At 42.9% G+C, this 1,018,913-nt stretch overlaps 3 protein-coding genes, 2 long non-coding RNA genes and 4 other non-coding genes across 19 annotated transcripts; 5 read left to right on the plus strand and 4 right to left on the minus strand.

Moving 5' to 3' along the window:
- Positions 1-54,367: 54,367 nt before the first annotated feature.
- Positions 54,368-102,079, minus strand: ZNF706 (zinc finger protein 706). 8 transcript variants are annotated; one of them, XR_014057461.1, is made up of 5 exons: positions 101,276-101,510; positions 97,821-97,957; positions 94,927-95,034; positions 57,583-58,396; positions 54,368-54,791 (listed from the first exon to the last, which is right to left on the minus strand). XR_014057461.1 is itself a non-coding variant. In XM_081503469.1 (5 exons), the coding sequence occupies exons 3-4, from the start codon at positions 97,953-97,955 to the stop codon at positions 94,939-94,941; spliced, it is 231 nt and encodes a 76-aa protein (XP_081359595.1). In that variant the 5' UTR covers positions 97,956-97,957; positions 98,615-98,996; positions 101,888-102,079; the 3' UTR covers positions 93,794-94,110; positions 94,927-94,938. The 8 variants fall into 8 exon arrangements, 7 of the variants coding, with proteins under 7 accessions (XP_081359593.1, XP_081359595.1, XP_081359597.1 ...); XM_081503469.1 differs by lacking the exons at positions 54,368-54,791; positions 57,583-58,396; positions 101,276-101,510 and adding exons at positions 93,794-94,110; positions 98,615-98,996; positions 101,888-102,079; XM_081503471.1 differs by lacking the exons at positions 54,368-54,791; positions 57,583-58,396 and adding exons at positions 93,794-94,110; positions 98,615-98,996 and having other exon boundaries at positions 99,821-101,510.
- Positions 90,258-90,330, plus strand: TRNAE-UUC (transfer RNA glutamic acid (anticodon UUC)). Its single transcript has one exon. It is a non-coding gene; the product is annotated as a tRNA-Glu (tRNA).
- A 54,535-nt stretch (positions 102,080-156,614) lies between the features above and the next one.
- On the minus strand, positions 156,615-157,743 carry LOC145511042 (uncharacterized). The gene is made up of 3 exons (XR_014057462.1): positions 157,634-157,743; positions 157,339-157,410; positions 156,615-156,931 (listed from the first exon to the last, which is right to left on the minus strand). It is a non-coding gene; the product is annotated as an uncharacterized LOC145511042 (long non-coding RNA).
- Positions 157,744-160,868: 3,125 nt separating this feature from the next.
- Positions 160,869-163,138, plus strand: LOC145511043 (uncharacterized). Its single transcript, XR_014057463.1, has 2 exons — positions 160,869-162,043; positions 162,273-163,138. It is a non-coding gene; the product is annotated as an uncharacterized LOC145511043 (long non-coding RNA).
- A 161,660-nt stretch (positions 163,139-324,798) lies between these two features.
- Positions 324,799-324,905, plus strand: LOC145511786 (U6 spliceosomal RNA). The gene has a single exon (XR_014058165.1). It is a non-coding gene; the product is annotated as a U6 spliceosomal RNA (small nuclear RNA).
- Positions 324,906-333,431: 8,526 nt separating this feature from the next.
- LOC145511841 (small nucleolar RNA SNORA79) lies at positions 333,432-333,579 on the plus strand. Its single transcript, XR_014058215.1, has one exon. It is a non-coding gene; the product is annotated as a small nucleolar RNA SNORA79 (small nucleolar RNA).
- Positions 333,580-338,359: 4,780 nt separating this feature from the next.
- On the plus strand, positions 338,360-505,242 carry GRHL2 (grainyhead like transcription factor 2). 3 transcript variants are annotated; one of them, XM_081503476.1, is made up of 16 exons: positions 338,360-338,469; positions 384,662-384,857; positions 394,488-394,555; positions 399,067-399,460; positions 407,572-407,627; positions 410,427-410,583; positions 415,195-415,306; positions 441,396-441,490; positions 460,114-460,272; positions 468,126-468,213; positions 468,896-469,035; positions 473,768-473,799; positions 485,421-485,515; positions 489,646-489,731; positions 500,082-500,146; positions 502,234-505,242. In XM_081503476.1, exons 2-16 carry the CDS (start codon positions 384,690-384,692, stop codon positions 502,346-502,348), a joined length of 1,830 nt encoding a protein of 609 aa, XP_081359602.1. In that variant the 5' UTR covers positions 338,360-338,469; positions 384,662-384,689; the 3' UTR covers positions 502,349-505,242. The 3 variants fall into 3 exon arrangements, with proteins under 3 accessions (XP_081359602.1, XP_081359601.1, XP_081359600.1); XM_081503475.1 differs by lacking the exon at positions 338,360-338,469 and adding an exon at positions 338,486-338,672; XM_081503474.1 differs by lacking the exon at positions 338,360-338,469 and adding an exon at positions 338,663-338,729.
- LOC145511789 (U6 spliceosomal RNA) lies at positions 498,770-498,871 on the minus strand. Its single transcript, XR_014058168.1, has one exon. It is a non-coding gene; the product is annotated as a U6 spliceosomal RNA (small nuclear RNA).
- A 2,916-nt stretch (positions 505,243-508,158) lies between the features above and the next one.
- NCALD (neurocalcin delta) lies at positions 508,159-947,910 on the minus strand. Of its 2 annotated transcripts, XM_081503477.1 has the most exons (7): positions 947,883-947,910; positions 812,945-812,994; positions 712,115-712,165; positions 688,688-688,775; positions 529,904-530,300; positions 513,436-513,541; positions 508,159-510,801 (listed from the first exon to the last, which is right to left on the minus strand). In XM_081503477.1, the coding sequence occupies exons 5-7, from the start codon at positions 530,279-530,281 to the stop codon at positions 510,704-510,706; spliced, it is 582 nt and encodes a 193-aa protein (XP_081359603.1). In that variant the 5' UTR covers positions 530,282-530,300; positions 688,688-688,775; positions 712,115-712,165; positions 812,945-812,994; positions 947,883-947,910; the 3' UTR covers positions 508,159-510,703. The 2 variants fall into 2 exon arrangements, with proteins under 2 accessions (XP_081359603.1, XP_081359604.1); XM_081503478.1 differs by lacking the exons at positions 688,688-688,775; positions 712,115-712,165; positions 812,945-812,994; positions 947,883-947,910 and adding an exon at positions 600,083-600,209.
- Between the last annotated feature and the right edge of the window lie 71,003 nt (positions 947,911-1,018,913).

Here is a 1,018,913-nt window from a genome sequence, read left to right on the forward strand (position 1 = left end):
AATTAGAAGTGCAGGAGGTTTGTTGGGGGAAACCATGTTGGAGGATAAAGGGGAGAAAAAGCAGGGGTGAGGTGGGAAGAGCTTTCAGATTCCAGGGCAGGGATCTGACGCCTGTGAAGGAAGAGGGGGAAGGAAGGTGGTGAAGTTCTGAGAAAGTCACAGCTGCGGAGCAAAGACCAAGTTACTGGAGTGTGTGTCAGGCCGGAGCCTAGCTGGCTGCATCATTGATCGGGAGCAATGGGGAGGGTGCACCCTCAAGCTCAGCATCTCGAGGCTGTGGGTGGCTGACCCCCCTCACAGTAGGGGTGATGGGTCTGAGCTGTGCATGGCTTCATGGCTGCTGTGGATTTATATGTGTGGAATGTTCAAGAAGGAGGTAAAGAACAGTGAAACACTGGTTATCTCTGGGGAGAAGGACCTGATGGCCAGAGCACAGGGGTGGAACTGTGCAGACTTTTTCACCACATAGTCTTTTGCATCATTTGATTTTTTTTCTTTTTTAATGTTTAATTCAGTGGCATATAGTGTATTCACGATGTTGTGCAACCACCACCTCTATCTAGTTCCAAAATGTGTCATCAGGCTGAAGGGAAACCCTTCACCTGTTAAGCAGTTGCTCCCCCTTCCTCTTCTCCCTCTATCCTCACTGCTCCCCCCAGCCCCTGATAACCACCAATCTGCTTCCCATCTGTATAGATTTACCTATTTTGGATATTTCACATAAATGGAATCATACTATACTTGACCCTTGATGCCTGGCTTCTTTTACTCAGTGTAATGTTTCCGAGGTCCATCTATGTTGTAGCATATGTCAATATTTCACTCCTTTCTATGGCTGAATAATATTCCAAGGTCTATCTGTGTTGTAGCATATGTCAATACTTCACTCCTTTCTATGGTTGAATAATATTCCATCATATGGATATGCCACAATTTGTTTAGCCATTCAGCTGTTGATGGACATTTGGATTCTTTCCACCTTTCAGCTATTGTGGTTAGTGCTGCTATAAACATGCATGAACATGTGTTTGCTTGAATTGAATTTTTAGTTCTTTGGGGTACAAAACCTAGGAGTAGAATTGTGGATCATATGTAGTAAAGGATCTGCCTGCAATGCGGGAGACCTGGATCCATCCCGGATCAGGAATCCCTGGGTTCCATCTGGGTTGGAGAAGGGAATGGCAACCTGTTCCTGTATTCTTGCCTGGAGAATCCCATGGACAGAGGATCGGTGGGCTATAGTCCATGGGGTCACAAAGAGTCAGATACCACTGAGTGACTAACATTTTCATCATTGTCATATAGTATAGGGGCTTCCCAAGTGGCCTAGTGGTAAAGAATCTACCTGCCAAATGCAGGAGATGCAAGAGATGTGGATTCTAGAGCCTATTAAACAGAGTGAAGTAAGTCAGGAAGAGAAAAATTAACAAGTATGTTAATGCATATATATGGAATCTAGAAAGATGGTACTGATGAACCTATTTGCAGAGCAGCGATGGAGACACAGACATAGAGAACAGACTTGTGGACACAGAGAGGGAAGGAGAGGGTGGGACGAACGGAGAGAGTAGCATGGAAACGTATACACCACTATATGTAAAATAGATAGCCAGTGAGAATTTGCTGTATGACTCAGGGAGCTCAAATAGGTGCTCTGTGACAACCTAGAGGGGTGGGATAGAGTGGGAGGGAGGTTCAAGAAGAAGGAGACATATGTATACCTATGGCTGATTCATGCTGATGTATGGCAGAAACCAGCACACTATTGTAAAGCAAATATCCTTCAATTAAAAATAAATAAATTAAGAAAAAGGAGATACAGTTTCGATCTCTGGGTTGGGAAGGTCCCCTGGAGAAGGCAATGGCAACCTGCTCCAGTATTCTTGCCTGAAAAATTCCATGGACAGAGGAACCTGGTGGGCTATAGTCCATGGGGTTGCAAAAAGTCAGACATGACTGAGCAACTGAGCACACACACACAATAATTTTATGTTTAACTTTTTGAGGAAATGTTAAATCATTTTCCTTAGCGGGTGCACCATTTTACATTCCCAGCAGCAGTGCACAAGGGTTCTAATTTTCCCACATCCTTGCCAACACTTGTTACTTTCTTTTTTTTTGATAGTACGCTCCTACTGGCAGGAGGTGGTATCTCATTGTCCTTTTGATTTGCACTGATTTGCATTTCCTTAATGTTACCTAATTTTGATTTGCATTGATTTGCATTTCCCTAATGTCACCTAATTTCGTGACAATGATCATGTTTTCATGTGCTAATTGATCATTCAGGTATCTTCTTTGGAGAAATGTCAATTCAAGTTCTTTGCCCATTTTAAAATTAGGTCTTTTTGTTTATAGAGGCCGTTATGTAAACTGGATGCCAGATCCTTATAGCCACTTGAATTTCAATCCATATAAATATAGACCTTTTCAAAAGAGACATAAAATTAAAACTGTAAAGAAAGAAAAGTATCTTTGGTTGGTGTGTGGATGACAGGTCAGAAAGGAGGTGAGTGGAAGCAGGGGGATGGGTCAGAAGCCACCTTGGTACCGGGCTAGAGATGCTGCCTCAGATCCTGGGGGCATTGGAGATGAGGAGAAGTGGGCAAATGTGAAATGGGAAAGCTGGACTGGATATAGGGATGTGAAGGAAGAAATGAAGAAAGAGGTTTCTTGTCTGACTTCCTGGATGGGAGTGCTATTTACCTGGAGGAGGGGCAGGCTTGGGTAGGGTGTAGGATCTGGCTTTGGACAACATCAAGTCTGAAGTGCCCAAGAGTCATCTGAGTGGGGATGTGGCACTGGAGCCACAACTGTGAGTCTGGAGTTTAGACTTCCTGCTCCATCCTTTCCCTGTGAGAAACTGCCAGCACCTTTAAAGGATAACTGGCCGTTTTCAGGTAACAAGAAGATGCAAGAGCATTCGCGGGAGGGGAGAAGCAAGTGCTAAGGCATGGCAGGTAGTATTTGATTAAGATGCCACAAAGGGTTTAAGCTTAAGAATGGCATCACATGATTTGCCTCATAGAACATGATCTCCGGTGGTGACATGACAGACAGATCATGGAGAACCAGCTAGGAAGTCGTTGCTGGAATGAAGGAGCTGAGTGTACTTTGGACCAATGGGGATGGAGAAGAGGGTCCTGCTGGGATGTGGATGGGGGAGCAGTGGATGAAGCGAAAATAACTCCCCACCTTCTGGATTGAGTGATTGCATGGTTTGGGGAGGGCATTCCCTGAAAGCAAAGAGGGAGGCAAATCCTTAATTAATTTCAGCTAGAATCTGTTCCCAGGCCCTGTGTGGTAAGAAAGCTTCCTCACAGTCTGTCTCTCACCACATTGGACAGCAGCTCTGAGCTAGGAACTTCACAGGTTCCTATTCTATCACCACCAACTTGGACACTATCTCTTCTTGGCTCCCACATCAGCTCCATCACAGATGCCTCAAAATCCTGCCTTCAAACTATCTTGCTTCTGTCCTCACCTTTCTATTTTTCCTGCGGCCCAAGGTGGCAGGAGATGGCCAGGGCTCTCGGAGGGCCTGTCTCTGGTTTGCAGGAGGCATCTTACTGGGGTAGAGGCTGCCATGCCTAAGATGACCTCCACCAAACCACTGTCGAATCTACAGTCATTATGAAGAGTTTGATGACGAGCCCTCCATTTCCTCTCATAGGTAATGCTGGCTGAATCTAAGGACAGAATTCAGTGGAAGTTTTTCTGAAGCTTTGGAACTGGGGGAGTCCTTTGATCAGTGGCTGACCACTGTTCATGCAGCTGCCACCCCAACAAGAGCCTGACTACAGCTCACAGAATGCCTGACGCTGTGAGGCCTGGGCTCTGGAGAGCTCCCCGTACCCTGTGCGTCACAGAGCCCAGCTCAGCCTCAGCTCCTCATTCTGCAGTTAGGGACTGTGGGGGTCTGCACCAAGCTGGCCCAGAGTTCGGCTAGGAGGAGCGAAGTACGCACACACATGTATGTAGACATGCACCCAAGTAATGTGTGGTCACTGCTCAGGATGGGCAAGAGCACTGGTTTGGGAGTTTGGAAGTCAGCTGGACCTGGGTCAAGTCCTGGCCAGGACTTAACCAGGACTGGCCAAGAGGGCCCAGGATGTGCCCTGCCCAGTGCTGGACACTCTGGGGTTCAGAGATGAAGACAGAGACTGGCCCCAGAGGAGCATGGGAGATCTCGGGACCGCACTGCCTGGCTCCTCCCTGCCCAAGGGGCACGGTCCTTTCATTTCTCTGAGGGCCACCTTCATGGCTGTCAAATAAAAAGTCTGACCAGTTGCTTCAGACACTTTGTAGCAAAAAAAAAAAAAAGAAGAAGAAGAAGAAGGAGAAAAAGCACCTAAGTTCTCAAGTCTCAGTGACCCAAGGCTATATACTCAGACCACTACTGAACATTTTTTGAGTATCTTTGGCCCCGTTGAGCCGAGTATTTCCACTCTCTGGGTTGGAGGTTGCCTTTTGGTGACTTGGGGGTTGAGGGGGAAATCTTCGCCCTTCCAGCTCACCCTCTGGGTCCACTTTCCTCCCTGCTGGTAGTTACGAAGTAAATTGTGTGAGTGGGTGTGCTGTGTGTGTGTGAGTGTGTATGTGGGAGTGGATTGGGGCAGGATGACAGAAAGCCTCCTGCCAGGGTCTCTGGATGGCAGAAAAGATGCAGAAAAGGGGACGTCCAGTAGCTTGGGGACCAGGCGATGGCCTTGGGCTTTTCTTGCTCAGAGGTACCGCTTCTCCTCTGAACTTGTCACATCTGGAAGCTGGACTGGAGGCCTGAACTATTTCTGAGAGCTTCCTAGAATCCCACAAGGTGGTCCGGAAGGTGAGGGAAGGGATTAGGTTTGCTTCTCATCGGCCTGACTCATGGTTGTAATTTATCACCACACTGACAGCCTTTCTTGTTTTTCAGTCAAATGAAGCTTTTGTTGGGTATTTGAGTGAAGTGCACGATACACTCACATAATCAAAACCCTAGCGTGGGGAGAAAATCACTCTTTGTTGTATGAGCAATTGTATCTTCCCAAAAATTAGAAGGCATAATTTCAAGAAAAACATCTACATAGACTTCTCTTTTTAGACTGCTTGAATGCATTGTGTGTGTGTGTGTGTGTGTGTGTGTGTGTGTGTGTGTGTGTGTGTGTGTGTGTGTGTGGTGGGGGGTTGGCCAGGGAACTGCTTCTGCTTTGCCCTCTGGGCTGGGGTGGGCTCAACTCTGGAAGACCATGGCCCTTGGGCAGGGAGGAGCCAGGCAGTGTGGTCCCAGGATCTCCCGTGCTTCTCTGGGGCCCAGCCTCCATCTTCATCTCTGAGCCCCAGAGTGTCCAGCGCTGGGAAGGGCACATCCTGGGCCCTCAGGGGGCGCTGGGGAAGGAGGAACTCAGCACAAAGCTGGATGAGTGGTGGATGTGTCCATGTCTGGGGCCATAGCAAGCTTTGGGGGAAGCTGTGTGACTCTGTCCTGTTACTGCTGAGCTTTCTGACCCCTGGGCTGTATCCATCAGGGTCACCTACAAGATTTGTTGACCGTAGACCCCCAGGGTTGAAACTCATGTCCTCAGACCACACATGGTGCAGCCAGGGTCACTCCTCTTGCTTCTTTGAGACCAAGCACCTGCCTCTCTGCCACTCTCTCAACTTCCTCGACTACAGTTCCTGGTGATTTCAGTATCCACAGAGTTGGTTCTTTTAAAAAAAATTAAATCAATTTATTTATTTATTTTTGGTTGCACACAGACTTTCTCTAGTTGTGGTGAGCGGGGGCTACTATCTAGCTACAGTGCTCTGGCTCCTCCTTATGGGGGCTTCTCTAGCTGTAGAATGTGGGCTCGGGGGTATGTGGGCTCAGTAGCTGTGGGGCATGGGCTTAGTTGTCCCCTTGGCATGTGGAATCTTCCCGGACCAGGGATTGAACCTGTGTCCCCTGCATTGGCAGGCCGACTCTTGACCACTGGACCACCAGTGAAGTCTCCAGAGTTGGTTCTTTCAACATCCTGTCCTTTCATCCCTTGCTCTCCTCTCCCTCGCAGATGCTGGACCTTCCCATTATTAAGACCTGCAAAGCCTCTCTCACCTCTTCTTCAACCACCTCCTAACTTCTCAGCGCTGCTTATTTCTTCCAGAACCCCAGTTCCCACCACTCCTCCACTGGATCAGAATCTCAAATCACTGATCCTACCACATTTGAAGGGGTCCCTCACTGCCCTCATCTGCTCTATTTCCTCTTTATCCAACTGAAATTCCACAGCCACTCACGATAATAACTCCCATGTACACGTAATAACATCTGGATTCCCTCACACACATTGACATCCTCACCCTTCTCTTGCCTCACAGTCCTCACAAAACTGCAGTCATGGTGGAATTCAACCTTTCCTCAACTCCACACCTGTCCCACCTCCCACCTCAGCTACCCATCTTTACAGCTGAACGTGGATGAGGAGACAGATGATAAGAAGTCTGATCTGTGTTATTTTAATCCAAGTGAGCCCTCAGTGCTTCCTGAACCCAGCTGTGTTCCCTGGTCCCTCCATTCTCTCATGCTCCTGGATGATGGCTTTTCACTTCTGTCCATCAAGCTCCAACATCTCTATCTTCACTTCCAGGAGGTGACAACGCTTCTGATTTCACTTAGGAGATAGTAAAATTGGAAGAGAAATTTAAGAGACTCCTATAATCCCATCTTTATTAATTTGCTAGAGCTTCCATAATAAAGTATGGTAAACTGGGTGGTTTAACAGACATTTATTTGCTCTCACTTCTGGAGGCCGGAAGTCCAAGATCGAGGTGTCAGCAGGTTTGGCTTCTCCTGAGGCCTCTCTTCTTGTCATGTAGATGGCCGCCTTCCCCCGGAATTCTCACGTGGCCTTTCCTCTGTGTGTGCTCACCCCTGGAGTCCCTTGCTCTTCTTCTCTTTCTTCTTTTTTCAGCTTTTATAATCCACCTTTATTTTGTTTTTTTAAGAATCTTTTTTTTTTTTTAATTCTATTTATTTGGCTGCACCAAGTCTTATTTGCGGTACATTGTAGAAGCTTTGACTTTCACTGTGGCATGTGAACTCTTAGCTGCGGTATGTGGATCTAGTTCCCCAACTAGGCACTGAACCCAGGCCCCCTGTATTGGGAGCGTGAAGTCTTAGCCACAGCTTCCCTCATAGCTCAGTTGGTAAAGAATCCGCCTGAGATGCAGGAGACCCCGGTTTGATTCCTGGGTCGGGAAAATCTGATGGGGAAGGGATAGGCTACCCACTCCAGTATTCTTGGGCTTCCCTGGTGGCTCAGCTGGTAAAGAATCTGCCTGCAATGTGGGAGACCTGGGTTCGATCCTTGGGTTGGGAAGATCCCTTGGAGAAGGGAAAGGCTACCCACTCCAGTATTCTGGCCTGGAGAATTTCATGGACTGTATAGTCCATGGGGTCGCAAAGAATCGGACACGACGGAGCCACTGGACCACCAGGGAAGTCCCATTTCCTTTTCTTTCGAGGACATCAGTCCTGTTGGGTTCGGGCTGCTCACCTGAGGCAGAGCCACCTGTTCCCAGCAGCTCTAGCTCCACCTGGGAAGCCCAAGCCCCTCAGTGAAGGACCAGCACAAACCCCTCACCCCCTGAACTAGTGCTTTATTTTACTTTTAAACAGATCTGATGTTTTAGTCACTTCTCTAAATGTCAGCAAAACAAAGAAACAATGAATTCCAGGAAGGTCAAACTTTTTTGATCAAACGTTTCCTCGGTGTCCAGTGGTGGAAACCCGCAGTGGACCCTCCTACCCCTGGGTGCTTCCTGAGGCCTGGGAGGTGGCTGATGTGTTCTTCCTCTCTCTACCACGCCTCGGCCTCCTTGGCTTGCTATATTTATTTAGCTGCTCTGGGTCTTAGTTGTGGCCTGAAAACTCTCAGTTGTGGCACATGGGGTCTAGTTCCCTGACTAGGGATCAAACTTGGGTCCCCTGCATTGGGAGCATGGAGTCTTAGCCACTGACCACCACAAAAGTCCCACCTTCCTGGCTTCAGACGCTCATGGTTTCTGTTCCACGGTCCTGTCCAGGAAGGCTGGACCAGGCATTCAGGCCCAAAGGGGAAAAGAGCATTGGGGCAACATAAAAGTTTACCAATAACCACATCAGGTACAAAAGTCCAACTGAGCCCAGAAACTTAGAGTTCTTAAATTGGACTTACAGTTAAACTTGGAGAAGAAAACAACATCCTTGGACTCTTCTCTAATTTTCTAAATTTCTCTTACTTTTCCATTTCATTCTGGTATTTGGACAGAGAGAGTTAGGGAGAGGTGATTTTATTTTGTAAAGATTTTATTTCTCATACTCTTCATGGTGTACAGAGTCTCCAGTATCTGTTTATGTGCTTCTGAAACCGACAAACTTGCCCTGCTCCTTACTCTGATCACCCTGAGGCCCAAGCCCAGAAGTGGAATGACCAATTAAAATGTGAAGAAGCTGTGTATCGACTGGAATATATGGAAATCAAGGGACACCAATTGTCAAAGATCATTTTCTCTCGGGCCCGAGGCTGCTTTACTTCTTTTGGGCAGGCCTCGGAGAATCAATCAATTCTGCTTTTCTGAAGTGAAAGATATTCTAGATTTTTTTATTATCTCATCCCTCATTATGGTGACAGAGTTTCTCATCATCCAGAAAATCTTCCCAGCTGCAGCTTCAGTGTCAATATAAATTTTCTTTGTACATTTTTCTGTCTCCCATGGCTATTTATTTTTTCCTTTCTTATTTTCTACTTTTATTATCATAATCCTTTCTTTTTATTATTATTATCCCCTCTATTTTTCTCCCTCTCTTTTCTAATCCTCTGATTTCATAGTCACAGCACCAAATGCATGGTGGACATTAAATACAAGTTTCCTATTAATAAGTGTTGTATCACTTGATCTGCAATAACAGCTCATATTTACTGAGCATTTACCATATGCCAGCTCTGAGCCAAGCTCCTGCAATGCATTATCTCGCTGAATCTTCAGAGTTGCCATGTGAGGTCTTTAGGAGAGCTGGGACTAGGATGAGGCAAGCAGGATAGCCAGGGCATGAGATACAGGGGGTGCTCACTCTGAGTCTCGCAAGTGCAGCATCAACACCTGAGAATCCCTCAGTGTTCCCAGCCCTGGTCATTACCATAATCTCCACCTTCATTTTAACATTTAAGGAAATGAGGCTCACAGAGGGTGGGTTACTTGCCCAAGACCTAAAGCTGAAATAATGCAGGAAGCAGAAGAAAATTTCAGCCAAACCCAAAGATTATATCCTTGAAGACTTAGAAAACATTGCTTCCATGAAATAAGAACAAGATAAAAAAGAAACATTCAGAGAATAAGAAAATGCTTGCAGAAAATAAGAAGCTCATAAGAGAAATGAATTAGAAGAATTGAATTGGAAGGTTGAAGAAGTCTCCCAGGAAATAGAATAAGACAAAAAGATGAAGAATAGGAGAGAAAAGATAAAAGCAGAAAATCAATCCAAGAAGTCCAACAACAAACTTACATGAGATCCATAAAGAAAGGAGAGCAAAAAAGGTGAGAGGAGCAAATTATTAAATAAATAATAGAAGGGAATTTGGACCAAGTGCCAGGGAGCATTAAATAAAAAATAGATAAATTATTGTAAAATTTGAGAACACCAAGGATAGAGAGATGATCATAAAAACTTCTAGAGGAAAATATTAAAGTATCAGAAATCAGAATATTACTCAGATTTCTATCACTGTTGGAAACTAGAAGACAGTGGAGCAGGGCTTTCAAAATTCAGAAGGAAAATAATTTCCAAAATGCTAATTGAATGTGAAGATAAACTGAATATGTTTTTCAGTCAGGCAAAATCTTAACAAAATAACTTTCCATGGACTCTTTGTCAGGAAACTACTAAAGGATGTGCTTCAGCAAAGCAAGAGAGTAAACCAACAAATAGTGGCCCAAGAAATATCTAGTCCAACACTGGCAGCGGTGAAGGGAAGTCCCAGGGCAACATGGTACAGCAGGTCTAGAGAGCTCTCCATTCAGATCGGAGCTGCAGGCTGGAGGGCACTGGATATCTGCATTCATGCCGTAACAAGGGCAAACGATCTGAGCTTACTTCATGTGTATGCCCACACTGAGAAAAGTTTAGCAAGAAGTTGAAGAAATTAGTGAGGGGCATTTAAAAGTCTGAGCAAATGGTACATGGTGATTAACTCCAGGAAAAAGAAATGTACCTGAGGGGAAATGCAATTATAGGAAACTCTGAGGCTTAACCATCAGCAATATTTAACAGTGTTTACTGGGGCATATTGACATAAATTCTGAGTACTCATTAATCCAAAAGAGGTGAAATATCAAATTGAAAAATGACTATGAATGTGTACGTGTGAATAAAATGCAAAAAAAAAAGTATAAATTTTCCTCTGCTGCAATGAGAAGTTAATACATGTCGATAATGGAGGAAAATTTGAGAGATATGTTACTTGAAACTGTGGAGGAAAATAGCAGAAAAATGTCTAAAAGAGTTGAAAGTCCCCTCAGCCCAAGCTCCCTCTTACCCTTCCTCACTCAGAGCTCCCTCACACCCCGTCTTAATAAAAAAAAAAAAGAAAAAGAAAGAGTCTTAAGTGCTTTCCTCTGAAAAGCAGGAATTTGCAGGGAATCCATGCTTTTTATTATAATCGTGGTAGTAGTACCTTTTGATGCTTAAACAAAGTATATTTGTTACCCTGATCAAAATTAGTAGTAAAAGGTAATTTCATTATCAGCTATTTACTTGCCTTTCTTTTTCCATCATAAAACTAGAAGTTAGAGTGGGAAAATGTCACCTCTCCGGGCATTTTTGCTCTTTGAACAGAATACACTGTCTCGCTCCTTCCCTTTTTGTTAGAACAGAACAGAGCAGCAATTTTAATCACTCCAAACAGCACATAATCCTCAACCCAATATTTGACTTTGAAATTAATTTTCACATTGTATTTGATTACACTTAGGTCATAAAGAACACTGCAAAAAGCCAGCTCATGAAACATTAAAAAGCTGGCCACCTTTTCGCTTGCCTCCCCTCTGGGTAAAGGTCTGCTTGACTGTTTCTTTGAGGGAAAGCAGCAATGAGGGCTCACTTTGCCCTCACTCATGTTCCTACGCATTGCCTGGAACTGGCTGTTGAATTCAGAGGTCCTAACCCTCCAATGGACTTTTGGTCACTAACTCATGAAGCATTCCAGGAAGCTCAACACTGTCTTCCTCCTATGGTGGGAGAGAAAATGCCAGAACCAGTCCCTGACTTGGAGAAACATAAAATCCAATTCAAGCTTCCCAGGTGGCAGTAGTGGTAAAGAACCCGCCTGCCAATGCAGGAGTCATAAGAGATGTAGGTTCAATCCCTGGGTTGGCAAGATCCCCTGGAGGAGTATTCTTACCTGGAGAATCCCATGGACAGAGGAGCCTGGCAGGCTACAATCCAATGGGGTTCCAAAGAGTCGGACACAGCTGAGCACAAAATCCAGTTGAGAGAGAAGGCCACGGACAAAAAACTATCATGAGTGAAGCAGAATTAAGAGAGCAGTGGTGAGGTGCAGGGAGATGTGAGGTTTGCATCCTGAGTCAGGGAGACCAGGGAAGCAGGGAATGGACAGATCAGGCTCCAGGGAGGAGGTGGAACTCGGTCTGTGTGCTCGGAGTCAACGTCCTGCTTTAAAACTATCCTCCTGGACCGCCTAGACTTGGCACTCCTCCCCCACCACAGTCATTCACACTTTCCTCTGGGCCGATGCTGCATTTTGCATTTGCTTTGCATTTGCTTCTCGAGCAGCAGGCATCGTATGGGGTGACAATTGGTGACTGTACGTGTTTACCCCACTAAACCGCGAGTCCGCCAGCTCCTGGGCTGTGTATTTTGGCAGTTCCAGCACCCAACACAGCCTAAGGGCTGAAGAATGTGAGCTGAGTGAGTGAGTCCTGCTTCATGCGAGGAGGGAAGTGACAACCAGGAGTGGGTCTCCCTGACTCCCACTGTGCGTGTGTGTCAGTGGCTCAGTCGTGCCTGACTCTTTGCAACTCCATGGGCTGTAGCCCGTCCCGCTCCTCTCTTCATGGAATTCTCCAGGCAAGAGTACTGGAGTGGGTTGCCATTCCCTTCTCCAGGGGGATCTTCCCCACCCAGGGATCAAACCCTGGTCACCTGCATTGCAGGCAGATTCTTTACCGTCTGAGCCACCAGGGAAGCCCCTGGCCCCACGTTTCTCACCTTGACAGGTTTGCATCTGCCTGTGCAAGGCTGGAGGGAGAGCTGGTCGGAAAGGCAGACAGGTCAGGGCCCGGGAGTTCTCCCTAAAGGTTGTCTGAGGGGAGAGGCTGAGGTCCGGCCATGTCTGGTACCTGGAGAATCCACACAGATTTCCACCTAGGCCCTGGGCCTTCCTCCTCTCCACTCTGTGTAACTCCCAGGAGATTGAACTGTCCTCTTTTTTAAAGATTTTTTTAAAAAATATGAACCATTTCTAAAGACTTTATTGAATTTGTTACAATATTGTTTCTGTTTTATGTTTTGGGTTTTTGGCCACGAGAAATGTGGGATCTTAGCTTCCCAATCAGGGATCGAATCTGTACCCCTCACACTGGAAGGCGAAGTCTTAACCACTGGGGAAGTCCCTGAACTAGCTTCTCTTGTTTTCTCGAAAACACAGAGCAAACTAGCACTTCCCTTGAGGGAAGCGGCTCTGTGGGTGGCCAGGGCCCACTGACCTTCCCAGAACTCCCCAGATCTCTGGGGCTGTGGCCCCCTGAGCCTGTGTCGTGAGCCCAGGGAGGGCAGTGAGCAATAGGAGCCAACAGCGAGTGGGGCAGGTGGGGCCTGGTGGCTCCTGACTGCCCTGGAGACGCCGCCAAGCAGAGCCGCTCCGACTGCCCACAGAGTTGGCAAAGCAGGTGCCAGTCTCACCTTACATGCCTGTGCTTCCTCTGTCACGGTCATTTCACCTCAGCCTGCGCGTCTGACGAGGTGGCCCTGACACCGCCTCCCTCACAGGTGTCCACGGGCCAGGCTGAGAGCAAGCAGGAGCCTCGCCCCCACGGGGCCGGGCACCCTCACCACCCTCACCCTTCCAGGGCCCGTCTGGCGGTGCTATTCCCCACCCCCTCACACCACGGAACCCGCTCTCACACGTGGGAGACGCAGAGCACAGCAGCGTCCCGAAAAATGACGGCAGTGCTGACCATGACTTGCAGTTTTTCTCTTGACCCAATTAAAAAAAAAAAAAGGAGGCTTTTTGCTCCTTTCCCTCTTGGGCCCAGGGGTTGTGCTAGTTAGCCTGGCTGAGGGTGGATTGTGTCAGTCAAAGAGCGTGTGGGAGGGCCCTCTGAGCTGTCCCTGGAGGCACTTCTAAGCCAAGGTCAAGGCGAGAAAGACTCCCTGGCCTCTACTCTGCCACCCTGTGGGGCCGGGGGCTGGTACTGGACGGGGAGGGAGCGGACGTGAATGGACAAGGTCCTGCCCCCGTGAGACCTCCGGGCCCTTGCTGTCCAAGCCTGGCCAAGGAACCACCTGAGATGCTTCTGGAAAATAATCATGCCCAGCCCCTACCCCCTACCCTATCCCTCTTCCCAAAGGTCTAGGCTTGGGCCTCATCGCATCATCAGTACCATTTAAAAAGCTCCCCTCCAGGATAACAAAGGGCAGAGAGGGTTGAGAGACTCCGCCTACAGTGACCCAGGGGCTTCTGAGTTAACCCTTTCGTGTCATGTCATCCTTGGAAGAGTCATGCAGGTGCTCATACTCAGGAGAAAGCTTTGCATCCTGGCTTTGCCACTTCTGGCTGGGGGTGACCTTGGGCAGGTTCTCCAGCAGCCCTGGAAGAACCTGGTTTCTTCACCTCTACAATGGAGAAGGTAACAACAGTCCTCTCTTGCAGTGTGTAGTGAGCATTTATGAGATCCGGCATGCCAAATGGTTAACATAACAGTGGTTATCATTGCTGTTAATTACTATGAATACTAATTATCACCGTTACTTGGAAAAAAAATGCTCTTATTTTTTTTACCTAATCATGTGAGTGCAGAAAGCCTTTGGACTATTCAAGCCCTCATCTGACAGTGACATCCTAGGCCATTTCTTTTCTCTCTACACGTAGGTCTCAGGGAAATCCTCCCAGATTTTCTGTTTCCAATGGCAACCAAAGTATAGTTGTGTAATACATAAGTGTTTCCAAAGCATTTCTCAGGCATCATCTCATGAACACTAGCCCCTGCCCTTGTGACAATTGCACAGCTCCTTCCCAACCGGAGAGGCGGACTGAGCCAGGGGTCTGGGTGCACCAGGCATGTGGCTGTTGCTTAGTCTCTCGGTCCTGTCCGACTCTTTTGGGACCCCATGGACTGTAGCCCGCCAGGCTCCTCTGACCATGGGATGTCCCAGGCAAGAATACTGGAGTGGGTAGCCATTTCCTTCTCCAGCACCCAGCCGTGGACAAGCCACAAAGGCAGGCAGCTCAGGCGCCAGGTGTAGCCTTGAGAGGCTAAATCTCCAACGCAGGTGTACACACTGCCTGACTGCCCTTGCTGGCCCCTAGCAGTGCGGTATTTGGGCTTTAAAAACACAACTCTCATTTCCTCTTTGGGGAAGTGTGCTGTCCCCTGGCTGCTACCTGCCCACCCCTCTCCCCAGGCAGGTGATAACCAGAATAGGGCTGTAAGGAGGATTAGGTGTAGGCTCCCAGGAGCCACTGGGCAGGTGGAAAAACCTAGACCTCAGCCCTTCTTACAGCTTCTCCTCTTCCCCTGGGCCGTGTCCCATGATGTCTCTACACTGGCAGCAGACTGGATGGTTCCCTGCTGCGACTGCTACAGGGAACCAGGGAAGGTCAGAGGTTACTTCCAGCAGAAGGAGGAGCCCTTGAAGAACTGAAATGAGGCCGTGTGACTGGCATTGAGTGAGCTGTGGGGGCCAGGGAGCCAAATGGGTTGCCCATGGGAGCTTTCAGGCTGGGCTTGAGGTCTGTCTCTACCCTCAGAGGATAGGAGGCCTCTGCGGGTGCTGGCCCTGGGGTGCCATGACGAGTGTTACACTATCTGCGGGCTTCAGTCCTCTTTGTAACCCCTTTATTCTTTCCAAGAGAAGCTCCACCAAACACAGCAAGCGTCACAGGCCAACGCTGCTTACCCAGTGTCAGGCCGCGTGCTGAGTTCTCTACCTGAATCAGCTCCCTCCTCCAGGGGGCGTGTCCGGTAGGATGTCCGGGGCCCTGTTTTGTCCCTCGCCCATTCTAGGTCTCTTCCCACAATGAGTGAGGGGTTGTTTTTAATTTTTATTTGTTTACTTTAAAATTTTATTTATTTATTTATTTAGCTGCACCAGGTCTTAGTTAATAGCACATGGGATCCTCCATCTTCGCTGTGGCATGCAAACTCTTCGCTGCAGCATGCAGGATCTAGTCCCCCTATCAGGGATCTAACTCGGGTCCCCTGCATAGGGATTGCAGAGTCTTAGCCACTGGAGCACCAGAGAAGTCCCCGTTTTGGATTTTAATTATAGTTTCTTTATTGTTGTCATTGAAGTATAATTGATTTACAGTGTTTCAGGGAAACAGCACAGTGATTCAGTTATACATATATGTATTCTTTTTCAGATTCTTTTCCATTATAGGTCATTACGGGATATGGAATATAGATCCCTGTGCTCTACAGTAGGTCCTTTTTGTGGAGTGAAGGGCAGTTTTTAGCTCCTGAGATGTTAGAGAGAGAGCATGCCAGGTTCACTTCCTCTGATGTCACATTTAACCTACTCAGCCTCAAAGTTTCTCAGAACCAGAAGGACATCTGACATTCGCCTTGCAGGCACGCTCACCTGCAGCTTGAACTCACCCCTCTAAAAGCCACGTCTGGGATTCAAGACTGTGACAGAAAACATCCCTGTGGGTTGAATGCTTAAATGTAGTGGCCATAGAGTTCCTTCCCACTCCAAGCAAGCTACCCTCCAGATAGCAGACTTCCCCACCCTTGTGGGGGCTGTGGCTGACCTCAAGGGCGAGAGTATCTGACATAGGCAACCTACAGGGGCCGTGCCAGAGATGTGCAGATATGTTAATTAATCAAGTCATCCCATTTATTAGTTCTAAAATCCAGAAGCACCTACTTCTGAGCCCAGGTAGGAATGAGGAAAGAGCTGGTGAACGGTGTTCCCTAGTCACCATCATTGACTGAGAAACTAGAAAGCACGTGGCGCTTGATAGACGTGGCCCTTGTCCTGCTGACAACCTATTTCACAGATGAGGAAACTGAGGCTCAGAACCGTTATCTAGCCTTGGTCATATGCCTCTTAAGTGGCTGAGCTGGGGTTTGAACCTGGACCCACATGGCTCAGTGACAATATCATCCCCTCCATAGGTGCAGAGTGCCCTGAGCCTTTCTGGTGAGCAGGACTCTGAAAAGAGGCATTGTTTCTGTTATTCATACCAACCTGGTGCTACAGTCCAGCAGCTCAGCCCTGACCGGCTTTAGCCAGTTCAGCCAGCAGAGATTGCTGAGCCAGCACTGGGGGGTGAGGTAATGGGTGCTCAGAAGAATTCTCTTTTTTGTCTACACTCAAGTGCTAGAAACCCCCAAGTCCTAACGAGACAGGTAAGACAAGCCTTGCTAGTGCTAAGTCACAGGTAATTAGGGCTCTAAATTGCATGCAGTCACAAAACGACTTAAGTGATTTTTGACTTTCAAAGTAGGATCCTGAAATGGATCCTGTAAAGATGTGAGCTGCATGTTATTTGAGAGTATCCAATCAATGTTGAATGTTGCCAGAGCTATGGCAGAGGTGCTTCCTGAACATATTGGACATCCAGGTAGGGAAGACTATAGTCTAAACAAAATTAATGTAAGAACCGGTATGTATGTGCTGGTGGGCACTTGCGTGTGCGTGTATCCATGTGTTTTGGTTTGGGGGAAGGGAGGGTTAGCCTCTCGATGTCCCTCCCAAATTATTCATTCATTAATTTGTTATCTATTGGATGCCTTATGTTAAAAAACAGTTTGCAAGATCACTACTAGAGGGGAATGGTGAGTTAATGAGAAATTTTGAGCAGAAAAGTGACATGGTAAGATTTGCACTTTAGAAATATCACTCTGCTTGAAGGTGGAGGATGGAATTGGAGGGAAGTGAGCGTGGAGGTGCTAGGACGATGGGGGTGACTCCAGTATCGATGGCAATCAAAACCAAGGCAGCAGCAGGAGAAGGGGCAGAGGAGACAGGAATTTTGGAGGTAAAATCAGAGAGATTGGGTGGCTCCTGCAATACACAAGATGGAAAAAGAGGCATCTTGCACAGTTGTGGTTCAGGTCTGGGAGGACGGTGTGGGGTCGCTGAGTTGGAGCACATACAACAGAGCCATTTCTAAGGAAGACGGATGAGATGATTACTGGGCACGTGCGTGTAACCGCCCTGTGTGACATTCCGAGGGTAAGTGGTAAATTGGCAGCTGTATTTTGAAGTCCAGATCTCAGTGAAGAGCTCAGGGCTCTAGGTATCAACATGGATTTTCAATACAGAAATGTCTTTAAAGTTATATGAATGGATGAAGTCACCAGGGGGAAAGTATAGCTAGAAAAGGGTCCAAGAATGAGCCCCGAGGAGCCCCAAAATTAAAGGGGCAGAGGAGAAACTGGAACCAATCAAAGAAACAAGAAAGTGGCTGTGGGTTAGTGGGCAGCTGGGTTTTAGCGTGAAGCTTAAGGAAAGCACTGGGTTCAGATTTGTGAGTCATCAGCATCTAGGATGTCAGTGAAACATTGGGAGACGATGCGACTGAGAACAGAGACTTGGAACATCAGCTTGCCGCTGATGGGGAGAGAGAGGAGAAGACTTAGATAAAGATGAAAAGGATCATCCAGAAAATAAGGACAAAGTAGGCTTAGAAGCTGTATCAGTCAGGATACTGTTGGCTGAAAGTAATAGATTTGTTGCTGTTCAGTTACTAAGTCATGTCTGACCCTTTTCGACCCCTTGGACTGCCACACGCCAGGTTTCCTTGTCCATCACCATCTCCTGGAGTTTGCTCAAACTCATGTCCATTGAGTCGGTGATGGCATCCAACCATCTCATCCTCTGTCGTCCCCTTCTCCTCCTGCCCTCAATCTTTCTCAGCATCAGGGTCTCTTCCAATGAGTTAGCTCTTCACATCAGGTGGCTAAAGTATTAGAGCTTCAGCTTCAGCATCAGTCCTTCCAATGAATATTCAGGGTTAATTTCCTTGATTAGCCGACTAAAATTGATTTACATAATAGGAACATTAATTCTCTCACAAGAAGTCCAGGACTAGGCAATTCCAGGATTGGTTCAGTGACTCATAAGTCAACCTTCTCTTGGGCTTTTCCTCATGTTTGCAAGATGGCTGCAGCTTCTCTAACGTCAGTTTTCTTTTTTCCTTTTTTATTTCTTTATTTTGTGTTTAACCAGTAATGTGGCTTTCTTTTTGTGTCCCTCCTTCCCCTTTCTCAGAAAGCAAATCTTTCCCAGAAGCTCTCCCAGGTAGACCCTCCCTCAAATCCCACTACCTAGTCCTAGCTGCAAGGAAGCTATTCAGATGAATAACTAGTGTTTCAGTCACAGTAGAAACAGCTCTCACTGCAGGAAGAAGGCGAGGAGGGGAATTAACAGGGCCTGCCTCTGGAGCCAGAGAGGTTCCAAAGTAGGGAGTGGTAAATATTCCACTAGAGCAGTGTGACTCAGTGCCAGGAACACCAATGATTTTACAATACAGGATAGAGGGAATGTTAACTAAAGCAGTAGAGTGGGGGAGGAGTAGAAACTGAAAAACAAGTGAACCGAGGCGTGACTTGGGATAAGAGAGTAAATAGTCTTCCCCCGTGTATAGGTAAAAATCTGCCTGCCAGTGCAGGAAGATGCAGGAGACATGGGTTCAATCCCTGGGTCGGGAGGATCTCCTAGAGAAGGAAATGGCAACCCACTCCAGAATTCTTGCTTGGGAAATCCCATGGACAGAGGAGCCTGGCAGGCTACAGTCCATTGGGTCACAAACAGTTGGACACAACTGAGCATGAACACATGCTGCAACCTACACATAGCGGTTCTCAACTTGGAGAAATTTTGTCCTCCAGGGAACATGTGGCAAAAACTGGGGATGGTCAGCAACTATCATGATTCATGGGGAGGGGGATTTCATAACTGTCACTAGAGCCTTCTAGCGTCCTTTGCCATCTTTTCAAACTGAAGGAGTGTATCTCTAATGGGTAGATGCCAGGGATGCTGCTAAACATCCCACAGCTCTGTCTGCAAAGGACTGAATGTTTGTGGTCCCCTCTGAAATTCATATGTTGAAGCCCTAACCCCCAGTGTGACAGTTGGGTGACATTTGGGTGAGAGCTTTTGGGCTTAGCGTTAGATGAGGTCATGAGGGTGGGGCCCTGGTCTGATGAGATTAGTGCCCTTAATAGAGGAGACATCAGAGAGCTTGCTGTCTCTCTCCTCACACTCGGAGGAAAGGCCATGAGGGCTCAAAGTGGAGATGACTGTCTGCACTTGAGGAGGAGTGCCCTCACTAGAAACTCAACTGCCAGACTTTGACCTTGGTCTTGCAGCCTCCAGAACTGTGAGAAATAAATTTCTGTTTTTAAGCAACCCAGTCCATAGTGTTTAGTGATGGCAGCCCAAGAAAATTGAGGCAAACACACAGGACTGCCTCCACAACAAAGAAATATCTGGCCCCCAGTGGCAATAGTGCTGAGGTTGACAAACCCTGGTGTGGACTATCATTTTAAGAAGTCAGGTCGGATGGAAAACCATGGTGGCAAAGAATGAGGGAGAGACAACAACATGCTGCTGGGCTGGGGTAGCCAGGGAGAGGAAAGGGCTAGAAATTTTGAGGAGAAGTTTGACGGTTGATGGAGAAGGAGCGCCTAGAGAGAGCCAGGAGGGAGACAGGTAAAAAGTGAGCAGAGGGGACACCTCCTGCAGCCTTAAGACTGAAGAGGAGAAAACAAAGAAGGGGTGGAGGCAGGTGTGCTTGCAGGTATGAGGCCCCAGAGCCGGAGTCCAGGAGGCCAGGGTGTCCATGGGATGTGGGAGGGGACGACGAGAGAGGAAGGGCTACTCTGGAAGGTTGTTAAGGGGAACACAGGGATGTGGAGAAAGGCTTGTAGAGCAGGTGAGAGCTGCCCGAGGCCGAGCTCTGTGGTGGCCACAGTCCTTATTGTGTGACTCCAAGATGCCAGCACCCAGAGCAGACCCGGGAAGGTGCCCTGGGTGACTCATGGGTGGGTCAGAGCCTGAGTGTGCAAAACGAAAAGGAACTCAGAGAAGCGATGGGAGAATAGTTTGGGGATCAGCCCTGTGGCCTAGGCCCTGGGCAAGTCATTGAAACTCTCAACACCTCAGTTTCCTCATCTGTACAAAGGGGGTTAATGTTGCCACTTTTCTCTGTCCTCTCACAGGGTGGTTGTAAGGTTTGAGTGACAGAGTTTATGAGAGGCTTTGTCCACTAGGACTCCTTCCCTGAACACTAGGATTTATCCCTAGTCCTCGGTGGAGTGGATGGTGACCAGGACTTTCATCTTTGTTAAGTATCTTAAGATACTTAACCTCGTACCCTCCTCCACTTCGTGGATGGACACAGCTGAGGATTTCTGTCCCAGTGTGACAGATAGACAAACGGAATTATCTCAGGACACACAGCCAGCCCCCAGACCTTCCCTCTGTCTCTGGTGTCAGGCTGTGGTCATGTACGGAATCCTCCTGGTGAGTCCCCGCCCCCAGGGCCCAGGCCTCTCCTCACCCCGTGCCTCCAGGGTGTGGTGCACAACCCTGGGATGAGCACTTGGTAGCTCAAATGGTAAAGAATCTGCCTGCAATGCAGGAGACCCGGGTTCGATCCCTAGGTTGGGAAGATCCTCTGGAGAAGGAAATGGAAACCCACTCCAGTATGCTTGCTTGGAGAATCCCACAGACTGAGAAGCCTGGAGGGCTACAGTTCGTGGGGTTGCAAAGAGTTGACGTGACTGAGCGACTAACACTAACACGCTGGAAGGGAGAGGGTGTTGTCACTGCCACCCGACTCGTTTAATTAGAGCTTAACGAGAGCCAAAGGGAGCCACGGGATGGGGAGAGAGAGAAAAGTGAGGAAAAGGAGGGGGGCGGTGAGGAGTGAGAAGCAGCTGGAGATCCAAGATGGCACAGAGCTGGCACCAGACAAACGTGGGAAACGGGGACGGGTGGGTGTTCCAGGGGCTTCACCCACCCGGTTTCGCCATGTGCTCTCTCCGACCGGACAAGGCTGGGTGACAGGAAGCAGGGACCAGGCCGGGACAGAGGTGGGAGGAGCCAGGGCTGGAGACAACCGGAAAGACCCCAGCAGGGCAAGGATGGCAGAGCTGGGGAGACAGGGGTGCCTGGTACACCGGAAATAGGGTCACCAGAGCGGGAACCCGTGTCAGAAGGAACAGCGGGTTAGTCATCGCCACTGACTTAGTTTTTGGTGGTAATGTGTGTAATAACAACAATAGTGGCTCCATTTGCGGGGCACCTACTCTGTGCCAGACACACCACCGGGAGCAGCTTCTTTAACCGAGAGCTTTTAGTGTCCCCACCGACCGAGTCCCCACTGGGACTCTCAGTGACCACATGACGCCCCGGGTCACACAGCAGAGTGCAGAGTGCAGAGCCTGAGTCAGCCCCTGAGCCACCAACAAAACTCCCAACTCCCTGTTCCTCCCTTCTCCCCCACTGGGGTGACTTCTCCCCAGGCCACAGGCCTCACCTAGTCATCCTAGCGGCCACAGCACTCAGTCAATCACTGCCACCACCCCACTTCCTGAGGTTATCACAGACTAGAACTCAAAGGGACCCATTCCAGTAGCAGATCCCTAGGCCCTGAAACTTTATTTTTTTTTTTTTGGCATACAGGATCTTAGTTACCTGATCTGGGATTAAACCTGTGCCTTCTGCAGTGGCCCTCCAGGGAAGTGCCTGAAACTGCTCATAGAGGAAATAATTTTAAACAGGGGATTTTTGTGTCTTTCTCTGTATAACCCATTTACTGATTGCTCCATGCATCATCCATCTATCATTTATTCACTGAGTCACTATGGTATAATGGTCAAAAACATGGATTCTGGAGTCAGACTTGCTGTTGTTGTTCAGTCACTCAGTCATGTCTGACTCTTTGCAACCCCATGGACTGCAGCACACCAGGCTTCCCTGTCCTTCAGCATCTCCTGGAGTTTGCGCAAACTCGAATCCATTGAGTCGATGATGCCATCCAACCATCTCATCCTCTGTTGCCCCCTTCTCCTCCACCCCTCAATCTTTCCCAGCATCAGGGTCTCAGACTGCCTGGTTCCAGTCCTCACTCCCCATTCCTGAGCTTTATAAACCTCATCTTTCTGTGTGTCAGTTTTTCTACCTGAAAAATGGACACAACACCTCCTTGGGTGGAGGTGAGGGTTAGTGAGAACTCAGAACAGTGCTCGGCCCTGGCCTGGCTAACCTGGAGGTTAACCAGGAGATACCAAGTCCAGCAGGACACAGTTCCTGCCCTGGAGACGCTTACAGCCCAGGGAGGGCATCAGTGCGGCTCTGTCCACCCCACCTATCAGCCAAGATGGGGCGGGTGAGGCCAGATGCCAAGAGTCACCCCTCAGCCTCTCCAAGGGCCTTTCCCTCAGAGGCAGGTGCTGCAGACTTGGGCCGGGGCCCAGAGGGGCAGAAGGCTGCTTTTGAGCTGGGCCCACACCAGCCCTGCCGCTGGGAATTGGCTCCAAGCCCCCAGGCGTGTGTGCCTGTTTGAGGCTGTGCCCCAGCGTGTGTTCTGCTGCTCACTTTCTTCTTCCCTGAGCACAGACTCAGCTTCCCGGTGGAGGGAGGAGCAGCTTTTAGGATGCCAGGTGCTGGCTCTAACAAGGGCTCATCTCCCTAGGGCGGCTGGTTGATGAAGGAAAAGTCTCAGTGCTCAGACACTGACCCCAGGCACCTCACAGCAGAAGGCAGAGCCCAACAAGGGAAGTTAGCAGCCAAAAGTAGGGCACTGGCCGGGGCTTTGTCTCCTGCTAAAGACACGCACTGTCTCCCAGTGCTTTGTGCCTCAGATCCTGGCTGCGGCTCTGTCAAGACCACAGCCTCTGATCTCCTCCTTTTGCTGGAGCTCCGGCAGAACAAGGCGGGAGTCTCATTTGTCTGTCTGAGACGGAGGCTTTCGGAGACAGGCAGCTTGGAGAAATGAGGTGACAAGAGAAGCTGGCCGGCAATTAGGTAACGCCAGCCTGCCTGCCAGGCAGCCCCACATGGAGTCTGTCCCCAGAGTCCACCGGGAGCCCAGTGAGAGCGGACACGTGGACTCCAGGGCCGGAGGCACACAGCCGTGCACTAGAGGGATGGGCGGGATGTTGGCAGGATGGTGGGACCCTGGGAAGTGGACAGTGACCTAGCATCTCTGAGCCCCACCTGTGTGATGGGGTGGGGAGGAGCTCCTAACCTAAGCCCACTGTCAGCACAGGTGCCAGGACAGGTGGTCGGTAACTCCAAAGACCTTCCTCCTTTCTCCAGTGGGACTTCAGGACACAGCTCCACGCAGAGGAGCCAGCGCTGGGTGAGAAGCCCCCGGGGAATGGGGCTTGGTTGTGACGACCTTCTAGGGTGCCCCGCTCAGGTGGTCCTGGGTGGGAGCTGAGCTCTTTAGCCGCACAGGGCCCCACCCTCAGGCCGTCGGGCCCTCCAGAGATGGCAAAGGCTTTTCCCACATAGCTGCCTCTTCTTCACCTTGGTTTCCTCTCAACCTCTCTATCTTGGACAAACAAAACCTTTTGCTTGTTCATTTATCTAAATTTTCTCCCAGACAGGTCTTAGCAGGTAAAGAAATCCCCTGCAATGCAGGAGACCCAGGTTCGATCCCTGGGTCAGGAAGATTCCTGGGAGAAGGAAATGGCAACTCACTCCAGTATTCTTGCCTGGAGAATCCCCATGGGCAAAGGAACCTGGTAGGCTACAGTCCAGGGGGTCGCAAGAGTCAGATACAACTTAGCTACTAAATCACTACCACCAAAGTCTTATTTAAAGTAAAAAAAAAAAAAATTTACCCAAAGCCTCATTTTTCCTTTCTGCAAAATTCACTGCAATACTCTTCCCCTTGGGTGAGCCTCGGGGGCCAAACAAGGCCCAGGGTTTGTTCTCTAAATATCTGAATCTTTCTCTCTATAACCAGGTACTTATTCTGGTGTTTATTTTTGTTTTTTAAGTATACATGGGCCTGTGTTTCTACACGGGGAGTGGGAAAAGCCCAGAAACTCTTTGGTCCTGGCTTCACTGTTTACTAGCTGTGTGACTGTGGGCAAGTCACTTAACCCCTCTGAACCCCAATTCCCTCACAGAATAATCATTTCTATAAACATTTCCCTCCCATATTGTCTCAGTAGCTCTTCCGAATGGCCTCACAACAAAGAAATTATTAGGAAGTCCTACTTTACAAATGAAGAAGGCTTTGAGAAGCTCTCTTAATGGTGTCTCTGGGACACACAGCTAGTGATAGAACCTTGACTCTGAACTCTCCATTTTTTCTATGGGATCAGGGAAGATAAGAATCTCTTCTGGTTTACCTTTCAAAGTTGATATGAAAGTCAAAGGGTATCATCCATGAGTTTATCTAATAGACATTTGCTGGGGGCCACCGTGTGCCAGCCTTGGTCTCATGGAGTGAAGGGCTCCCTAAGCAGTAAGGAGTTGAGCAGACATGAGCTGGGGTGGGTAACCGCCCCCCTGGGGAGCCGGCTGAGTGGTCTTGCAGAGGAGCCCACATCTAGCATAGCACCTGGCACAGGCCACAGGTGCCCTTACCCTTGACGAACGATTCCCTTCCCTCTCTAGGCCTCCCTGCCCAGGCCCTCCCACACTTAGCCTCACAATACCCTCTTCCAAAGGTACCATGAACTCCATCTCACAGATGAAGGCAATGCGGATCCCAAGGGTGGTGGAGCTCAGGTCTGGCTGAATGTTGGAATCACCTGGAAATCTACAAAAGCCAAAGCCCAGACGGAATCCCAGGCAATGAAATGAGGAACTCAGGGCTGGGCCCGGATGTCAGTGTTCTTTCCAAAGCTGTGGGGCCCACTCCAAGGGCAGCAGGGAAGACAGAGGTGGTATTGGTGGTTGGGCATCTGCAGTGGATGCTAATGGCCTGGGAGCTGACTAGTTTCTGTTTATTCACATCTCCTCCAGTAGAAGTGAAACCCAGATCAGTTCTCCCTCTTCGTGGCAGTGCTGCCTGGAGGCTGGGCGGACCTTGGAAAAGGGCAGGGAGAGGTTTGGAGAGGCGACTGGGGTCTGGGATTGGCAGATGCACCTCCATGCTTGGCCCAAGTCCAGGCCTGGAGACTTAAGTGAAGGAAACAGTCTGCTCTGGGCACACAGCCTCCCAACTCACAGGTGCAGCTGCCTCCTTAATAGGGTGGGGGCAGTGGTCATCCTCGGTCCTTGCAGGTAGGTTTGAGAAGCAAAGGCTGTCAACAGGCAGCCAGAACAACAGTTTCCCTGGTTACCTGTGGGCTGGGGGCAGTGTGACTCCAGGATGGAGTTCCGCTCAGTAGTGCCTGGGGTGTGGTAGCGTGCTTAGTCACTCAGTCCTGTCGGACTCCTTTTGACCCCATGGACTGCAGCCCGCCAGGCTCCTCTGTCCATGAGGATTCTCCAGGCAAGAATACTGGAGTGGATTGTCATGCCCACCTCCAGGGGATCTTCCCCACCCAGGGATTGAACCCAGGTCTCCCTCATTGTAGGCGGATGTTTTACCATCTGAGCCACCAGGGAAACCCAAGAATAGTAGAGGGGGTAGCCTATCCCTTTTCCAGGAGATCTTCCTGACCCAGGAATCAAACTGGAGTCTCCTGCATTGTAGGCAGATTCTTTACCAGCTGAGCTATCAGGGAAGCCTGGGGTGTGGTCAGAGTTCAGTCAATCTGTGCCTCGAACTGGGATCCTTTGTGCATTTCATCCCCTTTCACAGCCCGCCCCCACCAAATACACACACCCCCTGCCCCAGTTCTTTGTGCAAGACTTCTCTCCAAGGCTGTTGGAGGCATCCTTGCTGCCTCAGGGAGTTCAGGGTTTTTATTTGAGAAGTGTCTTGGTGAGCTTGGGCCACCATGACAAAATATCATAGACTACCAGGTGGCTTAGACAACAGAAATTTATTTCCTTGCACTTTTAGAGGCTTGAAGCTCAAAATCAAGGTGCCAGCAGGGTTGGTGTCTGGTGACAGACCTTCCTGGCTTGCAGATGGCACCTTCTCACTGTGCCCTCACATGGCAGAGAGAGAGAGAAAGTGAGCTCTCTGGTCTCTTCCATTAAGGACACTAATTCATGATGGTGAGAACTCATGACCTCATCTAAACCCAACTATCTCTCAAAGGCCCCATGTCCATACCATCATACTGGGGGGACACAATTCACTCCATAGCATTCCATCCTTATCCTCCCCAATTCACTTCCTCACATGAAAAATACATTCATTCCATCCTAAATCGCAACAGTCTTAACTTCACCTAGCATCAACTCTAAGGTCCAGTCTTACCTAAATATCATCTAAATCAGATGTTAGTGAGCTTTGAGATATAATTAATCCTGGGGCAAATTCCTCTCTAGCTGTGAACCTGCAAAACCAGCAAAGTTTCATGTTTCCAGAATACAATAGTGAGACAGGCACAGGATAGGCATTCCTGTCCCAAAAAGGAGAACAGAAAAGAAGGAACGGGTGATAGGTCCCAAGCAAGCCCCAAACCAAGCAAGGCACATACCATCAGATCTTAAGGCTCAAGAGTAGTCCTCTTTGGCTCAATGCTCTGCCTTTCCAGACTCCCTGGGACAGCGGTCCCGCCTCTGCAGCTCTGCCGAGTGGAGGTGGGGTCTCTCTCAGGCTTTCTGCCCTGTTAAACCCTAGGTGGTGGTCGGATAATCTCCAAATTGCCATCAGCGTGTTTCTTCCCTTTCCTTGAAGAGCAGTGGAAATGTGTAACCAAAGAGCTCTATTGTCAAGGTTTATAGAACCCAAGAATTCTGACCATCTTCTTTCCTTCTGTCTTGCTCTCTCTCTTTTTTTTCTTTATATATATATATATACAGAAGCATAGCTGACTTACAATGTTTCAGGAGCACAGCAAGGTGATTCAGTTACACATATGCACATATATTGTTTTAAAACTACTTTCCATTGTAGGTTACTACAAGATATTGACTATAGTTCCCTGCGTTATACAGTAAACCTTTGTTGCTTGTTGCATATCTATTTTTTTTTAATTAGAAATCTAGCATTCTACTCATACCAGGTTAAACAAGTGAAATCAAAATGTCAGAAAAATTTTAGTTAGGCAAAAGTTCATAAGCTTTCTAAAATATATATAATATATATTATACATTCTATATGTGTGTGCTTAGTTATACTTAGTTGCTCAGGAGTGTCTGACTCTTTGCGACCTCATGGACTGTAGCCTGCCAGGTTCCTCTGTCCATGGAATTCTCCAGGCAAGAATACTGGAGTGGGTTGCCATGTCCTCCTCCAGGGGATTTTCCCAACCTAGGGATTGAACCCAGGTCTCCCGCATTGCAGGTGGATTCTTTACCGTCTGAGCCACCAGGGAAGCCCTATACTAAATATATATATATATATATACATATATGTATGTATGTATATGTATTCAAAAGTTTTTCTACTATGCTTGACAAAGGCTTGAAAAAGAACATTATAAAAAAGAAGAGATGGAGAAATTGGAAAACAAACTAAATGAAATGGGAGCACTGAATATGAAATAGAAAAACTGAAACAAGTCTTGCTTTCTCTGTTCGCTTTAGTTCAAACCAGCAGCATCTCTGCTGGTGCAATCCCATCTCCTGGCTTCCCGTGAGGACTGATTAGCTCTGTGGTCACACCCAGGATCTCTCTATGAAGCGGCTGCTTAGCCACACTCTTAGTGTTCTAGTCAGAACAAGCTTTCTCATTTTTTTGCCATATAGCAGACAGAATTTTCCAAATCTCCAAGTTCTGATTCCTTTCTGCTTAACAACTCTTTCTTCAGTTCATCTCTCTCCTTTTACATTTTACTCTCAGGATTCAGGAAAAGACAAGCTGCTCCTTCAACACTTTGCTTAGAAATCTCCACAGCTAAACACACAATTACACGGCTCACACGTTCTACCTTCACAAAATACAAGAACACAGTTCAGCCAAGTTCTCTGCCACTTTATAAGTAGGACCACCTTTCCTCCAGTTTCCAGTACAATGCTCCTCATTTACGAGTTAAACTTCATGCCTTTAACATCCATGTTTCCAGCTCAGTGTGACAAGAGAGGCCACTTATGTAGCAGTCAGTGCCCAGCTGCCACGTGAAGACCAATCAACAGGTGAGGGTGAGCTTGCAAACCATTTCCTTGCAGGCAGCCCTGCCAGCACCTGGGCGGGGAGCCACGTCAGCGTCCACACCTCTGCTGAAAGCTGCCTGAACGTCACCAGTGGATCAATCAGATGCTTGCTTGTATTCAGGTCTTTTGCAAAGCCCCTCTAAATGTCCCGCCTACACACCAATTTTCCAAGGCCCAGAAGAGTCACAAGATCTCTGATAGAAGGGAGCCTCTGCTCCCAGAGGCAGGGTGCTGATGGGGAGAAAAAAATCCCAGCATCACTGCCTTGATGGGTCAGGAGAATGGGGAGCCCCCCCCTTTCTTTTTAGGTGGTCCATACACGGGCAGCACAGTGCAGCAGTTGGTACCCAGGCCTGGGAGCCGGAGCGCCATGTTTTAAGTTCCGGCTTTGCCCCTTCCTCGCACTGTGATCCAGGGTTGTCTTTCAGTATCTCTGTTTCAGTTCTTCCCCTGGGAACTGGAGACGATAATACTAATTCCCTTCTCTTGGGGGGGATGGTAAGAACTAATTCTAGTAACGTGTTTACATTAGTCTGTGGTACATAGGAACTGCTCAAAACACTGATAGTTTTTATGATGCACCCATGAGAATGCACCTGGCTAACAGCTGACAGCCAACCAGGAGCGAGGAGGCAGGAGGAGGCATGGTCAAGAGGAGGGGCTGGCGGGAACTGGCCTAGATGGAGATAAGGCCATATTGATACCTAGTCGCCCTGAGCCTCAGTTTCCTCATTGGTAAAGTGGAAATTACATGAATAACACGTGCAAATCTCTTCTTACAATAGCTGGTTATAGTCAATGTAAAATAAATATTTACACCTACAATTTTCAGATAAACTGAGGCACAAAGAGGTAAGAACTTCCCTATGGTCACCAGCCAGTAAGTGGGAAAGCTGAGATTTAAGCCAAGGCCATCTGAATTCAGAGTCTTGTGTACTCACTTCAAACCAATTGTTGAAAATATAATATCCACTCACTTTTTTCATTAGGAGCAGTTAACAGGATAACATGACATTTGCCAAGCAAAAAGATAAATTTGTTCTTAAACCTAATTTCCAGTGAATTTTTTCTCTATCTTCTTTTGACAGACTTGCAGCCTTTAAAGCAGAGATTATATAAAAATCCATTCGAGTTGACATTAGTCATAACAGACTCTTCTGGGGGCTCAGGCTCATTAGTGGCAGATAGGCTTAAGCTACAGTGCATACACCCAAATCCACATGCCACGCTGGAGTGTCATCCTAAGAAAATCAAGCCGTCTGACAGTGCCAACTGATGCTGCTTATTTCCGGACATACTCAATACCACCAAAGTAGAAACGAAGGGTTTAGAAGCTCCCTAAGGAAGGCCGCAACACAAGTCTGGCCTGTGCTCATAAATTAAACACAGGCGTGGGGACCTGGTGACCATCGCTTGGCTCCCTTTTCTACCAGCTTCTAGCTGTGCCTCCTAGGAAAACTCAAGATCATTCAGCTGCATCTATGCTCAGGGGAACGTCCTCAAAAGCAGAGACACTCAAAGGGATGCTGAGAAAACATCAGAGCCCTTGTTAAAATGCAGATTCCACAGCTTTACCCGGTTCGGTTGGATCCCATGCTCCGTGAACAAGACCAGGGAACGTGCATTTTCACAAATCCTCCAGGTAACCCCAGGCCCGCCCTCTCAGCCAGCACCGCATATTTCAGGCAAGTGTGGGGACAGCTCTAGAGGAACCTGTCACTCCAAGTTCTGCCTCAAACCTCAACATCAGGATCCCCTTGGAGGGGCATCCTAGCGGGAGGGATGTGGACAGTGGCTCCTGCTCAGGGCTGTGTGAGGGCTCGGGTGACCCTGTAAAGGGCTCTGTAGTATAGCAGCCACCGTCCCCTGGCTTTTGTCTCTTTAGCGGCCTCGTGAGACAAGCCAGCCTCAGGAAAGGGACGCTCCTCAGCGTGGGCCTCAGCGTGGTGGAGCGTGGGCTCCAACCGTCGGCCGTGACTCAGCTCGCGCCCAGGCCTGCGGCGGGGCCAGACGAGCAACAAAAGAAGCGTTCGAACCCGCCATCCCGGGGCCGCCTGCACCTGCCGCGCCGCGGGGCCCCGCCCCTCCCGGAGGCGGCCCTGGGGGCGGCCATTTGCCGGGCCGACCGGGCCGGGGGGCGGGGGCTGCGGATCTCGGGCCGGCCCCGCCCTCTGAGTCGCTCCGCCCCCCGACTCGCCTCTGCGCCTGCGCGCTGCGCTACTTCGCTCGGCTGGGCTCCTCACGCGGGCTGGACCCGGAAAACTCGGTTGAACTGCGTTCCTGGCACCCTGACCAATGGGGTTCCTTCTTCAGAAGGAACCAGCTACCTTGCGTCCTGCCGCAGCCGCTGTCTGTCAGCCGCGCACACTAGTGAAGGGAAAGTCGCTCAGTCGTGTCCGACTTTTTGCGACCCCATGGACTGTATTGTCCATGGAATTCTCCAGGCTAGAATACTGGAGTGGGTAGCCTTTCTCTTCTTCAGGGGATCTTCCCAACCCAGGGATCGAACCCAGGTCTCCCGAATTGCAGGCAGATCTTTACCAGCTGAGCCACAAGGCGGGCAGGAAACCCAGACTGTCACTGTCCTGTCACTGGGCCTCCCTAATGCTGGCCCATCCCCGCCGCGTGCCTCTGCCTGGGAGGACAGGGCGAGTCGCTAGGGGCACCCACCCTCCAGAGCCTGTAGCTCTCCCCTTTCTTCTGCCAGTGGTTCTCAAAGGTTGCTCCCGTTGGAATCACCGGGGAGCTTTTTAATAACTCTGACCAACTAAAATCAGAGCCCCGGATGTGGGACTCTGGGGCATCAGCGTTTTGCCTAGCTCCTCAGGTGATCCAGTGTTCAGCCTGGGCTTCTAACCGTGGGCAAGACGCGGGCTCCCCAGACTTTCATAGGCATCGAAATCACCTGGAATCTTGTTCAAGAGCAGGTTCCCTCATAGTAGGTCTGAGGAGGGGCCCGAGAGACTGCAGTTCTATCAGGCTCCCAGGCGTGCTGAAGCCGCTGGTCGGGGGTGGGAGGCTACATCTGGAGTTACGTGACATTAACTGCGCCTTATCCCTTTACCTTTTTTCTCGTGTAGTGATAGAGAAAACACGGGCTTTGAAGCAGATGGACAGGGGTTTGAATCCCACCTCTGTCACTTCCTAGCTTGGTGACATTGGACTGGTTCTTTATATGTAAAATGGGGGGTTGATACTTACCTTGCAAGTTTCTGGTGCAGATGACCTGAGAGGATGTATGAAGGCGCGTGGCACTCAGGGAGTGCTCAACAAAGATCAGCTGTATTAGGGCGACTTAGCTCATGGGAGCGGGAGGATGGGAGGTGGCAAGGAAGGTCCACATGAGAGCCCTGAGGAAGGTAGTGGCACCACTCATGTTGGTGATGGACTCCACACTTGGCCTAGTTCCCCTGAGACTTTTGGCCAGAATATATCTCATTTGATAGTGCGATGAAGGGGTTGGAAGTCAGAGGCTCTGCACTAAAGCTCAATGCCTTGGGTGAGATGAGTGGTGGGGACCAGGTTGCAATGAGATTGTGCATATAGTGAGGTATAGGGATATTCCATTAGGCTCGGCCCAAATGCACATTTAGGATTTTCTCTTCTTAATACATGCGATTGTAAGACTACCTTCTTTCCTCCAGTGTTGCTCTGATGGGCAGCTCAGTGAGCAGAATTTTTTTTTTTTGGTAAGATAAGCTTTCTTTTACACAGAGCCCATGGATTCTGACAGCAAGGGACCTGTAGCTAAGTCTTGGAGCTCTGGCCATCTCGCTGCCTGTTCTGGACTCCTGCAGCCTGCTCTGAACACGGCTGGCCTTGTGTTCCCACACTGTTGTATATTCATTGGTTCATGTCCTTCTCCTTCCCTGACAGTCAGCTTTGTGAAGGTAAAGGCTGTGTCTTAGTCCATCTCGAGTTCCCATCACCCATCAGAATGCCAGACACCTAATGGGTGCTGACTAAATGCTCACTAGCAACGCAAGAATAACCGAGCTGTAGGACCTGGGGCAAGTACTCACTTCTCTGTTTCTTGGGCCTCCGCTCTTTTATGTGTAAAGTGGGGTTCCAACTAAATGTGATCTCTTAGGCTCCCCCTGGCTCTTAACAGTGGATGAGTTAGCATTGCTCTTCAGCTGGTTGTCATCCACGTTATTTTTTCTTCCCAGGTACACATTCCTACACTTGACCTTGGTTTTGTATTTAATCCTTCCTCAGGGATCAAAGATGGGCTTTATAAATTCCCTGCTAGTTAAGGCCTGAAATTTCGTTCTTTTCTCACCAACTTCTTGCCTAGACCATCTGTCTGGGTTTTGTGAGAGGCATGTTTAGCTGATCATTTTAGGCTAATGGAGCTAGTTGTCTCTTCTGTGTTCACCTTGGCAGCTTCTGCAACATCCTGGGGCATATCCCCTCTGGCCTCAATGGAGCCAACACCCCCTGTCTCCTTTCATTTGCCTGGGGTTCCCTTTGGCAGAGAGAATGTGCAGACTGCCCAGACCAAGGGAGGTGCCATCCCCTCCTCCTGGTGTGTGATGCAGGCACTGGACCCAGCTGGTCACACAGTCCCTGAAAATGGAAGAGATGTGTGACAGTCCCCATCGCCTCTAAAATACCTCTCACATTTACTTGTTAGAGCTGAGAGAGTTCAAACAGAATGTAGTTTCTATTTGCTGAGGTGGGGGTGGGGGAGTGTCTTTTACCTTCCAGGAAAGCTGCCGCAGTCGGCAGGAAAGCTGCCACAGTCGGATTTTCTGTAATATTGGCCTAATGCTTGGATACCTGCCACTAACAAGTCACCAGGTATGGTGCTGTCTACAAACATGGCCATGCACTGGCTGCCCCTGTTTGAACATGTGCTGCTCCTCTTATCAAAGGTGAGGTCTGGGGACTTCCCTTGTGGTCCAGTGGTAAATAATCCACCTTCCAATGCAGGACATACGGGTTTGATCCCAGGTTGGGGAACTAAGATTCCACATGCCTCGGGGCAACTAAGCCCTCACACTGCAACTACTGAGTCCGAGCGCCTCAGGTAGAAGGAAGCTTGTGCATCTCAACAAAGATCCCACATGTTGCAACTAAGACCCGACACAGCCCCAAATAAATAAATATATATATGTGTATATTTTAAAGAAGGTGGGGTCTGTTCCCCTGCCTCTCTTTGTAAAAATTTGTTTAAAGTTTTAATTTTGAAATAAATTCAGAGGTACAAGAGAGGCAAAAACATTACAAGGGATTTCCATATATCCTATATCCAGTTTCTTCAGAGTTTAACATGTTATACAACTCATTATCGACACTTGGAAATTAAGTTAATACAATACTAATGTTTCCCTCCCCTTGAATCGGGGGCCTTAAGACTGGCTTAGACCAATAGAAGGAGACAGAGAGGGTGCACTCTTCCAGTTCTGGGCTGAGATCCTTTGCTCTCTTGCCATCCTGAGGCACAATGTAAAGTCCAGGCTGTCCTGCTGAGCAGAAAGCCAGCAACTGACCTCAAGCCCCCAAGTGTGTGAGAGAGGGGTTTGTCCCACCAGTCTGGCCAATACCACATGGAACAGTCCCGAGACAACACTGCTGAGCTCTGCACAGAGTCCTGGCCCACAGAATCGGGAGCAAGAAAATGCTTTTGTGGGTTAAGCCACTAAGTTTTAGGTGCATTTGTTACACAGCAATAACTAGCTGAAGCACCATACTCTCTGGGTCCTAATTTTTTCATTTGAAAAATGATGAGTCTACCTTGCATCTTTGAGGCCAAGCTGATGCTGCTGTAGCTGGGGTCAGAACCTCTCACCATGAATAAGCCGTCTGATATCTGGGGCTCATTCAAGTGCTTGAAGTCAAGAAAAACACCCCTGAATCCTAATTACTACGGCACGAATGCAACTGAAATTCATCAAAGAAAACAAAAGAACATATCACCTCAAAGCACTGATTTTGGAGTAGGAATCCCTGACTTTGAATTCCAGTTCTGACACTTCCTGGCCATCTGATCTTGGACAAACTTCTTTCTCCAAGTCTCAGTCTCCACATTTATAAAGTGGGGATAATGATATTAATATTACCTACTTATTAGGATTAATGTGAAGGTTAAATGAAATAGTGTCCATCCATTGTTTAGCATGGTATCTGGATATTGAAAGTATTCAATAAATGGTAGCTATTTTCTTTATTGGCTCTAATAATAGGACAGAGGATGAGATGGTTGGATGACATTGATTCAATGGACATGAGTTTGCGCAAACTGTGGGAGACATTCAAGGACAGGGAAGCCTGGCATGCCACAGTCCATGTGGTTGCAGAGTCAGACACGACTAAGCAGCTGAACAACAACAATGTTTTTACTCTTATATCTATCTATAGAGGGACTGCACATTAACCAAATCACGATAACCCTGCCCCAGCCAATAAGAAAATGAAATTATACATTACCAGGGGCCCTCATAGCACTGGTATATACTATCTCTGGAGGTTCAGAAAAAATGTAAAAGATTTCTTCTCTGGAAAGAAATGAAGGTACTGGGTAACAATTTGCTTTTGTTTCTAAAAAGATATTGCCCACTGAGTTTATGATTAGAGAGGAAGGTCAGATGAAAAGGATTTTAAAAATTAATCTGCGGCTTTGTCGAAAATAAAGCACAAGAAAGCAGCACACTGGTTAGCACATTTTTAGAGAAAAACAACAGTGAAACCAGAGAAATGAAAGCCTAACCTTCTACCATCTGCCACAGCGGATTCTGTAGCTCTACAAGAATCTCATTAGCATCTTCTAAGAAGCTGGTTGTGCCACCAGCACAACAGTGATGGGAAAGGGACACTCACACCCACACAGCACACACTCTCACACAGCCCGAGCCTGCTCTGGCTGTGAGGTGGCCAGAGGGGGACTTGGTCCTCCCTCCCAATCCCCTCCTTTGTACACAGGAATTCCACAGGACTGCACAAGCTCCGGTTCAGCAAGGAGAGAGTTACCCTTTAAAACATTCTGCTCCAGGAGCAAGCACAGTGAGGAGGAGTGATTGGCCTAGCGAAGACAAGAATAACACCGCAAACCCACATTTGCTTCTCGTTCTGGGCCTCCTGGGTCTCGTCTCCTGGCTACATTTTCAAGTGCCGCATTTTCTGGAGCTTTTTCAACCCGGGTCTGCCAGATCGGAGGTGCAAGGAGAATGTCCTCCCCTCCTCAGCTCCTCAAATCACCTTCCCATCTTACTTCCCAAAGGAAAGTCAGACAATAGGAGACTGTTCTTGAAGGGCTTTCACCTACTTAGAGGCTGTGAAAAGAATTTAGAGCTTTGAGATGAAAAATGTCATGGGAGGAAAGGAGGCCAAGTCCAGGAGATGATTCCTAAGAAAGTTTTAAGGAATGCTGGGCTTTTTTCCCCACGACCTTTCTAATTCTTTCTCTGAAGCAGTGTGTAAGGCTGGAACCTGGGTGTGTTGTTGTTCAGTTGCTCAGTCACGTCTGATCTTTGCATCCCCATGGACTGTAGTACACCAGGCTTCCCTGTCCTTCACTATCTCCCGGAGTTTTTCCTCAAACATCATGTCCATTGTGATGCTATCCACACACACACATACACATCCATACGCATATACACATGCACACACACACACAGACACACACACACATATGAATGGAGCAAATACCACCTAGTGATTTACTCTCTCTATGGAGACTGGAATTTATGAGATTCCAGAAATCCACTAAACCTTTCAGGAACTTCTGATTCAACGAGACCCTTTTACTGGGGGCCAGAATTAGATAAACTCAAGTCCAAAGGGTCACTTTGGTCGGGGGAGTTTGTAATTTCCTTGCTTCTGTCTTGTCACAACAAAAATTTGAAGTGACGGACCAGTGTTATAGCACTCGGATGGACTAGTGTTACAGCTCAGTTTTATTTAGAAAGTAAAGGAAAATACATCCTCGAGGCATGAGGGCATGCCAACCCAAAAGACTTGAAGAGAAGAGAGAGCCCCCCCCCCCGCCCTTTGGCTCCTCTTTTTATGCGTTTTTTCTCCTCCCCCTGGGCCTGCCCTATATAAATTGGGCTAGCCAGGAGTGCTGTTTGTTTTACCTGAGGTCTGCACTCCAGTCCTCCGACCATCCTTTGTTCTATTTTCACAGGCTTTTCCCTTCCTTATCTTTTGGCCACCACCATTTTGGACTCCTTTTTCCTATTCTAACTACCTGACACTTTGATCCAGTCCAGTATAATTTCAATCCAGAGTCACTGGACTCCTTTACCCCAGTCTCCTGATCTAGAGATGTCCTAGGTCCCCAAGCAAAGCACTGCCTAATTTAGTGTCCCCTTGTCTCCAAACACTCTGACCACATGAGCTGGAGGCTCCTTTTTGAGGGGCCCCCAAGGATTTCAGAGCCCACGTGGGCAGGTTGGTCAGTCTGTGTGGAGGGTGAGGAAGTAAAAATAGACCGCATAAGCTCTGGTGGTCAGTTCATTAAAATGCCACGAGCTCGTGGGCTGGAGCTCTTAACCTGCTAGGTCCATCATTCGTGAAACTGAATGACAACTCTTAATTACTTTCAGGACAATCTCAGCTAAGCTAAGGCTGTGGAAATCAGCACTAGTCAAACTTACCATGAGTCAGTTAGTCCTGTAAGGTTGTGAGGGACCCCAAGCCCAACTAGCGTGAGCACACGGAGGGGCTATATCGGTACCTATCACTAAGCAGGGCAGGGGTTGGGCTCAGGCCAAATAAAGCCCCCAGAGCTGTCCGATTTACCTTATTTACCTCTCTGTTGACTTTTCTCTCCCCACAGCTGATGGGCAAAGGGAGGTATGGATACAGACAGTTCCTTTCTTATGGCAACACAGCTTAGCAACCCCTGAAGCAAGTAAGGATGTTCTCTCAATATCTGTAAAGTCGAAGGGAAATTTCTGATTGGTCATGCATCCACTCTTTGGGCAAGCGCTGAGCACATGGGTGTGGGATCTGTGAATGACATGGGGTGGGGATGGGACAGTGACCCCAAGGAAGGGAGGGCATGCCATTACAAAGTTAGGGGACTAGGGACTGTGTTGACACACACATACACAGACACACAGACCGGTATTTGCCCAGTGTGCATGAAATATCTTCAGTGCTTACTAGACCCTTCTCTTCTATTTTCTTTAGACTCAGTTTTTACAGCATAGGTCCTGACTGAAGGGATTCTGAGTCATGATCTGATGTTTTCCAGCACTATCAGTCTCTGGTTCTCAGCGGACACTGACTGATGTCCTGCAATTTCACTTGATTCTGATACTATCTGCCTGGAGATCGCATCAGACCCCACAGTTTAAGGGCTCAGTCCCACCAGACTGCCCCCCACTTCAGAAGCCAATTATAAATCTAGGTTGTCACCCGTGCTTTCGACCAAATGGCCATAAATCAGAGGTCCCCACAATCCTGTCCTTAGATCTGAGTAATTTGGTAGAGCAACTCACACAACTCAGAAAAATATTTACTAATGCTTACCAGTTTATTATGGGCTTCCTTGGTGGCTCAGATGATAAGGAATCTGCCTACAATAGAGGAGACCCAGGTTCAATTCCTGGGTCAGGAAGATTCCCCTGGAGAAGGAAATGGCTACTCACTTCGGTATTCTTTCCTGGAGAATCCCATGGACAGAGGAGCTTGGTGGGTACAGTCCATGGGGTCACAAAGAGTCAGACATGACTGAACAACTAACACTTTCATTTTCACCAATTTATTATAAAGGATACAGATAAACAGCCAGATGAAGAGGCACACAGGGTGAGGACCGGTAGAGTCTCGAGCACAAGGGCTTCTGACTCCATAGAACTGGGGTGCGCCACCCTCCCACCACATGGATGTATTCACCAACCCAGAAGCTCACCAAAAATATTGTTCAAGAGTTTTAATACAGCCTAGTCTGCAGCCTTGGCTCTTACTTCTCCTTTCCAGAGGTCAGTGGGTGGGGCTGAAAGTCCCAACCTTCCAGCCTCTTGCTGACCACCCTCATCCTGAGGCTAGACACCCCCCCAACTCTAAGTCATCATATTTTCATAAACTCTGTTGTACTCAAGAGGGATTCCTTGTGGTAACAAAAGACACTCATGTCACTCAGGAAATTCCGTGAGTTTTAACATCTTTGTGCCAGTAACTGGGGGAAAAGACTATATATATATAGTTATTGTTAATAATTTTATTTATTTATTTTTGCCTGCTCTGGGTCTTCGTTGCTGCGCTGGGGCTTTCTCTAGTTGTGGGGTGGGCTACTCTGGCGGTGGGCAGGCTTCTCATTGTGGTGGCTTCTCTCGCTGGGGAGTAAGGGCTCTAAAGTGCTTGGCCTTCAGCAGTTGCAGTGCATGGGCTTAGTTGCTCATCATCAACTTCCATACAATCTTCCTGGACCAGGGATCAAACCCTTGTCCGCTGATTTGACAGGCAGATCTTTAACCACTGGGCCACCAGGAAGTTCCCCCAAATATATTTCTTATGATGCTATGCATGGTATCATAAAAAGTAAGTAAATGCCAATCAGAGCAGAATAGAAGGCATTAGGCTCCTGTGTACACATTCGGGGCTAAAGCCATCCCAGGCTTTGGTTTGCTCCTAGCCCGGGCTGTGGTACTCTCTGCCTGCGCCCCTGCTCTCACCCAGTTACTGACCTGATCCCAAAGTGTCAAGCCCACCTGCCTGAGGCAGACGTCCAAGGTTCATCCACACCCTGGGATGGGTTGTTGGAATATGTGTAAAAGAGCTCTCCCTGAGACAGACCCACCGTCCTCAGACCTGGGTGGACTCACAGCTAATACCACTGTGTGCCAAGCGTTGTTCCAAGCACTTTAATTATATTAACCTGTTTTATACAAACACTGCCCTACGCAGGATGTATAATTATTGTTACCCTTACTTTATAGTGGAAGAAACTGAGGCACCAAGAAGTTAAGTAACTCACTTGAGGTCACATCACATTGAAGTGGCAGAGCTGAGACACCTTAGGTGTTAATATGAAGCGTGAAGTAGGCAGACCCTGGAGTAAGACTGACTGCCCTACTATGTGACCTTGGGCAATTTGCTCCGCTCAGCTTCTCTGAGCCTCAGTCTCCTCATCTGTACAATGGGACGTCACATTCTCAGTGTGTTCCAAGACTCTTCCTCAGCCGCCTTCTTGGCCTACACTTTCCTCCTAGGTCATCCCCTCCAGTCAGGCAGCTTCAAAGTCATCTGCCCACTGGTCATGCTCACAGTCAGGTCTTTGAGTGCCCCTCTTCCTAGAACTTCCTGCCTCTTGAACATCAACACTTGAAGTTTCCTTTGCATCTCAAATTTAGCAGACTGGAACCTGCTTTTCCTCACAAATTCCTTCCTGGCCCCGATCCTCCTTATCTCAGTGCATGGTACCCCACTCACCCAGGAGCTGAGGCCAAGGCCCTGGAGTCCAAATTGTATTCCTCTTGCTGCTCACCCTGTAACCAGTCTTCCATTAAGTCCTCTTGGCTCAACCTTCAGAATACCTCCTGAATGTTGGTCATATTCACCAATTGCACGGCTATAGCCATAGTCCCGGTCGGGTCTCCAGCCTGGATCACTACCTGGCTTTTCTAATAAGTCTTCTTTACTGCATCTCGCTCCAGCTCCATAAATCAGACCATTTTCACATCTCTGCTTCAAATCCTTCTATGCTTTTCTACCGCTCTGGGATAAAACCCAAGCTCCTCTCTGTGGTCTACACGATCCTTCTTAACCTGCCTCTGCGCTCTCCTCCAAACCCTCTTGCTCTTTCCTTCTTGTTTCGTGACAGCAGGCTGCTCGTCTGTTTTGTCCCCTGCTGGACCCAAGAGCCTAGAACAGTGCTTGACACATAGCAGAAGTTCAGTCTGTATTTCCCTGTTGAATGAATGAATGAATTTGTGCCAGCCTCGTGGACCTCCTCTCTCCCCAAACCCACCACATTTTTCCTGCCCCAGGGCAGCTGCGCTCTCTGTCCCTCTGCTTCTCACACTCTTCCCCACACCATGCATGGCCGCACTCTCCCCAGCTTTCAGGCAGTGACTTGGTTTCAGCTTCTCAAAGACACTTCCCCGGAGCTCAGGGTGAGGCAGCGTCCTCCTCCATAGCGCTCCATCCTGTGACACGCTGTGTTCTTCACAGCCCGTGTCAGCAGCTGAAATGGCTTCTCTGTTTACTTAGTTTTTCTTGCCTATCTCCCCCACGAGAATGTCTCAGTGACAGGGACCTCGTCTGTCTATTCACTGCTCCATCCCAGCACCAGCCATCACCACAGGGCACATAGTAGGTGCTCAGTTGTGAACTGAGGAACACATAAGGTTGCTGTGAGGATAGCATGTGTGCATACTAAGTCGCTTCAATCATGTCCGACTCTTTGCAATCCCATGGACTGTAGCCCGCCAGGGTCCTCTGTCCATGGGATTCTCCAGGCAAGAATACTGGAGTGGGTGGCCATGCCCTCCTCCAGGGGATCTTCCCGATCCAGGGGTTGAACCCACGTCTCTTATGTCTCCTGCATTGGCAGGCAGGTTCTTTACCACTGGCGCTACCTGGGAAGCCTGTTGTGAGGATTAAACATATGCTAAAACAACCACTTTGGAAAGCTGGCCATTTCTGAGGATACACTTACATGGACCAGTGATTTGACCTCAAGGACTAGACATCAGAGACTTGGGTACATACGTCCAGAAAACACCGTGTGCAAGGATGTTCACAGCAGCCTGATTTACAGGAGTCTGAACTGGAAGTAACCTGAATGTCCATCAATAATGGAACTAACAAATTGTGGTCTTACAAGGGAATAAGAAGGGCTGGACATGGATGAATCTCACAGACGAAACACTGACCAAAAGAAGTCACACACAAAAAGGACACACTGTGTGATTCTACTTATATGAAATTCGAGAGTAGAGGAAATTAATCCTGGCTGTGCCCAGTGACCTGTTTTCAGCGCTGCACACGGGCCAGATTGACACAGGCAGCTTTTTTGTGGGGGAAGAAGGAAGTGAGACAAACTCAGTACGAAGGTGGGGGGAGGATTTGCATTTGAGAAGGTGGAGGGTCAGCAGCAGATCCTGTGGGTGGAAAGAATGCCGAGGCCGCGGTAATTTTGGAAAGCTATGTGCAAGGCCTCCCCGGCCAACCGAGGTTTGTAGAACAGCTGGGAAAACACAGAACTTTCAAAGAACACCAGAGAGCATGCTGCGGCTTCACGCAGGAATTGGATCTCAAAATGTAGAAGCACAGGATGAGGGTGACCTCAGCTGTGACCTTTGCTGCGGCAGGTGGCTTCCTGCCCAGCCTGGGGGAGGGGACTGTGGACACGGGTGAGAAGGCAGCGGATCCTTTTCCTGGCCCGGGTCTCCAGGGCTGTCCCCAGGAGAAGGTGTTCCTTCATCTCGCGTTGGAGCAAAGTCCCTCTGGGGCCCCTTTTGCCTCAACTGAAACCATGCAACGTGTGAGCACAACAGGAAGAGCCTGTAAGGTATCTACTTCATCACCAGGAGATCGAGATTTCCTCCGTAATAAAAGCCCCCAGAGGCAGCACACACAACGACAAGGGCCCTCTGTCCCTACCTCCCCCAGCATCCACCTTGCAGCCCTTCCCCACTTCCCCATCACTCGTCTGTCGTCTGTCATGTTGCCGCAATGGCTTCGGCGGGTTGGGAAACTCTGAGATCAAAATTAACTGCTCCGTGTGTCATCAGAACCTTGTGAAACCTAAGGTAAGCTGAATTCAGAAAACATGTGATGACAGAGCCCCAGAAATACACCCCAGAGAAGGACATCCTTGGGGATGCTGATAGGCAGGGGAGCGGCTGTTTGATTACGCCACTCATTCTGGTTAATTACACACAGGTATTTACTGTGGTTTGTCTCCTCAAATACGCTTTGCTCCAGCTGCTTTAAAAATTCTTTACTTTCTGGAGGATTGGAAATGTGTTTTATTGTTCTCAAGAGTGTGCAGGTTGAAAAAGGGAATTTGGTGAGTGCTATTCACGACATGTGGATGAGCATATTCTAGGATTCCATGTGTAATTCCAATCATCTTTTGGTTAAAAAAAAAAAATGCATTCCTACAAGAGCGCCTCCAGCCTGAAGATAAACAAGTAAAGGAGATGAGAGGTCAAAAGTTCGAGGAAATGGAAACTTGGATTTCAATTCGAATTCAAATACTGTGTAATCAGTACTGAAGAGTGACTGTACTGTTAGAAAATGATGCTGGAGTGAAATCAAGAGGGCAACCTAGCAGACCAGTCATCTGTGGGCGTGACAAAGAGTCAGTGAATAAGCGGCTCCAGGGAATGAAGAACCTGAAAATCTGTCCAGGCAACCAAGGGACAGACCAGACATCATCCCAGCCAAGCCACACTTCCTCACTTGCAGTGGTCAAAAGACTTGAAGGCAAGACCCCAGCAAGCCCAGATCTTTTTTTCATAAGTTTTTAAAAAAATATTTATTTTTTATTCGGCTGCATTGGGTCTTAGTTGCAGCATGCAGGATCTTCATTGTGTCATGCGGGGCCTTCCGTTGTGTCCTGCAGGCTCCAGAGTGCAAGGGCTCGCAGTTGTGGACTGTCTCAGGTGTCTCTGGCCATGGAGCCTGGGCTCAGTTGCCCCGCGGCAGACAGGATCTTAGTTCCCTGTTCAGTGATTGAACCTGCTTTCCATGCATCAAAAGGCAGATTCTTAACCGCTGGATCACCAGGGAAGTCCCAAGCTCAAATCATATTGGTTACAAAAAACGGCTGAAACAAATCACACTGATGATAAATTACATCAAAATGAAGTGTAACTCCTCCCAGGAGAAGGGGACCACGGGGGATGAGATGGCTGAATGGTGTCACCAATTCGATGGACATGAGTTTGAGCAAGTTCCGGGAGTTGGTGATGGACAGGGAAGCCTGGTGTGCTGAAGTCCATGGGATAGCAGAGAGTCGGACATGACTGAGCGACTGAACTGACTGACTGAAATGTAACTAGTCTTATTTAATTAGATGTTGTTCACAGACTTTTCCTGCTCAGTCCTTTTAGATCTTTGAGGGACTTGCTTTGTCTCTATCTCCATCACCAGGGCCACATGTTTCTAATGAGTTGTCAATCAGGATTCCTGACCACTGGGGTGGGTTTGTACCCCAGCCTTTAGCAACAGTGATCAGAATAAATGGATAAGGAGACCCAAGCAGGACAGATTCATTGCTATGTAGATGCTGGGAGAAAACACTTTTACTTAAAAATTTTTTTTCTGTTGAGATTGGTATGGGAGGACAGATGTAGAAGCCATGGTAGGAATAGCTTTCTACAGAATGACTTGAGAACACCAAAGACCAGAGACTGCTGAATCGAGATCTAGGCAGGAGTTCTTAACTGGGATGGCCAAGGATACCAACTGTTGGTTTAGAAGGACCACATCTTATCCCTGAGGCCTCAATCCAGGTAGCTCTTCCTGGTCCCCAGCTGCCAGTGACTTTCCTTGTCTTGCTTCATTTAGTTTGAATGGCATTTCTGTCATTTGTGGAAAAAAGAAATTTTGTTGTTGTTCAGTCACTCAGTCATGTCCAACTCTCTGCAACCCCATGGACTGCAGCATGCCAGGCTTCCCTGTCCTTCACCATCTCCCAGAGTTTACTCAGACTCATGTCCACTGAGTTGGTGATGCCATCCAACCATTTCATCCTCTGTTGTCCCCTTCTCCTCCTGCTTTCAACCTTTCTCAGCATCAGGGTCTTTTCCAATGAGTTGGCTCTTTGCATTCAGGTGGCCAAAGTATTGGGGCTTCAGCTTCAGCATCAGTCCTTCCAATGAACATTCAGGGTTGATTTCCTTTAGGATGGACTGGTTATATCTCCTTGCTATCAAAGGGACTGTCAAGAGTCTTCTCCAGCACCACATTTCAAATGCATTAATTCTTCGGCACTCAACCTTCTTTATTGTCCAGCTCTCACATCCATACATGACTACTGGAAAAACCATAGCTTTGACTAGATGGACCTTTGTCAGCAAAGTAATGTCTCTGCTTTTTAATATGCTGTCTAAGTTTGTCATAGCTTTTCTTACAAGGAATCTTACCAAAAAGCTATAAAGAGTCTGTCATCCAAGTTCTCACTGATTCAGCACGAGTGATCGGCTAGGCACTGTTCTGCGTGCTTGCCTTATAGTAACTCATTTAACTTAATGGTTACAACATCCCTGAAGTTAGAAAACTATTATTGTTCCCATTTTACAGATGAGGAAATGAGACATGATAAGATGAAGAGATCTACCTATATTTACACAGCTTGTAAGGGCTTCCCAGGTGACACTAGTGGTAAAGAATCTGCCTTCCAATGCAGGAGATATGAGACTCAGGTTCAATCCCTGTGTTGGAAAGATCCCCTGGAGGAGGACATGGCACCCACTCCACTATTCTTGCCTAGAGAATCCCATGGACAGAGGAGCCTGGCGGGCTATGGTCCACAGGGTTGCAAAGAGGCAGACAGGACTGAAGCAACTTAGCGCGCACGAGCGCGCGCGCACACACACACACACACACACACACACACACACACAGCTTGTAAAATCAGACTGGATTGTGAACCCAGAAACTTTCTTAACCATCTCACCTCAAAGTAGAACCAAGAAAGGAGGCCAGTTGTCTGCAAGAAGCCCAGAAAGGGGGTCTCCAGTGAGAATATGAGTGCTTTTATCAGGAAGATGCTTTTGGCTATAACAGAAAACCCCAACCCCATCGACTTGCACAATTATTTAACACCTCAAGAGGAAAGGAAGTGGGGCAGTTCTGGGGTTGGCTGATTCAGGGGCTCATTTTAAGTCACCGAGGACCCCACTTCTTCCCACCTTTCTGTTCTGCCTGCTCAGTGTCTTGGCCTCTTCCTCTGGCTGGCTCTCTGGATGACAACAAGATGGTAGCCATCCTCAGGCATCATATCATCACAGAATAACCACAGGCAGAGAAACGTACTCTTTATGCACCTGTGTTTCTTATTATCAGGTAATAGGAACACCTAGTGCCAAAGTCCACTCAGTAGTATTCCCCTGGTGTTTTATCACAGGACAGGGGGATGGAAGCATCAGGGTTCACTTGGATCTGTGCTTATCAACTGGGACACTGGAGCAATATGGGAAGGGGTGTGGTCTATTGTTTCGATGATTCAAGGAGGGTCATGACCAGTAGTGGCTAGAGATGTAAAGACAGGAGATGGTTAATGACCTACAATGTATGAGACACCTATTGGTGTGACCTTGCTGGGTTTTGAACATTCATACAGGTGAAGAAACTGTTCAAAATAACAGAGCTAAAGCCTAACTCTTTTTTATTTATAAACCCAAAGCATGTTTTAAAATGCAGTGTATTTTCTAGGAAAGTAATTACTGGATACATCAAGGGAACACTGAGCTTTGTTTTGTTTAGAACTTACCTGAGAGTTTGTTCTCCATTCTGGAAAATCACATTAGCAATGTCAGCACCACTTATGGAATTTTCATCTCCACTACAGCAGACCTGTATGGGCCTGCACTGCTAGCTGCTACAGTCACAGTGATTCTGAGTATCGGGCACCTACAGTATGGTTATTCTTCTACTGTACTCCTGCTGAGCATTTGCACAGTTGAGAGACTTGCTTTTTTAATGTAAATTATTTTCTTTTTTAATTCTTTGTGCTTTAGTCAGTTCAGGCAGTTGACTTATCAACATGAGAAGTTTATTTCTCACAATTCTAGAGGCTGGAAATCCTGGTATAGAGGGATAGAGAGCTCCCTGGGGTCTCTTGGGGTCCTAAGCTCCACCCTTAGGACCTAAGCACCTCCCAAAGATTCCACCTCCTAAAACCATCACTTTGGGGGTTGGGATTTCAACATATGAATTTTGGGGGGATACAAACCTTCAGTCAATAACACTTTGTAATATGGTTACTGAATATTTTGAAAAGATATGTACATAACATATTATCTATAAAATTCATTTCAGTGTAGTAAAGGGGACATTATAAAAATACTTGTTATGAAAAGAGGGTGTTGGCTTTGGTAGGATGAGAGCCACTGTTCCCAGCCCCTGAGACAGATGTCTCTGTCATTGAAGTGGACGGGATGGACCTCAGCCAGCTCCTCTTAGGGGTGTGATATTTTTTCCCTTTATGCTCTTCCTTTTCTATATGGTGGAGAAGGCAATGGCAACCCACTCCAGTACTCTTGCCTGGAAAATCCCATGGATGGAGGAGCCTGGTAGGCTGCAGTCCAAGGGGTCACGAAGAGTCGGACATGACTGAGCGACTTCACTTTCTATATGGGCTTTGTGTTACTTTTATTTTTTATTAAATTTTTTAATTGAAGGATAATTGCTTTAAAATGTTGTGTTGGTTTCTGCCATATTACAACATAGGGGGAAAGGTTATCAAAATAAGTAAGTAGAAATAGTTTTTGAATAAATGTCCATGAAGAAAATAAAAATGTAAAAAGGAAATACCAGGTAATGAAACATCTGCATGAACAGTAGACTTTGGACCCTGAGGAGGCCTTAGAAGGTGTGGTCAGAAAGTCAACACCAGATGGTTCTGGAGGAGTTGACTCTGAGCTGTTATTGTCAAAGAAATCCTAAGAGAAGAAACTTTGCTGTTAGTTACACTAGTGGTATGTCACTCATTCACTGAAACTATTCATTCAAGAAGTGCTTTTTTGTACTAGATTTTGGGAATACAGCGATGAGTAAATCACCATCCTGCCATTAAGGATCCCACATTCCTATTGAGGAACAGACATGTGAACAGTTACAGATGTTAAAGGGGCCGCAGGAGAATTTGTGAAAGGGGACAGTGGGCACTCCAGAAGAAGGCAGGCCCTGTGTCCATCTGACCACCATTTTACCTTAGAGGAATGGTACTCACTTGTCTACTCTTTCCCTCACACCTATTTTTTTTTCACATAATTGACTCCATTCTTAGGTCCTAACACATGAGGGTTGGAAAGATTCTACAAAGAAAAGCCCAAATAAACCACTTAAAGAAGATATCAAGGCAGAATTGGTGTTATCATGCAAACTTAGTGCTTGACTTCATATGCTTTAGGGCCAAATGTAGCTAGCTGGTGCCTTTCCATCATGACAAAGTCCCCTACCTCAAACCAAGTAATTAGCTTTCTTTGTGTTCCCAAAGGGTAGATTATTCACTGTAATTTCCTGTATAGAGCCAGTTGGGGCAGAAATGTAGAGACCTCTGCCCAGACCACAAAGAGTATCAACTGTCAGGACAGAAACAGCATGCCATGAATCTTATCATTCCATCTCAGATATTAAGAAAATATCACTAATTTGAGGAGAGACAGTAAGAATAAACTTGAGGCCACTTAAGATTTATCAAAATCTAGTTCTATTCTCCAGTGTTTAGGTTCTCTGTAAAAGTCCCCTTTAATTTGCCCATCTCTCAGGTCTATAGTAAAAGAGAAGTTGCATATAGGTTCTGATTAATTTTTATCATGAGTGTCAAGTCTTGGCTTTCAGGGTGAGAGTAGGGGAGGAATGACATAGGTGATGAAAATCCACAGATAGCACAAACACCCAATTAACCAGCAATTTCAAATCCTCCTCCACTAAATTTTTTTTCTTTTTTCATTAGAGGTAGCAAGGTTCAGCCCACCTTTTAGGGCTGGATCTATCAGAAGGCAGTCAAGTGGGTGTAAGAGGAACAGTGAGAACTGGGGATTGTTGGCCTTTCTGAAATTGCAAGTTGACCACTCTTCCTCACTCTGTTGGTTTCATTTAGAAGCAGCACCACATTGAACTGCAAGGAGATAAAACCAGTCCATACTAAAGGAAATCAACCCTGAATATTCATTGGAAGGACTGATGCTGAAGCTGAAGCTCCAGTACTTTGACTACCTGATGCGTAGAGCCGATTCATTGGAAAAGACCCTGATGCTGGGAAAGACAGAAGGCAGGAGGAGAAGGGGATGACAGAGGATGAGATGGTTGGATGGCATCACCAACTGAATGGATATGAATCTGAGCAAGCTCTGGGAGATTGTGAAGGACAGGGAAGTCTGGCCTGCTGCAGTCCATAGGGTTACAAAGAGTCAAAAATGATGGAGTGACTGAACAACAACCACATCAGCAGTGTTGGTTTAAACTGGGGGGTGTCGAGCAGAACTTTTAGAAAGACCAGCTCACTCTTTGCTCACCACTAAAAAGCAGCTCACAGATAGAGGACCCTCTGTGTAAAATGGGCTTGCAGTGACTGCAGGCAAGATGACGTGACAGCAGAAGCTGAGCTCCCATACCAGAGCCCCGTCTCATCTGCCTCCAGTTTAAACTCTACCAGTTTGAGCTTCTGATATGACTCAGACTCAACCCAACCTGTAACCGTCACCATGTAGACTGCCTTAGGCCCAGCCCTTCCCAAAAGCTTTCATGAGGCCTCCAAACTGCCTGCCAGTCAAGGCTGCACATGACCTAACCTGAGTCACACCTTGCTCTCACTACTCTCCAAACCACAAACATCAACCTCTGCCCAAGGTTACCCGCTGGCTTCTGCATTTACCCCACTTCCCACCATCTTGCCTTTTCTCTTGTCATTCCTTAAACCCCCCTCTCTTGCTAAAAATGTAGCTATTTTCTCAAGGTCCAGCCCTTCCATGAAAGCATCCCTGTTTCCTCAAACTCAAAGTTATCATTCTCTCCTATGATAGCACTTTATCAGTATGTCTTTTATGACAGTGATCACATCATGCTTTCCTTTATATTACAGTAGTTTATGTCCCCTGTGACTTTAATGTTCTTCAAAACGTGGGTCAGGACCCACCAGTGAATTTCGAAATCACTTTAGTGAGTCATGACCTGAATTTTAGAAAATGAAATAGAATAAAACAGAAGATTTTAGAGTGCATTACTTGTAAAAATTATTTCGCACTTTGGTTTTATGGTAAAAAAAACTTGGAAGTCACTGCCTCACTAATGTTTTCAGCTTCTATGTACAGAAAGCATCCATCCAAGCAGTTTAAATAACAAAGGTTTTATCAACTTATATAATGAGAAATCAGGAGGTAGGGGCAGCTCTAGATTAGTTTATCAGTAACTTATCAACATCAAGGACCCAGATTTTTGCCATCTCACTAATCCTTCCAGCTATCTACCCTCATGTTTGCAAGATGGCTGCAGGGGTTCCTTGCATCACAACAACATCCAAAGGCAGAAGAAAAAAGGAGCTTATTCTTTGGATCTCTTTTTATCAGAAAAAAATTTTTTCCCAGAACTTCCCCTAATTCTTAATAGATTTCCTTCTGTTTCTCTTTGAAATAAACTGAAATAAAATGAATGATATGCCTAGCCAAGTGTGGCAAGGAAAATCAAAATTAGTTTCAAAGAAGATCAGAGTGCTTTCCTCAAGCACTTGTCTGATCAGAAATATGGGGAAGACTAATGAATCTGAGGTAGGCAAGCAAAGTATCTCCCAGTCCCACACAAGGTACTTCAGGGTCAGACCAGGGTCCCTTTCTCTTCATATTCTCTGCAAGGCTTGCCACGCAGTAAGTCTAGACAGTCACCTCAATTTCCAGTGGTAAATTAAATCAATCACATTGCCTCAAGGTATAAATATTCATGGGCTACATAGATCAAATATCCAATTTGAGATACCAGAGGCATTCTGTAGACATGATTTGCCAATATATAACTCAGCAGAGGCTAGGGTTTTTCTCTGTCTTAATTTTTCTATTGAATTTTTAAACACAAAGGGCTAGACTAGCAGCACGGTACTTTGTAATACCATTTAAATAATAAAACACGTATTTGTCACCATGCAGATGGCAACTGAAGATCCTACAGATGGAATTGTGGCTCTCTGGAGGAGACGGTAAGCGTGTGGCAGTGGGTGTAGAGAGACGGCTGTATGGGGTGGAGAGACATTACGTCATCCCAGATATGGGCTTTCTTTGGGAACCTGGCAGGATTACTGCTGAATCACTCGGCTAGGCAAATTATTGGCATGTGAGTTGTACAAAGGTCCCTGTAATTAAGCCCTTGTTCCACCACTCTCCTTGGCATCTTTCTGCTTATATTGCCATTTAAGGCCAGACTTGAAAATCTGAATACATAAAATAATTCTATCTGTAAGAGTCAGTGTCTTAGAGCATGGAGCCAGTGCTTTTTCTCCTCTCTTGCATGCACACATATGTGTACAAACACACACACACACACACACACACACACACACACACACACACACACACACCCCAAACCACAGGTTCAGAGGACTTTGAACTGCAGAAGGCTTTTGTCGCTGAGATGGTTAGAATTTTTCTCTTTGTTCCTATTATAACTGCAAGATTCTCTCTCCTGTCCAGTAAATAAGACTAGCCTTGTGAGCTGCCTCGCAGCTCCTTAAAAAGTACACTTGAAACTAACACAATATTGTAAATCAACTATACATCAATTTAAAAAAAAAATTCAAATGACAAGAAAAAATGGAGGCTTGGTGTTCTGGAGTAGCATAGCAAATCTTTTCTCATCTGCTGGGCCACAGATGCTGTGAGTGCATCTGGTTGGCCTGGGGGCAGTAGATATGGGTTCTACTCTTGGCTCCGCTACTAACTGGTCATCTAGTTGTTTTTTGGTTTTTTTAGGGAAGTATTTATTTATTTATGGATGTGCTGGATCTTCATTGCTGCACATAGTCTTTCTCTAGTTTCAGTGAGCGGGAGCTAATCTCTAGTTGCCGTGAGCAGGCTTCTCATTGCAGCTGCTTCTCTCGTTGTGGAGCACAGACTCTAGGTGCACGGACTTAGCTACTCCATGGCATGCGGAATCTTCCTGGACCAGGGATCAAACCCATGTCCCCTGCGTTGGCAGGTGGATTCTTAACCTGAATCACCAGAGAAGTTCTGTTACCTGGCTGTCAGGTTGCACTGGGGCTGTGGGTGTTCCTCCTGCTCAGCCAGAGCTCACTAGAAGTTCCACACTCAGTTTCAGGAAAGTCCTTGGCCGGCAAACTTGGTGGTGTGCTTGCAGCCAGAACATCTCATGTTTCCCAGAAACTACAGAGAAACGCTGAAGATACGACCATAGAAATAAGTACCATCACATAGGGCTTTCACATATGTTATCTCATTTGATTTACTCCCTCTATCAACCTTATAAGGTATTTACACTCATTTTAAATGAGATTCTAGAGACCATAGACCACAGAGATTAAGGTTGGTGCCCAGGCACATTCTTTTTTTTTTTTTTTTTTAGTTAATTATTATTATTATTATTTTGACTGTGGCTTGCAGGATCTTGGTTCCCCACCCAGGGATGGAACCTGTGCCCCCTGCAGTGCAAGCGAGGAGTCCTAACCACCCGACCGCCAAGGAAGTCCCTCCCAGGCACATTCGTAAATGTGTTATTTAACAGATGGCTTGGAAGAACTTGGAAAGGAAGTGGCAAGTACACAGAACCACAGGACTGCACCCTCATTTCCTTTTGATAGCATTACCCCATAACTGATAAGAGCCAAGATTATTGAGTGCTTTCTAGTTGCCCTGCACTATGCTAAGTTTTTCAACGCACTTAAGCTTCACAAAAAGAAATCATGAAGTGGGTGCTATGATTACTTTAATTTACAGATAAGGAAACTAAGCCTTAGAGAAAAAAGCAAGTTTTTTCTGGTTGTGGCTATCCTGTTTTTCCTCCTGTTTTTTTTTTTCTCCCCCACTGCAGTGTGAAGCTGAAACTCCAATACTTCAGCCACCTGATGCAAAGAATTGACTCATTGGAAAAGACCCTGATGCTAGGAAAGATTGAAGACAGGAGGAAAAGGGGACGACAGAGGATGAGATGGTTGGATGGCATCACCAACTCAATGGACATGAGTTTGAGTAAGCTCCAGGAGTTGGTGATGGACAGGGAAGGCTGGAGTGCTGCAGTCCATGGGGTCACAGAGTCAGACACAACTGAGCGACTGAACTGAACTGCAGTGTGTGGGATCTTATTTCCCCAACCAGAGAATCGAACCTGTGACCCTCGCAGTGGAAGCTCAGAGTCTTAACCACTAGACTGCCAGGAAAGTCCCTCCTTTTCTTTAAAAGATTCATTCTTCAGGACTCAGTGCCAAGGTTCCCAGTAAGTCTCTCCCTGCCTCATCTCTATCATCTAAAGTGCTCCACTGTCAACCTCTGTCATACTCCCCCTGTTCATTTCATTTACAGGATGTGTTAGAATCTGTAGATAGCTTGTTTACTTACTGATTTGCCTCTTTATTTAGTCTCTATTATTCAGATATAAGCTTGGAAGGGCAAGGACCCTGTCCTGATTGTCCAATGCTAGTGTCTGGCAGGATGTCTGGAATATAATAAGTACTCAACACAAATGTGATTGAATGAATGAGTGCATGCATAAATCAATGAGTGTAGTCAATCAGTGGGATTTAGACATGAGTTTGTCTAATGACAGAAATAAAGTTTTAGCCCCTCTGCTCACGCATTTACTCACTTATCCTTTTAACAAGCATTATTACATTTATCAGTAAATGTCAGGCACTGAGGTAGGTGATGAAGCATCAAAAGAGTAAGACAGTCTCTGTCCTTGAAAAAGCTCACTTATGAGGGGTGGAGGTGATAGTTTGGAGTGATTAAGTGAGGTTTATAAAAAAGCACAAATAAAATTATAATATGATATGGCTTAGAATAAAGTGTAAAATGACACAACAGGAAAGAAAGGGACTTTAGTGTTTCTGCTCGACTTGGAAGACTTCTGCAGAGCAAATGACTTTGAACCTGACCTTGAAGGAGGACTCTGAATTGTGGAGGAGGGCTATAGTACATCTGGGGACAGCATAGCGCCTGTCTCCTGTGCTGCACTGCTGAGTCACATTTTGATCACAGCGCCCAGCTGTTAGAAGGGATACTGACCTACTGACCTTTCATTGGGAACGTCACAGAGTGGACCCTGCCGGGGGTCAGCGTGAGAGGGTACCAGGAGGTGGGTCTGAGTGGTGTCTAGGTGTCCTCCAACAGTAAGAGAGACATGACTGGGAAGACTGCTTCTCAGAAGAAAGCACCAAAAGACAGAACCAGAGTAGAGCATGGAAACAGCCTTACTCCTGTCCTAAACACACGGAATTTCCTAACGAGAGAGCAGACTAACCCAAGTGTATATATTGGCTTGTAGTTTTCAAAACGTCTTCTCAAACATGATCTCATTTGATCCTCCAGTAGTCTGCTAGATATTCTGAGGCTCAGCAAGACCATTTAGTATTCATTTATTTGGTCTACATTTATGGAGGGCCAAGCCCCAGCTAGACCTGGGTGATGCAAGGGGGAAGAACACAGCCTGTGGCCCCAAAGCACTTAAGTGCAAAGATGCAACAAGGTCACATTGTAAAGTGCCTGACTCCATTCAACCCTACGCAGGAAAGAGGCTTGGCCCAGGGGACACAGCAGCGGAGTGCTGAAGCGGTGGCGACTCTGTGGACTCCTGGGCCAGGCAGTCTTGGGTTCAAATCCTCACTCTGCACCCACTTGCTGAACCCACCATGGGTAATTAAATGAGATCGTTAAATGTACACACCTTGCCTTTATGACTCCTCCTACAATCTTCTAAGAACAGAGGAGTGGGGGGGTCAATGACTTTCTGCAGCCTCAAGTGAGCAGTGGATTTTCTCCTTAGTAAACAGTCAAGCAGCTGCATTTGCCAAATCACACACAACACGCACACACACAAGATCATTAAAAATAAATGAAATGAGAGTTTCCCTGGTGGTACAGTGTATAAGAATGTGATGCCAATGCAGGGAACATGGGTTCGATCCCTGGTCCAGGAAGATTCCCCACCTATTGGGGAACAATGAAGCCCGTGGGCCACAACTACAGAAGCCTGGGCTTCTAGAGCCTGTGCTCCGCAACAAGAGAAACCACCATGATGAGAAGCCCGAGTACCACAGCTAGAGAGTAGCTTTGGCTTGCCACAAGTAGAGAAAGCCTGAGCGCAAAAATGAAGACCCAGCACAACTGGAAAGAAAATAAATAAATAAATAACAAGAAAAAAATGAAATGAAATGAAATAATAACATATGTATTAGTTAGGTTATAGCTTGGCTGCTAAAGCAAAGACTCAAATAGGCAGTCACTTATCCAAGATGGAAAAGGATTTCTCTTTCACGTACACATTGAGCCAGGCTCTGCTCCAGGAAGTCATCCCATCTCGGACTCTTTCCACCTAGATGCTCTGCCAGGTCTAGGGGGCTGACCTCAGCTTTCTGGTCCAAAATGGCTTCTCATCACAACCCACGCGGCGTTCAGATGTAGCTTGATACAGGAGCTTAAGTGCCATCACCAGGACCCGATCCTCTCTCAGCATGGCTTCCATCTCCTCTGGATGTTGGTTTCAGTCTCACATAAGCTCTCCCATCATGGTCGCAGGAGGATTTGGGCAGCTCCTGACTCCATGTGCTCTTAGCTTTCTGTCCAATGTCTCCCTTTTAAGAGTCAAATTGGTAATCTGCATTAATCCCAGTGGTCAAGTGGATGGGAGGAGTTGATTAGGGCCTCATCACAATGGCATCACTTAAAGTGGGGGAGTGAAGAGTCCCTACATAAAATTCTCCATTTTACCAGGAGACGGATGAATGGATGCCAGGCAATTGAAAAAAAATCCCTTGGGAATGCCTTCCTAGTTTCTAAATGAGATGCTGTTTGACTCATGGATTATTAACTGAATGTTGCAGTGGAAAGGAAAAAAGAGGAATGAGTTCTTCTCTTTCCCTTTCCTGAGAACAAAGAAGATAAAGAGAACAGTAAGCTGGCCTGAACATTCCTAGTTTTTTTTACTTTAACTGCTCCTAACTCTGAATGTCTGTAACTAAGTTTACTTTTCTGCCCCTTAACTCTGCAGGAGCTATATTTTGCACCTGTTTTCCTTTGACTCTGTGCTAAATACATCCCATATCTGGTGTTTACCCTTACAGCACCCTTCCCCTTGTAGTTACATATCAGAAAGAAGGTCACAGAGCCACCGAACTGCCAGACTCAATCACTGGGTTACTGACACCAGTCTATGATTGTCTTTGAAACAATGCAAGAGGAAGAAATCAAAATCCTAATACCTTTGTTCCTCATCATCTTGTAATCCCCTAGACTCCTCATGGGGGGTGGGGGAGCCACAGTTCTTGAGGTATGAGCCCTACTGTGTTCCCCTCTCCATTGGCTGAGAATTAAAGCCAACTTTCTACTTTCTCCAAACTCTGTCCCCGTATTTTTTCATTAGGCTTCAGTGGGCAGAGAGGGCCAAGATTTTGGCCAGCAACATGAAGACAACTGATCATCAAATTTAGTTGGTTGAAGGAAAAAAAAACTTCTATTCCTTCTTTCAATTAATAGGATGCACTTCTAGAGTGCTATAATCCACATCAGTGATCTTTTAACTTTACCCCAAAAGTCCCAATCCTGATTATGCACCCAACTAGTACATGTATTTCTTTGTAAGTATACATATGTGCTATTTGACTACTAACATATTACTATGGTAAACACTGATAGTGGCACCCGATGTCCATCGTTCCCCACTTCCTTAGTGTAGCATTTCCTAATGGGCACATGGCATCCTACAGTAGACTACATGTCCCAGGATCCTTTGCAACTAGATGTGATCACGTGACTAAATTCTAGCCAATGAATTGTGAGAGGTGTCAGGTGCGATTTACAGGAAGTGTCCTCCATGAGAGAAACATGCAGTTCTTTCCTTTTTTCTCCTTCCTGCTCTCTAGAATGCGAGCAGGTTGGCTTGACCATAAGCAACAGCCTTGGACAATGGAGTGGAAGCCACACGCTGAAGAGGTGGAGCAATCAGAAAAGACACCTTACCAGTTCTGGGTGGCTCATCACCAGACTCCAAGTGCATGAGAGAGAAATAAACTTCTGTCTTGTTTAAGCCATGGTGTTTTGGATATTTTCTTCTTTCTTAATCTCAGTCAAATTTGATTCTACATGATAAAATGTTATATAATACACATACCAAAATACATATAGCAAAGAAGAGATAAAATAAATGGAAGTTCTAAAATTTCTTGTACCCCACCAGATAGAGTTTCATATACCTCTAGGGTGCATTCCTGCCCTCCTTCACTTTAGAACCCTCTGGTCCCCTTGGCCCTGGCCCTGGTCTCATGGTGCCAATGGGGTTAGGTACCTTTGAGATGCTATTTGCCTCCTCTCCCTAAATACACTTAGCGATTTGAGGCAGGGGCCCTGAGCAAGCGCTCTCCACCACCTTGCCCAACTCGGGCAGAGTCCCTTCCCGGCTCTGCTTTTGGTACCTGCTGACTTTTCTGTGTGTGTGTCTATCATCCAGAGTTTGATTTTGCAATGGGGAAAGCAGACCAGAAAATCTGATGCAATTGACAAGATGAGATAGATCTGAACACAAAGAAGTAGGCAATCTGTAATTGTCAGGGGAAAAGACGTGCCCTTCGAGCTTGCTGCTGCAGCACAGAACTTGAGCTAACTGGCCTGGTTCTGTAGGGAAGGAGGGGGAAGCGCAGAGGTAAAGAGCTTTGTTGTTCTAGAGCTTTCTCTTAGGGCACAGCTTTCTCTTCCCTGGAAGGCGACAGTTGTGGGGCCATGCCCACCCCACCCCACCACACAAGGTCAGAGTGAACCCAATTCCAAAACTCTGAGGCTTGAGGGTCACAAACCCCCATCGCGGCTGGGAAAGCAGACCTGTCGGGTCTCTTTAGGATCTGGGCGAGTCCACACTCCCTCCCTCCACCCCCTTGAGGCATCAGTGTCCTGATTGTATCACAGCTTCAAAATTCCCTGACTCATGCCATCCTCGGATTTTAAAAGAGCTTATTCAAGTGGTGTAGGCTGCACGCTCCACCCCGCAATCAACTCAGCAATTCAGTACAGCCTCTGTGTGTGTGTGTGTGTGTGTGTGTGTGTGTGTGTGTGTGTGTGTGTGTGTGTCCAGAGAAGGGAGGGACTGGAGAGGGGGAGGGGGGTTGCTGAAACCAGAAGGAAAAGTGCGTGAGGAAACTTGGCGCTGCTGATCTTCTTAGGAGAGCGGTGAATTGGCGCCCCAAAGAACAGCTGGCCCTGGCCCCTAAGTGGGCAGGTCAGAACCGGGAAACCGCTGCGCAGGTTTGCTCAGGAAAAGCAACCATGCTGGGGAGGAAGGCATCTTCTCTTCCCATCACAGTCTGAGCCGGCTGTTCTGCACTTCTAGGGAGTGAGGCTATATCATGTGATTTGCTAGTAACCATGGCAACGAACCTCGTTTCTGTGAAGTGTACGGAGCGAAATCCCACAGAGAGATCTGGGCAGGCTGGTTGTCCTGTGCCCAAGGGCAGCTCGACTCCAACTCTGTTCTCCATTACTGCTGCCGCAGTTGTTGTTATGTTGTTGAGGAAACGACAGTGATTCGCTCTCTTCTGAGCGGGAGACACTGGCTCGTTTTGCTTCTCCTCCTGATACTTGCATCCCTTACTTTGGAACAGTCTCGGAAGACGAAAGACAAAAATAGCTCTCTCTGAAGGAGAGGATGCTAATGCATGCTGTGCTTTCAGAGATGGGCTTCTGTCTGTAAAGTGTGCACCTCCAGTACGTGAAGCCTGGAGGCAGTTCCGCTCGCTCCCCTGGCCGCAGAAAGGGCACTGAAAAGGCCGGGAGAGCGAACACACCGGTCTCTGCCCGGAGAGGCCGGAGGGGTGGTCGGTGCTGTGGAAGCCTAAGCGGCAGTGGGCGGGGTGAGCCGACCCCACCGGGGGCACTCGCCACGCCCCCCACTCGCAGGCTTACGGGGGAAGTGGCTCTGATCTTCTTTGTTGCAAACGAAGGACATAATCATAATTTGGGGAACACGCATTGTTCAATGACGCAGCATCCAGCAGCCAAAAGAGGGCTGCCCGGTGACGGGAGCGCACTTGGCGCCCTCTCTGAGCTGCAGCTTCCGTCTGCCTTCAGGAGGCCGGCTAGCGGGCGCTGCCTTTTCAGGGACCTTGACCAAGTCACTTCGCCTCTCCTGGTATCAGTTCCTCCATCTTTAATCCTCCTTTTCAGTGGTGGAAATGTCCATTTTTAAAGGATTCTGAAAGTTGGAATGAGTAAGTCATCAGGTCAAAAAATTACAGTAGTACAAAGCTATCGATGTTACCAAGATAGGGTTTTTCACTAATGTTTCATGACTACAAAGCAAATTGCACACTGCATGTCATCCTAACGAACTACCCCACCTCCCCTGGTATGACAGTTTCCATTTTACAGATGAGGCCCAAATTCACATAGCCCATGACAGAGCTGGGATTCACGTCCTGGCCAGTCTGATGTCTGAGTCTAGGGTCTCACCTGCTTCTGGGGCCTTGTGCTGGGGTAAATTCACTGAAATATTCTCCACACTGTTGGCATTAAGTTAGCAGGTGGCTTCCTGTCAGTTCACAGAGCAGCATGGTTGTGGGGGGGAGTGTTTATAAAGAGGAGGTCTGCCTTCCTTTCTCATCTGGGGGGTACTCATTTGTCGCATGCTGACACGATCATCTCTTGGATCCTCATGGAAAACTCCAGTAGCTAAACGCTGGACCTCCTGGGATCCCTCACCTGGTACTGGGTAACCATCTGGCCTGGCCATGTTTGGTTTTCCAGAGTCATTCTTGACTTTTCTTACTCTGCTCATATATGGCCCGCAGCCTCACCCCTCTGGACCACGTGGTTGCGTCTGCACACTGAGAAGCCCCTGCAGGAGAAGAGTGAGGCCAGGTGTTTGTTCTGCCCACTCCCCCGCTCCTGGGTGACTGCAGGTTGGCTGCTCCGTTCTTCCCTTTAGGAGGTATAAGGACTCCCAGCTGTCACCAGCCCCAGGGACTGCACGATTCCTTGGAGGGTTCCTTCAACTCTGCTTGCACTTTTATAAAATCCCTTTATTAGACATGCCTCCATTCCTCAGCTTGAGTGAGCTAATCTCTTCCCTTCTGTGCCCCTGCCCCACACAGTAGGAAAACAGTTCCTCCCTCCTGGGACTGCGATGGGAATGAAATGAGCCAGTGCATGTAAACGAGTGAGCTGTGTGCTCCAAAGGGGTCAGCAGGTGAAAAAAGGGATGAACTCCTTCCCTGGGTGTCCTCTCCAGGGGGCAGAGTGGCCAGCAACCGCCCCAACTGGCCTGCCGTCTGGCTTGTCCAGGAGCTCAGCCTCTATTCTTCTTTAAGCAGTCACTGGTTTGCAGTGGGAAACAGTGGACACTAAATAAGCAGAACTCGATGATTTATATGATGGGAAAAAGGAAACAAGAACAGTATGCTCACTGAAGGCGAAAATGAAAAACCAAATAAGCATATAGAGCAGTTATTCATTTATCCTAAAAATATTTATTAAGCACCTGCCATATGCAAAAGATGTAGCAATAAATAATACAGACCTGGCCCCATTTTCTCACAGAGCTTGTGCTCCAGTAGGAGAGAGATACACCTAACAAAGGATACTGAAACATCTTTCCCTTTTAGTTAAAATTGTGGGGATTTCCCTGGTGGCCCAGTGGTTAGGGCGCTGCACCTCCACTGTAAGAGAGTTGGCTGGGGTATTAAGATCCTGTTTGCCACGTAGTGTGGCCCCCCAAAAAAACAAAACCAGAAAACAAAAAACTTTTGTGGCAGGAGGAGGAATGATGATGAGGGAAGTGACTGTCAGTTCAATACTGTGCCAGGGACTGGGTGAGGCGTTTCATTCACATCATCTCATTTAATTACACAACAAAGGGTAGAGTTATTCTTTTTCTGCAATGAGGAAGCCAAAACCCAAAGAGTTTATTTGATTTACCAAGGTCAACAACCATTCGAAAAAAGCACCTGCCTGACCCTGTCCCTACTTTTTAAGAATTTACAGATAGTGGGAGAGGTATGCAGATAGATATTTATCAAACACTGGGTCATGTATAGTGACAGTGATGTATTCAGGGCAAAAAGGGAGTACGGGATGGGGGGAACTTCAACCTGACAAGAGATGTTGGGAAAGACTTCGGGAAGGGAAGGCCTCAACTGAGTTCTAGAGCTGCTAATAGCCAAGCTAGAGGTAAGAGAGAACAGGGGCTCTTTGGCAGAAGGGGTGCAATTAAAAAAAAAAGAAAAACAGACTACAGAGCAAGGACTGTGGATGGAGAGTTGTAGGCAGGGCCAAGGTTCTGGTGGAATTTTATTTTGTATCAAGAAATGTGGTGGACTGCAAGTCTTATACCTTACCTTCCAAGCAAAGAGTTCAAACAGAGGAGTAACATGGTCAGATCTGGGTGTTAGATAGATCACTCTGGCTATTAAGCAGAGGATAAATTTGAGGTGGACAGAAATAGGAGTAGAGAGAGAGAGACTTTTCAAGAAGCTTAACCGTCATCAAGGCAAGACATGGTAAGACCCAAAGGAGGTCAAAGGTCCAAGCGATGGAGAGGAGACAACGGTTTGGAGAACTACTTCAAAAGGTAAAGTGTCAGAATGCAGTGAGCAATTGGCTTTGTGATACAAAGGAGGGAGAGGGGACCTTCTTCCCAGTCTAGGTGGTCGGTGGATGGATGGCTGGGCTACCAACTAACATGGAGAATGCAGAAAAGAAAGCACATTGGGGAGGCAGAGTCATGATCGCGATTGTCTTATTTGTCCGGCCCCTTTGTATTTCTTGCCTCATGTTATTGCAATAACAGATCCAAGAAGTAGAGGGCCATGATCTAAGCTGGCTGTGTCAAGTTCATCCCTGGAAACTTGAATCTATGCAGTGACCTGGTTCTCGCCTCCAGACACTGGGCTGTTCAGTAATTCCTCTGACTCTCGGAGTTACCTTGCAATGCTTCCAATTAATCTTTTCTATGCATAGGCTAATCAGGATCACTCCCTGTTGCTTATTACCAAAGAGCACTAAGGAGAGATCAATTCAGTTCTGGACACCATGGGTTTTAGGCCCATGTGACCACCACGTGAAGACCAGCACCTCCAGGAAACATGAATCAGAGGGGAAAGTTCTGGGCTGGGGTTATCAGTGTATGAATCGTGACTGAGACTCAGAATGAATCAGACCACTGAGAGAGTGTGGGGGCAAGACTATGGGTGGGCAGAGGGCAACATCCAGGAGAACAAGAAGCAAAGGCTTGGAGAGGAAGAAACAAGAATTTAAATGGTCAGAGAGAGCTCAGGAGAGTGTGATTTCATAGAGACCAAAGGAATACGAGTTTAAAGAATGAATACTTGAAGATTTCACATAAAAGCAAGGGACCAAAGAAAACAAGGGGCTGAACTTTGACTTGACCAGTAGACTGTTGATGATCTACGGGGTAGTATCCTTGGAGGGGGGGTAAGACAGAAGCCAGACGTGTGAGGGTGCAGAGCACCTGGGACTGGGGGAGAGGAGGCGGTGCTCTGGGAGGTTTTAAATGAGAGACTAGGTCTGGAAACCAGATAGTGATGTGGAGGGGCAGGGGCAGGGAAGGGTGGTTTTAGTAGCTTCAGTCAGGATTAGCTGGCCCAGAGACCACGCTCCCTTCAAAATCTGTCTTTCTGGGACTTCCCTGGTGGTCCGGTGGCTAAGACACTGTGCTCCCAAAGCAGGGAGCCTGGGTTCCACCCCTGGTCTGGGGACTAGATCCCACATGCCCATCTAAGACCCGGTGCAGCCAAATAAATAAATCAATATTTAAAAGCAAACAAACCAAAATCTGCTTTCCTGTGCCCAGAGAGAATCGGAGTCTGCCTGGTGAGGAGAGCCCCGGCAGAAAGAATATTCTTTTCAGGTTGGTGCTTCTACCTGCAGTCAGATGCCCCTCTGAGCAGGAGGGGCTGAGGACATTTGGAAAGCTGACAAAAGGACAAAAGCTGGTGGATTTCTTGTGCCTACTTCCTGCCTGACTTGGTTCTAGGTAGGCCCTAAACCAAAACAACAACTAAGTGAAGAAAAAGAGGGAAAACTCAATTTGCTCTTGTATATTCCGATTTAAAATCCCCTCTGAACTCACTCCCCCACCCGCCATCCCTCACCACCCCCACCGTCAAATTCAGGGGAAAAAAACATAACCCAAACCATGTCTGGGAAATGAATTCATATTAGAGGGATAGTCACTGCCCTGTGTTAGCTGAGGAGTGTGTTCCTTCAAAGAAGCACAGCTTGGCAGGTCCTCTGTGCTAATGCTTCAGGTAGACTTTATGGGTAAAAGATGAATGAAATAGAGTTGAGCCAATGACAAGAGATTTTTAAAAATCATTTTAAAATTCCTTGATATCATAAAATTTATATATGCTCATTGGAGAACCTTTGAAAAATACAGAAAGACCTAAAATATCCTGAAGCTTCATCCCCAGGAGGACCATCTTGGAATACTTCTTTATAGTCTCCGTATCTAGGAGCAGGGCCAGTTTTTGAGAGCTGTATTTACGGACTATCCACTAATGTCAGTTGCTAGGCTGTTTCTGGAGTAACTGTACAACAGGAGCCTACCCACAATGTGTGTGCGCTAAGTCGCTTCAGTCCTGTCCAACTCTTTGTGACCCTATGGACTGAAGCCCACCAGGCTCCTCCGTCTATGAAATTCTCCAGGCAAGAATACTGGAGTGGGTTGCCAGGCCCTCCTCCAGGGGATCTTCCTGACCCAGGGATTGAACCTACTTCTCTTAGGTCTCCTGCGTTGGCAGGTGGGTTCTTCACCAATAGTGCCACCTGGGAAGGGAAAAGAATGATAGATGCAAGGGGGAAAATGGTCTAGTGTTAACATCTGTGGCAGAGCATAGCAAGAGAGAAAGGCTGAGGATGCGCCAGAGATGGTCTGGAACCCAGATCTCCTGACAGCAGTTGTCAGAACCCCTCTGCACCAGACACATGGCTCTCATGTCCCAGGTGTGTCTTGCTTTAAGAAACCCAACGTCCCACTCCAAGTTTCCGTGTCTGGGGCATCACTTGTATTTCAGTTGCTGTGGTCGGCTGGAACAAGAATCCAATCTTCCACACTAAGGCACAAGCTAAGGCACTGTTGTGTGATGTTGCAGGGCCTCCTGGTAGAGCTGGCCTACCTCCATGCCCCATTGTTTTTGGACTTGGCCATATGACATTCTCAGGTTAACAGAAACATTAATGGGGGTAATGCGAGCAGGGACTTTAAGCATGTTTTTATGTCTTGGCTTGGTCTCCAGCACTTCTGCCAGCTTCTATAAGACAAATTTGCCCACTTAGCCTCTGATCCCAGAATGAGGAGATACTTGGAACAGACCTGCACCCAACTGGCAGTTTGGAGCCAAGTTTATTCAGTTCCAGCCATTGAAGAGAGTTGCAGCCAGTCTACACATCCGTAAGCAATAGATAAATGCTTTTTGTTGAACTGCACTGAGATTACAGGACCATTTGTTACGCGGCATTTTAGCAGCAGACACCTGACTACTCTAATGGCTCAGATGTGTAACTTTAGTCATCTCTCACATTTGTATTTCCTTTATCCTCACAGCTATTCCTTGCCAAGCCCTTGTAGGCTTTTTGAGTCATCTTCCAGATTTGTTTCCAGATTCTCACTCCACTATCCTTCATCACTTAATCCCTGGCTTCCTGCAGAGGCTTGTTTTTTTCAGAGCTGAGGCAGTCCGGCAATTCAGAGCTAAACTTGGTGGCGTTTTAATGACCAGGTTTAGCAGAGGGCTCTGGTACAGTTCTCTCCCCTGCTTTCCATAGCTCTTATCTTTTATCTTTATGGGATGGTTCCAGGGACCATGGGTCATTTTAGTTTAATTCTTCTCAAGTCATTTTTTAAAAGTAACAAACATAAACTTCTCTTCACATTAAGGTCAAACTTCTCTCCTTGATTTTTTAAGCCCTGTTATAACGTGGCCTCACTTCATCCATTATTTAACACAAAATAATAATAATAATACTTAACACAACACTTATTATGCACCAGACATCCCTTTGTTTTTCATGTTGTATAGGTTAAGATTAGGTTCAGGACATGGAAGCAACCTAAATGTCCATCGACAGAGGACTGGATAAAGAAAGATGTGGTACATGGAATATTCAATGGAATATTACTCAGTCATAAAAAGGAACAAAATTGTGCCATTTGCAGCTATGTGGATAGACCCAGAGTCTGTCATACAGAGTTAAGTAAGTCAGAAAGAGAAAAAAAAAATATTGTGTCATATTGCTTATATGTAGAATCTAGAAAAAAGATATAGGATGTCCCTCATGGTCCAGTGGTTTAGAATCTGCCTGGTAATGCAGGGAACATGGGTCGATCCTGGTCTGGAAGGATTCCACATGCCGCAGAGCAACTAAGCCCACACACCACAACTACTTAGCCTGAGTGCTATAATCACTGAATCCTGAGTGCCCTAGAGCCTTTGCTCTGCAACAGGAGAAGCCACTGCAATGAGAACCAAGCTCTGCAACTAGAGAGTAGTCCCAGCTCACCGCAACTAGAGAAGTCTCTACGCAGCAACAAAGACCCAGCGCAGCCGATAAATAAATAAAAATTGTTTAAAAAAAGAAAGAAAAACCATACAGATGAACTTATTTGCAAAGGAGGAATAGAGACACATACATAGAGAACAAAGGTATGGACTCCCTTGGTTTGCAATACTAACTGGCCACCAGTGGACTCTGCTTAGTTGGGGGTAATGCTAGTAATTTAGCAGATATGAAATGTCTTTCTCGGATAGAACACAAAGCAACAACAAGTGTCTACCAAAGGGAATGCTTTTTATTGTTACACAAATCATTTCCTATCGGAGCACATATAAATCGAGAGAACAGTTGCGTTTTCAAAACAAACAGATTAGATAACTTTGATGAAATGAGTGGAGGCAGGCGGGATGGGCGACTGGGGAAAACAAAGCACATTATTTTAGAATTTGGTAGTGCTTTTACTGAATTTAAACAGAAATGAAAATTAGGACAGCATGAGGAAGAAAAGAAAAACACATTCATGAAGAAAATGCCTTCTTGGGAGCAGAGCCTGTGGTGATGCTCATTGTTTCACGCAGGAAGAACCGGGCTCTATTTTCCTGGGCTTGGGAAGAGGCAGTGCTACCCATGCCTTGCAGGCAAAGCAAGGGCCTTCCGGAGCCCACCCTTCTGCATCCCTGAGGTGGCCAAGCTAATGTGCTCCCCACATGTGTCCATCCTTGCCCCCAGCCGCCTTCTGAGAGGCGCACACGTGGACAGCCAAGCTCTGTTTATTCTCTCTTAACATCTGTTCCTTCCAGCACATTCTCACTGCTCCCACCCTTCTTTGCCCACGCTGGGGCTAGTGTTGCAATTTTCTGACAGTTTATAGGAAACTTTCCTCTCCATCCCAGCTATAATGACACAGCTACTGAGTCTTAAAGGCTGATCTTTTATCCATCCTCCTCTAAGTGTTAATTCTTCTGACTGTTTTTCTTGACCATTTTCAGAGATGGAGAACTCTCTTAAGACAGCCCGTTCCTTCTTTAAGAGTTCCTAGTTTTTTCTTTTAAATCCAAATTGATGTTGCTGATAACTTTCAATCAGCTGAAATAGAATTTATCAATTGACTTCCTCTTTTAGAGTTTTTCTCCTCATATAGAATTCTTCTTTTTCTCTTATAGATTGTTAATTGTCTTCCCAATATCTATTTTCTCCTTCAAAAGTAATGGTCTTAGCTGGGCATGAGGCAGCCAGTGAAAGACTACATTTCTCAGACTCCCTTTAAGCTGGGTATGGTCATGAGACTGAGTGCAGACCAGAGTGATATGAACAGAAGCCATATAAGCAACTTCCTGTTATGTCCTTAAAGTGAATGACTGGTACATCTTGGTCTCTGTCTCCCTTCCTTCTGGCTGGGAATGGTGAGGCTGGGGCAGTCACCATGGACCCACGAGTGGAAGCCTCCTGTTGAGGACAGTGTGACGTGGGTTGAACTGCTTGCCACCTCAAGTATAGAGAGAAATGAACTATAACTGTGGTAAAGCCTCTGTATTCTGGACTCAGTTACAGCAGCTTAGCCTGTACTCAACATTCAAAAAACTATGATCATGGCATCTGGTCCGATCACTTCATGGCAAACAGATGGGAAAAAAGTCGAAGCAGTGGCAGATTTTATTTTCTTGGGCTCCAAAATCACTGCGGACGGTGACTGTACCCATGAAATTAAAAGATGCCTGCTCCTTATAAGGAAAGTTCTGACAAACCTAGACAGCATATTAAAAAGCATCCCTTTGCTGTTAAGAGTCCATATAGTCAAAGCTTTGGTTTTTTCAGTAGTCATGTATGGATGTGAGAGTTGGACCACAAAGAAGGCTGAATGCCAAAGAATTGATGCTTTCGGATTGTGGTGCTGGAGAAGACTCTTGAGAGTCCCTTGGACTGCAAGGAGATCAAACCAGTCAATCCCAAGGAAAACCAACCCTGAATATTCAATGGAAGGACTGATGCTGAAGCTCCAATACTTTGGCCACATGACGCAAAGAGCAGAGTCACTGGAAAAGACCCTGAAGCTGGGAAAGACTGAAGGCAAAAGGAGAAGGTGGCAGCAGAGGATAAGATGGTTAGATAGCATCATTGACTCAATGGACATGAATCTGAGCAAACTCCAGGGAAGCCTGGCGTGCTGCAGTTTGTGGGGTCGCAAAGAGTCGGATATGACTGAGCAACTGAACAACAAGCCATGCCTTAATCTCCTCATCTCCATTTAAGACAGTGCTACTCATTCCTCAGCCAGGAATGTGCCTGTGCATCCTCTGACTCCAAAGCCTTTTGATTTATCTCTGGTGTTGGACCTTACACTCTATCTTGCACTGCATTGGTCTCTGCATGAGGAAGAGCTTCTTCCTCTATGAAGCTCAAAGAGGACAAAGGGCCAAATCCTAATCATCACTTTATATTACACAAAGCCTAGCACACTGCCTTCACCTGACTGGTTGTCAAAAAACGAATCAAATGAATGTATAGATTGTTCTTCAGTGTCTATGTGCATGCTGTATTACAACCAAATATAGTCATACTTACATATATATAGTGATTAAATAACCATATCCAAAGATAGTGAGATAAGATGTCACTGTCAAGCTAGAGAATGAGGTGCCAAGCTGGCGACCTACTCGTCTTCATCCCGTCCAACATTTGTATCAACAACTGCAATGAAACAGTCAGCACACACCCATCACACCTGTGGATAACACAATGGGAAGCCAATAAACTAGATAAAGGAATCAAGAATCAAAAAGATTTGTGCAGACAAGAACAATGGATGAAAATTAAACTTTAATACATGAAGTTCTGAATTATCAGTTTGAAAATAGGTAAAAGGGAAGAATGGGAGAAAACTAGCTTAATTAAAGATTATATTTTTTAAAGGCTTTAGGATTTTATTTGACTGGAAGCCCAGTATGAGTCAAGAATACGATGCGATGGCCAAAACTTTTTAGTGCAATTACGGGCTGAATAAATTTACTCAAGAACTTAGTAGGCACTTACTGCCTGCCTACTAAGCACGAGGTGTTGTGTGGCAGACGAGGATGAGGAAGGGGTGGCCCCTGCTGGTGAGGAGCTTACAAAGACGTGGCACGTGTCCCACCCACACCGTTAGGTAGAAAGCATTTGCTGCTGCGGGAGCAAAGAGGTGGGAGCTGGTACAAATTTGATGAAAGGGGAGTAGCTGAGTTTAGCTTGAGTGTGGGCTCGTGAAGAGCACGGAGCGCTAAGGGAGGAGCTGGGTACCAATCTGCAATGTTCCCTCTGTGCCAGGCTAAGGAGATTGGGATTTATGTGAAAGGAGGTGGCAACTGAAGGATTTTGCAGGAAAAAAAGAAAAGATTAGTATTTTAGGAAGATTTCTTTGGAGCAGTCTGTTAAGCAGATTGGAGTGGGGAGACACACAGCAGATAAGAAAGAGAGGCATCTCTTTAGAGCCTGTCTTGTTCAACATCTTCATTTTATAGTGGAGAAACTGAGGCCAAAAGTGTAAGTCATGAACCCAAAGCCACACTGGGACCGCAGAATCAGAATCCAGGATGGGGAGAGATTGCTTGGATGTTGGGGGTTGGGAGGGAAGGAGGAGAGGGCAATGCTACCGCATTTGAAGGACAGGGACACAGGGATGATGGCAGTGAGATTCATGGACGTTGGGAACACGAGGAGGAACAAGTTGGAGGAGTCCCATTTTGGGTGGATCCCACCTTAATAAAGGGCTTCCCTGGTGGTTCAGACAGTAAATAATCTGCCTGCAATGCAGGAAACCCAGGTTCGATCCCTGGGTCAGGAAGATTACCTGGAGAAGGGAATGGCTACCCACTCCAGTACTCTTGCCTGGAGAATTCAATGGACAAAGGAGCTTGGTGGACTACAGTCCCTGGGGTTGCAAAGAGTTGGACACAAGTGAAGGACTAACACTTTCATCTTAATAAAACTGGAATGTGTCCAAGGAATGTGTCCAGAAGATAGTAACTAGAAAGAGAATCTCAGGAAGGTATGATAGAACTGCTTGGTGGTGGTGGTGGTTTAGTTACCAAGTTGTGTCCGACTCTTGCAACCCCATGGACTGTAGCCCGACAGGCTCCTTTGTCCATGAGATTCTCCAGGCAAGAATACTGGAATGGGGTGCCATTTCCTTCTCCAGGGGATCTTCCCGACCCAGGAATCAAACCCGGGTCTCCTGCATTGCAGGCAGATTCTTTCCCAACTGAACTATAAGGGAAGCCCAATAGAACTGCTTAGTCTGGAGAAACCTGAACTTATTGCAAGGAGCAGAGTTGAGAAGATTTCTGGGGAGATTGGTGGCCTTCTTCACATCTTCACAGATCTCGAGGGCTTTTACAGAACACTTGTGAAATTGCCTCTTAATTAGCATGATACCAATGGGGGGCACTGTTGAGTGGCAAGGGTGCGGGCTGTGGAAAGGGCATGGGCCAAATGATTGGGGCAAATCCTCTCTGTAAAGCACTGTAGCAGGAGCAAAGGCTTTGCAGTCACACAGACCTGGGTTCTAGGCTCAGCTGCGAGCTGTGTGAGCTTGGGCAAGTTGCTGAGCCTCTCTGTGCCTTAGTTTCCTCAGATCCAAAATGAAGAAGCTAGATTGGAAGACTTGAGAGATACAGTCTAGATATAAAATTTCTTGGTACTAAAACTGTAGTGTATGCGCATAAAATAAATGGAAATTTTAAGGTTATCTTATTTGGATTTTGCTCCTGAACTTGTACTAATATTGGTGATGAGAACAGCCAGCCTGCTTCTGTTGCACTCCATGATGGCATGTAATGATGGGAAAGAGCTGACATGTTCACAAAAGCACTTTTCTCTGTGGGTAGGAGTGGAAAATAGTCCCATTTAGCTGATATCACTAATTTTTAAAGAAAACCATATGAGCTAAAGAGAACTGAAGATGAATGTGGGAGCTATGAGTCAACCAGTGAATTTCAACCACATTAATTCTACATTGTAAATGACACAGTTTTAAAATTTCTTAGATTTTATAAAACGTGATTTTTCTTTTAAAAAGCTCATCAAGATACATGTCAATACATGTTAAAAAAAAATACTGAACATTTACTCCCATCCTAACACATCTTCAAAACAATGACTATGCTCTTAGCTATTTTTAATACAAAATCCATTTTCTAGCAGCCTTAAAAACTGACAGCAATACGTTTTGTGAAAACTGGCTTTTAATAAAAAATAGTCTTTGTTATCCTCATGTGGTTTTTTTCCTTTTCAAATTGTTTCATAAGAGATAATGTTGCTTAAAAACATCCAGCATTTCCATTAGACAGGATATATTCAAAAAGCTTCTAGATAAGCCATGTTATACATAGTTCCTTTAATCTTAGATATCTAATTTTTAAATAGCAGAAACAAGAGGTTGCTTTCCTTGTTGTGGTAGAATCAAAGTGGCATTACAAATTTTCAGGTAGAGAACTACAATATAAGGCCTAGAGATTATATAAGAAAGATCCATGCTTGCCATTCTCACCTCAAAGCAAAGCAAGACCCAGAGGCAGAAAAGAATTTCAAAGCCTGACTTAGAGGACTGTGGAAAATGCTTCTATCAATGCTTCTATTGGGACAATCTTGAACTGTGGCAAGAAGAAAAGAACATTGTTAAAAATAGATATTCCTTCTCTTTTAACCATAGGCAGTTCTGCAACATCTTACATTAGCAACACAGAGAGATTGGACCCAGTTTTAGTTCATTCTCGGTCACTTAACTGTTCCCAGCCTCGGTTTTTATTCCATCACCAAAATGGGGGTGATGTTACTTATTAACTGCCAGGGTGAGCATGAAGCTGGCATGAGACCATGCATATGAAATGCTCTGTAAACCATACAGCACTTCACATACAGGGTTGTTCCAGTGTGGGTGGAATCCGTCAGCTCACGGTCTTGCTACCAGCCTAGAAAGGACTAGGAGCTATTGTCTAGTAACACACGTTGTCAGTATCAAAACTGCAATCAGGATTCAGTTTGAAATAGCAGTATTGAGAGGAAAAAAAGATCTGCTCTGCCCTTCGCAACAGCGATACGGTGCTGCTTCTTAGCACAGACCTCCCACCCAAACTAATTAAAGTTCCACAGAGGTAGAAAAACATTCGCCACGTGGACCTAAAGGACAGAACTGTCTCTGGCTTTGGGTTTTTTGTTTTTTGTAACAGAAAGCAGAATTCTCTTTGTTTAAAAAAGAATAGTGAGGGAAGGGGAGTGTACGTAGGTTTCTTCAAATGCTCAAGAAGATGGTTTAAGCAGCTGGAGGAATAAAGGGAGGAGAACAGAGGAAAGGAAGTGCAGCATCTAAAGGTGGAAGCAAAACCCCCAGGGATGGGTTGCAAACACCTTGGTGACACATGAGGCAGATAATGACAAGAGGGCAGAATGCGCACATACTAAAGACGCCCTCAAAGAAAACTAGCTTCTCCTTTTAATTAGCTTTGCTGCTGGGAGAATCTCCTCTTTCAAGCTCCTGATCATTCATCCAGCCGAGCCTTACTTGTGGTCCTTGCCATGTCCTAAAGGGGTCCTTGGGCTGGTTGATCGCGGGTGGATCAGTAACTGGGCCAGAGTCCCCAGAAGGAAGAGATCTTGTGATAGGGAAGAGTTCCCCCTCAGAAGGAAAAGCAAGGGAACACAGCCTTTCTGATAGTGACTTAGATACTGGAAGCCAGATGTCATTCCTTCAATGAGGTAATGATTCCTCCCTCCCTGGCCCGCCCACTCCCTCTTCTGAAATGCTCTATTTTCCAGGAATATGCTGGACAGACTACTTGTTGTTCCCCAATGTCTGTTCTCTTTCTCCCTCTTAATAGGATCTGTTTTTACTGGTTGCCCAAAATAAAGACAACATCTCCCGGCTTTCTTTGTGGCTGGTGTGACGTGCCGGGCACATCTTCTGGGAAGGGGCACGCCCTGCCTCTCTCTCCTGCCCAGGCCGAGGATGTGGCCATCTGACCAAGCAGGTGAGGGCCATCCCCAAGAATGATGAAGCACTAAGACAAGGGGAGCCTGCGTCTCTGACATCTGGAGCCACTACATGAGTCCTAGGCGGCCGATCTTCAGACCATTAGTAAGACAGCAGTAAACTTCCATATTGTTTAAGCTATTGAAACAGTAGGTCTCTGTTCGAGGCAGCTGAACCAATAGTCTAACAAATGCACCTTCTTCAGCTTCACCTTCTTACTCTGATGATTTATATTCAGAGAATTCACTTAACTTTGTCTACATCTGGGGTAAAGACAGATGTTCTTTTTCAAGAACCCAGCAGCTCATCAATAAATCTGGTTTCCTCCAAAAATATTCCATCAAATTCACATGATTGGAAAATTGGGCTACTTAAGAGGGGATAAAAATGGTGTTTTTCACTGGAGACTGGGAAGCAAACATCTCCGAAACATCTCGGCTACACACATCTGCAGAATGCCCTTAGAGCCTGTCAGCTCAGTGACAAGTTGGTGAGCCTGTGCAGAGATGGAGAATGTGGAAGCATATGCATGATAGTGGGCTGGGCCCTGAACACCCATAGGGGAAGAGAGTTCAACTTGGCGGAGCTGAAATGGCTCTCCACAGTATCTGGATAGAACTGAGCACAAGTGAGACACCAAAGTTAAAGCTGAAAAACAACAGCTGAGGTTGGACTAATAAGCCAAAGCCAAGTCTGTTATATATTATTTTAGAGTGTTATAGAGAGAGGGAGAGGTTTTGGAAAGAAGCAAAGTAGAACAGGTGTTGGGCTAAGCCCTGACCATATATATATATATATGTATATATACGTGTGTGTGTGTGTGCATATAGGTATATGAATGTGATTATATATAAATATGCATGTCTATATACATATAGACATACATATACATATATATGGGGCTTCCCTGGTGGCTCATACTAAAGAATCTGCCTGCAATGCAGGAGACCCAGGTTCAATCCCTGGGTGGGAAAGATCCCCTGGAGAAGGGAATGGCTACCCACTCCAGCATTTTTGCCTGGAGAATCCCATGGACAGAGGAGCCTGGTGGGCTACAGTCCATAGGGTCGCAGAGTCAGACATGACTAAAGCGACTTAGCACGCATACACATATACATATATATGGGGCTTCCTGGTGGCTCAGATGGTAAAGAATCTGCCTGCAATGCAGGAGACCCAGGTTCAATCCCTGGGTGGGAAATATATCCTGGAGAAGGGAATGGCTACCCATTCCAGTATTCTTACCTGGAGAATTCCATGGACAGAGGAGCCTGACTGGTTACAGCCCATGGGGTTACAGAGTTGGACACAATTAAAACAACTTAGCAATCACACACACATATATAAATATATATATGTATTTCAGTTTAGGGTATATCACTTTGGACAATACTCTTCACATTAAAATTTATTTACATAATAAGGAGTTTAACAACTATATAGCTTTCAAAGAATCTTAGAAGGATGACTGACCCCTTTGGATACAGTTGTTCAAGCAGCTGTGAATTCACACAAAGTGCATACTAACTCAATCTACTTTTTTTCACCCCACAGTGAGGATATTCTGAATAACCTTGTCAGATATAGGGATAACCTCCAACACAAAGCACCCCCCTAATGGACCCAAATAGAAATGGTCTACCCTTCCTTATTGATTCCTTTTTAAAGTTTCATAAACTGTCTCTTCAGTTAAGCATTCTGCAATTTTTCCAGGAAACAGATTCAAACTCATTGGCTTGTGTTGCCCATGAGTTAACCTTTTGGACAGCTGGACTGCTATGTTCTTTATTTAGCTGCACCGGATCTTAGCTGCAGCACACGAGATCTTGGATATCTGCTGTGCCATGCGGGATCTTTTAGCTGAGGTATGTGGGATTTAGTTCCCTGACCAGGATCAACCTACCCCGCTCCCCACCCCTAGCCCACAGTGGGAGGGCAGAGTCTTAGTTACTGAACTGCCAGGGAAGTCTCAGCCTCACTGGCTTAGGCCTTCCAGCTGGTTCCCCGTCTGATGGAAGCTCCATCACTGCCCCAGGGCCTTCGAGGAACCTGAGTCACTTCCTCCCCTCCTCGGTCATGTGCTTGTGTGACAGAACTGCCTTCTTAAGGGCTCCATCTCTCTGGCACCCTTTTCATTCTGGGTATGAAGTCCTTCCTCTAGTTTTCCAAATGCTTTGTAATTGACACCCTGTGAAAGGCACACTCCTCGATGCAGAGCTGGATGCCGTCTTGAGCTGGAGCTTGGTCTCTGTGTAGCCAGGCTCTCCCCGGAAGAAGCTGGGCACAGCTTTTGTTCTTTTTTTGTTTCTTTTCAAAAAACACAAGTTTTCACACTGCTGGTCCCAGTACCTTTCTACATGTCACTGTGAATTAGGCAATGATGCATTTTCTTCTTCTTGATGAGAAGCGTATCTAGATAGTTGACCCTCATTTTTCACTGTCTTCTCAAAGATGAAACCAACATTTCAAAAATCTAGCAAATGCACTCTTTTGAACATTCTAGTAAGGGTTTCAAGAGCTGAAATACATTTTTATTTTTACCACATCTTGGGCTCCCTTCAGATTCAGGAGGAGGAAGCCAGGGCCTACAGACGCTGGTACTGGCCTGTGGTGTGAGTTTTATTGAGATCACTCCTGACCCTCTCTCCTTTCATCTCCACCCAGATATTCCCCACCGCACTTCTTCACGCAGGGTTCTGGCGTTCTCGGTACTTTGAGCATTTCTTGACATTCCCTGCCCCTCTGCCTCTCTTTATTTCAGGGCTTCCCTATTCCAGTCTGAGCCCTCTGTTTCAGTATTTGGGAAATACTGATTTCTTCCAGGTGTTGGCATCCCAAGTTCCCTTTGCTTAATAGACAATCTCCTAACTTGAAATCGTTCTTTTCCCACTTCTTCCATACAAATTAAGGGGTTGCTCGCTATGTCACGCCTCTTCTCTGATGAATAAATAGCCAAGGCCATAGCTTCACCTGAGTGGTTTTCCCACCTTCTCAAATTTCAGCTTAAGTCTTCTTGGTGAAGTTACTGCATCTCTGACAAGCACGTCTTTCCTGACCTTCACAGGGAGAATCCTGGCCCCTGCCAGGACTCTGTCATTCCACTTGTTCCTCAGGTTATCTCCCTGCCAAAGGCAATCAAGAGTTTGGGAAACCCTTACAAAAGAGATGACAAGTGATGGTCTGGGCTCACGCCTCACTGTGCTGATCTGCAGTGGAGCTTTCTGCCGCGGGGCCAGGAGGCCCTCGGGGTAGCTGGATCTCAGTGCCAGTCTTAACGTTCCCGAGGCCCCAGGACTGGCTGGCTGTGTCCTTCCTGCAGCTGCTGCTCACATTTGCTAAGTGGGAGGAGGCCTCTTGCTCCTCCTTTATTCCAGTCCTCAGAAGCCAGACTATTAGTCAACATTCTTAGGGCCTCAGATTCACCACCTTGGAGCTGGTCAGGGACAGCTGAGGGTGCTGCTCAGACCAACTTCCTAGGACTCCTGGACACTGGTTCCCTGCGGACAGGAAACCTGCCACCCAGTCCCTCGGAGCCCAGCCAACCCTGACAGTCCTGAGCCCGCGGAGCCCCTGCTGACCCAGGCCCTGCCACCCCGTGGCTGGGGGCGGCTTTTGTTCTTTTTGTTTGAGAATCTAATCCCGGCAAAGTGGGGTGAAGACTCTTAGCTGCTTCTGTCTTCACCACTCACTTGAAAATGCCTGTGTGAAGAACGTGTTAAGATCGCCGACATGCACTGGTGTTGCCAGAAGGTTTCATGTTTCATCTCGCAGGCCTTGGCCTCTGAGGCACAGGACAGCTAGTGTCCCCTCCTTGAAGGACCCTCCTCTCTGAGCTGCTGGACCTCCTCCCCCCAGTTCTTCTCTCCTTTCCTGGTTCTAATTCCTCTACCTAACTTCTGAATGTTGGGGTTCCCCAGGGCTTGGGCCTATGACCTTTTTCCCTCAGTGACTTCATCCAATCCTATAGCTTTAAACACCTTCCACAGGTTGACAACTCTGGAATTTATGTCTCCAGCCCAACTTCTCCCCCAGAATCATATGGCCACCTGAACATATAAGCTTCAAGTGTAATATACGTGATGTTCCCACTTGGCTTACGTGCATCAGCCAAACGTGTCCCAAGCCGAGTTGTTAATTTTCTAGGAAACGCTTCCCAAATCTGTTCCTTCTTTCATATTCTCTACCATCTCAGTACATGGCATCACCATCTATCCGGTTGATTAAGCCAGGAATCTGAGAGTCATCTTGGATTCCTCCTTTTCTTCCATCCACAGAGAAGCCGTCAGCAGGCCCAGATGGTCCTACCTCTAGAATATCTTTTTACGTCAGTCCCCTTCTCCAGTGCACGCACTCAGGTCCAAGTCTCCAACAACTCGTCTGGTTTACAATCATAGGCTCTAATCTGTCTCCACGATCACACTGGCCACCTTCCATATGATTGTCCACATGGTAGGAAGAATGCTCTTGAGAAGATATAAGTCGTAACATGTCACTCCCCTTCTCTGAACATCTTCAATTCTTCCATTTCCATTTAAGATAAAGTCCCAAAGCCTCACCACAGCCCACGAAAGCCTTGCCTCCTGACTGCTTCTTCGCCCCAGCCCATGCCATCTCATCCCTGGAGCATTCGTTTCACTCCAGCCTATAAGCCTCTTCCCACTTCTAGAATATGTTTTTCCCTGCCTCAGAGCTCCTGTGCTTGCCTCCAGAGAAGAACCTAGTGACCACCCTATGGAGAGGAGGGCACACCTGTGATACCCTCATGGCACCCACCGACCTGTCTGCCCAGCAGACTACAAATGGCATGAAGGTAGAGGCCCTGCTCTCATGCTCAGGGTGGCACCCCCAGTGCCTGATATGCAGGCGATCAAAATTTAACAATGATCTAGATGTGGGTCCTTTCACCTACAGGATTCTTAAGGGCCAACCTTCATCTGCCATGGTTCCCCAAAAACAGGTATGTATGCAATTTAGGGTCTGTAGCATCCCGGCAAGTGTGCTGCTAAACTCTCCTTCAAGACAACCAACCAGCTGTGGGGAAGTCTAGCTGAGTGACAGCCTCAGCTACAGACTGTTTGGACCCACACTACTGTCTTCACACTGAGGCTGTCCCCCTTCACCTCCACCACTGATAGCTCAGGAAGAGTACAATGCTGGATCACCCCTGCCCTGCACACAATTCCTCTCCTGGGCAATTTGTGGGGGCACCCCATCAGTCTGGGAGCAGCTTTCTCTAAACTGCACTGCAATCTACCTAATTCTTCCCCTTCCTCCCTTTGCGGGTGTGAGAACCGCACCATGGTCTGAAGGCTTTCATAACCTGTTCCCGCCTTCCTCCTTTTATTCTTCACAGGCTCTCATCCTGACCTGTTACAAAAGTTCCAATCCTGTTTTGGCAACGGTTTCCCAGGGGCCCCTTCAGAACCCTGAACTATTGATACTATAAACCAAGGTCCAGAAAAAAACACTCTTTATTTGACAATATGTATAAAACCATCTGTTCACTTCCCGTACCCCTTCCAGGCATGACCTTCAACTAGGAGAGATTAAAAAATACCAGCTGTGCCCTGGAGCCTTGGTTTACCCCCCCTGGGCTCTGGATCACTAGCTGCACAGTCCAGATTTCATTTGATATTTGTCTCCGCAGGAGCTGCAGACGTGATCGACTGGCACAACTCAGGCCCTTGCTCAGGCATCTGAGTCCCTCAGTCACCACTCTTGCCCCTTGTTTTGGTTCTGGTAACATAATCTTTGTAGCAGCTGGTGACTAGAAAGCTTCAGTAATTTTGTGAGAATGAAACCTGCTCTCCTCAGGAAGGAGAAGCATATGTGATTTTATAACCTGTATGGCAACCCACTCCAGTATTCATGCCTGGAGAATCCCAGGGACAGAGGAGCCTCGCTGGCTGCAGTTCACTGGGTCACAAACAGTCGGATGTGACTAAGCGACTAACAGTTTCACTTTCATGTATATACAGGTGTGTAAGTAGCATTTCTCTGCCTTCACTGATTGAAATATCAAGATTTAGTCTTACTCTGTGCAAACTCCATGGATACCAAAACTATTTGCTTCAATGTTGTACCCCATAAAGGCACTCAGTAATTATTTGTTGAGTAAACTGTCCTATACGTTCTTTCACATTATCCCATTTAAGCCTCAAAACAACACTGGCAGGTAGGTATTATCTGCATTTTACTGAAACTCAGAAGGATCAAGAGGTCCCAGAGTCACCCGGTACTCTCCAACAATTCAGATACCAAACATTACAACAGTTTATATGGGGTCAGATAATTAGGTTGCGTATTGTGCTTGGCCTCACATTTACCAAATACTCTGCTCTACAGGCTTCCCAGGTGGTCTGTGGTAAAGAATCTGCCTGCGAATGCAGGATTCATAGATTCGGTCCATGGGCCAGGAAGATCCCCTGGAGCAGGAAATGGCAGCCCACTCCAGTATTCCAGCCTGAAGAAGCCCATGGACAGAGGAGCCTGGAGGGCTACAGTCCATGGGGTCACAGAGTTGGACATGACTGAGGGCACACACACTGCTCGAGCATTTAACATTTCTATCACATTTTAAAAGGTAATTAACTCAGTACAATATTATCACCCTTATTTTATGGCTAGGTCGAGAGACTTACCTAAGGTCACACAGGAAAGGAGCAGGCTGAAACTCAAACACAGGTGAGTTCAGAGCCCATGTTCTAAACTCTCACACCATACTGCTTCATTCCAAATAACAACAATCTCTGCCCCGCCCCCGGCCCAAATGATGAGAATTTTAAAAAATAGATTGCTTCATCTTTGAGAGACCAATGAAAACGGTTTGACAGAAGCGGTAAACCACAGGGCAGAGTTCCATTTCACCTTTCCTTAAAAGTAAAGGGATGCCAGTGTTAGAACAGCAGCCTGGAAGGTCGAAACTGACAGCGATCCTCTCACTGACAGTATTCTGTTGACGCTGACACTGCATGACTTACGGCACTCACGTCAAGATCTAATGATAAAAAGGCAAAACAAAACGAGTGGTGTCCTCTCAGGATGCAGTGGGGAAAAAAATTGTGTGTTTAAGAGAGAAAAGGTAGGACAGAAGAGTTAAGCAAGCATGTGATGTTTTGCCTGAGGTTTGGTGCGCCCACCAGTTTTGCACTTGACCATTTCAATCATACATCACATTTCTGTATTCAGTACTAACAAAAAACTTGCCAAATGGAGGGTTTTGGATTATTCACTGCTGTGCCATTCAGGCATCCTCGACCCAGAAAGGGATGAACATTCCAAGCAGGGTATGTAACAACCAGTAGGGGATGGTCTAATCAGACCAGATCCTGGGCCGGTGCTGGTATGCGGTCCAACAAGTCCCGTCTTGTCAGGTGCCACCCCTCCAACTGCTGCATCGTGAGGAGGCTGGTGGGGGCTGAAGGACAGGACAGCTGAAGCAGTGGGCATCGTAGGCCAGTGGTTATTCCTAACTGGTTAACTGGCAGGGCTATACTGCTTGGTATAGCTAAAAATCAGTTCTGGACACAGGTTAATTGGGCACCAACTAGTTTCAACCCTTTAAGTGGCAATGTCTGATATTGGACTTTTTCCTTATTTTAGTTTAAAATATTTTAATGAAGAACCAGCTTAGAATATGAGCACACAAAACCTCTGTACTTGGGCTTAAAGGTCACTTCATTGTCTTGATGCATAGAAGTCTCTGAAATGCATTTTTCCTTTTAATTTGTCTTCTCCAGGGAATCTGATGGTAGTCACAACAGCCAACAACAAGATTTATTCTTAAGTCTATACTTAAAAGACTTTCAAGAACCAAATGAAAAATACCAGTGAATTTTGCTTTCTCTGGTCATGTGGACATTCTTACAGAAATGGCACTGAAAGCTGAGCTGTGACATCATGCTGCAGGACCTCCCTCATACTGGAGCTTTTGCTCATTCCAGCAGTTGGTGGCATTTTGTTAAAATGGAAGTCTCTCTTATTAGAACATTTTAAAACAAGCCAAATCTGGTTTTATAGAGAGTTGGTGGGCTTCATAGTTAAGAGCTTGCAAGGTGTTTTACGTCACAGTGACCCAGATTAGTTTAGGAGCAGTCTTTGTTATCTTTGTCAATAAGTTGACCACTGGTCATTTCTAGCTATACACAACGCAAACAATCATTAAAAACAATAGTACCATTTTGAATTTGAAAATCAAAACACACACTAATCAACCCACCAGTCAACAAAACCAGAACAAAAGGCAAACCATTTGCACAGTATAAATTAAAAAATAAGAAATTTTACTTATTTTTATATCTGTATGTATTGGTTGACCTGATTATCATGAAGAACTAAAAATTATCCCCAACAAGACTAATAAAAAATTAAGATGACTTGGAAGAAAAATTCCAAAGCATTTAAGAGCTAAGGAATTTTCCCACTGCTATTCATTCAGAATATTACAATCTTCAAATTTCCGCAACACCCACAGGCATCCAGACTGGACGGCCTCGTCCAGCAATGCACTCGCACAGCTGCCTTTCCAGGGAGTGCTACCGGGCGGGCAGCTACCAAGAAACGCTTCGGTGTTACTTTCTACCATGTTCAGGGCTCACTGCCCAACTCGCCCTCATTTTAGCGAGGTGGACTGTGAGATTCAGGGGTATAACTTGAGTTTACTAAAGATACTTAGATTCTAAATGACAGTGATGGATTTTAACCCAGGTTTACTTCTAGGCTGAGATCAGTGACTCCAAAGTGTTTCCTTCCTGATACAAGACACATGCCATTTGACATTCACATGTCTGACACATATGACTCTTGACTTAGTGGCTTTCTTTCCCTCTGGAGAAATCACACTGAAATACAAGTAAGTGGGGTTCTTGGGGGGATGGTCCTGATTGAACTCATCCTAATTCATAAACAGTCTAAAAATTTTGGTACGTAACAGGATCACTAGTTAACAACTAGCTTCTCACAGCTGGAAACCACACACTAGTACACTGAACACCACCCACCCGTCAAAGGGCTCTACACCTGAACAAAAGCACTTCAATCTACTTAAAAAACTCTTCCCAGTGCTGCCAAGAGCTTCCACACAGCTCCTCTACCACTTCCCCAGGCAAACATTGTGGACACATGACCTTGTAACTGATGTTGATGGAGGGCTAGTGTGTGTACTTTGAAAATTCTACTTCCAGGAATTTTTCAAGAAAATAACCACTGCTACATTTTTTAACTTATGAGAGTAAAACGGGGACTTCCCTGGTGGAGCAGTGGATAAGAATCCACCTGCCAATGCAGGGGACACAGGTTCGATCCCTGGTCCGGGAAGATTCCACATGCTGTGGAGCAGTTAAGCCCGAGTGCACAACTACTGAACCTGTGCTCTAGAACCCTTGAGCCACAACTAACGAGCCCCTGTGCTGCAACTACTGAAGCCCACGTGCCAGACAGCCAGCAAGTCACAACTACAGAAACCTGCGTGCCAGACAGCCAGCAAGTCACAACTACTGAAGCCCGTGTGCCCGAGAGCCAGCAAGTCACAACTACAGAAACCTGCATGCCAGACAGCCAGCAAGTCACAACTACAGAAACCTGCGTGCCAGACAGCCAGCAAGTCACAACTACTGAAGCCCGTGTGCCTGGGAGTCAGCAAATCACAACTACTGAAGCCCGCGTGCCCGGGAGTCAGCAAATCACAACTACTGAATGAAGCCCGCGTGCCAGACACCCAGCAAGTCACAACTACTGAAGCCCATATGCCTAGAGCCCATGCTCCCCAACAAGAGAAGCCACTGCAATGAGAAGCCCGAGCACCACAGCTACAGAAAGCCCGTGTGCAGCAACCAAGACCCAGTGCAGCCAAAAGTAAATAAGAGCAAAATGGATCTCAGGGGTTAAACTGTGGCCAGAGAGGATATCACAAGGTCCGCATTTCCTTGTTCAACCAATAAGGGGTAGCTGAGTCGCGGTTCCTCTATTTTCATGCCACCAATGAAGGCTAGTACAGTGTACACATCCCCAAAGACAGAAACATCCAAGAGCATGTGTTCAGAGGCTATTTCTAAATATTTTACAACAAATTAAGCTGATTAGGCCTAAAAACTGAATGTCCTCACAGTTCCTTTTAAACTGTCGGCACTACTCTCTGCCAGCTACAAACAGGTTTCCCAGGCCGTCAGTGCTTTAGGCTGCTCGGAGAAAGGCCCTGATGGCCTGGATGGACACCAGCCATGTGACACTGCCTCACTTTCCCAGTCAGTGGTCTACACCTGCCCCTTCTTTGCCACTCAGCTTCCATCCCTTCCAGGTCCTGAAACCGCACTCCCTCAACCCCAGGGGAGCATCTGGGAGATGAATTTTAAAGTTAAGAACGTGCTGACTCCATACTGGCATTAGCAGCATATAGATTTTTTTTTTAAAGAGAACTTGTAATTTAAATGTGGAGTCCACTGACAAGAATTATGTTCTGGACAAACAATATTTACAATATTACAATACTATTTGTGATAAAAAGAAGCACTAAGTGTGACACTAGGAATCTATTAGAATACTGATCATAAATACACCCTGTTGTCAGATGTGATCAAGGTATTTTCAAATCCAAATGTGATCAAGGTATTCTGTCTCCTATCCTGACTCAATACTCCCCATTTAAAACTTGTATCTGAGAAGATGAGGACAACTAAAGATCAAGCAGTTTGTATGTTAAAATAAGAAGAGCAATTCTTTCCACTATGTTTTCTATTTTCCTTGTGACGAAATTTGATCAAAATACAAGAGCAGGAGGGAAAGTAGATAGATTTTCCAAGTGCTGGAAAACCTTGTTGCACTGCCCAGACATGACTGGGCAACCTCTTTGCTAAGAACTTTGGGGAAGAGATGCTCATTGCACGGCATTCCAGAAACAAGCCATTATCTTATCCATTATGAATCTATTGTATAGATCCAGGCACTGCACTGACTGTTCTTAAAATGAGGTCATCTCACTCGTGGCTTCAGATCTACTCCCTCACTGCGAGGGAGACCCTTGGAAGGTTGCTAACGCAGTCTAACTGTATACTCTCCATGCCACACCTCTTCTTTCACTGAACGGAATCTAGCCAAGCAATGCTTCACTTAAAAACAACAAAGCCTCTCGCCTTCTTGGATGGGCCATTCTCTGTGGAGAGCATTTCTCTCTAAATAAATCCACTTCTTACCGATCACTTTGTCTCTCACTCAGTTCTTTCTGCAATGAGACATCAAGAATCTGATCTTCATTAAATACTGAGACCAGGATCACAACTCCTTAGAAGATAACCTTCCTGGACTTCTTTGGTGGTGCAGCAGATAAAGAATCTGCCTGCTAATGCAGGAGACGTGGGTTCGATCCCTGGTCCGGGAAGATTACACATGCCACAGTGCAAATACACCCATGGGCCATAATTACTGAGCCCGGGAGCTGCAACTACTGAGCCTCTGTGCCAAAACTACTGAAGCTCACCAGCTACAGAGCCTGCAAGCCACAACCACTGAGCCCACGCTCTGTGATGAGAGAAGCCACTGCAGTGAGAAGCCTGTACACCTCACCTGAGAGGAGCCCCAGATTGCTGCCACTAGAGAAAGCCTGTATGCAGCAATGAAGATCCAGTACGGCCAAAAATAATCTAAAAATGACAACCAGCTATCGATGAATGAAGATGGCTTTGTGTGATTAATGTGTTCACACTTCCCTGATGGTTCGGCCGTAAAGAATCCACCTGCAATACAGGAGACACAGGTTCAATCCCTGAGTCGGGAAGATCCCCTGGAGAAGGGAATGGCAACCCGCTCCAGCATTCTTTCCTAGGAAACCCCATGGACTGTACTCTGACAGGCTCCTTTGGGAAATCCCCACGAACAGAGCGGAGCCTGGCGGGCTATGGTGCATGGGGTCACAGAGAGTGGATCATGACTGAGCGACTCAACAACAACAAAGTTGCACTCCTATCTTTTAAAGCAGGTAAATCATGCCGGACACCTAAAAAACCTACAATAAACTGACACACTGGTTCTCACATGAAAAAAAAATGCTGAGACAGACTCCTGTCTAAATTTTGGACTTGCAAATGCAATTTCTATAAATCCTAACTAGATGTACACGTCTCCCACTTAAACTGCCTCTTCTTGGTTTGACTTGTGTTTCAGCCTAAGACCTCTCTTTTAGTTTCCCTCCAAACTGTGTGTCCTCTGTAAACTGACCACATGCATATACATGTGCGTGTAAGCACACACTCACACAGAGTTTACAATGGACAGCACAGGGCTTTATGGAATTTGACATGTTGACACATATCTATTAATCCCATCAATACAAAAGTTCACAATTAAAGTCCACCCAAGTGTACTACTACCTGTATGAAATCTTGCTATCTTGATTACAATTAACTACTCTGCCTTGCTGAGATTAAGACATATCATCAAGCTGCTCCTTGATCTCAAGTATATTTTTACATGCATCTCATAAAAGGACCAATACTCTGTAAATTATAAAGTATTCCACATGTACAGCACTGCCTGTAATAAGCACTCTTTATGGGCTGTCACCAAAAAAAAAGTAAATCCAAAGAAATTAAAAAAAAAAATCTACAAAAGCAACAAGAATGGTTTCTGGCAATTCAGGGAATGCTCCATTGGAAAACAGCTGCATGCTCTGCCATTAACATTCAAGTAGATACAAAAATAAGCCAATTTCTTAAGAATCCTAAAAGAATAGTATACATAATGCTGCAACAGTAAAAGACTACTCCAGGTGGCTAGGAGAGAACTGGAGCACATCAGGATGTTAGATAGGCCTCAAAAAACAGATGAGAAGAAAGCTGAACACCCTAATTACAAGGCAGAAAAAACTGTGTGGAGGCAAGAAAGGGGTAGTGGGAGTTACTCAGGAACAGCGAGTAATTCCCATAGTAGGAGCATGGCATCAAATACAGCAGTGGAAGGGGCACGCTTTGAGCACGTGCTGGAGCCTCAGGTGCAGGACTCAGCCACAGCCCAGGTGTGTGTGTGCACCTGCTGGGCAATGGAGACCCCACCTAACAGCTTCAGAAGAAGGGGAGGTGACTGGAACTACGTAAGACATTAGTCCAAGTGAGGAAAAGCGAGGTTCACAGTAAAAAGATAATGTACACATTTACCTAGAGACTAAGAGCACATGTCCCATCCTGCACTTTCTTTAACATTCTCGCTTGTGTTTTCTGAAAATCAAAACAGAAATTATCTATCTCTAGCCTCTGGGCAGCTTCTCATCTGGGTAGCATCTCATCCTAGAATGACAGTAGTTCAGATTTAAGAGTATCAAATTCTGTAAATTTCTACAGCTGAGTTGTGATTATAATCAAGGCCAAATGAACACTCAATGAGATCATGTGTCCCTTTGGTATTTCATTATCATGGGTTCGCTTCATTTCTAGTGAGACTTTCACAAAATACATGGTGTATCAATAGGACTTGCTAAGGCAGCACTACCCAACACCCATTCCTTGTTACTGTGACTTAACTGAAACAATTACTTTTATTTACTGCTTTTCAGGAACATTGTCCTTCTAAACTTTAGTCTCCTTAACATTATTTTTAATAGTTTGTAGGCATGTTTCACGGAGAAGGCAATGGCACCCCACTCCAGTACTCTTGCCTGGAAAATCCCATGGACGGAGGAGCCTGGTAGGCTATAGTCCATGGGGTCGCTAAGAGTCGGACACGACTGAGCGACTTCACTTTCACTTTGCCCTTTCATGCACTGGAGAGGAAATGGCAACCCACTCCAGTATTCTTGCCTGGAGAATCCTAGGGACGGTGGAGCCTGGTGGGCTGCCGTCTATAGGGTCGCACAGAGTCGGACACGACTGAAGCGACTTAGCAGCAGCAGCAGCAGGCATGTTTCATGTTTACTGTGTATTCCTCTTTCTCACATTTAGCACATTTTAAAAAAGTGCTGATCTTCAAGGGAAAAAAAAACATCAGCATCTGAGTTGAGTCCTTAAAAATGGATATTACATCCACACGAGTCTGGGCTTAGATGAAGAGAAAGCATTTCAGTCAGAAAAAGCGCAAGAAGAAACAGGAAAAAAAACAAGAACGGTATGTGTGAGACACATTATGAACTGTATTTCAGTAGAAGGGCAAGGGAAAGGGAGAGGGGGGAGGAAAGCTAAGTTACTGAGCACCAGTGCTCAGCACCAGGGACTGGAAGGGACTCATACTCAGGGTATCACTCCTTAAGTCAGAACAATCCTCTGAGGTCGGTTATTAGGTTTCTACATTTTGTAAGGAGACTGAAGATGCCATAGCTCAGAAAGGTGAAGTGACCTGTCCAAGTTCACTCAGCTAGGGAAAAGCAGAGCCAAATTTGAACCTGGATGTTGTCTTTTTTTCTCACTGGGTCATTCAAGTACAGCTTTAAACAACCTCCTTTTCTATTTAAGGAACTCTGTTCCTATCAGAAATACTTCTGGCTACTCAAAGCCAGGCTTAAATACAGTCTATTTGGTTGAGAAATCTATTTCTCTATTTTTATGAAAAATCTAAAAAGATATAGAAACACAAAAGCCTATTTTGTTACTGTAAATTGAACTCACGTAATAAAAATTACTGTCCTTTGTAACAGGCAGATATCAATAAATCAAGCAAATTTCATCACCCTTGAATAAAAAATATGCCTTATACGCAAATTGTGGTTTTACACCTTATCTGTTAAGACGTCCAGCAAGTAGTGTAGACAGATCCTATAACTTTTGTACTTTATATAATTAAGATGCTCAAGCTCCACTACAAATTAGAAAAATAACACTATGCTTAAGCTACCAAATTCAAGAAAGAGTGCTAGTCTTCAAAAACGTGACGCAATAATATTCAAGGTCAAGTATAACATGCTCCCGCTCCCCTATGCTACCAGTCTTCTGCTCAGGTTCTTTCTCATCTTCTATTTTAATAAAATACAACACATTCTTCAGAATCTCATGACCTATTTCCTTGCATGAGCTTTAAAGTTTATGATGCTGAATTCTAAATGTGGAAACAAAGCCTTCCGCATAAATTTGAGAAAATCTAAATGATCAACAACAGGGGAATTATTGTACAACAAAAAAAAACCTACAGCAAATCTACCCTATGGGTCATTATGCTGCGTGCTGTCACTCAGTCATGTCCGACTCTTTGTGACCCCATGGATTGTAGCCCGCCAGGCTCCTCTGCCCATGGAATTATCCAGGCAAGAATACTGGAGTGGGTTGCCATGCCCTCCTCCAGGGGATCTTTCGAACCTAGGGACTGACTCCACAAAAATTCACTTACAAACTTTATATGAAGAAAACTCCACTTGCTGTAATGTTAGTAAAATGGTACAGTACAAAAACATAATATGCGAAGAATGACATGAAAGTGTATATTAACTTAAAATATATATATTTGCCATGTACACACAGGTACAAATGTGTGTATGTAGACAGAATATTCACCAAAAAGTTTTTGTTATGATGTTTTAATATTCAACTTTACTATATTCCCCAGAATTCAACAGATGATGAAAATGTATTACTTTTATACTGAAGAAAACAACAAATATCACAGACTTGCTGTAGTCGGGGACCGTTTAGAGCAGAGGCAAACCTCCCTAAACACAGGTTTTTGGATCCTCGCAGTACCACTGCACTATAGCAGAGCAAAATTCTACCTGTAAATCTGCATTCTTAATGACACCGAATAATCCCAAGTTCAATTACGGACAGGGAAAGTGCAAGAGGTTGTAAAAAGATCTCTATCAAAACAGTACCAACACCATATCTCACTGTTGAATATTAATCCTAGTAACATGTCACCTCCCTGTCCCCAAACCCTGAAAGGGCCCCCGTGGTGTTGGGAGTAAAATGAACTATTCACTGCAGGGTATGTGTATCACACAATCTGCTCCCCTTCGAATGCCTGCTCCCCACTCTGAGCCGTGGATTCAAAGGCTCTCATTCACAAGCCTTGTGCTCTGGTTGCCTACTCACTTTCTGTCAAAGAAACTTTATGTACTTGCCTGAGCTCACTTAGCCACCCTCACTTTGCTTCCCCCATTCACTCCTCCTCCCCAGCACAGACCAACCTCTGCAACCCACACACCATCTCCTTCCTATATATTCCTGTAGATATTACTGTCTCTAAGACATGCAAAGCATTAGCCTAAAATTATATAAATATGATATCCCTTAAAATGAATTTTAATTTCTAAAGATTAGGGAACTGTTACATTTTCTATAATAATTCATCACTTCTATATAATGCTTTACAATTTATACGGAGAAGGGAATGGCAACCCACTACAGTATTCTTGCCTGGAAAATCCCATGGACAGAGGAGCCTCAAGGGCTACAGTCCATGGGGTAACAAAGAGTTGGACATGACTGAGTAAGACTTTACAGTTTATAAAACAACTTCACATATATTATTCTCAACAAATTTAACAGAATGCTTTAAGAAACAAAAAATTAAAATGACAAAAATTCTTTAAAGAGCACGCTTCAGTAATGCTGTGCAGTTGTGAAAACTACTCATTCACAGTCCACTGCCTAAAGATCTAGGAGAACAATACTTTTCTTCCCCACAACCCACAGATAATATTAATGGTAGAAAACAGTTCCACATTTCATAAATAAAAACAAAACCCCTCATACCCAGTGCCCAGATCTTGGTTTCTAAATACCATTCTCCAATAAAAGAAATCAGGTCTCTTTGGAGAAATAGTTCCTTCCAGGGCTGGCGCAGGGAACACACAAGTTAGCCGGGAGCTTCCCACAGTAACAAGGAAGTGCTCAAAAAGGAACGGGGCATATCAAAGGGACATGTGAGACAATGTGAAAGAGCTCCCGATGGCCAAAGCCAGAATAATATGAATAACAAACTAAAAGAGTACTGAGTCCATATGGATATAAATAAATGACTGAACAAACAAATGTGGAGAACAAATCCTCCTTATAGAAGAATTGCAAATAATGTACATATTTTCCCCTCCAGCAGGTGGAGCTAAATCCCCACTCCCCTTGAGTAAGGGCTGGACATCCCAGTTCTTAAAAAAGACAGCATATGGATGGAAACCCTCATGAAAGTGGAAACCCTCATGTCTAGCCCCAGCTCCCACAGCATCATCTAGGACTATCTCTGTCAGATAACTAGAGCAAGAAATGGTTGCTTGTACAGAGTTGGTGGTTAAGAGAACCAGGAGCGTGTAGAAGAGAAGTGGTTTCCATCTACTTTTGCCTGGGATTGTCTAGCCCTGTCTGCTGCAAACCTTGTTATTCCTGCAAATAAGATAAATGTATACATGTAGTATGCTTTATACGAATCCTTTGAGTGGTGTTCTAAGAAATAAGCTTTGGAAGCAAAATAAATTCTTAATTTGGCAAAAAAAAAAAAAAAAAAAAGACAGCATATGGAAAGAAAAAAATAGTGATTTTCCAGTGGAGAAACCTGACCCACAGCACCTTAACCAAGGGACAGAGGTTAACATCACTAGGGATGCCATGTGGGGATCATTCATCTCCGAGATGATAGGTGAAGGGAACTTCACCTCTGCGGTTTTCTTCCCAAACACCTATTACCCCAAAGTAACCATGAGAAAAGACAAATTCAATCGGAGAGACATTCTACAACATACCTGCATGCACCTCAAAACTGTGAAGGTCATAAAGAATACGGCAAAGACTGAGAAGGAATCACAGGCCACAAGAGACCAAGACGAAATAACTAAATACAATGTGGTATTCTGGACTGGATCTTGGAACACAAAAAGGATATTACAGATAAACTGCAGCTGGTAACATACCAGTGATGGTTTCTTAGTTCTGACAGAGAAAAGAATGTAAGATTATAATATTAGGGTAAAGTGAAATTAGGTGAAGGGATAGAACTTTCTAGTACTACCTTTATAACTTCTAAAGTAGCCCCAAATTAAGAGTTTATAAAAAATTTCAGAGGCTGCTCTCGCCTCTCCTATCTTCCAAGATGGCCCACATTTTGTGTATGGAGTGTTTCTTCCCTGAATAAACCTTCTTTACTACAAAGAAAAAAAAAAATTCAGAGATCCAGATCAAATAACATGTGGAAGCATCCTATATCAAAATAAGAAGTTTTCAATATTGTTAGCCCAGAGGATGTCTGACTTGCAGCCAGTGCTACAGACTTCCCTTCCTTCCTCAGTACAAGTGTTCTATACCAACAGGCAGTACCTCTTAACCCATTTGGCCATTTCCCCTAAGTCCTTTGAATAAAAGGATGAGCAGGAGTCAAAAGTCTAAATAACACGGTACAAACAATATAAAGTTTATATGAATGTCTGTGAATAAAGGCATTTCGGAGTTTTAAAAGCTAGTTAATTTTACCTGATATTTAAGTCTCAGTAGGATATATTAAAATAATTAAATAAAATAGATTCAAGGCCTTTGAAAGACAAACCTTGCCAGTATCCCACATTCCCATTTAATAAGTAAGAATTTCTGGGTACCACAGTCATTTAAAAAATAAAATAAAGTTAACATTTACAAGAAGCACTTCAGGGAATTCCCTGGTGGTCCAGTGGTTAGGACTCAGTGCTTTCACTGCTGTGGGCCCAGGTTCAATGCCTGGTCAGGTAACCAAGATGCCACAAGCTGTAGGGGCATGGCCAAAAAAAGTACTTCAGTTGTCTTACAGTGACCTTATAAACTGATATGAGTGAAGGAGGCAATATTGAGATTTTGAAGTAGATTACATATGATATTACTTTGATATTAAATATCAATTAATATTCAATCAAGATTTAAGCCACAATGGTGTCTTTGGCAAACCAGAGATGGTCACCTTAGCTATAGATCTCATTTTGAGAAACACTTAACATTGTTAGAGGAAATACTATGATGGCCTATTTCCTAATTAAAATTTTAATTAATTAGAATCCAAAATGCAGTTCCCATTCTGAATTTTACAACACAAGTGGTGATAAAGTGAAATACTTCTGTCTACCAAACCCTAAGCTGTTATTATTAATATGTATGAATATAATATGTAAGAAACAATGATACCGTATAAATTAAAAAATGACTAGAAAGGAATACGATTTTAACAGAATTAATTCACAATACAGATATACCCTTATGGATATAAATAAATGACTGAAGTTTGTCTATGAGTAGATTTTAAATTTGGAGCTGTATTATATACAAAAAATTGGAGCTAAACAATGGTTAAAAAACTCCCAAAAGATAGTAACTTAGTAAACAGCGTAGCCAAAGAACATTTAAAATAGAAGACATTTAATTTTCAGTTTAATATGGTAATCCACAATTAATAAAGACAAGTTGTAATTTCATTAATAAAACATCTATTTTCTCAGCCAAATAGATAGATGTTTTATTAAATCTTTACACTGGGAGTAAAGAGTTTTCTGAAACTTTAACAGATAAAAATTAAGCTAGCTTGACAGATCTCAGAATGTAAAGTCACAGTAAATACAACCCCCTAGTGTTGATCCTCACTGTGATACACTCTAAAAAGTATATTCTCTGACCAAAACTAAACCATACCAAAAACTGCCCCCCAAATGAAAATTCTAGCACAAATGAATTAATGTAGAAACAGAGGTTTAAATATGGTATTTCAGCTATAGTTTGGACTGTGGTGGGTCACTGTATCATAGAAAAAAGCCTCTATATTAAGCACATTTTAAAACAGGTACAGTACAATCCACATACTTAAAAAATGAAAAACAAAGGTTTTGGAGGGGTAAAATAGTAATGCTGGTTAGGTCTACCTTAGTCATGCTACATACATCTCAGGTTTTAATTATGATGTGATTAATCAGCTATACAGTAGCTTAATATAAAACAAAAAGTGTTATCTCAAATCTGAGTCTACGTCTTTAAGGACTTATCCAATTTAATTAACTGATCTAAGCATTTTTTGTTTTAGTATTATTTTTATATTAATAGTCGATTATTTCCTCCACTAATTCATTATAGCAAGGTTCTAAGCAAGGTTTTTTTCCTTTTCTTCTTAAGTATCCTAGAGATCCAAAATACATAAAGGGAAAACACTGAGAAACGAAAGAAATTTCCTGTCACCCTTAGAACTACCAATTCTACACTCAAGAGACAATTCTGAATTGAAAAAAAAAAATTTTAAACTGGGAAGAGGCAATATAAAAACCTCCTAAAATGTAGAAGAAATTAGACTAGTTTTCTTTAATATTTTCTTTAATAAGACATTACAGCACACAACTGAGCCCCCAGTGTGTCAGTTAAACATGGGGATGCAGATCCATAAGAAAGAGAATGGAAACAAGTTTAATCTTAACCCCACTCCTTTTGGCAACTAATGGTAATACAGAATACAATAGGAGCAATTCTGTGTATTTTATCAAGTCTTCGAAAACACGATAACAGTTTTATAACGAACTAAGCTGTCATCTGTTAAAGAATCTTCAAATTAAATAATGAAGATGTTTAAAATCTCCCCCTTCTAGTAGATTTAAGCCAAACACAAAAAAAGGGGACTGTACTAATAATCCTAACATGAAGTATGTCTTATTCAACATCAATGGAGCCATTTCCCTATCACTGATATCTAGTTAAATACGGTGTCTTCAGCTGCTTACAAAAAAGGGTTAAACACAAGAACATAAAGCTTTTATTCTGAATTACAGTCAATAAAGCAAATAAAAAAAAAACCCAAAACTTATAAAAGGTTTGTAAATGATCTGTTACTAACATAAACATACATATGCTCAAAGCACTTTTAAAAACTTTTAAATTATAATTTAACCATAACTTCTGTAATACCCACTGTAAGCAATTAGGCAAATTCTAATGTTCTGGTAACCAATATATTTGGAATTAACAGATAATAAATCTGAAACTGAGGAAATTAAGTACATGGAAAAAATGACTATTTTAAAGTAAGAGTATAAGAATAGGAGTTGCTAAGAAACTATCACCAATGAAGCTTTTCCTTGGAAATATCTAATTTTAAACTTAAACTGAAGACAAACAAGGTGGGCAGAAAATGCACAGCTACAAAACAAATGCAGTGATGAGTTACAGCAGAAAGAGGGAATGCATTTTGTAATCAACCCACAGGATCAGATTTGCGGCTCTAAGCAAAACCAGTAAATATTTGCATGTTCTTCCTATTAAATCAACTTTAAAATTTAAACTGAGTTACAGTGGTTTTAGTTAGTATTAACAGTTGGCAAAAGCAAATTAGAAGGAATCTAAAATTAGTCTTTTTTAATTGGGTAGGATTTACCGCATTCATCGCTACCAACCCACTTCCCCATCCTTAAGAGTCAAAAAAAATGTGGATATTGGCCTATTTTAATACTTTTCTAGTTCACATGGAAGTCATACTATACACAGTCTTTGATTTTAGGAACCAGCACAAAGTAAACTTCTAAAATCAACCATTCACTTAAAAAGGAAAGAAGACAGTTCTGGGAATTAACCCAGCCACAAGTCATTCCAATCCTTCCGTTACTGCAAAATCCATTCATAAATTGGCCAAATTGTTAGTAACTTCCAAAAACCCCTTCCAAAATTACGAACTTCAATTTCAAATCAAAGAACTTAAACAATTTTCAAAGAATCAAGTATAATTTATAAAAGATAGCGCTTTACCAGTTCACATACGTTCCAGCATATTTTATATTACACAACAGGCTGCTTATTTCATTGTGGCATATATTTTAGAACATAATTTTTCAGAAGCGCTCACTGACAATCCAACCAATCTGAAGAATATATCAGTTATCTACAAGCTATACCTGGCTGGCAGGCATAGCCAGGTCACACAGCAAGCTGAAATAGTCCAACCTCAATCACGGGAAGAGAAAAAAATGACACGACTGCAATATACTAAGGCAGCAGGTAAGTTATTTTCACCTAGGTTAGCAATTGCCAATAAAATCCTGTGCACAAATTAATGAATGAGTCTGCTCTGGTTTAACTATGAACCTGCCCCTGAAATGAGAAAAGGACCTAAGAACTGCGCTTGCAATTTCAGCTGATGAATTCATTAGATTTTTATACGGCAAATAATGTAGAAAGAACAGAATTTCTAAAACCATTTATCCTGTGATGTTGTAAAATCAAAGTACTACTTTATTAAATGAGTTATTTTACACAATATGAACATCAATATAATTACAATTGTAAAAAAATTTTTTATAACAAGGATGGACTGATTTTCAGATTTCCAAATCAGAGTCAACTGTACATTTACACAGAATTGTCTTTGCATGAAGCCCAAAAGGGAACAGCATAAAAATGAGTGTTTCTGTAGCCCCTTTATTTTTGCTGATCAACAGTTTGTTAGAAAAGCAGCTGCAGGTTTGTTACCTAAGGTCTGAGACAGTAGAAGAGTCAAAGGTGTCACATATTCACCTACAAAACATAAGATGTTCCGTGAATGCAAGCATTACATAAACATGATTTATATGTATTTCAAGTGTCTTTAAAAAAAAGCACAACATGCCTAAGCTATGAAGTCGGCCTGATAGATCTGTCAACTAAGTTTTATAAACAGATCTTTGATGAATATAAAAAGAAATAATTCTCATACATATACCATCACCACCATTTAGGAAAAAAATCCAACCACACAGAAAGTACAAACTGATTCTTTTCAAGTGACTGTCCAGTTTATAGTGAATGCCTACATCCTACCTTATATTTTAATGTACTCTGCTAAGCACTCTAAGTCAAATACCAACAAAAAAGCACTCACAGACTATGATCTGCATCATTTCTGGGAGCAAGAGCCTCAAATACCTTTATAATAGTTATTTTCTTTAAGCTGAAAACTCTTTCATTCTTGGACCAGAGTTGGCCAGCATCACCTCATCCCATTTTTGGCTACAGTGGTAAAAACTTGGATGTTTCAAAGGCATTAAAAGGATATCGTCTGGGGAAATGGACTTCTAACAATTGTAAAGTTAAATGTTAACTTAAAAGAGGGCAGTAATTAAGTCTCAGCTAGAAGATAAAAATCAATTTTACGGGTCCAGGAAGGGGAACACATGTAAACCCATGGCTGATTCATGTCAACGTATGGCAAAAACTATTACAATATTGTAAAGTAATTAGCCCCCAACTAAAATAAATAAATTTATTTTAAAAAAAAAAATCAATTTTACAATTACAGAAGATAATTCTGCTCTTGTATACCACCTGACATTAACAAAAGAAAATTTCAATTACCTGTAAACAACTTTACGCCTGAACATCAGCTAATTCTGGAGGAAGTGGAGTCTTAGGATGCTTGCTCTCAAAGTGCTGCTTGAAGGTCTTAGGGTCTGGCATTTGTGTCTAATTTTAACAATTGTGCAAAAAAGAAGAGTTAGATTCGATTCATGAAATAAAAGTGTGCTTTTAAAATCCTAAGCCTGCTCATGATCAACAACTACTGCAAAACACTTTTCAATTCCTTTAACTTACTGGCTGACAGATGAAAAAGGACTTTGTAGCAAAAAAATTCATAGCATATCCCACATGTCACATATTAAAAAGGGACGGATCACATAAAATATTACCTGATTAACAGCAAACAACAGATAACATTTACTGGATATATTATGTTAAGCACTGTTACCAAACTTTTCACAATCTTCCAGTCATCTTAAATCAGTTTCTACTATCCTCATTTTATGTGCTAAGGAAACTAAAACGTTCAGTTTAATTTGTCCAGTACCTTTGTTTAACTTAGTACTAGGTACTTCAGACCTCAAATACTACACTATACTGACTTACCTAGACAAGCACATTCAATTATCTATTCTTTAAGCACATTACATTAGATAAAACATTAAATAAACATTTTTTGTTGTTTTGAGTTCTATATGAGATATTCTAGTATTTTTAGGTCAAAGTATTTTTTCGTTAGTAATTTAGTGAAATTTACTTTTACCTTGTCTCTTTCCAAACAGAATCTGAAGCCTGCTCAATCTCATTATTTTGTGTATATCAAAGCTCAATAAAAACAAGTTATTTAATGTAATAGATTTCTTCTCTTAATGAGAACTTTTAAGGAGTTAGGAATTCTTTCATCAGTAATGACTTCAATAAATGATTAACTTTAGCCCAGGAATCAATCAAGTCTTATCAACATCCCTTCCCAACCATAGGCTTCCCAGGTGGCACAGTGGTCAAGAATCTGCCTGCCAACGCAGGAGATGTAAGAGACATGGGTTTGATCCTTGGGTTGGGAAAATCCCCTGATGGAGGAAATGGCACCCCCTCTCCAGTATTCTTGCCTGCAGAATCCCATGGACACAGAGGCCTAGCAGGCTACAGTCCATTGGGTTGCGAAGAGTCAAATACGACTGAGCATCTGAGCCACTTCCCATCCATACTACCAATTCTACCCAGACATACAGAAAAAAAAAAGTCTGCTGTAACTGGAACAACCTCGCCATGCACTTTTTCTTTGGCACTTTTATTCATTAACTTCAAGGGTGGTGATCTTAGGGGACTTCCCTGGTGACACAGTGGATAAGAATCCACCTGCCAATACAGGGAACACAGGTTCAATCCCTGGTCTGGGAAGATTCCACATGCTGTGGAGCAACTAAGCCCAAGCTCTAGAGCCCATGAATCTCAAGTACTGAACATGCACATGCGAGGGCCCGCAATCCACAACTGCTAAGCCTGAGTGCTGCAACTACTGAAGCCCGTGTGTCCTAGAACCCGTGCTCCCCAACAAGAAAAGCCACCATGATGAGAAGCCCGCAGAGTAGCCCCCAGTTACCGCAACTAGAGAAAGTCCACTAGCAGCAACAAAATCCCCTCGCAGTCAAAAATAATATCAAGAAGAAAAAAAAAAGAGCGGTGAGCTTAAACAGACAAAAAAAAAAAAAAGACCCTGGCTTGGAATTTAAGAAAAATTTCTTTGTGGCACTGTGGTATAGTGGTCCAGAAGGTGGGCTCCGGAAGTGGACCTCCAAGGTTCAGATCCCAGCTCTCCAACATACTAGCTGGGTGACCCAGCACAAGTTATTTAACTCCCCATGACTCAATTTACTCTTCTGTAAAATAAAAGTACTTTATGCCACAGAGGAGTTGTGTGGTTAATGGGCACATACATGTAAAACACATGGCTCAGTGTCTGGCACCTCGTAAGCCCTCAATAGCAGCTGTTATGATTATTCTTCAATCTAATAAAACACATCAATGCTAGTAAAAGCCCTCAACGTGAATATACTCTAGTTTTGTAGACATAACTACAAATTTAGCATAGGAAAAAACAAAAAGCCAAGTATATAACCAGAGGTGTCTTACATAACTCTAAATTAAGAATGTAAATCTGACTTTTCTTACTAAGTTCCAAATGTATTATTTGCCGTTAAAAAGACATCTTTTTTCTCCATGAGGAAAGGGTTTTTGCTTTGTTCATTCCTCCTCAATAACACCAAGAGAACTGTATCTGGCCAGAGGAGATATTTCAAAAATATAATTGTTGGGAGTTCTAAGGCGGTTTGGAGAAGGCAATGGCACCCCACTCCAGTACTCTTGCCTGGAAAATCCCACGGACAGAGGAGCCTGGTAGGCTGCAGTCCATGCGGTCACAAAGAGTCGGACACGACTGAGTGACTTCACTTTCACTTTTATGCTTTGGAGAAGGAAATGGCAACCCACTCCAGTATTCTTGCCTGGAGAATCCCGGCGACGGAGGAGCCTGGTGGGCTGCAGTCTATGGAGTCGCACAGAGTCGGACACGACTGAAGCGACTTAGCAGCAGCAGCAGCTGAGGTGGTTCAGTGGTTAGAGGACTCTGTGCTTCCACTACAGGGGACGTAGATTCAAAACCTAGTCAGGGAACTAAGATTCTTATGTGCCTCAAGGCACAGACAAAACACACACACACACATATATAAAGTCATTGAATAGAAGAATGAAGATGGGTTCCCAACACAACCACCTCTCAAATCTCCTATTTCAAGTAAAGCATTTATCTTGCTATGTTTGCAAAATTTTAACCTATCCAAACCAATCTCTAATGAAAGAACTGTCTATGAGAGAGCTATGTCTTTCAGATAAGACTGGGCACGTTCAGGGTGGTATGGCTGTAGGAAGCTATGTCTTTCAATTCCCCTTACCCTACAGACAGTGCAGGTATATATTAAGGCAGCTTTGGCAGCAGCCTTCTGGTCATGTCCTTGTTTCTTCTTCTGTCCAGCTTGCTTTTTGGCATTTTTCTGCTGCGACTGAATCTTCTGCTGTCCACGAGCCATATCTGAAAACAGAAGTTGAGACATTAGAGTGAAATCTTAGTATGATAACACCCCAAGAACTGGACAGTTGCTTTATAGAAATACTAGTCAATCAAAATGTATGGATTTTCAAATCCTCACATAATGCTACTAGAGGATAAACTGATACAACCACTGTAGAAAACTAGTCACCTACGCTATAATCTCACAATTTCACTCTTGGTGTATATTCAAAAGAAATGCAAATACATTTTTGTACAGCAAAAGGTACAGTTCAAGAATGCTCAGTGCACCTGTTTCCAAAACTGGAAAGAACCCAAATACTTATTAATAATAGTAAAGTAGATACATAATGTGTGGCAGACTTCTACAATGGACTACTATGCAGCACTCAAAGGGAAGGAACTATTATTACAAGCAACAACATGGTTATATCTCAGTGTTAAAGGAGAAGAAGCCAGATACAAAGAACCTGTGTTGTATAAAGTTTAAAACCGTCAAAACTAATCCAGGAAATAACAATGGGAAAAAAGGACATGAGGGAGATTTTTGGCGTGCTGATAATGTTCTGTGTCTTGATACAGGTAATGGTTATACAAGTGTGTTCACTTGTAAAACTTCACTAAACTATAACACCTAAGAATCGTACACTTTCCTGTATGTAATCTTAAAAAGTTTACCTAGAACAGTTTAGCACCTTCCTCAATCACTTGATCATTCTGCAAAAGTACTTTCCCCTTTGACCTGAGATTCTTATAACTTTAAGAGAAATAAAAGCTGTCATCCAGTGCCTCTAAAGAAGTTCACAGGAGCAGTGGGAACAATCCTCTTGAATACTTAGGTTTCATAAAATTACTGTGCTATTCTTTCTTTAAAAAAAAAAAGAAATTGTCTTCATATGACTGCTGGACAAATTATTAAGTAAGATTAAGGGCTGTTGTTGTTCAGTTGCTCAGTCATGTCCGACTCTGCGACCCCATGGACTGCAGCACGCCAGGCTTCCCGGTCCTTCACCATCTCCCAGAGCTTGCTCAAATTCATATCCATTAACATTAGGGGTACCTTTACAAAAATGAAAGATACCCCTTTTTACTACTGGCAATCTGAAATTAACATGGGTTAAAAATTAGGGGAAAAATTTTTATTTTTTCAATAAAATTAAAGACTTAAGACAAGTTAAACCTGTTCATAAAAGGTCTATAATGAGTTGGAGCTGGTTTTTAAATACTTTAAAATAGGATTTAAGTAGAATCCCTATGGATAGTTTTGACTAGCACTGCAATTAAATTTTAAACTTTTAAGTCATTTCAGGACATGAACACACAATACATCTATTAACTTCACCAGGAAAGAGTGCTAGCTTGTTCTGACTGGAACCTTAACTAGATAAGAAATCAAAACAGTCACTGAAACACCCCAGTTTCTCCCAAAAAGAAAAGGGGGAACAAAAAAATAAATAAATAAAGCACACCCATAGGACAAGTTCCAACTAGCATTAAACATCGAACCTAAAAGTCAAAATACAAAGGAAGGTCAATCCTTTTCTAGGAAGCCAGCTTAGCATTTCAACAAATTACAAAATTTTTCAGGGTGGCTAGCCTAATATAAGAACCCCATTCCCATCAAATAATGGTATATACAATCAGATGCGTTAGCCATTGAAGACTAAACTTCTATTTTTGTTATTTTTAAAAAAACCAAATCCTTATTAATTCCAAGTCAAATGAAATGCTTTTTTAAAAAGTATATTTATGGCAAGTTTACAAACCTATTCCCATGGAAACAGATTTGGACACTTCTGCATTATTTGAATGACAGGCATTCAATCTTTATGACATATCAATGTTTATAACATTCTTAGTGTCTCAATGCCTTAGTATCAGTACCTTAAGTCAGAATACTTCAGGCTTCACATGCATCTGAACTCTTCCACATGATGTATGCTATGTATGTTAATACACTGATTATGTAGGTAACCTCTTAACTGTTTTACACTGGGGGAAAAAACTTATATAAAAATGGTAAGCTACTAATTCTAAAAGTTTCTTCGATATCTAGAAGTTATTAGCTATTCTGCTAAAATTTTCATGCATTTTTTCAACTGAAAAAAGCAACTTTTGCAGTTATCATTGTTGATAAAATACAACATTAACAATACATTTTCCCATTCTCACTGTCATCTAATAAAAGTAACAAAAAAATCATAACAGCTTTAATAAAGAAAAGATTGTAGTTGCTGTTCTTATTTTTAAAACAGAAAACACCAGGTAAAGGAAATTGAAAGCAGTCTAAATGCGTAAGACAGGCCCCTAAGTTCTAGCGACACGCTTGCATTGATTTCCTTTCTGAAAGCAGAAACGCAAACGAACAAACCACCTGCTTTTGGACAGCTCAACTTAGGGCTTGCTCTCAAGCCAACTGAGTTTTCTACAAAATCTTAAGCGTAACTAAGCATAACTTCTTGGTTAAATGCAGCGAATTGTGGGGCAAGAAGTCATTTACGAACACCTATAAGCTGGCTTAACTCTTTATTTTGTATGGTCTTCCGAGGGGGCTGTAAAGAAGGAAGTAAGTAGAGCGAATAACGAGTTCTTCCAAAATAAGGGGCTCTTACAGGAGGTACCAAGTATAAGCCTTACCCCCAAAGATCCTCCTAAAACCAAAACAAACGAGTAAGAGAAAAAAAATTTTGGATCCAGGAAGTAGGATCATTTTCCATTAAGTATCTGAAAACGAAGAGGCCCGGGCAGTGAACAACAACTTGACTGGCGTTTTTAATTAACTAAGTCCCTTTCGGAGAGGAGGGAGGAGGAAAGCGCCGGCGGTTAGGTCTATCTCACCCAGCACTTCACTGAGCCCGGCTGTTAAGCCCGGCACACCTTCCTTCCCAGACCGGCCTCTCCCACCCGGGAGAGAATTCCTCCTCTTTTTCGGCCACCGAAACCCCCACCTACCGGCCCCTCCTCACGGACCCCGGCCCGAGACACGCCTCCCGGGGGCTTCCGCTGCCCGAAACCCGGCCACCGGGAGCCCCAGCTGAGGGAAACCGACCAGCTGCTGCCGCCAGCGGGTAAGGTTACCGCTCCGTCGCTGCCGCGGCCGGCCTGTGAGCCGGCCACCTGCAGGGCCTGGCGGGCGCCCGAGCTTCCCCTCCTTCCGCGGCCCGCGCCGGGACAGGGCAAGCTAGGCGGCCCCCTAAGGAGGCGGGGCAGGCCGGCGGCCCCTCGCGACCCGCGCTGACCCGCCCGCCCCCTCACGGACCCCGCCGACCCAGCCGGCAGGCCCCCCACCCCGGCTCCCGGGCGTCCTGCGGCGTCAGCGCCGCCCCCACAGCCGCTCACCCGGGCCGGGACAGTCTTGCGTCGGAGAGACCGCGCAGCGCGAGAGGGCTTGCGGGGGGAGGTGGCCGGAGGGAGAGGAAGGGGAGCGCGCCCAGCACCGCTTCGGCCTCCTCCACCCGCCAAGGAGGGGAAAGGCGAGAGCCGGCAGCACAACAGCCCGCGCCTCGCACCCGCCGCCGCCGCCGCCGCCGCCGCCGCGCGCGCCCGCCGCCTCTGCCTTGAGGGAGGCCACTACGCCTCGTGCTCGCGCACGCCGCGCACTTCTCCCAGTCGCCCCAGCGCCGCCTGTTCCGCTCAGCCCCCGCCCACTCGCCTTCCTGCCCCGGCCTCCCGCCCCGCCTCCCCACCTCCCCACCCGCACGCGCGCCTGCTCCTCTTCCGGTCTCGCGGGCCAGTGGCAGGGCGCCCCTATTACATAAGCGCGAGGGGCGGGGTCTGGCAGGGACTGCGGCCTCTCAGAGACGGGAACGCCAGGGGACGTCGCGCTCTGTCCCCGGCGCCCCTCTCCTCCGGCGTGTTCCTTTCTAGGCGGCTTCAGCCGGCCTGGGAGCCGCGTGATCTTGGTCCTGTCGGGTGACGGCCTGCAGTGTGATTCACCGGTTGCTTGCTCACTCATTCAGGCGGCGGCCTGGCCTCAGCCCCCGCGCGCCTTCCTTCTCACGAGTCTCCAATCTCCGCGGCGTTCTCCTGTGCCTCGGCCTGGTGGAGGCGTGGTGGGGGTGGGGGTCCCGGAGAGGCGCGCCAGCACCGCGGCGGCGTGGGTCACCGACCCGGGAGCCAGCCACCCGGGCGCACCGCCGCCCCAGTGAGGCCAGCGGGCCGGGAGGCCCTTGCCTGGGACGCGCAGCCTTTGTTCTCTCACCAGCTGCCTTTTACCTCGTTCCCACGGAAACCCCGGTTGTTTGACCAATCTGAGGGTTTTAGTGAGTTCACGATTTACGCCTGACTGTCTCACTAAGAACTGCCGGCTAGACCTCCCTGACTGTTTCAGGCTGACTACTTAACAATATACTGAGTTGTTAACATTTAAGAGAATGGTTGAGATGATTTGTTGGGGGGGGTGTGTGCGGTAAGTCTTGATTTACAGGCCGCAACTGGTAATTTCTAATATCTGAATCAAGAGCGATGGCGATTGTAACGATTATTAAAGTTTATCTGGAAAAGGCATGTTAGACGTTGGCTTTTTTTCCCCTCACCCTCCGCACCCCCCAAAACACATTGGTTTCTAGTTAGAACTACAGATACAACAACAAAAAAGGCTCTTGCATTTGACGTTCCCACTTTGCCGATAGCCTCCGCTCTCCCAAATTTGTCCGTGCGCAGGAAAATGTTAGTTGAACATAAATACAACGCAAGTTACCTGGACTGGGATATATATAATCACAAAATTATTTAGCCAGGGAGGAGTTAACTGCTGATTGCATCTGGGTGGCATAAGACAAGGATCTGGTTGTTCAGTCCTTCCTTTCCATTCTCGTTTCAGTTCCTCTTGCCTTTTCACGCCCTCCCTTCCATGTTGCAGTTTTAAGTTACATGTTCAAATCAATATTTCTTTAGTATTTAATGGTAAGCTCATTTGTGCCCCTACATACCCAATGCTTAGCAGCATATAAAACATGGTAGGAATTGAAAGGACTTTTATTGACATATGAAGATGTAGCTTTTTAATAGTCACCATAACCATAATAACTATTAACCTGGTTAATTTTGTTGTTCCTTCTCTGAGTCCTATCCGACTCTCTGCAACCCCCATGGACTGCTGCGTGCCAGGCTTCCATGTTCTTCATTAATTCCTGAAGTTTGCTCAAACTCATGCCATAGAGCCGGTGATGCCATCCAACCATCTCATCCTCTGTCATCCCCTTCTGCCCTCAATCTTGCTCAGCATCAGGGTCTTTTCCAATGAGTCAGCTCTTCGAATCAGGTGGCCAAAGTATTGGGAGTTTCAGCTTCAGCATCAGTCCTTCCAATGAATATTCAGGGTTGATTTCCTGAGGATTGACTAGTTTGATCTCATTGCAGTCCAAGGGACTCTCAAGAACCTTTTCCAGCACCGAAATTTGAAAGCATCAATCCTTCGGGGCTCAACCTCCTTTATGGTCCAACTCTCACATCTGTATGTGACTATCAGAAAAACCATAGCTTTGACTATACGGACCTTTGTTGCCAAAGTGACATCTCTGCTTTTCAGTAGGCTGAGGATGAAATGATTGGATGTCATCATCAGCTTAATGGACATGAATCTGAGAAAACTCCGGGAGACGGTAAAGGACAAGGAAGCCTGGTGTGTTGCAGTCCATGTGGTCGCAAAGAGTCAGACACAACTGAGTTACTGAACAACAAACAGATAGTGTCAGAGTTGAGTTACATTGTAGGGTACGTTGGGCTTCCCAGGTAATGCTAGTGGTTAAAGAACCCACCTGCCAATGCAGGAGACATAAGAGATGTGGGCTTGATCCCTGGCTCGGGAAGTTCCCTGGAGTAGAGCATGGCAACCCACTCCAGTATTCTTGCCTGGAGAATCCCATGAACAGAGTAGCCTGGTGGGTTATAGTCCATAGAGTTGCAAAGAGTCAGACATGACTGAAGATGCTTAGCACATAGGATATCTATCACATATCACATAGATATCACATAGGATATCTAGCACATAGGTGTAGCAAAATTTCTTCATGTTTGTAAAACCTACATATCTGGTGCATGTGTCTAAGTCACTTCAGCTGTTCTGAGGCCAACCATCAAAAGCCAAAACTGAGTAGTGGCTCAATTCCTGGAAATCCACACCCCTTCCTCAAAATAATTGGGATAATCCTCCCACTCATTAACCTTTGAAATAACCCAGCCCATAAAAACTAACCACATCGTATTTTGAGGCTGCTGTCTTCTGGGATGGTCTACACTCTGTGGAGTGCATTTCTCTCTAAATAAATCCCCTTCTTACCTATCATGTGTCTCTCACTGAATTCTTTCTGCAATGAGACCTGAGCTTCAAGTCCTGAAACCAGGTGTGTGATCTTAGTATAAAAGACCATGATTAAAAAAAAATAATAAAAAATAAAAGATGGGAAAAAAGAAAAAAAAAAAAAAAGACCATGAGTTCAAATCCCAGTCATAGGTGCATGGTTTCACTGCCTTGTTCCATATACAAAATGGATCACAAACCCAACTGTGTATGCTAAAACTCTAAAATCCATAGCGAAATATATCGGAGTAAGTCTGCATGATCTTGGGAAAGCAAAACCTTCTTAGATATGACACTTAAAGCACTGATGACAAAAGACATAACCCAGTTAAAAGATGAGCAACAGAACAGATTAAGTATTTCCTTAGAGAAGATAAACAAATGGCCAATATGTATAAGAAAAGATGCTTTGCATCATTAGTCATCAGGGAAGTGCAAATCAAAACACTGAGATAGTACTTCACACTTACTAAAATGGCTATGACTGAAAATTCCCTGGCAGTCCAGTGGTTAGTGATCTCGGGTGGCCTCAATCTGCAGTGGTTTGAAGCAGGATCTCAGTTCCCTAGCCAGAGATTGAAGTCAGGCCATGGCAGTAATAGCACTGAATCCTTGGAACATTAGATGATGATGACTACACACCTCTGTAAATATACTGAAAACCATTGGATTGTACACTTTGAGTGGTTTGTAGGTGAATTATATCTCAGTAAAGCTGTTATATGTTGAAAATCCACTAGCTTTAGAATAATAAAGAGCATAAAGTCCAGTATTCTTTCCATTGCCATGCCTAAATCTTCTATCTATTCTACCTCAATTAAAGGCATTGCCATCCACTGGGATAATCATTTCGAAAGCCTCATTTTTAGTGTTGATACTTCTCAGTCCCTGAGCCCTCACTTCCAATCTGTCACCAAGTCATGTTGCTCTTACTACGTAATATACACTGACTCTGTCCACTGTTCACTGCCTGCACTGCCACTATTCTAATTCAGATCACCATCCTTCATCTGGTTTGTCTGGGGCATGAACCTACCAGGAAACTGAGAACTTCTCCAACTACAATCCGCCCCCCCATTTTTGTTTGTTTGTTTGTTTAAAGGCCGCGCTAGGTGGCTTGTGGGATCTTACTTCCCTGACCAGGGATTGAACCCAGGCCCACAGTGGTGAAAGCGCTGAGTCCTAAGCACTGGACTGCCAAGAAATCTCCTCCAGCTCCCCTTTAATACAATCACTTCTATGGAATCAGAATGATCTTTCTAAAATAAAGATCTGCTCAGGATTTGTTGTTCAGTCATGTCCGATTCGTTGCGACCCCAGGGGCTGCAGCACAGCAGGCTTCCCTGTCCTTCACCTTTTCCTGGAGCTTGCTCAAACTCATGTCCATTGAGTCGGTGATGCCATCCAACCATCTCATCCTCTGTCACCCCTTCTCTTTGCCCTCAATCTTTCCAGCATCAGGGTCTTTTCAAGTGAGTCAGCTCTTCGCATCAGGTGGCCAAAGTTTTGGAGTTTCAGCTTCAGCATCAGTCCTTCCAATGAATATTCAGGACTGATCTCCTTTAGGATGGACTGGTTGGATCTCCTTGCAGTCCAAGGGACTCTCAAGAGTCTTCTCCAACATCACAGTTCCAAAACATCAATTCTTCAGTGCTCAGACTTCTTTATAGTCCAGCTCTCAGATCCATACATGACTACTGGAAAAACCATAGATTTGACTAGATGGACCTTTGTCAGCAAAGTAATGTCTCTGCTTTTTCATACGCTGTCTAGGTTTGTCATAGCTTTTCTTCCAAGGAGCAAGTGTCTTTTAATTTCGTGGCTGCAGTCACCATCTGCAGTGATTTTGGAGCCCAAGAAAATAAAATCTGTCATTGTTTCCATTGTTTCCCCATCTATTTGCCATGAAGTGCTCATGATACTTCTGTGCTTAAAACTCTTCACTGGCTGTCCATGGCACACGGGATGAAATTGAACTCTCGTCATGGCTCACAAAACCGTGTCTGGGCTTTTGCTACTCTTCTCTCTTGCTGTGCTCCTGCCTCAGTGGTCTTTCCGTTCCTCAACCCCACCAAGTTCTTTCCGATCTTGGGGACTTGAGATCTGCTCTACCCTCTTGTGATATTTCTAATACGCTTCTATGTGCTCTGTCTACTTTCTAGTCACTCTGTGATTCCCAGCAGAAATGTCATGTTCTCAGAGAAGGCTTCCTTCCTTGAGCCCCCATCTAAGGGAGGATTCCTCTTGTTTAGTGCTGTCATAATACCCTGTACATTTCATCCTTAGAACTTACACTGTATGATGTATTGTGAATATATATGTGTATATACATCTATACAGGCACATGTGTATATGTGTGGGTATATATATATATATATATATATATATATATATATATATATATAAAATATACGTAAAATATCTCCTTTCCATGTGACTCCTAAAATAATAAAAAGATTTCATACTTACATAGTCAATAGTTCCTACTATCTACCAGGTACTTTTACACAGGCTTTACATATTTTGGTTCATTTAATCCTGCCAACAACTCTTACGTAATTAAGGTTCAAAATAGTTAAGTAAATGACCCAAGATTACATAGCTAGGAAGTAGAAAAGCTAGATTGTGACTCCTGCCATTCCTCACACAGAGTGGGCCACTGACCTGCACCATAAGGGTAGGTTTTCCATGAGTTGTTTTCACCCCCATCCCCCCAACCGCCCTCACCTCATGTGTAGCCAGCATTGCACATAGTGTCTGGCACGCTGTAGGCACCCAATAAATACTTGTTGAATGAATCTATGCCTGGGTGATCCCTCCAAACTCTGTTAGGAGCCCTCTTAAGTATCAGAGAGAGTACTATGAATAGCACTTATATAATAATAATAATAATAATGAAATATGGATCTAATCACAGTTACGACTATTGATGCATATATAACTTTTCTGGGAAGATGAGGGAATGAGAAAGCTCTGTGTAGTGAGGCCATGTAGGGGGATGGGCTGAAAGAGAATGAAATTCTCAAGTCCCTAGATAATGCCCAAAACTGGGAAAAAAAACTTTCAAGAAATAGTAGTATAAGAATGCTATTCAGAGATATAGAGAAAAATACCAAAAGAATCAACTGAAAGAATTACAAGTAGCTGTGGCTGAAAAGACAATTTGGCAGGTAGGGAAGTGCTATTTTTCGTAACCAGTCTTGTAGGACTAGTGGAATTTTTAAACTGTGTGCATGTATTACTGTGATAAAACAAAAACCCTATTAATGAAATGACTTTTATTTCAAATATTTTTCTATCCACATTTGCTTTCAGGCAGTGTGTTTGTCATCACAGTGCTTCAGAAAAAGAAATGAATGTGAAGCACCCTTGGCATCCCCTGCAGTTAGTCTCTGCTTTTCTCTCCCGGTGAGGACATGCCCCAGGTTGCCCCACTTCATTTTTCTAGTTCTCTGCATGCCATCCTTATCATGAGACTCTGAATGAGGCAGAACAGCTGAATGAGCAAAGGAGAGAAGAGTATCCAAATTTAATGTGCCTGGCCTGCTGTCTTTCCATTATTACTCTTACTCAGGGGGAAAACTAAAATAAAACAAGGAGTCAAGAATGGAGTGAGTCCTTCTCCAGACACAGATTCATTACCTATTGATTGAGGGCCTTTGCTTTAGTTTCAGCTGTAAAACTCTCCTGGTATGGCCAGTGGTCTTGATGTTGTTTGAAGTCTGCTGAGTGCCCTAGTGATGTTGGGATGATCCCATAGAGAGAAATCTGTCCTAAGAATAACTTTTGTAGTTTTTTCCTAACTTCTATTGATCTGCAGACACTTCTTTTGTAATGTCTCCACTTTGAACTATCACTTTGGAGAAGACAAGAAAAAAAAGTTTACTTACGCTCTGAAATTTAACCACTTTTTGGCTGAGAATGGTTACTAATGCTTTGAATTACATGTTTAATTATAGTCTAAATTTTATTTTATAGTAGTAAAGACGTTAAGACTCAGAAGAATTTTTAATGACTGATTCCCCAGATATAAAATGAAAGAGCTGGTCTGAGTGACGTCCAAGACTCCTTCTAGCTTTTGAACTTAAGGACTCAACATGAACTTCAGGGTCTTTTAAAAGAACTCTTTATGAAAGGCAACATAAAAATCACTGCAAATTCCATCCAGATGAAAATTTGAAAGCAAGGCTGCTTGCTATTGACATACAAAATGAAAATGTAATTTCTAAATACCATAGGAGAGCACTAAGTGATGAGCAAAAAGTAGCATGAAAGGGAAAATATTTGCTTGAAACTTCCATGACTGTATTAATCATGTTTTATTTTATATATATTATGAAGCTTTAATATTTAGAGGGCCTTCTAGCCCCAGCTAGAGACTGCACATCCCAGGGCTAACTAATTCCCAAAGATAGTAACAACTTGCCTAGGAATATGCCTGTTGGTTGCAACACCCTCAACCACTCTCTTATCTAAATTACACACCAAACCAATATTTCCCCAACCTAAGACATCCCAGGGCCAGGAACCAGGCAACTAGAGACCACTCCTCTCACCCAAAGTCTGCTAGAATCATTTGTACCGGCTAATTCTAAAATGTCCCCTCTGCCCTGCCTTGCCAATCCCACGCAAACCCCAGCGAGGGCTCTGGCCTAGGCTTTCCCCTCCCCCCCACCCCTTGCTCCTGCTCTGCCTCCTGACCAAAATCAAGTGATCCCCAAGTAGCTCCAAGTGCTATGGCATGTCCTGTTCTCTCTGGAGACTTGAGTCATCAATTCTTTCGATGGTATTGACCTCTCTGTATCTTCATTCTGTCACCTCTGTAAATTACAGTCCCATGGAAAAAACTCTAGTGTTTGAAGTACTAACTGTTGATTGCTAATGAAAGTATGTATCCACCCAGTGTGACATTCCCTGTAGTTTCATAATGGCTGAGATTTTCTTGTATTTTTGTGCAAAAAAATTAAACTCCATTGTTTTAAGTTGGTCAATGGATTTATAAGCATAGAATTCGCTTAGGTCAGAGGTGGAAATGAATACATCAAAAACATTTAAAAAATCCAAAGGAATTTAATGTTATGTGATTTAAAGAAACCTTACATATAAATTCTGAAAAAAAAAAAATCCCACGGGTACAAATGAGATAGTGACATGCATTCAGTTTTGTTGTCTGTGTGAACTGGGAAGAGGGAGGTGGTTCACGTCCTCCACGTGTTACCGAGTCTAAGCTTGTCCTGCTTTAATTATTTACTTTTTTATTTTTGGCTGTGGTGGGTCTTCATTGCTTTGTGCCGGCTTTCTCCAGTTCCAGGCAGGGGGGACTATTCCTGGTTGCAGTGCGTGGGCTTCTCTTTGCAGTGGCTTCTCTTGTCGTGGAGCACAGGCTCTAGGCGTGTGGGCTTCAGTAGTTGTGGCTCATGGGCCCTAGAGTGTGGGCTTTACAGTAGTGGCTCATGGGCTTAGTTGCTCCACGGTAGCATGTGGAATCTTCCCTGACAAGGGATCGAACCTGTGTCCCCTGCATTAGCAGGCGTATTCTTTTCCACTGTGCCACGAGGAGATAATTGAAAGTTCAGTTGTTGGTGCAAGGAATAAGGACTTTATTAAGAAAGCAGGAAAACTGAGAAGATGATGGGCTCATGACCCTCAAAGAACCATCTTACCTGAATTAGAAATCAGGCTTCTTTTATACTAAAAAGGGAGTAAAGTCAAACACTTCCTGGTTCCCATCAGCCTCCAGAGGGTGTGTTAATTTGTTCCTGCCTGCCGTCATCCACAGATGGGCCTGGTCAGAATGTTTCATTGAGCTAAAGGAAGGTGTTTTAGCTTAATGCTTATTACCTCGGAAGCAGAGTTCCCAGAGATGGGCCATTATGTATGATTTAAGCTTATAGGCAACATCCCTTTAGTTTGATTAACTTGTAATAGAATACAAAATGTTTGCAATAGAATACAAAATGTTCTTGCTTATTACACATGCTCCATAGAGCACTAGTTGGTTGGTTGGTTCACTAGCTTAGGACACCTTACGAAGGATCACCCAGACTTCTAGCTCAGTCCCCACATGGGCCATGTAGCTTTGCTTCATGATCACACACCAGACTCCTAGATTAGACCAAATGCTCAAAGCAAATGACTCATAGTACAGGGTTACAAAGGCATGTGGTGATAGGGAGGAGAAGGACAGGTAATCACTGCAGCTCTGACATGTTTCTCCTGGAACAAATAGCCATAGAACAAGCCCTACTGAAGCTGGGTCCCCAGTATTATCTTCCCACATAAAATTTGTTATTGCTCAAAGCCTCTTAGTGATAATAAATAACGACAGCTATAATTTGGGCTGATGCTGTATGGCTCTAATCCTCACGTCAGACCTTCACAGTATGTCTGATTGTCCGACTTATTTTTTTAATTTTATTGTTGGCTGCCTCAAGTCTTAATTGTGGCATGTGGGCTCTGTGTTGTGGTGCTTGGGCTTCTCTCTAGTTATGGCACATAGGACCAGGGCACGAGGACTCTGTAGTTTGCATCCCGCGGGCTTAGTTGCTTTGCAGCATGTGGGATCTTATTTCCCTGACCAAGGATTGAACCCATGTCCGCTACATTGGAAGGTGGATTCTTAACTACTGGACCACCAGGGAAGTCCTTGATGGTTCCAATTTATTGATGAAGAACCTGAGACTCCAAGAAATTAATTTTCTTATCATCACACAGAAGGAGAACTAGTAAGTAAAAGAGCTAGGATTGAGAATCCATATCTATCTGATTCCAGACTTGGCCTTGCCTCCCCACACCATACTGACTCAGGAATGGATTCCAGGGTGGAGAATTCCTCTTCCATTTGGCTGAGAACCACTGATACCAGGCCTCAGGCTTGCAGTGGCTAATGTGGGCACCATGGTTCTTTCTGTTGCCATGACCATACCCTGTTACTCATCTGGGTTGCACAGGGAAATTGCTTATCATCTCTGGCTCTTGTTTCTTAATCTGAAAAAAAAAAGGAGGGACTTGGAGTAACAGTTGGATTTTTAAAATATGATTATAACTTTAAGTATGATGTATGAGAAAATTTATATTTTATACACTTCTTTTTCCCAAAGTAGATTTGGAGTACCCAAATACTTAAGTGTTGCTTTTATTTAGCTGACATTTAATTTTTTTTTTCTTCTTATAATTTCAGAAAGGCAACAGGGAACATGAATTGGTTAACCTTAAAGAGAGCTATCTTTAGTGGCTTGGAATTTCAAGTACAAATAAGAGAAGGATGTCTTTATAAACAAATGATGTGTCATTTGGGACAAATGCAATATGATGTGTGGGTTCATCCAGTGTAGTCATCAGGACACTTCATCATACTTGGCATAGTTGAAATTTCCAAGGTACATGTGTGTTTGTATCAACCTTCCTTAGTTGTGTCCCTTCACCACCGATTGGCCTCAGTAGGACTTCTGCTTTCTGCTGTCTTGCTGTCAGTGGGGATGGATGGATATACCCAGATCCTTCTCTTCCCTCATCCATCTTTTGATTTATGGCTTACTCATGTCAGATGTTTGGCTCACTAGAAACTGTGATCATAATAGTGCATGATTATCTGGCCCTCCAGGGGACTAGATGCAAGGCCTTGTCCCCTTAGCCTTAGAATCTAGTCAATTATCCTTACTTATCACTCTGTTTAGGAGATGTAATTTTTTTTTTCATCAGCTAGGCAAGTCATGCTACCTCATTATGGTTTGTCATTAGGTTTAAAAATTTTTTTTATTTATTTGACTGTGCTGGGTCTTTGTTGAGTCATGCAGGATCTTTAGTTGAGGCATGCAAACTCTTAGTTGTGGCATGTGGGATCTGGTTCCCTGGACAGGGATCAAACCTAGGCCCCCAGCTTTGGAGCTCAGAGTCTTAGCCACTGGACCACCAGGGAAGTCCCAGTTATTACATTTTTTCGCATGAATAACAACATCTCTGTGATACTTAGCAGAAGCCAATATTTTGTCTGATGGTATGTATTCACTGCACGTAGTTGACTGGCTTACAAAATAACCCAATTAACTGGAGGGAAAGACAGTGTACAATGTCAAAAAACAGTTGTATAGACTAAAACCTAATTATAAAAAAGTTGAAAATTGGTTTGTTTTTTTTTTAAAAAGGAATGTTTTAAGTTTGGGGGAAAATAATATGAAGAAAGAAAGATAAAGAAATTGAAAGAAATAGGAAGATAATTTTTCATATTTTGAGATCAAAAGTTTTTGAGGAAATCTACATATCCTAATCCCTGATTTTTCTTGCTATTCAATAAAATTTGCTGTAACATGATGATCCTAAGTTTCTACATTGTCAGACAAGCTATCTTTTGCTATTATATTATTATTGTAATTACAGTGTATTTTTCAGCTGGCACAGCATTTCCAGCCTGAACTGTGACCAAGAAATGGCAGAGTTAAAACTGCAGATCATAAACACATATTGAAATGTGACTGACAGTAGCAGGTCCAAAATATTGGAAATGCAGCTGAGTAAGCATCTGAAGCAGGGCGTGATTCTAAATAACACCAATATGTCTGGTTCCTGCCTAGTTAGGAAAGGAATGAGTCGACTTGCTAGACGAGTCAAACGGAGACTCAAAAGCCCTGAGATGGTGAGAATGTTCTCACCTTCTGTTCCCAGAAGATGGCATTTGTCAGGTTAAAAAAAAAAAAAAGCCTGTGATGTACTTTCAACAAAACATTAAACAGGCTATAGCAATTTAATGTTAAAGCAGAGTTTTGGTAGTATCAGTGCAGTTAGTTTTAGAGAGCAGTTGGTTGATATTTTACATCTTAAAACTGAATACTCCAGGGGCTTTCCCAGTGGCTCAGCGGTAGAGAATCTGCCTGCAATGCAGGAGATGTGGGTTCAATCCCTGGATTGGGTTCAATCCCTGGAGGAGAAAATGACAACCCACTCCAACTTCTTGCCTGGAAAATTCCACAGACAGAGGAGCCTGGCAGGCGACAGTCCATGGGGTCACAAAGAGTTGGACACGACTGAGTGACTGAGCATGCATTCACAGCTGAATACTCCACAGGCCATGGCACTGACTCCTTTATGTCAAAAATCTCTTGAGCATCCTGGTAGCGTGATGCATCAGCAGAGTTACTAAGAGTCATTTTCCATCCTCCAAAAAGAGGATCAGTCTATTTGCTAAACAGAATTCTTGGCTCCCCAGTCTTATTTCTGTTTTCTTATTCATCCTCTTCTTCCTTCCAGACAAAAAGTAAGTTAGGCAACTGTTGATATTTTCTTAACTCATCATTGCTTCGTTGCCATCTTAAAGCATATATCAGCGGAGGGAAATGGAGAGGGATTGTCTTAATTCAATGTGAAGACCAATTAAAAATCCCTCTGGAAAATTACAGAAGACAAATCAAGGCCTGCTCAAATGGAATCAGGAGCTTGATCTTATGTATAAAATGCATGTTGATTTCTATGAATAATTCAAATTGTCTAGTCTACATATTAGCCTCTTTGCAAGTACAAATAGAAAGTATTTTTAAAAAAACTTTTTATTTTATATTGGAGTATAGCTGATTAACAATGTGATGATTTCAGGTGCACAGAAGGGCAACTCAGCCATACATGCATACATATATATATACATGTATCCATTCTCTTCCCAACTTCCCTCCCATCCAGGCTGCCACATACATTGAGTAGAAGTCTATAAGGTAGGTTCTTGATTGTTATCCATTTTAAATGTAGCATTGTGTACATGTCATCCCAAACTCCCTAACTATCCCTTCCCCCAGAGGGAATATTTTTTATTTTTCTCTTTATATACGTACTTTGAAATCATCATCACAGCAGGTTAAGCATGGGGGAGGCGGAGTATTTAAAGATCTGTTAACAGTGGTAAAGAATTTAGAAGCTCGTGGCTCCGAAGTTCTGGCGATAGAGGGGAGGCTGAAAGCGCTGTGATACCAATGAGGGTGATGGATGCGCTTGACTCCTCATGTGAGCAGTGAGAAAGGATAACTGCATAGTCATTCTCTCACGTATAAATAAAAGATAAACTCGGAAAAAGAGGGAAATTGTGCCAATGAGCATAGCAAATTAGAATAAGCACCATTTTTTAAAAAAGCAAACATCCTCAGGCATAGGTTGCAGTTCAGATTTAGACTGCCTATTTAGTTCTGTGTCTTGTATAATGAATTTCATGTTAAAAGCCTGCAGAGCTTTTCTGTTAGCAGAACTAAGATGTTGCCCCTTATTCACTTAAATTAGAAACGTGCACGTTTTTCATGATTCCGTTTCTCTGCCCCCTGGTGGATTTTCCTGAACACTGCAGTAGTTGTGTCGAGTATGAACATGTCCTCTGATGTTTATGTTCTATGATTTATCTCATTTGGATTTTTCCAAATGACTGACAAACACTGTTAATAAACACTTTTAGAGCCCATCATAGGTTAGTAATAAAAACCCATCCCAAGGATACCTAGGTCTCTTTTAAGACTCTTTTTAAAAGAATTTTTTATCGATAGATGTTTTTTTACTTTGGCCCGTTTCTAAGCAGAAATAGAGTGGTCATAACTTAGGATAAGAATCTTGGTTGACTTCTTTGGGGTTTTTTAAGGGCAAAAACTTTCAAGCAGACAGGAAAGCTGAAAGACTTTTACAGTCCATCACTGTCTATCCCCATGGAGATTCCACCATTCACGTGTTACTTTACTTGCTTTGTCACATATCATGCATACCCCTAACCCTCTGTCCATCCTTATGCTTTAAGTACTTATTTATTTGTTTATTTTGGCTGCATGGGTCTTAGTTTCGCTACACTGGATCTCTGATCTTTGTTTTGGCGTTCAGGATCTTTAGTTGGTGCATGTGAACCCTTAGTTGCCACACGTGGGCTCTAATTCCCTGACCAGGATTGAACCCACGGCCCCTGCATCGGGAGAGTGGAGTCTTAGCCACTGAACCACCAGGGAAGTCCTAGTCCATCCTTATTTTTTTTTTTTTTAATGAATTTTAAGTTAAGTTGTAGACATCAGTATACTTGCCCTGAAATGTACCTCATTAATGAATGCTTGCTTATCTTATAGACCCTATGGCTCTTATGACTGATTCTTTGGTCACTAGGAAGCTTAGGAATTGTGACCTACCAACTTTCCAATGGAAAGTCCAACTTTTGCCTGGAAAATCCCATGGACAGAGGAGCCTGGTAGGCTACAGTCCATGGGGTCGCTAAGAGTTGGACACGACTGACCGACTTCACTTCCACTTTTCCCTTTCATGCACTGGAGAAGGAAATGGCAACCCACTCCAGTATTCTTGCCTGGAGAATCCCAGGGATGCGGAGCCTGGTGGGCTGCCGTCTATGGGGTCTCATAGAATCAGATACGACTGAAGCGACTTAGCAGTAGCAGCAGCAGCAACTTTCCAATAATCTCTGGTATATTATATTTTTGTGTGTTACCCCTGGCTTTGTTTCACAATGCCATTCTTGGTTTTTCTCTAAATCTCCTCTTTTTTTAATAAACCTATTTTGATCCTTCTGTATTTTGTAAACTTTCTCAAATAAATCCTGGACTAAGGTTAAAATAAAATTAGGCTAGCTTGATATACTGTTTAAAACTGATTATTTAAAAAGAATGTAGTAATTTCCATGTATATGTTTATAAGAAGTTGGAAATGGGAATGTTTGTAACAAAAGTGAATTATAAGAATAGATTAAATACCATTCTTTTGTAGTTAAGATAATTAGAGTTCCTAGGGAGTTCCCTGGTGGCTCAGACAGTGAACAATCCTCCTGTAATGCAGGAGACCTGGGTTTGATCCCTGGGTTGGGAAGATCCCCTGGAGGAGGGCATGGCAACCCACTCCAGTATTCTTGCCTGGAGAATCCCCATGGACAGAGGAGCCTGGTGGGCTACAGTCCATGGGGTCGCAAAGAGTCAGACATGAATGAGCGACTAAGCACACACAGCACAGAGTCCCTAGGCATTTTAACAGTAGCAGCATTATTCACAATAGCTAAAATGTGAAAACAGCCTAAGTGTTCATGAACAGATGAATGGATAAACTGTGGCATATACATATGGTGGAATATTATTCAGTCATGAAAATGAAATTCTAATATATGACACAACATGAATGTACCTTGAAAATATACTAAGTGAAAGAAGTCAGACACAAAAAAGCAAGTATTGTATGATTCCACTTATATGAAGTATCCAGAATAGACAAGTTCATAGAAACAGAAAGTAGAAGTTATCAGGGCTGGGAGAGGGGAATGGGTGCTTATTGTGTAATATTTATAGGGTTTCTGTTTGGAGTGATGAGTTTTGGAAATAGTGGTCATGGTTACACAACATTGTGAATATACTTAATGCCACTGAATTAAACATTTTAAAGTGATTAAGTGAGTGAACCTCGTATTATATCTATTTTACCACATACAACTTTTTTAGGGACTTGCCTATAGTCCAGTGGTTAAGACTTCATTTTCTAATGCAGGGGGTGTGGGTTTGATCCCTGGCTGGGGAGCTATGATCCCACATGTCTCAGGGCCAAAAAACCAAAACATTAAAAAATAAACAACTGTTTAAAAAAAGCAGGTTAACAAAATTGAAAAAGACACATGCATCCCATTGTTCATTGCAGCATTATTTATAATAGCTAGAAAATGGAAGCAACCTAGATGTCTATCGACAGATGAATGGATAAAGAAGTTCTGGTACATATACACAATGGAATATTACTCAGCCATAAAAGGAATGCATTTGAGTCAGTCCTAATGAGGTGGATGAACCTAGAGCCTATTATACAGAGTGAATTAAGTCAGAAAGAGAAAGATAAATATCATATATTAATGCATATATACGGAATCTAGGAAAATGGTACTGAAGAATTTATTTGCAGGGCAGCAATGGAGAAATAGACAGAGAATAGACTTATGGACGTGGGGAGAGGGGAGGAGAGGGTGAGATGTATGTTGAGAGTATGGAAACTTACATTACCATATGTAGAATAGATAGCCAACGGGAATTTGCTGTGTGTCTCAGGAAACTCAAACTGGGACTCTGTATCAACCTAGAGGGGTGGGATAGGGAGGGAGATGGGAGGGAGGTTTAAAAGGGAGGGGATATATGTATACCTATGGCTGATTCATGTTGAGGTTTGACAGAAAACAACCAAATTCTGTAAAGCAATTATCCTTCAATTAAAAAATAAATACATTTTAAAAAACCATTAAAAAGAAGCACGTTAAATATCATTCTTTTTGTGATTAGGAGAATTAGAGTTGCTAGTGTTTTAATGGGTTTTTAGTAGTTTTGTGCAGTTTTTCTACAAGGCATCCTAGAACACGTGCCACATAGTTGATCATTATAAAGAAGATCATGTTTTATTAAAGGAACAACTTTATAATTGAAAATTACATTTCAGTGTACATGACCAAGGAGGCAGTATGATGTAAATTTCAGAGACAGCCAGAAATATTCCATAACAGCTATAACACTACAAGGATTGTCACAACTCGGAGCTATTGTGTGTGTTCACTCACAAACAGGGCAGTAGGAAAAGACAGTCTAGTGGTGATCCTGGGCAATGTCTAATATCAATGTCTGTCCCTTGTACTGCAAGGAGATCCAACCAGTCCATCCTAAAGGAGATCAGTCCTGGGTGTTCATTGGAAGGAGTGATGTTGAAGCTGAAACTCCAATACTTTGGCCACCTCATGCGAAGAGTTGACTCATTGGAAAAGACCCTAATGCTGGGTAGGATTGGGGGCAGGAGGAGAAGGAGATGACAGAGGATGAGATGGTTGGATGGCATCACTGACTCGACCGACATGGGTTTGGGTAGACTCCGGGAGTTGGTGATGGACAGGGAGGCCTGGCGTGCTGCGATTCATGGGGTTGCAGAGTCGGACACGACTGAGCGACTGAACTGAACTGAACTGAATGTCTAATATGGCTCCGAAAAATGGTCTGCCCAGGGCCCAGAGTAGTGGGCAAGTAATCTGGAAAGGGAGCCATGACAGGCAGGCAGACAGGCTCTATGACCTCTAGCCATGACAGATAAAGGCAGACAGGAAGCAGACACCTGGAAGGCTTACATATGAAGGGCAAGGTCCCGCCTAGCGGGAGAGGCACAGAGCAGGACCCCGGTTCCAGGACAGAGTTAAGGATTTACTCAGTTGTGCAAATCAAGAACACAGAATAGAGTGTCTGAGAAAGCTATCAGAAGCCTTGATAATAATTATATTCTTCAACATAGAAACTTATTGATAAGCAATTTATTCCAAGGAAGTAACTATTTAGCATAAAGATGTAACTATTAATACAGACATTTTTATAACAACAGTGGCTAAAATAATTAAAAAAATTATGATTAACTTAAATGCTCAAAAATAAGGATGTTAATCCAGCAAAATAACTGTAAAAATGCTGCTTGGGGACCCTGCCTGGTGGCACAGTGGATAAGAATCTGCCTGCCAATGCTGGGGATGCTTGTTCGATCCCTGGTGTGGGAAGATCCCACATGCCTTGGAGCCACTAAGCCTGTGTACCACAACTGCTGAGCCCTCATTCTAGAGTCTGGGAGCTGCAGCTACTGAAGTGTGAGTGCAGTAGAGCCTGTGCTCCACAATGAGAGAAATCACCGCAATGAGAAGACTGAGCACTGAAATGAATAGTAGCCCCCAACTTGCCACACCTAGAGAAAGCCCACATAAAGCAACGAGACCCAGCGCAGCCAGAAATAACTAAAGAAAAAAATTTTAAATGCTGTTGTGGAAGAATTCGCAAAGGCATGTACGTAAAGATGCTTCCATTTTTATAAATACAATAACTATTCTTTGGTTAGATAGGTTAGTACTCCTCTGAACAAATCAAAGGACATTATGCTGCCAACATTTTATATCTGAAGCTACCTATATTACTCAGAACTTCTTTTGGTTGCAGAGTAAGCTCATGGGGTAAGAAGGGTCTTTCTTTCCCTCATTTCATTTAACGGTATTAAAATATTTTAATACCTCCCGCTCCCTCTCCCCCTCCCCTTGTTAGACCCTGTGCTGTGCTTAGTTGCTTAGTTGTGTCCGACTCTGTGACCCCATGGACTGTAGCCCACCAGGCTCCTCTGTCCATGAGGATTCTCCAGGCAAGAATACTGGAGTGCGTTGCCATACCTTCCTCCAGGGGATCTTCCAGGGATCGAACCCAGATCTCCTGCATTTCAGGCAGATTCTTTACCACCTGAGACACCAGGGAAGCCCCGTTAGACCCTACATGAGGCCAGGTTTGTGCCAGCCACTCTGTTACAGACTGCAGAATTTTTTTATTCACTCATTCTGTGAATCTTTCAGTTCAGTTCAGTTCAGTCGCTCAGTCGTGTCCGACTCTTTGCAACCCCATGAACCACAGCACGCCAGGCCTCCCTGTCCGTCACCAACTCCCAGAGTCCACCCAAACCCATGTCCATCGAGTCGGTGATGCCATCCAACCATCTCATCCTCTGTCGTCCCCCTCTCCTCCTGCCCTCAATCTTTCCCAGCATCAGGGTCTTTTCAAATGAGTCAGCTCTTCGCATCAGGTGGCCAAAGTATTGGAGTTTCAGCTTCAACATCAGTCCTTTCAATGAACACCCAGAACTGATCTCCTTTAGGATGGACTGGTTGGGTCTCCTTGAATGTTTACCGAGTGTCTAATGTGTGCTGGGCTCTGGGGATAAAACAGGGAAAGAGACAGAAACACTCCTGTGCACAGAGCTTGTAGCTTAGCTGGGAAAGGCAGACAATTAACCAGGACAGCAATTACAACAGACTGTAACAGTGTTATGATAAGGTGCCTTGGGAGGGGGCGTCCCAAGCAGGGCCCAGCTTGGTCTAGAGGTGTCAGGGAAGGCGTCCCAAAGCAAATGCTGTTTGTTTAAGCTGGGCTCAAAGGTTGAGTGGGAGTCAGCTAAGATAAGGAAGAGAGGATGGAGAAAATGGGGTTCTGAGTGGAAGTTCGAGCATGTGACTGCCTGGGTATTCAGTACGGGGCTCTGAGGGACTGAGTGTTCCTATGGCTGGAGTGTGGAGCCGTGGAGAGTGGAGAGACAAAGGAAGCCAGGGAGTTCTCAGTTCTCTTCACCCCTTACACACACACACACACACACACACACACACACACACACACACACACACAAAGACACACACACACACACATACATCTTTTGCTGCACTGGGTTTTCGTTGGGGATACTCTGGATTCTCTACTTATCTCCACTAGACTTAGTTACTGCTCAACATGTGGGATCTTGGTTCCCTGACCAGGGATTGAACCTGTGTCCTCTGTGTTGGAAGGCAGAACCTTAACCACTGAGTCACTAGAGAATTTTTAACAGAAAAAATTTCCAACATATGCTGAAATAGAGAGAATAACATAATAAACCCCTAAACTCAGCATGCAGCTTCAGTAATTATCAGCTCATGGTCAGTCATGTTCTCAACACATCTACTTTACCAACTTCCCCCTCCTCCACCCCTGAGGTTATTTTGAAGCAAATCTCAGACATTGTTTCATTTGTAAATTTTTTTTTTTTTTCTGTATTGCTTCTTCTCCATTTCCTGGTACAGTATCTGCTCAGGGTAGGTGCTCAGTAACTAAATTGATTCATTGGCTGAACAAATCTACAATTGAACGGACAGGCAGATGACGAGTTTGGGCTCCGTTCTGCAGGCCCTGGGAAAGCCTACAGGGTCTTGAGTCAGGAATGACATAGAGCAGTCACTTTGCTGAAAGTGGAGGGAGAATGGGGGTGGACGTTGCCACATGAGGGATTTTTAGGAAGCTGTTGTACAAAACCCAGCAACTAGATTACAGTTATGTGTGGAGAGAGGGAAAGAAGCTGGAAGAAGGGAGGGAAAAACAAGGCAGAAAAAACCCCCCAAAAACCCAAACACCTCGACAGAGAGAAAGAGGAAGGAAAGTAAGACCATGAGACAGAACAAAGAAGCTAGTCAGGGAAAGATGAAGGCAAAGTACAAAAGGGGAGGATGCTGAGAAAAGCTGAAGGAGGGGCCCCAGAGGGCGGTGGGGGCAAGGGGTTCTGACGGAGGTCCTCGCTGGGCCAGCCCAGGCCGGTGCCAGCGGCGGGGACACATTTCCTGCCAGCTCTCTTTGCCGCTGTGGGTGAAGTGCCAGCATCGCTCAAGGCGAGAAGTCTGGCTTCAGTAATTGATCCAAGGAGGGAGGAGCAAGGAGGGGGCGGAGGACGGACAGAAGGGCTGCGCAGAGGTTCTCGGGGTCTCGTGGGTGTCCAAGGAGCATCTGGGCAACGTGGGGGGAGGAAAATGCAGGCAAGGGAAGAGCGGGCAGGAAGCAGGCTGAGGGGAGAGCGTCTCCGGCCAAGTCCTCTCCCCAAGGGGGCTGGAATGGGAGCCGAGCATCGGGGCTCTGGGCAGATGACCAACGGCCTGGGCACGTCCAAGTGAAGAAGTGAAGTCGCTCAGTCGTGTCTGACTCTTTGTGACCCCGTGGACTTGTAGCCTACCAGGCCTCTCAGTCCATGGAATTTTTCAGACAAGAGTACTGGAGTGGGTTGCCATTTCCTTCTCCAGGCGATCTTCCCGACCCAGGGATCGAACCCCAGTTTCCCTCATTGCAGGCAGACGCTTTACAGTCTGAGCCACCAGGGAAGCCCAGGCATGTCCAAGTGCGGCTTAATAGAATGTCAGCAGCTCAAGGATCCCGTAAACACTGGCGGCAGTGGGGGAGGTGGCAGCGACCCTGCCCCCAGGGTACACTCCCGTGCAGGAGTCCACCAGAAGGGCGTGGGGGAAGCAGATCTTGAGGTGAACCGCCTTTAAAACCCAAAGCTTGGCAGGCTGGGGACCCAATATTTGAGATATGCCTATTTTCTTTCCTTTTCATGTCTTTCTCTTTTTTTTGCATGCTGTGTGGCAAGTGGGATCCCTGACCAGGGTTCGAACCTGCGCCCCCTATATTGGGAGTGCAGAGTCTTAACCCACTGGACCACCAGGGAAGTCTGAGGTATTCCTGTTTCCTAAACCGGCAAGATTTAGTAAGGTTTCCTAACCTTCGTGAGCATTCGTTTTCAATTTAGTTCAGTCGCTCAGTCGTGTGGACTCTTTGTGACCCCATGGACTGCAGCATGCCAGGCTTCCCTGTCCACCACCAATTCCCAGAGCTCGCTCAAACTTGTGTCCATCACTTCATTTGTTTGAGGGGTTGACAAACATCGGAGCCAGATCCCATGTTTGATCCAGACACTGCTGGGGAGAATTTCCCTCAATACAGCTAACCTCTTAGCCCAGCCCTTCCTCTGCAGTCTGAGGTGAGCGAGTCCTTGGAGAGTGGGTGGCAGTGGTTGGTCTGTGTTCATTTACTGGGAGGAACGATGTCCCACAGCTCATGAGTATGCATGGATAGAATTTGTTCTTGGTTTTCATTTTCTTTCCAGATGTGCGGGAAGCTGCCACCTGAAAGTCTATTTGCAGATGCCATCTTCCCCTGGGGAGGGGGGCGGACCTTGGACTTGGGTTCGCAGGCCCAGAGCTATGCCCCCTAACCTAGCTTGTATCAGCAGCCAAGGTGGATTTGGTTTGCTCTCTGCCCTTCTCCAGTCCAGAACTTGGGTACTTGCTCTTCTTGGGCCTGGGAGGACCTGGAGAAGGCTACGTGTAGGCAAGACTTAGCCTCTGGCAGAAGAAGATGTCTTGCCTCCCTTAGTGACTCTGTTACTCTCTCAGGGATGGTGATGAGATCCGCTGACACTGTCTTCTTGGCTTATTTGTGACACACACACACAAGTTTCTCCACTGGGATCAAAACAGAAAATAACAGGAATAGAAAACCAAAGGGGCCCTAAGCAAGGGATGTCATCTGTATTCCCTCAGTGCAGACCCCACATATCTAGTAGACCAGAGAACAGCACACTTAGTTTTTCTTGCTCAAGAATGTTGGTCATAGTCTACTGTGCTCTTCGTTTCTATAAGAACAACGATCTGTGACACTGTAGCTGCTAGGAGCTTCAGGCTGCTCTTTGATGTTTTTCCTGCTTCTCCCCTCGTCCCTCCAGATGGGGCTAGATCAGATCCAGTGTGAACCTCTGCTCTGTGGTCTGAATGTCTGTGCTTCAAGCTGGTGCCCCTAACGGTGCAAACAGTAAGAGCTCATCAAGCATTAGTGGAGAAAGGTGCTAGAAAGGGAAGTTTTCTCTGAAACATGACAAATTCCTGAAATTCATAGTTTGCAGCCATTCTAGAAAGAAAACTTTCAACAATATGTACTCATTACTCTGCCCTAGCTAACAGAATGAGTGAAGCATAATTTGAAGTTCAGTTAATTTAGGATTGCTGTTGATATCCTGTTTTGTCTGCGGAGAAACATGGTCTATCTTTTCCCTGAATTCCATGAGATTACCTCCACCAGTCAAAGCAGCAGCCATCTTTGTCCTTGCTTCTATTTTAGTCATTTAAGTTTAGTTGTTTAAGCTCAATAGCTTGAGAGTTAAGTTTAAGACTTTTGCATCAGTCTCCCTTTAGTAGGCTCTCTAAACCCCCAGATATTCATAGAATGAGAATTTTTAGAGCTAGAAGCAAATGGGAGCCTCTAGTCTTTGACTGTTACTGAGGGCAGAACTGCAGGTTGCCAAGGAAACCAGAGAATTCAGTGTTGTTTGTAACATGAAGTCGAAATTGTTCTCTGTGCATCTGAAGGAATAAAGTGTCAAGACTTTGTCACAGTTGCCATTGTTGGGGTCAGAGTCTTTTAAGCTAATTTACAGCTTATTTTCATGGCCACTGTAAATCTGGAACCAGGCCCAGACTTTTCGCCCTTTGCAAGGGAACAATCTCTATTCCCATCTAAGTTTCACGAGCCTCTGGAGTCGTTGTAGAATGCAGCCATAGGTAACTCTGGGTACTTATCCAAAGTAGTCCAAGCGGAAGGTTAGGGAATCATGATGGGAAGAGAGGCGCTCCCAGGTTCACCAGACATTCCAAAGTGAGGATTGGTAGGTTTTGGTGACTGGTTTCTGGGTAAAGTGGGGTGGGGCAAGTTGTCCCAGATAAGCCAGCAATCTAACTTGGCTATGACACAAACCAGCATTTAAAGCACAAAGATAAGAGCTCCTGTAAAAGTGTAGATAGCAGGCTTCTCTTTGTATGTGGGTTTGAGGGGACATGCAGGGAAAATACGTCATCCCTGGCTTAACAAGCTTTCAGATCACAGCAGTTCTAAAAGATATTTAAGGAATTGCCCTGACTGTGAAGATCAGGAGGTGGAAAGATGCAGGACATTTGTTCTCTTGGGCCACATTCTTCCACTAACCAGCCATGTTCCCTTAAGCAGGTCATAACTTTTCTGGAACTTCCATTTTCTAAAAGGTGTCTAAAATGAGAATATTTTCAAAGTGTATTTTAACTGTGATATCTATGTGCTTTGATGTGCTTTGATTTGCTCCATGTCCTTTTCCAGCATGGTGTTCTTTCTTATTTTTTTCAGTCAATATGTTTGTGCATACAAAGACAGCTGTGTCAATCTGTCTCGTGGATTTCGCAGTCAAGTTTATCAGAAGCCCTGTGACTCTGTCAGTATACTGCATTCCTGGTAGGGATCAAGCCTAGTGCATTGTGTTTCTTTCTATTTTTGTAATTTCTCTTTCTGATACTTCATTGTTAGTGTAGAGAAATGCTACAGATTTCTGTATATTAATTTTGTATCCTGCAACTTTTTTGAATTCCTTGATGAGCTCTGGTAGACTTCTGGTAGTGCCTTTAGGATTTTGTTTGTTGACTAAAAAAAGATGTACAACTTGAGAGTTGTGAGTTAAGTTTTATTTGGGGCAAAATGAGAACTGCAGCCCGGGAGGCAGCATCTCAGATAGCTCTGAGAGACTGCTGCAAAGCAGCAAAGACAATATATAAGGTTTTGGTGAAGGGGGAGTTCAATACCATGAAGCACTCGTTTTACAAAAGGCTTTGTGTTAGTCATAAGGATCTGATATCACCATGAAGGGATTTAGTGGTTCTCTAGATATAAGGAGATGCAAGGATTGAGATCATAAAATCTGTTCCTAAAAACATCCAACTATCTGAAGACCTGTCCCACCAGATTCCCTGGAGCACAGAGAGCCTCACTCCACCCTGAACTCCCTCAGGGGCTGTTGAAGGTGAACAGCTATAGCAGCACGGGGTTCAATCTCTGTAGAGGCAGATGGCAAACGCCTTTGTTGTTCACTCATTGGCAATGCTCTTGTTAAGTGCCAATTTGTAGTTGACATGTTACTTTCTAAAATAGTGACAGGACTATAGACTTACAGCTCTATGCTAGTTCACTTGCTTAAATAAACTGTCTCTGGGACTCATTTGTTATTATACAACCTTAGGAAGGATTTTTTTTTCTTTGAATTGTGGTTACATCATATAACATGAAATTCACTATGTAACTATTTTAAAGTATACAGTTCAGCAGCTTTTGGTACATTCACAGTGTCTTGTAGTCATCATCATTATCTAGTTTTGGAAGGTTTTATCCCTGAAGGAAATCACATCTTTGTTAAGCAGTCAGCCTCCATTTCCCCCTCCCCCAGACCCTGACCATCACTCATCACTTCTGTTTCTGTTTGTCTATTCTGGACATTTTATATGAATGGAATTCATGCAATATGTGTCCTTTTGTGTCTCTTCTTTCACTTTAACATGTTTTCAGGGTTCACTTATGTTGTAATATGTATCAGAAGTTCATTCCTTTTATGGCTGAATAATATTCCATTGCATGGACTTGCCATATGTCGTTTATCCATGCATTGGTTGGTGGACATTTGAGTGGACCACCAGGGAATTCCCTTAATGTCCTTAATGAAGTAAAAGAATTTTAATCCTATTAAAATTTGATCCTTGAACCTACTGTATAGCACATGGAACTCTGCTCAATGTTATGTGGCAGCCTGCAGGGGAGGGGAGTTTAGGGGAGAATGGATACATATATATGTATGGCTGAATCTCTTTGCTGTTCACCTGAAACTATCACAAGACTGTTAATCGGCTATACTCCAATATAAAATAAAAAGTCAAAAAAATGTGATCCTTGAATACACAGTTTTTGATATCTGTATGAAAAAACTGACAAGTATTCATAAATCCCTTTTCTGCATATGACGATCACCTTGAGGGAAAGCACTTGTGTGATTGTTGGGTTATTGTGAGTTATTTCAGCTCTTTTTTACTTGAAAAAATGATTAATAAACTATGATTACTTATACTTGAGTATTTGGTAGATGTTATCTGGAATTTGAACAAACTGAACCGCTTCAGGGAAAGCAATGGATAGTATTTATTATCCGTGATAAGGTCAAGCTTTTGAACAAAATTAGAATTTTGGAAAATTTGCTTATGTACTTGACAGCTTCCCAATATTAGCTGATAGTTTCCCAATATTTAAAGACTTTTCTAAGACCAGTGGTGATATTAACCTGATGATTTTGACATGGTATAATGAAATGTGTCAATATTTCAAAGACGTGCATAACTCAGTGAACGAATATTTTTGAAATGACCAATGACTTTACAAAATTATACATGGGATAAAGATCCATTTGGGATTCCCAGGTGGTGCTAGTGGTAAAGAACCCACCTGCCAATGCAGGAGACATAAGAGATGTGGGTTCAGTCTCTGGGTCAGGAAGATTCCCTGGAGGAAGGCATGGCAACCCACTCCAGTATTCTTGCCTGGAGAATCCCACGGACAGAGGAGCCTAGTGGACTACAGTCCATGGGGTTGCAAAGAGTCAGACATGGCTCAAGCGACTTAGCATGCAAAGATCCATTCAAGATGTAAGATATAGACCAATGGGTATTAATACTATATGATAGAATATGAAAAGCTTTTGATATTGTTTCAAACCCACGTTATAACTAATCTTCAGGAAATTGGTCTTGAATTTGTGTGTACTATCAAAGAACATCAGCAATTTTATGAAAAGGCTATTAAAATACTTTTTCCTTTTGTAAAAAAGTATCTGCTTAAGACCAAATAACTCCCATGTACTTCTTCCAAAACAACATTGAATATTCCTCAGTTTTATTTTCTACTACGACAAATATTACTAAATATAACCCATATAACGAGTGTAAGGGAGCCTAAGACCAAAAGTTTTAGGAACTGCTGGTCTAAGCCATAATGGTATCATTGAATCAGTAATTTTACTGTTCCTGGAGCTTGCCCTAGTTCTGTTTATCTTGTTTAGAATCATATTAACTTTTTTCTTGTTTCTAGAGTAAGTGAAGTTTTCCTATTGCTTACAGTCTAAAGCATTCTAAATGATACAGCATGGTACATATTTTAAATCAATAGATTATTTTTCTCTGATGATATTGTATCTGATACCAAATATTTTCAGCTATTTTTGCTTTCTGTGTTCTTCAAAGGTATTTCATCATGTATTTCTGTAACATAAGCAGCCTAATTATTTAAGTCCAAGTAATTTAATTCTTATTATCTACCTTCTACAAAATAGGGTGAGCTGAAGACTACATTTACTTCGTTCTGGTCAGCTCCTGTTTTTCTCAGCTTCTTCAAGATGTTATGGCTAATGTTATTATCATTCTATCTGCATCTCTCAAATTCTTCCAATTCCTGAGCCTCTTTTGGAGTAAGGCAATAAATAGCTCATGAACTTAGCTTAGAATCCAGTGGGGTCTATAATAGATATTTGCTGCTATTTTCTTGGAGTTGGTGCATTGTGGTGAGTTCTGGGCTTTAAAGAGCTCTACTTGCTGTTACGTTCTCTGACTCTGTCTCCTTGTTGGTTTCCTGTCTAACTCATCAGTTTCTTATGAATCCAATAGTGGATTCATATGATCCACCCAAGCTTTTTTTGCCTACTACGCATCCATATTGCTGCTTCTAGAAACAGATTAGCAGCATTCTGATTTTCCTTTGAGAAACCAACTCTTCATTCAGCGCATGCATTTTTCTGGGGATTATTATTCAAGGCACTCTGTCCATCACCTGTGAAAGTGAAGGTGAGTGGCCCAGGCTACGTCATCAGTCTCTCTCTTTGAAAGCTGAATCTTGGTTGAGAAGAGAAAAGCAGAGAAAACTGTTGAAGTTGACCCTGGGAAGAGATTTTTCCCTTTGTTCTTGCCACCTGAATTCTCAGAATTGCCCAAATTCCTCTCCCTTCTGAGGGCTGAATGTTCTCACGTTTTCCATAGACTTGTGAACCATCTGTGTTTTTAACAAATTACTTTTTGCTTAAAGGAGTTAGAATCAGAATCTGTTGATTTTGACCAAGAACTTGGACAGAGATGTGGAGAGCTGCTCTGAACGTGCTCCTAATTGGCTGGGACTATGATGCTCTCCCTGTCTTGTTGGGACTCCTGCGACTCTTACCTGTAGATCAGGGACTTATGAATGACACTGTCAATGGACAGTGGATGGAAGTTAATTAACTTCCAACTACCTACCTGGTTAAACATCCAGCATCCATCCATCAGATTTATCCGTCAGATCACATCGCTGTGCACATGGATCACCTTTCTGGGCCAAGCCTGCTCCCTGTGTCCAGTCAGACAGTGTAAGGTAACAAACTGGATGTCTCCTTGAGAACTAAGTACAGCCTGGCCCCAATTCCTTTCCTCCCCCACCAGTTCTGTGCTTATGAGTCCCAACATTCTTCAGACCCAAGATGTCAATACACTTATAGTAGAGAAAAGACGCATACCTGTTTTATATACATCTTCATCATGCATTGGAAAGAACATCGGACCCAGCCCAAGAACCCTGATACCCTGTTGATTGCTCAGTCATGTCCAGCTCTTTGTGACCCCGTGGACTGTAGCCCACCGGGCTTCTCTGTCCGTTGGATTCTCCAGGCAAGAATACTGGAGTGGGTTGCCATTCCCCTCTCCACAGCACGAGAACACCTGAATTCAAATCTCAACTTTACTACTTGCTATGTGGCTTTGGGCAAATCATTGAAATTTCTCTTGAACCTTAACTTTCTCATTTGTGAAATGGGAGTGGTAATTTTTCCTGCTTTACTTACCTTTCAGAGAGGTTGTAAGGATCAAATTAGATGAGGGATGTGATAGCAGCTAATTGCATCAGACTGAGTTTATTCTTTTAAAAAATTTTTCATTTTGTATTGGAGTATAGTTGATTAACAATGATATATTAGTTACAGATGTACAGCAAAGTGATTCAGTTATGCCCATAGCACAAATACGGGAGTGGGTTGTCATGCCCTTCTCCAGGGAATCTTCCTAACTCAAGGACCGAACCCATGTCTCTTACATCTTCTGCATTGGCAGGCTGGTTCTTTACCACTAGTACCACCTGGAAAGCCCAGTTATGGCCATACAAGTACCCATTCTGAGTTTTAAAGGATCAGATTTGTCTTTTACCTGCATTCCAAGTATGTGGCATGACACCTAATTCATAGCAAACACTTACCACATGTTGGTTGAATTAATCACTTCGTGTGAGAGCTCAACTGGAATTGGGACTAAACTGGTGATAGATACTGAAGAGTAGATCTGGGAGCATGGGCTTTATTATTCTGTCGTCTTTTTTGTGGGCCCTTTATACTGGACTGAGTTTTTGCCACATTGAAAACCTGAGGTTTTTCCCCCTCATCCAGTTGCCATTGAAATCAGAACTGCCTGAAAGAACAGCTGAGCAATTCCTCAGGCTCTTGTGGCTTAGAAGGAGCTGCTGGTCCACTCTGCATGGGATTTCTAATGACACACAGGCTCCAATGGGGATGTTACGATTTCACGGTTACACGTTACGGGCATCGTTCTAAGCCTGCATGAAAGATTTCATTAAGCCCAGTTGTCTTGAGCTTTGCATCAGCTATTTGGGCAAACTGCCGGCCCCTCTGCCACATTCTTTCCAGACCACAAAGATTGTTGAGTATCCCTCACAGATTTTTCTCTAGTGAAACAATCCAGCAGATAGAGATATATGTGCCCTTGAACTGAAGATAATGGAATTTTTGTTGCTAATTAAAATTTTAGTTTCGTTCAGGTAAAATTTATATACAATAATACTCAGAGATCTTCAGTGTATACCTAAACCAGATGGTAAAGTATCTCAGACAGTTAAGCAGCTGCCTTCAATGCAAGAGACCTGAGTTCAATCCCTGGGTCGGGAAGATCCCCTGTAGAAGGAAATAGCAATCTACTCCAGTATTCTTGCTTGGAGAGTTCCACGGACAGAGGAGCCTGGCAGCTACAATCCATGGGGTTGCAAAGAGTCAGACATGACTGAGTGACTAATACACATACACATATACCTAACCAACCCCCCAAATAACATATAGAATATTTCTGTCACCCCGAAAGTTGTCTTCTTTCCCCTTCAATTCCTGCCCCACTCACTAGGCAGCAATTTTCTTATCTTCTGAAACCATCGATTAGGTTTTTTTTTGTTTTCTGGAACTTCCTATAAATGGAATCACGCATTGTGCCCTTTTTTGATCTACTTTTTCTGTGCCTGGATTCTTGTTTTTGAGATTTATCCTTGTTGTTGCATGTACCCACAGCTTATTTTAATTGCTGACTAATATTTCATTATATAAATGTACCACAATTTGTTTATCCATAATGTTTTTGAGATTTATTCTTGTTTTTGTGTTTTTTTCTGCCTTCTGCTATTTTTTATTGCTGAGTAATATTCCATTGTGCAAATGTACTGTAATTTGTGTGTCTCTTCCCTTGTTGAGGGACATCTTGAGTGGTTTCTAGTTTTTGGCTATTATGAATAAAGCTGCTTTAAAGATCCCTGTAAAAGTCTTTTTGAGGAAGTATCTTTTACCTAAAAGTAGAATTGCTAGATCACACACTAAGTGTCTATTTAACTTCAGAAGAAACTGTCAGACCTCTTTAAATCATGGTTGTACCATTTTACATTCCTGCGTGCTGTGCTGTACTAAGTCACTTCAGTCATGTCTGACTCTTGTGACCCCATGGACTGTAACTCTCTAGGCTCCGCTGTCTGTGGGATTTTCCAGGCAAGGATACTGGAGTGGGTTGCCGTGCCCTCCTTTAGGGAATCTTCCTGACCCAGGGGTCGAACCCACAACTCTTATGTCTCCTGCATTGGCAGGCAGGTTCTTTACTATTAGTGCCACCTGGGAAGCCCTTTTACATTCCTACCAGCACTATATGAAGTTAGTTGTTCCACATCTTCACTTATACTTGTCTTTCACTTTAATCATTTTAGTGGAAGTAACATGATTGGTATCTCTTTGGGTCAGTGGGGTTTTAGTGGAATTTTGTATATTGCTACATACAATTCTAGGCAGGACAGATGAGAGTTATAGGAGGACCCTGGCAGTAATCAAGGGTCCTGGTAATTTATACTCACTCTATCCCTGCCCTTCACCAAGTTCCACTAATTTTTCCTTCATAGGCTCCCCCAAATCTGGCCCTTTTCCATTTTCAGAATTATCACTACAGTTAGTGCTCTAATGGTTTCTATTTTGGCGTTAAATCCCTGAACCCAGGCCAAACTCCAGCTCCTGTCCAGGAGAGAGGGGGGTCCTTGAGAGAAAATGATATTCAAAAAGGTGCCTCCCTCTCACCTCCACCTCATCCCAGGCTTTTGGCCTCCTTCAAGATTATAGCCTCACTAGAATACACAAGACAGAACAGACACATGGTTGTTCTATCGTGTGGAACAGAGAGTTCTTTGGGTACTGAAGTTGAGTTCCAGGAATCAGAGAACTTAATCCAGTTATCATCAGAGCTTCACCATGAAAATACAGTCAAGGATGACTTCAAGGTTTTGAGTTTAAAAGGCTCTCTGTATAGACTCTTAGACTTTTATCTTTAGAAAACTGTTGGTTTATAGGAGCTCTCCAGGGTACTGGACTTCTGCCTGAAAACATCTCTGACACAGAAGACTCAAGGTTCCATGCCTGCATCTAACTAATATTCCTCTTTGTTTTGAACATTGTCCTCCTTATGTGTGTGCGTGCGTCCACGTGTGTCTATAAGTCGCTTCAGTCATGACTCTTTGTGACCTTATGGCCTGTAGCCCGCCAGGTTTCTCTGTCCATGGGATTCTCCAGGCAAGAATACTGGAGTGGGTGGCCATGCCCTCCTCCAGGGGATCTTCCCAACCCAGGGATCGAACCATTTCTCTTATGTCTCCTGCATTGGCAGGTAGGTTCCTTACCACTAGCGCCACCTGGGAAGCCCTGTCCTCCTGATACCAGCTTTTAATTCTAGTGCAAATTCTGCATGCCTGTGACTATGTGTAAGATATCCCTTCTACTTTTCCATCTCCCAGCCACTTTGCTAGGCCAAGCTACCATGGTCTTCCAACTTAGAGCTTCTGAAACTTTAATGTGAAAATGAATCACTTGGGAATCTTGTTAGAATGCAGATTCTGATTCCAGGCTTGGAGAGGAACCAATATTCTGCATTCCCAACCAACTCTCAAGTCAATTTGTGCTGCTGATCTGTGGACCACATGAGTAACAAGTCTCTAATTTTCTCAATTCCACCCTTGCCTCTCAACACTAGAGTTATCATTTTGAAAACATAAAACCTTTCAGTGACTTCTTGTTATACTTATGATGAAATCTAGACTTGTTATTGTGACCAGGAAAATCTTTCTATGTGGACTAGCATGTTTACCTTCCTTGCCACATTAGATGCACCCTTCCTCTCAGTCTCTACACTGCAGTCACAATGAATTTAAATATATATATATATATTTATTTTTATTTGTTTATTTGGCTGAGCTGGTCTCAGTTGTGGTATGCAGGATCTTTAGTTGCAGCATGCAAGCTCTTAGTTGCTGCATGTGGGATCTAGTTCCCTGACTGGGGATTGAACCCAGACCTCTTGCATAGGGAGTATGGCATCTTAGCCACTGGACCACCAGGGGAATCTCAGTCACACTGGAATTTGACTGCACTTACAAAGGACCACATTCATCCCAACCCCAGGGGTTTGTGCATGCCATTTCCTCTCCATGGAACCCCCCTTTCTTGTGTAAGATTGCCTCTTCCTAATTCTTTAGGGCTCAGCTTAAATGTTCCCTTCTTAGAAATATCCAACCAGAAGATAATCTCCATGGTATTGAGACATGTCTATTTATTCGCTGTTGTACTCCTACCACATAGTACACATTCAATAAATATTTGAGCGACTAAGTATAAATACCACAAGCTCTACCAAACTGGTCTTGGTTAACTCAGTGTTTCATCAGTTACAAATAGATAACTTGTTTTTCTGTGTCTGATACACCAATCACTGATTATCGTATCCCTGAACAATTGCCCATAGCTTTCTAACTGTATCTCTAAAATTTCCTGCTCTTCATTTATCATATTCTCCATCATCAGTAAATGAACCTGAAGAACCTGAATATGTTTATGTCCTAATGCCCAGAACCTGTTATTCTGGTGCCACACATGGCAAAAGGGATATTGCGTATGTGGCTAAGAACCTTGAGATGGGAAGATTTTCGCAGATTATCTAGGATCAGAGTCAAAAGAGATGTGATGACAGAAGCAAAGCTAGAGAGAAAGGAAGAGATTTGAAGTTGCTTTGAAGATGGAGGAGAAGGGGTCATGAGCCAAGGAATGCAGACGGCTTCTGAAGTTTGAAAAGGCAAGGACATGGATTACTGTCTAGAGCCTTTGAAAGAATACAGTCCTGCTGACCTGTTTCAGACTTCTGACCTCCAGAACTGTAAAATAAGAAAAACATATTGTGTTGAGCCACTGTATTTTTGCAATTTGTTACATCTGGGGCTTCCTTGATGACTCAGATGGTAAAGAATCTGCCTGCAATTCAGGAGACCCAGATTTAATCCCTGGATTGGGAAGATCCTCTAGAGGAGGGAATGGCAACCCATACCAGAATTCCATGGACAGAGGAACCTGGTGGGCTATAGTCCATGGGGTCGCAAGAGTCGGACACAACTGAGCTGCTAACACTAACACTGCATCTGCAATAGAAAACTAATACAGTTAATAACACAAGGGCCACTCCAAAAACCAAGTTCCCAGCCAAGGGGCAGCTCTGCGAGTAGGTCCTTCTAAACAGAAATATCAAGCCTACAACATTAACTCTTTCTTGTACAAGCCAATAGCCAGCCAATTACCAAACAGATGTGAGAAACCAGCCAAGATTAGCAGAGCTGCTCACCCAATCCACTATGAGTGAGCTCAGCCAAGACAAAAGCACTTCATGGCACAATTATCGTCATGGGCAAAAGTAAGTGCCTATTGTTTTAAGTCACTGAGTTTTATGGTGATTTGTTACACAACAATAGCTAGCTAAATTACATGCCATTTAAGGTCTTTGATAGGAATTCATGAGCCCAAGCCACACATCCCATCTTATCTCTTGTTTAAGAACTGTTGTATTTATACTGGTCTATTTCATGCCACCCAAGCAAACCTTGTTCCTTCCTGTCACTGTACTTTCCTCCATGTGATTGCTTTATTTGGAGAGCCTTTTCCATTCGCATCTTTGCCTCCTATTTCAGAATGTAATTGACAAGCACTTGGCATGTACTTTGTTGAGCATCCGAGCTTCCAAGTCTAGTCAATTGATCGCATTTGGAATTTGGTTAGGATCATGCGGTGTGTTACTAGTATTAAAAAGGTTTTTAAGGCATTGCCATCTGTAGGCTCTCAAAAGAACAAATACTTAGAAAACACTTTCTCTTAGATGAGAAAGTAGAATTGGTGAGAGAGCTGCCAAAGTTATTTTTTTTCTGTTATTGAGAGGCAGATTTATTGACTTTTTAAGTGCTTTGTTGTTGTTCAGTCACTAAGTTGTGTCCAACTCTTTGCGACCCCATGGACTGCAGCATGCCAGGCTTTCCTGTCCTTCACTGTCTCCCGGAGTTTGCTCAGATTCATGTCCATTGAGTACTTATGGAACTCTTGTTTTCTAAGTCCCATAGCCAAGAACTATGGTACTCTCATTGGCACTTTATTCTTGTATTTATAAAAGCTGTAAGTGCATGTCTGGCCCAAAGTTAGGCAACTTGTTGTATTTCACTGGCATCTAAAGAGTTAAGCTAGCTAAAGAGTCTTGAAAGCAGGTAAGAGCTGCAAATCTTTTTGACAATCACAAAATTGCCAGTTGGCAAATGCTCTCATTGGGTTGTAAAAAAGAAACACAACAGCTAATATTTATGGAGTGCTTACTCTTCACCAAGCCTTGGGCTCACTCATGGGGATACGGAAGTGACTAATACAGAAAAAGTCCTTAACCTTATGGAATTTATAATAGAATGTAAACACAGTAATAGTTAAAGTCAGAAGAAAATATCTCCTGAGGTCAGCAATGAGATATAAAGGCATTTGAAGGTGAAAAAAATCAGATAATTATTTTGTAATACCAAGAATATCTTTATGTTTTTTGTATAATAAAAACTACTTCTAAATTTTGTGTCAATATTCCTCTATACAATAAATATTTACTGAGTGCTAATTATATTATAGGCACCCTATCTGACACCAGGAAGACATGGAAAAGACCAATACAATCCCTGCCCTTTTGAATTGGATTCCATCTAAGCATTAACAGCACCCGGTCAAGATATCTGGGGCCATGAAAGTGTGGTTTATATTGCATTATTTGTCTACTTTGCATTATTGAAATTTGTATATTTTGTTAAATCATCTGAAAGTGAAAGTTGCTCAGTCGTGTCCAACTCTTTGCGGCCCCAGGAGTATACAGTCCATGGAATTCTCCAGGCCAGAATACTGGAGTGGGTAGCCTTTCCCTTCTCCAGGGGATCTTCCCAAACCAGGGATCAAATCCAGTTCTCCTGCATTGCAGGCAGATTCTTTACCAGCTGAGTCACCAGGGAAGAGAAGCCCAAGAATACTGGAGTGGATAGCCTTTCCCTTCTCCAGCGGATCTTCCCAGACCCAGGTCTTCTGTATCACAGGCGAATTCTTTACCAGCTGAACTACCAGGGGAGCCCCATCTGACACACTCCTAAAACTTAGTTCTTTTTCTGGCTAAACTCTTTGATAGAGAGACATGTACATATATATTTTTTAATTTATTTATTTTAATTGGAGGATAATTGCAGTATTGTGATGGCTTTTGTCAAACATAACATGAATCGTCCATAGGCATACGTGTCCCCTCCTTCCTGAACCCCCTCCCCACCCCAATATCCTTATGTCTTTTGTATAATAAAAACTACTTCTAAATTTTATGTCAATATTCCTCTATACAACAAATATTTACTGAGTGCTAATTATATTATAGGCACCCTATCTGACACCAGGAAGACATGGAAAAGTCTTACTGGACCACCAGGGATCCTTAAGAGGGAGGAGAGGATAGTGGTTAGTGATGAGCCAGCCAGTCAAATAGGGGCAGGTTTGGGGACAAACCAGCACACATGTAGAGAACTTTTCTGCTGTGGATGCTTGACATGGAAAGGGAAAATAAAATGTGCCTAAACAGAATCTACACCACATAAACGCAGCATGGGGGAGCAGATAAAGTGGGATGTGTGTGTGTGTGTGTGTGTGTGTGTGTGTGTGTGTGAGATATATTCCTCTCTTTAGATTTTTGGAAATACAATAGAACTGTGCAAAGAAATTAAGCCAGTGCTATAAGTTATTAAATAAAAAGTCAAATTATATATTTCTGCAATAGTATACAAAAATCACAAAATGTTTAACCACGTGGAAAACAAAAAGGAAAGCTATGAGCACTTCACTTATGCCTTATTTTGATTGATCACTACTAAATCCACATAACTTGTACCTCTCACCCAAGCCCCTCCACATTTCAATCAGGCCATCCCAACATGTGCGACCTTGTTACTTGCTTACCGATATTTATCTTCACTTCTGTGTCTCATCCCAACATCAGATAAGCTATATCATTTTATTTAGGGGTATTTCACTTGCCTATGACAACAGACAAACAGAATGAAAATTATAAAACAAAGCCTGGCTTGAACAAAAAGGAAATTTCTTGGATCACCTAAAGTTCAGAAGAGTTTGGTTTCAGGCACAGCTTTGAGAGGACCTCAAACACGGTGATCAGGGCCCAGGTATTCTCCCCATCTTTTGGGTCTACTGCCCTGTGTGTTGACTTTATCCTTTAGCTCCACGGCACTGCGAGATGGCTGCAGTTGCTCCTCACACTCCTCCAACTGCCAGTCCAGCAAATAGAGTGGTCTCTTACCCAGAAGTCCCTGCAATGGTCACCACTGAATCTCATGGACTCTGATTGGGTCTAATCTCTGGGCTTAGGGAATGGGGTGCTCTGATTGGTCTAGACCTAGGTCACATGCTCCACCATTCCACCCAGAGCACAGGATGAGACTGGAGAAGGAACTGATTTCCCAGAGGAAAATCTGCTCTATTTAAGTACTGGGAGAGAACAAATGACTGCTGGAGGGCCCAAATGAGGGACATTCACCATATTAGGCTTGAGAGGTCATATAGTGCTACAGTCTGAATGTTTGTGTCCACCACCCACCCCCAAATTCATATGGTGCAATCCTAGCTTCCAAAGATGATGGTATTAGAAGGTGGGGCCTGCTTAGTTCATGAGGGCAGAGCTCTACTGACAGGGATTAGTGCTTTTATAAGAGTCTTCAGAGAGATCCCTAGCATCTCCCACCATGTGAGGACACAGTGAGAAGTAGGCAATCTGCAACCCAAGAAGGGGGCTTTCCTTCGCCAAATACAGCCATGCCAGCACCATGACCCTGAACTTCAAGGAGTAAATTTCTGCTGCTTATAAGCCACCTGGTCTGTAGTATTTTGTTATAGCTGCCCAAATGGACTAAGACGTTTAGTGTACAGATGGTCCCCGATGTATGATGGCTTGACTTAGGGTTTTTTGACTTTACAATGGTGGCACCTTCTCACCTCCAGGCCTCCATGCTCTCTCAGCTGCCTGGGTCCCCTGGTCAATGTCTAACCCCCTGGTTCTGAGACAAGACTCTGATTGGTCCAGTTCATCCAATGCTGCTAGGTCAAAAGGGAATTCTTTTTCAGAGTTTTCTTCCCTGTGGATTATAAACGTCAAAAGGAAAGAGACTTGATGCTCTCGTTCACCACTGTGTCCCCAGAACACAGAGCTTGGCACCTCAAAGGCTGGGCCTCAAAGGTAATTGCTACCTGAAAGGTAATTGCTACCTGAAAGGGTGCCAGTTTGTGGAAGGATTCCTTTCATCTTGTTGGCTGTGGACATGAGTGACAGTGGACTCAAGAGGGCAGCAAGGGCCCTGGACACAGATAGCATCCTCTGCAGAGTCAGTAGGCATAAGGCGCAGTGACTGACATCTTTAACGTCTGTGAGATCATTACAACATCACTGCGTTACTGGCTTAGTCTTGGTGGCTATAAAGCTCAGATCTAGATTTTGGGTTTAATTTTAGCAACTATCTTCAGTTTGGGCTTCCCTGGTGGCTCAGACGATAAAGAATCCACGTGCAATGCGGGAGACCTGGATTTGATCCTTGAGTCAGGAAGATCCCCTGGAGGAGGGTATGGCAACCCACTCCAGTATTCTTGCCTGGAGACTCCCATGGCCAGAGGAGCCTGGCGGGCTACAGTCCATGGGGTCACAAAGAGTCAGACACGACTTAGTGGCTAAGCACACAAGCACACGCATCTTCAGTTTAGATTCTTCCTATACAAGCCTTCCTATCTGAAGGACCTACCACTGTATCCAAAATTTTACGAATTTTTCATTAATGATTACTTTAATGACCCATTGCCTGTGTGTCTTTGTGAACTTCCTATATCTTTAAAATTTTTTTATTTATTTTTAGATTCTATTTTTAAAATTTGTTTTATTTGTGTTTGGCTGTGCTAGGTCTTTGGTGCTTTGGGCGGGTTTTCTCTAGTTGCAGCAAGCAGTGGCAGTGGCCTTTCTCTGTCGAGGTGCACGGGCTTCTCACTGCAGCGGCTTCTCTTGTTTCAGGGCACATGCTCTAGGCCCTCAGGCTTCAGTAGTTGCAGCACACAGGCTCAGTAGACGTGACTCTCGGGCTCTAGAGCATGGGCTCAGTAGTGGTGGTGCATGGGCTTAGTTGCTCCCCTGCATGCGGAATCTTCCCAGAACAGGGATCGAACCTGTGTCCCCTGCATTGGCAAGTGGTTCCTTATCCACTGTGCCATTAGTGAAGTTCCTATATCTTAGAAAAAGTTATAGATCTTAACAAAATAATACCAGTCATAAATAATAGATTGGAGACAGATGATTCAAGGCCATGAAGACCGGAGACACTGTCTGGTTTGAGGGCACATGAGTGTGAGTCCACATGCCAGGCCCTGAAGGAGAGTAAGGGCTGTCCCCTTCCTGCACCTGCAGGGGATGTTGGGCTCTGCGGGTCAAATCTGATGGAAACAGTAAACCTGGGATCTCTGATCAAACTAGTAGCAGAGTAGAGGTGGGTGCTTTCTCCTTTTAATATATTTGTCTCCTATCTGATCTTTAGAATATTCTAAAAACCTTCAGTTTCACCTTTCAACCACACGCTGGGGGTTCGTTGTAGGATTAACCAGGCTAACACGCATAATGGCTGGCGTGAATTTTGTGGCTGGGACTACGTTCCGGATGGTCTCATTCTGTGCCAGTGATATTCTGGATCCAGCCTTCACCTCACAAGATAGCGCCTGTCCCCCTCTATCCCAGACTCCCCAGTTCACCAGCATCCCTGTCCTTCATCCCACCTCGGCTCACCATCTGTGCCTCCCCACAACCTTCCTCCTGACTGCCTTGCACCCTCTAGGAGTGTGTCGTAGGGTCCCCCTTAGAATCTTTCTGGCCATTGGTGACACAGGATATTGTGTTGTTCCTGTGGCCTTTTCAGATGAAGCCCTGGAGGGATGGGTACGTCTCTCCCCGACCCCCGTCCCATGTCCCCCTGCTGGCAGCACGGCATGGAGACACACACGCGGGGCAACCCGCACCCACACCATCCCGTTGCCTTAGCAACAAGACTGAGAAAGTTGGGTTTCCTGGTATCCAAGGCTACACTGTGTTCAGCCAACTGCTACATACTACACATACGTATGGATCCACAGTTGGTTGGATGAGAGGAAGTTTTAATTGTACACAGGTGTATGCTGGTGACTCATCAAATCTGGTTCTGATCACGAAATTTCCTTTCCTTTATAAAGGGAGCTCAGGGTGTTAACTGGGAACATTTTGCCATGGTTCATGTGATCCTCAGTCAACAGAGAGAGCTTTCTCCCCAGGAGGATGGGAAGTGGGTTCTTAAAGGCAGGGATGAGAATTGGGGAGAGGGTGGATGGAGAGAGAGGAGGAATGCTATTAATTACTTTTTTAATTCATTAATGTGAACTTACGAAAGAAGAGGAGGGGGCACCTGAGTACCTTACAGTTTATAGCCCCGGGTGCTCTTCCTAAGGGTCCCACAGGGCATCTCCCCCAGGATAGCTAAGGACAAGTTTGTAGTTCAAGGGACATACAGCTCACTCCAGATCTTGGGATCTGAGTGGAGGCAGCAGGCCCCCAGGCATGGGCCTGTGGTGCTCGGCCCTGCACTGCCCTCCCAGCTTCTCCTGCAGCCAAGAGGCCGCCCTGTGCCCCAGCCTTTCTGCTCCTGTGGCCTCTCAGCCCAGCTCAGCTACACAGGCGTCTCAGCCAGGCTCCTGTCCAGGTTCTCAGGCCCTCGGGTTCAGGGTACCTGGCTCCCAGCTTGGTTCACAACAGAACAGCTTCACAGACATTACATGTGATCTTGCAAAAATTCAAGGGGGAAGAAGATATTTTCAGGCTCATTTGGCAGGTGAGGCAACAGAGCAGCCCACTGGTTAGCTTGGAGCCTCAGCTGGACCTTGGTGCCTCGGGTCCCTTAGCCTGGGCATCTCCTGTCTCCGGGGCTTTATCCCATGATCTGGGAATGCGATCCTGCTAAAGTCATATTTGCCATCTAGTTGCAAAGGAGACTTGGCATGTTTCTTCTACCTGGGGTAGAATTTTTCTTTCAGACAAACTGGAAGAAATTAAAATGATCCCATCAACTCCAGTAGTATAGCTCTCAATAAAAAGTTTGTAGCCACCGTGACAGTATTTCCAGACTCAAAAATAACACATGTGGTCTCACCAAGTATTCTTGCTAATTTCTCTGAATTTGGTTTTAATGAAAAAGAAAGCGCATAAAATTTAAATCTCATTGAGCTACACATTTAACCAATTTCCTCAGTGGAAAAAATAAAATGACTTGAATCAGGATTATCCCAAAAACTCTGGGACAATTGTGGCTGTATTTATGATGCTATGTGGCATATAGCCATGCTTGCTGCTGCTGCTGCTAAGTCGCTTCAGTCGTGTCCGACTCTGTGTGACCCCATAGACGGCAGCCCACCAGGCTCCCCTGTCCCTGGGATTCTCCAGGCAAGAACACTGGAGTGGGTTGCCATTTCCTTCTTCAATGCATGAAAGTGAAAAGTGAAAGTGAAGTCGCTCAGTCGTGTTTGACTCTTAGTGACCCCATGGACTGCAGCCTACCAGGCTCCTCCGTCCATGGAATTTTCCAGGCAAGAGTACTGGAGTGGGTTGCCATTGCCTTCTCCGATAGCCATGCTTACTATTTTATTAACAAAAAATTCTCTGTGGAAGGCTAAAGTGATTTATAAACAACTTCTAGTAATCCTTTTGTGAATTTGGAAATTCAGTTTAATAGAAATTGGTTGCTTACTAGGCTTCTTCAAAGAAATCTGGCAGAAATAATATTTAAGAGGGACTGGGATTCTGATGGTTAATTATACTTTAAAAAAAAAAATCAGATTAGGAAATTAGCAAAGTCAACTGTTCAAACTTGAAAACAAATGTGACCTTTGATTTATTTCATGATCCATTTTCACGTTTTAAAGGAAATTTTATTCTACTTTTCTGTCCCTGCCCCCCAACCCCGCCCCTGTTTCCTCCCAAGGAAGTTTCTGAAGGATTTAGTAAATATCTAGGTCAGGTAAATGCCTGGAATTTCTTCCTTTCTTTTTAAACATTTATTTATTTGGCTGCACCAGGGCTTAACTGCAGCATGAAGGATCTTTAGCTGTGGCTTGTGAACTCTTAGTTGTGAGATGTGGGATCAAGGTCCCTGACCAGGGACTGAACGTGGGCCCCCTGCATTGGGAGCGCAGAGTCTTAGCCGCTGGACCACCAGGGAAGTCCCCTGCCTGGAATTTCTACGAATGAGACTGTAAATTGTTTGCTACCAGAGTTCTCCTTACAAGGAAATCTGGCAATGGCAGTGTGCCAACAACTTTATTTTATGGCAATTAGAAAGAGTGAGATTTTAGTATTAATTTGATTAAGCTCTGCTCCAGAAACACCAGCAGCCACATATTTCTTACGGTTTTAAAATTAATAAAGACCTAATTTCAGTACAATTTGCTGACATTGCTACCTTGCTTATAAAATTATAATTATATAAATATGGGAATAGGCTTCATTAGTTGAGTCTTCCCATTTTATGCCACTCTTGCAACCATTTATCCTCCACTAAAACAGTAAGCACTTTTAAGTTGCCTATTTTACAACATCAATAAAAGTAAGCTCCCTGTTTGTCTTAACCTAGAGTATTTTGCAGGAAGCCATTCTTAAGATTTAGTGAGTCTTTTACAATTTAAAGGAAGTCTAAGTAAATAGAGTCACATGATAAGTTTTTAAAATAAGATTTGCATTCTCTCTCTGCAGATGACTATAAAAAAAAAAAATGAAAACTTGAAACCATAGCAAATGTTAAGAGTTGCTAAAGCTGTACAGTGCTTTCCCACCTTCACTTGTCCTTGTTTAACCTTTACAATTGTAAATTACCAACCGCCATGTCCAGTGTCACTCATGGCCACATGTCCAGGAGCTTAATTTTCTTCCACTTTGGAGATGCCTTGTGTGGAGCTTATTTACATCCATATTCAGGACTCAAAAGGTGCCTGTGGCTATAAAGTCAAGTCCTTCCTTGCATCTGATTGATGTTACTTACCTGTTCTGACTCTGAGCAGGAGAGACACGTGGTCTCTTCCAGGTTGGGGGTAATGAAGCTTTAGTAACCACACACGAGAGAGAAACCGACAGAGAATGAGATGGTTGAATGGCATCACCGATCAATGGATGCACGTGGGCAAACTCCAAGAGATGGTGAGGGACAGGGAAGCCTGGTGTGCTGCAGTCCATGGGGTCGCAAAGAATCGGACACGACTTGGCAACTGAACAACAGCAACAGAGAGAAACCTGGTACCAAACATATCCAAGTGGAGCTGGATTCTAAAAGCAGCCACCACATTTGCCTGGATTTGACTCTGACACACACGACCAGCTGCAGTTAAAATGGGTCACAGACACAGCTTGTGTTACAGAAGCGGCCAGGCTTGGGCACTGCACCAGCGTCTTCCTTTTCCCTTTTCTGCTCCTTGCTTTATCTCTTGGCCACAGTAAATTCTCCACACCAGCACAACTGGGCCTCTGTTTGGCTGCCCACCCAGCGAAGTCAGTGGGGCTGCCAATTCTTGTGTTTTTCCTCCATCTGCACAGAAACAGTCCTCCTCCTAGCCTCTAAATCAAGATTCATGCCGTGGGCAGCAGCTTTTGCTAATAGAACTTGAACTTGAAGGATGAAAGAGAAAACGGAATTGAGTTGTCTTTCAGGAGGTTAATTGAAATTAATCCTGGATGGAATGAATGGCTTGAATGTCATCGCTCTCCTCTTCCCCGCCCCAGCCCTCTCCCACCCCATGCTCTGTCCCCAAGGCTGGGACGCCTGGCTCCAGACACACAGTCCTAATGCCAGCTTCTCTCCAGAGCCTCTGCACAGCACATCCGTTCTCTCCAGTCCACAGTTGCCAGTTCAGTCAGTCATTTGTGAGTTCAATACTTTCCCTGGGTTTTCTATGGACCAAGCATTTCACTGGGAATGCATTTATCTAATCAGTCACTTATCCATATTTGTTAAATGACTCTTAGGTGATCTAGGTGCCAATTACACAGCAGAAAACCAAACAGCCTTTGTGGAGTTTATAATTTACAGGGAAGGTGGTGGAGTGTGCTGTGCTTAGTTGCTGTCATGTCAGACTCTTTGCGACTCCATGTACTGTAGCCCACCAGGCTCCTCTGTCCGTGGGGATTCTCCAGGCAAGAATACTGGAGTGGGTTGCCATGCCCTCCTCCAGGGGATTTTCCCAACCCAGGGATTGAACCCGGGTCTCCCGCACTGCAGGCAGATTCTTTACTCTCTGAGCTACCAGGGGATTGATCAATCACTTATCCATAGTTGTTAAATGACTCTTGGGTGATCTAGGTGCCAGTTACACAGCAGAAAACCAAACAGCCTTCGTGGAGTTTATAATCTACAGGGAAGGTGGTAGAGACAGAGGACCAAATTACACACATAAATATAGATTATGTTAGAGAAATGCCTGAAGAAAAATACAGCTGGGAGAGGTACACAGGTTGTGTTTGGTGGGGCATCTAGAAGGCCACTCTGCAATTATGACTTAAGTAAAGACCTGTGGGGGGTGAGGGAGCATGTCATGTAGATATCTGGGGCAGAGCTGTCTAGACAGAGGGAAAGCTGTGCAAAGGCCTTGAGGCAGAATGTGCTCGGTGAGATCAGGAGTCAGTAACGTGGCAGGGGCTTTGATTGTGAGGGGGCAGTCGTAGGAGATGCGATCAGAGAGATAAGGGATGGGGGTAGGTCACATAGGTCTTATATATAAAATACTTTGACTTCACCACAGAGTGAAATGGGGGCCATCTGGGGGTTCAGAGCTGAGGAGGGACAGATTTGCTGTGGTGACAATCGGCTGGTTGGGGTGGGGGAAAGGGTAGAAGTAGGGCTGGAGCAGTGATACAAGGGAGAGCTGATGGGATACAAGCATCCCAAGTCTGGGTAGATTTTGAGGAGAGACCTGGTGGGATTTGCTTTTTTTTTTTTTAACTTTAAGTCAGTTTTATTGTTGCTTTTAAATCCTCCAGGAAAACAATGCACCCCTTACTGCTTGCAGGAGGATGGATGCTCCCACTGGCCTTTTTCCTTTGGTGAAACATTGGATGTTGCCATTTGTTTGACCAGGGTACCTTAAAGATAGGTCACTGATCTTAGCAACCATGGTTTTGGTGGGATTTGCTATGAATCGGATATGGGATATCGGAAAAAAGAGAGCGGGTATGAGCAGATACTTGGCCTGAAAGCTGAGAAATAAGACGGATACGATACCTGCCCTAGAAGAGCCCCCAGTCTAACGAGGGTCTCGTGTGCTGCGGGAGAGGTTGTGTAGGATGCTGGAGAGGGTGCAGAGTAGGTGCTGAGCTGAGCTGTGAGGTAGGAACAAGGGTGAGCCAGGCTGGCGAGGTGTGGAGGGGAGTCCAAGCTGAAATCCCACAGAAGGGCAGGCAGCTCCAGGAGCCCTGGGTGAACCCCGCCACGCTGGGCAGCGAGCGAGCAGCCTCCCATGGCCTCAGCGGTCCCAGTGTGGCCAGGCTCCTCCTCCCCTCACATCTTAGCCATGATTGGACAGGCTAGATCCCCATATTAACCGTGTCCTTTGCAAGTGGGAGTGATCAGATGACACAGTTCTGGCCATTGACACGTATGCTTGTATCTGGCTGGGGTTTGCAGCAGAAATGCACTTTATTCTCCTAACGAAGGAGACAGTCGTGGCTGCTGGTGGGGAACTCGTATTCCTGTGTTCTTGTTCTGTGTTCCTCGAATACAGTCATGATGTGGAGCCACATAGAATTCTGACTCCTCTCCCACTGTCATCTCCCAACCGCATCTTCCCCCTGGTCTCCACACTCTCTTGGGACTTCATCTCTATGTACTTCCTGCCTCTACAAACATGTGAGTCATAGTCTAGGATAGGAATTTTATTGTCAGAAGGGTGTTTGAAGTGAATCAAAGGATTTCCATTCGAACTGAACCTGCCTTGTTGGCTGATCTGAAGTCTACCGCCAGATTTATTTACTGAACCAGGGTACTCACTGTGTTCTAGGTATTGCTGTCAAATGTGCTTTTATTGAATCCTCCCAACATCTGTATGAGGGAGCATTGGTGCCCTCATTTTATGGACAAAGAACCCAAGACTCAAAATGGACTCACTCAGGCTCCCCCGGGTAGCGAGCAGAGGAGGCAAGCCTGTTCATGCTGCCTCTAGCTGTCACCTCACCAGGGGCCACGTGGAGAGGGTGGGGTGAGGACCAACAAGACACCTCTCGGAGTGACATAGCTCCTTGCATTGAACAGGAGACTGCACCGCTTGCGAAGCCATACATGTCTGGGGAATCAGACAGCCCGCTTTGGCCTCTGTTTTCCTGACTGATGGGGTCTGACATTTTCCAATTAGCATTCAGGCATTTTCATTAGAAGAACAACTTTGAATAAGACAAGAATAATCTTAAACCTCAAGAATCAGAACAAAGGGACTTCCCTGGTGGTCCAGTGGCTAAAACTACAAGCTCCCAATGCAGGGAACCCTAGTGGTTCGATCCCTGGTTAGGGAACTAGATCCCGAATGCCACAAAGCACCAAGATCCCATCTTCTGCAACTAAGACCTGGTGCAGCCAAATAAATATTTTAAAACAACAACAACAACAACAAAAGGAAAAAAAGGAGAGACTGTGTGTGGATTAAACCCGAGGCAGAGCTTCCAGCTTTCAGGACTTGTGTACATTCTGGCTAGAAATCAATGGAGCGTGAAGTAGAAATGCTGAGCGACCTCTAAGCAAAGTGCACCCCTTCCCGGGGCTGACTGCCCAGGCCTCTGCTCCAGCCAACAATGCCTGGCATCGCTTCTTTAGAATCTAGCTTGTGATTGGTTGTGGCCGGGATTTTGACCAAAGCTTACAAAGAAGCCAGGAAGCTACTGGCACAAAACGGCCACATCACTTTGTTTTAGAATCTTTGTCTACACTCCTGGACCAAGAGAACACCATGGGAAGCAACTTAGCACAGTAGTTGAGACCAAAGATGTTGGCCCAGCTTCTGTGTTTAAATACCAGCTTTCCTATCTGATAATTGTTTGACTTAGGGAAGTATTTTATTTTTAATGATACAACTTTATTTCATTCACTGTTATACTGCTATGTTGTAAATATAAAGTGAGTACTGATCTTTTTTTTTTATGGACATATAATTGACATATAACATTATATTATGTCAACACAGGGACTGGGTGTTTAAATGTGTTGCAAAGTGATCATCACAGTAGATCATCACGGTAAGTCCTGTTAACATCCATCACATACAGAGAAACAGATTTTTTTTTGACAAGAACTTTTACGACTTTTTTTTTTAGCACCTATCACATACACAGTATAAATATATATTTATATTAACAGTTGCTAAACAAAGTTTTAAAAGTTCCCATCAAGGTTAAAAAAAAATCTGTTACTTTGTATGTGATGGATGTTAACAAGACTTATCACGATGATCACTTTGCAACATATATTAAACACCCTTTTTTACCAACTGGCAAATATCCGATATAGTTATATTAACTATGGGGCTTCCCAGGTGGCACAGCAGTAAAGAACCCACCTGCCAGTGCAGGAGAAGGAAGAGACTCGGGTTCGATCCCTGAGTCGGGAAGGTCCCCTGGAGGAGGGCATGGCAACCCACTCCAATATTCTTGCTGGTAAAATCCAGTGAACAGAGAAGCCTGGTGGGCAAAGAGTCCATGGAGTTGCAAAGAGTCAGACACGACTGAAGGATTAAGGGCACACATACAATATTAACTAGAGTCACTGTACTGTACATTCATCCCCATTTAGGGATTTTTTTTTACCCTTGTTAAGCCTCAGTTTTCTTATCTGTAAGCTGGGCACAGGAATACCTGCCTTGGAGGGAATTTCCATGAGATACTAAATCCCTTAGCCCTCTGTACTGCCCCTGCCCACAATAGTTGTTTGATAAGGGACAATATTTGTTATATTGCTTTTGCTGCTCTGTTTTCCTGCTGTGCACTGTCTGCCAAATTCTAGCAAACCTATTTCCATGCCCCAGTGGCAGCTTAGTCAGATTGCAAGCAGGAAATGTCACATTGCCTAAGAAATCTTTTAGGTTAAGCTCCTAACCAAGCCTGGGGGTGTCAAAGAAACTCAGTGTTAGAGGAGGCTCAGAGATACACTTCTGGATGCACAGGAGTCAGCAAAAGAAGAGAGTGTAGACAGGGGCTCCAGGGAGAAGGAGCAGCAGAAGCAAAGATCCGGCAGTGAGTCATGGTACATCTGTCATGCTCTGTGCTTTGTTATTGCCGGGACTTAAGTCTTTGTGTTTACCTGCCCTGATGTCAGAAGAATGGGTGTAGGAGTCTAAAACATGTGCAAATGTCGCCATCTATATCACTTAGAGATTTGGGTGTTTGGAAAATTTTATATGTATGTGAGTGAAACACACACATACACACAGAGTTAAATATAATTACTTCAGTGGCTCAGACAGTAAAGAATCTTCCTGCAATGCAAGAGACCCATGTTCGATCCCTGGGTTATGAAGATCCCCTGGAGAAGGGAATGGCTACCCACTCCGGTATTCTTGCCTGGAGAATTCCATGGACAGAGGAGCCTGGCAGGTCAGCCTTTGCAGACCATAGGGTCACAAAGAGTCGGACATGACTGAGCTGCTAACACACATAAATCAAGGGAACATTCTCCAGAAGTTCAGTGATGAGTCCAGTCGCAGGAATCAACTTATTTTACAGACCAGGAGCCAGAGAAAGCAATCCCACTGCCTCTTTTATGTAGCTATCCTTGGGAACAAAACTTCTGTGGCATTTTAAAGTAGCAAACCCAAGATCCAGGCCCTGTAGACAGCACTTTACCTGCGTGATGTCAGCTATGCTATTGTCCACTCGTTTTCCCTTAACGCTGTCCGTAGGCCATTTCCTTTCCTGGGGACACAGACCATTTCTTGGGGAAGAGCATGCCTGATTTGGCCACCAGGGATGCTGCCTGTTTGTTTATTGCTCTAGTTGTTTCTGAAGCCTCTTGAATGGAGGCTTTTTGTAGCCATGGCCTTGTGACCTGGAAGGGACAGTGACCAAAGGACTGTTTGCACCAGGGAAGGGGACAGGATGCTTTTAGCCTTGGGACGCTGCAGCTATTCTTTTCTGACTCTTTGGTTTCATCCCTGTATCGGATTCTGCTTTGTTTGCTTCCTGTCTCTTTCAAATGATGCCACCGAATGACGTCATCTGAAAACAAATGAGTCTTTCCCTAGCTCTCCTGAAACAGAAGAACAAAAGAAAGAAAGAGGTAGAAAGTGCTGTGTCAGTCAAGTGAAAACCAGGGCAATGTCACTCTTCTTGGGCCTCCAGGCTGTGTAAGTTACAGGCAAATACAGCTGCAAAGAAACCACAGACCACCATACCCTGGGGACCCTGATGAGACCCTCCTGGCAGGGCCAGCCCTGTGGCCAGCCAGCCTGGCCGACCAAGTCCCTCTCTCCACGCACTGCTCTGAAACATGGACTTCTTACTGCATTTTCATCCCTTTCTCTCTGGAGTCTGCTGTTCACACACAGGGGTTGCTATGGTAATAGAAAATCCCCGTTGAGTTAGAAATTTTGTAGAAATATAATTTAAGAAGAAGCGTGAAACTAGTGTGTTTATCTTTTTATGGGAATTGGAGCCTGGATTCTGAGTTTCCAGGGGAGTTGGAAGAAATCTGGTCTGAACAGAGCTGTCTAATTCTCCTAGGACATCATCTGGGCCACTGGACCAGTATGGACTGTCAGACCAGGGTGAAGCAGAAACAGCTTAGAGTGGGATGGGGGACAGCAGCCCTGAGCCTCACTCCTCTCAGTAAACTGTCAGCCTCTGGGTGTGCTCATCACCCCTGCACCTGAGAAATCTTTGCAAGTGAATAAATGAGAACTGAGATTGGGGGGGGGGGGCGGGGGAAAGGGGGGAGACTTCCCTAGTGGTCCAGTGGTTAAGACTCAGTGTTTCCACTGCAGGGGTATGGGTTTGATTCCTGATCAGGGAACAAAGATACTGCATGCCACAGGGCCTTGCTTTCTGTTCATCTCCACACTTTCTCTTTCTCCCCTGAAGAGTTATATGGGGGTAGAAGCCTGGACACAGAGCTTCTGGAGACCAGGGCCTGAAGGTTACTTGGCTTTTGCCCCCTCTTCCCCTGTTCCTCATCCGGACCCCATTCTAGGCTCAGTGGATGCTTGATAAATATTAATACTTCTGTTGACTTTCCCCACTGCCCTGGAGACGAGGGAAGAAGGTCTTAGTCAGGCACACAGACAGCCTCCTCTGCTGGGAACACATGTGCACAGAGCTCCTGGGACGAGAGGAGCTTTGGGACATCTCATGAGTCTGCAGACATCGCTCTAGAGGGGCTGGGAGAATGACCACCCCCTCCTCCCCCAAGCAACCCAGGGCATCTCCCAATGACTCTATTATGCAAAACATTTCTGTGACTCATGACAGAACCACCCAACATATCTCCTCCACCCCCAGTCCCCCACCTTCCCCCATTTTTAAGGCTAATTATCCTTTCCTTTGCTTGGCAGCATGAATCACAGGGAGGAGGCTGAGCTGTTCACACCAGCATTTTGTAGAAATCATAGTCTCACGGAACGTAAGCACTGCCATGAATCTGGGAGGTCACCTGGCTCATTGCCAGTCTTCTTTCCACCCAAGACTCTACAGGGATGAGACGCACTTCCGTCAGCAGGAAATCTTTTGTAGCAGTGATTCGAGCCTGGACGGGATCAGGAGATCACACCTGGGATCTCAGAGGGTGGGGGAGGGGGACCTGTCAGGTTTGTTTTCTGTCATCTGGAAGGCAGTGGTGACATAGGACAGATACCTTTTAATAAAGGTGAACAAGAATAGTCTGGACCACACTGTTGGAAAAAATCCTGAATTCCCTACATCCCATGATTCTGATACCCTTTTGTGTATGTTGAAAATCACTGATCAAGTCAACATCTCATTTTTTAAAAAAAATTTTTTATTGGAATATAACTGATTTATAATGCTGTGTTAGTTTCAAGTGTACAGCAAAGTGAATCAGTCACACATATAAATATATTCAAATATCTCTTTTTTGTGGTATGGGAAGCCAGGGAGACCCAAAGAAGTGAAGCAGGAGGGAGACTTCCCTGGTGGTTGAGTGGTTAGGACTGTGCACTTCCATTGCAGGGAGCACGGGTTCCATGTCTGGTCTGAGAACTAAGATCTCCCCTGCCATACAGTTTGGCCAAAAAAAGGCAGCCAGAAATACACAGTAAAAGACAACGCTGTGTGTCAATCAAGCCCATGTGTCCTAACTCACAATGCAAGTCAGGATGTAGCACAACACCTAGCTCTAAAATAAAGAACTCCGCTTTCTGAAGGAGGGTGGTGGGTAAAGGACATTGATCTGTTCACTGATTAGATTAAAATGTGGGACGAAGGAGGAGCCAAGGATGTTCTTAAAAAGAAGCTGAAGAAGGCGGGGGAGCCTGGGAGCCAGCTAGAGGCAGAACAGCAGGACTGGTGCTCGGACAGAGGAAGCCTGCTCTCTGTGCGGGCGCGGGCTGCTCTGCAGGATTGGGGGCTGGCAAGGGGGGTGCAGGCGTGCCGGCTAAGGCTGTCTAACAGAACTTCCTGTGATGATGGAAATGTTCCAGATCTGTGCTGTGCCTAGCGATACCACTTAGCCATAGGTGGCTATGAAGCTCTTGAAAGTGCTTGAAATGTGGCTCATGTGATTGACAGGCTGAATTTTTAATTTTTGCTTAATTTTAATTTATTTTTGAATTGCCACATCTAGTCTGTGACTATTGTATCAGCATGTGTCTAGGGCAGCCTTTTTAGCACCAGGGACTGATTTTGTGGAAGACAGTTTTCCCATGGACTGCAAGTAGGGGCAGGGGATGGTTTTGGGATGATTCAAGCCCATTACATATATTGGGCACTTTATTTCTATTAACCATCTAATACTGCCACTGATCTGACAGGAGGTACTGGTCTGTGGTCTAGAGGTTGGGGACCCTTGGTCTAGAGGGCAATCCTACCTTTTTGTTGTCTCCTCTTCATAGACTTAAAACGTATTCTGACTTGTTATAAACCAAAGCATGCATGCATGCCAAGACCTTTCAGTCATGTCTGACTCTTTGCAACCCCATGGACTATAGCCCACCAGGCTCCTCTGTCCATGGGATTCTCCAGGCAAGAATACTGGAGTGGGTTTCCATGCCCTCCTCCAGGGGATCGTCCTGACCTAGGGATCAAGACGTCTCCTGTCTCCTGCATCTCCTGCATTGCAGGCAGATTTCTTACTACTGAGCCACCAGAGGAACCCATAAACCAAAGGTTGAGGGCTAATAAGGAAACAGGGTAGGGTGAAAACCCGGACTTTTGACAATTCCCTTTCACCTGTTTCTCTGGAAGAAAATCGTGAGGTTGGAGGATCATGACTCAAAGCAGATGCTGTTCATAAGAGAGTCCCACCTGTAGGACTCACAAATCACAGACTTATAAGACTTGTGCCACTCAGGATGCTCAGAGATCTTGTAATAAGTCCAGATAAAATTATTCCAATTTTTTTTTTTTTTTTTGGTAAAGTCCTTCTAAATCCAAGCTACTTTAATACCCCTTGCTCTTCTTTTAGCCACATGTTCTTAGAGATGCTATTTCCCTCGACCTTGAGTTTATGAGATCGTCATGAGAGGTTGAGAGCCATGTCCTTTGGAGGGGACACTGAACACACTCTCCTAGGAGAGAATGTTGGTTAAGAACTATTTGTGGTGTAGGGGAAGAAATCACGATCTCTTCTGCATGAAGGATTAAGTCAGGCCGTCCACACAGATGGAGGGCTCTCGTTATGATGCAGTTTTTCTGCTGTTGTTGAGACAAAGGGTGCAAGCTGATGACAGATAAGAGCTTGGGCTTTGAGGCCGCCTTGACCTGGAGTGGATGCCTGTGTCTTCTTCTATGTGGCTGTGAGACTTTGGGTTCATAAGTTGATCTTTTCCCATGTATAAACTAGGCACAATAATAATAATATCTAAGGACTTCCCTGGTGTTCAGCAGTTAAGAATCTGCCTGACAGGGCAGGGGACACGGGTTCCATCCCTGGTCTGGGAAGATCCCACATGCCATGGAGAAACTAAGCCTGGGGGCCACAACTGCTGCGTCTGCAAACCTTGCTCCCCACCAAGAGCAACCACCATAAGGAGAGACCCCTGCACCACGGCGGGAGAGCAGCCATCCTGCTGTCTGCAACAAAGACCCAGGGCTGGCATCGGTTCAGTTCACTTTAGTCACTCAGTTGTGGCTGACTCTTTGCAGCCCCATGTACTGCAGCGCACCAGGCCTCCCTATCCATCACCAACTCCCAGAGCTTGCTCAAACCCATGTCCATTGAGTCTGTGATGCCATCTAACCATCTCATCCTCTGTCGTCCCCTTCTCCTCCTGCCTTCAATCATTCCAGCATCAGGGTCTTTTCCAATGAGTCAGTCCTTCTCATTAGGTGGCCAAAGTATTGGAGTTTCAGCTTTAGCATCAGTCCTTCCAATGAATATTCAGGACTGATTTCCTTTAGAATAGACTGGTTGCATCTCCTTGCAGGCCAAGGGACTCTCAAGAGTCTTCTCCAACACCACAGTTCAAAAGCATCAATTCTTCAGCACTCAGCTTTCTTTATAGTCCAACTCTCACATCTATACATTACTACTGGAAAAACCATAGGTTTGACTAGACAGACCTTTGTTGGCAAAGTAATGTCTCTGCTTTTTAATATGCTGTCTAGGTTGACCATAGCTTTCCTTCCAAGAAGCAAGCGTCTTTTAATTTCATGGTTGCAGTCACCATCTGCAGTGATTTTGCAGCCCCCCAAAATAATGTCTCTCACTGTTTCCATTGTTTCCTCATCTATTTGCCATGAAGTGATGGGACCAGATGCTATGATCTTAGTTTTCTGAATACTGAGTTTTAAGCCAACTTTTTCACTCTCCTCTTTCACTTTCATCAAAAGGGTCTTTAGTTCTTCTTCACTTTCTGCCATAAGGGTGGTGTCATCTGCATATCTGAGGTTATTGATATTTCTCCCGGCAATCTTGATTCCACCTTGTGCTTCATCCAGCCTGGCATTTCACGTGATGTACTCTGCATATAAATTAAATAAGCAGGGTGACAATATACAGCCTTGACATACTCCTTTCCCAATTTGGAACCAGTCTGTTGTTCCATGTTCAGTTCTAACTGTTGCTTCTTGACCTGCATACGGATTTCTTAGGAGGCAGGTCAGGGGGTCTGGTATTCCCATCTCTTTAAGAATTTTCCATGCCAGCATAAATGAACTAGTTAATATTTTAAAAATAAATTTTAAAAAATGTTAAAAAAGTAACATCCAGTACCTGCTCTATGGGCGTCCCAGGTGGCACTAGTGGTAAAGAACCTACCTGCCAGTGCAGGAGATGTAAGAGACACAAGTTCAATCCCTGGGTCAGGAAGATCCCCTGGAGGAGGACATGGCAACCCATTCCAGTGTTCTTGCCTGGAGAATCTCATGGACAGCAGAGCTGTTGAGCTACAGTCCATGGGGTCACAGAGTCAGACACGACTGAGCGACTGAGCCCCACAGCCCACTTGCCCTATAGCAGTGGTGTCAAGAGTAGACAAAGCAGCAGAGGGACAGGCCAGTGTATGCCTGGGACTCAGCAGATACTGTTGTCTTCACATTGTCATCGACAGATCCAAGTTCCATTCCCAGCTCAGTCATTTACTAATTGAGTGACCGTGGCCAAGTTGCTTAACCTGTGTCAGAATCTCCTCACTTTTACACTGAAAATATTATCGACCTGGAAGGATTGTAAGAAATAAAAATAATCTGCAGGCAGTACTTGGTTTGCAAAAAGTACTAATTATGTCAATTATTATTATAACTATTTTTCCCTCTAGTGATAGTCATGTTTGAAGAATATAACAAATACTTCCAGGCTTAACTTTCCTTCCTCTCTGTTGAAAAATACCAGCCTCTTTGAAATCACTTTAGTGGACTCTGAAATGTGTGCAGTGTTCTATGAAGATATGTCAGGGATATGCTCTCATTTGACTTTTTAAAAAATATTTATTTATTTAAAAATATTTTGGCTGTGCTGGGTCTTTTCTGTGCTTGGTCTTTCTTGATTTGCAGAGAGCAGGGGCTACTCTTCCTAGAGGTGCGTGGATTTCTTGTTGAGGTGCCTTCTTTTGTTGTAGATCATGGGCTTTCTCAGGCATGTGCACTCAGTAGTTGTAACTCTCAGGCTCAGTAGCTGTGGCACGTGGGCTTAGTTGCTCTGCAGGATATGGAATCTTCCCTGACCGGGGATTGAACCTGTGTCTCCTGCACTGCAAGGCGGAGTCTTAACCACTGGACCACCAGGGAAGTCCTGACTTCTTGTTTTTACCGACTGTAGTGTCAGGGATAAATTGTGTTTGTTAATTTCACTCATATTTGGTGCATACTCATTTCCATTTCAGGGATGAGGAGTCTGGATGAGGAATAAACAAACACTATTTGAGCATTTTGTGTCCAGCACTGGGTCCAGATTTACCTGTACAATCTTATTTTATCTTCATAGCAATCCTTTATTATTCCTCTAAGAGGCTATTATCACACCCACTTCACAGATAGAGAAACTGAGGCAAAGAGCTGGAGGTCACACAAGGCAAAGCCAAGTTGCAGAGCCAGGCTGTCTCCCTTCAGACTCCCAGCACTTACTTCATCAGTCTGCTAACTCCCTACACTTTTCTCTCTTCCTCAGAGATCTCTACTCTGACGAAATTGTGTCAAAACAAGTCTCCAAAACATACATCAAACAGCCCTGGCCAGGCTGAGGAGGGTGAGTGGAGGTGGGCAGAGTTCCCTGCCCAGGGTCAATCCAGGGTCTGAGGGAGGCCTCCACTTGGCCAGGCCAGCCTCAGCCCTCCTTTGAGTTCCTTTGCTCTTTCTTCCCCTTGAACTGCAGGGTCCCAGCAGCAGTTCAGCCTCCAGGCTTCCCTCCCCTCAAGGTCTAGGCGGATGGCAGCTGTCCCCACTTGCCTCCCCATGGGGACAAAGCCTGTGCTTGCTTTTCTGCAGTTCCGAGCTCAGTAAAGCGTATAATGCGATAATGGATTTTCAGTTGCTTTAGTAACATCTTGGTAAATTGATTTCCTGGTTCTAGTTCCACTGCAGGCCTTTGCCATTGTGATGAAGATGGGTGGGTAAGTGGGAAGGCAGGGTGAGTGCTATGCGTGAGGCAAGGGGTGAGAAGCAAGGTTGCTAGTGGGTCTGGCCTCTGTCTGTCTCTCTGTCTTTCTCTTGGTTTCTCTCTCCAGCACACTGAACATGTTGCAGGAAGTGGGACCCCTTCCAGGGCCTGAGAGTGGGCTCTTGTCTAACACTCAGAAATGAATTGTCCAAGGAGACACACGAACTGACAAAGCAAGAGACTTTATTGGGAAGGGGCGCCTGGGCGGAGAACAGGAGAGTAAGGGAACCCAGGAGAACTGCTCGACCACGTGGCTCGCAGTCTCGGGTTTTATGGAAATGGGATGAGTTTCCAGGTTGTCTCTGGCCAATCATTCTGAGTCGGGGTCCCTCCAGGTGGCGCACGCATTGCTCAGCCAAGATGGATGCCAGCGAGAAGGATTCCGGGAGGTGGTAGGATATTTGGTGTCTCCTTTTGACCTTTCCTGAATTCTTCCGGTGGGTGGTGGCTTATGAGTTCTGTGTTCCTTACCAGGATCTCCTGTCATAAAATAACTTGTAAGGTTACCATGGTCCCTGGCCAGCGTGGGCAGTTTCAGTCAGTGTGCTTCCCCTAACAAACACATGTTATTTCATGAACACAAGTGTTGTAATATCCCCCCCTTTTTTTAAAGCAAGATGGCCGCTATTTCCAGGCTTGCTGTGGTGGGTTGAACAAGAACTACGCATGGACTGGGTCCTGCCTGCATGCAGGTCACATAATGCGCATTTTGGCTTCCTGAGTCACTGTCATTATCTAACCTTCCCAGGGAGCCAGCAGCATGTGGGCGTAGATGGACAGGAAATCGGATAAGGCCCATCTGTGTGCACATCTGCTCGGGGAACCTCTTTACCTGATTCTGGGCAAAGAGCTTTGCATTTCAAGCAATATGACCGAAAAATTCTTGCCTGCAGTTCTAAATCCCTCGCTGGAGTCGGTGGACGTTTCTGGACTGGAAGACACAGGGGTGCCGCAAAAGCCTGAATCAAACAGAAGGCAGATAGCTTCAATCCAAGACCTCTTTAACTGGAGTGAAACATCAGAGGTTAAACTAGTCACTGGCTGTGACATTATTCTCAGAGAGAGACTCGTTCTCCGAATCTAGTCTTCATTCCAAACCCATTCCTCCTCTCTTTGACCTCACAACTGTTGGGAGATTCCCCTTCAGTACCCACTCCAGCCCTCTTATAATAGGAAACTTACTCTCGGAGGTTATCCTGAAGTGACAGAAAATGTCACTGGCCCCTCTGCCAGCTGCCCCTGTGACCGCTCCCTTCATCTTTGCCCCGCTGGTTTGTGTAGAAAGCCTGAGTAAGAAATGAGCCTGTGAGGGTTTTCCAGGTGGGCAGTGAGGATGAGATGCATCACAGTGGGGGTGTCTGTCACACCCCACAGTGGTCACTTTGTGAGGTCCAGGTTTAGAATGTCTTGGGACACCCAGGTTCTCCTGAGGAACTCATTGGCTTCTTTCCTCAGGACCCTGTAAACTCACTCCAGGGTCACAGACTCAAACGTCTATGAGAAGAAACCTTTTCCCTTCAGGGAGCCAAGTAACTCTATTTCAGTACCAAACATACATTATTTTCACTGGGAATCCATTTTTTTATTGCATGTTCAGATGTCCCTCTCTGCTTTTTTGTAACGTTAACTGCAATGATGTTCTTCTTGGAATTCATGAAAATATAATTAAAGGAGATTTTTAAACCAAAACAAAACAAAAAAAGGTAACAGGTGAGGAGTGTGGGCTGAGAGGGCTGGTGAGCATGTCAGCTCCAGCTGACTGCTGCCAGGTGGGAGAGCAGGCCCAGAGATATTCTATCTTCTGAATTTTTTAGTGGGAAGCCAGAAATACTTTTGAACAACCTTAAAGTATCCCCCCCCCCTTTTTTAAGATTGGCAAGCAACCAACTGAAAAATAAACAATCCTGGAAAGGCCCAAGTAGAATTTATTCATGGGCTGCATTTGGCCCACAAGCCACCATTTGCAACTTCTGGCAAGACTTCCTTGTCCATGCTAAGTCGCTTCAGTCATGTCTGACTCTTTGCCAACCTATGGACTGTAGCCCGCCAGGCTCCTCTGTCCATAGGATTCTCTAGGCAAAAATACTGAAGTGGATTGCCATTTCTTTCTCCAAGGGATCTTCCCGACTGAGGGATCGAACTCCGGTCTCTTACATCTATCTCCTGCATTGGCAGTCAGGTTCTTTACCACTGGCAATCCCAGACCTCCTTGCACTGACTACTAAAACCATGTTGGTGACTACCTTCACAAGCCTAGAGGAGGTTATGCTGTGCATTTTTTGTACTTGAAGGTATTTTGAGCTTCCTTTTGTGTGTCCTTGGTTTTTTGTTTTTGTTTTGCTCCATCCTCATCACTTAATCCTATTAAATATAATCTTGTTAAATTGCATCTTTTTTTTTTTTTTTTTGGCTGTGTTACTCAGCATGTAGGATCTTAGTTCCCTGACCAGGGATTGAACCCATGTCCCCATGAGGGGTCTTCACCAATGGACTGCCAGGGAAGCCCTCCAAAAGGGAACCTTTTGGAATAAGAAAGGGAAGTCATTAATTGCTTATCTGCTGCAGGCCTTTTACCATGTACTTCTAGGTCTACTTGTTTGAACTAGTCTTCAGGTGAATGCTGATTAGTCTAAGACAATCATGGTAATTCCATGCCCCTTGCATGGTCATGTGACATAACTTACACTGGGTTAGGGATGGTCATGTGATACAACTCTGGCCAATGAGATGTAAGATAAAGTCTGGGGCAGGTGTGTGCACTCTGGAAAAGTTTTCCTTGATGAAAAACGTCCTGAGTCTTGATGCCATCTTGAGTCTCCGAGCTAGAGTCCCAGGTCCCCTGCCTCTGCCCCTGGCTAGGTGAGATAATTAATTTTCCTTCTTATTCAAGCTAATTTTAGTCCGGTGTTTCTGTTGTTTGTAGTCAAAAATGCTCAAACTGATAGAAAAGAGAACATTTCTGGGTCTCTAACTATGGGTAGACTCTGGGAGTTGGTGATGGACAGGGAGGCCTGGTGTGCTGCGATTCATGGGGTCACAAAGAGTCGGACACGACTGAGCGACTGAACTGAACTGAACTGAACTATGCTCCACTCATGAGATCAGACTATTTGCCTATCAGCAGGTATGGCTGGCTGCCCCTCTTGAGGGCCATTCTATCAAGACCAACTTGAAGGCCTTCCCTGGTGGTCCAGTGGTTAAAAGTTTGCCTGCTGGTGCTGGGTATATGGGTTTGATCCCTGGTCCAGGAGGATCCCACGTGCTGAGCAACTAAGCCTGTGCACCACAGCTACTGAAGCCCATGCACCTAGAGAGAAGCCACTGCGGTGAGAAGCTGGAGCACCGCCATGATGAGTAGTTTCTGCTCGCTGCAACTAGAGAAGCTCATACACAGTAGTGAAGACACATCACAGCAAAAAAATAAATATAAATAAATAAATCTTTTTTAAAGCCCTCCTTTGCTTAATAATTATATATATGTATACACACATACATGTATACATATATGCACGTGTATGCCTACATATGTATACATATATGTACACACATACATATATGTATGCGTACATGTTATATGTGTGTATACATAATTTATATGTGTATATGCATACATATCTATTATGTGTATACACACATATACATAAGACCAAACTGAAGTCTCTTGTCCTCTCTTGTTACTGCCAGTGGTGGAAACAGGTCACAGGCATCTTTATTCCATAACATCTACTCAGTACCCACAAGGGTAACCTTCTTCTCCAACCACCTCATGGCTGCAAGCAGAAGGAACTACGCTGTGTTTAGTGACAGCCTCACAGAACTCCAGAGATGAAAGCTGAAGGGAGTGATGGTGGAAAAGGTCACATTTCCATCTCATAACCTGTTAGGCAGGACCCCTGAGCTGTCAGGATTTGTCCATTTTTTTTTTTGCTTGTTTTCTTTCTTGCATAAACATTTCAGCTCTATTTGACCCTCTTACTCCACAAAGGAAGAAAGAAAGTGAAGTCACTCAATCATTTCTGACTCTTTGTGATCCCGTGGACTGTAGCCTGCTAGGCTCCTCTGTCCATGGGATAGAATACGGAAGTGGGTTGCCATTTCCTTCTCCAGGGGATCTTCCTGACCCAGGGATCGAACCCAGGTCTCTGGCATTATAGGCAGACTCTTTACCGTCTGAGCCAGCCACCAGAGCCAAGATGCTAGGAAACGTGATTTGTGACACCAGCAGAGGTCCCAGGGACTCAGACACCCTTGAAGGCTATACAGTGAGATGAAGTTGAGGGTGTTCACCACGTTCCCAGTGGCCACTGTGCCCAGGGGTGCATCCTCTGGTCTGGGAGCCTCTTCTCTGGTTCTGGGTTCCTTCCAACACATTCTATTTCTTGAGCCCATCAAGGCTACAGCAAACACGATTCATAATAATGATGATGATGACAGTAGTAGTAGTGGTAGTGGCCAACCCACACTGAGACTTTGTGTCAGACTCTGTTCTTTTTTGTTTGGCTGCACTTGGCCTTTGTTGCAGTACATGGTCTTTCTCTAGTTGTGGCATGGGCTCCAGAGCTCACGGGCTCAGTAGTTTTGGCGTGTGAGCTTAGTTGCCCCAAGGCATGTGGGATCTTAGTTCCTAGACCAGGCCTTGAACCTGTGTCCCCTGGGTCGGAAGGTGGATTCTTAACCACTGGACCACCAGGGAAGCCCCTAGATGCTATTCTAAATGCTTTATATTTATTAACTCATTAACTCTCACGACAAACATGAGGTAAGTTATCCTAATTTTACAGATGAGGGAACTGGGGCCAGAGTCTCATAGCAGGTCCCCCAGCAAAGCTGGGACTCAATGCCAGACAGCTTTTCTCCATGCTGTCTCTCCGTCTGAACTAGTTTGGGCTTCCTCAGTACATGGAGGCTGGTTTCCCAAGGTGAGCTTAGAAGGTGGTGGGGAGAAATGTGAACGTCAGGTGGAAACTATAACCTTCTTCTGCTGTAGCCTCTGAAGGCCCGTAGCATCACTCTCAACATTTCTCCAGTGGTTGGAGCAGGCCTAGGCTTGCGCCTAACCTAAGGGGAGGAAAAATAGGCCCACCTTTCAGTGGGCGGGGGCATCGGGCCCATGGTGAGAGAGCCTGTGGGTGAGTTAGATAGCTCCATCTTTGGAAAGTAAGGTCTGCCCATCATGCGGGCAGTGGCCACCGTGGAAGTAATGGCGCCTTGACTGTCCTTCCCACATCCACCGAGACTACCCACTCCTGGTACAGTCTGGGGAAGAGCCCCAAGGCTAGTTTTAACAGCAGCTCGTCCTATCTCTTTCCATCACAGCCTTGTTCTGAGCCAGTGAATCTGAGGAACTCATGACTGGGAATGCGTTCCTCATCCCAGGAGATGTGTTGGCAGTTAGCAGGGAGAGACATGACCACTTCACCTGGAAAGTGACTTCACCGTGGCCCCAGAAGACGAGAGTGGGCACCAGTGGCTCTCTTCTGGCGTCGCTCAGCTCACACTGTGGGGGCTGCCCCCTGTGTCCCCAGATGCAGACGAGGATCTGTGTGACAGTCCAACGAAAGCAAGAGTACTAAGTGCGAAAAAGTACTAAGTGTGAGTACCCCCACAGCATGAGCTTAGAGCAGTGGCTTATTTTCTGGGTCAAAAATGTCCCTTTGGATCTGGAAAACAGTATCATGATGTTAAAAATAATTGTGTTTGGGTGGTGGAACTAAGGGTCATTTTTGTTCCCTAGTTTCTCCACTTCCTTTTTTTTCCCCCATGTGTTTACATTATTTTTATAGTAAAATTTTTAAATTGTTATTTTAAAATTTTTCATCAGTAAGAGACAGGAAAATGGTAAACCTGGGCTCCAACTTTCCTGTGTCACTGTCCGCGGGTGACATCTGCCAGGACTCGAGATGGCTCTGTGACTTTGTTTCCACAAATGCCAACGTTGGAGCCATGTGTTGCCTCACAAGACTGCTGTGATTATCTCGTGAGTGAGTGGATGCAAAGCATTTGGGAAAAGGCATCATTTTAAAAATTGCTTCCAACATTGTTAGTTTCTGCTGTATACAAAGTGAATCAGCTGTATTAATACATATATTCCTTCCTCTTGGACCTCCCTTCCACCCCACCCCATCCCACCCCTCTAGGTCATCACAGAGCACTGAGCTGAGCTCCCTGTGCTACACAACAGCTTCCCACAATTTTACACATTGTAGTGTATATCTGTCAAACCTAATTTCCCAGTTCATCCTACCCTTCCCTTCCTGCTCTGTATTCACACATCTGTTCTTTACATCTGCATTTCTTTTCCTGCCCTGGAACTAGGAGGATGGAAAAAGGCATCATTGCCTTTGTTTAAAAAAAAAAAAAACAAAAAAACGACTTCATCAAAACAATAAAAGTGAGACCACATTGTTTACTCTAACGGGCAAGGCCGTTATGCAGCAAAATCTGAGGCTGAAATATAGCGTTCACAGCGTGTTTTGAAATCCTACTCCTGATGTCACGAACACACACACACACATTAGATGTGATACATGGTCAATGGAGAGATGGTTTCAAAGACACCACACTCAGGAACAGAAATTTCCTTTAGCATTTTCTTCTCCAGCCTTCCTCACATCTATCTCAGAACTAGACGCGGCACCTGTGAGCTAATAAATAATGTATCTGAAGAATTCTGAAAATCCAGAACGGTCACTGTGTGTGCATTATCTGTCTGGCAAGGGAAATTTTTGGTTCAAAGCAAGAAAGCAAGTTTATTTTGGGGACGGAGGACTTAGAATAAGAGCTGCAAAAAAAAAGGGGGGGGGATAAAGAGCTGCTACTTAATCTTTTTTCTAAATAGTCATTCAAAGTCCATCTTTGATCAAATTTGATTGGTCTTAATGGGCAAAATCTTGCCAGATGGGGCCAAGAAGACAGGGAAAGCAGAGAACCTGGAATCCAGAGCTGCTGGATATGTACAAGCACTGGTTAGGAGCTGAGGGTCAGCCCAGCCTGGAGTCGGGGGGGGGGGTCCCAAGTCCTCCCCGCTTGTGGCACAGCTCGGGACAGGAACGATGCTGTGGAGTCCAGGGCCACTCTCCTCACCCACTCCTCGGCTCCCAGGGCAGTCTTGATGGAGGCCCTAAGCCCCGTGCAGAATCCACCCCCCATCCCCAGGATGGGATGGGAGGACAATGACTGACTTCAGCCCCAGTGTCTTTTCTGTTTTTTTGGCCGCACTGGTCTTTGTTCTGGCACGTGGGCTTTTCTCTAATTGCTGCACTTGGGCTCTAGAGGGCAGGGTTCAGTAGTAGCAGAGCACTGGCTTCTCTAGTTGTGGCATGCCAGCTTAGTTCCCCCAAGGCACGTGGAAACTTAGTTCGCCGACCAGGGATCACACCCATGTCCCCTGCATTGGCAGGTGGATGCTTAACCACTGGACCACCAAGGAAGTCCCCCCACTATTTCCCATGAGGTTCACCCCACTACTCCAACCCTTAACCCCAGCTCCGGCCAGCCTGCCCCCACCATTCCCATGACCTTCCACGGGTATCTTCCACATAGACTCATCAGCAACCCCAAAGGGAGATAACGACCTCCCCATTTTCTCAATGAAGGAACTCTAACTTCGAGAGGTCCGAGGATGTGCCAAAGGCCCACCCAAGCGGTTGAAGCCAGCACGCTCATCCCCAGTCCTCCTTCCTTGCCGTCCTCCTTCCCTAGGCTTCTGTTGCCCCCCACCCAACCACATGCGCGTCTCAGCCCCAGCACCCCCTGCCCACCCGGGCCCAGGGCTGGTTTCCAGGTTCACACCCTCCAGGGCGCTTCACTGTTGCCTCCTGTGTCCTGTGGCTTGGACATTTCAGGGGCGTAATCACGGGGTGCCAGTCAATTTGGCCTTGAGATATTTCACCTTTGTCGGAGAAAGGGATCCTTCCATCCTTTTCTCAGCCGAAACAAACAAAGATCATGGCCGGGGTTCACAGTATTGGCCATGGGACTCACCTGGAGCTCAGGCTCCGGCTTCAACTCCTGGCCCAGCCTTCAGCATCGGGCCCGGTGCACAGCCGATTGCTCGTGTAACCAGGGCCCCTTCTAGGGAAGCTGGCGCCCTGACCTTGGAACAGCCTGTTACCCCTACTTACAGCGATTCCCACAAGTGAAAGGACCTTAGGAAAAGCTAAAGCCTGGGCGCCACTGACCTCCCCTTCCTCCAGCATGGTGGTGGTGGTCCCATGGAGGTGGAGCCGCGACGGGCCCGATGCTTATTGCTTTCAAATGCCCGGGCTTCGTCTGTTTTCAGTCCGAGTAGGCTAGCCAACCACAAGCAAAGTCTCACCTGGCTAAAAATGTACAAATGCCCAGCCAGTTTTTAAAATTCGAAATTGGACAGTTGGCCCAGAAATCTCAGTCTACAAGAGAACAACGTGTGCAACTGTGTACCTGTCTCAGGACTTGAGAACAGACTCCCAGGTCTTGGAGCCAAAGGCCTCGGACTCCAGAGACTGCACTGGTCTGGCTCCTGACAACCCTTGGATTTCAGCTTCTGATCTGTTACAGGTCTCACTGTGGACAGACTACACTCAAAATGTCTTCAAAGGCAATGTTGTAGCATGGCACAGGCTGGCTGTTTTCTAGACTCAAATTTACTGCTTGATCGCGTGAACTGTCCTCCCTAGAGAAGCAGACTTATCCCACTCCAGCTATTTCATCACTATTTGTATTAGGCTTGATCAAACTTTCTAAAGGGCAATTGATTTTAGATTAGCCATAGGCTCAAGTGAAGTCTGTGAAACACACACTCACTCCATTGCTGTGGAAGAGCACATGTAAAGCTCTGCGTGGCTCAGAGACGGCAAGAGAGCAGAGGGTCAGCTCAGGACAGGAAGAGAATCATACACCGGTTCACAGATTACACAATCCACAATTACATAATGTATTAGAAGGACCACAGGAGAGCCCAGACTCTTGGGGAGGAAAAAAGTAATTTGTTTTTCTTTTCCCTTGTCATTTTTTCCCCTCTTTAATCTGAAAACAAGTTATGATGAAAAAATCAAATTACTTTAAACCTGGTAATCAACACCCACACTTGAAGACAGTGTTCAAACAAGCAGGGAATGAGTGTCCTCAGTTTGATTTCTCCTGCAGTACTGTTACTATAACTACCACTAGAAACTGTTACATCGGAATAGGCGTTCTCAGATTACAAAGCTCGACTTATTCCACACGTCACCACAGACTGCTCTGGAAGTCCTCATTTCCATTGTCCCCACCTCAGAGATGAGTCACCTCTTTATCACTATGGAGAGCGGGGCGGTCCCAGTCCACTCTCTCGGATGACGCTCTGGACTGGGATTTACGGATGGTGCCCATTTCCATCCTCGGACCCGCCGGAAAGTGACTGTGCACAGAGGATGTGGTGCGCAGTGGCCACATTGTCTCCTGCTATGTCACAGACTACCCCGAAACCCAGGGCTCTAACACTGCGGTCACTGTCTTCTCTCTCACAACTTGTGGAGCAGGAATTCAAGGAGGACTTTACCAGGTGATTCTGCTGCTGCCCGTGGAGTGGACTGGGTCATTAGCGGTATTTGGTTGGCCACTGGGCTGATCTAGAAGGTCCGAGGCAGCTGGCTCACACACCCGGTGCCTCGGTCAGGACAGCTCCCTGCCTGCACTCAGTTCAGCTTCTCTTCTCCCCTCAGTTACCTCTGGGCCTCTCCATGGGGTCTCTCCAGCAAGGCAGTTGGACTTCTTGTGTGGAAGGTCAGAGCCCCCAGGGCCAGCGTTCTGAGAGACGGCAAGCGAACACTGCCTGACTCTTGAGGCCTGGCTCTGAGGGATGGCACATGTATCCAATGTCTGCATAGCCCCATGAAGCCAGGGAGGGCCTGAACAGATACTGTCTGAGGATAACAGCAGATGGAATACCTGTCTAGAAATGGATGCTCACAGTTTTAAAGCATTTCTACTCTTGGGGAAGGGAAGAATACATGTTATTTGCTTTGGGGCCCACAAATTCCTGCCCTTTGACGGATGACCAGCTCTGGGTTTTGCCAGGGAACAGTGTATGTAAATGTCCTTTGATCATCCCCAGGAGGATGTTAAAGGGGCTTCCCTGGTGGCTCAGTGGTAAAGAATCCACCTACCAAGGCAGGAGATGTGGGTTCGATCCCTGGTTTGAGAAGATCCTCTGGAGAAGGAAATGGCAACCCACTCCAGTATTCTTGCCTGGGAAATCCCATGGACGGAGGACCCTGGCTGGCTATAGTCTATGGGGATGCAAAGAGTTGGACACGACTTAGCGTCTAAACAACAACAACAGGAGGACTTTATAAGAGGAGACAGTTCTGAGGCGGTTTGTGAGGCCTTGATTTCCAGTAGTTCGTTCCTTCCCTATGGTTGGTTGAATAGTGGCCTCTGAAAAATGTCTGAGTCCTAGTTCCCTGAAACTGTGCATGTCAGCACTCGTGTCAAGAGAAACTTGTAGATGTGTTTAGGGTAAAGATGTTGAGATGAGATTATTCTGGAGTCCGATATAATCACAAGGGTCTTCCTATCAGGGATACAGGAGATCAGAGTGGACAGTAGAGCTGCAATGACAGGGGCAAGAGGTCTGAGTGACGTGAGGAAGGGCCACGAGCCAAGGAATGAGGGCAGCCTCTAGAAGCTGGAGAAGGTGGGGAAGAAGTTCTCAGCTGGAGCCTCCAAAAGGAACCAGGCCTGCCAACATCGCAATTTTAGTCCTATAAGACTCATTTTGGACCTCTGATTTTTTGACCTGTAAGACAATAAAGCTGTGTTGCTTTTGACCACCACACTGCCAGTGATTTGTTACAGTACCAATAGAAAACTAATACACTGCCCTAAAGCATCACAAACTCCTTATTGCCAAATTCAGACTTAAATTGAAGAAAGTGGGGAAATCCACTAGACCATTCAGGTATGACCTAAATCAAATCCCTTATGATTATACAGTGGAAGTGAGAAATAGATTTAAGGGACTAGATCTGATAGACAGAGTGCCTGATGAACTATGGACGGAGGTTCGTGACGTTCATTGTACAGGAGACAGGGGTCAAGACCATCCCCAAGAAAAAGAAATGCAAAAAAGCAAAATGGCTGTCTGAGGAGGCCTTACAAATAGCTGTGAAAAGAAGGGAAGCAAAAAGCAAAGGAGAGAAGGAAAGATATACTCATTTGAATGCAGAGTTCCAAAGAATAGCAAGGAGAGATAAGAAAGCCTTCCTCAGCAATCAATGCAAAGAAATAGAGGAAAACAATAGAATAGGAAAGACTAGAGATCTCTTCTAGAAAATTAGAGATACCAAGGGAACATTTCATGCAAAGATGGACTCAATAAAGGACAGAAATGGTATGGACCTAACAGAAGCAGAAGATATTAAGAAGAGGTGGCAAGAATACACAGAAGAACTGTACAAAAAAGATCTTCACGACCCAGATAATCACGATGGTGTGATCACTCACCTAGAGCCAGACATCCTGGAATGTGAAGTCAAGTGGGCCTTAGGAAACATCACTACGAACAAAGCTAGTGGAGGTGATGGAATTCCAGTTGAGTTATTTCAAATCCTAAAAGATGATGCTGTGAAAATACTGCACTCAATATGTCAGCAAATTTGGAAAACTCAGCAGTGGCCACAGGACTGGAAAAGGTCAGTTTTCATCCCAATCCCAAAGAAAGGCAATGCCAAAGAATGCTCAAACTACTGCACAATTGCACTCATCTCACACGCTAGTAAAGTAATGCTCAAAATTCTCCAAGCCAGGCTTCAGCAATACATGAACCGTGAACTTCCAGATGTTCAAGCTGGTTTTAGAAAAGGCAGAGGAAGCAGAGATCAAATTGCCAATATCCGCTGGATCATCGAAAAAGCAAGAGAGTTCCAGAAAAACATCTATTTCTGCTTAATTGACTATACCAAAGCCTTTCACTGTGTGGATCACAATAAACTGTGGAAAATTCTGAAAGAGATGGGAATACCAGACCACCTGACCTGCCTCTTGAGAAACCTATATGCAAGTCAGGAAGCAACAGTTAGAACTGGACATGGAACAACAGACTGGTTCCAAATAGGAAAAGGAGTATGTCAAGACTGTATATTGTCACCCTGTTTATTTAACTTATATGCAGAGTACATCCGGAGAAGGCAGTGGCATCCCACTCCAGTACTCTTGCCTGGAAAATCCCATGGACGGAGGAGCCTGGTAGGCTACAGTCCATGGGGTCGCTAAGAGTCGGACACGACTGAGCGACTTCACTTTCACTTTTCCCTTTCATGCACTGGAGAAGGAAATGGCAACCCACTCCAGTATTCTTGCCTGGAGAATCCCAGGGACGGTGGAGCCTGGTGGGCTGCCGTCTATGGGGTCTCATAGAGTCGGACACGACTGAAGCGACTTAGCAGCAGCAGCAGCAGCAGCAGAGTACGTCATGAGAAACACTGGGCTGGAGGAAGCACAAGCTGGAATCAAGATTGCCGGGAGAAATATCAATAAATTCAGATATGCAGATGACACCACCCTTATGGCAGAAAGTGAAGAACTAAAGAGCCTCTTGAAGAAAGTGAAAGAGCAGAGTGAAAAAGTTGGCTTAAGCTCAACATTCAGAAAACTAAGATCATGGCTTCCCGTCCATCACTTCATGGCAAATAGATGGGGAAACAGTGGAAACAGTGAGAAACTTTATTTTGGGGGGCTCCAAAATCACTGCAGATAGTGATTGCAGCCATGAAATTAAAAGACGCTTACTCCTTGGGAGGAAAGGTATGACCAACCTACACAGCATATTAAAAAGCAAAAACATTACCTTGTCAACAAAGGTCCATCTAGTCAAGGCTATGGTTTTTCCAGTAGTCATGTATGGATGTGAGATTTGGACTATAAAGAAAGCTGAACGCCGAAGAATTGATGCTTTTGAACTGTGGTGTTGGAGAAGACTCTTGAGAGTCCTTGGACTGCAAGGAGATCCAACAAGTCCATCCTAAAGGAAATCAGTCCTGGGTGTTCATTGGAAGGACTGATGTTGAAGCTGAGACTCCAATACTTTGGCCACCTGATGCGACGAGTTGACTCATTTGAAAAGACCCTGATGTTGGGAAAGATTGAAGGCAGGAGGAGAAGGGGGCGACAGAGGATGAGCTGGTTAGATGGCATCACTGACTCAATGGACATGAGTTTGGGTAAACTCTGGGAGTTGGTGATGGACAGGGAGGCCTGGCGTGCTGCGGTTCATGGGGTTGCAAAGAGTTGGACACGACTGAGTGACTGAACTGAACTGAACTAAAGCATCGCTAAGAAATTACCTCTGACACCCTGTGGGTTTTACATCAACAAAGGGCTTAACCTGATAAATAATATAGTGCAGTGAAATCTCTTTCTGCTCAGAGATAAATTATCATACAGCATCCTGCCTCTGACTGCATCCCTGTGAACACATTTCGGTTTTTTGCTCACCTTTTTTTCTCCTCTTTCTTCCTAAGTGAACAGCTTCCATAGAAAAAGAATCAAAACTAACCAAGAGCTGGGGACTTCGCCTTCCAGTAGGTAAAGAATTCACCAGAAGGTAAAGAATTCTCCTTTCAGAAGGTAAAGAACTCACCTTCCAGTGCAGGCGACATGGGTTCGAGCCCTGGTCAGGGAACTAAGATCCCGCATGCCGCATGCCAGGGAGCTACTGAGCCCCCTTGTCACAACTGCTGAGCCCACGTACTTTGGAGCCTATGCGAAGCAACAAGAGAAGTCCACACGTCGAAATGACGACCCAGCAAACACACAAACAAAAACAAAAACAAAAAACTAAGCAAGAGCTGAGGACCATCCTCTAACGACAAGGGAGGGGAAACAGTGAATTTTGCTTTTCTTTAGACTTCTAAACTCGAAAGAGCAGTTTAATGCTTTTTGGGGGGCGGAGGGGGGAGGCAGACATTGTTCTCTTTTAAGAACAAGGCCATTAAACATGAAACGCGTTTCTTCAGAAAGATCTGGGTGGTTCAGTAGACTTCACATCAGAGAACCAAGCTCAACTAATAACTTTTTTTACAGGGGAAATACTGGAGGTTTGTGTAATAGTGTTTATTTGCTTTCGGCAAGTATTTTCACAGACCTCTGTGAATTTTGAGGCTCCTAACAAGCAAGCTTGCCTTCCCTGAGGAGATGCTTGTCCAGACCCCAGACAAAGTCACAAAGGAGCAGATCTGTGTTGAGTCTGAGCCTGAGACCCACACGCCTTCCACTAAACCTCTCAGGTCAACGTCAAAGGGAAACCTTCTCAGCTACCTCCCTGCCCAGCTTCCAACAAGAAAGGTTGGGGAATTGAAGTGGGTTAAATGGAAAATCAATAAAGCGTGTATCAAGTAGCAATCTGATCTCAGTTAAGAGAACTGACGTCTGAGATACAGAAATATGAGTATGAGCTAATGGGGTATTTGTTGTTGTTGGGTTGCTCAGTCATGTCTTTGCAACCCCATGGACTGCAGCACGTTAGGCTTCTCTGTCCATCACCAACACCCAGAGCTTGAACAAATTCATGTCCAGTGAGTTGGTGGTGCCATCCAACCATCTCATCCTCTGTCATCCCTTTCTCCTCCTGCTTTCAATCTTTCCCAGCATCAGGGTCTTTTCCAATGAGTCAGTTCTTCACATTAGGTGGCCAAAGTATTGGAGCTGATTCAACTTCAGCATCAGTCCTTCCGGTGAATATTCAGGGTTGAATATTTAGGATTGACTGGTTTGGTCTCTATGCTGTCCAAGGGACTCTCAAGAGTCTTCTCAATACCATAGTTCAAAAGCATCAATTCTTCAGTGCTCAGCTTTCTTTATGGTCCAACTCTCACATCCGTACATGACTACTGGAAACGTGGTCTTAGATGATAAAGAATTGGTGGTTGGGAATTCCCTGGTGGTCTACTGGTTAGGACTTGGTGCTTTCACTGTTGGGGCCTGGGATCAATCCCTGGTCAGGGAACTAAGACCCCGCAAGCTATGCAGCGTGGCAAAAAAAAAAAAGGATTTTTATGCTGGTTATATTTAAAAGTTCTAAAAGTTTAAGAGATCCCTCTGACATATTTATGTGTAAAATGATAACTTGTCTGAAATGTGCTTTAAATTCCCCACCCTGCCCTCCAGAATTAGTGACAAGAGATGACATAAGATTGGCAACTTGTCACAACTGGGTGAGGGGGCCCATGGGGCTTCACTTTACTATTCTTTCTATTTTTGTATATGAGTTGAATTTTCCATGATTAAAAGTAAAGAGAAAGAGAGAAACGTGGCCTTGGGTCCCCAGACGAATACGATGGAGACCCTCTTACACAGTCTCTCCTCCTAGCATGTCTGTCCCAGCTGGGATCCTCAGTCTGGCCTCCTTCAATGTCTCAGTGCCTGAGAGCAAAGACCTTACCTGGACCATGAGCCTGAGGGAGGCAGAGGGGGAGAGCCAGTCCTAGTCGGCCTTTCAGAGAAGGAGGAAGACAATGTCCAGCTTGTCTGAAAGAGAAACAAGGGAATGCTCACGTGCAGCCAAGCATTCTCTGTCCCCCGCTCCCTGCCAGGCACCCATGGAGATGGCCCATCTGTGTCCCCAGCAAGGCAGAGGTCGGGTCAGCAGCTGAGGGCTGGAATCCCTCAGGCTCCCCTGTGACCACTCATCACATCCCAGATCTAATCTGAAGACCCCACCCCCTTCAAGATTCTTGATGAGTTCCAGAGGAGAAGGGGAGAGGCAGGCAGCTGAGGTTCAAGGTCAGAAGAGATGAGAGTGTTGGAGAAGCAGCTCAAGGGGGTCGCCCTGGGGAGAAAGACACAGAAATGGGAGGACCGCCCCTACTTCTGGGCAGGGCACTCCAGTGAACTCCTGCGGGGACAGGACAGGGCAGTGGTCACGTTCCCCCTGAGCCGTAGAGAAGCGGGGCGGTTCTGCAGCCCAGACGGCTGGCACAGCACCAAGTGTTTTCTGGCTGGCTCAGTGGGTTCTGCTGCCCAGCTGCCGGGGTTCCGGGTGGCAGCCTGGGACAGGGCCTCCAGGCTGCAGCCAGCCCTCCCTCAGCACTGGAAAGAGTCCCTTTTCATTTAGCTTTGGGATAATTCCCTACCAAGGGGCATGATTTCTTGCTTAGCTATTTGGAATTAAGGGTTATCAACCTTGGCTATGCACCAGGATCATCTGAGAGACTTAAAACCCCCAGTGCCCGGACCCCACCTTGACGAGTGAAGTCAGCAGGCTCCGGGTGGCCCAGGCTCCAGTGTGGTTAAGGTGTCCCAGGTGATTTCAAGGTGCACCTGAGGCTGGAGCCACCTACTCAGAATCATTGAGGCCTCTGCTCAGGGGTCACCTCCCCAGAAAGGCTCTCAGACCTGCCCGCTGAAAGAGCCGGCTTAGTTTTCCTTCTGAGCCCTTGTTAGAAACAGCCATTACATGACCGAGTTATCTGTGTTTTATTGGGCTTCATCTAATCATCTGTTTTGCTCAGCTCTCTCTCCTCAGCTCTGAGAATTGTGCCAGGTACATGGGAAGCACCACTGAGCTGTTGCTGAATGAATGAATTCCTAAGAGGGAAGCAGTTTTATGCTTTTATGATCTACTCACAGGCCTGTGGTCAATGCATAATGTCTTGTAGGTTGCAGGGGAGAATGAATCAGAGTGGAGACTAGTCCTAACTCCAGGCTTTGGGGGTCACACTCTTCTGTTTGGGGGTTGGTGTTGAGCTGTTGTTTAGTCTTTTAAGTAGTGTCCCACTTTTGCGATCCCATGGACTGTAGCCTGCCAGGCTCCTGTCCATGGGATTGTCCAGGCGAGAATATTAGAGTGGGTAGCTATTTCCTTCTCCAGGGTGTCTTCCTGACCCAGGGATGGAACCCAGGTCTCCCGCATTGCTGGCAGATTCTTCACTGCCTGAGACACCAGGGATAGGCTTCCCAAGTGGCGCTAGTGTAAAGAACTCACTTGCCAATGTAAGAGACATTAGAGACACGGATTCAATCCCTGGGTCGGGAAGATTCTCTGGAGGAGGTCATGGCAACCCATTCCAGTATTCTTGCCGGGAGAATCCGATGGACAGAGGAGCCTGGTGATCTACAGTCCATAGGGTCGCAAAGAGCCGGCCAAGACTGAAGCGACTTAGCGCGCAGCAAGCACATTGCTCTACAGAGCGTGGTGCACAGCGCCATCTGCTGGATAAAGTGTAAAACTGGGCTTATTTTTCTAAGCCGGGAGGGTTACTTCCAAGCAGCTCTTCTCAGAAAAGAGCAGGAGGCAAGCCTCATCCTGGACACGTGCGCTAGTTTGGTTGCACGCCATTGTGGATGTGAGTATGAATGTGTTTTTGTGTGTGTGTGTTTATGTAGATGGAGACAATGATTGAGATTTTTTACCTAATACCCCAAAACAAAGCCAGACCCCACTATTCTTTAGGATTGATTCAGGCAGTGAAGAATCTCTGGGTCTGTGCCAGAAAAATCAAACTTAAAAAATCATCAAATAATTCTAAAAACTAAAAAATGCCAAGCCTTGAACTCCGTGGGAGGCACCGCGCTCTCTCTCTCTCAACATCTATTGCTCTGAAGCCAGACTGAGGTGACCACATAAAGGCTTATTTGTGGTCTTTGATCAGTTTCCTAGAGCTGAAATGACAGAGGGCCCAGCTGTGAGAAGAGCTATTCCAAGTATTTAAGTGGGTTTCCAAATGCTTACCTTATGTTCATTAAATTTTAGACTGCTTTAGTTTTTTTTTTTTAAACTGTAACCTGATCTTTAGAATGGAACCTCCGTAAAAATGGAAACTCCACAATCCTTCTATCTCACTCTCTCTCTTATACACGCACACAGGATTTAATGTATTTAGAAGTTTCTCTTAGACCCTCACAATAACTTTTTTTTTTTTTGGTTGCTCTGGGTCGTGGTCGCTTCAGTCAGGCTTTCTCTGCTTGTGCCGAGTGGGGGCTGCTCTCCACTCTGGTGCCCAGGTTTCTCACTGCAGTGGCTTCTCTTGTTGCCAAGCACAGGCTCCAGGCACACAGGCTCCAGCAGCTGCAGCACGTGCGCTCAGGGCTCGTGGCCCACGGGCTTAGCTGCTCCGAGGCATGTGGAAGCATCTCAGACCAGACAGTGAACCCATGTCCCCTGCATTGGCAGGCGGAGTCCTCTCCACTGCGCCACCAGCGAAGTCCTAGACCCTTACAGGAGAATTGTTTTCTCTTTCAAATCGAAAATACTGGACGAGGCCAGAAATAATCCCTGGGACAACTGAGGGAGCTTCTTCAATCCAGAGGGGAGAAAACAGATTTAATAGAAACTTCAAAAGAAGAGCAGGCCTTGATTAGGTAGAAATAGGGCTGAAAGGTGAGGGGCTAGTTACACCCTGGGGGCGCCTACTTTGTGGGGTTCTGTTTAGGAGTCATCCTGCCACGTGTGATAGCAAATTGTCTTGTGACAAACTTCTGAGTTCTACCAAGAGTCGTTGCACCAAATGTGGGCACCTGCTGTTCTCCAAAGTATGGAGGTGGTGACACCAATAACAAAGTAAGCTGATAAAGTGGCAGGAGGAACTAAATTAGACATCAGAAAAATGTTTTACTAACATCACTTCCTAGCCAGCAAGTTAGCAGATTCCAGACCAAGTCATGGAACGGAGCTGTGAAATACGATTTTCTATGGTTCTTAGGAATTCAAAGATTAAGTAAACTCTACAGTCATTTAGCAAATATTTAAGGAGTACCTGGTGGCTGTCAGGCCCAGTCTTGGTCTCTGGGGGCAAGCAAGCTTGTCCTGAACTGGTCTTGCCCCCTTAGGGGTGAGGGTGGGCGGGGTAGTGAGGAATGATGCAAATAAGTGCTAAACAAACGCCTCAGGAGAGTGACCAGCTTGTCCTTGACTTGAGCCTGGAAGGACAGCTGGGAGCAAGGCAGGGCAGGTGCAGACAGGCCAAGGCGATGCTGAGATTGAAGACCCAGACCTAGGAATATACAAGTCAGCTTGAAAGAATGGTTGCTAGGTCATTTGGGCTGGAGAAGAGCTGTGTGGCAGGAGGCAGTGACACATGAGTTGGGAAAGGTCGTTGCGTGTGGCCTCGAAGGTCAAACTAAGGAATTTGAACTTTGTTCTGTGAGCAACAAGATGTTTGTTCTGCCCTTCAAGATACCAAGGGACAGTATGACCCACATGTTCTGAGTCTCTGTTTTATTCTGCTGGGTGTTGGGTCTCCCCGGGGTCCCCTCTGTGTCCTGGTACGTCTGGCAACAGGCACAGGGGAGCTGACCGGGACCTTCTTCAGCAGACATGGCCGGCGGGACACAGGAAGAAGCGTGGTCACCAAGCACGCCTGAAACCAGCTCAGAAGGCGTAACCTAATCAGCGTTGCGTGAAAGCGTCATAAGCCGATTTCTGCTTTATTATGTTTGTAAATTATAATCTTACCCAGATAATAGACCTGATATCCTAAAGACTGAGAGATCTACAAACCTCTGACTATTTTTCTAGGTGGAATACCTTCCTTTGGTATTTTGGGAAAGGCTACCCACTCCAGTATTCTGGCCTGGAGAATTCCATGGACTGTATAGTCCATGGGGTAGCAGGGTCGGGCACCACTGAGCAACTTTCGCATTCAACATTCAACGTTATCTCCTTTATTTGAGATTTCCACCTATTGTATCGGCTCCCTCTGATAGACCTGGTGCTTTTTGGAGACATTTAAAAAACTGAAGTCATTTCAGTGTTTCTGGGATAAGAGTAACAAAGTGGTTAAAGCTGGGCTTTTGAGTCAGACTTCCTGTCTTCACAGGACTTCCCTGGTGGCTCAGTGGTAAAGAATTTGTCTGGAATGTAGGAGATCCAAGTTTGATCTCTGAGTCGGAAAGATCCCCTGAAGAAGGGAATGGCTACCTACTCTAGTATTCTTGCCTGGAGAATCCCATGGACAGAGGAGCCCAGTGGGCTACAGGCCATGGTGTTGCAAAAAGTTGGACACAACTGAGTGACTAATACTTCCCACGTTCACATCTTAAAAAACATACTATGGGCATATTACTTATGCTCTCTAGGTCTAGGTTATCTCATCTGTAAAATGGGCATAATAATGGTGCTACTACCTGAAAAGTGATAAACACACATAAAGTGATTATAACATTGCCTCACACAGAAGTCAAAGCCCCATAAATGTTTTTTCCATGGTTTTACTTCCTGTCCTTGGGTCAGAGTCAGCCTCTCTCTGTTAACATCATTCCTGGCTCCGAGCTGGCTTGGGGCTCTGATTCTTGTCACAAAACCCTCTCTTGCCAGGCTCCTGCTCCTCCTAGACCTCAGGTCCTACCTCTTCCTTTATAGTCCACACTTGATGTTACCAAACTCTGCTTCCCTAGACATGTGTGCTCTTTCATACTTCCATGAGTTTGCACATGTCTTCCTAGGACTTTCACGTCTCCTCTCTGTCCTTCCAGTACAGCAGAGGTCATCTTCCCCGTGGGCAGGGCTGTCCACATCACCCTCCCTCGCGACATACTGCACCATGCTGCCCCAAACCTCAGGCAGAGTGGGTGTGTCATTCACAGTAACAGCCTGGGCTTCACTCCTATTCCTATCACTGCATCCATTGCACTGGTGGAAAGTTACATCTTTACACACCTATCTCCCCATTGTGCTGTCAGCCCCCTAAAGACGAGGACCACATCTCCATTCTGTGTTTGTAAGCCCCAGCAAAACGGGAGACTGAGCAGCCACCGTACAAACATTGTTCACCTGAACTAGGTCATGCTGAGACGGTTCACGTGCAACCTGGGGCTCCTAGTGTGTAACACATGCTGTCTCGGGTGCTTTGAGGAGCACACAAGCTCAAAAATAGCATTCTGTGAAGCTGATGATCGCGTTAGAGACTTCTTAGGTCTGTAGGTGATAAGGCTCATAAGAAGTGAAAGAACAAGATAAATAAGCACAAAATCAAGTAGGGCTGAGCAATAGCAGGCAAAAGTACTGAAGGTGAGATGGGGTCAATCTGAGTGTGGAGATGGGGGAAGCAAAGACTTAGGTGGTGAAGTCAGGGCCAGTGGGATTCTGGGTTAAGGATGGCCTTGGAGGACCATGTGCCTCAGAGGCAGGACGCGCATGCCCTGGGCAGGTCAGTAACCCATGAGAGGAGCCAGGGGAAGGCAGGGCTTCGAAGTAAGAATTAGATGGGAAAGACTAACCTGTACCTCCCTTGGCATGGGGCCGTCATGAGACATGTCTTATTCTGCTAGCTGTTAGATTCCTTAATATGAGCCTTTAGTAATTGTTTACAGGATGAACAGCAACGAAGGAAACAAGATGCTAAAGAAAGAAGATGAATTGTGTACTCAAACACCTGGGTTTGAAGCCTGCCTCCACTACTTGCTAGTTTTTTAGTCGTGTTGCTTAAGCCTCAGTTTTCTCATCTGTGAATTGAGGATGGTACAGGCTTTATTTTGAGGTCAGGTCAGTTTTATTGAGGTATCACTTGCATACAATAAACATTCACCAATTTTAAGTATTCAATTAGAAGAGTTTTACACTGTGTTTGTAATTGTGTAAACACCACCACAACAAAGGTATTGAACGTTTTTATCTTCCTCCCAAATTCTTTGTGGCCTGTAGTCGTGTGTGTGTGTGTGTGCACGCTAAGTCACTTCAGTCGTGTCTGACTCTTTGCCACCTTATGGACTATGGCCTGCCAGGCTCCTCTGTCCACGGGATTTTCTAGGCAAGAATTCTGGAGTGAGTTGCCATGCACTTCTCCAGAGGATCTTCCCAACCCAGGGATCTAACCGACATCTCTTATGTCTCTGCTTTGGCAGGTGGGTCCTTTACCACTAGCACCGCCTGGAAAGGCCTGTAGTCAGTCTTTGTCAATTTTGATGAATTCTCCAATATATTATTTTTTTCTTTTGTTGCTCATGTTTCTTGTACCCTATTTAAGAAATCTTTCCCCAATTCAAGTCACTAAGATATTTTCCTGTGTTCTTTTCTAAAGCTTTTGTAGCTTTAGCTCCTACACTTAGGTCTATGATCCACTTGGGTTTAAGCTGTATATACAGTATGCAGTAAGGGTTAAGATTCCTTTTCTTATGTAGGATAACCAACTGTTCCAGTACCATTTGTGGAAAAGATTATTCTTTTCCCATTATATTTCCTTGGCTTCTTTTCAAAAAGCAAGGGGCCATGTATGTGTAGGACAATTTCTGAACTCTCTAGTCTGTTCCATTGATCTGTATACCTATCTTTATACCAATACCACTATCTACTGTTTTTGCATTTAACTTTTTTCCATTATGCTTCATATTCCGAACTAGAGCCTAAATTCCTTGAAGATACCACTCTGCTAATCAGTTCAGGAATATTATGCAGATTTAATTAAATTACATGTGAAAGTAACCAGCCCTGAACTTGGTGTACACAGATGCACAATGGATGTCCATTGCTTGTTTACAAGTTCATGTTTTCTTCTGTTCATTTAGTAAATGTCTACTTGCCTGGCACCATAAAAGGAATTGAAAGGCAAGAGTCTCAGACAGAGCTGACATCTAAGATGGTAACTGAGTTATGTCATCAGTGTAGCAATGTGAAGATATCATATTTTAAACTCTGCAGTTCTGCTGGCAAGTGGTGGTATTTTTGCCACAGCCCACATCAAAGTCCAGATGGAGTGAGGGAGGGATGGAAATGGGGCCCCATAACCCCCAGGAACTCTTGAGATTTCATCTCCTAAGTAGTATGGTCCATCTGTTTCTGTAACTTCCTTTGCAACTTAACAAGTAAATCCTTAAATAGTAACTGCCAGCAATATTACAGCTTTTAAAATGTCTTACTAGGTGCAAGAGCTATGAGGGACCTCTACCACTATTGGAGTTGTCTGCTCCTCTGGACCCATGTACCTTCTCATTTGTCTCTAAAGGGAGATCTAGACTAATGAGCCAATGCTCACAGATCCATTGTTTCTGCCGGTCCAGCACCCAGTACCCCTTCCTTAGGCCGCAACTCCCTGACTTTCCTTGGGTCCCCTCCCAATCTCAGACCACGTGGTTTGGATGAGGATGGTACCCTTTGGATAGTTACTTATTTAAAGAACTGTTCTAAGAAGCACTGCTAAGCTGCTGCTAAGTCACTTCAGTCATGTCCGACTCTGTGCGACCCCATAGACGGCAGCCCACCAGGCTCTGCCGTCCCTGGGATTCTCCAGGCAAGAACACTGGAGTGGGTTGCCATTTCCTTCTCCAATGCATGAAAGTGAAAAATGAAAGTGAAGTCGCTCAGTCGTGTCTGACTCTTAGCAACCTCATGGACTGCAGCCTAAGCCTACCAAGCTCCTCCGTCCATGGGCTTTTCCAGGCAAGAGTACTGGAGTGGGGTGCCATTGCCTTCTCCACGAAGAAGCACATCCCCTTGTAAAAGAAATATGTAACAATAATGTTTGTTCTTGCAACTTTGATCTCCTAGATGGTCCTATCTTTGAAGAGTCTTCCAAAAAAAAAAATACAGAGAAAATATTTTGTTACCCATTGTAGTTTGATTGGAAGTCTTCTGGTCAGGTCTGGGAACAGGATGAGTGTGTTCAGACATCAGACTTCTTGTCTCAGATGATGTTTTTCTAATCAGAGCTTTTTTTTGCTTTTATTTAATCTTTCCTTTAACATGACTCAAGCTGCAGTCACCACCAGAGTGTTTACCGTTCAAACTCCCCAGCAGCTGGAATCCAACCCTCGGGAAGTATGAGTGTCCCCACACTGCCCACCACCATGGGGTGACACCAGCTGACTGGACCCAGAGCCTTCATCGTCTTCATTTTGGTTCTCAGCACATGTGAAGCCCAGAAATGATGACCATAGACAATTTCAGGTGTTTCAGTCCTGATTTTAAAAATGCCCCTTTGTCGCCAACCATATTTGGTCAACCAGCTGCCTTGATGTTGGATTGGGACCTAAAGTTTTCATTGTGAGAGACACTTGGTTTCATCACCTGGATTCCTGGCTCCCCTATCCCACCTCTCCTTCTCCTTCTTGGGTCCCTCTTGCTCTTCCTGCTTCTGGAGTGTAGGTTTTTGACTTTGAGCCCTTCTTTTGGCAAACCGATAGCCTTCTATCTTGATGACTGTTGTAATGGGCAACGCCATACTTTTCCTGCATTGCCTTGGGTCTCTTTAAAAAGTTATTTTGGTGTGCCTTTAATCACACAAAGATATATACAACACTAGAAGTGCCGAGGAGTATCTGTCCCCTCCTCCACACCCCCAAGGTCATTAGACTGTCCGTGTGGGAACACGAGAGCCCAGCTCGGCCTGGGACAGCTCTGAGGTGATCCTTATGCTCACAGCTCCCCCAGGGCTGAGGCTGCAGGAGCCCTTGCTCAGGGTAGTGGGTTGAATTTTGTCCCTGCAAAATTCACATGTTGAAATCCTAATCTCTGGCATCTCAGAGTGTTTATTTGGAAATAGGCTCATTACAGATATAATTAACAAAGATGAGGTTTTACTGGAGTCAGGAGAGCCCTGAGCCAATATGACTGGCATCCTTAGAAAAAGTTTGAACGCAAATTTGGAAATTTGGACAGAACTACACACACACAGTATGTGAACCAAGAACTTACAGACATTCAAGCTGGATTTCAAAAAGGCAGAGGAACCAGAGATCAAATTGCCAGCATCCGTTGGATCATCGAAAAAGGAAGAGAATTCCAGAAAAACATCTACTTCTGCTTATTGATTATGCCAAAGTCTTTGACTGTGTAGATCACAACAAACTGTGGAAGATTCTTTAAGAGATGGGAATACCAGACCTCCTTACCTGCCTCCTGAGAAACCTGTATGCAGGTCAAGAAGCAACACTTAGAACTGGACATGGAACAATGGACTGGTTCCAAATTGGGAAAGAAGTGTGTCAAGGCTGTATATTGTCACCCTGCTTATTTAACTTATATGCAGAGTACATAATATGAAATGCTGGGCTGGATGAAGCACAAGCTGGAATCAAGATTGCCGGGAGAAATATCAATAACCTCAGATATGCAGATGACATCACCCTTATGACAGAAAGCGAAGAAGAGCTAGAGCCTCTTGATGAAGGTGAAAGAGGAGAGTGAAAAAGCTGGCTTAAAACTCAACATTCAAAAGACTAAGATCATGGCATCTGGTCACATCATTTTATGGCAAACAGATGAGGAAACAATGGAAACAGTGAGACTTTATTTTCTTGGGCTCCAAAATCACTGCAGATGGTGATTGTAGCCATGAGATTAAAAGACGCTTGCTCCTTGGAAGAAAAGCCATGACAAACCTAGACAGCCCATTAAAAAGCAGGGAGGTTGCTTTATGACAAAGGTTCACATAGTCAAAACTATAACAGTAGTCATGTATGGATGAGAGAGTTGGACCATAAAGAAAGCTGAGCGCCGAAGAATTGACGCTTTTGAACTGTGATGCTGTAGAGCACTCATGAGAGTCCCTTAGGCTGCAAGGAGATCAAGCCAGTTCATCCTAAAGGAAATCAGTCCTGAATATTCATTGGAAGGACTGATGCTGAAGCTGAAACTCCAATACTTTGGCCACCTGATGCGAAGAACTGACTCATTGGAAAAGACCCTGAGGCTGGGAAAGATTAAAGGCAGGAGGTGAAGGGGGCAACAGAGGATGAGACGGTTGGATGGCATCCCTGACTCAATGGACATGAGTTTGAGTAGACTCCAGAAGTTGGTGATGGACAGGGAAGCCTGGCGTGCTGCACTCCATGGGGTCGCAAAGAGTCGGACACAACTGAGCAACTGAATTGAACTGAACACACACACACAGAATGCCATGTGAATGTTAAGTCATAGATTGGGGTGATGCATCTATAAGCCAAGGAACACCAAAGACTGCCAGCAAACCAGCAGAAGCTAAGAAAGAGGCATGGAACCAAACCTGCCTGGACCTTGGACTCCTAGCCTCCAAACTTGCGAGGCAATACATTTCTGTTGCTTAAGCCACCTGCTACAACGATGGCAGTGCTTTGTTATGGCAGTTCTGTGAAACAAATCTATTTGCTTCTCATCCCCCCTGTTCCACTTCCCACTCCCTTCTGGTCTGCCCTGGGAGCATTGCCATGGTGAACCACTCACACGTGAGTCCTTCTCTCAGTGCCTACTTCCTGGGAACCTTGGACAGATGTGAGACAGAAGTCATACATCCCTTGCCAGGCTGGATCTCTCTGCAGACTGCAGAGCTAGCTGCCCACTGAACCCCTCCACCTGGATAGGCCTCAGATATTTTATTTTGAAGTTTTTTGTTGTTGTTCATTGTTCAGTCATTCAGGGATGTGTGACACTTTGCGACCGCATGGACAGCAGACCACCAGGCTTCCCTGTCCTTCACTGTCTCTTGGAGTTTGCTCAGACTCATGTCCGCTGCCTTGATGATGCCATCCAACCATCTCATCCTCTTTAAATTTTTTAAAGGTTTTAAAAATTATTGATTATTTTTGGCCATGCTTTGTCTTTGCTGCTGCATGTGGGTTTTTCTAATTGAAGTGAGCAGGGGCACTGTCTAGGTATGGTCTGTGGGCTTCTCGTTACAGTGGCTTTTCTTGTTGCAGAGCACTGAGTCTAGGGTTCATGGGCTTCAGCAGTTGTGGATCGCACACTCTAAAGCTTGGGCTTACAGTTGTGGTGCAACAGCCTAGTTGCTCTTGTAGAATCTTCCTGGACCAGGAATCGAACCCATGTCCCCTGCATTGGCAACCAGATTCTCAACCACTGGACCAACAAGGAAGTCCTAAAGTTGTTTCTGTTTTTGTTTTTTTGATGTGGACCACTTTTAAAGTCTTTAGTCAATTTGTTACAATATTGCTTATGTTATGTGTTCTGGTTTTTTGGCCACAGGCATATGGGATCCCAGCTCCTCCACCAGTGATCCAGCCTGAACCCCCTGAATTGGAAGGGGAAATCTTAACCACTGGATGGCCAGGGAAGTCCTAGCTCTTAGATGTTTTAAATTCAAGGTGACAAGGTCAGACTCATCATTTTTAAAGTCTCCATGTTCCTCAATCTTGTTCCTTGAAGGTGTAATGGCACCTTCTGACATGGCTCATGTCGGAAATCCAAAAACTCCCCTTGCCTCCTTCTCCTCTCTCCCTCCCCTGACACCTGTCATTGTTCAAAGTCTGTTGGTTTCCCCTTAGTCCCCAAGTCTGCTTCCCACTCCTTTCCTAGTTGCTGGCAGTGGGGATGAAGACTCGGCTTTAGTTGTCGCTCTTGGATGATCACATTCATCTTCTCTCCCCAGCCTTCTCTCTTCTGTCCCGCTCAGGAATTTTTCCACAACACAATCCAACCATGAGACTCTTCCTCTTAAAACTCATCAATGGCTCCCTATGCCCCAAAGATGAGATCCAAACTCCATGGCATGACAAGCCCATTCCCTGCCCCACATGGTGCCTTCCTCAGGGGCCTCCCTGAACCCCCAGCACTTTCCCAGGTCATAGCTCTGCTCTCTCCTGCCTGCCTCCTGCTCTACACTCATTCTCAAGTCTAGAAGCCCTTCCCTTTCACCCCCTGGCTCCCTAACTCCCACTGGCCCTCCAGATCTCTCCAGCGGCTCAACCTGCTCCATGGAACCTCCCACACTCTACACCCAACTCGTGTGCGTGGATGCCTTGGCCGTGCTCGACGATGCTGCCCACCACTCCAGGTTGTATTTCTCTGCCCACCGGATGGTGAGCCCTGTGAGGAGCAGAGGAGAAAACGCTGAGTCAGGGCGAGGGGGCTGAGTGGAGCCTTGGGGAAACCCGTCTAAGACCTGCTTTTAGTGTTGGCTTGAAAAACTCCTGGGAGAAGTCCGAATTCCATGTGAATGCCACACGTTCGCTTGAAAGGTAACCCAAGCTCTTCGTTATCACACCAGAGGTGTTTTCTTTTTCTCTTTTAAAAATAATTTCATTTTAAAGTTTATTTTTCGTTGTACTGGGTCTTCATGGCTGTGCAGGCTTTTCTCTAGTTGTGGCAAGCGGAGGCTGCTCTCTAGTTATGGTGCACAGGCTTCTCATTGCGGTGGTTCTCTTGTTGCAGAGCACAGGCCCTAGGACTCAGTCTTCGGTGGTTGCAGCTCTTGGGCTCAGTAGTTGTGGAACACAGGCTCAGTTGCCCTGCAGCATGTGAGATCTTCTGGATCAGGGATAGAACTCATGTACCCCGCATTGGCAGGTGGATTCTTAACCATTGAACCACCCAGGAAGTGCCGAGGAGTTCTCTTTGACAAAACCTTCCTAAACATCACAGGTCTAGAATCCATCTCAACCCCAGGCCCCTCTCCTTCCCCCTACTGGTGCCACCCTTTGCTTGGGACAGGTCGACAATTGTGCCCACTGCTCTCTTGTGGCAAAGGAGAGACAAGCTTCCTTCCACAGCCTCAGGATTACAGCTGCCTTCTTGGGTGAGCAAAAGGGTTGCAATCAGAGCTCAGGAAGGTGAGATTAAGCTCAACTGTAGCCCACTTGTCTTTCACTTTCTACCTCTTGCCTCCTGTTTTAATGTAAAGATCTCCATCCTTAAACAAATGAGAAGTTTCCTGACTTAGAAGTCTCTGGTTTAGAATGCAGGTGATCAGTATCCTCAATGTTCTACTCATATAAAAGGCACTTGAAAGTGAAAGTGAGGTCGCTCAGTTGTGTCTGACTCTTTGCGACCCCATGGACTGTAGCCTACCAGGCTCCTCTGTCCATGGGATTTTCCAGGCAAGAATGCTGGACTGGGTTGCCATTTCCTTTTCCAGAAGATCTTCCCAATCCAGGGATCGAACCCCGGTCTCCAGCACTGTAGGCAGACGCTTTACCGTCTGAGCCACCAGGGAAGTCCCAAAAGGCACTTGAGTCAGAAAATATTCTGACTCAGACACTCCATGTATAGGGAAGAAGTTGGACAGATATAAAGATACGTAAGCGTATTCATAGTCATGTTATAGTCAAGAAACTGAAAAACCTTTTAATAGGGAATTAGTTAAGTGAGTTATGATATTAACAGACTAAAACAAGTTATTAAATTTTTTTAAAAGGCATTTTATTTTTATACTCTCAGAGTTACACTGAAAAGTTTGTCTCCTATGACTCTCTGACACAATGATCATTTACTTTGCAGGCATTTACTGAGCACCTGGGCTTCCCTGATAGCTCAGTTGGTAAAGAATCCACCTGCAATGCAGGAGACCCTAGTTCGATTCCTGGGTCAGTAAGATCTACTGGAGAAGGGGTAGGCTACCCACTCCAGTATCCTTGTGGCTCAGCTGGTAAAGAATCCGCCTGCAATGCGTGAGACCTGGGTTTGATCCCTGGGTTGGAAAGATCCCCTGGAGAAGGGAAAGGCTACCCACTCCAGTATTCTGGCCTGGAGAAATCCGGACTGTATAGTCCATGGGGTCGCAAAGAGTCAGACACGACCGAGCGACTTGAACTTCACTCACTGAGCACCTACTATGTTCTGGGCACTGGGCTAGATTCTTAGAATATGAAAGGGACGAAGGAGTCGTACATCTGAACACACAGACAGTGAAACACAGAAGGGAAAGTGGAGTGACTGGCAGATGGCCGCTGTTCCCCAAGCTCCCTTTTCCTCTTCTTCACAGGAAGCATTTCTCAGCTTCTCTGTGTCCCTGGGGCAGAGAGGGAGCCTGGAGCTGGGGCTCTGAGAAGCCAGGAGAAGAAGTGAAGGTGTGGTGGGTGGTAGAAACAGGGGTAGTTTCCCAGAGCAGAGAGGAAGGAGTCTTTGCAGCCATAACGTGTGACTTAACCACAGGTCTACAGGAGCTGCCCTTCAGACCCATTCCACAAATGCTGGTTCAAGTTTATTTTACAATCCTAAATTTTATGCTTATGAAAGGTAATAGGGCAAGTTTGTTTGGTCACGAGGATGACCCACGGAGTTGAGTTTGTTCCATAACACGATGCAACCCAGCTGAATCATCCAGGCCTCGTGTTTATGGCAGACTTGTTAGTAGTTTTAAAATAAATAGAGACATTGGAACTGCAAAGTAATATGAATTCCCAGGGTTCTCCTAAAACCTCCATCTAGACTTTCTTTCTTCAGTCTGCCCTGTGCTGGGGAAAAAAAAAAAAGAATTTGTTTCCAATACTACAGCCTTCCTCTGAAATAAATTGCTAGTAGCTATTTCATGGTCTCTATTCAGTGATTCAGTCCAGGTTTCCTAGTCAGTCCTCAAACTCTTCAGGTTTCAATATCTTCCTTTATTTCTTCTAATTCCTTCTAAAATGAATGAAAGAGCAGTTGGATCTTTGAATGGAGGTACCTCTCCTCCAAGTTAAGGCATCTCCATCTCAGGGGACTCGCCTTCCTTGCGTACCGTGATTTTCCTGGTTGGAACCCATTTCTACTCTCCCTGTCAGGGTCATATTCTTGCCACATTCCTCTTCAAGCCCAGGGACTCAGAAGTGGAGAAGCCTCCGAGAGGCCATCTACTCCCTCCTCTGACTCCCACTCAAGCTGCAGGAAGCAAATCCAGAGAAGGAATATTTAGTGCTTTCTTTTTAATTTTAAAAAAGTGCTTTCTTCTTCATTTTAATTTCCATTTAAATGCATTACAATTTCACCATCTGAGGCTTTGATTTAACTGTACTTCAAAAGCTGTTCAGGAGTCAAAGACTAATCTTCCTGTCTCTTGTTTTTGTTTTGCCATTTGGATTAGTCATACAAAGCTCTTTCCTTGTAAGGAAATTATCTTTATAACTTGGGGGCTAGTCATCCCCTAAAAATATTCTTGGGGCATTTCAAGAAAGCTATAAATGCACGCATGATATGCTCAGCTAGTAAATACAGAACCACAGAACTTTTGCGTGTAATTCCCACCATCCAACTATTTACAGGTTTGTGGTTTCTTATTCTGCTTTAACTTTCATTCATTCTACTGTGGCAACTCTCATTTCTTTCAACAACTGACAAATAGAGTTCCTAATGAGTTGTGTCTCTGAGTTATGTGAAAGTTACCAAAATGGTATCAATGATGATCAATGTCCAAACAAGCCCATAGTAAAATATATAATACATAACCCTAGAGCTACCCAGAACATTCTTGGATCTTTCTTCGATGATTCAGAAAGTCTTCTCAGTTTTGCAGTGCATTACTCAGGGTACATTCTGCTGATTATCCACACTGGAAGCAGTATCTCAATTAGTTGAGCTTCTTAGAAGTTAGCAGACTAGTTTATTCTAACAGAATGAAGTTTATACTGACAGAATGTGGTCCACTGGAGAAGGGAATGGCAAACCACTTCAGTATTCTTGCCTTGAGAACCCCATGAACAGTATGAAAAGGCAAAGAGATAGGACACTGAAAGATGAACTCCCCAGGTCAGTAGGTGCCCAATATGCTACTGGAGATCAGTGGAGAAATAATCCCAGAAAGAATGAAGGGATGGAGCCAAAGCAAAAACAACACCCAGTTGTGGATGTGACTGATGATGGAAGCAAGGTCTGATGCTGTAAAGAGCAATATTGCATAGGAACCTGGAACGTTAGGTCCATGGATCAAGGCAGATTGGAAGTGGTCAAACAGGAGATGGCAAGGGTGAATGTCGATATTCTAGGAATCAGAGAACTAAAATGGACTGGAATGGGTGAATTTAACTCAGATGACCATTATATCTACTACTGTGGGCAGGAATCCCTTAGAAGAAATGGAGTAGCCATCAGTACTTGGATGCAGTACTTAGATGCAATCTCAAAAACAACAGAATGATCTCTGTTCGTTTCCAAGGCAAACCATTCAATACCACAGTAATCCAAGGCTATGCCCTGACCAATAATGCTGAAGAAGCTGAAGTTGAACAGTTCTATGAAGACCTACAAGACCTTCGACAACTAACACCCAAAAAAGATGTCCTTTTCATTATAGGGGATGGAATGCAAAAGTAGGAAGGCAAGAAACACCTGGTGTAACAGGCAAATTTGGCCTTGGAGTACAGAATGAAGCAGGGCAAAGGCTAATAGAATTTTGCCAAGAGAACGCACTGGTCATGGCAAACACCCTTTTCCAACAACACAAGAGAGGACTCTACACATGGACATCACCAGATGGCCAACACCGAAATCAGATTGCTTATATTCTTTGCAGCCAAAGATGGAGAAGCTCTATACAGTCAGCAGAAACAAGACTGGGAGCAGATTGTGGCTCAGATCATGAACTCCTTATTGCCAAATTCAGACTTAAATTGAAGAAAGTGGGGAAAACCACTAAGCCATTCAGGTATGACCTAACTCAAATCCCTTATGATTATATAGTGGAAGTAAGAAATAGATTTAAGGGACTAAATCTGATAGAGTGCCTGATGAACTATGGATGGAAGTTCATGACATTGTACAGGAGATAGGGATCAAGACGATGCCAAAGAAAAAGAAATGCAAAAAAGCAAAATGTCTGAGGAGGCCTTACAAATAGCTGTGAAAAGAAGAGAGGTGAAAAGCAAAGGAGAAAAGGAAAGCTATACCCATTTGAATGCAGAGTTCCAAAGAATAGCAAGGAGAGATAAGGAAGCCTTCCTCAGCAATCAGTGCAAAGAAATAGAGGAAAACATTAGAATGGGAAAAACTAGAGATCTCATCAAGAAAATTAGAGATACCAAGGGAACATTTCACGCAAAGATGGGCTCAATAAAGGACAGAAATGGTATGGACCTAACAGAAGCAAAAGATATTAAGAAGAGGTGGCACAAATACACAGAAGAACTGTACAAAAAAGATCTTCATGACCCAGATAATCACGATGGTGTGATCACTCACCTAGAGCCAGACATCCTGGAATGTGAAGTCAAGTGGGCCTTAGAAAGCATCACTACGAACAAAGCTAGTGGCGATGATGGAATTCCAGTTGAGCTATTTCAAATCCTAAAAGATGATGCTGTGAAAATACTGCAAATTTGGAAAATTCAGCAGTGGCCACAGGACTGGAAAAGGTCAGTTTTCGTTCCAATCCCAAAGAAAGGCAATGCCAGAGAATGCTCAAACTACCACACAATTGCACTTGCTAGTAAAGTAATGCTGAAAATTCTCCAAGCCAAGCTTCAGCAATAAATGAACCGTGAACTTCCAGATGTTCAAGCTGATTTTAGAAAAGGCAGAGGAACCAGAGATCAAATTGCCAACATCTGCTGGATCATCAAAAAAGCAAGAGAGTTCCAGAAAAACATCTATTTCTGCTTTATTGACTATGCCAAAGCCTTTGACTGTGTGTATCACAATAAACTGTGGAAAACTCTGAAAGAGATGGGAATACCAGACCACCTGACTTGCCTCTTGAGAAACTTGTATGCAGGTCAAGAAGCAACAGTTAGAACTGGACATGGAACAACAGACTGGTTCCAAATAGGAAAAGGAGTATGTCAAGGCTGTATATTGTCACCCTACTTATTTAACTTATATGCATAGTACATCATGAGAAATGCTGGGCTGGAAGAAGCATGAGCTGGAATCAAGATTGCTGGGAGAAATATCAATAACCTCAGATAGGCAGATGACACCACCCTTATGGCAGAAAGTGAAGAGGAACTAAAGAGCTTCTTGATAAAAGTGAAAGAGGAGAGTGAAAAAGTTGGCTTAAAGCTCAACATTCAGAAAACTAAGATCATGGCATCTGGTCCCATCACGTCATAGCAAATAGATGGGGAAACAGTGGAAACAGTGAGAGACTTTATTTTTGGGGGCTCCAAAATCACTGTATATGGTGATTGCAGCCATGAAATTAAAAGATGCTTACTCCTTGGAAGGAAAGTTATGACCAACCTAGACAGTATATTAAAAAGCAGAAACATTACGTTGTCAACAAAGGTCTGTCTAGCCAAGGCTGTGGTTTTTCCAGTAGTCATGTATGGATGTGAGAGTTGGACTATAAAGAAAGCTGAGAGCCGAAGAATTGATGCTTTTGAACTGTGGTGTTGGAGAAGACTCTTGAGAGTCCCTTGGACTGCAAGGAGATCCAACCAGTCCATCCTAAGGGAGATCAGTCCTTGGTGTTCATTGGAAGGTCTGATGTTGAAACTGAAACTCCAATACTTTGGCCACCTGATGTGAAGAGCTGACTCATTGGAAAAGACCCTGATGCTGGGAAAGATTGAGGGCCGGAGGAGAAGGGGATGACAGAGGATGAGATTGTTGGATGGCATCTCCAACTCAATGGACGTGAGTTTGAGTAGACTCCAGAAATTGGTTATCGACAAGGAGGCCTGGCGTGCTGCAGTCCATGGGGTCACAGAGTCAGCGACTGAACTGAACTGAACTGAATTAGAATGGAAGGGAACGTTTATACCTACCTTGATTTTGGGTGAAGAATCATCTTACGTTGTAAGAGCGTTATACAAATATATAGACGAGACTATTGTTTAATAAGTCAGAGTTTGGACAGATGATCATAAGAAAACAAAAGTTCTCTAGAGAAGGATATGCCTTTTCCTTAGCTTATTTGTTATTATTTTTAACCCCAAAGATTTTACTTCTATGATCAAACAAAAAGATCTTTGAATATCCCTGGAAATATAATCAAGTTGTAGATTTTCACTGAAATATTATTCTAAAACACATCAGTAAATGTGTTGATATCTAAATGGCCACATTTTAAACAGGTTAAATGTTAGCAGATAGGGAATGATTTGTTCTTAAAATAGATAGAGTTACAGATGATTAGATCAAATTCCTTTAGTTTTCCTTTTTAGGATGGAAGGCAGGAAGAAGTACAGCCAGTTAGCCATCTGAACTGTGGAGTCCACCTTCACTGTTTTCCAAAAATTATTTATTCTGCCTTCTAAGAATGTTTAATGCTAACATTGTTCTGATACTATGTCTGGAATCTTCAGCTGACATATCCCTGCATGGCCGATCAGCTAATAGCCTTTCTCATTTGTGGGTTATCTGTGTTGATTAGTTGGGCTCATGACATACAAGTTGTTATACATTTTGAGTAACATCCTTGCCTTATAAAATTGTAATAGGATAGTGGTTTGTAATAGCAACCAAAGTTTGCATGTTTGTTTCTTTTCTTTTCCCCTCAAGAATCTCCTTGTGCTCTTGGTACTTCCTTAATCAGTTTGCAAGAGTATCATCCTGTTGTATAAGACAGTACTGGTTAGACTACGCTACAGTAACAAACAGCTTCAAAAATTTCAGTGGTTTAACACAACTCCAGTTTATTTCTAACTCATGCTACATATCTAGTGAGCATTAGTGAAGATCTCTGCTCCACGCAGTCACTCAGGGATTCAGAGATGCCATTATCTTATAGCTGCACCATCTGGATGCATGTGTTCCTAGGCAACCACAGCAGAAAGAACACATAGGGGGTTGCACATGGGCAGGGAAGTGACACTCAACACTTTTACTCACATTTCATGGCCAGAACCAATCGTGACACCATCTAACTGCAAGGTGCAGGGAGATACAGGGCATCAAGTGGAGTTTTACCTCAGGGAAGAGAAGACCCAGCAAAAATGTGGAGAAAAGAAAAAAAACTAACTGAGTTTCAGAATAAACTATCAATGTATATGCAAAAATAAACCCTCACAGACACAGAAAACAAACTTGTGGTTACCAAAAAAGACAGGGAAGGGGGGAGGGTTAAATTAGGGGTATGGGGTTAAGAGATACAAACTACTATGTATACCATAGATAAGCACAAAGATACATTGTACAGTGTCATATATACATTATATAAGTGTATAGGTAATTATAGGTAATGATAGTCATTAGCTTATAATAATCTATAATGGAGTCTATTCTGTAAAAATAATCACTATGCAGTACACATGAAATGAATATCATTTTATAAATCTACATCAATTAAAAAAAATAAACTATTAAAATATTTGGTAATGAGTATACCTTGGGGATAAAAAGGTATGGAATTGCAAGTACCGAGACACTGAACCTCAGAAACCATACCTAAAGAACTCAAAGAAAAAAATCCATAAAAACTGAGACGGACTTCCCTGGTGGTCCAGTGGTGAAGACTTAGTGCTTCCACTGCAGGGGCCTTGGGTTCGATCCCCACTCAGGAAACTAGGATCCTGTATGCCGAGTGGCGTGTCCAGGAAAAATAAGTATATGGAGAGAGAGAGACTGGAGAGAAAATAGGTGAAGAGTTTAATGATTGCTGATCAAGAGATGATACTAGTTATAGAGGAAATTTGGTGAATGAGTGTATATTTAGTTAACGGAATGATTGTTCTTTTAGTGAAAGGAGACTAAATCAACGATGTAGTAAATCACTTGTGCTATGCACCATCTGTAATCTATTTATTTTGCAGGACTTCACCATTGGTATTCTTGTTTCCATTGAACAGATGAAGAAACTGAGGCTCAGATTTACACAGCTAACGGGAAGGGGGGATTGTGACAGATATCTCTCATGATTTCTCTAGCTGTGTTTATCACTAGATAACAAATCTGTTATTTTCTTTCTACAATTCTTATTTATCAACTGTAGAAGTCAAAGCAAATTAAACAATAAAGGACAACTTCGTGATTTCTTATTTTAAATAGAAGTATGTATCTTTCTGAAGAATTCGATAAAGGCAATGTAATCACAAATTGATCCTTTCCTGGGTGATGTTGCGAACTGCTGGGGTTATTTTGGATTGGAAGACACATTGCAATAATCTGTGTTTAGTTTAAAGGTGGTAGCTAATACATATTCCGTACACAGTATTTTATGCACCCAGTTGCACTGTGATGTTTTAGTCAGCAGGTGGCGATGTTGCGCCACAAGGGACATCTAACGTTCTTTGCTGATGAGGTAAATGGTGATTTTATTTCCGTATCAATAGCTCTATTTTAAAATAAAACAATGGGCTACGGTCTGATAGCTGGAATCCTGTCTCTTCACAGGAACAAAGCAACACAGATATTTCAAGCAGTTCTTTGGGGGCGGTGTTCAGACATTAGGAGCCGCCGGCGGTGAGAAATGGGACCTGCATTCTCAGCCTCAGATCCTCTGTGCTCTGAGGGCGACTTCCTGCCTCCTGAAAGCAGGTGCCAGACACAGCGTTCTGAGTCAGCTAAGAGAAGGGTAGGTTCTAACGACAATGGATATTATAGCCGCTTCTCATATCGGAGATCCCCAGTGCAATCATATCATCTCTCAAGACCCCATTCAAAAAGTGGAATAAGGTGAGGGGAAAAAAGCATTTACAGCAAAAAAATGGTTACAGAATTGATGGAAACTGTTAGTCATTCAGTCGTGTCCGACTCCCTGCGACCCTGTGGACTGTAGGCCCCTCAGGCTCCTCTGTCCATGGAATTCTCCAGGCTCGAATACTGGAGTGGGTAGTCATCCCCTGCTCCAGGGGATCTTCCCCACCCAGGGATCGAACCTCGGTCTCTCACATTGTGGGCAGATTCTTTAGCCTCTGAGCTGCAGAGACAAACTCGTGTAACTTATGCTTGAAAGAGACACAAAGCTTTTTTTTTTTTTTTTTTTTACTTAGGGGCTGTTATCATTTTGGACATAATTCTAATCAGGCTACTTAGTTTTCTAGTTTATATGGATTGAAAATCAGCTGTTTGCAAGAGGGGGAAAATTGTTAAAGTATAATACAAAGATGAACTTGAGTTCAAAACTCAGGGTAGTAAGAGGGAGCACAGCAACATGAAAAGAATAGAAAATAAGGACTTGAAGGCCTGGGACTGCAGTGCAGGGACAGAGAGCGCCCCGGGGGCGTCACTGTGGCAACGCTCAGCCTGCTTGCAAAGGAGACCCCGAGCCTTGATCTGAGTTTGTAACGCATCGTCCATAAAGCAGGCAGGTGTGTAACGAGATGGAGATGAAGAGGTTTCTCCCAGTGGAGGGAGTACAAAAAGATGGTTTGCTGCAGAGCACAGTTCCAGTGACTGGGAAAATGAACTCCCGGCCCACTGAAGAGCAGTTACAAGCGCGTGGGCTCTGGAGGCAGACAGACCTGGATGCAGATACCAGCTGACTTGTGTTATAGGAGCATCAGCAGGTTACTCAAGCTCCCTGAGGCTCAGTTTTCTCATCTGTAAAATGGGGATTAAATGAGGGTTTGGGTGAGGATGCACAGTGCTGAGCCAAGGCCAGATACACATCAATCCCTGGTAACATTTTTTTATTCCAGGTAAAGTGAAAATTGAATGGTTTTTCCAGTAGTCATGTATGGATGTGAGAGTTGGACTATAAAGAAAGTTGAGCACCGAAGAATTGATGCTTTTGAACGGTGGTGTTGGAGAAGACTCTTGAGAGTCCCCTGGACTCCAAGGAGATCCAACTAGTCCATCCTAAAGGAGATCAGTCCTGAATATTCATTGGAAGGACTGATGCTGAAGCTGAAGCTCCGATACTTTGGCCACCTGATGCGAAGAGCTGACTCATTAGAAAAGACCCCAATGCTGGAAAAGATTGAAGGCAAAAGGAGAAGGGGACAACAGAAGATGAGATGGTTGAATGTGATCACTGACTCAATGGACATGAGTTTGAGCAAACTCTGGGAGACAGTGAAGGACAGGGAAGCCTGGCATGCTGCAGTCCACGAAATTGGCAAGAGTCGAACACAACTGAGTAACGGAACAACAAAAAAAAGGGAAAAGTGAAAGTGTTAGTCACGCAGTCGTGTCTGACTCTTTGCAACCCTCTGTCCGTGGAATTCTCCAGGCAAGAATACTGAAGTGGGTTGCCATTTCCTTCTCCAGGGGATCTTTCCGACCCAGAGATAAAACCTGGGTCTCTTGCACTGCAGGCAGATTCTTCACCATCTGAACCACCAGGGGAGCCAAAGGGTAAATGTGTGGTCATGACTTCTCCCTCTGTTGGGATCCCGGGACCGCAGACACATCTTGGGTTTCTCTCCTGGTCCCACCTCTGGGTGCAGGATTCTGGCTGTAACCCACAGCACACTGCGCTTGCCTCAAAGCCTGGCCAGGGGTCCCGCCCCACCTCTGTAGTTGAGGATCGCTGGCCACACAGCCGGTCTCCCCGTTACCCACATCCCTGGTCACTCTGCCCCCACCGCGGCCTCTCTGAGTGCGGTCTCCACCTTGTGCCTGGACCCTGCCATTCCAGTCCACCAGCAGGGTCCTCACGGAGACCCCGCATCACAGAGCCCCATGCTTCCAGCGTCCAGCAGGGGCTCAGCAGAGCAGTATCACACGATGGAGCCCAGCCGCGTGGACCACACTGACCTCAGGATGAGTGCTCCCCGCCCAGGCTGGGCCTGTCCCCTTCGTTCTGTGATACTTCATCCCCCATGTCACCCCTCCCTGCTTCCCCCAGGAAAGTATTTAGCACCTGGTGGCTTCGATGCCAGCTCAGGGTCCTCACACTGTACAATACAACCCTGGGGGTACCTGGTTCCTCCCAAATCTGTGCTATAACAGATTCCCACAAGTTTGGTGGCTTAAAACAACAGAATTTTTTTCTCTCAGCTCTGGAGCCAGAAGTCTGGAGTGAAGGTGTCAGCAGGGCCACGCTACCTCCGAAGTCTCTAGGGGAGAATCCCTTCTTTTTTCCTCTTCCTAGATTTCTGGGAACTCCATGCATCCCTTGTCTTGTGGCTCATCCGTTCCCCCGTCTCCATACGACCTTCTCCTCCTATGTGTCCACGTCCTCTCCTCTTCTGTCTCTTATACGAACACTGGCAACTGGATTTAGTGCCCCCCAGGGCAATCCAGGCTGACCTCAACTCTAGAACCTGAACTTAATTACATCTGCAAAACCCATTTTCCAAATAAGGTCACATCCATAGGTTCCAGGACAAATGGATGCACTGTGTCATTCCACCCCCTATACACACAGTGCCTTGACGCCACCATTCAGCCCACTACACACACGTTGCCTTGATGACCTCTGAAGGTGGCGGAGAGCCCTGTAGGGTGACTCTGAGGTTCCTGGTTTTGAATGATTTCCCTGGGCTTTCATATGAATCCGTTGGAGGCATCTACTCACCCTTGTGCCACCCTACCTCCCTCTTTCTCCTCACTCCTAGTGTCCTCCACCAATCCAGACTATCTTCACACACACTAAGAACTGATTGGAAAGATCTTTAGGGGACTTCCCTGGTGGTCCAGTCATTAAGACACTGTACTTCCAATCCAGGGGGCATGAATTCCATCCATGGTTGGGGAACTAAGATCCGGCAGGCCATAGAGTGTTGCCAAAAAAGAAAAGGGAAAGTTCTTTTTAAAAAAAATTTATTTTTAATTGGAGGATAATTGCTTTACGGTTTTGTGTTGGTTTCTGCCAAACATCAACATGAATCAGCCATTGGTATGCCTATGTCCTCTCCCTCTTAAACCTGCCTCCCTCCTCCCTGCCCATCCCACCCGTCTAGGTTGTTGCAGAGCCGTGGTATGAGAACAGACATAGAGATCAGACTTATGGACATGGAGTGGGGAGGCAAGGAGAGGGTGGGATGTATGGAGAGAGAAGCCTGGAAATGTACACTACCATATGTAGAAAAGAAAAAGGAAAGATCTTTAGTATCTTAAGATCTGCCCATGGAAGACACTCTGCAGCCACCCTCATCCCACACAATTTCCCCAAACCAGGGCCCTGTGAGTTCCACTAGAAAAGCCCCCTCCTCACCCTGCAATGCCCTTACCCTGAACCTGTGAGGCTGTGCTGAAGCCCCAGTGCGCTTCCTTGATGTTGACATCACACTGTGAACATCCAGCTGCAGCTCCACCAGCATCTGTGTATCAAACCGGCCTCACCCGTTTCAGTCCTACCAAAAGTCCTTTAGCACCTAAAGTGTACTCATCACACACACACACACACACACACACACACACACACACACACACACACCCCTCAGTGACTCAAATTGGAATGTAGCACCGTTAATGCCCACAGGTAATTTGCTGGGAAAGATTGAAGGCAGGAGGAGAAGGGGATGACAGAGGATGAGATGGTTGGATGGCATCACCGACTTGATGGACATTAGTTTGAGCAAACTCTGGGAGTTGGTGATGGACAGGGAAGCCTGGTGTGCTGCAGTCCATAGGGTTGCAAAGAGTCAGACATGACTGAGCGACTGAACTGAACTGAACTGATTCTGAAAGATTATATCCAAATCGGAGAATGATTTTTCTATTTTCCTGTGGATTTGCAATATGTTAGCGATGATCCTGTCTCATTACTTTTCTCATAATTTAAGTTTCTGTGCAACTCAGGGTGTGCCTGTACATATTAAAGAGAACAGTCAAAAGTCTTTCAGGAGGAGGGACTTCCCTGGTGGCCCAGTGGCTAAGACCCCGAACTCCCAATGCAGAGGGCCTGGGTTCAATCTCTGGTCGGGGAACTAGATCCCACATGCTGCTACTAAAGATCCTGCATGCCACAGTGAAGACCTGGTGCGGACAAATAAATAAAATTTTTTTAAAAAGTCTTGCAGGAGGAGGCACTGGCGCACACACTGTAGAATGTCTCAGCCCCTGCCCCACTCACACACCAGCAGGCCCTCCCCATCAGTCATGAGTGACAGCCAAGGGCACCCCTATGAGCACAGTGAGACAGGCAGTGGGCCCAGGAATGAGCCCTGTCCCTCCGAGGGAGCAGGTGAGATATCCTGTGTGCAACTGTCGGGACTGAGTTCCCAGAACTTCCCAGGGCTTGTATTGGTTTCTCTGAATTTTTTTCTAAGTACCATTTCTAAGAGGACTCCTTACCATTAAAGTAACCGCAGATCTTGGTTCTCTGATGTGAATCTTGATGTCTGTTTGTTGGTTATGCCAACGGCGCTAAATAGTCTTTGGTGCTCATGCTCAGTCATGCCTGACTCTTTGCGACCCCATGGACTGTAGCCTGCCAGGCTCCTCTCTCTATGGGATTTCCCAGGCAAGAATCCTGGAGTGGGTTGCCATTTCCTAATCAAGGGGATCTTCCCGACTTAGATATCGAACCCTCTCTTGTATCTCCTGCATTGGCAGGAGTATTCTTTACTACTGCACCACCTGGGACGCCCCAAAGAGTTTTTAGGTTTCAATCTGACAATAATCTGAAGGTCTGCTAGGTCTTTATACTTATATATATGGAAATTTACCTGTATGCAAATGGCCACATCTGCTGAGCCCAAATGCAAAACAACTGTTTGGATCTTTCAAAGGCTTGGGGGAGCCTCTGAGAGAGTTGGATAAGCAAAATCCACAGATCTTTGCCTCAGGGAGAACTGCTGGGTGCTCTCAGATTTCTAACTCCACAGATCAAGATGTCTGGTGGGGACCTTTCAGCGAGGTCCATAGCTTTGTTTACTGTGCTTTTCAAAGTGCAACGAACTTCATATGTGCATCGCTAATGACCCAAATTCTCAGTGGGCCTGTGTACCCTTAGGGTTTGGAAATTTTCACTCTTTGGAGCAAGATTATCAAGCTACCAGCAACGAGGTGATCCCAGACTTGCCCCCAGGAGCCTGCTTTCACCCAGCCTTGCTCAGCCAGCCAGACACCCAGAAGCTGTTAACAGGGGGGAAGACAGAGCTCTTTCCGCTGGGTAAATATTGATTTGTGGTTTGATATCCTGGCCATCAAGGCCTCTCTTGTCCTGGTCTGCCACAGGCAGGACCCCCTTCTGCACACTGCTGCCCACCATTCTGTTTCACAGACTTTTACATTTTCCATAGTAAGCTGAAAATTAAGGATTAAAAAAAACTCTTTATTGTTCCTTTGAGTCTTCTGGATTCTCTTTCCCCTGCTTTTCAGCCTGGCAGAAGCTTCCTCCCACTTCCAGGCCTCAGAGAAGCCTTGCTGGCCCAGCCTGGCTAAGACTCTGCCCCACACAGCAGCACTTCCTGCACAGTGGAAGCGGGACCAGGCGCCCCAGCTTTGGGCAGCCTCCCTTTGGGAGTCTGGGTGAGCTGCTCCTCATATGCGCTGCCTTAGCAACCTGGACAGACAAACCATCAAAGCACCATCTGTCTCACTGTGTCACAATGATCCCTTGCTATTGGCAAGGTTACGCACTTCTAGAGGGCAGGATCATGTTTTTGTTTGATTGCTTTCTCTTATGACCCCAATTCTTAGCAAAGCGGCTAGCACAGTGAATATGAGCTCCACTCAAGCTGATTAGAATTTCAAAGCTGAAGGAAACATCAGCTCCTCCAGATGATCACAGGTCCAGAGCGACAAAATGGCTTGATTATCCTTACTATCAACCACTGGCAGAGAGAAGACTAAACCAAGTGCAATGAGTAAATGGTTCTAGGTCACTTGCTGTTTATTAAGCCCTCTTCACAGCATCATGAGATCAAAAGAAAAACAATAAAAAAATTTTTCCATAAGAAACGTACACTGCAACCCACTAGATCTAGGTCCACTGATTGTATTGCAGGTAACCCTCAACAAAGGTTTCCTGATGAATCAGTGACTAGACCAATGGATGAATGAATGAATGACATATTTTCTTACTTAAATTCTTCAATGTTAAATACACACATATACAGAAAAATGCACAGGTTATAAGTATACAACACAAAATTCTAACAAAGTGAACACTTATTTAACTACCACTTATGTCAAGAAATAAAACCAGGCCAGCACTCAAAAGCCTTCTTTATGCTTTATCTCAACTATTGCCTATCCCCTCCTCTCCAAAAGTAACCAATTCCCCAACTTAACCGTAGATTTGTTTTGCCAGCTTTTTATCTTTATGTAAGTGGAATAATACCTTTAATGGATCAAAGCTTTGTTGTGGTGAAGGGGCTTGCATAACTCAATGAAGCTATGAGTCAAGCTGTGCAGGGCCACCCAAGATGGACGGGTCATAGTGAAGAGTTCTGGCAAAATGTGGTCCACTGGAGAAGGAAATGGCAACCCACTCCAGTATTCTTGCCCCAAGGGCAGTATGAAAAGGCAAAAAGACATGACACTGAAAGATGAGACACCCCCCGCCCCAGGTCAGAAGGTGTCCAATATGCTACTGGGGAAGCATGGAGGGCAATTACTAATAGCTCCAGAAAGAATGAAGCTGCTGGACCAAAGTGAAAATGGTGCTCAATTGTGGATGTGTCTGGTGATGAAAGTAAAGTCCGATGCTGAAAAGAATGACATTGCATAGGAACATGAAATGTTAGGTCCATGAATCAAGGTAAATTGGACATGGTCAAGCAGGAGATGGCAAGATTGAACATCGACATCTTAAGAATCAGTAAACTAAAAGGGACGGGAATGGGCGACTTTAATTCAGATGACTATTTTATCTACTACTGTGGGCAAGAATCCCTTAGAAGAAAATGGAGTAGACCTCATAGCCAACAAAAGAGTCCAAAATGTAGTACTTAGGAGTGATCCATTAACAACAAAATGATCTCGGTTTGTTTCCAGGGCAAACCATTCAACATCATAGTAATCCAAGTCTGTGCCCCAACCACTGATGCTGAAGAAGTTAAAGTTGACCAGTTCTATGAAGATCTATGGAGTAAGAAATGGCAAAGTCATTCCAGTATATTTGCCTGGGAAATGGTTGAGGGAGCCTGGTGGGCTATGGTCCATGGGGTCGCAAAGAGTCAGACACGACTGAGCGACTTCACTTTCTTTCTTTCTTTTCCTGTCTCCTGAGAAACCTGTATGCAGGTCAAGAAGCAACAGTTAGAACCTTACATGGAACGACTGACTGGTTCAAAATTGGGAAAGGAGTACATCAAGGCTGTATATTATCACTGTGCTCATTTAACTTATATGCAGAGTACATCATGTGAAATGCTGGGCTGGATGAAGCACAAAATGGCATCAAGATTGCCGGGAGAAATATCAGCAACCTCAACATGCAGGTGATACTACTCTAATGGCAGAAGTGAAGAGGAACTGTAGAGTCTCTTGATGAGGGTGAAAGAGAGTGAAAAGGTTGACTTCAAACCCAACATTCAAAAAACTAAGATCATGGCATCTGGTCCCATCACTGCATGACAAATAGATGGGGAGAAAGTGAAAGCAGTGACAGATTTTCTTTTCTTGTTTTCTCCAAAATCACCGTGGATGGTGACTGAAGCCATGAAATTAAAAGATCCTTGCTCCTTGGAAGGAAAGTTGTGACAAATCTAGACAGTACATTAAAAAGCAGGGACATCACTTTACTGACAAAGGTCCATAGAGTCAAAGCTACAGTTTTTCCAGTAGTCATGTACAGATGTGAGCATTGGTCTATAAAGAAGGCTGAATGCTGAAGAATTGATGTTTTTGAACTGTGGTGTTGGAGAAGATTCTTGAGAGTCCCTTGGACTGCAAGGACATCAAACCTGTAAATCCTAAAAGAAATCAACCCTGAATATTCACTGGAAGGACTGTTGCTGAAACTGAAGCTGAAGCTCCAATAGTTTGGCCACCTGATACAAAAGATCAATTCACTGGAAAAGACCCTGACGCTGGGAAAGATTGAAGGCAAAGGAGAAGGGGGCAGCAAAGGATGAGATGGTTACATATCATCACCAACTCAGCAGACACGAATTTGAGCAAACTCTGGGAAATGGTGGAGGACAGAGGAGACTGGTGTGCTACAGTCCACGGAGCTGCAAAGAGTCAGGTGTGACTTAGTGACTGAACAACAACAATAAGTGGAATAATACAGTATGATTCTTTTGTATCTCGCTTCTTTTGCTTAATTTCACATTTGGGAAGGTTGGGTATGTTCTGGTATATTAGCAGTAGTTTGTTCATTTTCATTTCTGTGTGGAAGTTCACTGTATGATTATACCATGTTTATTTAATTTTCTACTGACAGAGATCTGGGTTCTTCCTGGGTTGGGGCTGTTGTGAATAATACTGCCTATGAACATTATTGCCCATGGATTTTGGTGCACATGGACATACATTTTCCTCTAAAATATCTATGAGAATAGACTTGCTATGTAATACAGTATGCATATATTTAACATTAGTAGATAATGCCAAACTATTTCCCAAAGTGTACTATCAGTTTACAGGCTCACCAGAAGTGTTTGAGCAATACCATTGGGTTTTATCTTCACCAACATTTGATATTGTTGGTCATTTTAATTTCAATTCGTTTATTTTAAAAATTTGTGTGGGAACACAAAAGACCCTGAATAGCCAAAGCAATCTTTTTTATATATAGTTTCACTTATTGATTTATTTATTTTTGGCTGTGTTGGGTCTTCACTGCTGCCCTCTAATTGCAGCTAGTGGGGGCTCCTCTCTAGCTTCAATGTGCAGGATTCTCATTGTAGTGGCTGCTCTTGTTGCAGAGCACGAGCTCTAGGGCCCAAGAACTGAATAGTTGCTGCTCCTGGGCTCTAGAGCACAAGCTTAATAGTTGTGGCCATGGGCTTAGTTACCCAGTGGCATGTGGGATCTTCCTGGATCAAGGATGGAACCTGTGTCTCCTGCATTGACAGGCAGATTCTTTACCACTGAGCCACCAGGGGAGCCCTGAAAAGGCAAAGTAATCTTGAGAAAGAAAAACAGTTGGAGGAATCGGACTCCCTGACTTCAGACTATACTACAAAGCAACATTAATCAAAACAGTGTCATACTGGCACAAAAACAGGCATGTAGATCAATGGAACAGGAGAGAAAGCCCAGAAACAAACCCATGTACCTATAGTCAATTAGTCTACCACAAAGGAGGCAAGAATATACAATGGGGAAAAGACAGTCTCTTCAGTAAGTGGTGCTGAGAAACCTGGACAGCTACATGTAAATGAAATTAGAGCATTCTTTAGGACTTACCTAGTGGTCCGGTGGTTAAGAATCTGCCTGCCAAGGCAGGGGACATGGGTTCAATCTCTGATCCAGAAAGATTCCACATGCTGTGGGGCAAATAAGCCTGTGCTCTAGAACCTACAAGCTGCAACTGGAGAGTAGCCCTCACTCACTGTAAACAGAGGAAGCCTGAATGCAGCAATGAAGACCCAGCACATCCAAAAATAAAATAAAAATAAATTAAAATTTAAAAAATAGCATTCTTTAACACCACATACAAAAATAAACTCAAAGTGGATTAAAGGCCTAAATATAAGACTGGATATGATAAAACTCCTAGAGGAAAATATAAGCACAACCCTCTTTGACATATATCCCAACAATATCTTTTTGGATCCTCTCTTAGAGTAATGGAGATAAAAAATAAACAAATAAATAAACAAATGAGACCTAATTAAGCTTAAAAGCTTTTGCACAGCAAGGGAAACCATAAACAAATGAGAAGATAGCCTATAGAATGGGGGAAAATATTTGCAAATGATGTGACTAACAAGAGATTAATTTCCAAAATAAACAAATGGCTCATACACCTTGATATTAAAAAACCAGACAACCCAATCCAAAAATGGGTAGAAGATCTAAACAGATATTTTTCCAAAGAAGACATATAGATAGCCAGTAGACACTTGAAAAAATGCTCAACACCAATTATTAGAGACATGCAAATCAAAATTACAATGAGATATCATCTCATTCTGGTCAGAAGGGCCATCATCAAAAAGTCTGTAGATAATAAATGCTGGAGAGAGTGTGAAGAAAAAGGAACCCTCCTACACTATTGGTGGGAATGTAAACTGGTACAGTCACTGTGGAGAACAGCCTGGAAGTTCCTTAAACAACTAAAAAGCAGAGCTACCATATGATCCCCTGCAATCCTACTCTGGGCATATATAAAGAGAAAACCGTAATTAGAAGAGATACGTGCACCCTAATGTTCATTGCAGCACTGTTTACAATAACCAAGACATGGAAGCAACCTAAATGTCCATCAACAGACAGATGGGTAAAGAAGGTGTGATATATATATGTATATATATATATGTGTGTGTGTGTATATATATATATATATATATAAAATGGACTAGTACTCAGCCTTAAAAAAGAATGAAACAATGCCATTTTCAGCAACATGGATACACCCACAGATTGTCATACTAAATAAAGTAAGCCAGACAAAGATAAATATCATATATCACTTATTTGTAGAATTTGAAAAAAAATGACACAAATGAACTTATTTATGAAACGGAGAATCAGAGATGGAAAATAAACATGATTACCAAACAGGAAAGTGTTGGGGGAGGGATAAATAAGGAGTTTGAGATTAACATATACACACTGATATATATAAAATAGATAACCAACAAAGACCTACGGTATAGCACAGGGAACTATACTCAACATTTTATAGCAACCTATAAGGGAAAAGAATCTGAAAAAGAATCTATATATGTGTGTATATATATATATATATATATGTATGTACATAACCAAATCATTGTGCTGTACCCCTGAAACTATCATATATTGTAAATCAAGTACACCTAAATGAAAAAAAAAAAAAGCATTATGTAAAAAAAAGAAATGAGGTGAACTAATAAAAAAGAGTGAAATAATGCCATTTGCAGCAACATGGATGGACCTAGAAATTATTATGCTTAGTGAAATAAGTCAGACCCGGAAAGATAAATACTGCATGATATGACTTATATGTGGAATTTTAAAGGTGATACAAATGAATGTATATGCAAAACAGAAACAGACTCACAGATATAGAAAACAAAGTGTGGTTATCAAAGAAGAGAGAGAAGGGGGAAGGGCAAGATGGGTTATGAGGTTAAGAGATACAAACTACCGTGTATAAAATAGATAAGCAACAAGGATAGGATAGATCGTAGAGCATAGAGAATTATAGCCATTATCTTGTAATTATTATAATCTGCAAAAATATTGAATCACTATGTTGTATACCTGAAACTAATATAATATTGTAAATTAGCTATACTTCAATTTTTAAAAAAGAAATTAGGCAAGCTAATTTTAAGTCATTTCCCCACCCAGTCTCCCAACACTGTGAAAGCACAATACAGATTTATTTTACAATTTGTTCTTCCAAACAATTTAGAGAAAACTGACAGTGCTAGGCAGCATATATGTATCTTTTACTGATGAAAAAGGTATATTTATTATTTGATTATAAGTCATGCAGAAAACATGAATACATGATGTACAGGGTGTCAAATCTACACCACAGTTCATCTATAGATTTGAGATAAGGTTTGAAGATAAAATTTTCTACTTTTAACTGTTCAAAACCTTACCTCTGCTGTGCTTGACTCTTGGTAGGACTCTAGACTTTTTTCTTTCTTTTCTGTAACAGTTTAATCATTTTTGCTTACAAATTTAGAACAAAAGGGACAAACCAGTATAGCACAGGGAAATATATTCAGTATCTTGTACTAAACTATAATGGGAAGGAATCTGAAAAAGAATATATAGCATAAGTGGATTACTTTTTAAAAATATGGACAAGCCAGTTCCCGTTATGTCTGAATTTGAATGTGATTTCTACCACATTCAACCCACAAACCATGCTCCGGGTAATGACTTCCAGTAATGGTAACACAGGGGACATAATTACATGCTAATGATATTCATGGGCTACATTTTCCATGATACTGGTTTCTTATTTTCTCTGGGGTTATAAGGCACCACGTCCAAGAGATTCATCTTCTGTCTCAAGTACTTTTGTGCTTGGCTAAGTCAGCAGTGGGCCTGGGCCCTCTGCCTCCTGGCTCAGTAGGAAGAGAAGGTGTGAAACTCTGGTACCGTCTCCAGGGCTACAGCCAGAGGTGCGCTGAAGCCAGATTGTGCCAGCTTGTTAGACCCAATTACACACATCTCTTCCCAATTCTGTGTTTGGTGGTCTCACATTGACGGCTTGAAAACTGGCTGTGGTGGGTTTACTTACACTGAGGGAATTTTCTTTTTGAAGAGACTGATGTTAAACATTAACCAGCACAGCACTGGCTGAAGTCTTTGGAGCTGAGACCACAGCCTGTTAGGAAAGGAGGGGGTGGCGGACCTTGAAAAGGCTGGGCTGACACACCTTCAGCCATGACTTACCTGGTTCCACCGCAGGAAAAAATCCCACATAAGGACTGAGCTGGCAGGACCATTCTGGAGGGCACAAAGCAACAGTGTGGCTGATCCTTACGTGCTGAGGTCGAACTGCTGCTGCTGCTGCTGCTGCTGCTGCTAAGTCGCTTCAGTTGTGTCCGACTCTGTGCGACCCCATGGACGGCAGCCCACCAGGCTCCACCGTCCCTGGGATTCTCCAGGCAAGAATACTGGAGTGGGTTGCCATTTCCTTCTCCAGTGCATGAAAGGGAAAAGTGAAAGTGAAGTCGCTCAGTCGTATCCGACTCTTAGCGACCCCATGGACTGTAGCCTACCAGGCTCCTCCGTCCATGGGATTTTCCAGGCAAGAGTACTGGAGTGGGATGCCATTGTCTTCTCCGAGGTCGAACTAGATTTGTTAAATACGACTTTCATTTCCCACCTAGCTGTTTGGGGAGAACAGAAGCACTTGTTCTTCAAGGAGCAGATCTGGCCCTGGTGAGAGCTAAAAAGATGTCAGTGGGCATCCTATAGTGAAAATAGGTCCCTGTTTCTTTTACAAAAATCATATGATCCCTTTCAATATTAGCTATCGTTTTTGATTCTTCCATGTCTAAACAATGAAACAAAAGATTAAATGAGGAACTAAATTTTACTTGAAAAGAGTAGGAAAAAGCCTGAATCAAACATTTATTATGTCTTTATCATGTTATGAAGCTGTGTCCTTAATTTTTCCTTTGCCTTTGCACGTGTTTGTGTATCCCAGCAGAAGGTATAAATGAAAATGGTTATGAATGTTACAAGCACTGTCACTCTTGGTGGATTTGGATGGATGAATATGTGCTGGTTAAATAAATGTTGAAAAGTCCTGAGTTAAATATTTATTGGATAGTCTGTCTTTGCCGTTATTACCTCCGCTGATTTGAAATCTAAATGTGCTGCTCCCATTCCGGCTGACATTATCGGAACCAAACAGAGAAGATGATGGATTGAATCCACTTAGCAAAATGACAAAGACCAAAGACAAAGTGATACCCAGAAATGTGTAGTTTTAAATAGCTTTGTCTGAAAAAAGTGAAAGAATTCTTTTTTTCTTTCAAAACTAATATCTGGTTTCCAGACTCATTAAACTATCACTTTTTAATCCAAAACTGAGATCGCCAGTCACATCAATTTTATTCACATTTAAAATTGTGAATGTTGAAAAAAAGTCACATAAAACTCCCCCTTCAGAAATGTCTGGAGATTTTTTAAAAATTTCAGTCTGAATATATATGGAGAAGTGTCTGGGCTAATAGCTGTAGGAGTGTGAGAAATAGATAGCATTTAATTAAGTGTTTTCTGGGTGTTTGGAGAAAACATTCTGGATTTATTCAGTATTTCCACAGTGGCCATCTTTGCAGCCTACAGCAAATGTTGCTCTCTGGAGAAGAAAGCCCCTAATCTCAGAACTTATTAAATGCTAAATACCCTGCTGAGGAAAGATGGAATGTCAATTCCAAAATCATAAAATTCTGGAGTCCTCCTGGTAATGTTAATTTGCTCTTTCATTAGCAGTTTAATGTTAGTGAAAGTTGTTGCTAACAGACTGGGATGAGGAAGCTATAAGTGCATCATTTTTTAAAAAATATTTATTTATTTATTTTAATTGAAGGCTAATTTCTTTACAATATTGTGGTGGTTTTTGCCATACAGTGACATGAATCAGCCACGGGTGTACATGTGTCCCCCATCCTGAACCCCCCTCCCATCTCCCTCCCTATCCCATCCCCCAGGGTTGTCCCAGTGCACCAGCTTTGAGTGCCCTGTTTCATGCATTGAACTTGGACTGGCCATTTATTTCACATATGGTAATATACATATTTCAATGGTATTCTCTCAAATCATCCCACCCTCACCTTCTCCCACAGAGTCGAAAAATCTGTTCTTTATATCTGTGTCTCTTTTGCTGTCTCTAATATAGGGTCGTCATTACCATCTTTCTAGATTCCATATATATGTGTTAATATACTGTATTGGTGTTTTTCTTTCTGACTTACTTCACTCTGTATAATAGGCTCCAGTTTCATCCACCTCATTAGAACTGATTCAAATGCATTCTTTTTAATAGCTGAGTAATATTCCATTGTGTATACGTACCACAACTTTCTGGGTAAGCTCACCTTAATTAAACTACCGGCTTCCTCCATTACCTGGCTCGACTCAGAAAAGACTTTATTGCTGTGACAGAACAAGAAGTTAAACTGGGTGGACATCTGTGGAAGCATCCAGAAGACAGAAATGCTCCTGGAAAGGCTCTGAGCTCACAACGGCCATGACTGCCATGGCAGTCATGTATCATGAAACAAGTCAATGGCAACCGAATTTTATGCCTGCACCACCCACAGGGAAGCAAGTGTCCTTGGCACTCTGCGGGGCTTGGAATCTAACAGCCCAGAGTTTGCTTTAGTGGATTAAGTTGCAAAGTTTTGCTCAATGGGCCTTAATCCCTGACTCACTCCTAAACTATGGCTAATGCCATTGGTTTCACATCTGTTCTTCTGTCCTGCTTCCAGTTGACCATTAATATAAAACTGCTGAAAATGGCACTCAAGTCAATGGCTAGATCTAAAATAAACCTTCCAGGGACTTCCCTGGTGGTCCAGTGGCTAAGACTCTGTGCTTCCAATGCAGGAAGCCCAGGTTTGATCCCTGAACAGGGAACTAAATCCCACATGCCTCAACTAAGAGTTCACATGCTGCAACTAAGACCCAGTGTAACCAAATAAATAAATAAATATAAAAAAAAAAAAGAATCTGCCTTTGAATGCAGGCAACCTAGGTTCAATCCCAGGTCAGGGAACTAAGATCCCACCTGCTTCACAGCAACTAAGCCTGTGCTAGAGAAACCTGTGAGTCACAACAGAGACCAGCAGAGCCAAGACAAATAAATAAAATGATAGAATAAAAGAAATCTTTGAGATAATTTGATGCAAGTATCTCAAAATTGACCTGGGCAGGTTAAGTGCCTAAGTCACCAGGATCGGAGCTTTGTTGGTTCCCCAGGCCTTGCTGGTTAACTGTGTGATTCTGGAGCCAACACTGAAATCTCTAACTTGGATCTCATGTGAAATAGAGACAGTGATACCTATTCCATATGTGTGTGTGCATGTGTGAAATAAAATGAAATAATGAATTCTAAATATTTAATCAGGTATCTGACCTAAAACATTATGATTTATTCACTTAGACTTCCTCCCATTCCTACTCCATGCCCCCTTCTGCCTGGTTAGATACACATGCTGTTCTAAAAGGATTGTAAAGGGAATGCTTTATACATTGTTTTTGCTTCTTTCTCTTCCTATCTTCAAATTCTTTACCTGCCAACCTAGGGTTTCTTGTTTGGGAAGAACAACAACAACAAAATGTTGTTAAAATTATGTTTGACTGGCTAGCATTCCTTACAGCTAAAGACATCTGAACTGCTACTTCTGCATCCTTTGAACCCATAAAGCATTTCTACTGGGATCAAGTCCAAGCAATTACCAGTGGTGGGTTGGTGGTTTGCTTGTTTTTTAACTTTTTATTTTACATTGGAGTGCAGTTGATGAACAATGCTGTGATAGTGGACTTCCCTGGTGGTCCAGTGGTTAAGAATCTGCCTGCCAATGCAGAGGACATGGGTTCGATCTCTGGTCTGGAAAGATGCCACTGGACAACTAAGCCTGTGCACCACAACTGCTGAGCCCTTGCTCTAGGGTCCATGAGCCTCAACTATTGAAGCCTGCGAGCTGAAGCCAATGCCATGGGAAGCCTGCTCACCACAACAAACGGTAACCCCCACTTACCACAACCAGAGAAAGCCTGCACACAGGAATGAAGACCCAGCACAGCCAAAAATAAATAAAATTAAATAAAAAAAAAAGGCAATATTGTGTTTCAGATGTATAGCAGAGTGATTCAGTTATACATATACATGTATTGATTCTTTTTCAAATTCTTTTTCCATTTTTTAAACTTTTTATTTTGTATTGGAGTATAGCCGATTAACAATGTTGTGATAGGTGAACAATGTTGTGATAGTTTCAGATGGATAGCAAAGGGACTCAGCCATACGTATACACCCATCCAAACTCCCCACCCATCCAGGCTTCCACAAAACACTGAGCAGACTTCCCTGTGCTATACGGTAGATCCTTGTTGGCTACCCATTTTAAATATAGCAGTGTGTATATGTCCATCCCCAACTCTCAGTCTGTCCCTCCCTCTTCCCCCAATCCCTTTCCCCCACCCCATCAGAAGCATAAGTTTGTTCTCTAAGTCTCTGAGTCTGTTTCTGTTTTGTAAATAAGTTCATTTGTATCATTTTTTTTTTAGATTTCACATATAAGTATTATCACATATTTCTCCTTCTCTGACTTACTTCACTCAGTATGACAATCTCTAGGTCCATGCATGTTGCTGCAAATGGCTTTATTCCATTCTTTTTGTTTTTCTTTTCTAAAAATACTTATTTGGCTGTGCAAGGTCTTGGTTGTGGCATGCAGGATTGTTGTTGCATCATGCGGAATCTTCCTTTGAGGCGTCTGGACTCTCCAGTTGTGGCTCTTGGGCTCCAAGGCATACGGGCTTAAGAAGCTGTGGTATACAGGCTTAGTTCCCCCACACCATGTGGGATCTTAGTTCCCTGACCAGGGGACCAGGGATCAAACCAGTATCCGTTACATTACAAGGTGAATTCTTAACCACTGGACCCCCAGGAAAATCCCTATTCCATTCTTTTTTTTTTCCCTACACTGCGTCTGCATTGCTACCTTCTGGCTTTCTCTAGTTGCGGCGACTGGGGACTACTCTCTAGCTGTGTGGGCTTCTCATTGCGGTGGTTTCTCTTGTTGAAGAGCTTGCAGACTTCAGTAGTTGCAGTGTACAGTCTATTTCATTCTTTTCAATAGCAGAATGTCAGTGGTGGTTTGAGTATATTCCTGAGAGAACTAATCACGGGTAATCCATAAATTAATGAAGTGATTCTCCACCACGACCACACATCATGATCCACCCGAAACTTCTAAAAATACTGATGTCTGTACCAATCAAGACTCTTTAAATTTTTCACACCATGTGACTTGGAAATTCCACCTCTAAGAATCCATCTATTTTCAGAGAATACAGATGTGGACAAAAATATATGCCCAAGTCATCTCATGTGGGTTTTTTTTAAAGTATCTTCCAAGTTCAATTAAAGGATGGGGGGACTGATTAAATTAAATATGATGTATTCACAAACCACTGCAGCTCCATTAAGGATTATACTTATGCTGCCGTTTGGAAGTCAGGATACCATTACCCTTGAGGTGGGGATAGAACTGGGAGGTGGTATTTAGGAGGAATAAAGGGGGCTTATGGGGGGCTGGTAATATTTCATTTCTTCACATGGGTACTGGTTATACAAGTGTGTTCACTTTGTAAAAATTCATCAAGTTGTATTTTTTTATATATATATACACTCTTTAAAAATTGTGGGACAATATACATAACATAAAGTTTTCTATCTTAATGATATTTAACTATATATTTCATTAGTATTAAGTACTTTCACATTGTTGTCCAACCAATTTCCAGAACTTGTTTCATCTTACAAAACTGAAATTCTATACCCATTAAACAATAACTCCTCATCTGCCCCTCCCCTCAGCCCCTGGCAACCACAGCTCTACTTTCTATATGTACGAATTTGACTACTCTAGGTGCCTGAGTGGAATTGTTAACACTTGTCTTTGTATTTTGGGGACGTAGTCCTTATTTCAGCTCTTGCCAGGATGAGTGCACAAGACTGGTCTTTCTACCCCTGGAACAAGTAGGTAGACGCCTTCCTGATAAGAATGAAAGAATAGCCAGGAGGGCCTTCCCAACACATACATATAAAACATTGTTCCCTGTAGCTTCTCAAAAGTCTTCTCTTCCTTTTGCATTTGCATTTAAACCATATGAATGCTTGCCAAAAGTGAGAACCTCTTTTAAAAATCAACTGACCGTGAAAGGTTATACATGGATTATCAGCCATTCAAACCATACTGTGAATTAGTTCAAATAGATGCTTTTCAATCATATTGCTATGATGTCAGTACATGCCAGCAAGGTTTTCAGTTTCAGTGCTGATGATATTTTGGGCTGGATAATCTTTGATGCGGCGAGCTGTCCTGTGCCTTGTTGGGTGTTTAGCAACACCTCGGGCCTCTACTCACAGGAAATGCTGGTTGCACTCCAGGCCCCCGTTAGAATCACTACGAATGTCTCCAGATACTGACAAATGTCCCATGGATGCAAAATCCCTTCTAGTTGAGAACCACTGTACTGAAGGAATGGGATATTGATGGAAGAAGGGAGGAAGAAGATATTTTGCCACACAGGATGGTTTAGAGGAGGCTGGGCCTGGGGAGGTTTGGGGGTGGATGTTAATACCCTCTTACTTCTCATGATCCACTTATATCTCAGCCCCAGAAATCCCTCCTCACTGTCCCAGGGTGGGAGTCAGGTCACCAGGAGACACAGGTATGCACTGAAGACCAAGCCTGTCTATGTGGAACAGCACCTCGCACCTGCATGGGCTCTCCGCCTCCTCTGGTGCCCTGTCTCCCCCTCACTTCCTTCCTGCTGCAAAACATGAAATGTTGAGCAATTAGGGTTTATAATGGGATCCACCCTTTCCCACCCCCTCACCCTGAAGAAAATATTTCCAGCTTTTCACGATGACAAAGCTACCTCTTGTGAAGGCCATAAATAATGGTTCACACATGGACATGCCATGGTGTCCTTTTTCACGTGTGAGACCTTAGGACACATTCCCAAAGTTCTTTCGTTCTCATCTGCCCAAACTCTAAAGGCCTCTGTGTTGCAGAAGCGGCAGACCGAGAGGCACTGCTGGCCGAAGGTGAGACCTGCTTTTCTCAGGTCCTTTCCCCACCTTGGAACGAGAATCTTAAAAGCTCTTTACAAGGCCTCTAGCTGACAGGGCGTGTTTTATGCCTTTTGTCCTTCCATTGTGTTCTCTTCACCTCAGGTCTCCACTTTATTGGAGTTATAGAACCCTAACCCCTCTCTGTGAAGGACATGCAGTGCTCGCTTTCTCTGCAGGCAGGGCGGCCAGCACCCCTGCGATGCAGGCACCGCCCCTCTCCTCACCCTCCTCCGTCCCCCGCCCCACCCAGCTAATGGGGCGGCCATTTTGCAGTGAAAGACGCTGAGTAAACACAGCGTGGGCCCGGGGAGATTGGCTCGGACTTAATCGAGGATGTGTGCAGGCTTTCAGAGCTCCTCGGCCCACAGGCTTTAACCACTGTTCAAACTGATTTAGAACACTAAAGCCCGACTGTTTGCTTAGGGCTGTGTTGACTCAATTCCCGCCTCCAAGGCAGGTGGCCTCCCATCCACTCAGTCATTGTTCTGACTCAGTTCTCCTCAGTAACGGGGGTGGCCTCCCTATTGAGAGTTCCTTTCTTTATTTCACTTTCTGGCCCTTGCAAAGCCAGGCAATCAGTTCATGCTTGCAGGTGTAGTGTTTCATTTTAAAAGAGGCATATTTGACTGCAGTCAGAATTTTCAGTGTTGACTTGGGTTTGTTGGGTAAGAGGGACTTTTCTGCTTTCCTCTTGGAAAGCAAAGAGCTGATTTCCTGGTGACAACAGTTGTCATTGTTCTGGTACATTAACTCTTCCCAACCCTGGGGCCTCTTGTTAACAGCTTCCCAAGTGCCCTAATATCTAATCAAGTTGAACCAAAGAGCTTCTACAAACCTCCGGTAGTGCCTTGTCTCCACGGTGAGAGCTGTGAATCTGACCCAAAGTGGCAACCTGGAAGAAAGAAATGGTGATCCTACTCTTTCAGTGGAACAATAATGTCATCTATTGAGCATACACTTTGTGCAGAGTGCTATACACAGGTTTTTTTTTTTTTTTTAAGATGCATTCATCCTTTTTATATCCCCCATAAGCTTTTGAATCATATCACATTCCTTTATCAGATGGGGAAGCCAAGGATGGATCCATTAAGGAGCTCACCCACAGCTCTTAGTGTCTGGAGGCAGAGCAGGAATTTCAGCCCTAGTCTGTTTGACTCCAAGGCTGCTCCCTCTCTCCGCCTGACCACTTCCCTCTTCACCTCCCTCAGACTAGAAGAGAAGGAAATCCCGCAGGACCCCAGGGTGGGGCGGCACTCATAGGAGTGGTCCAGGAAGCCAGGTGGGTGGTGGCCCCAGTGGGTTTGCTCTGCTCCCTCCCGTCAGAGTCCTCTTGGCACAGAGCTGACCTCCTCCCGCTCCGTGGCCAGTGCTGCCCTCGGACAGCTTCCTTAAGCTTTTTCTTCAGAGGGCAGAGCTTAAGTGTCATTTGATCTGGCTGCCAGTAAAGGAAGTTGGGAGCGGCACACAAACTCACATATTCACTTGTGTGCTTGTGTTCATTAAGACACACATAGGTGCACTCACATCCCCACACACATTTATGTGCACACACATCCACATTCATTCAGACACACATCCACACACACATTTACTCTCAGTACTTTCACTCATACACTCATTCACACTCTCACCTACACACACACACATGCAAATACACAACTTCACATCCATCACCCACACACATCACACATGCATTCATGGGGTCATAACACCTCCACTTATGTAAATTCATACCACATGCTCACATGCACTCACACACACGTGCATATGACTCACATGCACACTCACCCAATGCACACTCCCACACATGCACTTCTCTTGCTTCCTGTGGAGGAGCTGAGGACACACTGTGGTGGGAGGTCAGAAGGCCAACACCCAAGACAACAAACCCCGCAGGCGGGCAAGAAGTATGCTGTGGGATTTGATGACTCCAAAGCCACTTGAAATAACTGGAGGGCTTACAGCAGTGACACCGGATCTGCCCTAAGGAACTGTAGGCTCTAGCCTATCTTTGATTGCCCTCAGTGTTCAAGAGTCAGGTTTTTTGGCATCAGGCCCTTTGTTCAGAACATCTACTTTGGAGCCTCACACAGGAGCTCTGTGATCTTGGGTAAGTAACTTAACTTCTCTTTGCCTCCATTTCCTCATCTGTAAAATGTGGATAATAATAGTGCCTATCTTAGGGAGTTATGCACTATCTGGACTAAAACATATGAAACTCATAAACCAGTTAGGGCACATATGTGTTCAGGGACAGCGAGTCCTTAATGGCTTGGGTTGGCTCATCATTAACAAGTTAGGAGGTGACCAAAGGTGGACATCAATTTGGGATTTTGACATCAAAATGGGATCCAAGGAGAGATTTACTAAGTTTTAAGTTCTTTTTTGCCAAAATGACTGCAATTTATAAGCCCTTACACTTGAAAACCCTTCCAGGCAGGGGATAACTATCCTTTTTCCTTCTCAGTCTCTGAGTGTCCTTGATTCCTTAGGTCAGTGGGTGATAAATTCAGCCCCCTGGATTAGATGGGCAACATCTCAGATTGCTACAAGGCCAGGTCTGCACCTTACCGTCCCCGGTCCCCTCAGTTAAAGTGACCCTCATCTTGTGAAAATTTTGCTCAACCCAATTGGAGAAGGAGCCATGCAACAAATCAGAATTTTATTTTTATACTCAGTTTACTTGTAAACAGGTAGACTCTAAGAATTAGCACATTTAATCTGTGGTTCCAAGACATTTCTTTAACATGATAGAAGTTGAAATCATGTTAAGTAAAAGCAGTTAGACCAATGACACACTATTTTATTCTATTTCTTTTCTTTGGTCACATCCAGGATCATTTTTCAAAACCTCCAAGAATTCATTCTCCCAGTCATCTTACTTTTCCCTCAGGCCCCCTGGCAGTTTATTGCTTTGGCAGTAATGCAGAGGCATAATTCCTCTTCCCTTGTCTGCTCTATGATGATCTACATCTTGGCTCTTTCTTTCCTTAAGAAAGTCCCCAAGGGCAACTAGAAGCAGATCCCCTCCTTCCCATCCCACCTCCCACCTCTGAGTTAGGCCTACTGTTTGATCCAAAAGGCACTATTTGCCTTAGAATTCCAACTATTTTGTTATCAGAGCACTCATCTCATCAGGGGAAGGACCAGAAAGAGGCTCTTTTACAATCTCTGCGAGTACAAGTTCCTCTCTCTCCTCCACCACAGAGATGAACAGAGATCTCCTGAGCATGTTCCTTTGTCATTTGTTTTTCGTTTTTCAAGTTTGCACCCGTGTTTACAAAATAATTCCTACCCCTGCCTAGAGATGTATTGGAATGATAGTTACTTAATGGTTATAACGGGCTTCCCAGGTGGCTCAGCAGAAAAGAATCTGCCTGCCAGTGCAGGAGCTGTAGAAAACTTGGGTTGGATCCCTGGGGAGGGAAGATTCCCCTGAAGGAAGGCAGTGCAGCCCACTCCAGTATTCTTGTCTGGATAAGCCTATGGACAGAGGAGCCTGCTGGGCTACGGTCTGTGAGGTTGAAAAAGAGTCGGATATGACTGAAGTGACTTAGCACGCACACATGCTCATAACAGTTACTTGGGGAAGTGAGATGGGGGTGATTTTCATTTAATATATTGACTTTCACTCTGTACTGTTCTGTATCAATTGACTTAAAATTGAACACATCATTTTTGTAAAAAGAAAAGGCATTTTGAGAAGTTTTAAAAACATACAGAACAATTATGACAATGCTATTTTTCAAATGCTTTGAAATGTGGTGTTTTTTTTTTTCCCATGGTAGTTTCTGAACACGCTGCTCAGCTGCCCAGTTAAACAGCACCTCTTTCAGAGCTCTGTTGAAAGGGGGTTTTGAGTTGCAAAAAAAGTTACTCTGAACATGGAGCCAACACTTTCCTTCATTTTGGACGGCATTGTTGAATTATCAACTCATAAAGATTTTGTAAAATGTGTCTTATGGGCTTATCTTTTTTCAGACATTTTATTGATCACATATCTTTAAAGACAACCAAAATGGTCAATTGGGAAAAGAGTGTTCAGAGGTTGCAGTGTGTGGGCTCTTTCCAGTGTGTGGGCATCTCTGATACGAAAGGGAAGTGAAGTGAAGTGAAACTCGCTCAGTTGGTCCAACTCTTTGCGACCCCATGGACTATATAATCCATGGAATTCTCCAGGCCAGACTACTGAAGTGGGTAGCCTTTCCCTTCTCCAGGGGATCTTACCAACCCAGGTATCGAACCCAGGTCTCCCATATTGCAGGCAGATTCTTTATCAGCTAAGCCACAAGGGAAGCTCGATAAGAAAGGGGGAGTCGTTTGGAAAATAAATGTCCATCTCCCTTAGTGAACATCATCATATATATTTTGAATACACATCCTTGGAGTTGATTTTAAGTTTTCATTGAAATCTAGTTTCTTTCATTTAAACTCATGAATATGAAATTCATCGAATTTTGTGTGTAAGTGTAGATCATTCACTTTCTGTGCTACATAGGATTCTTTAGTGTGAACATACGATGATTTACTCATCTATTCTATTGTAAATGGTCATTTGGGTAGTTGCTTGTGTTGAACTATTATGATCCATGAGACTGTCGTGATTCTAGTACATGTCTTTTGATAAACATGTTTGCTTTTCAGTTTGGTTTGTGTATAGGAAATAGGATATGGAAATATTCAGCTTTACTAGGTACTACTAAGTAGTTTTCCAAAATGGTTATACCAGTTTGTATTCCCAACAAGAAGTATGAGAATTTAAACAGGTCTTTTTTTTTTTTGGCAAGATTTGTGATGAATGATAACCCTGGAGATAAATATTTGCTTGAACAGATGATAATGCACGTGAGTCTTTCCAAGAAGTCCAAGGCATCATTCATTTTTCACGTTAGTTTTCAGAGCAAAACATCCCTGGGAAATAGATATGTGTTATGCCATTTCCTCCTGAAGCTAAGGAACTATACAGAAACAATTGAAATGCTTTTTCTAAACCCTACTAAGCTCCATATCATCCACTCTAGCCTTAGAGCTTAGATGTTAGGTTCAAATGACTACTCGTGAATTTGTTACGGAAATGTCACGCTCATGCTAGCGTTTCTACTATAACATTAGTTTCAAATAGCAAAGCCTAGTGCCATGAACCTTCATAGAATTTTCCAGGCAATCATCCAGCAAAAAGGAGCATATTCATAAGCTCTCAGGCCTGACCTGGAGGGCCTTTTGACCATTTTGTAATGGAAAAAAGAAGCCTGTCCAGATATCCTGGCTTGGCTGCTCCTCAGATTCACCTGGGCAGCTTTTCAAAATACAGAATTCTCACCCCCTCACTCTGGGCTTCCCAGGTGGCACTAGTGGTAAAGAACCCACCTACCAATGCAGGAGACGTAAGAGACACAGGTTCAAAGATCCCCTGGAGGAAGGCATGGCAACCCATTCAGTATTCGTGCCTGGAGAATCCCATGGACAAAGGAGCCTGGCAGGCTGCAGTCCATAGGGTCGCAAAGAGTTGGACACAGCTGAGGTGACTTAGCAGGCATGCATACATCCCCATTCTAGAATAATTGAATTTATTTGCTCGGGGCTGGGACTTGGAAATCTGTATATTTTAAAGTTCTTAAGTGATTCTGATTCAACTGGAGATCACTGGTCAGTCTTTGGAATCACTGTTGCCCCTAGATCAATTTTTAAAATGACAGCCTTCCAAATGCAAATACAATAGCAAAATCCTGAAAATAAGAAGGAAAAATGAGTAAAAGATCAGACTTTTCCCCCTACTCCAAAATATTCTCTCAAAGTACAATGTTTTGCCAAATGAAACAGATAAGAGTGTTCTGATGAAGATGGCTCTGATTCTCTGGTGATAATACATAAAATAACAATTATGTGGTACTTGTTTGTTGAATGGGGTCCCGCTTATTATTTCACTTACTCAAGATTTCTTTAAGGTAGAAATAATAATCCCCAATTAAATGGGAGAGCTAGTTGGCAAACCCAAGCCTCCTGCTTCCAATTGTGTGTATTTCTCATTATGCCCCAGGACTCCAGGAGTCAGGAAGCTACCTGAAGGTCAACAGGAGTTAAATGTTTCGACAACTCTGAATGAGATCCAGGAGTCTTATTGGACCCCTTCCTTCCTCCCATTCCTATTCTCCTTTCATTCATTGTGCTTTAAAATTGTTTTTTACTTATTTATTTACTTATTTGGCTGTGCTGGGTCTTAGTTGCCACACATGGAATCTTCAGTCTTCCTTGTAGCATATGAGCTCTACTTCCCTGACAAAGGATGGAACCTGGGCCCTCAGCATTGGAAGCGCAGAGTTTTAGCTACTGGTCCACCAAGGAAGTCCCGTCCTTTATGCTTTTAATGTCTCCCACGCAACAGGTAATCTGCAGTATACTAGGAAATCAGAGATAGAAGGAAAAGTCTTTACCCTCAAAAAATTCACATTCCAGTGGAGAGAGTAGACCAATCATTGTGAGATGATGCACCTAGTATCACAGTCACATGTAGTCAAATGACAGATTACCACAGTCAGGTTGAAGTGAGGAGGGGAGATCCAACTGGGCTGTCAGTTCAGAGTCTCCACTCAGACAGAAGGTCCAGATCCTTAAAGGGAAGAGCTTCTCTGATGTATTCTCACTTCAAAGGGGGCCTGTTTTGTTTTGAAACAAGCCCCATGGCCTCCAATATTTGTTAGCACCCTCTTCAAAGTGTGTCTTCAGATCTCTCATCTACATTCTATCACATGTGTTTACCTTTTCCTGACTAAATTGAGAAGTAAGCTGTCTAACTAGTGATTCATTTATATAGTCTTTAAAGAATCACAAAAGAGGCACAGAGGCCTTAAATAAGTGTAGGGAGGGACCAGGGGGATTCCCTTCCTGTGTTGTACATAGGGAAAACAGCTCCTGATATACCAGGAAACAGCTTTGTTTATATTCAGCAACTGGGTTAGATAGAATGGGGTAGGTAGGGTATGTGTATTCACATGTGTGTGGCCGAGCTTGGTGGCAGATGGATTTAACATACCATTTCATTAGTGACAATAAATTACTGACTTTATTTTCAAACACTCAAGACTTATTCAACGGGTTTCCCAGGTGGTTCAATGGGTAAAGAATCCACCTGCTTTGCAAGAGAGTAGGAGACATAGGTTCAATCCCTGGGTTTGGAAGAGTCCCTGGAGGAGGGCATGGGACTCCAGTATTCTTGCCTGGAAAATCCCACAGACAGAGGAGCCTGGTGGACTACAGTCCGTAGGGTCGCAAAGAATCAGACACGGCTGAAGCAACTGAGCACAGCGCACAGCACAAGACTTATTCAACAATAATGGGGCTTCCCTGATGATCTAGTGGTTGGGAGTCTGCCTTGAAATGCAGGGGACCAGTTTGATCCCTGGCCTGGCAGGATCCCACATGCCAAGGGGCAACTAAGCCCTCACACCACAACTACTGAGCATGCTTGCCCTAGAGCCCATGAGCTGCAACTGCTGAAGCCTGTGCACCCTAGAGCTTGTGCTCCAACAAGAGAAGTCACCCGCCCGAGAAGCCCACACACAGCAACAAAGACCCAGCACAGCCAAAAATAAAAATTAAGAATAAATAATAAATAAAAATAAATTACTTTTTAAAATTCACTTTAAAAAAATAAATAACTGTCAGGTGCCCAGTGGGTATCAAAAGCTTCTGAAGCCCAGCATCCACAGTGACAAAGGAGGCAGATACATTCCTGCCCATGCTCCCTGATTTCTGAGTAGACTGCTGATGACCTGTGGATCATTTCTGGAAGAGTGAGTGCGAGTGTTGCTCTGGAATCTGATGCTTTATATCATCATTTGATCCGCTGGACATTTCTGAAGCAGTGTGTTCACCCTTTGGTTCTGTGCCAGTTCTCATTTTTCTGAGTGCTTGGTCTCCTTCCTGTCTTCATTATGTCTCCCCTGGAAACTGTGGCTTCCTCTTCCCCTCTCTCCCTGCTCCAGGATCTCCAACTTATAATTTAGTTCTCTCCTTAACTTTTTAAAAAAAATTGCAGTAGTCTATATCGTCAAAGTTATGGTCTTTTTAGTAGCCATGTACAGATGTGAGAGTTGGACCATGAAGTAGGCTGAAGGTCAAAGAAACAATGCTTTCAAATTGTGGTGCTGGAGAAGACTCTTGAGAGTCCCTTGGACTGCAAGGAGATCAAACCAGTCAATCCTAAAGGAAATCGATCCTGAATATTCATTGAAAGGACTGATGCTGAAGCTGAAACTCCAATACTTTGGCCACCTGATGCAAAGAGCTGACTCATTGGAAAAGACCTGATGCTGGGAAAGATTGAAGGCAAAAGGAGAAGTGGGTGGCAGAGGTTGAGATAGTTGGATGGCATCACCGATTCAATGGACATGAACTTGCGAAACCTATGGGAGTTGGTGAGGGACAGGGAGGCCTGGCGTGCTGCAGTCCATGGTGTCACAAAGAGTCATAAGGGCATGATTTAGCAACTGAACAACAGCAATAACAAATACTTGATTTAAAATATTGAATTAGTTTCAGGTGCACAGAAAAGTGATTCAGTAATATGTACAGATTATCTTCCATTACAGGTTAATATAAGATAATGAATATAGCTTCCTGTGCAATATAGTATACCCTTGTTGCTTACCTATTTTGTGTATAGTACTTTGTATCTGTTAATCTCATACTCCTAATTTAACCCTCCCACCTACCTGTCTTTCTCCTTTGGTAACCGTAAGTTTGCTTTCTATGTCTGTGAGTCTATTTCTGTTTTGTGTGTAAAGTGAAAATGAAACTGTTAGTCATGTCTGACTCTTTGTGACCCCATGAATTGTAGCCTGCCAGGCTCCTCTGTCCATGGAATTCTCTAGGCAAGAATACCAGAGTGGGTTGGCATTTCCTCATCCAGGGGATCTTCCCAACCCAGGGATTGAACCCAGGTCTCTTGCACTGCAGGCATATTCTTTACCATCTGAGTCACCAGGGAAGCCTGGTGTGTAGATTAATTTGTAATATTCTACATCTAAGTTCAATTTTCACTTTTTCACTAGAGTTATATGTTTTTTTTTTCCTTTCCACCTCTGAACAATAATAATTAACAATAATGTGGGTTTTAGAAACATATACATAGAAAGTTCTATCCATCGTCTGAATCAATAAACACTTAAATTGCGTACCTTCCTTCAGTGTGATAGGCATGGTGCCTAGTACCAACCCCAGCTGTACGTACTGAGGCTGGTCCAAGATAACACAACCAGGATGGGACAGGCTCAAACACAGTCTTTTCATCCTTGACTCTAGTTCCTTCCAGCTCTTGCAAGGTGGGTCCCTAGGAGGCAGACCCTGAGATGCTGATTAGAGTGCAGGAACACTCTTGGGACCAGAACTTGTAGAAGAGGAGGGAAGGAAGCAGGATTGGGCAGAGGAAGAAGTTGAACAACGTTGCAGTTTCAACAGAAATCTTAAGAGTTCTGAGCATGGGATGGCATTCCAGAACTGCCTGCTTTCGAAGTAAGACTGATAGCTAAAGGTTGTCTGACTGCAGCGTTCATATCAGGGTGGGGAGAGGGGGAATTGGTGAATTCTGCAGTCATGAAGTGAGGGTCAGGGTGGGGGCATCCCAGCATTCAGCACACTTCTCATTGCTCATGTTCACTGGAGGTGACTGACTTGATTTGCTGGCTTGAGCCTTAGAATAAAGGGATGAGAGCTCATGGAGAAAGAGCCGAGTTCCTGCAGCCAGGACCTTCACCCCAGGTGGTGGCAGAGCAGAAAGAGGGTGGAATGAACCTGGTCAAGTCCCACCAGACAATTGAACAAAGGCCAAGGTCATGCCAAGACAGGCAGCTCTACTTCCTGCCTCAGGTCTTCCTTTACAGGGGCTTTCCCGTCTGCCTGGAATGTTCTTCACTCAGTCCTCAGGTCTCTGATACATGTGTTATCCTTTATGCTGTCTCCTTGGGCCCAACCTAAATAAAGATCCTGGAGATGCACTTGCTTAATATCCTGAACTTGACCTATGGCCAACTCACTCTATGGCCTGTTGGGGAACTATTTATTCAGTGTTTCCTTTCCTATTCTCCTGAAAGCCTCATAAAGGCAGATAGTCTTTTTTTTTTCACTATGTAATCCCCCATGTCTAGTGGGGGTACTTGACACACAGTAGACTCAATAAACACTTTTAAAGTGTTTTAATCAAAACAAAAGAGGGGACACATCAGGGTTCTTTGTTTGCAAGCAAGAGAAACTGACACTGGCACAATTAAGCAAAAAACGAACAAACAAAGGGACTATGGAAAGAAAATGGGGATCCCCACAGAGAGACCAGGGTGAAAATAGGGAACGCCTTCAGTTCTGAGAGTGAGGGATTAGGGAGAGAGTGGGGAGGAGTGGTCATGAGGCAGGAGCTGCTGGACAAAGCAACCATTTTTGATCTTTGCCATTCAGTTCAAGAGTCAATTTCCACTGGGAGAGTAAGGATCTACTTGGTTCAATCGGGCTCATACGCTGTTCCTCTGGCTGGGAGAGGACAACTGACAAAACTCCCACCAAACTATATCCAAAAGAAAATTGGAGGAGACTGAAGATAGGAGGGCTTCCCTGTTGGCTTGGTGGTAAAGGATCTGCCTGCCAGTGCAGCGGATGCAGAGTCAATCCCTGGGTGAAATTGAAAGTTCTTGGTGAAAATGAAAAACGTGTCTTTTATTTTTACTTTAAAACAGAAGGAACTTTTTGGCCAACCCAATACATTAGTTTCAGATCCTGAAGGGCTGAGAAGGAAATGGCAATCTGCTCTAGTATTCTTGCCTGGGAAATCCGGACAGAGGAGTCTGGCTGGCTACAGTCCATGTGGTCGCGAAAGAGTCAGACATGACTTAGCGACTAAACGACAACAACAAAATAGGAAGTGGGTTAAGGGGAGCACTTCCCTGTAGCTCAGACAGTAAAGAATCTGCCTGCAATGTGGGAGACGTGGGTTTGATCCCTGGATTGGGAAGATCCCCTGGAGAAGGGAATGGCAACCCACTCCAGTATTCTTGCCTGGAGAATCCCATGGACAGAGGAGCCTGGTGGCTACAGTCCTTGGGATCACAAAGAGTCGGACACAACTGACCGACTAACAGTACCACACAGTACAACAAAGCAAACAAAAAACATTCCCATATATGAGCCAGAGGGAGAAAGGAGTGTCTTGATTACCTGGGTTATCAGGGAAGAATCTACGAAGGTAGGTGACCTGGTCTACCTCTTTCCCAGAGAGAGTATTATGGCCGCCATCCTGCTTTTACTGCTCTACAAAATTCTGAGTCATATGTCTGATATCTTTGAATACAGTCAGCACACTTATCTTAAAATCTGCAATAACTTCCTTTTCTGTATCTCCTCTGATTCTGTTTCTATCGTCTCATGTGTCTCATGGATTTTAGTAATATAATCTGGTCTCATTGGGTGCTTGATCATTTTTTGTTAAGTTTCAGACATTGTATATGCACAATTATAGAATAATTGAAGAACTATAAGGATGCCATCTTTTCTCAGAGAGAATTTATGTTTGTTTCTTAGAGGGAGTTTAAAGTTGTAACAATCAAGGATCAGCCTAATCTGGTTTTAGGGTTGGAGGTGATTGGAAGCTGTGCTCTGTGTGAAGACTCATCCATCTCCACACTTACTGTGCAATTCAGCCCTTCAGGATCTGAAACTAATATATTGGGTTGGCCAAAAAGTTCCTTCCATTTTAAAGTAAAAATAAAAGACACATTTTTCATTTTCATCAAGAACTTTATTGAACTGCGTATTCACTGTTTTGTTCCACTGAGTTGAATTAGTTGCTCAGTCATGCCCAGCTCTTTACGACCCCATGGACTGCAGCCCATGAGGCTCCTCAGTCCATGGGATTTCCCAGGCAAGAATATCGGAGTGGTTTGCCATTTCCTCTGTTCCACTACCTTCTGCCATTTTTCAGGCAACTTCATAGTTCCACCTTTCCCAAACTTTTTATCTTTTTGAGCAAAGAACTTTTCCAGGTGCCTTTTACAGTCTTCCAGGAAACTGAATTTTTTTTTTTACATTAAGAGGATTTCGTAAAGATTAAAATAAATGGAAGGTGCAATGTCTGGTGAATACAGTGGATGAATCAGAACTTCCCAGCCAAGCTGTAACAGTTTTTGCTTGGTCATCAAAAAAACATGCAGTCTTGCATTATCCTGATGGAATATTATGTGTTTTCTGTTGACTAATCACGGACACTTTTTGCCAAATGCTGCTTTCAGTTGGTCTAATGAGGAGCAATTTTTGTTGAAATTAACTGTTTGATTTTCCAGAAGGAACTCATAATAGAGGACTCCCTTCTAATCCCACCACTCAACATCGCCTTCTTTGGACGGAGACTGGCCTTTGGTGCAGTTGGAGGTGGTTCATTTCATTTGCCCTTGATCTCTTCCGTTCCACATTATCGTACAGTACTCACTTTTCATTGCCTGTCACAATTTGTTTTTAAAACAGAATATTTTCATTACGTCTAAGTAGAGAAGCACATTCAGAAATATAGTCAAGAAGGTTTTATCGCTTAACTTATGTGGAACCCAAACATCAAAGTGATGAACATAACTAAGCTGGTGCAGATGACTTTCAACACTTGATTTGGATATTTTGAGTGTATCGGCTCTGTCCCGTGTGGCATAATGTTAATTGTTCTCAGCTAATGTCTCAGTTTGAACTCTATCAATTTCAACAGGTCTACCCAACCATGTAGCATTATCCAATGATAAATCTCCAGGATGAAACTTTGCAAACCACTTTTAAGACATTTGATCAGTCACAGCACCTTCTGTAGTCACTTCAAAAATCTTTCTTTGTGTTTTGGTTGCTTTTTTACCTTTCTTGAAATAGCAAGGCATAATATGCTGAAAATGTTACTTTTTTCCCTTCCACTTTTAATATTAAAATGGTTACACAAAAATTCACCAATTTTGATAAGTTTTTAAAAGTGCATGCTGATATGACAGCCGTCAGAGTACAATCTAAAAAAAAATTGTTTTGAATGAAGTTAAAGACAACTAAGTGCTATTAGAGCCCTCTTGAGGAAAAACGGAATGAACTTTTTGGCCAACCCAATATTAGCACGTTACTAGAGGCTTCCCCCTTCAATTAGTCTTATATTCCAATATTTGTTCCTTTAGCTCCACAAGGCTCTCAAAGTGCTGCTGTCTGCAACCCTCAGCCACCTACCTGTGAGACACCTGGAAACATCTGAGAGTGGGTTCCTTTGTTAAATCAGGTATTCAAGAAGCAGTATGTGCATGCTAAGTTGCTTCAGTTGTGTCTCTGGAGGCTGTGTCTTTGAGGCTGTGTGGACTATAGCCTGCCCATCTCCTCTGTCCAGGGGATTCTCCAGGCAAGAATACTAGAGTGGATTGCCATGTTCTCTTCCAGGGGAATCTTCCTGACCCAGAGATCAAACCCACATCTCTTGTGTCTCCTGCATCAGCAGGCAAGTTCTTTACCACTAGCACCACCTGGGGAGTCCCTTCAAGAAACATCCTGTCAAAATTAAACCTGCAAGGAATTGATTGAGGGCAATGCCCTCCAATGAAGGAAAAAAAGAGAGAGTCAGGGAAGATGGGGAAAGCCTTCACATGGACATGTCTGACCCCTGTGAAGTAAGAAAAGTCTCAGACTTCAGGCCAGGTCTCAGGTGGCTTCAGCCAGCCAAGCAGGAGTCCTTGAGCCAACATCTGCTGGTTGGGGAGTCCCATGTCACGCCATACTAAGAAACCCACCATGTTCACTCACTGGCTGGGAGTACCCATGGGAAACACAGCCGGGATACATACATGACAGTAGACACAGAGGGACAACGCTGGAGCCTTTAGACAATCATCCTTCCATGGAAAGAGGTCTAAGCAGTTCATCTTCCTGGTTACCACAGCGCTATACCAGCTGATGAGGCCAGCAGAGAGAAATACCATTTGTTACAGTCTGTGAAATCATATTTTTAACCCCACATTTTAACCCCAGGCTGATTTATCTACATGGAGAAATTTGGGTTGCAATGGTTACAAACTGTAAAACTCTTTTAGGGGTTCAAGAATTAAACTTAGTTTTCTGGGCTTCTTTATCCAAAACTGAGGCACCTCTATAGTGGAGGGCACCATAAAGAAGGTCTTATAGAGGTCCTGAAATTGTCAACAACCTATACTGCTGCTGCTAAGTCGCTTCAGTCGTTTCCGACTCTTTGCGACCCCATAGACGGCAGCCCACCAGGCTCCGCTGTCCCTGGGATTCTCCAGGCAAGAATACTGTACAATGATGGTCAAAATGAGATTTTTTTTTTTTTAGCCTCAGAATATGGAAAGATAACAGATTGTTTGCATTTATTTAAATGGGTATGGGGCTAGCTAGACTGATAAAGGAGAGAATATGTGAAGGAACCCAAGTAAAAGAGGGGGCACAGCCAAGACCCCTTACTCCAGCTGTTCAGCTATCTAAGGAATAGGAAAAACTATTCGCATGCCAGAGATTTCAGAACAATGATAAGAGGAAGGGCTTTAAGGGACTGAAAATCTGAACCAGTGTGCATCTGGAGTGACATCACAGGTCAGGGACCGTCAGTTCAAGAATTATTTGTTCAACTGGTGCTTCAGGCACGTCAGGTTGAGCTTGTCTCCCAGCTTGCAACATCTAGGGTGACCCCGGAAAGTGTGAGATATAAATACAGGACAGGAAAAGGAAGTGGGAGTGACTTACTGAACTTGTTCTGTGAAGAGGTGATGACAACCAAAAACACATAGCATCTTTATTAAAAAGTTTAGCTAAGTTCATGCCTGACAGATCACTAGCTGGGAGTTGAGGGTGCCATTCTCTGATCCTTTGAGGGTGACATTGAAGAGATTGTCCTGTTTGTCTCTCAAACAGGGGCCTCTGCAAAAGCCAGATTGCTGGATCAGACGTATGATGGTTCTAACTTCAATATTCTCAAGTGAATGAATGAATGAATGTGAGGGAATTCTAGGGCAGCTGTTTACTCCTGTGGTTGTGCTCCCTTTGGAGCATCATACTTCATTTTTTTTTTTTTCTTAGCTTTTTATTTTATACTGGGGTATAGCCAATTAACAATGCTGTGATAGTTTCAGGTGAGCAGCAAAGGGACTCAACCATACAGATACATGGATCCATTCTCCCCCAAACTCCCCTCCCACCCAGGCTGCGATATAACACTGAGCAGAGTTCCATGGAGCATCACAGTTCTGTTGGTGCCTTCAATCCAAAAGACAATGTCATGGGCACCTCCCAGGCATCTTCATTTACTCAGCTCTAGAGGGCCCTGAAGGCCACTCCGTTTGTGAGTTTCCTCTCATGCAAGATGTTAAACAAGAAGCTGGACCACCTAGCAGAACTGAAGTTGTTTCAGCCTTTTTCGAGCATGGGGTTCTAACCTGTAGAAAGGGAGCAGCTCTGATTGAAGGGATCAGTCTCCCTGTGGGGAGAGGACTGGGGGCTGAGCACAGACAGCAGGTGGCCTGTGCCCATCCTCCTTTTCTGTCCTCACTGAAGTCCCCGTGAGTGGACCTTCTCCAGGCACCAGACATCTGGTTTGGTACCACTGTGACAAAGGAAATCAGTGTATTTTGAGTTGGACTGGGTGATCAGGGACACACATCCAGGACTCATGTTTGACTATGTGATTATGAATGCCACACCACTCATGGCAGGCAGAATTCTCTGGTGATGGCAGACAGACTTCTCTATAAGGTGACCTGCACAGATCAAGAGCTTTGGAGTCAGAAGACCTGGGTTCTAGTCTAGACTTACTAGCTTTGTGACTTCGGCGAATAACTTCTCCAAGCCTCAGTTTTCTGGTCTTTACAATGGGAAGAATAATGCTCCCCCTCCAATAACTGTATGGAAAACGAAGGACCAGCTGGGTTGTCTCGGCCTAGAAAGGGCGGTCCTGCTCATGCAAACTTTCTCCAGGAGCTCTTGTCTGGTTTCCTGATGGCCCTTTGTGCTTTGATTCCCAGCACTGCCCCCAGGCCTCCAACTTTGGTCACCAACTTGCAATAAACATTGAGCCCAAGTGTCACTGTTTCCTGGGACCCGATGCTGATTGTCACCGCTTGACTCAACCTACACAACCGCGGGACCAAGATATCAGGTCACTCCTCAGACTGGCCTTTCAGAACTCTGGCTGCTGGGGGGTGGGGAGATGTAATGGAAGGTAGGCTTCAAGCCCTAAGACCTGCTTGGCTTCTGATCTGGCTCAGAGTCACCCTTTCTACTGAGACTTGGGTTCTGGGGGCCACTCAAGCTGAAAAAGCCTGCAGTGACTCCTCACGCTTCACCATAAAGCCTTCTTCCAGTCAGATTTGGGCAGCCCAGTTCCTCACCCAAGGAAGCTCCTGTCCTGACCGCAAGCCACTGCAGACTGTCTTTAGGTCTGCGGAGGACGGCATGCACGGCGGAGGCCAAACAGTAGCCAGGACACAAGGGTGAGCAGACAGGTCGGGCTCCCCAAATGAGTTCCTGGCTGCCCAGGACAATCAGAAATGGCACCGTGGAGAATCCACTACAGCCACGAGCAGGGAGAGCAACAAGAGCTGTAAGAGGACACGGGTAGTGGCTTGAGAAGCAAGAGACCTGGGCTCTGGTCTCAGCTTGGGTAGAATCCCGCTGTCACCATACTTCATGGTTTTCTCATCAGCAAAAAGAAAAGCTTTAATAAAATGATGCCATGGGTTCATAGGAAAGAACATATGAGTACAAGAGCTTGAGTCACGTGTATTATTTACTCCCCAGCGGCCCCCATATGGGCATGTGGGAAAGCAGATAAGGCTTCCAATCTGGCTTATTTGTAGAAGAGACCCTCAGTTCCTAAGAACTCAACTGGAAGCAACACTTATCACACTTGATGCCTTATCACACTTGATGCCTTATCACACTTGATGCTAACCAGTACCTCGCTGATATCTATAACACATGTTCTCGTAATTCCTGATCTCAGTGGATAGAAACACCTTCTGTTTATTGTGAAGGTGTTAGCAGGAGTGAAAGGGTGTGGGTAGCAAGCCTTTGGAAAAGCAGGTTTGTCAAGCACCATCACCGTGGAGGCCTGGTAATTTAATCTGCAGAATATCAGATAAGCAAACGAATCTCTTAATGGGAGGAAACAAAGTCTGGGCTCAGCAAACCAAGAAGAGAGATTGGGCAGCTATTAAAGAGCCCTTTCCTCTCCAGAGGCCATCATTTCTATCTTCTTGCTGATAAAGAGGATGAATCAGGCATTTAATTCTACCTGGAAGAGGACACAGCATTTCAACCACATGTTTCAAATGTGGAGAAGCCTGACAGGAAACCAGAATCACGGAATTTGGCAGAAAGGAGGTGGGAAGACAAGAAGCAAGAATCCCAGGGATTCAGGGAAAGAATCAAAGGAGCCAAACATACGCTGCCTCTGGGCTTAGCTTGGTGGGCTTTGGGGCAGGACGGGGTCCTGGCTGGTGGGAAGGGCCCATGGGGAGCATCTCCACGGTCTCCCTCCAGCCTGTACCTGGTCTCTCCTCAGTGGAGGAATTTCATAACAATCCAAACCCATTTCACCATCATTTGATCAAATTTCTTATGTGAGAAGTCTTTATATATGTCTGTGCCAAGTATGCATCTTATGAGGCTTACTGTTTCAGGTCTGTCTTCAGAATATTTTTGGATGTTAGGAACCCAATGAATAATAATAATGAAGAAGATGATGATCAGTTCAGTGGCTCAGTCGTGGCCGAATCTTTGTGCCCCCATGGACTACAGCATGCCAGGTCTCCCTGTTCATCACCAACTCCCGGAATTTACTCAAACTCATGTCCATTGAGTTGGTGATGGCATCCAACCATCTCATCCTCTGTCGTCCCCTTCTCCTCCGGCCCTCAATCTTTCCCATCATCAGGGTCTTTTCAAATGAGTCAGCTCTTCACATCAGGTGGCCACATTATTGGAGTTTCAGCTTCAGCATCAGTCCTTCCAAGATGATGATGATAACAGCTAAATACTGAAAACTCTCCCAAGCACTTTAAATATATTTTCTCCTAAATCCTCACAACTGCCCCCTTAGTATAAATGGTATTATTCTCACTATGTTACAAGTAAGAAAACAGAAGCTTAGAGTTGAAGGAAATTTGCTCATGGTTTCAAGGCTACTTAGTGGTGAAGCTAGAAGTCAAATCTAGAACTGCTTGCACTCAAATCCATACTCTCAGTTAATATGCTTGACGATGTAGCCAATGGCCGGCAGGAGCATATGATAAACACTCTGGTGTGCAGCAGTCCATGGTGTTGCAAAGAGTCAGATACAACTTAGTGACTGAACAACACCACCACCACGAATGCTCAGCTCTCTCCAGCACTGTGTCTCAATTTGTTGTTGCTGTTTAGTCGCACAGTTGTGTCTGACTCTTTGTAACCCTATGGACTATAGCACACCAGGCTTCCCTGTCCTTCACTATCCCCTGGAGGTTGCCCAAACTCATGTCCATTGAGTCAGTGATGCCATCCAACCATCTCATTCTCTGTTGCCCCCTTCTCCTTTTGCCTTCAATTTTACCCAGCATCACGGTCGTTTTCCAGTGAGGCGCCTCTTCATATCAGCTGGCCAAAGTATTGTAACTTCAGCTTCAGCATCAGTCCTTCCAATGAATATTCAAGGTTGATTTCCTTTAGGACTGATTGGTTTGATCTCCTTGCTGTCCAAGGGACTCTCAAGAGTCTTCTCCAGCACCACAATTCAAAAACATCAGTTCTTTGGCACTCAACCTTCTTTATGGTCCAACTCTCACATCTGTACATGACTGCTGGAAAAACCATAGCATTGACTAGACGGACTTTTGTCAGTAAAGTGATGTCTCTGCTTTTTAATATACTCTCTAGGTTGGTCATAACTTTCCTTCCAAGGAGCAAGAGCCTTCTAATTTCATGGCTGCAGTCACCATCCACAGTGATTTTAGAGCCCAAAAAAATTAAATCTGTCAATGCTTCCACTTTTTCCCCTTCTATTTATTTGCCTTGAAGTGATGGGACTGGATGCTGTGATCTTAGTTTTTTGAATGTTGAGTTTTAAGCCAGATTTTTCACTCTTCTCTTTGACCCTCATCAAGAGGCTTTTTAGTTCCTCTTCTCTTTCTGCCATTAGAATGGTATCTGTGTATCTGAGGTTGTTGATATTTCTTCTGGCAATCTTGATTTCAGCTTGTGCTTCATCCAGCCTGGCATTTCACATGATGTACTCTTCTTATAAGTTAAATAAGCACTGTGACAATATACAGCCTTGTTGTACTCCTTTCCCAATTTTGAACCAGTCAGTTGTTCCATGTCTGGTTCTAGCTGTTGCTTCTTGACCTGCATACAGGTTTCTCAGGAGACAGGTAAGGTGGTCTGGTAGTCCCATCTCTTTAAGAATTTTCCAGTTTGTTCTGATCCACACAAAGGCTTTAGCATAGTCAGTGAAGCAGAAGTAGACGTTTTTCTGGAATTCTCTTGCTTTCTCTCTGATCCAGTGAATGTTGATAATTTGGTCTCTGGTTCTAAATGCTCATATTAAGGACTTTCCTGGTGGTCCAGTGGTCAAGACTTTGTGCTTCCCCCTACATGGGGGCCATGGGTTGGATCCCCGGTTCAGGAACTAAGATCCCATAGGCCCCTCAGCAAGGCCCCCCCAAAATATTAAATGCCCACAGCAACCCATAGCTATACTATTATTGTCATTCTTTTTAAAATTATTGTTATTATTACAGAAGAAAGCAGTGAGACTTGAGAAGTTCAGTAACTTGCCTGGGAAATTCAAACAGTAGATTTTGGATGCAACCCTGGGGCAGCCTGACTCCCAGGCTCACACCATGACACTGAGTCACATTTAGAACATGCCCTGACTCACGGACCCAGTGGAACACACACTGTGTTGCCAATAATTGGAATTTCCAGGGTAAATTCTATCTGTTTGGCAAGTTCAGTTTTATATTTTAACTGCTTAGAGCCTTTTCCACACGAGCAATGTTTGGCACCCGTTGATCACCAATAGTATAGATCTTGCAGTTTCTCCTCTCTTGGGCTTGAAATATTTTCTGCCCATCCCCAGTAACTTCCCAAGTGACACTCCTGTGTGAATTGAAGGATAATGAGCTTGACACCCTCTCACTCCTGCCCCCATGAAACTTTGTTTAAACCTTCCGGAAATCATTCTATGGCCAACTGCATGCTTTGCTCCTATTTACTACCCTGTCAGGATGTGAGCCTGTCTCTGGTAAGAGCCAAGTTCTCAGAACAATTATTTTTTTTAGATTTTTGACTGTGTGCAGTCTTAGATGCAGTAGTTGGCTTAGCTTCCCCGCGGCACGTGGGATCTCGGTTCCCTGTTGTTGCTTTTCAATCACTCAGTCGTGTCCGACTCTTTGCGACCCCATGGACTGTAGCATGCCAGGTTTCCCTGTCCTTCCCTATCTCCCGAAGTTTGCTCAGACTCATGTCCGTTGAGTTGGTGATGCCCTGCAACCATCTCATCCTCTGTCACCCCTTCTCCTGCCCTCAATCTTTCTCAGCATAAGGGAAAGATTCTTTCCCAATGAGGGAAATTGTGACACCCTTGGGGCACGCTGCCTTCATTTGTACAGCAAAATTGCTATTTTCTTAATCTGGAATCAAATTATGAGGGCTTGATGAGGATTTGGGAGGTAGGCAGAGAACACCAGAAAAGACTTGAGATTCTTCATGCTGATAAGACTCCAGGAAACTCACATTCAAACACGCTGCAGGAAATGGAGGCAGACATTAGAAACGCTTTAGTGGCCTTTTCAATAGTAGGAGGTCTGGGAGGGGTGAGGCAATTTTATACCTCAACATTTAAATGAAAACGTGACTGTGAACACTTTATTTGAATGAACATATAAACTACTTGCGTCTATAAAACACTAAAGAGTTTGCTTTTTTGTTGTTGTTATGATTAAGGTCAATTTAGACAATGGCTTAAATTAACTCAGAGTAATTTACAGATATTCTCAATTTGTGACACTTGAATGAGAAAAAAGTAAGTAAAGTCAATGTACCTAGAAAACTTTCTTGGATGAATTGGATGGAAGTACTAAATAGAAGAATAATCCCACATATACACAGGCACACAAAGGGAAAAAAATTGGTACATCTCCTAAAAGACTGGTAAAATTAGCACAAATAAGTTAAAAACTGCCCCTAGAGAAGCTGTGTACAGAGTATGCCACTTCTATCCTCCAAGAAGCCCTACAGAGTATTTGTGACAAGAGCCTGATTTTTGAGTTAATCACAGAGCAGCCAGCTTAAAATATGAAGCCCTATTTTAAAATCTATCAGTCTTCATCCAAATGGATTGACTAGGCAATAAGATAGGTTATCGAAGGACTTCCCTGATGGTCCAGTGGTAAAGAATCCGCCTTTCAATTAGGGGGATGTGGGTTCAAGCCCTGGTCAGGGAACTAAGATCCCACTTGCCACTGGGCAACTAAGCCCACTCACCACAACTAGAGTGGCTCTCAAGCCACGCTGACGACCAATAAATAAATAAAACTGTTTAAACAAATATATAGGTTATCAAAACACCTGTATTTTCCTTTCCCTGTTTATCTGCTAACAATGGGTCGTCCGTCTAGTCAAGGCTATGGTTTTTCTGAAAGTCATGTATGGATGTGAGAGTTGGACTGTGAAGAAAGCTGAGCACCGAAGAATTGATGCTTTTGAACTGTAGTGCTGGAGAAGACTCTTGAGAGTCCCTTGGACTGCAAGGAGATCCAACCAGTCCATCCTAAAGGAGATCAGTCCTGGGTGTTCACTGGAAGGACTGATGTTGAAGCTGAAACTCCTATACTTTGGCCACCTCATTGGAAGAGTTGACTCATTTGAAAAGACCCTGATGCTGGGAAGGATTGGGGGCAGGAGGAGAAGGGGATGACAGAGGATGAGATGGTTGGATGGCATCACTGACTCAATGGACCTGAGTTTGGGTAAATTCTGGGAGTTGGTGGTGGACAGGGAGGGCTGGCGTGCTGCAATTCATAGGGTCACAAAGAGTCGGACACGACTGAGCAACTGAACTGAACTGAAAGGGTTAAGGGTTTTAGAAGGGTGTGTGTGTGTGTGTGTGTGTGTGTGTGTGTGTGTGTGTGTGTGTTCAGGTGGGGACTGGGCAACTGCTTTAAAAATTCAGTGCTTCCATTACCATGTGTAAAATAGATAGCCAATGGGAATTTGCTGTATGACTCTGGGAACTCAAACCAGGGTTCTGTAACAACCTAGAGGGTTGGGATGGGTAGGGAGGTGTGGAGAAGGTTCAAGAGGGAGGGGACGTATGTAAACCTATGGCTGATTCATGTTGATGTTTGGCAGAAAACAACACAATTCTGTAAAACAAGTATCCTTCAATTAAAAAATAAATAATTTAAAATTTTTTAAAAAAGAGGAAGATACTCAGAGACATTAAACCTTTCCATAGTGGGGAAAAAAATTCAGTGGAAAAAAAAAATAGGATAAGAAGGAATTTCATTTAAAGTAGCCCATGATAATGAGTTTTAGAAAGGTAGTAGAAAGAGAAGAAGGTGGCCCAGAAAGAAAAGACTGTTCCAGGATTCCCATCTGGAACTCGGTTTACGCTTCCTGAATCTTCGCACTATTTCTACTCTTTCTCAATTTGCAGGAGAGTCCCTGCCTTGGCAGCCGACTCTGGCAAGTGGTCCAGGGAGAGACACTACAGCAAAGAGAGGGGAGAGAGACCACGAGCAGCTTTCCGGATGGCTCACATGTTCCCCTCAGGGGAACATGTGAGCCATCCGGAAAGCTGCGGCTCATTTATCATACCGAACTCTTCCCTGAGCCTGTTTGCATGCACGCCTCCGACGAAACGGAACTGCCTCTGGCGGGGGCAGCACCAGTGATGCAAGCTCGGATCTCCACCTACTAGACACAAAGCTGACCTTGATCCTAGTCAGCCAGATGCGCGAATGCGTCCAGCCAGCACCCGGGGTCCCCTCCGCGTGTGAACCGGCTCTCACAGGCGCCAAACCATTTCTTCCTCTCCCTGGAGCTTCCAGGAGTTCAAGTCTCCATCTCACAGAAGAAAAGGAGCTGGGCTTTTTACTTTGCAGGAGGAAGTGAGTGGCTTAGCTTTTCCTCTGCAGGTAAAGAGGCCTTGACCTTGGTTTACCGTCTCCTCCTGTTTCCTTAACCACACACAACCCACAGTCAACACCTGGAAGGTGGATTTGGGCATCCCACGTCAGGTAGAAGTCCTGTACGTTCTCATTATCTGCTTACCTAGTCCATTCTTGGGCATGTTTGACTCCTGACCTCTCAGTTTTATCCCCCTTTCCCTACCTATCTCTAGATCTTTTATACACATTAATTAATTTATTTATTGCTTAATAAATTATAATTAATTAAATTATTTATTTCTGCCAGTATTGGGTGCGGCCATGTGCAGGCACCGTGCCAGAGCTGGTGGAGACAAGATAAAGGAGGTCTCTGTGTGCCTGCGACTTGAGATGTGGCAATGAACAGGGTAGTCGAGAAATAATTACCTAAGTATCGACAGCCTTACTGTGTGGTGAGCGCTGTGAAGGATATTTGCTCACTAAATATTTGTAGGGAGCTACTCATGCCAGGCTGAGGGCACAATGGTGATCACCAAGAGACACCCCCTGCCTGTTTTCATGGAAATAGACCATTAATCTCACAATCGCACTCATAAGTGCTACAGTTACAATCTCAGGATGTAATAGGGTAGTCAGTGGTGGCTGCTGGGAGGCAGTGGTATCCAAAGCAGAGACCTGAAGCCCAGCTAACTTGTTTGGCTCCTCTGCCATCAACCCAGGAGTGGGTATGACACCCTGGCCTTTTGCTTGTACCTGGTCTTCTTGCCAGGGAACCACCCGGACTAATCCAAGCCTTCCCCTGGCTCCCAAGGTCCCCAACAATGGGTGTCTGACATGTGGACCATCCAATTGCTTCAGCTTTGCTCAGCACCTAGCCCAGGGCTTTCCCATAGTAACCATTCACTGAATATTAATATTTCATATAAAGTAAAGAATTTCCATTTCTTTAATAACTAGCTCCACTCCTCTATGGTTGGGAGTCTCCTCTCACCTTATTCTCACATTCCTTTGCCCTCTGGGGACAACTAGTGCTAACTTGCTTCTAGCTACTGCGGTCATTTTGTCATTGTTGTTGTTGTTTAGTCACATCCGACTCTTTGTGACCCCATGGACTGCAGCACTCCAGGCTTCCCTGTCCTTCACGATCTCCCAGAGCTTGCTCAAACTTATGTCCATTGAGTTGGTGATGTCATCCAACCATCTCATCCTCTGCCATCCCTTCTTCTCCTGCCCTCAATCTTTCCCAGCATCAGGGTTGGTTTTTTTTATATCTGCCAACACAAGGCCAATTGCTAATTTACATTTCAGCCTCTGGGTTGGGTGTCTCATTACTTTGATGAACTGAAACCTGTAGCAGTCCTTCCTTCCTGGCCTCTGTTACACTTGCTTCAGCAGCCCTAGACTTCCTGGCCTCTATTTGCACAGCTGGAAGATTAAGCTGGAGGAATACGCATGGCTTCAAGGATTTGCAACAATAGGAGGCTCAGAAGCGTGACTGCTCGCTGGGGTAGAACTTGGCTCCCCAGTTCTCATCTCCTTTCACTGCTTTATTCTTCTCAGTCCTCACTCACCTGAAGCATCAGCTGGGCTCGGTGAACTAAGAAGCGTTTGGAGCCCAGGAACACAAAGTTCTGATTGCACATCTCCTCCTAGGAGGCATCTGAGCAACTGCTTAGTGACCATTGTACTTTGGCTACAAGAAGAGCCAACCAGCCCAGGAATGGAATCCTCATTAAGACAGTTTGGAGACACTTAGCAGAGTTGAAGTTCAGGGTCAGTGCTCAGCATGGTTCCTAATAAACATCTTGGAGCTTTTAGGAGAAGAGCTGCTGAGGAAGGGCAAGGAGCTTCAGGGCCCTACTGGGGAGGGGCTAAGTGAGGGCAGTGCTGGGCAGCCGGTCATTTGCCATCACTGGGAGGACACGGCCCAGCCTCACTGTCTGTTTTGCAGCTGTTTCATGGTATTATTTCTGCAGTGGGAACAGGCTGCCAGATCTGACCCTGCTCAAGCGGTCACCTAGTTCTCCTCTTGGGCGTGATGCAGGGACTGTCATTCATGGCCCCAGCTGGCAGGTGGGTGTCCCCTTGATGCCAGCAAGCACTTTCCAATTAATCCTCAATTTCCTTCCTTTCAGGTATATGATCTGTGATGACTCGAGGAGCTCCCAGAAACTGCTCAGCCTTGAGCTTAAGGAGAAAGAATTGTTTAAAATCATATGTATAATATAATCACATTTTAGCAAGAAAATAGAGAAAATTAAGGGAAAACACACATGATCCTTGTTAACCTGACATTTTACTCCTGTTTCCCTTTTGGTGTATTTTCCTTCATCTTTTGCAAATGCATTTTTTTTACAATGCTTTAATAATGTATGTTAAAGTCAGTGTCCTGTTTTGCTTTTTGTTTCTATCCAGTCTTCATAATAATGCCTTTGATTGGCTAGATACTATGTATTGAAAGAATAGCTCATATTTATCCTAATTGTCCCTTACAGCTTTAGATTTTCTTGCATCCAGTTTTTCCACTGGTAGAAAGGCACTGGAAGCCACGTTTTTGTACAGTATCCATGATACAGTCACATGGCAAAAGTAACTCTCATGTCACTTTGGCAAAGTAACTCATGTCACATGGCAAAGTAACTCTCTCTGCTGAAGGCGGGCTTAAGTCAAGGAGGCCTTCTGGGATATCCGGACTGAGGCTAATTGTGTGTCAGGCAGGCAGTGCTCCATATGGCAGATGAAACTCTGTCCCAGATCCTGGGTTTGTAGCCTGTCACATTTCTGTCTCTACAAACACCTGGTTCAGCGCTCTCTTCACTTCCCTGAACACCTGGTAGATGAAACATGGCCACTCCTGAGCTCCTGGGTTCAAATCACCTTTCAAGAAACTGACCTCTGTCTCTTAATCCTCATTCTAAATTCCATACAGAGGGAGTCTGAAGGCCCTATTTAGGCCTGGTTTAGCTCTCCTCTCTTCTGTCAAATACAGTCAGGGAGGTAGAGTCACCTAATACCCACTGGAAACCCACTCTGTCACTATTACACATGATATATCCTTACCCCGATTGGAGGCCACCCCTCCAACTGTGCCCTGCGTCTTACTCCTTCTCACCTGCTCAAGGACAGGGCTCCTGCAACTGTGCCCTCTCTCTCCTGGGTTTCAAAATCTCCCATCATTTATACCCTTTTGTTTGTCAGCAAACATGTTCTGGTATCTTTCAATTTAAAGCAAATAACAAACCTCCCCTGACCCCGTGTCTTTCTCCATTTAACACCCAATCACTCTGCTTCTATTGACTGATAAGATTCTCAAACGATTGGTCTATACCCTGTCTCCTGTCAACCACAGATGAGCACTTGCCATGGGCACTTGCCATCTACCTCTACAAGGGTTAGATCAAGTGCTGGTGCAGCTGCCTATCTTCAATACCCCCTGAAGGGAGTTCGCGATCAGGAACGAGGCATTCTATACTCTGGAAAACTGGCAGAACAGGTCTTCAGATCAGTTCAATTCAGCCGCTCAGTCATATCCAACTCTTTGCAACCCCATGGACCGCAGCACGCCAGGCTTCCCTTCACTACCTCCCTGAGTTTGCTCAAACTCATGTCCATTGAGTCAATGATGCCATCCAACCATCTCATCCTCTGTCACTCCCTTCTCCTCCTGCCCTCAGTCTTTCCCAGCATCAGGGTCTTTTCCAAAGAGTCAGCTCTTCGCATCAGGTGGCCAAAATGTTGGAGCTTCAGCTTCAGCATCCGTCCTTGAGGATACCATCTATAATGGATGCTCAGCCGTGCTACCCAGATTCCCCAGCAGAACTAAGGAACTGCTTCCCCTAGTTGTCAGGCACGTTGGTCCATTTTGGAATTGTCCTCAGAAGGACAATTGCTTTGCTGATGGCAAAGCAGACTGCTTTGTCCTTCCCAGGGATAGCCCATAGCCAAGGACTGGTTGATGTGAGGATACAAAGCATCAGGGTGAGACAATGCTCAAGGACTAGCTCAGTTCTGGAGCTCCCAGTTGGCCTGGACAGGTGGAGGCTTCTGCTGCAACCACATCACATTTGAATTTCTCCCTCTGCCCAATCCTGCTTCCCTCATTTCCTCCCTTCAAGGTGCTGTTCCTGAGATCTCCCAAATCTACACCTGGGAATTCGTGTCCAGGGGACCTGACCTAGGACAATAAAGTCTCCCAGTTTTCCTCTTACCTCATTTTCTGCCACCGGACTTATTACAAGCTCCTTTCTGATTTCTGCCACAGCAATTTCAAAATACCCCTTTCTCTCTCTCCCTTTCACTCCTTCTATTCTCTCTTTAGCCTTTTTTGCTTGTTTGTATCGTCTGGTTGTTACAGATGCTTTGGTGAACTGATAAGAAAATCATCCCATGCTAACAGTTTTCCTTAGAAATAACCACACTACCCAATGACTGTATACAAGTTTTCTGAAATCTAAGGAAGAGAGAGATTACAGGATGGATTTTATCCACTGGGTTAGATAAAATAAATGCAGCATTATCTGTTGTCTCATAATTGGTTAGGTAAGAAGCAAATCAAATCAAACCAGTGAGGTGGAATTAGGTTCTTAGGTGCTATTTTTTTGTAAGTATATTTTATTATTTCTCTTAATTCAGTTCTAAAATAACAAAGAAAATGATCAAAAGTTTGGGTTTGCAACAGCTGTAAACCTCCCAGTGGGACAAAAGGGAACTGAACACTTTTTCACAAGAGTTTCATAAGCTGAAGAACCAAGAGGCAATTGAATTCCTAGGCGAAATGGTAAAGAATCCGCCCACCAGTGCAGGAGGTGTAGGACACACTGGTTCGATCCTGGGTCAGGAAGATCCTCTGGAGAAGGAAATGGCAACCCACTCCAGTATTCTTGTCTGGGAAATCCAATGGACAGAGAGGAGCCTTGTGGGCTACAGTCCATGGGGTCGCAAAGAGTCAGACACGACTCAGCACATACACACTGGGTCAAGCCACAGAGCTAGTTGTTGTATATACTCCAGACTACTATGTACAAATGAGATCATCTAGAAAACCAGAAAATATTCATAACCTAACATAGTGCTCATATATTAAATGCACCTCTACAACCAATGTTGATCTCTTAGTTTTGACACCTGAACTCTGGTTATGTAAGACTTTAATATTAGGAGAGTAGAGGGGAACTCCCTGCACTGGTTCTGCAACTTTTCTGTAAATCTCAAATTAAAAGCTTAAATAGTACACAGTTTAATATGTTAACCCAATTTGATTAGCAAGCCATTGAGAAGATCCTCTGTATGCTGAAACTGGGTATTTGATGATGCCAGTCATTCAGAGTATATCTCTGAACACTGAAGTCAGACAAAAGGTCTTTGAGCAGCTCAAAGTTCTCAGGAACTCTAAGGAAAGGCAGAGTCCCCCCCAGTCCTGCTCAGAGCAGTTGTGCATGAAAATACTGACAAGACCAGAAGCTGCCAAGCCATCCAGACTGTGGCAAGTAGTGCTAGAAGGAAAACTATAAATATGTGCACAGCTGGTTGGGGACACGATGTAGAGGCAAACAGAACCAGGCACGTCATGGAGTGTGACGGGGTTATGATGCGTTTCAATGGAGGGCATTCGTAGTGATGTTCTTGGGTGACAAAGGCTGAATTTATTTTTGGCTTAGGTAGGAAAGACTTAGAATTCCTGCTCATCTCCATCTGCATACCCTCTTCCCCAGGAGGAAATGCAGTGGAGGAGGAAGAATATGAGCTTTGGGGTCCACATCTCACACTATTCCTTCATCTTTCTGAGTCTTGGTTTCTCTGCCTATCAAATGAGAACACTGATAGGTATCCTGCAAAGGTTGCTGTGATGATTCTGTATGAGACTGTTTATGAAACAGCAAAAGCCTGGCCCTCAGTGGATACAAGGGGATCTGGGAGGTAATGGATACGTGTCTGACTGTGATTGGATCCTGTTTCTCAGATCACCCTGCCAGTGGCAGCACTTTGAGGCTCCCTCTCTGTTCTGTCTCTGAGCACAAGAGGGACTGATATGGGTCCAGTCAATGACCTTCTTAAGCCCAAGCAATCAGGATGAAACTTATGAGTTGAGGAGTGGAGAGTTTAGACGCTCCAGCATCTTTGTGGTCTTGGCCTGACTTTGTGTCATCGTGTTTCTGTCTTCTTTCTCCTCTTGGAAGTCCCCATTAGGTAGGCAGAGTAGATGCTTCTGGGGCTGCCATTACTCTCCATCTCCAAGGTGGTGGTGCATTGCTCAGGCCAGCTCTGCTCTGAGCTTTAAGAAGTCATCTTCCTGTAGATGGACTTTTCTTTGCATTAACCATTCCTGACCTTTTCAAATGAAGAGTGATAAGATCCAGAAGGCTAAGATCAGGGACCAAGAAAGACATTAGCCTGGTTTAAATGTTGGTCAATAGGGCCTGCCTATTCTGAGAAAAAGAGTCCTCTCAGTCCCCTGTGATCCACCTTCATTCGTCAGGGACAAAGGCTTCAGGTGGTCATTGGAACCAGTGCCTAGAACAGGATCTCCTCCACAGAGCTCTCTCAGCAGCCTCAGTGTAGGAAACAAGTGAAGGGTTCTTTCATGACTAGTAAGGTTCCTGGAATTCCCCCTAATCTGCAGCCATTATTTGAATTCCCTAGAGGGATGTCCTGGGCTTCCCTGGTGGCACTAGACGTAAAGAACCCCCCTGCCAATGCAGGAGACATAAGAGATGCCAGCTCGATCCTGGGTCGGGAAGACCCCCTGGAGGAGGGCATGGCAACCCACTCCAGTATTCTTGTCTGGAGAATCCCATGGACAGAGGAGCCTGGCGGGCTATCGTCCATAAGGTCGAAAAGAGCCGGACACGACTGAGTGACCAACACACACAGGAGGACATTCTGGTTCAGGGAGTCCTGGGTTTTGGCCACTGTGGTTCCCTGGGCTGAGAAGGTGCGGTCCGTTGAGGCATGGCTGGCCTCCTCCACTTTTCTGCAGGGAGAATCCTCTCAGGAAGCTTACTTGCAAAGTAGGCTCTCCTATTTCACTACATGATATTTCTATAACCTCCTGCCCCTAAGACCTGCTGTGATTACACCGGGGGCCAGCTGACCCTCTCCTCAACCCCTGTACTAGAATCCTCGAAGAAGACACCAGGGCATTTCCTCAAGAATGTTCTATACAAAAGCTGAGCATCTCATAAAATGGCAACTCCATCCTTCCAGTTGCTCAGGCTAAAACCTTGAGGTGTTCTCGGTGATTCCTTTCCTCTCACATCCCACTTTCAATCCATCAGCAAAGCATTTTGGTTCTTCCTTCGAAGTGACCACTTCTCTCCATCCATTGATCGCTGCCACCTCATCCAAGCCACCATCATCCCTCACTGAGAGTTTTGCAGAAGGCTCCTAACTGGTCTCCTGGCTTCCACGTTTGCCCTTCAGCGATCTATTCTCAGCACAGCAGTCAGTGGGGCCCTTGACTACCAGGTGCAGCGCTCCTTTGATACAAACGCTCCCAGTGCCTCACCAGCTTCCTTCCTGCTTCTCAAAGGCATCCACACACTTCTGCCTCAAAACCTTTGCTCTTGCTCTGCCCTCAGGGTAGGACACGCTTCCCTCAGAAATTGATCAGCTCCATCCTCACCTCCTTCCTGCCTCTACTGATAAGGTTGCCTTATTAGCAGAGTCTTCCCTCGTCACCCCTTGCCAACCCTTACCCAGCTTTCTTGTTCTCTTTCCACTTACTATCTGGCTCATGTATTTAATGGCTTGGTTTTGGCAGTCTTACCCAATGGAAGGCTAGCTCAGTGAAGTCAGAAGCTTTGTCTTTTTGATTTGCTGGTGCATTTCCAGACACAGGGACTGGAGGCATTCAGGAAATACTTTTGAATGGCTGAGAGAATAGAAATTATTAATAATTGGGAGGGAATTCCCCAGTGATCCAGTGCTTAGGATTCGGTGCTCTCACTGCTGGGGTCTGGGTTCAATCCCTGATCAGGGAACTAAGATCCCACAAAGTGCAGAGCACAGCCAAAAAATAAAATGAAAGAACTGAGTTGGGGGGCTGTGGAGTATAGTGCGGTATGGTGGTAATCTAGATCTATAACTCTGGTTTTCAAGCCTTCCTTAATCATGGAAGTCTTTAAGTGAAATCAGAGGGTTGAAGGGGGAGGGATCATTGCGGAACTGGGGGCCCATTCTTGGGACTCTCCTCCTGCTCTTCAAGGAAGTCCCTGACATACCATGGCTGAACCCACAGGCATCTAAGCAGCACAAATAAAGACCAGTGATCCAGCAGATCATTTTAATGTTGTAGCTGTTGATGATGGTTTAGAGAACTTTTGGTCCTTTAGCTATCATTTTGGGTCTGCATATGAGTTCTGTTAAGATATTCTCCAATTGAATACCTTTACCGCAAAAGAGGTAAAGGGCTTCCCTGATAGCTCAGTTGTTAAAGAATCCACCTGCAATGCAGGAGACCCCTGGTTCTATTCCTGGGTCAGGAAGATCCACTGGAAAAGAGATAGGCTACCCACTCCAGTATTCTTGGGCTTCCCTTGTGGCTCAGCTGGTAAAGAATCCACCTGCAATACGGGAGACCTGGGTTTCATTCCTGAGTTGGGAAGATCCCCTGGAGAAGGGAAAGGCTACCCACTCCAATATTCTGGCTTAGAGAATTCCATGGACAGTCCATGGGGTTGCAAAGAGTTGGACATGACTGAGTGACTTTCATGTTCACATCCATTCACCTCTAAGGAAGATCACCTTCCTTCTCAGAAAAGATAATTTGTTTTGTATCCATCAGCTTTATGATACAGTTTTCTGGAACATTATGCAGTTAAAAAGCAAAGACTTCTTGTGAAGGCATTTTGGCCAAGCATCATTGAACCAAGAAATGTTTAGACTTTAGGTTTTGGTGATAGGTGAAGAATAAGAAACCGAGATATTCATTATCCAACAAACATCTACAAAGTGGCTGTCTCGTACCAGGCACCTGTAGATGCTGAAGATTCTGTTAAGAACTAGAAGGGGTCCTTGCCCATGGCAATTACATTTGAGAGGGCCAGGCCAATAGGAAACACATAAAAGTGACTTGGTTATTTTCAGATAGTATTACAGGTCATAAAGAAAATAAATGAAGACTATGTCACAGAGAAAGACTAGGGATTTGTCAAATAACCATGGTCTTCTTTGCTGTTCAATTTTTCCAGAGAATTAACCAAGCCAATTTCCCTATTTCAAGAATGAACAGTGAAATTTCATGTTTAGAATGATTGTCCAGAAGATATGAAAGATTAAATTCTATCCCTTATATTCATTTTTAAGAAAGGAAAGAGAAAATAGGAGGGAGAGAGGAATAAAGGAGGAAGGGAATGATATAACTATGTTCTAGAATAATTCCTTACAAGATGGAGAAAATCCAATTAACCAAAACATGCTATTCCCAAAGAATCCCAGCTAATCAAGGATCCATTGACTCAATTAGAGCTGTATCTTACTACTTTGACTATTTGGACTGAAAGTCTAGGAAATAGTGCTTATATTTATTTATTTTCCCTGATTTTGAAAATTACCTTCTCTTTTTCCTGGAGAGAATCCTGGTGTGGTGTTTATAATTGCTGTTTTGATTTCACACATCTCTTACCCCATAATCCAGATCCTTTTGGATTTACGAATGACATGCGATTCATCTGTGGTCTTTGTATAACCAGGAAAAAACATGTCTGCAAAAATGACACATAAAAAGCTACAATATTTTTTAGACCAAAACAGTTCAATTTCAAACTGATTCAGGGCATGTTATTACTGACCTTGAAAAGGGCTCAGGGTGCATCCTGGACCACATGATTGTTTCTGTTTTTTGATCAACTAATAAAAGGCGGGTACATCCTTCTCAGAGTGAGTCCAATTAAACTGAACGTGACACAGGCAGGGTCTGCATGACTTAGATGTGATTCCCTTCCTATCTATAAATACAAATTACAAAGTCAAAGATAAAAGACGTGTAAAGGCACTCTGGAATGTTCCTGAGTGGAACCAGTATAGACAGATATACAATCAGAACAGTGTAACTAATCAGATCCGGAGTTTTGAAACATGGTTCCAGGGGAGATGCCTGAACCATGGTTGAGAGTTGATTTATCCTTTCTTGTACCATCAGACACGCATATAATAACTGCTAACCTCTGAGTACACAGTAAGTGCCTCTGTTATATTCATTAGCTCATGCAGCTATTTTGTCATATGTGTATCATTATTATGCCCATTTTGAAGATGCAAAAATTGAGGCTTAGTCAGATAATTTGCACAGTCTCATTTGCTAGTAACTGAAAGAGTCAGAATTGCAACTGAGAAGAATGACTCTAGAAGCTGCATTCATGAACACTTTTCTTTGATTACCATCGTGTGTTGGCATTTCTTGGAAAGTTTTGTTAAAAGAGAAAAAATGGATTAGGTTGTTATAACAAACCACCCACTCTCCAAACCAGGCTTAAAGACGACCCACTTAGAGTAATCAGAGTATCTCTATCGTGCCGCTGTACCTGGCAAAGAGGTTATTGTAATCTGCAGCGAGGTGGAACCTTTGTCCTAGGAAGGGGCTTAGAGCCTTCTCACTGAGCCCAGATTCCTGGGATGATAATGAAAAGCAGAAGACAGGGGCAATGATTAATAACAATCTCCACATTTATTGAGTGCTTGCTCTGTGCTAGGCATTAAGGTGTTATGCTAAGCTCCCTAGATGGATTATCCCCATTGATCCTTCCTCAAACCTTCTGAGTCAGTACTGTTATCATTCTGAAAGTTAAAAGGAGGAAACTCAGACTTAAACTGTGTGCCCTGCCTAAGGTCATGCAGAATTCCTAACTGACAGATATTTGAACCTTCATCTACCTGATTGCAGAGGCTGGATCCTTAACCACTAGACTGTATGCAGCCCAAGGTCAAGCCAAGCTGAACATCATGGAGAGTTGGGGTCAGGTGAACTGCCTGAGTCATAAACAGAAAGATGAATCAGCTAAGAAGGAAGTGGAGTAAGCCTATGTGCTCAGTTGTGTCTGACTCTTTGGGAACTCCATGAACTATTGCTCACCAGGCTCCTCTTTCCATGGGATTTCCCAGGCAAGAATACTGCAGTGGGTTGCCATTTCCTACTCCAGGGGGGGGTCTTCCCAACCCAGAAATGGAACCTGTGTCCTCTGCTTCAGCAGTTGGATTCTATGCCAATGAGCCTCCTAGGAAGCCCAAGGCTACAGCAATTTAGAATGTATTCATCAAGCCATTAATTCATTCAATTCTTCAACAAATATTTCTTGCACGCTCACTATTTGTTAAGCTCAGCTAGTTCCACTCATGAGCTCTTTAATTTGTTCACCAAACATTTACTGAATGCTTCATCTTGAAGAGATAAAGATAAATAAGTCCCTGTCCCCAGAAGCTCCTGTTTAGCAACGAAGTTGTGTTGACAAATTGCTAAGAAAAAAAAAAAATCACTAACCCAAACAAATAAACCAACCCCCAATGACCCCGGGGGCTTGCTTTCTGGACCACCCCCACTCCATTCACAGAGCCTGGCTGCACAAGGCCCTCGCCCCGCCTGAGGATGCAGGAAGCTGGTTTCAGAGCATGTGTTCTGTCAAGGTGGGTGCATCTGTGGGAGGCAGCACTCTTCTATTCACTCGTGAGGCTTGGATATCCAAAGACAAACCCAGGTCTTAGTGAGGGGAGGAAACACAGACTCAAACACGGGGACATGATGGGAATGGGGGGGCGGGGGAGGTGGTGGTGGCTGGTGGGTGAAAAGAAGATATGCAAAAATTGATACACCTCAGGGTAAGATATGCCCCGTCCCAGGGCAGACATCTAAGGGAGCTCTCTATGGGCTATAGCTGAAGCCAAAGAATGGTTGATAGAATTATGGAACACTGTTATTTCATATGTGCTTTTAAGTGGCTGCCTCTATGATGCTTGAAAATGAAAGCATGAAAGTGTTAGTCACTCATCCATGTCCGACTCTTTGGGACCGCATGGACTGTAGCCCACCAGGCTCCTCTGTCCATGGGATTCTCCAGGCAAGAGTACTGCAGTGGGGAGCCATTCCCTTCCAGGGGATCTTTCCAACTCAGGGGCTGAACCCAGATCTCCTGCCTCGCAGGTAGATTCTTTACCATCTGAGCCACCAGGGAAGCTCACATGATGCTTGACTACAGACTAGTCCTTCTCTCCCTCAAGCCTTCAGTAAAAGTCTGGAATTCTGCTGTTACCTGTGGGAAGGAGACGGAAGAGCTGCTCTGAGGACCCCGGAAGCAGCACGGAAGCTGGATGCTGGCCAAGTGTGGGACTGGGAGCCCCTAGATAGGCTCAGAAATGCTGGGCGAGGAGTTGGACTTGTGGGTCTGCAATAGACAAGGAGGCCATGGTGAGGATCCAGAGTCAGAGGAGCTGTGAGAGTGGACTCAGCTGCTGAGGCAGAAGTACTTCTGAAGTCCAGTTGACTGGGGTGACTTTGCAGATCCTACCCTGGGGACGAGGGGAGGGAATTTGGGCTATAAATTAAGGACTTTGGGCCACTGAAATACAGTAAGAGCTAAAAAAAGATTTTCCAGGCAGGAGATGTAAGAGACCCGGGTTCAATCCCTGGGTTGGGAAGATCCCCTGGAGAAAGGCATGGCAACACACTCCAGTATTCTTGCCTGGAGAATCCCATAGACAGAGGAGCCTGGGGGGATACAGTCCATGGGGGTCACAAAGAGTCAGATACAACTGAATCGACTTAGCACACACGAAGGCATGGAGTCCAGAACCTATGTGGAAGTCGGGGTTGGGGGGCAGGGTGGGAAGGTTTCAATAGCCAAGCGCTTCCTGGATGAGATTATGCCTAGGCTGGACCTTGGGGACAAGTGAGAGTTGCCCGGTAGAGTAAAGTGGCGTGAGCATTCCAGGCAAAATGGAAGAGAGAGAATCAGGCAGTGGACAAGAAGGAGGCAAATGGGAAAGAAGGCAGTGGGTCTGCAGGAGAAGTGGAAGAGCCCCTGATTCCAGGTGAGCTGGGTGGGAGGTGGGAGGAGTGGTCAGTAGAAGAGGTCAGGGCTGGAAGGTTGGGTCCATTCACAGGCCCACAGTTCCCACCCAGTATGCCACGAATGGGGTTTTCACAGGTCTTGCTGAAATGAGAAAAACATGGACATCTGCCTCATTTAAAGGACTTCTCATCCCCCCTAAAATATAGTCTTCTTCCTCTTTTTTTTTTTAACCGTTTGTTTACAATGACCTTTCTTTCATGAAAAGATAGTGATCATTAAATGATTATTGCTTTCGAATGACTTATTTGGCAAAAGAAAACGTTGGCAGCTCCAATATTATTCTGTTTAACGTATATTTTGTTTCATTTCATTTCACCAGTTTAACTTATTTCTTTTAAGTCACCCTATGGAGTCCTGGGTAGAGGGAAATGGAAAGGCCCTTAGCCAGGGAGAGACACAGATGTGCATTTTGGAGTGAAAACTGGTCGGGGTGTGAGGATGACGTCAGGAGGGTGGGGCGGTGGCTGGGAGATGAGGAGCCTGGAGCTGTAGCCAAGGTGCAGGGCGCAGAGGGCAAAGGAAAGACACACGTGGATGGCAAGACTCCAGAAGGTGACGAGCTTGTCTTATTGACCTCTGGAATCCAGGTGCCTGGCGCAACCGATGACCACTCCAGCTTGTGGATGAATGAATGGACTGATTAAGCGTGGAAGTGAGAGACAGAGGGGCAGGCTAGTGATTCCTGCTTGTATGGCTGGGTGGGTGGTGATGCCCAAGGCTGAAATGGAGGAAACTTGGGAGGAAGGCAAGACTGGGGTGATGACAACTTCTGCTCCAAGGTGTTGGGTGTTAGGAGCTTAAGGGACATCTGGGGAGATAGGCATGTCCGACTCTTTGCCACCCCACAGACTCCCACCAGGCTCCTCCGTCCATGGAATTCTCCAAGCAAGAATATCGGAGTAAGTCATCATTCTCTTCTTCAGGGGAATCTTCCCTACCCAGGGATCGAACTCTGGTCTCCAGCACAACTGGTGGCCCATCATAGGCTTGAGATTCTGGAGAGAGATCCAGGCTAGAGCTGAACCTGAGACCAGTCCCTGACACCCCGAGGGTGTAGCCATCTGGAGGGAGAGAGAGAGGGAGTGCTATTATGTGATGTTGAAAGAGTTTTTGACATGAGTATAACTCTGCCAGCCTATTGAGTATTCCAGAACACATCTGCAGAGAAATACCTGCCACACTCAGTTTTGAAGTGCACCCTGGTGACTGTCACTGCTGATATATGGGGACTTTGAGATGTGCCTGCTACCCCTGCCTCCACTCCCCAGAATCATCTCTATCAATGCATTCTTGACATCACTCAACACCCTGCAACAAGCTTCAGTGTCCCCTAATTTTGCTTTTTATGAAATTCAAATATTGAATTTTCATGGAAACTTTATAAAAGATGAGAAGATATTTTAAATAATTAAATCTATACTTCATAGGCTTCATCAGACACATCGTCTAATAAGGTTGGGAAGTAAAAAGTTGAGATTATTCTTTCCTTTCCTCCAAAATCCAGACCTTGCAAGTTAACCCCAGTTTCTTCTGCTAGGCTTGTGTGCAATTGACTCTAACCTGGTTTTATTAAAAATGTTAGCAGAAAGAAATAGATGAATGACTAATGACAGGGATGAGGAAGGATGCTTGATGGTTGGCAGGCACTGTGCTGGGCACTTGAAATAGACTCTTTCATTAGTTTTCACAAGTGCCCTGCTGGGAGGCACCATTAAACCTTACAAAACAAGGACCAAGGAGCAGAGCAGCTTGACCCCAGTCTTGCAGTCAGGAAAGTAGTAGAAATGAGATTTGAACCCACATCTGTCCAGTTGTAAAGCCCTTGGAAAGGGCCACCATACATTCTGATTTCCCCTCTGCCATTTGCCTCAGGTCCCATAAGTAAGTCCCAGATTCAAAGAGAACTGTGCTTTGTGCTTACAAGGTCTTGATTTGAGAGGTCACCTGAAGGGAATCCTCTCCCCAACCCCTCCACCATCAGATTATTCTACTGCACTCCAAGAAAGAGGAGGAGAGGGAAAGAGAGAAAGTCAGTGAAACCTGACATGTTTAGTGCCCAGCTAGCAGGACACTGTGGAAAATCCCATGAACGGAGGAGCCTGGGGGGCTGCAGTCCATGGGGTCACTGAGTCGGACACGACTGAGCGACTCCACTTTCACTTTCACTTTCATGCCCTGGAGAAGGAAATGGCAACCCACTCCAGTACTCTTGCCTGGAGAATCCCAGGGACGGGGGAGCCTGCTGGGCTGCCGTCTATGGGGTCACGTAGAGTCGGACACGACTGACGCGACGCAGCAGCAGCAGCAGCAGGACACTGTGATTGTCATCAGGCCAGGAGACCTACAGAGGGCGTCCAGATTGGGGCAAAGGTGACCTGTCCAAGCAGGTGACCAGCTAGCAGAAGTTGCTCGAGGAGCTGGGAGGGGCCCCAGGGAGCAGTCGGGGAGGCTCTGCCACCACCATCCAGACCCAGTTATCTTCACTGGGTGAAATAATAGGGGAGGGAGGGGTTTTCAGAGGACCTAAAATGAGGCATGTGGCCAGCATTTGCAGGAATGTCGAAAACCTGGACAAGGACAATAGAACCTGTCACTGTGGAGCCTATTTACTCATTTCTTTCTTTTCCTTTCATTCCTTTTTCTATTGTTTGTTTATTAAAGTATAGCAGATTTGCAATGTTGTGTTAGTTTCTAGTGTACAGCAATTCATATATATATACATATTCTTTTTCAAATTCTTTTCCATTATACGTTATTACAAGATATAGAACATAGTTCCCTGTGCTATACAGTAGGACATTGTTTTCTATCTATTTTATATAGAGAGTGTCTATCTGTTAATCCCATCACCTTTTCTTTAACAAATATCTTTTGTCTATTTGTGGCTGGCACTGATACCACTAGCGGTAAGTAAAATAGGCAAAGTCTTTTGCCTTTGTCAAATTTATAATCTTGGAATAGATAAAGAAGATTGGTACATAAATACAATGGACTATTACTCAGCCATGAAAAGAAAGAATAATGCCATTTCAGCAACATACATGGACCTAGAGATTATCATACTTAGGTAAATCAGACACAGAAAGACAAATGTTAGTACCTTATGATATCACTTATTGGTGGAATCTAAAAAAAGGGTACAAATGCACTTATTTACAAAAGAGTCACAGGTTAGAAAACAAACCTATGGCTACCATAGGATAAATGGGGGAGGAATAACTGAAAGTTTGGGATGGACACATACACGCTAGTGTGGCACTAGTGGTAAAAGAATCCAGACCTTGAAAGTTAACCCAGTTTCTTCTGCTAGGCTGGTGTGAAATTCACTCTAACCTGGTTTTAATAAAAATGTTAGTGGAAAGAAATAGATGAATGACTAAGGACAAGGATGAGGAATGACAGGAGACGCGAGAGATGTGGGTCCGATCCATGGGTCAGGAAGATCCCCTGGAGAAGGAAATGGCAACCCACTCCAGTATTCTTGCCTGGAGAATTACACGGTCAGGGGAACCTGACGGGCTACAGTCCACGCACTCTCAAAGAGTCAGACACGATTGAGCACACATGTATACATAAAATAGGTAACTAATAAGAACCTACTGTGTAGAAAAGGGAACTCTATTCAATACTCTTTAATGGCCTCTATGGGAAAAGAATCTAAAAAAAGAGTGGACATATGTATATGTATAACTGATTCACTTTGCTATACACCTGACACTTAATATAAGATGGCAAATCAACTAAACTCCAGTAAAAAATTTTTAAAAAATTATAGTCTGGGGTCTTCCCTGGTAGTCCTGTGACTAAGACTCTAAGCATGCTGCAACTAAAGATTCCACATGTTGCGACAAAGATTGAAGATCCCAAGTGCCACAGCTAAGACAAAATGCAGCAAAAACAAAACAAAACAAAACAAAAACCAACCAATAAAAACAGTCTTTAAAAAAAAAAATTATGGTCTGGAAAAGAGGACCTAGATAATAAACAAATCCAAATTATAAAACTGTGAATTATAATCATTGCTCTGGAGAGACAGCAGCACCAGAGGTCGGGAGTCATCCATTCTGGTCATGATCATTGGGAGGCCCTGTGGTGAGGGGTGTGAGGTACCCTGAAAGGCTTGCTTGAAAAGACAGTTTTGTCAGAACCAGCTCAGCTGCCTGAGCAATCATATATGTAAGTGACAGTTTGTGCTAAGAGAGATTGCCATGAATGAAACAGAAGGTGGCCTGAGAAGACAGTGTTTGGACCCTGGGGTCTGGGGGAGTGTAGGTAGGACAGATGGAGCTGGAGTTCCCAGGCTTTTCTTAGGCAGGTATCAGGGAAGGACAGTGTTCATGAACATTAGGCAGATTAGATGGCTGGTTGCTCTAGACTATTCACTCCTTCTATCTCCATGCTAGGCACACATTTCCCTGTCCTTTGACTTTGGGCTCAGCTGTGCGACGCTGTGGTCAGTGGGTTGTGAACAGATGTCATGCAGACCCAGACGGTGGGACTGCCCTCCTGCTCCTCAGTCTTGGCCACGAGCAGAACTTTCCCTGGATAGCAACTTCCCTTCAACCTGGGCCACAGAGTGAATGCACAGACCAAAATCCAACCCTTGCCAAGGAGCCCAGCTCATCCCAGCCAGAGCTCCTGCAGTCATGTGATCCACAGGAGCCCTGCAGACTGGCGAGCATGAGGACAAGCGCTGGCCCTGGAAGCCCTGAGGTTTGCAGTGGTTTGTTATACGATATTATGTGGCAATAGCCCAATGATATAACCAGTAACAGTGCCAAGAGGTGGTTGGGAGAATTAGTCCCCTCTTGCCCAAGTCACCCCAAAACAAGCAATCTAAGTGAAAATAATGGGTGTACCATGCAAATGCAGCATTTAAAAAGTCCCTTAGTGATGACCTTCCTGCGGTATTCCAGCTCCCACAGGAATTCTGGAGCGGCCAGTCTTGACCACAGCCTCTGCCTCTGAAAGTGGGCACTGCTGCTTGTGCAGGGCTATCTCCAGGGGCACCGCTGACTTTTCTTCATGCCAGTCCTCAGCCTCACGGTGGCTCTGACTTGCAGGTTAAAGGCAGAAGCTTTCATTCCCACTGTGACGTGACGTGTTTGAATCCCTGTGGGGGATAAGCCAAGGTAGGTCAAATCCATCCAGGTCTCACCTGCAGTCCCTTCAGTCCAAACGAGCTGTCACCTCCTGCCCGAGTGCTGCTAGCTTCCAACTCTCTAGTCCCGTCCCGGAGCAAGATTTGGAACATCGGGAACATCGCGGATAATCTGTTTCTCTGTCTGGTTCTCTGTAAGTGTTCATTACCTTCTTCTCACCCAGCATATCTGCTTTCTCTGGCTTGTGCTGCCTGTCAGTGGCAAAAGATTGTGTGGCAAAGGCACAGCGTGCTTTTATCTTTGTCCCTTTATCTGGGTATCTCTCTCTCTTTTAAAATTATTCATTTATTTGGCTGCACTCAGTCTTAAGGCAAACAGGATCTAGTTCCCTGACCAAGGATTGAACCCTCACTCCCTGCCTTGGGAGCGTGGAGTCTTAGCCGCTGGGCCGCCAGGGAAGTCCCCTGGCCATCTCTCTTGCCGCTTCGTGTCTCCTTCTACCTTTCCTCAGTTTCCCCTTCTCTTCTTTCCCTCCTCTTCTTCCTTCTTTGTTCTCTCTCTCTCTCTTTTACTTCTCCTTACCTCCACACTGGCATCACTGACTCAACAGACTTGAGTTTGAGCAAGCTCTGGCAGATGGTGAAGGACAGGGAAGCCTGGCGTGCTGCAGTTCATGGGGTCGCAGAGTGGGACACAACTGGTCGACTGAGCGAGCAACCCCCACATTTACTGTCAAGAGGCTCTGATTGGCTCTCTGTGTGTCAAATGGACATCTCTGGTCCAATCAACGGGGCCCAGTGTGCACAATCATGTTGACTAAACATTTCTTTTATTTATTTGAGTAAATATATATATATTTTAAAAAATTTTATTTTGGCTGCTCTGGGTCTTTGTTGCAGCACACAGGCTTCTCTAGTTGTGGTGCTCGAGTTTCTCTTGTTGCAGCACACAAGCTCCAGTAGTTGCAGCATGCAGGCTTAGTTGCCCTGCCACATGTGAGCTCTTAGTTCCCTGACCAGGAATCGAACCAGAGTCTCCTGCATTGGAAGGCAGATTCTGAACTGTTGGACCATCAGGGAAATCCCTTGACTAAGCATTTCTATAAGGAGCTGGCTTTCTGTGAATGTGTGAAGTTAAGGGGAAGTTAAGGGAACATTGAACTTGGGCAAAACTCCCCAGAGCAGTCTATCCTGGGCAGGGCCATCTCTGCCAGTCCTTTGTATCTACATGGCATTTCATACAGTGCTGAGCACACATGCGATTTGTGGAAGCTGCAGACCGATTGATTGATTACTGTAACATTTTTACACTAGGAAAGAAAACCTAGCACAGCGGTGACAAGGCAATAGTAGGAGATCAAGGTTTCTCAGCCTCCCCAAGGACCTCGGGACGAAGAGCCAGTTAATAAAGCAACAGTCTCAATACTCAGTCCCAGGGTTTTCTCCTTTCTCTTTCTTACTCCTCCTTTTTTCCCTTTTTTTACTTCCTACATTTCAGAGTCTACCTTCCATTCTTCATTAGCATTTTTGCTTTATCTCTTCCAAGCTCCCCAAGTCAGGGTTATAAAAGAAAAAAAAAAAAAGCAAAACAGTGGGCAGAGTACTAACATGTTAATCTAGTTTTGGCTTTAGCACAATCTAGTTGTGTGACCTTGGGCAAATTACTGGATTTCTCAGGGCTTTTATTTCCTCAACCATAAAAGAAAAAAAAAAAAAGGAGGGAACATGGTGGTCTGCAGCTTGGAATCTTAGGGGTCGGCCGAAGTGCGTCAGGGGCACTTCCTACAGGGTAGGAAGGCTGATGGAGGGGCCCAGCCTCAACTCCAACTTCAGGTTTACTAGGAGGCATAAGATTTAGTTGCTCAGTCGTGTCCGACTCTTTGCAACCCCATGAACTGTAGCCCACCAGGCTCCTTTGTCCATGGAATTCTCCAGGCAAGAAGAGTGGGTAGCCATTTTCTTCTCAGGGGGTCTTTCCCACCCAGGGATGGAACCCAGGTCTCCTGCATTGCAGGCAGCAGCCTGGTGGGCTACAGTCCATGGGGCCCCGAAGAGTCAGACACAACTGAACAACTAACACACTTGTCTATAAGTGCTTGAATGCTCACATGCATAAAAGAGATCTCCAGGAGACCTGCCCTTGACATCTTCCACAGGTAGAATTAGTAATCCCCACCTCTGCTGTCCATTCCACTTCGTTTAGATATGCCGAGTATTGCGTTTACCACATTGTGTATATGTTCTCTTTCTGTATGCTGGACAGATCTGGGCTGTTGATAGTGGGCACCGTGTGTTACTCCTCTTTGGTTTCCTGGTGCCTAACCCAGTGCTCGGCATCCAGCAGGAGCATGGTGTTTGCAGAATGGATGGGTAGATGCATGAGCCAATGCATCATTCTGTCCTCAGCTCCTACAGCCCATCTCTAAGGATTGAGGAGTAGATTGGGCCCATTTGTGTCCCAAGGGGAAAAGGAGAGGAGGTACAGGACACAGCTGATTTGTCTACAGGTCTGTGGCTCCAGAAGACAGCTGAGCTGGAGGTACATTTGATAATCCTCAACAAACATGTGGAAGTTCAATTGATGTGATGGATCGATTGAGATCACAGAGTGGGTCAGTGGAGAGAAGAAGAAAGGGTCAGTGGAGAGAAGAAGAAAAGGGAACTCTAGGGAACACCCACACTTAAGAAGTGGAAAAAAAGAGGCCCCAGCAAGGGTGACTGAGCAGGAATGCAAAATTAGGAAGAGAACTGAGGCAGGGGAGATTTCAGAAGGAAAACATGGTCAGCACATGAAAGATACAAAGAGATCAATAGGGTCACTTGTGTGATCCTCTCTTAACAAGTCTCTAGAATTATAGGGGACCCACAGAATTGAACCCCAATCCTCATTCTCAGTCCCCTCTGCAAAAGGACCATTTTCCAGAAGATCAGAGGAATCTATTCTCAGCACCCAGCTCTATCTACCATCACAACTATACCTCCTTTGCTATAAAGTAATTTTATCTATAGCAAAAGCCACTTACCACTTATATATATATATGTAAGACAGCTCTTGCTATAGAGGATTTATGCCTGGATAGGCATAGCTTAGGTCTGTCCTGGGATAACAAGGTCAAAATCAAACTACGAGTCAAGGGAGCAATCAGAATCTGAGCCAGTCCTCCAGGCTGGTGTTACAAATAGAGCGATGTTTCCCAAAGTCGATGCCAAGACTGGCCTCCCTTGTTATAGGGAGATGATGAGAAAAACAACAACAAAAGCTTGGTTGAATATTAAGAACCAGGAGGTGAGAATGAGCTTGTTGAGCCAGAGACTGGGAGGCAGAGGCTCAGAATCAAGAGAAAGAGGAGAAGCTCCAGAGCTGGGGGTGGGCAGTGGGGCAGCTAGACAGCCCTGCCGGGTAGAAACTAGAACAGTGATGGAGACTTCCCTGGTGGCCCAGTGTTTCAGGCTCTGCACTCCCACTGCAAGGAAGTGCGAGTTCAATCCCTGGTCAGAGAACTAAGATCCCACATGCCACACGGCCAAAACATAGAAACAACCCCGAAAACTATCCCAGCGATGGAGACAGAGTGTTGAGCAAGCCCTGAGGAAAGAGAGATGATTCATACCAGGGACCCCAGGACAACCCCCAGATCGGGAGGGGCGCCGAGCAAGCAGATGCATTCCTGCAGAACCAATAATGTAAGACGGATTTGAGCCGCACTTGGAAGAATGGCAGATACAGAGGTGGGAAGGTCATTTTGGGCAGAGGACAATATTTGAACAATCAACAGCCTGATGTGAGGTTAGCTCTGCTCCAGGTGGTTAGAAAGGGGGAGAAGGGGTAAAGCGTTAGCTCTGCACGTTCTCAGCAGCTCCCCAGGGAAGGGAGAGCTACTTTCAGCCTCGTGCTGTTTCAGGGCACCGCTCTGGAATGAAACCAGACCCAGCTCCCTCATCAATGCTGGCTTTTGACTGAGAGCGGCTGAGACCTGGGCCAGGCAGCCCAAATTCCCGCCTGGACAAAGCGGGCACCCAGACTCTCCTGGCCTGGGCCACCTGTGTGCAGCTTGCTCAGTCGAGCTCAGAGTCTCCATTACTCCACGTTGCAGGCTCCCAGGCAGGGCCACAGTCGCTTTGTTCACGGCTGTTCCTCTGAGCAAGGACAGCGATGCTGTATCTCCTCCCAGACTCTCGCTTTGTTCATCCGGACAGCACCGCCGCTCTGCGCTCTGTCACGTCCTCAAGTCTGCCTCCTGGTCCACGCTCCAGGCCAAGGGAGCAAGAGACGCTGTGTCCTCAGTTTAGTAGGCTTGTGAGCTCTTGGGTGGGAAGAGAGTACAGACAAAAATACAGAGTGAGAACGTCGATAAATTCAAAAGCCCAGCCCTGAGACTTCTGGAAAGACTTTCACTGAAGCCTCACATTCATAACTTAACACGAACTTAAAATAGAAAACAACAACAACAACAAAAATGAAAAGTTCAACAGTCACTTTATGAGAGACCGAAGAAGGCTTGGAGGCCTTAATTAAAGAGTCAGAATCATTTTCCAGCTTCCTCTGGTGGCTGATCTTTAATTTCTTGGTAGTTCTATTAAGCTCCTAACAGTTTTTCCTGCCTATAAAATGGGTCACCTCAGTTCACAAGTCCTCATGCAGCTATTGTGACAAATAATGGAAGTGTTGATAAAGACGCTGGGAGGATGGGGATGTCTGGTGAAGACTGCGGAAACAGATGAGCTAATTCCTCCATCCTACTTGATCCTCCCAGGGAGTGAATCGCAACTGCCTGCTAGAGATAAGCAGCAGGTTACTTCAGCAGGAAATCAGGGAGACTCTCTGGGCTGCAGCCTTGGCCCTGCCATCTATCTACCTGCTGGTCAAGCTAGGTCAAAGCATCAATAGTTAACTCAGTATCCTCTTTATTTAAATGGAGATAATCACATCTACTTTAAGAGTAGTTGTGAAGAGTCAGTGAAATAAAGGGTATGAAGCCTGGCATCTGAGAAGTGTTTGAGAACCATTAGTCACTCAGTGTGATAGTCCCTCCCCTCCACATCAGGGCTGTCTCTTTACACAAAACAGACGGGAACACGCATTCACAGACCTCGATCCAGTAATTCCTCTCTCAAGAATTCACCTTAAGTAACTTTATGACCAAGAGGAAATGAGATATAGACATAATTTGATTCTTTACAAACTTAATAGCAACACAAAGTAGACTGGAACAGTTAAATGATGAAGTGCATTTATTGGAAAACATCCGTTTTATGAGCTATCCTGCAACCGTTAAAAATTGTCACAAAGAGGGAATTCTCTGGTGGTCCACTGGTTAGGACTTGACACTTTCACTGCCCAGCCGTGGGGATTTAAATCCCTGGTTGGGGAATTAAAATCCTACAAGCCGTGAGGCGTGGCCAGATATATATATGTATATATCACAAAGAATAGCCAAAATAATCTTTAAAAAGAAAAACATTGGAGGATTTGCACAGCCTGATTTTAAGACTTATTTTAAGGCTACAGAAATCAAGACAGTAGAGTATTGGCATAAGGACAGACATGAATGAATCAAAACGGAGTCTGAAAGTAAACTGTTATATTTATCAGTTGATTTTTTTTAAATTGGGGTATAACTGCTTTACAGTGTTGTACAACAAAATGAATCAGCCATATGTGTATATATATCCTTTCCTTCTTGGCCGTCCCTGTACCACCCCCATCCCACCCCTCTAGGTCATCACTGAGCACTGAGCTAAGCTCCCTGTGCTCTATGGCAGGTTCCCACTGGCTATTTTACACATATGTCATTCCTAATCTCCAGTCTCTGTTTCATTCTACCCTCTCCCCCACTAGTCCACACATTCATTCTCTTTGTCTGAGTCTCTACTCTTGTCCTGCAAATAGGTACCGTCCGTACCATTTTTCTAGTTTCCACACATATGCATTAATATATGGTATTTGTTTTTCTCTTTCGACTTATGAAAGTGTGAGGGCAATTCAATGAGGGAAAAGATAGTCTTTTCAACAAATGGTGGTGAGACATTGGCTATCCACATGCAAAAAAATAAAATAAAAGAACAGAACAAGAACATAGACCTTATAGTACACTAGACACAAAAATTAACTTAAAATGGACCACAGGCCTCAAAATCAGAACAAAACTATAGGATATCACAGAGGAGAAAAATCTTTGTGACTTTGGGTTAGGCAAAGATTTCTTAAGTATGATGCTAAAAGCATGATTTATGAAAGAGAAAAATTTTGATAAATTTGACTGCATCAAAATGAAAAACTTTTCCTCTTCAAAAAAATGTGAGACTTGGACCATAAAGAAGGCTGAGCATCGAAGTACTAACGCTTTTGAACTTCGGTGCTGAAGAAGACTCTTGAGAGTCCCTTGGGCTACAAGGAGATCACACCAGTCAATCCTAAAGGATATCAATCTTGAATATTCATTGGAAGGACCCATGCTGAAACTAAAGCTCCAATACTTTGACCACCTTACGCAACGAGACAGCTCATTAGAAAAGACCCTGGTACTGGAAAAGATTGAAGGCAGGAGGAGAAGGGGATGACAAAGGACGAGATGGTTGGATGGTGTCACTGACTCAATGGACACGAGTTTGAACATGCTGCAGGAGATGGTGAAGGATAGGGAAGCCTGGCGTGCTGCAGTCCATGGGGTTGCAAAGAGTTGGACACGATTGAATGACTAAACAACAACAATGAAAATAAAAGCCACAGACTGGGAGCAAGTACTTGCAAATCATGTCTAACAAAGAACATAAGTGCAGGCTATATCAAAAACTCTTACAACTCAGTAACAAGACAAACAGCCTAATTTTAAAATGAGCAAAAATTTGAATAATTATTTCAGCAAGGACTTCCCTGGTGGCTCAGACGGTAAGGTGTCTGCCTACAATGCGGGAGACCCGGGTTTGATCCCTGGGTTGGGAAGATCCCCTGGAGAAGGAAATGGCAACCCACTCTAGTACTCTTGCCTGGAAAATCCCATGAATGGAGGAGTCTGGTGGGCTACAGTCCATGGGGTCATGAAGAGTCGGACACAGCTGAGCGACTTCACTTTTCAGCAAAGAAGATATGAAAAAGGCTACTACACATGAAAAGATGTCCTACATTGTTAGTTAGGAAAATGCAAATTGAAATCAATGAAATACCATTTCCCACCCACTTTGAAGGCAATAATCAAAAAGAGAGACAATAACCAGTATTGGCGAGGATGTGGAGACATTGGAAACTTTACACATTACTGGCAGGAATGTAAAGTAGTGCAGCCACTTTGGAACAGTTTAGTTGTTTCTTTAGAAAGTTAAACACAGAGTTACCATATGACTCAGCGATTCCACTCCCAGTCATCTGGTCAAAAAAGATGAAAACATGTTCCCACAGACATGCCATTCATAGCTGCAGTATTCATAACAGCCTCAAAGTGGAAACAACTAAGTGTCGATCAATTGGTGAGTCATGGGTGGTATAACCATTCAGTAGAATATTATTCAGCAATAAAAAGGAGCAAACTATTGATACATACTACAACATGGATGACCCTCAAAAGCACTTTGCTAAGTGCAGTAAGCCAGACCAGACACAAATTTACGTAAAATTTCTAGGAAACACAAAGCTATGGCAGAGAGCAGTTTCCTAGGATAGGGGGTGAAAACCCATGAATTGCAAATGGGCACAAGAAAATGTGGTGGGGAGGTGACGGAAATATTCTAAAACTGGATTTTCAGCAACTCTATAAATTTACTAAAAGTCTTTGGGTCACTAAATTAACACTAAAATGGGTTAATTTTATGCTATATAAATTTACATGAATATAATACTTTAAACATGAGTTTAAGCAAACTCTGGGAGATGGTGAAGGACAGGGAAGCCTGGCATGCTGCAGTCCATGGGGTCACAAAGAGTTGGACATGACTTAGAGACGGAACAACAATACTTCAAAAACTGTTATGAAGATGGTGTACCAACATGAGCACATTATATGAAAGATACCTGAAGGAAACACAAACAAGCTAATGCAAAATACAGAAGTATTAATATTTAAAATACAAAGTAGGTAAATGATCATAACCATGGGTGGATGAGAATAAAGATGAAGAAACTGTGGAGCACTTAAGATGCCATATTAGCAAAATGGAGAATTTTGTTGTTGTTGTTGTTATAGTAAAACAGATAAACACTTGAGACAGACTGTTCTGTGTTTGGTCTCTCAGCTTTGCATGTGTTGCAGGGGGAGATACTAATACCTGCTAGCTTTGCACTTCTTTACTTCTGCTTTGCTAGAGAGCTTTACAGACATTAGCTCATTAATCCTCAACAATCCACCAGGCAGGCAGGGAATAATATTACCTCCCCCACCTTGCTTATTCTGGTTCATTTACAGGTATAATTGTTTTGAATTTATAATGAGGGCTTTATGTGAAGCAAGTTATAATCATATTTTTACATGTTATAAATCCCTGCAGATGTACGCACCAGAAAGAAGGGATTACATTTTAACCACCACTTTGGAACTAGGTTATGTCTCTCCCACTCCTTTGTGCTCTTATCCATTCCGAGCTTACGCTAAAGTGTCATATTACCTTAGCTCCCAAACACAAAACACCAGGCCTGCTAAATGCTTCTGGTGGGCCAAAATGGGAATTTCTCTTTTTGTGTTTTATCCTTCTGCTATCCAGACAGTAGGAATGAATGTCCAGGCACTAGCTTATCGAGCTGATTAATGGCGTCTCGCTTTGTTTGGGTTAGAAACTTACTTTCTCTCCATCACGACCCAGGTCAGGTCCTGTGTTACAGAACAAATGAATCCTGGAAAACAAACCCTGAAGAATGTCCTTGTCACCCACAAATTCCACTGTAAGTGCTATTCCCCTGCCTAAGATGCCCTGTCCCATCTTACTTATAAAGTAACCGATCTTCCCTGGTCTTTTCAGGACTAGTATACTTCATAACCCCTTCCCATTTTCTCCTTCATGTCTCTTCAAGTACCCTCCCACATATGGTAAAGTATTCCTTCTCTTGTGCTCTTATGGGTATGGTGCAGACCCTTATTTTTGTCCTTAGCTTGTATCATAAAGTGGGGCTTCCCTGGTGACTCAGATGGTAGAGAATCCTCCTGCAATGCGGGAGACCTGGGTTCGATCCCTGGGTTGGGAAGATCCCCTGGAGGAGGGCATGACAACTGATTCCAATATTCTTGCCTAGAAAATCCCTACGGACAGAGAAGCCTGGTGGGCTACAGTCCACGGGGTTGCAAAGAGTCGGTCACGACTGTATTAAAAAATATATTTGTCTATATGCTTGTCTCCCTCAGATTGTGAATTCACTGAAAAAGAGTTAACAGCATAATCATCTTTGGATCCCAGCACATGGAGATGGTAATGATGATATTAATGATGTTGAAGACGATTGTATTAGTCTATTAGGGCTGCTGTAACAAACAGCACAGACTGGGTGGCTTAAAACACAGAAATGTATTCCCCTGCAATTCAGAGGCTGGAAATCCACGATGAAAATGTCAGCAGGGTTGATTTCATTCAGGGCTGTCTCCTTGGCTTGTAGATGGCTGTCTTCTCCCTGTATCTTCACACATCTTCCCCCATGTGTTTCTGCACCCTCATCACCTCGTCCTATAAGGATACTAGTCATATTGGATCAGGACCCACCCGTATGGCGTCACTGTTACCTTAATCACATGTTTAAAGGGACTATTTCCAAATACAGCCATATTCTGACCCACTGAGGGTGGAGACGTCAACATATAAATTTGGCAGGGGGCACAATTCAGTCGGTAACAATGGTTATGAAGAGGATGATGCAATTTATTGGATGCTTACTGTATTCTGTTATTGACCTTCCACGTTATCTCTTTCAATTGTCAATAACCCTATAATTATGATATACTGTCATTCCTGGTTTATACATAAAGGAGCCAAAGCTTACAGGGATTAAGTCACTTAGCCAGGGTCATAGAGCTGACGTGCAGTGAAAACAGGATTCAATCCCAAATTATTTTGCCTCCAGAATTACATTCAATCATGTTCTACTACCTGGTACATAATAGGTATACAGTGTATTTCTGAAGAAAAAAATAGCCAGGTAAATGAATGAAAAAATGCCTAATATGGAGTTTCCTTGGGGGCTCAGTGGTAAAGAATCCACCTGCTAACATAGGAGACATGGGTTCAATCTCTGATCCAGAAAGGTTCCAACTGCTGTGGAGTAACTAAGCCCATGCGCCACAACTATTGAGCCTGTGCTCCAGAGCCTGGGAGCCATGGCTACTGAGCTCATGTGCCACAACTACTGAAGCTCATGCGCCTAGAGCTCTGCAACAAGAGAAGTTTGCAAGCTCAGTCGCTCAGTTGTGTCTGACTTTTTGTAACCCCATGGACTGTAGCCCGCCAAGCTCCTCTGTCCCTGGGACTCTCCAGGTAAGAATATTGGAGTGGGTTGCCATTTCCTTCTCCAGGGGATCTTCCCAACCTGAGATTGAACCCAGGTCTCCTGCATTGCAGGCAGATTCTTTTATCACCCAAGCCACTAAATAAATAAACAAAAATTTTTAAATTGATTCATACGGGCAAGTGACATTTCAATTCAGGTGTACCATAGATCATATCATAGTTTCCAGAAAATTTACAGAAATTACACATAGATGACTATCCCAAAAGTAACTTTATTCTTGTCTTCTAATGCCAGATTTTTAAAGGGATTCAATCAAATTTAAATTTAGCACTTTTTTTGTTTAAAAAATAAAAACTGAAGTCATACAGTCAAAAAACTTCAGAGGTGGCATAATTGTCACTAAATATCCAGTTCAAATTCTGTCTTTTCCAAATGAGAAATTAAAGGCTCAGTGAGATTAGCTGATCTGATCCTCTGCTTAGTCACTCAGTCGTGTCTGACTCTTTTGCTACCCCACGGACTGTAGCCCACCAGGCTCCTCGGTCCATGGGATTTTCCAGGCAAGAATACTGAAGTGGGTTGCCATTTCCTACTCCAAGGGGATCTTCCCAACCCAGGGATCGAACTGGTGTCCCATGCGTCTCCTGCAGTGGCAGGCAGATTCATTACCACTAGTGCCACCTGGGAAGCCCCGAGATTAGCTGATTTGCCATTATTTTATTAGACTAACAACATATTATTAGCGATGGAGAATCTGCCGTGTCTCTTGCATTGCAGGCGAATTCTTTTATCACTGTGCCACCTAGGAGAAGCCACTGCAGTAAGAAGCCCGTGCACCACAACTAGAGAGTAGCCTCCACTAGCCACAACTTGAGAAAAGTCCACACAGCAACGAAGACCCAGCACAGCCAAAGTGTGTTAGTGTTAAAGTGTCTTAGAGTTAGTTGCTAAGTCATGTCTGACTCAAGAGTCAGATACTACTGAGAGACTGAGCATGCATGCATGCACATTATTAATTATGCACCATTGCCATTATTTATCATCACTGCACTCTAAGGTATGGAGTAATCAAATCAGGTTTTCCTTTTCTCAGGATCTCTCCAGAGTAGCTGGGGTATCAGACCTGGGAGGAGGCAAAATAGAAGGGGTGAAATCAGCAATCTTTCAAAGCCACCTTCCAAATTCCTTTTGCCCACTTGCTTTTTCTTCAACTGCATTTCATCCAAACTAGAGAAAGGGGGTTTTTACATTCATATACTGGCTGGGAGGCATATTTCCTAAGCATTGCTCATGAAAGGAGCAGCAAAGGCCTGCAAAGCTCCCAGATTAAGCACGTGTATCAACTGGTGCTAGAGAACCACCTGGAGCCCAAGGCCACACTGCGTCTGGGCCTGGCAACAGAATCTTAGAAAACTTACAGATCATTAGAGAGGAACTCAAAGCCTGTTGAGTCCAACTTCTTCTGATGAGGAAATGAAGTTGTAGGAGGTGAATGACTAACCCAAGATGGATCAGCCAGTTAAGGAGAGGGTTGGAACCAATCGGCCTCTTCCAGGAATGAACTGGGCATAAAGCTTCACTCACACTTAGCATCTTCCTTATCACTGAGTAGGATTTCCCAAAATGCAGTCTGCATGCCAGTCATGGTTACACAAGCAGTTTTTAGGTTTTTTATTAATGGGCCAACATTGTTTTCTGTTTATATTAGCTATGTATTGTTTCAATTGATACCAGAAAAAATAGCCCATAAAAGCTACAAATTCACAGACAAAACAGATTTTGAAGGTATTGACAATGTTACTAAAAAATTTTCTATTTAGATTAAAAAAAAGTGAGCTGACAAACAAAAGAAAGACTACTACAGCTGGAAAGATGATATAGCAGTGCGCAAGTCATGAGACACACTGAACTAAGATAATTCTCTTTCTATCGATGTATTAACTAATGTGTGGAGAGGAGAGAGGATCTGCTCATGAATAAGACAAAAACACTTTTACTTACAGTTGAGAGATCCTTCAAAGAAAGGCAATGCCAAAGAACGCTCAAACTACCGCACAATTGCACTCATCTCACACACTAATAAAGTAATGCTCAAAATTCTCCAAACCAGGCTTCAACAGTACGTGAAATGTGAACTTCCAGATGTTCAAGCTGGTTTTAGAAAAGACAGAGGAACCAGAGATCAAACTGCCAACATCTGGTGGATCATCGAAAAAGCAAGAGTGTTCCAGAAAAACATCTATTTCTGCTTTATTGACTATGCCAAAGCCTTTGACTGTGGGGATCACAATAAACTGTGGAAAATTCTGAAAGAGATGGGAATACTAGACCATCTAACCTGTCTCTTGAGAAACCTGTATGCAGGTCAGGAAGCAACAGTTAGAACTGGATATGCAACAACAGACTGGTTCCAAATGGGAAAAGGAGTACGTCAAGGCTGTATATTGTCACCCTGCTTATTTAACTTACATTTAGAGCACATCATGAGAAACTCCGGGCTGGATGAAGCACGAGCTGGAATCAAGATTGCCGGGAGAAATATCAATAACCTCAGATATGCAGATGACACCACCCTTATGGCAGAAAGTGAAGAAGAACTAAAGAGCCTCTTGATGAAAGTGAAAGAGGAGAGTGAAAAAGTTGGCTTAAGGCTCAACATCCAGAAAACTAAGATCATGACATCTGGTCCCATCACTTCATGGCAAATAGATGGGGAAACAGTGGAAACAGTGGCTGACTTTATTTGGGGGGGGCTCCAAAATCACTGCAGATGGTGACTGTAGCCATGAAATTAAAAGACACTTGCTCCTCGGAAGAAAAGTTATGACCAAACTAGACAGCATATTAAAAAGCAGAGATATTACTTTCTCAACAAAGGTCCATCTAGTCAAGGCTATGGTTTTTCCAGTAGTCATATATGGATGTAAGAGTTGGACTATAAAGAAAGCTGAGCGCCGAAGAACTGATGCTTTTAAACAATGGTGTTGGAGAAGACTCTTGAGAGTCCCTTGGACAGCAAGGAGATCCAATGAGTCCATCCTAAGGGAGATCAGTCCTGGGTGTTCATTGGAAGGACTGATGTTGAAGCTGAAACTCCAATACTTTGGCCACCTGATGCGAAGAACTGACTCATTTGAAAAGACCCTGAGGCTGGGAAAGATCGAATGCGGTAGGAGAAGGGGAGGACAGAGGATGAAATGGTTGGATGGCATCACTGACTCAATGGATATGAGTTTGAGTAAACTCTGGGAGTTGGTGATGGACAGGGAGGCCTGGCATGCTGCAGTCCATGGTGTCGCAAAGAGTCGGACATGACTGAGCACCTGAACTGAACTGAACTGAACTGAGAGATCCCTATCCTTACAAGCAAGTACTGAAGTAAAGTGTTAGTTGCTCAGTCATGTCCGACTCTTTGCGACCCCATAGACTGTAGCCCACCAGACTCCTCTGTCCATGGGATTCTCCAGGCAAGAATACTGGAGTGGGTAGCCATTTCCTTCTCAAGGGGACCTTCTCGACCCAGGGATTAAACCTCTGTCTCCTGCATTGCAGGCAAATTCTTTACCATCTAAGCTGATGCAAGGAAGGAAGCCCACAAGCAAGTACTAGGATTGCTCATTTATGTTTGATGGGTCATGATGATTGCCATCAAACAGAGCTCCCCTGCTTTAGACAAATATAAATATGTTGTAAGAACAGCAATTGTCTTGAACTTTTATTGATACACTCATATGGTTGAGGATGAAATAATGAACCAGAAGATATCTCGATGCAAATGTTCTCATGGTAAGCTGTCACTTATCAGATCCCAGTCTTTCATCTGAAAATTGGCAGATTGGACAGCAACCAGTCTACACTTGTCCTCGGTAGCTGCTGCTCTGACATGTTTACTGCGAACAAATACATTTTGTTTTTATAGGGTGAATAATATCCTGAAAGAGCAACTTAGGTTTCTCATCGCCCAGTTTAAGCTGGTTCCAGATCTCCTTAACCTTGAAGTAATTCCTTTCTTTATTTAAAATGCCTCATTAAATCCTCAAAATTCACAAAGTTGAGTAATGAATTAAGGTAAGGCTTTCTGTGGAGTTTTTCTGCAGCTGTTTCTGTTATTCACAAAGTTCTCACCACAGAGATCTGTATCTGGAACATTTGTAATCAACCAGCAGAGGCTTAACCCTCCTTCAGAGAAGGATCAATCATGAATTCTCAGATGTGAAGTGTGTGGGCCTGAAACTCTGGGCCCAGAATCTTCTTTGTAATGCAGTCCCTGGAGCCTCTTGGGTAAGTCATTAAACCTCCTCCTCTGGAAGAGATATTTGTGCTAATGTTTTCTTGGAGACACTACTCAAACTAGAAAGATTCTAGTCCCGTCCTGGGGTTGGATCTCACTGGCATGTGAATGGATGCAAGATTACAACAAATCACGGGGAAATCCCCTGGTTGGCTTTCAAAACTTCCCGGAAACATTATTTCCCAAGGCCTTTCTAGAATATTCCACCCTCCCATGTGTTAAATATGGCTTAAGACATTTTCCTGGTCTTTGAGACACATTCTCCTTCTTTCTCTTGAACCTCCCTTTAGTCAGAGGTCATGAGAATATAGTAGCTAAGAATTTATAAGTTTTCAAACTGAATACAAGGCTTCCCTGGTGGTTCAGATGGTAAAGAGTCTGCCTGTAATACAGGAGACCTGAGTTCAATCCCTGGGTCGGGAAGATCCCTTGGAGAAGGGAATGGCTACCCACTCCAGTATTCTTGCCTGGAGAATTCCATGGACAGAGGAGCCTAGCAGGCTACAGTCCATGGGGTTGCAAGGAGTTGGACACGACTGTAGCAACTAACGCTTTATGCTTTCAGCAGTTTTACACATTGGAAGACCCAGTTGCTTCAAGTCAACATTCAGAAGGGAAACTTCCATGTTTTCATAGGAGATCTTCAAGGGAAAACCACAACCTAAAGAATTTGGGTTGGAAATACAACTCTTGTTTGTGTACTTGTTAGTCACCCAGTCATGTCTGACTCTTTGTGACTCCATGGACTGTGGCCCACCATGCTCCTCTGTCCATGGGATTTCCCAGGCAGGAATACTAGAGTGTGTTGCCATTTCCTTCCCCAGGGGATCTTCCAGATCCAGGGATTGAACCTGGGTCTCCTGCATTGCAGGCAGATTCTTTACCATCTAAGCAATCAGGGAAGCCTGATATACAACTCTTGGATATTCCCCTTAAGGACTGGAAGAAAATGGTCAGAAAATATACTTTGAAGGAGATGTTTAATCTATAAGGATATATCTTATATTTTTGTATCATCACAGGTAAAATGTCTCCTACCAGATTTTGCTAGTTTTCTGACCAGTCTCTATCGCCTGCTGAGTGGGCAATAAACCAGGTAAGCCTGTCCCCAGACTCAGCTAGCTGTTTATACCTGGTTAGGACCCAGATCTCAGGGATGGGCCCAATGGTAGCCCATGACATAGCCTGGCTCAACGGCTAAGTCAGTCGAATTCTCTGAGGATTTAGGTAAAGATGTCAAGAAGGAAGTTTAGTTACGGTTGTTGAACCTGGAAGATCATGCATATTTAGAGACTGCAATGGCCATCTGGGGCCATGTGTAGACAAATAACCAGAAATAGCCAGCTGGCAAGGAAGAAGATAAAGGAGGTGATATATAGAGCAAGACTTTGCTATGAGGACGAGAGTTGGAAATGTGAAAAAAGCATATCACAGAGCTGCCTTGATACCTGCCTTTCCTGAGGCTTGGTTTTTTGGTTCTTCCAAGACTCCCATGCATACATGTCCTTTCAATAAATCCCATTATTTCTGGAACAACTTGAATGAGTCTTTTTCTGATAATGACAAAACCATGGTGGAAGCACTGAGTGAATTAGCCTTGATGGACACTCACCTGGGTGACCGCCAGAGCTCTTTTCAAGGGCAGGTTGGTTAGTGACTCTAGGTCAGTGTTGACTTGGACACCAGCCCAGGGAATGGAACCCATCCATGTTCAGCCCTCACACCAAGACTCTTGTCTCTGCCATTTTGCTTTAAAGGATCTCAGTTCAGTTCAGTTCAGTCACTCAGCTGTGTTCGACTCCTTGTGACCCCGTGGACTGCAGCACGTGCCAGGCTTCCCTGTCCATCACCAACTCCCAGATCCTACTCAAACTCATGTCCGTCACATCAGTGATGCCACCAACTACCTCATCCTCTGTTGTCCCCTTCTCCTCCCGTCTTCAATCTTTCCCAGCATCAGGGTCTTTTCCGATGAGTTGTTTCTTCACATCAGGTGGCCAATATACTGGAGTTTCAGCTTCAGCATCAGTCCTTCCAATGAATATTCAGGACTGATTTCCATTAGGATGGATGGACTGGTTGGATCTCCTTGCAGTCCAAGTGTCTCTCAAGAGTCCTCTCCAACACCACAGTTCAAAAGCATCAATTCTTTAGTGCTCAGCCGAAGGATCTGCACATCCTTAAATCTCTCTCACATAGAATCATAAACTCTCAATGTGGGAAAGAAATGAGGGCATCATATCCAACCACTCTCTCCACAATTGAATCATCCCTGTAAATCCCTGGACTGTGATTTTTGAGTCCATACTTGACTACTTCCAGAGACAGGAAATTATAATCAAATCATTTCCTTAGCTACCATTTATTGAGCACCTACTATGTCTATTTCTCTTCACAAATGCTATCTCATGTTATACTCCAAAACCTACAGGGATTATTTTCAAATGAAGGAACTGGGGCTCAGAGGGGTCAAATTGTTTCCCACAACCATAGCCATGGATCTAGTTTATGGCTGTGTCAGTTAGGATACTTTGTTCACAATAGGAAAATATTTCTATTAACTTAAAAATAGAATTTACTGGGGAGACAGAGGAAGCTCAAAAAATTGAGGGGATGTTGAAGAACAGAACTAGGGAGGATAATAACTCTATTCTTCAAGGGCAGATTGGAAGTATAATCCTTGGAGATTCTCTTTAAAGACTGGATGAAAATGGTGTGGAAATTGAGCTTGTAAGGGATGTTTAATATATAAGAATGCATTTTGTATTTGTTATCTTCATTGGTCAGGGCACTATTCAAAGAAGAGTCCGCTCCAGTCATTTTACCACCCTCATGTGACTCTATTCAAGATAGAGCATCCTGGGGAAAAGAATCTGACTGGGTCAGTTTGGGTCACATGTTCAACTCCTGGGGAAGGAGTGAATAGAACAACTTGAAGGATTATCCCACCAAGACAGCTTGCAATGGGGAAATGTTATTTCCCCAAAGAAAATCAGGCCATTACTTTCCAAATAAAGAGGAAAGGACTCTGGAAAGCAAAAACAGCAAATGCTTACTACAGTGATGGGACCGGCACTTCAACTGTCTTTCCACTGGGTTCCAGTTAAACGGATAACAGACTCATCTTTATATGGATCAAAATCTGTTTCTTTCCAGATTCCCCTTATTGGTCCTGGTTTTCCAACTTGGAGCTACACAGCACCAGCGTATTTTGACAGCCCTCTGATTATTTGAAAGCAATTAGCATATTCTCCCTCTCCAGTCCCTAGTTCTATTCACTCCTGGCTATAAGTGTTTCTGGTTCCTTAAACTTTTCTTCACAAGACATGGCTTGAGTGTCTTTTCCACCCTGCTTGTTCTTTTTTTTTTTTTTATTTGGTTGCTCTGGGTGTTAGTTGCAGCATGTGAGATCTAGTTCCCTGATTAGGGATGGAACCCAGGCCCCCTGCAATGGAAGTCCAGAATCTTAGCCACTGGACCACCAGGGAAGTTCTCTGGTTCTTCTTTTTAAAACCTGCTTCAGATTGTTTCTTTTCCAACTTAAAACACAGTGATCAGAGGAGCCCAAGGTGACACTCTTGATATGCTTATTCAAAGCAGAGTAGAACAGAGCATCTTGGAATCAGAAAACCTTAAAGACTAAGTGGAAATTTGCTTCCACCTCCCGCCTGAGGCAGGCTCTAGCAACTGATGGGTCTAGTTCTGCACCTTAGCATTGCCATTTGTCAGCTTCATCGATGCTTTGTGAACAGGCTTCTTCACTGTTACCTTTAATCATAAAATGTACTTATAGATAAATGGCATGGGAAAATCCCATGAACAGAGGAGCCTGGTAGGCCACAGTCCATGGGGTCACAAAGAGTCAAACATGACTAAAGCACACACACACACGGCCACTGTAATTATTAGAGGAGAGAACGCATGTAGATGTGTGGCATGGTTTCTGGCCCATAGTAGGCCCTCATACAGTTATCACTGTTGCCATGTGTCACCATTATTACTCTACCCCAAGTAAGTGGCCATTCAGTCTTTCCATGGCCACTGAAGGTGGGTCACTGCCAGAGAAGTTGTATTTGTCCTTTAGAGTTTGCTCAAAGGCACACAAGGAATGGCCTGGTCAAAGAGCACAGAGTTCGGGATTTGTACACACCATCAGAAAGAAGTATTATCACTTGGGAAATAAGAATGACCTTGCAGATAAGTGTAGTGCTGCAGGGGAAGGAGACTGCTTTGAGGGACTTTCCTTCGAGTAGGTAAAGTGCAAGCTAATTTTGCTTTTTTTTTTCAGGATCTGAAGGAAGCAGTCATTATGTCTGAATCTGTGAAGATCAGTGCAGTTATCAAGGGGTGAAAACCAACACACAAATATTTGTTATTGATAAGATACTTAGTAATCGGAGCGACTTCTCACACACATGGTAAGCTCTGCTCACAGGGCTTTTGAACTTGAATTTACTGCTCCCACGCTAATTAGGCAAATGAGACAATGCAGGCCTGAAATATACATAAGTATATGGCCTAGAACATGGCCATTGTCCTTTGCGGCACCAAGATTCTTCTACTGAGAGTGTCTCAGCCTGGCTGGGGCATGGCAGAGGTGAAGCTCACAGTCTTTGGCATGGTACTCAGTGGCATCAGAGACAATGACAGACTTCAAAGTATGTGCACCACGAAGACGCTGTCTGATAGTTAAGAGAAATGGTATTGGAGTCAGAAATAATACAGATCTTCCTTGACTTATGATGGGTTACATCCCAATAAATCCATTGTAAGTTGAAAATCTAGTAGGTCGAAAATGTATTTAACACATTAACCTACAGGACATCACAGCTCATCCTCGCCTCCCTTAAAATGTGCTCAGAACACTTACATGAGTCTACAGTTGAGCAAAATCATCTAACATAAAGTCTATTTCACAATAAAGTATTGGATACCTTATATAATTCAATTAATATTGTACTAAAAATGAGAAACAGTGATTGTCTGGGGACAGAATGGTTGTCAGTATATCAGCCGTTGACCCTCATGGACCAGGAGCCAAGATTCAAGGTCACTGCCTGACGTCACCAGGGAGGATCAGAGCACACACCACAAGCCAAAGGAAAGATCAAAATTCAAAGTGTGGTTTCTACTGAGTAAGCATTGCTTTTGCACCATCATAAAGTAAAAAACTCAAACACCGAACCATCATAAGTCAGGGACCATCTGTAATCAGACTCTGTTTAGTCCAATTTGTCCATGAAGGACCAACCCTAAGAGTTCATCTTGGTCTAGTGAACCCCTGGCACTGTGCCTGTCTCGGAGTGGGAGTTCAGAACTGGGAATGAATGAGTGAAGTACCTGGATTCAGATTCTAGCATGACCAGAGGCAAGTTCTGGCACCTCTCTATGCCTTCATCTCCTTGACTATAAAAAGGAGAGCATGATACTTGCTGTCTCAGGATGGTTGTGGAGATGAAACGAGAAAATGTAGCCAGTACAGCACAGAGCATCCAGTAAGAGCTCAATAACTGTAAGTTGTTGTTGTTCTGACTTTTCATTATTATTATTATAACTGACCTTTGATTAATCCTGATAAAAGATCTGTGCACAATAACCTTCACATTTACATAAATACCCAAAGAGTTAAATTGCCATATTAGCAGCTGTCTTACCACCACCAATAGTCAACAATGAGACACCGAAGTTTTTGTTTGCTTGTTTGTTCCTGGCAATTGAATTTTAAGATCTCCAGCTTCCCTATAATTAACTCTTTGAACTGGAAAGGTGCTTGCAAGGTAATCACCAGCTGCCCAAGTCTTGCCTGCCTCTCTCACCACACTCCTGGTCTCCTGGGCTCTGCCTTGGGACATCAGAGCACTTAAAGCCCCCAGAGCGGTGGGAGACACCTACCTTTCATTTGGAAGGACTCGAATAATTTCTGCACTGAAGAGAGACAAGGAGAAAGAGATTCTATTTTTTAGAAAACTAACTTGGTAAAAGCAAAACAAAACAAAAGTGTGAAAGTGTTAGCTGCTCAGAAAGTGTTAGCCGCTCAGTCGTGTCCGACTCTTTGTGACCCCATGGACTGTAACCCGCCAGGCTCCTCCATCCGTGGAATTCTCCAGGCAAGAATACTGGAGCGGATTGTTATTCCCTTCTCCAGCAGATCTTCCCAACCCAGGGATCGATCCCAGGTCTCCTGGGTTGAAGGCAGATTCTCTGCCGTCTGAAACAAAACAAAAAACCTTGCGAATTCCCTGGCGGTCCAATGATTAGGACTCCATACTTCCACTGCCGGAGGCCTAGGTTCGATCCCTAGTAGGGGAACTAAGATTCCACAAACCATATGGCACAGCCAAAAAGGAACAACAACAAAAAACTAACTTGGTAAATTTTTAAAAACTGGAAATTTTCAAAGAGTTTTGAGTTTGTTTGAGCAATGCTCCCTATAGCATCACAATTTTCAGGTCCCAATCTCCCTTGGCTTGGTTTCCCCCCTTCTCATCAATGATGAATATGATACAGGAAGTTGAAGTGATCTACCCCAAATTCCTCTGAGTCAAAAAGAAGTCATTTTATGTACGTGGGTCTGTGCCCAGATAGATGCTCCATTATACTGTATATTATACATGTGATATTATTCTAATCTCTTTTTATTTTAAACACCAGATTACCTGCTTTAATTATATGTATTGAAACTCTTAACTTTGAAAAGATATACAGACTGTGTACAACTTACGGAGGAAAAAAATCCCCGGAACTTTGCCTTCCTGAGCGTCTTCCACAGCCATATAAAGAAAACCAGCAAACATTTCTAGACTGCCTTAAGCCAGACACCACCCTTCTAGGAGCCCATCTTTTGCTCCCAATAATGTCATGACCTCTTTCAAAAGAAAAGTTCGGGACAGGGGGCATGACTCTTTATTCTATTATCTTTGGTATTTTGTACCAGTCTGGGGTTTCTCAAGTCTGGAGACAAGAAGCACATATTCGTTTTAGACATTAAAAAAAAAAAAAAAGTTCTGAATGCTTTTGCAGTTTCTTCCTTGAGCTGTCTAGAGGGAACTATTTATTTTGCTTCTTTACCTTGCAAATAGCTAACGGCTTCCAGCCAGGGCTCAACCCAACCCTTTTGTGCCCTGCAGTCATCGCTGTGTCTTTAAAAGAAAAGCGATCCGTTGGAATGCTGTGCGTGCACATGCCTGTCGGACTCAGCGGGCCCCACCTGCTGAGCAGGTAAACCAGATCCTCCGACTGGCCTCTGCAGCCGCATTCCAGCCAGGCAAGCTCCTACTCTCTAATTGTTACCTGTCAAACAGGTCAACCAGGCACTTGGATCTGGTCCAAACACGCGCATGTTCCCACGAAACCCTAACCCTGCCAACCTTTGACCTTTCCATCGTTCCCAAGTTCCCCTGATGATTTCAGCCAGGGCTGGTGTAAATGCGAATGATGACTTTTTAATGGGCACACAGGTTCTTTTTTTTCTCTCTCACTGGGGTCACACACAGTTTGGGGTTTCTGGACTAGCACACTGGGGTCACTCAAGATGACCCTGGAAGGCATAAGGTCGGGGTAGCTAGCGCTCCTGAAATGAAATCCACAAGTCCTAAATCACTCATGGAAATTGCAGGCTGTCCACCCTGACCGAATGGAGAGTTCCCTTGAGTGGATAGAATCGGAGGTGACTCACAGGGGCAGATCCCCTTACTCTCCTGTCTGGCACTGACTGGGACCGGTGGGCTCAGCTTCAAACCTACTTATGGGTAAGACCATGAGCAAGTCACGTGATTTGTGTGGGCTTCAGCACCAACACCCACCCCCGCCCCCCAGAAAAGAGAAGCAAGGGGAACTACACAGACTGTAAGGCCTCTGCTAGCACCATTTCTGTTTTCTTTCCTTTCATTGCTGCCACTCAAAGAAGGGGGATCATGTAAGAGGGATGCTGACGCTTCTTCACCCGTGATATCTAGGGCTGGGTGGGGCGCTTGAGCACTGCTGGAGGGACCCTGGTTGAGCTGAGGGCCCCTTTTGATTAGCTGCCCAGGTCTAAAGTCTTCCCTCAAGTGTGGAAAAACCCTGGGCTTCTCCTCTGGGGACATCTGGATAGAATACAGAATATCCATCTTAACCTCAAGTCCCCTTCTGTATCTCATCCAGTGAGTTCAATCATTTTTATTGGGAGATGTGATTATTTTCTGTGTCTGGGTAGCATAGACTATCCTTTTTATTCTACTGATGAGGAATACAGAATCCAAGCTACAGGCTCACTGAATCCAACCACTGCATTTTACAGATCAAGAGCCCCCAGGGAGCAGGTGTGAGTTGCCATATATATCCTGCAAGGAGTCAGGCTCCTCGCTTAAGCGACCATGGGAGTTAGGGAACACTGTGGGCTCCCCAAATCATTGCCAGAGCAGTGACATCGGAAGATGCTCCCAAAGGCTGCTCCAGTGAAGGAATTTCAAAACTCCAGGCCAAGAAGCCAAGCTCTGGAGCAGGTTTCTGAGATGGGCGGTGCTGTCAGGCCAGTTTGCTGGGGGAGGGGTTTCTCCTCCTGGACTGGACAGGTTATTCTACAAAGAGCTCAGGATCACCACTTGGAGAGCAGGAACTGACACTTCCTGCTCCTTCATCCAGCTCAGACTTGTCCACCAGAGCCAAACTGCTGGGGCCGGGCTCCCAGAGAGAAACTTCCTCGGGGCTGTGGGATGGTGGAGTCAGGCAGTCTGCAGGCCTGCTGAGCATCCTTCTCATGGGCTGTTCACCTTAGGGAGAGCAAAGTGTAGAGCGCCTGGGCTCATGGAGAAGAAACTCAACCAGAAGCCTGCCTGGCTTGTTCTCTGGGATGCCATTAACTCATGAGGGCTGGCCCATGCCATGGGGGGCCATGACCCCCCCCACTGAGGGGCTGGATGTCCTGAAGGGGCCTTCAGAGGGCAAACTGGATAAACAGGCGCTTCCTCTCGTGAAGCCCTCTGGAAACATGGAGATCACAGTGTGTTTGCTTTAAAACAGATATTAAACGGTATTTACACAACATAACTGATTAGCATTATTTTCTCATTATCAAACACAAAATCTTTGACAAACAATAAATTGCTTATAGCTATCAGCATCTATTCAACGCAAACATCCTAATTTTCACGCTCTTCCCTTGGTTCACTCCACCAGGCATTGGCTGTGGAGTAAGTTACATTGGCTTTCTGAACCTCAACTTCCTTATTTGCAAAATGGAACACTTGTCCTATTTTCCTTGAGGCACCATTTGTAGAATAAGTGAAATAAAGTTCCTGGCCTGCTGTGGGGCCTCACACATACATTTAACATACATTTAACATCAACTATTTTGGTTGCAATTGTTGATTTTTTAAAAAGCTTATTAAAATAGTGACTCACATGACCCAGTTTCAGAATAGTATTCTGATGATTAAAAGTAACTTCAGAATAACTCAAGGTTCTTTATTCATTTTCTCCAACACTGTGGGGGAAGTGGTTCTGGTTCCTCACACAGCATAGCTGTTGCCTATTTTTAGTTTTGTTGTTGTTTAGTCACCAAGTCGTGTCTGACTCTTTGCGACCCCGTGGACTGTAGCCTCCCAAGTTCCTCGGGCCATGGGATTTGCCAGGCCATAATACTAGAGTGGGTTGCCATTTCCTTCTCCAGGGGATCTTCCCAACCCAGGGATCGATCCCGTGTCTCCTGCATTGCAGGCAGATTCTTTACCACTGAGCCACCGGGAAAGCCCTCTCTGTTCAAGTACTACATTAAATTCTAGGCTCCTTCCCCTGCCATTCCTCATACTTTCAACTGCCTCTATTTGCCATTTTTTGGTAAAGATTCAGGGGTTTAAAACAGATTTTAGCATCAAAGAATCCACAGTAAGACTAGAACAGGCAGGGGGCTTCTCTGGTGGTCCAGTGTTTAAGAATACATCTTGCAGTACAGGTGACGTGGTTCGATCCCTTGTTTGGGAAGATTTCACAGGCCACGGAGCAACCAGGTCCGCATGCTGCACCTACTGAGGCCCCATGCCGCAACTAGAGAGTTCATGTGCCACAGTGAAAGATCCTGTGTGCTGCAGCTAAGACCCAACACACCCAAATAAATATTTTAAAGAGAATATCAACAGACACAATGTGATTAAGAGAAGAAAATACCAGAGAAAAATATTCAAGGAAAAAAAAAATAGCTGAAACTTACAAAATGTGATAAAAATCTGCACACCCAAGAAGCTCAAAGAAAAAAAAAAAGATTAGAACAGGCACTGTGAAGGAGAGGGTAGTTTTGGATTATTGCTTGGGGGTCTTTTCCATCACAGTCCCCCTCCACTGGCTCAGCTCATTCAAATGACTGCATGGCAGTAGTTACGATGTTGGTAACTATCTCTCTCCAACTGTTTCTTTAGGTCACTGATTACAAACGCAGGCTTTCAAAGAAAGAAGAGTCTAAAGACTGAGAGAATCCACTCATCAGCTAATTAACTCCCAAATCCTCAAGTGTTGACAGCTCTCTTCAAAGTCCTGGCTTTTCTAAAACAGGAATAGCCTAGGGCCACCCCAAACACACTCCCCAGGGCCCGTCCCCAGCAAAAGCAACCTGGCCCTGGGGATGGATGAGGATGGACTGGGCGAGAGAGGCTTGCTGGACATCTGGCCTAGAGGTTGGTAAGAAACTTAAGTCAGTTAGGCTTCTGCAAGGAACAGATGGTGTCCTCAACAAACAGTGGTTGAATCCTTGCTGACTAAACCCAGGATGTCCAATGAGTCACCAAATCCTGTCAACTCTACCTCCTAAATCTCTCTTAAATCCATTGACCACTTCACACCCTTGTTACTCTGTCTCCCCTTTAGAGCACTCGGGCTTTGCATTTGAATTAATGAAGCAGCCTCCTAACTGGTCTGCCAAGAATAGTTCACAGAGGCCTTTGATTTCTCTCTCCAGCCCGGCTCCTGGCCTCGCCCCCTCGGTGCTCCAGGGCACACTGCACACCTGCTGTTCCCTCTGCCTGGAACACCCTCCCTGCCCAGCCCCCCTCAGCCTTCAGGGATCTGCTTCAACACCCATTTCTACAGCAATGACTACACTACCGCTGCCTGTCTGTAGCCCCCTCCCAGGCCCTAAGCATCGCGATGACGGGCACGCCTTCCATACGATCCCCACGGCAGCCTGTTCAACACGCTGTTCAGTGTGTGTGTGTGTGTGTGTTTTCTCATTTAATCTGCACGACCGCCCTAGAACACACCTAGGACCACGTCTATTCAACAGATGAAGAAACCGAGGTTTCAAGACGTGAAAAAACTCACCTGTGGTCACCCAACTGGGAGAGAGGCAGAATCTATGTTCTAATCCAGGCCTACGCTTTTAGCTTCTGCAAGAAGCTGCCCCAGGAATACTCTGTTCACTCCATAATTAAACAAGTCAGGGGTCAAATAGTTTAGTTAATGAGGTTCTGAGTCAGTAATGAAGGGAATCAAAAGGTGCCAGCTCCCCTCAAATTCAAATCCAAGCAAACCTGTGACCTCTCAGAGGCAGGTGTGCAGCCCCCTGGGAGCAGCTGCTGTTTGAGATGGAACCATTTTTACCATTTTCAGACGTGTTTAAAAGACTCTTTTAGGGCCATAGTCTGAAAAATGTTTTTATGATGGTTGAAAAAGAAGTTTGAATGCAGATGCACATTTTTGATTTGCTCTTAGACCCTGAGCAGTAAGCAAGTTTTATGAAAGGACGAAGTCTGAAGGGGAGGTCTCCAAATGCAGAAATGTTGGGAGTGGGCTGCAGTGGCCTCAGGGAAGAGACAGCCCTAGGGAAGGAGGTGACAGTGGAAGAGCCCTGGGCCATGGGTAGAGGATGCAGGAATGCAAATAGCCTCCAGAAACCCCCAGAGCTCCCGACCTCAGAGGAGAGACACTAAACTTGGTGCAAAGAAAACAAGACAGTCCCAGACAGGTGATGGTTAAGAGAGATAGCAGAGGGAGCTGGGATGGGGGAGCTTTAACCAGTTTGGAAAGGACACCGAAGGAGCATGAAGCAAAGGCTTCCTAGGTTTCACCCAGGTGCTCCTGAGAGGGTATCAGGATTGCATATCTGAGTTAAAAGTCATGAAGGACAGGAGGACATCAACTGCTGTGGCCTCCCAACCTTGAAGAGGAGAGTCAACAGTATTTGGCCAAGGACTTTAGTTAGAAGGGGCTTCCCCAGTGGCTCAGTCAGAAAAGAATCTGCCTGCAATGCAGGAGATGTGGGTTTGATCCCTGGGTTGGGACCATCAGAGCATGGCAATCTACTCCAGTATTCTTGCCAGGAAAATCCCATGAACAGAGGAGCCTGGCAGGTTACAGTCCATAGGGTGGCAAAGAGTCAGACATGACTGAAGCAGCTGAGTACACGTTTGGTTAGAAGTATGAACAGAAGTGGATGCTGAAGACAGCACGAAGGGAGCCACACCCAGTTGCTTCAGCTCCTTCCCTCCTGCCTCTCTGTCCCACAGACAATGCCTGCCCGACCTCTGGTTCTGCTCAGGGGAGGTGAGCATTCAAGACCCTGAGCCATGGATAAGACTATAAATTAGAAGCTTACAGAATGCTGCCAGATGTGAGAGAAAAAAACATTTTTCTTAAACTAGCCATCCTAAGTTCTTTCCAAGACAAGCTAAGGTATAAAACAGTGAAATAAAAGGAAACATTCGTGGAAGTAAAAAGGGAGGGTGGTGATGGTGTTTGTAAAAATTCCTTGAGTATAGGAATATAGAACTAGAAGCCACCAAGTCATCAGTAGCACCCACTGGGTTAGCTAAAGAAAAAAATCATGGGACTTCTCTGGTAGTCCAGTGGCTGAGACTCCCAGCTCCCAGGGCAGGGGTCCCGCGTTTGATCCTTTGTCAGGGAACTAGATTGCACACACTGCAACTAAAGATCCTGCAGGCTGCAGCTAAGACCTAGCACAGCCAAAAAAAATAATCATGTCAGAAGGGGAAATAGGCTATTTTTATTGGAGTATATTTGCTTTACAATGCTGTGTTAGTTTCTAATGTACAGCAACATGAATCAGCTATATATATACATGGATCCCCTCTTTTTTGGATTTCCTTCCAATTCAGGTCACCACAGAGCCCTGAGTTGAGTTCCCAGTGCTGTACAGCAGCTTCTTGTTAGTTATCAATAAAAGGGGAAACATTCTTTATAGGAAGAACGATGAGGATCTGCAAAAATCAGCTTGTGCTTTAAGAGCGAGCAGCATACAGGAACGTGTGGGCCACACCCCCAAGTGGAAGGTATTGCTCCTGTTTATGGAAGCTCTACGTCCAAACTTGAATGTCAACAAACTAGGTGAATCAATCAGTGGCTGAATGAAGCAATTGAAATGCATCCAACTTCCTACTTGGAAAAGGCAATAATGTTTCATAATAATGAATGTTAATAACCTGTGATGGTATGTGAATATACTGGCCAGTGTCAAAGAGAAGTATTTTCTGTTTTTGTTTTTTTTTAATAAACACATATAGCCGCACATACTCTCTCACACACACCCAAGGGTTTGTGCAATTCAATTACTTCAACAGGAAGTCCCTTCATGGAAAAAGTAATAGGACCAAAGGCCCATCTGTGTCCAAGGCAAATCAATGGTGACCTCAATGGGACCTTTGGAGAGAAATGAACCATCTCATGGAGTAATTGGCTAAAGCCGGTTATAGCGAAATGCTAGTCCAACTTCTCTAGGGAAGGAAATGTTACCCTGCCTGGGTTTTCATTAATACACTTACAGAACATACTAAGGAAGTACAATTCTTAGGTTAGCAAAATTTCAAAGAGATTTTATAAATCCAAGCAGAAAAAAACATTCCTACCAGTCTGTTGTGTATCCCTGAACTTGCCAAGGACTTTCTGAGATAAAGGAAATAGACAAGACCATCAGTTCCCTCCAATTTTTAATCTAATTGGGTAGACAGAAGAAAGACACATTAAAGCAATGGGTAAGTGAAGGAAGTTTGGGGAAGTTGGGTTGCCTGGGGACGCAGTCAGAAGAAGAGCATGTGCTATAGGACTAGCCAGATGGGTTCCATAAAGTAAGTGAATCTCAAGATACTACTTGGACTTGACATGTCCCAGTTCTGACCAGGATGTCCAAGTAAATCATCACGAGGATACTTGTTGAGTATCTCCAGCACTTATTACATTGTAGGACTTAATCATATGCAAGGTACTTTATGGGTGTCATCCCACTTAATTCTCACACAGCCACCAAAAGGCAGGCTCAAACACCATCCCAATTTTTCAGATGAGGAAACAGAGGCACAGAGAGGATAATCACCCTGCCTGAAGTGACAGAACTAGTAGGGAGCCTGCAATATGAACCACTGCTCTCTACCAGCTGGACAGCCAATGCTCTATACATACAGAGGCTTCTGGTCAAGCAGAAAAACTATCTCAAGTGCTAGGTTTAACCTAAATACTTCTGCTAAAGTAACAACTTCTTTAAAACATGAAATTTGGCTTGGAAATCTCATGGGTATCAGTGCATCACACAACATTGCTATTGTACAAAGGGTTTTCCGTGATCTGCTACCACTCAGGATATTTGCCAATTAAATATTGAAGTTTTCTCTAAACATTCCATTCGGCTTACAATGCTGATTATAAAAAGCAGAGTTTCAGCAAAATTTCATTCTTTCCCAAACCAGGACATCTGATTCTGCCTGGTTTTGTCAACAGAGGTTAGGCTTAACGCATACAGCCTGGTTTCTTGAACCAGATTTGGTGTTTGCCCCTTTTGAGCTCATAAAAGTTTCAGCTAAAACCCACAGAATTGAAAGTCTTACCCAAAGGCATTTTGGAACAAACCAAGTCTTATATTTCACTGAGATTTCATTCAGGATGATCTAATGGTCCCTTCTGGAGACCACTTCACCTGTTAAAATTTAACCTGGTAAGGAATTCCTTGGCAGTCTGGTGGTTAGGATTCACACTTTTGCTGCTTAGGGCCGGGGTTCAATTCCTGACCAAGCAACTAAGATCCTGCAAACCTCATGGAATGGCAAAGGAAAAAAAAATTCAGCCTGATACAGTATAGGGATTAAATGACACTGAGATCCCAAGATTTCTAACTCTTTGAGAGACATTAGGGGTATATTATATTGTTTACTTAGAGCCACTTACACATATGACTTGGGCATCATTATTAAAGTCAATGTATTACGAATCACTTGGATTTTTCTTTTTGGTATGTATTGGTGTAAAAACACATGAGCAATGAGACATGAAGGGCTTCCCTGGTGGTTCAGTGATAATCTGTCTGCCAAGCTGGAGATGTGGGTTCCATCCCTGGGTCAGGAAGTTTCCCTGGAGAAGGAAACAGCAACCAACTCCAGTATTCTTGCCTGGTAAATCTCATGGACAGAGGAGCCTCACGGGCTACAGTCCATGGGGTCACAAAGAGTCAGACACGACTTAATGACTAAACAACAACAATGAGACCTGAAGGATACAGCTAATAGATCAGAGAGGATGCTTATCTCAGATAAGTTCTCACACAGGCCACACAAGGAGACATTCACAAGGATGGATCCTGCAGTGTGGGGGTGCTGGGGAGCTGGGAGCAATGTGGGTGAATATCACTGGGGGTGTGAATGGGAAAAATGTGATAGAAGCACAGACTGGTAGCCTCTGCATGTAGCCAAAGCAATATAGTAGTAGTGGTAGTGTTAGTCGCTCAGTCATGTCCGACTCTTTGCGACCCCGTGGACTGTGGCACACCAGGCTCCTCCTCTGTCCGTGGGATTCTCCAGGCAAGAATACTGGAGTGGATTGCCATTCCCTTCTCCAGAAGATCTTCCTGACCCAGGGATCGAACCCAGGTCTCTTGCATTGCAGGCAGATTATTTACCATCTGAGCTACAGGGAAGATCCAAAGCAACATGGATGGAGTAAAAAAATTAACAGTCAGAATGAGTCAAGAGCACAATATATTTACATAAAATAAAGTACAGGTGTAAAAATCAGTGAGACACATTTTACAAAAATGTACATAAACACAAGCAAATATTGTATATATATCCAATGTATCAGGATGGTTGTCTGTGGTGGGGGACCCACTCCAGTATTCTTGCCTGGAGAATCCCATGGACAGAGAAGCCTAGTGGGCTGCTCTTCATGGGGTCGCACAGAATCGGACACGACTGAAGCGACTTAGCAGCAGCAGCAGCAGCTGTAGTGGTGGGGAGATGCTTAGGCAAGAGGGCCTCGCCTGGGCCAATGAAGGCAATGTGCTTGAACTGATGGATCTGACAAACTCAACTCTGCATCTGAGGTCCAGAAACTAGCAAAGAAAGACATTTGGCCCAACAAGGTTTTCATCATAGGTGCTCAGCCCCGTGGCTCCTGAACGAGGTGTTTAAAGAGTGAGGTTAATGATTGCCAGGTAGGTTTCTTAAGCTTCTCGAATGTGCTTGGATGCTCCTTAGGCCAGAGGCTCTCCACCTTGGCTGCACCTGAAAGATAGCTGGGGCAAAGTAAAAACATCCCACCGCTGGGCCCCAACCCAGAGATTCTTTTTAAGAAACCTGGGAGGCCCAGGCATCAGTATTTTTCCAGAGCTCCCCAGGTGATTTTACTGGGCATCCAGGATTGAGAACTGTTACATTAGGTTTTTGGATTTTTAATTCTAGTTGCAAGTGTTGCATTCTTTGGCATTTGAAAAAAGCCCCACAAAATCAGATTATTTTCCTTTTGCCAAATATAAATTTACTGATTAGCAGAGAGGGCCAAGGACAGTATAATGTATCTACTTACCAGATCATACAATTAAAGCTTTCAGCTGAGCCACATGTATGTTTTGGTGGGGACTGCATAATTCTGTGCTTAGTCACTCAGTCAAGTTTGACTCTTTGCAACCCCATGGACTGTAGCCAGTCTCCTCTGTCCATGGGATTCTTCAGGCAAGAATACTGGAGTGGGTTGCCATGCCCTCCTCCAGGGGATCTTCCCAACCCAGGGATCCAACCCATGTCTCCTTCATTGCAGGCAGATTCTTTACCATCTGAGCCACCAGGGAAGCCCCCCCAAAATCATACCTTTCCTGACCGGGATTTGAACCCTGGCTGCAGCAGTGGAAGTTCTGAATCCTAGCCACTAGACCTATGTCCACAGTGTAGCTTATGCAGATGGAGCCCCTTGGAGCTGATCAGTGCATGACCTGTTCTGTGTACACAGCAGGCTGTTCCAGTGCCCACCCTGTATGCTGGGCTGTGTCTTGGCTACACTGGTGACCAGATGACGTGGTCACGGACCTGGTGGAACATCTATACTTCAGGGAAGGTAGTCACACACAAGGTTTCCATGAGGTGTGACTGTGCTAGGGTGGGAGGGGGCCCTCACTCAGTCTAAGGGTCAGGCAGGACTTGCTAGAAGAAATGAAACTTGAGCCCAAACTCGAGAATAAGAATGTAAAGAGGTCTGGAGGTGTGGAGAAGGAGGGTGCTGTCCACCCAGAAAGAACATCCCAGAAAGGGCAGAGAGATTTTACCGTGCTCATAACAGCTGAAAGAAACTGAGAAGGGCTGTGGTGGACAGGGTTAAGAAATGCAGACTTCAGGACTTCCCTGGTAGCTCAGAATCCGCCTGCCAATGCAGGAGGCATGGGTTCGATCCCTGGTCCGGGAAGATTCCCATATGCTGTGGAACAACTAAAGCCCCTGTACCTCAGCTTTTGAGCCTGTGTCCTAGAGCTCCACAGCCAGAGAAGCCACAGCAACAAGAAGCCCATGCACCAGAAGCAGAGAGTAACCCCCGCTCCCTGAAACTATAGAAAAACTCACTCAGCCAGGAAGACCCAACAGAGCCAATAAATTAATACAAATTATTTTTTAAAAAAGAAAGGAAAAAACGCAGACTTCAAAGGAAGGCAAAGTCTAGTTACAAAGGATGCTGTGGGTCAACTTAAGAAGTTCTAGCTTTATGATATGGGCAATGGCGAAGGAGCTCATCAAATATGAGACTTAGAGCATTCTGGCAACAAGTGAAGTTGATGCTGCAGGGAGTATGGAGGACCAGTCTGTGCTGATCGGGGCGGCTGGTTGAGGGTGGCCTGGGGAAGGAGGGACACATATGAAAGATGAACGGACGTATATGAAAGTTGTCTGGGACAGATAGAATGTGGAGAGTGCCTGAGGGCGTGGAGGCACCATCCACTGAGGTCAGGCATAAAGCAGAGGGGTCAGGAAGATGACAACTCTGCCTTGAACATGTTGGCTTTGGGGGACTAGTCTTACAGGTCGAGTTCCTGGGAAGCAGGCTCTGAGACACAGTTTAGTGAGCAGGATAGTTTTGCAGGTGTGCTTTTGATGGCTACATCATGACGGGAGGGGAAGAAGTCAGCAACAGGCAGAGGAAAGGATGGAGATGCAGGGCCCACCTATAGACATGGCTGTGGCCGTGGCAGGTTATCCTCTCCCAAGATGGCCACACCGACTTGCACCCCAGTCTATGTCTTCTTCTTGCAGTGTGATGCTGATGCTCCTCCATGGAGAGGTGGGGTCCACACTCCACATTCCTGAACCTGGTGGACTCCTGTAACTGCTCAATCAGAGTGATGCTACACGGCTTCGGAGGCTAGGTCACAAAAGGCAATATGACCTATTCCTGGCTTCTTCTCTTGGGGTATGTACTTTAGGAGCCCCAAGTCACCAAGTAAGAAGTCTGGCTCCCCTGGTGCCTTTGTGTGGAGAGGGCACGTGGAGAGATCGTACGGAGAATGAGATGCCCAGGAAGTCAGGGGTTTCGGCCCCCAGCTGTGTGAGTGTGCATGGTCCACATGCCAGACATGTGCGTGAGGCAGTGAGCTTTGCAATGTGTCCAGGCCCAACTCCAAGTCAGGCCAGCAGACATGGAGTGGAGCAGAGACGAACAACCTCTTTGTCCACAACCCCAACCTGGAACCTGGTCCAGATGCATCAGTGAAGTGAATGTTGTTGTTTGAAGCCATTCCATTCTGGGGTGGTTTGCGATGCAGCAAGAGATAAAGGGCACATCAGCTCACCCCTCTGGGAGTCCCAGAACTTGGATGGCCTTTCAGAGCTGTTCCAAATAGGGCCAGAAGGCTGAGCCTTTATATTCCCACTCTGATCAGTGATTGGACGCAGGCCGGAGCTACATGAACTTGGACAAGGAGGTTCTCTCCAGCCGAGGCCATCCTGGAAGGGGCTGACAGCTGAGAGCTGGAGGCAGACAGCATTCCCTGCTACTGGAGCAGAAAGGCCTTCCCCGAAGGGAGTTCTGGGCGGCACGCCAGGTGACAGCTGCAGTCAAAGGAATAGAAGCCGCTTCCATGGTGGGCAGCTGGCTGTTCCAGTCTGGAGCTTGGAAGGGCTCGGTATTGGGGGATATCAGCCTATGACACAGTGCCCCGTCCTGTGGTGTGAGACCTGGGACAGCCTCCACTGAGTCATCAGAATGCAGCGCCTCCCCCGAGCAGAATTAGGAGTCTGGGTCATCACCAGGCTCCCTCAGCCCAGCCTCCTGCTCACGAACATCGAGAGGCTCTGGATAAAGATGAGGTCAAACCACCAGGCAGTGGCTGAGGTGCCCAGGGAGACTCCTGGGGATGAAGTGAGAGCCCTGGATCACCACCGGTCGGGCAGAAGAGGCTGAGAAGGAGATTGTCTGAGCGAGGAATCGGGGGCACAAGGGGTTTCTGGTGGGAGTGGTCACTAGGGGCAGATTCAGACTGAGCCCAAGTAGGATGAGAACACCCAGTGCCCCTGAATTCACAGTCATTCACAGTGACTGTGACTGATACGAAACAGCCCTGGTGGTCATCCTTGACTGCTTCTCAGCTGAGGCTCCTGGAGCAGAGGAAGGATCTAAAACTCAGAAGGACCCAGGAGGACCAGATGGAGTTGTCTTGAAGTGGGCCCTCTGCTCAGAGCAAAAAGAAAAGGACTGATGGGACAAAGGCAAGGAAGAGTAAGACAGGACGACGTAAATGAGTGAGAAGCTAAAAGGAAAAGAAGCCACCTACCAGGGAGCCTAGGGACCAGCCGAAGGAGCAAAACTCAGCCAAATGTTCATTCAACGAGAACCCTCCGGTCTGTACAACCCACACGAGGCAACACAGGGGAGACACTCCATTGCATAGTCTTAATAGTTGCTTTCGTAGCCACGAGAGCAAATGTGTTTGGAACCAATGGATCTGGGTTTGGTTCCCAGCACCACAGAGGAATATCTCCTTGGAAAACCATTTCAGTGTTCTTTTTTTTTAATTTATGTATTTATCGTTGGTTGCGCTGGGTCTTCATTGCTGCACTGAGGCTTTCCCTAGCGGCAGTAAGCTGAGGCTACTCTTCCTTGCAATGCTCGGGCTTTTCATTGCTGTGGCTTCTCTTGTTACAGGCTCAGTCGTTGGGGCACACAGGCTCTAGTTGCTCCGAGGGATGTGGAATCTTCCTGGACCAGGGATCAAACCTGTGTCCCCTGCATTGGCAGGCAGGTTTCTATTCACTGTACCACCAGGGAAGTCCCCATTTCAGTTTTCTAAGCATTCATTTCCTTATCTGTAAAATGAGATAATAGTGCCTCATTTGCTGCTTTGCTGCAAGGATCGTTCCTCGTTCATTCATTTATTCCATGAGTATTTAATCATGAGCCAGACATAATGCAAGATATGGTGATACAAGAGCAAACAGCGCAGACACAGCCCTTCGCCTCCTGGAGATAAACATTAAATAGATTATAACACGAATGACACCTCTACAATTGCTAGAAGGGAGAAGAAAGATGAAGCATGTTAGATACTAAATATGTAATACCTGGAACATAGTAGGTGCTGAAGAAATGATATTTCTGGGAAGATATTTAAAGGGACCACGCGCAGCAAAATTGTGAAAAGAGATATTTTACGTTCAGTATCCACAGCTTTCCTCTTTCTGCTGTTTTCCTCTTCTGAGGAACTCTGGCATTTCAAGTTTTTCATATCAAAGTTAGTACTTAGCTGGCACCATTAAATAGCTCCAGGAAGAAGTGAGCAGAATTGGGGGAGAGGGGGCATTGTTTCAGCGTCTTCAGAATGGCTCTTTGTGGCAACAACCTCTGAGAACACTGGTAGCCTACACTGTCATTTACAACGTCCACTCACTCTTGAATTTCTTACACATAAAAACAAAGGTTTGAAAAGCATTTTCTCCTCGGGCATTCATTTATTAGAAGCAGCATAAAGGTGCTTTCTTGTGATGGTAATCTGCGTAGCATCTTGGCGCCGCTTTTGTTTTTAAAAAAATTTTGGAGCAACAAGGACACAAAGCTGACTCACTTGGAAGTAAAGGTTGCCAGCAGGAGTGAGGAGTCAGTAGGAGAGGCATCTTACAACTGGTAACCACGCTGTCAGGACAGTGTGTTCACATCCAGCAGGGGCTCCTGATACGTACCTGCAATAGAGCAGCTCACCCAGCTCACTCGGCCCACCCGAGCGCCGGGAACTGTGGCTGGACCCAGGCCGTGTGTTTCCCAAAGCCTGGCCCACCACAGCGGCTTCTCCACAGCAGGAAGACACCAGAAGGCAGCCCGCAATGTCGGGGGCCGGGGGGCGGGGGGGGACACGGCTGGGAGGGGTCGGCCCCAGGCTCCCGCCTTTCACCTCAACCAATGTTCGCTGGGCAGCCCCCAGGCCCACATACACACAGGCGTTGAGTCAGGGCCCAGTGACCAGGCTCAGAGGGAAACGAGGAGGCAGCAGCTAAAGGAAGCACGGGCCTGGGAAAATGCTGCTGGGGCCAGGCCTGGAAACAAACGCGGGCAGGTTAGTACAGCTGCGGGTGCTCCGCCAGAAGCATGTTGTACAGGTGAGAGAGAGACTGAGTGTGTGTGTGAGAGAGAGAGAGAGAGAGGGAAAGTATGAGTGCATGTGAATGTGTGGATGTGTGAGTGTTACTTGAGCTGGTGTGTGTTTTTGCACGTAGGCGGCAACCGTGTCATCAGCCAGAACGTGTTCACGGGTGTGTGTGTCTGGGGGCACGTGAGAACACAGGTTGTGTGTGAAATGTCTGAGACTGTGTGTGTGAGAGAGAGAGAGTGAGAGAGAGAGAGAGAGGTTGCTTGTATAAAGAGTCCACCTGAAGATGTTTGGAGATAAAGGAGCCTTAGCTGCCCTGGGTTACAACTCTGAGGCACACCCGCTCCTGATGAGCGAGGACACTACAGTTATGAGGAAAATCTGAAGGAACACAGTCCCAGAGTTACCTGAGCCACTTATCCCTGGGAGTGAAATTCCTACACACCAGCGGGTATCATGTAGAGTCTTTCCCAATTAGCAATCATAACACCTGAAGCTTTGAACAGTTGTTGTATGTTGATCTTTCTCTTCAAGCTCACTCTGCTGGCTCTCATAACCAAGTTCAGACAAACTTCTGTCTGCCAGCCATGAAGACAACGCCCACAGCCCCCACCCCAGACGGAGATTGGAGTCATTTCCATGATCGCTGTGTGTGTTCTGTTGCCTTTTTATTTAATTGTGCTTTATGGTGTGCCTGCTTCCATCAAGGATTTGTGGAGGCTTACAGTATTAAAAAACATACATTCAACAGAAATGTTTCAGAAACACACAAAACTCAGAACAAAACTCAAGCCATAGGAAGGGAAAGATGTCCCAACGTGTGTGTCCCATGACTTAGTTTTTCACGTGTGGTAAAACAGAGTCATGAGAAGTGCAATATTGAGTAATAGTTAGGAAGGTGTCTTTAGGAGTTTTACCCGTCTGGATTTTAATTATTGTGCTGTTTGCTTAAATTCTCCTGGTCTCACTTTCCCATCACTAAAAACAGGGACAATAGTCCTACCTCATAGGATTGAGAACAAAGTAAGATAATGCACATTAAGTGCTTAACACACTGCCTGGCACACAGCAAACAATATGTTTAGTGGTGCTGTTGTCATTTTCTTTTCTAAAATTCTTTTTATTGTGGTAAAAGTCGTACAATATAAAGTAGACTATTTTAACCATATTTAAATGTACAGTTCAGAGGCACTAAGTACATTCCCATTGTTGTGCAGCTCTCACCGTCATCCGTCTCCGAATTTTTCACTTTCTTAAACTGAAACCATGTCCCCATTAAACACGGACTCCCCATTTCCCCTCTATCCCCCACACACCCCACTTCCGGCATCTACCAGTGCACTTTCTGACTCTATGAATTTCACTACTCTTGGTACCTCGTATAAGTGGAACCCACGTTGTTGTCATTTTCACTGACATTGTAGGATTTCACTCATGCCCTCATTGCATCTCTTTTGGGCTGTGTGCACAGATCGAGGGGAGACTTTCCACTCTCTGGTCTGATGCAGTGAGGTGAATGTACCCTGCACTCCTGTCATTCAGAGCCCAGGAGTGGGCACTGTGCATGGGCTGCTGGCACCCACAGCAGCGAGGTTTTTCAGGCTGCACGGGAGACTGCGTGACTCAGTACTTCTTTCATTTCCTTTTACAGTTTTGGTTTTGTTTGCAAGCTCTGTTGGACATTTGCATGAGCTGTTTGGCCTGTGGGCTCTGTGATCACCAGGCATGGAGCTGAGCTGAGCTGCAGAGAAGCCATGTGCTCAGCTGCAGGTCAGGCTGCACTGAGACTATGCCAGGGCTGTGAAGGACCATGGGACCCCTTGGGGCAGCCGGTCTCAGGACCGCTGCTGGCCTATTTGATGGATAGGGCCAATAGCTGAAACACCTCCATGTGGGTTCTCCACTCAACCAAAGATACAGGATGCATCTGCTCTTCATGTCTCCAGTGGGCAGGTAAGAGGGGCTCCATGATCTCCTCAAATAGTAATCAATGCTCAAGGGAATCGCATTGAGCCCTCTTACCCGTTCAAGCTCTACCTCCCAGCTTCCCCTTGGCATGGCCTCGGTTTCCCAGGCTCCTGCGGAGTGCACCATCTAGTCAGGAATGTGCTTGGGACTTACCTCAAGAGTCATCAACCTTATCTTACTCAGTATTTGTTTTCCATGTGGATGTCTATCTTCCGTTCTCTCCCTCCACTCATCAAAGTGGGTTCAAAGTCTGCAGTGATTCATTACTTATCTCTGCATCTCCCTCCTTATTTCTCAGCCCAGGTCTACTTGGTGCTTACCACCTAAGTGCCTTATAAATATTATATTTATATATATTTGTAAATAGGTGCTTTATAAGTATTTGTTGGATCAGAGCATGAGTGTGAAAGTAAGTGAACAAAGGAATAAAGCATTTCACAGAATGAGAAAGATGTTGAGGCAAAAATAAACCCTGGAGCCCATCTGATGGAGCACCTACAGATGATAACAGTCACGGAGACAGAGGTTGCGGCTCCCTGGGAGGTGACGACACTCAGCGGCAGGATGGGAGTCCAGGTGTCCCACTCATACTGTGATCCCGTGCTGCTTCTCCTCTCCTCTCGGTCTTCATCTACCACTCTTCTCCAGGGGTCTCTCTGGGTCTCTGTCAGCTCCTCCTCTTGCTGAATCACTAGTTCATTAACCAGGGTGCAACTCGGCCCCACCTCACTGCAAACCAAATCAATAAATATTGATTGAGTGCCTACTATGTTGACAGCCAGGTGAGAATGAGCGAAGGCAGGAAGCACAGAAGAGAGAAGCTGTGTGCAGCTTATTTACCTTACTGATGGTCAGTCTGACACCCAGGTCACGTCCATAGCATAGTCCAAGAAGGCAGCAGACGTGTGCGGGCTTTCAGCTAGAAAAGATAAGGGGGTGGGGGAGGGTCTCTACTGGCCCCAGAGAAAGCCCTTTTCTCCCTCCAGCAAGAGGGAGAGGAGAATGTTGTGTAAATAATGAGCCCATACTACACCCTGTTCACGTACAAGAATTCCAAGAATGATTAAACTCGACTGTGGCTCTAGGATAAACAGAAATTTCAGGTTGCTTAGTGTACTTTGTCTGTCTCTCTCTGTTGCACATGTACTCTGCACGCACACACACACACACACACACACACACACACACACACACACACACACTATGCACTCTGGTACCTTATAACTGGTTCATAAGGAATGCAGTTTAGTCTGATGGAAAGGCAACAGTAGGAGCAGCCAAAAGACTTGACATTGCCTCTGCTCAGCTATTCCCTCACTGTGATCCTGGGTCCATCGGTTAATCACTCCAGGCCTCCACTTGTCCATTTATAAAAAGTATTTTACTAATATCACAGGCTATCTGCTTTATAGCAATGCTGTGATTACATAGATATAAACAATCCTTTAGAAGTTTAACTACTGTAGGCTTCACACAGCTGAAGTATTCTTCAGAGCTGACTTAAGGACTCAATATCCCATAGAGATCACAAGGAAGTAGAAGACCTTAACAACACTATAAACCAACTAGACCTAACAGACATCTAGGGAACACTCTACTCAATAAGTGTTCCAAGCGCAGATGGAACATTCTCCAGGATAAACCATATGCTAGGTCACTGCTATGGGCTGAATTATGTCCAACCCCCAAATTCATATGTTAAATGTCTAACCCCTCAAGGTAGGACGATTTTGGCATCAAGAAAAGTAATTAAGGTCAAATGAAGTCATAGGTGGGACCCTGATCTGATAGGATTAGTATGTTTATAAGAAGAAATACTAATGTCAAAGAGCATATTGCCCATTTTTTTAGAAGTTTTATGGTTTGAGGTCATACTTAAGTCTTTAATCCATTTTGAATTTATTGTTGTGTATGTTGTGAGAGAATAACTCAATTTGAATCATGTGCATGCAAATGTCCACTTTTTCCAGCACCATTTATTAAAGAGGTTGTCTTTTCTCCATTGTATAGTTTTGTTTCCTATGTCACAGATAATTTACTTATATAAGTGTGGGTTCATTTCTGGGTTCTCTATTCAGTTCCATTGATCTATGAGTATATTTTTGTGCCAATACCATACTGTTTTGATTACTGTAGCTTTGTAGTACAGTTGGTAAGCAGGAAGCATGATACCTCCAGCTTTGTTCTTTCTCAGGATTGTTTTGGCTATTGTCTTTCATGGTTTCATACAAAATTTAGAATTATTTCTTCTAGTTCTATGAAAAATGGCATTGGTATTTTTGATAGAGATTGCATTGAATCTGTAGATTGCCTTGGGTAGTATGATCATTTTAAAGATATTAATTCTTCCAATGCATGAATATGGTATGTCTTTCCAACTGTGTTGTCTTCTTTCATCAATGTACAGGTCTTTAACCTGCTTAGTTAGATATATTCCCAGGTATTCTGTTCTTTTTGATGTGATTGTAAGTGGCACTGTATTCTTAATTTCTCTTTCTGACAGTTTGCTGTTAGTGTATAGAAGTGCAACAGGTTTCTGTATATTAATTTTGTGTCCTGCAACTTTATTGAATTCATTGATGAATTCTAGTATTTTTTTTTGGTGGTGCCTTTAGGATTTTCTGTGTATAGTATCATGTCATCTGTAAACAGTGACCTGTTTCACTTCTCCCTTTCCAATTTGGATTCTTTTTATTTCTTTTACTCATTGATAGTATTAGAAGTGGCTAGGACTTCCAATACTATGTTGAATAAAAGTGGTGACAGTGCATCCTTGTCTTCTTTCTGATCTTAGAGGAAATGCTTTCAGCTTTTCACTGTTAAGTATAATGCTGGCCATGGGCTTGTCATATTTGGCCTTTACTGTATTGTAGTATATTCCCTCTATACTCACTTTGTTGAACATTTTTCCCAACAGGCACACAAAAAGATGCTTAGTATCATTAATTATCAGGGAAATGCAAATCAAAACCACAATGAGGTATCACCCCACTCCTGTCATAATGGCTAGTATCCGAAAGACAACAAATAACAAGTCAGTGAGAACGTGGAGAAAAGGGAACTCTTTTGCACTATTGGTAGGAATGTAAATTGGTGCAGTCACTATGGAAAACAGTTTGAAGACTCCTCAAAAGATTGAAATAGAACTACTGTATGATCTGGCAGCTCCATCCAAAGACAATGAAAACACAAATTTGAAAAGATATAAGCAGCCCTATGTTCACTGCAGCTTTATTTACAGTAGCCAAGATAGGAGAGCAACCTAAGGGCTTATTGATAGATGAATGGATAAAGAGGATGTAGTGTTACATTGCTCAGTCATGTCTGATTCTTTGTGACCCTAGGGACTGTAGCCCACCAGGCTCTCCTGTTATAGGGATTCTCCAGGCAAGAATACTGAAGTGGGTTGCCATGCCTTCCTCCAGGGGATCTTCCCAACCCAGGGATCGAACCTGGGTCCCCTGAGTCGCAGGCAGATTCTTTACCACCTGAGCCACCAGGGAAGCCCACAATGGAGTATTACTCAGCCATAAAAAGTAATGAAATCTTGGAACAACATGGTTGGACCCAGAGGGTATTATGTTAAGTGAAATAATTTAGACAAACACTGTATGATTTCACTTATGTGTAGAATCTAACAAAGCAAAACAAATGGACAAACAACAAAACAGAAACAGTTATAGATACAGAGAAAAAACAGCTGGTTGCCAGGGGGGAGGAAGGTGGAAAGAGAAAAAAACAAACAAACAGACAAGTGAGTGAGATTAAGAGGTAAAAACTTCCAGTTGCAAAATAAATGAGTCATGAGAATGATATGTACAGTGTGGGGTATGTAGTCAGTAACTGTGTAATATCTTTGTTTGGTGACAGATTGTAACTAGACTTATTACATGATCCTTTTGAAATGTATAGAAGTATCGATCGAATCACTATGTCCTGTGCCAGGAACTAACATAATGTTATATTTCAGAAACAACAAAAAAAACAAACTCATAGAAAAAGAGATCAGACTTGTTGTTTTGAGAGGCAGGGCATAGGGGGAGGGGAAATTGGATGAAATGGGTCAGGAGGTAGAAACTTCCAGTTATAAGATAAATAAGTACTAGGGATATAATGTACATGATAAATATAATTAATACTGCTGTATGTTATCTATAAAAGTAAATATAAGGGTAAATCTTAAGAGTTCTCACCATAAGAAAATTGTTTTTCTATTTTTTTAATATTGTATCTATATGAGATGATGGATGTTCACTAAACATACAGTGGTCATCATTTCATGATGTTGTAATTCAAATCATTATACTATGCACCTTAAAGTTATATAGAGCTGTTCATCAATTACATCTCAAAAAAACTAGAAGTAAAATCAAAAGAAATGCCTGAGAGCTGGTGCTTTCTCTCTCTCTCTACTGTGTGAGGACACAGTGAAAAGGTGGTCATCTACACGCCAGGAAGATGGTTCTCATCAGGAACTAATCAGGCCAACACCTTGATCGTAGATTTCCTAGCATCTAGAACTGAGGAAACAAATTCATTTTATTTTAAGCTACCCAGTCTATGCTATTTTGTTATGGCAGCCACAAAACAAACTAAACAAACCTCAATAAACTTAAAAGAAGAGAAATCATACAAAGTATGGCCTCTGACTACAATGAAATGATATTAGAAATCATCAGCAGGGAAAAATTGGGGAAACTCAGAAATATGTGGAAATTAAACAGAATACTCCTAAATAACCAATGGGTCAAAGGAGAAATCAAAAGAAATCAGAAAATCCTTTGAGATGAATACAAATGAACACACAATGTATTGAAATATATAGAATTCAGTTAAAGCCCTCCTTAACGGGAGATGTATAGTGATGAATGCTTATATTAAGAAAGGAGAAAGATTTCAAGTCAATAACCTGAACTTCCACAATAAGACGCTGGAACAAGAAGAACAAGCCTAAGCAAGCAGAAGGAAGGAAATAATAAAGACTAGAGTCAAAATTCAATAAAATAGAGACAAGATAGATCATAGAGAAAAATCAATGAAACCGAAAGCTGGTACCAAAAGAACAACAAAAATAGACAAATATTGGACTTCCCTGGCGGTCCAGTGGTTAAGAATCAGCCTGCCAATGCAAGAGACACAGGTTCAATCCCTGGTCTGGGAAGATCCCACCTGTCTCAGGGCAATTAAGCTCGTGTGTCACAACTACTGAAGCCCACATGCCTAGAGTCTGTGCTCGGCAATGAGAAGCCACTGCAATGAGAAGCCCTCACACCACAACTAGAGGAAGCTTGGGGCAACTAGAGGAAGCCTGCGAGCAGCAACGAAGACCCAGTGCAGCCAAAAACGTAAATTAAAAAATAATTAATTAACTGTAAGAAACAGACAAATGTTTAGTAGATTGACCAAAAGTCATGTCTAAACAGACTTCGCTGAGGAGAGAGCCCTCAGACCACTACCCATCCTGTAAAATGGCCAAAGAGGCCGAGGCTTTAAGAGTGGGTGTTAAGGACAAGGCAGAGGCAAGACTAGAAACCAACAGGCTGACCCAACCTGGGGCTTCTGATGCTTGCCAGATGAATGCTCGCACACCAACCCATATTTGAAAGACAGCAGGAAAGCCAAAGGAGAGAACTGTACTATGTCTTAAAATAAGAAACCCTTGAGTGAGTCAATCATTGCCTCCTACTTTGTCTTCCTGCATGAATCAAAAAGGGTCCTATTTTGACTCACTCGAAGTAGGGATTACTCCAAGCATTGGACTTGTTTTCTCTGGTTTCGGAAGAACAATCCACAGCTGTAATAGATGTGGCAGGAGAGAAGTGAAATCTTGCTTCTACAAACAGTCATGGTGACTTTCAAAATTGTAATCTTGGACAGGAAGACAAACGAGAGGTGGAAGAGCCAGGGCATGCACTGCATTGGAGAATATGGTCCAGGTCCTGGAATCAGGATCCCCAGACCATGCCCTGTGTCTCTTGTAGCATCGTAGAAGCGCCGAGTGTGTGGCAGAACCTGAGGTGATCCTGTTCTATGTGATTTTAGAGAATGCTTGATTCTCTCAGGGAAAGATGAGTCTAAGAACACAATTAAAATCTTAGGATAACACTCTGGTGGGGAGCCTGATCTTGTTTTCTTTTTTTTTCTTAATATTTATTTATTTGGTTGCGCCAGGTCTTGGTTGCAGAACGCAGAATCTTTGATCTTCACTGTAGCATGCGGGACCTTTCATGGTGGCATGTGGGATCTAGTTCCCTGAATGGGGATTGAACCTGGGTCCTCTGCATTGGGAGCTCAGAGTCTTAGCCACAGGACCATCAGGGACGTCCCCATTGTTCTCTCGAGCAAGCAGTTTATGGCAGTCCCATGTAGGGGTATGACAACTCACACATCAAGATTTTGCCCTCTTGAAGATTTTCTCACAGGATTCCAGCAACAGACATGCCCTCACAACACCAGCGGAGCTTGCTCTTCTTGATATAAATTTTATTCAGCTAATGGGATAGTAGAACCTGAAGGTAGAGAGGTGTTTTGGGTTGTAGTTAAATGAACTGAAGTAAAAGGAAGGAGTCTTGATGATGGTGGAATCATTTTTCATTCCACAGGGAATTCTTCCCACAATAGTCTGGGAATCTTAGAAAGGCAAAGACAGCGTGGCCGTTCTTTTCTGAGTTCTTTCTGTGAGTCAAGAATTGCTTTCAGGACTTCCTTGGTGGTCCAGTGGTTAAGAATCCACCTACCAGTGCAGAGGACACAGGTTCAATCCCTTGTCCAGGAAGGTCCCATATGCTGCAGGGGCAACTAAGCCTATGCCTCGAGACTACTGAAGCCTGCATGCCTCGAGCCCATGCGCTACAACAAGAGGAGCTGCTGCATTGAGAAGCCTGGGTGCCACAACTAGAGAAAGCCTATGCGCAGCAAAGAAGACCAAGAATATCCAAAAACAAACAAACAAACAAAAAGTGAAGCACTTTATAGCATGTAACTATGCTATGAAACGGGCTTCCCCGGTGGCTCAGATGGTGAAGAATCCTCCTGCAATGTGGGAGACTTGGGTCCGATCCTTGGGTTGGGAAGATCCTCTAGAGGAGGGCATGGCAACCCACTTCAGTATTCGTGCCTGGAGAATCCCCATGGACAGGACAGCCTGTGGGGGCTACAGACCCTGGGGTTGCAAAGAGTAAGACATGACTGAGCAACTAAGCACAGCCCAGCATGTGCTATGAAATTCCCAGTATTCCATAAGCCTGGTGTTAAGTTTAAGGAGATGAGTGTGCTGGAGAAAACACAAGCTTTTTGAAGTAGGTTGGTGTGTATTTGTCTAATCTAGCAAAGCATCATCTGATGCCTTATGTCTGATAGGTATCCACGCACAAGCCAACCTTGGCCTTTCCCTCCCTTGGCATGCGAACGCCTGTGGATCCCAGACCAACCCTCTAGCCCCAAGCTAAAATCAGGCTAAAATCTAAAGTCAGTTATTAAAAAAAAAAAAGAGGATGGTGGGGAAAGAAAAAAAGTAAAGTGTGGATCAAATAAATGGCAGACTGACTTCCCACAGAAATGATCAGCTCCCCTGCCCAGAGGGCAAGTCCTAAGGTCTAGGATCAGAGGACTGAAGTGGGAGGGGACAGAATGCCAAAGCCCAAACCTGCCCCCTTAACCACCCCATCCCATCCCCCACACGTCAGTCCTCCTGCACTAAATAAACAAACATCCATTTGAATTACTTTACTTCTTTTTATTCTGCCCAGTGATAAAGACCATCTCTATACCAATTCAATGGATGTGAGTTTGAGCAAACTCCAGGAGATAGTAAGGATTGGTGTGCTGCAGTCCATGGGGTCGCAGAGTCACACACGACTTAGTGACTGAAAACAAATAGTGTTTTGTGGCTAGAGTTGTGTAAAACCGCATTTTGTTAGTTTGAATAAGTCAATTTGAATGACTCGATTTTTGTTTTAAAGGCTGAGATCAAACAGAGGTGAAGGAAAGAGGGGCGGTGGGGGTTAAATGGTCCACTTGAGATGTTTGCCTTGGGTGATATGAGAGGGAAAAGAAGGAAAGCAGGACATGAACCCCAGGGAGGTGCAGGGCTCCCCCCTTACGGCAGAGAGAGGCACCGGGTTAACACCAATGAGGACTCAAGGAAGAGTGTTGGAATCCAATGCTGTTTTCTAAGAGAGAAACAGCCAGAAGATGTGAATTAATGAAAGCTCTTTGATGAGCAGTGACTAAAGCATCAGGGTCCAAAGAAATAATTACAATTGGAAAATGTAGCTGAAATTGTTTCCTAAACTGATAAATAAAAGCAAAGTGTGTGCTAAGAACCTACATATCTTAGTGAGCTGTTCCTGTAATCAGCTTGTATTGATGAAAGAGGGTATTAATAAAATGATCACAGTAAAAGAAGGCTGAGCACTGAAGAACTGATGCTTTTGAACCGTGGTGCTGGAGAAGACTCTTTAGAGTTCCTTGGACAGCAAGGAGATCAAACCGGTGTATCCTAAAGGAAATCAACCCTGAATATTCATTGGAAGGACTGATGCTGAAGCTGATATTTTGGCCAATATTTTGGCCACGTGAGATGGATGAGATGGTTACGTAGCATCACTGACTCAATGGACATGAATTTGAGCAAACTCCGGGAGATAGTGAGGGACAGGGGAGCCTGGTGTGCTGCAGTCCACTGGGTCACAAAGAGTCAGATATGACTTATCGACCAAACAACAACAGCCATATGATACTGATCTTGCTTGGATTCTTGAAGAGAATGCTTCTGGATTCTGAAATCAGGGTGAATTTTTAAGAAATGCCCTCTTTTTTGCACATTTCACAGCATGCTGAAAGACCAGGCTACAATCCTGCCATTCCCCACCCCCACAACCTTCCTCCTTTCTTTTAAGTTTTGGCCTCTGTGCTAATGACAAAGGGAGCCCCGAGAAAGAGGACTGTTCAGGCCAAGCTCCTTGGGTGCCCAGCATGGGCTGCAGTTGGAAGGAGGGGGTTCCCCTCCACTAGAGACAGAGCGTCTCAAACAGGAGCCTCTGCCTTTTTCCTAAGACGGAAAGCCCTGGAGATAAGGCTGATCTTAAGAGAGATAGGGATGCCACTGACCAAGGTTTCTCAACTTCTCTTTATTTTTGGTTTGCATATTCACCAACAAAGATCCTCATTGTTACGAAGCAGTCTGAAACCTTTTGCATGCATTTAAGCAGAGTGAATTTTCTTCCTCTAATCCCCAGGAAGAAGGAGGAGAATCAATATTTATTAAATGCTTAATGTAAGGCAAGTCCCTCACAAACACCCTCATTATAAATCCTATAACTACCCAAAGAGTCAGTTTTATCTGTTGCCTTTTATACTTATCCAAAACTAAAGCTCAGAGAGGGGAAATAACTTTTCTAAGGTCATACAGTAAACCCACAGTGGAGCTGGATTTCAAGCCTAAGTATCCCGGGCTCCAGGATCCTCACTCCTGTTCTCAATGCTAGGCAGTCTTCTTCCTGCCATTTTCTCTTGGCCCATCATTATCTTCCTCTAATTCTACCTCCAGTCCTGAAGGATGATTTTACCAACAGCATCTTCCACCACTCTCTTCTTATTCCTAAAGACAGGGCAGGTGCCTCTGACTCAGCTCCCCAAAGGAGATTGCTAAGAGTGTGGGAATTTCTGAACAATTTCTTGTGGCGTTTTATGACCAAAAGAATCAACAATAGACTCTCTTCTGATATTTCCACCTTGTATTTTTCTAGCTATTCTTATGCTCCTTGATGTTAGGATGACATTTCTTTTCCATCTTAGTACAAACAGGTTAAAAGCCTGGGCTCTGGAATAAGAGAGAGCTAAGGTAAAATGACCTGGGTGGCTTTGTGTAAGTGATTTCAGGGTGTAAAATGAAGGGGTGTGTGTGTTAATCATTCAGTCGTGTCTGACTCTTTGAGACCCCATGGACTGTAGCCCTCCAGGCTCCTCTGACAATTTTCCAGGCAAGAATACTGGAGTGGGTTGCCATGCCCATCTCCAAGGGATCTTCCCAAACCAGGGATCGAACCTGGGTCTCTCTTTACAGTCTGAGCCACCAGGGAAGCCCCAAGAATACTGGAGAGGGTAGCCATTCCCTTCTCCAGGGGATCTTCCCAAACCAGGGATCGAACTTAGGTCTCCTGAATTGCAGGCAGATTCTGTACCGTCTGAGCCACCAGATAATCACCCATTTTTGTGAGCAGTATGTGAAATAATGCAAAGAGCTTAGAGAAGTGACTGGCACATAGAAGGTGCCTCTGTAATATTTCTCCTCATTCTTACTTCTCTCCTCCTCCTCCTTCTTCTCTTTATTATTGTAACTATTCCCCCTAGAAGTTGGAGGCAGAGCAGGGTGGCACAATTGTATGTCCGGTCTGCCAGCAATCCACAGCCTGGGCCTTGCAGGGCTTGACCACCAGCAGGCTCTCAGGGAAGCCAAGCAGGGGTCAGTGGAGGCAAGCCCTCTTGGTTTTGCCCTTTTTTTTTTTCTGTCTCCAGAGATCTCACTGGTAACAGGAGTAAGAATTGAGGGTGGAGATTGGAGGGCTGGAAGAAGCAGAGCAGACAGGGCTACCGCAATTGGAGCTTATGTAAAATACAACAGTATGAGCACAATGAAAATAATGTGGGCTTTGAATCTAACTAAATATGCTTGAGTTTGCCTCCACTGCTTATGAGCTATTTGTCTTTGGGCACGTTATTTCGCCTCTCAGACTCTCAGTCTCTCCATCCTAATGTTTATTGAGCTGTTACCATACGCCAGGCACTTTGTTGAATATATAAATATTTGTATGTATTTTGTATACTATATAAGAGGGTATTCACATGCACTCTGTAAGGTGTTATTAGCATCCCAGTCTATTTTACTCTTGTGATTCTTATCTCCCTGTTTAGCCAATATCTGTGAAGCCATGTATAGGGGGCTTCCCTGGTGGCTCAGCAGTAAAGAATCCACCTGCAAAGCAGGAGACTTGGGTTTGATCCCTGGGTGGGTAAGATCCCCTGGAGAAGAAAATGGCAACCCACTCTATTCTTGCCTGGAAAATCCCGTGGACAGAGGAGCCTGGCAGACTACAGTCCATCGGGGTCGCAAAAGAGTTGGACAAGGCTTGCAACGAAACAAACAAATGAAGCCACATACTGTGCTGGGAACAGTGATGTGTTAAGTGAAGAATGGGATTTGTATTCTGGCAGTAATTTGAGGTATTGGGGGTGGGGGGGTGGGGGAGGTCAGCATACCTAGCACATAGTGTGTCTTCAATAAATGCTAGTTTCCTGCTCCTGTGCCCTAATTCATCCCATTGTGATCCACAGAGTTCAACTATTCAATTACATCACATTAAATGAACATTTTTAGAACACAAAATGGTTTAAAAGTGGCAGCTACATGTGATCCAACAGAACCCAGAAGACAGACAGCCTGCCCGGTTTAAGGCAGGAGCAGCAACCTCCCAGCGGAGGCTTGAGTGGGCTCGTTTCCCTTGACTTCCCAGGAAGGCAATTCCATCCCTTACCTTGTTAAACCCAGTTCTAAAAGCAAAGCATTAAAACAGACTGTGGAATGCTCACCGAGGTAGAAAACCAGAGCCCAGCAGCAGTGCCCCTCACTGAGAGTCAGTGGCTGGAAACAAGAGCAGAGGAGGCTGCCCCTGACAGACTGGTGGCGGCCACCAGCCTTTCCTGTCTCCCCTCCCACCTCCGGGCAGGGGCATGCTGCCTGGCTCTCTCCTTCCCCGAAGTCAATCCAACCAGGACACAAGCCCCAAGAGAAAATACTCCCTGTTGGAACTCAGGCAAAACACTACCATCAAGGGGGACACCCAGAAAAAGTGTACTCTGCCCCAAAGTAATGATCCCTTTGCAAAGATTGGCCAGCTCAAGGAATTCAACCCCATTCACATCTGAATGCCTCTGGACAACCATTTGACTATCTCATCTTATTACTAGGGGCTCTCGAGGACAATCACTAACCATTATCGATGCCTTACTCTTGTTGATTAGGATAATGATATCTAGTATAAATGGCTTCCCTGGTGGCTCAGTCGGTAAAGAGTCTGCCTGCAATGCGGGAGACCTGGGTTCAATCCCTGGGTTGGAAAGAGCCCCTGGAGAAGGGAATGGCCACCCACGTCAGTATTCTTGCCTGGAGAATTCCATAGACAGAGGAGCCTGGTGGGCTACAGTTCATGGGGTCACAAATGAGTCATTCAGTCATGACTGACTGAGTGACTAACGTTATCCAGTATAAATAAAATCTTCACTAATTTCAGTTGTGTATAATGAACAGCCTTTTTATATTTCCCCCTAGGCTTCTTTGCTCTGAATTAACTCTGGTTCCTGAAGTATGGAAAAAGTAAACAAGGTTTTGTTTGGATTCTACCCCTCAGTTTCTCTGGACTGAAACACACAAAAGTGCCAGAATTGTCCTGTGATATGATAATGGTTTCACAAAAATGTTATAGAACAACAACAACAACAACAAATTCCAGTGGTTTTACAATTAAAAAGATAGGGGTGTGGGTAAACTGTTCGGTCTATTTCCAATTGCTGTGTATTTGCATAAAAGCTAAACAAAAAATTCATGCTGAATGAATTCAACACAAATTCATGTTAACTTTAGCCAAATGAGTATCCAGGTCATTGAAAACAGAATCCCAAATGGTAGATTAAATATTTCACATGCTCATATCAAATTCTCATATAAGAACTTAATCAGTATAAAATTTCTGAAAGATGAGACAAAACAAATATTAGGGACTTAAAAACAAACACACAAGAACACAAACAAAAAACACAAAGAAACAAAATCATCTAAATAAGTGACCTTAGTCTTTCTTTGTGGCCCTTAGTGATCCACTTAAAGGAGTTCAGCTAATAAGGTGACTTACCTGTGTGAACTGTGCTAATCATTCCCAGTGTACAGGTGTCCCTCACGTGACAAAGTCAACTTGTGTCTGGAGAAGCTGCCAGCCAAGCACTCAGATGTGGGCTCCAGGCCTGGATTATGGAACAAGATCATCTCCCTAGCCTGTTCCGAACTCTATTTTGTTTTGGTGTGTGTGTGTATGGGGGGGTGTTGTTTGTTTGTTTTTTTCTTTGGTTTATTTATTTTTGGCTGTAGTGCATGGCTTGTGGTATATTAGTTCCCCAACCAGGGCTTGAACCCATTCCCTTGGCAGTGTAAGTGATGAATCCTAACCCCTGCACCATCAGGGAATTCCAAAAGTCATAATTTGATTTTTTGTGTGGCCATGTCACAGAATCTCAATTTCCCAACCAGACACTAAACCCAGGCCAAGGCAGTGAAAGCCTGGAATCCTAACCATTAGGCCACCAGAGAACTCCTGAACCCTGTTTTGAGGTTAAAGCAGGGCAAAACTTATGAAATGGTTTGAAGATCTAGGACAGAAAATAACTTGAAACAAAAATGGAAACAATTAAGTGGTTAGATTATGAGTGATTATTGTATTTCTTTCTCTCAAGAGATTATTGAAATGAATTTCATTACTTTTACAGTACAAATAGAAAATTAGAAAAATATTTAATGCTATATAAGGTAACTTTAAAAAAATCTCATGTTGGTCGGCCCACTTAAGGGGGGTTTTATAATGGTTAATGGGCTTCCCTTGTGGCTCAGCTGGTAAAGAATCTGCTTGCGATGTGGGAGACCTGGGTTCGATCCCTAGGTTGGGAAGATCCCCTGGAGAAGGGAAAGGCTACCCACTTCAGTATTTTGGCCTGGAGAATTTCTGGACTATATATAGTCCATGGTGTCGCAGAGTTGGATATGACTGAGTGACTTTCACTTTCACTTTGATAATGGTTAATTCTATTTCCATTTCCATTTGTTTATAGAAGCTTGCATAATACATGGTAGACCCATAAAGGTACTCCAAAAATCTACAAAACCTCTCTTCTATCAGCCATTATAAGGGAATAAACTTTTCCCCTTTTCTAAACCGCTTTTATTAACAAAATCCTTGAATATTCTCTCCAGTACATTCTTAACAAATACCAAAAATATATAGAGGGTAAATAGCATGAAAATAAAACTTGAAAACATACATTTCCCCCTTAATTATAAAAAGTAATATAAGGAATTCCCTACTGGTTCAGTGGTTAGGATTTGGTGCTTACATTGCTGGGGTCCAGGTTTAATCCCTGGTTGGAGAACTAAGATCTGCAAGGCACAAGGCAAAGCTGAAAAAGAAAAGTAAAGTAATATAAGCTCCTGTAAATGCTGGAAACTATAAAATAGAACCAAAAAAATATTCACCCCCAAACCTACCAATTGGAATCAACTTTTGTCCATATTTCTGTGTAATAGGCAGGAAGCCACCACTGCTGGGGGTTCTTTTCCAGAAGACTTGGCCCCCCTCAGCTGAGTGGCAAGCATGTACTAGTATGAGTGGTGTTTGTCACCATACTGCTTATGACCCTTATAATGGAAGTGATTTACTTGAACACCACATAAATTAAGGAAATCTGAGTGAGAAAACAAAGAGAGTTGTTTCTTTTTTTTTTCTAAGAGAGTTGTTTCTATGCAAACTAGATTGAAGGCTTCAGAAAGATGCCACAAGACAAGATTTTTTAAATAAAAGGATTCAGCACTCAGGAGGCCTTGCAAGGGTCTGCCCTGAGTGGCAGGTGCTGTCCTAGGTGCTGCGTTCCACCTTCTAAGACCATGCTGGGCAAGGTGGGCACAGGGGCAGAGGCAGCCACGTGGCTCATCACACGCTGGCTGCTTCCATCCACTAAATCAGGATCCGGAAATGAAAAATGTATGACTGACCTTGTGCTCTCTCCCTTTGAGACAGGACCGCTGGACTGGAAATCTCCACAGCTAAAGGACTGGAGACTCAAGGAGACCTGTGAGTTCTGTACACTGTGAGGCTCTCCTCCATCCAGGTCCTCAGGTCAGTGACTCACGGGATAAATTGGTTATAACTTTAACTAAGCACCAGCTCAAGTTTCCCCCTGCTGTCCCAAGGAAAGGACTTGGCTTTTCCTTCTGGTTTCCGTGATTTGGAATGTGGCCCAGGATATTTAGGGATCAGTCAAATTCAACCAAAGCTGTGTTGGTTCAGATTCTCATCTAGATGCCCTATTTAAGAAGGTTGGAGAGCAGGAAGCATTCCTGGATGGAGTCCCAGCTCGGTCCCACGGCTGGAGAGGCCTCTGTCTGTCCTGGGTCCCTGCGTAGGGAGCTTCCCAGAAAGTTTTGGGCAAGATGAACGGCCCAGGCAGAGACCACCTCATTTATCATCCACCTCACCACCGGCATCACTGCCCCGACGGTCCAGAGGGCTCCCGCAGTGGGCTCTGTTGTCCTTGCTTGTCTACACTCTTCCCAGTATTGCTGTGGGGTCCCAGTGCTTGTCCCATTGGATGCCTTTTGGTGGGAGGTTCAATCAAGGTGTAGGAGTGGGAAGCAGGGAGCCGTTTGACCAGAGTGAGGGCAGTGAGATGCCTTCTCCTGGGATCTGAATTTTGAGCTAAGGGCAGAAAATGGTAGGACAGCACCTGAGGGAGATCATCACCTCATTCCTACTGACTGAGAACCTGAAAGCAGCCCAGTTCCTGTCCCTTTTGAGCCTGGAGACTCAGATTTCTCTTTGATTCTGTCAGCTACCCCTAGGTTCCACTGAAATCTGTTTGTGTTAGACTAGCCAGAGCTAAATATTTCTGACTGAAACCGAAGAGTCCTGAGGGACATAACTCATAGTGGTGTGTGTGTGTGTGTGTGTTTGTGTGTGTGTGTGTGTGTGTGTGTGTGTGTGTGTGTGTGTATACAAACACATGTGTGTGTTCTGCCCTGGAAGCACAGCCTGGGTCTGCATTTTCAGAGCCGATCATGCAACACACATATATTCAGTCTATCACATGTATTTCTTTCACTAATATCTAGGCCATTGAGCTAGTATACAAAACAAAAAAGGGAATAAAATTCAGGACTTTGTTTCAAGGCTATAGCTTATATGTGTTTACACTTAGCCAGGAGAAAAATCCCACCAATATATTACACCACATCTCATGGACACCTATTGGATTATGAGCCAAGTCCTTCTGCATTGGTGGGGGTGGTGGTTGTTGGTGAGGGGTTGGGTACAGAGTATGGCTGTTTCTCCTGCATGCCCCTGCCCACCAGCAAACAACTGATTGTTCCACAGGGTCAACGCTGATCTAATCTAGGCCAATCATATTTTTCTCCATGGCACTCAGAATGAGAATGGGGTCAGAGGGGAGGGCAGGGCTGGAGAGAGGAAGAAAGGCGGAAGAGAGAGTTAGTCAGTTTCCTCCAGGTGCTCAACCATGAACACTTGAGTGGCGTGGGAAGCCGTCTTCTGCCCACCAGGGGCCAAGTAGCCAAACCATGTAGTTTGTTAAGGAAGAATGAAGGGACTGCCAGGGAGAAACCAGAGAGGCAGCCACTCACCCAGCTGCTGGCTACAGCTCGCTTTTGATACCCAGCTGCGTGCCTGTCTTGGGATTCTGTAAGAACCTTGGGTCCTGATAATGTATTCCTACAGGTATAACCAGCTCAGGTGGGTTTCTGGGCTTGCAACTCAGAATCCAACCAATACAAGCATAAATTCCACGTGCTGTGGAAACCCAACCTACAGAATGATCTTTTCAAGGAGTAAGGAGAGGTTCCGAGGCCACCTGCACAGAGGAGGCATTTCATTCCTCTTTCTTTAAAACCACAGAAGGTTCACCATTCCCTAAGCACCAAGATGCTTGTCCTAGGTCTGTTCAGTTCAGTTCACTTGCTCAGTCATGTCCATCTCTTTGCAGTCCCATGGACAGTAGCACACCAGGCCCCCCTGTCCATCGCCAACTCCTGGAGTTTATTCAAACTCATGTCCATTGAGTCGGTGATGCCATCCAGCCATCTCATCTTCTGTCGTCCCCTTCTCCTTCTGCCTTCAATCTTTCCCAACATCAGGGTCTTTTCAAATGAGTCAACTCTTTGAATGAGGTGGCCAACGTATAGGAGTTTCAGCTTCAACATCAGTCCTTCCAATGAACACCCAGGACTGATCTCTTTTAGGATGGACTGGTTGGATCTCCTTGCAGGCCAAGGGACTCTCAAGAGTCTTCTCCAACACCACAGTTCAAAAGCATCAATTCTTTGGTGCTCAGCTTTCTTTATCGTCCAACTCTCACATCTGAACATGACTACTGGAAAAACCATAGCCTTGACTAGACGGACTTTTGTTGACAAAGTAATGTCTCTGTTTTTTAATATGCTGCCTAGGTTGGTCATAACTTCCCTTCCAAGGAGTAAGCATCTTTTAATTTCATGGCTGCAATCTCCATCTGCGGTGATTTTGGTGCCCAGAAAAGTAAAAGTCAGCCACTGTTTCTACTGTTTCCCCATCTATTTGCCATGAAGTGATGGGACCGGATGACATGATCTTAGTTTTCTGAATGTTGAGCTTTAAACCAACTTTTTCACTCTCCTCTTTCACTTTCATCAAGAGGCTCTTTAGTTCCTCTTCACTTTCTGCCATAAGGGTGGTGTCATCTGCATATCTGCGGTTATTGATATTTCTCCCGGCAATCTTGATTTCAGCTCGTGCTTCATCCAACCCAGTATTTCTCATGATGTACTCTGTATATAAGTTAAATAAGCAGGGTGACAATATACAGCCTTGACGTACTCCTTTTCCTATTTGGAACCAGTCTGTTGTTCCATGTCCAGTTCTAACTGTTGCTTCCTGACCAACCCAGTATTTCTCATGATGTACTCTGTATATAAGTTAAATAAGCAGGGTGACAATATACAGCCTTGACGTACTCCTTTTCCTATTTGGAACCAGTCTGTTGTTCCATGTCCAGTTCTAACTGTTGCTTCCTGACCTGCATACAGGTTTCTCAAGAGGCAGGTCAAGTGGTCTGGTATTCCCATCACTTTCAGAATTTTCCACAGTTTATTGCGATCCCCACAGTCAAAGGCTTTGGCATAGTCAATAAAGCAGAAATAGATGTTTTTCTGGAACTCTCTTGCTTTTCGATGATCCAGCGGATGTTGGCAATTTGATCTCTGGTTCCTCTGCCTTTTCTAAAACCAGCTTGAACATCTGGAAGTTCACAGTTCACGTATTGCTGAAGCCTGGCTTGGAGAATTTTGGGCATTACTTTACTAGCGTGTGAGATGAATGCAATTGTGGGGTAGTTTGAGCATTCTTTGGCATTGCCTTTCTTTGGGATTGGAATGAAAATTGACCTTTTCCAGTCCTGTGGCCAGTGCTGAGTTTTCCAAATTGCTGACATATTGAGTGCAGCACTTTCACAGCATCATCTTTCAGGATTTGAAATAGCTCAACTGGAATTCCATCACCTCCACTAGCTTTGTTCGTAGTGATGCTTCCTAAGGCCCACTTGACATCACATTCCAGGATGTCTGGCTCTAGGTGAGTGACCACACCATCATGATTATCTGGGTCGTGAAGATCTTTTTTGTACAGTTCTTCTGTGTATTCTTGCCACCTTTCTTAATACTTCTGCTTCTGTTATTTTGAGCTAATTGAGAGGCATTGTTTAGACCAGCTCTCTTGTCCCTAGGACACACCTTTAGTGATTTTAGAGTGACTTACCTGATTTGAAAATTTGGGGAGATTAACTAAACATGTTATTTCAGCTTCTTGATGTCTTTCATCCTCTTGAACAGTACCCATCTGTGGGCAGCACTGGCTTTCTTTGCTCTTCCATAGGGCATTTTGCAGGCCTGCGACCAGGTGTGGACCAGAACTCAATTCAGGTTACAGGCCCAATTTCACACTTCCACTAAGTCAAAACCTTGTGTGTACCTCTCTCAGTAGGAGAGATGACATTTGGCCTCCATCTTTAATCTTTATTTTGTGTCTCATCTTGTTTAGATCCTAGGTGAAAAAAAGAGTGTAATTTAATGGGGACCTCTTTGGAGACCTCAGCAAACTGTTCTTCTGATTTTCCCAGTCCTATCTTTATACATGCTGAGTTTCAGTGTTTCCCAAATGCTAGTTAGGGAAGATATAGTTTGCTATGTTCAAGAGATGCTTTTATAAAACCATCATCTGTACAAGGTTTAAAAGTCCTGACATCAAATTCATAATAGCATTTTGCAGCAACTTCACTGCCTTTATTCACATGTAAAAACAGATTCTTTGACATGTTCATCTTCTTTTTCAGTTTGATAGCATTATCATCTCATTTATCCTAGCTCTTATTATGTTTTTTCATGACAATTATTAATTTGTTTTTCAGATAGTGTCATTCTTTTTTTCTTCCAGTTTTATTGAGATATAATTGTCATATAACACTAAGTTTAAGGTGTACAGCGTAATGATTTGATTCACATACCTCATGAAATGATTATCACAATAAGTTTAGTGAACGTCCATCATCTCATATAGATATAACATTAAAGAAATAGAAAAATATTCCTGTCATGAGAACTCAAGATTTACTCTCAACTATTTTTATATGTAATATATAGCAGTGTTAGAGGAGGGCACAGAAACCCACTCCATTGCTCTTGCCTGGAGAATCCCATGGAAGAGGAGCCTGGCAGGCTACAGTCCATAGGGTCACAGAGTCGGACACGACTGAAGTGACTTCACACGCACGCACGCAGCAGTGTTAATTGTATTTGTCATGTACATTATACCCCTAGTACTTATTTATCCTATAACTGGAAATGTGTACCTTTGGATTGCCTTCATCAATTCCCTCTCCTCCAGCCCCACATCTGGTAACTTCAAATCTGATCTCTTTTTCTATGTGTTTGTTTGTTGAAGTATAATTGACCTATATTATGTTAGTTTCTGGCAAAAGACAGTGATTGAATATTTCTCTACTTTTCAAAATGATGACCATGGGAAGTCTAGTTGTCACCTGTCATCATTCAAAGATAGCATATAATTATTGACTATATAATCCACAGTGTACATTTCATACCCATGGCTAACTTATTTTGCAACTGGGAGTTTGCATGCCTTAATCTGTCTCACCTAATTCCTCTCCCCCCACACCCCCCCACATCTCTTGTCTCTGGCAACCGTCTCTTCATTCTCACAGACATGAAAGCAAAAGTCGCTCATTCATGTCCAACTCTGTGCAACCCCATGGACTGTATAGAATTCTCCTGGCCAGAATACTGGGGTAGGTAAGCCAACTCTTTCCCAGGGGATCTTCCGGACCCAGGAATCAAACTGAGGTATCCTGCATCGCAGGCGGATTCTTTATCATCTGAGTTACCAGGGAAACCCTCTCACAGATATAGTTGTTATTATTATTATTATGTTTGCTGTGGGATCTTAGTTCCCCAACCTGGGATTGAACCGGTGCCCCCAGAATTGGAAGCATTGAGTTTTAAACATTGCACAGCCAGGGAAGTCCCAGTCTTTCTTTACATAATAGACAATATTTTTTATTTCCCTAGAGAAATAGACTCAACACTTTTCTGAAAATCGGTGGTTTTCTCAGTCTAAATTTTTCCCCCAACTTATGATAAAGGCATAGGAGCAAAACAATATTAGAAAAATAGTGGAAGAATGATTAGAAATGGCAGCTGACACTCAGCCTGGGGATTGTAGAGATGCAGAACCTGAGTAAACAGGAGGCAACGATCTTTGCTTAAGGCCATTAATGCACGTGGCCCAGGGCTGCCAGGTCATCTGATTTCCAAAAAGAAGCTGAAATCAGATTTTTACATTAAATTTCACTTAAAAAAATACTACCTCAATTAAAAAAAAAAAATCACTGAGCATATCTACAAAATACGTTTTTTGGCAGAATCCTCCATAATCCCACCAGGGACTGGCCAGGTTGTTTATTATCAGAAGCCAGAGGGAGCTTCTAAGGTGGTTGGACATAGCCGACTGCCTGTGTTATGAGATCTCTTTGGGGAGGACTGGGCCCCTCTTAGGGACGGACTGTCTTCCTTTGCAAGGGTTGAGACGCTTGGACCGGGGGACAGAGCAGGTGGGGATGGTGGGTTGATCCTGGCTAAGCACCTGGTTTGCTTTTAGTCTGGGGCAGCCGAAGCTGCAGGTGACTCCCCAGTGCTTTCTCTGAGAGTCCAAGCTGACCATGTCCACTCTCAGGCTTTCTTTCCCTTACTTTATCTTTCCTGCCAACCTGCCCATTCTCACTGCTTCCATTGAAAACCAGAGAAGTTCAGCTGCAGTTTCAGAATCTGGAGATTGGTGGGTACTTGGTACATTCTAGTCACTGCAGGACGTGGCTAAACAGCTGAACCAAGGACAACAGTAACTAACCAGAAAGGCAGAATACCTGGGATAAAATACAGCAGCCAGAAAAAACAAAACAGCATTTCATTTGCTGTGGAGAAAATATAATCATTAAAGAACCCCAAAGGAAGGCTACTACTTTTTTTTTTTTTTAAACTTTTGTCCACTCTCTGTGGCATGTGGTATCTTAGTTCCCAAACCAGGGATGGAACCCACACCCCCAGCATTGGCAGCACGGACTCTTAACCACTGGACTGCCAGGGAAAGCTTGAAAACTACTTTTTATGAGAAACATATAGAACATGTTATGCTCTCCTCTAAAACTGAGTGGCCTTTCAGAGAGGATGTGTACACATAATACACACTTACACGTTACACAACGTTTTCACACAGGTATACTACTTTTATAAGACTCTTGTTTTAATAAATTGTATTAAAAGTAAGTTTATGTTTTAGAGTATGTTTCTGTTAAGTGATTATTTGGATATCCACTTTTGAAAAATTGCTTATCCAAGTTTATTGGGTCATATCCAACTGGATTATCTTTTCTTATGGATTTGTAGAAGTCTGTATTCTTTCTTTCTCTCTCTTTTTTTTTTTTTTGGTGGCCTACTCCAAGGTCAGGCTTCCCTGATGTCTCAGATGGTAAATTATCTGCCTGCAACGCTGAAGAGGCAGATTCCATCCCTGGGTCAGGAAGATCCCCTGGAAAAGCACATGGCAACCCACGCCAGTATTCTTGCCTGGAGAATTCCATGGACAGAGGAACCTGCTGGGCTACAGTCCATGGGGTCACAAAGAGTCGGACACAATTGAGTGACTAACACACACAATCCGAGATCATGCCGATATTTTTCTGTTATTTGCTTTTGGAAGGTTTACTGTTTTACATTTAATATTTACATTATAATCCACTTGGAATTAACTTCTTTTGTGTAAGGTAGGGATCAAGTCCTTCTTTGCTTCCTTTCCTTTCCACCTCCCTTCCCTTTTCATCTGGACATCCTACTGGCCCAGAGTCACTTTCTAAAAGACTATCCTGTTCCCACTACACTGCATATAACTTTGTCATAAATGAAGATTGTGAGTCTATTCTATTGATATTTCAAGTTTTTTTTTAAATTTTTTGTAAGCTTTAAAAACCACCCATATGTGGTAGGCAGTCTCCAAGATGGCTCCAAAAGCTCTTGCCTCCTGATATTTACACCCTGGCGTAGTTCCTTCCCACATTGCACCAAGATCGGCTTGTGTGACTCATAGAATACAGCAGAAAAGATGGAATGTCACCTCCAAAATTAAGTTATAAAAGATACCACGATCTCCCCCTCTCTCTCTTTCTCACTTGTTATTGGGGAAGCCAGCAGTCATCTCTGAAGGATACTCACACATCTTTGTGGAGAGATTCACATGGCAAGTAACTGAGCCCTTTGTCCAACAGTCCGTGAAATAAGTATGTGAGTGAACTTGGGAAGAGATCCTCTAGGCTTCAGGTGACTGCGGAGCTGGCTGATGCCTTGACCACAACCTCATAAGAGACAACAGCCAGAACCACCCAGCAGAGCTGCTGCCACATTCCTGACTCTCAGAAACCAAGTGAGATAATAAGTTTTTGTTGTTTCAAGTCACTAAATTTTGGGGTAGATTGTTACTCAGAGTGCATGCGTGCTAAATCGCTTCAGTCGTGTCCGACTCTTTGTGACCCCCATGGACTGTAGCCCCCTCCCAAGTTCCTCTGTCCATAGAATTTTCCTGGCAAGAATACTGGAGTGGGTTGCCATGCCCTCCTCCAGGGGATCTTCCCAACCCAGGGATCAAACCTGCGTCTCCTGTAACTCCTTCATTGCAGGCAGATTATTAACTGCTGAGCCACTGGGGAAACCCTGTTACACAGCAATAGATAACAAATATATCATTATTCCATTTAAAAAAATGTTTATATATTCAAAAATACAAGCAGAACTCCTAAAATTTTCACTTTATTATGAGTCGTTGAAATGATAAAGGCATTTGTAAAGCAGAGGATTACTTAATGACTAATGCCTTACACTTCTGCTTCATTGACTACGCTGAAGCCTTTGACTCCGTGGATCACAACAAACTGTGGAAAATTCTTCAAGATTTTTGGAGTATAAAATACCAGACCACCTTACCTTCCTCCTGAGAAATCTGTATGCAGGTTAAGAAGTAATAGTTAGAACTGGACATGGAACAACAGACTGGTTCCAAATAGGAAAAGGAGTATGTCAAGGCTGTATATTGTCACCCTGCTTATTTAATTTGTATGCAGAGTAAATCATGCGAAATGCCAGGCTGGATGAAGCACAAGCTGGAATCAAGATTGCTGGGAGAAATATCAATAATCTCAGATATCCAGATGACACCACCCATAAGGCAGAAAGTGAAGAGGAACTAAAGAGCCTCTTGATGAAAGTGAAAGAGGAGAATGAAAAAGCTGGCTTAAAACTCAACATTCAAAAAACTAAGATCATCACTTCATGGCAAACAGATGGGGTAACAATGGAAACAGTGACAGACTTTATTTTCTTGGACACCAAAACTGCTGCAGATAGTGACTGCTGCCATGAAATTAAGACACTTGCTCCTTGGAAAAAAAGTTAAGACAAACTAGACAGCATATTAAAAAGCAGAGACATTACTTTGCCAACAAAGGTCCATATACTCAAAGCTATGGATTTTTCATTAGTCATGTATGGATGTGAGAGTTGGACAATAAAGAAAGCTGACCACCAAAGAACTGATGCTTTTGAACTGTGGTGATGGAGAAGACTCTTGAGAGTGCCTTGGACTACAAGGAGATCCAACCAGTCCATCCTAAAGGAAATCAGTCCTGAATATTCATTGGAAGGACTGATGCTGAAGCTGAAACTCCAATACTTTGGCCACCTGATGTGAAAAACTGACTCATCTGAAAAGACCCTGATGCTGGTAAAGATTGAAGGCAGGAGGAGAAGGGGATGACAGAGAATGAGATGGTTGGATGGCATCACTGACTTGATGGACATGAGTTTGAGTGAGCTCTGCAAGTTGGTAACGGACAGGGAAGCCTGGTCTGCTGCAGTCCATGGGGTCTCCAAGAGTCGGACATGACTGAGTCACTGAACTGAACTGAATGCCTTACATGTCACAAAATCACAGGCAGTTCTGACTTTGAGCCACCAGCGCTACAGAAAGTATGCGGCAGACAGAGATAGAATGAGAAATGCAAGATTAAATCTAGGATTCCAGGATAATTTCTGTGGGTCCCTCCTTCTGGACAATTTATGATTCTGATAGAAGCCAAAGAACTCTATTTCTCTAAAATCCTTAAGATAAAGAGTGGTCACCATTCTTCATCTTTCTTCATTCCTACAGCAGTCTTAAGTTATTAAATTGCTTTAAATACCAGCTGGAAAATGCAATGAGTATTTAAGATACAATGTACAGAGCACTTTGCCTGGGGCACATAGGCAATGAAAGGAAGTCTTAGGAGGTAAGACTGAGTAAGCTGATGTCTTTTTGGTAAATTGATGTCTTTTTGCTCTTGGCCATTAGAGCTGTGATGAGCCATGCAGGAGCCATGCACCACCTGGCCCAGGGAAGTGGTAGATTCCTAAAGGCAACCTGATAGTTCCTCAGGCCTCTGGTCTTGGTACCACTGCTTGCCTGTTGTAAAAAATCCCTGGGTATACAGAAGGGCGTGTTACAAATACAGATTCCTGAGCCTCACCCCTGAGGATTCTAGGTGATTAAGCTAGAGGTCGGGTCAGGAAATGTACATCTGTGACAGCCTCTTATGGAGAGTCTATGGACATCCAGGTTTGAGACCGAGTTCTAAGAGATTCTCGGTGGGCTGGCTCTGTTACCCGCAAGACTTACGTGCTCATTCTCTCTATCTCTCAATCCAGAGCCTCATCATACAATTGTCTCTGATAATTCCTGAGACTCTTTTGTTTCTGGGACCTGCATGGCTTTGGGGCACCTTGTTTCTTGTACAGTTTCTGCTCCTTTTGCTTTCTTGGTTTGGGCATCACCTGATATTTTGGGAAAGAAATTCCCTACTCCAAACTTGGTCCTTGGGAACTTCACCCTCAGCTTGGTCCTCACCAGCTCCCAGGGAAGAATCATATCATTTTGCTTAAATGTCATAGTTTAAAACCGAGTGCCTCCCTCAGTGCACACACATGCGTGCATACAGGCGCGCACACACACACACAAATCACACATACTTCCCACGCTCTCTCCCATCCAGGCCGGGGCCAGTGGAGGATGGAGGATCCAGCTGGTTTCACATTCGGGTTCTTGAAAGCCTTGTCTGAAGCCCTCCATACTCACTTCCATCCGTCTACTCCCTTCCCTGCAGCACCACAGCCAAATGAATGTGGACACTGAGCTCTGGATTTTGTTCCTTTCAAAAACATTTTTGCGGGTATAATAAAATTAAACTCACAGCAAGTAGAGAGAACAATACAGCGAATCCTCATAGACCCATTCACCCAAATTCAGTAATTATGAAAAAATTTGCCACACTTACTTTATCTACTCTTTTTCTCCCTTCTGTTGAATTCTTTTCTTTCAAGCCAGCTTCAGACATTTCAGATATCTAAATTGGGCAATACTATGAGGCTGTCTTTCTGGTAAATCTTCTGTCTTCCTGTCTGGAAAACTACTACTTAGACACCAATCATGGCCTCCTCATATGGCTTTTGCATCCAATGCCTGAGCCCATCATATCAACGTGCATCTCTGTATTACCACATACATTTCTCAAACATGTTTCTTGTCTAAATCAAGATCCAAACCAGGTTCACAAATTATGCTTAGTGGTTTGTCTTTTATATCCATTTTAATGTGGATTTCTCCCCACCCCACAAGCCATTGACTTGCTGCAGTAACTAAGTCTGTTTCCCACAGCCTTCCCAACATTCTACATGTGTCTGTGTGGTTCCTTTGGAGTCATTCAACTTGCTTCCCTCTCTTCCTTGTTTCCAGAGGCTTGATTAGGTTGCTTCAGTTTTTTAGGCAATAGGTGATGCCATAGGCTTTCTCATGGAATACCTCAGAAAACCTGTAGTATCTGGTTGTTTTGCTTTTAATGATGCTAAGATCGTTCAGTGGCTTTAGGGGGTGACCAACCTGATAGCTCATTCTAAAGTTTCCTAGTACTGGTTCATCACATTAGTTTCATCCATTGACAATCCCAAGTGAGTTCTGAAGAATTTCTGCTACAACAGCACAACTGGTCCACTGGTTAAATTTACCTACAGTCATCCATTGTACCTCTTTGCTCCGAACCTCCAGGAGATATGGCTTCCCCTTGTGACTGTATCTCCAAACCCTAGAAAACTGCTTCTTAAACCTTTAATGTGCATATAAATCCTGTTAAAATGTAGGTCTAATTTAGGAGGATTGAGGTTCTATATTTCTAACCAGCTTCCAGGCTATTCCAATATTGCTGATCTGTGGCTATACTTTACTGAGTAAGGCCCTAGGGCATCTTTAATAACTAAAATCCCACAGGAACCAGAAGGAGCTATGTACAGTCCACACAGAGATTTTCAAGAAACTGGCCCTGAGGATCAGGGAGTACATCTAAATTGGGCAACACTATAGGGCTGTCTTTCTGGCAAATCTTCCATCTTCCAATCTGGAAAACTGCTCCTTAGAGATCAATCATGGCCTCCTCATATGGCTTCTGCATGCAATGCCCAAGCCCATGACGAGACCCTTCTTATTGGGCTGGACCACTTACATTTAGCTTCTTCCTTCTCCTCTCCTCGTGCATATTTCTGTTTGTTAAGTTCTGCAACAAGAGATGGAAAAAGTACAGTTAAAAATGTTCTATGCTCTGGTTGTCTCCAGAACTTAGTATACTGGGAAGTACATGGACCAGTATGTGCCATAGAGGACTGTTTGCTATCTCCAGAGTACCTTGGAAAAGGTCAGGGCTTTTGGCCAGACCCCCCTGGAAGAACTGACAACATGTGATGCATGGAAGGGAAGGGGCTGTACCAAGACCAGGGTAATAAAAGCAAATTGTCCCCAGCAGCGAAAGTCGTGTGTCCCCACAAACGACTGCCCTAGAGGTTTTGCTGTCCAAATCTCAGGGCTCCCAGTTGGCATCTACTCACTCATATCTCTTGGCTTGATGTCCTAGATCATGTACTAGTTTTGAGATCTCCTAAGGCTTCCCTGGTGGCTCAGATGGTAAAGAAACTGCCTGTAATGGGGGAGACCCATGTTCGATCCCCGGGTCAGGAAGATCCCCTGGAGAAGGGAATGGCTACCCACTCCAGTATTCTCGCCTGGAGAATTCCATGGACAGAGGAGCCTGGTGGGCTACAGTCAACTGGGTTACAAAGAGTCGGACACGACTGAGTCACTAACACTTTAACGCTCTGGCTCACTTAAGCTTTAAGGTCCTTCCAAATATCCTCTCTGGTATTTTTGGATCCATCTTCCAATTTTCATGCATGTTTTATGGCTCTGCTTACACTTGTGATTATGGTGCAGGGATGGTCCCAAGCCTTGGACAAAGACAGCTCCCTCCTACATGTAGCCTGGCATACCCCACATCTGGCCAAAAGACAGCTCCCTCCTACATGTAGCCTGGCATACCCCACATCTGGCCACATTCAACTCAGGTCTCTGTGTGCAGAAGACCAGTTGGGATGAATCTGAGCAACTGGAGTTATATTGGGAAACATCTTAATTCCTAGATGAGGTTGCCCTGTGTGCACTGAGGAACTGCTGAAGGTCATCAAGCAGGAAAGGAGCAGTTCCAGATATTAGGTTATTTGAATATGTTTTCCAGGTTGAGACACTTTTAAGAGTATTTTGAGGCATCAACAACGAGCATGCCTCATTAAAAATCTCAGAACATTCTGTCCTCCTGCAGCCCAGCCGTGGTCTCTGGGTTCTCACTGTGACATTTTTCCCCGGGGTAAATGTCATCTTGTCTCAGTTTACTTATAGTTCATTTAGACCATCAAAGCAATAATAATTCCCAAAATAGAGAGCAATTCTCTGATGATCAATGGGATACATGAAAAACATTTTAATATAAGAGTGAAAATGAAAAGGGTGGTTTGTTTTTTTTTTTTGGCTGCAGTAGGTCTTCATTGTTGCATGGGTTCAGTAGTCGGGGAGCGCTGACTTAGTTGCCCTGTGGCATGTGAGATTTTAGTTCCCTGATGAGGGATAAAACCCACATCCCCTGCATTGGAAGGTGGATTCTTAACCACTGGACCACCAAGCAAGTCCAAGAGAGTGGTTTTAATATAACTAATAACTTCCCTCTCATTCACTCCATCAACCCAATTTGTGTTATTTCTTTCAAGACCATGCCCAAAGTATTTTTCTTCTATGGAGCCATTCCTGACTAAATCTACCACCTCTTGAATCAGGATTTAAAGCTAGGAGGTATCATGATACAGACTTTAGAATAAGGCAGATAAAGATTTGAATCCCAGATTTGTTACTTACATTATCCAAAACGAAGGTCAAATTTATCTGTATTATGAAGCTATCAATTCTGTGTTATCTCTATTAATACTTATTTTAACTCAGTGGCAGTCTCCCACCACTTTCTTGTTAAGATAACCCAGATCTATTCAAATATTGGGTGGAGATTCCTTGATCTCATGAAAGGTGGATCCAGCTCCTGATTTGTACAGACCGTGTGACCCAGTTCTGGCCAATGAGATACAAGGTGAAGTCTGATGGGGGCTTCTGGGAAAGATTTTCATCCCTAAAGTACGTGCTTGGTCTACCTTCTTCCTGCTTTTAAACTTGGTTGTGTAAGAACATGAAAGCTTCTACTGTGAGAGGCAGATGAGTGCCAAGACACTGACTCAGAGCTCCGAGTTATGAAACTGCTGACCAAATGCCAGCAGTGGTGTTAGGTGCTGGGGGGACAATGAAGAGCCAGTAACAGATATCCTCTCTGCCCTCCTGGAGCTCAGAGTCTAGTGGAAGGTGATGACCAGCGATCAGAAACTGTGCAAGTAAATATGAAATCACAACAGTGACAAGTGTTTTCAAGAAGAGGAACATGTTCCCGGATTAATAAATCATGGAGAAATGTATCTTCCCAATATACCTACACATGATCTGGGAGAGTAGAAGATGGTTCTCTGGGGATGAGATGGTGGAGCACGATCTGAAGGAAGGTTATGAGCTAGTTGGATGGGGGATTAAAGAGACCAAGAGATTTAGGGATATGGAACAGCAAATGCAAAGACACTGGGTAAGAGGGAACATGATATATTTGCAATTGTACTTTCATTTTTAAATTTAATTTTATTTGATCAAAGTTGTATATTTGTGGATGTAAACTACAATGTATATAAACTATATGTAATTTTAAAAGTCAAATAATTACCTTGAGTAATAATATTGAAAATGATATAGGTTAATATTATCAAAAAATATCAGTCCATGCCTCACTTCTCCCCACTTTCCAATCCCACTCCTCAGGGGCAACCCTTTTTCATTATTTGAGCTTTCTTTTTCAAATTCTACCATTCGCTTCCATATTTCTAAGTAGTATGCTGACTGGCCAACCCAGAACACAGTTCTGTGACCCAGGTCTGGCCAGTGAGATAGAGGCATATAGGAGGCTTCTAATGTCAGTGCATTTCTTTCTTCATAAATGACTTAGTTGAGTTAAGCACCACCCTCTCCTCCTTCTTACTGTCTTAAGCATAGATGTAACGGCTAGTGTTGAAGGGGTCGTCTTGTGTCCACATGAAAAAGGCCAAGAGACTCTCAGAGATACCACAACTTAGTGTTGGGACCAATGCTAACTTTCAGAGCATTTTTTTTTTTTCAAATGAGAAAAACTAAATCCTATCTTTCTAAACTACTGTTAATCAGCCTTGATATTACTAACAGCCAAAAGCATTTCTAATTGATGTTTAGTTGCTAGTTTCTGATTTATGAATTTTGGGCGATAGCTATTGGCTTTCTGTTATAGAAGATGACTATTTTGAGCTTCCCAGGTGACACTAGTGGTAAAGAACCCACCTGCCAATGCAGAAGATATAAGAGAAGTGGGTTCAATCCCTGGGTTGGGAAGATCCCCTGGAGGAGGGTATGGCAACCTACTCCAGTATTCTTGCCTGGAAAATCCCACAGACAGTGGAGCCTGGTGGGCTGCAGTCCATGGGATCACAATGAGTCAGACATGACTGAGCGACAAAGCATGCACACACGCAGATGGTAATTTAACTCTCACAATCTTTCACATCCTCATCACCCACCTAATACCAGTATCTTCCTCCTTTCATCTTCCTTGTTGAGGTTTATCACCAGTTTTAGTAAATTATCATTCAGTAATTCTGTTATGAAGATCATATGAATATTATTCACTGTTGAACCAAGTATGTGGTAAGATTAATTTGATTATATTTCCCCCCAGAGCTACTGAATGCTAAATCTTTGTTTCGTTTTCTCTGTACCTATTCCTAATACTTTTCATACCCTCAAACAGCATCTCAATATAATTTTCCATAATGTTAAACTTAATTGTTGGGTTCAACCCTTCACCCCCACCCCAAGACCTCTGTTGGATGAGAGAATTTAGTTGCTCCCTAAGCCTGCTAAACCATTATCATTTTCTGCCATCCCTCTAATTTTCTCCTCTGTTGCCTCCCCTCTTTTATGAATCTTAAGACTATCTCTTTCGGGGTTCTTTCTGTTCTCCCATGTCTTAATAGAACACATTGTCTAGTATCTTTTTGAGAAAGGATGCAAGGTTTTAGAACTTGAGCTTCTGGAATTGAATTTTTTTTTTTTTTCTGGAATTGAATTTTATTCTACTTTCATACTTCACTGATAACTTGTCTAGGCATATAATTCAGCATTTAAAGGTTTTTGCCCCCCCTAATATCTTGAAGCTGCCAGTATTGTTGAATGAGCTAATATATTCTGATTCTTCTTTTTTTTTTTCTCTTCGGTCATGCCTCATAGCTTGTGGGATCTAGTTCACCAACTAGGGCCATGGCAGGCTGTGAAAGCCTGAAATCCCAACCACTAGACCACCAGGGACTTCCATTTCTTCCCCTTTCTTTCTTTTTTTCTTATTCTTGATCTTTGTGTCTGAGCAGTTTCCTCTTTGTTTGCTTCATTTTATTTTCATTTCATTTCTCTGGGCTAGAAAGATCAGCCCAAACATTTTATGATAATTGCTTCAATTTACATCATTTAGAACCCACTGTGCTGACCACCGTGTGGGTCATACCAATTAGAAGACTTAAAATACTTGAGCTCTTTAAAAATCGTATTTTACCTTTTTTCTGATAATTTTCTTCCCAACATTTTTCCATTCTCTTTTTCTGAAATACCTCTTAGTCATGTATTAGATCTACCTGCCTGATCTTACAACTGTTAATTTTTTTTTCTCTTTTACTCTCTATTTTGTTGTCTTTTTGTTCTACTTTCTGGGAGATTTCCTAGAGTCTATCTTCAAATATACCATGGAAGGCTCTTTTTAGGCTTTCATATTGATATTTTAATGTCTACAAGCCCTTTTTGATTTCCTGATGGTTGTTTCATTGCTTTTAAATAGTATGCTGGTGCTCACTTCGGCAGCACATATACTAAAATTGGAACAATATAGAGAAGATGAGCATGGCAAGAGTGCAAGGATGACAAGCAAATTCAGGAAGCATTCCTTAAAAAAAATTAAAAAAAAAAAGTAGTATGCTGTTCTTATTTCATGGATGCAATGTTTCTCATATTTTAATTATACAATCTTTATTCCATCTTTGTACCGTTTGTTTTCCTTAAAATCACTCGTTTAGTTACATTTTGGTTAAGTCTTTGTTTTGGAGGCTTTTCTCAAATGTCTGACCCCTAACCTCTTATCTATATTTCAGAGTGTGGCAGAAAGAGCTCCTTAGAAACTCTCTGTATGAAGGTAGGACTTGTTGACTGATGGACTTTGTTGAAAGGAGATGTATTAGAGAATAGCCCTCTTTTTTCTTTCTTTCTTCCTTGCTTTCTTTCATTTCTTCCTTCCTTCCTTCCTCCCTCTCTTTTCTTTTTTCTCTTTCTTCTTTCTCCCCCACTCTCTCTCTCTTCCTGATTGGGAAACACCCACATCAGTATCTGCAGATCTTTTCTCTAAGACCTTACGATTAATCCAAAGAAAGATCTGATCTCCTACTTTGAAGACAGGCGTGGCTGCTGCTGGTATAAACTTGGTTCCTGGCTCACTGGGCTGGGTGGAGGAAACTAGGAGATGGTATCTCACTGATTAGCATATGGCCTTCACAAACTCTCCTTGTTATAGGTCCAGTGCCTCACTCTTGATGATTCCCTCGATATACCCAAGTCTGCAGTCTTCCTGGTTCAGTTTGTCTAGAATACACTTCTGTCTCCTGCCAGAATGAGGAGGGATGGTGTTATGGGCTGAATTGTGGCCCCCACCTAAATTCATAGGTTGAGGTCCTAACCCTTAGCGTGGCATACTCCATTTTATTGCACTTCACTTTATTGTGCTTTGTGTGCATTGTTTTGTTTTTTTTTAACAGACTGAAGGTTTGTGGCAACCCTGTATCAAGCAAGTCTGTTAGCACCATTTTTCCAATGGCATTTGACCACTGTGTGTCTCTGTGTCACATTTTCACGATTTTTGCAATATTTCAAACTTTTAAATTATTATTATATTTGTTACAGTGATATGTGATGTGCTCTTTTAAAATTTTTATTTATTTATCTATTTCTGGCTGTGCTGGGTCTTCGGTGCTGCGTGGGCTTTTCTCTAGTTGCAGTGAGCCAGGGCTGTTCTTCCTTGCAGTGCATGGGCTGCTCATGGCAGTGGCTTCTCTTATTGCAGAGCACGGGCTCTAGGCACATGGGCTTCAGTAGCTGTGGTGTGTGGGCTCAGTAGTTGCAGTTCCCGGGCTCTGGAGCACAGGTTCAATAGTTGGGTGCTTGGGCTTGATTGCTCCGTGGCATGTGGGATCTTCCCAGACCAGGATCGAATCCATGCTTCCTGCATTGGCAAGTGGATTCTTTACACTGAATCACCAGGGAAATCCAATAAGTGACTTTCAATGCTACTATTGTAATTGTTTTGGTGGCACCATGAACTGTGCCCATATAAGATGGCCAACTTAATTGATAAATGTTGTGTGTGTTCTAATTTGTCCACTGACAGGCCATTCCCTCATCTCTCTCAGGCCCCCCTATTCCCTGAGACACAACAATATTGTTATCAGGCCAGTTAACAACCCTACAGTGGCCTCTAAGTGTCCAAATGAAAGGACAAATCACATGTGTCTCATTTTAAATTAAAGCTGAAAATTAGTTAAGTTCAGTGAGAAAGGTGTATAGAAAGCTGAGTCAAGCCAAAAGCTAGGCCTCTTGTGCCAAATAATTAGCTAAGTTGTAAATGCAGAAAAAAGGTTCCTGAAGGAAATTAAAAGTGCTACTCCAGTGAACACAGAAATAAGAAAGTGAAAAACGTATTGCTGATATGAAGCAAGTTTTAGTGCTCTAGATAGATCAAACCAACCACCACATTGTCTTAAGCCAAAGCCTCATCCAGAGCAAGGCTCTAATTCTCTTCAGTTCTGTGAAGGCTGATGGAGGTGGGGAAGCTGTAGAAGAAAATTATGAAGCTAGCAGAGTTGGTTCATGAGCTTTAAGGAGAGAAGCTGTCTCTGTTACATAAAAGTGCAAGATGAAGCAACAAGTGCTGATGTAGAAGCTGCGGCAAGTTATACAGAAGATCTAGCTAAGATAATTAACAAAGATGGCTACACTAAACATCAAACTTTCAGTGTAGATGAAAAACCCTTATATTGGAAGAAGATGCCATCTAGAACTTTCACAGCTAGAGAGAAGTCAACAACTGGCTTCAAAGCTTCAAAGGACAGGCAAACTCTCATAAAAGAGGTTAATACAGCTGGTGACTTGATGTTGAAGTCAATGCTCATCAACCACTCTGAAAATCCTCAGGCCCTTAAGAACTATCCTAAATCTACTTTGATTGTGCTCAATAAATGGAACAAAGAGCCTGTATGATTGCATATGTGTTTACAATATGGCTAATTGAATGTTCTAAGCCATTGTTAAGACCTACTGCTCAGAAAAAAAGAGATTAATTTCAAAATACTGATGCTCACTGAAAATGCACCTGGTTGCCTAAGAGCTCTGATGGAGGTGTACAATGAGATGAATGTTTCATGCCTCCTAACACAATATCCATTTTGCAGCCCGTGGATCAAGGAGTCATTTCAACCTTTAAGTCTTACTAATTAAGAAATATACTGTGTAAGACTAAAGCTGCCATAGACAATGATTCTTCTGATGAATCTGGACAAAGTAAATAAAAAACCTTCAGGAAAGGATTCGTCATTCTAGATGCCATTAAAAACAGTCATTAAGAACATTAAGATGAGGTGACTCATGGAAAAAGGTCAAAATATCAATATTAACAGGAGTGAGGAAGGACTTCTCTGATGACCCAGTGGTTAAGAATCCGCCTGCCAATGCAGGGGAGGAACACGGGTTTGATCCCTAGTCAGGGAAGATCCCACACGCTATGGAGCAACTAACCCTGTGTGCCATGACTGCAGAAGCCCACACACCTAGAGGCTGTGCTCCGCAATAAGAGAAGCCACCGTGAGAAGCCTGCACACGCAGAGAAGAGTACTCCCTGCTCACCACGACTGGACAAAAGCCTGTGAGCAGCAACAAAGACCCAGTGCGGTCAAAAAACAAAAGTAATTAATTAAAAACAAAAACCCCACAAAAACAGGAGTTGGGTAAATGTTGGTTCCAACCCTCATGAATGACTTTGAGGCATTCAAGATTTCAGAGAAGTCTTTTTGACATAAATCACAGCAAGATCCTCTTTGACCCATCTCCTAGAGTAACGGAAACAAAAACAAAGCTAAACAAATGGGACTTAATTAAACTTAAAAGCTTCTGCACAGCAAAGGAAACTATAAACAAAATGAAAAGACAACCCTCAGAATGGAAGAAAATAATTGCAAATGAAGCAACTGACAAAGGATTAATCTCCAAAATATACAAGTGGTTCGTGCAGCTCAATATCAGAAAAACAAACACTCCTCAATCAAAAAATGGGTAGAAGACCTAAACAGACATTTCTCTAAAGAAGACATACAGATGCTCAACATTGCTCATTATTGGAGAAATGCAGGTCAAAACTACAATGAGGTATCACCTCACATGGTCAGAATGGCCATCATCAAAAAATCTACAAACAGTAAATGCTGGAGAGGATGTGGAGAAAATGGAATCCTCTTACACTGTTGGTGGGAATGTAAATTGATGTAGCCACTATGAAGAACAGTATGGAGAATCCTTAAAAAACTAGGAATAAAACTACCATATGACCCAGCACTCCTACTACTGAGCATATACCCTGAGAAAAACCATTATTCAAAAACACACATGTACCCCAACATTCATTGCAGCATAGCCAGCACATGGAAGCAACTTAGATGTTCATTGACAGATGAATGGGTAAAGAAATTGTGGTACATATATACAATAGAATATTACTCAGCCATAATAGGAATACATTTCAGCCAGTTAAATTGAGATGGTTGAACCTAGAGCCCGTTATAGAGTGAAGTCAGAAAAACAAATATCACGTATTAACGCATATGTATGGGATCTAGAAAAATGGTACTGATGAACCTATTTGGAGGGCAGTAATGGAGATGCAGACATCAGGAACAAACTTGTGTACACAATGGGGGAAGGAGAGGGTGGGACGAATTGAGACAATAGCATTGAAACATATACATTACCACATGTAAAACAGATAGCTAGTGGGAAGCTGCTATATAACACAGGGGGCTCAGCCTGGTGCTCTGTGACAACCTAGAGGGGTGGGATGGGGATGGGTGGGAAGGGGGTTCAAGATGGAGGGGATATATGTATACTTACAGCTGATTCATGTTGTTATATGGAAGAAACCAACACAACGTTGTAAAGCAATTATCCTCTAATCAAAAACAAATAAAAAAAAGATTTCAGTGAAGGAAATAACTGCAGATGTGGTGGAAATAGCAAGAGAATCAGAAACAGAAGTAGAACCTGAAGATGTGACTGAGTTGCTGCAATCTCATGATAAAACTTTCATGAATGCCGAGTTGCTTCTTACGGTTGAGCAAAGAAAGTGATTTCTTGAGAGATGGAATCTACTCCTGGTGAAGATGCTATGAAGATTGCTGGAATGACAAGGGTTTAAAATATGACAAAAACTTAGCTGGTAAAGCAATAGCAGGACTTGAGAGGATTGACACCAGTTTTAAAGGAAGTTCTTGCTATTAAACAGTACTGCATGCTACCCAGCAATTTCTTTGTGAAAGGAAGAGTTAATTGATGCAGCAAACTTCACTGTTGTCTTATTTTAAGAAATTGTCACAGCCACCCAAACCTTCAGCAACCACCACTCTGATCAGTCAGCAGTCATCAATACCTAGGCAAGATTCTCCAGCAACAAAAAGATTACTTAATGAAGGCTTAGATGATGGCTAGCATTTTAACAATAAAGTATTTTTTTAAGCAATAAATTGTGGTATCCTACATGAAAATAAAAGGTACCAAATGTCTTATTTCAACATAAAAACTAAACTATATTTTTTCTGGAGTACGTCTTGATCTGCGAAAAGGATAGATATATTGCAAGAAAAAAAAAGAAAAGAAGAGACAACCCATTACTTAGTCCTATGCTGTTGAGCACGGGATGACTTCAATGAAGTATTTTTTACTTAAAAGTATGCACATTGTTTTCTTAGACATAATGCCATTGCACAATTAATAGATTACAATATAGTGTAAATGGAGTTTTTGTATGTACTGGGAAATCAAAGAATTCATGTGACTTGCATTATTGCAATATTCACTTTATTGAGGCGCTCTGGAACTAAACCTCCAGTTCAGTTCAGTTCAGTCGCTCAGTCGTGTCCGACTCTTTGCGACCCCATGAATTGCAGCACACCAGGCCTCTCTGTCCATCACCAACTCCCGGAGTCTACCCAAACCCATGTCCATCGAGTCGGTGATGCCATCCAACCATCTCATCCTCTGTCGTCCCCTTCTCCTCCCGCCCCCAGTCGAGTTAACCCTTCGCATGAGGTGGCCAAAGTATTGGAGTTTCAGCTTCAACATCAGACCTTCCAATGAACACCCAGGACTGATCTCTTTTAGGATGGATTGATTGGATCTCCTTGCAGTCCAAGGGACTCTCAAGAGTCTTCTCCAACACCACAGTTCAAAAGCATCAATTCTGCGGCGCTCAGCTTTCTTCACCATCCAACTCTCACATCCGTACATGACCACTGGAAAAACCATAGCCTTGACTAGACGGACTTTTGTTGGCAAAGTAATGTCTCTGCTTTTAAATATGCTATCTAGGTTGGCCATAACTTTCCTTCCAAGGAGTAAGCGTCTTTCAATTTCATGGCTGCAGTCAGCAACAGCAGTGATTCTGGAGCCCCAAAAAATAAAGTCTGACACTGTTTCCACTGTTTCCCCATCTATTTCCCATGAAGTGATGGGACCAGATGCCATGATCTTAGTTTTCTGAACGTTGAGCTTTAAGCCAACTTTTTCACTCTGCTCTTTCACCTTCATCAAGAGGCTCTTTAGTTCTTCTTCACTTTCTGCCATAAGGGTGGTGTCATCCGCATATCTGAGGTTATTGGATATTTCTCCCGGCAATCTTGATTCCAGCTTGTGCTTCATCCAGCCCAGCGTTTCTCATGATGTACTCTGCATAGAAGTTAAATAAGCAGGGTGACAATATACAGCCTTGACGTACTCCTTTTCCTATTTGGAACCAGTCTGTTGTTCCATGTCCAGTTCTAACTGGTGCTTCCTGACCTGCATACAGGTTTCTCAAGAGGCAGGTCAAGTGGTCTGGTATTCCCATCACTTGCAGAATTTTCCACAGTTTATTGTGATCCACACAGTCAAAGGCTTTGGCATAGTCAATAAAGCAGACATAGATGTTTTTCTGGAACTTTCTTGCTTTTTCAATGATCCAGCGGATATTGGCAATTTGATCTCTGGTTCCTCTGCCTTTTCTAAAAACAGCTTGAACATCTGGAAGTTCATGGTTCATGTATTGCTGAAGCCTGGCTTGGAGAACCTTGAGCATTACTTTACTAGCATGTGAGATGAGTGCAATTGTGCGGTAGTTTAAACCTCCAATAACTCCGATGTATGGCCTTACCTCCGAATGTGACTGTATTTGGAGACAGGGCTTCTAAAAAGGCACTTAAGGTAAAATGAGGTCATATGTGTAGGCCCTAACTCAACATCACTAGTGTCCTAATAAGAAGAGAAGATTAGGACATGTGCATGTTCATAGTGAACAGGTTCTATGAGGATAGAGCCAGTGATGGCCACCTGTAAGTCAAGCCGAGAGGCTTCAGAATGAAACCAACCCTGTTGAAACCTTAACCTTGGATTTCTAGCCTCCAGAACAGTGAGAAAATGTTTGTTTAATCCACGTGATGTGTGGTATTTTTTATGGTAGCCCTAGCTTTGCCAACAAAGGTCCGTATAGTCAAAGCTATGGTTTTTCTAGTAGTCATGTACGGATGTGAGAGTTGGACTGTAAAGAAGGCTGAGAGCTAAAAAAACTGATGCTTTCAAATTATGGTGCTGGAAAAGACTCTTGAGAGTCCCTTGAACTGCAAGATCAAACCAATCAATCCTAAGAAATCAACACTGAATATTTACTGGAAGGACTGATGCTGAAGTTGAAGCTCCAATACTTTGGCCACCTGATGTGAAAGGCTCACTCATTGCGAAAGACTCTGATGCTGGGAAAGACTGAAGGCAGGAGGATGATGGGGGTGATGACAGAGGACGAGCTGGTTGGATGGTATCACTGATTCAATGGACAGGAGTTTGAGCAAACTCTGGGAGATGGTGAAGGACAGGGAAGCCTGGCATACTATAGTCCATGGGGTCACGAAGAGTTTGACATGACTTAGCGACTGAATGACAAGCAAATTAATACAGATAGGAGCTTGATTATATTGGGGGTGCAATGGGGGGGGCAAGGGGACCTAGAGGATCTAACAGCTTTGAATTAAAAATGTTAATCTATCCCTCTGGTTTCAGTCCTTCCACTTGCTCCCACCTTCAATGACAATTAGATATTTGATTTTCTATATCTTTATGAGGTTCTACAGCCTAAACAGGCTTGATCTTGTCTACAGATGCTCTGGTTCATCTTTCTCAGTTCAGCTAAATCAGTTTCTACTCCTTCAGTCACTTTCCACTTTTTTTCCACCTTCCAAATTTTGTTGTTATCTTGAACCATCTCATCTCCTCTCTTATTCTTCCATCAGTGGGACTTCAGGAAGAAGTAGAGATAAAGATATGTATTCAGTGCAGTATGTTTTAACAGGACCACGCTTTCTGTTGAAGAGTTACCACTGACCAGTCCAAGAAACAGAAACCTTCACTACCCTGGAGGAGATGTGCTACTTCAGGCTACTAGCTGAAGTCCACACTGCTAGTTCCAGAGTCTTCATGAGGAAGTCCACACTGCTAGTTCCAGAGTCTTCCATGAGGAAAACAGTAAGTGTCAATGCAAATATACATACAACTATGAAAAATACAAGTGGCCCCAAACAGTAAGAAAAGTCCCATTTAATGCTTAGTTGGTTAAGTTATATATTTCTATGTCGATTTCAAATTCATACACCCAGGTACATTTCATTCTTTACAAGGTTACTTCTTGGGGATAAAAGCCAAACAAAAAACCAGTATTTTTATAGTGTGAAGCAACCTAGGTGACACCATCAGTCACCTACCACGGTAGGTTCAATGTGCTTCAGTGGTTCCGTATATGACATGCAGTGGGTGAAAACCAGCAAGCAGATCCAATTGGTGGGTTCCTAGAAACCTGGTATTTCTAGGAACTTTGCTGGTGGCCCAGTGATTAAAAACCACTTTCCATGCAGGGGACACAGGTTCGATCCCTGGTCTGGGAACAAAGATCCTACACACTGCGGGGCAACTAAGTCCATGTGCTGCAACTAAGACCTGATGCAGCCAAATAGATAAATATAATACATATATATATATAAATTATATATATGTATATACATACAATTTAAAAACAAACTTGGTATTTTTGCCCAGATGCCACAGAAGTGGCATTCTTCTCCCCACATCTCATTATAAGAGCTTTAACATTTGATGGCTATTCCTCTCACTGCCTGGAGCCTTAGGTAGTAGGGTTTTAGTACATCATATATCTAAACTGACTTGTCTTCACTCAGAGCACTATGGGGATGAGTTGGCTATGGAGTAGCACCTACTGATTTTTGTGGAGTCAAAATAACTGTGGAAAAAAAGACATAATAAAGTGACAATTTGGTGTCAAATACTAAAGTTTTAATTTAGGAAAACAGAATTGGCCATTATAATAGATGCTGAAAATCACCATTAAAATAATAATAGAAGTAAACATTAAAATGATAATTGAAGTTTTTCTCCCCTAGAAATTTGACTAAAACTTTAATCCCATAAATGAAATAATTCAGTTTAAAAACACTAGCTTTTTCTTATCACTAGCTTTTTATGTGAGAATTTACTTTGTTGCTGCCACATAAAATGACGTCAAACACTAACCTGTGCTGAAATTCCTAAAGGTATGACAAATAATGTAGCAGATCACAGGCTGTTTTAAAAAATGCTTTAACTGCTCCAATTGAGAATAATAGTCAACCATTATATAAACAGTCACTAGATTAGGAATAAAATAATCCAGACAGGTAAAATTGAGTACCTACCCCATGGTTGCTACAAGTTGCTGGTAAACTCCAAATACAGCATAATTTACAATGATGGCTTTCACTGGCTATTGAGGTGCTACTTCCTCCCGTCAGCATTGGGTACTGATGCGTTTCAAACTAACCTGCATCAGAATTACCTGGAGGACTTGCTAGACACACAGACTGCTGTCCACCAACATGAGTTTCTTGAGGCCTAGGGTGAGTTGGTGAATTTGCATTTTTCACAAGCTCCCAGGTAATCTGATGTTGATGGTCCATCCAGGGACCACACATTGGGAATGACTGCTGCACTTAAGAGTTTATGGAGAAAGATGTTTGAGAAAGAGAGAGAAGTACATTCTCATGTTGGGTGTGGCAAGGTTTCGTAGACACTTAGAACTATTTTGCCAACAGAATCAAAACAATTGGGTAACCTGGGGCTTCCTTGGTGGCTCACGGTAAAGAATCTGCCTGCCCATGCAGGAGACATGGGTTTGATCCCTGGTCTCGGAAGATCCCACATGCCTTGAAGCAACTAAGCCCAAGCACCACAACTTGAGCCTGTACTCCAGAGCCCAGGATCCGCAGCTACTGAGCCCACACGTGGGAATTACTGAAGCCCATGTGCCCTAGAGCCTGTGCCTCAACAAGAGAAGCCACTGCAGTGAGAAGGCCGAGCACTGCAACAAAGAGCAAGCAGCTCCCAGGACACCCCCCTGCAACTCGAGAAAATCCCATGCAACAGTGAAGACCCAGCACAGTCAAAAATAAGTAAATAAATGAATAGTATACATATGGCTGAGTCCCTTCACTGTTCACCTGAAACTATCACAACATTGTTAATCGGCTATACCCCAACATTAATACAAAATAAAAAGCTTAAAAATAAATAAAAATTAAAAAAAAAACTTCAATTGGGTAACAGAGGTAACTTCATGGTTGATGATTTTAAATTGTTATGAGGACCGTCTCCTTCATGACTCTAAGCAAACAATAGAGCAGTAGGTAGTCAAACAGGGCATACTAAGCAATGCAGTCAAGGCTGAGTTATTAGATATTGGTGAGAAAGAAGGGAATCTTGGGCACCATTGACCAAAAAAAGGCAAGGTTTGCTCATAAATTCTAGTTTTGTTTGCACAAAACAAATTTGGGACAGTTTGGTAAAAGTTTTTGGATGGTTTTGGAAATGGCTTCAGATTAAAGATGGCAGATTGACCCATACTTGTTTATGTTCATTTTCTCCTGAAAAGGACAGTAAAGGAAAGTAAGAGGATAAATTCACAGGGACAAAGAGGATGGAGGTAGAGTCATCTGCAAAAGATATATCTCAACACAATCCTGGAAGATGGGGATGAACGGAAGAGTGGAAATTGGTTTAACAGAACATCAGAAGCTACTCTAATGACATCCTAGAGGTCAGTATAGAAACAGCCTGAGAGATTATTTTATAAAACACCAGATTGGACCAGGTCTTGGAGATGCCAGAGATCATGAGAGAGATGCTGAGGAGAGGTCGCAGGATCCCAGAAGTGAGAGAGAGGTGAGAGGCTGAGAGCTGAGTGAATGTGGATATTTGGACTTGTTAGAGCCTCAGGTCCCCTGTCCCACTTCTTGCAGCCAGGTGATTACAATGACAGTAGGAAACACAGGAGAGGGGCTTGTGCATCCAGCAGAAAGGGCAGGAGTAAAGCACCTACAGGAAAGAAAGAAACTGCATACTGAGCAGTGACTGCTCTGAATCTCTTCTCACCTGTTCTGAGAACACCAGCAGCCAGGTGAACGTACCCTCAGTCAAGGGGTGGCAGCTCTCTTGAGATGCTGAAGAGCCCAGAAGAAAAGACCTCTAGTTTCTGATATTTAGGGAATCTTCCTAAGGAAAGATGAACTTTGAACACGATCACCACACAGCAAGCCCATCAATGAGCAAGAACCCTTCCTCCCACCCATATGTGTAGTTTCCAGAGGGGTTTTATGATCTCATTCTTAAGAATGAAGTGACAGTCAAAGATTTGCAAACATTTGATGAAAGCCTCCAACATACTGAAGTTTCAGAATATTAGGTAGCCAAGGCACATAATTATGAAATCTCAGAATATCAGAGATAAAGAGATTATTTTATGAGTTTTTAGGAAGAAAAATTCTAGGTTACAAAGGAATGGGAATCAGGATGGCATCAGAACTCTCAATGGCAACACTGGCTGCCAGAAGACAAAAGAGAAACTTTTACGAACTTGTGAATGAAAAATTACAACTTAGAATTGACACTTGGTCAAACTCTTTCAAAAGAAAGAGTTGGAAAAAAAAAAGAAAGTTGAATAAGTTTTACCTTCTGAACCCATTCTTGGGCTATTACTGGAACATATGCCATGGAAAAAATGAAGCAGCACGCCAAGCAAAAAATCACAGGACAGAGAAACGGGGCTCTTATTCTGGAGATGAAGGATGGCCCCAAGATGACAACTGAGTAGCAGGTCCAGAGAGGAACTCATCTCCACTGAAACAGAAGGGCAGCGGACTTTTGGAGGGATGTTTGGGGGTGTGGGGAGGTAGGATCGATTGATCACTTGAAAAATAAATGTGACAGTCATTTGATAGACACGTTGTAGAAAAAAAATATCAGATTGGAAACATCACAAATTAAGTAAATAGATAAAAGCTTTTTTTAAAAAAATGAGAAAACAAGCATAGTATGGTAGTTGGTTCTGTTGTGCCTAGTATTTGCACAGTCACTGACTACTTGCTGTGCCTAAGCTGTGAAAGAGATACATTGGAAGAATGGTGGAGGATGAAACTGGACAGGGTTTGAAAGAGCTAAGTCCTCATCTAAGGCAACAGGTGGTCAAAGCACACCACCAAAATTGATAATCAAGGGATAGCTGCGTAAATTATTAGAAATAGGAAGGTAATAGACAGCTAAAAGTGGAATTTGGTAGCCTCTAGACAGGAGGTTAAGAAGGTACATAAAAGTAGGTATTGCATTACCTTATTGTATTATCTTAAAAAAGATACCGTGTGTGCTTATACTGTATTTAAAAAGAAAAAAATCTTGAAATTCATTTGTTGAGAATGAAACATGGAGCAGCCAAACCTTGCCTCATAGTGCAATGTGCAGGAAATACAAGATCCATATAGATTAAAATGGAAGTTGTTTCATCTCTGCCATTGTAGTATTAACTCGAAATAAATTATGATAAAATTTCCACGCCCTCTTTATTTCTACAATTAATATGCATGGGCTAGGTTACTGTCAGAATTTACACAAGTATTCATTGGAAGAACTGGTTATAAATTACACGTTTGCAAATTCGCTGCTCTCAACCAGGGGCAACAAAACTGCAAAAAGTCAGTTTCATCCTGAACTGTTTCCGTAGCAACCATATTAAGCTGAAAGGATAAAGCACCTTTGTAGTTGCTGCTTCTATTGAATTACAATGTAAATGTTGATGCCTGCCTGGAAACGTCAAATGACAATAGGTTTACGGAAGGGATTCAGTGGTTTGCGGCTCTGCAATCCTGGGCTGCAGCATTGAGATGGAAGAGGTGCGCCTGAGCCATTTGAGTGTCTGTTCAACCAAATTTCTTCACCCCATCAAAACCAGCCACTCCCTACCCGCCGAGGTCAAGAAAGGATGCTGCTGCTGCTGTTCAGTCGCTAAGTCGTGTCTGCTTATCTATGTATAAGTCTAGCCGTCTACCGTATCTTTTACACATTGGGACATGACATGTTGTTTGTTGTGGATAAGAATGTTAAAAATGCAATTACGTAACAGACTTGGCGATCTTTGTGCTTTTCGCCCCCTCGGAGCACAACGTAAACTTCACTCCTGTATTCTTCTGACATCGTCCAACACTGTCTTCTTAATGTGGGTATCAAAAGCCTCGTGGTTGTGCTGCGCGTTTGATTCCGGTTGGCTTGGGACACCCGAGTTCGGCTCTCCTTAGTCCTTCCGTTCGACCCACAATCCCTAGTGGTTGCAGGTGTTGGGCTTTTTTTTTTTTTCCTCGTTAACTTCTCTCCTTCAAGGTCCCCCAACCCCTCACCCCAGGCCGGGCTCCGGGAAGAAGGGAAACGCAGCACGAAGTCTGCTCCAAACACCGACCCTCAGCTCCCAGGGCCCGTCGCAGGGCTGCAGGCGTGCTGCCGCTCCACTCAGGTAAACTTCGGAGTGAGTTACCTGCCCTTGGAGAAGGGCCTTACCTGAGCGCGCCTCTGCCAATGGCAGCTCACCTGAGGGAGCCCCGCAGCCAATCACCGCGCAGCTCGTCCCTCGGGCTCGTACCCTTTAGTGAAAGAATTCAGCTCCTTGCGAGAAAGTTACCTGTGGCCGCCCAAGTCCGCCACTTTCTGCTCTGTGGCTGCCCATTGCCACGATCCGGGAGGGACTCCGCGCCGCCCGGCCGCCTCCGAGCTCGGGCCCCATGTGAGGGGGCCCCCCCTTATCCCACCTTTCCGGCTAGGTGAGGGCGCGAGCGGGCGAGCGAGCGAGAGTGGTGAGGGGGGACGGAAAAGCAGAATTACCTGTAGCTCTTGTTCTGCCATCTCGGGCGCTCTCACACACCTTCACCTGCACAGACTTGAAAGTCCAGTTTCACCAGAGGCTGAGGCTCCAGGAAAAGGGGAGCGAGTTCATTGGATCAAACATGTCACAAGAGTCGGACAAGTAAGTGGATCACACGCGCCGGCTGCTGCTACTACCACTTTGGGCTGATGGCAACTGGTTTGTTATTTTTTTTTTTTAAGTTGCTATTGTTGGTTGTTTTTTTTTTTTCTTTCTTTTTCTTTTTGGTGTATCCAGACTTTTCCAGATTATGTTTCTACCCTGGTTAAGGGGAGAAACCCTGCAAGAATGTGAATGTTTAATATTCCCTTTGGGCCTTGATAGTAAAAGTAGGTTTTCCTTTTTCCTTCCTCCCTTTACGAATGATCTCAGCCCCGGTCTCCCAGAACGAATCCTTGGATATTGGCAGAGGTTTCGGTAGAAGAGGGCGGGAGGCCTCTTATTCCCCCACCGCTTCGGGCTCCGAGGGCCATTTGGAAAATTCAGTTGCGTTCCTTCGATTTGCCCAAAGGGCCTGCTAGAAAAGCGGGTCTTGGCGGCTTTTGTGTGAGCGCAACAAAGAGCCTTTATCCTGAAAGCAGAAACGGCCATCTTCCCGCACCGGGCCGGCCGGTGTGCGTGTGTGCGTCCCCGACGGGAGGCCAGGCGCCGGCCGGCCGGGGTCTCGGGGGCCACGGGCGCCGAACCCACCCCCGTCCCCGGGCCTCCCCGCCCCTCCTGCCCGCCCCCACATTGTTTGGCCACCTTACGCAGGTGCGGGAGGACGGGGGCCTTTCGGAAATGAGGGGGATCGATTTGAGGCCAGAGTTTCTGCCACGGCTGGGCGCGAAGGGGCGCGTGCGACTTATGGAGTCACCGCCGCGCCCGGCCGGCCTCCGCCGCCCCGACGGCCCGGGCGCTGCGCGCTGGAGGCCGCCACCTCGGGCGTGGCTAGCGGGACGGCGCGGGTGCACCTGGCCTCCCCGGGGGACTGTCGCCTGAAAAGGCGGGGAGCCCGGCTTCCCGCGCCTCCTAAGGCCAGCCGGGGGTCGCGTCCGCCCCGTCCGGGACGGGAACTCGAGACGCGCCGGGGCACGGCGGCCGGAGCCGCGGGGCGCCGGGCCCAGGTCCAGTCTCGTCCGGGCGGCCTCCCAGCAGGCCTGGCCCCCGCCTCCGGGCCGGCTTTGTGCAGGCTGGGGGAGGTGGGGCCGAGGGCGGGAGCGAGGGGGAGCCGGAGGTGGGTCCCGCGGCCTTTCCTGGGATTCGGTGGCGACACTCCCTTCCCCCTCCTGTCGGGCGCGTCCCCGGCTGGGAACGGGCTGCGTCCTATTGGAGTGCGTAGGGGCCACCTTCCCGCCTTGCCCGGTCGCTTTATCTCGGCGGTGTGGCCACCCCAAGGAGACCTTCCTCAGGGCGCCTCTCCTGGTCAAGTGGCCCTGGACCTTCTCGGATTGAGGGACCTTGAGGGGGCAGCGCGAATGCCCCGCGGACCTATCCAGGGATGGAGGGGACCGTCCCCAAAGTTAACAGGCTAGCATATTTTTAAAAAACTAGGTATTAGTACCACTTTACTCACTAGTGAAAAATTAGCTGCTGCGACTATACACCGGAGGGGTGGACCTAGTTGCAAACGAAGAGAAGAGGGCGGGAGAAGGGTAGGACTGGGGAAGTGATTGAGTGTATCCTTATTTCCTCCCCCTAAATTCTCTCTAACCTTTAAGAACTCACTACTCCGAGTTTGAAAACTTCAGTAACCAAAAGCCGAGAGAGCAGCAGGGGTTTTTTTTGGGGGGGGGGGAGTTTGTTTTCATCTTCTTGTCAAAAATGATCGCAAATCTAGTGAGTATTGGATAAGACTTACTGTAATTCCTTAATTAAATCATATAAGTTGGTTGCACCCCTTCGTTTTGTGATACAACGGGACTTAGATGAATTTAGGGTGAAATCAGATGGGCTTATATTTTAACCGGTTGTACTTAGCACCAATAAAGATAATTTATTTAGTATTGAAGATAAGTTCTAATATAATCAATAATGTTGTGTTAACTTTGGTGATGGAAGGTACTACATTTATTGTGCGGATAATTTTGTAATGTATTAGTAGTCCACAGGCTTCCCAGGTGGCTCAGTGGTAAAGAGTCCAGGTGCCAATGCAGGAGACTCAGGAGACATGGGTTCAATCCCTAGGTAGGGAAGATCCTCTGAAGGAGGAAATGGCAACCCGTTCCAATTTTCTTGCCTGTAAAATTCTATGGACAGAGGAGCCTGATGGGCTACAGTCCATGGAGTAGCAAAGACACAACTTAGCCACTGAGCGTGCAGTATACAGACATCAAATCACTATGTTATGTGCTTGAAACTAATACAATATCTACTGTGAATTATATGTGAATTAAAAATAAAGAAAGATAATAAGTTCAGAACACTAGCAATCTAGTTCAGTGTGATACATTACTAAATTTCTATGGATAAAACTATCTGGGCTTATGTATACTTAAATTTAATGAAAGTAACTTTTATCTAGTCATGGTTTCCAAGACTTCATTTTGTTTCCGGGGAAAAGAAATACCAACAATACCGCAAAGAGACCGTTGGACCCCATTCGCCTCTCTTTGCTGGGACTATGGAGAAATGCCTGACATTAAAAAATGATTTTTGGATCATTTTTGCAGATTCTAGCCTATTTTCTTAATGTTAATATTCTAATGGAGGGCTGTCAGGATGGGTCCAGGTTTTATGAGCTTGAAGCTTACGCAATTGTGTGTGTTAGGTGGAGTAGGGGTGAGGTCTCAAAAGAAAATAAACCCCCACACACATGAGCCTGTTTTCTGGAGCTTCCTGCCAGAACAAACCGGGATCCTGAAGCTTGAACTTTTATCAGCTTCACGGTAAATATGTGTAGGAGGCCTGTCTGTATTTTCTGGAACTAACCTAAAAGAATATACACAGGATTTTTTTTTTTTTTTCTTTCTATAAACCCATCAAAGTGTAGGTAAGCTTTTGGATAGCACACGAAGATAATTCCAGTTAGCAAGTCTGGACTGAAGTAGCATCATCTTTTTTATAGCTGTGAACTTTTCAGATGGAAACGATCTGCTTTTTATGTTCTGCGATGTTGATGCTATCGCTGTTTAAAACAAAGTATTTTTAGGACAGTTTGTCTTTGTACATATTTAAAAGTTTTCTACTCCCCCTTTCTAACATTTTATAAAGATTTATGTTCTTTGTCAACAAGCATGTATGTTCTAGCAGCACAGTGACAGATTTAGAAATTCTGACATTACTGCCAAAATATTCAGAATATATATGATTTATTTGAAACCCACAGGTGTTTTTCATTATGTGTTTTCTGATTACTTACCATTTGCAACACATTCAGATAGGTATATAGGAGAATAAAAAGATGCATAATGTGGGCTATGTCCTCAAGGGACTTTCACAATCCAGCAGAAGATGAGACTTGAACAGATATTATATAAGTCCCCCTTCTGTCTACCCACCCCACTTTAACCTTAGGGCAATTACCTTTAGTCATTTGGTGCATTTTATCTAGGGAGTCCAGCCATAATTCTAGAAAGAAAAATAAACAAATTTATAGATGCCTTATGTGGGTAATCTTTCAATTAATGGGGTGAAACATTTTAATTAATCTTTCTACTCTTTGGTTTTATAAATGTATATGTTTCTATTTGACTATATACTTTTTTTTTTTTTGACCATGCCACAGGGCTTGCAGGATCTTAGTTCCCTGATTAGGGATAGAACCTGGGCAAGGGCAGTGACAGTGCAGAGTCCTAACCACTGGATTGCCAGGGAATTCCCTAAAATATCTTTTAAGATCACAAACAGCGAGTTAACCATATCTTCCTCAAAGCACTAAAAATACCCATTCATTTATTCAACAAATATATCTTGAGTGCCACTATATACTGAACGATCCTGGCACTGAGATTCATTAGCAAATAGAAAAAACTCCCTGCCATTGTGGTGCTACCATTGTAGTGCCAGAAAACAGAGGAAATCTATAAAGAAGTAAATACATAACAAGTTGAATGATGATAAGTGCCACAAAGGAAAGCAAAGCAGGCTAAAGGGATTGCAAATAATGGGAATTATGTTATATAAGGTGGTCAGGAATGGCCTTTCTGATGAGATGACTTTTGAGCAGATAGCTGAAGTGAGGGCTCAAGCACTGAAGATCCTTGGGATAAGAGTGTTATAGGCAGATGGGAGAGCAAGTGCAAAGGCCCTGAGGTGGGAGAGTGCTTAGCATATTCTAGGATCCGAAAGGAGCCCAGTGTTGGTGAATCAGAGATGTAGACAGACAGTGGTCCCATTAAGTAAACTAACATAATCAACTCTTTATTTAATAGTCCAGACACTTGTACACTCAAAACCAGACAACACTATACTTATAAATGGTCTTGGCAGTCAAGAGGGTAGTAAATAAAGGATTAGCCAATAGTGTCAGTCTTGTTTCTTTCCTCAGATATCACTAGTTTAATGACTAGAGTCCAGTGTTAATCTTCCCTGCAATGGATTAAATCTTGCACATGTCTTAATTTAGGGATGAAAAAAACGCACACATTCTGGGTGACCCCGGGGAATTAGAACTGAAGGAGAGGGACCTGCATGGTATTGCTCTGACACTCCTGTCTAAGCCTCTTATTTTAAGCTGCCACCCTTCCTGGCTATCTCAACCCTAAATTGTGTGTGTGTGTTAGTCATTTATTTGTGTCCAACTCTTTGTGACCCCGTGGACTGTAGCCTGCCAGGTTCCTCTGTCCATGGGATTCTCCAGGCAAGAATATTGGGAGTGGGTTGCCATTTCTTCCTCCAGGGGATCTTCCTGAGCCAGGGATCGAACCCCGGTGTCCTGCATTGCAGGCAGATTCTTTACCCTCTGCGCTATAGATAAGTCCCAACCCTAAATTAACCTCCAGCAAAATAAGGCTTGCCCTTTCTCTTGCCCTCATTCAATTTCTGCAAACCTGTATCTGTCAGAAAACAGACTGGTCCACTGTGTTCTGAAGTGAGACACTGCAAACAGTGCACTTTCCTTAGTTTTGCATTTTCTGTGAAATAAACCAATATACAGGCAAAATTAACCTACCTGAAAAATAAGAAACTGCTAGACAATAATATGAAAGTCTAGATGGATTGGGGAAAAAAGGTTGAAGATAATCATGTAGGTGCTTAGTAATAGGAATGTCCGTAGGAATTCTTTAAATCACTGCAAACTCATCTGATTACAAAAATATCACCTGAGGCACTTGGTAAAACTACATTCCATGTGCCCCACCCCAGAGCTGTGGGGAGAGGGGCCAGGGCATCTACATTGGATTATTTAGCAAACTAATGCTTTTAAGTGAATACTTTAATAAATTGAATTCATATGCAAATTTTCAGGTGTATATTCGCTTATGTGAAATGAAGTCTGTGGGCTTTGTTTTACCTTCAGTATTACTGCTTCTAAATGATTAGCTTCTGACCTTTTAACTTGGGTTTAAAGTTTTTTGGAGAAGGAAATAGCAACCCACTCCAGCATTCTTGCCTGGAAAATCCCATGGACGCAGGAGCCTGTGTAGGCTATAGTCCGTGGGGTCGCAGAGTTGGACACAACTGAGTGACTTCTCTTTCTTTCTCTTTTCCAAGAGTTCTTAGTGGGCTTCCCTGGTGGCTCAGATGGTAAAGAATCTGCCTGCAATGCAGGAGACCAAGGTTCGATCCCAGGGTTGGGAAGATCCCCTGGAGAAGGAAAGGGCAACCCACTCCAGTACTCTTATCTGCAGAATTCCATGGACAGAGAAGCCTAGAGGCCTATAATTCCTGGGGTCACAAAGAGCTGGACATGACTGAGCGACACTAAGAGTTCTTAGGTCTTCTCTCAATGTCATGTACTTTCATTGTTTTGTTGAACTCTTCCTTCTGGAAGAATGGGATCCTTTTGACAGGTCATAAATTTCCAGATCTGCTAAACACCTGATTTGGAGTGATGTCATCCCACAGGGGCTTCTGCCAGGCCCAGAGCTAAAAGGTCAAGCTCAGATTTTAGGCTGGATCCCACTCACTAGGGAGCTGAGTTGGAGTTAGAAGGCCAACCTCATCCTTCCATAATTTCACATTAGAGCATAAAATTGGTGTTCATTTTTTTGGGCACAGTTATTTCATTAAAATTAGGTTCTATTTTATAGCACAAAGTCAAAGATAACAAGTTCTGATCTGTATGATCTGATGTTGGTCCTTGGTGGGATATTTAATGGGATGGTGGTTGTAGTTTGATTTCTAGGGCTGCTTTAAGTATTTAAGTAGGCTGCTTTAAGATGGTAGCTTTAAGTATTACCTTGATAAGATGGCACTAGGCCCTCTGTTGATCTGTAATTAGATCCTGTTTTAAACTGACTGCAGAGACTAGGTCACTCAAATGCATCCAGTGCCATCTGATTTAAAGGAGGATTAAAAGTCAGTGCTAGAGCAGTGCTGAAGAACTGTATCTAGCAATTTGTACTATATTCTGCAAAGTCAAAAAGAGAATTTAAACATATAGCCAAGTAAGTCAAACATACATAGAAACATTTATGCAAAAACACTGTCAAAGAACCCCACAAAGTATTTGTTTAAAATCTACAGATACTTTAAACAAGATTATTATTTTGACGTTAGGTTATTAAACCTTGTTAAAAAGTCTTAGGTAACTCAAACAAATGCTTTGGTTCCTCTCTGTGACTTTGATACAACTAGGCATACATTTCAGGTTAAAAAATAAACAATTTGGTTAAATAGTATTTCATCCTTAGTCTGACACAGTATTTCTTTCCCCATTTTTCTCTCCTTCCCTTCCTTCTTTCCCTTCTTGGTCTGTCTCCTGATGCCACTTTCCTGATTTTTTTTTTACCTCCCATATTACTTGATAGGAATTGACACATGCATATCTTCTGTGCAGAGAGATAAATATGAATCTGATTTTAGACGTTCCTTTAGTCAGTGAACTTTGCTGTGTTCTTTTAGCCTTGTAAGCATCAGCAGCCCATCCTTGTTACCTGAGCCAAGAGTTAAGATGATGGCTGTAGATGATGCCACCCTATCTAGTTCAAGTCAACTGAGTTTAACCTTGGGAAATGTTTAAAGTTCTTCTTAGTTTTTAAGGCAGGCCTTGTCCTAGAGTCCTCACTCATGATCCCCGCCATTCACTTTAGGGTGCGTACACTCTTCCTTTTCAAAAGGTATTCAAGGATTCCTGCTCAATTATAAAAACATTAGGTCTAAGCTGAAACAGGGTAGTGATTGGTTTGGCAAACGTGTCTAGGAAAAATTCCTTAGCGAGCAGCAACAGGCTGAATAGGAATTTCTGCTTCGGGCCTCGAGGATGAGTAGGTTGCTTAGTAACAACAACATATACCTGGGAGTCCCTCAGACAGCTTCACAGGTCTTCAAATTTAGGCCTCCAAAATTCAGATTCATTCTACCCTCCATGTGCCCTGTGTATTTCCATCCACTAAAGTAGCCTTAGTTCCATTTTATTTATTTATCTGTCCATGCACCCATCCTATATCCATCAGTCACCAGAAAATTACATTTTGTGCCATGTCTTTTAATGGTCTGTGGTAAAAAGGACTGGACTATAAAGGGGAAGGTGGGATAGAAATAGAAAGTACCACCTTAGGGATTTCCCCCCCAAGTCCCACCCCCATTTATATTGGGAAGAGAATTAAGTGTTTTAGCTTGATGTGTTCTGGGGAGTAGCAGGATTAAAGTAATATTATTTAAAAAAAACAGCATATTTTGATTTGTTACATAAAATACCCACCAAACGAACATTTTTTGAGTGCTATGGAAAGCACTAAAAAAGCTGGTGCATTTCAGCAAATTTTGATGTACATTTTGACAATCTGTCGGGGTTATGGAGATTGACCATGTGTTTGAAATGGGCATTCAGCAGAAAGCCATCGCTGCCTGTGGCGATGAAGAGCCCTTATTTTACTTTGTAATGAACAGGGCAGTGAACTTTGTGGAGTGCACTTTTAAAGTGATCTGACTTCACATTCACTCCCAAGGAAATGCTTCCTTTACAAGTGTGAATGCAGACACCCTCCGGAGCAGAAAAGGAAAGCAAGATTCGCCTGTTGCTTCTTTTTATTTTGGTGCCCGCCTTTCTTCCCAATGCTGAATGTATATGTATAATAACCCCTCTCCCCCAGAGTCTCTTTTTTTAAGACTCCTGAGTTTAGATCGAGATTTTAGAAAAGGGAAAAGTTTGAAGTGAAGGGGAGAAGAATGGAGAGAAGAGAGGAAGAAAAAAAAGAGCAGAAAGAAACTGTGCTTTAGCCGCTATTGAGCTGCAGGCTTTTCTCAGTAGCTAAGAGTTGCCTGGCTCAGCCTGTAGAGCTGGGGTCTAGGAGAAGATAACCAAGTGCTGTTTGTCTTCCTGGGCAACTGATTCTTACTTGACGCCTTGAATCTGAGATCTAGGATGGACCTTCCAGACCTTCCAGGTCTATGAGTACCCAAGTGTAGGATTTGGAACTAAAAGTTTGGTTTGAAGATAAAAGTACCTTAATTCTTTCTTGTATGTTGTACACCAGTGTTGTATGAATTGAAAATCTGAGGTTTTGATAAGTTAAAAAAACACAGTGCTTTTTATGGGTAGGGATATTGAGAACAGGGAGGCATTGCCTATTTGCTTCTTAAAATATGAACATGACTGTATGAAACACCTGGTTAAGATTCCGACAGCGTTTCTGGTAGAACACTTTCCTTCCCACACTCACCCCAAATCATTGGTTTTGGTTCTCAGTTCAGTGAGCCTCAGAAAATAACTGCTTTCTGTGCTTCTTGGATCTAACTTTTCAAAGAAGCAAGGAACAAAGGTAGCTTTAGCCTCTTTCCTGTATTGCCGGTAAGATAATTAACATAAGATCAGAGGGTTCTTCTTTCATTATTTTTCACCTGTAAAATGAAGTTGAACTAAATGATCCTATTCTGCGAGTTTCATTTTCTCCCTTCCAGAGGGGTCTGGGCTGCTGGCAGCTCACAGAAAGATGATGTTAACAAGATAGGAGAGGACCCAGCACAGTGGGACCTGCTTCTGCTCCCATGCCCTCCCCCCCGCAATCATTTTATTTTAGCAAAATAAAAGGCGGTTTAAGATGACAAACAGACTTCTGGCAGGCAGGAGGAATTCAGACGGCCACACGGAATTCAGAAGGGCAGCTAGGCTGTGAGATCAATGGTTTACCGAGTGGACCCCTGAACAGCCTCACTGGGCTGGTAGATAAAGGTACAAGAAAATCAGATAAAAAGCGCTGGTAGTTTCTCGGAGAACTCTCTTGCCAGAGAGCGCCCAGGAAGTGTTTTATTCTGTGCAGACTCGTGGAGTGAGAGGCAATGTTGGAATGCACGGGACACTGAATAAAATTTAGTAAATTGAAAACAGCAGCAAAACGGACAAAGGGTTCTCCTCTTTGCTCTTCCTGCCCTTTCCTCTCCTCCCCATCCTCCTCCTCCCTCTCCTCTCCTCCCTCTTCTCCCCCCCCCACTTCCTGATTCCTCCTCCTCTTAATAAGACATAATTCAGGGAAACCCATTGTCAACCAGATTGCCAAACCAGTGGTTTAATAAGAGTTCAGAAAGGTATTAAATAATATAAGGACAAGAATAGCACCTGCAGTTTTCTCCTCGATTATAAGATAATATATTATTTCGCTCCAGGGCACACAAGTGACTATTCGTTTAGGTCAGGAATAAAATCTCCTTTTCTGGTATCCTATTGTGTTATAAGATTTAAAAGTCTCTGAAGTTCATTTTCTCTGAAGCCAGTATTGGTACCAAGACAAAATGGACTATAGCCCCTGGAAGGTTCTCAGGGTGGAGGACTTCTGATAGGTTATAAGGCCCTGTAAATACATTTATGCTTCTTGTGCAGACCATAGTTTTTAGTTGCTTTGGCATCTTGGTGGCTAGTTTTAAAACTATGTCTATCTTATACATAGTTTTGAAAACATTTTTCAAAAGGACACATGTTGCAATGGCAATATGGTCCATTACCATGAGTAGACAGTTCCCAAAAGCTACAAGTAGTTAATAAGCAAATGAAATAATATTTAGTTTATTAATAATCCAAGAAATACTGATGATAGAACAGGGAAGCTCTAGGTTTCCCTGTCAAATGGGCCAAGATTAACAAAATTGGGTTTGAGTAAAATACATTTCTAGGAGGATTATAAATTATTACAAACTTTCAGGAAGACAGTTTGGTTAAAGTGGTTGAAATGGGCCTACATTTTGACATCAGAATTCCGGTTTTAGGGCTTTATTTTAAAGAAGTAATTAAGGATATTAATTGTAGAAATATTTAAAAAGAAATATTTTCCTGAAAAATCAGGAAAGCTGTAAGTGTCCAGCTACAGAGGATTGGTTTAAATCCTCTGGTAAATCACTGTTCAGTGAGATGATGGGGAACTCTGCAAGCATTATAAATTATATTATGGAAAAATATTTAATAACAGGAAAAAAATGTCCTGGTGTATTATGTTAGAATGTTTACAGGCATAGAAAACAATAAACTATAGTAATAAAACCACAATAGGTTAACAGTGGTTTGCTCTCTGCATGGAGAAATTACAGACACTTCCGTGTCTTATTTGTGCTTCTCTGTATTTTTCTAGTTTGCAGAAGTGAGCTTTTACTGTTTTTGTAATTAAAGAGAACCACTTAAAGGTTCTTTCTAAAGAATAGTCATTTGGCCACGGAGACGTGTAAAAATAGCACACACATACCCTAAATAAAAGGGGAGAGAGAGTCAGCTTGCTTAGTTGTTCCAGGTAGAATTCATCTGCTCCCTCCCTCCTACCCAAGCATGCCACTCTACTCATCACTGCTGGTACGCCAGGTGTGTCTTTTGCACTATGCCTCACTCACCTGGACACTTTTGGGTTGGTCTCAACAACCCTGTCTCTTTGGGTTGGCCCAATTACCAAGTCCAACTATTTTTCGAAACAGCACAAATAGGTGTGGGAGTTTCCATCCTCTGTGTAACTTGGAGCTGAGGGGGTCGAGGGTGACTAAGCAGAAGAGAAACCGTTTTCATCCACTCAGTAGGCTGCCTGCGCCTGCGCAGTTTCCCTTGGAGAAAATTCTCTGTAGGCGGGGCTGCCTTCCAGGCCTTCTCAGACCTCACCTGAGTGCATGTTCTTGGGAGCGCCTCGGTGGTGGGTCCAGCTGTATTTAACCTTTTGCAGGAATAAAGAGAACCCGGAATATGACTTCCTTTGAAAACTAAAAGTAGATGTAGGCACGGTTGAGCTTTTATTAATTTTTTTTTTTAACAGCAACTTATTTTTTCCATAACATAGACTTGCTTTTTCCCTGGAGGGCCGAGCCTGTGACTCATCTACCTGCTTCTACAAGCTGGTTCATAGATCATGCCAGACGCGAGCTGGAGTCTTAGTTAAGCTGTGGAGAGATTGCATCACTGGATTTCCTGCAGGCGTCTTTCAGGGTGGTTTTGTCGCGAATGTGAAGTTATTTACTTAACATATCCAAGGAGCATCCACAGCAGGGAACAAAAAGTACTGGCGAGGTGAACCTGAGGAAGAAAGTGGCCTCACAGAATCAATCAAGTTGCCAAAAATATGTCAGGAAAAAAGCGGGGGTTGGGGAGGAGTGGGGGTTGGAGAGGGCGAGGTTTAAAAAAAAAAAAATGTTAAGAAACTTTACCTTCCTGAACAAAACCTAAGCAACGTTAGCTTGTGGGAATCAACACGGTTTATGACACAGGAACTCTAAGATATATACTTCTTGGTTGTGGATTCCACAGTGAAATATGCAGTTGTTCCTTTCTCTCCCACCCCAACCTGGCTTCCCTTGCCCATATGTCTCTTCTCGTATTGCAGAAATTCGTCAGGTCTTAAATACTGTACATTTAAAAAAATCATTATATTCTTGGACATTGGAAGTCTAAAGGTGTACATCCTTGTAGGTCTTGTGAGAGGGAGATAAAGAAAGGCTACTTTTTATCCTGTATTTATCTTCAGTTTCAGTAAACAGCGTAAAAGGTGTGGTTTGTATTCAGCCACACAAAACCACAAATTTGCTTGTTGAGCTTGCCCACAAATCTTGGGACACAGTTTATTTATCATTTCTAGTGTCCTGAAGTTGAATTGACTAGTGGTTGTAGCTGTTTCTCTTCTCTTTTCCTCATTTAAATGACCCCCACACATCCTATTTTTTGGTTTTCTGGTCCTTCTTAAACAATAAAATGCCTATGTGGTCAATACCCAGGACACATTTAATTGCAAATTGGGAGTTTTCCTCTTGCAGCATAACCCATGGTTAGCCAGGTGAACCGAACTGAACATGCTATGCTGAGCTTTCAGGACTAACCAGATTTTGCTATTTTTGTGCCAGATATTCCTGGAATATGGAAGACATTATAATGTTTTTATGATTCTCAGATTTCTTTTTTATTGTACTTAGTATTTGATGGATTATTTTATAAATCACTGTTTTGAAGCATTTCTGAATGGCCTACCTCACTGCTTTCCATGCTATGGTGCAGGCTGACTTTTGCTGCAACTATTTTATGGTACAGTTTTGTATTTGTAGTGTGTTTTCTTTTTAAAGCATCATATCTTGAGGCCTTTTTTTTTTTAATGATTATGAAGATAGTATAAGTTCACAAGTAAAAAAACTGGAAACTAGAGAAAGGTATAGAGAAGAGAAGCCATTCATAATTCCTGGGCCCTGACACTTCATATGGGCTTCCCTAGTGGCTCTGTGGTAAAGAATCTGCCTGCCAGCCTGCGGTTGACGAGTTGTGGGTTCGATTCCTGGATTGGGAAGATCCCTTGGGGAAGGAAATGGGAACCCACTCCAGTATTCTTGCCCGGGAAATCCCATGGACAGAGAAGCCTGGCGGGCTACAGTCCACGGGGTTGCAAGAGTCAGACGTGACTTAGCGACTAAACAACAGCAGACTTCATATATTTTCTTGCAGTATCTAACACATGCATGCACATGAATATGATTATAAAAGTATACAAATTATGATCTCCCATTTTTATTCATGCTGTTCTGCGTTTTCTACTTAATGCTATGTAATTGGTGTTTTATTAGTCTCTTAAGTATTCTTCTATATATCATTTAAAGATGAAATTTATCATCTATTTTTTATATTTAGGTTGTTTTACTTTTTCATTATAAATCATGATTGTCCATAAATCTTTGTATCTCTGGTTATTACTTTAGAATAGTCTTCTGAAAGTACAAGAACAAAAGATAAACATTTTTAGGTTCTTGATTCATACTTTGAAAATGACTAGTAGATAGGTTTTAAACATTTATGTTTTCTGCCAACAGTGTTTGAGTGTGTCTTTCTCACATTTTGTCACCAGTATATGACAATTATAATTTTTTTTGGTCAACTTGAAAAGCAAAAAAAAAGACACAGTTTTGTTTTAGATTGCAGTCTGATAATTAATGAGGTTTAACGTTTTCTCAGATGTTTGTTGCTCATTTAAATTTCTTCTTTTACCAAAGTTCCTGCTCCTGCCTTGACTACTACATAGCCAAGTTGCTGTGTCCTGGTTGAGGGGACCTTGGGGCTGAGAGTCAGCTATGCTTCCCCTTGGCTTGCCCAGGGAAAAGGGTGCCTTCCCACATCTGTACAAATGCATCATATGCATTAGAAGTGGTCTGTTCTTAATTTTCACTTTTTTTTTTTGAATTGGGATGCTGATATTTTTATGAGTGATTTGTGAGAGCTTTTTTGTTGTTGTTGTTGTTTAGTCACTAAGTCGTGTCCACCCAGGGATGGACTGTAGCCCGTCAGGCTCCTCTCTCCATGGAGTGTCCAGGCAAGAAAATTGGAGTGGGTTGCCATTTCCTTCTCCAGGAGATCTTCCCCACCCAGTGATCGAACTCTTGACTCTTGCATTGCCAGGTGGATTCCTTATCACTGAGCCACTTTTGCACACCTAAAATGATTAACTCTTTCATCAAAATTCTGCTTATAATTTTCTCAAATTTTTGGCTATCATTTAATTTCATGATTTAAAAAATGTTCGAAGCTTTAAATTTTTTGATGTCAAATATATTATTCTTGTTTTTTTCAAATATATTATTCTTATGTGTGAGAGTGCTTTCACTGCTTTCCAGTGTGGAAAGTTTGAGATCAACCTTTACGGATTTAGCTCATTACATTTTTTTCTTTTATTTTAGCCTTATTTTTAAGGTTCTTTAAAAGACCCTTTAAAGATGATTAATTCATACTTAATTTTCAAAAACATTAGAGAATGCAACTACTCTCCAAACTGCCACTCTAAGATGTTAATAGTAACACTGCTAACAATTTGATATCTATATTTACACTTTTTTCTGTGCCTGTACATACTGTGTATACAGAAATGAGAGTAATTTATATACTGTTTAGTAACTTAATTTTTAAGTTAATATTGATCCCAAAGAGCTTTTCATGGTGGTAAACATTTTTAATGGCCCTGAGTTTTACATTGAATGGAAATGTCCAGATTGATTTTAATGAGTTCTCTGTTGAATATTTAAATTTTTCATGTTTTTACTATTAAAGTCAATATTTGGGTGACATATCTAAATCTTAACACACTTCTTAGTTATGTCTTTGTAATACATTCCAATGAATAGGCATCCCTAATCAAAAGGCATCCTCTTGTTAAAATTATCTGGTTTGTATTTCCAAATTTCCACCCAAAAATCCTCTCTTCATTCATACTCCCATAAACAATGTATTTGAAGGAGGATTTCACCTTCCTTCCCCAGCAATCCATAGTATCCTTTTTATTTTTTAAATTGAAGTATAGTTGATTTGTAATGTTGTATTAGTTTCAAGTGTACAGCAAAATGATTCAGTTATATATATATACTTTTTTTTTAAGACTCTTTTTCTGTATACCAAATATTGAGTGTAAGTTCCCTGTGCTATATACTAGGTCCTTGTTGGTTATCTATTTGTGTATAGGAGTGTGTTTATGTTCTTCTTTTTAGTTTTTGCCAGTTTGATAGGTGAAATGGTAACTTGTTTTGAATTTACTTCCCATTTACTTAAATTGTATTTTCTATTTCAGGAGAACTTTATATATATATTTTTTAATATATATGTATAGTATTTTGGTATCTTAAAAGGTCTTCTTGAGGTTTTATAGAGTTCAGTGTTAGTAAAAAGAGTTTATCAACAAGAGGCCCAGCCATTGTCTCTTCTCTTGGTATAAGTCATTGGTTCTGAGAACTGTCCTTAGTTCACAGCTTCCATCCTTTGCCAGTGAGAGCAGTGACCCAGGCCTTCAGTCAAGCTCCCTAAGAAAAGGCCACAAGTTCAGGGAACTTAGTCATCCAAATACTGACATGAAAAATTCAAATGTTCAACAGGGAACTGGTTAAATTAATCTGGACATTTCCATTCAGTGTAAAACTTGGGGCTGGTATGTCCAAGCTGCCTGGTGATGACTAAACTCAGGATGAATATGTCCAAACAGCAAATGAGTGGTCACCACACAAATCTGTTCTACTTCTTTACTGAGTGCCTACAGGCCTGGTACAGAGCCGGCCGGGCACCATGCCAGGCACAGAGACCACAAAGATTAGACAGACTACTAGTTGAAGGTTTGAGAACCTTAAACAATATAATTAGATAAAACACAATTTACTTTTGAAAATGCACATCTATGTTTCATTTCCGAGGTAATTAGTTGCGGGAGAAATAGAGGCAGGCAGGTCCAAAATAAGACAAAATCTGGTGAGTCTTCAAATTTTCTGTTATATGTTGATTTGAAAAAATCTGCCACTGCTTTTGATTTCTCAGGTTTGGTCAGGCTTGCATCCATTTCCTCTACCCCCCGCCCCCCACTCCTATTTTGGTCTATTATTAGCGATTAAGAAACACTGGTCATTTATCTAAATAGTAGGGCTATTTAAAGTGGTGTTACTTTTCAAAGATAAATCTCCAGCACTTTGTAATTAAACTTTGTATTAAAAAACTTTTCTAGCGCTATGGGTTCAAACATCTGTTTATATTCCTTCTCATATATATATATATATATTGCTTGTAGCGTTAAAAGGTAACATCTGTGGAAACTGGCAATTTATGAAAAGTAATTTGGTACTTTTCTAAACTGAGATATAGAATTAAAGCATCTAGGACAATTAGAAATTTATTTTAAAGATGTTGGTGACATTAGAGCCAGCTGCATTAATCAGAAACTCATTATCTGGTCTGTGAATTATCCAGGCTCTTCTTCAGTCTTCCTCTTACGGTTAACCTTTTAGATATATAATTTTTTTTCTCTCTACAGATCTAACAGAGAGGGCGTGAAGAGGAAAATTCAGCTTAATTAGTTTGGCTACTGATTAAAAGGAAAAAAAAAAATCTAATTCCAATAGAAGTTTGAACTCATTATTTTAAATAAATTCTTGGATTATCTAAAATTTCATGTGATACATGTTACAACTTCTCCCTTTTTTTCAAATGTTCTTGAAGCTGTAAATTTAAGGATTGTTTGATTAGGCATTCTGGAATTTGCAAGCTATAAAAAATGGCCTTTCCTTATGAAACCTATAAAACACAATGCCAGTGAAGGGAAATTTTTAAGTAATTGGTCATATTGCATATTTTTCTCTTTTTCCTAAACAAATTTTATAATATAAATATTTGGCCATGATTTTATGATGTTTTTCTAAATAATTGAATAGCTGCAGAGCATGATGTGCTGTGGATTTACTATCATTGATTTCCATTTAGGTTTCATGTAGTTGGTTGCCATAGTTTTTACTATTATACAATCATACTTGAAAATTTTTTTTAATCTTTTGGCTGCGCAGCATGCGGGATCTTTGTTCCCTAACCAGGGATCAAACCCATGCCCCCTGCATTGGCAGCATGGAGTCTTAACCACTGGACCACAAGGGAAGTCCCCAAATCATACTTTCTTAAAAATCTTCAGATATAAAACCTTTCAAGGTTTTAGATCATTTCCTAGAACAAGTTTCTACAAGTGGAAATTTCTGGATTAGAAGTCACAAATATTAAGAAAATTTTGTTAAATAATAGCTGTGAATTTATAGAGAAAAAGAATAAACACCTCTTTTATAATTCTTTGTCTTCTGTTATTTTCAACAGAATTTTGACAGTTTACTGGATAGCCTTCTAGATGTGTTTCTAGGTATTATATCCCATATGAATGTGTATGTAGTTGAGAATCTAAAAAAATTTCACAGAGTATTTTATATATGTTGTTTTATAATTTTGATTGTTCTATGCCAGTAATACCAAATCATCTTTTTGTTTGCACAGTATTCCACAGTATGAATATACAGTGACTAAAGGATATATTTATAGAAGTGGAATTTCTGGGGCAAAGATTTTGCATATTGAAATCTTAAGATTGTTCTCCAAAAATGCTACTTTTATTTATACTCCAATCAATAATGTTAGCATGTGCTTATTTCTGCCTACCCTCAGTCAATGATTTTATCAGTCTACCAAGTTTTTGCCTACATGAAAAATTATTCACATAATTTACATTTCTAGAATGCTTTCCACATATTTAAAAGCTGCTTGTATTTTTCCACAGTGTGGACTGTTAATGTTCTTTGTCTATTTCTCTGTTCTGTTGTTGGCCTTTTAATTTATTTATGACAATTTTTATTTATTTGGTTTTCGCTGTGCTAGGTCTTTGTTGCTGCACGGGCTTTTCTCTAGTTGCGGTGGGTCGTGGCTACTCTCTAGCTGCAATGCGGCCTTCTCACTGTGGTGGCTTCTCTTGTTACGGGGCACGGGCTCTAGGAAGTGCAAGCTTCAGCGGTCGTGGCCCATGGTAGTCGTGGCACCCGGGCTCTAGAGCACAGGCTTAATAGTTGTGGTGCAGGGGCTTAGTTGCTCCGCAGCATGTGCGATCCTACCAGACCAAGGATCGAACCCATGTCTCCTGCATTGGCAGGTGGATTCTTTGCTACTGAGCCAGCTGGGAAGTCTCCATTGTTGGCCTTTTTAAAGAGAAGTTTTATTGAGGTATAATTAACACACAAAGAATTGCATATATTTAATGTGTACAGAGAGTTTGTACTTATGCAAACACCTGTGATTCTATTATCACAATCAAGATAATAGACATGTTCAGCACCTCCCAGAGTTTCCTGGTATCCCCGGGTGTGTGTGTGTGTTTGTGTATGTGTGTGTAAAGAACACTTAGCATGAGATTTACCTTCTTAGCAAATTTTGAAAGGTGTAATACTATATTGTTAACTGCAGGCACTCTGTTGTACAGCAGGTCTCCAGGACTTATTCATCTAGCATAACTGAGAGCTTACACCCACTGTATAACAACTCCTTGTTTCACTCTCTCTGCAGTTGCTGGCAACCACTATTGAAGGCTCTCCTGTGTGAATCAGTTTGACTACTTCAAATACCTCATAGAAGTGGAGTCATGTGGCATTTGTCCTTCTGCATCTGGCTTTTTTCACTTAACATGATGTCCCCCAGAATCATCCATGTTATTGAAATTGGCAGAATCTCCTTCTTTTTAAAGGCTGAATAATATTCCACATTATGTTATATACCACATGTTATCTATTCATCTGTCAGTGGACACTTGGGCTGTTTCCATATCCTGGCTACTGTAAATAGTGCTGCAGTGGACATGGGAGTGTGTGTATCCTTTTAGGATTCTGATTTCTATTCTTTTGGTTTCCCAGAAGTGGAATTGCTAGATCATGTGGTGTTCTTGGTCTTTCCTTGATGAATTTTAAGAGATGTGGTTGTACTGAGAGATTAATTAGCTTGTCGTCTGCCAGTTTGTTGTCATTTGACTATGTTGTGTTTTTGCTCTGTAGAGGTTTTAAAAATTTAGGTAGCTAAATTCATCTGTTTTCTTAAATGGCTTCTAGATTTTATGTCTTGCTCAGGAAGGCTTTCTCTGTTCCAAAGTTACAAACAACCCCTACCCCGACATTGTGTGTTAGTCGCTTAGTTGTGTATGACTCTTTGCAACTCCATGGACTGTAGCCCGCCAGGCTCCTCTGTCCATGGAATTCTCCAGGCAAGAATACTGGAGGGGGTTGCCATTTCCTGCTCCAGGGAATCTTCCTGACCCACGGATCGACCCCGAGTCTCCTGCATTGCAGGCAGATGCTTTACTGTCTGAGCTACTAGGGAAGCCCCTTCTCCAGACGCCAATATTAATTTCCCTCAAATTGTATTCTATCTTTCTATGACTTAAGAGTTCACGTTACCATTGAAAACTTTGATTCATCTGGAATTTATTTGATGAAGAAATGAGGTAGGCTCCTTAATTATTTTTCTAGATGGTTCCCCTATTTTGTCCATAGTGTTTATTGAATAATACTGTTCCTACTATAACAGTATTTCCCACACTTATTTGAAATCCAACCCATATCATATATTAAATATCTGTGTATATTTGAGACTATTTCCTAGCTCTGTATTACATTACATTGATCTACCTATTTATGTTTCAAAAGCAGCTATCTACCTAACTTATTTATTTATCTTTGTAAAATGTTTTCATATCTGAAAGTGCTATGCCATCTCATTGCTCTTCTTTTAAAGAATATTTCTGGTTACTTTTCCTTTTTTTATATAAATTTTAGAATCAGCTTCTGTAGTTCTTAAGAAATCCTGATTTGAGGGTGGGGAAGAAGAGAGGGAATACATTAAATTTTATGGGTAACTTTGGTATACAATTGATATCATATTACTATTGTATCTTCCTATGTAAGAATAGGGTGTGTTTCACTCTATTATTTAAATCTTTGATGTTCCTCAATATCGTTAAAACATTTTCTTCATATAGATCATGTACTTTTATTGTTAAGTTTATTCAAAAAGTTTGTTTACTCAAAAATATGTTATCTTTTTGGTACTGTTTTAAGTGAGGTATTTTTTTTCTTTAAATATGTTTTAGCTTATTCTTTTTGAGTAAGAAAGGTATTGATTTTAAAATATTATTTTGTGTCCAGCCACCTTACTTTATTTCTTTTTTGGAGGTTATAGTTGTTCAGTTGACTCTCTTGGGTATCAGTCATGCTGCCATATTGTGTGAAATGCTTTTTATTCATTTCTTCCAGTTTTTATACTTTTTATTTCATTCTCATCTCTAAGTGTATCAATCTATCACTATTAGTACAATGCTAGTTAATACATAATAGGTGTGAGAGTAGACCTTCTTATCTAATGTCCTTAGGACTTCAGCATTAAATATCATCTGGTCTTTGAAAAGCTTTTGGGTTTATATGATCTTCTATCTGACCACCCAGCTGAACTCCTCTGTTCTAATATCTGTCTAGCCATTCATCTCCCTTTCCCCTCTTTCTCTTTTATTGAATCTCAAATTGTCCAGTAATTAGACTGTCTACAAATGATGATGATTTTTCTCCTTTCTAGTGTTTAGATTTATTAGATTGTTCTCTTTTATTATATAGCTCAGGATGTCAAGTAAATGTTGGAAAGTAAGATGGCAGAGGACCTTCTGTGAAGGAAGTGGTTTTAATGTCTCACTTTTAAGAGTGATGGTATTGTAGGTTTCTTGGCTATCAAGAATGATTTTCATATTGGATTTTTTATTCTCTTGATGTAATGATATTCATAAATAAATTTCCTAATTTTTTTCAGAGCAGTCTTGTATTCCCAGGATAAGCCTTGTGTGGTCATGATGTAAAAACATATCAATAGATTCAGTTCATCAGTACTATTTTGAGGAATTTTATATCTTTGTTCATTCCAGTCGCACCTGCTTACTGGTGACGTGACCTTGGGTAAGTTACTTAATCCCTCTGTGCCCTCAGTTTCCCTCTATAAAACAGAGATAATGGTAAGAGATCTTGTTTCCTAGCATTGAGGTGAGGTAGATAACTTGTATATAACAGTCTGTGGTACACAGAAAGCACCCAATAAGTGTTAGCTGTCATCATTATTGCTATTGTACTGACCCTGGTCTTGTTTTGGGGTTTGTGTGTATGGGTGTATGTATGTGGATGCTTGCTATCTGTGTTGTGTTTTGATATCCATGTTATGCTAGCTGATTAAAATGAGTTGGGAAACTTTCCACGTCTTATTATGCTCTGCAGTAATTCAAACAATGTTGGAATGATCTATTCCTTGAAGGTTGCCTGGGCTCGGTGAAGGTCCTTGACTAACCTTTCAATTTCTTCTATGCTTCCTTTGTCTCTTTATTCTTTCTACTCCAGGCAAGTTTGAGCATTTATATTTTCCAGGAAATCATCAGTTGCAGATTTCCTTTTTATCAGTGGTTATTATGCTTGCTCCTTGGAAGAAAAGTTATGACCAACCTAAACAGCATATTAAAAAGCAGAGACATTACTTTGGCAACAAAGGTTCGTCCAGTCAAAGCTATGGTTTTTCCAGTAGTCATGTATGGATGTGAGAGTTGAACTATAAAGAAAGCTGAGCACCGAAGAACTGGTGCTTTTGAACTGTGGTGTTGGAGAAGACTCTTGAGAGTCCCTTGGACTGCAAGGAGATCCAACCAGTCCATCCTAAAGGGGATCAGTCCTGGGTGTTCATTGGAAGGACTGATGCTGAAGCTGAAACTCCAATACTTTGGCCACCTGATGTGAAGAACTGACTCATTTGAAAAGACTCTGATGTTGGGAAAGATTGAAGGCAGGAGGAGAAGGGGATGACAGAGGGTGAGATGGTTGGATGGCATTACTGACTCTGGGAGTTGGTGATGGACAGGGAAGACTGGTGTGCTGCAGTCCATGGGGTCGCAAAGAGTCGGACACGACTGAGCGACTGAACTGAACTGATTAGGTCTTCTCACTTTTTCTTTATCTGATTTAACCTTTCCTACCATCACCTTCACTCCAGTCCAACCCTTTCACACACATACACATGCACACACACATTTGTGCAGATATTCACACACCGAGGACAGCCCATCACTACCTTTATGAAGATATCACTAGAAAAACTGGACCACAATGAACAGATTGGTGCAGTGATTCCTGTGGATGCAACTGAAACCAATAGGTGAAAATGAGCTTTTGTCTCAGTTAAGGTATTAAATATATGTAAGACTATGTGTTGGGCGTCCCCAGTGGCTCAATGATAAAGACTCCGCCTGCAATACAGGAGATGCAGGAGACCCAGGTTTGATCCGTGGGTTGGGAAGATCCCCTGGAGAAAGGAATGGCCACCCACTCCAGTATTCTTACACGGAGAATCTGATGGATAGAGGAGCCTGGAGGGCTACAGTCTATGGGGTCACAAAGAGTCAGACACGACTGAAGCGACTGAGCATGTACGCATGGAAGACTATTTTAGTTCAAAGCCTCTAAGAAACAGTCACCAAGATGAGGTTAAACAAGTGAGACTTCTGCTGGGGAATGTCTGTACGAGGGAGTGTGTGGAGGGGGCTGAGTAAGGTGAGCAGCCCCAGGCCTGGGGGCCAGTCTGACCCCAAGGGCAGAAGACAGGAGGTGACATTGGGCAGAAACCTCTTGCCTGCCGGGCAGGGTAAAGAAGCTCCTCAGAGCCCTGGGGTCCTCGACCTTGTGCCACCAGAGGAGCTCTGCCTGCCTGTGTCTGCAGGCTGAGTTCAGTCATCGGCTTGGGGGTGGTGTAGGGAGGCCTGGCCTCAGTGGCTGCTGGATCCTTGTCCACTCTCTGCATCCTGCTGGAGATCTGCAGGACATACTTGAGTGAGAGTGTTCTACTGGTGGAATGAATAGCTTTGCAGGGAAGTGACTTTAGACGGGAGGACGTTGGGCTCAGGGAGGCATTTACATCTGAGGGAACAAGTCCCAACCTTTGAGAATCCTTTCTGTCCCCCTCCCCCTCCTCCCCACCCCCTCCTCTCCTCTCACCTGCTCTCTCCTTCTCCACCCCTGCTACTTGTCCTTCCCACCCTCTCCTCCTCTGTCCTTTCCTCCCTCTGTCTCTCTACACACACACACACACACACACACACACGTATGTGATTGATGTGTCTCATCACCCTTCCTACTTCATGAGCTTTACTTGTAAATCAAAAGTCTCTTTTTAATCTTGAAATTCAGCAGCCCAACACCCTTCCCTCCTCCCCCTCCCCGTCCCTTTCCCAGGGTCCTGTCTCTTTATTAAGTTCATGCATATAGTGTCTTACTTAGGTCAAGATTTCAGTGTTGGTTATAAGAAAAATAATAGGAAATATTATTTTCACAGGAAAATGATCCTGTGAGATCAAGCCAGCCTCTCCTGTGTTTTCCGCTTTTGTGGGCCTTTGGGGTTACTGTTGAAAACGAAGGCATGTAGTTTGCTGGTCACTAGATGTTCAGGTTACATGAGAAGCATTTTGTATTCTCAGTTATAACCTCTTTTTCCCCTGGCGTGCCCATAGTGCTAGAGGCTGGGGCATGAGAATTTCCAGCACCTGGTGGGTAGGGCGCTCAGGAAAACCCGGGGACTGCATCCAAGGCATTGGCCTGAACCACCTCTGTCCTTTGGGTGAGGCTCCATTAGATATCTATCTGGTGTCTGCTATTTCTATCTCACATTAGAAATCTGGTATCTCTTGCCAGTTGCCTGGCCTTGGGACCACTTTAGTCTACCAGAAATGGCTTAATACTATTGAACCTTAAAATAGCTTTACTAGCTAATTTCGGCATTGTCCTTACTGTGCCATGGGTACCAGTCTAAGCACTTTACAGGTATTAACTCAGTTATTTCTCAATCAGACCTCTCTGAGGGTTGGTGAAAAAGTGGGGGCACAGATCAGTTAAGTGATCTTCCAGGGTCCTAGATATTCATTAGAAGGACTGATGCTGAAGCTGAAGCTCCAATGCTTTGGCCACCTGATGCGAAGAGCCGACTCATTAGTGAAGACCCTGATCCTGGGAAAGATTGAAGGCAGGAGAAGGGGATGACAGAGGACGAGATGGTTGGATAGCATCACTGACTCAATGGACATGAGTTTGAGTAAGCTCCGGGAGATGGTGAAGGACAGGGAAGCCTGGCGTGCTGCAGTCCATGGGGTCATAAAGAGCCAGACCCGACTGAGTGACTGAACAGCAGCAACAGGAGTCCTAGAGCTGACAGGCGCAGAGCTGGGATTGGAACCCCTGTGATTAGACGTCACCATCTGAATTTAGTCATCATGCTTTCTTGCCTGACCTCCTTCTCAAGAGATTCCTCACCTACTTTCTCTTGCCAGAAGCTTGGTGGTTTAGTGGGTGAAGCTGGCTATCATAGGCTGCATCTGGGCTCAGATATATTTCATAGGACCCACATAGTATCAATATTTTCTTAACATTTATTTTGTATTTTTAGCAAAGAAATGTATTTAATTTAAAATATCAAATAATACAAAGAAGGCTTATGAAGATAGTGGTTTCCTGAGACCCGCTCGGCTCCCTGGTTTCGGTCTCCTCTGGTCTCAGAGGTGGCTATGCTCTTCTCTTTTGTACTTATTCCCATATGTCTCAATACTAAATACTGTCATTTCTCCATCTGCCCATTTAAGACCTCAGATACTGACTTCTAAACATGAAGATAAAGATCTTTTTCTTTTGCTAGTCAACAAAGATCCGTCTAGTCAAGGCTATGGTTTTTCCAGTAGTCATGTATGGATGTGAGAGTTGGACGATAAAGAAAGCTGAGCGCCGAAGAACTGATGCTTTTGAACTGTGGTGTTGGAGAAGACTCTTCACAGTCCCTTGGACTGCAAGGAGATCCAGCCAGTTCATAGTAAAGGAAATCGGTCCTGGGTGTTCATTGGAAGGACTGATGTTGAAGCTGAAACTCCAATATTTTGGCCACCTGATATGAGGAGCTGACTCGTTTGAAAAGACTCTGATGTTGGGAAAGATTGAGGGCAGGAGGAGAAGGGGACGACAGAGGATGAGATGGTTGGATGGCATCACCGACTCAATGGACATGAGTTTGGGTAAACTCCGGGAGTTGGTGATGGACAGGGAGGCCTGGTGTGCTGCGGTTCATGGGGTCACAAAGAGTCGGACACAACTGAGTGACTGAACTGAACTGAACTAACATTAAAAAAAAAAATGGTTATTAGTTCTTATGTCTCTGAAGCATGGGAAAAAAGGGAGAAAAGAGAAAAAGGAAACTGCCCTTCTCACATTTCAGTCCCTGATTCCGGTCAGGGACCCTGCAGGCAGTAGAGGCCCAGAGGCCAAATCAGCCCCTCTCCCAAATCCTCTGGCCTCTTTAACCTTTCTTTTTCATTTTCCAAAAAGTTATTTTTAATTGGAGGATAATTGCTTTACAATGTTATGTTGGTTTCTGCTGTACAACAGTGTGAGTCAGCCGTAAGTATACATATATCCCCTCCATCTGGAACCTCCCTCCCACCCTCTCCCCCATCCTGCCCCTCTAGGTGGTCACAGAACACTGGGCTGAATTCCCTGTGTTTAGCCATCATTTTTTTTTTCAGTTTTTAGTATGTATATTTTTTATTGTAGTTGACTTATGTTTCATGTACACAGCAAGGTGATTCAGTTATACGCATATATTATTTTTGAGATTATTTCCGTTATAGGTTATTACAAGATGTTGATTGTAGTTCCCTCTGCTATACAGTAAACTTCTGTTGCTTGTTGCTATATATATTTTTAAAATTAGAAATCTAGCATTTTATTCAAGCATTTACCAGTAGCATTTAACAAAGAGAATTAGAATGTCATAAATTTTTTAGTTAGGGAAAAATTCATAAGCTTTCTAAAACGTATACCTTATACATACCATTTATATTTATGTAGAGAAAAGCTTTTCTCCTATGCTTGATAAAGGCTTGAGAAAGAACATCAAAAAGAGAAGAGATGGAGAAATTGGAAAACAAAAATTAACTGAAATGGGAGCACTGAATATGAAATAGAAAAAAATGAAACAAGCTAGATAAAAAGTAAAAGATCATCATATAGTCCAGCTGGTTTTAAACATGGCTGCTCATTAGAAACATATCTGGAGCTTTGGAGAAAAAAGCAAATACCTGGGCATTTGTATTTTTCAAAAAATTCCAAGATAATTCTGATATGCATCTGGATTTTTAAAAGTGATTACAGGCTTTTCTATTAATAACCATCACGTGAATGGGGTTTCAGAAAAGATGTTCAGTCTGCCACATTTAACCAGAAGTGTCTGTGTACTGTAAATGTGAGTAGTGTTTGTCTTTTTTTTTGTTTGGTGTTCTACTTCAGCGACATTCATCTCCATATTTGTTCCTCTTTGTCTCTGATTATCTATTGTCTAATGCTTGTAATTTCTCTCTTTCTCTTCTGCAATCACTGTGATTATCTCAAGCCTTTCCTTTGTCATTAATTCTGTTTTCAGTTCTTCTGGTATTATGTGTTCTATTATGCTGTTGTTTCGGTCTTTCTGTTCTTAGCTCTGCAATTTTCCTTTTTTACCTAATTCTGTTGTGCCATCAACTTTGCACTTTTTGTTTTCTTGAATTCATGTTTTTATGTTTTATAGTATAAAGCCAATTCTGGGATTTGGGGGGGTTAATTTAATTAATTATAGTTAATTAATTTGGGTTAATTTAGTTTTCTTATGTGTGCTATGTTCTTTTATTATTCGTCTGATTTCCTGTAGTATTTTTTGCTCTATTGCTATGCCATTTCTTTTTGACTTGTTCGTGCTTGATGTGTTCTAGTCAAACCTCCTTTTGTTATGCTGCAGTCAAAGCGAATGATTTCTTTACCGTCTTTCTGCCATCTGAGTCGTGTTTGCTTGCCCTTTCAAGGTTGGCTTGGAGCCTGGGCATTTGAAGATGGGGCAGCTTGGGAAGGCTCAGTGTGGCCTTGTGTAGCCTCTGAGTGACTTGGTTAAATGTCCTGTATCGAGTTCATGCCCCATCTGAAGGAGGGCATTCTCTTTCCTGCCTTTGCGTTTTAGGTCTGTCCCCTACCTGACCTCGGGGTCGTGGGGCTTCCACTTCTGCTGGAGACAGTTGCCTTGGTTGATCACGTCTCTTCTTTCCTTTCTCACTCCCATCAGTCAGTAGGGTTGAAAGAAAAGGGTGCCTGAGAGTGTTGGAAAGTTGTCGTTCACACTGGAAAGTTCATCTGGAGCTTTTGACAAGCTTCTGCCTGCCCCTTCCCCAGTTTTCCCACCTCTAAAGGGTCTTACCGTGTTTATCTATCATTTTGTATCTATCATCAGTTCTCTTTTTCTTCACTACTGGGGATATTTAGTGCCAGCTCCTTCTTCCACTCACCCTCCCCTCTCTGGCTGGACCAGAGCAGTCAAGATAAAGATGGCAGGGAGAGTCCAGACAGCTGCTCCTATAACCCCAACGCGTCTCAGAAACCACCGAGACCAAGGGTTATGCTGTAAGTCAGTGGCCTCTCTCTGTCAAAGAAATCAGGCTGCTCACTGTGTTAGATTGAGCTCTGCAGGACACTTTTACTGCGCAATATTCTAACATTTGTTGGGGAGTCTGTCTAATTTTAAAAAATGCTCACTTTCCACAGAGACAAAGCAGACAAAGGTCAAAGAAAAGTCAAATAATATAAAAAGTACAACACCGATACTTGTTTCTTCTTCAGAGTTCCAAGAACATTTGCAGCAGTCTGATACAAACTTCAAAGCATTGCAATTAAATGACTCTGATTCCTGGGAAATTTTCTGCCTCTTGCAATCCCACCTCTCTTTCTAACAGGTTTAAGCACAAGTTTGGTTAGTGTCTGCTTGGTGTGGCTGAGGTTGGGAAATAGAGCTGTATGTTTTCATGCGGTGAAACCAGCTGGAAGAGGCAAGGCAACAACTTGGGTTCCTTCATATCTGTGACCCTGTCACATGGTCAGCAGGAAAGTCGATGTGCTATAGAATCCTAAATGTTCTAGACCTTTCAGGCCCAAGATAGTCCTCTTTACTTACAACACAGGCTCATCCCCTGTTATGTTGTGCTGTGTCCAGAGTACGGCATGGCCTGCTCTGAACTGTCCTGTGCATCTTCTCCTATGGTGGGGACACCCACATTCCATATTGCCCTCCTCCTAGTTATTACTTATTATACTTACATGTGACTTTTCCCATTATACAACTGAAAATATGGTTTTATAAGTGATGCCCACACAGCGTCTCCTCTTCACTTGGTTCTGTCTTTCCTCCTCTGTCTGGTCACGAGAACCCTTCTGCAGGCTCCTGGTCCTTTTTAGGATGTTTCTGCCAGTGCCTCCTTGCTAGTCACCAAGACAACACGTTACCCTTCTATCAAGGTCCCTTCAATACAGAATGATGCACTTGTAGCCAATGACAGCTGCCTCTACATGGTAGAGATCATTTTGTGTCTCCTCTCATTTCTCCCAGACTAGAAAGATCCCAAGTTCTTGAAGCCCTTTCTCCTGAAGTCTAATGGGGGAGGTCATGATTTTTCTCAAAGGATTTTCCTAAACCATTATTCAAGCTGTCTTTGTATATGTGGTTGAATATTAAACATAAGTAAAGAGTTGCTTGGGATTTCTTGTAATAGTTTCAGGTAAGAATCTTATTTAAATAAGTAAGCGCACAAATGAAACCCAACACCTCAACTAATTGCTCCAATATCATTTATTGGAAGAGAAATTCTTTCAATTCCCTTCTTTCCTTCTTCCCTCCCATCATCCCTCTCTCCTTTTTGTCCTTCTTTCTTCCTGTAAAATTTCTTTACATGTACCTAATTTTGCACACACACACAACTTATATAAATTATTTAAATTCATAATTTATATAAATGCATGAATGTGATCATATTATGCACAGTGTGTTTTTGTGCCTTGCTCTTTCCTTTTCTTCCCTCTTCTCTCCACTCCTACTCCCTGTCATCCATCTCACGCATTCTACCACCCCAACCCTAAGTATGTATATATAAAGATTTATGTATATATACATTCTTATGTTCGTATACATTTACATAGCAGGTACAAGTTTAAGATTAATTTTTAACTTCAAGCACAGATCTAAGGCCAAAGGAATAACTTTGAGTGCTTTTGATTATTGTCTAGAAGAGGAAAAACAAGTATGTAACTGATTCTTATTTTCCTGATAGAGTTCTCAGAAGCCCATCTAAATTCTAATAAGGCAAACTAAAGCTTAACTGGTTTTGGTTATTTCCAGCACTTTTGTTTTAGGTCAAGTTTATTATAGAGCAAAGCCCATTCATATGCCCTGTTTTGTTTTGTAGAAGGAACTTCTTTTTCAATCTTATTCAAACTTATTACATTTAGTGTGGATTCTGTATGGGCTTTTCCATTACTTCATTGTGTAACCTTTGTGGCTCTCGATTTATTTTCTTATATACTGGAGATTTATTTCCTTATCTATTGAAGTTGGATTCTAATGTTTTTTTCAATGAATATTTCTGCTAATATTGGAGAAAATAGACTAACTCACATGCTATGTGTAATTACAAATTGAGTAAGACATAATAGCCACTTGCGTAAAGATAGTAGAAGTTAAAATTTGTAAGCTGAATGAAGCCTTCAGATAAAGAAATGGGCTATATACTCTCAAGGGAAACACTATGAAAATGATTTTTTTAAGCCTGTTTCCTAATCTCCTAGTATTTCTCCCCCACTGCTCCAATCCATCCACTGCAGCCGCAGTGCCCTTTTTAAAACACACATTTAACCAAGTTGGTCTGTTGCTAAGGACTTTGCCTGCCTTTCCAATGCATTAGAATAAAATTTAAAATCTTAAAGTGAATTACAAATCCTTGCACAATCTGGTCTCTGCCTATCTCTTTAATTTCATCAGACACTGCTGTCTTCCTTCTTAAAACATTACGGTTCAGCTACACTGCCCCTGGTATAGTTCCTCAATTGGAGGAAGCTCCACACTGCCTCAGGGACCTTGCACTTGCTGTTTATGTCCTTCACTGCTTTACCTCTCCATTTCTTTTTTTTTCCACCTGACTAATTCCTCTTCCTTCAAGTCTCAGTTTAAGTGTCACTTCCCCTAAAATCCACTTTTATGCAGTCCCATCTCAATCTAAATTAGACTTGTGTTAGTGTGAGCTCTCCAAGCTAAATATTCCACAATGGGATTAAGTTGGCAAGACTTTGGGCTTCCCTGATAGCTCAACTGGTAAAGAATCTGCCTGCAATGCAGGAGACTCCAGTTCAATTCCTGGGTCGGGAAGATCCCCTGGAGAAGGGCATGGCAAACCACTCCAGTATTCTTACCTGGAGAATCCCCATGGACGGAGGAGCCTGGCAGGCTACAGTCCATGGGGTTGCCAAGAGTTGGACACGACTGAGTGACTAAGCACATCACATAGCACAGCATGTATGATGTATTTTTTATTACGTTTTAATTTGAAAATTTTCCTTGATTTTTTTTTTTAACCTGTGAATATTTGGAAGAGTATCTTATAATTTCTAAACATATGGTGTTTAAAGTTCATCTTTTTGTTATTGGCTTACAATTTAATTATGTTGTGGTCAGAGAATTTAGTCTGTTTCATAAGAATTCTTTGAAATGGGTGGTCTTCCTTAATGGCTTGATACAGGATCAATCTTCTTATGTATCATGGGTGCTTAAAAAGAATACTCCTGTCTTTTTAAAATTCAGTTTGAAAAAAATCTCTTAAAAGTAGAGTTAACTCATTTTCACTTATTGCAGTGCTGAAATTATAAGGTCTTATTTTTCACATGTTATTTTGTCATTTTTATTTTTGCTTACTTCTGTTTCATTGATCAATATATTTTTTTTCCATGATTTTTCTCTAGTGATTTTCTAGTAGAGCAATCTTCAAACTGTTTGTTCTCAGAATCCCTTTACACTCTTAAATTGTTGAAGTCGCTAAAACATGTGTTTGTGTGGGTTTTATATAGACTGTAGTCTGCTGGGCTCCTCTCTCCATGGGATTCTCCAGGCAGAAATACTGGAGTGGGTTGCCTTGCCCTCCTCCAGGAGATCTTCCCAACCCAGGATTGAACCTGCCATCTCATTATGTCTCCTGTATTGGCAGGCAGGTTCTTTACCACTAGCACCATCATAGATATATGTGTGTATGTATACACACACATATAGATATTACAGTTTACCAATCTAGAAATTAAAGATGAGAAATATACAATATATTTTATTATTTAATTAAAATAATGATTATAAACCCATTGCATATTAACATAGCATTTAAAAAATGAAAACTAATTAAAATTTCAAAAATGAGGAATTTAGTGAGAAGTGCTATGTTGTGCTCAGTCGCTCTGTCCATGAGGATTCTCCAGGCAAGAATACTGGAGTGGGTTGCCATGCCCTCCTCCAGGGGATCTTCCCAACCCAAGGATCGAACCCAGGTTTCCTGCATTGCAGACAGATTCTTTACCATCTGAGCCACCAGGGAAGCCCCTTAGTGAGAAGAGTGGTATTGATTTATATTTTTGCAATTCTCTTTAATGTCTGGTTTCATAGATGACAGCTGGATTCTCATATCTGCTTCATTGAGTGTGTTGCAAAATGTTATTTTGTTTGAAGTATAGGTGAAGAAAATCCTGCTTCACACTGGTAGTTGGAAAAGAAAGACATATCTTCAAAGCCTTTTCAGATAATTGTAGATACTTGGATACTGCATCAAAACTTGGCAGGCGGGCTCGTTCCTAGGGTGGACTGTTCTCTTACATGTAAGGAGAGCTCAGGGGTGCAGAGGGTGTCTGGAGGCTTCCTTTGCGAAGGTACAGGCGAAGTCCAAGGGGGCAAGCTGAGGGTAGGACACGGGGTGGGGGTGGGGGGCTTCTTGTTGTTTTAAAGCTGAATTTCCTCCCTCTGTGCTCCTTCCACAACCCCCTTTGTTTCATTTGGTTGTTTGAAATTACTCTAGGCATTTTCCCAAGTTGTTTTTCTCTCTGGTTCTAGGACCCTTCCAAAGACTGATCCCTTCTGTATTCAAGAAGTGAACACGTAGCTAGTTGCTATGACTGACTTGGTTATAGATGCTGAAGACTCTGAGTTCGAGTTTTCCAGACTCAGTGGGAAAACCAGTTTTCACTTATGCAGTCAGTAGGGGTGCAGCGCTCTTGACTTTGGTTTCTCCTCTATTCCAGTCTTCTGCTTTCTGTCTTCTAGAATTGCACAAAATTTCTGTTTTCACATTGACTACACATTATTATGTGTCTCAGTTGAGGGAAATCTTTGAAGGAAAAGTAAACACATGAAATGGTCACGAGATAGAAATCTGTCCTGTAGCCTTTTAAGAGGCTCTCATTTTTTTATTTCTTATTTTTTTCCTGCTGGAGATTTGAGCATGACAAGTTTCTCTAAAGAACTGATTCTCTTTTTAATTTCTGAAGCTGATTTGGCTTTCAGATGATTTTTTTTCCCTTAAAAATTGAATTTTGGTCACTATTGAAAATAATGTTTCTAATATTTCCTAATTATTTAATGTATGTTTTTATTATGTCAATTACTTAACATTTTCTACAGGATATTTAAAAACAGATGGCCTCTAACTGTGTCAAACTAAAGAAGGATAAGGTGTAGTGGCTATTCCTCTCCATATGTAGTTTATTTGTGTTACCTGCCTAATACGTACCCCACAGAAAGTTTCAGCACCTTGGAATTCTACAAATAATTAAAACACATAATCTTTGTCTTCAAGGAGCTTATAGACTTCCACTTTGTGCAATATTTCTAGAACTTTGAATTTAGATATTGTTTCATTTACTTCCATGTAAGAAAATCCCCTGTCATATTGGTCTCTTCTATCTGGTCTGTTTTCTAGTTCCTTCTTTTCAAGTAACTTTTTGGATGATGAAAGTAGAGCATAGTCAAGAATTGACAACAAGGAAAAAGAATACTTAAGAGCTCAGGCTCTGGGATGCCATCCTGGTCTAAGCTGACTGCTACGTGACCCTAGGCGTGTAATTTAGCACTTTGTTCAACGTCTGTGTAAAGGGCTTGGTTACCTTGTCCGACTTTATGGCTCCAGTAAAGAAAAAATGTGTTAACCCATGTCAAGGGCTTAGAGCACTATCTGGCATATAGTAAGGGCTCAATAAGTATGTGTGACTTATTATTAAAGACTATTTGAAAAGTGAAAAAGAAACAGAAATTCACCCCTGATCCTTGTTACTATTCTGGATTTTGATTTACATACACACAATTTTAACCATTTTTAATTGCTTCATAGATTGTAAGCTCTACAAATTCTCTCCATTTTAAAAATTATTTTCTTGTCCTCTTTCTTTTACTTTCCATTTTGGTATCTTTTTCCTCCTGTTTGTTTCTACTGCTCGATGATGTGCTTTTCCAGCTGCTTCTTAATTATATCCCTAATCCTCTGAGTCCTTGATTAATTAGTAGGTGGACGAAGCGTGCTTGTACGCATGCATACTCAGCTGCTCAGTTCTTTCTGACTCTCTGTGACCCCACGGGCTGTAGCCCATGGGCACTAGCAAACCTAGGGCCTGGGTGAGAGAGACCTTCAGTCAATGGATCAGTGTATTCTGCAGTTAATATATTTTAAATGAAGCTATCTTAATTTTAATAAACAAGTTTTGTTTTAAAATCCACTTACTTTAAAGAACTGTGCATTTTATATGCATAAAATGCATATCTGCATTTTATATGAGAGCATTATAATATTTTCACTGAATTAATCAAAATTCTCATTGTCAAATATAACCATCTTCAACATAAGACTATTGATGTCACCCCAGACTTTTGGATTCATTTTATTTCCTTTGATTTATATATGGATTTGGTCAAGGGCAAAAAGTTAGAGTCATTAAGGACAAATGCTCAGTGTAGAAACTTCCTAATCAATTTCAACCCTTGTTCCAACATGGAAAGTATCTGTTGTCTCTTGTGATTTGCCTCTAGCAAGCACCAAAAGGAGGGATGTTATTGAAAGTAGCTACTAGTGAAATGACTAACATCGTTGGCATTTAAATTGTGACATTATCCCTGGTCAGGATGGTTGGTTCATTAGTTTCCATTTGAAACTCATATTCTGTTACTGGAGAAAATGCCAGGATTTCCAAAGAAAGAGTGATTGTCAGTTCTTAAATCTTGCCCTTAAGTTTAGGATCTGAATATAGTCTTTTTTGTCTTTTTGGCTGAGAAGCTGAAGTGATTATATGTCAGTAAGCAGTGACGTTAAATCAGCTACCAGAAATTGAAGTGGATGAAGATTAAACTCCAAGTGCTGAAGACTCAGTATAAGAAGAGGCATTCTATTTGGAAAATAGAATTCATATAATCTCAAGATAAAGGTTGTGTATGTGTAAGAGAGAGAGAGAGAGAGAAACAGAGAGAAGGAGGGGGATATTGAGACAGAGAACATAGCATGAAATCCTGAGAATCTTTTTTTAATTGAAGTATAGTTGATTTACTCTATTTCTGGTGTACAGCAAAGTGTTTCAGTTATATATATATGTGTGTGTGTATATATATATGTGTGTGTGTATAATATATATACATATATATAGATATTCTTTTTCAGATTCTTTTTTGTTATAGGTTATTACTGTGCTATGCAGTAGGTCCTTGTTTGTCTATTTTATATATATAGTGTGTATCTGTTAATTCCATACTTCTAATCTATTCCTCTCCCCTACGTTTCTCCTCTGGTTACCGTAAGTTTGTTTTCTATGTCTGTGAGTTTATTTCTGTTTTGTAAATAAGTTCATTTGTATCATATTTTTAGATTCCATATATAAGTGACATCATATGGTATTTGTCTTTGTCTGTCTGACTTACTCCGCTTAGTAGGATAATCTCTAGTAAAACTTCACTTTTTGTCTTTTGGCTGTGTTGCAAGACATGCAGGATCTTCCCAGGGATGGAACTTGCCCCGCCCCTGCGCCCCCGCCGGCACCCTGGCCCCCCCCCCCCAGTAGAAGCAGAGTCTTAATCACTGGACCAATTGGAAAGTTCCAAACTTCACTTCCTAAAGAGAGGTGGAAAAATTCTTTTGTCCCCACCTCAAGTCAGTGCTGGGAATGATAGACAACAGGAGGGGGGAAGGGTCACGAATCGCAGACCTTTGCTGAGTAGAGCTCAGTCCTCCTCTAGTTTTGCCTCTGGTCTCCACATAAATCTGCTTGATTTCCTAGTGTGTAGCTCATATTTTGGGGCTTCCCAGGTGGCACTAGTGGTAAAGACCCTGTCTGCCAGTGGAGGAGACATAAGACACGTGGGTTCAATCCCCGGGTTGGGAAGATGCCCTGGAGGAGGGCACCACAACCCTCTTCAGTGTTCTGGCCTGGAGAATCCCTTGGACAGAGAAGCCTGGTGGGCTACAGTCCATAGCGTTGCAAAGAGTTGTACAGGACTGAAGCGACTTAGCATGCACTCACAGCTCTTATTTCAGGAGAACAGAAGAATGAATCCTCATTTTGTTTAATGTGAAGGTGAAAATTAAGAGGTGAGAGAAGGACACTTTAGGATCAATACTTGTAAATTAATTTTACAATTCTGCTTCTTACAGTGAAGGCAACTTGCATTTGTGTAGCCCTTTACAGTTCATGACCAATTTACAAATATACTATAAACTGATTTTATCAAAATGGAAAAAATAGCTCCCTCAGTCCATTCATAATACTTTACTCTTTTTTTAACCTTTTTAAAAAATTGAGTTTTATTGGAGTATAGTTGATTTACAACGTTGTGATCCTCCTAGTGCTTTAAACTCCAATTTACACTTCATTTCTTCAGCTGAACTTTTATTCACTCATTCAACAAATTTAACTGAGTGGCAGGTATTGTTCAGTGCCTGTGATACATCCATGAAGAAAAAAAAAAAAGAGAATCTCCATCCTGTGGAGCTTACATTCTCATAGGGGTAGATAGACGGTGAACACAGAACATAGTAAGTCGGCTACATTGTATGAGCAGATGGTGACTACCAGGGAAGAAGGGAGAAGGGACTTCTCTGGTAATCCAGTGGCTCAGACTCCCAGTGCTGGAAAGGGGGTGATGGTTTGATTCTTGGTTGGGGAGCTAAATCCCACATGCTACACCTGGGGGTCCCGCAGGCTGCAACTAAGACCCAGCACAGCCAAATAAATAAGTACTTTTTTAAAAAGAGTAGAAGCTGTATAAGGGAGATGTCAAGTTTGGAGGAACTGAGATTTTTAGGATAGGTGGCATCACTGACTCAGTGGACATGAATTTGAGCAAACTCCAGGAGATGGTGAAGGACAGGGAAGCCTGATGTGCTGCAGTCTTTGGGGTCACAGAGTAACAACAACGAGGGTGGGTGGAGGCAGGTCACTGCGTTAATAAAGGTAGTCAGGATTAAGTCTCATTGTGGTGAGATCGGGGCAGAAGTTTAGAGGCAGCGAGAGAGTTATGTAGGGATACTGGGGGAAAGAACATTCCAGGAAGATGAACTAGCTGGAGCCAAGACCCGAAGGTAGAGACGTGGAGCCAAGGAAGAGGATCAGAATGAGGGCAGAGGATGACAAGCGGAGAGAGGACCAGGAGGGAAGCTGGGAGAAGTAAGGGAGGAGAGGTTCTGTAGGACCTGGAAGACCACTGGAAGGACCTTGACCTCTAAGGAAAATGGGGATGATATAGGACTGAGGATGGGAGTAGCCTGATCTGATTTATGTCTTAATGGGATTTCTTTAGATGCTGCTTTGTTGAGAATAGACTGGAGGGAGGAGGGGGACAATGGTGAAAGTAGGGAGGTTTATTCAGAAACAGTATTAGCTCTCTGTTGCTGGGTAACATAGTATCTAAAAACTTAGCAGCTAAAAGAGCAAACATTATCTTACACAGTTTCTGATGGTCAGGAGTCTAAGAGTAGCTTAGCTGGAGATGGTTGTGGCTCAGGGTCTCCATAAGGCTGTCATTTGGGGCTATGACTGGTTTCGCACTTGACTTTGACTGCAGGATGTACTAAGCTCCCTCACATGTTGGTGGTGGTCTTCAGTTTCTCATTAATTGTTAGTCAAGGCTTCGGTTCCTCACCGTAATATGGCAGTTTGGTTTCTCCAGAATAAGAGAGTAGAAAGAGAGAAAGGGAGCGACTTACCAAAATGGAAGTCTTTCATTATCTAATTCTAGGAGTGCCATGATCATGGCATCTGGTCCCATCACTTCATGGGAAATAGATGGGGAAACAGTGGAAACAGTATCAGACTTTTTGGGCTCCAAAATCACTGCTGATGGTGATTGCAGCCATGAAATTAAAAGACGCTTACTCCTTGGAAGGAAGATTATGGCCAACCTTGACAGCATATTTAAAAGCAGAGACATTACTCTGCCAACAATGGTCCTTCTAGTCAAGGCTGTGGTTTTTCCAGTGGTCATGTATGGATGTGAGAGTTGGACAGTGAAGAAAGCTGAGCGCCGAAGAATTGATGCTTTTGAACTGTGGTGTTGGAGAAGACTCTTGAGAGTCCCTTGGACTGCAAGGAGATCCAACCAGTCCATCCTAAAGGAGATCAGTCCTAGGTGTTCATTGGAAGGACTGATGTTGAAGCTGAAACTCCAATACTTTGGCCACTTCATGCGAAGAGTTGACTCATTAGAAAAGACCCTAATGCTGGGAAGGATTGGGGGCAGGAGGAGAAGGGGACGACAGAGGATGAGATGGTTGGATGGCATCACCGATTCAATGGACATGTGTTTGGGTAAACTCCGGGAGTTGGTGATGGACAGGGAGGCCTGGCGTGCTGCGATTCATGGGGTCGCAAAGAGTAGGACACAACTGAGCGACTGAACTGAACTGAGGAGTGCCATACTGTCACTTTTGCCATCTGCTATTGATCATATCAAAGTCCGGTACAGTGTGGGTGGGCACTCCACAAGGCTGTGAGTTCTAGGAGGCAAGCATTGTTGGGAGCCCATAGTGGAGGTTGCCCACCTCAGAGACAATTGCGGTAATCCAAGTAGAAGATGACGGTGGCTTGTAGCAGCATACTTGCAGTGGAATAGTGAGAAGAGGTCACAGTCTAGGTATATTTTGAAGGTAATATCTATAGGATTTTTAAATGAAGTGGATGGAAGAAAATGAAGGTTCATGGGTGACTCTGTGTTAGCTGCCTTTTAAGAGATAAGTGCCTGGGACCACTCCAGGTGTCTAGGTATTGTCCTTAACTCAGGGAGGTGTGTGTGTGTGTGTGTGTGTGTGAGATAGAGTGGGGACTGGTGCTTTTAGAAGAAAGCCAGTGCAAAGTTTGAGAAGAGGGATTCGCAGATCTTTGAGTGAATTCGGGCAGGTTGGGAATCCAAGGCAGGTCAGGGACGTGGTGTAGGATAGACTGGACTATGTGTGGGAACTGCTGGTTTTTGATTAACGAATGTCACTTTCTTGGTGTAGTTGGTGGATCTAACAGCTGAATAACAGTTTTCCCTCCGTAATTGGTATTCTTTGCATAGTAAAAATTAACTGGTAGAATATGTAGTAAATGGGCTTCCCTGGTAGCTCAGCTGGTGAAGAATCTGCTGGCAATGCAGGAGACCCCAGTTCGATTCCTGGGTCAGGAAGATCCCTTGGAGAAGGGATAGGCTACCCATTCTAGTATTCTTGGGCTTCCCTGATGGCTCAGATGGTAAAGAATCTGCCTGCAGTGCTGGAGACCTGGGTTAAATCTCTGGGTCAGGAAGATCCCCTGGAGGAGGGCATGGCTACCCACTCCAGTATTCTTGCCTAGAGAATCCCCATGGACAGAAGAGCCTGCTGGGTTACAGTCCATGGGGTCACAGAGTTGGACATGACTGAGCAACTGAGCACAGCACAGCACATGTAGTAAATAATATACATACTGTGGGAGTTTGTAGTACAGCTGCTGCTACTGCTAAGTCGCTTCAGTCGTGTCCGACTCTGTGCGACCCCATAGACGGCAGCCCACCAGGCTCCGCCATCCCTAGGATTCTCCAGGCAAGAATACTGGAGTGGGTTGCCATTTCCTTCTCCAGTGCACGAAAGGGAAACGTTAAAGTGAAGTCGCTCAGTCGTGTCCGACCCCTAGCGACCCCATGGACTGTAGCCCACCAGGCTCCTCCGTCCATGGGATTTTCCAGGCAAGAGTACTGGAGTGGGGTGCCATTGCCTTCTCTGTTTGTAGTACAGGGAAGCCCTTAAAAACTCAAATAGGAACAATCAAGGAGTATTTTCTGCAAGATGGGATATTGGAGCTGGGCTTTGCTAAGAGTAGAGTTTAGATGGAGAGAAGTAGGAAGGGAATTTCAGGCAGGGGAACAGTCTGAGCAAAAGCATGGATATAGAAATGGGGCTTCTCTGCAGAACTTCAGCTAAATGGCTCAACTCCTTACATTAAGCAAGTAGGAATAAATTTTGAGAAGTAGGTAGGGGCCTGATAATGGAGAATCCTAAGTGTCAGATGGAGGGTTTTGGACTCGATATTACAGGTGGTGAAGAAACACAGGACACTCTTGAAAGTAATTAACTACAGAAGGTGATTCCACAGGGCTTCAGTAGGGGTTGAAGGTGGGGAAAGCTGAAGGATAATGAGACCACTTGGAGGCATGAAGAGATAAGACTAAAACTGTGATCGTGGTTATGGTGACTGACTCCATATAAAGGACAAAGAGAAAGTATAATAGCTAACACACATGAGACTTTTGTACTGTGTCAATTTTAATTCTGAGAAAATCCTAGAGAGTGGATATTATTATTCTGTTTCATTTGGGAGTACATCTCAGTTTTACAGGTGAGGAGACTGATGCCCGGAAAGGTTAACTAACTCAACCAAGGTTACACAGCTAGTAAGCGGTGCAGCCAGGATTTACACCCAGGCCATCTGGCTCCAGAGTCTATATTTTATTTTACTTTTTATTTTAAATTTATTTATTTTAATTGGAAGCTAATTACTTTACAGTATTGTGGTGGTTTTTGCCATACAGCGACGTGAATCAGCCATGGGTGTCCGCTTCCACCTCCCTGCCCACAGAGTCTATATTTTAAACCAGTGTATAAGACTTGGCTCTCGATAACTAGGGACAGGTGATGATGAGGTGTGCTCTACTGAGAAATGATGATTACCTTAGTTCTGGATTGAGTTTAAGTTGACAACAGGACATCTAAGAGAGAAGGCAGAACTGGCTTTTAGGTGATACATGTCTGTTAGACATGAAAGTAGAGGATGAATGAAAGCCATGTGAATCAACAATGGAGAGAAAAGAACCAAGGGCCCAGGAATGGTGAGAGTTAGAGAACAGGAAGAGGAGAGTAGAACTTAGGCTTTGCAGGTGGCACTCGTGGTAAAGAACCCGCTTGCCAACGCAGAAGATGTAAGAGATGGGGGTTTGATCCCTGAATTGGGAAGATCCTCTGGAGAAGTGCATGGCAGCCCACTCCAGTATTCTTGCCTGGAGAGTCCCATGGACAGAGGAGCCTGGTGGGCTACAGTCCATAGGGTTGCAAAGAGTCAGACACAACTGAAGTGACTTCTCATGCATGCAGAGTAGCAATTGGAAAAGAATGTTTGGCTACAGAGGAGAACTGCCCTTGTACAGTATCTTAGAAGCCAGGCCAGGCAAGATTTTACAGAAGAGAGAAATGGTCAAGAAAATCCAAGGAGATTAAGAACAGAGAGCTGTCTGTTGGATTTTGAGCGGAGGTCATTAATAGAATCAGTTCTAAAGAGAATACTTCTAACTATTATTTATTGGAGATCTGTAATGTACCAGGCTCCTTGTATGTGAATATCTGAGTTTTCCTTTAGAACAACACTGTAAGTCTGATATGATACAGAGGAAGAAACAAGCCTTGAAGAAATAAAGTACCTCATCCAAATTCAGAAATTGACAGAGCTGAGATTAAAACTGGAGTTTAACCATTCTCCCCCTAGATGAAGGCAAAAAGCTCCCAAACAACCCTCCCCACAAAGAAAGACTACAGTTCTTCTACGAATTTTTTTTTTTTTAATGAATGGCAAGAAATGAATTGAAAGTGATAATTTGACGTGAAAACTTAACTGTCCTGGTTTTCTGTGGTCCCAAGTGAAACGAATTTATGTCTGCATGTGTTGACTATTACTGCACAATTTTTAGGAGGTGAAGGCATTATGTGTTAAGTTCTGTATGCTTCTCCCCAGCAAAGCATTCCCTCTGTTAGACTCTTACTAATGCCCCAGGGCATGGTAGGTTGTGGTAGAGTGATCTGGAGTTTTTCTTGACCTGTTGATTATGATCTCAGTCTCATGAATGCTCCCCCTCTTTCACTACTTCAGCTGATGACTCACTCATCTGTTAGTTTTTCTCCCAGCATCAACAAAATGAAGTAGTGGATTAAAGAAACAAATGAAAGAGAAAAAAAAAATAACTATGATCTAACAAGGCCTTTAGCCTTGCTGGGAATATTCAGGTGCTAATGTAAACTTTTTTCCAAGGAAGAACAAGGATCAGGTTTATAGTTGATGTATTCTGTTTTCAAGGCAAATCAGAAAATTGCACACCTAAAGCTACTGAAAGGATATTTAAAAAACTGACCGGCGCATGATTCGAACTACCATTCCAAAAGAGCAATGATGAAACTCACCTTCAGAAAGTGTTCCAAACTTTGGTAAAAGCTGTTCTATGAAAACTTTCCTTTCTTTGCAAGCCTACATTTTTGCTCAGTGTACCAGAGAGATTGTTCTGTTTTTATTAAACCAAGTTTTATTCAACGGTGCTCTGTACCGGAGAGATTAGAATCTATGGAAAAAAAAAAAAAAGTCATTATGCAGTTAAAGGGAAGAGCATAAAACTCCTTTGGCCATCAAAAAATGTGAACAGAAACATCTAGCAAGGTTGTACTTTCCCGGAATATTTTTTTCTATTGATCATGTAAGGATTCATTAAGCATTTCTTCATAGAAAAGCTGATGAATCTAGATTTATGAGTGAACATTTGTGCTGGGAACATATGAAATCAGTAATCCAGGAGACTCAGCAGGAGGGAGAAAAAGGAAGACTCAAGGGAAAAGTCTCTCCAGTGAATGAGGAGGCTACTTAGTGTAAATCAAGAGTTGGCTCTTATCCTTCACCCTGGTGCTGCCTGCTAAATTTTGGAAATTAGCCAGTGTTGTAATTAACACTCCACCCCCAACCCACCCCCACCCCGCCTCCCCGCTTTTCTTAAGTAAGGAGAGTCAAATCCCCATCTTTTCCAATGGTGAGGTCACTACAAGTAACGTAAAGCTCTTCCTTCCTGCCAGCCGGTTTTAGGAAGTATACATGATGCGTGGGCACTCCTGGGCAGCAATTGGGGTTCAGATCCCTCTATTTTGCCCTCTAAGTGAAGGCTGCAGACCAGGCACCCAGGTTGGCTTCTACTAAGTGACTGGGAGGGGTGTAATGGCACTGCCCCACGCGGCCCACCAGCACTGCCTTTTTGGTCCTCCCAGAGACTTCATTTCTCCCACTTACAGACCCTTAGGAGTCCACCAAAATTCTGTCTCTAAAACCAACTCTATCCTCTGTGATTAGTAATGTCCACAATATGGAAATGCTGTTTTATTGTTAAATCAAAATGTGTAAATTTCTTTATTTTTTTTTTGACATTGAAGAGTAGTTGATTTATGATGTTGTATTAGTTTCTGCTGCACAGCGAAGAGATTCAATTATACATATACGTATACATTCTTTTTTTTATATCCTTTCCCATTATGGTTTATCACAAGATATTGCTATCCAGTAGGGCTTTGTTGTTTAGCCGTTCTCTATGTACTAGTTTGCATTGCTAACCCCTAACTCCCACTCCATCCCTCCCCCACCTCCGCTGCCATTAGCAATCACAAGTCCGTTCTCTATGTCTGTGAGTCTGTTTCTGCTTTTGTAGATAAGTTCATTTGTGTCATATTTTAGGTTCCACACATAAGGGATATCATATGGTATTTGTCTTTCTCTGACTTACTTCACTTAGTAGACAGTCTCTAGGTCCATCTAGGTTGCTGCAAATGGCATTATTTCATTCTTTTTTTTATGACTAATACGCCATTGTATATAAAATATGTGAATTTCTTGGACTCTCCAAAATGAACAAATGTGCTCCTTTTGTCAGAAAATCCATTGTTTTGCATTACCAATACACTCTTCACTTAAAAACAATTTTTCTCACATCTGCCCATTTCACCACTGACCAGCACTCTCCTGCCTTTCCTTCAGGTCTTTGTGGGAACTTTGCTTCCTCCTGGACCCTCTGGCTAGGTTAGTCCCCTCTGTCATAAACCCTCACTCATGACACAGTTCATTTCTCACATTCATCACTCATGTAACACTGGTGCTTGCTTTCCCTTCCTGGACTGCAGGCTACGTGGGCTACAGGGCAGTGCCCGTGTCCTTTGCTATCACATCCTCCACATATAGCATGATATTTGGTGTCTGTTGGGCTCTTATGGAAAATAGCCAAGTGAACAACTTCAGACTCCCTTAATTAATGATTACCTGTAGCACTTCTGCGTTATAACCAAAAGTTGCTATGCCCTCAAACTTTATAGGAATATAGAACTGTGCCGTGAGAGTAATACTTGTTATTGTTGTTCGGTTTACAATTGTTTTATCCATTATCTTATTGGGTTCTCACAGTCACACTGTGAGGTTAGTAGGGTAGGCATTGCTGTGCTTTGTGTTTTAACTTTGTGTTTTATATTGGAGTAGAGTTGGTTAACAATGTTGTGTTAGTGTCAGTTGTACCACAAAGTGATTCACTTATACATATACATGTATCCTTTTTCAAATTCTTTCCCCAATTAGGTTGTTCCATGATATTAAGCAGAGTTCCCTGTGCTATATACAGTAGGTCCTTGTTGGTTATCCATTCATATCAGTCAGAATGGCTGTCATCAAAAAATCTACAGGCTGGAGAGGGTGTGGAGAGAAGGGAAGCCTCCTACATCCTTGGTGAGAATGTAAGTTGGTGCAGCCACTAAGGAAAAAGGGCTTCCCTGGTAGCTCAGTTGGTAAAGAATCCGCCTGCAATGCAGGAGATCCTGGTTCGATTCCTGGGTAGGGAAGATCCACTGGAGAAGGGATAGGCTACCCACTCAGTATTCTTGGGCTTCCCTTGTGGCTCAGATAGTAAAGAATCTGCCTGCAATGTGGGAGACCTGGGTTCAATCCCTGGGTTGGGAAGATCCCCTGGAGAAGGGAAAGGCCGCCCACTCCAGTATTCTGGTCTGGAGAATTGCATGGACTATCCAGTCCATGGGGTCGCAAAGAGTCAGACACAACTGAGCGACTTTCACTTTCACATTTAATTCCTACTTCATATCATACTGCAGTACTTCTTTGCTGCCATTCACTCACTCACTTCACTAAGGAAAAAACAGTATGGGGGTTCCTTAAGAAACTAAAAATGTGTGTTGTGTGTTAGTTGCTCAGTTGTGTCTGACTCTTTGCAACCCCACGGACTGTAGCCTGCCAGGCTCCTTTGTCCATGGGATTCTCCAGGCAAGAATACTGGAGTGGGTTGTCTTTATGTAAGGCACGAAGAAACCGAATCTCAGGCACTGTTCCTCCTCTGTAAACAGTGAATAAACAGTGAACAGAGACTCACTTCCAGAGCCTGCGCTGCTCCATGTCACCACACAGCTGAATGGTTAGAAAGGCCTTCCACCAGGGTTTTCTCGTTTACTTCCAGAAACTTGGTTTTTACCCTTTTAATGCAATTCAGGTACAGTTGGGTCATTATTTTCTCCTTCCTCCCAATCAGTTCCACCAAGCCATTGGCACGAAGAGTTCAAACCATCCAAAATTTGGAGACCATCTAAAATTCCACTCTGCTCCATGCGGATTTCCCACCCCCACCCCCCAATATATGTCACCAATGTCAGTGTCATTTTCTGACCCTCCACCGATGCATGACACCATGCCTCCACAAAGGGCCCTCAACACAGCCTTTGTTGTGAGTTCACACCAATTTTCCACCACAAAGTGAGCTGGAAGACCATCTACCATTAGAGGGCCCTGCAGGAATATCAGCAAAAAGGTTTGTCTTTACTGAATGACCATCGGAAGGCTCTTGCTGGATGAATTTCCACTGATCGGCCTACATGCTGCCTTTGCAATCCTGCTGCTTGTCTGTGTCACGTTACCCTGAGCAGACCCAGGTGTTACTGAAATACAATGTCTCATTGCTACTTTCTGATTTCATTTCAATGAACAAGCCTGGGGTGTGCTTCTGAGGACTGTGGTGGTTTAGGGGTGAAAGTGAAAGTCACTCAGTCGTGTCCAACTCTTTGCAACCCCGTGAACTATAACCCGGTAGGCTCCTTTGTCCATGGAATTATCCAGGCAAGAATACTGGAGTGGATAGCCATTCCCTTCTCCAAGGAATCTTCCCGACCTAGTGATCAAACCCAGGTGAGTCACCTGCATTGCAGGCAGATTCTTTACCGTCTGAGCCACCAGGTACTTGAGTTATTATCGAATCCTCCTTGAGAAATTGCTTTGATGATCATTTGCCGCTTTACCTGAGTTTGGCTTGGTTAAGATTGACAAACAACTTCAACCCCTCTTGTCTGCTGAAGATTCTCCAGGTGCCGTCCTCACCTTCTGTGATGATCTTTTATGATCTGTAGCTTCGATGTCCTTTAAATATAGTAGGATCCCGTGGAACGCAGGACTCATGTACAGAGTTCATCTCTTTCCTGTTGTTTCGCATCTGTATGATGCATCATATCTGCAGTACGCCTTGTACCTTATTTCTGTAGCTTCTATTGCCTTTTAAATTAAGGGACTTGGATTGGTCTATAATTTGCTAGCAGTTATACTGTAAATTACACTAGATAAAACTGTTTTTTAACAGCCATTGACATGCCAATTACTTTTAATGTGTGGCACATATTTATACACTAGAACTTACAGAATTAAATGAAACCTGTTCCCTCCCAGGGTTTCATTCTAATATATGTTAATGAAAGATAATCAAATAAAATGATTTGGCTCCTGAACTGATTGGTTATGAAAAGCCGAGTGTGAAGGGAGTCAACTTAACTACTTCTACACTACCTTTTAAAGGCATTATTACCTCTCCTGGACAGTCAAGAAATACATCAGTGGCTTTATCAGTCTGACATGGCCATCACTTTAGTCTCAATCTTCGTTCTCTTCCATTCTGGGGAAGTACAAGTGAACCTAATAACGTGCCTATTTTTATTCCACGTGTACATTTAGTGGGAAAAAATAACACTTCTCTGATCATGAGTCTCGCATTTCTCTTGCTTTCGCAGTAATAAACGACTGGTGGCCTTAGTGCCCATGCCCAGCGACCCTCCATTTAATACCCGGAGAGCCTACACCAGTGAGGATGAAGCCTGGAAGTCGTATTTGGAGAACCCCCTGACGGCGGCCACCAAGGCAATGATGAGCATCAACGGTGACGAGGACAGCGCGGCCGCCCTTGGCCTGCTGTACGACTACTACAAGGTAGACCGCGGAGCCCCGCCTCCCTCCACTCTCGGCCCCTAGGACCACCCCTCTCTGTGGGCAGACACGACAAATTCTTCGTCCCAGGCCAGAGAACCAAGGGTATTTCCACACTCACTGTGGAACTCAGCCTCTTCCTTATCTCATTGCTTCCCTGCTTTCCCGTCTATGAAGCCCAACCTCACCCCTGCCCAGAGGGAGTTTTCCTTTTCAGATACTTACTTGTGTGCCCTCTGTTTACAAGCATGCGTAGTATCTACATTTCATGCCTGCAAGGCAGGAGACCTGGGATTGATTCCTGGGTGGGGAAGATCCACTGGAGAAGGGAGAGGCTACCCACTCCAGAGTTCTTGGGCTGCCCTTTTGGCTCAACTGGTAAAGAATCTGCCTGCAGTGCAGGAGACATGAGTTCAATCCCTGGGTTGGGAAGATCCCCTGGAGAAGGGAATGGCTACCCACTTAAGTATTCTGGCTTGGAGAATTCCATGAACTGTATAGTCAATGGGTTCCAAAGAGTTGGACACAACTGAGCGACTTTTACTTTCACATTTAATTCCTACTTCATATCATATTGCAGTACTTCTTTGCGCCATTTTTAATATATGATTTTTGGTGAATAAAGAATATTGCATTGTGTGGCTGTACCGTAATTTAGTCGTTGCTGTTTGGGGGCATTGAAGCTGCTTTTATTTCTATTATTTTAAAATTAAGTAATGTGGGACTTCCCTGGCGATCAGTGGTTAAGACTGTGCTTCCATTGCAGGGGGTGTGGGTTCCATTCCTGGTTGGGGAACTAAGATCCTTCATGATGCATGGTGTAGCCAAAAATAAATAAATTAATAAAATGAAATAAATAAATGAAATAATGAGAACCTTTATGTTTTTATTTATTAATTTTTTGGCTGAACCTTGTGATGTGCAGGATCTTAGTTCCCCGACCAGGGACTGAACCCAGCCCCATGGCAGTGAAAGCAGCAGTAAAAGTGCCAAGTCCTAACCACTGGAGTGCCAGGGAACTCCCTAGTTTGCTTTTAGATATTGCATTTTATAAGAAACATCAGGATTTCTAGATTTTTCACTTTTGTAAGAAATATACCAATGGATGCTTTTATGGTAGACTTTTGCAGCAATTCCAAAATCTGTCTCCTTTTGTTTCACTGAGCACTCAGTATTTATTTTGAAAAACCCTTAAAACAAAATGAATGTAATTCACTTGTATTACAAAAATACTTGTCATCAGTTCAGTTCAGTTCAGTTCAGTCGCTCAGACTTGTCATAGGTACCTTCAAAACAGGAGTATTTCAGAAAATCGAACAACAAACATTGGTCTGTCTCTGCTATAAAGGACTATATCTGGTATGACCTGCTTCCTTAGAACCATTGAAGTGTAATAAGTCAACAAGTATTTACTGGTTGAGGATATTTATTGCCTGATTTGATTGTCAACACCTGGGCTTATGCTGGGATTGGCACAAAGGTGAAAATGGCTCTGTTTATTTTGCTAGTTGGGCACAACTCTTTAGAATAAGAACTAAATCCTCCTCTTGCCCTCTCCCTCCATCATGAGAAAATCACACAAGAGGAATTTTATTTTAGTTAAGTGTCAGTCTCGGTTTCCTCCTTCCTTCCTGCATCCCAGTTCCTGTTTCCTTCCAGCAGTCTCCACCATTGCAAGTTATGCTGTCTCCTGTGTGTCTCCTAAACCAGAGTTTTCATGCTTTCCAAGGATCTCTCACCAACACCAACACCAGTGTCAACTCTGGCACTGACCCTCCAGGCCTACTCTTTCACCAACATTCTCTAAAATTATTCATTCCTTTTCCAGCTTCCTCTGATTTTCTCTATAAAACACTAAGGAGGGCTTCCTCTGTGGGGAGAGAAACTAAAGCCAAGCCAAGTTGTGCTTGTGTGTGTGTGTGTGTGTGTGTGTGTGTGTGTTAGTCTCTCAGTCATGTCTGACTCTATGCGACCTTATGGACTATAACCTGCCAGGCTCCCCTGTCCATGGAATTTTTCAGGCAAGAATACTAGAATGAGTTGCCATTCTCTTCTCCAGGGGATCTTCCTGACCCAGGAATCAAACCCCGGGTGGGTCTCCTACACTACAGACAGATTCTTTACCATCTGAGCCACCAGGGAAGCCCCAAGTTGTGCTTATTAAAGATGAGATATTGGGTTGGTCAAAAAGTTGGTTTGAGTTTTTCTGTAAGCTGTTATGAACAACATTTTGCCAACCCAATACAAGGTATGAGTAACTGATAGGTTGGCCCATCCAGGCTATTTTAAATGAGGATATTATTGACTCAAATAAATGCATCTTTTGTGGTTAGAAAGTGCTGGAGAAATAAAGGAAAGGCGTTCCACTTGCGCCTTTGCCAGTCTAGACTGACATTCCCCTCTTACTAAGAGAACTGGAATTGGCAGTTTTCACAGCTCTCTTGTGAAGGTGTACAATTCCCAACATGACTCGTGACCTAGCAAAAAGGGGCTTTACCTTTGGGAACTGGGGTCCACATGAAAGGATGTAGGGTCTCATCTCCACTTCATGCAAGTAGGGCCGTTTCCTACAATGAACAGGAAGCACCTGAAAACAACTGAGTCTGAAAAACGAAGACGGTTTCTTGGCAGGCTTTCGTTTCTTCTTTTGTTTGTGGCTGTTTGATATACTTTAATCCTGTTTGACTGAGAAGCTAATTTGAAAAACATAAGGATGATTTCTAAACATTTTGGGGTGAACATTTTCAGAATGTATTGAGGATGGTACAGAATTTATCATGTTAGACTGTTTCATGTTCTAGGCTATTTCTTGAGGGTTTAGATTTATTAGACTTTTGTGTTAATACTCAATGTTTGGAAATGATCTCATCTCTCGAAATAAAAATTGCAAAGCAATTTTTATTTATTATAAAAAAGAGTTAAGCTTGACACTCATTAACCTTTAAAATCTGGTAACATATCATTAAAGTGACTATGATTTAATCACTTGGGTCATTAAAATTTTTTGGTAACCTTTATAACTTCATTAAGCAAATATGTTAGTAATAGTTTTATATGACTATGAAGAAATATATTAAGATAATTTTGAAGAAACATATTGTTCTTATTTTTTAAAAACAGATTTTATTCCATTACTGTCAAATGGACATAATTTCAGATATCTTTATTAGATGACAGTTCTTTCATATTAATGAAAAAGAGAAATATACCTTGAAACAAAACTCATTAGTAATTTAGGAAAGAATTTAATTTCCCATAGGTTCAAAGGATAAAGTATTAGTAAATATAGTACCTAGATTGCCTCTCCTTTTGCACATTATTAATATTAAAAGGAAAGTTGAAATTCTGCTTTCATAAATATTTTAAGATACAGCGTAGGGAGTTTACATAAAACTCAATTTGAGTATATGGAGAAAATGGAACCCTCCTACGCTGTTGGTGGGAATGTAAATTGGTTCAACAACTGGAAAACAGAGGTTTCTCAAAAAACTAAAAATAGAACTACCATATCACCCTGCAATTCCACTCTGAGATATATATTAGAAAAAACCCAAAACACTAATTCACAAAGATATGTGTACCTCACTGTTCATAGCAACATTATTGACAATTGCTAAGATATAGAAGCAACCTAAGTGTCCATCAATGGATGGATAAAGATGTGGTGTGTATGTGTGTGTGCACACACACCCATACACAGTAGAATACTAGTCAGTCATACAAAATGAAAACTTGCCATTTGTAACATCGTGGATGGACTCAGAAGATACTATGTTTAGTGAAATGTCAGAGAGAGACAAATGCTATATAATGTCACTTATATGTGAAATCTAAAAAATAAAAACACACCAGTGAATATTACAAAAAAGAAACATACTCAGATATGGAGAACAAATTGGTAGTTACCAGAAAGCTGAGCGCCGAAGAATCGATGCTTTTGAACTCTGGTGTTGGAGAAGACTCTTGAGAGTCCCTTGGACTGCAAGGAGATCCAACCAGTCCATCCTAAAGGAGATCAGTCCTGGGTGTTCATTGGAAGGACTGATGTTGAAGCTGAAACTCCAATACTTTGGCCACCTCATGCGAAGAGTTGACTCATTGGAAAAGACTCTAATGCTGGGAAGGATTGGGGGCAGGAGGAGAAGGGGACGACAGAGGATGAGATGGTTGGATGGCATCACCGACTCGATGGACACGGGTTTGGGTAGACTCCGGGAGCTGGTGATGGACAGGGAGGCCTGGCGTGCTGCGATTCATGGGGTCGCAAAGAGTCGGACACGACTGAGCGGGGATACGGAAGAGAGGAGGGGCAAGTTTGGGGTGGGGATTAAAAGTTACAAACTGCTGTGTATAAAATAAATAAGCTACAAAGATAAACTGTACAACACAGGGAATATCACCAATATTTTATAATAACTAGATGTAGTATAATCTTCAGAAACTGGAAATTACTGTGTTGTACTCCTGAAACTTATATAACATTGTACATCAACCAGACTTCAAATAAATAAGTAAATAGTCATCACTACTTGCTTCCACCCCCCCCAATAAAACCTCAATCTGTAAACAAGTCTAAACTCCTACTGTTGAATATGTATTTTCCAAGATTAATTTATTAATTTAGGATATAAAATATTCCAATAAAATGTTTTCTAAGACTGTGTGGACTAGCAGAGTTACATAGCTCATTTATTTCCCACAAGCTTCACTATATTTTTGCTTGAAACTTTAAACATTAAAGAATTAGCCTTGTTTCTAAAAACTCTGTGTGCAAATGATCATTTTCAGGCCTCAGTCAGCCCTCTCTTGTTTACAGTTTGTATATGCTGGTAGTAAAGTTATAACAAAGTTAAATATACTTTGAGAATGGACTTTCTTTCTGTAGTAAAGTAAAATGTTAATGGAAAAAGAATTAGAGATTCTATTTGTTTGAGTATAAACTTGGAGAAGTCAGATTACTATAGCAATTGCTACTGCGGTATCATTTAAATTCTATAGACTTTTTATACCTCTTTGGAAATAAAAATTGATTCTTTTTGTAAAACATACCATGTTCCCTTCACTGCTGAGGTTGGAGTACATCACCCCTCGGGACAGTAGAGAGAGGAATGTGTGGGACACGGAGCAGGCACTCAAAAGAAATGGTGGTCCCTGTCCTTGGAAACTGCACAAGTGTACCTTGGTGTAATATTTTATCCACTTCAAAGTCTTTCCACCTGTATTTTAAAACTGTCCCCATAGGATCATTGCAGTGACTCACTGATCAGGTCTTATATTTTCAGCTCAGGCAACTAAGTGGAATTTACAAAGGTCCCAGGGCAATCCTGTACATGCCCAATATCTATGTCATTACACTGTCTCAGTTAGTCTTCTTGGGCTGCTGTGACAGAATATCACAGACTGGGGGCCTTAAACAACAGAAATTTATTTTGTTACAGTTCCGGAGACTGAAGTCCAAGACTAAGGTGCTGACAGTCTTGGTTTCTGGCAGGGCCTCGCTTCCTTCCCATCTTGCAGATGGCTCCCTTCTTGCTGTGGCCTCACGTGGCATTTCCTCTGTGCACACACGCTCCTGGCATCTCTTCCTCTTCCTAGAAGGGCGTCAGTCCTCTTGGATTAGGGCCCCACCTTTAGAAACTCATTTAACCTTAGGTGCTCATCCGCTCAGTTGTGTCCAACTAAGTAGCCCCATGGACTGTAGCCCCCCAGGCTCCTCTGTCCATGGGATTTCCCAGGCAAGAATACTGGAGTGGTTTGTCATTTCCTACCCCAGGGGATCTACCTGACACAGGGATCAAACCCACGTCTCTTGTGTCTCCTGCTTTGGCAGGTGGATTCTTTACCGCTAGCGCCACCTGGGAAGGCCCATTTAATCTTAACCACCTCCTTACAGGCCCTATCTCCAAGTATAGTCACATTGGAGATTAGGGTTTTAACATACAAACTTTGGAGGCATACAATTCAGTCCATAACACTCTACCCTGTTTAAAAAATGCTTTAATAGAATCCATTTGAAAGTAGGCTCAAAACTTTCAAATATGCATTTGAAGCTTAGATAAAATCTATTATAAAAATAACCAAAATGCTAGAATTTGTCATAATTTAAAGACTCAGATACTAGTCTAGTTCTCTATTCAGTTCAAGCTACTCACCAACAACAGCTCTGAAATCAATTGTAACCTTTTGATTAATTTCAGGCATGACATAAAAATGTGACAGATTTCATTTGTTATTTTTATGTGGTTTGATTTACTTTAGCTTATTTTACTTTTCCCCTGAAGAAGCTAGTGATTCGTAATCATCTGATTCTAGCTCTGGTGAAAGTATTCTTCCCTGGCCAGTTGGTTCCTCTCTATTCTGTTGACCTGGTACTGCTGGAAACCAAGATGTTTGTTTGTTTGTCTAACCGTTTGGTCATCCGTTTATTCATCCATCCATCTAACAAATGCTAATTCACCATGACCTTACAGCAATGGTGATAGATATTAGGGGGGTGGGTTGAATATCCAAAGGCAGATGGGACCCAGTTTAAGACCTTAGTGAGGTCACAGTCCAGGACGTCTGTAACAGTCCCGTAAACCTATAAGCGCAGTGCATGGCAGTAAATACTATGAAAGTGATGTGCTCCAGGTGCAGTGAGGAGGATGTGCCAGCCTTCCAGAAAGCTCAGGTTTTCCAGAGTCGTGCTCGGTCGCTCAATTATGTCCGACTCTTTGTGACCCCATGGACTGAAGCCGGTGGTGCTAGCAGTAAAGAACCCGCCTGCCAATGCAGGAGACATAAGACACAGGAAGCAGTGCCTATTCTACGGGGAAGCAGAGGAGAGTTTTTCAGGTAGGCATACGGAGAGGGAGCATTTTAGGCAAAGCAAACAGGAGATGAGAAAACGTGGGAGGTCAAACTCCAGGATGCATTCAGTGAAATCCAAGGAATCAGCCTTGCTGAACTGTGGGAGTGAGTGAGGGGGAGGGCAGGCAAGGTTGGTTAGGAAGGCAGCGACTCCTTCTGGAAGTGACTGTGCTGATGGGCTGGGCTTTATTCCCCCAAGAGGGAGTGCAGGGCTAGGTACATGGCCTTGTTTTTTGCTAGATGGATGAGTGAATAAATGATTTAATAAATATTCATAAGCTGTAGAAATTTTAGAAAAAAGTCTTTTTATTTTTAATTTAAAAGTAAAGCCTTTTGTTTTCAGTTTATATACATTATAGAAAATGGATAGAAGCTTAAAGAAAATGAAATATCCTGTAATTTTTCTATTATTCTTTGACATCATTTTCTGTATTACTGAAGGATTTTGAACATTGGCCTGGTAGATTGGAGAAATGATTTACATGTGTTGCAGCAATAGCAGCAGCAGGGAGATGGATTATGCGCAGAGAATCACTTGAACAGGTTGTTGCGATTGTCCAGATAAAAAAGAATGAAGCCCTAAAGTAAGACCTAATGGTAGCTGTTCCCTGGGTCAGCATTTGTGAGGTTCTTCCTAAATCAGCCACTCTATTTAGTCAGTCATGCAACTCAGAAACAAAGCAGTATGTTCAGGAGATCATTGAGTATTTGTTTGAATAAAAGTTGGCAACTGATTCTGTTTGTGAGTGTGTGTGTCTGTGTGTGTGTGTGAGAGAGAGAGAGAGAGAGATTTGATGAGAGAACCCTATAACTAGAATCACAATAGCTCAGTTGATTCTCAGATTAACCAAGGCAGAGTACAGATGAAGGGCTTTGGGGAAAAGGATAATTTTATGTTGAGTTTGAAGTGCTTGTAGGATATTCAGGTAAGGATGTATGGTGGTGAGTCTAGACTCGAGGAAAGGGCCTGAGTTCAGAGGTCTCAGTTTCTCTAAGAAGGATAGTCTTTGGGAAGCCAAAAGTAAACATGGTTCAGGGTGGCTCAGAGGGAGGAAATCTGAAGGCACGGTGGGGTCAGACTGAAAGATCACTCTGGTTCTTCTTAATGGAGCCAGAATGGATTTGCAGGGACTAAGAGAAGGAGAAGAGAGACCAGTTAAACTGATGCAGTAGCCCAGGCAAAAGAGCTGGGGCGCTGAGCCAGGAGGCAGGCCTCCACAGGGAAGTGGATGGATCTGAGTCACATGGGATTTAGTGTGATGTCTTTAAGACTCATTCATATTATAGCATGTATCAGAATTTCATCTTTAAGACTGAATAATGTTTCATTGTGTGTGTATATATATATAAAACACATTTTGTTTATTCATTCATCTGTAGATGGACATTTGAGTCATTTCCACCTTTTGGCTGCTGTGAATAATGCTGCTGTGAACATGGGTGTGCTTGGTATTAAAATTTTGTGATTATCTGTCATCTTCAGTAGATGATTGGAGTTTTGTTTTATTCATTTCATTTCTTGTTTAGCATGTAGTAATGCTGCTACTCTGTAGACCCTCAACAATGATATGTGCATGAAGGACTTAAAATTGATTTACTTTATTTTTATTTAACAAAATGCTTATAAATTTCCACGCTAAGTGCTCTTAAAAAATTAACTCTTCTAATTTTACTAAACACCCCGTGAGGTATAGAACTACCACTATTCCCATTTTTACAGCTGAGGAAACTGAGGCAGAGTTAGTTCGTGGTAGAGCTGAGATTTGAACCCAAACGATCAGGTCGAGGTCTGGACTCTTAGCCACCCTGTTGTGTTGCCTCCCTTGCCCAGCTGGCCAGGCTTGCAGACACATCTGGGTGAGTGGGAACCATCTATGAGGATTGCAAGAGGAGTCCAGAAAAGAGAGATGTCTCAAAAACACTCTTTTATGTCAAAATAGTGCAGGGTGCATTTTCAGTGCAAAAGTGTGTGGCTAGAAGGAAGATCTGGAGATTTAGGGAAAAAACAAAATTGAAAAACAAAAAAATCAAAAACATCCAACCAGCCAAACAAATTTAAACCCACTATTCATGTATTTGAGAACTGTGGTAGAGATAGATAAGCGATCCTTAGTGCCATCTGGTGATTAGATGATGCTCAGAAACACAGCTGGTCGGGGTATCCCTTCTCTCAAGTAGCGCTTTTTCAATAATCTTTCAGGTAATGTGTTGGCATTGTAGTTGGGAAGTCCATAATAAAAGTGTATTAGAAGAAAAAGGGTGGGAGGCAAGCCGTGAGCTATGTAGGGAGGGTGGGTAAAGGTGGCCCAGGTATTAGATGTTGCCTCACCACTGAACGGTGCAGCCCACTACCCAGTTTCCCCTCTGCATGTCAGCCTAGAGTCCCTCATCACAATGGAGGGTCGGTCTCTGTTCCTTAATGGGATACTTGTAGCTCCAAGATGCTTTCAGTCTGCTCCAGAGCAGAGATTCCTCTCATCTACGCCCAACCAAGGTAGGGAGGGTTCAAGAGGTGCTCAGGTCCAGCGATAACTGCCTGTGTCAGCAGAGCACAGCAAAATCAGGATTGCTGTGACTTTACATCGATCATCACCGTTTTGTGTCTGGTCCACTGTCATTGCCACTCAGGCTTCTCACTTTTAACCATCTCCTGGCCATTGCAAATTTGCCACCTTTCTTCAGAGAATGTTCCATTTCTTTTCTTTACTTATGCTAGTGTCAAGCTCTGCACAAGGTCACAGTTGCATCTATGTAAGTCTGACTGATGGTTGATCATGATTTCAGGTTCCTCGAGACAAGAGGCTACTGTCTGTAAGCAAAGCAAGTGACAGCCAAGAAGACCAGGATAAGAGGTATGATAATATATACAGGAATATGCCTGACTCTCCAGATAACTCCTTTTTTATGTTTTTGACAACAATAGTATTAAACTATAACTTTTGTTCTTGAGGGGATATGGGAGTCAAGAAGCCTAACATCTGCTCCCTGTCTTTTGGAGCCTGGACCAAAACTGGATTTCTCAGTTGGGAGAGCAAATTGCAGTTTTTGGTTTTGCAATTTGCAGAGGATCATCAGTGTCTTCCAAGGAGGTTGCAAATCCCAAGAGACAGAGGTGATATACTGGCGAGATAGCCCACTGCTAGTGTGAACTTTTCTGTTAATTCAGTGGCTGTGTAACTGCGATGAGGCGCTTGAGGGAGTGAGACATTTGAAGATGACCTTTGGTAAGGGGGAGAGGAAGGAGGCCAGGCTGGTCTCAGTCCAGGGAGGAGCTGGTAGGGAGCCACGGGTAGCAGAGGACACTGTCAGGGTGCAGGGGCAGGAAAGATGTTAGGAGACCATAGGTAACACTCTTTTCCTTCAATCCTGAATTAAGAACCAGTTGAAAAACAAGGAGCAGATTGAAATTAAAAAGGAAAAAAAATTCAATTTTATTTCTGATGAAGCTAATTAGAGAATGTAATTTTGAACGGGCAATTTGTAACATATCAGTACTGACTTAGATATGGCTTTTCATCCAGTCCCAGGTAGGACTTCAGGCTTCCCCGAAGGGACAGACCACGTATGGCCTGGCCAAGGTGACTGGAGTGTCTGTCCCCTTTCTTTGGCCAAGATGATCCAGACATAAAGAAGGACCCATAAAGGTCTGAACCACCTTGCTCAGCTACTTCTCCCAAAGTAGCTCCCAAACACAAGCAATCAAATATGTCTCTTCCCCTGCAGAGAAGTGGAGAACCCACAGTGCTTTTTTGTTGAAGGGTTTTCCGCTTGGAAACATGAAGCCAAGAGAAATGAAGTCTCCTACTAAACAGATGTCAGAATCTTTCCTGCCCTTGATAGGAACTGCTTGTGACCTTGTGATCTTGTCATATGACTAGCAGTGGGGACCACCCCGCCAGCCAGGGGCATTGTGCTGTGTGTCACCTCCAGGGCACACCCCCAGCAGAAGGTCAAGGCTGTCTGCATATGATTTGCTGTCCCAAGGGGATCTTCTGGGACTTTATGCTGCTTTGGAGACCCGAGCATAGTTAGTAGCAGTGATGACAGGGAGAAAGAGGCTGATACTCTTCAGATCCAATAACTTTTCCTCCATCCAGTCAGTATTTAATAAGTTAAAGAAGTTTAAGTCCTACACCGGTAGTCACAGAAAGGTTAGGGATGCGTGCAGTGGGTGGAGATGGGGAGAGAAATGAATCTAAAATGTGTGCTCTGTGTGCATCATAATAGATACAAGAGGCCTTGTTTTGGTAAAGTATCTTTTAGAGCAAACTTAAAGACTGCTCATTGTATTTTAAAGGCCGTTTTTATGATATCTACAGAGTGCCTTAAAAAAACTGGCAGTGAGGTATAGACAAATTACCTTGTATAGACTAATTATGACTTTGTAGACTTCTGGTTAAATGTAATTTGGAAGGATATCATTTGGTCTGCACTGTACTCATGAATTAAGGTGCCATGGGCTGGCATGATATCATTACAAATGTTTGTATACAGAAGCCACCACTTTGAAAAGTAATCTCAAGGACATGACTCCAATTTTTTTTTTAAGAGTATATTTTCATGCACCATTCCTAGCATTGCATTTTTTCCTCATGTTATAATGTTTGGTTCAATTTTAAATTCTATTGCAAGTGAGGCAGTATCTCATAATAGCTCTTAACTTTGTTCAGATCACCCATTTTTGGGGATGACATTCAAAGTTCTCTGGCATCAGCTTTTAAAGTCGGTGCTATTCTGTAGAGGCACTGTTACACATTATAGGACAGTGCTGAGTCTATTATTTCCTTGTCTCATGGTAATGAAGATTCAACCATATTTGCATGACTCTGTTCCCTTGCTTATTTATTTGTTTATAAGAATGCCTAAAATATTTTGACTTGTGTTTCTTGTTTAGAATTCAAGTGTTTTGCATGAAATACAGACTTAAGAAATTTGGACTTAAATGGACTCTGACTGTAGGAGTTGATTAATTTAGAATATTTTGGCCAAACCAGTAAGACCATGTTTGTGCAAAGCCCAAAAGTGTGAAAAAAGTATATAATTGCTTTGGTAGCTATTGAACATAGACCAGCCCTTCTACACTCAACTTGCAGGATATTATCCAAAGGGTACTGCATAAAACAAGTTTGGGAGATTCTGGGTTACAATTAAACATTTGGAGGAACCCCTGGGGGCCTTTACTGTGTTCATGGCTGTGACCCACCAGGGTGGTCTTGTTTTGGCAATAGTGTCTTTTTTTAAAATATTGATTTTATCATGGACTCCTTTCTTTGAGGAACGTGTATTAACATGCCATGCAATGTTCTAAACAACAAGATTTAGGAAATACTGATATAAATGGGTGGTCTGGGTTTTGGCATCATCCACTCACTGGATTCAGATTAAACGTAATATCTAATTTTCACTGTGCCTTAGACACAGATCATTGTATTGATTTGGCCACAAAAGCAGGTTATTACTGAAAGCCAGAATGTTTATAGACTCGTGATTTTATTCTTTAAAGGATTCCTTTCTAGAGTGGTTTCTCTAGGTCTGTGACTGACTCAGAGAGGTTCAGGTATTTTTCTGTTGGCTTTGCTCATGAGGAGCCATTTTCTCCCCAAGCTTCACTTTGAAGTTTTATCTGAAAAATCAAAGCTAAAAATACCAAGGCCTGTTTGAGAGTTAGGCAAGTTCAGAGGCCAGTTGACTTCCTTTACAGAGAGGAGCCAGGAGAGCTCAATTCTTGGAAGAACCAATTTTGTTCAAATATTTCTCCTGATGAAAGATGCCTATAAACCCCAGAAAGCACCTGCTGGTTTAAAAAAAGCAGACAACAGGGACAGGGCCGCATACAAAACGTGCATTTTCTTTTTGTCATTCAGGATAATCTATAAATAAGTAAGAGAGGGCCTCAAATCTTACTGACTACTAGGACTTTGCTAGTAAAATCATTTTGCTATCAACAGTGCTCATTTAGTAAGAAGTTCCTCTTTGCTTCTGCTCTCACTCAAAATTCTGCAGTATAGATGGAAATAGTTCAGCCTATCCTGGTAAGAATTAATTTTCTAAATCCTTTCCTTTCTCTTTGTATCAGTCAGGAGGTGTGAGATCTGAGAGCTCTTGACTTACATAAGCCTAGTTACACCACTTCCTTAAGTCCTGATAGTAATTCAATGCTAAGGATATCAATGAGCTCATGGGTTTTCTCAATTTAGTGAAAATATTTTAATGACAAGTTCTCATGATCTTATTTTTATCTGCAGAGTTTAGCCTGTAGAACAGTGAAAACTGTTCTTCCCAATCTTCTCCTTCAACCTATTGTTCTGCCCCTATTTTTTTAATTACTGTGAACTTTTTTTTTAAAAAAATTATTTTTAATTGAAAGATAATTGTTTTACCAGTATTTACCAGTACCACAAAACCAGTATTGTATTGGTTTCTGCCAAATCCCTGTGTTTTTAAAAAAGGCTATTTAAATTTTTTTCTTTTGAAAGCTTTCAAACGTATTCATAAATAAAGATGGTGGTATAATGAATCCCCAAAGACCCATTCCACCCTCCAGATTCAGTACTTGATAACTTTTTCTTTCACCTATCTATTCTTCACCATTTCTTTCTTTTTTTTTTTTTTTTAATTTTTATTGGAATAGTATTTAAAATAAATTCCTGGCTTACTTTATGTCATTTCACCTGTAACCTGACATATTTAGAGATCCATAACCATTTGATATGGATCTCTAAGTAAACAAGGACTTTTTATTACATAATCTCAAAATCATTATCACATCAAAGTGAGTGAACACTACTTCCTTAACATCAGCTCACTTTCAGTTCATATTTGATTGTCTCAAAAATCCCATTGCCTCATAAATACCTCTTTGGCTTTTTAGATTGGGATCCAAACAAGATCTGCTCGTCCTATTTGGTCGTCATGCCTTTTAAATCTCTTAACCTAGAACAAGTCTCCCACCTTTCTTTCTTTTTTCATGCCTCTGACTTATTGAGGAAACCAGGTCAGTAAGATGTGTGATATTCTGGTTTGTATGATTGTTTCTTTTCAGTGTTATTCTTCCAGCTCCCCTATATCCTAAGAACTGGAAGTTAGATATAAAGCTTGGTTTGATTTAGAGTCAACATTTGTTTTTTGTTGAGCATTTTCTAGGTGGGGCTGATTGCATGCTACCAGGAGGCACGTGGGGGTGGTTGTCCTACTTCTAGTGATGGAAAGATCCATTGCATTCCATTGTAAAGTTCACCATCAATTTTTTTTCCCCTAATGCATTAGCATCCACTGATTCTTGCTTGCATCAGTTATTAGGAGTTGCGAAATGATGATTTTTCTAATTCTATCCTGTTGCTGGGGGGCGGGTTTCGATACACAGAAACTGTCTTGGCACCAGTGAAGCCCAGAGTAGTTTGAGCGGAGGAGAAAACCGAGTGCAGGTCCTGAAGACTGTGCCGGTGAACCTGTCCCTAAATCAAGACCACCTGGAGAATTCCAAGCGAGAACAGTACAGCGCAAACGTCCCCGAGAGCGCAGCCCTCATCCCCGTGTCGGGAATCACAGTGGTGAAGGCTGAAGATTTCACACCGGTTTTCATGACGCCGCCTGTGCACTATCCCCGGGGAGAAGGGGAGGAGCAACGCGTGGTTATCTTTGAACAGACTCAGTATGGCGTGCCGTCCATGGCCGGCCATAGCACCTACCTCAAGGACGACCAGCGGAGCACCCCGGACAGCACTTACAGCGAGAGCTTCAAAGACGGAACCTCGGAGGTGAGTCCCTGGCTCTTATATCAGGAGCCCAAGCCAAAACCCAGAACCCACGCCTAACTTTTTTACTCCATTTGCTTTTTTTTTTTTTTTTAAATAATTTTATTTATTTCTTTTTGACTGCACTGGGTCTTCATTGCTGCATGCTGGCTTTCTCGAGTTGCGGTGAGTGGGGCTACTCTCTAGATGAAGTGCATCGGCTTCTCATTGCGGTGGCTTCTCTTGTTGCAGAGCACGGGCTTTAGGGGACCCGGGCTTCCATAGATGCAGCGAATGGGCTCTACAGCACAGGCTCAAAAGTTGTGGCCCACAGACTTAGCTGCTCCACGGCACGTGGGATCTTCCTGGACCGGGGCTAGAACTCCTGCCTCCAGCATTGACAGGTGGATTCTTTACCACTGAGCCTCCCAGAGAAGCCCTTTATTTGCTTTTTATGTGGGATGAGTGAATTCAACTGTGAGTTCAGGTTGTTGTGTGTTTTTTTTTTAAACATGTTTGCTTCTTTCTTGATAAACAGATTTTATTAAAACACTGGCTTGGTTGTGTGGAGGAATATTCCCATTTTCCTGACTCTGAGATGACAGATTCCTCTATTGGTTTTAGTTTTAGTCTTAAAATCAAATATTTGTGAAGAACAGAGCTGTTTGTGTGGAAGTTTCCTACTTTTTAAAGTTTTCACCTTGACTTCTTCTAGTTTGTAACCTTCCAAATGGCAGCCAAAGGTGTTGCCTGTCCATCTTTTTTAAAAACAAAGCAACTCTTCTTTAAAAACTTATTTATTTTTAATTGAAGGATAATTGCTTTACAATATTGTGTTGGTTCCTGCCATACAGCAGCATGAATCTGCCATAGGTATACATATGTCCCTTCCCTCTTGAACCTCCCTCCCACCCCACTAGGTCATCAAAGAGCACCAGGTTTGAGCTCCCTGAGTCATACAGCAGATTCCCATTGGTTATTTTACATATGGTAGTGTATATGTTTCCATGCTACTCTCCATTCGGCCCACCTTCTCCTTCCCCCTCTGTGTCCACAAGTCTGTTCTCTATGTCTGCATCCCCATTCCTGCCCTGCAAATAGGTTCATCGGTACCATCTTTCTAGATTCCATATATATGTATTCATATACATTATTTTTTTCTCTTTCTGACTTACTTCACTCTGTATAATAGGCTCTAGGTTTATCTACCACATTAGAACTAACTCAAATGTGTTCTTTTCATGGCTGTGTAGTATTCCATTGTACATATATCCCACAGCTTCCTTATCCATTCATCTGTTGATGGCCATCCACAGGTTGCTTCCATGTCTTAGCTATTGTAAACAGTGCTGCAATGAACACTGGGGTACATGTGTCTTTTTCAATTATGGTTTTCTCAGTGGATATGCCCAGTAGTGGGCTTGTTGGGTCTTATGGTAGTTTTATTCCTAATTTTTTAAGGAATCTCCATATGCTTCTCCATATGCTCCTCCATAGTAGTTGTATCAATTTATATTCCCACCAACAGTGAAAGAGGGTTCCATTTTCTCCACACCCTCTCCAGCATTTATTGTTTATAGAAGTAAATAATACAACTCTTTAAAGACCTTGTCTGATGAATACTCAAGGAAGAATTGGTATTATCAGTAATAAAGTGTGCATATGTATGTGTACTTTGTATCGTACAGATAGATTCTGTGCATTCTTCTCATGTGCCCAAAGAATTTGCAGAAGCAGTTGATCTTTGCTTGCTTGTTTGTTTTAAATTCACATGTTTTAAAGGCACAGTTTGAAAATGTTGTTAATTGTATCCAATTGTGTAACCAACATCAGAATCAACAGACAGCTTCCTCATCCTAAAAGTCTCAGCTTGAAGCCCTCCTCTCCCCCCTTGCTCATGGCACACACTCACCTGCCTTCAGTCACTATAGTTTTGCTTTATCTAAAATTTCATATAAATGGAATGATAGAGTATGCAATCTTGTATGTTGTCTTCTTTCATTTAGTATAATATTTTTGAGTTTAGTCTATGTTATTGGTTGTATTAATAATTTGTTTCATAAACTGCTGAGTAGTTTTCCATGGTAAGCATATATCACAATTTATTCACCAGTTGGCGGATACTTACTGCTTCAAGTTTTTGGCTATTATAAATAATGCTGCTATGGACATTCAGGTTTAATGTGGATGTATGTTTTCATTTCTCTTGGGTATATAACTATGGCTGGACTTGGTGGGTCATCTGGTAAATGTATGTATAGCTTTATATGGGTCATGTGGTAAATGTATGTGAAACACACTGTTGTACAGTGTTTCAAGGTAGCTGTAATATTTTCATTCTCACCAACATTGCCTGAGGATTCCCCCTTTCCACATCCTTGTCCAAGCTTGATACCACCGATCTTTTTAGCTTTGCTGCTACTAAATCGCTTCAGTCGTGTCTGACTCTGTGCGACCCCATAGATGGCAGCCCACCAGGCTCCCCCGTCCCTGGGGTTCTCGAGGCAAGAACACTGGAGTGGGTTGCCATTTCCTTCTCCAAAGTATGAAAGTGAAAAGGGAAAGTGAAGTTGCTCAGTCGTTTCCGACTTTTAGTGACCCCATGGTCTGCAGCCTACCAGGCTCCTCCGTCCGTGGAATTTTCCAGGCGAGTACTGGAGTGGGGTGCCATTGCTTTCTCCTCTTTTTAGCTTTACTTTAGTGTATATGTGATGTTGTCTCATTATGGTTTAAACGTGCATTTCTCTGATGTCTAGTGATGTTGAGTATTATTCTGTGTGTTTATTTGACCACTCCTATAACTCGTTTTGTGAAATGTGTGTTTCAAATAATTCACCCAGTTTTTAGATTGGGCTATTGGTCTTCCTTTTATTAAATTGTAAGAGTTTCTTAAATAGTGTAACCCTTGACCAGTTATGTTTTCCAATTTGATGGCTGCTTTATTTAACTATTCAAACAGCAACAACATTTAATCTTGGTAAAGTCCAATTGATCAATATTTTTTTCTCAGAGTTTATGCTTTTGATGTATTGTTTAAGAAATCTTGGCCTAACCTAATGTCACAAATATTTTCTGTTTTTTTTTTTTCCTAAACATTTAATAGTTTTTACCTGTTGCATGTAGGTTTATGATCCATTATGAGATAATATTCATATTGGGTACTAGAGAAGTGTTGTCCCATTTTTTTCTATGTTGACATCTAGTGTTCCAGAACCACTTGTTAAAAAGGCAGTATTCTTTCCATTTAATTGCCTTGAGATCTTTGTAGAACATCAATTGCTGATATAATTGTGAATCACAACTCCAATTTTTGACTTGACATATGTAATGCTTTTTTTCTTTCTTTAGTTTGTATCAGCTTCTTCCACATTTCAGAGCAGTGACTCTGCATTTGAGTCAGTGGTCACTGACATCTCATTTTGCAGTCCACCTGGGCCAATTAAAGACAACTTGTCATTTTTTCTTTCTTAAAGAGGAATGTGGTGGCAGCATACCAAATACTTGCAGCCTGCTGCCCATTTAGTTGCCGATAGGACAAACTTCAGCCACACGAGGCTGAAATGGTAACCTTAAATAATGATATCTTAAAATAATAAGCATTTAATGAGCACTTAGTCTGTGCTGGGCATCATTCTATGGAATATGGACTCATTTAATCCTCCCCAAACTCCCATGAGGTAGGTACTATTATTTTCATCTCTATTTTCCAAATGAGACGCATAAGGTCAGCTGTGAACATACCACAGTAAGTGGCAGAGATGGGACTTGCCACAAGCTGTTGGTCTCCAGGGCCAACATCCTTGACCATTACCTCTATATTCAGAGACAACGTGGGGCTTTCTGGTTCTCAGGAGTTCCATTGCTGAACATAGTGCCTTGCCCAGATGTGTCTGTTAATGTAAGTGTTCTTTATCTATGTCATTAGCTCTTTCTTGTCTTTCATATGACAATAAAAGGGACAAAAGGGACAAAAGGGACCAGCTCTCTTCAGCGTTGGTAGGGGCTCACAGTAGACAAGTCACACTAGCAGCCCTTCCTTTCCTGACACGTCATTCCTGAATGCCTGCTGTTGTCTATGAACTTGGGGAAAGAGCAGAGCGAGACAGGATAAATTCGCTGTGCTCATAAGGGTTCCATATTTTTGGGGTTCTGGTAGCTTTACATCAAGCATTCAATGTCCTTGTAGTGACAATGTTATCTTCAAGTTTGCTTCTTTAGCTTCCTGTGTGGCTTAAAATGATCAACAAGCTTCTTCTTCTTCTCCCCGCTCCCCTCTCCTTTTTTTTCCTATTATTACTGAAGTGAGCAGGGGCCACTTCTAGTTGTAGTGCATGGGCTTCTCATAGCAGTATCTTCTCTTGTCGCAGAACACAGGCTGAAGGTGCACAGGCTTCAGTAGTTGCAGCACGCAGGCTTAGCAGCTGTGGTGCATGGGCTTAGTTGCTCCGAGGTTTGTGGGATCTTCCCAGACCAGGGATTGAACCTGTGTCCCCTGCATTGACAGATGGATTCTTAACCACTGGACTACCAAGGAAGTCCCCCTGCTCCTTCTTTTCTTTTTTTTCAAACTGAGCAAGGGATCTTGTAGGGTTTTGGTTTTGTTGAATATTTGATTTGCCCTCAAGCAGTCAGGGGTGCTTCTGTAGGGAAAAGCAAATCACTCCACAAAGGAATGTGAGGTGCATACTTTTTCACTAAATGGTTGCTGCTAATGTTTTTCTCACACAGGGCAGAATTATTCCATTAGTCATAGAAGAGTCCATGGATGTGGTCCAATGTCAACGGAACCGTCACCCTATTTGGGGGATGTGTTATCAGTTGTGCTTGTGTTGTAGATAAAGAGGCTTATGAAAGGAAGCTATTGTATTCGGGGTTTTATTTTGAAGGGAATGAGAAAGCAACTTACCAGAAACTAAATGTGGAAATTATTTCCATTGAATTTAGTTTAAGTGCTCTCCTACTCTTGGAAATCAGTGTTTACATTGCATAAGGTATTTCAGTAAATTAATTGAAATGATCTGTCATGATCTTCAGCCATGACATTGTCAACAGGTTATAAGATTAGGTGATTTCAGTGTGGTTTCACCAAGTAAATTTCACTAAGAAAAATTTGTCTAAAACCTAGTACTGCCTTTAGGCAAACTATTAAAATCCTACTACTTGTTGAATTAGCAAGTTTTGTTTGCTATTACAGATGACTTCTTCTCTCTGTATATGTATGTGTATGTGTGTGGGTGAGTCTGTGTGTGTGTGTACTGATACCAAGGAAGGGAGCAATTTGGTTCAATTCAAGCTAGTAGCATTAAAAAGTTCTTTAATGAATTTATTTAGCTAATTTGATTTATATTTTATTCTATATCCTCTTTATAGCATCATTTGGTAAATATTTGTTTATACTGGGTGTTAGGCATTTTGCTAAATGTGGGAGTAGAAAGAAGAGGGTGTGCCTTGGTTTCTGTGCTCTAGAAGGTGACTATATGATCTGTGAAGAGACATAACAATAGTTGCTGTTTATTGAGTATTACTGTATGCCAGGCACTGTGGCTTACACATTTTATTTAATATTAACTATACCACAATTCTGCAAGGAAGGTATTATTTTGCCACTTTACAGATGAAAAAACAGATCCAGAGAGCTTATGAATGTGCCAAACGTCACACAGCTAATAAGCAAAGAGTTGAGTTGATAAATATAAATCAGGGTAGTATTAACACCTATCAGGTTTCTAAAGTGAAAGTGAAAGTCGCTCAGTCATGTCTGACTCTTTGTGACCCCATGGACTGTATAGTCCATGGAATTCTCCAGGCTAGAATACGGGAGTGGGTAGCCTTTCCCTTCTCCAGGGGATCTTCTCAACCTAGGGATTGAACCCAGGTCTCCCGCGTTGCAGGTGGGTTCTCTACCAGCTGAGCCACAAGGGAAGTCCCATCAGGTTCTAGGAAACATGTAAAGCTTGAGAGAGGGAAGAAAGAGTTTTCATAGAAAAATCATGTGTATTGTCATTATAAAAATCAAAGTAGAAGAAAGAATTTGCTTATTCTACTCTACAGTTTTATATAAGTAAGTTAATAGAAGTCTGACTAGCTGTAGGAATGAGGAAACTCCAGATCTCAGTGGTATGATACAGTAAAAATTGATTTCTTGCTAATAATCTTGATACAAGTCTATAGACCTGTCTTCTGATCAGGAATCCAGGTTCTCTCCATCTTCTGACATTACCGTCTCTATATATGACTTCAGTCACCCTAGCTGGGGAAGAGAGACTATGGAGATGGCACACTGACTTGTAAATACTTTGATCTGAAGGTGGTGCTGTTTCCCCTGTTCACATTTCATTGGCTAGAACTAGTCACATGGTCTCAACTAACTGCAAGAGGGCTGAGAAGTCGATTTTCCCATTTAGTCCTCCAGTGTGCTCAGGAATGAGAACCATTAGGTTAGCCAAAAAGTTTATCCAAATTTTTCCATAATATCTGAAAATATAAAATATGAAAATATATTTCATATAATATATTAAATATTTCACGTAATATATCAATAACAATAATTTATAATTATATCAATATATAATAATTGTTATATTAAATATAATATATATTCAGGTTTCCTCATAATATCTGGAAACATATAAATATGGAAATATAATATATATTATATTATATACATGTATATAAATATAATATCTTATGGAAAAACCTGAATGAACTTTTTGGCCAACCCAATATTTATAGGGAAGACAAGATATCTCCACCATGTATTTCATTATTTAGCCCCTAGTATGTTAATTGTCAAATTAATGTAGTTTGCAGAGAATCCTGGAATGAAATCAAAGAATTACTTGTCATAGCCAACAGACTTATGATGGTTATGTCCACTGATGTCATATTCATCTGTAGACTGATACTGAAAGTTACGCTGGATCCAAACACTGTCCAATGTGATTAATTTTTAAGTGGTAGTTCATTTCCTCCCCCAAACGTAAAGAATAAAACCTTGAAAATGTTGATTCAGTTACTAAAATGGATCATAGCTTTGCTTTTGATTAGTGCAACCAATTTTATTATTTTTTATTTCAAATACTTGAAATAGTGCATGTAGTACCACTAAAATCTTTGAACTACTTTTCAAAGAATGGACATTTATGGCAGAGAAATGAGAAGCAAGAAGTTGTTTCTTAGAGAGACTAGAAAAAAGGCCACAGTGGAAGGTCCAGATGTATGTGATCCACCAAGTGCTTTTTCATCAGTGTTCTGTTGTATTCACTTTAGGATCAAGAGTTGGCGCTTTTGTGCATCTACTTGAAAAGGTTCTAAAATGTAGTAAAATGCATCCTACTTGCACTAAATATACAACAACTGGATGTCTGTGAACCCAAACCTCCTCATGTGTAATATTATGACTTAGGGTTTCCTCTCCAAATTCACTCTTAACAATGTTGAGATAATGAAGGTCTTAGAGAAGGGCACCAAATGTGATCAAGTGGTCACTATAGAACACAATTTAATACACATAGATAGAGCTCGCCACATTCCAGGAACTATTCGTAGTAGTTCACCTCTAATAATGCAGTTATGAAAATAATGCGGTTTTCATCACTATAACTGTGCATTTTACAGCTGAAGAAAATATGGTGCTTGCCCCAGTCTACACAGGCAGCAGTTAAAAGAACTAGAACTCGACTCTAGACGGTCTTGCTCCCGAAACTATGCTCCTAACACTCTCAATCGGGCTTATGATATGCTGTGTGACCTCCCTGTATTCAGTGCTCCATTAACTCAGAATTCATGACTTTTGGAATAGTGCTGGAGATAAGAAAATAGAAGAGATGTTTAAAGGTTTGAGAAAACAGTTTCCAGTACCTGGAAACACCGTAGGAGCACCTGTGAACATGTGAATAAAAGCACAAATACATTTTATGTGAATGTAATTCTCATGTGCAGGTGCTATGCCAGTTCTGCACACAAGTGGTAACTATTTTCACTGTAGTTGAAAACACAATATCAAAAAAATGTGTAATTTTCCTTTCTAAAACAAGGATAAGACAGTTTGGATACCTTTGCCACTTTGGTGAGGGGGGCGGAGCATAATGACTCACCAATTTGTTTTAATTTTGATGACTTTTTATATTTTGCAGAAATTTCGGAGTGCTTCGGTCGGGGCTGAGGAGTACATGTACGATCAGACATCAAGGTAGGTTTCCAGGAGATGCCCCTAGACACTGATGCACTGATAACTGTTTAAATGTATCTTCAAGTTATACTTCTGCACCTTTAAAATAAAATCTTCTTCCCTGCACAATGACTTCTAAATTATTATTTCCAGGCCCATACTCTTTCTTTGTCCTTTTGTTGGCTAGATATGCCTTCTTAGGTGTTCCTCTGAGCCTCAGACACTTGGGCCTCCAACACAATATGTACATAACAAAACTCTCTCTTTTTCCTCCCCTTTTTCCCTTCCTTCTTGACTTCTTTCACTTCTGTTCTTCCACTTTATTCCCTCTTTTTAAAAATTAATTAATTAATTAACTATGTATTTTGGCTGTGCTGGGTCTTCGTTGCTGCGTGCAGTCTTTCTCTAGTTTCGGCTAGCAGGGGCTACTCTCTAGTTGCAGTGCATGGGCTTCTCATTGTGCTGGCTTCTCTTGTTGTGGAGCACAGGCTCTAGGTGCACGGGCTTCATTAGTTGCAGGGCACAGGCTTAGTTGCCCTATGGCATGTAAATCTTCCTGGACCAGGGATAGAACCCATGTCTTCTGCACTGGCAGGCAGACTCTTAACCACTGGACCACCAGGGAAGTCCCGCTTTCATTTCTTGTTATGCGTAATGGTGTAGCCATCCTCCTAGCCACCCACTCCAGAGGTGCTTCAAGACAGGAGAGAAGGGCGTGAATGAATGAATCTCTCCCATTTGCAAACCTTTCCAGTGATTTTACCATTTCAGATAGAATAAAACACATATTCCTTATGAAGGTGGTTAGGGCCCTTTGTGCATTGTAAACCTCATCTCCCACTGTGTTTCTTGCCCCTTTACTTTTACGTGTATGACCCTCTTTTCTTGTCTCTGTTTTCTCTTAAAGTCCTTCTGCTCCTTCAGGGTCTTGTTCAGCCTCCCAGTCATCCTCTCCAGATTGTTCCAGACAGAATTTGGCTGTGCAGTGGTGGCGAAGGGTAGTGAAAAGGCAGAGAAGAAAGTTTCAAATCAACTTCTAAAATTTGGAAATACATGGGTAATTTACATGCTATCGGTCCAGATAACCATGCAACCAGCTATTGGGCCATTAAAAAGAGCACTGACCTACCATTTTCGTGCCCTGGTTTTGCTTTCTGCTGCTGTCATTGTCCCCTGGAGTGAGCAAGTTTCTCAGCCGCTTCTCAACTGTGAAATGAGAAACGTGGTTCTTATCTTGTGCTGTGGATCAGCCTGGGGGACGTGAATTCCCTGAAATTATATTACAAATCATTTGTGTTCATATGTGCTTTTATCTGGGGAGAGAGTTCACAGCTTTCTTCATGTTTTTCAAGTAGTCTGTGCCCTAAAGTTGCAAGCTCCTGATCTAGGTGATTCCTAATATCCTGTCTAGGTCTCAAATTTTCTGATTCAGTGGTTATCTCAAAATTGCTTTTTCCAGACAAAATGACAGTGAAATTGATTCTATCTTGAATAATTTATTTCCCACCTTATTCTAAGATGCATATTCTGGAATTTGCTTTGTTTATCAGCTTTAGCCTAAGATTTTTTTATTATATAAGAGAAATATTATTTTGCCCTTCAGATTTCTTTCTCATTATATAAGCTAAAAGATATGAAACATTGCAGAAATATTCAACATAGGAAACAAGAGTCTCCCGTGATCTTATAGGTAGAGCATTTTAGGAAGCAAACTTTGAATCTTTTTGTACCCAGTCTTTCACAGACTGTGAAGTTTAAAGGGCTAAAAAAATAGATAGACACAGCAAACAGTTTCTGATGATCCAGAAAACAGACAAAGCATTTCCAACTGGATCATCACTGTGCCATCCTGCAGGGTAGCAGAAATAAATATTCTGAATGAGCATCTTAAATAAAAAAGATGGTGGTTCATATTCGTTGCTCATTTTAAACAATAGCTATGTTTTTCAAAGTTGGGAAAATCAGTGTTTTCATTTTACAAATTAAATTGTATTTGTCAAATATTAGGGAAATTATTAAGAGCAGGGATCTGCAAACTTTTTTTCTGTAATAAGCTAGATATTAAATATTTTCATTTTAGCAAATTACACAGTCTCTGTCACAACTATTCAGCCCATCTGTGGCAGTGCAAACGCGGCCATGAGAAGATAAAAACAGATAAGTGTAGCTATGGGCCAGTAAATATTTACAAAAACAGCCAGCCAACTGGCTCTGGCCCAGGGACCATTGTTTGCAAGCTCCAGTAACCCTGTCATGAGTTCTTCTGTAGGCTTAGAAAACAAGACCCCCAAATCAAAAAATAATCCCTGTTATGAAACTAGATTCCCTAGAGATTTCAATAATGACTGTTGAGTTCTAGATTTTTATATTCTGAGGTGTTTTAAAGTGGGATGTAGCTATGAGCAACACCTCAGTTAGACAAAAGAAGGTTAAGTATATGGATCAATTGAACAAAGGCACTCACACCTTTGGCTTATTGCTAGCGTGAAAGAGGCAAGTCCTGTCTAAGTTCAGGCGTTGCAAAGTCCCAGCTAAAACCTAACAGAGGCTCCCCTGGCCCTGCCTGGCTCAGTGGGATGGGCATGTCATGGACTTTCTCCCTTTCTTAACCATCTGGTTTATGGGCCACTAATAGAAATGTTATGTGCACTGTACTAGCAGTGACCTTTGGTATAGTCTCATCTCTTTTGCCATAGGCTGTGTTTTGTCTGTGAAATGGAGTAAACGTTGGTTAATGTTCATACAAAATATTATTGATGTGAAATTGATCCCAAAGGCAGAAATGTCTGAGTAAATCTGACCACTATTTTCTGTTCACAGTGGCACATTTCAGTACACCTTGGAAGCCACCAAATCTCTCCGTCAGAAGCAAGGGGAGGGCCCGATGACCTACCTCAACAAGGGACAGTTCTATGCCATCACGCTCAGCGAGACGGGGGACAACAAGTGCTTCCGACACCCCATCAGCAAAGTCAGGGTAGGAGCCTCATCTCTCAAATAAAGCATGGAGGGACCAGAGGAAATCATTGTTACTTGCCAGCCTTGTGGAAGGGCATGGAAAAAAATTCCAAAGTAAATAATTCTAGTACAAATGTCAGAATTGGGGCACAAGAGCTTATTGGCTTGCGGTTTATCATTTTAATCAGTAACCAATAAACCCCAGGGAACGAACGTGGTGGGAACATGCTTTCTGACTGTATCCAAGAAATTTTCCCAGCTTCATTCATTGCCTATGTGGTATCTAGTTATTATCATTGTTGTTTTCAATCAAATGATGTTCATTTTTCCAGTAAGTAGCTGTAAGTCAGAGCATATCTGTGGGCGGGAAAGAGCTGGGCTTTATTCTGTAAAGGAGGGTGCAATTCATACATGTCCCTGGGCCCTTTGCAGTTCTGCTTAAAAGGCTTCTGCAGCCCAGTGCTTACTCAGGAGTCAAGGGGTTCAGTTCAGTCACTCAGTCATGTCCGACTCTTTGCGACTCCATTGACTGCAGCACACCAGGCTTTCCTGTCCATCACCAACTCCTGAAACCTGCAAACTCATGTCCATTGAGTCAGTGATGCCATCCAGCCATCTCATCCTCTGTCGTCCCCTTCTCCTCCTGCCGTCAATCTTTACCAGCATCAGGGTCTTTTCAAATGAGTCAGTTCTTCTCATCAGGTGGCCAAATTATTGGAGTTTTAGCTTCAGCATCAGTCCTTCCAATGAATATTCAGGACTAATTTCCTTTGGGATTGACTGGTTGGATCTCCTTGCAGTTCAAGGGACTCTCAAGAGTCTTCTCCAACACCACAGTTCAAAAGCATCACTTCTTTGGCGCTCAGCTTTCTTTATAGTCCTACTCTCACATCCATACGTGGCTACTAGAAAAACCATAGCTTTGACTAGATGGACCTTTGTTGGCAAAGTAATGTCTCTGCTTTTTAATATGCTATCTAGGTTTGTCATAGCTTTTCTTCCAAGGAGCAAGTGTCTTTTAATTTCATGACTGCAGTCATCATCTGCAGTGATTTTGGAGCTCCCCGAAATAAAGTCTGTCACTGTTTCCATTGTTTCCCCATCTGTTTGCCATGAAGTGATGGGACTGGATGTTGTGATCTTAGTTTTCTGGATGTTGAATTTTAAGCCAACTTTTTCACTCTCCTCTTTCACTTTCATCAAGTCCACCATAGTTTGGTCTCACTCAGGTCAAACAATGGGGAGGGAACACAGCCCCGCCCATCAACAGAAAATTGGATTAAAGATTTACTGAGCCTGGCCCCGCCCATCAGAACAAGACTGAGTTTCCCCCACAGTCAGTCTCTCCCATCAGGAAGCTTCCATGAGCCTCATCCTTATCCCTCAGAGGGCAGACAGAATGAAAACCACAATCACAGAAAACTAATCAAACTGATCACATGGACCACAGCCTTGTCTAACTCACTGAAACTATGAGCCATGCCGTGTAGGGTCACCCAAGATGGATGGGTCATGGTGGAGAGTTCTGACACAACATGGTCCACTGGAGAAGGGAATGGCAAACCACTTCAGTATTCTTGCCTTGAGAACCGCATGAACAGTATGAAAAGTCAAGGGGTGGGCATGATATGATCCCTACCTGGAGTGACTTGAAAGAATTGTCACATCCATGAGGGTTAGTTCTATTTGTGGGGAATGAAACTGTCTTGGAAGTCCTCTAGCGTCTGGCATTCTCAACTCTGCCAAGAAGGGCGGGAACTGGTAATGCTCCTCTACTGAAAAGGAAAATTATACATACAAAAGCTCTGAAAAAAGGCTGAAGGACTTTCCTGCCCTGTTGTAAAATGATTTATGCTGCTGTGTGTGTGCTGTCCACCCCTCCTTGTTTTATCATAACTCCCTCCTCCTAAGCTGTTTCTTCAGCACACTGAGAAAGGAACACCGTGCTCTGCCAGGCCCAGTTCACCCCATCTCAGATTCCCACGCAAAGGGTAACACATGAGGTCGCAGAGAAAAGCGTATCCAGGCACCTGCTGGTGACTTGCCTGTTACTAGCTTTAGGTAAAATCATTACAGTGGTGTGCTCTTGAATCAACCAGGTTTTATGACATTGTTTCCATGAGAAAGACAGGGAAGAACTGCTCCTCCTTTGTCCAACAGGCCTTCCTCCCTTCAAGGCTGTCCCGGTTCCAGATTGGAGCTTCAGGAGGCAGGGTGGTTGTGAGTGAAGGGAAGGATGGGGAGGGAGGCTCCGGGACTAATGTCCTACCTGAGGCTGAGCTCCAGGGCAGGTGCAAAGGTGTTTAGTGGGCTGTGTGCCCTCCGGGGGCTTAGTATGTCCTAATCCTGTGGTCAGGCCTGCAGTGGAGGGATGCCGTCCTCATCCCCATCCTCCCAACAACCAGAGCCACAATAGAACGGCTGGTATTTATTGAGTGTGTGTATGTTAAACACTGTACGTCGAGTACCTCTCCGAAACTAGCAACAACCTTATGCCATAGGCATGACTTCTATAATGTTCCAGATGAGGAGACTTGACCTTTCAGAAGTCAGTGACTGGCCAAGGTCACACAGCTCAAATGTGAGGGAGCCAGGTTATATCCCAGACAGTCAGACTTCTAACCTACTCTCTTAACACCCAAGTGTACAGTACTGAGTAGATGGAGGCCTGAAAGGCATAGGCTCCACCTTTGGAAATTGACCCTAGTGCACCCTATGCCATCATATATGAATGCCTGGTGAGAAGACACTGGATACCTCTTCTTTTTTTAAAAAAAAAAATCTTGCCAATTACAAGATAATATATAACTCATATAAACCTTGGTAATAACACCATTATCATCACCCTGAAAAAATGATGTTAGTAATCTAAGGCCATGGCAGTAGTTTGGAGTACAGCGACTTTTCCAAGAATTTTCTTTGATTGAAATCATGAAAATAATGTAGTTTATTTTATTTCCTTTTGTTCCATTTTGCCTAAAACAAAGAGCCTTCCTCCTCTTAAGGTCTTCAGTCTAACAGCCTTGGAGAGCAGGGTGGCCCTTCTCGGAGTGGGTCTTTCTTACTCCTCGGCTCTGGGAGAGCAAGCCGCCCGGAGGAACAAGGGATGCACTTAGAATCTCTGAGCACTGATTTCTGCGAACAATCCCAAGTCAGAGCATGTAGCCTTGGTAATAGCAGTTTCAAACTGCCTTTTTCTTTATCACTGAAAAAATATATTTCCATACCAAGCATATGCCATTACTTATGCTGATTTACTCATTCACTAGAAAAAATGTTATTTTTATTTTGGAACAGACAGAAATAAACAGCAGGAGGCTGTGCAGTGAATATATACATAGAAATAGAAAGACCTGAGGAAGGGGAAGGGAGAAGGATGGAGGGAGGCTGAGCCCCGGGTTCCGCCAGCACAGCCAGTGGGTCCCCTTCTCGTCAGCTCTCCTGCGTGCCTTTGTGAGTCATGCTGCTTGTGGATTTGAATAATATGGATGTGTATTTCTAAACCAGCTTTTCTAACAAACTTCTGCTTTTTTTTGTGCGACAAATGTTTACATACCAGTGGGAATAAGCCATATCTTGACTTGACACTACGGCTACTATCATGCATTTGGTATTTCTTATTTGTCGGGCACTAGGGACACGGTGGCGAGTGACACAATATCCCCGCCCTTATTAACATAAGACCCTGCCATGGACTGAGTAACTGTAAGAAATAAGGTAGATATGTGTCAAATGCTACAGAGGACAAGGCATTAAGGAATGAGAGTCGATGAACTAGTCTCTTGAAATAGCAGAATATCTGAGAGGTATTTTGGATATGGAATGAGATGGGGAGTATATTCCTGGGTACAGTATTCCTCATGCTGGAATTAAAGGGTTGTAAGTTGGGTTTTTGTGTTTTTTTTGGTTGTTTGTTTGGTGATTTTGGGTACCTTCTCCATCTCGTAAATGACAATGAATTAACATATATTTAGTTTAGCAAGACGGTTGGTAACTTAGAAGTAGAAGTTGTTTGGGATTCTTATTTCTACAGATATAATTAGTTTCATGGGCTCATTTAAAAGTACATCTACATATTTAAGTAAATCATATGGTTGACTTTGTATCTTTTGGTCTGTGATATATCTGTATTTTATATCATTGTTCATCAATGTGAGCTCATCTTTTAGTATTTCTCTCAGTACCATCACTGATCCAGTCAGAGGCACTTCATTAGGCCAGAAACACATATTTGCTCTTTTACAAAAGCATCAAATTCTATGTTTAAGGATATGACATTTCAAAATGGCCTTGTATCCACCGTAAGAAAAAAATCTGTTTTGGTATTCCCATTCACCTCACCAAATAATACATTTGCTTGTAAATTGGTTAATCCAGTTGTGTGTTAGTCATGGTAAAGATGAGCTAGCATTCATTTTTACTCTGTGCTGTTCTCATTTCCCATTCATTTCCTAAAAAGTAGGCCTATTTTGAAACAAAACAAACCCTACAACTGAGCTTATCTAAAGCAAGAAAAGCAAATTTACAGAAATTAAGGCAACACACCTCTGGTAGGATTTCCAGAACTGGAGACTGTGAAGCAGGAGGGGCTGAATGGAAAGTAAGCTGTGTGGTTCTCCCTGCCCTACAGAGCGTGGTGATGGTGGTCTTCAGTGAAGACAAAAACCGGGACGAGCAGCTGAAATACTGGAAGTACTGGCACTCTCGGCAGCACACTGCAAAGCAGAGGGTCCTGGACATTGGTAAGTTGACCTTGACCTTGACCTTCTTGCATGGTCTTTGATAAACCTCCATGTTGTCTTGATGCAAAGGAGAGCCCAGAAATCACAGCTGAGACCTACATCACTCTCATGATGTGCCCAGCACTGTTCTGTGCACCTTTCCAATATTTCAGTACATTTAGTACAAATTAGGCTGAGAAGTCAAGATCGGGCTAAGCTGAGAGCAAAACAGTTTGTGTCGCATGGAAGTCAACTGTGTCTCATATAATAATAGGTTTAGATTTACCACGGCCATGCCAGTTTCTGAATCATATTTCCATGCCCTTTTGTGTTTGAGCCTAATAACTGGCAGGCAGGCCAGAGGAACCCCTGTAACATGAGTAGCCTGGGCTCATTTGGTTCTAAGGTACTCGTGAAGGTCACGTGACTAGATAGAGCATTCTCGTTCTCTAATTTTCCATCTTGTGTTCCTTCCATCCAAACACACATCTAGTGCAAAGAGTACTAGGTGATCAGACTAACGCAGAGTTCGAGAGAGTGTTTTTGGCAGTAGAGAAGGAATGATCTGCCCAGTGCATTTCCTGGAGTCTGTATATTCCTAAACATCACGCTTGTTCTTTAGAGATTCGGAGTCCTCTGGGTGGGACTCAGTCCAGTCAAGAGAACAGAGCCCATACCAAGTGATTCCATGGAGAGGATTCATTGCCAAGGTTGGGAGGGTGGAAGGCCCCATGAGGCCATGAGGGAGGAGCCACAGCAGGAACTTGCTGCTATTTGCTGGAGGTCCGGAGGATCAAACGGAGAGGGGGTGGGGGTTGTGAGAGCTGCCAGGCAGGGACAGGATCGGCCAGAGCCAAAGCTGGGACCACGGAGGGAGCACAGAGAATCTGCCAGAGACACCCCTCAGTGAAGAACAGGGAGGAGACGGGACGCCCTGACCCCCAGCCTCTCCTAGCACTTTCCATTGGCCCCATTAGCCTGAAGAGGAGGGCATGCCTCCCTGGCACATGCGCTTTGCAGGAATCAACCTCTAGACGCAGAGCAAAGCTGGGGGTGTCAGGGATTGATCTTAAAGTGTCTAGGAATAAGACCACAGTAATTATATGTGTTTCTAAATAATTTTAACAGTTCATCTGAATCCTGCTTCCATAAGAAATTATTTCTCATTTATAGGCTTTATTTTCATGTTTCCCAGACCTAGAGGCACAATCTCAGTGAGGACAGACCAAGTCCAGTGAGGAAGGTTTCTGCTGTGTTGGACACCAGGGTTGATAATAAACCACTAGAAGGATGTTTACTGTTATTTCTTTCACATTGTAACAACGGATTTTTTCAGACCTTTTATCTCACACTTGCTGGGACACTTTGACCAATGGTAGAGGAACTAAGGTAGGGTTGGAGACTCACTGTAGAACATATGGAAACTAATTTGCTGGTTTTTCTTGCAAAATGGCTACACCACTTCTTATCTCTACCACAGACACACACACACACACACACTCACACACATCTCCTTTCAACTAGTCAAACGATTTTATTTAATAACCAAGGAAACCAAGGCTTACTGACCCGCCTTTCCTTTCCTCTGATAATTAGTGCAAGAATTAGTGCTAGTGCTGGGATAAAAGCAATCTTCCTCACCCAGGTCACACCCTGAACCCCCAAGATCGACCAACTGGGAAGAAGGGTTTAAGAATACTTGCCATAACCTGCTTTGGAGGCAGTCTGCCCAGAGCAGAGGAACAATTTTATTTTATTTGAAAAGTTAGCCTTATAATTATTGCCCAAGAAAGGAGCAATTAAGTAGAAATGTGGCCTAGGTCCAAATAAGGCAAATAATAAACACGTTTTACTGGCATACCTGTGGGTTCAACTTTGATGTTGTTACAGGGTTTACTTTTCTTAGCCCAGAATGATCTCTCAGGTCTCATAGGATTTCAGATCTTATCTCTCTTCTTTATCACCTCCTGGCTGCTTTTTCTCCCTCACGTAACCCTTTGCACATGTGTGTGTGCACACAAACACATACACATTTATCATTGAGATTTGTGGCTTTGACTCAGTAGCTTCATGGCTTTCTGGGCTATTTGCTGACTCTTGAGATTAAGGCATTGCATCAGCCTCTTAGGTTCAAATGAAAAATCAATTTTCTGACCACAGTCTCTACCCCTCACCTCAGCCTGACGGGATGAGGAAACATGGAAGAATTTCCTTTAATTCATTCTTGCACCAGATTTTAAAAAATCAAGCAATTTGTTCCTCTGTCAGTGGGCGGTTAACACCATTTCCAATAGAAAGGGTAGGGGGTGAGGTTGCTGTGGCAGTTCCATCTGTGTGCCCTTCCCGGCGGTAACTCTGCAGGGCCATGTTGAGAGTGTCTGTGAGGCTGCACCTGGGCGCAGCCAGGGGGTTACCAATGCCTGCTGAGGGCGAAGGGAGGCCCAAGAGTGCGTTTATGCTGTACCTTTGTCAGTTTGGGTGGAGAACCTTCTAGTGGCCTGCAAGAGAAAAGGACAAATCCAGAAGTGTTTAATGTGTTATTTTTCTTTACCTTTATGAACTGGAGATTACAGTCAGGGCTCCCAGGTTGCAGTTCCCAAGCCTCTCCCAGCCACTGTGGACAGCAAGTCCAACTGAAGCCTGTAGGTATGACTTTGAAGCTGGCATTAGAGACTGAGATGAGGCCCTTTTTTGCTAAAACGAGCATTCGTAACCTGGGTCCTTGGGGTCTGTGGGTGGGCTTTGGGGAACCTCCACTCCTCAAATTATGTGCCATACCACTCTGTGTATGGATGCACAGGTCCTTTCACCTTCTTTCCAGGGATGCCCAGGACAGCCAACCCTCCCTCCATCACTCAGTCTCCCTGCTTCCCTTCCAAGCAGCGCCCAGTGGAGCTCTCACCTCTCTTTGTGTCTTTCCTTCTTCAGCATCCCCTCAGAACTCATGTGCTCAGTCACTGAGTCGACTCTTGGTGGCCCCATGGACTGTAGCCCGCCAGGTTCCTCTGTCCATGGGATTTCCCAGGCAAGCATACTGGAGTGGGTTGCCATTTCCTTCTCCGGGGAACTCAGCACTCACACTCAAGGATCATCCTGTCACCTCTGGGCCCTGATATAATCATGCCCGGAGAACATTCTCCATCTTTCCTTACGTAAATCTGTCTCCTTTGGACTAGACTGTTGGTTGTTCTTTGTGGCCCCTCCTCATCTCCCACATGCTCCTGATCCTCTGAGTAGCCTGTGTGTGCTGGCTGCCTGATGGGAGAGGACCCTTGGTGTCCCTGTTGGAGCCCCGTCTGCGGATCCACGGAACGTGGAGGGTCAGGGAAGAGAGCTGCTCCTCAGAGCATGAGGCACCTCAGCTGCCAGCTTCCTGTGTGCTGAGCGGAGTTCCTGGTGAGGCCCTTCCTGCCTCACACCAGTCACATCCCTCCCTGGGTGGATACTCATATGTTGCCTGACTTGTTCCCTTACTTCTTGGAGGCCTTTGCTTGTTGTCACTGTATCAGAGAGACCTTTCCTCTCACCTCACCCAAACATCATGCCCTCATCGCTCTCAAGCTCCATTAACTCTTCTCTACTGCAGAGCCCTGTCACCACCAAACATGTTGTTCTGAATATATGTTTCTATTTCTTATTGTGTCCCCCCTCATGCTACACTAAGCCCCATAAGAGCAGACACTTGTCTGTTTCTTTTCTGCTCCAGGCCCAATGCCTCTCACAGAGCCTGAGTAACTGTGAGCATTTGATAAATATTTCCTGAAGGAATGAATGAACATATGAATGAATGAATGAACGCACATAAGGATGAAACTCTTACTGCAGTGATAGGCAGCTGGCTTTCAAAGAGGGAACTGTGTCTTAGTAACAGCTCCTGGGTGTCTGTTGCTTTTTGTGTACCAGGATCTTTCTATACATCAGACATAAGCATTTTGTCCTTCATCCTGAAAACAACTTATTTTATTGCTGAAAAGCTGAGAGGGTGAGGTGCGAAGAATTTTACCCAAGATCAAACCCCTGGTAAGTGATGAAGATGGAAACTCAGGATTACTAGAGTGTGTACCCCTTGTTTTTTTAATTATTGTGTGTCTTCACTCCACTGTCTATCATCTTTGTATCCTGACCTCTAGATAGTTCTTGGCCCCCCACCAGCCTCTAATCACATGCAGAGTGACTGCAAGCTTTCATGAATTGACCTTGCATTGAGGTCCTGCCTCTCCCCTCTGCACCTTCCTTTCCAGACGCTGAGAACGTTTTGCACTCTGAGTGGTAGGACTCGGCTGCTGCTAGTTCTGACATTTCTAAAAGCCAGTTCAGATGTGTGGTTCTTGTACATTAGGCCATAAACTATGTTGGTGGGGAAGGAAACATTAGCAATTAGCTCTTACTGGGTATAAGTAAAACAAACAAACCCCAGCCCAAGTGCACTCTGCTGCTCTGCAAAGCACATAAGTAGAGTTCTCCAAGTTTCACAAGTTCTTTCTTGTGAGCTCGTCGGATAACAGCAGTTACTCCAGGTCGTCAATATGTTCACATTCTGCAGCCCAAAGAGTGTTCCTGTGCTGATTATACCTACTGTATGGAATCACCACTTCAATGGTATCTGTCATTTGCTCATCTTTGAGTGTGAAAGCCCCTTTCTCAAAGGACAGGGGTCAGTGTCGGGCCCATCTTAGTTACCACCAGCTTGCAGAAAGGCAGAGTAATTCCACATTCACTCAGCAAACCGACCCTTCGTTAGGAACTGGTGATTCAGAGATAAATAAATAAGGCAGAGGCTCATCCTCAAACTTCTGCAGACTGGAGGCAAGAAGATGGCTGGCTGAGGTTATCACATGGTGAGAGGCGGATGGGAGGAACACTTGCTGGACTTAGAAACATCTAAGTCCCCTCTGAAAAGATAACAAGAACATGTGAGGTCAAAAAGGTGAGGGAGGGTGCTGTGATCCAAGGAAACAGCCCATGCAGAGGTATAGGAATCAAGACAGTAAAACCAAAGTGAGATTGGCACATGATTTTATAAAATCTGCTAAAACTGTTGGCAAAGATGGGGGGGGTGGAAACTCGTGAATGCTGGTGGGAGTGTCATTGATTCAACTTACACAGTGGGTGGGGAGACGAGCGAACTGGGCTGAGAAAATGAGCTAGAAGGCTGTGGGGGCTGTGAAGAGGCTTGCTTTTCAAGGGGAATTTTAGAGTGACCTGGTGGCTCAGACAGTGAAGAATCTGCCTGCAATGCAGGGACCTGGGTTCGATGCCTGGGTTGGGAAGATCTCGTGGAGAAGGGAATGGCTACCCACTCCAGTATCCTTGCCTGGAGAATCCCATGGACAGAGGAACCTGGTGGGCTGCAGTCCATGGGGTCACTGAGTCGGACATGACTGAGTGTTAACTAACACTTTCTTAGAGTGACAGGGGTAGGAAGTATAGATGGGATTTGCTGGTCTCAAGCTGTAAGAGGAGCCCCATGTAAAGCTGTTTCCATGAGGGAGGTACAGGCTGAAGCTCCGGGTCTCCCGTGGAGGCTGAATGAGCCCAGCAGGGTGTTTTGGGGTCCAAAGCCCAGAAGGTTCCTGGTATGAGAGGGCTGTTGACTCCGACCACACGTATCTTGGTGGTCAACTCAGAGCTGCAGGCGGAACACTGGGGAAATGCTCTCTCAGACTGTTGGGTGGGTCTTTGCAGAGGAGCGTCACCACACCAGATACTGAGGGGAACTGATCTCAGAGTTTCTCATCTTCTGCTGCTTTGGCACTAGCTTGGCTCCACAGAATCTTGTTTTGCAGTTTCGTTGGGGAGATTTTCGAAATGTGTGTGCTTATACTTTGTTTATATTGAGGTATAACATGCATATTTTTTTTTTCACTAATCCATGTTTTTCTCTTGAACATCTCTAAAGAGATGGAAGGATATATAAGTGAGGGCCCATAAAAGATGTCACTCATCCAGGTGGGTGTGTTCCATTCGCCCATCAGTCCTCCCAGAACTCTGACACGGGGGAGACTGGGCAGAAATACAGGCAAATGGAATACTGTGATGAGGCGACATTTCTCTTTATTGAGTTGCGGGGTTTGATTTGGGAGACAGACATTGCTCAACCGCTGAGGATTTTTAGCAGGACCCTGGTATCTGTATTTCAGAGAGGTGGTTCTGGGCCAGGGTCCAGGTGGGATGAAGTGAGGGAGAGACTGGTTATAGCTGGGGAGAGATCCAGAGGAGTAAGCTATAAAGGAGAGATGCAAAGTTAACTCAGGAATGAGAGATGAATTCTAGAGCAGGTAGACTCTCAGAACTGACTGGCTGTAGGGATAAAGCAGAAGAAAAAGATCACAGAAAGAAAGTGCAGCTTTGCCAACGAGGTAGGGATTGGGAGTAGCAGCAAGCATGGTGCCCCGGGTGCCAGGGGGTGGGGGCTGGCTGATGCTGAGTCCAGCCAGGGGCACAATGACTTGGAGGCACCATCTACACATTGAACAGGCTGGGAGTTCCCTGAGACTCATTTGCACAGTGGAGAGATCCAGTTTTGCCCCATGTAAGCCATTTAAAAAATATTTGAAAGGAACTACCAATCATAAAATGAACCGGAATGCGTACCAAGTCTACTCAAAGAGTGAATAATTATAGAACCACTTGCTAGGGAAGGAACGTTTTTTCTGTTCCCTTTCAAGCAAGGAAGGAAAATTATAAGACATTCAACAACTAACATTGATTTATAGAATGAAAAATCAGAAGCTACAGCAGATACATTGAAACTCATTCAAATATAGCTTCTCTCTTCTGAACAGAATTAAGAATTACTTGCTTGCTTTACAATGCAGCTTTTTCAAAATAATGAGCATCACAGTTTTTGCACTTTCTGAAAGGGTGGTATGGATGGTAACGTAATGAGACTAATTCCCCAAGCACATCCGAATGAGCAAAATTACTTGATAGTCACATCCAATGTAATCAGTATTGATATCATTTTGCAGTTAATTGTGAAACCAACCATTTGCTCTTTATTCAATCTGTCTTTGGTTTTGGTTCCCAGAAAGTAATCTTTCCCTGTATTAGTTATGTATTATATTGTTGATATGAATCCCATTGTTTTCCACGGTAATTGACAGGCAGTTATAATCTGTCTTTGGTTATTAGCATGGGATTATAGGATTTTCATCTGTGCCCTAATACAAATGTATTTCTTTATTTTAAAATTGTGCTGTTGATAGCAATCTTATATTTAGATAAAGTTTTCCATGAATCCTTAAGTTCCGATTAAATCAAAACACTTTTTCAAGTTTAGTTCTAGATAGTTTTCTTTGAGGGTCAAAGAGAAGCCTTTCAGGAGATTCTCGAATACAGAATTTCATTGACCACTGTGACTTACTCAGCTTGGCTCATCTGTCCAGGGCTGGGAGCTGTCTTCTGTGTGGAGTCATATTCCACTTTCAAATAGGAATTGTGAATAAAATGAAGTTACACCTTTATTTTTTCCTTTGAGTTTTCTACAGGATCCTGGCTTTGGATGTGCCTTACAAATGTGCTTTCTTGCAATTTTTAGAGTCAAATGCTGGCTTGGGCTACTCAAAGCTGTGCAAAAAGGTGGGGTGGTGGTGGTGTAGAGATTGGTGGGCTGGGAGAGGCACCTGCTGGCTTTCAAGAGGTCAGGTAGCCAAGTAGTCAGTGTGAATCTGTGGCCCAAATGGGCCTAGATACAGACATGAGTAAGATGTGGGGTAGGAAGTGACTCCTCTTATAAGAAACATGGATGGAAGGAAAGAGGAAGACCTAGCAATAGTTTGTAAGGAAATCTGCCAGGACCAGGGCCTGGATGTGTGGTCATTTGGTGAACTCTGGCCCTGTCCTGGCCCCTTCCCTGGGGGGAAGGCTGGGGGAACCCCAGGTCACCATAGGGAGCCCTACAACTTGCCTCTCTCTTCCCCAGGGTTGCCCACTCTGCCACTGAGTTTTGTTCTGTGGTGAGCCCTCCTCCCCCAGCACCGAACAAACCTGCTCTCTCCCTGCAGTTGGGAAAGTGTGGAACTTCCCTCCTTTAAAAACAACTCAAGGAAATGGAATTTTGATTTTTGATATTTCCTAGACTCTTTCCACAGTTCTGAATAGATATGAAAAGTAAATTTGATTCAAAACCAAACCAAACCCCTTGAGAGCCCTCCACTTAAAAAATAAATAAATAACCCAACCCAGGGCTGGTTGGTGAGAGTCAGGGCAGTGAGTGAGTCAGAACTGAGATAGTGGAGCAGCCTTGACCCCTGCCTCCTGCCCGGGTGGGGGCGGGGAGGTGGAGAGGGGGTGTGGCCCGCGCTCCGCCCCTGCTGTTCCAGTGTCACTGGTTCTGGCTGTTGCCACAGTCACAGGCGGTGCGAGGCATCCTCGGATTTACAGAGAAGCGCTGTAGCCACAGCTACTGGACAACTGTTTTCATCATCAACTTTGGTTAGAAAACATGTCCGTGATAAAAATGGTAGGCTGTTAATGCTCTATATTTAAAAGACGATACACTGCAAATATTCTTTAAACTTTAATCTGTAAGCAGAACATACTCATTTTCAATAAAAATTGAACCACCGTGAGTTTTTATTTATTGCATGCGTGTCTCCGTATGAGTGTTAGGAGCTGATTCTGTTGAGGACAGCACCTCTGGGGAGAATCATTTCCTCCTTGGCGTGTGTGCCTAGGGTGATGGAGAGTTCCCCCAGCCTTCCCCCGAGACAGGGCCAGAGTTCACCAACTGTCCACACATCCAGGCAGATTTCCTTCCAAACTATTGCTGGGTCTTCCTCTTTCTTTACAATCCATGTTTCTTAAAAAAGGCATCACTTCCGACCTCACATCTTACTCATGTCTGAATCCAGCATAACCTGCCTTTTATTAAAATTTCTTTTTTTTAAACTTGGAGTATTGTTGCTTTATAATATTGTGTTAGTTTCTGCTGTACAACAAAGTGAATCAGCTGTATGTATATACATATCCCCTCTTTTTTCGATTCCCTTCACATTTAGGTCACCAGGAAGCACTGAGGAGCGCTCCCTTGCTATGCACTCTCATTAGTTATCCGTTTTAAACATAGCAGTGTATGTCTGTCAGTCCCCATCTATCATTCCATCCCATTGCCTCTCTTCCATCCTGGGTATCCTTATGTTTGTTCTCTGCATCTGTATCTCTAGTCCTGCTTTGCAAATAAGGTCCTCTATACCATTTTTCTAGGTTCCACATATGAAAGTTGCTCAGTCCTGTCTGACTCTTCGCGACCCCACGGACTATACACTTCTTGGAATTCTCCAGGCCAGAATACTGGAGTGTGTAGCCTTTCCATTCTCGAGGGAAGCTAAGCTTCTCAAGGGGAGAGAAATTTTTTTTCTGTAACTTTTGTTTGACCAGCACCTGGTACGGTGCCTGGCGCAGAACAGATGCTCAACGAGTGCAGACTAGTTGATGAACAAACTTCCGTGTATGGTTCTGTGTATGTAGGTAACACCATGGTAAGGGGATATGTGCCTTGTTAACAGGATGGGGTTGGGCTCTGTCTTTTTCTATGATGAAAGAATCAGTTTTGGTGGCATTTTTCTGGTTGTCAGCTAAATGTGCATTTGGTACTTGAATTTCTTATATTTTAAAATTGTTGCATTATACTATAGGCTTTTTGATGAAACATGGTTAACAACTCCAAGACTTAGTTGCTAACATAGAAATATAATACCTACATTAATCAACCAAGGGGAAAGTTCTCCTTTTTAACTTGAGGGCTTCATTAATAAGCCAAGGGGAAATTTCTCCTTTTTAACTTTAACTGGAAATTATTGTTATTTCCCTGAAACAAACAGAAATTTGTTTTAAAGCAAACTTTACCAAGAAAAGATTTGGAAATTAAAAATTATAATTAATCTGGTCTTTAATTTGGGTTAATTTTTCACTGCTCTTGGGAAGTGTGTTTGCCTGGTTGTAGGCATTATTGTTTAAGAAACCTTTTCTGGAAAAGTACTTCCCAACTGCTGGCAATTTTAACACCCTGAGTGGTTAACCAGAAGGAATGTTACAGAGAGGGCTAAAGTAGGAATGGGTGCTTGAAGGGCATCCACTGAATGGATGCTATGAGAACCTGTTTCAATGAAAGGTTGAAACTTTCTCATAAAGAGATCGTGGTTTACATGATGAGCTTTCAAAATGAACACACACACACATAACTAAAACCACTCAATAGACCTATCATATTTACTACTATAAAATGCTTTAATTGCCTGTCTTCCATCATTTTCTTTTTCACATTTACTGAATGCCACATTGCTTTCCCCTACTTGGTGGGACCTTTCCTGTCTCTTTAGCTATATTTGACCATGATTTCATCTCAAACATGTAATCTGTGCTCTCTATTCGATTTTATGTCTTTAAAAAATATTTATTTATTTGGCCACATCAGGTCTTAGTTGCAGCACCCAGGATCTTCGTTGCAGCATGTGGACTTCTCAAGTTGCAACTTGTGGGCTTACTTGTCCCATGGAATGTGGGATCTTAGTTCCCTGACTAGGGATGGATCAAACCCATGTCCCCTGCATGGGAAGGTGGATTCTTAACCGCTGGACCACCAGGGAAGTCCCCGATTTCATGTTTTTTGCTTGGGGCCTAATCATTTTCTTTTTTTAGAGATGCATTTAGTGAAACCTCAGCCTAATAGTCTCACATTTTTTAGTGTTACTTGGTTGACTTAAGAATTACAAAAAAAGAAACCCTGGAAAGACAGTCTGATAGTGTCACGAGACTCATCTAATTACTGAACAGAACTACAGAGCTGGTCTTTTCAGCCGCGCTCCAGCAGGGACTGGAAACCTCTCTCTCACCCTGCCTTTCAGCAGGAACAAATGCATGTCTTCCTTGTCTTTGCAGTACCTGCAAGTGTGGAATTAGGCAAATGTAGTTTTTCTTCCCTGTTGACAAAATCTAAAACTTGCCAAGAGAAAGTTTTTTCTGTACAACAGAAAAAACAGAAATTTTTTTGTGCTGTGAGGACAGTGCTGTGTTATCTCCGTTTCACAGACCAAGGAGCCAACTTTTCTAAGGCAGCTGTTGATTTCCTCTGGACGCACACCTACAGTTCTCAGATGCTGTGATTCAGCATCTCCAAGGAGAATAGTAACAGCAGGAACTGCCTCCCTCCTTTGAAGGACACATTTATCTTCTTGAAGAAGTATATGTAAGAGAATTGGAATTTCCATTTTGAAATAATATGTAAATCCTCTAATAATTGTTGGAAAATAAGTAAATAGGAATAGCAACTTGAGTAATTCTAATAGCAGTTAATGCAAAAATCCCTCATATAACAAACACCCCCCACCCCCATCGTCTACATAACAAACTTACCTTCCTTTATCTGTAGACCAGTTTGGTGAGTGACTGGGCAGCGAGGGGTTAATGGGAAGGTTGAAAGTGGAAGTTGCTTTTAATGGATCTTGAACTACTGAAAGAATTGGGTTTGTAATTTCCAGTTGATCAAAGGGTGAAGATTTACAGTTCTTATAGTATGTGAAGATTTACAGTTCTTACAGTATGTCTGTGTCCTGCACCAGCAGTTACCAAAAAGTCATTTTTTTGTTTGAATCTATTCAACTCAAAAGGGCAGTTATAGGTGTTGGAAAATCATTTCTGACATTGAGGGCTACTAGATACTAGAATGAGACTTTGAGAGAGACTGGAATGTCTCAGGACAGAATAGCAATTCTAAAGACTGTTGCTAATAATAAAGTACCATCGTTTGAGAAAGAGTTCCATTGTCTTTCATAAATTGGACTTGGTTTAACTGGGAAGTGTCACAGTTTCTGGAAATGTCAACTGACGTGGGGAAAGCTTGTGGACTTGTGCTAGATGAAGGAAGCCCTGTGTGTAGGTCTGACCTGGTTTTGGCTGAATAACCACTCTGGGCAATAACTTCTAATCCTAGATGTCTATAACATCTTGTCCTCTGCCTCCCCCTAAGAGTGTTAGCATATTAAGTAACGAAATAAAGAATGGAAAATTGAAATAAAACATGAATAGTTCCCGCGGTATACACAAATTCACTGAATAACAGACTAATGAGAAGCGTTTAATTTTAAGCTCATCCAAGTTTATTTAAATTCAGAGCTAGAAGTCATGTTGTATGTGTGTATGGGTGTGTGTATGTGTATGTATATATATATATATGAAAGTGAAAGTATTACTCACTCAATTGTGTCTGACTCTTTGTAAACCCTTGGACTGTAACCTGCCAGGCTCCTCTACGTGGGATTTCTCAGGCAAGAATACTGGAGTGGGTTGTCATTCCCTTCTCTAGGACATATGTGTTATGTGTGCCTACAAACAGAATATGACCTACTTTCAATCTGAAATCAAGTTTGTGGGTCAGTACCAGCATTCTTTTTCCCTGTTTTCCCATTATGGTTTGCTGGGCTTCCCTGGTGGCTCAGATGGTAAAGAATCTGCCTGCAATGCAGGAGACCTAGGTTTGATCCCTGGGTCGGGAAGATGCCCTGAAGAAGGGAATGGCTACCCAGGATATTGAATATGGTTCCCTGTGCTATATGGTAGGACCTTGTTGTTTTCTATTTTGTATATACTAGTTTGCATCTGCTAATCCCAAATTCCCAACCCTTCCCTTCCCCAACCCCCTCCGCCTTGGGAATCATAAGTTTGTTCTCTATATCTGTGAGTCCATTTTTGTTTTGTAGGTAAGTTCATTTGTGTCATATTTCAGATACATATAAGTGATATCACATAGTATTTGTCTTTCTCTTTCTGACTTACCTCAATTAGTGTGATCATCCCTAGGTCCATACATGTAACTGTAAATGGCATGATTTCATTCTTTTTTATGACCGAGTAATATTCCATTGTGTGTATAAACATCACATTTTCTTTACCCATTCATCCACTGATGATTATTTAGGTGGTTTCCATGTTCTGGGTGTTGGTAAATAGTGCTACACTGAACATAAGGGTGTATGTATCTTTTTGAATTATAGTTTTGCCTGGATATACGCCCAGAAGTGAGATTGGCGGATCATATGTCCCTTTTCACCACATTCTCTCCAGTATTTGTTATTTGTAGACTTTTTAATGATGGCCATTTTACTGGTGTCATACCTCCTTGTAGTTTTGATTTGCATTTCTTGAATAATTAGTGATACTGAGCATCTTTTCATGTGTCTGTTGGCCATCTGTATGTCTTCTCTGGAGAAACAGCTATTTAGGTCTTCAGGACCAGCATTCTTAAGCAATGAAATCAAACAGAATAAAAATATCGGGTTGGCCAACAAGTTGGTTCGGGTTTTTACGTACCATCGGGGTGGCCAAAAAATTCGTTCAGGTTTTTCTGGATGACGTAATACGAATGAACTTTTTTGCCAACTCAATACTAGCATATCTGGAATGCAGTATCGGGTTACAGTGTAAATGCTTTTCTTATTCTAAGTTTATGTTAAGTGCAATTGAAAGCTATCGCATAGGCCTGTATAATTCTTTCTCTAGAAATAGAAAGGTGAGTCAAACAAATAAAATATTAGGTTTCTCCTAATGGGAAAACTCCAAGAAAGAGTTCATCTTAAATGATATATGGAGAGTAAATATCATAACAATATTAATAACTCCAGCTTTAATAGTGCCAAAGAGTCACTGTACACCAGTCACAATTCTGTGAGTCACAAATTTTGTTTTCATAATGTCAGCCCCTTTTGTTCTGGATTATGTATGGAAAGGTGCTCATTGTAAAGGTTATATATCACAGAACTTCTTAGGTTTCAATCCCAGCTTGTCCCTTTCAGAACTAAGTGACTGCCAGGGAGGGGAGGTACTCGACGCGTTTGCCCATTATACCAAGTAGGAATAATTTTTAAAAGCTACTAATCAGAATTATCTGAGGTTGTGTTCATGAAGTATGTGTATTTAGCACACTCTCAGCTCTCAAAAACTGGTGGCTGTTCCTAACTGTTTGCTCAGGGCCCAGGACCCAGTGATGGAAATACATTTAGTGCCTCTAAAAATCAGCTCAAGTGTCAACACCCTGAAGGAAACCCAGGTCACCTCCGACTTGGTAAAAATACATACAGGAAATCATGAACTCAGAGTTCTTGTGAGTCATTCAGATTTTAAGAAGCTGATTCTTTAGTTTTGAAAACAGAAAAAAAAATCTCAGAACCTACTTCGACTAGGGTTTATTTGTTTTTCATATTTCAAGTCAGAGCGAATACTCTTAGAATGACCCTCGACTGTTTCCTGAACTTGAACTGATCCCATTTGTCATTGCAGAGAGAGGGACACAGGTGTTTGCGGACAGAAGGGAAGGGGGAGAGTGGGGACCAGTGTTGTTTCTGTCACCAACTACAGGACCAGTGAGGTCTGTTCTCTTAGACATTGTCTCTCTTTAATGGCTGAGGAAATACAAGTGCAGTAATTCATTGGCGGTCTCAGGGTTTGGTGAGAGGAGAATAAATTTAATTCAGGTCTAGGTGTCTCCCCAGCCAGTGTTTTTTCTCTCTGTACTTTGAGCTGTATAAATGTAGCATCCTGACCCCCAAATGCATAAAATGCGTAAACTACCCCAGGTTCTTGGCTTTTCAAAAGAAACATCTTCTTGGGCTGTGGTGTATTGCACACTGAGTTGGTACTGGTGCCTTGAGCCATTTTCAGCATTCTGGCTTCATTATTACACTAGTCCAGACAGAATCCGCACCTTTCAAAAGAGAAGCAATTTTTGCATTAATTACACCACTTCTTTTAATCTCCAACAACATATACAAAAATAATTAAAAGGAGTAGTTATAATTTACCAAGCACATGAACTTAATTAAGGTAAAGGAATTACTAGTTCCTTTGACAGCATTCCAGAATCACACTTACACATACAATCAGTTTGAAGAAAACAGCAAAAAGTCTGAATTTAAAGACCTTTTGGGACTTCCCTGGTGGTCCAGTGGTTAAGACTCCTTGCTCCTAAAGCAGGGGGCCCACGTTCGATCCCTGGTCAGGGAACTAGAGCCCACATTCCACAACTGTGAGTTTGCGTGCCACAGCTAAAGGATCCTGCTGCTATGACTAAAGACCCAGAGGAGTCAAATGAACAAAAATAAACAATTATTTTTTTTAATGAAAAAATAAAGACCTTTTAACAGACCAGTATTTGTATGCAAAAAAATAAAAAGGGTAACAAATGAATTCACTGTCCTGCTTTCCATAAGTTAAGATAGAATCGGATCCTATAATTTCAGCACAGAATATAACTTGCCAAAAACATGGAAAGTATCGCATATCCTTCATTGTGAAGCTTATCATCTCCCCCCTGGTGGCTCAGATGGTAAAAAATCCACCTGCAGTGTTGGAGACCTGGGTTCAACCCCTGGGTTGGGAAGATCCCCTGGAGGAGGGCATGGCAACCCACTCCAGTATTCTTGCCTGGAGAATCCCTGTGGAGAGAGGAACCTGGTGGGCTACAGCCCTTGCGGTCACAAAGAGTCGGACACAACTGAACAACTAAGCACACACACCTCCATTGCTTTCTTAGAAAGGCTAATTTGTGAGCTTTCTCTCCATCCTCCCAGTGTCTGCAGGGTATGGAGATGTGTTCTTTGCTTTCTTTTCACTGCAACACCCCTAACTTTGCCCTGGTTTGCCGAGGTGTTTGCAATGGTCCAAAAATGTCCAGACTCTCCACCTCATCAAACTTCTATTCCTCCAGCACTTCTCTACCAGCTAGTTTCCACATAGACTATGCTATGATTTTTCTTTGTAAGATGTTAATGTCTGGTGGCCATTTATTGTTTAATTTGCAAGATGAACTTACAAGATAAATACAGGTAGTGGTTAAAACTATGGCCTTTGGCATTAAACAGACCTAGATTCAAATCACAGGTTGTTCTGTCACCAGCCATGTTGCTTTTCACAAGCAGCTTAACTTCTGTTTAGAAGGGGATGCTGATAGCTACCTCCTGGAGCCATGGTAAGGATTAGAGGAGGTTGTGTCAGTAGAAGGTTTGGCATTTGGTAAGAGCTCAATTTATGGCAGGTATTAGTGTCCCAAGAGCACTTGCATTTTCATGTCAGGAGATGACAGTGTCTGTTCCCAAAGAGAGTCCTAGGATGGGATTCCAGGCCAGAGAAAAAGTAGAGGTCTTGGACCAGGTGGTCCCCAGGTCTTACCATGTAGGTAGCTGCCTGGTCCTTCTGTATGTGGTGTTGGCATCTACCTAAGAGGGGAGGCTTGAGGAAGAAGACAGTCTGTCTCATGGACATCATGGATAATTGATGTAGGACACCACTGGAGACGTAGTGCTTTCTAAGTCTATATGTGAAATAAATCGAATGCACAAAAAGGATGCAGTCATTTCAGTTTGCCATAGATCCATGCTACCCAGTCTGATCTCCAGACCAGCAGCATCAGCCCTGCCTGGGACCTTATTAAAAAGGCAGATTCTTTGCCACATCCCAGACCTACTGAATGAAAATCTCTGAGAGTTGGCTCAGTCATCTCCATTTTACCAAAGTTCTCCTGGTGATTCTGATGCACCCCAGCACTTGAGAGTCACTATAATAGAACATCTGCACAAGGCTATAAACCATGAGAATCCAGAAACTATCAGTCTACGTCTTTGGATGCTATCCTAACAGGCCCTAGAGAATCTTCATGGCTGTGTGTTCCCATACGCTTCACTTTGACATTTTAAGGACACACCCAACCTGAGAACAGACCCTGGAAATTTTGACTCCCAGACATGACATTAACAGTGAGATCAACTTCACTCTTATTTCATTAGATTCTCATTTCTTCTTTCCATGGTTTTGTTCTTTTTGATACTTTGAGCTGGTTGTGTACTTTAGGGTTATCCCTTTGTGTGTAAATCACTAAGATTAATAAGAAAGAAGTACCTTCTTAACTCAGATGCAGTTGACATACATTTTTTTTTTTTAGAAACCTGTTTTAGCCACTTGCAGTTTTGTTCCATCATGCCAGTTTGGGAAACATCTAAGTCATATTTCTATTTATATCTCCATACTCATCAAGTGGATGTTTATATCCTATAGATATTTACAAACTAGTGTACAAAACATGTAGCTTTTGTGTTGCCTCATCATTTTTTCTTAGGAAAAAATGTCCATTCAAAATGTAATACAAAGTGTTTTACTGGGCTTCAGTTTATGGTGCTTTACAGGTAACGCTTTTTAAAAAATTGGATGTTTGTGGCAACCCTGCATGGAACAAGTCTGTTGGCACCATTTTTCCAACAGCATCTGCCTGTGTCACATTTTGGTAATTTTCTCCATATTTCAAGCTTCTTCATTATTGTTGTATTTGATATGGTGATCTGTGATCAGTGATCTTTGATGTTGCTATTGTAATTGTTTTGGGACATCACAAACCACGTCCATATACGATGGCAAGCTTAATTGATAAATGTATGTGTTATGATTTCTCCACCAACAAGCCATTCCCCCATCTCTCCCCCTCCTCAGGCCCTCCTGTGCCTGGAGACACAATATTGAAATTAGGCCAATTAATAACTCCAACAATGGTCTCTAAGTGTTCAAGTGAAAGGACAAGTCTCACTTCTCTCACTTTCTTTTTCTTTTTTTAAAATTCTCTTTCTTTTTTATTTTTTAAATTATGAAAGTATGATAATACATTTATAGGAGGCTTGGAAAATGCAGAACAAAATTACATATAGTTCCACCATATATGACAATTATTTTTAAGTAGTAAATTAAGATTTTAGTTGGAGTTTCAATATCAAAACTGTCAAAAATTAATAGAATGAGTATACAGAAAAGTAGAAGGATATAGTAGACCTGAAAGGCACCATGAACCAAGTCAACATATTTAAGACTTACACAATTTTCACACAACAGTAGAATATACATTCTATTCAAGTTTTCATAGACTATAAACTGGGAGACACTGGAACATATCCAGGGACATAAAACAGAGTGCAAAAATTTCATGGTTTAAAGGTATTGAAAGCATACAGTCTGTTCCCCTCTCACTGTGTTAGAATTATCAAAAGATAATTATGTTAGAAACAAATTATCAAAAGATATTTGAAAATAACCCACACATTTTCAAGTGCAGTGTGACATTTACCAAGAGAATCACATCTCTCACTTTAAATCAACAGCTAGAAATCATTAAGCTTAGTGAGGAAGGCATGTCAAAACCCAAGAGAGGCCAAAAGTTATGTCTCTTGCTCCAAGCAGTTAGTCAGGTTGTGAATGAAAAGGAAAAGCTCTTGACGGAAATTAAAAGTGCTAATCTGGTGGACACACAAATGATAAGAAAACAAAACAGCCTGTTGCCGACATGGAGAAAGTTTTACTGCTCTGGGTAGAAAATCAAACCAGCCACGACATTTCTGTAAGCCAGAACCCAATCCAGAACAAAGCCCTGACTCTCTTCCATTCTATGACAGCTGAGAGAGGTGAGAAAGATAGGGAGTAAGAGTTTGAAGCTAGCAGAAGTCAGTGTATGAGGTTTAAGAAAAAGTGTCATCTCATTAACTTATAAAAGTGCAAAGTGAAGCAGCCAATGCTGATGTAGAAGCTGCAGCAAGTTACCCAGAAGATCTAGCTAAGATAATTCATGAAGGTGGCTACGTTAAGTGAAAGTGGCTCAGTCGTGTCTGACTCTTTGCGACCCCATGGTCTTTACAGTCCATGGGAGTGGTAGCCTTTCCCTTCTCCAGGGGATCTTCCCAACCCAGGGATTGAACCAGGGCCTCCTGCATTGCAGGCATCCGCCAACTGAGCTATTAGGGAAGCCCCCGATTATCAATGTAGATCAGAAGAAAATGCCATCTAGGACCTGCATCACTATAAATGCAACAACGAAGCCCGGATGACAGCACATGTGTTTACGACATGGTTTATGGCATATTTTAAGCCCACTGTTAGAACCTACTGTTCAGAAAAAAAGTTTCCTTTCAAAATGTTATTATTGTCCATTGACGATGCATCTGGTCACCCAAGAACAAGGATTGAGAGATACCACAAGATTATTGTTTTTTTCATGCCAACTAACACAACGTCCATTCTGAAGTCCATGGATCAAAGAGTAGTTTCAACTTTCCAGTCTTATTATTTAATAAATACATTTTTAAGGCTATAGCTGCCATATATAGTGATTCTTTTGATGAATCTGGGCAAGATTGAAGACCTTCTGGAAAGGATTCACCACTCTAGATGCTTTAAGAATGTGGTTCGTAGAAAGAGGTCAAAATATCAACATTAACACGCGTTGGGAAGACGTTGATTCCAGTCTTCATGGGATACTTTGACGGGTTCAAGATTCAGTGGAGGAAATAACTGCAGATGTGGTGGAAATTGCAAGAGAACTAGAAGTGGAACCTGAAGATGTGACTGAACTGCTGCGGTCTCATGATAACCCTTTCATGAATGTGTAGTTGCTTCTTATGGATGAGCAGAGTATGTGGTTTCTTGAGATGGAATCTGCTCCTGGTTACGATGTTGTGAAGACTGTTGAAATGATAACAAAGATTTAGACTATCATAAAAACTCGGTTGATAAAGCAGTAGGAGGGTTTGAGAGGATTGACTCCAGTCTCAGAAGAAATTCTATTGTGGGTAAAATGGCACAGAGCATTGTGCTCTGCAGCACAGCATTGCATGCTACAGAGAAATCATTCTTGAAAAACGGAGTCAATCAGTTCAGCTCATTTTAAGGAATTGTCTCATTTTAAGAAATTGCCACAACCACCCCACCCTTCAGCAGCCACCACTCTGATCAGTCAGCAGCCATCAACTCCTGGCAAGATGCTACACCTGCAAAAAAGATTTTAAAAAAAGTCAAAAAAAGAGTATGACTCACTGAAGGGCCAGATGATGGTTAGCATTTTTAGCAATAACGTTTTTTGAATTAAGGTATGTACATTGTTTTTTAGACATAATGCTATTGTGTACTTATTAGGCTACAGAGTAAATGTAATTTTTATATACACTAGGAAACCAAAATATTGGCGTGATTCCCTTTATTTCAGTATTTGCTCTTTTGAGGTTGTCTGGAGCCAAACCCCACAAAATCTCTGAGACATACCTATATGTTCACCATGAAATGCTTTAAAAGAAAGTGTGATGACTTTTTAGCTACAATAGCTGTCATACAAGAACAAGCCATGCATTCAAATCATAGGACTTCCAATCATGGGGGGGAATCTCAGATACAGGGGTTGATGATAACTCTCTCAAAAATTATATGTTCATATCCTAAGTACTAGATCCTGTAAATATGACCTTGTTGGGGAAAAAGGTCTTTGCAGATATAGTTAGTTAAGTATTTCTAGATGAGATCATCCTGGATTATGGTGGGCCTTAAATGCAATGACAAATCCTCTGAAGAGAAGAAAAAGGGGGAAGAGACACAGAAACACAGAAGGGAATGCCGCATGCAGACAGGGGCAGGTTAGAATGCTGGGTCTGCAAGTCCAGGGATGCCCAGCATTGCCAGCAACCACCAGAAGCCAGGAGAGCTAGGAACCTGCAGAAGGTACCAACCCTGCCAACACCTTCATTTGGAACGTCTGGCCCCAGAACTATGAGAGAATATGTTTCTGTGGTTTTAAACTTCCAAGTTTGCGGTATTTGTTATGGCAGCTCTAGGAATATAAACTCATGACACCAGCTCATGACACTCCCTTTGACTGTTTGCAGCTACCAACATTTACAAAACTTAGGTTCGGGAAACTTTCTTGAGGAAATAAATTCAGGAAGACGTAACAATAGGTTTGTTGTTGTTTAGTCACTAAGTCATGTCTGACTTTTTGTGACCCCATGGACTGTAGCCCGCCAAGCTTCTCTGTCCATGGGATTTTCCAGGCAAGAATCCTGGAGTGGGTTGCCATTTCCTTCTCCAGGGGATCTTCCTGACCCAGGGATTGAACCTGTGTCTCCTGAATTGGCAGGCGGATTCTTTACCCCTGAGCCACCTGGGAAGCCCCCCTAACAACAGGTGGCTGAAGTTTTATTCCTACACCAAGGATCATGAACCCTTAAGCCAGCAACACTCATCAGAGGACATTAGTTTTCAGAAACAGGAGATACATCTATTAGCGTTCTGTTTATTGGACTAACATGCATGTGGACAAAGCAATGTCAGTGTGTATAAGTCATACAGAAAACTTTGACAGTCACCATGTGACACCAGGGCTGTTTCGCCATCTATAGGTGAATGGCTTAAGAGACTAACAACAAAGGAAGTCAAGAAGAACAAATATTTCTTGTATAAAGTCAAATAGGAGTGTGTGACACTAGTGTCTTAGTTTTGTTTTTTGTTAGACTGTTCATGGAACCATTATTCATTTATTTACTCAACAAATACATGGAATGAATATTATCTGAATAATGTCAAACACCGAGAAGGCAGCAGTATTAATGACAAATTCCTTGCCTTCATGTATATGTATAGCTAATGAGAAGTGATGGTGATAAATAAACAAACAAAATATTGATGTGTGGTATGAAGGAAATGAGTAAATAATATAACCACCTAGTAACAAGTAGCCTCGCCAGTCTTGTTTTTGGCATAAAGTGAAAGTGAAAGTCGCTCAGTCATGTCCCACTCTTTGCGACCCCATGGCCTATAGTCCGTGGAATTCTCCAGGTCAGAATACTGAAGTGGGTAGCCATTCCCTTCTCAATCCAGGGGATCTTCCCAATTCAGGAATCAAACCCAGGTCTCCCACATTGCAGATGGAATCTTTACCAGCTGAGCCACCAAGGAAGTCCCCTCTCCCCTTTTTGAAGCATATGAAACATAATTGTATTGTTCATTTATTTATTCATCTACTTAATTATATTCTGTCTCCTTCTGAACTGCAAGCACCGTGAGATCAGGGACCTCATCTTGTTTTCTGCTGATCTCAAGTGTAGGGATGCTGCCTGGTATATAGGGAACACACAGCAAATATTTATTCAATGTATTTGTGGACTGAGTAAGGGAAATTGGATTCCCAGGCAGTTCAGTGGTAAAGATTTCACCTGCAATGCAGGAGACTCAGGTTTGATCCCTGGGTTGGGAAGATTCCCTGAAGAAGGAAATGGCAACCCACTCTAGTTTTCTTACCTGGAAAACCCCATGGACAGAGGAGCCTGGTGGGCCATGGGGTTGCAGAAGAGCTGGACAGGACTTAGTGACTCCACAGCAATGACAGCAAGGGAATATGATGGAGAGAAACTGACAGATCCCCTGTGCAAAACTAGGTGACCCAGAAAGCATTTTATTTGTATTTTTATTGCATTTGTTTTTAAAATTCTTTACTTTTCTAAGCTAACACATATTTTTAGGGGAGAAATTTTTCAGGTAGAGAAGGTATGGAAAAATAAAAACTTGTAAGATCTAGAATAAGTGCTTGACCAAACCACTTTTAGTTCTCTCTATCGCTGCTGCTGCTGCTGCTGCTAAGTCGCTTCAGTCGTGTCCGACTCTGTGCGACCCCATAGACGGCAGCCCACCAGGTTCCCCCACCCCTGGGATTCTCCAGGCAAGAATACTGGAGTGGGTTCCCATTTCCTTCTCCAATGCATGAAAGTGAAAGTGAAAATGAAGTCGCCCAGTCGTGTCTGACTCTCAGCGACCCCATGGACTGTAGCCTACCAGGCTCCTCCATCTATGGGATTTTCCAGGCAAGAGTACTGGAGTGGGTCGCCATTGCCTTCTCCTCTCTCTTGCTAGATATGGTATTTGTTTTTTAAATTTATGATTGATTGATTGATGACTTTTAAAATGCTTATTAAAATTTCAGAACAAAATTGTAGGACTATTTTTTAAAACAGATAGCATGAAGAATCAGGGAGCTCAATTTGTTTAAGTTCAGTGATCTTTTCTCATTTCAAAATTTGAGAAATTGGCCTGCTGAACACAGGTTTGCATTTAAAATCATCTGAAATATAGTCATAAAGACTTCTAAAATTTTAGGAAATAAAATGATTTTCCTTTGCTTTCTGTTTTATCTCTTAACTTTAAATATTTACTTTAAATCAAGAAAATTTGAATTTCCTTAGAGAAAAATGAGCAAAAGACAGAACAATAAACTGTTACAATAAATGAATAATTTTTAAAAACAAAGAGAAAGGATATAAAGAACCAGCAGCCAAATGGAAGACTGTTCTCTTCTTTAGCAATCAAGGAACTGAAAATAAAATAATGTAACCTGCTTTGCATACCAACTTGGAAAGAGACAGTTTGAGGAAACAGGAAGTCATGCAATTATTGTGAATATAAACTGTTTTAACCTTTCCAGGAGCAATTTGACAAAATAAAAGCCTCAAAAATATTTTGCCTTTGACCTATTAATTTCACTTCTGAGAATATATATTAATGAAAAAGTGAAGCATATATGGCTATTTTGCCATAAAGATAATTATATGAAGTGCTATTTAAGGTAGCGAAGTATTAGACATCATTTACAGGATCAGTAAGAGCAAAATAAAGTTTATAGCATTTTATCTTAATCCAGTATAATAGTACTTAGACGTTAAGACTATTTTGCACAATTTTATTTAGTGAGGTGGGAAGATGCTGCAGATGTATTACAGGGGAAAAGAAGCAAATTAAAAATAATTGTTAAAATATTGTATAAAATATTTACATATTTTGGAGAAAGGGAGACAGACTGAGGTAGGAAAAATGAAGGCTACACAGATGTGTTTGTAGTGGGTGAGTAAATTGTGTCTGCTTTTCAATATTTTTCTTATTTGTTTATGGTCTGTGACTTTCCTATGGTGATCACACAAGCATCTATGTTAAAATGTTTGTGCTTTCTTTAAAATGTAAAGATCCATTGTTTTGCCTTAAAGTTTCCCTGGAGAAATTATTAAAATTATGGACAAAGGGCATGAATAGGCAGTTTATGTAAGGAGACACCTGCTTGGCTATCCTGGATGTGAAGAGATGCTTGAACTCATAGGTGATGGAAGAAATGCAATTGTAATGTCACTGAGATACCACTTTGTACCCACTGAATTAGCCCCCAAAGTAGAAATTTCGTGAGCAAGAGGGGAACTAGAATTCTGGTCAGGGTCTAGACCGACACTACCCTTTACAGGAAATGCGTCCAAGGCCATTCTGAGAGCACATTGAGGTAGGTTTTTCTGCAGTTAACCGTCAATCCAGGTCCCAATAATAACAATTTTTTTTTTAAAAACAAAATCAAACTGACTTTGTTTTATTATGGATTATTATTATGAGCTCATTAGTATTACGGACTTTGTTTTATTATTATTTATACTATGGATAGAAAAAACAAGTAGGACTCCTACTTCTCTCAGTCTAATTCACACAAAGTGTGTTGTGTGAATAAGAAAAAGTAAGTAAAATTTTGGTGAATGATCACATGAATTTAGACTTTGTGATAAATGAGAAAATAGCTGAAATGATCAGATATATGAATTTTAGGAAAGGAGACTTCAAAAATTTACAGCATTCATGTACAGAACTTGCTGAAACCTCAAGAAACCACTGACCCTGGAGTCACAGGGTCACTTAGGACACAGGATGAGGAAATGACCATTTAACTAGAAACATGTCAGATGTTGTAGACAATGAACACTTTATACACCCTGAAGGTCAGTCATCGTAACTCACTCCTAACTTAGAAAAATATTCGAAAAGATTTTTTAAACAAAAAGACTCCAATACCATCAGCATTGTACCTTCCTCTGACCCCCACTGTGGGTCTGGAGGATGAGCACAGAGAAGTATGCAGGGCCTAATTGTGAAGGATATTGTAGGTCATGGTGTATGTTTCAGCCTTAAACAATTATTAAAAGCACATGTTTAGAGTTTTCATTTTAGAAAATAATTATAGAAGTTTAGATAAAAAGAACATATGTGGCTAGGTGATCAAGCTGTGAATGAAACAGACCTCAAAGAAAAGCAGATGGGCCTTACCATGATGCCAGCCAAGCAAGACGTGGTCAATGTTTATTTAGTACACAAGAGCTGCAGTGAAGGTAGGTTGTCATATCCAAGGAGGCCAAGAGTAGAGGGAAAATCCAGATGGTGAGCATAAGCTAAAACCTCAGGAAGTAGTAGTGAGGATTAAGCGTAAGAATATCATGTCTACCCCTGAAGACCAGCTAAGGCAGTGAGAGTGCAGACAGAAGAACCAGGATTTTTATCACAGTGTTGTCTGTGGTACCAGAGAGCTGGAGACTACTGAAGGCTCCATCTCTGGGGAGAAGGGATAAGTAAATTGTGGTTGATGGTCACCACGGAATTCTGTGCAGCCACAGCCAGGATTAGGCATGCAACCAGTAACGTGGTAACATCTGAAAAGGTCCATAGCGAGGGTTGCCAGATAACATAGAGAGTTAAATTTGAATTTCGGACAAACAACAAATACTTTTTTAGAGTATGGTCCAAATATTTGCTAAATCTGGCAACCCTGGTCATGGCATGGCACAGTTTGTGAAAATGAAAGCTATGTACACAGGCAAATCGACCCAACTTATTTCATAAGGATATAGAGCAAACACATCAATAGCTATTGTGGGGCAGGGGGATAGAGGAGACAAAAAGAAAGAAATAAATATTACATAAATAAATGAGAGGGCCTTAAATTGACAGGTGGATGGTAATGAACTGAATCAGATTGACTCAATTCTCTGTACCTAAATCGAAAAAGAAGTAAAAAAAATAAATTTTTCTGCACTCTCCTGGATTTCTTTACTGAAGCCCTGAAGACACTGCCTGGCTGATATATTATTCTGTCCTATAAAACGATCCCTATGAAATAGTCTGGCACTGCTGGCAAAATTAAGTGGCAGAAAAGAGAGTAGGAGAGGGAGTGGGTAGGTGACAAGGGACTCAGGGGAAAGAAATTTATAAACTGAGTGAAAAATGAAACTAATGAACAAATCAGTTAGGAACACTGCTTCTCCTAGATTTACTGTTTTAATAGAGGAATGGGCTCACATTCATATAGAGTAAATAGTAGTAAAAGATTATCCATAATCACAAATCCTTAACTGTTGCCATGGCAACAATCAGCCGAATAGGCAAAGTTGCAATTTCCCCATTGGAAAATGATAGTTCAATACATGTCACCAGTAACACTGACTCTTAATTTTTTTTTTTCATGTCACAGCTGATTACAAGGAGAGCTTTAATACGATTGGCAACATCGAAGAGATTGCCTATAATGCTGTTTCCTTCACCTGGGACGTGAATGAAGAAGCAAAAGTGAGTGAGAAAGTAGCATTGATTCATTGGTCATACCTTTTAAGTATCACATCCTTTTTCTGCAGCAGATTCTTTGACAAAAGCCTCTGTGAATAGAGAAAGATCTGTTAACTTGAGCCAGAAAAATGGGAAATGAACCTATTGGGTTTCTCTAGAAGTCACACACATTCAGTTACTGGGAAGCTAAATCAATTGCCTTTTGACAGGCAAGGGGTGTACCTGTTTCTCTGGGACCTCCCGCTGAAAGGGCCAGGCCCCTTGTCCCTCCCAATTCCTCCAGGCCCCCAAGCTCCATTTTACCACTTGGTGCTGACAGGACCGGGCCTAAAAACCTTTTCTCCCTCTACTGAAGTTTCCCCAAACACCTCTGCAACTGCCTCCTTCTTCAGAGGCAGGATGGCGTTCAGAGCTTCTGTCTGCACAGGTAAGCAGGTGGGCCACCCCACCCCGACTCCCGCCCCTTCCAGGCTTCACCTGGTCAAGGGAGGAGGCAGGGCTGCAGGTCTCTGAACTTCACTCCCTGAGGAAAAGCCACCACTGTGACCTTGAGCCATTTCTTTCCTGTTGACCTTAGGCTTTTCTTATTTCTGTCTGGTGCCAGCACAGTTAACAAGGGCAAAGGTAAAAATCTCTGGCCAGGTGCATCCTGAGGATAGACATCCACTGTTGCATGGATTTGGGTAAAAAAAAGCAAGACTTGCGGATACTCAGACTTGCTTTCCAGCCACGAGTCTCTGAGTGTATGGCAACTGAACTTTGTGGCTGTGCCCACTCTTCATCCTGGGTTCTGTACCTTCTGATTCTCGAGCTTCATTTTGCACCAAAGGGAAGGTTTCAGATGAACCCTAAGCTTGTTTTCTGCTTTGGTTACGTACCATCTAGGCAGGCGTTAGAAGACTTTGTCTTCGAATTAATGAAAAGGTCAACGTAAACAACCGCTTTCAATGCTTCATTGTCTGCAAGCAGGGGAAGGCCGGGTGAAAAAGGAAACTGTATGGGAGTTCCGTGGGCATGATTTAGAGATGAAGGTGAATTGCTCAGTGTCTCATTTCACTCAGGTATAAAACAAAGTAAATGAAACTGGCGTTAGGCCCAAGAAAGGTGACCTAAATGGGCAAGCAGAAACAGAGCTCTGGATCGGCTGAGAGAACGTTCCGGGGGCTCAGTGCATCCGAGGGAAGGAGAGAGGGAGGCCTTGTGATGCGATGGGAGCTCAGGGACCGCGCAGAAGGGCAGGAAGAGCTTTTCCTCAAGGCTCTGCTCTGCTTCTCATCCAAGCCCCGGGCTTTCTCCTCTTGCCCCTTCGCTTCTCCCAGAGGCGAGATTACTGGGCTGGGTAAGGGCGAGGCAGCCTGTGCAGTGGTGTCAGGGCCCAGAGTTGGGATCCTTAGCAAGTCATCTGACCCCGCTGGGCCTCAGTTCCCTCACACAAAGCAAAAACAAAACAACTTTTCTGATCGTCTCTGCTGTACCAAGCATGTGCTTGGGGGGTTTGATGTGTGAAAACTCAGCCTCCAAGGGAGGTAGGGGACAGCAGTGTGTGAGGAGTGAGAGGCAGGTCTAAACACAGCCATCCACTCTGAAGACAATGAGATCCTACCTTTGGAATACCTTGTCAAGGTAAAGCGAGCTGAAACTGCACCCCTCATTTTCCTTATCATGGAATCTGATAATAAGTTGCTAGAATGTGAATGTATTAACTGTCACCAGTCAATAGAAACTTGTAAAGAAAATGCTGAAACCGGAAGGGACATCTTGAATGATGGTGGCTCTCTGGTCAACCAACAAGATAGTTAATTTGGGGTTGAGTTGACTTTTCTTTAATTTCCCATAGGCAGGGCTCACTTGTTTTGTTTAAATATGTGTGTTTGTACATGTGTATTGTTCCAGGCTGACACATTTACGCTCACATATGCTTTGACGAATGGCAGTACTTGCTTGTTGTAGCACAATTTGTTTCTTTAACACATATTTTTAGTAGCTATTATTTGGTAGTTGTAATCGTGTACAGTCTGGATAAGTAATAGAAATAGTTCCAAAGAATTTTGCTGAACTATTGGAAGAACTTTTAAAGAAAAACCATAAAAGTTAAATTCGTTTCATTAGGTAGGCTGAGAAGATTTTTTTTTTTCAGTCTGCAGGACATAAGGTTTTTTCTTTAAAATATAATTGATTTTATAATAAACAGGCTGCAAAAATAACCCACAATTACACAACTGGGAAAAAGTTTTCAACAAACCAAGGCATATAAAGGGCTTCCCAGGTGGCTCAGTGGTAAAGAATCCACCTGCCAATGCAGGAGAGGCAGGAGACATGGGTTCGATCCCTGGTTGGGAAGATCCCTTGGAGAGGGAAATGGCAACCCGCTCCAGTATTCTTGTCTGGGAAATCCCATGGACAGAGGAACCTGGAGAGCTACAGTCTACAGGGTCCCAAAAGAGTTGGACATGACTTAGCAATGAAATGACAACAAAGCAAGGCATGAAAGGTGGAATTGTTTACAATTTTCATATTGTGGACTTCTTCTTGGGAGCAGTTGCATTGGCAGTTCCTGTTGGTAACAGCCACACAGAAATCCACTGGAGGCTTCAGGATCGGGACTCCATTCAATGTCACCTGTTGTTTTGGATTTGGTGTGGCCAGAGGACACAAATTTGTGACCCACCACCTGCATATGGTCCACAAAACGTATATGTGTTTAATGCACGTTAAGTACTTTTATTTCAAATTTTAAAATATTTTGCCTGCATTTAATAATCAGATTTTTTTTTTTAATCCAAGTTTCCAGATTCTTTTGGACTCTGGCAACATTAGCCCGAATCTTTGCAAGGCTGTGAGTGGCTCTTGTGAGGCACCAACTGTTCTCTTGAATGTTTTCTATGCCCTTCTGCCTCCTGGAACTTCCCTTGCCTGGTCCTCATGGACACTGAGTTTTCATGCCTGAATCACACCCTCTCAAGCAACCGAATATGCAGTTTGCCTCTTTATTGGTTTTCAGTGTTCGCGAAAGTAGTGACACAGGGGAGGTTAACACAGGGAGGAATGGGGCAGTCAGCAACGCCGTCACTCTCCACTGGTTCCTTTGGCAGCAGGTCGCACAGAGGTTGAGTTGGTGCCCATACAGAGAGTTGCAGTGCCTTCCTTTGGAACACACACAATGGTAGTAAATCTTGATCTTTGAAGATATTTTTTAAAGCGAATCAGAATCACTTGGGTCCAAATGTAAATATATACCAAGTTGAATAATACCATTTCAAGGGTAAAAATTATATATATATAATTTGTTAAATTTATATATATATATATATATATACAATTACATATACAAATACATATACATTTATAAATACATATACATACATATATAAAATATACATGTATATATGTACACACATATATAAATATATGTGTATATATGTATACAAATGTACATACACGTATATAATGTGTACATATATAAATTTACATATACATATATAAACATAAACATACATACATATCAATATATATATATATATTTGCACAAGACCAGCTTTGAAGTACGCAATATCTGAAGAAACACTACGAATGTTCTTTGAGCCATGGAAGCATCATTTGAGAAAACCATGTGTCTTCCCAAGATAGCTTTTATTTGAACATTTGGCTTCCCTGGTGGTTCAGATAGTAAAGAATCTGCCTGCAATGCTAGAGAACAAGGTTCAATCCCTGGGTCAGGAAGATCCCTTAGAGAAGGGAATGGCTACCCACTCCAGTATCTTGCCTGGAGAAACGCATGGACAGAGGAGCCTGGTGGACCACAGTCCATGAGTTCACAAAGAGTCGGACACGACTGAGCGACTTTCACTTTCACTTTTTGTTTTGGTGCATTTACTAAAAAAATAAAACAGTTTCATATTTGATAGTCTCCCCACGTATGCATCATCAAGACCTGATGACAAAATTTATGGATTTTTTCCAGAACACTACTCTTGTCTTTTGTTGCTGACCTACATTCTATTCTTAACCTCTCCTTTAGTGGGAACAGAAGTAAAGAAAGAACGTGAAGCTGTAATCACTTAGTTTAATTTAATTACAGGAGAAAATTTGGCCAGGGAAGGTGTTAACACTGTTCTGTTTGTTAAAATGAGGTTGTGGGATTAACTCCAGGTTGCCAGTCTCAAGGGCAGTGTGGTCTGGCAGAAGAACTCCTGCAGAGTTTTTCCTCCCAGAACCGGTTCTGCTGGTTATGCTACAATGTCTCTGCACAATGACACCTGCAGCCCAGAAAGCGTCTCCGGCTTGCCATTCGTTTACCCGCAGGCTCTGTGCTGTCTGGAAGCTCTTGTAATGTGAACGGGTGTCCCAGGGTCCCTGGGAATGACTCAGGTGGCATCCAGGTGGGTGAAGTTCTGAGCATCCATGCAGTCACAGTTTGGAAGTTGATGCGGATGGGGCACAGGATGATAAAGATAGAGCACTGAAATGGGGCTCAGGCTACCAGGTCTCAGGGCATAGGAATAGCCGGTTTTGTGTCTTCCCCCTCCTTAGCTTCAGTTTCCCAGCTGGAAAATGGCAGGAAGGGGAACTGGGCAGGATTGACAAAGTATTAAGGTCCCGTTCTTATGGTTCCAGTGGAGGACTTCGGGGCTAAGTTCCTGCACATGACTCCCACTTACAAGGTCATTTCAATGTTTCTTTCTCCCCACAGCCAATCCCGTACCTAAAAAGTAGATTTGTTGCTCGCTAATTTCCAAGATGAGAAATTCCCAGGCAAGCCCCTATTGAATTATTAAAGAGCGGTGAGCTCTGATTCCTGGCACTGAATGCCGGCGATGACATCACCCCGGAGCAGGAGCTCACAAACCCTAATTACAGGCTCCCCTAGCTCCCCAGTTTCTGAGGAGATTCTTGAAACCAGGACCCTTAGTTTTGTCTGCAGCCCTTTCCTCGGTTCACAGTGATTTCAAGATGAAACCAACCTCGATATACTACAAAGGTCTCTCTTATGTGACCACAGAAAATTACCTGAATGTTAAGATGCTACTTAGTGCTCAGAGGAACAGTTTTCTATTGTGATCTTTTCACTGAAATACCATGCCAATTTCCCCCTATTTCTATGCCTCACCCTTCTCGTGGTTTATAAACTACCTAAGATGTAGGAGGCCTGTTTCCATGAACCCTTTATAGTCCCTCGGCAGCCAAGCCTTTTGGAATGATCTTGAGTCAGTGAAATGTTCCTCTTTGCTCACTACCTGCACTCTGTACTTCCCACCCCAGCCCAGCACTGCTGAATAATCGAGCAAACACGTAAATCCACTCCTAGCCCATCCTCCTGTTCTGTGATTCAGGAAAAAAGCCTGTCATGATTCAGTAAGATGGAACTCTGTCTGCCCTGTGTTCCTCTTTTCTAAGGTCTAGCCAGCACCTCTGCTTGCAGAAGTCGAGTGACTGTCCTCTAGAGGGGTGCCTGCCAGCCCCCCTCCACCTTCTCTCTTGGCTTGTAGGAGGGGCTTTGGTGCTTCAGGTAGAGAACATTCTTTCTGTATTTTGGCGTTCAGGAGGAACTTTCATACCTGAAGTTGTTGCAGTTCTAGAGAAAGTCAAGGACACAGATAAGGCATATGTTTTCATCCCTGTTAACAGATTTTTGTGGTGACACTGGGGGTGGGCAGGGCTGGAAACCAATTGGGCTGGGGTGGGAAGTAGAGAGGCTGAGAGACGTCATGGGTCATTTTTCCGTGCATCTCCGATTCTGATTCCGTTAAATGTTAACTTTCTTCATAGCAGGCTCTGCAAATTAGGCAAGTGGAAAAGGTGGGCTTTGAACCATGTGCCTCAGAATCTGTGCTCTTAAACTATCCCAATAGAAGGATATCTGTGATTTTTTTTTTTAGACCAGAGAGTGCTATGATTTTCCTTCTCAAAGAAATGTATAGAGCACAACCTAGAAAGAAAGAAATCAAATGATCAGCCTCATTTCCTTGAGTAAAGCAGTTTAGTCAAGTCACCCTGCGTTTGTCACCCTTTGTCTCCACCATCCACACCAAGACTTCCGGCACACAGGTGGCTTCCTATCTGTGTCTTTGGTTGCCCTGGTACGTTACCTATTGATATCACACATACACTTGACCAGAATGGATATGGGAGTGAGGACTGTTTGGATTCCTTGCCCTCTTCAACTGAATGTGTGTGTTGTGTGTTTGCATGTGTGTGTATTAGTGTAACATTGGTGAACTCATTTGCCTAATTACCACATGGCTTTGCATTAATTGAAGATCAGTGCATGCTCTCTAATATTGCAACTCTGAGACATAGCAGTGTTTTCTTCTCCATACCATATACATTTATTCTCCGTTTTCCCTACTTCTCTCTAGCTCCTTTCTCTGGTATCCTTAATTTCATTTTCACACTCATTTATGTTATTACTTTCCTTTTATGCTGTTTTTTTTCCTGTTATGAACAGTGAAGACTGTTCCTTACTCTTTGCAATACCATGGAGGAAGCACAGCATGAAAAAATCCTAAACAAGAATGGTGATTATTATTTGAGAAAATGAAGGCTCCCTGTTTTATGTTTGCAACTTCAGAAATACAGTAAATGAAAACCCACATTTACCAAGCTGATAAATTGGAAGTAAATATTTACTCATAAGCAATATTTATTATGTAGATAGATTCATCTCCCTTTGGGTCCCTTTGGATGCTATAAATGAAATGCTTTTACAAAAGAGGTTTTAATGTAGTTTTTTTTTTTAATTGAAGTATAGTTGATTTACAGTGTTGTGTTAGTTTCTGGTGTACAGCTCAATGATTCAGTTTCTGTGTAATTCTTTAAATTGAGAGAAAACATGAGATAAGAGAGTGTGTATTGATATGCTCTCTAGGTCCCATTTCCCTTAATAATTTTGCCTTGTTTATTGCCTTTCTGTCTGATTTTGCACTAATACCGAGCAGTTGTCATAAGAGAACTGAGACCCAGTCTGAGGGATGGAAGCATGGATGTGCTGAGATGAAATCTGTTGGCTGAGCAGGAAAATAAAAGTGAAAGTTGGGAGTAAAAAGTTCTCTTCCAGATTTGCAATTCCATCCTTAAGGGAGAAAATTAAGTTGACTGAACGCTTGTGGACTGCCCTGCAGCTGCTCTGGACATAAGGACGTTGGATGTGGTCTGTGTCATGAACTGCTTCATATTCTGAGACTTAAAGCTCTCGTATTGGGTGACTTGCTTGTGTCACGTGAAGTCCAGGTTTCTTCCGTTTCTTCCTGTGAAGGTCAGCCCTTTCTCTTTCCAGTGCTGTCTTTTCAAGGTGCAACCAGTGGTCTGCTAGCCAAGCGTGGCTCTACTCCATCTACTCCTGATGGGTAGGAAACCAGCCCCTCAATTGAGATCCTCAGATCTCAGTGTTGGTAGCATCAGAGACAGGATGGTGCCAGTGGCAGTGCTTTGATCACAGCCTATGTAAAGGCAGTAAACTGGAGAAAATACAAGTATTTTAACCTTCTTGAACCCTGCAAATTATTCAGTCTCTCTTTGTTGAAAATAAGGTTATTGAAAAACTTTTAGCACCAAATCATGGCAGAACCGTTAAAATTGTCCCCAATTTATCTCACCCTTCTTCCTTTTCTCTTTCTCTCAACACTTCTTTTTGGTCTAAAGATTTAATCAGTTTTTATGGGGCTCCACTGTGTGTCAAGCAAAGTGCTGTGGAAAGTTACAGTTTTGATAGTCTTGATGAATCATGTCTTTCAAGGGGATGCTTCAGAATGAACTGTGTTCCCTTCCTACCAAACTCCAGTGCTGGACACCAGGGAGAAGGGGAGATGTGTAAATATTGATTTGGGGGATTAAAAGAGAACCCAAAGAACTGGTCAAAGGAAACCTCCTAAGTGTCCATGGGTTCATGATCTAGTTTGCTTCCCTGACCCTGACCTCCCATCAGCAGTCCAGGGAGTCCTCTTTCCATGTATGAGGCAGTCCAGGATGAAATGGAGTTGATGGATATTACTAATTCAGAAAAAGCTACATCCTAATGTGTGTGCATGTGTGTTCAGTTGAGTCCAATTCTTTGTGACCCCATGGACTAACCTGCCAGGCTCCTCTGTCCATGGAATTCTCCAGGCAAGAATACTGGAGGTAAGTTGCCGTTTCCTTCTCCAGGGGATCTTCCCAACCCGGGGACTGAAACCATGTCTCTTGTGTCTCCTGCATTGGCAGGTGGATTCTGACCACTGACACCACCTGGAAAGTCCCTTATGTCCTAATGTTTTGCCTAAGTAGAGCCCAGGTTTCAACAGGTCATCCTACGGAAAAAGAAAAATATTATAGGGCATCTTCCTTGGTCTCCAAAGTAAACTAAGTATTGAGAGGCTCCTGGAAGGAGTCTTGAGGGGCTGAGATAAACACTGCAAAGCAGGGCAAATGGCATTTTTATGTGTTTGCTGGGGCGTGGTGTGGATGAAGGAAACTTTAAAAGGGAAAGGTAAACATTTGCTGGAGTCTTTGTTATTGAACTTAAACAAAGCCATACCTTTGTTCCAGTTTTATAAGGTAATGGATGGCAGAAAAAGCTATAAAGCTGGAGTTAAGTCACATATAGAAGGAATAATCTTTGGAAAGCATCTCACCAGAGATATCAACAGCTTGATCTTTTGTTAGAATGTGGAGTATCCATGGTTTTTGGCCTGAATTCTGCTGAGGGCTCTGTCACTCACATGCACGAACTATTGTGTGCCTGTGGAGAGTGAGGATTTCATAGACTGATGTTTGTGTGTGTGTGTGTGTGTGTATGCACCATGGTTAGTATTTATTCAGTGCTTACTTATTGATATATACCAGGCACTCTGCCAGTTGTTTATATACCTTATGCAATATTCATATTTTAAGTGGCTATTATTTTTCATTTAAACAATGAAGAGATTGGAGTCCAAAGAGCTTACACAGTGAATGCACAGGAGAGTGGAGACTCCCAGCCTGGGAATGTCTGTCTGAAGCACGTGTTCTTTCCATACTGCCTTTTTGTCTTGGGAGGAGGTAGTCATAGTGTCTTCTACCTTGTCTCTGGCAAAGGGGCTGGCATCCCCTTGAAGCAGCCTGCTTGCTGTGCATCACGTGCTGGGCCAGGCAGTGGGGATTTACAGACAAAAAGCCAAGCAGGATGTCTGCTGCTCTCAGGGGCCATCCTGGCTGGGCTGAGAACTCAGACACCTCTGTACATGACTGTAAAATGAGGAAGAAAGCAACAAAGACTCCAATGAAAACAGAATTAAAGGGTAAGGAGAGTTCTGGAAAGGACGGTAGCCCTGGTTTTTTATTTTTTATCACAAAATAAAAAAATTTTCTTGAGCACAAATAAGCATCCACCTACTAGACTAGTAGCCTGGTTCGCAAGTATTCTCTCCCATTCTGAGGGTTGTCTTTTTGTCTTGTTTATGGTTAGTAGCCAGGAACTTTTTGGTAACTTAATGTTTTCAAACCATTTTTTAAAACTGAGGTATAGTTGATTTACAATGTTATGTTAATTTCAGGTGTATAGCAAAGTGATACAGTTATATCTGTTGTGATTCTTTTCAGATTCTTTCTAATAACTTTCTAATTCTTTCTAAATAGCCATTATAGGTTATTAGAAATTAGTGAATATAATTCCCTGTATTATACAGTAGGTCCCTGTTGATTATCTGTTTTATATATAGCAGCATGTATATGTTAATCCCAAACTCCTAATTTATGCCTTCCTCCTTCCCCTTTGGTAACCAGAAGATTGTTTTCTATGTCCATGAGTCTATTTCTGCTTTGTAAATAAGTTTCATCTTTTAATTCGTTTTATTTTTATAAAAGCATTTCTATTAAAGTTTTTTATTTAAATATTCCCCCAACGTCTTATTTGAAAAACCTGCAAGTGAAAAGTTGAAAGATTAATACAGTTATGACCACATAGCCTGCACTTCAGCAGGTAGAGAGGGTGCCAGTTATGTGGGATCAGGGAAGACCCAAGGGAGGGGGTGGCCCTTGAGCTGCATCTGAGTGGGAGCTGGAAAGGGGCACCAGGTAGCAGGACGGGACAGTCACAGGCGCAGAGACTGGGTAGCACAAGCAGAACCTGGAGTGGTGGAGCTCAGGAGGAGTTCGAGTGGCTGTAAAGCGGGGCCGAGAGACATTGCAAGACGGGGTGAAATGCCGCGGGGAGGGTTGGAGGGTGAGTGAAAGAGGGTCAGGGTGGGAACTTTAGACCCACCTATTTAGGGGATGTGGAGGAGGAGGAACCAGAGAGAGAAGGGGTGGTCAGTAAGGAGAGGACAGAAGGATACAGGAGAGCAGGACAGAGGAGGAAGTGACTGGTGAAGTGGGTGACGCAGGCAGTGGTTTCTCACAGCCTGAACCTCTGAAAGCAGCAGCAAGTTGGGAAATGGTTAGAAATGCAGATACTTGGACCTCCCACCTGGGACCCAGAGGGCAGAGTCCTGACGCGTTTGAACAGCATACCGCTGCTTGTAGGGATGCTACCTGGAGGAAAGCAATCTCAGTGAAGTCCGAGGTCAGATTAAAACTGTGGGAGACAGGGCCTTTACTTACGGTCCCTAATTTATACGTGCTCATGTTGAAAGCTTGCACTGCAGCATGGTTTACAAGATGAAGAGGCTAGAAACAGCCTCGTGTTAAAGCAATTGTTATTTCCATATTCATGGGTTTTTTTTTCAAAAAAGAAAAAGAAAAGACTCTCTTCAGAATGTCCTGTCAAGTGAAAAAAAAGCAGGCTGCAGAACTGTGTTTACCATGCTACCATTTGAGTTGGAAAGAAAAGGATATGAATTTGCATAGCAGGTTTCCAGAAGGATACACTAGAAACTGTGACGGATACCCAAGAAACTGTTGGTTGGGAGCAATGCTGGCATGGGAAGGGGGTGTGGTTGCCACGTTTACCCTTTTGAATTTTGTGCTAGATTCAGCTATGACAAACTCGAAACAGGTTTTCAGTGTTCAACACTAATAGAAGAGGCTTAAAATCATAACCAACAACCAGAAATCTGAGTGAGTAGCTTTCAGTCTCTGTTTCACCTCTTTCTCCCACTGAGAGCTCATTATTTATGAAACAGCCCCACCGGTTGTTACACAATATCCAGATTCTTCCTTGTCCTGAAATGCTGCTTCACAAGACCTGTTCAGGTGACAGAGACGAGTGGCTGAGACTGGCCGTCTGCAGAGCCACGAAGGTTCTGCCCTAGAGGGTTCGCCTTTGCTCTCTCCCCACCGCGCAGCCTGCGACTCCACCCCTCTGAAAGGGTCACACAGAGATAGAATTTGTGCTTTCCAGGTTAATTCACCTTCATAAAATATCTCTCTGTTCAAGTGAATGTGAATATAACCACTCTGAAGTCATTTGGAATCAAATGCCTTGAGAGAGTCTGTACAGGGAGCTCTTGGAGCGGTCTGGTCGGAAGGAGGGCTTGAACTGGGGCCCGGGGAGATGCTGAGGAAGCCAGCCTTGCGGGGCAGTTGCAGAGATAGTACGTGTGGGGCTTTGTGGACTGTGCTGTGGGGGCGAGGAGGAGCTTGGAGTCTCAGAGAAGGACTGGCAGGGTGACCAGGTATCTGAGAAGATGGAGACCATGGTGGTCATAGGAAGCTGCTGAAGATTTTCATGGCACCTTACAGTTGAAAAATGAGATCTCAGTCTCCATATCTGACTGAGATCGTGTACAGTAGAAACTAGTGCAACCTTGTAAAGCAGCTATACTCCCACAAAAATTAATTCACAAAAACAATAAATTTTAAAATACGTGATCTTGAAGTATCACAGTATCAAGCTAGAGATTGTTATACCTATTTAAAAGAAGAGGCAAATGAGGCCCAGAAAGGTTCAATAGTTAGTCCAAGGCCACAGTGTCAGCGTTTGCACCAGGGACATAATTTTGAGCCTCTTGTACATTTTTTTTTCTTGCTCTGATTTCTTCTCATTTTGCCCTCCAGCTTCATAGAAAGCTCCTTCTTCTTAACAGAACTTCACCTGTGAGCTGATGCCATTTAATCCCTGCTTCCAGGGCTCTCAGCTCCCACAGGAGCTTGCAGCCTCCTCCCACAGCCTTGCAGCCTTCTGTTCCTCCTCTCTGGCTGTGTGACCACCTGTCCATCCTGGGAGAACACCTCTGCATGGCCCCACTGCGCGTGCTCCTGCCCCTCCTCCTGATTCTGCCAGACTCCCCAGCTAGGTGCTCCCTCCCCACCTTCATGTCCTGGCTCCCTCGCCCCAGTAACCTAGCTTCCTGTCATTCCCTCCAGGAGTCTGGCCTCTGGAAGGGCTGCAGACCCTCAACTTCTTATCCTCCTGGTCTTTTCTCAGCCTTCACTCTGTCCTCTCGGTAACGTGGATGTTGGATACTGCAGGTGCAGGTCTATCTGCCCTTGGCCTCAGTGATACGCGCTTGACCTCCTCAAGTGTCCGTGACTCGATCACAGTGATACAAGCATCTTGGTTGATGTCTCCCCTCCCCAACTGCCTTTTCTCAGGCTCCATCTGAACCTCCTCAGCACGAACCCTCCTCTCCCATTAGCCTGGCCTCTTTCCTCTTTTGAGAACAGCTTGCACTTTCTTCTCCTCCATCTCTCTTCCTTCTAGCTCAGCACTCCTATAGGAAATCCTCCCTGGTTGAGCTCTCTCCTTTTTTTTCAGGTTCTCACAGTACGTACACCCTGAGATATTCACCTCAGTTCCTATTTTTATACACCCCACCACAGTGAGAGACTTTGTAGCTCCCCTTTTCCTCAAGGGCAATGCCCTACCTTAGATTTCTGTTTCTCCTGTAACATCCATGTGTATCATCTTCATCATCTTATATACATGGACATACATGATATGTACATATATACATTCATACTTGAATAGTTGGGGCTTGATTTGGGTTTGTTGATATACAGATAGATAACATTTTTTTGAGGATAAATCTGGTCAGAGCAACTAACTCTGCTGTATGGTCTTGACAACTTCAGCTACTCAGAGCATTCTTGGTTCTTAGAACATTTTGCTTATGAAAGTAAGAACATTGATAAAGGGGGACTGTGTATTTAGAAAAGTAATTTTCTCTTAAGTTGTTAGACAAATATTTGTTGAGTATCTTCCATGAGCCTGGCATTGGGAACAGAAGGAGCTTGAGACAGACAGGCCCCTCCTCTTATGGGTTTAGAGCTGCATGGGGCAGACAGATAATTAAGTACAAAACAGATAAATGACAAGATAAATCCAGATAATGTTCAGTACTGTGAAGAAACCAAGAAAGAGCAGCATCGTAAGGTGAGCTACTCGTTGTGGGAGAAGGAGAAGGAAGACAACTCTAGATGGTCAAGGTGGGGATTTCTGAAAAGTTGACATTGGACTGAACTCTGAATGAGAAGGACAGGCAATGTGATAATCTATGGGGAAAGCTTTGGGGGTAGAAGGCACTGCCCATAGCAAAGTCTGGCAGCTGGAAACGAGCCTGGCGTATTCTGGAAATGGAGAATATTGAATACTAAAGGAATATGGAAAATGTGGTAGACTATGTGAGTAAACCAAAAATGTATCTGTGCCTACTCATGGTATCTGTAGGAGAAAATAAAGAAATATTTATTCAGGTTGTAATCATTTCCTAAAGGTGTTATATAAATGGAGACATCAGGAAATCTAGGAATTTCGTAGATTGCAAGCTCTCTGAGAGCAGGAAGTCTGTCTCAGCATTCTTATGTCCCATCTCGTAGCATAATGGCAGACACAGAGAAAAGATATTCTGTAAATATTTGATGGATGAATGCATAGAGGAAACAAATAATTGCCTAAGACTGAGATTTCACATGTTAATATTATTTGCTTTTAGTTTATCTTTCTGTCTCAATTTGGCATTGCATTTGCACCAAATGCAATTTTATAAATGGGAAAAAAATGCTAAGATGTAAGAAAACTATCTATAAGGTCTTTAATAATTCTAAGAACCAAGAAGAAAACAGAGTAGAGAAACTGGCAAGAGTACACTTAACTTGTTTATATATTTGTGTTTTACAGTGAAAATATGGATTTCTTGATATATGTTGTGTCCCTGTAATTTGGAGGCTAATGTGTGCAATTTCTTGTAAAAGAGCTCTTTAAAGTCTCAACCTTAGGAAATAAGTAGCTTTCTTAGTCTCTAATCGGGGGATCTTGAAAACACAAAATACAATTGTTTAAAGAGGAAAATAAACACTTTCCATCAAACCATAGACCTTATGATTTTTTAAGTCCCAAATTGCTTTGTAGATCAAGATTGGCCTATTTATTTTAATGGCAAGCTCTTGGAAAAATCTTGGAAGTTAATAATCAAGTTAATGTAACACTTCTAAAGCACACTAATTCTGCATTTATTTTAATAAATCTTAACTATACCCATAATGCACAACTGGGAGGTATTATAACCCAGGCAAAGTCAGGCAAAATGGGAGTTGTAATTCATGTGTCAAAAAGTGATTTTATTAAAAATTATCAATTGTCATGAGACTGCTTCTGTTTATGAAAAGGTCTTGTTACCTTTACAGATGATCTCTCTGTTGGAATCAATCTTTGAACCAGTGACAAAATTAAAATTGTATCTATTATCTGCCTGGATACACTTGATTCAGTTAAAATTTTTCTAAAACAATAAATTATGTGCTGTAAGAATTATAGGACAACAACATTTACAGCTCTTGGTTGACAGACTAATTGTTCACAGCATTTCTTTACATAATTAGGGCTTCTACTAAAGTTAAAAAGAACTTTCTGTGCTTGACATTTGGATTAACATTTGGTGAGGGAAAGTGTACCTTTTCCCCAAGTTTCTGTAATACACGTTTACAAACAGTGCTTTGTAGATAAACTTCCAAGAAATTCATTATCACATTTGCCTGCTGTGTATAGAGCTGCGACATGGTTGGGTTTGCAAGATGAAACAAATGAATGCTTATCAGTCCCAGCCCAGGTTTTAGTTAATGTCCTTCCATGCCCCCTTTCCCCATCCCACCACCCACTGCAGTTAAAGTTCAACCATTTGGGTTTTAAGTGCAGCACAGCGAGACCACGATTGATACCATCAGGCACATAGACCATGCTTTGCTAGTGGGTCAGACAGCCCGGCAAGAAGAAAGCAGTGCCAACCCTATTATAAAATCCCTACTTGTTAGGATAATTCTGGTAACATAACATAGCAGAAAAAGAAGGTAGAGTCTTGTGTTGTTTACATTTTGTAGAATCAGGCTGCCGTGAATCAAAGAGGGCCCACTGGATCTTCTACTAAGGACCTTTCTCCATGAAGAGGACCTAAGTCTAGCTGTCTCCTGGTAGAGTCCAGTATGCTGTAGCTCATTTCACTGTTAAGACCTTCTCTACCGGATGGCTGATTGTTACAGCTCCTCCAAGGACGATTTAGTGCGTGTATTGCAGAATATTGCCAGTAAGCGTCTATTATTTCCATAGATCTGTCCTACTCAAGTGGCCCTTATAAATAAAACATGTTTCATCAGCTAAGCTTTATTAGCTGAGACCGTGGGCTGACAAGGCCACAATTAATATTGCTTCCTGCCTGTCTGGGTATATGTCCACGGTGAGTAAGCATATGGATCAATCAGTGAGCCAACCATGAATCCTATTAGCTTGGGAAATACAGAAGTTTTCTCTTCTGGCCCCTGCAGGACTCGGGAGGCTTTATGAGGAAGAGGGAAAAAAACCAGTCTGGTTGAGGACTCGGTTGATCATAGCCACCAACAGGATGATTTCTACATGAAATACACAGCCCTAAATAGGAACAACTGCATAGCTCACCAGAGTGATTATTGATTGGCTGACATAACACTGTGTTTATTTATACATTCTGGCCAAGAAAAACCCCATCACCAATAATGACAATCACAATTAAAGAAGTCAAGTGTTCCTAGAAAAGGATGCTTTTATTTTTTGACCTAAAGATTGGTGGTCAATGAAGTTATTGTAATCTTTTGTGCACGTGAGTGCTCAGTTACTCAGTCATGTCCGGCTCTTTGTGACCCTATGGACTTTAGCCTGCCAGGCTCCTCTGTCCATGGGATTCTCCAGGCAAGAATACTGGAGTGGGTTGCCATCCCCTCCTCCAGGGGATCTTCCAAACCTAGGGATTGAACCTGCATCTCCTGCATTGCAGGCAGATTCTTTACCGCTGAGCCACCGAGGAAGCTAGCCTCCAACTTCTGTGATTGCAGGGACTGTTGTTGTTGTACCTGTGCTAGTACCCAGCAACAGTCTCAGAGACATGGTAGATACCTAAAAATATTTGTGGCGTGAGTGAATGTTCTCTGCAGTCGGGACATCTTCTGTCTACTTTTACCCTGGAAATTCAGTAGGAAGAACCAGCATGGCATCTTCCTTCTGAGACGTCTTCATCACTTAGTTCTCCTAAATCACTTGATATTTGCATCTCTAGTTACTCTTTGTCTTTATCTTCCTAAATAATAAACAAATGTTTATGGAATCCCTGATATTAGCCCAGTGTCTCTGTGGGTTGTGTATTTCACTTGTATCTTTCAAGTTCAGTGTTCCGTGTTCTCATGGCCTCTGTACACATCTCTCTCTGGCGAGCCCTGACCACGCTGTATTGGTCATTTCTGGATTACTCATCTGTCTTTCCCTTGGACTGTTAGCTCCATGAGACTGGGATCTGCTTTCTTCTGTATCCCCAGTATCTGACGTTGTGTTTGACCTACTGTGAACCTGTGTTGATCTTTATAGAATGAATGAATGAATGAATGAAATGCCCATATTTATGGTTAGATCATCTTTAGGCGCTTGTTTCCAGATGCGGCTGGAGAAGTGAGATCCTGTGTCATGGTGTCCATAGTTGTTGTAATTAATGTGTCATTAAGATAAGTCATCTGGGCTTGACTGCTGTTGATGTGGTGTGCTGCCTTGCTAATATGTCTCTCATTGCCACACCAGGGGCTCAAAATAAGAGATCTTTAAATAGATTTAGCACTAAAAATGAGAGGTCTGGTTGTATGAATTACCAAAGGCTGACAAGCATACGACCTGAAATGAATTAGATCAAAAATTCGAATGGTCTTTAAAATGCAGCTTCTGGCAGTGGCTCTTTGCTTTCTGAAGGGTGTTCTCTGGGGGTGCTGCTGTGATATGAAAGGCTTTAGGACAAGGGTTTGAAGGTGAATAAAAATGTCAAAGGGACCGAATAAAAACAAGAGTCAGATAATCCATTCGATGAAATGGTTTTCAGAATACATAACTGTACAATTTTAAAACTGTGAGTTTGAAGTCTTCTGTTAAATAAAAATAATACATATGGTATTAACTGAAAATAGTATCAAAGATGTAATCTAATATGCCTGGTTTTTTTCCCTAGAGACTGCCTCTTCTATGCATGTAGTCACCGAATAAATCTACATGCTGTCCTTATATCCCTGCATGCGTGCTAAGTCACTCAGTTGTGACCGACTCTTTGCAATCCCATGGACTGTAGCCCACCGGGCTCCTCCATCCATGGGATTCTCTAGGCAAGAATACTGGAGTGGGTTGCCGTGCCCTCCTCCAGGGGATCTTTCTGACTCAGGGATCAAACCCGTGTCACTAGCGCCACCTGGAAAGCCCCCTTATATCCCTAGTCCATGATAAATAAACTTAAACTGGTATTTATTGACATCTATATACTATAGTTTTCCATAGTATATAGGATAAATTTAGTCATTTGTATTCCTCCTTCTATTCCTCTCAGTATTTTATAATGAAATTATTATTTTTAGTTCTGTCAGGCAGTTCCATTTTTTCAGATTCGAATAATTTTGCTTGTCTCTCTTGATACCTCGTGTTGTAAGATGAGAATGCTGATGTCTTTACTACCTGTCCCTCCTCCTGTTCCATGTCTTACTTTGCCAGCTCTTTTACTTTTTCACTAAGTTGAAAGCATCTTAGCATTTATATGCTATTCTTTGGGGAGGGTTTAAGAATGATTTAACAGGAAAATTGAAAACCAAAGACTAGAAGCGACTTGACTGAGATCTGGTTAATGTTAGAGCCTGGCTTTTGACTCTCAATCTAGTGGGCTTTCTAGATAAATTCATTGACCTCATTCATCAGATATTTATTGAATGCTTATTCTCTGCTAGGCACTACATTAGGTACCAGTAACACAAAAGTAATAAGAAATTGTCTCAAATCTCATACTCTCACACAAAAAGGAGAAATAGATGTGTAAACAAATAACTGTGTTTCAATGCAATAAGATGCAAAGGAAGATGTTGTGTAGCTTTTTCTTTTTTAACCCCACAGGTCAGAGATTATAGAAATTGATATATTATTAAAAGTTACAGTTTTAATATGTTGAGGTGATAGTGTTTCACCCAACTAACTTATGCATTTTGGAAAATAAGGTATTGCTGATATAAAGATAAATTTAAATTGTCTGTTTCAAGATTAAATATAAAAGCAAAAATTTTATAAATTTATAACTAGAAATTATAATAAATTAGTTTCATGTATTCAATAAGTTTTATGTGAGGATATCCACATATTCTTCAGTTGTCCTTTTAGGTTTGTTAATATTCTGATTTTAAGTCTAAGGCTGATGCATTTTTTTAATAGATATTTTTTATGGTGACTTGTGAACTTTTTCCTTTCTTTCTTCCTCCTTCAGATTTTCATCACCGTGAATTGCCTGAGTACAGATTTCTCCTCCCAAAAAGGAGTGAAAGGACTTCCTTTGATGATTCAGATTGATACATACAGTTATAATAATCGTAGCAATAAACCCATTCATAGAGCTTATTGCCAGATCAAGGTCTTCTGTGACAAAGTGAGTAAAGATGACAGTTTGTCATAAAGGTATTTTTGTTATTAGATATTACTTTTGATGACATTTTCCCCTTGTCACCTTCTCTTGTCTAGTGGTGTCCAAATAATCACTTTCCAATCACAGTGGGAGTGGTAACCTTTCATTCTCAGTTCTTATTAGCTATCTAGGGAGCCAGCAACTGTATTTTTTTTTTCAGCCAATCATTCTACCACTAATTTAATGACTGACATTGTACTGTGCTATGAGTCTGATTCACATAGATATAACTGATCTAATAGACGGATAGTTTTTAGTGGGTAGGTAGATCCTGTCCCAGAACATATTAATATAACCTCTTTTATTTTATGGGTTAAATGGGATCTCATCTAGAACCTCTTGGAATGGACACAGCACATGTTCACTAACAAATATGCTTCAGGAGGAGATGTAGTTTTTGAATCTTCTTGAATCCTCCTGTATGAGATAGATCAATTAGAATAGCAAAGATTAAAATCCTATGATTATGTGAGAGAGACCCTTACAAATCCCAAATGTGTATGGGACCAAGCAGCAACAGTTTCAGAACCTGTATGATGTCAGCATCATGAGGGAAAATAATGGACCCACTTGATGACCAAAGAACAGGACACTGCCAAGTGGTCCATAACAGCAGAGAGTGACGTGGGCCATTGGAGGACGTCTGGTGAAGCTGGGGTAGAAGGGGACGGATTGTACAGACTTGAGCGTACTGGTGGGCGGGTGCAGGGGGACAAAACATTGAAGTGTTTGGGGCTCTATAAACTTGGGCAAGTTATAAACTGAAGTTCCCTTCTAGGAGAAAAATCCTGCTCTGAGAGAAGGCTGCTGGGAGTAGAATCCAAGTCGAGTTAGACAAAAACAAAACAAAGGTTCAAAGGAACGAGAAGTTCCAGTTACAAAGGAAGAGGGGAAAGAAAACAGAGTAGTCAGACCTCAGGAAATATAGGACGATTTTCTGTTATCACTTTGTGAACACAACTCGAGTAGGAGCATGAGGACCATCAAGCTAGAATAATTATCCAAGCTTACTCATTTCACTTAGAGATGACCGACAGAAAAGGAAAAGTCTTGAATTCCATACAGTGTCACATGAAAAATATAATTAAGGTTAGACTAACTTCTGGCGGACAATGGATGCATGCCAGAAAGACATGCCCCCAAAACAGGTGATGCATATTATATGTCCATATATAGCCTACCATTCCAGGTGGGCTTAGAATTAACAAAATTTTAAAATATGAAATTAACAAAACCATGAAAATTATGAAGAACAACATAAACCACAATTTGAAAAACTCAGACATGAGATGTTTGGAGAACAGAATGACTTGAAAAGAGATATAGTAGAATTCAGGAAAGAATTTAGAAGTAGAAGATTAAAATGTTTCAGAAGTAAAGACTACCACAAGTAACATGGGAGTAAATAAATGTAAAAGATAATTCCTTAAGAAAAATACAAGTATAAAATGGCAAAATTTTAAAAACTTGAAGAAATGAGGAAACAAGAGAAAATAATACAGAAGACAGGGAAAGAAGATACAAGGACATATAATATGTATCTTTGTGGGATAAAACGTAAACAATGGAGCAGAAGAAAAGCTAAAAAAGGATAAATCAGGAAAACTTAAAAAGTATACACTTTTAAATGAGCTACCAGGCACTTGGGAAAGTTGATTGAGGATAGCCAATATCAAAAGCCATTGGACTTTAAAAATATTCTTTGGGCATCTAAGAAAAATAAAATAGACAATGGGTCAGTAATTTTTTTCATTAATTTTTACTGGATTATAGTTGATGTACAGGGTTGTGTTGGTTCCAGGTGCACAGCAAAGTGAATCAGCCACACACACACATATACCCACTCTTTTCCAGACTTTCCTCCCATATAGGCCACCACAGAGGGTTGAACTGAGTTCCCTGTGCTATGCAGTAGGTCCCTTTAGCCATCTACTTTATATATGGTAGACAAGGAATCATTTATAAGGAAACTTTCATTATCAAGCTTTTCAACAGCAACGCCTTGTCAGAAAACAATGAAATTTAAAGTAATCAAGTAAAGAAAATATGAGCCAAGGATTTTACATCCAGCTAAGCTGATTTTCAAGTATAAAGAAAACAGGCAAATGCAAAACAAAATGAAACAAGGAAACAGAACCACCAGTGAACAAACAATCAAATGGGCAAAAATCCAGGGAATATTTCTGCTCGAAGAATCTAGTAAAAAAACTCTGTTTAGACACCAATATGACTGTAAAGACATTGATAAAAGGACTGATGGTGAGCATTCCATGTGTTTTCATCTTGGATCTAAAGCTAAAATGATGGGAGAGACGGGAATGGCAATATGATATGTTCTGACAATAATTAAGACATAATTATTTAGTAACTGGGTAGGGTGGGAGAGAATATGAAAAATAGAATACGCAGACAACTGCTTGTAGGTGTTGCTGTCATTTTAGTTTCTAAGTCACGTCCAACTCTTTTGTGACTCCATGGACTGTAGCCTGCCAGGCTCCTCTGTTCATGGGATTTCCCAGGCAAGAATACTAGAGTGGGCTGTCATTTCCTTCTCCAGGGGATCTTCCCAACCCAGGGATGGAACCCGAGTCTCCTGCATTGCAGGAAGATTCTTTACTACTGAGCCACCAGGGAGTTGGCTGGATGTAAAAGAGTATGAGTTCAGTTAGGTCCTGGGGAGAGGAGAGAAAGGGGGAAAAGAGGTTAGTGGCTAATTCAGAATTGCCAGCGCTCTTAACGGTGCTGCAGTCAGATGTAGATCAAAGAGCGATAGGGCCATTAAAATGTCTGAGTTGTCCTTTAGCAGAGTTGGAGAGGAGGAAGAAGTGGGCAGCTCTGAACAGAAGGCAGAGATGGTCATGAGATGAGAGAAGGAAGCAAATTAGCTCGAACTGCACTGAGTTTAGGACATGTGGCATAATGGAAAATGTCTCTAAAATCTCGATAACATTTCAAGTTTCGATGATTTCAATTAGTGCTAATCGTCAGAGCAGCACAGCCCTCTCAGGCCCAGTTAGGCAGCTTCCGTGATATAGAGGAGGCACAATTAGGTCGGTAGACACAGTTATTATGTAGATGAGAAAATTGCCAGTGAGCACAGGTAAATCGCCAGAGTCATATGGTGAAAAAGCAGAGTGCTGCTGCTGCTAAGTCGCTTTAATCATGTCCGACTCTGTGTGACCCCATAGACCCCACCAGGCTCCCCTGTCCCTGGGATTCCCCAGGCAAGAACACTGGAGTGGGTTGCCATTTCCTTCTCTAATGCATGAAAAGTGAAAAGTGAAAGTGAATTCACTCAGTTGTGTCCAACTCTTCGCGACCCCATGGACTGCAGCCCACCAGGGTCCTCCATCCATGGGATTTTCCAGGCAAGAGTACTAGTGTGGGTTGCCATTGCCTTCTCCAGAAAAAGCAGAGTAGTTACATATAAATCCATGTCTGATCCAAAACTCATATTCCTTATATCTTTAATTCAGCATATTAAACGTTAAGAAAGCATTTTCAAATGATGTACAAGGTGGAATTTTTAAAGTACGCATGGGAGAACAGTTAAATGATTTGAATTCCCTTCTTTTATTCCAGCAGTTTCAAGGGGAATAGTAGAATCCTGCTCCCTGAATCTCCTTCTTGGAAGGAAGGAGGAAGATTAGGAGCAAGGAGAAAAGGAGGGAAGGGTGGATTGCCCTGGGCAATCGTTTACGTGTATGTCACAGCTGGAATTGAAAGGATGAAAGAGAAGGCTTAAGGGATGCTTGTATAATTATTTGTTTTGAGTGTTGATGTAATAAATACTAAAAATCAAAATAAAGCATAAAATGCAGAATAAACAGAGAGTGCCATATTGTTGTTCACTGTGCCCTAGAATGAGAGGGACTTCAAGGAACTAGTGATGTAAAGAGTCTCTAGTGGGTCATTTTTTAGTTAACATGATGATGAGGATCAGGAAACTCATAGGGAAGGAATCTCATGGGATAAGCAGGATTAACTGCTTTTAATTATTCCGGTAAGCTAGATGCAAAATCTTTTGCTATGATTTGTCATTATATATGTAGCCATGATTTCAAAATACAGGCAAAACTCCCTCCTGAGACATTTTAATTCTTGCACTTTTCAAATAGGTGTGTAAATGCAAAAGATTAATTTGAATCATCCTCTAATGCAAAAGAATTAAGAGCTATTCCATTTTAAAGCTGTAAATTTCCCACAGTTTAGAATTTTAAACAGATGGAATTCTGCACTATTTATAGTTCCCCAGGTTGATTTCTAATTAATGCACCTGTAAGATTGCAGATGAAAATAAAGGACTTCTCTACCTTTTTTTGATATTATTAAAATTTCTTCTTTTGAAATACATGTTTATGAATTAAAAATTCAGGATCTGCTATATGACTTTATCTTTATCAGTACTTATGTCTGTATTTTTATGTGCTCATTCACTCAGTCGTGTCCAACTCTTTGTGATCCTATGAACTGTAGCCCACCAGCCTTGCCTGTCAATGGAATTTTCCAGGCAAGAATATTAGAGTGACCTGCCATTTCCTACTCCAGGGGATCTTCCCAATCCAGGGTTTGAACCTGCGTCTCTTGTGTCTCCTATGTTGGCAGATGGATTCTTTACTACTATGCCACCTGAGAAGCAGATATCTTTATATCTGTATTTAATTCAGCTATCTTTCATGAAAAACAAGAATCATATTACTGCAAAGAGCAACTATATATTGTTCAAAACTTGAAAATAAAGCCACCTTCTCTTAAGAATTTTCCCCCTCTTTATTAATTCTTGCTTAGAATTATCTTGGAGATTATAAAAAACTAAAGATATTTCTCCAAAGCACCTTCTTGGTACCTTGGCCAACTTTAAATAGGTTAAGGCCACATTACTGAGATAAATTTAAGAGAAACAATTTAAAGTATCGAATACAAATATAAAGATAACCATCACCTCTCAAGAAGTGGCAAAGGTGATCACAGTATAATCAGGAAATTCTCTGGCATTTTTTTTTTTTTCTCCAAATTTAACACTCCTTAAAGAACATCTAAGTGGGGGAAATTATTTTCAAATGATAAATTTGGTATTTGTAGCAAATTATACCTTTCTGGAAGAAGCAGATTTTTTTACATTTTAATGAGAGTGAAACTATTTTCCAGAAGCTTTGGGTCACAAATAATCAAAAGAAGGAAAGGAATTCTTGAAAGGTCATGTTCAAGGATGCGTTCTTCAGCTTAATTGAATGTATCAAAGCTGCCCTGGGTCACTGTGAATCAAAGCATTATTTTAAATATGAGAATGGTGGCCCTCCTAAGTTTGGATACTATCAGAATTGTTTTGGTGTACTGATATCGGGGCCTTCTGGGCAGGAAGTTTCTCACACAGATATGGTACGAAGACTAGGCTCTATGGAGAACTACTCTATGTTTTATGTTAATTCTTCAGGTTTGGCATATCAAGGAATACCTGTAAAACAATAGGCAGGTTACTCTATTTCCTAAAAATTGACACTGAACATTTATAAATCTTGAAACGGTAATTTCAGAACTTTTCTTCACATAAATTGTACAAGACAAAAGACTAATTTTAAAATAAAATTGCTCAACAAACTTTGGGATGTGTCTTGAGTGAGTTATAATTTATATAGGTAAATTTCTATATTTTGACTTAAATGCAATACTATATTGTACAGAACTTCAAATACAGAGAAAAAAGTCTTACATGGACACAACCAAAAATGAATAATAAGGGCCTTTTGCTTATATTTCACACCCATTTGAACAAAGTCATGTTTGTGCATTTAGCACTTTATTTTTTTTCTGAAAATATTATACCTTATCTAGACAAAAATCTCTACAAAACTTTTAGTATATCTTGAAGAGACTTTCCAAGGAAATATTTTTATATTTTAGCTCCTTCTTTCTATGAATTTCTATGGTTTATAAACATCAGTGACAATTTAAAACTTAAAAATAGAGCACTGTAAATGATTAGTTTCTTTTTGGAGTAAGAATCTTTTTGACATAAAAATCCATATTTATAATATCTGTTTAAACTATTATAAGCATCCAAATTTTACCAACGTAAAGTTCTTAGAACTCTCCTGGCACAAAGGAAGTGCCACATCTGATTAGCTGTCATCACTTGTTCATCAAGTATTAGCTCTAAAGCCATGTCCTTTATGATGGATGCCTCCATTGGCCACATGTCTCCATTGTGTCATGGCCTTACTTTGGCCAGAATTGGGAATATGTTGGGTTTGTTTTTTTTTTTAAGCCAGTTTGATAAGCAAAATCTATATTTCAATGTTTTACTTCTAAACCATTAGTGTGTCCCTTTCTGTGAACTGACTTTGTGACTCTTGTCCATTTTTTAACTGGTATGTTAGTTGTTGTTTTCTTTTTAAATTTGAATCATTATTTTTATGTTATTGATTTAACACTTTATATGAGATTTTTATGGGCTTCCCTGGTTGCTCAGGCAGTAATGAATCTGACTGCAATGTGGGAGACCTGGGTTCGATCCCTGAGTTGGGAAGATCCCCTGGAGGAGGGCATGGCAACCCACTCCAGTATTCTGGCCTGGAGAATCCCTGAGGACAGAGGCACCTGGTGGGCTACAGTCCATGGGGTCACAAAAGGTCAGACACGACTGAGTGACGAAGCCCAGCCCAGCACAGCACATGAGATTTATATAGCAAGTATTTCCACCAACTTGTCCCTTGCTTTTTAATTGATCTGTGTGTATTTAACAGAAGGATTAAATTGTATATTCTCAGATCTGTCTCTTTTGTGTGTGCAACTTGGGGATTTTCTAGGGGTAGAGGTTGCTGAGCAGTCCATACTTTGCTATTTTTGAAATGTGCTGCCACAAAGGGCAGAAATAGCACATGTGGATTTGAATCTAGGGACAGAGTTTAGGCTGGGAGAGTCTACCTGGGTGTCACCTGTCTAGAGCACCTTGGAAACATGGGTCTAGATGAACTTTTCTGCCAGAAGCATGGAGAGAGGGAAAGGCAAAGGAAACTGTGTTGAAGTGTCTGTGTTTGGGGCGTGAGAAGAGGAAGATGAGTCAGCAAAGCTGACGTTGAAGGGTGACCAAAAAGAGAAGAGGTTGATCAAAGAATGGTGGAAGACCAAGAGGGCAAGAGACATAGGGGACGGTCAACTGGTTAATTTGGATGGAGTTGGCAAGAGAAGCCAATGAAAAAGTCAAATTACCAGGAACAGAGGAGCCAAAAGGCAAATTGAATGCCATTTCCAAGAGCATATGAACATATTAAGACAAAACCCCAGATCATACTTGTACATACAAAATCTTATACTCGGTGTAGTTTGCTTCAGCCCTACCTCATTTCCCCTTCTGTAATACTTTTTTAAAGTTCCATACCAAGGAGCAAAGGAAAAGTTTTTTAGGGAATTCACACTCAACTTTCATGCCCGCTCCATGATTAGGAGAGATAACAGGTCAATGCTTCATCCTACGACATTTTATTTTAAATAAATATCGCTAAAATTACTCAACTGGCTTCACTGGGATAGGGAACTGAGTCTGGCCTTTCTGCAGGAATTCAAAATTGGAGTTGTTTAAATAGGCAAGATACCAAAAAAGGGGAGATTTTGGGAGGAGTGGGATCCCTTCCTCTCCAAGGAGGTCAGCAACATTGGGTAGACTAAGGGGCAGTCGACCTCTCTGGAGGATGGAACCGTGGCTGCCTGCCTCTCCTCCCCATGTTTTATTTCTTATCCCTGTGACTTGTGTGTGGACAGTTGTTTTGCACACACTGGTAACATGCCTGGCATTGTCTGCGTTTGTTTTTCCCTGGCAGGGAGCAGAAAGAAAAATCCGAGATGAAGAGAGGAAGCAGAACAGGAAGAAGGGGAAAGGCCAGGCCTCCCAAACCCAGTGCAACAACTGTGAGTGTGACTACCAGGGGGGTGGGCTTCAGCCGGGCCAGGTCCACCGAGGAATGGGTGGAAAGAAGTGGGTTGCAGGTAAAATATGCACATCCAAGTTATGGCTGGGCTTCCCTGGTCGCTCAGACAGTAATGAATCCGCCTGCAATGCGGGAGACCTGGGCTCGACCCCTGGGTTGGGAAGTTCCCCTGGAAGAGAGCATGGCAACCCACTCCAGTATTCTTGCCTGGAGAATCCCCATGGACAGAGGAGTCTGGCGAGCTACAGTCCATGTGATTGCAAAGTGTCAAACACGACTGACCTACTAAGCACAGCGCAAGTTATGGCAAGCCATGGCGATGCGGTGAACCATCCCTGTGAAGAGCAAATAGAATCATGTGATTACGTTAGAGATAGGAGGGAGGTTCTAATACTCCAGAGACCAACATCCTCCTTCTCCAGACAAGAAATCTGGGGTGCAGAGAGGGACAAGAGAGCACCCCTTCAGGAGTGCTCACTCCAAGTCCGCACTCTTTCTTCTGGTCTGGTGATAGGAGAGGGGAGGCTTTTAAAGTGGGTTCACATGTATGGAATTTGGGAAGCTTCATAGGAGGCCATCGCAAACTTTAGCCAAGACTAGAGCTTACAAGTTCTTAAGTCATCCACGGCCCTCACACTTACGGGTTTTGTGATCGTGTCCAGCCTCTGATGGGAAGTTGGCAGCGATACCCTTACAGAAGAAGAGCGACATCACCTACTTCAAGACGATGCCTGATCTGCACTCCCAGCCCGTCCTCTTCATACCTGATGTTCACTTTGCGAACCTGCAGAGGACAGGACAGGTATGGCCGACCCGCTCACATCCACCTGCCACCCATCCACTGGGCAGGTAGAGCCTTAAGCGAGCATCGCTTCAGGCACTATTGACCTGAAAAATAAAACCCATGCATTCGACCAAAAGTCAGCCATTTCCTACAGAAAATGTAATTTTATAGAAAAGAATGTCTCAGGGGAGGAAACCAACTTACTAAGGGGGAGGTGAGAGTGAGCTGATAATAGTGAAGTGTTGACAAAGCAATGAAAGAGGAAGAAAGTAAGAAGGCTGATAACCTGTAAGGCAAGTTTTGTTAGTTTTGTTCTGTGGGATCTGCATGATGCAATAGGGCTCCATCTAACGTTGGGAAATTGAACTGCACCCATTGGAAAGTTGCTTAAGAGGAAAATTCTTTGATTAAATAAACTCTGTTAAAAACTTTTTCTTAGTAAATTGACAGTTACTGTTGAATAGGTAAATTATTTTAAACCAAAAGAAAAATGGGATTGTAGACAAGCCTTTTAAAAGATAATTCCTGTCTTCTAGTTCTAGTTACAAGTGAAATTACAGAGATAATATTATAATACATAAACATCCAATAATTAGCTCCTTATAGTAGCTCACGTTAATGATATGTTATGCAGCCACTGAAATTATAATTAGAAAAACTATGTGGCAACATAGGAACTAGTTATGATAATGTTCAGTGGGGAAAAGGTAGAATATTCATTTGTGTCTATACTGTGATTCCAAATATTGGGTTGGCCTAAAAGTTCATTCAGATTTTTTGCAAGATGTTACAAGAAAAATTGTAATACTTGATGAGTATTAAGAGTGGATAATTTTTTTTCTTTCTGTAATGTCTTTAGTATTGCCTATTTTATGTGATAAATTAAAATTGTGTGAAAAAAAATTACTTCCCTAGCATTAGCCAGAATTGTCTTTCTGTTGAGAAATAGGTGCATACTGACACATTCAAGTTTTTCTTCCATTCTAGCGTTCAGATATTCATTGGAATTGACCTTAGTCTAGGAGCAGAAATCATTATTGGCTTAACTTTCATTTAGTGTATGAGACAAAACAGTTATACAACCAGAACTTTTTATTTGGTGTTTTTGACACCAACTAAGTACAGATAGCAGAATATCCCCTAGCTTTTTTCTTCGAGTGCATTACATTAAAATTTGACATTCTCATCTTGTCTTACTTGTCTGATAGGAAAAAGACACAAAGATGAAAGGAAGAACATTATGATTTATTAAGACATGAGTGCCAGCCCCTAATTTTATTTTTTAATTCCCAAGAACATGGTGATTTGTGTATTTACAGTCTTTGTAAATACATGGTGTATTTTGCAGTGAGGTAGTCACACCTTTAGGGGAGAGAGGATGATTGAGTTAAATTGCTCTCATTGTTTACTGTCCTGATTCTGGCTTGAGCCCTGTGTCAAAGCTGACAGCCTGACTTGTTCTCTTGGCAAGATTTCTCTAAAAAAGCAAAGCTGTAAATGAATCTTAAGAGGAAAACTGACCAAATGTGACGGCTCATGACTGTCTCTGGCCACACTTGCCCCCTCTGTGTCCTGAGTGGGACTCCTAGCCTGTGGCTGAGCAGAAGGACAGTGTAGTCTTTCCCATTTGTTGGTTTCAGCAGTTTGCAAAGCAGCCCAATCAGCGTCCTCTGGGGCATCAGCAAAGTTAAGTCCTGCTGTCCTTGAAGAGCCTCAGGCTTTCCCTGTGGCTTTGGAGTCAGAATGTAGGGGGGTCAGTGAGGGAGCCTGCCTAAGCCCCGGCTGACAAAGGAACACACTCTTCTGTGCACTGGGACCGTGTGTGAATATCCAGTGGTTGATCAACGTGCTTGGCTGAAGGGAAAGAGCACCTGCGATAGCTGGTCAGGACTAGAAAAGCTGCCTTTTCTTAGAAAAGTTAGGAGTCTTGGGGGATGAATCCAGGGGCAGGAGGGAAAAGGGCAGTGCTGTGATGTTGGTAGTGGGCAAGGGACAGGGCTTGGCGAGCTTCGACAGGCCAGACAAGAGCCAGCTGTGGCAGGTCACGAGCTGGCCCAGTTCTTCCATAAGGGAGCAGGGATGGAAGGGAGGAAGGCAGGTGACGGTGTGATGCTCAGTAACCGCTACCGCTATGGACCTGGCCAAGTCGGCCGTGTGGCAGCCCTTCAGCTGCAGAACAAGCAGCCGGCTAGCTTTCACTGTCAGTCCACATGTCCCCTACTCCCTCACCGTCTCATTGATTCACCCCTGGGTTGAAATATTCACCAGATGGCTATCAAAAACTCATAGGAGGGCACTGTTACCGAGTCCATGCTCACTCCGCTCCCCGCACGACAGGCCAGTAAATCAGAGAGAAGGAAAGTGGAGGCAAGGAATACGACATTATTCAGAAAGCAAGCAGACCAAGAAGGTGGCAGACTAATATCTCCAAATGACCCTCTTCTCTGGGCCTGGATGCCAGTTTCTTTTATAGAACAGAGATGGGCAGGAGGTGAGGAAGTAAAATAAAAAGGTCATAAGTCTTGCAAGTATCTCCTGGAAGGGCCAGCCTGGGGGTGGGGGTGGGGATGGGGACAGGATGTGTTAATATCTTCTTCTTTTGTAAAATTCAGGCAGAGGGGCAGGGTTCCCCAGGCAGGCCTTTTAGTAAACAAAAGCAACAGGGGGAAGCAATAGTTAAAGAAACAGATCTGCCATGGAGTCAGATTTTGTTGTCCCCTGAAACAGCATGAACCCAGCGTGCACGCACTCTGGAGGTCTTTAGTTTCCCTCTCCTCGCATTAAAGCCCGGATATGCACGGTGCTTTTTGTCAAGAACCCTGAAAAGAAGTGATAGCGGAGCTTGGGAGAAATTGTGGGATGCAGAGGCATCATTCCTCTGGATCATGCGTACTTGGCAGGTATCAGCCTTCCTCAAGGCACCTGAACCCATGGAGGACATCCCTTCTCCCTCACACCCTTGAGAACCGTCTCCCTGACTTGTGGCTGGTGTAAACCACCTCCGCCCAAATCACAGGCGTTCTTGATAAGAATTCAGGTTCCCAAGGTTCATTCCAGGCCTTTCAAATTAAAATCTCCGAAGGGGAACCTGGGAATTTGCGTTTATGAGAAGTTCTCCAGATGGTTTTTATGTATTCTGAAGTTGGAGAACACTGTCTAAAAATTAAATTTGTGCAGTAAGCACTATGGCTGACTAGGAAGAAATGGTGGGTCATCCTGTACGAGAAGGAGGAGAAATGGCAGCCTGAGGAGGTAACGGGGACAGTGCAGTAGAGGCTGCTCAGGAAGCCAGGGGGACACTTAAGAGAAGGTTGCTTCCAGTTTTGGGTCACCAGTCACCTTCGCAGCGAGCTGTCCATTACCCTACCAGGGTAGTGAAGCAGGGCAGATGTATTATGCCACATTTAAAGAAAGCAGCAAAAAACCAAGTCAACATCAGGCACTTTCCCCCAAGTCTAGTCTTGGGTCCAGTGCTATGGCCCAGGCTTCCTGGCTTATGTGGGTCCCTCTGAATACATCTAAATAAACAGTCCATTATGAGCATAACCCAGTGCTCCGATGCCACACTGAAACTTAGGCCGTGGGGAGGAAACGGCTTACCTTCATTGCCTCATGTTTAAGAAGAAAGGATACAATACAACCATAGACATTAAGAAGCTTAAGAGGAAAAACTTTCCTGTGGAAATCTCAGCTAATGACTAGAATGACTCATTCGCGAAGAGTTCCAGGTAATGAGCTCTGTTGTATAACTAAGTCTGGGCTTGGCGGCATCCTGGAAACTGGCACGAGCCTTTAGGAAGTTTACACGGAGGGTGTCGGTTTCCACACAGCTGTTTCTCACCCAGGTGGCTGTGGCAGGGACATTGATGAAATGGACTGGAACCCAGAGGTGATTTTTGAAGTTTAATGTGTGAATGTCGGATACTAACGAGTGTCATTCTTCATCCAAATGAAAATAATCCTGAAGCACATAGTTAAAGCTCTTGAAAGGCCCACAATTAATTTGCCATAAATAATTAGGTGAAGAGGACTTAACATATACAACAGCTCCCCCTCGGGATTTCCAGAGCTGCATGAAAGAATAAGGATGCTTCATAATGTCTTTAAATCTGGTTCGGCCCGTTGCCATACTGACCACCTAAAGAAGTCTCTTTCCCTTCTGGCCAGAACACCTCCTATAGCCAGGAACACCTCCTAAGGCTAGGTGACATTTCCTGGCCTGAAGATAGTTGACTCCTAGATTTTTGTGGTCGTGGGACCAGGGTAGCCCAAGTCCCTTTGGGAAATAAACAAAGGCCTGGGCTTCCTGCCTGGAACTTGCTTCCCTCCCTTTACCAAAGTATACCAGTCTAGAATCAGCTCACCTGTGGACTGGATGGGATTGGTTACTTACAGGCCCTGTGCCAAGGCCTTTCTAAGCAATGATTTTTTGATCTTGCTAAAATATTTCCTTAATGTCTAAAGCAAGGTTTGGCTTTGGGCTATAGGTAATCTGATCAGACTGATTTGAGCTAGAAATAGTCAGATTTCTAATTTTAGTTCATTAACATCCAAGAATTAACCCTAGCAGACTGTTGAGGAGGTTAAATTTGTATTAGACACACACAGATTTGTATTAGACTCACACAAATAATTAAACAGATTTGTCTTTTTAAAGAGATAGTGTAATGTCTTAGGAAAGTCTGTGCATCACGTAATATATTTCCATTTCTTGTGCCTGACCTACAGTAACTCTACTGTTTTGTTACAGGTCTATTACAACACGGATGATGAACGAGAAGGGTAAGTCACTCAGGCTTTTCACTTCAACACCCAAAGTCAGTTCCTGTCGGTAGAAATGGGTTTCCAAGCATAGGGTAATGGGACAGGGAGTGAGAACATCCTCTCAGCCCCAGACTCAGAGCTAGGAAAGGCTTGACTCCGGGGATTGTTTGGCAGAAGGCTGGGGAGTACCATTCTCCTTCCAAGTTTCTCGTCTCTTTTTTATTTTTATTTTTGGCCGCACCTCACAGCATGTGGGATCTTCCCCGACCAGGGATCGAACCTGCGGCCCTTGCATTGGAAGCACGGAGTCTTAACCACTGGACTGCCAGGGAAGTCCACAAGTTTCTCTTTACCCCTCTCTCCTTCCTATGATCTGCCTTTGAAGTGGTACATCTCTTTGATTCCACCCTTTCACTGCTAATCCAGTTACTGCAGTCTTTGGCCCCAACACAAGATCGAGTTGAACTTCAGACAGGAGCCAAGGAGATAGCCTGTCATCCTTTCAGTGCTACCTGGACCCCCCTCCCCACCCCCGCACATCCCTTACGCTGGGAAGTGAGCTGCCTGGGCTAGTGGCGAGGCTGGTTTAGATGGGAGCTGGGAAGACTGAGAACCTTGTCACTGTCTTCAGGACTGTAGGGAAGAGAGGGTTTACACAGGGGCGCTGGTCTCCCAGTGTCTTGGGTATCAAGTCGCTGCATGGTGCTTTTCTGTTCATTAACTCATTGTGTAGACTCCTAGAATTTTGGAGCCAAAAAGGAACCTTCAAGGTCGTTTAGCAGATCCTATTCCCAGACAATATAGCACAATATACCACATCCTTGATAGGGGGTCAGCCAACTTCTACTTGAATGTTCCCAGTGATGGGAATATTCTGAATATTCTCATTGTAGGAGATAGCTCATGACACTATTGGACAATTCCAGCTCCAGAAAGTTAGTTTGTTGAACAAAGATTGCCTTCTTTTGACTGATATGCATTGGCTGTATTCTTTCTGGATAAGTCTCAACCTTTCCTCCTCATTCACATGTCATTTTACCTCTCAACATCTTAATTCTCCCACCAGGGTGTACCACCAGATTTGTTACTGGTCTACTTAAAAGCGGCTCTCAGAAGTACACGTGTTCTGAACCACATGAGTTGGAGATTATATTGAGATCATTTCTTCTTGCCACCTGGATGCTGTTTGTCTCTTTAAAGCACTAGAACTACATTCATTTTTCATCATGTTACACCACTTACAACTAAAATCTTGGTTTGCACTAATTACGTGTGTATAATTAAACTCTCTAGATCACTGTTTTTCAAACTATGTCAAACCAGGGCTTCCCTATTCTTAGGCAATATTTCCTTGTGCAACATTTCAAAATGAAGTCAAGTGGAGCAGATAGTCCTGGGTTCTTTTCCAAATCAGAGCTTGGCAAACTGTAGCCTAAGGGCCAAACTGAGCGCCCTCTGCTGCCCCCACCCCACCACAGCGCAGCACTTCTTTTTGTACTGTCTGCATATTTTCAAATGGTTGAAAAAGTCCAAAAGAAGAATAATATTGCATAACACTTGAAGATTATGAGATTCAAGTGCACACGCTCACACTTAATTGGCAGGCAGCCACGTGAGCGCCTCCAAGTCTTGTCTCTGGCTGCCTTGGTGCTTCAATAGCAGAGTTTCAGCAGAGCTCAGTAGAGAGACGCTGTTGTAGTTGCAATAGAGACTGTCTAGCCTGGAAAGCCTAATTATTTACTTTCCAGCAGAAGTGTGCCACCCTCTGTCCTAAAGGATAGACAATCTCAAAAGAGCCTAATAATTCCCTTGTTGGTCAGGAGCAGAGCCTTGTCCAGGATCTGACCTCCAAATTCTGAGTTCCAAATTTTCTAAATACCTAGTTAGATTGCTCTTTTTATCTTGGTACAGAGGCCGTATATTCCAGTGGCAGGGATGAACAGAAACAGTTAGCACCAATCAGTTCTACTCTGTTGTTCACATGGTTCACAAAGGACAGAGTGGCATCATGAAAGGAATGATGACTCGGAGCCAGGGAAGCCCATGTTCTCCTCCTGGGCTGCTGCACCCCAGTGGGAAGCCTGGGGCCGCATCCCTGACCTCTGTGCTTCCGTGTTCTCATTCGTAAAAGGAGGATTTTGTAGAAGAGGATCTGTGAGATCTCTCATGAGGAAACTGAGGATCGGGGGATCTGGTCTCCGTCCCCATCTGACGCCTAGTTCCTGGAAAACCCTTCTTTCCTTGATCCTCTGTCCACACTCATCCCCAGTGGGATGCCCACATTTCCAGCCTTCCGTGAGGTCCCCTCAAGTCTTGCATTTCTGTGGCTCACACACTGCATTCAGGGCACAGGGTTTCTTGGCGAATTTGGGCTTCCTTAGGTCTGGAAAAACAGTGATTTCCCTTCAAGAGCTTGCCATCACCTGATGCTGCATGGGGCACTCAGACCGCAATCCTCTCTAAGAATTTCTCTTATCTTTGCTTCTTCTCAAAGGCATGCCACTATGTCCTTTAGGGCCACCTTGTGTAATCTCCTCAAAGGCTGGTAGGTAGGTTTAGTCCCTAAGTCGCATCCAACTCTTGCAACCCCATAGACTGTAGGCCCACTAGGCTCTTCTGTCCATGGGCTTTTCCAAGCAAAAATACTAGAGTGGGTTGCCATTTCCTTCTCCAGGGGATCTTCCCCAACCAGGGATCGAACCTATGTCTCCTGCATTGCAGGCAGACTCTTTACCAACAAGACACCACAGAAGCCTTAAAGACTGAGTCTTCAGGAAAATAAAAGCCTGGAGAAGACAAATGTAGAGCACAGCAAGTCTGAATTTGGTTCCATCGCAGCTCAGAGAGTCAGCCCTCCAAAGTGACTTCACTCATTAGCCTCTGAATGACTGGAGCAGAGGGCCATGCCTTTCCTCTCATGGATGTTGCCAGACCAAACCCTGAGCTTGGTTACAGTGTTGCAGAGCAAGAGGCCGTTCTGGGTGGTTATCTTCCACCCAGAACACTTTGGCCAAAGTTCAATACACTTTGGAGAAGTTAGAGATTGTTAACCAATCACCAGTGAGTACATTTAATCAACATACTATTAAACCTAAGTATTCATCACCCTGTGTTCATCAGCACAAAATAAACTTCTTCTAGAATTCTGCCCTATTTCTCTTAAAGGGGCAATTTCCTGGATGACCAAGCACTTTTCTTTGATAAGGTCTTCAGGGATGCTAAGCAAACCATGAGATGTAGGATATGGTGGGCTATGTCTTAACCACATATACAGGTGATTACAAATATAGGACAATTTCCCCAGGAGAATATGAAAGCATAAACTAAAGCTTTTGGGCCACCTTGAACAGGTAAACTTTTTTGAATATGGCCAAAAGAATCAAAAATCTGTTGATACTCTTTTGTTAATTTACTTTGTTTAATATACATTTAAAAAGTAACATAATTTAGAAATATCTGTCACATTTTGTGAAACTTGTATTTGAATTCTTCACAGTTCATGACATCAGTATCTTTCTCATCCTTCAAGTTACTTTTTATGTCGTCTCATACTGTTTATCAAGGCAATTCTTTGCTACCTTCAAAGTTGAGATACAGAACTTTTAAATCCATATATATAGGATTGTCTTTAGAAATTCTATCCTAAGCCACAAATATTGATCCTTGTAATATTAGAGTGACTGCCACCATGTTGCATCTTATTTTTAAATTTTGTTTTTAATTAAACCCTTTTATTTCAAGATTTTCAACTGATTCACATGCAGTTGTAAGAAACTCACCCCCTTTTCTTTTCTTTTTTTGCCACACTGCACAGTCTGTAGGATCTTAGTCTCCCCAGCGGGGATTGAACCCAGGCCCATAGCAGTGAAAGCACCAAGTCTGAACCACTGAACCACAGAGAATTCCCAGGACCACCTCCTTTGCAATTGATATATTTTTATTTTTACTGTTAGATATTGCAGTTAAAAAAATCCACCCAGTAATATTCAAATCTGCATCAGATACACAAGGGAGATTTTTAGAAAATATTTAAGAAAATGGAAATCATCTTTACCGTCCCTTAGAGTAGCAGATTTTTATCAGTTTCTTATATTAGTTCCAGTTATTCTTGTATACTAGTTAGCCATTTTGCAAATTGGAAGATTTGAACTAAATACTCATAAAACTGAGCCTTACCTCCTTTTATAAATTTGACCTACATTCACCCTTTCTGTTGCTCTTCATTCCTTTATTTCTGTTTTTCTTTGAGATCCTTTTCCATTATTTTTTTTATTGTGTTTGATTTCTTTTCTCTTTATTTTTAATTGGAGAGTAATTGCTTTCCAATATTGTGTTGGTTTCTGCCATATAGTAACATGAATCAGCCATAGGTATACATATGTCCCCTCCTTCTTGAACCTCCCTCCCATCTCCCACCCCATCCCACCCCTCTAGGTTGTCACAAAGTACGGGTTTGAGCTCCCTGATTTATACAGCAAATTCCCACTGGCTAACTATTTTATATATGATAAAGTATATGTTTCCATGCTGCTCTCTCAATTCGTCCAGCCCTCTCCTTCCCCTCACTGTGTCTGCAAGTCTGTTCTTTATATCTGTCTCCACTGCAGCCCTGCAAATAGGTTCATCAGTACCATCTTTCTAGATTCTATATATATGTGTTAATATACAACATTTGTTTTTCTGACTTACTTTACTCTGTATATTAGGCTCTAGGTTCATTCACCTCATTAGAACTGACTCAAATGCATTCCTTTTCATGGCTGAATAATATTCCATTGTATTAGGTACCACAACTTCATTATCAATTCATCTCTTGATGAAAATCAATGTGATATACCATATTAACAAAGTAAAAGATAAAATCATATGATAATCTCAATAGATGCAGAAAAAACTTTTGACAAAATTCAACATTTATGATAAAAACTCTTCAAAAAATGGGCATAGAAGGAACCTGCTTCAACATAATAAAGGCCATATATGATAAACCTTTAGCAAATATTATTCTCAATGGTGAAAAACTGAAAGCATTTCCTCTAAGTTCAGGAACAAGACAAGGATGCTCACTGTTGCCACTGTTATTCAACATGGTTTTGGAAGCCCTAGCCACTGCAGTTAAAGCAGAAAGAGAAATAAAAGGAATCCAGATTGGAAAAGAAGTAGTAAAACTCTCACTGTTTGCAGATGATATGATACTGTACATAGAAAACCCTAAAGATACTATTAGAAAATTACCAGAGCTAATCAATGAATTTAGTAAAGTCACAGGATACAAAATCAATACACAAAAATCACTTGCATTCCTATACAATAACAGTGAAAAATCAGAGAAATTAAGAAATCAATCCCATTTACCATTGCAACAAAAAGAATAAAATACTTAAGAATAAACCTATGTAAGAATACAAAAGAGCTTTTCCATTATTTATTTATTTATTTGGCTACATGGCATGGGAGAGCTTAGTTCCCTCACCAGCAATCAAACTGGGGCCCCCTGAATTGGAAGTGCAGTTTCTTAACCAACTGGACCACCAGGGAATTCCCTCACCACTTTTTTAATTTTTAATTTTATTTCCTTTTAAACTTTTTATTTTATATTGGGGTATAGCAGATTAAGAGAGAAGGAAATGGCAACCCACTCCAGTATTCTTGCCTGGAGAATCCCAGGGACAGTGGAGCCTGGTGGGCTGCCGTCTCTGGGGTCGCACACAGTCAGACATGACTGAAGCGACTTAGCAGCAGCAGCAGCAGATTAACAATGTTGTTAATAGTTTCAGGTGAACAGCAAACGGATTCAGCCATACATATATGTATATTCACTCTCCCCAAACCTTCCCTCCCATTCAAGCTGCCACATAATATTGTACACGCTGCTATATTAAAATGGATAATCAACAAGACCTACTGTGTAGCACATGGAACTCTGCCCCACTATTTTTTAAAACTGAAATATAGTTGGTGTACAATGTTGAGTTAGTTTCTGGTATTTGGCAAAGTGATTCAGTTACACGTGGGCTCCTTTTCCTGTTGCCAGAAGAATTCTGTTTAATTGTTCTTTCATTGTGGAACTTTTGGCAAAGAATTCTTTCATATTTATTTGTTGTAATCATTTTTATTTGGTCATCATTTTTCTAGAGTATTTTTGTTTTATTGTCCTTGTCTTGTGCAGCTTAAGAATCTGACAAAGACCTAGGAAGGAATACTGCAGTGTCTGGCTCACTTCTCTTGCTTCTCTACTCTCTGGAAGTTTTCCCATTAGTCCTGAATACCTTTGCAGTTTTAAATACCAATTTCTGTTTCTCTAACACCATGAGATTGCCCAAAGCTGAGCAGGCTTCTTTGCCCTTAAGTATGTGCCTCTGCTGGGATCACTATCCTCTGCTCCCAGTTGAGAAATGGCAAATGCTTCAGGGGAAAGCAGCTCACTGACTATAAGCCCACCTCTCTGCAGTTTTCTCCTCTGGGATCTTAGCTCTCAGATTCTGGCTGACTCAACAGTAGTCTCCAATACCTTCAATCAGATTAAATATTAACATATATATATATATATATATACACACACACACACACACACACACATACACACACACAGTTACTTACATTGTTCTTGGCTGGAACATTGCTTGGTTTGCCACAAGCTGCAACATCTTAGCCACAAACAGAAATATCTGTATTTCCTCTTAAAATGATCCTTCTAGGCCTACTGACCTAATTATTTACTGCTTTCAATTGTAAACTCTTAACTACCATAATTGTTACTAAATATATGTGGGTTTGTTTGCTTTTTGACTTTGGTTTGTTTTTACTGACTGTGTCAGATGAATTCTACCAAGACCCTGAACTAGCATTGATTAAAGTCATTTGGAGATGATAGATTCTTCCCCAAAGAGTAATTTATTGTTGCAAATAAATTGAGATTCTATTCCATTATGTGAGAGCCTTTGTGAGGACTGGAATATAAGAGGACCTCTACTTTTCTGAGGCTAATAAAGGGTTGTGGTGGTGTTAGTCGCTCAGTTGTGTTTGACTCTTTGTGACCCCATGGACTGTAACCCACCAGGCTCCTCTGTCCATGGGATTCTCCACACAAGAATTCTGGAGTGGGTTGCCATTCCCTTCTCCTGGGGATCTTCCCGACCCAGGGATTGAACCTGGGTCTCCCACATTGAGGGCAGATTCTTTACCATCTGAGCCACCAGGGAAACCAAAAAAGGGTAAGGACATTCATTTATTTAGGGCGGATGTGGTCATCAGCCTACACAGGCCATCCATAAGCAGAGTTGTGAACTAGACAAACTATGTCTCCACAGTGCGGCAGCTCCTTTCTGTCTTTATTCTGACACCTCCTCACTAAGTACTGATGTCTAGTATGACTCAGCCTAAAGGTAGGGCTCAACATTGCCAGGTATGTCCAGAGACCCAGGCTTCAGACCCAGGCACCTTCCCAGTTTTTTTCTGATGAAACAGCTATCCTTTGTTTATACCTCAGGGACTTGCTGTCCCTGAAATTGACCCCATCAAACAATGGCTTCATACGTTGCTGGGTCTGGAGTCCCTCCACATGTTAACCTAACACATTGTGCCCAAAGGATGTGGATTGAAGGATGAAGATTGGTGTCAGAAAAAGCATCTTCTCCTTGTTCTTGTCCTTTTGTGATGCAATCTACTGTAATTGAACAGGACATCAGGAGACCTGAAATCTGTGCTCTTTCCATCTATCAGGACTTCCCTGGTGGCTCAGAGGTTAAAGCGTCTGCCTCCAATGCGGGAGACCTGGGTTCGATCCCTGGGTCGGGAAGATCCCCTGGAGAAGGAAATGGCAAACCACTCCAGTATTCTTGCCTGGAGAATCCCATGGACGGAGGAGCCTGGCAGGCTACAGTCCACGGGGTCGCAAAGAGTCGGACACGACTGAGCGACTTTCCTTTCCTTTCCATCTATCAACTGGGCAGTCATTTCTGCCCTTCTTTTCTCACCTTGCCTTGAAAAGAAATGAAACCACTGAATTCAGACCACACAAGCTATTGACTCCCACTGGGTTTATAGATTTGGAAGTGTGAAAAAGCATTTCTGAACTCCTAAGAGAAATGTGGTTTATCCAAGATGTTATTTTAATGACAAAGTTTGTCATGGCTCAGAGTGGGGTGCTGTCAAAAGTCAACAGAACTGGAAAAATATAAATAAATCTTCCTTGGCGAGAAAAAGAAAATCACTAGTTAAGGAACCCTGACACACGATGAGTGTCTGGTGATATTTCAGGCTATTTACCCATTATTAACCTCCTGGTCACTGACTGCCAAGTCAATGAATTTTTAATCTTCTGCTTCCAAGGTCATGGTCAGTTGAGACTCAAGACATGACAGAATAATATGACCCACTTTTATGATTTTAAAGAAAAGCAAGGGGAAGATAGAGGGAACAGTGCTCTAAAAACTTACTACCACCTTCAACTGGGACTTGAACTTGAGTTTTTCCTCTAGCTGTTTCCATAGTTTGATTACTATGGGATAAAATAGAATGCTGACTCTTAATATCACTTCTCACACTCTCACTGATCATCATCTCAGTTTTATTGGGTACTTTATCATGAGGTTGTCCCTCAGAGCTGGGTTCTCTTAACAGCCTGATTCACCGTCTAGCTGCATTGCCCAGCATAAGACACGACACCCCGCGCCTTAGTTTGGTCATCACTGAATAGGGATAAGATTAGTTCTCGCCCTGCTGGCTCACAAAGTGTTCAAGAGACTTAATTTACCAAGGAGATGAAAAGTGCTTTATAAAACGTGGTCCTCTCATGGGCTGGTAAACATAATTTTGGACCACCTAGAGCAGCAATCCCCAACCTTCCATAAAACCCCAGGGACTGGTTTTATGGAAGACAATTTTCCATGCCCCTTGGAGGAGTGGGGAATGGTTTCAGGATGGTTCGAGCACATTATACCTATTGCGCACTTTGTTTCTATTATTATTACATTGGCTCCACATCAGATCATCAGGCATTAGATTCTGGAGTTTGGGGACCCCTGATCTAGAGTGTGATCTAGTTGACTTCCCTGGTAGCTCAGTTGGTAAAGAATCCGCCTGCAGTGCAGGAGACCCCAGTTTGATCCCTGGATTGGGACGATCCCCTGAAGAAGGTATAGGCTACCCACTCCAGTATTCTTGCCTGGAGAATTCCATGGATAGAGGAGCCTGGCGGGCTACATGAGATTGTAATGAGTCAGACACAACTGAGCGACTTTCACAGTCACAGATCTAGAGTGTGAGATGGTAAATTAAAGCCTTGTTGGTTTAATGATTTAAACCATTAGAATTAATAGAAATGCTGTTTGGACTATCCATAGTTTTATCCCATGTGCTCTTTCTACCGCTGGATCCCACCATTAGCTTGACTTGAGAATTGATGAAATAAAAGCTTCTTAATGACAGTGATGCCAGTAGAGGTTTGGGTTTGGAACAGAGTTTTATATTATTAATATTTTGGAAGCTTGGGATTGATATAATGTCAGTCTCCAATGCAGGAAGTTTTTCCAACTTTAGCCCTTAATTTGAACCAGAAAGGTAGTTTGGACTATTTGCTATATGATGGTAAATGGGAACTCTGAGCTCTTTCAAACTGTCTGCCTTCTGTACTCTTTCCCGTATCTCTCTTCCTCAGATCTCTCCCTCATTCATTTTCATGATCATCATGATGCATCTCTAATAACGCTTCAATTGTTCTTACAATGTATCAGTCAACTCTGTGAGTGCTTCACATGTGTTGAATTCATTTACTTCTCTCGACAGCCTCCTTTCAAAGACAAGCGGGCTGAGTCTCAGGGCAGTTGAAGGACTTGTCCATGTTTCCATAGCTAGTAGAGTGCAAAGCAAGGGGTTATTATTTTTTTAATTTTTACTGAAATATGGTTGATTTATTGTGTTGTGTTAGTTTCAAGTGTCCAGCAAAGTGATTCAGTTATATATATAATTTTTCAGAATCTTTTCCATTATAAGTTATTACAAGATATTGAGTAGAGTTCCCTGTGCTATACAGTAGGTCCTTGTTGGTTATCTATTTTAGATTTTAATCCCAAACTCCTAATTTATTGCCCCCACTTTCCCCTTTGGTGGCCATAAGCTTGTTTTCTATGTCTGTGAGTCTGCAAAGCAGGGGTTTAAACCACGGTGGTCTGTATCCAGAATTCATGTCTTAACAATACTGCTGAGCTGCCTGTCTATTGCTTCATGTGCCTGGGTCCAGGAATCCCCAGAGAGATTAAAGTTTTCTGAAAGCCTACACCTGCTCTCTTGAGGGCTTAAAGGACAGTAAGACTCCATGCAGGACCAATTGCTCAGTGTTTTGGTCAGTTTGGGTTGCTCTAACTCTTGTTACTGTAAACTAGGTGGCTCAGACAGCAGAGCATGTGTCTTACAGTTTGAGAGGCTGGAAGCCTCTAGAAGGAGAGACTGGAAGAGATCAGAGTGCCAGTGTGGCTGCCGTCTGGTGAGGACCCTCTTCTGGCGTGCAGACCACCATTCTCTCGCTGTGTCCCCACATGGCAGAGAGAGGGCTTCCGCTCCTTAAAAGACACTCCCATCATGGGGAGCTCCACCCCCAGGGTCTTATTACCTCTCAATGCCCCCACCTCCGAATACCCTTCTCCTGGGGGCTTGGGTTTCAGCCTCTGAGTCTGAGGGGACACATATGCCGTCTGCAACTCTCAGCAGCGACAACTACTGTTCTGGTTTCCTTTCTCCTGAACAACTCTCCCTTCCTTAGAGTGCCCCCAAATAGACAGGGACTTTGGGAGGAAATGTAGAGCTACCAGAACTGGCTGGTTGGGGACCTGTGGGTCCTCAGAAAGGGGGACTGAGACCCTCTCCTGAAGAAAGAGAGGGCTGGGTCTAGGGAACCTCCACCACTGCAGTCTCCTCTATCGCAAACTGACGGAGCCATGGAACAGCAGGATCTGAGGGCAACCTCATAATGGAGACCCAGTGAGGCAGGCCTGGGGGGCTTCCCAGGTGGCGCCAGAGGTAAAGAGCCCGCCTGCCAATGCAGATGACATAAGAGATGTGGGTTCGATCCCTGGGTCGGGAAGATCCCCTGGGGGAGGACATGGCAACCCACTCCAGTATTCTTGCCTGGAGAATCCCATGGACAGGGGAGCCTGGTGGGGTCACAAAGAGTCGGACATGACTGAAGCGACTTAGCACGCACGCACGAGGCAGGCCTGTGCCCTTTCCAGGCAGAGGTCATGCTGTGCCCTCGGGGCTGGCGAGAGGGTACAGGACACCCAAACGCTAGCTAAATGGGAAGGGCTGGGTAACTTGGAGACCACACAGACACAGGGCTCACATCACCTCCCTAGCCCTAGACATTTGAGCAGGAAGGGGGTGAGATTCAGGACAGAATGGGTGAAACCCAGGGGTCTCCCCTGGTGGATCCGTATTTAGGAGAAGGTGAATGTCTCGGGGCCACGTGGTAAAGATACAGGGCTGTGAGTTCTGCCCCACAAGCGACCTCGGGACCTGCGACCCGAAGACAGGAGGTTGGTGCACAGATCCAGTTGTGACGAGGGATAGTATACACAATGGGAAAAGATTTTTGCTGGCACCCTGCATGCTTTAATGAATGAACACTTTCTCATCTTTTCTAGCAGCAGTGTCCTTGTGAAACGGATGTTCAGGCCTATGGAAGAGGAGTTTGGTCCAGCACCCTCTAAGCAGATGAAAGAAGAAGGGATGAAGCGAGGTACCGCTCCCCCTGGGTCCCTGCCCTCCTCGGCCTTGCTCTCATGAGGAAGAGTAGGGGACGGTTCACCCAGAAGAGCTCACATTCCGTCCGGGCCCTGCGGTTCCGTGCTGGCCTGGAGATGCTCTTATTGACACAGGAAGTCCACGGTGTCCTCCTTTGCTTTCAACCTTGCCTCTTTAAACTCCCTAAGCAAACATTTATTCTTTCAGGGCTCTGGTTCTTTCCTTTACCTTGAGGGAAATGTAATGAATATACTGACTCATCCAGCAGTGAGTTAGAAAGTTAAAAAGAAACCCACGCTGTGTTTGACAATAGCCTCTCATAAGCACCAAGAGCTGAGACTTGTTCAATAGATGCCAATGATTGATCATGGTACAAGTAAATGAACCTATTTTCTATGACATCACAACTTAACTCATTTTCTCTCGGTCAAGGATATTATTCCACTTCACCAAAAGGGTAAGAAAGGAAGCACGGGCATGTTAGTGTCTTGTTCAGCATCTCAATGCTTTGCTGACCCACTGTCCTTCTAGGGAGTAAGAGGAAGGGGTGAAGGGGGGCGTACACTCTGCTGTAGTCAACACCAAGAGCTTCCAGGACTTTCGGCTTATGCAGCACTGGACTGTTAATGAGGCAGGTTGCACATTAACACAGGCTTGAGGTTTTTGTTATTGAGAATTTTTTCCCCTATTTGCTGAAATGGATTTGCATAGTGGTAAGAATATCCCCTCTGCAGCCTCCCTCAGCCTCGTCACATTGTATGACCTTGGGAAGGTCCTCTGCGAGTTGGAGGCCTCACTTATAAAATGGGGACCACAAGGATACCTACGTCATAGAGTGAGGATTGATGAGTTAATGTATGTAAAGCAGTAAACTCAAGTGCCCAGTGCATAGTAAGCACTCCATCCTCACTATTATAATTATTTGTTTTATTTTTAGGCCTGGATCTAGTTAAGGCATATTATCATAATTATGATTGAGTAATGAGCATTTCAGAATTCAAAGAGCATAAATACCTGAGTAGTGTTGGTTGCAGTAATAATATTTAAACCTTTAGAGGATTTTCAGATATCCCAGGCTCACCATCAAATATTCGAGTCCATTTTGAACTCTGTTCCTGCATACCTTTTCCGTCTCATCGTTTAAAATTAGGGCAGTGTTGTATGGAAATCAAGAATCACACAGGCCAAAGTAATTGTAGCTCGGATCCATATTTAGTGAGTGTTGCTGGTCTAAAGTTTGTGTTTTTCAGATTATTTTGAGGTGGTGAAGTTAGCACAAAAATTGCCACCAGAATTTGTATCGGGCTGTGACGAGACGTGGTTATGGCCTTTGAAACATCTCAGTCGTAGGGACACATGAGGGCGCTGCAACCTTCCAGCAATAGAGAACTCCCAGGAGTGGCTTTTCTTTGGAAAAGGACTGTGGAGTTCCTGAGCCCCTCTGCCTGGAGCTCCTACTCTGAACTGGGCTTTGATGAGCACAAGGAGCCGGGATCAGTGATGGTGCCCACTGTTTGTTTGTTAGAAGTTCTCCAAGAGAGGGAGTGACCATAATTATCACCAATGCCACTGTTTGCTGCTTTGTCTTTGTGGCCACTTCTCAGGGTGGCTCCCTCAGAGTCACCGCGAGCTGGCCCCCCGTGGCTGGCTGCTTTTGTCTGTAGGAAGTCTTGGATGTGTGATAATGGTTATTGCTATCATTAGTGGAGTGATTATTATCCATAGACACACAGTTAAAGAGAGCTGTCTCTCTGGGCAAGCCGTGGGGGTGAGCTGTGAGCCCAGCACTGCCAATGTGGCTGTCAACAAGCCCAGCAGGATACGGTGACACAGCTTGCAGCCCATCAACCTGCCGCCACGCCCCCTTTAACCCTTTCCAGGGACTCCTGCATCAGGAGTGGCAGACACACTATCACAAATCCAGTGGAAGTGGTACTCACTTTAATAGAACATGGTCTGGGGTTTCCTTAGGGTACTGGAGATTACGTTTTTCTGTTGGGAGGGCATGGGAAGAAGTTACAGAACGTTCATCTGTAAGAGGCACTGGTGGGGTTTTTTGTATTGTTCTGTTTTGTTGTTCTTTTTTACTTTGATTTCCCCCATCTAGTAGTAGTTGAGGCCCTGTGGTCCAATTATTTCTCACTGTGCTGCTAACATTGAGTCCTTATACAGTGCCATTAGGTCACTAGATCACTGTAGTTGAAATGGGGGCTATCCAATATTGGAGATACTATTCTCCAATCTGTTTCCTTGGTATTTTATTTTTATGCTTGGTGAAGAGAAGAAACTGCAATACTTAAGGTTTCATTTTTTATTTCTGGGGCGTCATACAGAAACTGAACCTCTGGCTGCAGAAGGAAAATGCGGGCAGAGCCCGAGTGCACCCATAGACGCTGCCGTTGCAAAGCAGCAGCTTTAATGATGTCCCTGGGGACTGGGCAGGAGGGGGGAAAAGGGGTGGGAGTTTGGATTAGAGCCGATTTCATTTCCCTGCTCCAGTTTCATTCTTTCAGGCTGGTGGTGACCGCGGCTCCACGGGTATCTGATGGTGGTCAGGATCCAGCCTGAGCAGGGCTTCTGACCTGTGCATTCTCCCTATAGCAGCCAGGGGCATGGGGCTTCAGCTTCGGCCCCTTCCTTCCCTCTGAAGGTGGAAGCAGGAGCCACGTCATCACCTGCTACTGCTGCTAAGTCGCTTCAGTCGTGTCCGACTCTGTGCGACCCCATAGACGGCAGCCCACCAGGCTCCGCCATCCCTGGGATTCTCCAGGCAAGAACACTGGAGTGGGTTGCCATTTCCTTCTCCAGTGCATGAACAGGAAAAGTGAAAGTGAAGTCGCTCAGTCATGTCTGACTCTTAGCGACCCCATGGACTACAGCCTACCAGGCTCCTCTGTCCATGGGATTTTCCAGGCAAGAGTGCTGGAGTGGGGTGCCATTGCCTTCTCCAACGTCATCACCAGAAGGAGGGAAAGAAAGGGCAGGCAGTTCACTGGGCCTGGAGAGTCGCATCTGAATAGCACTTCCTATTTCTTCCCGGGAGCTAAGCCTGGTGTGGTTGCTGTAAGGGTGGCTCTGCAATAACAGTGTGTCTTTGCCTCCCTGAGGACCCCTGGGGTCCCTGCCATCTCTTGTATCCTGTGTGTTGCTGGATTCAGTATGTTAGGTTATAGAGAAATGAGCAGAAAGCTGCATGTGCCTTCGCCGAGGGAACCAGCACCATCACTACAGTTGCTTCATGATGACCCCAGGGATGGAGGAATTGGGGGTGCCGCTTGCACGCCTGGTGCCCACGGCTGCCATTTCTTTCAACTCTCTCAGCAGCCCCACGAGGGCGGTATCGTCCTCAGGTGGGAGGGGTTGAATGACCAGGGCCCGCCAGCAGGCTGAACCGGGGTCAAAGCCAGATCAGGTTCTCAGCTCCTCCCTCAGCTTGCCTCTGACTTTCCCTGTCTCCCTGTGGGGCTGTTGGTCTGTCCACCTGGGGGTTGCTCTCCCTGCCCCCTCTCTCCCACCCTCCTCACCCCCATTGCCAGCGTTGATGCCTGTACACCCTCCATAACTCAGATCTCTCCTTCAGAGTAACCTTCCGGGAGCCCTTCCTCCCTACCCCCTCGAAAAGCTCAGGCCCTTGTAAGCCCCTGCTTGTGGTTTTTCCCTTCATAACTCTGACGCCCCGTCTGCTCATTTGAGGAATGCCCGCCTGTCTAAGTGGACTACGGACTTGTGAAGGGCAGGCTGTGTCTTAACTCATTGCTGCAACCCCAGCTCCCATCTCACCGCCTGGGGCCTTGGGCCCAGATGGATATCCAGTAATATTTGTTGAATGAGCAAATAAATAAATAGAAGATAGAGGTCAGAGAAAGATGGCTCATAAGAGATCGTGTGCCCACCTTAAGGAATTCAAATGTGATGGATGTTGGCAGCGTCCTACACCCTGCCGTCGGTTTCCTTCATCGAATCCTGGGTAACAGTCCCTAGCCGCGGGTGCCTGGTCACCCGGGTGGGATGTCATCCGGGTCAGGGGTCGGATAATGGCAGCCTCTGACCCCTGTGTGAGGGGAGCGGTCTCCTGGGGCAGCCACGTGGGCTCTGCGGTCACGGCTTCCCGCCCTTCTCTTCCAGTGCTTCTGTACGTCAGGAAGGAGACGGACGATGTGTTTGATGCCTTGATGTTGAAATCCCCCACCGTGAAGGGCCTGATGGAAGCGGTAAGCGTGAGCCCCCTTCAGCCTCCAAGAAACCAGCAGGTAGTCTCCTGTGGGCTGGAATCCATTTATTAGAAGGCAGCCTTTGAGGTTGGCTCTGGAATGAGCTTTATAAAAGAAAAAGGAAAAGTGGAGATTTATGGAGACACCGATTTCTATCCTGTCAAGGCTTATTATCTTACGGAGAAGGAAATTGAAAAACTGCCAATTCCCTGTCAGTTTAAGGCTAATCAGAGTAAAGATGCCATAGAGGAAGGTTAAATTGTAGGTTTGTATCGGTCTCTTCACAAAAAACCAAATTAGATGTGTTTAATTTCCAAATATGGGCTTCCCAGGTGGCGCTAGTGATAAAAAACCTACCTGCCAATGCAGGAGACATAAAAGATGAGGGTTCAATCCTGGGATTGGGAAGATCCCCTGTAGGAGGGCATGGCAACCCACTCCAGTATTCTTGCCTGGAGAATCCCATGGACAGAGGAACCTGGTGGGCTATAGTCCATAGGGTCTCAGAGAGTCGGACACGACTGAAGCAACTTAGCACGCAACTTCCAAATATGTACGGAACAAAAATAATTAGGAAGTGTCTCACCAGCTGTGATAGTGTAATCCAAAATAAATTATGACTTCTTTTGGTTAAGGAAAAAATCTATATTGCAGAGTTATAATAATTTAAGTAAGATTCTGAAGTTCTTCCCTCTGTTCTCATCCCCAATTTAATCTATCATTAACTAATCGGGGACTCAGAAAGCTATTTTACAATTTATCTATGTATTATCTATGTGAATATGACTCTACCCTGAATATGATTTCTGACTCCCCTGTACATTTATGTCACAGAAGATATAGATTTTTTTACAGTGATGGCGTGGAGAAGGAAATGGCAACCAACTCCAGTATTCTTGCCTAGAGAAGCCCATGGACAGAGCAGCCTGGCAGGCTACAGTCTATGGGGTCACAAGAGTCGGACACAACAGAGTGACTCAGCACAGCCCAGCACAGCACATAGCGAAGGAGACAGTAAGATTGCCAAGGGCCAGTCCAGAACTTTTGTTAGTCTGGAAAACTGCTACATTGAAACAGCATTTTGGGCTATGGAGTAATATGTCAAATTGTATAAGACAATGCCTATAAGTGGAATCATGCACTGTGTTGTCTTTTGTGGATGGCTTATTTCACTTAGCATAATGTTTTTGAGGTTCATCTATGTTGTAGTATAAACCAGTACTTCATTCTTTTTAATGGCTGAGTAATATTCCATTGTATGAATATACCACATTTCATTTTCCCATTCACCAGTTGATGGACGTTTGGATTTTTATCCCTACCTTTTAGCTATTGTGAATAATGCTGCCATAAGCATCCAGGTACAGGGTTTTTTTTGAACACTTGTTTTTTTATTTTTTTTATTTTTTTGGATATATATGAGGAGTGGGATTGCTAGCCAGACAAAAAGATCACATTGTATGATTCAGTTTATAGGAAATACCAAGAATAAACAAATCCATAGAGACAGAAAGCAGATTTGTTGTTGCCAGGAGTTCGGTGAAAGGTGAATGAGGAAAGACTATTTTGTGAGTTTCCTTCTGGGGTCATGAATTGTTCTGAAACTACATAGTCCTGACATTTGCAGAACATTGTGAATGCACTAAATACTACTGAATTGCATACTTTAAATGATTTAAGTGGGGAATTGTATGACATGTAAAAAAAATTGTTCACCTGAATTTTTTTTAAAAAAAGCATAAGAATGTTACCAAAACACACTGCGCCCCCCGTGGTTGGCATCATTAGGCAATACAGAGCAGGGCATGGAGGACCACTTTCTAAGACAACACTTGAACGCAGGGCTTGGTAATCTCTTCTGTTCTCAGGATTTGCCGCTGGAATGGAGTTCGTCGTTACTGAATCTGCTCCTGTAAAGGGAAAACAAAACCAGAAATGAACACAACAAAAAGTATGAGCTCTACTTCTTCAAAAGAATCAGGGTTTTTTAAATGACCCTGAAATCACTGGAAGGTTGATGTATGAGCTAGAGGAGCCCTTTGGGTAGCGTTCATACCCTGTGTGCCCGCGTGCTAAGTTGCTTCAGTCGTGTCCAGCTCTTTGAGACCCCATGGACTGTAGCCCGTCAGGCTCCTCTGTCCATGGGATTCTTCAGGCAAGAATAGTGGGTTGCCAGGTCCTCCTCCAGGGGATCTGCCCGACCCTGGGATCAAACCCGAGTCTCTTGTCTCCTGCATTGGCAGGCGGGTTCTTTACCACTAGCGCCACCTGGGAAGCCCTTCATACCCTTGATCTGGCCTTTAAGATCATATCACTGAAACTGACTTAGCAGCTGTTTCAAATGCACATACCTAGACCTCAACCCATATTCCAGTTCTGCTGAATTGGAGGTCGGGTGGGGATGGAGCTGCAGGAAACTATATTTTTAACAGTTCTTCAGGGAATTCTTAGATCAACCAGTTGTGAGAACCACTGATCTAGACCGATTCTAAACTGATTCATCACACCTTTTTCCTTGGTGTCTTCCTTTCCTGTCTGTGACATCTGTTCAGTTCTACAAGTGTTTGGTAGCTGTGGTCTCGCTGGATCACAGTGGGGTTCGATATCACCTTCACTTCCACCCGCACCATGACTAACTCTGCTTATTTGTTTCTGTCTTCCCCAATGGAATGTGAAGTTCTTGAAAACAGGGACTTGGTCTCTTGCTGTCTTCTGTGTATCCCCAGGTCTTTAAGCATAAGTATTATGCTCGACTGACTGAGCAGAGCAGGCCACCATGCCGAGTGCTACGGGTGGCATGTATTCCACATGCATTGTTTCATTCGATCCTCACAATGTCCCTGTAAACTTGAGAGGTCAGATGTCATCACCATCCTTTACAGATGTGGGTGTCCTGAGAGGTCCGATAGCTCCACAGAGTGGCAGAGCCAACTTAAGCCCTTGAACGGTTTAAGTCCACTTAGGGAGATGTCCACACACGAAAAGTTATTACAAGAAGAACAAACTTTCCAAGCCACAGCTCACAACAACTAAAGGAAAGAAGCTTGGGCAACAGTGAGCCATCAGGCGAGAAGCGTGTGTGTAATGCTTTGAACCACGCAGTCAGGGTTCAAGTCCTGGCCCTGACACTTCAGGGTAGTGGGCAAATTTCTCAACCTCTCTCTACACCCCAGGTTTATCATTTCTGAAATGAGAGTAATGATAATATGGCCTATTGTTATGAAGATAATGATAAAACGAGATGTAGGGTTGTTGCGAGGATTAAGTGAGTTCATAGATGAGGTGTTTAAAGCAGCACATAGAATATAGGTGAGTATGTATATATGGTAGGTGACTGTATGTGCTATGGGGTGGGGAGGCAGACAGAGTCCTTCTAACCAAAGGGGCTAAAAATAAGGGTGTTCTTCCATGGTGAAGCTGGCTAGGGTACACAAGGAAAGGAGGGTTCATGAACCTGGGAGCAGCCACTTCTATGTAGCTGACTCATTCATGCATGGAGATACAAGACTGTCGCCCCTGATTCTATTGACAGATCAAATGCAGTCACCTAGGAAGTAACTGCAAACAAGAGTCACCGTTTTTTAAAAAGTGCATCCTAGAGCCCACACTGAACACTTTATAACTCCACAGAAAAGTCATCGGCTTCCAGAACTGGCAGTTGTGTTAGATGTCTAGACCAGGCAGACAGAGTCCTGCATTGGTGAAAACCGATGGGAATTTGTTCTGCCTGTCGCAAGCCAGAGGTTTCTGGGAAAACAGAACTCTCCACTGAGTAAAAGTCTAAACGTTCCAGATCATCAAATAGCCAGGAACACATTGATGAAATATGTCCAAGACCTAGGATCCTCCTGGGTGCTAAGGAAACCTTGTGTGTGTATGAATGTGTGCTCAGTCGTGTCTGACTCTTTGTGACCGCATGGACTGTAGCCTGCCAGGTTCCTCTGTCCATGGAATTGTCCAGGCAAGAATACTGGAGTGGGTTGCCATGCCCTCCTCCAGGGGATCTTCCCAACCCAGGGATAGAACTGCGTCTCCTGCATCTCCTGCATTGGCAGGTGGTTTCTTTACCACTAGTGCCACCTGGGAAGCCTGCCAAGGAAGGCTTAGGGGTCCTTAAAAATACTCATCACGAACTTTTAAAAATGATGGACGTGTTTGGGCAGTTCAGGCGACTTGAAAAACACAGAGAAAAAATTAAGCACTCCTAATGCCCTGCTCTGAGAACTGCCACAAAGCAGTGAGATCACCCAGCTCCTGGGCAGGATTCCTTTCCGTAACTGCCCGACAGATGGCCAGCTTCCTCCACATGCTATCCGGCATGGTCTCACTTCTTTCCAGGCTTCTGGATTTGGCAAAGCACACTTCCTTGCCTGGCATGGAGGCAGAGGATGTGGTGTGAAGGTGGCATTTTATCCAGTTGCCTTTGCCTTTGATGATTGCACGGAGGCTGGGGCTTTGCCCTCCTGGCGACTGTTGCCCTTGGCAGCCTGATGCCTGAGCCCACTTTGCCAGTCTCTTCTTGGAGCCTTGCTCCAAACAGTCCCAACATATGCCCCTTTTCTCTGTAAGTTTAGAATCCAAAACCAGACTGCCAGACTGTTAACCTTTTAAATCTTGTCTCTGTTCCTTCTTAGCTGAGGCACTCTGGGCAAGTTACTTAATACTGTAAGCTTGAGTTTCCTCGCCTGAGAAACAGGTCTCATAAAAGCACCTGTTCTGTTGCAGTGACTCAAGGACTGAGCGAGTTAATGGATGCAGAGCTCCCCATGCCCATACGCCAAGCACTTAGTAAGCACTCGGGAAATGCTGGCTGCTGCTGTTGTTCCAGGCAGACCCAAATAGAAACTGGAGTAATGCAGATTTATGCAAATTTCCTGACTGTTATCAACTGATTTGTGAGCAGAGTATATGCATTCATGCTTTGGAAACTGGGAGTCAAACCCCTGAAAAGGGAAGATCCAAGAATCAGATTCACTTCTCTTTCAGAAAAGATGTGAACTTGCTGATGTTGAGGAGAAAATAGAACACATTTTCCTTTATTCATCCATTTCATTTTATAAAGAAGTTCCAAATGACACCAACAAAAGGTCAAAACCCAATGCTGCTGGCAGGTCAAGCAACTCACAACGAAAAACTTTTTTTTTTTTTTTTCACTTTGTGGCTTCTTCTTTCTGTTTAGTTTTGCAGCTGGATTAAGTCAATGTTTTTCACCTTTTCTTGGAAGTTATTCTTTACTTCTCCTAAATTGTTTCAGTCTCTTCTCCTTATTGTGCTGTGATTTGAAAGTAAATTTCCAACTGTCTTCTGCACCCCTGCCCTCTAGCCCCCCTGCCCACTGGGTGAGAGGAGACTTTAGAGCCTTTGTCTCTCCCCCTCCTCCCCTCCTCCGCTCACTAGGACGAGTCCGCTGAAATGTTTACCCCGCGCTGTCCCCACACACTCCAGGCTTCTGGATGTTCCTAAAGTAGTTAATTACTTTCTCTCTAGGACACGATCAGATTTTTCCTCCCATTGTGTTCTTTTCACTTCAAGAACCCTTATTTAACACTTATTTCACTTCTCCAGCCCATTTACCTATATATATGTTAATAGATATATATGTGTGTGTGTTAGTTGCTCAGTCATGTCCGACTCTTTGCGACACCGTGGACCATAGCCCACCAGGACCATAGCCCACCAGGCTCCTCTGTCCATGGAATTCTACAGGCAAGAATACTGGAGTGGGTTGCCATTTCCTTCTCCAGAATATATTATATACATATCTATAATTCTATATATGAACTGTATATAGAGAACTGTAGTTATATAGCCATATATAATGTATATAGATATATAGAGTATATATGTCTCTCTCCGTGTGTGTATGTGTATATATATATTTTTTAATGGTATAACACTGGTTACTTGTTTTTTCCCCCTTTGCTTTGCTGAAGTCTTTGTTCTTTTGTGTATTCTGTTTAGCTAGAGATCTTTTATGAGTATTTTCTTCAAATGGGATTTTTTTGAATGAAATGCATTTCTTAAATGCCGTTCTTTAACCTGAGTATTGAGGGAGAGCTTGTCAGTGTACAGAATTCATGGGGTGACATCCCTTTTTTCAGTAGTCTGTAGGGGTTATTCCACTTTGGTTTCTAGTTTTGCGGATGAGAAGACTGAAGCCAGGTTCATTCTTTTTCTTTTCTTTTTTTAGTATTAATATTAATGTTAATAACTTGTACTTTCTGCCTGGGAGGTTCCAGGATGTTTTATTTTTATTCTTACCTTTGGAGATCTGGTACTTTTCAGAATGGCTGGATGCATGGCTCTTTTCTCACTGATCCCTTCTAGGATTCAGGATACCTCTCCTGTCTAAAAATGTGGTCTTCTGTTATTTAATTGTTTTCTCTTCTTCATTTGCTCCTTTTTCTCTGCCTGGGACTTTGAAAGTGTTAGTTTTTCAGTCATGTCTGACTCTTTGCAAACCCATGGACTGTAGCCTGCCATGCTCTTCTGTTCATGGAATTCTCCAGGCAAGAATACTGGAGTGGGTAGCTATTCCCCACTCCAGGGGATCTTCCTGACCCAGGGATTGAGCCTGGGTTTCCTGCGTTGCAGATGGATTCTTTACTGTCTGAGCCACTAGGGAATTCCCTTACATCTGGTATGGTTGCCTCTATTCTTCAAATCTCCTTCCCTCTTTCTCTCTTTTTATTCCCTTCGTGGTTTCTGTCTAGGCTATGTGTCTTTGCTTTGCACTTGAAATGGTTTTCCTAATTGACCTTTCCTAACTTGATTGGTTTTCTGGATCAGCCACCTAGCCTTCAACTCATTTACTGAACTTTTAGTTCAGTCGTATTTTTAGATAAGGATTTTGCACATGTGTGTTGTACAGCAGTCTTCATAAGTGCTCTTTTATGTTCTGTTCACATGGATACCTTCCACACAAGTTCTGTGCATTTTCTTTGCTACCCCACAGGCCAGGTTCTTTTATGTACTGGGCTCATTTGGGCTCCAGTGCGGCCATGGGGCAGTCCCATCAGTGATGGAGCGGTGGGGGGCCATGGGCAGGCTGTTTCCCAGTCTCCCTTTGCTGTCTCAGCCCTCGGCCCAGCTGTTCTGCTCCTTTGGGGCTTGGGGGAAGGGTGGGGAGGTCTTCCTATGTAGTATGAGGGATGGACAGGTGGGAATCTATGATTCTCTGGAGAATAAGCCCTTTCCAGGAGACAAACCTATCCCACCTTTGCTCCGGAGCTATTCGGGCTCTTTCCCCAGGCCCTGCTAGACCACCGAGTAGACAGAGTCCCAAACCTCACCAGCCCCAGCCGTTTGTGCACCGCGTCAGCCACTTGGCTCACAAGAGGTGGGTGGATTGGATTTGGGAGAGAGAAAGTATTTCAAGTAGGTCTCTCCAGAACCCATCTCCAAACTACTGTTATATTGCTTTATATTTATGAAAATAAATCACAGTCACTGTAAAAGTACACAGTACAGAATTATGCAAAGTGAAAAGAAAAATAATCTCCTTGTTTTTGTCCATTTTTCCAGGGTAGCCACTGTTAATAGATTGATGGGTCTTTCAAATGTTTTCTATTTACTTACATGTGTGCATGCGTGCTAAGTCACTTCAGTCGTGTCCGACTCTGTGCAGCCCAATGGACTGTAAGCCCTCCAGGCTTCTCTGTCCATGAGATTCTCCAGGCAAGAATACTGGAGTGGATTGCCATGCCCTCCTCCAGGGGATCTTCCTGACCCAGGGATCAAACCCGTGTCTCTTATGTTTCCTGCATTGGCAGATGGGTTCTTTACCACTGGCACCACCCGGGAAGCCCATTTACTTACATACATATTTTTAAAAATATACAAGCAGGATCACACAATATACAGTTTTTCTATTTGTGTTTTTTCACTTAATATGTTTTCATGGGGTCACAAAGAGTCGGACACGACTGAGCGACTGAACTGAACTGAACTTAGTATGTTAAGGACATTTTTTTTTCATATAGGCATTGTGCATTTCTTTGAATAATTATATGACTTCATGGTTTTTAACTGAGCAAATATCAAAGTGTGCTTAATGGTTGTTTTCTGTATTATGAACAGTGATACTTTCAAGATGTATATACTTACATACATCTGACTGTACTTCTGTAGACCAGATTACTAGATGTGGACTCTTTGGGTCAAGAGATATGTCTTTTAAATTTCAATATCTTCTGCCAAACTTTCCTCCAGAAAGGTCGAGCTTGCTGCTCTCCTGTTTATGGACTAGAAGAGTTGCTGTTTCTTATCCTCTGGCTGTCGTTGTATTATCAAGCTTTCAGTTTTTGTTGCCCTGACAGATTAAAGATAGTATTCTCTGGTTGCTTTAATTTGAATTTTTAAGTTATTAATGTGTTGGTGCATTTTTTCATTTGTGTATTGTCCTATTGCATTTTTCTGAAATTACTTCTTTATGTTGGTTTGTTTCTTTTTTCGCTGAATTGTTTGTCTTTTTTTTTTAATTGAAGCATGATTGATTTACGATATTGTGTTCGTTTTAGGTGTACAGAAAAGTGGTTCAGATATATATATATGTTTTCAGATTATTTTCCACCATAAGTTGTTATAAGATGTATTGAATACAGTTTCCTGTGCTGTACAGTATGTCCTGTTGTTTATTTTATATATAATAGTATATATTTGTTAATCCCAGACTCCTAATGTATCCCTCCCTCCCACTCCAGTACTCTCGCCCGGAAAATCCCATGGACGGAGGAGCCTGGTGGGCTTCAGTCCATAGGGTCGCTAAGAGTCAGACACGACTGAGCGACTTCACTTTCACTTTTCTCTTTCATGCACTGGAGAAGGAAATGGCAACCCACTCCAGTATTCTTGCCTGGAGAATCCCAGGGACGGCGGAGCCTGGTGGGCTGCCGTCTATGGGGTCGCACAGAGTCGGACACGACTGAAGCGACTTAGCAGCAGCAGCAGCTCCCCTCCCCGCTTCCTCTGGTAACCATTAGTTTATTTTCTATGTCTTGGAACCTGTCTCTGTCTTGCAAATAAATTCATTTGTATTAAAGAATATGGACTGACTCAGCAGCCTGTGGATCATCCTTGTGCAGGGGCCATGCTCATCTTCTCTGTATCAATTTTAGTGTGGTGGGGGTTTAGTTGCTAAGTCGTGTCCGACTCTTGCAACCCCATAGACTGTAGCCTGCTAGGCTCCTCTGTCCATGGGATTCTTCAGTTAAGAATACTGGAGTGAGTTGCCAAGCTCTCCTGCAGGGCATCTTCCCAACCTAGGGATCGAACCTGAATCTCGTGTGTCTCCTGTATTGACAGGCAGGGTTGTTTTTTTTTTTACCACTAGCGCCACCTGGGAAGTCCTAAAGTGTGAGCACATTAGTCTTTTATTTGTTTTTGGCTCTGCTCCGTCTTCATTGCTGCATGGGCTTTTCTCCAGTTGCGGTGACGGGGGAGCCTACTCTTCTTGCAGTGCACTGGCTTCTCATTGCAGTGACTTCTTTTGTTTCGGGGCACAGGCTCTAAGGCTCTCAAGCTTCAGTAGTTGCAGCTCATGGGCTCAGTACTTGTGGTTCCTGGACTCGACAGCACAGGCTCAATAGTTGCAGCTCACAGGCTTAGTTCCTCCGTGGCATGTGGAATCTTCCCAGATCAGAGATGAAACCTGTGTCTCCTGCATTGGTAAGCAGACTTCTCACCAATGAGCCACCAGGGAAGCCCTAGCCTTTTATTTGTATTCATAGATGTTCTTTCTAACTTAAGGAAGTTAGTTCCACATCTGTCATTTATGTTGCCCACAGAAATGTTTCCCAGTGTATTGTCTGTCCTCAGTTTTTTAAGGTAGTTTTTGCAATACTGGTATTTTAAATATTATGCTGTTTTATCAACATTTTGGCCTTTTTTCTTTAGGTTTCATACTTGCTTGGAAAGGTCTTCCTTATCTAAAGATAATATCCATACAAAGAATTGATTCATGGTTTCTTCTTGCATGGTTTCATCTTTCACGTATAAATCTTTGATGATGTTTATTCTGATGGAAGGAGTAGAGAAAGGATCCAGTGTAACTTGTTAATTTTTTTCTACCTATTTAATGCAACATTATGACTACAGTCCATCTTTTTCTGACTGAACTGAAATGACAGCTTTATCGTAGATCAGAGTCTCGTGTGACTGAATCTTTTGCTGATTGATTTATGGTGTGTCCAAAGGGAGAGCCTTGCAAATGAGTCTTTCTGAAAGCTTGACTCATGAGTGAAGGCCACTGGAACCCAGGAACGTCTCCAGGACAGTGATGTTGGAACTTTCTCTCTTGCCTCTGTTTGGTTCCCATTCCACACTCATCTACCTTTTTGTTACTGGTTGCAGATCTCTGAGAAATATGGGCTGCCCGTGGAGAAGATAGCAAAGCTTTACAAGAAAAGCAAAAAAGGGTAAGAAAGAAACTGAATTTCAATTGACTTCCAAGTCAGATATGTATACATAGTGCCTTTAAAAAAACAAGATGGCGCCCATCTTTTGTTAGTTCTGTTGTCCGCGTTTTATAAAAACTGTGTCATCTTCCCGAAGGAGTGCTGAGCAGCTTCCCCGTGCCTTGCATTTTGAAGATCTTTAATGAGAGAAAGAGAAGGGGTGAGAGTGCACTGTCATGGTATCAGCTGAGCTGTCCCCCTCCAGGACAGGATTAGCGGGTAGAGTAGAGGGGTCTGGAAGTGGGGAGAGTGGCCCTTGGGCAGAGAGCCGAGTGGAATCAAGTGCTGCTCTTAAGCTTGGTCTCAGGGCAGCACAGTAGGAATACAAAGCATTCAGGACATCAGGGATTCTTCTGGGGTCATTATTAACAGAATGGTCGAAGTGATTACTGGGCCTGCTTGTACTCAGTGTTAAGAACAATAGCTCTCATTTATCTGGTCTTCGGTAGGTTCTGGGTCCCCTGCTAAGGGCGTTATGCGCATTGTTCTATTATTCCTCATCACTCAGTGAGGTAGATTCTTATCCCTAGTTTACTACCAAGGAAATCGAGCCAGATGGAGGCTAAGCATTTTGCCCAAAGTCTTGTGTTCAGTAGGTGAAATGCAGATTTAACCCAAGTAGACTTCTGTGGCCCCAAAGCCCAAGTATTTAGCTTGCACATTCTGCTGTCTGCTGCCTCCAGCCCTCTCGGGGCCTCCGGTGAATGAAGCTGTAAGGACAGTGGCCTCGGAACAGAATTTAGTGCTGGAAGAGGGTCTCCACTGAGTCAGCTTCTGGAGCCATTTTCTTACAAAAAGCAGAAAGTTGATCTTTAAACTCTTCTCTGAGCCTTTTTCATAGAAGAAATTGATGATCTGGGATACTGGGGACTTCCAAGTGATGGGGTCTCTCAGTTAATTTGGAGTCAAGCGGGAAACCCTTTCCATTTGAGCCTTGGTTGAAAAGCTCACTAAAATGCATGTTCTTTCCAAAATCAGTGCAAGAGGCTGAGTGTATTCCTTTGATGGTGAGATCTGAGTGGTGTCTCAGGGTCTCATGCTGAGCAGAAACCCTGAGTGCTGATGTGCATTCCGATGGTAGCATTTCACTTCCATGGGGTCCGGTGTCAGGCCCTGGGCTAAATACTTTAATCCTAACCACAACCCTCTAAAGCAGGGTTGTTATTCTTATTTTTGTGGAAGAATAAACCAAGACTCTGAAAGGCTAAACAACTTGCCTGATGACACATAGCTGTAAAATGATAGTCACTTCTCAAACGAAGGTCTGTTTAAGGGGATTGGCTCAAGGACTTGTCTCATGGACAGGCCCTGGAAGTTGTTGGTTTTCTGAAAATGAAACCCAGCCCAGATGGTTAACCAAGGAGTAGGTCACATGTGATAGAGTATGAATTTCAGAGTGAGGCAAAGCTAGTACCCAAACAGGGCTCAGCCTTGAACCGACTGAGTGAACCCGGGGACACGATCTAACTTCGCTGAATTCAGGTGACTCATTTGCAACACAGCAGTGATCGCGCCTGCCTCCAAGGTTGCCATGAGGACTGAACACAGGTCTGCGGAACAGACTCCATGCTGGAGGAAGGGTAGCTGCAGCTCTGTTTATTTTCCTCTTGTAAGTGCAGAGAACTTTTTAAAAAGGCATTTTCAAGAGGCAATATGGTTTAATGAAAAGAGTTAGGAGACCTAACTCTTTAGATCCAGTCTCTGTCAATAGTTAGCTCTGTGATTTCAGGCTCTGCTAACTTTTTCTGGGCTTCAGTTTACCAGTCTAGAGAGCCAAAGGTTTGGGTTGAATGATTGCTGACATCCTGTCTCATAAGAAGTTAGTTCTGAGAAATCGAGGTTTTGCTTCCCTCTAACTCATGTCTGGGGATAGAAATACAGTGAGGGCCTCTCTCCCTGCCTGTCTCCTCTCCCTTCCACCCCCCACCCACCTCCCTGGCCTCCCTTGTGAAAGAATGGCTGAGGGAACCCCCAGCCTGGAGCCTGCCCTTCACTGAGCACCTCAGTCATGGCATCTTTACCCCCCCTCCCCGCACTCACCCCTGCAGCATCCTGGTGAATATGGATGACAACATCATTGAGCACTACTCGAATGAAGACACCTTCATCCTCAACATGGAGAGCATGGTGGAAGGCTTCAAGATCACACTTATGGAAATCTGAGCCCCACTCTGGGCTGCCTGCCTCCCCCAGGGAAGTCAGAGGCCCCGGCCCCCAGGACCCGCAGACCCACCTCACCCATCCGACGACTGCTGTTACACGACTGCGCTGGGGAGCGGGGCGAGGCCCAAAGACCCGTGCTGGGATCCCTGCGTTTGGGCCACCCACCGGTTCCTGCCCTGGAACCGCGGCCCAAGCCCCTCGGGACAGGGCCTTGAGCCTGTCACATCCTTATTTATTGTCCACCTGTTTTCCGGAGCCCGGGGCCCAGGGCTCACCAGGACTCTGCAGGTCACTGCTGGCTCCAGCTGACACGGTGCGGAGCTCTCCCTTTCAGTCCGTTGATCCTGAAGAGCCCGAGGGAGCTCCCTCCTGCCATCTCATCCCCCGACGTCTCCTGAGTGGCTGGACAGAACGAGCCGCTTCCTTCGTCCAAGGAGTGGGGAGAGGTGGACACCCTTTCCTGGTCAGAAACCTTCAGTCTGCTCTGAGGAAGGTCATTGGCGAGTACCCCCAGGGGTTCCCAGTGAGTAGCCACCAGGCCATGTACAGGAAGACATTCGGCCACCGTGTAATTAGTAAGTAACCCCGAAAGTGTGCCTGGCTATCATGTACATAGTGTTTATAATATCGCAATAATATATTTTACCTGTGGTATGTGGGCATGTTTACTGCCACAGGCCTGGGGGAGGCGCATACCTGGAGACCCCTCTTTCTCCAAAAGATTTCTGCCTCCTTGTTGTTCAGGAGACATGCTGGGCAAGGGACATGGCCTTCAGGGTGTTGGGCAGTGGGTGCCAAGATGGTTGCCCCCGTGGGCACGCCTGAGGCCCCCCCGTTCCCTCTCTATGGGCACTACCTGCCTCGGAGGCCCGCTGAGTTTGTCTCATGGTGATGAGCTTCGCCTGACTCTCCCTCTGAGCTGTCTGTGGGAAAGGTCGGATTGTCTGAGGTCCCAGCTCCTCCAGCTTTGGTGTTGGTGCCGCCTGAACTTTCTGGAGAGGCCGCAGGGACTTGCCATCAGGGTTCCATCACTGGGTCTGCCGCAGAACTCCTGTACTTTCATGAGGATCCGGCCACTGTGCAGTGTCTCACAGTTTACAAGCATGTCCTCATCTCAAGTGGCTCCCTGGAGGCCCAACTGCAGTCCTGAGGGTGGTGCCAACGGCTCAGCTCTGGACCGCCAGGCCGGTCTGCCTCCTGGGGCTCAGCCAGCTCGGGGAGGCTGGGCTGCTGGCTGCTGGATGGGGGTGCAGAGTGAAAAGACCCCGGGAGCCCTGGCGCTTCTGAAACCAGCATCTGGAAGATGGAGAGAGAAGGCTTGTCCTCCTACCAGGTATCCTGGCATATGAAGAGGAGGTGAAAAGCTTCCCCAAACAGTCGCAACATCATGAACCATCGGGCCACAGTTCTCTCTGAGGGAACAGGTGGTACACGGTCTAGGGGTTCGTGTTCAGCCTTGTGGGCTGAAGCACTAGCTTTCTGGTAGCCACGCTCCCTAGGAGGTCCCGGATCTAGGGCAGGTTCTATGGAAGGGCCCAGATTTGTTTGTAAAGCACTTTGATGTCTTACCTGGGGGCTTTCTCTCCAAGGGCTCCCTGCCTTCGCACCCCATCTGCCCACGAGGCCCAGATCAGGACGGAAGGGCTGCTTCCAGCCCAGCTCTCTGTCCTTGAGGCTGCAGAGGATTCGAATGGGCTGGAGAGCAGGTGCGTGCCCAGGAAGATCTCTAGGTGTGGTGAGGGGGCACCTTTCTGTGTGTCTTCTGGACGCGCTACCCCTCCCTGCGGTGCCAAAGGTTGCATCCTGGATTTAGCTCTGCTCCAATCTGTCCTCTCCTCTTCCACTCTGTGACTGTCACATCCTGGACCAGCATGTGGTACTAATGGGACTCAGTATTGGAAATGCATAATGTACAATGTGCCACCATGTTCCTTGCCTAAGGGGTGATTTCAGACATGATTGGCAGGCACAATGGTGAATACTGTCGGGCCAGGGCATAGGACTCCAGAGTAGGGAAAAGAGAAAATCTTTGGCAATCGGACATGGGTTACCTGACCTTCTCTCCCCAGCCTCTGTGGACAAAATGTTTCTGGTCCTGCCCTAGGCAGAAGATGAATCCAAGATACTTTTATCTTTGTCCCAGGGCCCTGGGCAATCATTGTGGTGGCCACTGCCAGAACAAAGCATATGAGGTCAGTGCCAGCAAAGGGCGGCACGCAGTGTGCCCTCCCACCCAATCTGTCCCCATCTTACTACGTCCTCTCTGCATTCTCAGTGTGCCCGTGGCTTAGCTTCGATGTGGCCTTCACTGTGTATGTGAGCAGAGCTTTGATGAGCAAAATTGTCCAAGCGGAAAAAAAAAACACTCCAGAGAAATGGGAAAACTTGCCTCCTCTTTTTTTTTTGTTTGTTTCTTAATCAGACTCAAATAAATAAGCTTTAAAAATTCCATGTAAGATGAGGGACATATGCAACAAGTATTTTTCTTATACTTAGCCCAAATGCTTAGACTTTCTGGGAAATTGGGTCCAGCAAAAAATGCAGTCAGATGTCATCTTGGAATTGGATCCTAAAAGACTAAGGCATGTCCCAGCCCAGAAACTTAAGAAGCATGAACTGAATCAAACATTTATTTTCCTTCTTATTTAAAATTATGAAAATGCAACAGAAGCAGGGGGTTTGTGCCAAATTCTATGAACAGCCCTTTCTTAAAGACAAGCAAAGGAGATTGCTAGATGGACAATTTGTGCTCATGTTTTTTTTAAAAAAAAGGCAAATGTAACTTAATAGTTTTGTAAATGGGAGAGGGGGAATCTATAAACTATAAATACAGTTATTTTATTTTTTGTACATTTTTAAGAAGAAAAAATAAATATTCATAATGTAAGAGTAAACTTCAAGCATCCTGTGTTTTCTGTGAGATGGGTGTTGGAGCTCTTTGGCTGATTGGAAAGAAGCCTCGGTGTGTGCTGGGAAGGTTCTGGGCTCCCCGTGGGCACCTCAGGTCCTGGGCTCCAATACAGCAGGCATTTCCTCTTCCGGTTGCTCCATTGTGCCTCCACCTCAGGTTTAAGTGAGAAGAGGCTGAAGACATCACCACGCCTCCAGTGTGACCACAAAAGGCCACCAGGATGGCTATTCTTTCAGTTCCTCGGGGTAGGGAGTAGGCTCTGCCCATCCACATTTGTCTTCCTCACTCCCCAGTTAAATTACCACAAGAGCCTTTCATTTCCTTTAGTTCATCTTCACCCACCTTTTCACGGATGCTAAAACCATGTGGCTGAAACACCAAGCTCGTCACGACAGTCTCTTGCCCTGGAACCCACAGCCTCGCTAGTATCCGCCAGCTCAAATCCCAGTATTTCTCGGCATTTCCTCAGTGACCACCCACCCACTCCTTCAACTGTCCTCCATGATTATCTCCCAAGAGCCTCTCTGTTCCAAACAAGTGGCGGCTTCTGTGTTCTTCCACATATCACCTTCTCTAAGTCCCCAGCTTTCAAATCTTGGCTAAAAATCCACCTTGGGAAAGCTTTCTCTGACCAACTTCAATTCTGTGGGCATCCTCAGCACCTCCACACCTGGACCAGTGGGCGTTACAGAGGAGGCTGGTTGAAGTGCTTGTTGAGGAGGCTTCTGGAGAGATCATGGATTAGAAGTGGGCCGGTTGCACAGAGTCGGACACGACTGAAGCGACTTAGCAGCAGCAGCAGCAGCAAAGGCCCCTTTGCCATGATCTGTGTTCCCCACTATCAGTAGCAGGTCTGAATGTGCTCCCCCCATTTCCCCCCACCCCCACCCCTGCCCAAGGAGGTCCTGCCGGGCATTCACTAGTCTCGCCTCCTCCCCTGAGGCAGTCCTCCCTGGACTCATGGCAGCTCTGGTCCTGCTGTGAACTTGGCTCCCCACATGTGCCACCCCACCCCCCACCTCCCTGTACTGGGACTCTGGGTGGGTGAAGATGACCAACTATCAGGGCCCCAGGGTCCAGGACCAGCTCTTGCCTTCATCTTCATCTCTATACCAACGCAGCTCAGTTACCATGGGCCGGGCACTGTGCCTGGTGCTGGGGATGGAGAGTTAGGTTAGATGCAGTCCATCCTCAGAGATCATGATGTGCCAGGTGATGACAGTCTGACATCATCAGTGCCAGGACAGCGGTTCAGTCTGAGTCAGGGCTCGGCGGTCACCCCGGTCCCAGGGCGTATAAGCCCCTCTTACCCTTAGACTTTCACAACGTGATGAGAGGTCACCAAACTCTAACCTCTCACTTTGGGAAGGGTGCCCACTCAAATGTCTACACCCATGTGTCTGAGGATCAGTGGCATATTAGCAGCCAGGACAGCAAGTGCCCAGGACCTAAGTCCTGGACACATGGTCATCATTCAAGTGTAGAGAAATGTGAAATGCATATATCACTGGTTAGATATAAAATATATCATTGGCCCTTGGCGTGGACATCTTTTCACTCTGCAATAATCTTTCTATTGTAGGTGGATTTGACTGATACTCTGCTGCCTTGGCAAATACAATATTCTTTCTCTTGTTTCTTCAGCCACCTGAAAAACCAGAATATTTCAGGAGAATGCAAGCATACGCCTGACAAAGATGAGAGGTTGTGGAAGCATCTCCATTTTTCCTAAAGAAAGCACTCGTGATTTCCCCTTACCTTGACTGAGAGAACATACGGACTCCTCCTCACTTGGCTGGTGTCCCCCCTCCCCACACCTGAACTAGACTGTCAGGGAGTCCAGGGTTGGGTTGGGGTGTTGGGACAGTACCCTGAAGATAGGAGTCCCAGGCTTGAAAATTTGCTGGAAATTAACCAGTTAACTTCCAACAGGTGTGTGAGTAAAGACACCTGATCAGGTTGGAGGGTCCCAGCCACCTGCTCACCATCACTGCCTTGAATGACATGGTGTTCCTCATGCTCAGTCCTCATAGGCTTCAGGGCCACTGCTGAACCATAGAGAGAAACTGAGGTACAAAAGGACTCCCCTCCAGACCAACTCACTCCAGCATGAGGTCTGGTTGGCCTATGAGACACCTACTACAGCTGACTTTCAGCCTCTTTTTCCTGCATTCATGACCCCTGTGCTGGAGGCAGGGCCAGTGACAGCAATAACAAACACCTTGATCGGAATTGGCTTTGAGGCTGTGGGCTCTGGATCATGTCATCTTTTCTATCGACTCTTCTCCAGACTGAGAGGTCCAGGGAGGGGAGGGGAGGATGCTAATTTCCCACTGAAGAGGAAGGTGCCTCCGTTTCTCCTTCCACTGCACCTAATGTTGAGACCGGAGTTTACAGCTCCAGTCAGTTGTGAGGAGGGAGAGGAGGTGAGAAGAAAGTGAAGGCCATGAGTGGAGGGAAGTAAAGAAGCCCATGTGTAGACCAAGGATGCTCTTGCACAATGCTTTGGGCCCACAGACCCTCTCATCCCTCTTTCACAAACCCTGCTTCCTTGTGCGTCCAGGGCTGAAATCATACCCAGAAAGAGGCCAATACAGCATCTGGGCCCTCACTCAGGCACAGATTCAGCTGGAGCAGCAGTTTAGGCACAGAAAGCTCAGGTTCCAGACAATCATATTAAACAATCAACATGCTTGAATGCCAAGCTAGAGTGACCCAAAGTCAACTGATGCAGGACCCACTCCGTAGGAAAGGATTCATGAATATATTGATATATATAGATATATATTATTAAATTCCCCTGTGGAAAGTGCTCCCAGGGTGTATCAATGGAATGGGACTACACCCTCAGGACCCCTTCCCCACCCTAAACAAGGTATGAACAGTCGACCAGTCTGTATCATCCTTCAAGTCGTAAGCCACTTTATTCCAGTCCCTTGAACATCACAGGCTGAGCTGCTTTCAGACAGAACAGACTTCCATTTCCAGAGGTCCCTCAACACAGCAATGACAATGAACAGCCCAGCTCAGGAGTGACATAAGCTTTTAGGCATTCAGCCTTCTGGGTGCTGCTGAGTCCCTTGGCTACACAGTGCATTGGATCAGACATACAAAGGCCTGCCTGGGAAGGAGAAGAATGAGAAAAACAACCCTCAAGAAAACACAGTCAGGGTCAGTGGCAGGCCAGGACAAGGACTACTCTCCATCCATCCCGGGCATATCAGGATTGATCAGCCCTGTGTCTGCTCTGTTTTTTTAACAGCTGGAGATGCACTCTCCTGCTTCTTACCCCAGCTCTAGGCTCTAACGAGCAGAGTGAGTCTGGCTCAGTAAGATGTCATGACTGAGGATGGAGCCCAGATGGGCTTTCCCCGACATTAACCGACTCCACCATCAAGGAAAACTAAAGGAGGAATTAGGTCTTCAATCAAGAGCAGGAGAAAGTAGGATGCAGCTCGTGAACATCACCTATAGAGGTGCTGGGTCCCCATGCCATTGTGCATGCCACTCAGTTAATTCCCTAGTTTTCAAAACCAGATTTTACCACTTGGCCAGCGGAGGAACTCCGCAAGTCTCAAGGGGTAAAACCACTATAAAAAAAGCTGACACTCAGAGCAAGAGGATTATTTTACTGAGTGAGTCCAGGTCTCAAAATTTCACCTTGCAAAACGGTCAACCACACAATGCAGATTTTTACTATCAGTTTAAATGGAATTGAGTAATACTCAGGAATCTGGAGGTTAGAATAGGCTCAGCATCATTTCCCTTATAAGTTTATCTTTGTGTGGTTTATGGTCTGTAGGAAGTAGCTTGGCTGCAGCCCAGGGAACATGTCTGCCTTCTCTTGGGGCAAGATTTCCTCATCTACATCCTTGAGTGTTTGGGCTTCCCCTTGCCTACTGCTTGTGAAAATATGACTTACCTGTGACCAGCGACTTTGACTTTTACCTTTCAATACAAAAGTCATCAGACCAAACAGCAACTCAAATTTGTGTTGTCACTTCTGGAAATAGAAATTTGCTTTCAGAGAACACAATGATGGAAAATATTTTTTGGATTCTCTATAGTGGGCCTTGGAAATCAGACACAGTTGCTTATGCCTTCTTCAAACTGAACCACATGACCGCCTAACCTCTGACTCTCTGAAGGGTTACTGGGGGCATGGAAAAGTCAACATTCCAGCTATGGCTTCCTAACTATACATGTGGATTAAAGCATCGGGAAACCCTTAGAATTTATGCTATTTGGGGTGGAGGAGGGTGGGAAAATCTAGAGAACATCATCTGCTCAGAAAAGCACCACACCTCCAATCCAGTACTATGTCAGTGAGCTGCTGGGCCCGTGGGCAAACCCACATCTCTAATAAATATGAACCTCCTGGTGCTCCACTTGACACATCCCACTCAAACCTGCCCCACTTCTATTCCCTTGGCAGTACCACTGGAAAAGCACTCAAAATTAAGGTTGGGCCCTGGTCATGGTTACTTTGTACTTTTCTGGAGTATATAAAATATACCTGCTGATGGGTGCATTTGTGCAAAGACAGATATGACTTTAAAACAAGACATAGACATTCATTACAGCTGGCCTACTTTACAATAAGCTACTAAAAACAGTCTTCTGTAATAGGATTGTATTAGTGATCACTAAACATGCATTTCATTTAAACAAGGCAAAACACTTAATTTGGTCTGCAATACCCAATATTTTATATACAGCAATCTTTTTTTTTTTTTTTTTAATCACAATAGGCAACAAGATGGGTCTGGTTTTGGAATATAAGTTACCATTTGCATTTAATTTCCAAAGAAACTCAGCTTAACTAGTGTAAACCTGGCAAGAAATAGCTGAGCCATTTTTTTCTTCTTTTCTATGAATTTATCTTGAAATGTTCACAGCTTAGAAACTACAGCCTATTTGGGAAGAGGGTGGGGTGGGCCTCTGGGGGGATCCCCCAGGTCCCTTTAAGAGTCTGGCCCCAGAGGATTCCTGGTCCCTGGGGAATCCGGCAAGTGGTGCCACCACCCCTAGGGCATGTATGACTCCAGACCCAGGTGGCGAGTTTTGTTTTTCCAACAGGCCCCTCAAGTTTGCAACAGAATCACTGGACTGGATTGTTTTTCCTTCCCCCTCGCCTCCCCGAGTCTTCAGTTTTAGAACACAGACTTTCAAATCAAAGGAAAAATAATAATAATAATAACGATGAAAAATCATCAGAACAACAAATATCAAAGTCTGTGCACGACAGCACTGTTCATGCTTCCACAAGCGCGGGGGTCTAGACATTCCCACGAAGCGTCCACAACAGAGAAGCTGAAGGCGGCACGGAAGGAGGCGCATCCGACCACAGGGGGAACAGCATCACTGTCAATATTGTTTGGCCAAAAAAAAAAAAAAAATCCAAAGGGAACACAGGCAGCTCTACAGTTGGCGGGGCGCCGGGCTCAGAACTGTCCGGCGCTGCTAGGGTCACACTGCAGGAGGCGCACAATGGACGGGTCGCTCTTGGCCCCTCGGATGAACTCTTCCAGAGAGAGCTTTCCTGAAAAGCAGAGGACCAGTGAGTGTTGGCCAACAGCAGCCGGATGAACGGGGTCTTCCCGATGCATCTTGGGGGCGGCAGCAGCACACCCTTTTCCGGGGTCTCACATCAGCCGTGAGCCCCACTTTATGTCTTTCCGCGCTGAGACGCACCCCACCCACACCCCGGGGACAGGGAGTCATTCAGCATCGCAGAGTCCAGCACGTGGCTTACCGGCACGTGGCTTACTGAGAGCTCACCGTGTATCCGGCCTTGGCTCTGGAAGGGGGTGGGGTGGGTGGGTGCTGGGTGCTCCTCACGTGGTCCCTGCCCTCGTGGCCCTTCCAACTACAGGCCACCGGAGGGACTCAGAGTCCATGGAAGAGATGGCATCCGCACCTTTCAAAGAGTGAGCTGGGTTCTTGCTGCACATTGCACAGGGTACTGGGCCCTTGGGGCTCCTTAGGTCACCCGGGTACACCTAGGTTGGCCTGTGAGCAGAGGGGTCTGAAGAGACACCTGGAGGGGAGGGCCACTTGTTTTGGACAAGGGGTGAGGAGGGCTGCCCTTCCCACCCGGGGTGAGGGAATTCCAAAGCAGAGAGACAACCCCTCAGTCAGGGCTCTTTGCTGCTACCCGGATAGACTGCGGGAGGCAGACTGGCTGTCTGAGATGCCACTCCTATTCCAGGTCCTTTTCTTTTCTACCTAGGCCAAAGTATGTATTAAGTTCCCTTCCAGAAGTTTCCTCAGGCATACTGCCAGTGGGAGGCAAAGCTTCTCCCCCATTTCTGGGGGTAGGGGGTGGGGGCAGAGCAAACCCTAAATTCAGTGAAGTCTTGCTTCCTCCAGTAACCCACGTGCTTCCGAATTGGCTTCGGAGCTAACTTGCTGGGGGGCCAGACTTTTCAAGTTACCGGCCGGGTGTTAGATGCAAAGAACTTCTTCATGCGGAATCTAACCGCGGGAGACTCTAGATAAGGCCTCTGCTCCGGGGTCCAGCCTTTGGATCTAAAAGCCCAGAGCAGAAGCACCAAGTCTCCTGGTTGGGCGGCATCTGATCCCCTGCACACTTAGACCCCTCCCTGTATGGCTCTAACTTCCCCTCCCCATCTTTTTCTTAATCAAAGCTTTCTATTAGGAAAACAGGGCTTTTAGCAATAAGATGCATTTGAGTAATGCAGACCCTGTCAGGGCTCTGTGAGCCCACTGTGGCCAAGTCCCCTGGCAGAAGCTCTCATTTCCGGCAGGGAGGGTTTGATCCTGCATGTCTGGATCTTCTCCCATCCTTCACCCCTGTTCTAAAGAGAAGGCCGGGTCTCAGGCAGGACACAAGCCCCCTGTGCTCCCCTGGAACATCAGGAAAATGTGCAGTTTAATGTCAGGGCCTTTACTATTCTATTAAAAGAATCCTGTTTGTTTAGTCTTTGCAAGACAAACTATTCACTGTGAATCAAGGCACACAAAGAAACAGGATGTAATGGCACCTTTGTGAAGGAACAAGCAAACAAACAGATTGGCGTGTACCCTGCAAACTCAGATTCTCAGGCCGCTGTTGCCCCAGAGGGCACAGGTATAGAAAGTGAGGCTTGCTCTGACACAAAGCCTTTGTCAGGGCTATATGAGTAACTTTGCTCATATATTTGACAAGAATTGCTGGGATGCTGAGATGACTTGCTATAGATCACTCAGGAAATAACAGCTATGGATGACTCAGGGCTTTCTATGGGCCAGAGTCTGTGTCAAAACTTTAAACTCAGGTACTACATCTAACTAGGGTTGTCAGAGGGGCTTCCCTGATGGTTCAAATGGTAAAGACTCTGCCTGCAATGCAGGAGACCTGGGTTCAATCCCTGGGTGGGGAAGATCCCCTGGAGAAAGGAATGGCTACCCTCTCCAGTATTTTTGCCTGGAGAAATCCATGGACGGAGGAGCCTGGCAGGCTACCATACATGAGGTTGCAATGAGTCAGACACGGCTGAGCAATTAACACACACACACACACATACAGGGCTTCTAGATTTGGCAAATAAAATACATGATGCCCAGTTAGCTTTCAATTTCAAAACAATAATTTTTTAGTATGTTCCAAATATTGCATAGGGCATACTTATAGTAAAACATCATTTGTTATATATCCAAATATCAAATTTAATTGTACCTCTATTCTAGCTGGCAATCCAACATCTAAAAGTCCACTGTTTTTGAGTTTGAAATCCATCTCTCCTTTCATTTTGGTTTGCTTTGCACCCCCTTGTTGGGTTTGAATTATGGGTGGCTCCCTTGGAGTGGAATCTGCTGTCCACCTATCCTCTCAAAAGCTGAGGGGCCCCACTTAGTTCTGGGATACCCTACACTTTGGAGCATGTAGGAAACCCCTTGGGCAGGCTGAGAGGGAAGCTTCTAGAGTCTGAGTGGATACCAAGCCCCTCCCCACTTTCTGATTAGCTAGTCTGCAGGATCCAGCCTGCTGCAAACCATTCAGGTCCTCCCCATGCAGGGAGCATGCAGCAAGAGCCACTTTCACAAAGGACCCTGAGCCAGATCCTATGGCCAATAAATTGTCCTCAAGTGGTATTTCCATGCCTGAGTGATCTAGACCTTCCAGCAGTCCCCACTCTGAGCAAAACCAAGCAAAATAGCCATGGTCTCCTACCATCTCTATTGGTGTCCATCTGGCGGAAGATCTTCTCTGTCCTCTTCTCTGGGGTTGACTCATCTTCAGGCATTTTCATTACGGAGGAAACCATCTTATAGATCGCCTGGGGACAAGAAGCAACATGGTGGCTAGACAGAAACATGGTTTGGTTTTGCACACAATGGCCCTATTATTAAACCTCCCAAATGCGGGGGTGAAGGGAAGGCATTCCCTTCACACAGAGAGCAGGCTCTGTTCTTGCTTCTCGCTTATTGTAGAAAACAGACGTGCAGTGGCTGTGAGAGCAGGCAAGCCAGCAGAGCTTGTCCAGTAGTAAGGACCTTCAGGAATGAGCTGACCCTAGACCCACCCCCTACTCCATGTCTCTAATTTTATTGTGCATATGAACCCTCTGGGAATCTTATGAAAATGCAAAAGCTGATTGAGGAGGGTGGGTTGGGAAATGGGGGTCATAAGATTCTACATTTCTAATAGGGATCTTGTGTGATGCTGCTGCTAATTTTAGGCTATAGATGACATTCCTCGGGCCAGAGAGACAGGTCAGGATGTACTATGCTCTCTCCCTGGGTCCCTTGAGGATGCTAAACACTGATTGTAAAGGCCTGCCCTCCTCCAGACATTACCAATCCATCCCGATGCCCTCTCCACTTGTGTGTGGCAATCGTCTGGCATTCCTTGTCAGCAAGCTGTCAGTCATCCCCCAGGATGGGAACCATCTGCCACTTGAGTATTGGATGAAATCAGTGCACAGTAAGGATAAAGAAGGCTGGATCTTAAAGAAGGCTGAGCCCTGAAGAATTGATGCTTTTGAACTGTGGTGCTAGAGAAGACTCTTGAGAGTCCCCTGGACAGCAAGGAGATCAAAACAGTCACTCCTGAAGGAAATCAACCCTGAATATTCATTGGACGATATAATGCTGAAGCTGAAGAGTCAATACTTTGGCCATCCGTTGAGAAAAGCCAAGTCATTGGAAAAGACCCTGATGCTGGGAAAGATTGAAGGCAAGGGGAGAAGGGGACGACAAAGCATGAGATGGTTGGATATCATCACTAACTCAATGGGTGGGCATGAGTTTATGCAAGCTCCGGGAGATAGTGAAGGACAGGGAAGCCTGATGGGCTGCAGTTCATAGGGTCGTAAAGAGCCAGACACGACTTAGCAACTGAACAAGTGTACAATCTCTGCTTGAGATAAACTTGAGTATGTCTGAAATCTGAAGATCAAAAGAGCTTTTGATACCCTGAAAAACTGAAGAGGTTTTTGAGCAGTACTGAAACTATCTCCCCTACTACCTGTGGACCCCACCCCCCAACCCCAGATGCTCAGGGCCTGGAAGACCTCAGCTGTCAGATGTTTTTATTTTGGAAGAATAATGTAAAGTCATTGTCTTTATCCCCAGACCATGGTTTTGCTACTCATATTCACTTTGGGAACTTTGGCCCTGGGAAGGAGTTTTAGAAAAAGTGGACTTTTCCAGAGGGTTGGGGGGTGGGGTGGGGGTAGAAATCTGGAAAGTTCTGGAACTTGGGATGCAGAGGGAGGAGAAAAAGGAATGCAGCAGAGGGAAAGTAGTCTCCAAAGGGGAAATGTGGAAACAAAAAGGATGGTACAAAGAGATAAAGGCTAAGCTTTGCTGCTTTACAGTCTTGTTCAGGTCAACCTGCCTCAAGTTCCTAAAATAGCCTGGAGAAATGGCGATAAATATTACAATCTCAGTTGCTAAAACAGGAATGAAAAATGGACTCAGCCAGTGTGCTGACGCTTGGGCTGATCCCACCCCACAGGGACCCCTTAGGCCAGGCTCCCCTAGTCTGACTTGAACCCACCCAGACCCCTTGCTGAACTGAAGAGCTGCCTCCACAGTGACTCTGTCTGGGAGGAAGGGCAAGCTGGGAGTTGTGGCTCTGTCTGGGGGTAAGCAAGCTGGGCCACAGACAGCAGTCCCAAGGAGCACTCACTGAAGTGTGCTCCACAGCCAAGAGGCAAACCTCACTCTGTCTTCCTCCTGGTCCCCTCCAGCCCAGGACTACCCTGCCATCTGTGCTGGGGTTATAGTGCCACCTGCCAAGCTGGCGGGGACACCTGGATCCTTGAGGGAATTAGAAAAGGCCATAGAGATAGAGACTTTTTTTTTTTTTTTTACAAATGGGAAAAAAGAGATGCTGAGCTTTCAGGGCCACATGAATATTTAGTAACAAAAGTAGGTAGCAGGAGACTCTCCATATCACCTTTGTCCTGAGGTCTAACCCCTCTCATTAGCTTTCTTTGCTCCCACATGGAAGCTTTTCTGTAACTCATGACCCAAAGAGGAATTGGTGGCACAAACTGATGAACACACACACACACACACATGCATGCACACACACACATCACCAGGATTTCAGACTTACACAATCTGAAATATTTTGTGAATTCATAAGCCCAGGTATCTTAGAACAACAACAAAATAGTATCTGTTTGTCAGTGTCTCATTAGACCACAGATATACCCATTTAAAGGTGTAAGAACTCTACAACATTTCAGGAGTTATAGAGGCAATGAGGGAGGGGCATAAATAATAAGCTTACTTTCAGCTATTTGTTGTTGTTGTTCAGTCACTCAGTTGTGTCCAACTCTTTGCGACCCCATGGACTGCAGCATGCCAGGCTTCCCTATCCTTCACTATCTCCCAGAGTTTGCTCAAACTCCTGTCCGTTGAGTCAATGCTGCCATCCAACCATTTCCTCCTCTGTCACCCACTTTTCCTCCTGCCCTCAATTTTTCCCAGCATCAGGGTCTTTCCCAATGAGTCAGCTCTTCACTTCAGGTTGCCAAAGTATGGGAGCTTCAGCTTCACCATCAGTCCTTCCAGTGAGAATTAAGAGAAGTCTTAAGGATGCTGTGTAATAAACCTACTTTGGGGGTCCGTTGTTCCTTCCCCTGGTCTGTTCTGACTTCACTAAGGTCCCATAGTAGCAAGTAAAACCCTACTCCTTGGAGCTCTCAGCCTCTAAGACTTGAGGCTCGTGAAATTCTCCTTCTTGGGATCCTGAAGGGAAGTCAACTGTATGATAATCTAGAATTCATTCTCTTAATACGCTAGTTGAACAAGTGAATGAAGGACCAAGCCAACAGATGACTGTGTGTTTGAAAACAAGGTTCTCGCACCCAACAGAAAGTCTTCAATAGTTTAGTCTTTAGTTGTCAGTCTAAAGGAGTAAGGTTGGGGCCAAGAAATGAGGATGGGTTAGTACGAAAAAGAACCCATAAGCAAAAAGAATTACAACGTCTGAGTGTACAGAGGGGCTGAGGAGGAAGAGAGGGTACCTTTAAGAGGCTCACATTTGTAAATGGCTCTTTAATTGCATTCAGACTAGATTTTTTTTTCCTTTTTATGTGTATGCATCAACTCACAGAAAAGGATTAATAGCTTATTCAGAATACCAGGTCTATGAACGTGGGTGTACTAGAGCAGGGAGCAAAGAGACGAGGTGACAAGTCCCAGGGGTCTTATGAGTGAGTGAGTGGGTGATATCCCTGCAAAACTTCAGTGGGGTTAGGGTTAGTGTTCTTCCATGGTCTCAACAAGTCAGCATTGATTGTATTGGATCTAGGACTCAACAGAGCAGGGAGAGAAAAGTCACAAGCCCAGATGACACTTTGAAACAAATCGTGTCTTATTAGCTCCAGTTTCTGCACCCCCGCCCCCTCCCCACCACCTGCCAATTTAATGGGATTAAACCATGAAGAGGCCAGGCTATTTCCCTACTTTATTTTTAGCAATGTCAGTGAGGCCCAGCAGGGACATCCTGTTTTTAATTAAACTTGAAGAGCCCTATTCTTGTCTCTGTGTAAATACAAAGCTATGGGACACCCAGGAGCCCAGCTCTGGCTTGGCCCTAGGCAGACTCAGGACAGAACAACCTGTGGCCGGGGGTCTTACCAGCTTCCTCAGGGCCTATGATTTTTTTTTTTTCTCTTTTTCCCTCTGAAGGAACCACCTGTCAGAATGTTGGAAAGGAAGGACTCAAGTCTGAACTGATAAAGGTTGTGCAATTAACTGAGGGCAGGCACAATTCCAAGAGCTAAAGTTCACTCTTCTCTCTGAAGGAAACCAGGCTGACTTTTCATCAGAAGACATAGGGTTTTCTAACAGGACACCCAAGCCCCACAACAACCCACCAAGGGCAAAAGAAGTTAAGTGGCACAGGGTTGTTTCTAGATTACCGGTAAAGAAGAGCACCCTCCTTAGAAGGACACCTCACAGCAGGAAAGGAGGGTAGAAAGAGGCCAGGAGGATCTTTCTTGTAAATGCTCTTAAAATGGTATCAATATCTATGTCTCTAGAACAGCATCAGCACTTTCTTGTTTAGAGCTAGAAGAATACAACAAGGTCCATAAATCCACAATGTTTACCAAAGTGGTCCCCGCCTTTTACAGGCAGGGAGGGGATCAGGGGAGAATAAGGGCCCTACCCCTTCTTTCCAGCAAAGCAGCTCCATTCCTATACTAGTTTTCACATAAGATTTCATTAATACTTGAAACTCATTACTACCCAGTCCCCCTGCCAGCACTCTTGTTTGTTTGTTTCTTGGTAACTAGCCTGCCATCCATTATTCTGTAATCTTCTCAAAGACATCTTTAATACCTCTCTACCATCTGTCTCCACATGCAGGTGGTCAACTGGACCCTCCAATCTGCTTCCTTAATATTTTTCTTAATTTATCATTCTTGCCCATGCCTCCCAACACTGTCTTGTTTCAAGTCAATGGTGGTACCCATCATTTTTAGATCTGGGCAATTACTATTTGTTTCAGTCTTATATAAAGTGCTCTGCAAAGGCTGCTTCAAACAACCCCTTCCAAAGATCCCCTTTACTCCCCTAAAAAGACATTCTGGAGCTGCCGTGCTTTAGGACTTCACATTTTGGGGGATGATACTGAGTTTGTTTCTGAAATGTTTGATTGTGAGGTACCACTGCAATGTCTTAGTGGAGAGAGATGTCCATTAACAGCTGGACATAGTAGAGGTGAAGGCCTAGAAGTATACTGTTTCTTCATCCATAAAATGGGGCTAAGAAGGTTATCATGAGGATTAAATGAGATAATACACAGGTACCAGGTGGACCAATGTCCTACAAAAATTCATGTTCACTCAAAACCTGTAAATGTGACTTTATTTGGAAATAGGGTCTTTGTAGATGTAATCAAGTTAAACTGAGATTCTACTGGATTAGGGTGGGCCCCAATCCAATGATGTATCCTTATAGGAAGAAGAAATTTATACACAGACACACAGGGAAAATGTCATGTGATGATGAAGTGAAGTGAAGTGAAAGTCGCTTAGTCGTGTCTGACTCTTTGTGACCCCATGGGCTATACAGTCCATGGAACTCTCCAGGCCAGAATACTGGAGTGGGTAGCCTTTCCCTTCTGCAGGGTATCTTCCCAACCCAGAGATCAAACCCAGGCCTCCCACATTGCAGGCAGATTCTTTACCAGCTGAGCCACAAGGGAAGCCCCATGTGATGATGAGAGAAATGCAACTCCAAAACACCAAGGATCGCCAGCCACCACCAGAAGCTAGGAGAGAGGCAGGGAGCAGACCCCCTCCCCCCCACCTCAGGAGTCTTTGGAAGGAACCAACCTTGCCCACACCTTGATGTTGGACTTCTGGCCCCTGGAACTATGATAGAATAAATGCTTTGTTGTTTGAAACTGCCCAGTTTATGGTAATTTGTTACAGTAATCCCAGGAAACTAACACAGCATGAAAAAACACTTAACACAATGTTGGCCCATAACAAGCACTGAGAAGATGAGATGTTCCGAAAGGAAAAAAAAAAAAAAGGAAAAGAGAGCTAAGGCTGGAACTCTGCTTGGGAATATCCTTGTTTAGGGAACAGGAGAAGGAAGAGCAGTCCACAAAGGAGACCTGGAGGGCACAGACCAGAGGGGGCCTTTGGGTAGTAGGCATTCATTTGTCTTGCCAGATGTATAGCTTCAACTCTTAAACAATAATGTGGCTTGTCATGATATGATTAATCCCCTAATAAGAAAGGGATAAGCCAAATATAACTGATAAACAAACACTAAGGTTAGTTCTTAGAGAAAGTCACTAGATTGGACAAATGCTTTAAAGAATTTTCGCCAGGAAAGAAACTGAAGTTAAATTCAGTGTAACAGCTGTGGTCCACACTTGTAATTGAGTATTAGGCAAGAGTTTGGAGCTAAATCCCCAAGGGCCATGTCAAGATGGACTAGAAGCTCTCACTACCACCCCCACTTCATTTTTTTTTTTTTTCACAATCAGAAAATAACAGTGTTTCAGGTCTTCAAGGCACATATTACAAGTGACATGGTGTCTATCACATAAGATCTTTGGAAGAAAAAAACCACTCACTCAGGAAGTGGTTCTAGAAAAAACATAACCAAACCTTTTTGGCCCTGATTTAGATCTGTTGTGATACAAATACGCACAATCTGGTTTGTCTGAACTGGTCACAGTTGGTGCTCTTGAGACTAGGTCAGATTAATTTGTGAGTCTGTTTGGTGTTTGGGGACAGCAACCCTTTGTATGACCAACACCACAATCTCCCTTCCTCTTCATCTCATTGCTGCATAGAAACATATAACTTACTCTGATGAGTGAGTGCATCAGGAAAAAAAATCCCCATGTTGTGAAAAGAAACAAAGCAATGCACTCTTCTGGGATAGACTGCCAACACAAGCCCACTTCCTTCCTTTAGTTTTCACCCATTCAAAAGATGTGAAGCTGTAGACTAGAGTGTTACGAAGCTCACTCGCCTTCATCAAAAGAGCCAGTCAACCTTGAATCACAACTGGGAGGGAGAGTCTGATTCTAAGACAACACGTATTTGAACACCAAGTAGTGTAAAGCAATCATTACCATCCAAGGAATGAATATGCTAACTAGAAAGAAATTATTCCAACCTGGTCATTAAAGTGAGTTCCCCTAGAACTGCTAAGGATAACACTGTGTTAGCCTCTATATTCCTCTGGGAAAGCCTCTAGTTGGAACTTGAGAACAAATCCAGATGATCTGTGCCCCCATAGTCTGAATGCATGAGGTGCACCCATGGACTCAGGGCAACAGCTGAGATTTGGGTAATTCCTGATGCCAACCACACTGTCTCCTGGAAAGGTGGTTCTTTCTGTTACGTAAATCCCATAAGCATCAGAGCAGCAGAGAAATTTTAGTTTCTTCCCAGCTGGGCTGGTGTTTGGTGGGAAAGACAACAGCTGAAGCAGCCTGGGTACTCCTAAAGCCATCTGTACAAGCACATCTTTTCTGTGGGTTCCACCATTCAGAGGTTTAGTTGGGTTTGTGAACATACATTTTATGATGGGGTAAACTTAACATAAAACTTAACGGAAGACTCTGTTACTTTGTCCTTTGAATGGGAAATGATCTCCCTTTATTTTGCAGGAGAACATCCTGTCCCACCTCTAGAAACTTCTATAGAATAGCAGTAGCCAGAATTTACTGAGTAATACCCCATAAGAGATATTATTATTATGGTCACCCTGTTTATTTAAGTTATATGCAGAGCACATTTTGCGAAATGCTGGGTTGGATGAGTTACAAGCTGGAATCAAGATTGCTGGGAGAAATATCCACAACCTCAGATATGTGGATGATACCACTCTAATGGTAGAAAGAGAAGAGGAACTAAAGAGTCTTGATGAAGGTGAAGGAGGAGAGTGAAAAAGTCAGCTTAAAACTCAGTATTAAAAACTGAGATCATGGCATCCAGTCCCATCACTTCACGGCAAATAGAAGGGGAAAAGATGGAAGCAGTGACAGATTTCCTCTTCTTGGGCTCTAAAATCACTGCGGATGGTGACTGCATGAAATTAGAAGATGATTGCTTCTTGCAGGAAAGCTATGACAAACCTAAACAGTGTGTTAAAAAGCAAACACATCACTTTGCCAACAAAGGTCCATATGGTCAAGGCTATGGTTTTTCCAGTAGTCACTTACAGATGTGAGAGCTAGACAGTAAAGAAAGCAGAGCACCGAAGAATTGATGCTTTCAAACTGTGGTGCTGGAGAAGACTCTTGAGAGTCCTTAGACAGCAAGGAGATCAAACCAGTCAATCCTTAAGGAAATCAGCCCTGAATACTCTTTGGAAGGACTGATGCTGAAGCTGAAGCTCCAATACTTTGGTCACCTGATGTAAACAGCTGACTCACTGGAAAAGATCCTATGCTGGGAAAGATGAAGATTGAAAGTGGAAGGAGAGGAGAGCAACAGAGGATGAGATGGTTGGTTGGCATCTCCGATTCAATGGACATGAACTTAGGCAAACTCCAGGAGATAGTGAGAGACAGGGAAGCCTGGTGTGCTGCAGTCCAGGGGGTCGCAAAGAGTTGGACACGACTGAGCGACTGAACAGCAACAACAGCCCCATGACAGGCACTGAGTTGTACCCAGAAAGGTACTCTACTTGTCATAACTATTTAACCCTTACAATTACTCTAGAGGCAGCTGCTATGATTAGTTCCAGTTCACAAATCATGAGAACAATGTACAGAAAGGTTAAATAACTTACCTGAGGAAAAGAAGGGAAAGGATATAGAAAAAAAAGAGAGAGAGGCAAGATGATACTGACCCATCTTGCCCAAGACACTGACTCTCACATGCCAGTTCTTCCCTCCTTTCATCTTTATTTGGGATACAGGTGATCAATTTTTGTCTAAGCTTATGATTTTCATTCAGATAAAGAGTAAAGCAACACAGCTTGTATACTCCTACCCAACGACAGTCCTGTAATTGTTGGATTTGTTTGGATTGAATTTGTTGAATTTGGATTGAATTTGTTCCTTCAAGGGTCCTAGTTACTGTCTGAGAACAGAAGGGGGTCAGTTTCACACCCTGTTCTTCCTGCATTCTCCCCTGCACCCAGGGAGTGCTGTGGTCCTGTCGATGAATCCCTAAGTTCAAGTTCCTTCACCCCCAAGATCCAGAAAGCATCTGAGCATTCATGTCAACTGGCAATGCTACTCACATGCTCCCTGGCCCCTTCCTCAAACACCCAGCCTGTGCTGGGCTGGGTGTGGGTGTTCAGACCTGCCTCTGGCTGGGCTCAGGGACAGAGAAATAGGTGAGGCAGGAAGGCTTCTCCTTCTTACAGTGATGAGCTGACACCAGCGTCCCCCTGAGGAGAGGATCTGATGTCACAGGGAGAAACTTCAGAACTGTGACCTGGCTTAAGACTCATGAGAGATGGTTTTGAAGCAATAATAAAATATTGGGTCTAAATCATGTTCCTAAGTTTGTCACTTAAAAAAACAAACACATAAACACAAAAATGTTTATGTAAGGTTCTAAAAAAAATAAATCTGTATATGGCTTTGCTTTTTTGCCCAGATGTTGATATAGCACAAAATTATTTTTTTGGAAAAAGGAACATAACTGCATTTGGACATATCCAGTAGACTGAATTGGAGAAGGAAATGGCACCCCACTCCAGTATTCTTGCCTGGAGAATCCTGTGGACAGAGGAACCTGGTGGGCTGCTGTCCATGGGGTCACACAGAGTCGGACACGAATGAAGCGACTTAGCATGCATGCATGCATTGGAGAAGGAAATGGCAACCCACTCCAGTGTTCCTGCCTGGAGAATCCCAGGGATGGAGGAGCCTGGTGGGCTGCCATCTATGGGGTCACAAAGAGTCAGACACGAATGAATTGACTTAGCAGTAGACTGAATAACAGCCCCCTCAGAGATGTTCTTGTCCCAATCCCTGAAACCTGTAGATACGTTACTTTCCAGAATAAAAGGAACTTGAGCTGGGGGGGTGGGGTGGATTATTCTGAATTATCTAGGTGGTGCTAATGTACTCACAGTGGTCTTTATGAGTGGAAGGGAGGAGCAGAATGAGATACCCAGAGGAATGGCAACATGAGAAGAACTCAATCCATTGCTGCTGGCTTTGAAGATAGATATAAAGGGCTACAAGTCAAGGAATGTTTCAGAAAATAGGAAAGGCAAGGGAACAGACCTTTCTCCCCAAACCTTCAGACAGAATGCAAGTTGTCCTACACCTTGAGTTTAGCCCAGTGAAACTGATTTCAGATCTCTGACCTCCAGAACCATAAGATAATAACTCTGTGTTGTTATAAGCCACTACATGTATGGTCCTTCATTATAGCAAAAAGAGGAGACTAACACAGTGTATTTCAGTGTTACAAAGCCCACAGCAGAATCCTTCTTACCAATGCCAGGAGAAACTAGGGGATTCCAGTCTGTTAGCACCAACAATACTCAATGGATACCAAAGTTAAACCATGGAGAACAACATTAGGGAAGAAAAACTAGAAAATTTATGGAGTCCCAATCTCCATTCCCTTGGACAGCAAGGAAATCAAACCAGTCAATCTTAAAGGAAATCTACCTTGAATGATCACTGGAAGGACTGATGCTGAAGCTCCAATATTTTGGCTACCTGATGCAAAAGAAAATGTCGTTGGAAAAGACCCTGATTCTGGGAAAGATTGAAGGCAGAAGGAGAAGAGTGCAGTAGAGGATGAGATGGTTGGATGGCATCACCAATTCAATGGACATGAACTTGAACAAACTCCAGAAGATAGTGAGGGACAGGGAAGCCTGGTGTGCTTCAGACCACAGGGTGTCAAAGAACTGGACATGACTTGGTGACTGAAAAACAACTACCCTCATTCATTGACAAGCCTATCATAAATTTGTTTGGACCCCAATCTTCACCCTGACCAATTATTAGTATTTGAAGGTGAACATCATTAATTTGCATTTTACATTGCTGTTGTTTAGCTGCTAAGTCATGTCCAACTCTTTGCGCCCCCATGGACTGGAACCCACCAGGTTCCTTTGTCCATGGGATTTCCCAGGCAAGAATACTGGAGTAGGTTGCCATTTCCTTCTCCAGGGGATCTTTCTGACCCAGGGGTGGAACCCACATCTCCTTCATGACAGGCAGATTCTTTACCACTGAGCCACTGGGGCTTCCCTTAAATGGCTTGAATTTCTGAGTCTCGGAGGGACAAAAGTTCAGCCAGGAATTTATGGACTGACACCAGTAGCTGAGCTGCAGTTTCACTTACTTGAACAAACACAGCCTTAATTTCTGTATGATTCTGCTGGCCCACAGCTTGCCGCCATCTCATCACTTTCAAATAGATATTTTCCCGGACCCCTAAAGGATACCTACAGTATGTGAAATGTGAACTTCCAGATGTTCAAGCTGGATTTAGAAAAGGCAGAGGAACCAGAGATCAAATTGCCAACATCTGCTGGATCATCAAAAAAGTGATAGAGTTCCAGAAAAACATCTACTTTTGCTTTATTGACTATGCCAAAGCCTTTGACTGTGTGGATCACAACAAACTGTGGAAAATTCTTAAAGAGATGGGAATACCAGACCACTTGACCTGCCTCCTGAGAAATCTGTATGCAGGTCAAGAAGCAACAGTTAGAACTGGACATGGAACAACAGACTGGTTCCAAATAGAGAAAGGAGTATGTCAAGGCTGTATATTGTCACCCTGCTTATTTAACTTATATGCAGAGTACATCATGAGAAACGCTGGGCTGGATGAAGCACAAGCTGGGATCAAGATTGCCGGGAGAAATATCAATAACCTCAGATATGCAGATGATACCACCCTTATGGCAGAAAGTGAAGAACTAAAGAGGCTCTTGATGAAAACTAAGATCATGGCATCTGGTCCCATCACTTCATGGCAAATAGATGGGGAAACAATGGAAACAGTGACAGAGTTTATTTTGGGGGGCTCCAAAATCACTGCAGATGGTGAGTGCAGTCATGAAATTAAAAGACCCTTGCTCCTTGGAAGAAAAGCTATGACCAACCTAGAGAGTATATTAAAAAGCAGAGACATTACTTTAGCAACAAAGATCCATCTAGTCAAAGCTATGGTTTTTCCAGTAGTCATGTATGGATTGAGAGTTGAACTATAAAGAAAGCTGAGTGCAAAGAATTGATGCTTTTGAACTGTGGTGCTGGAGAAGACTCTTGAGAATTCCTTGGACAGCAAAGAGATCCAACCAGTCCATCCTAAAGGAAATCAGTCCTAAATAGTCATTGGAAGGACTGATGCTGAAGCTGAAACTCCAATACTTCGGCCACCTGATGCAAAGAGCTGACTCATTGGAAAAGACCCTGATGCTGGGAAAGATTGAAGGTGGGAGGAGAAGGGGATGACAGAGGATGAGATGGTTGGATGGCATCACTGATGCAATGGACATGAGTTTGAGTAAGCTCCAGGAGTTGGTGATGGACAGGGAAGCCTGGCATGCTGCAGTCCATGGGGCTGCAAAGAGTCGAACATGACTGAGTGACTGAACTGAACTGAAAAGATACCTAAAGCAACGTAGCATCTGCAAACATGCATTTTCCTAAATGGTGTGGACCAGCTAGAACCAAATAATGAGAATCCTCAGAGGGCTTCTTGGGACGGTGACAAGGCCTGGAGTGTAGACTTTCACAGAAAGTGGGTGGAGAAAGGAAAGGAGAGTGGGGAGTTTAGTAATATCCTACAGCAAATTCCAATTCATCGAGAAACAATGAAAACCAGGGGATTAGCATAAGAATAAGATAGAATACATGAATTATCAGTTTGCAATGTAGCAGAATGGGATAAAATAGCCCTTAATAGGAAAATGGTTCTAAATTTAATTTAATCTCACTGACAATTTGGAAGGTGCCTCAGGGTGCTGCAGAGTTTCCTCTCCATGGTCATGAACATTAATCATTGTATGGAAAACAATTCAGGAAATTTGAACCTTCCATCTGCAGGCTGCTTAAGAACCCTGAGTATGAAAGCTTTATTAAGGAAACTGTGTCCTTCCAATTATGACCTGCAGACTCACTGTGGGCCCGTGAGTGGACGTAGCTGCTTTATAGTAGAGAAAGTACCTTGTTAGGGGGAATGCCCCTTCATTTTTGTGATCACTTTCTGAACACAGAGTCAGCAAGGGCTCAGCAAGTGTCTACCAGCACCTTTTGCACCTTCTCTGCAACATTCCACCCTCCCTTGCAAAGTGGATTCGATAGCCCAGGGAGAGTGTCTATTTTCCTCCTTATATTATTTTTTCCCAGTGCCAGCTACTTAGTAGGTGTTTTACCACAGGTGTGGAAGGAGTTTGTGAATAATTCTTGATTTCTATAAACCCACATAATGGGGACCATCCTCCCTGGCTGGGGATCTACATCTTCAGTACTGGCCACCATACCATTGCAGCCTGGAGAACTGTGCAAAGAGTGTTAAACAGGTGAAAACATGATGGTTGATGGAAAAAAATTTTTTCTTAGATCTCAGTCAGGAAGCAATTCTCTCCAAAAAGAAGGTCCCCATCCCATTCACTGCAGGGAGGCAGGGAATGAGGGCAGAGCACCACACTCCCAGGTAAAAAGGAGAGACAAAAGACAGCTAAATAAAACTGCGTGCTCGTTCATGTCGTGTCTGACTCTTTGCGACTCCATGGACAGCAGTCCACCAGGCTCCTCTGTTCATGGAATTTCCCAGGCAAGCATACTGCAGTGGATAGCCATTTCCTTCACCAGGGGATCTCCTAGACCCAGGGATCGAATCTGCTTCTCCTGCACTGGCAGGAGGCTTCTTTAGCACTGAGTCACCTGGGAAGCCCAAATTAAAATTAAAAACCACGTTTTAAATTTGAAGTTTTGTTTAAGTAGCAAAGGTTCAGAACAATTGAAGAGGTGCAAAGATAGGGGGCACCCTTTACTCACTTCAGGGATACATTTGGAAAAACAATTTGGCAGACTGTCTCAAGAGTCTTAGAAAGAAATGCTTATTCCCTTTGGCCCAGTAATTGCACTTCTGGGAATCCATTCTTAGGAAATAATCCTAAATATAGAAAAAGCTTCATGCATAAGAATCACGTATTTGTTATTTCATTTTTAAAGTTATAGTGTTATGTATAACAAAGACTGGGTACAACCTAAATATCCAATAAGGGAAAATTAGGTACATTATGATATGTTGTACGACTACTATGCAGCCATTAAAATGTCTGTATTGAAAGTTTCAGTAGTATGAGAAATGCTTATGTTCTTATGTTAAGTGAAAAACGGCAAGGTACAAAATTTCACGTGCATTATGAAATCAATTAGATATTTTTAAATACATAGAAATAGGACCAGGAAGATATATTAGAGAATTATTGGCAATGATTCCCTTTGTAGGTGAAGTGAGATTATGGAGAATTTTTCTCTTTTCTTTTCTTCTATACTCCCTATGTTTTTATGTGTGTGTGTGTTAGTTGCTTAGTCATGTCCAACTCTTGATGACCCCATGGACTGTATATGGCCAGGCTGGCTCCTCTGTCCATGGAATTCTCCAGGCAAGAATACTGGAGTGGGTAGCCATTCCCTTTTCCAGGAGATTTTTCCGACCCAGGGATCGAACCCAGGTCTCCTACATTGCAGGCAGACTCTTTACTGTCTGAGCTACCAGGGAAGCCCTATATTTTTATAGTAGACATTATACATTTTTCATGTATTTATCCTTGGGGGAAGGGAGAAATCCTTTATTTTTAAGATTCTTGTCTCTGGGGGATTCATTCAACACAACTTATTCAGATAGTTACTGTTTGGGGGCGAGGGAAAGCCACTGGTGGCCCAGGCAGAAAGGAGAAGGGGCTGGAGGATCTGGGAGAGCTCGTCTGGTTTCCTGCGACGAGTGCAACTGTCACTCTGACTGCCTGGGGGTTTCAGTCCCACTAGCAGGAGCAGACCCCGGGCCTCGGCCACAGGCTCAACAGCAGGTGAGTCGTGTTGCTCTCACCCAGGCTCCATCCTTAGTTCCTGCAACCCGGTTTTCAATGGATCCTTAAAAGCAGGATCCCTCATCCTGTCCTCACCAGTAGCTGAGTTCTTTCTGTCTCCTGTCTCTTTGTATTACACCCTCTGCCACCGTCCCAGCACCCCACTAGGTCTCCCGGGGGCCACAGCTCTACCTCTGAACCCAGCTTGTCCTGGGATGAAGCCTCCGAGATGAGCTCTCCAGGAAGCCAGATGACCACTTTCTTGTCCCTGCTGTTTGCTGCCAGATACTTCCTTCTTGTGTCTCATGCACCTGCCAAGATGGTGCGTCCTCCCTGGGGCTGCTTGCCTGAGTAGGTGTTTTGACTGCAGCCGAGGCTCTTCTGACCCCCAGCCGAGGCTCTTCTGACCCCCCCCCCCAACCCCATGCTGTGTCTCAGTCTCCTGAGGTTGGTCTCCGGGCCCCACCCTCTGCTGACGAAGCTGTGTTTGCCATGACTGTAGCTCCTTCAGCCTTCCCTCCTCCACAAAGCTTGCTGGGATCCCACAGGAAAATGTGGCCAACACTAAGGCCCCTTTTCCTGTTCTTTTAGGAAATTCACTCTGGGTGAGTGGTTTGGGGGAAAAAAATGGAGTACTTCCTATTAAAGTGATGGAGGCCTTGATTCTGCACTGTTCATATCTCTAATGAGACAGAAACTACACTAGAGATCTCTACTTTTATTCAAGAGTCTAGGGAATTCCCTGATAGTCCAGAGATTAGGACTTGGCACTCACTGCAGGGACTCGGGTTTGATCCCTGGTCAGGGAACTAAGATCCCCCAAGCTATGCCTTGTGACCAAGAAAAAAAGTCTAATAAAGTTGGAAATTAATGCTGATAATGAGTTATATATATAGAGAGAGAGAGAGAGAGAAAGTGAAGTTGCTCAGTCGTGCCTGACTCTTTGCGACCCCATGGACAGCAGTCTGCTCCTCCGTCCATGGGATTTTCTAGGCAAGAGTACTGGAGTGGATTTACATTTCCTTCTCCAGGGAATCTTCCTGACCCAGGAATCGAACCCAGGTCTCCCGCATTGTAGACAGACGCTTTAGCGTCTGAGCCACCAGGGAAGTCAAACATATATATATATATATATATATATATAACTGGCACTGTGCTAAGCACTGAACAAGGAGAATCAATCTAAAAATAATCCCACATCAGTGAGCACTGCAGTGGTTCCATTTTACAGATAAGGACACTGAGGCTTACTTAGGTGAACTAACTTGGTTAAAGTCACAGAAATAGTGACTGAAAGAGGTAGGATTTGAACCCAGGTCAGAGTTTTGTCATAAACATTACTCTAGGCTCTGGATCCAAGCAGGTCTGAGGACTGCATGTCCCTCAGTAGGGGATAGTCACCGCAAAGCCCCTGGTGGCCTATTCCAGGCAAGAACATGGGTCTAGTGTTGGCAGAGGTCCGGAGTTCCCAAGAGATGCTAACCAATCTGCATTGCTATGTGTAACCTCCCTGTTTCATATGTGGGTTCCACATTTTCAAAGACCCTGGCTAGCCCAAATTGATGCCCAGGCAGGCCCCCAGCTTGCAGTCTCTCCACTAAGCTATACTGTGGGCTTTCCAGTGCTTCCTGTGACTCGCATTCTCCCCTTTGTAAAGGGCAGGGGCTACATACCTGCACAATCTCGAGCATCTCCGCCTTGCTGATGTAGCCATTTCCGTCTAGGTCATACATGCTGAAGGCCCATTTCAGCTTCTGCTCCAGCTTCCCCCTTGACGTTACACTCAGGGCTATGATGAATTCTCTAAAGTCTATCGTCCCATCTCCGTTGGCATCAAAGGTGCGGAAGACGTGCTCTGCAAACTTGGAAGCATCCCCGTAAGGGAAAAAGTTCCCGTAAATTTTCTTAAACTCCTCCATTGACAAGTGTCCGCTGGGGCAGTCTCTCAAGAAGCCTTTGTACCATTCCTGGATCTCGTGCTCCGTGAAGTCCGTGCTTTCCAGCAAGTCTTGCATGACCTCCGGGCGCAGCTTGCTGTTCTGTTTTCCCATTTTGACAGCAAGAATTCAGCTGCAGACAGAAAAGAATACAATATAGAGAGTTTCCTAAACCTGTTCTTCAGAGGCACATTTTATAATCTGTGATTACTCCTTTGGGAAAAAGAAAAGAAAGTGTGACTTCAATAACATCGTCTAAGGCTTTCCAACCTTGTGCTCAGCCCCACAAAATGTAGAAAGAGGGGCAGGCAGAAGATGCAGAGCAGAAATATCAGTGAAAACTGATACTCCTTTGACACAGAGCCAAATGAAAGACAGGAGATTTATAATGAAAAAGAAACACACACACAGAAATGATTACTTAGTGCTGCCTTATCTATTTGCAAGAGGTTGAGCCTGGCTTTAGAAAGACCGGGGTTCTAACACCCAATCCAAGTATTAGTAGGGAGAATTAAAGGAAAGGATCAAAAAGAGAAAGCAAAAGAGATAATGTCACATGCTTTAGAGCATTTGCAAATAAAGTGCTTGGGTATCTTCTGAATATTATAAAGACAGACATGAGTAAGGGAAGTAAAAACTCATCTAATTCCATTAAATTCTACCAATCTTGGTCAGTGATTTAAATCCAAAAAGTCAAATCACTGTCAACATTGTGTTTAGATGGTAAAGATGATGTTTCATAAAGTTATGTCCTATGATTGTGGCTTATGAAACTGGCCAAATTTTCCTTTTTAAGATACAAAAAACTTCATATTTTCTTACCACGGTAATAGCACATCCATAGTAAAATAACAAACAACACAGCAATACATATAGGAAAGTCAACATCATTTCAAATCTTAACAGTTAAACACTGCCAACAATTTGCTGTGTGTCCTTCTAGATTTTTCATATGCACCCTTATCTAAAATGCTATTAATATATGTTTTAATATGTTTACATTTCAAGAAACAAGAGAATATACCCTTTGTTACTTATTTTAAAACTTAATATAATGTGGGGAATAAAGGCAACTTTTTTTTTAATTTACTTTTTTACTTTACAATATTGTATTGGTTTTGCCATACATTGACGTGAATCCGCCATGGGTGTACATGTGTTCCCCTTCCAGAAGCCCCCTCCCACCTCCCTCCCCATCCCATCCCTCTGGGTCATCCGTATCATGCATCGAACCTGGACTGGAGATTCGTTTCACATATGATAATTTACACACTTCAGTGCCATTCTCCCATATCATCCCACCCTCGCCCTCTCCCATAGAGTCCAAAAGACTGTTCTATACATCTGTGTCTCTTTTGCTGTCTCGCATATTCCATATTTATATGCGTTAGTATACCGTATTGGTGTTTTTCCTTCTGGCTTACTTCGCTCTGTATAATAGGCTCCAGTTTCATCCACCTCATTAGGACTGATTCAAATGTATTCTTTTTAATGGCTGAGTAATATTCCATTGTGTATATGTACCACAGCTTCCTTATCCATTTGTCTGCTGATGGACATCTAGGTTGCTTCCATGTTCTGGCTATTATAAACAGTGCTGTGATGAACATTGGGGTACATGTGTCTCTTTCAATTCTGGTTTCCTCGGTGTGTATGTCCAGCAGTGGGATTGCTGGGTCATATGGCAGGTTTATTTCCAGTTTTTTGAGGAATCTCCACACTGTTCTCCATAGTGGCTGTACTAGTTTGCATTCCCACCAACAGTGTAAGAGGGTTCCCTTTTCTCCACACCCTCTCCAGCATTTATTGCTTGTGGACTTTTGGATAGCAGCCATTCTGACTGACGTGAAATGGTACCTCATTGTGGTTTTGATTTGCATTTCTCTGATAATGAGTGATGGGCAACTTTTATTAGGTAGAAAAAAACCTGTAATTACCATCTTCCCATTCACAGAGCCAGTCAACATTAACCATGTGCCGTATATCAGGCATGTTTCTGGCACTGTGGATGCAAAAAGTAAGATGCGACCCCTCCTCCTTAAAGGACACTATATATGGGGGGGGTGGCAGTGAGAGGACAACACAATAAACATTCAAAAGGCGGTATCAGGGGAATGGACATGATGCAGTGAAACTACATGGACAGGACACCCAAGCCAAAAGGGGATCTGGGTGCTATCAGGGAAGCCTTCTTGGAGGAAGTGAGCTTAGTTCCCATGTCCAAAGTCTTATGAGATAAGCATGGTAAAGATAAGTCCCTTCTAATAAAGGGGCTCTACACTTGTATTTTACATTTTTCTTGTATTGGAAACTTACAGAATATATAAAATATTTTAACCCCCATTATAATAACGATTCCCAATTTCTTTAAGCTTTTCACTTTGTGGTGCTTGTTTATGTCTGCCTCCCTCCCAATGCAGGGTGAGTCCCTTGAGATGAAGTCTTGTTGAAAGTTACTCTGTCTCCCTCAGGCCCACCACATATAACTTAGGTGAATGAAGAAATGACTCAGATAAATAATTACAACACAGAAATGTGGAATAATCTTCTTGGAAAAGGAGTCTTTTTGCCCCAAAGATGAGGCCCTGGCTTTCAGAATGTTATTTGAGACACTAAAGCTATTTGGTAGTTAACACTCTGTCTTGGGATCTCTTTTTTCCACTTCTCCAATAGTTTTGTTGAGGTATAATTGACACAGAGCATTGCATAAGTTTAAGGTATACAACATAAGACCCGATATACATTTATACTGGGAAATGCTCACCACAGTAAGTCTAGTTAACACCCATAACCTCACATGGCTACAGAAATTTTTCTTCTGTTGAGAACTTTTAAGATCTACTCTCTTAGCATCCTTCAAATATACAGTACAGTACTGTTAATGATGCTGGTGCTGAAGCTGAAGCTCAAATACTTTGGCCACCTGATGCAAAGAACTGACTCATTGGAAAAGACCCTGATGGTGGGAAAGAGTGAAGGCAGGAGGAGAAGGGGACGACAGAGGATGAGATGGTTGGATAGCATCACCGACTCAATGGACATGAGTTTGAGCTAACCCCAGGAGATAGTGAAGGACAAGGGGGCCTGGCATGCTGCAGTCCATGGGGTTGCAAAGAGTTGGACACAACTTAGTGACTGAACAACAACAAACTGTTAACTATAGAGTTACCATACTGTACAATGCAAGCCCAGAACTTATCTGAAGCTTCTACTTGTTGACCACCTTCACTGAACTCCCCCTCCCCCTCCCCTTGGGATCTGTTAAAACTGAATTGCCTGTGTACCTATCTGTTGCCACCATTATAAATAAATTCCCTGAAGGGAGGGTTTGAATCTTACATTGCTCAAACTTCTTTCATTATATGTACAGTTCAGGAAATGACAAGCAATGCTTGTGACTTGCCAAGCTGATTGATTTTGCTCCCTGAGTTCTGCACAGAGCAGAATCAGCCCCACTCTGTCTCTGAGGTAGACGCCCCGGGAAGGGTGGGACAACAATTCTCTTCCCATCAGCACGACCAACAGCTGCCTGAAGGAGCTCACTTTCAGAGGTGATGCTCTACGGAGAATCAGACCAATACCATTTTCCATAAGAGCAAAACTAAACTACAGAATCAGACCAATACCATTTTATGTAAGGGCGAAATTAAACCACAGCTCCAAGCACAACACAAACATTATTTATAAACTGAACCTTTCAATAACTTTCACTTCCCTCTTGTGTCTTTTTTTTTTTCCCCTTGAGAAAAAAAGTGAAGTAGGGGAGACTGGTTTGTACTAGAATTTCAAAACTGCATTTAGTTGCTAAGTTGGCAATTTGCCAGAGGCAAGAATTCAGAAACACAAGGTAATACATAATACATGGATTTACAGAGCTCCGAAACATTTTATGGAATTTACAAGTAATGTTGAGTTCTCCTTTTGGGGAGTGCTTTAGAGAAGAGCCCTTTGGCGTGGCGTTCAATCAAATCACTGTGAGGACCCCTTGGTTCTGTGCAAATCACTGAGTGCAACGCCTTGGGAAAAAAAGCCACTTTGATATTAAAATCTGCTCTCTTAAGGAATGATTTATTTCCCAGGATGTAGAAAGCACTGTTTCTTCAAAACCGAGCTTGAGGTCCTTTCCCAATGTTTAAAAAGTGTGTCTCATTTATTAGCTGTTTTTGCACTAGAAACAAATTGCTTCAACATTTTGGCTAAGGCTCCCACTGAGACTGATCTGTGTGCAGCTATTTTTCCCGTAAACAGTAATTAAACCACATTTGCAAATTCATTAGCACAGAAAGGCCATAAGACAAACAAGGCAGAAAAGCATGGGATAAGTTATCTGGGAAGCGGGTGTTTGCAATTTAGGCCAGAATTTGTTTCAGTAGATAACTACAAACACTTCACTAAGTATGATGTCCGAACTTGAGAGAACCATCTGGACGTGGTTAGGGTGTACAACAAAAATCTCCGGGGACATATGATACTGTTTCTTCCTTTGAGAGAGAGAGGGAATGATAGAAAATGCCTGACAATACCTTTTTCTTTTGGAAGACAGGAATTTTGTTGGAGTTGAAGGATCGGGGAGGGGACCTTAAGGGAAATGCTACATTAATTAGCAGTCTAAAGAAAACAAATCATCCGGAGACAGAAGTTGCACCTCAGGTCAAATCCTTTTAATTGCTGCATTCAGTCATTAAAATGTTTATTTTGTGCCAGCAGAATAGGGCATGGAATAAAAATGCTCGGGTTCAAAGACTGGCTCTATTGTTGACCAGCTCTTGGGTAATTCACTTCAATTCTAACTGCACTTCAGTTTTCTCATCTGTGAAATGAGGTCAGTTGTCCAAGTTCATATCTCACTGATTCGATGTGAGAATTAAACGCGACAGTCATATATGTAAACCTCTGGCGTTGAGTCAGGGACAGATGCTCTGGTCAGTGAAAACTACATCTTACTCCTTTTTTTTAATAAGTGAATTTTAATATTAAAGGTAAAGTGGTGTGAAACTAGAATTTGGTTTTTTTCTCTGTTAAGAGGACAACATTTTTATTTTATTTTATTATTAAACTTTGTATTTTGTGTTGTAGTATAGCTGATTAACAATACTGTGATAGTTTCAGGTGGACAGCAAAGGAACTCAGCTATACATATACTGTATCCTATCCTTGATGGCACCTCATACATTATTCTATTGAGCTTTCACAGCAACTCTGAGGGATAGGCAGGGCAGATTTCACTATTTTATAAGAAAGAGAAAGAAAGGAAAAAAGGAAGAAAGAAAACTCAGAGAGGCAAAGTGACTTGTCCTGAGTCACACAGCTTGTGAGTGAGGGAGCCAGACAGGAAGCTCAATTTGCATGTGACTGTCAACTGTCATTTTTTTTTTTAATTGTGTCTGACTAGCTTAAGAGACAAGCAAATATAGAAATTAAGACAAAAGCTTTATAAAATGCCAGAAAGCAGTAGTTAAGAGGGAAGAAAGTATTAGTTGCTCAATTGTGTCTGTCTCTTTGCAACCCGATGGACTGTATAGCCTGCCAGACTCCTCTGTCCCTGGGATTCTCCAGGCAAGAATACTGGAATAGGGAGCCATTCCCTTCTTCAGGAGATCTTCCTGACCCAGAGATTGAACCGGGGTCTCCTGCATTGCAGGCAGATTCTTTATGGTCTGAGAGAACCTGCATGCCAATGCAGGAGACATAAGAGACATCAGTTCGATCCCTGGGTTGGGAAGATCCCCTGGCATCTTCCCAAGTGTGTATGGCAACATACTCCAGTATTCTTGCTTGGAGAATCCCATGAACAGAGAAGCCTGGCGGGCTACAGTCCATGGGGTTGCAAAGAGTCGGTCATGACTGAGGCAGTTTAGCACACAGGCCAACAGGGAAGCCCAAGAGGAAAGAGATAACGCACCCATTCCACAAATATGGGCAACATGTCTATCAGGAGGGAGGCATGGCTCGGGACACTGGGGATTCAACCGAGAACAGACATGCAAAACTCCTGTCCTTGTGGAGCTTACAGCCTCTTGGGAAGAGATACACAGTAAATAAGTGAAATATGAGAAGCAGATGTGCCATGGAGAACAGCAGAGTGGGTGGGGAATGCCAGGAGTGGGTGGGTGGGTGTTAACACTTAAAATAAAAAGCCAGGGAAGGCCGCATTAAGAAAGTGATGTGTGAAAAAGACCAGGGAGGTAGGGAGGTAGCCATGGAGATGACTGGGAGAAGACTATTCCAGGCAGAGAAAACAGCAGATGAGAAGGTCTCCCCGGGAGTGTGCTTAGCACACTCAAGGACAGGGCTGTAACAAGGGTGGGAAGAAAGAAAGGATATGAGATCAGAAGAGCAACGAGGACCAGATGATGTGGGACCAGGAGGGAACCGTGAGCGCTCTGGCTTGCACTCTGAGTGAGACATAGCCGTTGCGGGATTCTTAGCAGAGAAGTGATAGGAGAGATTTATATTCTAACAGGGTATTTCTGGCTACCGTATGGACAGAAAGCTAAGGAAGGATAAGGTCAGCAGTGGGAAGACCACTGCAATGACCCAGGCAAGAGATGATGGTGGGTGGAGCCAGGGGAGCAGCAGAGAAGATGAGAATTGGTGGGATTCGGGACACAGCTTGAAAGTAGACTCAACAGGATTGTTGATGGTCCAACTGTAGGGTGTGAAGAAAGAGCACGGTAAGGTGGAAGCTGACATTTACTGAAATAAGAAAAATGCAGAAGCAGGGCTTTGGGGTGAGGTAGGGGACTCATTGCGTGCTTATGTTAATTCTAAGATGCTGATTATACACTGACTGGAGATGTTGAGCAGGTAGATGGTTGTGTCTACAGTTAGAGAAAGTGATCCAGGAGGAGATTTAAATTTGGGAGTCATCAGCATATAGATCATATTGACAGCCAAAGACTGGAAGTGAATGAGGATGGAAAAGAAAAGGGGATAAGGACCGAGCCCTTGGTCACCCTGCCATCTAAAATATTTACCAATAGAAAGAGGAGAAGGAATCAGCAAGGGAGAAGGAGAAGGACGGACAGTGAGGGGGTAGGGAGACACAGAGGCTGAGACCACACTCTCTGCCGTTTCGTCCTTCGAGCTAGCTCAAGGGGGCACGTGAACATGCTTGAGGCAGCCGCACAGGAGGGCTGGACTCTTGGTTTCCTCTCTGAACCTTGTGCTGTCCTGTCCATCTTCTTCCCAGTTGTTCACTCCCAACTTCAAGGACTCACTCGTGATTCCTTTCACTTTTGTTCCATAAGCAGGAGCTGTCCAAACTTGCCTCTGTCTCTGAAATTTGTCCCAGATCCATTCACTCGCACATCTCCACTGTCACGCCTCAGTCTGAACCTCCATCACCTCCTTCCTGAACATCTATAACATGCTCCTCGCTGGATTCTCACTCTTCACTCTTATCCTCCTTCTCCCTGCCTGGCTCTCCACTGAGATCCCCAGAGTGAGTTTCTAAAAACACAAAACAGACCAGGTCCCTCCTCTGCTTAAAGCTTTACGTGGCCTTCCTAACACACGGAGAACAACAACCCAGATTCCCTCCTGTGGCTCAGAAACTCTGAGCTACCTCAGCCATCCCTGACTTCCTTTCAGCCCCGCTTGCCCAAGTACTCTGACCTCCTGCATGCTCCAGCTTTTACCTTAAAAGTTTTTGCTTCAGAGTATATATATATGTGCATAAAGTTATATATATATATGTGTGTGTGCATAAAGTAATATATATATATAATTTTTTACTTTTTATACTTTCTTGACTTCATATCATGGCCATCTTCATCTCATCTCCTCCATCTCACGTGGGATCTCAGTTCACCAACCAGGGATTGAATCTGTGCCCTCCTACACTGGAAGACCAGAGTCTTAATCACTGGACCATCAGGCAAGTCCCTTGAAAAATACTTTTACGTAGCAATTAGGTCCTCAGCCCTTTCAAGTTCATATACCCGGTAAGATCCACCTATGTACCTATCTACTATAAGATACATATATAATATATATTCATTTTTGTTGAATCTCAACTGCATTTAATTAAATGAAACACACACGTATTCTATTAGGCACCAGCATTCTGTTATTCAGTAGTTTAACCTGAGATGGGCAATGGGAAATTTCCCAACTTATTTTGGGGCACATCCAGCCATCCAGTGTCCAAAAAATAAATCTGGGGTTAATATTGACCACAGATGACAAGGAAAAAATATACAAGACACCAAACCACCAACAAAGAACCACGCACAGGAATCTAAACTATGAAGTTAACTTTCCATCTAAAAAGAATTAAAAAAGGAATAACCCCTAAAAATGATGCCGCAGGGAAAGGAAATGGCGAGGAGGATCAACCTTTGGACACGCATATGCTCCCTTCCATATATTTTGTATCTGGGGAGTGGAAAGAGCTGCAGCATTTCATTTCTGCCATTCCTCATAAGGTTCCAAAACTCGGTGAGTTAATTCTCAACGCCCAGAGTTAGATTTTCCAGAGAAAAAGTCCATAACTTATCCTGGACAGTCTGGTTAACCTCAGAGGAAGTTGCAATTCAAACTGCACTGAGTTCTTCTAAAACAGAATTTACAAGAAATTAGCAGCTAAAGTCACATTTAGCTTCAGCAAGGAACATAGAGCTCACAGTGGTTTCTGAAAGAGGCCAGGTTAATTAAAATGTTTGCCTCTTTGGAACATGTAACCTTGTCCTCTAAGAACTGCTTTGAATTTCCAACCAATGGAATGTTTAAATTATGAAAACATAACTAAAAAAAGGCTCCTAAAATGTAAGGAAGGAAATGATAAAAGTTATAGGTTAATGGGAGGAAGCATTCATTTACCATGACCGAGACATCATTGTTTTGGCCATCTGAATTTTACAGGCAGCTAAAATCCAGCAAATTCATTTCAAGGTCAGTTGTCCTTACTTCTCACTGGGAAAAAAAAAAATGACTAAATAAAAGCCTGAAGAGCACACTGCTTCAGAAATTTCTCTTCAGTGGAACTTGCCTCTCAGTGGGAGTTTGAAAGGAGACCGTATATATAAACTGACATATTTATAAATAGTGAGAAAATTAGGAAATGAAATGCAGTGGGGCAGAAAGAGAAAAAAAAATAAAAATATTACAGAGGGAGAATTGAAGTTATATAACACCCACTCCAGTATTCTTGCCTGGAAAATCCTATGGACAGAGGAGCCTACCGGGCTACAGTCCATGGGGTCGCAAGGAGTCAGACACGACTTAGCAACTTAAAAACAAAAAAACCAACACTCTCGCTAGCTCAGTTGCCTTGACCAGACAATGCTCTCCCCACCAGTCTTTGGTGAGGTGGGCTCATATGAGGAAGCAAAATGTACTTCCTACACCCTCATCTGGATAACAAAATGGCTTTGCTGGAACTGCCTGAAATCTGTCATGAAGCCACTGCCTGCAGGGAAGCCTTCTTCCTGATGAGAATGGGGTGTTTGGACCCACATCTCCTGATTGCCTGATCATACCTGTAACACGTGGTCACACACCTGCACTCGCTTCCCCCGTAGAGAGGGGATGGGTGTGAGATGAGAACTTAACTGGTTCAAAAGAGACAGTGAGCGGGAGGCTCTCTAGAAACAAATTCACTCTGCCTTCTGCCTTCCACAGGCTCTGAGATAAAGCCCACAAAACCCCTCCAGTCTTCCTAGGGTGGGCAGCACTCATGGACTCTGAAATATCTGGGCCCCGGTTCTACAGAGGCTGAATTTCAGACTAGACAGGGCCTGGCCTTGGGCTTTTTTCCAAGTTTTATTTTCCATGAAAAATAAAGTACAACTCACATTACTGCCAATAAAACATATATTTCTGATAGACTCTGAGTAGAACATTATCCAACAACAACCCTTTCCCTCGTCTCCCAAAATGGAAATATTTTTAGTTCTGCTGACTGCGAAAGTACTACATTACTACTGCAAAAAAAGTAAGTAATAAAGGGATATCAAAACTAGAATGTGAACACCCTCACTCTGATCCAATAGTACTCCATAAGAAATAACCACTACTAACAGTTTTATGTATATATAACAGTTTTATAAATATATATATAATATTATGCATTTAAATGCATATATATGAAATCTGTGGGGCTTCCTTGGTGGTTCAGTGGAAAAGAATTTTCGGGCAATGCAGGAAATGCAGGTTCGATCCCTGAGTCAGGAAGATCCCCTGAAGAAGGAAATGGCAACCCACTCCAGTATTCTTGCCTGGAAAATCCCATGGACTGAGGAGTCTGGTGGGCTACAGTCCGTGGAGTCACAAAAGAGTTGGACACGACTTAGAGACTAAACAATATGAACTCTGTACACGCTAACCATAAATGGGATTGTTTTCACTTAAAAGTATACTGTGGATATTCTTCCATGTGGATGTATCTCATGTTTTAAAATTGTTGAATTTTGATTAACTGATTCAACAGATGGTATTGAACACTGCTAGGGCCAAGCGTTGAACTGGATAGCTGATAGGATACTTAGTAACATGAGGCTCACAGTTCATTGCATGACATTTACTTAACAAAGCCCCCTTGATGGCCGTTCCGGTTGATCCCACTTTTCTTTGATTGCCTCAGCATTTACTTTGGTCATGGTTCCTGCATTTACTTTGGTCATGGTTCCTGGATTCCTTGGGCAGTATTTATTACAAACAGGTTCTTGATGTCATTGACAAGTACCATGATCTCTAGACTCTCCCTTATAGATTCATCAAACAAGCTAGAGCCTTTACATGCCAACCATGCATTTTGTAAGGGTTTATACACCAGCTAGGATTAGAATTGAATTGGATTTGGAATTGGACTTGGAATTTCACCCCACCCCTCAGCCTGTGTTACAGGCACACACATGCAAGTTTGACATTATTTATTCTTGTACCTAGGAGGCCAAGGCCACATTCACCCTGGTCTTTAAAGAGTGCACTACTGTCACCATGGAAATGCCCCCTTTTAGCCTAAAGACTGTTTTATGCACTCAGCACTCTAAATCCTCCCTTGTTCAGTACTAACCTTCCGACTTTTCATGCCCACTCCTTCCTCCTTACTTCAAGTCCAGCTAATGGCTGACTCCCCTGACACCCCTCTTAGATTGCCAGCAATTGGAGCTGAACTTACATTGCAAGCTTAAAGTGCCCTTAGGTAAGTGGCCTTGAGTAAATGGACAGAGGCCATACTAAACCACACGTAGAAACAACAAAACTGATCCAAAGAAAGACCTTGTCGGAGTGCCTGACGTCAAGGGCTTCAGATGAAGTGCATGGGCCCCCTTGCCATCAGCACACCTGACCAGCAGACCACTACATCAGAGCTGCCCCTCTGGGCCACCTTGTGCCAGGTGCCAGCTCAGTGCCAGCTGCAGGGAGGAAACGAGGGTGAAGCTCTGAGGGCGCCCATGCATTCTCCAGGGCTGCACAGGCTAAGACCCTACCTTGGCTGACTTCTATGGAATTCCTAGTGATTAATTTCTGCTTAGCTAGATGTACTAAATATTCTCTCATTTATTTATTTATCTGTCCAGCTATTGGCCATGTGGCATGGCAGGTGGGATCTTCATTCCCCAACCAAGATGGAACCTGTGCCTCCTGCAGTGGCAGTGTGGAGTCTTAACCACTGGACCACCAGGGAAGTCCAATAGTGTCTTATTTAAAAGTCAAGAAAGACTACTTTGAGTTTTGGTAAGACCATAAAACAGAAGACTGAGCCAGCAAGGACCCTGGAGGCCAAACAGATCAGCTACAGGCATCCAGGCCTCCTCACATAACCCACAGCCAGGGGCACACAAGGAGCTCCAGTCTCCATTTGTAGACATTCTCCAGGGGCCACAAATGTATTTAGCTAATTGATGCAAGTGTCTCCACAGAGTCTAAGAATAGTTCATAATTCTTTTTTATTTATTCAGCAAACATGTGTTTAACATCTACTGTTTCCTGGCTTGAAATGAATATTCCTATAAAAATAGCATCCTACATAAGATAGGGAAAGGAAGAGAGGAAGTCTGGGATTCCATTTGTAGCTCAGAGCGTTTTCATTAATACTTCATCTTTACAGTTTTTCTGTGGAGTTGATGAGAGGGATGTTATATCTTGGTTTTACTCCAACGGGCTAAGAGGGGCTTTGAGACGCTAACCATAGTGACATATTCATGCAGCTAGTGGCCCCAGGGAAGTAGCGTGGGAACCACCCTCCCCACTTCCATCACTCCCACATCTCTGGCTGGGTCACTTTTGGTATTTGAATGCTTCTGTTGGAAGGTACTGATCAATCAGTCTATATCCTGGCCAACGTGGCTGAAATATTAATGTTTGTCCATCAGACTTATGTACAAGTAAGAAGTCCAATAACTGACCGACAAGGAGAGACTATGAAGTACCTTTTCTTAACTTCTTGCAACTTTTGCATCCCCCAGCAAGATGTACGGAAAGAGAATTGGACTTGGTAGCAGATGAAGTGAGTTGAAGTCCTTATTGTAGTCCAGTGTTATGTGACTTTGGAAAAGTCATCTGACCTCCCTAAGGTCTCATTCTTCTACAGTAAAATAGACATAGTGATACCTCTTCATGTGGCTGTTTAGTGAAAATACAAAATGAGAAAAAGAAATCCTAATGAGTGAGGGAAAACTCAGCGTTGTGTCTGGCATCTAGCAGGTGCTCAGAAAACATTGACTATTAATCTGAGAGAGATAAGGATTCAGCTTGGTGGGCTGTTTACAAAGGGGGGCCATCCAGAGCTGGGGACATTGTCCCCCTTGCTTTAGCTTCATGAAGAATTAGAACAAAAACAAGACTGTGACTTGAGAGAATGAAAGAAAGAGAACCACTGCTAGCTTCCTGCCTGACTTTCCCTTTGGATCACTTGCCAGATAGGAAAGACATTTGGGGTCTGCATCCAGAGAGGACTCCTGCCAGGACTCCTGCCAGACCCCTGGCTGAATGTTTCTTCTGCATAGCAGTCATTATTCTAACCAGAAATTAAGCAAAGAATTCTGATTGGAGAAGCAGCTGATGGTGAGTAGGACACTCTTTTTTTCTCTGATTTGCTTCCTGAGGCTGGGAGGTATGACTGGGGCAGAATCCTCTTTAGAGAAGCCCCATGGCAATGGGATGGTCAGCCTTCCTGTAGTGGGATGGTCAGCCTTCCTGCAGTGGGATGGTCAGCCTTCCTGCAGTGGGATGGTCAGCCTTCCTGCAGTGGGATGGTCAGCCTTCCTGTAGTGGGATGGTCAGCCTTCCTGCAGTGGGATGGTCTGGCTGCTGCAAGCGGGACTTGAAACCTGTTCTTAGGATCTGGCTGGATAAGAATGCACTTTTCAGAACTGGATACCACTGATAAAACAGGATATCAATGACTGATTGAATCAATTCTTCTTTACCTGGGGGAAGAAATGATTCTCTGTTGCTTTATTACTTTTTTTTTTAAATCATCTTTTCTAAGATCAGAGGTGAAAAAGAGAAATAAATTGTTTTTTTTTAAAAAAAAAACTCCATTTATCATTAGGGCAGAAAAAAATGGCCATAGGAAAATCCTTGTCTCTCAACTTATTTCCAATTACTGCCACTATTTCTTAATGCAGACCTTATCTCTCATCTGAATTCAGAAATATTAACTGTTCTCCAGTCTTAAGACTCTGCATCTGATTATATCATTTCTCAAAAATCTTCCATGTTCCATACTGATGACAGATTAGAGGTGAAAGCCCATTGCTTGGTCCTCAGGGGCCTTAAGGTTGCACCCCAACTCATCAGAACCACAGAATTTGTCTTTCTAACCCTGAACTTAACACATACTTTTATTTTCACTCCAGTCCTCACAGTGGTCCAGGGAATGAAGCTTATGAGAGAATAAAACTCAAAACCCTTTATAAATACTGAAGTATTTCCAAGTAGTCACTATTACAACTCTGACTCTCTCCTTCTCTACTTGTTGACATCTTACTTGGTATCAGGTGGAGATTACTGTAATACTTCCTACACTGAGCCACCCTTTCTCTTCTAAGTGAGTGTGAGGCATATCTGTGGAGTTTTGTTGGGGCCTCTATTTACAGCTCTGAGAACGATGTTGCATGTAGTAGCTGCCTAAGAAACAATGGCTCTGTTCTGTTGAGCTTATGTTCTGTCGATCCTAGAGGGTATTGCATTGCTCGTGTAACTTTAAAGAATGCCACTAATATTTACAGAACTCCAGGTGTATGCTGGCCACTATACCAGCAGCCCAATGCCACAAACTAAATAAAGCACAGCCCCCCACCCCTGACCCCTTGTATGTTTATGGGGCTTTCAGCATAATGTTTCAGCAGATCCCTGAAATACTGTTGAGAAAGGAAGAGGCAAGATCAGTCACTTACAATAAAGAAACTGCAGGTGACAATGTAAGGATTTCCCCAAGGTTCCATGGGTGATAAGTTTCAAAGGTGGAAGCAGGACACAGGGCTTTGTCCTCTGTCCACTCAGCGCAGCACCTCCTGGTGGAGAACAGAGCAGAGCCTCAGGGAGGATGCTGCCAAGGGTGGCAGGCTGTGTGCATGTTTGTGTGCTTAAGAAAAGCCTTCCCATCTAGCTGTTTACACTCGGGTTACTATTTCCTTTTCTTGCTCAGAGACAATGAAAATGGAAGCGTAATCTGAAAAGAGGGAAGGTGAAAATATATCCACAAAGTGACAAAAATGCAATAATTTCAAACAAAGGATCCACACCAGCTCTGAAAGAGGTTCTGTGTCCACCCAGCTGAGTCCTCTCCTTGTTTGGGCTTCCCAGGCGGCGCTAGTGGTAAAGAACCCACCTGCCAATGCAGGAGACATAAGCTACAACATAAGTTCCCTGGATTGCGAAGATCCTCTGGAGTAGGAAATGGCAACCCAATCCAGTATTCTTGCTTGGGAAATCCCACGCACAGGGGAACCTGGTGGGCTGTAGTCCATGGGCCACAGAGAGTCGGACACAACGGAGTGACCAAGCACACACACCTCCTCATTTAGACTGTGTGGGCCTGGGTGGGTTTTCTAACTTATCCTGCACACCCTACCCCCTTGCCAGTGGGGACCCTCCTAACCTTTTCCTTATTTCTTTTTAAAAAAAGGTTTTTATTTATTTGGCGACACAGGGTCTTAGTTGCATCATGGGGGATCTAGTTCCCCGACCAGAGATTGAACCCGGGCCCTCTGCATTGGGAGTGTGAAGTCTCAGTTACGTCCCTTCACTATGTTTAAATTCTGATCAGAGTGGCTCATTTCTATTGAACCACCTTATTTTACACCTTATATTACAGCAAACACTTAAGACTGGTGTAGAAAGAAAAGAAAGTGAAGTTGCTCAGTCATGTCCGACTCTGCGACTTCATGGACAGTAGCCTACCAGGCTCCTTCGTCCATGGGATTTTCCAGGCAAGAATACTGGAGTGGGTTGCCATTTCCTTCTCCAGGAGATCTTCCTGACCCAGGGATTGAACCCGGGTCTCCCGCATTGTAGACAGACGCTTTACTGTCTGAGCCACCAGGGAAGTCCTAAGACCAGTGTAGAATCAGTGTAAAAAAACATTCTCAAAATATCCTAAAGTTGTTCAAAAAACCTGGCAGCATATTCCTGGCGGGTCACTTCCTGTGAGAGGGTCAGCAGAAGCAGTATCAGGTTGACCCCATGCTGATTAACGTGGCAAGGACAGCAGAGGTGGCATCCTGCACCCCATGCCTTGTACACACACAGAAACCCAGTTCATGGTACCAGGGCTGCCAAACCACAGAGTATCCTGACTTCATCAGAAGACGCTGTAAAGAAAATTACCTTCTGCCATTTCCTGAATAATGTGACTTCTGGCCTTTCTCACTTATTGTTGCAGCACCAAAGAGCTTATTGGTACAATAGCTTAGTAATTATGGTGATAGCAAATACAGTCTCAGTGTGAAGCTGCAGAGATGAACTAAAGAGAGGAGACTTTTGGGCTATGCATTCATCATGGATCACTAGCAAAACACCTTGTATTTATGAAACAGGCAAACCTGTTTCATAACAAACATGTTTATGAATCCAAACAGCATGGATTCAGAAGTATCAATATATAACAAATGGCTGGATCTGACAACCTAAATTTTTCTTGTTGATGACAGATCCAGAGATTCAAATATGCTTACTCCTACATAAAATTTGGGCTTTGTGGACGGGGTTGGAACAAAAATGATTATAGTAAAAAAAAAAAAAAAAAAAGAAAATCTGAAATTTACCCAAATAATTTCACTGAAGGAGAATGCAATAATGGGAGAGTATTGTACTGTATGTAACTATTTTATTTGAATAATGACGAAGATAAATTTGCCAGTACTCCTCTTTCCCTTGATTAACAAATTAGGATGTGCAGCAGTGTATAAAATGATAGAGAACATTATTCCAATCCTCCGAGCCAATTGCTTGTTTCTCCAAGAGCAACATTTCCTATTATAAGAAAATTATGCAAAATTAGAATTTGATTGTATTCATACAGGAAGTGATAATAAAAGAACATAGAAGTGAAGTAAGAGAACCAGAATTAACACACTTCAGTAATCAAAACTGATTTGGATCAGTTTTTAAATAAAAGCCAAAAATAAAGACAAGCATCTAAATTTCAACAGTGATGGGCATGTAGTTTAAATCGTTTCTTTCATTTAGATTATAAGAATTTTAAATATGCATTAAAAGGTATATTTTTAAATGTTTAAATTTATCCCCAGTAGATCAAATAATGCAATTGAAAACTTAGAACAAGCACTATTCCCAGAATAAAACTGTGAGCTGGGTATCTAGGAAAAGCTTAGAGTAATGTCTTCATTGAAGGAGGTCCTATTTCCTTGTGAATTACTTCACAAGAAGTGAAGTCCTTGTGCCTAGGACCGTGGAAGATATGACAGTGGATTCAAAGAATAATATAGGATGAAATGGCAGAAAGACTAATCAGCTGGTAAACCAGATAGACTATTATTCCACATAAAAGACATGGTCTCTATACTCAAGGAGCATAATCTAAACAAAGTAACAACACATCACACATAAACAATGAGGATAGGTGTTCTTTTTACTGTGTGGTTGGGTTAAGAAGTATTTAGAAAGACTGAATTTTGCCTATAACCCTACCTGTTAAAAGATGTAAAGGTGATTTTGTGGTCACATGGGAAGTAGATACAGGTGAGACAAAGAGAAAGTGATGCTTTTCTCTTGAATCTTCCCTGCCCTTCATTCTTCTGACTCCCTCCAAAAGCTCTGTGTTATAAGGGACACTACAAATTCTGAGGCTGTTTTCATTAGTCTTAGACACCAGAAGAAATAGGATGACAATAAACTAATTTCTTCTTAGATTTATGAAGACATCATATCAGATTCAAATTATAAACGTGCCCTGAGGATGAAGCTAAAAGGTAAAGCTCTGGACACAGCATCTCAAGACCAAATTTCATGTGAAATCTGTTCCTCTCTCCTTGGGTGGGAATGCAAATAGGGTGAACACTTGGAATAACAACAGTGAGTGGGAAAGGATCCTTCGGACCGAGATGCTGGATGGGAAATCATAGAGGAGTGTGAGTCCTCGCTTCACTCCTGAAAGAAAGTAGAAAGACAGTGAAATGCAGAGAGCACGTGGTATTGACTTGGAAGAGGGACCCATATGCCTTGCAAGGAGAACACAGTTTGTTGGTGGAAGGATCAAAGACCCATCAAGGCTCAGTCCATGAATCACCACTTTGTTTTCATCTCCTTTTTCTCTTTTCCTCAACTCCTACCTTCCCCGGCGTTAAGGCTCCTCACGATCATTCTCCCAACCCCTACTCCTCCACCCAACCTTCTCTCTGCCACGCTTACCTCACCCCACCACTGTTCACCTGCTGCAGGCAGTGTAGCATGGCAGTTGTGAACCTCATCTTTTTGGATAGACCTCAACGGGAATCCTAGCTCTGCTTCACCAGCAGACTATCCCTTACCCCCACTTCTCCCCAAAGGAAAAAAAAAAGTTAGCTTTTTGAAACTAGAGCATTTTAAGCAATTGCATTTCCAAAGAGAATCATGGTTTTACATTTGCATAATTCAGACTTCACTTGGGTGTTTTTCATAGTCAAAGAAACAAGCCCAAAGTAATAGAGGAGCTCCACCTCTAGAAAGACAGGTTGTAGTTGCAGATTTTTAAGTAACTTAAAAAAAAAATCTGCCTGCAATGCGGGAGAGCTGGGTTCAATCCCTGGGTTGGGAAGATCCCCTGGAAAAGGGAAAGGCTACCCACTCCAGTATTCTGGCCTAGAGAATTCCATGGGCTGTATAGTCCATGGGGTTGCAAAGAGTCGGACACGACCAAGTGACTCTCACTCTCACTTGAAAAATAAAAGCTTTTCCCTATCAAGGTTTAGAAAATCTTAGTGTCAAAGTTTCAGGCTGAGCAGGGATCCTGTTTCACTACTAGTTTATCTACCACATATCTTCATCATTAGGGTCAAGCTCAGTAAAGAAATACCTGTGAGAAGTTCTACTCATCACGTGTTCCTGTTGTGGAGGCAGGACACAGTGGTGTCTCCTGGACTTTAGTGTCTCTTAGCACCCTGGGAGAGGACACTATTTATGCAGCACCCTAGGGATGGTAGACGAGGGTGCTGGATGGATGCTTGTGCCACCGGGAGGACTAAGGGATCAATACCACACCACCCACAGCTCACCTATGGGCCCCACACCTGGGCTGAGAAGTCCTGACTTAGATGATCAAAGTAAAATTTACTAATTGTAGGAAAGAGGACATCTCATGACTCCATTATGAATGCCTCACCACTGACTCAGAACTCGGTTGTTTTTCTTCTGATGAGATACATTTCCCCAGGTCAGGCTGTTGTCCCTTACTGTTCAAAATGCATATACACCCAGACTCATGCTTACTCATCATGCACTAGCAAATTGGATAGAAATGGGCTTTGAAATTTGGTCACCGAAATTTAGAGGAAGACAATCAGTCAACAGAACATTTTCTTTTCATCTCACAGCCTGACTCATATGAGTCAAGTTTTCTTTCAATATCAAAGTTTTCTTTCAATAACAAAATCAGATCTATGGAAACCAGGGAATATAGCATAGCAGTCTTTCTATGCACTGTGCAGTGGCTAGAGTTAATTAGAACCTGTTATAGCTAGGACTCAGTCAAAACAATTCTTTTGTGGGGAAGGACCTAATTACAAAGTGATATCACGTGTAGTTAGTGAGACACTCCTGTTCCCATAAATCTGTTCTTTCCTTGTTCTTTGGCATTATCACAATCACTTGCTGTGTAATCAGTCTTCAACTCATCAAGGACCTCTTAGGGTCCCCAGGCCAATGATCCCTCTATATCATTAGGTTAGATGTCCACAATGTGTAAAAGCATATTACCTCATTTAATCTTGACGGCAATCTTATGGGGCTTTCTAGGTGGCGTTCGTGATAATGAATCTGCCTGCCAATGCAGGAGACCTAAGAGATGAGGGTTTGGTCCCTAGGATGGGAAGATCCTCTGGAGGAGGGCATGGCAACCCATCTCCTGCCTGGAGAGTCCCATGGACAGAGGAGCCTGGAGGGCTACAGTCCATGGGGTCTCAGAGTCAGACACGACTGAAGTGACTTAGCATACACACATGGACAGCAATCTTATGAGAGGAGAACAACTCACCCATTTCACAGATGAGCGGATTGAGATTTAAGGAGAATAAGTTCTCCCAGTTCAGGCAGAAAATAAGTGGTGGAGCTTAGCTAGAATCCCCAAACTCTCAGGGGATTTTATCATTATTCAGCACTGTGTCACATTTATAGAATGGCAGCTAGTGATGAGGAATAACCCTCACTTGTGTAATACTTGACAGTTTTACAAATGACTTTCACATCTATTATCTTACTTAAATAACTCTGCAAACTATTATTATCCCCACTTTATAGATAAGAAAGTTGAGGCTCAGAGAGGGAATCATTGAGCTAGAAACCCAGAGAAACTTCAGGTCTCCCATGATAAGATGAAATTCAGAAATAATGACATTGAGGTTAACACTGTGGTATCACTTTGCAACAATGAGATTTCACGATAGTAAGGAATGAACATGGACTCTGAGGTCAAATCTGCTCTTAGGTAGCTGTGAGCATGCCAAATCTGAGATGCTATGACCCCCTATTGGAATTTCAACCTGGTTGTAGAATAGCTCCTGTTATTCCTGTGGGTGTTAATGGGATAAGAGATTCATTTGAAGACAATGAATATGTACTGAGTAACAGATATGATTCAATCTCAATGAAGTCAATACAATATAGCACCTAAAGCAGCCAACCCTACAATATCCAACTGAAGTTGTTCCAACAGGATCTGGCAAGAAGCCCCGTTTAGACACCTCTACTTTTGCAAGTCACTGAGGCATATACTGTTGGATGCATACTCTGTCCTTGTTCCACGCAAGCAGAGCCCTGCTATGGTTCTGATGCCTCCTCCTCTTCCCCACTGTAACTTGAGCAAATTCTGATTAGTCTCAGCTAATGACAGTGGTTGTATTCCTCGTGCACAGAATTGATTTGGGGAAGGCATGAGCCTCAGTTTTGGCCAGTGAAACGTTAGTGGAAGGCTGCTAGAAGCTTTGGGGACAGGCTTTCCTTGCTGATAAAATGGGTGCAGGTTAAGTTGCTTCAGTCCTGTCCAACTCTTTGTGACTCTATGGACTGTAGCCCACCATGGACTGTCCATGGGATTCTCCTGGCAAGAATACTGGAGTGGGTTGCTATGCCCTCTTCCAGGGGATCTTCCCGACCCAGGGATCAAACCCACATCTCTGATGTCTCCTGCATTGGCATTTACCACTGGCGCCACCATGGAAAACCCGATAAAATGGGGGAACAGGAAAAGAAACGGTCTTCTCCCGCAGATTCATGTGATGGCTGAACCTGCTGTTGTCATCCTGTGACCACAAAACATGAAGATAATATGATACTGAGGACATGAGAAAAGAGAAAAATCCTTGAGGACATTATTGAGCCACTCACTGGGTTGTTGCCCATAACTTTCAGTGGAGTGAGATAAATTTCACCTATGGCAAGCCAGGGTTGGAGCTTTTGAGACTTACAGCTGGAAGTGTCCTAACTGGGGCACCAGGAAAACAATCACAGTTCTGTGTCCCTGCAGGTGGCTTCCTGCTGCTGTTCAGCCGCTCAGTTGTGTCTGACTCTTTGGGACTCTTTGGACTGTAGCCCTCCAGGCGCCTCTGTCCATGGGATTCTGGAGTGGGTGGCCTTTTTCCTCTTCAAGGGATCTTTCTGATCAGGGACTGAACCTGCATCTCCTGCTTGGCAGGTGGGTTCTTTACCACTGAGCCACTTGGGAAGCCCAGATGGTTTCCTCCTAAAGTGTATTTTCCAGGAGCCCCTTTTCCCCCTGAGCTTGGGGGAAAACGGTTATACACTCATAGTTGTATGGAAAAAAAAAAAAAGCTTGGATTTGAAGGACTTGCCACCAGCAGCTCAGAACTTCCTCCTCTAATGAAATGAGACATGTTCACTTCATGAAACACCCCAAAGGCATGGGTTTGATCCCAGATTGTGAAGGAGGTCTGGCTAGCTTCATTTTTGTAAGTCTCAGTGGCTTGTAAGAAAGTGAGGACACGCTAAAACAGACTTCCAAAAATCGTGATGTACTCCATGTACTGATGTTTAGCAAATTTATGCTTTTACGATACTTGTAAAAATTCAAAGCTCTTTAATTATACCGTTTAGAAGTGAGTTGGTTAGTTGGTTGGTTGGTTTAGTTGCTAAGTCATGTCCAATTCTTGTGACCCCATGGACTGTAGCCCGCCAGGCTCCTCTGTCCATGGGATTTTCCAGGCAAGAATACTGGAGTGGGTTACCATTTCCTTTTCCTGGGAAGATTTTCCTGACCTGGGATTGAACTCAGGTCTCCTGCATTGCAGGTGGATTCTTTACCCACTGAGCCACCAAGGAAGCCCCATATTTAGAAGTGAGTTACAGGATTCATAAAGAATGTTAAGTCATAGTGCGCCATAGATGCTGTGGTCCAGGGACCCCATTAAAGTGGCATTATGAAATTCCCATCCATCAATCTCATCAGTCTAACTCTGTGACTTAATGTGTAAACTGGAGTGGGGATAAATGATGACAAGAGTCTGAGTGTATGAGCCTTTGTAAATATGAGGCCCGGATTATAAAAAGCAAAACAAAACACTTTTCCCTATCTGTCTCCCTCTCTCACCCATGATAGGCTCTGGTTGGCTGCTGTGATATTTTGTTACTCACCATGTTTCTATAGGGGCTTCCCTGATAGCTCAGTGGGTAAAGAATCCGCCTGCAATGCAGGAGACCCTGATTTAATTCCTGGGTTGGGAAGATCTGCGGGAGAAGTAATAGGTTACCCACTCCAGTATTTCCGGGCTTCCCTTGCAGCTCAGCTGGTAAAAAATCCACCTGCAATGCGGGAGACCTGGGTTCAATCCCTGGGTTGGGAAGATCCCCTGGAGAAGGGAAAGGCTACCCACTCCAGTATCCTGGCCTGGAGAATTCCATGGACATATTGTCCATGGAGTCACAAAGAGTCGACATGACTGAGCAACTTTCACTTTCACACTTCTATAGAGCACTTCCTATGGATCAGTGCTTTACACACACTAGCTCATCTGATCCTCAGAACAACCCTCTGAAGGAGGTCCTACCGTCATCCTCATTGTACAGGTGGAGAAACTGAAGCACAGAGAGGTTAAGAGAGTTATTCAAGACCACACAGCTAAGAAGTGGTAGAGACAGGATAAAGATGAAGGGCCACAGCTCCAGAATTCATATTCTTAACCAGTCTGTTATGCAGTCTCTGTGCTGATCCAACCAAAAAACCATGGGGGTTAAGAAAAGTGAACCTGGAGGGCAGAACTGGGGAAGGCTCTCTCAATGCTGAAGAGCATGTAAGCCTTGTTAGTGTCACAGTATAATCACTGTGTAAGGTGGATGTTATGGCTCAGCTGGTCAAGAATCCACCTGCAATGTGGGAGACCTGGGTTAGATCCCTGGGTTGGGACGATCCCCTGAAGAAGGGAAAGGCCACCCACTCCAGTATTCTGGCCTGGAGAATTCCATGGACTGTATAGTCCATGGCCTCGCAAACAGTCGGATGTGACTGAGCGACTTTCACTTTCACTTCTTTCAAGGTGGATGTGGTCTCCTCTGCAACTTTCACCCTGGAGTGTGTGCACACATGTATGTATGTGCTCCTGTGTTTTCCATACACCAGGCATCAATGGAATTGTGTAGCAGCATTTGTCAACCAGGTGGGTTTAACTCCCTAAGCTCTTAGAATCTCCTCGGTGAAACTTTTCAAAGCCACTGTTTTGCTCTCTAACAATTATTTCTAACCAGGCTTTGACTGTGGAGTAGAAAGAAACCCTTAAAATAATTACATTATCCTGAAATAAGGTCATTTGTCTTTTTCTTTTAAAACAATTTTCATGTTATAATCACTTCAATTGTTTCTAAATTAGGACTCATAAATGGTTCTGCAGAATGGATGGTCTCCATGGTCAGAAATGCTTCCCCAAAGAACCAAAGTGAATTACTGGAATTGACAGGTCACAGGAGTGGCATTCTCCTCGATGAACAGGATCAGGAAGAGGGCGGACGAGGACAAGTGCTGTAGGGCCTGTGGTACTCTTTCTGGGGCCAATTTTGACAACAGGAATATTATGGAATAACTGTCCAACAGATTTAGGTCCAAATTGTGCTCTGGCACTCAGGTGTATGGCAGGTCATTCATGGACAATCTCAGAGCCTCAGTATCATTTCTGCAGAAGAGCGCTGATAATGAGTGTGCAGTGCGGGACACACGTTGTTATAAAAGAAACGTGTACAAAGGACCTTTACAAACACAGAGGAAGGAGCAAAGTTTGCCCTCTCTCTGCCTCTATTCGGGTCCTTCCCCAGGAAACACTAATGTCACTGGTTAAGTTTCCAGCTACTAATTTTCCAAAAGCCAGGAGCAGTTTGTTGAAGTTCAATACATGCCCTCTGCTTCTTGCTTTGCCTCAGCTCCAGAGATAAGCAGAAACCTCCAGCACTTTCTCCCTCACCCCTCTGCTTACTCATAGTCCAGTGACTATTCCTCCCAGCTCAGGAGCTGAGAGGGTAGAGGAGGCCTCACCTGGGCCCTGAGCTCAAACCATCTACTCCAACCCAATCACCAGAGAGACCTGCCCACGTGTCCGGCTAGTGATAGCAGGCATTTTGATTTCCTGAAGTCTGTGTATTTATAGGTCTTCCCAGATGGCGCTAGTGGTAAAGAGCCTGTCTGCCAATGCAGGAGACAGAAGAGACTTGGGGTCAATCCCTGGTTGGAAAGATCCCCTGGAGGAGGGCATGGAAACCCACTCCAGTATTCTTGCCTGGAGAATCCCATGGACAGAGGAGCCTGGCGGGCTACAGTCCACAGGGTCACAAAGAGTCAGACTCCACTGAAGCGACTTAGCCCGCAAGCACATGTATTTATAGCTCCCAGGGAAACCTCAAGGGTGAAGAGAGAGGACTCGAAGAACAGGATTTGGAGACTTCCAGGTCTCTGGCTACAACGTCAACTAGCACTACCTCTCTGAATACAATGGCAGCCAGCACACACCAAAAAGAAGCCCCACTCTCCTGAACAAAGACTATGTGAAATTTTCCTCCCAGTTGCTTCAGTTCCAGAGATAGGGACGCTTCCACTCTCCTTTTAAAAGTCCCCTTTCCTAATAGCGAGCAGACAGCCCTTGGCTGGAGTTTTCTGACAGACACTCAGAAGCCCTTCTTGCCTGGGAGTGTCTGGTGGGAAGAAGGCAGCCCCTGCTTCTGGTCTTTGCCAGGCGATGAGGCAGGGCTGTCTTTCCTGGGAGGTGTTTGCACTTGACTCTGAGAAATAAATACCAACTATAAAGAGGTCTCCACTCAATGACACCCTCCCACACTAGCAGGCTCTCTTTTTCAGCAAGGCAGTCAGACTTTTTTCTGGTGATAACATCTAGGTTTCTTTATTCCATTAGAAACAGATCCAAATGCAGAAATGGCCAGAGTGTCATCACGTGTTTCAATGCTCTATTAAAAACTACACATAACCCAAAGGTAGAAAAAACACAAATGTCCATCATCAGATCCATGGATAAATAAGACGTGCTGTATACATGCAATGGAATATTATTCAGTCTGCTATTCCATGGATGAATCTTAAAGACATTATGCTAAATGAATGAAGCCAGACACAAAAGGACAAATATTGCATGATTCCATTTATACGAGTACACAGAATAGGTGAATTTCCAGAGATAAAAAGTAGAATAGAGGTTACTAGGCTAGGAGAAAGGAGGTGAGTGAGGAATTAGTGCTTACAGGGCATAGCGTTTCTGTTTGGGGCAATGAAGGAGTTCTGGATGGATAGTAGCCATGGTTCCACCATATTATCAGTGTACTTAATGCCACTGAATTGTACACCTAAGAATGGTTAAAGTGGTAAATTTGATGTTACGCATATTTTTCTACAATAGAAAGAGATAGAGAAAGGAAAGTAGGAAAGGGAGGGAGGAAGAAAGAAAGAAAAGGAAAGGAAGAAAGAAGGAAAGGGAAAGAAAGGACAATCAAGCAGGCCTGGGATAACAAGTCCCTAGAAAGGGAGGGTCCCAGAATCCCAGCCCTGATTCCAGATGTCACAGGCACAGTGCTTTTCTGAGTGACCAAGGGAAAATCAAAGCCAGAGGAAACACTCCTCTTTACAAGATCTGGCAAAGGGCACTTATTAAAGCAGTGCTCCTGACAAAATAATGGACTCTGCAATTGTTTCTGTTCATTGGTGAGGGGTGGGCAGCCTGCCCCAGAGGTGGGGGTTGGGGCAACAGGACTCCCCTTCCAAAGGCCCCAAAGCCATTCGACCAGATAGCAACCAAGTGAGCCTACTGTCATCTTCAGGACATGATTCATGAACATAGATATTATTTATTTCCAAGTTAGAACTGTTAAGTTCTCCAGCCATTTCTTAAAAAGATGATTGTCTTCAAACAATGGCATTTTCCAGCTACCATAACTGTAAAATTCAATTCCCTCATTTTTGCTCAAGAAATATAAAAAGTTTCTGACTTCACTGTTCCATTGTAAACAGATTTCCTGCTAAATATTTTCTGGAATATGTTAATTTCTTGGCCTTCTAAATAATCCTAGCTAAAAATACAACAAATGATAAAAATATGCATGTGTGCGTGCATGCATGCTAAGTCACTTCAGTCCTGTCCGACTTTTTGTGATCCTTTGGACCGTAGCCCACCAGTCTCCTCTATCCATGGGATTCTCCAGACAAGAATACTGGCGTGGGTTGTCATTTAACCAAAATGTATCCAACACATTTGAAATGACCATCTCAATATGTAATTGATTTTAAAATTATTAATTAAATATTTTACATCCCTCCTTTTATTTGTCTTAAATCTTTGAAATTCCAAGTATATTTTGTACTAAGAATACATCTCAGTTTGGGCCAGCCATGTTTCAGGTGTCACATGTGGCTAGTGCTACTACTATATTTTGGACAGAGAGGAGAGTGAGAGGTGTAGAAAATACACAAACAGCTCAAAAGCAAGACTGCCCCTCAGCAGGGATATAAAGAACCATACAGAAAACATCTGGCACATTTTCAAAGAGGTGGTTGCATCTAAATTGACCCTTGAGAGTTTTTAAGTTAGGAAATGCTATACTCAGACAGGCATTATATGAAGAGCTGACTGGAAGCTGATTGGATGGTTAGGGAAAGGATAGAAGAAGGATTTGAGAGTCTAGGCAAGAAAGTTGGGAACCGGGGCAAAGACCACAGTGGATTTAAGAGGTTTTGGGGAGGTGGAATTAGGACTAGAAATAGAGTAGAAGACACTGTAGGTGGTTGCCCAGCAGCCATTTCTTTTTTCTTCCCTGTTAACAAGATTGATTCATTCAGGTGTTCTGTATCCTCTGCAATACCTTGTTATTTGTGGGGAGGCAGGGGCAACGAGAGGGGAGAAGAGGGTAAGATTCCCAGCCCCAGGAGAGTGGGTCTTGATGTTGTTATTTATCCACTAAGTCGTGTCCAACTCTTGTGACCCCATGGACTGTAGCCCCACCAGGCTCCTCTGCCCATGGGATTTCCCAGGCAAGAAGACTGGAGTGGGTTGCCATCTCCTTCTCCAGGGGATCTTCTTGACCCAGGGATAGAACCTGCATCTCGTGCATTGGCAGGTGGATTCTTTACCACTGAACCACCAGGGAAGCCCAGATCTTGCTTGAAAGTGAAAGTGAAGTTGCTCAGTCGTGTCTGACTCTTTGCGACTTCATGGACAGTAGCCTACCAGGCTCCTTCGTCCGTGGGATTTTCCAGGCAAGAATACTGGAGTGGGTTCCCATTTCCTTCTCCAGGAGATCTTCCTGACCCAGGGATTGAACTCGGGTCTCCCGCATGGTAGGCAGACACTTTACCGTCTGAGACACCAGGGAACTCCTGGGGGTTAGCATAAGCTAATTATAGTAACTTTATCTTATCATTGACTGCCTTAGAAACAGACATGGACTCCAGTTTTGGCCAGTTGAGACTTACTGGTTAGACTGCAAGGAGGGATTCTGAGAAGGGCTTCTTAGATATTAAGAAAAAATACGAGGACGAGATCATCTCTTGCTGTCTCTCGTGTGTGATGAGATGAGGAGGTAATGTCTGTCATCCTGAAGTGAGTCCACTGACATCTGAGATTGGCAGAGAGGAAATATGGACTCTTGATGACATCATCAAAGCACAGAATTAACCAATCCTGGACTTGTTGTTTTGTGAGAGAATATTTTTACTGATTATTCAAGAACTGTGGGGTTATCTCTTACTTATAGGTGACAGTTTTCTAACAGATAAGGGAAGAAGCTAGACAATGCCCCAACCACTAGTAAGAGCCATAATATCTTTCCTTTGTTCAGCAGGATATATAGTATGTGGAGCTCTTGCACCTAATGTCTTCATGGAATCCCTCTAACAGCCCAGGGAGGTGTTTGGGCAGATACCTTGGTCTACTTTCACCTGTATCTTTCTCCCCCATTCTCCTTTGCATTTCCAGCAACTAGTACAGTACCTGGAATAATAATAATAATTGCTATCATTTCTCAAACTTTTTCTATGTATTTGAAATGGTTCAATATTTTATATACAAAATCTGACTTTATTTCCTCATTTACAAGAGCTTACCACAGCTCTATAAGTTGGGTTATTATCACCACGTAACAGATGAGAAAACTGAAGCTCAGAGAGTTTAAGTGATAAGTCTAAGTCTCAGTTAGTGACAGAGCAGCAACTTGACCTCAAGTGTGTCTCTGTAAAGGTTTTGTTCTTTACCCCTGTGATACAATGGCACAGAGCAAATCCTTGTGTTTACTGAATGAATGAATCACTCAATTCAACAAAATAAATGGGTGCCCAAAGAGATTAAGTGCCTTGCATAATGTCATCCAGTTAAAGACAGATCCATGACTTAACACCAGTGTTCTGCCCTCAAGGCCATTGCTCTTTCTACTATATCCTATGACTATCATTTTTCCCAGCTTTGTTGAGGTGTCATTGACAAACCATGACTATTATTTATTTGGTACTTGGTTAGACACTATGTTAAATGATTCCTGGCAATTTCTTTGTGTATGAGTCTTTTCTCTATGGCCAGATTGTCAGTTCCTTGAGGTGGCACAGTTTTTTTTTTTTTTACAGCTCCCACAAATATCAGAACAATGCATTTTCACAGTTAATAGCTCAATTTTTAAATATAGTGTTAGTGTTGTAACGTTGGTCACTCAGTCGTGTCCGACTCTTTGCGACCCCATGGTCTGTAGCCTGCCAGGCTCCTCTGTCCATGGGGATTCTCCAGGCAAGAATGCTGAAGTGGGTTCCCATTCCCTTCTCCAGGGGATTTAAATATAGCATCTTCAAAATATATATCTATCCTGGTTAGGATAATCATAACTCCTGGTGTGCCTACAATGTCCTGGTTTACACTTGTTAGGCTGGCTTTATTAGTAACAGAGTAATATTAATACCCTCCAAAATAGTCCTGTTTGGACAATAAATTGAATGGCTACCTTAATTGTGGTAAATATGAGCTTGGTTTGGCCTGTTTAGCTATGCGTTGTCAACCACACCCAGCACACCTGCCTTTGGATAAAGGTGGATCCAACAGCCATCAAGGTTCATATTTAACAGAGAGATTTCAAGCACAGTACCTATCACACTTCACCACCCCTTCTGTCTACCATTCATCCCATTCTCTCCTTTCTCTCAAAAATCTCTTTTTCTTTATTTTACTGGTTTCCTTTCCAGCAGCCTCCTACCAGCCTGCATGTCACATCATAAGTCTTGCTGGCAGAAATGAGGTAATAGGTTTTGAAAAGCTAGGGAAATACATTACTGTCTAGCTTCTATTTTTGGCTGAAATCCTCTTCAACTAAGGATCAACAGTCCCTTGTAAATAGCAGAACAGGAAAAAGCAAACCTTTTATGGCTAACCTTTTGTCCTCTATGTCCTATGCAAGATTGTTATGTTTGGGAATGTGGGGCTATGTGGCACACCAGAGTTGTTGTGGTTGTTGTTTTAACCAGTGAACATGTACAGTAGTAGCAACAAGAGATTCCCAGTGGGTTAACGCCACTATGGGCTAAGCTTGAACTATGAACACTTTGAATTCTGGAATTATGACTGATAATGACGAGAGTAAGAAGCAAACTAATTCTTAAACGCACTATACAAACTAAAGTGTCTTACAGAGGAGATCTGTTGGAGATTAAATGTTTGTTCCCCCTCTTTTTTTAAGAGGAGTTTCTGTCAGTTATTTTTTTCAATCTTTTTTTTTTATTCTAGTCTTTTTGGGCTATGCCATGCATCATGCAGGATCTTCATTCCCCAACCAGGGATCGAAGCCGTGCCCTCTGCATTGGGAGCGTGGAGTCTTAACCACTGGACCACCAGGGAAGTCTCTCTCCTGCCTCATTTTTATTAAGACAAATGGAAAAATGAGATCAGAAGTGGCCTCATTTGTGAGTAAAAATGGAGAGCTAGTGGCTGTATTGTCTATGGAGAGAAGTATTTCAAGATCCTTCATGCTGAGGATTTAATAGAAAAGCAGGTACTCTATTTGGGTGAAAGACTTGAGAAAAAGATGCCATGAGGTGGTATAGATGCTTAGAGGCTTTGACTCAGCATAACTGGGGCTGATCTGTGTTCTGAAGAGATTGCATAGGTGCACATTCTTGGTTGGGAGACTCTCTTGGCCTGAGTGGTCAGCAGGACCATCTAGGATTCCCCACAGCAATGGACAAGCAGTGACTGTCAGACTGCATGGGGCCAGTGCTCAACATCACCACTGCGTGACAGTGAGAAGCAAGAACACGGCAGGCCAGTGAGACCAGTGAGACCTCAGCAACCTAGGTGAGGCATGTGGAAGTTTAGCGCTGCCGTGGAACTGAATGAGCCTGGGAGAATGTTGAACAATTAAGGGAAGGGGTCAGACCAAGAGAGATATACTGATTTGCCTGCTAATAGGGTGTATGAGAGTTCCAAAGATTTAAGTAAAAATCAGGTGGAATGCAACTTCACTTAAACTCTAGTTTGTAGAATAATTCTCACTAGTTACAAATGCATCTGATGAGAATCTGGCTGGATGAGATTATCCTGGTAAGAAACCAGCTCAAACACACACTGTACAAAGTGTGTTTTCTTTCATGATTATTAAATGTATCCCACTAGAAACTCTACTATTTAATATGTAAGTTATATTGACTCTTATTCACCCTCGGCAATAAATTATGCCACACAGCCAACTTTCCAGTAAGAGTGTTTTTAGTAACTAAGTTCTGGAAGAATTCACGAAGTCAAAGACAATAGACTCATATGTCTCTGTCTTCTTTTAAAAATTTTGTTATTCTTTCATGAACATCTTTCCAATGAGCAGAAACTATCTCATGCTGTAAGTCTTTTTCCTCTCCTTGTTTCCTCTTAGGTTCCATGTAAATATTTACACATCACCACTTGCTCCATTTGTTTACCTAACATAGCCTTCAGATCCCGTCCTCAACATCTCATCAGATAACTTCATGTTTTCCGTTATGTGACATCACCTCTCATAACATTTCCACCTTGACGGGAAAAACAACCTTCCAAAGTCAAGAGCTGGTCTCTCTTTTAAAAAGAAAATTAGGTAAACATTAAAGGTGCCATGAGAATATGGTCCAAAGCTGTTCATTGCTTTCTCACGGGTCACTCAATTTTCATGATCTCTTTGGGAGATAATACAGAACATGACTTCACCCCCAAAGGCTGCTGGACCAGCTGCTCAGAGAGGGCTTGCCACTACTGGCCCCTGCGATTTCTTCCCCCCCAAAGAGTAAGATGGAGGGGAGGAGAAAGGCTAGGAGAGAAATGGCTGTCTTCCTTTTCTAGCGCTGATGAAGTATTTTGAATTCCAGTAGTCTGAAAGATCTCATTTTCCCATGAAATTATTTCTCACTTGTCATTCTCCATCACCTCTAGTTCCAGATAGTCATCAGTTTTTATCAAATCTATCTCAGAAAAATGTATGAAATGCATGGCATTGTTTTCTCTTTCTCCATCTTTTGGCTACTCTTTGGCTTTACTCTTTATCAGAAAAATGTCCAGATGCATAGGCTTTCACCAAGTACAAACAGAGTAAATGTGAACATAATATCTTGCTTGCACTAGTGTATTCATTTCCTAATGAGCTTCCCCTCTAGACCATTCCCCCTGCAGCTATCAGATAGCTATCAGCTATCATCTAAAACTCACATCTCTATGCTGCCTTCTTGCTTGCAAACACCAGTGACACCCCACTGTCTTTAATGCCAAGTCTAATCCCTCAGTCTGATATTACAAATTGCTGCACAATCTGGCCCCAACCTGTCTTTTCTAAAGCTCTTGACCCTCTCTCCACTCACTCCTACCCCAACCACCAAAAGGAGCAGGCTCTTTTTATGTGTCCTGTGCTCTCATTTCACCACAGGTGTCTCCTGCATGGTCTACGAAGCTTCCTCATACTGCCCAGACATCTATCAATAAAGCCTGAATCAACTGCTTACTCTTAAGCTATAAATGATCATTCATGGAGCATGTTCTAGGTGTCAAACACTGTTGTGAACACATTACATACCATTCTAATGTTCCTTTGAATCCCAATAATAACAATAAGAGTTAGGTTTTAATTCATCCAGTAACTTGTTTACTCAGTTGATAATGACATCTGGTATCAAAGGTCAGGTGCTCATACTCTCCAGGTATATGATATCCCACCTACCCTGTCCCACTGCCTCCCCAGCCATGTGTCTCTAGCACATATCTTTGCAATAGTGCTTACCAGATGACAAAGAGAGCTGCTGCGGACTAGTGAATGTTCTCTGGAGGAATTACGAACACCTCAATAGCAAGGCTGGTCCTTATAAGTCTGCATATCTCTAGTGCTTAGCATCCTGCTGGCACAAAGGGTGTGCAGAACACTTTTTTTTTTTAATTTGAATCTATGCATCCAATAATAGGAAAACGCTCTGTCCCAACTGAATTGGGTAATTGAGCCACATGTAGTTCTCAGAGCTCTTTTACCTAGAAAGAATAATCCAGTGACTCAACTGGATAATAAGGAAGCTGAATCTCCACTTTCATCTGTAACCTATTTCATATATATATTTAACTCACCCACAGGAACTTGGCATTGTAATATTCATGGCAACCATCTACAATTCAACCAAGCAGGCAAGCAGAAACTGCCCACATTTTCAATAACAGCCTTGCTTAATCTGAAGTGCTTTTTGGAAGACAAAGAAGCATTCATAAAACGAAACAGTAGTGAATGTTGATAAGGAGAAAGTTTTACTACAAAATGTCTTGCTGACTTACACAGTGCTTCCATGCCAGTGGCTAGAAGAAATTTTTACAAAGATTCTCTCTGGAAAGCCTAGGCAACATGCCAGAAAGGTTTTCAGAGTCTTTAAAGACAAGAAAACTGAGGGAGAGAGAAGAGGACAAGAGAGGAAGGAGGAAGTGAGGGAGCAGCAGTGGGAAAGACTTGCCTTTAATCCCCTGCCACATACGGGAAGTTATAAGCAGTAAAATGAAGACAATGCACCATTTATTTTTCCTGTTAGGAGCTCTCATCTGAATTTCAGGTAGGTCTTGAGAAAATACCAGGTACCTGTCTCATCTCAGTGAGGGACACTGAGATGTCTTATTTTCTACTCTTATTTTGATTCAACCATGAAACAAAGAGCTCTGGAGAGCAAGCAGCAGGGTGCTAAATATTCCCAAGAAGACCAGAAAAAGCCATCAAAGTTTCAGGCTACCCAGTTGAATTTCCAAGGGCTACAGCCACTATTATTTCTGTCTCGTGTATGGAAAAATGTGAAAATGTACAGGTACCCTCAAAGTTTGACTTGGGTAGCAACATCTGATGCTTAGTGTGTGTGTCTGTGCATGCTGACTTCAGTGATGTCCAACTGTTTGCAACCCTATGGACTGTAGCCCGCCAGGCTCCTCTGTCCATGGGATTCTCCAGGCAAGAACACTGGAGTGGGTTACCATGCCCTCCTCCTGGAGATCTTCCCGACCCAGGAATTGAACCCGAGGCCTCCTGGGTCTTTTGCATTGCAGGCGAATTCTTTACTGCTGAGCCACTGGGGAAGCCGTTGGATAAAAATATATCATCAGTAGGCCACGTCAAAGGAGAGAGACTGGCCTGGTCCCTGATTAAACAGTTCCCAATACTTCCTCTCCCTTATAAATTCAATAAAGGGCAACCACTGCTGCATTCTGACTGAATTTCCGAGGCCAGACCAGACCCCAGTCAAGATGGTGGTCTGTAAACAAGGTGATGGCTTCAGCCCCATTAGCCTGGTCCTGAAATGGGTCTCGAAGAGCTACTAACTGATCATACACAGATCAGGCCTGGTTGGAGAACAGCTCATCCTATCTCTCCCAGTGGAACACCCCAGATACTGACAATCTGTCATGCCAAGAACATGTAGCCTGGATTTTCCACTCCTCCCACGCTGTTTGGCTGGCCTGGTTAGCAATGGACTTTACTTTTACAATGCTTATCACTGTGGCTTTACCCCTCACCAGTGGGCTCTGAAGTATCTGGAAATAAGAGCTAGCTGGGGGCCCAGCTGAGCAGCCAGCCACTTGGAACCTTCTACACTGGCAGAAGAAAGGAACTGGCCAAAGGCCAGATTGCTAAATACCCTGGGAAGAATAGATGACGAAACACGGCGGAAGGAACCTCCATTCATCCTAAAGCAAATGCAAACTGACACCTAGATTAAGGATAACTGAGGTTCCAGGAGAGTGTCTGGCTAACTTAGCCAGATACAGTCAACTTCTTGCTAATTCAGATAAATGAAGAAAGGCCTGTGTGCATTAGTGAAATTCCAAAACCATAGAGCAGAGGATTTTTTTTTTTTCAAGTCCATAGAGCAACTCAACTTTTATTTTAACCATAAGTTTCAAACTAAGGTGTGGTGGAGCCCTCTGCTACTGAATCTGCAGCTCATTTGGCATAAACAGCAGTCATTTAAATTCAATCATTCATGAAGTTAAGTCCTGCAAAGCTTTGCTCTCATGGATATGATAAACATCACCCCTTACACTCTTGTTTACTATTTATATACCCAGCTTGGCCTTCCTTCAAAGGCATCATAGGGATAAACCCAGCCCAGTTCAGGTCGAATGAGCATAAGTCGTTAGCAGCGTACTAGTAGATGAGGTTTTTCCTTGATCGCTGGGAGCCTTGCGTTCTGTCCCCTTCCTCATGGGAGCAGTGAAAAGTTTGAACAGATGTTCAGATTCAGGGGGAGGGAATGCTTTATTGCTGCTCTATTTACTTCCTCCAAGAGGATCCATTTTCACTTCCTTATGGACCAGAGAGAACAATTCTACCAGCTTAGCTGCTACCTGGGGGAGGGGAAGCCTGGGATTCTGGTTCCCATGAAGCATGATGAATTAAGAAAGGAATGCAGTCTGCCATGAAACCACATTTACCTCTGGTTTTTTGTTCCCAAAATTAGGTCAGCAAATTTGCTGGAGCAGTAGCTTGCTCTCTGGGTGCGTTAATGAAGCAGCCTCTCGGCTGGAACACAAATCCTTTTTAGTCCAAGTCTATCTTCTGCATCTGTTTTACAACAAGCGGCCTCTATAGCTTAACTTGAAGGGGTGTTTAAGTGCACAGAGAGCCAATCTATGACCATGCTGCCTTCTGACATTTATTTTCCTGCAGTTATTTACCCTGGGATTGAATAGTGTTTGTTCTGGGAATTATAATAAAAGCTCTCTGCAAAAGTCTCTTGGATGAAAGTGCATGAACCAGATCATCCAATCAACAAATATTTATTGAATACTCCCCATGTGCCAGGTGCTGAGAATGTAAGATTCAGCCCTGTCCTTTAAGACCTTATTATATAGTCGGTGACAGAAATATTTACAGATTTGTCTGAGTGGGGACCTTTATTTGTCTTCCAGTATTCCATCTCTCCTTCTTGGTGATAGAATCCCTCAAGCTGGACATATGGCTCCCCTATAGGCTCTGCTTCTTGATTTGTCTTAAGTATGGTCATGTGACTAAGTTCTGTCCAATGGAATATGAGCAGAAGTGAGCTGTGCGACTTCTGAGTCATATCCTTAAAAAGAATCCATTGGCTTATATTTCTACTCCCCCCTTCCCAGGGCCTGAAATATGTATGTTGGGGTGTGAGCCAAATTCTGCCATCAGGAGAGCAGTACAACGGGTGATGGTGGGGCAGCAGTATGGAAGGAGCTGGGCCCCAAGTGGCCTTGGGAGACAATCTTTGCTCAGTTGTTTATCAGCTGAAGGAGGAGACAGAGATGGGCTGGGGGTAGTGGTGAAACTATCTTGTTCTTTTTTTTTTTTTAATAAATTTATTTATTTTAGTTGGGGGCTAATTACTTTACAATATTGTAGTAGTTTTTGCCATACATTGACATGAATCAGCCATGGGTTTACATGTGTTCCCCTTCCTGAGCCTCCCTCCCACCTCCCTCCCCATCTCATCCCTCTGGGTCATCCCATTGCCCCGGCCCTGAGCATTTGTCTCATGCATCCAAACTGGAATGGTATTCTGCCCCACATATGATAATATACATGTTTCAATGCTATTCTCCCAGAACGTCCCACCCTCACCTTCTCCCTCAGAGTCCATAAGACTGTTCTATGCATCTGTGTCTCTTATTCTGTCTCGCATATAGGGTTATCGTTACCATCTTTCAAATGCCATATATATGCATTAGTATACTGTATTGGTGTTTTTCTTTCTGGCTTACTTCACTCTGTATAATGGGCTCCAGTTTCATCCATCTCAATAGAACTGATTCAAATGCATTTTTTTAATGGCTGAGTAATATTCCATTGTGTATATGTACCACAGCTTCCTTATCCATTTGTCTGCTGATGGACATCTAGGTTGCTTCCATGTCCTGGCTACTGTAAACAGTGCTGTGATGAACATTGGGGTACACATCTCTTTCAATTCTGGTTTTCTCGGTGTGTATGCCCAGCAGTGGGATTGCTGGATCATATGGCAGTTCTATTCCCAGTTTTTTAAGGAATCTGAAACTATCTTGTTTAAGGCACTGTTATTTAGTCTCTGTTCAGAAGCCAAATCAATATTTCAATAATACACACACATTTTCCCTAACAGAACATAATTTTCTGGAAGCGTCTTTAGTTCTCCAGCCCGATCACGGAGCTACATAGAGTAAGAGCTCACCTCATATTTGCAGATGATGATACAAAGATATATACAGTAAAAACTCGATTTTGCTCTTAGGAAATAATTTGATACCATGATAAGTATTATAAGATAAAAGGATTAACTTATAAGGAAAGTTCAAAGTGATGCCTGGCTTGGCTTCTTAAGGGTCAAAAGAAAAAAAAAAAAGGCATGGGGTGACATAATGTTAATCTATTAGTGACTGAAAGGTGGAAATGTTTCACAGCAAGAAGATTTTATCAGATGAATGAAACGCAATGAGATAAGAATAGAGAATAAATCTTTTCCCATGGTCAAGCATAATCATGTAAATTAGCACTGACCGATAGACATTGCTATCTAGATAAGGTTTGTTTTTAATAAAAAATGGAAAATAGATGTCTCACAACCATTTGCAGAAACTTGCCTAAACCTCAGGGCTTCTTGCCTGTGACTCTGTTAAATACTGTTTTAGAACCCCTTTACTACTTATTAATGGTGTACCCCTGGCAAATTACTCAATTCTTTTAAGCCTCAGTTTCCTCATCTCTACAGTGGAAATTCAACCAAAAACATTTATTGCAAGTATACTACATCTCAGGCACGGCTCTAGGCATTCCATCAGCAGCAGACAGAAAAATGACAGGCAGAATAAATCAGGAAATTATATGGTATATAAAAGGTGAGACGTATGTATGGATAAAATTGGAGCAGAGGAGAGCAAGAGTGCTGGTGGCAGCAATCTGAAATGTGATGTCCTCATAAGTCCCCATAAGCAATGATGGTAGCGCCCATTATGCTATCAGCAATGAAAGGGACCAGCTACGGTTGAATTCTGAATGTGTTTTGTAGGTAAACAGAATTTTCGGACAGGTTGTCTGTGAAGTGTGAGAGGAGGAGAAGAGTCAAAGATGCTCCAAGGTTTTTGACTTGAGACAAACTGGAAGGATGCAGCTGACAACCAGTGACAGGGCAAGGCGTGTGGAGAGTTAACTTTTGTCCAAAAGACCAGGAGTCCAATTGCTGGACATGCTGTGTGTGATGGTTAATTTTATGTATCACTTTGGCTGGTATATAAAGTGCCAGGTATTTGGTCAAACATTATTCACTGGGTGCTTTTGGATTAAACTAACATTTGAATTGGCAGACTGAGTGGAGCAGACTGCCCTCCCAGTGTGGGTGGGCCTCATCCAATCCCCTGATGGCCTGAACAGAACAGAAAGTCTGACTTGCCCGTGAACAAGAGAGAATGGGCTTCCATTCTTCTTGCTTGACTACATTCACACTTGGATGTGGCCTTTTTTTTCTGCCTTTAGACTCAGATTGAAACATCAGCTCTTCCTAGGGTCTTAAACCTACTGGCCTTCAGATAAGAATGAAACCATTGGTTCTCCTGGTTCTCATACCTTTGGCCTCAGGCTAGCTACATCCATGCCATCAGCTCTCCAGGGTCTCCAGTTTGCTGACTCATTTTGCAGACATCTTGGGACTTGCCTGCATCCATAATCCTTATAATACATAATACATATTAATGCGTGCTCAGTCATTCAGTCATGTCTGACTCTTTGCAACCCCAAGGACTATGTAGCCCACCAGGCTCCTCTCTCCATGGGATTCTCCAGGCAAGAATACTGGAGTAAGTTGCCATGCCCTCCTCCAAGGGATCTTCTTGACCCAGAAATCGAACTTGCCTCTCCTGCATCTCTTGCACTGCAGGCGGATTCTTTACCCACTGAGCCAGCTGGGAAGCCCACATACATACATACATCCTATTGGTTCTGTTTTTCTGGAGAACCCCGACTACTACACAGTGCTTGGGATGCTGACTAGATCTTCAAGAGAACAGTCTGAGAGGCAGCTGGATATGAGGAATCTGGGGCTGAATTTCAGGCTGGTAATATATATTTGGGAATCACTGGCTAAGATGGTATTCAAAACCAGAAGACTGGATGGGATCATCAAGGGAACAGATATTGATAGAAAAGAGGAACAGGTACTGAGTCCTGGGTCCCCACAATGTCTAAGGATCAGGAACTCAGTCAGCCACAGAGACAGAGAAGGAGCAGCCATCGAGACAGGAGGAAACGTGTGTTGGAAGGAAGTGTGTTGTCCTGAAGCCAAGGGGAAAATCACATCACGGAGGAAGGAAGGATCTCATCTATCAAATGCTGCTGATGGGTCACCATCACTGGTAAAGGCTCTGGCCACTGGTGACCTGACAAGAAGAGTAGCCTTGGAGAGGTGGGCCAACCCTGCTGGAATGGGGTTAGGAGCAGAGGTAAGGAGGGAGGTTAGAGCCATTGAATATGAGCCCTTGTTGGAATAGCTGCTCAAAACGTGTGCAAGAACATGGGGTAGTTGTTGGCAGGGGAAGAGGGGGCAAAGGAAGGATATTTTTAATGGGTGAGCTAACAGGAAAGATTGATGGTGGGAGGAGAAGGGGATGACAGAGGATGAGATGGTTGGATGGCATCACTGACTCGATGGACATGAATTTGAGTAAGCTCTGGGAGCTGGTGATGGACAGGGAAGCCTGGCGTGCAGTTCATGGGGTCGCAAAGAGTCAGACATGACTTCGAGACAGAACAACAACCATGGCATGTTGATAGTATCGTTAGCTGCTGTCTGTGGAGTGCTGCACTGTGATGCTAGGTGCTTCCTATGTGACTCCTTATTTAACCTTCCCACTGGTTTTGCAGTGTAGGTATTACTACCTCTATCTTTCATGCAAAAAAAACAGTTGTTAAGAGAAAGTGAGAAACTTCACAAAACCACAGTTAGTAAGTGGCTGTGTCAAGATTTAAACCCAGGTTGTTCAAATGTGAAAGCAGAGACTCTCTCCTGCTTAGATTCACTGCCACCCCTAATACAGCCTCCCACCAGAGACCAGGCCTGCGAAGGCAGGGACCAGTGGTAATTTTCAGGTTTCTCATCAGGATGTATAGGAAGCACTATACAGTGCTTAACTGGGCAGAATAGCGGGGCAGACAGATTTGTACCACCTTCATGCAACAACTGGTTGCAACCTTTAGGAAGGAGGTATAAGAATGATACCTTTACACCAACTGCTCCATGCAAGTGGTATTTACACCCTATCCAAGCAGAGGAACAAACAGCAATCTGCAAATTCTATATTCAGATCATGGAGAAGGCAATGGCAACCCACTCTAGTATTCTTGCCTGGAAAATCCTATGGACAGAGGAGCCTGGTAGGCTGCAGTCCATGGGGTTGCTAAGAGTCGGACACCACTGAGCGACTTCACTTTCCCTTTTCCCTTTCATGCACTGGAGAAGGAAATGGCAACCCACTCCAGTGTTCTTGCCTGGAGAATCCCAGGGACGGGGGAGCCTGGTGGGCTGCTGTCTATGGGGTCGCACAGAGTTGGACATGACTGAAGCGACTTAGCAGCAGCAGCAGCGTATTCAGATCAGGCAGGGTTGTAAAGTCTTTTGTTACTTAGCACACTGGTATGGATGCAAGGAGCTTCATTTAATATTAGCTGCTCCTGCAGCTGCTACATTAAATGGAAGGACACATGGTTCTGGAGATGGGATGGGAAGAGGCTCACTGCTGTCCTTGGCAGTGAGGATAAGTGGGGTGTCCAACCATGTCAAATGCCAACATGTAAAAACAAACAAACAAACAAACCCTATTGCACCAAGACCTCATCACACTGCATATTACAGATACCTTACCAAAATGCATGATGAAATTTTTTTTTTCCCTTACTGGAAAGTAAGAGGCTCCCAGTATCTTTGTTCATGCTTGGAATACAATTTGATTGTAAAGCTGTATGGAAATTCTCCGCTCTGAGGAGACACGGGGCATACATGTGGGGAAAGGGTAGGAATGAGGAGAGAAAGTATCTTCAAAACTCAATGTTACTGTGGAAGGTGGTGAGCCTGTCATCCCAAGGAATAGCAGGAGTGAGCGGCGAAGAGCTTAAAGAAAATTCCCTCAGTTAAGCACAGGGCGCCCTGGAAACAGCCATTTCAATTAGTGCCAGACTGACCTGAAATACAGATTAAGAGGTCATTTCAAATGATGCTGAAGGATAATTTGCTTAGCATACAGATCTCTCCTACAGTATTCTTCACTCCTCTTCTCTGCAAGGTAGCATTACCCTCACTTACTGTTCAGGTCTCACAGAGCACACATCACTAGTTCTAAAGATCCAGTGAGTTCTCACATAAAGCACTCCACCTATGGCTCATGCACAGGTCTCCCTCCTTCACAGTGGACAGCATGAATAACTCGGTCAGACATGCTCTTTATGGCTCCTCTTCTCATAGCTCTTTATTTTCAGTCATTTGTTAACTTTTATGGAAAGTTTCTTTTTGGACAAAATAGCCCATACTGAGGTGCTTTCACAAAGGCATTCTTTGAATTTTTTCAGAGGTCTATCAATCATCTCTGGTTTATGACACAGGAAAACATTAAAAGCCTGGTCATCAAGAGAGAACCAAGTAGTAAATTCCATTTTAAATTGGAAACAGTTCAACTTCATTTATAATCTTAAATTTTTTTTCTTGATTATAGAAATAATGCATAGTCACTGAAAACAAATTCAACCTAAACAAAAAACCGAAAAGGATAACATGAAAGATATCTTACAATCCCATCTGTCAAACAGAATGATTAACACTTTGGTGTATATCCTTCCATATTTTAAAAATATACATGTTATATATATATATATATATATATATATATATATATATATATATATATACACATATACACACACACACATATATGAAGTAAAGTGAGCTCAGTTATGTCTGACTCTTTAAGACCCCATGGACTGTAGACCGCCAGGTTCCTCTGTCCATGGGATTCTCCAGGCAAGAATACTAGAGTGGGTTGCCATTCCCTCCTCAAGGGGATCTTCCTGACCCAGGGATCGAACCTGGGTCCCCTGCATTTCATGTGGATTCTTTACCATCTGAGCCACCAGGGAAGCCCAAATATATATTTAATATATATATTTTAGAGATCCTTAACCTAAACTTCTTGAAACTGTGTGTGAAATTTTGTGTGCATATATGTATGTATACTTTAAAGGAAAAGGAATCATAAATTTAATCAGTTTCCAAAAAATTTTAAAAATGTATATATATACACATAGAGAGAGCTACATATAATATAAAGTATAATATACTTATATATATTCCTATGTAGCTCTCTCTCTATTTTTTTTTCTACGTAGTTTACAAAAATCTAATCATCTACATATAATTTGGCAACTCACTTTTTTCCATTTATGGACATTTTTCAATTTTAGAAATACTTTTTGTTCTTGATATGATTTTATTATCACTTGGTTTTTCTCCCTTTAAATTCCGGAATCCAGGCTTGGAGACAGAAAGATCTGGGTTGGACTCCTGGCTCCACCACTTACAAGTTCTGTAAGTGCAGCAAGCTACTCAGACTTTAGAAGTCTGCTTTGTCATCTGTAAAACTGACTAGAATTATAATAGAGTTATTGCAAGGAATGAATAGTAAAATATGTTCTAGGTGGTTGGCACTTACAATGACCAGCATAGAGTAAATATCCAATAAATATTAGTGCTTTTGCTAGATAGAATGCATTTGGTCCAAATTCACATATATGACAGCATCTGGAGAAGGTTTCTAAAATCAGGATTTAGTATGACAATCAAGTGGATTATTGAGAATAAAGCTGAAGCCACACTCTGGGATAAGATGGCATTATCCATTACTTAAGAATAAGTCAGCAAGCAAATGATGATTTATACAGCCGCAAATGTTATGAAAGATTGGGTGTCAGTCCTAACCAGCATGACCAAGGAAACTGCATTTCCCTTAAATCCCAGTCCTCTTTTTCTATGATACTGAGAAGGTCACGATCCATACTATTCTTTGCTGGGGTCTGCCTTCCCATTCTGGGTCTTATTACTAAGCTCTAAGACTTTGCATCTGCAAATGGTGCAAGTCCCATCAATGGATGCACAGAATTCCACTTCCTTTGAGGATGCTGGTGGTCTGCCTCATTTATTAACACAGGAATGGCTGTGGTCTCAGGCTGGACCTGCAGCTCTCTCCCCTCCAGAGCTCTCTGCCTGGCTGTGTCTACTCTTTACCTCTGGGGTCCTGGGCAACCCAGAGCGAGCATAGGCCTGGTGTGAGGTCCTACCATGGCCACCACTCCTGGGGGAACAACTCTATGCCAGGCATGAGCATACCTGCACATTTTATTTTCATTATATCACAACAATTCTGGAAGTCATCTCTCTTAGTACAGAAATTAAGGTTCATTAAAGTAAGATATTTGTGCAACATTACACACTTAGTAAGGGACAGATTTGGTATTTGAATTGCTTTATTCCACAGTCCTGGCACTGCTGAAAGCTACCACAACAGCTTTTGGTTCTGTGTAGTGAACTCATGTTACACTTGGAAGACTTTGGTGAAAACGGAAAAAAATATCAGCTTGGTACCCATTGGGAGTTTCTCTCGGACACAGCAGATTCCTAAGCACCAGCAGGCCTTCCTGGTAGGAAGTCCTGCAGCAGGACAGCACAGTCAAATTCCCAGTCCGCATCTGCAGATCTTAGCGAAGCTTTGGAGAAGAAAATGGCAACCTGTTCCAGTATTCTTACCTGGAGAATCCCAGGCAAAGAGGAGCCTGGCAGGCTGTAGTCCATACAGTTGCAAAAGAGTCGGACGTGACTTAAGACACTAAAAGAACAAGCTAAGCTGAACTCCTGCAGCTTTGTTGGAGGACCAGTGAGAAAACCGATCAGAAAGGATAAATCATCTGTGGTAGGCAGAATAACTACCACATGGTACACCTGAGCTACAGCAGTAGTCAGCTACTACGGCTTTGTGGAAGCTTCAGGTATGACTCTATATCTCTTGGGGAAGATGGTAAGCTGCACTAGTCATGCCAACAATTAAAAGTGTTGGGAGTGAAGGTGCCGTGGGTGAGGCACATCCCCTCAATACCTGCATGGTTTTGAACACCGAGTGCAGCACCTCCGCTCATGCGTGAGTCTGACCCCAGACTCTCCTGTTATAAAAAGTCCTCTCCTGTTATAAAGCGAGGTGTTCCTTTATCTTGCCAAGGACCTGACTTAGAAGGGTTCTTTGACTTTGGGCACGGGTTGTTCAAGACAGCAGTGTTTTCCAGCCTCACGGGAGGGAGACAGAGTCTGCTTATTCCTTGTTTCAAGCCAAGTGCTAGAGGCTTCAGAAAGTTTGCCCTGATGAGGCCAGCTCCACGGTATCCTCGCTGCAGACACAGAGAGTGGCCTTGGAACTTCGGAGGACAAGAAGCTTCCCCAGAAAGTTCACTAGTCCAAGGATCCCTGCTCACTTTTGGGCTTTACCTTAGCACTGCCAATAATCCTTTCTTAAAAGTGTTTCTCTGAGAACAAGCAGGAGGTTACCAGCCCAGAGACAGCTGAAGGGCGTGGCGTCTTGGCAGTTTCTGCATGCGTGCTGGAGTGCCACCGTGTGCTGGGGAGAAGGGGCGTTGGTGCTCTAGAGACACAGAAACTACCACAGCAAGAGAAGAGCCCGTGGATTCCAGACAAAACAAGAAGTGACTCCTCCTAAGTCCTGTCGGGACCTGCGGGAATGGCGGTGCTCTCCTCCTTCAAGAGGAAGTCCTGTTCAATCAGAGCATGGAGTCCAGCATCCTTCAGGGTATCTTTCTTCTGGATTCAGGCAATAGCCTGAGGGGTTTCAGTGAGGATAACTTCACATCAAACTGTCTATTCTCATGTACTTAGAGTTGGGAATCATTTATGTGGCTCAGTGGGTAAATAATCCACCTGCAGTGCAGGAGACATGAGTTCGACCCCTGGCTGGGAAAATCCCCTAGAGGAGGAAATGGCAACCCACTCCAGTATTCTTGGCTGAAAAATCCCACAGACAGAGTTGCCTGGTGGGCTACAGTCCTGGGATCTCAAGAGCTGGACACTACTGAGCGACTAAACAATAAATGACAAGACAGAATAACAGCCCCCAAAGATGTCCACATCCTGATCCCTGAAACGTGCGATACGTCACCTTATATGGCAAATGAGACATTGCAGATATGATGAAATTTAAGGATCTTGAGATAGGAAGGTGATTATCCTGAATGATCCAGGTGGGCCCAGTCCCACCACAAGAGGGAGGCAGAACTGCTGGAGTGATGTGGGTAACCTCTGGTAGCTAGAAAATGTGAGACAGCCCAGTGGTTAAGACTCAGTGCTTCCACGGCAGGGGACATCGGTTTGATCCCTGGTCAGGGAATTAGGATCCCACATGCCAGGTGGTGAGGCCAAAGTTTAAAAAAAAGAAGAAATGTGAGGAAATAGGTTCTCCCCCAAAGTCTCCATAAGGGAACTCTTCCTTGCTGACTGATTTTAGATTTCTGACCTCCAGAACTGTAAGATAACAAATTTGTTGTCTCAGGCACTCAATTTGTGGTGACTTGTTATAGCAGCCACAGGACACTAATATAGCGCCCACATCCCAAGTATGTCACAACAAGTATTGTCCCATTCTTTTTTCCATTCAAAAATAGTGATTGATTTATGGTACATTGAAGAGACATTCTTTTAAACGTAAAGTTCTACCCACCATTTATCTAAGTTCCTAAGGTTAATGTTTCCTGATATTTCAAACACTCCCTTAATGATGTTCCGATTGATCTGGTTCTCCTTTTACATAGAGAAAGTGAATTCTAATTTCTGACCTGGGAGCTTTGACGTGAACATTGCACTGAATACCCTCTGGAGATTTCCAAAACCTAAAGGAGGAAGGCCATTTTGCTTTCCCTTGGAAAATGACCTAGACATGCTCTCCTCTGACTGACACACGTTCGCTCGCTGACCCTCAGCGTGTCAAATCTGAAACAGGCAGGCACGACGGGAAGGGAATGCAGATTCTCTCTTCTGCAGAGACACTTGCGAACATCTTCAACACCCACATCCAACAGCAACTTCCATTGGCTCAATTGTACAAAGGTTAAAAAACTCTTCCTAATTTTGATTCTAATAAATGACCTGAAGAAAGGCATGTCCTTGTTTGTTTACATATATAAATTTAGAAGCACTGTGAAATCTCAAACAAAATTAGCCACCCGGGAGAAAGAAAAAAAAAATCAGATAACTTAATTAACCAAGGCTGAGCCACGTACACTCACAGGACCCAGGGTAATGTGGGCCAGCTAGGCTGAAGCAAGGGCAGACAAGCATGGATGAAGAGCCAGAGGCCCAGGAACAGAATCCAAACAACAGGAGGGAAGGTCACTGGCCGATTGATGATCCTGTTGTCCTTGTCACTGAGCGTGAAGAAGAGTCCTAGAGCCCTGGAAGGCTCCTAACGTCATCATTATTTGAATAAGCCAGGAGACAGCAGGTCCCAGAGAGGCATCCTTTGTGACCAGATGTTTCAGAGAGAAAGCTTTGGGTTTGGGAAACCAACTGTGTAACCCTGTGCTCTCCAACTGGATACCACAAACATTGATGTTTCTGTGCAGGTACTAGACTGCTTTGGAACAGCCAAAAGAACTCATTCACTGATTCTCCTGTATTATTCATTTCTCCCACAGAATGGTCCAAACAGCTGAACATGCCCAGCATACTAGACTAACTCCCTTTAAGAAATCCATCTAGAAATTGTGTTATATACATAAAAAAATTGTCATAATTATTATTTGTTTCCCAGATTTTCCCCATTACCTATGGCCTCCTATAAACAGGCTCTTTCTGACTCTCTGATAGTAACAATTCACACTGAAGAAATGATTAAAAATGCCAGAATCACTATGCAGATGCTTTGCTACCTTCCTGAAGACAAGTAGGCTGGCAAATTTAGTTGCTATTTCTTTACCAGGAAAAAATAAAGTTAGAGAGAGCAGCATGCCTGTGTTTGCCAGCTGTCATCTGGGAAAGAGGGGCCTCTTGACCCACTTGGCAAACGGCACGATCTTCCAAGTCTCTTTTTCTCTCCCAGGGAACAGGGCAGACATGGCCACAGTCCAGATTTCCCAAGGACCTAGTTTCAAATAATTTCATTTCCAACACAGAGATTTGTTGAAATCTACATATGTTTTAATCCTCATGCTGGTTGAAGACCATTCACGTAAACGCTTAAGAAGTAGATAAAATCTTTAGACTGTTCTATGACTCAGGGTTAAGAAAATAAGGTCACTATGTGTTCATACATTATGTGTAGCCATGACATTTAAATTTAACCCTCCCAATCAAACGTAACTTACAATGCAGCTCATTTGGACAAATGAGCTCTTTTTCTCAGTCACTGCAGTTGCAGGTCTGATCTAAATCCCAATTCTCTCCCCCCTGCATCAAAGTAGCTTGCTTTCCTTCTATGCACCCTTTCCAAAATATAAAAATAAAAACATAGGGTAGGTGCAGATGGACGAGATGCACAAGCAGTAACAAGCCCCAACTCTTTTCCCGGTGGTGCTTTGGTTCGGCTCTACCTGATGTGGCCTCTGCAGAGTTTTCGCAGGAACCACGTGAGCATCATGGCACCTCCAGATAAGCAAGTTCAGGGTAGGGGTGGGTCGGGGCAGGTGAAATTTTTCACAAAAATGCATCATTCCCCGGGTGCAGCAGCATAAAAGAAACACAACTGATTTGGGAAACTGCTTAAAATAAACACTACCCACTATAAAAGAGCTGAAAAAAAAAAAATAGCCCATTCTTGTTCCATCTCCCTTTTCGCTTTAAGCCTGCAAAGCCTGTGGTTACAAAACATCCTTGGGGGCAGCCTTTGCTGCCATATGCCTACATTTTCCAAAAGGATCAGACTAGACACTGAAGGGCTGGTGTGCGTGCTCAGTTGCTCAGTCATGTCTGACTCTTTGTGACCCCATGGACTGTTGCCCACCAGGCTCCTCTGTCCACGGGATTCTCCAGGCAAGAATGCTGGGGTGGGTTGCCATGCCCTCCTCCAGGGATCTTCCTAACCCAGGGACTGAACCCACGTCTTAGTCTCCTGTATTGGCAGGTAGACCAATGAGCCACCAGGAAGCCCCCCTGAAGGGCCCAGCAGACCATTAACAGCTGGAACTGAGACTTCCCTGGGGTCCAGTGGTTAAGACTCCACACTCCCAGTGCAGGGGGCCTGGGTTTGATCCCTGGTCAGGGAACTAGACCCTGTGCGCTGCAACAAAAACCTGCTGCAGCCAAAGAAATAAATAATAAAATAGCTGAGACTAATTCCAAAGGAAAATATTAAGAACATATTTTATATCTGTGGAGAGTTTAATTTTTGCAAACTATTTCCATGCCTGTTTTGAAGTACGATGGGCAGGATTATTACAAGTTTGGATAGGTGAAGAAAAAAAAAAGTACCAAGTTAGGACAAGCACTCACATCTCCTGATTCTTAGTCCTACACAAAATCACCTCAGCAATCACTTTGTGTCAGTGGAGTATTTAATTCTGAACACTCAAGGTGCTATCTGTGCAGTTTGGACAAATAGATTCATGCATTCACTTGAAGAATAGTCACTCACAGACAGTGTTTGGAGCCCCGCTGAGTGCCAGAGAGAAATAGACAAGCAGGGGCCTCGCCTTTATACTGTTTACAGCCTCATCTTATGCCCCTACCCGAGGAGTAGGGGCCTGGGAATGAGGCCACATGCCACAGAGGGTTCTACACACCCCTGAGAAGTGAGGACGGGGTTCACGGCAGAAGCTCTGGGAGTAAAGCAGGCAAAGAGCCATAGGAACTGGGAATTCTTCCCAAGGAGAAAGGGGTCCATGATAAAACCAGTTTGGGAAACCAATCTTACCGTATTTTCTCTTAGAAATATACAAGCAAATTAAAGATAAAGTCCTCTAATTAAGAAACGTACCAACTTTCATTTACCCAGCAAGTCTGTCTACCATGGGACAGTCTTAGAACCAGCCTTCTACACATCCCGCTGTGGGACATGCTCACAGTCTTAGAGCGGAGTCAGCAGGTTCTGATTTAGAAAACATATTTTCCCAGTTGCACCCATACTTGTCCGTATGCCCTGTGAAGATATTCACTTCTGGGATCTCCTAGGCTTAAACAACTCTCAAAGCAGGCAGAGAACAAGGCCTGCTGGTTCCCAACAGTGAACTCTGGAAGGCTATTCCGGAGATGACTTCTTCAGGCTTGGGCACCTTCCCTGGTTCCCGGGTCATGTATTTTCTTGACCTCACAGCCTCTGTAAACTCTGACTTGAAGCTCTCAGTGCCCTTTAAGCTGAGTCCCATGACAATCCCATTTAGCTTCTTGGTACCTGTTCTAATTCTGTGTGTGTGTTAGTTGCTCAGTCACACCTGACTCTTTGTGACCCCATGGACTGTAGCCCACCAGTCTCCTCTGTCCATGGAATTCTTCTCCAGGCAAGAATATTGGGGTGGGTTGCCATTTCCTTCTCCAAGGGATCTTTCCGACCCAGGTCTCCTGCATTGCAGGTTAATTCTTTACTGTCTGAGCCACCAGGGAAGTCCTCATTCTTTAGCCCAAGGATATTGCCTGACCCTACAGCTCTGAGGCAATGGGGTTCCCTTGTTAGGTCTTATCTACTCTCACTTCAGAGTCAACATATTAAGTCACAACCATAAATCTAATCTTGCATTGCCTTGTGAGAATCAGTTACCTTGAAGGAGAGGGTAATGGTCCATCTCCATTTAAACCAAGAGAACTTAATAGTGATCACTAACCCTTGAAAAGCCAGGGGCCTCAGATAACTGTATCACATATTATCTCATTTCATTATCCCAACAAATGATGCTGCTGCTGCCGCTAAGTCGCTTCAGTCGTGTCTGACTCTGTGCGACCCCATAGATGGCAGCCCACCAGGCTCTGCGATCCCTGGGATTCTCCAGGCAAGAATACTGGAGTGGGTTGCCATTTCCTTCTTCAGTGCATGAAAGGGAAAAGTGAAAGTGAAGTCGCTCAGTCGTATCTGACTCTTAGCGACCCCATGCGCTGCAGCCTACCAGGCTCCTCCATCCATGGGATTCTCCAGGCAAGAGTACTGGAGTGGGATGCCATTGCCTTCTCCGCAACAAATGATGAGGTAGTGGCAATTTTTACCTCTGTTTTCTAAATTAGGAAACTGATCCTTTGAGAGGTAGTAACTTGGCCACATCACAGAGCTAAAGTATCAGAGCCAGGATTTGAACCTACACAATCAAAGCTATGATTTTTCCAATAGTCATGTATGGATGTGAGAATTGGACCATAAAGAAGGCTGAGCGCTGAAGAATTGATGCTTTTGAACTATGGTACTGGAGAAGACTCTTGAGAGTCCCTTGGACTGCAAGGAGACCAAACCAGTCAATCCCCAAAGAAATCAACCCTGAATATTCATTGGAAGGACTGATGCTGAAGCTGAAGCTCCAATACTTTGGCCACTTGATGCGAAGAGACAACTCATTGGAAAAGACCCTGATGCTGAGAAAGATTGAAGGCAGGAGGAAAAGGAGGATGAGATGGTTGGATGGCATCACCAACTCAATGGACATGAGTTTGAGCATGCTCCGGGAGATGGTGAAGGACAGAGAAGCCTGGCGTGTTGCAGTCCATGGGGTCGCAAAGAGTCGGATACAACTGAGAGAATGAAGAAAAAGTCAGCCCTCAGAGAACATGCTGGTCTGAGCCAACAAGCCTCCCTTGATCCCTGCCTCTTATAAAAGTACCTGTTCATCTTCCAGAACCACTCCTCGGTAGCGTGGCATTCCTATGGGGTCAGGATCCTGGAGAAGCCCTCGGTGCCCAGCACGGCCCCTCCCTCACCAGTCTGATCAGTATACCATATCCTGGCTTTGTTCTCCTCTCCCCACCCCTCTGTCAGAGCGATGCATTTCCACTGGAGTTAACCCTGTGCTAATGTTTCTTTTCTGGTGACAACATGCTTTAACCCAGGCTAAATGTAGACTTTAATGGTAAGACGGTGGAGACCTACACGGGGAGATTGTTGAGTCAGGTGTGGAACTTAGCATCCCACGATCCCCTGCTCACTTTGCTTGGACCAGCATTCTCAACCATCCCTGCACAGGACCATCATGGAAACTTTTCATCTATTTATCTAATTATCTAACAAAAAACTTATGTCCAGGTCACACCACAAACCAAATGACTCAAAATCTCCAGGAGTGGGACCCTAGAACTGACATGTTATTAAAAAGCTCTGGGTGATTTTATAACAGACTAGAGTTGAACACTCCTACTTTAAATATGGAGCTAGCCATGTAAACAGAAACACTGTGTCTAAATTTTGGTCTTTGTACGTCCCACGGAGGCTGATGAAAGATGACAAATGTGTTTTCTCAGAGGAGAGGTTTTAGAATCACGGGCCTGATGCTGATTACCACGTGTTCTTGGGCCAGAATCAACGTCTTTAGGATTTGGTTTTCTGATCCAGTAATGAGGGGTTAATGCTAACTTGCCTCAGAAGTGAATAATGAGAAATGACTAACTCAGGCAGCCATGAGGTATGACTTAGGCCAAGTTAAAATGCTTTTGTGACAAGCAAGAGGATCTGAGTGATTTGTCCTTTAAATATTGTCAAGACAGCCCAATAATTATAAGTAAGGAGCCAGAGTGAAGTGCAATGAAGCAGGCAGCATGGGCTCGCTGATGGTTGCTTTTCTTTCTCCCAGTAACATCTTCCCTCTGGATAGCAATTTGACAATAAAGCAAAAGTAAAGAACATAATATCTTGAAGCTTCTTTGGCACATTCCCACAAAGCCAATACCGTCCTGCTGACAAACTGTTTCCTGGAAACAGGTGTGCCTCAACTTAGAGAAAGTGGATCTACAATGAAGAAATAACCAAAGTGTTCTTCCACTTTAGAAAGCTTTCTTGCACTAGGAATCTCCCTTGTGCATAATTCATTAAATTATTAGCCTTGGAAGAAAAAAAATCAATTCAAAATGGAGCTATAACTCTGAGATGACCATGTTAACCAGTGGGGAAATATGCTTTAATTTATAAAACCTTCACAGTAACTCATGATATTTAAAGTGAGGCTATTCCCATGAAGCTATAAAGAGCTGTAAGAGGAAAAAGACCTATTTATACATACGGTGCTCAGCCCTTTCCAATCACCAGCTTTTCTCATAAGGGATGGAGTGATGGAGAGCTTGGTCAGTGGGTCAGGGTAGAGGCAATCATCACTGTGAGGAGTGCTACCTTGGCATGCCAGTTCTACCAGGCAGGCTCTCCTCTCCTACAACTCTCCAGTGGCCAGCACTGAGGTTAGCCTCCACTGAACAAGAACCATTTAACACTGGCACCCCACCCCCTTGCCATGTGCCTATTATAAGCTGAGTGCTATTCTAGGCTTGCTAAGGAAGGTGAAAATAATAGGGCAAGCTCTCTGCCTCTCAACTCTTACCAACTTATGGTGACCAGATACCCAAATCTGATAGCCTTGATCTTTTAAGAAGTATACCTAAATAAGCTTAGAGGTAGGACCAATAGCTAAAATATAAGATGCTTAGTCAAATCTGAATTTCGTATAAACAACCAATAATGTTTTAGCACAAGTATATCCCAAATACTGTTCATGGGGTTCTCAAGGCAAGAATACTGAAGTGGTTTGCCAGAAAAACATCTACCTCTGCTTTATTAACTATGCCAAAGCCTTTGACTGTGTGGATCACAATAAACTGTGGAAAATTCTGAAAGATATGGGATTACCAGACCACCTGACCTGCCTCTTGAGAAACCTGTATGCAGATCAGGAAGCAACAGTTAGAACTGGACATGGAACAACAGACTGGTTGCAAATAGGAAAAGGAGTACGTCAAGGCTGTATATTGTCACCCTGCTTATTTAACTTATATGCAGAGTACATCTTGAGAAATGCTGGGCTGGAAGAAACACAAGCTGGAATCAAGATTGCCGGGAGAAATATCAATAACCTCAGATATGCAGATGACACCACCCTTATGGCGACGGGTGAAAGCGAAGAAGAACTAAAGAGCCTCTTGATGAAAGTGAAAGTTGGCTTAAAGCTCAACATTCAGAAAACTAAGATCATAGCATCTGGTTCCATTACTTCATGGCAGATAGATGGGGAAACAGGGAAACAGTGTCAGACTTTATTTTTCTGGGCTCCAGAATCACTGCAGATGGTGATTGCAGCCATGAAATTAAAAGACGCTTGCTCCTTGGAAGGAAAGTTATGACCAACCAAAACAGCATATTAAAAAGCAGAGACATTACTTTGCCAACAAACGTTCATCTAGTCAAGGCTATGGTTTTTCCAGTGGTCATGTATGGATGTGAGTGTTGGACTATAAAGAAAGCTGAGCGCTGCAGAATTGATGCTTTTGAACTGTGGTGTTGGAGAAGACTCTTGAGAGTCTCTTGGACTGCAAGGAGATCCAACCAGTCCATCCTAAAGGAAATCAGTCCTGGGTGTTCACTGGAAGGACTGATGTTGAAGCTGAAACTCCAATACTTTGGCCACCTGATGTAAAGAGCTGACTCATTGGAAAAGACCCTGATGCTGGGAAAGATTAAGGGCAGGAGAAGGGGACGACAGAGGATGAGATGGCTGGATGACATTGCGAACTCGATGGACATGGGTTTGGGTGGACTCAGGGAGTTGGTGATGGACAGGGAGGCCTGGTATGCTGCAGTTCATGGGGTCACAAAGAGTCGGACACGACTGAACGACTGAACTGAACTGAGGGTCTCTTGTGAACTTTGTGAATAGTCACACCCTTAGGTTGGTCCTCACAAATTGGCAATTTGGCGTTGTTTTCCAGCTGTGGTAGTCATCCCTGGGCCGTGACTTCCTATTTGCATCAGATCTGTTTGTGACCAATGGCATGCAGTCACAAAAGGAGTCTTCAGTGATACTAGGTGGTCCTACTGGGTTGAAGGTACAGATTATGACTTCACAACATACTAACTCCTAAAATAAGACTTGTCTTCAAGGTCTGAAGCGGTGCATATGTTCTAGAATCACTTGTTAAAAACACAAGGACACAAAACTTGCCTCTTCAAGTTATGTACTGACCAGCCACATGTGTGGCTGCAGTTTCTGGTGTTGGGCAGTCTCCAAGAGATTCCTGGAGAATGCGAGGATTAGGATGCGCAGGTGGCTCTCATGGCTTAGCTGGTGTGAGTTAAGAATCATCTAGAAGGTTGTGTAAAGAGGAAGACTCCAAGCCCCAGCCCTCTATATTCCCAAGTTCTGAATTCAGTCTCAGGATCTGCATCTGTGAGTCTAACCCCAGAGGCCAGGAACCTGTGTTTAGACCTTGTGTCTCTTCCCTCAGGCTCCTGGGATGATTCTAGCCAAGTGCCCCTGGGGGTCAGTTTGGGCTGCTGTTCCTCTCCACTGGCCCAGCAGCTCAGATCCAGCGGGAACTTTGAACAGTGAGAAGACATGAGCTGCTCTTCCTGTGTGATCTTCAGACAGTCACTTCTCTCCTGATGTCTCCAGCCCTCAATACGGCAAGGGCTGCCAAAAATGTGTCCCTTTTTGCCAGTCACATTACACTGTTAACATCCCCAGACCTCGTTTTCCTATGAGCTTGGCCTGGCATTTCACTGATGATTGCCAAGGCAGCTCCTGAGTCAGATCACTGGGAACATCCTGCTCTATACACTTCACATCCAACCCTGGACCGCCGAGGGTCTGCACAGCTTCACTCTTAACAACAAACCCAAATCCCTTTCTGACTTGCTTCACTCCTTTTGATGCTGAAAAGCTGGTGTGTGATAGATTGCCCTTTGAGTCAGGGTCTCTGCCACAGGGAACAGCACATCCCCTAGATGATCCTGTGTTATGGACAAATAAAAGGTCCCTGCTGAGATATCTTCAGTGACATTCTAAATCCTAGAAAGAATTATCTCCCAAGATGAGAGATGGATGGTGTACACAATACATGATGGCTGAAATGGAAAGAATGAGTGGCCTGCAACCAAAAACAGATCCCTTCACTTACCGGGGACAGTTTCCAGCAAATGCGCTCCTTCACTCTAATTTCATAAAAGGCAAACCACATCTCTCCGTGAATGTTTCATTCATTCTTTCTCCCCATTGACAAATATTGAAGGAGTACCTGCTATGTGGGTAGAATAACACATCTCAAAACTGAAAGGCTCACATTAACTAAGCAGGAATTGAGAGCTTACTTGCTTCTGACAACTAGTAGTTTTTAATTAAGTACCCGACATAGGAGGTGAGGCCCTCAGACCTCTGGGGAGGACTTTCAGGTGGCAACTGGAGTCAGAGGCATTAGAGCAAGGAAGTTCTGCCAGGAAATCACGGAAGCGGCAGAGATCTGTAACTTCAGTTCTGTGATGCACCAGTTTCCAGCAGGCTTCAAGAGTCTGAGGATGATGGAAAAGCTTCATTATAAGCCACCTGGGGTTTCATTTTGTTCCGGTGAAATGAAGGCTCCATATAATTCATGATACTTAATACAAATGTAAGCAGATCCTTTAGTGTAAATGTGGGAAGACCCCACTGGTGCAGTTTCTAAGTCATGATTGTGAAGCACCAGGAAGGAGCCTTTATTGACACCTAAGGAACTGAGGCATCAGTGTTTCTGCTAAAACACAACCGTTCTCATGAGACCTGTACTCACTGAACTGGCAGAAGCTGAAGAACCCTGGAATCAGACTGTAATCAGAACAAAAGGACACAAGAGAGATTAGAGATTGAATGTGGATGAACCTAATATCTACAGCCCTCTGGGAACAACCTCCGTCATTCCCCCCAAAAGTCATGTCCCAGCTTGCCTTCAAGCCTTTCCCCCATACTGCTCTTTCTGCCTAAAACAACCTTCCAGAGCTTCTCCTGCCGAATAAACAGGTCAGTGGCTTCATTTTCAGCAAGGAAAGACAACACACCTGTTTCCAAGGTCAACATCAAGCTAGCTCATTCCCTTGTTTATGCACTCAGTTACTTGGTTATTCAATCAATCGGATATTTAATGCGTGCCAGTCCCTGTGGAGAACAGTGAGGATGCAGACCTGAAATGTCACCTCAGTTACCTTCAGGGAGCTTAGAGTTTAGCAGAAGAAACAAATAGGAAATTGTAGGGAGGTGTGGTTAGTGTTGGATTTCCCTGGTGCTGCTAGTGGTAAAGAACATGCCTGCCAATGCAGGAGATGCATGCTCGATCCCCAGGTCGGGAAGATCCTCTGGAGGAGAGCATGGCAACCCACTCCAGTGTTCTTGCCTTGAGAAGTTCGTGGACAGAAGAGCCTTGTGGGCTACAGTCCATAAGATCACAAAGTGTCTGACACAGCTGAAGCAATTTAGCACACATGCACAACTCTTTTAGACTTCTGGTGGCTTAGACAGTGAAGAATCCTCCTGCAATGCAGGAGTCTCAGGTTTGATCCCTGGGTTGGGAAGATCCTCCTGGAGAAGGGAATGGCTACACACTCAGTATTCTTGCCTGGAGAATTCCATGGACAGAGGAGCCTGGAGGGCTACAGTCCATGGGGTCACAAAGAGTAGGACACGACTGAAGTGACTTAGCATTCACACATGTGGCTAGTGGTACAATTGGGGTTTGTATGATGCAGGAGTACTGGGGAACTTCAGGCTCCTCAGAGAAGGAGGGGCCTGAGTGGTGTCCTGAAGGAGGAGGCAGTACCTGTTGGAGGCAGATACAGGTCTGGTGATGGAATTGGCTCATGTAATCCATCCCCTTACTCTTCGGTGGTGGTTTAGTCGTTCAGCTGTGTCTGACTCTTGTGACCCTATTGACTTCTTTGTAAAAATGATCCATGTCGATCAGATGGTCAACCAGTGTTGGGAGTGCTGTCCAGGGCCATAAAAGGAAAAGAAACGGCCTTGTGCTGAGTAAGACACGTGCCACAGCCTCATGTTGATCATGGACTCACACGCTGGGACAACCACTTGGAACAGGAATACAGGCTCACTGTAAGAGAGCAGACTAACCTTGGAAGTTTACCTATCCTACCTCTATCTTCAACTATGAAGGCAAAATGAAGAGCTACAAGGATTTAGCTCTTCTTCTACCATTTTGAAAAAAAATAATCAAAAGATATACTTCAGCAAAATTGAAAATGAACCCAGGAAATAGGGAAACCTTGAAACAATGGAAATAATCCAGTTCGGATGAAAAGAAACCCTAGTGGGACAGCCTATATTTACTCCAAACTGGAATAACAGAACAGAGTACCTGGCGAAGAACATCTTCAACAGAGCAAAAGGTTATCATGACCAAACTGGATGCTTAAGAATCAAGAAGTAAACCATGACGTGCCACGTAAGAACTGAAGATTCAAGTTTCTCCAGAGGAGAAAAAGATAGTTAGAAACTCTATAAAGATAAATATACATAAAAGACAATTATGGTCTAAATACGAAGCAAACTAAAATACAGTTTGTATTTAAACAATTAATGGAATATAAAAACCACTGATGTATGAAGCAAATAAAGTCAAACTTCTATGGTCAAAGGAGAGAGTCAATAAATACAGTGAATTCCTCTAAATTCTCTGTGAGTTCCAGGCCACTGGGTAAAATACCTGCTTCTCTATTGTATGACTTTATTTTTCCTTTTGAAAGTGGTTTTGACTTTATGGACTGTTTTCCTTACATATTATCCCTTTTATCTCCTTTTTTTTTTTTCCTCAGGAGAAGGTGACTTCTGGTTAAAAATCTTTTATTTTCCCCAAAGGCATTTTTGCTTGATTATTCCTGATCTTTTCTGATCTTTATAAGATAGTTAATTAACTAAGCTTTACTAACTGAAAATATAAACCTAAGCTGCTGTACTGTGCTTAGTCTCTCAGACTTCTCTGACTTTTTGTGACCCCCATGGACCATAGCCCGCCAGGCTCTTCTGTCCATGAGGATGCTCCAGGCAAATGGGTCGCCATGCCCTCCTCCAGGAGATCTTCCCAACCCAGGGATTGAAACCCGGTCTCACGCATTGCAGGTGGATTATTGACCGACTTAGCCACCAGGGAAGCCCAAATCTATACCCGTTAAGAAATAATTAGTTTTTAACAAACATTGATTCCTCAATCTCTTATTGCTTGATTGAATTTCAATTTTTAATTGGCAATTCAATTTGGTTAAAAATCATTAATTCCTGTTTTAAAGGAACAGTTACCTAAAGTTCACATGCTTGAGTTCATTTCAGAGTTTTTTGTTTTTTTCTTCTGTCGAAGTAAAGTAAGATGAAATATAAAGTAAAACGAGATATACTGCTTTTTAACTTTAAAATATTAATAGTGATTATTTAGGCAGTAGAATATTAAAAATAAGTTCTATTTTCTTTATATTCTTTGTTTTTCTGAATATTCTCTCATAAACATGTACTGATTTTATACTTAAGTTTCTTAGAACAGAACACTAATAGAGGACTATTGGGTATACTGCTGCTGCTGCTGCTGGTAAGTTGCGTCAGTCGTGTCCGACTCCGTGCGACCCCAGGGACAGCAGCCAACCATGCTCCCCTGTCCACACGATTCTCCTGGGACCAGGAAATCTCAGCTTCCATGCCCTTTCTTTTTGACAAGGGAGATGGCAAAGCTGAGTGATAATACAAAAATTGTATTGACTATGGTTTAAGTAGGTGAGCTGAACACATGTTTCAACCCATCGTCTCTGTTTTATGTTTGAAATCTCTACATCATGGAACTCTGTGTAAACTTTGCCCACTTGTATAAACCTAAGAAATTTGCAATTATTTGGGGACTTTTTGTGCTGGGTCTCTGCTGCTGCATGGGCTTTTCTCTAGTTGTCAAGGAAGGCCACTCTCTAGTCGCAGAGCTCGGGCTTCTCATTGCAGTGGCTTCTCTTGTGGAGCACGGGCTCTATAGCACAAGGCTTCAGTAGTTGCAGCTCCAGGACTAGAGCACAGGCTCGGCAGTTGTGGTCCATGGGCTTAGCTGTTCTGCAGCATGTGGGATCTTCCTGGATCAGGGATTGAACCCGTGTCTCTTGTATTGGCAGGTGAATTCTTTGCCACTGAACTACCAGGAAAGTGCCTATCTGGGGACTTTGAACAAGGACTTTATTAATTGAAGACTTTAGGCAAGAGAAAGAGGAATTGTAGGTTTGTTTTAAACTTCCTTAAAATGTACCTGTTAAGAGAAAGTACAGTGATGGTTGCCAGGGACTGAGGTGGGGGTGAGAGTGGTGGGTAAGAATGGGAAGTTAGTGTTTAATGGACACAGAGTTTCAGTTTGGGAAGATGGAAAGAGTTCTGGAGGCATATACTAGTAATGGTTGCATGAATGTACTTAATGCCACTGAATCGTACACTTAATATGGTTAACATGGTCAATTTTACATTAAAAAGTCCATATTTCTTAGATCTAGATATGATTCAACATGACTTCAATGAGATCTCTTCTTCTATAGAAAATGTTATGACGGTTTGAATTTTCAGTTGGTTTGGGTTTCAAGTGGATGTGACTTTGTTAAATAGCAGATTATATATATATTTTAAATATGAAGTTAACATAGCTCCCCATACAGATATCACCCAACTAAAGTTAAAAGAGCCATCTACACAGTATTGAGGGCAAAACAGAATTCACATTTTAAAAAATATTTGTTTTAATTTATTTGACTGCATTGGGATAGAGTTAGGTCTTAGCTGTGGCATGTGGCATCTAGTTCCCTGACTAGGGATTGAACCCTGGCCCCCTGCATTAGGAGCAAGAGTCTTAGCCACTGGACCACCAATGAAATCCCTCACATTTTTTTTTTTTCATTTAAAAAGTTAGAACTTTCCTATGGGAAAAATTGAGGAAAAGGAAACACTTAACATATATTCATAATTAAAATAAGTTGTCTAAAGCAAAGGGAAACAGGGTTATTAACCTATTATAGTATCACTTGACACATGTATCACTTACCTGCTCCCCAAATTTCACTAGCTTCTTGTTGTCAGATCAAGCCCAGTTTGTTTTAAATTGATAAACTCTAGGTCCTTCACAGACCTACCTTATGGGTTGTACGTTTTTCCTTTTCCAAGCTATTTTCTTGATCTCAGATAAGTGAGTGTCTGTTTCTCTTACTAGGAAAGTATTTATGATGTTTCTTATTCACTCCTGGGTCATGCTAAATATTATATATCCTTTGAAGCCCAACTCAAAGTTCACTTCCCCTCCGAAGTCATCTCAATGCCATATACCTATAGTTAATCTATTCACTAATCACCTACCAGAGATTTACTGAGTGGTTATTATGTGTCCAGCACTACACTAGGCACTATGAGAATTGGTACCCCACATGGAAGATATAGTTCTAGATCTCAGCTGCCTATGCTGTCCAGCCTCCCCAACTGGACTGTAACCCTTTTAAAAACTAGCTGCTCCTGTGTTACCCTTGTAGTATCCTATTTAGCCAGGACATCCTGGGTGAGGTGGGACGTGCGCTGGTCATTGAAAGGTCTAGGTGACTGGACCATATCCACCTGGTGTTAAGGGTGAGCAAATGAGGGACAACTGAAGGAACCTTACCAGTGCCTGAACACAAAAGAAATCTTTATACTTAGGTGCTCAACAACAGGGGCCACTATATGGAGTGAATATATATTGAATGAATACATCAAGCTGAACATATCGACTAGCCTTCTAGAGGGAAGACCCTCAGGATGAGGTGATGTTTAAGTAAGCAGGAAGAAAGTCAGAGGTATTGATTTCTCTGTGGTAGAAGAGACAGAGAGTGCTTCTTTGAGTCAGGACCTAAGGATTACATTTCTGAGTATTTCAAGTACTGGGCTTGACCAACACATGGAGCCACAAGCCAGTGGGAGGGCTGCCATTTTGGCAGCTTTGTCAAGAAAAAAAAAGATGGCTGAATGAGCTAAATCTTGCCTGGCCAAGAGAAATTCCCTAGCTTTACTATAAACCATTAGAGCAGAAAAAACTAGGTTTAGAAGCACTGGAAACAGGCCAAAAAAGAGAGGCAAGGAGACAGCAGGATCTAACAATAGAAAAGTAGGCAGCGGATTAGACAGAGTAGGCATGAGAAAGAGACAAAAGCCGATAGAGAGACTAAGCAGTGGCCAAGGGAAAACGGCACAAGTACTGCTGTCTGCATGAGACTCTCCTGTAGAGACGGGCCCAGCCAGCAGGAGGCAACAAGGGAGATTCCACTAATGCATACAGACCATCTCTGTATGGAGCCCAAATCTTCTCCTAGAACCAGCAGCAGCATTACTATGTAGAGTCACTCTTCCAAATTTATGAACAGGATATGTACCTAAAGCCCATTTGTAATTTAACTGGCCAACAAAGGTCTGTCTAGTCAAAGCTATGGTTTTTCCAGTAGTCATATATGGATGTGAGAGTTGGACTATAAAGAAAGTTGAGCACCGAAGAATTGATGCTTTTGAACTGAGGTGTTGGAGAAGACTCTTGAGTCCCTTGGAGAGCAAGGAGATCCAACCAGTCCATCCTAAAGGAGATCAGTCCTGAATAGTCATTGGAAGGACTGATGCTGATGCTGAAACTCCAATACTTTGGCCACCTGATGTGAAGAACTGACTCATAGGAAAAGACCCTGATGCCAGGAAAGATTGAAGGTGGGAGGAGAAGGGGACGACAGAGGATGAGATGGTTGGATGGCATCACTGACATGAGTTTGAGTAAGCTCTGGGAGTTGGTGATGGACAGGGAAGCCTGGTGTGCTGCAGTCCATGGGGTTGCAAAGAGTCAGACACGACTGAGAGACTGAACTGAACTTAACTGAAATATATTTTCCTCCAGAAATTATTTTAATTAGGTGAGACACTTATGCCAAATCCTCAAGCCTATTTAATCTATATATAGTCCATATAGCTACAGATATTTCAGTAATTTCTAATTACCCCATACATTCCAGTTACTCTGGTTGCCTAAGAAGTAATTCTAAAATGTATGAACTTAAAGCAACAACAATTTTTATTTTGCATATGAATTTGTAGTTTAGGGCAGGATTTAGCAGGGATCACAGTGGTAAAGAATCTGCCTGCCAATGCAGGAGACACAGGAGACACTGGTTCAATCCTTGGATTGGGAAGATCTCCTGGAGTAGAAAATGGCAACCACTCCATTATTCTTGCCTGAAAAATTACATAGACAGAAGAGGTTGGCGGGCTACAGTCCATGGGGTCTCAAAAGAGTCAGATATAACTGAGAGACTGAACATGTGACACAACTCAGCAGGGACAAGTTATCTCTGGTTCACTTGGCATCAGGAAGGGTAAGGGGGACCTGGGCTGGGGCCTGGAGTCCTTGGAAGGCCTGCCCACTCACACATCTGGCTGCTGATGCTCATTGTCGGACTGAGATCTCAGCTGGAGGTCTTAGCTGAAACCTACATGTGGCCCCTCTATATGGCCTGGGCTTCCTCACAACATGGTGGCTGGTTTCCAAGGGCAAATGTCATGTGTAAGAGGAACAAAGAATAGCTGAGAGAAAAAATAAGCTGAATTCTTTTTATAATCCAGCCTTGGAGGTCACCTGGCATTGTTTCCATTGTGCTCTATCGGTTGGACCAATCACAAAGCCTGTGTGGGCTGAAGAAGAAGGCAATAGACTCCACCTCTTGAGGAAGAGGAGCAATACTCCAGAAAAGCTTGGGGATGGGGTAGATATAATTACAGGGCCATTTTTGGAGAGTACAATCTGCCACAACATGTAACATTACTTCTAGGAAAAACTACAATATGCTTGCGTGCACGCTCAGTCACTTCAGTCTTGTTTAACTCTTTGCGACCCTAGGGACTATAGCCCATTGGGGCTCCTCTGTCCATGGGGATTCTCCAGGCAAGAATACTGGAGTGGGTTGCCATGACCACCTCTAGGGGATCTTCCCAAACCAGGGGTTGAACATGGATCTCCCGCATTGCAGACAGATTCTTTACTGTCTGAGCCACCAGGGAAGCCCAAAATACAATATATTTCAGCTTAAAAGGTAATATAGCATAGTGACTCCAGAGCCAAAAACCTCAAGCTCTGTTATATGCTGTGTGTTATGCTGGGCACCTGGCTCAAGCTTTCCTTCCCTTAGTTTTCCTCGTTTATAACATCAGGATGTTGTGAAGGGAAAAAATAGTTATTTTGAAAAGAGCTGTCAACTACAAATTGGCACTTTCCATCTAACTCTACAAGGTTTAAATCACGTGCTGCTGCAGTTGCTGACCTTCAACATCCCCAAAAGGAGTTCAGGGTGGTGCTTCAGGAATGAAGCACTCGTTTCTTTTTGGGGAAAAAAGGGAGAACAGGTCTTTAGATAGTTAGATATTTTCAGGAGCTGATTTTATGAGCCCAATTCTTGCATCTCCTCAAATCTAGCAAAACACTAAAATCCTTCTTGGTGATGACTATTCTTATGACTAGCAAACAGCATCATGAGACTAACAGAAATCTTCTGGAAAAATATGGACTTCATTGCATGTACTCTCCCTTCACCAAAATCACATATATTGACCTACCCACCCACACCCCAACCTCTTGAGTGCTAGCTGAGGTGCTGTCTCCTGGGCTGCAGTCCTCATTTTGCCCCAAATAAAACTTAACTCAAAACTCTCATGTTGTGCTTTTTTTTTTAGGTGCCAGAGCTGAGAAGAGTGTCTACCTCCCTAAGTGTCAGCTGTTACCATGGCATCAGGATACACCTTCCCCAGATTTGGCACCAGTACTTCTTGGTTCCTGGGGGGACACTGGTGGTGGCAGGGATAGAAAATGAATCATAACAGTTCACATTATTGTTACCTAATACTTGTCGGTTACCATGCCAAATAAGTTGACTTCAGAATCTATAAGGTAGGTGGTAGTTTAGTTGCTAGGCCGTGTCTGACTCCTGTGATCCCATTGGCTGTATCCCACCATGCTCCTCTGCCCATGGGATCTTCCAGGCAAGAATACTGGAGTGGGTTGCCATTTTCTTCTCCAGGGGATCTTCCTAATCCAGGGATCAAACCTGGGTCTCCTGTATCACAGGCAGATTCTTTACTGAGCCACCAGGGAAGCCACATAAGGTAGGTACTAATTACTATTATATTATCCAGGTAAGAAACCATGACCTTGGTAACTTGCCCAAATTGACACCTGCAAGTGGTAGAGACAGGATTTACCTCTAAATCAGTTTAACTAGATGGAAGGAGCCTGAATCCCTGGATTACTGTGTGGAGTGGAGCCCTTCTCCCAAATCTAATTCATGGGTGACTGAAAAAGGAACAATCCTGCATTATGCCATTGGGATTTGGGGCTATTTATTGGAGCAGTGAGCCTATCTTGACTGGGTTAGAACAGGGAAGAGAGGATTGATACACTCGAGCACAACTAACTTAAGGATTTCCTTTCATAAGATGAAATGGCTCTTGCTATTTGCATAAGGCAGGGTATGTGCATAAAGGAAAATTATTCTCTAGGTCAGTCCCTACCAGTCTCATACTTCTCAACTAGGAGGACAAGTAGCCTTTGGGAACAGGGCTGGGCATACTGATGCGGAATCCTTGACACTGATATGAACAAGTGCCCACAAATTAGGCTGGATGATCACCAACTGAGGAATGCTTCTCCTAAGGTTTGACTCTGGTGTAAAATTCAGTGGTTCCTAGGTTGTTTGCTTGTCTCTTTTCTTTTGATATATTTTTTTTTTTTTTACCTTACAGAGAAGATTCTCTTTTGGACTACACTGGCCAGCATGGCTGTGAGGGAGAAACCTTGGTTGCTGTCAATACTTAGGTCTCTGGGCAGGTCCCCTATATAATTAGACTGTAAGTTCCATGATGGTGGAGACCTTGTCTGTCTTGTTCACCACAGTATTCATAGTGTCTAGTCTAATGCCTGGCACACGGTAGGTGCTCAAAACTTATTGAATGCGTGAAAGACTACAGGTTTGAATAAAAGCTCAAGCAAAGTCAGAAGTCCATAAAGTAACTTGGGCTCTTTATGCCAGTGGCAGCTATTACTCAAGGACCATTGAGGGAGAAGCCAAAGTGCCTGCTATGAACTGTGGGTTCAGGAGCCACTTACTAAAATGCTTGCTGACTGAGTGACGCTGCCTCATGCTGAACCTGATCCATGGTAAAATGTGGGAAGGCATAGGATCGGGTAACCGCTGTGGGATGCTATTTTAATTTATCTCCAAGGATGTCGTAAATATGGTCGTCACAAAATTCGTGGTGGTTTTAGTTGCATGAATCAGATGAAAGTCCGTGGGAGTCAGCAGAGCAGTGGGCCAAAGAATATAACACTCTTCTCAGCATTTACTTCTAATGGATGGGGTTTAAATTCATCAAAGTAAAAAAAATTCTAAGACAAACCTTCAAAGAATTCATCTTTGCATAAAAGCAATAGGCAGTCTGGTTTTCCTGCACTCACTGGGTTCTAGAGAAGGAAATGACAACCCACTCCAGTATTCTTGCCTGGGAAATCCCATGGACAGAGGAGCATGGCAGGCCTCAGTCTACGGGGTCACAAGGAATTCGACACTACTGAGTGACTGACCATGCGCTCACTGGGACAGAATTCAGAAAATATGGACAATTCTCCCATTAGGACAGGCAGCAGCTGGGATATCTTGCAGACTACAGATTTCTTTTCTGGAAAATCAAATATTGAACTTTAATGTAAGTTGCCAACAAAGGTCCGTCTAGTCAAGGTTACGGTTTTTCCAGTGGTCATGTATGGATGTGAGAGCTGGACGGTGAAGAAAGCTGAGAGCCGAAGAATTGATGCTTTTGAACTGGGGTGTTGGAGAAGACTCTTGAGAGTCCCTTGGACTGCAAGGAGATCCAACCAGTCCATCCTAAAGTCCTGGGTGTTCATTGGAAGGACTGATGTTGAAGCTGAAACTCCAATACTTTGGCCACCTCATACGAAGAGTTGACTCATTGGAAAAGACCCTAACGCTGGGAAGGATTGGGGGCAGGAGGAGAAGGGGGCGACAGAGGATGAGATGGCTGGATGGCATCACCTACTCAATGGGCATGGGTTTGGGTAGACTCTGGGAGTTGGTGATGGACAGGGAGGCCTGGCGTGCTGTGATTCATGGGGTCGCAAAGAGTCAGACATGACTGAGAGACTGAACTGAACTGAATGTAAGTATACTATGTTTTCCATTAGTGCCAACTAAATTTTAAATGGATGCTATGTCTCTAATTAAAGACACTTATAAAAATATGTTCCCCAAGTCCCTAAAGCTCACTACAAAAATAATAAGCACAGACTGCTTTTGGTTTAGAGTATGTGGCTCCAGTGAATTTAAATATTTATCATATAATTTTTATATCAATGTGTGAATGAGCATTAACTTTCATGGCATCACTTCTGGAAACAATAAAAAATACTATATTTTGGAATACTATTTCTAGTTGGATTTCCATCACAGGGCATCATTAAAATAACGGTTGATTTCATGAAAAATAATGGCACACTCCTTTCTAAACTTAAAATTTCAAACAGCAGCCGTGAAAGAAGCAAACAATACAGTCTGGAGTTAGAGATTTTCGACTTTTTTCCAAATTTCTTTATCAAATTGCCAGAGACTCAAAGCCCCCAAAGCAGGTGTTCTTCCCTAGTCCAAAGAATAAGGAATGTTTGAGAAAATCCTCTTTTGTAATTCCCCTGAGAATACATGAAGAAACATTGCTAAGCATCCATTTCAAATGTTAGGGATTTGGATTGAGTTTAAACACTTGCTTGTGCATAATGTCATAGTTCCAATTTTCTTAGGTTAGGGTGATGGTGTTGATGTAACAGAAAGGATGGCTGGGACTAAACACAGGGCTGGAAACGCAATAATACACAACATCAGCCAGCTAACTGCAAAGGCACCTAGTTAGTTGGGGAGGAAAATTAGGCGGTATCTCCTGCAAATTAAGAGTGACGTGGGAAATGAGGCAGTTCTTATATAAGTCACTCTAAACAATAATATTAATATCTCCTATATTGTTCTTGAATATCAAATAAATCAACTAAGATTTTGCAGTCAGATTACTTGGGAAGTGTTAGCATTCCCCATTTCATTTTGAATGTGTCCTGTTCTAAGAACCTCTGATAGGTGAACCAGCAGGCTCTATCCAGAGTAACTGAGATTTACGTTACAACTGATCAATTTACGCATTTGTGTGCTTTACATCAAACTGAAAAGTGACATAAGTTCTCTAGTGCTCATTTCAATTGTCATGAGCACACCAAGTATCTTCTAGAATATTCCTTCAGCTACGACCGATCTCATACAACATCTTGCATTCTTCATCTGAGTCCTATTGCTTGATTTCTCTGACTGGATAAAAGTCCCTTTGTAAACAGCTTCTTACTTCTTTGGTCCATGGTTTTAACTTGTATAACTTGTATTAACACTGTAAGTTTTCCCTCTTAACCCCTATTTAACCAGGCAGGAGGTCAGTCCAAGTATACAAGACTACTTAGGGATTAAGGAGGAAAATAAAAGAAATTTACAGTTTGGTAACTCTGTGGATACCATCCCTTTCACAGGGAAATTAGAGAATACTGTAAAATTCACGCACTCAGAGAATAAAATCAGATGCGGTGGAACTGATATGGAAACAGTGGTGTGGGTTTTGTCCAGTGTGGTTCTAAGACCTTTCAGCATCACCAGCTTACACATCATTTAACTCAGAGGTGGATAGACTTCACAGGATCCAGGAACTTGGATGGGAAAAATATTAAATCTTTAGTTTCACTAACCTCAAACTGAAATTTAGTATCTTTCAATTAAAATGTAAGCCACAAACCACCTACCACCGTACCTGTGATTTTGTTGCCAAGAGAAGTCACAGATATTCTCACATCCTATTACAGTCACTGTAGCCATCTCAAAATACCTTTTACATTCATTACTACTTCACAATTATGGTAGTTATTAAAACTGCTGCTAATTTGATTTATTTAATAATGAATTATTAACAACACACATTTCACAAATTTTAAAAATTTGGTAAATGTATTTCAATAAACGTAGTTTCCTTTGTAATCCTGCATACTTTATTATGCATTTAAAAACATCACTCTAAAAAGAACCTATAGGCTTCATCAGCCTGACAAAAGGTCTATGACATCCAAAAGGTTACAGTCCCTGAAACAGAAAGCATTTGATATGCAACACCCAGGTTTCTAGAGTAAATCATTCCTTGCTAGTATCTTTTGAAGTTGAAGCAAACTTAACCTTGAAATCAACAGTCTCAATGCTGTAAACAGATGATTCTGATGAGAGTCCTTTTTCCCCCCTTACTTTGCCATAAGGAAAGATCTGTAGATTCTGAAGCATCTCTGCTATTATAGCTTAGGCTGCTTTCTTCTAATGATAAACTTTGTCATTGACATTTTGCCAATCAACATTGAATTGCTTACTTATTTTGTGTTGCTGAAATCCAGTCGGTTTTATTAGGGCATTGAATACAATTATTTTATAACTCTAAAGCATACAGATAGCATCAAGAAAAGCATTGCTACCTGGAAAAACTATAATGATAATTCCTAACTTTGAGTAAAAGAAGCAAACATCACAGTACCCCATCAAAGATACTGCTTTTAAATGACAGTGCTACTGGCTATTGGTCCTATTCACACTTACTGGAAGTATTGAAAATCAATGAACATATTTCTAGGAGTGTTAAGAATATGACCTCTGAGTTATTATGAGAGAAATTAAACAATGAGATAATGCCTCAGTAGTTGTGCCTGGAGTGTAAGCACATTAGAGTTTTTGGAAAATCCTCCATGGAGACTCTGGCCAAAAATAGACATGTCAAATGCCAGCAAGTCAAATGAATATTCACTCATTGAAAGGTACTGAGAAATTATTTGTGCACTCACAACTTATTTTTGAAGCTAAATACTGCTCCAAGTGTTCATCTCCAAGAGTAAAATAAAGGTGATCAGAATCCAGAAACTAATAAAGAATACAGAAAAGAACAATATTATTCTTGCATTAAATTGACACGTAGCTTACATACTACAAAATATGTATTCTTCATTTAAATAGTCAAATCATTATTTTCAATTCATCAGTAGGTATATTAAATGTGCTGCTCTAAAATTTTCTTTTTTTCTAGTTACATTTGTAAGATTTAGCTAGCTGGTTAAAAATCTAGGCTTCAATTAACTTCAATACCAGAGGTTTTCTTTGAATTACAAGCTACAAACATCATCCAACTTGTATGCAATGACAGCAAATTCAAAATTACTCAACCTGGGAAAGAAATGAACTACAGCAATGCAAATTCCCCCTCTTCCAATTTGCAGTACATATTGTTATAGGAATAGAGATAAAAAGCCTTATTAACCACAGTTATCAAATTACTCATTCAAGAATTAGAACAATTTTTAGTGACTATTTTTATCTGTGTTTGAATTAAAGTAGATCTACCCATGATAATCTAGTTTTAGGGCTATTGCTTTCTTCTCTAGGTAATTATTTCAATTTTGAAACACAAAAATAGCTTACATGATGCTTTAGTGAAGACCATCCAACGCTATCCTTTTCACAGCTGAATTTTCAGAGGAAGATACTGCAAATGTGCACGTTTGCTCAAACAACCAAAAAGCAACTGCACGCACACATGTCAGGGGTTCTACCCCAACTTCCTTGGCATACTCAAGATTATTTTTCTCTAAACAGGAAGCTGTTGACAGTTTTCCCTGGTATCTTCAGAATACTTGATTTACTAGAAAAACCCTAACTTTTGTTTCAAACTATAACGTTCTTTACCACTGTGCCTATTGTTGCTCGTTACGAATGCTACAAACAAGACAGAGATCAAATTCCGAACTATTCTTGGCTGATTCAGAATACGGTAGCAAATACATATATATATATAAAAAGGCAAACTTAACCACATAGTGCCAAGCTGTACTGGCGTCTTTAAGCCCGAAACAATACTGAAGGGGAGATTCCTGGAATTCAACGGGGAATATCTGGCTCAAGCTGCAAAGTCTGTATCTCTAAACTATGTCACGTTAGCAAGTGCCGAACAAGGGAGGCGATTATATTTTAACCTACTTCCCAGAACATGAATCCAAATTTAACTAAATGCCAGAGATTCCACCCCAAATGAACAACTAGAAGCTGCTTCACATTTTTTTCTCCGGGTACAACAATAATTGCTCATGAAGACAAACTTGTAAGAGGTGAGAGAGAGGGGAAAGCCACTGTGATTTATAAACACGTCTTACTATTGTATATAAAGCAAACTGATTACCTCACACAGCAGAAGTGCAAGATTTAACAGTCCATGCTCCGCAGCCCCTGGGACGCAGAAGCAGCAGCGTGGAGAGCAGCAGCGGCGGCCAGCACCCACCCAGCCTCTCACAGGCCTTCGACTGTGTGGACTCAGCCACAGGCTCTGCCTCTAGCTGACGTCAAAGTCCCTGTCACATGGCCAGATGAAAGCCAAGAGAGCACTGGTTGTCGTAGCAACCACAGAACAGCTCTGAAATTATTTCAATAGGTCATCTGTCACTGTGGTGTGTATGTGTGTGTGAGTGCGTGTGTGTCTGTGTGCACACCCCACCACCCATCACGGACAGCTCCCCGACAACTTCAGCCCTTGAAGTGGTGACTGCAAAGTGCCTACAACTTTCCTCTTCGGGGCTGTGGGGGTCTGTTCCTTACAGTCGCTGGCAGGAAAAGGCATGACCCTCTCAAGTCCCACTGATCCCACTGCCACCAGCATGAAGCCCGTGGCTCTCTCTCTCACTGCAGAACAGAAGGAAAGAACTGAGAAATTCTGGGAGTAGTATTCCAAGCTAACTAAATCTGTTTATAAGTAAATGGAGTAAAAACTGAAGCTCTAAAGGGAGCTGGAAGAAAAGATATTTTTAAAATGATCTAAGAATCCGCATCCTTGTACTGAGACCATGCTAGTAATGGCAAGACAGAGAAGAAAACATGGGGTGTGGTGTCCCCGAGTCAGATCCGAGTCTGATGAGCCTCACATCAACTAGGATGGGGAATCAGGTGAGATGAATTCAGGATCTGTATACTGTGAAATGGCTATGCAGGAATGAACGACTAAAAGAGCTTCAAAGCAGTGCTGCTTTAAAATACTTGAAACTGAAAACTTTTTTGGACTTTTACTTTAGGGGTCACCATACAGGTGCCAAATTCTCCCCTTCAAAATGCTCTTGTCCACGTCCCCTTGGGACCCAGCATGGAGAAAGATGGGGAAGTGTCCCCAAACACAAACCTCAGTGAAAGTCTAGGTCAGCAGCAGAAGAGCACAGCCCTGCCTATTTTTTAACTTCAGCTCCGTTTCCCTTAGGACCAGCCTCACTTACTTCTAATACCATACACAAGGGCTTATTTCCCAGTTCCTTCTCCCTCTTAATTAACAGGAAGTCCATTCAATAAAATGAAATGAAACCCAGAGGAAGGTCTTCTGAAAAATACATTCAGAAAATGTATACACGTTCAAAGAGGAAAAAGATTAAAAGGGGAGGAGAGAAGATTGCTCTCAAAACCTTAAGGATCTTCCCAATGCTAGAGTTATCACGATGTCTAGTTTGGCTTCTTTAAACAGGAAAAAAAAAAAAAAAAAGGCTAGGGTGCTACAAAATACAAGTGGAAGCTAAGCCAGCTGAGCCAGATTACATTTATGTCACTGCAAAAGAATGAAATTTCTTCGGTTCAAGTCAGGAATTGCTTCTAGAACAATAAGACTAATGTTCAAATTGCCTGACCATAGAATCCTCCTATCCCATCTCCCTCTTCCTTTACTTCTGTCCCAGCCCCAACTGGGAGAAAAGATACATTTTTATTTGAAAAGATAGCTCCCTGATGCTATTATTAGCTGTAGCACTGCAAAAGTAACATTAAAGTGTAATGCTATAAGGAACGCTCCCCCTTTCATTTCAGATTAATGATAGCCGGGAATTTACCTATTAGCACAAGGACCGTTGGCTCATTGAATCCAAGGTCTATCTCAATGCCCCAGGATGTTGCACCAATGGCAGATTTCGGCCGCACACAATTCACAAATCTGTGCTTTGTTCCAGTGGATAGTTCTGGTTTTCTGTCAGAAATGCACAGCACAGCGATGAGGGGAGTGGGAGGAGAGGAGAGAAAGCATTTCCTTCTAGACTTCTAGGGCCCCATGTGCTCTGAACTGCCAGCTTTACCATCTCTTTGACTCCAAATCCACCGCTGCCTGATCAGCACTGCTTTATGCAGAGAGACTGCAGTACCACAGTTTGCCTATAGGTGATATCCTCTGAAATAAGAAGTTACCAGTTCTAAAAATTCCTAAAATTCTGGCCTTAAATTAGTTTAAGATTTAACAAATACCCACACTTTTTCATTTTGAATTTTCTATCACTTTTAAGAGTAAGCATACTTTGTTGTATACTGACTTAGGCACTCACTGTGAGTTAAAATTATCAGTGGACTGACCTTCAAAATGAAAAGTGGATAGTTGTAATTCTTCTCTCTGTAGCATGCTTCCAACCTGCCATCACTGATTTACCTTTGCAAATCATCTAGAATTAGAGATTCCTCTTACAGCAAAGGAAGTTACTGGTCTTCTGCAGGATTGAAATTGTGGTAATGATTTCTTTGGAGCTCAGTGAAAGTGTTGTTCGCTTAGTCGTGTCTGATTCTTTGCGTCCCTGTGAACTGTAGCCTGCCAAGGTCCTCTGCCCACTGAATTCCCAGGCAAGAATACTGGAGTGAATTTTCTTCTCCAGGGGATCTTCCTGACCCAAGGATCGAACCCGGGTCTCCTGCATCGCAGGCAGTTTCTTTATCATCTAGGCCACCAGAAAGTCTAAAAGCATCGTGCATGCATGCTAAGTCACTTCAGTCATATCAGACTCTTTGCGACACTATGGACTCCAGCCTGGCAAGCTCCTCTGTCCATGGGATTCTCCAGGAAAGAATACTGCAGTGGGTTGCCATGCCCTTCTCCAGGGGATCTTCCCAACCCAGGGATCAAACTCACATCTCTTTTGTCTCCTGTGTTGGCAGGCAGGTCCTTTACCACTAGTGCTACTTGGGAAACCCCAGGTTGCTACCAGTCTGCCTAACTAATCCAAATGTAGTTGAAAATATCATAGGAAATACACATGAGGGCCTTCTCTAACACAACCCACCATGTTGAAGAGAATATGAGTCATTTTCTTTTTTGAATAAAACCTCATTTTTTAGGTGCAAATGATTCACTGAATTTAAAAATACCCCTTCCAAAATAGTACTGCACTATAGTTTTCACTTGCTGTATGAACGTCAAGGTTGCCTATTATTGGTTTGACCACTTTGCCGGAAATAACTGGTAAATGCCACTAAACAAGCAGTCTAACTTGGGTTCACACACTTGAATTAACAGGTGGTTTAGACCATGAGTAGACAACTATAATTAGCCTTTTATTTGATGTTTCTAGGTAGAAATGTTGCTGTGTCACTATCTCAACGTTAGTGGGAAGGCCATAGACCTTCCCACTTTCAGAAGTTTTTAGAAGCACTGGGTTCAAACCACATCTGGGCAAGTTACTCAATGCCTACATCCTAAGGTGGTTATGAGGATTATAAAGTTAAGGTTTTCTAAAATTCTGACACCCTGACACAGGGTAAATGGCTCAAGGTATATGTCAATTCTTATTTATCTGTCTGATTCTGATAAGTTTACAGAGACCTTCAGGAAAAAGATGAATCTTACTCATCTCTACAACTCTGTGGTTAGCACAGGACCCAGAACACAATGCACGCTCAATAAATGTTGGTGACGCCTCTGTGCTTAGTCACGTTAGACTCTTTGCGACCCCCTGGACTGTAGTCTTCCAGGCTCCTCTGTCCATGGGGATTCTCCAGGGAAGAATACTGGAGTGGGTTGCCATGCCCTCCTCCAGGGGATCTTCCCAACCCAGGGATCAAATCCAGGTCTCTTGCATTGCAGGCGGATTCTTGACCAGCTGAGCTACCTGAGAAACTTCCTTTACAGGGAAATAAATGCAGAGAAAGAAATAGTTCTTTTTTTCTTTCTGCTAACAAAGGAGAGCCTCCCTTCAACCCCTAAAAAAGGGCAAGGAAGGAAGAAAAAATATTGAGTAATGACAAAATTTTCTAGCAATGAATGAGTTTAAGTAAATTTGTCAAGTAAATCAAACTTATCCCTGCTAAATCATGTTTATTATAAGTGTACATAAGTTATATACTGATGTATTTTATGGCTATTGCTATTGATATTGGGTAATCTTTTACATTAACTGATCTGTTGAGCACCCACTATATCTGGAGCACCTTCCTAAGTGCTATAGGTGTATTAAATCATTCACTGTAATGACTATGAGGTAGCAGTTATTCTTTTCCACATTTCAAAACTGAAGAAATTTAAGCATAGAGCAGTTAAATAACTTGCCTGTCTAGTACATGGCAGAGTCAGTATCTATACCCAGGAAACCTAGCTCCATAGATTTTGGAGATAATTTACATTTGATATATTTTTGAAAAGCAATGGATTATTTCTTATGGGTATTTTATACTTGGGGGTTGTTTTATTTTTAATTTCTTATGAGTGGGGGAAGTCCAACTGATCTTTTTTGCATTTGAGAACTCTGCTGATCTTAATTTAGCTTTGGCTTAAGGAGTAATATGGGCTTCCCTGGTGGTTCAGACAGTAAAGAATCTGCCTGCAATGCAGGAAACGCAGGTTCAATCCCTGGGTCAGGAAGATTACCTGGAGAAGGGAATGGCTACCCACTCCAGTATTCTTGCCTGGAGAATCCCCACGGACAAAGGAGCCTGGCAGCCTACAGTCCACAGTGTCACAAAGAGCTGGACACAACTGAGCAACTAACACATACACAGGGAGTAACATGCCAAGAGAGCTTAATTCAGAAAACTTGAATCAAGGAAAATGGACAAAGTAAAATACTGAAAATATCCTGCACAAAACCACCCAAATTATTATAGTCCTAACCGAAGCAAATATTGGGTCTCACAGGCTTCAGTAATTTTTGTTTCACAGTATAATGGAGTTTTTTGTGTTCAAACTAATATTCTCACTGAGATAATAATGGGTAGATTTTTTTTTTTTTTTAAGTGACTGGAAGGCATCAAAGAGTAGAAAGGGCAGCAAAATCTTTAAGTACCAAGATCTCAGATAAAATGAAAATACATTGATATGCGCCCAACAATCTCCACATTATCTGTTATGTTTCTCCTGAAACTACTTGATAATTCCTATGTGGTACGGGACTCCTAGCATTCTCAAAACTGGAGAGACAAACTTTGTGTATCTTGATTGTATTAATGTCAATATCCTGGTTGTAACACTACTACAGCTTTGCAAGATATTACCTTTAGGGGGAAAGTGAAGAGAGAGCATATGGGTTCTTTCGGTATTGTTGCTCACAGCTGCATGAGAATCTACACTTATCTCAAAATAAAAGTTTAATTAAAAATTTTAAATGAAAGTGACATACGACATTTCAGTCAAAAACTGAGGGTATTGTTTCAACAGGGTTACATACATTTCTGAAGCATTGTTTAAGCAGAAGAAAACTGATCATAGATGGAAATATAGACATATAGAAAGGGCAGATATATAATTTAAATGAATACTAACTTTATAAACCCCAATGTATTATAAGGGTTAACGTGTGTATAGATTCAAAATATAGGGCAACATTAGCACAAAAGGTAAGAGAAGATGAGAATCAAAGTTTTCTAAAATTCTTATATTCTGGTCAAAATCCTAATTAATGTGCATAGCCACAGAAGTTTTTTTCCAATACATTATAAATTATCAAAATCACAGAGTATACTCTTTGTACACAGGGGAACAAAGCTAGGACTCAATATTAAAAAGATGAATAGAAAATCTCTAAATGGAAACCAAGCAATACATTTCTAAATAATCCATGAATTAAAAAGATTTATATTCCAATGTAGAATTATTTTGAACCGAACAACAAAAATATAATATAGCAAAATTTACATGCACCTAAAGCACTACTTCCCTGGGGCTCAGATGGTAAAGAATCTGTCTGCAATGCAGGAGACCTAGGTTCACTCTCTGGGTCGAGAAGATCCCCTGGAGAACGGCATGGCAACCCACTCCAGTATTCTTGCCTAGGAAACCCCATGAACAGAGAAGCCTGGTGGGCCACTGTCCATGGGGTCGCAGAGTCGCATACAACTGAGTGATCAAGACTCTCTCTCTCAGAACCATAACTGTCTTTGCTGTCAGACACTCTTGCACATTTATAAACCTGACTTTTACAAATGATCAAGGATCAAGGATTGTATTCCTTTTTACTGCCAAGAGATAAAGAAATAGACTCTAAAGCATGAGGAATCTAGATGCTTTCTTGTGGTGCTTGTGTTGAAATGCAATTCCTATAAAGAAGAATATGGCATCAGTCCTGAAATTTATCTGCAACCACAAGTCAAACATTTTGCTGAGTTTTTGTCCAAAATGTGAACATCAAGGATTCCTGCTGCATTGCAATCGAAAGTGTATGAACTTTGGAATCGGGTACACTCAGATTTAACTGTGGGCTTCCCAAATATGACTTTTCATCTCTGTGACTTCGGACAACTTACTTAACCTTTCTGAGTCTTCGTTTGTTTATCTGTGAAACAGCAATAACTAATGACTTTGCAGGGTGGTAATAAAGAGTGATGCTCAAGTTTAGTAGTGACTCTGAAATAGCGAAAGAGAGAGTTAAACTTCACAATTAGGAAGAATAATTAAGAAATGTCCTAATTAGGGTCCATTTTACCCTAAGTTTATGCTGTCTAAAGAGTAAACTTACATGAAGTGATTTCTGATTTTCATGGAATTCCTTAGTAAGTAAAATCACAGTAACTCTTAACATCAAGAGAACTATGAATTTGCATTTATATTTTCATAGTCTATATTTCCACTTAATAGCATTTAGTGACAGTTAGAGGAAAACAACAGATTGGGAAAGACTAGAGATCTCTTCAAGAAAATTAGAGTTACCAAAGGAACATTTCATGCAAAGATAGGCTCGATAAAGGACAGAAATGGTATGGACCTAACAGAAGCAGAAGATATTAAGAAGAGGTGGCAAGAATACACAGAAGAATTGTACAAAAAAGATCTTCAAGACCCAGATAATCACGATGGTGTGATCACTCACCTAGAGCCAGACATCCTGGAATGTGAAGTCAAGTGGGCCTTAGAAAGCATCACTATGAACAAAGCTAGTGGAGGTGATGGAATTCCAGTTGAGCTATTTCAAATCCTCAAAGGTGATGCTGTGAAAGTGCTGCACTCGATATGCCAGCAAATTTGGAAAACTCAGCAGTGGCCACAGGACTGGAAGAGGTCAGTTTTCGTTCCAATCCCAAAGAAAGGCAATACCAAAGAATGCTCAAACTACCGCACAATTGCACTCATCTCACATGCTAGTAAAGTAATGCTCAAAATTCTCCAAGCCAGGCTTCAGCAATACGTGAACTGTGAACTTCCAGATGTTCAAGCTGGTTTTAGAAAAGGCAGAGGAACCAGAGATCAAATTGCCAATATCCGCTGGATCATCGAAAAAGCAAGAGAGTTCCAGAAAAACATCTATTTCTGCTTTATTGACTATGCCAAAGCCTTTGACTGTGTGGATCACAATAAACTGGAAAATTCTGAAAAAGATGGGAATACCAGACCATCTGACCTGTCTCTTGAGAAACCTGTATGCAGGTCAGGAAGCAACAGTTAGAACTGGACATGGAACAACAGACTGGTTCCAAATAGGAAAAGGAGTACGTCAAGGCTGTATATTGTCACCCTGCTTATTTAACTTATATGCAGAGTACATCATGAGAAATGCTGGGCTGGAAGAAACACAAGCTGGAATCAAGATTGCCGGGAGAAATATCAGTAACCTCAGATATGCGGATGACACCACCCTTATGGCAGAAAGTGAAGAAGAACTAAAGAGCCTCTTGATGAAGGTGAAAGAGGAGAGTGAAAAAGTTGGCTTAAAGCTCAACGTTCAGAAAACTAAGATCATGGCATCTGGTCCCATCAATTCATGGGAAATAGATGGGGAAACAGTGGAAACAGTGTCAGACTTTATTTTTTTGGGCTCCAAAATCACTGCTGATGGTGATTGCAGCCATGAAATTAAAAGACGCTTACTCCTTGGAAGGAAGGTTATGGCCAACCTAGATAGCATATTTAAAAGCGGAGACACTACTTTGCCAACAAAAGTACATCTAGTCAAGGCTATGGTTTTTCCAGTGGTCATGTATGGATGTGAGAGTTGGACGGTGAAGAAAGCTGAGCGCCGAAGAATTGATGCTTTTGAACTGTGGTGTTGGAGAAGACTCTTGAGAGTCCCTTGGACTGCAAGGAGATCCAATCAATCCATCCTAAAAGAGATCAATCCTGGGTGTTCATTGGAAGGTCTGATGTTGAAGCTGAAACTCCAATACTTTGGGCACCTCATGCGAAGGGTTGACTCATTGGAAAAGACCCTAATGCTGGGTAGGATTGGGGGCGGAAGGAGAAGGGGACGACAGAGGATGAGATGGTTGGATGGCATCACCGACTCGATGGACATGGGTTTGGGTAGACTCCGGGAGTTGGTGATGGACAGAGAGGCCTGGCGTGCTGCAATTCATGGGGTCGCAAACAGTCGGACACGACTGAGCGACTGAACTGAACTGAACTGAAAAACTACAGCATAGAATCACAGTTAGCCTATTAAGTTATTCATTTTATATAAAAGAGGGAAAATAGGATTAAACTTGCCATTAGCTTCTCTTCTAAAAAATCCATCCCTAAAAACACCTGCATCACATACTTCAAAAATGGCAAATTCCTATTTCTTTTATTAATGTGAAAATTCTTCCATAATAACCCTCACACAGACTGATAGAAAACAAATGTGTTAACAATGTAAAAGATGTGAATCTTGCTTTAATAAAATCAAATGTATATAAATCCTAAGGTACAAAATAATTAACTAGGACATTTAAAGCATAACTGCCTTCCCTGGTGAATATAAAATGCAATTCAATTATAGAAAGGGGGCTTCCCTGGTGGTTCAGACAGTAAAGAATCCGCCTGCAATGTAGGAGACCCGAGTTCAATCCCTGGGTCGGGAAGAACCCCTGAAGAAGGGAATGGCTACTCATTCCAGTATTCTTGCCTGGAGGACAGAGGAGCCTGGCAGACTACAGTCCATGGGGTCACAAAGAGTCGGGGGGCAAAAAAACAATTTATTACAACTTTTCCAAAAGACATTTGTCTAAAGGAGATTGCCATCTTCTTGGCTATTGCTCTAATAGGCTACTGATTTCAGTTACCATGTTTGGGCAACATGATTAATGCTCTCCTCCCCTGCTCCTGAGGTGTCCCTGTTTTAAATCCAGGAAATTGTGAACTTGTTATGCTATGTGACAGAGGTGAATTAAAGTTGCCTATTAGCTCACTTTAAAATAGGGAGATTATTCTGGAATATCTAGTGACACCAGTGTAATTATGAAGGTCCTTAAAAGTGGAAGAGAAAGGTAGACAGATGGCAGCATGGAAAGTTCTTGGCCTAATGTTGCTGGCTTTGAAGATGGAGAAAGGGCCATGAATCAATCAATCTTCCTCTAGGAGCTGGGAAAGGAAAGGAAATTGCTACATCTGAATGTTTGCATCCTCTTAAAATCTGTATGTTGAGAACCTAACCGTTAATGTAATAGTATTAGGAAGTAGGGTCTTTGGGGATTGCTTAGGTCTTGAGAGTGGAGCCCTCGTGAATGTAAGAGGTGCTTTTAAAAGAGGCCCCAGAGAGCTTCCTTGGCCCTTCTGCCACATGAGGACACAATGAGAAATCTACAACCCAGAAAAGGACTCTAACCTGATCATGATAGCACCCTGATCTTGGACCTCCAGGCTCCAGAACTGTGAGCAATAAATTGCTGTTGTTTATTAGCCAGCTGGTTTCTGGTATTTTTGTTATAGCAGCCTGAATGGACTAAGAGAAGTGAATCCACTCCTAGAGCCTATAAAAGGGAATATAGCCCTGCCTACATCTTGAGTACAGCCTAGTTTGACCATTTAGATTTCTGACCTCCAGAACTGATAGATAATAAACATGTATTGTTTTAGCCACTGCTGCTGCTGGCAAATAGATGGGGAAACAGTGGAAACAGTGTCAGACTTTATTTTTTTGGGCTCCAAAATCACTGCAGATGGTGATTGCAACCATGAAATTAAAAGACGCTTACTCCTTGGAAGGAAAGTTATGACCAACCTAGATAGCATATTTAAAAGCAGAGACATTACTTTGCCAACAAAGGTCCATCTAGTCAAGGCTATGGTTTTTCCAGTAGTCATGTATGGATGTGAGAGTTGGACTGTGAAGAAAGCTGAGCGCTGAAGAATTGATGCTTTTGAACTGTGGTGTTGGAGAAGACTCTTGAGAGTCCCTTGGACTGCAAGGAGATCCAACCAGTCCATCCTAAAGGAGATCAGTCCTGGGTGTTCACTGGAAGGACTGATGTTGAAGCTGAAACTCCAATACTTTGGCCACCTCATGCAAAGAGTTGACTCATTGGAAAAGACCCTGATGCTGGGAAGGATTGGGGGCAGGAGGAGAAGGGGACGACAGAGGATGAGATGGCTGGATGGCATCACCGACTCGATGGGCATGAGTTTGGGTAAACTTTGGGAGTTGGTGATGGACAGGGAGGCCTGGCGTGCTGCGATTCATGGGGTCAAAAAGAGCCAAACATGACTGAGCGACTAAACTGAACTGAACTGAACTGCTGCTAAGTCACTTCAGTCGTGTCCGACTCTGTATTACCCCATAGACAGCAGCCCACCAGGCTCCCCCGTCCCTGGGATTCTCCAGGCAAGAATACTGGAGTGGGTTGCCATTTCCTTCTCCAACGCATGAAAGTAAAAAGTGAAAGTGAAGTCGCTCAGTTGTGCCCAACTCTTAGCAACCCCATGGACTGCAGCCTACCAGGCTCCTCTGTCCATGGGATTTTCCAGGCAAGAGTACTGGAGTGGGTTGCCATTGCCTTCTCCGCAGTCCTAGCCACTAAATGGGGAAAATTTGTCATAGCAGCAATAGGAAACCTACACAGGCAACAGTTGTGTACTGGGCATGTCTCCCAGTATAACTTTGCAGAAGAAACGAAGACAAATCCAGCTTCAAGCAGCTAGCAGGGGAGAGAAAGGGAGAAAGCAAATATCCCATGAGAAGCACAGCAGAGTACTACAGGGCATCAGGGGAGGGAACTGTCCTTCCCAGCTGGGAGCAAACCCACTACCAGAAAATCTATGGCAATATCTTCACATCATACATTCCAGAAGGCCAAGGGCTGCCCTTCCATCAAGTCCTCTGATTCCAGAATTTCCATCTATAAAAGGACTTCAATTGCAATAACAATATTTTCAAGGACTGGGCTGACGTTCAAGTCACTAAACAGCAAGCAAGAAAAGAAACCGAGGGACCACACTGCTCTCTTCTGTCATCTACAAGTAAGATGTAACTCAGTATTGCAGGAAAGAGTGTATTCTCTGGCTGGGTGGAATGGGATGGTTTTGGGTTTTTTTTAAACTTTTTATTTTGTATTGGGCTATAGCTGATTAACAATGTTGTGATAGTTTCAAGTGAACAGCAAAGGGACTCAGCCATACATACACATGTATTCATTCTCCCCCAAAGTCCCCTCCCCTCCAGACTGCTGGGTAACATTGAGCAGAGATCTCTGTGCTATACAGAAGGTCCTTGTTGGTTATCTATTTTAGATATAGCAGTGTGTACCTGTCCATTGGAATGAGATGTTTTATACCCAAAGCTATCCTGGAGGTCTGTCCTGTTAAACCTGCCTTGAGGATGTTTTAATTTCCTGTACTCTTATCTGTAGAAAGCAACAACATTTTTCATATTGATATCAACCAAAGAACCAAAAGTAAGATCTCTCTGAAGACGCAGCATGATCATTGAAATGATGCTGCATGGAGACCCCAGGGATATGGCTCCCGACCACCAGGACCAAAATAGCCTGTGAGTTAAGCTCATCGCCAGAGCTTTTAGGACCTTAATTTTTTTTTTTTTAACATGTAAAATGAGATGTTCAACGATTGAGTTTCCCATCGTGTAAGGTTGTCAGCATCCTCAGGGCTCAGTCATGTGATCAGTAACCTCACCAAATAGAAGTGAGAGCCCACAGTGCTGGGTAAACTTGTGCCAGTGCTGGAGGGACTCAGAGAACTTTCCAGAGCAGCAAGATTTGACATGGGCCTTTTTGCCAAGAAATTTTGTGATGAGGAATTTCACCATGAAACACTCAATTGTCAGTAAAGAGAGCTTAAACAGGAATGGGAGTAGAGAAGCAATTTGGTAGAGGGCGGGGAGATTGGGGGACCCGCCCCAAAGGAGGAGAATCATGGAGTCAAGATGAAAAGAAGATTGCTGACTCATTGAGGCTGTTTGCTTGGGAATGAGTAACAGCAGAGCCTTCTAAAAAGGATGAGGGGCTTGGAGTCTGGGTTCTACAGCACGAGTCCCCTGCTGAGTGTCTGAGCTCCGCAGGCCTCTCCAGTTTCTCCAGACTCCTTGGGGTCTATGAGCACTTCAATAGCGAATGAATAACTTCTGTTTTTGCCTCGCCAGTTTGAATGGATTTTCCATCATTTGAAGCCACTGAACTCTAATATAAACATTATCAGCACATCTTTGTCCTTCACAGAATTAGGGTCACTGATTCCTCAAAATCGGAAATACTTTTTATCTAGATTCACTGATATCTGCACTCATTCACTCATTCATTCACTTTCACTCATTCATTCACCTGACAATCTTCAATGAGTGCTCTCTCTGTGTGTCAGGGGAATAGCGACGAATAATAGCGACGAATAAGAGAGACTTGGACTTTGGTCTTATAGTTTATATAGTTGGTCTATAGTTTATAGTTATTGAATAATTACTACCTTCAGTAAATAATGAGAGATAACAGAAGGAGAGCCACCCGGTGCCCGCCATGGAGGACCTAACACAGTCTGGGAGTCCACAGAAAAGGTCTCAGAAGATATGACCCTTGAGTGAAGAAGAGTGAGTCAGTTGAGGAGCTGGGAGCAAGTCAGTTCACTGAGCAGAGGAAAAAGTGGGTTTAAAACCTCAGACGAGAGGGTGCATGGCATGTTTCAGGAATCGAAAAAGCAGGAATTGCAGAGCACTAAGAACAGCAAGTGGCGCAGGATGAGCAAGCCGGTCGTGGGCAGCTCATGGAGGGCTTTGTAAACCTATGTAACGAGGTAACGGTTAACAACAGGTGGCAGACTGGATCCTAGGTTCATCTGAGCTCTAATACAAAGACCAATTAAATGTGTTTAAAGTAATGTTTTGTTTTGTTTTTTTTTAAATTCCTGATTCTGAAGGTAAGACATGCTGATTACATAGAGTATGTATCTTCTACTGGCACAAAAAGCCCTATACAAATGGCCCCCAGGTTATGTATCATCAAACAATCATCTTCAACAGATCTGTTAATCTGCAGACACTAGACAGCTTTAGAATGCCTTTAATTATAGGATTTGTCCAGATTGAACCCCAGAAAAGTCTCAGGATTAGGCTTCAGGGTAAAAATATGTCCGTTACACAGAGGACCCCACACTCTTCCCCATATTTCAGCTGCTGGCCCATTTTTACTGCATGAAAATGTAGACTTGGAGATAATCGAGTGCCTATACTCAGAAAAACATCTGATAAACTATATCTGCACATTCCTGGTCTCCTTGTGGCCTGGTCTCCAGAAAGTCTCTGTCCCATTTCAAAATCAGAAGATGCTGTCTTTATCATTCAACCATAGAAGCTCTTAGGATGCCCCCACCTCTCTCCCCACTGCCAGCAGCTCCAATTTCTTGATCAAGCTCAAACAGACTTCTCATCAGCATTCATGTACCAGGATAGAAGAGCCTGCCTAGTGGCTCAGTGGTAAAGAATCCACCTGCCAATGCAGGAGACCCGGGTTCGATCCGTGGGTTGGGAAGATGCTCTGGAAAAGGAAATGGCAACCCAGTATTCTTGCCTGGAAAATTCCGTGGACAGAGAAGCCTGGTGGGCTACAGTCCATGGAGTTACAAAAGAGTCGGACACGACAGCGACTAAACAACAACCAGGATGGAAGCCTCTTGTTCTTCCTCTTGGGAAGGCTCTGCAAGGAGGCTCTAAGGAATCAACCTTTCCCTCCAAGCTGGAGTGGCAAGTGGACGAGCCTCGCAAAGCCTGGGTAGTGCTTAATTAAGATGCCATCCTCTTCGCAGTTAATTGGCAGATTGGTTTTAGAGTTCATGCCTTAGAATTTGTACGTTCTGGATTGTCATTTTATTTCCCTGCCACCCACATCAAAAGAAAAATCTCTTTTGCCTGTCTTTGCAGTTCCCAAGCCTAATAATAATCACGGTTTCAGCCTCTTGCCTTGAGTTTCTGACAGCATAAATAATGCAGGTGCACCGAAATAAAATGTAGCTCTGCTGGCTTTGACTTCTTTAGCCAATCAGCTATCAAAAAAAAAAAAGTAAAGAGACTGAATTGATAGAAAGATGCATTTTACTGTCCAGCTGCCAAGAGGGCATTGCCTACAATGAGGATTTTGGAATAATAACCCCAAAGAGAGGAGGTTCAGAGCGTCCCATTCACTGCAGCCGCAGCCTGAAAGACACATTGTTCCTGACAGGTCAGGTGGAAGACCCCTCCCGTGAATGCGGCATTCTGAGGAAATGCTAAGCCATCCCATTTTTTAAAAGACCCTCTGACACCAGAAATTTCAACCAGGATTTGGTTCTCAGGGAGCGATCCCATATCCTCACAGGTGTGGGATAATCCGGCATCTAAGAACTGCAGCTTCTCCAAAAACAGCTGCAGAAAGGAGGAAGATACAATCGGTCCATTTAGAATCTGTGTGGTGGACTCCCAGGCTTAATGCTTGCATTCTGAGAGCTGCAGCAGGGTTGAGAAATGCGGCTTTCTAGCTGACGGAAAGAGGAGGACCCCTGATAGGAGGACTTCACCCCTGGGAGGCATCGGGACTGAGAAATACATTTTCTAAAATGTCAACATATAAAACATTATAAAGGGAAATGCTCCAAAATAACATATTCACTCATTTCATTCTCCTGCTTAAGACCTTTACCCCATTTTTTTCTCATGTTCTCTTCTAACCTTTAATGTTGACAGAAAAAAAATGACCATAGTTACAATGATAATATTTAGGTATGATTCTTGGGGTGGGGTGGGGCTTGTTTTGCATTTGGCATTGTGCTGAGCACTTCATGTGAATTACCTCATTTGATTTTTCACAATAGCCCCGTGAGGTAAGTACCATTATTATAGACACGAGGACAGTGAGTTTGAGAAGAGTGACCATCCGTTGCCTGAGATGCCTGACTTCATCCGTGGAGTCAGATAATTCACACAAGCGCTGGCACTCAAATCCAGAAGCCAAAGATTTTCCCTTTTTTTCATTAATTGTGGGCTGATGAATACTTTTTAAAGCCTTCAAAGCCTCCATATTTATCTTTTTTAGTTGCTATATAAATTCTAATGGAATGATGTGCCATAGTATATTTAATATTAATTCTCTGATTGTTACAGTTTGCTTGCTTCTAGATCTTCTCTATTATAAATAGCAACATATAAACATCTAAGACGTGGGTTTGAGTCCTGTGTGGGGAAGATCTCCTGGAGGAGGTCATGGCAATCCACTCCAGTATTCTTGCTGGAGAATCCCATGGACAGAGGAGCCTGGCGGGCTATGGTCCACAGGGTCACAAATGTTAGCATATACTGACCCTTGACCTTCAATCTTCTCTAAAACAATACACTTGAAAATATGCAGCCAGTATTTGAATTATCTACACTGGCACCAGCTTTCTAACGCTTTCATAGCAGGAAGCGGCAAACACCCAGGTACTTGGGAAAGCAACAGGGGAGCAAAACCAAACAGGGACATTTTAATCCTCAAGTGTATAGAAAATTCATGGTAAGTAAATCTGCATGTGAAATTCCCAAGGAGAGTTTTGTAGAGGAAGTGAATAACACATGTGCAAGTACACGAACATGTGCATACACACACGAAGTGATTTATCCACTATTGTACACTGGTGTCCCCCTGAAATTCATATATTGAAATTCTAACCCCCGATGGAGAGTGTTAGGAGGTGGAGATTTGGGGAAGTGAAAAGGTTATGAGAACAGAGCCCTCAAGAATAGGATTAGGGCTCCACTGAAAGAAGTTCTGAAGAGCTCCTCCTCCCTTCTACTACGGGACAATCCAAGAAGACAACCATCTGTGAACCAGGAGGTTGGCCTGCACTAGACACCAATATGCCAGAACCCTGATCTTAGATTTTCTAGGAACTAGTCTGGGAGGAATACAGTTTTGTTGTTTTTAAGCTATGGTATTCTGTTATACTTTGGTCACCTGATGCAAAGAACTGACTCATTGGAAAAGACCCTGATGCTGGGAAAGATTGAAGGCAGGAGGAGAAGGGGACAACAGAGAATGAGATGGCTGGATGGCATCACTGACTCAATGGACATGAGTTTGAGCAAGCTCTGGGAGTTGGTGATGGACAGGGAAGCCTGGCATGTTGCAGTCCATGGGGTCGCAAAGAGTCGGACATGACTAGGCGACTGAATCGAACTGAATTGATTCTGTTATAGCAGCTTAAATGGACTGAAACATCTAAATCTGTGCTTGAAAACTCAGATCACTTCAATTCAACCAGTTGCTTTCCCCCCCAGAAAGCTTCTAAATATTCAACATATAAATGAGCTAACTCTTTCTTATTTCTCATTTATAAATCTTCTAAAAAATCATTTAATGTATTTTTATTGCAATCCGATGAAACTGATGATTATTTTTTAACATTTATTTATTTAGATGGTAAAGAATATGCCTGCAATGTGGGAGACCTGGGTTGAATTCCTGGATCAGGAAGATCCCCTGGAGAAGGGAATGCAACCCACTCCAGTATTCTTGCCTGGATAATCCCACGGACAGAGGAGCTTGGTGGGCTACAGTCCACGGTGTTGCAAAGAGTTGGAAACAACTGAGCGACTAACACTTTTCAGTTTCACTTTTATTTGACTGGGAGGGGTCTTGGTTGCAGCAGGTGAGTTCTCTAATTGTGGTTCCGTGGGCTCCAGAGTGCAAAGGCTCAGTAACTGCAGTGGGTGGGCTTAGTCGCCCAGCTGCAGGTAGGATTCTAGTTCCCCAATCAGAGATCAAACCCTTGTCCACCCTCATTGCAAGGCAGATCCTCAACCACTGGACCACCAGGGAAGTCCTGATTGTTATGTTTTTCAACCAATAAAAAGTATACAATAGTAAACTGGCATTTATTAAGTACTTAGCATATGGTAGCTACAGTGTCAGAACCTTTACATACATGAACCAACATATTTTTACAGTGATCTTTGAGGTGTAGGTGGTCTTCCCTGGTGGATCAGACAGTAGAGAATCTGCCTGCAAAGCGGGAGACCTGGGTTCGATCCTTGAGTTGGGAAAAGCCGCTGGAGAAGGGAATGGCAACCCACTCCAGTATTCTTGCCTGGGAAATCCCATGGACAGAGGAACTTGGCGAGTTACAGTCCATGGGGTCGCAAAGAGTCAGATACAACTAAGCAACTAACACACACACGGAAGAGAGTATAGAAAAACTGGTAACCTTCCCAGGTCACATAGCTAGTAAGTAGTGAAGAAGGATATGAATCAAGGCTCTGAAGATTGTGATTCCTGTGGCTTGGTCCTGCATAGCCCATGAAGAAGGCAGGACCTTCCAAACCCACAGTTCCACAGCTACACATTTCTTGACCTCTTCCTAAGTGGTAGGCCTCCACCAGGTCTGGGGTCAAGAGATGAATGTGACCACCACAGTGGTCCTTAAGGTGCTTACAATCTACTGGGAGGGAATGACAGAAAAGCAAATGAATACTATACAAAACATACTGAAACCCGTGTTATAAAGAGATTCAAGCAAAGAGCTCTGGAAATTCAAGACAGGCACCAGTATGTACTGGCATGTACACTGTTTCTTTGAGCTCACAGTAGCATTACAGTAGAAAAAAAAATATTTCAGCAACCTATTTACAAATCCTGTTTTTCAAGATTTCTCATGGGTTGCAAGTAAAAAATCACCATTTCTCCCCCAGGCTACAAAGCTCCCATGTGCTGTTTGGAAAGTGTCAGGCAGAGTTCTTATCTCAGCTCTGGAGATGAAGAGCTGTGAAGGTTTTTCTGAAACTCTGCTTTAAGGAGGAGGGGTGGTGTATATAAGAGTAATTCTTATTTCATAAGGCTATTGTAAATATTAAATGAGAAATATTTGTAGACCAATGAGCATTTTGTGAAAACGTAAGCCAAAGCTGTCTTCCTCCAAAACAGGCTAAAAACAAATTTCAAAATATAAACCACAAGATGCATTGCTTGATTTTTTTCATTCACATTCCATCTTTAAATGTTAAAAAAATGGAAGCTATTTAAAATTTAAAATATTTGGGGAAGTGGAAAGAAAGCCAAGTGAACATTTATTGATTCATGAAGCTGGAAAGGGGGATGTGATGCTGTGCTGTTGCAGGTCAGATGTGTCTAGAACACATTTCTCTTCTGTGTGAAGGACAGACATGAGCTGTCATTTGCCTGTTTGCTCTCAATTCTATTCCTTCCCTTCCTCAGCTCAGCTCTGTTTTTCAGGGAGCTGGACTCTGCCAGCTACACTCCCCAGAATCCTGCCAACTGACTATCTATTAGATCCCGGCAGGGGGACACACTGGCATGTGTCTGGAAGATGGGAGGAGGAGGGAAGCCATGGTTCATCCTCTCTCTGCTTCCGGCGCCATGCCCAGCAGCGGAGGCAGCTCTGGGCTACAAGCGTGTTGACTGTTCCAGGAGCAGCAGCCTTGAGTGTCCGTGGCTCCAGGAGCCTTTGCAGCTCCAGCAGCAGCAATGGGAGGTCCGAGGGCAGATGCAGACGTGGACAATTCCAAGGACAGCACAGCTCTGGGGCACCACCTCGGTTCTTTGTTCTTCCAGTGGTAGCGGCTGTGTTAACCCACCTTCCCTTTTGTGTTCCTCAGCCCTTACTTTTGAAAGCAGTCCCTTATTTTAAACATCCTTTGTTTGACATACCTAATGTGGTTTCCATTTCCCTGATTAAACCTTTACTGATATAATTAGTCCAAAAAAAAAAAAAAAGAAAGGTCCTTTTCTGACGACCAGAATCATATTCAACCCAAACAAAATCCATAAAATGCAGTCAAATTGTTTTTACAAGCCTTGTCAGGATATAAAAATGTCCTTTGATATTTTACATTTATGCAGAGTTCAAAAGTTTTCTGATGACAAATGGCATTGCTTCATAGGATGCCAGAATAGTTTTGGCAGCTAGTTACAGTTTTAGAAAATTAAAAATATAGTGTGCATGCAGAATGTGAAAAAACTTTTTCCCTGCTGTTAGCAAGGCCATGAAATGTTCTGGTTAATAAAAAGAGAAGAGAAAGGGCTCTTAGTACTGGCTAAAAAACTAGGTCCTGGAAACCTCTTTTAAAAAGGCTGCAATTCTAAGAGGCACCCACATGAAAGATAAGCGGGATCCTTCAATGTTCTTCCTTCAAGTTTAAGTTGCTATACATAAGGGCTCCCCATTGGTGAAAATCACTCCCACCAGTGTTCTGAGTTTGGCCTGCCTTGGAATTTCACAGCACTCTTTAAGACAAAGGTACTAAAACAGTATTTTTGGCCAAACCTGATGAGACTTTCAGGAAATAAAAATGTAAAAACCATTAGTATCCAGGCTTCTTAAGGTCAATAGCATGGGGGAAAACATTTCCAGAAAAAGGGAAGGAGTCAATGAGTGTTTACAGGTTAATGGGTTCTCAAAATACCAGGAAATTAAAGACTGTACTCATATATATTGTTCTTTAACTAGAGTTGAGGCTCAGAATACAGGAAAGCCCTACTGAGAAGCCATAAAATTCTCTGAGTATGATGGAAGTTGACAACAACCCACTGGCAGCATCAGTGGAGCAATTATATAGGGCAGCGCCAATTGAGGCAGTGGAAGAGGAAAATTCTGGAAAGACCCCTCAGCTTGCCTTCCAAAGTCCTAGGAAGAAAATTAAATGCAGCAGCTTACTTATTGATCTACATAGGGGCAGTCTGCATTGCAAATTTTCATTTCCTTTTGATCAACTGTCAAAAGGAAACATGTAAACCCTATATTTATTCTGAACCAAATGTCATTTAATTGTCATGAAACTTCTATACTCAGTCAGTTGTTTCTTTGTTCTCATCTCAAAGAACAAGGAAAGAAAAAAATAATCTCTGTAAGTAGAGCAGAGGACCTATGCTCTATTCTACCTGCCATTTTGGCCCATTCCCACTCTCTATATAGAAGCTGGAACACGTTATTATTACTGGCGGTACTGATCAGCATCAACCTCCCTGTCTATTGAGGCACTCCCCCTCAATTTCTACAGGTCTTCTGTACCCTGGTCCTGAGGGGACCCAAAGCTGTGCCCATAAACTACTGCTGTTCTTACAACTGCCTTCAAATTACAAATAAAACCACCATACTGAGGTACAAATAGGCACAGACCCTAATTTCCCTTAATAACTCACTATAGATACATCCTCTTATTTTTATATAAGTTCTTACAATTTTTTTTTTTTGGCTGAACCACTGCTCCCACCAACACTTTAGATGGTAAGCTCATTAAATTTACCACAAGCATAAGATATTGTATGTTCAGTTCTAGACCATCACAATAAGGGGAATACTGTAATCAATCAAGTTATATGGATTTTTTTGTTTTCCAAGGCATATAAAAGCTATGTTTATGCTATACTGTCGTCTATTAAATGTGCGATAGCATTATGTCTAAAAAAATGTACATACCATAATTAAAAATACTTTATTGCTAAAAATGCTACCCATCATCTGAGCCTTCAGCAAGTTGTAACCTTTTTGCTGATGGAGGGTATTGCCTTAAGGTTGATGCTTGCTGACTGATTGGAATGGTAGCTGCTTAAGTTTGGGGTGGTGGCAGTCTCTTAAAATAAGATGACAACAAAGTCTGCCACATCAATCGACTCTTCCTTTCACAAAAATTTCTCTGTAGCATGCAATGCTGTTTGATGGCATTTAACCAAAATAGCACTTCTTTCAAAATTAGAGTCAATCTGCTGCTGCTTTATCAACAAAGTTTATGTTATATTTGAAATCCTTTGTTGTTATTTCAACAATCTTGGCAGCATCTTCACCAGAAGCAGATTCCATCTCAAGAAACTACTTTCTCTGCTCATCCATAAGAAGTAACTTCTCATCCACTCAAGTTTTATCTGAGATTACTACACTTCAGACATATCATCAGGCTCCACTTTTAATTCTAGTCCTCTTGCTATTTCCACCATATATGGAGTTACTTCCTTCACTGAAGTTTTGAACCTCTCAAAATCATCCATGAATCAACTTCTTCCAAACTCTTATTAATATTGATATTTTGACTTTTCCCTGTGAATCTTTCAGATACCTAAATGTCCTCCTTTAGGTATCTAGAATGGTGAATCTTTTCTAGAAGTTTTTTAGTTGACTTTGTCCATATCCATCAAGGGCTTTCCTGGTGACTTAGATGGTAAAGAATCTGCCTGCAATGCTGAAGACCTGAGTTCGATCCCTGGGTTGGGAAGTTCCCCTGGAGAAGGAAATGGCAACTCACTCCAGTATTCTTGCCTGGAGATTTCCATGGACAGAGGAGTCTGGAGAGCTACAGTCTATGGGATCGCAAAGAGTTGGACATGACTGAATGACATTCACATATCGATCAAAAGAATTACTTATCTATGGCAGCTACAGCCTTTGTTTCTTAAATTTTAAGACTTGAAAGTTGAAATTACTCCTTGATCTCTGGGCTGCAGAATGGATATTGTGTTAGCAGACATGAAAACAACATTCATCTAATTGTGTAGCTCCATCAGAACTCTAGGATGACCTGAATATTTAAAATATTCAGGAAACCATGTTGTAAACAGATGTGCTGTCATCCAGTCTTTGCTCCACTTATACAGCACAGTCAGAGTTGACTTAGCATAAATTCTTAAAGATCCTAGGATTTTTAGAATGGAAAATGAGCACTGGCCTCAAGTTCAAGTTACTAGGTACATTAGTCCCTAACAAGAGAGTCAATCTGTCCTTTGAAGCTTGGAGCCAGGGACTGACTTCTCGCTAGCTATGAAAATCCTAGATGATATCTTATTTCAATATAAGGCTGCTTCAGCTAAACTAAAAATCTGTTGTTTAATGTAGCCACCTTCATTAATTATCTCAGCTAGATCTTCTGTATAATTTGCTGCAGTTTCTACATCAGCACCTGATGCAGTATTCACCTTGCACTTTGATGTTATGAAGATGGCATCTTTGCTTAAACCTCATGAAGCTACCTCTGCTAGCTTCAGACTCTTACACCCTAGCTTCCTCACCTCTCTCAGACTTCACAGAATGGCAGAGAGTCAGGGCCTTGCTCTGGATTGGGTTTTGGCTTAAAGAAATGCTGTCACTGGTTTGATTTTCTATCCAAACCAGTAAAACTTTTTCCATGTCAGCAATAAGCTGTTTTGGTTTCTTATCATTCATGTGTTCACTGGAATAGCACTTTTAATTTCCTTCAAGAACTTTGCATTCACAATGTGGCTAACTGTTTGGAGCAAGATGCTTAGCTTTCGGCCTATCTTGGCTTTTGACATGCCTTCCTCATTTCTAGTTTTTTATTAAAAGTGAGAGATGGGTGTCCTGTCCTGTCCTTTCACCTGAACACTTACAGGCCACCGTTAGGATTATTCATTGGCCTATGTCAATATTGCTGTATCTTAGGGAACAGGGGGGCTCAAAGAAAGGGAGAGAGATGGGGGAACAGTAGGTCAGTGGAACAGTCAGAGCACACAACTTATCAATTAAAGTTTGCCATCTTATAGGGGGAGAGTTTGTGAGGCCCTCAAGCAATTACAATAGTAACATCAAAGATCACTGATCGAGGGCTGAGGCAATGGGATGACCCAGAGGGATGGGATGGGGAGGGAGGTGGGAGGGGGGTTCAGGATGGGGAACACATGTAAACCCAGGGCTGATTCATGTCAATCTACGGCAAAAACCACTACAATATTGTAGAGTAATTAGCCCCCAACTAAAATAAATAAATTTATTAAAAAAAAAAAAAAGAAAAAAAAAGATCACTGATTGCAAATCACCGTAACAAAGACAATAATGATGAAATCATTTGAAATATTTTGAGAATTACAAAATGTGATACAGAGACACGAAGTGAGCAAATGCTGTTGGAATAGTGCCAACAGACTTGCTGGAAGCAGAGTTGCCACAAACCTTCAGTTTGCAAAAAAAATGCCATATCTGTGAAGTGTAATAAAGCAAAACACAATAGACTGAAGTAGGCCTGATGCTCTCCCTGTGAATTTTTCTTTAACTCAACAATAACACCAGCTGAAACAGGCAAAGATTTGAGTGACTACTATTTGCCTGTGCTAAGTTGCTTTAGTCGTGTCTGACTCTTGAGACCCCATTGACTGGAGCCCATCAGGCTCCTCTGTCCATGGGATTATCCAGGCAAGAATACTGGAGTGGGCTGCTATTACCTCCTCCAGAGGATCCTCCCAACATAGGGACTGAACTTGCATCTCTTATGTCTCCTGCACTGGCAGATGGGTTCTTTCTGTACCACTAGCACCACCTGGGAAGCTTCCTTAGTGGCTCACACAGTAAAGAATCTGCCTTCAATGCAGGAGACACAAGTATGATCACTGAGTCGGGAAGATCCCTGGGAAGAGAATGGCTACCCGCTCCAGTATTCTTGTCTGAAGAATTCTGTGGACAGAGGAGCTGGGTGACTACAGTCAATGGGGCAGCAAGAGTTGGACACAACTGAGTGACTATTTGCTTAGCAGTGTAGAAATCTTTATATTAACTCTTTTAGTTAATCTTGACATGAACACTGTGAGCCAAAAATAGTATCCCCATTTTATAGGTGATAAAATGAACAAATAGTATTTAAAATCATGGCTTCTGCTTTGCTTCAGTGATAATGTGAATTTATGACACCATAAACTGGCTAGGGACTTCTCAAAAATACAGATAGAGACATATCCATAAATCAGCACATTGCACCACTTCAAGGATCCATGCTGCATTTTGTGGGAAAAGTGTGTACAGGAATTGTGCAATGCTGTGATTCCAAGTACTACATCAGACTGAAACAGTTTTGAGTCTGACCCAAACTCCCAGACTTGTATTGGGAAAGAAAGGATTTCCTTAAAATCAACCTCTGTGACCAAGAATATACTCCCCCAAACATCCTCTTTTTCATAATAACCCAGTATCAACCACTTACTTTTCTTTTGCTGCTGCTGCTGCTAAGTTGCTTCAGTCGTGTCCGACTCTGTGCAACCCCATAGACGGCAGCCCACCAGGCTCCCCCGTCTGTGAGATTTTCCAGGCAAGAACACTGGAGTGGGTTGCCACTTCCTTCTCCAATGCATGAAAGTGAAAAGTGAAAGCGAAGTCGCTCAGTCGTGTCCAACTCTTTGCGACCTCTTGGACTGCAGCCTACCAGGCTCCTCCATCCATGGGATTTTCCAGGCAAGAGTACTGGAGTGGGTTGCCATTGCCTCCTCTGACTTTTCTTTTAATCCTTAAATAAATTACCTTTTCTACCTCTCTCTGCTCTTATCCACAGGTTGAGATAATTAGTTTTATACAAACCTCAAAATGAGAATAGTTCATTCCCCAAAAGGAGCTACTTCACGATTTTTATGAGTGAGCCATTGTGACAGGTGCTGAAAATCCACTATACAGGTGGAGGAGACAGGAAAAAAAAAGTAGATAATTTCTATATAGTGTGATGGTTGAGAATCCAACCACCTCTTACTATCTCTCCTCTGATCCAAGCCACCTTGGATCACTTCTGCCCTTGATTACTGCAGTATCTCCTAACAGGGCTCTACTTCTGTGCTTGTCTCCTGTTATAGACTGAATACTTGTGCCCCACCCCCTGATGGCTATATTGAAACCCTACCCGTGATGTGATGGTAATAGGAGGTGGGGGCTGGGGGTGGTAATTAGGATGCGATGAAGTCATGAGGGTGGGGCCCCCTCAATGGGATTAGCATCCTTAGAAGAGTCCAGAGGGCGCTTGCTTCCTCCCTCTGCTCTCTGTGAGTCAGGATACAGCATGGTGCAAACTGGAAAAGAGCTCTCATCAAAGCCCAACCATGCTGGCACCCTCAGCTCACACTTCCAGCAGAATGGTGAGAAATAAATGTCTGCTGTTTATAAGCCACCAAGTCTATGGTACTTTGTCAGAACAGACTGAACAGACTAAGACGCCCCCATTTATTCTAGTCTCTATTACACAGCCAAAACAATCCTGTTAAAACATAAGTCAGACCAAGTCATGTCCTCCGCACAGAGCCCTCCAGGGTCTTCACATTACACTTAGAATAAAGCTGAAATACTTGCAAGGCTCTGCACAGCCTGGCACTGCCCCTCTCCTTTGACTCGTCACCTCTCTGACCTCAGAGCTTCCTCCCTCCTCACTCATTCAGCTCCAACTAAACCCTGAAGCACAATCCTCCTTTGGGGTTTTTGTCCTTACTGTTCCCTCCACTCAGTAAACTGCCCAGGAATCTGTAAGACTCTGCCACTCACTTCCTTTGGGTCTTTACTTAATGTGATATTCTCAGTGATGCTTTCTCTGATTATTAAATTAAAAATTGCAGTGTTTTCCCTGGCACAATTTAATTTCCTTTTCTTCTTTGTTTTTTCCCCATAATATTGATCATTATCTAACTTATATATCTTATTCATTTTTCAAATTACCTGTTTTCCCTCCTTAAGATGTAAGTTTCACGACAGTTGGGAGTATTGATAGCTTTGTTAACTGTTTTGTAATATACACCATCTAGAATGCTGACATCTAGTAGTTGATCAATACATATTTGTGGGATGGATGGGTAATGGATGGATGGATGAATGGATGGATAGGTAGATGGAAAGGTGGGTGGATAGGTGGGTAGATGTGTACACTGGGTATTATGGGAATGCAAAGAAGAGAAGTGTTCTTAATTTAGCCTGAGGTGATGGGCACTGGAAAGACAAAACTTTAGTTGTCCTGGTCATACCATTCATGGATCAATTAGTCAATGAATACATCTCCTTCCCACCTTCAGTCTTCCTGATGGTTTTATAGGGTTAATTTTTATTTTTTCAAAAACTATTATCTAGATAGTATTATTGTTATCACAAAAAAAGATCAACCTCTTTGAGTCTCATCTTCTTATAAAAGAAAAATAAGTGAACTCATCTTAAGTTCAACAATTCCTTTAACATTTTGACAGAAGGTAACTTACAAGGAAACTCTATGTATTACAGAAGATTTTCATAGTCACTATCCATCTCATCGGGCTTCCCGGGTGGCTCAGTGGTAAAGAATCCACCTGCAGTGTAGGAGACCTGGGTTTGATCCTGGGTCAGGAAGATTCCCTGAAGGAGGGCATAGGCACCCATTTCAGTACTCTTGCCTGGAGAATTTCATGGACTGGGGAGCCTGGCAGGCTACAGTCCATAGTATCCCAAAGAGTCAGACATGACTGAAATGACTCAGCACATGCACACACACACATCCATCTCATTACACGGGCTTAAACACCCCACGATATTTGAAAGGCCTTGTGTTTATAATGTTCCCCATAGGGATGACATCCTGTAACATTCTGTGTGGCTCTGGCATTAACTACTTTGTTGTAAAAGCTTTCCTGTGTATGATGCAGGGAATGACTTTTACCTGGCCCTATCTGTCTCAGAAGTCATATTTACACAGGTTTTCCATGAAATATTTTTAATTAAAGAAATAACTGTTGAAGATATATCATTTCCAGTATATCTTCTCAGATGTGGTATGCGCACTGGTGAAACACACACACACACACACACACACACACACATTTATAGTCCTTTAGGTTCTGAATTATTGAAACAGAATCTAACAAATACTCTAAGCTGAAACACATTGACAAAATAAACCCTTTTCTACAACTACATAGCAAACACCCTGCACTGCAACACCTGTTCTAATCCTTGTTTCTTCAGACATTCAATAATATTTTCTATTTCTATTTCAAGAGTGTCAGCTGACAAGAAAGGCATTTTGTTTGTCCCTAAATATATTTTAGGCATTATTTTGACCATTTTTTAACAGCAGTAAGAAGAACAGATATTTACTCAGTCATATGTGGCTTTTTCACTAACAAGTAAGAAATCTCAAAAGAGAATTTTAAATATTTATCAGTAAAGTTGGCAACATTTTAAAGTACTGTTGAGAATCACATTTCTTTAACCACCTTTAGGGGAAGGAGGGGACTACAGAGTTTGTCTTTAAGTCTTAGATATATAGCATTTAAATGAATTGCTAATCATGATGGCTTCCTAATGTCCTTGCATTTACATTAAGGTACAAAGGATACCTGGGTGACATTCATCATCAAGGACAGTGAGTGTAATTCACATTTCAATTCATCCTGAAAATATTTTGCAACTTGTTAGCTCAGAGGAGACTGTTGTTTTCAGTACCATATTTGGCTGAGAATGAGAGCATACCAAGAATAACAGAAACACTGCCTCTGCTGTTTTCTTGACTCGGTGTGTGCTTGCACCATAAGCATTACCCCAGTTGTTTTCTCTTGGCAGGATTCATTCTAAGTTGCTTGTCCTCTCTGTCAGAGGAAGGAAGAACCTGAATCTATAAATTCACTTCACTACAGGTGAATAAGGGGCAACAGGAGGCAATGTGCTGAAAGTGAACAAGGAAGCAGAGTGTCACTCTGACCCAAGATGTGGGAAAGCCCTCAATCCTCAGGAGATCACACTTGAACAATGTAATGTGGGGCTGTCTGACATAAAAACTGACAAAACATGTCAAGCTCAATCCGTATTTTTAACATTGATAAAGCTGAATTTCTTTCTGACTTTTAGGGGCAGAAACTCTAAACAGTTTATTTTTGTAAGCAATAGGTTTATCACGTGTACCCTCCAGGGTGTAGTAGGCTGTCCATTTTACAGGCCACTGGTCTAGTAGAAGAAGCACTAGCCTTAGAGGGAAATTCCTCACACCACTGTCATGAGAATGGTCTATAGACTGAAAATACATGGTAGTAGTAAGAAATGATTATTACTTAAAGAAATGGGACCTAATCAAACTTAAGAGCTTTTGCACAGCAAAGGGAACCATAAACAAAATGAAAAGAGAACTTATGGACTGGGAGAAAATATTTGCAAACGATGTAACTGACAAGAGCTTAATTTGTAAAACATACAAATAGCTCATACAACTCAACAAAAAACCAAACCAACTGAAAAATGGGAAGAAGACAGACATTTCTGCGTAGAAGATATGTGTTATGTTGCTTCAATCATGTCTGACTCTTTGCAATGCTATGGACTGTAGCCCACCAGGCTCCTCTGTCCATGGGATTCTCTAGGCAAGGATACAGGAGTAGGTTGCCATGCCCTCCTCCAGGGGATCTTCCCAACCCAGGTATTGAACCCAAGCCTCTAAGGTCTCCTGCACTGGCAGGCAGGTTCTTTACCACTAGCACCACCTGGAAAGCCCCGATAGAAGATATAGAGATGGCCAGTAGGTACATGAAAAGGTGCTCATCGTTGCTAATTATTAGAGAAATGCAAATCAAAACTACAATAATGTACTACCTCATACAGGTCAGAATGTCCGTCATTTAAAGTCTACAAATAAATGTTGGAGAGGGTATGGAGAAAAGGGACCCCTTCTATAGTGTTGGTAGGAATGTAAATTGGTGTAGCCACTATGGAAAACAGTATGGAGCTTCCACGAAAAACTAAAAATAGAGATGCCATATGATCCAGCAATCCCACTCCTGGGCATATACACAGACAAAACTATAATTTGAAGAAATACATGCAACCTTATGCTCAAAGCAGCACTATTTACAATAGCCAAAACATGGAAACACTTAAATGTCCATCAATAGATGAATGGATAAAGAAGATGTGGTACCTACATGTAGTGGAACATTACTCAGCCCCAAAAAGAATGAAACAATGCCATTTGCATCAATACGGATGGACCTAGAGATTATCATACCAAGTGAAGTAAGCCAGAAAGAGAAAGACAAATACCATAAAATATCACTTATATGTGGAATCTAAAATACGACACAAATGAACATATCTACAAAACAGAAACAGAGTCACAAACATAGAGAACAGACCTGTGGTTGCCAAAGGGAAGGGTGGGTGAGGGAGAGAAGGATTGGGAGTTTAGGACTAGCAGATGCAAACTAGTATATATAGGATGGATAAACAACAAGGTCCCAACGCAGAGCAAAGGGAACTGTATTCAATATTTTGTGATAAACCAAAATGCAAAAGAATATTTAAAAAAGAATTATAAATGAATGACTTTGCTGTACAGCTGAAATTAATACAATGCTGTAAATCAACTATATCTCAATAATTTTTTTTTTTAATGACTATTACTACCCAGGAAGGCCTACTGTGTCATTTGGATTTTCTGAACCTAAGTCCATTGCCTTGCACGAACCCACTCTCAAACTCATCTTCCATTCCCTGACAAAACAGAATTGCCATAACCCGATAGAAGAAATTGATGAAAGGGTATCTGAAACTCTAAGACTTGTCCCTCTGGCCCTTCTCCACTTTTGTAACTGTAACTACATATTTTCCTTGAAAGAAAACTGGGATGCATTAGACAGAGTTTTTTTCCCCTTAACCGTTTTGGGCTCGTGGCCTTTCCCGTGAGCCCTGAGAATCCTCTCCTGAGGATGCTCTGCCCCCCCTAGCATCTTCCCTCCTGCCCCGAGCATCTCAGCACAGCAGCTGGGTCAGAAATGCCATGTGCCCCCCTGACTTCATCTGGAGTATTCCAGATTTAGACAGCCAAGCGTGGATTGTGGTTGGCTCCACTCCCGTCAGTTTACATTAAACCTGCAGACAGCCTAGTCCCTGTCAGGAAATCTGAATTTCTCCTGACCTTAGAGGAATGGAGGCTCTGCATTTGCTGCTACTGTTCTCACGAAGCAGCCGCGATTCCGACAGCTGTTCTTTTATTAGTAACAATGGAGATGTTCTCCTTTATGTTTTGCCACTACAGATAAAGCCGTCTTGAGCAAACCAAATCTACCTCTGGGTCTTGCTGGGGCTGTGCCATCAGGGTGACTCTTGTAGGAAACAGGGAAGGGTTTGAAGAGCCGGTCAATACTGGCTCCTGGACATCAGATTTGGTGATCTGGTCTGTGTTATTCAGGTGTGTTATAGCTCATTTGATTATTTGTTATAACTCATTTGATTATGTGTTATAGCTCATTTGATTATAGTTCATTGATGCTTTTGAACTGGGGTGCTGGAGAAGACTCTTGAGAGTCCTTTGGACATCAAGGAGATCCAACCAGTCCATCCTAAAGGAAATCAGTCCTGAATATTCATTGAAGGACTGATGCTGAAGCTGAAGCTCCAATACTTTGGCCACCTGATGCGAAGAACTGACTCATTGGAAAAGACCCTGATGCTGGGAAAGATTGAAGGCGGGAGAAGAAGGGGACAGAAGAGGATGAGATGGTTGGATGCATCACCGACTCGATGGACATGAGTCTGAGTAAGCTCTTGGAGTTGGTGATGGACAGGGAAGCCTGGCGTGCTGCAGTCCATGGGGCTGCAAAGAGTTGGACGAGACTGAGCGACTGAACTGAACTGATAGCTCATTTAAATGCATCCAGTCTTCAAAAAAGATGGAGGTTCGATCCCTGGGTTGTGAAGATCCCCTGGAGAAGGGCATGGCAACCCACTCTGGTATTCTTGCCTGGAGGATCCTGTAGACAGAGGGGGCTGGCAGGCTTCAGTCCATGGGATCACAAACAGTCAGACACAACTGACGCAAATGAGCACAGCACAAACAGCACAGCCTTCAAAAAACAAGGAATGCAAATCCTCCTTTCTGTGCCACCTCCAGCCAAGAAAAACCCTTCTTCTCTCCCTTCCTCTCTCCAGATCCACAAACCCATGGGGTCTTCTGTTGTCATCTCTAACAGCCTGATCCTCCGCTTAAGGCAGGGAGTTCAGAACTATACCTATGATGGGGCATGTTAACTTCTTCCTCTCCCATCAGAAATACATGACATTCTATTCTCTCCACCTTGGTTTCTAAAATAATTCTTTTCATTGCTTCCTGGTACATAGCAACATTTGACAATCAGGAACTATTTATTTTTCATAATGACAGCAAAATGTTAGAATCTATACACATGGGTGACCAATTTTATTGAATTTCTAGCTCTGTTTACAGTGAAAACTGTAGTCCCAAAAAACTAAGCTGCCTTAGGTAGTAATTATGTCAAACCTGAAACATGAGACATAGGTCATGTTTATTGTTTTAAACGAACACCTGACTTTAGGGACCTGTTTAATAATAGACACGCTTGGGATTAATGAGGATGTTTCCTTATATAAACAGTGAAAATTCCAACATAAATATTGTGGATTCTAACCTCCAGCTTCCTTGTAGAGCATACAGCCATGCCAGGAGCTGAATAGATTGAGATTCACTACTTTCCTGTCAGGTCTGAAATGGCCAAGCATGTGTGTATGTTAAGTTGCTTCAATCGTGTCTGACTCTGTGACACTATGGACTGTAGCCCACCAGGCTCCTCTGTCCATGGGATTCTCCAGGCAAGAATCCTGGAGTGGGTTGCTGTGCCCTCCTCCAGGGGATTTTCCTGATTCAGGGATCGAACCTTGCATCTCTTATGTCTACCTGCATTGGCAGGCAGGTTCTTTACCACCAGCGCCACCTGGGAAGACCCCTGAAATGGCCATGTTATCTCATTCCACTGGGGTGTCTTTCACAGTTATTTTTAGAAAAGCATCCACCATGGAAGGAATTCTAGAACATTCTCTCCATGCCCATGTTTAAGTGTGATTGAAAGGGAATCACAGATTTCAGTCACCCCATAAGCCTGCATCTGGGGAGATGAAGACATTTGTGGCAGCCTGCTTTAGTGATGCAGCCCCTGGTCTGTGCCATGGGTTCCCCTGTTCTCTGAGATGCTGAGAACCTGCCTGGGCCTCAGTTTCCTCATATATCAAATGAAGGAAGCTGACTAGACAAGTGCATCTCAAGTTTTCATGTGTGCACAAATCACCTGGGGGCCTCGCTGAACTGTAGATTCTAATTCAATAGGTTGGGAGGGGCCTAAAATCCTGCATTTCTAGCAAGCTCTAGGGAGTGGAGGGGAAGGGCAATGCTGCTGACCAGTCTATGGGCACACTTTGAGTAGCAAGTTGTTAGATGATTTCTAAAGAAACTTTTCATACTGCATTTTTTCCTTATTCAAAATGATGCCAAAAGGTTAAGTCACAAATGTTGCAACATAACAATAATAAAGAAAAGCTAAATACCTAAAGATTGAAGTCTTAACATTAACCCAGTTCAGCAGACTCTCCACTTCAGCTGAGACAGTTACTATAGTTTGACAAAGCACATGTGTACACATTTCTTTACTTTTTTTCCCCATAAGCAATTAAGATAAATTTTTCTTTTTCTTTATTTTATAGCGCTACTGACTCAGGATGATGCAACAATTAACCCCCAGCTCAGACATCCTCCTGCCTGAAGTTTAATTCCAAGAACAGTTATCCAAACTGGAGGAAAAGGGAGAGAGAAGTATTTAAAATTGGTGAGTCTCCCAAATTAAAATAAAATTTGTAATTCCCAAAGAGTGAGGAGAATTGCTTCCTTTCTTCCAATTTAAGTCTTGTCTGGAAAGACTGGTTAGCAGAGGAGAGAAACAGCAGATCCGAGTGAATCGGCAGTGGTAAGGCAGACAACTCAGCCTTCCCTGGGGGGTGAGTTCTGCCTTCTGCTACCTGTGGGAATTTATAGAAACTTCACCACCTGGGACAGATGATCATTGTATAAAAACCCCAGGGAAGGCAGGTCCATAGTTCTTTCCATTTGTTGTTGTTCAGTCCCTAAGTCATGTCCGACTCTTTGCAAATCCATGGACTCCAGCACACCAGGCTTCCCTGTCCTTCACTATCTCTCAGAGCTTGCTCAGACTCATGTCCACTGAGTCTGTGATGCCATCCAACCATCTCATCCTCTGTTATCCCCTTCTCCTCCTGCCATCAGTCTTTCCTAGCATCAAGGTCTTTTCCAATGAGTCGGCTCTTCACATCAGGTGGCCAAAGTACTGAAGGTTCAGCTTCATCTTCAGCATCAACCCTTCCAATAAATATTCAGGGTTGATTTCCTTTAGGATTGACTGGTTTGATCTCCTTGCTATCCATAATGGGTAAGAAAAAGCTAATAAGGGACCATATCACGGAGGTCTTCTGGGGGAATTTGTAAATGCAGAAGTAGTACCAGGGCACACATGGTCAGAACTGGCTCAGAGGATAAAGGGACGTGGAACAGAGGAAGGAGGGTGTAGGCATGTGTGCAGGTGCATTAGCTGGTGCACTCACCCCACGTTTCCTTCAAAGGACACCTCTCTCCCGTGGAAAGAGGTGCCAACACCTCCTGCTGGGACCTGCCTCACCCAGATGCCCCAGGCATGGCTGTAAGCTTAGCGGGCCCAGGGCCTGAGCCAGAGACTTCTAGAAACATCTTTTCCATTAGCAAGTGGGCTTGTTGCCCGCTCAGGGCACATACTAGGTGTGGCTAGGCCACCTGGTGGACCTTCAGTCTTATTCTCCTCCCAGCTAGAACTCTGCACTGGCCCAGCTTTCGGGACTTATCTACTTGGGACCCCATTGAACAGCATCTTTGAAGAGTGAGGCGAAGCTTTGCCCTCAAATAGTGACTCAGATGATAGAACACGATGAACAGGTAGAAGAAGCACAATGGAGGGATGCCTGAAGGTGCTTTAACCCACTCACACTACCCGTAGGACTAGGCTGACATTAGTACAAGTCTTGGCCAAGTTGAAGTGTACCAAGCTTTGGAGAGAATGCTATTTTTCAATGTAGCTGGTTTGATCATCTGTTGTGATGGGAAAGGGTTAGTGGTGGGTGACTCCTGGATAAGTTGCTGGATGCAGCCTCTGGAGGCTTTAGTCCTGGACCTGCCGCTGCAGTCACAGCACATCTTTGTACCTGGTTCTACCAGAACCACTCCTATAAAGAGAAGAGGCTCAACTGGATTCAAAGTTTCCAAGGGTTTTGTTCACTTTATTCTTTTTGAGGGAAACCTTTCTTTCTTAAAAAAAAAAATTAATTAATTTGGCTGCACTGGGTCTTGGCTGTGGCATGTGGGATCTAGTTCCCTGACCAGGGGTTGAACTCAGGCCCCCTGCATTGGAAGCATAGCATGTTAGCCACTGGCCCGCCAGGGAAGTCCCTGAAATCTTTCTTTAAAAGAAATCTTATGCAGAAGTCCAATTTGCAAAGCAGATTGAAGTACTGTGTCTGGTTAGATATCACCATATGCAGTCACAAACATACCTCGCATTTTCCACAGCTGATAATCAGATGCAGTAATTCTTTTCTACTTCACAGTGATGCTGGGACCCCTGCTCCTTCCATCAGTGCATCTTTAATGTTCCAGGCAGTGGTTCTCAGTAGGGATCATTTTGTCTGTGCTGTCCCCAAGCACGGGACATTTACTTGGTGATGTCTGGAGACAACTGCGGTTGCTACAGCAGTGGGGAGGCACTACTGGTATCAGGCGAGCAGAGGACACAGATGCTGCTGAACCGCCTTCAGTGAACAAGATAGGCTCTCACACCCAGGAATTATTCAGCCCCAAATGCTAATGGGCTTCCCTGGTGGCTCAGATGGTAAAGAATCTGCCTGTGGTGAGGAAGACCTGGGTTTGATCCCTGGGTTGGGAAGATACCCTGGAGGAGGGCATGGCAACCCACTCTAGTATTCTTGCCTGGAGAATCCCATGGACAGAGGAGCCTGCTGGGCTACAGTCCATGGGGTCACAAAGAGTCGGACACAGCTGAGCAACTAAGCACTGCAAATGCTAACAGTGCTGAGTTTAAGGAACCTTTGTCTAGGTCCTGAAATTCTGTATATTCTGGCAACAGATATGGAAAGAGCGCATAGGAACCCTGCATGGTGTCTGATGGGCCAGGCCTGGGAGTGGCGCGTGTCACAACCACTCTCAGTTCATGAGCTGAACTGGATTATGTGTCCCGAATGGTGTGTGTTGGACGGTGGGAGAGGGGAGGGGAAGAGATGTGGTTTCTGGTTGAGAAGCTACTCCCTAGAAACAAACCCTTGTCACGCAAGGGGAGTGTGGAGAGCTGATGGAGAGCTAACTGTGCCGCCCAGTCTTCTCAGTGAACACATCTTATAATAAACAGCACACTAGATGGGTCTAGAGTCCATATGCAGTGGTAAAGCAGAACCGTGTGGGGCGTCACTCCCCAAAGTGCGGCAACATCTGGGAGTCTACAAAGGACACACACTCTCCATTCCCCCCACTTCCACCCCTGCCCCAGGGCTCATTAAAAGCACAAGAGAGCCAATCAACTAGCTGCCAGGATCACACAGAAGATGCAGGTGGAAACCCACTATCTTTGGTGGAACTGTGTTTTTCCACTGCAGGGAGGGCGCTGGGCTTCATGGAAGGCTCTCTTATTTATCTGAAGAGCAAAGATGAACACAGTCACATACACTAAGGGGATTAAAAATGACACCGTGGACTTAACCTCTTTGCTTCTCACCCCAGGACACCGCAGCCGTTATTTCCCCAGTTATTATCACTGATCAGACAGTGACCTAGTTTCAAAGGGCATGGACATTCGAAACACAAGTGAAAAGACATGCAAATTGTGGTAGGGAGGTTTTGAGAAGAAAGTTCAATGAAATAAGTCAAAATATCTGAACTTGACACTTTTCTGCTTCTGACAAGCAGTACTACAGGGGAGACTCTGCCATTCCCGGGACCTTGTGCCCTCCTTAGCAAAACATGGAGACGGGCTCTGAGCAGCAATTTGCAAACTCTGTCCTGGGGAATCCCTTGGAGATATAATCAGAGCATATCAATGGGGATCAGGTCCCATTTCCAGCTCCGCTCTTGTCTGACATACTACACATCCATGTAAAATACTGTTTACAGCTTTTGAAAATCCCTGATAGAGCTCATCACTTATTTCCAGTTCTAACAGTCTACGATTTAGTTCATATGACAATCTCAGTAAAAACCTCTATTCATTTCATAATAAATCAATTTTTTTCCCTCTAAATTTTAAATTACCATTGAAAAAGCAAAATTAGCCTGGCCCAATCCTTTCATTTTCTGTATACACTAAAGTTAGCCTCATGTAGAAGAATACACAGTGAAACCCCACATGGCCTGAACAGAATCTTGGTAGAGTCTAAATAGTTATTAGTTCAACTGAATGTTTACGTACCAATATAGGTAACTCCGATTTTGGGCTGCCTTTGTGGCTCAGTGGTAAAGAATATGCCTGCCAATGCAGGAGACACCGGTTCTACCCCTGGGTCAGGAAGATTCCCTGGACTAGGAAATGGCAAACGACTCCCGTTTGTCATTCTCCGACTGTCCTGGAGAATCCCAAGGACAGAGAAGCCTAGCGAGCTACAGTCCATGGAGTTGCAAAAGAGTTGGACATGACTTAATGACGAAACAACAACTCTTGATCTCAAAAAAATCTATAATAAATTTGATTTTTGTGTGACTTGTTCCCAAACTCAGGACCTGCTATATATTATATTCAAACAAGCCATACAAAGAAATCAGCCCTCAGTGGAACCACTTAAAGGGGCTTTCTATGAGGGGAATGATTGATGGCTCTGCCAAACAGTGATTCAAGGAAATTTATACTTCCCTCCCCACCAAATATCTATCAGTCTAGGTGCAACTGATTCAAAAAGAAAAAATACAATAAAAAATAAAACATATTCACCCAGCAAACAATCATTCAAGACAAGTCCCCTAGCCTTCTTCCAATTTCCTCCCCTAAATATGTAGACCCCTTCGTGGATCATAGCCTTGTCATGGCAAAGGGGCTTGTACATGTAACTCAGTGAAGCTATGATCCATGCTGTGCAGGGTAACCCAAGACAGACAGATCAGGGTGAAGAGTTCTGACAAAATGTAGTCCACTTGAGGTGGAAAAGGCAAGCCATTCCTGTATTCTTACCAGGAGAACCCCATGAACAGTATGGAAAGGCAAAAAGATATGACACTGGAAGATGAGGCCCTGAAGTCAGAAAGTGTCTAATATGCTACTGGGAAAGAGTAAAGGGCAATTGCTAATAGCTCCAGAAAGAATGAGGTGTCTGGGCCAAAGCAGAAACAACACTCAGCTGTGGATGTGTCTGGTGGTGAAAGTAGAGTCCAGTGCCATAAAGAATAATATTGCATAGGAACCTGGAATGTTAGGTCCATGAATCAAGGTAAATTGGATGTGGTCAAGTAGGAGATGGCAAGATTGAACATTGATATATTAGGAATCAGTGAACTAAAACAGATGGGAATGGGGGAATTTAATTCAGATGACCAATATTTCTCCTACTGTGGGCAAGAATCCCTTGGAATAAATGGAGTAGCCCTCATAGTCAACAGAAGAGTCTGAAATGCAGTACTTGGGTGCAACCTCAAACATAACAGAATGATCTCTATTCATTTCCAAGGCAAACCATTCAATATCATAGTAATCCAAATCTGGGCCTCATCCACTAATGCCTAAGAAGCTGAGGTTGACTGATTCTTTGAAGACCTACAACATCTTCTAGAACTAACACCAAAAAAAGATGTCCTTTTTCATCATAGGGGACTGGAATGCAAAAGTAGGAAGTCAAGAGATACCCAGAATAATAGACAAGTTTGGCCTTGGAGTATAAAATGAAGCAGGGCAAAGGCTAACAGAATTTTGTCAAGAGAACATGCTGGTCATAGCAAACACCATACAAGCCTATACTAACGCACAACTGCGCTCATTTCACATGCTAGCAAGGTAATGCTCAAACTCCTTCAAGCTAGACTTCAGCAGTGCATGAATCAAGAACTTCCAGATGTACAAGCTGGGTTTCGAAAAAGCAGAGGAACCAGAGATCAAATTGCCAACATTGATTGGATCACAGAGAAAGCAAGGGAGTTCCAGGAAAACATCTATTTCTGCTTCATTGACTGTGCTAAAGCCTTTGACTGTGTGGATCACAACAAACTGTGGAAAATTCTTAAAGAGAGGGGCGTACCAGACCACCTTACCTGTCTCCTGAAAAACCTGCATGCAAGTCAAGAAGCAACAGTTAGAATTGGACATGGAATAATGGACTGGTTCAAAATTGGGAAAGGAGTATGTCAAGCCTGTATATTGTCACCCTGCTTACTTAACTTATATGGGAAATGCCAGCCTGGGTGAATCATAAGCTGGAACCAAGATTTCCAGGAGAAATATCAATAATCCCAGATATGCAGATGATATCACTCTAATAGCAGAAAGTGAAGAGGAACTAAAAAGTCTCTTGATGATGGTGAAAGGCAAGAGTGAAAAAGTTGACTTGAAACTCAACATTAAAAAACTAAGATCATGGCATCAAGGCCCCATTACTTCATGACAAATAGAAGGGAAAAAAATGGAAGCAGTGACAGATTTTGTTTTCTTGGGTTTCAAAATCACTGCAGACAGTGACTGCAGCCATGAAATTAAAAGATGCTTGCTCCTTGGAAGGAAAGCTATGACAAACCTAGACAGTGTATTAAAAAGTAGAGACAGCACTTTGCTGACAAAGGTCCATATAGTCAAAGCTATGGTTCTTCTAGGAGTCATGTATAGATGTGAGAGCTGGACCATAAAGAAGACTGAGTGCAGAAGAACTGATGCTTTTGAATTGTGGTGCTGGAGAAGACTCTTGAGAGTCCCTTGGACAGCAAAGAGATTAAACCATTCAATCCTAAAGGAAATCAACCCTGAATATTCGTTGGAAGGACTGATGCTGAAGTTGAAGCTCCAATACTCTGGCCACCTGACGCAAAGAGCCAGTTCATTGGAAAAGACATTGATCCTGGGAAAGACTGAAGGTAAAAGGAGAAGAGCGTGGCAGAGGATGAGATGGTTAGATAGTATCACTGACTCAATGGATATGAATTTGAGCAAACTCTGGGAGACAGTGGAGGACAGAGGAGCCTGGCGTGCTGCAGTCCCTGGGATCACAAAGAGTCGGACATGACTCTGTGACTGAACAACGACAGTAACAACGAATATGCAGAAACTCGGGAGCTTCCCCGAGGGCTTCCACAGCCCACCAGGGTGGGTTTGTTGTTTGGTTGCTCAGGCATGTCTAGCTCTTTCATGACCCCGTGGACTGTAGCCCACCAGGCTCCTCTGTCCATGGGATTTTCCAGACAAGAACATTGGAGTGGGTTGCCATTTCCTTCTCCAGGGGATCTTCCTGATCCAGGGATTGAACCCCTATCTCCTGCTTGGCAGGCAGATTCTTTACCACTGAGCCATCGGGGAAGCCATAAAGTAGGTTTGGATCAAGTTAAATGAGCCTTGAATAAAGTGGAAGCTACAAGGTGGCTTGCCTTGCTTATTCAGTTGTGGTACCAAACTAGGATAGCTGGGGTAATGAGGGACACTGAGGTCAATGAAGGGAAACTGTCTGGAAACTTGTCTTGGATTTAGTCTCTGAGGGCAAGCAGGGATCTCATCAATTAGCTCCAGGCTCCCTGTGGCATAAGCTGTACATATTGGCAGTAAAATAACTGAGAACCAATTGTGTCACTCCAGGCAGTGCTAAATTAGATGTACAGTGTATCTTCCACAGCTATTAATAGCAAAGAGCCTGGAGCCAATTAGAAATATGGCCATGTAATAGGGAACTGGAGTGCTCTTAAATGTGTAAAACATCATTATCTGTCATCCATAGGCAACTAAACAGAAAAACACAGCTCAAGATCATCCTCAAACTGAAGGAATATTCCTATGAAGACCCTAGGTGTATAATAGGGCTGACTGAAGGATTATGGTTCTTTCTTCTAGACACTTGTAAAAAAAAAAAAAAAAAGGAGTAAATGCAAAATTGTGTGTGAATGCATAGGAGCACATCCAAGTGAATATATTAGTGGTCATTCTTTTAGAAATGAAGTCCAAGGCAAACTCCTAGTGAACTGATGAAAGAATGTTTAAGCAAAAGTGCAGCTTGGGAAGCCCTGTAAACCATACCTACAAAGCAGAAAATGCTTTGCAGTTTAAGTTAACTGTGCTTTCTGCTATATCCAAAGCTGCTACATTATCATACATAAACTGATAAAAGTAGGTGCATGCTCACTTTTAACAAAACTGGACACCATGAAACTTAGCTAATTTGGCCAAAGTCTTCTATGTCACTCCTTTCATTTTTATTTCAGGGGAAAATGTCATCTTGCAAACAGAAGCCATAAAGCAAACAGAACAAATTCTATTTATAAAGGAAATTGCAGGTCATGGCACTGATTTTTTTTTTTAATCTAGCCACCTTTGTAGAAACGAGTATGCCTATCATTCAATATATAAACCATCTTTAAGAAAAGTTTGCAAAGAAGCTTAAAAACTGTTGAATTATTATTTAAACCATAAATATATTTTATTACATCATTTCTTATTTACCACAAAATGTCAAGATGGATGGATACAAAAAACCTAGTTATTGATTATAATGCTTAAAAGAGCTACTCCTAGAAATTACAAAATTAATTTGAATACACTAAATAGAACAAAATAAGGTTATTAATATATTTTAAATATTAAAAGTCATTACTTGTACCTGGTAACTAAGGCATTATTATACTCAGAGCTTGTGAAATCTAGTGATTAGCGTGACAGGGTACCACATTTTTACATTTTTAGTCCTATTTGTGTGTCAGACTGCAGTCTCAAAGGATCTAAACAGATCTACTTAAATTTATTTCCAAATCATCATTTGTTTTCTCTCTTCTGATTTTAGTCTGCACAAATCTTTCTGACTCACTTAGGTCTCTGACACACAGTTGTGGACTGAGGGGTGGTGGCTGGCCAGTGTAATCAGATCAGCTTCCATCACTCGGGGCACTGTCGCCTGCAGCTGGCTGGACAACAGGGAGGCGTCGCAAGAGTAGTTCCATCTGTGGCAGGTCTAAAGACGACGACCTGTTCCTGCCCCACAGTCCCCCCCCCCCATCACAGGGTTCCTCAGGCTTACACTATTGACATCTGAGATGGATACTTCTCTGTTGTCGGGACTGTCCTGTGCATGGTAGAACATTTAGTTTCATCCCTAGTCTCTATGAAATAAATGCCAATAGCAACACTGCCTCCCCCCTGACCAGGTATGGCAACCAAAAGTGTCTCCGGACATTACCCAATGCCCTTTGGTATGAAAGCAGGGGGAAAATCTTCCCTGGATGATAACCACTCTTCTTACAGAACCCTGTGTATAATCTGGTCCCCATCATTCTATGAGCATCAATGAGGTAAGAAAGGCAGTTTCCACTCCCAGACAGAAGAGGTGACGCTTGACTGGCCAGATCAGTTCTGGTGGACCCACTCCTCTTCTCAACTACTGGTTTACACATGGGCACGTGAAGGCTGCTGAGGGGCTGCAATTGAATTATTACAAAGTACCACAGATTAAGTAGCTTAAAAACAGAAATAGGCAGATTAACATAGTCCTAGGGTCCTTCTAGGCCAAAGGGATGGAGACTGAGGAAGCCATCCATTTCAGAGCAAATTATCCTACAGAATTTCACTTTTCCCCAACCTACCTTCAGTTGATTTTATTAATCTGCCATGAACTCAGCTATGAATTTAAAAGCAAAGTTAAAAATATTTTCTAGCATGTTTAGGGTTCAGTAGCTAGGCTAGTGAGATTTCTCTGTACAGAAATGGCATGTTAGACAGGTATACATTGATTTTATCATGTTCAAATTTCCCTCCTAAAAGACTATGCTATATTCTAGTATAAAGGATGATACTTTTCTTTTGATCACTGTACCTAATATTTCCTATTTGAGTGAGTGAAAGTTGCTCAGTTGTGTGAGACTCTTTGCAGCCCCATGGACTATAGCCTGCCAGGCTCCTCTGTGTATGGAATTCTCCAGGCCAGAATACTGGAGTGTGTAGTTATTCCCTTCCCCAGGGGATCTTCCTGACCCAGGGATCAAACAAAGATTTCTCGCATTGTAGGTGGATTCTTTACCATCTGAGCCACCGGGGAAGCCCAAATATTTCCTATTTGATGGTTTATTATAATTATTGGTATTACTTTGATTGTTTACATTACTTCTATTGGATTCTTTTACTGTTTGAGAGCTAATTAAAGCAAATAAGAATAAAAATGTATTCTCTCACAGCTCTGGAGGCTAGAAGTCCAAAATTAGGGGTTATTAGGGTTAGTTTCTTCTGAGGTCTCCCTCCTTGGCTTACAAATGGCCATCATCTCCCCGTGTCTTTACATGGTCTTTTCTCTGTGCATCTTTGTATACACATTTCCTCTTCTTTTAAGGACGTCAGTTGTACAGGATTAAGACTAACCTTAGCAATTACACTTTAATTTAATTACATCTTTAAAGACCTTACCTCAAAATACAGTCACATTCTGAGGTACTAGAGGTTAGAATTTAAATCTTTGAATTTGATGGGGACTGGGGAGAGGTCCACAATTAATCCCATAACAAGGAAAGGAGAAAAAGGAAGACAGATGAGACCAAAAAAGGGGGTGGAGTGGGAAGAGAAGTGGGTGTATCCGTTGGGAATGATTTCCTCTGAAGGTAATAGAAGTGAATAGTGTATTAAAATAAGGTTTTGCTTTTATCACTAACATTGTCTGAATATGAGTGATTGCTAACAGTGGTTCAGCTGGTCAAAAATATTATCAAAGATCAGGCTCTTTCACTATTTCTACTTTGCCACTTTTGGATGTTTCTTCCTGATTGCCTCATGGTCACAAGATGGCTGCTGCAATCCCAGACATCATGTCCACCTTCAAGGCAGAAAGAGAAATAGGCTACACCAGTAATCTTCCTCTTGCTCCTGTTCCTTCTATATAGAAGCAAAACCTTTCAGGCAACCACTCCCCCCAACCCCACCCAGCATATTTCCACTTATGTCTCATTAGCTGTAACTGGGTCATGTGGCCAGCTCTGGCTGCCAGGGGATCTGGCACAGCAAATATCTGGCTTTCCAGAACGTTTGGTAGCACACAGCAAGGAAGAAGGGGGTTGAGATAGCTATCAAATATGTCAATCAACCATGTTTATCCAAGGGAGGGAGAAAGGAAAGAGAGAAAAGAAAAGGAGAAGACTGGGGAGAAGACAAAAAGAGAAAAGGAAAATTATCTGTAATCATTATCAATTACCATCTACAAAAAGCAAAGTTTTCATACACAGCCTTCCCTAGGGTGTTGCCTTAGCCTGCTGATTAGCTATTATAATATCCAACAGCTTGCTTCAGTGTCTAAGTGATTGCTCACCTTTTGGTATAAACATAAAATGTACTTAATGAATGATTGCTTCTTGATAAGGAGTTGTAAGTTACATATTTCCAGCATAATACTTGGCACATGGTAGGTACTTACTAAATATCTATCAAATATATGAATCAAACCAATGCAGATCATTGTGGGAAAAGCACATAATGCCTACTCAACAAGACATCATTAGGATTTGTTTGGAAGTTGTTAGAAATGCAAATTTTCAGGCTTCACCCCAGACATACTGAATCAGAAGTAGGAGAAGTTAGTAATTTGTATTTAAAACATCCTACAGGGGATGCTGATGCATGCTAAAACTTCTGAATACATATATATACACACACACATACAGCTAAGCTGTGTGTCTTTCATAATTTTAGGGCCATGAACATTTAATTTATTGCAATTTCTCTTCTGTGTTTCATTGATCATCTGAAGATGCGATTCTGTTCTCAGGATATTGTTTAACTTTTTAAATGTTAAGTCACAAAATATTAAAAGGTAAAGAGAAGTGGAGAGAAAAATATAAACCATCCAGGTACACACTCCTAGGATTTATCAAATGTTAACATTTACCATAGTGGCTTGAATGTCTTTTTAAAGCTGCTAGGCCCAGCATGGTTCCCTCCCATCCTTCCAATCCTCTCTGACAGCTCATCTCTATTCCTAAGCAACCTGGCCTCTTCCTGCTGCTTCCTAAATCCCTAGGTTAAGAAACCATGAGCATCGGATGGAGGCACACATTCTCACTGATGTTCCCCCAGAGACTGAGTTAATAGCAATTTTCATGACCTGGAGCTTCAGTAGCCCTTCACTTAGGTTCCAGTGATACACACTGAGACTGGCTATATATTCAGACATCCAGGAGGGAGGTTGGCCGCAAACTGAATTGTCAATATCATGTGTTTCTCATCCAAAATGTAACTGTAAATTCTCTTCCCTCATCTTAAGTTCCACAGCAATATTCTTTCAGAGAGGACTACTATAAAGAGAGAAAGAATGAAGCAAGTTCTGCTCACAGCAGGGAAGCCACGGAGTGGTGGGTTTTAATTCGGCCAGTATCATCTCCTTGTTCTCTATGCATCTTTTATTCTAGCTAATGGAGGAGAGAGAATACTACCTGATTCTGTAATATAATTAGGTTTACAAAGTAAATCCACATACACTTGCCCATTTGATGACAACTGATACCCTCACAGACTGCCCTGTTGCCCACTGTGTCCCCAGTACCCAGCACGGTGCTTGGTACACTGTGGGTGACAACTGAATGCTTGTTAAAGGGATGATGGACAGAAAGATGCCTAGAGTGGCAGATCAAGAATTTCCAGAAAGCAGCCAGGGTGGCTGTTTGGCTGGACAGGAGCTGTTAGAACAGTGCTTCTCAAAGGAGCGGGTCTTTATTAGTTTCTCTCCTGCACTGATTTGTTCTTTAAGAAAATCAGTGTGAAAAAAGGTCAGCTGAACTAAACAGTGAGCTTGGGGCCAATAGGGCCAATACAGTTGGCCCTGTTCCATCTGTGGGTAGTTCAGTCTACAGATGGGGAAGCAGTGGATAAGGAGGGTTAACTGTACTAGGCTATTTTACACAAGAGACTTCTGAGCATCTGTGGGTTTTGCTATCTGCAGGAGATCCTGGAACCAACCGCCTGCTATACTGAGAGAGACTGTACTTGATTTTCATTCGAGTTCAAGTTCTTCATCTTGTTTACCACTAACAAACAGTTCTTGCATTGGATCTCCCTGTGAACCATGCGTTAGGGAGGTCTGGACCACGAGATCCAACTTAGAGCTGCCTGTGTTCTGTGAGCATTTTTTTTACATAATTGCATTAGTTAGCTTTGGGTTTTTTGGAGGAGATACACATGGATATTACAGGATGACTAAACCCCCCACCCAAGCTACCTTTTAGTGGCTCCACTGAGCTTAAGAACTGTACAGTTCAAATAATCTTTAATTACAAACTCCTAGGGTAATGCTTTGCTGCTGCACAGGAGAGAAGCCCTTCTATTGAGTAGGAAGGAGCATGGCCAGTTGATGGGAAGAGGACTTTGGTGCTTGCTGGCATGCTATAGTTCATTTGTAGCCTGGTTCTTTCACACAGGGTTTTCTTCCATTTCTTCCTGAAACCAGCAACATCATGACCCTGGATTGTTCTGGCCCTGTTTGGGTGAGATTGAATTGTTTTGTAAAAACTTCCAGTGGCCTAACTTGGCCACTAACCCATTCAGCCTACACTGGTGATGTCAGGACAGGAAGAGCCTGAGAGGCTGGGACTCCGTGCATGGTCACTCTGGGTCAGTGGTCCTCAGACTCAGCACGCATCAGAATCCCCTGGGGGTATTTAAAACAGATTACTGGCTGCATTTTCTTATAATTCAGTAGGCTTGAGGTAAGGCCTAAGAATCTGAATTTCTAACAAGCTCCTGGGGGACACTGATGCAGCTGGTCTGGGGACTACACCTGGACAACCACTGTTCTGGGGACTCAGCACAGTCCATTTGTTGGGGGTGGGGAGTCTCTCCTTCCATCCATAAGCAGCATCCTTGCCTACTTAATCTGGCAGAGATCTTAGGCCACCTACCAAATATCTTTTATCTCTTTCCTCTTTCCCAGCTGAACCCCAGTTTTATTAGCAACAACATATCCAGGTTCAAGAACACTGCATTTGCAGACTCCTTTCAGGTATAGGTGTCCATATGCCCTAGTTTCACCAATGAAATGTACGTGGACTCACTGGATATCACTTCTGGGAAAGTCCAATAAAGGAGGTTGGTTGTGGTTGACTGTTGCTTTCTTGGTGTCTTCCACTAACAACTTTGTCTATCACAAACTGCCCTTTCTCCTTCCCTTTCTTCTTTCATATAATGTGGACTTGATGCTGGAGGAGCTTCAGCCATCTGGGGACCACAGGCAACAAGCAGACACTAGGGGTCCTTGAACAGACAAAGGTGCTTGAGTCCATTAAGACGTAATGGCCAGTCATGCCAGCTCTAGAGTGCTCCTTTCTACAGTTCTAATTATGTGAGAAAAGGAAAACCCCTAATGTATTCAAGCCATTGTTATTTGGAGCCAATGGAATTCTTAACTAATACACCTTCCATATTAAAGACCAATGCTCGATGTGGAGATGGAAAAATTAGCTGTCCTCAAGGAAAAATTTCTATCCTCAAGGAGTTTATAGTACAGCTATGAAACTATACTGAAAACAGCACTGCTCCTGGGTGAATGTGAGACTCAAGAAGCTGGAGAGTTAATAGCAGCCAGAACACCTCCAGGCTTCCTGCAAAACCATTTTAGAGAGATCTGGGTCAGAGAGTAGAGTGCAGAGTGAGGTTTGAGGTTGAATTTAGGGACCTTGAGATAAGAGCGTTTACCTCCAGGCTTCAGGCTCATGAGAAACAGCGATCATTTGTGAAAAGAGGATTCTGGGACATATTTGGGTCTGTCACAAGGACAGGGAATGGTCAAGCACTGTCCATGGTGCAAAAGGGAATAGGGGAGGAACAATCATTACAAAAGGCTGAGAGAAGCAATGGCTCAAGGAAAAAAGGAAATGATCCAAAGCTGACATTAAGAGACTTTGGAAGTTGGGAGACTAATACTGAGCAAGACAAGCCTGTGGTTCTGATGGGGGAGAGCAGGAGTTCATAAACATTTTAAAGTCCTGGATCCCTAATTTCAGGAAAGCATCACAAGAAAAATGCCAAAAATGGAGTTCTTTTGATTATATACGTCACAAGAGAACCTTAGTTATCAATTTTTCTTTTCCTGTTACATCTCAGGGTCTCCACAGAACACCAAGGGCTACAAGGACCAAATTATGGGAAAGAAGTTGAGGAACAGGTGGAAAATGGAGTGGTTTAGATACCACGAAATAATTCAGAGGAGAAGGGGCAAGAGAAAACTTGAAAAGACTATTGTTTGGGGGTTCCTCTTGATCATGTTTTAGATGTGCTGAACGATTAACTCTCAGACTGATACAAGAAAGCTGTTGGACCTCTTAGAAGCTTCCTGTTCAAGGTGCTTTCCAGCTCTAAAAGCATTCTATCCTAAGTTTGGAGAAATTATATTTAGAAAAGAAGAGGTCATGTCTTTCAGAGGCTGTAGATTTTACACAGTTTCATTGAAATGGTCCTAAGATTTTTAATGTTCAGTTACTCTTTGCTCTTGAAAGTTAAAGTTTCTTTAACTGAATCCCTTCTCTATTTTCTGTTTTAAAGGAATAAAACTATGATCTTAACTTTGAATTTTTACATGAATCGGATAGTAACAAATAAAAGAGAAAGATAAAATCCAGCCTGGAAAAATGTTGTTCTACATCACTGTTTCCATAAATTTTAAATGAATAGAATCTGATATCAGATTCAAAGTACGCTGAGAATTTGTGACTACCTTGTTGCTTTAAACAAGATAAAAATTCTATGTTGATACTTAGCATGAATGGTGCTAGTGGTATCCGTCTGCCAGTGCAGAAAATATGGGTTAGATCCTTGGGTCAGAAAGATCCCCTGAAGGAGGGCATGGCAACCCACTCCAGTATTCTTGCCTGGAGAATCCCATGGACAGAGGAGCCTGGTGGGCTTCAGTCCATGGGTTCGCAGAGTCGGACATGACTGAAATGAATTAGCAGCAGCAGCATGAATATGGAGCTGTTAATTTTTAAAGTGTCCTGTGATAAATTTTTTGTCGACTATTCATAATGTCACACTGTAAAAGGTCTTTATTCTCTGCCCGTTTTCCAGATAGGAAACCAGAAAACACACCAAGGTAAAATTCACTCAGTACATCTGGATGATGGTAGCAACTTGCCTGGCTGCACTTGGACCAGAACGGAAGTCTCCTGCATCCTAATTTTTCTAAAATTAGCCAATGCAGCCACTACAATGGAAAGAATCATTCATTTCGTAAGCCTGTCTTGGACAGAATTATAAGCGAGCAAAAACAAGTAGCGCTAGCTTTCATCTTCACTACTGTGACAGACGTGGAATTTGAAAGGGATCTGAGCAGGGCAATGTGGTACATTCACATTAAAGACAGACACCCTTTCTTGTGGCTCTCCAACTGCTCACATCATTCAGGAAGTTCTTCCAAATTCAATAAAGCTAATAAAGATGTAAAGAGTTTCTTTTTAGATGACATTAATTCAAAATACTTTCCACTACTGTCTGTGGAAGTAGCCTTGTCACAGCCTCTGGACCAAGCACGTACATAATCCAGCTAAGATGTCACTCAGAGAGACAGGGTACAGTCCCTTGGAGTGCTTGTCACTAAAGAAGCCCTAGTCTTTGAAAGAGCCAAAGGGGTGTCTCAGGCCCTGGCATCAGCCCCCAACCCTGCACTGGAAGCCTCTTCCTACAGTCAAAGTCCTATCTCTTCTGGGTTGTCTAATACTCCGAAGTACTTCTTCCATGGAGCATCACTCAGATGAACCCTAAGTCAAGGCACTTCCAAGATACAGAGAGATGGCTGCCCACATATACAGTCAGGACGTACCAGCTGAGTTGTTGTGTAAATGAACCTAACATGGAACACATTGCCTTCTGATGGATCATATTTTCTGTAAGTAAATGATGAATGAGAGTGCAAAAATGAGCGGTCTATGAGGGGAAAACCATGCTAAACACCTGTTTTAAGGAAGAACTTGTGTTGCATTAATGTTTTCCTTGAATGCAAAGCCCATATCGGGAAGAAAAGAAATATGCAGATTTGTGAGTTATTGGGGATCTTCTAAATGTTTGGACAAAACAAAACAATATTTTGAACCATAATAAGATACAAGATAAAGTGTTGAAAGTCTTAGAACAACTTTTCTGTATGTTGTGCATGAGCTTTCCCATTACGTAGCCTTATATCATCTTCAAATATGTGTGAAGCAGAGGGTAAAAGACATGCTCTTTTGATTTCCTTTTGAAGTTAAATCTTTGAGAGTTAGAGAAATCTATAAATACAGACTATGACACCTTCAATGAAAACAGAATCAGCAATAATTTGTTCAGTTTCAGGGTTAGAAAGTCATTTAATGAGTAGGCCTAGATCAACACTTCTCCAAATGTATCCAGCAGGGTGTTGATGGGATTTATCAGAGAGACAAAAAGTTCCATGGTGCAATCCATTTGAGAAATATTTAATAATTTTTTTCAATTTCAATGCAATAGAAAAGCTTGTATGTGTTTTAACATGCACAGCAAATCTCAAAGCAGGAAATAAAATATGAAACACTCCCCAAATGTATTCACTAGACCACAAAACTCTTTTCTGGAGAATTTGGTGGGACCAGTGTTCTTTGGTTTACATTTGAGGAAATGCTGCAATAAATGAAACAAATTTGTGAGCTGCTCTAAAGAAAGAAGGGAGTGGAGAGAAAGAGAGGAAATAAATGACAAAATGCAAAGTCTTCAGTGATTTGAAGTCACCAGCATCTTATGGAATCATTTCCCACATTTTTCAAGATATAAAGACAGGGGAAAGTATATGCCATTTGAACTAGCATTTTAAAAAAAGATATAAATAGTATGTGTGATTAAAAAACACTTAGCATCATCACCCACAGGTCTACTGTAGCTCTCCCTTCTGTCCCATTTACTTTTGAAAATGAAAATAAACTGAATATAAATCAATACACTAAAATAAAACTAAAATAAATGATGGCAACACATTATTAAGGTTATAAATAATTGATCTTTGTCTTGGATTTGTCCTGAGAACTGACTGGACCCATCCATACCCCACGCACCCGCTCTGCATAGAAGCAAACTGCAAACACCCACTAGTAGTCTCAGCAGTCACCTGGAAGCTCCTGGGTGCTTTGAATTAGCACAGATCACACCAGGCATCAAGCTAAGCACTCAGGGTATACTGTGCCATGTAATCCCTACACCAGCTCTGTGAGGCTGGGGCACTTACATGGAGAAGGAAGTATAGATTCAGCGGACATAAGTACCTTTTCCAAGGAGTCGCATCTGCCGGAGTTGAGTTCCGTCTCTGTTGCTACATTGTACTGGGCTCTTTTCTCTTCATTACTCTCCTAACACTTTCTGTGCCCAACTCAGAGCTTCTGGCCTCTGTGATGCCCATGGTGCTCCAGATCTAGGACTCATTTTGGCCTTCGAAACTTGCCTTTCATTACTAGACACAAGTTTGAAAGTGAAGTGAAAGTCGCTCAGTCGTGTCTGACTCTTTGCGACCCCATGGACTATACAGTCCATGGAATTCTCCAGGCCAGAATGCTGGAGTGGGTAGCCTTTTCCTTCTCCAGGGGATCTTCCCAACCCAGGGATCAAGCCCAGGTCTCCCGCATTGCAGGCGGATTCTTTATCAGCTGAGCCACCAGGGAAGCCACAAGTTTGACATATCCCATTAACCAGCTCACCGTGGGAAATCAACCCACACCATCAGCCACTTGGCTAGAACTTTCTCCAGAACAGTAGGGGTTTGTGACCCCAGGCCAGAGGGAGTGACTCATTCCCTTTCAGTTTTTATCTCTAGGATGAGATTAACCACTAGACATAACTTACCAGAAACCCAATTACTGAGAAAAGTGAGGAAATTAAATGTCTAGAAGATCAAGGAGTTTCTTTTGGACCTGGCCCTTGCTGCTGGTTGGAGCAGTGTCCATACACACAGCAGCTAGACTAGAGATCACAAGCTCACAGGCTTGGAGGGTCACAGAGGGCATTTCACTAGACACCATGGTCTCCCCACTGTGATGGACAGCGGTAAGCTGAGCTGTGGAGCCTTGTCTGCTCCGCCTGACTATTCTCAGCTTCTGTATGAGTTGGGAATGTAAACCTAATGATGCCTAGTATCCCCATTTTCAAAAGAAATCAGAAGATCCAGCCTTCTATGTATGTTTTCTGAAACTTCGGATTGTGGATGAGCCATATAAAAATATATTTGTGGACCAGTCTACATACTCTTATCTAGACTATTGACTGGGAAGGTAAGTTGCTTGAGAGTTGGCAAAGTATGGTAGTTACCATGGACTTTAGAGCTGAACTGCCCATGTCTGAGTCTTGGCTCCATCCCTCACTGGCTGTCCTGTAACCTTACCTCAGTTTCCTCATCTATAAAGTGAAGATTATAGTAGTACCTAGTAATAAAGTTTAATGAACATTAAGTAAATGAATATCAATAAAGTGCTTTAAATGGTAGCAGGCATTTAGTTAAATGCTAAATAAGTGGGGCTTTTTGCTTGTTTTTGCTTTTTTTAAGTTCTAAAAAAATATATATCCCAAGAACCCAGGCCAGCTTTGGAACTTCCTGGATGGCAGATATATTAAAATGTCTCACTCAGGCTTAAACTCACCAGGATGGAGAAACATTTGGGGATCAAAGGTGCCACAAAAATAGAGGGGGAAAGGTGAAGAAACTGCAGAATAACATTTCTGGTGACATGGCCTAAAAAAGGAGGGCCTTAATAGAATCTGATGACTTGACATGAAAATGAGATATGAGTTAAGATGCATTTCTTTGTGGACTTAACAGACCTCCATTAGACCCGGGCAAGTTTGAAAGACAGAGGGCAAATGGTTCCTCCTATACCCAGGAAGAATGGAAAACTCATTTAATTTCTGGATTTGGAATTCACCAAGAAAAGCTATGACCAACATAGGCAACATATTAAAAAACAGAGATTACATTGCCGACAAAGGTCCATCTAGTCAAAGCTATGGTTTTTCCAGTAGTCACATATGGATGTGAGAACTGGACTATAAAGAAAGCTGAGCACCAAAGAATTGATGTTTTTGAACTGTGATGCTGGAGAAGAATCTTGAGAGTCCCCTGGACTGCAAGGAGATCAAACCAGTCAATCCTAAAGGAAATCAGTCCTGGATATTCACTGGAAGGACTGATGCTGAAGCTGAAGCTCCAACACTTTGGCCACATGATGCAAAGAACTGACTCACTGGAAAGACTCTGATGCTGGGAAAGATTGAAGGTGGGAGGAGAAGAGGAATGACAGAGGATGAGATGGTTGGATGGCATCATCAACTCAATTGACATGAGTTTGAGCAAGCTCTGGGAGTCGGTGATGGACAGGGAGGCCTGGCGTGCTGCAGTCCATGGAGTTGCAAAGAGTTGGACATGACTGAGCAACTGAACTGAACCGAAGTTGGCCTGTAGGTTCTAGGTGGGAGCAGAGTGGAAGGTGAGGCACAGTGGTTGGGGGATGGATGCTTGTTCTCTGCTAACAGGAAGAACAGGAGCAGCTGACTGTGGGGTGAAAGCTTAACAGCTCCCTCTCTCCTCAAGAGACAATTAACTTTCATTTGTTGAAACCTCCCCCAGGAATCCCTGATACCCCTTTTAACCTCCTTCCACCAACCAGTGTGAAGCTAAGAAAACCAAACCCATCTGAAATGGAAGCCCTTATACATCAAAAGTCATGAGAGAGGACTGGCTGACCTGCAGGTCACCATAGGAGATGCCAAGAAGCAAAAGGGGACATTCAGGACAACTGCTGTTTCGAGGATTATAAGTCAGAGATTTAACATCTGCTTTGGCCCAAGAGCCAGCTTGAGCTGCCTAAGATGAAGGATATAAAGTACACTTAAAAAATAAAACCTCTAAAAAAATAACCCCTCTAGTGCTATGCGCTGTTTACTTAGAAAGATGAAAGCATTCCCTGTGCCCAAGAGGTCTCTGTGAGTGGTTTGAAATAGGGCAGCAGGTGCTGCTTGGCGCCCCTCTGAGGGTCCGGACCTGGAGCAACATTGTTGGCCTCGAGAGGAGTGTCGGTGCTTGAAGACAAGCAGACTCCTTTAAACAGACCAAATGATTCTCCTGACAACAAGGCTGGAGCCACTCTACTTCCAAGCTGGTTTCAAACAACTTGGTTTCATGTGTGTGTTCAGTTGTGTCCGACTCTTTGCAACCCCAAAGAGTGTAGCCCACCAGGCTCCTCTGTCCATGGTATTATCCTGACAGGAATACAGGAGTGGGTTGCCATGCCCTCCTCCAGGAGATCTTCCCAACCCAGGGATAGAACCCGTGTCTCCTGCATTGGAAGGCAGATGCTTTACCACTGAACCACCAGGGAAGCCCCAAACAATTTGGTTACTTGCAACCTAAGACATGGGAGAGCATTTGAGGGAGTGGGCCGGGATGGTGGACCTGCAATCCTGAGTGCACGGGACAGGAAGCCCCTATACTCATTGTCCCACTACCTGTGGACTTTTTTCTCCCCTTCACTGTTCTTCCTCTTCCCCTCATGGCCTGCATTTTACTATTTTGCTTCTAATTTCCCTGGTCTCTCTGGTAAGCCTTTTCTTATACTTCATGCTTCATTCCTTATAGCACAAGACCAGCCATTGACCAATAGTTTATTTAAATCCAAAACTGTATTTTACTGCTGAATAACAAACATATGGCTTTTCCAGTCTGCCGTGAAAGAAGACATGAGCCTCATGCTTCCAGGCAGGGTTAGCACAGCTATTAGAGTATAACAACAGGTTCCGATATAATATCCTATGGCTTTCTAAAAATATTTTCATAAGATAACAGATTAATACTGGACACCTGAATTATTCTTTCAGGAATTTACAACACTTGTTCATTCACTACATATAGCAAACCTTGGCGAATATCCACATATACCAAGCACTCTTGGTACGGGAGATGGTGAGATTCATGACGCAACCACAGAGCTGGTCCAACCCAGAGACCTGCGTGTTCCATGCAAGTACAGCAGTGGGAGCAGGCTGGGTTACAGGGAAGCAGAGTGCTTTGGAAGCAGGGAGCACTCATGGCTTCTTGCGAGATCTTCTGGGGACCAAGTCTGGCTGGAGCATGTGGGAAAGTAATGAGAAATGACGCCATGCAGGTAAGCTTTCACAAGTTAGATCATGAAAGATCACAGTCAGGGAGCCACTCAAACACTCTATACCTCTCTGGAGGTAGGTAGACTGTGAATGGAAAGAGAACAACATGGGGAGACAGGTCACTTGTTAAGAAATTATTGTTGTGACGGAAGTGAAACATAATAAGGATCCAAACGAAGACAGTGGTAATGGGGAGGGACTAGAAAGATGGTTGGAGGAGATATTTAGAGGAAATGAGCAACAGTGACATTGGGCTAAGTGACTGATTATATGCAGCAAGTAAAAGAGAAATTTAGGATGATCCTAACTATGTGACTTGATAATATGGTAGAAACTTCTATTGTTCTCCCATGTCTGGGTCTCTTTCTCCAGGCATGTAGCAGGACAATACCCCATTCCCTTGCTGTCGGATAGGACTACATGGCTAGGTCAATGGACGCTGAGCAGAAGTGATACGTGACATTTCTGAGTCAGATCATTTGATTGCTAACAGAAGATGCTCCAGTTTTATGTTTTCTTGGAAACGTGCTGATATGAAGGTTCTGCAAGATGAGAAGCAGTCTGCAAGGCTGAGCCTATGTACTGAATGAGCTACCCTGGAGAGTCACTTGGACCCATAATGGATTATATGTGGGTGAGAAATAAACTTTAGCTGTCTTAAGCCAGAGATTTGAAGGGTTGTGTGCTTTTTTTTTTTTTAAATAGCAGCATAATATAGTCCATCATGACAGAAACGGCTATATTTAGAGAAATGGATGCACTTAATAAATGGAGGCTCAAGTGTATTTACCTTTTAACGTCTTTTCTAGTTTAAAAGATTTATTTCTTGGTATTATTTCTATTCTTATTTCACATTTGTTTCAAGTTTTAACTGGTATGGAACACTCATGAAACAGCTGCCTTTTATGAACGTGAAGATAAGTACAGCTTATTCCTGTACTTGCCACTCAAAAACTCAGCCACTCTTAGCTCCTTTTGGCTACTCAGAGATTGAATGTCCACTTCAAAACCCTCACAGTTGTATCCATTAAGTTATATCCTCTTATCTCAAAGCTCTCTCCCAGGAAGGCTTTCCTGTCTATGTGGGTGAAAGGGAATGATCATATAACTTTCAAAGCACCAATATCCTTCATCATCCATTTCACCGGAATAAGAATGTATATAATAGGACCTACTTCCAGAAAGCGTGATCTCAAAACATTGCAAAATATGTCTTTATTTTTTGAGTTTTATTAAGGTATAATTGAAAACATTGTAATATATTTAAAATGTACATGATGATTTAATACATTGTGAAAGGATTCCCACTCTCAAAGTAATTAATGCATCCATCATCTCACACATTTACATATTTACTTACTGTTTTTCTTTGTTTTTTTTGGTGAGAACACTTGGGTTTTACTCTCTCAGCAAATTTCAACCATAAGCACTACATTATACACTCTGTTATACATCTAATCCTCAGTTATATTCACTTTACAATTGAAGGCGTATGCATTGTAACCAGTTTTTACCTGTTTACCCTAGCTTCCAGCCCCTGGCAACCACCATACTACTCTGTATCTCTGTGTTTGACTTTTCTTTCTATTTCTGTGAAAAATGTTGTCAGATTCTGATAGGGATAACATTGAATCTGTAGACTGCTTTGGGTAGTATGGACATATTAAGAATATTAATTCTTCCAATCCATGAGCACAGGACATACTTCCTTTCATTTGTGTCTTCTTCAATTTCTTTCATCAATATCTCATTGTTTTCAGTAGACAGCTATTTCACTTCATTGGTTAAATTTATTGTTGATTAAAATTATTCATCATCCATTTCACCAGAATAAGAATGTATACGATAATAGGACCTACTTCCACAAAGCATGATTTCAAAACACTGCAAAAATATTCTAAGTATTTGTTCTTATATTTATTTATACAAGTATTTATTCTTTTTGATGCTGTTGTAAATGGGATTTTCTTAATTTCTCTTTCCAATAGTTGGTTGTTAGTATTTAGAAACATAGCAATTTTTGTATATTAATTTTGTATCTGCAACTTTACTGAATTCATTCCTTAGTTCTGACAGTTTCTTGGTGGAGTCTTTAGGGATTTCTATATATAACATCATGTTATCTGCAAACAGAAAGTTCTACTTCTTCCTAATTTAAATGACTTTTATTTCTTGTTCTCATCTGACTGGTCTGGCTAGAACTTCCAGTACTATGTTGAATAAAAGTGGTGAGGGTGGGCATCCTTGTCTGGTTCCTGATCTCTGTTGTTGTTCAGTCACTCAGTCATGTCTGACTCTGCGATCCTATGGACTGCAGCACGCCAGATTTCCCTGTCCTTCACCATCTCCCGGAGCTTGTTCAAACTTATGTCCATTGAGTCAGTGATGCCATGCGACCATCTCACCCTCTGTCACCCCTTCTCCTTCTGCCCTCAATCTTTCCCAGCATCAGGTTCTTTTCTAATGAGTCAGTTCTTCGCATTAGATGGCCAAAGTATTGGAGCTTCAGCTTCAGCATCAGTCCTTCCAATGAATATTCAGGACTGATTTCCTTTAGGATGGACTGGTTGGGTCTCCTTGCAGTCCAAGGAACTCTCAAGAGTCTTCTTCAACAACGCAGTTCAAAGCATCAATTCCCGATCTTAGAGGAAAAGTTTTCAGCATTTCACCACTGAGTAGAACGCTGAATGTAGGTTTGTCATATGGCCTTTATTCATCTATACCCACTTCGCTGAGTTTTTATCATGTTGAAACTAAAAGTTAAATTTTGTCAAATGGTTTTTCTGTGTCTTTTCAGATGATGCAGATGACCTTTTTAATACACTGCTGAATTCAGTCTGCTAATATTTTGTTCAGGATTTTTGCATCTGTATTCATCAGAGATGTTGACCCGCAATTTTCTTTTCTTGTAATGTCCTTGCCTGACTTTGGTATCAGGGTAATTCTGGCCTCGTAAAATGAGTTTGAAAGTGTTTCCTCCTCTTCTATTTTTTTGGAATAGTTTGAGAAGGATTGGTATTATTATTCTTTAAATGTTTGGTAGAATTCACCAGTCTAGTTAAAGGTGTGTCAATTTTGTGTAGCTCTTTAAAAACTAGCTCTTCATTTCATTGACCTTTTATATTATCCTTTTAGTCTCTATTTTATTTACTTCCACCCTGATCTTTTTCCTTCCTTCTAATGACTTCAGGCTCAGTTTGTCCTTCTTTTTCTAGCTCTCTGAGGTGTCAAGTGAGGTTGTTAATTTGAGATCTTCCTTGTTTCTTAATACAGGCATTTATCACTATAAACTTCCCTCTTAGAACTGCTTTTACTATAATAAGCTTGAATATGTTCTGTTTCCATTTTTATTTATCTTGTAGTATTTTTAAATTTCCCTTTTAATTTCTTCTTTGACCCACTGGTTGTTCAGAAGCATGTTGTTTAATCTCTACATATTTGTGAATTTTCCAGTTTTCTTCTGGTAATTGATTTCTAGTTTTATATCATTGTGGTTGAAAACATGCTGATATGATTTCAGTTTTCTTAAACTTATTAAGGTTTGTTTTGTGGCCTAATATATGATCTATCCTGAAGAATGTTCCATGTGTACTTTAGAAGGAAAGTTTTATGTTTATCTATTAAGTCCATTGGTCTAAAGTGTAGACTTAAATGTGTAGTTTAAATCTAATGTTTCCTTACTAATTCTCTGTCTGGATTATCTATCAATCTATCTGTTGTTGAAAGTGGGTTATTGAAGTCTTTTTTTTTTTTTTTGTAATGGAGTACAGCCACGTAACAATGTAACAATATTGTGACAGTTTCAGGCAAACAATGAAGGGACTCAGCCATACATATACATGTATCCATTCTCTCCTAAACTCCTCTCCCATCCAGGCTGCCAGAGAACATTGAGCAGAGTTCCATGTGCTGTACAATAGGTCCTTGTTGGTTAACCATTTTATATATAGCAGTGTGTACATGACCATTCCAAACTCCCTAACTATCCCTTTTCACCACCCCACCCCGGCAACCGTAAGCTGGTTTTCTAAGTCTGTGAGTCTGCTATTATTGTACAGCTGTCTAATTCTCCCTTCAGAGATGTTAATATTTACTTTATATATTTCAGTGCTCCAGTGTTGAGTACATAAATATTTAAAATTGTTATATCCTTTTGATGAATTGACTCCATTATTTTTATATAATGACCTTTTTTCTTGTTAAAGTTTTTGGATTAAAATCTACTTTGTATGACATATGAGTACATTTGTTCTCTTTAGATTTCCACTTACATGGAATACTTTTTTCCATCCATTTACTTTCAGTCTAAGGGTGCACTTAAAGCTGAAGTAAATCTCTTCTATGCAGCATGCAGTTGAGTCTTTTTAAAAATCTATTATGCTATTCTATGTCTCTTGTTTGGAGAATAACCCATTTCCACTTAAAGTCAATTATTGACAAGTATGGAATTACTACTGCCATTTTTTGAATTGCTTTCTAACTGCTTTGTACAGTGACCCTTGAACAACATGGGTTTGAACTAAGTGGATCCACTTACACGCATATTTTTTTCAATAAATACTACAATACTACACAATCTGCAGTTGATTGAGTCAATGATTGTGCACCCACGGACATGGAGAAACCACAGATATAGAGGGCTGACTATAAAGTTATATGTGGAATTTCCACTACCCAGGGCCAGTGCCCCTAACCTCCATGTTGTTTGTCAGCCAATTGTAACTCCTATTGTTCCTTTCTTCTTCTCTTGCTCTCTTCCTTTGTGATTTAATGATCTTTCTGTAGTGGTATGTTTTGATTCCTTTGTCTTTATCTTTCATGTGTATATGATAGGTTTTTGTGTTGTGGTTACTGTGCATATTACATAAAACACCTTATAGTTATAGCCATATATTTTATGCTGATATTAACTTTGAATACACACAAAAGCTTTACATTTTTACCCCCCCCATTTTTTACGTTTTTGATGTCACAGTTTACATCTTTATATACTATATATCCATTAACAAATTATTGTTGTTACAGCTATTTTGAATACTTTTGTTTTTATACTTTAGAGTTATTATAAGTGATTTACCCACTATCATTATAATATTAGGGTATTCTGAATTTAACTATATATTTACTTTGTCATTGTGCTATATCTTCATATATTTTCATGTTATTAATTAGCATCCTTTCATTTCAACTTGAAGAACTCCCTTTAACATTTCTTGTTAGACCAGCCCAGTGGTGACAAAGTCTCTTAACTTTTGTTTGTCTGGAAAACTGTATCTTTTCCCCAGTTCTGAAGGATAATTTTTCAGTTAGAATATTTTTGGTTGGTAGTTTTTGTCTTTCTTTCAGCACTTTGAATGTATCATCCCACTTTATTCTGGCCTGTAAGGTTTCTGCTGAGAAGTCTACTTATGGTCTTATGAGTGTTCCCTTGTACATAACAAATTGCTTTTGTTGCTTTTAAGATAATCTCTCTTTGTCTTTACCTTTGGGCAGTTTAATTATAGTGTGTCTTGGTGTGGGTTTCTTTAAATTTATCTTATTTGGTACTTTTTAGACATCCTGGATCTAGATGTCTGTTTCCCCAGACTAGGGAAGTTTTCAAACATTATTTCTCTGAATTAGCTTTCTACCCCTTTCTCTATCTCCTCTCCTTCTGGGATGCCTAAAATACATATATTGGTCCACTTAATGATGTGGACTTCCTAATGCCACTTCCTAATCCCCAGAACCTGACCTGGGATGGAGTCCTGGTTAGGTCACAGACAAAGAGGAATTAAGATTACATATGGAATTAAGTTTGCTCATCAGCTTCCCTTAAAATGAAAAAAATATTTTGGATTATCTGGGAAATGCAATCACAAGCATCCTTAAAAGTGGAAGAGGGAGGCAGGGTTAAAAATCAGGAAAAGGTCCAAGCAGTATGATAGGAAAAGGACTCAACCCACTGTTGCTGATTTTGAAGATGGTGGAAGAGAGCCGGGAGACAAAGAACCTAGGGAGCCTCTAGAAGTGGAAAAAATGAGGACACAGATTCTGCCATAGAGCCTCCGGCGGGAACCAGTCCTGCCTACACCTTGATTTTAGCCCAGTGAAATGCGCTTTGGACTTCTGACCTCCAGAACTGTAAGATAATAAAATTGTGTTAAGTCATTAAGTGTATAGTAATTTGTTACAGCACCAAAAAGAAACGAATATAGGAGGCTGTGTTTTTCTTGGCTTGTGTTAGTTAGGGAGGCTGAGGAGCCAAGAGACTGGACTAGACTTGCCCTCAGGGGAATTCACTGAGGAGCTCGGTAAACTCTTGCCCCTCCCTCTCTGGGTCACTGGGATTTGCAGCCCCCACTGGGTAGTTCCACCATGGTTCATGCTGGAAAAGCACAATATAGACAGACGCGAAAAGCATGGGTTGAACATCTGGATGGGAGGAGTAGAGGAACAAAGAACTTACAAATAAACTTGAAGACATAGCCTGAGCAATGCAAAACCAGGATTTTAAGACCACACGTATGATTATTTTTTTAAAAAAGAAAACAACTAATCTAAGTATATAAGTGCTCTACTTGAAGAAAATTGCAGCGTAAAAGAACAGATACATTAAATGGCAATGAATCATTGGATATATGGGTGAGTACCTGCTCAAAATCCTAAAGGAAATCAATACTGAATATTCATTGGAAGGACTGATGCTGAAGCAGAAGCTCCAGTGTGGCCACCTGATGCAAAGAGCCAACTCACTGGAAAAGACCCTGATGCTGGGAAAGATTGAGGGCAGGAGGAGAAGGGGCAATAGAGGATGAGATGGTTGGATGGCATCACCGACTCAATGGACATGAGTCTGAGTGAACTCCAGGAGATGATAAAGAACAGGGAAGCTTGGTGTGCTGCAGTCCATGGAGTCCAAAGAGTCAGACAGGACTTGGTGACTGAACAACAACAACCTCCTCCCATAAAGAGAACTTTAGACTCCCACTTTCTTCTCACATATTTGATTGCATTTCTCACATATAAGACTGCATTTGAGATTCTCTGGTTTCATGAGATGGAAAGAGAGATGAGAAAATTAGTGTTCACCAAAGTAGAAACCATATACACAGCAAGTTAGTTCTTAAGGCTGCATGAGCACCCATGGCATGGCTTCATGAACAGGTGTCTTTGTTTTTCACTGTAAGATACTGTGAAAGACAGAAGATACAATTCTTGCCCTCAAAGAACGTATAATCACTTATTATCTCATAATTACAGAATTGTTATTACAAAACAAACCCTCTCAAGTTTGCAAAAGGGTTCATTACTACACTGGCCTTAAATAGTAAAGAAGACCATTGTGTTCTCTGATACCACTAAGTATTCATTTATAGGTTTTTAGTTACTACACCTGACAAAAAATTAGAAGTTACTGTGAATTAAAACCAATCAGAAACAAGACATTTCACAGATATTATAAGTTAATATTATAACATAAGTTAAATGAATCAAATTATAAAAATTTGTTTCAGGCACTGCTGTACAGAAACATAGTTACTGCTAACTATAGTAACACGGAAACATGCTAACTATAGTAACACGGAAACATATATTACCATATGTAAAACAGATAGGCAGTGTGAATTCAAACCAGGGCTCTGTAACAACCTAGATGGGTGGAATGGGGAGGGAGGTGAGAGGCACATTCAAGTGGAAGGGGACACGGGTTAACCTATGGCTGATTCATGTTGATGTTTGGTAGAAACTGATGTAATACTGTAAAGCAATTATCCTTCAATTAAAAATAAATAAATCAAAAAAGGTACATATAAATTACTGTTACATATAAATTAAAGTATATCTGATTAGTAATTAATGAACTACTATGCAATTGTGACATACCCTAGGAAACAGTGCATTTCTCCTAACTAAGTTATCCCTTTGAGGCCGTAGATACAAAGTCTATCATGTAGGGACTGGTTTCAGATAAGTAGTGTTTTCTTAATTATGACCCATGACGCCTTTCCTCAGCTTGATCTAAGTTTTAGACAAAAGTTAGAAAATGTTTAGCATCCACTTTTTCTAAAAGTAAACTACTCTAACTACAAGCAAATATTAACTAGTGTTTAATTTTAATAACATAATAAAGATGGAACATAATTTGGAAAAATTTTTTTAATGAAAAATACCCATGAACAGCTCTGCCCATTTCTCATAACTTTGACTACTGTCACTTTCTGTTTAAGTCTAACACTGTGTGTGTGTATTCTCAGTCGTGTTCGACCCTTTGCAACCCCATGGACTGTAGCCCACCAGGCTCCTCTGTCCATAGGATTCTCCATGCAAGAATACTGGAGTGGGTTGCCATTTCCTACTCCAGGGGATCTTCCCAAGGAGCGAACCCATGTCTCGTGCGTCTCCTGAGTCGGCAGGCAGATTCTTTACCACTGCGCCACCTGGGAAGCTCAAAATCTAACACTAGTTTTCCCTAATGAGGGCAATAGAACACTTACGGTATCTTAGGAAGAGTCAAAGTCTGGTCACATGTCTTGCTCCTGTGACTAACAAGCAAACTTTTTCAGCTTTCTCTGGCAGTTTGTACTTTTAAAATAGCACTAATGAAAAACAATTTTCTACTGTATAGCGTAGAGAACTATATCTAATATCCTATGATAGACCATAATGGAAAAGAATGTGAAAAAGAATGTACATATATATATATATATATTAAGATATATATATCTGAATCACTTTGCTACACATCAGAAATTAACACAACATTGCAAATCAATTATACTCCAGTTTTTTTTAAAGGAATTAATTATAGCAGATGCTTGTAAGCATTTGCTATTTCCCAAGTGCTCTGCTGCCAACTTTCCATATTTTTTCATTTAACTTTCCAATACCCCGATGAGGCGGGGTTCTTGTTATTCCCTCCTTACAAGAAGTGAAGGCTCAGGAAGGAAATTCAAGACTGTTAAGTCCTCACAGCGGCTCAGCGGTGGGCCTGGGCTAAAGTCCACACAGACTGATCCCGGATCCTGCTCCCTCCTCTCCCATATTGCCTCCTTTGCACAATCACCAGGCTCCTGACCCCCCACTCCGAAGATTCTCCTTGCCTTTCAACAGGTGTGAGACATGGCAGGGACGAATGTGGCATCTTCGTCTCTTATGACCATTTTTTTCTCAACTCTGAGGTTTTTCCTTGAACAGCCAGATTGATTCCCTCAACCTGGATATTGGTTCTGTGACTACAGGGATGAGGCTTCCTGCCATCTGTCAGCTTGACTTCTGCCAAAGATCTGCTTTCAATTTTTAGAAGATTGGATCTCTTTTCTCTTCTCTTTGGAATGTCTTAAAGCCATGTTTCTCACTTAAAAAAAAAAACAACTCCGGCTTCCTCTATCATCTGCTTTACCCCAGCAGCCAGGAGAGTTTGGGCTAGCATTCCATTCTGTGGTTCTTGAAAACAGTGGGGGATTAGAAATTTAGGCATGATGCGTTGGAGGGCAGGAGTCCGTTACTCCATGGAAATGGAATTCAACTCCTTATCATTCCACATAATATCAATGTCATGAAGGGGAGCCATCAAGTGCTTTGTAAAACACAAAAGCACTTTGAGGAGACCTGTGACTTTAATGTGCAATGGCACAGAGACGTGAACTAACCCTAACCCTAACCCTACACAAATCTGTGATCAAAACACTGCCTGACCATCAGGGAAGACTGTGTACTTGTAAGCATTTTCACATACTTCATAGAACCTCAATCGACCTTATAAGACACATGAAGCAAGACTTCTTACTGCCATATGGTGGTTCAGGAAACATTTTCAGGAAGCTTTTTGCATCAGATCACCCACGAAAGCAACTCTGAGCTCCAGCCTCTTTCTAAGAGGCTAACAGTGAGTAAAATGCATCTACTTGCTACACATGGATATCAATGACCTACGAGAAGACAGGACTGTGAGCACCAGAAGCCCCCCTGCACACTAGGGTGCTGAAATGCTAGTGCTGAATGAGGATTATGGGATGAATGATGGACACTTGTGTGTAAGACTGGACTCTTACATGCTGATGGAGAAATGGTGAGCAACCAGAAGAGGGAGGGGAGGGAGCTAGACATGTTAAAGTAATAAAAAACAGATTATTATAAATATTTGACTGAAAAATGTCTGCATATGCCCTATAGGATTGTTCTAATTTCCTAGAAGGAAAAAGAGTACTTGTAACCTTTATCTACTTTGAATGCAGGACTCAGAATTGTTCATCAGGTAATCACAAAAATCGGTTAGAGTGAGTTAACTCAATTGCTCCCATCTGCAGGTGGGACTCAGGGACTCAAAAACAAGATGTCAGGGGCTTCTAGTTTCTCCCTGATCAACAGACCTGTACACATATGCATCTAAAATTGTGGCTTAAATACTCTAAACCCACTTCCTGATTTCCCAGCATAAGAGTTTGAATAATGAAAGTTCACCCATGCCTAATCAAACTAATACCAAAGAACTAACCAAATACAACAGTTTGAAGTTCCTTCTGTGATGTATTTGGTAGGGCTTAGGGCTATGGAAGTCAAAACCCTTTTCCTGATTTTTGCATTTATGTGGGAACTCTTGGAGGGATGTTCCTAGCCTCTCTCCTCCCTGCCTCACTGTCCTAGAGAGAAGCAGTGTTTTTTCCAATCAGACGCTTGGGGACAGGAACTGGGCATGTGTAGCTTCAGCCCTTTCTCACTCTTTTCTTCCTCTTTGTAGTACCAACTGCCTGCAGGAAGCATGAACTCTTGTACACTCTCAGCATATGCTTAGGGATGCAGAGCTTATCACTGTGAGGTGTTCTTTCTCCTCTTTCTGATGGTAGTGGTGGTGAAGGTGGGTGTGTATTTCTCCCATTCAGTTTGAGTTCACAAGTCTTGGTCTCCATTTTGTTGACTTGCTGGATTTTGGTGAAACAAATCAAGCTTTTCTCCAGCTATCTCCTTCACCAAGTGTCACTGGATTTCTGCTGTGGTATTTGGCAATACTAAACACTTGGTTTGGGGAATATCCTTGTGCCTTACGTAGTTTTTTCAGGAACCGTGGACTATCTTGTTTTCTTATTTCATGTATATGAAGCCACTGCTATAATACTTTCAAGTATTATACCATTAACTGTTCAGATTTACTAAAAAGCAACCATTTGGATGATTTTGTGCTTAACTGTACTACTTAGAACATTAATACTTGAAGCAACATCCACGGAAGACAGCCTGCCTACAGCTGCTGAAGGAAAACTTCAGCCCCACTCAGGCATCAGTGTCCATCAGTTTGGCGGAGGCCACTCTGATCAAAGTCCCTGCAGACTTCCATGTTGCTACATCCAATGGGCAGTTCCCAGTACTCCCGCTCCAACCTCCCAGCAGCACTGGACACAGTTGTTAAGTCCTTTCTCCTGGAAACAATTTCTTTACTTGGTAGGTTTCTTTTATACCTTCCCAGGTGCTTTCTCTATTTTCCTTTGCTGTTTCCCCACCCCTGCCATCTTCCTGATCCCTGTGTTGGAGTCCCCAAGGTTTAGGTCCTAAAATTCTTCTCCTTTCTGTCCACATGTACCTTCCATGGGATCTCATGGCTTTAAGTAAAATCTATATAGAGATAATCACCACATTCTATCTCCAGCTTGGCCCTTCTCCCTTGAACTCCAGACGTCTATGTTCAAATGCCTGCCCATCTACTTGGGCGTGTTTAATAGGCACCTCGTATATACAAATCTGGCCCCTTGATCTTTGCTTCGAAACCTCCCTTTCTCCCAGTCTTTCCAAGTCTGTTAATGGCAGCTTCACTCTAGTTGTTCAAACCAAAAACCATGGTGTCATCCTCAGCTCTTTATCTCGCACTCCAGACAGATTAGAAAATTTTGGTATCTAGATCACCAAAACATACCAAGAATCTAAACCTCCCTTCCACCACTGAGTTTAAACTGCAAATCACTGCCAGGAGTACCACAATGGCCTCTTCACTGGCGTCACTGCTTCTGCCCTTAATCTCCTTTAGCCTCTTCATAACACAGTGGCCAGAGGGGGCTGACTTGCACTTTAAGTCAGATGATGTCACTTCTCCCCTCGAAATTTTTTGGAGCACTCATTGCACTGAGAGGAAGCGCCAGGTCCTCTGCAGGGCCCTACATGACCTGGCCCCCATTTCCTCTCTGACCACCACCTGCTGCGTTCCCCTCTGCTCTCCGCTCTGGCCGCTCTGGACGTCCGCTGCTCCTCAAACACTCCAGGCCCACACCTGCTGCAGGGCCTTGGCCTTTGTACTCCTTGTACCTGGCACGACCTTCCTCCAAACTTCTGCCAGGCTACCTACCTCATAGCCTTCAAGTTTTACTTAAAAGTCACCTTCTCCATGATACCATCATTGGCTTTTCTCTAAAATTCCAAACTGCTCTTACTCCCAGTTTCCCTGATTTGTTTTCTTCTTAGCAACCATCACTAAAATGCTATAAATTTTACTTATTTGTGTTACCTTAAATATAAACTCTGTAAGAGCAAGATGTTCTCGTGTTCTGTTCACTGTTCTATCCTGAGTATCTCATACAGGGCCTGGCACATAGTAGAAGCTCCATTATTATTTGTTGATTGACTAAATGACTGTGAAGTAATTTCTTGGAAATTGCTGAAGTGATTTTAAATGTTGCCTTAATAATTAGGGCTTTGATTCCTTTGGGGTTTTAACTCAGAAGAGTAAAAGATTTGGAGTTTGGATCTTAATTCCTTGGGGCTTTATTTTGGCATTTTAATTTATAGACTTCACTTTTTTTTCTATGAAATTCATAATACAAAAAAAAAAGATTATATCAAATAAAAGTCATCACCTTACTGTCGGCACTTCATTAATATCTATCTTAATAATGTCATTTAAAGTCCCTGCCAAATTTCTGATGAGCCTATTGGACAATGTGGCATGATGAGGGATGAATTTTTCAGCTTTGAGTAATTTAATTAAAGCATCTCTGAACTTAGCACTGACATTTATTATTCATTCATTCAACATAGTGTTATCTACTCCTAGGGATTCTGTGCTTTTTCCTTTAAACCAGAGGTCAGTCATAAATTGGAGAGTTGAATGGCCTTGGTGCACAATTTTTTGTCTCACGTCGTGTTTAAAATAAAACAAAAACAGATTTCTAGTTTTGTTCAAAACACTCAGAAGAGGTAGCAGCACTGGGTCCCCTTCCTCTGGGACAGTGTATGTGCTGCCTACTTTAAAGGGCAGACAGTCTCCCTTTTCCCACAGTCCAGCTCCAGGCACCCCATTCTGTCACCTGCTGGCTGCTGGATGCAATGCTGCTTATGGATGTGAGCAACAGGCCCTGTTCTGAGCCTCTAGCCCTAGAGAGCCCTTCTCTAGCCTTCTTTTGACCATACTCCTCCTTATGGATAAAGGAGTCTGACAGCCAAGAGCATATGCCTACACTGAGCTTGTACTGACCTTCTAATCAAGACCACATTCCAACTGCCCAGGATCCCAGACTATCCCGTCCAGCTTCTCCAAGCCTCCTGTAGAACCTATGTAAACCCTTGTCCAGGTTGACCTTCCCAAAGGTGGACAGAGCATCCCTTGTATATGTGTATGGAAGAGGCAGTTAGAGGACAGAGTTTGAAAACACAGGACTGGAGAGATCACATACATGGTAGACCTCCCAAAGGTCTTTACCTCCCGGTCCCCAGAATCTGCAAATATGCTGCCTCGCATGATTAAAGGACTTGACAGACGTATGAAGGTAAGGATTTAGGTTGGAAAGATTATGCTGGATTGGCTGTGTAGGCCCACTGTAATCACAGGAGCTCTTATAAGAGGAGGGCAGGTAGGTAAGAGTAGTAGAAAATAATGACAAAAGCAAGAGGTTGGAATGATTGAGAGAAAGGGGCCATGGGCTAAGGAATGTAGGCGGCTTCTAAAGACTAAAGAAAGTAAGGGAATAGATTAGTCTCTCAAGGTCTCCAGAAGAAACGCTGCCCTGCTGAGACCTTGACTTCAGACTTCTGACCTTCAGAATGGCAAGAAAGTAAACTGACCTGTTTTAAGCCACTGAGTTACTGGCAATTCACATCAGCAGCTACAGAAAACTAATACAGTTTGTTTGCCTGGAAGTCCTCTCCTGAGAGGCTAGAAGATGAAGGGGTGCAGGCTAAGGCTTCCATCTGTACTCTTGTCTCAGGAAGCCTCAAATATTAATTTATAATAATATAGAGTCAAAAGATATTGTTTCAATGAAAGACTTAAACCAAAGTCTACAAACACAATCTAAGTTTTATGTGTCTCATCTGTGCGAGTAGCCAAAATGCCAGATATTGTTAGCACAACAGTGTTTAAGTAATTCACCCACTTACATATTAGTCATAAAATTATTTGAGAGTGGGCTACAAAGAAGAATTTCATCAAATCATAACAGGGCAGATGCAAGGAAGAATGGCATTTTATTGGAGCTTGATTTCATGCATCTTTTTGACAAGCTTCAAACCAAATTTCCCTGTATCAAATTTCTCAAATATTTACTTGTGTTTTCTGTTCCCAGGAAATAAGACACTTTGATACATTATTCTACAGTTGAAAAATTGAGGAAATTAAAAACAGAAAATACACCAGGCCATTGGCATGGGCATGATGCTAATCCATGAAAAGCAGGGAGGACTAAATTAATGTCCTGATCTGTTCAATTTAGACTCCTACAACTCCCCTCAATTCATACACTTAAAAAAAAAATTCCCTATCAAAAATGTGATTGTTACAATGCTTTAGATCTACAGAACAATAACTCTTCTCCCAACCAGAAAGAAGTGCTAGAAATGAGTGTTTGGAGGATGGGCAAAACAAATACCTAATAAAATAAACATTTTCCCACAGTTTCTATTTCATCTTAGGGAATTCTCTTAAGTTTTGACTTGATTGTATATATAATCACCACAAGTCACTTTGTTCACATAAAGTTCATACGAAACAAACAGGAATCAAAAACACATGAAAGAATCTGCTTTCAGTTTTCTGGTCTAATAATCTAAGCTGTTACTTTGTTTGAATCATTCCAAGAGCCAGCCAAGGGCAGTGAGCTAAGCTGTCAGATGCACAGGAACTCAGAGGCCCACGCCACAGGCTGAACGTTCTTCTGGAAAAAGCCAACTCACCGTGGCTGTTGCTGAGGAAGGTTTGTGAAGTTAAAGTTGCTCAGTCGTGTCCAACTTTTTGTGACCCCATGGACTATATATGGAATTTTCCAGGCCAGAATACTGGAGTGGATAGCCTTTCCCTTCTCTAGGAGATCTTCCCAACCCAGGGATCGAACCCAGGTCTCCTGCATTGCAGCTGGATTCTTTACCAACTGAGCTATCAAGGAAGCCCATGAGGAAGGTTTGACTTGGTCCAAACATTGACATAGTCTTGAAAATTCTGAAATGTCAAGGTATACACAAAAATGGTCTCTCTTTTTCTCTTTTTTTTGGAGGTGAAAGTCCTGGAGAAGTAAGATAATATCCATGGGTCTACCTCTAAAGAGAATCCACTATAAAATGGAAAAGAGAAAATAAGCAGGGAAAGAGACAAGGGGACCTTCAAGGGACAATATTCTGAGAAAAAAAAAAAAAATGAAGGGAAAAAAGTTGTCATACGTTATCTGAAGTATTAATATATCTGGCAGAAATTGACCTGAAAATGTGATTTTGGATGAACGTTCTCCTCAGTTTGGAAAGAAACCGAAACCTTATTATAAATATCCCACTTGATGTTTTAGAAGGACAGTATATGAGACTGCATGTCGTGTGTTTTGAGTGCAATTTAATTTGGGGGCTTTTCCTAAATTCATCTATGGAAGGGGTAATCAATAGCATTCTTGGCATAGCTTGACAGAGTGTCTTGTCTTTTAACCGAATCTGTTCTTTTGGATGTATAGACCATACCCACTCTTCTCAGAGCCTCCCAGTTCCTGTCCTCTTTTGGAAAGGATGGAAACCATATCAGCACTCCCTCTCAGACAGCACAATTCTAAAACAGAAAAATCTGGAAAGACACAAAATAACATGGAAATTTTTCCTAACTGGCCCTTGTGCAGCTGACTTGTCTCCTAATATACCCCTGACCCCCAGCCCCATCCTCAATTAAAATTCTGTGGTACAAGGATCATCAGCTTCTACTGGAGTCCAGTCCGATGCATGCTGTATACCAGCACTATGCCTCCGCCCATCAGGGCTATGACCATCTGCAGACACTTACTTCAGCTGTGTGCCAGGGAAGATGTTCCCAAACAGAGATATTTTAATCCTCTGGAATTTAGATTTTTTTTAAAAAGTTTACTCTAAATCTAAGTGACCCTTCCAGATGTGTGGGTTTGAATCAATCAGATCTGTATTGTGATACAGGCTAAGGTCCTCTCCTTTCTTTCTGAAGTACGAAAGGATGCTAGGGAAAATCTAGACTCTTTGCTAACCTCTTCTGTCTGACAGTATTAAATCTCTCTCTTATGCCAAGGTCATATGTCAAGGAGAAACTAACCTGTTCAGAATATGATTCCATTATCAGGAAGTTTCTTGGAAAATATGATCCCTTTGGCCCTTCAAGCTGGCCCTCTGACATATCTAAGCGGTTCTCACACCATGAATGAGAGTCCAAAAGTTAAAAAGGATGAAAGATGTCAGGACCTCTACAAAGTCTCTCATCTTTCATTTTACACTCTGCCTCTCTGAAGTATTGAATCTGAAGCTCTAGTACTTTGGCCACCTAATGTGAAGACTTGACTCATTGAAAAAGACCCTGATGCTGGGAAAGGAGAAAAGGGAGACAGAGAATGAGATGGTTGGATGGCATCACCAACTCAATGAACATGAATCTGAGCAAACTCCAGGAGACAGAGAAGGACAGGGAAGCCTGGCGTGCTGCAGTCCATGGGGTCGCAAAGAGGTGGACACGACTGAGCAACTGAACAACAACAACTCTTTGAGCAGCCACATTTCCCGCCAGAGTTTTCCCTCACCACCCCCTTGTTTCCCTGCTACTTCGTCTTACTCCAGTTAATTGCTCTCTCCAGCCCTTTCTTCTGCCATTGACTTCTATTTTTTAAACCAAAAAAATACCTGTTTTTCCCTCCTTCCAGCTCCTTTTGGGCTTTTCCCTCCAAGGGTAGGCTTAGTCACTCCTGTACTTCATTCCAAACCAAAATAAAATGAGGAATCCCCGGTATCCTAGAATGGGATCCCCAATATTCTCGCTGATCAGAAAAGCTTTTTAAATCCTCCCGAGTTCTAAGATCTTGGGAAGAAGGTCACAGATGGCACTAAGACCTCTAGGGCTCCTCCCTTCACTTCTTGGAGGGGTTTCCCAAAGTGTAGAGAGCATTTGGGGTAGTACCTAGTTATGGTGGACTTGTATTGTGTAATTATGAAATATACATTAGAAAAAATATAGATGGCTATCAAGTCTGCAATTTCACAGCTATTACTGTGAATGCAAGCTAAAATGTAAGCAAATGTAAGTTAAAATATAAAGTGGTTAAAAAAGATATTAAGTAAAAAATAGTAGTGTATATGGAGATAATAAAAATCATGAAGATAGAACATGAATGATTGAAGCATGAGAAGCACCGTTCGATGAAAATGACTTGTAACCAGAGAGAATGGGGCATGAGGTCAGCTTCTGGATACGCTTCCTTCTTCCTTGCAAAGCACTGAGCTTGGGGCAGAGAGTGGGAACACAGCTGTTACTCAGGCGAGGATTCACAATTTCACACTAGGGACCAAACTATGCAGAATTTTTTCTGAATGGATAAATCAAATTCATATCCTTCTGTAACCAAGGATAACCATTGCCGTCAAATTTACAATTAGAAGCATTCTGGCTCAACTCTTTCCGCTTAGAGGCTAAAAAGCCAGAAAAATCACATGACTTGGCCAGTATCTCCCCAGTGAAGAGCAGCAGAATTAGAACTCAAACCCCAAAGTTTGCTTATTCTAAATCTTTCTACTACGTTACTTCTGCTAAATGAGTCTTTCCAATGCCCCGAAAGTCTTGTCTATTCCTAATTATATCTAGCTATATTTAACAGAGGGCTTCCCCAGTGGCTCAGTGGTAAAGAATCCGCCTGCAATGCAGAAGACACAGATTCGATCCCTGGGTTGGGAAGATCCCCTGGAGAAGGAAATGGCAACCCACTCCAGTATTCTTGCCTAGGAAATCCCATGGACAGAGGAGCCTGGCAGGCTACAGTCCACGGTGTCGCAAAGAGTCGGACACGACTTAATGACTAACACAACAACAACAATATTTAGGAGAGTAGTAGGAGATAAAATCAGAGAGATAACACGAATATTGGGAGGGAGATGGTGTCAGGACTTCAGGGCAGGGTGAAGACTTTGTGGGGTCCAGCCCAAAGGGGGAGCTGATAGCTGCATCTCATCTAGACCACACAGCCAGAGTAAGTGATGTAAGCACCCAGAGAACGGTCACTGGAACAATCTGATGTTATTGCTATGGAGTCCTCCTCTCGGGGCTTTCTCTTTTAACTTTTTATTTTAGAATAATTTTAGACATACAGAAAAGCTGCAAAGGTAGTACAGAGAATTTCCCAGCTTCTATTTCTGACACCTTTTATAGCCGTAGCATATTTATCAAAACTAAGAAATTAACATTGGTACAATATTACTAAGTTAATTATAGGCTTTATTTGGAATTTCGCCAGTTTCCCCCTTATTTTGTCGCTGTTGTTCCGGGATGTAACCGAGGATGCCACAGTGCACCTGTCACCACGTCGCCTTAGTCTCCTCCAACCTGTGACAGTTTCTGGGCTTTTCCTTGTTTTCCACGACTTTAACACTTTAGAAGAGGTCAGGTGTTATGTACTTCCTGTCAGTTTGAGTTTGCCTGGTATTTTCTCATGATCAGGTTTAGGAAATTGGAGGAAGGATACCACCAAGGTAAAGTGACCTTTATTTCAAGGATTAGATGCTATTGCTTATCAACAGCGATGTTCTCTGGACCCCTTGCTTAAGTAATACCTGTGAAGTTTATGACTGGAAAGTTCTTCTTTCATACTCTATATCTTAGAAATATGTCACTAAGTCCAGCATAAACCCAAAGAAAATTAAGCTCCACCTCCTGGGTGGAGGTGGAGAACTATCAAATAATCTGTGATATTAGATGAAAACTACCCCAGTAATCAGTAAATCTTTTGGGAGAGAGACTCTGAGACTATGCAAACATCCTTTTTCTCCTAAAGATTTGCCCATTAATCATAGGATTCATCAGTGGATCTTGTCTGCAGCAACTCGTCTGTTTCAGTGTTCTAAGGATAATTTTTTTTTTTTGCCCTCATATTGTCTACATTTGTAGTTTGAATTCTTCTGTAAGAAAGATTTGCTTCTATTTATTTGTTTATTAATTCTATCATTTCTTTATACCAGTATAGACACATGGGTATATTTTATTCTTTTGGCCATAACCTATACTAATACTATCATTATCTTTCTTTCTTTCTTTCTTTCTTTTCTTTTTTCATCCATGCCATGCAGCTTGCAGGATCTTAGTTCCTAACCAGGGACCAAACTGTGCCCCCTGCAGTGGGATCTCAGCATCCTAACCACTGGACCATCAGGGAATTTCTACTTTTCTTTTTTTTCCTTAAATTAGTCCAGCTTTGGCTACAGGGAGCTTTCATATGTCTTTTGACATGCTCTATCCTTAAAAAAAAAAAAGCACTTTTAAACATTCTAGCACTACAAGGTACCCCAAATTCATCTTGCCTTTTTCCCTGCCTCAGCTCTAAAATCAGCCATTCCTCCAAAGAGCCTTGGTGTCTTTGATTGGAGAAGGGTATTTAGAAACCAAGATGTGGGAGCTGGTTGTGTTCCTTGTTACTGGGCATCATTGCTTTCTAGACTCATTCAGTAGATATAGCTAGAAAATACATGTATATACATGAACCCATCAATACACACATATCAATATTAATTTCTATATCTATTTATCTGCATATGTATACAAATATGTATATGAGTGTATGTATATGTGTGATGTACATACATACACATCTGCATATAAGAACATAGTTGTGTAGATATACATACATATATGTGTATCTATTAATCTATATATCTGTATAAATACAAGATTTACTGATATCCTCAGATATGACTTAGCGACTTTGAATCAACTCACTTAATGTTGACACCCAGGGTCACCTTAAAGCCTCTACCTTGCATCTCAAATCCTAGTGAGAATAAATAAAATCCTAGTCAGCATTGTGTCTTCTCAAAAAGATATGTTGAAGTCTTAATCTTCAGTATCTCAGAGTGACCTGATTTGAAAATAGGGTAGTTGCAGATTTAATTAATTAAGAAGAAGTCATACTGGGGCAGGATGAATTCTTAATCCAATATGACGGGAGTCCCTCTAAGAGAAGACAGAGACACAAAAGGAAGACAGCCACATGAAGACAGAACCAGAGATTCGAGTTATGCTGCCACAAACCAGTACCTGGTACCTGGGCTACCAGAAGTCGGAGGAAACAAGGCAGCCTTCTTCTCTAGATCCTCTGGGGGGAATATGGTCCCAACAGCACCTTGAATGCAAACTTCTAGCCTCCAGAACTGTGAGAGAATAATTTTCTGTTGTTTTAAGCCGCCAGTTTGTGATACTTTGTTATGGCAGCTCTAGGAAACTAAAACAGCACCTATCAAGTTGTACTGTTTTTACCCTGTATCTACTGATAATACACAAATTACTCACTTTCCTCCAAAAGGTGCCTCGGTTACATCACATTTAAGACTGCCTGGATCCCTCCTAGAACTCTGTCATTGGTGGCAAAGACAGTATATTATTTGTTGTATCCCTACCACCTGGTGCAGTGCCAGGTACAGAGTTCAGTTCAGTTCAGTCACTCAGTCGTGTCTGACTCTTTGCGACCCCATGAATCACAGCATGCCAGGCCTCCCTGTCCATCACCAACTCCCAGAGTCTACCCAAACCCAGATCCATTAAGTCGGTGATGCCATCCAACCATCTCATCCTCTGTCGTCCTCTTCTCCTCCCGCCCCCAATCCTACCCAGCATTAGGGTCTTTTCCAATGAGTCAACTCTTTGCATGAGGTGCCCAAAGTATTGGAGTTTCAGCTTCAGCGTCAGTCCTTCCAATGAACACCCAGGACTGATCTCCTTTAGGATGGACTGGTTGGATCTCCTTGCAGTCCAAGGGACTCTCAAGAGTCTTCTCCAACACCACAGTTCAAAAGCATCAATTCTTCGGCACTCAGCTTTCTTCACGGTCCAACTCTCACATCCATACATGACTACTGGAAAAACCATAGCTTTGACTAGACGGACCTTTGTTGGCAAAGTCCAACAAAGCTTTTAAATATGCTATCTAGGTTGGTCATAACTTTCCTTCCAAGGAGTAAGCATCTTTTAATTTCAGGTGCTCACTAAATGTTTGTTGACTTGAACACCTACAGGCCTTCTCTGTCAACCCATTAGACTAGATTAGCCAGGAGATCTCCTTTCTAAGACATTTTGTTTTTGGCCTCAAGCTCTGCTGGATGAAGTTCATCTGTCCTTCCTTCTTTCCTTGCTTCCTCCCCTCCTCCCTCCAACAAATATTCACTGGACACATACATGTACATGGCATAGTTCTAAACACTAACAAAATAACACCAAACAAAACACTAGAGAAATAGCAGTGAACAAAAGAGACAAAAATCCTTGCCATCTTGAAGACTTTCATTCTAATGGGGAAGAAAAATCTGGAATCTGAAATTGCAAATCACCTATGTCTAAATGACATAAGTAACAGCAAGGGCTAATAGAATGCACTTTGGGAACGGTTTCCAGGGGTTATTTGGCCAGTTGTGGTCTGGGGTTCTCCTTTCCAATAACCAAAGGCCACAGCTGAACAGCTGCACTTTTCTCATCTGGTTTTTAAATTCCTCTTCTTCCCTAAGAGGAAGAGTGAGGTGGGGGTGAGGTGGGGACGAGGGGTAAGAGGGAAAACCAAACTGGCCAGGAGGAGAGTGGAGAAGACAGAATGGGAATAATGATTCTCCTCCAGTGTATTTTAAAGCCAACCCTTCCTGAGCTGTGCCAGGCTAAGCACCTTACCTGTTATTAATATTTTTACTGTTATTAAATCATTATGTTGAGAACATAACTGCATAATAATAATGGCGAGCCACTACTGAGAGTTTGTTGTGTGCCAGGAAGTGGTCTAGACACTAACCAATTTGCTCCCACTTACTCCTCACCACAATTCTGAGACAAGTACCATTATTTTTCACTTCACAGATGAAGAGCTGGATGCTTAGAGAGGTAAAGTCATTTGCTCCAAATCCCACAGCTAGCAAATGGCTGAGTCCAGACACAGATGTCAGTATATTGGACTCCGAAGTCCTGGCTCTTTCCCTGTTCTCAGGGAACACTCCCCCTTCTACTTGCCCAACAGGAGGCATTAACTGACTGGAGCCACCCAGACTGTACAATCTTCAGACAGGATTTCCATCTGCAAAAATGTTTTTCTCAACAATGGATGCTCTTGCTGACTCTGTCCCTTTTCATCGCTTCATTGTGTGTACTTATTCTAGCCCCGAGGTCCCAGTGCTCTGTCTCCCCTGTTTACTGGGGTAACAGATAATCAGCTGTGATACTTGCTGAATTTCCAGTGGTCATGGTCTCTCTATCTTTCCCAGCACCTCTCAGCCTTTTAATTCTCTCATTATTTAAGCCAGCATGGAGCAATTTTCAAGACATCCAATTAGCAAAGTGCACAGAAGGAACTGGGTCCATAATTAATTAGTGATTCTAGGACACAACATAGCAAAAGCAAAGCCAAGCACGTGGAAAGCCCTGCAAACTGAAACAAGAGGAAAAATCACACATTCCAGGACCCTTCCCCAAGAGGGACAAAGAATTAAACAATATGCTCATTCGAATTCCAAACTTCTCCATCCATCTTGGAACCAAACAGTCATTAATCAATGGATGACAATCCAAGTGGAACATCTCCCCGCTCTGGGATGAACATCTGCCTCTGTTCCAGGGGTGAACTGATTCTTTCCCCACTGTCTTCAGATAGGAACATTACCTCCTCTTTCCTCCCACAACTGTTCAAGCCACTTTAGAGAGTCTTTCCTTTAAGATGGCCTCAATCCTTGGAATTTCTTGCTCATCATCAGAGCAGAAGTCAAGTTAGAACACTGTAATTTAAGATACCGAGTTAGGATGACTTTGGAGGCAGAGAAAGAAAAGATAGTAGAAAAATGCCAGGATTCTCAGATGTATAGTAACTCTTAATTTGAAGATGAAAGGAGGGCTTGGGTAAATAACAGGGCTTGGGTAAATTCCTCTTCTTTCCTAAGAGGAAGAGTGAGGTGGGGGTAATGTGAGGACGGGGGGTAAGAAGGAAAACCAAACTGGCCAGGAGGTTATTAGTGAAAGCATTACATTTTTATTAGGAGGAAACATGGATTATGCTCGCTTTTAGTTATGGATTCTGTCAGTTCCTGGAAGATCAAGGCCAACAAAACAATACATCAGAAGAGTATTTCAGCAAGTTCCCGCATCTTATGGGAGTGATATCACTTACCGTCACATACTTGCCAGGAGTGAACATTAGGAGCCTTATATAGAACAGTAACCTGGAGTAGGAAATGGCAACCCACTCTAGTATTCTTGCCTGGAAAAATCCCATGGACAGAGGAGCCTGGAATCCATGGGGTCACAAAAGAGCTGCTCACGACTGAGAGACTGAACGCTCAGGACATCGGGGTTGTAGGAATCTTTTGTTACTTTTTCTTACCCGCAGCCTAATTTCTTTTTGGTTCTATTGGTTTAACGCCAGCTTTCAGGGTTGATCTCTGTACTTAAGTGAATTTACCTAAACCGAGCCCCACCAAGCCACAGTCTAAGCACTTTGCTAATACCGGACAAAGGATACAAGCAGTGTTAGTTGGAAAGGAAAATAAGAATACCTGCCAGGACATCGAAAAGACATACCAGTTGCCTTTGCTGCTCCTGCTCAAAAGAGGCAATACTATGATGCCTGTTGCCAAGCAATGTCTCAGTTTCAGTCCTCAGTTACTCCATTAGTAACATGGGATGCCTTACTTCTGTGAATAATTAGCCTCAGCAGCCATGGCTTCCAACACAAAGCAAAAGTGATTACTACAAATATTCATCCTTCTGATTCAAAGATAACACTGTTTTTAGGGATCCTATGTGAGAGTGACAGACTCTATAGGACAGTTCCCGACCTTGTACTGATGACAATTCTTTGGTTTACAGATGCTAGAAAGTTGCTCAGAGTAAGCAGATAACTAAGGGCTTTGCACCCCTTTCCCCCAGTTACCCAGCATTCCCTGGTCACCCAGGATTCCTTGGTTACCCAGAATTCCCAGTTACCCATCATTCATAGTCATCTAGCATTTCCCAGAGACAGCAAGAAAATAAACTCTTCAGCAGGATTCTACCAATGCAATCTCTACTTACAGGAGCAATGCAGCACAAGATACTACTCTATGAAAGTCAGAGCACAGAATCTGGAGCCAGACTCCCTGAGGTGAATCTCAACTACACAATTTCTCATAGAAGTGATTTTGGCAAATTAATGTCTTCATGCCGTTGTTTTCTCCCCTGTCATTGCGATGATTAGATAAGTTGATGTGTGTAAAGTGCTTAGAACAGCACCTCCTTCTGGCACCCTCTGGGTCTAGGGCAGAGCTATAAAAGTGTTTGTGAGTCTTCAAAACAATATCACAGTTTGTAAAGGAGGGAAAAGCTGACTCCAGAATGCACCCTTAGGATCTGTATTCACTGCTTTTGAATTTCAGAGGAAAAAGTTAGAAATTGCCAAAATCTGAATTCCTATAACATCAAATTGTTACTAATTATGGTTCTGGTCATATGCCCCATGTTTCCCAGAAATAAAAAACGTTCCATGGAAAACTCGGTGGCTAATAAGGGTGGGGAAAACATACAGTAAGTGTTCTTGTTTTTCTTGACTGTCAGTTTTAATACAATGAAATAGTCAATGAAAAATATGAACGTTCAATTACAACTACTTACCACTTCAGAAAGACATTCTTGAACTACTAAAAGTTAGAAATCTATGTTCAAAAACAGCATTGTCAAGTATTCTATATCTCTTAAATTTTAAATGTTGAAAATATGACTCATATGCCAGGTGTTTTCCCCCGTAGAAAATTACAGTGGTAGATGTTAAACTAACTCCATGTGATTCTCATTTTCAAAACTAAAACTTTGGACTATTTAGTATCCCCTTGAGGTGCCATTTTGATTTCAAATATAGTTTTCTTTTTCTGGTTTAATTTCCTACAAGAAATACATTTCTCTTAGTTTTTCAACACTGTTATTTAACAGCAAAGTGTTTTAGATTTCTTTTAAGCTCCACTTATTTCACTTAAATTAAGTTGAATACATTGAGTTTTTGCAACTATTTAGGGAAAGAAAATGAAATCATTAAGTGAGCTTCGTTCTTAAATGTTATACCAGCACTAGCAGGTTGGGTGTTCAATTTCAATAGATTTTATGCTAAAGAGAATGTATGTTTAAAAGAAAACAGTCTTATATTCTCATTCATTTCTATTTTCAGTCTGATATTTCTCACTGATACAGGTTAGACATGATCATCCTGTAAATGCTAAAAAGTGATCAAGATCTGATCCAAGCTACTTTGGTACTTATATCTGTAATATGACACTTCTATGTGGAATAAGTGTTCTTACCATGTGATGGCAATGCCAGGTGCTAGGATAATAATGATGAAAAAAGCAGATCTGGGCCCTGTCTTGCAGAGCTTATCATCTAGGGCAGAGATATTTAAAGTGTAGTCTCTGAACCAGTACCACCTCATGAACTATTTCTCATCAGACAGCAACAGAACCAGTACAGAGATTGCAAGTAATTGTTTAGACACATTTACAGCATTGGACATAGCTGCCCCACTCAAATGTGTGATCAAGTGGACTTGGCCCATTGAATGGGGTCTAGACAGTTCAGATATGTGAATTCTAGATGGCGCTATCCCAGCTGGTCATAGACAGGAGGATACATATTGGCCTGTAATAAATAAGAAATTTTTAAAAAATCTAGTCCTTCCCATAGACAGTTTGAAAAGCACTAGGGTAGTGCTTTCCAAATATTATAGGACACAGAGAGAGATTAATTCCAACTGAGAAAATTCGGGAAAATTTCATGGAAGAAATGATTCTGAAACATGGATTGGAATCTGTGGGGTAGAGATCATAACATGAGAAAAGCTATAAAGGCAGAAAAATGCAAGGATGCCCTGGGCAACTGAGTTCATTGCTGCTTAAGTGTGATATGGAGATGAGCAAATCTGAAAAGATGGACTGTCGCCCAGTTAGGAAAGGCTTGAAGTGCCATGGAAAAGAGTTAGAACTTTATTTTTGAGACAGTTGGAAGCTCTTAAATATTTCTGAACATAATAACAACATGAAAGAAAGTTCTATTTAACAAAATAACATTGGTCTCATTTGAGCTTTATGAAACACTTTGAGTCAAAAGGCCTTTAGGCAAAGTAAATAATAACAGTAAAAAGGAATTCAAAATAAAATTCTCTTAATGGTGTCATTTATTAGTCATACATCTAAGTGAATTTATGCAATCTATGTCTCCCCAGGCACCACAGCACCACTTTAGAAGATTCAATCATATATGATTAAAGTGATCTGGAAATGCCATTTCTTAACTGAACAACAACAGAACACACGTTTTTCCTATTTTCAGAAACTTGGAGTAAACCACAGATGTTAAGGGAACATTAAACCAATATACTATTGTAATAACTTACACTAAAATGTCAAGAACCATCACCAAAGGATACAAGGATGGCACTTTTTTCTCTCTGCTGTTTTCAGCTTCCTATAAAACCAGAAATGAACTTGTTGAATGTGCCTCATGTAAGTTTCTATGTATCATCAGTTCAGTTTAGTTCAGTCACTCAGTCATGTCCAGCTCTTTGTGAGCCCATGAACTGTAGCATGCCAGGCTTCCCTGTCCATCACCAACTCCCAGAGTTTCCTCAAACTCATGTCCATTGAGTCGGTGATGCCATCCAACCATCTCATCCTCTGTCATCCTCTTCTCCTCCCACCTTCAATCTTTCCCAGCATCAGGGTCTTTTCCAATAAGTCAGCTCTTCGCATCAGGTGGCCAAAGTATTGGAGTTTCAGCTTCAGCATCAGTCCTTCCAATGAATATTCAGGACTGATCTCCTTTAGGATGGACTGTTTTGATCTCCTTGCAGTCTAAGGGACTCTCAAGAGTCTTCTCCAACATCATAGTTCAAAAGCATCAATTTATTGGCGCTCAGCTTTCTTTACAGTCCAACTCTCACATCCATACATGACCACTGGAAAAACTACAGCTTTGACTAGACAGACCTTTGTTGGCATTAAATGTCTCTACTATTTAATATGTTGTCTAGGTTGGTCATAACTTTCCTTCCAAGGAGCAAGTGTCTTTTAATTTCATGGTTGCAGTCAACACCTGCAGTAATTTTGGAGCCCCCAAAAATAAAGTCTGACACGGTTTCTACTGTTTCCCCCTCTATTTGCCATGAAGTGATGGGACCGGATGCCATGATCTTAATTTTCTGAATATTGAGTTTTAAGCCAACTTTTTCACTCTCCTCTTTCACCTTTCATCAAGAAGCTTTTTAGTTTTTCTTCACTTTCTGCCATAACGGTGGTGTCATCTGCATATCTGAGGTTATTGATATTTCTCCAGGCAATCTTGATTCCAGCTTGTGCTTCAGCCAGCCCAGTGTTTCTCATGATGTAGTCTGCATGTAAGTTAAATAAGCAGGGTGACAATATACAGCCTTGATGTACTCCTTTTCCAATTTGGAACCAGTCTGTTTTTCCATGTCCAGTTGTTCCACGTCCAGTTGTAACTATTGCTTCTTGACCTGCATACAGATTTCTCAGGAGGCAGGTCACTACGAACAAAGCTAATGGAGGTGATGGAATTCCAGTTGAGCTATTTCAAATCCTGAAAGATGATGCTGTGAAAGTGCTGCATTCAATATGCCAGCAAATTTGGAAAACTCAGCAGTGGCCACAGAACTGGAAAAGGTCAGTTTTCACTCCAATCTCAAAGAAAGGCAATGCCAAAGAATGCTCAAACTACCACACAATTGCACTCATCTCACACGCTAGGGCTTAAGATTCCCATAAATGTCTCTTTAAAAAAATAGTTGAGTGGCTAAGTAAGTTTAAATCTTTGAGGATAAAATTTTATAAGGCTTTTAATGATTGAAACAAGGTCCTCAAAGTGTAAATCAGTCCCACCCCTTTCCCTCCCTACAAAACACATTACCATTTCAGGATTGCACACATTCGGCTGAATAAAAATCTAATTCTGGTTTCATAATATAATTTTTAATTGTGATGTAAGAACTACAGAATTAGAAAGAAACCATGCTTTTAAACTGAAAGCTATGCACTTAAGAGTTGGATGTGTTTGCAATACAACACAAAGCTAAAACAGCACTGTGAACCCCTGATGATGAACTGAAGAAGTGGTTTTCAATGGGAGTGATTTTGCTCCCCCAAGAAGACATCTGGCAATGTCTAGAAGTGGTTGTCATACTTGGGAGATACTACTGGCACCATGAGGCCACTAAGCATCCTACCATGCATAGGACAACCCTTCACAAAAGAATTATCTAGTCCAAAATGTTAACAGTTTTGCAGCTAAGAAATCCTGTACTAAAGGATCACACTAACAACATTTCTATTATTCCTCATGTCTTATATAGAAATAATCACTTTGATTCATGTAATCTGGAAATCAGAAACCAGGAAATTCCTGAAAATTAAAACAGATACGCATTATGCCTCCCTTTGGTCCATGAACTACTCTCTGATTTTGGCAGGCAAGACCTGAAGGTGACCCCACAGGTTCACTGGTTTATTAATTCCATCAATGGTAATAATTTATATGCAGATATGCAAATAGTACTACATGGAAATCTTCAAGCAGAAAAGACAGGCATGACTGAAAACGCAAACAAGGTTCCAGGTAAGTATTATATTCTGAATGTAAGTCACTGATGATTGTAACATGCACTATCAGTTAAATAACAACTTTGAGGAATGTGGCAAAGAACCATCGTTCCTTAAATGTGTATGTTGATTTTATGATGTAAACCTTTTAATGAGATAATGTGTGCAAAATCTACAAAGTATTTTGAGTGTATAATAAGATATATGTAGCTCTCTTTTTGTAAAAAGAAATAGAAAGACTCTGGAGTACTCTCTCTCTTAGATCCTTTCCCCATTGGTGTCAACTCAGTTATTTTTATTTATATCTTGTCATTGCTCCCCTCCGCCTGCCCCCACCACTCCAGGAAGAGACGGTAAGGTGCAGGTGGGCAGTGCTATCACTAGCTTCTCAGAAACAAGAGCAAATACAGATCTCTCAACTTCCCTCTCATTTTTTTTTAAGACAGAGGTGTCTTTAATTTTTATTTATTTATTTTTGGCTGTGCAGGGTCTTCACTGCTGTGCGGGCTACTCTCTAGTTGCGGTGCTTGGGCTTCTCACTGCAGTGGTTTCTCTTGTTGCTTCAGTAGCTGTGGCTCCTGGAATCTAGAGCTCAGGCTCAATAGCCGTGATGCACAGACTTAGTTACTCCACGGTGTGTGAGATCTTCCTAAAGACCAGAGATCGAATCCACGTCTCCTGCATTGGCAGACTGATTCTTTACTGCTGAGCCACCAGGGAAGCCCTCCTTTTCTGATTTTATTTTCTTGGAATTTCTCCGAAGTCTTTGTGAATTGAGTACTGTGAAGAACACCTGTGCTGAGCATGGTCCGAGCTCTGCCAGAGGACATAACCTTATTTAGCTAAACAGGGGAATAACCATACATAGATGCAGTTCAATATATATTTGAAATGATTTTTAAAATTCCATCTAAAGACCTCGTACAACATTTATTCATAGATAAAACATTACTATAAAACCTATATATTTGCTTCCGGGCATATTGTCTGCTTGCTCAACTAGAATTTAAGATCCACGTGAACAGGAAATTTTGTCTTGTGTTTACTGGCCGAACGGGTAAATGAATAAATGAATACCTTCTCCCAAATAGCAGGGTCATTATACAGTTGCAAACTCCTTTTTATTTTCACTCTAATGACAGGAGACAACAGGACGAATCCATGGTATGTTCGTTTGTCCGTGCATGCATTCATGCATTCATTCATTCTCTACCAAGTCTTTCATGATCTGCCCCTGCCACCTCTCTGCTTTCCCTCACATCTTGCTCCCTCTGCTCTCTACCAACACTGGCCTTGGTTCAGCTCCCAGTAAGCTCCAAGCTCCCTGCTACCTCAAGGCCTTGGCCTAGAACACTCCTCCCCACTGTCAACCTCTTCCGATTTCTTCAGGGAAGCCTTCCCTATCACCATTTCAACTAGATGTAGTGCCTCTATTTTATAGTCTTGGTTTCCCATCTTTCTTTGTGCTTTCCCCGCCCTCCATCATAGTATTGATCACATTTGTAAAGAATATTTCTGTAATTATTTGATTAACATCCCCACACCACTCAACTGGAGACAGAAAGCATCCCTGCCTTGTTCTCCATTCAAATCCTCATCATTTAACACAGTACCTGTTATTAAAATACAGCAAGCACTTAATATTTACTGAATGGGTAAATGAATTAGGTTTCTAGGAACATGATCTGTTATTAAATATATGAGTCATGTTACACTATATCATTCTCCACTAGGGCTCAAGTTAGTAGGTGCTTAATCAGTGCATATGTGCGTGCTAAGTTGCTTCCGTTGTGTTCAACTCTGCGATCCTATGGACTAGCCTGCCAGGCTCCTCTGTCCATGGGATTCTCCAGGCAAGAATATTGGAGTGGGTTGCCACGTCCTTCTCCAGGGGATCTCCTGAGCCAGGGATTGAACCCAAGTCTCTGACATCTCTTGCACTGCAGGCATGTTCTTTACCACTAGCGCCATCTGTACTTTTTGGTTAATTGGAATCATCAGTTATCTACTACAAACAACATTCTCCTAAGTCTACATGATACTCAAAGAACTTACTGCAAAATTGCTGAGAAGTCATCTACACTCTATTCTTTTTTCTAAAAAAGCATTGACTTTATTATATGTTTTGGTCTTAAAAACATGACTGAATGGAAAGTCATTGCAGGGAATCAATTATCTGAATGATCAGTATTTGTCTCTATCTGAAAACATCTGGATGGATACTTTAATTATCCTCTAGATATGTGGTATCCTGTGCTCTCAGCTCTGAGATAATCTCTCCCCATTACCACTCCTGAACAAAAGATATGCTATTGATGAAGTAGGTTTTTTTTTTTTAATAAAAGAGGATTTCTGAGACATTGAAAATAAAAAGTAGCAAGCTCCTAGGCTAAGAGGATTAAAATAGCATTTTTTTAAGAGGAGGAGGAAAGAAGTCTTTAGTGCAGAAAATTGCAGAAAAATAAAAATCCATGTAACTGAGAAGTTAGTCATATAGGAAGCCTTGGGGAAGAGTATGAACTTCTTGGGCATCCAGACAAAATAATTCTAGCTAAGGGAGATAAAGAGAGATATCCAGACAACAGCAAATCAAAAATGATTGTAAACCTAGATTCTATTCATATATTTCACTTTCAAATAGTTTTTTACATATATCTTTCCTATCTATTGTTGTCAGGAACTCTGTCACTAGATGATTTTTACAAGAGTCTGGAATTCTTGAACAAAATTCCAGAAAGCCCAGGAAATTGGGGCAGTGTTTGCTACCTTAGGCCATTCTTTCATAAAGCTTAGAAAGTTTAATCTCTGTTCAAGGGGTCATCCTCACCCTTGCCTTGCCTTCTCCTCTCAAACCAACAGTAGTTGAGCAGGAATTGGTTCCTTCACTGCCTCAAGAACTTTCCAGTTAATTTCTTATTCAAATCCTCCTCCTTTGGGTCTGGCAGATGCCTCAAACCTCTGGCACAAACTCAGCCTCTCATTGCTCTGCATAAATCAGAGATGGAGTAGAGTATATCTGAGGCTCACTCAAGAAGGAAATGCAGAAGGCAATGGCAACCCACTTCAGTACTCTTGCCTGGAAAATCCCATGGACAGAGGAGCCTGGTAGGCTGCAGTCCATGGGGTCACTAGGAGTCGGACACGACTGAGTGACTTCCCTTTCACTTTTTACTTTCATGCGTTGGAGAAGGAAATGGCAACCCACTCCAGTGTTCTTGCCTGGAGGATCCCAGGGACAGGGGAGCCTGGTGGGCTGCCGTCTATGGGGTCGCACAGAGTAGGACACAACTGAAGCGACTTAGCAGTAGCAGCAGCAAGAAGGAAAGGGCTTCCCTTGTGGCTCAGATGGTAAAGAATCTGCCTGCAATGCAGGAGCCCTGGGTTCGATTCCTGGGTCAGGAAGATCTCCTGGAGAAGGGAACGGCAACCCACTCCAGTACTCTCGTCTGGAGAATTTCATGGACAGAGGAGCTTGCTGGCTACAGTCCATAGGGTCATAAAGAGTTGGACATGACTGAGTGACTAATCCTTTCAAGAAGGAAATGAGCAGTGAGAAATCACCTGGCCCTGAGATCACAGACCCAGAAGAGAGACTTGGACTCCCCTGGCAGTGCAGTGGTTAAGAATCCTCCTTGCAATATAGGGCACACGAGTTCGATCCCTGGCCCAGGAAGATTCCACATGCCACGGGGCAACTAAGCCCATGTGTCATAACTGCTGAGCCAGAGCTCTAGAGACCGTGCTCCACAACAAGAAAAGCCACTGCAAAGAGAAGCCCATGCACCGCAACCAAAGAGTAACCCCTACTTGCCACAATTAGAGAAAGCCCCAGCACTGCAACCAAGACCCAGCGCAGCCATAAATAAGTAAATAAATAAAATTTTTAAAAAAGAGAGAGAGACTCGGATGCTTGAGGAGGGCCAATAGCAGACATATTGAGTCTCCACACCTTCACATTAAGGGGAAGGGTCATTATGTTGGATCATACTCATGCCTTACCGTCTTTGGGGGCAAGAATACACATTTCTCTATTATTCTTTAGTTTGATATCACAAAGATCCAAGGAATTAATGCAATGGCTACTACCATGTTGAGGGTTGTGATCCATAAGTACTTCAGAGTATCTCAAGCCGCCTGATTACTGCCAACTTAAATGCATAATTCTTTCCTGGCCTTCAGGAGAAATATTTTGACACTGAGGCTTAGTTATCAATGTTATGAGAAAAAAAACAATGGATATTGACTAGCTTGACTTCAAATATTTTATTACTGTCCTATAGCTTTCATTAAAAGAACTGGCCTTATTCAATTTGGAATACAAATTGAAAATGAAAGGCTTTTCACTTTCACTTTCTCATTATATCCAGATGAGCTATGTTACTCATCTATTAATTAAACCATAAAGAGTTAATGGGGATGAAGGAAGCGGGATGAAAAAGAGCTAAGTACATATAAGTTTCACTTTATATTGACTTATCTCCCTTCCCTGAAATATCAGCAAAATACAAACTAAGGTTCTGTCCTGGCCCACATTCACTTTATTTTTTTTTTATTTATTTATTTTTTTTACATAATAAATTTATTTATTTTAGTTGGGGGCTAATTACTTTACAATATTGTAATAGTTTTTGCCATACATTGACACCACATTCACTTTAATATTTTCACCATTTGGTCTTCATACAGAACTATTTGGCCAAGTAAGTATTCACGCCTTCTTCATAAACAGTCACAAAAAGTATTACAAAGGCTTAAGCCATATTACCTTGTCTACAAACCTTGGCTGGTTCACATCTGGAGCAATTAATATATTTTGAAAATTGTCCAAGAAATTCATAAATCAATAGATTTCCCTTCCTGAAAAGCCAATTTCCTAAACATTCAATGAGATGGCTTTTGAGACCCACATCGACTAAGTAGGAAAGTAATAGTGTTCCTATCTTAACAGGAAACTCACGATTGAGGGTGCTGCTGCCCTCATTATACTATAATAGAATTTCAAAAGAATCTTTTCTGAATTAAAAAGTATTCCATCTATTTGCTGCACAATATCCTCTTCAATCTTTTGTACTAAATGATAGATATGGAAAGTAAGGAGGGGCACATACTTATTGTCCTTTTCTCCAGGAAGCAAGTCAGGTTTTCATTTCATTATTCCTTCTCCTACTTGTTTTTTTTTTTTTTATTAAGTAAATTTCTATTTAATCAGAGTCACTACAGAAAAGAATTTTTTAAAAAGTAAAACGGTAGAATAGTTTTCGGTAACAGAAATTTATCTAGAGTTAAAAATGGAAATGCATACTTCATGACAAAGCTTTAATGGCAGATATAAGCTAGCATTTTCTATTTATCAAAGACCAAAAACATTTAACACACAACAACTTAACCAGGATGCAACATCTTTGCATTCTGAATCATAATGTACACAATTCAAAACCCAGGCATTTGAGAGGTTAAAAAAGTAACTCACAATATGCAGTCACGCGGCGTCCTGGGTCTCAGAGCCTTCCACAGCTATAACAACAGATTTGATTGCCGGCAGTTCTCTGGCCCTGCAACTGAGATCACTCATAATTAATGAATAATTTACTTGAACACTTGACAGCTCAGTAAGCGGTGGTTTATGTAAGGCTGTTACTTTTACTTCTTCTGTAGTTGCCTTTGCAAACAGGAAACAGGAAACACACCTACAAGAACACTGACAGACCTCAGCCTAATTGGTCTTTTCTCAAAGTACTCAGTGGAGAGTCTTGTACCACAGACATGATATGTCCCTAAAAGAGCAATATTCAGATCCTTCTATTGCAGAGCTTAAAATCCTTTAGACAGATGCCACGCAGGCAGTTTATTACAAGCATTCTAGTAACATTCAGGCCTTATGACCTTAATCCTGGAAGGACTATAAATTTCAGAATATATATATATAATATTTATAAATATATACCTGTCAATACATATATATGTATATATAAGTACAAATATATGATACTTTAAATATTATTTAAATATAGATTATTTAAAACAATAAGCAGCATATTAAAGTAATATATGTAATTTTCCTGGAATATATGTGGAAACTATCATTCAGGAATCTTTTGTCTACACGTAACAGAAAACCCTGCTCAAACTCACTTAAACAAATAACAAAACAAGAAAATATTTTGGTTTATTGAGTTGGGGAAGAAAAACCTGGATGTAGGGCTGGTTTTAGGAAAACAGAGTTTCACTATGTATATCTCTTGATTCTCTGTGAGTCTCTTAGCATGGTATTTTCTGTAGAATGACTTCACCTTCTGGTTGCCTTTCCTCTTGGTATAAACAAATAACTTTAGCGGTTCAAGATCACACATCCATCTTCCAAGAGGGCAGTGTTAGCATGCTGCCAGTCTCAACCTCTGAAGTCATTCTGATTGCCCATCACTGAATCAGTCACTGTACTTTGCTGAATGGCTTTGATCAAGCCTTATCCTTGTGAGAGGTGACAGCCTGCCTCTCTCTCTCAGTCACTCAGTCATGTCTGACTCTTTTCGACCCCATGGACTGTAGCCCATCAGACTCTTCTGTCCATGGAATTTTCCTGGCAAGAATACTGGAGTGGGTAGCCATTTCCTCCTCCAGGGGATCTTACCCTGAGTCTCTTGAGTCTCCTGCATTGGCAGGCAGGTTCTTTACCGCTGGTTCCGCCTGGGAAACCCAGAGGTGAGGGTAGGATGTTCCAAAGAAAAATCACATGGAAGGGCATTCAGGTTACTAAGAGAAAGGGACAAGGGGGAAAGGAATATTGGAGGAAATCAACAAATGTCCACCATGACAATGTTCGGCAATAATCTGAAGATTGGTATTTGAGGATGTGTATCTATGAAAATACCGGATCTTGAGTTATCTAAAGATGTCTGAAAGAGAATGAGCTGAGGTTCAAGAGATATGATTACCCAAGTCTTTGCATTTAGTAACATTTTCTATTAACATTATGTTTTTATGTTTGCCAAGAAAATAGTTCAGAATTTTTCCACTTTGTTTATGAAACACATAAATAGTGTATAAAGTGTGCTTGCATATGATCTTCCACCTTGTTATTCAAGCAACCCTGCTAGGTAGATAGATAACCCTGGCAGGAGCTTAGAGAGCAGGGTAGACACTGCTCTTAACTCTCCAACACCCAGTCTACTCTTTGTTCTAACTGGACCTTGATTTTGCTCAGGGCAGCAATTTGCCCTGTTTAAACTACAGCTAAGGTTGGGCAGGTGGAACACTTTGGGCCCTGGACATGTAAGCTGAAGGTACTAGGTAGAGTGTTTGGAACAGCTCTATCAAAGGGCTCTGGCGTTTGCTTTTCGCCCTTCCCCTTCTAATGCCTGAAACACTAGTAAAATGTCAGAGGTGGAGCCATATGTTGCAGCCATGGAGTGACAAGTATACCACATGCTGGGAAGACTAAATTGAAAGGAGAAGCCACTATACAGGGCCTTGTCTGCCTCCTCCTGGGCTGTTAGATGAGAAAAAACTCTATATTGTTAAGCCGCCATAGAAGGGTTCTTGTTCCGAGCAGCTAAACATACGCCTTATACAAAGCAGCTTAACAATCTGGTTATGACAGATCAGGGCTTAACCCCAGGTTTCCTGACTCTCTGTGTTGCCTCTCCATAAGCAGAATCCATACTCTGAATACTGTACAAACAGGCATTTTAAATTTATGCTTTCTTTTTAACAAATAGCTCATTTAAATGATCTGAGTCATGGCTACAATGCCAAGAGGGGATTCTCTCACCATTCTTCTGTTTTTGGTGTATTTAGCTTTTTAACATGTATCACTCAAGCACTTGCAAAATTTCTAAGACAAAAATGCCTTGGCTACAGAAAAACAAACCCAGGGTCATTTGATCAAAATTTCTTTCAAGACCACCTAAGGGAGAATTGACCATCTTCCCAGATTTAGCCATGGATGAGTTTTCTCCCTAGACTTTCTCACTGACTTAGGTATTAAAAAACAACAGAAGACTTCTGGTGTTTGGCTCCATGTACGAGGAGCTCGGAAGTCACCACTCTCTCTTGACAACAAATAGAAATCAACAACTCTCCTTGGATTCATTAACCGCTGCACCCAAGATTGGAGAGACCAGCAGGGGAATACAGGAAGTCTCAGAGACTTGCCAGCAGAAACCGCCGCAGGAAGCCCTGTACCAGGAAGGGAAAACCTGAACTGTAATTGACCAATTGCTGGAGTCTCCATGAGGACAACTCTGAGAGTTCAACACTCTGGGGGGACACAGTCATGATGGAGGGCAGTCCTTACAATACTGTGAGATTTACTTCAAGGAGCTCCACCAGATTCCCACAGTAAATACCAGAGAAAAGTCCACTCAGGCTTCTGGAACAGAGGGGGGAAAAGAGCATTTTGAGATATGCCAGAGCACTCCATTCTTGCCCTCAGGGGAAACTAACCAGAGTTTAACCTGCGAGTGCATCCTCAGAGCCTCACTGACCTGGAGAAGGGAAATACTCAGCTTCAGACTCCTCCAGGCATCCACTATGGGAGAAGGGACTACTCAACTGCAACCCACTCTAGCTGAGAAACACTCATGAAGTTCACAGTCTAGAGGCACAGGGTCACCAAAACACTGACCATAGGATGAGACCTGATCATAGGATGCATAGAATACTTCTTTTCCCTGAAAACTCATGACCACATTACTGAAAATCTATTTACAGCAGTTTCTTTTACTCACTACAACATGTCTGGCTATCAAGGAAAAATTACAAGGCTTGCCAAAAAAAAAAAGCCCACACAATTTTTAGAGACAGAGCATCAGAACCAGCATGGCTGGGAAGTTGGAAGTAAAAGATAACAGAGCTCTCACGAAGGTTGGAATAATTTACCGAGCCAAAAGTCAAGGAGGAGCCACACCTAAAGATCAATTCCAGACGGATTAAGGATTTAGCTGTGAAAAACAAAACGTTAAAACTTGTAGAAGAAAATACAGGAGAACATCTTTCTGATCTCTAAATGGGGAAAGAGTTCTCATGGCACAAAAGAGCTAATCACCAAAGGACAGACTGATAAATTTGCTTGCTCTACTATCAAGATTTTCTGTTTATCAAAAGGTACAATAAAGAAAGCAGAAGACATGCCAATATATGAGACAAGTTTGTTACATGTGAAATCAACAAAAGACCAGCAATCAGATTATACAAAGACATGTTACAAATCAGTAAGAAAAAGACAGTACAATAGAAAAGTGATCAACAGATCTGACATACAATCCCAGAAGAGAATAATATGAATGGTGAATGAATAGTTTTCTTTCTTCTTTTCTGATCAGCCTTTTATTTTCTCTTCTTACTTTATTGCATTGTTTAGAACTTCTAGTACTATGTTGAATAGGGGTTGTGAAAGAGGGCATTCCTACGTTGCTCCTAATCTTATGAGGAAAGGATTTAGTCTTCCACTGTTAAGTATGCTGTTAGCTGCAGGTGTTTCATAGATTTTTTAAAAATTAATTTTAGAAAGTTTTCTTCTATTCCAATTTTTCTGAAAGCTTTTCTTTCTTTTTTTTTTTTTTGTCGTGAATGGGTGCTGAATATTGTCAAATGATTTTTCTGCTTCAATTAGTGTAATTGTGATACTTTCTCTTTACACTGTTTATATGGTAGATGACACTGACTGCTTTTCATACTGAACTTTGCTTTGCTAAAATAAACATCACTTGATCACAATACATAATTATTTTTATATACTGCTGAATGCTACAAAATATTTGCCAATATTTTGTTAAGGGATTTTGCATCCGTCTTCATGAGAGTCATTAGTCTCTAGTTGTCTTGTTGTACTGTCTTTTTCAAGTTTAGTTATTAGAATTGCTTCTTTTAATGAACTGAGAAGTGTTCCCTTCTCTGACATTTTCTTGAAGAGACTTATAGAATTAATGTTTGTTCTCCTTTAAATATTTGGTAGACTTTTCCAGTGAAATTTTCCGGAGCTTTCTGTTTGGCAAGTTTCTAAACTAATTCAATTTCCTTAGTTATAAGGCTATTTAAATTATCTGTCTTCTACTGTGTAACAACTTGCTATTGTGCTTTTCAGGAAGTTGGTTTGTTTTACGTAAGTTGTGAAACTTGTATGTGTAGACTTACTTGTCTGAAATATTCTTTTACTATTCTTTTGATGTCAGGAGGTCTATGGTGATATCTCCTTTTTGATGCCAGATATTGGTAATTGGGGCTTTTCAGATGGCACAGTGGTAAAGAATCTGCCTGCCAATGCAGGAGACACCAGAGACTCAGAGGATTCTATCCGTGGGTTGGGAAGATCCCCTGGAGGAGGAAATGGCAACCAACTCCAGTATTCTTGCCTGGAGAAGTCCATGGACAGCAGAGCCTGGCGGGCTGCAATGGGGTTGCAAACAGTTGGACATGACTCAGCGCACAAGCATGCGTACTGGTAATGTGTCTTCTCTTTCTTTGATAGTGCCCTAAAGATTGATCAATTTTGTCACCCTTTTCAAAGAAGCAGTTTTTTGCTTGATATATTTTCCTTATTATTTTTCTCTTTTCAGTTTCATAGATTTCTGGTCTTATCTTTATTATGTTCTTCTTTATGCTTGTTTGGAGTTGATTTTGCTCTTTTTTTCCCCCTATAGTTTCTTTAAAAAATTCATTTCTGGAAATGGTAGCTTAGAGTATTGATTTGAGACTTTCCTCTTTTTAAAGTAAATATTTAGTGCTATAGATTTCCTCTCAGAACTGCTTTAGCTGAGTCTCACAAATTTTGATAAATTGTATTTTCATTCACTTCAATGTATTTGCTTTTAAATTTCTTTGCGACTTCCTCTTTGACCCACAGATTACTTGGAAATTTGTTGGGGTTTTTTTCCCAAATGTTTAGAGAATTTCCTGTCATCTCTCTGTTACTGATTTCCATTTTGATTCCACTGTATTCAGAGAATAATACACTCTTTATGATCTTAGTTTTTAAAAGTTTGTTGAAGCTCGTTTTTATGGTTTATGGTGTATCTTGCCATATATTTTGTGGTGCTTGAAAAGAACATCTTTTTGGCAGTTGTTGGTTAGATTCTATAAATGTAAATTAGACCTAGTTGATTGGTAGTGTTGTGTTCATCTCCATGACTGCTAGTTTTCTATTTATTCTACTAATTGCTGAGAGAGGTACATTGAGGCTTCCAATTCTAACTGTTGATTTGTCTATTCTAGCAGCTTTTGCAATTTTGTTTTACATATTTTGTTCTGTTGTTTGGTACACATTTAGGATTTGCATGCAAAATATGTATCTTTGCTGTCTTTTTGACTGTTGTGTCATTATGTAATGTTTCTCTCTGTTCTTGGTCATTTTCTTTGCTTTGAAATCTTCTTTATCTGATTTTAGTATAATCTCTCCTTCCTTCTTTTGATTAATGTTTTCAGGGTATATCCATCTTTTTACTTTCACCTTCTATACTATTATAGTTGAAGGTAGTTTCTTGTAGATATCACACAGTTGAGTCATTTTTTTAGTCAACTGTGTTAATCTCCATCTAATATATTATTTGTTTAGACTATCTATATTTAATGATATTCTTGAGATAAAGTATGTCATTATATTTTTTGTTTTCTGTTTGTTCTCTATTTTCTTTTTCTTTATTTTCATTTTCCAATATTATTGTGGATACTTGAACATCTTCTGGAGTTCCATCCACAGTTTTTCTTTCAGTATAACTCTTTGTATAGCTTATTTAATAGCTGTTCTCCAAAAGATTTGTGGACACAGTGGGGGAAGAAGAGGGTGGGATCAATTGAGAGAGTAGCATGGAAGCATATACATTACCATATGTTAAACAGATAACTAGTGGGAAGTTGCTGTATAACACAGGGAGCTTAATCTGGTGCTCTGTGACAACCTAGAGGGGTGGCAGAGAGGTTCAAGAGGGAAGGGAGATATGTATACTTCTGGCTGATTCATGTTGTTGTACCACAGAAGCCAACACAGCATTGTAAAACTATTATCTACCAATTAAAAATAAATTAAAAGAAAAGAAAAGATAAATGGGTATATAACAAGGAAATTAAGATACCAGCATAAAAGTAAGAGGAAAAAGCCTTTTCACATTTCCCTCTCTACTGCTTTCCCAGTTCCATTTTCACTCCAGTCTAACAAATGTATTTTAAATAAAATTCACACACACACACACACACAAATTGCTCTCCATATTACACTAAATATACATAACTGAAGTATGCATTATTGCTGATGTTATATCAGTTCAAGTAAACCCCTTACCTCCCTTTACATCCCTTTACTCTCCCTCTTTCTAAAATAATTTTTAAAAAATCTCCTTGCATTGAAAATCATATCAGGCAGTGTTACAATTTTTGCTTCAATCATCAAACCTAATTTTAAAAACTTAAGAGAAAGAAAGTTTATTATACTTACTCCTATTTTTATTCTTTGTATTATTTTTTCTTCCTTCTTATTACTCCAAGAGCCCCTCTTTTATAATTTCCTCTTTGGAGAATTTTCTTTAGCTATTTTTTAAAGATAAGCCTGTTGGTGACAAATTTCTATACTTTTCTTCAGCTAAGACTTTTAATTTCCTCTTCATGTCTAAAGGATATTTTTACTGGGTATAGAAGGCTGGATTGACAGTTCTCTTTCAGCATTTGAAAGATATTCCGCCACTTCCTTCTGGCCTTCATGATTTCTAATGACAAGTCCACTGTCATTCTAATTGTTTCCCCCCATAGATAAGATTCCATTTCTCTCTTGCTATTTTCAAGATCTTTTCCTTATCTTTATTTTTCAGAAGTTTGGCTACAATATCTTAGTGTTGATTTCTTCAGGTTAATCTTGGTGGGATTTCTCTCAACTTCTTGACACTATAGGTCTGTGTTTTTTGCCAAATTTGGCAAACTTTCAGCCTAAAAAAATACCTTTTTAGCCTTGTTCTCTTTCTCTCCTTCCAGGATGCTGATGGTACATCTGCTAAACAATTTTCAGTTTGGGGGGAGTGGGGAGGTGGTAATTTCCAACATTTTATCTGTAAATTCACTGATTCTTTTCTCTGTCCCCTCCAGTCTACTGTTGAGTCCATGAATTGAATTTTTTTTTACTTCATTTATTATATTGTTCAGTTTCTAAGAAACTGGAAAATGATAATAAAATTTCAAAAAGAACACAAAAAATCAAGCCAAAAAAAAATTTTTTTTTTGAAGTTGCAAAAGGAAGCAGTTGTCTTCCACTTCCTAAGAAGTAAACGCTTTGATCAGTAGGCAAGGGGTCTTGCTTTCATTCGCTAGGCCTGTTAGAACATGCTTTGGGGTTTTCTCTCCAGAGCAGTGTAGCTGTTCTGGGCGTGACTACCTCCAGGAGATAGGACAGGCAGTTGAGGTAGGAACAAGCAGTATTTCAGCAGTATTTACCAGTGCTATGAAGTTTTCCTCTGACCTTTTCAGTCCAACCCCACCTCACGTTACTTTAGTTCTTCAGCTCCCTCAGATCCTACACTCTGCATGGATTTTTATACTTTTCTCTCCTCTGGCATACTTTTCCTCTGGCATCTGCTTGTTTAGCTGGTCTCTTATCCACTTTTGCTTGCATTATGACATTTCATGCATGTGTGGGTTCCCTGACCCAGCTCCTTGACTGGTACTCTTGACCTAGCTAAGCACCACCTACACATTTCAATGGGTTTACTTTTATCAGCACTTATGTTGCTCTCCAAAGCTAATGGAATCCGGATCTTTCTTTCTTCTCTTCAAGTTGGGGGCGAAGGAGGCTGATTTTAAAGCCCCATAGTCTCCTCTCTCTAGGAGATTGTTCTATGAGATCACCAGCTGCTTCTGATACATGCTCCTTCCATCCCAAGCCCTACAACTAGAGGCAGGAAGAGAAATGGGTGGGAGGACAAATTAACACTGAAAAGCTTGATAAATACTAACAGCAAACACTAAAAATAACTAGGCAGAAGTAGTCTACTTTTAGGAATTTCATTTGTGCCTTTGTGTTGGGGGCGAGGAGGAGGGGGAGAGACAGGCTGTGGAGAAGGGGCTGGGGATGTTAATGCTCTGGAGGAGGAGGCTCTAGGAGCTTCCTCAGGCAGACAGTACTGCCCAACCCTCTCCCCAAAATAGCTCCTTCTCTTTCTCAGCTTTCTCGGGCTTCTGCAGCTCTGCAAATGGCTCCCTCCCTGTGCAGCAAACAAGCATCCCTGCTCTTGCCAGTAGAGAGGAAAAGCAGCTAAGAGACTGAAGGCTGCTTCACTCCTCAGCCTCACTCTCTCTCAATTGCAGACTATCCTGGCCATCTTTTGACCTTGGCTCCTAGAGATAAGAGGGTGGTTGGAATCACTGTGTGCTGCCTACGTATCAGCGAGTCCCTGGTATGCTAGGTGTGACAGGGCAAAGTCATTAACCCCACGTGACACAATGGTGGAGACAGAAAATCACAGACTAGGAATTTTACGTGTCCCCAGAAATGCTGTCTAGGACTGGCAACCAATGTCACTTCTAGGACTGTGACATGGATAAATGACCCTGATCATTCCATGGCTAAGATCTCCTGGTTTAACAAAATGGAGGACAGCAAGTCTGTTCAATTCTGTTTCTGTCATTTTTCCCTTCCCTAGTGAGCAATTCAATTATGTTATGAATCAATATGGATTGCTAGAGCTGGAGGAAAATACAATGTGAGGGAAATAAATGGTTCCTGCTTAGATGATTTACATGTAGTTTTGAGCTCTGCATCATATCTGTCCTGTGCAACCAGCAAAATAGGGAGTATCCCAAGCCTGAGTGTTTCCCCTACTGCTCCCCTAACCCCTCCTCCATACCACACGGTCTCAATAGCACAGCTGGACAGCAAAAAAAAAATTAAAAGTGTCCCTTTCTCTTCCCTGCTCTCAAAGTTTCTACCTCTTTATCCATCAACCCCTCCTTTCATCATGACTTGGATGGAGAAGGAGCCTCCTCCATGCAAAGGTTGATCTCTCTATGTTCAGATTCTCCCCCCCACCTCCCAGCATCATCCACAGCTTGATCCACCCATTATCCCCTTCACTCCTCTTATATTTTCAAGATGCTACTTCCTTCATCTCCTTCTCTAAAGCTGGAAAAAGTTTCAACCCCTCTAATCCTGTAAATCTGCCTTCTATTTTGTTACCCTTTACCAACCCATCTCTCTCCTCCTCTTGTTTTTCATGCTTCCTAAAAGAAGGGTCTACACTGATTATTTCCAAATTTATTCCTTTATTTACTGCTTAACCCACAAAATCAGACCTTCATCTGCCTTCTTCAAGGTGCCTAATGACTTCCAGGTTGCCAAATGCAATGACCTTGATCTTTCTGCTTAGCTCTCATGAATCCCACTCTGCGCTCTGATGCCATGATGGTACAACATCCTAGCTTTCCTAGGACCTATCTGTCCATTCCTTGGCTCTTCACTATCTCCTCTCCTGACCATCCATAAACATGGGCAATTCCCATAGTCTAGGGTTTCCAGATTTAATAAATAAAAATATAGAATGCCCAGTTAAATATGAATTTCAGATCAGCAATGAATAAATATGTCCTAAATATTTCATGGGACAGTCTTATACTAAAACATTATTCCTTTAACCATGCATCCTGTATTTTACAGACAGCTCCACCGTATTTGTTTCTTTAATGCTCATCTCCACAAACTTCCTCCCTCATTGATGCTTTCCATGCTCTTGTCTTCATGATTATCTTATCTCAGATCATTTCTAAACCTTCATCTCTAGCACCAATCCCCCCTCCCCCGCTTCCTCCCTCTCTCTCTTCATCTGATATGTTTCTCTGTTTTGCCTTAGATATTATATAGCATTTTCAATTCATTATATATAACACTGAACTTATTATCTTAGACCTCAAATCTACTTCTCTACCTGGCTTCTCTATCTCTAGTAATATCTTCTCCAGCCTTCTAATCACCTCAGCCCTAAATCTAGTAGCCTTCCTAATCAACTGGATGAATCTTAGTCAATTTTATCCTCACCAGCTTTCTTAGATCTTTCTTCCCGTTTCCATGGATACTGCTAACTTGAAGTCTTTGTCATTTGTCATTTCAGTGTGGCTACAAATCACCTAGGCTATCCAGGTTATTGAAATCACCTTCTGATTAGTCCCCCTATTTCTATTCTCACCCACCCTTCATCCCTCCACAAACTGTCACTCAGTTAACATCCTAATTAAAGTGCCAATATGGATATGCCACTTTCTTGATCAAGGAAGCTTCCTGTTGGTTCCTGGTTAAAGTTCAAGTTCCCTAGCCAGCATTTAGGGACATCTATGAGTTGACTTTTCTCCTTTTACCTCCTGTGGTCACCTCTATGCACTCTAAGCTCAAGACATATCAGAACACATTGTTAGGACCTTCCTATCAGTTTGCTCACACTTAGTAGACTACTTTGAGGGCAACTCTTGCAGTTTCTGCATAAATATATGCTCACTAAATGCTTGTTGAATATCTGAAGTGTTAGTCACTCCATCGTGTTTGACTCTGCAACACCATGGACTGTAGTCTGCCAGGCTCCTCTGTCCATGGAATTCTCCAGGCAAGAATACCAGAGTAGGTAGCCATTCCCTTCTCCAGGGAATCTTCCTGATGCAGGGATCAAACCCTGGTGTCCTGTATTGAATTTGTGAAGTCAGTTCTAAATTATACACATGAACAGGGTGAAGTAATTAAATCTACAAATCATTTATATGATCATGTGAGTAGATGTACTTTTCCACAAACCGATTTCTGGCTTACTCTAAATATGGGTGATGTCAAGCTCTCATAAGCATCTCATATCCTTTGATGTCAAGTCACAGCTGGATTTTGATAGGGCTCCTGGGGCAGAGACTGACACAGACCCCACCCACTCTTGCTCTCAGCAGCTTCTCTTGATTTACTTTTTAAACTGAGTTCTTCCCCACTTCTCTCTTTTCTTACACACGGAAAGTTATAATATTCTCTGTAAATGTCCTTGAATTCTATTACATGAATCTCCAAATAACTACATATTCTAAATTGCTGCCAACCCTCCATGCTGATTCAAAAACATCTGAGCACTTTAATAATCTAAATCAGGGGTCTTCTATGGGCCAGATAATAAACATTTTCAGCTTTGCAGTCTCTGCTGCAACTACTCAATTTGCTATTGCGTCAGAAAGGCAGCCTCATTGACACAAAAACAAATGAGCCAGTCTGTATGCCAATAATACTTTACCTACAAAAACAGGCAGCCAGCATGTGGGTCATTGTCTGCCAACTCCCAACCTAAATCAAGCTTCTGGTGAACAACTGACTTCATATTTTCTTTCCAAACCCTTTCATTGTGGTCACTTGATTAGAAAGAATGCGAGAGTTTCACTTGATATGGTGTTTTCTTTTTCATAAGGTTACAATTAAACCAAATTCAGGACCCTGACTGAGTGAGGGCACATAAGACGTGGGCACTGGAAGCCCTCTCTGAGACTCTCCCCCCAGCCCTGTGGATACTACCCCAGGGTGGGGGCAGGACAAGGTCAATGGACTGAGGAACTCACTCTCCTTGGGCACAAATTTTCAGGGGGCACCAAAAAGCTTAGTAATCAAAATAAATATTTTAATACAATATTTTAAAAAGTCAACATTATTTTCAATTGATGTTTTGTTTATCATAGTTTTTTTTTCTTTTTTTGCATTAGTTTTGATTTTTTAAAAATATTGCATCAGGATTTCCCTGGTGGTCCATTGGTTAAGATTCCACGCTCCCAGTGCAGGGGGCCTGGGTTCAATCCCTGGTCAGGAAACCAGATCCCACATGCTGCAGCCAAGATCTGGCACAGCCAAATTATATATATATGTATGTGTGTGTGTGTGTGTGTGTGTGTGTGTGTGTGTGTGTGTGTGTGTGTGTGTGTGTACACACTAACACATATTGTATTAGGCATTATTTATCTTGATTATGAAATTTCACGGGTATATGATGTCCTCTTTAATTTTGTGCCAAAACGAGTTCCCTACTCATCTTCTTCCCCGTTCCTTAGAACCAGCTCCATGTCACCCTGTGGATGTATTATCAGCACCCATCCTCCTTTCAGAGAACAATGTACATCTATTTAATGTTACCTTTGGACTAGATCATTCCTCTGAGCAGCTTTGACACCACTTTGGTTATTGGACCTGCCTCAGATACAGACAGATTTGAAGCATATGGACACTCTTTTACCAGACTCTTTAGAGTCACTTCTTGAGGAACATGTTAAAGTGAAAAGGGAATTAACATTTTATAAAACACACAATAAGTCCCAAGTGACACTAGCATAAGGAACTTCATAATTGTTCATGGCAAGTCAATGTGGTTTTATAGACATTTTTTTTGTATGAATGAGGAAATGGAGGCTCAATAAACTGAGATTACTGAAAATATTAAGGCCAGGTAGAAGCTTCCTGCTACAGCAGGAAGCTTAAATCATGTCCGACTCTTGAGACCCCATGGGTCTCATCAAGAAGCTAACACTGTGGACATGGTTAAGGCACTTTCTTGCCTTCCAGCCTTACATTTGCACAGAATCTCTCTCATGTATAGAGAGAGTTCCAGTGCTTCACCTCATTTGAGCTTCATGATAATCCTGGGAGGTAAAAGTTTCACATTTAAGACATGCTAGTATAGACTCACCAATTCTATTGTATTGGGCATATTCAGAAAGGTTAAGTAACATAACCCAAGGTCACTAGCTAATAAGTGGCAAAACTAGAATTATAAACACAGGTCATCTGAGGCCTGGTGAGTTTCATTACATTTCCCCTACTGTAGAGAAGCACATCCAGTATACGTATCTTTGACCCAATACCACCCATATTTATATCACAGAGAGAACCCAAAAGGAATAATATCTGGGACTAGAAATTTTCATAGAAGGAAATTTGCACGTAAGGGAAGGGGCCTAAGTACTGAGTGCTATCTACCCTGATAAGGAAGTCCTGAGATAAATAGGGGATTAGGTCAAGAAACAACAGTTAGAACCAGACATGGAACAACAGACTGGTTCAAACTTGGGAAAGGAGTACATCAAGGCTGTGTATTGTCACCCTGTTTATTTAACTTCTATGCAGAGTACATCATGCAAAATGCCAGGCTGGATCAATCACAAGCTGGAATCAAGATTGCTGGGAGAAATATCAGTAACCTCATATGTGAGATGCCACTCTAGTGGCAGAAAGTGAAAAGGAACTAAATAGCCTCTTGATGAGGGTGAAAAAGGAGAGTGAAAAAACTGGCTTAAAACTCAACATTCAAAAAACTAAGATCATGACATCTGGTCCCATCACTTCATGGCATAGATGAGGAAAAAGTGGAAGCAGTGACAGATTTTATTTTCTTGGGCTCCAAAATCACTGGATGGTAACTGCAGCCATGAAATTAAAAGATGCTTGCCTCTTGGAAGAAAAGCCATGACAAACACAGACAGCATATTAAAAAGCAGACACATCACTTTGCCGACAAAGGTGCATATAGTCAAAGATAGGGTTTTTCCAGTTGTCATGTACAGATGTGAGAGTTGGACCATAAAGAAGGCTAAGTGCTGAAGAATTGATGCTTTCGAATTGTGGTGCTGGGGAAGACTCTTGAGAGTTCCTTGGGCAATAAAGAGATGAAACCAGTCAATCCTAAAGAAAATCAACCCTGAATATTCATTGGAAGGACTGATGGTAGCTCAGTTGGTAAAGAATCTGCCTGCAGTGCAGGAGACCTAGGTTCAATCCCTGGGTCAAGAAGTGCCCCTGGAGAAGGAAATGGCAACCTACTTCAGTAGTCTTGCCTGGAGAATTCCATGGACAGAGCAGCCTGGTGTGCTACAGTTCATGGTGTCTCAAGAGTCGGACATGATTTAACAACTAAACCACTACCACCAAAGCTGAAGCTTCAATGCTTTGGCCACCTCATGCAAAGAGCCGACTCTTTGGAAAAGACCCTGATGCTGGAAAGACTGAAGGCAGGAGGAGAAGGGGGAAACAGAGGATGAGATGTCTGGATGGCATCACTGACTCAATGGACATGAACTTGAGCAAACTCTGGGAGATAGTGAAGGACAGGGAAGCCTGGCATACTGCAGTCCATGGGGTCACAAAGAGTCAAACACAACTTAGTGACTGAACAACAACAGAAGATGGAGGCATCAAAAGGCTCAGAAGGACAAGGCCAACTTTGGCCTGCTTCACCACTTCACAAAGGGTCATTCTGTTGGTGCTAAGAGCTGTTATAATTGTAATTAAAGCAACTGTAATCAAAGCAGCATCTGCTCAAACTCCCCAGCCTTTCTGGATTCCATGGATCAAGAAAGCAAAAGAACAGCTTCCAGTTCTCATTTGTCATAGGTGCCACCATGATTTTATGATAGAAGGAGCATCATCTGAACACAGGGCACAGAGGAAACCATTAAGATGGGAGAGAGGGATTGGACCAAAGTGAAGATAGGATGCAGGAGCAGAGGAGAAGAACAGGAGCTATGGGGACATCATTTCCAACCAGTGCTGGGGAGAAAAGCGGCAGGTGCTCCATTTTGGAAAGAAATCACATTTCATGTTACTCCAGGCAACTTCCAGGGAGGCATCAACCCTCATGAGAAGTCACATCTGGTACTGTCTCTCTGTAATGAGATGTTCAATGGGCACTTTCAAGCATTTAAAGTGCTTGAATGTGCAAAGCTTCATAGTTGGTCACAAGTTCATAACAGCTATGTGCCTCTTTCACTGGGGAGCCGCCACACCATGCTGGGATTCCACAGGGCAGCATAGCTTCCCCATTCTTCAAAATAGAGCTGCTCAAAGAATCCTCTGCCAGTCTTAACTACACAAGAATAGAAAACACCCCAGGCACAGTGTGAGAGACTAATCTTGTAAACAGCAGGACAGCAAGGTAAAAATAAGAATGAAAAGAAAACATACAGCTTTTTTTTTTTAATTGCTTTTGACAAGGACAATAAGATGAGAATAAATTCAGCCTCATATATCTGGAACAAAAGCTCAGAGAAGTGTTAAATCACAAGCTAGGTGGCTGCAGGAACTCGCAATGATCCATTCCAATCTGCTGACTCAACCCTTTTGGCAGCAGGCTTGGTGTAACAGACTCCCCTTTCAGTTTTATAAGCTTGGGTTTTTTGTTTGTTTGTTTGTTGTTTTTCTTTCATGCACCACAACCAACATTTTTAAGGCTGTTGCAACTTTCCTAAGTCACATCTTTCTTGGTCTCTGACTCCACAAACAACGTTGCTTTGGAGAAAGAACCACGAACCACAATATTTCTATCTTTCATTTGACCAAATCATCCTTGCATGCAGGGAAAATAAATTCTCATACTTGTACTGAGTCTTGTGTTGCTAGACGAGGTAGCATAGCAAAACGCCAGCATCTCCTATCCTATTAATCTTTCTACCAATAATTAAGCACCAGCATGTGCTCTCAACAGTGACCTGGAGATAACAGGAATGAACTGTCAGACCCTGGCTTTGATGACCACACAGTCCAATGGAGGAGGGAGACTCAGAAGCAGACAGTTAAGAGAAGGGGTGAAGATATCTGCACCTCCACTCTATAATCACACTGGGCATGTGTTCCACTCAGACTTTTTCTACTCCCTAGCACATTGCTTCCAGGCCAAAAAATGCCTCTGCAGACCAACCAACCAGTGGATTAGGTATCAGTGGCTAAACAAGCACAGATACTGGACACTCACGTTCTCCTATGATGCAAGGAGGTCCTTCCAGGAAGCTCTCCTCCATACTCCCCCACCTCTATCATTGCCTTGATCAACACACCTCTTCTCAGCCTCAGATGCCTTGCTTGGACTTACACTCCTCCCTATCTTTAGTTATTATTATCATTGTCACCCATGCCATGCATATATACTATATGCCCCAAATGGCCCATACATTAACTCATTGAATTTTCATGACCTCCTTGGGCTTTGTTATCTTGAAATTATAAATGAAGGAAATGATCTCCAGAAAATTTCAGAAACTTGTGCAAGGCCACACAGCTGAAAAGTAGAAAAACTGAGATTTATAAACCAGAACTATGTGATCAGAAAGACTCTCAAACAGTACACTGGTGTGCTCCATAGGTACATGTGGTCCAATCGCCTGCTAGGTTGTATACACTATAAGAACAGAGATCAACATTTCTGTTCTTTTAACAGTCCCTAGTCTGGGTACACCTATAAACAAGCAGAGTAGGCATCTCCCTGTGTGGTGTTACTTAAGGGAGGCCAGACGAGGATGGGTTAAAAGTATCTTCACTGTTGCTTATCACAGTGCCTGAATTTCACCACTGGAGATATGTTACTTTGGATCTTGACATCTTTCTGGTTTTCAGGATTTCTCTATTAGACAAGCTGGCCCTAGCAAGTGTCATATTCAGCTGAGACCTCAGAGTCTCAGAGAATGAGCCACAGGAGAGATGCCTAGAAAGGAGCCTGGGATCTGAGAATGGCAAAGTGGTCCTGAGAGGAGAATGAGGGGTCCCAAAGTCTGGGGTGATTGTTTTGCTTGGTTCACCCTACCTCTGTAGCCCCCAGCACAGGGTGAGTCAAATGGAACATACGTTAAGTCTCCTGATTTGAGGAAATACTGCTCTGATCAGCTATTAAGAGTTGGAGGCATGGGGTATGGTGGCAGGTGGTCATCAAGTGCTCAGGACCCTAAGCACTGTGAAGACACAAAAGACAAGAAGGCAGAATCCTTGCCCTCAAAGAGCTAACAGTCTCTTTTGGAGAGAAAAAGTATCCATAGCAAAGAATGGGTAAATAAGACAAGACAGGAATGACTAAGAACAGAATCCACCTGTGATAGGAAACTCTGGGTAGGGAGAGCTCAGTGTGGGACGGGTGGAGTGGGCACCACACAAGGCCCCAAGGACAGTACTAAATAAAGAGATACAATGAATGAGCTGGTGAATGCCTGTCTTATGCCAAAAGAAGACCCAGATGATCATAACCAATTGCTACCTCAGTACTCCCGAACAAGGAAATCCAGCTTGTATTTGATCACCATAATGCAAAATGATGTTAAGATGGTCTAGAAACAAAACAGATATAATGTACAGAGATATTATTTAGAAAATATTCTACTTCAAGTTAAACTCAGGTCTTTTGATCAAAAGATCTAATGGTTGCTTCATTCATATTACTAAAAAATTCAGAATTTCAGTAATAAGTGAAAGTACCAGATTTATATATTATGATAAATGGTAAATAAATCTGAAATCACATGGCAAGGCTAAATCCCTCTAAAATTGGGAGAAAGAGATCTGATGATCACCACAGGCTAACAACATTGGCAAATTCCAAGACCTTCCTCTAGCTTCAGCTCTGATAAGAATGCTTTATCCTATGACCTTCCAGTCAAAGACAAATGTTCTTCTTCTGAGCGTTCCTTTAATACTTCCTTATTTTGTGTAGTATTTTTTAAAAAGGTTCCTTTATTTAATTCCTACAAAGAAAACAACTCCAAGGGAGAAAGGAAGGAAGAAAGCAAGCACGCCTTGACCTTTATTTGCTAAATGAGTTATTTTCCCAATAGCTACAAGTGATTATGTTCTCACCATTCTGAATAACAACTCTTTGTACCCCTTGGCATAGGAGAACCAACAGCTACAGCCTAAGGGGTGGTTGTGAGTGAGCAGAAAAAAGAAACACAGGCAGAAAGAGACTTGAAAAGGAGGTGAAGGGTGGGGGAGGAGCCACAGGAAATCATTTCTCTTTTGAGTTTCTTAGTTAAATTATTGCAATACATATTTTCATGTCACCTTGGCTGCTAATGAGCTTCGTTGCCTGTTTATCTGAGACATAAACAGCAAAGGTCTCTGGTTCAGTCCACTAATAGGTTTGCATTAACCTCCATGGAGGTGCACAGACAGTCATCCTATTATCCAAACCCACAATTTGGATGCAGGGTCTAACAAAGGATGCTTGTGCTTTATTTCTAGATGCAAGCAGCAGCTTGGCAAATGTAGTTCCAATGGCTAAATACTAGGATTTCTGGGACATTTTGGTGTTACAAGAAGCTATCAGAAAAAAAAAAAATGAGTTCCTAAAAATCTGGATGGTGATTATACAGCTGGAGCCAAATGACAATAGCAGAATTTCTGTATTTAATATTTTATAAGAAAAGGATTTAGAACCCATAAAAAGAAATCAGTGAAAATGGGTATTTAATACATTTAAAATATACAAATATCTAAGCATCATGGAAAATGTAAAAATTATAAATTAAACAGTTGTTGTTCAGTCACTCAGTGGTGCGCAACTTTTTGCAACCCAATGGACTGCAACACACCAGGCCTCCCTGTCCCTCACCATCTCCCGAAGTTTGCCCAAGGTCATGCCCATTGCATCAGCGATGCCATCCAACCATCTTATCCTCTGATGTCTTCTTCTCCTCTTCTCCTGATTGATTAATTTTTTCATAAGGTAAATTATATAGTACAATCCTATTAATAATTATTAGTAGGCAGAACTTAAAAACGTAAGCATTAAGAAACTAAACAGTCTCAAAAATGAAGAAAATTAAGTCATGAAATGTTGAAAATGAGATCATATTTTTGGACTTTCATAATGAGAGTTCTCAAAGCACATAAATGTTGTTGCCACTGAGGACATATTTTTATGCAAATTTTTTCACTGCTAAGGAAAAAAAAAAAAACAACTACCCCAATTAGGAAAATAGAGATGTATTTATGAGCTATCTCCAAATATTTTTCTCTGACTCCTTCATCTTCAAATACTCCTCAAAACTTAGAACTATTCCTCCAAGTTAAACATAATGTTGTGTATTTGTAGGGGGAAGTGAAATTTATTTAGTTACCTCAAGGTGTAGTTTACTTGAAGGCAAGAAGCAAGCATTTCTGATTTGTTCTCTTATTTAGTTTGCTCATATATGCCCAGCTGCCTGTGTATGTTTCAAAACTCTCCAGTTGTAGTGGACACACCCTAAAGTGACTGCAGTGAGTGCAGTCACTAGGATAATCCTTTCCCCTTGAGTCCAAGCAAAACCTATACTCCCAGCCTGACTTGCTCCCAGCCAACAGAACACTGCAAAGCCATAGGGGATAGTCACTCCCTGATTAGGTTACATAATGCAAGTCTCTGTCCTAACAGACTGGAGTCCAAGATCCTCCTGCTGGTTTTGAAGTGAGTAGCCATGTTGTGACAGGGCCCGTGAGAGGCAAACGGCCCACGCCCAGGAACCTTGCATGATACCTGGGAGATGAAAGCACCCCAGGTGCCAGCCAGCAAGAAAACAAGGGACCTCAGTCCTACCACCTCAAGTGAATCCCACCAACAACCACATGAACCAAGAAGAAAAAAAAAAAACAACAAGCTTCTAAAAGGAACACAGCCTACTTGTTGCGGAAAAGAGAGTGGGGTACAAGAGGACGGTCACATCCCAGGTCACATCTGAGTCCCTGGGAGGGCTGCCAAGTGTGAGCTCTTGGCTTCACGCAGGCCATCTCATAAGGCAAGAGACGGCAAGGCGTGGGGTTATCCGTTTTTATAGGGGCGGGTATTTCTTAGGCTAATGAGTGGGAGGAGTATTCCAGCTATTTGGGGGAAGGGGCGGGGATTTCCAAGAATTGGGTCCCTGTCTCCTTTTTGGCCTTTATGGTTGGCCTTGGAATAAGCGTGGCGCCTGTGGGTGTGTCATCTAGCGTGCTGACGTGGAAGAGTGGACGTTGACTTGTCCGCCATCTTGGACCTATTTGGTTCTATTCAGTTTATGCTGTGTTCTTGGGTTATGTCGTTCCTTTAATGGTTGCGACCTGCCCCCTTCTTGTCTCATGGCCAACATCTTGATTATAACCTTACGAGACCCAGCTAAGATACACTCAGATTCTCGATCCATAGAAACTGTGGTAAAGGAATTACATATTGTTTCAAACCACTAAATTTGTGGTGATTTGTTATGCTACAATATATAACTAATGCACATATGATAATCTACTTCAAACTCCAATAACAATTATTCTCACAAAAAAGGTTTGTGTTGTTAGTGCTCCATCCATTCGAGGAGAGAATATAACTGAATGCTTTATAAATGTGTACATCTCTATTTTAATTCAAAACTTTAATGCAGAATATAATTCTCCATGTATGAGTCTCAAAAGATAAATTAGTTGAATTCAGCATTTTTAAAAATACCATTATCTTGGTACTTGAAAATTGAAGAGTATGCCCTCCCAAATCACTTCATTATTTTTTTAAAATAAAGATTTCATTTTTTAAAGTTAGAAGTACAAAATTATTGTGAAGCTAATAAGAATTACTGTATACCCCACTCCTAGTTTCCACTGTTATTATATCTTATATTGGGATGGTATATTTTTCACAATTAGTGAATAAATATTGAAAATTATTATTAACTAATAATAGCTTCCTTGGTGGCTCAGACGGTAAAGCATCTGCCTGCAATGCAGGAGACCTGGATTTGATCCCTGGGTTGGGAAGATCCCCTGGAGAAGGAAATGGCAACCCACTCCAGTACTCTTGCCTGGAAAATCCCACGGATGGAGGAGCCTGGTAGGCTATAGTCCATGGGGTCGAAAAGAGTCAGACATGACTGAGTGACTTCACCTTCTCTCACTTTCATTATTAACTAAACTTTATTCACATTTCTTTAGTCTCTGCGTAATGTCCTTTCTCTGTTCCAGGATTCCACCTAAGATACCCCCTTACAGTTAGCTTTCCAGCTTCCTTAGACTTCTCTTAGCTGTGACAGTTTCTCAAACTTTCTTTGTTTTTGATGAGCTTGGCAGTTTTGAAGGAGACTGGCCAAATGTTTTGTAGAATGAACCTCTACTGAAAATTGTCTTGTGTTTTTCTCATGATTAGACTGGGGGGTAATATGTTTTGAGAGGAAGATCACAGAGGTCAAGTGCCATTCTCATCACATCACGTGAAGGATACCTACTATTATGATACATCACTGTTAATGTTACCTTGATTTCCTGGCTTGAGGTAGTGTTTGTCAAGTTTCTCTATTGTAAACTGCTGTTGTTTAGTCACTAAATCATGTCTCACTCTTTTGTGACCTCATGAACTTGTAGCCTTCCAGGTTTCTCTGTCCATGAGACTTCCCAGGCAAGAATACTGGAGTGGGTAGCCATTTCCTACCCAGGGGATCTTCCCAACCCAGGGATTGAACCTGCATCTCTTGGCAAGTTGGTAGGCAGATTCTTTACCACTGAGCTACCTGGGAAGCCCCTACTGTAAGTTACTCTTTTTTAAAAACTTATTGTTTCTATACTGTACTCTTTGGAAGAAAAAAACTGTGTGTAGCTCCATGCAGAGTTATGCTTTATCTCCTAGAAAACAGAGTATCTATATACACTATTTGGAGAGATTTGTCTATTTTCCTCATATATTTATCCAATCATTTATTTACACCAGAATAGATAGTTATCAGATTTGGGTTATACCTCAATACTGCTTATTTATTTTGTGGCTCAAACTGTTCCCGTTTTGGCCATTGGGAGTACTTTAAGTTGGCTCCTACCCCACTCCAGGACTCTTGCCTGAAAATTCCCATGGACGGAGGGGCCTGGTGGGCTGCAGTCCATGGGGTCGCCGAGAGTCGGACATGACTGACCGACTTCACTTTCACTTTTCACTTTCATGCATTGGAGAAGGAAATGGCAACCCACTCCAGTATTCTTGCCTGGAGAATCCGAGGGACGGGGGAGCCTGATGGGCTGCTGTCTATGGGGTCGCACAGAGTCGGACACGACTGAAGCGACTTAGCAGGATAACCTTTCCACACACATTGTGTCATAGTCACCTTTATGAGATTTTGGTTTTGTTTTCATCTTTTTTCTTTTAGCGCTTCCTTACTTTCTGGCACTATAAGATAATCCAGGCTCTTTCTGCATATTTCTTGCCCCAGCCCTCAGTCATTTCTCTGATTCTTTTTATGGGAAAATAATATTGAAACAAAGATTTGAGTGGCGGGTATATTTATTGCTCCTAGGGCATCACTGCTTCTAAGGTCAAACCAGCTTTTCAATCTCTAAATCTGGAACCTCGGAATATCCCTATATGCTTAATATATTTTAATTTATTCAACAAATATTTTATAAAGATTACTATTATGCCAGGTGTTAATTTAACACTTTATAAATATTTATAATAAACTTGTAATATTTATAAAAACCTTGAGGTTCTTATAATAACCTCATAACAACAAAAGAGGTAGTATTATAAACCCCACTCTATGAATGGAAAACCCCGGGCCCTGAACAGTTTGGACCTGTGCCCAAAGTCACACAGCTGGCAGGGACAGGATCCGAACCCAGCATCTGGCTCCAGCTTTAGGGCACTAACCAGTGCACCACACTGCCTCACACTGCTGAGGACCTCACAGAGCATAAAAGGTGATGAATTAATTAATCCATCAGTCCATTCTCCTGCCAGTTTCTATCATGTGCCCATTAGGTGCTAAACTCTCTGCTAGATGTTAACTGGTGCTGAAAGCCATCTGAGATACTTCTTGAGCTATGGCACAATTTAAATCGGAAGAAGAGGCTGTTGTTATGTGCCCCTTGATAGGATTCTGGCAGCTGCCTGTGATGAAGATGGTACATAAAAACCACTCCACTTGGTGGCTGCAAATACACTTTATTATGCTACAGGCAGTAGTTAAGGGTGATAAGCAGTACTTTTTGTAATTTAATTTCTATCCATTTCTATCCTATTCACAAAGTTTAAAGAGGAGGTTTATTATCTTTCCTATATATGAAACTCCCATTTATTATACTACTATTCACTGATAAAATATTTGAATGAAACTGTTTCTGGTGAAAACCACTGAACAAAACTGATATTTCCATCAACAACTGATTGAAACAAAGTTTAAAATGTACACTTACTTGATTACTGTTGCTAATGGGTGGTGCCAAGGGACCAAAGCTTGAGGTGATCTAAAAGAAAACACACAAAATAACTATGTTGATTGAAAAAAAAATTAAAGGATTTTTTAAAGGTGATTTGTCCCCACGTATTTAGTAGACAAGGCTTCCCAGGTGACTCAGTGGTAAAGAATCCACCTGCCAAAGCAGGAGACTTTGGTTCAAACCCTGGGTGGGGAAGATACCCTGGAGAAGGAAATGGCAAACGGCTCCAGTATCGTTGCCTGGAGAATCCCATGGACAGAGGAGCCAGGCGGGCTACAGTCCATGGGGAAGGGAGTCCATGTAGTGGAGGGGATCTCCAGAAGGGACTTGCCTAGAAAAGGCAGCAGAGGCTAACACAACGGGGAGTCTGTCACTGACCTCTTGATATTTATAAACCCCTTGGCAGAGAATACAAATCCAAGGGAAGGGACGGTCAGGGACACAAGTCTTCCCTTTTCGTTCAGTTCACAGCAGGCATCAAATGAGCCCCGTTTTAGACGTACCAAAGTTCAGGTACATTCCAAAAAGAATTAGCAGACACAGTGTCATCATGTAACAAAAAGAAATCACAATAAGTAGACAGTAATTCAGACTATTGTGCCAAATATCTAACCAATAGTGTATTGGTTAGATTCATAGTTCAGAAGAAATGAATGATCAAAGGTGTTAGTTAGCCTGGACGAGGTTGTAGCAGAAAAAGCCTGATTGAGAAGGCTTGGAGTAAGGGGGGTGGTGGCGTGTGGTCTAGTGAACCCCATTGCCAATGGACACAAGAGAGGGGTGGTCTCTCAGATTTTGTTTCTCTCATTTATAACCTCTCTTTGAGAAAAAGTGGATTTTAGAACCCCTGTGAGCACTGGTCCAAACAATCTAATTAGCCTTCCACTACAGTTTCAAAACGATCAACAGGGTCAAAGCCCTCTTGGGAGATGTGTAAAAAGAAAGAAAAAATATGTCAACTCATATAATTTAATCCTTAAATATCAGAATGTTACTTTCATTAGAAATAAATACGAAGAAATGCACAATTTGGGATTTTTAAAAATCCTCCTTTTATTAAAAACATCTATTGGAGTAATTCAAGAAGAAAAGGTGTTCCAACGGACATGTTAGGAAAAAATGTAATATTTCACCAATTTCTATATATTTGTTGATGTACTTTTCATTCCAATCCCAAAGAAAGGAAATGCCAAAGAATGCTCAAACTACCACACAACTGCACTCATCTCACACACTAGTAAAGTAATGCTCAAAATTCTCCAAGCCAGGCTTCAGCAATACGTGAACCATAAACTTCCAGATGTTCAAGCTGCTTTTAGAAAAGGCAGAGGAACCAGAGGTCAAATTGCCAACATCTGATGGATCATTGAAAACGCAAGAGAGTTCCAGAAAAACATCTATTTCTGCTTTATTGACTATGCCAAAGCCTTTGACTCTGTGGATCACAACAAACTGTGGAAAATTCTGAAAGAGATGGGAATACCAGACCACCTGACTTGCCTCTTGAGAAACCTGTATGCAGGTCAGGAAGCAACAGTTAGAACTGGACATGGAACAACAGACTGATTCCAAACAGGAAAAGGAGTACGTCAAGGCTGTATATTGTCACCCTGCTTATTTAACTTATATGCAGAGTACATCGTGAGAAACGCTGGGCTGGAGGAAGCACAAGCTGGAATCAAGATTGCCAGGAGAAATATCAATAACCTCAGATATGCAGATAACACCACCCTTATGGCAGAAAGTGAAGAAGAACTAAAGAGCCTCTTGATGAAAGTGAAAGAGGAGTGAAAAAGTTGGCTTAAAGCTCAACATTCAGAAAACTAAGGTCATGGCAACCAGTCCCATCACTTCATGGCAAATAGATAGGGAAAAAATGGAAACAGAGACAGACTTTATTTCAGGGGGCTCCAAAATCACTGCAGATGGTGACTGCAGCCATGAAATTAAAAGATGCTTACTCCTTGGAAGGAAAGTTATGACCAACCTAGACAGCATATTAAAAAGCAGAGACATTACTTTGCCAACAAAGGTCCATCTAATCAAAGCTATGGTTTTTCCAGTAGTCATGTGAGATGTCATGTAGTCATGTGAGAGAGTCATGTAGGGTGTGAGAGTTGGACTATAAAGAAAGCTGAGTGCCAAAGAATTGATGCCTTTGAACTGTGGTATTGGAGAAGACTCTTGAGAGTCCCTTGGACTGCAAGGAGATCCAGCCAGTCCATCCTAAAGGAGATCAGTCCTGGGTGTTCATTAGAAGGACTGATGTTGAAGCTGAAACTCCAATACTTTGGCCACCTGATGCGAAGAACTGACTCACTGGAAAAGACTCTGATGCTGGGAAAGATTGAAGGCAGGAGGAGAAGGGGACAACAGAGGATGAGATGGTTGGATGGCATCACCGACTCAATGGAGATGAGTTTGAGTAAACTCTGGGAGTTGGTGATGGACAGGGACACCTGGCATGCTGTGGTCCATGGGGTCACAAAGAGTCAGACATGACTGAGCAACTGAATTGTACTGAACTGATCATCTCAAAAGGTATCTCAGTCAATAAACCAAAGACTTATATTCCTCCAAGCATTTACCAGGGAACTGAATACAGTTAGACCAGAACTATGAACTTTACCAAAGAATTAATAAATTTGCCCCTCTGAACATAAATAGAAGCAATATATTTCAGTGGTAAGGAAATACTGAACCTCTGGATATCCCACAAACAATAGTTACTATGCTAGTTCTGACAATATAAGAATTCTGATCTAAGACAGATTCTTAATTTTTTTCTTACCGTAATAACCTGTACGTTTTAATGATACAAATTATTACATAAAATATGGGATTCCCTGGTGGCTCAGATGGTAAAGAATCTGTCTGCAATGCAGCAGACCTGGGTTCTATCCCTGAGTTGGGAAGATTCCCTGGAGGAGGGCATGGCAACCCACTCCAGTACTCTTGCCTAGAGAATCCCCATAGACAGAGGAGCCTGGTGGGCTACAGTCTGTGGGGTCGCAAAGACTTGGACATGACTGAGCAACTAAGCACAGCATAAAAGATACTTTGACATAATATAATGCAATTTTTCCAGGCATGACTTTTTAAAAACTGAAACAAAAAAATCTATGAAACGGTTTTTGTATATTTTCCTTTATCTCATAGTTACTTTGTTGACATATAAGCACATTACACTTTGAGAAGTGATATTTTTGGCTTTTTCATTGTTAAGATGTGAATTAAGTCAAGTGAATTCACAGGGTTTTACATGTTAAAATATATCGGGTTGGCCAAAAAGTTTGTTTGGGTTTTTCCGTAACAAACTTTTTGGCCAACCCAATACATAGCTAACTCTGTTTCAGAGCTTTAAATTTTACTGAAAACAAAACAAAACAAAACACAGATGCTGAGTTAAAGTAGCAAGATGAATAAATAAGCAGCTTGCCAGAAATAGGACCCCTGAGGCTTCCTCTTGTGTCAGAGCAGACAGGCCTTTAAAAACCAAGCCTATCTCTGGCACCCAAGTCAAGGGGATGGATGAGACCAGGAGAAGAGCACAGCGCCTGAGAGGTATCAGAGCTCTCTGTTCTCTGTGCCACTGGACAGGCGTCACTGATCTGCTCACAGAAGCATACTGAAACAGCCTCTTACCTAGTTTTTCTCAGAGATGGATTAAAAAAACAAAAAAGATGGAGGTGAGGGGAGGAGGGAGGACACATGGGAAAGCAGGTGTAAAGAATCCACAGGATATATATATACATATATATAGGTATTTATATAACAGCTACTTTCATTGAAACTGAGATGGAAGACAAAGTTTGCAGATTACATGCATATCTTGCTAATTCAAATAATCATGTCAGGGAGACAAGAGGATAAGGTAGAAAGAACACAGGTGTAGGAGTCAGGAATCCTAGGGTCTAACCCCAGTATGGCCATTAGTTAGCAGTGGGCTAACTTTGGGGCACTCATCTGCTATCACTAGATCGTGATACTTGGGGAATTTGTGTAATCACAATAAAATCCCTTTTGATATCCATTTCAAGTTGGTTCGTTTCCTTCAAGATCTCTATCAGGAAGTTTATGGCTTATGAACAAATAAATAGAGCCAGCCAAATCAGCTTTTTTAGAAGGCTGAAGTTAATCTTTTTTCAATAGTGATAGTGCTTAAAATAGTCACTGTATATATTTTGGCATGCATACTCAAACTTCAAGGTCTATGATATGAAAAGTCTGAGAACATTTGGATAAAAACTGCTTTGAAAGTTTTTAATGTTATATAAATATACTGTACAGTTACAACACAATTTAACCATTATTTCTAACTACCTGATCATACCATTTATCCATGTTAACGATGAAAGATATGGTTTCTGCTGTCAGTTTTTGTATCTAATTTTTTATCCAAAACATCACATTTTCATTGAGTGGTATTCTGACAAGTATTTATAAATAGAATCAAACAGCTTTTTATATTTCATTTTAATTTGACTTAGTAAGTCTGGTAACTTGAATTTCAAAATCCAACCCTGACTTTCCTCTGGAAGCGAAAAAGACTGAGTGTTTATTCATCTGGAAAAAAGCATACCATGCTCCAAAACATAATTAAACTGAAACAGATGATATTCATCCTCTCAGGGGCATTTAGCATAAGCTAAATATATTCACAGCACAGCTGACCATTTATAAACACAGCTACCATCGCAACCAGGGAGCTGTGTCAGGGGCAGTGCGTCCATTGGTCTGGAGTACAAAGGCATGAATCCTGCTAGAGTGGAGGCCACGTCGGAACATCTTGCATTAACACTGCTCTACTTCATACAAATGTTTAATAAAAATATTTTAAAGCACTTCATTGTCTTGTCCTCTACTTTTAGACCGGGTACTTAACTGAGGATTAATTTAGTTCTTTCCATGTTAGGACATTAAGTATGGAGGGAGCAGATTTAATAGGAGTGCAGTTTCCCTTAGAGGACCATTGCCATCGCCCCTGTGTCTCACAGCACAGTCTCACTAGGGCTGGGTGCTCTCCTGAGCTTCCTCCAAACACCACACGTCATTCGGATGCCATGACTCTGGGACTCAAGTTGTGAGGAACAGATGTTTTTCTCCTTTCTTTCTCAGACCTGGTCTTACATTCAGAAAGCATGTTTTGAGAAAATAAAAACTATAACACAAAGAAACCAACTTGATTCCAAGAAGAGAGATCCACTAAATAGGGATTAAAGAAATGTCTTATTCAAGGACTTCCCAGGTGGTCCAATGGTTAAGAACCTGCCTTCTAGTGCAGGGGATGTGGGTTCGATCCCTGGTTGGGGAACTAAGATCTCACATGCAACTAAGCCCGCACACAGAAACAAAGACCCGGGACAGCCAAAAAAAAGAAAAGTTTTTTTTTTTTTTTCATAAATTTATTTATTTTAGTTGGGGGCTAATTACTTTACAATATTGTAGTAGTTTTTGCCATACATTGACATGAATCAGCCATGGGTTTACATGTGTTCCCCTTCCTGGACCCCCCTCCCACCTCCCTCCCCATCCCATCCCTCTGGGTCATCCCATTGCCCCAGCCCTGAGCATTTGTCTCATGCATCGAACATGGAATGGTGTTCTGTTTCACATATGATAATATACATGTTTCAATGCTATTCTCTCAGAATGTCCCACCCTCACCTTCTCCCTCAGAGTCCATAAGACTGTACTATGCATCTGTGTCTCTTATTCTGTCTCGCATATAGGGTTATCGTTACCATCTTTCAAATTCCATATATATGCATTAGTATACTGTATTGGTGTTTTTCTTTCTGGCTTACTTCACTCTGTATAATGGGCTCCAGTTTTCAGCCAGTTGGTCAGTCAACAACAGAGAACCGACAAGGGCAGGAATTTCAGGTCCCCTGTCATGCCCCACTTGGGAGAATGGCTGGCTGGTTCACAGCAGAAACATACAGTCATCCGACAGCCACACCATAAGGGGTGTGCTTATCCATTCATTCAACAAGCTCTAACTCAACACCCTCAGTGAGGCCAAGGCTAGCCCTAGAAATGAATGACATGCCTTCACCCCTGAGGTGCTCGCTGCTAGGTGGGGAAGCCAGCTAGTCACTTATGACAGACAAGTAAGCAAATAAAATAATCAAGATGTGAGCAGATGAATGACAGACTCGTATAAACTTGGCTAACTCATCAGAGCAACGCTTTGGCACACACCTCACTCCTTCCTTTCCCTGTCTTATGGTTGTTCTCATTAGTGATTTGTCACTAGCCCTATTGCCACTGGATGGCATCTATCTGTCGTTGATGTTTGGTTGTCTGCCTCCCCCCAAGCCAACTCAAATAAGTCCTTGAGGGCATGGGATTTCTGTGGCTTACGGAAGTAAATCAGCCCCCAGAACAAAACCTGACACCAGCAGTTGTTCAATAAATATTTGCTTACTAAATGAATGTATGAGTGAATAAACATGGCAGAAGTTAACTCAAAAAAAGGGGGAATGATTGTCTAGAAAGATGGGAGGAAACGAGGTTGAGTTCTTATAAAAGGCAATTAAATTTTGACAAAGAAGAAGTTGAAAAGTCAGTTGAGAGAAACTGGCTTAGCAGGTCCTCAGAAACACCCACAATAGATCTACGGAGAACAGAAGTTTTGCCGGCTTTGATGGGGCAGCCCGCCCCAGACTTCCTTCCACTCTTCTTACCACACGGGAGGGGTAGACCCAAGCGGGGCCATTGGATTCCCCCTTCCTGGGCATTCAGAGGCTGTGCCACTAGAAGCAGCAGCACCTCGGAAGATGGTTCACTTGTTTTTGTTTTGAAGACCCTCCGTTGCCCTGGTTCCCGCATTCCCCAAGGCCTCTTCCCTAAGTTCTATCAGCTATTTATATCCTCCCAATAAACTTTTTTTTCAGGCTCCAGTAATCTGTTTATTTCTGTTGATTACATCCAAAGCTCTCTATGACCACAGGGTCTGATTAAAGATAAATGTGGTTTGCAGGGCTTCTCAGTAAAGAATTTTCATTGAACAGTCATCCGGTGCAGGCACTGAGCTGAGCTCTTGATAGGAGTTATCCAACTTAATCACTAGACGTATCTCTATGAGTGCCTATTCCCACCTTAAAATAGGGACATTGAGGTTTGCAGGGCTTTCCAGGTGGCACTAGCGGTAAAGAACCCACCTGCCAGTGCAGGAGACATAAGAGACTTGAGTTGGATCCCTGGGTTGGAAAGATTCCCTGGAGGAGGGCATGGCAACCCACTCCAGTATTCTTGCCTGGATAATCCCATAGACAGAGGAGCCTGGCAGGCTACAGTCCATAGCATCTCAAACAGTCGGACACGACTGAAGCAACTTAGCATGCACAAGGTTTACAGATGTCGAGTAAAGTGTCTTAGCAATGACAGAGCCATCATTTGACTCCAAAGACTAAAACCTCAACCATTCCTCCCCTCTGTCCTCCTGGGAAACACAGGTTTCACTGTGTGATAAAGAACTGGAGATGCCCTGTGAGTCATGGTGGTTTAGGGAGGACTAGGGCCCAGGATCAGGTGGTGGTGGGTGTCCTCAGGGAATGCATAGACTTAAAGGAAGTGTGGCTGGTTTCCACAGTCATGATGCTGGGCTGCTCTCCCCCACATTCCAAACTGTGTTATGGGTTTTTTATCCGTATCATGCAAGGAAATCAGAACAGCTGGTTTCCCACTGAGAGCTGCTAAAACAGGCGCCTGGAACAGGTGGTTCCACTCTCTCTTCACATAACAGACACTGGCCCTCTTCTCCCCTCTGGCTTCCCCTTTCCTTCCAACGATTGCTGTTTTGTAGTCCTTGCCCACCAAGTGTCAGATCCCAGCCAGTGTATTTACCCTTAACTGTCGGTCCTCACCCTGCCATCCTCTGTCAGCCACCCATGCTCTGCTTCCCACCTCATTTTACCTTTTTACCAATTTATTATCAGTCATTCAGAAAATATGTGAGGATCTAAAGTCTTCAGGCTCTTTACCAGACACAGAGAGGGGCCAGTAAATAGGATAGAGCCCCTCATGGAGCACCCAGTTAGAGGGGGAAATGGACAGACGCGAGCTAACATAAGCATCATCTAACAAGTGCACTGTGTAAGTGAGATGGGCAGAGACGCTGTGTCTCTGTAGTCAGAGTCTTACAGAGAAGGGCCAGCATCAGAGGACGTGTCTGCTGAATGGAGAAGCAAAGGCTGGAAAGGAGACAACCTGACCCAGGGTTAGAAAAGGGCAGTTTAAGGAGAGGAACAGCTCATGCACAGGCCCAGAGTTGGGCAAGGGTTGGCACGTTCCAGGGCCTGAGCAGTGAGCAAGGGGCAGAGGGGCAGAGGGGAGCCAACCGAGGGAGTCAGGGCTCGATGAAAGCCTGGATTTTATTCTGAGTGCAACTTATTCTCCTACTACTCCCACAAGTAATGGATCTCCCATAAGAAAATACATCAAAGAAAATAAACCTTAAAAGAGGGAAATATTTTAATAAATATTTTCTTGTCTATTTAATGCCAAAGCAGCTGGCAAAGTGCTGCACTCCTGCAACACTGGGCTGCAAATTGAAGCCTGGAACCGACTAGAAAACGACTCTGCAAAAAGCCTCACACAGCAGCTGCTCTAGGAATCCTTAACAGAAATGAATTAAGAAACAGACAATCTCTTCAAGATCTTACGAGGTAGGTCTTGGATCTACCTTCACGTCCTCACATATTTCCTCATTTTATATGAGGAAAATGAAGCTCAGACAGGTCCGAAAGCTAATTAGGCGGAAGAACCAGGATGTATGATCAGGATTCTCTGGTCCCCAAATTCAGTCTTAACCATCTTGTCACACTTCCTCCAAATTCCATCAGTTTAATAAAATACCATGATGTTTGATCAACAATACTGAAGAATGATGTAAGCCTCCCATACCACAGGAGATTTTTACCAGATTCTGTTAAAAACAACAACTTAAAATACATACTTTGTTGGATGAGAATTTTTCACATTTTCTGTACTTTGTATTATCAAATGCTTGTGTTAACCACGTGAACATCAGTGATTTCATGTTGCTGCTCTCATGCACTTTGAAATATAAACATCTATTTGCTCCTAAAGGAAATGGGCCTATATTACAGACTCAGGACTCTGTGTTATTATTTTAGCTTTCTGTGTTTTATTCTTTTCCTCTCTTTATTCACTTATGAGACTTTATTTCTTGCAATTTTCAGTGTGGCTGCCTCTTGAAACTTTCCCCTGAACATCAACATGCTATTTGTTACTTACTTGGGATTCAGAAACCCGACAACTTAATTTGTTAGCATTCCTAGTAAAAGAAGAGTAAAGAGAAGCCAAGTGAGGAATATTAAACTCAAAAACACAGCACTGTGGAAGATAATGTGTCCTGGGGGCCTGACTTCAAAGGGCAGGTGTGCAGGGTATCCTCAGAGGAGGCCACGGAATGAGCTAGAACCGTGAGTAGAGGCCAGGCCGTGGAGGACACAGATTATCCAGAAGGTCCTTCCAAGATGGTAGTTTTTAACTCAGGGCACACTCTTCTATGGGAATAGCATTTTACATGGTGGTTCGGTTGTCAAACCATTCTATAAAATCTAACAATCTATTATACATATGAAACATTTCCCTCTTGATTACCTGAGGAATTGAAACAGGAGCAAGAAATCAGGAAGTCAGGTAAACATTGTAAAGTCATAGCCTCTAAAAGAAGGAGGAGGAGGAGAAAAAGAAACAGGAGGAAAGAAGGGAAGGAGGCGGGGAGGAAGGAAGGAAGGGGCGGGGGAGGGGAGCAAAGAGGGAGGCTGAGGAAAGAAGGGCAGGTCCGGGTTTGTGGCATTAGAAGCCCTTTCTTAAAAAAATACAAATGATGAATACAAAATTAAACATAAATGGGAATACTTTTTAGAATGATAAAAGTCATTATGGAAATTACAAATTTTAATAACTGAAAAATTGCTTATCATCATAATATACGTTTAGTAAGCAACTACCAGACACATGTATATATGGAAGTGACTGTAAACCACACAAATATATCTGACTAAGCCCAAACAAAATGTATCCCCAACTCAGCTTCCCCTTAGACTGATCCCCAAAATGCCTCTGGCTAGGCCAGCCCCTCTCCACATGAGAGTAAAGGCAATCTCAGTGGAAAGAGGCCGTGTTCTTAACCAACTGCTGTAGTCAAAATCTCTTTCTTCTGAAAAAATCTTACAGAAACATACGAGTATGCGAGCCCAGTGCTAGGGCACCTCAGGCATCTGAACTCAGGGCGGATCCTGCCGCGTTTCCCCTCCTCCATGTCGGCCCTATTCCCGTGATCAGAGGGTCCTCTGCCTCCCACATCAGCACAAAGGGGAAGCAGAAAAGAGTCCATGTTCCTGGTTTTAATAAGTCAGAAGTGCTCGGGTTCCCCGAGCCAGACTCCTCAAAACGTGCCACCTCCCACAAGACACACACGGGAAGCTGTGCTTCAGGACGATTAGCAACGTGGATGCTTCTGGAGTTTTCTGGAGTCTGGGCTCTGTGTCATTTCCCTGAGACAGTCATCAACAGAGCCACCACTGAACCACCTTTCTCAGCGCCTGCGGGGGGCGCGGGTGAGTGTGTCCCTCCACAGCCAGGACATCAAGCGCTCTGGCCGTGACTTCAACTTTTCCTGTTCCTGGGAAGTGCTGACAGGGCTACTCTGGCAGCCTCCATTTGCTTCTACTGCAAAGCTGGTGCAACTCCTTTTTTGGGTGTTTCGCCCCTGACTTTGCCTTCTGAACGAGACACTCCTTCTCAGTGTCATATAATCAGGAGCAGCCTGTGTCCCCAGCACCACTGTTTCTGGCATCACTGAACCTGAAACCAGCCTGGACCGTTCCATCGACTTTCTTTATGGGCCTCAGGGGTTAGCCACCCCACGGCAGATTCAGTATCATCTGTAGTCCCAGGATCAGTGAACAAGCGAATGTCCACCCCAAGCCAAAAAGGCCATTTACTCTCCGGTGGTGATTTGGACTTTACATGAGAACCTGGTTGATGACCTGGAGTGTCTGAGGTCCGGCTAAGAAGCCAGGACTCCTCTCTTAGGCTGTGCATCTGAAGTCAGAACCTCTACCAGAGAAATACCAAGGAAGCAGGGTCAGGGAGCAGAAAGAACTTTGGGCCAGGGACTTGAGTGAAATGTGTGTGACTGCATATCCTGAGCTGTGAAAGCCACAAACATCATTTGGCAAGAAACAGGGATATGCGTGACTGTATCTCATAACAGATGCCTCACATGACAATAACCTTCCTTTTCTTCCTATTTCTCTTCTATTTTTGTTGGTTTGATTGGTTAGTTTTTGCTGTCTCTTTCTTTTTCCTTTTTAGTACAACTCCTCTCATTTGTGGGTATAGGCATGACCCCAAAGCTATAGTTTTCCAGTAGTCATGAAGAAGGCAGAGCACCAAAGAATTGATGCTTTAGAATTGTGGTGCTGGAGAAGACTCTTGAGAGTCCCTTGGGCAGCAAGGAAATCAAACCAGTCAATCCTAAGGGAAATCAACCCTAAATACTCATTGGAAGGACTGATGCTAAAACTGAAGCTCCAGCACTTTGGCCATGTGATGTGAAGAGCCAGTTCATTGGAAAAGATCCTGATGCTGGGAGAGATTGAGGGCAGGATGAGAAGGGGGTGACAGAGGATGGAATGGTCGGATGGCATCATCGACTCGCTGGACATGAGTCTGAGCAAACTCTGGGAGATGGTGAAGGACAGGGAAGCCTGGCGTGCTGCAGTCCATGGGGTCGCAAAGAGTCTGGCACGACTGAGCAACTGAACAACAACAACAACACGCAGAATACCTCACATATCAATACACTGTCTCTTTTACTTCACATAAAGTCCTAAAAGTCACAAGGGCTTCCCTTGTGGCTCAGCTAGTAAAGAATCACCTGCAATGCAGGAGGACCTGGGTTCGATCCTTGGGTAGAGAAGATCCCCTGGAGAAGGGAAATGCTACCCACTCCAGTATTCTGGCCTGGAGAATTCCACGGACTGTATAGTCCATGGGGTCGCAAAGAGTTGGACATGACTGACTTTCACAAAGTCCTAGAAAGGAGGAACCGGTGTTTTTAGTTTACGCATTAGGGAATAGAGGCTTTGGGAGGTGACAGCTGTATTGACGAGTGTGACCCCATACCTGCCTTATTCACCACAGCCCAGGCCTGTTCTATAAGGAACACTCGGCATCTTTTTCTTGATAGACAGATGCACCAGAGGATGGAGTGTAGGGTCTTTCCTTGGCAACCATGTGTCACATCCTGCCCGCCCCTCTGCTTTCAGCCATAGCTGGAGAGCAAGTGGTAGCGATGCAGGCTCCTCTGGGGATAGCAGTGCCCTCCCAGGCCTCTCCCTGAGCATCTGCTGACTTTCTGTCTCCAGTCCTTTCCTGGTGCTGGGGACCTACAATCTGTAGGTGCAGCCAGGAAGCACTGCAGAGGAGTCCCCCCAGGACAGTTCTCAGCCAGGGGAGAGTAAGAGTGGGTGGCTGAACTTCCTGCAGTTCTCTTTATACAACCCCGGGAGGCATTCTACAGTAATCACATCCCCATTTGCCTGCTCAAAATCCTGCCTCAAAATTTGCTCCTGGGGCAAAACCAAACTAAGATATCTTCCAGTGATCCTCTTAATTACATTTGCCTTGTTAGCAGACCCTCTGATTCAATATACATGCATTTTATATGGCTGCCAAGCTTCTCAAATGAAGGCATTTCTTCCCTTTTTTTTTTTTGATTAACCAGTCATTTCCCTTAACCACAAATCCTTTGAAAGAAAAGGATGCAAGAGAAACAAGCATGCTGTAACGTCTCTCTCTTCCTTTCAGAGTCCTGAAGCCCAGTCTCAAAGTCCCATTAGGAGCAGAGCTCATCAGAGCTACTGACAATACCTTCTGCTCTGTTCAAGTGGGAAGCAGACACCTGAACATACAGTAATAAAACAAAACTTAAATGATGATAATCTGACAAGTTAATTACTTAGAAAATATAATTTTGCTCTCAGATACTTAGGCATAAATCAGAGGCAGTTCACATAAATGACTCTTCTACGGTTTATTGCTTTCACATAAAAAAAGCTTTAGAATGTCTCCCTTTGGCATTGTTAATTTTCTATTACCTAGAAACAGCATCAAGAGCACCAGCTTTCCTTCCATCACACACACACCCCCAACCTTCATACCTGCAGAAAATCAATGATTCTGGATCTCCTCCCATTACAAGTGGAGAGACTTTTGTTTGTGTCTCCCCTCTGATCCTGGACCACTGTTGTCAACTGAATAATGGCCCCTCGTGTGTGCTAAGTCGCTTTAGTCATGTCCAGCTCTGTGCGACACTATGGACTGTAGTCCGCCAGGCTCCTCTGTCCATGGGATTTCCCAGGCAAGAATACTGGAGTGGGTTGCCATGCCCTCCTCCAGGGGATCTTCCCAACCCAGGGATGGAACCCACATCTCCTGCAGTTGCTGCACTGCAGGCAGATTCTTTACAAGGAAGCCCAATGTCCCCTCAAATAGGTCCTAATTCCAGCACCCATGTCACCTTATATGGCAGAAGGAACATTGTTGATATGATTAAACTAAGGTTCTAGAGATGGGGAGATTATCCTGCATCATCCAGATAGGCCCAGTGTAATTACAAGGGTTCTTATAAGAGGAAGCAGGAGGGTCAGAGTCAAGGGAGAAGGCAGTGAAAGCAGAGACTGGAGTGACACTGTCAGGAGCTAAAGGAAAGCCAGCAGTCTCCAGGAGCTGAAAACAGCAAGGAAATGGATTCCCCACTCAGAGTCTCCAGAAGAAACTGGCCCTGCTGACATTTTGACTTCAGCCCACTGAACCTGATTTCAGACTTCTGACCTCCAGAACTATCAAGGAATCAATCTGTGTTGTTTTGAGTCTCTGAGCTAGTGGTGTTTTGTTACAGCCACCAGAGGAAACTGATACAACTGCCTTTTCATTCTGCCACTGCTTTTCTATACTGACCTCACCAGCACCCTTTTGCTCCCCTCCCTTAACCTGCATACGACATCCAAGTGAGGAATTAGAGAGTATTTCTTCCTCAATCAACCCTGAAAGATACGTCATGGGTATTGGAGACCTAACCCTGCACTTTGAGGACAAGAAACACTTACATACAAAAGGTAAGATGTACAGGAACAATTCAGTTAGGACAGCAACTGTTGTTTAGTTGCTAAGTTGTGTCTGACTCTTTGTGACCCCAAGGACTGTAGCCTGCCAGGCTCCTCTGTCCATGAGATTTCCCAGGCAAGAATACTGAAGTAGGTTGCCATTTGCTTCTCTAGGGGATCTTCCCAACCCAGGGATTGAACCCATGTCTCCTGCATGCAGGTGGATTCTTTACCCGCTGAGCCATCAGGGAAGCACTAGGACAGCAGTAAGGGCTACAGAAAAAGGATTTAGGCATCATGGGCATATAGATGATGACTGAAGTCAAACCACAGCTGGACCATATAAACATATGATAGTGTCCTTTGTAGAAACAGGAAGTGGATCAGAGGTTTAGTTTGCAAATGTCTACCAGAGATCCATAGAAAGTTAACAAGAGAAAATGTGGTCTGGAGTATAATTTTTGCAAATTTTTCTTGAGCTAAAATGCAATCTCAGATAGCTAATGAAGAGGAGTATGTCTCATTCAGATAAAAGCAAGCCTCAAAGAAAGCTCTTGAGTTCTGTAGCAGGCACAAAGATAAAAGTGCAGTCATAATTCCTACTGTCAAGGAGATCAGAGATAATTTCATTAAAATGTAATTAGTGACATGAAAATGGTGTTACCAAGTGTTATGGGAGCGGAGGGTACAGTTGGTCCAATGTACAGACTGAAGAAAACCCTACTGGAGGAAGTAATAACTAAGAGGAGTTTTGAAGGATGAAAAGGATAGGGAGAAAGAGGGGAACATTCATGGTGGAGGAAACAGCACAAATGAGTGGAAGTGATGTGAAGGTAGTTAAATGAGGAGGTGAGATACCCCAGGAAGATATTGCACAATGACAAAAGAAAAAAAAAGAGAAGCAAAGACAGAGCCTCGGAGAGGAGGAATGATTAGAGGGAAGGCAAAGGAAAAGAAGCCCACGAATTAGTTCAAAAAGAAAAAGAGGAGTAGGAGGGAAGTCTAGGGGAAAATTGCTGAGGATAGAGAGCTTTGGGTGGGTGGGAGTTGAGGAAGATGAGTGCTAAACGGACCAGAGGAGGCCAGGAGAGAATTTTCTCAGCAGATTCATTGGATGATGAGCATAAACACCAGATTGCAAGGGGGCTTTCAGGTAAATGGAAGTAACGAAGTAGACGTTGACGTGGCATGCTCGGCCTACAATTTCCAGTATCTTGGTTGAGACAGGAATGAGAACCATGCCTGCTTGTCAAAGTTTTAAACTTTGGAGACCAAAATAGGCTTTATAAGCTGCCACTAAAAAGAACAGATAAGATTTAAATACACAATGAGAAGATAAGAATCAACTTGGACCATCCTCCTCAGACTTGGGCAAGGCTAAAGTAAGTGGAAATATCACCATAAGAACAGTGGGGAAAGCTGACTGGGGAGAAGAAAAACATTTTAAAAGTATGAGACTATATATTTAAAAAACTGTCAAAGAAGCTTCAAATTAAAGATCCCAAAAAGAAATAAGGAGATCTGGAAGTAGATGAACTAGAGAAAAAAGTGGGAATATGTTAGGAAGGTGAAGACAAAGAAGTGGATTCTACATCAAAGGGGGAAAATTGATAAGTTAAACAAAATATTATGAAAACTACAGGGTAAAAAATATAAAAATAATAGAAGAAAATCACATCTTAATTGATAGTATGTCTGGAATGCAGACTAGTTTTAACGAGGCACGCTTTTATAAATCACACAGAAGCTACAGCACACAATGGTGAGTGTTACTAAGTAGGTTCTTAGTTCTGAAGAATTAAGACACAGTGACAACGCAGAAGACAGAGGAATATTTTTTAAAATCCCTAATGGTAAAGAATCTTTCTGCCAATGCAGGAGACATAAGAGACACAGGTTTGATCCCTGTGTTGGGAAGGTCCCCTGGAGGAGAGCATGACAACCCACTCCAATATTCTTGCTTGGAGAATCCCATAGACAGAGGAGTCTGGCAAGCTACAGTCAGTCCACGGGGTCACAAAGAGACATGACTGAAGCAACTTAGCACAGTTTCTTAGCACACTTTCAAATTTAGCAAGCATTTCCTAAGGACTGACTTAGGACAAAATCACATTTATATAATAATGTTAACTTAATAGCAATAAACAAAGAATGGAAAATTGAATTTAAGGATGTTAAAATGCTCTTTTCATGCAACTAAGTGGCCAGATAAGATGCTGATGTATCTAGTATAAAAGTGAAGAGTTTAAAATCCACAACAGAAAGCAAGTGATTAAAATGGTCAAGTCAAATAAAGAACAAGAGGAAAGGAGTCATTTGTGGTGTCAAGTGCTGTTGACAAGCCCAGGACAATGAACACTGAGAACTAATCATCCCAGTGAGAAGGACAGAGGTCGCTGGGGACCTTGACAATAGGTTTTGGTAGCTTTCTGGCTACACATATTTGGAAAATCTTGGGAAGAAAAGATCAAATTTATGGCATCAGGATGTGCAGGCAAGCAGAATGATCCAACTCAGTCTTGTCATTTCTAATCATTTCCTGATAGTAATTTCTTGGCTAAATAACAAAGAAATAATAGTCAAATTTGCAAGTGGCAATAGAAGCATGCAACAAGTAACTGAAGCATGAAAATGTCTAAATAATGATAATGACCCACAGTGTATCCTCAAGCCTGACGTGAAGGTCAGACCTTCAACTTGGGCTGAGCACAGGCACACAACCCCACCGACCCCTGGTAATTACCTGTGATCGCCCGTGTCTGTCTGGCCTTGCTAAAGGGCTGGGTCATGCTTGTATTCACTACTGAAAGTCAAATAAATAAATCTTTTTTAAAAATTTATTTTTTACTGAAGTAGAGTTGATTTATAACGCTGTGTTATTTTCGATGTACAGCAAAATGATTCCATTACCTATGTATATTTTATACAAGAATCTTTTTCAGATTCTTTTCCATTATAAGTTGTTAGAAGATATTAAACATAGCTCCCTGTGCTATACAGTAGGTCCTTGTTGATTTTTATATATAGTAATATATATATATGTTCATCTCAAACTCCTAATTTACACCTCCCTGTCTCCCCCTCCCCCTTTGGTAAGTTTGTTTTGCATGTCTGTGAGTCTATTTCTGTTTTCCAAATAAGTACATTTGTATCATATTTAGAATCCACATGTAAGTGATATCAAATGCTATCCGTCTTTCTCTGATTTACTTCACTTAGTATGATAATCTCTAAGTCCATCCATGTTGCTGCAAATGGCACTATTTCATTCTTTTTTATGGTTGAATAATATTTTTATTATTTATAATAAAGATTAATATTCTTTATTATTTATCAAATCCAGGTCCCCTGCCTTGCAGGAAGATTCTTTACTGCCTGCAATGCAGATGTCCTGGAGGAGGAAATGGCAACTCACTCCAGGATTCTTGCCTGGGAAATCTCATAGACCGAGGAGCCTGGTGGGCTACAATCCATGGGGTTGCAAAGAGTCAGATACGACTTAGAGACTAAACCACCACATACCTTCTTTACCCGTTTATCTGCTAATGGACAGTTAGGTTGCTTCCATGTTGTGGCTGTTTTAAACAATGCTGCTATGAACATTGAGGTGCATATACCTTTTCAAATAAGAATTTTCTCTGGATATATGTCCACAAGTGGGATTGTTGGATCATATCATATGGTAACTCTAATTTTAGTTTTTTAAAAAAACACTACACTGTTTCCCATAGTGAGTGCACCAATTTACATTCCCACCAACAGTTCCCTTTTCTCCACACCCTCTCCAGCATTTATTGTTTGCAGACCATTTGATGCTGGCCATTCTGACCAGTGTGCAATAATTAACTCTTGCTTTGTCCTTACTCACTCAAAGGATGGAGTACAACATGCAGGTGATGACATTATGATACACCTGGTTAAATCTGGTATCTACCAGTGCTGGGATCTGACAGGATTCCCAAGTAAAAGGAGAAAGAGCATTTTCACCACTAGACAAGTTTGTACCCTGATGCCAGAAGAAAAATTCTTCTGTAATTGCAAACTGGGTCATTGATTGGCTGTTAATAATTATTCAATGAATTAATGAAGGTATAGGAAAGAGGAATGCAACCATAGTACATATTAGTATAAGCCAATAAAGGTCTTTCCTACAATCTTGGTGAAGATGGACAGCACTTTACTTAATGTTCCACTTTTTCAGTGTTAGAGAAACATATAGATTCAGATTAATTGAAAGGAAAGCACATCTTAATTGATGAGATGTCTGAAATGCAGATAAGTTTTAAAGAAGGCATGCATTTGTAAATCACACAGAAGGTAATTGCACAGGAACCAGTGGCAAGCATTACTAAGTAGGTTGTCTCCCCAACCCTTTCAAATGACTTAGATAATGATTGTTTTTAATTAATTCTTTCCTTTTATTTGCAAATAAGAGTCTCTAAAAGTTTTAAGTAGCTTGACTTTTTCCCTCATCACCATTCTGGTTGAAAGAAAAATTTACTTAGCAAATCCCCTCTTCTTAGTAGAAAAGAAAAATAAATAAATAAATTCTGCTCAGCCCTGTCTGAACAGCTACACATTCTGATTCAATTAATGATTTTTTGGTAATAATCAAATTTCATATACTTATCAACATACAATCTGGCAGTTTCATTGCATCAGCAAACATGGCCAAGAGAAATTAACATTGTGGAATGCCTGCCATTTTCAAGGTAGTTTCCACTTGATGATGTCATTCAATCCTCATGACAATTCCACGAGGCACCTGTTATCCCCATTTTACTGATGCTGAAATTGAGATTTAGAATCTTGAAATGATGGCCTTATGATGAGACAGTTAGTAAGTGGCAGCAACCAACATGACTCTAAGTCAGTCTTACTTCAAAATCTATGGGGTCCATTCCAGGTGGCACTAGTGGTAAAGAACTCTCCTGTCAATGCATAAAATGTAAGAGACCAGGGTTCAATCCCTGGGTTGAGAAGATCCCTAGAGGAGGAGCTGGTAACCCACTCCACTATTCTTGCCTGGAGAATCCATGGATGGAGGAGCCTGGTGGGCTACAGTCCATGGGGTCGCAAAGAGGCAAACACAACTGAAGCAACTTACCATGCATGCATGCATGCATTCCTCATCACATTGTAAAATAAGATCTGATTCTCTGGGAGCTGACTCACTGTATAAAAGGAGCTTAGGAGAGTGGCAGTCAGCATGCATTTATTGCTGTCTTTCATCACAACATTCTTTTCAAAGGTGAAGTTCTACTCTGAACTCTTAACACATATCTTAAGGGCACTGGATTTCCTTTCATTTGCAATTTTGAGAGGAGTACCTGGGAGAATATTCTGGACTTGACATGTTGAGACAAACCTCAAATATTTTTAGAAAATTAATTATTAAGGCAGAGATCCAGGGACAATCGGTTGCCTTGGGTAGCAGTAGGAAAATATGGGGTTGGATATCAAGAAGCCCTTCCTGACAATAAGACAAGATAAACGCTGAGATGAACCAAGGAAATTTAGTGACACGCCTGGATGAAAATATAAAACAATCAGTAATCCATCATCTGTCAGAGGAAATGTGTATAGAGCAAAAGGATGATCCATTTGAAATGACCCTGACGTGCCCTTATCAAATGTTGACACTAACAGTTAAAATACAAATTGTCCTGTGTTCTTTTATGTGACGGTCAGTCAGGTGTCGCCACAAGAGGAGACATAGGGAAGGCCGAGGAAAACAAAAGTGTATTATATTCACAGGCCCTAAAAACAGGAGGCAGACCAGGTCATGCAGGGCCACATGGGGAAGTCTTGGGGTGGTCAGAAGGCAGAAAGCAAGAGAAAGAAGGACGTTTGGCCAGAGCCTTTATAGGGGTTTCCACAGGAAGTCAAGGCAGGGCAGAGTAAACAGTTTTAAGACTGGCGAGTTTGAATAATTCCTGTAGGCTGGGCTTTAGCCCTATATGGAGGTGGTCTCTTGCAGGCCCTGGGGTGACTTAGGGCAGGGAAATATCAGCTTGGTGTGGATCTGACTGATGGAGGTATAAAACGTTGGAAAGTTGTGTGTGTGTGGTTGTGCTCAGTCGTGTCTGACTTTCTATGACCCCGTGGACTGTAGCCTGCCAGGCTCCTCTGTCTGTGGAATTTTCCAGGCAAGAATACTGAAGTGGGTTGCCATTTCTGACTGGTTAGTTTTCATATCAAAGGTATGATCCCACAGAGCCCTTTGCTATCTCTAAGAACTGGCTGGTCCAGGGAGAGGCAGCCTCTCCACAGTCGGAAAGGATTTAAGGTGTAAAACCATCACAAGATACAGAAAATAAAAATATAAACCATACACAAACATATCAAAAAGCACTAGATGTTTGAATCTGGATAGAGCTCCAGGATCTGCTTAACCTTCAGTGTGACAGCCTCTGCCTCCCCCACTGAGCCTGTGCAAACAGCAGTAGGCACAGCTGGTTTGGGGAACTCGGAGGGCAAACACTGTGTAATGAACACAGCTGTTAAGCCAACAGACAATCCAAATCCTGAATGAGACAAGCTCCAGGCTTGGACAAAAGATACTCTGAAGCATTACAATACATTGGATAAACTTCACTGAAACTAATCAGTTGGCTGCAGGAAGGAAAACACAGACAGAAGTTGAAAGGTCTGTCGGCTAAAGGCACACCATGCAGAACCGCCAAATCCCCACTGCCAGAGAACACATTGGGATAGATCCAGAGGTTTCTGAACAGAACCCATCTCCAAACCTATAAGGTATTTTGAGATAAAATATTACAACTGTTATTTACAAGAGCTTACAATTTTTTTTTAAAAAAAAAGAGGGGCAACACCAACTTTTCACCAACAAACAAGGCCAACACATTTAATAGTTTAACTTAATCTCAGATAACAAATAAAATGGAGAAACTCTATTAGATAAATTTTGCTCTGCACTCTAAGTTACATAACATTTTAAACCGCAAAAGCAGTCTAGGCTTCTTTCATGAGAAATCTAACATAACATTCATTCATTCCCTATCTATACAAGCTAACATTTATGATTGTGTGTTCTAAGTCTTCTCAGTCATGTCTGAAGACGGTTTATGACCCCATGGACTGCAGCCCTCCAGGCTCCTCTGTCCATGGGATTCTCCAAGCAAGAATACTGGAGTGGGTTGCCCTGCCCTCCTCCGGGGGATCTTCCTGACCCAGGGATCAAACCTGCATCTCTCATGTCGCCTGCACTGGCAGGCGGATTCTTTACCACTAGCGCCACAACATAAACTTCTGAATCACACTGCAAAAATAACATCTGTGCATCTTTCCATCTCATGCGACAAGCAGGAACTCACATTGGGCGTCTGTAGTGCACTTGCCATGTGTGTGAATCTGCACCTGCAAAGATGCTGACGAAGCAGCAGAATGACAGGCTGACATGGGGTGCTGACTGAACGCACACGCTCAGCCTCAGCTGCAGCGATTTCTGCAGCAAATCATTGTTTGATGTCAATTCTTTTACAGTCATTAATATACCACAAGCATAGGTGACGCAGTTTCAAGTTAGAAAAAAGATCTACTTCTTTTTGCTTAGGGGAAGCCAAAAACAGGAAGTAGTAAATCGTTATGTCTTGTCTTTTTCTTTTATTCCCCAACATCGCAAGTCATCATCTTGGGTAGGGAATGTAGTTAGCCATCATCGGAATGAGTCATCTTTTGGATGTGGCTGCTTTCACAGCAAACACTTCTTCATGGTGGTAGAATTCCATTTTGAATTAAGGGTATGAAAGCCACATTTGAAACCAAGCAAACGTTTTACATAAGGGGAGTGAAAGGGAGAGGCGTCAGGAGAGGTGCCAAGTCTCACTATATATCATTCATTTCAAACACTGTCTAGAGCTCACCTACAGACTAGGGGAAGACCCGTCTCAGCGCTAGAACTCGCGCTCTGACTCTGCACTTGGTAAATTGTGTGAGCTGATGAAGGGAGGCAGATGCAGTCAAAACCAGAAGCCTTAACCCATCTGCTACTGGCCTCTTGCTGAACAAAGAACTTCACTGACAAGCTATCTGCATCAATCTTGAGCCAAAAACCCTCGCCAAGCTCTGGTAATTTTTTCTTTTAACCAATCTCAAACATTTATTAATTACCTGCTCTAGCCTGTAAGAACCTCGAAGCCCAATAGGTAAGATAGAATCCAAATGATGAGAACACAGTGCAAAAAATGCTAATAGAGCTATGACCCATGCCAAAAAATGGGTGCTTTTGAACTGTGGTTTTGGAGAAGACTCTTGAGAGTCCCTTAGACTGCAAGGAGATCAAACCAGTCCATCCTGAAGGAAATCAGTCCTGAATATTCATTGGAAGGACTGATGCTGAAGCTGAAACTCCAATACTTTGGCCACCTGATGCAAAGAACTGACTCATTGGAAAAGACCCTGATGCTGGGAAAAATTGAAGGCAGGAGGAGAAGGGGACAACAGAGGATGAGATGGTTGGATGGCATCACTGACTCGATGGACATGAGTTTGAGCAAGCTCCAGGAGTTAGTGATGGACAGGGAAGCCTGACGTGCTGCAGTCCATGGGGTCGCAGAGAGTCAGACACGACTGAGTGACCAAACTGAACTGAACAGTATACTGCGGGAATACAAAGAATGGACAATCTCTCCCTGGCATGTTTGAGAATAATAAGAAAAATTCACCACAACTGTCACCATTACTTATTGAGAACTGACTTTGGCCAGGCATAATTTCAATGCTTTGCATGTTTTACCTAATAGATCTTTATCCTTAAAAATGAGATAGAAAAATAATAAACTACAACAGTCATTAAGGGTCACCATAACTGGGGCACTCTTCTAAGGACTTTTTCGTTAATGAACTCATTTAATCCTTACAACAAATCTATACAGATCTGGTCACCTCCATTTCACAGATGAAGAAACTGAGGCACTGAGCAGTCCATTAACTTTCTCGAGGTTATACAGCTGGCAGGGGGTTGACCCAGCATTTGAAGCCAGGCAGTCTGGCTCTGATGCCTTTTGCTGAACCACTGTGATATGCAGCCTCACCCATTTACCATCCCATGTTTATGAAAGAAGAAATCAGGGTCCTGATGAGAGACTGACTAGATACAGACTACAAGTGGTCTGACTGCAGAGCCTCCCCTCGTGGGCACTACTATCCCACCCTGAGAGGCACTGGAGCAGAAACTTGAAAGACAAGATTTTCACTAGATAGAGGTCAAGGGCAAGGGTGTTCTCAGGGACAAGAAAGAGTGTGTGTAGAGAAGCAAGCAGCGTGGAGAGTCCTGACATCGACAGATGGTCTGGAATGGCTCAGTAAGTAACCAGGGTGCCCAACTGGTTCTCTTCTTCAACAGGGTAGCTCGGAAGACAATCCACAGCGGGGAGACATGAGCGTTCAAAGAGAACAGCGTCCTGGCCACCAATCAAGGCTGCCCTCCCGGAACTTTACCAACAAACAGTTGCTGTCATTTTTCATGAATGTGACTTTCAACGTAATCCAAAATGCCAGAAAACACTCATTTCCTATTTGCAGGAGGTTTTGCAGAGCTGATTATGACTAAAAGGCATCATGCCCTGTTTCTTTTATCAGGAACCTCATTGACAGAGTCATTTACTTTTTATGAAGACAGACGAATATGGTTATTCTGATTAGAAGCAGAACAAGAACTGGACTCCGAGCACAACATCTAGGGCAGGACAATGCCAGAGCAGGGTAGGGAGCTGAAGCTTTGTCACCAAGAGGAGACGAGGCACACATGATGGACCCAGCTGACACAGGCAACTGGCCCCGCGTTCACAGACTCTAACGGTGCGCATGAGCTGGTCCCGCCCAGCAGTCCAACACTGATGTTACTAACCTTCATAAGTGACGATGGGGGCTTCCCTGGTGGCTCAGATGGTAAAGACTCTGCCTGCAATGTAGGAGACCTGGGTTTGATCCCTGAGTCAGAAGATACCCTGGAGAAGGGAATGGCAACCCACTCCAGGATTCTTGCCTGGAAAACTCTATAGAAAGAGGAACCTGGAGGGCTGCAATCCATAGGTTGCAAAGAGTCAGACACAACTGAGCAACTAACACACACACACATACAAGTGAGGATGGTCATCTTAGGGGTGACAAAGGACTAGATGTGCAAGTTGGGTTCCAGTCAGACTGTTTCTTCTGAGGATCTGCACCCCATAACCAGCTTTGAGAGATTTTTCATCACAGGCCCTCCTGCTTTGCAGCTAATTGAACCAGAGGCATGCGTGTGACCCAAGCACAAACTTCACAGGCTGCCCTGTGAGTGCCCTGTCCAATATTAGAGGGTAACACCATTAGATATTCTCTGGAGGAGTTTAAGTGCAAGACATATAAAAGAAGAGTAGGCAGTAGAGTAGCAGAAAGGCAGATGCTATAAGCTGAAGTCAAGAAACATCGGGTGTGTAATAGACTAGCGTGGGAGCGTGCCGAATAAAGCTCATTATAAGCAAGCACTCTCTATTTAAAGGGAATCACTCACCAAAAATAACGTGTGCACCAGCTTTTCTCCTGTCCCCAATCTATCCCCTGCCTTCTGAGCTGCAGGAGGTTGGCTCCACAGGTTTCCTGCTTCCTGGCTCTCCATGGGGCTGTGCCCAGTGGGGACCCAGCAGGAGACGAAAGGGAAGGTGGAGAGTTTGGATATCTCATCTTCTTCCCCTCCCCTCTCACATTGTCTCCGGATAGTGACCTCAGCCTTCTTCTGCAAGCATGCCTCCGGCCACAGCCATACCCCGGGCCTCACCAGCTCCAGCTTTTATCTCCAGGTCAAGGATGGTAACAGCCTCCCACTGTCGCTGGTCCTCGGAAGCTCCAGCCACCTGTTGGTCCCCCTGTTCCTGCCCACACCTCTAGAAACAATCTTTTTCAGAAAACCTTTCAAAACCAAGCCTTGGAGCCTCTTCTTTCAGTTGGGGCTGCGGTGTGAGAGAACATACAACAGAGGACAACGGAACCCAAAACGAGTGAAATGGCCATGGGACTCTCGGGCGAGGTTCACGCTTTCCACCAGTTCTGCTCGGAGGCCTTCGGACTCTCCCTGCTCTTCTGATGCGAGAAACCTCTTCACCTGAGATAAGCAGTGCAGGTTCCCCCGCTGAGCCTCACGTTCCTTTGGGGAAGTCAAGGAGTTGCCCACAGGCCTCTCCTGTTACAAATGGTCACTCAACCAGTGAAATTTTACACAAGCATTCACTGAAATGGCAACCCACTCCAGTAATCTTGCCTGGAGAATTCCATGGACAGAGGAGCCTAGCAGGCTACAGTCCACAGGGTTGCAAAGAGTCAGCCATGACTGAGCAACTACCACTCACTCACTCACTGAGCCCTAGTGTGTTCTAGGCAGTGTGCTGGCCTGGGGGACCCAGGTGACAGTCTTTGCCCCCGTGAACCTCACAATGCTTGGGGGGTAGGGGCTGAAGTAGGGAAGGGAGCAGACAGCAGACAGACAACCAGGCAGATAAGTGGAGAATTACTAACTCGGAGCAGTGATTCAGAGGAAAACTGGAAGGAGCTAAGAGACTGACAGGGGATCTCATTTAGAACACGGACTCTGTTTAATGACTGACATTGCTATTGGCCAAATTCGCCATCTTATGGATGAAGAGATTGATCAAAAGGAGACCCAGCCACAGGGAGTGTGGAGAGAAATGTGAGCTAGCGTGCTTAGTAAAAACGCCTGGGCTGATACTACAAAGCCACCTCAGCTCCATCAACGCATCTTCTGTTGCTGAAAACAGACGATGCTGGGGCTTGATAACTATGCTCCATGGAGGACAGGTTTTTTGTTTGTGTTTTTTTTTTTAGGACAGGTTTTATGATGGCCGAGGTGAGTCCAGGCTCTGTTCCCAATTCCTGCTTTCAAACCTTCCTGTCTCCAGAGAACCTTTCTCTGAGGAGGAAAGGAATTTAGTAATTGAAGAAGTGTGAACCAGGGCAAAGCCTGGTTTATTCAGCTTATTCAAACTTCCTTTATTCAGTTTGGGGAAAAGTTCATTCTCCTTTCTCTGAGGGCACAAAGCATTTAGAAACACTCTTCAGAACCCCTCCTACCTCACCCACTATTTTCTCCTCATCATCTCACAGCTTCCCCAGGAGGACAACTAATCTGAGTTTAAAAGGCAACCGAATTTCTAGAAAAAAAAAAAAGAGAAGGAAAGTCTTACTTTCATTTATTCCCCAATGTCTTGAACAACTAGGAGCAAAGATATGTCTTCAGTCTGCCTTCTTACATGGTGATCCATTAGGGACAAAGGAGCATTAAACTGGTGGGGAGGCAGTCCTATTTTTGGAATGGAGTAATTTATAATCTTTGATGTTTTATATAATATTCACTAATATTTAATGAATAATTACTGAGTTCCTATTGTGTGCCAGTCATTATACTAATCTCAGGGGATACAGTTTATGAGCTAGACCTACATGACCCTTGCACTTAAGGGATTTCTGGTATAGCCAGAGAGACAGACAAATAAACAAGCAATTGCGATAAATCACTGTGTTACACAGGGTACTTAGAAGGCGTTTAATGTAGACTAGAAAAGTCAAGGAAGGCTTCCCAGAGAATGTTCGTACTTTAAGTTAGTACCCAAAAGATGAATAGGAGCTGGGCAGAAAAGTATAGTGGGTAAGGGATTGAGACTGACCTAGGCAGAAGATACTTCATGTGCAAAGGCACCATGGTGAGCAAGAGGTGTGTAGAGATGCTGAAGGATGTTCAGCTGTAGGAAAGAACACAAGAAAAAGAGAGATGGGGACTGGCACTGGAATCATAGGAATGACCAGCCTTGGAAACCAAGTTAAGGATTCTGGCCTTTATTTTAAGATCACCAGGAGTCCCTTGAAGAGTTCTAAGGAGGACAATATATGTTTTAGAAAGACCATGAGGACTATTGATGTGAGATAAGGACTGGAGGATTGAAGACTAAAAGCAGGGAGAATATTTAGGGAGGATGTTACAAAATAATCTAGATGAAAGATGATGCTGACCTCAATGAAGGTATTGACCCAACCTAGTAAGTCACACACATGGATGCGCTATCTAGGTGGCTGAGCTGGCAGGGCCTTGTGATGGTCTAGGTGGATATGGTGGAGAAGGCACTGGCAACCCACTCCAGTGTTCTTGCCTGAAGAATCCCAGGAATGGCGGAGCCTGGTGGGCTGCCATCTGTAGGGTCGCACAGAGTCAGACACGACTGAGGTGACTTAGCAGCAGCAGCAGCAGATGGATATGAAGGGTGAATGAGGAAACTCAAGGATAATGCCATGCCTCTCCTCATCATCTCACGGCTTGCCTAGGGTGATTGCCTACCCTGGTGAATAAACCTGCCAGACTGAGAAGAAACAGGCTTAGTGGATAAGAAGGAAAAATCATTGGTAAAACTTTTGGTATGGAGAGTTGGAGGTCATTTCAGGGTATCCAAGAGAAGGCACTTTGTAGGCAGTTGAATAAACCTTTCTGGGTGCCAAGAGAGAGATCTGATCTGACACAGAGATGGAAGTCTTTAGTATACAGATGTTAATTAAGGCCATGGATACATAGCGATTGTTCAAAGAGAGGGTAATGAGTGAGATAAAAATAGAGCCTGAGAGAGAAGTCTGAAGAACATTTCGTGGGTCACCAAAGGAAAAAGACCCCAAAAAGGAAAGGCTAGAGAGAATGGGCAGTGTGCCTGAGGCCATTCCACCCCCACCCCAAGTGCAGGGCAGCTCTTACACTGCAGACCAGGGAACCAAGCTGTCCGTGGATAGGTCCTGGCTCCCCCAGCAAATGACATGATCTGAAGCAACTTGCTTAACTTCTCTGGGCCTCAGTTTCTCCTATTTTAAATTGGTGATAATAACATCTATAGAATAGACTTCATAGAGTTGTTCTGAGGATTAGATGACCCACGTGTAAAGTGCTTAGAACAGAGCATGGTATTTACCAAGTACCCATCAGGTGTTAATTTTCATCAAGTATACCTTATAGTGAACATTTGCAGAGTTCATCCAGCTTTTCAGAACTAATGTGTTCCAAGTAATGAAAGGTACATAGAAATAGATTTCTTATTACCCATCTACCCTGTGTAAACTACTTATATTCATAACTATCCCCAAATAAAACTTGTATTGAATAGAACCTTTATTTAGCAAAAAGCTTTCACTGTCTCCTGTCATTATTCCAACAATTCCAAGAGCAAGGAGACTTGTTTTCTCATCCAAGAGATCCAGAAAGTTATTCAAGGTTATACAGAATGTAGGGCTTCCCAGGTGACGTTAGTTGTAAAGAACCCACCTGCCAATGTAGGAGAGAGAAGAGACTCGGGTTTGATCCCTGGATGGGGAAGAATCCCTGGAGGAGAGCAGGGCAACCCGCTCCATTATTCTTGCCTGGAGAATCCCATGGACAGAGGAGCCTGGCATAGGGTCGCACAGAGTCAGACAGGACTGTAGCAACTTAGCATGCATGCACATACAGGATGTAAGAAGTGGGATCAGGAGTTGAGCTCCAATTTTCTGAGTCAAGGTTTGCTAATTGTTACAGATCATTTTTCTCCCTTCCTCCCCTGCTTGGAAACGCATTTGTAGATCCATATCTGGATAGTACTCCAAAATATTTCCATTCAGTTTTGAGATGATTTTTACCTGTGATAACTTCTTCTGCAACTCTGGATGTACACACCCAGTGCTGTTACAGAGGTTGTAGGCTAACAGTTTAGGATGTAAATATTGTTACTGTCAGAGCACTCTTGTCCTCAATCCTCCCATCCATCTGCTGGGAAGCACTAATGGTAAGCCAACATTTGGAAAACATGAAAGAGTTAATCAAACCATGAGTTATAGAGTATCTTTCCTACCCCTACTATTTCCCAAGAACAGATAGGAAAAGAATGAAAGCAATAAAAATAGACCAGATAGTTGTATTTTGTACTCTTTTGCATTTTAACTTAGTATAAGAAAATCCAGCTTGCTACTATGTGTTACGTATGCACCGGTGTGTGTATGTGTGTGTGTATGTTCAGTTGAATGATTCTTTTTTTTTTTTAATTGGGATATAGTTGCTTTTGGTGGCTCAGTCATGTCCGGCTCTTTGCGACCCCATGGACTGCAGCACACCAGGCCTCCCTGTCCATCAGCAACTCCGGAGTTTACACAAACTCATGTCCATTGAGTTGGTGATGCCATCCAACCATCTCATCCTCTGTCATCCCCTTCTCCTCCCACCTTCAATCTTTCCCAGCATCAGGGTCTTTTCAAATGAGTCAGTTCTTTGCATCAGGTAGCCAAAGTATTGGAGTTTCAGCTTCAACATTTGTCCTTCCAATGAACATTCAGGACTGATTTCCTTTAGGATGGACTGGTTTGATCTCCTTGCAGTCCAAGAGACTCTCAAAGGTCTTCTCCAACACCAGAGATCAAAAGCATCAATTCTTTGGCAATTCAGGAGATCTTGGTTCAATCTCTGGGTCGGGAAGATCCCTTGGAGAAGGGAATGGCTACCCACTCCAGTATTCCTGCCTGGAGAGTTCCATGGACAGAGGAGCCTGGTGGGCTACAGTTCATGGGGTCACAAAGAATCAGACATGACTGAGCAAGTAACACACACATGCAGACACACATAGTTGCTTTATGATGTTGTGTTGGCTTCTGCTATATAAGGAAGTGAATTAGCTATGTGTATACATGTATCCCCTCCCTCTTGGACCTCCTTCCCTCCCACACCCACATCCCACCCCTCTGGGTCATCACAGGGCACCAAGCTGAGCTCCCTGCACTGTACGGCAGCTTCACACTAGCTACCTATTTTACACATGGTAATGTATACACGCATATATGCAGCGTATGTATGCCAATCCCAATCTCTCAGTTCATCCTACCCCACCTTAACCCACTGTGTCCACATATCCACTCTCAACATCTTCATCCCTATTCCTGTCCTGCAAACACATCCATCTATACCTCAGGTTCAGACCAAAAATAGGGCTGCTATATATTTAAGGACTCTGAAGAGTTAGATGATTTCTTGAAATGTAACTGTGTTTACGGACAGAACATTGAGTCAGAAAAGGTTACTCCACAACTGACATGTGTTCCAACAACCAGCCAGACTGAGAAGTGAGTCATCACCCCATCAGACACTCCATCAAAGTTCCTCTGCTTGGTTGTCTCCAGAAACAAGGGGCTCTGAGCTGCGCGTAATTAAAGCCAGAGGAGCTGAAGGGGAGGGAAGGTTGATCATTAAGGTGTCAAGAAGGAGCCAGGTGGGAATGATGGATTGAAAACAGGCTTTGAGACTTACTTTCTCCCCAAACCCTATGAAAATGACAGTAAAAAGATTTTATTACAGGCATAAACCCACAAGGACAAAGAAAACACGAAAAGAGACAAAAGCGATGAAATTTTGGAAGCTGGAAAGCAGATGGGCAAGTGGTAGCTGACTTAACAAATCTGAAAATATGACTCCTAAGGAGATGGTGGGAAAGGGAAGAAGCAGACAGATTTACATCATGTAACCTGCATATGGCTGAGGAATTGGCAGGACCAGGGGTTACTGGAAGAAAGGGATGATGCTGGGGCTAAAAGCAAGAGGATTAACTGAAAGTCTTCTCAAGAGGCGGTCAGATGCCCAGACATCCCTCCTACACAGCAGGATAGCTGGAGCAGATTTATCTCCTCGCGTCTTCCTTCCTCCCTCTGCCCCGTGATTGTGTAGTTGCTTCTACTAGAAAGAGAGCATGGATCTCCATCTCACTGATGTTGTGTTGGCCAACGGAGGGTGGGCAGAGGTGACTGTGAACAAGTTCTGAGCCGAGCCCACAACACTGTGCGCTTCTGCTTGTCCCTAGTTTGGTGGTGGCTGTGAGAGGCTGCGTCCCCAGGAGCCTGCTGGTCCAAGAAGAACAAGAGGCATGGAATGGAACAGAGCTGATCTAAGCACCCAGCCTGGATCCCAGGCCAGTCAAGCCAGATGACCTGCAGTCACAGGAGTAGAGACAGTGCTTATTGCTGTAATATGCCAGTCAAGCCAGATGACCTGCAGTCACAGGAGTAGAGACAGTGCTTATTGCTGTAATATGCCACCTATACTCTGCGGTGATCTGTTCCTCAACACAGTTGGTTGAGACCATAACAGGTCCATGCAAGCCGATGTGCGATAATGAAACTAAAGTATGTGGCATTGGCTTTGGGGACAGGTCACAGGTGGTGAGATATATATATACACACATATATCTAATATATATATTAGATATCTTACATATATCTAATATATATATTAGATATCTTACATATATCTAATATATATAAAATACATTGCAATACATGTATTTTATATATTGTAAAATGTTTTTATATATTGCAACATGTATATTTTGAGAGCTAAAAATTAAAAAGGAAAATATTATAGGAGCTGGGAAAATGGTGCCCCATGTTCTATAAAGGCAAAACACTGGTATAATTGTTACCTAAAGTAACTTGGAAGGGGTTTCCCTGGTGGTTCAGTGGTAAAGAAGCCACCTGCCAATGGAGGAGACATGGATTCAATCCCTGATCCAGAAGGAACCCCTGGAGAAGGGAATGTCTACCCACTCCACCTGGAAAATCCCATGGACAGAGGAGGCTGGAGGGCTACAGATCATGGCATCACAGAAAGTTGGACACAACTAAGTGACTGAACAACAGCAAAGTAGCTTGGAAGATAGAAAAAATACCTAACGAACTCAAAGTCTCAAGCAAGGAGGTTTCTAGGCAGAATGTTGACAGAGGTGACTGGAGTGTCCTCAGCAATGTTGGGCCAAAGCACAGAAGGAGCAGACAAGTTTGCGAGGATTTTCAGGTGAGCAGCTCTGTGGATGTGTGGCAGGTGGCACAGGTGGGCAGAGGGAGGCTGGATTCAAGGAATAAGACAGTGCAGACCCCAAACTCCCACTTCCCTTAGCTGGGGCTTTGATGATGTTTCCAGCTCTCAATGGAGGCATCTTGTTTGAAAAGACTCCTGTGTCGGCCACTGAGCATGACCAGAACATGCTGGAACTGCTGTCTCCAAAAAACTCTATGGGTATCGTATCTGAACATCCCTGCCAGTGCCTAGTACTCAACACATGTTTCTTGAACAAATACATGCTCTTCAAAAGTCACTAACACCCCCCACCCCAACTTTAGTTTCCTTGGTTTCTTCCAGTGCTAAGATGCCACAATGGATATTTGTTCTAATCCTCAAGCTATAGGGAGGCCTGGGGACTGCTGGGAGCCATTGGTTGGCTTTCGATGATCCCTCAGGCATCTGCTGGCAGGAACCAAGTGGTCAGTCCCCTCTGTGCTGGGCCCCTGCCTCTACCAAAGTCAGGGCACCAAAGCCAAGGTTGACTAAGAGAGAGAGGATAATTATGTATTGTTAAAGGCCTCAGGTCTATTCCAACTACCAAGAATGTTTTGTCATTTCAGCAAGAAAAATGAGCAAGTTATTCAGAGGGCAGTGTTGGATCGAGGCACTTTTTAGCATCTCTGGAAGATCTGGGCAGGAGGCAAGTGAGAATCGGTCGCTGCACGGATCTGGGAGAAAGTCAGGCAGTTGCCCCTCACCGTCCTCTACTCCTCAGGCAACTGAGAGAGTCAGGTGTTATCTGTGCAAAGAATGCAAATGTCAGTTCTTAGAGACTCGGGGAAACCACTACACAGCTCACGTCTTCATAGGCTTACCTCACAGTGCAACAACTGAAAGTCGATCAGGCTTACCCACTGCCTCTCTTTGCCAAGCTCAGGTACCTCCTTCTCCTCTAACATCTCCCTCGCCCCACAACCTCATCCTCCACAAAGCCAGTGCTGGCAGGACCACACTTCTCCCGGACTGCTGGTCTACTGGCCACAGGCACCAGGCAAGGCCACGCAGGCGGCACTGATTAGACACCCTTTGGTTCTCATTCCAGGGGAAACGTTCCAAACGTCCACTCCCCAGAGCCACCTCCCGCAGCCCATCTCTGAGCACAGCTGCAGAGTCCATGTGTTATCAGTGGGTTCTTGACGCAGGCGCCTCACAAGCCCCAGAAGCACACAGAGGCTGCAGGCAGAGCGTGGGACCTCACAGGCTAAGGGGAGGCAGACAGGAAGGCGGAGACACACTGGGCATGCATGCTGCGATGATGAGAGAGATTTCAACATGGATGACCCGGAGAGGTTTCCTGGGGCCAAGCCTTCCCTGGGGAGCAAAGAGATCTCCACCACACCAAGCTCTCCACGCAGGTTTCCACCCACCAGCTGGGCAGATGCATCTGACAGATCCGGCTGTCAGCAGACAGCAGCGAGACTCTTCTCTTTAGAAATCACACCTTGTCTTTCCCAACTTTCCTTCTGTCTTCCTTCTCTCCTCCATCCCCACGGTTTCTGTGGGGTGACTTGGGTGACTGCACATGCCAGATCTCTCTAATGAGCCTGGATGTCTCTCAGGAAGCCTTCTGCTGCTGGCCCAGGACACTGACTTCTCACTAAGGGGAGAGGAGCTGTCAGGACAATCAAGCGTTCACGTTTAAAAGAGCCGCAGCATCTCCTCCAACCTGAGGGAGACGTGGGGCCATGGCTGCCCCTCTGTTACCCACTTCATCTGTCACCAGGGAGGAACAGCCACTGCTGATGGTCATGTGGGTGTATCTGACTGCTGGGCTCTTGCCCCGACTTGAAGAACACTAGAGGAAGTGCAAGGTGGCCATAGACCCTCTGAAGTTTTCATCAAGAACACTAAGGGTCCACCGGTGGCTATTAGGAATCCAGGCTTAATCCATCCACCTCTGTCAGCATCTCTCTCGTCTCCAGTTTGGAAAGACATTGAGAATCGGGTAAAAATCTGCTTTGCACTAAGCGGTTTGTAAAATAAAGATGTCAGGGCAGTTAACACTCTGCCCTCTTCAAGAGCTGAAGACATCTTGCTGTTTTGAAATGAAGGATCAGAGGCCTCAAGGAGTTCCTACAATAAAAACAGTTTAAAGGAACCATTCACATGGAGAAATGGGCCTGGTCCAGAGCCTTCTGCATGAAAGACGCACGCTGCATTTGATGAGATGGAAGGAGGGTAACTCAGGTTGTTGTGCTTTTTATGAAATGACCATGTGTATTTTTTTTTTTCTTTTGGCTTCCCTGGTGGCTCAGTTGGTAAAGAGTCTGCCTGCAATGCAGGAGACCTGGGTTCGATCCCTGGGTTGGGAAGATCCCCTGGAGAAGGGAATGGCAACCCACTCCAGTATTCTTGCCTGGAGAATTCCATGGACAGAGGAGCCTGGTGGGCTACAGTCCATGGGGTCACAAAGAGTCGGACATGACTGAGTGACTGACTTTAACTTTATGTGGATTTTAGAGGGCACAGCCTCTTTGTCTTCCAGCTTTGTTGTTGGCTTACCTTTTGTTAGGATGCAGAGGGTTTTGGAATAATCACACCTGGAAGACCATTTGTGAAATACTTGCCTTGTGCCTGTGCTTCTGGTCAAAACCTTTCCATGGCTCCCTACTGCCGAAGAAAGTAGGGTTTAAGTACTGTCAACTCAAGTGTTCCATAATCTAACTCCATTGGCTCTTGGCTATCTGTCTCCTTATGTTCCCTTTTCTCTTCCATGCTCAGAGCCACATTAAGGGGCAGGTCAGCTACATATCCAGTCCGTAAAAGGTACATAAAAGAATATAAATGAATTCATGCAATGTCTCCATTCTCCGTAAAAAGCCTTGGAGTTTGACAAGACAGGACACAGCAGAGACTGGGGGTCTACAAGCTTGGAGCAAAAAACTGAGAGGCCTGGGGAAGGAAGATCTGAGAAGGGAAGGCGGGGAAGGGGAAGGCTGCATGTGGGAGGGGAAAATGGAGAGGTAATTCACCAGCTGCAAGGTGGAGAAATAAGGCTTGAGGGAACAGCCAAGCAATTTCAAATAGAAGGATCTAAATTTGACCCTCCTGCTTCTCTTTGAAATGGTGAGCATCGATGACACCAGGTAACACTACATCACGTAGGCTATATGCCAAGACAGTGTTGTGATCTGTCTATATAAGCTTGTTTGATTCACATAACAAACATATCAGATAGATACTATCATTATCCCCACTTTACTGATGAAGAAACTGAGGCACAGAGGGGATGGGTGGCTTGTCCAAGGTCACACAATAGTACATAAAGGAGTCAGGTCCAGGTCTAGACTCCTCTAGTCTCCATGTCCAACACCAACCTGATCTGCCTTTTCTGTCCACCCTACACTGCTTCCAGGTTGCTACAAACTGTGGAGGTAGAATTTCGGAGACCAGAGGAAGGGAGAAGTGTCAGTTGACATATGGACTAAAACATAAAGGAAGGGGTAAAGAGCTCGTATTAATAGGAAATTGATTCATGTCCTCATTTACTAAATACATGTTGGAAAATATCCACTTTAAATTCTGAATACATTAAAAATGCACAGCTTTTTTGTATGTCTATCATATCTCAACTAAGTGGTTTATAAAAGAAAAGAAAGAAGAACGGTCTCCCCAAACTGACCAGATGGAGAAAATTAACTGCGGCTTTCAGTTCAGTATTGTTCATCACAACCACAAGACCCTCGAGTCTATCTGCTCTTAAGATACTTGTGCTTACTGATCTAGATTAAGGCAGGGTTTCATTTGTACCATCTCAAACTTAGTTTTTGTTTGAGACTTGGATTCACATAATCAACTCTCATGCTCACCTGAAACTTTGATTATGTCACTCTTGATGGCTTCTCAGACCATGCCTGAGTTTATGCTGATGAGTTGGCTCATGGTGGGCCCCTGGGTGGTTTTAGGAAGGGATGGGCCAGGCTGGAAAACCAACTATGTGATTGGAGGGTTGGGCCTTTGAGCCATACAATATTCATCCGACTTCCCGGGAGGAAAAGGAAGTCAGAAAAAGAGTTTAATCACATGACCAACAATTTAATCAATTGTCTTGCATACTGATGTCCAATAAAAACTGGACACCAAAGCTTGGCTGAGCTTCCTGGTTGGTGATGCATATTGATGTGCCAAGAGGGTGATGCATCCTGAGGATGAGAAAGCTTTGTTTCGGGGACCTTCCCAGACCTTACTTGATGCATTTCTGCACTGAGCTGGTCCTGCTCTGTGTCTTTTATAATAAAACCATGATCATAAATGTAGAGCTTTCCTGAGACCTCTGAGTCATTCAAGCTTATTACTGAACCTCAGGGCATGGTGCAAAGCCCAGAATTCGCAGCCAGTTGGTTAAAAGTGCAGGTGGCCTGGGAACCGCAGAGCTTATGGCTAGTGTCTGAAGTGAGGGGAGTCTTGTAGAAGACTAAGCCCTTCACCTGTGAAATTTGATGTAGCCCCAGGTAATTAATGTCAGAATTACATTGCAAATCTGTAGACACATATTAAGAAAGACAGACACATACTCTGGCTTTCATGGGGCTCACAGCCTAGCCAAGATGCCAGACATAGAATAAGCAACTCATGTGGGGAAACTCTGTTTGAAGTAAATTATAGAGCATGGTGGGGTCTGTGGCAGAAGGAGCCCCTGGTACCTACCTTGGTACATAGCAGTGGAACTGTCTCTTATTCATTTACAGTTTGTAAAAATTAGAAAGATGACTTGGCCTTCACAGGTGTTCAATAAATTATTCCTAAAGTCAATGTAATAATGCAACATTTTGTCCAGGATAGAACAGTTTCTACTTAGAAAATTCTTAGGTGAGTGACCCCTTTCTCACTTGCCCAGATGGGTCATGCCACATAGAAATATCCCCACCCCTGACAGCCTCCTTGTTCCTCCTGACTTCTCTTGGCTTGTCTGCTCTCTGCTTTTCTTTCTTTTTTACTTTAGCCACATCACACAACTTGTGGGATCTTAGTTCCCTGACCGGGGATCAAGCCCAGGCACTAGCAAAGAAAGCATCAAGCCCTAACCACTGGACAACCACGGAATTCCCTGCCCTCTGTTTTTCTTTTCCTTCTCAACCCATCCCTCCCATTTTCCCTTTTCCTTCATTCATTCTCACTCTCCCTGTTTGTGTCACTGTCTTGCTCTGGCTCTTTCATCAGAGAAAACAATCTCACTTAGGGGAGCAGCAATTCTCCTCCTTCAGTCTCAGGAATGGCTACATTGTTCTGCACTAACAATCAACAGTGATAGGAAGAGAAGAGAGAACAGGGACCAGTATTCTCCCCACACAGTGCTCCAGGCAGGCTCTGCAAAGTGATCCCTGTAGCACCCGAAATGAAGCCTGCCTTCACCTCTTCCGGTGGTGTATGTAGACTAGAAGTTATACTACAGATGATATAGAAATTAGACACGTCATCATCACCATTAATCTAAATAGTGAGTCTTAACTCATGCTAGGCATGGTTCTAGAGTAACAATTAACGTTTTCATAAATGATTATTCCAGAAAGATTAACCCTTGCCCCAATAAGTGGCAAAGCTAGGACAAGAAGTCCTGTCTCTGAAATAGTCTGTCTACAGCTTCATCCAACTCCTTGATCCCCTCTGAGCCTCAGTTCTTTATCAGCAAAATGAAGCTTGGACCCATATTCCAAGGTCACACAAACAGCCAGTGAAGGAGCCAGGACGTGGCTGAGACCCTGTGACTCTGAGCCCAGAGACCTTGCATCCGCGCCGCAGCTCCCGGTGTCTGCTTCAGTCACTGCTGTCTTTTGCCAAGTGGCTAAATGTCAGGAACAATAAGTGTCATGAGACAGAAGAAAAACTTTAAAGAAAAGGTGTCTCCAGATGCTTCATATAGTTAACTAAATGGGAATTTAGAGATGGACCAATACAATCCCCGGACCTACGTTCACGTTTTTAATGTGAAAGAAGATGTGGATTTGGGGAAATATTAGAGAAATGCTTTTCATGGATCCCCAACCTATTCCCTTTTGTAGAGAATGCAAATGGGGTACATACAGCTTCACAAAAAGTTTAGACTTATTAGGGCCGCATCAGAGGCCACACAGAACAAGAGGTAAACTGAAGCGCAAGAAGTTACCTTCATGAAAAAAATAGTCACGGTGACTAATAATTAGAAAGCTGAGACATCTGGGATCTAAAATTGGGCTTTGATCCATTTGTTCATTTAGCAAATACAGGCAATGAGTTAAGGGTCTAGGCGATATAAAGTTTAATAACACAACAGGCTCTGCCCTTAAGAAGCTTGGGCTCACGCACTTATAAAAAATTCTAGTAAAATGTAAAGCTATGCTTTAGAAACCAAACAAGTCTTATTATAGTTTCAATTTAATTAAATATGATAATGAGAGAGAAATGGTCAAACAGAGGTAGCAAAATCAAAAGTCTGTGTTTTAAAACACAATTGATTTTTAAAATAATTAGAGAAGATATTGAGACAACTGACAAAATTTATATCTAGACTGTGGACTAGATAGTAGTCCTGTATTAATGTTAAATTTCCTACTTTTGTAATGTGGTTATGGAAGAGACTGTGTTTAATCTTAGAAAATACCCACTCAAGTATTTAAGGGTAATGGGGTGTGATGTTTCCCAGTTACTGTCAAACAGTTCAGAGAAAAATACACACACATACACACACACACACGTGTGGAAAATGGGAAAAGAAAGAGACAAAGCCAACAATCCAAAATGTAAACATATGTAGAAAATGGGTAATAGAATTAGAACTACTTGTACTATACTTGGGCTGAATAATGGTTCAGCTGGTAAAGAACCTGCCTGCCAACGCAGGAGATGCAAGAGATGTGGGTTCAATCACTGGATCTGGAAGATTCCTTGGAGAAGAAAATGGCAATCTGCTCCAGTATCCTTGCCTGGAAAATTCCATGGACAAAGGAGACTGGCAGACTACAGTTCATGGGGTTGCAAAGAGTCAGACACAACTGGGTGCGCACGCACACACACACACACACACACATACACATACATATTATACTTGAAAATGACTCGATAAACCACAGATACTAATGGAGCATCACCTAACACCAAAGAGGCTCCTTCTGGCTGGTGCTAGGCCTGAAACATGGTTTTTCCCATCTTGTGCAACAAAAACACAGGGAAGTCTCAGGCTGGTTGCACGCAAGCATGGAAAGGTGACATGTTTTAGAATGTAGTTAAGTTACTATGTTTAAATGAACCAACTCAAACCAGCTTTTCAAAGAGTTTATCCAAACACAACGGGTAGAAAGAGATACCTTAATCAGAGTGGGACTGTCCAAGTCACAGAAATTGTTAACCCCTAACTGTCCTTAAGCTACAGCTGCTGCAGCAAACATACACTAAATGCATTGTCTTTGAAATATTATAGCAATGCAGGTATGTATGTGCATACATAGAATATACAGGTTGTAGGGAGGAGGGAAAGAGAGAAAAAGAGAGGGGGAGAGAGAAAGAAGCATCTACTACTATGGACTATAAGATAATGCTTACTTAGATAACAGCCAAGAAATAATGTAGACAGTTAAACTTTGTAGTCTCCTACTTCATAGGACTGAACAATAAAAATGATTGAAGAACATTCTTCATAATGTTGAAAACTTTTTACTTAACCCACTCCTTCATGCCCATCTGGGAGGATATAATCATGTAACATGTAACAATGACACTTCATTCTCAAAACACAATTTACCCAGAGTTCATTGTGAAGCTTAATAAAATATAGAAATACCAATTGGGGAAAAGCTAAATTCTGAACGAGCCATATTTAAATACAAATTCAGTGCTTATTTTCTCCCAAAGAAAGAAATGAAAACAGGAAAGATTTCCTCCTTAATGAGTCTCAGAGATAAACACAGACACTATTGCTAACCCACTGGGATTTGTGAAAGTAATTTTGATTCTTGAATTATTGAAAGGGATCTAGTTCTGGCATACTCTAAATTCTAATTAAACAAACAAGGAAAAAAGTTCTAAAATGAACAATGCAATCAGATATAGACATTCTATTTAGACACAGTAATGCTAGCATAACAAGCAAGTTAAAAAAAGAAAAGGGAAAATAATTATTAAACAGATGGGTGGTGAAAAGAAAAGTTCGTCTTTTTTTTTTTTAATGCACAAAGTCTTAATCTGAAGCCAAGCAGAGATAAAGATAAACAAGAAGCTGCCCTTCACAGCCAAAGAGCATCCTACCCAGGAAATCAAGTGAAATTGGTCTCAATACTGACTGCAGTTAATATGAACTTAGTATTCTGATGCCAAACAAAATATTAAAGCAAGTTCCCTGTTTTTAATGCTTTGTATCTTGGTGGTGGTATGAATCGAGATGTATCTTGGAAAAGTCATTAGCAGCTGGAGGATATTAGTTTTCCTACCAAAAATAGTTGGAGTCTCCTAAACTGCAGAATGGACATAAAGTGATCAGAGCACTTGAGGAATCTGACTCAACTGTTGAATCAGAAAGATCGGCCAGGGGTTCAAGGCTGAGAGCCTGACACCTTACAGAAACCTGCTGGACATAGTGCTGGCCATCAGAAAATGAGGCAGCCCTTTGTCTTACGGCCTGTAAGGCACATTATACATTATGCTGAGAAAAAGTTGGGGTTCCAGAGCTGATACCTTCCTAGGTTGTCAGAATGGATCCCCCAGCCTGGAATCTACTAGGTTAGGGCATCCTCCCAGCAGAGGTCCCACTTAGAATCTGATAAATTCCTCCACTGTCACTTGAAAGATGTGCCTTTCTCCACCAGAAACACTTTCTTCATTCTGTCATGGGACCCCATCGTTGCCCCAACTATGTTAACCTCTCTGTCAGGGTGTCACCAAGCTCCAGTGATGTGATCCTATGTGGGGCAAATGTCACTTTTCTGGACCTCAGACTACTCACCTATAAAATGAGAGGGTTGGGTCCAATGATCTCCAAAGGCCATTGCCATTCTAAAAATGGAGTTATAATGTTCCATTCTAGATTCCAAACCCAGAGAAATTAATTTGGGACCCTCCACAGTCTTGGATGTGGGTGCTAGCAATCAACCTATTTTTATCTGGCCAAATCTCCCAAGTATGTCCTGTTGGCCAAAGATGCACCATAAGTCTCCCCAACAGCTCTGAGGGAGCCTATAACCCTGTCACCATAATCTCAGAATGCTTGTGGATATTTACTTTTAAAGTTTAATTGGTCATATAAACTGGAGTTTACTTATGACACCACTGAACACAGGGGGCAGTTCAGTACAAAAAAGGCCCTTCTTGAAGCTTATTCAAGGAAGTTATATTATAAAGGATTGAGAAGAACAAATTACATAGGTGTTTTAACATCTTAAGGAATAATAAGAATAGTAGCTAGTATTTGTTGACTATTTACCTTATGCTAGGACCTGTTCTTTAAGCTAGGCTTCAACCATACATGAACCGAGAACTTCCAGATGTTCAAGCCGGGTTTAGAAAAGGCAGAGGAACAAGATATCAAAATGCTAACATCCGTTGGATCATAGAAAAAGAAAGAGAATTCCATAAAAACATCTACCTCTGCTTTATTGACTACGCTAAAGCCTTTGAGTGTGTGGATCACAATAAACTGTGGAAAATCCTTAAAGACATACCAGACCACCTTATCTGTCTCCTGAGAAACCTGTATGCAGGTCAAGAAGCAACCAGACATGGAACAACCGACTGGTTCAAAATTGGGAAAGGAGTACATCAGGGCTGTATATTGTCATCCTGCTTATTTAACTTATATGCAGAGTACATCATGTGAAATGCCAGGCTAAATGACTTACAAGCTGGAATCAAGATTGCTGAGAAAAATACCAATAACCTCAGATATGCAGATGAGACCACCCTAATGGCAGAAAGCCTCTTGATGAAAGTAAAAGAGGAGAGTGAAAAAGCTGGCTTCAAACTTAACATCCAAAAAACTAAGATCATGGCATCCAGTCCTACCATTTCATGGCAAATAGATGGAGAAAAAAATGGAAACAGTGACAAACATTATTTTCTTGGGCTCCAAAATCACTGTGGATGGATGGTGACTGCAGCCATGAAATTAAAGGCACTTGGTCTATGGAAGAAAAACTAGGACAAACCTTGACAGTATATTAAAAAGCAGAGACATCACTTGGCCAACAAAAGCCCGTATAGTCAAAGCCATGGTTTTTCCAGTAGTCATGTACAGATGTGAGAGTTGGACCAAAAAGAAGGCTGAGCACAGAAGAATTAATGCGTTCAAACTATGGTGCTGGAGAAGACTCTTGAGAGTCCCCTGGACTGTAAGGAGATAAAACAAGTCAATCCTAAGGAAATCAATCCTGAATATTCTTTGGAAGGACTGATGCTGAAGCTGAAGCTCCAGTACTTTGGCCACCTAATGCGAAGAGCTGACTCATTGGAAAAGACCCTGATGCTGGGAAAGATTGAAGGCAAAAGGAGAAGGGGACAACAGAGGATGAGATGATTAGATAGCATCACCAATTCAGTGGACATGAATTTGAGCAAACTCCCAGAGATAGTGAAGGACATGGAAGCCTGGCATGCTGCAGTCCATGGTGCCACAAAGAGTTGGACACGACTTAGTGGTTGAACAGGAATAGAAACCCCTGCATCTAGGACAGTGGCTGACACATAGTAGGTGTATAATAAATATGGATGACATAAATAAATGAGTGAATGTTGGCTTTTTATATGACTTTATGAGTATTAAATGAAATAAAAATAAAGTATTTATCATAGAACCTGGTATATAGTAAATCAACAATCTGTGGTATAATTAAACTATCAGAGGCCCCAAGTTCTAGTCTTGGCTCTTTCTTCAACTAGCAGGATGATTTGGGGCAAGCCATACATTCTCTGAGCCTTAGCTTCTCATCTTAAATTTTGTGTGATGGATTAGAGCATCCCTGAGGTCTCTTCCAGAATTTAAAGTTCCACAGTACTGAATGTCTAATGGTCAAAGTTTCCAGCCTTGCTCAATGGTAACTGAACTACTGTTGCCTTAATAGCAACTCAAAAAGGCTAATTGTAGCACTGCTTTAGTATTTCAGTTTCCATTTGCTAACTATACTTTTAGCTCAAGTTTACAAGGAGTTTCTAGGCAACTCTGCAAAGTTCTTGCATTTTCCACTGCACCTCAACTCTTTTTCCTATCCTAATTTCCAGGCACTAAACAGAAGATGGTTTTAGTTTAACAGTCATCTGACCTGGACTATAATGAGAGATTTATCAAAACAGAACTCTGGAAAATTTCAGAAAGAGTAGTAAATGCTGGTGTTTCATCCAGATATTCCTAGTAGAATTTCTGGACCCTGGGCAGAAATTTACAGTCTTGGAGACATCAGTTTATCTCCAAAGAGACAGCACCTAGAAGCATTATTAAAGCCAAAAACCAAACTGTGAATCATTCATTTTGTTATTTCCAAGAAAAAATGCAGTAGCCTTTACTACCTACTCAAAAGTCCATGATGATCTCTTCAGTGACTCTGAACTAAGTAGTTTAGTTCATCCACCCTTGAGAAATGATTCCTGGGCAACAGGCTAAAAACAAAGCAATGTCTCTCATAGACAAAGCTGTGTCCTGTCAGAGTCGCTAAATTCAACTTTGCAGCCGCATTCATCTTTTACCTTGATAGTCCGATAGAATACATGTGTGTGTGCTGCTAAGTTGCTTCAGTCGTGTCTGACTCTTTGTGACCCTATGGACCATAGCCTGCCAGGCTCCTCTGTCCATGGGATTCTCCAGGCAAGAATACTGGAGTGGGTTGTCATGCCCTCCTCCAGGGGACCTTCCCAACCCAGGGATTGAACCTGAGTCTCTTACCTCTCCTACATTGGCAGGCGTGTTCTTTACCACTCGCGCCACCTGAGAAGCCCAATAGAATATATGATTTCTCTGCAAACAACGGACCCAAAAGAAGGATAAATATCTCTTTCCATTCAACTTGCTCTCATTCCTTGATTGCTTATGTCAATCAAGCCAGTTTGGCTGCTGTTCTGTTTGGTAACTGGATTCAATCAAATCACCTTTAGTACTTCCAGTAGTCTGCTTCCATGGTTAGCACCTGAAAACCTTCTTCCGTTTAATTGACTTAACCAAAGTCAGTTTCCCCAGCAAGACCAGACATGAAAAGCATGGCTCCCTGTCAAAATGTCATCAGGAGAAAGGATCTCTCTGATTTAACGCTTCTGTTGCATACTACCAGTCCCATGGTCACCTTTTCTCTTGCAACATATTATAAAAGTTAAAGGTTGAAGACTTGTTACCCAGAGTCCCTAGACCAATGCCTTTGAACTTATTAGAAAATTGAAATCTTAGACACTTATCCAGAGGTATTGAATTAGAATTTACATTTACAGGATCCCCAGGTAACTGACATGCACATTAAAGTCTGAGGAGCATTAAGTTAGAATAATGGTATTTGAGATATTTATTTCAAATGAAATAAACATTCCCAATCAGTTCCCATTCATTTGGAAAAAAGTGGAATAAATTATTAGTCTTGTTTGCCTTACAGCAATAACAGATAATTAACCCTATGGGGGCTTTTTGAAATATTATTTTGGCCTTAGAATTTGTTTTCCCTTTTTATGTAATAGGATTTCTCATAATCCTGGAGCAAGGTAAGAAAACCAGATATATTAAGCAATACCCTGTGGTATGCTAGTAAACTGGTTTTCTGGAGGGAAAATCCCTGATTTGTACCATTTGTCAATTTCCATGGTGTAAATTGCTCATTCATGATCAATTTAAAGCTACTAATGATTTTAATAACTGTCACACAGAATTCTAGAAAATTTAATAACTGGCTTTTACAAATTGTTATGAACTACTCCAAAACCACTGAAAGATCCTCAAAAAGGAAATCTCTTTTCAGATTATGGCCACTCCTTGCTTGAACCTATGAGATGATGTCAGGCTAGACTTCCTAAACATCCTTTTCCTTACGTCATTCATGCCCCTGCTCCAGAACTGAAGAAGGTTCCCTACCATTCACTGAGTGCACACATCTAACCTCTTTTTCTGTTTTTCAGAAACCCCTTCTCATTCCTCAAACCCTATTTATCCCACTTCATTTTCTAGTTCTCTTGAAGATACTCCATACTTCCCACTTCTGTTTCCTTCAACCCATCAGTTTTTGAGGTCATGATTGAGGAAGCACATAACCCCAGCTACTGTCAGCATCTAACTTCCAACAATGAGCGACAGGACTGCAATGGGGTAGAACTAGCACAGCAAACGGCAGATGCAGAAGTGGAAGGATCTGAGTGTTGAAAACATCTTTGAGTTGCTAAATCAACTTTCCCTGAACTCACTCTTCTTACAGACTTTCCGTTACAGGTATGAATAAACATCTAGATTCTACACCTGCAACTGAAAGCAAACCTAACAGTGTGCTAAGAGATGAAGTTCATTGATGGAATAACAAGCCACATCACTGTGAACCCAAATGAGGCCGTCACCAATACAGCCTGCAGTGGTTCCTGCCAGCCGTGTAATCTGAGGAAGAGAGAAACTATCTGAAAGACACCAGTGAGGAGCTGATCATGACAACAACATGTTAGAGCAGTTCATAGTCTCATCGAAACTTAGATATGGAAAGGATCTTAAAGGTTTTATAATTTTACTTCCCACCCAAGGCATCCATGACAGGCCATTATCAGCCTTTTAAAATGAATGTGGATTCATATTCTTCCAAGGAAGTATATTCTATTTTATTATTTATTCTATTTATTATTCTTAATTCTTTGTGACAAGCTAAAATATGCCTTGCTGTAATTTCTAGTCACTAGCCACAATTTTCCTCTCTTGAATCACAAAGACCTTGAGATATATGAGACTATTGATTATGGCTTATCTCTTCCAAGTATCTTTATTCCCCACTTTTCAGACCTCTCACCACCTCTTATCCATGGGTAGAAGGACAGAGTCCAATGGCATGCCTCTAAACAGTTCCCTACACACTGATGTCAGCCCACAGCAATCTATTTTCTTTGCATGTGATGTTTCAGTCCATAACAAACCTGAATTTTCTCACTTGATTATAAGAATATAGTATTAGCCAAGGTTACACCAGTTGCTGTAACTAGATTTCAGTGGCTTACTCCAAAACAAGTTTATTTCTCCTTCATAAAAACTCAAAAGCAAAGTTCTCACTGATCTCTTCAGGATTCAGAGTCTCAGGATCTTTCTCTCTTGTGGCTCCACCAACTTCAACACCAGCTTCCAAAGCAACCATGGAAGCAGAAAGAACAAAGAGGATCCAGTAAAAGGTGTGGTTATATCCAAATCTGGAAGTGGTGCACACAACTTCTACTCACATTCCATTGGCCATAACCCAGTGAGATGCCACATGTCACTCAAAACACATGCCTGAAAAACATATTTAGCTATGTGACCAGGAGGAAGAGGACACAAACTTGGTGAACAGCCTGTCAATTTCTGCCACAAATACCATATGAAAACATCTGTCTAAATGTCTAAATATTTACAGAAATCTAAATTATCCATAGAGACAGACAAGGATTTGCCTAACTCAGAAAGACAAAAAGTGGAGTCCCACAGGAAAATAGGTATGACAGCACATTCTGCTTATTTCATAAAAATAGAAAATATTCTGGCATGGAATGGGAAACATCCTAAAAAGAGTGCTTCCCAAAGGCTTCCAAAACAGTACATTAGGGAAACTCATTTCCTCCAAAGCATAATAAAGGAACAGTAGCAAATCAGAAGTAAAAACATGTATTTTATTTTTAGAAAATATTTTCTGTTGCCTGAATTACTTATAAGGAACAACAATGCTGTGCTATGTTATTCCCACAACATTATTCATATTTATTCATTCATTAACAATATGAAGTAGAAAATCATAAAGAGTAAATTGATAGATGTGACTATGTATAAATCAACCTTTGGCATATCAACAAACAGTTTAAAATTAAGAAAATATGTGCAGTGATTGTGACAGAGAGCTAACATTGCTAAAATATAAAGAATTCTTGCAAATAAGGAAATAACGAAAAGTAAATACATTGATGTATTTAAATGAATGAAATAAAGAACATGATTAGACAATTCACAAAATATGAACTATTATTATAATATATTTGACTCAATAGCAATTAAACCAAAAAAACTGGAAAAAGTTACCCATTTTTAACTGATTTTTTAAAGATTAGTATCTGTGTTGACAACAATGTGGTAAACCTAGCATTCTCATCTAGAACTGTTTGCCACAGGCATGAACAGGCTTAAAATTGCTTTCTGATCCACAAAGGTCATATTTGGGAGTCTAATTTAAAGGGATAATCAGAGAAAATCACAGAACCCTCTCTGTTGGGATATTCATCATAGCATTATTTCTAATAGTGAAAATGAAAATATCCACCACTGAAATAAATTATGAGGCATCTACATAAGAAAAATAAAAGCACCCATTAAAGGTTATACTTCTGAAAGATATTTAATAACACAAAATACTGTTATGCAGAAAAAATAAATTAGGAAGCAAAATAACATACATTGTAAGATCTTAATTTTATGGAACATATGAGTATGGTCAGTAGTATATGATAACACATCTATATAAGAAGTAGTTGGAATGCTTGATGAAGAGAAAGAACTAGTGCTTTTGAAAATAACTACTGAAATTTTCTGGAACAAACTAAATTCTAATTATTTCCACTTCTTACCTATTAGTGATAACAGTGCTTACTTTGATCTTAAAATCTTAAAATTTTACCACTGGGCCTTGAACAGTGTGATAAACCACAATAGAAGGTGCTAAGGATATCTGCTGAATTCTCCTTTCTCCAAGAGGAGGGGAGCAAATAGAATCAAGGAATTTAAAGACGTTTATTGGGGAACACTGAAGTGTTTCTTCACCACATATTGGTGTGAAAACAAAATGACTCCAGGATCATTCTTATTATGGTAAGGAGGTCTTTCTCCCTGGGGAACCCTCGTCTGGACAGGACAAGAATCCTGAGGACCCCTATTCAATCCATGCAGTCAGATGTAGTTACTGTTCCTTTGTGAAGGAGGAGATAGACAGTTGGATCTATTGGTTGAAATGCCCAGTCTCTGCCACTGTAGACAACCCACTGCTAAAGCAGAATCTAGTGCCCTTGCTAGAGCCTGTTAACCAGCAGGTGATCCGGAACCCAAGGGCTGAAGAGTTCACCTATGCAAGTAAGAGCCATGGGAACTGAGGCCAGTAAGACAGCTGAGGGCGAGGACTCTCTCCCAGCTTCACTTTCTTGGATACTCCCCTCCAAAACAGGCCTGATCTCCCAATATTAGAGCAGCTTATTGATAGAGCTCTTGCAATTTATACACACACACACAGAGAACCATTTTCAGCTTCTAGCATCAGAAACTCCCCCCTAACAACTCCGGATTAGGATGGAATCCAGATTGCTAGCCAAGAAAACAAGTTAAATCCTCAAAGTAAATGTGTTAGTCTCTCAGTCTTGTCCGACTCTTTGCAACCTCATGGACTGTAGCCTGCCAGGCTCCTCTGTCCATGGAATTCTTTAGGCAGGAATACTGGAGTGAGTTGCCATGCCCTTCTCCAGGGGATCTTCCCAACCCAGGGATCAAACCCAGGTCTCCCGCATTGCCGGCAGATTCTTTTACCATCTGAGCTACCAGGGAAGCCCTAGATCCTCAAAAGGAACTAGAATATGGACGGTGACTCTTTAAGAGGCTTTATCCAAATCTGCCCATCACTCCACCCAGAAACCTTTCAGCTCCACATAACAATGAGTGTTGGAGAATCTATGACCACCTCTACTCATCTGATTCCAGTTTTTCTCCAAGCCCCAAACTCTCCCGCTCCAGTCTCAGAAGAGTAGGTTGGTATTTGGTTTATAGCTACACAACTGAAGGGGGCTACTCAAGTGAGTCTTTGCAGAATCAGAAAGTTTTCTTTCCAGGTGAAGAATCACAAAAACTGGAAACAGAAACAGCCAACAACTTTAAAGGACAAGTTTGTCTTGCTTAAAGGAAGAAGAATAGATTTAAGTTCCCCCTTCAGCAGGCCCCCTGTTGCTTAAAGCAAACTTTTCTGGATATAGCAAGGAGATCAATACATAATTTTGGTGACAAGTAGACTTTTCCATGCAAGAGTTTTAGCCACCCAGCACTAAATCATGGTAATTGAAGGTCATCTCTTTGAGGTCAGCGGTTGGGACCAAGACACTGACTAGACGGCTGTGCTGTTGACACGCAGTCTCTTTATCTGCAAGGTGAGTCATAAGGCTACCTGCATCATGGCATGCTGTGAAGATTCACTCCAAAACCCTCCACACGCTTTTATGTAAAACAACCAACCAAAAAAGCCCAAATGACGTGTGCTTTCTACATGGTGGAAATTAGTGATTTTCCCCACCAAATAAAATCTCAGCAAACCCCCAAAATGTAAACAGAGAGAACTGGTGAACATGTTCCTGAAGCAGCTGGCTTGATGCTCCACAATCTGATGAAAAAGACCTGATAGCAACATGCAACTGAAGCATCTCTGGGTCCCCAGGTTGCTTGGGAATACAGTCCTGGATGAACTGTGATTGAATTCTACTGTGTTCACAGGCGGGACAGCAGGTTGGAGCCTCCATTGGCTCACTCACTTAACCACCTTGGAATTTGCCAACATGGGCTTTCTCTGCACGTGAGAAAAGCACCCAGGGTGAAGCGGAATACACCACCTGTCTCGCTAGCTCTGGTGACATACAGAACCATTTGTTCCTTGCTGTTCTCAGCACACAGCTGAAGATATTTTTAATTAAAAAAATAAGATGCCATCCAAACGATGTCTCCATTTTAATCTAAACCTAGCTCTTCTAACCCATTATCACATTAAGGGGAGAAATCTCCCGCCTTCAGAAGCTGATGGATATACTGCCTGGAATAGACAGATGAGTCTGGGTAGTTTTTCTTATTCAAGATTACATTCTCCTGTTTGAACTGTCTCAGTCAGATTCCCCGACAATTAGCCATGACGATAATGATACTATGTTATCCAATATAATTTTTAACTTTTCAAAGCCCTTCAATGCTTATTTCATTTGGCCCCAAAAGAAATCCTGTAAAAGATAGGCTGAGGAAGGTATTAATTACATTAATTATCATCTCTTTTAACAAAGATATAAGAAGAGTTGAAGTTTGCCAACTCCTAGGTAGGCTGACTGGCTGTGAGAGATCAGAATGGCTTCTGCTGGCAAAGAAAGCTTCAGGACAAACCTTGGGAGGACTTTAAGATTTCTTCCAATACGAAGTTTCATCCTTCATAGCTACCATCAGAAAATGGATGATACTTCATTACATTTTGTGATCCACCTAGAATTTCCAATCACTTTCGCGTATTAGATTGAATCATATGAAACTGCCAATATTTAGGTGTTTTTGATTTATAAAAGCAATTCCATATGATTTGACCTAATACTTTACAACTTTCAATCTTCTGTAGCATAAATAGGTCCAAGCTCTTAGGTTTATTTCAGGTCTGGGAAATGTAAACAGCAAGAGTCAATCTAATTATATGTGTGCGTTTATAGATAATAAAGCATAAATCATTTGACTTGGCCATTTAGGTACAATTTCCAAAGTGCTCTCAGAATATAAATAAATAAGAAGCTATAAACATTAAGTACCTTACTTCAAATTTAAGTTCAGTTCAGTCACTCAGTCGTGTCCGATTCTTTGCAACCCCAGGGACTGCAGCACGCCAGGCCTCCCTGTCCACCACCAACTCCCAGAGTTTACTCAAACTCATGTCCATTGAATCAGTGATGCCATCCAACCATCCCATCCTCTGTCGTCCCCTTCTCCTCCTGTCCTCAATCTTTCCCAGCATCAGGGTCTTTTCAAATGAGTCATCTCTGCATCAGGTGGCCAAAGTATTGGAGTTTCAGCTTCAACATCAGTTCTTCCAATGAACACCTAGGATTGATCTCCTTTAGGATGGACTGGTTGGATCTCCTTGCAGTCCAAGGGACTCTCAAGAGTCTTCTCCAACACCACAGTTCAAAAGCATCAATTCTTTAGCTCTCAGCTTTCTTTATAGTTCAACTCTCACATCCATACATGACTACTGGAAAAACCATAGCCTTGACTAGATGGACCTTTGTTGGCAAAGTAATGTCTCTGCTTTTTAATATGCTATCTAGGTTGGTCATAACTCTCCTTCCAAGGAGTAAGCGTCTTTTAATTTCATGGCTGCAGTCACAATCTGCAGTGATTTTGGAGCACCAAAAAATAAAGTCTGCCACTGTTTCCACTGTTTCCCCATCTATTTGCCATGAAGTGATGGGACCGGATGTCATGATCTTAGTTTTCTGAATGTTGAGCTTTAGGCCAACTTTTTCACTTTCCTCTTTCACTTTCATCAAGACGCTTTTTAGTTCCTCTTCCCTTTCTGCCATAAGGGTGGTGTCATCTGCATATCTGAGGTTATTGATGTTTCTTCCAGCAATCTTAATTCCAGCTTGTGCTTCATCCAGCCCACCTCAAACTTGCCTCTTACTAAATTCATTTTTCTAATCAAGCGATTATCTCTACAAGTACTTAGCTAACACAAACCATTTTCAAGCCCACCACCAAATACTCAGAATGCAAGAAATAACAACTTCCTTTATGCCTGTTATTTCTTATTCTTAACAAGGAAACTATGGAGGCTTATTCACTTAAACTGCTGATTTCTACTTTTCCTTCCAACCTCTTGGACACTTTAATTGTATTATGTATTACATTGTAATAGTGTTGTAATAATAAAATTACTCCATGCTAATTTCCCATCACTGCTACTGTTTACCTCTTCCCACAGGACATATTTCTACCATTCAGAGTCTGGACATTTTGCAGAACTTGTGGGACCCCAACCAATAAAGCTCTATATGCCCCCCAAATAGTTTTACAAGCTGTGTGAAATAACCATATTCTAGCAGCTTGTTCCTCTATATACTTGTTAAGTTCCAGGGCTCAAACTTGACATATGGTTTAAGAAAAACTAGGCAGTTTTTAGGAAAGCATATTATAGAATTCAACTTCTACCAGGGTTCTATCAGGCTTGCTTTAAAAAAAAAAATTCAGAAGCCCATAAACCCACTAAGTTGGATCATCTGTGCCTGTTACAACGTTGTTTAAATTTTTCCCCACTGTTGAGATCATTTCCCTGAAGGTTTCTAAAGGTACAAAGCATAAGGCTTCAGCGTCCAACAGGGTTTTCAACTTAGTTTCCACTGTCTTTGCAGCATCACCCTTTCCCTCAGAGTCCAAAGCTTAGGTGATAGTCCAAAGTAGAATTGGACCCACGTGGCCACCGATTATTCTTGCCTCTGTTGTTTACTGAAATGGTTTAATAAAAGATAGAGGCCCAGAAAGGACTGACCTGGCCCCCGACTCTATTTTTTCCCACCTGTTCCCAGTCATTCTCCCTTTACCCTTCATCTTATAGCGACTATGCATGAGAAAGCTGGGAAAGGTGTGAAAAAATATTTAATGGATCAAAAGAAAGCCTGGCCATCTTCTGCAGCTGAGAAAGTGGACTCTTAAATTTGTCTTGGGTGGGAAGAGAATCATGTCCAAATAGTCTTTCTATGTATTTTTACAAAATCCCTAGCAGGAGTCAACCAATTCAGTTGGGGTATGTGAGGAGGGAGAGAATGATAATGCTGATGAGGGTGAAGACTGGTGTGCAAATAAAAGTTTCTACCTCTGGATAGCACTGGCAACAAGTTAAAGCACAAGCCAAGCACGTGGACAAAATCCAGGGCTTCCAGTGGCCCAGGCAGTATCTCTGGGAGGACTGGGTAGGAGGCGGCGCCATGAGAAGAACGTTGGCTCGGAGGGCAGGCAGTTCTGGGCTCCAGACATGGCTGGGCCACTCACAGGTTGCACCACCCCACAAGTTCACTCATCTCAGCTTCCTGGGCTAAAACTGGGACAAAAATACTTAGTTTAAAATGTAGAGATGAAAAGAGATCATCTGAGCTCTGCTCCAGTAAAATGTAGGTAAGCATCCTTTTCCTTTACCCCCTTATTTTTCTTAGAATGGCCGCGAGGAAGCTAACAAAACCTACTTTGCAGTCTGAGGAGAATTTCTACAGAAACAATGAAGCCTGGGAGCTAATGTGAAATCTGTTATTCGGTGATTGTAATTTAAACCCAGAGAGCTCATCAACAAGCACATTTTTAAAGTGTCCTCGGTGTCTGACTGCACGGAAAATTACTTTTTCCCAACCTGCTAGAATAGTTTAGAAACATTTCAATGTGAGCTTTGGTGAGGGAATCATGTAATTAATACTGAGATAAAGTTTTGAAAAAGAGCAAACCCGTCTCTCCATATGAACACTGCTTCCCTGGGTGCAATTCATCTGTCCTGAGCTAGGTTCTTCTGACAGATTGGGACCCCAGAACCCCCAAGGACTGTGTAGAGTGAGCAGGATCTGGGCTGAGGGACAGCGCTCAACCCAGTCAGTTTGTTTGTTCATTTGCAGCAAAAAGAAACATTATAACTGCAAGATCATCTGGGTGAACTACGGTGAGACAAAGAACCCCCAACATGCTCTGTGAAAGGATGAATGGGGATCAGTGAGGGAGGCATTTAGAGATGCCGTGAAGCAGGGAGGGCGTGAGGAGGAGAAAGGCAGGGATGTGGATATGAAGGATGCTGGGGGCAGCGCCTTGATAGGGAATGCAAGGGTGAAGATTGGCAGAGAGAAATTTTCTGTTGCAGAAAACTTTTTTTGACTACCAGACTTTATTTTTTAGAGCAATTTTAGATTTTTGGAAAAATTGAGCAGATGGTAAAGAGAGTTCTGTGTACCACATCCCATCCCCATATAGTTTCCCATTATTAACATATTAATTACATTAATAGGGTACCTTTGTTACAATTAATAAACCAGTATTGATACATTGTTATTAAATAAAGTCCATAGATTATTTAGATTTCCTTAGTTTTCACCTAATGTCCTTTTTCTGTTCCAGGTACCTTGTTACATTTAGGTGTTATGTTTCCATAGACCCTTCTTGGCTTTGACGATATTCTGGACTTTGCTTGTCTTTGATGACCTTGAGAGTTTTGAGGAAGACTGGTCAGGCATATTATAGGATGCCCCTCTATTAGGATTTGTATGATGTTTTCCCCATGATTAGAATGGGGTTATGAGATTTAGGGAGGTTTGGCTGTTAATGTTGACCTTGATCACTTGTCAGATTTCTCCACTGTAAAGTCATTCTCTCCCCACATTTGCCATTCTGTTCTTTTTAGAAAGAAGTCACAACATGAAATTAAGAAAGTAGAAGTGATGCATCCCAAGAGAACTTTTTTAGAACAAAACTAATATTTAATCCTAAATTATCTATGTGCTGCTCTCCCCCAGCTAGTATTTCTGAATAGTTAGAAGCCTGCAGCACACCAATGCCAGCTCTGAGACTTACTTAGGGGAAACCAAGAAGAGGGGGCTGGTAACTACCTGTGGGTCCACACGGGGCAGAGAAAGAACAGTCACAGATGAGCCACACGTGTGACCAAGAGCTCCGAAGCAACCCAAAACCAGAGCAAAACAGGGCCCTGAGACTATAAACCACCAGGACTTCAGAGCATGTAGGGCGGAGTTCAAGTCCATTTTATGTACATTTCACAGAACCAGGTGACCGAGGTAACAGCTGAGTTACACATTAATCTATACTAAAAAGGTGGGCATTGTACTAGGTACAGAGTTGCTAGGGGAAGACTCCAAGATGAACTGAACACTGTTTCTTCTTTAAAGAAACTTCAGGACATTTAAATACTATCAACTTGATAATCCTTACATTCTTGTACGTGCTCATTCCTTTCATTGTTTTTTTTCAACCTTCACAATATCCCAAGAGGTACGCCCAGAAATGGGTAGGGGAGACAGATTGAGATGGTGGAGTAGGAAGAAGACCCTGGGCTCACCTCCTCCCACAGGCACACCAAAACTACAACTACTTATGGGGTGACTACCTATGAGAACGACCTGAAGCCTAGAGGAAAACATTTTCCACCACCAAAGATGTAAAGAAGAGCCTCCATGAGACAAGTAGGAAGGATGGAGGAAACTTGGTCTAGTCTGGTCCCCCTGGGCCAGCGACCCACAAACAGGAGGGATAGCACAGCCACAGAAGCCCTCCCTGAGAAGCGAAGGGGTCCCCATTCCACATCAGGCTCCTCAGCCCAAGGGTCCACCACTGTGAAGATGAGCCCCCACGGGCTTGTTGTTCAACTGAGCTGGAAGGCTACAGGGACCAGAGACTCGGCTCTTAAAGGCCATGCACCAAATCTCACGTGCTCTGAGTCCCAGTTCAGTAGCAGTTGTTTGACAGAGCACATAGTTTGACAAACCTCCTGTCGCTTTTGGAGAAGTTCCCAAAGAGGCAGAAGGCAGCTGGGACTCTCCCTGGGCACAGAGACAGCGGCAGCAGCCATTTTGGGGCTCTTGACCGACCGTGCTAGCAAGGGGGCTGGCATGCGCCATTTTGGAATCCTGCTTCCAGCCAATTAGCACTAGGGGATCGCCCCAGCAGCCCCTGCCAGCAGGCCCGCACCTCACCAGGCATCGAAACAAGTCATGCTGGAGGCCTGTCCTGCTCACCAGTGCACTGATGACGGCAACTGCCTGAGACAGAGCCTCTCAGCCAGCCGGGCTGGAGGCCAGCTCTGCTTACCAGCACACTCACAGCGATCAGCGCCGTCACAACAGAAGCACAATGCAGCCCACAAAAGGGGCACCCCTAGAGCGTCAAGATCTGGTGACCAGAGGGGAGAACACTGCTGGGCCCCATAGGACATCTCCTACGCAGGCCATTTCCCCAAGACTGGGAGATGTAACAGGCCTACCTAATGTACAGAAACAGAGATTTCTTTTCACTTTCTTTCAAGAGACCAAAGAATATGTTCCAAACAAAGGAACAAGACAAAAACCTCAGAAAAAGAACTAAGCAAAATGGAAGTATGCAATCTACCCAGTAAATAGTTTAAGGTAATGATAATAAAGGTACTTGTTGGACTCAGGAGAAGAACAAATGAATAGAGTGAGGATTTCAATCCAAAGTTAGAAAATATTAAAAAAAAAAAAAAGCAATCAATGAGAGATGAAGAATATAATAACTGAAATGAAAAATACGCTAGAAGGAATCAACAGTAAATGAGATGATACCAGAAATGGATTGTCCATCTGGAAGACGGGGTAGTGGAAATCACCCACACTGAACAGGAAAGAAAAAAAGAAAAGAATTTAAAAAATGAGGATAGTTTAAGAGACCTCTGGGACAATATTAAGTGCACTAACAGCTGCACTATGAGTCCCAGAAGGAGAAAAGAGAGAGAGAGAGAGAATGTCTTTGAAGAAAAAATAGCTAAAAACTCCCCTAGCCTGAAAAAGGAAACAGACATCCAGGTCCAGGAAGCACAAAGAGTCCTAAACAAGATGAACCCAAAGATATTGAATATTGTGATATTGAATGGTTTGCCTTGGAAACAAATAGAGGTCATTCTGTCGTTTTTGAGACTGAACCCAAGTACTGCATTTCAGACTCTTTCATTGATTATGATGGCTACTCCACTCCTTCTAAGGGATTCTTGCCCACAGTAGTAGATATAATCATCATCTGAATTAAATTCATCCATTTTCATCCATTTTAGTTCACAGATTCCTAAGATGTCGATGTTCACTCTTGCCATCTCCTGTTTGACTACATCCAATTTACTTTGATTCATGGACCTAACATTCTAGGTTCCTATGCAGTATTGGTCTTTACAGCATCAGACTTCACTTTCCCACCAGGCACATCCACAACTGGGCATCCTTTCCGCTTTGGCTCAGCTTCTTCATTCTTTCTGGAGCTATTTCTCTGCTCTTCCCCAGTAGCATATTGGACACCTACCAACCCAGGGGTCTCATCTTTCAGTGTCATATCTTTTTGCTTTTTCATTACTGTTCATGGGGTTCTCGAGGCAAGAATACTGAATTGGTTTGTCATTCTCTTCTCCAGTGGACCACATTGTGTCAGGCCCTGACTAGCAGAGACGTGTCCTTCAGCCACTCCATGTAGCTGGATGAGATGCCCAGCATCCTGGCTGTCCCACTGCTGGTCCTCGTTGAATGTGTAAACCTTCACTGGCTGTTGGATGTTGGTCAACATGCCGCCCAGGGGCCAAGGCAGAGGCCCTGCTTGAGTTGCCAGGAAGGGGGTCCAGGGAAGGCTGGAGCCAATATCAGAGGACACCCAGGAGAGGAGGGCACCCCAACCTTTCTGCTGCCACTGCCAACATACTCAACATATTAAAGGCCATATATGACAAATCTATAACCAACATCACACTCAATGGTGAAAAACTGAAAGCATTTCCTCTATGATCAAGAACAAAACAACAATGCTCACTCTCACAACTTTAATTCAACATAGTTTTGGAGGTCCTAGCCACAGCAATCAGGCACACATTCACACACATACATGGAATCCAAATTGAAAAGGAAGGAGTAAAACTTCTGTTTTACATCTGTTTACAGATGACAAGATACTATACATAGAAACCCAAAGACACCACTAAAAATCTATTAGAACTAATAAATGAATTTATAAAGTTGCAGCAAACAAAATAAACATACAGAAATCTATTGTATTTCTTTACACTAGTAATGTACATTATCAGGAAGAGTAAAAAGAAAATAATCCCATTTACAATTGTCTAAAAGAATAAAACACCTAGGAGTAAGTCTCCCCAAGGAAGTAAGGAACTATAGTTTGAAAATCATGAGACACTGATTAAAGAAACTGAAGATGACATTAACAGATGGAAAGATATGCCATGCTTATGTATTGGAAGAATTAGAATGATCATACGACCCGAGGAAATCTACAGATTCAATGCAGTCTCTCTCAAAATACCAACGGCATTTTCCACAGAACTAGAACAAATAATTTTAAAATTTGCATGAAATCACAAAAGGCTCCAATTAGCCAGAGCAATCTTCATAAAGAATGAAGAACAAAACTGGAGATATCATGCTCCCTGATTTTAAACTATACTATTGATACAAAGCTACAGTCATCAAAAAAGTATGGCACTGGCACAAAAACAGACACAAAGATCAATGAAACAAAATAGAGATCACAGAAATAAACCAGTGCTTATATGGCCAATTAATCCATGACATAGTAGCCAAGAACAGACAGTGGGGAATATACAGCCTTTTTGATATATGGTAATAGGGAAACTGGACAGCTACATGCAAAAGAGTGAAGCTGAACCACTTTCTCACACCACACACAAAAATAAACTCAAAATGGGTTAAAGACTTTCAGACTTGAAACCATAAAACCTCACAGAACAAAACCTAGGACGTATTTGCTCCTCGACATTGGTCTTAGCAATATTTTGGGGGGTCTATCTTTTCTATCTTTTCTTTTTGCAAGGGAAACAAAAGCAAAAATAAACAAACTGGACCACATAAAACTAAAACCTTTTGCAAACTGCAGCAAACCATCAACAACACAAAAACGCAGTCTACTGAATAGAAGAAGAAATGTGCAAACAATGTATCCAATGAGGGTTTAATATTCAAAATACATCAAGAACTCATACAACTCAGTATCAAAGAAACAAACAAACCAATTTAAAAATGGGTAGAGGACCTGAATAGACATTTATCCAAAGAAGATATACAAATTGACAATAGACACATGAAAAGATGCTCAACATCAGTAATCATTGCAGAAATGCAAATCAAAACCATAATGAGAAACCACCTTACACCTGTAGGAATGGCTAGAATCAAAAAGACAACTAAAAACAAGTGTTGGCAAAGAGATGTGGAGAAAAGGGAATCATAGTATACTGTTTGTGGGATTGTTAGTTGGTGTAGTCACTGTGGAAAACAGTATAAAATTTCCTCAAAAAAATTAAAAAACAGAATTACACTATGACCCAGCAATTTTACTTCTGGGTATTCACCCAAAGAAAACAAAACACTTATTTGAAAAGATATGTGTATCCCTACAATCACTGCAGCATTTTAACAATAGCCAAGAATGAGAGCAACCTAAGTGTCCATCAGTAGATGTATGGATAAAGAAAATGTGGTATATATAAACAATGGACTATTACTCAACCATAAAAAATGAAATTTTGCCATTTGTAACAGCATGGATGGATCCAGAGAGTATCATGCTAAGTGAAAAAAGTCAGAGAGAGCAACACAAATACTGTATGATCTCGCTTATATGTGCAATCTAAAAAAACAGAACAGGGAACAGGGACTTCCCTGGCAGTCCAGTGGTTAAGACTCCACGCTTCCACTGCAAGGGGCATCAGTTCAATCACTGGTTGGGGAATTAAAATTCCACATGCTGCGGGGCATCGCAAAAAAAAAAAAAACAGAACAAGTGCGTAAACAAAGACAAACTTATAGATACAGAAACAATGAGTGGTTGCCAAAGGGATGGGGAGTGGGGAGTTGGGTGCAATAGTGAAGGGGATTAAGAGGTACTAACTTCTGATTATAAAATAAATAACATACAGCATAAGGAATATGTTCAGTAATAACTTTGTATGGAGACAGATGGTTACTGGATGTAACATGGTGATCATTTTGTTATGTATTTAAATGTCAAATCACTACATTATTCATCTGAAACTAATAGACTATTGTACATCAATTATATTCAATTAAAAAAAATGGCTGGGGGCAAAATTTTAGTCCTTTCTGCCCCAATAATTTCTCCTCAAAAGTCAATCTAGAAAAATGCTAAAAGCCCCACACAAAATTTAAAAAAATTAAAACAAAAACAAGATATTTTGTTTATCAGACTGGTAAAGATGAAAAAGTTTGGTAATAGTAGGTGTGCAATACACTCTTAAATACAGTGGGCGAGAGTATAAATTACTGCAACAAGCTTGGACGACAATTTGCAATATTAACAAAAAATTTAAATACAAAAAAAGTCAATCTAATTTTAAAGAGTATTCTTTGATATAATTAATTGCCATTTATTAATTTTTCCACATAGTGTAAATAAAAGCATTTTGGGACATTTTTTAATTTTATGAATTTTGATATACAAACTAAGAAAATAGTGTGTGCTTGCTCAACAAATTTGCCCTCAAGAAAAGTAAGTCCTTATTCTACTCCCTACCCCCCAGCAACATGGTTACTGCCCCAACCCTTCTACATAGAAATTTTGGACCCACCACATGTAATATAGGCAGGCAATATATATTATTATGGCTTTTTGACAAATAAAAAAATGCAAGCACAGAAATGATGGATGATTGCCCAAGCTTTTGCATTTGTAGGCCAAATACAGAACCAAGATTAGAACAACTCCAAGCCTGCCCGCTGAACCATACCACTTTCCATTTTTAAATATTTAAGAGCCTAAAGCTAACATGGACAGCTCAGACACAAGAGTTGATGCAAACAGAAGTGTAGTAACCCCTTCTGCAAATTCTCTGTTTTCAAAACAGCAATAAGAGATAAAACAGCTAAGGACAGGTTGCCAAGAAGTAACCACCATTCTGGAAATCACACATGCATTCAGGGTAGCAAGGCATATGGACACACCCCTGTAGCTGAACCACAAAGGGCAGGAAATGGAAAAAAGCACCTCTGGCCATAAGTCAATGCTAATATTTTGAAATAAAATATGCATCTATATAAGCTATAAATATAGATTCCACACAACATCAGTGCAACAAACACATATACACAGCATCATGGTACATTTGAAAAAGAGCAAATAATCATAGATTATCTCAAATAGGGGTTTTCAATGCTTCTTTAGTCTTAGAACTCCGTGTTCAAATGAAATATTATAAAAATAAATATTTCAGTTGAATGGATTGGCCCTCTGACACCCTTGGCTCTGAAGAGGATCAGATAAACAGTGCTTGAAAAAACTTCTTTAATCCAATTTCCTTATTTTACAGGACTATTTGAAAATATGCCAAGATTAAGATAAAACTGTGTGAACTGCAGCAGTGAGTGTGCATGGGTGTGTGTATTTTCATGTGTGTGTGTATATTACTCACAGCCTTGACCTTATTTCTTTATGTCCCGAAAGTTTATAATACATATCTGCTAAAGTTTCTCAAGCTTAAGCCTGCTGGGAATCACCTGCAGAGCTGCTAAAACACATCTTTCTGGATCCTAACCCAGAGACACTGATTCTAAAGATCAGGGTGTGGTCATGGATTTGCATTTCTTTATTTTTTTTAAATTTTTATTTTGTACTGGGATATAGTCAATTAACAAACAAAGTTATGACAGTTTCAGGTGAATAGTGAAGGGACCCAGCCATACATAACACGTGTATCCATTCTTCCTCAAACTCGCCTCTCATTCAGGCCACCACCCAACACCGAGCAGAGTTCCAAGTGCTATACAGTTGGTCCTTGTCGGTTATCCATTTTAAAATAGCAGTATGTACAAGGCCATCCCAAACTCCCCAGCTATCCCTTGCTCCCATCCATCACCCCGACAACCATAAGTTTGTTCTCCAAGTCTGTGAGTCTCTTTCTGTTTCGTAAGCTCATTTGTATCATTTCTTTTTAGATTTCACATACAAAGGACAGCATACAATTAATTCTCCTTCTCTGACTTAGTATGACAATCTCTAGGTCCATCCATGTTGCTGCACATGGTGTTATTTCATTCTTTTCAGTGGCTGGGTAACATTCTATTGTATATATGTACCACATCTTCTTTATCCATTCCTCCGTCGGTGGACATTTAGGTTGCTTCCATGTCTTGGCTATCACAAACAGCACTGCAGTGAGCACTGGGGTGCATGTACCCTTTCAACTCATGATTTTCTTAGGATATATGCCCAGTAGTGGGATTGCAGGGTGGTATGGTAGCTCTGTTTTTAGGACTCTCCACACTATTGTCCATAGTGGGAATGTAAATTGGATTCACATTTCTAACCAGCCTAAAGGTGCTGCTATTGCTGCTGGTCTGGGAACCTCTCCTTCTAGACACCCTCTGTGGGTTCTGGTAACTCTCCATCTCCTGACCTTGAAGGACTAGTGGGAGTAAAGTCTCTGAGTTGTAGCTCGTCCTGGGGTACTGAAATATCTCTGAATAGTTTCTATAAAGCCCTCGCCTTACTTTCATTTTGCTAAATTCTGCTCAAACTGCCAGGTCAAAGTTGCCTTCACGTCCTGATGGGACCCCGACTGGTACACAACGATGTTTCTTTGACTGCTGTCATGGAAGACCAGGACTTGGGGACCCACCCTCATCCATGATTTGCTGGTTGTAATTCAGTAAAACTATCTACCCCTTCTCTGTCTCACACAGGGATGAGAAGATATAATAATTTATTTGAAATCAATGCAGACTTTTAAAAACTCAAATGTTCATATCCAACTTAGTTGTAGCATTTGACATATATCATGGCTTAAAATTTCAAAGCCATATACAACATAAGTCTCACATGAATTTTTTAGACTTCGCTGTTTTTGTTGTTGTTCAGTTGCTAAGTTGTGTCTGACTCTTTGCGACCCCATGGACTGTTGCACGCCAGCCTTCCCTGTCCTTCACTATCTCCCAGAGCCCACCCAAACTCATGCCTATTGAGTCAGTGATGCCATCCAACCATCTCATCCTCTGTCACCCTCTTCTCCTCCTACCCTCAATCTTTCCCAGCATCTAGGTCTTTTCCAGTGTGTCAGTTCTTTGCATCAGGTGGCCAAATTATTGGAGTTTAAGCTTCAGCATCAATTCTTCTAATGAATATGCAGGGTTGATTTCCTTTAGGATTGACTGGTTTGATCTCCTTGCTGTCCAAGGGACTCTCAAGAGTCTTCTCCAACACCACAGTTCAATAGCATCAATTCTTCAGGGCTCAGCCTTCTTTATGGTCCAACTCTTAGATCTGTACATGACTACTGGCAAAACCAGAGCTTTGACTATATGCACCTTTTGTCAGCAAAGTGATGGCTCTGCTTTTTCATACATTGTCTAGGTTTGTCATAAGTTTCCTTCCAAGGAGCAATGCTATTTAATGGTTGCAAGTATTTTGAGGTTGATTCTTTCATTAGCAGGAAGACAGTTATTCAATAAATGTTAGCTACCACTCAGAATATAAACTGAGCTTCTGCAATATGCCAGTCACTGGGCCAGGCCCAGTAAACACCAAGGGGAACAGGGCAGTCTCTTCTCTTGCCTTCATGGAGATTCCAGTCTAGCAAAAATGGGAGCTACTCTAAAATGAATTACAAAATTTGTTCTTAGATTATTACTATGAGAAATGCTATGCAGGAGAAATGCCAATGCTAAGAGTACAGGAAGCAAAGGCTCAGGATAGGGGTGGGGATTGTGGGGGAGGGGAGGGTTGGCAAATTGAGGGAAGGTAGCGTGACCAAGCTGAGGAAATAGCAGGTTTACGTAGACATACCTCACCTCACTACAGTCTTTTCTGAGTCTTCTCCTAATGGAAATTTACAATGAAAGAAGAAACAAAGACACACAAAAGTCCCTTGAAGAGCTGAGGGAGGGAGTTAGAAGATGGTGAGAAGGAGAAACCACTGTTTGCCCAGCGTGAAATGTACTCAGAAACGGTTAAGATGGAAAACAACAAAAATATTGGGGTTGTTACACGTGTTTTCACACCAGGAGAACAAGTCTCTATTTTCTATTTTTGTCCCAAACTATTTTTATTCAGTATTCACACTCTACTATGTTTAGACACTTCTGCTGTAAAACAAGTATTCTAAGAGAATTAGGAGGCTTTTGTTCTTTCTTTTAGGACATTTTTTTTGTCAGAATTGTGGTTTCCCAAAGAGTCATTCATTCTAAGTGCTCAAAATGCTAAAAGGCACTAAAAGAATAATGAACGAATTTTCACAGAAGCTGAATTTTTCAAGCAACAAACTTGGTGTTAATGAGCGGATTGCAATATAGCCCCTTAGACACCAATTTCACAGCAAGTGCCTTCCCTCTGGGGCTTCTCACAGGCAGACCCTGCCCTCGCTTTCTGGCCATGAACTCCCTCTCTGTCACTGACTCAGAGTGAGATATGTAGAATTTCCTTCCTAGTCCAGCACAGAGCCAAAGGGCATATTACTCACTTTCATGTCATTTATGGAAGGTTCTGGTACTTAAGATGGTCTTCAATTATTTAAAGCCCAGGCTAGAAAAGCTACAGGCAAGTCATGGTAAATAGAGCAGGAAATGAGAAAGCCCCCGGGCTTTGTCCTCTCTTCCTTCTCCCTCTTCTCCGCAGCCCCTCCCCAACAAGCCCCTCATCTTTTCTCAGGAGCTTTTTTGTTACAGGAGATGGCAGCCACAGACACAGTGACCAGTGACCCAGATACGAATATGCTGCCCCCTCCCCAGAGAAAAGCATATGCATGCTTGTCAGTCAACATGGGCTGATCTTTTGAGTTCAGAAAATATGATTATTATACTCATATATATCCCAATTATGTTAACCTCATTTTCCTTTCTGTTAATTTAAATGGATCCTATTATCTTGGTCAAGAAGATAGAGATTAAGAGTATGTGTATCAGGGGACTTCCTGGTGGTTAAGCCTTCACCTTCCAAAACAAGCTCAGGTCGGGGAGCTATGTGCCTCACGGCCAAAAAACCAAAATGTAAAAAATAGAAACAATATTGTGGCAAATTCAACAAAGACTTTTAAAAAATTGTTCATATTAAAAAGTCTTTAAAAAAGAGCGTATGTATCAGAGACAATGTCAAGTTATTTCCAGATGCTCCATCCAGGCTCCAGCTATAATCACCATCTTCATTCTCATGACTACCATGTATTAAGAGTTAGATCCTGTCCAAAGTGCTTTAAATCAGTTGTATTTCATTTCACCTTCCCATGAATTCTGTAAAGTGAATAATAGTATTCTCCTCATTTTACCAATGAGGAAGCTAAAGAGAGATTAAGTGTTTTGGGTGAAGCCACCCAGGTAATAAATGAAAGGCCTGGGAGGTCAACTCAGGCTTATCTGATTCCACAATCCAGTCTCTATTTCATAATGATGTTTGTTAAAATAGAACTTAACCCTTCGACTGAAGCATGTCTTTTCTGTGTTTGATGGAGCAGGGGAAAACAGGAGCATTGTTTTTATGGCTATTTCTCATAAACCTTCATGACTGTACACTCTGAGAGGGCAGACTTCCTGTTTGTCTTATTTTCCATGGTATTTCAGAACCTAGCATAAGACTTGGCACAAGTCTTTCAACAAAGGCCGGTTGAAGAAAAGAAGCGATGGAGGTAGAGGGGGAGGGTGGGAGGAAGTGAAGGAAGGAAGGAGGAAAAGTAGAAAAGAAGGAGGGTTGACTCTCAAGGAAAACAGCATGTGTTTGGTAAAGCAGATAGAAACATATAAGGGTCTGTAGCTCAATTTCTGGGTCCGAATGCCATGGCCTCTTGAGAAATAAGGAGATAGTTTTCCAGGTGTTCCAGGAGATAGAGGAGGAATGAACAAGATTGGCAGCAAAATATTTGTCATACGATAAATAAGGCACTCAGAACAATCGGTTTAAACCACATATAAATGTGCAAAAAAACTACTCAGAGAGCAAAACCCCAGAGAAGTACAATGCAGTGGGCAGCTTTTCATTCCTGAAGATTCCAGCGGGGATGGGCAGATGACAGCTGACCATGAGACACTAGGAGCAACCATAAGGGAGCGGTAAGTAACCAGGAGGGTGTCTTTCGGATAGCACTCATTCTGGAAAATTTTCCTCTTTTTGCTAAAAAACTACTGTCCTGCAGCTCACAAGAGAAGTACTAGAAAGTGGTAAGTGCTCTGCAGAGAATTACAATGGATGCTGGAGGCTGTTAGCGGTGCTTACCACAAGTCAGCAACAGATTATGAGAAATATCAGTACAGGATAAGGGCTCTGCAGAGAAACCATGCGATCAACTTTAAAACGACACAGAATGAAAACAAGAAGTCACTCTGAGTTTTCTCAATAAAGTCAAGAACTACACCTACTCCTCTCTGAATTTCATGAGTTGGACCATAACAGCTCAAATCATTATTTAGACAGAGTGAGAATAGCAAATAGAAAGAAGTAAATGAAACTCAGTCCATATAGAGGAAGGGATGGATTTTGCAAGCCCCAGTTTATCTTTCTTTCTGAGAACTAACCTCCTTTCCCAGTGTAAATGTCACAAAAGACCTGTTAGCTTCATGGAGCGGTGAAAATCAGAAACTCAGCCAGCATAGCCTTTGTGTTACACCAGGGCCTGAGAGCCCTCATAAGCTCACACTCAGACCAGGGGTGGTGGTGGCACCACCTTGGTCAAAGGCTTGGCAGCCATGAGGAACAACACACAGCACTGGGCTGAGGCCAGGGCAAAAGGAAGATCTGGCAATTGCATGTCAGCTTTGGCATCCCTGGAAGCCATATGCAATGCTGGGATCTTACAGCTCTCAACAAATGGCCTTGATCCCTCACCAAAGGAAAAATACCCCAAGGACAAAACCTCATCCCCTTCCCTCGCTTCCCTGCACCAGGAACCTTGACTGGGCTTAGCCAAATCCACTCCCAGAAGTGGAGGTGGGAACACATCAGATATTGCATCCTAGTGAAGCTGTGTCTTCTGGTTAAGGTGGCATTTTACAGAAGGAGGAACAAGGTACAAACATTTTGGGTTCCCAGTAGGGAACTATGTCACAGCTTCTGGGTAAACCAGGAGCTGGCATTTTCATTCTGTGCAGACTGGACAGTCACTGAAGGTTTTCAACAGTGGAGTGGTCAGATCCGTGGTCTACAGGAGAAAGATGGATTGGTGAAGGGAGCATCTCAAGAAGCCTAGAGAAAAATGACGAGGATGGCAAAGTATCTGGAAATGATGATAAATAAGAAACAGCTGAAAGAACTGAGGGTGAGGGGGAAGACCTAGTGGATATAAAAGAATCCTTTTTAATACTTATAAAGGCTCTCATATGGAAGAGGGATTCAGAGTTCCCTGAAAGAACTCCAGTGGAAGTTGAAGAGCTGGAATGGGGAAGGGATATAGATTCCACCTGAAACCAAACATAAGAACTTTCTGATGACTAATGCAAAGCAAAAATAGAGCAGATTACCCATGAAGGCTATGACTCACTGGTGGTGTTCAAGTAGAGTCCAGGCTACGTGACCATGAAGATCTCTGTCCATTTTATGCTCTATTATTTTATGATTTCCTCCTTCAATGCCCAAGGCCATTCTAAGTCTATCGATTCATAGCTGCCCTGAAAAACCCAACTCAAGTTCCATCTCCAAGTCACTCCAGGCCTTTCCCTAATCATCTCTCCCTTTTCTGAATAAGACACTTACTAACTTATACCATTTATCTGGGAGATAAGCATGTACAGCTTTGTGGCATTGTTTCAACTGAACAGTTATGTATTTCTTGTATATCAGTTAGTCTTCATGGGTTTTATCTCTGCAATTAGACAACAGCTTCTGGAAGGCAATACTCTCATCTTATGTTTACAGAACAAGTCTTGAGCCTTGCACATAGCAAATGCCCAGCCTGTTGGTTCATTACCAAGACTCCTCAGTGCCTACCCTGTAAAAATTCAGGTCTCAGGATAAATTTCTTGTGTGCATCCATATAAGAAAACTTGTGGGTTCTTTCACATGTCTGATCCTGATTATTTCATTTCCTAATTATACTCAGTTATATTTTAGTTTTAATGAACTAAATATTTCTTCCAATTAAAACAATATTCTTCCAGAGCATATTTTTAGAGAACAGGGAGAAAAAGAATGAAACTTTTAATTGAAAACATTTTAAACCTTTCTTTCCATCACAAAATAAAAGGAATGGTTCTGCAGCATAAAATGTCATCCAGAAAACCAGCCAATTATGAAAAGCTTAATTTTTCTCATGGTTGAATTAAAAAAGAGCAATTAACACTACTGATTTATTCTCCCACACAGAGGTTGTCTTTGTGAATATTTGAATTCAAGAACAATAACAGGGAATTCCCTGGTGGTCCAGTGGTTAGGACTTCACACTTCCATTGCTGGGGGAACAGATTCAATCCCTGGTTGGGGTACTAAGATTCCACAGGGCACAGTCAAAAATCAATCAACAAAATCAATGGGGAAAAAAATAACTCCTCCATAAATGATGTTGAGATAACTGGGTATCCATTGGAAAAGAGGTAGATTACCAACTCACACCACAAACAAAAAGATCAATTAACAAATTAAAGTGACTTTCAAACTGAATGACTGAAGGAATTTTTCTGTCCCTTTGAGTCTTTACACAGCTATCCTGCTGAATGTGGCTCCTTCCTTAACCTATTTAAGTGATCATTTCTTTTTTTAAATGCAGCCTTTGATGTATACATGTTTCCAGAATCTGAGGGTAGTTCACATCAGTATCTTGGAATGAACTTTTCTTTGGAGAAGGAGCCAAAGCCTCAGAAGCTGAAATCACCCCCAAGATGCTGCTTTTGAGCAAGCACGTGAGCTTGCCTTACACCAAGCCCTTTGATACTTTGGGGCAGATTGAGAAACATCCCAGACCCACTTTCTATGTTGAGAGCCACTGTGCATGCAGTTAGGCTTCTTGTAAAAGGTTATAGCCTTGAAAACCCCTATGATGTCTTCTACATAAAAAGTTGCACATACTGTTTTCATGTAATGGATTTTCCACAATATCACATAAATTAACATACACTGGAAACTGTCAAAGGCTCTCTGCCCTTCTACTTCCAGCCAGTTTCCACACTAACAGACAAGACTCCTCTGGGTTTGCAGAGTTAGACAATTCTATTTTTGAAAGAGAAATAAACCATAGTGTGAATGGTTCTAAACCCCCAAATGGCCAGGCGCTACCAGATAAATACATCTCTGAGACAGAGGTTGAACGCTTCTTGGAACTTGCTCTCCCTTCTGAGCACATTTACCACAGATATTCCCCCGCCTCTGAGGTCCCCCGCCTCTGAGGTCCCGCGCCTCTGCCACGAGGCAGTCAGGGGTTTGCAAATCTAACCGACAGGCTCGTTTTCTCTCCGCTCCCCCACCCCTAGTCCTCTCAGGGGCTCTGCCAAGGAGTTATCACCCTAGTCTAGAACCAGAATCTCCTTTTCTTTAAGAAAGTTAAATTCCAAATACCTTAGCCCACCTCTGCTATCGACCCTCAGAACTCCACCTCCACAACAGGGTCTGAAGAAAACCAGAAATAGCAAGCCTCAAATTTCCCCGTGGCCCCAAGCTAATGAAATGAAGGGGGGTGGGGGGGATATTATGCATCTGAATTTTCACCCTTATCCTATTAGAGGAAAATAATTGTATTGTATTAAATTCATATTATTGTATATTCATATATTGTATTAATATTGAATTGTATTAAATTCATCAAGCAACTAGGCCCACCCTATGAGCATATTTTTGTAAACACAGCTGACAAACCAAAGCTGTAGGGTTGCATTTATCTGCTGTGATGGCCACTTTCCATTGGCCCCTTCAAGTTCACTCTCTATCCTTCACCCTGCTCGGAACCCCAGGAGGCTACCTTTTATGGAATGCAGCCCTGGGTTCGGGCTGGGGTCCGCAATGGAAGGCCTCAGCCGGTGAGCAGAAGGAAGAGGAGCTGGAGGGTTTGCCGTTCAGTCTTCTGCGGGGGAGGGGGTGCCGGGGGGTTGGGAGGCGGATGTGCTTCTCCGCCCAAAGCACAGCGCCACCCAGCGGCCTCTCCCACCTGCAGTTCGGTTCCCCCTTTCTGTCCCCTCGGGCTCAGGAGTGGTGATGGCCCCTCAGGGTGCTTTCACTGTCCTTTTCTGGTTCCCCTTCACCATGGCTACACTTCTGTAAATAGATCTCAGTCGTGTCCGACTCTTTGCAACCCCATGGACTTTACAGTCCGTGGAATTCTCCAGGCCAGAATACTGGCGTGGGTAGCCTTTCCCTTCTCCAGCGGACCTTCCCCACCCAGGGATCGAACCGGGGTCTCTTGCACTGTAGGTGGATTCTTTACCAACTGAGCTATTAGGGAAGCCCAAACTCTTTGGAACTACTTGGTTGAGTGTGCCTCTGTTTTCTGCCTCGACTCTAGCAGTATTTTAATCTCACATTCTCCAGAAATGCCTCCACCTGCAGTTTCGAAACCATGAGCATCTAAGAAATAAGGTCAGAGGAAAGAAACAAACTACTTATAAATTGTTTATAAAAACAACTCATTCTTTCGACAGTTCTCGAAGGCTTTAACCTTTCTAAAGGTTTTAGAGCAAGCAAAACAAAAGAAACAAAAAGCTTTGCTTAATTAAAACGTCATCTAACACCATCCCAGGCTCTGCATCCAATGGAACAAATTTCTGCTTCCAAAACCAATGGTATAGACACAGCCCTCTTCCAGCATATGGTTTTCCATGACTCAAAGAACTTTAATAAATATCAGTACAACAAAATATATTATTATGACATCAGATAGTATTATTTATAGGAGAAATGGGCAAAGCCTTTAAGAATAAGAGTGAAAAACCTGCTCTGTAGGACAGCTGACTAATAAATGTTGGAGCTCTTAAGTGAAAGGAGTTTGCAATTTAAACCAAAATTGCTCAGCTATTTCAAAATGACTCAGAAACAACTCTTGGAAACCTAGGAGATCAACAAGCACTGAAGCACGCTCTTTCCATCAGTGGAAAGGGCTTAAAGGACTCTCTAAATAACATCCGCTCTCTCCTGTATTTGAAACCAAAGGCAAGCCAGAAGCTACCGAGTGTAACTTTAGCCATGCAGAACCCATCCAAAGAAAAGAGAATACAGTAACACTCTCCTTTGTTTCTTTAAGAATAAGGTTAAAGGAGTGGTGAAAAACCACCACTTTTTCAAATCATGTAGAATGGTATTTCAAGATTGAATCTGTGACTTGCTAAGATAATTCTACCCAGAGAGTTTCCACCTTCATCTCAGATCAGGTCTTTGTGGCTCGGTTTCTCATCTGTTCTGGGAATTTAGGCACCCCACATACTTTGGGGGCTGGAGTACCACAGAGACTCCAGCTTTCTAAGTACCCTGTGGGAGCAGACACCAGGGTCAGGGACATGGATTCTATGGAACCATGTAGCTGAAGGGCCTATCCAAAGATTATCTCCTCCATTACAGCATAAAATATCTAAACAAGGTTAGTCTAATGTTCCTTTAAGCCAGCACCTGCCCTGTGTTGAGAATTGTCATTTAAACACCAACTTCAAGGACGAAGGACATCCCTCTAAAGGCAAGTTTCTACTTCTGACCCATATGTGTTATATCATCCCCTTTCCTGTCCTTAAAAAAATAATCGAGAAGACTCACTGAACAACAACAAAAAAGAGTCTAGAGGGACAGAGTGAAGTTTACTTCTGCCTCTCCATCCAGACAGAAGTTCCAGACTGGTGGCTTGGGAGGGTGGGTTTGTCTGCTTTATGGGAGGAAATTTCTCTCCATCACCAACCCTATACTCTGCCTCACTCACAAACGTGACCTGTCTGGCCCTGTCCTAGTTGGTGTCCAAGGCTTTAATCCTGTGAACATTAAAGATACAATTAGGGCTTCCCTGCTGGCTCAGTGGCAAAGAATCCGCCTGCCAATGTGGGAGACATGGGTTCAATCCCTGGTCCCGGAAGATCCCACATGTCACGGAGCAACTAAGCCCAAGCACCACAACTGCTGAGCCAGCACTCTAGAGCCTGTGCTCCACAACAAGAGAGGCCAGCACAATGCGAAACCCACGCACCGCAACTAGAGTAGCCCCTGCTCACCGTAACAAGAGAAAAAGCCCACAGAGAAATGAAGACCCAGCACAGCCAAAAAATTTTTTTTATTTTAAAAAGATACAATTAAAGAGAGGGGAAGATGAACTGGTGGGGGGAGGGTGGGGTAGGGAGGGAGAATCCTATGGATGCTGCAGTGGTTTTAACAGTTGTTGGCAAATCCTGGGATATTTCTCAGAGGTGGAGTCAAGTTCCCCTCCTCTTGAGATGACTTACTCCCACCCACCAAACAAAATGTGGTGGAAGCTGTGCTGGTAACTTGCAACTTTAGATCAAAAGAGCAATAGAGCTTCTGTCTGGCTCTCTTTCTCTCTCTCTTTCTCTCATTCAGGATTTTTACTTTTGGAATTCGGCCACCAAGCCACATGAAAGCCAAGCAGCCAGGGTTCTCCATTCCAGCCTTCTGGCAAACCCCTCGCCTCAAGCTCCCAGCCAAAAACCAGAGCCAACCTGCCAGCCAGGAGAGAGTGCTATCTTAGCAGTGGGTCCTCCCACCTCCCTTTGATCTATTCAGCTGATGTCATGGAGCAGAGACACACCTTCCCCACCAGCCCAGCTCATATTAGATCAGTGATGCATGTCAATGATTGCTGGGCCCCTAGGTTTGGGGGTGACCTGTTATGCAGCAATATCAGAACAGACACTTAGATTCTATAACTTTTACTAGAGTGGGTAGCCTTTCCCTTCTCCAAGGGGTCTTCCCAACACAGGGATCGAACCCAGGTATCTCGCATTGCAAGCGGATTCTTTACCAGCTGAGCCACAAGGGAAGCCCAAGAATACTGGAGTGGGTAGCCTACCCCTTCTCCAGCGGATCTTCTCGACCCAGTAATTGAACCAGGGTCTCCTGCCTTGAAGGTGGATTCTTTACCAACTGAGCTTTGAGGGAAGCCCAGTTCCAATACAGAACCTATTAAATACATCCTCCAGTGAGAAGACAGAGAAATGAGAGAAAAGGCAGGTTCTATAGCTTCTATATTTTTTAAAACCATGAGAAGCTAAATATAACCCCCCAAAAAAGGCACCTCTGACTTTTTACAGTTGACATTTTACCCACTTTTAAGGGGTGGAATAATTAGAAGAGGAACAAGGATGAATGCTAATGATGCTGGGATGGGAGAACCAGAGGTGAGTGGACATGCCAATCTCTGTCCCTTCACTTTAAAATCCCTCATATATTTCCGTTTTCTTCCCAAGCTGCTTATTTTTGCTGGCAAGATTATTTATAGTCAACCCTTCTTCCTAGAAGGACATCAAATCAAATTCCAAAAACACTCATTCAATAACATTCACAGGGTGAGGGATGAAGCTCTGAAGCCTTAGGGTGTGTTTTTTTTCCTGAAAACTTTTCTGCACACTCCATCACATGAAGTTCCTGAAATTCGCCCAGCAGCATGTCCCTCTCTCATTCAAGAACGATGATTGCTCCCTTTTACTTACTGTATTAAGTCTAATGTTCTTTGTCTATCTTTTACCAGTATCAAGGCTTCACCTTGTATATTGAACTGCATTTCCCAGTCTGCCTCAGTTATTCCCACGTCAAAACTTTGATTCTTGCCAAGTCATAGGCCCTTATCTTTGTCTTTTTTTTTAACCAGTCAACTGTCTTTCAGAGCCATACTCAAGCCTAATCTTAATTTTTTAAAAATTGATAGCAATGCAGCTGACAGCAATCCCTCTCTCCATCTGAAATCTTACAGCACTCAAAAGCCACAAGGCTCATCTGATATTTATACAGATCTTCCTGTTCCTCACCACTCACTTTGAGCCCTTCAACTCCAAGACCATATGTTATTCATCTTTACATTCCTCTCCATCATTCCAAACACACCCAGTGCCCCACTCAGCATCTTGAATATCTTACGTGCTCACTTACTGCTTACTGGACTAGTTAAATGAACTAAATAACATGGCAAATAGGTTACAAAGAAGTTCCATCTGCTGCTGCTGCTAAGTCGCTTCAGTCGTGTCCAACTCTGTGTGACCCCATAGATGGCAGCCCACCAGGCTCCCCGGTCCCTGGGATTCTCCAGGCAAGAGTACTGGAGTGGGTTGCCATTTCCTTACCCAATGCATGAAAGTGAAAAGTGAAAGTGAAGCCACTCAGTCGGGTCCGACTCTTCGCGACCCCATGGACTGCAGCCTACCAGGCTCCTCCGTCCATGGGATTCTCCAGGCAAGAGTACTGGAGTGGGTTGCCACTGCCTTATTATTTCAACCAGTGCCTAATCTTAAAAGGAAATGGCAACCCACTCCAGTATTCTTGCCTGGAGAATCCCATGGACAGAGGAGTGTGGCAGGCTACAGTCCATAGCGTCACAAAGAGTCAGACATGACTGAAGCAACTTAGCATGCATGCATGCAATCTTAAGGAATGAAACTTTAATTGGGCAATTTTGAGCCTCAGGCAGCCAATGAGGGTTGGTAAGCATTTTGGGGAGAGGGGTTGGGAAACACTCAGATGTGGAGGTGGCTGCCTACGTTAGAGCTGACCAGCGAAATTTATGCATGAAGAAAGGTGCAAAAATTATTTAGTATAAACCTTTAATTTACAGATGAAGACAGTAAGATGCGGGGAGGATAAGTAATAAGTCCCAACACAGCTGGTTATCAGCAGAATTGACATTGATTTCAAGTCTCCTGAAGGTTCCAGCATTCTTTCCACTCCAGAAAACTGGAGGACTGTTGTGTTTCTCAGTGAGCACTCCTCTTTGAAGAGCAGACTATAGACAGTTTCAAACTGAACATTTAAATTATCTTTTTAAAGTCAATTTTGACTGTAAAGAGTGACCTAAATTGGTAAACATTTTCTTCTCAAGTAAAAAAAAAATCCGCTTTTTTATCCCTCTGACTGAGAAAGATACATTCATGCATCTAACTTGCAAGTAATTTTTTCCAAAGGAGAAGGGGACTCTTATCTGAGCACTGCATCATACAGCATCTCTGGGATGAAAACAGTGAACCAGACCAGGTAATTGGCATGGATAAGAGGAAAATATAAAAGATGAAAGCTGATGTATTAAAGGCACACCCAGAACATAGGCAGGATGTATGCATTTACTTGAGAAATTGATAAAAAGCAACTTAAATTACAAACCCTTTTCTTTAAGAGGCTCAGCAATCACTCCCTGTTGGTATACTAGCAAATCCTTTTTTTTTTTTCACTAGATTTATCTTCCAGAGTCTAAGATGGATTAAATCTTTCCACTGACCTTGTCAAAACAGGCCTTTCTCATAAGAAGTAATAAAAGAAACACCATGGCCCAGATCAGTAAGATCAGACAGGTAGATTGAGACAGCAGCATAAAGTCCCCAAGTGATTTTTAATTTAGAAAAACTAATTCATAAGAAATGAATACTCCACTTTGTTTTCAAATTCTGGCTCTATATTTTGATTAAATAAGGAAATGTAATTATCCATATATATATATATATATCTCTAATGTGTACATAATTTGTCTATATATATGTTAAAATAGAAATTTAAGGAATATAGCACAGTAGATAAGAACCCACCCTCTAAAGCACGCTTGTGTACTCAGTCACTCAGTCACGTCCAACTCTGCAACCCCATGGACTGTAGCCCACCAGGCTCCTCTGTCCATTGGATTCTCCAGGCAAGAATGCTGCCATTTCCTTCTCCAACCCTTTAAAGCCAACCAGCTATTTCAAATTCCAGCTCTGCCACTTCCTTTGTGAAACTGAGAAAGTCACTTAAAACAGTTTCTAGTTCAGTGTCTTGATCTAAAACATGGCTTTGATATTATTAGTTAATTCAAAAGGTTGTTATGAGGAATCAATTACAATACACGCGAGGTACTTAGAAAAGTACCTAGTTCAGTTCAGCTCAGTTGCTCAGTCGTGTCTGACTGTTTGCGACCCCATGAATTGCAGCACACCAGGCCTCTCTGTCCATCACCAACTCCCGGAGTCTACCCAAACCCATGTCCATCGAGTCAGTGATGCCATCCAGCCATCTCATCCTCTGTCGTCCCCTTCTCCTCCCGCCCCCAATCCTACCCAGCATCAGGGCCTTTTCCAATGAGTCAACTCTTCGCATGAGGTGGCCAAAGTATTGGAGCTTCAGCTTCAACATCAGTCCTTCCAATGAACACCCAGGATGATCTCCTTTAGGATGGATTGATTGGATCTCCTTGCAGTCCAAGGGACTCTCAAGAGTCTTCTCCAACACCACAGTTCAAAAGCATCAATTCTGCGGCGCTCAGCTTTCTTCACCGTCCAACTCTCACATCCATACATGACCACTGGAAAAAACATAACCTTGACTAGATGGACTTTTGTTGGCAAAGTAACGTCTCTGCTTTTAAATATGCTATCTAGGTTGGCCATAACCTTCCTTCCAAGGAGTAAGCGTCTTTTAATTTCATGGCTGCAATCACCATCAGCAGTGATTTTGGAGCCCAAAAAAATAAAGTCTGACACTGTTTCCACTGTTTCCCCATCTATTTCCCATGGAGTGATGGGACCAGATGCCATGATCTTAGTTTTCTGAACATTGAGCTTTAAGCCAACTTTTTCACTCTCCTCTTTCACTTTCATCAAGAGGCTCTTTAGTTCTTCTTCACTTTCTGCCATAAGGGTGGTGTCATCTGCATATCTGAGGTTATTGATAATTCTCCCGGCAATCTTGATTCCAGCTTGTGTTTCTTCCAGCCCAGCGTTTCTCATGATGTACTCTGCATATAAGTTAAATAAGCAGGGTGACAATATACAGCCTTGACGGACTCCTTTTCTTATTTGGAATCAGTCTGTTGTTCCATGTCCATGTCCAGTTCTCACTGTTGCTTCCTGACCTGCATACAGGTTTATCAAGAGGCAGGTCAGATGGTCTGGTATTCCCATCTCTTTCAGAATTTTCCACAGTTTATTGTGATCCACACAGTCAAAGGCTTTGGCATAGTCAATAAAGCAGAAACATGTTTTTCTGGAACTCTCTTGCTTTTTTGATGATCCAGCGGATATTGGCAATTTGATCTCTGGTTCCTCTGCCTTTTCTAAAACCAGCTTGAACATCTGGAAGTTCACGGTTCATGTATTGCTGAAGCCTGGCTTGGAGAATTTTGAGCATTACTTTACTAGCATGTGAGATGAGTGCAATTGTGTGGTAGTTTGAGCATTCTTTGGCATTGCCTTTCTTTGGGATTGGAACGAAGACTGACCTCTTCCAGTCCTGTGGCCACTGCTGAGTTTTCCAAATTTGCTGGCATATCGAGTGCAGCACTTTCACAGCATCACCTTTGAGGATTTGAAATAGCTCAACTGGAATTCCATCACCTCCACTAGCTTTGTTCGTAATGATGCTTTCTAAGGCCCACTTGACTTCACATTCCAGGATGTTATGAGGAATCAATGACAATACATGCAAGGTACTTAGAAAAGTACCTAGTAAACACTTGTAAATGTTAGCTGTTATTATTACCTGGGACAGGGACAAAAATATTAATACATGACTAGGCATGGTCTTTCTTCATCCCTTTCAGCGTGTCAGGTCAGCTCCAGGGTTTTCTCTTGTTGCATTAAGTCTGAGCCTGAGTGTAAGAAAATTCACCAGAGAACATTCAGACTGTATCTCCCAGAGGAGGTCCTATGCAGGAAAAAGAGTCATGGGTCCAGTGTGTGGCCTTGAGGGAAGATGGCTAAATGTATGAGCTTGACGGTATGTGTCAGCAGAAAAGAAATATAAAAGCCATTTAGAAATGATATGGCAATATGAATATAGAGGACACCAAGCAACTATAGCATGAAATAGAATTAAAAATAAGAGGTAGATTTAAGAACATGAACATGTTCATCTCATGTTCTTTGATAAGTACAATAAAGATAGGAATTAGTAGCTCAGACGGTAAAGAATCTGTCTGCTAGGCGGGATACCCAGGTTTGATCCCTAGGTAGGGAAGATTTCCCCGGAGAAGAGAACGGCTACCCACTCCAGTATTCTTGCCTGGAGAATTCCATGGACAGAGGAATCTGGCGGGCTACAGTCCATGGGGTTGCAAAGAGTCAGATATGACTGAGCAACTAAACACTTTCACTTCCACAACAATTTTCAATTTTTTGTAATTGCCTTGGACTGTTGGACATTGTTCCCTTGGATGTGAGACTATACTGAGACTGAGCCTCCACGATACATGGGTGCAGATGAGTTAGAGAGACAGAGACATGAGCAGCCCACGGTTTCAGATTTACAAGGACAGACTATCACACAGTGGTAAACATGACTGAGCTGAGCACACAGCTTTCAGAAGAAGCTAAAACACTCCCTAGATGTATTCATTCCAGCCCTTTAAAGAATATTTTGGCCATAGGTATCCAGAGCCATAAAAGCATGCATCCCCTTTGGTACAGTACTAATCCATCCTAAAGGGAAAAAAATGTACCCAAGAAGATGCTTGTGGCAACATTATTTGTAATAGGTAAGAAAAAAAAAAAAAGGGAACTATCAACCAAAATAGAGTGCATTGATTTAATAGAATAATATGACTTGGTTTAAAATGATAATGTTGAAACTTAGAAAATTTTTTAAAAACCCGGAATACTGATGCTGATCCTGGAACTGTCTGCTTCCAGCTTCAAGGGCACAGAAAATAGCACTGTCCTTCAAATTATGGGCTAAAGCCCTGTTTGCTGATTCTTTCTGGCTAACTCAGACTTCTCCAGGCTTTCAAAACTCCTTTATTTTCCTCAGATGAAATGACTTTAGGAGATTATCCCTCACCAAACGAACCTAGTGTCTGCAACTGCCCTTCTAGTTTAAAGAGATCTGGACATGGCCCCCCTCTTATTCTCCTTAGTTCCAGAAAAAGAATAACAAGTAAAAGCTTTTGCATTTATTCTTCTGACTTTGAAGCTTTTCAAGTTTCACATTCTCTGATGATTGGATTCCGAGGGTTAATAAAGCCTCTGATGACACATTGCTTTAAATAACAGTCCCAGCCTGCCTGTAACAGTTTAAGTAGTGTCCTGGGAAGAAGGCTCTTGCTGAGAACCTGTGATCTCCGCCGCATTACCTGTAGAATCAGGCCTGGTTTTTTATTTAAGGAACTTGCAGAAAAGGAGAGAACCATAACATGTGAACACTATTCATTCCTTCACTGTCTCTTTACACAAATGAGCACCAACGACGTGCCTGCCAGACACCATCGAGGGCACAGACTGTGTCCCAGTCCCAAGTCGCAAAAGATGCACAGAACAGGGAATTCTCATAAAATGTGATGGGGGCCTTGAGAGGAAGTGTGGGGAGACTGAGCAAACACAACCCAGCCAGCTGCAGCAGGACAGGGAGGAGACAAGAACATCCTCCCCTAATTCAATCCTGAAGGTTTCAAATCAGTCATGTAGGGAAAAAATGAAGAAACAGACCCAACATTCAGACTCTCTGCTCAATATTTAGACTCTGTTTCTAAGCCATATTCTTTCACACTGTCCTGTCCTTAGGGCAAGTAACATGCTCTTGAACACCGCCTCCAACTCTCCCTTCAAAAGCAGACGCCATGAATAATCTGAAGAGCAAAGTCTCCTCCGCAAACAGCAGGTGAGCTAATATCTGTGGCCCTCCGTGGGCCAGGCCCTCATCCAACTACCGGTCCTGCCATTTTGATCTTCTCTGTCTTGGATGAAAATATTCCCTCCCTCCTTTCTGGTACGGTTTTAATTTAGCTCTGTGAATGACAGTGGAAGGAAGTAGTTTATTCTGGTTTTAAGTAGAAAGGAAGACATATTTTGTTGTTTTTTAAGAGTGGCAAAGGGCACGCTGAGTCATCTTCCTTTGCCTGGCATCATATAGACAACATGCTATTTTTACAGAAAAGATCCATCTTCCCTAATTCTGACGGTGTCCTGAGCAGCCTCAGTGTGATAAGCCTGAGAAACCACACACTGACACAGGCTTGTCTGTGTCACACAATAAATTATCAGGTGCCCCTCACCTCACCTGGAAAAGCCCACCAGTGCTGTTTGTTCTCCTGAGCCTGAGGCGCTTCCAGCTTCATGAAGGATGGGAATTTCAGAAGAAAGGGAGTCAGCGCTGATCCACCTCCATCGTCGTCCCATAATAACCATTGAAAACCATAACCCTGAAATCTGATTTTAGCATCTCCAATAAAATTTCAGGATAAATAAAAAGCAATTCTGAAACATGCAGAAGTTCGTAAATGTTATCTACGTCACATAAATAGTACCAGCTCGTGTGCCTGAATTCTCCCCCCAGGCAGAGCGGGTGCCGGGGGAGTTTAGAGAGGCCCAAGACAGGCTTCCCTGGTGGCTGAGAGGGTAAAGCATCTGTCTGCAATGCAGGAGACCCAGATTCAATCCCTGGGTCGGGAAGATCCCCTGGAGAAGGAAATGGCAACCCACTCCAGGATTCTTGCCTGGACAATCCCATGGACAGAGGGGCCTGGTAGGCTACAGTCCATGGGGTTGCAAAGAGTAGGATGCGACTGAGCAACTTCACTTTCACTTTCAAGATGGGCAACAGAGAGAAAAGACACAGCTGAGAAGACAGGGAAAGAAGGAATCCCGCCATAGAAAATTGGTACTGATGAGCCTATTTGCAGGGCAGGAATGGAGATGTAGACATAATGAACACGTGGACACAATGGAGAAAGAAAAGAGTGGGACAAATTGAGAGAGTAGCACTGGCATACATACCCTACCGTGTGTAAACTAGATGGCTAGTGGGAAGGTGCTGTAGGGCATGGTGCTCTGTGATGACCCAGAGGGGTGGGATGGTGGAGGGGGGGCGGGAAGGAGGCTCAAGAGGGAGGGGATATATTTATATACACTTATAGCTGATTCACACTCTTATGCAGCAGAAACTTAACACAACATTGCAAAGCAATTATCACTCACTGAAAAGAGAAAAGGAAAGAATCCAGCCAACCATCAGATGCAAAGAGCCTGATAAAAGGGAGATGCAGCCCGAGAATAAGAGAGAACGAAGGAGAACGGAGCAAACCTGGAGGTGCTCATCACAAGGTGTCTGTGAGGCAGGCAGGAGCCAGGGAGGAACCAGAGCCATTTCAGAAGCCGCAGGCAATACAACTAAAACCTTTGCTATGCTCCTCCCGACAGCTCGCTGTCCACCATCTAGGGCAAAAAGGGTCTCTTGAAGAGGCAGTCCCCTTGAAAGTCCCTCAGGAAGATGTCTCACTGGGGTCCTGCCGTGTCGCCTGTCAAAAACTCCAGCAGCACTAGCTTCGGCTCTGATGTGGAGTAAATCTTTGCTTGAGCAGCAGCTGAACTAGCGGCCTCATTTATGGGCCACATTGGATGAAAAGTGTGTTATTAAACCTCCACATGGCAAGATGCTCACATCGTGTAAGTCATGGGAGAGGCAAAGCCATCTGAGCAAAGAAAGTGGGTGATGACCCCCTGATGAAAGGGCTGGTAGACGTGCTGGCGTTGTTGGGGGAATTTTTTAAAATTATTTGCTTATTTATTTTCTTTTCGTTGGTGCTGGTCTTTGTTTCTGTGCACAGGCTCTCTCTCGTTGTGGGAAGCAGGGGCTACTCTCTAGTTGCAGTGTGCGTGGCTTCTCATTGCAGCGGCTTCTCTTGTTTCGGTGCGTGGGCTCTAGGCACAGAGACTCCAGAAGATGCAGCTCACAGGCCCTAGAGTATCAGCCTCAGCAGTTGTGGTGCCTGGGCTTAGCTACTCCAAGGCAACTAAGGCCTAGACCAGGTGGAATCTTCCTAAACCTGAGCTCGAACCCCGGTCCCCTGCCTTGGCAGGTGGATTCTTATACACTGTACCCCCAGGGAAGTCCAAAAGTGCTGGTGTTATTCAGCTGTCCAGTGGGCTTGTTCTCTTTCTCCCCTTCTTCCTCCTGCCCTCCCTCGATCCTTATCACAGTGAACTCAATTATGATAAGAGAGTGTATGTCACTTTCTCCCAAGGTCAAGTGAATTCATGAATTTCCATTACTAAGCTAACACATACTATCTATAAAGGAAAAAAATATAAACTGCTTCAAAAATATTAAAATATGTAAGGACACTGAATGCATTATGGGTTGATAAAGAACATCAAACTCTCAAGGAGATCTTCCCTCCATTTTGTGATTGACAAGAAAGACTCTACACCATAATAAAACAAATGGCCAACATCCTAGCCTTGCCACTTGCCAGCTGGGGCAACTTAGGCCAGGTAACAAACAACTGTGTCTAAGTTGTGAGCAGGATTAATAGTAGATTGTTGGGAGGATTAAAGAGTTAAAATACACGAATCCCTTGGAGCAGCTCCTGGCACAGGGTCACTGCCTTGCACACCTTGCACACCTTCTGGGTAACATTCACAGGGTGGTCTATGAGGCAGGTGCAACCAGGAGCTGTGCAATGCACAGCCCACCCCCGGGCCTGGCACAGAACAGCTGCTCATTTGGTATTTGCTATTCTTCTCATTACTGGGTTTTCACTATGTACTGAATAACGTGCCAAGCAATTTTCAAGGATTTTCTTGCTTAGTCTTCAGGATAACCCTTATAAGGTATGCTCAGTTGCTAAGTCCAGTCCGACTCTTTGAGACCCTGTGGATTGCATCCCTTTAGGTTCCTCTGCCCAAGGAATTTTCCAGGCACGAATACTGGATTGTGTTGCCATTCCCTATTCCAGGGGAACTTCCTGACCCAGGGATCAAACCGGAGTCTACTGCGTCTCCTGCATTGCAGGCAGATTCTTTACCGCTGAGTCACCAGGGAAGCCCATAAACTGAGGTGTGTGTGTGTTAGCTGCTCAGTCGTGTCCAGCTCTTTGCAACCCTATGGACCGTAGCCCACCAGGCTTCTCTGTCCATGGGATTCTCCAAACAATAATACTGGAGTGGGTTGCCATGCTCTCTCCAGGGGATCTTCCTGACCCAGGGATTGAACCCGGGTCACCTGCATTGGAGGCAGATTTTTTACCATCTGAGCCAACAGAGAAGCCCATAAGCTAAAGGTATCAGGATTCAAATCCTAGGGGACTAACTAGAGCTCAGGCTCTCTGACCACACCTCCTGGCCAGGCAGGGAAGGGGCCAGGTCGTTCTTAGATTAAATCCGCTAGTTTATGCAATTACTCCACAACATACTCTATAGGGGAAATGTACTAAATCACTCCCTTCATCCCCAGAATGTGCAGTCCAGGCAACATTAGCTGCTGCTGCCACCTTTCTCCCATGCTGTGGATTGGACTGACATACCCAAAATTAACAAAGATCATCACTTGTCCAGCGATGACAAAGATCTTTCTACGTCCACAGCTCCTAACAAGGGCACATGCCATTAGTTAAATAAGCACACCATTATGTTGATAATAATAGAAAGGTCAACACAAATATATCTGCTAATCGGCTGAAATGCCTCTGTCCCAGCAAACTGGAAGCAATTTCACTGCCCAGGGAAGATGACAATTTCAGGTGTCAGCTTTTTGGCCTCTCTCTTGCTGCCCAAGAATTAACACTGGTGAGAATGCTATGTTAAGCCAGCACGTTCCAATCAAAGAGAAGCAGGGCTGACAGTTCAGAGTGGAGAAGGCAGGGATGAAGCACCAACAAGCGCTCTTGGTCTCACCACTGCCCTTCTCTCTCCTGACTACCAGCTCTTCACAGCATTTGGCTGCCTGTTGCACCTGGGACAATCTGCACTTTCACAGCTAAAAGGACAGACTTCTTGGGGATGCATGATGGAACAAATGGGCTTGGAATCAGTCCAACTGGGTTGAAATCTTGGCTCTACCACCTCCCACTCTGTGACCTGCCAACACCCCAAGAGTCTTCTGAGCCTCGGTTTCCTCATCTGTACATTTGGAACATAAATAATATCTACCTAATGGGGCTGATTGAAGATTAGAAGCACGTCAGCTTCCAGAACTTCCATAAATGAAAGCTGCTATTTAAGACTCTGGATTGACTGAAAGTGGATTGACTGAAGTAGTTTTTTCTATAGTTTACAAGAAATGTGCATTACGCTCTCCAAAGTTAATTACCTTAAGAATATCTCTAGGCAGCATTTTTTTCCCTACAGCTTCCTTTGCTTAACACATTTCTGGCAATTCCCCTGGGAACTGCCTCCAGCAGGAGCATCTTTGGTGATGACCAGTCTCTTTTGTTTGGGGATATATTATGACCAGAATGATCATTCAGAGCCAAGCACAGTGTCAAGAAGAGCATCCGTCCAGTCAAATGTGAGGGGCAACTGGGAAGTTCTCGTGTGGTCCTAATATGTGTCCAGACTGCCTCTGCACTAGACACCCTAGACAGTCTTAACCACAGCAGTTGCTCACAGAAACTTATTCACTGGTTACTGATAGAGATTTTACTCTGTCAGTAATAACTGGCTGAGAGTTTCTGAGCAGAGGCAGATCCTGATAAACAAAAGAGTCTAAGAAGCTCATGTGGCGAGAACAAGGAAATTCTATGAGCAGGCAGGCTTGTGGGAGGTTGTCTCAATAACCAGACCATTAGGAAGGTCCTTGCCTATGGGGGTGACAGCAGGAAAGGAAACAGATCTATCTTGCAGAGTCATTGACTAGCTGGACCTTAGGGAGTATGGAGGCCCCCAGAGTTAAAGATGCAGCCGTGTTCACCACCACAGCCATTTGGAAAATGATCCTGACACAGACAAGAATAGCTGCCAAGGACAGAGATGATCTTTCCATCAGTGTTAATGCCTATTATCACAGGGTCCAGGTTCTTAACTTAGGTTAAAGCAAGCCAGCATAGTGTTGCAATAACCACTACCTACCTGCCCTAACACTGTGCACAGGTTAGATCAGTAGGGCGAAAAGGTCTTTGTATCCACTGAAAGTCACTGACTATAAGCAGCTTATAGATCCTAGCTGCTCAAAGCCATGACATTACTTCATAATGCATAATAGACAGATTTTTTTCTCTAGCTTTGCTCAAAATTGCAACAAAACTCATTTATGCTATGAGAGTCAAAGACTCTTGAACTTTAAGCCAACTGGCCACAGAATGAATAGCTTAGGATCAATCATGTTTTTTGTTTTGTTTTGTTGTTTTTATTTTTTTATTTAGCATTTTCATGATTATAAAGCCAATAAGACTGAAGACAAAGCCAGGCCAGACAGTTTTTCCAAGCTAGGGAAAAAGGGAATACAGTCAAGGCTGATAACAGGGAAAACTAATTAACTGATATAAATAAATAAAACCTTTAAAGAGCATGATTTTATTTTTTTTTCTAGGGCCTTTTAGATGAAGTTAACTTTGCCCAAGAATCCATCACAAATATGGAAAGGAAAAGTGGGGCTAATGAAATAGGACAAAAGATCACAGCAAATAGGAGACTGACAGCCTCCACTGCATCATATTTAATGATTTGATATAAAGTATTTCACAGAGATAGTCCACCAGGAAAAGGAAAATCAAATATGAATTTATTTTACCAAGAATGCAATCTTCTCTGCACCACCGATTCATCACTCACTAAAAACCCTTGGCCAAAGAAAACATTTTCAGGTCCCTTTGCTGAAATTGCTGCAACTGATCTATTTTCAGCTCTGTTTCTCTGAGTCTCACAGCAGAAGCTCTGAAATGATCCTGGGGCCAAGTTTGGTTAAAAGTTGTCAGGTGCATTTTAAATGGTTTTGTTGCTTTGTTTCATTTTCAAATAATCTGCAACTGAGGGTACCCAGCTAGAGTGAATTCTTTCCCAGAAGCGGGCCTCGCTACTTCTTGGTCATCTGGGTCTATTTTTATTAAATAATCATGCACAAATAATCAATGAACAACTGGAAATGATTGTTTAGTAATTACATTTAGCTCCAACAGAAACAGCCCATTAAGACAATAAGAGCATACACATTATGGTGGCCATCTTTAACTCTGAAAATGCCAGTTTAGACAATCAACAAATCAAGCTATGCTTGTCATCATCCTCCTTCAAGCTGCGGAGGTCAAATTCAGACCTCATGTCATGGTAAAGGCAATGCCTTTCTCACCACACCATGAGGCTAAGAGAACTGGAGAAAATCAGGGTCTATGCACTAAGAAACTTCAGAACAGGCTAAGGGAGTAGCAAGTTTTTAAAACAATAAAACTGGCTCTGCTCAATACACTGTAATAACCTAAATGGGAAAAGAATGTGAAAAAGAAGGGATACATGTCTATGTATAACTGAATCACTTTGCTGCACACATGAAACTAACATGACATAGTTAAACAACTACACTCCAATATAAAATAAAAATTTTTTAAATTAAAAAAAAAACCTGGCTCTATAGAAAATGGATTTGCTCATTAATTTCATGCACCTACGTTGAATATCCTCTAAATATAATGTCACAAGTAATCATTTCAGGGTCTCAAATAGCAAAAAACCACTTGCCAGTTATTCCCCACCCCCCTTTAAACACCCACAACCCTACCCCACCTCTCCTGTCCCCATGTCACCTATACTGTTGGCTTCCTGTTGGGTTTAACTAATGGGGCCACCAGACAAAGACGGGAGAGCTGTAGGGAGAGCAATGAGGTGTTGTTTTCCCTTCTCTCTCCCTGTTTCACTTCAGTGTCTTCACAGCTGTATTTCCTGTCTAGGGGCCCTTTTGCCAACCCTCACCACTCCACAGTTTGCCTTGTTTGTACCTTGCCCTGGAGATGGCAAGGGCTTCCCATTGTTACTGGTTCCTGGAAGCTAGGCCACCCCTTGTCTGTTCTCATAACCCGGCCCACGGGTTTGCAATAATCCCTTCATTAAACTCTCTTCATTCAAACCCTCTGAGGTGAATTCTGTTTCCTGCCAAGATTCCAATGCAACCACTCTGCAAAATAAATACAGCAGTGCTTCTTTCCTCACTGAAGACAGTGAGCAAACACAAAAGACCAGTACGTATGAGAAAAAGTACATAAGCAAAACAAACCTCCACCAAACTTTCTGTTTTGGCAAACTTGATGTATTTAATGTCACACAATGTCAAAAATAGCACAATTTGGCTACTATTCCTCCATGCTAACTTATACTCCTTTTTTGAAATGAAGGGGGAAAAAACCTCATCCATTCACTTGCATCATCAAAAGCAACCTCCAGTGGATAAACCCCAGGAAAGCCTACTTCTAAAGACGAGTGATTCTCCATAAGTCCCATGGATGCTTCAGAAAGATGAGCTTTTTTCCCCATTCTTATTCTTTTGCAATTGTAAAAAGAAGAGGACCATTTTCTGAGTCTTTTTCTTTGGTGCCAGAATTTAATTCTCTGTGCTGCAGAAGGGGTGATGATATGGCCTTTCACAAACTAGAAACAAGTATAACAAAATGAGTGGGGTGGAATAAAAGCACTGTTTTATACAAATTGTAGAAGGCTATATCTCAGATGGTAGATCTTTTTCTTCAGTCTAGATATTTATTTATTTAGCTGGAGGCTACAGTTCTTTTATTTTCATTAACCTACCTAAAGAAAGTTTGTGGCATTTGCAACATAGTGATCAATTGTACAGTTTCTGAGTCTAAATGCAATGTTTTTGTTGCATCCTTTTTTTTTTATTTGTTAAGCTACAGGGCCCTACTAACATAGGAGCTGTGAAATAATAAGCAGAGCACATGTTTTAACCCAGGCACAATTAACTAATCAGACTCTCTCTCCTGCATTTTGCTTTAACACAGGACTGGTTATTCTCACCTCACCCCCTCGCTATATCCATTCTCCAGATCCATTCTGCGTCATTCTCTTCTTCTCTGCCCAGCAATTGTATTGTACACCTCCTGCCCTCTGGCTTCTGGTGAAGTCTCGCCAATGGGAGGCACCATCAGGAGCTCCAGGGTGAAGACAAAGACACATGTCTTCCGCACACTGGTGGCTAACATTCTGGCAGTGACTGGTTTTCCAACTACACATCCATGACTACTACTGCACCAGGTCACCCGTCCCAAAGAGAGGACGGCTTTTCACTGCCAACAGCTCCTGGCTGCCTTAATATCCCTTATTTGTTTCCTTCACCCTGCCTGCTGCTGCTAAGTCACTTCAGTCGTGTCCGACTCTGTGAGACCCCATAGACAGCAGCCCACCAGGCTCCCCCGTCCCTGGGATTCTCCAGGCAAGAATACTGGAGTGGGTTGCCATTTCCTTCCCCAATGCATGAAAGTGAAAAGTGAAAGTGAAGTTCCTCAGCCGGGTCCGACTCTTCGCGACCCCATGGACTGCAGCCCACCAGGCTCCTCTGTCCATGGGATTCTCCAGGCAAGAGTACTGGAGTGGGGTGCCATCGCCTTCTCCGCCACTCTGCCTACATCTCCGTAAATAGCACTTTGGCTAAGTTCTTCCCAGGCTCCTCCAGAATGTGCCTTGGGTTTGAGGCTCTGTCCCTGACTGACAGGATGAAAAGCACGAGGTCCCCCCTTAGGCAAGGGGAGGTTCCCCAGGTTGCTGAGCACTTGTCAGGTGTGCCTAGGGTTTGTCCCTGGCTTTAGAAGAACACTGGGTTTCGAGTTCTAGTGTCTGAGAACCACCTGGGAGCTTATTAAAAATGCAGGAAAGACTAAGAAACCATTACAGATAAGACAGGATTAAGAAGACCGGATAACTACATGTAATCTGATGTCCTGGATTAAAGAGAAAAAGGACAACAATGATGAAATTTGAAAAAAGTCTGTAGCTTTGTTGTTAACTTATCAAATACGTTCTGTTTACGTAAGGAGTTAACATTTGGGGAAGCCAGGTGCAGAAAACACAGGAAGTTTCTGTACTATTTTACTTTTCTATACATATAAAATTATTTCAAAATATCAATAAAATGCTTATTTAAAAAACAAAAAAAAAGCAGACTTCCAGACCCTGCCCCAGACCCCATGAATCAGAATTTTGGTAGTGGATATTTAAAGCAGATGGCTTGAGGACTAAACTTTGAAAATCACTGCCCCTAAAAGACTTGGAAACTATTATCTCAGGTTGAGATAAGGATGGAAACAATTGTTTACGATGCCAAATTGCAGCATAATTACTTGACTATTTAAAGAAAAGAGCCAATCGAAGCTTTGTCAAAGTTCACCTTCTATTCCTGTTAATTAGAATGATTCATCCCTCCACCAGTCTCCCTGTTTAGTTTTCTGCATAAAAACACTTGAAAAGGTACAGGTAATTATAGGACCAAACAAAGAAAGTGACAGTAAAGCCCTTTCACTTCCTCCTCCCTCTAAGATCGTTTTTTTTGCAGTATGCATCCTTTCTATTTTCCCCAGCTTTGAGTTTCCAAAAGAGCAGGGCCAACCAAACAGACTGCTGGATGGTGATTTCCTGCATCCTTTTCACAGTGGGTTACCCTGTTTCTCCAAGCTTTAAGTTCCCTGAAGGCAGGGACTCGATTTCCAGTTTCTTCTGTGTTTTTCTACAGCTCTACGGAGGTTCTTCATTCACTGTTTGATGGATTTACAACCAGCACTTCCCCACTGTTCTCATATCTTTGCATACTTATTTTAGATATAATTCTTATTATGCCATTGGAACGTATAAGAAGGGGATGGGTGGAAATGAAAATGTTGACATTATTGCGTGCTAAGTCTCTTCAGTCATGTCCAACTCTTTGCAACTCCATGGACTATAGACTGCTAGGCTCCTCTGTACATGGGATTCTCCAGGCAAGAATACTGGAGTGGGTTGCCATTTCGTTCTCCAGGGGATCTTCTGGACCCCAGGATAGAACCCCCATCTCCTGCATTGGCAGGTAGATTCTTTACCACTAGCGCCACCTGGGAAGCCATTATTATTACCTGCCTAATCAACAAAAATGTTCATTGAGAATCTACTACGTGCTAGGCACTATTCTAGGCACTGGGGATCTAGCAGTGAATAAAATAATCTCAGGACTGCCCTAGTGGTCCAGTGGTTAAGACTCCACACTTCCAACTCACAGGGCATGGGTTTGATTCCTGATTGGCAAAATAAGATCTCACATGCCATGCAGCTTAGCCAAAAAAAATTTTTTTTAAATCTCCACGTTAGGCAGCTTAAAGTCAGACCACGGAGATAGACTATTAAGCAGATAATTGCCAGACAAGCTATCAGTTCTCCCTTGCCATCCTCACACTTTGCTTATCACGATAGAGCAACCTGAAGAGGAATTAGGAAGAGTGGGGTAGCTTCTAGTTCCTGGTCTACCTCTGGTAAGAACTGATTTTAAAGGAGGTACACATCTTTCTGGAGGCTTCCTTGGTGGCTCCAATGGCAAAGAATCTGCCTGCAATGCAGAAGACCCGGGTTCGATCCCCTGGTCGGGAAGATCCCCTGGAGGAGTGCATGGTGACCCACTCCAGTATTCTTGCCTGGAGAATCCCAAGGACAGAGGTGCCTGGCGGGCTATGGTCCATAGAGTGGCAAAGAGTCAGACACGACTGAGTGATTTAGCACACACACTTACATCTTCCTGACCCTCAATACACTCATTCCAAAAAATGGGAATTAAAAAAAAAAAAAAATCTACCTTCCGGGGGTTGTTAAAAAGCTCAAATAACAATGGATGTGAAAGTGTTTTGAAGACTATAAAGTGTTATACAAATGTCAAGCAATAGAAAGTAATGACTTAAACAGTCCCTGCTTACTAACTCTGAAGCAAAAAAACTAGTGGTTCAATGGTGTTTCCATTAAGCAGAAATCTCAGACAATAAGAATTTATAAAAGGCAGTCCTTTCAAATATTGAAGCTCTGTTGCTTTGGCGTTAGCAATTAATGAGAATTACATTAACATCAAAGAACTCAGTCAGAGGGAAGAAGTCGCCTGTGAAGAAAGCAGGCCTGTCATTTTATTCACAGCAGACCATTCTGGCTCCACTCTTCTTGAACAAACTGGGCTCAGTTACTGCAACTCTTGTCTGAAATTCAAAGGGATTTCTTAGCCAGAGCCATTCAACATTTCTATTTTATTCGAAGAGAAGCTTCCAGATCAGAGATGAAAGAAAAGCTTCTCCAAGTCAGTGCTAGAGCATATAAACCGGTGAAGAGTTTTCCGCGAATGTCTTTGAGAAGACGATGCTTGGAGAGAAGTTTTGGAAATGAGATTTGCTGTTTCAGATACACACAGTGTCTATTCTGAGTTTCTAAGATAGAAAATCTCCTACCAGAGCAGTTTTACCGTCTTCCTGTCTGGAGAAGTCGATGGGCTGCTAAGGGCTCTCTTCAGATGCCATGGTAACAGCACAATTCTGGTCAAGTCTGTTGTGTCTGGGGTACAGCTTAAGGAGCTTCAAAATGCTGCCTAAGAACATATACACGAGAGCCCTGTTGGTATGCTTGAACTGGATGCACAACACAAGCTCTTCGGGGACACACACACTTGTAAGCCTTGACCGGGACAGTACTGGGGCAACCAAGTGACTAGAAGACACATCGCCAACAACTCTCTGTGGGTGTGATCCCCAGGGAGCCACAAGACTATACAGGAGTGATACAGTCAAGTTTTAGCTTTGTTTTTTTAAAACTTATTTATCTTTAATTGAAGGAAAAGTGCTTCGCAATATTGTGTTAGTCTCTGCTGTACGTCAACATGAGTCGGTTCTAATGAGGTGGATGAACCTAGAGCCTATTACCCAGAGTGAAGTAAGTCAGAAAGAGAAAATCAAATATCGTATATTAACGCATATATACGGAATCTAGAGAGATGGTACAGATGTACTTCCTTACAGGGCAACAATGGAGACGCAGATATAGAGAACAGACTTATGGACACGGGCGGGTGGGACTGGGTAGGAAAGAGAGGGTGGGACAAATGGAGAGGGTAACATGGAAGTTTTAGTTTTTATTCCAAAATTTAAATTTTATCCTCTAGTTTTTACTGTGACTTCAAGTGTGGAAGTCTTTCACAAAGATTACTTCAGCTAAATATAGACATGAGAAAAAGTTGACAGTTGACCACGGGAATAGTAATGGGATCAGAAAGAAGTTTAAGCTGTTCATTTGGGTCTTCAAATGTACATCACCTGCAAAATCATGAAGAGTGAAAGGAGAACTGTTGGCCTATGAGAAGTAAGAGCATTTGACTTTCTGGGTAAGGCAGAATCACATCCAGCACAGGGGACTCTCGAAAGTCTTCTCAGGCCATCTCCCTAAAGATGATACTTTCCCTTCACCCGCAAGTACTGAACAAGTCTCAGATGATGGAGACTTATCCTTCACTGTGGTTAGTATACACATGCGTGTTTACACTATTGTCAGATTATGTCAGGAGTCACTTTGGAGCTTGCCATTTGCATGAACCAATGACCTCCACCCACCCCACCCCCCGAGTCATTTCTATATATGGGAAAGAAATTTGATCTATGACTCCAAAGAAAGCCCATGAGTAAGCTGGATTTCTTCAGGAAATGTTTAGGAAACATGTGCTCTGAGCAACATGGTGAACCAGGAACTGAAGGAGAAACAAAAGAAACATCATACCAGCCCTTTTATACCCTCTGGTGGAGGAGACAAGACAGACTCACTGGAAAGAGTCAGGTAGCATTTTGTTCTCTTTCTCTTGCCTCTTTGTCGCTCCCCATTCCTTTATTGGCCTAATGGAGTCCTCTTGGCCTCAGCTTCCACCCATCATGTCCATGAACCACTTTCTCCATCTTCATGATACCCAGATCTGATCCCATGCACACATCTTGGCCTCCCTTCCTTCTGTACCCAACATGAGATGATTACACTCTCTCCATAGACCCCCTCAGTATCTCGTTCTCTTTCCTTCCCAGCCCTGGATAATCCTGTATACTGTGTTCTCTGCTCTAACACTCTTAGAGAAAAACCATGTAACCGTGAAGATGACTTCAACAAAATGATGAAGAAAGGACCGCTGGAGAATGTTGATTCTCTAATTAGAATGTAAGCTTCTTGAAGGAGGGACTGTGTCTTACGCTGCTTTGTTAAGCTCAAGGACACCTCAGCAGGCTCAATAAATCCTTGCTGCAATGAATTGATACCAAAAACAAAAAATCAGAAAAGAAGGGTCCATACTCATACTCGCACAAATAGATTTTTTTAAACTTTTGCACATGGTTTATATGCAAATAAACACAGTTATTCCCAAATAAAGCATTCAACCAAAGAGCCTTAAAAAATAGCTCCCAAAAGTTAAATTTGGTGGAGTTCAGAGTTGTAAATCTCTTCAAACTTCTTTTATAATTCAGAATTGTGACAACTTAAGATGGTTCTTCCTGGTAATTAAAGCAAGGTAGTGAGATCTCACTACACTGCATGGCAAACCACCTCTAAAACTTCACCAAGTAGCAGCCTTCCTCAGGTCGTATCTGTATTTTTCCCAGGGGAAAATGAAAGGGTGTCTCCATGTTAGCCAGAAAGGCAAATATCAGAGAAATCCCAAAACAGCATGTTTCAAAGAGAAGACAGTCAGCATCCTATGAGGGCAATGTCCCCTGTGATGTGTCAGATTTCAGTGGGACGTTGCTGCCTGAACAGGGGCCCCTGGTGGGCCCCGGGGTCTCTGAGGCCTCACTGGGAATGCAGAATGACCTGCCCTCCCACCAGCAGCTGGGCGGGGGCCACCGCTCTGCCAAGCCAACTGCACCACAGGCCACAATGCTCACAACAGCTTGGCCAGACCAAGCCCAAGTGTCACCCGATGATCCCACAGATGTAATAATATCTGGCAAGAGGCTGATTGGACAGCATACGATGTCACTTCCTCTAATTAAGGAACACTCGAGAAAAACCAAAATAGCCACAAAGCACTGTCAGCAAAGCAATCAGCAGCAACAATTAGCCATCAGCTCAATCCTGAGCTGAGCTTTGCGGAGGGAGCGAGGCTGGTGGTTAGGGGTTTTCAGTCAGCGTGAGAGCAGGAGTCGAGGGCGGCCAGTGAAAAGAGCAGCCCAGATGGCCCCTGCTGCACTCCGAGGGCGTCTGCAGCCAAACCCTCAGGCTGGGGAGCAGAAGGGGTGGGGGGGCAGGGGTGGAAGCAGCAGTTTGTTGGTTGGTTTTTGTGCAGCAGTAAAGGGGCCATCATAGAGAATCCTGCAGCAAGCTGCCCATGCAGCTAGAAGTCTACTGGCTGCAGCCCATGCTGTTTACTTGCCCTGAATCACCCTTCTTCTCAACCTGAAACAATTCTAAAAACCTTTCGGATCTACAAGAGGTTCATCCCCATCTCCTTTCCAAGAGTTTCACAACTTCAACACATGTGAATTCTCCCTTTTCTCAATTATTGCAAGAGATTACTATCGATTTTACAAGGTCATTAGAAGTAGGAGTTGGGGGAAATATTGGGTTGGCCAAAAGGTTCATTTGGGTTCATAACATCTTATGGAAAACATGTTATGGAAAAAGGTGTTTCCATAAGATGCATCCATAACATCTTATGGAAAAACCTAAACAAACTTTTTGACCAACTCAATATATAAAGAAATAAATATAACACAATTGTCATAATATACAATAAGACATTGTGTGTGTGTGTGTGACACACATGTATACTTAACAATTATTAGGAGGGGTATCATTCTCTCCTTCCCAGCATTCCTGCCTGGGCACATAAAACAAAATCGTTTGTCTTCTTAAAACTGTTGGAATGTAACCTCTACCCTTCACAACATCCCTTCACTCCTCCTCAAGTGAGTGACTCCTTGAATTGCTCAGACTGAGTGAGGGAAAGTGCATGGAGGTCTGAACATCTTCCCTTCTCTCTATTTCTGGCCTCAGCAGCATGTATTTTTCTTTTCCATGAAAGAAATCTTCAGCAATAAAAGTAATAGGATGGCTGATTCTAGCTGATCTTGTCCATAATTTAAGCTCATTCTCCAATCTAGGATCATTGGGAATGAAGTTGATATTTAGCTCCCTGTCTGATATCTGCGTCTAGTTCTCTACCCATAGCAAACCCAGCCCTGATTTCTTTTGCACCAACAATATGCCCAACTCTAAGACATATTTCCCAGGCTTCCTTGCAGCTAAGGGTGACCACTGAGATTAAAGCATAATTCACTGGTCCTCGGAAACCAGGGCAACTCTTCACTTGGGCTCACTCAGCTAAGAGGCATGACCTTGTGCCCCTCTCTGTCTATCTGCTTGGAATATTTCCATGATGGCTGCAAGGAGGAGGCAAGGGGAGGGGAAGGGGAAGGCCTCAAAATACTGGGATACAAAAGCAAAGGTAAAGACAAAAGGAAAGCAGATGGTATAATCCAGCAATCTTGGCTAACATTCCTGATGAAATCAAAGGAAAGACAACAAATTAAGAAATAGGATAAATGGAAAATTAAATGTAAAATTTAAATTTACCTTTAATTAAACTGAAATTGATTAAATGTAAAATTTATTGCAAGTTGAGAAAAAAATTGAGAAAACTAAAATTCTGGCAGCACAGCCCCATCATTGCATCAATAAAATACTCAAAGTTAGAAAGATTCAAAAGCTGAGGGTCTCTTGGCAAGAACTTTGTCAGAGGAGTTGGTCCTTGCTAGAACCCTTTAGGCCAGGCTGTGAAGCATCAATAGAAATTTCATGAAGCAGTCTGTTGTTTGAGCTGAACCCAAGGTGGAGAGGAAGACAGAACTGCCCCTAGGAGGCAGGCTTCAAAAATCTAAGAAACCCCTTTTTATAAGAAGAAGCAACAGAAAAATCCTGCTACAAGAAAGGCTCAAGGTTGTTGAATGCTAGGAACACAAAGCTCAAAAAAGTATTTGAAACTAAGAAGTTTAAATATGCATATAAGTGGTAATTGTTCAATTAAATTCAATAATTTAACTAGAAAAGAAAAGTAAATGTTCTAATTTAAATATGTGTGCACCATAACCCGGTATATTCTTAAACTAGGGTTACTTTCACAATATTTTGACTTTGAAGGATCTTAATTCATTGTGAAAAACACAGTTGACAAAAAAAAAGAAGCTGCAGAAAGAAAGCAAAGAAACAGTGATTGTGTGAAACACCCCTTCTCAAAGTGCACATGACTCCCTCAGAGATCTCGTCAAAATGCAGATCCTGATTCATCAGGTCTGAGCGTGGGATCTGTGATTCTGTACCTCTGACAAGCTCTCAGGTGATATTGAAGCTGCTGGTCCTGCTCTGATGGCAGAACAAGGGACTCTCAGGCCTAGGATCCTGCACTGACACAAAGAAGAGGTCTGCTACCATTGCAGGGAGCTCTCTCCTACCCAAGCCACCTACAGATGCAAGCAGAAACTGAAGGCCATGACGAGGAACAGGAACACGGGCAAAGCCCCAGGGCCTGCCCAAGACTGAGGCTGGACCAGAAGAGCAGGGAAGCCCCCAGCGTGGCCACAGCTTTGCCCTGAGCTTTGCCCTGAGTGTGGAGGGTCTGCTGAAAGCTGAGAACAGAGTCTAGACAGTAAGAAAAACTCTCTGGCACACCAGACCACACACTAATCCTGAGGTAACTTCAGTCCACGACTAGAAAACTTTGCAGTCTGGTGGATGAGAGTGACAGCAATCAGGAGTCCAACCACACCCAAACTCCCTACTAACTACTAATCTTATCAACTGCCAACAAAGGACTAAACCATTGTTACATTAGCCATCTTGCAAAAGAAGCGCGCCCATTTCTGGGTGGCAATATTATCAATTTTATTACCTACTGCTCTTCTACCAACAACATCCAATCAAAATTAAGAAGACATTCAAAAGACCAAGGTAAAGCAAACGTTTGTTAAAATAAAGCCATCAATGGAACTAGACAGAGAGATGACCCAAATACTGGAATAATCAGAGACTTTAAAATAGCTATATGATTGGGACTTCTCTGGCGGTCCTGTGGTTAAGACTCTGAGCTTCCACTGCAGGGGGCATAGGTTTGATCCCTGGTCAGGGAACTAAGATTCTGCATGGCAGGGCCAGAAAATAAAATAAAAATGTCATCTCCAAAGAAGACATATAGATGGCCAATAAACACATGAAAAGATCTCAGCATCCCTCATTACTAGAGAAATGCAAATCAAAACTACAGTGAGGTATCACCTCACACTGGTGTGAATGGCCATCATCAAAAAATCTACAAACAATAAATGCTGGAGAAGGTATGGAGAAATTTGCATTCCCCCCTTGCACTGTTGGTGGGAATGCAAATTGACACAGTCACTGTGGAGAACAGTATGGAGATTCCTTAAAACCTAGAAATAAAACTACCATATGACCCAACAATCCCACTCCTGGGCATATGCCCTGAGGAAACCATGACGAAAAAGACACATGTACCCCAATGTTCGTCACTGCACCATTTACAATAGCTAGGACATGGAAACCTGGTGTGCTGTAGTCCATGGGGTCTCAAAGAGTCGGACACAACTGAGTGACTGAACTGAACTGAGGACATGGAAGCAATCTAGATGTCCATCGACAGAAGAATGGATAAGGAAGTTGTGGTACCTATACACAATGGAATACTACTAAGCCATAAAAAGGTACATATACACAGTGGAATATTACTCAACCATTTGACTCAGTTCTAATAAAGTGGATGAACCTAGAGCCTATTATACAGAGTGAAGGAAGTCAGAAAGAGAAAAACAAATATCATATATTAATGCATATATATGAAATCTAGATGGTACTGATGAACCTATCTGTAGGAGAGCAATGGAGACGCAGACCTAGAGAAAAGACTTGTGGACACAGTGTGGAAAGGAGAGGGTGGGATGAATTGAGAAAGTAGCATTGAAACATATACATTACCATATGTAAAATTAGATAGCCAGTGGAAATTTGCTGTATGACACAGAGAACTCAAATCCGGTGCTCTGTGACAACCTAGAGTGGTGGGATGGAGAGGGAGGTGGGAGGGAGGTTCAAGAGGGAGGGGGCACATATATCTATGGCTGATTCATGTAGATATATGGCAGAAGCCAGCACAGTGTGCTGTGCTAAGTCGCTTCAGTCGCATCCAACTGTTTGCTACCCTATGGACCATAGCCCACCAGGCTCCTCTGTCCATGGGATTCTCCAAGCAAGAATACTGGACTAGGTTGCTATTTCCTCCTCCAGGGGATTTTCCCAACCCAGGGATCGAAACTGCATCTCTTACATCTCTTGCATTGGCTGAGGTTCTTTACCACTAGCACCACTTGGGAATTGTAAAGCAATTATCGTCCAATTTTTTAATTTTTTTTATTTTTTTTATCCTCCAATTAAAAATAAACTAAAAGCTTTTTAAAAAGCTATAAAAATTGCTAGAAAAAGAAAAAAAGAACATCTTTGTATTTTTGGTTTTAGCAAGGATTCTTTAGGACACAAAACTGCTGTCCAGCAAAGAAAAAAATTGATAAACTGAACTTCATGAAAAGTAAAAATTTCTGCTCTTTGAATGATGCAATCCACAGGCTGGGAAAAGGTATTTGAAAAGCATACATTTGATAAAGGATTTGTATCTGAAATATATTTTATTATAGCTCAAAAATGAAGATAGATGATTTAATTTTTAAATTGGGTCACTGATTTGAGCAGACACTCCACCAAAAAAGACATGCAGATGGCAAAGAAGCACATGAAAAGATGTTCAACATCATTATTGATTAGGGAAACAAGAACTAGAGTTATGAGATAAAACTACACATCAACTCATATTGCCCAGATTATGGAGACTGATTATACCAAGTTCTGGAACTCTCTGTGTGTACTAAGTCACTCAGTCGTGTTTGACTCTTTGCAACTCTATGAACCGTAGCCTGCCAGTCTCCTCTGTTCATGGGATTCTCCAGGCAAGAAACGGAGTGGGGTGCCACTTCCTCCTCCAGAGGAAGGAGGAGGGATAGAACCCAGGGATAGAACACAAGTCTCTTACATCTCCTTTATAGTTCTTTACCATTAGCACCATCTGGGGAGAGACCATGGGGCAACTAAAATATCATATATTGCTGAATGGAATGCAAAATGACACAATCACCTTGGGAACAGCTGGAGAGCTTTTTTTGTATAATGTTAAACATATATTTGCTACACAGTATATGACCCAATAAACCTACTCTTAGTAATTTACCCAAGAGAAATTAAAACATATATCCATACAAAGACTTATAAAGTGAGCAATTATAATAACTTTATTCATAAGAGCCAAAGACTAGAAATAATTCAAATATTCATCTATTGGTGAATGGATAAACAAATTGTGGTCCATCCACACAATAGAATTCTACTCTAAAAAAAGAACAAACAACTGGTACTGCAACACAGGGATGAATTTTTGAGATTCTTTGAGATTTTTTTTGAAAAGAAATCTGAAACAAAAGTCTACATACTCTATGGCTTCATTTATATATTCTAAAAAAAGAAAAAATCTAGGGACAGAAATGAGATGAGTGATTGTTACTACATAGGAGCATTCTCTCAGAGGTTGGGTATGTTCTGCATCTTGATTATGGTGGTGGTTATACAACTGTTGAAGCTTATCAAACCATCAATTTCAAGAGAATGAATTTTACTGTGTGTTCATTGTACCTTAGTGAGCCTAACCAAAATAAACAAATAGATAAACAGAGCTATGACCAAAGGATGGCTCCTGATTCAGTGCATGCCCACATGGAAAAAAATCAATCTTGACCCTCTACCTCCCTAAAACCAATTCCAGATGTATTGTGGCTCAAATGTAAAAGAAAAATAATATAACTTTCAGATGAAAACATACAACTTCTTTGTGATCTTAGAATAAGGCCAAGATTTCTTAAAAAAGTACAATCAATAGTGCCAACCACAAAGGGGAAAAAATGGATAATTTACACTATTTTCAAGGAATTTCTGTCCACAAAAAGAGTGAAAAGGTAAACCACAGGGGAAAAAGTAGATATTTCCAACATATATATTCTACTAAGACCTCAAATCCAGAACACATATTATTGAAAATATCTGTAATTCAATAAGACAATTCAACAAAGCAACCCAATTTTTTTTTTCAGAAGACCTGAATAAGCACTTCTCCTTTTTTTTTAAGACTAGAAAGGGCTTTTCACAAAACAAGATATTCAAATAGTCAATTAACATATGAAAAAGTACCCAACTTCATTAGTCTACAAGCAAACACAGAACTACAATGACACTGTAACACTTCACACCCACTAGTACAGGCTAAATAATCAAACAAAGCAGAAAATACCTTGTGTTGAAAAGGATACAGAGCAATCAGAACTCTCATATACTCCCAGTTAGTGTGTAAATTTTTAAATTAATACAACCATTTTGAAAAACTGATTTTATCTGCTAAAACTGAATGTATACTTACCGCCCTGATCCAGAGATTCCCTTGCTGCATACATATCCAACAGAGAGTGAATGTATTACCAAAACCAAAATTTGTCAAAATTGACTCAAAAGAAATCAGAAAACGTAAATAAGTCAGAAATTAAATGAGCGGGTAAAAATTCTCCTTTCAAAGAAAACAACAGGACTCAAATGTTTTACTCCCTTTATCACCAAACATTCAAGTAGCAAGTAATTCCAATATTTTGAAAGCCATTCCTGGCAAGGAAAAACCAGAAAGGAAAATTGTATCCAATCTCAGGACTAAAACTAAATCTTAGCTAAATATAGAAAGGATAATGCATCATGACCAAGTTGGTTTTATCTTAGCAATGCAAAGTATTTAATATTAGAAAATCAATTAATAGAAATTACCATGAACAGATAAAGAATAAAAATCATTTTATCAGCTTAGTGGATTAGAAAAGCATTCAATAAAATTCAATACCGAAATAATTAATTTGCTTTTGGCAAATGAGGAATAGGAAAAAAACTTCTTATCCTCATATATACTATTTTTAAAGTAACTTCATCAAATGATTTAATACCGTTTGCCTACTGTTGGATAGTTCAGTTCTCTCCTCTTGTTTTGCTTTATCTGGCAAGTATAGTTTATGCTGTGATGAACACCTTTGACATGTTGATCTAACTTCTCTGTGTAAGTTGCCTAACTTCTCTATGTTTCAATTTCCTCCTGTATCAGATGGAAATAAAATAAACCTAACTTACAGGGCTGTTGCAGGGATTAAATAAGATGTTGGATTTTGGTCTCAGGAAATCTTGGGAGAAAGTCGTGGTTTATAAACCTGAGGAAATTTGTTCTGCATTTACCTGGTAGAGGATCTCTCAAAGCACACTGCAAGCTCAAGTCAGAAGTCACTCTGTCAAAAAGAAAGAAAGTTATTGTTATAGGTTATCAGCAACTAAGGATATAATATCTGAGGAAGGCTGTCAATGATGGGGACTATCATTTGGTACAGGATTCTCTTGCATCATTTGATATCTTCTCCCCCTCCCAGCTACCACATCTCTTGTTCAGTGAAGATGACTACTACCACACTTCCTTCATCTGCCCTTGATCTACAGCATTCCATTTTTGCACAGCAACCAGAGTGAAGTTCTAAAACTTGAGCATGACACATCACACCCCTCCTGAAACCCTTCCCATAAGCTCGTCTTATGCATGGGATGAAGGCCACGTTCCCTGGCATCACTTATAAGGCCCTTGGTCATCTGAGGCCTGCCTACTTCTCTAGCCTGTCTCTCATCCCCGTACCACTGTCTGGGCTCCTGCTACCCTGGACTTGCTTCAGTCTCTCCTTGCCAGGTCCCAGCTTTCACACATGGTTCCCTCTGCCAGGACTACCCTCCTCTTCCCCAACTCACCTCCACCTGGCTAACTCCTACTCATCTTTCCATTCTCCGCTTAAGTGTCACTTCCTCGCTCGAGCCATCTGCCCCCCTTAACCATGTTAAGCTCCTCTATTTATACTTCCAAAGAAACCTGCAAGTCTTCTCTATGATATCATATATGCAACTACTTATTCAATATATCTTGTCTTCCCTGTGAGCACAGCGATCATATCTGCTTTGTTCACGGCTGTACCCTCATGCCAATCCCAGTACTGGTCTCACAGTAGACGTTTAGTAAATATTTATAGAGTCAAAGGATTACTAAATTCATTCCTCAGTTCTTAGCTTTCCAACTCATCTTTTGATTCATAATGGTAACTTAATCAATTTCCTACTTCATTACCATACTTCATTGATTAAGATTCACTGGTTGTGAGAGACAATGCTATTTTATGTAACATTAGGAAAGAAAAAAACGGTTGCAAATTAAACTGTGATACAATAGTAAGATTAAGAATTTTTATCTTGTATTTACTGAAAAGGCTCTATTAGGCTTACTAATAGGGTAAGTGGGTTTTATTACACTCATAAAAAAGGAAAATGTAAAAATATTAGTGAAATAAATTGGTTAGGTGCTCCAATTTAATTTGATTTAGACATCACGTTCAAAACCCACCCTTCTGAATCACGTTTGTCACAGGGTCCAATGACTGTGTTTTTCCGCACAATATTGTCCTCTGTGCCACCAAGAAACTTAGTGATGCAGCATGTCTTAAAAGAGTATTGCATTTGGGATTTCCTTCTAAGTTTCTGATGCCTTTCCACAGTGCTGATGCTGGCAAGAAAGTCTTACTAACAGGTGCCAGCAGAAGACTTCAGGCAGCACCTAGGACCACATCCCTCTCTCCGGTGATCATGGAACAGACCAGACTGAAACAATGAGCGGTTTCACTCGTCTTGTGCCCCCAGAACTACCAAGTTCACATGCACGGGAAGTGCAGCGACAGCACAGTCATCGCCTGACCAGTTGCAGTAAAGGATGCTTTCGGTGTCAGACACATCCGGGCATGAGAGTATTAAAATGTGAGGAAAATAAAGCATGTCTTAGAAGCAATGAAATGTGAGAGGTCAAAAACGACTCTTCAAGAGAACCTGGGAAATTTACTAAAAGGAAGAATGCGAATTCATTCTTCCCCTCTCCTTCCCTCCCTCTCTCTCTCTCACACACACACACTCAACACTCACTCAAGGTCAGAGGCATGACCAGCAGCTCTGATTCCTCCCCTGCTGGGGCTGGGAGGGTGCAGGAGGCCTGAGCCGACAGAGAGTGGGGCGGAGCCCACCCTCACCCCCAGCCCTGCCCTGCATCAGGTGCTTCCCTGCTAGAGGAAGGAGGCGTTTCCTTCCTTTCTGCCAACCCAGCCACACCCCCAAGGACAGTGTCCTCCCAGAGGGACTCCGTTCTCTAACTACTTTTTAACCTATTCAAATACCTTTTGTGCTTATTTTTTCTGGTTAAAAAAATAATAACATGAAATTGACCTTCTTAAAATTTTAACAGTGTCATATAGTCTGGTTGATCACTGGCACAATGCTGTGCGCAGATCTCTAGAGCTCATTCATCTTGCATAACTGAAACCTCACGCCCACTGAAGAGCAGCTCCCCTTTTCCCTCTCCTCCAGCCCCTGGTACCCACCACTCTGCCTTCTGCTTCTATGAGTCTGAACGTTTTGATAGCTTGGGTAAGTAGAATCATGCAGTACTGGCTGATTTCACTTGGCATAACATCCTCAAGGATCATCCATGTTATTGCATCTGACAGGATCACCTTTTTTTGAAGGCTGAATAATATCCCATTATGTGTATACACCACACGCGTGCATGCGTGCTCAGTCGCTTCAGTTGTGTCTGCCTCTTGTGATTCTATGGAGAAGGCGATGGCACCCCACTCCAGTACTCTTACCTGGAGAATCCCATGGATGGAGGAGCCTGGTGGGCTGCAGTCCATAGGGTTGCTAAGAGTCGGATACGACTGAGCGACTTCACTTTCACGCATTGGAGAAGGAAATGGCAACCCACTCCAGTATTCCTGCCTGGAGAATCCCAGGGATGGGGGAGCCTGGTGGGCTGCTGTTTATGGGGTCTCACAGAGTCAGACACGACTGATGTGACTTAGCAGCAGCAGCAGCAGCAGCTTGCAATCCTATGGACTGTAACTCGCTAGGCTCCTCTGTCCATGGGATTCTTCAGGCATGAATACTGGAGTGGGTTGCCATGCCCTCCTCAAGGGGATCTTCCCGACCCAGGGACCAAATGAACATCTGCCCATGTCTCCTGTATTGCCGGTGAACTCTTTCCCCACTGAGCCACCTGGGAAGCCCCATATATCACATAAAATAACACTTTAAATAAATGGAAGCCTCTTAGTAATGTGTCATCACATTAGAGCAGAACAGACTCCAGCGTCAGAGGTTTTCTCATTCTCAGCCCAGCATCCCAGGGCCTCAGGCTCTCAGTTTGCAAATACTCAGTCATGGCTGGGAAACGGATGAGGACAGGGACACCGTTTGAAAAGCCAGTCAGCCTCTCTGTGCCTCAGTTTCCTCACCTGTAAATGGTCACATAGGATTAAACAATATAGCCGTTCAGGGTCCCAGCAAGAAAGAGATCACATACTCAAATGGGAGCTTTTATGAAGGGGATTATTTACAAGATGTAGACAGGATTAAAGAAACCACCAAGGGATGGTAAAGCAAGACCTCTTACTGGCCAAATTCATGATTGCTGTGGTCCATGGACACTAGCCTCCCAGGACCCAGAACAGCGTGGAGAGGAGGGGAGAAGGGATCTGGAAGGACAGAGCATGTCCATCTCGGATCATCTCTGAGTTCCCACAGAGCTGCAGTGTCCTATGGCCTTTTTCTTATAGAATTAAGTTTGCCATAGCAAGAAAAATTCTATTTACTCTAAAGACTGGAGAGAAATCCACCAGGATGCGTTTTCTCATCATTCTCTTAGCTCAGAGAGCAGCGCTCATTTGCTGCTTTTGGAAACAGCTCAGGTTGAGATGATCGCACTCAATGGCCTCTGTTTCTCTTTCACCGAGCTCTTACAAATGTGGTTGAGTTGTGTTTTGAGCTAGTAATTGATCTTTCTCCCTTCTTGTCTTATCCTCTGAGATCCTCCCCCCTTTCCAGAAGGAGGTTCCCACGACATCCACTGCCTCACAGAAGAGACATTCCAGCAGCAGCAAAATAAAGGCTCTCAGCTTTCTAAACCCAAGCACCTGGCATCTCAGAGCACACACAAAATGAACAAGCCAGAGCAACACTGACCACCTGCTCCCGCCCACCACCCCTCACCCAGGCCTGAAAGTCTGGAGAGAGAGCTGGGACGGAATAGACACCGATGAGCCTCTGGAAAGGGCCCCCGAGTCCTTCCCCCACCACGCTGAGACAGTAGATGGTCAGCACCACATGAGCTTTCCTCCTCTCCTCACTCACAACTCACCTCCAAACCTCCCGTTCCCCCTCCCTTGGCTGCACTGAGCTCCAAGTACCACCCATCTGCCCAGCAGTGGCAGCCAAGTCCCAGGGGTGCTCAGGACTCCCGGGGGTGCTCAGTCCCAGGATGGTGCTCTGAGATTTTTAATTTTAAGAATCAAGGACCCCTTTGAAGGCTTGATAAACAGCCGCTTCTCAGGAAGTTCCCAGGATCATTCAGCCTAAAGACCCAGGCCACGGGCTGACCATATTGTAGCATCCGTCCGTTCCAGAGTTTAGAGACACTGCCATGCCCCCAAATGTATGAGGTTTTGCTGTGACTGTTGCACAGATGTCCAGCTGGGCAGCCCTGGCCATTAGAGAGATGTCACGCGGTGTGGTGAAAGCTCTCTCGGAATACAGGGGAGTCACACTGCCTTGGAACAAACATCCATTTGGAGAAAAACAAAACTAAGCTTTCTGAGTAAACATGTTTTTTCTTCTTTCAAAGGAGTTAAGACTATTTCCCAGAGGCTTTATAAAGTGAAGGAAGACTCAAAGTTCTGGTAAATAACAAACTAAAAGCAATAGGAAGGCTGCCCTCCTGCCCATTCTGAACGAGGAGTGGAGCTGAGCAGAGGGTTCAGTAATTACCTGGATGTTCTCAGTTGCTAAGTCGTGTCTGACTTTTTGCAACCCTGTGGGTTGTAGCCCGCCGGGCTCCTCTGTCCACGGGATTCTCCAGACAAGAATACTGGAGTGGGTTGCCATTTCCTTCTCCAGGGGATCTTCCCAACCCAGAGATCAAACCCACACCTCCTGTGTCTCCTGCATTGCAGGCAGATTCTTCAGCGCTGAGCCCCTGGGGAAGCCCAATGAACTGGATGGCTGCGGCCAAATTGCTTAACCTCTCTACGTCTTGTTTTTCTCATCTGTAAAAATGCCAGGGGGTTGTGCTCAGTTGCTCAGTCATGTCCAACTCTTAGCAACCCCATGAACTACAGCCCTCTGGATTCCTCTACCCATGGGATTTTCCAGGCAAGAATACTGGAGTGGGTTGCCATGAAGATAATTATCGAGGCCCCTTCCATCCCGTACAATATATGACTTTCAAACTAGGAAAGGGACTTTCCAGCTCAGGGTCCAAGGATTTGCCATTGACAAATGAAGCAAAGAAGGAAGAATTGTCATCATCAGCCAACAGGGCTGTAGCCTGACAAATAACAGAAAAGAAGTGCTCTGCGGATTCTGTCATCCCGGCCTGGGAGCATACGGGCTGCATTCCCATCTCAGATGATACTGCACAAATGGGCTATTCCATGCATCTCAAGAATGCTCCAGCCATATTAGGAATTCTCCTAAGTGGCTTCTCTGCAACATTACACAGTGTTGCTCCTGACATGGACATTTCAGTCAGCCTCGAACTCGACTCTAGACGAAAATATTACAACTGGATGATTGTCAAGTGCTCAGTCTAATCACTGCTATTCTTTTCCCAGAGTCCTTACAAATAAGAGTACCAGATGTTATGCTTGTATATTTAATGGAAAACTGAATGGGGAAAAACACAAAACACAGCAAGCCTAGTTGTAATATTTAACTGTTTTTGAAAACCCACCATCTAAACATACCAGAAGTAACATATTTTCAGAACTGTGACAAAGTCAAATGTCTTTCAAATACACACACACACACACATACACACAAAGCCTGTCATGAGTAATTCAAAATAAAGCAATCCATCAGTTGTAAAATTCAGGAACCCTTTCATAAGTAGTTTGAATGTGTCCAACTCTCTCAATAGATATCATATTAACATATGAAAAATATTCAGAGAATGCCATCAACTTCAGAAAACATTAACTAAACAGTTACTTAGTTAACATCAGGCTGGATCTCCTACGGGTACTTAGCCCTTATCAGAGTGCGTGCTAAGTTGCTCAGTCATGTCCGACTCTTTGTGACCCCATGGACTATTGCCCACCAGGATCCTCTGTCCATGGGATTCTCCAGGCAAGAATACTGGAGTGGGCTGCCATGCCCTTCTCCAGGGTATCTTCCCAAGCCAGGGATGAACCTGAGTCTCTTACATCACCTGCATTGGCAGGCAGGTTCTTTACCACTAGCACCACCTGGGAAGCCCCAGCACTTATCAAGAACAAACCTAATTCATCATGTGTTACCCAAACCAGTCCCCCTCCTGCTATCCCTTTTTATTAATCACACAAATGAGGAACCTGAACATAGTCCACTTTTTCTTCTCATCAATAACCAAATTCTATAGATTGTGCTTACAGAGTATCTTTGTCTCTTACTCCATCTCTTTACTGCCACTATCTCAGATCAAACCTTCATCCCAATCTGCTGAACAACTGCAAGATTTTCCAGCCTTTGATGTCTTCAATGAATTCATCCATCCTTGAGATTTCTCCTTCTCAAATACACGATTGATATGTCATTCCCTTACTCATACCATTCTGCAGTGACTCCCTGTTACTTAGAGAAAGAACTCAATATTCAAGATGGTGTCTGACTTCACACTCCACACTCCAGCCTTGTCAAACTGTGTACAGTTCCCCACTGACTGGTTTCCATTGTGATATTCAGGTCTCCACGTCCTAACTGATCAACACCTTCCCATCTCACCTTCTAAAGGGTCCATCTAACCATTCTACTTCTTTCAAGACGAAAATTCTTTGACCTCACCTGGCACTACCCTCCTCCTCCACTGCTGAGCTCCAGACATATCCCTGTAGGGTCTGCTGCCCTCCTTTGGGTCTCAAGTTCAAGATGATTCCCTCAGAGAGATCTTCCTTGACCCCCAAAAGAAAATTTTATCCCTCTCTGATGTACTCTGCAACCTGCTATTCCTTTCCCTTATTGCATTTATCACAGCTGACAGCTGTATGCTTATTTTTGTGGTAGGTTAGTTCAAAGTTCACCATCCTCAGTGGACACTTACCTCTGTGAATTAGGAATAGTTTAGATCCAAAGTTAATCCCCAGAGGCTTAGCACTCAATAAAAATTTTAAGCCAATGCATGGCATCTCCGGCCTCATTGCTTCTATGAATAATTTTCCACTCATTACCACCAAGCAATTAAGGATCACTTCCTCTCTTGCATCTCAGACAGGTCCCTGAAAAACCTCAAGTCAGAGCATGCATGATGCCCAATGCACTTCCACATTGTCTTCTACTACAAGCTCCTGGTAGTGCTCCTTGCAAAAACTGTGTCATGTCTTTGAGGCAATTCTTCCTTAAGGCAGAAAAAAGAGGGTACACAGGGGGACATATGTTTTCAGATATCAATTGTGAGGGTGCCACAAGAATGGCAGCAAGATAATTTGGTACTTCACTTGGCATTTAATTGTTTTTTTTTTTTTTGCAACACCAAATAACAAACATGAACTCAGTATGATTTTCCTTTATGCTCAATTCTAACTAAATATTATATTGCTCTTAGGTACCAGGTATCCCACTCAGTGTCATTGATCTATCCCCAGCATCTAGCATAATGCTTGCATGCTGTAGGTACTAATAAATGATGAAAAATGAACAAAAAACAAATGACAGAATGAAAAGTGAACAATTCTTATCCTCAAAAAATTTACTACTTAAATAAATAAACAGCAGATATACCCAAATTTTGAAATCATTATAGATATCTCATGAAATTGCTGCTTTTATAAGAGTTTCATATGGTTTAATCTAATACTTTTGTATAGTAGTGTACCTGCATTCATTTTTTTCATTTTTCCATGTTTATTTTTAACTGTTATCCATTTGAACAAGATAAATTGTGGTGCAAACAGCAGGGGTATATAACCAGGTTAACCATATATTTTTGTTTGCCTGACACCAACCTGATTTAAGCAACCTGATTTAATCTTTAAAATAAAGATTTATAATTATTTCATATTCACTATAAATGTTTCACTCTCAAACGTGCCCCATTTTGGATGATAAAACTGTAGTCTGCTAAAATCCTGTTAAGATATTCTAAGGCTTACGATCACAGCCATAAGAAAGCTTTCTCTCTCTCTGGGTGTTAATGCTTTCTCCTTTGAAGAGAAAAGATTGTGTATGAGCAGAATAAATACTGACTTCCCCTGAAGCCTCATTCTGAGGGGAATGTCATATTCAAGGAAAACATAGTCCAAAAGTAACTAATAAACATAATCTTTCCTGGTTCTGCAAAGATACTACAAAGAATCTAATACATAGCTCACAGCAATATTTCTCCCAATATCCTTGCACTATTCTCCAAGGCCCCACACTTCAGAGCTACAGGGTGGGGGTGGGCCATAGGAGAGGAGCTTGGGCCTTTCTAAAGCCTCAGGACCAAACTCCTTCCGCCTCTCATTCACTCCCACCCATTAACCTATCTTTCGAGTCTTCATCAGGGAATTCTAAAAAGCAGAGAGCAGATCTGGCAACTTTCTTTAGACGAGAGAGGAGAAGGAAGAATCTGAGTAAAGGCAAAATTCTTTAAAGGGTGAGGGGGGAAGGATTTCAAACATTGTATGTCAAAAATAAGTTACATATAGACACCAAAAACAGGCACAGAGACTACACGAGATTAAAAGAGACGAAACAGACATAATGGATCGAATGGATTCAAGATCCAAAACTTGTTTGAAGACATTTGAGTATGGACTGTATATTAGATGACTTTGTAGAATTACTGTTAATTGTCTTGGGTGTAATAACAACATTGCGGTTACCTAGAAGAATGTCCATATCCTTAGAGGAAACATGTGGAAGTATTTAGGGGTGAAGTACCATGATGTACTTAAACCATATGCAAATGATGCAAAAAGAGAATGTGGACATTTATACATACATCATACTTAAACACAAACTTAATCCAACGTGTATAAATCTGAACTAAGTGAGAGAGGAAAACTGCATGTAGCAAAATGAAGGGACTATCACTCTGTACAGCTCTGTTGACTTTTCTGTAGGCTAATTTTAAAAGTGAAAAGGAATGGAAAATAAATAAATAGTAAGTAAATAAACAAAGACCTTTTCACGCACATATTCAATATTCCACACAATACCCGAGTATTCTTTGAAGCTCCAACTGCAATGACCCAAGGAGGAAACAATGACCACAGCTTTTCATGTTGGGAGAGATTGTTTATTAAATCCTCAGGGAATCTCACTTTCTGATGGGAAAGTAATAGCTCCAGGCAGTGCAATGAGGAGGACTAGCTCTGGGAGGAGTCAAAGGTGATCTCTCTAGCATTTCCTGATGGCCTCTGTAATGTGGGCCCTGCCCCAGCAAAAGGCAGTCTCCTTTCTGTGAACTTTGTTGCCCCTTTGCCCACCGTATGTGGGTTCCATCACCCCACCTGATAAATGACCAGCAATTCAAGAATGAGTATGAGGCAGCCCCAATCCCCAGTGACTTATTCTATGGGTGACTACTTAATTCATCATTCAGACCAAGATACTTTGGAGAAGGCATGTACATCCTAGGTCACTACAGTCATGTCTGACTCTTTGCAACCCTATGGATTGACAGACTCCTCTATCCATGGGATTCTCCAGACAAGAATACTGGAGTGGGTAGCCATTCCCTTCTCCAGGGAATCTTCCCAACCCAGGGATGGAACCCAAACCTCTTCTGTCTCCTGGCAGGCAGGTTCTTTAACACTAGCATCACCTGGGAAGCCTAAGGAGAAGGCAACAGGGAGTTAACCCAGACAGGGTACTGGGACAGTGCATACTATGAGACTAGCCCAGGAAAACTGGAACTGTCTCAATAACATTTGGGTATATGTTCATTCTACTTATATCCCATAAGCACATGTATCAAACAAATACATAAAGGATGCCAATAGCAATCTTTAACCATATAACAAAATAATACAAAGCAAATGCATAAACAAATTGCTTGGGAATTCAAAGGAGGAGTGAAGTAATTCCTTTGGAGGAATCAGGAAGAGGATCCTGGGAAAGAAGGAATTTCAAGTTGGTGTTAAGATATTATAGCAAGATTTCTACAGTTAGAGATGGGAGGCAAGGTCATTCCAAATGGAAGTATGTGAACAAAAGCCAAAGTAGGAAAGCATGGGGTATGCTAGGGAAATGGGAACCATCTAATATAGCTGATCTAAAGAGGTACCCACAGGAAAGCCAAGGAGATGAGCCTGGGGAGGTAAATAGGAATTGTAGGAAAATTGCATGCTCTGTCCAACAGGCAATAGAGAGGCACTGAGTGTTTAGAGGGAGGATAGTAGTAAGACTGTGAATGGCCTTGACTATCAGGCTAAGAACTTAAGCCCAGAGAATCAGATAGACCTTTTCCAGAAGAGTCTTATACAATAAAAATACCCATAAGTGTAAATCCATTTTCTCTAGCCTAAAAACATAAATGATATAAACCAAAAGTGGTAAAGAACCCACCTGCCAATGCAGGAGACATAAGAGACGTGGGCTTGATCCCTGGGTCAGGAAGATGCCCTGGAGTAGGAAATGGCAAGTCACTCCAGTATTCTTGCCTGGAGAATCCCATGGACAGAGGAGCCTGGTGGGCTACAGTCCATGGGGTCACACAGAGTCAGACACAACTGAAGCAAAGCAACATTTTCCAGAAGAGTCTTACACAATAAAAATACCCATTTTTGTAAATCCATATTCAGTTCAATTCAGTTGCTCATTCGTGTCCGACTCTTTGCGACCCCATGAATTGCAGCACGCCAGGCTTCTCTGTCCATCACCAACTCCCGGAGTCTATCCAAACCCATGTCCATCGAGTCGGTGATGCCATCCAACCATCTCATCCTCTGTCGTTCCCTTCTCCTCCCGCCCCCAGTCCTACCCAGCTTTAGGGTCTTTTCCAATGAGTCAACTCTTCACATGAGGTGTCCAAAGTATTGGAGTTTCAGCTTCAACATCAGTCCTTCCAATGAACACCCAGGACTGATCTCCTTTAGGATGGATTGACTGGATCTCCTTGCAGTCCAAGGGACTCTCAAGAGTCTTCTCCAACACCACAGTTCAAAAGCATCAATTCTTCGGTGCTCAGCTTTCTTCACCGTCCAACTCTCACATCCATACATGACCACTGGAAAAACCATAGCCTTGACTAGATGGACTTTTGTTGGCAAAGTAATGTCTCTGCTTTTAAATATGCTATCTAGGTTGGCCATAACCTTCCTTCCAAGGAGTAAGCGTCTTTTAATTTCATGGCTGCAATCACCATCAGCAGTGATTTTGGAGCCCAAAAAAATAAAGTCTGACACTGTTTCCACTGTTTCCCCATCTATTTCCCATGAAGTGATGGGACCAGATGCCATGATCTTATCTAGCCTAAAAATACGAATGATAAAAACCAAAGAAAACTGTCATAGGAGCTGATGCCATAAGCTTCTCAAAACCACCTTTACTCTCTCCTATGAGAGGTTGTTTTTTATGCTGGGTCAAGTATCACTTCTTCCGTCAATGTTTCATCATCAACTTCTCACTTCTGTTGCCCGAAAACCACTGTCACAGAAAGAGAACTGAGAGAATTAAAAAGTTCAGAATGTCCAAGCTTGAGAGGATGAAAACAGAAAACACAGCATTTGAACTAAAGGAAAAGCATGTTACCCAGAGGCGAGGGATGTGATAAATTTCCACTGGGCATAGGAAATTACATTTTCAAGGCACAGCACATTTTGAAAGCAAGTCCTTCTACCCCACACCAAGAAGCCTGAGGCAATCTCACATTTAATAAGATTAATTTATCTTTCCCAAAGGTTAATTCACAGATATTTATTGGATTACGTAGGGAATCTCAGGGGGGAGAGCAGTAAAAGACAGTTTTTCAGCTGTTTTTAATTCTATTGTAGGTAAATTGGACTAGGCAAGAGCACATGCCTCATAGAAGAACAAGTCATTCTGGAGAAAAACTATTAATATCAAATCTTTCCGGAAAAGGTGGACAACACTGGCAAAGCAATCTCCTTTTCAGAGGAGAATGGCCCAACAGGAAACCAGTGCTCTAGGCTCTCAATACAAAGCCAGGAATATTTGTAAACAGAAAGCACATATTCTCTTTCTATAGAGGGTGTGCCCACTCTTCAAACATATTCCCTGGTCAGTTAAGGCCATAAATGAATGGAGAAAAGGCTGAGCTAGAGAAGTTGTTCTTGAGTTTTCAGTCCATGGAGTTTATATCTACAAAGGACATCCGGGAAAAATAAACAGGAGACAATTTTTAAGAGGCTTCAATCAGGCTTTGAGGTTTCAAAAAGATAACTGCAATTAAATGGAACACATCAAATATGCTTAAGTCCACAAAGTCATGCATATATATATATATATATATATATATATATATATATATGCATTCTATTGGAAGATGAAAGGGAACCAGATTCATGATTTTGATGCTTGGTAAATAAAAGAGTCAAATATTTATCTTGTCTCTCCTATGTGAATAGCACCACTGGGTAATCAAAAAGTAGATGAGGGGAAGCAATTCTTTACGAAAGTATTCCATATGATAAATGAAAAAATAAGCCTCAAATAGAATATAACCATTTTGCCAGCCCTAATGAATAAAGTAATCTAAATACTGAGCATCAGCAAGAGATAATATCACAAAAAGGACAAGACAGATATGACATGCTTCCTGATGGAAGAATACTCTTAGAATGTTGCCAAAGGAATTATATCTGAGTCTGATCAAGCCTCTAAATCCAGCTACCACATTACAGGGCTACAGAAGACAGAGGAACAGTGGAATGTGTCATGACCGTGAGAAACTCTACGGGTCAGCAGACTGGGTTCATCCACAGATAAACTATAAGGAAAAGAAAGAGATGGAGCAGGAACCTATAGATTAAAAGAAAGCCATAGCAATTTTTATTTTTAATAAGCACACTCATTTTTTTAAAACTGCTAAACTATAGGACCTAAGGATGCATATTTGGGTGATCACTGTTAAAGCGTAGGTAATGGTTACTTGTGAAGGGAAGTAAGGGGTTGTGATTGATACAGGGTACATGGAAGGGGCTTCTGGAGTGGGTGGTAATTTTTACTTTCTGAACTTTGGTTGTAGTTACAAATGCTTTTGCCTTATGGTATTGACTAAGCTGGACTTCCCTCATAGCTCAGTTGGTACAGAATCCACCTGCAATGCAGGAGACCCAGGTTCAATTCCTGGGTCAGGAAGATCTGCTCGAGAAGGGATAGGCTACCCACTCCAGTATTCTTGGCTCAGCTGGTAAAGAATCTGCCTACAATGAGGGAGACCTAGGTTCAATCTCTGCCTTGGGAAGATCCCCTGGAGAAGGGAAAGGCTACTCACTCCAGTATTCTGGCCTGCAAAATTCTATGGACTATACAGTCCATGGGGTCCCAAAAAGTCGGATGCAACTGAGTGACTTTCACTTTCACTTTCTAATTGACTAAGCTACATATTTCACTTGGAAGAGGGGATCTATCTGTGTTTTGTTTTATAACAAAGTAATTCGATTTTTTTTTAAAAAAAGATACTTCTAGCAAACTCCCTAGAAGCATGAAAAAGGATCTAAAGAAGCTTCTGATATTTTCCAAATTTAGGGGAAGTATGATAGGTAAATAATGCAACAGTGATTCATATTTTGGGAAGGAGAGTTAAAATATATTCAATACATTTCTATAATCAATACTAGAATAAGTCAGCTAGGAAGAAATATAATTCAATGAAGAAAACGTGAAAGGAAAGATGCTGACTGGCTATGGCCTCCATTCCCAATAAATCTCATCGTGATTCCCTAAAAGTGTTATAGCTCATCCTCTCCACCCCCCCGTCAAAAAAGGGGATGATTTAACAATCATGGGGCAAGCCCTATATAAAAATCAAAACTTAGAATACTAATGTTTTGGAAAAATGCAAGGCTTTTCTGCTGATTTTCTCCCTCCGAGAAACAGCTGCTGAGTTTTCTCCTTGAAAGCACATTCCTAGGCTCTTGAACTCCTGGCCTTGGACACTTGATGACCACACTAAGCTACCCACATAAATTAACTGTGTTATTTGTCATTTGATCCCCCATACCATAGACTCAGTTAAGTGCAGTCACACTCTGTCACCAAAATATATGTATTTATTTATATATATATATATATATATATATGATAGGTCTACAGCAGGTCTGGAAGGTACAATAAGTTATATAATTAGGTGACTCAGCTTCCTATGGCCAACACTTGTACTACATTGTTTTCCCTTTCTCAACCCACACCCATGACTTCATAAGGAGCTCCCTGTAACCAGTTAATGGTTACAAAAAAAGACTCTGGTATGTTCATCATATTACCAGCACTAGCTGGAAACAGACTGGTGCATATTCACCCAGAGTGGCCCTGAAAAATGGTGGACAAAGAAAACCCTGCCCATTGGTAGAACTTTACAGTACGTCTGAATATCCACTTTGTCTAGGCTGAAACACAGCCAGAAGTACAAATCTATACCAACTCATAAGTAGTAGTTAATGATTTAGCCAGATGGCCAGAGAATTAGAAAGGATGGAATTGGGAATTTGGTAAGAAGGAGGACTGTGAAATAGGTATATGGATGATCTTTTGGAATGGGGAAAGGGTATGAAGTATTTGTGAGTATGTGTTCACACTCAGTTGCTCAGTCATGTCCTACTCTTTGTGACCCCATGAACTATAGCCCACCAGGCTCCTCTATCCGTGGGATTTTCTAGGCAAGAATACTGGAGTGGGTTGCCATTTTCTCCTCCAGGGGGTCTTCCCTACCCAAGGATCAAACTTGCATCTCCTATGTCTCCTGCATTGCAAGCAGATTCTTTACCACTGAGCCATCAGGGAATCCCCATGAAATATTTGTATCCCATGTAAATACCCACAAAAGAGCACCAACGCAGAGGCTCTCAATGATCAGGTGGACAAGATAACATTCTGAGGATGTCAGATGACAGTCAGCCTTTTTTCCCCAGTGCTTTCCCTGTGCTTTTTTTTTTTTTCCCAGTGCTTTCTCCAAAGACTTGTCTTCAGAGTATCTATGGCAGCATCAAGCTGGTTGTGCAAAGGCCCACCAAGGCAAATCTTGCTACCACCATTGCTGAGTTCTCAACTTCCCAACAGCAGGAGCCAACAATGAGCCCTGGTGCACCAGCTAGCCAATCTGATTACCTTGGGTTGATTACCTTGATCTCCTTCCAGAAAGAAGAAGGCAAAGATTTGTCCTCCCTGGAATAAATACATTCTGGATATGGATTTGCCTTTTGCAAGCACCACCATCTACATACTTATTGATCATCATAGTACCCATCACAACATTTCTTCTGACCAAGGCACTGATTTCTCAGCAAAAGAAATACAGCAACTGCCTTATGACCATGAAATTCTCTGGTCTTGCCACACACTCCATCATTCAGAAGCAGCTGGCCTGACAGAATGGTGGAATCACCAATAGAAGGCTCAGTAATGTCACCCACTGGGAGATAACATCTTGAAAATTTATGGCACTATCTTATAGGGTGCAGTATATGCTTTGAGTCAACAACCCATAGAGAGTGTTATTTCTTTCATAACTAGGACACCTGGATCTGGAAATCAAGGATTAAAGTTACAGGGTCTACTTTTATTATTACACTTAAACAAAAATTTTGCTTCCCACTCCTGAGATTTGGGGGCCTGCTAGTTCCATTATGGGCACAAAAAATGGTTCTACCATACTCAAATTTGAGACTTCCTCCTTGTCATTTTAGACTCCTTGTGCCATTGAACTAATGGACAAAGAAAGGTTTTGCTGTCCATGTTAAGTTGATTGGTCCCAAATGTAAAGATGAAAATAGGACTGCTGCTGAACAATAGGGGCCTGAAGAGGGATGTCTGTAATTCAGAGGATTCTCTGGGGTTCTGTTTACTACTTCCATGTTCAGTAGTAAAGTTGATAGAGGATTTTACCAGCTCAATAAAGAAAGAACGACTAGGGACACAGACTCTTCAGGAATGAAGCCACCACCCAGCAGAGAAAGAATCCTCACAAACCAAAGGACTAGTTAAAAGGAAGAGGTACATGAAAGTGGATAAGAGAAGAAGGAAAGCATATAGCTACAGATATAGTTTCATATTGTTGTTGTTGTTCAGTTGATAAGTCATGTCAACTCTGCAACCCTGTGGACTGCAGCACACCAGGCCTCCCTCTCCTTCACTAACTCCTGGAGTTTGCCCAAATTCATGTTCATATGCAGATCCTATATCTATCTACCTATCACTATATATCAGTTATGGCCTTGTGATCAAGAGAAGTGAGAACTGCAGCAACTATGTGTATTCTCTTCCTTGTTTTTTTCTGTACATATTTGTATATAGAAATCACTTCCTCCTTTTTCCTTTCCCCTGCTCTGTCACATAAGGGATGCTGATTGATAGTTTAACTTTACAATTTAGTCTTGTGGGTTATACAATGGGATTTTGACTAACCTGTGAGAGTAACTAATATCATTTAAACATGGATGCACTGACTGATGAAACTTTGTTATCTCTCTTATTGGGGAAAAGGGGAGCATGCCTTCATTTGTTAAAGGGATAGTTGTATCAAGAGAAGCACTGCAATGCTGCTGGGGTTGTTTTATCAAGTTTATGTGTGGGTAGAAGGCTGTGAGTGGATGCCGAAGAGACAAAGGAGTGGATGTGCCTAACAGCGCCTTCCTCGCTCAACCCCATGCTGTTTTCTGTGGACATTCTTCCTTTCTATGTACATTGTATGCACACCACCTCTTTAAGACTAACTCACCAGTTGGCTTCCTGTTGGGTTCTATCATCTGGGGCACTAGCGGGAAACTGGAAGACAGCGGAAGGGAGAAGGCTTTCTGTTTCTTTGGATTACTGGCTGTGCCCACAGGAGCAAGGGCAGTGATGCCATCATAACCGGCTATTGAGGACCCTGGGCTCCTGCCCAAGCACCTCACTTCTCGCAGAAGAGGGGACGTGAACCAGCTGAGAGCAGGGACTGTCTTGGACTTATGGGTCCCCTACAGTGCCTGGCCTAGAGCAAAACTCATAGCAGGCTCATGGCTGTTTTATTCTGGTTTTATTTTGGTAAAACAAATATATATAAAAATTACCTTCTGGACCATTTTTGGGTGTACAGTCATGTTAAGTACATTCACTTTGTGTGAAACAGACATCCAGAACTTTTCACCTAGCACATGTCTATACCCATTAAATAACAACTCCCCTTTCCTCCTCCTTCCAGCCCTTGGTAAACACCACTCCACATCCGGTTTCTATTAGTTTTATCACTTTAGAAAAATAGGTGGATTTTTTTTTACTTAACGTAATTGTAGAATCTCTGAGTTGGAAAAATCCTTAGAAACAATCTAGTCTAGAAGTTACCTAGTGCATGGGTCCCACCTTTTCCATCTTAAATCCAGTAACCATTACTTTTTAATCATCTGATCTATGCTGGAAAAATCCCAGTCACTGCTTCAAAAAGGTGAGCCATGCTATGAGGAGACACTTCCTGAGATTAAAAAACAAACAAACAAACAAAAAACAGTTCTTTCTTGCATTAACAAGGAAATGTTGAACTTATCCCCATTGATCTTGGTCTATTTTCCAGAACAGAACAAGCTTCACTTCATCAAAGTTTACATGTTTTCGTGGTATTTTAAAAACGTGATTTTATCATGTGTTTTAGCCTGCAAGATTTGCATGGAGAAAATCAGGAACACAAGTGAAGACCATCAACTGCTGCTGATACCCAACACTCAGCAACAGCACAGCGTGTAGCCAGAGGTCCCCACGGCCAAAGGGAAGGCAGAATTCAGGAGCTAATTTAAACAGTGAATAAATTCTTGTTCCTGAGACCCGTTGCACACCCAGGCCTTTAAAAATAAATCTTCCTCCACATGTTCACGGGATTACTGACAGTTTCTCATTAGATGACTCCTTAGCTCTTTAATAAACCAAGAGATTCTCTCCCAGGTGGTCACAATATTTACTGCAATGCAAAGACGAAAACTGTTGCTAATGAAATCTCATTCAGAAAAGTCCATCACCTCAAGCTAATTTCTGAAGTTACAGAGGCAGGATATGATCCTGTTCTTGCAGTGTTTCAAGCAACATTCATGGCAACCTCTTCCTCAAATAACCGAACCGTAAGTTCTTTATACCACAAATGTATACTGTTGCTATGTGTGCTCAGTCGCTAGTTGTGCCCGACTCTTTGCGACCCCATGGCCTGTAGCCCGCCAGGCTCCTCTGTCCATGGGATTCTGCAAGCAAGAACACTGCAGTGGGTAGCCATTCCCTTCTCCAGGGGATCTTCCCTACCCAGAGATCGAACTGGGGTCTCTCGAGTCTCGTGCACTGGTAGGCGGATCCTTTACCACTAGCACCACCTGGAAAGACCGACAGAAATATAACCAAATAATAATAATAACAAATTTGAAGAATATGGAGGCTATGATGAAATGCCTCTGATGGAAGGTCAGGAGCTGAGTGAGCCCTGCATGAGAATTTGACTATAAGAGGTTACTGCCTCGGAGATGTGATGGTAAGCCTTGAGTAACTGTCTTCATCATCTTCATCATCATTATTGTTAAATGCACTCACTATGCCTTGGATATACTAGAAGCATTTAATGTCAGTTTAAGAGAGAAATGTAAAAATTGGTAAAGGCCAGGAAGCAATAATTTATAAAGAATAAATGTAAATTGCAAATAAACATATGGAAAAATCTCTCTGGCTTGTAATCAAACAAATGCCAATGTAAACAATGTAAAATACTGTTTTTGTCTCAACACTGAGAACAACAGACATTCTCAGCACTGTAGACATGTAAACTGGTACAACCTTTCAGAGGATTAATTTGCTAATATGTAACAGAAACCTTAAAAATATTAATATATTTTCATCCAGAAACTTTATTTCCTGAAATAAGAAATAACTGTTTAAATGGGCACACAAAAAGTAAGTACCAGGGTTTCACAATTTGTAATCATCAAAAATCAAAAACAACCAAATAGCAAGCAACGGATGATAAATAAGTTATGACCCGCCCAGAAGATGGAATTCTATGCAACCATTAATAAAAACAAACATTACAAAGCACTTACCATGCAGCAGGCTCTATTCTAAGCAATTTGTAAATATATTAACACATTTAATCTTTACTATAATTCTATGATGTAAGTACTATTATTGCCCCCATTTTACAGAGAAAAACTAAGGCAAAGAAGTTAAGTAACTTGCCCAAGACCACTGAATTAGATGGTGCTGATGGTGACTGCAGCCATGAAATTAAAAGACGCTTACTCCTTGGAAGGAAGGTTATGGCCAACCTAGATAGCATATTTAAAAGCAGAGACATTACTTTGCCAACAAAAGTCCGTCTAGTCAAGGCTATGGTTTTTCCAGTGGTCATGTATGGATGTGAGAGTTGGACAGTGAAGAAAGCTGAGCGCCGCAGAATTGATGCTTTTGAACTGTGGTGTTGGAGAAGACTCTTGAGAGTCCCTTGGACTGCAAGGAGATCCAGTCAATCCATCCTAAAAGAGATCAATCCTGGGTGTTCATTGGAAGGTCTGATGTTGAAGCTGAAACTCCAATACTTTGGCCACCTCATGCGAAGGGTTGACTCATTGGAAAAGACCCTAATGCTGGGTAGGATTGGGGGCGGGAAGAGAAGGGGACGACAGAGGATGAGATGGTTGGATGGCATCATCGACTCTATGGACATGGGTTTGGGTAGACTCCGGGAGTTGGTGATGGACAGAGAGGCCTGGCGTGCTGCAATTCATGGGGTCGCAAAGAGTCGGACACGGCTGAGCAACTGAACTGAACTGAACTGAGCTATTCAAACTCAGGAAGTCTGTCTGATTCCAGAATTCTGTACTCTTAACCATCACACCATTATACTATAGAAGAATATCTAATGTCACGTTAAAAATCTCAAAATATACTTGTAAAAATGTTTTAAGTGAAACTATATTGGGTGTGTGTGTGTGTGAAAGGTTGCTGCTACGAGCCAATTCCTACATCAGAATTCGTGACTTCCAGAGGAGAGGATTTCGATCTGGGGTCAGAGACAAGGCTTGACTATGCTATGCTATGCTATGCTAAGTCGCTTCAGTCGTGTCCGACTCTGTGTGACCCCATAGATGGCAGCTCACCAGGCTCTGCCGTCCCTAGGATTCTCCAGGGAAGAATACTGGAGTGGGTTGCCATTTCTTTCTCCAGTGCATGAAAGGGAAAAGTGAAAGTGAAGTCGCTCAGTCGTGTCTGACTCTTAGCGACCCCATGGACTGTAGCCTACCAGGCTCCTCCATCCATGGGATTTTCCAGGCAAGAGTACTGGAGTGGGGTGCCATTGCCTTCTCCGCAAGGCTTGACTACCTGGAGCTTTTTGTATAGCAAAGTTTTATTAAAGGATAACAGAGATAGGGAAAGCTTCTGACATAGATATCAGAAGGAACAGAGAGCGTGCCCCCTTGCTAGTTTGCAGCAAGGTGTTTTGTCTGTTGCTGCTGCTGCTAAGTTGCTTCAGTCGTGTCTGACTCTGTGCGACCCCATAGATGGCAGCCTACCAGGCTCCTCCATCACTGGGATTCTCCAGGCAAGAACACTGGAGTGGGTTGTCATTTCCTTCTCCAATGCTTGAAAGTGAAAAGTGAAAGTGAAGTTGCTCAATCGTGTCTGACTCTGCAACCCCATGGACTGCAGCCCACCAGGCTCCTCCGTCCATGGGATTTTCCAGGCAAGAGTAGAAAGCTATTAATCAGGGAAGAGAGACACCTCAAGGCTGATGGAGTTTCACCAGGCCCCTCTCCCACAATATGCACTTTTGAGACAGGATGGCACAAGATGTGTCATCCCCCAGCCATAAAACAACTGACAGGAATACTGGTTTGTTGAGCCATTATCAGCCCAAGGTTTGAGAAAAGAAAAGTTAGTCTTACGCAGAACCATTTTGAAGAAGGGCAAATTCCAAAGCAAATACATAGTTTCATTAACCTAAGAAAAAATATATTGGTTAGCCCAAGGCAGAGCCAGGTGTCATCAACACAGAATTAAAAGAAGCCTCTTTTAATTTTGTGTAGAGATGGAAAAAAACATCTGCCACTTGCAGTTTATTTCCTCCTGCCGCCTGGGGACCTCTGGCCTTCCCGCCTGTTACCCTCTCATATGTGTAGAATATATATCCACATGTATGGCAAAATATCAACTGTTATTGAAATTACATACAATTTTTTTAACTTTTTTCTTTCTTCTATTTTTCTAATTTTATTTTGTTGCCATGAACACATGCGGTTGGCCTTCTGTAGCCACGGGTTCCACGGATTCAACCAACCACGGATCCACAGAAACCTACCCGTCGGTGAAACCCACAGATACAAGAGCCCGCTGTACTAGGCAATTTTATATAAGGGACTTGAACATCTATGGATTTTGGAACCAATCTCCCACAGATGCCAACGGATGACTGTGTTACATTCATAATTTTCAAAATAAAAGAATGCTCTCAGTACCATCACTGAAATATTTCTAATGGCCACTGCCCTCAGCCTAGAACTGGAAGGGACCCAGTTCTTAGCATGACTATTTGAACAAACTGAAGTGCTTCACATCAGTTTACCTCCTTCTTTCTTGACCATGAGATACAGCTGTTGTTTTTAAATCTTCAAGAAAACCAACAAAGGATCTTGACCTGAACTGATAGCACTTTGTATAAATATTTTTATGATTTCAACACCTGAAGTTTCAAAGCACTCAACCTGTGCCCAAATAAAGTCTCTCTATGCCCTGTCTTCAACCCTGAGCCATCTGAGTTTATCAGCATGCATATACTTAACTTTAGCAACACAATTTCCGGCTGGTGAGGATACTGTTGCTTCTTATGGGGTCTTCTAGGGCCTCTGACTGATTTAAATTTCCTAATGGCCATTGCTTTACGGTACTAAACTGATCCTGGGGCTCCCCCATGGTAATTCTCAACTGAAACAATTTGTGGATTTAAATTGCCTTTAGGAAATGGGCAAATAAAATATGACAGAAATCAAACCAGCACCATCCACATAGACTCTGTCCACACTATGTGGAAAGAAAATAACTGCCTGTGGTCCAGTGGGACAGAGGCAGTTGTTATATTCTGTCAAAGAGCAATCCTTGCTCTAGACATCCATCACATAGTACTGTGCACAGGGTTTGCAAAGTATGTAAGAAACAGGGTGAGCCTGTGTGCCTGCAAAGGGTGCTGCATCAACTTTCATCAGAATCAAGTCCACAAACTCCCTGGCAATTCTCCCCACATGGCGTTTGGTGGCGTTGATTATTCCCGTGTTAGAAAAGCCCCTAGAAGACATAAGCAGAAGGCTCAAGATTCTACAGCATTAACCAGAATAGCACATAAATATGTTTAGGGGCCATATCCCTGTGCACTAGTAACCCATTCCACAATTTTCTAACATCCACTTTGGCAGTGTTGCTGAGATCCCTCTGGGCTCCAAAACTGCAACCGGGCGGGCAGAATTCTAAGATACCCCCAAGACTCCATCACCCAGGTTGTATCCACCTGTATAATCCCTCCCCTCCAGTAGGGGTAGAATCTGGAACTGTAACGGGATGGTCACTTCCTCAATTAGGTTACATTATATGCTTACCCGGTGGCTCAGATGGTAAAGGATCTGCCTGTAATGCAGGAGATGCAGGTTCGACCACTGGGTCAGGAAGATCCCTTGGAGAAGGGAATGGCTACCCACTCCAGTATTCTTGCCTGGAGAATCCCAAGGACAGAGGAGCCCAGCAGGCTACAGTCCTTGAGGGTGCAAAGAGTTGGACATGACGGAGCGACCAACACTTTCATTTCCTTTCATATGACTAATAGTGACGGGACAGCCACTCCATCCCAGTCAGCTAGAGAGAAGTGAGCTCCTCCTGGCCTGGAAGAAAGCAGACATCTGTGCTGCAAACTGCCTATGGGAGAGACAACTGGCATGGAACCTCAGGAGTCCTCAAGAGCTGAGGGTGGTCCCGGCCAAAGGCTAGCAAGGAAAGAGGGATTGTCAGTCCTACAACCTCAAGGAAATGAATCCAGCCAGTGATTCTGGGAAGACAACTGTGAGCCTCAGATGACAGCCCCAGCTGCCACTGGATTTCAGCCTGGGATGACCTTGAGCAGGATCCAGCTAGCCTATGCTGGACTCCTGACCCCCAGGAACCAGGAGATAATTAACTTGTGTTATTTCAAGTCCAAGCCCCCGGCAATAGAAAACTAATGCAATGACCACGCTGGTGACATTATCAGCACATGTGCTGCTGAAGTTCTTTCTCATACTTCTACTCTCTTCAGAAGGAATGCCTGTCCATAACATTCATCCCTAAGGAACACAGAGAGGGATAATTGATATCTGTTTAATACTTTGGAGTTCATTGAACCTTCACATGCAATCTCATTTGAATTTTTCATCATTAATCTGAAGGAGTCCAGGCAGTGATGAATTAGAAACAAAGATTCAGGAGCCATGCTGCCTGAATTCTACTCCGTCTTCTCCCCTACTTACTCACCAGATGAGCTCAAGCCAATTCCTTGACTTCTCTGTGCCTCAGTTTCCTCACTTGTAAAACAACAATATGATAAAAGCCTAGCTCCTATTAAGCACTGGACAAGTGTTTATTTTTCTTGTAATCAATGCTGGAATCTAAATACACCACAAAAGCACAACTAACTTTGTTAGTTTCCCACTATAATATGTTACTTTGTTAGTTTCCCACTATAATACTTTGCAAGAACTAAAGCCTGTGGTTTTAGCAGGTTCTACAACACTGAATGAAAGTCACTCAGTCGTTTCCAACTCTTTGCGACTCCATGGACTATACAGTCCATGAAATTCTCCAGGCCAGAATACTGGAGTATTCTGAATGAACTCCAGAATTCCAGAACATTGGAGTGTGCTTTCCTGGAGAAAAGTAACTCACATTAGGGAAAGAACAGATTTCCACCATTTACCTATTGTCCTGAGTAGAATGTTGGGGTGCTGGGGGGAGATGAACATGGGCAAGAAAAAATGAGCTTTCTGTACCGCCTAGAAAAGACCACAGCTCCAGGGGCCAGCAGGAGTGTGACCAGGTAAATCAAACCCTGGCTCTGACAGAATTCTGGATTTGAGATGAGACCACAGATGCAAGTGGGTTCCTGATGCTATAATTAGACTCACACAGCTGACATCACCCACACTCTGGAGCACAGATGGGCTGCCATGTTGACTAGCTGCAACAGGCGTTCCTCCCAGGTAAACTCAGTCACAGCAAATTCATTAAAAAACCAGTTGGGGGAGGGTTGGCAATGCCTCCCAAGGGGCTGCCAAATCCATATGTGACAAAGAAAACAGTGGTCTTGTCACTGGGAATGTTCAAGGTGAGCTGTTAGAGTATCCACCTTCCTAATATGGAGACAGGCCACTTTCTAGTTCAAAGAGTACCCCACCAAGCTGTCCCATAGGTCAGGGCTGCTGTGGACATGAGGGTGCTTTAGTTTGTGGGCACCGCTTTGGTTATACTCTGGAGAAGTTTAAGGGAAAAAGGCATATTTTCCCAGTGTGTTTTGGTCCCATTAAAGTATCACTGACCAAAGGCCTACTTAGTCATCCCTCACCTTCCTGACTAATTTCTCAATTTAAGTGTTAAAGAACTCTTGTCAGTGTGGAGGGAAAATGTAAGTATATCCTTTTGTGTGTGTGTGTGTAATAAATGTCCCTCATTTGTCTCTACCTGTGTACAGTGTTCGCCTGTGCAGCCCTCATGCCACAGAGAGACGAGGCCCTTTCTGACACTATCCCATCACTCCTCTCAGGGCTTCCCAGGTAGCGCTAGGGGTAAAGAACCTGCCTGCCAATACAGGAGACGTAAGAGACACAGGTTCCATCCCTGGGTCGGGAAGATCCCCTGGAGGAGGGCATGGCAGCCCACTCCAGTATTCTTGCCTGCAGAATCCCATGGACAGAGGAGCCTGGTGAGCTACAGCCCATGGGGCTGCAAACAGGGGTCGAAAAGTGGTAGATAAGACTGAAGCGACTTAGCACGCATCACTCCTCTTCTCACTAAACAATTCTTCATGGACAAAGGAAATGGAAAACTACAAAAAGGAACTTTACCTTATCTCTAGTTACTCAAAGACACATTGATTCGTTTCAGAGCGTTTACCTTAATCCAAAAGGAGGTAGTAAAGCTTCAATGCCTGCAGCTATGCACAGATAGCCCACAGCAACTATGTGATCTAGGTTGAAAGGAACAAGCCTAGATGACTCAGCTTTTAAAACACTGTGCAGACCTACCAGCCAAATAAAAAACTCACCAGTGGGCCACAGGTGGCTTGGGGCCACTTTTGTAAGGGTCCCTGACCTAGAGAGTAGGAAGTTCTTTCAAAAGCCAATTTGATATGAGGAATGCAGACCCCCAAGCAAAGATAGGAGGAGCTCAAAAGAGAAAGTCAAAGCAACTGGAACTGCTCTCTGAAAACTGCCAGCCCAGCTGATGGGTGAACTCAGAATTCTCCACTTGGTGTGGCCTGGAAGTCTAGGGGCAGGCTGCAATGACACACCAGTTTAAACACAGAGGGCTGCAATCAAGAGCAAATGCCTCCCTGCTGGAACCCAATTACCCTTGAGATTTTGATCAAAGAAAAACATTTCCTCTTTCTAATAAAAAAAAAAAAATCCAATCACTACTATGGTAGAGTGGGTTTCAAGCCATTTAGCTCCTCTACTCAGGGCATTTCCCACTGAGTAGAGGTCTTTTCCCTGGGAAGAACTCCCTGTTAAAATCCCTTTGAGAGCACATTTCGCCCTAGCAGAGCTTGGTGTAGGCCTAACAGTACATACTCCTCAGTGAGTATCGTCTGTGGATTACGTATGTGGCAACGTGTCAAAGTGAAAACTTTTCTCTCAGTTTAGAGATGATAAACCCATGGCAAACTTTAAGTACCCAATAACTAGTGACAGAATGCAGACCCCTCACCTTCAACAAGAATATCAAAGAGAGAGATGAGAGGGAGACAATTGAGAAAAGAATGTGTGAGAAGGATTCATCTGGAGAGAGCTGTACTTTTAACCTCTGGGAAAGAGGTGAAGGCCAGCTATTTCCACTTCAAGCCTGGTGAAGGGCAGTTTACTCCTGCATTGCAGAAGTCACCTTGGACTGAAAATCCTACAAGGTGGAAAGCGGACTTGAGTGGCTGACCTGAGTTCAAGGACGTGTTGGAATCATATGGGCCTGCACTCCCAGAGCTCATCAGTGCAAAGAATACCTGCATATTTCCTCTGATAAAGTGGACATGGGGCCACTCACAAGAGGGCTGGTGTGAGGTCACGTGAGGGCCTGTCTAGTAGGGTCTCCTAGATGCTTGATGAAAACTAGAGGTGACTCTAGATTCCTTGGGATGAAGAGGGAGTAAATGAAGAACCAAAGAAGAGAGTGTATCGTCTGCATAAAGAGAACTACACTGGGAAAAGGGTCCCAGTGATTAGAGCCGCAAGCAGGGGTGGGGGTGGGAGTGTGGGGTTGGGAAAGTGGGTAGTCTCTGAAAAGCCTATAAAAACACCCAGGAGGAAAAACGTTAGCCTTAAATACCTGCCAGGTCCAGAGACTATAAAGCTGTGTGACAGCAATGACATCAAATCAAAACTTTCTGGCTCCCCTTATCTTTCCATTCTGACAAGGAGGATTCAACCAGCCACTGGGATGGAAGGAAAAAGGGAACACACGTGAAGGAACCAAGCACACCCCTTCTCTGTGTGTGCTAGGAGAGGACCCACGGCAGCAAAATGCTCTGCCAACGAAAAGATCCCCTGAGACTTATCTTAGATTTACTGTCATCAAGGTATTAAAAGCGAAGTATAAACTCACCTCTCACACAAGGAAGTCATTTTCGTCACACCTGCTTATTCTCATTTAAACTTTTCATTACATAATTATGGGCATCTAACTGGATTCCTCAATTAGCATATGGCCCACGTGAGTCCTTTATTTCCATTTGAGGATAATATTTTGCTGAAGTTTAAGCTTTGGAAAATCTTCTTTAATGAGAAAGAATTTAGAGGGTTTGGTGGGCTTGTTTGGTTGGTGGGTTTAGTTTTGTTTTGTGATGTTCTTCCTGCTGCTTTCTGTATTTCTAATTGTTCCCATAGAGTTGACAGTTACCTTGTCCTTAATCTAGCAGCAAGTATCTGTACTGTTGATTCAACGTTACTAGGTTGTCATAGATTGAAAATCTGGGTGTGAGCAAATTGCTGTAAAAATAATTAAAGTCTGAGGATCGGAGGCTTGGACAAGGAAAATTCAAAAAAGTGGGGACAATTAAGTGACCTGAACTTGGAATTAAAGTGTAAAAGGCAAAATGTCAGAAGGTTAGCAAGCAGCTGTTCTCCATTTCTATCACAGATACAATTTTTTTTAATAAAAAAATGCAGCTACCTATGTTGTACCAAATCAAGTTGGAGGTAGAGGAGGGGTTGGAAGGGGAATGTTTTGTAGCTGCTCATTTTCTTTGCTTCCTTGTCCCTTCCTGAAAGGCCAAGCCTGAAAGACAACACCCGGCTGCTACTCCTAAACTCTAGGACTCTGGTTGCATCACTACTGGGAGGAAAAATGATTCTATCATTGGTGCAAGGACTCCAATTTGCCTCAAATGACTGATGGTAAAATACTACCAGAATCTCTGAGTTAACACTCAGAAGTACGTTAGAATTGCAATATATTTTCAGTTACTTGCCGTCAGCTATGGCCTTCATTTTAAGCAGAACATGTTAAAACAACATATGGAAAATTGCTATATGAGTTATTTTAAAGTAATTCTTTTTTTAAGGAATTTAAGTCTAATTAAGTCTGATAAAATACTAGAGGAAGAGAGAGAACAGGAATTTGAGAAGATAGCTGGAGAGGCTGGAGAGTTATTATTTACAACTTTAAATAATGAATAAAGTGACCCCCCAAAAAGGAGTTAGGGAATTTGAGGACTCAGAGAAGTGGGTTCAAGAAGAGAAGAACATTTGGGAAACTGCTTCCCTGGGCTGAGGAAAAAGCTTAGCATAACTTCTACAGGCATGGGAAGGAAAGGACCACACCTCATCCCACAAATGGAGTTAGCAGGGAGAAGAGGGACGGTTGACATATTGAACACATATTTCTATAAGTTAGAATGAACTTTCGTGACCAATCAGAAGGGACTCCAAAAGGCATCCAAAGAGTTGAATGGGGGAAATTTAAGAAGGATTCCTTTAACATTTGAAGAGGATCTTTACTATCAAATGCATAGCCCTGAAGCAAGTCTACATGAGTTGGATTGTAGCAATGTCGCTCAGTAGCTGTGTGAGTCTAGGCAAGTTACTGGTCCTCTCAAGTCTTCAGTTTTGATACTAGTAAAACAGGGATGCTAACAGAATCTACTAGGTAAGGTGCTATGAGATGTCAATGTATCAGTACATGAGAAGGGCTTAGAACAAGGCCTTGCACAGAGGGGGTGCACTGAAGTGCACAGGTTTCAAGAGACAACAGCTCTACCAAAAAAAGGATGAAGAAAACAGAGGAGAAAACCAAGGCTCACAAAGGTTAGCAACTGTTTAAAATCAAACTTAACTCTTAAGTCTCTGTTTCTAAACTCAGGGCTTCCCACCATAATGCACTGCTGCCATGAAACCAAGGTTGTTGCTGTCATTTAGTTGCTCAGTCGTGTCCGACTCTTTGCAACCCCATGGTCTGCAGCACGTGAGGCTTCCCTGTCCTTCACTATCTCCTGGAGTCTACCCAAACTCATGTCCTTTTGAGTCAGCGATGCCATCCAACCAACTCATCCTCTGTTGCCCCCTTTTCCTCTTGCCCTCAATCTTTCCCAGCATCAGGGTCTTTTCCAGTGAGTTGGCTCTTTGCATCAGGTGGCCAAAGTATTGGAGCTTCAGCTTCAGCATCAGTCCTTCCAATGAGTATTCAAGATTGATTTCCTATAGGATTGACTGGTTTTATCTCCTTGCTCTCCAAGGGACTCTCAAGAGTCTTTTCCAGCACCACAGTTTGAAAGCATCAGTTCCTTGGTGCTCTGCCTTCTTTGTTGTCCAGCTCCATAACTAAAAGGACCAAGTCTAGTTTCACCTCCTTTTGTTTCTATGGGCTATACTCTGGGGGAAGGTCATTGAGTAATGACCAAAATGTTGAGAACTGCCTCATTCAAAGGCATCTTAAAAGAAAACATAGTGATTCTAGTCCACTGACCCTGGAGACAGAGAGTCTTGGCTCAAATCTCAGCTCAATTTCTACAGTAGCCCTGTGACCCTGAAAAGGCACTTTAACCTCACCAAAACATAGCCTAGGAGTATTATGTGCCCATCTGTGTGAGTGTATGTGAGAATACCATTAAAAATTCTTACATTTTATTCTTTGTTACTTAACTGAATTATGTGTAATGTTTTACAAATAAAATGTGATTTGTGTAGAAAAATCAAAGCATTGATACATGGTAAACCTTCAGATTTTACCTGTTCTTGTCATCATCATCAACAACAGGGTTCAGCTATCCAACTGATACTTGAATTTCCTCTATACCACTGACTTTTCAATTTCCTCTCATCAAAACCCATGGAGGGAAAAAAAAATACTAGCCACACGTGGTACTGAGCCCCTGAAATGTGGCTAATGCAACTGAGGAACTGAATGTTGACTTTTTTATTTTAATTAACTTAAAATTAAAAGTCACATGTGGAGAGTAGCTACTCTACTAGCGTATATCTAGAACTTATCATGGTACATCTTAATGACTTTAATGTAAAGAAAATGATAATAAAAGGTGCCATTAATTGAACATTTATCAGGGGTCAGGCATTAGTCTAAGCCCTTTTTATATACATTATGTGATTTACTTGTCATGACAATTCAACCTGGGAAGTACCATTATTCTTTCCTGTTTTTGATTGGAAAAACTGAGATCACAGCTAGTATATCATGAAGTTGAGGTTCAAACCCAGGTCTGCCCCCCAAGCACAGAGCTGAGCTGTATTCCTTCCCACAACAATATCCACTGGCAATGTATGTGTGTGTCTGTTTTTAATTTCAGTGGGTAGGAAAAAGAGCTGTATGAAAGACTTGAGAATAAATGACTTTTTCTCTATCCTTTAAAAAATTTCCTCTACTTAGTGCCCCAGACTGGCCTCTAAAAAAAGGAAAATTCTGAGTGAGGACTCTTCCAATTCTAAAAACAAATGTCTCTGTGGCCCATTTGAAGCTATGATACTATTTTTACAATTACTTTAGGTTTTTTTCTTGCCTGCTTCTGAGAAGATTTGAGGAGGATTATAGATTAAGACATTCTAAGATCATAAAGAGCAGAGGTCACTTTAAAAAAAATTAATGGGTTAAAGATTTTAAGCACCTGATTTCTAAGACAGAGGATTGACAAAAGCTTTTCAGCTAAGGCAATTAATTTTTATTATTATTAACAACTACTTAATAAAAATGTGGAGGCATTAGGTTATGCACAGGACCTGTTGTCCTCTGTTTTTTTCTAGACAATGAAAGCAATCAAGTTGGTATATGGTTTTCATTAAAGACATGGGTTGCTCATGTAATTTTCATCTCTTTCTCTAAAAAAAAAAAGTAGATAATATTGCAGGAAAATATAACTCAATAAAGGCAGTTCTCTGAGGAGAGAAGCCACATAGCTCAGGAGCTCTTTGTTTGAGAGTGTGTGAGTGCCCTTCTGCCCATCCAGCACTAATTCAGACATGGCTTGCCTGCCGGGTCCTCTCTGAATGGCCTCTTCTGTGCATTGTTGCTGATGACCACTCAGAACTGGACTAAGGGTTAATAGGCCCCTCCACTACCATAAAGGATGAGAAATGTGGCCACTTGGCTCTACAAGTATGTTCTTTCATGTCAACATGGGGAATCTTTACAAATGAAGAACTGCCTGTTGTCACTTACTTGCAGTTGAACTGAATTTGCGCGCGCGTGTGTGTGTATGTAAAGGTTTAAGTGTTTTGAATTTGTGGTTTTGTCTCATTATTTGAAGAGGAAAAATAATCATAATAATCACACACAAACACTGTCTAATTTGAAACAATAACATCTATGGGGATTTTCTAAAGAGTGATGACTTGTCTTTATCAGATCAAACAGTTAAAGAAGTTGGTTGTCTCTTACCCCTCAGTTCACAGCTGCCTCTAACCCACTTTTTTCTTCCTATTTTCCTTGAGCTGGTCATAGAGAATTAAGTTAAAGAGGATAAAGGAATGCAAAGCCTAAAAAAATAAATTAATTAATTTAAAAAAAGAAATGCAAAGCCTTTGACAGCCTCACTGTACTCTCAATTCCATAGAGAAGTAAAAGGAAAACTTCATCTATAATTTTTGTTGTGAGGTGCTTTATATGCCTAAATTTAATCCTCATGAGTCTCTCAATAATAGGTATGATCCTTATTGCCATATAAGAAATGAAAAGCACAGGTAAATCACTCAAGATTTCACAGCTTATATGTGTCGCAGCTAGAATTAAAAACCAAGATAGTCCATCCCAAATATGATCAAAGTCTTTAAACTGTTAGTCCTTGACAGAAGGGACTCTGACTATATTGAACACCTGTATACTGGGCCCAGGACATAGTAGCATTCAACCAAGACTGGCAGCCTGACCAGCTGAGTGTTCTTTACCCCTGCTTCTTTTTGGTTATACCACAGCTGTGCTCTAAATTGGTAACTTGAAAGGAATAGAAATTCCAAAAAAATCTTCCAAGTATTTCTAAACTATCACTTCCTCCTTTCAAGAGTCTTCTTTATTCTAAGGATAAAGGGATCCATCAATCTATTCATTCTTCTACACTATTTTTATCCAGTCAACAAATATTTCAGTACAATGTAAGCAACCATGGGAATATACATTCTAAGAATTATGTCTCTAGGTTACATAAAAGTGGCCGAATTGCTGTTCTTCCATAAACAGGACTGAGTTTCAAAAAATTAATGAATGCTAACAAGAATGGAAATAGATTAAGAATGGAAATAGATTAAGAAAATAGATGTTGCAATCATACACTACCTATTTGTTTTTAATTAATAGAATTTTTCAGAGCAGCTTTAGGTTTATTGAAAAATTGTAAAAAATTCCCATATACATCTCTCCTGCTCCACTCCACACAATAAATTTCCCCTATTATTGAATCCAATGTTAATGTTGTGCATTTGTTACAATTGATGAGTCAATACTGATAAATTATTTTTAACTAAAGCTCATGGTTTAGATTAGGGTTCACTGTCTGTGTTAAACATTCTATGGGTTTTGACAAATGTATAATGATATACATCCAGCACCACAGTATCAAACAGAATAGTTTCACTGCCCAGAAAATCCGCTGTGCTCCACCTATCCACCCGTCCCTCTATCCTAACCCCTGAAAATCACTGACCATTTTATTGTCTCCATAGTTGGGAGACAATTTTCCAGAACGTCAGTATAGTTGGTATCAGACAGTAGATAGCTCTTTCAGATTGGCTTCTTCCATTTAGGAATACGCATTTATTGTTGAATACTATTCCATTGTATGAATGTACCAGTTTATCCATTCACCTACTGAAGAACATCTTGGTTACTTTCAAGTTTGGACAACTATAAAATAAAGCTGCTATAAACATTTGAAGGGACATATGTTTCTAATTTTATTTGGATAAATAACAAGGAACGTGATTGTTGGATTGTATGGTAAGAATATGTTAAACCTTCCAAACTGTTTTCCCAAATACCTGTACCATTTTTCACTCCCAAGAGCAATGAACAGGAAGTCCTACTGGTTCACGTTCTTACCAACATTTGATATTGTTAGGGTTTTGGATTTTAGGTATGTAGTGGTATCTCACTATGTTTTCACTTGCAATCTCTAATGGCATATGACGTTGAACATACTTTCCAAAGCTTACTGTCATCTGTATCTTTTTTTGGTTGAAGTGTCTGTTAGCTCTTTTGTCCATTTTTTACTTCTTTGTTTTCTTATTGTTGAGTTTTAAGAACTTACAATCATGTTTCACTGTTATAAAAACATAAAGCCTTTCTCTCTGCTCTATAATTTTCTTCTTGATTTTGTCAACTAGATTCTGGAACTCAACTGCTGCTTTTCCAGTGTCACCAAGTTCTATGTCAACACCAGAGTTAAAGCTCTTATTCAACACTCTGTACTCCATAGGGCTACAGGGACAGGACAACTGGAAGAAATAAGGGAATCATCTCAACAACAGCTTGGACAGTCTCAGCCCATGACCAAGCCGTCAGAACAAAGAAGTCAAAAACCACAATGCACCATGCAGAATCCAAACTGCAGTGCATTAGGTTAACACAATGCCCCATTATTTCAGTATTTTTAAAACATGAGACATCCTGAAAGTATCATTACTTTAGTGAGTTCATTCCAAACAATAATGAGGAGCTATGTCAAAAAAGAAATTTCAACAAAAATTTAAATAAAGTAGGTCTTCAAAAGGGTAGAAGAACAAACTTTCTAACTTGCCGCAGAGAATGAATATCTACCAGAATTTTTCTGTCTAGAAGGTAACCGAATTTAATGCTCTTTGGATTTTTATCAGCAGCAAGGTAAACAGGAAGAATCACTCAGAAGCACTTTTATGAAGTTCTACAAAGAAATAAGTCTCAAGCATTTCATGGTTGGCAGCTCAGGATAATTTTTCGTATTTTTAAGGGAAAAATTTCTTAGTTCTTTTGACATGTTGATAACATGTACCACAGATCTCAGTAATTACAGCAGATAAACCCTGATGAAGCAGTTGAGACGATTATAGCCTAAGAATATCAGGACAGAAAAGGAAAAACACTCCCACTGGGTTGTGCCCTTTTTATGTAATGCATTTGGACCTAAAAAAATTACAGATTACACAGACCTCTATTCACAGGCTCTCTCTTGATTGCCTAAGGATCGGGCCCACCTGCCAACCTTCCGATTTCAACCCTGAAGGCATTTACCTTTCTCTCACCCAGCACTCTACTGTCTCTGAATGTTCCCACGTGGCACTACCTCAGAAGGTAAGGACAGCTTAAAGTAGTTAAGTCCACATATAATTCAGGAAGCTTATTTTACCTAAAAGCTTCTGCCTCTGGCCTCACTTGCTAACAAGTTCCAAAATGAGCAAAGCTGAATCTGACCTCTCTGTTTTACCACATTTGGAACTGGACAGGTGCCAGTAAACTTTTCTAATAAAGGGCTAGGTAGTTAATCTTTTAGGTTTCACGGGCCATACAGTCCCTGTTGCTATTACTCAGCTCTGTAGCTGCACCACGAAAGCAGCCATGGACAAGCTGAAAAGGAATCCTTGTGGCTGCGGGTTTTATTTCCATAAAACTCTATCCATGGACACTGAAATTTGAATTTAATATAATTTTCACATGTCATGAAATATTACGCTTCTTTTGATTTCTAAATGTAAAAACCATTCTCAGCTCAAAGGTTACACAAAAACAAGCATCAGGCCAGATTTAGCTCACAAGTCATAATTTGCCTTAAAAGAAATCTCAAAAAATGTGATAGGCACAGAACAAACAGGAGCCAGGCCCTTATATTAGAACAACCTGAGGAATCCTATGAGGAGACAAGCTTACAAATGACAATATAAAGAACAATATGCCTCCGAAATTTTAGGTATGTATATTTAAAAAGTCATCATATATGTTATAATCTCATTTTGTATGTGCTACAAAATTCAAATGCAATGAAGAAATCTTGGTTTATTTAAAATCTAATTTACAACATCCTCCTTATTTAAAAGTTGGTAAAATATTAAGTATTTAAATACTAATAAGAAACATTAATTTTTTAAACATTGATCTTAAATATTAAACACTTAAAACTGGGATATTTAAACATATTATCTCTACCCTTAACTGGCTATTTATTTATTTTTTTATTTAAATAAATTTATTTATTTTAGTTGGGGGCTAATTACTTTACAATATTGTAGTAGTTTTTGCCATACATTGACATGAATCAGCCATGGGTTTACATGTGTTCCCCTTCCTGGACCCCCCTCCCACCTTCCTCCCCATCCCATCCCTCTGGGTCATCCCATTGCCCCGGCCCTGAGCATTTGTCTCATGCATCGAACATGGAATAGTGTTCTGTTTCACATATGATAATATACATGTTTCAATGCTATTCTCCCAGAACATCCCACCCTCACCTTCTCCCTCAGAGTCCATAAGACTGTTCTATGCATCTGTGTCTCTTATTCTGTCTCGCATATAGGGTTATCGTTACCATCTTTCAAATTCCATATATATGCATTAGTATACTGTATTGGTGTTTTTCTTTCTGGCTTACTTCACTCTGTATAATGGGCTCCATTAACTGGCTATTTAAAGCAGCATATTAAAAGATAAATATGAAGAGAGTTCTAATAAGTAACACTGCCTGACCTCTTACTCTACACCAGGCTCTAGATTAACTATTTTCCATATGTAATTCATTTAATCCTCACAGAAACTCTAGAGGTTGATCACTGTATCCCCATTTTATAGTGGGGGAAACTGAGGCACAAAATTAATAAACAGTGGAGCCAGGATCCAAACCTAGGCAATCTAACTCTGAAGCTGACATCATTAAACACCTGGAAATAATAACACATTTCAGGTTGGTTAGATGTTATTTCTCTTTGATTCAGTAATATCTTAGGCTCATTCTTTTAGGCATTTATGTTTTACTTTCACTGATACATAAACGCCTATTTTCAAAGGCCCCTCAATTGTAAAGCTGTGGATTCACCAATTAAGAAAAATATAGATAAGGACTCCACCCAAGCATTCACAGAAGTTTAACTATCTATTCACATAAAATTGTATTCTTTCAAGTTCTATCAGTATGCAATTATTACACAAATTGAGATTCTGTAACATCTTGCTTTCAAAGATATGAGAACATGGTAACTATCATTTTCTCACTCATCCTTATGGCATCTCCTATAGATAATGAACTAATACATCTTTCTTTCAGTCATTCCTTCATTCATTCATTCAGAAACACTTCCACTGAACATGGTTACTATGTGCAAGGCATTGTCCCAGGAACAGAAATGTTTAAAAACATCTGGTAATGGCTAATTTTATGTGTCAATTTGTTTAGGGCACAGCACTCATATATTTGGTCAAACATCAGTCTAGAGGTCACTGTGAAGGCATTTTTAGATGAGATTAACATTTCAATCAGTAGACTTTAAGTAAAGCAGATTACACTCCTTTGAGGGTGTGTCTCGTCTAATCAGTTGAAGGCCTTAAGAGAAACAAATTGAGATCCTCCCAGAAAGAGGAAGCATTCTGCTTCTAGACTGCCTTTGGACTTCAACTGCAATACCAACATTGCTATGGGTTTCTACTCTGCCAACCAGCCATGCAAATTTCCAGACTTGCCAGCTCCACAAATTGAGCTGGTTTCATAAAATAAATCAACTTCAACAGATAGATAGATGATAGACTGATACATATATACATATATATATATATATATGAATGCGTATCTATATCTATCTATATAGCATGTATTTATATACTATGTAAATATATATGTATATAAACATCCTATTGGTTCTATTTCTCTGGAGAACCCTGGTTAATACACATCCCCTTAGATCCATCAAACTGGGGGTTGAGGGGGAGGCAGAAACTAAAGTTCACCAAGAGGTGATGATCTGTGGACAAAGGGAGCCCTCCCATGCTGCTAGTGGGAGTATTAACTGTATGACCACGGTGGGTTACAGTCAGTTGCATCTAGAAAAGATAAAGGTGCCCTCATCCTATGACCCAGCCCCAGAAGAACAACCATGTAGCATTGCCACCCAGGCTCCCTGGGAATCACTGCTTAGTTGTCTAAAATAACTGTCAAGTTTATAAAGAAAAACTATACTTACTGTAATAGTTTCGAAACTATCTCAAATCATTCAAGAGAAACCTAAGTCACATTCATCCTCAATAAGCTGAAAAAAGCCAACGGAACCATGTCTAACACTTTTGGACCCCACACCCTTTCCAGACAGTAGTAGCAGCTTCTCACACTTACCAGCCATCTGCAAATGGCCTGTTGTTACCATACCCCAAAGTGAAAAGCCTGTATTAATGACAGAAAGAGAAGGCCCTGGAGCAGTGTCTGCATATAGCAAGTGCTTGCTAAACATTAGCCATTATTAAGGATATAAAAACATACATTTACTTGTTTTCCTTTAAGTGACTTGCTAAACAAAATGCGTGCCTTCTCCCTGGCACTTCTACTCTGTATGTGCACGCTCAGTCACTTCAGTCATGTCCAACTCTTTGCGACCCTATGGACTGTAGCCCACCAGGCTCCTCTGACCATGGGATTCTCCAGGCAAGAATATTGGAGTGGGTTGCCATTCCCTCCTCCAGGGGAGTCCCCCAACCCAGGGATCAAACCCATGTCTCCTGCATCTCCTCCTGCATTGCAGGTGGATTCTTTTCCACTAGCACCACCTGGGAAGCCCTACTCTGTATATGGTGGTACCAAATAAGCCCTGTGGATAGAATCATCCCTTTCTGTTGAATAATCAGTTTACTATTTATTTTGGGGGGCTCCAAAATCACTGCAGCTTCCCTTATAGCTCAATTGGTAAATCATCTGTCTGCAATGCAGGACACCCAGGTTCGATTCCTGGATTGGGAAGATCCCCTGGAGAAGGAAATGGCAACCCACTCCAGTATTCTTGCCTGGAGAATCCCATGGACAGAGGAGACTGACAGGCTACAGTCCACGGGATCGCAAGAGTCGGACACGACTTAGCAACTAAACCACTGCAAAATCACTGCAGATGGTAATTGCAGCCATGAAATTAAAAGACGCTTACTCCTTGGAAGGAAAGTTATGACCAACCTAGACAGCATATTAAAAAGCAGAGACATTACTTTGCCAACAAAGGTCCATCTAGTCAAGGCTATGGTTTTTCCAGTGGTCATGTATGGATGTGAGAGTTGGACTATAAAGAAAGCTGAGCACCGAAGAATTGATGCTTTTGAACTATGGTGTTGGAGAAGAATGAGAGTCCCTTGGCCTGCAAGGAGATCCAACCACTCCATCCTAAGGGAGATCAGTCCTGGGTGTTCATTGGAAGGACTGATGTTGAAGCTGAAACTCCAGTACTTTGGCCACCTCATGCAAAGAGCTGACTCATTGGAAAAGACCCTGATGCTGGGAAAGATTGAAGATGGGAGGAGAAGGGGACAACAGAGGATGAGATGGTTGGATGACATCACTGACTCAATGAGCATGAGTTTGAGTAAACTCTGGGAGTTAGTAATGGACAGGGAGGCCTGGTGCAATGCAGTCCATGGGGTTGCAAAGAGTTGGACACAACTGAGTGACTAAACTGAACTGAACTGAACTGAAGACATGGATGGATTGATTCTCTTTTCGGCAAATTAACGAAGAGCAGGAAATGATTAGTCATCTGTCAGTTGGTGTGAACTACACCACCTTACTCTTAAACACACAATACACCATTGTCTGAAATTTCACAATGAACAGCTGATAGAACAAAAGTAAACCTAAATCTAATCGCTCTCACCTTGGATAGATCTTGGTAAACCAAACTCTTATTAGAACCTCATTTTCCCCACCTCCTGTTGTTGTAGAATAAAACAGAGCCCCTAAACACATGGGAGACACAGGACAAACACTCAGATATGAGTTTCATTATATCCTTAGTTATCTTTCAGATACAGATCTGTATGAAGAACATATATTTGGGGGAGTAACTCAGTACTCTTCCAGGAGCTCAGTATGCCAGATATGTTTTTAAAGCCTTAACATTTTGTATACCTTTTAAGCACTTACACTTCTCAGAAATTATCCAAAAGGAAAAATAACATCATAAGATATATGAAAAGATGTAACTATGCTGTTCATTTCCTGAAATTTTTACAAAGAATTTGTGTCACTCCTCTAGTAAGAACAGTGGAGTTTAGCTTCTTGAGTGCCAGCCTGGAGATCTGGGAAAATAGGGATAATGTACACCTCCCTCAAAGAGGATTTTGCCTCAGTCCAGAGAGATAAAGTTCATTATAGAGCCTCGCACACCTACATTTCACTATCAATAAATGCAGTAAATGTACTTTTGAAAGAAGGGATGGATGAGTGAGCGAACAACTGAACAAACAATCCCAGAGGCTCTATGTGGGGCTGGTCAGTGCTAGTGAGAAGAACAGATCAATAGGGAGTAGTGAAGACTGTCAAAACTCTAAATCAACACCATCAGAGAGTTATCAGTGCACCTTGTCTTGAAAATAGTCACCAGTGAGCATGAGCCTGACCACTTACATTTCAGGGCAACCTCAGCAGGTCAAAGCAAAGACCAAACCCAGGTGTCCTTGAGATCTAACCATCTGGGTAATCAGCCTCTAAGATGGCCCCCATCTCCTCATATTCCTTCCTCAGTGCAATTCTCTCCCACATTAGTCCAGGGCTGCCTCTGTGACCACTAGGATATGCAGAAGTGATGCTGACTGCCTTCTGAGGTTAGATTACGAAGGCCTGCAGCTTCCATCTGGGCCTCTCTTCTCTTGGATTCACTCTGGAGGAAGCCATGTCATAAGCAGCCCTATGAAGAGGCTCGCCAGGGAAGGAACCGAAGCCTCCTATCTGTAGCCAGTAAGTGAGCTTGGAAGTGGGTCCTCCAACCCCACTCAAGAATTCAGCCCCACCCAATAGTATAACAACCTCATGAGAGATTCTGAGCCAGAACCACCCAACTAAATCACTCCTGGATTCTTGACCTCAGAAACTATGTAAGATAAGTATTTGTTGTATGAAGCTTCTAACTTCTGGGGTAATTTGTTACACAGCAATAGATAACTAATACACCATTACAAGTAGAACAAGTCTTCAGACTTCAGTATTATTATTGGACCCATTTTACAGATAATGATACTGAGGCACAATGAGGTCAAATGACCTTCCTAAAGGCTACCCAACTAAGAAGGGTAAAACTAGGATTTGAACATAACTTTGCCTGAGTCCAGAGCCAGTGCTTTTTAACTACCACACTACATATATTCTTCCACCTCCTCCTTCCCATCCCTGTCTACGGTAGTAGCCATGTGATCCTATAGTTCCTCTGTCATAGACAGCACTTACATCGTATTTTAATTTTCTGTTTGAGTCATTCTTCCTTCCACCAGACTGTAAATTCCTAGAGGGTAAGATCTGTCTATATTCATTCAACCATTTGACAAGTGTTTATTGAGAGCCTACTCTGTACTGGGCACTGGGACTAGAATGACGGTCATAGTCAAAACTCCATTCTTGGACAGCTCACAGTCCCGTAGAGGAGATAAGCATCTCTCAAACGAATGTAAAACTACAACTGCAAATTGCTACACACAGGCTTTGTGATGCATTTTTCCTAGTAAGAGTTCTGAGAGGTGATCACTTTGAATGAGGCTGAAGTGGAAACTGTAGCAGTTACCCAGAGGAAAAGGAGAGGCAGGAAGCCCCCCAGCAGAAAAACCGCATACCCCAAGTTCTGAGATGGAGGGGAAAGGCCATGTTTGACAAGCTGAAGGGCGACCATGGGAAGGAGAACAGAAGCCCCGGGAGAGGGTCATGTCAGGAGAAGAGGCAGGAGAAAGTACCTGGGGTGAACACGAGCTGTCACCTGCAGACCATGTTCAGGAACCTAACTGCCCCTAAAAGCAGTGGGAGCAGTGGCAAGGGCTGGGGCTGCGTGGGTCGTGGGCAACAAGAGCATCCTTGTGGCGGCTGTGCAAGGGACAGCCTGGAAGAAGGCTGGAGTGAAAGCGGGCAGGTGATTCAGAGGCAGTCGCCACAGGCAGCAAAGTGATGGAAGCTCTTTCATACTGGCCCCCAATGCCTTGCACAGCATCTTGCCTGGCACAGGGTCGACCCTCCGTACATAGTAACGGAAATGAAGCACTTGTTGAAAGAGTAACCTGCTGCAAACAAGAGAAAGAAACTGCACATACGAGCTCTGAGACCTTCAGCACCTCGGGAGTTCATAGAAATCTCCTCGGCTTTAAAGAGGGAGGTACAACATAGTTCAAAACACTCAGCATGGAAATGCCTATCAAACTTGCCTGGTACATGTCAGCCTGGTACGTCAAGTTCTTCTTCCAAAACTCACTATATGTAAGTCACCCCTCCTGATTACACGTAAAATAAGAAACAAATAAGGATCGTCTGAGACGTGAAGTATTGTCTGGGCAGTATTTAAGCCATGCCAGGATCCATGAGTGTCTGCCATTTAGTCAAGACAACCCCAGAGACTATTTTCTAAAGATGAAACAAAACATGACACCAGGTGATGCTGGGCAACTCTACAGTGTATAGAACTTTGTGACTCCTTTGCCAGTTTTATTCAAACCACAGCAAAATGAAGAGTAAGCTTTACAAGCTTTAATTTTATGGTTTTTCCTTAAAAGTTCAATATTCTACAATCACACATATGAAAAAGTTATTTGTTGTTTATAAATGCCTGTGTGCTCAGTCATGTCTGACTCTTCCCCATCCTTTGAATCGTAGCCCTCCAGGCTCCTCTGTCCATGGGGATTCTCCAGACAAGAATACTAGAGTGGGTTGCCATGCCCTCCTCCAGGGGATCTTCACAACCAAGGGATCAAACCTGCATCTTTTTCATCTCCTGCATTGGCAGGCAGGTTTCTTTACCAGTGAGCCACCAGGGAAGCTCTGAGATTTAGTTACTGATGTGCTAAAATCTGAGACTAAGGTGAACTAAGAGGATTTTTTTTTTTTTGAGTGGAAAAAAAACTTCAGGGTATGTGATGTAACGTCCCACCCCATCCCTGGACTTCATCATGAAATCGTCAATAAAATCTAAGTGGGCTCGGTGGAGGTAATGCAAAGATATGCCAAGGCTAGCTTCATGGGTGGCATGAGACAAGACGGGGGCTGCCCTGGGATCCCAGCAGGACCGGTTTCTTCTTTGCTGCAACAAGCGGTGATGTACCTTACCGATAGCTCGCCAGCGGCGGGCAGCAGGCTCCGCCCTCTCGTCTCCACAGATGCCTGTATCCTCAGACAGCGTGTTCCCTGGTCCTCTTCCCTCTGCCCGTGAGGCAGCCACATCTCATACTCTAGCTCTGCCTGAAATGAATTCAGGAGAAGGAATCCACAAACCCGCAGAGCCTCATGTTTAAAGCCTGATGAAAGTGTAGCGGGTTTTGTAGCGGGTTTCCCCGGGGGCTCAGTGGTAAAGAATCCTCCTGCCAATTCAGGAGAACTAAGAGGCCCAGGTTTGATACCTGTGTCAGGAAGATCCTCTGGAGAAGGAAATGGCAACTCACTCCAGTATTCTTGTCTGGAAAATTCCATGGACAGAGGAGCCTGGCGGGCTACAGTCCATGGGGTCGCAAAGAGTTAGGACACGACTCAGCGACTGAGCAGGCAAAAACTAGATTGAAGAATCTGGCTGTAGACTTGAGGTTAAGCTGGTTTAGATGTGAGGCTAATTATTTTCATCTGTCTGCCTCCAGTGTCTCTTTCTTAATTATCTCCAAACTGAAGTAGGAAAGAATGCTATTTATAGAATTCCTCAATTTCAGACCTCTGCTGTGGGTACACTGAAGAAGGTTGGCAAGAAAGTACAACTAGATATTTAATAAAAGTTATCTCTGTGTAAGTAAGTTTGGCTATATGTTAAGGTTTTCCTGTTAGAAACATGTATTGCTAAAATTTTCAAACTCTGGTTATTAAAGCAGTTTTTTTAAAAAAAAAATAGCTGTTACATTTTACATTTCCACATGTCTTGATGAGCCAGGATTTAAATTTAAGCCTGTGTGTCCTCCAAGCCCACACTCTTGTATTAATGAGTTTCTCCCTACCCTGACCAACTATTCTTCTCAGTTTGGGTGAAAATCATTTCTTCTGACTCCACATCATCTACATTTATTTCTCAGATCTGTCTAACATTCCCTGTCAGATTTTATTCTCTTTTATCTCTTCCCAATGGTGAAGTATTAAGGGAAAATTTTTTAATAATAATAAGTGACTTACATTCAGGACAGTTTTGCCACATGAAGAACTTGAAGACCAAGCTTTTAAAATCTGAGCTTGAATACAATAAAACATTTGATGGAGACTGGAATGGAAGAGGGTGTGGAGTTTGTGGCCAACCTAAAGTCCATTATTGCTCATAAGTATTCAATAAACACTGGCAATGACGATCTGAAAATGCAATCTAGAGCATACCAAGGAAGAGGATTTCCTAGCTAAGGGACTTGAGTATTAGGGGCTTTAATACAGTCAGCAAAGTCTCCTTTTGTGATATACCATCTTCACCCAGGAAAGCAGCTAAAAGAATAAGAACACAGGTCAAATGTGGTTAGAAGGGAAGGTGAGCAAGATTTACTGTTATTTCACTGCAGAGGGACACTCTGTCCAGCCTGGATATACCCCTCAGGTACTGTGAATATAAAATCTGACTTTTTTAAAAAGCTATAGATAGCAACGTAATGCTTGTTTTCACTGGAGAGCAAATATATTGTACCAAAACTCCTGTGATTCACAGTGGCTTACCTAATAAATTTCTGATGGGTGAGACAGATAAGTAAGAAAAACTAGAAAAAGAAAAAATGGAATTTGTCTACCTACTTCTATTTGATCGTGTAGCCAATATCCATTTTTTCTTTTACAAAGAAAGGAATTCTTTTTGTAAAATAGTAGTGACTGAATTAACTCAGTCACTAAAACTTTTTAAACTCAGGCCTCTGCTGAAAGCATCTCTGGTTCATCCTGTCATATACATATTTCCATTTCCATTCTCAATAGCACTTTCTCCCTCACTCCTGGACATAGCACAGCTACACTGGGTTTTTTCATTCTTTCTAAAACAGTCTCCTTACTCAGGCATCCATGCTGTCCCCTGGGTAGGCAAAATAATGGACTCTGAAGATGCTCTAATCCTCAGGACATGAAACTATATAACATGACAAGGCAAAGGGATCTTGCAGATGTAATAAGGTTAGCGACCTTGAGCTGGGTAGCCGCTCCAAGATTTTTCAGGTAGGTCCAATTTAATCATATGAGTGCAAACACACAGATAGGTGGAAGCATAGGAAGGTTACCATCTACCATACCTGGCTCAAAAGATGGAAGAAGGATGCCGTACACCAGGAAATACAGGAAGAGAAGACACAGATACACAGTACCCCCTAGGAGCCTCCAGAGAGAAGTGGACACTGCCAACACCTTGATTTTAGCCCATGTCAGACTATAATAAATAATTTTATATTGCTTAGGCTGCCAACTTTCTGGTAATTTCTTATAGCAAATGCAGACCCATGTAATTCTCTCCACTCAGAATATTCTTACCTGTCTTGACTCCCTGGTAAATGTTTTGTTCCTTTAGGTCTCTGTTCAAATACTGCCTTCTCTGTGAAAACTTCCCAAAGGCTATCCTCCCTTCAGGTCCTGTAGGCCACTCCATCCTCTTTGCTCCCGAGTTTCTTCATATTCACCTCAACTGGGCATGTTGTGATTTACGTTATCACATCCCTACATCACCTATTCTCAACAACAGAACATGAACTCTGGTATATAACAGGTGCTCCATGGTATTTGAGTGAATGGGTGAGTGACTGAATGATTGTTTAAGAAACTGAAGTCATAGACTTGAGTTCTAAAAGAATTCAGGGCAAACGTGAAAAGAAATCAGGCTACAAAAATGTGTAAATCTACAAGTAAAATATCAAAATATGGTCTAAGCACCAACTTTTCTAAGTTTGCAATGTGCCATGAATCACTGACATGCTAGTGTAACACTTGGGCAAATAAATGAATGAGTATTAAGTGATCTCTTAGAAGTGACCATGCTGGGACTTCCCTGGTGGTCCACTGGCTAAGAATCCACCTGCCAATGCAGGAGACATGGGATCAATCCCTGGTCTACCACATGCCTCAGAGCAACTAAGCATGTGCACCACAACTCCTGAGCCTGCACTCTAGAATCCATGACCAACAACTACCGAAGCCTGTGCTCCCTAGAGCCCATGCTCTGGAACAAGAGAAGTCACCACAATGAGAAGCCTGTGCACCACACCTAGAGAAAGCCTTCATTGCACAAAGCAATGAAAACCCAGCACAGCCAATAAATAAGTAAATTTTTTTTTTAATTTCCATATTTTAAAAAGTGACTATTCTGCTAAATGTGTTAACTGATATCAGGGGAAATCTTTTTCATGATGAGCCCTGGATGGCCACCCTCCAGCCCTGGGTGACAGATTTGGGATCCCCGATGCTCTTTTTAGGGCTGTGATGCTTCAGTTTAGGATCCCCAGAGGGCTTGTTAGAACAATCTGTCTGGAGCTCCATCCCCAGGGTGTCTGAATCAGCAGGTCTGGAGTTGGGCCATGATGTTTTTAGTAAGTTCCCAGCAATACAGAAGATGCTGGTCAGAGAACACATTTTGAGAACAACTGCTGTAGGACAAGGCTCACCCCAGACCTCTGGTTCCAACCCTTTCTCTGACAGTCAGTCTTAGGAGACCTCACTTGCAAGTCCAGGCACTGGCCAGTATCACTTGGCCCGGGCCTTGTCGGAGGGGAGATTAGGTAAATAATTATCCTCCCAACCAAGCACATGGAGGTCTTTCTTACAAAACCAGACTCTCAATTCAGCTTCAGTTACTCTAGCACTTAATTCTTTCCTCCAGTCATTGCAACACCTTGATGGAAATCCAGAGCCTGATCATTAACAGAAACCAGTCAAAATGTCCAGGACCTGGGAAGCAGCAGGTTGCCAGAGAGCTGGGGAAACTCAACAGCCTTGAGAGCAGATCCTATGAGATCATGTTACAATTAGGCATCTATGTCCTGAGTACTTGGCTTAACTCAATCAGGAGGAAATCATTCATGTCTTAACCTAGAAATAAAGCATTATATCTAAATGGCTGAAAAAAATACCCCAGTAATACACCCCACATGCTTGCAAACCATTCCCTCCTCACTTCCTCCAGAAAGACAAAACAGAGGTTCTAAGAAAGTGCAAGGAACATCACCCCAAAGATTATAGTGAGTTAAGTTTAGCCAAGAGTATGACTACCTATAGAATGGACAGAGAGGGAAGCCAGCTTCTCTCAGTAAACTAGACTTTCATCTACCAATGGATCCCCAGGATGGAGGGAGAAAGACCGTTCATGCTCTGATGGACATCCAAGTACTCCATGTCTGTCAATAGGGTTACCCCGCTCTAGACTACTGACATTTGAGACCAGACAAAAGGGAATTGGACATCATAGCAAAAAATATCAAACTTCACCACATTCCAAGTGGAATAAATTATTTTTCAAACTGCCTGGTATTTGCTACTATCTATCTAGGTAGCAGAGGATGAGATAGTTAGATAGCATCACTGATTTAATGGACACGAACTTGAGCAAACTCTGGGAGATGGTGGAGGACAGGGAGACATGGTGTGCTGCAGCCCATGGGGTCACAAAAGAGTTGGACGTGACTTAGCAACTGAACAACAGCAACAACAAAATCAAGGACTAACCTGGACAGGCAAACCTCACATTTCTAGAGTTAAACCCACCCGAAATGGGTCTTTTAGCTTTAAGGCCTCTGAGAATTTAATACGTACAGCTGCAATCAGCTCTGCTCTCCACGAAACAAGAAATGTGAATTTTTGCTACTGATTCCCAATAGTCTCCAAAGTCATAAAACTGAACTTTTCCGTCATTTGAATAATATTTTTAAATGTATTCAACATTACATTCAAATTCCCTTCCCAGGATGATGTTTTCATTCCAGACCAGCCACCACAGCCCTCCGCAGTCGGCAGAATTTTCAGACATGCATAAATATAAGCACCCATGCAGCCATTTACCCTGGTGAAATTTCACGTACGCAGGGAGATTATTTTTAGTTATGGAACCCAGTCAAAACTTTGTATGAAGCAAAATCAAGCAAGAGCAAAATTGGTAGACAAAGTGATGATGCTCTTATTTTTCCAACTATTTTTATATTCGTTTCTAGACATTTCTGGCCATGAGTCAAGAGAAGTAAATGCCTTAACAAAGGCAGTTTTGATGATAATGGTGGCAACATCAAGTAGTCAAGTTATTCGCTGACTTTTCTGTTCAATACATGACATATATATGTAGATAAGACCACACGTGTAGACAAAATCCCCTCTATCCAGATAATGGTCACTTTGCAAACATGTCAGTGCAATGTTAGTTTGCCTTGCTGGAAAAGGGAAAAAACAAAGCATTTATCAGATCCATAAATAGTCGGGGAAAAATTATTGAACACCCACTAGAATATGCACTCCCTAAGGGCTGAGACTTGGTCTGTTTTGAAGACTTCCATAGCCACAGTACCCACAGCAATAACTGGCACACAGTGTTCATTAAAATCCAAGAGTATTATATATATGGAATCTAGAAAGACAGTACTGACAACAATCCTATGTGCAGGACAGCAAAGGAGACACAGACATAAAGAACAGACTTGCAGACACAGTGGGAGAAGGAGAGGGTGGGATGATTTGAAACAATAGCATTGAAACATATACATTACCATATGTAAAACAGAGGAGAAGGCAATGGCACCCCACTCCAGTACTCTTGCCTGGAAAATCCCATGGACAGAGGAGCCTGGTAGGCCACAGTCCATGGGGTTGCTAAGAGTCGGACACGACTGAGCGACTTCACTTTCACTCTTCCCTTTCATGCACTGGAGAAGGCAATGGCAACCCACTCCAGTATTCTTGCCTGGAGAATCCCAGGGACGGCTGAGCCTGGTGGGCTGCTGTCTATGAGGTCGCACAGAGTCGGACACGACTGAAGCGACATAGCAGCAGCATGTAAAATAGATGGCCGGTGAGAGTTTGGTGTATGATGCTGGGAACCCAAAGCCTCTGTGACACCTGGAAGGAAGGGACAGGGAGGGAGGTGGGAGAGGAGTTTAGAGGGGAGGGGACACAAGTAGGCCTATGGCTGATTCATGTTGATGTATGGCAGAGACCATCACAATATTGTGAAGTAATTATCCTCCAATTAAAACAAATAAATAATTAAAAAAAAAATCCAAACATATACACTCTATACACTCTAGTGCTAACTAACCAATGTGCTAGACCATATCAATCAGTTACCACTACTATAAAACTGTGTCACAAACCACCTCGGAATATCATACAATAATAAGGAATTCTCTCTTAATGAGCAATTATTCTCTCAATAAGGAATAAGCAACAATTTCTCTTTTGCTCACACATCTGTTACTTCCCTGGTGGCTCAGACGGTAAAGCGTCTGTCTACAATGTGGGAGACCCGGGTTGGATCCCTGGGTCGGGAAAATCCCCTGGAGAAGAGGGAATGGCAGCCCACTCCAGTACTATTGCCTGGAAAATGCCATGGATGGAGGAGCCTGTTAGGCTACAGTTCATAGGGTCACAAAGAGTCGGCCACGACTGAGTGACTCCACTTTCCACTTTCTGTTGGTTGGCTAGAATTCAGCTAATCTAGGCTGGGCTCAGCTGAATTCTGGTCAGCTCCACATGTCTGTCATTCTCTTCGGACCAACAGCACCTAAGTCATTATCTTCTCCCATAGAACAAATAGGAGAGGCCAAACTGAACCATCAACTCCTTTCAAGCCTCTGCTTTCTGGCTAAAGCAAGTGACATGACCACACCGAGCACCCCTGGGGTGGGGAAGTGTACCTCTTCCATGGAGATGGGATGGGTTGGGGGGCAAGTGTTCCCCACAGACCAGCATTTCCAAAACCTGAATAAGAGACTTTTCCTTTTTTTTTTTTTTACATAGTAGAGAGTTTTAAATTTTAAATTCCTCTAGGACCTCCAGAGCTGACCAAAGCTATTTTTCATTTTGATTCACTTAAATAGATAAAATTAAATATATAAAAGGACTTTACATTTATATGGGTAGATCTATATTTTGTGCTGGTAGTCTCATACCACTATAAAAATAAATGGACAAATTAAACTCAGACAAAACTGCAAAGCCAATAAAATTCAAAACACCATTAGTGCATGTAAAGGATTATGTTGTTTTGTTGAAACTAAATCGCTGCTTTCAATTTGCCCACGGTGCTAACGGCTACGGCCCAATTTCCCCTGCATTCATCATGCCTGTGCTGCTGCTTGCCGTATGAAAACACCATTGCCCAGACATTTCTCTCTCTTCTAAAAACAGCACTCTGTGGTATCATTTGGTCTGCACTTGATGCAAAGATTATTTTTATATTAAGCCTGTTTCTATTTTTCTCTTGTTAGACCATGACAGTTAATGAATTTCTATCAGAGCCAGTGCTTCAGAAAACCCAATTCCCCAAAACGAATACAGAAAGAACTCAGCACTTGTGGTATTAAGTATCTTCAGCTGTTCCAGAATAAGTAGATAAAGGGACCAATTTTTTAAAGTATTATTGAAATGAAACTTCCCATTTTTGAAGTTCTGAGAGTCCTCCAGAGAAAGGCAGACCTCCATTAGAGAAACACTGAGCCTGCCCACTGTCTCCACTCTATGGCTTCCGAACCATAGTGCATCGTGAAGCCACTTGAGTACAACCTCCCCTTCTGGGGTCCATAGGTCCACCCATGACCTCCTGTTGCTCATTCAGAGTCACCAGCATGCCCAAGTCATGCACTAAAAGATCAAAAGTTTTCTTGATAGACTACCTATGACTAAATAGGCCAGAAATATTGGAAACTGGGAGGCCTAAGAAACATACCATCCTTTCATGGCAGGAGTGGATATCTGTCAGTGTCTGCCTTCCCAGGATCCACCAAGATGATCCCTCTAGCTCCTTGCAGTCTCATCCTTCTGGTAAATGGATGGGCAAAATGACCCAGCCAACTCGCTCTTCCAGGAATTTGAATCTCCAGGGGAAGAATGTCAGGATGGAAAATGACTGCTGCTGATTCATCCCAATGCAAGTCCTGAAAAGACCATCCTTTAAGTTCCCCGATATTTAGAACCTCAGAACTGTCCAACTTCCTGTCTGAGGCCAGGTCACGTATGATTCATCCCTTTCCTTCAATTCTAAGAGCTGCCCGATAGCCTTCCAGTGGAATCCTTTCTGGCCTAAGTAGCCAGAGTTGGTTTCTTTACCCCAACTGATAAATATTCCAACATGACTTTCTAAACATAAACAACCTCAAACAAGGCCATGATTACACGAACAAATGCAACTGTGTTTGCCTTTAGGTTCCCAAAACAGAAGTGATCTCATCCTCAAACGCTTCTATGCTGTATATTCAGCTGCCGCAACCCCAGGGTTAACCCTTCCTTTTCCAACCTCCAACTCCAGAGCTCTGAGCATCTCGAATCGAGAGGAGAGGAGACTGACGAAGGTCACTCCCCTACACTGCCAGGGTGCAGGGCAAGTCCCTAGATACTCGTGTGAGACAGGTTTATGTTCCTCTAACCCAACCCCAGACCCCTCAAACATGTGCCACTGGGACAAGGAGGACTGAGAGAGAACCAGTGGATGGCTCCCACGTCTCCATGGCACAACTAGGCTCAAGTCTTCCAAATACAAATAACATCTGCTGAACCACCTTATATTCTTCCACTCTTTGTGTGAACATTGTTCTCTCTTCATCTGTCAAGCCATTTCTACTTCTACAGTTGATGTAGGTCAAAAACAGCATTCCACCAACAGAGGGCCCCTTCGGGATATGGATGGACTTCCCTGGTGGCTCAGTCAGTAAAGAATCTGCCTTCAGTGCAGGAGACCCAGGTTCAATCCCTGGGTCAGGAAGATCCCCTGGAGAAGAGAATGACTACCCACTCCAGTATTCTTTCCTGGAGAATTCCATGGACAGAGGAGCCTGGTGGGCTATAGTCCGTGGGGTCACAAAGAGTCGGACACAACTGAGCAACCAACACTTAGGGATAGGGACTCAATCTTATTGACCTCCAAAACCTCTGGGTCAAGCACAGTGCCTACATGTAGTACTTGCTTAGTGAACCTGTTCATGATGCTAGATGTTTGATTCAATTATCGATCAATCCTAGGATATACACAGACGCTTCTGGAATATCATCATCATCATCACCACCATCATCATTGCAAACAGTGATATAGCAACTCCTCTGTGCCAAGTACTGTTCCAAGAATCTATCACTGAGAGACACAATAAAATGTAACAGATATTAAGACAATGCTGAAGTTACCTTCTTACATCTGGATGACATGAGAATATTTATTATTTTCAATTTTATGTCTAAAAATAGATAAAAGGGAGAATATATAAACACCCTCCTACAAGATCATAATGCATTTGAAGAGAAAAGGCTTTTCATTAACTGTGGCTTAAAGATGGGAACTGAAACAGAAACTTCAACATTGCTTAAGTCAGTAATACTGTAACTAACCAGTTAGAGGAAAAGCTAAATCAAAAGCACTCAATACAAGTTAATAGACAGATATATTTAAGGGATTAACCCTACAGTACTTTAACTTACCAAAGTTAGCAAAATTGTCCCTTAAGAGCAAGAGGAAAGAAAAGGAAAAGATAAGGAGTTTTGTAAATATTAGTGTTCCTTAGAAATAAAATATCAAAATTAAAAACAATTCTAAATATCCAATTTCTTTACCCCTTACTTGAAATACTAGGAAGAGCCAATACTTCATTGGTCATGAGATGCAGTTCAACAATTCTTGGATTTCATTTCTCTCAGCTGTCCCATCCCAGTAAATAGCCAAACACCTGCACAGCTGCTCAAGCCAGCAGAGGCACAGAGAGGGGAAAATATATTTATGTATGTGTGTGTATGTATATATACATGCATACATGTGATATACATATATATGTGTGCAATATATACATGTGTATATATGATACAGATAATCATTGTCTATAGCAACTAAACTGAGTTTCTGCTGTATTGATGATATGAAATGCACAAAAATTATATACCACATGGGAACACAAACTTTCTGTCATGGATGTTTGAGCCAATGTGCAAAGTTATATGATGTCAGTGGGTGGTGTTCTTGCAATGTGCCCACAACGGAATGAGTCTCTTAATAGAATTTCATGCTTTATTCTTTGGTGCTTTGTTCTTTTTTGTATGTGTATCCTCATCTAGTCTTGCATTCACTCAATCTGGAGAACCCAGCCTGCTTCAATTTGAGATTCTTGTAATGGAGTCCAGCCTATGATAAAATATCAGATTCAACACTTCTCATCCCAGGCAACTGAGAAACCCCAGGCAGCAAACTCCACAGCACTGGAAAAATGAAAAAGCTAAAGAGCAGAAGGGGCTTTGAGGCCTGAAAGGGGGAGTGGAAAAAGAAGAAAGAAACAGTTGGAAAGATGTTCTCCAGACCCAAAATAGAAATGCTGAGCCCAGGCAACAGATTTCAATCTGCTAATCTGAAAAGTCACATTACTTTGTCCTGATGTGAATCAGTGAGGCTTTTTTTTTTCATATCCGTCCCTGTATTTCCACCGCCCCATACACAGGCACCACCTCCCAGCAAAGCCCATCTGCAGCTTCCTATTTCCTCCGGGACGCGAGGGGGTAGGGACAGAGTGACAGTGGGTGGGGTGGGGATGTGAACAGTTCCAGGAACCACTCAAGCCCCTGTCCCAGCTACTGGCAGATCCCCAAGGAATGTTCGCATCAACCTTTCAGAGGTTACTCCTCCATTTCAAAGGCATAAATATATAGCTGAGACCTTTACTGTCATCAACAGGATAACACCAAAGGCAGAGGCAATGAGCCTTTTGTTTGTTGTTTGTTTTAGGGTTTTTAAAGTTTTTATTGGAGTATAGTTGATTTACAATGTTGTTTTACTTTCTGAGGTACACAAAGTAAATCAATTACACATATACTGTATATACACCCACTCTTTTACGTTGTTTTTCCATATAGGTCATTACAGAGTATTGAGTAGAGTTCCCTTATGCTATATAGTAGGTCCTTATTAGTTATCTATTTTATAGTTATCTATTTTATAGTTATCTATTTTAGTTGTGTGCCTGTGTCAATCACAGTCTCCCAGTTTATCCCTCCTCCTCTTCCCCCTTGATAGCCATAAGATTGTTTTCAACATCTGTGACTCTATTTCGTTTATAAATAAGTTCATTTGCACCATTTTTTTTTTTAGATTCCACATATAAGCGATATCACATGATATTTCTTCCTCTCTGTCTGACTTGCTTCATTCAATATGACAATCTCCAGGTCCATCTATGTTGCTTCAAATAGCATTATTTTATTCTTTATTTATGGCTGAGTAGTATTCCATTGTATATATGTATTACATCTTCTTCATCCATTCCTCTGTTGATGGACATTTAGGTTGTTTCTGTGTCCTGGCTATAGTAAATAGCACTGCAAGGAATATTAGAGTGCATGTATGTTTTCAATTACAGTTTTCTCCAGATATATGTCCAGGAGTGGGATGCCTCGATCATATGGTAGCTCTATTTTTAGTTTTTTAAGGAACCTTCATAGTGTTCTCCATAGTGACTGCTCCGATTTATAGTCCCACCAGTAATGGTCAGCTTTTTACACCCATCACCTGCATCTTCCCTTCCAGGACCTAATCTCCAATGTTAAACTCTTCTTGCAGTATAGGAGTTACCTGTTGCAGTACTAATATTATGAATATCACCACTGCCCTCCCGACCCTCCCAAAAATCTAGCACATTTATACCCTAACACATTTCTAAGCAGATAGGATTTGGGGAGTTTTCTTGGCAGTTTTTAATAATAATTTTATAACTATATACAATTTTATAATTATACATGACTCTCAGTAATTTAAGAGAAGACAAATATGTCCTTCAAAAACCCACCCAAACTCTTTAGGCTCTTAGTTTCACCTTCCTGATCCAAAATACAGTTGCTAACAAGCAATAAAATGAGTCATTTTTCTTTACACTTCCTTTCCCTCTGACGATGAGGCCAATAAATACTGAAATGATTAAAATGCAGGCTGCCCACAGAAGTCCAAAACATGGCAGCTTATATGTTCTGGAAATAGAGTATCACAGACATTGAACCAGAAAAAATTCTCCCCCCAAGGACAGCTCCCTCTTCACTTACTCTTCCTAAAATGTATTTTATGTATTGGGTTCTCGATTCCTAGGACATTATTTATTTAGAAAATCAATTGAAGCAGGAAGTTCCCTGGTGGTCCAGTGGCTAAGACTCCGTGCACCCAATGCAAAGAGCCCAGCTTCCATCCCTGGTCAGGGAACTAGATCCCACGTGCTGCAACTGAGAGTTCATACGCCACAAATAAAGATCCTGCATTCCACAACTAAGACCCAATGCAGCCAAATAAATAAATACTTTAAATTAACAAAAAAAAAAAAAACCAATTGAAATTTTCTACCTCAGGTAAGAGAAAGTTTGTGTCTCTACTATCACTTTGCAGTTAATTGGAGCTTTGTTCTGTCGCTCCAGAACCTTCATGGTGTCCCTACTCCATGAGTGGCATGGTGCTGGACCTCCAAGACACACCGCAAACAAGACAGAGTTCTGGCTCGTAAGGCCTGGGGCACAGCCTAGGAGGCAGCCATTAATTACATAAATAGCCATTTAATTACAAGTGTGAAATAGTTTTAACAGAACACCATTTCCTTTCAAGAAATGGTTAGAAGAGGGAAAATCAGCAGTGAGAAAGGCAGATGTCCACAGCTTAACACTGGACTGTGGGCCATCTCTGAAAAGGAATCTGCCACCTTGTTTTTTCTCAAACTCTGAGAAAGCAACATGAGCTTTTGCACCCCAAGTCATCAGTGCAAAACACACAAACTTATGTTAAAATGGTGGAGGAAAGTCTTCAACTGAAGCACATTTCACAAAGGAAGTCAAGTTATGAAGGAGACATTCGGCCTAATGCTTGTCTTTGATGTCCTTCCCTCAGTCCCGTCAGCACCCTGTCCCATCCTGCTCGGATTCGGACCTCCTGCAAGCCTTACCCCTGTCCATCTGCCCCTGGACACCGACCCTTTAGCCCATTTCCACTAGTTCCAGCAGAAAAGCTAACCTACAATGTACGTATTGGGTGGTCATGGCCTGGCTCTGAGTTACTTGCATTTTAAAGGAGGACTCTTGACGACCGAGAGAATCTTTCTGATTCTAGAAACTAAAATGATAAAATGATATTGTTTTCTGAACCCATTGAACCTCCCCCAAACTGCTGCCCGGTCCTAACTCACATCGAGAAATGAGCCCACCCTGTGAGTTTTCCCCTCAACTGTGCAAACCCTGGGTCATTACCTATTTCTATTTCTGCTTCTTTCCAGCACACTGATTCTGGGGCACCTAAAATGACAGGGAAACACAGGAAACCATTTTAAAACAAAAAATAAACCTAAATCCAAATCTGCAGACCATGTCAGGATAAACTCAGATCAGGTATCACTGAAAGAAAAATACCATGCAATTCAAACATTTAACTCTGTTACGACTTTTTCTTATCCTTCAACTGTGTACTTTTAAGTGATACAGAATCAGCTCAAACACACACACACAGATGCCAATTGTCCGTTTATGACCTTGACATAATTTCCAGGAAGAGAATCTAGTAAAGTACCCGTAGGGGTTATCTTTCTAAATCACCACAACTGCCTCCTGCTACCATAGAACATGGGTATTTTTGAATTTTGAAATAATACAAACCATATTCAAAAAGTTAAACATGCACCTTTTAAGCAGACTAGGCAGTATCAGTTGTTCATTCTCTTTATTGAGAACTTTGTAGATCAAGATCTCATTCCAGATATTGTTGCCTTAACACACCTCACAATCCTACAGCAGGAAGCAGGGGCCCAATGAAAGAGGGAGTGCAGAGTAGAGAACAGAACCAAATCATGGCTAGCAAACAGACTTCCCCTTTCATATTACATGGGGCCTGTTTTTCCTTCTATCTTTCGTAGTCTAATAACACTATTTTCCATCTGGCTTCCCAATGCCAGAATCCTTTTCATCACATGCTCCACATTTGCTCCACTCTTTTGAATTACAGTTACATTTCCAGTCTTCCACTGTTATCACTCTTGTTCTACACAATTGGCTTTATCTTCCACTGCTTCACCCACAGACTCACATGAGAACTAATTTTGTGGTCTACCATGTACCCCATGAACAGTATAAAAAGGCAAAAATATAGGACACTGAAAGATGAACTCCCCAGGATGGTAGGTGCCCAATATGCTACTGGAAATCAGAGGAGAAATAAGTCCAGAAAAAATGAAGAGACATAGCCAAAGCAAAATCATCACCCAGCTGTGAATGTGACTGGTGATGGAAGCAAAGTCCAATGCTGTAAAGAACAATATTGCATAGGAACCTGGAATGTTAGGTCCATGGATCGAGGCAAATTGGAAGTGGTCAAACAGGAGATGGCAAGAGTGAACATCAACATTTTAGGAATTAGTGAACTAAAATGGACTGGAATGGGTGAATTTAATTCAGATGACCATTATATCTACTACTGTGGGCAAGAATCCCTTAGAAGAAATGGAGTAGCCCTCATAGTCAACAAAAGAGTCCAAAATGCAGCACTTGGATGCAGTCTCAAAAATGACAGAATGATTTCTGTTCGTTTCCATGCAAACCATTCAATATCACGGTAATCCAAGTCTATGCCCTGACCAGTAATGCTGAAGAAGCTGAAATAGAATGGTTCTATGAAGACCTACAAGACCTTCTAGAACTAACACCCCAAAAAAGATATCCTTTTCATTATAGGGAACAGGAATGCAAAAGTAGGAAGTCAAGAAATACCTGGAGTAATAGGCAAATTTGGCCTTGGAGTACAAAACAAAGCAAGGCAAAAGCTAAAAGAGTTTTGCCAAGAGATGCACTGGTCACAGCAAACACCCGTTTCCAACAACACAAGAGAAGACTCTACACATGGACATCACCAGATGGCCAATACCAAAATGAAATTGATTATACTCTTTGCAGCCAAAGATGGAGAAGCTCTATACTGTCAGCAAAAACAAGACTAGGAGCTGACTGTGGCTCAGATCATGAACTCCTTATTGCCAAATTCAGACTTAAATTGAAGAAAGTAGGGAAAACCACTAGACCATTCAGATATGACCTAAATCAAATCCCTTACTATTACAATAAAAGTGACAAATAGTATCAAGGGATTAGATCTGATGAACAGAGTGCCTGAAGAACTATGGATGAAGGTTCATGACACTGTACAGAAGACAGGGATCAAGACCATCCCCAAGAAAAAGAAATGCAAAAAGGAAAAATGGTTGTCTGAGGAGGCCTTACATAGCTGAGAAAAGAAGAGAAGTAAAAGGCAAAGGAAAAAAGGAAAGATATACCCATTTGCATGAAGAGTTACAAAGAATAGCAAGGAGAGATAAGAAAGCCTTCCTCAGTGATCAATGCAAAGAAATAGAGGAAAACAACAGAATGGGAAAGACTAGAGATCTCTTCAAGAAAATTAGAGATACCAAGGGAACATTTCATGCAAAGATGGGCTCAGTAAAGGACAGAAATGGTATGGGCCTAATAGAAGCAGAAGATATTAAGAAGAGGTGGCAAGAATACACAGAAGAACTGTACATAAAAGATCTTCACGACCCAGTTAATCACGATGGTGTGATCACTCACCTAGAGCCAGACATCCTGGAATGTGAAGTCAAGTGGGCCTTAGGAAGCATCACTATGAACAAAGCTAGCGAATGTGATGGAATTCCAGTTAAGCTATTTCAAATTCTAAAAGATGATGCTGTGAAAGTACTACACTCAATATGCCAGCAAATTTGGAAAACTCAGCAGTGACCACAAGACTGGAAAAGGTCAGTTTTCATTCCAGTCTCAAAGGAAGGTGATGCTCAAACTACCACACAATTGCATTCATCTCACATGTTAGCAAAGTAATGCCCAAAATTCTCCAAGCCAGGTTTCAACAGTACGTGAAATGTGAACTTCCAGATGTTCAAGCTGGTTTTAGAAAAGGCAGAGGAACCAGAGATCAAATTGCCAATATCCGTCGCATCATTGAAAAGGAACAAGAGTTCCAGCAAAACATCTACTTCTGCTTTACACCAAAGCCTTTGACTGTGTGGATCACAACAAACTATGGAAAATTCTTAAAGAGATGGGAATACCAGACCATCTGACCTGTCTCTTGAGAAACCTGTATGCAGGTCAGGAAGCAACAGTTAGAACTGGACATGGAACAACAGACTGGTTCTAAACTGGGAAAGGAGTACGTCAAGGCTGTATATTGTCACCCTGTTTATTTAACTTATATGCAGAGTACATCATGAGGAATGCCAGGCTGGATGAAGCACAAGCTGGAATCAAGATTGCTAAGAGAAATATCAATAACCTCAGATATGCAGATGATACCATTCTTATGGTAGAAAGTGAAGAAGAACTAAAGAGCCTCTTGATGAAAGTGAAAGAGGAGAGTGAAAAAGTTGGCTTAAAAGTCAACATTCAGAAAACTAAAATCATGGCATCTGGTCCCATCATTTCATGGCAAATAGATGGGGAAATAATGGAAACAGTGAGAGACTTTATTTTTGGGGGCTCCAAACTCACTGCAGATGGTGACTGCAGCCATGAAATTAAAAGATGCTTGCTCCTTGGAAGAAAAGCTATGGCCAACCTAGATAGCATATTAAAAAGCAAAGACATTACTTTGCCAACAAAAGTTCATCTAGTCAAAGCTCTGGTTTTTCCAGTAGTCATGTATGGATGTGAGAATTGGACTACAAGGAAAGCTGAACACCAAAGAACTGATGCTTTTGAACTGTGGTGTTGGAGAAGACTCTTGAGAGTCCCTTGGACTGCAAGGAGATCCAATCAGTCCATCCTAAAGGAGATCAGTCCTGGGTGTTCATTGGAAGGACTGATGTTGAAGCTGAAACTCCAATCCTTTGGCCACTTCATGAGAAGAGTTGACTCATTGGAAAAGACCCTAATGCTGGGAAGGATTGCGGGCAGGAGGAGAAGGGGACGACAGAGGATGAGATGGTTGGATGGCATCACTGACTCGATGGACATGGGTTTGGGTAAACTCTGGGAGTTGGTGATGGACAGGGAGGCCTGGCGTGCTGCAATTCATGGGGTCGCAAAGAGTCGGACATGACTGAGCGACTGAACTGAACTGAACTGAACTGAACTGAAGAAATTCAGTTCTGAAGGAGACTAAGATTTCACTTTCGGTTGAAAATGTTAAATGTGAAGACTCTGTAGCCACACAAAAACTTCAAGGGATGGGGAAGGAGGTGGGAGGGGGATTCAGGATGCGGGACACATGTACACTCATGGCTGATTCATGTGAATGTATGGCAAAACCCACCACAATATTGTAAAGTAATTAGCCTCCAATTAAAATAAATTAATTAATTCACCAAAAGAAATAGTTCAAGGGAGAATAAACCAACCCCTGTGGAGAAAAAGGAACCCTCCTATACTGCTGTTGGAATGTAAATTCGTACTATCACTATGGGAAACAGCATGGAGGGTCCTTAAAAAACTAAACATAGAGCTACCATATGATCCAGCAATCCCACTTCTGGGTGTATATTCATAAAAGACAAAAACTCTAATTCAAAAAGACACACACACTCCAATGTTCATAGCAACACTCTTTACAATAGCCAGGATGCAAAAGCAACCTAAGTGTCCAGTGACACATGAATGGATAAAGAAGGTGTGGTATGTGTGTGTACATATAAGGTATATATAATGGAATATTACTAAGCCTTAAAAAAGGAATGAAATAATGCCATTTGCTGCAACATGGATGGACCTAGAGATTACCATACTAAGTAAAGTAAGACAGATAGGGAAAAACAAATATCATGGAGTCTTGAAAAAAAGATACAAATGAACTATTTACAAAACAGAAATCAACTCACAAACATACAAAACAAACTTACAGTTACCAAAGAGGAAAGAGGGGAAAGAATAAATTAGGAATTGGGGATTAACAGATATGTACTACTATATATAAAATAAACAACAAAAACCTACTGTATAGCACAGGGAACTATATTCAATATCTTATAATTACCTATAATGGAAAAGAATCTAAAAATAAATATATGTGTGTATATATACTTATAATTTACATATATCCTAATTTATATAGCACTGAATCATTTTGCTGTATACTTCAAACTAATACAACATTGTAAATCAACTATACTTTAATTAAGTAAATAAATTTTTTTTAAAATAATAAACCACCCCTTCCAGTAGGCCCAATGTCATGGGTCATCTCCACAGGAGACCACTTCCAAGGGAAGAAGGGAAATTGAAGTCAGATCAGAAAAGCACGTGCGTGTGTGCTCAGTTGCTCAGTTACGTATGACTCTTTGTGACCCAACAGACTGTAGCCTGCCAGGTTCCTCTGCCCATGGGATTCTCCAGGCAAGAATACTAGAATGGGTTTCCATTCCCTCTTCCAGGGGATCTTCCTGACCCAGGGATCAAACCCTCATCTCCTGCATCTCCTGCATTGGCAGGCAGATTCTTTACCACTGGGTCACCTGGGATTCCCCAGAAAAGCACAGCAGCCCCCAAATTAAGAATCTCTCTGATTAAGGAAGAATTGATTCGTCTCAGGACTGAAGTTTGAAGTAAATGCCTTTTGTTGTCCTTCTTATTCTCACTTTATTTCTACTCCCATCAGATAGACCCCTTCCTCTTCTCTCTCTTTTATTCCCAGTCTCATCACTGAAGTGGTTACGATTATAATCTATCATACATTAAAGACCTCTGACTCCACAAAAGACTTCTGATTCTCCAAACAGACCCCTATCCTGAGAACCATTTGGATGTCTCCTTGGCATCTCCACTTGAATGTCTCACAAGAGCACACACCTATGGCATCCAAATTTGAGTCGGCTATCCTCCCGCACCAAGCCTGGACCTCCTTTGATTGTTGGCCTCACTGTCCACCCAGAAACCTGGAGTCAATCTAGACATTTCACTCCTTTCATTCCCTTTGCATAAAATCAGTCCCCAATTCAAATAATCTTTCCTCTGAAATTCCTTCAACATCTGCCCACTTTTCTTCATCTGCATAACCAACACTTACCCAATAGAGGCCAAAATTGCAAAACCTCAACCACGCCCCGTGTCCCCAGGGCTCCAAGGACAAAGTCCAAAATCATTTACCTAAGCTGCGAGCCTTCTGGTTCCTGAACACACTCATTTTCATTTCAGGTTTCACATATGAAACTCCTGTTGCACTGATTTCTCCCACCTGGCCAACTCTGCCTCGTTCTTAGATCTCAGCTCCTGGCCCTCTCAACATACATCAGAAGAGGTCGTGATACTATACATCATTGCACAGTGCACTTTTTGCCTTCTATCATTTATTATAATAAATACAAATAATTAGTTGTTTAATTATTTGTATAGCTCCCAACTTCCCTAAAGGAAATCAATCCTGAATATTCACTGGAAGGACTGTTGCTGAAGCTGAAGCTCCAATACTTTGGCCACCTGATGCAAAGAGCTGACTCATTAGAAAAGACCCTGATGCTAGGAAAGATTGAAGGCAGGAGAAGGGGTCAACAGAGGACGAGATGATTGGATGGCATCACCAATTCAACAGACATGAGTTTGAGCAAGCTCTGGAAGATGGTGAAGGACAGGGAAGCCTGGCATGCTGCAGTCCATGGAGTCGCATAGAGTCGAACATGACTGAGCTACTGAACAACATGTTTCCTGTTCAATAGTACATGTCAAAAGTGAAGCGACTGTGTCTTCCTTGATCCCTGTTTGACACACAGTAGGAACTTGCTAGGTAACTGGAGAATGAATGGACATACAACCTCCTTATCACTCACACTGTAGAATTCTCTCTCCTCTTACCTTCAGGTCTTGGCTCAGCCTGACCTCTATGATGCCAGCAGCTCATTCTCAGCACTCCATTAGTAATAAACAAACCCTTCATGAATCCTCACCCAATTAACCTGGAATCACTCGCCAACCCCACACAATCCCAGAATGATCTGGGATTCTGCTCCCTCATTTGGATGTCCATCTCCTGTAAGGGAACTTGGGCAAACTCCAGGAGATAGCGAGGGACAGAGAAGCCTGGTGTGCTGCAGTCCATGGGCTCGTGAAGAGTTGGACATGACTTGGCGACTGAACAACAACTCCTGGAAGGTAATCTGCATGTAATCCATGTACACGAAATCAGTGTTAAGGTTAAGATGAACCTCCTAATTCACAATAATGCCTGATAACTATCTGATATTAAAATCATTTTAATGCATTACCTGGGAGTTGGTGATGGACAGGGAGGCCTGGCGTGCTGCGATTCATGGGGTTGAAAAGTGTAGGACACGACTGAGCAACTGAACTGAACTGAACTGAATGCATTACCCACCTCATTTAGCTTATTATCCATAAAGACATTAGTAAAGTAGTTAAATGGCTTGTTCAAGATTTCAGAGTTAGTGATGAAGCTGAGACTGAAGTCCAGTTTCCTAGACTCCCTGCCCAGAGCTCCTATGACTGGTTGAGTTAGTCCTATGCTGAGGCCAAGGGGAAAGAGTTTTATCCTGGAAATACCCTACAGAGGTAGGTCATGGTCACACCCATCACCATAACTCAAATTTTAGAAATATCTAGAGAAGGGGGCTTAGAGATAGAAGATATGGGTAAACGGAGTCCTCCCCCGTATCACCATCTTCTCCTTCTCCTTCAACACCAAGTTCAAACGTAACTTCTCTTCTAAACACTTGCAGGACTGTGCTGTCCGTTTCAACAAGTAAACATTGACTGGGCACCACGCCCTGTGCTGGGACCCAAAGAAACAAAGGCAGCAAGGGCCCTGGTCCTCCCATAGCCCATGGTCTCCCCCAGTGCCTATCTCATTCTGCTCCAACACATATTAAGTATAATACTTGTCTGTCTCCCTCACTAAACTGACAGAGTTTCAAGGGTAGAGACTCCCTCTGTCCCCTCACTCCACGCTCTAAGTTCAGAGGAAGCATCACAAAAGGAAAGTGATGAAGGAAGAAAAGTAACAGTCAAAGGTAAGTCATATGGTTTCACATCAAACCACTGAGCCCAGGACACTGACCACTAGTTTCCCCCATGGTAGGGTTGACTTGGTGCATTGTAAACTACAGTTAGTCCTAACTCTCTACTCCTTGATAAGGTCCCTAAGGATAGGAGTTATCACTGATCTGATCGCTAGAACCAAGTTTATCTCATTTGCTCAGATAGTACAATGTTCCATGTATTTTGCAGAACTTAATGAAACTCAACATGTTAGAAATAAGTTACTAGCATAATTCAGGCCTATGAAATCACAGCAGGAAGCACACAACCCCACATATAAGAATTGTTTAACTAAGTAGGATTAGCTGCTTTTGCATATTAATGTTAAAAAATGTTGCAACTTTCTGTCCATTCATTTTGTCACGTCACTAATGACTTTAAATTAAAGAGCCTGTAGATGAATGTTCATCACTTAACTGAGCACTTATTTATTTATTAGCAATTACTTACATGTATTCTTTGTACCCAGAACTAGAAAAATACAGAGGAATTAATATAGCATTTTAAGGCTAAAAGGACCCTGTTCTAAAGAAGTTTATATACTGGTGTCTGGAGTTGAATTCTGTGCCCCAAAATTTCATATGTTAAAATCCTAATGTCTCAGAATGTGTCCTTATTTGCAAATAAGTCATTGCAGATACAATTAGTTAAATTAAAGTGTGGTTGTACTGAAGTATGGTGGACTGCTGATCCAATGTGACTCATAAGAAACACTTTAATCTCTGATTTCTCGGCTCTAGAACTGTGATACAATAAATTTCGGTTGTTCAGTCACTCAATTCCTGGTACTGTGATATGGCTGTACCAGCAAACTAACACCCCTGGTTATGACTTATTACCTCTTAGGTCCAAGCCCAGCATTCTCTTTTCTACTCTGTGATGTTGAGGATGGGACTCTGCAAAATTGATTTCACTAGCTCCCTTGTCAGCCGGCTTCCTGGAAGTTTCTGCCAATACGAGGCACTGGAGAGAGACTGGAAGGTGAATGGAAAAAGAAGGGACCTCCTTCCGGTTTCCAGTTTCAGTCGGCAATCAAACCAACAGCCGGACAAGGCCGGCCTCAGTCCCCAGTTTCTCTCTACAGTTCTAGCACCAGCCACCCGGTGCCTCTCGGGATGCCAGCAGCTGGGCCACACCCGCCTGGCAGTCAAACCACGAGCTGCTGCACAACCTCACTAGCCAGGCTTCTCCCTTCTCAGGTCCAGCCCATCTGCTCCAGGGCCCTCCCAGACCGCCTAGGTCTCATCCTCCTACCTCTTCCCTGCTGCTTCTTGCAGTTACTACCTCTGGGTGACATTAGCATTTCCTTTTTGTGCTTTCAGATTTTCAGTACATGCAGAACCAATTCCTCATGTGAAATCTCTGCTAGTTGAAATATTTAGTGTGATGTAAGGTTTTCTGACTGGATTCTGACTGATTCAGCTTACAACCCCTACAAAGAGACAAATATATGAAAATTTAGAAATATAAATAGGTTAAGATTCACAATAAATAATGTTTGCAATGGTGTGGGTAAACATTCCCAATATGATATAGATGAGAATAAAAATTAATTCAAATTTTCCACACGCAACTTTGGCAAAATGAATCTAAAGGTAAAATATACACAGACTGAGTCCTAGAATACTCCTGCCAGGATTGTATCAGACGGAAATAATCAGATAAATGCTCGAGATTTTATGTATAAATATGCCCTACAGTCAAAGTTATTGTTTTTCCAGTAGTCATGTATGGAGGTGAGAGTTGGACCATAAAGAAGGCTGAGTGCCAAAGAATTGATGCTTTTGAATTGTGGTGCTGGAGAAGACTCTTGAGAAACCCTTGGATAGCAAGGAAATCAAACTAGTCAATTCTAAAGGACATTAACCTTGAATATTCATTTGAAGGACTGATGCTGAAGCTCAAGCTCCAATACTTTGGCCACGTGATATGAAGAGCTGACTCATTAGAAAAGACCCTGATGCTGGGAAAGATTGAGGGCAGGAGGAGAAGGGGGTAACAGAAGATGAGATGGCTGGATAGCATTACCGACTCATCGGACACAAGTTTGAACAAGCTCCAGCAGACAGTGAGGGACAGGGAAGCCTGGTGTGCTGCAGTCCATGGGGTCACAAAGAGTCATATGCAACTTAGCAACTGAACAGCAATGCCCATTTCAATGTTATTTACAGTAATAAAAACAAAAATTTAAAAGATGTCCATCAAAAAATGGACTGATTAAGTTATTTTAAACACAAGCACACATACACACAAACTCACACAAAAAAAACACTAAAAAGCTATTAAAATAATGCTGTTGTTGTTTAGTCCCTAAGCTGTGTTCAACTCTTTTGAGACCCCATGGACTGTAGCCCACCAGGCTCCTTCTGTCCATGGGATTTCCCAGGCAAGAATACTGAAGTGGGTTGCCACTTCCTTCTCCAGGGGATCTTCCCAACCCAGGGATCAAACCCAGTCTCTTGCATTGGCAAGTGGCTTTTTTTTTTTTACCACTAAACCACCAAGGAAAGAAGCCCATTAAAATAATGTAGCTCTATATTTTTGGACATAGAAATACACCTATATCACAGACCATTAAATGACAAAAGCATATTTCCAAGTAGCTGGTATAAGCAATGAAATGGAAAATAGTTATAATTATTTCATAACAAATAAGTAAAAACAGTCATTATTTCTCGGTGGTAGGAATTCAGGTGATTGGACAAAGTGCCAGTTGCCTTGAAGCAAAGAGAAGTATTCTATTAAAAACAGTCACATAGCCATGCAGTGACCTGGCCCTGCCCCTGGCCCTGACCCAGAACCAGCCCCATGGCCTCCTGGTCAGCTCAGAGTCCTGTGGGAACAGAGTCATACTGTTCAGCAGGTAGGCAGCCACCTAGTGGTGGCTTCCCTGGGCTACACAGGAAGCCTACTCTGCAACCAGAGGCTCGCAGCCACACATTAGGCTTCACAGACAGCCAGGACAGGAGCCAACCCTGCCTACCAGTGAGCCAAAGTAGTCATCCCTCCACTACAGAAGGGTACACACAGCCCACAGGGGAAACCCCTAGAACAAATTACTCTGGTGACCAGAGAGAAGTGTCCTGTAGGGCCCCATGGGACATCTCCTACATAAGGCCATTTCTCCAACATCTGGAAGCATAATTGACCTGCCTAATACCTAGAATTAAGCACAGAGAATTGGGCAAAAATCAGGAGACAAAGGAATATGTCCCAAACAATGAAATAAGACAAAACCTCAGAAAAGGAACTAAATGAAATGGAAGTAAACAATTTACCTAATAAAGAGTTCAAGTGAATGATTTTAAAGATGCTCACCACACTTGGGAGAAGAATGGATAAACACGGCAAGAATTTCAACAAAAGTTAGGAACAATAAAGAAGACACAAATAGAGCTTAAGAACACAATAACAGAAATTAAAATTTAACCTAGAAGGAATCAACAGTAGATTAGAAGATACATAAAAATGGATTTGGAATACAGTGACCTGGAAAACAGAGTAATGGAAGTCACTCAAACTGAACAGAGAAAAGAAAAAATAATTTTTAAAAATGAGGATAGTTTAAGAGGCCTCTGGAACAACATCACACATACTAAAATTCACATTAGAGAGGTCCCAGAAGGAAAAAAGAGAGAGAGAGAGGATCAGGAGAGATAATAACTGAAAAATTACTGAACTTGGGGAATAAAACAGACATCCAGGTTAAGAAAGCACAGATAGTCCCAAACAAGGTGAACCCAAAGAGGGGCACACCAAGACACATTAAATTAAAATGTCAAAAATTAAAGGTAAAGAATCTTAAAAGCAACAAGAGAAAACCAACTACTTACATACAAGGGAACTCCTATAAGACTATCAGCTGACTTTTCAGCAGAAACTCTGCAGGCCAGAAGAGGGTGCATAACATATTCAAAGTAATAAAAAGGGGAAAAAAACACAACCAAGATTACTTTACCCAGCAAGTTTATCTTAAGATTTGAGGAAGAGATAAAGAGTTTAAGAGATAAACAATGCTAAAAGAGTTCAGCATCACTGAACTGGCTTTGCAAGTTTAAAAGTTTTAAAGGGACTTCTCAAAGTGGAAAACAAAAGGCCCACAACTAGAAATATGAAAATTATGAAAGGAAAATCTCACTGATAAAGGCAAATATACAATAAAGGTAATATTCAATCACTTATAAAACTAGTAGGAAGGTTAAAAGACAAAAATAGTAAAATGATCTGTATCTGAAATTAGTAATACAGGGATATACAAAACAAAAAGATGTAAAATATGATGCCAAAACATTAAATGGGGGCTACAGGAGTAAAATGTAGGGCTGTTATGATACATTCACACTTAAGAAATCATCAGCTAAAATAATAATTCATATATATAGGTTGTCATATATGGACTGTAGCCTACCAGGCTCCTCCATCCATGGGATTTTCCAGGCAAGAGTACTGGAGTGGGTGGCCATTTCCTTCTCCAATGAACCTCATAGCAACTGCAAACCAAAAATCTAAAATAGATACACAGCCACACAAAAGAGAAAGAAATCCAAACATAATACAAAGTTGGTCATCAAATTGTAAGAGAAGAGAGTAAAAGGAGAAGAAAGGAACAAAAAAAGAACAATAAAAACAACAAGAAAACAATTAACAAAATGGCAGTAAATATGTATGCAATCCATAATTCCTTTAAAAGTACTAGATTAAATATTCCAATCAAAACACACAGAGTGGCTGAATTAATTTTTTTAAAGGACCCATATATGTGCTGCCTTCAAGAGACACACTTCAGATCTACAGACATACATGGACTGAAAGTGAGGGAATAGAAAATGATATTCCATGAGAATATAAACAAACAAAACAGATTGATGATGATGTGGAGAAAAGGGAACCCTCAAGCACTTTGGTGGCACTGTAAATTGATATAGCCTCTATGGAAAAAAGTAGGGAGGTTCCCTCCAAAATTAAAAATAGTACTATCATATGATTTAGCAATTTCTCTTCTGGGTACTTACCTGACAAAAACAAAAGAATTAACTTGAAAAGATATATGCACCTCCAATGTTCACTGCAACATTTATAGTAATGAAGATATGTAAGCAACCTAAGTTGCTTACTTCTATTGATGGATGAATGGATAAAGAAGATGCATGTACATATACATAATGGAATATTACTCAGCCATTAAAAAGATGAAATTTTGCCATTTACAACAGCATGGATACACCTAGAGGATATTATGCTAAGTGAAAAAAATCACAAAATACCATATGACCTCACTGACATGTAGAATCTGAAAAACAAAACAAGCAAAAAAGCAAAATGAAAAGAGACTCACAGATACAGAGAACAAATAGGTATTTGTCAGAGGGGAGGGTATAAAAGGCAGGGAAAGAGGTGAAAGGGATTAAAAGGTAAAACCTCCAGTTATAAAATGAATAAGCCATGGGGATACAATATACTGTGTAAGGAATATAATCAATAATATTTTAATAACTTTGTTGGTTATTACAAATCTGTTACTCTGTATGGTGATAGATGGTTACTAGACTTACCATGAGGATCATTTCATAATGTATGCAAATGTCAAATCATTATGTAGTATAGTGAAACTAACATAATATTGTCTGTCAACTGCATTTCAATTAAAGAAATAAATAAATATCAAAAATACTTACAGAAGACTATTTTAATGTCAGCATGTAAATACTTACATGCATGGGTGCTAAGATGCTTCAGTCATGTCTGACTCTGTGCAACCCCATGGGCTGTACTCCACCAGGCTCCTTTGTCCACGGGATTCTCCAGGCAAGAATACTAGAGGGGGTTGTCATACCCTCCTGCACAGGATCTTCTCTACCCAGGGATCAAACCTGTGTCTCTTATGTCTCCTGCATTGGCAGGCAGGTTCTTTACCACTAGCACCACCTGGGAAGCCCCGTGTAAATGCTGAAGAGAACCAAATATATTTTTCAAATAGTTGAAAAATTCAACTATTTGAAAAAAATCACCCCACATTTATATTAATCCAAATTTACAAGGGCATGCATTCTTTTTTCTTTTTTCTATTATTTCTATCATTCTTATCTTTTTCAAGTTGACCCATATTTATTCAACAGCAAGAATATAGTTAGTTCATTCATATGCTAGTTCTTTATCAACATGTGAGCCTAATCAGATACTAAAATGTCAACCAGTATGGAGAAGATCACAAAGCAGTCCGTGTGGCATCAACTCAAAGTTGCCTTAACATTTTGTCAACCTACTGCTTAAATTTCTAACAGCATCTTTGCTGCTTGCAAAGAAACAATAGAATTAGCTCCTTAGAAACAAACTCATCATGCAATGGAAGAAAGATCCTTTTCCAGCCACACGGACAACAGAATGCATGAAAGAAATGGCTACTGCAACCAAAATGCAAAGATGGGTATCAAAGTCCTATCAGTGTTTTCCCTCCGGCCCTTGGAGTCATCTCATGTCCCAGGCTGCCACTTCACCATCCCATGAATCTTCAGAATGGGCAAAAGCCACTGCGTACTGGGAAAAGACCACCGCCCACTCATAGGAACTCTCATCCTTACTCCTTAAGCTCACTCACAAACTCCAAGTGCATACTAGAAACCTAAAAATAACATTGCTCCTGGAATTTAAAGGCTCAAAACTGAAAATTTCCCAGGCTTCACTCCAGTAATATTGAAAATGCAGATTTTTTTTTCCTACACCAACAGAAGCCTGGGGAATTGGGACTGAAGGCAATGAAGTCCAGGAATCCATCTGCTCCGTGATATCCTGGGGAGAAGCAATCACTGCTATTTTAGAAGTCTCAAAATGCTTAGGAAGAGTCATATAATAACACGAACATAACCTCTAAGAAGCATCCTAGAAACGGTAACCACAAACCAGGCAGAATGACCTGGAGATTCTTCAGAGCACCTGTAGTAACCCTTGCAAATCAAGACGTACCAACGCACAAAAGTAGGTTTTCACCAACATCCTTTTTCTTGCTGGTGGTTGTTTACTGATCATATCGAATAGTAAATTACAGCTTTAATTTCATTATTTTCCCCATTGTCATTTAAATAGTCAACCAAAATTCTCTTAAAGTACCATGTCTTTGCCTCAAAGAATCTTGCCTCAAGTAGCTTACAGTCTAGTGGGGGAAGAAAAAGAAAATGGACAAAAATTTTGCAGTATGGCAAGAAATTTTAAAAAATAAAAGGTATAAATACTAGAAAGGAAAGCTTATTTATTAGCAGATGACATAATTATGTTCCTAGAAAACCCAAAGGAATGTATTTACAAACAATTATAACAACTATCATGTGAATTAAGGAGGGAAACAAGATACAAAATTAGAATACAAAATCCATTTGCATTTCTATAGTCTAGAAATCAACATTCAGAAGATAAAATTTTAAAAGTAATACCACTTCCAATGGCATAAAAAAATCAGATGCATAGGAATAAATTTAACAAAATGCATGTAAGAATTATACACTGAAAACATCACTGAGAAGATGAAAGAAGACCTAAGCAAGTGGATTGTTAAGACATCAATTCTCCCAAATTGACCTGTAGGTTCAATAGAGTCCCAATCAAAATCCTAGCAGACATTTTTTTTTTAATTTACAGGTTTATTCTGAAATTTACAAGGGAATTCAAAAGATCCAAAATAGTCAAGACAATTTTGAAGAACAAAGATGAAGGGCTTAAACTTTCAGACTTTAAGACATATTATAAAACTACTGTAATGAAGACATTGGACAAAAACTTGAACAAGCACTTTACAAGAGATGATATCCAAATAAACAAAAAGTATAGGAAAATGTGGGCTTCCCTGGTGGTTCAGATGGTAAAGAATCCTCCTGCAATTCAGGAGACCCAGGTTCAATCCCTGGGTCAGGAAGATATTCTGGAGAATAGAATGGCAACCCACCCCAGTATTCTTGCCTGGAGAATCCCATGAACAGAGGAGCCTGGCGGGCTCCACGGGCTTGCAAAAAGTCAGACACAACTAAGCAACTAGCACACAAGCAAGCTCATATGAAAATGTTCTCAATATCATTATTCATGATGGAATTAAAACACATGCTTTATTAACATCACAATGAGATATTTCTACACATACAATACAATGGAAAAGATGTATAGCATCAAAAGATGATGAGGATGTAGATCAACTCTTACATATTTCTGGTAAAAATGTAAAATCAAATAACCCCTTTGGAAAACTGTTTGGTGATTTCTCGTAATGTTAAACATATAAATATCCTACGATCCAGTAATCCATTCCTAGATATACATGCATGAGAAAAAGGAATTTGTTCAAGAATATTTATAGTATCTTTATTTATAATTGTGAAAAACTGGAAACAACCCAAGTTTGCCAACAGGGGAATGTATAAACAAACTGTTATACAATGGAATTCTACACAGCAATAAAACAAAAAAGGAACAAACAATTGATAGACACAATAGCATAGATGAAATTCAAAAGCAATATCTTGAGCAAAAGTAGCCAGACACAAAAGTGTACATATTATATGATGCCACTAATTAGAAGTTCAAGGACATTAAAATTAATCTATGATGACTGAAACCAGAGCAGATTACCTTTGGTAGCTGGCAGTAGTCATTAACTGGGAAAGACCATAAGGGAACTTACTGAGGTGATGGAAATGTTCTGTCTTGATCTGAGTGGTTGCTGCCAGGAATATGCATGTGTAAAAATTCCCTACGTTGTACAACTAAGATTTTTTTCATTTACTCTATATAAATGATATCTCAATATGAAAGAAAATATAGAAACAACCAGATGGTAGGAGGATAAAAAGTTCCAGAAAAGATGTGCATGTAAAAGGATATTAGACATGAAATTTCTGAGGTTGTAGTGAAGAATGGGGGTAGAGGCACTATATTTAAAATGACCTGTGAAAAAGGGAAAAAAATTTGAACCCAAGGAAATGTAGAGTGAAGATGAGAGAAGGAAGAGAAGATTGCACGAGAGAAAACACCAGCATTGCTAAGGTCTGAGTATTTGCGTTCTCTCCAAATTCATATGCTGAAGTCCTAATCCCCATGATGAGTACTTTGAAAAGTACTGGCAGCAACCACTCAGATCAAGAGAGGTGAGGCCTTTGGAAGATGCTAAGATCATGAGGGGTGAAGCCTAATGAATGGGATCAGTGTCCTTAAAAAAGAGACTCCAGACAGCTGTCTTGCCCTTTCCACCATGTGAGGACACAGTGAGAAGGCACCATCTATGAGGAAGCAAGCCCTGTGCCAGACACAAATCGGCTGGTGCCATGATCTTGGACTCCAGCCTCTAGAACTGTGGAAGGGGAATGCTTGTTGTTTTATGAGCCATCTAGTTTATACTATCTCTTTATAGCAGCCCAGGCACACTAAGACATACTAAATAAGAATCAGAACCAAGGTAGATATAACAGGAACACAGAAGGTGTGAAGAGTATTACAGAGCCAGTGTACTTAATTTGCCAACTCATAAAATACAAAAACTGGAGCTCGGGAGAAAGGTCAGAGCTAAAGATGATTCAGGAGTGAGTCATTATTAGAGAAGTGACACGTACAGCTAGTTAATAAATATCTGTTGGATGGATGGATGGACAGATGGAAGATAGATGGATAGAAGGAGACTGAAGCAGCTTGTCAAAAGAAATAGATCAGAATTAACTGTATAAAATTGCTGGTATTTGGCCATTTTTCAATCTTCTAAAAATTGTCATTTCATATGCCTCAGTCTTAACAGACAAATAAAAATGAGGGTCAAAAAAAAAAAAAAAAAAAAAAAAAATGAGGGTCAAGAACTGCTCTTGGGAACATTCTTTTATTTAGGAAGAGGAAGAAAAGCCAGAGAGAGAGCAGACAGGGAAAAACACAAAATAACAGTGATGATGATGATGATAAGCTCTAGGCATCTGGGGAAATGTGTTGTCTTCCCTGGTGGCTCAGACGGTAAAGTATCTGCCTGCAATGTGGGAGACCTGGGTTCGATCCCTGGGTCAGGAATATTCTCCTGGAGAAGGAAATGGCAACCCACTCCAGTACTCTTGCCTGGAAAATTCCATGGATGGAGGAGCCTGGTAGGCTATAGTCTACAGGATCGCAAAGAATCAGACACAACTGAGCAACTTCACAAAAAAATAAATAAATAAATAAAAATTATCTGATTAAAAACTCTTGCCTAAGGATATGAACTGACAATTTGCAAAAGATACACAAAGCCAGAATGCATATAAAAAGTATTCACCATCACAACAATCAGAGAAACGAGCATTAAAACCATAGGATACCCTCCCAAAGATTTTTTTAAAATAGTAAATGTTGATGGCAAAGGTTTAGGAAAACATTCCACACATTTCTTTAAAAAATATAAATTCAGGACTCCAGTGGAGGTACAGCAGTAAGAATTTGCCTGCCAGTGCAGGAGACATGGGTTTAATCCCTGGTCCTCAAAGATTCCACATGTCATGGAGCAACTAAGCCCTTGTGCCAAAACTACCGAGTCTGCCCCTAGAGTCCTCAAGCTGCAACTACTGAAGCCCATGTGCCTAGAGCCTGTGCTTCATGACAAGAGAAGCCACGGCAATGAGATGCCCATGCACCACAACTGAAGAGTAGCCCTCGCTCTCCACAACTAGAGAAAGCCTGCACACAGTAACAAAGACACAGTGCAACCAAAAACAAAATAATTAATTAAAATATATATGCATAAATTCATAAAGATTTTCTAGAGAGCAACTAACATGTATGCACAAAATTCTTTACATTTGTCATGTGTCGTGGTAATTCAATTTCTTTGAATTTATTATGTGCGTAGTAAAAAATGCATATACAAATATATGTTGAAAGATGTTTAACACTTATTTATAATATAAAACATATTAAAATAGCCTAAATGTTCAATAATAGAGAATTTTAGAATATTACACAGTTATTTTTAAAAGTAACTATTCTAGGGACTTCCCTGGTGATCCAATGGTTAAGAATCTGCCTACCAATGTATGGAACACAGGTTTGATCCGTCCAGGAAGACCCCACATGCCCTGATGCAACTAAGTCTGTGTGCCACACTACTGAGCCCACACTCTAGAGCCTGCGACCCACATGCTGCAACTTCTGAAGCTTTTCATGCCCATTCTCCGCAACAAGAGAAGCTACTGCAATGAGAAGCCCACACAATGCAATGAAAAATAGCCCCCATTCACTGCAACTAGAGAAGAGCCATTGCGCAGGACCAAAGACACAGAGAAGCTAAAGTAAATAATAAATAAAAGAACTTTTAAAAAGTAACCATTTTTTAGGAATATTTAATAATATGTAAGAAAGCACATCATATAACTAATCTTTAAAATAACATATTGAAGTTGTCCCCTTTTGCAGATGAGGAAATAGAAATATATATATATTTATATGTATATATATATTCAACAAGGAGAATATCTGAAAGAAAATACAAAATCCCCACATAGTAAGATAACAGCAAATTTAACAGTAAATTTTTTTTAATTTTTAATTTTCTTTTTTTGTTTTTAACAACAGCATGGATCACCTAATTTTAAAGCAAACTAAACATTATTTGGGGCGTCCCCCATGGCTCAACAAGTAAAGAATCTGCCTGCAATGCAGGAGACACAGGAGATGTAGGTTCGATCCCTAGGTCAGAAAGACCCCCAGAGGAGGAAAAGGCAACCCACTTCAGCATTCTCGTCTGAAAAATGCCATAGACAGAGGAGCCTGGCTGGCTACAGTCCACAGGGTTGCAAAGAGTCGGACACAACTGAGTGACTAAGCAAAACATAATGTAAGTTTTTTAAAAATTATTGCCCTTAAATTGTCTGGCAGCATGCAAAACAGTCCAAAGGGTGTTCATGCATGCCACATGCACATCTCTTTAAAGGAAGGCACATATATGGGTTTACCATAAAGCTAAAGCAGCTGCAGCTTCAGGACCCTTTCTGAGGGCACAGGGCCTTTCTTACACTCTAGGTAGGCTCCTAACAGTGCACCTACATTGTCATTTATTTGTTTGTTTAATTTTGCATAAATAAGTTATTTCAACAGCAATTGGTTAAAACCATTATCTCAACCACAATATCTCCTTCATCATACTCTGTCTCACTTTAGGTGGCATTGGAATTGCCCTGGACATTCTGGGGTCTGGATAAAAGGAAATTGCATTAGGATACATTTGGTTTGGGGCTTCACAGGACATATTAATCAGGTTTATGATCATTTCCAGGTATAGTGAAGATACTGTTGGCTGTCCCGTGGTAGATGTAGTTTGCAGGAATATTCCCACCTCTCCCTGCGCTGACTCACCCACTGTCAATTAATGAAGGTGCGAGGCCAAAAGATGTGAACATGTCTTGGGACCCTAGGTACCTCACGGTGCCCAGCACTGGAAGTATGTAGGCTGGAGGAGAAACAAGTTTTGAAACATACAGAGCCAGAAGCTAGTCTATAGAAAAAAATCTTCCAATCACCAGAGGTGTAACAGAAATGTCAGTGCCCCCTGACGCCTGACGCCATTTTTCAGCACTCCCGGGCCTATAGCGGCACTAAGGCAGAGGAAAAGCAAGTGGACAGACTCTAGTGGAGGAAACAGCACCAGAAACACAGCCTAGCGTCCACTCTAAGACACTAGATTCTTGTTGTCATCTGTGAAGTTCTCCCTGTCTTTAAATTTTACCTCAGAAGTTCCTGACCTTGGTGTAACAACTCATTCTGAACCCCTAAGAGTCTGACCTGACTTCCTGTTTGTTACCCTTACTTCCTTTGAGATCTTAATCCTTGTGCCCCGAAGCCAGACTGGTGACCTGTATGCTTCCTTATTGGTCTCTGGGTCTCAGGAATTAAGCTTCAGTCTTCTGACTGAACTTGTATCAACAACTGTCAAGTCAGTTCCATAGGAAATCCTCAACCTCTTACCACAGGCATATTGACTCACACAAAATATTTATGATTTATGGGTATACAGATGTATACATAACTCTTTCTACAAAGAATGTGAAGAAGTTGTAAAATATATGCATAAGCTAGAATGTCTTTTAATCAATTATAGGCATTTCAGTTATGGTTACATTTAGCTGTGAATCTTTGATTACTGCTGCTCCACATTCCTTATGTATGGGTTTCTTCCGCTGTTCATAAGATGGCCGCCATACCTCTCAACATCAACTGCATTCCAGGCAAAAGGAGAGAGGAAAGTGAAGTCACAGCGCCACAGGCTTCTACTTAACCTCTTTTTTGCTCAGAACTGAGTCCCATGGCCGCCTTTAGGGGTTAGGAATTGAGTTTTTAACAACGTCCACTGCTGCCCTGTGCAAAATCAGGTTCTGCTCGTAAGAAAGAAAGGGGACACGTAAGTAGGCAACTAACAGCAAGTGTCATACCAAGAAAGTACAAACCATGTAGATGTTTCCAGGGTCTGGATGGTTCAAAAAATTTGTTTTATGTGCTTATGAATATTTATATAATATTCTATGTTTATTGGCTTCCCTGGTGGCTCAGTGGTAAAGAATCCGCCTGCCATTGCAGGAGACATAGCTTCGATCCCTGGTCTGGGAAGATCCCACATATCACAGAGCAACTAACCCCATGCACCACAACTGTTGAGCCTGTTCTGCAGAGCCCAGGAACCACAACTACTGAAGCCTGGGCACCCTAGAGCCCGTGCTCCGCAACAAGAGAAGCCACTGCAATGAGAAGCCTGTGTATCACAACTATAAAGTAACCCCCACTTGCCACAACTAGAGAAAAACCTGTGCAGTAACAAAGACCCAGCACAACCAAAAATAAATAAATAATTTTTTTTTTTTAATTGAGTTGAAAAAAAATATGCTGTCTCAGTTTGTCATGGCTTTACTTCCAAGGAGCAAGCGTCTTTTAATTTCATGGCTGCAGGCACTGTCTGAAGTGATTTTGGAGCCCAAGAAAATAAAATCTGTTTCTGCTTCGACTTTTTCCCTATCTATTTGTCATGAAGTGATGGGACTGGATGCCACGCTGTCTCTCTAGGCATGTCTCTCTAACGCTGCTGTGCACTTAACTGTAATTCCATACAATGAATGGCTTGCCTTCCTTTTCCAAGGATGCACACTCTAAGCTGTTTTTCTAATGGTGATAGTGGATTTGTACAATCACCTACACTCTTCGCTCCGCTGTATCTGTGATCCATTTACAATGCGGCCGATACTTACATCTGCACAACCTGCTGGCCAGGATGGAGAATTCAGAGAATGGAGAGAAGCAATTTTAAACCAACTCTCCCAAACACCCACCTCCTTAGAGGACCCCTCTGAAATCATGTTGAGTCTCTTAACCAACTTCTGCTCACAGCATTCCCGAACCTGCTCTCCATGCCTTCCCTGTCTCTTTTCTGAGGGGAACCTGGAATGACTTAGCACTATTTGGATGAAAGATTTATTCTGACAGAACCTGAATTAGGTTGAGAGAATCATCTCACCACTGCCTGAAGAAGTGCTGACCTCAGTGGCGGCCTCAATCTACTGGATACAAGATACTTAGGGTTATGGGCACTGGATTGTGTTCCTGGAAGTGGACATGGAAAGAAATTTTAAAGCTGGACCAAGAAAGGAGAGAAGACAAAAAGGTGAGAAGAAATCCAGATGCTGGTGGTACCAAGGACCTCTAAGAGACTGTGGAAAGTAAAAAACAGAACTAGCAAAAAGTCTGTAAAAGGGAAATAAATTAAAAGAAAGCTATGATGAGAGAGAGAAGTAATATTGTAAGAGTCTGTTTACAAAATGTCAATTAGACTTTAGGCAGGTTTTAGAATCTCCAGCCTGTCCTTTCTCCTTTCCTCTTTCCCTGCACTAGCTTCAGGAGACATCTGTTTCATGCACACCAACAGCACTGAATCTAGAGCAGAGACCGCAAAGCTACCAGCTACCTGTTCTTTGTTCCTTTTCTAACCCTCCCAATGCTAAAGCCTTCTGGGAACTGAGCTGGATGAAGAAGATATTCTGCATGACCATAATACACACAAACATAATACCATTTTATAGGGAGAGAAACTGAGACCCAGAAGTATATGTGTCTTTCCCATGACTTTGCCAGCTGGCAAAGTCACAATTTGAAGATAGGATAGATTAACTCTTCTTCTCATGAAACATGATCCCTATTCCCAGGATGTGGAACCCACTCTTTTGAAGACAGCCACAGCATGAAAGCCTCCACTTTCCAAAAGAGGAAGAACATAAACAATTCTGCCACCCAGGACGCAATATTCATTAAATTAGGAGGATTTAAAGCTACAACCGTGCATTTCTTTGAAAGGTTACAGGTATAACAGCTGTGCTGTGTGCTTAGTTGTTCTGTCATGTCCGACTCTTTTCGACCCCTTGAACTGTATAGCCCACCATGCTCCTCTGTCCATGGGGATGCTCCAGGCAAGCAAACTGGAATGGGTTGCCATGCCCTCCTATAGGGGATCTTCCCAACCCAGGGATCGAACCCAGGTCTGCCACATTGCAGGTGGATTCTTTACCATCTGAGCCACCAGGGAAGCCCAAGAATACTGGAGTGGGGAGCCTATCCCTTCCTCAGGGGATCTTTCTGACCCAGGGATCGAATTGGGGTCTCTTGCATTGCACAGGCAGATTCTTTACCAGCTGAATTACTGTAATAGCAATGGGCCCTATCTACAGAAACAACTGTTGCTGTTTTAACAGTCCTTTTCTCACGCATCTCTTACAGCTAATCACTTGACAGCTTTAAATGAATATTAACTGCAATGCATAATTAGTAAATTGGATTACTTTCTCTTTGCACATCCAAACATACAAAGCAATCTGCCAGCAATTAAGCAAATCCCATCATGCCATAAGGCATTAAATCAAAGTTAAATAAGTGAAAAATTGAGACACAAAGATAATGGCAAACTTGCCCAAATATTACAAAGCACAGGCAGCAAAGTGCCACAGCAATGAGCCAGGAATACTGCGTCTTCTGCCTCCGATTATTCACGTCTTGTCAAATAATAGGAAAGACCTGCTTGCAAACACGTAGCCATTTCATTGTACTTCTCAAGCCTTTTGAATAAAAATAGATCCCTGGTGCCACCCACCTTCTTTTAAAAAAAAAAATAATCCACCCCTGAAACATTCATCTCTCTTCCAATCAGTGACTTCACATGAAAGGTTCATGGCATGGTGTGCTCCAGCAGCCAGCAGTGTTTGCTATTTTGACTTTTCGCTTAAGAGCTCCATTATTCTGAACAATCCCAATACCTTTATTTAAACTACCCCCAACCGGCCTTTATAGCCTAATACTAGGTTCATCTTGACAGCCTCCTATAAGCATTCATCTCAAGACTGGCCTGCAGAAGTATCCAAAAACAATCTCCCATGTTACATGGCAGGCTTTCAGAGAACAAGAAGGCAGCAGGTAGGCATGCTTCACTGAGGATTGTCAGGGTTGGCTCCTGAGCATATCATTGTTCTCTTCCTGTCGGAGCTGCTCATGGAACTTCAGGGGACCTCAACCCCAATGGATTAATATGTTCTTGTCAAAGGCTCAACAGGGAAGGGAATTTCGCAGGTGTTCCCACTAATCCCTGGAGAAGGAAATGGCAAACCACTCCAGTGTTCTTGCCTGGAGAATCCCATGGACAGAGGAGCCTGGCAGGCTACAGTCCACGGGGTCGCAAAGAGTCGGACACGACTGAGTGACTTTCCTTTCCTTTCCCACTAATCAAATGGAATACCTCGGGATCATTTTACTTGGAAGGAAAGCTCTCGAACAAAAGCATGGGCTCCAGGGAGCCTTTGGGGGACACTCAAAGTCTGTGGCCATTCTGCACAGTGGGCATGAAGGGCTTGGGGCTCCCACAGAAACTGCAGTCACATGAAGTCAGGACTGGTGCAGGTTCACACCTAATCAATGGTTCTCACATTACGTACTGCCAGTGGGGTATGAAGGACTCTCGATGAGCCTAGGTCTTCAGCCCACTCACTAGGCATTAAGGCAAAGCTTCTAAGAGCATATTTACTTTAACGGTTTGAGATATGGGACAAGTTTTGATATTAGAGAGGGTTTGGGGTTTTTCTTTTTGTTTTTTGTTGCTGTTGTTTCCCCCCCCCCAAAGTTTGGTGTTCAAGCTAATAATTACATCATAATTACAAACAATTACATAATAATTGCATCATAATTACATAATAATTGCATCATAATTACCTGTGTTGTGGTGGTGGTTTAGTCACTAAGTCATGTCCAATTCTTGGAACCCCACAGATGGTAGCCCACCAGGCTCCTCCATCCAGGGAATACTCCAGGCAAGAATAACGGAGTGTGTTGCCATTCCCTTCTCCAGGGGATCTTCCCAATCCAGGGATAGAACCCAGGTCTCCTGCATTGCAGGCAGTCTTCTGCATTACAGGCGGATTCTTTACCGACTGAGCTACCAGGGAAGCCCTATAATTACCTGTGGTATTTATTAAATATTCCAATTCATGGGCTCTTTTCCTTATGTTCTGAATCTACATCTGGGGGGCTCTTGTCTGCATTTTATGCACACTCCCCAAGTTTGAGAACTGCTCCCTGAAAAAGAGAAGCAATAAATGGGGCTCCTTTATGACCCCTTCTCATGGTGGTTCATCCCTTATTGTCAAAAAAAAAGAACAGATAAAAAGATAAAATATTGAACAGAAAAAAAGATAGAATATTGTTTTCACAATGTTAGGAAATGCACTGTTTACAGGGTCAATAAATCACAGAAATACAATATGACCAGGCTAAATCAGCTCTGTTCAGAATTCAAATGCATTAGCACATTATTTTTGAGGTTAAGTCTCTAATGAGTCATTTGGTTGTCACAAACCCAACAAAGCCCTTTACATACAGAAAACTGCTCTTTAATATTATTAATATCACACTGATGAAAAGAGGACTACCCTGTGGCACAAACAGTCCCTGAGATAAAAATAGTTTAGCCCATTCATGCCTATTATCAATTTCATCTTGAGGAGCTTTCGGATAACAGGAAGGTAAAAATCCATTGGTTTTCCCCACAAACACACTCTCGCTGCTCTCTGAATCCACACTCCTTTTCCATTATTTCTCCCGTTGGCTCAGTCAGTCGGCCAGCTAAAGCTCAGTGCCCATACTTTTAACTAGGCGTCATGCTGATATATGAAGACTATCTATCTCCTTTTCATCATTAGAAGAAAAATATTTAGAACATTGTTGCGGCCTGAGTGTTATGTCTCCCCAGAAGTCACACACTGAAGCCCTAATCCTCAATGTAATGGTATTAGGAGGTAGGGCCTTTGGGAGGTAACTAGGTTTAGACTTAGTCATGAGGGTAGAGCCCCTATGGTGAGATTAATGCCCTATAAGAAGAAAAAGAGAGAGAATTCTCTCTCCTCATCCATACACCAGGCACACACAGAGAAAAGGCCATGTGAACACACGGCAAGATGGCAGCCACTGTCAGCCAGAAGAGGCCTCACCAGACCCTGAATCTGCCAGCACTTTGATCTTGGACTTCTTAGCCTCCAGAACTCTGAGAAATAAATGTATATTGTTTAAGCCACCCAATATATGGCATTTTGTTATAGTGGCCCCCAGCTAACTAACAGAAATCATTTGAACATAAACAAAACAATTGCTTTAACATAACAATTAAAAAAATTGAAACACTCAGCTGTAAGCCCTTTACAAGGCCTTATAGAAACACTCAGCTGGGCACGGCTAGTGCTTTCTCCAACACTAAGCCTCATGGAACCCACCAGCTACTGGACAAATCCTAGAGGCAACAATTTAGTCTATAGATGGGAACATGACCTAGTAGTGGCTAGCAGTCACTGAATATGTGCTGTATTTAAATTGCCTTCCTAAATGTAACTTCATAACCCAACACTCACACCACGATAAGAAAAATTCCTTATTACTGCTAACATGTTCAGTTCAGTCGCTCAGTCATGTCCAACTCTTTGCGGCCCCATGAATTGCAGCATGCCAGGCCTCCCTGTCCATAACCAACTCCTGGAGTCTACCCAAACCCATGCCCATCGAGTCAGTGATGCTATCCAGCCATCTCATCCTCTGTCGTCCCCTTCTCCTCCTGCCCCCAATCCTTCCCAGCATTAGGGTCTTTTCCAATGAGTCAACTCTTCCCATGATGTCATCACAAAATATTGCCAATGAATCATCAAATGCAGTAAAAAGAAAGTGTGAAGATGATGGTGACAATGATAATGATGATGATGACTATGACACCTTCTCTTGGTGCTTATTATTTTCAAATAATAGCTCTTTAGATGGGCAGTTATTTGAGAAGCAAAGCTGTCTTTGGAGGTATGATGGACACGAGTTCTCTGTCCCTACCAGAAATTGATACAAATTAAAAGACCCCTTCAAACTGCAGCTTCTCCCCAAATCCTTGTCCAACTAACACAGATATGGAGCACCCATCCCCCTCCCAACTCTCATTCCAAATGGTCTAAATATGCAGCCTCACAAAGAAAACGTATCCCTATGTGTTGTTTAATATTTAGAATTATTGTTTCTCGGTCACTGCAGGAATCATTGCCTTTATGTTAGAGGCATCAGTAAAGAAATCAACAACTTTAAAAAAAAATACGAGGAATGGAGTTTTCAAGATAACATATGGTTGAATGAAGTTCAGAAGACTTCCTGGCAATAAGAAAGTGAGTGCTGCCTCCCATCGCGGTGCATCTGTAATGGAGCTGCAAATTCATGGGAGCTTTTGGCCTGACTCTCAATCCCTGGCTGAGGCCGTTCCTTCTATGGCTGTCATTCAAATTATTCTCCAGTCAATAGGAGAAGAATACAACAGAGACCTCAATAGAAAACCAAGCATTACTACTGAGATATGAACATCTCCTCTCCCTTCTTCCAAAAGGACAAGAGAAAAGTCAATGTATTCCACCGCTTGTGTTTATTAATAATGACTTTTTCTCTTTCGGTGCATAAGGAACAAAAAGGAAAAAAAAAAACTGCAGGAGACAACACTCATAAAAGAGAAATACCACCTGAGTGTCTCCCCCACTGATGAGTTAATGAAATCTGACTCAACCCCAAAATGGCAACAGCCCCACAACTTTAACACAGAAGTTGTCTAATCAAACACATCCAGGCCAAGAAGAAGGGTTTCACAGGTGGCACCCAGGTGGTAAAGAATCCACCTGTCAAGGCAGGAGATGTAAGGGACATGGGTTCAATCCCTGGGTCAAGAAGATGACCTGGAGGAGGAAATGGCAGCCCACTCCAGTATTCTTGCCTGAGAAATCCCATGGGCAGAGGAGCCTGGTGGGCTACAGTCCATGAGGTCACAAAGAGTTAGACGTGACTGAGAACACACAAGCCAAGAAGACACTTTCCTTTAATTGAAATAATGTGTGAATAGCAGACCAGTATTTCAGATTGACTCAGCATGATTTGGGCTTATCTTTTGCAATAAACAAGCCATTCTGGAGCCTTTTATAACCTTCCCATAACCAGTCACAGATGGCTGCAGTCATGAGTATAAAAAGAAGGTGCAGTGCCTCTCGATGGGGACAGCTATCCTTTCCCGTGCAGCAGCTTAGAGTCCAACCAGGTGACCCAATATTATGCTAAAGGACTCCTTTATTCTTTTTATCTTTATTAGACTCATATGTTTAATCAAGCTAACATTTGTGTATTATTTTAAAAGGTCAGATCGAACTATAGGGCTAAGAGGAAAAGAGAGCAGCTTGTTACCCCACCCCTATCCACTTCTCAGTCCCATTCCCCACAAGTAATCACTCCCAACACTTTTTAACTTTTTCCTATGATCATAACCTCCATATTTTTATATTAACTTCTTCATTGCTATTTCTTGTTTCCTTTTTCTATTTGGACATTATCAACAACTTCCTGCTGCTAAGTCGCATCAGTCATGTCCGACTCTGTGCGACCCACAGACGGCAGCCCACAGGGCTCTTCCGTCCCTGGGATTCTCCAGGCAAGAACACTGGAGTGGGTTGCCATTTCCTTCTCCAATGCATGAAAGTGAAAAGTGAAAGTGAAGTCGCTCAGTCGTGTCCGACTCTTAGCGACCCCTTGGACTGCAGCCTACCAGGCTCCTCTATCAAAGATTAGAATTTAACAGATAAATGACCTCCTCCCATTTCTCTACCCCACCATTATCTTTATATAGTAATATCACTCTTTTGATTAAAGCAATACAGTATTCACATTGTTATATTATCAACCCCAACTGCCTAGGTTCAAACTCTGCCTCCAACAGGCACAAGCTATGTAACCATATGTATCACTTTCCATATTTATAAAATGAAAACAGTATTTATATCCACTTCATGGGGTTGTTGTGAGAGTTAAATAAGTAAATATGTACAAACACTTAAAACAACGCCTATTACAAAATTGGTGCTCTTTAAATACACAATCAGAATAGATTTTCTTTCTTGTCCATGCCGTTTCCTTTGTTTTTTCCTCATTTTTCATTTATTTAAATTTTCTATGTAACTTTCACCAGTTATTGTATTCTGAAAACTCCCACGAAAGTAAAATTTCTCTCATTGGAGATATTACATTATGTAGTATTTGTCTGCTTTCCTTAAAAAATATCCCTCTTTAGAGTTGAAATGTACACATTACCATATGCAAAATACATAGCCAGTGGGAGTTTGCTGTATGGCACACGGAGCCCAAAGCCAGTGCTCTGTGACCACCTAGCGGGGGGGGAAGGGGAAGAAGTTGGGAGGTGGGGGACAGGAGGAAGGGGACGTGTGTTATCTATGGCCGATTCATGTTGGTGTATGGCAAAAACCATCAGAATACTGAAAACTAATTATCTTACAATTAGAAATAATTTTTTAAAATTGAAATGGAAAAAATAATCCTTGGAGTGCTCCATCCTCCTGCTACAGTCTGCCCAAACTCTGAGGGCCTGATGCACACTTAAAATTAGGCATAACCTTCTTCTCTTACTGGGTGTCTCTGGCACAATCCTGTGTCCCAGGTCTTTCTTCCTCTTAATCTATTTCTTTTTGATGGATTCCATCCCTCCCACATCGCTAAGACAAGGTATGCATGTGTGTGTGCTCAGTTGCTCAGTCGTGTCCGATTGTGTGCAACCCCATGGACCACAGCCCTCCAGACTCCTCTGTCTAGGGAATCCTCCAGGCAAGAATACTAGAGTGTGTTGCCATTTCCCCCTCCAGGGGATCTTCCCATCCCAGGGATCAAACCTGTGCCTCTTTCGTCTCCTGCATTGGCAGGGAGATTCTTTACCACTGAGCCACCTGGAAAGTCCAAGACAAGGTATATAGGAGGTGAACTCCTTCAGTCATGTAAGTTTAAAACTATCTTCATTCTACCTTTACCTGTGCCTGAAGTTCCACAGAACATGGACTTCTAAGTGGATATAATTTTCCCTCAAAATGTTGAAGGCAATGCTCCATCAGCTTCTAACTTGCAGGGTTTCTGTTAAAAAGCCTAGTGCCCCTCATAACTGATTTCTTTTTCTCTCTGATAGCTCATAAGATTTTCTGAGACTTCTCTGATGGTACAGTGGATGGGAGTCCACCTGCCAGTGCAGGGGACACGGGTTCAACCCCTAGCCTGGGAGATTTCCACATGGCGTGGAGCAAGTAAAGCCCATACATCACAACTACTTGAGCTCATGTGCTCTAGAGCCTGCAAGCCACAACTTCTGATGCCCGTGCACCTAGAACCCATGCTCTGCAACAAGAGAAGCCACTGCAATGAGAAGCCTGCACATGGCAACGCAGAGTAGCCCCCACTTGTGGCAACTAGATAAAGCCTGTGTGCAACAACAAAGACACAGCACAACCAAAAGTAGTAAAATAAATTGGTTTTAGATTTTATAGATTTCTAAAATCAAAAATAGATTTCTAAAATCTATTTTCAAAAATAGATTTTTTGCTATTGCTGGTTTATGGTTTGCATCTCTAGTACTGGGTAGCCAGCAGACCCTTTATTCTGGAAACTCATACCCTTTGGGGAAATTTTCTTGTATTTTTTCTCTTCTGGTTTCTTTCCTTCCTTGTTCTTTTTAGAATCCCTATTAGCTGGATGTTGACCCCCTGGGTTTTCCTCCATTGCTCTCTTTATTCCCCATCTCTTGGTCTTTCTGTTCCACTTGCTATGCCTTTCTCAACTGTAATTTCCAACACTTCATTTTTATTTCCACTCTCATATTTTAACTTTGCAATAATTTCTTTTGTTTTCTCAATATACCTCTCTTGTTAATAGCATACTGTTCCAGCTTAAGAAGTACAACGGCATCTCTTCTCTCTCTAGAAGTACTATAATCAAGTTATTTTTGTTTACTTCTGTTTCTTGTGTTCTCTATTTTTCTCCTTTTTTTCCCCTCCATTTTTCTCACCATTTTTCATTATGAGACTGTCCTCAACTATCCAGCAACTTGTGGTTCTCTGTTCACATTTAAGACAGTCTCAACAAAATGAATAAAAAGTTCTTGGAGAGTGGATGGAACTCCCAGTGGGTGACTGGCAGAGACCTGGAACACTGGGAGATTTACAGATGTCGGTATCCTTCTCCTTGCAGGTCAACTTCCTAATAGAAATATTCTCCCATCTCCTAAACTGCCAGTGCGTGCACATGTCTGTGTTGGGTGGGAAGGCAGGGAATCTCACCCTGGATTTGCACTTAACTCAGAATTTGTCAAAGTGTTAGGGGTAGTCGCTCAGTCATGTCTGACTCTTTGCAACACCATGGATCACAGCCCACCAAGCTCAGCACTTTTGACATTTTGGGTCAGATAGTCCTTTGTTGTGGTGACTGCCCTGAGTATGGTGGACTATTTAGCAGAAGTTACCCGCTAGATGCCAGGAACAAACTCCTGCCGAGCTGTGACAACAGCAAGTATTGCCAAGTATCTGTTGACTTGTCCCACAGTCTGGGAGCTCCCCAGTTCATCCTTTCTAGGCAGTAAACTCCCATCTGCGCAGAGCAGAAGAAGGGTACCTGCCTGGCCTCTCGCCTAGAGGGAGGGGTTCCATTTTCAGCTAATCCTCCCATCAGCCCCACCTTCAGAAGAATCTAGTGGCACCAGTATCTGAGCCTGTCTGGGGTTTTGTGGTACAAATCTGCCTGCCTATTGTTGGCTGTAGGCTTTAACCAAGCAGAAAAAAACTAAAACCCAAGTCAGTTATTCATACATCTGCTTTCCATACCTCAAAATTTCGTTGATCTCTTTTGTATTCAGTCATTCCCTTCCCCCATTGTCTTTGTCCTTATTTGGAAATGCTGTTTAATCCTTTTCTGACATTTAGTGATGATAAACATGAGGGAGAACCCAAAACAAATGCTGCATTTGGGTACCATGCTTCATCTGAAACCTCCCAATTCAGTTCTCAAATTCTGGTGAATGAAGAAAGCTAACAAATCTCAAAGGCAAGGAAAACATCACCTAAGCATCTCTCATCTCAGTGTACAAGAACCTACACATCTTTGATGTACATTTTATTAAAATCCCAGAGTTCAGAATTAGAAAAAATACATTAAATCATGAATATTTTACTAAGATCAAGCCAGGACCAAATCTCACCCCAACTCAGGTCTGGTGAAGCCTGGGTTAATTTGAATTTGAACAAACCTCTAGAACAGAACTTTGGAGAAGGAAATGGCAACCCACTCCAGTATTTTTTCCTGGAGAATCCCATGGACCAAGGAGCCTGGTGGGCTACAGTCCATGGGGTCACAAAGAGTCGGACATGACTGAGTGACTAACACACTAGAACAGAACCGTGTGGCTACCAATAAACTTAATGCAAACATTTTCTCTTCCATGTTAATGCTTTCTACCTGAAGCAAGTATCTCAGAAAGACTCAGCTGGACCGTGATCAGCCCTCAAAAGTCAAATGACTCTTAGAACTAGTGAATTTGTATACTTCTTTCCATATCTACAATTTCCATCATTCTAGATTAAACCACCATTATCTCTTATCTAGGCTCCAGTCTGGTCTCTCTGCCACTATTCAATCCAGTCTGGTTCATTCTCCATCAGAGTAATCTTTACAAAGAGCAAATGGGATCATTTCACATGCCCCCAGTCCCCACCCTTACCCTAAAACTCAGTGGCTTCTCATTGCTCTTGGAAGGAAGAGTGAAATCCTTAACATGCCTAACACAACCTGACATGGCTGGTCCTTGTTCACCTCTCTAGCCCCATTTCTCAATTTGCTTCCTCTTGCTTCTTGTGGTCCAGTCACACTAACTAGCCTTTTTCCCATGGGCCTTCCACCACTGGCCTTCATCTGTACTATTTCTTCTTTCCGGAATGCCTGGAATTCCTGGAATGTTATTACCCACATACCCCCTTCAACGAGGTGTTTCCTATTCATCCATCAAATTTCAACTCATCTATCGAGTCAGGAGCCTTCCCTAACCCTTTGACCAAGAGAGATTTTCTTATTGTATCTAAGACACATCATTCTTTTTCATCACAATTTTTTCTTATCCTTATGGGACTCTTTTATTCACTGGACTGTAACTAGGAGAGAAGGGACTGAGATTACCTGACTCATGGCTCTATCCTCAAGCTTCACAACTTGCTAGATATTTAGGAAACATACAAACACACAATCTGTTGCATAAATGAATGGCTTCATTAATTCCCATGAGTTAAAGAACTGTCCTAGGTACTCCAGGTACTCTTTAGTTTTTCAAGTGACTCTTTTTATTGTGATTGATAATTTTGGTTGAGTAGAAGGAAATGCATTTTAATCATGAAGGGGATGAGCAAATGAGTTGAGGGAGTTGAGTCAGAGATTGTTAGCTGCCAACATGTCAATTCTCTCCTATCTATATCCCTGAGTGACAAAGTACATAACTAAAAATACTTGCATTTCAAAGGAAGGAATACTTCCAAACCCATTCTATGAGGCCATCATCACCCTGATAACAAAACCAGACAAAGATACCACGAAAAAAGAAAAACCGTAATTTGAAAAGATGCACACACCACAATGTTCATTGTAGCCTGTTTACAAGAGCCAAGACAAGGAGGCAACCTCAATGTCTATCAACAGCTCAATGGATACAGAAGATGTTGTCATTGTTAGCTGCTAAGTCATGTCCTACTCTTAGTGACCCCATGGACTGCAGCATGCCAGGCTTCCCTGTCCTCCACTATCTCCCGGAGTTTGCTCAAGTTCATGTCCACTGGGTTGGTGAGGCAATCCAACCATCTCATCCTCTGCCATCCTATTCTCCTTTTGCCTTCAATCTTTCCCAGCATCAGGGTCTTTTCCAGTGAGTCGAGTCTTCAAATCAGGTGGCCAAAGTATTGAAGCTTCAGCTTTAGCATATATACACATATGTATATATCCTATATATACCTACACACACACACGCACGCGCGCGCACACACACACACACACACACAATGGAATATTACTCAGCCATAAAAATTAATGGAATAATGCCATTTGCAGCAACAAGGATGGACCCAGAAATGATTATGTTAACTGAAGTAAATCAAAGGTAAATATCATGTGATACCACACATATGTGGAATCAAAAAAAAAGGTACAAATGAACTTATTTGCAAAACAGAAACAGAGTCACAGACATAGAAAACAAACTATGGTTACCAAAGTGTCCATGTGGGGACAAGGGATAAATTAGGAAACTGAGAGTAATATGTATATGCTATACTGTGCTGTGCTTGGTTGTGACCAACTCTCTGTGACCACACAGACTGTAGCCCACCAGGCTCCTCTGTCCATGGGGATTCTCCAGGCAAGAATACTGGAGTGGGATGCTATGCCCTCCTCCAGGGGATCTTCCCAACCCAGAAATCAAACCCAAGTCTCCTGCACTGCAGGCGGGTTCTTTACTGTCTGAGCCAAGAGGGAAGCCCAAGAATACTGGAATGGGTAGCCTATCCCTTCTACAGGGAATCTTTCCAACCCAGGAATCGAACCGGGTCTCCTGCACTGCAGGTGGATTTCTTACCAACTGAGCTAGAAAGGAAGCCCTAATATATACACACTACTATATAATAATACACACTACTATATAATAAACAGATAACCATCAGAGACCTACTATATAGCACAGGGAACTGTACTCAATATCTTGCAATAACCTATAGGAGAAAAGAATCTGTGTACCTGAAAATAACAAAACATTGTAAATAAACTGCCTCAATAAGATAAATAAATAAATTTAAAAATAAATAAACAAAAACGCTTGCATTTCTCCAACCTCCCTTACATTGTAGGTAAGTGTGGCTAGTGAGATTTACAAAACAAAACAGAAGGTAAAAATTGAGTAAGGATCCTTAAAAGGGCTGGCTCAGGTGGGAAGCATGGCCATTTGCCTTTTGCTTCTTTTCTCTACCTTTCTAACTAGAGGATGAATGTGATGGCTCTAGTTCCAGTAGACAGCTTGAACTATAAGATTATCTTTTCTTTTCTTGCTTCCAGCTTTATTGAGATATAATTGACATGTAACACTGTGTAAGATTTAGGGTGCACAAAGTGATGATTTCTATATACGTATATATTGTGAAATGACTACCACAATAAAGATAGTTAACACTTCCATCACCTCATACATTTACCATTTTTAGTGTGTATCATGAAACTGTTTAAGGTCTACTTTCTTGGCAAACTTTCAAGTGTAGGACACAGTATTGTTAACTAAATTCACCATGCAGTATTAGATCCTCAGAGCTTATATTCATCTCATAACTGGAAGTGTATACTCTTTGACAACATTGAAATTAAAAGACACTTGTTCCTTGGGAAAAAAGCTGTGACCAACCTAGACAGCAAATTAAAAAGCAGAGACATTACTTGGCCAACAAAGGTCCATCTAGTCAAGCCTATGGTTTTTCCAATGGTCATACATGGATGTGAGAGGCGGACTATAAAGAAAGCTGAGCGCCAAAGAATTGACGCTTTTGAACTGTGGTGTTAGAGAAGAAGATCAAACCAGTAAATCCTAAAGGAAATCAGTCCTGTATATTCATTGGAAGGACTGATGCTGAAGCTGAAACTCCAGTACTTTGGCCACCTGATGCGAAGAACTGACTCATTGCAAAAGACCCTGATGCCAGGAAAGATTGAAGGCAGGAGAAGGGGACAACAGAGGATGAGATGGCTGGATAGCATCACTGACTCAATGGACATGAGTCTGGGCAAGATCTGGGAGTTGGTGATGGACAGGGAAGCCTGGCGTGCTGCAGTCTATGGGGTCACAAAGAATCTGACACGACTGAGTGACTGAACTAAACTAAAAGAAGGACATGATTCATGTCAATGTATGGCAAAAACTATTACAATATTGTAAAGTAACTAGCCCCCAACTAAAATAAATAAATTTATTTAAAAAAAAAAAAGAAGGACAATGCCAAAGAATGTTCAAACTACTGCACAATTGCTCTCATTTCACATGCTAGCAAGATTATGCTCAAAATCCTTCAAGCTAGGCTTCAGCAGTACATGAACTGAGAACTTCCAGATGTACAAGCTGGTTTAGAAAAAGCAAAGGAATCAGCGATCAAATTGCCAACATTCATTAGATCATGGAGAAAGTAAGGGAATTCCAGAAAAACATCTACTTTTGCTTCGTGGACTTCTAAAGCCTTTGACTGTGTGGATCACAACAAACTATGGAAAATTAAAGAGCTGGGAACACCAGACCACCTTATCTGTCTCCTAAGAAAACTGTATGGGAGTCAAGAAGCAACAGTTAGAACTGTACATGGAACAACATACTGGTTCAAAATTGAGAAAGGAGTACAACAAGGCTGTATATTGCCACCCTGCTTATTAACTTATATGCAGAGTACATCACGCAAAGTGCCAGGTTGGATGAAGCACAAGCTGGAATCAAGATTACTGCGAGAAATATCAACAACCTCAGATATGCAGATGACACCACCCTTAAGGCAGAAAGCGAAGAGGAACTAAAGAGCCTCTTTTGATGATAATGAAAGAGGAGGGTGAAAAAGCTGGCTTGAAACTCAACATTAAAAAACTAACATCATGGCATCCAATCCCATCACTTCATGGCAAATAGAAGGGGGAAAAGTGGAAGTAGTGAAAATTTTCTTTTCGTGGGCTCCAACATCACTGTGGACAGTGACTGTAGTCATGAAATTAAAAGATGCCTGCTTCTGGGAAGGAAAGCTATGACAAACCTAGACAGTGTATTCAAAAGCAGAGACATCACTTTGCCAACAAATATCCATACAGTCAAAGATATGGTTTCTCCAGTAGTTCTTGCTGCAGAATCCATGGACAGCGGAACCTGGCAGGCTACCATCCACGGAGTCACACACAACTTAAATAACTGAGCATGCATGCACACAGCCACTGTGAAAAACAGTATAAATTTTCCCCAAAAGATTAAATATATATATATATATATATATATATATATATATTCTTTCCTGTGTATGTGTATAAATACATCACATCTTTTTTATTCATTCATCTGTTATCATTTAGGTTGTTGTTTTCTTTATTGTAAATAATGCTGCATTGAATAAGAAAGTGCTGGTATCTTTTTGAAATAGTGATTTTATTTCCTCTAGTTATATACCCAGAAATAGGATTGCTGGATCATAGAATAGTTTTATTTTTAATCTTTTGAGGAACCTCCATACTGTTTTTCACAGTGGCTGTGTGCATGCATGCTCAGTTGCTTAAGTCGTGTGCGACCCTATGGATGGTAGCCCACCAGGTTTCTCTGTCCATGGATTCTGCAGCAAGAATACTGGAGTGGACTGCCATGCCCCCCTCCAGGGGATCTTCCCCACCCAGGGCTTGAATACACATCTCCTGTGTCTCCTGCATTGTAGGTGGATACTTTACCCACTGAGCCACCTGGGAAACAGTGGCTGCGCCAATTTACACTTCCACCAACAATGTATAAGAATTCTGTCTTCTCCACACTTTTACCAGGACTTATCTATCTCATGTCTTTTTGATGGCAACCATTCTAATGGGTGTGAGGTGATATCTCACTGTGGTTTTGATATGTATTCCCCTGATTAGTAATGTTGAGCATATTTTTATGTACCTGTTGGTCATTTGTATATCTTCTTTGAAAAAGAATGTCTACTCAGTCCCTTTGCCCAGTTTTAATCAGATTATTTGAGTTTCTTCTGTTGAGCTTTATGAGTGCCATATATATTTTGAATATTATCTCCTTACCAGATAAATAATTTGTAAACATTTCCTCCCATAAGAGCCTATGGGAACAAAAAAATGTGCATTAATGATGGAAGAGAAAACTAGAACAGTCTTGAATTCCATGGATCAAGATACATTCACACCTTCCCTGGACTATCTCCAGGTATTTTTTATAAGAAATAAATAATAAAACCTTACGCTCCGAGCCACTGAAGTCAGCTCTGTTCCCAGAAGCCAAACACAATTCCTGTCTGATGTGATATTTAATAAAAATCAACAAATCCTGCCCCCAAGTACCTCACAGATTATTGAGGATAAGATAGATGGGCCCAGAGCCAGAGGGCTTCCCTGGTGGCTCAGACAGTAAAGAATCTGCCTGCAATGCAAGAGACCTGGGTTAGATCCCTGGGTTGGGAAGAATCCCCAGAGGAGGGCATGGCAACCCACTCCTGGAGATTCTTGCCTGGAGAATCCCCATGGACAGAGGAGCCTGCTGGGCTACAGTCCATGGGGTTGCAAAGAGTTGGACATGACTGAGCAACTAAGCACACAAGAGCCAGAAGAAATCATCAGGGTTAAGCAACTCCAACCTGGCCCCTAAGGTAGTTGTTTCTAAGTGAGCCAGGGTATCTGATTATTCATAAAGTTGCCAGTGATGGACATTCCACCAGCCCCTTCATGATGAAAAGCAATTTCCTACTGAATTTCCAAAGTAATCAATCAGACCCCCAAAAGAGTCACTTAAAATACAAAACTTGGATAATGCTCAGATTGGCCAGTAATCTCAGCACAGGGTGTGTGCTCAGTCATGCAGTCATGTCTGATTCTTTGCAACTCCATGGATTGTAGCCCTCCAGGCTCCTTTGTCAATGAAATTCTCCAGGCAAGAATACTGGAGTGGGTTGCCATTTCCTATTCCAGGGGATCTTCCAGACCTGGGGATCTTCCCAATCCAGGGATCAAATCCACGTCTCTTTAAGAGATTCTTTGACCACTCTACCACCTGGGAATCCCAATCTCAACATTAGTCATGTAATTATTACAGTTCAGTTCAGTTCAGTTCAGTCCCTCAGTCGTGTCTGACTCTTTGCGACCCCATGTATTGCAGCACGCCAGGCCTCCCTGTCCATCATCAACTCCCAGAGTTTACCCAAACCCATGTCCATCGAGTCAGTGATGCCATCCAACCATCTCATCCTCTGTCGTCCCCTTCTCCTCCTGTCGCCAATCCTACCCAGCATTAGGGTCTTTTCCAATGAGTCAACTCTTCACATGAGGTGGCCAAAGTATTGGAATTTCAGCTTCAACATCAGTCCTTCCAATGAACACCCAGGATTGATCTCCTTTAGGATGGATTGATTGGATCTCCTTGCAGTCCAAGGGACTCTCAAGAGTCTTCTCCAACACCACAGTTCAAAAGCATCAATTCTGCAGCACTCAGCTTTCTTCACCGTCCAACTCTCACATACATACATGACCACTGGAAAAATCATAGCCTTGACTAGACGGACCTTTGTTGGCAAAGTAATGTCTCTGCTTTTAAATATGCTATCTAGGTTGGCCATAACCTTCCTTCCAAGGAGTAAGCGTCTTTTAATTTCATGGCTGCAATCACCATCAGCAGTGATTTTGGAGCCCAAAAAAATAAAGTCTGACACTGTTTCCACTGTTTCCCCATCTATTTCCCATGGAGTGATGGGACCAGATGCCATGATTTTAGTTTTCTGAAAGTTGACTTTTAAGCCAACTTTTTCACTCTCCTCTTTCACTTTCATCAAGAAGCTCTTTAGTTCTTCTTCACTTTCTGCCATAAGGGTGGTGTCATCCGCATATCTGAGGTTATTGATATTTCTCCCGGCAATCTTGATTCTAGCTTGTGTTTCTTCCAGCCCAGCATTTCTCATGATGTACTCTGCATATAAGTTAAGTAAGCAGGGTGACAATATACAGCCTTGACGTACTCCTTTTCCTATTTGGAACCAGTCTGTTGTTCCATGTCCAGTTCTAACTGTTGCTTCCTGACCTGCATACAGGTTTCTCAAGAGACAAGTCAGATGGTCTGGTATTTCCATCTCTTTCAGAATTTTCCACAGTTTATTGTGATCCACACAGTCAAAGGCTTTGGCATAGTCAATAAAGCAGAAATAGATGTTTTTCTGGAACTCTCTTGCTTTTTTGATGATCCAGCGGATATTGGCACCCTTGAACAATATGTGGTTTTTGAACTGTACAGGTCCATTTATACGTGTGTGTTTTTTTCCAATAGTAAATACTACAGTACTACACAATCAGTGGTTGGTTTTATCTGCAGATGCAGAGCCTCTAAAAACAGAAGAATCCCCTCTATGGAGGGCCAACTGTAAGCTTTTGTGACTTTTGGAGGGCTGGCACCCCTAACCCCCGGCACTGTTCAAGAGGCAACTATACTTTCGGATTCTATGAAGAGCACAAAGAAATTTGCAAATTCATTCATATGAACTCAGTTTGAAAAAGTAAGTGAGAGAGGACATTAATTGCACACTCAGTCTGTGCCAGGCACTGTGTTTTGTGTAAACCATCATACATGAACCTCATAATAGCTCAGTATGATAGATAGTATACTCGCTCTAAGTGGCTTACCCAGTGCTTCTCCAAAACAAGTAGTAGGGCTAGGATTTAAATACATCTGTCTCCATATCCTGTACTATTTTCTCTACCCCATTGTACTTTGTGCTTCGTGATTTTCAGCAAGAAATAAATATTTGGCCTTCAACCCAGTTCCTGGCAAGGAGATCCTAAAGCCCTTGGGATTTCCTAAGTGATAAGCACAAAGAGGTATCTTTTGTTATGAAAGCCCCTAGGTCACCTTATGGAGAAGGGAATGGCAACCCCCTCCAGTATTCTTGCCTGGAGAAGGCTATGGACAGAGGAGTCTGGCAGGCTACCATCCTTGGGGTCACAAACAGTTGGATGTGACTGAATGACTAACACTTTCACTTTTCTTTTAGGTCACCTTAGGATGGGAGCTGGTCACCAGAGGAACCAACCATGTGACTAGAGGTTTTGAATATTCAGTTCCACTGCAGACCTCTGGGAAGAGAGAAGGGGCTGAAGATTGAGTTCAATTGCCAATGGTAGATAATTTATTCAATCACTCCTATGGGATGAAGCCTCCATAAAACCCCTAAAGTATACAGTTCAGAGGGCTTCTGAGTTGGTGAACACATGGAAATGCCGGGAGAGGGGCACCCACAGGGCATGAAAGCTCTGAACCCTCTGAATCCTCTCCACATACCTCACCCTGTGCAATTCTTCCATCTAGTTGTTCCTGAGTCATACCCTTTTAAAACAAACCCGTCACTGAAAAGTAATCTAGTGAGTAAAAAGTTTCTCTAAATTCTGTGAGACTCTCTAGCAAATTAATTAAACCCAAGCATGGGGCAGTCATGGATACCTCTATTCTCCACCTTATCAGTCAAAAGCACAAGAGACCTGAATTTGCAATCTGGAGGGAGGGGAGATCTTTTAGGACCAAGCCTTTAACCTATGGGATCAGTCACTATCTCCGAGTAAGTGGTGTCAGATTTGAATTAACAACAATGGTGCGGGGGGGGGGGGGGGGGGACACACATTGCAGTTGGTGTCAGAATTGGAGCCTTGAAGCGAGCCATTAACTATTACCTTGGGTGTGTGGCTGACTTCACCACATCCTGTTCATGAGCTAATGCTCTTCTTCAAAGGATTTATCAGTTCTTGTGGGTTGAATTGTGTCCTCCTCAAAAGATAGGAAGTCCTCACCCCCGGTACCTGTGAGTGTGACCTTATTTGGATATAGGGTCTTTACAGATGTGATCAAGTTCAGATCAGATCATACTGAACAAGAGTGGGCCCTAATTCAATGACTGCTATCCTCAGAAGATGGAAATCTGGACACAGAGAAACACAGAAAGGAGAACATTGTATAAAGATGGAGACACAGATTGGAGTGATGTGTCCAAAAGGCAAGAATGTAAAGAACCACCAGCAGCCACCAGAAGCTGGGAAAAGGCAAGGAAGAATTCTCCCCTAGAGTCTTCAGGGGCAGAACAGCCTGGCTGACATCTTGATTTCAGGCTTCTAACTTTCAGAAATGTAAAGAAATAGAATTCTGTTGTTTTAAGCCACCCTGTTTATAGCGGCCTTTTATGGCAGCCTTAGGAAATTAACAGCTTCCCAGGGGGTTCAAGTGCTAAAGAATCTGCCTGCCAATGCAGGAGACACAAGAGATTCACATTTGATCCCTGGGTCAGGAAGATCCCCTGGAGAAGGAAAGATCCCCCTACTCCAATATTCTTGTCTGGACAATCCCATGGACAGAAGAGCCTAGGGTGCTACAGTCCATGCAGTTGCAAAGGGTCGGACATGACTGAGCACACGTGCAAACACATTTAGGAAATTAAAAGTTAACCCTGTTAACTTTTAAGGCTGTTTTGGCCTTAGCAGCCACATGTTTGACTGAGTGTGAAGCTATGTCCACCACATATGATCTGGGGGTGGTGTACTGGTCAGATGGAGCTGAGAATGTGTCCGATACTTCCTCCTGCCCAGTCCAGGAAGGTGCTGAGAAGGATGAGAGAGATGGCGGGTGACAGATGGAGTGAGGGAGGCAGAACCGGGTGTGGTAGGCAGCTTGGGCTTAAGAAGTGAGCTGGACCAGTGAGATGTGAACAAATAACAAGTGTTCAGGGTGGTGATGCAGGAGCCCTACTCATTACTGCATCCAGGGACCTGGAAGACCTCATTTTTTCCACTCACCCAGAATGGGGCCATGAAAGGTAAACCAATTTAGTCCTATGTTTAGATTTTAAACATCTGTTAGGTTTGACCCAGCTGCAACCCACTGAACAACAGCTGGCTCCAATTGTGTACCTTATACAATGCCAAAGATACTGTTAGTGGGTTCATTAAAGGGTCCAATCAGCTGAAGCAAATGCTTAGAATCATCAGGGTGATAATTACTCAAAATGTACACCCTGAGATGTATGAAATTTTTAATAATACAAACCCAAGCCAAGAAAATATTCTTATTTAAAAAAAATAAAAAACTAATAGGAAATAATGGAACTGAAAGGAATGCATCTCAAACTTGCTTTTCATTTTTAGGCTTGTTTCATGGTGGAAGCACCCTTTTCTAGATAGCTTCTAGGGAAAAGAGAAGAGCATTCCCAAGACGATAATATGAATACAATAGTTATCACCTTCTCTTAGACCAGTCACCTTTCAATGAAGTAAATAAACCTTGCCAAAGCGTCCCTCTTATTAGTCCCAGTTTGCCTGGAAATGTCCTAGTTTTAACAATGAAAGGTCCCACATCCTAGAAACCCCTCGATCCTGGCCAAAGCGGCACAGTTACCTCCCTCTAGCGAACCACAGTCCTGTTCCTGTGAGCAAGCATCTCAGGGCAGGAAACCTGCACAGATCTAAACTGTATATGCTCAATAAAGGACAGAAATGGTATGCAGCTAACAGAAGCAGAAGATATTAAGAAGAGGTGGCAAGAATACACAGAAGAATTGTACAAAAAAGATCTTCACGACCCAGATAATCATGATGGTGTGATCACTCACCTAGAGCCAGACACCCTGGAATGTGAAGTCAAGTGGGCCTTAGAAAGCATCACTATGAACAAAGCTAGTGGAGGTGATGGAATTACAGTTGAGCTATGTCAAGTCCTGAAAGATGATGCTGTGAAAGTGCTGCACTCGATTGCCAGCAAATTTGGAAAACTCAGCAGTGGCCACAGGACTGGAAGAGGTCAGTTTTCATCCCAATCCCAAAGAAAGGCAATGCCAAAGAATACTCAAACTACCACACAATTGCACTCATCTCACACGCTAGTAAAGTAATGCTCAAAATTCTCCAAGCCAGGCTTCAGCAATACATGAACTGTGAACTGCCAGATGTTCAAGCTGGTTTTAGAAAAGGCAGAGAAACCAGAGATCAAATTGCCAATATCCGCTGGATCATCGAAAAAGCAAGAGAGTTCCAGAAAAACATCTATTTCTGCTTTATTGACTATGCCAAAGCCTTTGACTGTGTGGATCACAATAAACTGTGGAAAATTCTGAAAGAGATGGAAATACCAGACCATCTGACCTGTCTCTTGAGAAACCTGTATGCAGGTCAGGAAGCAATAGTTAGAACTGGACGTGGAACAACAGACTGGTTCCAAATAGGAAAAGGAGTACGTCAAGGCTGTATATTGTTACCCTGCTTATTTAACTTATATGCAGAGTGCATCATGAGAAACGCTGGGCTGGAAGAAATACAAGCTGGAATCAAGATTGCCGGGAGAAATATCAATAACCTCAGATATGCAGATGACACCACCCTTATGGCAGAAAGTGAAGAAGAACTAAAGAGCCTCTTGATGAAAGTGAAAGAGGAGAGTGAAAAAGTTGGCTTAAAGCTCAACGTTCAGAAAACTAAGATCATGGCATCCGGTCCCATCACTTCATGGGAAATAGATGGGGAAACAGTGGAAACAGTGTCAGAGTTTATTTTTGGGGGCTCCAAAATCACTGCTGATAATGATTGCAGCCATGAAATTAAAAGACGCTTACTCCTTGGAAGGAAGGTTATGGCCAACCTAGATAGCATATTTAAAAGCAGAGACATTACTTTGCCAACAAAAGTCCGTCTAGTCAAGGCTATGGTTTTTCCAGTGGTCATGTATGGATGAGACCATACATGAGAGTTGGACGGTGAAGAAAGCTGAGCGCCGCAGAATTGATGCTTTTGAACTGTGGTGTTGGAGAAGACTCTTGAGAGTCCCTTGGACTGCAAGGAGATCCAATCAATCCATCCTAAAGGAGATCAATCCTGGGTGTTCATTGGAAGGACTGATGTTGAAGCTGAAACTCCAATACTTTGGCCACCTCATGCAAAGAGTTGACTCATTGGAAAAGACCCTGATGCTGGGAAGGATTGTGGCCAGGAGGAGAAGGGGACGACAGAGGATGAGATGGTTGGATGGCATCACTGACTCGATGGACATGGGTTTGGGTAAACTCCGTGAGTTGGTGATGGACAGGGAGGCCTGGCGTGCTGCAATTCATGGGGTTGCAAAGAGTCGGACACAACTGAGCAACTGAACTGAACTGAAACTGTATATTCAAAGAAGAATCGTATAAGGTGAAGAGGCCCAAGGGATGGGTCTGAAAGGAGGCTAATAGGCTGAAGATTAAAGGTCGCTTTCCAACACACCACACTATATATACCCAGGGGCTTCTCACTGACCACGCCCTGTGCTCACTCCTCACTAAACTAGCACTTGGCACAGGCCCTCTTTTCCTATCTTTCCTCATTTCATGTCATCTCATTCAGCCCAGGACCTGAACTACACCTCTATGCCAACAACCTCCAAATCTCTCACTAGCTTTCCCATCTCCCCCAGGACCACACACCCAACTGGTGACTTGTCCCCGCTCGAGTGTACCTGGCATTTAACTTAACATCTATCAGTTTGCGAGGGCTGCCTTCACAAAGCACCACAGACTGGGCAGCTTAAACCACAGACATTTATTTTCTCACAAGTCTGGAAACTGGAGGTCCAAGATCAAGGTGTAGGCAGAGGTTTTTCTTTTAAGCCCTCTCTTCTTGGCTTGCAGACGGCCATCTTCTCCCTAAGACTTCACATGTCTTCCCTCCGCGTGTGTCTGTGTCCTGTTCTCTCTATATGACGATGCCAGTATTGGATCAGGGCCCACCTCAAAGACCTCATGTTAACTTAATTACTTCTTTAAAGACTCTATCTCCAAACACAGTCACATTCTGCAGTACTGCGGGTTAGGACTTCCACATATGAATTTTGTGGGAACACACCTCAACACATAACTTTGGTCCACCAACCCACTCCCACAATACCTTCTCAAGATACCCCTAGGCTTCTCCAGCTCAGAATAAAAGACACCGCCATCCACCAAAGTGCTATAAATAAAAACCAGGAGTCATTCCTGAGTCCCCTCCCTTCCCCAAGTCTCGCCTTATTTTAAGCCACTGTTACATAGCATGGGCTGTCTTTTCTTCACCTCCATTACAACTACGGCTCTTTTCAAGCCACCACTATGTCTTGGGTTACAGCAAAACCTAATGAGTCTTTCTGCTTTATCTCCTACCCCCTACAGTCCATTCAATCAAAAGCAACCACTTTTAAAATGTAAAAAATATCTCATTTCCCTGCATAAAGCTCATCAACAGCTACTCATTGCCCTTACGAAATCTCCAGACTTTCCTGGCTGCCAACCCCCCATGCACTTGGGTAACCTCAGCTTCAGCATGTCCCATTTGCCCTCTAGGTTGACCTATCTGTTCCTTCCATACATCAAACTCATTCCCATCCTCAGGTTTCTGCACAGGATCTTCCTTCATACTGGAATGTTCTTTCCCTGTTATTCTCATGACATGTTCCTGTTTGTTATTCATAATTAAGTTTAAATCCTATTTCCTCAAAGAGGTTTTCCCTAACCACCCAACAAAATGTAATCCCATCATCATTCCACTCTATGTGAGTGGTCACATAATTCTACTTTAATTAGAACCATACTTCTAATTCTCTTCAATTCTACTTCAATTCGATCTATTTTCTTGAGGGTAAAACTCTTGCCTGTGTTTGAGCCCTCCATATTCCTAGTGATTAGAAGAGTGGATGGCAGAGAGTAGGTGCTTTGTAAGTAGTTTCTCTCAACTGAAGCAAATTAGGTACATGTCCAGGGCAGGGGTGCTACCTTTCCTCCTGAATGATTTAGGGAAAAGACATACCAGACACAGTGGACTGGTTCTCAGGTGATTTCTGACCTGAAAACACAGATACAGCAGAAATTATAGAAGTGTAGGGATTTGAGAAGACTGGCAGTTCCCACTTAGCTTACCTAAGCTCCAGAGTCTTAGCTTACCTGAGTCACAGCTTACCTGAGGCCCACAGTCTAAGACATTACAAAAAGGTAAGACTAAGAATTAGTAACCAAAAAGGAACTACTAGCACAAGGGGGAAAAGTGGGTCCATTCACTGCATCTAACATTTATATCACATTGACCAGCCATATTTCCCACATATTATTTCATTCACCTGCATAACAAGCCTGTGAGACAAGGTTCTTAAACACAACCAGCAGATCCCAAACCAGTTCCAACCCAAGTGCAAGGTGATTTCATTATCTCTTGCTGTGGTAAGGGGCCCTCTCCTGCACAGTATTACAAGAGGTTTATTCCAGATCCTTTACTCCTAATAAGACTGACACCCAGAGATGCCATTTCAACAGAAGCTGACTCAGCTGTGAAGGCTAGGACAAGGAGTTCTAGATGAGACTGGACACAGCTTATCTGTTAAAACTCACTCTCTGACAATAGTCAGTAACCGCTCTTCAAAGTACCTCCTTTACTCCGAACTCAATACTCTGTAATGACCTATATGGAAAAAGAATCTAAAAAAGAGTAGACATATAAAAAACTTCAAGTGTGAAAGTGTTAGCTGCTCAGTCATGTCCAACTCTTTGCAACCCCATGGACTGTAGCCCCCCAGGCTCCTCTGTCCATGGGATTCTCCAGACAAGAATACGGGAGGGTTGCCATTTCCTTCTCGAGGGAATCTTTTAGACTGGGTCTCCTGCATTGCAGGCAGATTCTTTACCATCTGAGCCACCAGAGAAGCCACAGATACATACATATATATATATATATATATATATACATATATATATATCAGTTATAGATACATATATATGTATAACTGATTCATTTTGCTGTACAACTGAAACTAACACAACATTGTAAATTAACAAAACTTTAATAAAAATATTGTAAGTACTTGCTTTCTCTGAACTCTCATCAACTTATCCCTTTATTTTTACTACTGAAACTATAGTCCTCCTCCTCTCTGCTCCAACCGCATCTGTCTGATAATCCATGAAAGCAGATTCTTCAGTCCTGACAGGTACATAGATCATTATTTCCAAATTCAAAATTATGGCATAATAAGGCTTCACGCTGCCTCTTTTCTTTCCTTGGGCCACACCCTAGTCAACACAATTCAGAATGCAATGCAAAGGCAGGGCCATAGAACGAGGCATGCACTGCATGATTTCAGAGGATGCTATTCACATGATGTGAACCGTGCTTCTCGCACAGACATCTGCTGTGCCCCTGGCAAAGGCATGTGGCGCAAGACAGTAAAATAAGTATAGTCTGTGCTTGGGGTATGAGTCGGAGGAGGGGGATGAATACAGCTAAGAAGATCTGCATTTAGATAAGGTCTGAAGAAGACTGAAAGTGAGAAAGAAGCCTGGGGGTAACCTCTATTTTTCCTTCCGGAGCCTGATCCTCACGTACTAAACGAACTGGGCTCTCCTGTCCTCTGGCTTTTCCATGGGTTCAAGCAATGGGAATGTGAGAGAGGTCAGGATGTGAGAGAGAACAGGGTACTTATCCTCCCCGTTTCTTCCTTACCAGGCCATCATTTGACAGTAGTGCTTTCCTCCGTGCACAGTCTCGGGCTCTTGTCAAGCCTCCCTCTCTCTCAGCCACTGTTCTCTCTGATTCCAGGAGCTATTCCTCTCATTATTCCTCTAAGTCTGAGGATTTTAACAGCTTCCAGCAGCTTCTGGCCATTTCCCAATGGTTTCCCTTAACCTGGTTGACACCCTATAAACAGTTCTTTAATTAAACTCTCATCAATCCATAATTGAGTTCTGTTAAGGTTTGGGTCAACCAAAAGAAACAACGATGAACAGAACTGGTCCTTCCCCATAGAGAGATTTCACCTAAATGATGTCCTGGACACCTTTATTCTTTTGACACCAGACCCTGTCCTTCCAATGAGAAATCCATCTCAAACACTTGGAATTTAACCAACCATTCCCAAGCCCCTGATACAGTGATGACCGTGGGGCGCAGGCCTGGCCAATCACAGTGTTCATCTCCCCACCACTCTGATTGGTTCAGGGATGGCCATATGACCCAGGTCTAGCCAATCACTCATTACTCATCCACCTCAGTAACTGGCTCAGAAATGAGCATCTGACCCAAGGCCAATTTCATCCTTCTCTCATAATTCTGTCAGAGGTTCTGTAGAAGTTTTCTCTCTTTTCTAGGATGGCTAACTGTGAGGGTGACGTATGCCTGGAGCTGCGGGTGGGCATCCTGGCTGCATGCTGAGAATTAGATAAACATAGGTGAAAGCAGAGATGAGAAGTAGAAAGTGTAAAAAGCGCAAATTCCTCACATTCTTTGAACATCATAAATGGGTCTCAATTCCACTCCTGGAATTTTCAGTTATTTGAGCTATTTTGCCCAAACAATTTGAGTTTGGTATCTGTCATTTGGAAATAAAGTAGTCCAGAGTAGTAAAAATAGCCTCCATTACTAAATCCATGCTCACCAATAATCCAAGGCACTCAAGACTTATCATTGGAAAGTCAATTCCTTAGAATCATTACAAATAATATCTTTAGGGGGATAGAGTGGGGGCAGGTGAAAAAGAACATTCCACACAACAAAACACTTAGATAAGAATCTTGGATCTTAGCTTTGAAGGGATTTCTCCTACATGTCTTAAAATTTAAATGTATTAGTTTTAAAACAAGTAAATAGGAAGAGACAGGTCCTTATCAAGAGACAATAGATCTATATTAAGATACAAAATTTGTCCTTGAAATTTTGATTTAATGGTTAAACCCAATTAGAAATTTAAAATGTGCCCACACATTGACTGGCATGTTTTCTTAAAACTGCAAGCACATTGAAAATAAAATAAAAAATAAAAAAATTATAGCAAAAATTTAGTAATTCAGATAAAGGTTTATTGTATTAATTTAAAAGTCTAGGTTATAAAACACTTTTAAAGAAATGTAATCATAAAACTTTCAAGAAAACACTTAAGCAAACCAGGCTCTAAAACAAATTTTATGTAGTAGGAAAGTAACTATGAGGATCCAGCTTTAATGAAAAAGATTTGTGATTTTTATGTCAAATTTTTGTAAACTCATACTTTTCAAGTAAGTACATGAAAACAATTTGTTTTCTTAAAGAGTTTAATGTTCTCTGTGCAACACTGGTTACGTCAAAAAGTTAAGCCCAGAACTTCATTAAACCAAAATGCTGAATAAATATCAGCAACTCAAATTCTGGCCCAGTGCCTACTTAAATAACTGAAATTCCAAGCTGACATCAAGATTTTGTTCACATAATAATAAAATGGAATTGCCATATGCCTATGTCAGATAATGACATTTAAGCTGATGTTGTCATTAACAAACAGCAGATCAGAAATAGTACTCTCTCAAAAAGAAGAGCAAAAATTTATTTTGACCTTTCCATTTAGCACTCAGTAGGGGAAAAAATTACATTTTTCCTAGTTTAATGAACCTGGAAATTCAGAAATAAAATCTAAATCATTTTTATATTTCTCATGTACCAGCTCCTACAAGAAAAAGATCTCATTAGCATACATAGCACACTGAAGCAAGATGAACAAGCTTCATTCAGATCAAGAAAACCAAATACATTACAAATTTCTTCCCCAACAGTTTTCATAGCTAAAATCAAGACTGAATAGATCACAAAACGTTAGCTCCTGATATTTTTTAACATGACATTAAATTTTGAAAATCCCACAGAAACCACTTTTTACAATTTTAAAGAACTTAAGTCATTTTCATGAGATAGCTCAAAGATTTTTCAATTCTTCTCAAAAAAGTTAATTCATTGAACTGAAGTCAGTCCCTTGCCTTTGGGAGATGAGTGAAAAAGAGGAAACCTGGAGCTCTAAGAGCATAGAAGGGAAATGGTCAAGAAAATTGTCCCAAAAAATGTAAATGTTTAAGGGACTTGTAGCTTAGATGGTAAAGAATCTGCCTGCAATGCAGGAGACCCAGGTTCAATCCCTGAATGGGGACGATCCCCTGAAGAAGGAAATAGCAACCCACTCCAGTATTCTTGCCTGGGGAATCCCACGGACAGAGGAGCCTGGCAGGCTACAGTCCATGGGGTCACAAACAGTCGGACATAACTGAACGACTAACAATTTCACTCTCAAGGGACTCAGATATCTGAACACCCGTGTTCATAGCAGCGTTATTTCACCAAAAGATGGAAGCAATCCAACTGTCTACTGACAGACAAATGGATATACTGTGGTCTATACATACAACAGAATATTATTCAGTCTTAAGAAGGAAGGAAATGCTGACATCTGCTACATGGATTAACCTTGAAGACATCGTCCTAAGTGAACTAAGTCGACCACAAAAGGGCAAATATTGTACGATCCCATTTATATGAAGTGTTTATCTTATTATTACCATTCTGTACATGGGGCAAATAATATCTTTAGTATAAGAATGCAATTTGAATTCATTAGCTGTCAGGCAGTAATATTCAGTTCAATTTAACTAGCGTTTATTGAGCACCTTTTAAATGCTCAATGATGTGATGGGCATGGTGAACGATGAGAATTGTGTCCATTGACTTTCCCCACCATGAACACCCCACCCACACAACCTTGCTTCATTTCAAATGGGCCAAAAAGGAAACAAACATGAGACAATCAGAGGGCAGGACAGAGTAGAGTCTACCTGTAGCTCATCTTAGTTTTCACATGAAAGAAAATATGGTGCCATAAAATATCCTCAACCCTTTTTGGAGTCATCTTATTAGGGCATCAATATTACAGCCAGAAGAGAAACCAAGAGGGCATTCAGCCATGTTCTGCCCTCAGTAGGGAAAGATCTATCTTCTTAGCACAGATGAGGCATGCGAGGCTCAGTTAAGGGATTTGTCCAAAAGCCCATAGTAAGGGGGAAAAGGGACCAGAACCCAGACCCCTGCTTCCCAGGTGTGAGTCCCCCTGCCCCAGTCCACTGCCCATTGCATCACCAGCAGTGAGTACTCTTCATTAGCCCAGCAAGCATTTAATGGACATCTTCCTTCCTCATGCTGTGTTCTTGCCCAGTCCCACCAGATATTTGGGGTTCAGTCTGTCACATTGTTTAAAAGTTTAAAGGTTAGAGTAAGGGGGAGGAGAGACAGCGGTGGGCAAGTTCTCTGTTTGCAGCTGGGCCTCACAATATCTCTACCTCCAAGGGGTCACTGCAGTCCAAGGCCTGGTCTTCAGCTCTGCACATTGAGGAATTTGATTTTATCAGTTCCCTGAGGGGTGATGAGACTCTGGGGGACTGACTCAAGACACTGATTGATAAACCAGAAGGCCAATTTGCTCATGGACAATAAGAAACACTGTCGGGCCAGGATATGTTTCCAGGCTCCTTCAAAGCTCCTCTCGGGAAACCTCTTCCAAGAAAAGACTCCTTGAGAAACAGACTCAGAAAAAGGGAGCCCCACTGAACTGGGGCTCCAGACAAACCACACCACGGTTCACAAAATGCATGCCATGTCCTCCCTCCACTGTTCACACATTTCTTCAGACTGTGATTGTCACCTTTTCCCTCCGCAAACACACCATACCTCATTCTCTACTGGTCCAAATAATATTAATGACTAATATTAATAATTCACTGATGCTTACCCCGAGCTAAGCATAGCTCAAAATAGTTTCACACGCATTGTCTCATTTAATCTCTCCCCCAGTGTTGTCATTACCTATAATGACAATAGACACTGTCATTATTCTCCTTCTTAAAAAAGGAAAGCTCAGAAGGGTGAAGCAACTTGGCTATAGTCACACAGCCAGCAAGCCAGCACAAGGATTCAACCGCAGGAAGTCAGAGCCCAGAGCCCATGCTTTGAAACCCGCAAGGCACTCCAGCTCCCTCAGTGCCCACTTCTCGTGGCACTGTCTCCAATAGAGCCTTTAATGAGCCCCTGACAAGCTGTTTTCTCAGCCTCCTCCAGGCCCCATAGCTCCTCTAGCTTCTGTTGCATATGTAACTACCATCCCCGCCTTCCTGTTTGGGATTTAAGGCAAACAGACCCACCATCATTTGCGCAGGCTGCTGTAACAGAACACCTCAGGCTGGGTGACTTCAATAACAAATACTGATTTCCTCACAGTTCTGGAGGCTGGAAGTCCAAGATTAAGATTTCAGCAGAGCTGGTTCCTGGTGAGGCACTCTTCTGCACCAGAGGAAGAATGACTTACAAACAATCACCTTCTCCCGGTGGCCTTTTCTCCGTGCATACACACAGAAAGACAGAGCTGTAGAGCCCCACCCTTATTTAACCTTAATCATCTCCCCACAGGACCTATCTCAAATACCATCACATTGGGGAAGAGGGCTTCAAGATATGAATTTATGGGGCACATAACTCATCTAATCATGAATTATGTTGTAAAGCAAACCATGTTATTGGAAATTTCAGTGAACATCTTTAAAGCTTCTGTTTGCAACTAATAATATTCATTTCCTGGTTTATACCAGGGGCTTGTCCATGACACAAGTAAATGCCACTTCCCTCACCAACACTGGAGAATTCATCTTCGAAGGAGGCAGAGGGACAGTGTTGTGGGCTCAGGAGAGGTCCAGCCATCTCTCTAACACATACTACTGATGAGGAAAACCCTCAATTCAGAGTGCGTGCCGCTCCAAAGACATTCCTGCAGAGTTGTTAGAGAAGTGGGCTCTGGAGTGGACTTGGGTTTTAATCACTTACAGACTGTGTGACTTTGGGCAGTGAGTTACCTCCTCTCAGCAACAGATGACTCATTTTTGCTTTTCAGAACCGTTTCATGCATTCACGCAGGGAAGGGATGGAGACTGATTTAGCCAATACTGATGAGGCAACCAAAGGCAGTAAAGAGGTGAGGGTGGAGGTTTCCACCTAATGAAAAGTAATGAAACTCCTATATGGCATTAGGCCGGTGGGGGGGCGGGGGCGGTCCTTCCTGAATTCATTCAAATTGTACTCAGTAGGGAACAGGGCTACTGTTAGATGTCAGTCACTATTTTAGAACAATAAGTATATAGAGGTTCAGTTCAGTTCAGTTCAGTCACTCAGTCGTGTCCGACTCTTTGGGACCCCATGGACTGCAGCACATCAGACCTCCCTGTCCATCATCAACTCCCGGAGTTTACCCAAACTCGCGTCCATTGAGTCGGTGATGCCATCCAACCATCTCATCCTCTGTCGTCTCCTTCTCCTCCTGCCCTCAATCTTTCCCAGAATCAAGGTCTTTTCCAATGAGTCACTTCTTTACATCAGGTGGCCAAAGTATTGGAGTTTCAGCTTCAACATCAGTCCTTCCAATGAACACTCAGGACTGATCTCCTTTAGGATGGACTGATTGGATCTCCTTGCAGTCCAAGGGACTCTCAAGAGTCTTCTCCAACACCACAGTTCAAAAGCATCAATTCGGCACTCAGCTTTCTTTATAGTCCAACTTTTATACCCACACACGACTACTGGAAAAACCATAGCCTTGACTAGGTATAGAGGTAAGAGTAGTAACTTGTCCTATTTTGTGGGCACAGCATTTTTTCAATCACTCCTCCCATGTTTGAGAAGCTTCCTACCTTCTGAGTCCACATCTTTCCAAGAAGTCAGGAATGTGCATCCCTAGACTGCTTTGCACCTGGAGTACAGGCATGTGACCTGGGCTCCACTGCTCAGCAGCATCCATGCCAACATTCTCAGAAGAGAGCAGAGGTACAGAGGCAGGCACAATGTGGAATTCAGCATGGGTGGAGCGTGGCAGAGAGATGCCCAGCTTGCAGCGGCAACAGTGACGGGGTCCCACCACAAGGACTCACTTGGTGGTATGTGCAAAGGGACCTATGCTCTGTGGTAGCCATGCCAGGGTCTCCGCTGGAGCTACCAGGGGTGTAATCTCTGTAGTGCTCCTGGCTACGTGGCCTCCAAGTCTGACTCTGATCCTCCAAGAAATTCTATGAGCTCTTCAATATCATTTTACAAACTTTCTTTCTGTATAAACTAGCCAGAGTGGGCACTGATGTTTGCCATTGAAACTTCAAATCAGTATGAAACCAAATAATAGTTGCACCACTAAATGAAGGTCAAGAGAGAAGAAACACATTTTGGCATACGAGGGAACTTTTTTAACCCCACTAATATAAAAAAAAATTTTTTTTTTGGCTGTGAGCCTTCCGAGATCTTAGTTTCCTGACCAAGGATTGAACCCATGGGCAGCGAAAACACAGAGTCCTAACCACTGTACTGCCATAGAATCCCTAAAATTTTAAATAAGTAAAATAAATTAAGGCAAATGTCTGCAATTTGATAGTCAAAAGCAGCTGATCATTTGTTCCCAAGGACATCTGGGACCACTGCAGCAGGTAGGTAAGCAAAGAGATAGGGCAATTCTGTCAGCACAAAGTTATATCTGCACACACACACACACACACACACACACACACTCAAGACTCGAAGTTGCATAGATTCAACTTGCGTCTGCTAGCATGGAGACCTACTAATTTAACCTCCTGATTTATGAGACAGTTAAAAACCAAGAAATTATTTCCCAGTAGGTATTAAGATCATGGATATATAAACAGGACAATTTAATCATTACCTTGATAAACTGGGTCTTAGAGTCTAGCACTGCTAAAGGTTTACACAAAGCCTTTATGTAATTTGCCAAAGTCATCTCAATGCCACAACAGATTAGACTTTAAATAGAGGGCACCCAACAAGAGCTCTTCAAGTCTTATCCTCTGACTTAATAAAAAAATGGAGACAAGGCCATCCTGTGATTGGTTTTCTCAAAAGATGTAAGTCTTAATAATAATTTTGGTTGATTTAATAGCATCATTTTTCAGGACTAATGACTAAGAAAACATAGGTGATCTAGGCCTTTCCAAACACTGGATTTCCTAGGTCTTTGGAGTTGTCACATACAAATAAGATATAGTCAGAGACCCAGACTGCTTACCCTAAGTCCCCAAATCTTGATTGTGGATATCCAGTTATTTATGATATACTTGAAAATCTTTCCAAGTGGACATGGGTTATTTTTTTTTCTGGACAGCATCCACTCTCATTTCTTCAAGTACTAACATCCCACTCGTCTCTGGAGACTTATACGCCCCATACTCAGTTCATATGTTTTAATAAAGGAGTGGTTTAACCCCTCTCCACAAGTGGGCAATGAATGACTCAGGCCTAACCTATCAGCCTGGCAATCCAGAGCAATGAGATTCAAACTTGGGAATTTTGCTGTAAATTCCGCTATAAAGAAAGAGACACTTTCCACTGGGGCGGCTCAGCTAATGCATAAGCCTGGAGCTTCCAATGGGGTCTTGAGGTCATGAAAGGACACCCTGCCTGAGGATGAAACCAATTCGGATGAACGCAAGAGATCCATTTCTGCTGTTATTGTTTCAGACCTGGGTCCAGCCAAGCTTCTGCCTACACAGTTACAAGAACCAATTAAATCTGATATCTTTCTAAGTCCCTTGGAATTCAATTTCTTTCATTCACAACCGGTAAGAGTCTCAACAGATATAGATTCTTTTGACTTGAGACTTTATAAAGATAGCAAAAGTGTTAAAGTATTTAAAAGTATTAAAGTATAAAATGAGCTGATACCAGATGTTAACTTCCTGCTCTGAACAACTTCCCAATCTTACCCACAATCGCCTGCTTGGGAAAATAGTGCTGGAGACGTCTGTGCAGGAGGCAACCCCCAGTGGACCTGCAATGAACAGGCAACCCAAAGGCAGCTAATAATTTTCCTAGCCAGGTTGCAATGGCTGTGTAGCCTGGCTCAGTGAGCTAGACCAATAGGAAACTCTCAGTTGCAAGTTTCAGCCAGAAGCTTCTGAGGTTCCAGGCTGCAGCCTTACGGGCTGGCCATTCAGGGACCATGAGGGTAATGAAGCAACAGAGGACGATGGGAGAGAAAAGGGGAGGGGCCAACTGAGCAGAGACCACACAACCTCTGAGAAAGGTCACGAGTCCACTCCCAATTTTCCAGTCCTTTGTTTTGGCGCCCAGGAGACCCAGCTGTCCTTTGCTTCACAGGCTCAGAATCCTTTCAAGGGGCAGAGCAGTCCAATGGTTAGAGAATAAGGTTCCCAAGTGACCACCTGGGTGTGAGTCGGGATTCCCGCTGACCATCCACATGCTTAGGACACATTCTCTAAGCCTGCTCCTCCCCAGCAGAATGGGGATGATAACACTCTACCCCGGGGTAGGGCAGAAGAGTCCATGTGATAATATACTCAGGACAATGCAATGATAGTCGTAGTCCTTGTTACAATGAGCCCCTTGTACTTGAGCTCATTTGAGTGACATCTTATCCTTGACCACTGAGAGGGCCCAAACTAAAGCAACAATTTATTAAGTGATTAACTTGAATAGAATTACACAATACATATAGAACTGTCAGCACATGGATATAACTACAGGGGAGATCCTCCTTAATGGGACAACCTGAGCCACGAGCAGCACGTGAAAGGGGACACACTGTCTCTGTCTTTATCTGGTCCTGTGCCCTGTTCCTCTTGGGTCCTGCACTGACCCCTCGGGTCTAGTTTATTCCTTTGCATGCCTGCACACTAAGTCGCTTCAGTTGTATCCAACCCTGTGTAACCCTATGGACCGTATCCTGCCAGGCTCCTCTGTCCATGGGATTCTCCAGGCAAGAATACTGGAGTGAGTTGCCATGCCCTCCTCCAGGGGATCTTCCCAATCCAGGGATCAAACTTGTGTCTCTTATGTCTACCAGCACTGGTAGGCGGGTTCTTGACCACTAGCGCCACCTGGGAAGCCCTTATTCCACATACCAGGGCTGCTATGCCGACTTCTCAGACTTCTCCGTCTGCAACTGCTCACAACGTAGCCTCCTCTTCTGTTACATTTCTACAGCTACTGCTTTGGCACCTCATTCTTCTTGAGCAGGTACCTGTGTGCAGGATGTGGATGCTGTAGAAGTAGGAGAGCATCTGTAGCCTGACCTGGCTTTCAGCTAAGCCAAATCCAGAATCTTCTCTCATTACTCAAACCACCGGCCTGTGATTACTTCCTGTTCTGAGTGGGCCCACCCCTTCTGAGGTTGGAAAAAAAAGTCACCTAGAAGTTGGGGGAGGGGGGGTTTACTCTTTAACTGTTTTGTCCCTTCTGTGAAAATTACACAACCAACTGTACAGACTGTTCCTTTTCCAAATAAGTGTGTTTAATCATTCTGAACTGCTGATCTGTGCCTTTCAGCCTTTAAAAAAAAGTGGATTTTGCTAAAGAAAGGTGATATAAATCATCTTAAAAAAAAAAAACCTCCCTATTTAGAAAAAAATTTCTCTATTTACCCAGAAAAAAAGATTCACAGAAATACTCTTCAAATCTGTTCCCCAAATGCATTAAGAATGAGAAGCATACAGGAGTCCTGAGAAAGGTACAGAAGTTTTATCAGTATTTCTTTAGGGACAAAAAATAAGGGCCCTCACCAAATACCCTGGTGTATTTGGTTTTATATTCTTTGCTAAAAGGTAATAATCAAGGAATTGAATCTATCTTCCCAAGGTCTTTCTCCTTGCCTTCTTTTGGTAGAATCAGGATGCAAGTTTTTCAGTACAGTTGCTATTCTAAAAATCAGAGGACTAATGAATTCTGACAGCTACGGAAGAGGGCTGGGGGAGAGAAGGGCTAACACACCCCAAAATTTCAAGCAAGGGGCTGTTCCCATGCAGGAATAAGCCACATTTTTTACTTTAAAGCCAGTCCCTCAGCTTACAGGTTGATCATGTTCTAAGTTTCTCCCTAACCTGGAACACTTAGAATGTAAGAAGTATTCTCCAAGAACAATGTTCTAAACCCTGCCTGAGGTCACCCTAACAGAGCCATGCTAACCTCAGATTTCCTCAAGAATCACAGAGTTTTGTCCTGTGGGCCCCACACGGCCCAGACACAACTTGGACCTTCCTTTGTGAAAAGGCATTCAGACCTCCAAATAAGACACAGCGCTACCATGCTTCCGACCCTACGGCACTGTCACCGGCGCCAAGATGTCAGTGGTGGCCAGGGCCTGCCCTCCTGGGGTAAAGGGACTCATCCCACCCACGCTGACCAGACGAGGGAACCCAGAGGGGTAAGGGCAGGGGCAGGAGGGGTCCTTCCTGTCCCTCCGTCTGGTCCCCACTTGGCCACCAGCCGAAAAGGCAAAAGCAGGAACTTGAGGCCAGCAAGGCAGACCCCAGGGCCACAGACTCGCAGGCATGGGGGAGGGAAGGAGAATTCTCTGAGGCCTCAGCTGGCTGGTTCCTCCAGCTGGGCCAGGACTGGCTGTGCTCTTAACTTTCATTTCCACTGTTGGTTGCTAAGTGCTATACATAATGCAAAAGTAAATAGTAACATAGCGCAGTTTGGGAGACATGAAAACACACATCAATCAGCCAAGAAAGAAGAAGAAGGAAAAAAAAAAACCTCTCAAAGTTTCTAGGTTTATTTTTAGATCCTGGTTGACCACATGAGTAACCTAAACGCCCAAAGGAAGAGAAGCTGGGACCGAAAAGTGTAACACAGATACTGCAAGACCTCCGGTCCATCTTAGCTCATAAAATATGCATCAGTCAAGTCCTCAGGCGTGTTAAGTACCTCACAGGAGCTTCCTGAATAAGACACAACATCCCATACAACATCTACTCACAAGACTTGCAAGATAAAAAAACATCTTCCCCGGGGGTTTCCAGACAGGGGAGCAAGTACAGCACAAAATATTGATAGCCTTTAGTAGAAAATGCAGTTAAATAAAAGTAACTAAAATAGTACTAAAGAAATGAGTGTAAATCCATTGAGGATAGAAAAAGTGTATTACTCACCTTGTATTTCCCATGACACTTGGCATTATCTTTTTTATTAAAAGATTTGTTTGATGTGGACCATTTTAAAAGTCTTCATTGCTTCTGCTTTTTTTTTTTTTTTTTAGTTTTTTGGCCGAGCTCCTTGACCAGGGATCTTAGCTCCCTGACCAAGGATCAAACCCACACCCCCTGCACTGGAAGGCGAAGTCTTAACCACTAAACCACCAGGGATGTCCCCTGGCATTCTGTCTTGGACAAAGCAACACACAATAAATATTTGCTGAAAAAAATAATATTAATAATGGTCCTGGAAGAGCCTTCATTTCTAAGCAAAACTACCATTTATATGACCTTCCTGAGATTCCCTATGTGGTAATCAAACTAGCCAAACAGACCTCAAGTTTCACAGATAAATTTATCACTTTAAAGCAGACTCAGAAGGAAGAGCAGGACAGCTAGACTCATAAAAAAGAATGAACTATCAGACTGGAAAGCAGGAATAACCCTGAATGAGTTGAGATTTGTTTGACTGCTTCACATTTAAGATGAGATTTATGTTTGTGGCTCTACCATCTCTTGGCAATGCAGTAGAGGTGGATGAGAACTCATTAGTGCAGAGCGGCTCAGACTACACCCATGAGCAGTATTGTGATGGTCAAGTTACAAGGCTAAGATCTAGGACCTGAAGGGACCAGGTTATCCTCAGTGTAACTACCAGGTAAATGCAAAATCTTCTTTCCTTACGAAAGACCCTTCTGATTATAATACCGTTGTTTTAAGTTGAAAAAAAAAATGCACAAATAAGAAAAGACACTTGTTTTATGCAAAGTTAAAAAAAGTAAACAATATCATTCAATAAAGAGTGTTAGAACGTCTTTTATCTTTTTAAATGTTCAAAACTTCAACCTATTAGATCCACTGGAAATATATCCTAGACTATAACTTCACATCAAGTAAAAGTTACTGTACAAAAGTGACAATAGCAAAAAAAATTCGATTTGTTACCAAATGAGCAATCATGGAATGTCTAAGTAACCAGTGGTATATGCAGTCAATGGAATAGTATATGACCAATTACATATTATCTGCAAAGAATATAAAATAAAATGTAAAATTTCTAGGAAAGGAATTCTCTTTCTTTTACTGTCAATACTTTACTTCTGACACCAATGTGTGAGGGTTTTTTCCACACCAAGCAATTCTCTAACTCTCTGGGCACCAACTGGGTATCCTAGTCCTCAATTGTTGCTACTCATGACCCAGAGTTAATGCAGACCCCTCAGGGGAAGGACTCAGCTCCACAAGACTGCTCTCCACTTCAAACACCAGCTGCAAGTCCTAGGATGTCACCTGTACTCCTGGCCAATCAGCCACAGATCAGGCGTTCCTAAGACCCCCTCCTCAGGCTTAATAATTTGCTAGAAGAGCTCACAGACCTCAAGAAAACAGTTTACTTATTAGAGTATCAAACTGTTAGAAAAACAAACAACTCAGGAGCAGAAGAGACGCACATCCCAAGGTACAGGGGAAGGGACGCGGCACTTCCAAGCTCTCCCAAGCATCCCACCCTCCCCGCAGTTTGAGGTGTTTTGCAACCTGGGAGGTTGCAACTGGGAGCAAGGAGCAAATATATGTTTCTTATTATATCACAATATCACAGCTTGGAGTATACAGTTAAATTAAAAATAATTTTAAAGTTATATACAAACATGACTATGCAACTAAGAAAAATCTCTCCCCCAAATAATGATATGTCCAAATATTAACTTTGTTTGCCTTCGACTATACGGATTATTATTTCTTCTTTCTAATTTTCTATAATCTTCACATTTTAGTTCATGATAATGCCTTACTTTTATAATGATAGGGATCAGGGTATGAAGGAAACAGCACCCAAGCTCTGGGGAACATATTCTTTTAAGTATCTGGATTAGAAAACTACAAGGCACAGTCTTCCTGTTGCTTTCCCCAGAAACTTCAGAGGTCAGACTTGACTTCTGATTCTCACCGCTTGCCTTTTCATCTCATATGGAAAAGGCTGTCATATCTTCCAAAGGGTGAGGTGATGGGAACTCAGCATCACAGACTTCCCACATCCCAATCTTTCCCTTCCGACAAGTCACAGAGCAAAATCCCATCAAAGAGCTCTTACTTTAAATATCCTATTAGAAATTTTAGGTCACAAGTCTAAAGAGAAGTGTGTGTGTATCTGTGTATGTGTGTGTGTCTGTCTGTACATCTGCTTCCTCCCTTCTTCCCCTGTCTTCAAGGGCAGCAAGACAAACTCCAGGGCAATGATGCAGCAATCTGCCTCATTTGTCAACTCTGATAAATTGACATAGTAAATGATAAATCTATGTATCAAAATAAAATAACAGTGCAAAAGAGTGAGAACCAAAGGAACTCCAGCCAGGATGACACTCCAATATTAAATCATTTTAAATAACAACAGATTAAAGTTTATCCCAAAGGGTCGCAAAGAGTCAAACACGACTGAGCGACTGAACTGAACTGAAAGTCCATCCCACTTCTCAAACCTGCCATAAAATCCAAATTAATAATCTCAGATCCCTATTGGCAGTATTCTAGGCCCTAATACTGAATTAGGCTAAATATTTCCCTTCCAAGTGTATATAACAACCAGATAAGCATTCAAAATCCCCTACTACACAGATGTATGTCATATATACATTACATAAATGGTAAATTATGTGAATAACCAAAATATCAACTCTGCTGCCTTTGAATTATAGGTAATAATACTATAGTTATATTCCTAAAAGTGTGAGGGTAAATTAGATTTTTAATTTCAGTATTAGAAAAAGCACACTCAGTGGTGTGTTCGCCATTAAAGGAAATTCTCTGAAATATTTATTAAAGCAAAAATTATTTTAGCAAAGAATATAGTGACTTCCCTGGTGGTTCAGTGGCTAAGACTCCAGGGTCCCAAAGCAGGGGGCCCAGGTTCGATCCCTGGTGAGGGAACTAGATCCCACATGTCACGACTAAAAGATCCCCAGTACCACAACTAAGACCCAGCACGGCCAAACAAGTTAATAAGTAATTTTTAGAAAAAGAATGCAATGATTTCCCTAATTTATCTCGTTAGTATATTGGAGTATTTTTAACTTCTGGTCTGAAATGAAGGTGGTACATTTGCACCTTGGATATTGAAAGGCAGCCCAAGTGTCCCTGTGAGAAGCTGCACCTCACACTCACACGTGGTGCCCACCTACCCTTCTCAAGCTTCAGAGCAGCCCCAGGAAGCAGGTCCCTGCACCGTGCAGTTGTTACTAAGATACCAGCTCCAGGTATACAGCCAGTAAGCGGCAATACTAAGACTGAAGCCAGGTTAATCCAGCTCCAGAGATGGGCTCTGTCCCCTATGGAGCTACAGATTGCCTCCGTATCCCCCTACTCTTCTACCAAAAATATCCTTGGTCAAGCCTGGCTTGGACAACCTGTAGGAAAAAGAACTGGTGTCAACTAACCAAGCAGAGAATCAGTACAGACTTTGTTGTTGCTGTTCAGTCGCTGAGTTGTGTCCGACACTTTGCCACCCCATGGACTTCAGCACGCCAGGCTTCCCCGTCCTTCACCATTTCCCAGAGTTTGCTCAAGCTCATGTCCACTGAGTCAATGATACCATCTAACTGTTCATCAGTACAGACTCAGTAATGCTGAATGGAGAAGGTACTGAATTACTGTGTCAATTTTCAAAAAGTTAATCAGTCCTCAAATTAGAACCAGAGGAAGGAAGCTATACCTGGCCTTCCAATAATGGAAACAGAAAAAATAAACCAATTACATAGTCTGGTGGGGGAAAAAGAAAGGTATACAACAGCCTAAAAATAGGCTACTATTTAATGTTATCGCTACTTTAATAATAGCAGATTAGTACACATTGTCTTGGGAATGTCACCTAGGCAACCAGAAATACAAAGACAGAGATGTTCGGAAAAATACATGTATATGAATCTGTTTTGCCATCTTTTAAATGTAAATGATCACTATTTTTGTCCAAGAAGAACAAAAATTAGGAGACTAAATGGGGGGAGCGAAGGTAGGTACAGAAGAAAGTTCTGTAAGTAAGTGCCCAATATGAAGTAGAATAATAAAGTATAAAAGTAGGTCTCCATTTGTATGAGAAGTCCTGACCTATGGTCTCAAATTTGGGCCAAGAATCTACTAGGAATGTTAACTATATATAAAATAGATAACTAATGAATAGCACAGGGAACTCTACTCCATGCTTTGTGATGACCAACACAGGAAGATAATCCAAAAAAGAAGGGATATATGTATACACATAGCTGATTCACTTTGCTGCGGAGCAGAAACCAACACAACACTGCAAAACAACTACACTCCAATAAGAAATTTTTTAGAAAAGAATCTACTAGGAGTGTCAAACACATTCTTTCTATGTCATTGAAATCTCAAGTTTTTACTTCATAAATCAAAGGCTGCTGCTGCTGCTAAGTCGCTTCAGTCGTGTCCGACTCTGTGCGACCCCATGGACGGCAGCCCACCAGGCTCCCCCGTCCCTGGGATTCTCCAGGCAAGAACGCTGGAGTGGGTTGCCATTTCCTTCTCCAATGCATGAGAGTGAAAAGTGAAAGTGAAGTCGCTCAGTCGTGTCCGACTCTTAGCGACCCCATGGACTGCAGCCTACCAGGCAAGAGGGTAGCCTGGCAAACTTTAAAACCCATTTGGAAGACTATCTCAAGGCTCACTTAACTAGGGGTATTACATGTCCCTGTTTGCCTGGATTACCTAGGACATCAGTGTTTGTGCCTGTTGTTTTGTTATGAACATTAAAAAAGCTGTCCTTGTTCACACTCAAAAGTGTCCTGGTGTGAACAATAAATTATATGGTCATTATATTTAGCCCAGACATATTTCTTGATTGTTTAATGATGTGCTAGCTACTAAGTTGGAAACTTAGATTAGTACCAAGACAATTCTGGAAATAGAATCCCTGGCCTCCAAAACACTACCATCACATTGAAATAGACAGAAATAACTTGAAACAACAGGGAACCAGTGAAACTTGATCATCATTGGTGTAGGGGAGGCTGTGGCACCTTGGTTCAGATCAGAGACAAGGTAGACAGTGTATCTCCTCAAGAGGACACTCCAGAGGACTAATGGTAAAAGCCACCAGACCTCATGAGCACCTACTGCAGAGCAGGCACTGTGCCAAGCATGATGCCGATGTGATGTCACTGCACGCCGAAAACAACCCCAGAGGCGAAGAACTATCATTATGCTCATTTTGCAGATGAGATGACTCACCCAAAATGATGCCAGAGAACTCATACGCCCGCCTCCGGGCACACGTTCTCCACCGCTATGGTGTGGACACACTGCTTCCTGACTGCCTGGCTTTCCCAGGAGTTCATGCAGCAGTCATGTGTTATCAGAGCCATCAGCCGCTCTTTCAGCTCCACAGCAGCACAAGCCGTGGTCCAGCCCTGGCAGAGGGTTGCCAGCTCTGTTAGGGCCCAGAAGTCTCTGTGATTCCACTGAGGATCCTAGGGAGGAGGCTAGTGAGAAGACGGCAGTGAGGGGTTCGAGAAAGCAGTGAACGCTAGGCTCGCAATAGCAGGGAGCATGACCATCCTAGGCCTGAGGGCCTCAGTGGAGGAGTGACTCAAGGCACCCAAAGAGGATGGCGGTAGGGAGACGCTGTCTGGATGGAGCCGTGGCCTTGGGCAACAGACCAGCCACCCTGCAGCATGCAAGCCGGCAGGAGGGAGCTCAGGAAATAACTTCTCTACCTACCTCTCCTCTCCCCCTCCTGGCAGTGGCTGGACCTCCAGAGGCTGAATTACACTAGAAATCAGAAGACAAGGATGGACATTGATACTGGTGATACAGACCGGCCTCTCAGGGCCCAGAGGCAGGTGGATAAGGGAGGAGAGAGACGCAGAGGAGAGTAGAGATGGCTACCTGCTCACTGTCCTTATCCATACAGGAGAATCTGCTTCAACTGGTCTGGTCCCTCTTTGGGGGTCAAGAAGATGCCAATAAGTTGGAAGATGCCAGTCGAAGCATCTTTGTGACTCCAGGCCAGCTTCAGGGCAGGTGACCTGTGCAGTCACACAAGCACTATGCTCAGAAGAACCCTGGCTTGGTCTAAGGCTCACTGACACCATCTTGAAATTCTTTATAACTTTTTAACAAGGGCCACCCATTTTCTTTTTGCACTGGGCCTCATAAATTGTGTATCCAGTCTTGTGCAAGGCAAACCGCTTTCTTCCACTGGTGAGACTAAATTTTCTAAGTATCTCAGTACTTCAGGTATACTATTCAAAGCAAACAAATCCAAAATTAATATTAACTAGAGTAACAATGTTACAGCAGAATACATAACATAATAACTTGAAGGGACATTTTACCTTCTTTTTCTTTCCTCTTTCTCTTAACTGCAGCCAAAATTCGCTGCCCCCTGGAGAGAAATGCCTCCCCATATTACAGCTACCTCCCCATAGTACAGAGGGTCTGTTTGGTAAGTTTGGCTCTTACCCAATTAAAGTGATCAATACAGACAAACAAACAGAATAATTTACACCCTGGGGTGTGAACTCTCTTGATACAGTCCACTTGATGAGTCATAGTTATCAAATTATCCAGGTAATGGCCACAGTTACCCTTGACTTTACCCTGTGTGCCCAGTGTACACAGGCCCCAGTATTGAAAACATATGCATAAAAGGCTTGCTGAGGGGCTGGCAGTATTTACAAACCACATTTCTAAGCCAATGCCTTCTAAAAAATTAAACCTTGAAACTTTCCTGCTTCTGCTTCGTGTTCCTGAAAGATACTAACATCTGAGCAATTACCATTTTAAAAGCATCCTGCAACCCCAGGTGAGAAGCCAGAATAGGCCCAGTGGCTGCTCTTCTCCCATTCACTTCCTCCAAGGCCACCGGACAAAGCAAACCACAGAAAACTTCCAGCAAAAGCAGGGATTGAACTGGGTTTTGATAGCCTTTTTCATTCACCCCTTCATTTCAGAAATAAGTGATGGCACAGATTCTAAGAATTTTGTTTGCTTTGTCATTTAAAGTTAAAATAAAATTTCAATAGACCAAATCAAAAGCCATATGATCCAGCAATCCCACTGCTGGGCATACACACTGAAGAAACCAGAATTGAAAGAGACGCGTGTACCCCAATGTTCATCGCAGCACTGTTTACAATAGCCAGGACATGGAAGCAACCTAGATGTCCATCAGCAGACGAATGGATAAGGAAGCTGTGGTACATATACACAATGGAATATTACTCAGCCATTAAAAAAAATACATTTGAATCGGTTCTACTGAGATGGATGAAACTGGAGCCCATTATACAGAGTGAAGTAAGCCAGAAAGAAAAACACCAATACAGTATACTAATGCATATATATGGAATTTGAAAGATGGTAACGATAACCCTATATGCGAGACAGAATAAGAGACACAGATGCATAGAACAATTTTATGGACTCTGAGGGAGAAGGTGAGGGTGGGACGTTCTGGGAGAATAGCATTGAAACATGTATATTATCATATGTGAAACAGAACACCATTCCATGTTCGATGCATGAGACAAAGGCTCAGGGCCGGGGCAATGGGATGACCCAGAGGGATGGGATGGGGAGGGAGGTGGGTGGGGGGTCCAGGAAGGGGAACACATGTAAACCCATGGCTGATTCATGTCAATGTATGGCAAAAACTATTACAATATTGTAAAGTAATTAGCCCCCAACTAAAATAAATAAATTTATTAAAAAAAAAAAAGATAAAGAATCCCAACAAGGTATATATAATTATTAGAACAATGCCTGACAAAGAGTAAGAACGTGTTAGGATGGTTTTTTTTTTTTTCATAAAAAAAAAAAAAAGCATGTATAAGATCCAGGGGAAGGAACCAATAGGAACCAAATCTATGGGCATCATGACAGAGTCAGAGGATCAAGAGTTACAGTGTACACTTGAGCTCTGTTGTGGGGTGAATGGTGGACCCCCCACTAAAGGTATGTCCACATCCTAGCCCCAGGAACAGGTGGATGTCATCTTATTTGTAAAAAGGGTCTTTGCAGATGTAATAAAGTTGAGGATCTTGAAATAAGATCATCTTGTAAAATGCAAATTAAAACCATAATGAGATGGCACTTCACGACTGTTAGAATGGTAATCAATAAAAAGACAAGAAATCACAAATGCTGATGTGGATGTGAAGAAAACGAAGGGAACCACTTTATACTATTGGTGGGATTGTAAACTGGAACTCTGGCCATCTGATGAAAAGAGTCAACTCATTGGAAAAGATCCTGATGCTAGGAAAGATGGAGGGAAGGAGGAGAAGGGGGTGAAAGAGGATGAGATGGTTGGATGGCATCACTGACTCAATGGACATGAATTTGAGAAACTCCAGGAGATTGTGAAAGACAGGGAAGCCTGGCATGCTGCAGCTCATGAAGTCGCAAAGAGTTGACATGACTTGGCACCTGAACAATAAACAATACAACAGCCACTATGGAAAACAGAATGAAAGATCTTCAAAAATTAAAAATAGAACTACCTATGATCCAGCAATTTCATTTCTGGGAATAAATCCAAAGAAAATGAAAATACTAACTCAAAAAGGTATCTGCAACCCCATGTTCATAGCAACATTATTAACAATAGCCAAGACAAGAAAACAACCTATTCAATTGATAATGAATGGATAAAGAAGCTGTGGTATATACACAATGGAATATTACTCAGCCATAAAAAAGGAGAAAAATCCTACCATTTGCAACAACATGGATGGACCTTGAAGGCATTATACTAAATGAAATGTCAGACAAAGACAAATATTATATATCACTTACATGTGAAATCTAAAAACAAACAAATTTTTTAAACCCCACAAAACTTATAGAAAAAGAGACCAGATTTGTGGTTATCAGAGGCAGAGGATGGGGGAAGAAGGAACTGGAGGAAGATGGTCAAAAGAGGAAGATGGTCAAAAGGTACAAACTTCCAGCTGTAAGATAAGTAGGGACAGAATGTACAGTATGATGCTGGGTGATGTATGGGAAAGATGCTAAAAGAAAATAAATCCTAAGAGTTCTCATCACAAGGGGAAACAACTTTTTCTTTTCTTCTTTCTTTTATCTATATGAGATGATAGATGCTAGCTGAACCTTTCTGGTGATCATTTCACACTACATGTAAATCCAACCATCCTTCTGTATGTATGTACACCTTAAACTTATAGTGACGTATGTCAGTATTTTTCAATAAAACTGGGGGAAACAAATTATCTAGAATTACTATCCAGGTGAGCCCTAAATGCAATGACAAATATCCTTATAAGGACACACAGAGGAGAGGAGGGGGCCTGGTGATCACGGAGGCAGAAGTAGACGTGATGCAGTCTCAAAGCAAGAAACGCTGAAAGCCACCAGAAACGAGGAGAAGAAAGCAACACGCTCTCCTCCAGAGCCTCTGGAAAAAGCCTGGAGCTGCTGATAACTTGATGTCAGACCTCTGGCCTCCAAAACGGTGAGAAAATGAAGTTCTATTATTTTAAGCCACCCAGTTTGTGGTAATTTTCTATAGAGGGCACAGGAAACTAATACAAGCCCTCAGCCACCTCTCTCAACGTGGCCTCAGCCTCGCAACCTCGGGGAATGGAAAATATGAGGCCTTGCAAAGCAGCCGGTTGTTTTCACAGTGAACCTAGCTTTGGCCCTAGAATAGGTCTTTTCCCCAATGCAGTACTTCACAAATTTGGAAACCATAATAATCAGGCTCCCACAGAGCTTTTTCTGGCTAGACAGCCCCTCGAGTCATGCCCCAGGAGAGATGGGCTCACCCCCCACCCCACCCCATCCCCACCCCCCGAGCTAGACTCTGCCCTCTGCACCCCCTCCAGCCAGAATAGCAGGGAGGGAACTCCCACCTCCCTTATCCTCAACACTCTTTCTTCCAAGGCAGCCAAAATCTCATTAATGTTTCAGTAGTCAGGTTACATTGTCAACTCTTTGGAAGCCTTCAGTTAAAAGGAAAACAAAACAAACTTCTGTCTTTTTCATGTGTGTTTCAAGGACATATTGTCACCCCCATCAACTGTACAGAAAACTAATCATATTTATTACTGAAACATAACCAATCAGCTATGAAACCTATCTATAAAATACATGTTGTTATTTAGGAAAAGAAAGGGGAGGAGGTGATCTCTATATTTTGACAGTTGAGCAAATCAGATTATTATCAAAGAATCAAAACACACAGGATTCTGAAAGCCCTAACATTTCAGAACCAACTGGATGTACAGAAGAAAAATATGTTCCTGGGTTGAAATCCCAGCTCCACAACTCACTAGCTACCGACCTAGGATAGTTCCCTCAGCCTCTTGATGCTCCCTTACCTGTAAAGGATAACCGTAATGTTCCCTGGTGCTGGATTCTCTCTGCTTTCTCCCTCCAGATCCACCTTCCTCCCTTCTCCACTCTGCTTTCAGCCCTGAGAGGCTGATTGCTATGCAAAAGGTAGTCCTCGCATTTCTGGCCCTCTGGCTTCTGGATGGTTTGGCCAGTCGGACACCAGCAGCGCAGAGAAAAGCGTGGCTGGGACTTACTCACCTGGTGCCTCTCAGCCATGCCACAGCTTGGCAGTTGCTGTATTCTGCTGAAGAGCAATTCCAGAAACTGCTCTTTCATGTCACCCTTTCAGGGCTGGGTAGTAAAGGCCTGCACACTTGTCTAGCCAGTCTAGGTGACTTCCCTTAATGTTACCCACAACTTTCCAAACACAGTGGTCCCCTCTTATCCATGGGGAATACATTCCAAGATCCCAGTGGATGCCTAAAACTACAGTAGTCCTGAACTCTATATATACTATGATTTTTCCTGTACGTACATAACTATTCAGTTCAGTCATACACACATACATACATAGCTATGGTAAAGCTTAATTTATGCTATGCACAGTAAGAGATTAATAAGAACAAATAAAATAGAACAGTTATAATAATATACTGTAATAAAAGTAATGTGAGTGTGATCTCTTCCCCTCTCTCAAAATAGCTTATTATACAAATCTGATGCCTTTTCCATCTTAACTAAGCATTTATCACACACTGGTACCATAACTTGTAGTTTGAGGTACGACAGCCAAAACATATACACGAACATATGTAAAACAGACAGCCAGTGGGAATTTGCTCTGTGACTCAGGGAACTCAACCAGGGCTCTGTCACAACCTAGAGGGGTGGGCTGGGGTGGGAGGTGGGAAGGAGGCTCAAGAGGGAGTGGACATATGTATCCCTGTGGCTGGTCCATGTTGATGTATGGCAGAAACCAACACAATATTGCAATTATCCTTCAATTAAGAATAAATGAATTTTTAAAAACTAGCATGAATTCCTTTTTCCTTCTTCACAATTTCATGGATAGAAGATTCATTATTACCCTAAATCCCACCTACTAGAGCATAAGATTTTTTTCTTTCCTTGTTAAGTCAAGAACCTTCACCTCTCACTTAAAGGAAGCACTTACAGCTTATCTTTGGCATACCTGAATTGCCAGCATCATTACTGTTGCATTTTAGGGCCATTATTAAAGAAAATAAGGGTGACTTGAATACAAGCACTGAGATACCACAACAGTGGATCTTCTAAATGACTAATGAGCCGGATTCTCTGGAGAAAGGAATTCGCCTTTCTGACTGTGGCTCAGATCATGAACTCCTTATTGCCAAATTCAGAGTGAAATTGAAGAAAGTGGAGAAAACCACTAGACCATTCAGGTGTGACCTAAATCAAATCCCTTATGACTATACAGTAGAAGTGAGAAATAGATTTAAAGGACTAGATCTGATAGACAGAATGCCTGATGAACTATGGATGGAGGTTCGTGACATTGTACAGGAGACAGGAATCAAGACCATCCCCAAGAAAAAGAAACGCAAAAAAGCAAAATGGCTGTCTGAGGAGGCCTTACAAATAGCTGTGAAAAGACGGGAAGTGAAAAGCAAAGGAGAAAAGAAAAGACATACCCATCTGAATGCAGAGTTCCAAAGAATAGCAAGGAGAGATAAGAAAGCCTTCCTCAGTGATTCAATGCAAAGAAATAGAGGGAAACAACAGAATGGGAAAGACTAGAGATCTCTTCAAGAAAATTAGAGATACCAAGGGAATAATTCATGCAAAGATGGGTTCAATAAAGGACAGAAATGGTAGGGACCTAACAGAAGCAGAAGATATTAAGAAGAGGTGGCAAGAATACACAGAAGAATTGTACAAAAAAGATCTTCATGACCCAGATAATCACAATGGTGTGATCACTCACCTAGAGCCAGACATCCTGGAATGTGAAGTCAAGTGGGCCTTAGGCAGCATCACTATGAACAAAGCTAGTGGAGGTGATGGAACTCCAGTTGAGCTATTTCAAATCCTGAAAGATGACGCTGTGAAAGTGCTGCACTCAATATGCCAGCAAATATGGAAAACTCAGCAGTGGCCATAGCACAGAAAAGGTAAGTTTTCATTCCAATCCCAAAGAAAGGCAATGCCAAAGAATGCTCAAACTACCGCACAATTGTACTCATCTCACACGCTAGTAAAGTAATGCTTAAAATTCTCCAAGCCAGGCTTCAGCAATACGTGAACCATGAACTTCCAGATGTTCAAGCTGGATTCAGAAAAGGCAGAGGAACCAGAGATCAAATTGCCAACATCTGCTGGATCATCGAAAAAGCAAGAGAGTACCAGAAAAACATCTATTTCTGCTTTATTGACTATGCCAAAGCCTTTGACTGTGTGGATCACAATTAACTGTGGAAAATTCTAAAAGAGATGGGAATACCAGACCACCTGACCTGCCTCTTGAGAAACCTGTATGCAGATCAGGAAGTAACAGTTAGAACTGGCCATGTAACAACAGACTGGTTCCAAATAGGAAAAGGAGTACGTCAAGGCTGTGTATTGTCACCTTGCTTATTTAACTTATATGCAGAGTACATCATGGGAAACACTGGCTGGAGGAAGCACAAGCTGGAATCAAGATTGCCGGGAGAAATAACAATAACCTCAGATATGCAGATGACACCACCCTTATGGCAGAAAGTGAAGAAGAACTAAAGAGCCTCTTGATGAAAGTGAAAGACGAGAGTGAAAAAAGTTGGCTTAAAGCTCAACATTCAGAAAACTAAGATCATGGCATCCGGTCCCATCACTTCATGGCAGGTAGATGGGGAAACAGTGGAAACAGCGGCAGACTTTATTTTTCTGGGCTCCAAGATCACTGCAGATGATGATTGCAGCCATGAAATTAAAAGACGCTTACTCCTTGGAAGGAAAGTTATGACCAACTTAGACAGCATATTAAAAAGCAGAGACATTACTTTGCCAGCAAAGGTCCATCTAGTCAAGGCTATGGTTTTTCCAGTGGTCATGTATGGATGTGAGAGTTGCACTATAAAGAAAGCTGGGCACGGAAGAATTGATACTTTTGAACTGTGGTGTTGGAGAAGACTCTTGAGAGTCCCTTGGACTGCAGGGAGATCCAACCAGTCCATCCTAAAGGAGATCAGTCCTGGATGTTCATTGGAAGGACTGATGTTGAAGCTGAAACTCCAATACTTTGGCCACCTGATGCGAAGAGCTGACTCATTGGAAAAGACCCTGATGCTGGATAAGATTGAGGGCAGGCGGAGAAGGGGATGACAGAGGATAAGATGGCTGGATGGCATCACCAACTTGATGGACATGGGTTTGGGTGGACTCCGGGAGTTGGTGATGGACAGGGAGGCCTGGTGTGCTGTGGTTCATGGGGTCGCAAGGAGTCAGACACTACTGAATGACTGAACTGAACTGAACTAGGCAGGGTTGAAGCAGAACAACGTGAGATTTCATCACAATACTCAGAACATTACATGATTTGAATTGTTTATTTCCAGAATTTTCCACTTAATATATTCAGACCATGGTTGACCACCTGTAACTGAAACCTTAGAAAGCAAAACCAAGGTTAAGCAGGGACTACTACTATAGTCCCTTCATTGAGCTTTTTTTAGTTATACCTTTTTTTTTTTTTGGCTGTGCTCTGCAGCTTGCAGGATCTTAGTTCCCCAACCAGGGATCAAACCCATGATCCCTGCAGCGGAAGCAAAGAGTCTTAACCACTGGACCACCAGGGAAGTCCCCAGTTATATACCCTTTTGAGTGTGTCATCTGCTGCCCAGTAGGACTCTGCCTGATAAACCTTTTATAGGGTTTATGTTCATAGCAGCATCACTCAAAATAGCCAGAAGGTGGAAGTCACACAAGTGTCCCTTGAATGTGGTATATCCATACAATGGAATATTATTCAGCTTTAAAAAGAAAGGAAATTCTGACACATGCTACAATATGAGTGAATCCTGAAGACACGTTAGGTGAAATAAGCTAGTCACAAAAGGACAAAGATTGTATGATTTCACTTAATGAAGTAGTCAAATCCATAGAAACAGAAAGTAGAATGAAGGGTGCTGGCCAGGGACTAGTGGGCAGGCAGAAAGGAAAAGCTTTTGTATAACGGGTATGGAGTTTCAGTTTGGGAAAATGAAAAGGTTCTGGAGATGCATACCGGTGATGGCTGCACTTAATGCCACAAAACTGTACACTTAAAAATGGTTAAAATGGTACACTTAATGTTCTGTGTTTTAACCATAATTTTAAAGTGTATTTAAGAAATATTGCTCACCTACTGCACAAACTACACCAGGGATACACAAACTGGAAGATCACTGTCCCCATCAAGGGGGCTTAGCTCCTGTACCTCCCTGCCACATACCCCTTCTTCCAGCAATTTGTTCCCTAATTATCTCTTGCACTTTCAAGTTGGAATGCAAATTCCTTCAAGATAGGGGACTAGCTCATATTCAGCTGAATCCCTAGAACCTAACAAAAAGTTGCACACAGAAAAACTCCTCAAAAATATTAATGGAATTGAATAAGTGAGTAAATATCTAGCCAAAGATGTCTATGTTCTTTTCTTCTGGAGTCTTCTAGCCTGTCAGTACTTAACATTTCTTGACATTACCTATCTATATTTTCAGAAATGAAAAGAATAGAGCTTCAGGCTAAACTCACTTTAAATTGTCACAAATACCCTACTAAGTGCATCAATTATGGGTTTCAAATCAGAACTCCTTGGTTTGCCAGCCATTTGTCCTCCAGCAAGCTACTGAGTGCCCCGAAGCCTATTTCCCTCATCAGTTAAGTAGGAATGCCAACACTATTGTAAGTGAACATCTGTTGGTTTTCAATCCAAACTCTATGGGTCAATCTTCTGGAGACAGATAACAATGTTCTGCTGGAGAAACACCCTTGCTCCTACTTCTTAGCCAATGGTTCAGCGATGAAACCTGCAACCAAGCCCAAGCCCTAGACTGGTGTGGAACTCCAGCCACAAGAACAGGCATGGGACTCATCAAAGCCAATGGCCACAGTCTGCCATTGTGAGGAATGCTGGGATATTCAATCATAGTGATAGAGAGAAAGGGATGGTGAGGAACAAGCCTGGCTGTCATTACTGCCTAATCCCACATCCTGAAAGACATCACTAACTGACCACAACACTCTTTCCTACTGACCCTGGACCCAGCCTTGGATTCCTCTTCAACCCAGCTCTCCAGGCAGCCACGACCAATCTATCAAAGATGACAGGAAAAATGAAGCCAACTGTCTTAGCTTGAAACTAGCGGCTGGCACATTTTCTGTAAACAACTGTGTAGTAAGTATTTTAGGCATGGTCTCCATTACATATTCTTCTTTGTGTTTTGATGTGTTGTGTTTTCAACCCTTTAAAAACCTTAAAAAGCATTTTTAGAACTTTCAATTTACAAAACCCCTTGCTCTGGAGCCATGAAATCAGACTCTGGGGCTGTCCTAGAGATCCACACGCCATCTTATCTCCCTGCAGGGCTCCTGGGAGCTCAGTCCAGGAGCGCTTGGAAATGCCGCCTCAGTCAGAAGCACACCCACAGAACCCACTGAATTGTCTGAAAAGTACAGAGGAGCTTTGATGACAGGAGAGTTTCTGTTCTCATCATACCAATACCAGGGCAGGCTGACACCCACTCTCTAGGGGGAAGCTACACTCCCAGGAAGGGCTCCAAAGCCCATGTGTGTGGTGACTTTCATTCTGCCTTCAGGACCTGCTTCACTGCACACCTCTCAGACAGCTGAACCCCCATTCCTCACAGCCAACCTGAGGAAAGTAAGGAAAGAGCTCAAATGACTACATTTCTCCGTTATTAGTCTGACTCCTTACAATTAAGAAAAAAAATCTCTGAAATTGTTCCACGAAAGTCTACCACATTTCTTTTGACCAACCTTTGAGTCCCTTGGACAGCAAGGAGATCAAACAGTCAACCCTAAAGGAAATCAACCTTGAATATTCATTGGAAGGACTGATACTGAAGCTGAAACTCCAATACTTTGGCACCTGATGTGAAGAGCCAACTCCTTGGAAAAGACCCTGATGCTGGGAAAGATTGAGGGCAGGAGGAGAAGGGGATGACAGAGGATGAGATGGTTGGATGGCATCATCGACTCAATGGACATGAGTTTGAGCAAACTCTGGGAGATAGTGAAGGACAGGGAAGGCTGACATGTTGAAGTCCATGGGATCGCAAAAAGTCAGACACGACTGAGTGACTGAACTTTGATTCCTTAATATTTTCCAAAGTTTTTTTTTTTTTTAATTTCAGAGAAGTATATATAAAGATTGGTTTGGTCTTCCTCTCTATTATTTTCCATGTTTGTTTCTGGATTTGTCCGTGCCTGCTAAGTCGCTTCAGTCGTGTCTGACTGCAACCCCATGGACAGTAGCCCGCCAGGCTCCTCTGTCCATGGGATTCTCCAGGCAAGAAGACTAGAGTGGGTGGCCGTTCCCTTCTCCACGGGATCTTCCTGACCCAGGGATTGTCCCTCTGTTTCCTGCATTGGCAGGTGGATTCTTTACCACTAGCGCCACCTGGGAAGCTAGGAACTTTGGTTGACTGATGTTCATTTATTCATCCAACAATTACTTATATAATAACAATCCACTTGTCCAGGCACTTGCAGGTAGGGAAGATCTATGTAGATGATGCAGAGTGATAAGAGGGGTAAGTGTACGTTGCAACTGCAGCATGAAACTAGGGTAGCTCAGTCAGCTGGGGAGGAGGCAGGTACCCAGAGGTCTGCTGGAAGGCAATGTCACTGCAGCTGAGCAGAGGAGAATGCACAGGAGTTGACCAGACAAAAAAGGATGGGAAAATGGCAGGTGTTGAGACTCAGTGACTTGAGTCAAGGCTACACACAGGGAGGCTTAGGAGATGAAGCTGGCAAGGAGACAAGTGTACAGTCACGGAGGTCTTGGAGTCCAAACTCTACCCTGAAAACCACAGAAAACCTCTGAAGGAATTAGGCTGGATGACTGGCTTAGATTTTTGTTTTCAAAGCAAGCTTTCTTTTTTAAAAAATTAATTTATTTATTTTAATTGGAGGCTAATTACTTTACAATATTGTGGGGGTTTTTGCCGTACAGTGACATGAATCAGCCATGAGTGTACGTGTGTCCCCCATCCGAAACCCCCCTCCCTCCCCCCTCCCCAACCCATCCCCCAGGGTTGTCCCAGTGCACCAGCTTTGAGTGCCCTGTTTTGTGCATTGAACTTGGACTGGCGATCCCTTTCACATATGATAATATACATGCTTCAATGCTATTCTCTCAAATCATCCCATCCTCGCCTTCTCCCACAGAGTTCGAAAGTTTATTCTTTATATCTGTGTCTCTTTTGCTGTCTCGTGTATAGGGTCGTTCAAAGCAAGCTTTCTAGTTGCAGTTTGGAGAATCGACTGAAGCAAAAGTGTCCTGATTTGGAGCAAGAAGCCCAGTGTGAAGGCAACTGGAGCAATTCAGGCAAGAAGTAGTGAGGTTATAAACTAAATCAGTGACAGTAAGAACTGACAGAAAGCGGCAGACATCAACAATGACAAATGTAACAAAAGAAATGAGTTCAAATTGTATAAGTCAACTATATATTTCAATATAATACATATAATTAAAAATTTAAAAACCATCTCATCCTCTGTCACCCCCTTCTCCTCCTGCCCTCAATCTTTCCCAGCATCAGGATCTTTTCCAGTGAGTAGGCTCTTCACATCACATGGCCAAAGTATTGGAGCTTCAACTTCAGCATCAGTCCTTCCAATGAATATTCAAGGTTGATTTCCTTTAGGATTGACTGGTTTGATCTCCTTGAGTCCTGGGGACTCTCAAGAGTCTTCTCCAGCACCACAGTTCGAAAGGGTCAGTTCTTCGGTGCTCAGCCTTCTTTATGGTCCAACTCTAAATCCATACTTGACTAGTGGAAAAACCATTGCTTTGACTATATGGACCTTTGTCAGCAAAGCAATGTCTCTGCTTTTTAGTATGTGTCAACCTCACATCACAGATCAGGAAACACAGAGAGATTAAGCGAGGAGCCCATAGCCTGAAAGCTATTCATGTCCCAACCAGAATTCATATCCAACAGTCTGGCTGCAAAGTCCACACTCCTCACAACCCACTCTCCTAAGCACATTTAAAGAGAAAGAATATTCAGGATGAGTGCTGAGTGACTGAAATGGGGGAGACTCCAAGGCAATCTCCAGAGGTCTGGCTTGGGTACCTTTGAACATTTGGATTTCAGCTTCTTAAGCCTCTTCTGAAGGAAACCCCATCCCCAAGTCTGTAATTAGCCCTCAGCTAGCCTGCCCTGGACATCCACACTCTCCCCACTGCCACACTATCCGTTTCTCCTTTGCTGTCGCCTTGCATACCACATCAGATCCTAGAACACCATTTCCCAGTTGGAGAGAAAAACCTCACAAGCGTTTCCAATCAAGTCTGAGAAACCAGGACAGCAAAGTCTGCTCTTGGCAATACAGAGGCTTAGGTCTATCATTTTCAAATCAGCCAGAACTGGGAAAACTTTGAGCAAGCCTGTGTGGTTTCCTTCTCCGCGAGTGAGACCTTGGCAGCCCTAGTTCTGTGTTTCGTACCAGTTGCCCGACGGAGCAGAACAAGTATCATTATTTGGGTCCTGCACTCAACAACAGAAGCGCACTCGCCAGGCCTGCAGCCCCAGACAGACCCGCAGGAAGAAAGTGGCCCTGGCGGGGAGACCTTCAGACAGCCAAAGAGCTTTCATTTCTCCAGGCATGAAAGTTAAAGCAAGCATCTGTAGCAAGAAACTTGTGTATTTCCTGCGGACAGGGAGACCTCCTGCCCCTCCCGGCTGATACAACCCACTTTGCACATCCTGCTTCTCTGGGAGCTAAAAATAAATTGGTATGCACTGAAAAACACTCAGACACATCTCCCCAGCACACCCCTTCCCGAGTCTCCGAGGGCAAGAGACACAAATCCTTCAGGTCCTGAGTCCACAATGCAGACCACTTCCTTATCTGGGTTCCCTGGCGCCTTCTGGTGGTTCCCAAAGCCCCCTCTCCAGGCGCCCACCTCTCGTACACGCCCACTGCGGCTTCGGAGGGCCGACTCTGAGGCTCCCCCCGGAACCCGCCGAGTGCCCCCGACCCCCGGAAGGATGCTTCTGGTGTCCTGGGCCACTAGGCGCACGAACGCCCCCTTCCGACCCAGCACGCCCCCATCCTGCCTGCCCTGCGCGCCTCTGCGCGTCCCTCAGCAAAGTTGCTCTCTCCTTTCCTGCCACTCTCCTCGGGGTCTTTGGTTGAGTTTTATCTTCCCTCAGAGGCACTGAGGGGAGGACAGGGGAACTGACAGAATGAGCTGCACCCGGGAAGGGCAGCGGGGACCCGGTGCCCAGGACCGCGCACCCCTCGCGCCCACCCCTGAGCCCGCCGCGCCCCAAGAGCGTCGGCTCCCTCAGCGGCTGCTCTTGGCGCCCTCGCCCCCGCACACCCGCCCGGCTGCAACTCTGGCTCCGCTCCGGCTCCCGAGAAGCGGAGGGAAGGCGCTGCGACTCACCGCCTCGGCCGCTCCCGGCGTCTGTGTCGCCGCGGGTGAGGCTGCGGCGGCGGCGGCGGCGGCGGCAGCGCCTTCCCTCCGCCCGCCCTCCCCTGGACCGCGCCGCCGCCGCCGCCGCCGCCGCGCCCCCCTCCCCAGCTCGCTCGCCGCCTCCCTTGTCGCGGCCGCCGACCCCCCTCCCCACCCACACCCACACCCACACACTGCGGCCCCCCAGGCAGCCTGTCCAGGGTGGGCCGCCGGCTGGGGTGCCGGGGGCCAAGCCGCGGCGCGCGCGGGGTTTGCAGGTGCAGTGGACACCCCGATTTTGCTTGGGTGCAGCCGCTAGACTTACCCCCGTCGTACTCCCTACTCCTAGCCCGCTGCTGAGCTTCTAGCCAGGCTACACTGATACTTTCCAAGGGACGCCATTTGTTTGCCTTCCCATTTGGGCCGTGGGAAGGTCAGAGTCAACCCAGAGCGTCTTCTGGGCGTCTACTGGGAGACCCTCGGGTCTCCGCTACGCAGCAGTGAAATTCAAGGGAGACTCAGAAGGACAAACCCATAAGGTGGTGATGGGCTACCTTTCCTAACCAGTGTTTTTTCTCTACCAGAACTAAACAAAAAGCTGGAAAGAAGGACATCTAAGGGATCTCTTCCTCACCACGCTCCCCCCACCTCCTGTAGCCCACCAGAGAATGTCACCAAATCGTCCATCTCCACTGGAGATGAGAAGCAGCAAATGTCTTATCAATTTATTCGAGCAATATTTATCAAGTGACTGCCACCACAAGTTCCTGTCTCGTTGTGTTGGCCACTCATGACCTCTCAAAAAGCCACCATAACTTCCTGCACTTGTCAACGTTTCCAGAACCCACAGTAGAGCAAATCAAATTTATTGATTAAAAAGCTTGCTGATAAAAAGAACAAAAAGGCACCATGCAAAGCTTTAAAGGCACCATGACTTGCTCATACTTGTTCTGATTACAAAATCTTTTAATATGACTAGTAGTTAAAGAAATGACAGTTACATTTAGATTCAGACATCAACTCTGATTTGAAAATCAGGTAAAAGGTTCACCTGACCAAAGCCTTGCTCTTAGTTCTGCCTTTCACTTCCACTCCTTCAGGCGAAGCTTAAGAAACAGAACTTACCAGAGAGGCTGTTAAGCCATTATTGGATTCTACAGTTTGCTCTGGAATTGAATTAGCACATTAGCTCAATTGTTTTGCCTCCCTGGATACACTTTGGAACCTAGAGAGTTGGATTTTTTGTTTGTTTGTTTTTTAGTGGTAAGCCTGCCTGTCCCAATAGATTCCAGTTTAACTGGATTGCAGTCTTGCTTGCAGACATTTTACAAGAATCCCAGGAGATTCTGACAGGCAGCCAGGATGGGAAAACCAGGAATTAGCCAATCATCTAGCCGAGCCTGAGGCAATGGAATGACAAAAAAGTTCTGATGCTGGAAAAGGTCTGCACAGGTGTTGCAGACCAAAGGGATTAAAAAGAAGTAACAAAGAAGTGACTCAGGCTGGTGATACAGGGCCAAAGGACAACAAGCCCTAAAAAGGACAGTCTCATTTTTCCACGTGGAAAATACAGGTCCAGTGTGGCCATCAAACTAGGATTGCTTATTTTTTATTTTGTTTTGTTCTCCCCCACCCCGCCCCTGCCCCGCATGAAGAAGCCAAAAACCCATATTTAATGTGAACTCTTCTAATTTTAAAATGTTGGCAACTTTAAAATTTTTTTTTAATGCTCTGCACACTAAAAAAAAAAAAGAAGAAGAAGAGTTTGTAGGCCACAAAGTGTCCCTAGGTCATCATTTTGTAACCTGTGGTCTGGACCATTGAGGTCATTGCCTGCAGACTGCAGGAAGGACCCTGATGGTAGAAGGTGGCAGTGCTCAGGGTGGAAGTGTCTCTGAGAGAGAATGATTTAAAAACCCACTTTATCTAGTTTTAATTTTGTTTTAATAGTCTCTGCTTTAAAAAAAAAATCTTTGTTAAAATACAACTCACATAGCATACAATTCACCCATTTAAAGTATACAATTTGATATTTGTAGTATATTCACAGAGCTGTACACTTATCACCACAATCAATTTTAGAAATGATTTTCATCCCCTAAAAAAGAAATGTCATGTTTAATAGCACTCATTTTCTTTTTTTTCCCAACACCCAGCCCCTGGAAACCACTAATCTTTCTCTATAGATATATAAATGAACTATATAAATGAACTCTTCATACAATATGAAATCTTTTGTGACTGCCTTCTTTCACGTAAAGCATAATGTTTCCAAGGTTCATCCATGTCAACAGTACTTCATTCCTTTTTATGAACAAATGATATCCTATGGTATAGATATATTATGTTTCATCCTTTTTTCAGTTGATGAACATTTAGGTTGTTTGCACTTTGGGGCTATTATAAATAATGCTGCTGAGAACATTCATGTATAGGTTTTTGTGTGGATGTATGTTTTTTTCTCATGGGAGTCTATCTCAGAGTGGAATTGCTGAGTCACATGGTAATTCTAAGTTTAACGTTTTGAGGAACTGCCACTCTGGTTTCCAAAGCACCTGCACCATCTTACAGTCTCACCAGCAGTGCGTGAACAATCCAATTTCTCCACATTCTTACCGACACTTGTTCTTTGCCATTTTTCAAGTTTATACCATCCTAGTGGACATGGAGATGGCATCTCATTGTGGTTCTGATTTGCATCTTCCTAACAGCTAATAATGTTGCTCATCTTCTCATGTTCTTATCCTCTTTGAAGAAATGTCTATTCGAATCTTTTATGCATTTTTTAAACTCGGTTGTCTTTTTTACTTATTATTTATTACGATTTATGATTCAGGCATAAGTGTTCTTCATTTCTTCTAGATATAAGTCCCTTATCAGAAAATGCTTTGCAAATATTTCCTCTCATTCTGTCCGTTATCTTTTCATTGTCTTGGTAGTGTCCTTTGAAGCACAAAAACTTTCCATTTTGATGAAGCATATATTATCTATGTTTTCTTTCGTTGCTTGTACTTTGGGTGTTATATCTATAAGGTATAGTTTGGGCTGAGGCAGAAAAGGAGAGACAACCTCAACGGAGGTAGGTTACCTTGATTCAGGCAAGGAGGGGCGACAGTCGGCCTAACGAACGACCAGGCTGAGCTCAAGAGGGATCAGGGAGGCTTCATATTTAAAGGGAGGTTTGTGGAAGTAATAAGGGAAATGTTAGTCAGGTGGGACGTTTTGGGTAATCTTTAGTTGAGATGGCATTTGTAGTTGAACAGTGGGGTGGGAGGTTTCTGGGCAGGGGTGATAAGTCCCAGGTAGATGCAACTGACCCGGAGACTCAGGGCAGGACCTAAAGTTCGGTTTTGTTTTCCCCAAAGTTAGATGATTCAGCAAGGGCCTTGTTTTCTTTTCTAGGCCCAAGGACTCCTTCAATATCTAAAAGGCTTTACCTAATTCAAGGGCACAAAGATTTATGCCTAAACATTGAGCCCTACTTTTTATAATGCTCTTTAACGGTGTGATATTGAAAACAAGTGATCTTGAGCCCATGGCCAGAGTCCTCCACTTCCAGAGTTCTGATGTGCTGGAACAGCTCCTACCATGGCATTTGGTCAATTTGGGGTACTGAATTGCAAGTTTTTGTCAAGGAAACAACTGAATGTGTAAATTTGGGGCTAGCTAGATCAATGGTGGCATACATTCATTCATTCATCTACTCCACAAATATTTCCTAAAGCCTCCTAACAAGGCTTTAAACTATTCTAGGTTCTCAGGATACAGCACTAAACAAAGCAGACAAGATTCATATTCTGGTGGGGCTTCTAGTTTAATGAGAGAAAAAAATAGATAGATGATAGATATATAGATAGAACATACAAGATCCACATCAAATGAGCGCTATGTCAAGAATCCACATAGAGTGATAAGCTGGAACACCTAGGGAGAGAGTCAAGCAGAAGAAACCCAGTGGCAAAGCTCTAATTTGAGGGAAGAAATACACAGCTTGTTCTGGGAACACAAAGAAAGCGAATGTGACTGAAGCTTATTGGGTGTCTTTGGCTGAACTGCCTAGAAAGTTGAGCCCAAGCAATCGGTTAGGTGACAAAACTATAGGAAAGTGAAAATCTCAGGAAAGAATGGAGAGAAAAGAGGAGTCAGGAAGACAGAGAGAGCAACTACCAAGAAATGAGTTACACAGCTGGTGACTGTGCTAGAGGCTGCAGGAAGCATCGTGGGTTTGTAGGAGGCAGCATGGAGGCATTAGTGGATAGGCTAAAGAAGGATTCAAAAGGGAAGATGCTGATTTCTGGTCTACAGAGAAGCAATGTGATGCTTCTGAAGCTTCAAACATCTGCCAGGGTCAGAGGAAATAGTCCTGGTGTGGCAGGAAGAGAACATTCACTGGCATTCATTTTCTCTCCTTGCTCAATGTTAACTGATCAGCCCTACTGGTTGCATGTGAGTGTGGCCACCAAATAGGTGTCCGGGTAGTAGTAGGGAAGTCCAAAGGTGGAAAGCGCAAGGCAAATGGTGCAAGGTGAGACACTGTAGAGCCATACCCAAGAGCAACTTGAGAGATTCAATCCAAGGTAGTGACAGAAGGTGCGGCCACCTGCCTCCACAACCACAGCAACAGCACAAACTATCGCTGGATCTGCTCTAGCAAATTGGTGTCTTGTCATCCATTGAGTTGGTGCATAAAATGAATTCTGTATAGTGGGCAAGGGGGGAGAGTGAAAGACAGCGTGGCCAGAGTGGCAGGGCCAGGTCATGCATTGCTTTGCAAGTCAGGATAAAGAACATAAAATTTAGTCTACCTTGGAATTTATTCTAAGAACAATACAAAGCCATGGAAGGCTCTTTTTAAAGTGATTTTTAAAATTTATGTACAAAGTTTCCTTTTTAAAGGGACCGTGCTACAAATTTTGATAAACCCATCACTGCCATCAAGATTCAAGATGGTGCCATCACTCCAAAAATGCTGCTACTCCTTGTCTCCATCAAGCCCTCTCCCTAACCCTAACCCCTGGAAACCATCGATGTGTTTTCTGCCTCACAGTTTTGTCTGTTCAAAATGTCACAGCAGAGGAATCATACAGTATGTAGCCTTTCAAGACTGGCTGCTTTCACTGAGTACAATGCATGTGAGATGTATCAGCGTTGTTGAGTCCATCAGTGGTTTATCCCTTTTTATTGTGTGACTGTACTATGAGTTATTTATCCACTCACAGTTGAAGGAAGCTTAGGTTATTTCCAGTTCAGGGCAATTATGAATCAAGCAACTGTAAATACTCACCTACAGGTTTTTGTGTGAATGGAAGTTATCGTTTCACTTGGGTAAATACATCAGACTGGGTTTGCTGGGTCCCATAGTGAGTGCATGCTTCCCTACCTGTAAAAGAAATGCAAATTGCTTTTAAAATTGTGTTCTCAACAGCAATATATGAGTGTTTGGACTTGATATGGATAAGTTTTTGTTGTTTTGTTTTGTTTTAAGCTATTTTAAATCATATGTAGTAGTTTTAATTTCTATTTCCCTAATAATAACTGATTTCAATCCTAAAGGAAATTAGTCCTGAATATTCATTGGAAGGACTGATACTGAAGCTGAAGCTCCAATACTTTGGCCACCTGATGCAAAGAACTGACTCATTAGAAAAGACCCTGATGCTGGGAAAGATTGAAGGCAGGGGGAGAAGGGGACAACTGGGGATAAGATGGTTGGATGGCATCAGCGACTCGATGAACATGAGTTTGAGTAAGCTCCGGAAGTTGGTGATGGACAGGGAAGCCTGGCGTGCTACAATCCATGGGGTTGCAAAGAGTTGGACATGACTGAATGACTGAACTGACTGAATAACTAATGATGTTTTGAGTATCTTTTCATGTGCTTATTTGCCACCTATGTAATTCCACTGAGGTATCTTTTCAAAAATTTTTCTACTTCTTAATTGGTTCATTTGCTTGCTTATTGATGAGTTTTAAGTACTTTGCTATATACTGGATACAAACCCTTTGTCAGTTAGGTGATTTGCAAATATTTTTCTCCCAGTGGGCAGAGTATCTTTTCATTCTCTTACCATGATCCTTTACAGAGCAAAGTTTTCATTTTGATGAAGTCTAATTTATCCATTTTTTCCTTTATGTACCATCCTTATAGTATCACATCTAATAACTGTTTGCCTAATCCTGGGTCACAAAGTTTTTCTCCTAAAAGGTTTATAGTTTTAGATTTTATATTGAGGTTTATGATCCATTTCAGTTCATATTTGTACAAAGTATAAGTAGTGGTCAAGGTTCATATTTTTACTTATGGATACCCAATAGTTCCAACACAATTTATTTAAAAGACTTCTTTCTCTTCGTCTCATCACCTTGCACCTTTGCCAAAAATCAGTTAACCCTGTATTCATTTCTGACTCTCATTTCCATTCCAATGATCCATGTGTTTATCCTTTTGCCATTGTCACACTGTCTTGATTACTGAGGGTTTTTAATAAGTCTTGAAATCAGGTGATACAAGTCTTCCAACTCTGTTCTTTTTCAAAATTGTCTTAGCTTTCTTATTTATTTATTTTGCCTTTGCACATACATGTTAGAATCATCTTGTCAATATCTATAAAATCCCTACTGCTATTTTTATTGATTGCATTAAATACATAGATCACCTTGAAGAAAATTAACATCTAAAAAGTGTTCAGTTTATAATCCAGAAAAAATAATAAACATCTCTATTTATTCTTTTATTTCTTTATTGTTTTTTAGCTTTGAACACAAGCATCCTGCACATTTTTTTAGTCCTATAACTGTATTTCTTTTCCTGTGCTTTTGAACATGTAAATTTCAATATTTGTTTAAGGCTTACATATAGAAATATGGTTGTTTTTTGTACATCAGCTTTGAATCCTATGACCTTGATAAACTCACTAACTGGTTCTAGGAATTTCTTTGTAGATTCTTGGAGTTTCCTATGAAGACAATCATGGCATTGGTAATAAAGGGAGAGTTTTATTTCTTCTTTTCCAATCTCTATGGCTTTTATTTCTTTTTCTTATCTTATTGTACTTGATAGAACTTCCAATTCCACGTTGAATGGAAGTGATAATAACAGACATCCTGCCTTGTTCCTAATTTTAGGAAGAAAGCGTTGAGCCCAATTAGAAGAGTACTTTGGGTTATGTCCCAAGGAGGTAGTAAATGGTGTATCCTCTCTGTATTCTAGAATCGATATTCTTGAAAAAGAACTCCCCTCACACACACTCACTCCACAGGTGATTCTGATGTCCAGATAGATTTTGAGACCATCAGTCTGGAGACCACTAATCTCTTTGCTCCCTTCTGGCTCTTAAATTCTATGAGACCAGTTCTTTTATTCAATAATATATACTTATTACTGTTTTCTCTATGCCAGGTAGAGTTTTAGACCCTCTACACACAGAAATTAAAGCTCAGTGCATGCCCTCACCACCTTAAGTCTAGAGAAGAAGATGCATGCATCCACCTGTGTTACAGGATGGTGTAAATGCTCTGATGGAGGTATGTGCTTGCTCTTCCCACTCCCAATTTCCTAGACCTTGAAGAAGGAGAGAATGTCTGCCTACTGAGGTCTGATATTATATCCAGAGCCACCTGCTGCTGCTGCTGCTAAGTCACTTCAGTCGTGCCCGACTCTGTGTGACCCCATAGACGGCAGCCCACCAGGCTCCCCCGTCCCTGGGATTCTCCAGGCAAGAACACTGGAGTGGGTTGCCATTTCCTTCTCCAATGCATGAGAGTGAAAAGTGAAAGTGAAGTCGCTCAGTCGTGTCCGACCCTTAGCGACCCCATGGACTGCAGCCTACCAGGCTCCCCCGTCCATGGGATTTTCCAGGCAAGAGTACTGGAGTGGGGTGCCATTGCCTTCTCCGACCATAGCCACCTAAAAGCCAGCTTTTTCTGGATTTCTAAGTCTTTCCCTTGTTTATATAGCCTGAGAATTTGTATACTCCCCTTGAGATACTTTGAGCCTGTCATCTTAATTAGGACTTTTTAATCTCCCCCCAGATCTCATTTTTCCTCTTCAACAAGCTCTGTAAAAGGATCTTATCTCTTTCCTCATTTCCAATCAAGGTGATCACATCTTTATACTCTGTATCTAGATCATGTTTTTAAACTCCTACATGATCATTTAGTAATATATCTTTATTTAATTATAGCTCATGCCCACTAGTTAGGGCTTCCCAAGTGGCAAAGTGGTAAAGAATCTGCCTGCCAATGCAAGAGACACAAGAGATGCCGGTTTGATCCCTGGATTAGGAAGATCCCCTGGAGCAGGAAATGGCAACCCACTCCAGTATCCTTGCTTGGAAAATCTCATGGACAGAGGAGCCTGGCAGGCTACAGTCCACGGGGTCACAAAGAGTCAGACATGACTGAGCAACTGAGCACGCATGGACACATGCCCTCTAGCTAAGGATATGCTGACATACCCCACCAAAATCACAGTAGCATCTGGGAAGAAAGGATATACAAGTTTTTATTAAAATGGTTTATTCACATCTGCCAACACAGTACTACTTCAATATTACTCTTTGTCTCCAAAGTACATATGTGAAAAAGTAGACCAGTAATTTGATAATAGTGGTAGCTGAATGATCAGTTACTTTCTAGATGTTCTCATTAATAATGACTTTCTAAAATAAGTAATTTTCATCAATTAATGCATGTAGTAATAATATTTTTGTTTAATCAAAACGTGTTCCATAGAAGACAAACAGTAGGATGTCCCAAAAAGTTTGAAGAAAATGTTGTCGGAGAAGATAATGCAGTTGAGATAACTTTATCCATGACCTTTTGTGGAATTTTTTGTCAAAAAAAAAATAGGATCAAAATCACTTTTCACTCTCAGTCGTAAAACATTTCAACCCAGTCTTTCACTGGGAAGCCTCTTCTGTCCCAAGCATGAAGGAATTACAAAGATCCATAAGCTAGTCCCCCGAATGTCAGGGAATTCCATTTGATAGAGACACATAAACAGAGGGCAACATTGCAGTGTGGGGTGTCTGCGGTCAGGAAGGACAGGTTTCTGTGGGAGCGGAAAGAGGGGTCTCTGATCCAGAGCCAAAGTGAGCAAGCATGATGAAGGTCTAAAATAAAACTAGCTAATATTCACCGAGTGTTTAGCATGTGCCAGGCACTCTATTCAGCACATGGCACATATTAGTATATCTAATCTTCACCAAAAACCCATGAGGAAGGGACTCCTATTACCCTACTATCTAACGTTGCTGCTGCTAAGTCGCTTCAGTCGTGTCCGACTCTGTGCGACCCCATAGACGGCAGCCCACCAGGCTCCCCCGTCCCTGGGATTCTCCTATCTAATGAGGCTTTTTAAAAGGTTAATGGCTTGTCCACGGCTACATAGCTCTGAAGATACTGGATTGGAATCCAGAATAAAGTCATTAAGTATAGTAATGGCCTTTCAAAGATGTCCATGTCCTAACCCTCAAGACCTATTAGTATAAATATGTTACCCTACAGGGCAACAGGAAATATAAAGCTATAGATGGAATTAAGATTACTATCCTAGATGATTCCGGTGGACCAATATAACCACAAGGGTCCTTAGAAGTAGAAGAGGGAGGTCAGAAGGAGAAGCAGAGGGAGATCTGAGCTACGGAAATCAATCAGACAGAGACGCAGCTCCACTGGCTTGTGAAGATGGAGGGAGGGATCCTGGAGGGGATGAATGTGGGTAGCCTCTCAAAGCAGGAAAAGGCAAGGAAACAGATTTTTCCCCAGAGCCTTCAGAAAGGAAAACAGCCACGCCAACACCTTGATTTCAGCTCAGTTGAGTCCCACTCCAGACTGCCAAACTCCGAAACGGTAAGATAATAAGTCTGTGTTGTTTTAAGCCACCAAGGCTGTGGTAATTTGTTACAGCAGCAATAGGAAACTAACACACACGTCCGGGTCTTTCTCATTTAAGAGTGCAAGCCCTTGACTCCAGAACCCTCTCCCTGAGTTTTAACTTAGAAGAATGTAAGCCAGTATCTTTGCATGTATGACTTGGCATATTTGCCCCTAAATCCCTTACCTCACTCTTACCCACTGTGAGAGGCAGCACCAACCTTTCCACCCTCATGCACCTCCCAGAGGCCCCCTCTTCTTGTCCTATCTCCTTGGCATTTCTCAGAGCATCTTTGATTCATCTTCAAACTACAAGCATTCATCATGCACTGATTTTCTCCTAGAACATTGCCCCAGATGCCAAAGAGAACGATACGCACAGAGCCGTGATCAGAGGGGAGCAATGTTTTCATCAAACACCATGATTACTGTCAGCCAGGCTGGCCCTGCTGCATCCAGCATACCCAGACCTGCAACTTTCGTACACGGTGGAGGACAACCTAAGTGTACCTAGTAAACTTGACAGGAGACAGAGGTTTGCTGCATTCAGTTATACCGCAAAACATACCTGGTTTCCTTCACGGCGAAAAAAAGAGACAAAAATATCTTCCCTTCCTGCATGTCTAGGCTGCTGCCGTGCCTCCTCAAGAATGACTGAAGAGGAGGGACGTCCCTGGTGGTCCGGTGGCTAAGACTTCACGCTCCCAATGCAGAGGGCATGGGTTCGATCCCTAGTCAAGGAACTAGATCCCACATGCCGCCACTAAGAGTTCACATGCCGCAACCAAAGATCCTGCATGCCACAACAAAGGCCCGGTACAGCCAAATAAATAAATATTTTAGAAAAAGAAAAAAAGAATGAGTAAAGAGGAGAGGCCAGCTCAGCAGTTAGCTCCCCATTGTTGGCTTCAGAGAGCAGGTGAAATGGAGGCTTTCTCCCGCCTGCTTACTCGGGCACCAGTCATTTCATCATCTTTGCAGTTTCTCTCACAGCCTTAAACATGTTCTCTGAGTCTCTTGTCAAGCGGCAACCAGAATGAAGTGCAGTTCACCAGGAAGATGCCCTGGCAGGCAGCCGCAGGCGGTGGGCACCAACCTGGAGGTCACAGCTGTGTGCTGGAGTCCCCAGAACTGGTCATTAAATAGGTAATGTGGCAAGCCAGTGGAATTATTTATGCAGCAGAAACAGACAAGGCTACAAATTCAGATTTCTCCCCTCCTCACTCCTGACCCCCCTGAAGCTGGGTTAACAGGACACCAATGGGTCATGGGCTATATGCATTTTGAGACGTTATGTCTGTTTGCTTGTTTTTGAAACCAGCTCTACAGATTCATGCCATTCAGCTTGTAGGCCATGAAGATGAAAAGACAAAGGAATCAAAAGGAAAAAAAGGAATCACCAAGAAAAATACAGCTTCCACACCCCAGCCCTGCTCTTCAACAATTCCTTACATCTCCAAGAGAGCGAGAAATCAAGTTACCAAATATCTACAACAGAATTAGAGTAAAATCCTAGGATGTTACACTGGTCGGGCAGAAGCTCTCACTGGGGTTCAGGCAAAAATGAGGATATTTGGCTAAATCAGAGAAGTCTTCATGAAAGAATTAGTTAGGGCTTTATTCCTTATTTTATCATTAATTACACAGCACTTCTCATGGGCAAAACCCTGTTCTAGGTTCTGTGGGGACACAAAGATGAATCTGGATGAGGACTCTCTCCTAGAAAAGCTTGTGACCTTGAGGGACCTCCACGAAGGACCCCTGCTCATCCAAGTTCTCATCTGCGAGCTGTGCCAAGACCACATTCCCTGATCCCAGCTGCTCCCCTATCCTCCGTTTTTCTGTCCCTTGGCACCCTAATCTGACCTGTTCCTTGGCTTCTGTTTTCTGTTTCTCAGATATTTTGGACTTCATGTCACAGACCCCAAGCCTCCCACACCTCTCAGCTCATGTGCCAGCCCCGCACCATGCCCTAATGCAGCCTCCAGTCACACCATTTGCAGATGCACAGAGGTTGGGAGGTTGGGATTGACATGTAAACACTACTGTTTATAAAATAGATAACTAATGAGAACCTCCTGTATAGCACAGGGAACTCTACTCAATGCTCTGGGGTGACCTAAATGGGAAGGAAATCCAAAGAAGAGGGGATATATGTATATGGATAGCTGACTCACTTTGCTGCAGAGCAGAAACTAACACTACACTGCAAAGTATAAACATTATACTCCAAAAAAAAAAAAAACCATACACACAGAGGTACAGGTACTCTTTATCACTTCATTCATTCACTTTATTTCTTTTATGGCAGTTTTCAAAATCTGTACTTATGTCATTTATTTGTTTACTTTTTTATTGTCTATTCTACGACTACCACCTGCCACTAGATAAGTTCTCTAAAGGGCAGGGACCTTATCTGTCCCATTCCTTCCCATCTCTAATACCTATTGCCACACCTGCGCATTCAACAGTAAACATTTAATTAATTAATTCTCTGGTGGCTCAGATAGTAAAGAATCTGCCTGCAATGTGGGAGAACTGGGTTCAATCCTTGGGTCGAGAAGGTCCCCTGGAGAAGGACATGGCAACCCACTCCAGTCTTCTTGCCTGGAGAATTCCGTGGACAGAGGAGCCTGGTGGGCTACAGTCCATGGGGTCGCAGAGAGTCAGACACGACTGAGCGACTAATACTTTCACTTCACAATACAAATATAAATGAAGGGCAGTGACTGGACTTCAGAAAAGGGTGTGATTGTACCCAACTGGAAAGATGTTACAGGTAAGAGGTAGGTTTTGAGCTGAACCTTGAAGAATGAGTCGGCCTGGGGAGGCAGAGGGTGCAGAGGAAGAGTGCACAGCAGTGAACACAAAGAGCGGAAACCAGCAGAGGAAGAGCCGATGAGATTCCTCCAAAGAGACGGGACACACAACCATTGCCGTCAGTTCAACCATACATTCAAAACCTACGATTCTGGAAAGAGAAGCATTTGATAATTTTTCTTTTCTTAAGACAGTGATTTCAGCACTGAGCTCTACAGAATCCACTTCCTGCACAGCTTGGCTGCAAGTGCGGTGGAGGAAAGAGTCTTTATTTGGACTTACCTTCCCCACCTCTCTCCCCGCCCCCAATTCCCACCCGCAGGCAACCAGAAGAACTCTGCTTTAATCTATTGTATCTGTCTATGCTTTTATGTGGGGGCTTCCCAGGTGGTGCTAGTGATAAAGAACCTGACTGCCAATGCAGTGCTTTTATGTAAGGTTTGATTTGGGGAAAAGATCCCATCTTTCTTTCTTTATCTTCCTGTACAAGGAAACATTTCTTTATGTATCTTTTGTTTTTTTTTTCTTTTCAACTCTTACGGAAAAATACACCCTTCTCTTTTCTTCCTTCTTCAGTAAGATTTTTTTCAGAGATTTAGATCCCTTACCATATAGAGATTTTGCAGAGTAAAGATTCATTCTTTCAAGAAAACAACACTTCTGAAATAATACGTTCTTCCTTCTTTCCTATAGATCCTACGAGCCATACATAGAAATATTTGCAAAGTATGTTTATGACTATGTTGAAAGACAGGACTGTATCATGGATGTGTTTCAGTTCAGTTCAGTCGCTCAGTCGTGTCCAACTCTCTGCGACCCCATGAATTGCAGCACGCCAGGACTCTCTGTCCATCACCAACTCCCGGAGTCTACCCAAACCCATGTTCATCGAGTCGGTGATGCCATCCAACCATCTCATCCTCTGTCGTCCCCTTCTCCTCCTGCCCTCAATCCTACCCAGCATTAGGGTCTTTTCCAATGAGTCAACCCTTCGCATGAGGTGGCCAAAGTATTGGAGCTTCAGCTTCAACATCAGACCTTCCAATGAACACCCAGGATTGATCTCTTTTAGGATGGATTGATTGGATCTCCTTGCAGTCCAAGGGACTCTCAAGAGTCTTCTCCAACACCACAGTTCAAAAGCATCAATTCTGCGGCGCTCAGCTTTCTTCACCGTCCAACTCTCACATCCATACATGACCACTGGAAAAACCATAGCCTTGACTAGACGGACTTTTGTTGGCAAAGTAATGTCTCTGCTTTTAAACATGCTATCTATTTAAAGAAATGGAAATGGAGAAAATATATTTAAACATCTAGGTAGGAAAATTGCCTTCTGGGTACTGGGACAGCATACTCAGTTTTGAGGGTGTACTGAAATAAATGGAGTAGCTGTAAAATATTCAGAACTGCATTCAAAAAGATAATTATTGAAATTCAAAGTACACTTATCAGCTCTGACACTTGTATGTTGCATTCTGCCACTGAAAGATTTGGGTCTTCTAGTAATTTATTTCAAATCAAAAGGAGAATCAATGCCCACCCCTCTTCTTACCCTGTGATTAAAATACCAATTTCTTCACAGATCACATCTTTTATTTCCATTTTAAAAGCACCCCTATACAAACCTTTAACTGCTATGGCCTGATCAAGAAATATGTCATTTTATCTTGACTGGTATTAAGAACTCTGACATCCAAAAAGATTCAGATATTCCTGTTGATTAATCCTTACATGTATTAGAGCTTGAACGCCTGCTACAGTCAATTCCAGGGTCATTAAAATTGTATGATGACAAGAATCCTTCATCAAGGAGCTCATTTATTTCAAGAAATTCTAACAAACAAAATAACTTGGAGTTCAGTTACAATGAGATTTAATCAATATTTTTAATATCTTGATGAAAAGTATGGGAGTAAAACTGACAGTCTGGCACAGAGACACAAAATTTAGGACTAAAGCTCATGATATTTCCAGGATTCTCTTGTCTTGTCAAGAGATACACTCTCTCCTGCTGGTGCTGACATTCACAGAGGAATGCCTTAGTTTCTAATTCTAGTACATTATGAAGTGCAGCAGTGGATTCATGCCCATGAAATCCATACATACCACTACCCAAAAGCAGCTGGCTTAATAGAATGGTGGAATGGCCTGCTGAAGGCTCAACTGTAGCAGCAGTTGGAAGACAATACTCTGAATGAATAAGACAGGATGCAGTTATACTTTGAGTTAACAACCAAGATAAAGTGATGTTTCCTCAATGAGCAACATATACAGGTCCAGGCAGCATAGAATGAAACGTTGGCATTTGCAACAATATGAATGGACTTGGAAGATATTATGCTTGGTGAAATAAGTCAGACAGAGAAAGACAAATATTGTATGATATCACTTATACCTGGAATCTAAAAAATACAACAAACTAGTGAACATAACAAACGAGAAGCAGACTCAAAGATATAGAGAACAAACTAGTAGTTGCCAGTGGGGTGAGGGGAGGGTGGAGGGGCAAGTAGGGATACAGGATTAAGAAGTACAAACTACTATGTAAAATAAATAAGCTACAAGGATATATTGTACAACAAGGGAATATAACCAATATTTTACAGTAGCTATAAATGGAGAAAGTATAACCTTTAAACATTGTGAATCACCATGTTTGTACACCTGAAATGTATATAAATCATATTGTAAGTCAACTACACCTCATTAAAAATTATTTTTAAAAATTGATTCAATGACTTTGAAAGTGTTTATTTCTTCATTTTGGGGAAACAGTGCAGAATGTTTTGGGGTGTACAAAATTTAGTGGATTTAGCTAGATGAAAACATAAGGAAGTTTTTCCTTAGTGTATGCGAGTTTGAACATGTATAGAAAGGAGGTTATAAATGTTGAGTAGCCAAAAGAATGAACTGTGTCAGTTATTAAACTATTGTCTCTCAATTCATCCACTCTCTATATTTTACTGTTGGGAATTACAACAATCCTGTCTCAGTAATTAACAAAATAGTAGGTAGAAATTTATCAAGAAAAAAATGTCCTAAAAAGAATACTACTGACTTGACCTAACTGACCTACAACACTCTACCCAACCCAACAACAGCAGAATATATACTTTTCAAATGTATGGAACACTTAAACATAATATGGAACATTAAACATAATAAACCATAAAACAAGCTTTAGCAACTTTAAAAGAATTAAGAGCTTACAAAGTGTGTTCACTGCTCATAACAGAATTAAACTAGAAATCAACAGCAGAATGGTATCTGGAATACCCCCAGGTATTAAGAAATTAAGTCCCCAAATAACTGGAAATTAAATAATGCATTTCTGAATTACATGTTGTTTAAAGAGGAAGTTTCAAAGGAAGTTAGAAGAATTTTGAGAGAGATGTGTTGGTATCTCTGACTATAATTGTGAATTTATCTATTTGTCCTTAGAGTGCTCTAGGTTTTTTTGCTGTGTGTATTTCTAAGTGCTGTTATAGGTGCAAAAACATTTAGGAGATTTGTATCCTCTTAAATAACACATTCAGTTAATCATGAGGAAATGATTCTCAGTATCTCTGGTAATAGTCTTTGCTCTGAAATCTACTTTGTCTGATATTAATGTAAAGACTCTACTTTCCTTTGATTAGTAATAGCATGGTATTTTTTATTCTTTTATTTTTAACCTATTTGTATCTTTATATTTAAAGTTAGTTTCTTGTAAGCAAGATATAGTTGGGTTTTGCCTTTTATCCAATCTGACAATAGCTGCCTTTTGATTATAGTGTTTGGGCCACTTACATTTAATATGATTACAGATATCTTTGGGTTTAGAAATTTAGAAGCAGAAGTTATTCAGTCATCTTATCCATATTCAGGGAGAGCCTAGCAGAAAATAAAACCAACACAGCAGAAATCAGAGCTATGAGATGGAGAGAAACCAGGTCCTGGTGACATTACCTGAGTCACTGAATCTGGCTGTCCCTGTGATTGCAGAAACCCTGAATCTTCAACAGTTTTTATAAATTCTATTTTTACTTGGTTGAGTTTCCTATTCAACCTCAATGTCTACCTGAATGAGTCCTAACTGATATAAGAAATTTTCTCTCTCTGAATAGGGATCACTTGAACATGTTTGTAGGTTAAGAGGAGACTAATTGAGTAGAAAATTATTTAGGAGAAAAATAGCATAAGAGAATAATCTACTTTCATTTATTAATTTAGCCAGGGTAATACGATGGTGTCTTACCTTTTATTTTTTGTTATACGTACATTCTTATTACCATCCAGAGAAAGGGCCTCTGAGGCAAAGTAAGAGCTCAACATTCAAAGAACAACTATAGGCTAGGCTGTGGTCTACTTACTAAAGGCAAAAACGCCTTATAGAACTCTTTTTTAATTCCTAGAACTCCCTTGTCCCTCATTTGTTTATATGGCTAGCTCCCACTTAGACTTTAAGAATCAGTTCAATGATATCAAACTCTTGAAGGGTGTTCCCTTACTTTTTCCTTAACCCTATCCCAGTTCTAAGCTAAATTAAGGCCCCCTCTTTGATGCCCCATAATGTTTACTGCACTTGGGTATCAGAGCCCTTTTAACCACCACGTGGCCACTTGATTACCACAACCATGAGGGCACCTTCCGAGTGTCGCGAGCTCCACTAAGCCATAGGGAGACACAATAAACACAGGGAAATGAGAGTTGCAAAGGAACTGGGTAACTGCTACTCTCTCAGATACCCTCTCTTCAACTCTATGTACGCTAATGAAAGAGTCTGTAATTTGCTGCTCTGAAATCATGAAAAGCATCAGAAGAGACTCACTTTTTCTTCATGCCTAGGGTCTGCTTTTATTAACATCCTTTTTGGTCTGGCCACATTTACCAAGCTTGGACACTAAAGGGAAAATAAATTGCACCTAATTTATAGGAAGTTAGAAGCTTTTTTAACCGCTTTCATCTGACTGCACGCAGTATTGTGGAAGGAGAGAAACAGGCACGTACATGCGATTATTTTTCTTCTAGGTTCTGATTAATTTAAGGGAAAAAAACCCCTGCCACATTTCCACTTGGTGTGCTGCTGAAAATCAGAACTGATTCAAGAAGGAAGGGGTCTGTGCCTTTCTTTGTCTGTGGCTTGCTCTTGCAGCAAATCCCCTGCTGTTCTCACTGAAAAGAGATGGCACAAACTGCAAATCACCATGGCAGGATGGTGAGATGGGATACAGGTAAAAGCTTTTTCTGGACCACAACAGAATTTCACTCAGTAAGTGTGAAAATTCTCCATTTTAAAAAAGTATTTTAGCTTCCTCCAGCTAGTTAATGTGAACAACAAACAGAACAAACGGCCAACTCCACATTTAGTCATTTCCTTCAGATTCTTTCCTTAGTCATTCAATTTTAACCTCCATTGCCTTCATCACAGAGTTTGAGAAACTGAGGGAAGATGTTTAAAACATGACTGAACATGACACAAGACAGTATGTGAAACTGGCTATATGAATGATCAAAAGTGAGTCATGATTCTGTCTGTTATGCTCAAGCATAGTCCTTAGAAATTGTTTGTTAAAAAAATAAATAAATAAATAAATTAAATTAAATAAAATACATACTGAAAAAAAAAAATTGTTTGTTAAGATGGATGCTAAAAGCAGATACACCATGAGTGCCATCTCTTTTAGCCCAGGCTCTCTAGGGAGATGAGCATGAGATAAGAATTAAGCTATGGATGTTTTCTTTGAGAGATGCAAAGCCCAGGAGGTGAGGGTGAAAAAAAAAAAAGTGGAATTGAGATAAAGATGTGGAGTAATGCTGAGTGATTCATTACCATGCTGGCTAGTCCTTTACAATAAGTCACAAAGAGATGTAGCTGGTCATTCAATAGGTTCATTAGCTGGCGCTATGGGACTTTTCTAGAAGGAGTGCAAAAAGGAGCTGCATCTCAGAAAATTCTATAGAGGGAGGAAAGGAAGTGGGATTTATCTGTCCCTCTCACTTCCATTTCCCAGTTCCTGTCAGTTCCTTTCTATCCTTCTGTACTCACAGGTTGTGTCATCCAGCCTCCTAGTGGCCACTGGGAAAACCACATCCCCGTACAACAGCCCTCTATCCAGATGCGGATCGAGGAATGACTTGGTGTAAATGAACTTTATATGCGGGGTGTGTGGTCCACGAAATCTGGGGCTTTGATCTGGGGAGCCCTGCAAAGATTCTCACTACTTACCATTGAGATGTGTCCCTGCTCAAGGCTGTATCAGAGGCAGTTCAATTTAGAAAGCATGCCATCAATAAATACTAAAGAAACACTGATTAGAAATTTGGTATTCAGAGAGGCTCTGTGAGGGCTTCCCTGGTGGCTCAGACAGTAAAGACTCTGCCTACAGTGCAGGAGACCCAGGTTCTATCCCAGGGTCAGGATGATCCCCTGGAGAAGGGACTGGCTACCCACTCCAGTATTCTTGCCTAGAGAATTCCATGGACAGAGGAGCCTGGAGGGCTCCAGTTCATGGGGTTGCAAAGAGTTGGATGTGACTGAGCAACTAACACACTTTCACTAGGTTCTGTGAAGGTTACAAAGAAGCTTATAACTCAATCCTTGCCCTTAATATATCCAAACATACATACAGATTCGAGGTCTGGCTACTAAAGCCATTGGAATTTCCAGGGCAGGGTACCTGAAAAGAGGGAGCTGCACAGAGGAGGGGCCCCAGAAGTATAAATAAATGTTCACCATACCTCCTTGGCCAAGGATTGACAAATTAGTTGTCTATTTCTACATAACTCAAAAACTTAGCAGCTTTAGACAACACATATCTATCACCTTGCAATTTCTGTAGCTCAGAAAACTATTCATGGACCCTCTCCTTCAGAACTTTCACAAATTAACTTACCAGTTTGTTGGTAAGATTCAGTCCCTTGAGAGGTGTTGGACTGCAGATCTCATTCTTGTTGGCTTTCAGTTCAGTTTAGTCGCTCAGTCATGTCCAACTCTCTGCAACCTCATGAACCGCAGCACACCAGGCCTCCCTGTCCATCACCAACTCCCAGCGCTTGCTCAAACTCATGACCACTGAGTCAGTGATGCCATCCAACCATCTCATCCTCTGTCGTCCCATTCCCTCCCCACTTCAATCTTTCCCAGAGTCAGTGTCTTTTCAAATGAGTCAGTTCTTCGCATAAGATGGCCAAAATATTGGAGTTTCAGCTTCCAATGAATATTCAGGACTGATTTCCTTTAGGAGGGACTGGTTGGATCTCCTTGCTGTCCAAGGGACTCTCAAGGGTCTTCTCCAACACCACAGTTCAAAAGTATCAATTGTTCGGCACTCAGCTTTCTTTATAGTCCAACTCTGACATCCATACATGACTACTGGAAAAACCATAGCTTTGACTAGACGGACCTTTGTTGGCAAAGTAATGTCTCTGCTTTTTAATATGCTATCTAGGTTGGTCATAGCTTCTCTTCCAAAGAGCAAGCGTCCTTTAATTGCATGGCCACAGTCACCATCTGCAGTGATTTTGGAGCCCCCCAAAATAAAGTCTGTCACTGTTTCCATTGTTTCCCCATCTATTTGCCATGAAGTGATGGGACCGGATGCCATGATCTTAGTTTTCTGAATGTTGAGTTTTAAGCCAACTTTTTCACTCTCCTCTTTCACTTTCATCGAGAGCCTCTTTAGTTCTTCTTCGCTTTCTACCATAAGTGTGGTATCATCTGCATATCTGGGGTTATTGATATTTCTCCCAGCAATCTTGATTCCAGTTTGTGCTTCATCCAGCTCAGTATTTTGCATGATGTACTCTGCATATAAGTTAAATAAGCAGAGTAACAATATACAGCCTTGATGTACTCCTTTCCCAATTTGGAACCAGTCTGTTGTTCCATGTCCAGTTCTAACTGTTGCTTCTTGACCTGCATATAGATTTCTCAGGAGGCAGGTAAGGTGGTCTGGTATTCCCATCTCTTTAAGAATTTTCCACAGTTTGTTGTGATCCACAGTCAAAGGCTTTGGCATAGTCAATGAAGCAGAAGTAGATGTTTTTCTGGAACTCTCTTGCTTTTTCTACTATCCAACAGATGTTGGCAATTTGAGCTCTGGTTCCTCTGCCTTTTCTAAATCCAGCTTGAATATCTGGAAGTTCATGGTTCATGTACTGTTGAAGCCTGGCTTGGAGAATTTTGAGCATTACTTTGCTAGCGTGTGAGATGAGTGCAATTGTGTGGTAGTTCGAATGTTCTTTGGCATTGCCTTTCTTTGGGATTGGAATGAAAACTGAACTTTTCCAGTCCTCTGGCCACTGCTGAGTTTTCCATATTTGCTGGCAACTTGAGTGCAGCACTTTCACAGCATCATCTTTTAGGATTTGTTCATAGGGATGCTTCCTAAGGCCCACTTGACTTCTCATTTCAGGGTATCTGACTCTAGGTGGGTGATCACACCATCGTGATTATCTGGGTCATGAAGATCTTTTTTGTCTAGTTCTTCTGTGTATTCTTGCCACCTCTTCTTAATATCTTCCACTTCTGTTAGGTCCATACCATTTCTGTCCTTTATCGAGCCCATCTTTGCATGAAATATTCCCTTGGTATCTCTTAATTTTCTTGAAGAGATCTCTAGTCTTTCCCATTCTACTGTTTTCCTCTATTTCTTTGCACTGATCACTGAGGAAGGCTTTCTTATCTCTCCTTGCTATTCTTGGAACTCTGCATTCAAATGGGTATATCTTTCCTTTTTTCCTTTGCCTTTAGCTTCTCTTCTTTTCTCAGCTATTTGCAAGGCTTCCTTAGGCAACCATTTTGCCTTTTTGCATTCCTTTTTCTTGGGGATGGTCTTGATCACTGCCTCCTATACAAAGTCTCAAACCTTCCAGAGGTTACCCTCAGTTTCTGGCCACATGGGCCTCTTCAGTATGGCAGCTTGCTCATCAAAGCCAGCAAATCCACTAGCATCTAGCAGTCATGACAAGCTACAATCTAATCACAGAAGTGATATGCCATCACTTTTGCTGTATTCTATCGGTTAGAAGCAAGCAACTAGTTCTAGTCCACACTCAAGGGGAGAGGATTATATAAGGGTATGAATACTAGAAGGTGGGGGACCACTGAGGGCCATCTTAGAAGTCAGCCTACCGTATTGGGACTGCAGATATGCGAGACAAGGTCTATAAGGCCCTGCAAAGACTGAATATTAAAGGGCTGACAACTGGGAAAGCTAGAATGGAGAGACCTCACTGATAGCTAGAAAAGCCCCAAGTATTAGGAAATTAAACAATACACTTAGTAGCCCAAGAGAAAAAAATCACAAGTAAAATTAGAAAATATTTTAAACAGAATGCTAATGAAAATACAACATATAAAAATTTGTTGGACCTAAAAATTGTCATACAGAGTGAAGTAAGTCAGAAGGAGAAAACCAAATATTGTATATTAACGTATATATGTGGAATCTAGAAAAATGGTGTGTGTGTGTATGTGTGTGCACTCAGTCACTTTAGTCTTTGTGACCCCATGGCCTTAGCCTTCCAGGCTCCTCTGTCCATGAGATTTTCCTGGCATGAATACCGGAGTGGGTTGCCAAGCCCTCCTTCAGAGGATCTTCCCAATCCAGGGATTGAACGTGTGTCTCCTGCATTGGCAGGTGGATTCTTTACCACTGAGCCACCAAGGAAGCCTGAAAAATGGTATAGATGATTTTATTTGCAAAACAGAAATAGAGACACAGAGGTAGAGAACACACATGTGGACACCAAGCGGGGAAAGGGAGGTTGGGGTGGGGTGAATTGAGAGACTGGGATCGACATGCATATGTCAGTACATAACTAATGAGAACCTACTGTATAGCTCAGGGAGCTCGACTCAGTGCTCTGTGGTGACCTAAATGGAAGGAAATCCAAAAAAGAGGGGCTATTTGTATATGTATAACTGGTTCACTTTGCTGTATACACTAGAAATTAACACAGCCTTGTAAGGCTACTATGCTTCAATAAAAATTAATCTTAAAAAAATAAATTAAATAAAACTCTGTTGGCTGAAACTAAAGCCTTAACTAAACAAAATGTTATAACCTAAATATTTATGTGAGAGAATAAGAAAGATTTAAAATCAATGATACAACTTGACACCTAAAGAAAATAGAAAAAGATAAGCAAATTAAGCCTAAAATAAGTGGGAAGGCAAATATGATAAAGATATAACAGAAATCAATGAAATAGAAAGATAATAGAGAAAATTAATAAAATCAAAAATTGTTTTTTTGAAGAGATCACAATTGATGAATCTCTAGCAAACCTAATCAAGAGAAAAATAGAGAAAACACAAATTACCACTATCAGGACTGGAAGAGTGACTAGCCCTATAGAAACCACAATATTAATAATATCAATTTTATGCCAATAAATTCAATAAGAGATGAAATGGAGAAATTTCTTGAAAAACCTAAACTTATCAAGTGATGGAATCGGTACACATGAGAAGCTTTCTTGGCCCCTGTTTGCCACAAGATCTTAAACAGCAGAGGGAAAGTTACAAGAAATGCTAAAGGAAATGCTTCAGAATCAAAGGAAATGACACCATATGGCAACTCAGATCTACAGGAAAGAATGAAGAACACCAAAAATGGTAGTATATGGATGAATATTAAAACTATGTACTTTTCTTTCTCTTAATTTGTATAAAAGTCATATTTGACTATATGAAGCAAAAATTATAAAAGTATTGTTAGATTTAAAATGTATACAGATGTCACATCATTCCATTTACAAGAAATGTCTTGAACAGGAAAATCTATAGAGATAAGAAGTGGGTGAGTGATTGCCAGAGGCTGAAGCAGAGGAGAAAGGAGAGAGGCTCCTAGGGGGTTTCGTTTTGGAGTGATGGGATGTTCCGGAATCAAACAGCTGCACAACTTTTCGAGTATAGTTTTTAAAACACTTAATTACATAGATTAAAGGGATAAATTTTATGGTATGTGAGCTGTATCTCAAAAAATGTAAACAGATATAATATATTTATGGTACAAAGAGCAATAAGAAAGAAACACAATTACATTATTGCAAGATTTCTACATTGTGAAGTAATTCAATAGAAACGCTAAGAAGATTGTGATAATTAAAGATGCACAGTATAATTACCTAGAGCAACCAAAAATCAATCAATCAATAAACAAAAAGAGCACAGGACAGTGGTCCATGAGAAAATAAAAACTAATAACTGGGCCCTATACTTACCCCAGCTTTCTGCCTAGAGGCTTAGGGAAGATCCCTTGGAGAAGCAAATGGCAACCCACCCCAGTATTCTTCCCTGGGAAACTGTAGACAGAGGAACCTGGCAGGCTACAGTCCATGAAGTCACAAAAGAGTCGGACACAGCTTGGCAACTAAACAGCAGCAATTTCACAGTCACTAGTTCAGCTAGGGGAGTCAAACAGAACCTACGGCCTCAGTGAAATAGATACGGAGTTGGAGTCTGGGGAGACCAGGGCAGCTAGGAGTTGTGGGCCTGGGATCTGCCCTGGAGGGAGCAATGCAAGAAGACTTGGTGATTTGCTTATGGGTCTGCTTGAGTCTTTGATGAGTGCTGGGTTTGGCATGCATAGAGTAGAATTTCACAGAGAGGCAAAGGATGACCAGAGAGCTGCAAATATAAAGTTCCCCCAATATAGCCAATATTTTATAATAACTGCAAATGGAATATAATCTTTCAAAATTGTATAGTTAATTAATTTAATTTCCCAGAGTTCACATCTAGTGGAAAGACGAGATCTGACCAGCCATGGTGTAAGGTTCTCAACGATCACCCAGAAAATCCTTAAATATGATCTCAAGTACAGTATCTTGCTTGGTGGATAAAACCTAGACATCCAGCAAAAGAATTAATACCAGTGTAAACTGTTTCCATCTTAGGAAACTAGATCTTTCTTCTCTTCTAATATTTGGAAACTCTCATGCATTGCTGGTGGGAATGCAAAATGGTACAGACACTTTAGAAGACAGTCTGGTGGTTTCTTATAAGATCAAATATATTTCCCAAAGGAATGAAAACTTAGGTCTACACAAAAACCAACACATAGATATTTATAGCAGCTTTATTCATAATGCCAAAACTTGGAAGCAACCAAGATGTCCCTCAGTAAGTGAATGGATAAATAAACTGTGGTACATCCAGGACAATTGAATATTAATCAGTACTAAAAAGAAATGCACTATCAAGCCATGAGAAGACATGGAAATACCTTAATCATATTACTCATCAACAGAAGCCAATCTGAAAGGTTACAAACATACTAGCGATAGGACATTCTGGAAAAGGCAAAGCTATAGAAACCGTAACAAGAGCTGGCGAGGATGGGAGAGATGAACAGGCAGAGAACAGAGATGACACCACCCTTATGGCAGAAAGCAAAGAACTCGAGCCTCTTGATGAAAGGGAAGGAGGAGAGTGAAAAAGTTAGCTTAAAGCTCAACATTCAGAAAACTAAGATCATGGCATCTGGTCCCATCACTTCATGGCAACTAGATGGGGAAACAGTGGAAACAGTGACAGACTTTATTTTGGGGGACTCCAAAATCACTGCAGATGGTGATTGCAGACAAGCAATGAAAAGACTCTTGCTCCTTGGAAGAAAAGCTATGACCAACCTAGATAGCATATTAAAAGCAGAGACCTTACTTTGTCAACAAAGGTCCATCTAGTCAAGGCTATGGTTTTTCCAGTAATCATGTATGGATGTGAGAGTTGGATTATAAAGAAAGCTGAGCACCAAAGAATTGATACTTTTGAACTGTGGTGTTGGAGAAGACTCTTGAGAGTCCCATGGGCTGCAAGGAGATCCAACCAGTCCATCCTAAAGGAAATCAGTCCTGAATATTCATTGGAAGGACTGATGCTGAAGCTGAAACTCCAATACTTTGGCCACCTGATGCGAAGAACTGACTCATTGGAAAAGACCCTGATGCTGGGAAAGATTGAAGGTGTGAGGAGAAGGGGACGACAGAGGATGAGATGGTTGGATGGCATCACTGACTCGATGGACATGAGTTTGAGCAAGCTCTGGGAGCTGGTGATAGACAGGGAGGCCTGGCGTGCTGCAGTCCATGGGGTCGCAAAGAGTCGGACACGACTGAGCGACTGAACTGAACTGTGCAGTGTCTTTGCAGGACGTACAGGATTTGATAAGTCAGAAAGGAAAGCGATCAACCCAACAAACGAAATAAACTATATGGAGAAAAAGGTAGAAACGGGAACTAGTAGCATGTCGTTTCTGAAGCAAGGCAAATAAATCACTCAGTCCACCAGAGTGTGACTCTGGGCAGACACAATGGGACAATGATCCCACAGGTGGGATGACTGATCAGGACCGGACTGTAAAGGATTGGTGGATTGGACTTACACTGGGAGGCAGAGCAAAACCATGAGAAAGATTCTGGCAGGGAAATGGCAAGATGAAAGGCAAGAATATTTTCAGAAGATAAATCCAGCCACAGTATGGATTTAACCTCCAGGGCATGAGTGCACAGCTGCCTGGGTTTAGCAGGTTGAGAACAGCAGAAAACAACCAGAGTTATTATTATTATTATTTCCCACTTTAGGGAAACAATGAAGGTAGCAGAGCTTGGCAGGGAGGCCTGAGGCAGAGGCCCCCAGCTCGAGAAGGAGGAGGTAAGAACGGAGGCAGGAGGGGAAGTCCAGGGGGAAGACCCCAGAGGAAAGGAGGGTGGCTTTCTCATCCCAAGTCACTGGATTGGAAACCTGGCCACGCTTCCACTTCACCTGAAAACTTCTCTAAAAGTACCGATCCTGGGGCCTCCCTGGTGGTTCAGGGGGTGACACTCTGGACCCAATACAGGGGGCCCACATTCGATCCCTGGTCAGGGAACTAGATCCCACAGGGTTCAACTAAGAGTTCACATACCACAACTAAGAAAAAAAATCCCACGGCCACAACTAAGACCCAGTACAGTCAGATAAATAAATAGATAAAAATACAGATTTCTGTTTCTACCTTAAATCTTCTCAATTGGAAGCGGAGAGTGGGAGAGGCAGTAAAAATATAGACATTTATGCTATCTCCACCACTAGCCATCATCTCCCACCAAAAATATGAAAGGCCTGGGTTGGTCTCCACATCTCCATCCCTGCTCCCCTCTCCCCATTGTCTACAGTCTTCCACTGGATAATCCGAGTGATCCTTTAAGAGCCAAAGTCAGATCTTATCACTCATCTGCTCAAAGCTTTCCATGCCTTCCTATCTCACCCAATGTAAAATCCTAAACCCTTTCAGTGGCCTGCAATCCATAGCCAGCCTCCCACTCCCTCTTCTCACTTCCTAAGTCTCCCTCTATCCTAACTTGCTCTTTAGTCACTGGCCTCGCTGCTATTTCTTGAAGACAAAGAAGGAAAAAACAAATTGTTCTCCTACCTCAGGACCTTTGCATGTGCTATTCTTTCTGCATGTTCATGCATGCTCAGCTACTTCAGTCATGTCTGACTCTTTGCAACCCTATGGACTATAGCCCACCAGGCTCTTCTGTTCATGGGATTTCCCAGGCAAGAATACTGGAGTCAGTTGCCATTTCCTCCTCCAGGGGATCTTTCTGACCCAGAGATTGAACCTGAGTCTCCTGCATCTCCTGCATTATAGGCAGATTCTTTACCACTGAGCCACCAGGGAAGCCCCGTTCTTTCTGCATAATGGTTCTTAGTTCAGATATCTCCCCTCCCAGATATCTATATGCCTTCTTCTCTCCCTTCCTTAAGTCTTCTGTTCATATGTCACCTTATCAGAGAAGTCTTCTGGAATCATTTCTCCAAAGTAACATCCCATTCTGTCCATGACCCTCCCTCTGCTTTATTTCTCTTCATAGCACTTGTGATCATCTGACATATTATTTATTTATGTTTATCACTTGCCTCCCCACGCTCAACGTAATCGCCACATGAGCCAAACTTTGTTGTATTAACACGTCTAGGGTACGTTAGAGACATGATAAATATTTTTGAAGGGATAAAATTGTTTACACACTCCCCCAAGTGAGTCTTATGCAGCCAGCCTGATGTGCGAGTACTGGTGTAGCTCACATAAGGTAAATTCCCAAATATTAAAATGAGGATTTGGTACAGCGTTTCTCTCAGCACTGCTTTCATTGGCATCTAGGGAACAGACATTACCCAAACCTAGTCTCTTAAAACTATGCCTCCCCTTCTTATGGAGCCAGGCATCAGCTTTAGGAGCATCATGGAGCAGAACTTCTGCTCATTTTGTTCCCTGTCTGGTTCTCCAAGGCAACCACAGCTTCTATTCTCATCTGGTTGGGAACAAGACAGCATCCCTGCAGACCTGGCGAAGGGAGATGGGCCAGTTTATCACAGGAGTCATAGAGAGCTTGAAGAATTCAGAGTTTGCTGGGTGCTACTTACTTTGATTGTGAAATTTGTCTCTTTTGATTTTTAATTATCTAATTTGATAGCCTTAGAACTTAAATGACATATCAGGAGTAATGCAACAAGAATAAAATCACATTGAATATCAGTTAAAGGAACAACCAGATTAATAATACTTTCTATATAACCAGGGGATTCCCAGGTGGCACTAGGGGTAAAGAATCTGCCTGCCAGTGCAGGAGATGTAACAGATGTGGGTTCGATCCCTGGATCGGGAAGATCCCCTGGAGGAGGAAATGGCAACCCACTCCAGTGTTCTTGCCTGAAGAATTCCATGCACAGAGGAGCCTGGAGGGCTACAGTCTGTGGGTCACAAAGAGTCAGACATGAGTGAGCATCTCAGTACACAGAGCAGGTAACTAGAGCCTCCTTGTTTACAAAAGGTTTCCACATATCTTATTCCACCTGGAATCTTACAACAGTCCTGTGATGGAGAAAGTACCAGCATCAAGGCCCCCATTTTGTAGATAAGGAAACTAGGGATCATCAAATTTGCTTGCCCCCTCCATTAAAAATAAGCCAAAGACCCTGGGAATTCCCTGGCAGTCCAGTGGTTAGGACTCTACTGAGGGCCTGGGTTCTGTCTTTGGCCAGGGAACTAAGAAACCACAAGCCATGCAGCAAAAATAAATAAATAAAAAGTAAGCCAAAGACCTTAACAAACACTTCATCAAAACAGATATATAGATGGCAAATAGCTGGCATCAGTGGTAAAGAATCTGCCTGCCAATGCAGAAGATACAAGGACTCGGGTTGGATCCCTGGCTCAGGAAGATCCCATGGAGAAGGAAATGGCAACTCACTCCAATATTCTTGCCTGGAAAATTCCATGGACAGAGGAGCCTGGTGGGCTATAGTCACTACCCTACAGGAATGAGTCCTAACCTGTTCTTTGAGGTTCATTCTTGCAGCTTCACTTCACTCAGCCTATGCTGCATCCCCACCATGATGTCACCAGACTTCTCTATGCCTTTTTACATAGTGCTCTTTCTGCATGAGATGCTCTAAACTGTCTTCTCCATCTGGCAGACTTGTACTCACGTGAACCAGGAGGTATAGTTCAGGCTGTGCTGTAGAAGCAAGCAATAAACTCTGAGTGACGTAAAACTAAATTGACATCTTGGTGACATCACACTACGTGCTGATGATGAGTCAGCTGGGGGTTCTACTCTGATTTCTCCTTACTCCCACAGCCAGGCTTGTAGAGCAGCCCCCATTTGGAGTGCTTTCTGTCACTACAACAAAAAATAAAAAGTGATGAATTGTGCATTGGTTTTTAAGTCTTCCTTTCAGAACTAACACACATCAGTTCCAGTCACTTTCATTGACCAAAGCAAGTTCAGGCATAGAGTCAGCACATATTGAATTTAATTAGGTTTGCGATGCACCAAGGGAGTGTGATGGAGGAAGACAGCCAAGGGAGGAGTGTTTGAAATGATGGACTTTTGTGTCTCACCTGGATAAGGAAAAAAGCTCATGATGAGATGTTTGACAGTGGAGGGGGTCAATGGACTGGAGACTTCCATAAGACTGAAGATGAATGGTCTTGGGAGGAACTTCATGTTTATAAGGAAGGATACATGTAAACAGGTTTGGCAGGGGGACACAATTCAACCCACAACAACTATTTTTCTAGTATATACATGTATATATTTAATTTTCCCCAATTAGAGTGTAAGCTGCACAAGAGCAGGGAGGGACTTTGTCTTATTCATCATTACCTCCACAATGTCTAGAACAGAGCCCAGCACAGAGTAGCTGCTCAGTAAAAAGCTAGTAATGAATGAGTAAGTGAATAAATGAATGAGCATTGGGTGTCTTCTACACCCATAGCACTCCTGAGAAAAGCTGATAAACGACCTCATCACCCTGGCATGATAGATAGACTCCAGAGATGATATTATTAGTTCTCCCCTTCTTGTGCCTTTCTCCCATTGACTAGTAGAGTTTATTTTTCCTTCTTTCAACACTAAGAACAACCTGGGACTGCTCTGATGAGCAGAACACAGTGGAACTACATTTTGGGACCACTCAACCCAGGCGTTAAGACTAGAAACTTCTATTTCCTTTCTCTTCGAATTCAGTTGTCATACTGTATAAATAAGTCACATGGAAAAGCTATATGAAGGAAAAACAGGTCCTCTGACAGCTACAACTGACAGCCAGCACCAACTACGAGCTGTATGAATGAACCTTCTTAGACATACCAGCCCAGTCTAGCCCAGTAACACCCCAGGGAAGAAAGCAACCTCTCAGCTAAGACCAATAAACCATCATCTTCACACACAGAAAGTATAATGGTGGTTGTCTTAAACCACTAAGTTTGGGGTGTTGTGTTGCTTTGTTACACAGTGATGGATAACTGAAACAGAAATTGACACCTAGTAATGCCGGGAGAAATATTAATAACCTCAGATATGCAGATGACACCACCCTTATGGCAGAAAGTGAAGAAGAACTAAAGAGCCTCTTGATGAAAGTGAAAGAGGAGAGTGAAAAAGTTGGCTTAAAGCTCAACGTTCAGAAAACTAAGATCATGGCATCTGGTCCCATCACTTCATGGGAAATAGATGGGGAAACAGTGGAAACAGTGTCAGACTTTATTTTTTTGGGCTCCAGAATCACTGCTGATGGTGATTGCAGCCATGAAATTAAAAGACGCTTACTCCTTGGAAGGAAGGTTATGGCCAACCTAGATAGCATATTAAAAAGCAGAGACATTACTTTGCCAACAAAAGTCCATCTGGTCAAGGCTACGGTTTTTCCAGTGGTCATGTATGGATGTGAGAGCTGGACGGTGAAGAAAGCTGAGTGCCACAGAATTGATGCTTTTGAACTGTGGTGTTGGAGAAGACTCTTGCGAGTCCCTTGGACTGCAAGGAGATCCAATCAATCCATCCTAAAGGAGATCAATCCTGGGTGTTCATTGGAAGGTCTGATGTTGAAGCTGAAACTCCAATACTTTGGCCACCTCATGCGAAGAATTGACTCATTGGAAAAGACCCTAGTGCTGGGTAGGATTGGGGGCAGGAGGAGAAGGGGATGACAGGATGAGATGGTTGGATGGCATCACTGACTCGATGGACATGGGTTTGGGTAGACTCCAGGAGTTGGTGATGGACAGGGAGGCCTGGCATGCTGCGATTCATGGGGTTGCGAAGAGTCGGACACGACTGAGCGAACGAACTGAACTGAACTGAACTGAGTGCCGACAAAGGTCCATCTAGCCAAAGCTGTGGTTTTTCCAGTAGTCACGTATGGATGTGAGAGCTGGATCATAAAGAAGGCTGAGCACCGAAGGATTGATGGAGAAGACTCTTGAGAGTCCCTTGGACTGCAAGGAGATCAAACCAGTCAATCCTGAAGGAAATCAATCCTGAATATTCATTGGAGGGACTGATGCTGAGGCTGAAGCTCCAATACTTTGGCCACCTGATGCGAAGAACTGACTCATTAGAAAAGACCTTGACACTGGGAAAGATTGAAGGCAGGAGGAGAAGGGGACAACAGAGGACAAGAAGGGTTGGATGGCATCACCAACTCAATGGACATGAGCTTGAACAAGCTCCGGAAGTTGGTGAAGGACAGGGAAACCTGGCGTGCTGCAGTCCACGAGGTTGCAAAGAGTTGGACATGACTGAGCAACTGAACAACAACCATGCAATACTGCTATAAGAAAAATCTATAACATGTAGTACTGGTTTTGGTGGATAGAGGCCTGAAGACTTTTTTTAAAAGGACTATTAGTGAAGGCTGACAGAGCAGTGAGGAGATCACTACTGATTGCTAGAGCGAGGGGGATGCCATGTATATACCAAAAGAAATTTTACTGAAACTGTTGCCTGTGGTAACATCACAAATAGAAAGGATGCCTCATGAACTTGTGGAGCTGGCTAAGGAGATCTCCAGGCAAAATAAAGGTAGTATCAATTGGCCTCTTTTAGCTTTCTATGCTATGATAAAACACAAGAAGAAAGGAAAGAGCGAAATAAAGAACCATTTGAGCAGAACTTAGAGGAAATATAGATGGTCCAGGGAAATCTCGGCAGCACAATGAAATCAAAGTAACAAACAGCCTTAAGATAAAGATCAGATCTAGGATGCTGCCAGTACAATACAGCTTCAGTGCAAAATTCAGATCAAAGGTGCAGCTCCAAGATCTTTTGCAAAGACCTTAGAAAAGATTTAAATTGTGACCAAGAGACCCTTAGGCCAGACAAAAATACTTCTAAAAATCTTAAGGGCATGACTTGTAGACCCCCAACAACAGAGCTTCTAGAAATGTTAAGGTTGTTTTTCCTCAGCACCTCAAAGCGACTTTGATGCCATTGTATATCTGGTAAACTGGCAAAAACAAATACTAGCAACAACAATCCAAAGTGGATGTGGCTTCAGGGAAACATAGTGTTGATAATGGGCTGTAAAACAGTTTCAATCTTTTTAAAAAGAAGCCTGGCAACAGGTAACAAAATGTTCATGTCATTTTTCCAAATAATTTATCTTTAGAAATATTGACCTAAGGAAATGACCCCCAAGAGATAATTTTAAAAGCCATTGGTCTAAACAATCCTTCACAGTCACATTATTTATAATAGGAAGAAACTGGAAACAGCCCAAATGGCCAAAAATAGAGATATGGATGAGCAAACTATGGCATATTTACACGATGGATGGCTCTATAATCATTAAAAAGACAAGTTTATGGATTGTGTTGATTCAAGGTTATGTCGGCTTGAAATATTATTAATAACAAGCAAAGTACAAAATGGTAAGTGCAAAGCTATTTTAACTCCATAAAAATAAGTACTGTCTATTTTTAATAAAATATGGAAATGTACATGTAACAATTTAAGGTTGAATTTGTTTTAAACTTAAAGTGCTTGACACCCTAGTTTGAAAGGGGAAAGAGCATACTTTTGGTAATTACTAGGGAAAAAATTAAGGGAAGTTAAAATGTGTATATTTATGTATATGAGATGCGTTTACTATTTAAGAAACATTGAGATGGATCTACTTTACACTCAGTCCTTAGACATAGCAACAGAACTAGGGAAGAGTGAGATATGATCCCTGGGCTCATTAACATTCAATAAACAAACCAAAAAAAAAAGGTAGATTATAGTATAGATGAATTTTGTTTGTTTGTTTAATTCTGTGGGAAATACCAAAGGGATTTTTTTTTTTTGGGGCCCTGCTGCACAGCAGGCAGAATCTTAGTTCTCCCACCTGGGATTAAACCTACGCCCTCAGCAGTGAAAGCCTGGAGTCCTAATGATTAGACTACCAAAAGGATTTTTCAATTGTATTTTTAGAAACTCTAAGTTTTATGAATTTGCTAGAGTTCCGTATTTTGTACGTGGAGTTAGGCTTTAAGTAATTTTGTGAAATTATAGATTTTTCAACTTTTTTATTTGAAAAAAAGGTTGCTTTTTAAATATTGTCTTTTATGATGTTATTTTAAAACACTTGAGCATTATGGTGAAAAAAGCAAAGGAGAAAGTAAAAATCGTCTTACCTAAAATCAATCCCAGCCCTGAGAAGTAATTATTGTTGACATTTTGTAAATATCATTTTAGCCAGATTCATTGAGTCAGGGTTCAACCAGAGAAGCGGAACCAGTGGGAGAAATATTTTCAAAGATTTAGTGAGAGGAGATTGTTTACACAATTGTGGCGGCTGATGAAACAAGCCTGAAATCGATAAGATAGGCCATCAGGAAGGACAGGATGCAAGTCTGGGGCACAGACCGAAACAATCGCACACAGGCAGAATTTGTGCTTCCCCAAGAAACCTCAGCTCTGCTCTCAAAGGCCTTTCGGCCAAATCAGGCCCACCCAGATTATCTAGGAAAACATCCTTAAACTCAAAGCCAACTGATCATAGATTTTTATCATGTCTGAAACATATCCTCACAGCAACACCTAGATTAGGGTCTTAGTGAATAACTGAAAAGTTTAGCTCAGTCAAGTTGACAGTCTACCCCTTGCCAACTTGGCACCTGTACACACCTCCATACTCAACCTCCAGATAAAGACAATACCAAGTCATCCTTCTGCTTAACATGCTGCAACTCTCATGTGTGCAACCAAAATCACACTAATCCTTTTCCTACTCTTCTCCTTTGGTAGTCTATAACTCAAATACTGTGATATAAATTTAACTTTTACTGATGTAACTTATGTTTGATGATAAGGGGATAGAGAGGGAAGAAAAAATATATTTGCTTAACAGATATACAAACATATTCATAAAAATTAAGGAAGAAATAATTAAAACAAGTAGTCCTCATTCTTGCAACTGGTCACCCAATCATAGTATTTATAACTACGTTCTTCAACTTCCCATTCCACATTCTCTTTGCCCTCAGCAAGCACCTCAATTGGACATGGTTCTTTACCTGGGGGGGTGACCCAGGCTTTCTTTCCTAAAGGGCCAGGCATTAGCAATCTAGCCTGAATGGGTTGTTTTAGTTTCCCATTGACCTTAATTACAGAAGTGGTAGTACAAAGAGATACCCTTAACTGATCTTCTGATTCCAGGCATACCCTTTCGCAACTCTCTCATGTAATGGATGCTCAATTCTCCATGGTAATCAGGATCAATTATCCTTCTTTGCCTACTGATCTGGAGACATGGGGACCCCAAAATGACCAGGTGACAATCTCAACTTCCAGTTCAAGGGAATCATTGTGTCTCTTGGTAGAACTCTACCTCCCTTTGGAATTGATATCTCTAGACCAGAAAAGCCTAAAGACACAGGGATGAGAAGAAAAAATCTGCTAGTGGATTACCAGCCACTCATATTTCTACCCTTTGATAGATTCATGAATCCTGGCTATAGGAGACATAGTCTCATATGTTGGACACTGCTTTAGAGCATAATCAGAAACCTAGAGGTCCTTTCCTAGCCCTACAAGGTATTGTCACCTACTGGGTACTGCAACTGAGTCTTCAAAAGTCCATTCAACTATTTTATCAAGCCAGCTGCTTCAGGAGGATGGATACTGGGAGCAAAATGGTGACGCTTAATCTCCAAAGGCAAAGTGGACATGGTTACCATGATGGACAACAAGTCAAAGCAATAATCAGGACAGTCTGACTCACAGAGACCTGTGAATTTGATTAGTTGATTGTGGGGTCACATGGAGCAAATCAGTAGTTGCCAGAGGCTTGGGGGGAAAGGGGATTGCTAATGGGTACAGGGTTTCTTTTGAGGGATGAGAAAAATATTTCTGAAATTGGGTAATGAAGATTATTCAAAACTACCTACAAAATTCCCTAAACTGTGCACTTTAAAAGGGTGAATTTTATGGAATGGAATGAATGATATGTGATCAAGTAAATGAATAATTTATAATATTTGTATTTATTTTACTTTTTAAAAAAGATGTTTCTAATATAGGCTCATTTTAGAAAGAAAGTACAAACAACACAAAAGAGAAAATAAAATCACTTGAAGATTAAAATAAAAGGGCAGAAGAACGAAACATAATTTCAACTTTGAAGGGACTTGTATTTTGGTACTCTATATCTTAATATTGGATGTGAGAGTTGGACGGTGAAGAAAGCTGAGCACCGCAGAATTGATGCTTTTGAACTGTGGTGTTGGAGAAGACTCTTGAGAGTTTCTTGGACTGCAAGGAGATCCAATCAATCCATCCTAAAAGAGATCAATCCTGGGTGTTCATTGGAAGGACTGATGTTGAAGCTGAAGCTCCAATACTTTGGCCACCTCATGTGAAGGGTTGACTCATTGGAAAAGACCCTAATGCTGGGTAGGATTGGGGGCGGGAGGAGAAGGGGACGACAGAGGATGAGATGGTTGGATGGCATCACCGACTCGATGAACATGGGTTTGGGTAGACTCCGGGAGTTGGTGATGGACAGAGAGGCCCGGCGTGCTGCAATTCATGGGGTCACAGAGAGTCGGACACGACTGAGCGACTGAACTGAACTGAACTGATATCTTAATATACAAGCTAAAGGCAATATGATGCAAAAAGCACTATTAAAACTATTACCGGTGTACTTCAGGGATTAAGTGTATCTGGATATTCTTTTCCCAAATGTGCACAGATGGCATAAATTGCCTGCTAGCTTCCCCACCTCCCGCAGCCATCCATTATAATTAATGGAGAAGCAGCTAACAGTTGGTCCTATCAGTGCAGATCCACCCTCTGGCAATGGCCCATGCCTTCAGTTGGCTCTTGGAGTGGTTGCTAAACCTGTAGGTGATCTAGCAGAGAAGACTGAGCCAAGAAATATCAGTGAAACTAACTCCAGTCGAAGGACTCTGCTAAGGCATTTTTGCCTTTTGTCATTTTTGTTACTTCATTTACAGTGTTCAGTGATCCCCACTGCTTGAGTTTGCTGCTGCTACCCAAACTCTGGGGGAAGCTCTGAGGACAAAGTGTGCAGCTTGACGGGACCTCCTCCACCTTCCGAGGTGTTCACAGCACATCATGGCCCACCTGGCAGCTCTCCTGATTGAAGGCACTTTAGCGAGGCCTGCGGAGTATCTACCATTGTCCAGGATATCTAACGACACTGTTCACAGATGGAGTCAAGTCAAACGTCCTGCTAGGTCACCTTAGCAGGTGACTATTGTGGAGTCTTTTTCTAAAATGCAAACGAGATGTTCTGGAGCTTCAGAGACTTTCTCTCCAGAGAAGCTGAGAAGAGATTCTCTGTGATCACTTTTCTCTCTTCTCTCAATGTCCTCCCCTCTCTTCAACTGCACAAAGTTTTCCCAGCAGCTACCAGCATGTCTAACATGTGGGAGGCAGCCTGCAAGCAGTTCTCTATTAAGAACCTTGGGGTTGACTTTTACACACTGTTGATACTGTGTGTAAAATAGATAGCTAGCAGATAGCTACTCGACAGCACAGGGATCTCTACTCAGTGCTCTGTGGTGACCTAAATGGGAAGGAAATCCCAAAAAGAGAGGAGATAGATATACAATGGATTCACCTTGCTGTACAGTAGAAACTAACACATTGCAAAGCAACTATACTCCAATAAAAATTAATTAAAAAAAAAACTTAGTTGTGCATTTTCAACAGAGGGTGCTGTGCTCATGATGGTGTTTTCTAATTCACCCTGCTTTCACTTTTGTGGTATGAGAACATATCCTTCCTCTGTTCCTTGAAACAGTTTTTTGGTTCTGATGGGTCAGCTAAACACAAGGAGAATTAATTGGCTTTTCATCATGCGAAACTGCATTATAAAAATTTTAACCAAGTATTATTTGTAGCAGGAAAGAGAAGAAGAGAGAAGTGGTATGGCAACTCTGTGGGAGGAGGCGGAAAGAGGCCAAACCTCCAGGCTTCAAAGCCCTATTTCCCCGTATTCACTTCCCACTCATTGCTTTAAATATCTATTCTTTTGTGTTTCTGCATCCTTGTAATCACTCCTTGTCAGTAGCTGTATTGAGAATTCACACCTTTAATTCCTAATTCTGTGGCTAGATGAGTTCATAGAACCTAAAAGATAAACCTGAATAAGGTTCTAAGAGGAAAGATGGGGATAAAAGGGAAGTGAGAGACAATGGGGTGGCTCTCTCCGAGGAAAGGAACCGACTTAGCACCACCCAAGGTCTAGGAGAGGGTTGAACGTTCAGTGCGTGTGTGTTAGTTGCTCAGTCGTGTCCGACTCTTTGCGACCCCATAGACTATAGCCCACCAGGCTCCTCTGTCCATGGAGTTCTCCAGGCAAGAATACCGGAGTGAGTTGCCATGCCCTCCTCCAGGGGATCTTCCTGACTCAGAGATCAAACTCGGGTCTCCCACACTGCAGGCAGATTCTTTATTCTCTGAGCCACCAGGGGAGTCCAATATCCCTAATAAAGTTAGCAAGTTAGGGTTCTTGCTGTGGTGTCAACTACATGCTGATCCCATAGAGCTGTCAAGGCATTATGTTCAGGGTAGGGATACAAGCGGTCAAATCAGACCTACTCTTAGTCGAAAGGGTCCAGCAATTGAACTAGTTTGCATCAGAATCCCTGGGGAAGGCTTTTAAATGTTATACACACACACACACATACTCCAAGTGATTCTAGAATAGATTCTGGTACAGAAGGAAAGCAAGAGTGGTTTGCAAATCTCCCTGAGTTATTCTGCTATATGACCTCATCCACAACCCAGCCATTTCCCTGGCTTAACCTGCAAAGCCACAGGAAACTCTCCTTTCCTTCTCACCCACAAACACTGCTTCAGTCAATGTGCCATTTACCACACTAAGCGCAACCACGCTGGCGTAAGGAAAGACGAGGGACGGCAGGCTCACTTTAGTGCATGGTCCAGGAGCAACCTGATCTAAGACTCAAACGATGTCACCAGGACATGGTTCCCACGCTCTCCATTTCTGTCTCCACCTCCTTGACCTAGGTGGTCACAGATGGCCGCAGCAGTTCCAGCAACTACATCCTTCTTTTTTCACATCCAATGAGAAGAGGGTAAGCCTTTTTCCCAGGATTCTTAGTGACTGTGTCATTGCACGTCATTGGCTCATTTCTGAACTGATCACTGTAACCAAGAGCGTGTGATCGGCTAACTAGCCAATCAGGGCCCACCTCTCCACCTGGGTTTTGAAGTCAGTGCCATCCAAACTACACAGCGGGGAAGGGGAGAGGTAATTTCCTGCAAGAAATCCAGGATGATTTTGTCCGAAGGAGAGATGGCTGCTAGGCATCAAGTCACTGGTTGCCACTGCACTCCACTCCACCCTCCTCCACTCCGAGTGTGCAGTTAACCAAAGCAAGTATCCCAGGGATCGCACAAAGCACTGCCAGACTGACCTCATCTGGTTGTTCTGCATGATGCGCCATTCTTCTGATACATTGATGTAAGGTTGAGAGAAGACAAACGTAAAGGAGACATGCCCCCTGACCTCAAGCAGCTTACGTTGTGGTCAACAAATATGTTTTTACTTTATAAACAAAAAGAGAAAAAAAAAAAACTGGTCCCTCTAACTGGATATTCCCTTTCCTGGAGTTTAATTCTTAATGTCACAGCAAAGTTCTGAAAGGAAAGAAATATTTCAAGGGGCTATTTTCTTCAAGCAGGCCTCATTCATTTCAAATTGTCCCTCTGAAATTGCCCCCTGTTAAAATCATGTGAACCACCTCCACAGAGCCACCTGATGCCCTTACTTTCATTTGAGGGCATCTAATGATGGGAATCTCGTGGACAGAGGAAACTGGTGTGCTACTGTCCATGGGGCATACAGGTGGACACTGAAGTGGCTGAGCATGAGCTCAGTGACAAGAGCAAAGAGCAATGAATTAGAGGCAGAAGACCTGGGTTCTACCCACATCTTAGCCATCACTAGTGATGGGATGCTGGGTGAGTGGCTTTGTTCCCTGACTAGGAAACAGTTTTTAAAACTTTATAACAATATAGAAATCAAGGGACTGTTTATTCCTCTTAAGTAACGAAGCTATTCCAGTTTACTCTTTTTTTTTTTTTAATAAATTTATTTATTTTAGTTGGGGGCTAATTACTTTACAATATTGTAGTGGTTTTTGCCATACATTGACATGAATCAGCCATGGGTTTACATGTGGTCCCCATCCTGAACCCCCCTCCCACCTCCCTCCCCATCCCATCCCTCTGGGTCATCCCATTGCCCCAGCCCTGAGCATTTGTCTCATGCATTGAACATGGAATGGTGTTCTGTTTCACATATGATAATATACATGTTTCAATGCTATTCTCCCAGAACGTCCCCCCCTCACCTTCTCCCTCAGAGCCCATAAGACTGTTCTATGCATCTGTGTCTCTTATTCTGTCTCGCATATAGGGTTATCATTACCATCTTTCAAATTCCATATATATGCATTAGTATACTGTATTGGTGTTTTTCTTTCTGGCTTACTTCACTCTGTATTATGGGCTCCAGTTTCATCCATCTCAATAGAACTGATTCAAATGTATTTTTTTAATGGCTGAGTAATATTCCATTGTGTATATGTACCACAGCTTCCTTATCCATTTTTCGGCTGATGGACATCTAGGTTGCTTCCATGTCCTGGCTATTGTAAACAGTGATTCGATGAACAATGGGGTACACGCGTCTCTTTCAATTCTGGTTTCCTCAGTGTGTATGTCCAGCAGTGGGATTGCTGGGTCATATGGCAGTTCTAGTCCCAGTTTTTTAAGGAATCTCCACACTGTTCTCCCCAGTTTACTCTTAAAAGAGCTGCAAGGAGAAAGGAACTTCTACTTCCAGGAATATAAAGAGACCTGTTAATATACAACTATTGAGCACCCCCTAGGTGCAGGCCCAGTCCTGGGCTCTAAGATCAGAAAGATGCAAAAGGTCCAGCTGCTGTGCGGGATGAACGCCCAGGCTGATCAGGGAGACAGATGGGTAATAAACAATTACAATGCAATGTGTTTCATGCGAGATTGAAATCTACACAGGATACTATTTGAATCGAAAGGTAGGACGTGAGCCTTGATGGCTGAGAATGAGTCATTATGTGAACGAGGGGCAGGAAAAGGGGTCAGGTAATCCTTTCTTGTTTCCTTTTCTTTTTTAAAAAATATCTATTTATTTATTTGGCTGCACTGGGTATTAATTGTGGCATGCAAACTCTTAGTTGCAGCATCTGGGATCTAGTTTCCTGACCAGGAACCAAACCCATTCCCCCTGCATTGGGAGCATGGAGTCTTAGCCACTGGACTGCCAGGAAGTCCCCATGTAAGCCTTTCAAACAGAAGGAGAAGCAAGTAAGTGCAGGAGCTCATTGATGAAGGTGCAGTGTGTATGCTCATATTGTTTGCCTCTCCAGAGCCATTCTCTACCCCAGTCTATCTTGCTCTGTGCCCTGAGACTGGCCTCTGCAGAATGCATCTTCAGGGCTCCCTTGCCTACTGGCTTCTAACTGAGTTCAGCCAAACAGGATACACCAGGTACAGGATGGAGGGAAGCAGGAGACAGTTCCCATCTTTAGCCCCCACCTCCCTCCCTGCCCAGCAGCAGCAAGGCCACTGCTCTAGTCCCGAAATGACCCAGCTCATCTAGGTCCTGGGAACAGCTCCCTCACATTGGCCCCTCCAGCCCTAGAAGTGTAATGACCTTCCATTCTTGTTTTCCTTTGCCCTGTCTGCACCTTTGTAAATAGTCTAGTAAACTCTTCAATTACTGCTCTTGCGTGTCTCATCTACTTCCTGCCAGCACCCTGACTCATAAGTGTGTGGATTTGGTGGAAATTGTAGGGCTAGAACACAGCCCTACATCTGCACATGTGAATGTGATGAGGACCCAGAGTTGGCAAGAGCTGGGTCTTTGAGGACCTTGGATTCTCTGTGCAGAGGGAGTGAAGATTTTATCTTGATGGTAATGGGAAGAAGTTTTCTGAATCATTAAGTTACTTTTAGAAAAGTCATTCGTCATCATTATGGGTAATATATGCACTACACACAATTCAAAAAGCTACTTGCCTGCTACTTGGCCTTAATTGGGTCAGAGTATCTTATCTTAGAGCTGGAGCACAGAACAGCAAGTGAGCACACAGCCAGAGCTGCCCATCATGAAACAGGTTCTGTCAAAGGTAAGCAATGCATCTTAAGAGGGAAGGATCAGGCAAACCAGAGCCCAAGGCTACAAGGAAATGGCAGAAGCAGAAGGCTCTGAGTCCCTCTACTTCAGTTCATGTTTATGGCTACATGGAGGAAGAGGGGAGCCTTGTTACCAGCTGAAAGGGAAGGGAAATAGGCTAGCCTTGGTTCATGGGTGGGTTGGCTGGTGCTATGGCTGAATTGTTCCCTCTCCCAAATTTATATATTCAAGCCCCAGTGTGATGGTATTTAGAGATGAGGCCTTGGAAGAGTAACTAGATCTGTTTATTTATTGTTTAATTTATTTGGCTGCCTTGGGTCCTAGTTGCGATGTGAAGACTCTCTAGTTGTGGTGCATACATTCAGTAGTTGCAGCACATGGGCTTGGTTGTTCCATAGCATGCGGGTGGGATCTTAGTTCCTCTAGCAGGGATTGAACCTGTATCCCCTGCACTGCAAGGCAGATTCTTAACTATTGGACCACCAGGGAATTCTCGAGAAGTAACTAGATTTAGGTGAGATCATGAAGGGCTTCCCAGGTAGCGCTAGTGGTAAAGAACCCTCCTGCCAATGCAGGAGATGTAAGAGATGAGGGTTCAATCCCTGGGTTGGGAAGATCCCCTGGAGGAGGGCATGGCAACCCACTCCAGCAATTCTTGCCTAGAGAATCCCATAGACAGAGGAGCCTAGTGAGCTACAGTCCATGGGGTCACAAAAAGTTGGACATGACTGAAGCAACTTAGCATGCATACATGCATGAAGTTAGGGCCCTCAAGATGGGACTGGCACCCTTATAAGAAGAGACATCAGAGAACTTATTTCCTCTCTTTCTCTCCACCATGTGACAAAGCAAGAAAGCAATTGTCTGCAAGCCAGTGAGCCTTCACTCAAACCTGACTATGCTGGTACTCTGGTCTCTGATTTTCAACCTCCAAAACTGTGGAAAGTAAGCTTCTGCTGTTTGAGCGACCCAGTTTGCGGTATTTCGTTATGGCAATACTGAGTGGACTAACACAGCTTGACATGTTGATGTGAGTCTGCTGCTGATTTATGACACTGCTTAGTAACGGCTCTGAAAGATAGGGAAGCCCTCTCATGGTGCAGCATTCCAAACAATGTACCCAGTTGCCCACTGTATGTGGAAAAAGAAGGGATCTGGGGTAAGAAGATACACAAATTCATCGGGAGTGGCCACAGCTTGACTGGCTGGTCAGGAAACTGGAAAGAGAACAACTAGAATAGCAGGGTCAGAAGAGCTCAGAAAGAGACATACGGGCTTGTGGGCGTGGGAAAGTGTATCAGTGTAGCGTATGCTGACATGTGACAGAGACTGTCCACAGTGGAAAAGGAACTAAACAGTCAGACAGAATGCCTGGCCAGGGGTCATCAACCAGCCTCCAGCACCACCCATCCTAGCGCTGACACAATGGACTCATGAATGACAGTCCTGCTGGCCAGGAGAGGTTATGCCCAGAAGAATGGACTTCCACTCACCAGAGCTGAAAGTCCAACCGGCCAGCAACACAGTTAAAGCCCTTGAATAGAAACTCTCTCACACAGAGAATGACTATTTCCCCCCCGCCCCCCAGGAGAGAGGCTGCAGGTTATACTGCCGGATTATTTCAGACATAAGTTTGTCTTTGCTTCCTGCAGAGCCGTGGCCCAGAATCAGCAGCCAAGGACTTGTCGAGGATTTGATCCACCAGAGTGTTTAAATGCCACATAATATTGCCTTAGAATGATGGACAGACCCTTCTGGAAAGAAGGTAGAGTAATGGGAGCATGACCGTGGGTGGCACCCATTGGTCTTACCACACTGCACGCCACCAGAAGCCGTCAGCCTGAGCGGCAGAAGGGTCTCTTAAAGACTCAGCTGAGGTGCCAATTTAGAGATAATAAACCAAAAAGGATTGGGTGCCATTCCCGATCAATGACCACTGAATGAAGCCATGTCTCAGTTGGTAGGATTCATGGGTTCAGGAGACCAAAGGATGAAATGGGGAGTAGCTGCACTTACCCCCACTCCCCAGAACTCAAGACCAACCAGAATCCCATGAAAGCTGCTTTGAAGTGGGGCAAGCTTACTAAGAAGCAAGTCAATAGGAACAGGGCAGGCATTGGCCGCCATGGGTTCAACAGCGCCCCACCCAGATCTCCTCATGGGGGGCCATTTCCCCAAGCACCTCTGCACTTATTCCCCTGGTATCTGCTAATACCAGCCACCGGCAGCTCACAGTTGTGGCCCTCACTGAACCCTGTCCCCAGCCACGGGGCTGTGCCTTGCTCAAGGCTATGCTGCTGCCCAGAGGGCAGCCCTCAACCATGACTGGTTGATGCAGGGCATGAAGGCCAGAGCCTTTGCCTCCATGTGAGACAGTTACGAAGGGCCTTCCCACCTCCAGGAATCCTCAAAGAAAGAGCTGAAGCCTCAGCTGTAACCACATTGCTGGTTAGCTTCTCACTCTAACCAGTCCTGTCTTCCTCGTGCGCTTACAAATATATATCCCAAGACACGCCCCACCCAAAATCCTTTTGCATTCAACTCCCTGTCTCAGAATCTGTTTCCGAGGGAACCCAATATAAGATCTGAAACTTCCATTCATTCTAACAAAGCAAACACAGTGGAAAAGAAAACAAGGAATTACTTTAATTTTAGGTTAGTACTAGGTACAATTAGACTGTCATTTCAAAGTTAGGCAACTTTATTGCTTTTTAAAGGGAAATATTATGCATAGTAACTATGTGAGATGGTCCTCTGTCCACAGAATTTTCCAGGCAAGAATACTGGAGTGGGTTGCCATTCCCTTCTCCAGGGGATCTTCCCGACCCAGCGGCCGAAACTGGCTCTCACTTAGTGGCTAAAATTTTCACAGCCACTTGTACCTGCTCTTCCTTGACATGCTAGGCATCCATTAATGTTGTTCAAGCCATCTAATCAATGGCATTTCATTGTGGCAGTCTACGCAAAGAAATACAGGCATCCCAGAGACTAGACTGAAGGGTTATCAGAAATATCCCAGCATGGAAAGGAAGGCTTGGTTCTAGCTAGCAAGAGAGAAAAGAATGTTGAGAATTTGTATTCCATATGGGTTTTATTATATTAAATTTAAAGTCTACTGTTTATCATCACTAGAAATTTATTTTGTGGCTGCCTCTTCCTTAGAGAGTTTTGAAGTGGCAAATGAGAGTGGGTATGTATCAGTGATGACAGGGGAGATTATACCAGTGCAGTCAGTTCAGTTCAGTTCAGTCGCTCAGTCGTGGCCGACTCTTCATGACCCCATGAATCGCAGCACGCCAGGCCTCCCTGTCCATCACCAACTCCCGGAGTTTACCCAAACTCATGTCCATCGAGTCGGTGATGCCATCCAACCACCTCATCCTCTGTTGTCCCCTTCTCCTCCTGCCCCCAATCCTTCCCAGCATTAGGGTCTTTTCCAGTGAGTCAACTCTTCACATGAGGTGGCCAAAGTATTGGAGTTTCAGCTTCAATATCAGTCCTTCCAATGAACACCCAGGACTGATCTCCTTTAAGATGGACTGGTTGGATCTTCTTGAGTCCAAGGGACTCTCAAGAGTCTTCTCCAACACCACAGTTCAAAAGCATCAATTCTGCGGCACTCAGCTTTCTTCACCGTCCAAATTTCACATCCATACATGACTAGTGGAAAAACCATAGCCTTGACTAGACGGACCTTTGTTGGCAAAGTAATGTCTCTGCTTTTTAATATGCTATCTAGGTTGGTCATAACCTTCCTTCCAAGGAGTAAGCGTCTTTTAATTTCATGGCTGCAGTCACCATCAGCAGTGATTTTGGAGCCCCCAAAAATAAAGTCTGACACTGTTTCCACTGTTTCCCCATCTATTTCCCATGAAGTGATGGGACCAGATGCCATGATCTTAGTTTTCTGAATGTTGAGCTTTAAGCCAACTTTTTCACTCTCCTCTTTCACCTTCATCAAGAGGCTCTTTAGTTCTTCTTCGCTTTCTGCCATAAGGGTGGTGTCATCTGCATCTGAGTTATTGATATTTCTCCCGGCAATCTTGATTCCAGCTTGTGCTTCTTCCAGCCCAGCGTTTCTCATGATGTACTCTGCATATAAGTTAAATAAGCAGAGTGACAATATACAGCCTTGACGGACTCCTTTTCCTATTTGGAACCAGTCTGTTGTTCCACGTCCAGTTCTAACTGTTGCTTCCTGACCTGCATACAGGTTTCTCAAGAGACAGGTCAGATGGTCTGGTATTCCCATCTCTTTCAGAATTTTCCACAGTTTATTGTGATCCACACAGTCAAAGGCTTTGGCATAGTCAATAAAGCAGAAATAGATGTTTTTCTGGAACTCTCTTGCTTTTTTGATGACCAGGGCAGTAAACAGCTCTAAACACCTCGGTGGCTTACAACAACAAGCCACCTTGTTTCTCCCTTATTCTACTTGTCAAGTGAGGGTCAGCTACTGTTTTGACCCAATTAATAGAACTTTGGGACTCAGTCTAATGGGGAGGTCTCACGGTGGCACTGAACGACACATGCTGTCTGTCACAGCCTCTGCTCAAAAGAGGCTCATGTGAGACAGATCAAAGCAAATATCACGGCCACTTCTGAGTTCAACAGACCAGGAATGTATAGTCTTCCCACTGACGAAGATATCATACAGAGGAGCACCAAAATTACAGATAAACAGTAATGTAGTCTACCACAATAAGGTGGCTTCTTTTGCTCCTTAAAGACTGGTCCACATATTCAGAAATCCAACCAAAGTAGGCTTGTAACCATAATGATCTATATTCCTGAGATTTAAAGATGAACAATACAAACATTTAATCTAAAGACACCACTTTTTTTTGGATGTGTGGTAGATAGCCTACGATTTTTCTCCTAAAATAGCATTCTTTTATTGTCTTAACATGTGATAAACATATTTTCATTTCTAATCATCAGAAAATTTGAATCTCAAAATTTGAACTGTAAGGGGACAAGTTAGATAAATACACGTATTTTTCCTGTAACATCTCCCTAATTCATAAAAACATAAAGGGAGAGAGAAGAACAAGAGAAAAGGAGGGAGGGAGGGAAAGAGGAGAAAGAGGGAGAGGCCTAGCTAGAAAGTCAGCTCCACGTCTAACACTGGAAAGTCCTCCTTTGGCTTTGGGAGTTCTTCAAGGAGCCACCACGGACAGTTCCCACGGTGGGCTTCGGCTGCAAAGAAAGCAGATATTCTTGTAATTGTTGAGAGGTGCGCAGTCCTGGGATCAACTTTCCAAGTAGGTTTACCAGGTTCACAGCTAGGTAATTTATCATCTTTCCAAGTAAGAGGACCATTTGAGTCATGGAAAGTCACCTATAGTATCTAAGAATCCGAATATACTTGGGATAAAAGCAGGGTATCCCCAAGTTATAAGGATTTTGACAGAGTTACAAACAATACTGTATCTTTAGGTATCAGAGAAATGCCTGAAAGGTGATCCTGACAAGGCAGAGGATAATAAAAAGGTCTTTGTCTGTGATCCTATCTTGGCTATGTCCCTAGAATCAAGATGTGAGATCCAGTCCTGTTGAGTAGCTCAAAAATTAATACAAGATTGTGAAGTTACATGACTTGGTCTAGCAAAGTCTTTGGAGTTAAGCATACCTAAATCTGAATCCTGTGTAGGACATTCATTATCCATTTGACCTTGAATAACCCAATTTCTATGAGTCTTGGATTCCTCATCTGGAACATGAGGATAATATCAACTCTTATTCACAGAACTGTGGTGAAGATTAAAGGAGATAGTACTCCCGGCACATGATAAACTCTTAATAAAGTATAGCTATAGTTGGACTATAAAGAAAGCTGAGCACCAAAGAATTGATGGGAGAGTCAAGGGACTCTCTCTCTCTTGAGAGTCCCTTGGACAGCAAGGAGATCCAACCAGTCCATCCTAAAGGAGACCAGTCCTGAGTGTTCATTGGAAAGATTGATGCTTAAGCTGAAACTCCAATACTTTGGCCACCTGATGCAAAGAGCTGACTCATTTGAAAAGACCCCGATGCTGGGAAAGATTGAGGGCAGGAGGAGAAGGGGACAACAGAGGATGAGATGGTTGGATGGCATCACCGACTCAATGGACATGGGTTTGGGTAAACTCCAGGAGTTGGTGATGGACAGGGAGGCCTGGTGTGCTGCAGTTCATGGGGTCGCAAAGAGTTGGACACGACTGAGCGACTGAACTGAACTGAATCATTATCGATCATCATCAGCTTCATCTTCATCATCATTGCCAAGAGCCAATCCATAGAAAGAGAAGTATGGTGATAGCTCAATCATGAGACATTCCACACACTGGGGAGGCAGTGTTTGTTTTCACAAATATGTTCATACTGTAATTACAAATGCTAGACTTCTGATTTCAAAAACATTGTGATCATTGTGATACTACGTGTCCATGATCAGATAAAGAAGATGTGGTACACACACACATACACACACCATGGAATACTGTTCAGCCATAAAAAAGAATGAAATAATGCCATTTGCAGCAACACGGATGGACCTAGAGATTGTCATACTGAGTGAAGTAAGTCAGAGAAAGACAAGTGTTATATGATATCACTTATGTGTAGAATCTAAAAAAAAAATGATACAAATGAACTTATTTACAAAACAGAAATAGATCAACAGACACAGAAAACAAATTTATGATTGCAAAAGGGGAAAAGGGAAGGGGAGGGATAAATTAGGAGCTTGAGATTAGCAGATACACACCACAGATATAAAACAGAAAACAGCAAGCTCCTGCTGGATAGCACAGGAAATTATATTCAGCATCTTATAATAAACTACAATGGAAACAGCATGTGAAAAAGAACATACCTGAATCACTATGCAGTACACCAGAAACTAACACAATATTAGAAATCAACTAAATTCAACTTTCAAAACTTCATGATAAATCTTATGAATTAACCGGCTAATGATTGAATGCTCTGTTTAAAAGGGTTTAGGAAAATCTGTGTATTACAATCCTAATTGTTTATCCCATTAAATTTAGCATCAATTGCTGTACCACAAAAATGAGTGTCTTCATAATCAAACTATTTCCATTCTCATTAAGAAGTGTCTGAAATTTGTGATTTCATGAACTGAAATGATTTCTTTGTCCTTATTCAGAAAGAGGAAGCATCTGCTCACTAATAATAACGCAATGGAAAAAATTACCACAGAAATCAGTCATTTAGTATTTCCTCCTTGGATACACTTATAAAACTTTTTAACTTTGTAGGGTTCCCTCAAGGGAAAAGACAGATTGAAATTCGTCAAAAAAAAAAAAAATGTTACCTTCTAAATTTAACTGCCATTAAGCTATTTTATTTGCATATGCCAACACTACTGGGTGAAGCACAATTTGTGGGATGGTGTTTTGCAGAAAGTCACAGTGAAGAAAAATTAATTGCAGAGCTCCAGAGTTCATTCACCCAAGCACACAGAAAATGTACACTAATAAGTGACCAACGGGACTTCCCTGGCGGTCCACTGGTTAAGAATCCACCTTGCAATGAAGGGGATGGGGGTTCAATCCCTGGTTGGGGAACTAAGATCCCACATGCCACATAGCTTGGCCAAAACAAGAAAAGTGGTGACCTGTATTAAAAATAAATAAATAATTTGGCTTTAAAAAAATAAGGGACTAGGATTCATAGAAGTATGAGTATTTCCCTTCTTGAGAAAGGAATGAGTTCTTCTTAGGTGCTTTGATAGTCAGGGGTGTATAATCAGGATATAGTCCACGAATGGACAGGTCATTTAGGCCTCAAAATGCCATTCTATGTCAGTTCTCTGTGTGGCCATTTCACTAGGAGTTTAATATAATTTAAAACGTATTTCCTTACTTGAAAAATTGGAGACGCATCCCTCATTAGCTCCCCTCTCTTACCATAATACCCCAAGAGAGTATTACCTAAAAATGGACTGCTCATTAAAGAGAAAATATAGCTAGAAAAAAAAAATCTGAGGGCATATTCAAAGAAGAGCAAATTTTAGAAATTGTGATTTTACTTACTTGTAAATTTATCACTTTAAAATATACAGCCAATACTGGCAAGAACGTTGAGAAATAGTTTCCCTTATCCACTATTGGTAAAACTGTAAACTGATTAAAAAAAAAAAACAAAAACACTTTTTGAAAGGTCAGAGCTAAGTCTTCACAACCAAGAATCTAGAAATGTTATTAAAGGCAGGTTCAGACCGTGGGCTCAAGAGTGGGAAGCTGCTGTATAGCACAGGGAGCTCAGGTCTGAGCTCTATGATGATCTAGGGGGCTGGGATGAGGGGAGGAAGGCTCCAGAGGGAGGAGATATACGTATACATAGAGCTGATTCATGGGCATCCCTGGTAGTTCATCTGGGAAAGAATTCACCTGCAATGCAGGAGGTCCCCAGTTTGACTCCCCGGTCAGGAAGATCCCCTGGAGGAAGGCATGGCAACACACTCCATATTCTTGCATGGAGAATCCCTACCGACAGAGGCACGGAGCCTGATGGGCCATACAGTCATGGGGTCGCAAAGAGTCAGACACAGCTGAGCAACTAAGCACAGCACAGCATAACTGATTCACACTGTTGTACAGCAGAAAAATATGACATTGCAAAGCAATTATACTCCAATTAAAAATTTTTTTTAGTTCCTACTCATCACCTGCTGTGTGGCTCTGGGCATATTTCTCAACTTCTCTGAACCTCAGAATCCTCATTTATAAACATTGGAATAATATCACAAACTTCCTAAGACTGTTGTGAAAATCAAGTGAGATAATATCTGCAAAGTATTTATTACAGAGAATATTAGTTTTCTACTGATGCATGACAAATTACCACAAACTGTGCAGCTTACATCAATACATATCTCTTATCTCAGTTTCTGTGGGTTGAGAGTCTAAGCAAGGTTTGCCTGGGTCCTTTGCAAGATTTCAATCAAGGTGTCGTCAGACAATTCTCATCCAGAGGCTCAACTAGAGAAGAGTCTCTTGGCTTTTGAATGAAAGACTTCCGTAGCTCTATGCCACATGGACCTCCAAACATAGCCACTTACTCTTTCAAATCCAGCCAGGGAGAAAGTCTCTAGAATGAATCAGCTAGCAAGATGACACACACAACATAATAACATCCCATCACCATTATCATATCCTACTGGTTAGAAGTAAGTCACAGGCCCTGCTTATACTCAAGGTGAGGAAATTACACAAGGCCACAAATAAATACCAGATTTAATACCAGGACAAACACCAGGACTGCAGATTATGAGTTTTATCCTAGGGTCTAACCACCACAGAGAGCCTAGTAACAAATGTCAGTTACATGTGAAGAAGTTCAGCACAGAATTGTTTGTGACTTTGAAAAATGGAAAACAAACAGCTAACGTTTAAGAAAAGCAAGCTCAATGTGGCTGGAGCATACTGTGAACTGCCCAAGGATAGTGGAACTATCACACCAGAAGGGGCATATTAAAATTCTCCTAGCTCCCCCACTAATACTTTCAGACCACAAAACACATACTATTTTCTGAGAGTTGGCCTGGGTATAACAGTAGCACATTCATCCAGTAGTAACAGGAGAAGCAATAACAGTAATATAAGTATAGCCTTCTTCACACACAGGCTATACCTGTCTCCTTCTCTCCTTTTCACTGACATCAGACCTCTTTTTCCATCCCTTCATTTCTTGAGGACGATTTCAGGTGCCAAAGTTCTGCTCTGCAATTTGCTGCTGTTATTATCCTTGATTCCATCGAGATCTGAGCAAAACACCCATCCGATATCCTGCCTTGACAGATCCTTCGATTCTCACCACTTCAGCCACCTTATGGCTGTGCTCTCCATTCTGACAGCATCTTGTAAACCCTGCGTTCCATCTCTTTTTCCCTAAGCATACTGGTTGGTCCTTCCAGTTCCCTCAACTTCTCACTCCCATTTCACCAACCTTCTCGTCACTAAGGCTTCCAGAGACTGGGTCTCTTCTTTACTTCCTACTGCGTTAGATTCTTTCTATCTCTGTAACTTTCCCAATCCAACCAGGCCCAGTGGCCCATTCCTTCAGATACTCTCTCAACTTTGACTTTCTTATTTTATTTTTACTTTCATATTGCTATTATTAAAATATATGCATACATACACTGGTTACTCTCCTTTCTTCTTCTTGCACTTCCAACCCCCAATCTTCTCCACTCTTAAAATATCCATGTGCCTGGATGGACCTGGAGGATGTTATGCTCAATGAAATGTCAGACAAAGAAAGAAAATTACTGTGATATCATTTATATGTGGAATCTAAAAAATTAAACAAATGGATGTACCAAAACAGAATCAGACTCACCCACATAGAGAACAAACCAGTGGTTACCCATGGAGAGAGGCAAAGGACGAGGAGCAAAGATAGGGATGGAAGATTAAGAGGTACAAGCTACTATGTATAAAATAGATAAGCTACAGGGATATATTGTACAGCAAATAAATATATATATTATATAGTTACTATTTTGTAATAACTATAAATGAAGTATAATCTATGAAAATATTGAATCCCTGTGCTGTTACACCTGAAATTAATATAATATTGTAAATCAACTGTACTTTAATGATATATAGATAGATAGATAGCTAGATATCCATGTGCCAAGAAACAGGAGGAGAGAGGCAGATGAGAGGGAGAAGAAAAAATACTAAATGAGCTCTCAATATCACCTGGCAGAGTTCTCAGTCTTTACATGTATTACCTTATTTAATCCTCACAGCAGCCTTGCTTTTATCTCATTTAACAAATGAGGCACAGAGGGTAAACAATAATCCCACTATCTCACTGCCTAAGTTACTAAGCCAAGATCTCAAGCCAGATGTTTGGCCCAAACTCCTTCTTCCCCACTATGCTATATCACTGACAAAGAAGGGAGGAAAAAAGAACCACTGTATCCATAACCACTCATGTCTCAAGAATAATGGAAGTCTAAAACCTTAAGGAGCAATAGATGCCCCAACTTTTTTAAAAGAGACTGACAAAGGTTTCAGATGGAGGGCTCGTGGCACTGACTTTCCATGAGATACAGGCATGTCCAACCCAGCTCAGCTCCAAATATGGTTTCCTTGGAAATGGCCACGCTAGCCCTAAGGTCACATATCCTCATTCAACAGCATCCTACTACCTATCTATAGAATCCCCCTTACAGAGTAATGCAAGTCACCTAGGTGGGCGAGATTATTCATAGAATATTTAAAAATAACATGTCATTTCGTTAGCCATAAACATCATTTCTATCAATCAGAGAGAGCAGAATTTGTCTCTAAAACAGTGGTTCTGAACAGAGAAGAAAGTTTATAAAGGGAAACAGCAAAATATAATAAATTAAGCATCTGTTCGGTGGCAAGAGAGACAGTCTTCTTAACAATGCTCCATCTCAAAGGTATTTTTTCCTGCCAGAGATGATGGGATCAGTGTGCTGAGCATGTAGAAGTAAAGAATAAACAGAGCTTTGCCTTGTGTTTTGATTTTATTTTAACCACTACAGAAGGGAAGACAGAGAACTGGTATTTCACATACCAGAAATTAGAACATGGTTTTTAGAGTGTTAGAACAGGGAACTTAGCTTTTGGCAAGAACAGAATTTAAAACTCTTGGGAAGGTTTATTTTAAGTTCAATTATATCTGAATTGACTACTAAGCATAGTTAACCATTATTACCTCCTACACCAGTCAGGTTTTGTGACTTCTCACAATTATCTAAAACATACTTCATGGTTCCTGAGGGGCATATAAACATCTGGTAAGTTTACAGATCAGATGACTAAAAATCTGACATCAGGAGAGCCCTTACACTAAAGGGCAAAGAATTTTACCACCTAGAGTAGTAAAGCCAAGTTCATTCAAAACCTTGCCTCCATCTGATCAATGAGTAAATATTTAGCTCTTGAAAGTCAAAAATATACCGGCTCCTTTGGTTCTTCTTATCAGTAAACAGAAAAGAAAGCAACTTACAAATCGTGCTACAGTAAATAATTTGAGTGCCTCCTTCAGAGTTTTCCTATTAAAACTGATCTCTTTCTTAAAGGAAGACTCACATTCCTGTTTCCTATTGAATATTTTTCTTTCTCCAAGAGAGAACTCGTATTGCTCTGTTTCTAGAGAAGATAAACATACCAACAGACAAATGGGGAAAGGCAATTAAAATAAACTGGAGGTATGTGAGGAGCTTCCCAGGTGGGGCTAGTGGTAAAGAACCCTCCTGCCACTGCAGATAGATGGAAGAGACACAGATTTGATCCCTAGGTCGGGAAGATCCCCTAGAGGGGGCACGGCAACTCATTCTAGTATTCTCACCTGGAAAATCTCATGGACGGAGGAGCCCATAGGGTCACACAGAGTCAAACACAACCTAAGCGACTTAACATGCACGTAAGTATGGGACCTAAAGGGCAGTAACAAGAATACAGATTCCTGGTCATTAGGTCTGAGTGTCACCTGAGATTCTGCATGACTAACAAGCTCTCAAGTGACGTCTACACTGGTGGTCCGAGGACCACACTCAGAGTAGCAAAGGTGTAGGTGGTGTGAAGCCAGAGCTGGCTGAGAGGCTAAGCTGAACAAAGTGGGACAGCAGAGCCCAGTGTAGTCAAAGAGGTAAGCAGGACCAGAAAGAGCTGGGAAACCAATACAGACATTAACCTCACGGCCACGTGACCAAGGCAGGCTCTACTAGAGCAGAAGACCCCATAGTCCCAAGACACTGATCCCTTGACCTTCAAGTGACTGGAGCCCCAAGCCCCACCTCCTACAGCCTCCACTGGGGCTCCATATCCATTCCACTTTGTCGAAGTGGAAAACAAAAAATATAATTTTCTTGGTGTTCCATGATTGGTAAAAGGTTGGGAAACACTTCTTTAAAGGTCTGAAGGCGGAAGATTTGGCTTTTATGAAGATGTGCCTAATAACAAGTCTTCAGAGGCCATGCAGAGGGCATGTGAGCAAAATCAAGCCCAGCAGGGGAAAGGCCAGGGAAAGACAAGACTAGAGTAGCTGCACAGGAATGCGCTGCAGCATGGTGGCCTTAAGAGGTAAAGATCAATGTGAAATTCTAGCAGTGAACACAGGCCAGGACCAGAATGACAGCGTTTGGAAAAAGTGGGCTAGAATCAAACTTGAGATGATCCACTCATGGCTAGAAGAGTTTTCCAAAATCTTGAGAAGGAATTGAAATTTAAGCAAAAAAATCTATGAAGTATATTATATTTATTATTGATATGCATAGAGTGCCCCTTTTTTTAAGCAGACTGTGTATCATTAATCTGCAGCTTTGTTTTTGATCTTAGCTAATTCCTTTTATTGTTTCCAAAGACTGCATGTGTGCTCAGCGTGTCTGACTCTTTGTGACCCCGTGGACTTGTAGCCTGCCAGGTTCCTCCATCCAGGAAATTTTCCAGGCCAAGAATACTGGAGTGGGTTGCCATTTCCTACTTCGGGGGATCTTCTTGACAGAGGGATCGAACCCAGGTCTCTTGCATCTCCTGCACTGGCAGATGGATTCTTTACCACCGTGCCACCTGGGAAGCCCTTCCAAAGACTGGAGCATTAAAAAATGTCTCCAGGACTTCCCTGGTGGTCCGGTGGTTAAGAGTCTACCAGCCAATACAGGGGACACGGGTTTGAGTCCTGGTCCAGGAAGATGCCATATGCCACAGGGCAGCTAAGCCCAGACACCACAGTTACTGAAGCCCATGGACCCTAGAGCCTATGCTCCACCACAAAAGAAGCCACTGCAATGAGAAGCCCAAGCACCACAACTAGAGAGTAGCCCCCACTCACAGCACCTAGAGAAAGCCCACGCTCAGCAATGGAGACCGAGAGCAGCCAAAAATAAATAAATAAACATTTTTAAATGTCTTCAGACATCATAAACCAGTCCTAGGTAGTGAACCCTGGGCAGATCCAGCCAAGCACCTGGTCTTAATCCTGATGTCTTGGGTAAGGACTCTAATTAGGTTAGCCATGTAACCGGTATTTATAAGGGATCTCAGCATCTGGTTGCCAACAGCAAAGGAACTAAGGGCCAGCACTTACATTTTCCTTTCAGACCTTTCCCTAAAGTTCTCTACCAAATTGAATCTCTATCCAGCCACCAGTTCCCACACTGAAGATGGCAGCATTGAGCCATGGTATTCGTTACGCTTAGTGTGACAATTCTATTCCCTAGAGAACCTCATCATTGCTCTCCCAGCAACATCAGTTGGGCTCTTTTTTGGGGTTCAAGTTTATCTTTCTTCACTGCCTTACCAAAATCCTCCTTGATTGCTTGTAACTCTTCAACTTAAAGTCCTGCTACATGAATTAAACCTGTTTGCTATATTTTTTCCAGTATAGACAACTGTTCAAACATGTAAGGTCAATTCATTCAATTCAACCCACTTAATATTTCGGTCTCTGCTTTCTGCCTCCTTTATATGTTGTTGCTGCTGTTTTAGTCACTAAGTCTCGTCTGACCTTTTGCATATGTTAAACAGGCACAAACTGAATTGCAATCAAAACTTTTTGTCACCTCATGACCTTTTAAAAATTAATTTCATGTCTACGGCCATACCACCCTGAACGCGCCCGATCTCGTCTAAAAATTAATTTCATGAGCATACTATTTCCCTGCCCCTGGATGAAAATTTTTCTATTCCTTGGATGATACTCACTCCCAGTGTCCATAAATTGCAAATACAAATCAACCCAGTGATGTTCAGTCCAAGATATTAATTAAAACCTCTAACTTGATTTAGCATAAAATACACCAAATACACCTCTCCTCCTCAGCCATCCCCCAGGTCAAATGGGTTTTCTTATCATTTTGTCTCAGGATCATCACTTAATAACTGTGCAAACGGAGTGCTGAACAATGCCAAGGGGGAGGGCCACCATCCATAGTCACGGTGGTTGATGGTTTAGTCGCTAAGTCGTGTCCAACTCTTGCAAACCCATGGACTGTAATCTGCCAGGCTCCTCTGTCCATGGGATTCTCCAGGCAAGAATACTGGAGTAGGTTGCCATTTCCTTCTTTCCCCCAATTTTCACAGAGAAGCTGTCGGGCAGGACACTTACAGCTCCTTCTCTCCCTCTCCCCCATCCAGGGAGGAAGTGTGGTAAGGAACTGGAAATTGCTTCCAGGAACTGGAAATTGCTTCTGGAAATTGGCTCCTCCCTCAGTTAGATTGGTGGCTGTTTAACGCTGGCTCTTTTTTGGGAGGGATCTTCTGAACACTTGAGGAAGAGTCCCTCCTAGGAGACTACAACTATAATCCCGCAAGCTAACGGATGCAGCCTTCCTCTATTTGGCAGCTTTCATTTACACCCCCATTCCACCCCATCTCCTTTGACTGCTTCTGCTTTCCTGGGGGGTCCACCAGACACGGATCCTCACTGTTGGTGTGCCCTTCCTTCTAGCAAAAGCCATCTTGGGTAAAACTCAGGCAGATCCAAGACAATTCTTTCTTCCTGGCCCATCGGAATTCCTGCAAGCTCACTCCAACATAAGGACCTCAGTTTGAGCCACCACACTTGCATTCTCTCGCTTATGAACATAGATCCCTCCCCTGTGTTCCTCAAGTGCAAAGAGAACCGGTCAAGCTTGCCAGGGAGTCCCCTGACAGTGCCCTTGCCAGCCTTGAAATGGAAGTTCCTTCCTCTCTCCCTGCACAGGAGTGGGGCTCACAACAGAATAGCATTTCTCTCTGAAGAAATCCATCCAAGGTGCCTCCTCATTCCACTCCAATCCCTATCTTTCATCTGACCAAGCCGCCCAAGCATCAGATAACAATTCTGCACAATTTCCTATTTGGATTCTGCCTATGGGGGATTCAGCTTACATTCATTTGGGCTTCTGAAGGCCACTGTATTGTGACCTTTTGAAATTAAGCTCCCATTACATTCATTTTAGAGTCATTCTACTTTTTCCTTCCCTTCCTAACAAAATCATTGAGATAACATTCAGAGAAAGCCATGATCCCCCTTTTAGATACAATAGGAAAGACAGCAGCAAAATTCACTGGATAATGAAGCTTATCTAGCTCCCCGCAGAACCCGCTGGGCAGCCAAACTGAAGGACAGCTTGGGTCTCTCAGACACCAGCTCCATGAAAGGCAGGCTGTCATCTGGTCCAGTATATGATGATGTGATTCTATCAGACTGATTATTTTCCCAGGGCTAAAGAACCAAGTGTTTTTTGTTTGTAGATTTTTTTTATGAAAGTATAATAACATACTTACAGGAGACATGGAAAACACAGAACAAAGTTACATATAGTTCTACTGTATATTACAATTATTTCAAGTAGATAAATATTTTAAGTAGATAGATTTTTAGTTGGAGTTTTACTATCAAACTCTCAAAAATTAATAGAATGAATATACAGAAAAATAGAAAGATATAGTACACCTGAAAACACTGTGAACCAATTAGACATAATTAAAATTTATACAATTTTCACACAGCAGTAGGATACAAATTATTCAACTTTCCATACACTATAAACTAGGAGACACTGGAACATATCCAGGAACATAAAACAAGATACAAAATTTCATGGTCTAAAGGTATTGAAATCATAGAGTCTGTCCTCTTATCACTGTGGAATTACATTAGAAATCACTATTGTTCTTGGGAAAAAAAAGAAATCAATATCAAAATATATTTGAAAATAAATCATATATTTTCGAATGCAATGTGATATTTACCAAGAGAGATCGTTGACTTAGCTGAAAGGCTTTGATCTAACTCAATAAAGTTAGAAGACTGATTGCAAAGAGTGATTACAGAGAAGAAAGCATTTAAATGAGAAATTAATATCAAAATGAAAAATTAATACCATAGACACTTTAAAGACCCCATGTATTTGGAAATTAAGTGTCCACTTTTAAAGGATGGGTGTACCTAAGAATCCATAATGAGGAAAATTAGAAAATATTTGTAACAGAATAAAGATGAAAAGAGAATTTACCAGAGAAGAACCAAATGTTAAAATACCAAATTGAAAACAAAACAAACATCCTATGAGTGAGAGACACAGACTCCAAAGCATTTAGCTATGAGATGAAAGCAAATTCTTATAATTACATTTTCATTTAACATTTTTAAAAGTCCCACTCAGAATCCCCCTTTTAACCATAGAAATATCTCCAAAAAGTATCTCTTCTCTGGTAGTGCAAACTTCAGCATCAAAGGGCTCCAAAGAGGCCATCTGTGCTCAGAACCCTATGATCAACCTTCCTGGGTGGATCTGAGTTTGCAGAGCAAAGTCACCAGCTGTTCTCAATTGTAAGGGGTCTGTGTAGGAAGGAAAGAGACCTCTGTGGCTACTGGAGTCCTGGCTACACTAGTGGACAGTATACAGGGAAATCTAAGGTCAAAGTCTTTGTGTTCTGCATGTACTTAGATACCAGTTGCCCTGGTTTAGTCCAGACTGGAATCTGGAGCCTAAATTCTTGATGATCTCATGGGTTAGGGACTCTCTAGGTGTTTATTTGCATGGGTTGGTAAACCGAAGGGGCATTTGTGTATGTGTGTGAGGGAGAGAGAGAGAGAATGTGTATAGCTACCCTATCCCCAGGACTATTTTTAAGCCTCTCTGAAGAAAAATTGGAGGCAGATGCTGGAGGAAGCATTTTCACGAAGGAATTTGTAAGACAATGTGCACACACAGTTCTGCTTTGGGACCTTGGTGATAAATAAGATGAAAAGTTTTAGATGGAACGATTCTCCCCACCTCTGCATTAAGATGACACCTTGACACAGGCACTGGTGTTCTCACACTGGGCACCTCTGGAGTCTCTCACTGAATGGAGGACAGTGTCAGGGTGAGTCAGGGACAGAGAGGAAATAGCAGCAGACCGCTGTGGTGGCCGTGCCCGGATCATGAGCCACAAGAGGTAGCCTTTGCCTGCTTCTCAAAATATCTGGGTCTGAGGGTTTCACAGGAACAGGTGAGGGCAAGAACAGGAGAAGTGGAAGACTGACTTTAGTGGGGCTTTGCTTGTGCCCACAGACTGACTCGGCTTTGATTTCCCAACAACCTAGAAAAAGCATTTACAAAATGGGGGCATTTACAATAGTTGAGCCTGGTTGCAACATGACTCACACTACATGGATTATTCTGGGATAAATCCTGACTAGAAATAAATCAGTACTAGAAATAAATCAAATATTCAAACCTTGGGGGGGTTGCATAACAAATTACTTCCAGATTCTCTCTAAGTATGTGAATTCGGGGTCCACCCTCAGAAAGTCTAAATGAGCAGGTCTGAGCTGAGGCCCAAGAATCTTCTAGCCAGTCACCCAGGCACTTCCCAAGCCAGTGAAAGAAGGCCCACGTTTTGACGAATATTGGTGTACAGCTGTACACCACCAGGCTTGCACACATAGCCAAAAGTTGGGGACATTTTCACTTCCACGCTGAAAGTAAACTACATACCTCGACTGCCAGTAAGGCTCACCAGCCAGGTCCTCTCCTCACACAAGTTACCTCTGGAAGCAGGAATAACCTTTGAAGAAAATGATGCTGCTGTTGAGTATCAAACGTAACAAAAGTTGCGCCTGGCTGCCAGGTGAAGAGCTGTCCTTTTTAAACAGCAACTTCTCATCAGAGGGCCTCAGCAACTCCCCATAGAGTTGTATTTTGATTAGAACGAGATCACGGGTAAAAGGATCCTGGAACAAATGAAGTAAGCAGATAAGCCAGGTGCCATTGCTTTGCTCTGAGGGTTGGATGAAGAAAATGTAACTTTGGATTTTCCTGGCAGTCCAGCGGTTGACTCTGCACTTCCATTGCAGAGTGCGTGGGTTTGATCTCTGGTCAGAGAATTAAGATACCACATGCTGCAAGGTGTGGACAAATAATAATAATAATATTTTTTTAATTAAATTTAAAAAAAGAAAGAAAGAAAATGTAAGTTGCCCCATGGCAGGGAAGACAGAAAAGGGAGACACAAGGGAAGTTCCAGGGGTGGGAACGTCTGTATAACCGTTTCCATGAGCTTGTAAGGGAGAACTAAATGTTCAAGGTGCTGGGCCTCCAGGATTTCAGAGACGCAGAACCAAAATCCAGGGTGACAGGCAGGAGGAGGCTATCTAGAAAACAGTGTTACCAAACTGAGGGGCTGGTGTCTGCCTCAGCTTAGGGAGGAGCCAGAGTACATGTAGGGCCAGGGAGAGGCATTGAAAAGTAAGCCTGGCAGAGGCCCAGAAGCCTAGAGGTCAGAGTAGGGGCCAGGCAACAGCCCAACGGGCAGCCCTTGCCAAGATGCCAAGCTAAGTTAAGCTCATGTGCAGGGCGTGCTACATGCAGTGTGTCTGGCTATATCACAGCTAACTTATTTCCTGCCATTATTTAGCTAATATTCCAACATTCTCCAACAGGCATAAATTATTGATTTACCTCTATTCCATAGTCTGGTAATTCTCAAACTTGGATGTGCATTGGAGCACCTGAAGGGCTTGTTAAATCTCAGATCCATGAGCCCCAACCCAGGTTTTCTGATTCAGTAAGCCAGGCAGGGTTAGAGAATTTTTGTCCTCACAAGTTTCCAGGTGATGCTGATGCTGCTCATCCAGCTACCACACTCTAAGAACCACTGATGGAGGGACTTCCCTGGTGGTCCAGTGATTAAGACTCTGTGCCTCCAAGGTTGGGGCTGCAGGTTTGATCCCTGGTTAGAGAACTAAGATCCCATGCGCTGCAGGGTCTGAGGCAGAAAAAAAAGTAAATTTATTTTGTAAAGCAACTATACTTCAATAAAAATTAATAATTAAAAAAAGAATTACTGGTACAGTCCATCCTTCCCTCAAACAGATGAAAAGAGCAGGATGGTAGGAGAAAGAAAGAGGAGAAAAGGGCCTGAGAAGAGGCAATATATGACAATGTGAGAAGGGCGGTTTACTCCATGGATATTGTGATTTCAGTGGCTATGGAAAAGTTAATAAAAAAAAAAAATTTGTACCGGCTGATTGATGCAATAAATTTCACATGCAAAATTTACTGCACTGATTTGAGAGTAAATACCTCTGTGAAAAATACTAAGACATCATCGGTCTTTTGCATTTTATTCTGAACAAGCTTAAACCTTCATATCTATATGTAAAATTGTCAACTGCAAAAGAGACAGTTTTACCTCTTCCTTTCCAATTTGAATGCATTTTATTTCATTTTCTTGCCTAATTACTCTGCTTGGAACTTCCAGAATTATGATGAATAGCAGTGGTAAAAGTGGGCATCCTTATCTTGTTCCTGAGTTTGGGAAGAAGATTTATATTGAGCATGAGGTTAACAGTAGGAAAATTCATAGCTGAGAAAGTTCAGAGGGTGAGGAAAGGTGAGAGGGCATGAAGGGTGGGAATTGCCTGAAATTTATTCATTTTACCCTTTGTGGGCCTGAGGCTGAAAGTTTTAAAGCAAGATTTACAGTGAAAACTGACTTTCTAGGTCTCGTTCCAGATACTACTGCTCTAACTTGCAAGAGCTGTGAAACCTTGAGCAAGGTTCTTGACTCTTCTGAACCTTTGTTTCCTTCTCTGTAAAATAAATCCACGGGTGGCATGAGGTTATCCTGAGAGTAACACAGCTTTAAAGAAGACCTAGCCTAACCACAGGAGAGTCAGCCACCACTTTAAGCTATTTAACAGTTAAAACACACCACCACCAGCTAAGGCCCAAACTGAGACCTGACTCCTTTCCCACCTCAGCCCTCTTCCCTTCCTACACCCAGATGAGATCCAGGTTCCTTATTTTACTTCAGTGAATGTTCACCTCACACTCTTATAAACCTCAAATCAAAAGGCATCCCCAGGATTTCCCTGGTGGTCCAGCGGTTGCAGCCATGAAATTAAAAGACGCTTACTCCTTGGAAGGAGGGTTATGGCCAACCTAGATAGCATATTGAAAAGCAGAGATATTACTTTGCCAACAAAAGTCCGTCTAGTCAAGGCTATGGTTTTTCCAGTGGTCATGTATGGATGTGAGAGTTGGACGGTGAAGAAAGCTGAGCACCGCAGAATTGATGCCTTTGAACTGTGGTGTTGGAGAAGACTCTTGAGAGTCCCTTGGATAGCAAGGAGATCCAATCAATCCATCCTAAAGGAGATCAGTCCTGGGTGTTCATTGGAAGGACTGATGTTGAAGCTGAAACTCCAATACTTTGGCCACCTCATGCGAAGAGCTGACTCATTGGAAAAGACCCTAATGCTGGGTAGGATTGGGGGCAGGAGGATAAGGGGACGACAGAGGATGAGATGGTTGGATGGCATCACTGACTCGATGGACACGGGTTTGGGTAGACTCCGGGAGTTGGTGATGGACAGAGAGGCCTGGGGTGCTGCAGTTCATGGGGTCGCAAAGAGTCGGCCACGACTGAGCGACTGAACTGAACTGAACTGAACCAGTGGTTAAGGCTCCGTGTTTCCAATACAGAGGCCGCTGGCCTAATCCCTGGTCAGGGAAAATACTGGAGAAGGAAATGGCAACCCACTCCAGTATTCTTGCCTAGAGAATCCTACAGCCAGAGGAGCCTGGTGGGCTGCCGTCTATGCGGTCGCACAGAGTCGGACACGACTGAAGCAACTTAGCAGCAGCAGCAGCAAGAAAAATAAGAGCCCACATGCTGTGTGATGCAGCCAAAAATTTCTTTAAGGCATTTGCACTTCACAGATAGGAAAACTGAGGTTTGGAGGAGTTTAAACTACTCATCCAAGGTCACATGGCTAATAAATGGTAGATCCAAGATCTTTCCCATCTGTCTGACCAAAGTATTTCATCTTTCCACTTTTTTTTGACTCCCAACCCAGTAGTTTTCACCGCACCAATGCTGGGAATCTTGATCTCTGCCAAGTGCACCCACAATATCTCCGTCTGAGCCTCTGCCTGACCTTCCACTCTCTCCTTGGGTATCCAGCCCCAAACCAGGAAGAGGGCAGTCCTTACCTGCCTGCCCCTTCCCACTCGACACAAGCACATACTTCCACAGTCTCCTGCTAGGCTGTTTGTGAAAGGTGTGGGCTAGGATAGAATAAGCCCTGTAATTTATTCCTGTCACAGGAAACTTGAATATTAGTTAAATCACAACAGGAAACCAGCCATTCAGGGGTAATACAGTCAAACATTTCACTCGGTCCAAACATACCTGCGGAAGGGAAAATGATTCCGGCTGTCTTTGAAAGAATCCTTGAGTTCTTTATATTCCAGGCACGAGCACCTTGTGTACTATTTTCAGAACAAAGGGTCTGGTTTAAACATTAAGTGTTTCTAATATGGTCTCAGTTAGAGGCAGTAGCACAGAGATCCCATCCACTGTGACCTCCTCCTCAGGAAGGAAAGGCGCTGGGATTCAGCCCCGAAATGAGAAGCAGGCAGGGTAGCCCAGTAGCAGAACCCAAGAGTGCCTTGCACACCCCTTCTGGCCTTGCTGCAGTGAGGAATGGGGAGTTGGGGGGTGGCTGGGTGAAGCCACAAGGAAGATAGCCGACTGCTCAGAGCTGCCTCGTGTCCTCTGCCAAAAGGTGGAAAAGCTGGGCAGAGCCAGAGCTGGGTGAGAATGAACATTTGTGAAGGATGCCAGAATTGTTGAGAAAGGGACCTGGGTGTCTTCACCCTTTTAAATGTTTTGTGAAGAAGGTAATCAGAGTGGGAGTACTGAGACCATGCTATGGGTAAGGAATGCAGGATGAGAGAAGAGGGATAATGATCTCATTTTGAAGTGTTTAAAAAGGCAAAGCTTTTTTCAGTTAAGACACAGTTGTTATAAGTAATAGAAACCATGGGCTTTTCTGGTGGCTCAGATGGTAAAGAATCCACCTGCAATGTGGGACACCTGGGTTGGGAAGATCCCCTGGTGGAGGGCATGGCAACTCACTCCAGTATTCCTGCCTGGAGAATCTCCATGGACAGAGGAACATGGCAGGCTACAGTCCATGGGGTTGCAAAGAGTCGGACACAACCAAGTGACTAAGCACACAATAGAAGCCACGATTAAGAACAGCCCGGGTCACCTTGGTACTTATTGTCTCATAGAATAGAAAATGGGAGGTAGGACATGGCCTAGACATGTAACAGCATCTTCAAAACTCAGGCATCTTTTGCCTTTTACCTCTTCCATCACCAAAATCTTACCCTTGCTGTTCTTCCACGTGCTTGTTGCCTCGTGGCCACAAGACGGCTGCCACTGATCCAAGGATGCAATTCTTTGAAGGTAGGGCACAAAGAAGTATTTCTGGCAAAGCTTTTCTTTTCATAAGACTCACTCTCAGTGGAGAGGAAAACTTTCTCTTTAAGACCCCAGAAGGTTTCCTTCATGTTTTATTAGCCAAACTGGGCCACTTAGCCATGCCTAGCTACAAGGGATTCTGGGAAAGGAAGTACATGGCTTTTCAATCTCTGTCATTGGAAATAGGCAAGGGTTGGGGACGGCTTTGGAGTCGACAGCTAAGACTATCTGCCGTAGGAATAAGTACAAGTGTGGCTAAAATAAAAATTCCTCTGTTAAGGCCAAAGAAAAGGTTTTAGAATATATCTACAGTTTTAGTTTTAAAAAGAGGAAGTTTTGTATATAAACATCTCTGTTATTTAAGGAAAAAAGACAGACCTGTCTGTGTGTGCATATTCCACTTCTATACAGTTTTTTAAAGCAGGACAGCTTCAGAGTCCTGCATTTCTTTGACCCAATTTGTCCTAGGGGAAAACCATAAATATGTATAAAGTTGTATATGGATGGATCTATGGATTAGAGTGTGGTGTGTGTGTATCTACAACAGCAAGAAGGTCGAACAACCAAGCACATCCACTTTTTACTGCTCTGCCAGGCACCAAAGTTGGTTACAAGTTGGCCTGGAAGGGGCACTGGACCTCTCCTTTTTGTATTCTCCTTGGTGTGGTTTGTATCTTAACATGGGCAAGGTTCTATGAAGCCACTCTTTCTAGCTCTACCTTCACCCTTGTCCTACCTGGGAGGGTTTGATTCGTGCCCTCCATGCTACATTCAGAATCTCTGCCTCGTCCCAGCACTTGAGTCAAACCCAGCAGACCTGTCTCCTCCTTGCCCCAGGGTTGATTCCCTCCCGGGATACCCCATGCAAAGAAACTCCAGTTGAGCCACCACACAAGTTCTCTCAAAATACCAGTCATTCCTCCCATTGATGGGGCCTAGGCTCAAACTGAGGTCCCTACTGCAAATGAAAGCCAGTCTGAATCCTAGCTGGTGCAATGAGAGGTTTCACAGGCCAAAGAGCAGCAAATCTGGACCCTCAACCTCTCAATCCAGTTGAGGGAACAGCAGGGGAATAATCTCCTGGGACTGAGGTTTCTTCTTAGAGCCATGATATATCGTGGCATTAAAGTTACTTGACTCTGCTGCTTGTAAAATGAAATGGGAATTATTCATTATGAAGGCTTGTGATTTGTTCATTAGCCTTAAAAGGGAATGTTAGTAAAAACAGCAGTAAGGGTTGCTAAACTCATATAGGTGATTAAGGTGAACTGAGTTTTACTTGCTCCTGGTACTGTAGGCAGAGTAAAGCTATCTTATTTGCTAAGGAAACACACAAATATATTTCCCAGCCAACTAAAATGCTAGATACTAAGACCATTTAGAAATTTATACTAAAAAAAAAAAAAAGAAAAACAATCAGTCTGTTAGATGGAAATGAAACCTACCCAGTGATGAAATTATTAAAGATGACATAGCTCAGCCTTGCAGGAACTATTGATTTTAAGGTCTCTCTAAGCTAATAAGAATGTTCCAGGCACAGAGTTAGAATTTTAGTGCTAGACAGAAGCTTTGAGATAATAGCATCAATTGTCGAGTGCTTACTATGTGCTGGGTGCTATTTTAGGTGTTCTGCATACTTACGCAACAACACAAGAAGTCCACACTGTTTCTATTCCCACTTTTACAGATAGTGACCTGCCAAAGTCCAGCCAGTAAATGGTCAAGCATCAGGATTTGAGTCAAGTAGTTTAACTCTAAAGCCTGTGCTCTCTCACACCTCACAATAGCACAGTGTCCCACATTTTGAGGTACTTTCTATGGGCTGCAAATGAGTTAACTGGGTCAAGCCAGGTTTAGGCAGAGAAAGGACTGCACAATGGTGCCCGCCAGTGTCTATGTCCTCGGGGAGAGCTGCAGGCTCTTGGATCTCTTCAAGGCCAGCAGATATTCCACCAAATTCCACCAGGAGTGGAATTTCCAAGTGCAGATTCTTGAGCTCATGCACACGAGACAAGCAAACACTGGGAGACCCAGCACTCTGTGTTTTAATAAGCTTGTAGCTGTGCCACAGGTGTAGAGGGTTGTCAGTGGGGCCCTGCTCTTCATGGGGAGTAATAACACAATATTGGACACAGATTCACTCCCAAGTAATAGATCTAGAGCCTCAAAACTAAATTTGTTAAGGAAAAAAAATTAGGCTTCATAGGATGAAGCATCATTCAATGGCCCCTAACTCTTAGGAAAGCTGCTTCCCATTCCTGAATTGTGAAAATACCCTCATCCTGCCCCAAATGTAGGTATCACCCTCCTCAGACCAAAGTGGAGGAGAGTTTTGAGTATCCAAGGCCAAAGGAACACACGTGACCTTTTCAGGTGCAACAGACAAGAGCTAGTACGTTGCCTCCATCCCCAGATCCTCCCAGAAGGGGCTAGAGGGTCAGTACCCCCTTTCAGCCATTTCCAACCCTCTCCTCTCCACCACCCCCTCCTCCCAAACTGATGGAAAATTAAACACCAAAGTCACAGGTGACTCTGTGACTAGTTCTGGGGCTCCTGATATCTCACAAGAGGTGGGTCGTTTGTCAGTTGCGTTATAACTGCTTGGCATCCGTTTATAGAATGAGGTTTCTCCTCTTTCAGTGGCTACCAAAATTTGCACAGCCCCCTCAACGTTCATCTCTATATAGTCAGCCAGGACTGAAATCCCCTGTGGGCTCCCGCTGGGAGTTTGCCCTTCTAAAGGGCCAGCGCTGAGCGTGAGTTTCTTCCATGTTTCTGGAGGTCATGCTCTGGCCAAGCAGCCGAAGCTGAACTGGAAACAGAATCGTCCTTTAAAATCGAACTCCTCAGCTCCTGGGTAAAGAAGCAGCCTCTGAACTGAGAAACCAGTGGCTCAAGGGCTCCACCATGAGGAAGTCAGGAGATGTGACCCCAGGCAAAAAACGTCTTCTGGATCTTCCAGAGCAGGTACCACCCACAGGAAGCCCAGAGCTTCCAGCAGTAGTAGGAATAGAAATTTGGGTGCACTCAATGAAAAAATGGGATTTAAAGCCACGACAGCTGGGTTGGAGTCCTGCCTCTAACTCTTACTAGTTGGGTGGCCTTGGGCAAGTAACTTAACTTGTCTGAGCCTCAGGTCACTTAAAAACTACCAGTTTGTGGAGAAGGAAATGGCAACCCACTCCAGTATCCTTGCCTGGAGAATCCCAGGGACGGCAGAGCCTGGTGGGCTGCTGTCTATGGGGTCGCACAGAGTCGGACACGACTGAAGCGACTTAGCAGCAGCAGCAGCAACTCCTTGGAAGGAAGGTTATGGCCAATCTAGATAGCATATTTAAAAGCAGAGACATTACTTTGCCAACAAAAGTCCGTCTAGTCAAGGCTATGGTTTTTCCAGTGGTCATGTACAGATGTGAGAGTTGGACGGTGAAGAAAGCTGAGCACCGAAGAATTGATGCTTTTGAACTGTGGTGTTGGAGAAGACTCTTGAGAATCCCTTGGGCTGCAAGGAGATCCAATCAATTCATCCTAAAGGAGATCAATCCTGGGTGTTCATTGGAAGGACTGATGTTGAAGCTGAAACTCCAATACTTTGGCCACCTGATGCAAAGGTCTGACTCATTTAAAAAGACCCTGATGCTGGGTAGGTTTGGGGGCAGGAGGAGAAGGGGACGACAGAGGATGAGATGGTTGGATGGCATCACCAACTCGATGGACATGGGTTTGGGTAGACTCCAGGAGTTGGAGATGGACAGAGAGGCCTGGCCTGCTGCAATTCATGGGGGCGCAAAGAGTCGGACACAACTAAACGACTGAACTGAACTGAACTGAACTGAACTGAGTGTTTTTAAGAAGAGACCATGTGCTGAATTTATTGGTATTTTTCCTTAAAGAGTGAGTCCTCAGACTTTATTAAAATCTAGAATTTCAATTCTTAAAAAAAAAAAAAAAAAAAACTACCAGTTTGGCTGAAAATTTCCTTCAGGTTTTTCGAAAACCCCAAAGAACTTTTAGGCTAAACCAATATTACTATGATACAGTAATTCCGCATAAAATCAGGGAACCAATGAAATGACTGGAATAATATGATTGCAAAAATCACCTTATAAATGCTAAGGTACGTACAAAGAATATTAAGAATTAAGTGTTCAAAATATAGTGAAGCACACATTTTTCCTCTTAGAACCTGGACACCATTGTTACTGGTGAGGCTCTATCGCGAGCGTTCTTTGACCATTACTCACATACACTGGAGATGCTTTTTTCCTATGATGTGTGAACATACCAACCTGGAGAAATGAGCAGAGAGCTGCTATGGTTGTGAGAGGTAGCATATGGGGCAGAAAGCCCAGATGCACATGCCACCTAAACAAGTCACTTAAAGCAAGGATAGCTGTTTTTTTTTAATTGCTGACCGATCATACAGGCCACGGAGGCACCACATTCGTTTGTAACACCCGTGCTCTTCTGAGACTCACAACTCAGCTCAGCTGCTCTCTCCTCCTTGTCACCTTGTCCTCCAGACAGTACTTCCCTTTCAATAAAGACTCAAACACCTGGCTCTCGGGGTTCACCCAAGGTGCAAATTCCAGACTCTCAGCTCCTGGACTGAAACACACATGAACATCCAGTTTCTTTCCTGTCACTTTGTTTTGTTTCCAGAACCATTTTCTGCTTTAACTATGGTCCTTTTGGTTGCAAATCAAGGAACCTGGGCTTCCCAGGTGGCACTAGTGATGAAGAATCTGCCTATAATGCGGGAGACACAGGAGACACAGGTTCGATTCCTGGGTCCGGAAGATCCCGTGAAGGAGGAAATGGTAACGCACCCCAGTGTTCTTGCCTGGAGAATCCCATGGACCGTGGAGCCTGGGAGACTACAGTCCAAAGGGTCACAAAGAGTTTCACAAAACGACTGAGACACTAAGCACACACAAGAAACTTAACTTGAACGATCTCAGACAAAATATAGGCATTTATTACCTACACAATGAAAAGTTGCAAAGAATTGGGATAAGGTTGGACGTTGGCATTAGAGGTAGGACCTTTTCTCTAGCTTTGTTATTAGAATAAAAGTGACCTTTTTCCTTTAGTTTCAATTAGAAAACACCTTAGGTAAGGACCTGGCCCCGCTTGGATCACATACATAATGCTGTGCCCAGACAGATGCAGTATGCTTTGTGCAGATAAAGTAGCATTGGCAGCCCTGTGAGAACCATGTGGTGGGAACAGAAGCAAGACCTCCCAGGATTAGGTGGCTGTTATTCCCGGAAGGGAGAGCAGAAGAGAGATTCTCCTCAATCACTCTCTGCTTGTAATGAAGCAGAAATTGTGCATAGAAATTTGTATCCTGGATTCTACTGCCAACTTCTTAGGTTCTATATTCAGAACTCCTATATTGTCAATTTTTTCTGCTGACTGAGAATCTCTCTTAAGTGCCCATAGCCCCAAAAGAAAAAAAACATGAGAACAATACCTCTTTGGGGAGCAAGGGTAGGAGCAGAGCGTGGAAACTGAAAAAGCAGTTGTGGAGAATGGAGAACAAGTTTACCAGCAAACTGTAGTATGATTGTCAGACAGTGCTGACGTAGGTGCTGTAAACTGTATGTTTGGGTCCCACCAAAATTCATGTTGAAACCTAGTCCCCAAACAAACAAAAAGGAAAAAATTAAAAAAAAAAAATGAAACCTAATCGCCAATATGACGGTATTTGGGGGTGGGGTCTTTGGCAAGTGAGTGGATCATAAAGGCAGCGCCCTTATGAATGAGTTGTTGTTGTTGTTTGGTTGCTAAGTTGCTAAGAGTCATGTCTGACTCTTTTGTGACCCCATGAACTGTAACACACCAGGCTCCTCTGTCCATGGGATTTCCCAGGCAAGAATACTGGAGTGGGTTGCCATTTCCTTCTTCGGGGATCTTCCGGACCCAGGGATTGAACTCATGTCTCCTGCATTAGCAGGCAGATTCTTTAATGAACCACAGGAGGGAAGCCCATGAATGGGATTAGCGCCCTTGTAAAAGAGCCTTCAGAGAGCCCTTCCCTTCATGTGAGGGCACAGCCAGTAGACAGCTGTCTATAAACCAAGAAGC

The sequence above is a fragment of the Giraffa tippelskirchi genome, chromosome 6 (assembly GCF_054371585.1).
Source record: "Giraffa tippelskirchi isolate mGirTip1 chromosome 6, T2T-mGirTip1v1.2.pri, whole genome shotgun sequence".
NCBI lineage: Eukaryota > Metazoa > Chordata > Mammalia > Artiodactyla > Giraffidae > Giraffa > Giraffa tippelskirchi.

What these genes read in the sequence shown, in the direction of transcription:
- ZNF706 (XM_081503468.1), bottom strand. An exon ending in ATACCTGCACTGTCTGTAGG is followed by an intron (nt 95,035 to 97,820) that starts GTAAGGGGAATT and finishes TGTTAAAATTAG; the next exon opens with ACACAAATGCCAGACCCTAA.
- GRHL2 (XM_081503475.1), top strand. Translation starts at nt 338,653, where the DNA reads ATGTCACAAGAGTCGGACAA. An exon ending in GCAGAGGGTCCTGGACATTG is followed by an intron (nt 415,307 to 441,395) that starts GTAAGTTGACCT and finishes TTCATGTCACAG; the next exon opens with CTGATTACAAGGAGAGCTTT. An exon ending in AGAAGAAGGGATGAAGCGAG is followed by an intron (nt 485,516 to 489,645) that starts GTACCGCTCCCC and finishes CTTCTCTTCCAG; the next exon opens with TGCTTCTGTACGTCAGGAAG.
- NCALD (XM_081503477.1), bottom strand. Translation starts at nt 530,281, where the DNA reads ATGGGAAAACAGAACAGCAAGCTGCGCCCGGAGGTCATGCAAGACTTG. An exon ending in AGATGCTCGAGATTGTGCAG is followed by an intron (nt 513,542 to 529,903) that starts GTATGTAGCCCC and finishes TCTTGTCCCCAG; the next exon opens with GCGATCTATAAGATGGTTTC. An exon ending in GATGGACACCAATAGAGATG is followed by an intron (nt 510,802 to 513,435) that starts GTAGGAGACCAT and finishes TCTGCTTTTCAG; the next exon opens with GAAAGCTCTCTCTGGAAGAG.